General features: G+C 45.4%; 1 protein-coding gene and 1 pseudogene across 3 annotated transcripts; one reads left to right on the top strand and one right to left on the bottom strand.

The window, feature by feature from the left end:
• The first annotated feature begins 330,506 nt into the window (after nucleotides 1–330,506).
• Nucleotides 330,507–330,697, top strand: LOC121289509 (annotated as a pseudogene).
• Nucleotides 330,698–435,287: 104,590 nt separating this feature from the next.
• Nucleotides 435,288–1,074,617, bottom strand: adgrl2a (adhesion G protein-coupled receptor L2a). Of its 3 annotated transcripts, XM_041208140.1 has the most exons (22): nucleotides 1,074,415–1,074,617; nucleotides 859,432–859,482; nucleotides 762,531–762,712; nucleotides 650,061–650,274; nucleotides 569,135–569,244; nucleotides 552,327–553,127; nucleotides 526,177–526,476; nucleotides 513,225–513,328; nucleotides 508,239–508,424; nucleotides 507,981–508,019; nucleotides 499,580–499,763; nucleotides 486,758–486,880; nucleotides 485,614–485,813; nucleotides 485,114–485,287; nucleotides 483,171–483,380; nucleotides 479,076–479,296; nucleotides 477,935–478,001; nucleotides 470,070–470,161; nucleotides 467,032–467,200; nucleotides 461,516–461,644; nucleotides 447,042–447,138; nucleotides 435,288–436,404 (listed from the first exon to the last, which is right to left on the bottom strand). In XM_041208140.1, the coding sequence occupies exons 3-22, from the start codon at nucleotides 762,616–762,618 to the stop codon at nucleotides 435,644–435,646; spliced, it is 4,269 nt and encodes a 1,422-aa protein (XP_041064074.1). In that variant the 5' UTR covers nucleotides 762,619–762,712; nucleotides 859,432–859,482; nucleotides 1,074,415–1,074,617; the 3' UTR covers nucleotides 435,288–435,643. The 3 variants fall into 3 exon arrangements, with proteins under 3 accessions (XP_041064074.1, XP_041064075.1, XP_041064076.1); XM_041208142.1 differs by lacking the exon at nucleotides 447,042–447,138 and having other exon boundaries at nucleotides 436,268–436,404; XM_041208141.1 differs by lacking the exons at nucleotides 762,531–762,712; nucleotides 859,432–859,482; nucleotides 1,074,415–1,074,617 and adding an exon at nucleotides 820,543–820,632.
• Between the last annotated feature and the right edge of the window lie 78,816 nt (nucleotides 1,074,618–1,153,433).

The following is a 1,153,433-nucleotide window of genomic DNA, read 5'->3' as shown; positions in this document are numbered from 1 at the left end:
GATGGTTTATAGACTCCCAGGCCATCAGTGTTTTCTGAAGTTCCAGGGAGTTCTTGTTCCCCGCATACCTGGATTGCAGTAGGTTGCAGGCCCTGTTGCATTTCTTGGAGGGGCTGCTCCTCAATTTTTGGTTGCACTTCAACCCCATGCTCCCTAATCTTTGAACACCCTGGGGGAGGGGGAGGGGGAGGGGGGACCTCCTTGTGAACCTGTTCCTGGGCCTGGCCAAGTTGACCATTAACAGGTCCAGGCAGCAAGCAGTTGAGTGGTGGTCCAGCCTGACGATCTGCTCATCTTCTGCAGCTACCTTCACGGCTGGGTGTCCATGGAGAGGGAGCACGCGGGGTCTGCTAGCACAACCGAGGCTCTCCATGCCCGGTGGGCAACTAAGGGGACTGGGGTGCTTTATTGACCCCTTTGGTCACATTTTGGTTTGATGTTTGTAGTTTCCTTTGAATTTTATCTTTTGCTTTTGTGGTTTCCCTTTAAGGCACTGCCTTATACTTTGTCCCTGATTTCGTTCATTTAGTTTAATTGGTTTTGACTCAAAAGAGTTACTTAAGTACTTGGAGCACTTATAAAGAGAGAGACCCCTGTACAACTGCAGATTACGATGGTCCACAGGCTCCCAGGCCACCAGTATTTTCGGTTGCCTCAGGGACTCCTTGTTCCCTGCGTATCTGGATTGTAGCGCATTGCAGGCCCTGTTTAATTTCTTGAAGGAGATGCTCCTCAAGTTTTGGCTGCACTTCAGTCCCACGGTCCTGATCTTTGGATACTCAGTGTGGAGAGAATCAGGCAGAGAGGAGGACGTCCTCATAAGCCTGCTCCTGGGCCTGGCCAAGTTGGATGTTAACTGATCCAGGCAGTAGGCGATCGAGGGGGTCATCTGGCCCGACTATTTGCCCTTTCTCGGAGGCTAAGTTCGTGGCCAGGCATCCTTGGAGAGGGAGCAAACGGTGTCCACTGGCATGCTTGAGGCCTTCAGCAGCCCAGTGGACACCGCGGGGGCAGGAGTGCTAGCTCAGCCCCCAAAAGGACATTTTAATTTAATTCGGCAAAGTTCCTTTTAATTTTATCTTTAGTGACAGTGCGCCTTGGAAGGCTATCAGTTGGTTTCCTTTCAATGGGTTAATTTGTCATTTTGTTAAAGTCATTTTACTCAAAGTGTATAAGGAGATGCTGGGGCTGGAGTGCATTATCAGCCCTCAAAACAACATTATCATTTAGTTACTTAAGGCTCCTTTCAATTTTCTTTTAGTTATAATGCCGTTTAAAGGGCTATTAATTGGTTTAATTGGCTTTTTGTTATTGGTTAATTAGTTTATTGGTTCTACCAGTACTCAAAAGAGAATAAAGAGAGACTGGGGCCACTTTGCTCAGTTGTCCAGGTGTTTAGCATATGGGTCAGCATAAAACCAACAGGGTAGGTTCAGTTCCTGTTCCTGCTTCCTGCCCTTTCCACTGAAAGTAGAAAACACAGGCAAAACTGCCAAGAAATGTGGTTCAGGAGGAGGTATGGGCAGCAATGAGCCAAGGACCTGCTTTCGTCTGAACAGGTTCTGTCTACTCAGCAAAATATAAAGAGAACAAAAACAGAATTACCTGGAAAAACTCAGCAGGTCTGGCAGCATCGGTGGAGAAGAAAAGAGTTGATGTTTCGAGTCCTCATGACCCTTCCACAGAACTGAACGAATATAAAGAGAGATTGCTGGTGCACTGGGTTATAGGTAGGTGGTAGACACATATAATGTGGCAGACAGACACCCTGACGCTGGTTAAATGCCAGCAGGGGTGGGAACAGGTTCTTAATTGACCACTTAATTGGCTCAATTAGGCTCTGGGCAGGACGCCCAGGCTGTGAGCTGGTGGAATTTCATCCCCCCCCCTCCCCGCCTTTCTATCCTGGGTTCCCCATTGCACAGAGCTTTCCATGATGTTAACAGATGTATAAGTGAACAACACTGAACAACTAATCACATTCTCTGCTCATTTTTATATTGTGTTGTTGGCATCACTCACAGCAATATTTTGACACCAATTACCTGTGCCACTGCTGGCAAGATGTTATGGTGGTGGGAAGATATCGTGAATGCTGACCACCATCTTCCCTTTTTTTTAATTCATTCACGGGATATGGGCTTCGTTGGCTGGGACAGCATTTGTTGCCTATCCCTAGTTGCCCTTGAGAAGGTGGTGGGTGAGCTGCCTTCTTGATCTGCTGCAGCCCATGTGGTGTAGGTAGACCCACAGTGCTGTTAGGAAGGGAGTTCCAGGATTTTGACCCAGCGACAGTGAAGGAACGTTGAAATATTTCCAAGTCAGGATGGGGTGAGTAACTTGGAGGGGAACTTCCAGGTGATGGTGTTCCCATCTATCTGCTGCCCTTGTCTTTCTAGATAGTGGTTGTTGTGGGTTTGGAAGGTGCTGTCCAAGGAGGCTTGGTAAGTTCCTGCAGTGCATCTTGTAGATGGTACACACTGCTGCTACTGTGCGTTGGTGGTGGAGGGAGTGAACATTTGTCAATGGGGTGCCAATCAAGTGGGCTGCTTTGTCCTGGATAGTGTCAAGCTTCTTGAGTGTTGTTGGAGTTGCACTCATCCAGGCAAGTGGAGACTGGTCCATCACATTCCTAACTTGTGCCTTGTAGTTGGTGGACAGGCTTTGGGGAGTCTGGAGGTGGGTTACTTGTCACAGGATTCCTAGCCTCTGACCTGCTCTTGTAGCCACAGTATTTATATGGCTAGTCCAGTTCAGTTTCTGGTCAATAGGAACCCCTCTGCCATCTTGCCAGCCCTCAGGCTCCCAGCCTATCCCAAAGTGCTAGTAAAATCCAGTCGATTAAAAGGCTACTGAATCTGAGTGGCCACCATTCACCATTCCCCCAAGGAGCTGAGGCACCAGTAGACAAAGGCTAGACCAGTGTTTATTGCCCAACCTGTAATTGCTCTTGAGAAGGTGGCAGTGAGCTGTTGTCTTGAACATGTGAGTGAGCACTCCTGCAATGAGAATGTTTCTAATGTATCCATTGGCTAGAATAGTCCTGTAGATAAACAGATTAAGCTGTGGTACAGAACTGGAGCTAACCTGCTGAGATTCCATAGGTGACACATGTTTACTCAGAGAAAACATTTCTGTGGATGTTCTCTTTCTAGTGAGATCAGCAAGTTGCTGTCAAAATTGACCTGCACTTGAGGATCAGAGCACCTACCAGTGGCTGAAATTCCATTCATTGTTCATTCCATTCAATGAAATGCTACTCAATGTTCATTCTATTGAGCTGCTCCCAGCAAAAGAGAAGCCAATCAGACATGGGTTTGTCCAAGTTATAATGTTTTGAGTTTTCAGTGTTGGACCCAGTTCTGAGCAGTTTAGGACCCAGGTTAATTTAAGAACTGCATCCTTAAAATAAAAATCCCACCAAGCTACACCTGGCACAGAAAGCAAGAACACGCATCACCAATTCCTTACTCAGAAGGTGAGCAATCAAAGTGACAATTGACATCCACTGACTCATTTATTCTTCTTTAGACTGTGAGCTGGTGCATTGCATTCCCCCGTTCTATTCTGGGTTCCCATTGCACAGAGCTTTCCAACAGATGAACAAATGAACAACACCGAACGACTAATCACATTCTCTGCTCTTTTTTTTAATGTTGTTGGCATCAGTCACAGCAATATTGTGATATCAACATGTTTATGTTTGTTGCATTTTACCAGTGTTTGCTTTGGCCGTGATTAAAAAAGAGCAAGATTGCTTAAGCATTGGTATTTTATTGCTTAATGATTTATAATGAAATGTCATTGCATTAAACACTTTATTCACTGATGTCAATATTATAAATTCTGGTGCTGAATTAAATATTGGTATTTAACATGATTTTATAGCACAGAGTGGATAAATCGACAAAACCCTGCTGGGGGCAGATGTGGATAGAGTGAGATTTGTGTCTTATACAAATGCATGTTTATTGAAATAAACAATGTACAAGGGTTTGGTCGGGGGGAGGCCATGTTATCTGCACCAGACAAAGTCTGGGTTAGATGTCTATTCTTTGCTTACATAGCTGGACTGAACCGAGGCGAGAATTTTGGAGATGGGCAAAGGCTAAGAAAAGTCCACCATGCCTTACCTGATAGATGATGCAACCTCTCTGTCACTCCCAAACTTCGACAATCCTAACTCTTGGGGGAGGGTTGGCGTGGTGGTGGTGGTGGTGGTGGTGGTTGGGGGTGGGGGTGGGGAGGGGGGTGCGGGGGGTTAGTGGAGGGGGGCAAGAAAAACAAATGTCCAATTTCAGGGGCAGAATTTTCCCACTGGCATGTGGGGACAGGCCCTGAATGCCAATGTGTAAAATGACACGTGGTGACATTGGGCGAGCATCCCAATGATCTCTGATGCGCGCCAGCCATTAATTAATGGGCCACTTAAGGCCCTCGAGGCACCAATCGATGGCGATTTTTTGGGACCCGTGCGATCTTCAGGTTGTCGCATGGATGCAACGGGCAGGCAGGTAGGAAACATTTGTATAAACCTCATCCGTGGGCGAGATAAGACGGGTCGGTGGGGTCGCAAATGTGCTCAGTCAGATATTTAATTTGGAAAGTTGCTGATACTTGCCTGTGTGAGCAGAAACAATTCAAAACTCACACCAGATGTTTGGACAGGACTCTCAACCTTCAGGTCAGCACTCTACAGTGAAGATCCTGTTTGGGGCCTGCAGCTTTCAGGAAGCCTTCCCTTAGCCTGGGAAAAGGAGTCGTGCTCATCACTGGAGTCACCTCCTCCTCTGAGGAAGGGAGGGCTAGAAGGGGGAAGAGGCCGGGAGTGCACATTCAGCCTCCAGGGGAGCCACCTTTGGAAGGAGAGGCGCAGACACAAGGGGCACAGGGCCAACAAGAAGTCCTAGGTGGAAGGGGCCGCAGAAGATGCCACTATCCTGCTGCCAGGGTTCACAGGCAGCGAAGCAGCTACGTCAATATGTCTGAGGTGCAGTGCCGAAGGAGGCTCCGCCTCTCAAGGGAGACAGTGACCTCCATCTGTCAGATGATAAGGCCTGTGATCTCCCCTAACTGTGTGGGTGGACACCCCATGCCAGTGGCTCTGAAGGTCACAGCTGCCCTCAACTTCTATACCTCTGGCTCCTTCCAGGACTCGGTGGGTGATCTTTGTGGTGTCTCCCAATCAGCTGTCCACACTTGTGTCAAGCAGGTTACAGACGCTCTGTTCAGACGGGCATTGACCTTCATCCGCTTCTGCTGGGACAAGGCCAGCCAGACAGAGCGAGCCAGAGGCTCCGCAGCCATTGCTGGCTTCCCCCGTGTCCAGGGTGCTATAGACTGTACACATGTGGCCATCAAGGCACCAGCAGGTGAGCCCGGTGCCTTCGTCAACAGGAAGGGATTCCACTCCATGAACGTGCAGATAGTGTGTGACCACAGGATGCAGATTCTGCAAGTCTGTGCAAGGTACCCAGGCAGCTCCCACGGCGCCTACATCCTCAGATACTCCCAGGTGCCGGGGCTCTTCAGTGCTCCAGCCCGGCTGGATGGATGGTTGCTGGGTGACAAGGGCTATCCCCTCAGAAGGTGGCTCATGACACCTCTCCACCATCCAAGAACAGAGGCAGAGCAGCGGTACAATAGGTGCTACACCTCCACAAGGGTTGTGGTAGAGAGAACCATCGGTCTTCTCAAGATGTGCATCTGATGCCTGGACCATTCAGGGGGCGCACTCCAATGCCTCCCAGGTCGTGTGTCGGTGATAGTGGTTGCATGCTGTGCTCTCCACAGTCTTGCACTGGAAAGGGGGGGACGCAGTGGATGAAGGAGATGTAGACGCAGTGGCTGCGGCTACACACAATAAGCCCAACAGTGAGTCTGGGGATGAGTGCACACAAGGAAATGCTGAGGGGGTAAACGCTGACCCAGGCGTACCCCAGGGAGGCAGGGACACCCGGGAGGCTTTAATCCAATGGACCTTCAGCTAGAACACCACAGATGGACGGACCTCCAGGACAAGCCTGTATTGCAGGCTCCATACTCGATACCTGAGTGCTAAATCTGCCTGGATAGGAACATTAACTAAAGGCCTTGTCAATAAAGCTCAATGTCAAACAACTCACTCATAACCTCATGGGTCACCATCCACCTGCAGAGGAAAAGAGTCACCCTCAGCCATCGTCACATGTCTAAATTTAATGATATAACAAAATGAACTGAAGGAAACAAAGTGACGAAGGTGTTATACACCTCACCAACTAATCAATAACCTCATTGCCAGGCAACACAAAAGCACCAAAGAGAAACCTGTGGTGTGCCTGAGGTGCCTTAAATTTATGCTTTCGGGTGCTACGTCTAGGTGCTGTCCCCTCGCTGGCACTGGCATCTGATACAGCCTGTTCACTCTGCTGTCCTGTTGGCCTTGATGACCTTGGTGGGTGTTCTCTGGCCCGTGGTGCATGTGCTGGCCCCGCCTGGGAGGGAGCTGCCAGTTCCACAGCTGGCTTCTCGCCAGTCGCCGCAGCCTCACCGGATACAACGGTCATTGGCAGAGGGGTGGGGGAGCTGCTGCCCTCATCCGGAGCAGCCTGAGAGGAGCCCACAGACACGATAAGCAGCTGCTGCGCCAACGTGAGGTCACTTTGGGCCTCCCTGCTCACTGTAGCTGGATGGGCACCAAACTGGGGAACTTGCTGCCCAGACCATCTCCCACACTGGCACTGGTCAGCTGAGATCAATGCCGATGTGAGGACTTGCAGGTCCGAGCACATCCCCAGGAGGCCCTGACTCTTCTCCTGGAGGAGCCTCTCCACGAGAGTCGCCAGTCTCTCTGTGGAGGAAGCTTGGCGGTCGGCCATGAGGCTCATTGCATCGGCGATGGTCTGCGTGGACTCCTCCACCATGGAGACCAAGCCAAGCATAGCCTCATGTATCTCTGCCAGGTCCTCCTGCACACACACACTGCTGGACTGTTTGCTTCCTCATAACCCAACTCCAGAGGCACATCATCAGCCACTGACTTAGTATGTGCTGTCCTCCAACTGCTGGCACTCTCTGTTTTCGCCAGCTCCTCCAGCGACTGTGAGTGCCCTCACCACTGTGTCCCGAGCCAACAATCTAATGCCCACTGAGGTGCTAATATCTGCGCTGGTGCCTGCCTGGCTGAGATGGTGTGATGTTGGTGGAACTTCAGGGCCCTCAGGTGTGAGAGGGGGTCTCTGCTGCTCCTCCTCTCGGCCCTGCTCCTCTGATGCTGAAAGGAAGAACAAGGACATTGGATCAGTTAACGTGGAGACAATGTCAATGTGCATCCCTGTCCCCCGGGTTATTATGCGCTCATCCTTCCATAAGCAATGGTCAAGCCATGTTGCAAAATTCAATCACTGAACATTCAGCAGTGCCATGGCTGCTGGGAGAACAATGGTGACCTCACTGCTGGGCAAACATACCTGCCCATGACACCCCAGCCTCACCGACACCGGTGGATCTGGGCATACGGTGCCTCTCCAGGTCGAGGGCCTCCTGCTCGAAACTGCTAATGATCACCAACTGGGTCGGCCCTCCTCCAGTCCTCACCCGCTCAGCGGCATTATGTGCATTCTTCTCCTGAAAAGGAGAGAAGAGCATTGATTGGTGTTAATTATACCTGGACTCTCTTCGCTGCTGTCCCACCCCATCCAGAGTGGGACATTGCAGGTCTCCCAGTGTCTCCTCACCCTGCAGCTGCTGCACACCCATACAAAGATGCCAGGCCTGTCCCACCACCCCCTTGGCCAAATGCTGCCCACATCAGATTTGGCACCACATGGTCTAACCTTGCAAAGCAAGGAGGCGCAAGCACGTGGAACGCAGAGGGCAGCAGATCGATCGGTGCCAACGCCACCTGGAAGCTGCCCTCCCAGCATCTCATCAGCCTGACTTAGACATGTTTTGCAGTTCCAGCGCTGCACCCAGGTGCAGTTCCCCCCTCTACAGTCATGTGGGTGTCAGTGTATTACGTGCTGCGGGTGCAAAACCCATCTCATCACCCTCTCAGGGTGACCTGGGCATGGACAATATCTGCTGGCCCACCCAGCGAAGGACACATGCCATCAATGATTCAATGCAGTCACTACACTCAGAATTGGGAAGGGGGGTGGTGGCCAGAGGGGGAAGTCTACCCACTGGGTTAAATGACCAGTGACAATGCCAACATGGTGCTCGCCCTTCCCGAGCGCAAGAGGTCATTGAAGCGCTTGTGACACTGGACCCAAGTGTGCCGGACCACATCGTGGGAGCTCAGCACCATCACCTCCCCCCAGGCACGGTTGGTCATGTGGGGGGGGGGGGGGGGGGGGGCCTCCTCCTCCTGTCCTGGGGTACCAGGACCTCCCCTACTAAAACAAAAACAGAATTACCTGGAAAAACGCAGCAGGTCTGGCAGCATCGGTGGAGAAGAAAAGAGTTGACGTTTCGAGTCCTCATGACCCTTCGACAGAACTTGAGTTCGAGTCCAAGAAAGAGTTGAAATATAAGCTGGTTTAAGGTGTGTGTGTGGGGGGCGGAGAGAGAGAGAGAGAGGTGGAGGGGAGGGAGGTGTGGTTGTAGGGACAAACAAGCAGTGATAGAAGCAGATCATCAAAAGATGTCAACAACAATGGTACAAAAGAACACATAGGTGTTAAAGTTAAAGTTGGTGATATTATCTAAATGAATGTGCTAATTAAGAATGGATGATAGGGCACTCAAGGTATAGCTCTAGTGGGGGTGTTTTTTTAAAAAAAATAATGGAAATAGGTGGGAAAAGGAAAATCTTTATAATTTATTGGAAAAAAAAGGAAGGGGGAAACAGAAAGGGGGTGGGGATGGGGGAGGGAGCTCACGACCTAAAGTTGTTGAATTCAATATTCAGTCCGGAAGGCTGTAAAGTGCCTAGTCGGAAGATGAGATGTTGTTCCTCCAGTTTGCGTTGGGCTTCACTGGAACAATGCAGCAAGCCAAGGACAGACATGTGGGCAAGAGAGCAGGGTGGAGTGTTAAAATGGCAAGCGACAGGGAGGTTTGGGTCATTCTTGCGGACAGACCGCAGGTGTTCTGCAAAGCGGTCGCCCAGTTTACGTTTGGTCTCTCCAATGTAGAGGAGACCACATTGGGAGTAACGAATGCAGTAGACTAAGTTGGGGGAAATGCAAGTGAAATGCTGCTTCACTTGAAAGGAGTGTTTGGGCCCTTGGACGGTGAGGAGAGAGGAAGTGAAGGGGCAGGTGTTGCATCTTTTGCGTGGGCATGGGGTGGTGCCATAGGAGGGGGTTGAGGAGTAGGGGGTGATGGAGGAGTGGACCAGGGTGTCCCGGAGGGAGCAATCCCTACGGAATGCTGATGGGGGGGTGAAGGGAAGGTGTGTTTGGTGGTGGCATCATGCTGGAGTTGACGGAAATGGCGGAGGATGATCCTTTAAATGCGGAGGCTGGTGGGGTGATAAGTGAGGACAAGGGGGACCCTATCATGTTTCTGGGAGGGAGGAGAAGGCGTGAGGGTGGATGCGCGGGAGATGGGCCGGACACGGTTGAGGGCCCTGTCAACGACCGTGGGTGGAAAACCTCGGTTAAGGAAGAAGGAGGACATGTCAGAGGAACTGTTTTTGAAGGTAGCATCATCGGAACAGATGCGACGGAGGCGAAGGAACTGAGAGAATGGGATGGAGTCCTTACAGGAAGCGGGGTGTGAGGAGCTGTAGTCGAGATAGCTGTGGGAGTCGGTGGGTTTGTAATGGATATTGGTGGACAGTCTATCACCAGAGATTGATACAGAGAGGTCAAGGAAGGGAAGGGAAGTGTCAGAGATGGACCACGTGAAAATGATGGAGGGGTGGAGATTGGAAGCAAAATTAATAAATTTTTCCAAGTCCCGACGAGAGCATGAAGCGGCACCGAAGTAATCATCGATGTACCGGAGAAAGAGTTGTGGAAGGGGGCCGGATTAGGACTGGAACAAGGAATGTTCCACATACCCCATAAAGAGACAGGCATAGCTGGGGCCCATGCGGGTACCCATAGCCACATCTTTTATTTGGAGGAAGTGAGAGGAGTTGAAGGAGAAATTGTTCAGTGTGAGAACAAGTTCAGCCAGACGGAGGAGAGTAGTGGTGGATGGGGATTGTTCGGGCCTCTGTTCGAGGAAGAAGCTAAGGGCCCTCAGACCATCCTGGTGGGGGATGGAGGTGTAGAGGGATTGGACGTCCATGATGAAGAGGAAGCGGTTGGGGCCAGGGAACTGGAAATTGTTGATGTGACGTAAGGTGTCAGAGGAATCACGGATGTAGGTGGGAAGGGACTGGACACGGGGAGAGAGAAGGGAGTCAAGATAATGAGAAATGAGCTCTGTGGGGCAGGAGCAAGCTGAGACGATCGGTCTACCGGGGCAGTTCTGTTTGTGGATTTTGGGTAGGAGATAGAAGCGGGCCGTCCGAGGTTGGGCGACTATCAGGTTGGAAGCTGTGGGAGGGAGATCCCCAGAGGAGATGAGGTCAGTGACAGTCCTGGAAACAATGGCTTGATGTTCAGTGGTGGGGTCATGGTCCAGGGAGAGGTAGGAGGAAGTGTAAGTGCCTCCTCAAGGAGGGCAGCAAGGCAATCATCGGAAAAATGAGGGGCACAGTGCCCCCCCCGCCCTACCCTCCTGCCTGGCCCGCTCACCAGCAGCGCCCTGGGGAACCCTCCCACTGGCCGTGATTCACAGCCTTTGAAAAGCTGCAGGAGCTTTTTAAAACAGGCCGGCCGGGTCACCATTGGACCCGGCGTTTATTACAGTCCCCCCTGCCGCCCGCCCACTCCCGCTGTCCTCGGGGGCCGCGATTCACGCTGGGCTGGCCTTAATCGGCCCGCCCGTGTAAAATGGAGGCACGGACCCGATCGCGGGCGGTGATTGGGTCTGCGCCCGCTCCTGCACGGAAAGATTCTGCCCCAGGGAAACCTCCCCAACTCTATAATCCGACCAAGCCAAAGGAAACTCTGAGGTAACCCTTCACTTTGAGTGGTGGGTGATAACAGCTGGCTCAGCTGCACTTTGCGTATCCCACCCAATTTACCTCGCCATTGGATTCACTGGAACATCAGGCAGGGTGTGTAGCAGGGAGCCAATCCACTATCTGCTACTTTCCAACGCCACCTGATGTGAAAGTTGAGGCTCATAGTTACCCACCATGAGCGGAATTTTACGCTGATGGGATTTTACCGTCCCACCAAAGTCAATGGAGTTTTGAACGGCTAGCCGCATTCTACCTCCCCACCCCTGTCACACGGGGACAGTAAAATCCCGCCCCCCCATCTCCATAGACAAATTGAGCTAAGAACGGCCATTTCCTGATGTGCTACGCTGCTTGTATTCCCCAGGAGCTTGTAAAATCTCTTCTTAAACTGACCATACACCCAATATTTACCACGTTTGGTGGAGCTGAGAACGGCATGTCTCTCAGAGTGGATACACCTTGACAGCTAATCTGACTCTGTTTCAGAGACGCTGGGTGGGATTTTCCGGCCCCCGTCCACTGCCGATATCGTCTATCCCTGCCAGAAATCAATGGACTCTTGTTCTATGAGCCCACTTGAACCCTCAATGGTCTCTCTCTCTGAATATGTTATTTTAACCACTTTGTTGTACTATTTTATATAACACGGGAATTGCTAGATGAAGAAAATCAAGCATCATCTAATTCACCCGGATGTTGCAATTCTAAATTGAGATGTTGACTAATCATTGCAATCAATTAGTCTACATCAAACCCAGGTATAAGGTAAGGAAACACCAGTGGAGGAGATACTTGTAAACCATAGTTCCAAAGTTATCTCTCTCCCCTGTAGTACCAGGATTTCTTTAATAGCTGTTGATGTGGACATTCATAGAATCATAGCACGTTACAGCATACGAGGAGTCCATTTGTTCTGATGAAGAGTCGTACGAACTCGAAACATTAACTCTCTCTCCACAGATGCTGTCAGACCTGCTGAGCTTTTCAAGCATTTCCCATTTTTATTTCAGGAGTCCATTTGGTCCATTGGGGAGCTACTTAATTAATTCCAGTGGCTCGGCCTGTCCCCTTGGCCTTTTAAATGTTTCCCCGTCAAATATTTATCCTATTCTCTTTTGAAAGTTACTATGAAACCTCCTTCCGCCACCTTTTCAAACAGTGCATTCCAGATCAAAGTGACTCGCTGTATAAAAAAAACCATATTTCCTTGTGTCATTTCTGGGATCTTCTGCCAGCAGCTACCAATGTGACCAATGTATCAAAATCTTACTGGAATCTGAAGTAAGTAATATCAGCTGGACACTTTTCAACCAGCATTTTAGCCACATCCTCAAAGGAGCTCAGTGCTCTTTCTAAAGGGGCCAGTATCTCACTTGTGTTTCTGGTGAGGAGTTTCACCCACGTTAGAAATTCGACACATTTGGCGCACGATTTTCCCGCCATCATTTTGGGGTTTGGTACCAAAGATGGTGCAGCAGGCACTTGGAGCTCAAGTACGTGCTCCCGGCTAGCAAGGGTCTCAGCACAAAATCATAGAGTCAGAAAGGGATAAAGTCATTTAGAAGGAGCCCATCGGGTCTCTGTAGAGCAACCTAGTTAGAGCAGGGAAATGGGACTATCTCCACAGCTCTGCAAGTTTATTTTGCTCAAGTGTCCATCCAATTTCCTTTTGAAATAATTGATTGTCTGCACTTCCACCGCTCTGGGAGGCATGAGTTCCAGGTCATTGCTATGTGCTGTGTAAACAGGTTCTTTCTCACATTTCCCCCTGCATCTCTTGCCCGAAACCTTACATCAGCATGGCAGCTTGAATGACCTCTTTCTGTGCTGAAACCATTCTGTGATTCTGTCTCCCCCTAATCTTTGTATCAACAGTTTATGGAACAGTTTCTTTTCTTTATCTTATCTAAACTTGTCATAATCTTGTCCACCTCTATCAAATCTCCCCTCAATCCCCTTTGCTCCAAGGAGGAAAATCCCATCTTCTCCAACCTAAACTTGTTGCTAAAATCCTTAATTCATGGAACCGTTCTGGTAAATCTCCTCTGCACCCTCTCAAAGACCTAAAGAGTGGTGGCGAGAACTGGATGCAATATTCTAGTTGTGTCTTAACCAGGGTTTTATAAAGGTTCAGCATAATTCATCCACTTTCACCTCTGTTTATGAAGCCTAAGATCCTATATGCTTTGCCAATCACTCACTCAATATGTCCTGCCATCTTCAATGATCGATGCACATGCACTCCAACTCCCACTGTCCCTGCACACTCTTTATAACTGTGCCATTACGCCTATGCTTCATCTCCCTATCTCTTCTATCATATACTGTTAAAAACTATTGCCCACAGCACTAGATTATTAACCTATAGCTCCCACATTCTGATTTCACAGTATCACACAATTGATGCAGCGCAGAAGGAGGCGGTTTGGCCATCATGCCTTGCACTGGCTCTCCGACTGAGCACTTCACCTCGTGTCATTCTCCCACCTTCTCCCCATAACTCTGCACATTCTGCCTTTTCAGATAACATTCTAATTCCCTTCTGAATGCCTTCGGTTGAATCTGCTTCCACCACAATCTCAGGCAGTGCTTTCCCTGCCTTAGCCACTCGCTATGTGAAGATATTTTTTCTCCTGTTGCTTTTGCTTCTTTTGCCAATTACTTTAAACCTGTGCCGTCTCATTCTCAACCCTTTCATGAGTGGGAACAATTTCTCCCTATCCACTCTGTCCAGGCCCCTCATGATTTTGAATACCTCCTATGAGTTCTCCTTTCAGCCTTCTCTTCTCCAAGGGAAACAACCCCAACTTTTCCAATCTAGTTTTGTAACTGAAGTTCCTCACCCCGGGAACCATTCTCATGAATCTTTTCTGCATAAAAAAAAAATCTTTTCTGATTTCTTTCCTTTTTAAAATAACAAAATCACACAAGTAATCCTCTGAGCTACTGATACCTGGCCTATTATTTTCCTCATTAACACGCCAAGATAAATTGAATAATATACTGCACCACTATTGACCTTCAATTGATTTTAAGTCCCCTTCACCCATTAGCATTTTTATCACTGACCTAAATAGGCTTCCTGTTCAGCAATGCTTCGATTGTTAAAATTTTGTTCCCTACATGGCCTCTTCAACGTCCTGCCTGACTTGTGATCTCCTCCCCAGGACTCCAACTCCCACTAAAATGTCCCCATCCTATCCCCATACCCCTCCCCCCATCCCATAGACATCTGGACTATTATTGCTCACTTACTAATTTTACCTGTACACTTAAAATATGGATTTCTCTCTTGTCATCGGAAGTGAAAACACAAAGTAGCTCTCTCTCTCATCAGCTCATTTCCTTATTCTCATTTATACTGACTGCATAAATCTTTCGAGCATTGAATCTGGTCTTTAATTGTTCTTTGTCTCCTTACACAGAAAGGAAAGACTGACTTGCTGATAACTGACCTTTTTTGTCATTGTACATTACATAAATTATAAATTAGGGCTATAATGAGTACAAAGACAATTTCTGCTCGGTTAAAATCTCGTAATATCCAAATTAACCCTCTTCTCAATTACGCCAGGTTTACAGTACGTGGTCTCAATGTCCTTGACGAAAATTAGCCATCCTGCCCCCTCTTAATTGCTATTTTTGCTTCCTGTTGCAATGTGAAGTAAAAACAGAAAGTTCTGGAAATACTCAACAGGTCTGGTGGCATATGTGGAGCGAGAGACAGAGTTAATGTTACAGGTCGATGATGTTTCGTCAGACACTAAATAACCTGTTTTAATGATGTTGGTTGAGGGGTAAATATTGGCCGGGCTATTGGGGAGAACTCTTCTTCAAAATAGTGCCATGGGATCTTTTACATCCACCTGAGAGGACAGATGTCTCACACAAAAGCCAACATCTCTGACAGCTGCAGCACTCTCTCAGTACTGCTTGAAATTTCAGCCTAGTTTATGTGCTCAGGCATTTGGAGAGAATCTTGAACCCACACCCTTCTGATTCAGAAAGCTGGAGTAGGACACATGGAGGCAATCATGGCTGACGCCACTTGGCATCCTCAGTAGTGGTGGGGGTGGAAGGGGGAGGCTGGTAATCACACCTGAGCCTGTGGGGCAGGATTTTCTGGTTTCCCCACCCACACCCTGCCCTACCCATAGAACCATAGAACCATAGAAAAGCCATTCGACCCATCTTGTCCATGCCAGCTCGAGGACACCCAGGTGCCCTTTCTAATCCCACCTTCCTGCACCTGGCCCATAGCCCTGCAGCTTACAGCACTTAAGGTGCAGATCCAGGTACTTTTTAAAAGAGTTTAAAGTTTCTGCCTCTACCACCAACTTGGGCAGCGAATTCCAGACACCCACCACCCACTGCGTAAAAAAGTTCTTCCTCATGTCCCCTCTACACCTTCTGCCACTTATCTTGAATCTATGTCCCCTGGTTCTAGAATTCTCCATCAAGGGAAACAATTTTATCCTGTCCACTCTACCTATTCCCCTCATGATTTTGTACACCTCAATCAAGTCACCTCTCAGCCTTCTTTGTTCCATGGAAAATCACCCCACCCTATCCAATCTCTCCACGTAGCTACACTTTTCTGACCCTGGCAACATTCTTGTAAACCTCCCCTGCACTCTCTCCAAAGCTATTACGTCCTTCCTGTAATGTGGTGACCAGAACTGCACACAATACTCCAGTTGTGGCCTCACCAGTGTTTTATACAATTCCAACATTATATCCTTACTTTTATATTCTATACCTCTGCCAATGAAGGAGAGCATTCCATATGCCTTCTTTACAACCTTGTCTACTTGAACTGCTGCCTTCAGGGACCTGTGTATTTGTACGCCAAGATCTCTCACTTCACCTACCCCTCTTAGTATATTCCCATTTATTGTGTAATCCCTGTTACTGTTTGACCTCCATAAATGTATGACCTTACACCTCTCTGTTAAAATCCATCTGCCACTTTACCGCCCACTCGACAAACCCTGCCCTCACTACCCCTAAGGAACGGAGTTGGATAGAGCTTGAAAATACTGGCACTGGCCACCATGTTGGATTCCTGACCCCATTCCTGGTGTCACTCATTTTTGCCAAGGTGGGTTATGGGCAAGCAGGCTACCCAGCTCCATGAGATAGGAGCCAATTAGGCTCCTTAAGAGCCTTGTGAAGCACGATGAAAGGGATTTTCCAATCAACCTCCAGTTTCCCAATGTGGCAGAGGGCAGTTTGTCTCGAGGTGGGCACCCAGTGACAGGCCAGAGGTCCAGCACTCCTCGCGGACCTATAGGCTCTCTGTGGTAATCTGAGGTGTAATACACCTTTAAGAGAATGTGAGCAGATTGACCACGTGACTGTACAACCCAATAGCTGTGTAGCGCGGGCTACCATGTTAATGTTAGTCTAGAATAGGGTCTGGTTGGAGAAGCAGATAGTGCTCTGTTGTTTGTGTAAATAAATAGCATGTGCTTCATTTCATATTGGTCTCTGCGTCCGCAGAATATTGTAATTGATTCACCGGCCGACAGATAAGTGTGCAACTGGATCACAAGTAAAGCGGCTCCTTAGTAAAACATAACACTCTCCCTGCTTGATTGGGTGAGGGTGCAGCCATAACCCACCCTGTAGTGAGATTCTTATTCTCAACCCCCCATCCCAAACAGTGGCTCCCTGGGGGGTTGCTTTGTTTTTGTTTAAATTTTAAGATGTTGCTATGAAGGCACCTCCATGTTGAAGCACCCTCTCAGTCACTGATCTCCACTGTAACGTGCTGCTGCTCCTCTCAAACTGGACAAGCCTCTATTTGACTCTCCGGCTTCAAGAGCTCTCCTGCTTTAATTGGCCAGGGAAACCTACCAACAGGCAAATTAAGGAGGCGTCCTAATCAAAATCCCACGTCAGAGCCACTTTCCCTTCAGGGGTCGGTTCGGGCGCGGAACCAGTCCAGACTCCTGTTCCCTGCTCCCAACACAGGAATTCAACCCACCGGTTTTCCTGAAGGCGTCTGATCGGGAGGAGAAACACAAATTAGTTTACCCAGCCACCCCCACCCCCTTCCTAGCTCAGGAGTACTGAGGCCAAACACAGCTCTTTCAACCAGCTAACAACGAAGTCAGCGCCAATTGATCACGGGCCTTGCTAACAGAAACAGAAAGATGAGTTAATTTGAACATGAAAACCACTGACTGAGCAAAGATTGTGTTTATCCTCATTATGCTTCCAATTTATAATTAATATATGGCGTGGGGAGGAAAAGGCATCTTTGAGAAAAGGTCAGTTACCATCAAAAGAGTTTTTTCTTTTACTATTAAGCTTTTGACTTTTTGCAGAGATGCCAAGCTTTTTGCTTCTTGTGCAAAAAAAAAATGTAATATGGATTGAAGAGTTGGTGAGTTGGCAAAGGTACAATTTTAAAACTTTAATGCTCTTGCAACATGTTCAAAGTAAGCTTATTTGTGGAGCATACACCACGCATAATTCATCCTAATCAGCTGCTTTTGAAGTGTATACTCGACAATATTGAATTCAAATTTTAATGACCTCAAAAAATATTTTCCTTGCAATAAAACATATTCAAAGCATACATTTAACAGTCCCATAAAAAATTTAGACGTTAAAATAAATTCATAAGAAATTCATGAATTTAATACAATTCTAATGATTACTCCTGCAATGTGGTTTAAATGCAGTAAGCATCTATTAAAAAGCTTTATTTACATTTGCTGAAACATGAATCAGAAATCTCTTTCAGTCCAATGTCTGCTTTCCATCAGCCAGTGGAAAATATCAAAGGTGGTGGCAAAAGTGACAGGTTTTGTATTAGAACGCTAGTTGGAAAAGAAAGGCTTTCGAAAGATAGCTGGGAAGCCACAGAGTGGCGCCCACAGTTTACCATCTGTACTGTCCTGGGTTTAACCAGTTCACCGTGATTTTCAGAGGATGGATAAGGTTCATCACTGCTAGCCCTACTTGAAAAATTAGTCTCCTAAACTCCTGACACATTCAGTTTATTTCCTGTCTCTCGGGACTGCCTGTTTTTGTACATTATCAGCCCATGTACAGTGAGGTTGAGGCTTGGCCTAAATAGCCAAGTGGTTATGGTACTGGGTTTGCAACCCCAAGATCAAGAGTTCAAATCTCACAATGGCAAACTATGAAACAACGTAATTTAATCTGAAACAGATGGAAACAGGTTTGTACTCGAAAGAGTTACAGTGAGGTTGAAGTCTCCATAAGCGAAAAGATGTTGATGTCACTAAAATTTAAAAACCAAATTTAAAATTCTTAACCTTGCTTTCAATCCCTCTAAGACCCTCCTTACCCTGTAATTTCTTCTTGCCCTTAGCTCCCCCCAAGAACTTTACATTCCTCTAATTCTGGCTACTTGTGCATCCACAACAATCTTCGCCCAAACATGTCATCAGCTGACTAGCTCCTAAGCTCTGAAATTCTTTCCCATAAACTCTCTGCTTCCTTACCTCCCTTTCCTCTCATGACCACTACCGACTAGAAGGGCAAGGGCATCAGGCGCATGGGAACACCACTGCCTGGGAGTTCCCCTCCAAGCCACTCACCATTCTGACTTGGAAATATATCACTGTTCATCCACTGTCGCTGGATCAAAATCCTGGAACTCCCTCCTTGACAGTGCTGTGGGTGTACCTACGCCACAGGGACTGCAGTAGTTAAAGAAGGCAGCTCACCACCACCTTCTCAAGGGCAATTAGGGATGGGCAATAAATGCTGACCTAGCCAGAGACACCAACATCCCATAAATGAGTTAATACAAAAAAAACGCTCATTAAAACCTATCTTCTTTTCCAAGCATTCGGTCACCTTCTCTAATATCTCTTCATGTGGTTCAGTGTCAAATTTACTTTGTTAATGCTTCTGTGGAGCACCTTGAGACACTTACTATTTTAAAGGCACTAAAAAAACACAAAGTGTTGTAAAATACTAAACAGATTCTTATATTAAAAGCAAATTACACATCTCACCACTCTCCTTCCTGTTGCCTCTTCTTTATCCTGCTATTCTCTCTGTCCTTTCATAATTTTAGTTAAATATAAGACTCTTTTCCAGCTGCTTTAACCATTTGATTTCCTGGATACACTAACTTAAGATAATCAGACAAGCTCGTAACATGGCTTATTTACACCCGCTAGAGGTGACATATATTCATATGCAGAAGATCCAGTTGTAGCCAGTCCTTCAGCAAAGAACACACTCAACTTTGAAGGCTGTCGGTGTAAGTTAACGCATCAGGACTTGGCTCAGCAAAAAAAAAAAACACGGGGAGAAGAGGTTTACAAGTGACAGTTGTTCTGAAGAGTCAGACATCAGTCACTTAGGGGGTCGAGCCCCCTAGGTGGTCCTTCAGCAAAGAACACACTCAACTTAAAAGAAGCTACTATTTATAAGAAAAAAACAAAATAGTACTGCAAATTTTAAAAAACGTGTTGGTGATGGACAGTTTTCAGAAATTGGTCAAAATCTGCCTCTCAACATTCCAGGGGACCTTGACAACCTGATATACACACGCTGAGTGACTTTTTTTTCAATATACTAGTCAAGAGAACAGCTCATGGAGCCATCAGACTGCACAATGGGTATGCATCTACAAAGTGCAGAGCTGTAAATAATACCTACAGATTTGGAGCCACCGCACCTGAATGTGCTGCTCTCCCACCCCCACACTCCTTGCGAATGCTAATCCCAGAGAACATTTTGATTAGAGCGAAACCTGTTGGTATCATAACCTGGATCTTCTCCATTGAAACCACCTTCATATATTAACGGGCTAGTCATGAAATTATTACAACGTGCAAGAAGAAGCGGATTTGGGGAGGGCTTTTTGCTGCAATTTTTGTTACGGGTGTGATTTTTAAAAAAAATTCATTCACGGGATCTTCACTGCCAGCGATGTCCATATCCCGTGAATGAATAAAAAATAAAAAATAAAAATTTTGGTGGTTTTAAAAAACATTCTTTTGGTGGTAAGAGTAATAGTGACAGAGACAGACAAGAGAAAAAGCAGCAGCCAACAGCAGTAAGAGCACTGCACAGCAGAGAGCTCTCAGAAAATAAGTTTAATAAGGCAATTGGATGGACTGAAATGGGACTAAGCTGAAAGAGCAGCAGGAACCAAAGCAGCAACTTTTCAGAAGCAGCAACCCAAGGGATAACAGCGTGGGTGCAGCTCAGAAGGTATACGGACTGTGTTTGTGAGTATGATACTGATTTAACTTAGAGGGGAGCAGGTTACTGATGTTTGTAAGTTTGCCAATGTTACAATAAACCATTAAAAGGAAGAGTTGTGAGCTTTGACTATTTTCTTCACTTGGATGGTCTCAGGTGAACCTTAGAGATGGGAGTGTAAGAGGGGAGGTGTGGGTTCACCTACCTAAGAATCTTAAAGAAATTGCATAGATATGAGGGGCAAGTTGGCTAAGGTTGATTGGGTAAAATACTTAAAGTATGATGATAAATTAACGGTAGGAAATATTTAAAGGAACAATTCAGAATGTTCAAAAACTACATTCCATTGAAAAGCCAACTCAACATGAAAGACTCATCTGTGACCTTACTAAGGAGGTTAAGGATAGTATTAGATTAAAAGAAGAGGTTAAAAATGTTACAAAGCCTGAGTCTGAGGTTGTAAGCCTGAGGATTGGGGATGTTTTAAAAACCAATAGGGCTGTGTGAGGTTGGGAAGACCTTCTCAATCTCTGTAATCTCCTCCAGCTCTACAATCCTCCAAAATCTCTACACATGCCCAATTCTGACCTTTTGCGCTCCCCTGATTTTCATCATGTCCCATTGCCAGCCACACCTTCAGCTTCTAATCCCTAAACTCTGGCATTCCCGATCCAGACTTCTCTGCCTCTCCCCCCAGCCCCTTTAAGACCGATCAGCTGTGGCTCAGTTGGTACTACCCTTGCGTCTAAGTCACAAGGCTCTGACTTCAAGACCCCTCGAGGACTTGAGCACAAAAATCGAAGGTTGATGCTATAGTGCAGCACTGAGCAGGTGCTGCACTGTTGAAGATGCTACCTTTTAGATATAGTGTTACATTGAAGCCCCATCTCTCTGCTTGGATGGATGTAAGACTATTATGAAGGAGAGCACTAGAGCTACCCTGGCCCATGTTTATCCCTCAAAAGACATCACAGAAACAGATTATGTGGTCATTATCACCTTGCTGTTGTGTTATACACAAATAGGCTGCTGCATTTCCTGCATTACAACATTTTTTAAAAAAAGCATTTCATTGAATGTAAACCACATTGAGGCATAGAAAGCACTATATGGATTTAAGTCTTTCCTTTTTAAACCCTACCTCTTTGACCAAGCCTGTCCTCCGATCATCCAATGAATCTGTTTGATCATTTCTCCTGTGGAGCAGTTTGGTGCATTTCATTGCATTAAAGGCGCTAGAGAAATGCAAGTTGTAGTCGATGGTTGAATATTCTGCTGGCAATGCCTACACCAACATGTGAAAAGTGAGGATTTGATTGAAATAGCTGAGGGCATCTGAGAGTCTTTGCAACCAGTGTCAATGCCTTTCAGAGGGACAGCTGGGAGAGAAAGGAGTTTTTTGATTATCTCCAGGTAGTTAATCTATTTTCTTGTACTTGCAGTGAAGGTTCAGCATTATATCAATAAAATAATGGCTAGTTCCTTCCAGAACTGGTGTTTCAGAATCAAAAGCTGGAATGAATAGAGGTAACCAACTCAGGGAACAATAGCATTCATGTCCAGCGTTTCACATCATGACTTTGTTCCTGTTAAGGGCTGCATAGCAATGAAACATTGTTCATCTACATTCTATAAACTTGGAATAGTGAAATTGTTATGCCTATTTTCTTTTTAAGGCATTGCATCCTCAACTCATAGTTGACCTTATGGTTCTCACCCACTTGCTAAAAGCAGTCCGGTCTTCAAATGAGTGGATGTGATACTTAACAAACCTGTTTTAATTTCAGCTGACTGAGGAGCTGAACAATGTGGAACCTTTCAATGCTATTTGGGAAGCTGGGTCTGAAAGGCACAAACTGCACGGTTTAGCTGTTTAAGTGCTGTAAGGAGGGACCACAAGATTACTGAGGACAACAAGGAATTGTCCTCAGTAATAACAGAGGCTCCCATAGCCTCCCATCCCTCTGAAGTAGATCAAATGGCCATCGTCTATCAGAATGCCGAGAGAACTCGGAAGGACTTACGTGAATGAGGGAACTGCGCTTATCGCACGGCAGTGGTAACTCATGGAGGCCGATTATAAAGTGGGATTTCAAGGCACTCTCAACCAGCAGTGAAAGAAAAAGAGAAAATTCTGTGAATATTCAACTGGCCTGGCAGCGTCTGTGTAGAGGGGAATGATGGTATTTCATCCAAACAGGAAAAAGTTAGAAACACTACAGTTGTTCAGGGAGCATAGAGGTGGGGAATGGGAGGAAAGAACTGAAAGGAAGTTGTGTGATGGGTTAGAAGGCAGGAGAGATTGAATGATGAAAAGGATGATAGTGCAAGGCAAATGGAGGGGGTAATTAGGGCAGGTAAAGAAATGAAATATTGGCCTGGAAGAGGTGTAAATGGAGAGAGCAGCTATAATTTCTGTCTGAAGAAAAATGGGAGCAGAGGTTATGATATTTTATTTAGGGACTTTACAGCCTTCTAGACTCCATATTGAGTCCAACAATTTCAGATGATAATCACTCCTCCCATCTGGTCATTTAATCGCTCCTGCCCTCCACCCTAGCATGTAGACAACAGTAATAACATACATGTTGCACCTTTGGCAGGAGCATTACAAAACAAAATGTGACACTGAGCCACAGTGGGAGATGTTAGGTCAGATGGCCAAGGGCTTAGTCAAAGAGGTAGGGTTGAAGGAGAGTCTTAAAGGAGGAAAGTGAGGTGGAGAGATGTACGAAGGGTGTTCCAGAGCTTAGGCCCGAGGCAACTGAAGGCACGGCTGCCAATTATTCCATATGTTGTATAAAATGGCTGCTGCTTGAAGCCTTTATTTATATAAAAATAACATCAGAGGTCACATGAGAATGACAAGCTACAAAGGTATTTATCCATTTCATGAAATGTAAAACAATTCCAAGCACTCTCATTTGCAAGCTACCCGACGTACTTAGCCCATATGTTTGGCTTCTGCTCAAAGGATACAATTACCTTTCTTCCAAACTCAGACTTAAAGCATTAACTCTTTTTCTCTCCACAGAGGCTACCTGACTCATTGAGTATTTCCAGAATTTCCTGTTTTTATTTCAGATTTCCGACATCTATAGTGATTTTTTTTTTCCTAATAGGCGCTTTCTGCCCACTGAAGGCCGAACTTTCAATCATTTATTAAAAGCCTGTCTCCCAGCCTGCCAGTTTACCATGGAGAGTGGGTGTGGGTATGAGGTGGGAGTAATTTAACATGTGTCAATTTTACAGGGGCATTGTAAATTATTTGTTTGCACATCTACCTGCTTATTACATTTGTAATGGAACAACGGTGTCTCTTTCAATCCTTCTTTCCTTCCTTCCTGTACTCATCAAGGATAGCTATAATTCTCCACCTTCTACGCCAGGCACCATTATCTCCTACCCACATTCTCCTTGGTTGTGCAGTCCCAACTAGGAGGATAGGAGTGTGGAATGAACGCGAATAAAAGGGGGGAATCATTGCTGATCATTTTGAATGCACAACCAGATTTAAGTTCCATCTGTTGCTCAATATTGCAATGTCTTGTAAATGAATATGACACACCTTTAAGTTATAGTGTGAAGGCTTTATCAATAGGGGCAGAGAGTACAAAAATAAGGAAGCTTTGTTAAACTTGTCTAAAACACTGGTTCAGCCTCAATAGGAGTATTGTGTCCAGTTCTGGGAGCTACACTTTTGCAAAGGTGTGAAGGAATTGGAGAGAGCGCAGAAAAGTTTCACAAGAATGGTTCCAGGGATGAGGAACTCCAGTGACGTGGTGCGCTGAATGTTCAGCTCGGCGAGAGGGAGCGGGGCCAGCTCAACAAGGCATAAAATGATGCAGGGTGATGTTGGGCGTGTATCCCGACGTTAGCGTGTGTCCTTTAGATTTTCAGTTCAGCAGGCGCGCAACCGAGTCGGCTGTGTGCACGCCGAACTGTCAAAGGCCTTTTAAGGCCATTAATGAACTAATTAAGCTTAATGAGGAAGCTGCCCATCCACTGACAGGATGAGGTTTCATGAAGGGTTTATAAATTAAATAAATTTTTTTCATTAATGTTCATTGACATATCCCAGCTCATGTGACACCGTCACATGAGAAGACATGTCTTAAATTATTGTTTTTCCGTAATTAAAATTTTTGGAACTTTAAACTAATCTCCCTGAGGCACAGAGCTGCCTCAGTGAGATTTCTGCACTCTTTCGCGTGCATGCGCGAAAGAGCACAGGCCCCGACTCTGGCAAACCCCCACCCCACCCGCACAGGGAACGCCCAACGCTTCCAGGTATGCATCACACTGGGTGGGGCTTAATTGGCACGCCCACGTAAAATGGTGGCAAGGACACGATCAGGGGCACCGATCGGGCCTGCGCCCACCTCCATACTAACCCCCCCACCCCCCGATGGGGGGAATATTCTACCCATAGATATGCTTGAGAAGCTGGGACTGTTTTCCTCAGAGAAGAGAAGATTGGGATGAAATTTGATCAAGGCATTCAAAATCATGAGGGACCTGGACAGAATAGATAGCGAGAGACTGTTCCCATTGGAGGAAGGATTGAGAATGAGAGTGCACAGATTTAAAGTAATATCTTACTTGTTCCAGCTGGTGTTTTGTGAAAGCGATGTATCCCACGTGAAGCAGCTTGGTAAATCCAAAGACGGCATCTCTGCTTGCGAAGGGATTCACTGCCACAGAGGTGGTAAATTGGTAAAACAAGCAATGGCGACACGAGCAGAACCATTTTCATGCAGCAAGTGGGAAGGATCTGGAATGCGCTGCCTGAGATTGTGGCAGATGCAGGTTCCATCAAGGCAATCAAGAGGAAATTGGATTATTATCTGGAAAGTAGGGATACAGGGAAAAGGAGGGGAATGGCACTGGGTGAACTGCTGAATTGGAGAGAGAGCGCAGACATGACAGGCCAAATGGCCGCCTCCTGTGCTGTAACATTTCTGTGATTCTGTGAAGTGGACAAAATGCATAGTGCAACTTTCAATCCACTACAAACCCGCCCACCGCCACCCCCCCCACCCCCCCACTCCCACTATAATTACTCCTCCATCTTTCCCTGCTTCAAAAGTATATCTACTCTCCCTTTAAAAAATATCATAGGCCACACCTCAGCTACTTAACTGCCAATCAGATGTGCCCTGTGTGTTGCAGGCCTGTGCTGAGATATTGTGATGCTCTGGGTACCTGCCTAATAATGACAATTGGTAATATTCACATACATCGACCTGGCACCCTACTATGACATTCCTCCTTTCATGGAGGACTTAACCTACTTAAGATAAACAAGTTACAACCGCTAATAAAAGAAACAGTACAACTGGTCTTGAATCTCATACTCAATGAAATGATTAACAGCCCATCACACTGTAATGAAGCATTCACATTGTAGGCCTATATTTCTCAGCTTGCTTCACCCTGCCATTCTTTAGCCTGACCGGTTACTGGTCTGGAGTTCACTGAACAAAGTAGACCTCTGTGGCAGTGAATCCCTTCACAAGCAGAGATGCCGTCTTTGGTTTTACCAAACCGCTTCACGTGGGATACATCGCTTTCACAACACCAGCTGGAACAAGTAAGATATGCGGCAGGAGTCAAACATTAGCTGACAAAAAACAAAACAAAGGAGCAAGCCAGGAAGCCTCAGAAAGCTTTAAGGTCTTTCATAAGCCATAGAGTCATAGGCTCTTCCCCCTCCAGCACACTGGGCATCTTCCAAAAACACTGTGCAGGTAGAACAGAAGAACATAAGGAAATTGGTGTAGAGGTAAGCCATACGGCCTCTTGAAGCTGTTCAACCATTTAATATGATCATGGCTAATGTTCTACCTCAACTCCACCCTCCAGTCATGTTTGGTCTTTCTCCATTGACTCCAGTGGGAAGTACTTGGATGAGAACTGGATGTTGGCTGAGTGAGAGAGAGAGCAACTGGAAATTCGGGACTGTTGTCCAGTGACAGTTAATGGCCCTATTCTGTATGGAGTGTGATCCTAGTGATAGGGCTAGCTTCATGTCCAAAGGTGACCTCCCAGCATTGACCCTGCCAGAGTTTGTGGGGATCAGTGTGAGAACATATCATTTGCGTGGGGTAGGTGGACTCAATTTCAGTATATACCTCTTGTGCCCGTCTATTCCAATCCTGCTGGAAACTCTAACCCTTTTTTGCCTTGAGGTTGTGGGGAGGACTCCTAGTGTTTTGGGACTTCCTGAGTTCACACTGAATACTCAGCTCCTCAGACAAGGGGGAGAATCTGGCAGAATTGTGCCCTGGAAGTCCATGATGATTGAACGTTCCCACCTCTGGCCCTGTCCCTGTCTTGCCATTTCCCTTGTAAGGCAGAAATGTAAGTTCCCCTCCTTACAAAGGCATTAAACAAAACTCCAGGCCAATTGCTGAAACCCAAAAGAATCCCCAAACAAATTCAAGTCATAAACCTCTAAGAGAAAGCCAGGGAGGGGAAGATCAAAAAAGGAGAAAAGAGCAATGAATAATCATCATTTCATCGATGATTTAATGCTAAATCCAGAAATTTTGTTATATTATCTTTCACAAAATCATACTTTACACATAGTTCCACGCTTCACTATGGTTGTCCAGTGGGGCTGTAGCGTTCAATGGTTCTGTGTTTGATTATCTGAGTCGGATAACTGATGTACACTCACTGCATTTGATTGGTTAAGCCTGGATGTGGACTCAGAGCAAAGTAAACAAACTGTAAAAAGAGCTGGAAGTTAGAGTTGAAGAATGGAATGGACATTTTAAAGCAGTGAATAAAACCCTGTGACACACATAGAAACCAGTGTCATCTCTACACAGAGCCGAGATATAAAATATACAACAGGGCCTAAGTATATGCCTGCGAGAAGTGGAAAGCTATGGCAGATTGATGAGAATTAAGGCTGCTTTGTGCAACAGTGTTGAATGCTGGCACAATGTGCCCTCCAGTTTCTCTCAGCATTGTCTTGCAGATTCTGGATGTGGCTGTGAAGTGCAGAAATAAATATTAATTGGATAGCTATTTTCCATGTCATTTGGACTCAAGGAGAAAATAGCCTTGCAAAAAGAAACATAACTGCTGAGGCCTCCCCGTGATAAAAAAAAAATTAGTATCTTAAAAACCCGAACGCCTCTGGATCTCCCTCTCTCTATTTCCCTGGCTCCCGGAAAAGCTTAAGATGTATTGTTGGAATGCATAAAATATTAAAATGACACATAGAAGGTAAATGCATGTATTTAGTTCAAAGTGAGGCAGGACAACAGCGCCAGAGGAAATAAATGGAAATGAGTAAAAAGCAAAACAAGTGCGCAGCTAAACACTTTTGACTATCTTAAGATAAAAGCAAAATACTGCGGATGCTGGAAACCTGAAACAAAAACAAAAGTACCTGGAAAAACTCAGCAGGTCTGACAGCGTCGGTGGAGAGGAACAGAGTTAACGTGTTGCGTCTGTATGTCCCTTCGTTAGAACTGAAGAAAAATAGAAATGAGGTGAAATATAAGTTGGTAGAAGGGGGGGTTGGACAGGTAAAGCTGGATAGAGGGCCACTGATAGGTGGAGGCAAAGAAGAGATTGCCAAAGATGTCATGGACCAAAGGACAAAGGGGTGTTGATGGTGGTGATATTAGCTCAGGAATGTGCTAATGGTGACGTTAAGGGTAGAAAGCAGGACGAGCAAGGTACAGACAGCCCTCGTGGGGGTGGGTGGGGGGAAGGGATCGAAATGGGCTAAAAGGTGGAGATGAAACTATAGATGGGAATACATTTAAAAATAAAGGAAATAGGTAGGAAAAGGGGGGGAAAAAATACGTTTAAAAAATATAAATAATTAGAAAAAGGGGGATCAGAAAGGGGGTGGGAATAGAGGAGAGAGTTCATGATCTAAAATTGTTGAACTCAATATTCAGTCTGGAAGGCAGTGAAGTGCCTAGTCGGAAGATGAGGGACTGTCCCTTCAGTTTGTGTTGAGCTTCACTGGAACAATGCAGCAGACCAAGGATGGACATGTGGGCATGAGAGCAGGATGCAGTGTTGAAATGGCAAGCGACAGGGAGTTCTGGGTAATACTTGCAGACAGACCGAAGGTGTTCTGCAAAGTGGTCACCCAGTATACGTTTGGTCTCTCCAATGTAGAGGAAACCACATTGGGAGCAGCGAAAGCAGTAGACTAAATTGAGGGAAGTGCAAGTGAAATGCTGCTTCACTGGAAAGGAGTGTTTGGGCCCTTGGACGGTGAGGAGAGGGGAAGTAAAGGGACAGGTGTTGCACCTTCTGCGGTTGCATGGGAAGGTGCCAGGGGAGGGGGTTGAGGTGTACGGGGTGATAGAGGAGTGGACCAGGGTGTCCCGGAGGGAATGATCCCTGCGGAATGCTGCTGGGGGGGTGAAGAAAAGATGTGTTTGGTGGTGGCATCATGCTGGAGTTGGCGGAAATGGCCTTTGAATGCGGAGGCTGGTGGGGTGATAAGTAAGGACAAGGGGGACCCTATCATGGTTCTGGGAGGGAGAGGTAGGTGTGAGGGCGGGTGCGAGGGAGATGGGCCAGACACTGTTGAGGGCCCTGTCAACCACCATGGGTGGAAAACCTCGGTTAAGCAAGAAGGAAGACATGTCAGAGGAACTGTTTTGGAAAGTGGCATCATCAGAACAGATCCGATGGAACTGAGAGAATGGGATGGAGTCCGTAACAACTTCAGATCATGAACTCCCCTCCATCCCCAACCCCTTTCCGATACCCCTTTTTCCAATTATTTATATTTTTTAAACATATTTTTCTTTTCCCACCTATTTCCATTATTTTTAAATGTATTTCCATCCAATGTTTCATCCCCACCTTTTAGCCTATTTCGATCCCTTCACCCCACCCCCATTAGGGCTGTCTGTACCTTGCTCATCCTGTTTTCTACCCTTAGTGTCACCATTAGCACATTCCTGAGCTAATAACACCACCGTCAACACCCCTTTGTCCTTTTGTCTATGACATCTTTGGCAATCTCTTCTTTGCCTCCACCTATCACTGGCCCTCTATTCAGCTCTACCTGTCCCACCCCCCCTCAAACAGCTTATATTTCACCTCATTTCTATTTTTATTTAGTTATGCCGAAGAGTCATACGGACCCGAAACGTTAACTGTGTTTCTCTCTGCAGATGCTGTCAGACCTGCTGAGTTTTTCCAGCTATTCTTACTTTTGACTATCTACTGAGTTATTGAACCAGATTGGTCTGGAGCCACATGTCGGCCAGGCTAGGTAAGGATGGCAAATTTCCTTCCCTGAAGGACATTAGTGAACCTGGTGGGTTTGTATAGTACTTTATGGTAGTTTGATGGTCACCATTACTGATTTATGAGTTGAATTTAAATTCAAGATTTGAACCCTTATGCCCAGGGCATTAGACTGAGCCATGGGATTAGTAATTCAGTGACACCACCATCTCCCCACAAACGCAGAGTTATAGTAATATAAAGGCAAAATACTGCAGGTGCTTGAAAGCTGAAATAGAAACAGAAAATGCTGGCAAAGCTCAGCAGGTCTGGCAGCATCCAAGGAGAGAGAAACAGAGTCATACAGACTTGAACCACTAATTCTGTTGCTCTCTCCACAGAGTTCGTTGGTGTCGATCTCTCACCAGAAGGTTGACTACCATGGATCTCCACCTCTGCCTGTTTGGTGCTCTCCTTACACATTTCACATAGGTCAACTGCATCCAGCCCATCATACCCCATCATGCATTTTCTCCTCTGCTTCTCCCGCCTTCGGTCATTGGGAAAATGTTAGAGTCTGTTATAAAGGATGTAATAGCAAAGCATTTAGAAATGCATAATATAATCAAGCAGAGTCAGCATGGCTTCATGAAAGGGAAATCATGCCTGACAAATTTATTAGAATTCTTTGAGGAGGTAACAACCAGGATAGATAAAGGGGAACCAGCAGCTGTAATATATCAAAAGACGTTTGATAAGGTACCGCACATAAGGCTACTTGATAAGACAAAAGCCCATGGTGTTTTGGGTAGTATATTAGCATTGATAGAGGATTGGCTAACTAATAGAAGACTGTCATGAAGCTATTAATGTGTATAATATTATTGGAAAATATATTTCTTTTAAAATAGAGACTAAACAGTCTGTGGGTGTGTCTTAATTGGATTAAAGCCAGCTATTCTGGATGCTTTGGTGGGTACCAGTTTTGATATGTAAGAGAGATAGCCTGTATTTGCATCTTTTGAATACAGCGTTCAAGAAGTAGTGTGAAAACTGACGCCTATCGAGCAGATATTATATTACTAATAAAGTTGGTACTATGAAAGGGGTTTTATTGTTAGAGAGGTTTAGTTCAAAGGTTGTTGATACAATGAGAATTAACATTCAATGGGGCTGGTAGGTGTAACTTCAGTAGTTTTCAGGAATGCAGAGCAGAGGCAATGTGAGATTAAAAGGCAGCTACAAGCCTCCAGCTGGCTCCAAATGAACCAAGTGAAAAGAACCTCATTTTGAATTTGCGAGGTGAAAATGCTTTGCCTGGTGTTTGGTTAAGTCTATGAGTTGCTGTTGCCTTAATGGAGATTAGTTTGGGAATTTGTTAAAAGTTGTGATAGTAGTAATTTGTAGCCATGTGTATATATTTAACATTAATAAAATGTTTCATTTGGTTTAATGTGAAACCTCAGGAACTGGTGATTTGATTCCTGAATTTAGAGTCTCAGCTCAAACATAACACTTAAAATTATAGGTTATGACTGTTGTTTAAGGTTTCCCTCTGGGAATTTTAAATAACTCAGCTTTACCAGCTGCATCAGTCATAACAAAGACAGAGGGCTGAATTTTTCCGTTGGCCAGAAGGGGGCGGGGCCCACTCGCCGACACAAATATGACGCGGGATGATGTCAGGAGGTACCCCTGACATCATCCTGCCCCATTTAAACCTTCAGGAAGGCAGGGGGACACAGCGATCAGCTGTCCGCCCGCCAACCTGTCAATGGCCAATTGAGGCCATTGACAGGATAATTAAAACAATTAAAGGACCTGCCCGTCCAACCTTAAGGTGGGCGGGGCTTCTGAAAACACATGAAACCTCATCCACTGGTGGGATGAGGTTTCATGTCAGTTTTAAAAACATTTATCATCAGGGGGAAATGTTAAGGATTTTATTATTTTTCTAGTTTTAAAGATTATACAGCTGTCAGCGATCTCCCTGAGGCTGCACTTAGCCTCAGGGAGATGTGCGCTCCTTCATGTACATGCACGAAAGAGCGCACTCTCACATTTTGGGGAACCCCCCCCTGCCCGCACAGGAAGTGCATAGCGCTTCCCGCCGGACGACACGCTGGGCGGGCCTTAATTTGCCCGCCCACTTAAAATGGCGGCGGTGCCTGCTTTTCCGGTGGGGATCAGCTCCCTGCCCGCCGGAGAGTGGGTCGAGCCCGCCCGCCCAACAGGCAAAAAATTCAGCCCAGAGGAGTTAGGATAAGGGGGGCATTTTCAGGTTGGCAACCTGGAGGGCAACAATTGTTCATATGTTAATGACTGGGATAAAGGAAGTGAACGTACTATCCCCAGTTTGCAGATGGCACAAAAATAGATGGGAAGGCAAGCGGCAAGGATGACACCAAGAGTCTATAGAGGGATATGGACAGATTAGGTAAGTGGGCAAAAAAATGTGGGGTTATGCACTTTGGCTGGTAGAATAGAGGAGCTGAATAATATTTGAATGGAGAAAGTCTGCAGAAAGCTGCAGCACAGAGGGATGTGGGGGTCCTCGTGCATGAATCCCAAAAAGGTAACATACACGTTCAGCAGGTAATAGGGAAGGCAAATGGAATGTTGGCCTTTATTTCAAAGGGAATTGAGTATAAAAATAGGGAAGTCTTGCTAAAACTATACAAGGCACTAGTTAGACCACACCTAGAACACTGTGGACAGTTTTGGTCCCCTTACCTAAGGAAAGATATACTGGCATTGGAAGCAGTCCAGAGATGGTTCACTAGGTTGATCCAGCGTATGGAGGAATTTTCTTATGAAAAGCGGTTGAGTGGGTTGGACCTGTACTCATTGGTGTTTAGAAGAATGAGAGGTGGCCTTATTGAAACATGAAAGAATTTTAGGGGGCTTGACAGGGTAGATGCTGAGAAGTTGTTTCCCCTTGTGGGAGAGTCTAGGATCAGAGGGCATAATCTCAGAGTAAGGAGTTGCCCATTTTAGACAGAGATGAGGAGGAATTTCTTCTCCCAGAGGGTAGTGAATCTGTGGAATTCTTTAACGCAGATGGCTGTAGAGGCTGGGTCATTAAGTATATCCAATGCTTAGATAGACAGGTTTTTAATCAGTAAGGGAATCAAGGATCATGGGGAAAAGGCAAGAAAGTGGAGTTGAGGATTATCAGATCAGCCATGATCTCATTGAATGGCAGAGCCAACTCGATGGGCCGAATGGCCTACTTCTGCTCCTACGTCTTATGGTCTTATGGTTTCCTGTCGATCTTTCTTTCCACTAATTGTCTCTGTATCTACCATCTGTTCTAATGATGTGACTGAAGCATTGCATCTTTCTGATGTTATGCACTAATTTCCTCTTTTCTCCAGCCATTTCTAGCACTTCCTCATGAGTGTTTCTGTCTGTGCAAGCTATGTGGAACATCCTCCTACGTGACTACATTTTTAATGCATTCAGCTTATCAATAGTCACTTTGTTTGTTGTCTATGTCTCTTCGGCATATGACATGGATGACGAAATGTAGCACCTCAGCATTCCTTTCCTAAGATTGGCGTTCAGTTCCTTTGATGTTAGCACGTCCTTCATTCTGACAAAGGACACTTTCTGTGATTCAGAATGCCATTGAATACCATGATGGGCCAGTTAGTGTCTGAAAGTAAGAGTGTCCATCTTGCGGCCTGAGAGTCAACTGGAGCTGTCAAAACCCAAACGGTATTTCCTACTCAAAAACAGAATTACCTTGAAAAACTCAGCAGGTCTGGCAGCATCGGCGGAGAAGAAAAGAGTTGACGTTTCGAGTCCTCATGACCCTTCACCTGTTTATTGTGTTTGAAGTCCTTGGACTGAAAAGGTCTGAAAGGGCTGTTCTTACCACTGTTACCTCACTGGCGAATAAATCCTGACTTACAACCCCACCGCAACAATTTGCAATATGTACAAATTAATGGGAAAATAGATTAAACGTTAATATGGCTCCCAAGTGTCAGGATGTTATAGAATTCTTATAGAGTTAGTAAGCATAGCATGAGGCTACCAGGCAGAAAAGTTGTTTCTCTTCTCTCTCTGTGGAAAAGCACATACGGCCAGAATGTTACATACTGCGTGCAGGGGAAGGTAAATAGATGGGCGATGATGTTGGGCATGTGTCCCGATGTCACCGCGCGCTGTTGCGATATTTTGGTAGGCGGGCGTGCGATGAAAATGGAGGTGCGCCCGCCATTAATTAACGGGCCAGTGAAGGCCCTTGAGGCACCAGTTGTCTGTAATTTTACACAGCCCGTGGGATTTTCAGGGCGTCGCACAGGCTCAACGGGCAGGCGGGCAGGCCGCATTTCCAAAAACCTCATCCATGGGCAGGATGAGGGGTGAGTGGGCTTGCCAATGTGACTTGTTTGTACCTTAGCTTATAAGTTGCTGCTGCTTGCTTGTGTGAACAGGACAACTTCATTTCTGTTGAAGGGTCATGAGGACTCGAAACGTCAACTCTTTTCTTCTCCGCCGATGCTGCCAGACCTGCTGAGTTTTTCCAGGTAATTCTGTTTTTATTTTTAACTTCATTTCACTTCAGAGCTGCTTTGATAGAAATAACAGGCTTCAGTTCAGGACCCCGGAGGAGTCATAACACTTGGGGCCTTCCAGGTATCAGACAACTTTCCCTTACCCTGGTAATCGGGATTGTGGTCTCCGCTGGAGGCATCACCTCTGAGGAGGAAGAGAGGGCCAGAAGTGGCAGGAGGCCAGTTGTCCCTTTTCAGCCTCCAGGGGAGGGACCTGTCGGAGGAGAGGTGCAGGCACAAGGGGCACAGGGCCAACAGGAAGTCCAAGGCGGAAGGGGCCGCAGAAGACGCCACTATCCTGCTGCCAGGGTTTACAGGCGGTGATACAGCTATCTCAATATGTCTGAGGTGCAATGCGGAAGGGGGCCCTGCCTCTCAAGGGAGACAGTGACCTCCATCTGTCAGATGATTGGCCCTGGGACACCCCATTCCAGTGGTGCTGAATGTCACAGTGGCCCTCAAATTCTATGCCTCTAGCTCTTTCCAGGGGTCAGTGGGTAACCTTTGTGAAGTCTCCCAATCAGCTCTCCACAGTTGTGTCAAGCTGGTGACAGACGCTCTGTTCAGGCCTGCATTGATTTTCATTCACTACCGCATGGATGAGGCCGTCCAGACAGAGCGAGCCAGAGGCTCCATAGCAATTTCTGGCTTCCCCCATGTCCAGGGTGCTATAGACTGTACACATGTGGCCATCAAGGTGCCAGTGAGTGAGCCCGGTGCCCTTGTCAACAGGAAGGGCTTCCACTCCATGAATGTGCAGATAGAGTGTGATCACAGGATGCAGATTCTGCAAGTCTGTGCAAGGTACCCAGGCAGCTCCCACAACGCCTACATCCTCAGACACTCCCAGGTGCCGGGGCTCTTCAGTGCTCCAGCCCGGCTGGATGGATGGCCGCTGGGTGACAAGGGCTCATGACGTCTCTCCGCCATCCAAGAACAGAAGCAGAGCAGCGGTACAATAGGAGCCATGCCTCCTCAAGGGCTGTGGTAGAGAGAGCCATCGGTCTTCTCGAGATGCACTTCCAATACTTGGACCATTCAGGGGGGGCGCACTGCAATACCCCCCAGATCGTGTGTCACTGATAGTGGTTGCATGCTGCACTCTCCACAATCTGGCGCTGGAAAGTGGGGATTCAGTGGGGGAAGAAGATGTTGATGCAGCTGCTCTGGCAGCAGACGATGAGTCCAGTAGTGAGTCCGAGGACGAGCACGGTCAGGAGAACCATGAGGGGGTAGACGCTGACCTGGGCAACCTCCGGGAGGCAGGGACACCCAGGAGGCTTTGACCCAACGCTCCTTCAGCTAGCCTACCAAAGATGAACCACCACCACATGCCAGGGCTGCAGGCTCCATACTCGATACCTGGCAGGAACATTTGCTTGGTGAACAACATGCACTATGTAGATAAAAACAAAAAAATTGCGGATGCTGGAAATCCAAAACAAAAACAGAATTACCTAGAAAAACTCAGCAGGTCTGGCAGCATCGGCGGAGAAGAAAAGAGTTGATGTTTCGAGTCCTCTGACCCTTCAACAGAACTCAAACACACGCAGAACATGCACTATGTGCCATTTCAATAAAGTTCAATGACAAACAAGTCACTCATAACATCATGGGTTACCCTGCACCTGCAGAACTAATGAAGCACCCAGAGGCTTGTTGAACACAAACACATTTAATGATGTGGTGCCTGGCATACACAAAACAGATTAAATGGAAAGGTGTCCTCCATCTGTCCTACTTATAAAAAACCTAAAAGTGATAAGCCCTTGTTGTGCTTAAGGTGTTTTACATTTATGTTCACAGGTGCTATGTCTAGGTGCTCCCCCCTCACTGGCACCCATATTGGAGCCAGCCTGCTCACTCTGCTGTCCTGTTGGCCTTGATGACCTTGGCTGATGACCTCTGGCCCATGGAGCCTGTGCTGGCCCCGCCTGGGAGGGAGCGGCCAGTTCCACGGCTGGCACCTCCCCAGTCGCTGAAGCCTCATTGGATGTAATGGTCACTGGGAGAGGGGTGGAGGAGCTGCTGCCCTCATCCAGAGCGCCCTGAGAGGAGCTCGCAGAGACGACAGGCAGCTTGTGCGCCAACATGAGGTCGCTTCGGACCTCCCTGCTAACCATTGATGGATGGGCACCTAGCTGGGATACTGGGTGTCCAATCCGCCTCCCCCACTGATACTGACCACCTGATGTCATTGCCGATGTGAGGACTTGCAGATACGAGCACATCCCTAGGAAGCCCTGATTCAGCTCCTGGAGCAGCCTCTCCATGAGAGTCACCACTCTCTCCATGGAGGAGGCAGTGTGCTCGGTCATGAGGGTCACTGCATTGCTCATGTTCCACATGGACTCCTCCACAACGGAGACCATGGTACACATTCCCTCATGTATCTGCACCAGATCCTCCTGCACACCCTGCTGGACTTCCAGCATCTGCTGCCTCAGGGACAACTCCAGGGGCCCATCATCAGCCATTGACTGGGCATGTTCCTGATCTCTGGTAGTCCTCCGAATGCCAGCGCCCTGGGCACTCTCTGCCTCCGCCTGCACCTCAAGCGAGTGTGAAGTGGCCTCACCGCTGTGCATCGAGATACTAGCCGATGATCTACTGCCCACCGAGGTGCTGGTATCTGTGCTGGTGCCTGCCTGGCTGAGAGGGTGTGATGCAGGTGTATTTATAGCCTCTGTGTCCTCTGGGGTGAGTGGCAGTCCTTCAGGGTCCTGACCCCGACAGGCTTCTGGTGAACCTGAAAGGAGGAACAAGGACATGTCACTAGGTGAAGTCATTACACTGTTACTGTGCACGCCTGCCACCCGAATCAGGGTGCCCTCATCTTTCCATTATCGGTGAGGATTCCATGTTCGAGGTTCACATCAATATAGAGACAGCAGTGGAATGGTCACTATGACAGACATTCTGACCTCAGTGCACTGCACTCTTACCTCCCTGTGGCACCCCAACCTCACCGCGGCCGGTTGACCGAGGCCCATGGCACCTCTCCAGCTCCAGGGCCTCCTGCTCGTATCTGGGCAGGATTAGAAGGTGGGGCACTCCTCAGCCAGTCCGCAGCCTCTCAACATTATTGTGGAATGTCTTCTCCTGAAAGGACAGAGGAGCATTGATTAGTCCACCCTGAAGATGCAGCACCACTGCAGCCTGGCCAACCCCAGCTAAGGGCACATCTGAGTTGTGGTCCTCAAACTGCAAGGCACTCAGGCCAAGCAGCCAGGGCTCACCCCCTTGGCCAGATGCTGCCTCATTGACATTTGCCACTCACACCCTAAGAACTTTGAGGTCCCGTTGGGGGGTGCGGGGACCCCTCCTGAATGCTGTGCTAAGTATCCCATGCCAACACGGTACTCACCCTTCCCGATCGCAGGGGGTCATTGAAGCGCTTACGGCGCTGCACCCATGTGCACCTCACCACGTCACGGGAGCTCACCCTGGATGCCACCTCCTCCAGGAGGGCAGCGCGACACTCGTCAGAAAAGCTCGGGGCCCTCTGCCCTGCTGACCTGCCCCTCCTGTCTGCCCTGTTCTGCAACAACGTTCTGCATCGCAACAGTAACGCAGAGTCAACGGCAGCCTTCACACGGCATTTCTCAACAGGCCGCCGGGTCGCCATTGGACCCGGTGGACATCGAGGTCCTGCCCCACTCCCCAACCCCGCACCCCCCCCACCCGCCTCTTCATGCTGACGCCAGAGACACGCGTTACGCTGGGAGGGCCTTAATTGGCCCGCCCGTGTAAAATGGCAGTGCGGGCCCGATCGCGGGCAGCGGTCAGGTTTCCAACCACCCCCCCCCCACCCATTCCCGCCGAGCCCGCCCGACACCGCAAAAATTCAGGCCACAGGCCAGGAGCTTACAGCCCCTCCGGCCTGGTGGGATAGTCCTCTCCCGCCGAACTGAATGGAGATTTAGCATCCGCCGGGGAGTGGGGTAGACACATTGCAGCAGGGCCATAAAATCCAGGCCATAAACAGCCCTTCAAAACGTTGAGATCTCCTAGCTCAAGCTGAAATTCTTAAGTTGAAAGGTGGCCTTTTTATACCCTCCTGTCAATACAAGCATCTAGTAAAGGCTAACAAGTGAGTCCCAGCAGGAGGTAAGCTAAAAACTGACCTTGAGCTAATGTGGTGGATTGGTAACACTTTGAGTACCTGTCCTGCAGTCATTGGCCAGAGCTATTCGAACAAAATGATTGGCATAGGGTAAACAGCCAGCCCCTAGACATGAAGCATATCATCAGGGCTCGGAGCGGGAGGATAGCAGCCCTTGTCGGGCAGCTGCCTGATCTTCAGGTGGAGGGAAGACCCGAGAAGATGGAGGAAGACCAGGGGAAGAGCTGACTAACATTTCAGCTATGGAGCAGAATGATGATGGCACAAGCTACAGGGATCAACACTGTCTATGCCACCCATCCATTGGGATCAGTAAAACACTTCCACCTGTCATGGGTCGTATGCTTTCCCTGTCCGTTTAGCTTATGCGTCATATCTAAATAGTGGCTTCTTAATAAATTTAGATTGCTCCCTTAAAATCACTTATGAATTCTCGACTGCCTCTTTCGGGTAGCCTGTGACTCGCAAACATTAAAATTCACAAGAGGCTCCAGGGCACACGCTATATGGCACTTAAATAGAAAGCTTGGATATCCCGGTACTCAGGGACAAATTGGAGACTGATATGGCAAAGAAGCGGGCAGTGTGGCCCCTCATGATTGTGCCAGCTCTCTGAAAGAACTTTCCATTCGTTTCACCGCCCACTGAGTATGGAGCCTGCAGCCCTGGCAATGTGGCGGTGGTTCATCTTTGTTAGGCTAGCTGAAGGAGCGTTGGATCAAAAAACAATGTTTTTTTTTATCTCTTTAGGTATTTTTCCAATTCCCGTTTGAAAGTCACTGTTCAATCTCTGTTCACTGTCTTTTCAGACAGCGCATTCCGGGTTATGACCATACACTGCATTCCAGACATTTTCATCATCTTCTGATTCTTTCGCCAATTATCTTAAGTCGGTGTCCTCTTACTGATCCGTCGGTAGAAATAGTCGGTCATTATTTTCTCAATCAAAGTCCCTCAAAATTTTCATAAGATCATAAGAAATAGGAGCAGGAGGAGGCCATTCAGCCCATCGAGCTTTCTCCACCATTTGATATGATCATGGCTGATCTGATTGTGGCTTTAATTCCACTCTCCTTCCTGCCTCCCTTAAGCTTCCTTGTTAATCAAAAATCAAAAAAGTTCCCCTCCAAATCACTCACCATCCTGACTTAGAAATATATCGCCGTTCCTTCACTGTCGCTGGGTCAAAAGCCTGGAACTCACTCCCTAACAGCGCTGTGGGTGTTCTCACGCCGCATAGACTATAGTTCAAGGAGGCAGCTCACCATATCCACAAGCTGACCATACCCGCAAGCCAATCTCGCCCATCAGAGAAATTAGGGATGGGCAATAAATGCTGGCCTAGGCAGTGATGCCTACATACCATGAGTGAATGTTTCAAAAAATCTCATCCCCCCCCCCACTACCCCTTAACTTTCTCTGTTCTAAGGAGATGAATCCTGGATTCTTAACTCTCTCCATATAATTGAAGTTCCCTTATCCCTGGTAGCATCTGGTACATTTCCTCTGCAAAACCTTGAGATCCTTTCCAAAGTGTGCTGTACAGAATTCAACACAATACTCTGGCTGAGCCCTCTAGGTTACTAAACCTCTATAAATGAGCTTTCCTCATCGCTTTTTGGCTTTATCACACGTTGTTCAGCCTTATGGTCATATTCCACCATCCAGTTAAATCACGGCTTATCTGCAGCCTTAAATAAAGCTTGTTTATTTTCCCATTTTGGTTAAATCACCCCAGATACGCCTAACCTCACAAAAATCTCTCAGTCTCAGCTTCGAAAATTTTAATTAACTCCCAGCCGCAACAGCTTTTTTTGGCAGGAGAGATTTCTGACAGTGTTAGAAATGCAGGTCCCTTTAAGAGCAAACCAGAACAAGCTTCAAAGTGAATGGAGAGCAGGTGATGCTCACTGAAGCCTGTACTTAAGAGCTGGGTTGTTCCCCAGTAAGGGAGCTTTGTCTCTGGACAGGGAGAGGATCCAGGAGTGGAAACTGGTAGCTGTACTGAGCTGTGGTCCAACAATAAAACAGTCGTGACTCACAGAATGTCTTCTGCTGCCTGGTTCGGATATAATGGATACTCACCTATAAAACAATTTCCACTTCCCTCTGTGTGAAGACGTGCTTCCTGACATCAAGCCTAAACAGCCTAGCTCTGATTTTAAGGTTATGCTCCCTCCTCCAGGTAATTAGAAGTAGTGGGAACTTCGGCAAGGTACCAGAGGCCGGTGCGGACCTGTGGAGCTGCACCCTGGCATGGCATGGGTCAGTGTTCTCAGGGGCTAATGCAGGCAGACAAAATGGAACTTAAAGACTGGAGGGAGTAGAAACACTTCCAGTATTAAAATGGTCATCACCTCCTCCTACCGACAAATTCCCATTTTTATGCTGGGCAAGGAACCAGCCAACGGCAGAGGGTAACACCACCTCTGAGTTTATTCAGGGATGAGCTCCACGCAGCAGAACAGAGGGGATGGCATTCCTTCCATTCTGATCGAATGCTTGGGGAGGCTCCTTAAATCATTAACATCCGAGTTTTCATTTTGTTCTCGGCTGGTGGCAATTTGTGAAGTGATTGCTGCTGTGGTGAGTCCTGGGGGCACACAAGCAGCAGTAAAGACAGGTGTCAAGCCCTGGTATGGCTATCCTAATGGGCGTACTTAGTGACTGCGTGCGCATTGGATAGTGGCCCTAGCTAATTCTTTACACGCAGGATTTGGTTAAAGAAAAACAGAGTGTGGGAGACAAGTGGGTAAAGCACATTACGTTCACAGCAGATCATCCTCCAGCTGTATTCTTTCACCGAATTACTTCACAGATTCAAGAATATATTTAGACCCATATGTACCTGAGCATTCAGGAGCTTAACAATGACATAGCAGAAGATGCATTGCCTGATCTTCAGTGCAACTTAGCAGCACTCAGTCCCACTTCACTGAAGCAGTACCATGCTCGATCCTTTGTGCTCCTTTATGCTACGTTTTGCAACACAACTTAGATCAAAGAAATGGAAAGGTAAATCTGTTTAATCCCCACTCTCCCAATGGGGATCTGTGCTCGAATAGATTGCAAGTCGGGAGATCGGTGGAGCATTCCTGTTGACCTCACTCCAGCCCAAGCTTGCTTTGAACCGACAAGCTGCCAGGTGGATGGATTCACCTTATTCTGGCAAGAAAGTGAGTGATTAATCATGGAAAGATGACCTGTTATTCTGAAAGCATTTCATTTGAGATCGCTGCCAAGTTCCCACAGCGTTCTCGCGAATACAATATATCAGCGCATAAGTTTACCTTTGGTGAAAAGACAGGCGATTTTTGAAAGCTGTAAATGAAGAGAAATGTCCATTCCTGGGTCATTGATCGTTAAACCCTGTTTCAACTTGGAATCTGTTTGCTCGCAATGTCTGATTCCTTGAAATGAAAATTAAACGTAGATATAAAATCCCACGGCATTAATTAAAGAATGGAAAGAATTTCTCCTTCAGCATTACTCAACCAATATCATCAAATCCTGTTCAGGAATAGGAGAATAGGCCAGATGAATGTGTGGCTGGAGAGATGACGTAGGAGGGATTTAGGTTCCCGAGGCGTTCGGACTGATTCTGGGGAAGATGGGACCTGTACAAGCTGGATGGGTTGCGCCCCAGCAGGAGCGGGACCAATATCCTTGCATGCTTATTTGCTAGTTCTGTTTGGGGTGTGGTGGCTTTAAACCAGAGCGGGAGGCAGATGGGAACCTGTGCAGGGAGACACAAGAGGGAAATAAAGATATAAATGAAATTTATAAAGCAAAAGTGGAAGGCAGAGGAAACAAGGGCTGGCAGCAAATGGGGCCATAGTACAAAAGAGAAGTGTAAAAATGTTAAAATGACAAGTCTAACGGCATTTTATCTGAATGCACCCCAAGCATTCGCAATTAGGTAGACAAATTAGTGCAAATAGATGTAAACGGGTACGATATGATTGCGATTATGGAGACATGGTTGCAGGGTGACCAAGGCTGGGAACTGAATATCCAAGGGTACTCAATATTTAGGAAGGACAGGCAAAAAGGAAAAGGAGGTGGGATGGCATTGTTAGTAAAGAAATACATCAGTTCAATAGTGAGAAAGGATATTGACTCAGAAAATCAGGATGTAGAATCAGTCTGGGTGCTGCTGGGTCAAAATCCTGGAACTCCCTCCCTAACAGCACTGTGGGTGTACCTCACCACGTGGACTGCAGCAGTTCAAGAAGGCAGCTCACCACCACTTTCTCAAGAGCAATTAGGGATAGGCAATAAATGCTGGCCTAGTCAGCGATGCCCACATCCTGTAAATGAATAAAAATAAATCAAAGGGCAGAAAACATTAGTGGGAGTTGTCCATAGGCATTCAAACAGTAGTGGCAAGGTGAGGGATGGCATTAAACAGGAAATTAGAGATGCATGTAACAGGGGTATTAGTTAGGGGTATAATGGGTGACTTTAATCTACATATAGACTGGGCAAACCAAATTAGCAATAACACTGAGGCAGATGAATTCTTGGAGTGTATACGAGATAGGTTTTTTAGACCAGTACATCAAGGAATCAACTAGGGAACAAGCTATGCTAGGTTTGGTATTGTGCATTGAGAAGGGTTTGATTAGTAATCTTGATGTGTGGGGTCGTTTAGGGAAGAGTGACCATAACATGATGGAATTCTTCTTTAGGATGGAAAGTGAAGTCATCCAATCTGAAACTAGGGTCCTAAATCTAAACAAAGGAAACCATGAAGGTATGAGGGCGAGTTAGCTATGATAGATTAGGGAACTTCATTAAAAGGCATGATGGTGGATAGTCAATGGCTAATATTTAAGAAATGAATGCAGGCATTGCAACAGTTATACATTTCTTTCTGATGAAAAAATACAACAGGAAAAGCAGCCTAACCATGGCTAGCAAAAGAAATTAAGGAGTAGTGTTAGATCCAAAGAGGAGTCATTTAAAGTTGCTAGAAAAAGTAGCAAGCCTGAGGATTGGGAACTGTTTAGAATTCTGCAAAGGAGGACAAAGAGATTGATCAAGAAGGGAAAGATAGAGTACGGGAGGAAACTTGCAAGAAACATAAATGCCAACTGGAAAAGCTTCTATAAGTATGTAAAAAGAAAAAAATTAGTGAAGATAAATGTAAGCCCCTTACAGTCTGAAATGGGAGAATTTATAATAGAGAACAAGGAAATGGCAGAGCAATTAAACAACTACTTTAGTTCTGTCTTCATGGAAGAAGACACAAATAACTTCCTGAAAATACTATGAGAAGGAGGAATGAAGGAAATTAGTATTACTAAAAAAATAGTGCTGGAGAAATTAATGGGACTAAAATCTGATAAATCCCCAAAGCCTAATAATCTACACCCCAGAGTACTAAAGGAGGTGGCCATAAGACCATAAGACCCTAAGACACAGGAGCAGAAGTTAGACCATTCGGCCCATCGAATCTGCTCCGCCATTCAATCATGGCTGATAAGTTTCTCAACCCCATTCTCCCCATAACCTTTGATCCCCTTACCAATCAAGAACCTATCTATCTTGGTCTTAAATACACTCAATGACCTGGACTCCACAGCCTTCTGTGGCAATGAATTCCATAGACTCACCACTCTTTGGCTAAAGAAGTTTCTCTTCATCTCTGTTCTAAAAGGTCTTCCCTTTACTCTGAGGCTGTGCCCTCAAGTCCTAGTCTCTCCTGATAATGGAAACATCTTCCCCACGTCCACTCTATCCAGGCCTTTCAGTATTCTGTAAGTTTCAATCAGATCCCCCCTCATCCTTCTAAACTCCATCGAGTATAGACCCAGAGTCCTCCAATGTTCCATGGAAATAATGGATGTATTGGTTGTCATATTCCAAAATTCTATAGATTCTGGAATAATCCTGGCAGTTTTGAGCATGCAAATGTAACACCATTATTTGTAAAAGGAGCAAAGGAGAAAACAGGGAATTACAGACTGGTTAGTCTAACATCAGTAGTAGGGAAAATGCTAGAGTCTATTATAAAGGCTGTGATAATAGGACACTTAGAAAGTATTAACAGGATTAGACAAAGTCAGCATGGATTTATGAAAGGGAAATTATGTTTGACAAACCTACTGAAATTTTTTGAGGATGTAACTAGTAGAATAGATAAGGGAGAACCAGTGGATGTGGTGTATTTGGATTTTCAGAAAGCTTTTGATAAAGTCCGACATTAGTGTGCAAAATTAAAGCATGTGGAATTGTGGTAATATATTGGCATGGATTGAGAACTGGTTAGCAGACAGGAAGCAGAGAGTAGGAATAATAGGGACTTTTCAGAGTGGAAGATGGTGGCTAGTGGGGTACCACAGGGAACAGTGCTTTGGCCTTGGCTATTCACGATATATATCAATGATTTGGATGAGGGAACCAATTGTAATATTTCCAATTTTGCTGACAACATAACACCAGGTGGGAATGTGAGATGTGAGGACGGGGTAAAGAGGTTTCAAGACAATTTAGACAAGTTGAGTGAGTGGGCAAATAGATAGCAGATGCAGTACAAGGTGGATATCCACTTTGGTAGGAAAAACAGAATGGCAAAGTATTATTTAAATAGTGATAGATTGGGAAATGTCGATGTAAAAAGGGACCCTGGTGTCTTTGAACACAAGGCACTGAAATCAAGCATGCAAGTGCAGCAAGCACTTAGGAAGGCAAATGGTATGTTGGCCTTCATTGCAAGAGGATTTGAGTACAGGAGCAAGAATGTCTTACTACAGCTGTACAGGGCCTTGGTGAGACTATACCTGGAGTATTGTATGCAGTTTTGGTCTCCTTACCTAAGAAAGGATATCCTAGCCATGGAGTGAGTGCAGTGAAGGTTCACCAGACTGATTCCTGGGATGGCGGGATTGTGATATGAGGAGCGATTGGGGCAACTAGGCCTGTATTCACTGGAGTTCAGAAGAATGAGAGGGGGTCTCATTGAAACATATGAAACAGATGGGCAGGCTGGATGCAGGGATGATGTTTCCCCTGGCTGGGGGTTCTAGAACAAGGGGTCACAGTCTCAGGATATGGGGTAGCCATTTAAAACTGAGATGAGGAGAAATTTCTTCACTTAGAGGGTGGAATTATCCACCACAGAAGGCTGTGGATGCCATGTCACTGAATATATTTAAGAAGGAAATGGATAGATTTCTAGATACTAAAGGAGTCAAGGGTATGGGGAGAAAGTGAGAATACGGCATTGAGTTAGAGGACCAGCCATGATCATATTGAATGCTGGAGAAACTTCAAAGGGCCAAATGGCCTACTCCTGCTCCTTTTTTCTTTGTTTTTTTTATGTTCTATGTTTCTATGTTCATCCATCTTTTTACCATTTATGGAATCTTATTGTGCCTAAAAATGGCTGCCTTGTTTGTCATTTTCTTAATTCATCATGGGATTTGGGTGTCACCTTCTTGAACTGCCACAGCCCATATGGATTATAATATTTTTTGTAGCAATTTTTTGAAATGACTGAGTGGTTTGCTAGGCCATTTCAGAGGGCATGTAAGAGTCAACCACATTGCTGTGGGTTGGAATCAGCTATTGGCCAGACCAGGTAAAACCCCCCTAAAGGGCATTAGATAACCAGAGGGGTTTTTACAACAATGTAGTAATTTCATGGTCACATTACTGATACTGACTTTTCATTGAGATTTAATTGTTTATCTCAATTTACATTCAAAAATTGTGCAATGCCCAGATATGTTCCTTTTCCCTGCAGAGGAATATATGTAGTTTATGAATATATGTAGCTTCTAGAAAAATGCAGAACATAATATCTAACATTAAATATGATTCTGTGGCTGGACAGCACTTGCTGATCAATCCTGAGTGTGCTGAGAATTACACTAACAACCAATTTAAGATTATCAGTTGGCCTCCCAATGTGGCTCATTTATACTTGCTAGAAGTTATATATATTCATAGACAGGGAACAGTCCTCTGCAGGCAAAAGGAACATACCCAGGCATTTTGTCTTTTTTTAATTCAAACAAAAGCTTGGGGGACAATAGTTCTTTGGTGCATTCGCCATGGTAAGGCCTCGACCAACCAGAGTCAACCTGCCAGCCAATCAGCACCCTTTTCTTATGCAATTGTTGCTACCTTTGAAATTTAGCATTCTTGGATCTGTCCTGATGATTGAAAGTTGAAAAGCTTCAACAGTAAGTTTCTTTTTCACAATATTCACTTTCTGTACTACTAAGTGACTGTAAGTTTAAATTCCTCAACTGCTGTGATGGGATTTAAACTCCCATCTCTGAATTATTAGTCCATTAATAGAATCAGTTATGCTAGTTATTCTCAAACCTTCCTGATTGATGGTCCCAACTGCTTTTCAAATGAAGTAGCAATCAACAGACACCCCACTTCCTCCATCCAAATTATAATGCTATATAATACTCATAATGTGAAAGTGCTGCACGTAAAGACTCTTTTAATAATAATTGAAGAAACCAGGTAGTTACTTACAGATAACAGTGAGATGGGTGTGTCTGCTTCACACTGTGCAGTCTGTCTATCATTGGCAGGAACGCCAAGAGAGCAGGAGCAAGGAGAGAGTAGGAGCATGGAGGGAGCCGGAACATGAGAGCAGGAGACCTGGGAGAGAGCACTGGGGGTCAGAGGGGGACCAGGAGCATGGTGGAGAGCAGGGCACACCTCCAGTCACCACTCATTTGTTCACTCTTGGCCATGGCACCCTGGAAGGTCATTGTGTTGCCCAACAATAAGACCAGCCCTGCATAATGGACCCTATGCAAAGTCTGTATGCATTCTCCTGGGGTTGGCAAATCCTATTTTCAAAATCAGTGTGCCATTTTACCATACTTGTCAGACAGGATACACAACAATAGTCACTTAATTTCAAGGTAATTCACTCCAATTTGAGAATTTTGAGATAGAGAAATGTGATGAGGCATTATAAAAACACAAAACAAAAACAGAATTACCTGGAAAAACTCAGCAGGTCTGGCAGCATCGGCGGAGAAGAAAAGAGTTGACGTTTCGAGTCTTCATGACCCTTCAGCAGAACTGGAAGGCAAAAGAGAGATATGGAAATCTTGTCACAGAGAGGGACAAAACTTCTTCAAGGTAGGCATTTCTTGAAGAGGAGTGGCAGTCAATTAAACACAGAGATTAAAACAAAAAATTGCGGATGCTGGAAATCCAAAACAAAAACAGAATTACCTGGAAAAACTCAGCAGGTCTGGCAGCATCGGCGGAGAAGAAATGAGTTGACGTTTCGAGCCCTCATGACCCTTCCACAGAACTGAACACAAAGTCTTATCCCTCTAACCGATGAATCACGCTTGATGAAACTCCATTGTTCTTCTGAAGTGATTCATGGTACCTTCATTTATTTCTCTATAATAAAAAGATCCATCTGTCCACTCAGGTTTTAGGGACCTGCACCATAAAGAATACCCAGAAATATTGGGACTTCTCACCATTTCAGGATTCAGCCAAAGGAAACATGAGAAGAAGACAAGTTCAAGAAGGCAGCTCACTGCCACATTCTCAAGGGTAACTAAGGATGGGCAATAATGCTGGCCTAGTCAACAATGCCCACATCCCATGGATGAATTGAAAAAAAAATCATACAAGTAAAGACTTTCAGCAGCCGTGAAGTGATGAGAAACTAGAGTAAAATACAGGTTGTTAATAATTAGTAAGTATTCATTGTATATAGAGAACTACGAAAGGGCCAACTTGCTTTGCTTACAATGTAACTTCATAATCCAGATTCTAGTGTTGCCAACAGATAGAGTTGCCAGCCTTCCGGGGTTGCCCTGGTGGAGTCTCCAGGAGTTGAAAATTAATTCGCTGGACTCTTCTGTGAGTGACCTAGGGGAAAAACGATAGTGGCATCAAGAAGGTCAGTCAGGAACATTTATTTCATTTTCTTTCTACCCTTTCATTTATCAGTTATCAAACAATATCGGACATGAGGGGGAAAAGGCTGTTTGATTGGGCGGGGCAGTGGAGGAGGAAGTTCATGCTCTGATTGAAACCTCTGGTTATGCCAAAGTAATTTTGGCAATACCATTGCTGGACCGATCCTAATTAGGGGTCAGTTAGAGTCCGGTTGTTTCTTTCGGTGACCAAAGATGGGTGAGAAGTGAGCCGTTCAATGCCCGCCCTTCAAAAAAGGCCAACCTTTTACAAAAAGAGTAAAGCCTGTCACCTCACCGCACCCCCCCCACCCCACCCCGGCCCACCCCACCCCATCATAACACTCGCAACACCTATGTCCCTTCAGATGCACATTTCATATTCACAAGAGTTTTCCTTGTGGTGCAACCAACTACCCAACACAAAACATTGTACCAGCCATCAGGTGAGATTGTGCTTAGAGTTGCAGCACAGCTCAGTGCAATGGGAAACATAACAGAGCGTGCCGGTTACCTCAGAGCCACTGTTATATCTGTCAGCCAAGCTCAGTGCACTCCTCTCCCGTTGCCAACCTACTGAAGTTATGAATTTATTGTGCTTTTTTTATTGCTTTGATGCAGGCAACAGGCAAAATGAGATTGCGTGTGCATTAGAGAAATTTTGTAATGCCTCCTTTTGACTGCTCCCAAAGGTAGGCTTTCTGAAATTCAGAATTGTTTGTTTCTTCAGCTTAGATGGCAGGTTGCAGTCACTTGTTGGAGAAAAATACACACATATGAACACACACATACGCATGCATGTGCATGGTTGCATGTGTAAATGTGCATGTTTGTGTGTATGTGTGTGCATGTATGCGCACATCTATGTGAATGTGGTTGTGTGTGCAATTATGTGTACATGTGTATTCTTGTGCATGGTTGCATGCACATGCATACATGTGCACATACATGCACACACTTACACGCAAACAAACATGCATTCATACATGTGAACCACAGCTACATGCACACATACACATATGCAAGCACCCCATACAAAAATGCTCACAACACACACAGGCACATGCACACAGGCATACACGCCTGGGACAGCATTTTCTCCCCGTCAGGGGGGTTTATGCGGGAGCGGGTGTGGGCGGGTGGGTTCGCAATCGGCCGCCATTTTACGTGGGCGGGCCAATTAAGGCCCGCCCAGTGTGACATCTGCTCGGAAGGGCTGTGCTCTCCCTGTGCGGGCGAGGGGAGGGATTCCCTGAACCGGGAGTGTGCTCTTCCGTGCATGTGAAAGAGCGCACAGACCTCCCTGAGGCAAAGCGCCGCCTCAGGGAGATCGGTTGAAGCTATAAAAATGTTTCAAAGGTCAGAAAAAAATTTCCTGGCATGTCCCCTCATGCGACACTGTCACATGAGCTGGGACATGTCCATTACTTTTATTTAAAAGCATTCCGAAAATTTTAAATCCCTCACGAAACCTCATCCCGCCCGTGGATGAGCTTTCAGTCTTTTTCTTAAGGCCGCCTGGGCTCTTTGCCTGCCCACCAACCTTAAGGTTGGACGGGCAGGTCCATTAATCATTTCAATGACCTTTTTAGTGGCCATAATAGGCTGTTGACAAGTCGGCGGGCGTGCAGCCAAGTCGGCGGCGCGCCCGCCAAACTGAAAATCTAAATGACGCTTGGTGACACTGAAACACCCAGCCGAAGTCACCGTGCGCCGAAGAGAGAATTCTGCCCTTGGTCAGATACATATAGACACCTGTGGACAAGGCAAGGAGGGGGAAACTATGCAGCAAACGAGTGCTGGCACTTGGTTTTGAACACTTTTGTCGGTCATGCTGTGAAAGTCATAGGAACAAAAAGATGTGATCTCAGTTATTTTTTACAAGAAGAACACGGATACTGTCCATTTATTGTCAATTAAAAACCCTTCTTTGCAATGTTAAGAGTCTCTGTGGATCAGGTCCGCAGGAAGGCTGTTTTAGAACCAGCCCCTTGGATCTGATTAAAAAGAAAGTGCATTATCTCTATTGCGGTCCATTGACCATGCAATTCACTTGTAGGAGTCACTGTAGAACCGCAGCAGTTAACAGAAGTTTCTAGAATGCCCCAGCTCGGCAGTCAATGCTGAAATGTTTATGAAATGACATGCTTCGCTGTGTGAGGAGCTGTAATTCTCAGCTGTTCCTTATTACCATTCCAAGGGAACGTAATGAACTGCATGTGTGGACAGGTTGAGAGGCCACCTCGAAACTCAAGCATGCCATTGAGCTGGAACGTGCAACTCCTGGTAATCGATGTCACCGCTGGCTGGCAAGTAACTGGGACTGCCTTAGAATAACGTGCACTGCGATAGATTGGCAAAGGCACCTGATCCATAAGCATGGCTACTGCACTCATCCATTGATAATGTGGAACATCTGCTGCAGCGGGAGAAACCAGTCAAAGGAAATAACACACAGCAACACAAGTTGGAAAGCTGTAAACCTCTATGTCATTGTGACTGGGGTGCACGAAAATGGGCTCTTTTTTTGGAGGTGGGGCAAGACCTTTCCACCTTTCCTGACTGAAAACCCCAGTGGCGGCTGGTTCATCGAATCACAGAATTAGTTGCAGTGCTGGGCGCGTGCTGAAATGTTGGAGGTGTTGTTTTTTTTTTGGATGAGATATTAAGCCGAGGGCCTTTCTGTCCTCTCAGGTGAGTGTAAAAGATCCCAAAATATTATTCTAAAGAAGAGCTGGGGAGTTCTCTCCAGTGTCCTGGTCAATATTTATCCCTCAGCCAACATCACAGAAACAGATTATCTAGTCACTGTCACACCATGGTTTGTGGGAGCTTGCTGTGTGTAAATTGGCTGCTGCAGTTTCTCTATTACCACAATGACTACACTTCTAAAGTGCTCTACTGGCTGAAAAGTGCACTGAGACATGCAATAGCCATGAAAGGCACTTTATAAATGCAAGTCCTTGTTTCTTTTGCTCTTGCTCTTTCCCACATAGCCCTGCAATGCTTACCTATTTGAGAATCTACCCAATCCCTTCTTATTCAATCTACTTCTGCCACCCTTACAGGCAGCACATTCCAGATCAGTTCTAACAAGAGAGACTTATTATTTGAAACTCGTCTTTTAGAGAGAGACACTGAGCCCTCGCCCATTAGACAATTCCTAGTCAGACAGAAAAGAAAATGCAGCCAGTTGAGAGCTGGTCTTAATTGGTAATGAGGAGGATAAACAATCAGTTTCCCTCTATTTATTGTGGATGTTTCAGCATTCTCAATCTTCAGCAGTAACCGGATCTTGATATAACAAGAGGCAGTTTCACAGCATCGTTGCTTCCCATTGTTACTTTGCAGAGTGGGAATCTGGCTGCAAAGGTCAAAGGTGAATCTGCTTCCAAGCTCAGGCATTTTTTTCTCACAATGCCGCTTTTCAAGGGGACTCGCAGTGAAATAGGACATTTCATCTTACTCTTAATGGCCACGATAATGAATACTTGAACATATTATTCAGTGGTAAGCCCGGCAGGAACAGCCATAATCCTTTAATTATGCTTAAGAAGGTAACTACAAAATTGTTACTACTTAAATACAAGTCTCTCTCCCCCCACAACACCACTCCCCCTTTAATTGGTCCAATGGAATGCGGTTTCCATAATGGTTCACAAATTAAAGGAGGATTTAAGTTACTCAGTGAATGCTTTCTTTTCCCGCGTTGAATAAAAACATCCCAATTCTTAAATCAGAACTGGAGATTCATTGGCTCTGTAATTGGGTTAGCATTCCTGCTTCCCAAGACAGTAACCACTTGGCTGGAAGTCGCTGGATAAAGACATGCAAAAGTAGCAGCGTAACTCCAGAGTGTGGACCTGGCCAAAGATCATGTGAGGCCTCGACTGAACACAGTCACCCATTGCTAGAGACAGGCACACTTTACAATTGTCACAATCCTTAGCCAGACCCCGGGCCATGGGGGTTGGGGGGGTGGTGTGTATCCGGTTAGGGGCCAATAACATTTTATATGAAGAACATAAAGGTTGAGATTCAATGCACCTGCTTTTGGAATAATGCCACCAGATCCCACAGGTTTTGAACAAACAAAAAAAAACTTTACTATGTAAGTTCAAAAAGTTAACACAATTTACAATATTTATCTTATATTCTAACATTCAAAGTAAGTATGAGGTACACGTGCATTAACAGATGAACTGTGGTCGGGCACACCACACTACAGAGTAAATGACAGATACAACCAGGACAGAGCCCATGGATTTCTCATGAAGTCACTCTCTGAATCTCACTGAAACTTCGTCTTTCTCATGAGAGATTCCCAGCTTCACCTTCAAAGATTTTTCATTGGAATTCTGTCCAAAGGTTGCTCCCACTTGGATGGCTTTAACAATGGCCCACCTCACAGGTTTTCAACCGTACCTTCCCCCTAGATTCCTGAGTACACTCAAACACTAGCTTACAAGCACACTTTCAGATGTATGGCCATGCCAAGCAGAACACCACTGCCCCAAAGGCCCCCTTTATTTAAAGTCTGCTTCTCAAAGCCCTTTCTCTAACTTTTTAACTTAACCTAAATGGGACTTGTTCTTGTCCCTGTCCCTGTGACACTTGCAGGCTGACTTCCCAAAACTGACTGGCTTCAGAAGAGTTGTTCACTAACCCTTGATCTGCTCTGGTGACCTATCAAAACACTCCCAGAGAGTCCCACCTTTGTTACTAGGCAAGAACCAATGTAGCAAGCATTGGAACATCCTGTACCTTAAATGTAACTATCCCCACAGACATCTAATTTAGTACCCAGGGACACATAGATCAATGGATTTCATGACACAGTATAACTGCCAAACAAGTGCTGCATCTATCCTGGTCCTTTCCACCTTTTTTTCACTACTTTTATGCCTTCCTTAATATCTACCTCTTTGGCCAATCTTTTGGTCACTAGTTATAACATCTTTCTTTGGTTTGATGCCAATTCTGATCTGTTCCTGACAGGCCTTGAGATGTTCTACTTGGTTAAAGATATTATATAAATAAAAGTTGTTAAATTAGAAATTAAAGAATGGTTACAGCAGAGAAGGAGACCATTTGGCTCATTGTGTCCATGCTGGCTCCCTGCAAGAGCAACTTGATTAGTTGTTGTTTTAAAAATGGTACAAACTTCAATCCAGAGTTATAAGTACATAACCATGGAATCATAGAATGGATAAAGCACAGAAAGAGCTAATCAGCCCCTGAAATCTTTTCTCTTCTGATAATCTAGGCTGGCAGAGGAAGCGAGTGTTGTAATGTCACATTATACAGTGTCGTTTGGATGAGACATCAAACTCCATCCAGCTACTTGTTCAGGTGCATTACAGATTCTATGATCATGTGAAGAAAATTAAGGGAGACCTTCTGGTGTCCTGGCCAGCACTTATCCCTCAACTAACAGCATCAAAAACAGGTGAACTTACCTGTACCCCTCAACCAACAGCATCAAAAACAGGTGAACTTACCTGTATCCCTCAACCAACAGTGTAAAAAACAGGTGAACTTACCTGTACCCTTCAACCAACAGCATAAGAACAGGTGAACTTACCTGTACCCCTCAATCAACAATATAAAACACAGAGATAAAAACAAAAAAACTGCGGATGCTGAAAATCCAAAACAAAAACAGAATTACCTGGAAAAACTCAGCAGGTCTGGCAGCATCGTCGGAGAAGAAAAGAGTTGACGTTTCAAGTCCTCATGACCCTTCGACCGAACTAAAACACAGGTAAACTTGCCTGTACCCCTCAACCAACAGCATCAAAAACAGGTGAACTTACCTGTGCCCCTCAACCAACAGCATAAAAAACAGGTGAACTTTCCTGTAGCCCTCAACCAACAGCATAAAAAACAGGTGAACTTACCTGTGCCCCTCAACCAACAGCATAAAAAACAGTTGAACTTACCTGTGCCCCTCAACCAACAGCATAAAAAACAGGTGAACTTACCTGTGCCCCTCAACCAACAGCATAAAAAACAGTTGAACTTACCTGTGCCCCTCAACCAACAGCATAAAAAACAGTTGAACTTACCTGTGCCCCTCAACCAACAGCATAAAAAACAGGTGAACTTACCTGTGCCCCTCAACCAACAGCATAAAAAACAGGTGAACTTACCTGTGCCCCTCAACCAACAGCATAAAAAACAGGTGAACTTACCTGTGCCCCTCAACCAACAGCATAAAAACAGGTGAACTTACCTGTAGCCCTCAATCAACAATATAAATCACAGGTAAACTTGCCTGTATCCCTCAACCAACAGCATAAAAATGGGTAAAATTACCTGTATCCCTCAACCAACAACATAAAAACAGGTATACTTATCTGTGCTCTTTGGGGTTTTACTTGTACAGCAATTCATTGCTGGCTTTGCACAGGGACACATATCAGGTGTTGCTTGGCTAACTCTCTCCTGGCCGACTCTCTTCCCACCTGGATCCTACCTAAATTCTGACATGGACCAATTTCCAAGGCCAGTGTGTCTGAGGAAAGCCATATTCTCGGTAAAAGCCTTTCACCGCTCCTTAAGTTTGAAAAGCCTGCCTGTCTCAGTCAGGTAGATATAACTGTGACAGATTACTTACTTTATTGAACATTCATAGTCCATTTACATTACACATTTTGTGTTGATGTTAAAGGAGTTTCAACTGCACATCAAGGCAAAATGTGTGCCATAACTCAGCTGTCTAATCGGATTTGGATAGGCAGATTTGAGCCCTCTTTGAGGCAGTATTCTCACATCTCTTGGGCCCTGCGCAGGTGATAATATTGTTCTGCAGCAGGTCAAGACAAAGGCCCACCATCACCTTCGCAACAGCAACTCAGGGTATGCAATAAATACTGGCCTTGCCAGTGGCGCCCACATCCCAAAAATGAATAAAAGGAATATTCTGCCACCCATGGAATCATAGGGAACAGAAAGAGCCCATTCAGCCCATTCAGCCTGTGCCAGCTCTTTGAGAGAGCTGACCCATTAGAGGTGAGATGACAAGGGAGTCAAGGGTTATGAGGGACAGGCAAGAAAGTGGAGCTAAGGCCCAACCAGATTAGCCATGATCCTATTGAATAGTGGAACAGGCTTGATGGGCCAAATGGCCTACTCCTGCTCCTATTTCTTAGGACGTTATGCTCTTCCAGCAGGTGCCAAAAACCCTTTGGCCTCCTGGCATCTTCTCCCATAATCATTTTAATAATAATAAACAATAACCATTAGTTGGCTAGAAGTGGCTCCAATACTTTGTGCAATGAAATGGGCCAAAGATAGCTTTTCACATTATAATTGCTCAGGACATGTTGAAAATTATTATTATTAACAAAGAGGCTGAAAAGTTCTCAAAAAATTTGTTCAGCCACCTATTTTTTTTTTAAATTCATTCTATCACAGGATGTGGATGTCACTGGCAGGGCCAGCACTTGTTGCCCATCCCTAATTGCCCTTGAACTGAGTGACTTGCTGGACCATTTCAGAGGGCAGCTAAGAATCAACCACATTGCTGTGGGTCTGGAGTCACATGTAGGCCAGACCAGGAAGGATGGCAGATTTCCTTCCCTAAAGGGCGTTAGTGAACCGATGGGGTTTTACAACAATTGATGGTAGTTGTCATGGTCACCAAGAGTAGGTTTCAATTCCAGATTTATTAATTAAATCCCACCACCTGCTGTGGTGGGATTTGAACCCATGAGCATGAGCCTTCACCCCATGATTACTAGCCCAGTGACATTACCACCATGCCACCACCTACTTCTTAAAGTATAACATAGTTGCATTCTCAGGCAGCGGAAGAGCAGTAGTCTGTGTGTGGAATTGCAACCTTTAATATTTAGATTCTGAACCAATGCAGCAGCATGACTTTGCACTTGTGCATTTGGGTCAGTGCAAGATGCACCCCGGCTTTGGCATCTAACGTTACTTGGAAGTAGGGTTGCCAACCCTCCAGGATTGGCCTGGAGTCCCCAGGAATTGAAGATCAGTCTCCGAGACACTGCTGTGTGCAATCCTGGAGAAAAATCATCGGGAAATTAAAAACATTGCTTTTTTTGTCATTTTCTTTGAACCTTTCTCTTTACCAGATGTAAAAATATTGAAACTGTGGGGGGAAGAAAGGCTGTTTGGCTGACAGTCTAGCATCATCCAATTGGGTAATGAGTCTTTTGGCTTTCTAATTGGCACAGGAAGGTAGTGCATCACAAGGATAGGTGTGTTGGCAGACTAATGGCTGCAGTGTGTGTGCAAGTCACGTGATGAATCTTCCAGGTATACACTTAACCACAGTTGGCAACCCTACAGTTGGCAGACTGGCTCTCGAACACCAGCAGTCCATCCTTGTCCATGGCAGCATTGCAGCTCATGGTCTAGCTGTGTGGACTGATGTTACAGATAGTGGACCATAGTCTCACTTTCAAGGGGGAGCGTTTGGTGGCGGAGGTGGGCGAGGGGGAGGGGTGGGAAGGAGCTGTCTTTGTGGGAAATAAGGAGAATTGACAATCACCCTCTACCAGCCCCAGCACTAGAAACAGTTCTGTATTATCAGCAACCAACACACTCCACCCCCGCACATGCTTTCCCATGAGAATCTCAATGAACCCTTGGTTTTCCCAGGAGCTAGTCCACTTCCAGTTGTGGCGCACACAGGCTTGGCGATGCCGCAAGGTGCAGAGTATTCAGATAAAAGCAAAATACTGAAATTGCTGGAAATCTGAAATAAAAACAGAAAATGCTGGAAAAACTCAGCAGGATCTGAGGGGAGAGAAACAGAGTTAACATTTTGAATCCAACATGAATCTTCTTCAGATCTGGAGTTCCAAATACAGATATTTAGAACGCAGAAATAGACTGTTTAGCTCCACACGAACCTCCTCCCACCTCTCTTCAGCTAATCCTATCAGCATTTCCAGCAGCAAAGTGTAATTGTATAGCACCTTTAATATAATAAAACATCCCAAAGCATGTCATAGGAAAATTATAAAGAAAAATTTGACCTTGAACCACATACGGTGATGGTAGGCTGACGGCTGAAAGCTTAGTCAGAGAGATCAGTTTTAAAAATCATCTTAAAGGAGGAAAGGGGAGATAAAGGGATGGAGAGGTTTTAGAGGGAATTTTAGAGTTTAGGCTTAGGCAATTGAAGGCATGGCCGCCAACAGTGCAGCATTTAAAATTGGGGATGTTCAAGGGGCTGGGATTAGATGAGCGCATATATCTCAGAGAGTTGTAGGGCTGGAGGAAATGATAGAGATTGGAAGGAGCAATGCCATGGAGGAACTTGAAAACAAGGGGACGAGAATTTTACATTCAAGATGTTGCTTCCGCAGGAGCCAATGTGTAGGTCAGCAAGCACAGGGGTGATATGGGGAAAGTTTTTTTAGTGATGTTGTATGTGCCTATACCCATTGTAATCAAAGGTGCTCAGCAGAGCAAGGGTTAACGTGGGACTGTAAAATGGCACCACCCACAGTATGATGTATAGAGTCACATGGTGATAGACACAGAGAAAACTCTGGATACAGTCTACCTGCACTGCAGTAGTACTGTGCATGAAATTAATTGGGATTTGTACCTAGTTAAAGATTAATAATAAATGGTTCATGTTTAAACATACAAGTCTCAAGACCTCATCACTGAGACATCAAAGTAATCCATAATGCAGCATGGTGCTCAGAGATGGCACCATAATACAACAGAACAGACCTTGAGTAAGACAAGAACAGCAGATTTTTAGATGACCTTAAGCTTCCAGGGGGTAGAATATGGGAGTCTAGCCAGGAGTGCATTAGATTAATTCAAGGCTAGAGGTAACAAAGGCATGGATGAAAGTTTCAGCAGCAGATGAGCTGAGGCAGAGGAGGAGTCGAGCAATGTTAAGCAGATGGAAATTGACATTGTAATGATGGTGTGAATGTATGCCCGGAAACTCACCTCACGTCAAATTCTGACTCCATATAACCATAAGAAGTAGGAACAGAAGTAGGCCATTCGGCCCATCGAGTCTGCTCTGCCATTCAATGAGATCATGGCTGATCTGATAATCTTCAATTCCACTTTCCTGCCTTTTCCCCATAACCCCTGATTCCTTTACTGATTAAAAATCTGCCTATCTCAGTCTTGAATATATTTAATGACCAAGCATCTACAGCCCTTTGCAGTAGAGAATTCCAGATTCACCATCCTCTGAGAGAAGAAATTCTTCCTCATCTCTGCCTTAAATAGGTGACCCCTTACTCTGAGATTATGCCCTCTGGTCCTAGACTCTCCCACAAGGGGAAGGAACCTCTAAGCAACTACCCTGTTAAGCCCCCTAAGAATCTTTAGGGCCACCGCTCATTCTTCTAAACTCCAATGAGTACAGGCCCAACCTACTCAACCTGTCCTCATAAGAAAATCCCTCCATATCAGGGATCAACCTAGTGAACCTTCTCTGGACTGCCTCCAATGCCAGTATATCTTTTCTTAGATAAGGGGACCAAACTGTTCACAGTATTCTAGGTGTGGTCTAACTAGTGCCTTGTATAGGTTTAGCAAGACTTCCCTATTTTTATACTCCATTCCCATTGAAATAAAGTCCAACATTCCATTTGCCTTCTCTATTACCTGCTGAACTTGGATGCTAGCTTTTTGTCATTCATGCATGAGGACCCCCAAATCCCTCTATGCTGCAGCTTTCTGCAGTCTTTCTCCATTTAAATAATATTCAGCTCCTCTATTCTTCCTACCAAAGTGCATAACCTCACATTTTCCCACAGTATATTCTATCTGCCAAGTTTTTGCCCACTCACTTAACCTGTCTAAATCCCTCTGTAGACTCTTTGGCTCATCCTCACCACTTTCCTTCCCACCTATTTTTGTGTCATCCGCAAACTTGGCAATAGTACATTCATTTCCCTCATCCAAGTCATTAATATATATTGTAAATAATTGTGGCCTCAGCACCGATCCCTGTGGCACTCAGCTAGTTACAGGTTGCCATCCTGAAAATGCCCCCCTTCTCCCAACTCTGTCTTCTTTTCGTTAACCAATCCTCTATCCATGCTATTATACAACCCTGAACACCATGGGCTCTTATCTTATTAAGTAGCCTTATGTGCAGTAGCTCATCAAACGCCATTTGGAAATCAAAATATGTTACATCCACTGGTTCCCCTTTATTTATCCTGTTTGTTACCTCCCCAAAGAATTCTAATAAATTTGTCAGGCATGATTTCCCCTTCATGAAGCCATGCTGACTCTGCTTGATTAGATTATGCATTTCTAAATGCTCTGTTATTGCATCCTTTGTAATAGACTCTAACATTTTCCCAATGACAGATGTTAAGCTAACTGGCCTATAGTCAGCTGTTTTTGTCTCCCTCCCATTTTGGATAAACGGGCTACATTGTCAGTTTTCCAGTCCTCTGGGACTTATCCAGAATCTTAGGATTCTTGGAAGATTACTACCAGTGTATCCGCTATCTCTGTCACTGCTCCCTTTAATATCCTAGGATACAGCCCATCAGGTCCAGGGGACTTATCGACATTTAGACCCATTAGTTTCCCTAGTACTTTTTCTCTAGTGATAATTATTGTACTTATTTCCTCCCCTCTTTTGCTCCTTAATTATTTAGTATTTTTGGATTGTTATTAATGAAGTTGTGAACAGTCTGGTTCAGCCTCTGACACTTGCCAGGAGAGTGATGGAGTCAGTATATCCTATTCCTTTCACTCTTATTCACTTATGCAACATTTCCTTTATTGCATTGTTGCTATATTGACATCAGCTACTCTTTGTGATAGCAAGTTCAACAGTTTAACCACTCTCAGGGTAAAGCATGTGTTCCTGAATTCTTTACTAGCTTATTAATGAGTATCATGTGTTGATGGCCCTTAGTTCTGATCTCCCCCACAAGGTCTAACTTATTGAACATTCTCATAATTTCAAAAAGACCTCGATCGTGTCACCTCTCAGCCTAACTCTTTTCCAGAGAAAAGAGTCCCAACCTGTTCAGTCTTCCCTGAGAGTTATCAACTCTCTGGCAGCATGCCAGTAAATAATTTTTGCACTTCAGCAAAGCCTCTATGTCCTGTTCGTAATATGGAGAACAGAATTATCCACAAGAGGGACAAAACCACACTGCAGGCCTGCGAAGCCTCTCACTTTGTCCCTGAGATCCAAACAGGCAGGGTTGGCCTTGCCTGGAGCTGCTAAGAATCAATTTGCCTCCTCGACACCTTCAGGATCATCAGAGTGAATTGTGAACTATCGATTTGAGCACATGAGTTATTGACACAAATCAATGAGGCTATCTGTTAGCAGCCACGGTGATTAAATAAATTGCAGTTATTTGTGATTCCCAAGTTTCTAATTGGGTGTTTTTTTTGCGGCTGGAATTTGCTTGCTTGCTATTAAAACGTTTGGAGCATAAAATGGATCCAAAAGCTGGTGCGGGGAGCAAGGAAGGGGTTGGGGAAACATGCCGAGAATTTTACAAAACTATTGCATAAAGTAATGATCTGTGTAAGTTTCACTGCCTCACTTCTGAAGGAGATGAGTTCAGAGCTCATTAAGAGACTGCAGCTGTCTGTTTCTCATCTGCTATCTCTACCGGACAAGGCCAGCTGCAAGAAAGCTGCCGGAAAATTTCGACAGAAAAATCCATATGTCATCAGAACCCTTCCGAGACCATCCTTTCATGGATTAAAAGAGTTGAATCTCACACTTTTCATGCCAACATTTTTCTTCCCATCTTTCCTCTGCTCTTAATATCCACTCGTCTAACGTGTGATGGTTAAACAATATGTTTTGATGGCCCTTTCACTCACAGTGAAGATGTACACATTAGGACGATTTAAACCATCTGTTTTATTGAAGTCTCAATCTTAAAGCATCTTCAGTCACTGTTCAGAACAGTCAGCCTGTCACATCTGTTACAATGAAAATTGTGCTTTGTACAAGCTAGCCAGTAAAACATATGAATTGTGAACAGATTCAAAGCAGCACAGGCTGATCCAGCACACCACCTCCACCTTAACCATTGGAGGAGAGAATCCTCCTAGTCCATCTCTCTCTCTCTCTCTCTCTTTCTCTCTGTGTCAGTGACACTGTAAACACAATGGCGAGGTTCCCTCTGCTCTGTGTGTCTGTGTGTCTGTGTGTGTGTGTGTGTGTGTGTGTGTGTGTGTGTGTTATTGACACTGTAAACACTACAGGAAGATTTCTTCTGGTTTCTGTGTGTGCGTTTTTTTATTCATTCATGGGATGTGGGCATCGCTAACTAGGCCAGCATTTATTAATCATCTCTAACTGCCCTTCAGAAGATGGTGCTGAGCTGCCTTCTTGAACCACTGCAGTCCGTGTGGTGTAGGTGCACCCAAGTTTAGAAGGGGAGTTCCAGGATTCTGACCCAGCGACAGTGAAGGAATGGCAATAAAGCTCCAAGTCAGGATGGTGTGCAAGTTGGAGGAGAACTTGCAGGTGACGGTGTTCCCATGTGTCTGCTGCCCTTGTCCTGCTAGATGGTAGCGGTCATGAGTTTTGAAGCTGCTGTCTAAGCAGCCTTGGCCTGTTCCTGCAGTGCATCTTGTAGATAGAACACACATCTACTATGGTGTGTCGGTGGTGGAGGGAGTGAATATTTGTGGATGGGGTGCCAATCAAGCAGGCTGCTTTGTCCTGGATGGTGTCAAGCTTCTTGAGTGTTGCTGGAGCTGCACTCATCCAGGCAAGTGGAGGGTATTCCATCACACTCCTGACTTGTGCCTTGTAGATGGTGGACAGGCTTTTGGGAGTCAGGACGTGAGTTACTTGTCACAGGACTCCTAGCCTCTGAGCTGCTCTTGTAGCCACAGTATTTATATGCCTAGTCCAGTTCAGTTTCAGGTCAATGGCAATCCTCAGGATGTTGATAGTACGGGGTTCAGTGATGGTATTGTCTAGGGTTGATGGTTAGATTCTCTCTTGTTGGAGATGATCATTGCCTGGCACTTGTGTGCTGCGAATGTTACTTGCCACTTGTCAACCCAAGCCTGGATATTGTCCAGGTCTTTCTGCATTTGGACAAGGACTGCTTCAGTATCTGAGGAGTCACGAATGGTGCTGAACATTGTGCAATCATCAGCGAGCATCCCCACTTCTGACCTTATGACGGAAGGAAGGTCATTGATGAAGCAGCAGAAGATGTTGGGCTGAGGACACTACCCTGAGGAACTCCTGCAATGATGTCCTCGAATTGAGGTGATTAACCTCCAACAACCACAACCATCTTCCTTTGGGCTAGGTATGACTCCAACCAATGAAGAATTTTCCCCCTGATTCCCACTGACTCCAGTTTTGCTGGTGCTCCTTGATGCCACATTCAGTCAAATGCTGCCTTGATGTCAAGGGCAGTTACTCTCACCTTACCTCTGGAGCTCAACTCTTTTTTCCATGTTTGAACCAAGTCTGTAAAGATCCCAAATATCCTTTCAGTTTAAGATGGGATGGAAGAATGACAGGGGACAGATGTTAAGTGCCCAGCTTTGGGCAGCCTGTAACCATGACTACTGTATCAAACCCATCTGTTTCTATTTGTGCCACGAATGCATCCATCTTGTTATGAATGCTTCACACAGTTGGACTGATAGCTTTTAATTTTACCTTTTTAGTATACTTCCCTGATGTGACATTAGTTGTTAATTCCCTTTTACCATTATTAAAATTTCTCTCCTTTCTTGACACAATCTGCTTTATTTTACCCAAATTGCGACTCTGCCATTCAGCCTTGACTTTTCCGGCTTGTACATTTACCCTTCCCTGAACCCCCCTTTCCCCTTTTTAAACCCTATCAACTCACTTAGTTGTTTGATTCGTCAAGGCAGTGGGTTCAGCCTGGTTTACATGGGGTTTATTTCGGTGAAATGTGTCCCTCTTCCCCCAGTACTGTTGCCAGTGGCCCATGAATTGAATCTCTTGGCTTCCCCATCATGGCATCTTTCAGCCATGCAAGTAAACCTCTAATCTGTTTGTCCCTAAACTAACTCACGCCTGGCTCAGATAGTAATTCATAGATTATCACCTTACAGATTCTACTTTTTAATTTGTACCCTAGCTCCTCAATCTTCTTCAGAAGAAGCTCATTTCTGGTTCTGCCAATGTCATCAGTTCCTATATGGACCACAACAGCTGGATCCTCCTCCTTCAAGTTGTGTTCCAGCCTGTTTAAAATATATTAAAAAATCAAACACATCAAGCTTTGTTCTGCTGTTTAAAGGTTTAATTTTCCTCGCTAGTGCATTGTTCAGCATTGTTCTGTTGAATTTGCTCTGCCTGCTGTTTTAGTGCAGTAGTTAACGCATCTGTCTAATGGCTTTATTAAAGTTTTATTTTACGAAGCCGCTCATTAGATCACAAAAGAGAAATATCGACCGCTGGTTTTATAATTGCGGTATATATTCTCAACATAGCAATGGTAGGATGGCATTGATTGTCTGATTAGGTATGTTTGTAAAGTAGTTTAATATGCTTTTAGGTTGGGGGGGGTGGGGGTGGTGAAACATTAGTTAAGGCTAGAATGACACAGGGGATTGCAGATATACAAGCTTAGACCATCCATATGAGGATACTTGTTGGTTAACTTACGCTTCCTGCACGCCTTCTAGTTGTCTGTCTGCATGGTACCGTGAATGCCTTTGTTACGTTTCGATTTGACTGTTCCGATGCACACTTGGCTGGCCTCCGACATTCTATCCTCCATACAATCAACATCATCCGAAGTTCTTGCTACTCATGTCCTAACTCTCCCCAATTCACATTCACCCATTGCCCTAATACTTGTTGACCCACACTGGTTCCGAATTAAGACCTTGATTTTCAAATTCTCATCCTCATTTTCATACCCCTCCATGGCCTCGTGCCTCTCTATCTCTGTAATCTCCTCCAGCCTCACTAACCCTCCAGGATATCTGCGTCTTTCCAATTCAGGCCCTTTGGTTATCTCCAAATTTAATCGCTCCACCAATGGTGTCCCTGCCTTCAGCTGCCTGGGCCCTATGTTCTAGAATTCCCTCCCTAAAACTCTCCGCCTCGCTACCTCACTTCCTTGTTAAGATACCCTTTAAAACCAACCTCTTTGATCATCTGCCCTTATGTCTTTATGTGTCACATTTTGCTTTAAAATTTCTTTGTGAAGTGTCTTAGGATATTTTATTACATTATGAGTGCTATATAAATACAAGTCCTTGTTGTATCAGTGTTGTGGGGATTATGAGGGCATACTCCTTGAATGACGCTCTGGGAAGGGAATGCAGGGCGTTAACTCATGACAATGAGTTTTCTCATTTGCTGGTTATGGGACCTCACTGATCTAACCGGCCACAGCATGTGTCGGCAAAATAATGATGACTGTGCTTCAAAAGTAAATAATTGACTGCAGAGCACTCTGGGACCTCCTGGGGATGTGAAAGTCGCCATTTAAATGTAAGTATTTTTTTCAATCTTTACATGAAGCTACAGCCTAACAGGGGCACCGTCTAGCGCAGCCCTGTATTTATTTATTTGTTAAAGAGTGGGAAACGACAAAATAAATGAGAAGTTATAACACAAAAATGAATAAATCCCACTTCAAATGAGTGAGACTTGACAAGTCTGATGCATGAGCATTTAATGAGATCGGGATCCCAGTATTTCCAAGGAGGTACCGGCTAGGATTGTTGCACATGTTAAGATTCCTCCCTTAAGGTTCAGTGCTCTGCTGTCCGAATACACATTTATATTTACAAGAAATAGCACCTGAGCATATTGTGGAGAGTAAGAGTCAGCTGCAGGAAAAAAATAGTGAAAACTTTAAAAATATACAATAGATGTTAAAATTTTATGGAAAAACACAGCCAGGAAAAGATTGGAACGAGGGGAGTGCTTTTAAAAAAAAATCATCTTTCATCAGCAGCAAAAGTAGATCATTTAAGAAGTTGCCTGGAATCTAAACCCTCCGTGGTTTCTACCGTCACAGTCTTCCATCACCCTAATGCTTTTCTGACTTTCATTAGATTTTAGCCTGGCAATGCCTTGACCTTTTTATCAACCCTTGGCCCTAGGCTCTGACTCCAAGGGTGGAGTCATTCAAATTGGGGATGTGTAGAATTGGAGGAGTGCAGAAATTTGGAAGGATTGTTGGGGGTGTGGAGGGGGGGGTGGTGGGGGGGAGGTTACAGAGATAGGGAGTGGCGAGGTCACGGAAGAATCTCACACAGCGTACAGTCCTTCATCAAGGGCAGACCCAACAGGAACCGGCAAACTCCATAAGCTACGACCTGCATTGGGAGAGACTATTTAGGGATCAACTTTTGTAGGTACAGCTTGTTGCCATGGGAAGGACCGTGTAAAAATTCAGGCTTTGTTTTCTTTTAAATCTATGTCAGATTTCTAAATGATAACCAATAAAAGGAAACCTGTAAACCAAGGTTGACGTTGGTGCAGACTATTCACAATCTTTGAGAGTCAATCTGGCCTCATTGTGTGAATCGTGGCACATAAAATTAAATCCCTTTGCCCATAATCTGAGCAGGATCAATGGCCTGCTGAAAATGCACTTATACGCCTCCACTACATCGGCAGACAAAGGAATTTCATACCAAATTCTTGAAGCATTTGTACATTAATTTTGCACAGGGTCATTTTAAAGCTACGATTTGTTCAATGCGCCAGGAAGATTAAGAGGGAAGATGGGGCCTGGGTTTGACTGAAAGGCAGCAGCTCTCCCTCACACTCAACTTTAAGGGTGAAGTTTTATGGAGGTGACAGAAGCCTTGGCCGTTGGCTGGGGATTCAGCGGGAAACCCGCGTTGCCTCCTTTGGGAAAGGCCTGCCGAACTACGAGCCAATCAGGCAATTAAGAAGCCTTACACAGGACCAGGGCCACAGGCATGGGAAGTCCTGCCCGCCGAGAGCTGCCAGCCAATCAGAGGCCAGCTCTTTCACTCAGCAGTGCCAGCAGGGATGGGGGGGGGGGGGGAGGCGGGTGGCTGCTGCAGAAAATGAACCAATCGGAGGTCCAGGATCACAAGGTGATCCAGGTCAGAGGTAAATGGTGGCAGGAAGGGTTTGTGGGCTGAGGGGGTGGGGTGACAGGGGAGGGGGTCAGCAGCAAGGGCAGGGGTTGACTTTCAACGGTCCCTTGATGGGGCACTGAGTGCCTTTGAACCTGTTGGGAGACCACAAACAACCCAAATGGGTTTATTTGTCATGCTTCCCATGTGGTGTCATGCCTGTCTGTCACTGGTGTACCAGTGTGACAAGATGAGGCCCTGAAGTGAGCCTCAGTTGGTGATGGGGCAGGAAGGCCAACCATGGGCATTTCTACCACTTAATTGGGTTAGAGATGGATAGGCCCCCTTCAGCCACCATCCCGCCCAATTAAATGTTCTCCCTGCCTCCGAACCCACCACAGAGAAGGGCATAAAATATCACCCAATGGGTCAGCCTTGATTGCATTCTCAAGCTCCTGGTGTGGAGTGCTACCCACTGAGTCACGGCTGACACCTATGTCCATTTTTAGGAAGGATTCTGGCAAATTCCTCAGAATCCCCACGAACTAATCGGCAAATTCTGGTCAATTACGGGTGACTGTTAAAGCCATATTACCCACATGATGCATCACTGGTCAAACAATTTAGTGTCAGACCCTGGAGAGGAGTGTACCAGCAGCCCAGTAACAAGGCCAGAGTTCTCACCTCACCAACTCCTTCTGAAATCTGGATCACCAACATTTTGGTCAGACCTTCAATCAGGTAGTTAAGAAATAGGTGGGAGACTCATCAGCACATAGCCCATGCAAATCAGCATCATATGTTGTTAAGAGGACTTCAATGTGATTTTCCAATACCAACAGGGGTGTGTCGGGCACTCAGGAGGATACTTAAGCGAAGTTTAAAAGTAATTTTGTTGTGGTCAGGCAGAGAATTAAAGCTCATCCTAGCCTCACAAAGGTTTTCCCCTGTCCACCCACCCACAATGTGCCAAACCCTTCAAGATCCTGTCCCCTCCCCAACTTATTGGCCAAACACCAAAGATTCTGGCAGTTGGGATGCTAAGTAAGGATGACTATACAGATGACCAGGATCTTGGACCAACCCTACTGGCCAGGCAGTGGGCTCACTCATTCCGCACCTCCATCCCCACCGCCACTTCCCAGTAGAAATGCTCACCTACCACAAAGAATCACAGAATCACAAATGGGTCACAGCACCGAAGGAGGCCATTTGGCCTGTCGTGTCTGTGCTGGCTCTCTGAAGGAGCAATTCGCCTTGAGTAATACAGAGTTTACTGCTTTTGAGGCCCTGCTTGCTAATTTCCTACCTACCTGGTTAAATTCCGACTGCAGGACCATACTCCTCTTTCTCCCAATGTCATTGGTACCACCATGGACAACGAGCGCTGGCTGCTCATCTTCCCAGCCTGCTATGTTTTTATAATGATATAAAAGCACCAATCACTCAAGGAATTGGGTAAAATAAATTGGGTTCATTCATTTAGACAAGGCAGACAAGAACATTTATACAAAGGTAGAAAGCTTGAAGACATAAGAGCCGTGCTGTGTTCTGCTCACAGGCCAAAGTGAAGCTGAGACTGGATTTCAACTGGATCATCTTGACGGTGCACTGGTCAATGGTTTTAACCAAATCATCTCCAGTGGCTTATGGTTAGTCCCTACCACAAACCTTTTGCCAAATAGATAGGTGTGAAAACCCAGGATTCAAAATATTGAAAGTCAATGGCGTAGTGATAATATCACTGGATTATTAACCCAGAGGACCAGACTAATTCTCTGGGGACATGGGTTTACATCCCACCATAGCAGCTGTTGGAATTTAAATTCAAATAATAAAAAAAATCTGGAATGTAGAACTAGTCGCAGTAATAGTGACCATTAAACAATTGCTGATGGTCATAAAAAGCCCATCTGGTTCACCAGTGTCCTTTATAAATGCTGCACAAAAGAGGTTGCCCATCCAGTGCAGAAAAAGAATGAATGATCTCATCCATGCAGCCAGGATAAGGCAACCACCTCAACACTCTAAACTCACACACTCAAACCCATCACACATTCACTGGCATCTCACTCACTGCCAGCTCAAGGGGCATCACCACTCATTCTCACACACACACCCTCACACGTCCATCTGGCCTCATCTCCCCTGGAGACTGCCTCCTCAGCCCTCACCATCTCGAGGCCACTTGCATAGATAAACATGTGCCCCACACTCACCCTGGGATACCCCCCCCCTTCCCCAGTACAGCCCTGGTCCTGCAGCCTCTTCTCTTGCCTGAGGCCACTTCTCTCCCTTCCCCAAACAAGACCTTGCCCTGCAGCCATTGAAAAGTCATCTACACATGGCTGATCTGGTAAGTAGAAGCCTACTCGTGAGCCCCCCTAAAAGCGATGTGGTGCTGTCTGTGAAGCCTGGCGCTGATGACTGTGAGTGCTAACCGAAGCAAGGTAGGCAAACAAACCTTGAAGTCCCGGGCGAAGTGCAGCCTGCCAAGTGCATGCCCATTGTGAAACACACTGGCATGTTTTCACGCTGACGTGGGTGGGCGATCCAGCGGAGTTGGGAGTGGTGAGTCAGGCAGGCTGGCCTTATAGTGATATGCTGATGTATTACAATGAGGTTCCCGACATCCAATGGCAGGCAATGCATCCCACCATCGGTGGGGTGGAGCAGACGATCGCAAGCTGGTTTCACAATACCGTGAAACCGATTTCAGTTCTTCACGCCGCCACATTGTCCGCTCATGCCACCGGACACGGCCGATGCTGACGGGCCTGGTCGGCCTACATGCGATTTCAGACCCACAATAATGTGGTTGGCTCTTAACTCCCCTCAGAAATGGCCTAGCAAGCCACTAGGGCAATCAGGGATGGGCAACAAATGCTGGCCTTGCCAGCGATGCCCACATCCCATGAAAGAATACATTTTTAAAAATTAAGGCGATTGTTTCCCACCTGATGTTGAGCAGTTGCAATTGTGTTACAGAGGCTGATTTTGAAGCAAAAGCAATCAGTTTGCCTTTTTGTGGTATGCATGTTCCCAGGCCTTTCTGTGAAGCATCTATCTCCGGGGTAGTTACATCCCTGGGATCATAAAATTGCAATGTCAATGCTCCTGACAATAACTGTTTCAGTGCTTCGAAGAGATATTGGTGGCCTTCATGCCAAAGGAAAAACACATCCTTTCTCAACACAATTCCCTTAGCCATAAAGATTTTAGAGCAAAATTGGGAATGTATGGAGACAAGAAATTAAAGAGGCTTAGACATCTTCGAAGATCCTCCTTACCTTACGGAGTTGGCATGGTTTTAATATCCTCTATTTCACTTGGATCGGGACATCTGCCAACACTGAACTGAAGAAATTAATCCACTGCACATTGATGGCACATTTCAGATGTCGAACACCAATCCTCCATTACATGCTGCGCGCGTCAGTAAGTGTAGGATATGGTCATGTTCTTGCTTCGTTCTACCCACAACAGCAAAGTCATCAACAATACAGATGCATCCTGGCACAGTGCACGTGGGCTTGAGAGAGATCCTGGCTAACGGATAGCCCGAAAGGAAGTCATTGAAAACAGTATTGTCTGAACGGGACATGGAATGTAGTAAGCTCTTGGGACCTCTCGGTGAGATGTACTGACCGGTAGCCATGCTTGGCCCCATGCTTTGAGAAGAACATTGCACCTGCAAATCTTGGATTTAACTCCTCTAATGTGAGTATTTTGTAAGGACAACATTTCAAAGCCACATTTAAACGTCATGGATCAAGGCATATTCTCAATGGTTCATTTATGACTCATGAGATTGAGCTGTATCAACCTATGTATTCTTGTACTCTTCAAATGATTCTGGCCTGTATTTTACAACTCCTCCACACCCCCCACCCCCCCCCCACCCCCCCAACAACCCAACCCCACTCCAACCTGGCAGGACTTTATGGTCCTGCCGAACTGAATGGAGATTTAAGCAAAATACCGCAGATGCTGGAAATCTGAAATAAAAACAGAAAAAGCTGGAAAAACTCATCAGGCCTGACAGCATCTGTGGAGAGAGAAACATCTCCACAGATGTTGTCAGGCCTGATGAGTTTTTCTAACATTTTCTGTTTTTGAATGGAGATTTAAATAGCTTGCTGAATCCACCGGGGAAAAAGACACACTATGGCATGGCCATAACATCCTGACCCCTATCTTTCTTCATTTTGTCCATTTCGGACGTTAATTTGTCTTGTATGTAGGTGCTGCACATACACGGTGGAACAATTGATGGACTTGTAATCTCTTGCAAGTGTAATATTGCAGCTTCCTTGAATCTCCAAGGCCAGAATTTTTCCATCAGCGAGTTGGGGGCGGGGCCCACTCGCTGACTGGAAAATGAAGTGGGATGACATTGGGAGGAACCCCCAACGTCATCCCGCCCCATTTAAATATTCAGGAAGGCGGGGGGACAGCGCGATCAGCTGTCCGCCCACCGACCTGTCAATGGCCAATTGAGGCCATTGACAGGATCATTAAGCCAATTAAAGGCCCTGCCTGTCGAACCTTAAGGCTGGCGGGTAGGCTAGGAGCCCCAGCGGGGTTCTGAAAAAACATGAAACCTCATCCGCCGGCGGGATGAGGTTTCATGTAGGTTTTAAAAAGTTTAATAAAGTTTTAGTCATATTTATTAACATGGCCCATCTTGTTTGACATTGCCACATGAGGGGGACATGTTAATAATTTTTTTATTATTCTATTTTTGATATTTAAAACACTGTCAGTGATCTCCCTGGGACAGCACTTAGCCTCAGGGAGATGTGCGCACTCTGGCAGTTGAGGAATCCCTCACCCTCTGCACAGGAGCACTTCCCATCGGGCAGCCTGCTGGGCGGGCCTTAATTGGTCCGCCCACTTAAAATGGCGGCAGGGCCCACTTCGGCGGCGGCGATCGGCTGCTCGCCCGCCCATCAAGGACAAAACTCTTCCCCAAATCTTGTTGAAACATTCTGGATATTTGAACGTTCAGTCATGAACTGAGGCGATCAGAGTAGTTTATAAGGTTGATCTGCCACAAATGCGAGGTCATGGCATGCCAATAGCCCTACAATCACTGGGCCTTTAGCCTCCAAGATGTAGAACATCTGTGATGCCTAGTAGAATTGATTGCACTTGCACTCCAGGATTATGGACCCTCCACATGGAATTAGTGAAACATTGTACATTGAAAGTTGCACAGTAGTAGGGTTTGCCATGATCTTCCATGTCTTTTAGAATCGCAGGGGTAGTATTTTGGCATTTGCTCCTCTGTCAATCCCAGCTGATAATGAGTAGCTACCAACTGACATCCATCTTTGAGTAGCTCTTCAGTGCTATACATTTTGTGCTTGTCTAGCAGATCTTTCTGGCATGCTTCCATGGGAGTGGATGTGATCACCAACTTATCAACTCTATCTGCTAACTCTGTGTTTGAAAAATCACAATATGTACCTTTTTCTTTGCACCTGCTGATGAAATGGTCTATGGGTTCTGTAGGCTGTTGTTGAAATTATATCAACCTCTAGTCGATGAATACGTAAGTCTAACCTGATTCTGAATGGGTCTTCCAATGTTGTCCATATCTTTTGGGGACCCTTTAGCTCTTATGCTGTTAATACTGCCGTGTTCTGCTTGTGTAGGCTTTCATTCCCAATTACTAAGTGAATTTTTATGGCTTGCTTGTCTGGTTGTGACACACCTGAATCAAGAAATCCTAGCTCTGTACGCTGTTTAAACATTTTGAATTTGGATAGTTGGCCAGCTGTATCCCAATTCAAACTGGGGAACTTTTTGGACATTTTGACAATATCCCTTTGAACTTCCTCCTTGCTTTATTCAATTTATTGTTCAGCGGCTCCCGAAGTCATCTGTTATAATCGCAACCTTCTCTAGCCCCATTTTTATGACAGCTTTATTTATTTTTTGTTTGACTTTCCCTCGCTCGTTCCCTCACCCTGGTCACTCGCCTTTCCTGACTGAGCTAACCCGGTGCTGGTCCTCTCAACACGCACTCCAACTCATGGAACTGACAGGCTCTCCGCTGCAATCTCACCACGAGGGATCTGTCTGCTCACCAGCTTTTTACTTGAGCCCTATCCCAACTCTGTGCCTTCAAAGCTTTTCTGTGCAGTCAGCACGCTGAGCTATCGACACTCTCCAATACTGCAGCCTTGTTGTAATTTGACAAAAAATGTTCAGGGTCCGTCTCATGCCATGCAGCGTTATCTAAGGAGCGGCTGGGAAGCCGACCACCTCCCGCGATCGGGGCCGGACAGCAATTTCACGCTGACGGGTCAATTAAGGCCCACCCAGCAGAAAACATGCGCCGCAGCGCTGAGCGCTGCCTGTGTTGGGGGGGAGGGAAGGAGGGGCAAGTTCATGCATGTGCGCAACTGCTGGCAGGTAAAGCTCCCTGAGGCACAGAGCTGCCTCGGGGAGATGAAGCTATCAAAAAAAAATAAAGCATTTTAAGTTGTTAAAAAAAACACGGCCCCTCATGTGGCTCTGTCACATGAGCAGGGACATGTTACAAATTAATTTTTTTTTAATGACGGATCGAAACCTCATCCCACCCGTGGATGAGGTTTCGTAAAAAACGCAAAGGCTGCTTGGCCTTTTCAACTCGACAGTGAAAAGTTTAATTCAATTAGATTGTTAATGGCCCTAATAAGCCTTTTATTTGTCAACTACCTCGCGCGCCCGCTGACCGGAATATCATGCGAGTGCGTTATGGCGTTAGGACGCTCGCCCAACGTCATCACACATCATTTAACATTCGTTCAGGTCGGTCACACATCCACCTGACGAGCTAAAAGTTCTGGCCATAGTTGTTAGGACATGGGGAGCATCCTGGAGTTCCCACATAGCACAAGATATGAAATTGAAAGTTCAGAGCTGCCCTGCCATTTCACTCGCTATTAGATAATAAAACTTACTACTAATAAAATTTGCTACTTCAAAAGGAGAAAGACTCATTAGCTGCTCAGCTCCCTTCTGTTGACATCAATTAAATATAGAAAAGCTAAATGCTTTACTTCACCTTTATTTTTTCAAATTTTTTAAAAAATTTCCCAGCTGCTTAGACTAATTCCCTAACTCTGAACGCATACAATACTCACCAGCTAAAGCAAATGTTTTGCCTCTGGCCCACATCACGGAAATGAAACTGAGTTGATTAACCTTTCTGAGCACTGAATGTCTTTTTAAACTTGCACATTCATTAACTCCCAAAAAATGATTTTACTTTCCTGCCTTTCTGTGATGTTACAGTTTGATTATTTTTTTCATTTTTTAGTAAGTCACAGACTTACAATCCTTCCCAGCATTCTCCTCTCTCTGACATGGCTGTCAAGTTCCCACTTGAAATACTGCAGTGTGTTTGTGCTGTAACGGACAGATAGCATTCAATTAACATTGTTACCAGGCCATATCGAGCATGAACATTTAGCAGGCTAGGGCAAGACATTGTTGATAGAGCAATCAAGTTAGTCCACGATGCTGTGCTGTTCATGACTACAGGACACCCAAAAGCACTTTACAACCAATGAAGTACTCTTAAAGTGTAGCCATTGTGTTAGTGATGTTGGTTGAGGGATAACTATTGGCCAGGACACCGGGGAGAACTTCCCTGCTCTTTTTTGAAAGAACAACGTGGGATATCTTGCGACTATCTGCGAGGGCAGGTCAGGCCTCGGTTTAACTTCTCCATAAGACCATAAGACTTTGGAGCAGAAGTAGGCCATTCGGCCCATCGAGCCTGCTCCACCATTCAATGAGATCATGGTTGATCTGATAATCCTCAAGTCCACTTTCCTGCTTTTTCCCCATAACCCTTGATTCCCTTACTGATTAAACATCAGTCTGTCATCTGTTCTCATCAGAAAGATGGCAGCTCTGACTTCACAGAGCTCATTCAGCTCTGCACTGGAGAGTCAGCCATGATTGTTGTGCTTAAATCCTGGAGTAGGTCTATAAATCCACAACTTTTTTGTCTCAGAGGCAAGCAGGTTACCACCGAGCCACAGCTGACAGCATAACTACTTATGTAACAAATTCTAATGTGCCTAAAGTGGCCATTATCCAAATTTGATGCAATCAATTACCCAGGAAGTATGTGATGCTGGATTCAATTTTCTATGATTCATTCTAATTCCTTCCTTGCATAGCTACAGTATAGATATTTTTATAAATTCCTATTCATTTATTCCTTCATTCCATAAAATAGTTCAACAGTCTGTGGATAAAATATACTTAATTAATGTATCGTCTGATTGACAAAATTTGTGCCTTACACTATTTGTAAACATACATCCTTACTAATTTGCTTGCATCGTTAGAACGGTGTTTGCAATTAATTTGTCAAGATTTAACAGCAATCTTCATGTGTCTTGCATCCTTCAACATACTGAATGTCCCAAGGCTTTCAATAGAGATAAAATGGCTTAAAAACTCCAGAACTCAAGGTGGAATTGTCACAAAAATGTGATGTGTGCATGTGTGATATTTTAATGTTTAATTTCATCAGCTGGCCGAATATATTGATACGGACCAGGGGGAGGGGATTAATTTGAACAGCCCTGATTTCTCTTCTGACTACCTGTCTGTAAACAGAAAGGTGTTGTTGATTTTTTGATTTCCATCTTTATAAGTGGTGGCGTGTTTTCCCCAAACCTTCAGTTTGGAGTTATTCAATCCTCTATTAACAACCTCACAGCAAACTTGAGATAAGGTGAAATGGGGGGTTGGTTTATTTTTACACACACACACAAAACATGGGAAAGGGGTTTTGCAATATTTGCCCATGTTGCATTCATGCAAGGAAATGGCAGAGCACTTAAACAATTACTTTAGTTCTGTCTTCACAGAGGCAGACACAATAACTTCCCAGAAATACTCAGGAACCTAGGGTCTAATAAGAAGGAGAAATTGAAGGAAATTGATATTACTAAAACAATATTGCTGGAGAAATTAATGGGACTGAAAGCCGATCAATCACCATGGCCTGATAATCTACATCCCAGGGTACTAAAGGAGGTGACCATGGAAATAGTGGATGATTTAGCTGTCATCTTCCAAATTTCTGTGGATTCTGGAACAATCCAGAGAGATTGGAGGGTGGAAAATGTAAACCCACTATTTAAAAAAGGAGGGGGGGAGGGGTGTTGGGAGAAAACAGTGAACTACAGACTGGTTAGCCTAATATCTGTAGTATGGAAAATACTAGAGCCATTATAAAGAATGTGATAACAGGACACTTAGAAATTATCATTTGGATTAGACAAAGTCAACATGGATTTATGAAAGGGAAATTATGTTTGGCAAACCTACTGAAGTTTTTTGAGGATGTAACTAGTAGAATAGATAAGGGAGAACCAGTGGATGTGGTGTATTTGGATTTTCAGAAAATTTTTGATAAAGTCCCACATAAGAGGTTAGTGTGCAAAATTAAAGCATATGGGATTTGAGGTAATGTATTGGCAAGGATTGAGAATTGGTTAGCGGACAGAAACAGAGAGTAGGAATAAATGTATCTTTTTTGGAGTGACAGGCGGGATACAAGTGGGATACTGCACAGATCAGTGCTTGGGCCCTAGCTATTCACAATATATATCAATGATATGGATGAGGGAACCAAATAAAATATTTCCAAGTTTGCTGACAACACAAAACTTAATGGAATTATGAGCGATGAGGAGGGTGTTAAGAGGCTTCAAAGCCATTTAGACAGGTTGAGCGAGTGGACAAATACATGGCAGATGCAGTGAAAGGTGGATAGATGTGAAGTTATCCACTTCGGTAGGAAAAACAGAATGGCAGCTATTACTTAAATGGTGATAGATTGGGAAATGTTGATGTACAAAGGGACCTGGGTGTCCTTGTACACCAATCACTGAAAGCAAGCATGCAGATGCAGTTAAAAAGGCAAATGGTATGTTGGCCTTCATTGTGACAGGACTTGAGTACAGGAGCAAGGATGTCTTACTGAAGCTGTACAGCGCCTTGGCAAGAACACACCTGGAGTATTGTGTGTAATTTTGGTCTCCTTACCTAAGAACGGATATACTTGCCATAGAGTGAGTGCAGCGAAGGTTCACCAGACTGATTCCTGGGATGGCAGGATTGTCGTATGAGGAAAGATTAGGCCAACTAGGTCTGTATTCACTGGAGTTCAGAAGAATGCGAGGAAATTTCAATGAAACGTATAGAATTCTGACAGGGATGGACAGGCTGGATACAGGGATTATATTTCCTCTGGCTGGGGAGATCTAGAACAAGGGGGTCACTGTCTCAGGATACAGGGTAGACAATTTAGGACAATTTTAGACAATTTCTTCATTCAGAGGGTGGTGAACCTATGGAATCCTCTACCTGTGGAGGTCAAGTCACTGAATATATTTAAGAAGGAAATAGATAGCTTTCTGGAGTCTAAAGGCATCAGGGGGTATGGAGAAAGTGCAGGGGTACACATTGAGATGGAAGATCAGTCATGATCATATTGAATGATGGAGCAGGTTTGAAGGGCTGAATGACCTATTCCTACTCCTTATTTTTATGTTTATATGTTTAAGAGGGATAAGGAAAAGTAAGGGGTTCAGGGCAAAGACCATGATAAAAACAAGAATTTTGGTTTCCCATGAGTCCAGAGTCCAGAATCAAAAGTCAATGGCATATATTTTCAAGGCGTAGCAGGCTGGCTGTTGCAGGTGCTCCATCTTTCCAGAAGTGAGGACTTCCACAATGGGAGAAGGCACATAGAAACGAATTAGTCTTGAAGGCACAGATATAGAAGTTCTAAAGTTCCAATAGTTCAGTGTGGATGAGGCCCAGGCAATTTTAAGCCTGGACAGAGCTCCTTCTGCTACTACCTGTTTGATAATAAAATGGTAGACTGCACATGTTGAGTTCCACACGGCAATATTACAGGCTGTCACAGCTTGGGGGAGGTCATGTGACATACCTCCCACCACTTCTCCTGGATGTTGAACAAAGGATATATTTTCCCACGTCTGGAACCTTGAGGAGTATGATAGAGGAGTCAGGGTCCCTTTTGTCCTTTGCAGACATATCATCTCTGTTGGCTAGAGCCCTGCCTTAGAAGTGCTAAGAGGGTTAGTGCATTTCTCTGTAATTTTATTGTCAGCTGTCACAGAAGATATTGGCACCTCTTTAAAGATAACAAGGCCCCTGCTGGTTTCTGAAGGTTAGAAATGCCTCTGTTATGAGTCATAGCTAGTCAGGGTAAACCTTTGTTCATTTTTAAAATAAAAATAATGGCTGGGACATTAAAGAAACTAACCACCTAGTCCATAACAATAACCAAGGTCTCCCAGACATGAATGAATCAATTACCTTCTGAAATCACAATTGGGGGAGAGGTCATGTGACTAGAATAACCATAGTGAAATGCCTTTTAGTACAATACTCAAGCTGCTAAAAACAGATGTCTGTAGGAAATCTGCCAAGGGAGCAGCAACATCAGATCACTCTCTCCTCTCTGTCTCAAGTTCAAGACCCTATCTCTGTTGCAGTTTGAAGTCTATCACAAAGATAGAAAATTTTCAAATGAAAGGGACATCAGGTACAAAAATCAATGACTTCTGGAAAAGATGGATTACATTTAAAAAATAGACTGTATCCAGAAATTGCAGTTACATTTGGCTTCAACTCCACTGAAATTTCAAGACTGCCTTGGAAAAGTATATGCCTCAGCTACGGATACCAGCGAAGCATTCATAGAGATTGAAATCACTATTTTTTTGCCCATTTAATTTTAATTTGGCCTAAAAGTAACCTCCTACTGTATAACTTGTAATTTTGCATGTGTGTTGCGTGTGTGTGTTGCGAAGGTTGGGACGTGGGTTTATCTATTTAAATATCTTTATATCTTTACCTGGGTGGGTTTCTAGCTCAATCAAAACTAACCCCTTTGTGTTTTTAAATTCAAGAAAGCCTGTTGGACTGGTTTATTTGCCATCAGCATGTAAGCATTCAATTAACACCTTCACCCTAACAAATTACAAAAATAAAAGCAAAATAATGTGGATGCTGGAGATCTGAAATAAAAACTGAAAATGCTGGAAAAACTCAACAGGACTGTCAGTATCTGTGGAGAGAGAAACAGAGTTAATGTTTTGAGCCCAATATGACTTCTTCGGAACATTACAAAATAAGTTAAATTAGAAAAAATCCTAATATGATCAATCCAGGAGTGGGAAAGAAGAGGCAAATCCTGACACATGTCCTTACCAATCATAATACAGTGGAGAAGCAGCTGGGATGGAAGTACTTGTACAGAAGGATAGAGTGGGCAAGGTTATAAGGGCAGAACTGTTACACCATGTATGTACATTGTGTGTTTATGCTGTCAGGTTTGGGTGTATTGTAACCTGATTAGCCCCATTCAGGCTATGAGACATGGTTGCATTAAATAAGTACCTCACAAGGCCATTCAAAGCTAAATTTGCCTCTTGCCAGAACCTGTGGACCATTCGAAGGTACGGTAATTGTTTATCTCTGGATATGCAGCACAGCAATAGGGGATCTGTTCAATAACACATAACACTGTTAAATCCATTGTTCTTTTGTCTATCATCAACTTTTTAAAAATCATTGCTAGCGAATTTGTAATTGAACTCTTGCAACCGTCTTCTGACCCTATTGTCCGACCTGCTGGTCAGATCCTTTCCCTGACCACCTCCTGAGAAATAATTGGTATTTTTCTGAAAAGATTGGCTTGCACCTATGGCAGATAGAATTACAAAACTGAGACAGACTCTTCAGTCCAACCTGTCCATGTTTGCGTTCATCCTCCACACGAGCAGTTGTCCTAATCCAACGGGCCCTCTATGCTTCCGTATCCCTCTATCCCCACTTCCATCAACCACCTATGTAACCCTGTGTTCCAGGTTGACATTGGTCTCTGCTTCATCCATGGACTCTGCTGATGCATTCTAAAGCCTCACCATCCTTCACCTAAAAGCAGTTCTCCTGCTTTCTGCCCAAACTCATTTACGTTCAATCATAGGAGCATAGGAAAGAATGCAGGAACTGTACAAGCAGTAGATCACTCTGAGCCAAGTCTGCTATTCAGTTAGATCATGGCTGATCGGCACCTCAACTCCACTTACTCAGTTTTGCTTGATGCCTTGGTGCCCTAACTTAATGTAGACGTAGCAATCGCAGTCTTGGAAGCTGCAATTTTCCCCCAGTCGCCACAGCCTATCGGGGTAGGGAGTTCCAGGTTTCTCCCACCCTTTGTGCGGGAATGTGTTTCCTGATTCTGTTGCTGAATGGCATAAGTCTAATATTTAAGCTTATGCCCCCTCACTCTTGATTCCCCCGCGGGAGGGTATAGTGCTAAAAACAAAACCAAATCACTCACCTCAGTGCTGTTGCGGAATGCTAGCGAGGCACAATGGCTGCTGTGTTTGCCTACATCATATCAGTCAGTGGACTTCAAAGAGTCAGCTGTGTGATGTACTTTGAGCTATTTCAATGAGGCAATGCTTTCTGAATTGCAGTAGCTTTGTATGATGAGTTATTAAAAATTAATCTCATGATGACCTAGTTATACTTCTCATTTAAATTCCCCTTTCAGGAGATGTGGAAGATTCGAGTTTCAATTTTTTTTCTGGGTTCCTTTTCAGCAAGCGCTGCAGTTTTCTTTAAAATATATTCAAAACAGTTGCCGTGACATGTATCGTTCAGATGTACTCAATGTCCTAACTTAATAGCCAAAAAATAAAATATATTTTAACACAAGAGTTGGAACTGTTAAACCGATACTGAAACAAACCAAACCATGCGGTTTTGAATTGCATAAGATCAGCTTATCTTTATGTATTATGACCAAGACGCAACATTAATTTTGTAGCTCAGCATTATGTGAAAACCGAATTGCGATTCCTTATTGCAGATAAAATTTACCGGCACCGTTTTTCAAGTGCACTTTCAAGTGTTATTTAACTTTAATTTACATCACAGCAAGATTTTATGTACCATGGGGAGAACAGGGATATGAGCACATGGATAGAAAGAAGCTGTATTTATATAGTGCCTTTCATGTTCACAGGATGTCTCAAAGCATCCCAGGATAAGTGAATCACTTTTAAAGTGTAGTGACTGCTGCGATGCAGGAAACACGGCAGCCAATTTACACACAGCAAGCTCCCACAAGTAACAATGAGATAAAAGACCAAATAACGTGCTTTAGTGATGTCTGTTGACAGATTAAATCTTGGCCAGGACTTCAGGTGACCTTTTATCCTCTTTGAATAGAATGTCTTACTTCCTTGACTTCCACTTGAGCAGGCAGACAGTGTCTAATATCAGTTTAATGTCTCATCCAGAAGTAAGGAGCTCCGACAGTGCAGCACTCCCTCAGCACTGCACTCAGGCACCTGTCTGGGACATATGCTCATGTCTCTGGGCTGGGGCATAAACAACCAACCAATTCAGGATGCCACCAGCTAAAACATGTCCAATGCTACATAACTTTAGAGGGAGTGTGAATATATTAGGACTGACTTAGTTGAGCTTCCTACCATATCTCATTTGCAAGCCTGATATACATCATTGAATGTGACCCTACAGATGAAAAGCTGTCAAGGTTTTCCTGTTTTTCAAAGTTCCTGTCTATGTTCCTTTCTTTTCATAACACAGCCAAACAGAGTCAAAGAGAGCCAAACATAGCCGAGCAGAGCCTAGCAAGGCCAAGCAGAGCCAAAGAGGGCCAAACAGAGTCTGGCAGAGCCAAACAGAGCCAAATGGAAGTTCAAAGAAATGCCCATAAAAGGCTCTGAAACAGAGTTCATTTAAAGTACGTTTGTTCAGAAGTTGCCACAAGTAAGTCAAGATATTTTCGTCTCCATGCAACATGAGGAATGCTACAAGGACCACAACGATATATTAGCTGCTAACAGTGGCTATAAACACACTGACAGCAGTCTGGTGTCTCAAGCTTCAATTTTAACTCTAATGTGAATTGGCTCAGGGGAAAAAACGGGGGCAAGCCCCAAAGATATTGTCTGCAATAAGCCCTGTCAATTTTAACTCATGACCTGCCAATCACATGGTAAACCGAGCAGCCCACCAATACAACACTTGCAGCTCACCGGACCTACCTAAAGACCCATTAACATCAGATTGCATCCCCTGTTTGGACCTTCAATTGTACATCTCTGGAAAATGTGCCGCGCCAAAAGGGATGATTTGAAGGAAGCCGAACCCTCTTCTCCCCATCCTCCCCATCCCCTCAACCCCAGTCTGTCCTGATGCTTATTCTGAGGTCCAAGTGAAAGAGGTGAGGTTGTAGGGGGCTCCACTGTTCCCTCCAAGCTGCAAAACTATACCTGTGGCCACAATGAAATAGGCCTTGATAGAGGCACTTGGAAAGGCCTGTGCCATCCTTCGACAGCACCTTCCAAACCCACAACCACTACCACCTAGAAGAACAAGGGCAACAGATACATGGGAACACCACCACCTGGAAGTTCCGCTCCAAGCCACTCACCATCGTGATTTGGAAATATATTGCCGTTCCTTCACTGTCGCTGAATCAAAATCCTGGAACTCCCTCCCTACATGCTCTGCAGTGGTTCAAGAAGGCAGCTTACCTCCACCTCCTCAAAGGAAATTAGGGATGGGCAATAAAAATGCTAGCATAGCCAGCGTCGCCCACGCCCCATGAAAGCAACACAATAAAATCAGCATCATCACCAGTGTTATGGTCACATGAGGAGTGGTAAAATATTGCAGTATAAGCGTCTAGCATAGAAAGGAGTAACGTGGGACTGAGTATAGTACTGCCCACAGTGTGATGTAAATGAACACATGACCTGAGTCTATAGGAGAGTGTCGTACTGGACAGAGACATGTGTTGAGGCAAGCATGGAAACAACTCCTAGCTTAGTCCTTATATTGTATATATGAACATAGTTATGAGTAATTAATAAAAACTTACTGTTAAACTATACAAGAACCACTTTATGAGATCTACCAAACTACACAGATCTTACAACAAATACGATTCCCTTAATATACCATTCCAGGTCTAAACATAATAATGTTATTGAAGGATTTAGAAGAATGAAGGAATTTTACTCAATGCATGTGTGTAGCCATTTACATACTGATTGCAAAGAAATGAATCTGACAGGCTTTCACGACGTTTAAAACAAAAAAGGGATAGTTTTAATTGAGTTAAAACCCCCCCGGCTAAAGATAGCAAAATACTTAAAAAGGTAAACCCACACATCTTGAACTTTCACGATCCACATTCACGCACCCACACGCATGCAAAATTTTCAAATTATACTGTACGTAGTTTTTTTTTTTAGCCAAATTAGAGTTCAATGTTAAAAGATAAAAAAAAACTCGAGACTTCACTGTTTACGAGTCCTTGGCTGGTCACTGTGGCTGCAGCAGCAATTTTTAGATTCCAGGAGTTGAGTTGAAGCCCATGTAACTGCAATTGCTGGAGGCAGTTTCTTTTCAATCCATAACCTGTCTCGTCCAGAAGTTGCTAAGTTTTTCACCTGACGTTCCTGCCGATGGAAAATTCACTATCTCTGTGCTGGTTTAAGCGGTAAGATATAGGGGGCGGAATCGTCCCAGATTTGCACTAAGTGCAGCAGCAGAAAAATTATGGCTTTTCACACTGTATCATCCCAAACCCACCGCATTAATTATGCATTCCCGGGAAACACACCGTTTACATGGTGGAGGAGGGAGGGGGATTCTCAATCGCCCACCGCGCCATCACTTCACCACTTCAGCATGCTGGGCACCATACTTAAAGTTTAGCTGCGTCCACACATCTCAGTGTTTCCAGCCCACGACTACTGCAAAGAAGACATGACCCTGAAAGGCAAAACGACTGCAGCCCCCTGCTTCAATGGTGTGCCCCTTGAGCACCTTTTGGACACAATGAAGGCTTGTCATGATGTCCTCTATCCCCACTATGGCCGCAGGATGGGCAGCAACCTCACTAATCTGGCCTGGGAGTCAGTGGCAACAGTGGCCAGTGCCAACGCCCTTCAAAAGAGAACAGCCACCCAGTGCCACAAGAGGATGAATGATCTCCTCTGTTCCACCAGGGTAAGTCACTCATCTCATCATTCTCAACACACACACTCAAAAATCCATCACACATCCACAGGGATCTCACTCCCTGCTGGTACAAGGGACATCGCCATTCAGTCTCTCACACACACCTTCATTGTCCTCATCCCATCCATGGGACCACTCACCACCCACACATGTCAGGCATACTTATTATCTGGCCTGGCAGGTGCCGTACTTACATTCTCTCTATCTTTATTCATGCAGGACAAGCTGGCACACAACAATTAGTAGTTCCATCATTCTCCCCGTGTGCTCTTAGCACCTTTAAGGTGGGGCTGGCCCCCATCTTGTCAGCATCTGTGACCAGTGACGCTGTGCTCCTGAAGGGTTCAGGTGCTGAAGGCGGACAAAGGATCAGATGCTTCTAAAGTTTCATGGCTGCATCTCCATGATACGACTCTGATCACAGAGGGCAAACAAGCTGCCCTCGGCCAGACAGCAGTCAGACATTCTCATGAGGCTATGTGAGGACCTATGGAGTGTCCTCGCTGCATGTTGTCATCATCCTCCACAAACCTAGCGGCTGTGAGGGTCTCCAGACTGCACCTCATCTGGCCAGTGCGAGGACCTCATCCCCATCATCGTCACCTTCGAGGACCTCCTCACTCTCATCCCATCTCCTCCTCAGCCAGCTCCTCTCCCTGTTGCAGTGCCAGGTTGTAAAGGGTGCAGCAGGCAATAATGATGCATGACACCCTCTGGGCTATATTGCTGGGCTCCACCAGACTAGCCCCGGCCCCAAAACTCCAACTGCGACATCCCGATGGTTTCCTCCACCAAGTTGTGAATTGCAGCATGAGGCTTGTTATACCCTCGCTCTGCTGCAGCCTGAGGCCGCCGAAAGGGTATCACCAGCCATGCCCTCTGCGGGTAGCCCTTGTCCCCGAGAAGCCATCCCTGCAGCTTCTGTGGACCCTGGAAGACGTCAAGGACCGTCTTGTGACCGACTGACAATGTAGGAGTCATGAACGGTCTCTGGAAACCACGCGCGCACCTGTGTCTGCGCTTCTGATGGTCACACACCAGCTGCACATGCAGCGAGTGGAACCCCTTGCGGTTGACGTGGTTTACCATGTATTGCGACAGAGATCTGAGCGCCACGTGAATGCAGTCAGTGACACCCTGCACCTGTGGGAAACCCGAGATCTGGGCGAATCCAATCGCTCTTGCATCCTGGCTGTCCTGGTCCCGGGCGAAATGCACAAAGCTGTGTGCCCTCATGAAGATGGCATCCGTGACCTCATGGATGCATTTATGGGTGGAGGCTTGTGATATTCCACAGAGGTCACCTGTAGAGCCCTGAAAGGGGCCACTGGGGTAGAAATTGAGCATAAGGGGCACTGGATGCCCTCCATGTCCCGCTGGCACCAAATCCTGCAGTAGCTGGCAGGTGTGGCTGACCAGTTCCTTAGACATGCACAGTCTGTGGTAACACCTGTTCTCGGTCATCTGCAGGAACGAAAGGCGGCTTCTTTAGACCCTGGGTGTTACTCGGCGTTGACCAGCGATGGCTTGCTGTGACTTCTCCTCCCTCTGTGCAGCCAGCTGCCTCAGTTACTCTCTTCTCTGTACACCACAAGGTGTCTCCCCAGTACAGGTCACCACTTGGATGGGCAGAGTTTAGTGCGCTGCACGGCTGCCCCCGAAACCCTAACCACTTCCGCCCCACTCCACCTGACCAATTGGCAGCAGCTTTGCCCACTGGACTGCATGCTGTGCTCTCAGCTCAGGCACAGGCATTCTCCTAACCCGCACTGCAAGGCTGCACTGTTAGCTTGAACCATGGAGGAGACTGGTCCAAACTGAGATGCTGACATTGCAAGGGGCTGCGAGCGTCTCCGCCAGCGACTGCTCCATGGCCAGCTTTAGCAAGGAGATTGTACAATGTGCCCAGTCCTCCAACTGTTCTGCAGTGCACTAAAATGCTCATTACTTTGCAGGCTGTGCCCGAGGGGTGAAAAGTTCTGGAGAACTTGGTGGCACTTTGGTGCCTCTGTGTTGCTTGAGTGGGCAAGAGGCCTGACTCCAATCATATCAATGCTGCTGCGCCTGAACTGTCTCAGCCGCAGAGGAATGGTCACTTCATACAAGGTGTCCCTAATGCCTAGCCACTTCCCACGCCTAGCGACACCCCCCCCACCCAACCCTGCATGTGCTTGTTGCTACCGACAACCGCAGGGCAACCTTTGCCCCCCCCCCCCCCACCCCCAATGCACCTCAGCCTCAGAGCAGCACTTCCCCCTGCCCCGCTGCCTCCTGCCCCACTACTACCCCTCTCTCCACCACCCTCCCCCAACCACCCACCCCAACCTTGAAGTCCAACAGTGACCCAGGCAAGTGGTCCACAACGTTATTCTGTACTCACCTCCGAGCTCCCCTCAAAGTGCAGCCCGCCAAGCGCATGCCTTTTATATGTTGTTTTGAAACATGTCAGCGTGCAATCACTCCGACACGGGTAGACAATCTAGCAGGTGAGGAGGGGGGAGCAATTCCGGCGAGCTGGGCTTATAATGATATGCTGATGTATTACAATGAGTTTCCCGATGTCCGATTGGGGGAATCACGGCTCACCATCGGCGGGTGGAACAGACCATCGCAAGTTGGTTTCACAACCTCATGAAACCGATTGTTGGCCTTCTCACCATATTGTCCCCTCATACCACCGAACACACCCAACACCAGTGGGCATGGAAAATTCTGCCTAGAGTCTCAACTTGGGAGAGGAGAGACAGGAGCACCTTACTGCTCCGTTGGCAGATTTTCCAGACAACTGAGCACTGTTTGCAACTTGATTGCTGTATTAAGCAGAGTGCAAAATGGTTACTTCAGTCATCTGACCTCTCCCTCCCCATTCTGATTCCGGAAGATGTTTGTTCATCTGATGTCTGAACCAATGATGCTTTTGTTTCATGGCCGAGTGGTGAGTAGCCATTAACCCCTGAATGAATCATCATCCATCTTGATGAGATAGGAAAGCATCCTTCATATAATATTATTCTAGCAGATTTTCTGTCTCCACTGGAGAGGTAGTCTTATAGAAGTGTAAATGTAGATCCAGTAAATTTTCAGTAAATCCTTTTGATGTAGTTTTTGACATTCTCGGGTGCGAAATTCCAGAGAAGGATATCATGGCATGTTTGAATTTTATTCCACACTGGAACTTTCCAGAAACTGGTCACTGGCAATACCAGACATCAGGTGACTTGTGGCAAACATCTTTATTAAAGCCAAGAAAAATCACTGACTAAAGTTCTTTTCAAACAGTTCATTATATGTTTAATCAGCGGATTAAATTACTGATTAATATCATTCAGGCACAAGTCACATCATCATGACACCAGAAACTGAATTCAATGCAGAAGGAGATCGAATGACCTCACAGGGGTAATGTTACAATCCCTGTTGAGATTAAAAACTGAAAAGAACCAAATGACCCAAAACAGAAGAAACTGGAGGACAAGATTACATTTTTAATAACTTCCATTCTAACAATAAAACCAGAATCAACATAAAGTAAGCATGAATTAACAGGCAAATTTTATTCAATAGAAGCTATAAATCACAGTTCAAGTGGCTGATGAAACAAAGACAGATCTCACGGGCTTAAGGGCAGTTTCTTTATCATTATGTGGCACCACCTGAAGTCCCCACGTCCCTCACAACTCTATCTTCCTCCATTCGAGTGCAACTCCTTTTCGTCACACAGGATTTGATCCTCAGGTTGCATCTGACAATAGTTTTACTCCATCCAGAAGGGCATAGCTTTCCGGAACCTTCTCGGCTCAGCTTAGCTCATGATAGCTCTGATGGCGTGGACTCTCCAGAGTCACCTTTATCCAAACATAACTCGCCGGTACGCAGTATGGCTGGCTCTGGTAAAAACTGAAGAAGCAGCAGGGACTTTATTTAACTATCTCTGCTGCCAAACCCAGTCATCAGTTTCCACTCATCCTTTGATGTCTCACGCACGCTTCTCAGCCTGCCTTTCCTGCTCCTCCTGAAGATTTATCTCTGAACGCCTTGTGTCTTTTTCTCCCCAATCAGCTTCCGTTTCCCTAGAAGCCTGGGCCACAAGTTGATTTCTCAGAAGTCTGATGTCACAGCTAGGAATCCAGTGTGACAGCAATCCAGCACCCGTTCCCCCTGGCAACCCACCCACCCCCACCCTTCCCACAAACTTGGGAAGTTTTGGTTTCTTCCTTGAGCTTCCAGTTAAAGACTGTCTCAAAAATGACAGGCTTTGAAACTAAAACTAATGCAGGAAACAGCTCCCACGCTGAGGATTCCATCACAGTAACAAGAGGAAGTACAGGCCTTCGCCTCCCCACCTTTCTCAATAACGCTTAACAGCATTGGTGTCAACCCCTTCCCCACTAGTCTCACCTGTTCCCTTCCTCTGTCAAAACCTTCAGTGTACAGTTGCAAGGACTATGGTTAGAGGTATAGTCAAGGAGGTTGGGTACAACCGTTCCCTCCATTGACAGAGCAATTGGTTATCTACTAATTGATGGCTAGGATCCCAAATACAGGAGAATCTCCTTCTTTTGCTTTATTCTTCCAGGGGATGTGGATGTCACCAGCTAGGCCAACATTTATTGCCATCCCTGGCGTATGGAGGTTCAAGACCAATGTGATGTCAAGTGAGTTGGAACAGTGGGCAGGATTTCCACCCACCCCCCCCCCCCCCCATGGGGGGTGAAGTTGAACGGTGGGCACGCACTGGCGCGCCTCTGATCGGGCGGCGCCATTTTACGTGGGAAGGCCGATTAAGGCCCGCCCAGCGCAACATCTGCACGGAAGCGCTATGCCCTCCCTGTGCAAGCGAGGGGGGAATCCCAAAATCGAGAGTGCGCTCTTTTGCGCATGTTCACGAAAAAGCACACTTATCTCCCTGAGGCTAAGTGCAGCCTCAGGGAGATCAGCTGTTGCGTGACAAATACTAAAAATAGAAAAAAGTCATTCCTGACATGTCCCCTCATGTGACACTGACATCGGGAGTTCCGCCCGAGATCATCCCGCGTCATTTTACGGGTCAGCTAGCAGGCCCAGCCTCCTGCTCGCCGATGGAAAAAACCCTGCCCGATAAGATATTGAGCCACAGGTTTCCTGGAACACTCCAAAAGTAAATGAGAATCAATAAAATGTCCTCGCCCTGTAATTTTAAAAAATGTTTGATAAAGGTATTCAAAATCATAAGGGGTCTGAGTGGAGTAGATAGGAAGAAACCATTCCTATTGGTGGAAGGATCAAGAACTAGAGGGCATAGATGTAAGGTAATTGGCTAAAGAAGCAATGGCGACATGAGGGAAATCATTTTCATGCAACGAGTTTTTGGGATCTGGAATGCTCTGCCTGAGAGTTTGGTGGAAGCAGGTTCAATCGAGGCTTTCAAAGGGGAATTGGATTATTACCTAAAAAGGAAGAATGTGCAGGGCTAGGGGGAGAATGCAGGTGAGTGGCACCAGGTGAATTGTTCCTTCAGAGAACCAGCACAGACATGATGGGCCAAATGGCCTCCTTCTGTGCTGTAACCATTCTATAATCCAATGATCTCCGCAGAAGTTTGCAAATGTAAAATTGCTCTTGCATCACAATTAGACTTTGGACAATTAAGCCAGCTTTACACGTCCCAGAGCAAGTTAACTAACTGTTCTGGCAGCCGTTGAAAGTGGGTCAGTCTTGTTTTAGATTCTCTGGTGGGCTTGTATCCCCTTATCCCCTTCCAATCATCCATCTCCCATGATTTTTATGCTAGGTAATTTTGCAATGAGGTATCTCCTAAGCACAATGTCATTATCAAATTCCATTAGCAGTCAAGGCACAGCCATATTGAACATCAAATTGTCACTAACATTTTACAACATCATAAAAAGAGTCAGAGTGAGAAATATTGAAGCTTTGAAAGTTGTGATGAAAATGCAAATAGAACAGATCCAGCCCTGCACGCCAAGGTTACCCTATATATTCATGTAAAGGTGACCCACATTTGAGACAATCTATAGGTACAGGAAACATGAAAATAAACCTATGACTCATACAGAAGATGCTCCGTCAGTCACTATGATTCCCAGAGAGTACAAAATTTGATTTTTATGCAATTTGGCTGTTTGGCAAACTGCCACTACTTTGCACAGGTAGTGACTGGAAAAAAACGGAAGCCTGAGATTGGGGATTTAAGAGACTGGAGCAGGGAGCAGAGAAGATCAAGAGCTTAAAAGAGAAGGGTTGGAGATGGGAGGGGGGGTGGGGGGTTGGGGTGGGAGTGGGCAAGGGGGTGGGATTGGGAAGTTAAGAGACCAACAGGGGAGCATTAGACTGACAGAGGGCAGCAGGATGCACTAAAAAGGGGAGAGGGAGGCTGAAGGCAGGGGAGTGAGTGGGAGACTGAGAGAGGGAGGCTGAAGGCAGGGGGGTGAGCGGGAGACTGAGAGAGGGAGGCTGGAGGCAGGGGAGTGAGCGGGAGACTGAGAGAGGGAGAGCTGAAGGCAAAGGGAATGGACTGGGAAGCTGAGGCCGGAGAGCAGGAGATGTAGAGAGGGGGCTGGGAAGCTGAGAGTGGGGAGAGTGAAAGGTTTTTAGAGAGCGAGAGGAAGGGGGTTGAGATGCTGGGGGGAAAACTGGGAGACAGAGGGGCGGAGTGAAGTGCGACCAAAAACGGAGTAGGAGAAGCATATCTGAGGAACAACAGCAGCTTACATTTACATAGTGCCTTTGACATAATAAAATGGCACCTTGCAGGAGCATTATGAAAGAAAGTAAGACCCTGAGACACTTAAGGAGATACAGGCCGGAATTTTCTGGTACTACCAGGGCCAAAAGTGGTGATGGGGGTGGGGGAACGTGCAGTGGGGCCCAGCTACATTTTGTCAGCGGCAGCCAATTAAGGATGATGCCGCACACCCCCCCTCCCCCCGCCCCGCTCCACTCCCCCCTCCCCCACACCCCCCGCCCACCCTGCAAGAGCTGTCAGCCCAATCACAGGGCTGGCAGTTCAGCAGCCTCAGCAGGGTCACTGAGAATAATGGGGGCAATCGATGGCCCTGCATCCTTACAGCCAGATGCCAGGGTCAGTCAGGTGGCCCGTGGCGAGGGGGTAGACGGGGGGTTGGTGAGGGCAGGTGACGCCATTGCTGCAGAGACAGGCATTGCCGCTGGCAAGCTGGGGAGGAAGGTGGTGGGGAGGGATGCCTTCCATGTGCCAAAGAGTGACCAAAAATGAGAGCCCCCAGCTCTCCTCTGGAGCCCACCTGGAGACCACCAGGTTGCACTGGGCGGCCTCCACATGCTGCAGAGAACCCAAAGTGCTGGTAAAATACCAGCGAAAGCAGGAAGGGACCATTAGTTGGCCATCCAAGTGGCTCAATTGGGCTGTGGGTGTGAGGGTCAACTGTGGAACTCTGAGAGTAGGAGTAGAACAATCGCAACAGCACAGCTAGAGAGATGAGTGTTTTCAAACACATAGGTGTCATCGAGAAAAGAAAAAAAAGAGGTTTTAGTGATGACCTGGCAATGTTAGAACCAGATCAATCTGTAATCAGCTGAATTGCACAAAACCCTTTTATAAATTCATTGAACCCTTCAAGGCCCGTAGCAAGATAGGAATCCAGGGTTGTTTAGATATCTCTGGCAACCACTATAGATAGGATGTAAATGGCAGGAGATATGCCACATTTCTTTCATTTTCATCCAATTATCCAACTACCCCAGAGAATTTGCTGGGCAGAGAAACAGCAAGGCTTCCAGCACAACATGGTTCTGCTACACATTCCCCTCAAAAATGATAGTATCTTACAGTGAGGCACAAAGAAATTTGGAGCCCATGTATGATAGTATGTGAGGGTGCATTTGCTTGTGAACTACACATAAATGTGTGTTCCTGTATATATGGTATTTATGTAACTATATATATATTTGTTTTGAGTGCACAACAACCTGGACATTGCAATCTGTTACTAGTAGGAAACAACATATTATGAAGAGGGAAGGCAAGTAGCTGGAGTCTTAATCTGACCTGAAAATGACCCAGAGCTAAGCAAGCCAATTAGATCAAGACTGATCATTATCTTAACCCCATCATTTTTTTTAAAAATTCATTTATGGGATTTGAGACTCACTGGCTAAGACAGCATTTACTGCCCATCCCTAATTCCACAATATCAAAAAAATCTATCAGATATTTTGTCTGAATGGAGAAATTCTGATGAACTTGAGTTAGTAGCTTTTGAAGTGCCAGACTGATAGTACAGATGCGTTGGAGGTGGGAGGCTGAGATTGTCAACCTAGAGCAAAACAATCAGCGTCTAATTGAACTCAGAATATGGCTTAATAAGGTTAACGTTTTGAGATTAATATGACACATCTTTGGAAGAAGATTCACATTGGACTTAAAATGTTAACTCGGCTTCTCTCTCCACAGATGCTGCCAGACCAGAGTTTTTCCAGCACTTTCTGTTTTTATTTCAGATCTCCAGTATCTGCATTATTTTGTTTTCATTATTATGGCTTAATGGAAATTGTATTTAGCTGACTCCAGGGGATGCCTATTTACAGCCACAGGGACATAGTTGCACCCTATGCTCCAGCTCAACGATGTAATGCTCCAGATTGAGCAACATCGCGGGAGGTCAGCAAAATTTTCATATTGGGTATAAGCTAACAAATATTAAAATGGATACCGAGACAACACTATTGAAAGAGAAGATGCGCAGTGAATAGTTAATGGTATAGTGGCAGGTAAATATGCCTGAGCCTACACTCAAGCTCCAGTGAAGGGGAGTGTGACGAGGTGACAATCTCAGCCTCCCACCTCCAACGCATCTGTACTATCAGTCTGGCACTTCAAAAGCTACTAACTCAAGTTCATCAGAATTTCTCCATTCAGACAAAATATCTGATAGATTTTTTTGATATTGTGGAATTAGGGATGGGCAGTAAATGCTGTCTTAGCCAGTGAGTCTCAAATCCCATAAATGAATTTTTAAAAAAATGATGGGGTTAAGATAATGATCAGTCTTGATCTAATTGACTAGGGAAAGAGGGATGACAGGCTGTGGAGTCTTCTTCTGTTCCTTCATTCCAATGTTCCTATCTACGCATTGTTGGCTATGGGATTCCCTGCTTCTTAAAATAATATTTAGGCAAAAAAATAAGATTCAATCCATTAAATGTTGGTTCAAATATATATTGTAAAATATAACAATAGCCATTATATTTCCAGTTACAGCTCGCAGCTGACAATCAATGTCAATTGAGGCTTAGCAAAAACCATCAAGCCATTGAAAAGCTACACTGGGGCAGTTGGGTTTTAATCCAGTGCTATCCCACTGGGATAAAGCAGGCTCATGATAAAGAATGAGGAGTGCCTTCTGTGTTCTCACAGCGACACAACTCTGCATTGACTCTCAGGCTGGTGAACCTCAGCAGAATGTTCACTGAATTCAATTTACTTGAGCTTCAGATTCACTATAGGTGCGATAACCCAAATGTACCATGAGCAACCAGTTGTATAATGAACATGTGATATAATGGTGAGGTGGCTTATTCTGACTGACTTGCATATTATGTTGACTGTAGTGTTGAGGCTAATTTAGGACTGATACTAGAAGGTTCTTCCCCATGTAAGGAGCTATGAGTACATTGGATGAACCTCAGGGTAGAGTGATGGAAGCGAGAATGCCCTATAATTAAGGAAGAGTTGCTGGGTTTAATAGTTAAAAGAGAAGAAAAAAATTACAATTAATAATTGGAGACAAGGCGATGAAAGAAACTTTGAACAAGTATTTTGTATCTATCCTCACAGTAGAAGACACAACCAACACACCAAGAATAGTAGATAAGCAAGGGGCAAATGGAGGGACGAACTTAAAGCAATCATTGGGGAAAAATTACTAGGAAAACTAATGGGACCAAAGTCTGACAAGTTCCCTAGACCTGATAGCTTGCATCCTAAGGTCTTAAAGAAAATGGCTGCAAAGAAACTGGAGACATTGTTTTATATTCTTCCAAAATTCCCTGGATCCAGGCAAGGTCCCAGTGGATTGGAAAACTGCAAAAGTAACATCACTATTAAAGTAAGGAGGGAAACAGGAAGCAGGAAACCATAAGCCAGTTAGTCCAACATCTGCCATTGTGAACATGCTGGAATCAATTATTAAAGAAGTCTAGGAGCCGGACATTTGGAAAATTATAATACATCCAGGCAGAGTCAACGTGGTGTTGTGCAAGGGAAATAATTTGTGACAAATTTATTAGAGTTCTCTGAGGATATAACAAGCAAGGTGGATAAAAGGAATAAAACCAGTAAATGAGGTGCATTTGGATTTCCAAAAAACATTCTCTAAGGTGATACATAAAAGAATACTAGAAAAGATAAAAGCTCATGGTTTTGGGGATGATATATCAGAATGGATAGAGGATTGGCTAACAAACAGGAAACTGAGTGTCAGGGTAAGTGGGTCATTTTCAGCTTGGCAAACTATAAGTAGTGGAGTGCCACAGGGATCGGTGCTGAGGCCTCAACAATTTTCAATCCATATTAATGACTTGGATGAAGGGACTGACTGTATTGCAGCCAAATTTGCTGATGATACAAAGATAGGTAGGAAAGCAATTTCTGAGATGAATACAAAGAGTCTGCAAAGGGATACAGATAGGTTAAGTAAATGGATGAAAGTTTGGCAGATGGAGTATAATGTGGGAAAATGTGAGATTGTTCACTTTGGCAGGAAGAATAGGAAAGCAGCATATTATTTAAGTGGAGGGAGACTGCAGAATGCTGTGGAACAAAGGGTATCTTTGTACATGAATCACAAAAAGCTAGTATGCAGGTACAGTAAATAATTGGGAAGTCAAAGGCAGTGTTGGCCTTCATAGCAAGGGGAAATGAGTATAAAAGTAGGGAAGTCTTGCTACCACTGTGTCGGGCATTGGTGTCCACACCTAGAGTACTGTGTATGGATTTGGCCTCCATACTAAGGATTGATATACTTGCATTGGAAGCAGTTCAGAGAAGGTTCACTAGGCTGATTCCTGGAATGAAGGGGTTGCCTTATGAGGATATGTTGACCGGGTTGGGCCTATACTCATTGGAATTTGAGAATGAGAGGTGATTTTATGCAAACATATAAGATTCCATGCTTAGAATGCTCTTTCAAAGCAAGCAGTGGAGGCTGGGTCATTGAATATATTCAAGACGGAGTTAAACAGATTTTTGATCAACAAGGGTACCTTGGGGCCCAGGCAGGAAAGTGGAGTTAAGCTACAATCAGATCAGCCATGATTTTAATGATTGGAGGAGCAGGTTCAATGGCTGAATGGCCTACTCCTGCTATTTCTTATGATCTTATAAAGTTCCTTTACAAAGCCCTGTACAACCGCTTTTGAAAATGGTCACAACTGTAAAATAGGGAATGCCGCAACAAATTGGGCACAGCAAGTTTCCACAAACAGTAATGACTAGATAATCTGTTTTTGTGGTATTGGTTGAGGGATAAATGTTGGTAGTACAACAAGGACGACTCTCCTGTTCTTCTATTGAATAGTGTCATTGGATCTCCTGTGTTCACCTGAGAGGGCAGACAGCATCTGGATCCAACATCTCACCTAAAACACGGCAGCTCCACCACAACAGCACTCCTTCAGTACTGAGTGTCAGGCAGAATTCACATACTCGAGGCTTATTGAATCCACAACCCTCTGATTCAACTGATCGAAAGATACAGTCTGAAGCTCATTTTCTGTCAGTTTACATGTCTCAGAAACCTCCTACAAACACCCAGACCACCTCCTAAGGTCGGAATTTGCCTCTCACGGTATCCCATAAATGGCAATGAACCCAGCAGTGTCTGTTATGTGGCCTTTGTAATCATCTTGATATGTTAATCATTGCGATAGAGCAATGGCATTGCCCTCTTTGTGCTGTGGTAACATATGCAAGTGTTACAGAATGCTTTCAGCCATTAAAACAATGGCTCCATGCAGTAATAAACATTCGGCCTTGAGCCTTGACTTTCATTCAGTGACTACCAGCTATTTAATGTCTTGACACTCTAGATTGTTATTTGTGTTGCTTGATTAACCATCAGCAGTTGGCAAATTGACTTTAATGCACTTTCAGGCCATAAGGACTCCAATTTACTAGCACTGTATGCATTAATTACAGAGATTTTCTTTAATTAATCGTCATGTTAAATTTAAATCTTGCATTTCAGGCAGCGCATAATATGTTTGCTCTATTGGTCCTTTGGATTTCAGTCACACAAGAAAAATGTATTCCCTCAGAATGCTGAAGGAATGAAGCTGTTTAAATGACAGTGTGAGGATTTCACAAGGCATAAGATGATTGACAATTTCTCAGAACCAGAAAGGAAAAAGTGGAACAAACTTGCATTTATATAAAGCCTTTCACATCCCCAAACATTTCACAGCCACTTTTGAAGCATCGTGGTTCTCATGTAGGAAAACATAAGAGCCAATTTGTACACAACAATGTCCACAGACCAGAAAGATAAATGGTCAGGTAAAATGTTTTAGGTATTGGTTGAGAAAGAAAACATTGACCAGGACCCTGGCAGAACTCGCTGCTTGTTTTAAAATATATGGTTAGATTTCTGCCCTCCCGAAACAGAGACAGTCATCCTAGTTTAATCTGTAATCCAGAAAATGGTATCTGAAACTGTGCAGCACTCCCTCAGTACAGCACTGGAGTGCCAGTCAAGATTCTGCGTTAACGCTAAAAGTTTCTATGATTAATTGTAAGAACAGACATGTCAATCTGTGCATATGAAGTTCCTCGATTTTCATTTTTATAAGTGTTTAACTTTTATCTGTTTATTCTCCTTCCATTGGGAGAATTGGCAATCGGAGCTGCATGAGTCTAAATAAAGCCTAAATAAGGTTATGTCAGTCATGGACAGGAAAAGAACAGGTCAAAATCAGACAGCTTGATGTTGTCAAACTATGACGTCTATCGAAATGCTCTTGCCAATTGGCATATGCTTAAGTGAATGTTTACATAGGATTACATAGGATACATGCACAGAAGCAATCCATTCGGTTCTACTAGTCCATGCTAGTGTTTATACCCAACTTGAGCCTTTCCCATCTTTCCTCAGTGAAATCGACTATCATAACCCTCCAATTTCTTTTCTCTCATATAGCTCCCTCTTACCATTCACTTCAACCACGCCCTTTGGTGCAAGTTCCACATTCTCACCACTCTTCGGATAAAGAGCTTTCACCTTGATTTCACGTTGGGCTTATTAGTGACTATCCTGTAAATGATGGGGTATTGCAGTGTAACAGGCTATTAGTGGGGTGACGCCATGACAGAATCAGAGAACCTTAGAGCACAGAAATCTTTCTTTGAAAGAGCTTCCTATTTTAGCCCAATACCCCAGCTTTTTCCCCAATTAACCTGCAAGTTAGTCCTCTTTGTATACATATCTAATTGTCCTTTGAGGCCTGAATTTTTCAGTCAGCGGACGGGCAGGTTCAGCAGGAGCGGACGGGGGTGGTTGCGGAGCCGATCGCCGCCCGCGATTGGCTCTGTGCCGCCATTTTAGGCAGGCGGGCCAATTAAGGCCTACCCAGCGTAGGACACGAGCGGGCCCGCAAACTGTACGGGCATGGGGTGGAGGGAGAATCAAGGACAGCGCTGTTTCGCATGTGTGCGTGAAAGAGCGCTTCAAACTCCCTGAAGCACGGAGCAGGGAGTCTCAGGGAGATTCAAGCACTTTCGAAATAAATAAATAAATGGATCGAAAATCTAACAAAACATGTCCCCACCCCCCCCACCCCCCGCCCCCCCCCCCCCCACCCCCCTCATGTGACCGTGAGGGGGCATGTTTTTATATTTCGGGAAAAGTTTATTTAATTCATAAAAGCAAAATACCGCGGATGCTGGAAACCTGAAACAAAAACAAAAATTGCTGGAAAAGCTCAACAGGTCTGACAGCGTCTGTGGAGAGAAAAAAACTCTTCTTCAGACCTGATTTAATTCATAAAAGCTTTAGGAAACCTCATCCCACTCGTGGATGAAGCTTCCTAAAACACGTGAAGGCCACTTGGCCTTTTCGCCTGCCCGCTAACCTTAAGGTTGGACGGGCAGCGTCAACAATGACTTTAATTACTTCTTTAATGGCCTTAATAGGCTGTTTAAATATCAGCGGGCACCCGCCGAATGAAACATTGCGAGACAGCACGATGACATCGGGACGCACGCCCAATGTCATCACTCGTCGTTTTACACGCCAGTGTTTCGGGCCCACACTCGCACACCGGCTGAAAAACCCAGGCCTGAATGTTCCTTTGGAATCTGTTTCCACTGGTTCCATCTGATGGAATCGTAATCTGGTAACTCGGGAGATGGTAGTGTAGTGGTGATGTTATATAGCCAATAGCCCAGAGATCCAAGCTGATGCTCTTGGGACATGAGTTCAAGGCCCACCCAGGCAGCTGGTGGAATTTAAATCCAATTAATAAATTAGGAATTGGAAAGCTAGTCTCAGTAATGGTGACCGTTGTGTGTGCCTGCAGGTCATTGCACTGTAAAAGTGCTCAAGCTTGGCCTAAATAGCCAAGTGGTTATGGTACTGGGTTTATAACCCCAAGATCAAGAGTTCAAATCTCATAATGGCAAACTATGAAATAATTTAAAAGTGCTCAGCAGAGCAAGGGTTAATGTGGGAATGGAGCATAGTACCACCCATGGTAAGATGTATAGGGTCACATGGTAATAGACTGGTAGAACAATCTAGAAGCAGCCTACCTGCAAGGCAGCAGCACCATGCATGACATCAACTTGGATCTGCACATAATTAAAGATTAATAATAAATCATTCATGTTTAAGCTTACAGGTCTCAAGATGTCATCATTGAGATACCAAGTGAACCCATAACACAACAGTGACAATGAAGCTATAACTGATTATTGTAAAAACCCATCTGGTTCAGCTTTAGGGAAGGAAATCTGCCAAACTTACCTGGTCTGGCCAAATGTGACTTCAGGAGCAGAATCTTTGGGTCAGCGAGCGGGGGTGGGCCCCACTTGCTGGAGTGTAAAATGACGCTCGGTGACATCGGGCGTGCATCATTCAGATCTTCAGTTCAGCACCGGGGTGAGCTGCGCGCCCATCAAACTGTCAAAGGCCTATTAAGGCCACTTAAATCCCAATTAACATAATTAACGGAGCTGCCCGTCCAACCTTCAGGTTGTTGGGCAGGCAAAGAGCGCAGGTGGCCTTCGCATTTATCATGAAACTTCATCCACGGGCGGGATGAGGCTTCATGAAGGCTTTAAAACATTAATAAAAATATTTAATACAATTCATAGACATGTCCCAGCTCATGTGACACTGTCACATGAGGGAACATGTCTTTAAATTTTCTTCTCCTTTATTAAAATTTTTAAAAATCATCAGCACGGAGCTGCCTCAGGGAGATTTCTGCGCTCTTTTGTGCGCATGTGTGAAAGAGCGCAGGCCCCGACTCAGCCTCCTCCCCCCTGACTGCACAGGGAGCGCTCAGCGCTTCCGGGTGCGCGTCTCACTGTAAAATGGTGGTGGGCAGCTCATCACCTAACCCCCCTGAGAGAAAATTCTCCCCGAGACCAACAGCAATGTGCTTAACTCTTAACTACCCTCTGAAATGGCCTAACAAGTTATTCAGTTCAAGGGCAATTAGAGATGGGCAGCAAATGCTGGTCTTGCCAGCAACACCCACATCCCATGAAACAATAAATAAAATCTTTTCGTGCAGAGCATTCCAAATCTTAACAACTCTCTGTGTGAAGAAATTCCCCTCATTTCCCCTCTAGTTCTCTTGCCAATTATTTTAAATCTATGACCTTGCATCTGTGTATTATAATGATATAAAAGCACCGATTGCTTATAAGGGATTACGTAAACCTGTTTTGGGTTCATTTATTAATACTAGGCACACGTGAACATAAAACTTGAGGATGTCAGAGCTGTGCGCCTGTGCTCTGCTCCAGGTCAAAGTGAAACCAAGGCTGGATCACATGACATGCTTCCCTTAACGTGCTGGCTTTCTGCAATCCCTTAAAATCATATTACAACAGACCTCTGGTTGCCAGAGGAAATAATTTCTCCCTATTTCCTCTGTCAAATCCCCCCATAATTTGAAATTCCTCATTTTAGGTCTCCCTTCACCTTAATTCTCTGCTTCTCCGATCTCTCCACATATCTGAACTTCCTCCCTCTGGTGCTATCCTGAAAAACCTCCTCTGTACTTTAGCAAGGCCTTGAAATCCTTCCTAAAATGCCATTCCCAGAATTGCACACTGTACTCCAACTGAAATCTGACCAGTGATTTGCAAAGGTTCAGCATGAATTTTTGTATTCAGTGACCCTATTTACAAGGTCAAGTCTTCCTTATGTTTTCTTGTACATTTTATCAACCTGCTCTGCCACCTTCAAATATTTGTGAATACGAACCTCTAGGTCCCTCTGCTTGCACGCCCTCCTCTTTAAAATAGTGCCATTTTGATGATAGTAACATTCCATAGGGGTAGTCTTGTGTCTTTGATTTTAATACTTGTAGAAGTGCACCATCTTTTTAATTGTAACCTTCTTAAGTGTATGGCTTGTGGCTGATGCAGCACTTACATTTTTCAGGGTGAGTGTGTAAATAAATAATCCTCATTGTTTAAACCCATGGAAGTCTGCTGCTGATACTTTAAAATTGACTGTACACTAGTAGGGGTTTAGAAACACACACATCTATCTTTTTAAAAATAAACCACACTGATTACGAACAGAAGGGAATTGAGGCTTCAGTTTTACTTTCTTCCCCTTCCGAAATACTACACTGCCAAATTTTGTATCATTTGAAAATTTACTCTGCTCTGCACAATTTGGCTGCCATGTTTGCTACATTACACTAGTCACTGAGCTTCAAAAATGCTTCATTAGTTAACCCACTTTGTGATGGATTGATGCTGTGTAAAGCACAACACTAATGCAAGTCTTTTGTTGCTCTATTACGTATTCATCATGGTGGTTCAGTCAGGGGGGGGGTGTGTTACTTTTGGAACAGTCCATATCTGAGTCTCTGCCCTTCTTAAACAATTTGAGGAAATGACTGCCAATGGGGATTGGGGGAGGGGGGGTGGGGTGGGGAACTATGGGGTGGGATGGGGTTGGGGCAGGGGAGGAGGGCACAAGATGGTCAAATACACCCTGTATATTTCTCCCATCTCTGGGGAGGCTCTTCTATTACCTCTCTCTCATCCAGTACTGGCCAGTGTGCAAGTTAAATCTTGCCATCTGATGGAGGTTCTTTAGCTCCCAAACTTTCTCCATTGCAACCTTACTTGTCTCTTTATTGATGCCGCTTTGGTTACACTCCTTTTTAAATTTTGCACTCTTGTTCCAGGTAAGCTGCAGATACACGCTCTTACTTATCTTCCCTCCTCTGAGCATAAATATTATATTGTAACGAAAGCTCCTCATTCTGTCTCTAACGAGAGCTCATTTTTTGCCCTGAACCTCAAGGCTGTGGAACTCCTTCTTACTTTCCTCAATCCCCTTTTCTTTACAACCTTCAGGCTTTTAAGGACTGAGTTTAGTGTTACCAAATCTTTGCTCCCTTTCCTGAAATATCACACCTTCTCTTTGCTCCTTGTGTTGCCTTGCACCATGGTCCTTGGCCCTTCACCTTGTTTCTCAACAAAACCAGATTGTCCCTGAACAATTTGACGAATGAATGCCAATGTAGCGAGAGAACATGACTTTTGACTGACACAACAGCGCAATGTAGGCTAGCAGGATTAAAGATTTATATCATGAAATGGGGAACCTTGTAAATGTAAACATGTTTATTCTTAGAAAAAGAGATGAAGGAGAGCGATATATGGATGAATGTCTAGCAATTCAGCAGCTGCCTTTTGGTTATCATGGGGCGGAATCTTGCTGAGGTGTCAGGGGTTTCGCCTACCAGCTGCAGAGCCAGTGAGAGACCCGCGCTGGTTCATTTCGGGAAGGCCTGCTGCCAATTGGGCAGTGGCAAGGCCAGTGACGGGCATTCCCTTGGAATCAAGACCCTAAGGGCGGAAGTCTCGTCCACCAGGAGTTGCCGGCCAATTAGAGGCCAGCAGCTCTTGCGCTCAACAACGCCCCTGCAGAGGCTGTGGTTGCTGCCGGAAGGGCAGGCAATGGAATCCCAGGACTGCAGAGCCATGCAGGCCGCAGATAAGTAATGTGGGGGTGGGGAGGGGGGTGGGGGGGGGGGGGGGGTGGGGGGCAGGGGCGGGTGTTTGCGATGTGGGGGTTGTGGGGAGAGGGGTGCAAGGGGGTTGCTCTCAGTGGCCCCCCCCCCCCCCCCCCCAATTCCTGCGGTCGAGTCCTTCGATCGGGCTTTGAGGCCCCATGATGGAAGGGCCAGCCCTCCCCTGGAGGTGAAAAGCTGGCCACACGGATTTAGCTGTGATGCACACTGCCTGGCAACGGGGCCACCTGGGATTAATACCAGGGGCAGTGGGATTAGACCCGGAAGTGTTCATTAATTGGCCACCTAAGGACCTGAATAGGTGACCGGGTTGGAAGTTCAACCATGGGCCTTCCCACCCAGAACTTAATCCTTGCAGAGACAAGAAGGCAGTGGGCTCCCAGTACACTCCTGGTACACTCCCAATACACTCCCGGTACACTCCTGATACACTCCCGGTACACTCCCGATACACTCCCGGTACACTCCCGATACACTCCCGGTACACTCCCGATACACTCCGGTACACTCCCGATACACTCCCAGTACACTCCCGGTACACTCCCGATACACTCCCAGTACACTCCCGGTACACTCCCGATACACTCCCAGTACACTCCCGGTACAATCCCGGTATCCCATCTCATTACACGTCCTTCTCGCCTCTGAGCTCACCACCGGAGAGACAGCAGAAGATTCCACCCTTAGACTCAATGGCCTACTGGAATAGAAAGTTTGTTTTAGATTTAATTGTACATTTGACAACATATTTATGGCTTCTGTCTATTTTAATTCTGTATTTTTTTTCAGATTAACATTGATTTTGCTGGCCTTTGCTTTGTACACTCCAGTGCCTTTATTCTCCCTTTTTGCTGGGTTGTCTTAATCTTCGCGAGATATGTTGAATTAATTTCTGAAATTGGTTTGGTTTGAAGTTCAGTCACTGTTTGCGTACATCTGTTAGGGAGATGGGTAATCCACTCCCTGCACGCTGATGTCAACAGTAAGTTATTAGTCAATTTTAAGAAGCAAAAAGATGGGTTTGCATTTAAATAACACTTTTTGGAGCATCCTCAGGGCTTTACAGCCAGTGAAGTACTTTTAAAATGTAGTCGCATTTGTAGCGCAGGGAGCACAGTAACCAATTTGCGCACTGCAAGATCCCACATATAGCTAAGTGATAATGGCCAAATGATCAATTTTTCATCAATCAACAGGAAGGACAAGCAGTTTCTATGACTAGCAGCCAATCCACAAGACCAATTTTACACATGGAGGAGCCGGTTGAAAATTGTCTTGACTGCATTTCTCCCCAGAGTATGTCTGCACTCATTCATCCACCTATCTTCAGATAATTACCTCAAATCTCCAGGGAAAGTTGAGGGGGAGAGGGTGGAGGTCTATTGTACCTTTTCACTGCGCGCTCGTTCTTTAGTATTTCCAGCAGTTACAGTGGATGATTAAAAACCCACATGGAAATTCCAGTCTGCTCTGCATAAGAACAGGCACCCATAATACTCCAGACATTGCACTTCAACACCTTCTTTACTGATTTAAAATACTCTGAAGGCAAGTGGGAGGAAAGCCAGTCATTTCACATTGGGTTATTCTGTCTTGATGTGGGAAGTTAGAACTGTTGTCTGATTGTACAGTACTAATGTTCAATCAAACAATTACCTGAATTTTCATATTTATACAACTTGCTTAAAGATGTGTGCTGGTCATGATCACTCTGCATTACATAAGAAAGGTTAAAAGAACCAAAAAGAAAGTCAGGAGTGTGATGGAATACTTTCCACTTGCCTGGATGAGTGCAGCTCCCACAACACTCAAAAAGCTCAACACCACCCAGGACAAAGCAGCCCGCTTGACTGGCACCACATGAACAAACATTCACTCCCTCCACCACCGACGCACAGTAGCAGCAGTGTGTACCATCTAAGAGATAGCACCTTCCATACCCATGACCACTACCATCTAGTAGGACAAGGGCAGCAGATAGATGGAAGCACCACCATCTGGAAGTGCCCCTCCAAGTCACTCACCATCCTGACTTGGAAATATATCATCGTTCCTTCACTGTCACTGGGTCAAAATCCTGGAACTCCCTCCCTAACAGCACTGTGGGTGTATCTACACCACAGGGACTGCAGTGGTTCAAGAAGGCAGCTCACCAACACCTTCTCAAGGGCAGTTAGGGATGAGCAATAAATGCTGGCCCAGCCAGTGAAACTCACATCCAATGAATGAATTTTTTTTTAATTCCCGAAGTGTTTTGGAGCCAATTAAGTAGTTCAAAATTGTCTTATGGGAAAACCACTGCCGACTGGAACAGTAATGTGAGTAAGACTAGACAACCTATTTTACTGATGTTGGTGAAGGGATTGGTATTGGCTGGGACACAAGGAAGAACCTCGCTGCTCTTCTTCAACATTGTGCCATGGCGATATTTTATGCCACCTGAGAGGACGTAACATCTTATCAAAAGAACATCACCTCAGACAGTGCAAGGTGGCCTCAGTGCAGCATTGGAAGTATCAGCATTGATTTTGCTCAAGCCTCTGGAGTGGGGATTAAGCTCACAGCTTTCTGAGTCAGGGTGAATGTGCCACCCACTGAGCCACAGTTGGCACGAGAGGTCAGCCAGCATCACAAACAAACACATATAATGTGGACCAAGGAAGATTTATTGTTGCATTAAAGATGAAGAGGATGCATTGGTGAACAGATCAATCTAAGCGAGCACTCCAATCACCCAAGACTCCAGGATATGGTCAGCAATAGTATAACAGCTTAATTCCACCTAACCTCCAGCTGTAGTGCTGATCGTTCCAACATATTTCATCCACTTTAGTCAGCTTTTGACCCTTATTCCAACATAAAGCAGTGTCAAATATTAATGTCTATAAAGCATTAACATTTTGTGCACCAAGAACAAAAGCTTGCTTCAGTTGACAGAACCCTTGTTCTGAATTACAAAGTCCCATTCGTGAGTGCATGATCCAAGCTAACTCTCCAATGTTCAGGGAATACTGCATAGTTAGAGATCTCATCCCTTGGATGAGACGTTAAACAAGGCACTGTGTGTCTCGGCAGGTAGACTATAAAACCTAAACTAATAACGGGAAGACCCAGATTTGTTTTCTAACAAAACTTGTGACCTCCATCTAGAAGAACAAAAGCAACAGGTATGTGAGAATACCATCACCTGTTCCCAACATTTTGCCACTCGGTCAAAATCCTGAAGGCCTCAAGCCTGGTGGCTTGCTTGGCCATTTTGGAAGGCAGTTAAGAGTCAGCCACATTACTGTGGGTCTGGAGTCACATGTAGGATGGCAGATTTCCTTCCCTAAAGAGCATTAATGAACCAGATGGGTTTTTACAACAATCCATAGTTTCACCATTACTGTTGGTAATCCGTTACTGAAACTAGCCTTATCTTCCAGCTTCACTAATTGAATTTAAATTCCACCTTCCAAGGTGGGAACTTTTGAGGAAATATAATTTGGTATTTCCAAAACAAAAAACATTGAACTCTTTTTTTTAATGGCAAGATAAACAGCCGAGTCGGGAGGTAAAATCTGTTTACCGATAACCATGGTCTTGTGGCGCAATGGGTAGCATTCCTGCCTCTGAGCCAGAAGAGCAGCTTCAGCTTAGATCCTATTGACGTGAAGGACTGTGGGGCTGTTCTCCTTAGAGAAGAGAAGGTTGAGAGAAGATTTGATAAAGCTATTCAAAATCATGAGGGGTCTGGACAGAGTTGACGGGGAGAAACTGTTCCTGTTGATGGAATGATTGAGAACCAGTGGCTACAATTTAAAGCGATTGGCAAAAGGCCCAACAGCGACATGAGGAAAAGCTTTTTTAAGTAGCGAGTGGTTAGGATCTGGAACGCACTGCCTGAGAGCGTGGGGGAAAAAGCAGTGGAGTGGGATTAGCTGAGTTGCTCTTGTGGAGGGCCAGCATGAACATGACAGGCCAAATGGCCCCCTTCAGTGCTGTAACCATTCTATTATTCTATTCTCTGAACTGTCCTCCTTTACTATTTCTCAGTCTTTTTTTTGTTAATGCGATTGCTGCAGGGTGAATACACTCCACAATGCTTCTACAGCATTATAACTGTATTAGCTTCAACACAAGGACACAGGGAAAGTAAACTACTGATTGAACATTCTGGGTTCATAGTCACTTGACAACTTAGGGACAAGGATTCCCATGAAACTTTTCTTACTCCACCGCCATACATTTCTGTGACACTTTCCATGACACATAGTGGGAGACAGGGGCATAGTGGTTATGTCACTGGACTAGCAATCCGGTAAGCCCAGGCTAATGTCCTGGGGAGGAGGGTTCAAATCCCACCACAGCAGCTGGTGAAATTTAAATTCAACTAATAACCTGGAATTGAAAAACTAGTCTCAGTAATGATGTCCATGGAACCATTGTCAATTGTTGCATAAAACCATCTGGTTCACTAATGCCCTTCTGGCAAGGAAATCTACCATCCTTGCCTGGCCTAAATGTGACTTCAGACCCACAACAATGTGATTGGCTCTTAACTGCCCTCTGAAATGGTGTGGCAAGCTCATCGGTTCAAGGGCAGTTAAGGATGGGCAATAATTGCTGGCCTTTCCAGCACTCCCTTGAAACAATATTTTTAAAATTAATTAATGGGATGTGGGCTTCACTGTCTGGGTCAGCATGTATTGCCCATCCCCAGTTGCCCTTGAGAAGGTGGTGGTAAGCTGCCTTCTTGAACAGCTGCAGTCCATGTGGTGTAGATACACCCACAGTGCTGTTAGGAAGGGAGTTCCAGGATTTTGACCCAGTGACAGTGAAGGAACGGCGATATATTTCCGAGTCAGGATGGTGAGTGGTTTGGAGGGAACTTCCAGGTGATGGTGTTCCCATCTATCTGCTGTCCTTGACCTTCTAGATGGTAGCAGTCATGGATTTGGAAGGTGCAGTCGAAGGAGCCTTGATGAATTCCTGCAGTGCATCTTGTAGATGAATAGAAAAAACTTTCACCAACGTTACTGTGGCAGAAGGTGGGAACGGCTTTGGGGGGATTTCTAGCTGCAATGTGCCCAATCTGACACTGAGGATGGTCTGGACACGAGCCCAGCATTGCTGAACCCCCTGCCCCCACCCCCCCCCGCCTCCTGTCCCACCCCCCCCATCCCCAAAAGGGTAGATATAACCCGTGCATTACGTATAACTGGATTGTAAACCAGCTTATCAAGAATAGCTTTAATGGTTTCATTACATGTGGTATATAAAGGTTATTGTGATGTTGTTTGCCAATCCCCTTATTGCCTTGTTTCACCAACATCCTCCAGCCACTGGGGCATTTACTCTCCCAACACTGGCTCCTTGTGTGTATATGCCTCTCTTCATATCTCTGGTAATGGCAAAGCCTTTTGTCCTGTCAGTACTACTCTCTGAAACTCTTAGCCTAAAAACCTCCATTTTACAAATCCTGCCCACGACTGTAGCTCAGTTGGCAGCACTCTCACCTCTGAGTCAGGAGGTTGTGGGTGCAAGCCCCAGTTCAGAGACTTGAGCACAAAATGGAGGTTGGCGCTCCCCAGTGCAATGCCATGTCATGTGCATTGCCAACAAAAAGGATCCACCAACAGATGTTTTCAATTCTGCAATCAAAGTCTCCAACGGGTAGATATACAGCCATACCTGGGGGTTCATCTTAAACACCATCTTTCAATGAGGGACACTCAATGATATGTTGTGGGACTGATTAGTTTGCGGAGTTCATGACAGCACCATTCAGTGTCATTTACTCACAGAAGCCAACATTGATTTGAAGCGCGCCATGGGAATAGCGCTAGTCGTGGAAAGTGCTGCGAGAGACTCACAGGCTTTATGGAATGTCCAACATGGTGCTGTTCACCAGTCCAATTTTCAGAATAGCCCCATAGCCCCTGTGATGAAACCTGATCAAACTATTCGCATTTGTGGGGACTACAAATTAACCATGAACAAGGCAGCTAAACTAGATAGCTGTCCTATCCTGAGGATAAATGACATGTATGCAAAGCTAGCTGGTGGCAAATCCTATACCAAACTGGACATGAGCCATGCATACCAACAGCTAGGGCTGGATAGCACATCTAGAGGTTATGTAACAAACAACACGCACAAGATCTGTATCAATATATGCACCTACCCTTTAGAATATTGTCTACATGGGCAATCTTCCAAAGGACCATGGAGAGTCTTTTGCAAGGACATCCCTGAGTAGTACTATACCTAGATAATGTTCTGATCACAGGGTCAAAGGAAGTTGAACTTTTGGGCAGCCTGGAATAGGTGTTAAGAAGATTCTTGGAAGCCGCTGTATGATTAAAGAAAGAGAAATGTACACTCCAAGTGCCTGAAGTTACTTGAGTTACCGGATGGATGCCATGGGGTTGCATCTGGTAGGAGAGAAAGTTAGAGCAAGCAAAGAGGCACCCTTTCCATCCAGTATAACTGAACTCAAGTCTTTTTTGGGTGTGATTGATTATTATAGCTGCTTGCTGTCAAACTTGTCAACAGTGTTAACACCATTAACTTGTTGTTAAAAAAGAATCACCACTGGTCATCGAATTCACAACAAGAAGTCTTCGTGAAAGTTAAAAAGCTATTATATTCAACATGTCTATTGGTACATTGTGACTCATCAAAATAATTAACATTAACCTGTGATGCGTCTCTTTATGGTCTGGGAGCTGTGTTGATTGTTCCGAAAGGCCAAACGGCTATGGCTCCAGAACCCTCTTTACAGCCGAGAAAGATTATTCACAACTAGAAAAGGAAAGTATTTCAGTAATATTTGGAGTGAAGCAATCCTCAGTATCTGCATGGATGACATTTCATCATTGTGTCAGACCATAGACCATTAATGGGTTTATTCAGTGAGGGTAAAGCCATTCCGCCAATAGCCTTAGCAAGAATTCAACATTGGGCTTTGATATTATCTGTGTAAGAGTACACCTTTATGCACTGTCCTGGCTTGTATATTGCAAATGCGGGTGCACTCAGTCGTCTCCTGTTACCAGATATCATTGTATGTGCGCCGGTGCCACAAGAAGTTGTGTTTGTACTAAATTTCCTGGACACTTCACCTGTGTGTGTGAGGCAGATAAGGAATTGGATGGACAGAGATCCAATTTGTCAAAGTCCGAGACCTCTTATTGCAAGGGTGGTTAAATTCACCAGTGTCTGAATAGATGACACCATTCCATGCCCATAAAACAAGAGTTAAGTTGTCAAGATGGGTCAAGAGTCGTCTTCCCTTCGCAAAGATAAGGCCACTCTTGACAGAGCTTCACAGAGCGCATCCTAGTATATCGAAGATGGAGATGCTTGCGCGAAGCTATGTCTGGTGGCCAGAGATAGACAGTGACATTGAAAGCATGGTCAAGCACTGTCTCCAGTGTCAGCAACAACAAACTTTGTCTGTTTCAGCTCCACTGCATTTGTGGGAGTAGCCTGGTCAACCCTGGGTTAGACTACATCTTGATTATGTAGGTCCATTCTAAGGTACCATGCTTTTATTGAGCATCGGTGCGCATTCTAAGTGGATGGAAATGTATGAAGTCAGATCACCAACATTGTGTACAACTATTGAAAAGCTGCATCAAAGTTTTCGTGTACATGAAGTACCAGAAGTCACCATTTCGGATAATGGTACAGTCTTTACTAGTACAGAGTTTCAGAGATTCATGAGTTCAAATGGAACCAGACATGTTAAAACAGCGTCGTATCATCCCTCATAAAATGGGTTAGCTGAAAGAGCTGTGCCAACTTGCAAATCTGGAGTGAAGAGGTTTTCAGAAGGTACTCCAGAACCCGACTTCCTGCTTCTCAATTATCATACGATGCCTCATTCAACTATGGGTTCAACACTGTCTGAATTATTGATGAAACATCACCTAAGTACAAAGTTGAGTATGGTGTTTCCAAACTTAGAGGGGGAGATAGTAAAGAATCAGAGTAATCAAAAATTGAATCACGACATTCATGGCAAAGCTCACAGATTTACTGTGGGAGATATAGTTTTCGTGTGGAATTTTGGAAACAGACCTTGTTGCGTTCCTGGTATAATTGCCTCAGAATCTGGTCCCTTGTCCTTCCAAGTGGAAGTGGAAGACCAAATTGTTTGAAAACATGTAGATCATCTTCGGAATAGAGAGACATTCCAACAACCAGCTATTCCGCTTGCGATTATCGTCAAACCATTAATCCCTGAGGTGACAGATCAACCTAGAATAGACATGTCCGACATCTCTGTAGAGTTGCCTAACCCCGAGCTGTGACTTTCTAATGATGAAACTGGTGCTACAGTCCCTGATCATTTTGATCCAGTAGGAGAACCTCAAGTGGTAGAGCTACTCCATTCAAACCGAATAAGTGAACTACCTCAGAGGTTTAATCTTTAATCTCTTGACCTATAGATATGTATCTGTTGTGGATTAAGTCTTTGTAAATAGGAAATGTGAAAAACACTAAAGAGGGGGAAGATGTAGTGATTGAAGGTATAGCCCTTTCCTACTGCTTATTAGGGGGGGTCACGTATTGGTTCTTGTAGACTTTGACGAATGAACCCCAAAAGCGGGTAACCGGGCGGGGGGTGGGGGGGTGGGGTGGGGGGGTGCGGTTGCTTTCTAGTTGAGGACTTGGTTCAAGGATGTAGCTTCTGGAGAGCTGTCTGTGATAGAGTTTTCAGCTTCAGGTAGAAGCCTGTCCAGGATGTCAAGTCATTACAGTTTTCTATAAAATATGGATTGGACAGGTGGGAATTGACAGAAACAAGTACCTGGTGCCCTCAGGCAATGACATAACATGAGGTAGTCATTCAAGCAAACTACAAAGACCATTTTTTCCAAGCAGTGTATTAACAAGCTTTCTTCCCAAGGACAATGGAGTAGAAATCCAGATCAGCCATGATCTAATTGAGTGGTGGAACAGGTTCAAAGGGCTGAATGGCCCATTCCTGTTCTTCTTATTTTTTTATATTCATTCATGGGGTGTGGGCATCATTGGGCATCATTGGCATCCTTTGCAAGACCAAAATTGAAAGCTTGCTGGACTGTTGGAGGTGCCATCTTTTGGATGAGATGTTAAGCTGAGGCCCCATAATGTTTGTTCTAAAAGATCATATGGTGCTATTTGGAGACGACCAGGCCAGTGGTCCCTAGTGTCCTGGCCAATATTTATCCCTCAACCAACATCACTGTGAAAACAGATAACCTGATCATTGTCACAATATTGTGTGTGGTGGCTTGCTGTGCACAAATTGACTGCTGTATTTCCTAAAGTATATGGTAACGACACTTCAAGGGCATTTCATTGGCTGTAAAATGCTTTGCGACATCATGTGGTCAGGAAAGGCACTGTATGGACTGATGGGAGGGCAATCTTCCCAAGTTGTAAAAGTTTTGTTTCTAAAAGCTCAGTTTAGCACAGTTCACCTCGTTGTCATATTTAAATTCTGTTGTCAGGTTTGCTCAGGGTTCTCCGAGAGAATGTGGAGTTGGCAGGGCTCTGACTGCCTGTATCTGCAGCGTATAATAACCAGTGGTGCCTCAAGAAGAAAGAGAGCCTTTTGGATGGGTGGAGGGCATGGAGATGGTGGAAATAATGCCCTTTCAACAGGTGGAGGGCATGACTCCCAGCTAAAATGTTGGCCTCAGGACTCTACGTTTGATAGTAAGTTTCATTGTGAGAACAGAAATGGGGGCTGTTTACTGATGATTGATTTCTTTTTATTCTTTCGTGGGTTATGGGCATCGCTGGCCAGACCAGCATTTATTGCCCATCCCTAATTGCCCTTGGGAAGGTGATGGTGAGCTGCCTTCTTGTCGTTCGGGAGGGAGTTCCAGGATTTTGACCCAGCGACAGTGAAGGAACAGTGACACATTTCCAAGTCAGGATGGCGTGTGTCTCGGAGGGGAACTTCCAGGTGGTGGTGTTCCCATGTGCCTGTTGCCCTTCTCCTTCAAGGTGGTAGAGGTCGCAAGTTTGGAATTTCCTGTCGAAGGAGCCTTGGTAAGTTGCTACTCCCACTGTATTCTGGTGGTGGAGGGAGTAAGTAGTTAAGACACCAGGACAAAGCAGTCAGTTTGCTCGGCACCACATTCATTACCATAAACATCCACTTCCTCCACCATTGGTGCACTCTGGCTACAGTGTGCTTCATCTAAAAGACATATTGCAGCTAGCCACCAAGGCTTTGTCAGCAGCACTTCCCCAGCCCATGACCTTATACCTCCTCAAAATAACAGGCTATCAACTTCAGCGTGAGGGCATCAAGTGCATGGGAACATTATTGCCTCCAAGCCACACACCATCCTGTCTTGGAAACATATAGCCGCACTTTCACTGTCGCTGGGTCAAAGTCCTGGAACTCCCTCCCTAAAAGCACTGTGGGTGTCCCTACACCACATGGACTGCAGCGGTTCAAGAAGGCAGCTCACCACCACCTTCTCAAGGGCAACTATTGATGGGCAATAAATGCTGACCTTGCCAGCGACACTCACAACTCATACAATAATAAAAGAATGTTCAAAAACCTTTCACCGAATACATTTTTGACATAAGGCTGGCATTTTTATCACGTTGAGAGTTGTTTATGATTCCAAAAGTCTTTATGTCTTCATTGATGAACCCTGATTGCTCTGGGGTCATCCTGCTCTCTGGTAGAGACTAGCTAAGGCTAGTGAAACAGTGGTGAAGCTCTCTGAACAAAATAAGCAATTATAAAGAAAAATTGGCTGTGAAGAGATTACAGCCAAGGTTGAAAAGATTAATCAAATGCTTGATGGAAAAGATGAGCCATCAGTGGACAGATTAACCTTGCATTTATCAATCAAGTTTGGAGTTCTTAATGCCAGCTCTGAAACAGGAGACATATAGTTGTCTCTACAGCATTTCTGATGTTGTAACAGCTGATTAAAGTTGACGTGATGGTGACGGTAGCTTTTCCCTTATTTCTCTTGCCTCTGTTGAAATAGCAGGCAGAGGAACGCGTCACCAAGATGTTAAGCATTCACACAATGTTGCTCAAGCTTGATATCTCCATGCTCCAGTGCAGCCTCCCAATTTCCCATCCATTGATTCAAATAGACAGTTAATCACTCAGGCTGTGTTAGGGCACATAATTCTCTGCCCGATTTCCCTAATGGGTGTTCCACCCCTCAGATGCTATACGCCCAAGTGAGAAAGGTAAATCAGCCTCATAAAACATCATGAAATAATCACATCGTGACAGCCACGTGTCGAGTACAAAGGTGGATAGAAAATCCAACCATCCCCTCACTGTCACCTGTGCTCAGAGGCAGAGTCCAAGGGGGAAAGTTGAACCTTTTCCCAAAAGCGGGCAGCAATTCTGGGGGACTTGCTCACCGGGTGAGTCTAGGCTTGTCTGAGGCCTCGGCTAAATTGGGCTCCCAGGCTCATTTGAATGGAAGGGGCAAGCTATGGTGCCAAAAAGGGGTTGTTGGTATGTCCTAATTTGGCCTTGGCAGTCAGGCCTCTGATAATAAGACAGCCCTCCCACCGGACACTCCTGATTACAGAAGGTGAGGCTGAGGTAAGTGTGAGGACAAGTATGTTGGAGACAGATAGGCTTAGGCCAGCAGCAGCCAACGGTGTTTCTGTGCAGTCAGGAGAAGCCCTCCTGCTCCACCTGGATCCTCAGGAATAGAACTTTCAAAAGGTTTTGTGTCCTTTCTTTCTTGAGCGGCCTATCGTGGTTCCTTTACCATCCCCTGGTTCGGCTGCTCATGACGTGGGCGAAGACTGAGTGGTGCCCACCTTTGCCCGAATTTCACATCGGGGTGCGACAACAGATGTAGGACCCCATAGTGCATGGTATAGCAGCCCTAACCTTGTCCCATGTGGGCAGGCTGCTGGTCCATTTACATGTTCACCTGAATAAGACTCACCAATGGAGTGGAACAAGTGGCAACCCCTCACCTACCCCCACCCACCACACTCCCCGCGCGCGCCCCCCCCACCCCGCACCCCCCCCCCCACCCCCCCCCACCCCCCATATTCAATTTTCAATGCTTTTTTTTGAAGGCACATAATTGAGGGAAGGCCATGAATTTCATTACACCCGGGTTCTCCTTCTACGTCTTTCTATTCCACTGCACCCCCCCCCGGCCCCGGGATCCCCTGGCTCAACCCCCGTGAACTGAACTCAGCGGAGCATCATTTGGAGGTGGTGGGGGGTGGGGTGGGGGGGTGGGGGTGGGTAGTGGGGGGCAATGGATAAATGAAGGGCAATGCTGGAGCTCGGAACAAAAGCATTGCCCCCTGAAGAAACAGGCACTCCTATATTTCTGCCTCTGAGCAAGTACAGAAGAGCAACACGTTAAAACTGAGATGCTGAGCTCGTGACTCCCCACCCTTTCTCAACTTTACAGTTAATAATTCATGCAATGTCAGCTGCTCTTTTGGAAATCACATTGCATCCCCTTCAGCCTGTGGAAAAGCAGGCCTGTCAGATGTGTGACAGCTCTTGGATTTTGCTTTTTGTATTCCAAAGTTGCCGCTTTTCTGAATCTTGTAGTTGCCCTTGACAACAATTATGCATCAGAGTGGCAGGATCTCTTTGAGTGAATCAACTCCTCGAATCAGCGTTTTGTCTCAACGGGGAACATTCAGCACTCCCCTGCGCGTATATTGTTCTTTGCATTTAATAATGACTTTCCATAGATTTTGAGATACATTTTCTGTCACATAAAATAACATTAAATTGAATTGCAAAATTACAGTGTAGGTAACACATGCCTAAAACCTAATCTCACAGTACAGTCAGACAGCACAAATTCATCCAATCGGAAATTCCCAACAGGAGAATCCTCAGGAGCGGATTCAATGCACAGTGAGCGAGAATTAAAGGGGGCTCTGTTAAATTGAGAAGACAAACAGCAGACAATCAGTAAACTCCTTATCGTTCCATAGAAAGAGTTTGCACTTCTGTACCATGTTCATGCTCTTGGGACGTGTCACAGCTCTGCCTTGCCACGAATCTCTATTATTGTGTAGGTTAATTTGCTACATTACAACAGTGACCACACTTCAAAAATACTTCGATGACTGGAAAGCCCTTTGGGACATGAAAGACACTGAACTGATGCAATTCTCACGTTCTTTCAATCTAGCAACCAATTTTCACACAGCATGGTCCCATAGCCAGCAATGAGAAACGTGACAAGCTGATTAATAAATAAATGTCGACTGGTTATTCGGAGGACTCCCGAGCCATTTTCAAGTAATGATGGGGGTCCTTTACACCTACCTGAACATCCAGAGGGGCTCTCAGTGTAAGGTTTTAACAAGAAACCAGAACTACCGACAGGACGCCCCTCCTCAAAGTGTCTGTCCGGATGATGCACTGACGTCCTGGACTGGAGTTGGTCTTCTGAATCAAAGGTGAGAGCATTACCACTGATCCAAGCTGTGGGATAGTGTTCAACGATGACAAAACAATGATAACTGCATTTATATTGTACCTTTAACATATAATGTGTGCAAAGACATGTCTCAGGGTGCATTGCAGGGCAGTGAACTTAAGAAGAGAAGCAATGCCTTCTGAAACTTTTACAGTGGCCCTGAAAACTCTGAAATGGATACTCTGTACAAACTTCTCCATCTCTAATTCCTTGTAACCATACCTAAACAGGATGAAGTGGTACTTTCAGCCATCACTTCCCTGCGCTCTGGAAGGAGTGACAGTGAGGCAAGGAGGGTTAGGAAGGTATGATGCAGGAGGATCCACCACTCATGGTGGTGGTGGGGTGACGATGGTAAGTGGAGTGGGAAGGGAGTGGGAGGGGGGAGCACAGCAAGCTCAAACGAGCAACAGACTACAATTCATCTCTTCATAGGTTCCTTTGATGGCTCATTAATTAAACTACACCATTCAGATGTTCCTGGTTGATTCCTGGCTTGGGTTTTGATAGCTGATACTGCCAGGGTGCCACAAAGCATACTACAATTGGCGTTAAGGATCCCCGGACATTCAGACTATAGTGAAAAACAAAACAAGTCTGGCAGAATTCCTGCTTCTGATGGGTCATTACACTATTATATTGTATGTCCATATGTACACTGGTCGGGGAGATGATTCAATTTGATGATGGAATCCCTCACATGCCCCAAGATAAAAGCTTAATCTTGGCTGAAATACCTGAGGGCAACTAGCACTTCAGAAACTCCGCTGAGTAAGATATATCCCTTCAGGAAAGAGGAAGAGATTATTTATATAGTGCCTTTCACCACCGCTGGATATCCCACAGAGCTTTACAGCCAATGAAGGACTTTTTGAAGAGTAGTCACTGTTGTAATGTAGGAAACACGGCAGTCAACTTGTGCACAGCAAGATCCCACAAACAGCAATGTAATAATGGCCAGATAATCTGTTTTTATGAAGCATTAATATCGGCCCAGGACACCGGGGATAATGCTCATGCTCTTCTTTTATTAATGTTTTTGTTAAATTGTTAACTTTTAAGTAGGTGTTACATTTATAAATATGGATTCAATAGAGTAACAATTGAAAACATACGTCTTGAATCCTTCATCACATTTCCCAAGAGGCATGAGTAAAGATGAACAAGCTATTCACAGTTGTTACTAATGACTCAGGTGATGGGATAGTAAGCCACATATCCAAATTTGTCGTGGACACAAAGATAGGCAGAATTATAAGCTGTGTAAATAGAAACATAATATTATAATGCGATAGTGACAGGTCAAGTGAATGGACAAAATTATGCAAATGCAAATCTGAGGCCATTCATTTTGGACCTAAGAAGGATAGAACAGGGTACTTTCTAATTGGTGAAAAGCTACACACAAAAGTCCAAAGAGACTTGGGGATCCAGGTACAGAGATCATTAAAAGATCACGAGCAGGTACAGAAAATAACCAAGAGGGCTAATGGAATTCTGGTATTTCTATCCAGGGAAATAGAAAATCAGTGGGTAGAAGTCAGGTTTCAGCTGGCCAAAGTCCTGGTTACACCATACCCGGAATACTGTGAGCATATTGGACAACACACCTGAGGAAGGATATAAATGCCTTTGGAGGGAGTACAGTGTAGGTTTAGTAGAATGATAGCTGCTCTCCAAGGACTGAATTATGAGGAACTAGAGCTGCATTCTGTGGCACTTAGAAGGTTAAGGGGTGATTTAATCAAAGTTTTCAAGATAATAAGGATAACAAATTGGGTAGATCGAGAGAAACTATTTATGTTGTGTGGGGCATCTAGGATTAGGGGGGCACGGCCTAAAAGTTGAGCCAGACACTTCTGGAGTGAAATTCGGAAATGTTACTACCCACAAAGGGTAGTCAAAGTTTTTTTTAAATACATTCTTTCATGGGATGTGGGCATCACTGACCAGGCCAGCATTTGTTGCCCATCCCTAATTTCGCTTGAACTGAGTAACTTGCTTGGCCATTTCAGAGGGCAGTTAAGGGTCAACCACATTGCTGTGGGTCTGGGGTCACATGTAGGCCAGACCAGGTAAGGATAACAGATTCCCTTCCCTAAAGGATATTAGTGAGCCAGATGGGCTTTATCAACAGTTGGTAATAGCTGACATGGTCACCATTTCTAAGGCTGATTTATCAATTGAATTTAAACTCCACCAGCTATCATTGGTGGGACTTGAACTCATGTCACCAGAGCATCACCCTGGGTTTCTGGAATATAACTCCACTGATATTACCCCCACGCCACCATCTCCTCTTAGCTTGGAGCCCTTCCATAAATGGCAATTAATGCTAGGTCAATTGTTAATTTTAAATCTGAGGCTGCTAGTTTTGTTTCTGAATTAAGGTATATGGGGCAAAGGTGAATACATGGAGTTCGGTCACAGATCAGCAATGATCTCGTTGAATGGCAGTAAAGGTTTGAGGGGCTGAATGGCCTCCTCCTGTTCCTGTGTTCCTAGTACATCCTGATAATAAACTCTGTTGTGTTTTTAGTGAATTACTTTAAAGGTCTTCAAATGCTTATTTCCACCAACCCAGCTTATTTTTTCCCTCTCCTTTTTTCTGCTAACTTCCAACAAGTGTTGTTGGAGAGGTGCAAAGCGCTACCATTTGCCTTCTGCGTAGCTCAAATGGAAGGTGAGTGGGAAAAAAGCAAAACCATCTTTTAAGGAGGACCCTAGCTAGGTCTGGTACCAGCATACCACCCCCCCCCACCCCCCCACCGCCCCCCCGCCCCCAGCTGTGACCTTTCCAGGTTCCTCATGCTCAGCTGCTCAACCGAGGCCACCCTTCAGCTTTACCCACTGGAGACACATACATAACATTGACGCAGCAAATGACAAGGATGACACGGAGCAAGTGAAAGGTTGTACTTGCAGCAACACTGGCCGTGGTTTCCTGTTCCCACAGCATTGTAACTCTTAGTCAATATTTACAACACAGAGAGAAAATACTGCCAGAGATATAGGTAGAAAGCGTGGTGATGTTTTACGCCTTCTTAAAAAGCATCATGTGTTGAATTATGCGTAACGTTCTCAGTGCCTGAGAATAGGAAGAAAGTGAAACTTAAGGTGCAAAAATGCATGACTTCTGCAGTTATTAGTCAAAGCTACATCCGCCTGATGGTTAATTGCTTAGCTTGGTGGGCTACTATGTTTGTTAATGCTCCCATCGTTATTTTTCAAAGATAATGGTATGACCTTTTAGCTTCCTGTTGTCCTGTCAAGTATCTGGCTCCTTTCATTCAGCAGAGTTGGGAGTGGGGGGATTGGGTGTGTGGAGCATTTGTTGGCAACTGGCTGTTTATATACGGGCACAGGAGAACCCAACAGCCACCTCACTGGTTCAGACCAAATAAGATATGATTCTCTGCTTCATTTGCAAAAGCCAAAAAAAAGCTAAAGGCAAATAAACCAGACAACTGCCAGGACTGTAATGATCTCTTTCAATGTTCTTTTATGGTCAATAATTGGCTTTGATCCACTTTAACTCAACAACAGCAACCGTCAGTTGTGTGCATAAATTACACTCAGGTGATTCCAAAAAGGTTGTGCAGTTAAAAATGAATACCAAATCATATTCATACATGTATATATAATCCAAATAATATCTGATGCCTTCTCAGTTCTCTCAGAAATGCCTGAAAATCCTTATTGTATGATGAACTGGTCGACAAGGCAGCACAAGTTTCAAGTAACCGCTAAAATAATTAAAGGGAGGGTCAGAGAGAAATCTGTTCACGCAGAGGCTGGTTAGAATGTGGAATAAAACCCCACCAGAAATGGCTGCTGAACCAGAGTCTGTGAATTCTTTTCAAAGATGATCAACGGCTTGAAAAAAGGGAAATATTAAAGGGTGCAGAGAACAAATGGGAGAGTGAGATGAGGTCAGCCTCATAAGAATATCAGAACACAAGAAATAAGAGCAGGAATAGGCCATTGGACTCATTGAGCCTGCTCTGCCATTCAGTATCATCATGGCTGACATTCCATCTCAATTCCACTTAACCACACTATCCCCAAATCCCTTATTTCTTTTAGCACCCAAAAACTTAGCTATTTCTATTGTCCAGCCTGGGGTAGAGAATTCAAAAGATCCACCAATCTCCGAATGAAGAAATGTCTCCTCAACTCAGAGGGCAAAACCATTGTTGTTGGTTGGATGGGCCAAATGGCCCATTTTGAGGATGTAACATTCTATGATGCTAGCACATACTTTGGAAACACAGTGAATGGTTTTCTGTAGCAAACCAAATATTCATAGTCATGCTTTACTTTGCTTACATTTTTCTGAAATCCCATTGAGAACACACAGCAAGATTCCACAACCAGTAATGACTATTTAATCTCTTTTTTTTTGGTGGCGCTGGTTAGGGGAGGAACTTTGGCTAGAATACGAGGAGAACTCCCTGGTCTCCTTTGCAGGACCTTGAACATCCATCATGCCTGCCTGACCAGGACAGATTTAACATCTGACCTAACATTAAACGCCATTGAACATGTTGTGACTGAAAAGAAATAATGAAAGAGTGTCTTGTGGATGTGCCAAAGCCCATGGCAACCAATTAATCCCTTTTGGAAGTGTGGTCACTGCTGTAATGTAGGAAACAAGGCAACCAATTTGCACAAGGGAAGCTCCCACAATGCAGCAATGTGATAATGACTAAATAATCTGTTTTGCAACATTGTTTGTGGAATAAACATAGGCCAGGACACCAAGGAGAGCTGCCCTGCTTTTCTTTGAAATGGCGCCATGGAAACTTTTGCATCCACCTGAGTGGGCAGACAGAGCCTCATTTTAATGCCTCATCTGAATGACAGCAATTCTTATAGTGCTGCACTCCCTCGGCGCAGTACTGAAAAAAAAATAAAAAGTTTTCCTTAAAAAATAAACTCTGCGGGTCGTATCATGCTCTCTTCATTCCAACTGTAACATGTATAGTTTATATATATATAAAAAAAAGTGTCCTCCACATCAGTGATTGATAGGTGGCATGCAATTTGATGTGAAATTGCCTTGAAGTGGTTTTCATACCATGAACTGCAATATCACAGCAAATGAAACCCTCTCAAGATGCACCCAAGCTATCACAATAACGTCTAGTGAGAAAACAGAAAAGAAAATGGTCACAGCTAAATTGTGTTAATAAATGACACTTCAGAAAGACGATTGTCTAAATGACAATCTCTTGTTGATTTCTCTACAATTCTCATGCTTGTTTTGAGCTGTTAACGGGCTTTTACTCATCAGAGTTGATCAATGCAACATTAGTCTTTGGCTCTTTTCTTCAACCACATAATTGTAGTAGAAAAGTTAGCCATCATTGCAAGAGGGTTTGAGTACAGGCATGGTGAAGTCACACTGCAATTTTATAGAACGTTGGTTAGGCCGCACATGGAGCACTGTGTGCAGTGTTGGTCCCCTTACCTTAGGAAAGATATTATTGCCATAGAGGGAGTGCAGCAAAGGCTTACCAGACATGTTCCCAGGATGATGGGACTGTCCTATGAAGAGAGATTGGGGAAACTGGGCCTGCATTCTCTAGAGTTTCGAAGAACGAGAGGTGATCTCTTCGAAACCTATAAAATAATTAAAGGGATAGACAGGATGTTTGCAGGTAAGATGTTTCCCCAGGTTGGGGAGTCTAGAACCAGGGGGCACAATTTCAAAATAAGGGGGAAGCCACTTAGGACTGAGATGAGGAGAATTTTTTTTACTCAGAGGGTGGTGAATCTTTATGATTCTCTATCCCAGGGGGCTGGGGAAGCTCAGTCATTGAGTATGTTTAAAGCAGAGATTGACAGATTTCTAAATACCAGTGACATAAAGGGACATGGGAATAGTGTTGGGAAGAAGGCATTGTCGTGGATGATCAGCCTTGATCGAGCAGGCTCGACAGGTTGAATGGCCTACTCCTGTTCCTATGTTCCTAATAGCCCGAGAAAGCCTCTGAGAATTAGAGAGCAGATTCATCATTACAGATGCTACCTTCTGCAGGATGTCCTTCATGAGCGCGTAAATCTACTATCACATACAAACTTCAGTAGAACTGTCAGGTTAGAGTTATGTATTCTTGGTCTAAGCATCTCATAAAACATCCCAGCCTTTTGAGCATTAACCCTGACCCATTAACCAAACATAAACCTTGTTCAGTGGGCTGAGATCCCATAACTTTTTTTTTTTCTGATACTTATATTTAATATGGAAATGCACTGCGGCCCAGACCAGTTAATGAGCATGTGGTTAATGGAAACATTCATCTGAAGGAACCATTTGTTCTGGCACAGGGTCACTGTGATGGTGAAAGTGCTGATTTACGGGAACACTTCAGGGGTGTGGTAGACGCTTTATAGATAAGAATTCTCACAAGGGTTTGGATAGCAGTCCCAATTAAGAACAAAAGGGAAAGAAAGAGAAAAGGACTTTGCATTGCTATAGCGCCTTTCACAACCTCAGGACGCTCTATAGTGCTTACATCCAATAGAATACTTTTGAAATGCAATCGCTAGGTTATGCAGGAAACATGGCAGGCAAGTCGTGCACAGCAAGCTCCCACAAACAGCGATGTGATAATGACCGAATTTATTGTGATGCTGATTGAGGGATAAATATTGGCCAGGGGAGAACTCTCCTGCTCTTCTTCAAACCAGTGCTGGGGATCTTTTAAGTCCACCCAAGAGGTGCCTCGGCTTAACGTCTCATCTGAAAGGTGGCACCTCTGACAATGCAACACTCCATCAGTACCACACTGGATGTGAGAGCTTAAATGTCTATGCACAAGCCCCTAGAATGGGCATAGAGGAAGGGTCTGAAGAAGGACTCTAAACGTTAGCTCTGTTTCTCTCTCCACAGATGCTGTCAGACCTGCTGAGTTTTTCCAGCATTTTCTGTTTTGACCTCTCGAATGGGGCTTTGAACCCTTCTGTTGCAGAGGAGCAAGTGCTACCAGCTGAGTCGTGGCTATTCAAAGTGGAGAATATCTGTGGCTTGTTAGCTAGTCATCAAAATTTTAGAGATGGATCAGAGAAAAGGGTCGACTCAACAGTGATATAGGTCTGTGTGGATGAACTAAAACAGTATGAACATCGCTGATAACTAGGATGCATTCTATCATTTCTAACAGCCTGTCACCAGTGATACTGGTGAATGTAGCCTCCGCAGATTTCTCACGTCCACAGCCGTGAATCTGCTCTGCTCGCTCAAGTGAGCTCTGGCCTCGTTTCCAGGGTTCGCCCGCGTCAAGTTGCCAGGAACGTTTGAGGCTCGCTGGGCAGCCCCAAGGGCCAACAGTGGGGGCAACGTCAGAGCTTCCGGAGAATTGAACGGAAAGCTCTCTTCACCGCGAGCTCAGGCACTGGCACTCTGCAGTGAACTCCATGCTCTCCAAGGACACCAACAAAACAAGTCCCACTTATGAGCCGTGCGAAAAAAAAACTTGGGTGATAAACCAACACAAATAAACATTTCAGCAAAAGCAAAATACTGTGGGTAATGGCAATCTGAAAGAAAAGCAGATAATGTGGGAAACACTCAGCAGGTTAGGCGGAATCTGTGGGAAGAAAACTGAGTTATGTTTCAAGGCGGTGGTGCGATGTTGGGTTCTAATGAAAAGACATCATCCTAAATGTTAACTTTTGTTTCTCTAACACTGCCATTAGTGTTTCCAGCATTTTCTGCTTTTTTTAAATTTGTTTTTCATGCAAGAAAGGATTTTTTTTTTTAAATCTCTTGGCCTTTGAATGCTCCATCTCTGTAATCTGATCATTGAACTTTCATGGGAAAAATTTGATTAAGTTTAAGCAGTTGCAACAAAAAAAAACTGCCCCAAAATGTCCTGAGTAATTTCGATCAGTTTATTTAGTCTTTTGGTCCTTCAGAAAATTAGGGGTTGTATTGATTGCCCAGTTTATCAATATTGGCTGGAGGAGGTTAATTTGAGCTTCATGGTCTTTGATCTCTGACCATACATGAAAACTTTGCTTGATGGCATTGCATTCACACAATGTTCAACTCCTTGAGGCATCTTGGGTACCAATTCAATCTTTGCTAAGATGGTGTAAGAGTGTTGGAGCGGGCAGTCATAATTATTTTTTAAATTTTCATTCGTGCGTGATAATAACCAGCGGCCATAGGTCTAAAACCATTGGCGGAAGATCTAGGTCAGGGAGTGTTGTTGGGATCTGGAATACTTCACCTGAATGGGCGGTGGAAGCCATTGAATAATGCCAAAAGGGATATTTGAAGATGAGGAACTGCCAGGGTTACGGACTGTTTCGTCTTGGGTCTGGGTCTAAATGGGGCTTCTTTAGGGTTTGTCTGTTACCCTGAGAATGCTATCATAGACTGTTATTTATAGAATCTATTCTTGTTTATTTACAGATCTATATACATCTCAGTACTCTACATGAGATTGTACTTCTGCTCCCTATCAGATTACAGCCTCTTGGTCATGTGGTCATGTGACAATGCATCACAGTTACATCAATTGTGGTCTCAGTATCAGGTGCTCCTGATGTTAACCCTTTACTCTCCATGGACAAAGTGTGGGGATGTGGGACGAAACATGACTAATCTTTCATAGGTCCAGCACAAGCATGGTCGGCTGAATGGTCTATTGCTGTGCTTTAAATTTATGAGTCTAGGATGTACTTCCATCTCAGACCTTTGGGGAAAGACTTTACAATGGGCTTCGACACCCAGACGTTGGGACGAGATGGGGCCTGGAGCCTGAACTTGCAGGCCACAGGGCCGGCTCAGCTATTTTTCCTTCTAATTGGCCACCTCTGGTCCAATGTCCAGTTAAGGATGGCAGGCAGGGTCCTGATGCTGACAGCCCAATCCAGGGGGCTGCTGAGGCAGCTCGGAGATCGAGAGGGCACAGAAGAAAGAAAAAAAAAAATTATAAATCAGAAAGGTCAAGCAGTCAGGTGCCTCAAGATGGCCCGTTGGGCTGTGGTAGGGAGGAGGGGGTGCCGTCCCCTACTCACGGACCCAGATTTGGGATATGGAGCCTCCAGCTGCAATGGGCCACCCCTGCACCATCACATAATGTAGCTGCCTGCATGAAGGTGGCAGTCTCCCCACGCTCTGCTGCCGGCAGTAAAATGCTAATGGGGCCCAAGGAATCAACCCTCTTACGGTCATTAAATATTTGAATTGGCCGCTTGCTTCTGTTCAGCGGGCATCTGCTCCGCATCTGATCCCGCCACTGGGAAACCTCCTGGGCAGTGGGACTGCATCGAGGAACCGGCCCCACAGGGGACCCCATTATTTTCTTGGCCCCCATCACGTGCTATTTAATGACCCGTAAGAGGGTTGATTCTTTGGACCCCATTAGCATTTTACTGTCGGCAGCAGAGTGTGGGAAGACTGCCACCTTCTTGGAGGCAGCCCACCACCACGGAGCTGGGAAAATCCTGCCCTTATTCACTGCATTAGACACTCCAAGACCAAGTATAGGATGGTTAACTGATGGAGCTAATCACCTTCACCACCCTGTCCTACCCACCTACCTCATCCCCAACCTGAGAAGACCATATCTTAGATTGCATTTTCCTACTTATTCAATCTTTGCCAATGGAATGGAACTTTTGCAACAGTCTGGGATGCAGAAGCAGCAAGGTAATTCTGATTCTACATCTGCAATGTGGGGCTGCTTAAAACTTAGTAAGCAACAGGACAGCACCTCAAAGAAATGTTGGACTGAGCTGAACTTATATTTTTTCACGGAGGGCTGTGAGACTGTTGTGCATTAGCAGAATTAGTGTTTTGTCAACATTTAAGAAGTGATTCGGTAAGTGGTTGAAGAAAAAGGGAATAAAGTGATAAAAGGAGAGAGTGGCACATGGCATGAAGACTACAGGTTATACACCAGACATCACTACTTACTGGTTTGGTCAAATGATTTGTTTCCATTTGGGAATTTCTCTGTAACCCCGCATCAACACAATCACTAGAACACCCTGTAATGTATCCGTTTCCCATTTCCAATACTCGCCACCCTGTGCTGATTAATTTCAGAAGAAACTGCATTGGTTGACTCTTAAATGCCCTCTGAACAAGGGCCATTAGGGACAGGCAATAAATGCTGGCCTAGCCAGCAACGTCCACATCCCATGAATGAATATATTTTAAAAATGTTCATTTTCACTTCTGACCCTTACAGCAAGCAGCTGTTCAGGCCATCTGAATTGAATTTCAGCACAGGTCCCAGATACTTACATTTCAGTGTGCAGTATCATACAATCCTCTCCCCTTCCTATGCACATCATTATTAAAAGCATATACATTGTATAATGAACTAATTTAATTAAACATTAGCGTTAACAGCCAGTTATGTTATTTCAACCAAACTCCTGCTGAATTTCCAGTCAATAATCCGGCCAGCACCAAAAGCAAGGTTATGTTAAACCTGTATAAAACACTGGATCAGCCTCAACTAGAGTGTTGCATCCAGTTCTGGGCACCATACTCTAAGAAGAATGTGAAGGCATTAGAGAGGGTGCAGAAAAGATTTGTCCCAGGGCTGAGGAACTTTGGTTACGTAGATAGATTGGAGAAGTTGAGACTGTTTTCCTTGGAGAAGAGAAGGTTGAGAGGAGATTTGATAGAAGTGTTCAAAATCATGACGGGACTGGACAGAGTAGGTAAGGAGAAACTGTTCCCATTGGTGGAAGACTCGAGAACTGCAGAGGGCACAGATTTAAGGCAATTGGCAAAAGAAGCAATGGTGACTTGAAGAAAATTTTTTCACCCAGCACGTAGTTAAGATCTAGAATGCATTGCTCCAGACTGTGGTGGAGGTAGGGTCAACTGAGGCTCTCAAGAGAGAATTGGATCATTATCTGAAAAGGAAACATTTGCAATGCTAAGGAGAAAAGGCAGGGGTGTGACACTATGTGAACTGCTCCTTCAGAGGTCCAGCACAGGCATGATGGGTCAAATGGCCTCCTACTGTGCTGTAATCATTCTATGATTCTAATGCCTGTTGAATCTACCTCTAATCTACTGTGTTCTGTTTTTGAGCATGATCATCAGTGACGAATCAAGTGTGGGCATTCTTTTCTGGGCTCTGGGAACTGCCTAAACTCATTTCAACAACGAAATGGGCATGCAGTAATGGGAGGCAATTTCATCCACTCAGCGCCAGTTTATCTTGCAGCCATGTCCCAGAGTCGAAGCTTCAAGAAATGCTTAACCCAAGGCAGCATCCACTTCCACTGTCACAAAGAAAGCCTGCAAATAGGATTGTGATAATCAGAAGTTATTGTTGCTTTTACTTCCACTGTTGGACTTTTAGCCAACAGACCTGCCAAGTCTCTTTGGGAACAATCAAGTGATATAGCATAGCAACCAATTCTCCCATGCCCATGAGTAATACATTCATGGAATAAGCTGTATCCAGCCAACCACCCTCTGTTTCCTATTGTCAGGCCAATCTTTTATCCAACTTTATCACTTGAGTCACCTCCTTTGTTATAAGAGTTCTGTTACACCTTCCTGAGTACATAATATATATTGCATCACCTTCACTTACATCCACAGAAACATTCCATAATTGTATTAGTCACAGTTGCCTTTCATTAACCCATTTTGTCTATCACAACATTTTCAGTTTAATTAGATGACCCAGCTTCACACTAGACCCACCCTAACATTAATTGAACTATCATGCTGGTACTCTGTTATTCAGGTTCCTAGAAGCCAGCTCATGCATGCTTTCTGAGAAAGAAACAAAAGACTTGTATTTATATTGCACAATTTCACAAACTCGGGGGGGCAGAATTGTACGTCCAGCGGGCAGGCGCGTGCCCGACCCATTCGAGCGTAAAATAGCGCGCGATAATGTCAGGTGAGAGTCCCAACACCATCGCGCACTCACGCGATATTCCAGTCGGCGGGCGTGCATGAGAGTCAGCAGTGCGCCCACCAACAACTAAGAGGCCTATTGAGGCCACAAATGTATTAATTAAGAGCGATTTTTTGCCACCTGTCCAACCTTACGGTTGGCGGGTGGGCAAATCGGCCAAGCGGCCTTTGGATTTTTGAGGAAACCTCATCCACGGGCGGGATGAGGTTTCTGAAGTTGGTTTCGAAGATAATGTTTTGACAGAATTTTTGTTATCTATATGTTCAGGTGCGTGAGTCCTATGCGGGGACATTATTTTTTCAGGATTTCCAAGTCTTTATTATTGATTTTTAAAGTTCTTCAGCTCCCTGAGGCGGCTCTCTGCCTTCAGGGGACTTTCGTTGAGCGCTTCCCCCCACCGGCGTCTGTGTAGACTTCAGTGCTCGCCCTCCTCCCGCCCCCACCCCGGCAACGCTGAGCTACTCAGCGGTCAGGGGTCGATCGCGAGCGGTGGACCGTTTCCCGGCCGTCCCCCGGCCAGCCCGTCACACCTGCCCGATGACCCAAAAATCCTGCCCGGCATGTCCCAAAGCAATTTATTACAGCCAGTTAAATACTCCTGAAGTGTAATCATTGTTGTACGAAGGAAACACAGCAGCCGATTCCCACCGACGAACAACTTGAAAGCAACAACACTTTCATTTACAGGTACCGGACCCCTTATCCGGCATTCCAAAATCCGGAAGCACCCAAAAAACCGGGTCCTGCCCTGGGGAAACAACATCCCCGTCAGGCATTGCTGTCTATTACATCCAAGTCACGGCATGCTGATCCCTTGCTCTTTGTATTGTATTTTTTCAAATGTAGAACTTAGAAATAGTCCTTATTCTTATGGTGGCTATGCAGAAATTGCATGAAGCCTCAAAGTAATGTTCCGTATTTGTTAAATTCGTTCCTGGGATGTGGGTGTCACTGGCTAGGCCAACATTTATTGCCCATCCCTAATTGTCCTTGTTCAGGGGTATTTAAGAGACAACCACATTGCTGTGGGTCTGAAGTCACATGCAGGCTGGACCCATGTAAGGACTGGAGATTTTCTTCCTTAAAGGGGATTAGTGAATCAGATGGGTTTTTAAGAAAATCGGCAATGGTTTTGTGCCCATCATCTGACTTTTAATTCCAGATTATTATTGAATTCAAATTTCACCTTCTGCTATGGCAGGATTCGAACCCTGGTCCCCAGAGCATTACCCGGGGGTCTCTGGAATACGAGTCCAGTAACAATAACACTACGCCATCACCTCCCCCTGCACTTTATGCAAATGCGAACAAAAATTTCACTTTCTAATTGCATTGAGTAAACTCATGTTCCATGGTCGACCTTTGGCAGAGGCGGAGTGTGGAGAGAGCGAAACATACTTGTTCATGTCAGGTCACCTGTTTTATTATCCTTTCGCCTGCCTTACATGCACTGTGAAACAGAAATGAGCTTAAGTGTATAGCTTAACTCCAGAGGCTGGGTATTTGCCAGTGAAGTTTATTCTGGGTGGAATTTTACAGCCCCATCGTGGCGGGAGGTGGCGCTAGAAAATGTGGCGAGCCCGTTCAAAAGTCTATTGGCCAATGAGAGGGGCTGTAAAATCCCACCCTGTGCCTCCAGATAGCCTTTCAACTCTTCCTTGACCGTGTTGGCTGATGTCAGCCAGGATGACCGCGGGTGGTCCCTCTAGGACCCAAAATCTGGAAAATCCCCACCTCCGGCAACACGGCTGGTCCCGAATTCCCGGATACGGGGTCTGGAACTTGGTACGTAGTGACTTCAATGTAATGAAACATTCCAAGTTGCTTCACCGGTGCTTCACGAAACAAAATATGACGCCGAGCTACAGAGTCTGGACATCTTGGAGAGTTGATAACAGAGAGGAGATAACAGAGATAGTGAGGGGTGAGGCATCGAGGGGTGTGAAAATAAGGATGAGAATTTTAAAATCAAGATGTTGCTTGACTGGAAGTCAACAGAGGTCAGTGATCACAGGTGCGATAGGTGAACGGGACTTAATGCGAGGTTGGACGCGGCGAGCAGAATTTTGGATGACCTCAAGTTTATGCAGGGTAGAATGTGGGATGCCTGCCAGGACTGCATTGGAATAGCCAAGTCTAGAGGGAACAAATAATAAATGAGGGTTCCAGCAGCAGATGAGCTGAGCCAGAGGCAAAGCTGGGAAAGGTTACGGATGTGGAAATCAGCAATTTCAGTGTCAGGAATGTGTGGTTGCAAGCTCATCTCAGGGTCAAATATGGCACCAAGGTTATAAACAGCCTGGTTTAGTCTCAGAAAGCGGCCAGGGAGAGGCATGGAGTCTGTAGCTCGGGAACAGAGTTTGGAGTGGGGACCCAAAACAATGGACGGAATCATCCCAGATTTACACTAAGCGTGGAAGCGGGTGGGAGAAATGTTGCTTTACCCGCCAGCAGCAATGGCGGGTTTTCATGCTGTATCGTCCCAATCCCAGCACGTCCTGGCTCATCAATAATGCATTTCTGGGTGACATGCTGGATTGCTAGCAGGCCAGCCTCGGATTCACCTGCCCTCCATCACCTCAGGCCTTCAGTAATCTGGGCACCAGGTTTAAAGGGCACCCCCTGCACAAGAGCTAGCTCTCTCCAAGGCATCGGAGGCTGCTGGAAAGCATGGCTGCCAAAGGGTTGGAACATGATACTCCCAAATTTAGCAATGACTCCCTTGGGCGCATACTGGATGCAGTGGAGGCCTGCTGTGAGGTCCTCTGCTCCCACTCTGGGCAAAGACCAGGAAGCAAGGTCACCAACCCAACATGGGAGGCATTGGCAGTGGTGGTCAGCGCCAACACCCTGCAAAAGAGGACAATCACCCCAGTGCCGAAAGAGGATGAATGATCTCCCCCGTTCCAGCAGAGTAAGTGACTCTTCTCATCACTCTCAACTAACATACTCACAAACCCATCACACATTCACAGGAATCTCACTCACTGCTGGTTCATGGGACATCACAATTCACCCTCTCACACACACACCTTCATCTGCCCTATGGGTCATGTCCTCACCCCATCATTGGCAGTACTCACCACCCAACCATGCCAGGCATCCTTATCTGAATGGGCATTTAAGGGAAATAAATTTGCATGACTATAGGGCTGGGGGCGGGGGGGAGGGGGTTAGTGTTGGGGACTGGATTGCTCTGCAGAGAGCCAGGATGGGCTCAATAAGCTAAATGGTCTTCTGCTGCAATGTAAATGACTCTATGGCCGGGATTTTCCAGTCCCATCTGCAGCAGGAGTCATAGTGTGTGGGACAGAAAATTTGACGGGCTAATGAAAGGTCCACTGACTTCAGGTGGGAATTTCCGGTCCAGCACATGACTTTATGGCCTAAGTTCCTCTATTGTTATCATAGGGGTGAAGTGATTCTGGGTCAGTTAGACATGTTGCAGGAAGGCACAAAGAGGTGGCATATTGATGGATCAAGGTAAATAGAAGGGGAACAAGTGTGGAGCATCAGTTACTGGGAGAACACAGTAAGCTGGAGAGTGTAAGGGAAGAACATTGGAATACAGGACTGGTTGTATCATTTCCAACTCTCTTCTGATGGAACCCTTAACTCAACATGAATGAATAGACGAATGAATAAACCAAGGAAGGTAAAACCATAACTGTAAGGTGAAATTACATTTGCAAAAAGAGCCCAAGTCAACAGCTGTAAAATTATGCAAGTTATTATCAGCAAAACATTAGCTGCCGTTGGTCTGCTACTCTAGACCAATTGTTCTGATTGAAGTAAGTGACCAATCGGTGAGAGCACAGCGGGCTGGACAAGGCAGACTCTGCAAGTATTAGTACTCCCATCAATTAAACAGAGCTTTGCATTATTATGAGCTGAGTGTCAGATTAAACAGCCAAATAAATTCAAACTTTAGTTGTTTAACTGAATTGGATTAGAATAAATATTCTAATGCTCAGACAAGCAGAACAATAGCAAAGCGATCACACTCAACGGGAAGCAACAGCATGACAGACATGAAAGTAATGAACAGAATAGCATGAGCATGAAAAGTGTTATATTCGCACGTTGTAGCACTCCAATCCTGCCCTGTTTGAAGTCAATAACCACTGTAAGCAGATTTGCCAAAATATCCATGCCAGCTCTTTCATATGGCTAGATGTGCTACATTGAGGGGTGCAAATCAACTTGGCAGGAATGCAAAACAGACAGTAACGTTTTTGACAAGCGTCGTACAATTGACAATGGCAAAGTTCAATAGAGAAATTGGATATAAAGATGAAAAGGAAATATTTGGTAGGCTGTGGGGAAAGAGCAGGGAAGTAGGACTAATTGGATAGATTTTTCAAATAGCCAGCACAGGCATGAATTTTTTTGCTTTATTTATTCTTTCATGAGATGTGGACATTGCTGACAAGGCCAACATCGGTTGCCCATCCCTAACTGCCCCTGAACTGAGTGGTTTGCTGGGCCATTTCAGAGTCAACCACATTGCTGTGGGTCTGGAGTTACATGTAGGCCAGACCAGGTAAGGATGGCAGATTTCCTTCCCTAAAGGGCATTAGTGAACCAGATGGGTTTTACAACAATTGACAGAAGTTTCATGCTCACCTTTTACTGAGATGAGCTTCAATTCCTGATTTTATTTGTTAAATTTAGATTTCACTAGCTGTTATGGTGGGATTTGAACACTTGTTCTCAGAGAATTAACCTGGGTCTATCTGATCTACTAGCCCATTGACATTACCACTACACCACCATTTCCTTAGCCTCCTTTTATATTGTATGATTCTACATGATCCTATGACAAGCCCATTATTCAGTTTTATTGAAGTGAATGGGCATAGGGTGTACCAAAGCAATTCATTTTGTGTCCCTGTGTATGTTCAATTTCACCTACATTATCTCTAACAGGAGGAGAGCCTTTACTTGAAGCCTTGCACTGGGTCTAATGATGAAGAGTTAAGAAGTCCTTTTAGCATGGGACTCATAGCAGGGACATTTGTGGTGGGACACACATGCTTCTGCAGCTTTACCTTGAAAGCAAAACTTAAGAGAATTAAATGATGATTCAAGAACAAATATTCATGTTCATCATACACTTGATAAAGAATTATGTAGCATTCTCACAAGATCCAATCCATTTTGGTTTATCCCTTAGGAGCAGCCCAAAATAAACATCAGGAAGTAGGGAACAATGGCAGGAATGTAGGAGCATAGGAACAGGAGGAGTAAATCATTCAACATTTCATGGCTTTTCTGTCATTCAATTAGATCATGGCTGATCTACGTCTTAACTCCGTTTATCCACCCTGGTTCCATATCCCTTCATATCCTCACCTAACAAAAATCTCAGTTTTGATATTTTTAATTGGCCCTTAGCCTCAACAGTTTTATGAGGGTTACAGTTCCAAATTTCCACTATCCTTTGCAAAGAAGTGCTTCACGACATCACCCCTGAAGATCCTAGCTCTAATTTTAAAGTTTATGCTCGATTGTTGGTGGATTCACCGCGCAAGAGGAAATAGCTTCTCTCTATCTACCCTATCAAATCCTTAAATCATTAAACGCCTCAATTAGATCACACCTTCATCTTCTTTACTCAGACACAAGGCTAGTGTTTGTAAGCTATCCTCTCAATTCAACCCTTTTAGCCCTGGTGTTAATCTGGTGAATGCGCTACTCAATATATTCTTCCAGGGTGCAATGCCCAAAACTGAACACATTTCTCTAAAAGCAGTGCAACTGGAACCTTTATAAATGTAGCATTACTCCCACACCTTGGTATTCTGACCCTCTTGAGAGAAAGGCTAACATGTTGGATTTTTCTAGATCTTTTCAAGCTTTCATCTTTGAACCTTTTAAACATGCTTCTTACCTGTTAATGAAAGGTACTGACTTTGAAAGCACTGGATGGTTTACCCGCCACAATGATATCCTGATTCGATGACACCTGAATCACAGAATCACAGATAATCACAGTGCAGAAGAGGCCCTTCGGCCCATCGAGTCTGCACTGACACATGAGAAACACCTGACCTACCTGGTTAATCCCATTTACCAGCACATAGCCTTGAATGTTATGCCTGGTTGTAATTATAGAAAGAAGTGAGACGTTAGCACAGCAACAGTCTAACACTGCGCAATTATAACATATTACAGCAAATATTTGAGTCATGCAGCTCATCCTCCTGTCAAGGAGCACTTCCTTGAAGCAACATAAAGCACCCATGGCTTTTATTTGATATATTGGATCCCTGTGAGAAATAGCTGATGAGTGATAAATGGGAATCCCTGATAAACATCCGAAAGGCTGGAATTCCCCTCATGTACAGAAAGTGTAAGAGAAGTCTACACGTATAGAGAGGAGGAAAAGAGTCCTGGAAAATGCAAGGCAGGAACTTATAATTCATTTGGTAAATCATAGCTTCAGTTGACGAGCATGTATAACAAGGGCCAGATGCTACGGATATTATGGAATGAGCAGCTCGAGGTGTATCACAAGGGCTGATGATAATTAGCTCACGTATTCCCTCCTTCGAGTCCCTAACTCTAAGGTAATTGCAGTAGCTTGCAGCAGAACTAGGAGAAGGAGAACTCCAGTGAATTGACATTATACACTGTGTAATAAAAAAAAGGAACAATTAACATGTCCTTTTTTTTATATAAGCTGTGAAACCTATCATCCCGCGACAACTTGTTTCTATCTCGTGTCAAACGCAGATGGCCTTGAGGACAGTGGCAAAGGGTTGCTGAGCAGAGGGCGCAGATTTAAGATTATTGGCAAAAGAACCAGAGGCGGCATGAGGAAAGAAAATGTACAGCGCAAGATGTTACGATTTGTAATGCCCTGCCTGAAAGGGCAGCAAAAACAGATTCAATGGCAACGTTCAGAAAGGAAATGGCTAAATGCTGGAAGGGGACACATTTGTCAGGCTGTGTGGAAAGAACAAGGGAGCGGGGCGTCATGGGCGTGGGGGTTGGGGGTAGCTCTTTCAAAGAGCTAGCAGAGGCATGATGGATTGAATGGCCTCCTTCTTTGCTGTGACGTTCTGTGACTTTACAAGCGGTCACAGCTGAATAATAGGTTAAAGGAAGTGTTGGTAAAGCTTTACATTTTACTGAATATGGGCTGTGTGGCACAAAAATATCAGATCAGCTCCATGCACGTAAGGATTTTACAAATAATAGGTCACCACAAAGTTAATGAGCCATCCGTTCTCTGCTGTAAGACATAGGTGAAGTGGCCATTGTCAATCAGACTCACACTGAATAGACACAAGATGCTGAATAATATAATGGGTTTTGTGGGACTTTGTGGTGGATCATTGTCATATTGGTGACAGCTGATTAACTTTTGCTTCCGTCTGTTAGTTCCATTCTTCCCCCCCCCCACACCCCACTAGCTTTATTTTAAACATATTCTTTTCCATTTCATATCCTGTCATTGTCATCATCCAAGACCTTCAGCCAAAAAATCAGCAACTGCAGTTTCCTCTCAGCTCAGCGCACGCTGTCAATTGGTTTTGCTGTTTAAGAAGGTTTAAAAGTTATGGCTTGGAGATGGCCCGATCTAAAGTGAGATGCCTGCCAAAACCTGCCATCAATCCGTCCCTTCTGTCCCCTACCCCAAATTGGCAGATGCCATTTATCATACCTTATATGCTGAAGAGTCGTCTGGCCTTCCTCTGGTATATGTAACAGCAGGATAGTGGCCTCAGCGTGGTCAGTGGGGTAAATACTAAAATTGCATTAGAGTCTTCAACTGAGTTAGTCATTGGCATTATAAGGAACAGACAGGTCAGAAACAGGCCATTCAGTCCAACTGATCAATGCTGCTGTTTATGTTCCACTCGAGCCTCCTCCCACCTTTCTGTACCTCACCCTATCAACACATCCGGCTAGTCCTTGCTCCCTTGTATGCTTCCCTAGTTTCAACTATGCGATTCACTCAATAATTCCTTATAACAGTGAATTCCACATTCTAGCCACTTTCTGGATAATTACGTTTCGTCTGAATTCCCTGTTGGATTTAGTGTGGCAATCTTATCCATCTCATCTGCAAGTGGAAACATCTTCTCTACATCTAACCTACCGAACCCTTTCGCAATCGTGAAGAGCTCTGTCAGTTCACCCTTCAGCCTTTTCGAGAGAAAAGATCCCCAATCTGTCCTGATGGGTGTAGCCTCGCATTCCTGGTGTCTTTCTGGCAGAAGGATCTGAAGCTGCAAGAAGCCTATGTCACCATTATTTCTTCTCCTTCCACCTTGCTGACTGGGGAAGTTAGGAACATTATAAGCCAGTCCATTTTAAGTTTCAATCTGCTACTCCAAGGATACCTTCTTCCATTCCCCTTTCCCCCACCCTGTTCCCAGCCATCCAGGTGTGAGCTGCTGGCTGGGGAGTTTTTTGCTCTCTCCTCAGGTGAGCTGCGGCATGTTGACTAGGCCCTCGACTCAACATGGCTGGGGGCTCAGGGTCTGCGCCAGTTCAGTTGGAAGACAAAGATTCCTAAGATCAAAAGTCGTATTCCCTTGAGTACAGAATATTCAGGGGTGATCGAACCAAAATCTTTAAGATGATTAAAGAAGATAATAGGGAAGTAGAGAGAGAAACTGTTGCGTGTGCCTACATGCCACTGTAATGTAAAGATGCTCGGCAGAGCAAGGGTTAATGTGGGACTGGAGAATAGCATCACCCATGGTATGATATAGAGAGTCACATGGTAATAGACTCGGAGAACAGTCTAGAAAGAGCCTGCATGGGAGCAGCACCATGCATGGCAGTAACTTGTATCTGTGCATAGTTACGGATTACCAATAAATGGTTCATTTTTAAACGTACAAGTCTCAAAATCTCAACAATGAGACATGAAGGATTCTCAAAATTCCCACATTTTTCATATCATCAACAAGGATATGACTTTTGGACTTTTATGGCAGAGGACCCCAACTGCTGGGTTAAGTGTAGAACCCTGCAGACAGGAGGCTAGGATGAGAGGAGACAGAATATGCATTCTTCCCTTTAAAACAATCAACCCAGAGAAAGACTTCATCTTACATGAAACTAAAGCCCATCAAAATCTTGCATAAATAAATCACTACTAACTACTAAGGCAGGAAGGCTGCAATCAATGCAATTATGCAAACCTATCAATACTGCACATATACAATGGCTTTCAGTTCAAAACTAGCTAGGGGGCAGGAAGACAATGATAAACATCATGCAAGCCCATTAAAAACAATGAGACAACAATCACCTGGCAAAGCCCACCAAAATCAAAGAACTAACCTTGATTTGGATTGAGATAAGAAATTTAAAAAAAACAGTATAACTGGGCCACCAGTTAGGAAGGGGAAGCAGTGTTGGGCAGTGAGCAGGTTGGAGCGGTTGTAGCTGAGCCAAGCGGAGAGAGGAGATTTGGAGGTTTGCAGGCCCGCAGGCAGCATCACAATGAGGGGCACGGGGTGGCAGGCTCAACCGTTGACAACATATCCGCAACCGCAGCCCTCCATGAAGATCGACCACCCACAACCGCAGCCCTCCACCCAACTAAAGAACCTCCGCAGATTCCACAGACCAGGACCACATGGGGACGGCAGGTCCCAGAGGACACAAAGGGCTTACCCCAAAGCTGCAACCGGCTTACCTGGCTAGATTTCGACCTGTTAAGGAACCCTGGGTTGGTGGGCATGATCCCTGACCTCTCCTAGATCAATTTAGTTAGGTTTTGGGTGTGGGACAAGGGTAAGGGGATTAGTAGCGTGATTTTCCCTCATTATGCCGTGTGTTGCCCATTCTTAACTAAGTGTACTTTGTAAGTCTGTATAATCTCAGTGTAATCCTAATGTTATAAGTTTATTTGTGACTTCAATAAAGACAGTTTTTTTTTTCTTGCACCAAAACCAGTTGTCTGCTGCACTTTGTCACAACCCTCAAATAAGTCCAAAGTCTAGAACCCAGGGAGTGGGAGCGATTCGGACCACTCAGAAGCCAGAGGTGAAGCTGACACATACCATCACCCCCTAAATACATCAAAGCCATAATACAACAGAAACTATTTCCTCTAGTGGGGGCAGGCCATATGTAAAATTGAAGCTAGGCTGTTCAAGGGTGATGTCACACAGTTGTAGTGGAAATATAGAACTCTTTTCCATGAAAACAATTGTTGGGTCTGGACATCAATTGAAAATTTCAAAACTGAGATTGATAGATTTTTTTTAACCAAGGTTATTACAGGTTATAGAAGCAAAGTGGTTAGATGGAGTTAAGATACCAATCAGCTATAATCTAATCGAATGGTGGAACATGGCCTTCCCCTGGTCTCATGGTCCATTAAAAGGATTCAGAAACCATTGAACACAGTCTTTATACGTTTCTAGACTTGGAGATTTTGCAAGTGTAACCTCATCACAACTGCCTAGAATGCCACAGCTTGAAGGGTTCACAATGTGCAGTCAGCTTCAGGCAGCTCTGTAACACAAAGCTGTTACTGAAATGAATGACCCTCCCTTCAGCCTAGACTTCTTAACAGTCTGATGGATACCAGGAATAACTGGATTTGAACACAAGGTTTGAGGGGATATTACATCTTGGTGGCAGAGAAAAAAGGAAGAAAACCAAGTTAACTTTGGAATCAAGTATTGTCAACGACACAGTACAGCTGTATGTCAAATGTAATCATTTCACCAATCCACTGTACTACCAGGAAAAGCCTGCTTCCCGCTTAAAAACGTAGTCTTTGTTGTCACTGTCTGCCGTGTGCTCAAACGTGAACCCTTTCCTGCCCCTTCTGTAATGTACTGCTGCTATGGCCAAGGGTCGGGTGATGAATTTAATGAAAATTGGGGTGGGGGGGAATGGGGGGAAGGTGAAACAGTATGAAGGAAAGAATCCCATGGAAGATTGCTAAACATTGTCATGGATTATTAGCACGGTAACACTCTCACTTCTAAATCAGAAGGCTAGGCATTGCAAGTCCCATCCCAGGACTTGAGTGGATAAGTTAGGCTGATTCATTAGTGCTGCGAGGAGAGAGTGCTGTGTTGTTGGATGCCCAATCTGTTGGAATGAGGTGTAAAACCTGCCTCCGGTTTGTGTGAGCATAAAACAGCGCTTCCCAAACCTGTTCCCTGTGTGACCCCATTTTAAACCCTGAGGTTTTGTGTGACCCCAGAGTGAAAATTTGGGTGGGCGGTGGGGGGGGTTACAAGAGTTGTCTAGCAGGTTTTGGGGAGTGGTTTGGGGAATCGTCAGTTGTTGTGTGAGAGGGGAGGCTTCAGTTGCACAGTGGAGGGAGGTGGGGGAAGTTGAGGGTGGGGGCAGTTGAAGAAAAGGTGACATTTCTCCAAAAAAAGACAAACACCTACCTATTCAGAGGCTTTTTATGCAGCAGCAATCAGGCCTCAGAGAGCAGTCCGTTAAACCATGCCCACCAACAAAATAAGCACAATCACTTAAAGAGGCTTCACAACTTTCAGAAATCATTGTTGCCTTGGAGCCCAAGATCCCGAAATCTCATCTTGCAACCCCACTGGGGGTTACAACCCATAGTTTGGGAAACCCTGGCATAAAAGATCCTCTGGCATCGGCTTCAAGAGGAGCAGGGGGGTTCTCCCTGGGTTCTGGCTGACATTCACCCTTCACACAACAGTCAAACTAACTATCTGGTCATGGATCTTATTTGCTATGCGCCAATTGGCTGTCACCATTGCTTACAGTGACTACACTTCAGAAGTAATTCATTGGCTGTGAAGCGCTATGGTGTGTGAAAGCTTTGTAAATGTAAAGCTGCCTTGCCTCTTAGCATGTTATTTTTCAAATTCATCGAAGACAATGTCACACCCTCAGTGTAAAAAATGTGTGTTGGATATATTTTAATCTGTACATGCATCCATTGGCTGGTCTTCCTGCCCCTTTATGCTTATACTTTATTTATACTGTCGGTGTGTCTCCTAAAATAGCTGTAATAAAAACAGAGGACATGGGGAAGGTGTGAGGGAGAGCAGTAGAGTCAGGGAAGAAACTGGCAAAGTTGAGGGACATCGAATTTAAGGCTAGCATTTATTGACCAACACTGGTTGCACTTAGGACGATGATGTGGATCTTCAAGATGTGCCGTGTAGTGAAGGTATCCCCACAGTGCTGCTAGGAAGTTTAGTCCCAGGTTTTGAATCAAGAGGGAAGCAATCAATTAAGAGCAGGGGCATTGGTTTGGGATGCACAATGTCATTTTTTAATAATATGTTCTTATTCAGTGTAACACCCACCGCTGTACAGGAACAATTGTGCACGCCCACTTTGTCCACCTGCTCATGTGCAGTTTCTCCCACCGCAGACATCATGAACCCTCGCCACACACCCTCGCCGTCCCTCTCCCAAGTCCTCACCACCCCACTCGCTCACGGTGAGCAAGGGCTCAGGAGAAGGCTGGCAAGATTGGATGGCGAGGCCTTGGGAGAGGAGGTGGGGGATTGGGAGGAGGGTATCAAGCAAAAAGTGGACAGCAGGTGCACAACAACGATGTCCGCGTTGGGAGAAACTGGGCATGTGCCAGCAGACAGCTGGATGCCAGTTGGGTACGTGCAGCAGTTCCTGTTCAGTGGCAGCAACGGTAGTCATACTTATTGCAGACGATCCCACCTTTGTTGTGGGAATCAGATCTCATCCGTTTTTACATGAATTCTCTGATATGATGATGAGCTGCACTCGATTGAAAAGCAACAACAGCAGCAGCTTGTATTTAAGCAGCATCTTCAACATAATAAGATAACCCAAGGCACTTCGCAGGGACATTATTTAACAAAATATGACACCGAGCCACACGAGGGTCAAAGTGGTAGATTTTAAGAAGGGTCTTACGGAGGAAAACGAGGTAACGAGGTGGACAGCTTTAGCTTTAGGGAGCGAACTCCACAGCTACCTGTGCTAGGGCAAACAAATCCCAACATCGGCCTCCTCCGGAGATTCCCAGCATCACAGATGTCAATCTTCAGCCAATTTGATGTACTCCACATGATATTAAGAACGGTTGACAGCACTGGATACTGCAAAGGCTTATGGGCCCTGACAATATTCCAGCATTAATACTCAAGACTTGTGTTCCAGTGCAGCTACAAGACTGGCATCTACCCAGCAATGTGGAAAATTGCCCCGGTGTGCCCTGTACACATGAAGCAGGCCAAATCCAACACAGCTAATTAACGCCTCATCATTCTACTCTCGATCATCAATAAAGTGAAGGAAGGAGTCATCAACAGTGCAATCAAACAGAACTTGATTAGCAATAACCTGCTCACTGATGCTCAGTTTGGGTTCCGCCAGGGCCACTCAGCTCCTGACCTCATTACAGCCTTGGTTCAAACATGGACAAAAGAGCTGAACTCCCAAGATGAGGTGAGTGACTGCACTTGACATCAAGGCTGCATTTGACCGAGTGTGGCATCAAGGAGCCCTAGTAAAATTGGAGTCAATGGAAATCAGGGGGAAAAGTCTCTGCTTGTTGGAGTCATACCAGTCACAAAGAAAGGTGGTTATGGTTGTTGGAGGTCAGTCATCTCAGCTCCAGGACATCACTGCGGGAGTTCCTCAGGGTGGTGTCCTCAGCCCAACCATCTTCAGCTGCTTCATCAATGACCTTCCTTCCATCATAAGGTCAGAAGTGGGGATGTTCGCTGATGATTGCATAATGTTCAGCACCATTCACGACTCCTCAGATACCGAAGCAGTCCATGTCCAAATGCAGCAAGACCTGGACAATATCCAAGCTTGGGCTGACAAGTGGCAAGTAAAATTCGCGCCACACAAGTGCCAGGCGATGACCATCTCCAACAAGAGAGAATCTAACCATCACCCCTTGACTTTCAATGACATTATCATCACTGAAACCCTGACTATCAACATCCTGGGGGTTACCATTGTCCAGAAACTAAACTGGACTAGCCATATAAATACTGTGGCTACAAGAGTAGGTCAAAGGCTGGGAATCCTGTAGTGAGTAACTCATCTCCTGACTCCCTAAAGCCTGTCCACCATCTACATGGCACAATTCAGGAGTGTGATGGAATACTATCCACTTGCCTGGATGAGTGCAGCTCCAACAACACTCAAGAAGCTCGACTCCGTCCATGACAAAATAGCCTGCTTGACTGGCACCCCATCTATACACTCCCTCCACCACCGATGCACAGTAGCAGCAGTGTGTACCATCTACAAGGTGTACTGTAGGAATTCACCAAGGCTCCTTAGACACCTCCTTTCAAACCCACAACTGCTACCATCTAGAAGGACAAGGGCAGCAGGCACATGGGAACGTTGCCACCTGGAATTTCCCCTCAAAGCCACTTGCCATCCTGACCTAGAAATATATCGCTGTTCCTTCGCTGTTGCTGGGTCAAAATCCTGGAACTCCCTTCCTAACAGCACTGTGGGTGTACCTACACCACAGGGGCTGCAGTGGTTCAAGAAAACAGCTCACCACCACCTTCTCAAAGGAAACTAGGGGTGGGCAATAAATGCTGGCCCAGCCAGTGATGCCCGCATCCCCTGAATGAATATATTAAAAAAAACTTTGACACACAAGAATTGTACCAGAAGTGAGCTGCCACTCATACATGGTTGCACTCAGACATCAGAAGCAGGATGATGCTCAGCGCTGATCATTTTTATGGAAAAAGAAAAACTGAAAACTGGCTTCTCATCTGAGACTTTATTGAATCCATCAAACTGCAAATCTGCCGCTACATTTTTCTTTTAGCCTAATGAAAGCGTGAAGAAATAAAATGAACAGAGGACAGAATCGATGCAGTGTGAACACAGTCTTCATCTCAACAGGTTATGGGTTTATGTTACATTATTGTAAAAAAAAAGAATGATCGTCATGTTCTGTTTTAATTTATTAAGCGTGAACCAGGCACAAATGATATTGGGAAATAAAAATGCATTCAGACACAATGTGGTGGCAGTAACCTAAATAGGGAGGAAAGGATAGACAAGTACGCACACCATTGTCAGTGAAATTGGCTATAATTCCAAGGAATTATCAGATACTAAAATCTGCACTAGTAAAAGCAAAAAATGCTGGAAATACTCATCAGGTCTGGCAGCAGCTGTGGACATAGAACTAGAGTTAATGGGCAGAATCTTGTATAGGCGATGAGGGTCTCAGCTGTCAGGTAGGGAGTCGTTGAGTGCCCCACATTGTCTCTTAAGGGAGGTGTAAAGAATCTGTTTTTATTTTTCTTGGACTGTGGCTTAAAAAATCTATTATGGCTGCAGTTGAAAGACATGTTCACTAGAATAGGATGAGGAATATCTACAATGTTGCTGTCCTGGAACAGATTGCGCCATAAAAGAACAGGATGGTGCTAGAAAGGAGTCCTGGGCTAAGGGGAATTGCCTGACAACAGCATTTTAATTGGCTCTTGACCAGATGACCAGAGTTTTGTGTGGTAACAGTGCAGACAGTACAGCTCCTAGCCTAAAAAGAAGGAAGACCTAAAACCTCTCTGTCCTGTGTTTGTCAGATTCCAGTAATTCTGCCATAGTAGCTAGCTCGCTATTCCTCACATCTCAGTAACCTGCTTTCTCTGAAAACTGCTATCAAGAGTAAAAGGGGAAAAATCACCACTAGAGGCATTGAAAAACAAGTTTTTCAACCAATGAACCACAGACTGAAAGTGCTAGAGATCACCTCGTGTCATCAACTACAAATTGTGAGGAATTTGGAAGACATCAATCAAAATCATTCCATCGAATCCTGTGTTCCAGATTGGTGCTATTGAACTGTTTAATCTCACCCTTAAAATCCATCCATGTTTTGTGTGCCGTGTGTGTAAGTGTGTGTGTGTGTATGTGTGTGTGTGTGTTTGTGTAAAGGGGTTTAAGAAGGGGTAGATTTTAAGTTATAGAGTTAGAAGTTAACAGTTCATATTTCTTTCTTTTCCCACTAGTTAAAGACAATTTGTTCAATAAACAATTAGTTACTTATTAAGTTTTCAAACCTGGTGCTCATCTTCTGTTAACCTAAATTAAACAGCTAGGTAGAATTAGGGCAATCTGGCAGTTTGGTCAAGCTTTTCACATTTGTCACTGCTCAGGGAACAGTGGGTCTTGATATTAGAGCGCACTACCCCCAGTGAATCGTGACAAAGTTTGGGAGCTTGGGTCCGGGATATTTTGGAACAAAAGACAATGATGATTTGGGTGTAGATCTAGTAAGTAATAAAAGCTAAAGAGGAAACACTAGGTTTGTACTGTCAAAAATAAGATGGCACTGGAAACTGCTAAAGCTTTCCTGAAAGTGGAAGAGGTGTCCCTGATGATTTTACATGTGTTTCCAAAAGCCAGGTTAATTGAATTGGCAAGTAACTTAAGAGTAAGATTGCCTACCAAAGCTAGGAAGGCAGAGTTAATCGAAGAGATGGCGCAGCATTTGAAATTGGAAGGAATACCCGAGAGACTGAGTTCTCCAGGGGTTGTTCATTGGAGTGGGTTCAAATTCAGTTGCAACTAAAAAAATGGAACTAGAGGCAGTAGACAAGGAAAGGGAAAGGGCATTCCAAAGGGAGCAGGCAGAAAGGCAGGACAGAGAAAGAAAACAAGAAATGAAAATGTGACGACTTGAACTCCAGAGGGAATTAAAAATGGTGAGGTTAGAAAAGAGAAAAAGAGAGACAGAGAATTTCACCTTAGAATGCTGGCAGTTAAAAAAGAGACAACAGGAGCTGAGACAGGACTTATCTCCAGATCAAAATCCAGTGGGGAGATGTTTAAATTTGTTCAAGCTCTTCAAAAATTTGAAGAAAGAGATGTTGAAGCATGCTTTATTTCATTTGAGAAGAGACCTAAGCAGATAAATTGGCCAAAAGAAAACTGGACACTGCCCATGCAGAGCAAATTGACAGGTCAAACACAGGAAATTTATGCCTCACTGTCAGGGGAGGTTTCTAGGGATTATGATGTGATGAAAAAGGCCATTTTGTGTGTATATGAGTTGGTCCCTGAAGCATATAGACAAAAGTTTTAAAATTTAAGGAAACAGCCTGGGCAAACTTACATTGAATTTTAAAGGCTTAAGCAAAATAGTTTTGACAAGTGGATATGAGCATTCGGAGTTGAAACTGCCTATGAAGCTCTCAGAGAGACCATTCTCTTGGAAGAATTTAAAAACTCCCTACCTTTTGTAATAAGAACCCTTGTGGAAGACCAAAGGGTTGCAAACGCAAGACAGGCAACAGTAATGGTTGATGATTCTGAGCTTATCCATAAAACTAAAACTTTTTTCCATCACCCCCATAAATTTGAAAAAGGTAGAAAGTGGGAGAGTGAAAAGAAGGCATGTAGCCGGGGTAAAGAATGGATAGCTGGAGATAGCAAGAGATCTCCTCCCCAGATCAGGAAGGAAGGTACAGGGGGTGGAGGTGAAACTCAAAGGCCTAAGTCTTTCCCTTGTAATAAGGTGGTGACACATTCGTTCAGAATGCTGGGAGTTACTAGGGAAGCTATGGGACTTATTGGAGTTCATAAGAGTGAGTCCAAAAGGGAACTCAAAAAAGGAACTGCCAGGGATCAAATTGTAGCTTTAACTACAAATGAGGGTCTCTAGAGGTGAACACTGCTGTGAATGCAGGTGAAGTGAATAAGGTAGATGAGAGATATAATGGGTTTTTGTCTAAAGGGAAGATAACCCCTTTTTCATCAAATATGCAGCTAAACTCATAATGATATTAAGGGACACAGGAGATACTCAAACTACTTTGCTGGAGATGGACCTAGTTTTCCCTCCAGAGAGTTCAATGAAAATTAAAGTATTGGTAAACGGGATAAGTGGAGAGTATATCCCAGTTCCATTGTACAAATTGCGAATGGAATGTAATTTGTTATCTGGATCAGTGGTTGTAGGAGTGCTTAAGAAATTACACCTGGATGGAGCTGATTTACTCCTGGGGAATGATTTTGCAGGAATGAAGATTATAGCTTTGCCCATAACTACAGAAAGTCTGAGAGAGGCTAAAGAGATGGAACAGTTACAAAAACAAGTTCCTGGTGTTTTTCCATCATGTGTGGTGAACAGAGCAATGGCCAAACAAAGTCCACCACCAGAGGTCAAAAGAATACGGTGAGCAGATGTTAGAGTAGCCAAAACTTTCTTTAAGGATGAGGATAATTCAAAGGAAATGTTTGGCAGGTCTTCATTAATTGAGGCTCAGAATGCAGATCCAGAGTTAAACAAGTTAGCAGTCAGCTCACACTGAAGCTGAGGCAGAAGGAGTTCTGGAGTGCTATTACCTTAAAAACGGAGTTCTGATGAGGAATTGGAGACACTGTCACAGACATGCAGATGAGGAATGGATAGTTGTTCATCAGATAGTAGTACCGCCCAAATATCGCAAGGAGATATTGCAAGTAGCACATGAAATCCCAATGGCAGGACATGTAGGAATACAGAAAACCCAAGCGTCGATAAACAAGCATTTTAGACACAGACGTCTACTGCACAGAAGGAGATCATTCAGCCCATCATGTCCGCGCCAGACAACAAAGATCTGACTACACTAATTCCATTTTCCAGCGCTTGGTCCATAGCCCTGGAGGCTATGGCAACGCAAGTGACTATCTAAATACTAATCTAAGTAATATCTAAATGGTCAAAACATCATAAAGGCATAGTCCAATTTTGTAAAACATGTCATACATGTCAGGTAGTAGGTAAACCTTGACATGTAATCAAACCTGCACCTTGAATACCCATTCCAGATTTTGAAGAACCATTTAGCTGGGTATTAGTAGATTATGTAGGACCATTACCCAAAATGAAAGCCATGTTTTGTGTGTCTAATGTGTGTGTGTGCGTGCGTGTGTGTTTGTGTATAACAGTTTAAGAAAGGGTAGAGTTTAAGTTATAGAGTCAGAAGTTAGCAATTCATATTTCTTTCTTTTGCCACTAGTTAAAGACAATTTGTTCAATAAACAGTTATTTACTTATTAAGTTTACAAATCTGGTGCTCGTATTCCGTTAACCTCAATTAACTAGTTAGGTAGAATTGGGACAATCTGGTGGTTTGGTCAAACTTTTCCCATTTGTTGCAGCTTGGGGAACAGTGGGGCTCGATATTACAGCACTCTATCCCCAGTGAGTCATGACAGAGGCCCATTGGATCATGTGCCACTCAGGCACTTAACAGGCCACCAATGTGGGGATCAAGGACCCCAAGTGCAGACACCGCCGAGAGTTTCTGTCCTCAGCAATGACACCGGAGAGGCACTTGTTGCTGCCAGCAGTAAGCCCACCCAATGCCGTGAACCAAGGAGGGAAGCAGGCACAGGTGAGTAATGGCGGGAAGAGGGTTGCAGGGTGGGGGCCCACGGAGGAGGAAGGGAGGGGGGTCAGCAGCGAGGGCAAGAGGTTGTGGCCTCCTCCCCCTTCCCGATGCCAGGTCCCTCGGTCAGGCACTGGGTGCCTTTGATCAAAGAACACAAACATGGAGCATACAAGCAAACACGCCTCGATTTACTTGCCATAATCCCGCATTGCGAGCCTCCCCCCCCCAAGCACTGCTGGGTTAATATCAGTGGTGGTGAGATGAGGGCCTTAAGGGGGCATTCATTGTCTGCTCAACTGGTGGCGGGACAGAAAGGTCTTCCATGGGCCTTCCCTCCACAGGTTTAATTGAGGTGTAGGTGGAAAGACAATGGGGTCCCAACCCCTCCAAAAAAAAATGACCCCTAGCACAAAATTCACCAGGGGGAGGGCACAAGGTTCTGTGCAACGCTTCAGGCCTGTGACCTTTCATCAGAACTGGAGCTGCAGATTCCAAGTCACATCTACAGAGCAGATTTAGGCCATTAACTCCTCTGTGCTGGCGTTCATACTCCACAATACCCTCCTCCCAATCCCAATGACCTCATTTCTACCCTCCCCCCCCAAATCTCCCCCCCACCCCCCAATATCCCTCTCTTCCCTTCTCCCTCATGTTTGTTTTAGAAAAGGATGGATTTAGAGAAGTAATGAACTGGGCCATTGCCCAGTCTATTATAAAATGGGTTAGGGGTAGGAGGACAGGAGAAGAAAACGTTCCAAAACACCTCAACATTAACAAGTGTAAAAATTAAACAAAGTAGGAGGGAGCACCTGGAAAGCAGTGCACTCCCAATTCAATCGGTTTAATCCAGACGATCATATCATTCAAATTTCCTTAGTATCAGGTGTCCTGATAAGATAGGGTGCGCCTCCTTGAACTGCTGCAGTCTGTGCGATGTAAGTACTCCAACAGTGCAGCTGGAATCATGGGGGGCTGGGCTTTACATCTGCAAATCAGGCACCGCGCGTCCACGCGTAAAATGATGCGCGGTGATGTCGGGCAAGCGTCCCGATGTCACCGGGCGCCACCGTGTTATTTCGTTGGGCGGGCGCGTGATGATCTCCGATGCGCGCCCGCCATTAATTAACGGGCCACTTAAGGCCCTTGAGGTGCCAATCGGCGGCGATTTTTCGGCGCCCTGTGCGATCTTCGGGTCGGCGCACGGGCGCAACGGGCAGGCGGGTAGGGCACACTTGTGTAAACCTCATCCATGGGCGGGGTAAGAGGGCTCAGTGGGGTCGCGAGCTGTGCTCTGTCAGGTGTCGATTTTCAAAGTTACTGATACTTGCCTGTGTGATCTGCAATACTTTAACCCTCGTACCAGCTGCTTGGTCTGGACTCACAACCTTCAGGTCAGCACTCCGCAGTGAGGAATCTTTTTTTGGGGCCTGCAGGTTTCAGGAAGCCTCCCCTTAGCCTGGGAGTGGGAGCTCAACTCACCACTGGAGGTACCTCCTCTGAGGAGGAAGTTTAGGCTAGAAGGGGGAGGAGGCCAGGAGTGTACATTCAGCCTCCAGGGGAGTCACCTTTGGGAGGACAGGCACTGGCAGAAAGGGTGCAGGGCCAAGAGGTAGTCCAAGGTGGAAGGGGCTGTAGAAAATGTCACTATCCGACCACCAGGGTTTACAGGCGGTGAAGCAGCTACCTCAATATGTCTGAGGTGCAGTGCCAAAGGAGGCTCCGCCTCTCAAGGGAGACAGTCAACTATATCCGTCAGATGATAGGCCCTGAGATCTCCCCTAACTGTGTGGGTGGACACCCCATGCCAGTGGCTCTGAAGGTCACAGCTGCCCTCAACTTCTATGCCTCTGGCTCCTTCTAGGGCTCAGTGGGTGATCTTTGCGGTGTCTCCCAATCAGCTGTCCACACTTGTGTCAAGCAGGTTACAGACGCTCTGTTCAGTATCATCCACTATCGTTGGGACCAGGCAAGCCACAGCAAGCCAGAGGCTCCGTGGCCATTGCTGGCTTCCCCCGTGTCCAGGGTGCTATGGACTGTACACATGTGGCCATCAAGGCGCCAGCAGGTGAGCCCGGTGCCTTCATCAACAGGAAGGGCTTCCACTCCATGAACGTGCAGATAGTGTGTGATCACAGGATGCTGATTCTACAAGTCTGTGCAAGGTACCCAGGCAGCTCCCACGACACCTACATCTTCAGACACTCCCAGGTGCTGGGGCTCTTCAGTGCTCCAGCCCAGCTGGATGGTTGGCTGCTGGGTGACAAGGGCTATCCCTTCAGAAGGTGACACATGATGCCTCTCCGCCATCCAAGAACAGAGGCTAAGCAGCGGTACAATAGGTGCCACGGCACCACAAGGGCTGTGGTGAAGAGAGCCATTGGTCTTCTCAAGATGCGCTTCCGATGCCTGGACCACTCAGGGGATGCTCTCCAGTAGCCCCCATATCGTGTCTCGGTGATAGTGATTGCTCATTATTGCTCATTGTTTCAGCAATAACCTGCATAGACCCCTCCAGCACGGACACCAAGCCAAGCACAGCCTCATGTATCTCCCCCAGATGCTCCCGCACACCCGGCCGCATTTCCTGCATTCGCTGCATTGTGAGCAACTCCAGAGGCACATCATCAGCCACTGACTGAGCATGTCCCTGGTCCCCTGCAGTCCTCCAACTGCTGGCACTGTTGGCACTCTGTGTCTCTGCCAGCTCCTCCAGTGAGTGTGAAGTGCCCTCACCGCTGTGCCCTGGGACACTAGCTGATGTTCTAATTCCCACTGAGGCGCTAGTATCTGTGCTGGTGCCTGCCTGGCAGAGATGGTGTGACACTGGTGAGACTTCAGGTGTGAGAGGGGGTCTCTGCTGCTCCTCCTCCCGGCCCTGCTCCACTGATGCTGAAAGGAAGAACAAGGACATTGGATTAGTTAAAATGGAGACAATGTCAATGTGCATCCCTGTCCCCCAGATCTTTATGCGCTCATCCTTCCAGAAGCAATGGTTAAGCCATGTTGTAGACTTCAATCACTGAACATTCAGCACTGCCATGGCTGCTGGAAGAACAATGGTGACCTCACTGCTGGGCAAACATACCTGATCATGGCACCCCAGCCTCACCGACACCGATGTACCTGGGCGCATAGTGCCTCTCCAAACCTAGGGCACCTGCTCAAAGCAGCTGAAATTCGCCAACTGGGTCGGCCCTTCACCAGTCCTCACCCGCTCAGCGGCATTATGTGCATTCTTCTCGTGAAAAGGAGAGAAGAGCATTGATTAGTGCTAATTGTACCTGGACTCTCTTTGTGGAGGGCCCACCCCAACCAGAGTGGGACACTGCAGGGCTCCAGTGTCTCCTCACCCCGCTGTGCCTGGCCCCCACACCCCGCCACCCCCTTGGCCAAATGCTGCCTACATCACATTAGGTCTAACCTTCCATAGGAAGGAGGTGCAAGCACGTGGAGCGCAGAGGGCAGCAGGTCGATTGGTGCCAATGCCACCTTGAAGCTCCCCTCCCAGCCTGTCATCACCCTGACTTGGACATGTCCTGGAGTTCCAACACTGCGCCAAGGTGCAGATCCTCCAGCTTGCCCCCAAAACAGTCATGTGGGTCTCTGTGTAACACATGCTGCAGGTGCAGAACCCATCTCATCACCACCCTCTCAGGGTGACCTAGGCATGGGCAATATCTGCTGGCCCACCCAGCGAAGGACACATGCCATCGATGATTCAGTGCAGTCACTACACTCAGACTTGGCAGGAAGGTGGCACCAGGGGGGAAAGACTACCCACTGGGTTAAGTGACCGGTGCCAACATGGTACTCACCGTTCCTGAGGGCAACAGGTCATTGAAGCCCTTGTGACACTGGACCCAAGTGCGCCGGACCACATCGCGGGAGCTCACCACCTCCGCCACCTCCCCCCAGGCACGGTTGGTCATGTGGTGGGGGGGGTGGGGTCCTCTTCCTCCTGTCCTGGGGTACCAGGACCTCCTGCCGTGCTGCCGCCTCCTCGAGGAGGGCAGCGAGGCAATCATCAGAAAAACAAGGGGCACAGTGCCACCCCCTGCCCTACCCTCCTGCCTGGCCTGCTCACCGGCAGCGCCCTGGGGAGCCCTTCCACTGGCCGCGATTCACAGCCTCTGAAAGGCTGCAGCGGCTTTTTAAACCAGGCCGGCCAGGGTCACCATTGGACCCGGCGGTTATTACAGTCCCCCTGCCGCCCGCCCACTCCCGCTGTCCTCGGGGACCGCGATTCATGCCCGCGTAAAATGGCGGCGCGGATCCATGATCGAGTCTGCACCCACCCGCGCCCATTCCAGTACCACCCGCCCGACAGGCAGGAAATTCTGCCCAGTGTTATGCGTTTTTTTTAAACAGCTTGCAGACCATCAATAGGATTGCTACACTTCTCAATCTAGGAAAAAAATTCTATAGGAGAGTATAGTTGTAGATCAAACAAAGGGCAGATTTCCAATCCAATTGGCCAGTACAAAGGTTTTGATGGCAGATTGACAGAATGACCTATACAGCGACTTTATGGGCAGTGAAAGTTATTGATAAAATCCTGTCGCACTTGAGTTACAAATCAAGTCAAAGTTTGGCTATGGTTTAATTTTTAATAACTACACAACACACCAAAGTATATTACAGCTGCAAGGTTCATTTCATGAGTCGAACAGACAACCTGTCCAATATGTCTATTATATGCATTGTTTTTAATAAAAAAACAATCTACTCATCACAATATCCTTGATTTATTCCGTGGGATGTGTTTTATTGGAACAAAGTTCGGTTTTAACAAGCCCAATACCAAGAGGTCCGTTCCAAGACTTAATTAATATGTTAACGAGTGGCCTAACCCCTGCTGAAGGATTCCTCTGTAAAATTAGTTATGGATGAACAGGGCAGGCATCAGGCCTACTCCACTCAGGATTCTTCAACAGCCTGCAACGAAAATGTTAAAAGAAAACTCTTCCTGTGAAGCCGTGAGGAGCAGGAATGTTCCCCAGACTCTGCAGCCGTCACTATCATCCCCTCATCACCCTGCTTCAACTCCCCCCACCTCCCACCCACCCTCCCAGTGAGTCTGACAGGCCCAAAATTGTTTTCTCTCATCCAGCGAGCTTCCTGCAGAGATACGACCGGCAGCTCCACCCCTCCACGCTGACCGCGAGTATGGAGGTGAAGCCTGAGGACCAATCTGTCTCTACAGCTCGGGGTTCTTATTTCAGACACAGTACAAAGCCTGGATTTCCCCCACCCCCGAAACGGGCCAGGCCTGGATCCTACTCTGAGATATGGCGTCACCTGCGGAGCGACGGACGCACACATAACGAGGGGGGGCAAAGAGACAGAGAGCAGCAGGGCATCCGCCGGCGAGAAAGAAGGAGAAATAGACTCAATTGTTAACTTTACCTGCTACGTTGATAAACCCTGCTGATGTCTGAGAGGCATCATGTGACATATTGACAGGAGTACGGCCAATAACAGAATTAAAACAGGAACGAGTGGAAATAATTTTTTTTAAAAACACTGAAAAATGCAACAATTCTGAACTAAAAAAACAAACAAAACATAATGCTGAAAATAGCCAAAAAGGACTGTTCATGTTTCTGTTGGAGACCGTCTTTGAGAAATGGGGAACTGTCACACAATGGGCGCCTGTCCACCTACCCGCCCATTCTCTTTTCAGATGCCGAATGATCCTGCTGTGTATTTCCAGCAGTTTTTTATGTTGCATCCCGAATTCTATGAATGGATTTCGAAGCAGAAAACACTGGAAACGCAGAGCACCCGGAGAATGGAAAAGACAGACTGATGTCTTCAAGTAAGAGCTGATGAAGGGTCCCTGTCCAAAACTCTATCCTGTCAAGTGGGTTTTCCCCACACTGTGGATTGCAACCCCCAGTGGGGTCGCCAGATGAGAGTTTTTGGGGTCGCAAACTCCGAGGCACCAGTGTGCCGGTGGAGCTCAGACTGAGATGGCCAGCTGCAAAGCTCCTTTAAATGTCTGGGGTTTTTTTTCTGTCAGTGGGCATGGCTTAATAATCTGTCCTCTGAGGCCAGATGGGCCTACGCATTTTTCAGGGAAAACCCAGCAGCTTTAAACCCTCCCCTTGTCCCTAACCACCACACGCCCCCCCCACCCCCACGTCCCGTTCAACGACTCATCCCAACTCTGCTGAAGACCCCTTTAATCCCCAGAAAAACCCCCCTCCTCCCAATTTTCAATTTTCACTCCGGAGTCACTCGAAGTCTGAGGTATTAACATCATGAAAAGGTTTGGGAAGCACTAAGTTAGGGTGCGGAATGACTGCATCCTTTGAACAGCAACCTTTCCTTTGAAAAGAAAAGAAAAGGAAAACCTTATAGCCCGTGGGAAAGAATTGGATTTCTTGGTTAGGTCCCAACAATCAGGATTAATTCCTTGACAAGTGATAACCAAATCACTTCAGTGCATTCCCATCTGAATCCTTAAGTGGAAGCTTCTGAACAATGTAATGACATAACAGATATGGATGAGATTGCCAACAAAAATTAAGGAAGTTAGTAAGGAAGTATTGAAGTGTAGTAATTATGGTTTTATTTAGTGTATAAGGTACCTTTAAGAATAACACTTGTTAGGCAAGTTTACATGACCTGTAGCAACCAATAGAAGAGTAGTGTGGGCTATCTCAGCAGTCAGTGCAGCAATTGAGTTGGAGTTGAAAGCACTCGTGTAGTTCCTGCAGAGTATATTGCAAATAAAATTAATGTTTCCACCCAAGAAGTGTCTGCTGATCAACTCTATCATCAATAGCACAACTCGGCCACCCTGCAACAAACTGGTGATGGGGATAAGTAGGACTGAACAGAAGAAATCAAGATAGAAAGAAATCAGCACTATGCCTCACCCAGTGATTGTAAGTAGCAAACTCCGTTTGAATTGAATAAGTTATCCCCTCCCTCTCAAAATTTCACAATTTTGGAGAATTGATCCTTTTGAGTCAACCACAAATGATTGGTCTCAATACATATAACGCCTTGTGTTTTTTTTTCAAGCGAACAAGATTACAGGGGAAGAGAAGAGGCGAGCGATCCTCTTGCGTACTTGTGGTCTGATTTGAAGTTTGACAGCACCCAGTGCCCCAAATTCGAAGAATTTTGATGAATTGATGGACTTCACAACGGGCCATTTTCAACAAAGTCCTCAGTCGCGATGCAGATGTTCAGGATTAATTCACGAAATAAAGCCCCAGGTGAGACAATTGCATGCTACTTTGGATGAAGACATTCAAGCAAAAGGCATAAGCAGAGTAACTGTCCATTATGGAAGCCAATTGGCAAAGCTGCCCTTGATGGTGGGAGCAGGTGAAGGGCTGAGCCTCCTGAGGTGAAATTGGTAAAAGGAGATTAAGTTAGAATGGGCTGAAATTTTCCAGTTGAGAGCAAGTGGACTACCAGAACTACTTAGAAAGTACGCCACCATCTTTAAGGACAAACTAGGGAAAATCCAGGGGCTGCAGGTCAAGATTCATGTGGATCCAGAAGCAACCCCTCACTTCATGACAACAAGACCAGCGCCATATGCCCTGCGAGAAAAAGTCAACATTGAACTGAACAGACTAGAGAAACTGGGCATTATACAGCCTGTTCAGTTCTCAGAATGGACAGCACCCATAGTCCCCATCCATAAACCCAACCAAAGCATTCTAATTTGTGGAGACTGCAAACTGATGGTTAATAAAGTAGCTAAGCTAATCAGGCACCCCATTCCAAAAATTGAAGACCTGTATGCCAAGCTGGCAGGAGGGACAAGTACACAAAGCTCTTCATGAGTCATGCTTATCAACAACTAGAATTGGATAATGCCTTCCGGGAATTTGTCACAATTAATACCCACAAAGGTTTGTACCAATATACATGTTTGCCTTTCAGTGTCTCCTCCGCTTTCAGAGAACAATGGAAAGTTTACTGCAGGGACTGCCCCAGGTTGTAGCCTATTTAGACAATGTATTGGTGACAGGGTTCACTGAAAAAGAACATTTGGCAAACTTGGAAGAAGTTTTAAAATGTTTCTTGCAAGCTGGAATGTGTTTAAAAAAAGAGAAATGCAAATTCCAAGCAAGAGAGGTAATCTATTTGGGTCACCTGGAAGATTCAAGGACCTCCCCCTCATTGACCCTTAACATTCTTTAAATGCAGTCGCTTAAAAGAAGCTTCAACAGCAAATTAGAAAGCAAGGATCCATGTGTACTGATGATCAAACAGCCTGCCAACAGATCTCAGGCTTTTGCATCACCAGTGAGGTGAAGTTAAGAGATAATTGTGGAACAGTGCATCAGTGCACGTTCATTCTCCTCAATGAACTTTTATCACATTAAAGGTACAACATAAGTACAAGTTGATCTTGTTTGCTCCTGTTTCTACTGATATGCAGTTATTAATGTTGAATGTTCAGGTACTGCCCCACATTGTGAAAAATTATTGCTGAGCCCTTGTACGTTCTGAGAAATAATGAAGCAAATAGCAGAAATTGCACTGATACAGTGTTTTTAACATAGTACCAAGGTCTTGATAGGAACCTTTAAGATCCTGAGGGGTCTCGACAGGATGGATGTGGAGAGAATGTTTCCCCTTGTGGGGGAATCTAGAACTAGGGGTCATTGTTTAAACTTACGAGGTTGCTCATTTAAGACAGAGATGAGGAGAATTTTTTTTCCCTCAGAGGGTCGTAAGTCTTTGGAACTCTCTTCCTCAAAAGGCAGTGGAAGCAGAGTCTTTGAATATTTTTAAGGCAGAGCTAGATAGATTAATAAGGGGGGTAAAAGGTTATTGGGGGTAGGCGGGAATGTGGAGTTGAGGTTACATTCAGATCAGCCATGATCTTATTGAATGGCGGAGCAGGCTCGAGGGGCCGAGTGGCCTATTCCTGCTCCTAATTTGTATGTTTGTATGTATGTTAAGGTCTCCCTAGGAGTGTTATCAGATAAAATTTGACCATGAGCCATATAAGGAGATATTAGGGTTGACGACCAAAATTTTGGTCAAAGACTTTTTAAGCAGTGTCTTAAAGGAGGAGAGAGGGGCAGAGAGGTTTAGAGAGAGATTTCAGAGCCTAGGCCACTGATGGATCAATGGTGAGGCAAAGAAAATCAAGAATATTCAAGAGGTTAGAATTGGAGAAACAGAGAGTTCACAGAGGGTTGTAGAGCTGGTTGAGGTTACAAGGATAATCAGCACAACCCCAAAATGCCTTAGCACATGTCAAACTAATATCTCGTAACATTAGTGACATATTTCCAGTAATGTCAGATAAATCAGGAGCAATCCATGAAATGCTCAATATGGCTGCTAAAATATTCAGCAAGCCATTAAATTTTTAATAATAGGAGACATTGGCTGCTGTAATATTAGTGTGCTGTTCAATAAGACGACTTTAATAGCCAGCAATACTGGCCTTATGCCACTGAGATGAATTTTATTTGGTATAAATTGCACCACTCATATTAGTCTTCTGAATTACATTAACGTAATTAATTGGATAAAAAGTAATACTAATGGTGCCATTAATGCTCTATCTAGCCTGACATCACTAGGAGAGATAAGCCCAAGGTGATGTTCAAAAAGTGCCACTGTATAGACAATAGTGTCAACTTGGCTCATTTGACAGCACGCTTGCCTCGGAGTTGGAAGGTATGGAGTTAGGTCCCACAGTTTCAGTAACAGACTCAAGGCGTGTTGCGTAATGGTAGTTGCTACCCTTCAGGTGAGGTGCTCGACCCAGTGTTTGTGCAGCAGTGTCGTAAGAAGTGTAGAGAATTCTCCTGGTGACTTGGCCAACATCGCTCCCTGAACTATCGCAAGCAAAATCAGATTAATTGCCCATTTGTCTCATTGTTGGTGGAATCTTCCTGTGCACAACATAGCTGCTGCCACTGCACACCCAACAACAGTCACTATCTTCAGAATACTTTGTGTACAGGAAACCTTTGAAAAGACCCAATAAAGCACAACATAAATGTAAGTCATTCTTTCTTTGACTTCCCATAGATTTATTTCACTTTCTATATTACTGAAAAGAAGACATGTTGCTGAAACTTATCAACTTGCACTCATCAGGACAAATGCAAGAATGCCAAATTTCAAACAATCACAGACATTCATACCGCAAGAGAAAAGGGGTGTTGATACGTTGGCAAGTGAGGTCTGACTGGTCGAGGTGAGGAAACAATGGGGAACTATAGCCTCCCCATGCTTCCAGGTAATTTAAAATTTCCTGATAATTTCCATTTCTCTCCTGTAGGTTTTATGAGGCTCCATTCCAGGGCCACCCACATCCCTTCAGCACCTTGCCCAGGGTATAATCTCCAGATATGAGTTTGGATAATGACTGTCATGTAGGAATGGAAACTGGGTCCAAAAGTGGGAGCAGGTGTGAACTTTGTGCCTGTACAGTGATCAGGAGGAGGGAAATAAGCTGAAGCATCTCACCTCAGCTACTCGAAGTGATGCTGAAGTCAAACCCAGAACTTCCATGAACTCAAAACCACTCCAAATTCAAAAGATTCATTCGTAACTTAATAAATGATTAAGTAGCCTCCTGATGGTCATCCACTAAACTGGAATTAATGCTGTCTTATTTTCAGGTTATAGTTATTTCCATTATTGCTAACCTCATCCTGCTATTTGCTATATTATTTCTCAGAACGTACAAGGGCTCAGCAATAATTTTTCACAATGTGGGGGGCAGTACATGAACATGCAACATTAATTACTGCATATCAGTAGAAACAGAAGCAAACAAGATCAACTTGTATTTATATTGTACCTTTAATGTGATAAAATGTCCCAAGACATTTCGCAGGAGTATTATAAAACAAGGTATGACACTGAGTCACATAAGGAGATATTAGGTCAGAATGTCAAAAGCTTGGTCAAAGACGTAGGTTTTAAGGAGTGTCTTAAAGGAGGAAAATGAGGTAGAGAGTTGGAGAGGTGTAGGGAGGGAATTCCAGAGCTCAGGGCCCAGACAACTGAAGGCACGGCCGCCAATGGTGGACCAATTAACATTCGGGATGCTCAAGAGGTCAGAATTAGAGGAGCACAGAGATGTCATAGGATTGTGGAGCTAGAGGAGGTGACAGAGATAGGGAGGGATGAGGCCGAGGATGGATTTAAAAACAAGGATGAGAACATTAAAATCAAGACGTTGCTTGACCAGGAGCCAATGTGGGTCAGCAAATATGGAGTCATAGGCAAGGGGACTTGCTGTGAATTAAGACACGGGCAGCATATGGTTTTGGATAACCTCCAGTTTACAGGAGGGTCTAAGGTGGGAGAGCAGTCAGGAGTGCGTTGAAATAATCAAGTTTGGAGGTAATAAGGAAGTGAATGTGAGCTTCCGCAACAGATGAGCTGGAAACAGAGACAAAGGGCAGGATTTTTCCATCTGTGCCTTAAGTGCAATGGCTGGCAGGGAAAGCAGTGCTTTCCCCATCGTGTGCAATACTGGTTTTCACGCTGTATTATCCGCTTTCCGCTTCATTACTGATACAGAAACAGGAAACACGTCAGATTGCGGGTGGGTGGCCTCTGATTCGCCTGCCCCATCATGAACTCAGCAGATCATCACTCCGGGTGCCATATTTAAATTGGTACCTGCCCGCAGCCTTCTCAACGTCTCCAAGCCAGGACAGCCTCAGGGAAGAAATGGCCTCAAAAGGCAAGAAGAGCGAGGCTCCCAAATTTAGTGACACTTCGCTAGGCCACTTGCTGGATGCTCTTGAGGCACGCTGGGATGTCCTGTACCCCAGTGATGGCCGGAGGAGGACAACCAATGCCACCGCTCCAGCTTGGGAGGCAGTGCCATTGTCAGTCAACGCAAACATGGTGCTGAAAAGCTCTGCAATCTAGTGCAGGAAGAGGGTGAATGATCTCATCCGTTCCGGCAGGATAAGTCAACCATCTCATCAGCCTCATCTAATACATTCACAAAATCATCAGGCATTCACAGGATGACACTCCACAGGGATCTCACTCACTGCCAGCTCAAGGGACATCACCACTCATTCTCTCACACACACCTTCACATCTCCATCTGGGCTCATATCCTGTGCACATCGCATCCTCATCTCGCCCACTGCTTCATTCACCACCTACACAAACTAGGCATCCTTATCATCTGCTTTGGCAGGTGTCCAGCTCACAGTTTCTCCATTTGTTTTCACACAGGACAAGCTCACACACAATAGAAGGGGGAGCTTCGAGACTGGGGGTGGGTTGGCTGAAATTAAGGCCGTCGCTCCCTATGAGGAGTGTGCCATCGCGCCGGCTGGAGAAGGCAGGGGCCATGCATGTGGTGACGGTGTCAACCCAAGTAAGCACCCTACACCAGCTCATCCCTCAGACAACCATACTGTGAGTCCATTCATCTATCTTCCAGTCACTTGCCGCGATTAAGTAATCTCTACTTTCTTTCATAGGCACCTCTGGAAAGCGTCCGAGGGCATTATCCAGCCAGGCCCTCATTTCCAGCCCTGAAGACACTTCAGAGGAAGAAGAAGAACAGGACACCATTGAAGACCCGTCACAGCACTCACGCACAACGATGGGACCTGGTTCTAGAGGAGCCTCGGAATCACAATCCGGTGAGCACAGCACACAATCTGGTCAACAGCAGGTGGAGGAAGGGACATCTGAGGTAGCCGGTATTCGGAGGGCTGCTGGAGGCCAGGATTCTGCTGAGTCCGAGCCTGATGACAAGCCTCCAGACTTCGTCCTAGCTCAGTTGGTGGGACTTCGGCGGCATTCAGGGGAATTTCAGGCAGTGTTGTCATCTGCTAACCACAGATTACAACATACGATGGAGGAGTCCATTCACATTCAGTCAGAGGTTATAGTGCTGGCATGCCAACGCACCAAGGTCAACACTGGTAGGATGGAGACCTTGGTCCAGGACATAGGCCCTGCACTGCGCCAAGAGCTGCACTTGGTTTCGAAGAGGTTGATGCCCCCGTCTCACCTTACTGATGGTTCTTGACTTTAGGATTTTATAAAATTACACACACATGGGCCAGGATATTGAGGTAGACGAGCAAGGTCGGGGGAGGGGTCCCGATGTCACCCTGCGTCATTTCAATTTTCAGGTCGGTGGGGGCGCAGCCGAATCAGCTGTGCACCCGCCGACCTGTCAACGGTCAATTGAGGCCATTCAAAAACTAATTGAAATAACTAATGGACCTGCTTGTCCAACCTTAAGGTTGGTGGGTGGGCTGAGAGCCCTAATGGGCTTCAGAAAAAGCATGAAACCTCACCCACAAATGGGATGAGATTTCACGAGGGTTTTTAAAACTTTAATAAAAGTTTGAATAAAAATGACGGACATGTCCCAACTCATGTCCCATGAGGGGACATGTCAGAGAAATTTTATTTTTGTTCATTGACCATTTTTGAATTTGGCGTCGATCTCCCTGAGGCAGCACTTAGCCTCAGGGAGATGAGTGCGCTCTTTCGTGCGTTTAACCTATAGATAGGTTAAGTGAGTGGGCAAAGATCTGGCAAATGGAGTATAATGTGGGAAAATGTGAAATTGCCCATTTTGGCAGGAAGAATAAAAATGAAGCATATTATCTAAATGGTGAGAGATTGCAGAGCTCTGAGGTGCAGAGAGATCTGGGTGTCCAAGTGCATGAATGACGAAAGGCTAGAATGCGGGTACGGCAAGTAATTAGGAATGCTAATGGAATGTTATCATTTATAGCAAGGGGTATTGAATACAAAAGTAGGGAGGTTATGCTTCAGTTGTACAGGGCACTAACGAGACCACATTTGGAGTACTATGTACAGCATTGTTCACCTTATTTAAGGAAGGGTGCAGATGCATTGGAAGCAGTTCAGAGAAGGTTTACCAGACTAATACCTGGAATGGGTGGGTTGTCTTATGAGGAAAGATTGGACAGACTCGGCTTGTATTCGCTGGAGTTTAGATGAGTAGGAAGTGACTTGATTGAAACATTTAAGATCCTGCGGGGTCTTGACAGGGTCTATGTGGAGAGGATGTTTCCTCTTGTGGGAGAATTTAGAACTAGGGGTCACTGTTTAAAAATAAGACATTGCCCATTTGAAACAGAGGCAAATTTTTTTTCACTCTGAGCGTTTTGAGTCTTTGGAACTCTCTTCCTGAGAAGGTGGTGGAAGCAGAATCTTTGAATATTTTTAAGGCAGAGGTGGATAGATTCTTAGTAAGCAAAGAGGCGATAGGTTATTGGTGGTAGGTGGGATGCAGATTTCAGGTTACTATCAGATCAGCCATGATCCTATTAAATGGCGGAGCTGGCTTGAGGAGCTGAATGGACCACTCCTGCTCCTTGTCCGTGTGGTCATATGAACCTCCAAAGTTCTAATTTCTGTAGATTACTAGTGTGTCTGTGGGTTCAAGGGCTTGGATCCAGTGATTTCACCTATTCAACACTGAAATCTTGGCCATCACAAGGAATGTTTTTTGATGGTATGCTTTTCCACCACCCCATGCACACCTCCTGCATCTTGACACAACCAGCTGCAACGCGATTGGTTTGGCCAGGCGCTGGAATCCTCAATCATTGCACTTTCATACTACACTCTGTGATACTCACGAGGTCTAATGTTCATTCAGGAACTGTGATTATTTGAGGGGGCTCTGAGCCTTCTCATCTGTGAGCCTGCCAGTGCCAAGGCTGTGTACCTGCACCACATGGACTGCAGCGGTTCAAGAAGGCAGGCAATTGGCACACTTGGAACAAGAGGTTAAGCATTGGTGCTGTGACCCATCAGTAATTGCTTCATTGCTTCACTCTCCTGATTCCCTGCATTGTCATCGAAAGTATCCTAACATGTCTCAAGTGTGCATCCAACCTCATTTGGGGATACACAGTTCAGTCGGGTGCCCCTTTAATTGCCACCCCACTCCCACCACTACCTCCTCCCCTCCCAACCCCCCCCACCCAAATGGGACTAGTCCACCAAATGGCCCTTTGAGCCCTCACCACCTGAGCGATTCTTCTGATTAATTTTGCGCTACGCCATCACTTCAGGCTGCAAGATGGTGGTGGCAGGGGCTCACTACCAGGCCAACTTGGACCCTCTCCTGTGTGATCTCTGCCATCGTCCTGGGGGTGTATTATGTTCAGGTTTCCCTCCCTCCAAGGATTCTCAGGGCCTTCCCCTCCAAAGCTTTATGCCATTTTGATTGTGGAGGATGTGGCTGTGCAACCCCCTGAATGCAGATGTGCCTGTGCCCCTTTTGCAGATTCACCCAACCCTTTTTGAAACCTATTGCACAGTGAGCGTCTGAGCCCACCACCACCCCATCACCCCCACCATGAAACCCTCAAATGGGCCTGGCATTACCCTTTACCCATCCACAGCCTGCCCTGACTGTGAGTGCATCCACTGCCCATTACTGAGGCAGAAACCCCTGGGCTGATGCACAGGAGGAGGCGATGGTGTAGTTATTGTCGCTGGACTAATTATCCAGAAACCCAGGATAATGCTCTGGGGACCCAGGTTCAAATCCCACCATGGAACTGATTGAATGTGGATTTAATAAAAATCTGGAATTAAAAGTCTAATGATGACCATGAAACCATTGTTGATTGTTGTAAAAAACCATTTGGTTCACTAATGTCCTTTAGGGAAGGAAATCCGCTGTCCTTGCCTGGTCTGGCCTACATGTGACTCCAGCAATGTGGTTGACTCTTAAAAAATGCCCTCTGAACAAGGGCACTTAGGGATGGGCAATAAATGCTGGCCTAGCCAACGATGCCCACATCCAATGAATAAAAAAAACTTGTTACAATGACCATGCCCTGCGCACAACATGTTGGGCATGACTAACACTGGGCTGACATGCCCTCCCCCTCCCTGGTGCAAAGTCAGCAATGTAAACTGAAGTGCTTCTTCACTCTGTCATCTTTCATTCTGGCCCTAACTCGCTTACGTCCTTCTCTAAGACACTCTTCCCCATTCTGGCCGCTTCCATCCCACACCTGCACCTCCCCCCTTCTAGTCATGTGTCGCAGTGCATCCTTAACCACTTTCACCCCTTCCCCAGTAAAGGCCTTGCCCTGTGGCCCCTTACGCACTAACCCCCCACCCCCCCCCCCCACCCCCCCACCCCACCCCCACCCACCTTACCCGCTGGCTTGGTAGGTGGGGCCTTGCCTTTGAGAGCGACTTAGCGCTGCCTGGGAAGCGTTGCTCGGATTCCAAGGCTCCGTGAGTGCTGCATCCGGTGCAGGGCGCCCGAACAAGCCTCGAAGCCGTGAGCAGAGCGCAGGTCACCAGATGCACGTCGCTTATGTCCGGTCGTGAAATATGTCGGTCTCCGTCGGCCTACTGATCCAGCCTGGCGAGGGGGTGGCAGGTGGGGGCGCAATTCCGGCGATTATAACCATCATAATGAGTATTCATCATATTCAAATGTATTCAAATGAGGCCGCAGTGGGTCACGTGCGCCGCAATCGAAGTCGAGCGCAGCCAATCGCAACCTGGATTCCCGCCAACGTGAAGCCGATTATTTTTTCCCCACTCTTGCGATATTTTCCGCTCCGACCCACTGTGGCCCCGGCGCGGGTGGGAGCGGAAAATCCCCGGCCAAAGCCCCAAGCGATGTTCTGAAGGTGAAAACAAGCGGAGGTGGCGATGGCGTGAATGTGAGGTCAGAAGCTCGTCTCAGGATCAAACGTGACACCCAGTTCGGGAGCCGAATTGGGGGCGGGGGGGGGGGGGGAATCGTCCCAGATTTGTGCTCAGTGCGGTAGCGGGCGTGAACAAAGTGGCGGAAAGAGGCCGGATCGCTGGCTGGTGACCTCAGACTGACCTGTCACATTGCTTCCTCACACTGGATGCCATATTTAAAGTGCAGCCGTGCACACACTTCTCAATGCTTGCAGCCCAGGGCCACTCCAGTGAAGACGTGACCCAAAAAGCCAGGAAGATTGCAACCGCCACCCACCCCCCACCCCCCCAGTTCAGTGACACACCCCTGGGATGCCTTCTGGACACCGTGGAGACCCGCCACAATGTCCTCTACCTCTACACTGGCCACAGGAGACCCATCAGTCTCACCGCTCCGGCTTGGCAGGTGGTAGCAGAGGTGGTCAATGCCAACGCTGCACATAAGAGGTCAGCCGTCCAGTGCAGATGACCAATCCCATCCACACCGCCAGGATAAGTGAACCATCTCATCAATCTCAACTCACCCACTCACAAGCCCACCACACATTCACTGGCATCTCACTCACTGCTAGGTCAAGGGATATCACCACCCATTCTCACACACACACTCACATCTCCATGCAGCCTCATCTGCTCTGGAGATCGCCCCTTCATCCTGTTCAATGGCTCCGCTCAGCACACATGCACGCCTGGCAACCTTCTCCTTTAGCCTGGCTTGCGCCTTGCTCACACTCTCTCCATCTGTCCTAATGCAGGACAAGATCGCGCACAATCGCCGAGAGAGGTTCCAGGCCGGCAGTCAAGGCCCTCGCTCCATTTGAGAGTCACGTGTTGTAGCTGGCTGGAGAGAATATCGGCCATTCCTGCAGTAACGGTGAGGTCAGTGGTGAACACCCACATCATGATCCTGCACCACATGATCCCTCAGCGCTACTCTGAGTCCACTGTCCTGTGTTCAACACAGTTGCCAGGCACTATTAATCTCCACTTTCTCTCATAGGCACATTTGACACATCACCCTCAGGGTTGGCCTCCAACAACCTGTCAACATGAGATGGTGTGGGGCAGCTCCATCTCACTCCAGCTTCTCGTTCTCCTGAAGGAGTCAGCCAGGGAACTGTCAAGCACCCATAGGGAGGAGGATCAGCAGATCGACACCCCAGGACCATCCACCCAGGTGACTCCGGGAGTGTCCAGCCCATCCAAATCCCCTCTTTCTGTGACCCAGCATCTCCAGCTCCACAGGCCAAGGATTGTGCAGTTGGCCAATGGCAAGACACCCAAAGCAGGCTGGGGCCCTCCAGGTCTTGACCTTCCGGAGGACACCCACCAAAGTCATCACAGACAGAGCATAGCAGCCAGCAGGCAGTCTCCACCTCTGCTGTGGATGCCCGGGGTCCACCAAACATAGCAGCAGAGTTAGGAAGGTTGAGAAGATGTAGTTGCACAGCCTGGGCACAGGTGTTAATCACGTTTACATAATGTTCACCATTGTAAATAAACTCCCAAGAATGTCTCCTTGCCTATGGGCCCTTGTTATGAGTAGCAGTGTTCTTGTCACTCAGATGTGAAACCTTGGTTCCTGCACAAGATAAAGGCAGGTGTCTCAGTCCAGGGCCTCTTCCCTGTGCAGTGTGTAACCTTCAGACCGAAGCGATGGTCCAGCTTCACACTCACTGGACACATTACTGATGGTGCTGGTCATTGCTGCCAGAATGTTGTGGGCAGGCGTCACAGAGTTCCGTCATTCTCTCTATGTGCTCTCAGCACCTTTTGAGATGCAGTTGGCCCACCATCTCTTCAGCATCTGTGACCGGTGACGCTGTGTGCCTGAAGGGGTCAGGTGCTGAAGGCTGACAGAGGATCAGGTGTATTTAAAGTTTCACAGCTACATCTCCATGATATGACCCTGATCACAGAGCGCAAGCGAGCTGCCCTCAGCCAGGCATTCACAGAGTCAATGTGAAGATCTACGGAATGCCCTCACTGCATGTTGCCATCATTCTCCTGGAATATTGCGACTATTAGGGCCTCCGCTGAGTCTCCATAACATGATCCTGAGCACTGAGGGTCTGTGCGCTGCCTTCAGCCACACAAGAGTCAAAGGTTCACAGATACAAGATGAGGATGTCAGGACTGCCTTCACTGCCTCCATGAGTTTTGCAGCTATGAGGGCCTCAGGAGCATGCCTGCATCATCTGTCCAGTGTGAAGACCTCATCTCAGGCATTCTCACTCTCGAGGATCTCATCACCATCATCATCCCCTTTGATGTCCTCCTCATTGGAGGAGATGTGCAGCTCTTCCTTCTCCTACTCAGTCAGATCCTCCCCCCTTTGCAGCACCAGGTTGTGGAGCGCGCAGCCAGTGATGATGATGCGTAACACCCTCTGGGGACTGTATTGCAGTGCTCCATTGGACCTGTCTAAGCAGCGGAACCTCATTTTCAAGTTGTCTATCGTTTGTTCCACCAAAGGTTCAGGTCGCAGCTTGGGCCTTGCTATACCATCACTCTGATGCAGTCAGAGGCCTCCGCTCAGACGTCATTCACCATGTCCTCTATGGGTAGCCCTTGTCCCCTAGGAGCCAACCCTATAGCTTCTGTGGACCCTGGAAGATGTCAGGGTTTCTGAGACCTGCTAAGGATATGGGAGTCACAGGTGCTCCCTGGGAATCGTGCAGAGACCTGTAGGATGCATTTGTGGTGGTCACACACCAGCTAAACATTTAATGAGTGGAAACCCTTATGGTTGATGTAGTTCACTGCTTGTTGCCATGATGATCTAAGCATCATGTGGGTGCAGTCAATGGCACCCTGCACCTGTGGAAAACCAGACATCTGCGCAAATCCCAGTGCTCTTGCCTCCTGGCTTTCCTGATCCCAATCGTAATGCATAAAGGTCTGTGCCTTCATGAAGGTAACATCCATCACCTCCTGGATACCCTTGTGGGTGCAGGCTTGCAGGATCCTGCACAGGTCACCTGGGGAACCCTAGAAGGAGCCACTGGTGTAAAAACTGAACACCGTGGTCACTTTCACGGCCACTGGCAGTGGATGCCCTCCATGTCCCCGTGGCACCAGATCCTGCAGCAGGTGGCATAGGTAACCGATTAGTTCCCTAAACATATGCACAGTCTTCAGCGACATTGTTCCTCAGTCATCTGCAGCAATGACGGGCACCGTCTATAGATCCTGAGTTTAGCAAAGTGCCTACGGGCAACGGCTCTCTGTGGATCTTCAGCTGCGTGCGCAGCAGGCCCTGCCACCCCTTCATCTTGAGGGAGGTGCTCCTCCATTTGCCGAGGCAGGTGTCTCCGCTGCTCTCTTCCTCTCTGCTCCCTGTAAGCCATGAGGCAGATCGCTAAATCACCAGGCTCCATGATTGATCCTCATGTTTCCCTCCTGCAGGATCAAAGAGAGAAACGTGTGGCTTATCACGTGTGTCCTAAGAACCTCTCTTGGTTAAATCTGAAGGCCCCTTCGCACATGCAAGAGAGTGCTGGCCACCACTTGGATGGTCAGCGTGTAGTGCGCTTTATGGCCGTCCAAAACCTCACCCACCTCCGCCCCCTCCGATTGACCGACTGGCAGCCACTGGACTGCATGCTGTGCTGTCAGCTCAGGTGCAGGCACTGACCTGCACTGCAAGACTGCGCTGTTAGCTTGAGCCGTGATGGATAGGGGTCCAAACCATAATAAAGACGTAGCAAAGGGGCTGTGAGCGCCTCCACCAGTGACTGTGCCATGGCCACAACCTGCCCAGTCGGCCAATTGCTCTGCTTCCCCCTAAAAGGCACATTAATTTGCAGTCTGCGCCCGAGGGGTGAAATGTTCTGTAGCATTTGATGGCACTTTTATGCTTTTGCGTTGCTTGAGTGGGCAGAAAAGCTTCAGAGGCCCAACTCCAGGCATCTCAACGGAGCTCCAGCTGAACGGTCTCAGCTGCGGAAGAATGCTCACTTTTGACAAACCTTTCCAAGTGCGTGGCCGCTTCCCTCCCCCTCCCCTCCCCCTATCCCCCCGGCATGTGCTTGTGTACTTCCTTCAGCGCGGGGGTGGGTGAAATTTGGGCATCATGGTGCTCATTGTTTGAGTGCCAACCGTGGGCGAAAGAGTCCAGTTTCATGGGGCTTGCTCCATGCAGCCAAAGGCACATGAAGTATGTCTGACAGAGGACCATATAATCCAACAGATAGGATAAGCTATAGAAACCATCGCTCTGCTGAGAGAGGAGGGCATAAGCGACTTGCTTTGGACAAAGTGAGAATAAGCAGTTTTTCCTTCTCAGTTTTTCCCTCAGCCCTCATAAATGCCTTCACTTTCATAACGTTACATGGCTAATAAAAATGCAAAGCATTCTCCCATGTGAAATCCTCATTCCTGAGGTAACACGTTACTCTAAGCAGTTAGCCATATAAATGCTGAGAGATGGCATCAATCGGGGCCTAGGCAGCTCCTTTGTTAAATTCTATTGTTAAAAGGTGTTTTCTTTGAATGAAACGCGGGTATTTTATTTCAAAAGGACATGCGCTGTAAAATCTATTCTTTTGAGCTCTTCTTAGAAGGCTATGTTGAAGGCATAGATAGGGTAGTTAGGAAGAAACTTTTCCCCTTAGTGGAGGTGTCAATAACCAGGGGGCATAGATTTAAGGTTAGGGGCAAAAGGTTTAGAGGGGATTTGAGGAAAAGATTTTTCACCCAGAGAAATAAAAATACATGGAAAAACTCAGCATGTCCTCTCCGCAGATGCTGTCAGACATGCTGAGTTTTTACATGTATTTTTATTTTTGTTATAGGAAGGATGTGATTACACTGGAGAGGGTGCAGAGGAAATTTACTAGCAGGGCTATACACCAAGTGCTGGAAAACGGGATTAGGATAGGTGTTTGATGGCCGGCACGGGAAGATGGGCCGAAAGGCCTGTTGTTGTGCTGTATAACTCTATGACTCTATGACTCGATGGCAAAACCCTTGCCATCATTTATTGGATTCAGTGATAAGTTGCAATTAGCGGATTGAGTAGAGTGGTAATGCCTTCCCTGGAGTTTAGAAGGATAAGAGGCGATCTCATTGAAACCTGTAAAACTCTTGAGGGGCTTGACAGCGGAGAGGATGTTTTCCTTGCTTCGAGAGTCTAGAATTGAGGATCATAGGCTCAGGATGGAGGGTCAGTCATTTGGGAGCGAAATAAGGAGAACGTTTTTCTTTCAGAGGGTTATGCATTTTTTTGGAATTTTCTACCCCATGGGGCTGTGGACAACGAGTCGATAAGTATATTACAAGACTGAGATCAATGAATCTCTGGGCACTAGGGGAATCAAGGGGTGCAGGGATAGGCCAGGAAAGTGGAAGTTCAGTCATGATCTTATGGAATGTCAGAGAGGCTTGAAGAGCAGTATGGCCTATTCCAGCTGCTAATTCTTATATTCTTATGCCAGATGTACAGACTAGTAGGCGGGTTAAATAGCCTTCCTCATAAACAACAGTTAGATACCACCTTTCGTGACCTCAAGACGTCCCGAAGTATCTGACAGCCAATGGAGTACTTGTGATGTTTAGTCATTGTTGTAATGTAGGAGATGCGGCAGCCAATTTGCACACAGCAAGCACCCACTTACAACAGTGTGATCACGACAAAATTCATTTGTTTTAGTGATGTTGGTTCAGCCATAAATGTTGGCCAGGATACAGAGAACTCCCCTGCTCTAACTCGAAATGGGATCCTTTATACCCACCTGAGAGGGCAGACAGGGCCTTGGGTTTATCGTCTCATCCGAAAGGCAGAACCTCAGGCAGTGTGACACTCCCTTAACTTCAGCAGTAAGATCATCCGCCTGGATGTGCGCTGGGCATCTACGGAGCAGCACTTAAACCTGCACCCATCTGAGTTGCATCCTTAGTTACTGGGTGAACATTTAAAAATAGGCCTTTGATTGACAGGGTCTCACATTTACTGGTGATGCACTACTTGAACAAGCCAATCAAGCTGAAAAGAGCTGACAGGCTGTGTGGGTCAACACTTTGAATGGATATCGTTGAGATAGGGGTTTCAATCTAGTGAAGAACATCGCTTCACTCTGCCAGCTGTCAAATCCAAGCTTCAAATGATCCCTTTTGAAGTCTTTACCTAGGAGCCAGCTGATTCACCACCTCCTCAGAGAGGCTGTAATCTGTGTGGAAAATGAAAAAGCATGTAGTGGAGACTCCTTTTTGAAACTAGGATTCAGCCACAAGGTTAGAGGGAGCTTTACTTTACCCAAGCCTATTCTGAGCAACAAATTTGGAAATGTCTCCTACCTCAACATTGACATCACTCATAATGCTCCGTAGATAATAAAATAAGAAATTAGCTTCCCCCTTTCTATAATGACTTTGTAATCCAATTCTATCAACCGAATGAAAAGCACGACAATTCCGTTGGTTCAGTAAACCAGCAAATGACTAAATGCATCAGAAAAATCACCAGCTTTCTCGGACCTCATGAACTCCAATTTGAAATCAGGGAGCACGATAATGCTATACAGCCAAGGCACCAACCTTATTCAGCAAAACCTCCCACGCAATGTTAACTGTTCACCCCGTCATTTACTCAGGATTTGGGCTGGAGCCATTATCTCAGCATGTTGAATGAACTTACACATCTGTCAACCATAATATATCTTGTGCTGGCTTTCAAAATGTTTTTTTTGAGATTGGTTACTAACTCAGGAAAAATAAATTCTCAAAGAGTGATCAACAATTTCCCTGATAGCTCAGTGAAGGCGCACTGCTCCAGAGGTTGCCAGGCAGCCATTGTGAGGAGTGGGGTAGGTGAGGGAGAAGGGTTGCATTGGAGGATGAGGCCCAAGGGTCCCCAGTATTGAGCCATGTGACTTTTTTTATGATAGGGCCAGTGCAGAAGCAGGGCACCGGGTTCCAGTCAGGGAACGGGGATCAGGGATCAGGGACCAGGGGTTGAGGGTCGACTCAGAGTCGGGTCCGAGTGTGGGGAGGGGGACCAAGGGTAGGAGCAGGGAGATGAGCAGTAGAAGCCAGGAAATCAGATGTGAGGGCTTGGAGCAGGAGAGACTGCAGGTAGGAGGCAGGGGATCGGGGTGTGGTGTGATGGGGGGTGTTGGGAAAAAGATGAAGGGGTTTAGGGGGTGGAAAGACAATAATCTCTTTCTTTACTGCGCTGTTAAAAGGTGCACCCCTGCTCGTCAATGGCTCTACATTCAAGCGGTATCCTACATTCTTGGCTGGATGCTTGGTGCCATGTACTAATTTCTATTTGAGCTACTAACACTGAGAAGATGCTGTTACAGTCCCCGTGGTGTTCCATAAACCAAAAGAACAAAAACCTCCAACAAAGCCCCCCCCACCAAACGAAGAAATTTACTGAACAAGGTTTCGCTTTTTACAACTTTAACACGAATCCGATTCAAACGTAAATTAATAGGCAAATCATGGTCAGTACGAACGACGCTCACGAGGGAGGATTTCCCCCTCGTCAGGCAGGCTTTGGGCAGACAGGCCTGGGAGACACCGCGCAATTGGGGGTGAAAGTCTCGCTGAAATGCTCAGCGCTGCCAGGGTGATGGCCATGAGGAGGGCGAGCGCTGACATGGGCAAGCTCAGTGAAAAGCTCCCTGAAGGCACAGGGGCTGCCTCGGGGAGCTGAAGGTTCCTAACATTAAAGATAAAGATTTTGAAATGAAGTTAAACATCTCCCCTCAGGTGACTCTGTCACATGAGCCGGGACCATGTTAAAAGAGAGTTTTTAAAAATTCTTTCTTTTATTTTTAATTAACGCCCGAAACTTCATCCCGCCCGTGGATGAAGTTTCCTCAAAAAATCTGTATGGTTGACAGGCAGGGGGAAATAGTCACGTTAATTAATTTGTTAATGGGCTTCTGCCAAGCGGAAAATTCAGCCCATGGAATAACAGACTCCACAAAGATTCCCACGGAATTTTCTAGGCAGTCCACTCCACTTATAGGGCCAACACTTCCAGCCACGAAGCCCTTCCAAGCTTGGGTCTTGATCCTTGATCCTAGGACAGAATTCCAGTTTCTTTCCTTTGAAGGCTTAGCTGATTCTCCGCAGGCAGCAGCATCCACGTAAACAGGGCTCTGCCCGTGCAATCTTCCACACAATGGCGGGCCTCTTTCTGGAACCTTCTCAACTCTCAGCTCCTGTCGGTCATGGTCGGATGGCTGCACCAGAACGGTCCTTGCCCTTCCTCTTTGTCTCATTGTCACACAGCCTCCACACCTTAACTTCCTTCCTGTTGATACTGCTTCCAGATCAAGGGTCGCCAGGTCACGTGGACCAGTATTTCTTATGATCCAAAAAATTATAATTGATCCCTTTACAATTGATACAAACTCTTAAAATTCCTTTTCAAAGATGTTCAAAAACAATTACAGATTCTCAAACCTTGGAAATAATTACAAATTTTCCTTACTGTTACCACTTCTGGGTCAAAGGCTGAAACAATTCCCAACTTGGATTCCTGGCGCTATACCGACTTCAGTTGATACACTACAAATAACTTCAACAGCCCTGGGTTAAGAAGGGATAAACCTCTCAAGGATCTGCTCCTGATTGCTTTACAGTTAGGGACCCCGACTGGAAATTTTTTCATGGTTTGAGAACTTCAGACAAGGACAAGAATGACTGCGATGTCCCTTTTTGTTGAATATAGTCTGCTGATAGCCATGGAGGAGGCTAATGCATTTAGAATGCCACTTGGGTGTGATACTGAAGAGTAACTTCACACAGTAACATTAACAAAAATCATTCACCAATTAATTTTATCAATCGCATCTTTAAAAAAAATCCAGAGCAAAGTATTTACAATGGGATCGTAGCCAACAGTGGCCTCCGACACTGACCCCGGCTGTTCGGGGGTTCCTGTGTGAGAGACCCCATTTGAATGAGTCAGTCAGGTGTTAATCCTACTTTGGGTTCATCTCTGGTGTTTGTTCATAGAATCATAGAAATTTATGGCACAGCAGGAGGCTATTCGGCCCATTGTGTCTTTGTCAATTGAAAAATAACTATGTAGCCAGATATCCGCTTTCCAACTCTCGATCCATATCGCCCTGCAGACCCTGTCACCTCCCTAAGCAAGGGGACACTCTTTCCTCTTCTGAGGCACAGACTATTTTCCTGGCTTCACACCCATCCAGCGAGACACTTGAAGGGGAGACCGACATGTCTCCACATACTCTAGGTGTTGGCCACCTTAAAATTGGGATTCGGGAACAGGGACTTATGGTGTTCCCACTGCTGGTTCCATGTCCCAGGCCACCAAGGAGCAGGTAGAAGTTGTATCCCTTAAAACACAAACCTCGGAAGCTTCCAGCAACTTTGGATACACGATATAGCTGCCATATTCCTGGTGTTGCCTTGGGAGACTGATGGCTGCCACATCTGTCAGTAGCACAAAGAAAGGGTTTCTCTATTCCAATGTTTTGACTTCAATGAACTGAATTACAATTCATAAGCTATTACATTCATAATTATCTGGAGCCATTAGGGCACACCCGTAGTGAGCTCCTACCATTGTGGGTTTAAATTGAGATCACAGCCTGCCTCAAGCACTATGATTGAAATGGATCAAAGAGACAGCTGTTTTTATCCTGGAATCTAAATCAGCTGTTCTCACTTTCTTTGCTAACTTACATTACGCCAACTATTTCATGTTCTGCCTCATGTTCTATATATACAGGACAACACCAGCTCAAATGTGCAACCATGCAGCAGCATAATCAAGATGCTGCCATGCTTCACCATTCAGCTCAAGTTTATCAGTTCATTCTCAAAGGAAATGCAGAGAGAAGATATCTGGTACCTAAAGATATTGGTAAAAAACGTCCCAAGGTGTTGCTTCGAGTGAATTATTTTTCGGAATCACTGACTGGGTTGACCAGTGCAGCAGCCACTTTGTGCCAGCAACAACAATGAAAAATGCAAATATGTTGGTCTTCTCAATGTTTTACTGGGAGAAATTTTACTTCCTCCTAAACCAGATGCCGGACAATCAGTCTGACAACGCAGAGAGTGGAGGGGGTGAAAGAGGTGATGATGACATGGGGTTTGGCATCATCAATCTACAGGTGAAGCTTGAAGTTGTTCATTTAGGTGATGTCACTGAGGGGTAGCATGTGGATGAGAAATAAGGATAGATTCTTGATGTTAATGGTGCAGGAGCGTGAAGAGAAACCATTGCAGGTGATACTTTGAATAAGATTAGATAGACAAGAACAGAGCCAGGCGAGCACAGGTCTGCCCAGCTGTGCAGCTGTGGAGCAACATCAAACGAGGATGGTTTGGGCAACCACGTTGGTTAGGATGAGGAGGGACTAAAGTTGCAGTAATGGAGGATGTCATTTGTGACTTTGATTAGGGCTGTTTCAGTGCTGTGGCATAAACTGAAATTTGATAGGAATGGTTCAAACATGGAGTTGCAAGAAAGTTGGGCACAGATCCACATGTTACAAGGAACTTGGAGAGGAAAAGGAGGTTGACGATGGAAGGAAAAGTACAACCAACTGAACCAATCTGACAGTCAAACTAACAGACATTGCAGTGTGTGCTGAGGTAATGTGCCATACAGACTAGCAGAATCTGAACTCCAAACCATGCCTTGAGCTGATCTCTGTGGTAGGACAGTAAGCGTTAACAGGCAATTTGATATCAACAGTTGAGCTTGATTTTGTCCTTAAAGTCTCTGTAGATGCATTTTCTGGGAGGAGTCCATACACAATCATTAGGAGCCGGAAATCTGGCTGTGTTTTTTTTGTTAACCTACTTGACAATATTAGCTATCAGGAACCATGGCCAGCATTTGCTGTCAGAATAATGGCACAGGCACTGACTGTTACTAATCCGGAAATGGCACAGCAACCTCAGGTCAGGGGTGGAAACACAGTTAAATATGAATATCCAAAAATTGTTTTCTTTCTCTCTCTTCGCCAAATTTTTCTTTCTATCTTCTTATTTCTATACCTGACTTGGCATGAAATTAAGTAACTCAATTCCTGATTGCCCAAAGCCTGTCCACCATCCACCAAGGCACAAGTCAGGAATGTGATGGAATACTCTCCACTTGCCAGGATGAGTGTAACTCCAACAACATTCAAGGAGCTTGACACCATCCAGAAGAACACAGCCCGCTTGACTGGCATCCAATCCAACACCTTCAACATTCACTGCCTCCACCGAGGACACACAGTGGCAGCAGTATGTACCATCGACAAGATGCACTGCAACAACTCACCAAGGATCCTTCGATAGCACCTACCAAACCCATGAAATCTACCACCTAAAAGGACAAGGGCAGCAGATGAATGGGAACACCAACCCTTGCAAGTTCCCCTCTAAGTCACACGCCATTCTGATGTCGAACAACATCACCGTTCACAGAATCACAGAATCACAAAAATCACACAGTGCAGAAGAGGCCTTTCAGCCCATCGAGTCTGCACTGACACGTGAGAAACACCTTACCTACCTACCTAATCCCATTTACCAGCACTTGGCCCATAGCCTTGAATGTTATGATGTGCCAAGTGCTCATCCAGGTACTTTTTAAAGAATGTGAGGCAACCCACCTCCACCACCCTCCCAGGCAGCGCATTCCAGACTGTCACCACCCTCTGGGCAAAAAGGTTTTTCCTCACATCCCCCCTAAACCTCCTGCCCCTCACCGTGAACTTATGCCCCCTCGTGACTGACCCTTCAACTAAAGGGAAACAGCTGCTCCCTAACCACCCTGTCCATGCCTCTTATAATCTTGTACACCATGATCAGGTCGCCCCTCAGTCTTCTCTGCTCCAGCGAAAACAACCCAAGTCTATCCAACCTCTCTTCATAACTTAAATGTTTCATGCCAGGCAACATCCTGGTGAATCTCCTCTGCACCCCCTCCAGTGTAATCACATCCTTCCTATAATGTGGCAACCAGAACTTCACACAGTACTCCAGCTGTGGCCTCATCAAGGTTCTATACAACTCCAACATGACCTCCCTACTTTTGTAATCTGTGCCTCGATTGATAAAGGCAAGTGTCCCATATGCCTTTTTCACCACCCCACGAACATGCCCTTCTGCCTTCAGAGATCTATGGACACACACGCCAAGGTCCCTTTGTTCCTCAGAACTTCCTAGTGTCATGCTATTCATTGAATACTTTCTTGTCAAATTACTCCTTCCAAAGTGTATCACCTCACACTTTTCAGAAGTAAATTCAATCTGCCACTTATCTGCCCATTTGACCATCCCGTCTATATCTTCCTGTAACCCAAGGCACTCAACCTCACTGTTAACCACCCGGCCAATCTTTGTGTCATCCGCAAACTTACTAATCCTATCCCCCACATAGTCATTTATGTAGTTTATATAAATGACACATAATAGGGGACCGAGCGCAGATCCCTGTGGTACGCCACTGGACACTGGCTTCCAGTCACTAAAGCATCCTTTTGTCATCACCCTCTGTCTCCTACAACTAAACCAATTTTGAATCCACCTTATCAAATTACCCTGTATCCCATGTGCATTTATCTTCTTTATAAGTCTCTCATGTGGGGCCTTGTCAAAGGCTTTGCTGAAATCTATATAAACTACAACAACTGCACTACCCTCATCTACAGACCTGGTCACCTCCTCAAAAAATTCAGTCAAATTTGTTAGGCATGACCTCCCTCTGACAAAGTTCCTTCTCTGTTGTTGGATCAAAATCCTGGAATTCCCTCCCTAACAGAACCCTGTGTGTACCTGCAACACATGGACCGTAGCGGTTAAAGAAGGCAGCTCACCACCATCTTCTCGAGGGTAATTACGGATAAGCAACAAATGCTGGCCCAGCCAGCGTCACCCACATCCCGTGGAAGAATTTTTTTTTAAATCGCTCCTTTAATTCGGTGACCTTTCTTTCCTAATTCTTAAATCTCCTTAGTTAAGGAGATACACAGTTGGTTGTACTGCTCACTCAGGCCACAAATGCCTTGTTGCCCTCGCTGAGTTCATAGTATCACAGAATTTTTACAATGCAGAAGGAGGCCACTTGGCCCATCAAGCCTGCACTGGCTTGCTGAAAGAGCATTCCACCTAGTCCCACTCCCCTGCCTTATCCCCGTAACCTGGCACCTTCTTTCTTTTCAGGTAGCAATCCAATTCCCTTCTGAATACCTCAATCGAACCTGCCTCCACCACCCTCTCACGAAGTTCATTCCGGTCTCCAGCCACCCTCTGGGTGAAAAAAACTTTTCCTCACACCACGTTTAGTCCTTTTGCCAATTATTTTGGATCTGTGTCCTCCAGCTCTTGACGTTCTTGTGAATGGGAACAGTTTCTCACTATTTACCCTGTCTGCACCCCTCAGGATATTGAATACCTCTATCAAATCTGCCCTCAGCCGTCTTGTCAATAGTTCACAGGTTCGGCATAATTGAGGGAAAGAAAATGAGAGCTAAAGGGTACAAGGGCAAGACTAACTAACGGCAGACAGTGTTAGACGCCCCTCTACAATAAAGAACATTCACATTTCCTATATGGAGTAGATAGGGAATGGATAATTTAGTAACTGTGTGAAACCTGGTGTTTTAGGTCTTCATTTTGCAGCCTTGGTAGAATTGCCTAAAACCTTACTCCATAGATCAATTTCTTATATTCGGAAATAAACTGTGAAACATTAGATTGACTTATCCACCAATGGCTTCATCTGCAGTTCTACAATCTGAGCAGCCAAGACTGGCTGACACATGACAGTTTGAGCACACAATCAAACTTTTCCATCTTTTGGAAGAAAGGTTCCACCCATATTCTCGGTCCAACACACAGATTTCAAGGAAGAATCAGAGATCTAGAACATATCTTGATCACAAACTTCCCCTCATTTCCCCCCTTTTTCCTCTCCTGACTTGTTAACCTGTACAGAAGCAACATCCTGTACTTCACTTCTCTCAAGTAGTTTTATTCATCATGTGTGTTTTTTCATTCATTCATGGGATGTGGGTGTCGCTGGCTGGGCCAGCATTTATTGTCCACCCCTAATTGCCCTTGAGAAGGTGGTGAGCTGCCTTCTTGAACCGCTGCAGTCCATGTGGTGTAGGTACACCCACAGTGCTGTTAGTGAGGGAGTTCCAGGATTATGACTCAGCGACAGTGAAGGAACGGTAATATATTTCCAAGTCAGGATGGTGACTTGCAGGCTTGCAGGTGGTGATGTTTTCATGCATCTGCTGTCCTTGTCCTTTTCATTGGTAGGGGTCACGGGTTTGGAAGTCGCTGTGGAAGGAGCCTTGGTGAGTTGCATCTTGTAGATGGTACACATGATGCTGCCATTGTGCATGTGTCATGGAGAGTGTGAATGTCAGGTGGATGTGTGAGGTTGGATCAAGTTTTTTTGATGTGGAGAGTATCCCCCTCAATGCCTGCGCCTATACCCTCAAGCATGGACTACCAGCCAGCAATCAGCACTGTGAACCGTGACTGAACTTATTCCATCTCTTTTTGCTAATTGTCATGTCTAGACTTGAGGCCGAGCTGAGAATAGCCTACCCTATGGCAGCAGTAATCAAACCTGGAAGCTTTCTGGTCTCCATGGATCAGTATGACAACGAGTGCTTCCCTCCTACTTACTAAACAACTGGTGGGGGATTGAGGGAAACAGAATTAAATTTTTGATCAGAGTCAATTACAAGCCTTGTCTTTTGCTCACCCAATGCCTACATACAGTGACTCTCCGATGAGGTCACTGTAGTGGGAGCCCTGACTAATATTCCCCTCTCGAACCTGGGGGCACTGAGGCCAGTTTCTATCCCAATCTATTAATTAAGTACAGGCCGGAGATACAACCTTGGCTCTTCAGATCTGTAAACCACAGTTATTTAAATGCATTACTTGGAATCATAGATTTTACAGCATAGAAAGAGGTCATTCAGCCCATTCTGCCAGTGCCAATGCTTTGAAAGAAATATCCAATTAGTCCCACTCTCCTGCTCTTTCCCCTTGACAGAACATAAACGAGAAATACATGCTGATATTGATCTGATTATAGTGGGACATTTCACATTGACGAGGTCTGATTACTGTTAAAATCGAATTTCCTGTGAGTTTGATCTGCATTATTTTTGACACATGTTAAATTTCAATCTGCACATTATCCCAAAGAAGACAGTAATTCATTTTAAACAAAAGTAAAGATCTACAAGGGATAGGTTTTCCATTCCAAGTGTTTGGGTGCAAGAAAAAGGCAGGTGAGGCATTATTGTAAAATCATAGAATGATATAGCACAGAAGGAGGTCATTCAGCCGATCGTGCCAGTGCTGGCTCTCTGAAAGAGCTATCCAATTAGCCCCATGCACCTAACCTTTCTCCAAGGCTCTACAAGTTTATCCTTTCTAATTAGAGGTCCAATGTCCTATTGAAAGTTACCATTGTATTAGCTTCCATTACCCTTTCAGCAGTGCATTCCAGTTCACAACAGCTTGCTGAGTTAAAAAGATTCTCCTCATCTCCCCAATGGCTTTTTTGCCAATTATTTTAAATCTGCGTCCCTTTGGTTGCTGACTCTCCTGTCAGTCAAAACAGTTTCTCCCTGCCTATTCTACAAGTACAGTTATTGGAGGAGGATGAATGGGATGGGTCTCTTTTTCTTTGCGAAAAGAAAGCTGAAGGGTAAAAATGCTAGAGGTCTTCAAAATTATGGAAGGCTTCGACAGAGCGGATACAGAGGCGATGGATAATATGCAGGCGCGGGCGGCTCACTCCCCCAGAAGCAAAGTCGGGCATGGAGCTGACCCGCTCCAAGCCGGCCAACCCCGCACCCCTAACGCACTGTGGGCGCGGCTAAACAAGGGCCGAGTGGGACTCCGCTGGGGAGGAAGTTCCACTGCCTGGAGCTTCCGGCCAATCTGAAGGGCAGCGCCAAGAGCACGTTAGTGGCCACTGCCGGGACTGCAAGAGGAGGAGGAAGAAAGCATGGATCCCCGAAGATGGTAAGGGTGGGGTCTTGGGCAGGGAGGGTTTTGGAAGATAAAAGCAAAAAACTGTGGATGCTGGAAATCCAAAACAAAAACAAAAATACCTGGAAAAACTCAGCAGGTCACACAGCATCTGTGGAGAGGAACACAGTTAACGTTTCGAGTCTGAATGACCCTTCAACAGAACTAGGGTGTTGGAAGGTCAGGGAGGTGGTGGGGGGTAGGGGAATGGATTTAAGGCATGGTAGTGGGGGAGGGGGTTAGGAAGAAAGAAGAGGTTCCCTCTTAGGTGGACCACCCCCACTTGATCTGCAAAGGGTAGCCCCTGAAGATAAAACCCCACCCTCTCTGGGCTGCCTACTCCCACCCAACTGCCCACTCCAAACATTTTATGGTTTAACAGCATATTATCAGGGTCAAAACAAAAAAACTGCGGATGCTGGAAATCCAAAACAAAAACAGAATTACCTGGAAAAACTCAGCAGGTCTGGCAGCATCGGTGGAGAAGAAAAGAGTTGACATTTCGAGTCCTCATGACCCTTCGACAGAATCTGTCGAAGGGTCATGAGGACTCGAAACGTCAACTCTTTTCTTCTCCGCCAATGCTGCCAGACCTGCTGAGTTTTTCCAGGTAATTCTGCTTTTGTTTTTTATTATCAGGGTCAGTTGGCTTGGTACCAAGCCTAATTGATTCTTGGTTACCTATTTAAATATGGCAAGCAGGCTGCCGATTTCCGCGCCTGCCCATCCCCAGTGTTATGGGGGCTGGGGGCGGGGTGGATCTCAGAGGGTGGGTGGGAAGATGGAGGGTGGCTGCCTCCCCATTGGACACATGCCCAGCGGGGGCACATAAAATTCAGCCCAATGTTTCCTCTTGTGGGGAAGAGCATAACTAGAGGCCATCAATACAAAATAGTCGCCAAGTTATCCAATAGGGAATTCAGAAGAAACTTCTTTACCCAGAGAGTGGGGAGGATAAGGAACTCAATACCAAAGGAAGTGGTTGAGGCAAATAATATACATGTATTTAAGGGGAGGCTGGATAAGTATCTGAAGGAATGCAAAAGAAGGCTTTGCTGATAGAGTTAATTGAGGAAGGATGGGTGGAGGCTCTAGAGGAGCATAAATGCCAGTATGGACTTGTTAGGCTGAATGGCCTGTTTCTGTGTTATATAGCCTATGTACTCCTGTAAAAGCCCCTCAGAGTATTGAATGCCTCTGTTAAATCTCCCCTTAACCCTCCCTGCTCTAAGGAGAACAATCCTAGTCAGCTTCGCTACTCCTTCCAGGTAACTGAAAGTCTTCATTTCTGGTATCTTGCTAGTAAATCCTCTTCAAGGCCTTGGCATTCTTCCTAAGGTTGGGGTCCAGAATTAAACACACTTGCCCCAGCTGAGGTACAACCAGTGATTTAGGAAGGTCTACTGTAGCTTCCCTGACAGAGAGGAAAATTCAAGAGGAAAGGATCCCCCATGTGCATAATGGAGCACAGGCATTTGCGTGGGGGGTCAAAAGGATAGAACAGTCTCATCATCGCAAGCAAATTTTGCCCTCCAAGGTGGAAGAGAGAGAGCAACAGGCTATGGAGGAAGAGAATGTCAAAGGAGTAAAGCAATTTGCTATACAACTGCATCAATTCTATGTGGTGACTACAATTTGGGGCCTTCCCCCTGCCCCCAACCCAATATTCTGAGGGGCTTTTACAGGAGTACATAGGCTATAGAACACAGCAACAGGCCATTCAGCCTAACAAGTCCATACTGGCATTTATGCTCCACTTGAGCCTCCACCCATCCATCCTCAATTAACTCTATCAGCAAAGCCTTCTTTTGCATTCTCTTCCTCCACAGCCTGCCCTGAGACATCTTCCTTTATGGTATGAGTGCAAGTCATTACTGAAATGCATTAGAGAAAGGTAACTGGTAAGTGATTTTAATTACCTCGAATTAAAATGGAAAGTGGACAGATCATTCAGAAGGAGAGTAAAGTTGCAACTAATTCCTAACAGGGGAAGGAGGCCAAGCCCCAGATTTTCCTTGTGGTCAAATTAATGGGAGCTAGCAAAAATTTTGCATAGGAAATATCCTTGCAGTGTAATTATCCATGGTTCTGAGATTCCACTCAGCACTGGTGCTTGACAATAATTGTGACCACCAGAATCATTAAGAACCAATTAAACTAATAATTAAGAAACTTGGATGACAGGAAAAAGGATGGCAAGATGCAAATTTCAGTCATAAATTTCAGCATTAAGCACTTGGCAGCGTTTTGTCTGACTTGAAGCAGGACTTAAGCCTTCAGAATGGCTTTGCTGCACTAAGCTGATCAGCAGAAGTCAAGCACTTTGAATAAATAGAACTGGTCACCTTCTTCCAAGTCTTGCACGCACAGATGTCTGCTTCTAGAGCAGGATGTGAATTGAGTGGGGTAGGGTATCCCTCTTAATTGTGGCTGATCTTTACTCCTGGGCTTCATTTCCATGTTGGATACCCGACTCACTTTCAGCCCAACAGGAGTGGGGTTTCGGGTAGCAGGAGGCCACTGCCAAGAGACAGTCCCCGAAACAAAGATGCGGTCTGTGGGTGCGGGATATGGAGGGGACGGTTACCGAAGGAATCGTGATCAGTCAAGAGAGAGGTCACACCCTTCGAGAGGAAGGGAGCCCAAGGATTCTTAGTGTTGCCATCTCCAAAATCCACTTCCACCTTTCCTGCATTGTATTTCTTCAGCCAGGTTTCCTTCTCCGACACAACATTAAATCCAAAATGACAAATGATCTCCTCTGTGACTGTGACCACGGTGTATTAACTACTCCTCATCCCCTTTGGGCTCACCAGAATCAATGTCGTGATCAACCACACCATCCTCCTCCAAAGTCTCTCCTCCATTATCCAGCTTGGTGGGATTGCTTTTTCTTGGTTCCACTTTTACCTGTCCAATCATACAACCACAAGGTTCCCTGCTCCCCATAAGGTTCTTGTTGTGCTGACACTGGCCTGTTGTAACCTCCTAATCCCTTTTCTCCACCATATATTCAGCCACCTCCATGCTCTACCATCACCAACATGAAGCCCTTTCCTCTTCTCCTTTAAGATGTTGCTACAACCCATCACTTTGGCCTTTCAGTGACCCCCCCTTCTTTGGCTTGTGGCACATTTATTTCTGATCACACCTCTTCAGTCAAAGAACTAAGCTCCATTTTCTACATTGAAAGTGCAACTTGCTGTTAGAAATCCCTGTCTGTCACATTGGATGAAGCGTTCCTTTCTTATTTTACCATTGAGCAGCACTTGCACATTTTTTTTTGTTCATTCATGGGATGTTGGCATCACTCACTCGGTCAGCATTTGTTGTCTATCCCTAATTGCTCTGGAGCTGAGTGGTGGCTTGCTGGGTAAATAAGAGTCACCCAATTTCTGTGGGTCTGAAGTTACAGCTAGATGGGTTTTTACAGCAATGGTCATCATCAGACTTTTATTTCTAGATTGCTATTAAATTCAAATTTCACCATCTACCATAACAGGGATTTGAACCCAGGACCCCAGAGCTTTACCCTGGAATACTAGCCCAGTGACAATACCACTATGACTTCATCTCCCACTATCTGACTTGTGTTGATTCCTGGAGATTATTCCATCTTTCGTAGACTCATAGAATCCATTGAATGGTTGCAGCACAGAAGGAGGCCATTTGGTCCCTCATGTCCGCACCAACCCTTTGAAAGAGCAACTCAGCTTGTCCCCCTACCCTGGCTTTTCCTCGTGGCCCTGCAAATCTCTTCTCTTCATGTAATTATCCCATTCCCTTTTGAATGCCACAATTGAATCGACCTCCACCACTCTCTCAAGCAGTACATTCCAGATTCTAATCGCTCGATGTATAAAGTAGCCTTGTCTCATGTCACTTGTTGTGACTTGCATTTTGTTTGTCCAAGTACCAGTGAAATTTTCTTCTGTCCCTGTGGACAGTGGTCAGGATTTTGCTCGTCTGATACACAGTAATGGATTCCTTGTGGTTTGTGGAGGCTGTTGGCGTTGCAGCAAGAAATAAGAGAAACATCTGCAGATCTGGAACCAGAATGGAGCAGATGTCCTTCATTTTCGAAGAGAAACATCTCAGGGGGGTCTGTGAAGAAACAACTTACATAGCAACTTGCTATGACCTAGAATACACTGTCTGAAAGAGTGGAAGAAGCCAGTTAAATAGTAGCTTTAGTTTCTATTAGTTAAATAATAACAAAAGACAATTGGAGATTGATGTGATATGACGTGCATATACCTTTAAGAGAGGATATCTCAAACTGCTGTCAACCATCATCCACCTCGACAGGATGTGATGTAATAGCCCCATGACTCATCATGAATCTGCAAGCAGCAAGGTAAAGATCAGATATACTATACTTAGCCTCCTCTTGAACATTATCCATACATAGTTTTATCTTCAAATAACGAATCCACATTATTGATTCACCAAACTTTTGTATGATAGGAGTGTTTACGTTGAAGGAAATAAGAATGTGACAGAGGTACACCTGAAAAGGAAAAGCATTGCAGGGCTAGGGGAAAGAGGGCAAAGTGACATTAATTGGATAGTTCTTTCAAAGAGCTGGCACAATCGCTGTGGACTAAATGGCTTTGTGTAAGAGTCTAAGACCATACAGAGTTAGTAAAGAGAGGATATGAAACTCAGAACAACACTTTCAGATCTGTGAGCGCAAAAAGATAAGAAGTTACAGATTTGCAGTTTAAGACGATGACCAGGAAGTATTCCCTCACGCAAAGGGTGATCGACAGTACAAAAGAGGGGCCAGGCACCAAAGTCACCTTAAAGAAGCAACAAGAAGTAACATGCTGGCACTCAAAGGTACTTTGCAAGTGGTCGGCGAATGGACAGAAAGCCATGGAGAGACAAATCAGAAGCTGCAGCTGATAGCTTGGCCAGAAAGAAAGACCCTGCATTTATATAGCATCTTTCACAGGAACAGAATAAGCTTCCATAGATAGCAATTGAAATAAATGACCAGTTTAGTCGTATTAGGTGTTGGTTGTGAGATAAATGTTGGTCAGGATACCATGGGACAGAGCTAAGGAATCCAACTGAGAGGGCAGTCATGGTTTCGGGTAAATGATTCACTTGAAAAGGCAGCACCTCTGACGGATTATGGCCCGGAGTTTCAGGGAGAGTTTCACGGAGTTGTGGCGATTCCGTGCCTTAGCCAAAATGGCGCCGAGATCCTGGATCCACCGCCCCCATTTCCGGCAGATTCTATTATCAGCGGTGAGGTTTGGAGGGAGGGGGGAGTTGAGGAGCTGCGGAATGGTCAGTATGTGATTCACATCAGGCAGGCCCATTCAAGATCAGTGCAGAGTTGGAAGAGACCCCGTATTTGCAGAGGCAGAATTTTCTGCTGAGCGGGCGGGCGTACACCCGAGCCACTCAAGCATAAAATGACGCACAATATTTCAGTCGGCGGGCACATGCGGTAGTTGGCAGCATGCCCGCCGACTATTAACAGGCCTATTAAGGCCATGAAGGTAACAATTGAATGAAATTTTTTGCTGCCCACCCAACCTTACAGTTAGCAAGCAGGCGAAAAGGCCAAACAATGTTTGGATATTTTAGGCAGCGTGAAATCGATGTCAGAGACCAATCACTTTGCGACCGCTCCCGGGTCTGCCCGCCATGCCTGCCCGACAAGGTAAGAATCCTGCCCCTGGAGTGAGCTCCACTTCCCACAACGTGTGACGTATGGCTTTTAAGAGCAGACATGAATGTACGTAAAAGGCGGATGAGGTCTATGGAACTGTCAATCTGTTAAGTTATTTCAATCCCCTGCTCTTTAAATTTTGAATTAAAAACCCCAGCCTGCCGTCTGGCTCAGTTGAAAATCGCTCCTATTTCAATAGCTGTCTGTTGACATAAGCCTGAGGGCAACCTTTATAGTATGAGTGCTGCTTGACTGCTCCTACAACCTATAATTATCACAGCTGGGGGCCTTTAAGTTCACCATTTGATTGACAGCCCCAATATATTATTAAGGGATTAGCTGTCTTTGATGTAGGGCTATGAATACAAATGTTTGTTTTTTTATAAAGAATTAACTACTTGAAGGTATTTAACTGTATCAAATGAGGTTTTATCATCGACAGTAGTTCTTTTTAAAAAGTGAAGTCCGTAATAGGTACTTAGAACTTTATTTTATTTCACCTCAACATGTCTCCTGAGATCTGGCCATGGTGGCTACTTGCTGGGTTGGCAAGAAGGATGTAAGGATAAAGGATGGTGGGCGGGGGCATGGGTTGGCATAACTTAGCACTAAGTTGGCATAGGGGCTATAACGGGCCATTGGGGTGAGTGGGGATTCATGGGTTGGCATGAGTTTGCACTATGTAGCGTAGGAGTTATTAGGGATCATGGAGTGTGGGTAGAGGGGGCAAAGGTTGGCATGGAGGGGTTGTGACCATGGGGGTGAGTAGAGGGGCATAGGTCTGCATGGAGAGTGTGAGGGGCCAAGGGTGGATACAGTGGCATAGGTTGGCATGGAAGGTATGAGGGGCCATGAGGGGGATGGGTGGAGGCATGAGTTGCCATGAATGGGGCATGGGAAGTGGGTGGGGATGTGAGAGGTGAGAGCTAGAAGGCCTAACTTTTTATTACAACTGGAATAAAGTTCCAGAGCACTGAAGCGGGCCTTTTAATCAGCCTGCCTTAGGACTCGGCAACCCCTGCGACTGCCTCCGAACTGTTTCCAGGACAGGATGGCCAGATCCAGCATGGACCCAACCCCAGAACAAAAACCCAGCTGTTCAGCACTGTTTCTCTTTAGGCAGGTGCACCGAGCAGGGAAATCTCCCCAACTCCGCGCACCCTCATTGGGAGCCAAATCCCAGGCCTATATGTCTTTGGAGCAGAGTTTGAATCCACAACTTCTGACTCAGAGGTGAGTGTAGACAAGATGGGCTTTGGGAAGGAAGTTAGGAGCAGAGATGGGGGAAGGGGTTTTGGGAAGGAGTTCCAGAGAGTGGGCTTGAGACAGTTGATCATTGTCACTCAGGGTGAAGCAAAGGGAGAGGCACAAAAGGCCCAAAACAATCAGAAGCCACTTTGGAAAGATGGGACCATTAGTGTTCGGGATGGAAGAGATCAAATGGGCCAAAAGTCTGGCTAAAACTGCCATGTGATAACAGAATCATCTGCAGAGCCTTGAAAATCAATCATAGGTATTTCTATATTATGAAAAAGGCTATGAAGAGAACAACATGTATTAGCTACGTGACAGCAAAGCATTCGAATTTTGTACTTACATGGCAATAAATGTTTTTCTACAGTTGGAAATCATTTCAGAAGAAGCGTGTGCTTGCCCCATTACATGGAAAGACTCGATCAGAATGGGGTGGGCGCTGTTTGATGGTGACAACCTTCCATTCTGAGGAATCCCAGCATTTTTTTCTGCAGTGACAATTTCCTCCAGCAGCATGGAGCAAATTACCTCGGTACAAAATCTATCTGGCCAGCCTCCTGGACATCAGCTGGATGTTGGCCTGCTGCCATTTCCCTAACTGCTTTGGGAAATTGCGTCTAGCTTAATGGGGGTCTTGTGGCACAGTGGGTAGCAGTCTTGCCTCTTAGCCAGGAATACTATAGGTTCAAGTCCCACTCCAGGCTGTGATGGGCATGGAAGGTGCATTCATAACACAGCCAAATAGGTTGATTGTCAACCTGCAAATCCTTCCAACATGCCTTTGGCAGCTGTTAAGAAAAGGAGAGATTCCTAGCCACCTATGGTTAATGCAAGCAAGCTACAGCATCTGGCTAGTGACCTGTTCAAGGAAAAACAGCTATAGCATGCACTTTGTCTGCCTCATGCAACTCTAGACTTGGGAAGCCTTCTAAGTTCATTTTACGTTCAGCTTCTAGTCAGGCTGCACAAACTTTCGAGGCAGAGTAGCCTCAATGAACATTGATTGAGAACTCCTTGGCAGCAGTCATAGAAACATTTCAACTCCTTCCCACCCTGAAAACAGATGATTTTCCCTTTTCCTCACCAGCAGAAACAATGTTAGGCTCATTTAGAAAGATAAACATTTCTATTGGACTCCGTATGTCCTGAAAGACACACAGTGATTAATTATTAGATTGTGAGCAGGAGGGTTTTTTTTAATTATTTCATGGGATGTGGGCATCACTGGCAAAGCCAGCAATTGTGCCCACCCCTAATTGCCCTTGAACTGAGTGGCTTGCTCGGCCATTACAGAGGGGAGTTAAGAGTCAGCCACATTGCTGTGGGTCTGGAGTCACATGTAGGTCAGACCAGGTAAGGATGGCAGACTTCCTTCCCTAAGGGGCATTAGTGAACCAGGTGTGTTTTTATGACAATCGGGTGATAGCTTCATGGTCACCATCACTGAGACTAGTCTTCAATTCCAGATACATTAATTGATTAGTTACTAATTAATTGTGAGTTGTGGCAGTGGAAACCGCAATCAAGGGGGATTTATCTGCAATTTTGACATATTGTGGGAGTCAGGCAGGCAGAGTCCACGATGTGTGACTATCTCCCCAAGCCCCATCCCCACCGTCCAACTTTAGCCTCCAAGTGGGGAGCAGTGCAATGGACATTAGGAGATCCGCTCCCTGAATTGAAAGATAGGGCTCAAAAGCCCAAAAGGATTGTAGCAAGGGTCTCATGATTGAGGTGTGCCTAGTGGGGCAAGTGAAGAAGGAAACATTCTGACACAACAGTGCAAGTCCAGTAAGTAAAAAAAAAAAATCTCCTCATAGCCTGGTGCCTTCAGATTAATGGGCTGACATTCTGAATTTAAAATGAATGGACAGAAAATCAACAGCAGCATGCCCATAATTTTCTAATAAACTCTCTCACTGGACATAGCTTCCCGCAGGGCTGTGGTTTCAGAGAATCAAGGCTCTACTACTTATTTGTACAGCTGGGTGGAAACTTCAGTAACTGACAGAATGACTTATTTATATAAAATGCTGTGTTTCCCAAATCTTTCTGGTTGAAGAACCCCTTTTCAAATGGATTGGTAATCATGGGCCCCCATCTAAATTATAATAGCATGTAACGCTGATACTATTAAAGTACTATGTGTAGAATGTGTTTTAATGCTGCTTTTAAGAAAACTCCAAATATCAGGGAGATGGGTGTATCTTCTCATTACAAAGTTAGCTATCTTTGGCAGGAGCCAAGAGAGAGCAGAACACAGAAAAAGCTGAAGGGGAGCAGGCAGGAGGAATGGGGAAGAACACTGTGGTGAAAGCAAAGACATGAGGAGAGCAGGAGCATGGGGTGAGACCAGGAGCAGGGAGAGAGAGCAGGGGCACAGGGAGAACACAGGAGCAGGAGCACACAGAGAGAACAGGAACACGGGGAGAGAGCAGGAGCACAGAGAGAGAATAGGATCAGGAGGACAGAGCAGGAGCACAGAGAGAGAACAGGAGCAGGGGGAGAGAGCAGGAGCAGAAAGAGAGAACAGAAGCACAGGGAGAGAAGAGGAGCATGGGGAGAGAACAGGAGCAGGGAGAGGGTGCAGAAGCACAGAGAGAGGACAGGAACATGGGAAGAGAGTAGGAGAACAGAGAGAGAACAGGAGCACATAGTGAGAACAGGAGCATAGAGAGAGAAGGGGCACAAAGAGGGTGAGCTGAGAGTGAATCCCCTTGACATGAAGGCCGCATTTGACCGAGTGTGGCATCAAGGAGCCCTAGCAAAATTGGAGTCAATGGAAATTGGGGGAAAATCTCCAAAGGACGGTGGTTGTGGTTGTTGGAGGTCAGTCATCTCAGTTGCAGGACATCACTGCAGGAGTTCCTCAGGGTCGTGTCCTCGGCCCAACCATCTTCAGTTGCTTCATCAATGACCTTCCTTCCATCATAAGGTCAGAAGTGGGGATATTCACTGATGATTGCACGATGTTCAGCATCATTCCCAACTCCTCAGATACTGAAGCAGTCCATGTCCAAATGCAGCAAAACCTGGACAATATCCAGATTTGGGCTGACAAGTGGCAAGTAATATTCGCGCCACACAAGTGCCAGGCAATGTCCATCTCCAATAAGAGTGTTATATTCTTTCTGCTCGCAAACACGCCTATCTACTGGTTGGTGAGTTGGCAAACAATATACTGCAGATGCAGAGACCAACGTTCGATGAAGACATGCTGTTTATTAACACAAGTAACAGAGCACTAACACATGTGTGCTTCTCAAACCAGATCCTATTCTAAACTACTGACTAACATTGTAGCCCGCGCTACACAGCAATTAGGTAAAACAGTCACGTGGTCAATCTGCTCACATTCTCTTAAAGGTGTATTGCATCTCAGATTACCACATCCCTCCCCATTTACTCAAAAAAAAAACTTAAAATCTTTACAATATATCAACTATTTACAAATTCAGTCTCTCTGGAGGCTTCTTCAAATGTGGCAAATGTTGTAGTTCTACAACTTCTGATGGTTTGTCTGAGGCCTCCCTCTCAGGAGTCATCTGTCCACTAGGCTCTCCAGTAGGAACCCATAAGTTTGTCTCTTCAACTCTCTCAGGCTCAGTGGATCCCACAGGTACTTCCAAAGCAAGGGGAGTTCCTTCTACACGTGGTGTAGACTCCAACGGGAATGTTTTCGCACTCTTCCGGGCCCAGTCGCATGCACTCCTGCTGACCCTCCCCTCCAAATTCAACAATACGAAGGTCAGCTGCCAAGAAGGTTCTCAAAATCAGGATGTTAGGCAAGGCTAATTCAACACTATGTGATCAGCTTCCTGCTGTGTAAAAAAAACTTTTTGGGGCCTTGTCAGTAATTCTGCTTTTGCTCCCTATGTGTCTTCTTTTGATGGGTTTTCTTCTTGGCAGCGCTGACTTTAATCTCAACCTTCTTTTCAAATTCCCTAATGGCCAGACTAGGCTCAGGTATTAGCTCAACTTGAGTGAACTCAGTGGTTGAGTCTTTCAGCATTGCCTCATCTGTCAGCTCCTTTGAAAACTCAGGGGTCTCTATTTTTAAAACTTCTTGGCTTTCACATAGCTGACTCTTCAGTTCTCCATTTCTGTTTTATATTTGTTAGTTGTTTCCTGCAGAATTAATTATTGTTGTGTTTTCTCGGCTAATTTATTCTTCATCTCGGCCAGGGATATCCTCATATCTTTTTAGTAATACAAATTGGGTTCTGAGGGAATCTTGCAATTTGCAAAAGTCCTTCAGCAGGTTTTCTTTATCTTTTTGGAGGTTACTGACTTTAACTCAAACTGAGTCCTGAAGCATCACCTATACGAGTTCCTTTTGCTGAGTCATTACATACTCCTTTTTCCAAACAGTAACATTTCCTGCTTCTGATTGGGATCCCAGTCGTCTCTCAAGACTAATCTCCCTTAACCAGTTCCTTCCAAGGAGACTAGGTCCTCTGCCTGCTATCACTATTAGGGGTAAATTAACAGACTGGTTTCCATACTGTACTAGAACCTTGCATATACCTCTGACTCGTATGTCTTCACCAGTGTACATTTTTAATTTAGCATCTGAATTTTACAGATTTAGTGAATGGCCTCCTCCTTTCAGGTATTTGAATATATGTTCCCCTATTACTGTTGTGGATGCCCCTATATCCACCTCCATTCAGATGGGTTTCCTGGTGACTTCCACTGCCATATAGATTGGCTCTGTTGTACCCATTTTTAAGTTGTGTAGTGAGTAAATGTCTGACTCTGTTTCTCCTGGTTCCTCTATTATGTGGATTTCACCATTTCTAGTTTTTTGTTTAAAATTTTGCCTCAAGCTGTCTTTACAAGATCGCATAATGTGCCCATTACGATGGAGGAAGAAACACTCGATTCTTTTAATTTGTCGTTTGTTTGCAAGCTGTCTGGTTCCATTGCTGCCGTTATTATTGTGGGTTTTCTCAGTTAAACCATTGCTTTTTGCTGGTCTGTTAATGGCGGCTGCTTCCTGCCTTTCCACCCGCTGCTTCCCTCTTGACGCGATGGACGGCACCATTTTGTGCTCCCTTGATTGCTTCTGGCTGCGCTCTTGCATTGTGAGCGTCTTCCTAAAGTCTATATTTGTTTTTGACAACAACCATTTTTGAATAGCTTTTTCGTTAATCCCACATGCTATTTGGCCTCTCAACATGTCGTTAATCGATGTCCCGGACTCACAGTTGCTCTGTCAGGCGTTTCAAGGCTGCTACATAGCAAGCAGCTGTCTCTCCAGGGGTGCGATACCTCGGATTAAATTTAAAACGCTGCATTGTTATCGAGGGTTTCGGCTGAAAGTGGCTTTTCACAAGGTTTACCAACTCATCAAAGCTCTTGGAATCTGGGGCGTTGGGTGCCGTTAGACTACGAATTAGGCCATATGTTTTACTGCCACATGTCGATAAGAGGATCGCTCGCCTCTTCTCCTCCCCCGATATATCATTGGCCAAAAAGAAGAGCGCGAGGTGTTTAATATAATGTGACCAGTCATCGGTGGCCTGATCAAACTGTTCAATATGGCCAAGCTGTGGCATATTGGAGGGAGATAACTCTGACAACAATGATGAAGGCTGTACTTACAATTGCCTTGCAAGGAACGGCTGATTTATTTCAGTGGAATTTTCACGGCTTTCCTTAGTGCTGTCGACTGGTTGTCTTTTGCCTCGTCACCAGTTGTCATGTTCCTTCTGTCGGGTCGATCTGCTTGTGAACTCGGTTGCACGCCTATCTACCGATGGGTGAGTTGATAAACAATATACTGCAAATGCAGAAAGCAATGTAAGATGAAGCACATGCTGTTTATTTACACAAGTAACAGAGCACTAACACAATGTGTGATTACCCGGCCAGACCCTATTCTAAACTACTGATTAACATTGTAGCCCATGCTACACAGCAGTTGTGTAATACAGTCACGTGGTCAACCTGCTCATGTTCTCTTAAAGGTGTCTTGCACCTCAGATGACCACAAAGAGAGAATCTAACCTTCGCCCCTTGACATCCAATGGCATTACCATCACTGAATCCCCCACTGTCAACATCCTGGGGGTTACCATTGACCAGAAACTGAACTGGACTAGCCACATAAATACTGTGGCTACAAGAGCAGCTCAGAGGCTAGGAATCCTGTGATATGTGACTCCTGACTTCCCAAAGCCTGTTCACCATCTGCAAGGCACAGGTTAGGAGTGTGCTGGAATACTCCCCATTCGCCTGGATGAGTGCAGCTCCCACAACACTCAAGAAGCTCGACACTGTCCAGGACAAAGCAGCCCGCTTGATTGGCACCACATCCACAAACATTCACTCCCTCCACCACCAACGCACAGCGGCAGCAGTGTGTACAATCGACAAGATGCACTGCAGAAACTCAACAAGGCTCCTTAAACAGCACCTTCCAAACCCATGACCACTACCATCCAGAAGGACAAGGGCAGCAGATAGATGGGAACACCACCACCTGGAAGTTTCCACTCTAAGCCACTCACCTTTCTAACTTGGAAATATATCACTGTTCCTTCACTGTCACTGGGTCAAAATCCTGGAACTCCTTCCCTAACAACACTGTGGGTGTACCTATACTGCATGCACTGCAGCGGTTCAAGAAGGCAGCTCACCATGACCCTTTAAAGGGCAACTAGGGATGGGCAATAAATGCTGGCCCAGCCAGCGAAGCCCACATTCCCTGAATATATAAAAAAAACAGAGAGAACAGAAGTGTAGGGAGAGAACCAGAGCACAAAGAGAGAACAAGAGCAAGGGGAGAGATCAGGAGCATGGGGAGAGAACAGGAGCACAGGGAGAGAACAGGAGCATGGGGAGAGAACAGGAGCACAGGGAGAGAAACAGGAGGACAGGGAGAGAACAGGAGCACAGGGAGAGAACAGGAGAACAGAGAGAGAACAGCAGCACAGGGAGAGAACAGGAGCACGGGGAGAGATCAGGAGCACAGAGAGAGAACAGGAGCACGGGGAGAGAACAGGAGCACAAGGAGAGAACAGGTGCATGGGGAGAGAACAGGAGCACAGGAAGAGAACAGGAGCAGGGGGTGAGAACAGGAGCACGGTGAGAGAACAGGAGCACGGTGAGAGAACAGGAGCACGGTGAGAGAACAGGAGCATGGGGAGAGAACAGCAGCACAGGGAGAGAACAGGAGCATGGGGAGAGAACAGGAGCACAGGGAGAGAAACAGGAGGACAGGGAGAGAACAGGAGCACAGGGAGAGAGCAGGAGCACAGGGAGAGAGCAGGAGCATGGGGAGAGAACAGCAGCACAGGGAGAGAACAGGAGCACAGGGAGAGAACAGGAGCACAGGGAGAGAACAGGAGCATGGGGAGAGAACAGGAGCACAGGGAGAGAACAGGAGCACAGGGAGAGAACAGGTGCACGGTGAGAGAGCAGGAGCGCGGTGAGAGAACAGGAGCAGGGGGTGAGAACAGGAGCATGGGGAGAGAACAGGAGCACGGTGAGAGAGCAGGAGCACGGTGAGAGAACAGGAGCATGGGGTGAGAACAGGAGCACGGGGAGAGAAAGGAGCACAGGGAGAGAGCAGGAGCACGGGGAGAGAGCAGGAGCACGGGGAGAGAGCAGGAGCACGGGGAGAGAGCAGGAGCACAGGGAGAGAACAGGCGCACAGGGAGAGAACAGGAGCACGGTGAGAGAACAGGAGCACAGGGGGAAAACAGGAGCACGGGGAGAGAGCAGGAGCACAGGGGGAAAACAGGAGCACGGGGAGAGAGCAGGAGCACGGGGAGAGAACAGGAGCAGGGGGAGAGAACAGGAGCAGGGGGAGAGAACAGGAGCACAGGGAGAGAACAGGTGCATGGGGAGCGAAGAGCACAGGGAGAGAGCAGGAACATGGGGAGAGAACAGGTGCATGGGGTGAGGACGAGAGGAAAAGTGGAAATGTAGAATCTCTCAGGGGAGCAGAGCCCACTCCCAGCCGCTGTTCACTTGTATACTCTCTACAATAGCAGCCTTGTGGTCAGCCACGCCACCTACCCGCAGACCTGCCATGTTCGCAGACCCCAGGCAGATATCTGCAGACCCCCAGGAGTCCATGGGCACTAGAGAACCACTCATTTGGCATCTTCCACCCTATCAAGTCATTCCAAAATCCTTTACAGCCAATGAAGTACTTTGAAGCATGGCCACTATTGTAATGTAGGAAATGCAACTAATCCATGTGAGGCAAGCTCTCATAAAACAGTTAGGTGATAATCTGCTTTTGTGATGCCGATTGAGGAATAAATATTGACCTGGACATCGGGGAGATCTGCCCTGCTCTCCTTCAAAGTGGAACCAGAGGAGTTTTCACATCCAGCTGAGAGGACAGATGGAGCATTGGTTTAACCTCGCATTTGGATGACTCTGACAGTGTAGCACTCCCTCAGCACGGCACTGCACTGTCTGCCTGGATTTTGTGCCCAAGTCCTGGGGTGGGGCATGAGCCTGAGGTGGCTGACAGGCTGGGAAGCAGCAGAGCACCAGTAAGGGTATCAGGATGTCGGGCAGATCACACAAAATGAACACATCAGATTTCAGGAGAATTAATTCTGAGATGGTAAACCTGAATAAATTTATAAATCATTCTGTGGGGGGAAGAAGCAGCCAGTTCTACTTCAAATAAGAACCTGTAATTCCCCATGGCTTGTCTTCTACTTTAAGGTAAGAAGCAGTCAGTTCAACAGTCCCAGCTTCTCCCCTAGTTAGTTAGAGCTGCTGAGCACATCCCACACCCATCAAGAGATACAACAACTTGATCACCACTGAAGATTACCTTCCAGATAATGAAAAATTAATTTGGGATTAATATTGCTGTTGAATTCTCAAGATAGCTCTTTCCTGTTTGTACAAACGCTGATATGTTTGGTGCAGCATCTGTTAGTTTCAGACCTACTTTTTGTAGCATTATTCATTCAACAACGACAATTGTATGCATTTATAAAAAACACCTGTCATGTGGTAAAAGATCCCAAGGTGCTTCACAGGAACATTTTCAAACAATGTTTGGTGCTGATCCCACGTGAGCAGAAAGGACTGATGGCCAAATGGTTGGCTAAAAAGGTTTAAGGGCATCTTGAAGGAGGAGAGAGGTAGAGAGGCAGAAAGCTCTAGGGAGGAAACTCCAGAGTCAAGACCTCAGCAGCTGAAGTCACAGCCGCCTGCCATTATTTAGTGAAAAGTTGGGGGTGCGCAAGAGGCCGAATTGGAGAGATCTCTGGGGTTTACGGGGCTGAAGGAGATTGCGGAGCTGGGAGGGACAAGGAGAGATTTTGAGCACAAGGATTAAAAATATTAAAATTGGGGTGCTGGACTGAGAGCCCATGTCAGTCAGTGAGCACAGGGGGTAATAGGTGAACAGGACTTGAAGAGAGTTAAGACATGGGAAAAAGAGTTCGCAGAAATGCAGACTATTGAAGGAAGTTCTACGTTCAGTATATTCCAGTCAAAATTGATCATCAGGACTTGAGCAGTCCAAAGCAGTACTGAGGGAGTGCTGCACTGTCAGGGTTGATAGCTTCTCAACAAGAGGCTAAACCAACTCAGGTGGACATTAAAAATGCCTGGCACGACTTTCACAAGAGCAGCAGAGTCCTCCTGTTATCCAGGGCCCCCTCAGTCAATGCCACCAAAGACATTGCTGTTGTCCTGTTGTGCACAATTAACTCCATGTTTCCCTACAATACAAAACTTCAAAAAAAAAAGAAGCAAATCAGTGGCTGTGGAGAGCTTTGGGACATTCATTAACTATGGTTCATAGAATCATAATCTCACAGTACAGAAGGAGGCCATTCAGTCCATCACACATGCTGCTCTTTGAAAAAGCTGTTGGATTTAGCCTCACATGCTAGCGTTTTCACCACAACCCTACAAGTTGGTCCTCTTCAGCTACAGGTTTCTAGTCCAGGATTCTCTTAATGTTAACTTGCAGGTTGAGTCGGTACTTAGGAAGGCAAATACAATGTCGGTATTTATTTCGAGAGGACTAGAATATAAAAGCAGGGATGTGCTGCTGAGGCTTTATAAGGCTCTGGTCAGACCACATTTAGAATATTGGGCCCCGTATCTCAGGAAGGATATGCTGGCCCTGGAGAGGGTCCAGAGGAAGTTCACGAGAACGATCCCAGGAATGAAAGGCTTAACATATGAGGAACATTTGAGGATTCTGGGTCTATACTCGATGGAGTTTAGAAGGATGAGAGGGATCTGATTGAAACTTACAGAATACTGAAAGGCCTGGATAGAGTGGACGTGGGGAAGATGTTTCCATTAGTAGGAGAGACTAGGACCCGAGGGCACAGCCTGCGAGTAAAGGGAAGACCTTTTAGAACAGAGATGAGGAGAAACTTCTTTAGCCAGAGAGTGGTGAATCTATGGAATTCATTGCCACAGAAGGCTGTGGAGGCCAGGTCATTGAGTGTATTTAAGAGCGAGATAGATAGGTTCTTGATTGGTAAAGGTTATGGGGAGAAGGCGGGAGAATGGGGTTGAGAAACTTATCAGCCATGATTGAATGGCGGAGCAGACTCGATGGGCCGAATGGCCTAATTTCTGCTCCTATGTCTTATGGTCTTAAGTTCAAACTTCAGGTATAAGCAACGATGAATTTCCTGGCAAACAAAGAGCACCATGGGAGTGTCAGGTAAATCACCCAGCGACCATTTACACATAAGGGAACATCACAAAGTACCTTATGACCAAGACAAGGGGAGAAAAGAAGGCAAGTAACCAGAAACTCAACTGATGAAATGAAAAACAGAAAATGTTGGAAACACTCAGCAGGTCTGGCAACATCTACAAAGGCAAAAAACTGAGTTAACGTTTTAGGTCAATGGCCCTGAATCAGAACTGGGAAATGTTAGAGATGTAACGGGTTTTAAGAAAGCAGAGACAGGGAAAGGAGGAGGGGAATGAAAAAACAAAAGGGAAAATCTGTGATAGGATGGAAGGCAGGAGAGAGTAAATGATAATAGGAATGACGGTGCAAGGTGAAAGGAGGTGGTAATGTACTTAAGATGTGTCGTGAGGAGATGTAAGTGGGAATAAGGAAAAAAAAACAATAAAATTTGGAAGTGACTGGTACTGGTCTGAACTAGTCTTGTATACCTTAAAATGGAACTCCAGTTTGGGCAAGAACCAGTCATTTCCCAAGTTTTAATGGTTTTTCTTCTAGGGACAGAATAATTACACACAGCTACCATCCATGAACTAAAGGATTAAAACGCAATGCAAAATGGGGCAGAGGTTATGATTTGAAATTGATGGACTCAATGTAGGGCCCAAAAGGTATACCTGTCCCACATCCGAAATAGGTTTGAGGGTAGTTTTCAAATTCGAGAGAGAGCTAACAAAGATAAGGAGTTCAGAGGAGGTCCAGAGAGCAAAGTGGCAATTGAAGTATCATCATAAATCGCCCCAGAGTGTGTTTAACAGAGAAAACTGGAGATTGAAAGCCTCTAGGAACTTTCAAACATTCATTAACAATATACAACTATGAACAGGGATAGATAAGCACGAGACTCCTTCCAGAACCATCTCTCTCTGAGTTCCAGTGACACGTGTTCTGACACCTTTTATGGTGCGTATTAGTTATTGATATAATAGCTATTACCCCTTTATACTATAGTGGTGGCAAGTGGTGGGTGAGCTGCCAAATTATATTTTATTTGTGTGGAGCCTTTCCTTCACCTTTTGTGGAGGAGGTTGCTAGGATTGGCTCTTTGTGGGCTAGGTGTAAGGGTAGTCTTTTCAGCCTATGCTGACGACATGCTCCTCATGGTTACACACCCAGCTGACCCACGGAGGATGTAGGGGTGCCAAAAAAATCTACTCTGAGCTTCCTCCGCTAAGGTCAACTGGGGCAAATGTACTGGACTCGTAGTTGGTCAGTGGCAGATGGACCAACTAACGGAGGAGCTCGGGCCTTTTGCCTGGAGTGCCACCCATCTCCTCTACTCTACTTAGTCCTGCCTAGGGATCCCAGCCAGTGAAGTGGCATGAGCTGGAGGCCAATGCCACCACTCGCCTAAGGCACTGGAAAGGACTGCTCCAAGTGCTGTCCTATGGGGGTCAAGTGTTGATCATAAACCAGCTGATCGCTGCCATGCTGTGGTACCGGCTAGTCACTTTGATCCCAACCCCGGACTTTGTCACAAAAATATGGAAGAAGCTCAATGACTTTTTCAGGATGTACTGGGCCGCTGCTGTGGTTCTGTATCTCCCACTTAGGGACGGAAGTCAGTTGCTGGTGTGCCTTCGCACCCAAGTGGTGACTTTCCATCTTCAGACCCTAAAAAGATACCTTTACATTGAGCCCATTCCCTGATGATGTGTCCTGGCGGTGTATTGCCAGGTGCACGGCCTCAACTACGACCTGCAGCCCCTGTTTATAGACCTGAGAGCTCTCCATGCCTCCTTGCAGGAGTTGCTTGTCTTCTGTAGGGAACTGATTGAGGTCTGGTACATGGTCGCCTCACACTGGAGTTCCCTCCTGACAGGAGTGGCGGCTATCGTCAGAGCCGCTGCTCAGGAACCCGTACCTCCATCAATACGGATTCCGGTGGCTGGCGGAAGAGAGGGTTTGGGAAGCTAGGGTGACCAGAGCCAGGGATGTGCTGCATGACAGAGGAGCAGGCTGGATGATGCCACAACAATCTGTGAGGCATGTAGCTGTTGATTCCACAGCCATCCAGGGTGTTGCATGCCAAGCAATAAGAGATGAAGGTATTTCACAGACAACCAGGCCTCATGTGTTTCCTGTGGCCAAGGGGAGTCCATGTTCCACGTGTACGTAGACTTCCCGAGGTTGTAGCTCCTTTTTCGTTATTTGAAGGGGCAGCTCCTCAATGTTTGCTTGTACTTCAGCCCCAAGCTCTTGATCTTTGGTCACCTGGTATGGAGGGGGTAGCGGACGGGGGATGGCGGGAAGGGAGGAGGACTTCCTCATAAGCCTGCTCCTGGGCCTGGCCAAGGTGGCCGTCATCATGTCCTGGCAGTGGGTGGTTGAGGGGGGTCATCCAACCTGACTGAATGCCCCTCTTCCGTGGCTATGTTTGTGGCCGGTTGACCCTAGAGAAGGAACACGTGGTGTCCACCAATACACATGAGGTCTTCCGCAACCAGTGGGCGCCGCGGGGGCAAAGGTGCATCATCACTTCCGGGAATGATATTTTGGTTTGGTTAGTTAAGTTTCCTTTGACATTTTGATTTTTGTTACAATGCCCCACCAGGGGCTCTCACCTCTTTTTTTTATCAGTTTATTTTGTTTTCATTAGTTTTATTAATATATAAATAGGGGATAACTGGGACACTGGGTTGAGTAGGAGGAGATCTGTGAAACTGAACAGATCAATAAACTCTCTCAATAAAGAAAAGCTCCGTGTTTTGGATTGGCGTGGATCCTATGAACAGTCCCTTCTCTGTTCCCTCAGCGCTGCACCTCTCTGTATAATTTGAGAACTGACAATGTCCTTTCAACGGGGCTTGCCGCTTCCCAATCCCGTACCATACTTGCACCCACTGGGCTTCATTAGACGAGTGTTACTGAGTCGACCCACTAATTGGCCGCTCACCACTGAAGGCTGCCAATCAGCAGGCTCCGACCTGCAACAGGGCCAGGACCCTGAAATATTCCCAATGTCAGGCAGGTTCTGAGATGGGGAAAATGCAGCCCCAAGTGTTTAAAAACTAAAGTCTCCAACCATGGACCCAGCACCAAGCTTTGTAAGGAATCAGTCTGATGTCAATGAAATGCTATCAATCATTCCAAAGCAATTAACAATTATACCCAGACAAGGCACACTTTGAACTGCAGGTGAAATGATCAAATTAAATATTATAATTGGTGCTGGAAACAGTCTGCCCTGCATCTTCCAATTTGCAGGTTGCTACAACACGGAGCTTCTCTGATTTTGTGTATTCCTCCCTTTTTGCTCCTACTCTTTAATTAAACTCAGGTGACCTCTGTCCTGAGGCAATTATGTATTCTTTTCCAACCAAGAGAAAAATAATTGAGAATTTTGAAAGGAGGTCAGCTCTGTTTTTAGTGTAGGAGCAGCATCATGGAGACCCATCATGTCAAAAAGAGAGCCACTTGGCAGGCAGTCAGATGTCTACAGGACTGTTCTCTACAGCTGTCATTGTGGCTACACTTCCAGTTTCAATCCTGGCCTTAAAATACAACTCCAAAGGTCATAAAGCTGCTTAGGCAGTTTTCTACCAGGCAGATTTAGGGGTCCTTGTAGGTAAAGATCATTAAAAATGTCACAATAGGAACAAAACAGAATCCAAAAAGGCTAATGGAATGCTCACCTTTATATCAAGATGAGTAGAATAGAAGAGGGTAGGAGTCATGCTTCAGCTGAACAAAGCCCTGCTTAGACCACACCTGGAGTTATTGCGAACAGATCTGGGCACCACACCTTAGGAAGGATATATTGGCCTTGGAGGGAGTGCGGTGTAGGTTTACCTGTTTGATACTTGATCTCCGAGCATTGAGTTTCAAAGACAGATGAAACAAGCTAGGGTTGTATTCTCTTGAAATTAGGAGGCTAAGGGGCGATTCAATCAAAGTTTTCATGATATTAAGGGGAACCGAAAGGATGGACAGAGAGAAACTATTTATGCCAGTTGGGGTGTCCAGAACTAATGGGCATCGTCAAAAAATTAGAGTCAGACCTTTCAGGAAGTTAGGAAACACTGCAACACCGCTGAATGAAGAAGACCTGGATGAATCATTAATTTCTTGTTGTTTGCCAATGAGAAGACTGAAGTCATTATTTTCGATCCCATTTCGTCACCATCGGCAACATACCCATCTTCAGCAATTGTCACAGACTGAGATAGAATATTTCAAAAATTGGGATCCTGTTCAGTCCAGGGCTGAGTTCCAGATGCCAATTCTTTCCTTCACTACGATTATCCACTTTTTTCCTATAGCTTTGCACACCTGAACTCCTGCCTCACATGAAACTCTCAGGTGATTTTGTCATTTCCAGATTCAAGTCTTTAATGCTCCTTTTGCTGGTATCCCCTTCCCCAGCCTTTATGAAATAAAACTTGTCCAAAGCTCCGCTGTCTATGCTCCGTCTGGCACTACGTCCTGCTCACACGTTACCCATCTTCTCTGATCTACACTGGAAGCCAGTTTCTAATCTTTGTCTTTAAATTGTTCTACAATCTCACCAACTCTGTCTCCACAGTTTCAGCTGTGGCTCAGTTGGTGACAATCGCACCTGGTTGTGGGTTCAAGTTCTACTTGAGCGCAGAAGCCAAGGCTAATGCTGCACTGCAATACTGAGGGAATCCTGAACTGTTGGAGGCACCTTCTTTTGGGGGAAACTGAGGCCCTGTCCGTTCTTTCAGGTGTGGACGTAAAAAAATCGCATGGTACCATTTTAAAGAAGGGCAGGGAACTTATCCCTGATGTACTAGCCAATTTATCCCTTAACCAGCATCATAAAATCAGGCTACCTGGTCATTATCACATTGCTGTTTGTGGAAGCTTGCTGCGGAAAATTGGTTACTATGTTTCCTAAATTGCAACACTGCACTTCAAAAGTACTTCATTGTCAGGAAAGCACTGATGGTTGTGAAAGATGCTTTTTAAATGAAAGTCTTTCTTTTTTCTTTCACAGACTCCTCCGGCCCTATAATCTCCATTGCTCGTGTGCCCTCTGTTGGACTTCACTTCATCATGGGGGGAGGGGGGTGGGGGGGGGGGGGGGGGGGGGGGGTGGTGGTGGGGGTGGGGCAAGGCCTTAAACTGTGTAAATCCTTAGTCTAACCATATTGTTCCTTTTAAATTAAAGTCACTATATAAATGGAAGCTACCTCTGCTTGCTGAGCCTGACTGCTATGCTGATGGATGAACAATGTCCCATTAGACTGAGGTGCCAAAGGGTGGGAGTGTCTGTTGTATAGTGTCACAGCGAAATTCAACACCATCTAGAGAGGATAGGGTGCAAACTGGTGGAGTATGGCAGGGTTAAAAGGGGATTTGGGTGGAGACAGAGCATTATTCTCTGTCAGGTCAGTTTTCTGGATGAAAAATAGAAGTGGGAAGTGCAAATATCTGACAGTGATTTCCACTTCAAAACCAGAGCTAGAACAAAAAGCTTGCATTTATATAGCACCTTTCTTGGTGACAGGACATCTCAAAGTACTATACAGCTAATGAAGCATTTTAAAGTGTAGTCACTATTGTAATGTGGGAAACACAGCAACAAATTTGTGTGCAATAAACTCTCATCTATAGCGATATTATGACCAAATAATCTTTTTATTCTGATATTGAGTAGGGGGGGGGGTGGGGAGGAGGTGGGGAGTGGGGGTAAATATTGACCAGGACACAGGGGATAACTTCCCTACTCTTCTTCAAAATGGTGTCATGGGATCTTTTATGCCCACCTGAGAGGGTAAGCAGGGCCCCAGTTTAACACTTCACCCAAACGATGGCACCTCTGCCTGCGCAGAATTCCCTCAGTATCGCACGGTGAGGGTCAGCCTAGATTTTTATGCTCAAGTCTCCGACATGGGGCCTTCAAGTTGCTGACTCAGAGGTGAGGTAGCGATACCCACTGAATCACAGCTGGCACTTTCATGTTAGCTGCCATATTGGCAGCTGGTGACATATAAATGCTGCAGAGGCTCGTCTAACGCAGGATTTAGAACCCTTGAATGTGCTATCCAGGGTCTTACAGCCTGTTTTGGGATGCCAATACTCCACTTGGTTTGTCGAGCTTTACAGCTGCAAGACTCTACTCAAAGTTATTGCAGAGATGTGATGGAAATGAGCTGATAATTTTGCAATTCTCAAAAATATTGAAGGGCTGAATGACCTACTCCTGCTCCTATTTTCTACGTTTCTACGCTTCTTGCAAAAACAGTCTTTTCTACTGTTGTTTTCTCAAATGGCCTTTGATACAGACAATGGCTCATAACTTGGGTGGTCTCAACACCACCTGTGAGACAGTTAAGCCATGACAGAAAGGCAAGTGCACCAGGTGTCCTGCAGTTATGACCACGAACATGGGAAAAACCCACTGCACACGATATTTTGGATCAAGTTCTGTTCAACATGGCCCAGTCAGAGGCTGGTCAAGTATTGAGAAACCAACCAAGCAGTGCAGAAGGGTGGTCACGAAGACAGTTGCTATGCAGCCAAATGATAAAAGGAGGCTAAGAACCCTCATCAGCAAGGGGCGGTCAGAACAAGACCATCAAATATGTCCCAGTAGAAAGCGGAATGGTCCTCGTCAGATCAGGTTCAACCGACAGACGGTCAACCTTGGTTGACTACCTGGGGTGGGTGGAGGGTGGGTGAGATTACTGTATGTTTCCAAAATTGCTTTGTAACTCTTTAAGTTTTAAGCTTACTGCTAATAAAAGCCGTTGAGTTTGCAGTAAAATTGTGTTGGTCCTAATTCTCAATCTCTCGGATGTCGCACATCCTTAAGGAGACAACTGTGAGGGCTGGCCCTTCTCCCTCACTCCCTAACATCCCCCAGGACTTAACGTGTGGGCCAGTTCAGGCAATTTTGAGAATTGTTTATACAATGCAGATAGACCGCATCATGAAAATGGCAAAATTATTCTGGTCATTTATAATCTGGGTATAATGGTGCACATTTAGTTTTTTTTTCCCATACACCCAGTCATAATATACAAGATAGGATAATCTCTTTAGTAATCCTTTACTAAAGAAAGATAAACTTTGTTCTGACTTCTCGCCAGCACCGAGGATTACAACATTGTCTATGTGCATGTTATTGGAAACAAAATTTGCGATCTTCTTTTTGTGATTACGCTGCTGATCCTGACCATTTGGTCCAACTTGCCTTGTTTTGTGCTCTGTCTGTTGAGAAGCCCAGAAAACTCGAATGAATTCTCCTCCGCTGAAACAAGGACAGTCTTTGCAAAGGTTGCTAAAAAATTAATAGTAAATTTTAATAATTCATCAGAAAGGTAAGCTTATTATATTTTTTGAACACAGTCAGTCATAAAAATCTACAGTTCGCTGAAATCATTCGCTTCTGCAGCAAAGAATCCTCCGCTGATTTGATTTAATTAGAGAGTTATCTTTTATCTTGTTGATTTTATTAGCCCTCACAAAACATTAATTTTGAGAGACTAATGAATTGTACACTGTTCGAGTTTGTCATCCTGAGTTTGTTCCACTTTCCCCACACCCCCTTGGGGACCACAGCAGTGCGCATAATGCCAAAGATAATGTAGCATTCATCATTGTGCGCAGCAAGAACATCCCACAGTTTGTTCTTACTCTAACATTTAATCTTAGCATTTTACAGGATTAAATTTAAAAATACATGATAGAAACAAAATGAAATAAATCACCAGCTCACTGAACTGTACATTTATACCATAAACTTGCAATCCTTTTCAACTGTAAGTTGGAAATGCTTGCTGATACTCTAAACCGATTGCTGCCTTCCAATACATGGTCTTTACAACAGAGAAGCAGGCCATTTGTCCCCGAAGATCCATGCTGGCATTTCTGCTCTGCCTAGGCCTTCCCCCATCCCCTGCTTCATCTCACTCCATTAACATATCTGACTGTTCCTTTCTCCCTCTTGTGTTTATCTGGCTTCCCTTTAAATACATCTATGTTGTTCATCTCACATACTCTGTGATAGCAAATTCAACATTCTCACCACTCTCCGGGTGAAGAAGTTTCTCCCGAATTCCCATCGAATCTATCAATGATTATCTTACATTGATGGCCCCTAGTTCTGGTCTCCCCCATAAGTAGAAACATTTTACCTGTGTCGATTCTATTAAGCATTTGAGGGGTATAGACAGAGTAAATGCGAGTAGGCTCTTTCCACTTAGATTAGGCGAAATAAACATGAGAGGACATGGCTTTAGGGTGAAAGGGGAAAGGTTTAGGGGGAACATTAGGGGGAACTTCTTCACTCAGAGAGTGGTGAGAGTGTGGAACGAGCTGCCATCTGATATGGTAAATGCGGGCTCACTCTTAAGTTTTAAGAATAAATTGGATAGATACATGAATGGGAGAGGTCTGGAGGGTTATGGACTGGGTGCATGTCAATGGGACTAGCGGAATAATATTTCGGCGCAGACTAGAAGGGCCGAATGGCCTGTTTTCTGTGCTGTAGTGTCCTATGGTTCTAACCACTTTCATAATCTTAATGACCTCTATCGGGTCACCCCTCGGTCTTCTCCTCTCTAGAGATGAGAACCCTAACCTGTTGAATATTTCCCAATAGGTATACCCTGTCAGTTCTGGTAACGTTCCAGTGAATCCTTTTGGATCCATCGTGCTTTTATATCCTGTTTATAATATGGAGGCCTAAACTGTTTACGGTACTCCCAGTGTGAAACAAGCTTCATTGCAAATTTAACGTAAGTTATCTGCTTTTCAGTTCTATCCCTTTATTAATTAATCTCAGGGTTTTTTTTTTTCCAGCCGTATTAACCTGGTAGAGAAAGGAAGAAATTGCCTTTCACAATCTTTCAGGACATTCCAAAACGCTTTACAGGCAATGTAATACTGTTGAATTGCAGTCACTGTTGTAATGTAGGAAACATGACGTACAGATAAGCCTCAGAAATTAAACTGTTTTTATAGTTATGTTGATGGAGTGATACACATTAGTCCGGATTTCAGGAGAACTCCCCAACTCTTCTCCAATTTTCACCCTAGGCTCTTTCATGACTGCCTGAGAGAGCAGACAGAATCTTGTTTCAATGGCTCGTCTGGAAGATCACACTTCCCCCGGCTGCAGCACTACCTGAGTGCTACATTGGCATTTTTTTTTATCTGTTCTTGGGATGTGCGCATCGCTGACCAGGCCAGCATTTATTGCCCATCCCTAATTGCCCTTGAGAATGGGGTGGTGATCTGCCTTCCTGAAGTGTTCCAAGCCAGCAACAGTGAAGGGACGGCGATATATTCCCAAGTCAGGAAGATGAGTGGCTTAGAGGGGAACCTCCGGGTAGCGGTGTTCCCAGGTACCTGCTGCCCTTGTTCTTCTAGATGGTAGTGGTCGTGCGTTTGGAAGGTGATGTCTAAGGAGTCTTGGTGAATTCCTGCATCTTGTAAATGCTACACACTGCTGCCACTGTGGTGGAGGGATTGAATTTTGGGGATGTGATGCCAATCAAGTGGACTGCTTTGTCCCAGATGGTGTCCTGAGTGTTGTGGGAGCTGCAGTCACCCAGGCAAGTGGAGAATATTCCATCACACTCCTGACTTGTGCCTTGTAGATGGTGGACAGGCTTTGGGGAGTCATGAGGTGAGTTGCTTGCCACAGGATTCCTAGCCTCTGACCTGCTCTTGTAGCCACAGTATTTATATGGCTAGTCCAGTTCAGTTTCTGGTCAATGGTATCCCTCAGGATGTTAGTAGTGGGAAGCTGCTGCTTGGCTGGTCTGTGAGACAGCTGTGCCAATTTTGGCACTAGCCCCCAGATGTTAGTAAGGAGGACTTTGCAGGGTCAGCAGGGCTGAGGTTTCCATTTTCATTTCCTGTGCTTAGGTCAAAGTCGGGTGGTCTGTCCAGTTTCATTCCTTTTATGCTTCATAGCAGTTTGATACAAATGAGTGGTTTGCAGGCTACCTCAGAGGGCATTTAAGAGTCAACCACATTGCTGTGGGTCTGGAGTCACATGTAGGCCAGGCCAGGTAAGGATGGCAGATTTCCTTTAAGAAAGGGAAATAGTGAACCAGGTGGGTTTTTACATCAATCAGCAATGGTTTCATGGTTACCATCAGACTTTTAATTCCAGATTTTTATTAAATTAAAATTTCATCATCTGCCATGTTGGATTTGAATCCAGATCCCCAGAGCATTACCCTGGGTTTCTGGATTATTAGTCCAATGACAATACTGCCTTGCCACCACCTCCTTCCTCCTCAACTTTCATTAAGGTCACCTCAAATCCAGAGAATATAGACTCAACTTGGTCTGCCTCTCATCATAGGACAACCCTCTCATCCTAGGGACCAATCTAGTGAACCTTTGCTGCATTGCCTTCTTGTCAAATCTAGAAGTGACAAAATAGTGGATGAGGGTTTCAGCAGCAGGTGAGTCAAGTCAAGGTCAGAGTCAAGTGATGTTATGGAGTTGAAAGTAGGTGCCCTTGATGATGGTACAAATATTGGCTACACTATCTGCCTTTGCATTTTCCCAGGGCAGACTGTACCTTGCATTAAATGCCCTTATTATTCTGAACTGCCTGTACCCTTCTGTCAATAGGATCCAAGCTGATTGATGAAGCAGAAACCAAGACAGAGCTTTTCTTTAATGAGACAGTTTATTGACTTGTTCAGTCTCACAGCTCGCCTCCCAGTCAACCCAGTGTCCCAGCTATCCCCTATTTATATACTGTTTTAATAAACCAAATGATAAATAAAATAAACTAAAAAGGGAGGTGAAAGCCCCTGGTGGGGCAGATCCTCTATTCATATGTGCTGAAAGACTATTAATACCCATCACCCATTTCTCTTAACCTTAACGATGCAATTGACAAGACATTAAGACCTTCCCTCTGCAGAATGTGAGCCCAAACCTCATGGTCACATTTTGAGATTCAGTTGATCCATAGTCCTTATTTTGACTTTGTCTATACAGTCTTGTTAAAAAGAATAGTTTATGGCTATATAGCACTTCAATGTATCAACACAATGAGAGATTAGTAGCGATGGCCGTAAGTTTGGTTAAAGAGGTAGGTTTTAAAGAGGTAGGAGAGAAAGGTGGAGAGACAAATTGGTTAAGGAAGGAATTCCACGGTGTAGGATCTAGGCTGGCCAAAGGGAGAAGGGGTGTAGAGGAGACCAGAGTGCAAGGAATGGAAAGTACGGGAAACCTGTTGTAAAGATAGAGGAGTGTGCAGAGAGAGGGATCATGCAAGGCCCTGGAGGGACTTAAACACAAGAATGACAATTGTACATCTGAGACTTTGAGGAAACCAGAAACAGATGCAGATCAGCAAGGGCTGGTATAATGAGCGGGTATGACCTAGGGAATAGAATATAAGCAGCCAAGTTATGAATCTGCTGAAATTTTAGGAGGGTATTGCCAGGGGAGAATTGAAGTAATCAGGAGGTGGAGGTGACAAAGGTGTGGATAAGGGCTTCAATGGCAGATGGAGTAATGTAGAGGTGAAAACCACTGATGTTGTAGAGGTGTTTAGGATAGTACCTCACATCAAGCAGCATGGTTCAGAGGAATGAACCTGAAACATATGGAATACTGAATGATAGCAACAAACACAATGGAGTGCAATTTCAGGTGAAGTTACTCACAATCAGTACCATGCAGTGGTCAGAACACACTTGACTTATCACGTTTACCAAGGCACATGTGAGACATCCGAGCACCAGAAGGAGCTCAGGGTAAAACCATGAGTACAATCCACAGAGTTTGGCACTGAGTCAAAAGAGTAGACTTGGGAGTTCCAATATGGAGATGTTTGAGAAGTAATCTCATCAAAGTATACAGGATAGTAAATGGATTGGAAAAGCCAAGTATGAAAATAATTATTTTTTATTGCTGAAAAGAGAGACATGTTGCCAAAACTTTTCATCAACTTGCCAACCAATTAGCACACTTTTCTCCTGTAGTATAAATTGTTGTGATCGTTTGAAATTTGCCATTCTTGTGTTTGTCCTGATTATGAGTGCAAAACGAAAAGCTTCAGCAACATGTGTCTCTTTTCAGCAATACTCAAGCTCTGTCCTACCAAGTGACAATCATTTTACATTGAAATATGGATATATGAAAGAGTTGAGCACCATACTTTAGGAATTATATATTGGCCTTGAAGGAAGCACAGGGTAGATTTATCAGAAAGATACCTGGACTCTAAGGGTTACATTACAAGAAGAGATTACGCAGACTACGGTTGTATTCCCTTGGGATTTGGAAGGTTACGCAACAATTTGATTAAAGTTTTCAAGATATTAGGGGTGGATTGAGAGAAAATATTTCTGCTGGTTGGGGAGTTTCGGGTTAGGGCGCATAGTTAAAAAATTAGAGCCACACCTTTCAGGAGTGAAGTTAAGAACCACTTCTACGCAACAAAGGGCAATAGAATTCTGCAACTCTACTCCAAATGGCAATTGATGCCAAATCAATTGTTAAATTTACAACTGGGATTGGTAGACTTTTGTTAACCAAAGATACTAGGGAAGGTGCGGCAAAGTGTCAGCTGTGGCTCAGTTAGTAATACTCTTACTTCTGTGTCATAAGGTGATTCAAGTCTCACTCCAAGTCTTGAGCTCATGAATTAAGGCTGACACTCCAGATTTGCACTGTTAGAGATGTCGTCTTTCGGATGAGACATCAAACTGTGGTCCCATTTGCTCCCTCAGCTGGGGACAGGAGAATTTACACTGGGAACTGGCGGAGAAATTAAACAGTTATTTGCATCTGTCTTCACAGAAGAAGATAGAGAAAATCTTCCAGATACACTAGGTGGCCAAAGAACTTGTAAAACTGAGGAACTAAAAGAAATTAGTATTAGTAAAGAGGTAGTGCTTGAAAAGTTAACTGGGATGAAGGTTGATAAATCCCCTGGACAGATGAGCTCCATCTCAGAGTGTTGAAGGAGGTGGCTAGAGAGATAGTGGATGCATTGGTGGTTATCCTGCAAAACTCTATAGATTCTGGAAAGGTTCCCATGGACTGGAAAGTAGCAAATGTAACCCCGCTATTTAAGAAAGGGGAAAGAGGGAGAATGGAGAACTACAGACCTGTTAGTTTGACGTCAGTAGTAGGGAAAATGTTAGGATCTATTATAAAGGATGCTGTAACAGGATACTTAGAAAATAATGGTATAATTGGTCAGATTCAGCATTGATTTATGAAAGGTAAATCATGTTTGACAAACTTTTTTGGAATTTTTTTGAGGATATTACTTGTAGCATAGATAAAGGAGAACCAGTGGATGTGGTGTATTTGGATTTTCAAAAGGCTTTTGATAAGGTTCCACACAGGAGGTTAGTAAATGGGATTGGGGAAAATATACTAGGATGGATTGAGATTTGGTTAACAGACAGAAAAAAGAGACTAGGGATAAATAGACCATTCTCCGGATGGCAGGCTGTTACTAGTGGGGTACCACATGGATCAGTGCTAGGTCCACAGCTGTTCACAATCTATACAAATGATTTGGATGTGGGGACCAATTGTAAAATTTCCAAATTTGCTGCTGACACCAAACTGGGTGGGAATGTAAGTTGTGAGGATGAGGCAAAGAGGCTTCAAGAGGACTCGGCAGGCTAAGTGAATGGGCTAGAACATGGCAGATGGAATGTAATGTGAATAAGTAATGTGAAAAAACAGAAAAGCCGAATATTTCCTAAATGGTGAGAGGTTGGGAAGTGCGGGTGTCCAAAGGGACCTCGGTGTCCTTGTTCATGAGTCACTAAAAGTTAGCATGTAGGTGCAGCAAGAAATTAAGAAGTGGATGGTATGTTAGCTTCATCGCAAGGGGATTTGAGTTCAAGGGTGAAGATGTCTTGCTGCATTTGTATATCGCCTTGGTGAGACCTCACCTGGAGTATTGTTTACCATCTTGGTCCCCTTATCTAAGGAGGGATATACTTGCCAGAGAGGGAGTGCAATGGAGTTTCACCAGGTTAATCCCTATGATGGCGGGATTGTCTTATGAGGAGAGATTGGGGAGACTGGGTCTGTTTTCCCATGAGTTTTGAAGAATGAGGGGTGACCTCATTGAAACTTACAAAGTTCTTACAGGGCATGATTGGGTGGATGTAGATAAGATGTTTCCCCTGGCTGCTGAGTCTAAAACCAGGGGACACAATCTGAGGATAAGGGATAGGCCATTTAAGACTGAGTTGAGGAAGAATTTCTTCACTCAGAGGGTGCTGAATCTTTGGAATTCTCTACCCCAGAGAGCTGTGGAAGCTCAATCGTTGAGCATGTTCAAAACAGAAATTTATAGGTTTCTGGAGACTAATGACATCAAAGGATTATGGGGATAGTGAGGGAAAGTGGCATTGAGGTAGATGATCAGTCATGATCTTATTGAATGGTGAAACAGGCTCGACGGGCTGAATGGCCTACTCTTGTTCCAAGTTCCTATGTAAAGGATCCCAAGACACTAACTTAAAGATGAGCAATTGAGTTGTCCCTGATATCCTGGCTCATATTTAACCCTCAATCAGCACCACATAGACAGACTACGTGTCGTTTGTATGAGATTACTGTACACAAATTGGCTGCAATATTTCCTAACAGTGACCACATTTCAAAAGTGTATTGTTGGCTGTAAAATGCTTGGGGGACATCTGATGATCATGAAAGGGGTGATGTAAATCCACGAGAGAGTGATGGAGGCAAAAACCCTTGAAATCCTGTAAGAATTGAACCCTCCAATAGAATATTTTAAAGGTCTTTCCATATTGTTAATTAAGAGAGCCTTCCTCATCTGTAATGGCCATGTGATCTTGTGAAAGCCCCTGATTGACCACACGAGCGCTGCAACGCTGTTATTGCTAGTCCCTCGTGTCTGCTTAATTCAAGTACTAACTAAAAACTATTTGTTACAAGGCTAGAATCTTCGACTCGGTGAGCGGGGGCGGGGCCCACTCGCCGAGGCGTAAGATGACGTGGGGTGAGGTCAGACATGTGTCCCGGCATCACCGCGCGACATTTAGATTTTCAGTTCGGCGGGCGCTCAGCCGAGTCAGCTGTGTGCCCGCCGAACCATCAAAGGCCTGTTAAGGCCATTTAAAAAGCCAATAAAGCAATTAGCTGAGCTGCCCATACAACCTTAAGGTTGGCGGGGGGGGGTGCAAGCAGAGAGCCCAGGCAGTCTTCACATTTTTCATGGAACCTCATCCACAGGCGGGATGAGGTTTCATGAATGTTTTAAATGAAAATTAACGGACATGTCCCAGCCAATGTGACAGTTTCAGATGAGGGGACATGTCCTTAAAAAATTTTTTAACCTTTGTTCCACATTTTATAGGTGAAAGTAATCTCCCTGAGGCACCTTAATTGGCCCGCCCACATAAAATGGCGGCACCCAGCCAATCGGGGCACCGATTGGCTCCACGCCTGCACCCATCGCTACACAATCCCCCCGACGGGGAGAAAATTCTCTCCCACATATCTGTATGCTCATTGGTCAGGGCAGCTGTCATGCAGCTCTGGGGAGAGCCGAGTCTCTGAGTTCGCACTTACAAGTACAAATGTTGAAATTTGTTGGGAGATGGTTTTTTGCACCTGAATAACAATAAAAAATGTGCCTTTTGTTAACTTAAGAAATTTTCCATAAACTCGGAAATGTTAATTGCTGTAATAGGATTCTGATGAAAGGTCATTAGTCTGAAGCATTAACCTGACCTTCCTTACAGCTGTTGCCTGCCCTGCTTAGTGTTTGTTAACATTTTCTGTTTTCATTAGTTAGTTTGTATGCATTGTGTGTGGAATTACCCGCAGTGAGTTGAGGACATGTTGCTTCATAATTATAGGAGTGTTGTTGACAACATTAAATGAGGAACGTATGATAGGGAAAGCAGTAAAGAAGGTAGATGTGCCAATGTCTGGAGTAAGGTGAGAGGCACTGGAGAGATTGTAGAGAAGATTTAAAAGCATGATATTAGTAATGTTAGGATGCACAATTAAGGTATAGACTGACAGGCTGGGCCTCTTTTCTCTTGGAATAAAAGTAGAGGGGTGAACGTAAAGAGGTCTTTAAAATTATGAAAAGTTTTGATAGCGTGGACAGAGAGAGAATGTCTTCTGTTTGTGGGGAAGAGCAGGACTAGGGGCCCTCGATATAAGGTAGTCACCAAGAAATCCAATAAAGAATTCAGGAGAAACTTCTTTACCCAAAGAGTGTTGAGGATGTGGAACTCATTACCAGAGGGAGTGGTTGAAGCAAGTACTATAGATTATTCGAGGTGAAACTGGACAAGAATATGAGGGAGACAGGAATAGAGGGTAACAATGTTAGATTTAGACAAGGAAGGACGGGAGGAGACTGGAGTGGAGCATAAGACCAGCATGGACTGGTTAGGCCGAATGGCCTGTTTCTTAGCCATATATTCTATGTAATATCATGTATTTAAATATGAGCTCCACTCAAAAAGAAAGACTTGCACTTGTTTAGTGCCTTTCATGACCTCAGGACAGATAATGAAGTTCTTTTGAAGTGAATTAATTGTTGTAATGTAGAATGCACGTCAACCAATTTGCACACAGCAAGCTCTAACAAACAAATTGAGAGGTAAATATTCACCAAGACACCTGGTAGTACTCTCCTGTACTTCTTTGCATTAGAACCATGGGATCTCCTGTGTCCACCTGATAGGAGAGTCAGAGCCTCAGTTCAATGTCTCAATCTGAAAGGTTGCGCCTCTGACAGTGCAGCACTCCCACGAGGCCCATATAGACTTCACAGGAGAGATTTGCCATTTTTTTTATTTTAGAACTATTTAGTCTGACTGTCAGGGAAAGCAGAAGGACAAAATCTCCCAATTATCCCATTCGAATGACAACATCCCAACTTTAAATGGCATCGCTGAGGAGAGCAATGATTCCAAAGCCCAAACGCAAGCATTGACCCAGATCCCATCCTTTGAAAAGGTAGCGTTGTTGGGCAGTAAGGAAATCACAGTCCATACTGATTGCAGCTAACAGACAATAGGGTAGGAATTAGGGATACGCTTTCCATGTTCATGTGGTTTCAAATAACGCACCATGAAGTCAACATGACGCCATATTGTTCAGGCATCCGCCCCAGAGGTAGCATTTAAATTCGGGTCAAACTCCTGGAACTCCCTCACCACACAATGATTGTACCTACACCAGATGGACTGCAAGGGTTCAAGAAGGCAGCTCACCACCAACACCCTTGTCACGGGCATTTAGGGATGGATAACAAATGCTGGCATTGCCAGCAACATCCACATCTTGTAAGTGAATTTAAAAAGTTATAATTAAAGTCTGAAACAGGACACTTATCTGAAGCTGGGTTCTGTGCATTCCTGTGCATTTTAAGGGGTCCTCACCTCCATTAGGGTGAGTTTCTGGTTGGTCATTTTAGGCCAATAGGCTGCCTTTGGGGACGTTCATGGAAACTGTTAGCTGATACATTGTTTTAGAGAGCCCATTGCTAGAGGACTTCACGGTTGCTGTGTATGGGTGTCCTCTGCCTTGAGGCCACCAAGTCATGGATAATGAGCAGCAGCAAGGCAGGATGGCAGAAATGTCCTGCTCAGGCTGCAAGAAGAAGGTGCGGGAGGCCAGAGGTTGCAGGAAGTATGGGGTGTGAGAGTTCTGAGGGGTGTGGGAGGCCAGAGGTTGTGGGAGGCCAGAGGTTGGGGGAGGTCCGAGGGGTGTGGGAGATCTGAGGGGTGTGGGAGATCTGAGGGGTCCGGGAGGAGGGGCAGGAGGTCAGGGGGATGCAGGAGGCCAGAGGGATGTGAGGAGGTCCAGAGGGGTGTGGGAGTTCCGGGGGGGGGGTGAGGGATGCCAGAGGTTGCGGGAGGTCCAGAGGTGTGCGAGGTCCAAGGGGTGCGGGTGGTCCGAAGGGTGCGGGAGATATGAGGGGTCCGGGAGGTCAGGGGGAGGGGTGGGAGGTCAGGGGGTGCAGAAGCTCAGGGGCTGCCAGATGTCAGAGGGTGCTAGAGGTCAGGGGGTGCTGGAAAGGACACTGGAACCTCACATGATGTGGGTTTTCAGGAACTGTGGAGCACTGTATGAGGCAGTTATCTTTCAATGGGAGGCTGTCACTTACCACCTATTGCAGTGAGACTTTAAAACTAACACCAGAGGCAGTGATGGTCAATGTAGTTCAAAACCATTTATGCCTCTGGTACTTTCCAACCTGCTTTCAATGCCATCAGCAGCATCAGTCACTTTGAGTGTAACTTCCTACTGAAAACACGGGGGTCAATGAACATTACGCTTTCTGTTGGGAGAATGTGGATTTACTCCACGCCGAACGTGGCTGGATATTGACACAGGACGGAGGCAAGGGGATTCCTCCTCGGTGATCCTGCCAAAAACTGGGTGGGTTTCTGATGGTGGACGTTGTGGTTTGCAACTGGGGGGATACTAGATTTTCACCTCTTGGGATAGTTACAGAGCTACAATTAAAATGGAGGCCAAGGAAGCCAACAGACAGCAAAAGAGGCCTGTTGAAGGCCTGCTTCGCACCGAAAGTGGTGGCGGGTCTGATCTTCGGGGTCCTTTGCTGGACCTGTGACTGTTCCCACTGACTGCAGAACCACTCCCTACCAACCAACCTCCCCCCGCCCCAACCAAAGGAATCTAAGCATCCATTTCCATGGGTGGGGGCCTGGGGTTGGGTGGGGTCAGGGGGGAGGGGGGTGGGGAAGCAGGGAAGCTGGAAGAACCACACTGCAGAAACACCCAGGCCCAAAGAGCGGTATCCAGACCCATCTATTGACAAGTGCAGGAAGCGTTCCATCCTCCAGCGCTTGTATCGCTCATTTTGATGAATGCAAAGTCTTAAAATTAATGCCAGCATTTAAAACACTTAACTATTTTATTCCCCCTCCCAACATGTCATTTTGTTCTCTAATTGTGAGTTAAAGTGGCACTTAATCATTCTGGTGGTAGCATTAACAGCGGTCAGCAGCAAGAGCAACAACCTTCAAAAATGACTATGAAAGGCACACGTGAGACTTGCTCTGATAACAGATTACTATCAGCAGTAAATCTGTGCAACCACTACTCCCTGTTAGTACAGGCGGAGGAAGAAGTTAGTGTTCATTGCATCCGTTTCCCAGACTATATCCTGTGCCCCACATTGCCTTGGATGATATTCAGGTGTACTGGGGACTCACTAGGTATGTTATTGAGGAGTGTGTGGGGGTTTATGGATCCCCTTTGAGAAATTTCCCATCAGCCCTGCTTCTTTTCAGTCATCTTCTGCAGCTAAACCAATGGCTGTTAAACAACTAGATAAAATATATTTTAGTATATAAGATATTAAACTTTGGAATTCTCTCCAGTTGCCTGGATGAGTGAAGCTCCAACAACATTTGAAAAACTCCATCCTGCTTGCTCGACCCTCATCCACCACGTTAAACATTCAATCCCAACGCACAATGGCAGCAGCATGCACCATTTACAAGATGCACAGCAGCAACTCACCAAGCCTCCTTCAGCATCACCTTCCAAACCGGTTACCTCTACCACCTAGAAGAACAAAGGCAGCAAACACGTGGGAACACCACTGCCTTCGACTTCCCCTCCAAGTCACACACCATCCCCAACTTGGGACTATACCATCATTCCTCCATCGTCGCTGGGTCAAAATCCTGGAACTCCTTTCCTAACAGGGCTGTGGGTGTTCCGAAACCACATGGGCTGCAACAGCTCAAGAGAAGGCCACTCACCACCACCTCCTCAAGAGTGATTAGGAATGGGTGATATGTGTCGGCCTTGCCAGTGATGCCCACGCTTCATAGATGACTAAAATCAAATTCTAAGGAGTAGGGGAGTTAATCCCAATCCTATAGCACAACTGAAGGTCGCTGTTGGCTACACCAGCCCCTCTCCTACTCTTTTACCCTTGCTACCCTAGAATTTACTTGGAAATCATAGCCAACAAGGCAAGTTGCCCACATGAGATCCCAGTCAGCCATCAAGCTGGATGTGGAAGTGCTATAGGCACAGTGATTGCACTGTGGCTTGAGGTCTAGCTTCTGGCAAGTCTCAGGACTTGCAGTTTGGGAGCTCAGTAGAAACGTGCTGCCAGTTGCTGGTTTCTGGGATAGAAGATAGTGCTGCTGATACTAAGCCCTTTTTTGTGCTAATTTAGGATGATAAAAACATTTTATTCACTGAACCTGATTAACATATACACTCAAGTGAAAGTCAACCCCATGATTTGTGGCCTAAACATTTTTCCGATACCTCAAGTATCCCCATTTTTCAGGAATCGAAGCCCAAAAATTTTAAATTAAAGAATAATCCTGGAGTTGTTAATGATTTAATTTCAGTGTAACTGTATAAATACTAATGGAGATGAATATCAGTCAATAAATGTATAAATATTAGATACTTAAAATGAATGAAGTGTATGTAGTTTTTAATGTTATAAAATAAATAAATGTTGGCTAATTAATGTGAATTCTTTAGAGTTTGTTTTTATTTTAATCCTTTGCGAAGGTCTTTTTTGGATTTCTCGTGGGCCCAGACCAACTATGCATGTCAACCCTTCAAAAAGATTGGCCGGACCTTTCCAGCACCACCTCACCCTCTGTCACCAGCCCACTTCCCCCCACCCCCAGCCCCACCCACCCCCCAACCCACCCCACCCCACCAAACCCTTCCTGCAGTGGGGCCAGCAAGCCTTTGAAATCTCCGTTCACTTCCGGTCCGGAAGATCCCGCTGGCGTGAGAGGCTGGAAAATTCTGGCCACTACTTATTTAAAAAGTGACCCCCTATGCTTTTGGCCTGAAGGACTGGTCTCAGAAGTTAGACTTTAACACGAATACATACAGTACTTTTCTACTAACTGTTTTGTCCCTCATTTCCTTCCCCTCCACTGCCTCAGATGCTGATTTTACGATCATACGAACATAGGAAATAGGAGCAGAAGTAGGCCATTCGGCCCCTCGAGCCTGCCCCACAGTTCAATAAGATCATGGCTGACCTGTTTGTGTTTCAAATTACACATTCCCATCTACCCCCTACCCCCCCAATAACCTTTCATTTCCTTGCCTAACAAGAACCTATTTGCCTCCTGATTTTATGGGGGGTACAATGCCATGGGTGCTATCCTGGACTTAGACAATAAGAAACAACATGCTTTGTGAACGCCAGGGTAACACAGCCTTCCAATTGAGTTTGTTTCTTAAATTTACCTATGGAAAGAGGAAAACATTTCTCTCTACCTACCGTATCAAGCCGGAATATTTTTCTGAGACTCAACAAAAACTAAGCCTCAGGCCATACTGCAACAACAGTGGCAGGCTGCCAGTGCCTGTCACACTTCCAGATCCAGTTCACAGGCCTATGGGATCCAATATGGGCACCTTGTCTCGTTGGCCTTGGTTATACAAACATACATATGAACATACGAACTAGGAGCAGGTATAGGCCACTCGGCCCTTCAAACCTGCTCCGCCATTCAGCAAGACCATGGCTGATCTGATTGTAACCTCCCACCTACCCCCGATAATCTTTCAGCCCCTTGTTAATCAAGAATCTATCTAGTTTTGCCTTAAAAATATTCACTGCTCCCACTGCCTTTTGAGGAAGAGAGTTCCAAAGATCCTCTGAGAGAAAACATTTCTCCTCATCTCTGTCTTAAATGAGCGACCCCTTATTTTTAAACAGTGGCCCTTATTTCTAGTTTCTCCCACAAGAGGAAATATCCTTCCATATCCACCATATCAAGACCCTTCAGGATCTTAAAGGTTTAGTTCAAGTCACCTCTTACTATTCTAAACTCCAGTGGATACAAGCCTAACCTGTCCAACATTTCCTCATTAAATAACACACCCATCCCTGGGATTGGCCTAGTAAACCTTCTCTGAACTATTTTGAATACATTTCCATCTACCCTTAAAGAATAAGACCAATATTGTACACAGTACTCCAGATGGGGTCTCACCAGTGCCCTGTACAACTGAAGCATAACCTCCCTACTTCGGTATTCAACTCCCCCCACAATAAATTATAACGTTCTATTAGCTTTCCTAAGTACTTGCTGTACCTGCTCATAGGTAAATTCTAGGGTGGCAGGGGTAGGAGAGTGGGAGTGGGGCTGATGTTGGCCAACAGCGACCCGCAGCTGTACTGTAGAGCTGGAATTACCCTCCCAACTCCTATTCATTTTATTTTAGTTATCCATGGGATGCGGGCATCACTTGCAAGGCTAACATTTATTGCCCATCCCTAACTGCCCTGGAGAAGAGATTGCGGAATATATCGGAAATGTATTTGTAATTTGACTGGAGGAAACCATTTTGTGTTTGTTGTCAGGTTGTTCCACGTGGAGTCTACAAGGACAATCCCTGCTGGCCCTTTACAACAACTTCATTAAATAATGATTAAAGTCGCTTCATGCATGGCTTGTAAATTAACAGGGCCTCACTGAACGCTACTTGCAGTCTGATAAGATCCTGTGTTACTGAACCTGCATTGTCAATGTAACCTAACTGGGTTGGGCACCAGGTAGCAAGTAACTTGAGCCAGCAGTGTACTCATCAATAAAACTGAGTAAAATGGGGGAGGGTAAAATTTTGACCCTGCGGTTCTCTGGCAATGCCTGTATTCAATGGGGAGTATTTAAATTAATTAAAGATTGTGGTCAGGCTGGAGACACTGTGAGTTACATCCTTAATGTTCTATATTTTATATACATGACTTTTACTCAGAGCAATGCAGAGATGAGACTCATTTCTAAATGTGCAACAGCTTTTATTTACAGTGCCTTAAGATATCTCGGCAGTCACAAAAATATGCACTTGGCTCACAACTCCGCTTCCAGTAGCTTCTGTGGTCTTTGGTCACTTTGCTCTGAATCAATGCCCAGGCTTAACCAATCAAGCACAGTGAGCATAGATCAGTTAACCAAACACAGCACAATTACACCATTGAACAGAATTACACCATTGTGTCCTGGGCTACAAGGTCCTAAAAGAAAAGAAAAATGAAGCTGTTGCAGGGATATAGCTACAGGAATATGTGGTTGAAGAAGTGTGTGTGTGTGTGTGTGTGTGTGTGTACGTACATACACTGCTAATGGTCACTTGGCTTTGCTAATCAAGCAGAGTTTTTTCAGAGTCAATACCCAACTGAATGCTCTACAAAGTATGATTAATCTTAAAACACCGACTTTGTCAAAAGCTCAATAGATTTTCTCATGGTGGGACTGTGAGTTTATCCAAGGAGCAGCTATCCCCTACTTCCTCTTTTTGGGGACCAGAAAAAAGGGCATAATACTAAAATTAAAATTAGATAATAATATTAAAATTAGAACTAGCTCATTGAAGGGTGAGGTTAGTGGAAATCTGGAACTCTCTTCCCGCAAAAGGTTGTTGAAGCTGGGGGTCAATTGGAAATTTCAAAATTTGGGATTGATATATTTTCACATTTCAAGAGTGGTAAGGGTTATGAGACCAAGACAGGTAAATCACAGAATGATACAGAACAGAAAGAGGCCATTTGGACCATCATGCCTGTGCTGACCCATTGGTAGGACTTTCCAATTAAGTCCACTCACACGTTCTTTCTCCATTGCCCTTAACATTTTGTAATTGTGCCCTGAATGCCCAAGTCCTTTAGAGTTAAGATACAGATCAACCATGATTTAACTGAATGCTGGAACATGGCTCGAGGGGCTGAAAGGCCTCCTCCAGATCTTATGTTCCTATGTTTCATCAAAGGTCTAAAATTCAACGCAATACTGAGTTGAAGAGAGGATAAGTTAGCTCGGTTTCTTCCTCTTCATTACTATCAATTGCCCCCTAACTCATAGGGTGGCATTTAATGCTCCCCGCCCCCACCCTGGGAACAGGCAGGGAAATTGGGTGGTTGTTTAATGGGATGGAGAGCCTGTTGCCTTCCCAACTCTCTCCCAATTAAGTTCCAGGCAGGAAGGGTCAAGGACAGCCTTAAATGGTCAAATAATTGAATTTAAATTCCCCCAGCTGCTGTGGTGGGATTCAAACCCATGACCCCAGAATATCAAGATAAGAGCAAAAAAAACACGGATACTGGAAATCCAAAACAAGAACAAAAATACCTGGAAAAGCTCAGCAGGTCTGACAGCAGCTGCGGAAAGGAGCACAGTTAACGTTTTGAGTCCGTATGACTCCAACAGAACGGTTCCCAGAATATCAGTTTGGGCCTCTGGATTACTAAACCAGTGATATTACCACTATGGCACCACTCTCCCTCATGGAAGGCATGAGTTAGGAAGCCTGCCAGCACAGCATTGAAAGATGTTACATTTACAGAAAGACCAGAAATCTCCAGAACAGAGAATGCAAACAGAGAGAGAAAGAGAAAATTACACTGGACTCTGTCTAAACCATCAGTAACTGGAAGAATCAATACACCAAATACCAAAGGTGCTGCTTATTATGAGGCAACATGACCGAGCCCTCTCCCGAGATCTTAAAACACATAATTCTATCTTTTATTTGTAACTAGCAGAAGGAGAAACAAACAAATAACATAGGTGGAAGTTATAAAAGAAAGTCAATATAAAAGACATGAAAGCAAAAAACATACTGGAGAACAGACACTCCTACCCACCAACGAAGTCACTGGGGAGATAATAGACTTTCACCTCGTGGGATAGTTACAGAGCTACAAGCAGCACACAAGGGATAGTGTTGTTCAATTCCATTATAGTCTGTGCACTTCTACCTTTCACAAAGTACATCACAAAGCATAACGAAGTGGATTCAAGTTCAGGGAGTGGCAGTAACCAAGTGAATAATGAGCGAAATAAAGAGTTGATGCAGACATTGTGATCCGATCAACTGCATGTGGTTAGTTCACATCCGCAAGCACAAAACAGACAACTCCAGTTCTCACATGCGGCTCTTTTAGAAATATTCTCAAGCAAGCCCCTGGTTACCCATCGTGCCTCTTTAAATCGGCATTCTCTGAGAGCTCACTGAGGAATCCAACTTCTGCCTTGTTACAAGCAGCAGCCGCAACTGTCCCAGCTTCCTTTCCCACCAGCCTGCCCGCTTCTCACACCTGCTGGCTGCTAACCTCGCCAAACCTGAACAACAAGTTGTATTTATTTAGCACCTTTATAAAAAAAAAATAATAAATTGCCCTCAGGGACTTCACAGGGATTGTTATACAGTAATTGATACTGAGCCATGGAAGGAAATAGTAGGCCAGCTGACCAAAAGCTTGGTCAAAGAGGTAGGTTTGGACAGAGTGTCGTAAGGGAAGAAAGCAAAGGGTTGGAGAGGTTTAGGGGACAGGGAAGCCTAGGCAGCTGAAGACATGGCCACCAATGGTGGAGCCATTGAAATCGGGGAAAGCCCAGGAGGCCAGGATTTCGAGCTCAGAGATCTCAGATTGTTGTGGGGCTAGAGGACCTTGCAGGGATAAGGAGGGGTGAGGTCATGAAGGGATAAGAACTTTAAAATTGAGGCATTGCTTAACCAGAAGTCAGTGCGGTTTAACAAGCACTGGGATGATGGGCGAGTGGGATTTGCTGTGAATTAAGACATGGGCAGCAGAGTTTTAGAAGGCCCAAAGTTTATGGAAGGTAGAGTGTTGGAGGCCGGCCAGGAGATCATTGGAATAGTCAAGTCTAGGGGTAACAAAGGCAATACATGGGGGTTTCAGGAGCTGATGAGCTGAGGCAGGGGCTGAGTCAAGCAACGTTGCTGGAGTGGAGATAGTCAGCCTTCATGATGGAGTAGATATGTGGTCGGAAAAGCAAAATGCTGCAGATGCTGGGAAACTGAAATAAGAGCAGAAAATGTCCAAAGTACTCAGCAGGCATCTGTGGATAGAAAAAACATGCCTCAAATTTAAAATTGCCAACCCCATGTTTAAATGCCGACCTGGGTTTGTCCCTCCCTATCTCCGTAATCTCCACCAGTACTTGTACAAATTCGCAGTTCAGGGGGCTACAGATACCTAAATAGGCAGTGGATTAGTCATAAGTAATTGTACGATGGTTTTTTAAGTTTATTAAGAAACAACAGTTTAGATGTGATACATTAACTAATTAGACAGAAAGAGCATATGACCCGTTTAAGCTTGTGATAACAGCATTCTGCTCTCTGGTGGAAGTGTTAGGAAACTCTTCCCTCGATCTCTCGATCTTCCTCCTCCTACTCTGGTCCATCTTCCATCTGAAGAAGGCAGCTGCCAATGAGCACTGCCACCTCACCACTACCTCAGCCCTTGGTGTCAATCATCTATCTAAATATTCTGATCAATGGACACAGGACAGAAACTCAAAACATCAGGATGGTTACCACCCTTCCTGTGCATCACCCTGCTCGAGGTCAGCTTTTTAGTTTGCATCTTGCTGAGGGTCATATCCTGGCCTTTTCTAAACACTAGCATCGATAAGGAGGTGCACAAGACACCATTCTACTGCCTTAGGAATGTCAATATGGCAGGCTGAACTAAGACTGTTTAGAGATCGAAGTGTTTAGAAATCCTCTTTCCAGAGAGAGAACCAAGGCTGTGTAGCTACTGCTTTAAAATGCAAAAAATACCCGTTTATTAAAGACCCCAATTTCTTGCAGAAGTAAGAGTAGAAAATGTTGGAAATTCTCAGCAGGCATTTGTGGAGAGAAAAACAATGCCTCACATTTAAAATTGCCATCCCCATGTTTAAATGCTGACCTGGCTTTGTCCCTCCCTATCTCCATCATCTCCACAAGTCCTGCCGGCCTCCACTGAACTTTCCACTACTCGGACTCTGATCTCTTGTGCACCCATTTCCTTTTGCCCCATCATTAACAACCATGCCTTCAGTTTCCTTCACCCCACAATCTGAAATTCCCTACTTATGCCCCCTCCTTATCTGCACTCCCCTCCCCTCCTTTAAAGATGTTCTTAAAAACCACCTCCTCCACCAAGTTTTTGGCCACACCTCACAAGATCTTCCTATTTGACTGGTCGGCAATTTGTTAAATGCCTTACAATGTTTTTTCTATGTTAACGGTTCGATATTTCAATATGAATGCTTCATGTTGTGGTAATCATTCACGTGAAGACTATACATTTGAAAATTCTGGCACACACCAAATGAACCTTAGGTGCAAAATGTGCTGTAATGAACTTAATAGGAAGAAAATGCAGAGAGGCAGTCAGTATAACCACTTAGGTGGTGCCTTTAATGTAGAAAAAATACCCCTCAGCATTTCAAATGGGGTGTTAAGGGGGCTGGACACCGAGCAAAAGTTTAGTGGACAACTACAGGGAGTGATCAAAAGCATGTTGTTGGGGAAGTTTTGAAGATAGCGAGCAATGTAGGATTGTGGAAAGGTTAGTGAAGAAAATTTGGATTGAGGGGGCATTTGATTTGAATTCCCTGCTATGAGAATGGAAAGGAAGATCGGTTATCGAGAAGGCCAACATCAATTTGTAGATAATTCAAACTTGGATATGTGGAAAGCTCAGACAAAGGGGAAACAACCAAAGGGAAGCTCAAAAAGGAACAGGTTAGCACAAGCTCTTCAAATAAATGTTCTAGCGATTATAAAATAAACAAAGAAAGGTACATTGCATTGCCTTGAAGCCCAAGCACTGCTACTGAACTTCAGTCTTAAGTGAATTCTCATCCACCATCACAAGGGCTCCCCTCATACAATTGTTACTTAGTAATAGCAAGCTGGCAGGCCAATCTCATTTACTAAGTACTTTGAGGCTCTTCCTATATTGGGTCATGTTCTGCTTTGGCTCCACATCACCACAGCTTGCTCACTGCAGTTAAGACAATCTCCAGCTCACAAAACGAAGCCATCCCTGATGGAGACCTGATAGTTACCAGTGGACCCGCTTCCTTGAGGCGCCATTGGAAGCACCTCCTAGACACCCAAAGCTGCTTCTATTAGGAGATACCGTGGACACCAAACCCCTCTTTAACATTCGTTTCTTCAGGTTTTCCACTTTATTTTAATATTAATCCTCCAGGCTAGCAGCACGAATGCCAAAATAAATTTAAATGTAAGCAGGAGTCTGAGATTACCAGGAGCGGAGGGAGCAGCAGGGCTTCCTCAATACTGCTGCAAGCTGGTGGCAAGGCAATTGTCCTTTTTAAAGATTGCCAGCCAAGGGAAGAAAAGTTTAACGACGAAGGGGGTCAGATGTTTGAAGCACTGAAGAAGAGCATTTGACACTAGGAAAAGCTACATCAGGCGCAAGTCGTGTCTCGCAGCGAGAGGAGGCAGTTTCAGTTTTAATTGGAGCTGCAGAAGTTTAAAGGACTTCACAGCAGTGAAGGTAAGAGTGGAGCGATGCTAAGCAGAGGTGCCAAGGAAACTGAAACATAAAGAATGCTCAAAAGTCATAGAACGTAGCCCCAGCTGTCAAAACAATGCATCCAGAGGAGACATCTAGTCCAACTTATCAGGATCCCACTGGGAGGTGTTTGGCACTGTCCAATTTTTTTGCAGTGAAAATTAAAATATCTAGCTGGCATTCATTAGACAGCAGAAGGAAAAGGGTAGATACAGTTTCACTGCACTGAGTGAGGTTGTTCAATGTGAAAAGAGAGAATTCCTATAGTGCCTTTCACAGCCTCAGGACAGCTCAAAGTGCCTTCCAATCAAGTACTTTTTATACAAACAGCAATGCAATAATGACCAGGTAATCTGTTTGACTGAGGAATAAATACTGCCCAGGACACCACGAATAACTCCGCTGCTCTTCTTCAACACAATGTTGTCAGGTCTTTTATGCCCACCCGAGGGAGTAAGCAGCAGGCACCTCGGTTTAATAATCTCACGTGAAAGACAGCACTTACGACAGTGCAGCACTCCCTCGCTATTGCATTGGGCTGCCAACCTAGATTTTGTGCTCAAGTCTCTGGAGTGGGACTGTGAACCCACAACCTTCTGACTTGAGAGTGAGAGTGCTACCAATGAGCCAGGCTAATACATCACTCAGCTATGGCTGACACTGTGGGGACATGATTTGTAATGCTTTTTTAGGTGCCAGAGAAAATCACTGCACTTTTGGTCCCAGTTCCAGAAATGACAAGGCTTTAGGCTCCTCTCTCTCTCTTTCTCTCTCTCTCTTTCGCTCACATGTTAATGTTTCTTCATAAGTCAGGTCAGCTCTGACCTGCGGGAGCATTGACAATTGCCCAGCAGTTAGACCCAGTTGCAGCATTGATAGTTCTTCCTCAAACCAGCCTAAAAATAGGAAATGGGTGAGATGCGTGATAGCCATGAACAAGCACAATCACCTCCCTGAGCAATTGCAACATGCCTTTACTCATTCTCTTAACAGCCTAAATAAAAACAAATGCTGTTTTTTTTAAATGCTTCTGTCGCGACATGTGCAGAACAAAATCAGTAAGATTGAATGTCATCATTTAACTAAATAAGTGGATGTATTCAGTGCAGGTCTTAAGCAATGCTTCACCCACTGCTGCCTTCTAACCCAGCCGTGGTTTTGCATCTTATCAAGGAGCTGTATGCTTGCCATTCTAACTCTCTGCCTCAGTGCTGCAGCATGTTTATTTGTGTTTTGCATACATTTAAGACCTATTTCCATCAAGCCGTAAGAGCTTGCAATCTATCCACAAAAGTAGAATCATAATGGTACAAGACATTACAGGTAATGCATTTGATGAATGCATCTGATAAATGTTCCCACGTAAGTTTTTCTTTTATTACTTCACTGTGGGAATATTTACCTTGCATTAATTCCTGTTCTCATCACTCCACACTTTTTTTCTAAATATTCTTTCATGGGATGTGTGTGTCACCAGTGAGGCCAAACTCTTTTGCCCATCCCTAATTGCTCTTGAACTTAGTGGCTTGCTAAGCCATTTCAGATGTCAGTTAAGAATCAACCACATTGCTGTGGTTCTGGAGTCACATGTAGGCCAGACCAGGTAAGGATGGCAGATTTCCTTCCCTAAAGGACATTAGTGAACCAGATGGGTTTTAATGACAATCGATGATCATATTATGGTCACCTTTACTGGTACTAGCTTTTTAATTCCAGGTTTTATTAATTGCATTTAAATTCCACCAGCTGCCATGGTGGGATTTTAACCCACGTGATGAAGGGATTAGCCTGGACTTCTGGAGTGTCAGTGGTATCAAGTTCCATTACCCCCTACACCACCGTCACCCTTACTTGCTGAACTACGTTGCTTGTTCAGGAGCCAAGTCTTGATTTTAAAATTCTCATCCTTGTTTTCAAACCCATCCATGGCCTTGCCTTTCCCTATCTCTGTAATCCCCTCCATCCCCACAAGATATCTACGATCCTCTAATTCTGGCCTTTTGTGCATTCCTAATTTTAATTGATTGACCATTGGTGGCTGTGCCTTCAGTTGCCAGGGCTCTTTGCTCTGGAATTACCACCTTACCCTTCTCTGCCTCTCCACTTGTCTCACCTCCTTTTAGAAACTCTATAAAATCTAGATCCTTGACCACATTTTTCACCATTGACCTAATATCTCCTTATGTGGCAAAGGTGATATATAAATGTAAGCTTTTTTTTGGTGTCGATATGGGCATCATAACCAAGGCCAGCGCTTATTATCCATCCGGAGTTCCTGTCAAGGAGGTAGTGGGCCTTCTTCTTGAGGCACTGCAGGCCATGCTGTTAGGAAGGAGAGATGGTGGCATAGTGGTAATGTCACTGGACTAATTATCACTGCACTAATGTCTCCATTGGGAGGGGCGTAGCCAGTAATGTTGGCAGGAGTTGGGTTCTGGCAAAATGTATTTTAAAGCAACATTAATGATTGTGGAAACTCCATTTAAGCCCAACATAGCTTGTGCTTATAATTCTACAATCTTTTACACTGGTTCAGCTGATTTCAGGCCACTGAAATGCCAGGCCACTGTCCACAGCCAAGATCCACACAGGTACATCAGGTACATCAGGTACATGCTCAGCAGAGGTCACCTGATAGTGATTGGAAGTGAGAATCATGGAAATGTTTCTTTTTCACCACCGCCACATCCCCCTCCCCCCCTTCCCCCCACGTCCACACTCTGCCCTTCCTCCGCCACCAACAACTCCCCATACATCCCACCGCCCCACCCCACTCCACCCCACCCCGTAAACCAGAGACACTGAAATCAAGCACACCATCCTGCCTAATTTACACAAACTGTGAATCAAATGTTACCTTCTTCTGATTGGTATCACTCACTTACTCACCAGATGAGCTAACCGTGTTGTTCCATAAGGTACAAGATAATTACGCTGGTTCTAAAGAAGAAATGGGACTTTGTGTTATTCAGTGAAAGAAGGAAGGAAACTTACATTTTTATGGCGTCCTTCACAACCTCAGGACCTCTTTACAGCCAATGAAATACTTTTGAAGCGTAGCCGCTGTTGTAATGCTGGAAACGTTGATGTACATTTTGTGCCGGTTAAAGTTCTGGGCACCGTGTTCAGCTGTTAGCGCTGCAACTGCACGTCTGGCATCGGTACGACATGGGCTAGATCCAAAACATAGCTCTCCGCCAACACGCACTACAGCTTTGGAAGTAACCCATTGCCCGCGCAGCTCTTAGCGGCTGCCTGAGGATGGGAGAGGCGAGATGCAAATGCAAGTTCTCACCACGGTAGACCGACACTTGCAATTCCCAAACCGCAATCTTCAGAGCCTCATTAAGTAAGACAAGCAGCTTTAGTGATGAATTATGAGCAGTGCTTTACTCTTTTCCGCAGGCTCATTGCCATGAAGAAGCTGAGGCTGCACTGACTAATTTCACGTCAGACCTTTGGAACCAGCAGAGGGATAAACTACAGCATTCTTATCTCAATTCTGTTTTAATCAGTATCGCAGGGGGACTGATGAAGGAAGTAGAATTAATTTTACTCATGGAGTCAGGGAAAGCAGGCCACAGTCACAAGGGTCAAATTGCTTTGTTACACAGCGCAACAGTAAAGAACCCTCCTTGATGTGCAATGAAGTTTGAGGAGTTAGATGTTCAAACAACTCTCTCTTTTCTCCTTGTGCTTCACTGCACCGATGACTAATAGCTCGGCCTCACTTACGTAGCTCAAGGAAAAAATTTTCTTCACTTTTTTTTTCTTTTTTTTTTGCAGAAGTGGGAGATCAGTGAAAGGCTTAGAAACATCTAAATGTCTGTTGGAAATTTTCTGCCTTCACAGTTCATTTGCTGAAAAATCTAGCTCATCACTGAATATTATCAATTCAGCTTGTCTACTGCTGTATTTTGGGTTTTAATGCTTAATGTCTGTTGTGAAAGGATTGAGAGCTTGCTGTGTGATATTGATAACAAGCATGAAAACACACTCACTTACAGTTCCTCAGTCCACCATCTGAATGCAGGCACATGAAGTAAACCAAACAGGTGTCAGCCTTCCCTCATTGGCTTACACTCTCACCTCCAATTCAGTAGGTTGGGGGTTCAAGTTCCACTCCAGGACTCCAGCAAATAATCCAGGCCGACACTCCAATGCAGTACTGAGGGAGTGCTGCACTGCCGGAGGTGCCATCTCTTTAAACCAAGGCCCCTTCTGCCATCTTAGAGTGGACATAAAAGATGCCATGGCGCTATTTTGAGGAAGTACAGAGGAATTCTCCTTGCTGTCATAGTCAACCACCAGTCTCTGTTTACCTTTTCAAAGGCTGAAAGCAGTGCTGAGAGGAGCCATAAAGTTTACCCATCAAATATAAAGCAAGACCAGGAAGCCTTCAAAGAAACGCATCTGAGAGGTAGTCTTACAGAGCTTTGTAAAATTGTTAATGGTTTGGAAAAGGTAAATCTGGAAAATGATATTAAACTGACTTGAGAGAATAGAACAAGGAGCCATGAGGTCAAACTAGTGAGAAGAAAACATTCTGAATAGATCTCAGGAGTATTCTCTTCACAGAAAGAATAACAAACACAAGGAATGGATTCTGAGGTGTAGCAGCGGCAAAAGTATTCCAGAAGCAGTAGAATGCTGCCATTTCAGGGGATATCAGGGTCTTGCTGGATGACTGAACTGATGGACTCCTTCAACTATAATAAAGTTGCAATCTTCTGATTTGTTGTAATTTGCGTGCAGCCATTGTGGGGGTCTAGGTTGGACCTATTAAGCCTTGACTGCAGCTAAGATCTGAATATCTTTTCTTGCCAACTCATGTCAGTTTTGTTTTCCTAACACTGCACTGCTACAAAGCTCAGTTGCTGTTTCATACTTTGTGTAAAAATGTGGCACAAAGGTTAGCTGTGCCTGCTTCACCTCACCTATTTATTCATCTTCTTTTTCATGGCTAACAAAGGCAAACAAATTCAAAAGGGACATTTAGTCTCAGTTAATAATAAACTCAAGCTATTGTTAAGGCTTAGGATGCTTAAGCATTAATTGTGGTCAGCACCATTGTACAGATATTAAAATGGAACCTTGAACGCTGAAGTTAAGCAGACTGGGGGGTGATTGAGTTCTGGAGCTACCGATGTATGTTGAAAATGAGAAGAAGAATGGCTAATGAGGGGTCTTGAGCCAACATGGGTAAAGGGAGAGATAACGAGGTTTACTATTGTGAGAAAAATCCTACTGGAAATCACAGAGTAAGTATTTTTTTTTGGGGGGGGTGTTGCTACTATAGATATATCTGGAAAAATGTGAGTGACAAAAGAGGGATGCAAAGAGTGTATCAAATGATGGGCAGGGGTTACATGGGAGGGACTGACACCTGAATGTACAATGTGTTGATCACACCTCAGAAGTACAGAGAAAAAAAGAGAGAGAGAGAGACAAAGAAAAAGAAACAAGTGCTTTGAGATATCTGGATCATATGGAAATGTGCTGCACAAATTCTTTCTCCACGTTAATTGGTTTTATGGGAGAAAGTTGCCCCCGATCTATTTGACTTGGCAGTCTTTGGAAAGAATATTGTATACAGAGCTGAGGAATCATTCCCAGTTATCAGGTAGGAGGAAAGGCTAAGAAGTGGCGTTGGGATTGATTTTAGCTCAAAGCGGGTTTTGCTTCCTATTGGTACATGAGTGGAAAGCACATTCGCTGGAGAAACTTTAAGGACTGAGGTATTTTAACTCCCAGGTCTCATTACTGACACTGCTGGTCCATTTCAAGAGCTGGAACATGGGAGAAATGCATAGGAAGCAGCTGCTGACTTGACCCTGATCTGCATATTTAAATCATAGAGTGATGGAATTTTACAGCACAGGAGGACACCATTCAGGCAATCATGTTTACACTCGTCAATAAGGAGCCAACCAGCCTAATCCCACTTTCCAGTTCTTGGTCCGTTGCTTTGTAGGTTACCACGCTTCAAGTGCCTATCCACCTTTTTAAACATCATGAGGGTTTCTGCCTCTACCACCATTTTGGACAATGAGTTCCGGATCCCCAACACCCTCTGGATGAAAATATTTCCCTTGAATCTACCCTAAACCTCCTCCCTCTTACCTCCTGGGTTATGGATCTCTCCACCAATGGAAATGGGATCTTCCTATCCACTCTCTCCAGCTTCCTCAATTTTCGACACTTCAGTTAGGCCTCCCTTTAGCCTCCTTTGTTCCAAAGAAAACAACCCTAGCCTATCCAATCTTTGCTCACAAAGAAAATTCTCCAGTCCAACACCCTTGTATTTCTCCTCTGTACCCTCTCTGGTGCAATAGTACAGTGACAAGAACTGTATGCAGGACTCCACCAGTAGCCTAATTAGTGTTTTATACAGTTCCAGTACAACCTCCTAGCTCTTATATTCTAAGCCTTGGCTAATAAAGGCAAGTATCCCGACTGCCTCTTTGAACATCTTATCTATCTGTCCAGCCGCCTTAAGAGATCTGTGAGCTTTTTTTATTCATTCATGGGATTTGGATGGCACTGGCTGGGCCTGCATTTATTGCCAATCCCTAAATGCCCTCGAGAAGGTTGTGCGCTGCAAGGTTCCTCTGTTCCTCTACTCTTCTATCCTACCATTTATTGTGCATTCTCTTGCCTTGTGGGCCTAAATGCAAACTCACACTTCTCCTGACAGAACTCTATTTTCCACTGTTCCACCCATCCGACTAGTCCATTGATCTCTTCCTGCCGTCTATAGCTTTCTTCTTCATTATCAATCATGCGGCCGATTTTTTGTATCGTCTGCAAACTTGTTACTCATACCCCCTGCATTCAGGTCCCAAATTAACTGATATATACCACACAAAGCAAGGAACCTAATACTAAGCTTTGCCTGTGATGCTCAGATCCCATGAAAGAACAAAGGAAAGGACCCCGCCAGTGAAGCTGTCCATCCAGAAGCCAGAGTAAAAATTGAGGTCAACAGAATTGAAGAAATTTTACAATGGGTAAGGGCATATTAACTACACAACAATTGGGTTTCAACTGGATAGGTAACTTTAAAAATGCCTTCTTTGGAAGAGGAGAGATGTCGAGATGTCAAGACGATCCAATTAACCTTTTCAAGATCATGAAGGAATCTGACAAAAGTAATCCAGGCAAGCTGTTCAATACGCTGAAGATTTCAAACAGAGTGCAATCAAGTTAAGAATTAGGAAGCTCGGAGTAAGAGAATAAACCAAGCCGAAGGTGTTAGTCCAAAGAGTAAAGAAGTTGTGGAATCAGTTACCAAGGCTGGGGCAGACTATTCATGGGTTAAATTGTTAAATTGCTTCTGTAATGAAGATTTAGGGATAATTCAATTGAGCTGTTTAAAATGATAAAAAGATTCAACATGATAGGTCAGAAAAGCTATTTCATCTGATGGCGATAATCAAGAATCTATGGGCACAATCTTAAAATTAGACCTAGGCCGTTTAAAAATAAATCAGGAATCACTTTTTCACACAAAATGTAATCAAACCCTGGAATTCTTTCCCCTAAAAGGCTGAGATAGATCATTTTTTGTTAGTTAAGGGTGTCTAGGGATACAGAGAAAAGACAAGTGAATGAAATTGAGGTCCAGATCAGCCATGATTGGTGGGACAGGATTAATGGGCTGAATGGCCTGCTCTTGTTCCTACAAAAGAAGCTTGAAAGATATAGCGAAATAAGTGGATTTGATCTCTGAGAAAGAGTCAGAAACGTGTGGGCTAAATACCATTCTTCGGCTGCTTCAAATTTCTCTTTTTTAGCAGTAGTTCATTTTTCTTCAAGGTACTTTACATTCCTCTGGCCTTGACAAGGATAAGACCAGAACTGAGAGATAATGACCATCAAGAAAAATTGAATAGGTTAGGATTCATTATCTGAGAGGAGACCTGTTAAGGTCTTGAAAATTATGATGGGTTTCAATAGGGTCGATGTAACAAATATGATTCCAGTTGTGGTGGTGTTCAAAACTAGGGGTTATAATTTTTTTTTAAATTATTCATTGGATGTGGGCACCACTAGCTAGGCCAGCATTTATTACCCATTCTTAATTGCCCTTGTTCAGAATTAACCATGTTGCTGTGGGTCTGGAGTCACATGTAGCCCAGACCAAGTAAGGTAGGCAGATATCATTTCCTAAAGGGCATTAGTGAACTAGATGGGTTTTTCCTGACAATAGCTTCATGTTTGGGATCAGACTTTTAATTGCTGATTTTTATTGAATTCAAATTTCATGATCTGCTGTGGTGGGATTTGAACCCAGGTTTCACAGAGAATTATCCTGGGTCTCTAGGTTACGAGGCCACCACCTCCCCCATATAAGATGGTCACTGATAAGTGCAAATAAGGGATTCAGGAGAACCTTCTTTGCCTAGAGAGTGGTAACAGTTTGTAATTTGCTATCACATAGAATATTTGAGACAAATAACATAGATGTATTCGCGAAGAAGGAAGCTGGTACATGACAGAGAAAGGAATAGAAGGAAAAGTTGATCGGGTACATGGTGTGGGAGGAGGTTCAGAAGCCTGACCTTCTAGTCCTTTCTCCCTCATAAGTTTATGCTCAAATTAAATGTTTTTATGGTATTCGCTTCAGTCATTCCTTGCAGTATCGCATCACACACACTGGGGGATGAAGTTTCTCCTGAATTCCCTCTTGGATTTTATCAGTGGCTACCTTATATTTAAATCCTCTAGTCTTGGTCTCTCCCGCTGCCCCACCTCCCTACCCACCACCACAACATCTACTCCACACCTACTCTGTTGAAGCCTTTCGTAAATTTAAACACCTCTATCAGGTAACTCCTCAGCCCTCTCTTTCTTATTGAAGGGCCTCAGCCTGTTCAGTATCTGCTAACAAGTATCTCAGTTCCGGTATTGCCCTTGCACTTTTTCTTTGCACCTTACCTAGTGCCTCTATATTCTTTGAGGAATATGGAGACCAGAGTAGGTATTTTCATTCTCAGTTTATTTTGCGGGGTTACTTTTTGTCGGGTCCCTGTGATCCCAACTTCTGTTGCCTGATATGTAATGCACACCCGGTCCCTCTAGAGCCACACGCACAGAGCCATAGTTAAAAAAGCTCTGTATAGTGATGACACTGGGCTTTAACTAGCTTAAAACTGAACTGGACTAGCCATATAAATACTGCGGCTATGAGAGCAGATCAAAGGCTAGGAATCCTGCGATGAGTAACTCACCTCCTGACTCCCCAGAGCCTGTTCTCCATCTACAAGGCACAAGTCAGGAGTGTGATGGAATACTCTCCACTTGCCTGGATGACTGCAGTTCCCAAAACACTCAAGAAGCTGGACACCATCCAGGATAAAGCAGTCCGCTTGATTGGCACCACATCCACAAACATTCACTCCCTCCACCACCAACACACAGCAGCAGCAGTGTGCAGCATCTACAAGATGCACTGCAGGATCCTTAGACAGCACCCACGACCACTACCACCTAGAAGGACAAGGGCAACCGATAGATGGGAACACCACCACCTGGAAGTTCCTCTCCAAGTCACTCACCATCCTGTCTTGGAAATATAGTGCCGTTCCTTCACTGTCGATGGGTCAAACTCTTGGAACTCCCTCCCTTAAAGCACTGTGGGTGTACCTGCACCACATGGACTGCAGCGATTCAAGAAGGCAGCTCACCACCACCTTCTCAAGGGCAACTAGGGATGGGGGAATAAATGCTGGCTCAGCCAGCGAAGCCCACTTCCCGTGAACAAATGAAAAGAAAAGCACTTGCTGTTAACTGGCCAGCTCAAATTTACCTACCCTTTGGGGCATAACTTGGAAGATTCTTTGGAGCCAAGTGGGATGAATCTCCGAAAGATCTATCAAAGAGCTATAATAGTCATCAGATCCACGGAGTTTTATGATTAAGAATCAAAGATTTTCATTATAGCTTACCATCAGCTTATGTATTAATGGAGTGTGGGAGGTAGTGGGATGCAGTGGGGTGGGGGGGGGGGGGGGGCCGTGGTGGTGGGGGGGTTGGTGGGGTTGTGGGGAAATGTGCAGGGGGGAGTATTCCATTCCTGATTTCTGGTATTAAATTTCAATCCTGGCAAAAATTTCATAAATTTTAAGAGCTTAAAGCAATGATAAATTACATGTTCATGACATTTCTGAAGGCACAAAATATAGATAGGAACTAGCTCTAGACATCATTAAATATATATATATATATATATATCCATGTTCACAATAATGCAGTATTACCATGCAATTTATTTTGTGGGACAGACAGAAGAAAATTATGCAAGAGACACAGGGCTATGAAGGTAAGTGATGGGATTTTGCCATGTATATAGAAATGGAACTTATCCAATTACACAATATGTGGATGCACAAAGAAAGATATTTAAAATGTGACCTCTTTTCTGTTGAGTTGCAAACAAGGACGTCAGAGATCATTTATTCCGAATGTAATCCTGTATGGTTCTTGACAGGAATTCTAATCACCCACAGCCAAAATGCAAATGAGGAATGCAGAAGTGCTAATTCTCCAGACTTTTAACAGACAGTAGCTGTCAATTTCCACCCCTCCCCTCCCCCCACCCCCCTGCACTCTCCACACCTTTTACCACCCATCGATAATCAAATCAGGGGGTCAAAGTGCCTGGAGTTTAAAGCTGTCAAGAGAGATAACAGTAGTGATCCCTTTAGGCGGGGAGTGGAGGGGTGTGCACTTCTCCTTCATTGTGCAAGAGGAATCTTAAATTATTCTGACATGTCAGGCATTTGAGAACCAGGATGCACAGTAATGAGGTGTAACTGTGTAAGGGGTGGGGGGGGGGTAGAATTGCATTTTCCTTTATTTGGAGTGTTTCACAAATGTTGCCTGCAAATCAGGAAATTGGCCACTTTCTGCGCAAGTGTCTTATTTGCAGGTTTTACTGGAGCAAGGCAGCAAGCTGACTGTCCCATCTTTTGCAATAAAAGAGAAAATTCAATTTTCTGCTACACGCCTGTAAAAGTCCTTCTTCAATGCATAAAATAATATCTAATGGCCTAATGAATCTCGCAAATGGCTGACTTGTGGACAACATCATTTACAGCAGCAAAAAAAAGTCACATCTTTTTTTAATTCACAAACTAATTGCTTATTGGTGAGCAATACATCCCAGGGTTGAATTCTGAGACATGTTGGTTTGTAAATGACTGTCAGCGCTGTTACCATACAGGAACAGCAACAAAAATAGCTTGCATTTATATAGCACCTTTAATGAGGTAAAATGTCCCTGGTGCTTCACAGGAATAATTATCGAACAGAAACATGACACTGAGCCACATAGAGAAACATTAGGACAGGTGACCTAAATTTCAGTCAGAGAGCAACGTGAAAGAGGAGAGAGTGTAGGGAGGTGGTGAGGTTTAGGGAGGGAATTCAGGGCTTAGGATCTAGGCACGGCCCCCCATTGGTGGAATGATTAAAATCAGGAATGCACAAGAGAACCAGATTGGAGGTGCAAAGGTTCTCAGGGTTCTGCTGCTGGAGGAGGGCAAGGCAATGGAGGAATTTGAAGAGAAGAATGAGAATTTTATAATTGAGGCATTGCCAGTGCAGAAACCAATGTCGGTCAGCCAGCAGAGGAGTGATAGGGGAACAGTACTTGGTGCAAGTAAGGATATGGGTTTCAGAGTTTGGAATATTCACAAGTTTATGGAATGTGGGAGATGGGAGGCTGTTCCGTGGAACATTGGAATAGTCAAGAATAGAGGTAACAAAGGCACGGTGAGGGTTTCAGTCGCAGATGAGCTGAGACAGGGGTGGAAATGGGCAATGTTACAGCGATGGCTTGAGTGTATTAATGTTGCTGTGGATAAGTATTCAAAAGCTCAATCTTGGAGCCAAATGCAACACTAAACTTGTGAGCAGTCCAGTTCAATCTCAGTCAGCTACCAGGGAAAGGAGGAAGAGTGAAGTCAGTATAAGCATCTATTGAATTGATCAGTATATATTTAACAGAGGCATTGCCTCATTTAAGATGAACTGATTAAGCTATCTGTCAAAATCTGAGTGTGCTAAGTCATCGTTCATTATTACAGCTTGTTGCTATCAGCAAATATTACCCGACCAGTTCTTCACAAATTACTGCCTACTTCAACCAACATGTTTTAAAGAAAAATTGTACTATAAATCAGGGATATCAAAGCTTTGATCTTCTTGGGCCATGCGGAGCCTCTGGTGACCACTCAGTAAGCTTGATAAAGAAGCAAAATACTGCGAAAGCCAGAAATCAGAAATAGAAACTGAAAAATCAGGTCAGTCGCCGGGCCAGATCGCATCTGTGGAGAAAGCGAAATGGACTGAACACTTCAGACCGAAGGCCGTTCTTCCAGAACTGGAAAACTGAAAGAAAGAAAGATGCGTTTATTTAAGCACCTTTCACGTGCCAAAGCGAGTTGCAGCCAATGAAATCCGGACGCTACCGTAGTGTGGGAAGCAGGGCAGCCAATTTGCGCACAGCAAGCTCCCACAAGCAGCAAAGCAACGATAGTCCGATAATCATTTTTTTGTGGTGCTGCTGGCTGAGGGGATAATATTGACCAGGACACCACGGAGAATTTTTGCTTCTCTTTCTCAAGATAGCCCTGCGGGATCTTTCAGTTCCAACTTGGGAGGACAAATGGGAGCTCACGTTTGACAAATCAGTTGATAGACAGCGTCTCTGACAGTGCAGCTCTACCTCAGTCGCACACTGAGAGTGGCGTTATGCCTGAATTATGTGAATTATGATAGCGAGCCTATCAGGATCAAATTTGGGAAAGAAACGGGCTGTGATTGGAGGAGCAGTGTACGCAAGCAACTGCGAGCATTTGAAGGTAGAGAGAGAGACTTGGAGCGCACACTCACCTTGCCTTCCCCCGGCTGCCAATGCTCGGGCCTGGCTATCCCCACACCCCACCGGTTCTACCCAGCATTCACCTGGTTCCCCCCACGTACCCCGGCTCTCGGCTCTCCCATCGACAGGCGTTCGGGCGCCGCTCGGCCTCAGGCCTCATTCATGAGTGAGTAAGTGTGAGGATGGGTGAATGAGTGAGCAAAAGTTGGTGAGTGAGCGAGTGTAAAGGTTGGTGGGTAAGCTAGTGTGAAGGTTAGTGAGTGAGTGAGGGTTGGTGAGTGATTGAGGTTTGGTGAGTGAGTGAGGGTTGGTGAGTGAGTGAGGGTTGGTGAGTGAGTGAGTGAGGGTTGGTGAGGGAGGGTTGGTGAGTAAGTGAGTGAGGGTTGGTGAATGAGTGAACAAGAGTTGACAAGTGAGCAAGTGCGAAGGTTGGTGGGTAAGCTATTATGAGGGTTAGCAAGTGTGTGAGTGAGGGTTGGTGAGTGATTGAGGGTTGGTGAGTGAGTGAGGGTTGATGAGCGAATGAGTACGTTTTGGTGGGTGAGTGAGTGAGAATTGTTGAGAGAGTGAGTGTTGGTGAGTGAGTGAGTGTTGGTGAGTGAGTGAGTGAGAGTTGGTGAGTGAGTGAGTGTTAGTGAGTGAGTGAGGGTTGGTGAGTGAGTGAGTGAGGGTTGGGGAGTGAATCAGTGAGTTTTGGTGGGCGAGTGAGTGAGGGTTGGTGAGTGAGTGAGGGTTAGTGAGTGAGTGAGTGAGGGTTGGTGAGTGAGTGAGTGAGGGTTGGGGAGTGAATCAGTGAGTTTTGGTGGGCGAGTGAGTGAGGGTTGGTGAGTGAGTGAGTGAGGTTTGGTGAGTGAATGAGGGTTGGTGAGTAAGTGAGCGAGGGTTGGTGAGTGAGTGAGGGTTGGTGAGTAAGTGAGTGAGGGTTGGTGAGTGGGTGAGTGAGGATTGGTGAGTGAGTGAGGGTTGGTGAGTAAGTGAGCGAGGATTGGTGAGTGAGTGAGGGTTGGTGAGTGGGTGAGTGAGGATTGGTGAGTGAGGGTTGGTGAATGGGTGAGTGAGGATCGGTGAGTGAGGGTTGGTGAGTAAGTGAATGAGGGTTGGTGAGTGAATGAGGGTTGGTGAGTGGGTGAGTGAGGATTGGTGACTGAGTGAGGGTTGATGATTGAGTGAGCGAGGGTTGGTGAATGACTGAGTGAGGGTTGGTGAGTGGGTGAGTGAGGATTGGTGAGTGAGTGAGTGTTGGTAAATGGGTGAGTGAGGATTGGTGAGTCAGTGAGGGTTGGTAAGTGAACGAGGGTTGGTGAGTGAGTAAGGGTTGGTAAATGAGCGAGGGTTGGTGAGTGAGTGAGTGAGGGTTGGTGAGTGAGTGAGGGTTGGTGAATGGGTGAGTGAGGATTGGTGAGTGAATGAGGGTTGGCATGTGAGTGAGTCAGTGAGGGTTGGTGAGTGAGTGAGTTTTTGTGGGTGAGTGAGTGAGAGTTGGTGAGTGAGTGAGGGTTGGTGAATGAGGATTGGTGAGTGAGTGAGTGAGGGTTGGTGGGTGAGTCAGTGTGAGGTTTGGTGGGGATTAAGGATTGGTGGGTCAGTGTGAGAGTTGGTATGTGAGCAAGTCTGAGAGTTGATGAGTGAGCATTTGTGAGGGTTGGTGGGTGAGTGAGTGTGAGGGCTGGTATGTGAGTGAGTGTGAGGGTTGTGAGTGAGCGAGTGTGAGGATTGGTGAGTGAGGGTTGGTGAGTGAGGGTTGGTGAGTGAGTGAGGATTGCTGAGTGAGTGAGTGAGGGTTGGTGGGTGAGTCAGTGTGAGGGTTGGTGAGTGATTGAGGGTTGGTGAGTGAGCGAGAGTTGGTGAATAATGAACGAGAGTTGATGAGTGAGCGAGTGTGAAGGTTTGTGGGTAAGCTATTGTGAGGGTTAGCAAGAGTGTGAGTGAGGGTTGGTGAGTGAGTGAGGGTTGGTGAATGATTGAGGGTTGGTGAGTGAGTGAGGGTTAGGTGGGCGAGTGAATGAGAGTTGGTGAGTGAGTGAGTGTTGGTGTGTAAGTGAGTGAGGGATGGTAAGTGAGTGAAGGTTGGTGAGTGAGGGTTGGTGAGTGAGTGAGGGTTGGTGAGTGAGTGAGGGTTGGTGAGTGAATGTGTGAGTTTTGGTGGGCGAGTGAGTGAGAGTTGGTGAGTGAGTGAGGGTTGGTGAGTGAGTGAGTGAGGGTTGGTGAGTGAGTAAGTCTGAAGCTGCGTGAGTGAGTATGAGGGTTGGTGCAGATGTGAGTGTGAGGTTTGTTGCATGAGTGAGTGTGGTTGAGTTAGTGAGGGTTGGTGGGTGAGTGAGTGTGAGAGTTGGTGAGAGAGTGTGAGAGTTGGTGAGTGAGTGAGTGAGGGGAGGTGAGTGAGTGAGGGTTGGTGAGTGTGAGTGAGAGTTGGCCCAAGAGCAAGTGTGGATGTGAGTGTTGCCGGGTGAATGAGTGAGAGTGTGAGGGTTGGGGTGGGATGAGGAAGCGTGCATTTGCACGTGTGAGAGAGAGGCTGAGCGCGTGCATGTGTGAGAGAGAGAAGGTCTATGCATGTGCATGTGTGTGCCAGAGAGGGCCTGTGTGCGCACATGTGTGAGAGGGTCTGTGCACATGTGTGTGTGACAGAGAGAGTTTGTGTGCGCACGTGTGTGAGAGAGAGGGTCTGTGCACACGTGTGTGTGTGACAGAGAGGGTCCATGCATGCACGAGTGTAACAGAGAGAGGATCTGTACGTGCATATGTGTGACAGAGAGGGTTTGTATGCGCACGTGTGTGACAGAGAGGGTCTGTGCACACATGCGTGTGACAGTGAGGGTCTGTGCGCACATACGTGTGACAGAGAGGGTCTGTATGCACATGTGTGACAGAGAGGGCCTGTGCGCACATGTATGTGTGACAGAGAGGGTCTGTGTGCGCACGTGTGTGAGAGAGAGGGTCTGTGCACGCATGTGTGTGTGACAGAGAGGGTCCATGCATGCACAAGTGTGACAGAGAGAGGGTCTGTGCATGCATATGTGTGACAGAGAGGGTTTGTATACTCACGTGTGTGACAGAGAGGGTCTGTGCACACATGCGTGTGACAGTGAGGGTCTGTGCGCACATGCATGTGACAGAGAGGGTCTGTGCGCATACATGTGTGACAGAGTGGGTCTGTGCACATATGTGTGTGACAGAGAGGGTCTGTGCCCACATGTATGTGACAGAGAGGGTCTGTGCGCACATGCGTGTGACAGAGTGGGTCTGTGCACATACATGTGTGACAGAGAGGGTCTGTGCGCACATGTGCGTGACAGAGTGGGTCTGTGCGCACATGTGTGTGACAGAGCGGGTCTGTGCGCACACGTGTGTGTGACAGAGAGGGTCTGTGCGCACACGTGTGTGTGTGAGAGGGTCTGTGCGTGCACGTGTGTGTGTGAGAGAGAGGGTCTGTGTGCACATGTGTGTGTGAGAGAGAGTCTGTGCACACACGTGTGTGTGAGAGAGAGGGTCTGTGCACACACGTGTGTGTGAGAGAGAGGGTCTGTGCACACGTGTGTGTGTGAGAGAGGGTCTGTGCGCACACGTGTGTGTGTGAGAGAGAGAGGATCTGTGCGCACGTGTGTGACAGCCGGGGGTGGTGACAGGGCAAGGATAGTGTGTGGGCGGGGACAGTATGTGCCTGACTCACTCCCAGTCACAGGGATCTCATTCACACCCCCACACACCAACAGGTCTATCGCACAGTGGGTGAGAGTGAGTGAGCACCCTGAGACTCAGAGTTATCTGCTCACGCGCACCCTCCCCCTTTCACTCTCGAATGTTGGTCTCTATTTATTACACATTCTTTAATTATCAATTTATTGTTCTGATTTCTTTTGTTCAACAAGTTGTTTCTAATCAGACGTCAGCTCTTTAAAAAAAAATCATGTTTTACGTTCCGCCAAACCTCATCCTTCCGAAATGTGCTCATTGGCCTCCTGAGTCTGAGAAAAATTGAAATGTGCCCCCCCACCCCATGAGAGATGAGGTTGGATAAGCCTGTGAGATAGTGTCCAAAATGGGGCTTCAACCCACAATCTCCTGATTCATAGGTAAGTGTGCCACCCACAGAGACAGCTAGTACTCAAGCTGTCAGAGATGAACAGCACCGAAGGAAGCAGAGAGCTGGGAAAAATGATTCACAGACTCGCAGAATCTTTACAGTGCAGGAAGCAACCATTCGGCCCATCGAGTCTGCACTGGCTCTTTGAAAGAGCATTCCACCTAGTCCCACTCCCCTGCCTTATCCCCGTAACCTGGCACATTCCTTCCGTTCAGGTAGCGATCCAATTCCCTTCTGAATACCTCGATCGAACCTGCCTCCACCAGCCTCTCGAGAAGGTTCGTTCCAGACTCCAACCACCCTCTGGGTGAATACATATTTCCTCACATCACATTTACTCCTTTTGCCAATCATCTTGAACCTGTGCCCTCTAGTCCTTGATGCTCTCTTGAGTGGGGACAGTTTCTCACTATTTACCCTGTCCGTACCCCTCAGGATCTTGAATACCTCGATCAAGTCTCCTCTCAGCCTTCTTTTCTCCAAAGGAAACAGTCCCAACCTCTCCAATCTATCCTCTTAGCTACAGTTCTTCATGGAGTCAGATCGAGGAGGGAGGGGGGTGGGGGGGGGGGGTGTGGGGCCAATTCACTCGCAGGAGGCAATTTGGCCACTAGAATCTTTTAAGGAGGCAGTGCCCCTTCGTCGTAAGACTGGTTCAATTTTTAACCTGGTTGCCGGGGCTCACCGGGCCTCGGGAAACCCGCCAGCTGGAGGGAGGCAAGAAAGAGACTATCCGGATAGAGTGGAGAGGGAGGTACTGTCCCCGCTCGTCAAAGGATCAAGAACGAGAGGGCACAGATTTAAAGGAATTGGCAAGGGAAGCGAAAGCGATGCGAGGAGAAGCTTTTCACGCGGCCAGTGGCTGGGGACCTGGAACGCGCTGCCTGAGAGTGTGACAGAGGGAGGCTCGATCGAAGCATTCGCAGGGGAATCAGACTGTTATGTTGAAAAGGACGGTTGTGCAGTGCTGCCGGGGGAGAAGGCAGGAGAATGGCATCAAGTGAATTGCTCGTTCAGAGAGCCAGTGCGGACGTGATGGGCCGAATGGCCTCCTACTGCACTGTAACAATTCTGCGATGAGCCCAGATTCATCAGGCAGGTGCCCTCACAGCAGGAGTGTTTTCTCCAGGCTCAACAAGCTGTAACACACTCCTGACCACCTCCCACACTCACAATCTCTGCCTGCTCCACCAATCAATACCATCCGCCTGACACCCCCATTGACACCCTGGTCCCTGACCCACCCTCCTGAGCCTCCAGCTCCTTTGCCACCGATATATCTTTCTGAACCCTCGCGACCACCCCCGACCCTCCAAACCACGGCTGTGCTCAGCCCTCACAATCTCTACCCCCCGCAGCGGGATCCATCCCTGTGCCTAGGCTACAGCCCCTTCTTCAGTCTTCCTCTTCCGACCAGGAACCAAACCTGCTACTCAGGCCCGGCATCCGGACAGGGAACCTGTTAGCAAAAAAACACACACGCTATTGAGTTAAAATATCAGGACCTTAACTCCTCACCCAGGCCTGTAAATATCAGGGCCCTTAATCTTGCTTCTCCCTTTACAGCTGCTTCCTGCCCTACTGAATGTCTCTGGCATCTTCTATTAAAATGATTAAATCCTTGCTGCCATTAATCTACAAGTATCTCGAGTAGCTAACATTAAAATACCTTGTTCGGATTCAGGATTTATCCACTCAGAAAGTAATTGGAAAAACAACCAGAGGCCACATGAGAAAAATATGTTTTACACAGCAAGCTGTTAGGTTCTGCAGTGCGCTGTCTGAAAGGGTGATGGGATCTGATTCAGTAATATTTTTCGGAAGGGAATCGGACATGTAGGGGGAAAATTGCAGGGCTGCGGGGAAGGAGCAGGGGAGTGGAATTAATTGGGAAGCTCTGCCAAAGAGCTGGCACAGGAACAGAGGGCTGAATAGCCTCCTACTGTGCTGTAGCATTCTCGGACAATGGAGCTGCCCTTTCCAAAGCCAGACCCAAGTCTTGTTGTCATTCTGGCATTCCAACAAACTTACATGACGACAGTTTCACTAACTAGAAGAGAAGGCTGGAAACAGGTCGTGTAGCCACGTAGGATTGCAGAGATTACCTGTGGACATTTTCAAGCACTCAGAAAATCACCAGAGTCTTCCTCGCACTCAGATGTTAATCCGAAAATTCGAACCTGCAATTCTGGTTTTCATAGAATCACGTCCCTCAAGACTGACGTTTTCCTTTACAAACTGGAAGGACGTGGCACAATCTGGACATGTGGATGCCAACCCGGGATTTTTTTTTTTAAGAGGTCGTAGGTTCCCCTGGCGACTGCCAGCAAGCAGGGCCTCTTCCAGGAAACCACCTGATCCTTGTGGTACCTGAGGAAGATCTGGGCTGTTCGTCTGGAAGGGCGACCGCTTCAAAAGGATGGGGCCAGGTTGTTGCTGTCGGCACGAGGAGGCTGGGCCCGACACGTACATGTGTCCCGACATCATCGTGCGTCATTTAGATCGTCGGTTCCGCAGGCGCGCACCGGAGTCGGCTGCGTACCTCCCAGACTGTCAAGGGCCTATTAAGGCCATTGGGAAACTAATAAGCCAATCAACAGCGCTGCCCGTCCAACCTTAAGGTTGGCGGGTGGGGGTCAGGCGAAGATCCCAAGCGGCCTTCACGTTTTTCAGGAAACCTCATCCTCCGGCGGGATGAGCTTTCCCTGAAAGTTTTATTCAATAAATAAAAATTTTCCCGAAATATAAAAACATGCCCCATCTCATGTTACACTGTCGCATGAGGGGACATGTTGGGATGGCTTTTTAAATGCTTTATTTAATTATTTTAATATCAACTTAATCTCCCTGAGGCAGCTCCGTGCCTCGGGGAAATCACTGCGCTCTTTCCCGCGCATTTGCGAAAGAGCGCAGGCCCCAACTCTCCCTCCACCAACCATCCCCCTCACCCCAACGCCCCCCCCCCCGCCCATACAGGTAGCGCTCACCGGCTGTGCGTCACGCCGGGTGGGCCAAATAAGGCCTGCCCACGTAAAATGGCAGCGCACAGCCGATCGCGGGCGGTGATTGGCTACACTCCCACCCCCTGCCTGCTCCGGCCCAGCCCAGCCCGACGTAGGTAAGTTTCTGGCCAGGCAGAAAAAAACCTGGAAAGGAAGGTTGGTGAACTTGCTGGAAATCACATGGGTGCGTGGGAAAAATAAACTTAAGTTGTGAACCTGCTTGTTTTGAAGGCAGTCCTGTTGGGGAAGGCTACCCTAGCTGGCTCCCTTTCACTATCTTGCCTAATATTGTGTGGGGCTATTAACCTGGAGCCAAAGAACCCTCATCTGAGTGTAACCAGTTGGACTAGAAACCTGGGACCAAAAAGGGGATTTACACAAGGAGGCAGGGGGCACGGCTGAGGTGTGAAATGAATACTTTGCATCCGTCTTTACCAAGAAAGCGGATGCTCTCCAGGCCATGGTGACAGACAAGGAAACTCTTTCACTAGAAGGGTTCAAAATTGATAAGGAGGAAGTGTTGGATAGACTGTCGGTACTTACAGTTGACAAGACACTGGGACCGGATGAGATGCATCCAAGGATATTGAAGGAAGTAAGAGTGGAAATTGCAGAGGCACTGGCAATAATCTTTCAGTCTTCCCTAGACTCAGGGAAGGTGCCAGGGGCCTGGAGAATTGCAAACATTATGCCCTTGTTCAAAAAAAGTTGTCGGGATAAGTCCAGCAATTACAGACCAGTCAGTTTAACTTCGGTGGTGGGGAAGCTTCTAGGGACAATTATTCGGGATAGAGTTAATAGTCACATGGAAAAATATGGGCTAATAAGGAAAAGCCAGATTTCAGAAGGGGAAATCATGTTTAACTAACTGCTGGAGTTTTTTGAAGAGGTAACAGAGAAGGTTGATGAGGGTAATGCTGTTGATGTGGTGTACATGGACTTTCAAAAGACATTCTATACAGTACCACACAGCAGACTTGTGAGAAACATAATAGCTCATTGGAATAAAAGGGACAATAGCAACATGGATACAATATCAGATTTCCAGCATTCGCAGTATTTTGCTTTTATCTATGGAGACAATATTGGCTGAGTAATAGGAAATGGAGGGTAATGGTCAATGGATATTTTTTGGGCTGGAGGAAGATTTGTAGTGCAGTTCCCCAGGGTTCGGTATTGGGACTCTTGCTTTTCCAATAGGTATTAATGATCTAGATCTTGGTGTACAGGGGACAATTTCAAAGTTTGCAGATTATACAAAACTTGGAAGCATTGTAAACTGTGAGGAGGACAGTACAGAACTTCAAAAGGACATAGACAAGTTGGTGGAGTGGGCAGATAGGTGGCAGATGAAGGTCAATGCAAAGAAGTGTGGGGTGATTCATTTTGTTAGGAAGAATATGGAGAGACAATATAAAATAAGGGGTACAATTCTTAAAGGTGTGCAGGAGCAGGGTCTATATGTGCATAGATCATTGAAGGTGGCAGGGCAGGTGGAGAGAGCAGTTAATAAAGCATATAGTATCCTGGGCTTTATTAATAGGGGTATAGGGTACAAGAGTAGGGAGGTCATGCTGAGCTTATATAAGACAGTTGTTAAACAGTAGTTGGAGTATTGTGTACAGTTCTGGGTGCCACATTATAGGAAGGATGTGATCACATTGGAGAGAGTGCAGAAGAGGTTTACAACAATGGTAAGGGATCGCTCATTTAAGACAGAGATGAGGAGAAATTTTTATCTGAGAGTGTTGTGAGTCTTTGGAACTCTCTTCCTCAAATGGCGTTGGAAGCAGAGCCTTTGAATATTTTTAAGGTAGAGCTAGACAGATTCTTGATTAACAAGGGGGCGAAAGGTTATCCGGAGTAGGCAGGAATGTGGGGTTGAGGTTACATTCAGAGCAGCCATGATCTTATTGAATGGCGGAGCAGGCTTGAGGGGCTGAGTGGCCTCCTCCTGCTCCTAATTAGTATGTTTGTATGTTCCAGGGATGAGAATCACGAGTTACGAAGATAGGTTGGAAAGGTTGGGACTGTTGTCCTTGGAGAGGAGAAGGCTAAGAGGAGATTTGATAGAGGTGTTCAAAATCATGAGGGGGCTAGATAGAGTAGCTAAGGAGAAACTGTCCCCATTTGTCAACAGACCGAGAACGAGAGGGCACAGATTTAAAGTGATTTGCAAAAGAAGCAAATGTGATATCAGAAAAAACCTTTTCACAAAACGAGTGGTTCGAGTCTGGAATGCACTGTCTGGATGGGTGGTAGAGGCGGGATCGATCGAGGCATTATTTGATGATTATTTGAATAGAAACAATGTGCAAGGGTATGGGGAAAAAAGCAGGAGAGTGGCACTGAGTCACAATGCTCATTTGGACAGCCCAGTACAGACACGATGGGCCAAATGGTCTCCTTCTGCACCTTAAAAATCCTGTGAATCTGAGACCAGCTCGTGAGAACTTCTAGACATCTACCAGGACCAGCAGCCCATCTTCATACAAAGGAACTCCAGGTCAGCAGCATCGAGACCCTGCGGACTTTATCCTTCATTTTATAATGCCCATCTCCAAAGCCCATCTCTGCAGAGAGACTCTATCTGTTTGTCCTTTGTTTGTCTCCGTGTGTGTGTGTCTGTGTGTGTGCTGGGGAATTCTTTAGGAAGAGATAGATAGTTATACCTCCTGATTACAATGGTGTGTTAACCAATATTGTAACTTGCTAAAAGAAGTTTTGTTTTATAATAAATTAATAATTATAAGTTTTTGAAAGAAGCTTGGTCGGAGTCTCTTTTCTTCTGGGTACTGGAGGTATAGGTAAACAATTGGCCATTTTGGTGAGGAATTTAAATTAATGATATGGCCTGCGGAGTACTGGAGCTTGATAATTCCCACCCTCCTCCCATCTCCGTCAGCTGGCAGCTCCCATGATGCTTACATCCTGAGACAATCCCAGGTTCCAGGCTCTTCAGTGCTCCAGCCCGGCTGGATGGGTGGCTGCTGGGTGACAAGGGCTATCCCCTCAGAAGGTGGCTCATGACACCTCTCCACCATCCAAAAACAGAAGCTGAGCAACGGTACAGTAGGAGCCACATCTCCACAAGCGGGCTGTGCTGGAGAGAACCATTGGTCTTCCCAAGATGCGCTTCTGATAACTGGACCGCTAAGGGGGCGCACCACAATACCCCACAGATCGTGTGTCACTGAGAGTGGTTGCATGCTGCACTCTCCACAATCTGGCACTGGAAAGGTGGGGGGAACGCAGTGGAGGACGAAGATGTTGATGCAGCTGCTCTGGCTGCAGACGATGAGTCCAGTAGTGAGTCTGAGGACGAGCAAAGTCAGGAGAACACTGAGGGGATAGACACTGACCTGGGCAACCTCCGGGAGGCAGGGACACCCAGGAGACTTTGATGCAATGTCCCTTCAGCTAGCCTACCAAAATGCCAGGGCTGCAGGCTCCATACTCGATACCTGACAGGAACATTTGCTTGGTGAATTACATGCACTATGTACCATTTCAATAAAGTTCAATGACAAGCAAGTCACTCATAGCATCATGGGTTACCCTGCACTTGCAGAACTAATGAAGCACCCAGATGCTTGTTGAATAGAAACACACTTAATGGTGTGGTCTGGCATACACAAAACAGATTAAATGGAACGATGTTCTCCATCACTCCTACTCATAATTAATGTAAAAGTGGGGGAAAAAAATATCACCAGTGATAGGCCCGTGTTGTGCTTAAGGTGCTTCAAGTTTTCGCTTGCAGGAGCTACGTCTAGTTGCTCCCCCCTCAATGGCACTCGAATTGGAGACAGCCTGCTCACTCTGCTGTCCTGTTGGCCTTGATGTCCTTGACAGTCGTCCTCTGGTCCGTGGAGCCTGTGCTCCTAAAATCTAACTTCTTGACCAAGCTTTTGATCATTTAACCTAATATCTCCTTGTGTGGCTCGGTGTCATTCGTTGTTTGATAAGGCTCCTGTGGAAGCGCCTTGGGACGTTTCATAAAATTACGTTGTTGTTGTTGTTGTTGTTGTTGTTGCCTGGGCTCTGAACCCCTAAAACCCTCACCCTGAGCCTCTCCGTCTCTCCATTTCCCTTGCCTACTTTAAGGTACTCCTTAAAATGTCCCTCCTTGACCAAGGTCTTTATGCTGCTCCAGGTCACATTTTGTCAGCCTTCACTCCCGGGAAGCACCTTGGGATATCTTACAAGGTTAAAGGCGTGATAAAAATGCACACTGTTGTCATCCTTCCTGACCTCTGAGCTTTGAAACAGTGCCAGTTTAGAAACGTATGTGTGTTGGACTTGAGTTGAAGTAACTTGAACCACAGTTAGAATTCACAAAGTGTAATCCCTACAATACCTGCATGCTGCAAGAAGTGGAGATTTTCCCAAAACTCATTTCATGCTTGGAAATGTTATTGTCCAAGACAGCTGTTGTAGCATCATAAACTCAGGTAGTATTATTTATTAGATAAATAAATTTATTAGATGTCAATGTTATAAAAGGTCAACAATGCAGATTTAACCATGACAGATGTTAAGTAATGCCTAAGGAAAGCAGCCCCCAAAATTGATTCAGTCCCGTGAATCAAGTCCCAGATCACCAAGACTGACTCTATCATATAACATACATTAGACTGTGTGGCGCATATCTCATAATCAAGGATCTACCTCAGTTTTCACTTAATTCATTTGTCTTCTGCGGCTGAGAGAGAACGACTCACCTTTATATGACGCCTCATCATGTGTCTCAGAAACATCTCACAGAATAAATTATTTTCGAGTATATTTGCTGTTGTTAAATGAAAGCAAACATGGAGCCATTTTTCCCACAGCTGCCAGCATGAATTTCAATGACTGGTATTTAAAACAATTGCCAATTTGCCAACTGGGTAAAGTGGAGGAAAGAGTTCAAATTATACTGCAAGTGTTTGCTTCTGAATACCTAGCACATTGAGATGCAATCGTCTTGTTGGGCTATTTTAAAGTAGGTGTTTAAACCTGGTTTTTATTTAATTTTAAATGGGTGTTTATTTTTTTTAGCAAATGTGTTAACCCGTTTAAGATTATATAAATGGCTTGCCGCCTCCATCAATAGAGCATTCATAAGAATTGCATTCAGCGTTGTCTGCCGATCTTCACACAGCTTAATGTCAAAGCTGAAGAGAGAGAAAGCAAGAAGAGGATATGGATTAAGAAGGAAGATGAGGGCAACAGAGAAGGAAACTTGTTGTAGGAGGCCTCACACTTTGATGGGAGGTGGGGATGGGGGATTCAACTCAGCAGCCCAATGCACACCTCTACAAAACAGATCAGTTTAGAGCCCCACTGGATAGCTGGTAAACTTTGATGTTATAAGCAACTGCACTAGCTTACTGATAACTGCAGCCTACTCATGAAAAGCAAATTATCTATATCCAGTTGTATTTTTTAAACTCATTGATAGCATTTCAGCATGACCGGCAAGGCCAGTATTTGTTGTCCATCCCTAACTGCCCTTGAAAAGGTTGTGGTGAGCCGCCTTCTGCAGCAGTCCATGCGGAGTATGTACACACACTATGCTGCTCGGGAGGGAGTTCTGGGATTTGACTCTGTGACGTGGAAGGAACGGCAATATAGCTCCAAGTCAGGACAGTGCGGGGCTTGACAGGAACTTGCAGGCGGTGGTGTTCCCAAGCATCTTCTGCCTTTGGTCTGCTAAGTGGGAGAGGTTGCGGGTTTGGAAGGTGCTGTTGAAGGAGGCTTGGCAGTACCACCCAAACTGTATTCAAAGGGTTAAGTTCTGATTTTTGCTTCACACCCTTTCCTAGCTTCCAGAGACAACTTCGAAAAAACATAGTCTACACATAGAATCAAGCATATTAAAAAATATGAGATGAGGCTCTTCAATAATCAATTTCAGCCCATGGGCAAAATGAGTTAATAATCTGTGCCAACCAACAGCCTTATGATAGTAGACTAATTAAATGTCCTCAACACCTGTTGTTCAACAATGTTGCTTTCTTATTAAGAAATTTTCTTGGCCTGGAAAATCGATGCCACATAAATTTGACAATGATCTCTGCCAAGATATCAAGAAAATATGGTTAGTCGTTCTTCCTCCAAATTCCCAATAGTAGGTTCCCTCACCTTGATGAGTGCCAATACTTTCCTGATCCCAGTACTAAATTTGCCTAAATTTGCACACTTTTGCTTGATGCTCGTAGAATCATACAGCACAGGATGAGACACTTTAACTCATTGTGTCTTTGCTGTCTATTCAATGCTACACAGCTGGGAGGGAGTTGCTCTGGGAGTCCTCAGTGGACTCATGGCATCAGGTCAAACATGGACAAGGAAACCTCCTGCTGATTACCACCTCCTGCTCCCCTCAGCTGATGAATCAGTCCTCCTCCATGTTGAACACCACTTGGAGGAAGCACTGAGGGCGGCAAGGGCACAGAATGTACTCTGGATGAAGGACTTCAATGTCCATCACCAAGAGTGGCTTGGTAGCATCACTACTGACCGAGCTGGCTGATTCCTGGGTCTGCCGCAGACAGTGAGAGAACCAGCAAGAGGGAAAAACATACTTGACCTTGTCCTCAACAATACGCCTGTCACAGATGCATCTGTCCATGACAGTATCAATAGGAGTGACCACCACAAAGTCGTTGTGCAGACCAAGTTCCGTCTTCACGTTGACAATACCCTCCATCATGTCGTGTGGCACTGCCAGCTTGATAAATGGGATGGATTTTGAAAATAGATTTCTAGAAACTCCAAATTGGGCATCCATGAGGCATTGTGGACCATCAGCAGCAGCAGAATTGTACTCGAACACAATATGTAACCTCATGGCGTGGCATATCCCCCAGTCTACCATTACCATCAAGCCAGGGGATCAACCCTGGTTCAATGAAGAGTGCAGGAGGGCATGCCAGGAGCAGCACCAGACATACCTAAAAGTTAGGTGTCAACCTGGTGAACCTGGTGAAGCTTCAGCATAAGCAGCAAGTTGTAAACGGAGCTAAGCAATCCCACAACCAACGATCGGATCTAAGTTCTGCAGTCCTGCCACATCCAGTTGTGAATAGTGGTGGACAATTAAACAACTCACTGGAGGAGGCTCCACAATTATCCCCATCATCAATGATGGGGGAGCCCAGCACATCAGTGAAAAATATAAGGTTGAAGCATCTGCAGTCAACTTCAGCAAGAAATGCCGAGTGGATGATCCATCTCGGCCTCCTCCAGGAGTCCCCAGCATCACAGATGCCAGTCCTCAGCCAGCTCGATTCACTCCACATGATATTAAGAAATGGCTGAATGCACTAGATATTGCAAAGCCTGTAGGCCCTAACAACATTCTGGTAATAGTACTGAAGACTTGTGCTCCAGAACACGCTGCACCCCTAGCCAAGCAGTTCAAGTACAGCTACAACACTGGCATCTACCCGGCTATGTGGAAAATTATCCGGGTATGTCCAGTCCACAAAGAGCAGGACAAATCCAACCCGGCCAATTACCGCCCCATCATCACCAAAGTGATGGAAAGTGTCATCAACAGTGCTATCAAGCGACACTTACTCAGCAATAACCTGTTCATTGATGCTTAGTTTGAGTTCCACCGGGGTTAGTCAGCTCCTGACCTCATTACAGCCTTAGTCCAATTCTGGACAAAAGAGTTGAACTCCAGAGGTGAAGTGAGAGTGAATACCCTTGACATCAAGGCAGCATTTGACCGAGTGTGGCATCAAGAAACCCAAGCAAAACTGAAGTCAATGGGAATCGGGGGAAACCTCTCCACTGGTTGGAATCATACCTAGCACAAAGGAAGATGGTTATTGGAGGTCAATCATCTCAGTCCCTGCACATCAGTTCAGGAGTTCCTCAGGTCCTAGGCCCAATCATCTTAGTTGTTTCATCAATGACCTTTCTTCCATCATAAGGTCAGAATTGGGGATATTTGCAGATGATTGCACAATGTTCACCATCATTCGTGACTCCTCAGATACTGAAGCAGTCTATGTCAATGTGCAGCAAGAACTGGACAATATTCAGTCTCAGGCAGATAAGTAGCAAGTTACTTTCATGCCACACAAGTGCTAGGCAATGGCCATCTCCAGCAAGAGAGAACTTAACTATCATCTTGACAATCAGTAGCATTACTGTTGCTGAATCCCCCTCTATGAACATTCTGGGGATTACTTTTGACTAGAAACTGAGCTGGATTAGCCACATAAACACTGTGCAGGCAGGCAGAGGCTAAGAATCCTGCAGATAGTAACTCACCTCTCAACTCCCCAAAGCCTGTCCACCATCTACAAGGCACAAGTCAGGAGTGTGATGAAATACTCTCCACTTGCCTGCACGAGTGCAGCTCCAACAGCACTCAAGAAGCTTAACACCATCCAGGACAAAGCACCCCATCCACCACAATAAACATTCACTTCCTCCACCACTGACGCTCAGTAGCAGCACTGTGTACCAACTACAAGATGCTTTGCAGGAACTCACCAAGGCTACTTTGACAGCGACTTCCAAACCCATAACCTCTACCAACTAGAGGGACGAGGGCAGCAGATGCATGGGAACACCACCACCTGAAAGTACCCCTGCAAGCCACTCACCATTCTGACTTGGAAATATATCACCATTCCTTCACTGTCACTGGGTCAAAATCCTGAAACTCCCTCCCTAACAGCACTGTGGCTATACCCACACCGTATGGATTAAGGTTCAAGAAGGCAGCTCACCACCATCTTCTTAAGGGCAAATACTGGATGGACAAAAATGCTGGCCCAGCCAGCGATGCCCACGTCCCATGAACAAACAAATTTTTAAAAACCCAATTAGTGCTACTCCTCGAGCTCTTTCCTCGGTCCTTCTAATTTCTCCTTTTCAAGCTTTTATCCAGTTTCTTTTTGAAAGTTACTATTGAATCTGCTTTGACCACCAGTGTATTCCAGATCAAAAACAACTCTCTTCTTCGATAATTTTCCTCCCTTTTGGCCAATTATCTTAAATCTGTGCCTGTTGGTTACTGACACTCCTTCTGGTGAAAATATTTTGGCCCTATCTACCTTTTCAAAACCCTTCATAATTTTGAACATTTTTATCAAAGCTTTCCTCAACATTCTCAGGTCTCAGATAAATAATGCCAGCTTTTCCAATCCTGACAGGGTATACTCTGAGATGGTGTTTCTTCTCGTGGGGGAATCTAGAACCGGGGGCACAGTTTAAGAATAAGCGCTCTCCCATTTAAGGTGGAGATGAGGGGGAATGTCTTCTCTCAGAGGGTTGTTTGTCTTTGGACTTCTCTTCCCCAGTGAGCAGTGGAGGCTGGGTCATTGAATATATTCAAGACTGAGTTAGACAGATTTTTGATCAACAAGGGATTGAAGGGATAGGCCGGAGAGTGGAGTTTACGCCACAATCAGATCAGCCATGATCTAATCGAATGGTGGGGAAGGCCTGATGGAATGAATGGCCAACTCCTGTTCCTGTTTCTTCTGATCTTACGGTCAGTCTCTCTAATAACTGAAATAATCACCCCTGTTACCATTCTGGAAAATCTCCTCCGCAACCACAACAGGGTCTTCAACTCCTAGCTAAATTGTGATGCCCACAATTGAACACAAGCTGAAGGCTGACCGAAGGTTCACCATAACACACTTGCTTTTGTACTCTACGCCTCTATTTATAAAGCTATAGATGCTGTATGCTTGTTTTAACTTCCTTATCTACTTGTCCTGCCATCTTCAAATAATTGCATACATCACCACCGAGGTTTCTCTGTTCCTGCAACACCTTTAGAATTATACCATTTAATTGACTTTGACATGCTTCATTCTTCATTGCTAAATGAATCACTTCTCACAGAGAAGTCTTCCCTTACTCATGAATCACATCCACCGCCCTACAATCTCCCATCCCCTCCCCACTCTGGCATTAGCTTGAGCATAATATAGTCCTTATAAACCTGAATTTCACTAACTCTGCAATGCATTGCGAATATACTTGCGATGTTGGTAGGCAAGGTGTGTAGCAGTACTTGGGAGCTGTCATGTTTTAGGCTGCAAGGACAGATAAAGCCACAACAACATCATTTTCTGCAGTTAAGATGGAATGAAGTTTCCATCTAAACCTATTGTGATTCTCTTTTTTGACATTAGCAGTCCCATATAATAACACACTATACTCTCATTAAGGGCAGTATTTGGGAGACAAGCATTCCTCGTTTGCTGATGAGCTGCATGTTGCCATGAGTGTTCCATAACATAAATTAAATGCAAATGAATGAAGTTGCAACAAAAAGTTTAATGACCTGATAATAGAGGTGTTATAGCATAAAAAGAGGAGCTTTATAATAGCAGTGGGACTGGGAGTATAATGGGACTTATCTGTGCGAGCCAACTGGAGTGTTATTATGGAATTGTTAAGCTTTACTCCGTACCATCTAACAACCTGAAATTAAGGAGCTATTCGGGAGATGTACTTAAGCAGCATATGTCAGATTTGGTTGAGATGGGTGCAGGATTTATGGACAGCTTTTGCTCGGGTGTAAGTTGATTGTGCTCAAGTAGTGCGCACTTCATGTTTTATCTTGCTCACAGTAAACTACCCTAGTAAGCAGCCCGGGTAAGCTCTTGCAGTGCTAACAAGTCAAAATGAGTGTGCAATGAATGCTAATGGACGAACGCAGCAGAATAATAAATGCAGTTCTGCCCTTGTGGAATATGATGCATCCCCAGCTCCGGCTGTGATTCGATTTGAGGCGCTGCGCAAGGATCTTTTGTTTCATGGACTCAAAACTCAAACTGATGCGTCCACAAGTAGACAAACTAAATTGAAATAAACTTTCTCTGATATACCATTAAAGTGCTAAAAAAAAAGAGAGAACGTGGCCAACTCCTGCCTGTCGATTCGAACCCAGCTCCCAAAGGAGGAGACTCGAGGCAATTTTGGAAACAGCGGAATTGTTTGAAGGAAGCACAGAACTTTTCCACAGAAAGGGGTGTGGGAGTCTGGAGCACTCTTTCACAAAATGCTGTTCATGTCATGTCAATTGAAAAATTCAAATCTGAGACTGGTAGATTTTTGTTAGGTTAAGGGGATTAGGAGATCTGAAACCAAGGCAGGTAAATGGGGTTTAGATGCACATTAGCCATGATCTAATTGAATGATGGAACAGGCTTGAGGGGCTGAATGGCCCACATCTGTTCCCTTGGTACACATAATTAAAGCCTCATTCAGCTGTTCCAATCCCTCCATAGCCTTAACCATTCTATCACTGTAACCTCCTACACCCCTCCAATCCTCTGTGATTTATGCATTCCTCCAACTCTGGTCTCATGTGCAATGCCCTACCATTAGTAAACTTGCCATCAACTGCCTGGGACCTAAGCTCTGGAACTCCCTTAGTTAAGATACTCCTTATAATTTAACTCTGCCCAAGTGATGTAACATGTCCTCATGTATCTCAGCTTCAAACTTTGATAAGAAGGTTCTATGAAGTACTTTAGGCTGTTTTATTATGTTAAATGTGCTATATAACTGCAAGTCCTTCTTGTGGTAGAACCTTTAAGGGAGAAAGGAGCATATTTCTCTTCTAGCCTTATACTCTAGTAAACAGTGAACTCTCAAGAATATTTCTGAAAGCCACAATTATTCCACTCACTTGAGCCCTCTGAAAAGGGGTAGACTGATTCTCAGTCATCTGCACCAAATACCCTCTTGCTGCCAGCCAATCAATTAATGGGAGAAAACGATTGACAGGATAGTCCACTCCTCTCTCTCACACTTGGGGTGGAATTCTATGATCCTGCCGAAGTCAATGGTGTTCAGAATGGTTCGCCGCATTTTACAGCCTCATCCCTGCCATAATGGGGCCACAAAATTCCGGCCTTGGAGATTGAATGCGACCGCCTGAGTTATCGCTACACTGACTGCGGTTATTCTGTGGCTAATTGTTTGCAGACAATCAGGTGACGTGTTACATGTGCAGCTTAAGTGGGAAAAGAAAGACTTCGCCAAGGGTATCTAGAAACATTTGCAGACGCATATAGAATCTCACAAACAGCAACCAAATGAATGATCAGTTTGGTCCAATTGCCAGGATGCTGATAGAACACTCCCTGCTCTTAGATTCATAGACATATGGGACTCACAGCACAGAAGGAGGCCATTCAGCCCATTCAGTCTGAACCAGCGCTTCCAAACAGCTAGTTAGTTCCATTGCCCAACTCCTTCCCAATATCCCTGCATTTTGTTTTTATCTCCATCATCTATTCAATTTCCTTTTGAAGGCTATTATTGAATCTGTCTCTGCTTCCCTTCCATGGAGTGCATTCCCAATCCTGATCATATTGTGCCAAGAGATCCTTTAGGTAGATGGAGCTTTGATTTAATGCCTCACTTGAAAGACAGCACCTCTGACAATGCAGTGCCAGCATAGATTATGCACTTAGAATGGGGCTTGAACCCATAGTCTCCTGGCTCAAATGTGAGTCAAATAGCGCTGGGCCAAAGCAACACTCAAAAGAAAATATATTTTTAGAGACTTCAGGGGTATCTTATTATGCCTTTCAGAAATGTCTTCTTGTGAAGTAGTTAATCCGTACTAACTTTGCACACACCTATGCAAAATGATCTTTCTATATAGGGACAGTAGTAGGCCAAACAGCACAAAAACAAAGGCAACTTGCATTTATATAGAATCTTTCACACAATAAATGCCCCTAGACATTTAACATAAGTTTCAAATTTTGACATCAAACAACAAAAGGAGGTGTTAGAACAACCGGTCAAATGCTTGGTTAACGTTTTTAAGGAGTGTCTTTAAAGTGGGGCAAGAAAGGTAGAGAGGTTTAGGGAGAGAATTCCAGGACTTAGGATCTCAGCAACTGAAGTCAAGGCTGCCAATTGTGGAGTGATTAAACTTAGGAAGCCAGAATTGTAGCAATGCAGAGATCCCAGAGGGTTGTAGGGCTGGAGGAGATCACAGAGATAGGAAAGGGAATACAATCTGTTCAGCCATCTCATTAACTTTGGCAGTTCTTATCAGTTTAATTCCAATTCCCTGCCCTTTCTCCTTATCCATGAAGAGCTTCCTTCACAAGTATCTACCTTCCTTCAAAACACGCCAATCGATTTGACATCTCTAACCTTCAGCTGCGATGGGGAGTTCCACATTCTCACATCTCTTTGTGCAAAGAGTTCTTTTTAATTCTGCATTCACGTTCAACCAGCTCGATTTGAATTTTAAGAGTCCGTCTTTTTTTTTGAGATCGCATTTCTATTTTTGTAACTTTTTCTAAAATTATGTTCAGTGACAGTAACAGCCATTCATTACTTTTGTAGTTGGTGAATCAGAGTGCTAAAGAGAAAATAACAAAAAAAAGCATCTCGGCACTTGTAGTTAAATGAATATTTAATTTTCCACGCTCCCTGTGGTATTTCTTCTGGTTGATCCTGAAAGACTTGTCACTGTGACACCTCTCTTGTGGTAACCTTCATAAACAATTCATGTGATTAAGATAAATGTGTCTCTCCGTTTGGCAAATCTAACCATCTCAAGGCAATTGATCCAAATATTCCTTGTTCCTGCTTAGCTGTACTCTGCTGATAATTCCTCCCACACTTCTACCTTTGTCTCTTCTGGTCCATTGCAAGCAACTATGTAGAAAAATAATTGTTTGGTGGCACTCATAGGATCTCACTTCAACATTACCTTGGGGTCATTCACCTCGACAGGATGACTGTCATCAGTGTACTCTCGTATGTCCTGAGAATGGGGCCACAAAAGAACCCATGCCATGGACATTCCTACTTCCAGCTGGCCATTCTACACGTGTTAATTGGGCAGCCAGGAAAATGGATGCAAATCCCAATGTGGATAAGCCCTGGAGATTGGGGACCAGCATTGTCAGAAGTTACTGCCTCAAATGGGAAGAGGCAACAGCCCAACATTTTGGGGTTCAAGGTACCAGATGTAAGTCAAGGCTGAACCAAATGTGTGTTTGTGGTTAAGAAAGGGCAGAAATATAGTTACATCAAAATTACCTTGGCATTTCCATGTCCCTTTGTAAATGTATTCCTGCTCTCTCTCAACCATTGTTTTTTTTTCTTGCTGGCAATCCCAAGAAACATATTCTTCCAATCTCTCCCAGCTTTCCTGGTGTCATTTGCCATGTTCAATGGTTCAATTGTTCTGTGTTCGATCATGTGAGTCTGTTCATTGTTGACACTTACTGGGCTTGATTGGTTAAGCCTGGGTGTGGACTCAGAGAAAAGTAAACAAAGCTGTAGAAAGAGCTGGAAGCCTGAGCTGAAATATGGAGTAGACATTTTAAAACACTGCAAGTTAAACTTGTGACACGCATTGAAACTTGTGTCATCTCTGCATTGCCCCAAGATATAAGATTTGCAACATCAATCCTGCCACCAGTTGGTTTCCAATGGGGATCCCCCTGAGATATTTGGAAGAAAGAAAGGAAACCAACAAAGGACAACAGTTAAGTCAAACTGCATGAGAGGTACCCTGTGGCCACCCATTTCTACCTACATGCCCAGAGCTGCCCATAAAACCACCTACCTTGCTTTGGCAAATGATTGATGCATGTGGAACCTCCTCTTCAGAAAGACATGGGCACCTTACCAACTGCAACCAGGTCTCAGCCCCAGTGACGTAGCCGGGGAAACATGGAGGGGCAAAGCAGGCAAGAGGCTAACTTTCTCAATTGAATTCATTCATTGTCCGATTCATTGTCCTGTAGTTTAGCTGATGGTGTGACCAGGCACAGGGGCTCCCAAAGAAAATTGTGGAGGGCCATGTGGTCATCCCATTCCCCATGCACTAACCCCACCAAATTCAAGCATTGGAGGGGACCGAGTAGCTACTCTTAAAGTGATCTGCCTCTTTTGCAGCACCATTTTGATTTACAACAGCAGCCACAAGACCCTGAGTTTAACAGCCAGTCCCAATGCTAAAGGCCTCCCAGTATAAGGAGTCATACATACACCATGCATTTGATATTATGTGCAGAATCACCAAATCATGGTGCCGAAATGTAACAAGTTAATGGGCAGCCCTTTGTGGCATCATACTTGGCCATCAACTTGTCAAATGGCACCAGGGGTTAAAGTGGATCAGAACAGTTCAATACATTATCTGAATTAGATGTTATTTTTGAATGATGCAACTTGGAATTAAATGGGCTGGGAAAGATTAGGTAGCAGAACAGACAAATCAAAAAGACAGTGAGGATGAGGAATAATCCTGGGAACTATCTACAAGGCACAAGTCAGGAGTGTGATGGAATACTCTCTACTTGCCTGGATGAATACAGATCCAAAAACACTCAAAAAACTTGATACTATCCAGGATAAAGCAGCCCATTTGATTGGCACCCCAGCCACAAACATTCACTCCCTCCACCACCAACACACAGTAGCAGCAGTGTGTACCATCTACAAAGTGCACTGCACCAACGATCTTTAGACAGCACCTTCTAAACGCATAACCGCTACCATCTAGAAGGATACGGGCAGCAGACACATGGGAACACCACCACCTGGAAGTTCCACACCAAGCCACTTACCATCCTGACTTGGAAATACATTGCCATTCCTTCACTGTCGCTGGGTCAAAATCCTGGAACTCCCTCCCTAACAGCATTGTGGGTGTACCTACACCACATGGACTGCAGCAGCTCAAGAAGGCAGCTCACCACCACCTTCTCAAGGGCAACTAGGGATCGGCAACAAAGGCTGGCCTGGCCAGCGACACCCACATCCTATAAATTTTAAAAAGTGGTAGCAAGGAGGTTGGTGAACTATTTGTGAAAAGCTGGCTGTATTTTTTTTTGAAATGCACGCATTACAGGATTCACAAACACTTGGATGTTCCGACACTCAAGAATGGAACTGAACAATAATCTATTCTGGATTCTGAATTATTCCAGACTTCAAAAAGGCTCTGATCATTAAAGAGAGAAAAATATATTCATCATGTACAAGGGCTTATATGAATTTTAGGATACATTTATGCCAAGATTTGTGTATACCACTGCATCTCCATATTCCCTGGCATTGGTCGCAGTAAGACAGAGAGCATACTTTATCAGAACGGGAGTGTTCAACCACATGAAAGACAGAAAGAGGTAATTCAAGAAGGAATTGAACCATTATCATAAGAGGAAGGATTTGCAGGGAGAAGGTGGGGAAATGGCACCACGCGAATTGCTCCTTCAGAATGCCAGCACAGAAGATGGGCTGAATGACCTCCTTCCGTGCCGTAACCATTCTGTGATACTGAACCATAAGGACCATAAGACATAGGAGTGGAAATTAGGCCATTTGGCCCATCGAGTCTGCTCCGCCATTCAATCATGGCTGATAAGTTTCTCAACCTCATTCTCCCGCCTTCTCCCCGTAACCTTCGATCCCCCTTACCAATCAAGAACCTATCTATCTCGCTCTTAAATACACTCAATGACCTGGCCTCCACAGCCTCCTGTGGCAATGAATTCCATAGATTCACCACTCTCTGGCTAAAGAAGTTTCTCCTCATCTCTGTTCTAAAAGGTCTTCCCTTTGCTCTGAGGCTGTGCCCCCGGGTCCTAGTCTCTCCTACTAATGGAAACATCTTCCCCACGTCCACTCTATCCAGGCCTTTCAGTATTCTGTAAGTTTCAATCAGATCCCCCCTCATCCTTCTAAACTCCATCGAGTATAGACCCAGAGTCCTCAAATGCTCCTCATATGTTAAGACTTTCATTCCTGGGATCGTTCTCGTGAACCTCCTCTGGACCCTCTCCAGGGCCAGAACATCCCTCCATGAGATACCGGGCCCAAAATTGCTCACAATATTCTTAATGTGGTCTGACCAGAGCCTTATAAAGCCTCAGCAGCACATCCCTGCTTTTATATTCCAGTCCTCTCGAAACAAATGCCATCATTGCATTTGCCTTCCTAACTACCGACTCAACCTGCAAGTAAACCTTAAGAGACTCCTGGACTAGGACTCCCAAGTCCCTTTGCACTCCAGATTTCTGAATTCTCTCCCCATTTAGAAAATAGTCTATGCCTCTATTCTCCCTACCAAAGTGCATGACCTCACACTTCCCCACGTTGTATTCCATCTGCCACTTCTCTGCCCATTCTCCTAACCTGTCCAAATCCTTCTGCAGCCTCCCCGCCTCCTCAATACTACCTGTCCCTCCACCTATCTTTGTATCATCAGCAAACTTAGCCAGGATGCCCTCAGTTCCACTAGTATATGTTGATGCTATTAGGAATAAATAGAATGCAGCTTTTAATAAATAAATGGATTTAAAGAAGATTAAATTGTGGATTAAGTTATGCAGCATTTGAAATTTGTATTAATTAAAGTGGGGATAAGAAAGATTTCATGTCACTAAAAAAAACTTTAGGAATGAAGGGAATGTCTATGCAAAATGATTAATGTAAATCAGAGTAATTGTAAAAGATAGTTATATAGAGTTTATGCAGTGCTTTCCATGTTGTTATGTTATGATTATGTATGATTTATATTTCTGGTGAATTTTGTGTTTTTGCTGTTGTATTGAAAGGATCTCACATTCTGTCCACAGCAGGAAGAGGGAGAGGGAAGTCAACTGTTTAGGCACAGAATCGGAAGGAGACCTGGGTGGGGGGGGGGGGCGGGGGGGTGGGGGCGGTGGGGTCCGGAATTTAATACCCTCTCCCAAGGTGAATTTGGTGCTGGGGGTGCATTTAATCAGACAGGAGGGTAGTGATTGGGGACCCTAGGGCCTTCCTCCACCTCTGCCTCTGCCTCGATTAAGGCTGGTGGGGCAAGGCCTGTGTCCTTTCCACCCTGCCACCAATTCAGGCCCTTAAGTGGGCAATTAATTCCCACTTAAAGGTCTCATCCCACTACCGCTGATGTTCACCCAGTGGTGGGCAGTGTCTCACCTCAACCTGCTGGGGGTTCCTGCAGGCTTCGGGAGGGGAGAGTGGGGGAGCGGGAGGGAGGGGGACGGTAGTGGGAGGGGAGGGGAGCAGGAGGGGAGGGGGAGCGGGGGTGAGAGCGGGGGGGGAGGGGGAGGGGGCGTGGAGAGGGAGAGGGGGGGGAGGGGAGGGGAGGGGGAGGGGGAGGGGGTAGAGGGGGAGGGGGGAGGGGGTGGGGGGGAGGGGGGAGGGGGGAGGTGGTGGGGGGAGGGGGGGAGCGGGGGGGAGGGAGAGGGGGGGGAGGGGGGGGGGAGGGGGAGGGGGAGGGGGGAGGGGGGGGAGGTGGTGGGGGGGGAGGGGGGTGGGGGGAGAGCAGGGGGGAGGGGGAGGGGGCGTGGAGAGGGCGAGGGGGGAGGGGGAGGGGGAGGGGGAGGAGGAGGGGGGAGGTGGTGGGGGGAGGGGGGAGCGGGGGGGGGGGTGGGGGGAGGGGGAGGGGGTAGAGGGAGAGGGGGTAGAGGGAGAGGGGGTGAGAGTGGGGGGAGGGGGGAGGGGGCGTGGAGTGGGCGAGGGGGGAGAGGGGGAGGGGGGGGGGGGGGGGGAGGGGGGGGGGAGGGGGGGGGGGGGGGGGGGGGGGGGGGGGGGGGGGGGGGGGGGGAGGGGGGGGGGGGGGGGGGAGGGGGGGGGGAGGGGGGGGGGGGGGGGGGAGTGGGGGGGGAGGGGAGGAAGGGGGGGGGGGGGGAGGGGGGGGGGGGGGAGGGGGGGGGGGGGGGGGGAGAGGGGGGGGTGGGGGGGAGGGGGGGGGGGGGGGGAGGGGGGGGGGGGGGGGGGGGGGGGGGGGTGGGGGGGGAGGGGGGGGAGGGGGGGGGGGGGGGGGGGGAGGGGGGGGGGGAGGGGGGGGGGTGGGGGGGGGGGGGGGGGGGGGGGGGGGGGGGAGGGGGGGGGGGGGGAGGGGGGGGGGAGGGGGGTGGGGGGGGGGGGGGGGGGGGGGGGGGGGGGAGGGGGGGGGGGAGGGGGGGGGGGGGGGGGGGGGGGGGGGGGGGGGAGGGGGGGGGGGGGGGGGGGGGGGGGGGGGGGGGGGGGGGGGGGAGGGGGGGGGGAGGGGAGGGAGGGGGGGAGGGGGAGGGGGAGGTGGTGGGGGGGGGTGAGGGGTAGAGGGGAGGGGGGCGGAGGGGGGAGGGGGAGCGGGGGGTGAGATTGGGGGGGAGGGGGAGGGGGCGTGGGAGGGAGAGGGGGGGAGGGGAGGGGGAGGGGCGGGGGAGGGGTGTAGAGGGGGGAGGGGGGGGGGGCGTGGAGAGGGAGAGGGGGGGGAGGGGTAGGGGGGGGGAGGGGGAGGGGGAGGGGGTAGAGGGGGAGGAGGAGGGGGCGTGGAGAGGAGGAGGGGGCGTGGAGGGGGAGAGGGAGCGGGGGGGGAGGGGGAGGGGGCGTGGTGAGAGGGAGAGGGGGGGAGGGGAGGGGAGGGGGAGGGGGAGGTTGGTGGGGGAGGGGGGAGCGGGGGGGGTGGGGGGAGGGGGAGGGGGTAGGGGGGTAGAGGGGGAGGGGGGAGGGGGAGCGGGGGGGGAGGCAGGGGAGGGGGGAGGGGAGGCGGTAGAGGGGGAGGGGGAGCGGGGGTGAGAGCGGGGGGGAGGGGGAGGGGGGCGTGGAGAGGAGAGGGGGGGGAGGGGGAGGGGGGGGAGGGGGAGCGGGGGTGAGAGCGGGGGGGGAGGGGGAAGGGGGCGTGGAGAGGGAGAGGTGGGGAGGGAGGGGGGGGGGGGGGTAGGGGTGGTGATGTCCCTCGTTCAAAGGCACTCAGTGCCTGATCGAGGGACCTGGTGTCATGAAGAGGTCCTCTGAAAGACCTCCACTGCCCTTGTTGCTGAGCCCCTCCCTATGACCCCCTCCCCACAATCCCCCTCCTGCCATCACTTGCCTGTAGCCTGGGTTATCCAGTGATTCAGAGCCTCAAGTGGGCGCATTACAGGCAGCGGCCATCATCTTTCCCCTCCCAGTGGAGCTGCTGAGCAATGCACAGCTGCTGGCCTCTGATTGGCTAGCAGCTCTTGGCAGGTGGGACTTCTTCCCCCAGGGTCCTTGATTGAGGGGAAGACCCCCCCCCCCCCCCACTGCCCAGTTAAGGGCCTGACTGGCACTTAATTTCGGCAAGCCCTCCGGAAAAGAGGTGACAGGGGGCTATTGCCAGTTCTCCAGCCGACGGGCAAGATCCCTGTCGCCTATATTTAACTCCACTCGGGGGCGTCCGACTTGTGTGGGCACAGCAACGGGAGTGAGGTTCGGGGAGACCCAGTCTCGGTCACGAGGGTCAACTCGGAAAAGCCTGGCAGTGTCAGTTCTTGTCAGTTTTGGGTGAGCTGAGGGATTAGCAATGTTCCAAGTCTGCCGGAACAGAAAAGCTCCCTTTGTGTGGGTCTTGCAAATCTGTAAAACAAGCCTGATCCTTATACCTCTCCAAATCCTAAGTGTGAACCTCTTTACATGGAAGGAACGTGCATTTGCGTAGCGCCTCTCACATCCTCGTGCCGAACAAAGCACTTTACAACCAGTTAAATACCTTTTGAAGAGGAGGAAAGCTGGCAGCCAATTGGCAAGCCGCAATGTCAGAATGACCAACCTGCCTCGATGATGTTGTTTTCTGGATATCTATTGGCAGGGCGCTGAGTAGAAACTGCCTGCTCTTCTTCAAAACACGCCACCGGACATTTTTTTAATTACGCTCACCCAAGAAGGTGGAGGGGCCCGGATCTCTTGCCTCGTCTGAAAGGCTGAACGCCCAGCAGTGCAGCACCCCTTCAGTACTGCCCTGTTGTGCCAGCCTAGGTTTTATACTCAAATCCCAGAAAGGGGCTTGAACTCCCGACATCCTGATTCAGAGGCAGGCCTGGGCACCAGGACACTGTTTTACCATCAGTAACTGTCTGTCATCCACTTGTCACATAATAAAAGTCAACCCGTAGAGTCCGAAGCTAGTGACTGGACTGCAACTTTGCTCAGCTACAAATACAATGGGGGAAATCTTTATCCCACTGCTCCTTCTCCACCCCCCCCCCCACCTCCCCATCCCCCTGCCCCTCCCCCTCCTCCCTCCCCCCACTGCCCCCCATCTCCCCCCCACCCCCCACCGCCTCCCCCACCTCCCCCTCCCGTCTCCCCCCTCCACCCTCCCCCACCTCCCCCAGCTTCCCCCCTACCCCCACCCCTCCCCATCCCCCCTCCCCCACCACCTCCCACCTCCCCCCGCCTCCCCCTCCACACTGCCCCTCCCCTCCCCTCCCCTCTCCCCTGCCTCCCGCTCCCCCCACCGCCCCCCTCTCACCCCCGCCTCCCACCCCTCCCGTCTCCCCCCCCCCCCCCCCCCCCCCCCCCCCCCCCCCCCCTGCCTCCCCCCCACCAACCCCCACCCCCGCCGTTAAAGAATTTCAACCCCAAACAGAGCCATCTTCACATCCATTCAGTTTTAACGGAGGTAGGACAGCATCTGGCAAATGGCCAACCAATCTGCTCCCAGGCGGTAGGCCCTTCATTTAAATATTTTAATGAGGCTGCGTGCCTAAGATTCTATCCATGTCCCTGCTTTAATAATGGCCAACCAGACTTCCCAGACCTCAAAGCGCCTGATGGAAGGTGAGGACCAGTGGCTAGAATACTAATCGCCTTTACAACACTGCTTGTGGGTCAGGAGCACAGCACTGCCTCCCTTCAGCCCATTTAAATGCTTCATTAACCTCCCCTGTGATTGAACTCCCCCCACCCCCCCAGCCCCACCACCCTGAACCCGCAGTGATCCAATAACCACTCCCACACCCCCAGCACCCCTCAAGTCCTCCAGCGATCTTCTTCCACCCCACCCCTCCCCAACCCCTCTCCTCTCTCTGGCCACCTTATGATCTTCTCCCCTCCTCTCCTGATCTCTCCCTCCCTCCTCGCCGCTCCCTAGCCGCAGCCTGATGTTGCAGGCCTCCCCACCCAACAGCCAGCCAGCCTCTAAACCTGACTGACTACAGACAGGATGTGGATTACAGTGTCGTTAAATTTGGCATGAGGGAAAGCTGCTCTGCCATGTTCCTGAGGCTAAACTGCATCCCAGCTAACATCGGGGCCAATGTGTCTCTGTACATATTACAAGTCACAGAGCACAGCTATAAGAGTATGCCAGATTTCAAGCAATAATGCAAAGTGCCCCAGGCACTGAATTGTGACACACATTGAACAGAGTTTAACCATCTGTGGTGATCAGTTATTTGGATTATAGTCAGACAGCCAATTATACACAGAGCCAAAGAGAAGGCATTAAATTGGGACAGTTTTTCCCAACAGGGAGCTTTGCATCTTGGATTGCCTGGATTATGTTTTCTACACTCCACTTGACTTCACTATTATTGGCCTTTTCATTTTTGTATCTTTACCCATCCAAGCTTTTACTTTGCCTTCATTATGTCTTGTGGCAAGATGTTTAGTTTGTAGCCTTTTTGAAAGTTTGACATTTGTTTGACCACATCCTAGCCACCATTCCCCTCCTCTCCTTCACCCCCTGCTCAATCATCGCTCCTCCAGCCAATGTATCTGGGACATTTCCCTTTTAGAATCTTGATAAAAATTGTCTTCCATCAGTGGTTACAAATTCAAGTCTGTTGTAGGCGCCTTCTTGAGTTAACTCCCATCAATTTCTCCCTTAAACAGTTTGAGCACCTTTCTTTCATGGTCCACATCTCCTTGTACTGCAGCGCAAACTCGGGGTGTAATAATGGCACATATAGTTTGACATGAACTGGATATTCCTGTCTTTTGTATATGCCCCACATACATCTGTATCTGAGGGCAGGCTGTGAGAACTCTGGGTGAGGGGAGGCCTGATAGAATTCAGTAAGCTGCTTTATTTCACAAAAAACAAAAATACAGAACACCAGTACTGATTGGACATACTTAAATCAACCAATACAACTTACCATCATGTGATGGTGTAAAATAAAGAATACCCCACACTTCCCCACATCAATCGATCATCTTCATTGACTGTAGCGCTTCGGGCAAGTCAGGAATATGATGGAATATTCTCCCCTTGCCTGATGAGTGCAGCTCCAACAACAATCAAGAGACTCAATACCATCCAGGACAAAGCAGGCTGTTAGATCGGCACCCCCATCCACCACCATGAACTTACACTCCCTCCACCAGTGCGCAATATTGGCAAGATGCACTGCAGCAACTCGCCAAGGTTCTTAAACAGCACCTGCTAAACACCCAACCTCTACCACCTGGAAGACAAGGGCAGCAGATGGATGGGAACACCACCGCCTGCAAGCTCCCCTTCAAGCAACTCATCATCCTGATTTGGAACAAAATCACCGTTCTTTCATTGTCGTTGGGTCAAAATCCTGGAACTCCCTCTCTAACAGCACTGTGGGTGTACCTACACCACAGGGACTGCAGCATTTCAAGAAGGCAGCTCACCTCCACCTTCTCAAGGGCAATTAGGGATGAACAACACATGCTGGCCCACGAAAAGAATAAAACCAAAGTCCAGCAATAAATCATTTCTCATTGGACGAAGAATGCTTTGATTCAGAAAGAGGTTTTGGGTTTCATTTCCCAATTAGATTACTTTCATCGCCATTAATCTTCACATTAATTGAAACCACCTATTATTTATGCCCTCCTATTTCTGCATATTTCTCTAAGTTGCAAACATATATTGTTATTTAATTGTCCTCATTTATTAGTGGTATATAAAACATTTGCAATAGAGTAACATTCACCACCTTAACTCTTAATCATAAGCAATTAGGTTCAGTTTTTCCACCAACTCTGCTAACACCCTGATGCTGCCATGGAACCTTGATTAACACCCTTTTTTATCCCCTTTACCAAGGAGGGGGGGGGAAATGATGTTAAGATGCAGATCAGCCATGGTCTCATTGACTGGCAGAACAGCCTACTCTTGTTCGTATTGTGTTCTTCCTGAATATTTTGTAATCAGGAATGCTCAGCATACTCAACTTAATTCATCTATCAGTAGCAACATGCGTCTCCAACTCACCCATTTCATTCAGGATACTTTGTGCATTTACATAGCGGCAACCCCAACCCTTCTTCTGTTTGTTTAACAATTTTACTCTTTCACTTTCTCCTCCTTTAGTTCTGTTCTTTATTGTGTTCCAGTTTCCAAACTCCTGTACCCCTGCCTCCTTAATACTTTTTAAGTTTTGGTTTTAATCTTCCTCTATATTATTAGTTTAAAGTGTCTCTCATACATTATGACAACATATTAGTTCCCAGCCCTATTTGGGTGAAAGGGAAAATATGATTGACAAATTTATTAGAGGTTTTTGAGGATGTAGTGGGGTAGATCAAGGGGAACCAGTAGGTGTGGTACATCTGGATTTCCAAAAGGCATTTGCAAAGGGCTAATATGCAAAATAACTGCTCGTGGAGTTGCTATGGATATTATTAGCATGGAGAGAGAATTGTTTAATAGACAGGAAGCAAAGAGTAGGCATAAATGGGGCATTTTCAAGTTGGCAGGCAGTAACCAGAAGTTAAGAAGTATTTAGGTGAACGCTGGAAATGCCATAGCATACAAAGTCACGGGCCAAGTGCTGGAAAATGGGATTGGATTAGGTAGGGGTTTGATGACCAGGGCAGACATGATGGGCCAAAGGGCCTCTTTCTGTGCTGTAAAACTCTATGACTCTATGACCTGTAAAGTGCTGCAAGGATCAGTAATGAGGCCTCAGCTGTCCATTTTGGGGAGGTGGTGGCATAGTGGTATTGTCACTGGACTAGTACTCCAGGGACCCAGGATTAATTCTCTGGGGACCTGGGTTCAAATCCCACCAGAGCAGCTGGTGAAATTTGAATTCAATGAAAAAAGAAATCTGGAATTAAAAATCTAATGATGACCATGAAACCATTGTTGTAAAAACCCATCTGGTTTATTAATGTCCTTCAGGGAAGGAAATCTGCTGTCCTCATCTGGTCTGGCCCACATGTGACTTCAGACACACAGGAAAGTGGTTGACTCTTAAATGCTTCCTGAAATAGCCTAGCAAGCCACTCAATTCTCAAAAGCAAGTAGGGATGGGCAATAAATGCCAGCCTAGCCAGCATCCCATGAATAAATAAAACAATCTAGATTAGCTGCTTAGACAAAGAAACCAAGAGTGATGTATCTGTAACAAAAACAAAAATACCTGGAAAGACTCAGCAAGTCTGGCAGCATCTGCAGAGAGGAACACAGTTAACATTTCAAGTCCGTATGACTCTTCAACAGAACAAAGGAAAAATAGAAGAGAGGTGAATACTGTGTTTGCTGACAATACTCAAGGTGGGAATGCAAGCTGTGAAGAGGACAGATAGAGGCTGCAAAGAGATATTACCCAGGTTACGTGAGTGGGCAACAAGGTGGCAGATGGGGTATAATGTGAGATTACTCATCTGTTCATAAGAATGTTTTTTTAAGGAAGGTGTGAAGCTTTCAAGTGTTGACGTTCAGAGAGATTTGGTTACACTCGTACAAGTACACAAAATGCTAGCAAGCAATGTAGCAAGAATTAAGAAGGCAAATGGCATTTTGGTTTTTATTGCAAGGCATATGGAGCACAAGAATAAGGAAGTCTTGCAACAATTACATAGGGCTTTGGTGTGAACGTACCTGGAGTACTGTGACAAAAACAGAAAATGCTGCAAAAACTCTGAAGAAGGGTGGTATGGACTCGAAACATTAGCTCTGTTTCTCTCTCCACATATGCTGCTAGACCTGCTGAGTTTTTCCAGCATTTTCTGTTCTTGCTTCAGATTTCCAGCATCCGCAGCATTTTGCTTTTATCCTGGAGTACTGTTTCTGTTTTGGTCTCCATGTTTAAGGAAGAATAGGATTGATTTGGAGGCAGTACAGTGAAGGATCATTAGTTGGTTCCTGGGAAGAGGGGGTGGGGGGTGTTGTCCTATAATGAGAGGCTGAGTAAATTAGGCCTTCTCTCAGGAATTTAGAAGAATGAGAGGTGATCTCATTGAAACATGCAAGTTTCTGAAGGGGTAGAAACTAAGTGGCTGTTTTCCCTGGTGGGGGAACCTAGAACACAGGGACACAGTCTCAAGATAAGAGGTCAATCATTTAGTACTGAGATGAGGAGAAATTACTTCACTCAAAGTGTTGTGAATCTTTGGAATTCTCTACCCCCAGAGGGTTATGGATGCTCCAACATTGAGTTTATCTAAGGCTGAGATTGACACATTTTTGGTTTCTCAGAAAATCAAGGGATATGAGGAGTGAATGGGAAAGTGGAGTTGAAGCCCAAGATCAGTCATGATCGTATTGAATGGTGGAGCAGGCTCGAGGGGCCATGTGGTCTATTCCTGCTCCTGTTCCTTATGTTCTCATGTTGATGTTAAGGCATTCCTGTGAGAAACATTCAAAATTAAGTGACATTTGTTGCAAAGTTGGACAAACCCATGTCCACTTGAGTTACACATATAAATGGACATGACTTGAACAGAAAATCTAGGCCCAATCTAACAATAGCATCATCTCCGGACAGAGTGCTTTGCTCACCATGGACAGTATTACTTAATTAAGAGGTAGTGTCTATAGAAAAAGATACACTACAGTCAAAGCATACTGGCCGACTACATCTTTGCCCTGCATTCAACCAAGCACTCCTATTTTATAGGATGATTCAGTTCAAAATCTTATCACCATAAAACACACTTTTATTGATCTATTTCATGTAGCAAAGATTCCTAAATGGGGCTGGCCACGGCACAGCATAATAGCAAATAAAGCTAGGACTATAAAATTGAAATAGATCAGGTTATATACAGGTGTTATGCTACACTGTGGGAGAGGTGACTAAAGATTACTTCAGCAAAAGGTTTGTGAACAAATTATTTTTTGGTAGTAACAAAATCTCATTAAACCCTTCCAGATCCACACTTCCCCTGCACTAAATCAACCGTGCCACTCATCATTTCCCTTCACTGACCACACCAATGATTCAGAAGTTCAGTGACTGCAATAAATAAAGACAAAACTATGGTAACGTAAGAGATAGGAGCGTGACTGGGTTCTACAGTCCCTCAAGCCTGCTCCACAGCCTTTCTTTATTGATTTTACTGGTTGAAATGAGGGAGCAGCAATGATGAGGCCTTGACAATATTTTACCTCAATTAACAGCATTAAATAGTCCCAAGCAACATGAGTTAGGTGGCACTTTCAACTTTTCCCTTCATTATGCTTAAGTTATGGGCAATCTTGTGATGTCTGGCAGATAATGTTTCATGTCTTCACAAACTGACTATGTTTAGAATGCTAACTATGAATCAAAAAATGGCATTTTTAAATCTCCATACCAACACCGAACACTTGCATTTATGCAATGCCTTAACATTCCAAGATGCTTCATATAATATTCTTGGTCTTCTTGTACTAACACAGAATATTTAGTGTCTATTGAATTATAGAAAATATTAACTTTTTTGGAACATCCCATACTGTGGGCTACACCTTACCACAAAGTTGTACAATTAAAAGAGAGCAAGATCATGTGACATTACATCACTTCCTGTAATGATGCTTTGTGTCATTAGCATATCACACAAATTGAATTAACCCCTTATACTATATTTCCCCCATCCCCAAATCTCTGACTTCAGTTTCTTTTCTATAGGGACAAACACTGTGGTGATTTCACTAGTCTACCCAACTGGGTCCTCATCTCCTTTGGAGAAGACTGGTTTTCATCTGAATCTCTCGACGAACACAGTATCTTTGGTCTGTTCAGTTGTGTAGATGACCGCTCCGACTGTGTAGAAGGTTCCTTCTGTGGGCAACCAGCGCATTCCTGTTCTGTATTATTGTACCTGTATCTGTTTGCATGAGATAGAACCATAGGTGTGGTGCCTTTTCAACCATTGTCCACAGCGAGCTTGGTCTCAGATCTATCTCTTTGATGGAGGCCTGACAGGTTGTATGCTCTGTGGGTCATTTGTCGTAGTTCCACATCTGACCGGGACAATACTCATCTTAGTTCTCCCTCACCTTGTCCAAGTCATCAGCTTATACACAGGCCATGAGGGTGCATGGGAGTGTAGGGTGTTGAGTTCTTAGTTTTCCTCCCATTAGGAGTTCACATGGTGCTAAACCATTTTGGAGTGGAGTTGAGTGGTAGCTCAGAAGTGCAATTTGGATGTCATTGTTCAGCTTCAGCAAAATTTTCACTGTATGAGGTTCCTTTTTCAGCTTCACTGCTGGTCTGAGGGTATCTTGGTGAGCTGGAAGTACAAATCCATTTGATGCCGTGAAGTCTTTCAAATATTCATTGGCAAACTGTGATCCATTGCCTGACATTACCAAAGTCTGCGATTCCATGTATTGCAAAAATCTCCTAAATAATAATCACTGCTTCAGAAGTAAAATCCTGAAGTTACCTGATTTGTCTCCATCTGGAATAGTAGTCTACTACCATGAAGAATATTTTGCCTTTGTGTTCAAAGAGGTCCATCCCTAGACAATCCTATGGCCTTGATATCAACGGCTCTCTTGTCTCTTGGCAATGAATAGCTTAATATTATCTTTCCCAAAGGCTTTGACAGACCTGACCACCAAAGAGAATATCTTGCTCTGGCTGGACAGTTTGTGATGCCCATAGGTCCTTGGTGCAATTGTTGTAGTATATCAAATCTCAAATCTCTTGGAATGACCAATCTCTCATCATAGATGAGTAAACCATCAATACACTGAAGTGTCCTCTCTGTTCATAGTACTATCTGAGAATGGGATTGTGTGGCGAGTTTGCTGACAGTTCTTTGTACTGTCTGCCTTGAGCACATTCTTCATCGGATTTCAGTGTATCATCTCTCAAGTAGCATTCGCTTAACTCCTGGATCTCTCCAGAGAGAGGTATCTCTATATCATTGATAGCTTCTATTTCATGGATCTTGCCATCTTATACTACACTTCAAAATTTGACACTGAACCCAATAAGGAAATATTAGGACAGGTGACCCAATGCTTGCTCATAGAGATAGACTTTAAGGAGAGCCTTATTAGAGGTTGAGAGGTGGAGAGGTTTAGGGTAGGAATTCCAGAGCTTAGGGATCAGGCACGACCATCAGTGGAGGAGCTAGAAAATTGGGGATCTGCAAAAGACCAAAATTGGAGAAGTGCAAAGATTTTGGAGGATTGCAGGGCTGTAAGAGGTTACAGCGATAGGGAGGGACAAGGCCAAGGAAGAGATTTGAAAACATGATGAGAGTTGCCAATGGAGATCAGCGAGCAAAGGGGCATTGGCTGAGCAAGGCTTGCTGCAAGTTGAAATGTGGGCAGCAAAGTCTTGGATGAGTTTACATTTACAGTGATTGTAAGGTGGGAGGATGGATAGATGAGCATTGAAATAGTCAAGGTGCTATGTCAATAAGGTTTCATTATTACCTATAATGGGCTAGAATTTCAACAGAGTTTCTCCTGATCTATTGCTTTAACTTTGACAGAAGGTCATCAGAGCCCTGGAGACATCATGTAGATAGCTATTTTGCTGCTGGGAATGTTCAAAAGGAGTTTCCTGCATCTAAAACTGACATCTGTCCAAGTATAGAACTTGAATTATAAGTTTTACCAGGGCCCGAAAATTGAAAATTTGCAGTTATTGTAACAAATTTCTATGTGTGTGAAAAGGAAGATTATGGCAGCTTTAGGTTCCACCCAAGTGCATCATGACTTGAACACAAAAATCAAGGCTGACTAGCCCATGCGGTACTAAGGGAGTGCTGCACTGTCGAAGATAGCACCACTTTCGATGAGGTGCTAAATCAAGGTGTTGTTTACCCTCTCGAATGGTCGTAGAAGATCCCTTGATACTATTTCAAAGAAAGGCAGTGGAGCTATCCCGAGTGTCCTGGCCAATATTTATCCCTTGATCAACATCACAGAAACAAATTACCTGGTCATTATCATACTGCTGTTTTTGAGAGCTTGCTGAGCGCAAATGAACAGTCTCGTTTCCTACAATGCAACAGGGACTATTTCACTAGCTGAAAAACGCTTTTAGACATCCAGTGTTTGTGAAAAGTGCTGTATAAATGCAAATCTTCCTTTCCCTCTTTTATCTCTTTCTATCTTTCTTTCTATCCCTCTTTCTTTCTCTCTCTCTCTCTCTCTATCTTTCTTTCTCTATAACTCTTTTTTTCTCTCTATCTTTCCCTCTCTCTCTATCTAGCTCACTTTCTCTCCCTATCTTTCTTTCTCTCTCTATCTTTATTTTTCTCTCTCTGTCTCTCTCTCCCTCACTTCCTCTTTCTCTCTTTCGTTCTCTCATGCATGACACCAAAATTATTTGAGAGAAGAATTTGTAAATTCAAACAGCTGTTGAGGAATCCCCCTAAAATGTACAAATCGATGGTTGAGCCTCAGCTGGAGTATTGTGTCTAATTCTGGACATCATACTTGAAGTAGGACTTCCCCTGGGGAGGAGGCAAGGATTTACCAGGCTAGTTCTAGGGATGCGGAACTTCAGTTACGTGGAGAATTTAGGGAAACTGGGATTGTTCCCCTCACAGCAAAGGATGTTAAGTCGCATTCAAAATCATGTCAAGTTTTGATGGAATAAATAACGAGAATCTGTTTCCACTCACAGTAACCAGAGGATACAGAATTACTCTCTCTTCATCTCTTGTTCGTCCTTCGAGGTGAAGATGACAATGTTCATCATTTGGGGTGTTTGGTAGGCTTCCAGTGGGTACATAAGTGATGGCTAAGGCCGTCCTACACCTGGAATGTTCTGCTGCAAACAGGAATACCTATGATTGAGTTTTGGACAAGTTGTTGGCTTGGGGTTTCTTCTCCTTACATTTTCTGTCTGCCCCTGACGGGCACTCTTTAAAAATTATTCATTCATGTGATTTGGACTTCACTGGCTGGGCCAGCATTTATTAACCATCCCTAGTTGCCCTTGAGAAGGTGATGGTGAGATGCCTTCTGGAACCGCTGCAGTCCATGTGGTGTAGGTACACCCACAGTGCTGTTAGGTAGGGTGTTCCAGGATTTTAACTCAGCGACAGTGAAGGAACAGCGATATATTTCCAAGTCAGTATGGTGAGTGATTTGAACGGGAACTTCCGGTGATGGTACTAACATCTATCGGCTGCCCTTGTCCCTCTAGATGGTAGTGGTTGTGGGTTTGGAAGGTGCTGTCAAAAGAACCTTGGTGAATTCCTGCAGTGCATCTTGTAGATGGTACACACTGTTGCTGCTGTGCGTTGGTGGTGGAGGGACTGAATGTTTGTGGATGTGGCCCCAGTCAAATGGGCTGTTTTGTCTTGGATGGTGTCAAGCTTCTTAAGTGTTATGGGAGCTGCGCTTATCCAGGCAGGTGGGGAGTATTCCATCATACTCGTACTTGTGCCTTGTATATGGTAGACAGGCTTTGGGGAGTCAGGAGGTGAGTTACTCATCACAGGATTCCTAGCCTCTGACCTGCTCTTGTAGCCACAGTATTTATATTGCTAGTCCAGCTTAATTTCTGGTCAATAGCAACCCCCAGGGTGTTGATAGGGGGCGTGATAGTTGGATTCTCTCCTGTTGGAGATGGTGATTGCCTGAAACTTGTGTGGTGCAAATGTTACTTGCCACTTGTCAGCCCAAACCTAGATATCGTCCAGGTCTTGCAGCATTTGGACATGGACTGCTTCAGTACCTGAGGAGTTACGAATGGTGCTGAACATCGTGCAATCATCAGAGAACATCCCCACTTCTGACCTTATGGTGGAAAGAAGGTCATTGATGAAGCAGCTGAAGATGGTTGGGCCGAGGACACTACCCTGGGGAACTCCTGCAGTGAAGTCCTGGAGCTGAGATGACTAACCTCTAGCAACCACAACCATCTTCCTTTGTGCTAGGTATGACTCCAACCAGCGGAGAGTTTTCCTCCTGATTCCCATTGGCTCCAGTTTTGCTAGGGCTCCTTGATGCCACACTCAGTCAAATGCTGCCTTGATGTCAAGGGCAGTCACTTTTACCTCACCTCGGGGGTTCAGCTCTTTTGTCCCTGTTTGAGCCAAGGCTGTAATGATGTCAGGAGCTGAGTGGCCCTGGCAGAGCCCATACTGGACATAGAAACATAGAAACATAGAAAATAGGAGCAGGAGTAGGCCATTTGGCCCTTCAAGTCTGCTCCACCATTCATAATGTTCATGGCAGATCATCCAACTCAATAGCCTGCTCCCACTTTCTCCCCATATCCTTTGATCCCCTTCACCTCAAGACTTATATCTAACTCCTTCTTGAAAACATACAATGTTTTGGCCTCAACTACTTTCTGTGGTCGCGAATTCCACATGCTCACCACTCTCTGGGTGAAGAAATTTCTCCTTATTTCAGCCCTAAATGGTATCCTCAGACTGTGACTCCTGGTTCTGGACTCCCCCACCATCAGGAACATCCATCCTGCATCTACCCTATCTAGTCCTGTTAAAATTTTATAGGTTTCTATGAGATCCCCCCTCATTCTTTTGAACTCCAGCGAATATAATCCTAACCGACTCAATCTCAACTCATATGTCAGCCCTGCCATCCCAGGAATCAGTCTGGTAAACCTTTGCTGCACTCTCTCCATAGCAAGAACATCCCTCTTCAGATAAGGAGACCAAAGCCGCACACAATATTCCAGGTGCGGTCTCACCAAGGCCCTGTATAATTGCAGCAAGACATCCCTGCTCCTGTACTCGAATCCTCTTGCTATGAAGGCCAACATATTATTTGCCTTCTTTACCATCTGCTGCACCTGCATGCTTACCTTCAGCGACTGGTGTACGAGGACACCCAGGTCTCGTTGCATCAGTTGGATGTCAGTAAGCAGGTTATTGCTAAGCAAGTGCCGTTTGATTGCCTTGTTGATGACCCGTTTCATTAGTTTACTGATGACCAAGTGTAGACTGATGGGGCGGTAATTGGTCGGGTTGGATTTGTCCTGATTTTTGTGTACAGGACATACCTGGGCAATTTTCCACATAGCCGGGTAGAGTCCAGTGTTGTAGCTGTACTGGAACAGCTTAAAAGCACTTGCATTTGAAAGAGGCTGCACCATTTTTTATTTGCTTAAGTCAGATGCAGCAATCCTGGGTGAGTTTTGAAGTCGCTATCAAAGTGAAGTGACCATGTAGTACTTTCTTTGGCCACCCAAAGTGCATCCCAGACTCAAGCTTCCATAGAAGATTCGCTTTGGTAAGTGAGATGCATTCTAACTACATGGACCAGCCCAACTCAGTTGTGATGGTCTCAATATAGTGTGGATGCTTGGCATGCCAGCTTAGGTGAGCACAGCAGTGCCTAGTATTTCCTCCCATCTGATCTTTGTAGAGTAAAGGGTTAATATCAGAAGTATACATGATGCTGATGTAATAATGATGTCAGATCACATGACTGAGAAGTAAAAGTGATCTTGGAGAGCGTAAAAGCTCTTACCTCATGTGAAGTTCCAAACGTGGGCATACTTGATGTAAATAAATAGTTCTAGTTTAAAAAATGGCTATGGACTTGAGCAGCATACTTTAGGGAAACTAGACAACCCCCAAACCCCATCTGAACCCATAGTACACAGACTTTCAGTTTGTTGGGCACACTTACTCCTCTTCATTCCTAGACTGATGTTCTGCAGAAAGCTGTGCTTACTTAGGAAATTCTTGCATGTGTCTAATCATCAATATATGCACCTCGAGAGAGAGTGTGCTGCTGAGATTAGTGAACTTATCTATTGCTGACAGGTTCTGGTCATGGACTGAAACCTTGGGCTCAAGAATGGTCTTTCCTGGAGCAGGCTGATACATTACTTCAGTTTTCTTTGTGCTAAACGTAAGGCTGAAATTGTTACACACATTGGAGAACAAGTCTGTGCTATGTTGCATGCCCAGCTTTGACCTAGCAACTAGTGCGCAGTCATGGCAAACAGGAAATTGTGAAGTATCTCCTTGGAGACCTTGGTCTTTGCTTGGAGTCATCTCAGATTGAGCAGCTTCCTGTCCATACGATAGTGATCCTGGTGTGGAAAACAGATATCATGAAAGGCATCAGAGAGCACGATGGAGAAAAACATGCTGAAGAGGGTTTGTGCTAGCACGCAGCCCTGTTTACCTTCATTAGTGACTGAGAATGGGTCAGAAGCCTCACTGCTATGCAGGTCACATGTGAGGATGCCGTAATGGGACTGTTGAGCCATTGTGACGAATTGCTCCATTCCCTTCCAAAGGCATTCACGGCTGATTTTATCAAAGGTTACGGTCAGGTCAACAAATGTGGCGTAGAGGTCCATGTTCTGTTCTTGGTATTTCTCCTGGAACTATCTATCTGTGGCTCCTCAACCTTTCCTGAAACCCCCGGGCAGCAGATCCTGGTCCAGATGTTGCACTAAGCAGTTCAGGAGGATTCTGGTGAATATTTTGCTGGTGATGGAGGGGAGCGAGACTCTTCTATGATTGTCCCAAGATTGATGAATTCCTTTCCATTTGTACAGGTGGACATTGGAGGCATCTTTGTATTCTTGCAAGATGGTTTCTTGCTCCCACATAGACTGAAAGAGTGTGGTGAGCTTCTTGAACAGACATTGACTTCTAGCCTTGTAGACTTCAGCAAGGATAGCATCAGGTTCTGGAGCTTTACCGCTAGGGTTGATTTTCCAGGCAACTTTTCTTGATGGACACGTTTATCTATATTTACAAGACAGCAGCATCAACTACATGGGGGCATCAAACTCCATAAATAAAGAAGAACTCTCCTAGATGTTCCCCGTGCTGCTAACTCATTGGCTTACACAGATCATGTAATCTGTTATTCTTAAAGCTATCCCCCCCCCACGTTTATCAAAACTATAATTACTACATTCCTACCCCTTTATCTTTGCTGTATATTTTGTATTTACAAGGATATTTATCTCATATCATTACAATATCATTACAAGTCGTGAAATTACAAGTTCAGTCTTTCAGGTGGTTTCCAGATCCATGTGGAACATTGTAGCTCCACGTCTTCCGATCCTTTAGTAGGAACCATATTCTCCAGAACCACATTAACATCGGGTACCTCATTAGGCACAGACAGTTCAGTGTCTTCCACTCCGACAGAGACATCGGGCATGTCTATCCTTGGTTGAACAATTTCTACAGGAACCACTGGCTCAGCAATGGTTACAGGTGGAACATCTCACTTTTTCTTAAATTATCCACATGCTCACAGATAATCCAGCTTCCACATGGTACAACAATGGCCCGGTCACAGAGCTTACTTTACCAGGTAACCACTTCGGTCCTTCACCGAAATTCTTTACATATATTGTTTCTCCAACAGCAAATTGTCGCTTGCGACTATGGAATTCATGAGTCGCATTTTGGTTCCCTTGACTTTTCTCCACCTTCCCCTCCAAATTGGGAAGTATCAGGCTTAGTCTTGTTCAAAGACAGCACCTCATCAGTAATTCTGCATCCTCTTTTCTCGTGTCTTCCTCTTTTTACCACAGAATTTAGTCTCGGTCTTCTTTTTGACTTCACTGTCGGCCAGGCTTCTCTCATGTGAAATCTCAGCTTGTCTTAGTTCCGTAGGTGAGCTCCTCCTGGCTTCATTATCTACACGCATCTTGGAAAGTTCTATGACTTTTGCTTTCAAAGCCTCTGTAGCTTCATTCAGCTGATTCTTCAGCTCTTCTGTCTCCTTCTTGTATCTGTTGCCTTCCTCCTGAAACCTTGAACATCGCTGTGTCTTCTAGGCCAACTGGTTCTTCAGTTTGTTCAGAGAGATGTTAAATTCTTCCTGTTTCTCTTCATAAGATTTCAGAGGCACAAACTTTGACCTGAGGGATTCGTGTGGTGCGTGAAGGTCTTTCAACAGGTTTTCCTTTTCTTTACGAAACTCACTCGCTTAATCTGGAATTCTGTCATTCAGCTGAGCCTGCTTGAGTTTCCCCTGCTACTCTTCCATGTCATTGTTTAAGACAGTCTTCATTTCTTCTGGCTGCTGAATGGCTACACACTCCTTTTGTATCCTGTTGTGGCCCTTGGACTCTCCAGGCCCTTTCTGAAGTACCTTGCCTTGTTCCTTTTCCAACTCAGGAACTCTTCCTGCTTCCTTTTGAAAATTCCTTCCTGAAATCCCACTGGCCAATCAGATTTAATTTCCCCTAACCAATTTCAATTTAAAAGGCTTGGTCCTCTACCTTTTGATACCATCATTGGTAATTGTGCCGATTGGTGTCTGTAATGAATAGTTACCTTGGTGATATCTTTTACCTGGATTTCTTGGCTTGTTTATGATTTCAGCTTGGCAGTTGATTGTTCCAAATTTAACTGTTGATCAACTTTATTTAAAAATCTGAAAATGTGTTCTCCTATTACAGCGGTAGAAGCAATCGTGCCTACCTCCATTTTTAAGGGTTTACCATTCACCTGCACTGTGACAGAAATTGGCTCTGTCTTCCCAAATTTCACGTTGAATAATGAATAAATGTCAGAACTGGTTGTTTCTGGCTCTTCTACACTACGTATCTCATTGGACTTGGATTGTTGTCTGGAAACCTGCTTAAATCTCGCTTTGTAGTGTTTCATTTTGTGTCCACTTCTGTGACAAAAATAACATCTACTTTTTGAAATTGCCAATCGTTAGGAATATGATTGTTTCCATGTCGATAAAAATTAGTTTTCCACTTTGTTGCTAAGCTGTTTCCTATCAATTTTTGGTTAGTGGGGGCTGTTTCCTGCTTTGTGGCAGACTCCCAGGCTTTTCGCGCCATTTTTGGCTGACTGTTCCCACCCAATTAGGAGAACGGTGCAATTTTGAGCCCCTTGAATGGCTCATGAATCCCTTACATCACAAGCACTATTTCTAATGTTTTTAAAATCAAGATCCACTTCAGCCAGCAATCTTTGCTGAATAGCATCTTCCTGCATATCATATATCAAATGACCCCTGAGCATGTCATTCAGGGTTTCACCAAAATCACAATATTCCATTAGTTGTTTTAATTTCACCACATAGGTAGCAATGGTCCCCTCCTGCACCCCCTTCCCCCAGCCCCCCGCCCTGGGTCTCTATTCCATGAATTGAACCTGAACCCCTCTGCATTGTGACTGAGGGCTTGGGTTGGAAATAGCCCTTAATGAGGTTTACTAATTCACTGAAGGTCTTCAAATCTGGGGCATTGGGGGCCAGCAAGCTTTGAATTAAACTGTAGGTCTTGCTCCCACAAATACTCAGGAGCATCGCTCTCCTCTTTTCCTCCCCTGTGATTTCATTGGCTTGAAAGTACAACACAAGACCTTCTATATACTGAGACCAGTCATCTGTGGCTGGTGCAAAGGGATCAATTCTGCCAAACTGTGGCATCACAGATGAGTGTATCTTCCTTTCTTTTTATTTAGCTTAGATACTCACAACCGCTGGGTGAGATATATCAATGTATCTGATTTATCCTCATCTCCAGTTTGTTATAGAATTGATTTTCCAAGCAACTTTTCTTGGTGGACACATTTAACTTTATTTACAAGACAGCAGCAGCAACTATATGTCTGCATCAAACTCTATAACCAAAGAAGAGCTCTCCTAGAGGTTCCCCGTGCTGCTAACTCATTGGATTACAACATAGGGTTATCTTAAAACTACAGTCATTTGTTTCTTAAAACTATAATTACTACATGCTGACAGGAGTTTGATTGCATTCATTGTTTCCAACAGCATGGGAGGGTCATCAAGAGAGTAGTTGATGGTAACCTGTGGCAACCTGTTGATTGCTTCTACATTGATGGATGTAGGCCGATTAAGGATGTGGTTAAAGTGTTATACCCATCTTGGAGCAATGAATGGATGTAGGTTCAAACAACCAAGGGCCATGGCTGCTGTACAGAAGCAACATGGACCCTACCAGCCTCATTGTTCCTAGTGTACTGGTCATGGCATTCAAGGCACCATGCTCACAGTATGACATAAGGGCAAGGATCGATATTTATTGTCAAGGCCACAGATGGACAACCACCAGAAGACTGACTGTGGGTTATAGGACATGGGTCTTTTGATCCTAATTAAGACCCTCATTGTGAATGTGCAGCCACGCCTGATGGGAAAGATCAGCCACCTGTCGTCCTCCAGGATGATATCATCCTGCCAGTAATGGCCTTGGAATGCTACATACAGATTGAGAGCAGGTCATGGGCTAGATATTGGATTACTGCCTTGTTTAAGGTGGGAGACCATTCAGAGGAAAATAACATTGATTGCTTAATTGTATGCATTCACAGATACAAGGAGATCCTTCAGGCTGCAGGAATGCTACCTTGCAATGATTAGAATGAGGAGAAGAAGGCCCCATCGCTGATTGACACGGTTCGAGGAAGACCATTGCCCTGAGGGTTAAGAGCCAGCAGGGCCCCAGGATGTCGCAGATGCTGATGAGGAGCGACCAAATCAACAAAGACATTTGGTGCGACCAAGGGTCTACAGAAGATAGAGCTCATACACGGAGATGAGCGAGAAACAGTGCCACAGGTGCTTGGCTTATCATTTGCCACATTCTTCATGAGGAGCTTACAGCGCACAGACTTGGAGGGCATCCAAGCTCTGAAAGTTCCCACCGCACCGAACTTTTTTTTCCAATGGATCCTTCCAGGGATCCTTTGGGGACCGTTGCAGAACCCCACAATCGGTGGCACAGGAATGTGTAAGGGAGGTGACAGATGCCCTTTTCAGTAAAACTCACCACTACATGCAGTCCTGCATGGATGAAGCGATCAGGCTGCCAGATCTCAGGTTTCCCGCAAGTCCCGGGCACCATTGACGGTGCACATGTGGCCTTGAGAGCTCCATGGCAGCAGCCTGTGAGATTCATTAATATAAAAGGGACTTCACTCTCTGAACATCCAGCTCAGTTGTGATCACAGAAAGCAGATCCAGCATGTTTGTGCCAGGTACCCAAGGAGCTCACACAATTCTCACATTTTGAGTCCCTCACAGGCGCCAGAGATATCTGAGAGACCTCGGTGCTTAGAGGGCCGGCTTCTCGATGAAAAGGGATACCCCTAGAGGTCATGGCTAACGATGCCTGATTGTCAGCCACAGAGTGCACATCCTGTACATTCTACCATAGGGTCCTTAATAGAGAAAACCAGCACGATGGCACGCTCCTCAAAGTGACTGAGGGGCCTGATGTGGGCCACTCCACCCACCCCCCCCCCCTCCCCCAGCCCCCACCTGACCTGGGACCTCTCCCTGCTGTTGTGAGCCGGCTTCTCCTGCATGAGCGCAGATGGAGAGAGCGTGAGCAGGACGCAGAGCGCTGGGTGGAATCCTTGTGTGCTGAGTGGATCCATGGGTGGGATGAGGATGCGAGCTCCAGAGGATATGAGTCTGATGGACATGTGACGACGTGGGTAGCTGAGGAGACATACGATGCTGTACATTCTGCCCCATGGCCTGGGAAGTGGTGGCAGTCAACACCAAGGAAACACAGAGGAGGTCAGCGAGAACCCACCTGAGGATCCTGCACCACATCACCCCTCTCCCAACACAACTGTGAGGGCCCCTCTCCTGCTGTTGACTCTGCTGCCATGCACTAATCATCTCTACTTTGGTTCACAGGGAGCTCTGCCAAGCGACCAACACCCTCAGCCAGCCAGTCCCTCATCTCCATCCACATCCTCACCTCCAGCCAAGAGGACACCTCCCCCATTGGAGAGCTGGAAATAAGCAGCCTGGAAGACCCGTCACAGCGCTTACCCACACCCTCCACCAGCGCAGATACACACACCTCGGTGGGACCTAGATCTAGAGCAGGCTCGGGTTCACAATCTGGTGGTCACCGCATGTCCGCATGGAGGAGGCAGGTTCAGCCGAGCTCCCCGGCCCTCGGAGGACTGGTGGGAAAGAGGGTCTGTGAGGTCCGAGTCAGGTGGCGAGCCTCTGGATTTGGCCTTCCAACTCATCCTGGAGCGTCAGCAGAAGGCAGGGGAACATCACGCAGAGCAGGTGGAAACCCTCAGTAGGGGTGGCATGTGAGTTGGAGGAGTGCATCTGCCTGCTCTTTGATGAAGTGGTGCCCACATGTGTGTGTATGGAGGTCTCCAAGATAAATATGGCAGACGCCATGGAGACCTTGGTCCAGGAGAATGTAGAGATGCATGCAGACCTACACTCCATTTGGTAGCAATGTGAGAGGGAAACAGGGCTCCTCAACGACCCTCCAGGTGCTCCTTCCCCTCAAGGAGTCAAGCGGGGGCCCTCAGGCACCCGAAAGGAGGGGGAGCAGCAGACCGCTGGGTCATCCACTCAGGGATCTCAGAGTTGTCTACTCCTACCGAGTCCCCTTTGCCTGTGACCCCCCTCAACCTCATCCTCTGTCACCTCGGAGGGAGCAGCTGGCCCACAGGAGGACAGCCAAAACAAGCCGGGGCCCTCGTGGCCTCGACTTTCCAGAGGACCCACCCTGAAGTCATCAGAGGCAAACAGGGCCAACCATTGCACAGGCTGTCTCCACCCCTCCTGCAGACGTCAGAGCAATATCTAGAATGACAGGTAGGTCCAGAAAATTTAACAAATTCTGATCACAAGTGGTTGCACAGGTGAACACATTTTGTCATTTTATATGAAAATATATTCACTTTCACTGAATAATGTGTAATGTTGCCTTTCAGCTTCATTTACAGGCAGCCCCCAACCCCCACCAACAGTTCAGCAACACGCAGCACAGACCACAAGTGATTCTGGGGTGAGAAGTGTGTGTGACAGAACCTCATGCAAGCACTCTCCCATGCACACGGAGCCTTCCTCTATCACCGCCATTTCAGTGTCCCCAGCATTTTCAATGTTGATCTACATCTCCATCCACCTACTGATCGCACCCCCATGCAGCACCTGTACCTGCTCAACACGAGGGCCCACTCACTTTCGATTGGAAAAAATTGTCATTGTCAAGTTTCTTGATAGCCCCCTCTGTCCTTCCCCCTCCCTTGGTCCTTTCCCCCATCACTGTTGACCACCCCCCCCCACCAAACCGGGCATCACTTTCCACCTCCCCACCATCACCTACCAGCACAAATCTTTTACTTTCCAAGATATCCAGGTAAACGTGTATGTTCCCTACCTTCCTGAGAACCCCACCCCCACCCAAATTGACCTCCCCGACCCCCTTCTTCCTACCCCCAGGATCTGTGTCTGCCTCCAAGTCCCCACCAACCAACCTCACCATCCATTCTACTGCTACCATTGGGCCCTCACCAACAACCCCCACCCCCCCCCCACCACCCCCCCAACCCCCACCTCCCCCTCCACCCCCCCCCACCCCCAGGCTTCCGGCTCACTCTTCCCCCTCTCATATTCACCATCCCTTCCTACCACACCGACCCTGAGTTTGCTCCCCAGGAGGCAGTCATTGACTCCACAATGACCTCCCCCCTTGCATGTTCCTTGACATTCCCTCCTTCCCTTACCCCCTTCTCCACCCATACTTCCTCCTCCACCTTACTCCCCCCTGGACTCCTTCCTGCTCCTGGACACCTGGGCCCTCCAAACTCCTTCAAACCCCTGCACTCCTTCCTCCCCCCACCTCCCCGTCTCCTTCCTCCCCCTGGACTCCTTCCCTTCTTCCTTCCGCTTGCCGCATTCTCCCCCATTACACTCTCCTTCCCCCGGAGTCCCTCCTCCCCTCTCACAACCTTACCTCCCTGACACTTTCATCTCCCAACTTCATCCCCGATACCTTTGTTCTCCCCCGCCCTAACTTCACCCCCCTCTCAACTTCACATCCCTGACACCTTTGCTTCCCCCGCCCCCAACCCCACAACCCCAACATCAACCCCGCCCCCCCCCCATCGTCCCACCACCCCTACCCTGGCACACCTTCCCCTCCCACTCACAGTTGGACCTTGCTCTCCTCCAAGTCACCGATCATCCATAGTAGCCCATGGTCGTGATGGTCCGAAGCATATCCGAATCACCAATGGAGACCTTCCACCTTCAGTGAGCAGCTTTGCAACAGAACCGTATCCGTGAGGGGTCCGGTAGCTATAGGGCTCCAGCATCTTCTGCTCCTCGGATGTCCGCGATTTGAGCAAGGGACTAACAATAAGTCCTGGCTTCTGCTGGCCACGCTTGTCCAGACCTGTCCAGGGCCGGCATGTTTTCCTGCCGGAGTAATGGAAAATCCGGCTGAGGGGGACGATTCCAGCCAGACCCATTAGGGGGATGCAATGTGGGTTCACACCAACCTCCGGCGGGATTGGCGTTCCGCCATTGCAGACACCATCGGATGATCCCGCTGTGCTTTCACACCGGTTTGAAACTGATTTTTTACCTACTTTTACCTGTTGCCCCTCCCCCACCCTCCGTGACGCCAAAGGGGCTAGAAAATTCCGACCAAGATTTCAAGAGGAATAAGGTGAAGCCGAGTGTTCACAAGCGGTGTTAACTTCAGGTTTCGATGCCTTCATTCTCAGCGTCAGCGTGACTGGAAAGGTCAATGTGAGAATGAACACGGAAGCAGTATAAGTCACCTTCTGCCCCAACAATGGGACCATCTTTCGAAGGCACAGTAGCCTGGGGGATATGTGGCCACTGTGGAATGTGATTAGCGCTCCCTCAGCACACCTCCTTAAGCAGCTCCACACAATGCAATTGTTTCAACCAGGGCGTCACCAAACCATTGGACACAGCATCTTTCAAGTGGCTGAAAATGCTACTGCACAAATGGGAATATTCATACCAGTACAGCAGTAGCTTAGCAAAGCGGCGCTAACAGGAAAAACGTTAGTCAACAGTTTAAAAATAATGGAAATAGGTGGGAAAAGAAAAATCTATATAATTTAAATTATATAGATTTTTCTTTTCCCACCTATTTCCATTATTTTTAAATATTTTTAAATCTTTTATGCTCCCCCCACCCCCACTAGAGCTATACCTTGAGTGCCCTACCATCCATTCTTAATTAGCACATTCGTTTAGATAATATCACCAACTTCAACACCTCTGTGTTCTTTTGTTCTGTTGTCTGTGACATCTTTTGAAGGTCTGCTTCTATCACTGCTTGTTTGTCCCTACAACCACACCACCCCCCTCCACTTCTCTCCCCCCCCTCCACCCCCACACACCTTAAACCAGCTTATATTTCACCCCTTTCTTGGATTCACACAAGTTCCTGTCGAAGGGTCACGAGGACTCGAAACGTCAACTCTTTTCTTCTCCGCCGATGCTGCCAGACCTGCCGAGTTTTTCCAGGTAATTCTGTTTTTGTTTTGGATTTCCAGCATCCGTAGTTTTTTTGTTTTTATATTAGTCAATGGTTCGCGCTTGAGCGTCTCAAGAGGGACCAGCATCCAGACAACCCATCTCTCCAAACGTCAGCCCTCATGGCTGAATAATGCAGAGGCCTCATTGAGCACCGATATGCCTACAGGCATCGGGACACAGTGGCCTGTTACTCTACAGCACGCACCCAATGTTCACATTGTCCTCACAGAGCGTGGCTCAACAGGACCATGGATTGATTAGTTACGACCTGTCATGACTCTGCATTCATCGAAAGCCTGCCATCGTTTTGTCCTGCATTACCTTGGCATTTGGAAGATAGGAGGCCCAGTAATATTGACACAGCAACCGATGACACTTCTTCCCTTCATAGAGCCTGCTCAGGACTCAGGGGGTGTGAGAAAGCATCGCTTTCACAGCATGACAGTCGTCAGCATTGTCCACCTCACAAAGAACAATCCTTTCTGTATTCCCTAAGTCAATGAGAGAACAGTCCGTGCAATGAGTTCCATATCGAGTTGCATACTGTACATTTACAGAGGGATCCCATAGAGCATCGCTAGGCAGCCATTCAGAAGCAAAATAAAATCCTCACAGATAAATAGGCAGGTACATCAGGAGGAGCATCATACACTCATTCCCCTCTTGCAGACATTTCTAATGTCACCCAGTGAACCAACTCCCATAGTTCAGCGGTTATGCATTGGGAGAGTGGGAACTAAGAAATGAATAACGTTCAGCCTTAAACTCAGAGACAACAACACATTGCAGTGAAAACCTACAGATAGGAATTTTCCCGTCAGTGAGCAGGAGGGCGGGACCCGCTCACCAACGCGTAAAATTACGCGGGATGACATTGGGTGGAACTCCCAACGTCATCCTGCATCATTTGCATTTTCAGGTCGGCGGGGGTGCAGCCGAGTCATCTGTGCGCCCGCCGACCTGTCAACGACCCATTGAGGCCATTCAAAAATCGATTAAAGCAATTAGTGGACCTGCCCGTCCAACCTTAATATCGGGGGGTATTAAGCACCGGGAGCACTGGCGGCCACCTGAAAAAGAATAAAACCTCATCCACGGGCGGGGTGAGGCTTCGTGACTGAATTAAAAAATTAAGGTTCACTTTTACTTAAAGTTACGCCCATGTCCCAACTCATGTGACAGTGTCACATGAGGGGACCTGGATGGTTAATGAAATTTCCCAAAGGTTAATTTTTTCCCTTTGGGAACCGATCTCCCTAAGGCAGCACTTAGTCTCAGGGAGATCAGAGCGCACTTCCGCATTTGCCATTCCCCACCGCTCGCACATCCCTGCGGACATGACGCTGGGCGGGTCTTAATTGGCCCGCCCAAGAAAAATGGCCGCACGCCCCCTATTGCGGGCACCGATTGGAGGGCGACCCACCCACACCCACTCCCGCACTTCCCCTCTCCAATGGGGGGATAATTTTTCCCATGGTGCTTAACAATAGTTACTACTATTCCCAAAAGCTCACTGTCAGAAAATAAATGTTATTGCAAAGCACACAAAGTACAAAGAACGATTCTAACATTCATTGCAACAAGTACTTTTGCCATTCATGAACTACGGACTTCACTGCATCAGGATACTCACTGACCCTGTTGAGCAATTCTCTTGAAGCCAGATAATGTCTGCCTGAGATTTAAGGGTCACAGGTGTATTGCCCAACCATCATTGTCACATATTAAAGGCCTTTGGTCATGTTGGAGATGTGAAAACAAAGGCTAATCATTGTGATGAGATTGAGTGAGAGTTAATGGAACTGAGGATTCAGACAGGAGCTAATCGGGGTGACATTTTTGAGCCTTGAATGAATGCGGGACCATGCATCACAACAATTCGCCATTAAAAGCCTGAGACCTGGCAGATAAATGTGAAATATATTTACAAAAGTGAAGAGCATAGACATTGATTAAACACCCCTGCCACCATTGTGCTTTCAGAACTTCTTACTTTTTCTTACCCTACCGCTACGTCTAGGTGCAGCCTCAACATCCACAGCAGACGCAGTCTGCTAACTGCAATGCCCTGTTGTCTGAGATGACTTTGGCAGGTGTCTTCTGGTGGCCCGAAGCCTCGAGGGCCTGGGCTTGCTAAGGGTCTCCTGCTCTGGAGCAGGTGCACCCTCCTCTACCTGACCGGCTGGAGTTGATGTGGTCACTGGCAAAGGGGGATATGGCATGGCAAGACACCCTTGGAGTGTCCTGGATAGATGCCCCAGTGGTGTCTGGCTAGCACTCCTCCCTTTGGGTGTCTGAGGGCTCCGCTCTGACTCTTTGAGAAGAAGGGGTACCTGGACGGAGACTGAGGTGCCCCATACCCCTCTCGCCTAGCCACTGCTGGAATGTACCCACGGCTAGAGCGATGGTGGGCAGGTCTGGGTGCAAACCCAGCAGAAACTGCTGGACTTGAGTCTCCAGGGTGGCCGCCACTCTTCCAATGGAGACTTTTGATGAGCTCGCATGCCGGAGTCACAACATCAGATAGAATGTGAACGTACTCCTCCATCCTTCATCCCAGGACGGCCTCTGGCAACTCCGTTTAATGTTCCCTTGCCTGTCTCTGCATCTCCAACATATATCCGAGGGCCAATTCCAGAGGCTTGTCATCAGACTCTGACTCAGCGATGCCTGGTCTCCAGCAGTCCTTCATGTGTTGGAGACCTCGGCAGTCACTGCCTCCATCTGCCCGTGAGGTGATCACCAGATTGTGACCCCGATCCTACTCTGGAATTAGGAGCCACTGAGGTGCGTGCATCTGCGCTGGTGGAGGGTTCGGGTGGATGCAGTGATGGGTCATCATCAGATGGTTCTTCACCATCCTCATCTGAGATAGTCTCGGGGCAGGGCCTGAGGCACTTTCCAGACAACAGTCTTGACCTTTTCTTGCTAGTAGATGGAATAGAGAGAAGAGAGAAATTAGTGAATGACTAGACAGGCACTTACGTTACAGGTCACACAGTCATTGTCCGGATGTAGCCGATGTGTACTGGATACAACCTCACCGGCTTGTTGGGGAGGCCAATCTCTCCTTCCACGCAGGAACAAAACCTATCCTCTCCAGCGAGCTCTGCTGCTTGTTTCTCCTGGGTAGAGAGTGCCCTCAGCTCTCGGGTTCCACTCCAGTCTCCGCGCTCTCCCTTTTGTTGTGGACAATCTCGCCCTGCTTAAAAACAGATGGATTGACTGTGAGTACTATGGATGAAAAAGCAGTTCAGAAGCATGCATGGCTGCTGAGCGCTCCCCAGTGAGGGATTAAGATGCTGATTGTGCTGGAAATTACATGAGATGGCAATCTTAAAGTAGCTGGCAGACATGTCCCATCTGATGGTCCCGTGTGACATCCTTGCGGAGACCCTAACCCTTAGACTGCCTGACGCTCCATGAGAGTGTGAGCTTGAAGTGCGTAGAGGTTTCACTCACCCTGACAGAGCGCATCAGATCATTCATGCTTTTCCATTATTGTTTCCCATGGTCGCTGCCCACCCTCGACCTCCTCCCAGGCCGGTGTGGTCAGATGGGAGAGCCTCCTGGTCCTATCCCGAGGAAAGAGGACCTCCCACCTTTCTTGGACATCCTGGAGGAGAATCTCCAGGCCTGCCTTGCCAAATTGTGGAATGGAGGGTTTGGATCTTTTAGCCACCACGGAGAATCTGAACAACGCAAGACTTGGCCTGCAGTGAGCGACTGTCGGTCCAGGTGCCGTTTAAGTTTGGCGCCAGGCCCTTCGACCCCAGGAAGTAACAACAGGGCAGATGAACCCCTGTCCATCCCACCACGAGATTTGATGAGCTCCTCGTTGATGCATAATTAATGAGCTGACAAGCAAAAGATGGCACGGGTTCATCTGGCCCACCAGCCAGCAGGAATCATGCTGACTTTCCTGGCCTGTCACCGTGGGAGGAGTCACCAGAGCAGAAAATTCCATCTTTTATCCCTGAAGATCACCCAGTCATCTTCAATGCAGGGAGTGTCCATTGTTGCTGTACATAAGTGACTCTTGTCATTAAGCTATTAATGTAAATAATATTGTTGGAATTTTTTTTTAAAACAGAGGTTTAGTCTGTGGGTGTGTCTTAATTGGATTAAAACCAGCTAGCCAGGGTGCTTTGACACATATTTGTTTTGAGATGTAAAGGTACCTTTGCATTTTTTTGAATAGAGTGTTCATGAAGGGGAGTGAAATCTGGCACCTAGCTAGCAGAGACCAAGCAATGTTTATATTACTGAGAAAATTGGTACTATGAAAGGGGTTTTATTGTTAGAAGAGGTGGAGTTCAAAGGGGCTGATGAAATAATGAGAACGTACATTCATTGAGATATACTGGGTATAACTGATAGCAGTTTATGTGTGCCAGGCAGAGGCAATCTAAGATCAAAGCCTGTAACTTACCACTGGGTCTGAAAAGGAACCAAAGTGAAAGGAATCTAATTTTGAATTTGTAAGGTGAAAATGCTTTGCCTGGTGTCTGCTTAAAGTCTATGGGTTGATGTTGCCTTAGTGGAGATTAGTTTGGAAATTTGTTAAAAGTTATGTTAGTAGTAATTTGTAGCAATGTGTATATACTTAACTCATGTAAATGAATAAATATCTCATGTTGTTTGATATAAAAACCTTGAGAACTAGTGATCTGATTCCTGAATTTAGAGCTGCATCTCAATCATACCACTTAAAAATATAGGTTATGATAGTTGTTTAAAGTTTTCCTCTGGGATTTTTAAATAACTCAGCTTTACCAACTGCTGTGTCATAACACTCTCGAGTTTCTCTGAGAAAGATTCCTTCATGAGTGCCTGTTTGAGCCTTGGGGCATTCAGATGGTTCCGGATCTTCCTACCCTGGAGGCATCTTTGTGGATACATCTTGATGTTTATCTTTGAATTGATAAGCTGGTGGTCAGTCCAGTAGTCAGTGCCGCATCCTGCCTGCCACTCTGCCAGGGGATGACATATTGATTACATGCTAAAGCATAGAGCAGGGGCACATCCATTTCTATTAATGATGTAGAAAACTGTGTTGGTGATTAAGAGCTCATGCCCAGCACACATCTTCAGCAACAGGAGACCAGTGCTGTAACAACAGCGAATTCTGTTTTTCCATTGACCCCTTCTCACAGCTGGTGATCTGCATTAACTCTTACATTGAAGTCACTGAGAATCTGTAACTTGTCTGATTTCAGCACAGTAGCAGTCAAGAAGTGGGGGTCATCATAGCACCTTATTGAAATCCAGATTCACTCTGGACAGTAATCTTTTCTGAATAGTGTCCTCTTTCACACCACACACTAAATGATCTCTGAACATGTTGCTCAGAGTCATACCAAACTCACAATGTTCTGTTGACTGCTTCAAATTTGCCACATAGCATGTAATTGTCTCACCCAAGGGCTCTATTTTGTGAATTAAGCCTGAACCTGAATCATGACTGAGGGCTCGGGTTGAAAGTGACCCTTCACTATGTCCACTAATTCATTGAAATTTTTTGAATCTGGAGCACTGGGCACCATCAAACTTTGAGTCAGACTGTAGGTTTTGCTCCCACAAGCACTCAAGAGGATCACTCACCTCTTCTCTTCCCCCGTAATCTCATTCAATTTAAAAAAGAACGTGAGGCGTTCGATGTATTGAGACTGTGGCTGATTCAAAAGGATCAATTCTCCCAAATTGTGGAATTTTGAGAAGGGACAACTTCTTCAATTCTAACAGTGCTTGCTACTTACAATCACTGGGAGAGGTACAGCACCGATTTCTTTTTAACTTGATTTCTTCTGTTTAATCCTGTTTTACCCTCATTGCCAGTTTGTTGTAGGGTGGCCGAGTTGTACTATTAGTGATAGAGTCGATCTGGAGACACTTCTTGGACGGAAACTTTAAGATTATTTACAATATACTCAGCAGCAACTACACGGGTGCTTTCAATTCCAACTCTAATTCTACAGAACGGGTGTTAATACCTTTCTTTGAAAGGGACAGTGGAGGTAGCCTGTGCTACTCCCCTGTGGGTTACTCCAGGTCATGTGATCTTGCCTAACAAGCATTATCCATAAAGGTACATTACACACTAAATAAAACCATAATTACTACACCTAGCAAGCCATTCAATTGAAGGGCAATTAGAGATGGGCAACAAATGCTGGCCTTATCAGCGACGCCCACATCCCATGAAAGAATAAAGAAAAAATAAATTGCATGAGCGGATGAATTACTGTTCTACTTAGGCTTGTGTTCCATACACTACAAGCCCCAAAGCACCCACACACAAAGACAAGGGAGAACAACCCATTCGAACTCCTAATTTTGTTCTTCTCAGTGTAGATTCCCATGAAGCCACCTTAGAAATCATACCTCAATTGCTTTTCATTTCAATGACCTCCTCATTTGGGCTCCTCCCCCACCCACCATTTCACAAAATGGAATGCTAAGCATAACACACAACAAGTGGCCAAGATATGAATTATGGGTTATAGCGTTACAAACTTTTGCTACGGTGCGTTAACTTTGCCCATTCTTTATCATCAAATGTCTTAAACTCCTGCGGCATCCACAGCTGTTGAGGCAAAGATCTATTGCAGCTGGCAAGTAACAATGCACAGGTCGGATCCAAACTCAGAACTTTCAGCCGGATTCTGGACTGCCAGAGGGCACCAAGTATGGGAATAAACCATCAGAACTATGGAGAATGCAGCTGAACCGCTATATTCTACAGAACAGATTAAATCCCTAATGAGATCCATTATCTTCCTGTCTCGTCACTTTTAATTAGATTGCGTTGCTCAAATTTATTTTACATGATAGCATAATTATTCATAAGCACTATCATTTTATCATTTTGAGTTCCTTTCTATTCATATATTGGAATGAAAAGATTTCTGTCCGATGTAACCTTTTGTTTTCTCCATGGAGGACCTATCCAATACAGTTATGTACTTGTCCCCCCTCGGGTGTTACTCACAGCATCCATGAACGTGATTTGCAGCACCTTTATGCTAGTTCAAGCCTTCCCCCAGCCAATTTGTCGAAGACTTTTATAAGTGACCACATGTCATTTTTACTTGACCCAATCCCTCAATGTTCTCCACCAGTAGTGAAGTCTCCTGGGATGTGGATCAGAACGGGTGTTAATACCTTTCTTTGAAAGGGACAATTTGTGGCTAGTACTTTCTGCTTCCTCCTTCCATTTTCATCTTGATGATCAAACTTGTGTCTCTCTTTCTCAGGATCACGCATATTTTCAACTTAACTTTCTCAATTAATTGAAGACTGAGGAGAATGAAAAGCCAGCCCACGTGTTTTCTTGATTTTTGTGTTGATGTTGAGTGAAAGTGCAATGGGTTTTCGGGTGACATTTTTACTTAGCAACAGTATTGTAACTCTGTATTTTCAACAAGTAGCCTTTGCACAAATGGACAAATTATTTATTAGCCCAGCTGAAGATCACATTTTTAGGTATTACGTTTAACAGTCATAAAAGATTGGTGCCTTATGGAACATTATATCACAAACCCTACCTTTCCAGATCCATTACTAACCATTGGACTAATACTACGGTTTCTGATTGCCTTATGGCATGAAGTCCTGGATGAGTGTAAATTTCCTTCACCTCAAAGTTGCCGAAATCAAGTCATCCATTTTTGACATCAGCCAGCAACCTGTGAGCCTTCAAATTCCAACAGAATCCATAGTTGTCCTCACTGTTTAAATTTGGATGTTCTCAATGCTGTTGGGAAACCAGAAAATAGAGCAAGGGGTCTGAAAGGGACGGATCTCACCAAGGGCTAGGACCTGAGCCCACTGAGACCAGGGCCTCAAAGCTAATGAGAACAGAATAGAGGTGGAGGAGTTTACTCCTCTTACCTGTGGCCACCTCAGGGTAGCTGTCATAGCATCCATATCAGCTTTCACTATCAACATCCTGAGGGTTACCACTTACCAGATACTGAGTTGGCCTAGCCATATAAATACCGTGGCTGCAAGAACAGGTTAGAGACTGGGAATTCTGTGGACATTAATTCACCTCCTGACTCCCCAAAGCCTGTCTATCATCTAGAAGGCACAAGTCAGGAGTGTGATGGAATAATCTCCACTTGCCTGGATGAGTGCAGCTCTGACAACACTCAAGAAGTTTGACACTGTCCAGGACAAAGCAGCCTGCTTGATTGGCACCCCATCCACAAATATTCACTCCCTCCGCCACCGATGCACAGTGGCAGCAGTGCGTACCATCTTCAAGATGCACTGCAGTAACTCAGCGAGGATCCTTCAGCAGCACCTTCCAAACCCACAGCCTCTTCTACCTAGAAGGCCATGAGTAGCAATACATGAGAACACCACCACCTGCAAGTTCACCTCCAACCCACTTGCCATCCTGACTTGGAAATATATTGGCGTTCCTTCACTGTCGCTGGGTCAAAATCCTGGAACTCCTTTCCTAACAGCACTGTGGGTGTACCGACACCACATGGACTGCAGCGGTTCAAGAAGACAGCTCACCACCACCTTCTCAAGAGTAATTAGAGATGGGCAATGAATGCTGGCCCAGCCACAGAAGCCCAGACCCTGAGAAGGAATATTTTTTAAAAATCCCAGGGCTAATCGCCAAGATCTTCCTGGCAGAGGACTCAAAAAAAAATGGGAACACAGGCAGAAGGAGGCAAACCCAGGCCCCAACCTTACCACATGTGGGTGAAGCAGTTAAGTAACAGCCCCAGAACTGGCAGAGAGAGGGAAATGCTGCTTAGGACAGTGAGGCAAAATTAGTCATCCCATGATCCTGACGTTAGCTGGGAATTCCCCAATAACAGCACAAGTGACTCCGAATTTTCGTTGCCCGTCCAACCTTACATTTGACAGACAGGCAAAGCGGCCTTCAAACCTCATCCGCGTGGGAGGTGGGGGGTGGGGGATGAGATTTCCGTTGTGAAACAAAATAAACATAAATATCCTTGGGCAGCATTTTTATCAGCTATATTCTCAGGTGATTGATTGTGATGCATGGACACGATTTTTCAGCTTTTAAAACCTTTATTTGATGATTTTCAGGGCTGCAGAACCCTAAGGCAGGGTGTCTGCCTTCAGGGAGCTTTCTCATAGCGCCCACCCGCACCCGGTGGTGACAACATCATCTTACACAACCATAAACAACTGCATCACTCCCCGTAGGCTTCTGGTGCCAAAGTTCCAAAGTTCTCTAGCTCAGCCTCTGGTATGTAGGATCTCTTATTTTCCCACTCAATCAGTTTGGCCCTTGAATTGCATTCAGTGAAAGCTGTATTCCATCCACGATCCCTGTAGGTGGTCATCATCTGAATGGCACACTCCTGCAGAACCTCTTTAACTAGGTTCATGACAGACTTGATGGCATAGATTCCCAGAGACTCCCTTTATCTGATCCTTTCATAAAACTCATTAAACAGTCTGGTTAAATCCTGCAAAACTAAAGCAGCATTAGTAAAATTGCCCAATTAACAATTCCTGCTCTAGTCCTGTCATCAGCTTTCTGTCCTTTTTAATTGTATTACACACAACTGATCCTTGTAAATGTGCCTTCTCTGTTATTCCCCTGATGCAGCTATCCTTTGTCTGCAGCTCTCCATTGTGTCTGCCAGCCACGTGGCTTCTGTATTTATAGCTTCCTTCCTATTGGTACTGCTTCCAGGTCAAGTGTTGGCAGGCCACATGGACGGTTTTTCTTATTATCCAAGATAATTATGAATGAACCCTTTACAGTTGATGCAAAGCTCTTAAAGTCCTTTTCAAACATTCTTGAAAACAATTACAGATTCCAAGCACATTTTAAAGAAATTATAAATTTTCTTGACTGAACTGTTTCCGGGTCAAAAGTTGTCACAGGCTGGAACAAAGGAGTGGTTTGTTGGCATGGAAGTAAGCACAAGGAGAGGCTTTTTGGACACCTCGCCTGAGGGAAGGGTGAGGAGTCCAGTCCAGGGGAGGCCTAAACTTACCACAAATGTCTCAGATCATCTTCATGCTGCCTTCACCTGACACAAAAGCAATGGTTCCTGCACTTGGGATACTGTTAAAATTGCCATTGAACATTGATGATGTCATCTGCACATTTAAAGAAGGACCCCGACTAGTTTCAGATAGGTACCCCTGCCTCCTGCTTAGAATGGCAGGATTTGTGCAGCACATCAGATGCTATGTCTCCCTATCGATTTTCACTGCCCCCCATGACCATGTAGTGCTAAAGTAACCTGTAGAGAGTCCGTCAAGCAGTAGAAAGCTGTAAATAGAGCAAGCCTCTTACCTGGGGCAGTAACAAAGGCTACAGAGAGACTGTGCTTTGCAGTTGGAGCAGGCTAGCACCCAGTTTGTGCCTTTGTAACAGCACGTGAACACTTGTAGTGATTCAATCAAGAGATTCTCAGCAATCCCTCCATTCTGCATGGTTTATCCACCGTGGAATAAACTAGCTTAAAGTACAAACCAAAATTTGCTTCACCGAATGTCAACTTGTCTTTCCTTAAAGAGATTGAAAGAGTACGGGTGCATAAGGCATGAAGACACAGTTCTGATCATGAGAGACCTATATTACTAGATTTATGCTGGTTAGAATGTGGAACCCATGACCACAAGGAATGATTGAGGGTAATAGCGCAGATGCATTAAAGAAGAAGCCAGATAAATACATGGCAAAGAAAGAGTAAAGGGGGCATGCAGATAGGATGAGGTGAAGTAGGGTGGGAAGAGGCGTGTGTGGAGGGCAAGCCCTAGTTTAGGGGAGATGGTGGTGTAATAATATCACTAGACTGGTAAACCAAACGCTCAGGCTAATATTCTGGGGACATGGGTCCAAATCCCACCACGGCAGCTGGTGGAATTTAAATTCAATCAATGAATCTGGAATTGAAAGCCTAGTCTCAGTAATAGTGACCATGAAACTATCATTGATTGGCGTAAAAACCCAAGGAGGGAAATCTGCCACCCTTACCTGGTCTGGCCTACATGTTGCCTTGTCAGCGACAGCCACATCCCACAAAAGAATATTTTAAACATCACCTGGTTCTGTGTTGTAAACATTGTGTAATTTTTTTTTATACTCCTGGATCTTGATGACACATAAGGAAATATGGAGATGGTAAACTTCCATGGAAAGTAGGGGCTCATGACAGTTTAAAGAGCAAATGGCACGACTAAACTGAAGAAGATGGCTACAACATTCCTGGATTTACGATACTGACCCTTGCAGTCACTACACTCCTGCCTCTCCCAGAACCACATGGCTTACCTCCCTCCCTTTCTTCAAGACTCTCTTACAATCTCTACAATGCCTTTGAACATCAGCTACAATCTTCTCCCCTTTATAGGCTCAGCTCTCACCTTTCTGTCTCCTGAAGAATTCGGTGAACAACATGACAGAACTGGAAGTTCTTGTTACTGACTCATTGTCATCACTTGAAGAGCAGGGACATCTAATCAAATAACAGCAGTCCTTTATGCCCCATTAAAAGGATATTATTCTGCCAATTTCAATGCAGCAGTTAAATTTTCAAACCCTTGAGCTAGTAAAACTGAGAATAAAGAAGCCAGGAGGTTTCTATTTTGAATAAAAAAATCATAACATAAATAATCATAATAATAACAAGCAAAATCATTTGGAGTTCTTATAATCTAGGCAGAACATTGGTCCCTCTTCAATGCCTCTTCTGTTATCCTGCAAAGGCACACAAATGAATTTAAACAAAGGCCGAAAAAATGTGAAGTAAGATTCAAGCACATTAAGTCAAGAGAAGTAACTGGGCAGCCTATTTCTTTCAATGAATTAAATGAATTGGAACAAATCCTCCAGGCTGCTTTTAAAAGGGCTGTGTATTCCCTCAGTATCCTGAGACTAATGAGATGGCATGCATCCCCCAAGAGTCTCATTAACACATCTAAGTAGCTTTAGAGAGAGTGCAAGCCTTTGCTCTGCTAGTAGCTAACTGATTGGAAAGTGTAACACCGCACCTCTTTCTGATTGGGAAATCTGGAAGTGTAACTGTGGCCCGTGCTTTGAAGGCACTTTACAGACCTGTACAGAAATGGTCGTCTTTAGTGCTGGCTAGGTGAGAGAAGTCCACTCTGAGGCGTCAGCAACAAAGCAGCCCCTTGTTCTGCACTCCATCCATCACCTTAAACATTCGCTCCCTCCACCACCAACATGCAGTGGTAGCAGTGTGTACCATCCAGAAGATGCACTGCAGCATCAAATCAAGGCTCCTTCGCCAATGCCTTCCAAACCCGCCAACACCTAGAAGGACAAGGCCAGCAGATGCATGGGAACACCACCACCTGCGAGTTCTCCTCCAAGCCACTCACACACATATAAAACATACAAACTAGGAGCTGGAGTAGGCTACATGGCCCCTTGAGCCTGCTGTACCATTCAATAAGATCATAGCTGATCTGATTTTAACTTCAACTCCACATTCTGGCCTACTTTGATAACCTTTAAACCCCTTGGCCTTTCAAGAACCTCTGCCTTAAAAATCCAAATATTCAAAGACTCTGCTTCCACTACATTTTGAGTATGAGAATTAAAAAAAAATTCTTGTCATCTCTGTCTTAAATGGGCACCCCCTTATTTATAAACAGTGACCCCTAGTTCTAGATTCTCCCACCATCCACCCTGTCAAGACCCCTTAGGATCTTATACATTTCATTCAAGTCACTTCCCACTCTTCTAAGCTCCAGTGAATACAAACCAAGTTTGTCCAATCTTTCCTTAGAAGACAACCCGCCTATTCTAGGTGTTAGTCTGCCGAACCTTCTCTGAACTTCTTCCAATGCATTTTCATCCTTTCTTAAATAAGGAAACCAAGACTGTACACAGTACTCCAGTTATGGTCTCACCAATGCCCTGTATAACTGAAGCATAGCTTCCCAACTTTTGTATTCAATTCTCCCGTGCCTCAGGAAGATCTCTGTGCTCTTTCGTGCACGTGTGTGTGAAAGAGCGTAGGGAACTAATCAGGGAATCACACCCTGGCTGCACAGGGAGCGCTCAGCGCTTCCAGGCTTGTGTCACACTGGGCGGGCCTTAATTGGCCCACCCATGTAAAATCATGGCGCCGACCTGATTGTGTTCACGTCTGCCCCTGCACAATCCCTTCTAGCTAGATTTCACTCACTCTCTAATTTTTCCCTTCTTATTAATCTTTTAGTCATTCTTTACTGTTTTTTATATTCTGTCCAAACTCTGGCCTGTCACCTATCTTTGCACAATTATATGCTTTTTCTTTAAGTTTGGTACTAACTTTAACATTTTTATTTAACCACTGACGGTGGATTTTCCCCTTGGAATATTTCTTTCTCACTGGAATTTATCTATTCTCTGTATTCTAAAATATCCCCTTAAATACCTGCCACCCTATCTCTATTGACCTATCCCTTAACCTAATTTGCCATTTCACTTTAGGTTAGTTCTGCTTTCAGGCCCTCATAATTGCCTTTATTTAAGTTTAATATACTAGCCTTAGACTGACTCTTGTCTCCATAAAAATGAATGTAAAATTCAATCATATCATGGCTGCTGCTATCTACGAGCGTCTGCACTATGAGGTCATTAATCGACCCTATCTCGTTGCACAGTACCAGGTCTCGTATAGCCTGCTCCCTGATTGGTGCTAGAATGTACAGTTCTAAGAAACTATCCTGAAAATACCATCCTAATTTGGAGCTATACCCCTGTTTCTTCACTGTCACTAGGTCAAAGCACCAGAACTGTCTTCCTAACAGCCTTGCTAACAGCTCACCATTACCTTCTCAAGGACAATTAGGGATGCGCAATTAACCAGCAATGCCCACATCTCGTGAAAGAGTTAAAGAAGATTAAAGGACTTCAGAGCAGTTAACCCAGAAGATTTAAATTAAGCTGCAGAACAGATTGGGGAGAAATTGACCCAAACTCGTAAAATGTAACTTTAGAATAGATATCAGAAAATTCTTCTTCATACAAAAAAGTGATCAAGTGATACAAAAAAGTAAGAAATATAGTAATGGGGCCAAATACCCTGGAATCATTCTAGAGAACAGAGTTCCAGTCTGCTCAACAGTGAGATATCTGTCTTGTGGAACTTAGTTTCCATTTGGACATCTTGGCAGACCAATCGCATTATAATGCACTTGGGATGTTGCTTTCTCCAAACCATCACTGATGTTGGCCACACACACTCTTCCAATCTGAATTAATGCTGACTGCTGTTGACCGGGTTCTTACAGTGCAGATCTACCTCGGGCAATCAAATCTGTTGATTGGTGTTGAATTGGAGAACGATTAATGGGTCTTTTGTTTCCTGTCTGCTTCATTGACATTTCTCAAAGTGGGCACCAGCATAGCCTGTTTCAAATCTATTGCTGGACCCCATTGTCCATTGACTCTGACATAATGATTGTTTAGCCAGGTGCCACACAGTGCTTCTTCCAAGTCTCTCTGCTGTCCGGGACAATGACCATCCATCCCGAGGAACTCATTTTACAAAAACACTCTCAGCCAGCTTATAGCTTCCATCTCGTTTATATCACTTAACAGAGTAAAATATTCCACGATGCTTGACAGAAATGTTATCGGACAAAATTTGACAGAGCCGCTTAAGGAGATATTAGGACAGGTAGCCATTATCTTGTTCAAACAGGTAGCTGTTTTAGATTATACTAACAATTAATGAATTAAGCCGTGAACCAACTCCCAATTTCTCCGGTTCTGGATTGGGCATTCATCAATCACTTGCCAACTCAGACTCAGAATCAATTCCCAGTTCAAAGATGATTGTTGATGTGAAGGATCACAGATCTCAGGAATGGCTTTCTAAATAGGGTACCAGAGGCAAAAACTATAATCAATTGAAGAAATGGTTAGATGCTCATTAAAAGGATAGCCGATGGAACGCAAACAGGAAATGCTGGACAGATTCAGCAGGTCTGGCAAAATCTGTGCAGAGAGCGAAACAGAGTTATCATTTCAGGTCTGTTACCTTTCATCAGGAAGTGGTAAGTGTTAGAAAGGTCATTGGTTTTGAGCAAGTGAAATTGTGGGGAAGGGCGGGAGGAAGAACAAAAGGTGAAGGTCCGTGTTGGAGTTCCAGAGTCTCGGGCCGGGAGGCAAAGGGCCCTGGTAAAATAGGCCAACTCCACGATGTGGACTTGCCATCCAGACACCTTTCCAGTTTCAGGACAAGGTGCAGAGTGGTTGTCCAGTCCAAGGAGGCAGGTGGCCCATTAATATAATTAAAGGCCCTTTAAGGGCCATTTTACCAGGCTGCCAGCGTTTTGATCATGGCAGTTGGCCCCTGTGCTGGGCGGGGAGGCTGCCAGCTTAATGGACACTGCCACCCTGAGACAGGCCGGAGGGCCATTGGCACCATAGGCTCCAAATCACAAAGAGAGCCTTGGGCAGGGAAGGCAGCAAGTGCAGCCCCAGTGATCTCCCTGGAGGGGTTTCCCTTCTGAAGCGGGGGCCCCATGGATTAATATTTTTTTTTTTTCAAACTCACCTGTTATAGGTTCGAGGCTTACCTCTCCTGGTGCCCTCTTCTCCCAATAGCACTGTTGAGGCTTCAGAGCTGGGCAGGCAGCATCAGGAACCTGCCCGCTGTCCTTAACTGGACTGCAGGCCCGCATGTACATGCATGTGCCCGATCTGGTCCTGAATAAGAGCGACCAGTGGGGAGATCACAATGGTGACAACCTCAGCAAGTGAAGATGGTAACTGGTAACAGAGAGATTTCCCTGCTCCTGTTGGCATGCAGACCTTGGCATACCTTTGGTAAAAATTGCCGAGCTGGTCCTGCTGTAAGTAAGCGCAGGCTCGGGACCAAATTTTTCCCTTGACATTGGGGTCCCTGCGCCGAGGTGGGGTGGGGGGGTGGGGACAAAATTCAGGCCATTAGCCCTGTTTCTCTCTCCACAGGTCCTGCCTGACCTCCTGAATATTTCCAGCCTTTTCTGGTTTTATTTCAGATATATTAATTTAATTGGCCAAGAGGTTTCGACTGTAGAATGCAGCAATGCAACAAATGATTTATTCATATTATGCACATTTACTTGGTTTAATACTTTTGAGCGTAAATCAGAAGAGGTGTAATTTTTAGCAATATAAGCTATGCACCAGACCCCATTTGGAGTACTGTGTGCAGTCCTGGTCACCTAATTATGTTATATAAATTATAAGAAATAAGAGGACCATTCAACCTGTCACCTGTACCAGTCTTAGTTCTTCAAAAGGACCTGGTTGACATGATTCTATGTCCCCCTTGTACACAAACATTATATTCCTCCTTACCAAGTAGCTCGCAATTATCTTCAAAATGACATTACAGTCTCTTCTTGTTAATCGGAGATAGGATATTATTGCTCCTGACAGGGTCCAGAGACAACCATTGAAGATGATTCCAGCAATCAGGAGTTTCAGTTATGAGGAAAGGTTAACCGGTCTTGAAGTATGTAAATCTATGAACAATTATATCAAGATTCATTATACGTTACTATAAATGCTGCTTAGGCAACAGTGTGCAATGAGCGCGCACCCTAATTTTAATAGTAAAGGTTAGACCTTTCTGGTGATCTGATTGAAGTTTTCGGGAGGCTGGAGAGGAATGGGTAAGAATTGAACCCAGTCGCTACGGAGCCTGGTCCAAATTCCAGGGCAGGCCGCACATTAAAAGTGATGCAGTTGAGGAAGGCGGAAGGAAGTCAAGTGGAATTTTTCAACCAAATAAAAATCGATAGGGTTATGGAATAAGCGAGCAGGGAAACGGTTACTGAAGGGGACAGGGAGCCAAGGAACAATCGGGTTCTGGAGAGAGATGGAATTAAAGGGTTCAGGTGTGCAAATCTTTAAACATGGGAGGCTAAATTGTTAAAAAATATTTGCAAATAAAGCACATGTGATCCTAACTTTATAAGCAGGGGCATTGGCTGCAGGAGCAATATGCAAATTTTTGGTTAGAATATTGGGGTTGAACTGGTCAACACCAGTTACGCAAATTGGTCTATCTAGGTCCAAGACACAGGATTTAATTTCCCTCAGTCTTGCCATCTCCCTTTCTTCCTGTAAGATATTGCTTAAAGCCTAGCTGTTTGATCAGACATTCAGCTACACTGGCTGCAGCCAGGCAAGGGTAAGAGTGGTTTGTTTGCCAGCTCTAGAGAGGGTGAAGTCGCAGACATGCTCTATGGAAGTAACTCGGATGAGGACATCGATGTGGCGATGCACAGGAGGGCACTGATGGACACACTGATGGACCGGGTGCAATGGCTGGCCTGCTAATCAGCCAACTGTCACTGACAAGGAGCACGAAGGAGTCCAGCTCCGACTTAATAGAGGGCATCGGACTGAACTTTCCCTCTCTGCAGCCTCTGCTCTACCTCCCTGTCATGCTGCAGACCCAGCAGCACGGCTACTGCTGCCCCCATAGCAATTGCAGCCTTTACGTGGACAACTTCTCCCCCCACCCACCCCCACCCCCACCCCGTGAGGTTACAGCCAAACTGTCTGCCATGTCTGCAAACTCACCACAACACCTCCAGAAACACTCCCGAGTACTTTCCAGGCAGCTTTCGAGAGCTGGTGTTCTTTTAAAAAAAAAACTTACTTGCAGTTTGGGTGCCTGCCCTTGAACGAAGACTATTGCCGGGCCCATCTTACAGCTTCTCGTGCGCTTGCTGAATGATGGGCAAATTTCTGAACCCATGGTCCAAATTTGGTATCTAGGCTCGTCTCAGCTTCTTGGGCTCTTGCAATGTCAGGGTAGCGTCAGTTCATAGGGCAGAATTTACCGAGGCCGCTGGTGGTGGGCGTGATAGGTGACATGCACGGAAAACATGACGTGATCTACTTCACAGCGGCATGAAAGCAGGTCACGATCATCCTCTCAGCCCACCAACGGTGGGCCACGTTTCCCGCCGTCGGTCGGCACGGAGCTAATTGTAATACATTAGCATATCATTAAAAGGCCACCCCGCCAGGCTTTTGGGCGGGAAAGCACTTCAACGTGTTTCACAACAGCACGCAGGCGGCCTGCACTTAGCGGCCTTCACTTTGAGCGAGCAGCAGCGTTCTCCACAGCTCGCCCACTTGTTTACAGGCCGGGGGGGAGTGCAGGGGCAACTGATGCCTGGTCCCCGGAGGCGACCGCTGAGGTGGTTGGTGCCCGGGGGCAAGAGCTGGCCGGCCTCGGAGGCAACTGATGATGCGGTGTGTCGAGGGCTTTGAGGAGCTGGCACGATAAAGGATTTGAGGCCTTGGGCAGATGAGCCATGATCTTATTGAATGGCAGGGCAGACTTGAGGGGCTGAATGGCCTACTCCTGCTCCTTTTTCTTACGTTCTTATGACCAGCACCACCGAGGTGCCGGCATCAGTAATGTTTCCAGGGAGCGTGAGGCTGGACCATCACTGTGGTCTGAAGCCTGCACAAAGCACAGGGAAGAGGCCCTGGACTGAGACACCTGCCTTTTATCTTGTGCAGCAAGGGTTCACATCTGAGTGACAAGAACACTGCTCATCAGAACAAGGAGCCACAGGCAGGGAGACATTTTTAGGAGCTTATTGACAATAGTGAACATTATGTACAAGTGGTTAACACTCATGCCCAGGCTGTGCAGCTACTTCACCCAAATTTCCTAACCTTGCTGCTACTTCTTGGTACATCCACAGCAGAGGTAGAAGCAGCCTGCTAACTGCAACGCCCTGTCTGTGATGACTTTGGCAGGTGTCCTCTGGAGGGCTGAAACTTGGTGGGCCCTGGCCTGCTTTCGGGGTCCTGCTGTGTGGCAGTGGCACCCTCCTCGGCCTGTGGAGCTGGAGCTACGGAGGTCACAGGAAGAGGGGAGTCAGATAGGCCGATCACTCCCAGAGTCACCTGGGTGGATGGCCCCGGATTGTGTACCTGCTGATCCTCCTCCATATGGGTGCCCGAGGGCTTCTGGCTGACTGCGTGAGGAGCAGCTGGAGTGAGATCGAGCTGCCCAGCACCCATCTCGTGTGCACACTGTCAGAGGCCAATTATGGCATCAGCGATGGAGTTAAGCCCATGCAGCAGTGCAGGAGTGACGTCCTGAACCTAGGTCTCCACGGCGGCCACCATCCTGCCAATGTTGACCTTGGTGCATTGCAGTGCTGGCGCTATCACCTTAGCCTGAAGACAGACAAACTCCTCCATCATGCCTTGCAATCTGAGGAGTGCAGCGGACATCCATTCCTCTTGTTCCTCAGCTTGCCTTTGCAGAGCCAGCAACTGTGACATGACAGAGTCCAGAGCTCGTGATCTAACTCGGACTCAGCAGTGTTCTGGCCTCCACCAATCCTCTGTGAGCTGGGGACCTGGGAAGTCCCTTCCTCTGCCTGCTGTGGATCAGAAAGTGTGATGTGCTCACTAGGTTGTGATCCCGAGGCTACTTTAAAGCTCGGTCCCACTGAGGTGTGTGTCTCTGCGCTGGTGGAGGGTGTGGGTGACGCTGTGACGGGACTTCAGGGATGGTGCCTTCAGATTCCTCTTCAGAAGTTTCTTCAGAGGCCCTGGGTCGTGGACACCGTCTGCTGCTTCCCAGATGTGCCTGCAGAAGCAAGGGGAGATAATTGGTGCATGGCAATGGCCTGTGAAAGAGGACACATCACTCACGGCATGGTTATCAGATGGATGCTGTACTGCTGGATCCTCACCTGGTAGAGCAGCGCTGACCTCACTGTCAGCACAGGACCAGTCCTGGTCATCGCCGGCCAGCTGGATGGCTTTGTTTTCAAATTCTGTCAGAACGCTAAACTCCAGCATCCCTCCTCCTGTCTGCAACCTTTCCCTCCTGTTGTGAGTCAGTTTGTCCTGCATGGATAAAGCCGGGGAAAGCGTATTAGGATGCCTGGTGGGCCAGATGTAAGTATGCCTGGCCTGTGTGGGTGGTGAGTGGTCCCATGGACGGACTGAGGACAAAGACAGTGCGTGTGGAAGAGTGAATGGTGATGCCCCTTGCACTGGCAGTGAGCGAGGGCCCTGTGGGTGTGTGATGGGCTTGTGAGTGTGTGAGTTGGGAGTGATGAAAAGAGTGACTTACCCTGGCGGACCGGAGGAGATCATTCATCCTCTTGCAGCATGGGGTGGCTGTCCTCCTCTGCAGGGCGTACGCGCTGACCACCTCTGCCATCGACACCCAAGCCGGGTTGGTGACACTGCTGCCCATCGTGCGGCCAGAGCGAGAGTAGAGCACAGCCCAGTGGGCATCCACGGCATCCAGCAGTCGCTCGCGGGACCTGTCGTTGAATCGGGGGTGGGAGGGGGGGTGGGGGGGGGTGGGGGTGGGGGGGGTGGTGCGGAAAAGGGGGTGGGGGGCTGCCGTCTTTTTGCCTTTGCTGGCCATGCCTCCCGGGCAGCCGTGGTGAGTTGGCGGCGATGAGCGCTTTGCTGGCGGCTGCCTTTTAAAGATGGCGGCCGGCGTGATGCAACAGTGGGGGTGATGGTGGCTGGGCGAATGAGAGCCCGCCCGCCCGCCCGCCATGGGAACACCGTGTCCCGCGGGAGTGAATAAATAATAAGGCGGGCTCGGGACGATATACGGCGTGAAAACCCGCCACTTTCAACGGCAGTTAGGACGCCATTTTACCCACCCGCTATTGCACTTAATGCAATTCTAGGCCTCCATAACGTTGCCCACAGCCTTAAATTTATGGTAACTGCCTGACCACAGCTAGTTAAATTTAAATAATTTTCTTTCAAACTGAATGTACTCCTTTGGTTATAGTTACCATCTCTGCCAATGCTCAGTTAATTAAGGGATGGGAAACTGATGTCTGCAGATACGTTGCAAGCTCTCACCCAACCTTTGATGTGTTGATAGTTAGGCTGGATCTCTACACACACATTCTTAAGGATGTAATAAAACCTCATTTCTTTATTAATCTCCCCATCTGTCAACAGTCACATCGAGCTGCTCTTACATAATGATAGGGAAAGGCACAGTCTGAATTTCTCTTTGAGTGAAGGCATCTAGTACCAGTCCGTCAAGTCTGGTTCATTTGTGGAAAGCTTCTTCAAGGCAAATGTAGAACACTCTGTTTCATTATACTGGACAATCTAGGCTGATGCAATGCTTTTCTCAGACAAAAGCTGCCTCCTGTAATTCTTGTGCATTTCTTCTAATTCACAGCCATGTCAAGGCTCACACTGAGGTGAAATCACTGGAGAGGGGCCATCATGGAATGGCCACCTTCCTTAAGAGAAACTGACCCTTATGATTCTGCTGTAGGGATGAGGGAGGCAGCTTGAGCAGCATCCAGGTGAGGAGCCAGTGAACACACACTGCTCTATGTCCGTCTGAACTAAGCTTCTTAGGGTCAACTATGACCTGCTTCCACTCCCGTTCAACGGGTCCCGAGATTGAAATCCAATGTCCAACCTGCAGACTCTGCCACGCATGGAGCAGGGGGGTTTGAAGGGTCAGGTAGATGGGTTGTTTGGAGGTTTGTTCACTCTCTCCGACGCCTTGCCTTCACCTCTGTACGTTCCCAATGAAGCCTCTTGATGTGTTCGGTGCCTTTCCGAATGAGCCTTCTCTGTTTTGGTCAGTCATAAGCCAGGGCCTCCCATGAGTCGGTGGGGAAGTTGTACCTCTTCAGAGCTTTGAGGACCTTCCTAAAGCATTTCCATTGCCCCCACTGGGGGTCTCCTGCCACAAGCGAGTTCCGAGTGGAGCAGTTGGTCAAGCAAGTGCTGAAGGAAAAGTGACCACAGTAAATGGTGTGAAAGGGGTCCTTAAACATTACCTATTCTTTTATTCAACATGTTTAAGGATCTGGGCTTTCCTGCTAAGAGAGCTTGTATTGCCCATCCCTAATTGCCCTTGAGAAGTTGGTGGTGAACCGTCCTCTCGAACTGATTCACTCATTGTGGCCGATGTCACCGATGCAGATACTCCCATAATGCTGTTAGGCAAATGATGGTAGTTGGGTTTAGGACACCACCCCAAGGGGCTGCTGTGATGATATAAGGAGATGTTTGGCCTCCATCAACCACAACCATCATGTTTTGTTTCAATCTTGACTCTAACCATTGGAGAATTTTCCCATTGATCCCCATTGTCCTTAAATTTTGCTGGGACTCTTTGGTGCTACGCTTAGCCAAGTTTCACCTGATGTTAAGAGTACTCGCTCTCACCTCAAGATGGCCCAAGACTCTTTTGTTATCAGCTTCTTCATGCCAAGTTTTACTCTCTTCTCCGCTCCTTCCCTGAAAGTGTTGACTGTTTGTTAGTATAGGATGCCTCAGGCTGGTCACTCCACATCACCTGGCTGAAGAGTGAGACCAGGTATATCAAGAAATGGTTGAAGGCACTGGATACAGTGGTGGCTATGGGCCCTGACAACATTCTGGTGATAGTACTGAAGGCTTGTGCTCCAGAACTAGCTGTGCCCCTAGCCAAACTGTCCCAGTACAGCTACAACACTGGCATCAACCTGACAATGTGGAAAATTGCCCAAGCAAGACCTGGCCACCAAAAGCAGGACAAATCCAATTGGCCAATTACCACCCCATCAGTCTACTCTCGATCATCAACAAAGTGATGGAAGGTGCAGTCAATAGTGAAGTGGCACTTACATGGCAATAACCTGCTCATCAATGCTCAGCTTGGGTTCTGCCAAGGCCGCTTAGCTCCTCCCTCATTACAGCCTTGGCTCAAACATGGACTAAAGAGCTGAACTCAGGAGATGAGGTGAGAGTGACTGCCCTTGACATCAAGGCAGCATTTGACTGAGCGTGGCATCAAGGAGCCCTAGCAATGGGAGTCAATGGGAATCGAGGGAAATCCCTCTGCTGGTTGGAGTGATACCTAGCACAAAGATCGATGTTGAGGTCGTTGGAGACCCAACTCCTGTTTCTTGCATACGTGGTGAAAAGTCAAACCTTTGCCACCTGTCTAACACCTTTTTTTTTGGCATCAACTTTGGTCTGACTATGCTCCTGAAGAGCACCTCGGAATGTTTTCCTGGGTTAAAGGTACTATCTAAATGCAACTTGATGTGAATTCTATCAGAAAGAATAACAATTAGCATAAAATTGGAGACAAGATTTGTGCCCATGCTTATTCGAATTGGGTTGCAGCTGTCCAAAACATAATTCACATGGGATCGTGGAGCATGAGGCATAGAAGAGACTTTCATTCAATCATTGACGACTGACGGCTCTTTGAGGGGGTTTAATGGTTCTGAGTGATGTGAAAGGATGTTTCTCTTGTAGGGGAGAAAGGGGCACAGTTTAAAAATTAGAGTTCTCTCTTTTAAGATGGAGATGAGGAGAAACTTTTTTCTCCGAGGGTCATTAGTCTGAGATTCCCCAGACAGCTTTGGAGGCTGGAATAAATTCAAGGCTGAGACTTTTGATCCACAAGAGAGTCAAGGATTATTGGAGGGGTTGGGTTTGGGGGGGTAGGGGGAGCGCAAATGGAAATTGGAGTTGAGACCACAATCAGATCAGCCATGAACTTATTAAATGGCAGAGCAGGCTCGAGGGGCCAAAAGGCCTACTCCTGCTCCTAAATCCTATGTTGCTATGAGAGGTGGTGTGTCCTTTTCCTTGGTCCTTGGGCCTTCCAATTGATACAATGCACAGGATAAGTTTGTGTCTGTCAAGTTCCTGCCTGTGCTGTTTAAACACTATCATGAACTTGCCTGAAATAAATGGACTCAACTGCATTAAAGTAACGCAGGTGGGAGTTTAGCACCAAGGCTCTAGGCAATTAAACCCCTACAGGGAGGTTGAGAAGCACACAGCAGTGTGAAATCCAACAGGGAAACAATTGACTCCTCTGATCAATCTGTAGATAGAGCCTGGAGAGCTTGTTTAACATTGGTAAGGAAAGCTGGCTGATCTTGGATCATTTATATTCTGCGGAGAGGCAACTCAAAAATAAAAGCCACAGCAGAACGCTGACATGCAATCTGATGTGCATAAAACTATGTAAATAGGATTGAAAAGCTTGAAGTATTTTGTTTGAATATGCGATGGCTATGTTTGTTTGGCTCCTTAGATAACATTAGATCTCTTTCTTTGCTTAGTTCACAGTGTTGTACTGTATACTTAATTTCATGTCGCTATGACATTTTGAAATTAGGTTATGCAGTTTATGTATTTGCAATAGATGTGCAGATACCTTTCCTTTCATTACATTTTCCGATTTGGTGGAGAAATTGTATATTTTTGTCACTAGATAAATCAGCGTATTCTTTTATAGTTATCCCTTTATTTGCTATTGAGTCAAAAGTGCTTTTCATATAAGTTCCTCCTCCACTGCTGCTTTTGTTATTGAGTATTCCTGTTTCCCACAGTACAAGTTTGAAAGGATCTTTCAAGTTAACAATGAGGAGGCTCAGTTGCCCGATCTTAGGTTTACCCATTCAGATAGAAACAAAATACACGGGGCGACATTACTACCTTCACTTTGTCCATGTACCGGGTCTTGCCTATAATGATTTACGCTTGCCTCCATTTCTGGGACCAGGTCATTTATCATTATTGTAGAATTAGTAAGAAGCTACTACAATGGCTTAAGAAAGGGCTGTGCCGGTTGAAAACTGTTATCATAAGACCATAACACCATAAGACATAGGAGCAGAAATTAGGCCATTCAGCCCATCAAGTCTGCTCCACCATTCAATCATGGCTGATAAGTTTCTCAACCCCATTCTCCCGCCTTCTCCCCGTAACCTTTGATCCCTTTACCAAACAAGAACCTATCTATCTCGGTCTTAAATACACTCAATGACCTGGCCTCCACAGACTTCTGTGGCAATGAATTCCATAGATTCACCACTCTCTGGCTAAAGAAGTTTCTCCTCACCTCTGTTCTAAAAGGTCTTCCCTTTACTCTGAGGTTGTGCCCTCGGGTCCTAGTCTCTCCTACTAATGGAAACATCTTCCCCACGTCCACTCTATCCAGGCCTTTCAGTATTCTGTAAGTTTCAATCAGATCCCCCCTCATCCTTCTAAACTCCATCGAGTATAGACCCAGAGTCCTCAAATGTTCCTCATATGTTAAGCCTTTCATTCCTGGGATCGTTCTCGTGAACTTCCTCTGGACCCTCTCCAGGGCCAACACATCCTTCCTGAGATATGGGGCCCAAAATTGTTCACAATATTCTAAATGTGGTCTGACCAGAGCCTGATAAAGCCTCAGCAGCACATCCCTGCTTTTATACTCTAGTCCTCTCGAAATAAATGCCAACATTGCATTTGCCTTCCTAACTACCGACTCAACCTGCAAGTTAACCTTAAGAGAATCCTGGGCTAGGATTATCATTGGCCACTAACCTGATTGGGGGCTGGTTACCAATGATGTCCCACAGGGATTGGTGTTAAAGCCATTTACTGCTTAATGTCTATATTGGTGGCTGAGATTTAAGTGTCGGGTGAATGAATCACAAGGTTGTGGACGTTTCTTCTGCTTCAGTTGTGTCGGCATCACAGACTAATATTCGTATTCCACCAACAACGATATGGGTAGAAGCAGAAACAAAAATACCTGGAAAAACTCAGCAGGTCTGACAGCATCTGTGGAGAGGGATACAGTTGACGTTTCTAGTCTGTATGACCCTTCATCAGAACAAAGACATATAGAAATGAGATGAAATATAAGCTGGTAGAGTGGTTAGGACAGGAGGAGCTCGATAGGGGGCCAGTGATAGGTGGAGGCCTAGAAGAGACTGCCAAAGATGTCATAGACAAAAGGACAAAGGGGTGTTGATGGTGATGGTATTATCTAAAGGAAGTGCTAATGGGTACATTAAGGGAAGCAAGCTAGTGGCAGATGGCCCTAGTGGGGGTGGGGTGGGGGGAAGGGATCGAAATGGGCTAAAAGGTGGAGATAAAACAATAGATAGAAATAACTTTAAAAATAGGTGGGAAAAGAAAAATATTTATAGCTGTAAAAAAATTATAAATTATTGGAAGAAGGGGGATCGGGGATGGAGGAGAGAGTTCATGATCTGAGATTGTTGTATATGGGTAGCACTGGCTAAACCAGGCATGAGATGGTCATCCTGGTAATGAAAAATGTATCATTGAAAATAACCTAAAGAAACCTTGCAGGTTTCAAGCGATAGGGACTGTGACTATTTCCTTTGGCAGCTTGATCCATTGTGGGATTGTCCTTGGGAAGAAAGATTGTTGTCTTGGAAATGAATGTTCTTTGAGGTTTGTGTGGATGGGCTGCCTCATGTTTTGTCATTGCCGGAGGGCTCCAGGTACTTGTTTCTATCAAGTCCCACCAGCCCATTCCATATTTTATTGAACACAGTCAATTTTTTTCCCTCCTTTGCGATTCCCATTCCGAATCTTTAAACAAAGATGATATGAAGATATGTGCAAGTGTAAAGATTATAAGAGAAACAAATATTAAACAAGCAGATCCAACTGTGAGGGGGGAGTGGGTCCATTTTGGCAAATTGTATTAAATTTAGATAAGCGCACGTAAAATAAACAAGGACACAATTAATACCAAACAAACATACACCGAAAGAGGGAGAGAGCTAAAGCCAGCAGTGAAAGATAAAGACTTGGGCTGCAAAATTGGGCTCAGTTGCTCTGCTGACATTGTCTCTATGGGATGCCAGAGAAGCTAATCGATCTGCTTCCGGCAATTTCCAGTGTGTCCTGCATGGACGGCAAAACTTGCAAGGGCAGTAGGTGTGACCGAGCTGTGCGGGCACAGAAGTATGTAGCAGAGTGAGCAACTCGTGTATAATGTCACAAAGCCCATTGCTGATTTGGTGTCTGACCTGGCAGTTTGGACCCTGCAGGTCCTGTTAATATCCTGTTCAAATATTCAGCTTAAATATTTGCGACTCCTCAGATACTGAAGCAGCCCATTCCCATATACAGCAAGATCTGGACAATATACAAGAGGAGGTCAGAGGCTGGGAGTTCTGCAGAGAGTAATTCACCTCCTGACTCCCCAAAGCCTGTCTATCGTCTACAAAGCACAAGTTAGGAGCGTGGTGGAATCCTCTCCACTTGCCTGGATGAAAGTAGTTCCAACAACACTCGAGAAGCTTCACTCCATCCAGGCCATAGCAGCCTAGTTGATTGACACCTCATCCACCACCTTCTCATTCACTCCTCTACCACTGAAGCATATCAGCAGCGTAGCTTACCACCTACAAGATTCTCTGCAGCAACTCACCAAGACTTCATCGACAGCACCTGCCAAACCTGCAGCCTCTACCACCTAGAAGAACAAGGGCAGCAGATAGATGGGAACACCACCACCTGCAAGTTTCCCTCCAAGCCACTCATCATCCTGACTTGGAAATATATCGCCATTCCTTCACTGTCGCCGGGTCTATATCCTGGAACTCCCTCCCTAACAATACTGTGGATGTACCTACACCACATGGACTGCAGCAGTTCAAGAAGGCAGTTCACCACCACCTTCTCAAGGGCAATTAGGGGTGGGCAACAAATGCTGGCCCAACCAGTGACACCCATATCCCAAGAACAAAAAAAAAGACAATGTATCAGGGGATGCTCATTAGTGTTATATAAAAGCATGAGCATGAGATTATCAGATGAGGTGCTTTTGACTATCTATTGCTGCTGTAGGGTGTGCACTGTGTACAGTGTTAATGAAGGAGCTCTCCAAACTTGTTGGAGTCAGAAGAGATTGGTGCTAAACTTTCACAAGGAGTTCAGTGGCGCTCGAAGACCTTTGAGCAAAAAGCCTACTCTCACTCCTGGGGGCTGTAGGTATAGTGCCTCTGGGGCTTCAGCATGGCAGGGAGATGGAGCACAGGCAGCAGAGAGGGGAAGCTGTTTGCAGAGGGAGAGGGAGGAGGAGGACTCTCAATGCCATACCCACCGTATTCAGAAAACACTTCTCCTATACACTTCAGCTAAGCACAGTACCTGAGGAGGCTAGGATTCACCAAGGAGGTATTCGCTAAACTGTGCCACCTCCCCCAACCAGACCTGCTGCAGAGCCTGATGAGTACAGTGGCTGTCAATGGCATTGTCACCCTCAGTTTCTACCCCATAAGGGTCTTTGCAGTCTGAAGCCAGCAACATAACCAACATCCCACAGTTTGCCATGCATTGCTGAATCAGGAATGCCACAGAGGCCCTGTACTCAAGGAGACGGGACATCGTAGTCTGTCTAGACAGAGAGGAGTGGGGCAGATATGTGGTCTTGCTTGGCTTGCAGTTTCCTAATGGCTCAGCAAGCCATTGACTGCACTCATGTTGCTCTGCATTGCCCAGAGTTCGTATAGGACAGGTAGCATCACTGGAACGGGTTCCACTCCCTTAACGTGCAGTTGGTGTGTAACCATGCGTAGAGCATCATGTTGGTTAATGCCCACATTCCTTGCAGCAGCCACAATCCTGTACCAGTCAGTCATTCCCAGGGCCCTTGAGCCACCACATCAAACAGGAGGCTGGCTGTTGAGCAATGAGGTCCACCCTCTCTGAACGTGGCTGAGGATATCCCCTCCACCAGCCGACCGCACATGGGGCAATGCTGAAAGCCATGCTGCAGCCAGGAACATGGTGAAGCAAACCATTTACGAGGAGGAGGCTGGCTTTAAGAATTATATAGTAAATGGCAGAACCCTTAAGTGAATTGACGGGCAGAGGGATCTGGGTGTACAGGTCCACAGGTCAATGAAAGTGGCAATGCAGGTGGATAAGGTAGTCAGGAAGGCATATGGCATGCTTGCCTTCATTGACAGTGGTATTGAGTATAAAAGCTGGGAAGTCATGCTGCAGCTGTATAGAACCTTGGTTAGGCCCCACTTGGCATATTGCGTGCAATTCTGGTCACCACATTACCAGAAGGATATGGAGGCGTTGAAGAGGGTGCAGAGGAGCTTTACCAGGATGCTGCCTGGTCTGGAGGTTATTAGCTATGAGGAGAGGTTGGAGAAGCTCGGGTTGTTCTGACTAGAGCGACGGAGATTGAAGGGCGACTTGATAGAAGTTTACAAAATTATGAGTGGCATGGACAGAGTAGATAGTCAGAAGCTTTTTCCCAGGGTGGAAGAGTCAATTACTAGGGGACATAGATTTAATGTGAGAAGAGAAAACGATAGAGGAGATGTGCGGGGCAAGTTTTTTACACAGAGGGTGGTGAGTGTCTGGAATTCGCTGCCAGAGGAGGTGGTGGAAGCAGGTATGATAGTGGTGTTTAAGAGGCAGTTTGACAAATATGTCAATAGGATGGGAATAGAGGGATACGGACCCCGGAAGTGCAAAATGTTTTAGTTGACGGGCAATATGATCGGTGCAGGCTTGAAGGGCCAAAGGGCCTGTTCCTGTGCTGTACTTTTCTTTGTTCTTTGTAACTTGTCTTGCATGTGCCAACAGCCCCAGCCCCTCCCAACCCACACCAGCCCTGGCAAGCTTGCAGTAGCACCATTGAGCTTCATACCGCTACCATGGTGATGAGCAGGCAGCATGAGAGTTGAATGGGAGTCGGATCAGTTCTTAGCTAGGGAAGAAATTTGGACACACGGATAAGCAAGTAACAAAAGTAATGGTGAATGCGGTCTTTCTGGACCAGTTCGATCGTCTTGGTGGGATCAGGAAGAACTTTTTCAAACTCTGTTCCCCAGCTGGTTTTTTCTTTCTGTCTTTTCACCTTTCCCAGGAGATCACATGGATAGAAAAATGCCTTAAGCTTGAACCATAAGGCAACATAACTCTTCAGGGTAGGTTAGATGGACCAGTTCTCAGCCATTTTTCGCGTTTGAAAAGGGATCGATAGGTTAAGCACTGAGGCCAGGATTTTCCCCTCGTCGGGTGGGTTCTGCGGGGGCTGGTTGGGACGCTTCCTGCAATCGGGGCCGGACCATGATTTCACGCTGGCGGCCCACCCAGCACAAAACGCCTGCTGCAGCGCTGCCTGTGTGTGTGGGGGGGGGTGGGTGAGAGTGCAAGTTGGCGCATGCGCAGGGGGTTGCACGCAGGAAAAGCTCCCTGAGGCACAGCGCTGCCTCAGGGAGATGAAGAGTTTTGAAAATTAAAAATAAAGTTTCTTTTTAAACTTTGTCACGTGAGCAGCGACATGTTGGAAATGACAATGAAGTTTTTTTTATTTTTTTTAACGACATGTCGAAACCTCAACCCGCCCGAGGATGAGGTTTCACAAAAAGAGGCAAAGGCCGCTTGGCCTTTTCACCCACCCACCACCCGTAAGGTTTGGACGGGCAGTGAAAAAATTAATTCAATTACAGTTTTAATGGCCTTAATAGGCCTTTTAGTTGTTGGCGGGTGTGCTGCCAGCAGTCTCACTCACCTGCCGAAATATCGGAATATCGCGCGTTATGTTACGCTTGAGCAGGTCAGGCAGGCGTCCATCCGCTCAGTGAAAATTCCTGCCCTGAGAGATTGTTCCCGCTGAGCGGGACAAGTAAAACATAGTCTCAGGACAAGGGGAAGATCATTTAGGACTGAGATGCAGAGAAATTATTTCACTCAAAGGGTTGTGAACCTTTGGAATTCTCTACCCCAGAGGGTTGTGGATGCTCCACTGTTGACTACATTGAAGGCTGGGGTGGACAGATTTTTGGTCTGTCAGGGAATCGAGGGATATGGGGAAAATGGAGTTGAAGCCCAAGATCAGCCATGATCATATTAAATGGTGGAGGGCAGGCTGTTTCTTGTGTTCTTGTGTTTCCCCGCTTCCCCTCCCCCAGTATAGGCACACCAGGCAGGGGCTTGTTGAGGGAAATGAGGGAAGTTACTACAGCTCTGGTATCAACCAAGAAAATTCCAGCAGTTACACTGGTCACTGGCTTTGGTGCCTTTTACCTGCCAGCGAAGCTGGAACTGCAAGACATTCTGCCTCCTTTCCTTGTCTCTGGAAGAACACAGAGACTCACCTGGGCTCCTCTGGTAATTGCTGTTGGATCCGCTCTGATCCGCTTGGAGAAAAGCCTAATTCTCAGGAAAGAATGGGAGAAGTAGAAGAGGCGCTTAATTTAATTCATGACTTGAAAGTAGTTGTAGGCCAACACTCACTCCAAGTCTAACAATGAAAGCCTTAAAGACGCACAACTTAAAGTGCCCTTAAAAAATATATAACTCATGTGTATACCTGTCAGAACTGACTGCTGCAAATTCGAGTCAATGCAATAAGAACATAGGGACGTAGGAAATAGGAGCAGGAGTAGTCTATTCGTCCTCTCAAGCCCGCTCCACCATTCAGTAAGATCATGGCTGATCTTCTATGTCAACACCATTTTCCTGTACTATCCCCATATCGCTTTCTAATACCTAGAAATCTTTTGATCTCAGTCTTGAACATACTCGATAACTGAACTTTCACAGCCCTCTGAAGTAGAAAATTCCAAAAATTCACCACCCTCTGAGTGAAGAAATTCCACCTCATCTCAGTCCTTAATGGCCTACCTCTTATTCTATGGATCTGTTTGGTTACCTCTCATTCTTCAAATCTCTACAGAACACAGGCCCAGTCTCCTCAATCTTTTCTCATAGGACAATCCTGCCATCCCAGGAATCTGTCTGGTGAACAACATTGCACTCCCTCTCTGTCAAGTATATCCTTCTTTAAGTAAGGGGCCCAAAACTGCACACAATGCTCTGGGTGTGGTCACACCAAATCTCTATACAATTGCAGAAAGACATCTTTACTCCAATGTGGAAAGGACATGTAAAAGGTACAGAGGAAAGCAGAGGTGCAAGAAGGGGAGAGTGTGACTGTTAATCTGTATGGTAAGAAAAAACCAAAGCAAGATAGAGAACGAGCTCCTGCTGAAACTTGTCCTGAAACAGAACAGATGTGAGAAGTAAGCATTGGTGAACATCTAGGCAATATTGATCATAACTTAATAAGGCTCAATGTAAAAATTGAGAAGGACGTGAGTAAACTAAAAAAAACAAAGTCATAAATTAGGCAAACTTTTATTTGAAGGGAGAGAGGATAGAACTTAGGAAAATAAATGGGAAAAACTTACTGGCAGAGAAAGAAATAGAGCAGCAATGTCTAAAAAGATAACCAATAAAGTCCAGGAGAAATATAACTAATGGTGGTTCTTGGCATTAGGAAAATGCTTGCCACGGAGTCCTAGAGTGAAGAGAGGGAGAGAGAGAAAAATAAAGGGGGGAAGAAAGAGAGAAAGGATGTAAGAGATGGGGGTGAAGTCAGTGCAAAAAAAGAGGTGGAAAAGGGAAAGTAAAAGACTAAGGGAGAAACAGCATTTAAAAAAAAATCCAAAATCCACATTCCACAATGGCAGTTGGTCATTAGTCAGTCGGTCAAAATCCTGGAACTCCCACCCTATCAGCACTGTGGGTGTACCTACACCACATGGACTGCAGAGGTTCAAGAAGGCAGCTCACCTCTACCTCCTCATGGACAATTAGGGGAGGGCAATAAATGCTGGTCCAGCTAGTGACACCCACATCCCATGAATGAATAAAAGAAATGTTGGCCAGTCCGTGGTCAATGAGGGGTTGCAGGCCTCCTTGAGGTTTCTTCTTGCTCTCATGTCTTCAGCCTTCATCATCGGCCCTGTTTCAAAACTAGCTACACCTTAGTGAAGGAGGGCTCACCATCGAGGGTGGTCCAAGCAGTGCACTCTCTTCCCAGCCATTGAGGTCAGAACCAATCTTCTTCAAGTAGGCTTTCAGGGTACCTTTGAAATGTTTCCATTGGCCACCCTGTATTTTTTGACCAGTCATGCACTGGGAGTAAAGAGTGCACTTCTGAAGTGGATATTTGGCATTCTGATGCAGTGACCTGTCCAGCACAATTGCAGCACCAAGATTGGTCACCTCAATGCTCAGAATGCCTGTTCCCTGGAGGATTCTCATGTAATCCATCCAGCTGACACATAGGATCTTCCATAAGCAGCACAGACGGTATTTCTCGAAGCTTCTCAGGTGTCGGCGATACGTCACCCAGTTTCACATCCTTAAAAGACTGTTGGGAGGACAACTGCCTTGTAGACTGCGACCTTTGTGTCCATCCGCAGGTGACAGTCAGTGAAGATTTGTCTGAGTAGCTTACCAGAGGAGGAGCCCATGCACCAGGTCCTCCAATTCTATGTTTGCTGACTGGGACACATGGCAACTGAGATAGCAGAAGTAGTCAACTGACTCCAGGTGGCGATCCACAGGGATGATGCTGGGGACATTTGGTAAAAGCCCTGTTTTGCCTTGTCAGCATTCAGCTGCAGCCGTGGGACTCAACAACGTTTCTTCAAGCAGGCCAAGGATGACCTGTAGATCTTCTTCCGTGTGACACCCTCCCACCCGGCATCCAAATTGAGTACATGTTCAACTTCCGAAGGCTGAAAGCGAAGACCAAATTCTCACGACTACCATAACAGATCTCCAGTCTGCAGATGACTGTATTATCCTGGTTCACACAGGAGAAATGCATCCCATTAAACAGCATAACCAAACTAACCAGTAACACTGTGGATGAATAAAGAAATGTAAGGGCAAATTTGGAACTAAAGGAAAAGACACACAGTAGACATCAAAGGAGAGGACAATGAAAGGAAATATTAAAAGGGTAGGAAAGAAGTTAAAAAAAATTGGAAGGCAAGGAGAACCTATAAGTGAAATTATCAAGGAATATAAAACGAAATAGTAAAGTATTCCACTGACATATAAATAAACAGAATCAGGACAGGGATAGGACCACTAAGGGGTCTAGACAATAAACTCACAGGTAATAACACAAAATTAGGAGGAGCATTAAATAATTGCTTCAGTATTTAGCAGGGAAAATAATACAGTAGACGTGACATTCGAAGAAGTGATCAAAAAAGTTATAAAGGCATTTAAGATAGAAAGGGGGGGGGCGGGGGTAATTGATAAACTTATCAAACTTAGAGAGGATTACATCTGTACATACTAAACAAAGTTAGACAAGGGATAGCAGAGGCACAATCAAATATATATTCATTAGAAAAGAGGATGGTGTCAGAGGACTGATGAACTGCTAATGTGATTCCTATATTTAAAAAAAGGGAGATTGAACAAGGGAACGATAGGCCAATTAGTTAAATGTCAGTGCTAGGTAAAAATAATGAAATCCTGATCAAAGATGTAATAGAATTGTCAGGTCATGGATTTCAAAAAGGAAAGTTATGCTTGAGCAACCTTATTGCATTCTTCTGAGAAGTCACAGAAAAGGTGGTCACAGCTAATGCAGTATAGGCATAAAACATTTGAATCTTCCAAATACGCTTAAAAAGGCACCGTAAAGTAGACTCATGACTCATATAGAGTCGGGGGGACAGGTGCAGAATGGATCACAGGCTGACTACAAGATAGGAAAAAAGAGAGCAGGAACTAAAGTAGTTATTCAGACTGGCAAAAGGTAGAAAACAGTATTCCATAAGGATTGGTGCAGGAACCACTGGCGTTCACCATTTACATCAATGCTTTGGACTTGGGAATCAGAAGTACAATTTCAAAATTTGCGGGACTACACATTTTGGTAGAAATCACAAGGAGGCCACGTGCGCCTTTGAAAGTTAGAGTCTAAATGAGGTAGAGGAACCAGGGGATCTGGGGATACAAGCACACAGATCACCAGAAGTGGCATCACAGGTTAATAAGGCCATAAAAAGGTCAACAAAGTTCTGGTGTTCATTTCTAGGAAAGGGTAAAAGGCAGAAAAGTTATAAATTTGTATCAAGACTTGGGATGGATCTTCTGCTCTCTCTGGTGACAGGTTTGGAGGCAGGAAGAGCATGTGGCTTGGTGGGACAATGGCGTAGCGGAAACCTGCCATCTTCCCTCCTCCACCACAACTAAGTTCTGGCTAGGAAGGAGCATGGTCAACCATGCTACCCTTGAGTGCCAATTAATGACCACTCCCACTTAAGGACCTCATCCCACCACCACTGCTATGAACCCAGAAGCGGGCAGGCCTATTGCCATGCCGCATGTATGGTGGGCAAACCTGTGTGGGCTGCTTGTCGTCTCTGGAAGGTAGTGGGGGAATGCTCAATCATAGACACTCGGTGCCTAATTGAGGGAGTCAACATCAGGAAAGGTTGGGCAGCGCGGTGCCCACTGAGAGCCAACCCCCTGTCCTGGCTGTCAACCCCCCCCCACCGCCCCCTGCACACCTCACCATACACGCACACCCCACGAAACCACGCACCCACACCCCCTACCCCCATCCTACCGCCCAGTGACCTGAGTCCCTCCACAACCCAGTGCCTGTCCTTCATGCAGCAGCCACTGCTCTGAATGCTAGAGATCACCAGCTCTCAGCAGGCGAGACTTTGCCCCCGGAGTCTTGATTCCAGGGGAAGACCCTCAGCTGGCCTTGCCTCTGCCTGATTGGCACGTGGTCCAAAAAGAGCCACCGTGGGTCTTTCAGAAGCTCTCCAGCTGGCAGGGCAAGATCCCCAATGCCTCAACAAGATTCCTCCATTGGTTAGATGACACTTGGGTTACTGAGAGTAATCCTGGTCTCTGTGTCACAAAAATGTAAATAGAGGCACTGGACAAGGTGGAGAAAGGTATTTACTAACATGATACCAAAATTGAGAAGTTAGAGCTATGCAGAAAAGAGATAAATCGGTCGGTTGGGGGGTCAGGTGGAGGGGGTGGGGGGGGATGGGGGGGTGGGGGTGCGGGGGTGAAAGGGGAGGTGGGGTAAGCTAATGGAAATCTATCTGATTATAGAACGGTTTGATAAATTAGGTGTATATGGAGAAAATGTTTCCACTTTGGGGGAGATCATAACTATAAAATATAAGTCAATGATCATTAAATCCAATAAGAAATTGCGAAGAAATTTTTCTATCCAGAGGGTGGTTAGAATGTGGAATGAGTTGATGGAGTTAGATGGAGAAACATGGAAAGAAGCTAATATGGACAAGTTTAACAGAATAGCTTATTTCTGGACTGTAATTTCTATGTAATATATTTTGGGCCATTTTTAACAACCTTGCAATGCTACAAGTTAAGTCACCATTGTGAACATGTACAAAAAAAGGGAGGAACCAGCTGGGGCTCCTTGGTTCTGGTCTGAGAAGCTAGCAGGCTGCACTGGGCTCGTGGGCCACATCTTGGCCATCCCTACCTTAACCTACTCAGCTATTCTGAACGCACCCTTCTGCTTCTCCTAAGTCCTCCTCATTGTCTGGGGTGTTCCTTTGGACTTGTGTGCTAAAGAGCAGAGAAAGATTTGCATTTGATAGCGCCTTTCACTACCTCAGCCCATTCCAATGTACTTCACAGCCAGCGAAGAGCTTTTGAAGTGTAGTTACTATTGTAATGTAGGAAACACGGCAGCCAATTTGGGTTCAGCAAGCTGCCACTAAGGTAAGAGATCAGACAAGCTACTTCAGTGGTTTTGGGTGGGGTATAAATTTTGGCTCGGACACTGAGGTGAATCCCCCATTCTTCAAAACAGCACCACGGGGTCTTTTATGTCTACCTGAGAGTTTTGGGTCTCATCTGAAATACAGCACCCTTTTTAATTCTAACTTAAGATATTACTTAAAGATCCCTTTGGGTTTTTTTTCAGTGACTTACTCTCTTTGAGTAAGTAAAATATGCAAAACAAAATAGTGCTTTCTTTCTGCGAGAGTGTTGAAGATTGACTAATTTTGACCTAGAGGACGTGTAATGACTAATTAATCCCACAGATACCTCAAGTTTCGCATTTTAAAAGTAATATTTTGAATATGGATCTCTTTCCATCTCCACATTCATGGCCTCTGGGAGACTCACTTATGACAGCTGGAAATGACGATGAGTACAAGACACAAGATCCCCGCAGAAGATCAAGTTGTTAGCAATTAAGACAGGAGAGAGAGAGAGAGAGAGATGGAACTGCATGTGATTTGTCCTCCTATGCTCTCTATATATAATATAATTAATTTAAATATATCACTATATAATGCCCATTCCTTAGCTGGCTCCACTACCTCTTCACTCTCGTCCTCCTTCTGATTCTATTTTAAGTGAGAAAGATGGTAATTTGTTGTACATAAACACCCTAAGTATCTCCTTGTTCACAGCGTGAAAAGGAAAATTGGACAAGACAATCACATCATTGGTGTGTTGCAGTCAGGTGGTCTGCCACATAGACAAGAAAGGAATGTGTTAAATATCTGTATGAGAATCTTTTGCCCACCTTGTTAACATTATTCCATTTTAAATATACGTGGTCACCCCTTCGTTAATAGCTTAAACTAATTTAGCTGTAAGTTAGTCAACATGAAGGGGCAGGGGAAGGTGTTGCAAATGCTGGAGGCTGCATATAAGGTGGGCTTATTGTGTGGAAAATGTGATGCTCAGCTCTCAGCTCTTTCCACTCTCATTATTCCTATTTGTACCCAGCCCCTTTGCCTCCCTCCTCCTACTAACCATCATGATTTATAACTCCTGTGCTTTGAGTTATCTTCTTGGCCCATTTATCCTCCAGGTCCTCTCTTCCTTAACCCTGTCTCCACTTTTCTATTCCCAAAGGTGTCCAATGTGGAGAAGTGTGAGGTTGTCTATGTTGAATCCAAGAATGACAAATAGGAATATTTTCTCAACGGTTTAAGACCTGTGAAGAAGGGATTCAGGTGTCCATGTACTTGCCACTAAAAACTAATGCGCAAGTACAAAAAAATAATTGAAGAGGCTAATCAGAGGTTAGAATTTAACTCAAGTGAATTGGAATTTAAAATCAGGAAGTGATGCTACAATTGTACAAAACTTTGGCCATATCTGCCTGGAGCACCACATTCAAACCTCAGGAAAGATTTAATTTGTCTTGGAGGAGGTAGAATGCAGATTGGACAGAATGAAGCCAGGTCTTAAAAAGGTTAAATGATGTAGGCAAACTTGTTTTGTATTCCTTGCAGTTCAAAAGTGGTTAAAATTATAAAGGGATTCGATAAAGGTATATGCAGAGAAATTATTTCCTCTGGTGAGTGAATCCTCAACAAGGGGCAATAAACTTAAAATTAGTACTAGGCCATTCAGGAGTGAAAGCAGAAAGCGTTTATTCACACAAAAGATTGTGGAAAATGCCAAAAGGCTGTGCATGCTGGGTCACTTTGAGTCATCAAGATTGAAACTGGTAGAATTTTTGCTTTGTAAGAATGCCAAAGGACTTGGAGAAAAAACAGATAATGAAATTGAAATACAGAGCGGCCATAACCTTAACTGAATGGCGATGTAGCCTCAAGGGGCTGAATAGCTGATTCCTGTGTCTCTATAGGTATTTCTTTCTAACTGGTTGTTTTCTCTCTTAATTTACATTTCCTGTTGTTTCTCCAAGTGCTCAAGTTCCTCGCAGTTCTGTTTCCTCTACGTGTCTCTCTCGACGTGGACAAAGTGTCTGGATTTTAGTCTCATCCTGAATCCTTGGCACCATTTACATGGGAAACAGAGCATCTGCCATTAGGAAACAGCGCAACATGACATCACAGAGATAATGAACAGAAAGTCTTCTCAGATTCTCATTCCAGAATAATTGTTGGAAGTGTCTAAATTGGTCCCAGGGTAATGTATTTCACCAGGCCCCCTTTGTATTCGGTCTCCAAGTTGTAAAGTTCATAGCAACAAAGGGGACAAAACAATGGATTTCCCATTGGTTGTGCTACAGCAAATAGATTAACTCAAAGAACTTAGAGGAACCTTCAATCCCTTTGTTTCTACAGGCAGCTGCAGAATGACAGGAAGAGAATAATAATGTGCGTCTGAATTTGATTGGTAAAGAAAAACAATTATAACCACAATGAAGTGATGAAACATGCAGTTTTGATTTGAGGAGGAGCTCAGCCATGCACCAATTCTGACCACACAGCTGGTTCTAGTCTTTGCTGGAACACAGCTCCACAGGTGTGGGCAGCCATCCATACCTCGCCCAATATTTGTTTGTGAGCCCTGATTGGTGTCTCTCAGCACATTATTTGAACACCAGGTAGGAGCTGCAGTTGTGATGTCAGATCCTACCCTCATACTTTTCTTTGATTATTTCATGGGGTGTGGGAATCACTGGCAGATTCAACATTTGTTGCCCTTGACCTGAGGGGCTTGCTCAGACATATCAGTGGGCATTACTGTGGATCTGGAGTCACAAGAACGCCAGACCCAGGTAAAGATGACAGATTTCCTTCCCTGAAGGGCATTAGTGAATCAGATAGGTTTTTCACAACAATCGATTTGTGATCACCATCATTGCGACTCGTTTTATAATTACAGATTTTATTTCATTATTCAGCGAATTTAAATTCCACCAGCTTCTGTGGTGGCATTTGAACACATTGAACACAACCTTCCAAATCTAACAAACAACAACTTATATTTATATAGCACCTTTAACATAGTAAAAAAAAGTCATCCCAAGGCATTTCAAGACGGCATACTCAGACAAAATTTGACATGGACCCACATAAAGAAATATTAGAACAGGTGACCAAGAGCTTGGTTTTAAGGAGCACTAGGTTTTAAGGAGCACCCTAAAGGAGGAGAGAGGGGTAGGGAGTCTATTTGCTTTAGACCTCAGCAGCTGAAGGAATGAATGGTAATAGTGAACCGATTGAAAACGTGGATATGCAAAAGCCCAGAATTGGAGGAGCGCAGATATCTCAACAAGAATTGAGTTTATGAAGTGTCTTTATGTCATGAAACAAGCAAAGGTACTTCACAGAAGAATTACAAAGCAAAATTTAACACCGAACCACGTAAGGCAATATTAGGGCAGATAGCCAAAAGCTTAAAGAGGCAGGTTTTAAGGAGCATCTTAAAGAGAGGTAAAGAGGCAGAGAGACTTAGGGAGGGAATTCCAGAGCTTAGGGCCTTAGTAGCTGAAGACGTGGTCACCAATGGTGGGGAAATTAAAATGGGGGATGCTCAAGGAGCCAATGGTTTATGTGATGTCACTGAAGGTGGCATTTAGTTGAGAAGTAGGAGGAAGCCAAGGACAGATATAATGGTGGGGGAACAGGAAGAGAAACAATTTTAAGTGGTACTTGGTTACAATTAGATAGATAAGAATGGAACCAGGCAAGTGTAGTTCCACCCAGCTGGATGACTGTGGAAAGGCTTGAAGAGGATAACCATATCAAAGGCTGCAGTTAGGTTGAGAAGGACGAGGAGGACCTTTATTACAACTACACAAGATGTCAATCGTGATGTTGATACGAACCCATTTTGGCACCTTGGCAGGGGTGGGTCATGATTGGAGGGATTCAAACATGGAGTTCCAGGAAAGATGGACATGAATTTGGGAGGCAACAACACACATTTTGGAGAGAAGAGAGTGGTTGGTGATCGACAGTAGGTTTGTAAGGGGCAAAGAGTTGGTTTTCTGAGGAATGGGCTGATGACAGAAGATTTAAAGCAGAGAGGAGCAACACCTAACAGATCTCTAACAATACCAGCTAACATGGAGAGCAGGAAGGGAAGTTGGGTGGTCAGTAGTTTAGCAGGAATAAGGTTGAGGGAGAAGGAAGTGGGTAGTATGAGCTTGGAGAGGGCATGAGGGGAGATAAGACAGAAAGTTGCAAGTTCAAGACTAAGGCTAGGTGAAATGTTCAGGAAAGTTTGGCCTGGGGGATGGGGAATGGAGGGACACAACAGAGGAAACTGATTGGATGGTCACAGTATTAGTGACTAAACAGTTCATGGGCTCTTTGGACTTTATGTTGGAGGTGAGAGTGGAGGAGACAGGTGAAGAGAGATTCAAGAGGACAATTTGCAGTAGATTAAAGAAGCCAGGGTGATTCTGGAATAGCGAGAAATTTGGGCAAACGAGCAGGACCCACCCTTTATGTGGTCCAGCCAGATCTAGTGGTGAATGGCTAAACCGGTTGTCCACCATATCCAATCAAGTGTGCATCCCTTGAACTTAAAGGAGCAAAGTGAGGATTGTATCCAGCGGGAGGGAGGTGAGTGATGCAGGTGGGGAGGGAGGATGTCAGGGTGAGAGAGAGTAATGGTTTTAGTTCTCAAAGGACTGTAGGACTGGAGGAGGTTATGAGGATCAAGTGTGAGGCCATGGAGGGATGAGAACAGAAGGATGAACATTTTACAACCTGAGGTTTTACATTTTGAACTGGACAAAGTGCAGCACCTCCACTCTCAGCCTCGTTTCACAGCCTGTAAACAGCACAGCTGGAGCAGCTGTATTTATCACAGCTTGACTGGTCTAATGAGGGAGGATAGACTCTGAGGGAATATAGTAAAGTTTTGATGCCTGAACTGGCACACTCAGATTTCCCAAATTGCTATTTTATATTTCCCGTTCATGCGAAAAAGATTTAATTATTTTTTTAACAACAGTTTGGTATCTTGAGGCCCAGCCAGACCTTTCAAAGGACTGGAGCTGAGGTGAGAGAAACAACAAGGATTCGGAGTGCTGGGACATGTTTTATAATTAAGCAGATGCTAACGCAGCAAGAACCTCTCAGACTCTAGGCACATAGTCAAGAAAGGGATAGGGACAGAAACACACAAAAGGGAAGAGTAAATAGAACAGGAGACTTGGCTAGCAGAAGATAGCGCAGAGAAACAAATGAGGGATAAAAGGAAGTCAAAAGAAGGTGAAGAAATAAATCAACAGGAATACAAAAATGAAAGCGTTACATAGAAGGCAGAGCACAGAAGCAGACCATCTGATCCAAATGAGCCACCTTCCAACCTTTTCTAACTAATCTTATCGGCATAACCTTTGACAAACTCATAAGATATTTTAGTCAAGAAAGAAATAAAAAGAACATAGGCCGTTGGGCCCCTAAAGCCTCAGCTATTCTAATAGATCACGTTGACCTGTACCTGAACTCCATTTGCCCAGTTTTTCTCCATGGCACTGTAACCTTCCCATTGGGAATGGGAGCTTGGAAGGTGAGACTGTACAATGCTTTTGCATTCGTGGAACCTGGAACAATGTGTTGTAGAGCCAATTAGGGGTAAAGCTATTTTAGATCTAGTATTATTGTGCAATGAGACGGGGTTAATTAGTAACCTCATGGCAAAAGATCCTCTGGGAAAAAATGATAATACAATTGAATTCCATGTGGAGTTTGAGATCGACATACTCCAGCAGGTAAGAATCTTAAACTCAAACCGACCAATTACATCGGCATTAGGAGAGGGCCGACTTTTCGATTAGGTAAACAGACTAAAAAGCACTATGGTAAATAAATAGAGGGAAACATTTAAAGGAGCAATTCAAAATGTTCAACCAAAATACGCTGCATTAAAAAACAAAACTTCAGCAAGAAGGATCCATCCATGGATTACTACAGAAATTAAGGAGAATTAGATTAAAAGAGGTTTATAACAAGCAAAAAATAATAGTAAGCCTGAGGATTGGGAGTGTTTTAGGAACCAGCAAAGGGTGACCAAAAAGCTGATTAAAAAAAAGGAAAAAATAGCACAAACTATGCTGGAATATAAAAACATATTGCAAGAGCTGTTACAAGTGCATAAAAAGGAGAACGACCAAAGCAAATATTGATTCCTTAGAGGTAAGGATAAGAGAAATTCATGGGGAAATGAGGAGATGGCAGACATGTTGAACAAGCATTTTGGCCGAGGTATTTCAGCCTCACCACAGCAGGACCACTCCCCCCCCACCACCCCAGGGGATGTGGTGGGTCAGCCAAAAGCCCATTGACCTTCGGTGAGGCCGGAAGATGACATTCATCAACTTGTGGTTGTACAGTCAAAGGTGCTTTGAGTCATTGGCATGTTAAAGTTAGATACCTGCACGGTAGCCCCTCAGTTCTGATGTGAACAACCTGTCACTCCAGGCTGTTGCTGCCGTCAGGACCTTGGCTGCTGTGTGGACACGTTTATCAAAATCCAGCTGGTTTAAATATTGCAGGGCAGGGCCAGAAAATCCTGGCCTTTGTATCTATCTTCACAGTGAAAGACACAAAGTACAATGGCAGAAATAGAGGGAAACCAAGGGGCTAATAAGAGTGAGGAACTTAAAATAATTAACATCAGAAGAGAAACTTAAGGCTAACAAATCTCCAGAACCTGATCGCCTACCCCTTTAGGTTCGAAAAGAAACAGCTGCAGATATATGTGGATGTGCTGGTTGTGATTTTCCAAAATTCCCTAGATTCTAGGACATTCCTAGTGGATTTGAAGTTAGCAAATGTAACTCTCCATTCAAGAAAGGAGGGAAAAAGAAAACTGGGAACTACAGGCCAGTTAGCCTACAGGCATCAGTCATCGGGAAAATGCTGGAATCTATTGTTAAGGAAGTTTTAACAACGCAATTAAAAAATCATCATATGATCAGACAGCCTGGTTTTATGAAAGGGCAACTGTGTTCGACAAATTTATTAGAGTTTTTTGAGGATGTAGCTAGTAGCGTAGTTAAAGGGGAACTGCTAGATGTAGTACACCTGGATTTCCAAAAAGAATTCAACAAGGTGAGACACAAAAGGTTCTACTTAAGTGCTACAATCCCAATTGATGTTAACACTGGACAAGTCAGACCCCAGGGTGAAACCCCGCTTGATGGATTCTAACTTTTATTTTATTTTTTTTAGAAACTGCAGAGGTAAGTTACTGAACAAATTCACAGGAGTCTGCCGGTGAACTTTTAACACAAAAAGGAACATCTTTGAAACAAGAAAAATGTACTATATTAGACCAGGCAAAAAGGTTGGAAAGATCTCAATGCAAACACATGAAAATTACACAAATACCCACTATTCCTTCACCACAGCTATATTTTTATCGACATATACAATTCAGAAAGATAAAACAATCTACTATTTCTATCTTATTCGCTAATATTCAGGTTAAGTATGCCTTACATGTGAATTAACAGGTGAACTGTAGTCAGACATCCCAACCCCAAAACTAGTGACAGATGCCACCAAAACAGATTCCATGGATTTCTCATGAACCCCCCCGAGATGGTAGTTACACTGTGAGCCAACCCATCTCACTGAAACTCTGGGCGGAGTTTTCTGTGCCCGCTGGCATCAGACATCATGGCAGCCATGAGTGGACAACATGACAGGAAGGCCAAAAATCGGTTTCACGATGCCATGAAACCAGTTAGCAATCGCCTGCTCCACCCATCAACTTGGGCCGCATCTATTGTCGCTGCTTATTGGGTATTTCATTGTAATACATCTGCATATCATTACAAGCTCAGCTCACCGGAATCATCCCCCCTATGCTGGATCATCTGAGCACGTTGTTGTGATTGTACAATGACGTGTTTCACAACTCAACTCCTCAGAGCTACACTTCACTTGGGATTTTGAGGTTTGTTTGCCTACCTTGCATCGGGCAGTACTTACAGTCATCAGTGCCAGGCTTCACAGGCAGCACCACATCACTTTTAGGAGGCTTACAGGCAGGTCTCTAGCTACCAGACCAGCTGTAAGGCCGGGGCGGTGGGGGGTGGCTTTTCAACAGCAACATGGCTATGGCTTGCTTGGGAAAGGGGGAGAAGTGGCCTCAGGAAAGGGAAGAGGCTGCAAGGTGAGGGCTGTACTGGGAAAGGAGGGTATCCCAGGGAGAATGTGGGGTCACATGTTGATCTGTGCAAGTGGCCTCAAGATGGTGAAGGCTGAGGAGGCAGTCTCCAGAGGAGATGAGGCCGGGTGGGGATGTAAGAGTGTGTGTGAGAGAGTGAGTGATGTCCTGTGATCTGGCAGTGAGTGAGATGAATATGCGATAGCCTTGTGAGTGTGCGAGTTTAGAGTGATGAGATGTTGCCTTACCCTGGCAGCATGGATGAGATCGTTCATCCTCCTTCTGTGCAGCATTGGCACTGACCACCTCTGCCATTACCTCAAAGCCAGGGTGGTGACACTGATGGGCCTCAGAAGGCCAGAGTGAGGTAGAGGACTCGCGACATGCTGTAACAGTGTCCAGAAGGCGCCCCAGGGATGCGTCACCAACTTGGGGAGCTGATGTCTTCTGTGCAGCGGTCCTGGGCTGGAAACACTGAGAGCTGTGCGCATGGCTGCACATTAAATATGGCGCCCAGTGCGAGGAAGGGGTGAGGTGATGGCGAAGCGGGCAAACCAGAGCCCAGCCGCCGTCGAAACAGCCTGTTTCCCAGGAATGTGTGATCAATGAGGCGGGATTGGGACGATATGAAAAGCCGCCATTGCAGCCGGCGGATAAAACATTCTTTCTGCCCCCCCCACCGCTACTGCACTGAGTGGAAATCTGGGACGGTTCTGCCCTCACTTTCTCACACGGGTTTCCAATCTCCATTTTTGAAGAGCTCGCCATGGAATTCTCTCCAAACGTCACTCCCACTTGGATCCACCTCCCGGGGGTTCCAACCTCACCTCCTGAGATTCTTTTCTCCCAGATCTGCACGTATACTCGAGCTTCACCTTCCCAAGCACACTTTCAGGCCTTCAGCCATCTCAAGCAGAACACCACTGCTCCAGAAGGCCCACGGCGAGCAGTCACCAACCGTCAGCTGTCTCCTAGGATCTTCAGGGCTTCTCTCGAACGGTGCTCCCCTCAACACACCCTGTCCTCCAGTTTCGCACCTTTTCACTTTTCTCCTTTATCATCTGCACGTGCATTCCGCCCGGAGACCTGATAGGCCCCAACTGGGCATGTGAAGCTCTTTCCTGGCTGAGGCACGCGCCAAAAAGACCCAAGGCCTGCTGGGAATTGTAGTTCCCCTACTCCGAGCTAAGTATTCGAGTTTTGCAACATAAGGGCTCATGGAGTTGGGGATGGTACGTTAGCACAGATGGAGGTTTGGTTAACGGACGCAAAGCAGAGAGTAGAGATAGCAAGGCTTTTTCAGGTTGGCAGGCTGTGACTAGTGGAGTGCCACAAGGCTCAGTGCTGGAGCCTCAGCTATTTACAATCCTTATTGATGACCTAGATGACGAGACCAGGAGTAATGTATCTACCCGTCAGCTGCTTCCTCAGATCTTCAGGGCTTCTCTCGAATGGTGCTCCTCTTCAGGTCACCTGTCCTCCAGTTTTGCACTTTCTTTCTTTCTCTCCTGCGCATGTACTCAGGGCTGGCTTCCGACCTAGAGATGTGAAAGAAGCCAACTGCTCTGAAAGAGAGTCATACTGACTCAAAACCTGAACTCTGTTTCTCTCTCCACAGACACTGCCAGACCTGGTGAGTTCTTCCAGCATTTTCTGTTTATATTTTATATGAGTAATGTATCCAAGTTTGCTGATGACACAATGCTAGGTGGGAACGTGAACTGATTTCCACTTCGGTTTGTGTACGACAAGCACTCCTATCTTGCCTGGCAGGTTCATTCTGCTGTTCCAGTCCTGGCTTCGTGTTGCAACTATGTACCTGGTCCCACAATTGATTGTTCCAGTCCCTAATTGTGGCAACTTCAAAAACACTGGGGGGGGGGTCAGATTTTCATTGTCATAAAGAATCGCCTAGGCACAGGGGATGTAGGAAAATCACAAAGGGAGGATACACCACACCACCATAAAGTGGTCTGCCAGATTAAACCAGCAACAGTTTCAATAGACAGCCAATACCTTCCACGTTACTTTCCCCTATGAGAAGAGTTCCCACTCCACTTTCTTCAGTGAATGTGTTCACCAAGTGTGACACTGGAACAGGTAGAAATACAAAACTGGAAAGGTACTTCAAATGAATGCCCTTCCTTCCCCACTCTCTCAGCTATTTATACAGTTCTCTGACTGTGGGAATGGTAGCATCGTGGTTATGTTCACGGACTAGTAATCCAGAGGTCGGGAGTAGCGATCCAGAGATAATGAGTTCCAATCCCACCATGGCAGGTAGGGAATTTAACTCAAGCTCATTAAATACTCTGGAATGAAAAGCGAGTCTCAGTATTGGTGACCATGTGACTATCTGATTATTATAAACACCTACCTGGTTTGACTAATGTCCTTTAGGGAAGGTAATCGGCCATCCTAACCCAGGCTGGCTTATCATGTGACTCCAGAGTCACAGCAACGTGGTTAACCCTTAACTACCCTCTGAAATAGCCGAGCAAGCCACTCAGTTGTCAACAAGTTCTCAAGAGTAGTTGAGGAAGGGCAATAAATGCTGGCCTTGCTAGCGATGTGCATCCCCATGAAGTTTTTTTTTTGTAAAAAGTGCCTGAAATATCTCCCTAGTATACTCCAAATTTCCATCAGCCTGTTTGTAAAATATTTACGCCAAAACTATCTGCGTACCCAGGTTTGACAACCTATAACCTTTTTTATTCACTTATGCGATGTGGCCAACGCTCTCTAGGCCAGCATTTATTGCCCATCCCTAATTGCCCTTGAGAAGGTGGTGCCAAGCTGCCTCCTTGAACCGCTGCAGTCCATGTGCTGTAGGTACACCCTCAGTGCTGTTAGGGAAGGAGTTCCAGGATTCTGACCCAGCGACAGTGAAGGAACAGCGATATATTTCCAAGTCAGGATGGTGAGTGACTTGGAGGGGAACTTCCAAGTGGTGGTGTTCCCATGCGTCTGTTACCCTTGTCCTTCTAGATGATGGTGGTCGTGGGTTTAAAAGGTGCTGTTGAAGGATGCTTGATGAATTCCTGCAGTGCACCATGCATCGGTGGTGCCAATCAAGTGGGCTGCTTTGTCCTGGATGGAGCCAAGCTTCTTGAGTGTTGTGGAAGCTGCACTCATCCAGGCAAGTGGAGAGTATTCCATCAAGCTCCTGACTTATGCCTTGTAGATGATGGACAGGCTTTGGTGAGTCAGGAGGTGAGTTACTTACTGCAGGATTCCTAGCCTCTGACCTGCTCTTGTAGCCACAGTATTTATATGGCTAGTCCAGTTCAGTTTCTGGTCAATGGTAACCCCCAGGGTGTTGATAGTGGGGGATTCAGTGATGGTAATGCCTTTGAATGTCAAGGGGCGATGCTTAGGTTCTCCCTTGTTGGAGATGGTCATTGCTTGGCACTTGTGTGGCGCGAATGTTACTTGCACTGTCAGCCCAAGCCTGGATATTGTCCAGGTCTTGCTGCATTGGACATGGCCTGCTTCAGTGCCTGAAGATTCAGCTCAGATGCTTTAAGCCTTGGTTCCAATCCCAAAGTCAAGCGGTGACTAAAATTGTACTCAGCCTTTACGGGCTTGTCATCACTTCCTGGCTTCACTTAACTTATTGCCATCTGATGCACAGTTGTCAGTGACAGCGGTATGGGGTGTGCGGGGGAGGGGATTGGGGGGGTGGATGGGGCTGGACATCAGGGAGAATTTATATTTGTGTTTGGGGGTTTGGAAATATCGTGCAGAAGGTTTGAAGCTATAGTGTTTTGGGGAGGTCTCAGGTTTTATACATGTGTGGTGCTGCTTTTTCCTGTTCAGGGTGTTGCAATCTTTATATGTGGGAGGTTTTGAATCTTCTGAGCATCAATGCTTGCATTTCTGCCAAATCCTGCGGCTTAGTCACAGGCTTTCACACGAGTATCTGGCCTTAAGTTCCAAAGGTTGGACATTCCTGGCCCGGAGCCACTTGTTTAATATTCCCACTGTTTATTTTCCTTTCCTGGTTTCATTTCCTTTAATTTGTCCACATTTCACCACAGCAATGTTGTAATCCCTCCATGTTCCAAGCCCTTCGCCCCCCCACCCCTGTAACATTTATACTTCTTCAAATGGGAAAAAGAAGAACTGGTGACTCAGACTAGATCCCACTGTCCTATCACCTCAGAGTAGAGAAGGTCACAGAGAGATTTGTTAGAAGTGTTCGAAATTATGAGGAGTTTTGATAGAATAAATAAACAGAAACTGTTGAGGTTGAACATGATTGCCAAAACACTAGAGGCAATATTGGGGAAAGAAACATTTCTGGAGCGAGTTTTGTGATGTGGAATGCACTGTTCGAACGGGTGGCAGAAAAGAATTGTATAAGCAAGTGAAAAATTTGCAGAGCTATGGGGAAGAAGGGGGAAGTGGAACTAATTGGATAGCCCTTTCAAAGAGTCAGTACGGGTACAATGGGCAGAATGGCCTCATTCTGTGTAGTATCATCCTTATGATCCTATGATTGGCCTTTTCCTCACCAACCTCCATTGTTGGTCCAGACCCCAGATGCATCAAATTCAAATTCATTATCGTTGCTTCTGAGGCCGCTTCATAGCTTGGTCCATCATACCTCCGAATACAGGACACACTGCCGCAACCAGACAAGGCTTCTTCAACAGCACCGTGCAAGTCCCCGAGCTCCACCAGCTGCAAGGGTAAGGGCAGCAAGTGCTTGGCACACCACCACCTTCATGCTTTCCTCCCAGTCACACCCATCCTGACTTGGACATATATCGCTGTTCCTTCATCACCACTGGGCCAAAATCATGGAAGTCCCTCCCTAACAGCACTGTGGGAGCACCTTCACCACACAGACTGCACCGGCTCAAGAAAGCAGCTCACCAACACCCACTCGACTCGGGATGAGCAATAATCGCTGGCCTCGCCGACAATGCCACATCTCAAAAATAAATCGACGAGAACCCGTTCTGTACTCCATTGGCTTTGAACCGTCCCTAAGCGTTCACTCTCATAGGCAGTGCTGGTTTGGTAATGCTGCAACGTCTCACAATGTGGGTGTGCTTCTGTGCGTGTGTGTATGCGAATTGGTACATTTGCATCTATATGGGTAGGGGTTCATGTATGGAAATTAGGCACAAGTCTTTAGCTGTCACGTTTACTGTCTGGAGATATCGCGTGTGGCCCATTGAGTTTGACTGCCCTGTGGGGAAACGTTAGTGAGTTTGCCAAGTGCATTTAATGAGTCCCTTGATAACAATTTCCAGATTTGACATGAAGCATTAACACAAAAACCTGATCAGCGGGAGTTGTACAATGGGTCCAGAAACACACGCATTGTTGTGAATGAAATTTCACGGCAGATTTAACATATCAGATTTTTTGTATGTTCATTCTCACTTCCAGTGCATCGCTAGCAATACTAACATTTATTGCCCATCCAGAATTGCCCTAAGAAGGTTGTTGTGGGCCATTTCTTGAGCAGTATAATGCTGCTGAGTGCCAGTTAAGAATCAACCATGTTCAAATAGGACTGGAGTCATATATATACCAGGCCAAGTAAGGGAAGCAGGTTCCCTTCTCTGTGGGAGTCTTTGTTTCCCTAAAGGACATTAATGAACCAGTTTTTGTTGTAGACACCCATTGGTTATAGGCACAATTTGCAAAGCCAGTCTTAATTAGGTGATAGTGGTATTGTCACTGGACTGGTAATCTAACAACTCCAACATCATGCTCTGGGGTCTTCGGTTCAAACCCCACCATGGCTGATTCAATAAAAATCTGGAATTAAATGTCTAATGATGACCATGACACTGTTGTCAATTGTCATAAAAGCCCCATCTGGTTTAGTAATGTACTCTGCTGTTCTTGCTTGGCCTGGCCTACACGTGACTCCAGACCCACAAGCAATGTGGTTGACTCTGAAATGGCCAAGCAAGCCATTCAAGGGAATTAGGGAATAGCAATAGCCCAGCCAGTGATGCCCACATCCCATGAACAGATATTTTTTTTTTTTAAATTGCCCTTGAGAAGGTGATGGTATGGTGTGCTGGCTTCTTGAACTGCTGAAGTCCATGTGGTGTAGGTACACCCCCTTTGCTGTTAGGCAGGGAGTTCCTGAATTTTGACCCAGTGACAGTGAAGGAACAGCAGCAATATAGTTCCAACCAAGATGATGTGTGGTTTGGAGGGGGAGCTTGCAGGTGGTGGTGTTTGTTGTATGATGGTGCATGTGCCTGCATGCCACTGCAATGTAAAGGTGCTCGGCATAGCAATGGTTAATCTGTGACTGGAGAATAGCATCGCAGCCAGTATGATGCATAGAGTCACATGGTACTAGATTGAGAGAATACTCTGGAATCAGCCTACATGGAGACAATAGCTCCACGCATGACCATACCTTGGATCTGTAAATAGTTAAAGACTACCAATAAAGGGTTCATGTTTAAACATACAACTCTCAAGATCTCATTGTTGAGACACCACCACGCACCACAGTGTTCAAGCAGAATTCTTTGTCCTGGATGGAGTTGAGCTTCTTGAGTGTTGTGGGAGCTTCAGTCATCCAGGCAAGTGGAGAGTATTCTATCCCTCTCCTGACCTGTACCTTATAGATGATGAGCACCCCAGTTCTGTTGTGTTAAACAGAGTCGTGTTAAAGGCCATTGATGAAGTAGCTGAAGTTGGTTGGGCCTAGAATGCTACCCTGAAGAACTCCTGCAGGATTGTTCTGAGGCTGAGATGATTGGCCTCCAAAAACCACAACCATCTTCCTTTGTGCTAGGTATGGCTCCAACCAGTTTCTCCCCGATTCCCGTTGACTCCAGTTTTGCTAGGGCTTCTTGATGCTACACTCGGTCAAATGCTGCCTTGATGTCAAGGACACCCTCACTCTCACCTTGCCCCTGGAATTCAGCTCTTTTGTCCATGTTTGGACCAAGGTTGTAGTGAGGGCAGGAGCTGAGTGGTCCTGGTAGACCCTAAACTGAGCATCAGTGACCAAGTTATTGCTGAGTAAGTGCTGCTTGATAACACTGGTGACGACACTCTCCATCACTTTGCTGGTGATTAATTGTAATGATCAAGCTGTAATTGGCTGGGTTAGATTTTTCCTGCTTTTTGTGTACAGGACATACCTGGGAAATTTTCCACATAGCTGGGTAGATACCAATGTTGTAGCTATACTGGAACAGCTTGGCTAGTGGTGTGGCTAGTTCTGGAGCACAAGTCTTCAGTACTATTGCCGGAATGTTGTCAGGGCTCATAGCCTTTGCACTATCCAGCATGATCAGCCTTCTCTTAATATCAAGTGGAGTGGATCAAATTGGCTGAAGCCTGGCATCTTTGATGTTGAGGACCTCGGGAGGAGGCCAAGGTGAATGATTCACTCGATAATTCTGACTGAAGGTGGTTCCAAATGCTTTAGCCTCGTTTTTGCATTCAGGTCCTGGGCTCCAACGTCATTGAGGATGAGGATATTTGAGGAGCCTCCTCTGGTTCGCTGTTTAATCGTCCTCGACCATTCATGACTGGATTTGATAGGGCTGCTGAGCTTTGAGCCGATCCATTGATTGTGTGGGCTTACTTAGCTCTGTCTATCTCATCCTGCTTCCACTGTTTAGCATACGTACGGTTCGGTTTTGTGGCTTCATCAGGCTGGTACCTCAATTTCAGGTATGCCCGATGCTGCTCCTAGCATATTCTCCCACAGTCATCTCATAGGCATTGGTAGTGTGAGGGATTTTTATTAATTCTTTCATGGGATGTATGCATCACTGGCAAGGCCAGCATTTTTTCTGCATCACTAATTGCTTTTAAAAAGGTAGTGGTGAGCCACTTTCTTGATCTCTGCAATTGTCTAGTAACAGTAAAATTTATTATGGAGACATCCAGCAGTGCTTGCAACTAGACCCAATGCCTCACCCGGAACACACCACCCCGACCCTCCGATTGCCAGATAGCCCGCGCTAAGTGCTCACTGGTCGAAGCTCCTGTAGTACATCACATGACCCGTGATTGACAGGAGGGAGGGACAATACATGAAGTTACCACATTTCCTCCCCCTTTAGTTTTTTTACAATTACTCTTTGCAAAACACATTTGAACATCCAACAAACATATACAATTTCAGGTGCTGATAAATCAAGACTTTGAAGTGCTTAAATGGCTTGAGTGGTGTAGCTCCCCACTGGAGGTTCCTGAACAGGATCGACAGGATCTGGAGCTGCACTGTGAGACATGTCATCAAAATTGGGCAGTTCATAATTTGGCAAATCTTCTGAAATGCCTGGAATGTCTGTTCTAGGTCAGTCACACATCTCAGAAGTCGATGGTTCAACATTAATCACAGGTTGATCAGTCAATTGTTGGAATGTCTCTCTGACATGGATGTTATCTACGTGATTACGGATGATTCTATCTCCCACCTGTACTTGGAAAGATATTGGACCAGTCTCTGAAACAATGGCTCCGGGAGCCCAACAGGGTCGACTGCTGGCATTTTGCATGCATGCCGTGTCACTTACACTAATTTTCTGTTTACTCTGGTTCCGCACTACCTTCCCCTCTAAATTCAGAAACACCAAGTGTAAATGTGTCATCAGGTGGCGTTTCATTAATAACTCTGATGGTGTTGAACCCATGGTCAAATGTGATGTTGTACGGTAATTTAAGAGAAACTGGGAAAATTGAGGTTCCAGAGTGCCTTCCGATAACTTTTTCATGCCACACTTATAAGTTTGTACAGCCCTCTTGGCTAGGCCATTCGATGAGGGATGCCAAGGAGCTGTCTTTATATGACGGATTACATTCAGATCCCTAAATTTCTGAAACTCTGTGCTGGTGAAGGCTGTACCATTATCGGAAATGACAACTTCAAGTAGGCGATAGTTGCATGCAATTTGTCTTTGTATACATCTATCCATTTTGAATGTGCATCTACAATTAACAAGAACATGGTACTTAAGGAAGGTCCTACGTAATTGATATGTGGTCAAACCCAGGTTCAACTAGGCAACTCCCATGGATGCAGGGGAGTTGAAACAGGCAACTTCTGTTGTTGCTGACAGTGGAGACAGTGCCTGACCATGCTTTCAATGTCACTGTCAATGCCTGGCCATTTATGCAAGCATTTTCATCTTTGGCATGCCTAGATGCACACTGTGGATCTCTGTCAAGAGTGGCTCTCTACCTTGTGATGGGGCCACAACTCTTGAACCCCACAACACAAATCAGTCTTGTCAGCTTAACTCCATGTTTCTGACATGGAATGGGCTCAATTCTTCAGATACAGGCAAGTTTGGTCATCCTTTAAAACAAAGTCTCTGACTTTCAATAATATTGGATCTCTGTTCATCCAATTTCTAATTTGTTTTGCACACACAGGCTAAGAATGTAAGAAATTCAATAATAGCACTAATTCTTGTGTAACGGGAGCATTTACAGTACCATCTAACTTTAGGTGAAATATCTGGGACCAGTTGAGTATTATCTTCTGTAGCCAATCTCAGCCTAAAAGATTGAATCCCTCCCCTTTTACAAGTGCCACAGGTACTGGGCTGTCTGTTGCTTGTAACAGACTGGGACAGTGGCAATGCCCTTGAATGGAACAGATTCTCCCGTGTAAGTTCTTAATTTAGTGGTAGTCTACTCCAAGTTTATTGGCTATCTTCTTTCATTAAGGTACCTGAAAGTGTGTTCTCCAACCATCCGTAGTGGCTTCTCATTTACTTGCACTGTAATAGGCTCAGTTTTCACAACAGATACATCATACAGGGAGTACACATCAGTATCAGCAGCTTCAGCTTTTGCTGTACCCATTAACTCGATCATGTTTGTTTGGTGTCTTGCAGGCTGCCTCATCTTTGTTCGGCATTGCCTAACCACGTGTCCCTTCTTACGGCAACAATGTCATTCTGCCTCTCTGAATTTGCAAGTATCTGCTCCGTGCTCACCTCCATATCTATAGCTATTTTGTCTTGAAGTCATTGGTGAAGCATTTCTGTTAGGCTTCTTAATGTTCCTTACAGTTGACACTGAATCACACTTTAGTTCTGCAGGTCTGGCTTTTGCTCCATGCTCAGCGGCAGGTTCCCACCCCACATGGAGTATGGCGCCATTATCCAAGTGTTGCAAGGTCTGCAAGTCTCTCTCAGCGATTTCCATGGCCAGGGAGATTTCTAAGGCGCGTTTAAAGCCAATATCGATTTCGGCAAGCAATCAGCGCTGTATGGCATCTTCCTTGACATCACATACCAGTCGGTCCCGCAGCAAATCATTTAATGCATTTCCAAAGTCGCAGTAACTGCTGGAGGTTCTCCACACAGGTTAAGATGGACCACAGTGGGGCACTTGAATTAAATTTAAAGCATTGCATTGTCACAGATGGCTGTGGCTGGAAGCGTGCTTTCACTAGGTCCACTAACTCACTGTATGATTTGGAACCGGGTGCGCTCAGAGCAGTCAGATTGCGAAACAGGTTGCATGTTTTACTGCCACTTGCACCTAAGAGGATCGCTTTCCACCGTTTATTTGGCGGTTATTTAATTTGCCACAAAGTAAAATCCAAGGCGCTCAACATACTGGCTCCAATCTTCAATGTTAGCATCATCTGCGTCAATTCTCCCAAACAGCAGCATGACTGGTGAGTAGCGTTTTTGAAACTCGATTTACTCACAGTAACAGGGCGAGGTGCACAGTCAAAGCCGATTTTACCCTCGCCGCCAAATGTGATGATTCGATGGAGCAGACAGGTTTTGTAAAGGAACAACAAAACTTTATTACGGAGACATCTCGGAGTGATTGTGCCTAGACCCGATCCCTCGTCCGGAAAACTCCGGAACCCCAGATTGCCCGCGCTAAGAGCTCACTGGTCAAAACCGCTGCAGTACATCACATGACCCATGATTGACAGGAGGGACGGACTACACATGCAGTTACCACATTTTCCTTTCCTTAAGGTCATTTGTACCCCAAGCCATGAGGTTACAGATTGTAATATAAAAGCAAAATACTGCGGATGCTGGAAATCTGAAACAAAAACAAAAATAGCTAGACAAACTCAGCAGGTCTGACAGAATCTGCGGAGAGGAACACAGTTAACGTTTTGAGTCCGTATGACTCTTCACCAGAACATTATGAAGAGTCATACGGACTCGAAACGTTAACTGTATTCCTCTCCGCAGGTTTCAGATTGCGTTGGAATATTGCAAACAGCGCTGGGCACCTCATGGAGGCCCAGTTTTGAACTGTAACATCTGTTCTGTAGCTGGGTAGGATACAACCGCTTGCTTGACAGTTCCAGAGGGCAGCTTAGAGTCAACCAGATTGATGTAGGTCTGGAGTGACATATGGGGCAGACTGGGCAAGGAAGGCACCTCCTTCTCTAAAGGGACATTAGTGAACAAGGTGGGTTTGTACACCAATTCGATAGTTACATGGTCACTGTTACTGCTATTACCTTGTTATTCCGGATTTATTTAATTGATTGAATTTAAGTTCCCCCAACTGCTGTGGTGAGATTTGAACTTATGTCTCTGGATGCCTCATTAAATAGAGGCCTTTAGATTCTAGTCCAGTAACGTAACCACTATGCTACTGTAACCGCTTAGAATTTTTACAACAATCACAGTTGGGATTTTTACAGCAATCTAACAGTTTTGAGTCACAGATTTTATTTTTAACTAAACCCAATAAGGAATTCAAGAGAAACCCAGAGAGCGATGAGAGTGTTGAACTTGCTATCATGATGAGTGACTGTAGAAAATGGCATAACTACATTTAAGGGGAAGTCAGATAAGTACATGAGGGAGAAAGGAATTGAAGGATATGTTAAAAGGGTGACATGAAGTAAATAGAATGGGAATAAGCTCGTGTGAAGCATAAACACTACCATAAGGCCCAAAGGTCTGTTTCCATGCTGTATATTCTGTGTAATTCAAATTCTCAAAGTGCCATGTTGGGATCTAAATTGACAATTTCTGCATTGTTAAACTAGGCCTCAGAATTACTAGTCAAGTATCATAACCACTGCGATACCGTACTAACATTTGGACCGACTACAAAGATATCACAGTTCGCAATGGACTACAGGTTAAAAAATAACAGATGTTGGAGAGTGAGGATAGATCAGTGGAGAAGTTATAGAAAATTTACAGTGAAGAAATGAAGGTTTTGGAGAGATCTTCTCAAGTCTTCAAAGATGCTGGAAGGCATGAAAAAGCTGAGACAAATATTACATTTGGCATAACCACAAGCTCTGCAACAAATTCTACAACATATATATATATATATGGCAGGAAAGGTGAGGAATTATGATTGTGAAAGGATTCAATAGAAGAAGAGAAAATGTTTACACTTGTGATGGAATCCAAAACTAGAGATCATGAATATATTAGCCACTAATAAATCCAAATGGGAATTCAGGAGAAACATCTTTACCCAGAGACAATTGAGAATATGAAACTCACTGCGGCAAGTAGGCGGTGAGGTGAATAATACTGATTCATTTAAGGAGAAGCTAGATATGCTTGAGGTATTCTTTCCTGATCCCGCCACTGGAAAAGTCAGCAGGGAATTGCAGGATCCAAGTCCCCTCCGACTGGGAAATTTGTGGAACTATAAGTTTCAAAAAGATAAGCTGCAGTCAGCATAACAGGGCTGGGCAGCAAGGGGTTAATTTGGATATGTAGTGAAAACAGAGTGACTTGTCAAAAGGGTTTGGACATTGAATAACGCGATCAAGAAGCCTGATTTACCCATTACTATGGCACAAAAGACATATCATCCAATACATACACTCAAGGAATTATTCAATCACAGACAATAGTACTGGAACAGGATCATTCAAATCCTCATTAACTTTGGAGCCAGGCACTGTTACTGTGCCACCTCAAACAGCAGGAGAATTGGTCATACAATGAGGACTGATAATATTTGTCTAGATGCATCTTCCATGGAAAAACCCTATATTGTTTCAACCAGCAAGGAGCTGATAACATTTGCCTGGTCTTTGCGTGGAATCAACTAATGGGCATTGGAACAACAGGAGATACGTTTTGACATGTCTGAGTTAAATTATTATAAAAGCAGAGCAGATCTGAGTATCTGGACTGCAGTCAAGAAGGAGGGGCAGGGAGGGTCAATCTGACTCGCGGACCATCAGTTCTCACCAGAAGGACCAGCCGTGTTGGGGGTTGTAAGTATTTTCAGCCATATTGTGGCGATACTGGCCTGAAGGTTTTGGGCTGCAGTTGGAAGAAGGGTCAAGTTTGGTCACCTTGACTCAGGCCTAGAGTCAACACCAGACAGACCAGCTGTGTTGGGGAGTGTAGGTTTCAGCCAAATTGTTGTGACATCTGTCTGAGGGTTTTGTGAAGGTTTGGGGTAAAAACTTGGTGTTGTTTTTTTGCTGCTATCTTGAAGCTCGTTTCTGTCATATCCTGGTGATGTTGGTCTGAGGGGTTTTTTTCTTAAGGTTTCAGGACAGAATGTGGTGTTTTGCCCTTTATTTTGTAAGTTTTAGCCGGGTTGTGGTGACTTTGTGTTGGGTGCTGGGAATAGGTTGTTTTACATGTTGGGGTTTGTACTATAGGGTTGTGGGTGATTCAGTAAAGCAAATGTGAATAATCAGAAGAAACTGTTCAAGCCATAAACTTGTGAACCTGGTGTCATGAACTTGAGCATGGGGAGGGTTTCTGAGGGAAAAGGGGAACCCCTTTAGAATATATGCCCACTGAGGTCAGCAGTCCCACAACCATTTAACACTAGGGGAACATTAATTGGCTCGAGGTGGGACTTCCACCCCTCAATCAGGGGAAAAGGTCACTCCAGGGAGCTACCAGCTAGTCTGTCGTCCCAGCAGTGCCACTGGGAGCAGTGGCCACCACTGGGACTACAGTCTACAGGTTCTAAAGGGTGGGATTTTCTGGCCCCACAGTTCGTCCAGTCCCGTCAAAAATCAATGGACTTTTGGCTGGGCTGCCGAATCCCCCGAGGTGGGTAGCACCATGGCAGGCCAAGAAAACCCCCGCCTCAGTGATGGGAGCCCCAGGGCAAGGTAAATGCCGGGGGAGAGGGGTTGGGGGGACGCTCATGGCAGGGACTGGAGGGCAGAATTTGATCGGCAGGGGGTGTGAAGGTTGGGAGGGTGGGGGGGGGGGAGTCAGATTAGAAAGGCCAGGTAGTAGAGAGCACCCAGGTGGGGGTCAGACATTGGGGGGGGAGCCCCAATTGGGAAAGGGGATGCTAGAGGGCAACACCCTCAACTTTCCCATCTCAAGCATGAGTATGCTAACCTGTGGGCTTCTCCCTCCTGTCCCTGACTACCTCCCACTGTGCTTAAAATTGAGGCCAGACAGGAAGTGGCCCTGAAGTGGCCATTAATTGTCTACTTTTACTGTCTGCTTTTATATCCTTTGCTAGTTTACTCTCATATACTAAGTCTCCCTCTTCAATTTTTTAAATCATCCTTTGCTGGTTTCTGAAATTTACCCAATCTCCTGGCCTACCTAATGTTTGCAGCAATGTGCATCTTTTCTTTCAATTTGATACTATCCTTAACTCGCTTAGTTAGCAGCATTTGGTGCACCCTTCTCATAGAGCCTTTCTTTCTCAAAGGAATATATCTTTGTTGAGATGTGTGAAATATCTCCTTAAATACCTGCCACTGCTTCTCTACCATCTTACATTTCAACCTATTTCCCCATTCCACTTTAGCTAACTCTGTTCCAGTACCATTGTAATTGTCTTTATTTAAGTGTAAAGGCGGGATTTTCCAGCTCCTCCTGCTGGTGGGATCTCCTGGTCAATGGACTTTTGACTGGCTCATTGCATCTGTGGGGACCTGCCACATCAGGGCTGGAAAATCCTGGTTTAAGTCTCTAGTTTCTGACCCACATTTCTCACCCTCAAACTGAATGTGAAATTCTATCATGTTGCAGTCACTCTTACCAGGAGAATCCTTTACTATGATATCATTAATTAATCCTGTCTCATCACACATTACCAGGTCTAAAACAACCTATTCCCTGGTTGGTTCCAGGATGTATTGTTTTAAGAAATTGTTCTGAATACGTTCTATGAACTCAAGACTACCTTTGCCTACTTGATGCATCCAATCCATATGAAGATTAAAATCTCACATGATTGTTGCAGTGCCTTTCTTACAAGCCCACACTATTTCTTGACTTTTACTTTGTCCTACAGTATAGCTCCTGTCAAGGGATCTATAAATTATTTCCAACAGTGATTTCTTCCCTTTGCTATTTCTTATCTCCACTAAAACTGATTCTACATCTTGATCCTCTGAACCAAGATCGTTTCTCATTACCGGTGTGACCTCATCCTTTATTTCCGGAACCAGCCCACTTCTTTTTCCTTTCTTCCTAATGTCCTGAGATGTCAAATACCCTGGAAGATTATGGTCACTTTGCAACCATGAATGGAACTTTACAGCGGCATCACAGTGGGGTCAGGGTCACAAAATGCAGCAAGCCTTTCAACAGTCCATTGACTTTGGCAGGATTGGAAAATCCCGCTGGCAGGAGGAGCCATAAAACTCCACCCCATATCTCTGTAATGGCTATCATATCATACTAATTTATTTCTATTTGTGCTATCAATTCAGCCATCTTGATACAAATGTATGGTATATTCAGATAATGAGCCTTTAATTCTGTCTTTGTACTTTGGGTCCAATTTTGACCAGCAAGATGCACCTCGGCAACTCCCTCTTCCTGGATTCTACAAGAACCCTGTCTGTTCTATTTCCTTCCTTTCAGAGAGAAAATGAACTTTGACCAGCATCCTGCTTGGTTTTTACACAAAACCCTCCTTCTGCTTCCCCGTAGAAGTAGTTTCTTTGTTTCCCTGCTTCTCAAAAGTAACTGCCCTTTTTTCTGTGGCACACTGTGTAAAGATATTAAGGCTATCACTTGGCATTTCAATAGGTTTCTGTTTGAGTTTCTTCCCTCATGGCAATCAGATCACATGGGCAAGTCTCCAAGCACGTGTTCATCATGACTCCATCATATCCCTTTTTAAGATGTTCAATTTCACCTTAAGTTAAAGGGGACTTTTTAAAGCATAACTATATTGTAAAGTTCAGCATTCATGACAATGGAGAGTGGTGGGAGGAGGCTCATGTGGAGCATTAATGTTGGTATAGACCTGTTGAGCCGAATGGGCTGTTTTTGTGTTGTAAACTCAGTGGCACAAGCTCAAACTCAATTGAGAAGCTCATGAATAACTAAGATTGATTATTTTGGAGATGGGGTTAAAACTTCCATGAATATAGATGTGGGAGGCAGTAGATCAGCCACCCATTACATAATACAACCAGTTGGTCCTTTCTAATCCTTTCAAGAAGAAAATTCCAGTGAATGGGGGCATAATTTTAACTTGTTTCAAGTGGGTGTGTTTTGAATGTGTTAAAGTCTTGCCCAGTGTCTGCAAAGTCAAGGCTACTGAATAGGCATTTAATCAAGAAACCTGCTACCTCCAAATGGGCAAATGGATATTTAACAGGTCAAGTGTTTTGGGGGGACTGCGTGATAGCATAGCTTTTGTTTTATTCTTTCACGGAATGTGGGTATCACTGGCAAGGGCAGCATTTATTGCCCATCCTTAATTGCCCTTGAGAAGCTGGTGGTGAGCCACTTTCATGAACCGCTGCAGTCCCTGTGTTGTAGGTACATTCACAGTGGAATACTTTGAACTTTGGTACCAGTTAGATGGACCCCAGTGGTCAATTCTGATCTTGTAAGGTGAACTGCAAAGATGAACCAAATACAGTTAAATAGTGTGTTCATGCAGGTGGGTCGGGGACGGTTCTGGCTGATTGTTATATTTATAAATTAACACACTTTATTCCAGGCAGTGATTATGCTTTGTCAGACTCTACTGTGCTACTTTCTTGGACTTTCGGTTTTGTAATTCCTTCATCTCTTGCCTCCAGAGCTTCAATCTGAGTCACCAAGAAAGGTGCATTCATCTTTAATCAAGTACTGTCAATGTTACAATAAGGCACTGAGAGCTGCCTGCGTTCAAGTCTGTCTCAGTTGACTACAAATCCCCTGTTATGGAATTGAGTATTGCATGGACCCCACACAACCCAGAGTTCAATGGAAATAAGCAAACACAGGGCCAATAAAAGATATGTGACACAGAGATTTTACGACTCATATGCCACACAAACAATGCATTAGAATCAAAAGAAAGGCTAAGGTGACATTTACAGCCAAGTGAAACACACAACTGCTTATATTTGTCCAATGTCTATGCAGTAAAACATCCCACATCATTTCTCAAATGTGTTATCAGAAAATATTTGAGGTATGACAAGATTAGGATAGGTGCAAGGGCTTAGATTTTCAGTAGCTTTTAAAGGACGGGGGTGGCGGGGGGGGAGTGGGGGGGGGGGGGGGTGGGGGGGTGGGGGGGGCGGTGCAGATAGTGAGGTGGAGAAGTTTAGGGAGGGCATTCCAGAGCTTAGGACCTAGACAGTTGAAGGCATGACTGCCAATGGAGATGAGAATTGGGATTGTGAAAGCCAGATTTAGATGGACACCATCTATGAATGGTTGTAGGGCTGGAGAGTTACCATTTTAGGGGTGGGGGGGTGGGGGGGTGGTGTGTGGGGGGGGCGGGGTTGGGGGCGGTGCCAGGGATCGATTTGAACACAGGATAAGAATGTAAAAATGGAGGCACTGCCCACAGCGTCTTGACGGACAACTGGGGAGATTGTCTAACCTGTGCAGCGCCGACCATGTTAAACACCTCGCCATGGTGTGCACAGTAATACCAACGCACATTGCTTTGCCTGTTTTCGAACTGCAAACACTCAAAAGCATTGACGGGTTCAAGAACTTCCAGCATTATCCAGCAGAGTTCTTCAGCGTCTGAAAAGACAGCATAACATTGTGGCTCCATATCATTTATCACAGCTGAAAGCATCAAATTCCCTCAACGTCACTGAACAATGGAAAGAAGACCAGAAAGAGCAACAAAATCAGTCGCTGAAGACTGGAATGATGTCATCAATTTAAACCATGTGCAATGATGTCATCAACCTCATGTGTGTGCAATGAGGATGGCACAATTAGCTTCATGGGCATGCAAAAATGTCACCCACTTAGCCCACGTGCAGCAATGTCATTGAGCACCAGCATGCAAAATGATGCCGTGTCGTTGTACTAGCACAATGATGTAATTGACCTTGTACTAGCACAATGATGTGATTGACCTTGTACTAGCACAATGATGTGATTGATCTTGTACTTGCGCAATGATGTCATTGACCTCGCAGATCTGCCTCACACATGTGCTGGGGCCTTCCTGGGAGCTGCTCTTGCTCACTTACTGTAACATAACTGGAAGTGTGGCAGAAACCCCATTTACACACGTAAGTAAGGTTTCCATCGCATTTTGGGCATAGTTACAGCAGCAAGGCAGAAGCATTCCCACGGAGATTTCCAGCCAGAGAGCTTTACAATTGTTTTCTAAACAAGCTCCCCACTCTGTCCCTTCGCACTTTTCAATTATTCTTTTTCAAATGTTTACCCACCTCCCTTTTAAAGGCTTTTTTAAAGATTTTGCTACCATCATTTGTTCTGGCCATGAATTCCACATCCTAATGAAGATTTACACTAAAAAATATTCACCCCATTTAGCTCCTTCCTTTATCTTTTGTCATTACATTTATGCTCTCTAGTTAGTATCTCACCAATCAGTTGAAATAGTTTTGTCTTTATCAAAACCCCATATAATTTTGGCAATCTCTCTCTGATCTCCTTTTCACTTCCCCTGTAGTAAGGGAAAGAGCAACAGTTTCTCTCCTCTCTCCTGAAAACGATAGCCTTTCATCTCGAGTATCATCTTTGTAAAACTCTTGCACCCTTTCCGTGGTATTTTCGCACATAGAATATGAAAATATTCATTCATTAGTGGTTTAGAGAACTGTGCAATCCAAATCGGAGCAGTGATAAGAGATCCTCTGTGCATGCATAAACTTATCAAAGAAAACACATTTTGAAATATTAAAGTGGAAGTGAAACATAACACATAGTCGGAATCTCATTGCCCACAAAACTACTCATGAAGAACCGCTTTGTGTACTATCGGGATGACTATGGACATGGTTAGACTGCATGGATGATACAAAATGAATAACATTTTGGGATGTGAAGCATTTAATGTCTAATTTAGTTGTGAAAGACATTAGCCTGAGTATTTTGTAGGTTGATATTTATTCACTGACTGACTCGGCTCCATGTTACTTTTCTACTTAACCCTTGCAATTCTACCACAGGGCCTTACGTGGGAGCTGGGATTATCTCAGAGAATAGGCAGGATATTCTCTCCATGACAAAAGAGGGAGCAGAACTGGCTTTAGCTCGAGCAGACATTACATCACGTAGAAGGTAAATGGATGAAAATATAATAATCGCATAGTTCATAGGGATCTCCTGAACTGGTTTTGATTCGTTTTTTATTCATTCATGGGATGTGGGCATCACTGCCTAGGCCAGCATTTATTGCCCATCCCCAATTGCCCTTGTTCAGAGGTCATTTAAGTGTCAACCACATTGCTGTGGATTTGGAGTCACATGTAGGCCAGATCAGGTAAGGTAGACTTCCTCCCATAAAGGGCGTTAGTAAACTCATCTGGTGGGTTGGGTTTTTATAGCAGATGGGTTTTTTACAACAACGGTTTCACATTGATCACTTTTAATCCCAGATTTTTATTAAGTTCAAATTTCTCCATCTGTCATGGTGGGATTCAAACCTGGGTCCCCAGAGCATTACACCCTGGTCTCTGGAATAGTGACAATACCACTATGCCACCTGAGGGAGCTTGGTGGAATTTTTCAGATATATACTACTGCTCCTACCTTGTATCTAGGTAGCATCTTTAACCTAGTAAAATGCTCCAAGGCGCATAATAAGAGCTTTACCGGACAAAATTTGACACCGAGACAATTAAAAAGAGAATATTTTTTATTCATATGGCTGGGGAAGCAATTATAGTTCAACGTCGAGGTTAACAGCCCATTCAGCTGGCACAGTGTGGGTGGTTGTGATGCCACCAGGAATGGATCTTTCAGGGCAGGAGTTCAGTATTTGGTGACCGTCTGATTTGGATGGCCGCAGTCACAATTTTAGCTGTTTCTACGTCTTCCCTGACCCATCCTCAGGTAGAGGGAGACTGCAATCTTCATAAGGACCCCCTGTTAAAGCAAGTTACCAATCTGAAACCCTGCAAAAGCAATTCTGTCAAGAAGGCGACAGAACCCAAGCCACCAAGCTCCTGATGCAAACAGTAAAAATCCACTGGAAAACTAAAAAGAGATCAGGACCAAGTGACAAAAGGCTTGGTCAAAGAGGTAGGTCCCAAGGAGCACGTTAAAGGAGGGAGAGTCGGAGAAATTCAGGGAGGGAATTCCAGAGCCTGGAGACTCAACAGCCGCTGGTGAGAAGAAGAAAATTGTGGATATGTAAGAACCCAAACTGATGGACCTTGGAAGGTTGAAGGGCTGAAGAAGGTCACAGAGATACAGAGGCTGTGGAGGGCTCAGAGTTTAGGAGGACCCTATCAGAATGAGCCTTTGCACAGTGCGTCATTTCCGACAAGTAAACAGGAAACACTTAGGAGAACTTGGCGCAGGAAGCAAGAGTGGCCTAGTTAATTCTTGTGGGAATGAGAGCTGTTGAGACCCTTTGAGAAATGACGGCCAGGGCACATTCCTATCAGAAGGAAAATAGGGTGAATTTTAACAAAAAATTCAGATAACCTGGGCAACCTCAGACGATTAAGACGATTGGCATCCTTCCATCCGTGAGGCATGATGGGAATGCAACCACGGAGCTTTGGTGAGGTCAGATGAGACCATTTGCTGCACTTCTTTTGATGGCTGAACAAGCAGCTTCTGCAAAGAGAGAGCCTGCCACATGTGCCGCACATGAAGTTGTCCCTTGCTGGCGGTGTAGGTTCATCTCTGCTGATGCAGGGCTGGCGTCTGCTTTGGAGATTCTGAAACTACGTCATCGTGATGGTGAATTCCTGCCCATAGTTGGCATCGCCATTTGCATTGGTCATCAGCTAGAGTTCCCCACCTTCTCTAATTGATGTTGGGGGCTTTCATGTCTCTTTAGACATCACCCATGAATCGGAGCTTTGGGCACCTTGCTGATCTCTTGGCACAGGCCAGCTCCCCTTACAGCATATCATTGGGAATGCACCAATCTTCCATCCTGTGCACATGCCCAAGCCAGCGAAGCCTCCTCAGTGTGATTGGCACTAGCATGCTTGGCATGTTTTCCCTAGAAAGGACTGCTTCAATGGTCACATTTTCTTTCCGTGTGACACTGAGGACCATGTTGTTGATACCAGAAATGGAAGTTATTGAGCCTTTGTCCTTGGTAAGTGTAGGTTGTCTGGGTCTTACCGCCATACATCAGTGTGCCGAGAATACAGAACCTGTAGATAAACATTGTGGTCCTGATGGTCAATGTGTTGATTTTCCTTGCCTGTTTTCTTAGCCAGCCAAAGCTGGTGGCTGCCTTCCCATGGTGCGTGCTGAGCTGTTCATCAAGAGATAGGTTGTTTGTCACCATAGATCCAAGGTAGGAGAATGTGCTGACGGCTTCCAGTGGAGTGTTGTTGAGTCTGATCACAGGCAGAGACACAATATCCTGCCCCATAACTACCGCTTTTTTTGACATTGATGGTGAGGGAGAACAGGCATGGGACAGACTATGCATGAGCCTTTGGAGCTGGTGTTTCTCTCTGGGCAACAAGAGCAGCATCATCAGCATACAGAAGTTCTCTGATCAGTATACCCGCCCTTTTTTCTTGCCTTTCAGCCTTGATATTTTGAGGAGTTTTCCATCTGATTGTGTGTGGATATAGACTCCTTCCATGTTCGGCAGTAAAAGCACGTGTCATGAGAACAGAGAAGAAAATACAAAACAGAGTAGGGGCTAAGACACCCCATTCTTCATCTCAAAACTGTCAGCGGTGGAGCCGCTGAACTGAAAGTCGTGCATGTTTTCATGGAAGGACGATATGGAACTGCGAAGCTTGGGAGGGCAGTAACTTTCCTCCAATATCCAGAAGTGGCCCGTCTTGCTCACAGTGTCGAATGCTTTTGTGAGATCCAGAAAAGCAAGGTAGAAAGGTATTTGCTGCTCTCTGCACTTCTCCTGAAGCTCCTGGGCAATTTCAACTGGTTTACAAAAAAAAACAGAATACAGAAGAATTCAGGAAAAGACAGCATCATATGCACTTCTTTTGTGTAGAAACATAGACACCAGAACTAACGGTGAATCTCTGCAGGAAATAATTTGAGATGAAGAGCAGAGCTTCCTGTGAGAGAAAAAACTATTGAAATCCCTGGGAGAACAATACTAGCGAAAAAAGCAGTGCCAATTCAAGAGGGAAAATAGTGCATTGCAGTCAAATCCTGTCATGAATTAGCATATTATCTGTCACTAAGAAACTGAAATTGTTCCCTTTGGGATGGTAAACAGCATCACATAAAATACGCTTAAAGATAGAATCATAGAAAATTCAATACAGAAGGAGGTTTTAGTGGCCCATCAGGTGCTAGGTCCACATTGGAGTTATTTACTCTAATCTGCATTTTTCTCTTTAATGTGTTTCTCCTTCATGTGTTTATCTAATTCCTTTTTAAACCCCATGATTCACTCAGCTTCAAAGGGCACTTGTGGTAATGAATTCCATATCCTAAATAATCTTTTCTGTGTACAAAGAAAATTCCTTCTAGCCTTCTTCTTTGTGTCTCTAAGTATCCCTCTGGTTTGGATTTGGACTCCCTCCCAGCAACTTCCCTTTGCTCACTACAAAAAGGCGTTTATCATAAGGATACACATGGCGAGGTATTAACTGAGATTCACACCCTTATGCATGATGTGAATGGAATAATGTGCCATATTTCTTTTTATTCATTTATGGGATGTGGGCATCACTGGCTGCGCCAGCATTTATTGCCCATCCCTAATTGCCCTTGAGCTGCCTTCTTGAACTGCTGCAGTCCATGTGGTGTAGGAACACCCACGGTGCTGTTAGGGATGGAGTTCCAGGATTTTGACCCAGCGACAGAGAAAGAACAGCAATATATTTCCAAGTCAGGATGGTACTGACTTGGCGGGGAACTTCCTGGTGGTGGTGTCCCCATGTGTCTGCTGCCCTTGTCCTTCTAATTGGTAGTGGTCATGGGTTTGGAAGGTGCTGTCTAAGGAGCCTTGGTGAACTCCTGAAGTACATCTTGTAGATGGTACACACTGCTGCCACTGTGCATCGGTGTTGGGGGGAGTGAATGTTTGAGGATGGGGTGTCAATCAAGCAGGTGGCTTTGTCCTGGATGGTGTCAAACCTCTTGAGTGTTATTGGAGCTGCACTCATCCAGGCAAGTGGAGAATATTCCACCATACTCCTGACTCGTGCCTTGTAGATGGTGGACAGGCTTTGGGGAGTGAGGAGGCGAGTTACTCGCCACAGGATTTCTAGCCCCTAACCTGCTCTTGTAGCCACAGTATTTATATGGCTAGTCCAGTTCAGTTTCTGCTCAATGGTAACCCCCAGGGTGTTAATAGAGGGGGATTCAGCGATAGTAATACCATTCAATGTCAAAGGGTGATGATTAGATTCTCTCTTGTTGGAGATGGTCATTGCCTGGCACTTGTGTGGCGCGAATGTTACTTGTCACTTGTCAGTCCAAGCCTGGATATTGTCCACATCTTGCTGCATTTGTACATGAACTGCTTCACTATCTGAGGAATTGCGAATGGTGCTGAACATTGTGCAATCATCAGCGAACATCCCCACTTCTGACCTTATGTTGGAAGGAAGATCAGCAATATGACCGACAATTATGTCATGTAACAAACTCCGATACTTACATTGGGTTTAGATCAGGATTTCGGAAGTATCGTGGAAAACACCTTGAACAGGAAAAGGTGGTGTTGATGAATCAGAGCAATTCATTGAATGCAGAATTAAAAAACAAGACTGATGAACTATTAGAACATCATCAGGAAAAAGAGCAGTGAGGCTCTTTAACTCTGATATGATTCGGAGAACCAAAAGAATGAAATGTAAGGTATGGAAGATCAGATCCAGAATGTAAAAGGGAAAATTTTAAGAAACAGATTGAAGATCTAATGAGTGAACTAAAGGAACCTAAAGAGCAGTCAACAATAATGGAAGCAAGATTCTGAAATAAACTGAATGCCCAGGCAAAGTTGGTAATCTGTATGAGGGCTCCACAAATGACTCTGAAACAAAGACAACTTGAAATCACCAGAGTGGCTGCTGAGCTAAATGAAAAGATTAACAAGCTTGGGAAAGAATTGGAAAAAAAGAGAGTAAACGAATACTTGGATAAAATTGTAAAAGAAGCGGAAATAAAGGTTCAATTTTTTCAAACGTCAACAGGGAGAAAATGAATGTGTGCGGAAGACTGCGGAACAGCTAATGAATAAACGGAGAAAAATGACTAAAGAAGGAAAGTCCTTCAGTGCAACTTTATTCATCTGGTGTTGATCAAAACAATGAGAAGAGAAAATCTGTTCTGGGAAATATGAGTGAGGAGGATCATTTTGAAGCTGGTTGCCAATCAGATTTACATGGTGTCCATTGCAAACATAAAGGACCCCCATGAAGGCATGGTTCCATTAGCAGAGTAAAAGAGTAAGAAAACCCCCATGTTCTTCTGCATTAAAGCTGAGGAATCTAGGCAAAAGACATAATATAATTGACATACATCCCAGTTTGAAGAGGGGAAGACCACCGGAGTATTGGCTTGCGGTCATACCAACAAGGTTGAAACCGTGGCACAAAATAGAAGTACAAGCTCGCCAATATGTTACCGAAGAAAACTTTAATGTATCTTCACTACCTTTAATAGACCTTGAAAGGATTATGGGTGGAATCGTCCAAGATTTGCACTAAGTGCAGTAGCGAGTGGGGAAAACGATGTTTTACCCGTCAGCCGCGATGGCTGGTTTTCATGCTGTGTCACCCCAAATTACTTATGCGTTCCCGGGAAACACGACATTTCCATGGTGGGCGGGCTCTCCTTCCCCCCGCCACGCCATCACCTCACCGCTTCATCACATCGGACACCGTATTTAAAGTCCAGCCACACGCACACATCTCAGTGCTTCTAGCCAACAACTACTGCAGGGAAGATGTCCATGAAAGACAAAGAGACTGCAGCCCCCCAGGTTTAATGACTCAACACTGGAATACCATTTGGACGCCGCAGAGGCCGGCTGTGATACCCTCTACCCCCATTCTGGCCGCAGGACGGGCAGCGGCATCAGCAATCCAGCATGGCAGACAGTGGCAGCAGTGGTCAGTGCCAGTGCTGCTCAGAAGATGTTGGTCATCCAAAGTAGATAGAGGATGAATGATCACGTCCATGCAGCCAGAGTATGACAATCACCTCAGCACTCTAAAGTCACACATTCAAGCCCATCACACATTCACTGACATCTCACTCACTGCCAGCTCAAGGGGCATCACCACCCATTCTCACACACATAACCTTACATGTCCATCTGGCCTCATCTCCTCTGGAGACTGCCTCTTCAGCCCTCACCACCTTGAGGCCACTTGCATAGATAAACATGTGCCCCCCACACACACCCTGGGATACCCTCCTTCCCCATCACAGCCCTGGTCCTGCAGCCTCTTCCCTTGCCTGAGGCCACTTCTCCCCCTTCCCCAATCAAGACCTTGTCCTACAGCCATTGAAAAGTCAACCACATATGGCTGGTCTGGTAGGTAGAGACCTACCTGTGAACCCCTCTAAAAGTGATGTGGTGCTGCCTGCGAAACCTGGTGCTGATGACTGTGAGTGCTGCCCGAAGCAAGGTAGGCAAACAAACCTTAAAGTCCCGAGTCAAGTGCAGCTCGCCAAGTGCACGTCACTCGTGTGCTGTTGTGCAACACATTGGCAGACAATCCAGCGATAGGAGATGAGTCCAGCAGGCTGGCCTTATCAAATGCTGAGGTTGACTGAGTTGTACTATTAATGATAGAGTTGACCTGCAGACCCTTCTTAAGTGGAAACATAAAGTTTATTTACAACATACTCAGCAGCAACTACAAGTGTGCTTTCAACTCCAACTCTATCTCTACCTTGTCTGCTGAGGTAGCCCACGCTACTCTCCTATTGGTTACTACAGATCATGTGATCTTTCCTAACAAGTATTATTCTTAAAGGTACATTACACACTAAATAAAAAGTTAATTACGACACTGATGTATTACAATGAGGTTTTTCTCGCAGGGCATATGGACATGAAGCGAGGGGTTGCTTCCGGATCCACATAAACATTGGCCTGCAGGCTCTGGATTTTCCCCAGTTCACCCTCGAAGATGATGGCATACTTTCTAAGTAGCTCTGGTAGCCCAATTGCTCTCAACTGTAAAATTTCAGACCATTCTAACTTAATCTCCTTTAATCAGTTTCGCCCCAGGAGGCTCAGCCCTTCACCTGCTCCCACCATCGTGGATAACTGTGCCGATTGGCTTCCATACTGGACAGTTACTCTGCTTATACCTTTTACTTGAATGTCCGAAGGTGGGAAGCTCGGCTCACCATCAGCGAGCAGAGCAGATGATCACAAACTGGTTGCACGACGTCGTGAAACCAATTTTTGACCTTCTCACCATATTGTCTGCTCATGCCACTGATTACCGCCGACGCCGCTGGGCATGGAAAATCCTGGCCTATGTCCAAAAACTATAGAATTGTTGGCGGTCTATTCCAAGATTAAAGAAAGAGTGTAGAAGAAATGCAAGCATTGAGTTATGGTAATTCAGTGAGCGTTAAATTCTGCTACTCATACTTATTACATGTATTGTTTTGCATTTTGGTTAAACTTTTGTAATTGTATAATACGGCATGTGTAGTTGTGAAACAAATGGAAAAGTTTATTTGTATAGAATGGGCCAAGATATTTGTGAGAAGTTTGTGATGTTAAGTTCTTGTTAAGAAAGTGTAAAGCCACTGTAAAGAAACCTTCACTGTAATGAAGCTTTCTTTCTTCGGAGGGAGGCTTTGATACTTACCTTGAGTTTAGATCAGGAGCTTGGAGTTTGGAAACTATATTTCTTGCGAGCCTTGGGGCCTTTGCCCATGCATGGCTGGGAAGGTTCAACATGACTTCCTTAGTCTCATATTCAATGCTCCTATTAATAAAGTCTAAGATGCAATATGCTTTATGAACTGCTCTCTCAACATGCTCTGCCATCTTCAATGACTTATGTACATATACACTGAGGTCCTGCACCTCCTATAGAGTTTCTCCCTTTATTTTATACTGGCTCTCCATATTCTTTCTGCCAAAATGAATCACTTCACACTTCTTTGCGTTGAACTTTATCTGCCACTTGTCTGCCCAATCCACCAACTTGTCTATATCCTTTAGAAGTTCAAGGCTATCTTCATCTCAGTTGACAATGTTTCCAATCTTCACATCAGCTGCAAATTTTGAAATCACGCCCTGAATACCACAGTCTAGGTCATTAATATATATCAGGAAGAGCAAGGGTCCCAACACTGACCCCTGGGAAACTCCACCACAACCTTCCTTCAATCTGAAAAATAACCGTTTGTCGCTACTCTCTTTTCCAATTTCCTCTCCGAGTGCCCACTCTCCCTTTTATTCCATAAGCTAGAATTTTGCTCACAAGTCTGTTGTGTGGCACTGTGCCAAATACCTTTTGAAAATCCATAAATACTACATCAACAGGATTGCCCTATCAACCTTCTTTGTTACCTCCTCAAAAAACTCCAGCAAGTTAGTCAAACATGATTTTCCCTTAATGAATCCATGCTGGCTTTCCTTAATTATCTTGCATTTGTCTAAGTGATTATTGATTTAGTCCCAAACTATAGTTTCCATAAATTTCCCTTCCACTGAGGTCAAACTGACTGGTCTGTAGTTGCTGGCTTTATCCTTGCACCCCTTTTGAACAAGGATGTATCATTCACAATTCTCCAGTCCTCTGGTACCACCCCTGTGTCTAAGGAAGACTGAAAGATTACCACTACTGCCTCTGCAATTTCTACTCTCACTTCTCTGAGTACCCTTGGATGCACCTCACCCAATCCTGGTATTTTAAGTAAAGATAGCCTTTCTAAAACCTCGTCCTTCTGAATTGTAATTTCTTCTAGTCACCTCTTCTCTTGCCTCGGCCTGGGTAGCATCGTCTTCCTTTGTAAAGACAGGTGCAAAGCACTTGTTTAATATCTCCACTATTTCTCCTGCCTCTATATGCAGGTCCGTTTTTTTACCTCCAAGTACATCTTAAATGCGATGAGAGTTTCTGCCTGTTCTACCCTTTCAGGCATGAGTTCTTTGTCGCTACCATCACCTGGATGAAAACTCGTTTTCTCATTTCCCCTCTAATCCTATTAATTACTTTAAATGTATGCCCCCTTAATTGGATTTTGACCCCTCTAAGGAGGTAAATAGGTTGTCCTTATTTACTCTATCTAGGTCCCACATAATTTTATCCACCTCAATTAGGTCACTCTTCTGTTAAAAGGAAACCAACCACAGCATATCCAATTTTTCCCCATAGCCAAATCTGAAGTCAAAGTCACAAAAAAAAGTATATTTTTCCTGTTTCTGGCATGACAGATCTTTTTTTCTAGCCTGGCCCCGTGATTCACTGAGCTATGGAAATAATCTTCCGCTATTTTTTATATTCAAATCCTTTCATAGTCTTAAACACTGCTATTGATCATCCCCTTTTCAGATGATGACTGTCTGAGTTGTTTTTGATCATAGCAATATTTTCTCAGCCCTGGTATAATAGTTGAGATTTCACGAGCCTTCCCACAACCAACCATGATGTTCACATGTGCCACCATTGCTTGCCCCACATGTCCATAGATGCCTTAATTGACTGTTAATTGAACAGCCATTTTTACAATCATCAATATTTTCATAACTAACAAACAAAACCATTCATTGAAAATGAAATAGAAAAACTCTTTCTTTAATGCTGCTATGATTTTACTTTTGGTTTGCTTGTTGCAGTGTCGGGTACATTAATCTACTGTTACCTGGAGGCCAAGGGACATTCCTGGAAATTTCAGGGCAATTCTGGAGAGTTGGCAATCCTAAGTGGGCAGAATTGATGATCTTCAACACATATCTAAAACTCAAGCCTATAGTTTCGGTGATGTCCTGACCAACATGTAGTCTTACAATCATTAACAATATGTGACTGAATTTCTAGTGTGCACTAATGATCAGAGAGAATTAGTATCTATTCTGGGATCGTGAAATCAGCAGTTCACTGTTCAGCACTCTGGGTAAAAGGAATATCACAACTAATTTGATTGTATACTGAGGAGATCGGCTTTGCAATAAGTACCTGGTCATGACTATCTCAAACAAAAGATGGCCTCTCATTGACCTTGGCAGGTTCTGGGTACCCTAGCAACAATATTGTGGAGGCCGTTCATTGACCAGAAGCTTAACAACTCTATCAAAGCTGTAATGACATTAGCAGAGCCGTGGCTGGATATCCTACAATGTGCAAATCATCTCCTGACCCTCCAACATCTAAAAGACTCCAGCCAAAGGTGCAATGAAGTACTCAGCACTCACCTTGGTGCACCTACATCAAGAAGCTTGACACCATCCATGACAGGGCAGTTCCCCAGCTATTGGAATCAATGTCCATTTCTTCCGTCACCACCTCACAGTGGCTGCAGCATGTACAACTTACAGGAAGTGTGGTAGTAATTCACCATGATGCTTTGACAGCATCTGCCTTCATGGTTTGTTGATTGGGTTAGATAAAGATGGGTGGGAGGAGATAGCTGTACAACATAAACACTGGCATAGACTTGTTGAGCCAAATGGCCTGTTTCTGTGCTGTAAATACTATCTAATCTCTACCAACTAGAAAGACTAGAGCAATAGGAACATCATTAGCTCCAAGTTCCCTCTAACTCACATGCCATCCTGACTTGGTCATATATCAGCGTTCCTTTATCATTTCTCGATTCATATCCTTGAATTCCCTATCTAACATCATTATCAAAAGGATTGCAATCGTTCAAAGAAAAGACCCAAGATCACCATCTCAGGGCAACTAAGGATGGGCAATAAACACAGCTTTGACAGAATCATTACATGTCCTGAAAACAAGTAAATGCGACATCAACCTCACCGCAAACTCTTTAATGAAAGAGTACCACTATCAAAAGAGCTGAGTGCAAGAAACACTGCAGCCACTCAGTCCATGTTGGGGGGAGAAAGATTGTGCAGCTGATCTCTGCTGAGGCATGAAGCAACAACATCATGAAAAACCACAGCAAATAGCTTGGAGAAATGAGGATGTGTCGGACCTCACAGGGAGAAGACAGGCGTGCGGAGAATAATTGACAAAGAAGACCTCTCACACTGAGTCCTGCTTCCAACCCTGAGTAAAATAAAATGAATCCATATAAACCATGAGGAGAGAAAAGAGGCTAACTTTGAAACAAAAAATCGGGAAAATGGAAGAAATTGCAGTTAATCTGCACACTCGAAAGGGAGCATTGCAGCACGTTCCCATGAGCAACAAGCATCAAGTGAAAATTCAAGCCAGGTATAACATGATAACATTACAGATAATTTAAAGTGAAGGGCTCAGGTAATTGAGGCATATGGTGAAGATCTCCAAGACATCGCTTGCTTGATTGTCTCGTTGTGATTCTATTGAAGGTATGAGGCCCCTGATCCATGCCAGCTTGGGGTTCAGAGTTATAGTGAGCTGGAGATAGTTAAAGACATTCCATGGCGATATAACATATTGTTAACCTCCTGACAATGCACAAAGCCTCTTATATGAAAAGGTTGCCTCAGTCTTCGAAAGGCTACACATGACCTACATTGCCCCCTTGCTGCCCTCTTTTCATGTGGATTGTCACAAGTTGAATAGATGAGAACACACAGTGTATTGAAAAGTGAAGGTGCAATCCGATACAGTTGGGAATATAGGGTACATTTTACCTTTTTGTGTGCCCAGAGTTGAGATGCACTCAGTAGGAGTATATCAGGATTTTGGAGTCAGACATCATCATGCCCTATTCACTTCTACTCCACAATTTTCCATCTCATGGTCTAAACAGACAGAAAATTATGGGGCCAAACATTAAGCATATCGACCTCCTGATGTGGACTCCCATTGCACAAAACTGTTCTGAGAGGCGAAACTCATCAAATGACTCCACTCACTGAACACCATCAGCCCTTGAATGGTAAACCCTTCTTCTTAGGTTTAATATAGGCAAACATACCAAAGTGCCTTGTGGAAGTTTGAAGGCAACAAACATGGATACCAAGCTAAATAGTGGAAGGGGCACCAAAACACTGGATCAAAAAGGATTTTAAAGGAAGTGAGAGACACGGTGAGGAGGAGAGGTTTAGGGTGGGGAACCGGCAGCTAAAGGCACACATCTGCCAATATTGGAGCTGGGGAGGCGAGGTGGGGGGGCGGGGGCAGGGGGGGAGGGGGGCGGTGGGGGGGCGGTGGGTGTGGGGCAGTTGTGGGGGGTGTTTTCTTTTCTGTGGGGAGGGTCCCATGAAAAGGCTTGGTTTGGGTCCCTCATTTTATGAGATATTAATACTAAAACCTACTTACTAGTGTCAGATCTGCACACACAATCATGAAAGGATATATTTAAAATAGGTAAAATAAAAGTAGTTTACAGCAGGATAAGTAACAAATAACACAGGGGTAAATAACATTGAAAGCTTATAAGAATCTTGAAATGCCAAAGCAATTTCAGAGTATGAGCTGTATGACACCTCACAAAGTACCTTCCAATGGGCATAGCCACACCACTCCAAAAACGTGCTATTTCCACCTGTCTGAGAAATTACGCAGTGTCAGATTTGATATTTATTTGACACAATGAAGATCAGTGAGGACTAGAGGTAATGGCTGAGAGGCACTTCATACAGGGCAGAATGCGTGCAACAGAGCTTTGGATAAGCTGAAGCTCACAGAGGGGTAGCACACTGCAGACTGGTCAGGAAAGTACTGAAATAGCTGAGTGGAGCTGACAAAGGCAAGGATGAGGATTTCAGTGGCATATGGAACAAGCCAAAATGGGAAATGTTACAAGAGTACAAGTGGGCAGCCCATGAGATAGAGATGATGATAGGGTTGGAAGTTCAGCTAGATACAACTGAGGTTGTTGTATTATAAGGATATCTGGCAATAGCAAGAGTTAATGTGGGACTGTGGAACAGTAATGCCCACAGTGTGATGTAAAGAGGCACATGACCTGAGACTAGAGTCAGTTGTGGATCAGAGAGAGACATGTGTAGAAGTAAGCATGGAACTAGTTGACTCGAAACGTCAACTCTTTTCTTCTCCGCCGATGCTGCCAGACCTGCTGAGTTTTTCCAGGTAATTCTGTTTTTGAACTAGTTCATAGCTTGGGCTATATCCTGTATATATGTACATAGCTATGTGTTATCAGCAAACACTTAATATCCAACCATACAAGACTCAGAACCTCTTCATGGGACCTACTGAATATACAGCATACAACAGTTGGAACAATCTAGTTCAACCTGAGGCAGAGGCAAAAAAGGAAATGAAGACCAATGCATTAGCTGGAGGAAATTATAGCTCCGCACTTGAAAGCACAAAAGCAATTGAAAAGTTGAGAGGCAGAGCTGGGTGTCATCAGTATGTATGTGAAAGTTGATCTTATCTAAAATGATATTGTCAAGAGGCAGCATGTAGTGCAGATAACAAATGGGCTGAGGTGACAATGTGCTAGTGGCAAGACAAGCCAGTTCAGGAGATGTTCGGGTGATGTCATGTGCTACTAAAGATTCATAAACACATAATAGTGTTTCCATTGGAAACAACAACTGACGACTTTGTCACAAGTTGGGTTCAGATGAGGAAGGCCCTTCGATACATTCACCTCATTCTTTCAGTGTAGCAACTCATTACTCTCAATCTCCAACGAAAAAGGTAAGCTCCTCAACAGAAAGATAGCGCTTCACTGAGCCAACGCCCAGCCATGGTGAGCCAAGCCATTATTTACTAACTCTGTCTTCATCCAAGGCTGCTTCAACAGCACCTTGCAAACCGTAATCTAAAAGAATGAGGGTAGCAGGCGCACTGGAATATGGCACCTGCAATTTCTCCTCCAAGTCACATGCCATCCTGACGTGATATATGTAGCCATTTCTTCTCTATCACTGAGTCAAAATCCTGGAACTCCCTACCTAACAGTATGCGTGTACCTACACCATGTGAATGGCATCTGTTCAAGAAGGTGGCTCACCACCACCTTCTCAAGGGCTATTAGGGATGGGCAATAAATGCTGGTTCACATCACATGAACAAATTTTAAAAAAGCTTTGTGTGCATTGAGACATCAAGCCTGTTATTGTGATTGTGGCGCAGTGATAATCCAAGGGTGCAGTCCAATGTTCTGGGGACATGGGTTCAAATCCCAAATCGTAGCTGGTGGAATTTAAACTCAGTTAATAAGACCATAGACATAGGAGCAGAAATTAGGCCATTTGGCCCATCGAGTCTGCTCCGCCATTCAATCATGGCTGATAAGTTTCTCAACCCCATTCTCCTGCCTTCTCCCCGTAACCTTTGATCCCCTTACCAATCAAGAACCTATCTATGAATCTAGAATACAAAGCTAGCCTTAGTATTGGTCATCATGAAACTATCATTGATTGTTGGAAAAACCCATCTGGCTCACTAATGTCCTTGAGTGAAGGAAATCTGCTGTCCTTATCTGGTCTGGCCTTCATGTGACTCCAGACCCACAGCAATGTGGTTAACAATGCACTTAGCAAGCCACTCAGTTCAAGGGCAATTAGGGATGGGCAACAAATGCTGGCCTTCACAGTGACACCCACATCTCTTAAAAAAATGAGAAAATAGCCCCCTCAAATCATTCAGTTGAAACATGTTCTAAAATCTCCTTAGCAAGTGTGAGGGCTTGCACAGGGTAAAGGTCTTCCTCACTTTCTACTCAAGTCCATTGCTATATAAACTAACTTCTTGTTCTCTTGCCAGCCCCTTTCATTGCAAAGTGAGTGACTGTTCACTCACCAACCTCTTTTTATGCTTTTCTACAGGCTCTGAAGTTGGCTGGACTCACAGTGGTCCAAACAGTTTGAATGTTCCCTCGCCCCCTAGTACTGTCTCAGTACCAGCTCAATTTTTTGTTTTAAAATAAGGCATGCCTTCCTGGAACCTGGAAAGAAGTTATTTTATGTAATGTGCTTCTGGTGACGTTGAATCAGGATTAATTTACAGTCTCCCATTTCAAGCCGTTTAAGCTGCTTAAACTAATTATTGGAAAATGTGTTTCCATTTTATGGCCCAACTTATCAACTGTAAATAACCATACTGAACTTAAAGCAAAAAGAAGCAGTGTTCTATCATCAGTGGTTGCTATATATATAATTATCGAGCAGTTACCACCAAAATAGACTCAACAGCCACAAGTAGGAGGATTGCAGCCTCCACAATTAGTTTTGTTACCGCTGTTTGATATTTCATCTGGTGTTAATCAAGCTCGCTGTACTGCTCTCACTGCATTCCAGAAGTTCTGCATTAAATTAATGCAAAGTAAATTTAAAACAGACATTTCGAGAGCTACTTTACTTAAATAGCAATAAATGTTTGGCATAAGCTGCAGGGTAGAAAAGACCAAAAAAAAAGAGACATTTAAATTGTAGCTTGATGCTGCAATTGGACCGTGAGATAACGATATCAAGAAACAGTTAAAGGCACTGGATACTACAAAGGCTGTGGGCCTTGACAACCTTCCGGCATTGGTGCTCCAGAACTTGCCACGCCCCTAGCCAAAATGTTCCAGTGCAGCTACAACACTGGTATCTACCTAGAAATGTGGAAAATTGCCCAGGTATGTCCTGTCCACATAAAGCAAGAGAAATCCAACCCGGCCAATTACCATCCCATCGTGCCTACACTCGATCATTAGTAAAATAATGGAGGGTGTTACTGACAGTGCTGTCAAGCAACACGCTTATATAACAATAAGCTACTCGCTAACACTAAGATTGGCTTCCACAAGGGCCACTCAGCTCCTGATCTCAATACAGCCTTGGTCCAAAACAGGTAATTTCAAAACAGATATTAAATGATCCAAAAGAGATAATAAGATGGACGTTGTATCCCAGCAATGGGCCTGAATAGGAATTGAAGAAAAGCTTTACCCTGTGAGAGCCTTAACACCTGCAGAGGAGAATGTCAGAAATTTTTTTCAACTGAGTGATCTGAAGGAGCTGAACTCCCGAGGTGAGATGACAGTGACTGCCCTTTTTTTATTCATTCACGAGATGTGAGCTTCGCTGGCTGGGCCAGTATTTATTTCCCATTCCTGTTTGCTCTCGAGAAGGTGGTGTGAGCTGCCTTCTTAAACTGCTACAATCCATGTGGTGTAGGTACATCCACAGTGCTGTTAGGAAGGGAGTTCCAGGATTTTGACCCAGCAACAGTGAAGGAACTGCGATATATTTCCAAGTCAGGATGGTGAATGACCTGGAGGGGGACTTCCAGATGGTGGTGTTCCCATATGTCTGCTGCCCTTGTCTTTCTAGATGGTAGTGGTCATGGGTTTGAAAAGTGCTGCCTAAGAAACCTTGATGAATTCCTGCAGTGCATCTTGTAGATGGTACACACTGCTGCTACTGTGCATTGGTGGTGGAGGGAACGAATGTTTGTGGATGTGGTACCAATCAAACAGGGCTGCTTTGTCCTGGATGGTGTCAAGCTTCTTGAGTGTTGTGGGAGCTGAAGTGATGGTAATGTAATGGAACATCAAGGGGCGATGGTTGGATTCTCTCTTGTTGGAGATGGTCATTGCCTGACACTTGTGTGGCGTGAATGTTACTTGCCACTTGTCAGCCCAAGCCTGGATATTGTTCAGGTCTTGCTGCATTTGGACATGGACTGCTTCAGTATCTAAGGAGTCACAAATGGTGCTGAACATTTTGCAATCATCAGCGAACATCCCCATTTCTAATCTTATGATGGAGGGAAGGTCATTGATGAAGCAGCTGAAGGTGGTTGGGCCCAGGGCACTACCCTGAGGAGCTCCTGCAGTGATGTCCTGGAGCTGAGGCAACTGACCTCCAACAATCGCAACCATCTTCCTTTGTGCTCGGTATGACTCCAACCAGCAGAGCGTTTTCCCCCGATTCCCATTGACTCCTCCAGTGTTGCTAGGGCTCCTTGATGCTTCACTCAGTCAAGGGCAGTGACTCTCACCTCACCTCAGGAACTCAGCTCTTTTGGCCTTGGAAACAAGGCAGCATTTGACCGTGTGTGCATCAAGGAACCCTAGTAAAACTGAAGTCAATGGGAGTCAGGAAAAACTCTCCACTGTTTGGAGTCATACCTAGCACAAAGGAATATAGTTGTGGTTATTGGAGGTCAATCATCTCAGCCCCAGGACATCGCTGCAGGAGTTCCTCAAGGGTAGTGTCCTAGGCCCAACCATCTTCAGTTGCTTCATCATAAGGTTGGAAGTGGGGATGTTCAGTGATGATTGCACAATGTTCAGCACCACTTACTACTCCTCAGACACTGAAGCAGTCCATGTCCAAATGCAGCAAGATCTAGACAATATCTAGGCTTGGGCTGACAGGTGGCAAGTAACATTCATATCACACAAGTGCCAGGCCATCTCCAACAAGAGGGAGTCTAACCATATCCCCTTGACATTCAATCACCTTACCATCACTTAATCTCCCACTGTCAACATCCTGGGGGTTACCATTGACCAGAAACTGAACTGAACCAGCCTTATAAATACCATGGCTTCAAGAGCAGGTCAGAGGCTGAGAATTCCTGACTCCTCAAACCTGTCCACCATCTATATGCCACAAGTCAGGAGTGTGATTGAATACTCCCCACTTGCCTGGGTTAATGCAGCTCCAATAACACTCAAGAAGCTCAACACAATCCAGAACAAAGCAGCCCGCTTGATTGGCAACCCATCCATAGCATAAACGTTCACTCCCTCCACCACTGAAGCATGGTGGCAGCAGTGTGTAGCTTCTACAAGATGCACTGAAGCTGGGGCATTTAGCAGCTTAGTTGTAATGTCACTGAACTAGTAATTCAGTGACCCAGTTTATAGCTCTGGGGACACGGGTTCAAATCCCACCATGACAGTTGGAGGTATTTAAAATAAATTAATAGAACCTAGAATTACAAAAGGAGTGCAAAATGTTTTAGTTGACGGGCAATATGCTCGGCGGAGGCTTGGAGGGCTGAAGGGCCTGTTCCTGTGCTGTACTTTTCTTTGTTCTTTGTTCTTTGAGTATAATATCCACCACCTAGAAGGATAAGGTCAGCAGATGCATTAGAACACCACTACCTGCATGTTCCGCTCCAAACCACATTGACTTGGAACTATATCGCTGTTCCTTCACTGTCGCTGGGTCAAAACCCTGGAACTCCCTCCCTAACAGCACTGTGGGTGTACCTACACCGCATGGACTGCAGCGGCTCAAGAAAGCAGCTCACCACCACCACTTTCTCAAGGGCAATTAGAGATTGGAAGCAAATACTGGCCTAGCCAGCGAGATCCACATCCTATGAGTAAATTTTTTAAAAGGCCATTTTTGCCCACTGCTCCCATGCTGGCTCTGTGGAAGAGCTATCTACTTAGTTCCACACCCCCATCCTTCCTCCATATCCTTTTATTCTTTCCCTTTCTCACATATTTGTCTACTTTAAATTTAGCCGCTGCCTTTCACTGCTCTGACTACATGTCAAAAGCATTGGCTTGGCTCTAAAGCTCTTTGATATGCTTTGAGGTCCTAAAAGACAAGTGCATTCTTTAACATTGTTTGCATCTGCCCCTGTCTCAGTGAGCTGCTGTTGAAACCCTCAGCCATGCTTTTATTACTTCCAGATTTGTCACAATTCTTTCCCACCAGCTCCGCCTTGTATCCTCTATAAGCTTCATTTCATCCAAAACTCTGCTGTCTGTATCCTAACTCGCACCAAGTCCCACGCACCCCTCACCCCTCTGCTCCCTGACCTACATCAGCTTCTGATTAAACAACATTTTGATCTTACCATTCTCAGCCTAGTCTTCAAATCCCTTCTTGGCCTTTTTTTTAAAAAAATCTCCTCCATCCCTCCAAACCTCTGAGATCTCTGCAATTCTTGTGCATTCCTGATTTACATTGTCTCCCCTTCAGTTGCCTAGCCCCTAAGCACTGGAATTCTCTCCCTTAAACTCTTCACATTTCTCTCCTCTTTTAAGGCACTCCTTCAAAGCTACCTCTTAGACCAAGCTTTTGATCACCAGTCCTGATACCTCTCTATGTGGCTCTGGGTCAAATATTGTTTGATAATGTTCACTTGAAGTGCCTTGGGATGTTTACTATGTTAAAGGTGCCGTATAAAAGCAAGTTGCTGGTTTTGTGGTTTGATTCCCTTTTGTTACAGATTCTTCTCCCACCACTGTTTCTGGTAAGGTATTCCATGTCCTAAAAGCTGACTGGTGGAAATAGGTTTTAACCTCATAAAAATCCACCCCATAATTTGGACCACAGCTTTCAAATCTCCTTTTAACCTTCTTTATTCAAACAAGAAGAGCTAAACATAAAAGCTTTTGGCTTGGAAAAGCAGGGAAGCACAAGTGTTCCTCCTGGGGTCCTTCTCCTGGCTCATCTGATCTCCTCCTCTTGGCTCCACAGCAGATCTCCTCCACTTGGCTCCACAGCAGAGCTCCTCTTCTTAGCTCCACAGCAGAGCTCCTCCTCTTAGCTCCACAGCAGAGCTCCTCCACCTGGCTCCACAGCAGAGCTCCTCCACTTGGCTCCACAGCAGGGCTCTTCCCGCTTCTTTGCAGTTTCTCCCTATAGTGTAGAGTGTTAATGTTAAATATGTAAATATACAGACTACATCATCAGTGATATAAGTTCACATGACAACAGCATGGAGAGAGAGAAATCTATGTAGAGCCTCATGCTATGTCTTGTATTTCACACAGTTAGTATAATATGCAATAAAAGGTAGAGTTTACCAGCATCCTTGCCTCCAGTAGTATCTGTAAGTCAAGATCATGAACAACTCCTTTTCAGTGTTATGAAAGTATAATAATTTTCATAATATTTTTCAAGTTTATTGTAAAATAAGTTTATGGGGGTGACAATAGTTGGTTCTGTCCATGTGATTTAATTTAATTTGGAGTCAGGTAGATTGTAAGCTTGGAATTATTTAAAGAAACTAGGCATAGAAATGTATTTGAAATGCTAATGAGTAAACATGGATGCTGACTTAGCATGTAAGGTGTAATGGGAATTTGCATTTTTTAGCTAAGTGAAGGGGTTGTTTGGATTTCAAAGGGATGTTAGTCTGTTTATAAATAGTCAGATAAGCAAGGCCAAGGAGTGTGTTTATTTTTCCCAAAGGTTACTGACAATATTGGCAACATTAAAGTTTTTATATTATGGGAAAGGTACAGTTCAAAAGACATATGGAACAATGGAATTTACATATTAAAGAGAGAGAAACATATATAAAGGAGAATGAAAGGCAATGTGAGGTGAGGGCCATATAAGATATAACAGGAGTGTGTGAAACAGCATTCAAGAAGCCTCCAGCCATTTGTGCATAAGTCTGCTATGCCCAGTACCTGAAGTTGGAGAGAGCTATTTGGAATTCACTGTCAAGTGAGTACTGTGTTACGTTGCTGATTTTGTTTATAAATCAAAAATCTATTTTGGACTGTTGCCCTAAAGAGGGTGTGTAACTGGGAGCCAGGTTAATTAGGAATTTTAGGAATTGTTGTAATTGTAGTCTTATGTATGTGCTTGAAATCTTTTTTTGTTGATAAGTATTTTAATTTAATTTTTAAAATCTCTAAAGATTTTGGTAAACTCATTACTTCTGAATTCAGTGCACACATCTTCTCATAAGAAATACAAATTGCGAAACTGCTGCGATAGTGCAACCAAGTTTCCCTTGTGGATTTAGTCTGCCTGGCACACAGTATCTGCCACGTTATAACATTAAGACCTACAACTGTGATAATAGATGGTGACAGCTAAAACCACAATGAAATAAGCAACCAGTGAAAAGCCCAACCACAGGAAAAATCAGCAAGAGAAATGACTGCAGGACAAGGACAGCATGGGAACATCTTTACTGAAACTCCGTAACAGGCTACAATGAAGGGAAGCCATGAAGAACATTCTACATTTACCAGAGTACTTCAGCCATGTGGATCAAGTTGAGAAGTGGCAGAACTGGTATTGCAGGTTTACCAGGTACAGAACAACTTTGCGAATAGGAGAGAAGATTAACAAGGAACAGGTCAGTACCTTACTCAATACCATAGGCAGTAGTGCAGATGATATAATAGTCAGACAGGGTATAAACAAAGAGGGTGACATATGAAGAAGTTATCAAAGCCTTTGATACTAATTTTAGTCTTTGAAGAAATACCATTATAGAGAGAGCAAAGTTCAATAAATGTGCCCAAAGACCTGGAGAGATCGTGGATTCCTTCATTAACAATTTATAACAACCAGCTCAGAATTGTGAATATGGAGCCCTGAAAGACAAATTATTTTGGGATTGCATTGTTGTAGGTATCTTAGAAGAGACTTTATCAAATTTTCTGGGACAATGGAAAGTTTGACTCTGTCGAAGGCTGTGCAGTTAACAAGGCAAGCAGGAGTCAGGAAGCAAAACCAGATTTTTATTCACGGCAAAAAATAAATCTCATGGAGAAAGGCAGTTTGTAGGACATAGAAGTAGCAGCACACCAAACCCAAAACAAGAAAAAAGAGAAGAGGGCGCAGTAGAGTTGGATCAAATGCCCTTGATTCATTGGGGCTAAAGGATACAGATTGCACAGTTGTTTTGGGGTGGCCGACTTGGTACAGAGACAGGGAACATCAGTGGACCGTTGTTCGAATAAAAACATGCTGTTTATTTATAAACGAAACTCAGCAGCTACACTTGTGTGCTGACAACTCAAAACTCTGTCTTCACTCTTTGGTGTCTCACAGGTAGCCTGTGCTACTCTGCTATTGGGTATTAAGATCATGGGGAGAATTTTCTCCCCGTTGGGTGGGCCGGTCGGGAGTGGGCGCGGGCGGGCGTGGAGCCGATCGCCACCCACGATCGGCTGCGTGCCGCCATTTTATGTGAGCAGGCCAATTAAGGTCGGCCCAGCATGATGCGCACCCGTAAGCACGCAGTGCTACCTGTGCGGGCGGGGGCAGGAGGGGGAGCTGAGGCCTGCGCTCTATTTCGCACGCGTGCGGAAAGAGCGCAAAAATCTCTCTGAGGCACAGAGCTGCCTCAGGGAGATTAATTTCACAATACAACATCGGAAAAAAGAAAAACAGTAAAATTACTCAGACATGTCCTCTCCTGTGACATTGTCACATGAGCTGGGACACGTTTATGAATTTGATAAAATATTTTAATTAATTAATAAACCCGCCCATGGATGAGGTTCCAAGAAAAATGCGAAGGCCGCCTGGGCTCTTTGCTTGCCAGCGAACCTTAACTGGACAGGCAGCCCCGACAAGTACTTTTAATTAATCCATTAATAGCCTTACCAGGCCTTTGACAGTTCAGAGGGCGCGCAGCCGACTCAAGTCCACGCCCGCCAATAGCTGAAGATCGGAATGAAGCACGGTGACATTGGGACACACGCCTGATGTCACCGTGCGTCATTTTATGCGTCGGCAAGTGGGGCCCACTTCCGCACGCCAAGCAGGAAATTTTGGCCCATGTGATCTTACATCACAACACTTGTCTTAACGGTATATATAAAGGATAGAAATAAGAAATAGCAAGGGTAAGAAGTCCCTGTTGGGAGTAATCTATAGGTCCCCAAAGAGTTGTCCAGCAGTAGGGCACTGTACAAACCAGGAAATACTGGGAGCATGTAAGAAAGGCACGGAAATAATCTTGGGTGATTTTAATATGCATATAGACTGGACAAATCAAATTGGCAAGGGTAGCCTCGAGGGAGAGTTCATAGAGTTTATTAGAGATTGTTTCTTGGAGCAATATGTTGTGGAACCAACCAGGGAGCAGGCTATTCTGGATTTGGTTTTGTGTAATGAAATGGGATTAATTAATGATCTCATAGTAAAGGATCCTCTAGGGAAGAGTGGTCATAGTATGATAGAATTTCAAATTCAGTTAGAGAGTGAGAAACTTTGAGTCCTATACTAGTGTTCTGGAGTTAAACAAAGGTAACTACATAGGTATGAGGGCAGATTTGGCCTGAGTGGACTGGGCAGGAAGACTGCAAGGTAGGACAGTTGATGAACTGTGGCAGATATTTAAGGAGATATTCAATTCCTCCCATGTAAAATATATCGCAATGAGGAATAAAGATGGTAAGAGGGGAAAAAGCATCCATTGCTAAGCAAGAAAGTTAAAGATAACATAAAGGCAAAAACTAAGGCATACGAAATTGCAAAGGTCAGTGGCAGGCTGGAAGATTGGGAAATTTTTAAAAACCAACAAAGGGTTACTAAAAAAAAAATAAAAAGAGCAATGGTAAATTATGAAAGAAAACTAGTGCAAAATGTAAAAACTGATAGCAAAAGCTTCTACAAATATATAAAAGGAAAGAGAGTAGCTAAAGTGAATGTTGGTCCCTTGGAGAGCGAGAGTGGAGAGTTAATAGGGGGAATGTAGAAATGGCAGAGACGCTTAATCAATATTTTGCCTCAGTTTTCACGGTGGAGGACACTAGTTCAGTAACAGGTAGTGCAGAGGATATAGAGAAGGAGGAACGGAACATTCACCATCACTAGAGAAAAAGTACTGAGCAGGCTATTGGGATTAAAGGGCGACAAGTCCTCAGGACCTGATGGCTTGCATCCCAGGGTCTTAAAGGAAGTGACAGCGGAGATAGTAGATGCATTGGCTATAATATTCCAAAACTCCCTGGATTTTGGAAAGGTTCCAGTGGATTGGAAAAATGCTAATATAATGCCCTTATTCAAAAATGGGGGGAGGCAGAAAGTAGGAAACTATAGACCAGTTATTTTAACATCTGTCATTGGGAAATTGTTGGAATCCATTAGTAAGGAAGTAGTAATGGGGCATTTGGAAAGTCAAAATGCAATCCATCAGAGTAAAGAGTGAAGAGTAAATCGTATTTGACTAATTTGCTAGAGTTCTTTGAAGATGTGACAAGCAAAGTGGATAATGGGGATCCTGTAGATGTAGTATATCCGGACTTCCAGAAGGTCTTTGATAAGGTGCTGCACAAAAGATTAATATGCAAGATAAGATCACACAGAGTTAGGGGTAATACATTAGCTTGGATAGAGGATTGGCTAACCAACAGAAAGCAGAGAGTCAGGATAAATGGGTCTTTTTCTGGATGGCAAGCTGTAACTAGTGGGGTGCCACAGGGTTCAGTCCTTGGGCCCCAACTATTTACAATCTATACTAATGACTTGGATTCAGGGATAGAAGGCACTATAGCTAAATTTGCAGATGACACCAAAATAGGTGGGAAAGTAAGTTGCAATGAAGAAATAAGAAATTTACAAATGGATATGGACAGGTTAGGTGAATGGGCCAAAATTTGGCAGATGGAGTTTAACATAGATAATTGTGAGGTTATCCATTTAGGTCGGAAGAATAAAAAGGCGACTTATTGTTTAAATGGAGAGAAACTTCAGAATGCTTCAGTGCAGAGGGATCCACTACTTCAGAGTGCAGTGGATGCCAGGACGCTGAATAAATTTAAGGAGGAGATAGACAGATTTTTAACTAATAACGAGTTGAAAGGTTATGGGGAGAGGGCGGAAAATTGGAGTTGAGGCCGAAATGAGATCAGCCATGATCGTAATGAATGGCGGGGCAGTCTTGAGGTACTGAATTGCCTACTCCAACTCCTAGTTCTTATGTTCTACATTACACATCAGATTACTACATCCCTCCCCCTTTACTGAAAGATACATTTTACAATTTTTTCAATATATCAAGTTATTTACTCATATCAGTTATTTAGAAAGTCAGTCTCTATGGGGTTTTCTTATACATGTAGAACACCTCAGCTCTACAGTTTCTGAAATTTGATTTGACACCTCCTTTACTGGAGTTGTCTGAGCATCTGGTTCTTCAGTGGGTACCTGTAAATCTGCTTCTTCGACTCTTTCAGGTATGGTCAGCCCTTGAAACACATTTGTACTCGGCTGAGTTCTTTCAACAGGAGATGCTGATTCAGTCCCGAACACTGGTGGAATAATTTCTGGGTATTTGGTTTCTCCTCTTCTTATGTGATCCACATGTCTCCTCATTACTCGATCTTCCACTTTCACGTGGTAGGAAACAGGTCCCGTTGCTGCACTTATTTCACCGAACAGCTATGCTGGTCCTTCTCTAACATTTTTCACAAATACTTTCTCTCCTACATAAAATGCTCGGTCCCAACTGTGACAGTCATGTCCAATTTTTTGCTCTCCTGCCTTCTTTCTACCTTCGGTATATTACACATCAGATTACTACAGGTAGCTGCAATACTCAGTGTTCTCATCGTGGTGGGAAGAGGCTGCACCAGTGCAAAGAATGCTCTGCCAAAAATGTAGAGTGCCATTCCTGCAAGGAGAGAGGCCAATTTCAATCAGTAGGCCATAGCAAAAAAGCTCCTAACACAAAAATTAGAAGAGAAACACCTAAGGTCATCTACCACTCAAGAAGTTGAAAATGAAAAAGAGAATGAAGTGCCGTTCTTGGGAGAAATTACAGGGTCAAAAGGGAACTATTAGTGTGCAGACATTATGGTCAACGGACATAAAGTAAACTTCAAATTAGACACTGGAGCAGGAGTGTCAATCCTTTCAGACATGGAACAGTAGCTAAAGCAAAGTTTTCTCCAGCCACTGACCATAAGAATCCATGATCCAGGACACATGCAACTGAAGGTTAAGGGACAGTTGACTACTAAGCTCCACTGGAAAGGAAGAGAAATCACATAAACTTTGTATGTGATCCACAACCATGAAAGTTCACTGTTAAGTTGAAAGGCTTATACAGGTCTACAATCATCTATAAAGCTGATGAATTAGAAAACTTTAAGCAAACCAGGCAAACGATTTCCCAGGAACAGCAGTTGAAGGAACTGAACAAATATGATCAAAGCAAACAACAAACAACAGCTCTTGCATTGTCACGCATTCCTATTGAGAAGCTTGAATACAAGGACATAAATTTTGTTGAGGATGTAGAGTCTTATACCTCACTGACTACAAAATTCCTACAAGCAACAATACAGAGGCTGAACACAGAAATCCGATGAGTATAAAAGCAGATAAAGTATGAGCTGAAACTAAAGAATAACGTAAAAATAGATGGCCAGAATATGCTCCAAAAAATCTCATCATGAAACAATACTTTGAGCAACAAAGACATCTCAATCTTCGCAGAATGACCTGCTGAAATATGATGAAGGTAGGTCATACCTCAGATCCGAGATCCTTCAGAGAATACATCAGGAACACTTGGGCATTATAAAGTGTTGTGCTAGAGCGCAGAATTCAGTCTGGTGGCCAGGGATCTCCAAATCCATAGAGGAAATGATCGTGAGCTGCATCACCCGTGCAATCCATCACCAAGAGCAAAAAGAATCACTGATGGTATCTTCATTTCTATCCAGACCATGGGAATGTCTCAGAATGGACCTTTTCAAGCTCATGGGGAAGACATTCCTCATAGGTGTTGACTATTTTTCATAGAATAGCCTCAGAAGCATTAATTTACTAAAATAAATTTTTGTCCCACATGACATTCCTGATTTTGTCATTTCAGACAATGACCCACAGTTTGCAAATGCAGGGCTCAGGAAAATTTACAGAAGACTATGGATTTTTCCACACAATTAATTCACCCAGATGCTCACAAGCAAATGGCAAGGCTGAAAGGGTCATATAAATGGTGAAAGCTTTGTTGGAGAGAATGATGATATCAACTTAACATTGCTGAGCTACTGTTCCACACCACTTCAGAATGGTTTGGTTCCATCAAATCTTCTAATGGGAAGACAACTATGGACTCAACTTCCTGTCCTTCCACATACACTCATGCAATGTCTAAAAGCAACTGATATAGAGAGAGTGAGGGAGAAGGAGGGTGAGCAACTTGCAAATCAAATCAGGAATTATAATCAATGCCATAGAGTGCACGATTTACCAGAACTCCAACAACGTGAATCAATCTGAATTAGAGACCAGAATTGAGAAAGCCAAGTACTGGAAAAGAAACAAAATTCGAGATCGTATCTTGTAGAAACAGAAAATGGGTTAGTGAGAAGAAACAGAAGTGCAATTATTTCTACAGGAAGACCATCAATGGAATGGACTAATTACCCATATGATTAGGAAGACAACTTTAATAGAGGACCAATAGTCTCTGATGATTCACATACTACTGCACAGGGTTCAAGAGAGCACATGGAGAACTTGAATACTATGCAACCTCCAAGGGAGCTGAGAACAAGGTCAGGGAGACCTTGTTTGTCTATGTAAAAGAGGAATGAAGACAGAGACTTTGGGGGCAGATGTAGGGTAATGTAAATAATGTGTTTATGGGAGTCAGAGACTTGGGGGAGATGCAGTATAAAGACCTAATGTTAAATATGTAAATATATGGTCTACATCATCAGTGATGTAAGATCACAAGACAACAAAGCATGGAGTGAGAGAATTCTATGTAGATCCTTGTGCTGACCCTGTACTATATATAGTTAGTATGATGTTCAATAAAAGGTAGAGTTTACCAACAGCCTTGATTCCAGCAGTTAATGTAAGTCAAGATTATAAGACCTACAACGACGATGACAGGCTCCCAGTTCTACAGCACTCCTGCCAATCGTTGCCAGCTGCAATCAGTAGGGCGATTGTCTTACCCTCCCCCCCTCCTCACATAGCACCTGAGGGCTACTGCCAGTGAGGGAGGTAGCCTGAACTTGAGCTATTAAGGTGAGCTGCCCATCACCTTCCTGCCCATCTCCGAGCCCCATAATACAGGGGCTGGGTAAGGAGCCAACCCGCCTTCTTAAGCCTATTGCCCAATTAAGTGGCAATGGAGGGCCCCATTCCGCTTCCCCTGGGAGGTGGAAGGCGGACAAGGGTGGCCGGCCCGTTTCTTTGCCAAAGTTGGTGAAAGGGTTGTAAGGAAAGGGGTACCTCCTTTGGCAGGGAGAGGGGGGTGCTCTAAATGCATCAGGGTGCACCCACCCCACAAATCGTACCTCCCCTTTTGTATCTCCCTTTTAGGCCTCCAAACCTCCCCCCCCCCACCCAACAACCACCCTCGCCCTCCATCCTCAGCTGCCTGATCGCCTCCCATGCAAAAAAAAAAAACCCCAACTTCCGTGTCTCCGGGATCCATGTTGTCTTTCTTCCTGGGGACTGCTTGCAGTCCCGGCAGTGCCCACTATGTGCACCTGGCAGTGCTGGGACTGCAAGAGCTGCAGGCCAATCAGATTGTCCCGCAGCTCTCGAGGGCGGACCTCCCTGTCACTGAGGGGCAGAGGCCCAACCCTCAGCTTAGGGCTGCCACATTGTAAAATCACCGTGGGGCAGGTCAGCAATACCTCACCCCTGTAAAATTCAGCCCCATCATCTCTGATTAACCATAAGGAAGGTCTATTTGTATTGTACATTAAGGCAGATCTGTAGAAAGCACAGCGGCAACCTGAGCACATTAATCCAGCTGACATTCCCTGTGTAGGATGCAGTTAGTGTTGCACCATCCATTGTTTGGATGACTTGCTAAACCAAGGCTCCGTCTGTCCTTTCAAACAGATGCAAAACATCCTGTAATACTATTTCAAAGAGAAGCAGCAGCATTCTCCCTGGTGTACTGTATGATGTTTATCCCTCAACCAACATCACTAAAACCTGATCATGCTCACATTGCTGTTTGTGGGATCTTGTTGTGCATAAATTGGCTGCTGCATTCCCTACCTTACAACAGTGGCTACATGTTTTTAAAAAGCAGAACTCCATTGTCTGTAAAGCGCATAAATGTGGAGGTCGTGAAAAGTACTACATAAATGCAAGCCCTTTCTACTTTAATGGACACTTTGATAACTCAGATGATGAATACCTTGCTTGGTATGACATTGACCCAAGATGATTCCCAGGAGTTTTGTAGTGCTGGATAATCTTGGCAGGGGGAGGTGGCAGTGGGGTGGAGGGTGAAAAGGTGGAAACACTACAGTGGTTTAATGTACCTGGAAAAAGAACAGAGAAAAAGATTAATCATGAGTTTTCAGCTTCACTGATCAGTGATGTCTGATGGGATGTGATTGCCTTTGAGGTGAAGCCATGACTTAGAAGAGTTCCAATACTGATTTACCTTCATGAACAAAGGATGGACAGTCAAAGGATGCCAAATCCTGTCTATCTATACCCAGTGACATGGGATTTAGTGGAGGCTTAAATAAGTTGAGCGGGCTGCACTAGAATGAATCACTATGGATCCATGTAAAAGAAAGAATGACTGAGGTTTATATCATCCCTTTGACAACCACTTGACCTTCCTTAGTGTTTAGCATCCAATGGAGTGGTCAAGTGAAGTCATTCTTGTAATGTAGGAAACCTGGCAACCAATTTGTACTCAGAAAGGCCCCACAAATAGCATAGTGATAACCGACCAGATATTTCAGTTTCAGTGTGGTTGGCTGAGGGATAGGTATCAGCCAGGGCACTGGGAATGCTGATTTTAGTAAAGACGTTGTAGAAAACCTCAAAACTCAAATGGGATGGTAGTGAAACTGTGCTGGAAGGAGAGTGCTGCAGCAATTCAGTGTTGAAACATGAGAAATGCATGGTGAGTTTGTGGCAAACTGGTGTTTTACCTCCGAGGTGCAATGAGTGAAGATTTTACGAGAGGCTGAATACCCTCACTCGTTATTCTTCAGCTTTCACAATGCTTTGGTGCCAGGCTGTTCAGTGCTGTATATGTCCTGTTCAGCCTGTGTATGTTATCAAAGCTTTTCAATTTGCACTCATCAGGGCAAATGCAAGAATGTCAAATTTCAAACAATCACAACAATTTATACTACAGAAGAAAGGGGCACTGATTGATTGACAAGTCAACTCTGATTGGCCAAGGCATTGGCATGGAGAAAGCAATGGGGAGCAATAGGCTCCCCAAGCTCCTGGGTAATTCAAAAAAGGCACAAAGCTTGAGCATATTCCTTTCGTTTGAAGAGAATGCAACCCCATATATGAATGTACGTCACTTCTAGCAAGTGTAAATGAGTCACATAATGAGCTCGACTAATTATCTTAAATTGGTTGTTAGAGTAGCTATTAGTGCACTTAAAAAGTATTTCATTCACTGAAACATCTGGTGGTCACGAAAGGCACTATATGAAAGCAGGTCTTTCTTTTTATATGTCGATGTGTGATTTCCACTAAAGTGAACTTACCACAGTTCAAACCCCACCTCAGAACCACATACTGGATCTCTTTGGACAACTGGGGACCAGTTATCTCGTCTTAGGTGTGGACAACAATAAGGCCATTCCTGATGTGGTTGGAATTAAGGAAGGTGAATGGCAGTAGGCAATGTTCCCTCCAATTTCTGTTTACTATGGGTGGCCTGTTTGTTGCACTGTGCTGTCCTGTTAAGATGCGCTAATATGTTAATTCTTAAAGTGACCAATGTTTCTGTGTAGCATGTTTCCTCCGTGCGCAGCGCATTCAGGATTGCTGTGCACCCATGCAGCTTAAGAGGAAGCATTGGTGGTGGGCCGCAACCAGGGGTAAGAGCTAGGTTCTATCCACTCCGTCCCACCCCTTCATAATTTTAAATACTTCTATCAAATCATCCCATGCTCTCCTCTGTACTAACAATAGACCTGCAAGCTCAAAGGGAAACAGAAAGACCTGTATTTATGTAACACATTTCATAACCTCAAGATGCCCCCAAGCGCTTTACAGCTAATTATTATTTTTTGAAGTGTAGTCAGAGTTGTGAGGTAGCAAAATAAGATTTAAGAACCTCTTCGTGTTTGTTGTGGTAAAATGAAACGACAGGTTTGTATTTTAGCTTTGCAAACTATCCGCGATTCCATCGACAGCTACAAAGTGCTTGTAAAATAACTTCCTAAGGGAATGTTGCAAGCTTTAATGTGATGCAAGTGCTGCAAGTTAATTCAGCCAGCTGCAAAGCTCGAGGGGAGGAACAAGCGCAAACTGTGTGATTTATGGAATTATAACCTGCGAAGGCCAGGTATTTTCAAATCTGGTCAATACATTTTAATTCAGCAAATTCAAGTGACCAGAATTTTGCTGAGGCTTATCTGAATCTTGGGGCAGGGTTTTCCTGCAGGCTTTGGGATTCTGGCATTGGGGACTGATTGGGGGTTTGGAGCCCGCACTTGCTAGGTGCCAGGCCCGGGAAGCAATTTTCCCAGAGGCGGCCTCCTAATTTGGCCATCACCGAACTTGTGTCCAACTAAGGGCGGCGGACAGACTCCCAATCACAGGGCTGGCAGCTCGAGACGCTGGATGGCTCCAGCAAGAGAAGTGGGTACTGCTAAGGCAGGTAGGAGACCATGAGGGCATCTCAAAATGAAGGAAATCTTGGAGGGGCGAAGGTTATTACATTTTTTGAGACGCCCTCCCACAGCAACGTTCGGGCCATGGTTATGGCCTTTGCTGTCAGTGACCCACTCTTTGGGGGATGGAACCTCTGACTCCAATGGTGCCAGGGAGGGCCGCGTCCATGGAATGGAGGCAAAATGCTGGTGAGCGCCCTAATTAGGGCCTTAAGTATGCAACAGGCAGCCAATCTACATGAATGCCAACCCCTGGGAAATTCACTCAGTGGCAGGAATGCGGGTCCCAACGATTTTCTTGGCATCCCCTACCCTCACCGTCACCACCCAGAACCTGGAAACTTCTGCCCTTAGTGTCAGTTTGGGCTATCACGGAATGTTCGCACAGCAGGAGGCCTTTCGGCCCATCATGTTTGTGCCAGATAGAGTTCAGCCAAGCACAATTGCCACAGTGGTAAGAAACGCAAAGCAAGAAGTGATGTAATGTACATAAAGGTTATTTATTTAAAAAAGATAATTCAGCATTTGAATTGCAACTTTCTGTTGTCTTCCTATTGGGAAACTCGATGGAGGAACTCCTGCAATCCGCATACGTGCGTTCGACTGCTGCTATTCAATTACTTTTTCCTCTATTGTCAAATAGTTTAAAGCTAAAACCTTGCCCAATGCTGTTATCCTCTACCACTTATTGAGGTGAAGAAAAGCTGCAGTGACTAAAATAGAAAGATTCTGCTTTTGTTGTCCTGGGCAGTTCAGCTTCCAGGACAAAGCAGCCCAGTTGATTGGCATCCACTTTAAACATCCACTCCCTCCATCACCGATGCACAGTGGTAGCTGTGTTTACCATCTATAAGATGCAACTCATCCAACCTCCTTCGACAGCAACTTCCAAACCCACAATCTCTACCTCCTAGAAGGACAAGGGGCAGCAGATAGATGGGAACACCACCACCTGCAACTTCCCCTCCAAGCCACTCACCATCCTGACTTGGAAATACATCGCCGTTCCTTCACTGTCGCTGAGTCAACATCCTGGAACTCCCTCCCTAACAGCACTGTGGGTGTACCTACATCACATGGGCTGCAGCAGTTCAAGAAGGCAGCTCACTGCCAACTTCTCAAGGACGATTAGGGATGGGCAATAAATGCTGGCCCAGCCAGCGATGCCCACGTCCTGTGAAAGAATGAGAAAAAGCTTCCTCCGATATCATGGGTAGGCAAGATTACCTCATAGACATGGGAGATGGAACTCACCAATGAGAGTGAGTAAGTTAGGGAAGCCAAAAAAAATCAAGAATCAGAAAACCCAGCATAACAACTGGTGCAATGAATGGCATTAAATGCTTTCACATATTAGGTGTTGGGCAATTTGAAATTTTTTTTTCAGTGAAAAGTTAGTACAGGTTATTGTAGCAACTATGACAACAACATCTGAGCAGTAAGCATTCGGTTCAAAAGTATGAGGTGAGGAATCTCGTACCCTCCCCCTGTGGCAGGCATGGAGACGGGGACATTTCATTAGCCAGAGGTTGACAGGTGACAACCCTGTCACCTGTCCTGCCTCCAACTCGATCAAGTCCAGACGGGAAGGCCTGTGAATGGCCTTCCTGCCCCATCACCAGTTAAAGCCCTTTAAAGCCCACTAAAGAGCTGGACCTCACTGCTGCTGTTACCCACTGGGGGACTCACTATGGGGGGAGCATGACAAGCAAAACTTGTTCAAAAGCATTCAGTGCCTCATCGAGGGACCCAGCATTGGCAAGGGGGACGGGGTCCTACTCAGAGCCACCCTCTGCCCTTGCTGCTGACCCACCCCCCTCCCCCTGTGACCCCCTTCCTGCCATCTCTCACCGGTGTCAGGGCCCCTCCTCAATCCGAGGCTCCAGGTGGGTGTAATACCAATAGCAGCCACCACTTCCACCAGTGGTGCTGCTGAGTACAAAACAGCTGTCAGCCTCTGGTTGGTCAGTAGCTCTCAGCAGGCAGGATTTCCTCCCCCGGTTTCCTTGACCCCCTGAGGAAGGCCCACCAATGACCTGTCAAGTGCCGGAGTGGCACAAAATGCAGCGGTCCTTCCCGGAAAGGGGTAACATGGGGGTCTTGCCAACTACAGACAATGGCCAAAACCCCTGTTGCTTCCATAAGATTCCACCCAAGTGGCTGTGAGAGAATAGAGAGGGAGAAACTGTTTCCATTTGTGGGAACGTCAGTAACTAGGAGGCACAGATTCAAGCAAAAAAAAAATCAGATAAGAAAATCTTGCATTTATAAAGCACCTTCCAAGACCATATGATGTCCCAAATTGTGTTACATGTGTAGTCACTGTTGTAATGTAGGGAATGTAACATCCAATTTGCACGCAGCAAGTTCCCACAAACAGGAATGTGATGAGGACCAGATAATCTGTTTTTGTAATGTTGGTTGAGGGATAAATGTTGGTCAGAACACCAGGATAACTCCTCTGTTCTTCCTCAAAATAGTGCCATGGGATCAGTTATGCCCGCCGCAGACGGCAAATGGCCCCATGGTTTCGCGCCTCATTCAAAAGACAGCACCTCCAACTGTGTAGCACTCCCTCAATACTGTACTGGAGTGTCAGCCTTGATTTTTGTGCTCAAGTCCTGGAGTGCGACTTAAATCCTCAAACTTCTGACTATGAGGTGAGTGTGCTACCAACTGAGCCATGGATGACAGAGGCAAGATGGAGGGACATTTTTTTTATAAGCAGCAAGTTGTTCAAGCGTTGGAGGCACGAGACTCAACCTTGGCATTGGTCTAAGTTATGAGGAGAAACTTCCAGACATTTTCATCTTAAAAAAGATATGTGGTGATCCGATAAAGAATGAAAAACATTAAGGAAATGGCAAAGATAAATTACTTTAAACCAAGCAAGTAGGAACAAGGTTCAGATAATGAAAGACAACATTTGGATTGAGATCATAAAGTTTCTCTTCACATAAATATGATCAGCAGTTGAAGATGACACCCATAGATCCCAGTGGAGGTGAGAACCCTGCAATCACCGACAAAACTATTGGATATGATGATGGTTGAGGGCTTCAGGATTTTTATGAATGGATATAGTAAGATGGGCTGAATGGCCATTGCTCATCTATGACCATCTTGTGATCTTGAGGAGGGAGGAAAGATTATTTATTTTCTAAATACAAAAGCTCTGTAGAAAAGCCTTGTCATCTTGATTTAAATAAAACTTTTTGCGGCGAAAAAAATGACTAAGAATGTCTCTTCACGTGAAGAAAACCCTAAAGGCCCACTGAAAAGTGGGTGCTGTAAATGTAATTTCTAATTAAACATCAGATTGTGAAGATTAAGATAATGCCTGTCTGATTTCTGGCATTACTTTGCATGATGATGTATTGGTTTTTAAGACATCCCTTAAGGTAGCACCTCTTTTTATCCCACATGTACCTCATTTGCATACTAGCATTTCCACTAATTAGAATGGGCTGGCCAAGGTTGATAATTACACAATCTGCCTGTATTGCTATTATTTCCACCTGATTGCCTAGTATGTGACATATCCATTTAATTAATAACTGTTGCCAGAATTAAGGATTTTTATTTTAAAAATGACCTAATTCATTTTCAGATTTGGAGTTTATAAATCCTGCATTAGACAGCTATTTCTGGAAAGTCATTCTTTTTTTGATAATGTCGCATTGCTACAAAATGAGATTTTCTTTCCGATGCTTTCTTTGGCAGTCAGACAGAGATAAGAAAATGCGATCAAATTTTAACGGATTGAATTATATGGAGCCGCAGTGAATAGCTTTTCTGTTCCTCCCTCTTCTTTTGCCCCTTGCAGGATTATACAGTGTCACCCTGCTGAAGTCTCATGATCACCTTGTAAGCTACACTCCTGACACCTCAGCTCAGCTGGGACACTCACCAGTCCAAACCTGGTCTGATGCAAGTTCAGCAACCTCCGTCAATAAGTCATTTCCGAAACCTTCTCATCTGGAAGTAGCTGAGGTCAAATGGGATGGTGGACGAGCACAGATGGAGTTGCTGCGACTCTTCTTCAGACTGGATGGGCCTGTGCTGGTCAAATCTCAAAGCTAGGCTGCGCTCAGAAATCAAATAGCATAAACTTGACTTCATTTATTTATTTTTTATTCCCTGCAGTGGGAAATCTGAATTTCAAGTTCACCTTTAAACATTTTCAAAGGCCAGGAAAGTTTACGGTGCGCTTTATTAATTTCTCAGGATGTCACAAACGAAGAATGACTTTCGGGGTCCTGTCACTTTTATTTCGTAGGCAATGCGGCAGCCAAACGAAGCCCCTCAAATAGCAAATGAGATGACCTACTAATTAATTAATGGAGGAATGGTGTCCGAGACACTGGGAGAGGTCCCTGCTCTTCTTCAAATGGCTCTTTATATAGTCTGCTGAGCAGAAGATGGGGCTTCCAGAAAGGTCTCAGCTTTGAGGTGACACTTCCAACCACCGTTGTGTTGCATCACATTTTTCCTGAGTTGCACAGAGATGATCATTTTCACAAGTGCAAGAGCTTTCAACAGCCTGGCACAGTGATACAGATGAATGTTTCCTACACACCCCCCTTCTCACCATGTTCCTCAACCTCCTCTGTCTCCACAAGGGTATAATTCTATTTAAGAGGCAGTTAGATACAATCAGCTGTGATGGTCTTCAATTGTAAATCATTTCACATCTTTACTATTTTGAACTGTTTGACTTCCGGCTCCCAACTTTTTTAACTTGCGTTTCAAACCTTCACAGCTAAGAGAGGAATTTGCCTTCAGACATAATGGTAGAATTAGAATTGAAACTTTGGTGAGCTTGCACAGTTCTTCCACATCTAATGAAGGACAAGTTGCTTTTGATGTTAGCTTCCTTTCATGATCGTTTTGATGTGAAGTAATTTGGCAAAAATTGTTAAGGGTCTTTCTTTAAGCTCCAGAATAAAAATAAAGCAAAAACAAGAAATAGGCTTTGAAACTTCAAAATTGCTGGAGATGATTGTTCACAGATTGAGCCTTTCACGCATAAATGAGTTTGTTCAACTTGCAAATTTCGAATTTGAAGCAGAAGTGTAGATTTCTAAACCATGCAACAGAACACATTATTTTCATTTCAAAGTCTGCTCTCTTAATCACTATCAAGATTTATGCTTGACCTCGGCGTCAGCTCAGTTCAACTTCTGGCTCCAAGTCAAAAGATTGTGGCTTGAGCCCCACTCCATGAACTGAGCAAATAACCTTGTCCTTCATCTTATTGTGGTTGGTGGATCTTGCTATTCACAGATTGGTTGCAGTGTGTTTCCCTACATAACAGTGGTAACTCCACTTAATAAAAGTAACTCTGTAGCCGTAAAGCATTTCAAGGCACCCTGAGAATAGGCAAGATGTTATATGAAGGCATTTTTTTTTTTCTTAATCACACATTTAACAAGATCTAATTTACTGTTACTAAGTATGAAACTTGTGTGCATCTTTCAACTTCATGTGTAATTTTTTTCTCACCACCCCCCTCCCCCTCCACTCTTTAATTTCTCTTATAGCTCCGCTCCAGTTCTCTTTATCCTTTATTAAAAAATAATCTTTACCTTTTACAAAGCTCCCCGCTGGTTGCCAACTCTGGTTGGGCATATTCCGGGGGATTTCATCACATGACCAACTTCTTCCAAATGCCCTGCCTCAACGTTCCTGTCATTGGTGGCCTGGTATGTCCATCCTCACTGTGCTCTGCCTTCCCACTGTCAGTTGGGAAGTGAAAAGACTCTTCATTGTCCAAACAGATGATTCGTGACTGTCAGTCAAACAACGCAGCCCCAATATTTTTAGAACTATTAAGCAGAATTGTTCAGAGAAAATGAAAATAAAAGCCAAACAATTGTGGTTTAATGCCCCAATGGTTTTACTCTCTGGCTGTTCACATTAGTGATCTGGAGATTAATCTTCAATTGCCTGAGACTCCAGGCTAATCCAGGAGGATTGGCAACACTATCCCTGAACTTGATGTCTACACAATCGTCCCTTGTTTGCTATTCTCCAGACACACACAGAAGTTCCGAGGTTTCTCTTTACATTCTTTTCCTGAGACTATCCTGTACACCAGTGTAGGCTTATTTAATGCTGCGCTATGTCTCTGCATTTAAGACATTTTAACCCCTCATGACTGCTAAACCTCATGGAGAGCTTTAGGTAACCTGTTTGTGCCATTGGACAACCGAATGAAATTTCAAACCGCCAATTCCTACAACGTAGTAGATCTGAAGCAGTTCTACGTTGTGTTGCGGGCCAGAATCTTTGAATGATGAAAGAGAAGCTAGTCTGTACATGTATGCATGCAAGGACTAAAAATCTCTGCCTGTGTTGCATTTGCAAACGTGTAAAATAGCACTGAGAGTATGGAATTCTTTACCTTGTGTATAAATGTTCATCTATGTTTTCAATCCCCCTCTGGCTTTGCTCCTCCCTATCTCGCTAAGCTCCTCCAGCGTTACAGCCTTCCAGGATCTCTGCACTCCTCCAAGTCCAGTCTCTTGCGCATCCCCAATTTTAATTGCTGCACCAGTGACAGCCGTGCCTTCGGCTGACTAGACCCTAAGCTCTGGAATTGCCTCCCTAAACCTCTCTGCCTCGCCACTTCTCTCTTCCTTCCTTTTATGGGGCTCCTTTAAACCTACCCCTTTGACCGGCCACCTATCCTAATATCTCGTGTATCTCAATGTCAAACTTTATCTACTGATGCTCCGGAGAAGCGCCTTGGGATGTTTTACTATGTTAAAGCCATCACATAGCTAACTTGTTCTCGTTCGCAGTGGGAACCTGTGTCTCTTAACCTTGGAGCTGGCCTGATTTGGAAAGCAGGGGATTAACATCAGATAGTTGCAAACATCCAATACAAACCTTCTACGTTTATCTCTGCAGCACAAAAAGGTCTCCGTGCATGCATTAGACTGGCAGGTTAATATAATCTGGTATATGAGCTGAATCAGAGCAGAATTAGTCTAAACCCTGGGAGATCGCATTCATTTTGGATCATCCTGATTCAAACTGAATGGAATCTCTGTAGGAGGGGATGTAGTACTAATAGGCTGGACACATCACTGAGCAATTCACTTGGCTCAATCCCTGAGATGCAACAAGGTTTACACTAGTCGATATTGAATCAAAACACTTAGAAGGCAGTCACAGGTTTAAGATGTAGCACTGGAAGTTTGTTCTTCAGTAGCAAACAGAAGATTTGATTTATACTGGTGCTTATACCAGAGATTTGAGAAGAAATGCACTGACTAGAAATATAGCATTGCTAAATTATCTGGCTGCTTATTCAACATCCACTTCTGGATGAGCAGGAATTTTCACCAATTAAATATTGGGAAGACAGAAGCGATAGATCTCAGTCTCTGCTCCAAACCCGGTTCCCAAGCTACTGACTGTAACACTCACGTTGGCAATTGTCTGAGACTAAACCAGACTGTTCATAATCTCTGTGTCATATTTGACTCTGAGATGAGCTCCATTCTTGTATCCATGCCATCGCTAAGTCATATTTCTGTCTCTTTAACATCACCTATTTTAGCTCTATCTCAGTTCATCTGCTGCTAAAACATTCATCAGTTCGTTAATTTTTTTAAAAAATTCATTCATGGGATGTGCTGGCCAGGCCAGCATTTATTGGCCATCCCTAATTGCCCTTGAGAAGGTGGTGGTGAGCTGCCTTCTTGATCAGCTGCAGTCCATGTGGTGTAGGTATACCCAAAGTGCGGTTAGGAAGGGAGTCCCAGGATTTTGACGCAGTAAAAGTGAAGGCAATATATTTTCAAGTCAAGATGGTGAGTGGCTTGGAGGGGAACTTCAGGTGTTGGCGTTCCTATCTATCTGATACCCTTTTCGTTCTGGGTGGTCGTGGTCGTGGGTTTGGAAGTTGCTGTCTAAGGAGCCTTGATGAGTTCTTGTTGTGCATCTTGTACATGGTATGCACTGCTGCCACAGTGTGTTGGTGGTGGAGGCAGGTTATGTTTATGGATGGGGCGCCAATCAAGCGGGCTGCTTTGTCCTAGATGGTATCGAGCTTCTTGAGTGTTGTGGGAGCTGCACTCATCCAGGCAAGTGGGGAGTATTCCATCACACTCATGACGTGTGCCTTGTAGATGGTGGATAGGCTTTGGGGAGTCAGGAGGTGAGTTACTCACTGCAGGATTCCTAGATCTGACCTGCTCTTATAGCCACAGTATTTATATGGCTAGTCCAGTTCAGTTTCTGGTCAATGGTAACTAAAGCTACCTTTAGACTTGACTATTCCAAAGCCCTCCTGGATGGCATCCCACATGCTACCATCCATAAACATAAGGTCATTCAAATCACTATAGCCCATGTCCTTATTTGCACCAAGTCCTCTTCACCTATCACTCCATACTCATTGACCTTCATTGGCTTTTTGTCAAGCAATGCCTCATTTTTAAAATTCTCATCCTTGTTTTCAAATCCCTCTATGTCCTCATCCCTCCTGTAATCTCCTCCAATCCTACAAGCCTCCAAGGTATCGATATTCTTCTAATTACTGTCAATGTATTATTAATTACATTGTTAAGGTTTAATGTCAATTACATTGTTAAACAGGTGATGGGTATTGGACCACCTATAAATGGGGATAGCTGGGACACTGGTATGTGAGTCGCGTTGACTGTGAGATAAGGCAATAAATACTCTCCAGCAAAGAAAGCTGCTGTGTCTTAGTTTGATTTCACCAACCAGCGTGGATCCTGTTAACAATTATCATCAGTTGTCTAGGCCCCAAAATTTGGAATTCTCTCCCTAAATTTCTCTGATTCTCCACCTCTCTTTCTTCGTTTAAGAAGCTTCATAAAATCTACCTCTTTGACCAAGCATTTGGCCATCTGTCTTAATGCCATCTTATGTGGCTCAGTGTCAAATTTTGTTTTTTAATCCTCTTGTGAAGCACCTCAAGATGTTTTATTAAATTTAAGGTGATATATAAATGTAAGTTTTTTAGAAGGAAAGGGTGAGAAATTTGTGAGAGCTATAGAGATGAGGAGAACTGGCCCAAGAAAGTTTGTAATCTAAAATGGTAGCCAACGCAAGCTAGGCTACAGATAGTACTAAAGCAAAATAGTGCACTTGCTGGAAATCTGAAATAAAAACAGAATATATTGGAAATTCGCAGCTGGTCAGCCAGCATCTGTGGAGCGAAAAACAGAGTCAAAGTTTCAGGTCTGTCACCTTTCATCAGAATGTGCCATGGGACCTATTATTACATTCAAGGTGCTTTAGAAATAAACAAGTTGCAGTTGTTGTTATTGACTCAGATTGATTGATATTTGGTATTCAAGATTGACCATGATCTACTTCAAAGACAAAACAGGCTTGAGGGGTTGAATGGCCTACTCCTGTTCCTAATATTCTTAGGTTCCAATGAAAACAGTGATGATTGTTTACATTCAAGCCTTTGATCATTTGGGAATATAGAACTTGAGTATTGCTGAAAAAAAGAGACATATCTAAGCTTTTTGTCTTGCACTCATTAGGACACCTCGCATGGATACCAATATAAGGAGAAAACAACTATTTATATTGTATGAGAAGAGAGTGCTGATTGGTTGGCAAGTGGACTCTGATTGGTAGCAGCGTTGTTATGGAGAATGCACCAGTGATGGTCACTGACAGTTTACTGCCAAGTACTGTTTGAAATTTAATCCAAGCAGCTTGACCCTGATTGGTCAAGATGTTTCCCTGAGGAATGAGTCAGTGAATGGCTGTCACTTATTTTGTTTAACTGAAACGGTCGTAATGTGTGTACATGTTCTTTCTGTCTGCAAACAGGGCCCTGTGAATTAATATATGTAGCTTCCAGTACAAGCAAATGTGTCACATTGCGAGCCTGACTGACAATCTTAAATTGGTTGTCAGTGTAATTCTTAGAACATTGAGCAATATTCAAGTCTTTTCCATGAGGCTCCCAAGCTGTGTCAGTCAATAATCCCTATATCCATCAGGTAGGGTTTTAATGATTAGGATTAAATAGGATATACAGCTCATAAACAGGCTATTCAGCCTAATAAACCTGCTGCCATTTATGCTCCACTGGAGCCTCCTCCGATCTTTCCTCACATAAATCTACCATTGTAATTCCCTAATCCCTTCTCACTCGTATGATTGTCTAATTTCCTTTTAAATGTATGTATAGTATTCACTTAAGCACTCCCTGTGGTAGCAAGTTCCACATTCTCCCCATTCTTTGGGTAAAGGAGTTTCTTCTGAATTTCTGATCGCCACTTGGTAGTAGAGAACTTGAGTATTGCTGAAAAAGGAGACATGCTGTTGAAACTTTTTGTCTTGTACTCATCAGGACAGATGCCACAAAGGCCAAATTTCAAAGAAAACAACAATTTATACCACATGAGAAATGAGGTGCTGATTGGTTGGCAAGTCGTCTCTGACTGATCAAGGTTTTGCCATGGTGAATGCACCAGAGAGTTATTGTCCATAATGCTTTTGTTTATTAAAAAAGATGACATGTCTGGACATATTTCATTTGCCTGCAGACAACAGGTTCATCCATATGAATATATGTAGCTTCTAGCAAGCATAAGTGAGCCACATTGTGAGCTTAAATTGGTTATTAGTGTAATTCTCAGCACACTCAGGATTGTTCAACATGTGCTTCCCAATAGCAGAATAACATCTAACGTTAGACATTATGTACAGAACTTTGCAAGAATGGGTTCGTTGAATACGGTCAGTACTCTACCAATTGCGAACAGCCTAAGGGACATGTTGTTTGATACAATACACCAGTTGTTGGAACATAAGGCCTGCATACCTGGCATTACACCGACACTGAAACCCATATAGCACATTACTCAATTGTGTGGTTGGCAGAATGTCTTTTTGGACTGATGGCAGCAATCTGTTAGTGCAAAACACCAGTGCTATTTCATGGTACCTCAAATTATCCCGGAACGGTGAAGTATCTCAAAAATCCGAGCAACAGGTGAAGCTAGCCATTCCAGACTGCTACTATGTAGTGGAAACACGAGTTGTATTTTGCACTAAAAGGATGCTGTCATCAAGCCAAAAAGATGTCCGGCCTCCAAAACGCATGAGTAATGTGGTATACAAATTTCAGTGTTGGTTTGATGCCGCATATATTGTCTGTACACCCCAACAACTAGCAGATTGCATCAAACAACATGCCCTTTCAGCCGTTCACAACAGGCAGAGTATTGACTGTAGTCAACCAGTCATAAGAATATAAGATCTAGGAGCAAGAGTAGGCAATTCATCTCCTCGAGCCTGCCCTGCCATTCAATATGATCATGGCTCATTTTATTTTGGCCTCAACTCCAATTTCCCACCCTCTCCCTGTCACCTTTCAACCCGTTACTAATTAAAAATCTGTCTATCTCCTCCTTAAATTTATTCAGCGTCCCGGCATCCACTGTACTCTGAGGTAGTGAATTCCATGGATTCACGACCCTTTGAGAAATGTAATTCCTCCTCATCTCTGATTTAAATCTACAACGCCTTAACCCAAAACTATAGCCTCTCATTCTAGAATGCCCCACAGGGGGAAACATCTGCTCCACGTCTACTTTGTCTATCCCCTTTAGCATCTTATATACCTCAATTAGATCTCCTCTCATCCTTCTAAACTCTAGTGCGTACAGCCCTGAACTGCTAAATCTCTCCTCATAAGACAAGCCCCGCATCTCTGGAATCAATCTAGTGAACCTCCTCTGAACCTCTTCCAGTGCAATTACATCCTTCCTCAAGTAAAGGGAACAAAACTGTACACAGTACTCCAGGTGTGGTCTCACCAAAGCCTTGTACAGTTGCAACAACACTTCCTTATTTTTATACTCTATTCCTTTAGCAATAAATGCCAATATTCCATTTGCCTTCCTTAGTATCTGCTGTACCTGCATACTAGCTTTCAGCGGTTCATGCGCGAGGACCCCCAGATCCCTCAGCACTGAAGCATTCTGAAGTTTCTCTCCATTTAAATAATAAGTCGCCTTTTTATTCTTCCGACCAAAATGGATAACCTCACACTTATCCACGTTAAACTCCATCGCCCAAATTTTGGCCCATTCACCTAACCTGTCCATATCCATTTGCAAATTTCTTATTTCTTCATTGCAACTTACTTTCCCACCTGTTTTGGTGTCTTCTGTAAATTTAGCTATAGTACCTTCTACCCCTGAATTCAAGTCATTAATATAGATTGTAAATAGTTGGGGCCCAAGGAACGAACCCTGTGGCACCCCACTAGTTACAGCTTGCCATCCAGAAAAAGACCCATTTATCCCAACTTTCTGCTTTCTGTTGGTTAGCCAATCCTCTATCCAAACTAATATATTACCCCTAACTCCGTGTGATCTTATCTTGTGAATTAATCTTTTGTGTGGCACCTTATCTAAGGCCTTTTCGAAGTCCAGATATACTACATCTACAGGATCCCCATTATCCACTTTGCTTGTCACATCTTCAAAGAACTCTAGCAAATTAGTCAAACATGATTTATTCTTCATAAAACCATGCTGACTCTGATGGATTGCATTTTGACTTTCCAAATGCCCCATTACTACTTCTTCACTAATGGATTCCAACAATTTCCCAATGACAGACGTTAAACTAACTGGTCTACAGTTTCCTACTTTCTGCCTCCCCCACTTTTTGAATAAGGGCGTTATATTAGCATTTTTCCAATCCACTGGGACCTTTCCAGAATCCAGGGAATTTTGGAATGTTATAGCCAATGCATCCACTATCTCTGCTGCCGCTTCCTTTAAGACCCTGAGATATAGGCCATCAGGTCCTGAGGACTTGTCACTCTTTAATCCCAATAGTTTGCTCAGTACTTTGTCTCTAGTGATGGTCTTTGTTCTAAGCTCCTCCTTCTCTATACCTTCTGCACTACCTGTTACTATTGGGGTGGTACTAGGTTACTATTACTAGGTGTTACTATTGCGATGTGAAAACTGAGGCAAAATATTGAATAAGCGTCTCTGCCATTTCTGCGTTCCCCACTATTAACTCCCCAGTCCCGTCCTCCAAGGGATGAACATTCACTTTATATTTTCCTTTTATATACTTGTAGAAGCTTTTGCTATCAGTTTTTACATTTTGTGCTAGTTTTCTTTCATAATTTACCTTTGTTCTTTTTATCATATTTTTTAGTACCCCTTTGCTGGGTACTGGCAAAACTCAGAATATAATGTCAAAAGTTACATGTGATTCTGTGATTGGCTGGCACTTTTGGACAACCCCAATTATACTAAGAATTACATTTACAATTAATTTAAGCTTATCAGTCAGGCTCACAATGTAGCTCACTTACATTTGCTGAAGCTACATATATTCATATACAGGGACCTGTCCTCTGCAGACAAAAGGAATTTGTCCAGACATTGCATCTTTTTTGAAAAAACAAAAGCATGCGGAATAATAGCTCCCTGCTGCATTCACCATGGCAACTACTCCACCAATCAGAGAAGATTTGCCAACTATTTAGCACCTTTTATCTCATGCAACATAAATTGTTGTTCCTTTTGAAATTTGGCATTCTTGCGTCTGTCCTGATGTGCGAAAGATGAAAAGATTCGACAACATTTCTCTTTTATCAGCAATGCTCAAATTCCCTATTGGTTATCTTGGTGATGGCCTCTAGTTATGCTCTTCCCCACAAGAATAAACATTCTCTCTGTGTCCACTCTATCAAAGCAATTCATAGGGTATTGTCATTAGACTAGTAACCCAGAGACACAGGGTAATGCTCTGGGGACTTGGGTTTGAATCCCACCAGCGCAGATAATGGAATTTTTGTTCAATAAGAACCTGGAATTAAAAGTCTGTTTAGACCATCCAAACCCATCTGGTTCACTAATGTCTTTTAGGGAAGGAAATCTGCTGTTCTTATCTGGTCTGGCTTACATGTGACTCCAGACCTCTTAAATGTCCTCTAAACAAGGGCAGTTAGGGATGGGCAATAAATGTCGACACAGACAAAGGTAAAAGAAAATTAATTACCTCTATTAAGCCAGTGCTCAGTCTTCTTTTTTCAGGTGAAAAGAGATCTAGCCTGTCAACCATTTCCTGAGCACAGAATCACAGGATTGTCACAGCACAGAAGGAGGCCGTTCAGCCCTGTGTGTCTGCGTCGGCTCTCTGAATGAGCATTTCACCTAGTGCCAGCACCCCGCCTTCTCCCCATAACCCTGTACGTTCTTCCTTTTCCGATAATAATCCAATTCCCTCTTGAATGCCTCGAGTGAATCTGCCTCCACCACACTGTCAAGCAGCGCATTCCAGATCCTAACCACTCGCTGCATTAAAAAGCTTCTCCTCCTGTCGTTATTGCTTCTTTTGCCTATTGCCTTAAATCTGTGCATCTCATCCTCAATCCTTCCTCAATCCGCTCAGGCCCCTCATGATTTTGAACGTCTCTATCATACCGCTATCAAATCTGATGTGTAAACAGTGAACTGATATTCAGTAAAATGAAAATAGTATGGATTAAGAAAAGAAAAATCATCACATTACCATGATGCTGCACTAAAAGATGAAAATAACAATAAGGTGGAATTTAAGTTAGCACCAGACAGGCTATTGTAGGATTGTTTAAGGTATATTGGATGCAGTTTTAAAAGGTTTGGAGCACTATACCATTTAATGAACATTACCTTATTCTGCTACTAAGTTGAACTGTGTTTTATGCTGCCTTATCTTTTGTCGTTTATTACTTCCCTGCATTAAATTTAATTTATTCCATACCCACCAAAGGTTATATGCAGAAAGTGAAACTTACCTGACTCTGGCAAGGATGGACCACGTGCAAGCCAAGAATTGAAGATGGTGGACATTGACACTGACGACTGGGAGACAATCACTGACAGCCATGATCTCTGGAGACTGACTGTTTGGAAGGCATTGGAAGAGGCGAGGAGAAACGAGAAGCTCAGCTGTCCGAGAAGATGACCTGGAGAAAATAGAGGTCAGTGAACCGTGCAAAATCTTAGCCCACTGTCTTCCTCTGCAGCAATTGTGGCAGAGACGGCCACACCAGAGCGGGGCTCCTGGCCCACACCAGATGGTGCTTAACACAGAGTTGACCACCACAGCGCAAACCATCATCTTACAAGCTGGATGCCCACCATCATTGACCACCACCTTTTAATGTCACGAAGACTCATTGCAAGTAGCCTCTGAGCTCAATTACAAGTCATTTAGTGTTGCTGAATGAAAATTACAGATGGGCTGCTGTTTGTGCTAACTCGTCGGCTTAGTATGCGAGTTTAATCAATGAACGTAAGACAATATGCTCACACGAAAAGTTAATTTAATTAAAGCACTAATAACTCAAATGAATTTTAAATACTTACAACCAAGTGAACATAGCTGGGGAATTAATGGCTTTCAAATTACAATTCTTGAGCTCAATCTTCCTCTGTTAAATCTAAATTCTTGCCCAAATACACAACCATAAATTCCTTAGTTCCTATTCAGAGCTCACCAAGCCTCCTTAGATGGTACCTCCTTTGACAGCACTTTACAAACCCACAACCCAAAAGGAATTCAAGGGCAGCAGACACATGGGAACACCACCACCTGCAAGTTCGCCTTCAAGTCACTCACCATCCTGGCTTGGAAATATATCGCCGTTCCTTCACTGTCACTGGATCAGAATCCTGGAATTCCCTCCCTAACAGTACTGTGGGTGTATCTACACCACATGGACTGCAGCGGTTCAAGAAGGCAGTTCACCACCACCTTCTCAAGGGTAATTAAGAATGGGCAATAAATGCTGGCCTAGCCAGCGATGCCCACATCCCATGAATGAATATAAAAAAAAGAATGCTCTAAATGGAAATGGCAGCATGATGCCTGGTGATGTCTAGAAGCAATTCTTCACGTAAAAGGTCATGGCAATCAGAACTCTCTCCCCCCGAAAGTTGCAGAACACTAGGTCAATGGAAAATTTCAAAACTGAAGATGATGGAGTTTTGTTAGGCAAATATAGTAAGGGTTATAGAACCCAGGTTGGAAGATGGACCTAAGACACAATTTAGCCATGTTCCAAGTGAATGGTGGAATCAGCTCAAGGAGCTGATTGGCCTCCACCTACCCCCAAGTTCCTATTTTCCTTTCTATGGCTCACAGGCAACTTTATGGGCTGCATTTTCCATTCAATGGGTGGGTGGAGCTGACCCAATCGCGGGCCGCGCCGCCATTTTGTGCAGGCGGGCCAATTAAGGCCCACCCAGCGCATTTCATGTTCCTGTGGCGAGCGAGACTTTTAAAATTGCGGCGGGCGTGCACAGACCACCGGTTCCAATGGGGAACCGGCAGCCTGTATAAAGAAAGGCCAGGCAGCCTCCTTTAAGCTGATCACCATGGCCAGCTCCAGGTTACACTGCAGGGGGTCTGCACAGCAGGCTCTGGTAGAGGGAAGGCCAGAGGAGCAGGGCTAGCTGCAGGGTAGGCCGGAGGAGCCAATGTGTCCCTCGCTTCTCTGATGACTGCCTTGCTGCCCTTGTTGAGGAAGTGGCAGCACGGCAAGAGGTCCTGTTTCCCCAGGATGGGAGGAGGAGGGCCCCCCCCCACATGACAAAGCGGCCTGGCAGGAGGTGGCAGAGGTGGTCAGCTCCATGGATGCTGTGCGGCGAGCGTGGATCCAGTGCTGCAAGCGCTTCAATGATTTGCTGCACTCTGGAAGGGTGAAGACCATGTCAGCCTTAGCCATTTGACCCAGCAGGTTGCCTTAGCCTTTGTGGGCAACCCCCCCCCCCCCCCCCATGTGTTAGTGTTGTTACTCCATTGGGCATTTGGCGCATGCTGGGTGTTCAGGCAGATAGTGACCATGCTTACACCAGCCTTAGTGGTTGAGGAGAAGAAGGGTTCTCTCCACACCACGTGTTGGTCTTTGTCGCACTTGAGTAGTCTGGGGGCAACTTGCAGGAGAGGCAGCTAGACACATACTCAGAACTCCAACACATGTCTTATTGATGGTGATGAGACGGTGGAAGGGGAGCCTCAAGGTGACGTGGCCAAGAGCCATCTGCTGGCATCGGCGCCGCACCTAGTTGTGCCTTCTTGCCATGGGCACTAAGACCCGTGAGTTATTGAATGCGATGGACGCCAAATGTGGCCATTGGGGGAGGGGGTTGGGAGCCGCCGTACCATCTTCTGGTGACCGATCACCAGTAGAGTGTACAGGAGCTGCTGGAGGCCTCAGATGGGCCTCTGTAGTTGGGGTGCGGCGTGCGTGTGCAGAGTACATGAGCGATCAGCCCCGATAAATGGTGTTCTCTGTTCTGCAGGAGAAAAATGTGCACAACATCTATGAGTGTTGGCGCACTGGTGATGGCCAACTCATGCTTCTCATCCTCAGCCATTTTGAAGAACAGGCCCTGGAGTTAGAAACCCGCCATGCGCCCAGGACCACAGGTGCCGGCGAGGCTGGGGTGCAGCGGCCAGGTATTTGAGGCCCACAGTCCCATCCACTCTGTCTCCCCGCCATCCAAGGCACTGATGGTTGCTGCAATTGCTAATTCAGCAACACTGCTCATTCACAGACTGATACAGTCAGACGTGTGGGTCATACACAAAGGTCCCTCGGCCCCTTGAGGATGCGCGTCTCCAGCACCTTCCAAAGTCGCCTTATCCCATTTGTGACCACCATCCCCATGGCCCAACATGCCATGGCATCGCTGCTGTACATCCAAAGACTTATTGCATCTTAGGAGGGTTTGTACCTCCACCACCCTTTCAGCCAGTGCGTCCCACATTACTCTGTCCAAAAGCTCCTCAGCTCCTCACCTGTCAACCTCATGACACTCACCTTAAATAAATGTCACCACGTTAGTCATCCCTGCGCCAAGGGGAAATGTTGCCTTCTGTCCACCCATTCTATGCTCCTCATAACGGTATGAGGTCAATAATGTGACCTGTCAATCTCCTGTGATCCATGGCAAATGTCACAAGTTTCCTCACAACTCCAACTCTCCAGGCCAGCATGCATCCAGGTCAGGAACCTCTGCACTCTCCCCACTCCAATACCATCGCTCCCATGAAGCGCAGGTCACAACTGAACACAGAAGTGTAGATGTGGCCTCGACAGCGTTTTCTGCACTTGCAACATGACCTCCCTTTTCCTACATTCTATTCCTCGGCTAATAAAGGCAAGTCTGGCTTTCACCTTGTTAAACACCTTATGTTCCTGTTCCGCTACCTTAACGGGTCTACCCAGCAAGATCCCTATGATCGTCCTTACTTTCCACGGTCCTACAATTTCTCCTGTATTCCCATATCTTGTTTGTCTCACTTACCCACATAATATTCCATGTGGCATCCCTTAGGCCATCTGACCAGCCTGTCTGTAGGTGCCTGTAATGTTTGGGCCTCCCCTTGACTATTTACCACCCCACCAATGTTCGTCTCCTTGGGTTCTTGAAGGTTGAGTGCATTATGAGCCTGGGGGGGAAAGGGATGAAAGATGTTACTGACTGAACGCTAACTGATGCACTGTCTTTGTTGTTAATTGCAGCATCACCACCGCATGGCCGCCCCCAACACTCCCAGAGCCCCCCCTCCACACCTGAGAGGTGTCAATTGTCACAAGCGTCACACTATTTCAGCGAGCCAAGCACCAGCGCAGCGACTACCACATCGGTGAGGAATGTAGCATTGGCTAGTGTCCCGGGGCACAGTGGAGATGGCACGGACAGAGAGTGCCGATGGTGCCAGCAGCCGGAGGACTGCAGGGGACCAGGCACATGCTGAGTTGAGCAATGATGATGTGCCTCTGGAGATGTCTGCCATGCAGCAGCTGCAGGACAAGCGGCAGGGTGCGCGGGAGCATCTGGTAGGGTTGCATGAAGGTGTGCTTCAGTTGGTCTCTGTGGTGGAGGAGCCCAGGCAGAGTGTCAGTGATGGCATGAACCTCATGTCAGAGCATCAGGCTTCCCCCATGGAGAGATTGGCGACTCTCATCGAGAGGGGCTTCCAACAGATTGATCAGCTTCTGCTGGGGTTACATTCAGACCTGCAAGCCCTCACAGCGCTACTGGACACAGGTGGTCATTCACAATGTGGGAGATGTTCTGGGCACCAACTGTCCCAGCTCAGTGCCCATCCATCTGCGGTGAGCAAGGAGGTCCAATGTGACCTCACATCAGTGTAGGAGCTGCCTGTCGTCACTGCGAGCTCCTCTCAGGGTGCTCCGGATGAGGGCAGCAGCTCCTCCGCCCCTCTGCCAGTGACCGTTGCAACCGGTGAGGCTGCGACAACTGGGGAGGTGCCAGTTCTGGAACTGGCCACTCCCTCCCAGGCAGGGACAGCACAGGCTCCACAGGCCAGAGGATGCCCGCCAAGGTCATCGAGGCCAACAGGACAGCAGAGTCAGCAGGCTGTCTCACAGGCCACTCCGAGCGATGGGGCAGCACCTAGACATAGCGCCCGCAAGCATAAGCATAAGGCATTTTTGACACTCAACAGGTATATCACTCGTGCTTTTCTGTTGGCCCCAAATTAGGGAATTTATATTTTTCAACATTGGAACAACGTTTTGATTTGATTTTTGTGGCACCATCTGATGGATGGAAATAAAATCCACTTTTGTTACACTGGCTGAGGGTGTTTCCTTTCTGCTGCATTTGTCTGTTTCACAGACATATCATGAGTGTTTGAGTGGACATTGATGTTTCTGTGCTAAGCCCTTAGTTGCAGCTGATGAGGTGGAAGATGTAGCACTTAAGTGCCACGTAAGGATGCGCCAGGCAACGTATGTCCTGCAGATCTATGTGCGTGGAGCGAGCTGAACGTTTGTTAGATTAAAGTGTCCCGGGTGTCCCTGCCTCCTTGGTGTAGTAGCGGGTCGGCGTGCTGTCCCTCATCATCTCCCTATGGTTCCTCATCCTCTGAGTCACTGCTGGATTCATCATGTGCAGCCTCATCCACTGCATCAAGGTCTTCATCGTCAACTGCATCCCCCCTTTCCAGTGCAAGATTGTGCAGAGTGCAGCATGTAACCACTATCAGCGACACACGATCTGGGGGGCAGTGGAGTGCGCCCCCTAAGCGGTCCAGGCAATGGAAGCGCATCTTGAGAAGACCGATGGCTGTCTCCACCACATCCCTTGTGGACGCGTGGCTCCTATTGTACCGCTGCTCAGCTTCTGTTCTTGGATGGCGGAGAGGCATCATGAGCCACCTTCTGAGGGGATAGCCCTTGTCACCCAGCAGCCATCCATCCAGCCGGGCTGGAGCACTGAAGAGCCCCGGCACCTGGGAGTGTCTCAGGATGTAGGTGTTGTGGGAGCAGCCTGGGTACCTTGCACAGACTTGTAGAATCAGCATCCTGTAATCACACACTATCTGCACGTTCATGGAGTGGAAGCCCTTCCTGTTGATGAAGGCACCGGGCTCACCTGCTGGTGCCTTGATGGCCACATGTGTACAGTCTATAGCACCCTGGACACGGGGGAAGCCAGCAATGGCCGCGGAGCCTCTGGCTCGCTCTGTCTGGCTGGCATTATCCCAACGGAAGTGGATGAAAGTCAATGCCCGTCTGAACAGAGCTTCTGTAACCTGCTTGACACAAGTGTGGACAGCTGATTGGGAGACTCCGCAAAGATCACCCACCAAGTCCTGGAAGGAGCCAGAGGCATAGAAGTGGAGGGCAGCTGTGAGCTTCAGCCGCTGGCATGGGAGTGTCCACCCACCCAGTTAGGGGAGATCTCAGGGCCTATCATCTGACAGATGTAGTTGACTGTCTTCCTTGAGAGACGGAGCCTCCTTCGGCACAGCACCTCAGTCATATTGAGGTAGCTGCTTCGCTGCCTGTAAACCCTGGCAGTAGGATAGTGGTATCTTCTGCAGCCCCTTCCACCTTGGACAACTTCTTGGCCCTGCACCCCTTGTGCCTACACCTCTCCTCCCAAAGGTGGCTCCCCTGGAGGCTGATTGTCCGATCCTGGCTTCCTCCTTATTCTATCCCTCCCTTCCTCCTCAGAGGAGCTGTCTCCAGTGGAGAAGTCAGAACCCATACCCCCAGGCTAAATGGAGGCCTCCGGAAAGCTGCAGGCCCGATAAAGATTACTGTCTGCAGAGTGCTGAGCTGAAGCTTCAAACTACAGAGGAAGCTATTGGAATTCATTCTGAACCGCTACCGATCACACAGGCAAGTTTTAAAACACTCGCTGCAATAAATAATTGTTAAACAGTCACTTATCCGCCTGCCCGTTGTGCCCGTGCGCTGAGCCGAAGATCACGCGGGCTCCTCAAAATCAGCATCGATTGGCGAGTTAAGGGCCTTAACAAGCCCTTTAATTAATAGCTGGCCGCTTCGCACTTCATCGCGCGCCCCTTTAAGCGTTGACGTGCCGGACCCACCTCCCTCCCCCACCCCCGCACGTCACCCAGAAAATTCTGCCCACATTCCTACACTTAGACGATGGGATAGAGTGCAACACATCCAGGTGCACCAATGACACAAAAGTAGGTGGCTCTGTAAGCAACAGGGATGGAAGCATAAAATTACAAAGCTATTACAAAGACTAAGTGAATGAGAAATCCGTGCTAAATGGATTTCAGTGTAGGCAAGTGTGAGGCCATCCACTTGGGGCTTAAAAAAGGAAAGGACAGTGTAATTTCTAAATGATGGAAAGCCAGAAACAGTGGAGGTTCAGACTCAGAAATTTAGGGGTCTATCTGCATACCTTATGATAAGAAAACAATCAAAATGGCTAATGGGATGTTAGGTTGTATACCTAGGACACTGGAATGCAAGAAGGTAGAAGCTGTGCTTCAGCTATACAAAGCCCTAGTTAGACCACGGGGTAAATTTTACACAGGAGTGTATTGCTCATCCCTTCCCCCCCTCCCCCAAATACCCACCCGATAAGAAGTCGGTTGTGAACTGACCAACTTTAAGAAAGGCTGCCCACAGTGATAATACGCTGCGGGCGGTCCTAGCCAGCTCAGCGTGGGACTTGCACCCCTCAGCGAAAGGAATTCCCGCCCTCGAGAGCTGCCGGGCCAATCAGATTGGCTGGCTGCCAGAACTCAGTAGAGGGCGCTGCTGAGGTTGCAAGAAGGCCAATCAAGGAGGCAGCATGGATTCTGGACTCAAGTAAGTATGGGATTTTGGGGTTCAGGCACCCTACAGGGAGGGTGGGAGGTTGGGTTTTGGAGGCTGTGTGGGGAATACACAAAGGAAGGGAATATCATCTTGGGCTAGGGGTACCCCCGATGTGCACTGAGCACCTCCCAAAAGAGGTACCCACCCTCTTCCTTCTTTTTTATCAGAGTTGGTGAAAAAGCGGCCTACCCACTCTAACCTCCTTCCATTGTCAATCGTATCATGTAGCGGAGGTGCAATTAGACCTCTAATTCTCCCTTTAATTAGGCAGTTAAGGGCCCCAATAGACCAAATAGTGGGCAAGCTTCAAACACCCTACCCACCCACCCAAATTATGGGGAGCGGGTTGGAGGTGGGGAGGAAGGCTAGCCAGCCTGATGTGACCCATCCCCCCACCGCCATCAAAAACATGGCTGGTGGGTGGCCATAAATTTGACTCCCACATCTGGAACACTGAACAGTCCTGGGCACTAGACCTGAGCGAGGATATAGAAACAGAAAGTGCTTGAAACACTCAGCAGGTCTGGCAGCCTCTGTAGAGAGAAAAACGGAGTTAACCCTTTCTAGTCAAGTATGACTTCTTCAGAACAGCAAGGATGTATTGGCGGAAGTGTGGCAAAGTCTCGTCGTCTGCCTCAAAAGGCTTAACTTATAAGGACGGATCACACAAACTAATGGCCTACTCGTTAGAATCTAGAAGCTTAAGGGGTTATTTGCCTGAAGTTTTCAAGATATTAAGGAGTACTGATAAGTGGATAGAAACTATTTCAGCAGGTTGGGTAGTCTAGGACTAGGGGTCGTGGGCTGAAAGTTAGAGTCAGCCAAGCTGGGAGTGAAGTTAGGAAACACCAGTACATGCAAAAGGTGGCAGACATTTGGAATTCTCTGCTGTGAACAGCAGTTGATACTAAAGCAATTGTTAATTTTAAATCTGAGATTGATAGATTTTATTAACCAAAGGTATTAAGGGATTTGGATCAAAAGTGGGTATGTGGATCAGCCATGATCCCACCGAATGGCAGAACAGTCTGAGGAGCCAACAGCCTTCTCCTGTTCCGAGGTGCTTAAACAGTGCACATGATACAATTGTCTTTTTGATATGGGTGACACTGCCTGATCATTCAATCAACCTGCTTTCAAACTTTCCCTATTGGATTAAAGCAATCAAGTGTCCTTTAATATTCTTTTTCAAGGTTACCCTGCATTTCTTTAATGTTTTATCGTACAGAGGTGCTCTAAAGTTTTAAGGAAATGTCAAGTTGAAGCTGCTCTCCTCGCAAGGACACCAGATGATTATTCATACAATACAGAGTTCAGTCTTCTTTCTACGTTTTATTTTGCCTATTGAATTCTAAGATTTCGCTCTTATTTATCCATGTCTCCATACACCTTATAAATTATCAATAGACTCCACCAGTGAAAATCTGCCTTTATTTTTCAGAACATTCACCCATCAAGCCTGTACCAATGATTTTCTCCCCATGACTATCTATCTAGGTTAATTCCACTGTCCTGCTTCTTCCCTGTATCCTTCAATGTCAACAATAACTTACATTGATACAGTGCCTTTAAAGTCATAAAGGTCCCAGTGTGCAATCAGACGAAAATTGACATTGAGCCAAAGGAGACATTAGGATAGGTGACCAAAGACTTAGTCAAAGAGTTAGGTTTTAGGATGTGTCTTAAGGCAGGGAAGAGAGGTGGAGAAATTTAGGGAGGGATTTCCAAAGCTTAGTGCCTAGACTGCTGAAGGCACTTGGTCTCTTTCCATTGCTGCATGTGCTCATCTTGCTATTTACAGTCCCACCCTAATCTAATCCCACTCTCCTGTTAGCTCCCTATACCATTTAGCATTCCATTACCTTTTACTCCTAATCCCTTTGTTCCATTTCATAGCCATAGGTTTGACGCTTTAATACGTGACATTTCAAGAACAGTGGCCACACATTGAATGCAGGATCTTATGTGTTTATAATCAAAAGGCACACATTCCTCAGGGTGACATTCATCGAGATACACTTAATATTGTAGAAAACCCGAGTCACTGCTAAAAAGCGTATCGCCCTCCATGTCAATACCTTGAGGTCAAATTCTTCTGGTTGAAGGGCTAGTTAAACTGATTTTATAGTGCAGGAATGGAATGGACACAAAGCCAGAGGATTCAAGGTCAAATGCCAACCCATCTGCTATTTAAACTTGGCTACCTGGCAAACAGATTGCAGGCTGTTATATATCGTGGCAACCCAAAGGCAAAAAATCTGGGAAATAAGAGTACTGGTCTGAACTGGTCTTGCATACCTTAAAATGGAACACCAGTAAAAAGTGGAAAATAAGAGTACCTGTCCGAAATGTTTTTTTCTCCCCTCTGGGAAATGGTTGACACAGTGGCCGGGATTTTCCGGCTCCTTGATGGTGGGACCCGCCGTGGGAGATTCAGCAGCCCAGCCAGAAGCCCATTGACGTTCGGTGGGACTGGATGATCCCAGCTGCTGGCGTTGCTGGAAAATCCCACCCAGAGTAACTGCTTCATGGGCAGTCACTGAGCTGGGGAAGTAACGGATTAGTTGCGTGAGGTGTCACAAGTTGACATTTTATTTCGACGCCCGGAACCGCAGTATAAAATATTACGGGATTGCAACATCAGGTGAATTTCTTTTCATTCTCACTTCAACTGCTGGGTAGGGGTTGGTCAAAACAGGACGGGTTCAATCCCAGCTTCACTGAAGTGCAGCAGATCCCCGAGCAGCTCTTCAGAGGTCACGGAACATTCCATGGCCAATGTCATTTCAGACAGGAACTGCAACACTCACAGTGAAATACAAGCCTCATTCTTAAAAGACCAGCCTTGAAGTAAGCTTATTTCAGAGTCAACACCCTTGCGATGGACTTTGATTGTGACCACAATAGGTTTTGTTTCTCTGGTCTAGGCAGTGGGAGATTGTGAACTTTGGAATTTCCTGCAATTAAACCCCAGAGGATTCCATTATTAATTCAAGCACTACCTTGCTAACTTAATGCCTTTAAATAACAACTAGCAGAATTTAGAAGGAGAGCAATTTATCGATCTCACTGAAGTGGTCAGCCTTCTACCACTGAAATAAAGATAAAAGCTTAAAGATTAATTCATAGAAGATGGTCAATCGAGCTAAACGGCCATTATAAATGACTGGAGTCCACAATTAAGTTCAAAAATGACTGCAGACTTGTACCTCTGAATGGCTTTAGATATAAGGAGCCGAAATGGATGTTGGTAGACAGGTATCTGAATTTCAGCACTCCGATCTCAATCTTTTTTGCTGCTGCAGTGATTACAATTTTTACAGAACGGCTAAGGATTTTCCTATAACTTCGATCAGTAATGTTCAATAGATCTTACTTCAATAATGAATACGGCATTCAAACTCTATTCCACTGTTAATTTCTTTGCCATGGAGCTTTGCACAATGAAACTAGGAGTCCAAGATATAAGATAACCAGCAACAAATCCAATCAGTAATTCAGTATTCTTTAACCGGACAGTAGTTTTAATGTTTTAACTGTAGTTTTAATGGTTTAATTACAAGCAGTTGAGGCTAATAAGACAGATGCTGGTTAAACGTGTGAAGAAGAAAGGACTAGAACGATATGTTGATAGGGTGAGATTAAGAGGTTCGGGGCTCATGTGGAGTATGAAAAAAAACACCAGGATGGACCAGTTGGGCCAAATGCCCCATTTCTGTGCTAGATGTTCAATGTAACAAACCTATTTGAGGAATAAGCACAGAGAAATGATAAATTCGTCAGCTTGACACGGCCTGGAAACTTACAGTTTATTAACGGTGCATCAACAGCATGTGCCATCATTCCAGCATCAACGTTCTAAAAACTGGTAGTGTTTGTGAGTTCTGCTATTATTTATGTGCACCACCATTTCCTGGTGCCTTTGCATCTTTTGGTTTTAATAGCCTCTTTTTCCCAATGCACACAGACAATGGTCACACATGAGGATTGGTCCCTGAGGCAAGGAAACCAGAGATAGACCAATACAGGTCATTGGATACAACTTTTGTCTCCATTACAGCACAAAAACAGATCGAGATATCCGCCACCTTCAATTAAATCAAGAAAAGTTCACTCCCATTTAATATGTCAACCATGGCTCAGCAGGTAGCACTCTTACTTCTGAGTTATGTGGTTCTGGGTTCAAATCCCATTCAAGCACTAACGATCAAGGTTGACACTCCAGTGCAGTATTGAGGGAGTGCTACACACTGTTGATGGTGCTGGCTTCCAGATGTGATGTTAAATTAAGGCCCCATCTGCCCTCTGGGGTTTGTGTAAAAGATCCTCTGGCATTAATTCAAAGAAAAGGTTATCCTTGGAGTCTTGGCCAATATTTACATCTCAATCGAAAACAGATTATCTCTGCACAAATTGGCTGCGGCGTTCCCTATCTTACAACAGTGACTAGGCAGATAGTGACCATGCTTACACCAGCCTTAGTGGTTGAGGAGAAGAAGGGTTCTCTCCACACCAAGTGTTGGTCTTTGTCGCACTTGAGTAGTCTGGGGGCAACCTGCAGGAGAGGCAGCTAGACACATACTCAGAACTCCAACACATGTCTTATTGATGGTGATGAGACGGTGGAAGGGGAGCCTCAAGGTGACGTGGCCAAGAGCCATCTGCTGGCATCGGCGCCGCACCTAGTTGTGCCTTCTTGCCATGGGCACTAAGACCCGTGAGTTATTGAATGCGATGGACGCCAAATGTGGCCATTGGGGGAGGGGGTTGGGAGCCGCCGTACCATCTTCTGGTGACCGATCACCAGTAGAGTGTACAGGAGCTGCTGGAGGCCTCAGATGGGCCTCTGTAGTTGGGGTGCGGCGTGCGTGTGCAGAGTACATGAGCGATCAGCCCCGATAAATGGTGTTCTCTGTTCTGCAGGAGAAAAATGTGCACAACATCTATGAGTGTTGGCGCACTGGTGATGGCCAACTCATGCTTCTCATCCTCAGCCATTTTGAAGAACAGGCCCTGGAGTTAGAAACCCGCCATGCGCCCAGGACCACAGGTGCCGGCGAGGCTGGGGTGCAGCAGGCCAGGTATTTGAGGCCCACAGTCCCATCCACTCTGTCTCCCCGCCATCCAAGGCACTGATGGTTGCTGCAATTGCTAATTCAGCAACACTGCTCATTCACAGACTGATACAGTCAGACGTGTGGGTCATACACAAAGGTCCCTCGGCCCCTTGAGGATGCGCGTCTCCAGCACCTTCCAAAGTCGCCTTATCCCATTTGTGACCACCATCCCCATGGCCCAACATGCCATGGCATCGCTGCTGTACATCCAAAGACTTATTGCATCTTAGGAGGGTTTGTACCTCCACCACCCTTTCAGCCAGTGCGTCCCACATTACTCTGTCCAAAAGCTCCTCAGCTCCTCACCTGTCAACCTCATGACACTCACCTTAAATAAATGTCACCACGTTAGTCATCCCTGCGCCAAGGGGAAATGTTGCCTTCTGTCCACCCATTCTATGCTCCTCATAACGGTATGAGGTCAATAATGTGACCTGTCAATCTCCTGTGATCCATGGCAAATGTCACAAGTTTCCTCACAACTCCAACTCTCCAGGCCAGCATGCATCCAGGTCAGGAACCTCTGCACTCTCCCCACTCCAATACCATCGCTCCCATGAAGCGCAGGTCACAACTGAACACAGAAGTGTAGATGTGGCCTCGACAGCGTTTTCTGCACTTGCAACATGACCTCCCTTTTCCTACATTCTATTCCTCGGCTAATAAAGGCAAGTCTGGCTTTCACCTTGTTAAACACCTTATGTTCCTGTTCCGCTACCTTAACGGGTCTACCCAGCAAGATCCCTATGATCGTCCTTACTTTCCACGGTCCTACAATTTCTCCTGTATTCCCATATCTTGTTTGTCTCACTTACCCACATAATATTCCATGTGGCATCCCTTAGGCCATCTGACCAGCCTGTCTGTAGGTGCCTGTAATGTTTGGGCCTCCCCTTGACTATTTACCACCCCACCAATGTTCGTCTCCTTGGGTTCTTGAAGGTTGAGTGCATTATGAGCCTGGGGGGGAAAGGGATGAAAGATGTTGTGAAATATCCAGTGTGCTATATAAATGCAAGTCTTCTTTACGATGGTAACTGCAAATTTCCTGGTTCCACCCCAATTTCCTCTTTGCAGCCACTTCAGCTGAAAAGGGATTTAACATAAAAGTAAGGATGTTAAGCTTCAGTTATACAGGGCCTTGATGAGGCTGCACCTGGAATATTGTGTGCAGTTTTGGTCTCTTTATTTAGGGAAGGATGTAAGTGCATCGAAATGTTAACTCTGCCTTTCTCTCCACAGATGCTGTCAGACCTGCTGAGTTTTTCCAGCAATTTTTGTTTTTGTTTCAGATTTCCAGCATCCGCAGTATTTTGCTTTTATGTAAATGAATTGGAGGTGGTTCAGAGGAGGTTTATTAGATTGATACCTGGAATGAGTGGGTTGTCTTATGAGGAAAGGTTGGACAGACTGGGCTTGTTTCCACTGGAGTTTAGAAGAGTGAGGGGTGATTTGACAGAAATAGACAAGATCCTCAACGGCCTTGACAAGGTGGACATGGAAAAGAGGTTTCCATCGTGGGTGAGTCCAGAATTAGGGGGCACTGTTTTAAAATTAGGGGTCGCCCTTTTAGGACAGAGATATGAGGAGAATTTTTTTCTCCTCAGAGGGTGGTGTGACTTTGGAACTCTCTGCCTCAGAAGGTGGTGGAGGTGGGGTTATTGAATATTTTTAAGGTGGAGGTAGATAGATTCTTGTTAGGCAAGGGAATCAAAGGTTATTGGGGGGTAGATGGGAACATGGAAATCGAAACACAAGAAGATCAGCCATGATCTCATTGAATGGTGGAGCAGGCTTGAGGGGCCAACTGGCCTAATGTTCCTATTTCTTATGTTCTTATGTAATGGTGTATGTTACATATATTCCACCCCTCTCCTAATATTCACCCAGTTCTGTCGATGGGTCATGAGGACTCGAAACGCCAACTCTTTTCTTCTCCGCCGATGCTGCCAGACCTGCTGAGTTTTTCCAGGTAATTCTGTTTTTGTTTTGGATTTCCAGCTTCCGCAGTTTTTTGTTTTTATCTCTGTGTTTAATTGACTGCCACTCCTCTTCAAGAAATGCCTACCTTGAAGAAGTTTTGCTCCTCTCTCTGACAAGATTTCCGTATCTCTCTTTTGCCTTGTTCACCTTCATTGCTTTCCATTTCTCTCCTGGTGTTTGACAAGGTGTTTTCTAACATCTGCTTTCACAGCCATATCTCCTTTCACAGTGACTGTCTCTGTGACATCTTTAGATTATCTGCTCCTATCACTGCTTGCTTGTCCCTACAACCACACCCCCCCCCCCACTTCTCTCCCCCCACTCCCTCCCCCTCCCTACCACCTCCACCTTAAACCACCCCTCTCCTAATATTCACTCGGTTCTGTTGAAGAGTCACGAGGACTCGAAACGTCAACTCTTTTCTTCTCCGCCGATGCTGCTAGACCTGCTGAGTTTTTCCAGGTACTTCTGTTTTTGTTTTGGATTTCCAGCATCCGCAGTTTTTTGTTTTTATCTCTATGTTACATACATGTTGGATGTGACTTATGGCTTTAACATGATTCTCAGCCTGCAAGGACAGCAGGGCAGCCATTAAAGTTGTGGAGACGGATCCCTATGGTCTGGAAATTGATCTGAAACCATTCCCTCTGATGTGGGGGAAATTTCTGTGCAAGTATAGTGAGCTTGCATCATACTCTTCCAAAGCAGTTCCGGCCAAGATAGCCAGTCAAGAAACTTGAGCCAGACGAACCAAGGCTCTCCTGTGTTTACTGATCCTTTGGTTACTGGCCCTCCCATCAGTGGAAACAACTTCTGCCTCTCTCCTCATAACATCACGCAGCATAGAAGGAGGCTGTTCAGCCCATTGTGCCTGTGTCAGCTCCTTGAAAGTGTTATCCAATTAATCTCGCTCTCCTGCTGTTTCCCAAAGCCTTGCAGATTTTTTCTCCTCAAGGAATCTGCTACCACCAGCCTATCAAGCAGTGCATCCCAAATTATAACAACTCACTACATTAAGAAAATGCTTATCTCCTCTCTAGTTTTCTTGTCAATGCCATTGGCTCAGCCTTAATCATCATAATGTTTAACACCTAATCTCCTGCCCTTTCAGACTGCTAATGTGTTAAGAAATCTTCTGAAAATCTGCAAAGGCTTTCTGAATTTATTTCCCCAAATTGTCACAATCCTTTTTCATCCTTTTAATTCTGACTTAAGCACAGCCTTCCCCTCCCTTTAGTAAAGCTCTTCCTGGGTCTATCAGAACGTACACTGTTGCCGTGAATAATTATGCAGGTATAGTTTACACCATAGGATTGAATGTTAATTGCACTGGACCTTTTAGGCAGAATTAGCAATAGTTCTGAACCGTCGATGAAACTTGGCCACCAACCACTCTGAATTCCTGCAAAGATTTGTCTCACCTCCTCAACAAAAACAGAATTACCTGGAAAAACTCAGCAGGTCTGGCAGCATCGGCGGGGAAGAGCAAAGTTGACGTTTCGAGTCCTCATGACCCTTCAACAGAACTAAGTAGAAATAGGAAAGGGGTGAAATATAAGCTGGTATAAGAGGGGTGGGGGCGGTGGTTGGGGGCACCTCCTATCTCACCTCCTGCTGTACCAAGGAGGAATGAAGGAAACAACAATCTAATTGCTAAAAATAACAGTTGTTTCTGCCATTTCTCTTCTGGGGGTGTGTTCGGCAGGGGGTGGGTGGTGGTTGACCTGTTGATCATGCACCAGACAAGACCAGTCACATTGTCCAGGTGAAGGTCTTCAAGAAATGGGGTAGGAGCAAAATGGGAGAGAATGCCAAATAGAATAGCAATACAAGATCACGTTTCTGTACGTGTGGCTCGGTTTTGTCCTGTGAATTGTTTAAGGTGCATCTTAAGAAAGAACTTGCATTTATATGGCACCTTTCACAGCCTCAGAATGTCCCAAAACGCTTCACAGCCAATGAAGTAGTTTTGAAGGTTGTGATTTAGGGAAACATGGCAGTCATGTGACTGCAGAAACATGGCAGTCATGTGACTGCAGAAACATGGCAGTCATGTGACTGCAGAAACATGGCAGTCATGTGACTGCAGAAACATGGCACAGCTAGACCCACAAACAGCAGTGGCTTAAGTGACCGGATAACATTGGGTGAGGGATAAATTTCTGTCGGGACACGAGGGAAAATCCCCTCGATCTTCTTAAAAATGGTGCCATGGGAACTTAAATGTTCCATTTAAAGCGTCACCAGAAAGATGACAGCTCTGACAGTGCAACACACCCTTAGTACTCCACTGAAGTTTCAACCAGGACGATGTGGTCATGTCCTGCTGAGAGAGCTGAGTTTTGGCTCCCAGGCTCCAATCTCACTGTCGGGAGGATATGCAGGTCGAGCACCCACAAATGCCAGCGCGAGGACCCAGAGGGCAACCAGAGGGTCATTTTTCAAGGAGGCGGCCAATTAAGTGACTGCCTCGGGGAACGCCATCAGTTAAGGGTGGCTGGCAGTCTCCTGAGGCTGGAGGTCCACCAGCACTGAAATTCTGGCAGCTCACCCATCAGAGGTGGGTGCTGCTGATGTAGATAGGAGAGCAAGAGGGCACCTCAGGAAGGAGACACCTTTGAAGACATTTTCACAGATGGCCACAGCTGCCAGGCTGTCACTGTGGAGGAGGAATCACATCTGTGGCCTATTGGCAGTCATGACTTGTGGGGGAGGTGGATTTAAATTCAATGAGGCATCCTTAGCCCACCTGCTCTGGCACTGGGAGGCCACCTCAATTCATTGGCTAGTCCTGGGCCTCAGTGGGATGCCCGCCTTCCAAGCAGCTTCTGACAAGTGGACTCAATTGGCAGTTCAGTTGGACTAACTGGCTGCCTGAGGCTGGCAGGCATGTAGTCGTCCCCGTTCATCCCTCCCATCCTGATCCGAGCTCAATGAAAATTGCCCAGAGGTGGGACAATGGGCAGCAGGTGGCTGAGAGGAAATTTGATGGAGGTATTCAAAACCGTGAGGGAGCTGGACAAAGTAGAAGGGAAAACTGTTCCCTTTGGCGGAAGTATTGAAAAACCAGAGGGCAGAGATTTAAGGTGAGTGGTGAAAGAGTCAGAGGCAACATGAGGAGAAACATTTTTTTAAGAAGCGAGTGGTTAGGATCTGGAATGCACTGGCTGAGAGTGTGGTGGAGGCAGGTTCAATTGTGGCCTTCAAAAGGTAAGTGGGTGACTCTCTGAAGACAAAAGAGTTGTAGGGCAGGGGAGTGGGAGTAGCTGAGTTTCTCTTGCAGACAGCTAGCATGGACATGATGAGCCAATTGGCCTCAATTGGTGCTGTAACCATTCTATGACCCTAAACTGGCCTTTAAATTTGTTTTTAACTGTTCTTTGTTGCTGGTGGGTGATGGGCATCATTAATGACCGCACTTGGTGGGTCACAACTGCATGGGACAGGTATGATGGACAAACTGGCACCTCGATGGTGGTGGTGGTGCAGTGGTATTGTCACTGGACTAGCAATCCAGACTCAGAGTAATGTTCCAGGGACCAATATTCAAATCCCATCATGAAATTTGAATTCAATAAAAAAAACCTGGAATTAAAAGTCTAATGATGGCCATGGAACCATTGCTGATTGCTGTAAAATCCCATCTGGTTCAGTAATGTCCTTTCGGGAAGGAAATCTGCCTTTCTTACCTGGTCTGGCCTACATGTGACTCCAGACATACAGCAATGTGGTTGACTCTTAAATGGCCTAGCAAGCCATTCAGTTCGCAAGGCAATAAATGCCAGTGATGCCCCCATCCCATGAATGAGTTTTTAAAAACGTTTGCCACACCTTGGAGACATCATCCAAAGACGCAACGCCAGGTTCCACAAGTACCCCGTGGATGCCCAGCTCTATCTCACCTCTGCCTCTCTTGATGCTGCCACTGATCCTGACTTGTCACATGACTTGTCTGACATCCAGTGCTGGATGAGCAGAAATTTCCTCCAACAAAATATTTGGAAGGCTGAAGCCATTGGGTGGAAATTTCTGTCCCAGCTGGTGTCGGGCATGCTCGGTGGCATGAGTGGACAATATGGCGAGAAGGCCAGAGATCAGTTTCATGACATTGTGCAACCAGTTTGCAATCGTCCGCTCAGCCCATTGACGACAGGCCGTGTTTCCTGCTGTTGGACTTCGGGAACTTCATTATAATACATCTGCATATCATTATAAGGCCAGCCTGCCAGAATCATTCCCCAATCCCACCCCACCCCACTGGATCGTCGTCCCATGTCAATGTGAGTGCACGTTGGTGCAGATCACGTCTTGATAACTGTGACGTGCAGGAGTCAGGACTTACCACGAGGGCCTTGCTCACATCACAAACACATGAGGAGCAGAAGATGCTGGAGCCCAACAGCAAGGCACACTCAAGGAACGTCCTTGGCATGCTGGGTGGATTCTCATGGACATGGCTCTGCTGCGAAGCAGCTCACGGAAGTTGGAAAGTCACCGTGGAGGGTCTGCTCACAACGGATGATGGTCGAGGGAGTGAAGAGGAAGGTCCAGCTGTGTTTGGGAGAGGAAGATGTACTGGGAGGTGGGACAGAAAGGTCTAGGATCGACTAGGAGAGGAAGAGGTGTCAGGATAGGGTGAGGCTGGGAGAGGGGGGGATCAAAAATGTCGGGGGGAGGTTGGGAGGGGGGAGACAGTGGGGTGAGGAGGGGGTAACGGTGGAGAAGACAGCTTCTGGGGAGGTAGGTGTAAGGGGGTTGGAAGGTTAAAGGGAAGGTGTTCGGAGGAGGAAGGAGTGCGGATAGGGGAGGGAGTCCAAAGGAGGAAGGAATGCAGAGACAGGAGGAAGTAAGGGAGGAGGAAGAAGTAAGGTTAGAGGAAGAAGTAAAAGTGTCTTAAAGAGTCAGGAAGGTGAAGGACTAAGCGGGGGATGGGGTGGGGGGAGGGCAGGAGTCCAGGGGTGCGGGGGAAGAAGTTTTAGTGGGGGATGTCCAGGTGAATGTACAAGGGAGGGCCACAACCAGCCCATGGCTGCCTCCTGGGGAGCAAACTGAGGGTCGCATGGTACGAGGGAATGGTGAGAACGACGGAGGGCAGAGTGAGGAGGCAGGGTGGGGGTGGTTAATATGGATGGGGGTAGGATTTTTAGGAAGGAAGGGAATGCGCATGTTCACCTGGACATCCTCAAAGGAAAAGGGTCGTGACTGGTAGGTCAGGGAGGGGAGGTGTGATCAGTGGGTGGGCAGAGATGCAGGTCAGTTCAGATGGACCTCAGCACAAGGCATTGAAAATGCTCGGGACATTGAGGTGAGTGTGATACATGAAGGATCCGTGTGCGTGGGAGAGTGCTTGCGCAAGGCTCCGAAAGGCTCTGCCATACACGCACTTCTCCCTCCAGAATCACTCGTGGGCCAGCTGCTCCCTCTGCGGTGACAGAGGATAAGGTTGAGGGGGTCACAGGCAAAGGGGACTCGGAGGGATCAGACAGCCTCTGAGGTTCCTGAATGGATGATCCAGGGGTGTCCAGCTGCCACTCCTCCTCCCTTCGGGTGCCCAAGACCTCGGCCTGACTTCTTGAGGGGAAGGAGCACCTGGAGGGACATCGAGGTGCCCTGTTTCCTCTCGCGTTGCCACTCACCCATGGTTCCTGCAATGGAGTGCATGTCTGCGTATACCTCCGCATTCTGCTGGACCAGGATCTCCATGGCATCTGCCATCCCACCCATGGAGACCTCCATATGCGCACATGTAGGCATCACTTCATCAGAGAGCAGGCGGACGCACTCCTCCCACTCACGAGCCCCTCTGTTGAGGGCTTCAACAGCTCTGTGTGAGGCTCCCACTGCTGAACACCAGGATGAGCTGGAAGGCCAAATCCAGAGGCTCACCATCTGACTCAGATCTCACAGATGCCTCTTTCCCAGCTGTTCTCTGAACCTGTCTCCTTCTGCTGTGGACACGTGTCCATGTGGTGACCATCAGATTGTGAACCCTGGACTGCTGTAGATCTAGGTCCCACCGAGGTGTGGGTCTCTGCGCTGGTGGAGGGTGTGGGTAAGCCCTGTGACTGATCTTCCAGGCTGCTTATTTCCAGCTCTTCAATGGAGGAGGTTTCCTCTTGGCTGGAGGTGAGGACGTGGATGGAGCTGAGGGACTGGCTGGCTGAGGGTGTCGGTCGCTTGGCAGAGCTCCCTGTGAACCAAAACAGAGATGATTAGTGCATGGCAGCAGAGCCAAAAGCAGGAGAGAGGCACTCACAGTTGCATTGTGAGAGGGATGATGTGGTGCAGGATCCTAATGTGGGTGTTTGCCGCCAACCTCACTGTCACCACAGGCAGGGTCCACATTCTCACCAGTCAGCGCGGTGGCACGCTCCTCAAAGTGAGTGAGGGGCCTAATATGGGACACTCCACCCCTGGTCTGGGACCTCTCCCTGCTGATGTGAGCCAGCTTCTCCTTCATGAAAACAGATGGAGAGAGTGTGAGGAGGACACTTGGCACTGCGTGGAATGTTTGTGTGGTGAGCGGAGCCAAAGATGGATGAGGATGCAAGCTCAAAGGTATGAGCCTGATGGAGGTGTGAGGGTGTGTGTGAGAGTTAGTGGTGTTATCCCTTGAGGTGTGAGATGATCCCTGTGGATGTGTGATGGGTTTGTGAGTGTTTGAGTTGAGAGTGATGAGAAAAGTGTCTTACCCTGGCGGAATGGAGGAGATCATTCATCCTCTTCCTGCACTGGGTGGCTGTCCTCTTATGCAGGACATTGGCGCTGACCACCGCTGGCACCGCCTCCCATGGTAGATTGGTGATGCCGCTGCCCCTCCCGTGGCCAGAACAATAGTAGAGGACATCACAGTGGGCCTCCACAGCATCCAAAAGGCACTGGACAGACGTGTCACAAACCAGGGGGGCTGCAGTCTTTTTGCCTTTCAGAGCCAGGACCAGGGCTGGACGCATTGAGAGGTGTTCATGCAGCTGCACTTTAAATGTGGTGCCTGGTGTGATGAAGCGGTGAGGTGATGGTACGGCAGGAGAGTGAGAGCCCGCCCAGCTTTGAAAGGGCGTGTTTCCTGGGGAATGCATCATTAATGGGGCAGGTTTGGGATGATGGGGCGTGAGAAGCCACCACTGTGGCCAATGGGGTTAAAATGTCATTTTCCCCACCCACTACTGCACTTAGTGCAAATCAGGAACGATTCCACCCACTCTCTTTGATCGCGACCACAAACTCCTCTCTTTAGCTACCAGCTCCATCCCTCTCCTTGGCAACTGTTTGAAGCTGAACCAGGCCATTCGCGACCTTGATCTGACACCGAGATGATCTTCCAGCCACGTTTCTGATTCGTCACCAAGACCGGCTATTTTCACATCCATAACACCCTGGATCCTGTCCCTGGTTTAGCTCATCTGATGCTGAAACCCTCATCCACGCTTTTGTTACCTCCAGATTTGACTATAGGAATATACTCCTGGCCAGGGTCTCATTGTCCACCCAGCGTACACTTGAGCGCATCCAAAATTTTGTTGCCCGTATCTGAGTTCACATAAAGCCCTGTTCACCCATCACCCCTGTGCTTGTCAACTTTACATTGTTACCCGGTCTGGCAACGCCTTGACTGTGAAGTTTTGATCCTTTTTTTTTAAATCCTTCATGGTCTCACCTCTCCTCAGCTCTCTAGCTTCCTTCAGCCTTACAACCCTGCCTAGGTCTCTGTGCGTGTCCATGTCTGACATCCTGAATTTAATTATTCTGACACTGACAGCCGTGAGCTGTCTGGGCCCAAGTTTCGGGAATTCTCTCCCTAAACCTCTCTCTCTCTCTCCCCTAATTAAGATGCTCCTTAAAGCCTCTATCTTTGATCAAGTTTTTGGTCATCTATTCTGATGGTTCATTAACTTCTGAGCTTGGGGGCATTGTAAGTAGGGGGTACCCCAAAGATGTGCTGGGGAACCCCACCCCCCAGAAGCCCCCGAGTAAAGAGTGCATAACAATTGCCCAGGAAGTTTAAACATCCGTTGGACAATTTCCCTGCAATTGGAACCATCCAAAAGTACAATTTAAATTGCAAACTTTGGATGGTTCTGACTGTCTTACAGTAATAATTATCCAGGAAGAGTTAGAAGAATTGAAACCACTTCTAACTCCTGGGTAACTATAGTACTGACACACACCCGACTCCCCACAGGTCTCCCCCTACCCCATCGAACCTCTTGGCTGACCACCCGACTGGCCCCACTGACTAGAGGCCCCCAACCCTGGTGTTGACCACCCAAACCGCACCACCCAACACCCCCCCAAACCACCCATTCACTGACCACTCAAACCCCTGACTGACGGCCCAACCCCCCCGACCACCCAGCCACCCCACTGACCACCTTACACCACCCCCCCAACCACCTGACCTTACCACTGACCACCCGGCCTCCTGAGTGACCACCCGACCCTCTGAATCCCCTGAACACCCAAACCCCACCTCCTGACTGACCACCTACCCCTGACCACCCAACCCCCCCTCAACTGACACATCCCACTCACCACACACCCCTACCCACCAGTGACGACCAGTTCAACCCACCCCAACCAGCTGACCCCTGACCGACCAAACACCCCCAACCAACAGGTGCTCCCATTACTGACCCCTCCCCCACTGACCACTGCCCTCACCCCCCTCCCCCCCTCCATTCCCCAATTCTACCCACTTAACTTCCAAACCTACCTTTTCCCTAGCTCCTGAAAGTGGCTGGAACTTTAAACTTGTGACCTGCTTTACGGCAGCTAGCGCTGTACAAAAAAAGGGGGCAAGGCTTCCTTACCTCTGAATCTCCAGCCCTCGACTGAAGGCCTCAGTGATGTGCTGTCTCACACAGTTCTCACCCGGTCCGAGCCGGAAGGTCGGGTGAGAAAAGAACAACCGGATTTCCAGGTAAGAAACTAGGAGTGGAGTGGGCAACCCGATTCTGATTGCCACTCCAAGGAAGTTCAGGCCCGATATTGCCTACTAAGGCCCACTGTCAAATTCTGATCAATCATGTCCCTGATCTTCCTTGAAACTGGGACACCAATCTCAAGAAATCTCAATAAATATAGTGTATGACTCGCAGAGACTCAACTTAACAACCAGGAGGCACAACAATGGAACTGAGAATATATTCATATTGGATCTTCTTTTTGTTAGACATCCCTAATTTGATAAGATCTGTCGGGCCCCATTCCAGGATAAGTGGTGACTCTGCAGTATTGTGTGAAGGCACCACTGTACTGAAAACCACCAAGGAAAGCACCACAGTGGAAGGGTATCAATATTGGTGCTTTTAAAAGCTACACTGATGGCAAAACAGCTTTTCAACAACTTTCATTGGACCAACTCAGTGGACAAGATTGGGAAATTTTTTTAACCGAATGTGTCAATCATCTTAAATCCACATGTTCCTCACAAAATCTGCTCTGGAAAGAGAAGTGTTACATGGTTTACTGGCTATCTCAAAAAGAAAGTCTGCGAGAAGGAGAAAATATGTACCCGTGCTAAACATTCTTGGTAGAATGATGGTTGTTTGGAGAAAGTGGAAGTCTGGAGTGAGTTTGAACAGTACCAAACTGAGGTCAACAGGGAGATTCGATATGCCAAGTGTAAATATGAAATGGGGTTGGCCAGGGCAAAAAAAAAACATAAGGAAATTTTGGAGGTATATTAAATCAAAAAGAGAGAGGATAATCCTGGAATAGCAATTCTGCATGTAGGGGATAAAATGCTCTTGGATAACAAGGAGAAAGCTAAAGCTCGAAACCCGCGTTCCAAAGCATCTTCCAAAAGGCATTTGATACAGAGCCACACAACAGGCTTGTGAGAGAAGTTATAGCTCATGGAATAAAAGGGAAAGGCCGGGATTTTCCAGCCCCATTGCGGGCGAGGCGGTGCCCCAGCCAGAAGTCCATTGACTTGCTGGAAGATCCCAACTGAGGGTGGGTGTGGGAAATCCAGCCCAAAGTAGCAACAGGGATACAATATTGGCCGAATGACAGGAAACAGAGTAGCGGTTAATGGATGTTTATCGGGCTGGAGGAAGGTTTGTAGTGGAATTGCTTTTCCTGATATGCATTGATGATCCAGACCTTGGTTTACAGGGAATAATTTCAAAATTTGCAGACAATACACAACTTGGAAGCATTGCAAACTGTGAGGTGGACAGTGTCGAACTTCAAAAGGACATAGACTCCAGTGGTTCACGAGGACAGCTCGCAACCACTTTCTCAAGAGCAATTAAGGATGGGCAATAAACGCTCTCCTAGCCAGTGAAGCCCACGTCCCACGAATGAATAAAAATAAATGAAAAGTTGGCGGAATGTGTGGATAGATGGCAGATGAAGTTCAACATGCAGAAATGTGAGCTGATACTTTTTGGTAGAATGAACATGGACAGACAGTATAGAATAAAGAGCACAACTCTAAAAGGGTTGCCGGAGCAGAGGGACCTGGGTGTATTTGTGCATAAGTCAGTGAAGGTGGCAGGCCAGGTTGAGAGAGTAGTTAATAAAGCACACGTATATCCTAGCCTTTATTAATAGGGCCATAGAGTACAAGGGCAAGGAGATTATGTTGAACTTGAAACAGACTTGTTTAGTTATACATCAGCTGAAGTATTCGTACAATTCTGGGCATTACAGTTTAGGAAGGGTGTGGAGGCATTGGAGAGAGTGCAGAAGAGGTGTATGAGAATGCTTCCAGGGATGAGGAACTTCAGTTATGAAGTAAGATTGGAGAAGTTGGAATAAAAACCAAAAAAAAGCTGGAAAAGCTCAGCAGGTCTAGCAGTATCTGTGGAGAGAAACAGAGTTAATGTTTCAAGTCCGTATGACTCTGCAGAGCTCTGAAGGAGAGTCATACAGACTCAGAATGATAACTGTTTCTCCCTCTACAGATACTGCCAGACCTGCTGAGTTTTTCCAGCATTTTTTTTTTGTTTTTATTTCAGACTTCCAGCATCCACAGTATCTTACTCTCATCTTGGAGAAGATGGGACTGTTTTCCTTCGAGAAAAGTAGGCTAAGAGGAGATTTGATAGAGGTATTCAAAATCATGAGGGGTCTGGACAGAGTAGATAGCGAAAAACTGTTCCCACCTGTGAAAGGATTGAGAACGAGAGGGCACAGATTTAAAGTAACTAGCAAAGGAAGCAAAAGCGATATGAGAAAATACTTTTTCACACTGGAACGTACTGCCTGGTGGAGGCAGGTTCAGTTGAGGCATTCGAAAGGGAATTAGAGGATTATTTGAAAATAAACAATCTGTGGGGGTTACAGGGAGAAGGCAGCGGAATAGCACTAGACTAAATACTCAGTTGGAAAGCTGGTGAAGGCACGAATAAAGGCTGAATGGCCTCCTTCTGAGCTGTAACAATTCAGTGATCTTCAGGGAAGGAGTCAAAGTACGAATCTGTAGCACAATGGCAGCCTTACAAAAACATCCCAGGCGTTATAAGTGCAGCAATAGGTGTTGAGAAACTCCTCAGTAACACTGATCCATCTAAAGCTTGTGGTCCTGGTGACATTGCAAACTACGCACTTAAAGCTGCAGCAAGTGAGTTTGCACCCGTATTACAGTGACATTTTTCAACAATAGATAACCACAGGAGAACTACCCATCAACTGTATACGTGCTAGTGATTCTGCACTTCCCAAGCAAGGACACCCTACTGATTCAGCCAACTACTGACCTGTTTCACTTACCAGTGTTTGCTGTGAATTACTAGAAGACAACAGTGGTAGTCAGCTAATGAGACATCTTGAAAGGCAGAATATCCTTACTGATGAACAGCATGTCTTTCGTAAAGCCAGATCAACAGAATCACAACTCACCATCCATAATCTGAACTATAATCTTGACAATCACATCGCCACAGATCGAGCTATTTTTGACTGTTCCAAGGCATTGGACTGTGTACCTCATGAAAAGCTACTGGACAAACTAGATCATTGTGGATCCTGAGGAAATACTAAGCAATGGATCAGAACATTTCTTACCAAAATGCAGCAGCAAAGAGTCACAGTGAATGGGGAAGCCTGAAATTGGAAACCAGCCTTAAGCAGTGGGCCCCAAGGTACCATCCAGGGTCCACATTTGTTTATCCTCTTTGTAAATGACATACAGGATGGAATATCAAGCCAGATCAAACTCTTTGCACATGCCTGCTTAGTCGATAGACCCATTCCTGGAGCACCAGATGAGGTTAACCTTTGAGAAGATCTGAATAATCTCATCAAATGGGCCAATATGTAGGGAATGCGAATCAGCAATACTCAATAGCCCTCAGCACCTAACTACACAATGCATGATTCCCCTATTGAAGTTACAAAAGAATGTCGTTACTTAGGAATCCACATCCAAAATAACTTAAAGTGGAAATGTAAAAAGTCACTAAGTAGCCTCAAAGGCATCCAAAATGCTTGGGGTCGTGAAATGGAACTTCCATCATTCTTTGACTACAGTAAAGGAAATGCTGTACCAGACATTGGCTAGACTGCACTTTATAGGTACAGCGTAGCTGCTTGGGACCCATATACTGTTAAAAACATTACCCTCCTTGAGAAAGTTCACACCAGTCAGCTTGTTTCATTAAAAACAATTACTCACGAGATTTTAGTGCCTCCTTCCAATTGGCCACATTGCTCAGCTGGCATATTCAACCCACAGGTTGACAAGCCTCTAAAATTTTGAATGAACAATTAAATATTTCTAAGCAGTACATTAAGCCCAAAAGTGACCGAGTCATAACCAACAGCTCCAACATGCTTCCTTTGCTGACTCCTTTTTCCCCAAGAACAATTAAGGACTGGAACAATCTTCCACAAACCTTAATCTCCATGTCCCCTAAGGATTCATTTAAGGAAAATCTGTTGAATTATTTTAATTAATGTGACCATGGCTGCCCTCATTATGCACCTCCTGTGAAAATTCCCTAGTGGAAGACGATGGAGGAAAACCTTACAAAGTACTAAATACCAATGTTCTCGTGAAACACTGTGAGATGTTTTGCTACATTCAAAGTGCTATATAAGGGCAAGTTTTTGGTTTTAATCAAGCTTCGAGCTCTGAAGAGTCATACGGACTCGAAACGTTAACTCTGTTTTTCTCTCCACAAGACGCTGTCAGGCCTGCTGAGTTTTTCCAGCATTTTCTGTTTTTGTTTCAGACTTCCAGCATCTGCAGTGTTTTGCTTTTATGTACGTTTTTGTTTTTGTTGACTGATTGCCTGAGCTTTGAGGGTTAGATTTCCAGGACTTAGAATCGACAAGTGACCCTTGTTTTTACTGTGGAGACAGAAAATGTTTTAAGATCTAGTTTACAATCTGTAACGATAGTAGATTTGAAGGAAATGTTTGCTTGCTTTGGGATATGTAAAAAATGGGCAGCATAAGGGACATCGATAATATTTTGATTCTATTCTGGCACATGCTTGTTTGTAAACATGAGAACATTATAATGATTGCAGCAGAGAACAAGAGCAGTCATTTTCCATTACTTTTCTTCACTTCCCTCAGAGGCAACTCAACATGCTCCAGATGCAACGCATTGTGTTTTCAGCAGATGGAGCAACCATTTGTTCCGAACAGAGATCCCACGGGTAACATTCAGGTGGAGGTGGCTGAAGGAGCAACTCCTGGCCACAACATTGGGAAACAAACCCCACCATCACCCAGCCCCTCGGATATTCCCAGGAGATTTTACAATATCCTCATGGTCAGGTCGAACAAGTCTCATCTAAAGCTTCAGCAATAGGGACGCTCTTTCAGTATGGGATGGCCCACTTGGTTTTATCTGCACAAATCCTTTGGAGTGGGTTATGAACCCACAAACAGTGGTGAATGCAAGATTTCAACTTGCAAATGCAAAGTGAAAATGCTAAAAGGAAATGCACAGTGAGCTCTGCCAAAATTTGTAAAGATGGGAAAAGGGACAGGTCCATGTGATTAAGGTAAAGACACTAAGCCTGAAATTGTTTTGTTTTGTGAAAGGGAGCTGGCGCTAGGTGACATGATCGTACAATCTGGGCATGTGAGAGAAGAATTTGAAGCAGGACTCATTCATGCCATGTCTCTGTTGCTTTATTTTGTGGGTTTTAAAATTCTGCTGGAAATGGGGTAGGGTGCATGGGGCTGTGAGGGGGCATGCAATGTTTTTGGTGCACAAGGTCAATAGAAAGGTGTTGAGACTGGCAGAGTAAGAGCTCCTGTCTATTTCTCTTTCTGATGGCAGCATCGAAATAGCCACGTGCAAGAAGCGGGCCTAATTACTCACCAGAATTTTACCATGGTGGTAGTTGGGCCTGGTAAATTTTACAATCATCATCTGACTGCACAATCTGGCAAGTTCAGAATAAGCCCCCAAATTACTGTTGCTACAGCTGGAGTATTATGTCCAGTTCTGGTCACCGCACTTTAGGAAGGATGTGAGGTTCCTAGAGAGGGTGCAGAGGAGATTTACCAGAATAGTTCCAGGGATGGCAACTTTTAGCTACAAGGTTAGGTTGGAAAAGGTGGGGGTTCCTTTCCTTGGAGTAAAGGAGATTGAGGGGAGATTTGATAGAGGTGTAGAAGATTATGACAGGTTTAGATAAGGTGTTTGCATTAGTTGATGTTACAAGGACTAAACGACACCGATCTGAGGTTATGGAAAGAGATACGGAGGTGGGGTGGGGGGAGGGGGGGCGGGGTTGGTGGTGAGGAAGAATTTTTTGTGCAATGAGGGGCCATGAACTGGAACTTGCTGCCTAGGAGGATGGTGGAAGTGGAGATGGCGTTGAATAATTTCAAAAGGAAACTGGGTACTTATGTGAGGAAAATGATCTTGTAGGACTATGGGTATAGAGCAGGGAATGGGACTGACTGGATTGTTCTACAGAGATCCAGCATGGACTTGATGGGTCAAATGGTGTCTTTCTGTGCCATACTGACTCTATGCATGGTCAATGCCCCAATTCTAGGATATTTAAATTGGGTTGCATCTATAATGTGGATGAAGGGTTGGTATCTATCACCAAAAGAGATAACCTGGTCATTTCTCTCCTTGGTCTTTGTGGAACTGCGCTGTGAGCAAATTGGCTGCCGCATTTCCCCACGTTACAACAAGTGACAGCACTTCATTGGGCATGGAAGACTTCTAGCTGTCCTGACATGGTGACAGGTGCTAAATAAATGCAAGTTCTTTCTTCCTGACTTCAGTTTGTCAAGATAAATTGTTCCTGTTCCCAAACACTTTCCCATGCTCATTTCAGATTTCCAGCATTCACAGTTTTCTCTTTTTCTCTTATTAACCAATTTTTCAATTAGAATCGTGGTTTAATGGTTTCTGAGTCTAACAATGCACAGACGGAAATTTGACATTTGGAATTAAAATGCAGCATTCTTCTACCTCGCTGTAATGAGTCCCATTTGAATCCTTCTTAATTGGGAGCCCTGGTGCAAAATGAAATTGCCCAATATATCAAACCATCTCCATTTGGCAAAATCCATTAGTATTGATTTAAATACATTAGAGTCTGTTGGAGCTTTAGATAATATTTCCTGCATAATAAAGGGATGGTTCCATCAGCCACGTCCACAGGAACATGCATCATCTAAATCCGAACTTGTCTTTCAAAATACAAAAGTCCCAATAAATCACCGCTGCTTCCATATATCCTGTGGAAGGTTTAATCAAAAGGTATCACGTTGCCATGCTAAAAATGAGTTCAAACTTAAAAGAACTCCACGTAACATTGAATTCCAATTAAATCACATAGCAATGATTTGGAACATTCTCACTGATTTGCAGTAATATCAGCACCTGAGCTCCTCTGTGCCAGCTCTGTCATTACATTAAAGCTACCTCTTCTAAACCCAATTCCTCACTTGCCCCTCGAGCATTCAACATTTCCCCTCTTCACATGCTAAGTTCCAGTTCCCTTTTAAATGCAGTGATTGACTTAGTAACCTTCGAATTCACAATGTCAGCTGTGGGTTAGCATTCTCAGCTTGGAGTCAATATGTTGCAAAGTCAAGTCTCACTCTAGAGACTTGGAACATAACTTTGGTGGTTGTAAAGTATTAGGAACAATGTATAGCTTTCAGTTTAATTAGGTTTTGTATTTGGGTGTTAAGAAAGGTGAAACCTGGTTTTAATTTCCTTTAGAGGTTTTTGTGAGCTGGGTGCCGGGAAGTCTGGGGCCCTGTTTGTAAACGTGCATTTTTAATAAGGTTTTACAACTCGAAGTGAAGAGATGGGTTACCAAGGGGTTAGTAGTAAAAAAAAAAAAGGAAGAACTGTGCTATTGCCTAGTGACAGTTGCCCAGAGACAATCAGAGAGACAGGGAAACACAGAAGGGTGGTCAGATAGTGTGTGTATACCAGAGAGTGAAGACAGAAGGTCTAATCTCTCTAATAAGAAATCCTCAAAGCCTGCTGCAGAACTGAGTTTAGGGAACTCGTGTTTGCTCTGAAGTTGAAGTAATAGTGAGTTTAGATTGCGATTTTTGGGTGTCTCAGGGTGAGGTACCAGCTGAAGTAAAGCATCCAGTGAATGTTCAGAAGTCCGCTGGAAGATAACTGTTTGAAACTGAGCTAACCTAAGCATGAAAACTTGGCGTTGAGACAGTGGTAAATCCTCACTGGGAATTTATGCCTGTAAGGGTTGCTGGGATAAAAGGAATAGCGTGAGTTTGAATCACTTTCTAGAACCTGTATTGGAATCTTTCCAACCTTTCATCTAGTGTAATATAGTTCCTTTTTTCTTGTTTAATAAACATTTTATTCTTTGCTTTAAAAACAATACTGACAGACTCTTGTGAATGTGTTCAGTAACTGTCTCCACAGTTGCTAAAAAACAAAGATCAGCCAAGCCAGGTTTCACTCTGGGATCTGACTTGTCCAGGATCAACATCAGCTGGCATCACAACAAAAGTGCTTTAAACATCATGTTGTGTAAAATGCTATATCTCAATCCAAGTTCTTGATAATTTTCTTCCACAAATACATTTCTTCTACCTTTCTTTGGTAAGTGCTAGATGACATGCTCATTTTTCTGCACCACCATCAGACCCCAAGATTATCTTTGACCACCCCCAGTTTTAATCATTACACCATTGCTGGCCGTGCGTTCAGTGGCTTGCACCCTAAACTGTGGAATTCCTTCCCTAAACCTCTCCACCTCGCTTTCCATCTTTAAGACACTCCTTAAAACCTACCTCTCTGACCAAGCTTTTGGTCATCTGACCTAATATCTCCTCATGTGTCTCGGTGTTATACTTTGCTTCATAATCACTCTTGTGAAGCATCTTGGGATGTTTCATTGCGTTAAAGCTGCAATATAAATATAAATTGTTGTAGTTGTTGAGTTTGCATGGAAATGAGCTGAGGCAATGGAAGATCACCCCCCCCCCACCCTCACATAATGCCCCAGCATCTTTAATATCTGCCAAAATGATCCAAACACTTAAACAGGTCCTTCGTAAAACATCTCATCCAAGATGACAATTTGACAATGCAGCACTCCCTCGGTGCTGCACAGGAACACTAATCTAGGACATGTACTTAAATTTTTGAGCTTAATCCACAACTTCAGGACCCTGGATGGGATAACTCAGTCAAGCAGGCATGTAAGGATTAAGCCGAATCTGTACTTCAAAGACTCAGGTGTGGCAGTGAAATCCTTTTCCTCCTAATTCCTAGCTCCCTTTAGTTACTTAAAACATGACAGGTTAGTTGAAGGTTGCTGCATATCCTCGACTGATATCCCTGTAATTGCCAGGTTCCACAGTTACAGATTTGTTTGAACTTGTCCATCAGACCAACTACGTCTTACTTCACCTGCATTATTAATTTCATTATCGATCACTGCTCCTTAACAGTGCCATCACGGCGAGCGGTGCAGTCTGAACAATGGCTGACACGTTGTAATCTGTTTTCCAATATCTCTGTTTTGACCAGGGGTGGCTGACCTGCAAGTTTCCCAGACAAACTTAATTGATTAGCTAAGAAGTTCTCGCTAATTCAATTTCCATGCAAAAATCCCTCTCAATTTCTCAAGGTAACTACCCACAGCCCTGGATGTCTGCATTCTATTCTGCTCTCTTGCACACACCCACCACCCCCACCCCACCCCCCTCACGACTTCCTTTGCCCCATTATTGTCAGCCAGGCCTTCAGCTGTTTAGGCCCTAAGCTCCCTCCATAATCCTCTTTGGCTCTCCACCTCTCCTGCTAAAATATACCACTTTGGCCAAGTGTTGGATTGCTTGTCTTAAAGTCTCCCTTTGGGCTTGGTGTCAGTTTGAGCCTGACGACATTCCTGTCAAGCGCCTTGGGTGCTTTGCTACATTAAATACATGACATGTTGTTGTTATGCCAATATCGCCAACAATAACATTTTACATTCCAAGATATTGGAGGCAGGCCAACTGGAATCATTTAAGAAAATATTGTTGTTATCCCAATATCACCAACAATATTTTCTTAAATGATTCCAGTTGGCCTACCTCCAGTACCTTGCCCAGTAGTCTATTTCCCATGTTGACCACACTTTGCCGTATGCCATCTTGGCTCAGTTGGAGCACTCTTGCTAATGTGTTCGAATGTGGTGGATTCAAGAACATAGTCCAGGGTGACACTAACTATAGTCATACTGCGGGAGTCCTGAGGGAGTGCTTCATCAGCAGAGATGGCTTTTCTCGGATGAGTTTTCAAATGAAGGCCCATGCTCCTGTGAGCATGGTTTTGAAGTGAAGGGAGGCCTCCTCATATCCTGGCCATAGTTTCTCCCTCAATGAACATCAAACAGGAAGCATCCATTCTTTCGTTGCTTGGGGGGAATCTTGCTTTGTGCATATTGGCTGCCATGTTTGACCTCATAACAGCAACTAATAATTTAAAATGGTTGCAACAATCAGACCTTGTGATAAAATGCCTGATAAAATGATAATTCTGGGTGTCAGGAAGAAGATCCTGACATCAATTCCTCATTTGAGCCAGTTTAACAAAGCAATATTACTAAACCATGACAAAAACAGAAAATGCTGGAAAATCTCAGCAGGTCTGTCAGCATCTGTGAAGAGAGAAACAGAGTTAACCTATCGAGTCTGTATGACTCTTCTTCAGAGCTAAGGTCTTTAGATCTTTAGCTCTGAAGAAGTCAGACGGACTTGAAACATTAACTCTGTTTTGCTTTAGCTCTGATGAAGTCATACGGACTCGAAACGTTGACTCTGTCTTTCTCTCCACAGATGCTCTTAGACCTGCTGAGTCTTTCCAGCATTTTGTTTCTGTTTCAGATTTCCAGCATCCGCAGTATTTTACTTTTACTAAACTGTTAACTGATCTACCATCGCAAAAACATGTGTGAGGTTATCGCATTCAATGTTGGATATTTAAAGCAACATGTAAGTTACAGTACGTGCCTTTCAGCCCCAGCTGCTCCATGTTGGTGTCTATGCTCCTCCACAGCAGCCTCCTCCCACCTCTTCATCACACATCGTCAGCCTACCCTTCCATTCCTATCTCCCTCTTGTGTTTATCTGACTTCCCCTTCATGCACCCACACTATTCGCCTCAACTGCTCCTTGTGGCTGGCGAGTTCCACATTCTCACCACTCTCCGAATAAAGAGGTTTCTCCTGAATTCCCAACTGGATGTGCTAGTGACCATCTTCGATTGATGACTATAGTTTGGTCTTCTCACAAGTGGAAACACCTCCTCTACGTCTACCCAATTGAGACCCTTCATAGTCTTCAGACCCTCCATCAGGTCACTTCTTATCCTACTATTTTCCAGAGAAGAAAGGATGTTTATTCAATTTTTCCCCCAATAGGTATACCTCTTAGTTCCAGTATTATCCTTCTCAATTTTTTTGCACTTCCTCTATTGTTCCCCTGTATCATTTGTACAACATGGAGCAGAATCACTGACCTTCGGCACTGTTTTCAGCCCCTGATCCCATTGGCTGCAGCAGTGCGCTTTCTAGTCCAATCTTATGGACCAATTGAGAATCCGCCTCAGGGATCGACATCCAATGAGGGTCGGTGGTTAACCTGAGGGGGGAAGCGAATGCTTCAGCGCACTCCCTTGTAAGGGTGACCGGCAGTCTTCACTGTGTCTGCAGTGAGAGTGCTGCTGAGGGATAGACAGGAGAAGTGGGAGGGATGCGAAGGAGGCACGATCAGTCTCTGGTGGAAGTGGCTGGCACATGAATCAGCTCCCAGCAGTTTCAGAGACATCAGTCTTCAGGAGGATCCTCACACAATGGCAAGTCTCCGCCCGTGAGTGATATCAGACTTGGCACTTTATTTTTCACTGTTAAAGGTGAGAAAGCCTCTCAAGCCTCTGTGACCTCCCACTGTGTAGCCGCCTCCTCTGTATTGCCAAGATGCTGACAGATGTGCCATGTGGGTGGAAGATTGCCGTTATTTGCCTTATTACCTACTTCAATTAACTTCCTGCCTTTGATAGGTGAGTTGCTGAGTTCAGGACTCAACCCCGCCCTGGGCGAACAGACCCAACACATTCTTCTCTAATCTTGCTCACTGCTATTTGCACACCCTGCCCCATCTCCACAGGCCTGGCGAAACTCCCCCAGCGGAGACCAGATCTGAACACAGCGCCGCAAGCGTGGTCTAACATTTCTAATTATGGCTCTGTCTCACTCTTGATTCCGGCCTGTTTCTCCTGAATTATATGCCAAATTGCAAAGAGCTGTGAAACTAGAAACATTCATTATGAATATTATTTTCGTTAGCACTCCAAAATTGACTTTCCTCTGTAAATAAATGATCACCCTAATAGCCTACCGTTTAATGTAATGGTAATTGCATTAAATGGTAATACAAGATGTCAGCTGTAATTAAAATTCTGAGCTCAATGGGCCATTTGCGAATAATGCCAAAATTAATTTGCTGGGATATGCCATTTTTACACTACATCTTCAGGCTAGGAAGGATTTCAAATTCAAAGCTATTTTCCATAAACGCGTGCACACGGTAACTATACTTAGGCTTCATTTCAGAACATAATTGTTTCACACTGCTCAACCTGATTCAAAACACACCCAGCTCTCGCTAGGCTTAAAGTGAGGACTTAAAAAAAAAAACTCCCTTTTAAAACTGAAAGTGACAGGGCTGACAGGTGGAATTAGCAACCCTGTGGTGCGGAGGTGTAAAATCAGCCATGGCTGCTGTTCCTAATCACCATGCCAGCAGGAAGGAATAGATTTGGCAATGATCTCAGGTTCCACTTGGGAATAGCTTTCTGACCCGCGCTACTCAGGCTTACAGGTACAATCATTCGAATGAGGCACCAAAATCAGAGCTTCCACGGAATGTGGACAGGAAAACTTAACGCAATGTTAAGAAAGACTTTGCATTTATATAGTGCCTTTCGTGACCTCAGGCCATTCCCGATGCGCTTTAAAACCAGTGAAGTGCTTCTGAAATGTCGTCATCATTGTCATGTCGGAAGCACAGCAGTCAGTTCACGAGCAGCATGCTCCCACAAACTGCACCGTGATAAAGGTCAAATCATCTGTTTTAGTGGGTTGCTCTGAGGGGAAAAAAAAAGGCTGATCGGGGCACTGGAGGGAACCTCTTCAAAGTGGCACTCTGGGATCTTTTACGTACAGCTGAGAGGGCAGATGAAGCCTCAGTGAACTGTGTCATCCGAAAGCCGGCACCTCCGGCAAGACGGCACTCCCTCAGTACTGCTTCGGAGTGTCAGCCTCGATTTTTAAGGGGCCTTCTGATTCAGAGGTGAGTGTGCTACTCACTGAGCCGCAAGAGTCGTCACATATCATCGGTATTCAACAGAGTCAACACATGGGGAACAAACACGCTTGACTTTATCGATTATTTGCAAAATTCTCACATTTATTTACTGTCAAAGAAGTGTTAAACTTTACATCAGGTATTAGTGGTGGGGATCTCATTATTAACAGGAAATACACAAAAATGATACCTTGAAGCAAATCTGTGCTGGGACTGTTCAAACCCTGCGTCCCAGGCCATCATAAATAAATAAACTCTTGGGCTCTTGGGGACTTTAGGCAGAATGGAACATGGGCAACACTCATTGCCCAGGAAATCAACCTGCTTCTTTGATTGGCTGGACCAGATTGATATGACAAGACTTCAAGCGCCACTCATCCCTCTCCCCGCCACCCCACACAAAGAGAAAAAAAACCTGCACCTCACCCCCACCACGCCCCCTCCCCCTCCCCGCTTTCCCCCATCAAATATATTACAGTAAAAACAGATGGAGTCTGATTTCGTCGTGTATACTGGACCTGGCACAACTGGTTTAACGACTCAGTAAAGATTAAAGGGCGCAACTCATTTGGCCAAATAATAAATCGTTAAAAGGCGGTGGATTCGATGGGTGGGCGAGACAGAGAGAGAAATACTTTTTTTTTTATTTAAATTTAAAAAAAAAAGAAAGAGGGTTGCCATAATGGGTGAACAATGAAGTAAAAATGAGGAGATTTCCACATGATGGGCTAGTTGTGAACTAAAGAAGAAAACAGATTTTATCATTGGTGCAACTGGGAGCTTCACACAATATTTTCATCAAATTCCTTCTGTTTAAAATTCTCTTATATTTCAGGTCTGACAACGTATTCGATTTATTTTACAATAGCAATACAACAAAATATATTTTCTTTAGCCATTTCTCAGTGAGAACAGATAAACTGTACAGCTGAATGAACATGAGGTGTAAGGCCTGCAGCTGGGCTGCTCTTGACTGACCAGGGTCTCCGTTCGCAAAAAATGCCAGGAGACAACCGGCTCTTAAAACCAAGCAATGATGCACAGTTCATCTCTACGTTCAACAAAGCCTCTCCGGGAGCGTTAAGGTATTACAACTGCTGTAGGGGTCCAGGACCTTCCTCTCGTTACTATAAAGTGTGGCCGGGCCCGAGGCCTGGATTTGAGCCTGAGGCCAATGTCAGGGCCTGGGCTGGGCGGGAAGGGGTGGGGTAGGGAAGGGGAGGTTGGGGGGGGGGGGGGGGGGGGGGGGGGGGTTGGGGGGGGGTGCCGGGAATTGCCGGGGGGAGGGCGAGGGATACAAGGTGCAACTATGTATATATACAACTGTGTTCAAGACGGCTGCACTGGAATGGCCAGAAGTTCTCCCACTGCATCAACAGCAGTGCACAAAGGCGCAGAGACCCTAGGATTTGTCTGGTTTAGCTTGCGACGGAACAATACTGTTTCTGTGTAGCGAGAGAGTCCTATTCCTCACAAAGTCTTCACAGAGTGGCAGCAGCCAGCTGTTTCTCGTTCCTGTACAATGTAAAAGCACCACAGGTGGCTGCATTGTCTATTCAGGTAGATACGAGGGGTGGCACCTTACAGAGGTCCTTTTATCTTTTGCTGAGTTTTTAAACGCATGTGTTTCACAGGCTAGTTACCAGTTGCATTTGTCCTTCCCTCACATCTCCTTCTGGAATAGACTCTTCCTTGTTAATGGGGATAATATATCCATCACTGTTGCCTCTGCTGATTTGATAATACGTCTGGAGTTGGTTCCCAGCACCTAGGTTGGGCATGCTCTTGTAGTAAAGGTCCTCATTCTCACTGCGCTTGGAAGGGGACAAGTCTTCTTCTGCCTCGGGGCTGCTTTCAGGGTATGGAGAGTCTCTCAGGTTGGGCATGCTCGTGTACAGGGAGTCTCTGTTGGGCGACTGAAGGGAGCCGTCGACCTCGGCCGTCAGCTCCGCCACGTAGCCGGCGTCAGCCTCGGGCTCCGCCCGCTTCTGCTGGTGGTAGAGGAGGGAGTGAGTGCGCTGCGGGATCAGCGGGGCTTCCAGTTCCGGCTGCCGCGGGTCCCCCGGCCGGTCGCCGCGCGCCAAGGACGAAGCATCGGCCACGATGGCGTCGTCCTCGCTGCTGCTGCCACCGGCGGCGGCCATCTTGGCGGACAGGCCGCGGTCGAGGTTGTGCGCCTTGGGGCCACCGGCCCGGAGGTTGTTGTGCACCAGCTCGGAGATGATCATCTTCTCGAAGGCCGTGTCGCCCAGGCTTATCCCACAGTCCAGCGCCTGCACACTGTCGTTGGAGAAATCCCCATTCCGAATGGAGTAGCTGTTGTTGAAGTTGCCGTTAAGTGGTAGAGTATCCATTGCGCTTGTGTCCCGGCCGTTGTTCAGTGAATGACCTGGAAGCGAGAGCAGAGAAGAAAAGAAGATGCATGACTGAGTTAGCACTTTGTCCCATTTGCGCTAAACCTTCCAAGCCAAAGAGAAATTAAATCTTTTTTTAATGTAGTTCAGGACAAAACAAAAATAGTTTCACTGGTAGCATTTAAGAGCAGTAAGATATGAAGATGCTCGCTTTCCCCGCCCTCTTCACCCCCACCATTCAACTAAATCAACATCACCGAAGAAGGGGGAGACTTCATTTCGGCAGCATCTCCTGTTTTCAATGTGGGGCTCGACGCAGGACAAGGCAAAATGGGTTTTTGTCCTGAAGTACCTTAAAGTTGACTTGGCGGGGCAGGGGGGTTTTTGGTGGGGTGGGGGGGGGGGGGTGGGGGTGGGTGTGGGAAGTAAATGCACCACCTTCACAAAACATGTGCAAATAAACGGAACCAAATTAAATCCAGACACGAGCAGGCAGGACTATTTCACAGTTCTTTGCAATGAAACATTATGGTGCAAAGCAAAGAATGGTGGGGGAGGGGGAGGAGAAAAATGGACAAGCACAAAGTAAGCATGACAAACACCGAACAGTCATCCTCTTGGAACTACAAGTATCAGGCTCCACAAGCACCATCTGAAAACACTATAGACATCAGCTGGGTCGACTCACATGGGCAATTCACATCAAGTCTGTCTGCTCAGGCTATCGGGTGTAAGAGTAGCTGACATACAAAAGAAAGTAAAATGATCACTGTAACATGAAGGATCACGCAAATATCTCAGAAAAACCAAGTCAGAGCGAGGGTTCATCAAATGCGATCTCAGGCGAGAGCGAGGGCTTTCTGCTTCTGTTTCCGCTTCCTTACGCGCGTTGTTCCAGCAAAAAAAAACACTTAGCTTTCTTTCGAGAGCCGCCGGGCACCTCCCTCCCCTCCTCACCCACGCCCTCCGCAACCTTGCGGTCTGCATCGGTCACAGTGAACGCTGCTGACCGGCTATTGCAGAGTGCGCGAGAGGTGGTGGGAGGAGGGTGGGGGGGGGGGGGGGGGAGAGAGAGAGAGAGAGAGAGAGAGAGAGAAAGGGCGTTTTGTGGGGATAACGCCCTTAGAGACCATGGGTCTGGTGGGCAGCTGAAGAAACGTGGGCAAAGGTCTTCAACGACAGGCTGCAGAATGTGAACTTTGCCAACAGCAGATGTGTGTGGTTGGATGAAAAGATGATGCTTGGAATCCACCAGCTGAAGAGCAGCAGCCTCGTGCACATTTGCAGGAACAGCTAATGGGGAGAAGTGGACTTATTTACTAGCTTTGTGCTTTCCAGCAACTAAGAATTCCTTCTAGCACGGCACAGACATGTAAAACAGCCAGCACATGATTTATTACAAACACATGTACAGAAAACACACACACACACACACACACACACACAAACACACACACACATTTATGAGCACAGCATGCTTTGGAAAGTGCTATTTGTATTCTCGGTTACTTTGACTGGAATGATGCAAAATGTGAGCGGAGTGTGACTGGCCACAGAATGACTGCTAGGTTGGATTCCACTGGCTTGAAGGAGGAGAGCTTTGCTGGCAGCAAGAAATCAGTCTGCAAAAAAATTACCATCCAGAGCCCAGTCTTGAAATTGGGTTTGATGCAGCTGATATGGGGGTAGAGGGGGCGGGAGGAAGGGGTGGCCAGTTTTTTCCCTTATTTGTGCGATCCAGGGCCTGGGTTCAGACTTTGACTCATCTCTTATGTTTGCCTATTGTTATGGAATGACTGGGGCTGGGGGGGGGGGGGGGGGAAGTGAAATGCTCGTTCAGCCTTGGAGGCCACCTTCAGCCTCCAGCGGACCAACGTGCAGTGGAAATCTTTGGAGTCTCCAATATGGCATCTGCTCACTTCATTCCGCACAGCTGAATTCACACCAGTTCTGTTGGCCTGTGCAGATTTTAATCAGGAGATTGTTACCCTTATCCCTTTCTGGCCAGTTTCCACCCCAGCCCCTTTCCAATTTCCAGGAGGCGGGTATGACTCTCATTGGCATACAGTGCCACTGGCACCTCGGTAAGATTCTAGCCTGGCCTGTACACACAGGCAGGATCTCGGAATGCCTGATGGTATCCACCACACGCCCATTTCCATCAGGGTTCACTGGACGTTGAGAGCAGGAAACTCAGCCTACTAACCCTTCCCCAAACCCAAAAGGTGACAAACTCCTAAGAGCAGAGCTGACAGAGCAGAGAAATTCTTTTTGTGGTCTGGTCAGCTCCGTAACACTGGGGCAACTGTTAAATTTAACAACAGCAACGAAGTGGGATCCTGCCAATTGAATTTGTTATGACAATGCTCTGGCTTGTGAAAGTACAGTCTATAATCCCTGACTTATCAACTGTGTGACTGCAATTATACACATTCCTTTACGGCCAGATAATCATAGTAAACCTTTTGCCACTGAGTCTACTTCTTGGCCTCCAGTAATGTTTTCACCAATTGCCTCATTTCAAATAAAAAGAGAGAAAAGAAATTAAACAAGCATGCTGGAATTGTTTTTTACATTTGATAGGCAAAGTTAAGTTTGACTCCCATACTTGTCTCTCTGTAGGTCACTAGAGGGAAGCATAAGGAAAGAGCAAAAGACAAATAATGTAAACAAAAGAAAACTCGGGTTAGATTCAACACACCACTTATAAAACACACACTTTTTCTCCTTTCTTTCTTTGCTAGTTAAGCTTCAATGCTTTGATTTACTCGCAGTGGTAATAAGTCTGCTTGAGAACAGGTGGAAATTCCAGGTCCAACTCTCATCCTTTCTGATTTGAGGCCTCGTGTCAACAGAGCATCAACTGACTTGGTTTCATTCAAATGCTGACTTTCTATGGTGAGGCCTTATCGGTGCTAGTCATTTGCGAAAGGGAAATGCTCCTACTCGCCGCTTCTAGTCACAGTTGAATTCTTTCCTCACTGCCAGGCATGTCCCCTTTCCTAAAGGTGTTACCTTGCACTAGCACATGCCTTTACATTCAGACCCCCATTTCCACTCCCCCCTCCATCTCCAATGGCAAACCCATTCTCCCAAAGTTCACCTACTTGTGAGGGAGGGGACTGCACCCACCATTCTCTCTGCTGCTGCCCCCTCCACCCCCCCTTATATGTTTCAAGCAGGGAGAGGGGCCTCTGACAATCAGGAAGAGTTAGGAGCCCTGACCCATTCACCCCAAAAATCCCTCCTCCCTTCTCTAGCATGGGTCACTACCCTAGTACATTAAGTGGGCCCACTCAGGGCAGACTGTGGAGTGAACCTTGGGGTAAATAAAAACAGAAAGTTCTGGAAAAACTCAGCAGGTCCAGCATCAACTGTGAAAAGAGCGACAGAGTTAACGTTTTGGGCTCAATGTGACTCTTCTTCGGAACGAAGACTCTTCTTCCGAAGAATTGTCATATGGACTCGAAACGTTAACTCTGTTTCTCTCTCCACCGATGCTGCCAGACCTGCTGAGATTTTCCAGCACTTTCCGTTTTTATTTCAGTTCGCCACCGTCCGCAGTATTTTGCTTCTATTTTGTTGAATCTTAGGGTTTGTCTAGTTCAGTTTCGCAGAGGCTTCATTCATGCTCCCTTGGGGGTCACGAGCGTTAGGGGAGCATTTGGCACGTGCTGGGAAATGGGGGGTGGTGGGGGGAGGATGGAGGGCAGGAGGGGGAATTGTGGGGCAATTGAATTTGTTATGACAATGCTCTGGCTTGTGAGAGGTATTTTGGGGGGGAGGGGAGGTAGGGGTGATTTGTTTGTATTTAATATTCTGCTGGCTACAGGGCACCATTAATGTGATAAAGCTCGCTTTGAAGTGACTCCAATACTCTTTTCAATTGGCCAGGGTAATTCTGACTACAGTCCACCCTAACCTCTCCACTACTGCCCGAAAGAGAAACTTCTAGCGGTTGTGTTAACAATGGTTTTCCAAGAGTTAAGTAAGCACACCTGGTGAACTAAACACGTCAGCTGAAGGGGAATTAAAGACAACGGTTTCCGCAAGCAAGGTGTTATAAGGGTTGTTAGTGCCATGGGGTCGCAGAAGAGGATTTGTTAGTAGATAATTGCCCGTCATCCCTAAAGCAACAAGACAGAAAAAGATACGTCAGTTTGGTTTTGATTTCGTTAAGCTTACAGACTCTTTCAAAACACACAAGTGAAGGTGGCCCTCTTAAAAAAAAAGCAAAATGGGCTGCTGTTTAAAATTCAGCTGACAAGGTCCGATCACCTACGAAGTAAAATTGCTACGCATTACATCACTGCTCATGAGAAAGAAAAGAGGTCCCAAAAATGGTCAAGGGTGGCTGTCCCTCCTCTTCATTTTCCAGGCTTAACAAGGCCCCTGCAACTCTGACACGTAAGCCAGAGCCACATTGCAAAGAGTACGGTGAAAATTGATAACCTGTTTTCCTTGCATTGAGGAAGTCTTATTTTGTGCACTGCACAAGAACTGTCCACTTGTTCACTGCTAATTCCCTGCTTATTGTCTAAATAAGCTTTGGCCCACATTCTGTTGTAGCTGCAAGGTATGCTAAAGGTGACCTAATTCCCCCCCCCCACCCCCCTTTACCCCATCCACCCTCTTCCTCCACTTTCTCTCTCTCTGTCTCTGTCTCTCTCTCGCAATAGCTCAGTGAGTTTATCCAGTGAGTAGCTGACCCAGGGAGGCGTAAGAGCATCACAGGTTCAATTCCTTGCCTGTTCTCGGCCAGTCAACAACATCGGCAGTTTGCATTTAACTGGCGGCAGTTAACATCCAAAAGGTACCTCACAGGTCACAGCAGGAGCATTTCCTTGCACTGGAGAGTGAGGGAACAAAATGAAAGAGGCGGCGGGGGGTTGGGGGAATAAAAATTGGCAGAGCTTCCATCTCCGGATCGTTGAAAAGGTTTGCGAGCGTTGGATGAGGCAGAATCTGGGAACCGGCCGCCACTCTCTCTCACGATTAAAGAGTTTCCTTCCATTCACTTCTCAAGGCGCTCGTGTGAGGGTTGTGGGGAATGGAGGGAGGGAGGGGGTGGGGGAGAAGGTGGTCAGGGGGTCGGAGAGGGGGAAATTCGGGACTGCGTGAAGTTGAAGCCGATTTAAGCATCGGCCTTGGCTGGAGGCAAGCTGCACACAATCACAGCAAAGGTGCGTGCAGCCATCCACAAACATTTGGGTAATCTCTCAGGTGACCTCCGGCTCACAGTCCCACCGCCTCACCACCACCACCCCCCTGCCGCCACCCCCATGCCTCCGTTTTAAATCATTGGATGCATGGTTGCTGATGCGGGATCTGTTCAGAGATTTGCAATGCGTCTAGTCCTTATCCTAACTAATTCCACGAGGCATTTACTTTCATTTAGAATGGACAGCAACGAGGTATTAAGTTGCTGAAATTAAAACACCCGGCCAGTCGGCTTGTTAGTTTGATGTCTCTTTAGTTATTCGCAAGTTAACAGGTCTAGATTCGGACCGATTACCTAAAGACTTATGATGTGATTTATCTGTTTTCCAAAACACCTGCATTGTTGCTGCTTTCTACTGACATGGTCCTTTCCTCTTCTAAATAATGACTGCTGAGATGGTGAAGGTGCTGAGGCAGGAGGGGGCGAATGAACATCCCTAAAAATGGAATACTGTCACTTGTAAATGAAGCACGCGCGATTAACAGGGAGACTTACGCGGTCAGTAAAGTATCGAGGGCTGAGTGTGGTGCCTCTGACGTTTGGGTCCCAAAAGCCACAAACCCACAGCCTGCGATCAGGAGCCGGAGGTGCCCAGAAGTGGCAAATCAGTACCAGATCAGATGGAACTGCGCCTGTGCGATCGCGGTGGCCAAACACGGCACTATTTGACTGCGGAAGGCTTCGCAGCCGAGCCCTGCCCTCATCTGTCCATGGAATCATAGAATAGTTACAGCACCGGAGGCCATTCAGCCTGCTGTGTCCATTGCCAGCTCTCTGCAGCAGCAACTTAGCTCGTCTCACTGCCACCACCACCCCACCCACCCCCCACCCCCAGAACCCCCAGCCCTCTTCCCCATAGCCCAGCAATTTTTCTCTCCCTGCGCATTTATCCAATCCCCTTTTGAAAGCTGCGATTGAATCTGCCTCCACCACATTCTCAGGCAGTGCGTTCCAGGTCCCTAACGACTCGCTGTGCAAAAGATGATGGCTTTGACTGTTTTGTCAACACTTTTAAGTCGGTGCCCTCTGGTTCTCAACCCTTCCGCCAACAGGAACAGTTTCTCCCTGTCTACTCTGTCCGTACCCTTCCTGATTTTGAACAGCTCTTTTCGAATCTCCTCTCAACTCCTCTTCTCAAAGGAGAACGGCCCCAGTTTCTCTAATCTATGCCAATAATTAAAGACTCCCTTCCCCTGGAACAAGTGCCCAGTGGGTGATCACTGTACAGCTTTTAGAAGCGGGCTACCCCTTCCCCCCGCCAACCCAGAGGAACAAGTGTCCTCGGGTAAAATTCAGCACAGGTTGGTGACTGAACTTGCATGGCTCAGAGACTGCAACGTTAACCCCCTGAGTACCCTACTTCAGGATACGGTCAGTGAAGGTAGTTATGTTGCTTGGCCAGGGGCTGGCAGGCTAACCCAGTAGAAAGTGAGTTCAAATCCCACTGAGATCCAGAAATAAAAAGGCTTGTTTTGGTGAGAGACCATGAAGCTGTTGAATTGTCATAAAAACTCAACTGGTCCACTGAGGTCCTTTAGTGAAGGAAGCTTGCTGTCCTTCCGCTGCTCATGCCTAAACATGGCTCCAGTCTCACAACACCATTATTGCCTCTTAAATGCTCTCTGGAGTGCCTAGTAAGGTACCCAAGGGTAACTTGGGAAGGGAAATATATCATAGTAAAGTAACAATGAATAAAAAACAAAGCAAAAACAAAAATATTCTCCTCTTCTGTACAATAACAAAATAAATTTGGGTATTTCACTCATCTCATGGATGCATTTTATCACTGGTCTCCCCCTTTATTAAACCAGCTGCGATATGGTAAACATTTAAAATATCACATTTTAATTTAGGTCTGAGATAATGAATCATCTGCTAAATATTTTACTTTAAGAATGTCTCTGTTGGCTTCAGAGTCTGATAACTCAGTCAGCAAGGAGCTTTTCTACAACGTGAAAACCTCCTGTCCACTCGACTTATTATCAAGGTACATCAATATGTGAGGATTGTCTTATATTTATCTCAAGTCATGGCTGTGCCTCAGTGTGAAGCCCTATTCTTAATCGATTAACAATCAATAGGAGTATTATCATTGTGTAAAATTCATGAGTCTAGTACCAGTTACTCTGTAAAATCCATACAGCTGATCCAGCCAGCGCAACACGATTGATGAGGGCGTTAACAAAATCTCGTTATTTGAAAGAAGGCAACTAGGTGTTAATTTGTTCAATGCCTTTGCTACAACAACTTGCAGCCCATGTCTTTATGGTAGTGAAGCACATAAAGGCCAACACTGAGTTGGGAGCTGAGGGAGAGGAAGTGGCGAAAGGCAGCGGCAGTGAATAAGCAGAATTTTGGAGGGTGTTAAAGATGAATAGAGAGGGTTAGCAACAGTGAAAGCAACTGGCGTTTAATGTCGTCAATGGTCCGTAGGTGCTTCGGATCCATAAGGAGGAAACAACGCCAAGCCAAAGGAGGAGAGACTGGGAGAGTGATCAGAGGTCTGAACCGATGGTTGCTTTTAAGGAGGAACTTAAAACTGGAGAGGTGGAAGGATTCATGGCAGGAAATTCCGAGATCGCAGAGTCAGCTGGCTGAAGGCATGTTCGCTAGTTGCCAGTAATGGGGCAGCAAACATTCATATGGAATGCCTGCAGCACAGAACGAGGCAATTCGGCCTGTCGAATCTAAACCCAGCTGTCGGACCAATTTGGCTGGTCCCACTCCCTGCCCCATCCCTGAAGCCCTGAAATTTTTTTTTCTCTTCAGCTGCTTATCCAATTCTGCTTTGGAAGCCACGATTGAACCTGTCTCCGCCACACTCTCAGGCAGCGCATTCCAGATGCTAACCATTCGCTGTGTAAAAATGTTTTCCCTCATGTCACCTCTGCTTCTGTTGTTAGTCACCTTAAATTGTTGTCTTCTGGTTCTCGAATCTTCCGTCAATGTGAACGGTTTCTCTCTATCTACTCTGTCTAGATCTCTCGTGATCTTGAACACCTCCATCGAATCTCCTCTCAACAGCCTCTTCTCCAAGGAGAACAGCTTCTCCGATCTATCCACGTTACTAAAGTTCCTCATCCCTGGAACCATTTTCATGAATCTTTTCCGCACCCTCTCTAACGCCTTCACATCCTCTTCCTAAACTGTGGTGCCCAGAACTGGACACAGTGCCCCAATTGAGGCTGAGCCACTGTTTTATACAGGTTCATCATAACTTCAGCTCTTTAGCTCTGAAGAAGAGTCATATGAACTCAAAACGTTAACTCTGTTTCTCTCTCCACAGATGCTGCCAGACCCGCTGGGTTTTACCAGCATTTTCTGTTCTTATTTCAGGTTTCCAGAATCTGCAGTATTTTGCTTTTAATTCATCATAACTTCCTTGCTCTTGTACTCTATGCCCCTACTAATAAGGCCTGGGATCAGCTATGCCTTTTTAAACCACTTTCTCAACCTGCCCTGTCACCTTCAATGATTTGTGAGCATATACCCCCCCAGGCGTTCTGTTCCTGCACCCCTTTTCGAATTGTACCCTTTATTTTTCATTGTCTCTCCACCCGGATGCTTTGATGGGCTGTGTGCACCCCAATACAACCGCTGGCTATGTACAGTGCATCCCTCACGTGTGTCAATCAGAGAAGAGAACCTTGCAGCACACAAGGAGTCCATTGGGCCTATCATGCTTGTGCTGGCTCTTTGAAAGAGTTATCAAATTAGTGAACCTCTCCTGCACTTTCTCCATAGCCCTGCACTTTTTCCCCCTTTATTGTACTATATACCCAGTTTTTTTTTGAAAGCTACTATTGAATCTGCAGTGCATTTCAAACCATAATCACATTTTGCATAAATAACCTTTCTTCCAGTCGCCTCTAGTTTTTTTTGCCAAATCACCTTAAATCTGTGCCCCCTCTTTATCGACCCTTCAGCCATGAAAACAGTTTATTTATTCTATGTAAACCCTTCATGATTTTGAACACCAGCTATCTACTCTCCTTGTAGCCTTCCCTGCCCTAAAGGGAACAGCCCCCAGTTTTCCCAGTCCATCCATCACTCCTTCATCCCTGCTACAATTCGAATGAATCTCTTCGGAACCCTCTCCAAAGTCTTCATGCCCTTCCTAAAGTGTGGTGTCCAGAATTGGACACCATACTCCAGGCGGGGGAGATGCCTGTTTTGTTAAAGTTGTAGTGTTTCAGGCTATGAGTTTAAAAGAACTGTGGGATGGTGTGGGTGATGGTGAGGTGGGTGGAGGGACCGGGGATGGGGGGGAGAAGATTTTCCTGCTTTTGTGCGAGGGCAGTACTTGATAGTTTGAGCTCAGTGAAAGCATCAATATAAGGCAGTGGTGATAGTGCCTTCGTACAGGGAGTCTAGCTGAAATGGAGAGATCCTAGGGCTGGTTTCCTCCATGGTTGCGCCTTTCCCCATCTGATCGCCTTGCCTTCACCACAACCAGGTGACCCCAGAGTCTCGGGGGCCAAAAGGACAAGTGTTCCCCTCCAGTCTCCAGTTACAAGGCTCGGGAAAACATTTTCTCACCTTCCCTCGACTCTTTGCTGAAGATATAACTCCTTCACTGCCAATCAACTTCCTGTAGTAGCCAGTCACCGTCGCATGAGCTTTGACAGCCTACCGAGACCGGTGTCGGCATGCACAGTGATCAGGAATGGGGAAGCTCAGGTAACAGGGTTCCATTGGATATATGGCACAGAAACAGGCCATTCGGCCCCACCAGTCCTCGCCAACCTTTACGCTCCAGTCCATCCTCCTGCCTTCTTTCCTCATCTAAATCTATCATTGTAACCCTCTATTCCCTTCTCCCTCACATGCTTCCCCTTAAATGCATCTATACCATTCGCTTGGGCCGCTCCCTGTGATGGCAAGTTCCACACCCTCACCACACTTTGGGTAAAGGAGTTTCTTCTGATATTTTTTTTACTTTTTAATGGGATTTATCTACTTGTCCTCTCCCTGCCTCAGTGAACGACAACACTTTATGGGGCTGGCTCTCCAGTCAACTCACTACAGGCCCAAGATGGGGCTTGGAATTTTCCTAGTCTGAAGGGAGCTCAGCTAGCCACTGGATAAACTCACCGAGTTGTCAGAAGGACCCAAAATGACCATTCTGATTAGCTTTGCACATCACGTCTGCGTTACCCCAACAAAAACCAAGTAAATTACACTTTCGTGGATTCAAGATATGTTGAACAGGGGGAAAGGTGGGAAAATAAGCTCTTTTTGTGGAAAAAAAAATCGTGAATTCTTTGAGAAAAATTCAGACTTGTATAATATTTTAGCCGCACTAGATCTGTGGATTTTCTTTTTACGAAGCGACATCACAGAAAAGCTACACCAGGACACGCACAAACAACACCCCCATTCCCCAGACATTTTTTTTTGTCAATATATTTCTTTACCCCCCCCCCCACCCCACCTTCTCCAGGAACTGACCTTGATTAAGTGTTGAGGTGCTGTTGATTTCACCTGAGATAAAGGAAGATTCTGATTGTTTTCGCACAGTGTCATTCCACATTCTTCTAATACGACTCTGTGAATAAGCCAAATAGGCTGGTGAGCAAAAGCACTCCGAAAGAAAGAAAGTGAAAAAAAAAAAGGCCGGTCTACATGAAGCTATTATAAAATGTTGCCTTGACATCTCCCGAGCAATGGCTTGCTCGACTTGGCACTGGTGCTGGCGTGACGCTACCGTTTCACTCAGCTCGCTGGAACGGGAGCGGGAATGCTGCCACTCCACTCGTGGGTTAATACAATGTGATGGGAACCCGCCTCCTTCCCCCCACCCCCACCAAATATACGATCAGCGACTTTGAAGAGGGACTAAAGTGCAAACTTGCCTACGTGATGCTGCCTTCTCGCTCATGGCTCAGCGAGAGGTCTGCAAGTGAGCGCTGGAGAATGAAACCAGCCTTCTCTCGTGGAGAAGCTAAGCTGAAAGCATTCTGTCTTTGATCCCCATTCCCAATCAGAAGAGTCACGTTCTCCTGACCACGCAATGCAACAGGCCTTGTGCCTGAAAACAAAATCCATCAGCTGGTGCTCATTTCTGTTTTGTGGCTTATCTTCCTGTTGACAACAAGTCCAGATCCAGAGGCTTCAACCCACTCATGTCTCATGTTCCCTCAAGGATAGATAACTTGGCTGTGAAAGCACAGTGACTCAGGTTAAAACCTCAAGATGTGACTTCAGTTAGTGCCCATTGCTCCAACTGTTGAAACCATTTTGTACTGAATATTGAAGGGAAGGAAATATAAGCATCTTAAGTAATTTTTTAAAAATCGATACACAGCCAATGATTATACAATCACACTGTACATGTTTTGCTTTTCTTTTTTTCTGAGCTGGTTTCTTCAGTTTGAAAATCAACCTTTAAGTAAAAAAGCACAAGGGGTAGCAAATTCTTGTCACCGTGCTTACGAGGCTAGTCTTGAGAACATCCAAAGCGCAGAGCTGTTGGCTTCAGAATAGGAAATAAGAATAACGTAAATTCTTTCCATAAAGGCAGGGGTTTGGACCTCTCACTACAACTGGCATCATGTCGGAGTTGTGCATCCAAAGGAAACCTTGTCCAGAGTTTATCAGAGGCAAATAGACAATGTTGGTTTGCAGGATACAATCAATTAACTTATACCCACGGGTGGACTCAGCTTGTGATATTGGAAAAAAATTGGCTTTTTTTCCCCCTTTGTAGACTAACCAAGGACATTCTGCAGCAAACAATGTGAAATCCATGACAAATTTGTGGACAATTACCAGTTTAAACAACAGCCATTTGTATTTATTATAGTGACTTTAATGTAGTAAAAATGCCCCGCCGCACTTCACAGGAATGTTATCAAATAAAATTTGACACCAAGCCATATTGGGAGATAACAACTTGGTCAAAGAAGCAGGTTTTAGGAAAATCTTGAAGGGGGTGAGGGAGGTAGAGAGGTTTAGGGAAGGAATTCCCGAGCCATGAGCTCAGGCAGCTGAAGGTACCAATTGGAGAGCAATGAAAATTGGGGTGCCCAAGAGAGCAGAGTTGAAGGAGGGAGATAAGGGCCATCAAACATCACCAATCTAAGGAAGGCCAAAGCCATGAAGGATTGCACTGAGCAATGCATAAGGGAAAGAACGTAGACTTGTATTTATGTAGTGTATCTCTTATTGACAGCTCAAAGCAGTTGGCATGGAATGAATTATTTGGAAGCACAGGGTTATATGGGCAAATAATGCACTGATCAGATGAGCAGTGAGGAGATGAATGACCATTGATGGTTTGAATTTCTTCTGTTGTTCAGGGTGGAGATATGGAAAGCACTACTCTTTGTGTTCTGTATTGTTTTCCCACTGTGTATGAAGCAACATGATTTGAGCAATAGACATTGAAGAAACAATTCACTCGGCATATTTTCGAACACCTGGTAACAAAAAACAAGTTTAACTTGCATTGACGTAGCGCACCCTGCCTCTCCCCCTGGATAGCACAAATTGCTTCGTATCTAATTAATTATTCCTTTTTTAAGAATCTAGTCATTGCCATTATGTGAACAAATATGCGGAAAATTTGCACAAAGCAAGGCCCAGGAAATGGCAGATGAGATAAATCATCGGATCAGGTTCTGTCTGAGAGAGGACTATTGCCCAGGGCAGTGGGACAGCTTCGATCTGTTCCAACAACGAGAAGGAGCAGGTACCCAAAAGACGAGTCCCGTTTGGATGCTTGGTCCTTAGCCTCCTCTAAACTACACTCACGTATAGCAACCTTGTCTTGATTTCCATCAATGAAGAAGCTTCAACCCTATCCCAATGTTCCCTCGAGAACCCAGGATTTTGCTTTTGTTTGCCTAACGAATTAAAATAAACCATTACGCGGGAAAGTCTTGTGCACATTCGGGTTTCGAAGGCTAATCCTGTCAACAGGATGAGCTGGTTAATTCTGGGATGGATCCTCGATTAAATGCATTGCCCTGAAGTGCTCGGTGGGACCTTCAGTTCTGCCCACCCGGCAGGATTCACCAGTGCCGCCAACGTCAGTGCTGCCAAAGTCAGTGGACGTTTAGCTGGCTCACCACCGTGGTGGGGCCGGAGAATCCGGCCATTAACTCTGTCTCGTTCTTCCAACCTGCCAGGCATTCCCAGAGTTTTTTGTTCTTATTTCAGATTTCCGTAGCACTTTGCTTTTTGTAACCTGGCCAATTCTTTCACTAAATATCGTAGGTGGCAGCTAAATGTTAACAGTCCTCAAGATAGGTGATGCCCTTCATTATAAAAATGCCACGTATTTTCCACAAATGTGACTGCTTCAAGAGGGCATTAGGTGGCTATTTGAATAGAAACAATGTGTGGGGGTATGGGGCAAAGGCAGGGCAATGGCACTAGGTCATAATGCTCGTTTGGAGAGCCAGTGCAGACACAATGGGTTGAATGGCCTCCTTCTGTGCCATTAAAATTCTGTGATTGGGAAAGGCGTTATCTTCCACAGCATTTCAAAAAGTGATTGCTTGATTTAGGAGGCGCACGGTGGGTAAAGTCTGTTTGAACAATGAAGGCCCAAATGGGTGGGCCATCCACATAAAAGACCTTCTTCATCTCTGACAAACTTAATGAGAGTGACAGCAGGGAACCTGCTATAAAGTGTCACAAGAGCAAGTTGTTGCTCAACCTATGTGAGGACAATCTCTGATTTTAAAATGTCAGACAACAAAAATCTGACCGGGAGAAGCTTCAAAAATGAACATAAATTAGCGGGGCTGAAAATGGGGGAATTGCCAACAATGGGAAATGTCAACCTCGCGGGCATGAAAAGATTGGAAAACTGGAGAAATACAATGGGCGGAACCGTCCGGTTCCACTGGGGGCAAGCATCATGGTGGGAGTGAGCAGACAATATGGTGAGAAGGCCAAAAATGGGATTAATGCCATCATGAAGCTAGTTTGCGACTGTCCGCTCTACCCATCAATGATGGGCTGCGTTTCCCACCACCAGATGTTGGGAACCTAATTTCAATACTTTAGCATCTTATTATAAGCCCTACTTGCCGGAGTCATCCCGTGACCACCGCCCCCCCGCCCCCCCCATGCTGGATCATCTGGGCACGTTGGCATGATTGCACGCCAATGTGTTTCACAACGTCAAAGCTCGTTCGCCTACCTTGCTTCGGGCAGCACTCGCAATCATCAGCACCAGGCTTCGCAGGCAGGACCACATCACTTTTAGGGGGGCTCAAGAGCAGAACTCTACCTACCCGACCAGCTGTCAGGTAGGGGGCGGGTGGCTTATCAATGGCTGCAGGGCTAGGGCTTGCCTGGGGAAGGGGGAGAAGTGACCTCAGGAAAGGGAAGAGGCTGTGGGACGAGGGCTGTACTGGGGAAGGAGCGTATCCCAGGGTGTGTGTGTGTGTGTGTGTGAGGGGGTGCACAGGTTGATCTGCGCAAGTGGCCCCAAGATGGTGAGGGCTGAGGAGGCAGTCTCCAGAGGAGACGAGGCCAGATGGAGACGTGGGGGAGAGTGAGTATTGATGTCCCTTGAGCTGGCAGTGAGCGAGATGACAGTGAATGTGTGATGGGCTTGGAAGTGTGCGAGTTTAGAGGGATGAGGTGGTTGGCTTACCCTGGTAGCACAGTTGAGAAGATTCATCCCCTTTCGACGGTGGATGGTCAACCTCTTGTGTGCAGCATTGGCACTGACCACCTCTGCCACTGCCTCCCAAGTCGGAGTGGGGAAACTGATGGATCTCCTGTGGCCAGAGCGGGGGTAGAGGACCTTACAGAGAGTCTCCCATCCAGAAGGCACCCCGGGGATGTGTCACCGAATCGGGGGAGCGGCACTCTTCTTGGCTTTTGGGGGCCATGTCTTCACCGGAGCAATCTAGGGCTGCGGGCATTGAGAAGTGCGCACGCGGCCGCAGTTTAAATATGGCGTCCGGCATGAGGAAGCGGCGATATAACATGGCATGGCAGGCAAATTGGAGGCCGCCTGCCAGTGAGGCAGCTTGTGTCCTGTGCCTACATAATTAATGAGACAGGAAAGGACGATAGGGCATGAAATCCCCCCATTGTGGCTGGCGGGTAAATTGTCTTTAATCACGCCTGCTACCACATCCAAATGCAAATCTGGGACAATTCTGTCATTGATCTCTCCAAGGACAATAATCATCACCACAACAAAAATATAAAGTCATTGCATCAAGTGTGGCAATGGAGGCTTTTGGTGATCACACGAATTAGGAGCAGGAATAGGCCACTTGGTTCCTTGAGCCTGCTCCGCCATTCAATAAGATCATGGCTAATCTGATTGTAACCTCAACTCCACATTCCCACCTACCCCCTTTCACCTTTCATCCCCTTGCTTATGGAGAATCTATCTAGCTCTGCCTTAAAATATTCAAAAACTCTGCTTCCACTGCCTTTTCAGGAAGAGAGTTCCCAAGACTCTGACAGAAAAAAAATTTCTCCTCATTTCTATCTCAAATGGGCGACCCCTTATTTTTAAAGTGACCCCTAGTTCTAGATTCTTCCACAAGAGGAAACATCCTCTCCGCATCCACCCTGTCAAAATCCCTCACGATCTTATATGTTTCAATCAAGTCGCCTCTTACTCTTCTAAACTCCAGTGGATACAAGCTTGGCTTGATCAACCTTTCCTGACAACCCGCCCATGCATTTACATCCTTCCTTAAATAAGGAGCCCAATACTGTACACAGTACTCCAGATGTGGTCTCACCAATGCCCTATACAACTGTCGCATAACCTTCCTACTTTGGTATTCAATTCCCCTTGCAATAAACAACAGCACTCTATTAACTTTCCTAATTACTTGCCGTACCTGCATATTAACCTTTTGCAATTCATGCACTTGGACACCCAGATTTGCATCTCAGAGCTCTGCAATCTTTCACCATTTAGATAATATAATTATTTTTTAGTCTTCTTGTCAAAATGGGCAATATCACATTTCCCACATTATACTCATTTGCCAGATCTTTGCCCACTCTATCTATCTATATGCCTTTGTAGCCTCCTTACATCTTCTCCACAACTTACTTCCCTATGTATCTTTTGTGTCACCAGCAAATTTAGCAACCATACCTTTGGTCCCTTCATCCAAGTCATTTAAATAAACTAGAAAACATTGAGGCCTCAGCACTGACCCCCCACCCCCATGGCACACCACTCGTTACATCTTGTCAACCAGAAAATGAACAATTTATACCTACTGTCTGTTTTCTGTTAGCTAGCCAATCTTCTATCCATGCCAATGTGTTACCCCCTATTTTCTGCAATAATCTTTGATGTGACACCTTATCAAATGTCTTCTGGAAATCTAAGTTTTAAAAAAAATTCATTCATGGGATGTGGGCCTCACTGGCTAGGCCAGCATTTATTGCACATCCCTTGAGAAGGTGTTGGTGAGCTGCCTTCTTGAACCACTGCAGTCTAATTGGAGTAGGTACACCCACAGTGCTGTTGGGGAGGGAGTTCCAGGATTTTGACCCAGCGACAGTGAAAGAATGGCGATATATTTCCAAGTCAGGATGATGTGTGGCTGGAAGGGGAACTTAAGGGAGTGCAGTATATCTACCAGTTTCCCTTTACCCACAGCACACGTTACTTCTTCAAAGAACTCCAATAAATCAGTTAAACATAGTTTCCCTTTCATAAAACCATGTTGACTGTGCCTGGTCACCTTGAATTTTTCTAAGTGCCCTGCTATAAAGTCTTTAATAATAGCTTCTAAAATTTTCCCTATGACAGATGTTAGGCTAACTGGTCTGTAGTTTCCTGCTCTCTGTCTCCCTCCCTTTTTTAATAAAGGAGTTACATTCACTATTTTCCAATCTAATGGACACTTTCCCCGAATCTCAGAAATTTTGGAAAATTAAAACCAATGTATCAACAATCACCCTAGGCACCTTTTCTAAGGCCCTAGGATGAAGTCCATCAGGACCTGGGGACTAGTCAGCCCGCAGCTCCAACAATTTACTCAGTACCACTTCCTTTGTAATTTTCTTGAGTTCCTCTCTCCCTTCCATTTCCTAATTTACAGCTATTTTTGTCCCTTTTCTCTGAAACTCCTTCCATGAAGCCTTTGAGGCTACTCTCCCTCTAAACCTTCAACAACCTCCTCAAAATCTACTTTTTTCAAAAATATGGGTCCACACATTCTTCCTTACTCTTCTTTGGCTGTAAAGATTTGATAAGATCATAAGAAATAGGAGCAGGAGTAGGGCATTTGGCCCATCAAGCCTGCTCCACCATTCAATAAGATCATGGCTGATCTGATCGTCCATTTTCCTGCCTGTGCCCCCATAGCCCTCGACTCCCTTGTTGATCAGAAAGCTAACTCAGTCTTGAATATATTCAATGAACCAGCCTCCACTGCCCTGTGGAAGAGAAAGACTAATGACCCTCTGAGAGAAGAAATTCCTCATCTCTCTCTATCCTCAACAGGAGACCCGTTATTTTCATCTGAAAAGAACACATTTTCTCTGTGAAACATCTTGGGACATTTTTCTACATTAAAAGTTGCCAATAAAACAAGTTGAAGTTATTAATAAGACGAGCAAGGGAACGCATGTTTTGGAAACCACAATGAAATGCGTGTGAATATATCCATCAAGAGCAGCAAGTGTCTGCTTTCAGAGAGGGGGGGTGGATTCGTTTTATGGTGATTCCTCTTTTGGGGCCTTGCCGGACAGCTGCTCTGCAGAGGCCCAGTGGGAACATGATGAATTGTACAAACAGTGGGTCGATGTGAGAAGCATGAGGCGCATTCAAGTACTTGGACAAAATCAGAATAAAATTCATCTTTTAAGAGACCTGTCCACTTGACTGGAAGCCCCATTGGGTAAGGCGGAGAGTTTAATCTAATTTCCTATTAGTAAGTGACAATGCTTTCTGCAAAAAAAAAAAATCTGTTGCGTATATAGGGCAGGATTTTTTTTTGTTCTGTGGGCAGGCGCAGGCCTGAACCGAACGGGATTGAAGTAGTGCGCGATGACCCCAGGCGAGCGTCCCGACATCACCGCGCACTCTCGTAAGCTATCGGTCAGCGGGCGCTTGCGAGAGGCAGCAGCGCGCCCGCCGACAATTAAGGGGCCTAATACGGCCCTTAAGTAATTAACGAGGTTGCATTTTTCAGTGCCCCCTCAACCGTTTGGTTGGCGGGCCAGGTAAGTAGGCCAGGGCGGCCTTTGCATTTTTAACAGAACCTCGCCTGTGGGCCGGGTGAGATTTCCAACGCCTGCAAGTAAAAATTTAACATCCTTTCTCGCATGTCCCTCTTCACGTGACTGAGTCACATGTGGGGACATGTTGACATCGGACGTCGAAAGCTTATTTTTCATTCTAAAATGCGCCAGCCCCCACTGAGGCAGCTCCGTGCCTTCAGGGCAGCTGTCAGTTCCCTCTTCCCCTGCACGTGCGCGCACTTCAGCGCTCGCCACCCACCCCCCACACCCCCCCAACCCACCCCCGACCCCGGCAGCGATGAGGGTCTTAACGCACCTTTCGCGCTGGCTAGCCGCCAGTTGGCCAGCCAGAGTGAAGTCGAGGTTGGAGCCCGATTGCGGGTGGCGGTCGGTCTCGTGGCCGTTCCCAGGCCTGCCTGGTGAGGGCAAAATATCCTCCCCCTGGTGTTTACAGTATCTCCACAGCCACAGTAAGTGCCTCACAGCCAATAAAGTACTTTCTGAAGTGCCGGCACCACTGTAGGGAGGTGTTGAAGTGCAGTGGCCGTGTCCTTACCTCTAGATTCAAGTCCGGCTGCAGGATTTGATGGCCACAGCAGGTGCATTCATTATGTGGCCAAATAGGTTGATTAACAGCCTGTAAATCCTTCCAACATGCTTGACGGCAGGCGATAAGATTGGCAGGCTTTGCTATTCAGCCACAATGGAGAATGGCAAACCACTGCAGCGCTTTGCCAAGCATTGTCCTGGGACCAGTGGGAGCCCATGGTCACCAACGCTGTGCCTGAAGGAGGAGTCACTGTTGTAACGTAGGAGATGTGATGCAGCCAAGGCGTTTACTTTTGACTAGCTCTGGAGTGAGATGGTCTGGGCATAAGGTCACCTCCCACCCCCCACCCGCCCCCCCCCCCCCCCCCCCCCCCCCCCCCCATGCAGAAATCAATGGGGCCAGGCTCCAGAGGTGGCTCAATAATGCTCTCTGACTGGTGTGGCACTGTACCAAGCTACAAGGAAACCCCTGCAAGCGAGCCAGGGTCAGACCGATTGGCATGTCCTGTCACATAACAAGGCTAAAAGCGCTTGTGGTCCTGAAGTTTCATAGAGTGAGTCAGCACAGAGGAAGGGCCCCACTTGGCCCACCCTCTCTGTGCTGGGCATGCTGCAAGCAGTCAACCACCGTGGTGACTTTACCCATGTCGGTAAGAAAGCTCCGTGAGCCTACCAGATAAAGGAGGAAGTCAATCAGTCCCACGAGCTTGTCTTGCCTTTCCATCTATTCGATTCTCACAGAGGTCAGGTACAGAGTCAGATTTAAGAACACAACCAAGTCAGCCGCTAAGTTTCCTATTAAAGTTATCAAGAATACTTGGAAATGAGTTCCCTGACTTTACAGCACTGAAAGACTCATTGCAAACCTTTTCACTGACTGATGACAACGGCTGCACCGGCGAAGGCAGTGACATCTGTGCGTGGCTAATGAGGAACAAGATGTGCCCTTGGCAGCCACATTTCAAAAACTCATTAGTTCACTAATCAACCCCTCAAGGTACCATTAACCTCCCCGAGGGCAAGAAAGGCAACCAAAAAAAAATCCGTAATGTACAATTTGAAAGGGTAGGCCGGGATAAAACCAAACGGGCTGAAAGGCCTTTTTAATCTGAACCTACCTCGCAAAGAGCAACTTATCTTAGAATGACATACAGACCTCTAATAGCTCACACACAAAAACCCACACAAAAGTCTGCAAGGCTGAAAGGCTGGCTGGGAAAGCATGATGGAGGCTCGGGTCAGCAGCGTGAATAGGAAGTTAAGAACCGATTTTATCAGGACAAAGGAGTTTGGAATGTGAAAGAAGGAACTTTCCGGACAGGGGGGGGCAAAGTGTTAAGAGACACAGAAAAGAACAGACTGCAACCAAAAGAATTCCAGGCATGCTTTGAAAAACAAATGGGCACAAAGCAAAGATACAATAAAATCTACTGGGTCACAGATTGATGTAATAAAGTGGAAGATTGCTGAAGGAAATCAATAGGTAGGGATAAAGTGCCCTGCATTAATGGTGTTGTTCCATACAAGGATATATGTGCTGGACGCTAACGCAAAATGAAATTCCTTTTCAAATCTGCTGCTTTATTGCTCTATCATTTATACTGAAAGCCCAGGGCTGTCACCAGCTTTGCTCATTTGGTGCCACTTGTGTTTCACGATCAGGAGGTCGAGGGTTCAAACCCCATTTGGGGACTTGAGCGCATAATCAAGGCTGGTTATCCAGCGCAGTTACTGAGGGAGTGCTGCACTGTCGGAGGCAATGTTAAATCACAACCCCCTTTCTGTTGGTTCAGGTGCTTGTGGAAGAATCCTTGGCACTCCTCCAGAAAAGAGCCAATGTTCCTGCCTCAATTAGCATCCCCTAAAGATAAATTAGTGAGTAATTCCTCTCGTTTTCTGAGTGAAGAACCTTACTGTGGACAAAGGGCGCTCCTACGTTCGACCACAGAACGACTGGCGATACTTTAAATGCAGTTCTCATTGGTCATGAAGTGTTTCGAGATAGCCCAAGGGTGTTTTAAGCTGTTACAGAAAATCTAAGTCCTCTCTTAAAACTTGCGTTCAACATGTCTGGAGGCCTGGGAAGGCATTTGTTACATTCAGTTCTTCTATGATTCAAGTGATAGCTGCACCCCAACTCTGCACATCTGTCACTAAAATGTGTAGCCCTATCCCAGTGAAACGGGTCATCGTACCTCAGGAAGAACTTGTTGGCCCTTAAAGGGGTACTGTGCAAATTCACCCAAACGATACGGGATAAAATCATGAGGGCAAGCTCACGTTCCCTCAAAGTACAGAAGATTAAGGGGTGATCTAATTGATATTTAGAGGGGTTGATAAGGTAGCTAAGAACGAAACTACTTCCTCTGGTAAGGGAGGAGTCCAGAACAAGGGGCTGTTACGTTGAAATTAGGGCCAAACCATTCAAGGGTGATAACAGGAAACACTCCTTCAAACCATGGGTAGTGAAAATCTGGAAATCTTCTTCCCAGGAAACTAGTGCAGGAGGCGATCATCTGAAACTTTCAAAAATGAGACTGATAGACTTTTATGAACGGAATTAAGCTGCATACCATCAGCCACAATCCAACTGAATGATAGAACTGGTTTGAAGGGCTGAGTGGCCCTGTTTCTTCTGTTGCTGTGGAGATAGTGAACCCTAAGTTCAGCCCAGCAGGTTTAGGGAGCTAGTGCACAAAACCACAGCGTTTAATCTCCTCGAGCCACTAGCCACCTCACTAAGAGTTACCAGTGGTTATGCCGCTAATTTCTTGCTAAATTAATGCACAAGCATTAAAGTCCAGAGGCAGCAGCTTTCAGGCAGTGGGTTTCTTATATTAACGTGAAAGACAAATGATTGATTCTATGTTAATGTGACAAAATGGCCAGCAGGAGTGGTGGCAGCTACTTGACCACATAGTCCAACTGCATCTGGGACATACTGGACTAATGCAGCAACCTAGGAAAGACCTATGGAGTCACTGCTGGATTATAAGAAACATTAGAAACATGCCAGGGCGGACTAACCGGTGGCCGAGTGGAGTTTCCGCCCGAGTCCCACCCTCTGGCGCCGCTGGCCAATCTCCAGAAGTCCCGGCAGTGCCAGGGCGTGGTTAGTGGCTGCTGCCGGGGCGACAGAGGGAAAAGAAGGTCAAGAACCATAGATCCACGGAGCAGGTTAAGTCTAGAGTATTGGGCCGGAAGGATCTGGGTAGGTTAGGTAGAGGGCCCGAGTGGGGGAGGGGGTGGGTTTAAGGGAGGGAGCAGGTAGGAAGTAGGAGGCTTTGACCCGAGGGGTGGGGGGTTGCCCCACAAATGGCAAAGGGCAGGCCCCAAGGAGCAACCCCTCTTTGAGGTTAATAGGCAGCCTTTATGCTCCTGCTCTGCTGCGCAGGCCAAACGTTTTATGGCGTGGGCAGTGCATTATCAGGGACAAGTGGATTGAAAACAAGCCTAACTGACCCTTAATTATTCGTTTAAATATGGCACGTGGGCTGCTGATTCCACACCCCTCCCCAGCCCCACCCTGTATAACGAGGGAGAGCTCGGAGGTGGGCAGAAAGGTGGTGGGGGGCAGAAAGGTGCTGGAATCGGTGCCCACCTCAGGTTACGTGTCCCCCTTCACGGGAAACATGCCCACCCAGGGGGGGCATAAATTTCAGCCCATGGTTTCCAGTTTGTGCACAGCAAGCTCCCACAAGCAGCAACCATGGTCATGAGGAGATGGTTTGTTTAAGTGATGTTGGCTGAGGGGTAAGTATTGGCCAGGATTCCAGGGAAAGCACCACCCCCATTTCCCCCTGACTGATCTGCACCCCCCCCCCACCCACCACCCCCAATACAAGTCCATATTCTTCATCAAAATAATGCCATGGGATCTATACCACCAGGGCAGATGGGGTCTCAGGTCAACGTCTCATCTGAGAGACAGAGCTCAGACAGTGCAGCACTCCCCCAGCAATGGGGTAAGAAGCCCAGATGTTTGTGTTCAAGTCCCTTGAGCGAGACTCGAACCCACAACCTTCTGCCTCAGAGAAAAGGCAGTGGCTACCAACTGAGTCATGCCACGAGAGTGATTTTCAGCGTTCACACAAAGCAGACTTGAGGAAGCATTAAGGTCACCGCTGTGCGTCGATCCTTTTTAAAATTTTGCATCAGGGCTGGAATGGTCACTGAAAATAACTCTGCGTTCCCCTTGCCAGATCCCACCCTCAAACCTGAAAGGTATCGACCACCCCGAGTGTGACCATCTACCAGCTTCCTCCCATTGTCACCTCGCCCACTATACCGATGTCAACCCGCATTGCTCAGAGATGGAGGGTAGCCAGATCCAGGATTGAGTGTCGGGGTGGGGGGTGGGTTGTTAGGTTGGAGGTGAGGGGTGCGGGGTTTGCGCGGGGGTTGGGGGCGCTGGGGGGTTAGGAAGTGCGACTCTTGGCTCTCCGCTGCCGGAATAAGTGCCAATGCCGAACGTTCCTGACCAACTCTACAAAGCAAAAGTAATCTCCTGGCCCTGGTATCTGGAAAAGCCCCAAAGCACTCGAAAGGGTCGCTACTAGTGAACGTGAAAAGCTCAGAAGGGCAGGGGCTTCTTTCCCTTTAGAAAATCAGGCATTCCCTTATAAAGGCAGAATGCTTTTTTTTTAATGCTTTACTCAACATCTTTGCATTGAGCTATTTTCTTGTCTGCTAATTCCCAAATCTTTTCTGGCCAATTCAGGCAACCTCTTGTCCAGCAGAGGGCTGGTCACTCTCGCCAAGGGTTGCGGACCCACCAGCGCTGCCCGTTTTCCAGTGCCTCACCCGAGCAGTCATTCTCCGGTTGCAAAGAATGCACAGATGGCTATCAATAGGGCTGACCAACCGCGAGCGGCATCGCAGCCAGGCACGAAGCTGCCCTTCTCTCAGTATCCACACACACCTCGATGTCCAGCCAGGGTCGGCAGAGCAGAAAGGGCGGCCAGCTAGCTTTCCTCCTCCTCCTCAAACCTCCGGGGGGGGGGGGGGGGGGGGGGGTGGGGGGGGGGGTTGGGGGAGCACCGAGACTGACCGAAGCCAATTCACCAGCGTCAAAATGAATCGGGCTGGGCCAGGGATTGAACCTAGGACCTCTGCGCTTTATAGGTCAACTTTTACCCCGAAATAACTTGTTGACTCATGGGGCAGGGCAATGGGTGGGTGGGGGGTGGGGGGTGTGTGTGGGGGAAAGGGGGCAGGCTCATTGAAATTCGACAGCTAACAGCAGCAGGCCAACAGGCTCGGGCGATGGAACTCCACACACAGGAACATGTCAGCTTATGACAGCAGAGAATATCTGAGAACGCATTACACACAAAACGAGCTACATGGCAGCTTTAGCAGAGTCAGGCATTGCCAGCAAAAGACAATCATCATTTTCGACAGTTACACGTGCAACCTGGAGATAAAAGCTGGGGCCACTGCAGGAACATCAGGCTTTTGCAACAAAGCATTCTATGACCAGGAACACAGACAATGGGCCATTCAGCCCCTCAAGCCCATTCTGCCGTTCAATGACATCATAGCCGTATTTTTTTCAGTATCTCTGCTGACGTAGCTGCGGCAAAAAACGAGAGGTAGGTCCTTTAAATGGCACTGTGCCTCCTTGCAGGTGGAATTTTGAATCGTACGTGACAGGAGGCCATTCGGCCCATCACAGCCTATGCCAGCTCTCTGAAAGAGCTATCCAATTAGCCCTGCCACTTTTTTCCCCCCATAGCCTTGCAGAGGTTCTCCCTTTAGAGTATATATCCACTTGCCAATCTGTCCTCTCATTATTCTTTCATGGGAAGTGAGCATCGCTGGCGAGTCAGCTATTGCTGTCCACTTTCACTTGCCCTTGAGAAGGCGGGTTAAAAGTTACCATTGAATCTGCTTCCACCCCCTTCTCAGGCAGTGAATATTAGATCATGAAAACCCGCTGAGCAAAAAATTCTCTCACCTCCAACCCAGCATTTTTTTTTTTGCCAATTCCTTTTAAATCTGTGTCCGCTGACCCACGCACCATTTGGAACCATCTCCCCTTATTGACCCTCCCTGCTGCCGTGGTTCCGAACGCCCCGACTAAATCTCCCCTTCACCCTCTCTGCTGCTGGGAGGAGAATGACTCCCCAGCTTCTCCGGTCTCCCCACATTATGGAAGAAATTCCCATGCCTCGAGGTACCTGGCTGCCAGAGGAGTATCGAGCACTGGTCCTGCTGGTCGACGCCTTGGCTGAACTGTGGGAGCTGTCGGCCGTCAGCCCACTGCAACACTGCGAGTGGCGGAAACACTTGCTGTACTCTTTACGAACCTGCAAGCAACAAAGACCATGGGAGTTTAGTGGTCTTATACGCCAAGGAGAAAAAAAAACGACGACTCAAAAACAACACGGAGATTTATTTCCTGGGGCAGCAAAACATGTGACATTTCTTTGCCAGTGTGGGTTGGGGGGGGGCGGGGCTTGGAAATAAAACAAAATCTTGGGTCCGCCATTGAAATCACTTCTCGCTTGCAATGCATAGAACAGCAACTGGCAAGAACAGTATCTTAGGTTGATGCAGTGAAATGACAAGCAGAAGGGCGATCCACTCCGGCCGCTGTGGCGCTTTACACTCTACGGGCAGGATTCTCCGCTGGGTGTGTGGGCGAGCACCCCGGCGTGCCCCAAGCGGGATGACAACGGGGCGAGCGTCCCAGCATCATCGCACACTGGCGCGGTGTTTCGGCCGGCAGGCATGCGCCAGAATCGGCCGGGCGCCCGTCGACAACCAAGAGACATGTTAAGGCCGTTGAAGTATTAATTAGCTGCTATTTTTCGCTGCCCGTCCAACCTTACGGTTGGCGGGCGGAGCTTTGCACAGATTTTCACGCTCACCCTCCTCCTCCCCTCCCCCACCCCTAACCACGCCCCCCCCCCCACCACACCCCAACCACTGCCCCGAAAGTGCTGAGCTCCTTAGAGTGCGCCTTTCACACCGTTAGCTGGCCAGCGTGAAACCACGGTCAAGGGGCCGATAGCGGGCGGTGGGCCGCTCCCGGCCTGAATATCCTGCCCTGTCACAGAACCATTACCTCGCAGGAGGAGGCCATTTGGCCCCTTGTGTCCATGCTGGCTCTCTGTAAGAACACTCAGCTCGTCCCAAGTACGTTGTCTTTGAAAGTCACAACTGAAGCTGCGTCCACCACATTCTCAGGCCGTACATTATAGATCCTAACCACTCGCAGCATAAAAAAATTCTCTTGCCCCCCCACCCCGCCACCTCTGTTTTTTTTTGTCAATCACTTTAAATCAATGCCCTCTGGTTCCCAATCCTTCCATCAATGGGAACAGTCTCTCCCTATCTACTCTGTCCAGATCCCTCACGATTTTGAACATTCCCTGTCAAATCTCCTCTCAACCTTCTCTTCTCCATAAACAACATTCCTGGCTTCTCCAATCTGTCCATGTACCCAAAGTAAAGTAAGCCACTGCAATCTCTTAGTTTCCAATCTACAATAAGGGCCCAAAATAAAAGTGGTGCTGTCCATGATGGCTTGAGTTTGAGCCAAAGTCTCAATGTTTCCAGTTGGGAAGGCCCTTTCCTCACACCATTTGCTTGCTCTTCCCTAGCCTGTAAAGAAAGACTCGTGAGCAGCTGGGAGCTGTCCGAGGAACAGGGAGGATGTGATTACTTGGGTAATTTAGTAGCCACCACGACTCCCCCTTTACGAAGGGGAACGAGTGCAAGACTTGGGCCAGGATTTTACGGTCCTGCCACAGTGGATGATAAGAGCCATTCAGTTCAACCAGACCGTCATATTCCCCCGGGCGGGAGGGACCATAAGACCCTGGTCTTGGCAAATGTTCTTCTTTCATAGAAATTAATGTACAGTGACAGCCAGTGAAGCCGTGACAGTCAATCAAGCTTAATTCTATCTGTATTCTGGCATAAATTGGCTCATGACAACAAAATACATGCTCTGGGGTGCCTGCTTGATGGCTTGGCTCTCATCTCTATCCCCAAAGCCCATAAACCCTTTGTTTCTGCAGCAGCAGCTGGAAGAATGAGAGAGAGTCAGGAGGTGAAGTCAACCTCGTCTACATTTTCAACTCCTTGAAGGAATGGGGCAGGTTCACAGTTCTGTAATACCACCCCCCCCCCCACACCCCCCCACCCCCCCACCACCCCCCAATGCTAATCACACTTGCCACTCCAGGCAAATTAAAACAGTCAGGAGGCATTCATGCCCAAGCCGTGTCCCTTTTCATCTCTGCATCCTCCTCCAACCCTACAACCCTCAGCGCTCCTCCAACTCTGGCCTGCTGTGTATTCCTCCACCACTCACCACCAGCGCCCCCCAGCCCCCACCTTTGCTCCCTCTGTGCCTTCAGCTGCCAAGGCCCTAAGCTCTGGAATTGTCTCCCTAAAGCTCTCCACCTCCTTTACGATGCTCCTTCAAAACATACTTTTTATGCCAAGCTTTTGGTCACCTAACCTAACATTGCTTAGTACTGGCACCTCTGACAGTGCAGCACTCTTTCAGTACTGCACTGGAACACCAGCTGAATTTTGGAGTGTGGCACTATCAGGGATACCATCTTTCAGATGAGATGTTAAACCGAGTCCACGTCTGCCCTCGAAAGTGGATGTAACAGATCCCATGGCACAAATCCCTGCATCCTGGCCAATTTTATAACTCAATCAACATCACTAAATCTGATTATTTGGTCATTATCACATTGCTGGTTGTGGGAGCTTGCTGTGTGCAAATTGGCTGCCACGTTTCTTACATTACAACAGTGACTACTTAATTAGCTGTGAAGTGCTTTGGAGCGTCCTTAGCTTGTGAATGCTGCTATATAAATGGAAGCCTCTCTTTGCTTCTATTAGTGCCACCTCTCAAGTAGGGGGAGTGGGTCGAGGCTGGAGATGGGATGCAAGTCTCTAAGGCTTACCTTAGGCTATTTGATTGGGGGGCGGGGGGGGCCATTGTTAGCTGTACGGAGGTGGAATTATAATTGCTTTCTTTACCAAAGCAGGGGCAAAGAGGGGCTGATTTTGATGGGTTGTCAGTTGCAGCCAGCAGAATTCTGGGGCCTTTACGCCCGATTCTTGTCTGACCATTTCACCCCGTTCCTCCTCCCTCCAAGCTGCAGACTCCTGCTGGGGGCAGGGGTTGCTCACATTCCTGCGATGCTGGCACATTCCTGGTGTCTACTTCCAGCGGCCAACCCCACAGGGGTATAGTAGCATGGCAGCTGTGTTACTGGGCTAATAACCTAGAGGCCTAGACTAGCGATCCACAGGCATGAGTTCAAGTCCCTTCTTGGCAACTGGGGATTTAAATTAAATTAGTTAAATAAAATCTGGAGTAAAATGCTAGTCGTGAAAAGCGATCTGGTTCATTAATGCCCCTTTAGGAAAGGATACCTGCTGGCCTTACCTAGAATGGCCTGTCTGTGACTCCAGACCCACAGCAATGTGGTTGACCCTTGACTGCCTTAGCACCACCTCTGCATTGAATCTCAAGGCCAATCAGGGATGGCCAATAAACGCTGGCCTTAATGAATTAATGAGAAATAAAGCCCACATTCCCTGGTCCAGCACGAATATTTGGACAGTTAGGAGGGGGAACCCTGGCTGATTTTACTCCCCAACCCCAATCCAAGGTGCTGGGACTGATTCGACTGCCCAACTCAACATGGGTCTGGGATCAGAGGTCGTAACATTGGCCTACCGTGGCTTCAGGGAAACTTACAACTGTGTTCTGCAAACTGTTGTATGGACTGTTAATTATCGGCAATAACGTTAACAAAGTTAATAAACGTAGCTTTAAACAGCACCAATAAATTAGATTCCGAAGTAGATTTACAGCACGGTGATGAGTACATCAAATTTGTACATCAATACCTGAGCGTCCGGTTCCTTGTCATGTACTGCTTTTTTTTTTTTACGTGAAATCTAGTTACGCTGATCTTATTGCCTAGTTAACAGCAAATTGGAATTCCCTGGTAGAATGTTCTATCACGAGTTGCACATATTTAGAGTGCATGTCGTGACAGACTGGACTGCCGATCATGCGTTGCTGGGTTAGGCACTGCCAGTGCACCAGGACAATACAAGGGTTGTGAATGATGCTGGAGATGGGATTTGTTTACAAAAGGGTTTGTTTACAAAATTTGACTCGACCTTCAGTATGGAGTGTGAATCCCTCCCTCAATCCCTGACGGCCTCTCCCTATGTGGGTAGCACACCCCCCCACCCCCACCACCACCCTGGTTCCGCTCGCCCACTGTGGTGGGTTGGAGGTGAAAGGAATCATTGTGTGGTGGTTATTATTCAAGGATTTCAACAGCACGCTAGCTATAATCCACTATCCACCATTTTAAGACAGCTGTTAACCCACTCACCTTAAATTTCTCACAACCCGTGCTGAAAGTACAGATGAAGGGAGGCTAGGCGATCATACTAAATCACATCGCCAAAAGTATTTATTTGCAAAAAGCACATTGCCTGTGACTATAATACACTCGCTCATCACACCCTTGGGCCTGCCGACCTCTGTGCAAGGCTCAGTTTTTTAAAATTTAAATCCTTCTGTGGGCCTCATCCCCTTCCATCTCTGCAACCTCCTCCAGCTCCACAAGCCCCTGCGATCGCTGCACTCCTCCAATTCTAGCCTCTTGCGTTCTTCACCTCGCCACCTTTGGTGGTGCTGCGTTCATGGCCTACTCCTGCTCATAAGTCCTATGTCCCTATGCTTCCATCATCCTTTCAGCGCATTCCAGATCATAACACTGTGCAAAAAAAATCTCATCCTCCCCATTGCAAAGTTCTTCATCCAATTATCTTAAATTTGTCTCCTCCAACCTTCCCTGCAAATGGAAACTACTTCCCCATCTTTATTCTATCAAAATGTTACTTAAGGACTACATTTCAATGCTTGTGGCAGAACATTCACCGAGAAAAAACCCTTCACAGATCTCAAAACCAAATTCAGAAATCGATAGGGAAGTACATTTTACCGGTCTACAATCTAGTGCATAGGTTTTCAAGCTGCCTAAGTGGGGTTAGCGAAGAATGTTTAGAGGATTCTTCAGCCTGATATTTTCTGGGGGGTCCCCACAAGTGTGTTAATGTTTCCAAGGAGCTCCCAGGGTTGTCACTGTTCAAAGGGGCCCAGGTATGTGTCAATGTTTACATGGGGGAGGTGTGGGCTCCACAGATGTGTACCACTATTATCAAAGGTCTTGAGGAGTGTGACTATATTTTCAAGGGATCCCTGATTAGTGTGCCGATATTTTTAAGGGGTCTCGACAAATGCATCAATATTTTCAAGGTACCCTCAGGTGTGGGTCTACATTTTTGAGGAGCCTTTGGGAGTGTGTCAATTTTTTCGCAAGGTCCCATGTTTGTGTGTGTGTGTGTGTGTGTGTGTGTGTGAAGATTTACAGGAATCTGTGAAGCTCCATCAGTGTATTTCCAGGTGCATGTGCATGTGTGTGTGTGTATATATAGTGTGTGTGTGTGTATAATGTGTGTGTGTTTAGTGTGTGTGTGTGTGTGTGAATTTTTACAGGAGGCTGTAAGACTCCATCAGTGTATTTCCAGATAGGATCCTCTGCAATTATCTCAGCACTTCCAGCCCTGCCCCAGATAAAAGAGTCTAAAAATCCGCTGTGCTAATTACTCATGGGTTGCAGAAGGAGCCACTTACTTTTTTCTGAAGAGCACAGTGAAATAGAAAAATAAACATTCCTTGGAAAGCGTTGAATATTGTGAAGAGATAGGCCATTACGACAGACTCCTCATTGATGAATAGCAGTCCAAATCCCCAAGTCAAGCCAAGTAAACAGAGAAGAGCAAAAGCACCCAGAACCCAAGACCTAGGGAGAAACAAATAAAGCTGCTTAGGTTAAGGCCTATATAAGCACCACATTAAAAGACATATCGCAATAGCAGTTTTTACTTCTTATTACTATGTCTACCTTCTCCAGTAAGCAGATTAAGATGTGTATGATCTCTCCTTCTATAAGCTTGATTTTAACCAGTTTCCTGTCATTTTATAGCTTAGGCTTAAGGAGGGACACTTTCAATTTCGACTCTTGTTGCTGACCTTCGCCTTAAGCCAGTGGAGATAATAGATGAGAAAACTCTCGAGTTGAAATGGCATTGAGAGACATTAGTTGCTGTCTATTTTGTGTGCTAACATGAACTGCTCATGATTGCTATTTTACTGACGATATTGTCTCAATTCAGCGAAAAGCTTTATTTACAATAGGTCAGGAATTTTAAACTTCAAACTAGAACACTGTATGTAACGCACATTGTATTTTTACACTGTTTAGCTACATGAAACAGTCCACAAAATCTCAGTAAGCCCAAGGAATAGATGGAGCCTGAGGCCTAATTTTATGCAACGAGGCCTAAAACAAAATGGCCGATTTTAGTTTTGGGATTTCCGGTAACGCATCGCTCAGTATACATGAGGGCGCAAAATTAAAACTACTGGGAGATAAATTTGGAAGCTAAGTCCTTTATTTCTTTTAAAAAAAAATTCCCAGGATGAAGTTGATGCTGGCAAGGCTAGCATTTTATTGCTCACCGCCAGTTGCCCTGAGATGGTGGCAGGGGTTGGCTCTTTCTCTTGAACTGCTGCATTTTGTGTTGAAGTTTGTAGAGTTAGATTTGTCAGTGACGCTGGGATTCTTACAGGAAAAAAAGCGGCAATAACGGGAAAATTAAAGAAAAACTCGCGCAGGGAAGCAAAGATAAAGTGGTTCCATATATTTAGCTTTGGGCTAATGCTCTTACTTGAGGTGTGGCTTATTATCCTCATAGCTAGAATGCATTATAAGCAGAAAAAGAGACAAAAATAAAAATTAGACAATATCGAATGCAAAATGAATTTTAAGCAAGCGCTCACACAGTTATATTTTAAGAAATTAAGGTCTTCTCGAAATATAAAAAATAAGGCAAATGTCGACTATTAGATACATAAAAAGTATTCTAATACGGAAACAATCATCTGTGCTTTAGAAAAGTTTATAAACTTGCAGCCAGAATGAAGGCAATTATTACGTTGTCAAAAAGTTACTCAAGCCACAAATTATTAAATCATGCATTAATAATAGATTTTTTTTTTGTATGCATGATTCCTTCTTACCCTGGTAAGTCTGTGTTATAGTAGCCATCACATACACGGTAATTACTGGTGTGGATGAGGAGAAGCGAAAGGGCAAGGAAGAAAATGGAGAGAAAGAGAGAGGTCCTATAGATTAGCTCTCTCTTCATGCAGCATGCAGTGAACGTGGCGTTCAAATATCTTGCCATCTAACATCAGTCTCAAGCACGACAGCATCGTTGAAATAATTACATTTGTTTCTAGTTTGATGCCAACTCTCCTCTCCCCTCTCCACCCCCCCTCCCACCACCCGCCCCACCCAACAAACCTCCCTATAGTATTGACCACTTACAGGGCTCTTGCAGCTATTCCTCTTGTGTGCGCAAACCCAGTTATTGAGCTCTGGCTGGCTATTTGACTGTGACATGCATTGCAGCCCCCTGCATCGACCCCAAACGTCCAAGGATATTGACTTGGCAACAGGGGTCAACAGATAGCAAGATGGGCCAGTCACACAATAACAGTGCCAAGTGGACCATCAGCAGAGGCTCAGCGTTTTTTTGTTTGCACTCAATTATTTTGTTACTGGCCAAACAATACACTGTGGTCATTTGTGTGATACAGGCTGTGTAAGTGCATAATATAAAAAAAGCAAAATTCTAACAGATAGAAATTAAAATTGCATCACACAAACCTTGACAAATTATTCGACGTGCAACGTGTTTAAAAAAAACCCTATTTTTCCTCATAGTTTGTGCTGGGAAAAAAATTAGGTGCCATTATAGAGCAAAATTTTAATTCTTTCATACCAAGTATGGCAGTGAATGATGCAGGAGGCCCATTATGCCTGTGCTGACTCTTTGAAGGACCTATCCAACTCGCCCCACTCTCATACTCCTTCCCCATAGCCCTGCAAATTTTTCCTTTTCAGTTACTTATCCCTTTTGAAAGTCAGTAGTGAATTTACTTCCACTATCCTTCAGGCGGTTCATTGCAGGCCACAGCCATTGTTAGCTCTACATTTCCCACATCACACAATATTGTTCTCAAGCAATATTTTCCATCATCATTCTATGCAAATATCACACATTGCTGTGCAGTTGGCATTTAATAGAGAAGTTGAGCCTGTAGTTATCACAGAAACAATGAACAGACTCTCTATCTGTGAACAAACACACAGTTAAGTCGCTTAAGAATGCAAGATTACAAAGGAATACTTCTCAGTCTACAGAAGAAGGAAGCCATTTAGAAAAACAAACTCCATTAAATCATGGCAAATATGCAAACAAACATCAAACTGCGTTTGTAAAATCCAGATTAAATTACTCCATTTCTGACAAACATGGGCCCTAAGAATGAGATTTACACTGTGCATGGGTCGTTTTCAGTTCTGAAATTACCCTCTAATGCTGGTAAACATCACTGACCTTCAGGTGTGTTACGGAAGAGAATCGGATCCGGCTGCGGTTCATGTGGAGGGGGTGTGGATAGGAAATCACGGAGAGCCGCAGCCTCCCTGGAAACCAGACCCTCCTCCCTCCCATCGATAAAAAGTGTCCGAGGTAAAGTTAAAAATAATGTTGGTCCACGCCACTCCCCCACCCCCACCCCCTCCAATTCTCATCACTTACTTGATATTCTCCAATCTGCTCGACTCTGGTTTCAACGTCGGAGTGTGTTTCACCATTTTGACCACGGTGATGATCAAGAAGATGAGATTGACCTGTCAACAACATGAAGGATGAGTCCCGGCCTGCAAGTAAAATTAAGTCCTCTGGGGCACGAGTGGGGGAAAAGAGTTCAGAACAAAAGTGCGTTGACTTAAATTTCGAGCTTGGGGGTGTCAGGAAGCACATCTTCACACAAAGGGTGGTGGAAACCTGGAACTCTCTTGCCTCCCAAAAAAGCTGTTGAGGTCGAGGGTCAATTGAAAAATTTCAAAACTGAGTTTGGTAAGATTTTTTATTAAGCAATGGTAATCAGGGTTATGGAATAAAGGTGGGGAGATTGAGTTAAGATGCTGATCAGCCATGGCCTGATGAAATGGTGGAATGGGTCGAGGGGCTGAATGGCCTCCTCCTGCTCTTATATGCCTAAAATGACACTTAAGGGTTTTCAATTTTATTATATAACCAGTGGGAAGTCTTAGATTTGAAAGAACAACAGTGAGTTGAATTCTCTGCCTGCTAGGTTCCTCCCCGAGAGAAATACATGCTTTGCATTAATTTTGGCTGCGTGGTTTTAATACTGCAGTAAAACTGCATAAGAAAGATCCAACTATTGAGTATTAAATACAACAAGGTTAGAAGATGCATTGATTCAACACATTTGTTTGGCCTTCAAATTGAAACTCCTAGAAACTAAGCCTTCAAAAAGGGTTAGTTTTAAGATGTATTTCCCTGACATAACAGAAACCAGCCCAAACGCCGATTAAAATACATCGATGAATTTAAAGTGCACAGGAATAATCCATGTTAGCGATGGGCTTGCAGTCATGATTTAGGAGGAAGTCATATTAGAGGGTTCACCCTATGGTGCACCAACTCACAGAACAATGTGAAAAGTGAACATGCAACAGAAGCAGCTCATTCTGAGGAGGTTCATTCAAAAGTAACTAGGGTAAGGAAACGATTTTCTGACATTACTCAGTATAAAAAGCTAATGTAAGCAATTACATTGCTTAAGTTCTTTTGCTCGGCCTATTCATTAAGAAGTGAATAAGGCAGAGAGATGCTTGACATCATTTTTTTTCCCTTCTTCTTTCAATAGCTCACACAAATAATCACCGCACGTTTAAAACCTTCTGCCTGCAAATGTGGGATAATAATATCACATAGACTTTAATGTGCTCGCATGTAATTCTTCTGTATTAAAGCCAGCATTAATAGGTGTTGGAGGAGAGGATTGAAAGGTTGTTGCGAGATGAATTGAAAGAATGCCTTCAAAAGGGGAAACAAACATGTGGTTCTAGCAGAGGGGCGGTGGTGTGGTGGTTTGGGGGTGGGGGTGGGTGCTGTTGGAGGGGTGCGAGAAGAGGAGAGTCCAGAGCTTTTCTTTTAATCCCCAGTAACAGACATAAATAGGGCATGTGTGTTTGGTGGGGGTGTTACGTGTAGTGCCATGTTAACTCATGACTAAGGGAAGCGCTGCAATGGCATTGGGTGTTGGTCCAGTGGCGCTATTTGACGAACAGCAAGGACTTGTCCTGGCCGACGTTCCTTCTCAAACGTCACTACTAAAAGGGCAAATGTATTTTGTTTGCTGCTTCTAAAACCTCGTTGCATGCAAATCACCTGCTGCTTTTACCCCGCTGACTGCAGTTCATGTATCAGTCAAGAGCTTTGGGGCATCTTGACACAACAAAGAACTTGCATTTATGTAGTGCCTTTCACAGCCTCTGGATAATCCAAAGCACTTTAAAGCCAATGAAATACATTTCATTTTAAAAGTTTTCTTTTGTCACGTGGGAATCATGGCAGCCAATTTGTGCACAGCAAGCTCCCACATACAGCAATACCACAGTGACCAGATGTTTTTAGTGATGTTGATGGAGGGATAAATATTGGTCAGAACCCTGGGAAGAACTCACCTGCTCTTCTTTAAATTAGTGCCATGGGATCTTTTACATTCTCCCAAAAAGGCAGATAGTGTCTTGGTTTAATGCCTTATCCAAAAGATAACACCTCTGACGGAGCAGCATTCCCACAGCACTGCACTAGTGTCAGTCTAGATTTTACGTTCAATTTTCCCCTCAAAATAACCCTGGACCCCACTGTCCTTGCAACATCCCAATGTCCCTTCTCCAACCCCCTGTCCTCTCCAATGTCTTTGAACGCCTTGTCACCTCCCAAATCCATTCCTACCTTTCCCGGAACTCCACGGTTGAATCTCTCCAATCGGGTTGCTGACCCTGCCACAGCACCCAATCAGCTCTTCCCAAAGTCAAAAAATGACATCCTATGTGACCGTGTAAATGATAAACTTTCCCTCCTCGCCCTTCTCGACCTGTCTGCAGCCTTTGACAAAGCTGACCACACCATCCTCCTCCAATGTCTCTCCACGGTCATCCAGCGGGGTGAGGCTGCACTCAGCTGGTCCTATTGTTATCTATCTAACTGTAGCCACAGAATCACTGGCAATGGCTTCTCTTCGAGCTGTGAGAGAGTCCAAAACATTTAGCGATCTCACTATTGTAGACTGTTTGTTTATTTAAAGCATACATGGGTACCTATGTACTTTCGGAAACTCCTACCTTATTCACATATTTTTGGGAAGAAATGATTGGTTTTCTGACATAGCAACCTACCTTTACACCGCTCCTTTAATCTAGGGCAACAATCCAAGGCACTTCCCAAAAGCTTTATCAGGCAAAACAGAACACCGATCCACATACAGAGATATCAGGTGACCAAAGGCTGGGACAAAGAAGTAAGTTTTACGAGCAACTTAAAGGAAAATCGAGGGAGAGGTGGGGAGGTTTAAGGAGGGAGCTCCAGAGCTTAGGAGCTAATCATCTGAAGGCCTGGCCACCAATGGTGAGATGATCAAAATCAGGCTTGGATGGAGGAGGGTGGAGATCTCAGAGGGTAATAGGGCTGGTGGAGGTAGTGAGAGGAGAGGTCATGAAGGGAGTGAAATTCAAGGATTAAGATTTGGAATTCAGATATTCTTGAGCCCATATCGCCCTCCATTATTCTTCCTTCAAACAGCTTGTAAATAACCACGTGTCTGAGCATACGCAGATAAAGTAATTGTCTCATCATTTTCTTTTCACTAAATGGTAAGTGGCTGCAGCAAAGTGTTAGCATTGCAATCTACAGCGGTTTAAAGAGTTCAACTTACAGCCTACAGATTACTGGAGTGCAGTGTGTATTTTATAGCTATCAACCTGCCCAGTCAAATCACATCCACCACAAGCTTAGAGCAGTTTAAAATTCATTTCACGCAGCCCGCAGAGCTGACATGGATACAATGAGATACGAGCAATGAAACACCATTGTAGAATAACCTATCTGAACCAAACATGTTCCTACTCTCTTCAGCCTCCCTGGAGCCCATCCGTCCGTTACCAACTGAAAGCGGCTGGCTTGTTTCTGAGGAGTGTTTGCTGCTAGCCATGCAACAAAAGCCCATTCCTCTCTCTCTCTCTCTCTCTCTCTGGGAGCGATGGGCTGCGAGATTGCTCTTGGAAGAAAGGCTCGGGGAGCGTGTGCGCGAAGCTGAACTCTGAATGAACCTAATTAAATATTAAAGGTGTAGATGGAGCTGTCCAAATGATAAGTACAGCTATTGACGTGCCATGATCCAAGCTTTCATTAAAGCATTTCAGGCATACTAATGGCTGCCCAATGCTCATTACGTCTGCACAGGTTTGTTCATGGATATGATAACCTTCAGGCCTCAGGCACAGCAGTACAAAGGAATGCTGGAAGCTGACATGCTTCTCTGTGGTGAGGTTGGGGTGGGGGGTGGGGATGGGGCGTGTGGAGCTTCTGATGGTAAGAATATTTGGATGGGGGGGTGGGGGGCACAGGGGGGAAAAGCATATACAAATACATTATAACTGACAGCTTATGATACAATACAAGTGCTTCACTAGGCTTCCCTGCCTCTTGGAACCCTCCCGGATATCTGTTAATGAACGCAGTTCCCCTCCTCTGCCTTGTTCTATTACATGCAAAGCGTCTTTCCAACCACCCCCCTCTTCACCCCCCTGCCCACCCCCCACCCCTCAACTGTGTCTTTCAGCCTGATGGGAGATTTAGAGGGCAAAGCATTTGGAAGAGTAGAATTACTCGTAGGAACTGTCCTATTACCCTGTGATCGTTATTCGTTGCTTTCAGTCCAACGCTGGGAACACTGCTCCTTCCTGGGTGCCCGACTGTCACAGGACTAAATGATTTGTGGGTGGGTAATGCCATGTGAGGGTAAAATGAGCCTGCTGTGGGCAAGCACAGCCAATGTGCCTTGAGTGCCATTCATATGGGTGCTTAACAATTTAATCTGGCTCATTCCTGCAGTTACCAATTCCGAAGCCAAGTTCGTAGTCAATGTCAAGCAGAACTCGGCTTATAATAACACTTTGCTTTTATATAGCACCTTTAGCATAGTCAAACCTCCCAAGGAGCATTTTGGGAGTGTCACTGAACCAGATCTGACACTGAGCCAGATAAGGAAAGGTATTTGATAAGGCCCTGCGCAAGAGGTTAGTAAACAAAATTACAGCACATGGGATTGGAGGGTGGAATATACTAGTATGGATTAAGAAATGATTAATGGAGAGAAAACAAGAGTAGCTACAAATGGGTCATTTTCAGGTTGGCAAACTGTGACCGGTGAGCTACTGTAAGGATCAGTGCTTGGGCCTCAGCTATTCACAATCTATATCCATGATTTGGATGTGGGGATTAAACGTAATGTTTCCAAGTTTGCAGAGGACACAATACTAGGTGGAAGTGTGAATTGTGAGGAAGATGCCAAGACACTTCAAAGAGATTTGGAGAGGCTGAGTGAGCGAGTAAAAATTTGGCAGATGGAATACAGAAATGTGAGGTTATCCACAGTGGTAGGAGAAGCAGAAATACAGAGTGTGTCTTAAACAGTGAGAGGCTGGGAATTGGTCAACGTCAAAGGGACTTGGACATCCTTGTTCATGAGTTGCTGATGAAGAGTCATACGGACTTGAAACATTAACTCTCTCCAAAGATGCTGTCAGGCATACTGAGTTTATCCAGCATTTTCAGTTTTTATTTCAGATTTTCGGCATCCACAGTATTTTTTTTTCATCAAGGCTAATGATATGTTGGTTTTTATTACAAGAGGATTTGAGTATAGGATTAAAGATGTCTTACTGCAATTACATAGAGCCTTGGTGAGACTGGAGTACTGTGTACAGTTTTAGTCTCCCTATTTAAGGGGAGATATACTTTCCACAGAGGGAGTGCAACGAAGGTTCACCAAACTAGTTCCTGTGATGGAGGCATTGTCCTATGTGAAAAAATTAAATAGAGTGGGTCTTTATTCTCTGGAGTTTAGAAGGATGAGAGGTGATCTCATTCAAACATACAAAATTCATACAGGGCTCGATGGCAGATGCAAGAAGGATGTTTCCCCTGGTTGGGGATTTTAGAACCAGGGTACACAGTCTTAAAATAAGGGGCAGGCCATTTAGGGCTGAGATGGGGAGGAATTTCTTCACTCAGAGGGTGGTGAATCTTTGGAATTCTTTGCTCCAGAGGGCTGTTGAGACTCAGTCATTGAGTATGTTCAAGACTAAGATTTCTAGATATTCAAAAAATATTCAGGGATACGGGGATAGCACAAGAAGATGGTGTCGAAGTAGAAGATCAGCAATGATCTCAGAGTGGCGGAACAGGCTCGAAGGGCTGAATGGCCTCCTCCTGCTCCTATTTCTTATGTTCTTATTAAGTCAGAGAAGGCTTTGCCAAAGGCCGAGGTTTTAAGGGGCATCTTAAAGAAGGAGAAAGAGAGAGATGGAAAGGTTAATGGAGGGAATTCCGAAGCTTAGGGCTTTGGCATTTAGAGGCACAGCTGAGAATGGTGCTGCAGTGGAAATTAGGGATGCATTACGAGGGCAGGAATGGAGAAATACAGGGATCTCAGGAGGTTGTAGGGCTGGAGGTGGCTACTGTGAGAGACAGAGAGAGAGACGGTGAGACAGAAAGATAGATAGGGAGATGCCATGAAGGGACTGGAATATAAGGAGGAGAATTTTAAATTTGAGGCATTGCCAGATAAGTGAATCAGGATACGGGCAGCAGGGTCTTGGATAAACTGAGCTTATAAAGCAAGTTCAGCACCACAATAGCCATTTTATTTAGCAGAGCACCATCGACATCAAATGGCCAGTAGAGGTCAACTCAAGCCTCCTATTAAAAATACACATCATTACTGGGACATGCAAGCTTTGGACTGCTGCTGGTAAAAGAGAACAGTCTTTTAGCCTAAATTCAGCTGCGGGGCACTCTTTGCGGGAGTCGGGTGTAAGTTCTATGCACACTGGCCCCAGGGTCATTAATCTGACAAACTGTTTATTTTTGTAGAAACAGGCTGCTGATTAAGGGTTACTGTTTTGTTGGCCTAGGCACCCATGTCAGTCTTGGTTCAGTGGGCAGCTCTCTCCCCTCTGAATCAGAAGGTTTGGAATTCAAGCTGCACTCCAGAAACCTGGGCACAAAATCTAGGCTGAAACTCGCAGTGCAGCGCTGAGGGAGTGCGGCACTGTCAGATGTGGCTTTCAGGTTAGATATTAAACACAGCCCCTAACTTCCCTCTCTGATTGATGGAAATGATCCCACAGCAATACTTCAAAGAGTAGGGAGTTCTTCCCAGTGCCCGGGCCAATATTTGCCACTCAATCCATGTCATCGAAAGGGCATGGTCATTATTATGTGGCTCTTCGTGGGAAACTTGCTCTGCTGCCAAATGGAGGCCCTACAGTATGACAGTCGCTGTGTTTCAAAACAGCAATTCATAGGTTACAAAGCGCTTTGAGGGAGCTCTTGTGGTGCAGTGGGTAGCATTCCTGCCTCTGAGCCAGAGGCTGCAGGTTTGAGTCCCACTCCAGGATGTGATGGCCAAGGAAGGTGTGTTCATAACGCAAGTATCAACCTGCGAATCCTTCCAGCATATGCCAATGGTGGGTGGTAAGAGTGGGAGAGATTCCTGGTCAGCCATGTGATGGAAAGAAGGTTGGGGCCTCCAACATCACGATCCATAGCTCCAGGCGACAACATGCAAGTAAATGTGCATGTTGCTACGGTAACCTGGACTCCCTGAGTGAACTGTAACACACCACAAAGCACCTTTGGACATCCTGAGGGAAGAAAAACACAGTATAAATACATGCTCCTTCACCCCTAGGCTAAGGAGCGAAGGAGGCTGCCAGGGTTGCTGCTCATTATGCCTATGCCGATGGGGGTCGTGTTGAGGACAGGATCAGCTTCAACTGTATAGCTCTGGAGCCCAAGTGCTCACTATCCATACTCACACGTAGAGATAGGCCACTTGATCTGAGGCTGCTGGTACCTCGGACACTGTGGAGCCCAACAGCAGTTTGAAGTCAGGCTAAAGTGCAGCCTTTCTTCATGGTTCAGAAAAGCAGATACGAAAAGCAAAGACTTCTTCTAATCTATTATCCCCAAAATAAATCTGCAACTTGGGAAATGCTCTTTTAAAAATACAGTCTTGGTGCCATTCACCCTATTTCCTGGCCTGCCCTACACTTTACATAATGACCCAGAATAGAAGCAGGAGGCAGGACGTCTGCTTGATAGTAGATGGAAGTATCACTCAGCAGGTTACTGGTAAACTCAGGCAAATCACGCCTTCTGTCCCTTTGGGGTTGAAAGTTCCCTTCCCTTCAAATCTGCTCATTGTTCAAGTTAACAAAGTCCCGAAGTACCAACCTCCGGCCTTTCAGACAAAAAAAGACCCCAGCCAGTTGAAAGAAAGGGCAATTGCCAACTCGTCTTACCAAGATGATTAAACAAACAGGCCCAAGGAAGCTCCAGATGAAGTGATTATCAATTCTCAGCCAGCAGCTGCAATGAGAGGAGGGATATTCAATGAAAATAAAATCCACATGGAAACAAAATTCTCAGTTACATCTCAGTTCAAATCGCTTCTTTAGATTCATTCTTGGGATGTGGGCATTGCTGCAAGGTTGGTATTTATTGCCCATCCCCTAGTTGTCCCTGGGAAGGTAGAGGTGAGCCATGTTCTTAAACCATTGCAATCCGTGTGCTAAAGGTGCTTACTGTTGTGTCAGGGGGTTCCAGGATTTGGGTTAAAGAGGAGAGAGGGTGTCACCACCCGGCCCAATCCAGTCCGCAAGTGCCAACTTTTCAGAAGGGGACGAGTAACTGTTAGCAAAGGATCCCGGCTCAGATCTCCCTTCACTGAGGTACTGACTCCAACTTCAGCAGATTAAATGCTGATTTGGGCTAAAACCAGCTAACTCAGCAAGGACCAGCAAGTTATGTGCATTCATAGGGTGCACCCCGGCAACTCACAAGCACCTTCGACACCACCTTCCATCGCCCGACCTCTATCATCTAGAAAATAAGAGCGGTAGGCTCATGGGAATGCCACCACCTGCAAGTTCCCCTCCAAGGCACACACCATCCTGACTTAGAATTACACCACTGTTCCGTCGCTGTCGCTGGGTCAAAATCTTGGAACCCCTTCCCTAACAGGGCTGTAGGTATACCTATACCACATGAACCATAGCGGTTCAAGAAGGTGGCACCTCACCACCTTTTCAATGGATATTAGAGACGGGCCATAAGTGTTGGTCTTGCCAGCAACACTCACGTCCCATGAATGAATAACAGAACAGCGATCTTCTAACCTGTGTGGTTCAGTAATGTGTTACAAGATTTGGGGAGAGCTTAAGGGTGCTGTCCGTCACATTAAACTTAACTAATGGGGAACGATGAAGCTTTAGATACGATGGGGCTGCACGTCTAAATAGTCTTAAAAGGAAAGCTCTCCTAATATGCTGTTCTGAAAGGCGCTCACTCAACATTTTAAGTTTTAACAATGTAAGGGATCCAGAATGCATTCCGCACAGAACAGTTGGCGGGGAATGTAGGAGCTGCATGCTATCTACTTACACTTTCTTTGTCCCATAGCTCTTATAATCAACAGCTGCCGAGACTCCCACCACGATAGCCGGAAGGAGGTAGCCGCAAAGGTAAAAATACTTCTTCCGAGAGTACTCGCTCTCAAAGACCTCCACCAGCATGAGGTAGAGCTGAACGCCTTCTAAGCACATCCAGGCAAAGGCAGCCAGGAAGAAAAAGTGCAGCACCCCAGCAAATATGGAACAGGCAATCTGAAACAAGGGAAAGACACCTTCAGAAGCTGTGGGAGGGATATTCCGAGTTTTGGTAGATCATCGTGGAGAAAATGCAAGATGCTTGATTTCCTGTGGTTCTGCTCCAACCTCCCTCCCTCCACCTCAACCAATGGGCAACGGAGACCCTCCCATCCTCGCCCCATCACCCCCCCCCCCACCCCACCACCACCCCCCCCCCCTCCACCCCACCCCATCTGAAGTAGCCAAGTGTCAGAATAAGAATCTCACCCATTTCCAGAGAGAAATGCCAGGCCATTTAACTGATCAGAAGTACATTTTCCCACACTGTTACTTGCAATGCTAGAACAAGGAAGGAATGTACTTATGCTGCCATTCGAAAAACTTCATCACCTCCGCTTAGAGGTTGATATAATGACACCCGCCATTCAAAAGGCCACTGTGACATTTGTATTAATGAGTAATCACCACTTGCCCAATTTCAGTTTTAGCAATTTTTAAATAATTCATCACCTTTCCATGTAATTACATTAAAAAAACATAATGCAGATAGCATATGCATCTAATCTATGCAACCCCTGGAATCATTATGTGAAAGACATGAATATTTGATGAAAAGAGGCGGGAGATTAGAAAAGTAAATGAACAGCAATTACTGAGAACTTGATGAGTTATTAAGCATTAAAATACTCCATAATGTTAGATGTTTTCTTCAAAACAAGTTCACATTCGGGCTGTTTAATTCAAGTTGACTAAAATGCAATGTTCCTGGCGCTGGTATGGTATAACACTGCATACTGTTAAAATTGAAATGTGTCACATTTACGAGTGGAATTACATTCAGATAATAGGAGAAATGTGAGAAAGAGAGAACAAAAGAGAGAAAGAATGAAAAAGATAGAAGGAAGGAAAGAGAAAAGACAAAAGTAAGGAACAAGGAATGAAAGAACACACTTGCTCTTTAATGGCTTCAGAATATCTCAAAATGCTTTACAGCCGATTAAGTACTTTTGAAGTGTAGTAATCGTACACAGCAAGCTCTTGACAATGACAAACAGCAAGGCAATGCAAAAATGATCTGTTTTATTTTGGCTGAGATAAATCAGCCAGGAAAGAACTCCTCATCTTTTTCAAATAAAGTCACGGGATCTCTTACATCCATCTGAGACATGGCGGCATTATCCGACAGACAAAAATCAGGAAAATTTGGGAATAATGACTGGGTGATGCCAAGCTTGGGTTTAAGGAGGAAGAAAAAGCTGAGAAGTAAGGAATTTCGTGGTCTTGAGGTTTTAGAAAGGAGGAGGAACTCATTGGTCACAAAAAGTGCTCTTGGATGCCCTGTGAGTACAAAAGGTGATACATCAATGAAATTTCAGATTGGGGAATCTGGATTTCAGCACAGCGATGCACAGAGAGGCACATTAACAACCCTCTGAGAGGAGAACTAATTGCAACACAACATTGCAACATGGATGTATCAGAGAGAGAGAGAGAGAATGAGAGAAAAGGAGAGAGAAGGAGAGAGAAACAGAAAACGGGAGAGACAGACAAAACACAAGAGAGGTTGCCACAGAGTTGGGTTGTTAGTTAACTTCCACATTAAGAAACAGAATGTGTTTCTTGTACCCACTGTCAGGATTATTGTGCCTGAGATAGTGCGTGCCCTTACACCCCACTATCAGCTTCACATTACAACACATTGGATTTAAATCCAGGTGTGACACTTCCAATGCTTAACTAGTGTGCAATGTGACTCAGTTACGTTTGCCAGAAGCAACATACATTCATATGTGGGGACCCGTTCTCTGCAAACAAAAGAAATATGTTTAATCCTTGCACCTTTTTGAATTATCCGGGAGCTTCGGGAACCTATAGTTCCCGGTTGCTTTCCCAATGGCAGTGCCTTAGCCAGAGTCAAATTTCCAACCAATCAGCACCCTTTTTCCCTGTAGCATAAATTATTGTGATCGTTCAAAATTTTGCATTCTTGTGCTTGTCCTGATTAGTGCAAGATGAAAAGTTCCAGCAACATGTGTCTTTCTTTCCGGCACTATTCTAGTGTTTAGTCAGGGTGACTGCGCAGGGTAAGCCAAGCTGAATATCTGACCTCAGCGGCCGCTGAACTACCACCACTATCCAAAACCGTAAAACAATGAAAGGGCGCAACTGCCCCAGCGCCTTTTTAGAACTGGCATTTGAGCCAGAAACTAAGGGCCTGCTTTATGAGACAGGAGCCAGTTGGGTATAAAGTTTAATTGGTGACGATTTTTAGTGAGCTGAGTTGTGATGCTCCTGCAGTTGAACAGTCCACCACACTGAGGACACTGGGCACCCGGGCACTGTAACAGAGGGTAACCTGCAAATATTATTCCAGCAAAGGTCACGATCCTAAATCTTCTAATAAGTTTTATTTCAAATGGCAGAGCTAACCTATTTAAAGGACAGAAACAAACAGGTTTGAGTAACACATTGGAAAATCTAGGTTAATGGCATGCTGATTCAATGTACAACTTGGACAGGGAACTACACCAAGAAATAAGTCTTGGCCAGTCTGGTCTCAAGACTAGTTTCAATTGCCTAGAGGGTTCAGAGAGGAATTTCCGTTTTTTTCCATTAATTGGTCTCTGGTTTGCTAATCTGTTCTTTTTTGTGCCCGTCCCACAACAGGAAGGCTGGTGTGTGATGGGTTTTGTCAATCAAGATACTCAGAGCATCACTACTGCAGTGGGGCAGACTCAATGAACCCGCTAGTCTCGCATCTATCAGATGCAGATTTCTGTGGCGCTAATTCACTCAGAGCTGCAAGGTTGTGATACACAGCGCATCACAGCCGTAAGGGATAAGTGAGGCAGGCTAACTGGACTTTTCCTGTCCTGGCACTTCCGGACTTTCGAAAGCTTTGTGGGCTGGGGATGTATTTGACATGGAGATGTTTCCCCCTGTGTGGATAGCCAAAACTAGCGGGGTGGTGGGGGGGGGGATCATCTCTATAATATAGTTAACAATAAACCCAACAAGGAATTCAGGAGAAACATCTCGACCCAAGAGGTTGGAACTCCCGTGGAGTGGTTGAGGTGAACAGCATAGATAAATCAAAGGGAAGCTAGAGGGCGTAGTGGTAATGTCACTAGACTTGTACTCCAATGGCTTAGGGAGTGAGGATTCAAATCCCACCACGGCTGCTGGTGAAATTTAAATTCAATTAATAAAATCTGGGATTTTAAGCTAGTCTCAGTAATGGTGACCATGAAATTATCATTAAAAGCCCAGAATGACACCCTAACCTGCTCTGGCCTCCCTGTGACTCTGACTCCAGGTCCACTGCAATGTGGTTGACTGTTAAGTAACATTGTTGAACAAGCCACATGGATGGGCAACAAATTCTGGTCTTGCCAGTGATGCACACGAAGGAATAATAAAGAAGACAAAAAAACATGGGGGAGAAAGGAACAGAAAGATAGGTGTGGGAAGGAGGTTCATATGGAGCATAACTATCAGCATGAATTTTCTGGGCTGAATGGCCAGGTTGTAAATCCGAAGTATCGTTGAACAATCTTTCAGTGGCAGTTTTAAGCAATCAGCTTCGCACTGAATGCTCTGGCCCATCACCTCCATTGAGTGGTTTGCACAAATACGATGCACACGAGTCTATAAACAGCCTTGATTTATGAACTCCCCATCATCGTCTTGAGTGCTCAATACCACAGTTAAAGATGGCTGCTGCTAAGTATGGCCTGAATCATAAGCATTTAAACACTGACATGTCAAGTTTGATATACTGGAGGTTGACAGCGGAATCATGTTTAAATTCGCATCTGTTTCGGAACAAAGTCAATTCTCCCCAAGATCAGCTCTGCCAGGAAATCAATACCCCAGGCTGGGACCTTACCTCATAGTTAACCTTATCGATGCCCACAAGGAAGATAAATTCTGCGACAAACAGGTTCATGCACAGATTCTTGTGGATAGTGTTTCGGTCACTCTGAAGGCCCCGGAAGAAGCAAAAAGTGAAGATGCAAATGGCCAGGCAGATGAGGGAAATGACAATTCCCACCCAGCTGATGATGGAAAGCATCAGCTCGTGCATCTCGCTGGAGTACTGCAGGAGAAGAAGGAGTGGGCAGGTTAAATACAACCAGACGCAACAACAGACAGGAGGAGACCCTCTGGCCCCAGCAAGCCTATCCCACACAATTGCACATAGAAGAACATAGGGCACAGGAGCTGGAAGAGGCCATTCGGCCCTTCAAGCCTGCTCTGCCATTCACTAAGATCATGGCTGATTTTCTACCTCAACCCCACCTGACCACATTGTCTCCATATCCCTTAACGAAAAATCTGTCCCAAATTCATAACACTTTGAGTGAAGAAATTTCGCCCCATCTCAGTCCTAAATGGCCCGCCCCTTATCCTGAGACTGTGAGTTCCCCATGTTGTGAGTTCCCCAGCCAGGAGAAACATTTCTTCAGCATCCACTCTGTCCCTTTAAGAATTTTGTGTGTTTCAATTAGATCGCCTTTCATTCTTCTAAACTCCAGGCCTAACCTACTCGATCTCCCTTCACAAGACCCAGTCCAGTGAATCTTTGTTGCCTCTTGGGGAGGTGTGTCCTCCAAAAGTGCACATAGCACTCCGGTTGTGGCTCATCAATGTCCTGTACGCTTGCTTTCTAATATAAAGCAAGAAAGAAACTGTTTAAAATTTAGTGCATTGCAGAGGGAAGGCAGTGGCATATTGGTAGTCTCACTGGACTGGTACTCTAGACACCCAAGGTAATGAGGATCCAGGTTCAAATCCCACCACAGCAGATAGTGAAATTTGTATTCCATAAAAATCTGGAATTAAAAGTATGATGATTATCAAATCATTGTCAACTGTAAAAACCCATCTGGTTCACTAATGTGCTTTAGGAATGGAAACTTACTTCCTTACCTGGTCTACATGTGACTGAAGACTCACAGCAATGTGCTTGACTCTTAAATGCCCTCTGAACAAGGCTATAAATGCACAGATGGAGGCCTTTCAGCCCATCCTTCCTGTGCCAATACTTCCAAAGAGCTATCCAATTGGTTTCACTTCCCTGGTCTTTCTCCCATATCCATGAAAATGCTTCTCTTTCAAGTATTTATCCAATTCTTTTTCGAACGTTGAATCTGCTTCCAACGCCCTTTCGGGCAGTGCATTCCAATTCATGGCATAAAAATGTATTCTTTCATCTTCCCTTTGGTAGCCAATGATGTTGAGTCTGTACTCTTTGGTTATTGACCCTCCTGCTTGCAGAAACAAGCCCATCTGCACCATAAATTTGGCTTTGGTGCCACATTAACCAAAACAGATACTGGTATCATACAATGAATTTAGAATCGGAAATGCTTATAACACCGATGGAGGCCATTTGGCCCATTGTGATTGTGCTGGCTCTTTGAAAAATTAGTCCCACTCCTTCTGTTCTTTTCCCCTGCAAATTTTTCCTAGCACTTATCCAATTTCCTGGCTGAAAACCACCCTCCCAGGCAATGCATTTCAGATCATAATATCTTCCTGCATATATATATATATACACATATACACACACACATATATATACAAAAATTCTGCTCATCTCCCTCTTTGGTTCTTTTGTCAATTGCTTTAAAGCTGTGTCTTCTGGTTACTGACCTTCCAGCCAGTGGAAACAGTTTCTCCCTATTTACTCTACCAAAATGGCTTTGATGTGTTTCAGAAAAACAGGACAGCTGTGGGTAGGGAGTGGAAGGAAGGGTTTATCTCGCCTGTGTGTATGGTGTCTCGCATGTGCACAGAATGAGCCTCATAAATGCACTGACAGCTCACCTCCACCTCCTTGTGGGCCATGATGATTGCAAAGTTGGTCAGGTGCCGACACTCGCACTTGGTGTGAGTCCTGTTGGTGTCGATCAGCTTACAGCCCTGGGTGGACCAGAAACCCATCATAGTCCGCTCTGAGTAACTCCAGAATGAGCAATTTGCATTGAAATAGTTGTCAGGCTGGAGCAGATTGAAAGGCGAGAGAGGTGCAGAATGGAGCAAAAAAAAGAGACAAGAGAGAATGTCAAACCTTTATTTCACCTAGGCACAGGGACTAACAAAGTCAACGCAATGTAATGCAGGCAAAGTAGTTTTTGCCTAAACCATCAGACAGCATTTTAAGTAATAAAGGAGCGCTGTACTAATCAGTTAAATGCTGAGATTGAATAAGCCGTTTCTGTAACTAATGAAAACCGTAGGCCCACTTTCTGCTATTCTCCAATGTTACTTTTACGAGCTTTATGTCGCTCTGAGTGGCTGGATACTGGCCTAAAAGGCAAACTTACGTCAATATGTGCCAGGGTAAAGACGACAGGTTCGGTCACATAAATGCGGCTGGACTCCTTATTGATGGATGCGGCGATAATGTGGGAGTTCACCGCGATGGAGTAGTTCCGCCCAGTCCCGTCACCTGCCAGTTTGATCGTTGCATTCTCTGTGGTCAGAAACTGCCCCAAGCTCTTGTACAGGGTGAAAACCAGCTTCGCTACGCAAACCGGGAAAGGGTGGACGCAGGGGAGAGGAAAAAAAAATCTCGTTTAAAAAAAAACAACAACAAAAGCAGTCCACCATCTACCCCCTGCAGAACGCAGGTGCTTTTTGCCCCCCCCGGAGATTCATGGCTGCTGACACAATGCACAGCTAGGCTGGAGAAACTGGGGTTGTTCTCCTTTGAGCAAAGGAGATGGAGGGGTGATTTGATAGAGCTGTACAAGATTATGACAGGCTCAGGTAAAGTAGACAAGGAAAAAGCGTTCCCATTAGCTGATGGTACAAGAAATATGGGACACATTTTTAAGATTTTGAGAATAGATACATGGAGGATGTGAGGAAAAAAACTTTTTCTTTTTACGCAGTGAGTGGTATTGACCTGGAGTTCGCTGCCTACGAGGTGGTGGATGTTGAAGTTACTGTTCATACTTCAAACAATGGACGAACCTGGAACCAGCCTTTTCCTTAACACAGGTTTATTCCCAAAACCCCAGAACACAGGCACTGACTCCCCTTTTCCTCCCCATCCACCCATGTAAACCAGTATACTTAATAATAATTCCCTAACCTTTCCCCAATTGCTAACAGCTGCTCTCACTTACAAACTAAAATGAAAACATGCACTTCATTGTAACAGGATTCCAATATTAACGGCAGGAGTGGAGAAGATTAACGATTTCCAAGGGAAATCGGTTGGGCACTTGAGGGCTAGGGGGATAGAGTGGGGAATGGGACTGGCTGGATTGCTCCACGCAGAGCTGGCGTGGACTTGATGGGCATCCTTCTGTTTCAAAATCACCCTATAAAGAAACCCACAGTTAATATAAACCGTCGGGAATGGGTCATTAGAGTGAAAGGGGAAAACAAGGATCTTTTCTTTAAAAGTGCAGTAATCCTCACCGCAGGAAAGATTCCTGTTACCTGGCATCTGTCACTTACCGGTCCGGCTGTTTTGCTTGATGGTGTTGCCTGATAGGTGGATTGAGTTTCCACCCATGTAGCCCTGGGGGAATCTCAGATCCTTCACCTGGCCCTCTGTAATCAGCAAGCCAACCTCCAAAACTGCATCAGCACCATCACAGAGAGGCAGGGGAGAGAGAAGGCAAAAGAGCATTTTAATTTTAAAACCGTGCAGTCAAATTACAAAGCATATGACAATAGTTTGTGCTGAAAAATCCTTACTTTGCTGTCACCTGCCTTTTCCCTCAAACGGATTTATTCCTTTATTTATTTATTAAAAGGATGTGGGGGTCGCTGGCATTTATTGCCCATCATTAATTGCCCTTAGGAAGGTGGTGGTGAGCTGCCTTCTTGGATATTGAGACCATGTATTGAACCTACTCCTACAGTGCTGTTAAGTAGGGGGTTCCAGGATTTTGAACCAACAACGATGAAGGGACATCGATATATTTCCAAAGCAGGATGGTGTGTGACTTGGAGGGTGGTGTTTCTGTGCCCACAGCTGTATCCTCCTACATGATCGAAGTCACAGGTTTGGGACTGTACCAGCATTTCTATAAAGCAGTGATCAGCAAGTGTTGGGGATGAGCGAGACACCACAACATGTTATAGCATGGACACTTCCTTAAAGCAGGAACACAACTGTTCACTTTATTAACCCCTCTCTTCAATGCGCATCTTATCAAAGCGTAAAACCTTATATCTTACATTTAAGGATGGCAGTATCTGGTTATAGTTTTTGTTACTTCCCTCTTCTTCCAAAGGTGCTCGCCCATTGTTGGGTGGGGGAGGAGGGGGGAGGGGGGTGCAGGGCTTTGGTTTTGTGGGCACTGAATATCTTCTGGCACCTTGACAAAGAGCAAGCTGAGATAGCCGACTTCTGGAGGAATGAAACTGGTTGGAAAGATCCAACAGCTGTGAACCCTCTTTTTGAGCTCACTGGAGCACAGTGCCTGGAAGTCACAGTTGAAAACAGAGGTTCCTACTCCAATAAGATAGCCTGCTCTTCATGAATATCGTGAACTTTTCCAGCTGCAGTGAAGAGCTGGAGTGCTGCTGGATTTTTTTTCTCCATCGATCCTTGGCCCAGGAGCCCTGAAGATAGTCCCAGTGACCATAACTGCTACCCTGGGCTGAAATAGGCCAACTCGCCAAAGACTTAGGGGATGATGGTGGTGTAATGGTAATGTCACTGGACAAGTATTCCATAGACCCAGGCTAATGCCCTGGAGACATGGCTTCAAATCCCACCATGGCAGCTGGTGGAATTTGAATTCAATTAATAGATTCTGGAATTGAGGGAAAAGCCACATCATATTCAGGCTAGTGTCCTAGGCCCAGCCACCTTCAGCTGCTTCATCAATGACCTTCTTTCCATCACAAGGTCAGCAGTGGGGATGTTCGCTGATGATTGCAAAATGTTCAGCACCATTCGTGACTCAGGTACTGAAACAGTCCATATCCAAATGCAGCAAGACCTGGACAATATCCAGGCTTGGGCTGACAAGTGGCAAGTAACATTCACACAAGTGTCAGGCAATGACCATCTCCAACAAGAGAGAATCCAACCATCAGCCCTTGATGTTCAATGACATTACCATCACTGAATCCCCCACTATCAACATCCTGGGGGTCACCATTGATCAGAAACTGAACTTATAAATACTGTGGCCCCAAGAGCGGATCAGAGGCTAGGAATCTTGTGACGAGTAACTCACCTCCTGACTGGGCACTAAATGCTGGCCCAGCCAGCAAAGCCCACATCCCGTGAATGAATTGAAAATAAATAAAGCTAGTTTCAGTAATGATGATCATGAAGCTATCGTTGATTGTTGTAAAAACCCATCTGGTTCACTAATGCCCTCTAGGGAAGGAAACTTGCCATTCTTACCACTTCTGGCCTATGTGTGACTCCAGACCCACAGCAATGTGGTTGACTCTTAACTGCCCCCTGAAATGGCCGAGCAAGCTACACAGTTCGAGGGCAATTAAGGATGGGTAACCTTGCTAGTGACACCCACATCCCATGGAAGAATAAAAAAAAAAATTCCCAGTGCTGTTGCTGTATTGGAATAAATAGAAAAGGGGTGGGAGCTCAAGTAAATTTTTATCAGTCACTTCTGGCTGACAGTTTCTTAGACATTGGATAATCGAGGGAGAAGCCACATCATAAACGTGACAGAAAAATCTCACCTGCTTGCTCTTTCTGGCTAAATAGTAAACGCATTTGAAAAAAACTTGGGCCAAGGGTTTCCGTTTGGGAGTGGGGGCGGGAGCGGGAGCGGGCAGGCGTGGACCCCATCGCCGCCCGTGATCTGGTCTGCGCACCCATTTTACGCGGGCGGGCCAATTAAGGCCTGTCCAGCCTATTTCCCGACTCCCGTGGATGGCGGGGGTGTGTGGGTGGGCGGTGGGTTTGTACAGGCCGCTGGGTCCAATGGCGAATCGGCAGTCTGTTTAAAAGGAGGCCGAGCAGCCTTTTGTAAGCTGCTCGCGATGGTCAGTGCTAGGCTGCAGCAGAGGGGTTCGGGTGAACAGGCCAGGCTCGGGGGTAGGCCAATGGAGCAGGCCAGGCCGGAGGGTAGGCCAATGGAGCAGGCCAGGCTGGAGGGTAGGCCTTAAGTGGCCCGTTAATCAATGGCGGGCGGGTGTTGGACATCATCGAAATGTCGCGCGGTGACATTGGGACGCTTGCCCCACATCGCTGCACATCGTTTTACGGGCGGACTTGTGGGGCCCGCCACACCACCCCCACGTCAAACGGAAAATTCTGCCCCTGGTTACAGACTCTCAGGGGAAAGAAAACACTCGAGTTTTTTTTTCCATCTGAGGTGTCGGTGAAAAATAGCATCAAGAGGAAATCTATCTCTATCGTGTTCAGAAACACAAGTCTCTAACAGCGCTGTGGGTGTACCTACATCACGGGGACTGCAGCGGTTCAAGAAGGCACCTCACCAGCAAAATCTCAAGGGCAATTAGGGATGGGCAATAAATGCTGGTCCAGCCAGCGAAGCCCACAGCCCATGAATGAATTAAAAAAAATGAATTGTTCAAACTGCAAAATATATTTATAAAATGCATGGATGGCATTGTTTCTCTTTCTGGTGAACCTGTAATGCAGTCAAAGGTTGAAGACCAGAAATTGCATAGTTTCATTATCACGCATGCCACACGGAGCAGGTACAGCGGTGGGATGGTGCAGAGATTTCAATTTCTACCATGGGCGTGTGAGAGTTTGAATTCATTTTCTATACATATGTACCTGTAAATAATCATAAAAAGTGACCATGAAACTTTACTTTATATATGTACAAGGGATGCGGGCGTCGCTGGCTGGGCCAGCATTTATTGCCCTTCCCTAATTGCCCTTGAGAATGTGGTGGTGAGCTGCCTTCTTGAACCGCTGCAGTCCATGTGGTGTAGGTACACCCACAGTGCTGTTACGGAGGGAGTTCCAGGATTTTGACCCAGTGACAGTAAAGGAACAGCGACATAATTCCAAATCAGGATGACAAGTGGCTTGGAGGGGAACTTCCAAGTGGTGGTGTTCCCATCTGTCTGCTGCCCTTGTCCTTCTAGATGGTAGTGGTCATGGGTTTGGAAGGTACTGCCTAAGGAACCTTGGTGAGTTCCCGTAATGTATCTTGTAGATGGTACACGCTGCTGCTACTGTGCGTCGGTGGTGGAGGAAGTGAATGTTTGTGGATGGGGTGCCAGTCAAGTGGGCTGCTTTGTCCTGGATGGTGTTGAGCTCCTTGAGTGTTGGGGGAGCTGCACTCATCCAGGCAAGTGGACAATATTCCATCATACTCCTGACTTGTGCCTTGCTGTGCATCTGGAGTCACACATAGGCCAAACCAGGTAAGGACAGCAGATTTCCTTCCCCAAAGGACATTAGTGAACCAGATGGGCTTTTAACAACAATCAATAATAGTTTCATGGTTACCATTACTAAGACTAGCTTTATATTCCAGATTAATTAACTGAATTTAAATATCACCAGCTGCTATTTGGTGGGATTTGAATCCATGTCCCCAGGGCATTAGTCTGGGCCTTTGGATTACTAGTTCAGTGACATTACCATTACATGACCATCTCTCCATCAGCACCACCTCCCCATGAATGAGGAAGGAGGGCTGCCTGCTATGTCTCATCCAAATTAAGATTGGATAACTCTAAGCTGGTCTCTTATTGAAAAAGGTGATTGCAGGAGTCATCGTTCGTGGCATCAAATGCCACCTGCTCACTGATGCCCGGTCTGGGTATCTTCAGCACCAGTCAGTGCCAGACCTCATCACAGCATTGATTCATACGTGGACAAAAGAACTGAATTTCAGAGAGATGGGATTAGCTTTCTTCAATGCTGAGGCAGCACTTGGACTAAGTTTGGTATCAGGCAGCCCAAGCAAAACTGAGGTCAGCTGGGGTCAACAGGAAATTTCTTCGACAGCCGGAGAGGCACTGGACATAAAGGTGGCTGTGATTGTTGGAGGTCCCAATGAAGTGAGAACAGGAGCTCCTCAGGGCAGCATCTTCCATTCAGCTATCTTCAGCTGCCTCATCAATGACCTTCCAGCTGTCAGGAGTGACAGTTCACAGTTCGTTGTAGTGTTCAGCTCCTTTGACAACTCTTGAGATAATGAAGCAGCACATACCAGCTTATAGCAGGACCTGGACACTATCCGGACTTGGGCTGACAAGTGGCAGGTTCTTTGCAACTACAATGGCTACCCCCAGCAAGAAGAGAAAAAAGCTCATCTATCCGCACAGACCCCTTTAATGGTGCCACCACTGATGAGTCCTCACCATCGTCATCTAAGGGAGGGTCAGCATGAACCAGATGCTTCAGTGGAGCAACCATCATCTAGAATATGGCTGCATGAGCAGCCTAGAGGCTGTGCAGCTCACCACATGCATCCTCAATGATTCTACCCACTTTGCAAGGCTCGGGTCCGGAGTGTAATGGAGTACACCTCACTAACGTGGATGGGTGAAGCTGCAACAACACTCAAGAAGCTCAACACCATCCAGGGCAGAACAGCCTGTATGACTGATACCCCTGCTACTAGACTCAGGAGAGATGGTGGTGTAGTGGTAATGATAGCGATCAGATGTTGGGATTATTTGGACCCCACGCCTCTGACATTCCTGGGAATGTACTTCATCTACTGCTGCCTCAACATCAGTCAACTTCGGCACAGGAGTCAGCCTCAGGGAACACCATGGTCAGTGTGATTCAACTGCACGTGGGGATAGGGTTTCCTCAGGAGTTCTCTCAATTCCTTGAAGTAATTTCAGCAACAGATGGGACAGATGTCTGTGTCCACCATTTTCCCAGCAATCTTACATCAAAGGAGATTAGGGGACTTCCCGATGACAATTCTCACTCCATTACCTTTACAAACTCAGCCACTGGAGAGGTTAGGTCCAGTTGTAATTTGGGACATTCAAAGAGCGGGTAGTGTGGGTAAGAGACAAGTTTTTCCTTTTTTTAAGTTCATTCTTTCATGGGATGTGGGCATTGTTGGCAAGGCCAGCAATTTTTGCCCATCCCTAATTGCCCTTGAACTGGGTGGCTTGTTTGGCCATTTCAGAGGGCAGTTAAGAGTCAGGAGTCACATGTAGGCCAGGCCAGACCAGGTAAGGATGGCCGATTTCTTTCCTTAGAGGATATTGGTGAACCAGATGAGAGTTTAACAACAATCAAATATATCACCACCGTCAACACCTCTTTGTCCTTTTGTCTATGACATCTTTTGGCAATCTCCACCTATCACTGGCCCTCTATCCATCTCTACCTGCCCCACACCCCCCTTTTACCAGCTTATATTTCACCTCTTTTCTATTTTTCCTTAGTTCTGTTGAAGAGTCATACGGACTCGAAACGTTAACTGTGTCCCTCTCCGCAGATGTTGCCAGACCTGCTGAGTTTTTCCAGGTATTTTTGTTTTTGTTTTTAACAACAATCAAAGATAGTTATCATGGTCACCATTACTGAGACTAGCTTTCAATTCCGGGGCCAGGATTTTACTGCCCTGCTGTGGTGGGTCTGCACCCCACCCCGGCGGATGCCGTGAACCATTTAAATCACCGTTCAGTTCGGCAGGACTGTAAAATCCTGACCAAGATTTATTGGCTGAATTTAAATTCTACCAGCCCCCAGGGTGGGATTTGAACCCACGAGCACTAGCCTGGGCCTCTGGATTACCAGTCCAGTGACATTAACACCACACCACCGTCTCCGGCCGGTTGGAAGCAGCTAGGAATAAATTTTTTCAGGAGTGACTTCAGGAAGCGCTTCTTCACAAAAAGGGTCGCGGAAATCTGGACCGGTGTCTGCCAAAAGCTGGATGAAGCTGGTGCTCCATGGAAAATTTCTAAACGATTTTTGTTAGGCAAGGGGTGTTCAGGGAAGTGGAACCTAGGCCGCTAGATGGAGTTAAGGTACAGATCAGTCGTGATCTAACTGAAGGCCAAAACAGCCTCGATGGGCTGAATGGTCTTGTCCAGTTCTTGTTCCAGTTGCTTGGAATGTAGGGATAGGAGTTTTAAGCAGAGGCATGAAATATCACTGTTGTTATGCAACAGAAGCTTGTGCTCTTGCAACACTTTACATGTTTTACAAAAGAGGTCAACGGGTCAGTGCTATTTTATCAGAAAGTGCAATCCTGCTGGTAGACATTAGGCAATAACCATCTCTAAAGCAATTACAGGCCACTTTAGCGCCAATTGTGCTCTGTATACATTCTTTGGTGTCTGTTTCCAAGGCACAATCAGATGGGTGGAATGTTTACTCATGATTGGAAAGAAGCTTCTATTGAATGCATAATCTGCAATCCTATTGAGCACATATTGAGCACAAGGGCTTGTTATTCAAAAACATAATTTGCCACGATCTGCAGATCGTAAAGCTAGAGCTGTTGCCTTGCGTTCACGCCTCGAGACGTCAGATTGGATTAAACTCTCTCCTGTGTCCGTCCCAAAGGGTTTCTCCTTTTTTATCACGGCCGGCATTGAGCGACTGCATTCCTTTTGATCTACAGATTACCGGGCTCAGGGAACGGCTGTTTATCATCACATTTCCTTGCCAAAGAATGGGAATGCTGACATTTTCTCCCCTTTTTCTTGGACAAAAAACAGGTGGCGAGGCAAGGGTCTTGCACTGCTCTGGCTACAGCAGAACGCTGGCTTTGCAGGGTCCGTCGAGGCTCAGGGGGTAGCACTCGCCCCTCTGAGCCAAAAGAATATGCGATCAGTGGCACTCCAGAGACCTGGCCACAGTGCAGTACTGACGGACAGGGGCATTGTCCTCGGTGCCCTGGCAAATATTCATCTCTCAAACAACATCACAGAATCACACAGTGCAAAAGAGGCCCTTCAGCCCATCGAGTCTGCACCGCCACGTGAGAAACACCTGACCTACCTACCCTAATCCCATTTACCAGCACTTGGCCCATAGCCTTGAATGTTATGATGTGCCAAGTGCTCATCCAGGTACTTTTTAAAGGAGGTGAGGCAACCCGCCTCCCCCACCCTCCCAGGCAGCGCATTCCAGACCGTCACCACCCTCTGGGTAAAAAAGGTTTTTCTCACATCCCCCCTAAACATCCTGCCCCTCAACTTGAACTTATGTCCCCTCGTGACTGACCCTTCAACTAAGGGGAACAGCTGCTCCCTATCCACCCTGTCCATGCCCCTCATAATCTTGTACACCATGATCAGGTCGCCCCTCAGTCTTCTCTGCTCCAACAAAAACAACCCAAGTCTATCCAACCTCTCTTCATAACTTAAATGTTTCATCCCAGGCAACATCCTGGTGAATCTCCTCTGCACCCCCTCAGTGTAATCCCATCCTTCCTATAATGTGGCGACCAGAGCTGCAGACAGTACTCCAGCTGTGGCCTCACCAACGTTCTATACAACTCCAACATGACCTCCCTACTTCTGTAATCTATGCCTCAATTGATAAAGGCCTTTTTCACCAGCCCACTAACATGCCCCTCTGTCTTCAGAGAGCTATGGACACACACGCCAAGGTCCCTTTGTTCCTCAGAACTTCCTAGTGTCATGCCGTTCATTGAATACTTCCTTGCCAAATTACTCCTTCCAAAGTGTATCACCTCACACTTTTCAGGGTTAAATTCCATCTGCCACTTATCTGCCCATTTGACCATCCCGTCTATATCTTCCTGCAGCCCAAGATGCTCAACCTCACTGTTAACCACCCGGCCGATCTTTGTGTCTTCTGCAAATTTACTAATCCTATCCTCCACATAGTCACCTATGTTGTTTATATAAATGACAAATAATAGGGGACCGAGCCAGTGTCATCACCCTCTGTCTCCTACAACTAAGCCAATTTTGAATCCACCTCATCAAATTACCCTGTACCCCATGTGCATTTGCCTTCTTTATAAGTCTCCCATGTGGGATCTTGTCAAAGGCTTTGCTGAAATCCATATAAACTACATCAACTGCACTACCCTCATCTACACACCTGGTCACCTCCTCAAAAAATTCAATCAAATTTGTTAGGCATGACCTCCCTCTGACAAAGCCATGCTGACTATCTCTGATCAAACCTTGCCTCTCCAAGTGGAGACAGATACTCTTCTTCAGAACTTTCTCCAATAGTTTCCCTACCACTGACGTGAGACTCACTGGCCTGCAGTTCCCTGGCTTATCTCTACAACCCTTCTTAAATAGCGGAACCACATTAGCTGTTCTCCAGTCCTCTGGCACCTCCCCCGTGGCCAGAGAGGAATTAAAAACTTGGGTCAGAGCCCCTGTGATCTCCTCCCTTAGCAGTCACTTACCTTGTCACTCCCTATATCAATTTGCTCAAGAGCCTTGCAGTCTCTCTCCCCAAGTTCCATACCTTCATCCTCATTCTCTTGGGTGAAGAAGGATGTGAAATATTCATTCAACACTGGAGCGATGTCCTCTGGCTCCATCCATAAATTGCCCCCTTGGTCCCTTATGGGCCCTACTCTTTCCCTGGTTATCCTCTTCCCATTGATATACTTAGAGAATATCTGGGGATTTTCTCTACTTTTACCAGCCAGAGCTTTCTCATATCCCCTCTTTGCTCTCCAAATTGCTTTTTTAAGCTCCACTCTGCACTTTCTAATGCCTCTGCTGATTTGCTTCCCTTGTTACCTGCTAAGAGCCTCTCTTTTCCTTCTCATCGTAACCTGAATATCATCCATGGTTCTCTGGGCTTGTTACTCCTTCCTATCACCCCAGAGGAAACATGTTGAGCCTGTACCCTCCCCATTTCCTTTTTGAACGCCCCCCACTGCTCCTCTGTAGATTTCCCCACAAGTAGCTGTTCCCATTTCTACCTTGGCCAGATCCTTCTGTATTTTACTAAAATCCACTCTTCCCCCAGTCCAAAACATTTTTTTGCAACTTGTCGATTTCCTTGTCCATAACAAACTTAAACTGTACCATGTTGTGGTCGCTGTCACTAAAATGCTCCCCCACCACCACCTCAGCCACCTGTCCGGCTTCATTCCCCAGAATTAGGTCCAGCAATTCACCATCCCTTGTTGGACCCTCTACATATTGACCTAAAAAGTTCTCCTGTACACATTTCAAGAAATCCACTCCATCCAAGCCCTTAACACTATGTCGATCCCAATTAATGTTAAGAAAGTTGAAATCACCTAATATAATTAACCTATTGTTATTGATTTTACACACCTCCACAAATTGTGCACAAATTTGCTCCTCAATTTCCCACTGACTATCTGGGGGTCTATGATAAACACTGAACAATGTGGCTGCCCCTTTTTTATTCCTAATCTCTACCCAAAAAGCTTCATTCGACGCCCCCTCCAAGATATCATCTCTCCTTACTGCAGTAACTGACTCCTTAACTAATAATGCAACACCTCCTCCTCTTTTATCCCCTCCCCTGTCTCACCTGAAGATTCTATATCCCGGAATGTTGAGCTGGCAATCCTGCCTCTCCCTCAACCACATCTCAGTGATGGCTACTATATCACAATTCCACGTGTCAATCCTCACCCTTAACTCATCCATTTTACCTGTAATACTCCTGGCATTAAAGCAGAGGCCATCCAGCCTTGCCTTACTCCCTTGAAACTTAATGCAACTGTACTCCCCCTGATTTGATTGTTTTACTGTATTATGATGTGCCCCTATTCTGCTAACATTTTGTGTCCCCTCCCCCAGCTAAGTTAGTTTAAACTCCTCCCAACAGCATTAGCAAACCCGCCCGCAAGGATGTTAGTCCTGCTCTGGTTCAGATGTAGACCGTCCCACTTGTACAGGTCCCATCTTCCCCAGAAATGATCCCAGTGATCCAGGAATCTAAAACCCTCCCTCCTGCACCAACTCTTAAGCCACATATTCATCTGCGCTATTCTCTTATTTCTGAGCTCGCTAGCACGTGGCACTGGGAGTAATCCAGAGATTACAACCCGAGAGGTCTTGCTTTTTAGTCTACTGCCTAACTCGCTGAATTCTTGATGCAAGACCTCATTCCTCTTTCTACCTATGTCATTGGTACCAACATATACCATGACTTCTGCCTTATCACCCTCCCCCTTCAGGATGCCCTGCAGCTGTTCAGTGACATTCTGGAACCTGGCACCAGGGAGGCAACATACCATCCTGGAATCATGTTGACGGCCACAGTAGCGCCTATCTGTTCCCCTGACTATAGAATCCCCTATTACTATTGCTCTTCCTCCCTTCCTCACCTACTGTACAGACAGGCTGTTTGTGGTGCCAGAAACTTGCCTCTGTCCGCACTCCCTGGAGGAACCAGTGCCTTCATCAGCCTCCAAAATGGAACACTGATTTGCGAGCGGGACCCCAGAGGACTCCTGAACTACCTGCCTGTTTCTCTTGGACAGCTTGGTGGTCACTCATTCCCTTCTTTCCTCAAGTCCCTTCATCTGTGGTGTGACCACCTCTCTAAACGTGCTATCCACATCACAAGAACAGATTATCTGGTCATCATCACAAAAGTTCCTCTGGGTCCACTCGACTTCTGACCTCATTATAGACTTGGCCCAAATATGGACAAACAAGTTGAAGGTGAGGTGGGGTTGATTGCCCTTGACATCAAGGCAGCATTTGACCAAGTGTGGCATCAAGGAGACCTAGCAAAGCTGGAGTCAATGGGAACCAGGGGGTTCAAACTGTCCGCTGGTTGGAATCATATCTAACACAAAAAAAGATGGTTGTGGTTGTTGGAGACCAATCATCTCAGCCCCAGGAGACCACTTTTCCTCAGGGTAGTGTACTAGGCCCAACCATCTTCAGTTGTTTCATCAATGACCTTCCCTCCATCATAAGGTCAGAAGTGGGGATGTTCATTGATGATTGCACAATGTTCAGCACCATTCGTAACTTCTCAGATACTGAAGCTGCCCTCAACGCACATGCAGCCTGTGCAACATTCAGGCTTGGACTAATAAATGGCAAGTAATTTTCACACCACACAGGTATCAGTCAATGACCATCTCCAACAAGAGAAAATCTAACCATCTCCTATTGACTTTCAACAGCATTTCCATCACTGAAGCCTCCACCAACATCACCCTGGGTTTCACCAGAAACTTAACCAGCCATATAAATACTATGGTTAAAGGAATAGGTTAGAGGCTGGGAATCCTGTGGAGAGTAACTCACCTCCCGATTCCCCAAAGCTGGTCCACCATCTACAAGGTATAAGTCAAGAGTGTGATGGAATACTCTCCACTTGCCTGGATGAGCTCAGCTCCAACAACACTCAAGAAGATTGGCACCATCTAGGACAAAGCAGCCTGCTTGTTTGGCACCCCATCCACCACTTCTGTACTGATGCACAGTGGTAACAGTGTGTACTATCTACAGGGTGCACTGCAGCAACTCACCAAGGCGCCTTTGACAACACCTCTCAACCTCTACCACCGAGAAGGAGAGCAGCAGATGCATGGGAACACCACCATCTGCAAGTTTCCTTCCAAGCTGCAGACCATCCTGACCTGGAGCCACATTGCCATTCTTTCACTGTCACTGGGTCAAAATCCTGGAGCTCCCTCCATGAAAGCACTGTGGTTATATCTACAACAATTACAATTAGAGGATGGCATGGTGGTATTGTCACTCAACTAGTAATCCAGAGACCCAGCGTAATGCTCTGAGGAACTGGGTTCAAATCCCAATAAGGTAGATGGTGGAATTTGAGTTCAATAAATAACTGGAATTAAAAGTCTAACGATGACCATGAAGCAATTGTCATAAAAACCCATCTGGTTCTCTTATTGTCTTTAGGGAAGGAAATCTGCTGTCCTTAGCTGGTCTGCCCTACATGTGGTTGGCTTTTTAAAAAAAAAATGTCCTCTGAACAAGGGCAAGTAGGGATGGAAAATAAATGCTGGCCTAGCCAGTGATTCCCACATCCCATGAATGAAGAAAAAAACATGGATCCCAGTGGTTCAAGATGGCGGCTCACCACCAGTTTCTTAAGGGCAATTAGGGATGGGCAATAAATGTTACCTGGTAGCGGCATCCATGTCTGAATAAATAAATGTTGTTTGTGGGACTTTGCCTTGAGCAAATTAGCTACCTCGTTTCTTCTATTTGAACAGTGTCTACACTACAAAAAGTACTTCACTGGCTGCAATGGTGGTGAAAGGTGCTATACAAATGCAAGTTTTCCCTTTCTTTTCTACAAACGGGGAGACCTTTCAGAGTTTGAGCCCAGCCACCATCCCCACAACCCTCCCACCTCCCTCCGTGGCCTTGTATTATCTCCATCTACATTACAGCCGAACCTCTCACCTATATTCTCGGTGGGCACCGTGACCGTGGTCGGCTCCATGAGGTTGTCGGCCAGGACGAAGGCTCCTTCTTCCAGCGTGTCGAGCAGCAGTGTTGCCGCGTGAGCCTGTTCTGTCGAGTTCATGTCCTTCCACGACTGCAGAGCCTCTGGTCTGAGCAGGTTGTCAACCGTGTCCACGATGGCCTGGATGGAGTTGTTGAGGGGGGTTGGGGGTGGGAAACAGCTGACATCAGTATGGCCTTGGTTCATTCAGACATATAGTCAAGTTAACAGGTGAAACCTTTTCCTCTAGTGTCAAGACCTGAACAGGGGATTATGACCTTTAAATTAGAGATAGGCTGTTCAGCGGTGAAGCCAGGAAAGAAAGAGTACTGGAAATCAGGTACTCTAGCCATCTATGAAGCTGTGAAAGCTTGGGGGCCAGTTGGAAACTTCAAAACTGAGGTTGACAGGTTTTTGTTAGGTGGGAGTGTTAAGGGATAAGGAACCAAGTCATGTTAATGGAACTGAGATACAAATCAACCATGATCAAACTGGATTGCGAAACAAACTCGAGGGACCGAAAGGCCCCTTCCCCTCCCTGTGCTGCTATAATGACAATGAAGTACAGAATGCAGTTTGTGTGTGTGTGTGTGTGTGTGTGAGACAAACAACCTTTCTATCTTCTGTGCTCACTGAGCTCATCCAGAACAACTGGCCTTATACAGAGAGTCACCTGCAATGGCTTCTTTTCCCACTCTCGCACCGTTGCCTCTGCTGAGTCCCCGGGGACTGATCCTATTTCTTATCTACATCTTGCTCCTCAATATCATCATCTGAAAAAAAACCCACCGGTTTCCACCTGAACAGTGATAACACCCGGCTCTACCTCACCACCCCATTCCTCAACCCCCTCACTGTATTTAAAGTGTCGGACTGCTTGTCTTGACAAATCAGTGCTGGATGAGCAGGAAATTCCTTCCGACTCCTCCTCCAGACACCAGGCCCTGAGATGACCATGATCACGGGCTTCCATTGGACTGGACCATCATTATGCCTGGCGAAGTACTCCAGTGGTTTGCCATCGCCTCGGCAGTACGGTTGAGCAGGAAACTCTCCCGCTCTTACCGCCTGCCATCAGGATTTACGGGCTGATAATCAACCAGTTTGGCCACGTTATGAATGCACCTTCCTTGGCCATCAAGTCACGAGGTGGGGCTGGGAACCCGGAGCTCCTGGCCTAGAGATAACGATGCTACCCCCACTGCGCCACACCAAGGCCTCCCTACTTCCTCCAACTAAATATTGGGAGAACTGAAGCCGTTTGGTCCCCACCACAAACTGCTCTCCTTCGCTGTCGACTCCATGCTGCTCCCTGAGAACCGCGTGAGGCTAAATCAGGCTGTCTACAACTTTGGGGGGCAGAATTTTTAGGTCGGCGGGCGGGCGCCTGACCCGATAGGACGCAAAATAGGGCAAGACGACATTGGGGTGAGCGCCCCAATGCCATCCTGAGCTCGTGCGAAACTTCAGTAGGTCGGAGTGCGCAAGAGTCGGAAGCACTTCCGCCGACAATTAAGAGTCCAATTAAAGTTGCAATCATCTTTAATTTTATGTTGCCTTACGTTTGGCGCACAGGCAAATCAGCCAGGCGGCCTTTGCATTTTTATTCAAACCCCATCCACGGGTGGGATGTGGTTTCTGTTACTAAATGAAAGAAAAAGAAAAATCTCATGGGCAGCATTTCTAGAATGTACACATTGAGATGACGGATTGTGGGCTTGCACATTTTTATCCCCCCCGATTTTAAAAGCTTTATTTCATGCTTTTCAGGTCTTCGGCTCCGAGGTAGCTCTCTGCCTTCGGGGAGCTTCCTGTCAGCACTTGCCCTCTTCCCCCCCCGCCCCCAGACCCCGGCAGTGCTGAGCTTCTCAGCATGCGCTTCACTCTGGTTGACCGTTAGCTTGCCAGCCAGCACAAAATCGCAGCCGGGAGCCAATCGCGGTCGGCGATCCATTTCCCGGCCGTTCTCAGGCCCACGAACCTAAAAATTCAGGCCTTGGTGTCACCTGGCCTTGAGGTGAGGCATCAACTACATTTCCAAGCCATCATTCAGACTGCCCATTTCTACCTATGCAACATGCCTGAATCTACCTCTGTCTCAGCCCATCTACTGCTGAAATCCTTATCCATGCCCCTTGCAAACTCTAGACTTCACTATTCAAATGCTCCCCTGGCTGGTCTCCCAAATTCTACTCTCCGTAAGCTGGGGGCTATCCAAAACTCTTCTGTGTTTGTCCGAACTCGTACCAAGTTCTGTTTACCCATTATCCCTCTGCTCACTGAACCATATTGGCTCCTGGTTAGGCAACGCCTCAATCTTGAAATTTTCATCATTGTTTTCAAATCCGTCCATGGTGCCTCCCCATCTCTGCAATCTTCTCCAGTCCCACAACCTTCCGAGATATCGCACTCCTCCAATTCTGGCCCCTTCAGCTTTCTGGATTGTAATCATCCATCACTGATGGCGTTGCTTCCCACTGCCAGGGCCCCACGCTCTGGAATTCCCTCCCTAAACCTCTCCGACCCTCTACCTCTCTCTCCTCCATCAAGACACTCCTTAAAACCTACACCTTCAACAAAGCTTTTGGTCAATTTCTCCGAATATCTCCTCAGCTCAGCGTCAAATTTTGTTTGACTGCCCATTGGGACGCTGAACTACATTAAATGAGCAACATAAATAAAAGCTGTTGTTGTTTAATGTAGTGAAACATTTCAAGATGTTTCCCAAAAGCAATCCAGGAGGTTCTGGGAAGAAAACAGAGACAACAAATGCAGTGTTAGAAGCATTGAGGAAGGCATGCAAAGATGTGGACTAAAAGATGGACGAAAAGGACACTTTTGAAAGCAGGGAAAGATATGGAAAACCATAATTTCATAAGAAATAGGAGTAGGCCTTTCGGCCCCTCGAGCATGCTCCCTCATTTAGTAAGTTCATGGCTAATCTGGTTGTGCCCTTAACTCCACTTTCCGGCCTGTCCCCCATAACCATATGCTCCCTTGAAGATCAAAAATCTGTCTAACCCAACCTTTGAATATATTCAATGATCCAGCCTCCATTGCTCGTTGGGGAAGAGGATTCCACAGACTCATGACTCTCAGAGAGAAGAAATTCCCTCTCATCTCCTTATTAAATGGGAGACCCCTATTTTCAACTGGTTCCCTTAGCTCTGTATTCCGCATATCACAGCGGTTTCCGGAAGACTTCCATCGCAGGGGATTCTGTTGACTGCATGATAAGCCACTAAAGGAAGGGGGTGGGATTGGGGTGGGTGGGTGGGGGGTGGGGTGGAGAGAGGGGGTGATTATGGAGCAGCCCCTAATCAAAGCGGGATGAGCAGAGATGCTGAGTTGGCCAAGGAAAGGTGCAGTTTGGCCATGGAGTTCGGATGGGCTTGCCAACGAGTACGCACACGCTGAATACTTTCCATTTTGGACACTCTTGAGGATTGGGCAATCCAATTAGAAGCAAAGTAAAGCTGCCCTTTCTCTGTCCCAAGAATGAGTCCACAGAAGGATATCCTCGTCCTGTAGCTGCCATCCTTTTAGAGTGAGGTGCCAGTCAGCGAGAGCTGGGGAGCAGTACACCCCTTCCCCCGGCAAATGGTTTGTAACTGCTCAAAATTCACTGATCAGGCAAGCCAGGAGTGGTTTAGTTATTTTACACTGTCATATGTTCCTGCTGAAGTCTAGCCTATCTCTGTTACTTTTCAATACACACTCTCTACACATTAAGTACACAGCAAGATGGCAGCTATCCTATACTCCTATAACAAAGTGTAACTGGTCTTAGCCATTTCGGCTGTGGAAGGATGTCTAAGGGAGAAGGAGAACTGCAGCCTTAATGAAACATAGGATTGACCAACCTAAGCACAAACTGTATTGCTTTGTATTTTATATCATCAGACACAATTTGCAGTGGTGATACGGTGGAACTCACTATGACAAGGCATCATAAAGGCAAACAGCATTTAAGGCGAAGCTAGGTAAGTACAGGAGGGAGAAAGGATTAGAAGGATATGCTGATAGGCTGAGATGAAATAAGGTGGGAGGAGATCTGTGTGCAGCACAAACACTGGCATGGGACTGCTGGGCCAAATGGCCTGTTTCTGCGCTGTGAGCTTCTATGCAAATCAATGCACTTTGTGCTCAGCTTGCCTGGCTCCTCAAATGCGGCGGGAGGGTCAGACTGGGCAGCCAGGGTGCTGACAACGGATGCAAAGCATTACATGCCCCGTTGTAGAGCCTCAGAAATTAAGAATGAGTGTAACCATGGCAGAGAATTTTGGGAGGAAAGGCAGTATTGTCCGGTTTGCTGACCAAGCTAGTAGGCTTATGGTGTGTGAGGTTGCAGCCTTTTTATGCAAGAGGAGCACGGATAGTCTAAACAGATGAAAAGACATGCATGTGGGGCGGGATTGGTACATGAGAGAAACAATGATATAGAGAGAAATGTAAAAGATAGAAAGGGAGGCAAATAATCAAGTACAGACAGAGATTAGGGAGCGATATACAGAGAGGAAAGGAGTGATCACAGGACATTAAACTGGGATTAAATACAGAAAGAGAAAGATGCACACAGGCTTTGAGAGGTATATACAGGGAGATGGAGGGAGAGGTAAAGAGAGAGATGGATTGAAACAGATGCAAAAGATAAACAGATGGATTAATTGACAGAGATAAGCCAGCTAGATAGAAAAAACAGAGATAGAGAGAAATAAAGAGATACAGATTACCTACATCTGAAATAGATGTGAAATAGATAGAAAAACAAGAACCAGACGGAAAGACACGCAAACACGCACATTTGGTGATTCCTGATTAACATCTCAAAGAACAGATCAATCGATATTTAAAATCTGGACATCCTTGTTTAACAAATGGAGATGGCAAAAGGTCACACACAGGTGAGCCTCAGTCACACACAGTTGAGCCTCAGTCACAGTCTAAGATTTGAGCGAAAGCTTTATAAATCACTGGGCTGACTGGGAAAGATGCAAAGTGAAAGAAAAAAAAACGCAACAGGAAAAACAAACAACTGGAGACCATTACAATCCTGTCAGAAAGTAATTAAATTTAATCAATTTAATCAGTTAATCAATTCCATGCTCTAATGTATAGTTAATGCAAGAGTGAATTAGGCAGAGGGATTTTGATGCTGTATTTCAGAACAGTGCAACTGAGTAGATGCTGCAGCCTCTCTTCTCTTTCCCCACATCCCCCCCATATATGCCTTTATCTGATCAATGGTAATATAACTAGCTCTCGTAACGAGGCACTTTATGCAAATAAAAACAGGATGATTTTAAACAGTGGTTTGTATCTGCAAGAATGATTAGAAAAAGTCTACCAAGGCTACTGTCAGCTTAAGATTAATTATCCTAATCCATCTTAATATCCTCTTTCTGTCTCGTTTCCTAGCCACCATGACCTTCCTAGCAGGTGGAAGATACTTAGATGTGGCATTACAGGCTTTTTTTTCCTGCTCTAATGGGAATCTGAACAGTCAAAATGCTAATATCAATTCTACTCTAGCCATTAACTATGAAGGTGGAGAGATTGGTCTACCGAGAGCCTTTTCCCCCTCTTACTCACTTCAAGTATGCAGCTCTGTGCTTTCAATCTGCACCATGAAGGAACCTTATGTCATGAATAATGAACTTGTTTGGGATTACCAAATGATTTGTAATCTTTATTTTTTTAACAAAAGGAGTTGATTATAAATACAACTTGTGAACTGAATGGCGATTAATTGGCAGGCCATTCTGCCAGTTCAGAGCAGAATAGACAAGAGAACTACAAGTTGAAGGTTGCTCCTTTACCCAAACTTCAGTTCATTCAACAGGGGAAAGCGTTGACCCTCAGTCCACGAGCTTGAGAATGGCACTGCTTTACCTTCCAGGCAGGAAGAGGCCAGGTCATCAAAGCTGTTTCGATGTGGTTCCGTTAATTCTGGATTTTCAGAAAAGTTGGTGTCTGGGAAGGGGCTCTTGTCGTTTGTGCGGACATAGCGCTTTTCTGGGGGCTCATGTGACAGTCAAGTGGATCCCACTTATCATTGGGATAAGAGCATCTTGAATATTCCTTGATCAACAGGTGGAAAAATTTGTACGGGTGGGTCCATGGTGCAACCATCACACTTGAACTCTGAGCGGAATGGGCCAAATAGCATTTCCGTTGCTTCTCATCTTTGCTGTTCTGATAGAGAAATGGGTGCAGATGGGGGAAAACGTGGTCCATAAAGTGGCATTTGATGAGGGCAGAACTTGAAATGTTTCAAGAACATAAGGGAGTGAAGTATCTGATCGTGGTGCTTCGGTCATCATGGTGTGAGGGACAGGCTTGATACTGGATACCCATAAGGTGATCTTTTCTTTATACTTTTATATGGGTATTAGTCATTTGAAAAGGTGGAATATTAAAGGGGGTGGAGAGCAACGGCAGCAATGGCACCTGAGGATGTGACTTGTGAGGGACAAAAACATTTTGACAAAGATGTAATAGGGTGAGAGGATTCTTTTCTGTTCTGGAACATTCTATGACTCAGTCACCAGTGATCCTGGTCAGGGCACAACATTGAAGCCCTGTGGGGTGAGAGTGGAGATGCATCATAATCCAAAATGTTTTCTGATTCATGATTCCTTTTAAAGTTATGGTCTTTTTAAACTTTGTGTTTTGCCTGTCTTAGGACCTTTTACAAATATAGATATATATTCCCCAAGGACACCACGCAATTATTGATACATCTACCAGAGGCCCAGTTCATCTGACTGTAACTACTGGCATCAGTTCAACTGCTATCGTTGCAGACAGCTGGCCTGTTTTTATTGGTAGTTAGCAATGGGGGAATGTATGCTAGCCAGCCAACAAATACTCATATCTGATCTGACACTCAGGCTAACTCCCCTTCCCCTCTGGGATTTCATGAACTCCTTGGCAACCGAGAATCCAAATTTGAAATACTATGCTTCAGAGTGACCATTAATTAACTTTTATTAGACAAGCCACAACTTAAATAGAATAACACATGTTGGGAGGATATCATGTCGTGCTGGTTTCCCACCCCCTTTTGCAGAACACAGTTAATGCAGTGTGTGTGAGTCAGGCCAATATTAATGATACACATACATACACACACACCCACATGCAAAACACTATATAGAGTCACATATCCACAGAAAGGCAAAGTGTGTTGCCACATTGTGGCCACTAGGAAGGCAAATGGCACGTTGGCCTTTATTGCAAGGGGATTGAAGTACAAAAACAAAGAAGTCTTGCAAGGGCTTTGCTGAGATGACACCTGGAGTACTGTACGCAAATTTGGTCTCCATAATCTAAGGACAGACTTGCCCTGGAAGTGCTACAATAAAGGTTCACTAGATGAGATCCTGGGTATCACCAGGGTATCTTGAAGAAGGGAGGTAAAATGAAATAGTATCAGCTTGGTAGTCTAGATGGAGACTGCAGCGCAGTGATCAGGGAGCGTGGCATTGTCAAAGGTGCCGTGTTTTGGATGTAACATTAAACTGAGGTTTTAGTCGGTGTTAAAGATCCCATTGGACAACTCGTAGGAGAGAAATGAATTCTACAGTTGGACCGTGGCAACATTTTTTTTTTCTTTACCACCATTGCTAAACAAAGTAATAGATAAAATGGTTGTTCAGTTCATTGCTGTTGAAGTTCTATTGCTGATAGAAAATGGCTAGCACATTTGACTGCAGAGTAACAGTGACCACCTTTGACAAAGTAAACCAATGAAGGAACCTCTTTATGATTGCTTGATGCAAGAGGCAATGCACATTCAAGATACACATACAAGCCCACTTCAATCAACAATTGTCACCTTAGAGGTCAATATGTATGGTGAAAAACATAAACGACGCACTGTTCCACTTTATGATAAAATGTCCACATTACGCTTTGTTATATAAAACAACGTTTTCATTAATTCTTATTTTCTGAGAGACAGCTGCAAGGTTGAAGCACGGCAAAGAACAGGCTTCCCTCCGGGTTTGAAACTAGCTGCAATGTAGAAATGACCCCGGAGAGCTTCCTCAATTGCAGGGAGTCCAGACGGTGTCAGCCAGGAACACGTACCACATCAGCATAAAGCACGGCAAACGGCAACAAAGAATAGCTCAACAGATGATGTAGGTGCTTGCACAAGTTTAGAAAAATCCAGGAGCTAAGATCTGGGGAGAGGGTAGGCAGTAGTGCAAAGGGGGGAGGGCTTCATGCAGCGCATTCGCAAAGCAAGAAGGAACAGTCTCAGAGGTTGCGAGGGTGGGTGGGTGGGTGGGGGGTGGCGGTGAGGTTGCAGGAGGGGCGATAAAAGCAAAAGCGACATCATAGGTGAGCTACCTTAATGTACGCCCTGCAAGTCCTCTCTCTTTTTTGGAGCTTTTCCAATCATAGGAGGCAGAGTTCAACACAGAAAAGAAACAAAACACAAAGGGATTAGTAAGGAAAGAAAGACAGCGGAATCTTGCCAACTTTTCCCGCCTCCTCTACGCCAGAACGCCAGCGCGTTGGGAAAAAGGGGGCAGCTCCTGCTGCCAACGACCGAAAGATAGACCGTTTTACTTCCTGTTCCGTGCTTTCGCGGCCCATCGGCCTTACCTTGTTAAAACTGCGACCCACAGAGTCTTTCTCACTGGGCCGCAGATCCTGGAGCTGTGCATCTAAGATGTCGACGAGCTGTTCCATCAATCTAACTGACGAGCTCACGTCTCCGGCATAAATGGGTCCTCTGGTATGCTTGGCCAGCTCATTGGCTAGGTTAGCAGCATTTTCACCACTCCTAATCTGTAATCATAAACCACATATTCTCAGCAGGGTTTCCCAATAATGTGCAAAGAGCAGTCACTCTGAAGTTCCCATTAACCATGCACCCATGTCTGGTAACTTGTTGTGGCCTAATTGATCGCTGCTGCAGTTGTGTGGACAGAAACGTTTACAGTGAATTAAGAGTTGATGATAAGCCGCCTGCTGCGACCCACTCCAACTTCTTGGTCTAACTTCTCAGGCCGAGGAGCAATCATCAGTTTGGCGCCAGGAGTGTGAGGCATAGCTTAAGTGGCTTATTGCCATTACACTCCATTGCACTACCCTCGATGGCGTGGAGCATCGATCCTAATTTGCAGAGAGCTGGAGCTGCCTGAATGACTCACATTAAAAGCTAAGAGGCAACGCAGGAAGGTGCGAGTTGATGTCTGCCCACTACTGGGTTTGCTACAATTCATAACAAAAACAGAATTACCTGGAAAAACTCAGCAGGTCTGGCATCATCGGCGGAGAAGATAAGAGTTGACGTTTCGAGTCCTCATGACCCTTCGACAGAACTAGAATTAGTGCTGTCGAAGGGTCATGAGGACTTGAAACGTCAACTCTTTTCTTCTCCGCCGATGCTGCCAGACCTGCTGACTTTTTCCAGGTAATTCTGTTCTTGTTTTGGATTTCCAGCATCCAGTTTTTTGTTTTTATATTATTATTATTGCTACAATTCATGTTTGCTTCTGCCCTTGGAACACAGCTTCCTTCAGGACCACCCTCTTCCTCCCCCCCACCACACAAATTCAGGGATAAAGTCACCAAGCAGGGTAGAATTAAGCACTATGGATGGCTAAAGTGGCGAGGTTTAATTCTTTGTCTGCGTAGAGTTGGCTACATCTGCTGCCATGGTCAAAGGCACAGATTAATCAAGAACAGTTAGCGTGGATTTGTTAACTTTGCATTCACCGTGCATTTGTTAAATTTGCATTGTGTTGAAGAACGATGAGGCCAATGAATTTGATGCAGTCAACATGGATTAGTGCAAGGCTTTTGACAAGGCCCCACAGGGCAGACTGGTCAGAAAATTAAAAGCTCATGGGGTCTAATGGAAGCATCAAGTTGGACCCAAAATTAGCTCAGTGGCAGAAAGCAGAGGGGAACAGTCGATGAGTTTTTTTCGTGTGTGACTGGAAAGCTGTTTCCAATGGGGCTCCAAAGGGCTCAGCACTGGATCTCTTGATTTAAATGTAGGCGGCATGATTAAGAGGTTTGAAAATGGTACATACGGTTGAGAGTGAGGAAGAAAACTGTAAACTTCAGGAAGATATCAAAGGACTGATCAGGTGGGCAGAAAATTGGCAAATGGAATCCAATCCCGGGAGGTGTATGGTCATGCATTTTGAGAGGGGAAACAAGACAAGGGAATCCACAAATGGTTGGATACTGAGAAGTGTAGAGGAACAGAGGGACATTGGAGTGCATGTCCACAGATTCCTGAAGGTAACAGGACAGGCAGATGAGGTAGTTAATGCATTCGGGATACTTTCCTTTATTGACCGAGGTCTAATGTAAAAGAACAGGAAAGTTATGCTAGAACTGTATTGAACACTAGTTAGACCACAGCTAGAGTGTTGCCTACAGTTCTGGCCACTGTACTAGAGGAAGGATGTGATTGCAATTGAGAGGGTACAAAGGGGCTTCATGAGAATGCTGCCAGGAATAAAGAATTTTAACTATGAGGAAAGATTGAATAGGCTGGAGCTGTTTTCTTTGGAAACAAGAGAACAAATAACATTTAATTGAAATATATAAAATTATGAGGGACCTAGATATAGTAGACAGGAAGGACATATTTCCCTTGGCAATAGATTTAAAGTAACTGGTCGAAGGATTTTTTTTTGGTTGATGGGAGGTGGGGGCAGGGGGGAGTGAGTTGAAGAGATTGTTTTGCACCCAGAGGCTAGTAGGGGTCTGACATTCACTGCCTGAAAAGGGGGTAGAAGCAGAAACCCTCATCACTTTTTAAAAAAACCAGCTGGATATGTACCTGAGGTGCTATAACCTACAGGACTATGGACCAAGAGCTGGAAGGTAGGATTAGGCTGCAGAGCTCTTTCTTGGTTAGCAAAGGCTTGATGGACTGAATGGCCTCCATGAATGCACCATGATTTTTTCCAGGTTTCTAACGTTCATTGTGGGAGTAAATCAGCCTGGTTCCTGATATAATCCTATTTGTTCTTGCCACATGGGTGATGCTGGGAAGGTCACGTTTCTTGCCTGTCTCCAGTTGCTCTGAGAAGCTGGCAGTGGGGTGAGTGCATGGTAAGGGCAATTCAGAAGGCATTACGCCAGCCTGGGTGGGCTGTCATTTGTCAATCTGTTGGCTTTCGGGGATAGTGTGTTAGCTCTTAACGGTAACTTGGCATGATCCCAGTGTAATGGTCTCTGTCAACCTCTCCCATGTCATGGTCCTCCACGAGGCAGAGATGGCAGAGGGGAGATTTAATAGAGGCGTTCGAAGCAAGGGGCGGAATTTTACATTCGGCGTGCGGACACGCGCCTGACACGCCGGAACGTGAAATAACGCGCGATACGTTGGGCGTGTGTCCCGATTTCATCGCGAACCCGCTCGATATTTCACTCGGTGGGCGTGTGCCAGAGTCAGCTGTGCGCCCGCTGATAATTGAAAGGCCTTTTAAGGCCATTAGCTAGGCAATAAAGTTACATTTCTCGCTGCCCGTCCAACCTTACGGTGGTTGGGGGGGTGGGGGGGCAGGCGAAAAGGCCAAGCAGCCTTTATGTTTTTTCGGAAACCTCATCCTTGAGCGGGATGAGGTTTCCCCCAGGCTAATACTACTTAAATAAAACCGCTATTTTCAAAGTAAAAACATGCCCCATTCTCATGTGACACAGTTGCATGAGGGGACGGTTCATTAAATTCATGCCTTTATTCATTGTTTTTTTAGAAAGTGCTTCAATCTCCCCGAGGCAGCTCCGTGCCTCGGGGACTGAAGTGCTATTGCGCCCGCATGCGCAAACTGCGCGTTACGCCCGGCTCTCCCTCCTCCACCCCCCCCCCACCACCGGCCGCCCACACAGGTAGCGCTCAGCGCTGCCGCTCGCGATCCACACGACCTGAATTGGCCTGCCCGCGTGAAATGGCGGTGCCGAGCCTGATGGTGGGTGGCGATCGGCTCCGTAACCGCCCCACTCCCGCCCACTGGAAAATCCCGGCCAAGGTGTTTCTTCTGATGGAGTACGTCGGGTGAAGCTGTTTCCATTGGCAGGAGAGTTTGTAGCTGGAAGCCACAGAGTTAAGGTCGTGGGCAAAAGGGCCACAGGGGAGAGAAGGAGAATTTTTTTTCTTTTTTAAAATGCAGAGTGGTCCGGAATGCTTTGCCTAAAAGGGCGGTGGAAGCAGATTCCATGTTAGCTTTCAAAAGGGAATCAGACACGTACTTCAAAACGAAACATTTGCAGTGTTACGGGGAGAGAGAGCAGTGGAGTGGAATTGATTTGGTAGCGCTGTGAGATGGCCCTGCACTGGTTGCGCTGTGATAAATGCCAAAGAGCCAATCCAGAGGCGATGGGCAGAAAAGCCTCTTTCGGTGCTGTATGATTCTACATACAGGCTCCCCTCTGCAGCAACGGCATCTGCAGTATCTGGCCCCAGGCATGAGGAATGGGCGCTTCATGACCTCAGTCCACAATGTTGTTAACAATGACAACATGCTTCTGGGCTGTGGCACTTGACAGAATGGGGCTGGAGACTGGTTCCACCACGACAATCAACACTAGTCACAAAGAGTTAAAGGAGGATACTGGGAATATACAATCGGTCAGCCGGCATTTGAAAAGGGCCAAAGGTCTAACGTTCCGAGTATTGACGCTATTGCCTGATAAAGTTGGCTTCCCATATGTGGCAGGGCTGTAATGTAGTTGCAATATCCTCCAGCTCTCCTAGCACTTGTGTTATTTGGACTATTTACGGCTTCAAATAAACAAAAAGACTAAAAGCCTAAAAATCATTGTTGACAAGGTTAAATTTGCAAATGTTTAATGCACTTGTATTGAATTCCACATTCCTTCCACTTGAAGAGAGGCATTGACCATTTAAATTAAGGCTACTGTCTCAATTAAAACAGCATTTGACACAAGTGTGTTGAGGATGCTGTATGATAAGATCACCACCAGCAGTTACTTCCAGGCTGAGCTCCAGCAGCGGAATAAATCATTTGGCCATTTTCTCACCCATTTCTGCTGTTTGCAAACGTACTATTTCAAAATTAAACGACTCTGAAACTGATAAAGAGACACAAATCTATTTACAGCAGCCTTTGTTCAGCCCCGAGTCTCTCCCACCCGCTAATCAGGGATACTACACAAAATGCTCTTTTGAATTCCCAATTACTCACTACGCTACCTAAAAGAAAACTAATATGTCTATCTCTTCACAAGCCACAAACTGGTTGCCAGTGGCAACCAGACTGGAAGCCCAAGTTTCCAAATGTGAAGGCCAAAGGTCACTTAGTTCCTGAGGGTAATTACCCACAGTGCCTCTCTGATCCTTAAAACAGGCAAAACTTGGTTTCCTTTTCTCAAACCCTTGGTTATAAGGATATATAACGACTGCACATGCATATGTAAGCAGCCACTCGAGGATGCCACATCGGTGAGGTACAAGTTTCGAAAATCTTTAATAGGCTGTCGGCTGGCGCAGTGTAAGTACCCTGTAAAAGCTGATGCCTTTGATTCCTTCAAAATGAATCCCCAGCACTCGGTTCTAATCGCTGCTGGTTGGCATTTAAACAAAATAAAACCGCATGAACAAACCTTCTGAGCCACTTGATTTACCCAGTGTGAAGTACAGTTGCTAAGATCAGGGCCCTTTGAGTTCCACATGCCGGTGGAGACCATGCAGAGATAAGAGGCAGTGCCTACAAGAGATGGAGCAGAACAAATTAGATAAACTTTTGGAAGTGTTTTTCTGTGCACGTAAGGCACTGGCAATGCATAAACAATGGTTTAGCCAACCCGGTAACTCGCTGCTGATTCTTGAACCGTGCGCCACCTCTGCCTACCCGCTGACCCAGGCAAGATGCCCACAATCTGGGAAATGCCATCAGTCCGCCGTCCAAATGTATGACTCCTTCCTCAGCTACGACTCATCTGGTCCATGCCTGAACATCGCTGCCAGTCAAATAAGGCAATGAAATAAGGCAAGGTGTGCAGAAACAGCTTTTTACATCCCTCAGTGCTGCCAACCCACTTCAGAGACCGTTATGATGTGGGTGAATGTGAATTCATTTTTGGAATGTGGGTGTCGCTGGAAAGGCCAGGGTTTACTCCTCGTCCCTAATAAGAATAGACAATGAAGGAGCTAGGAGGCCATTCAGCCCCTCGAGCCTGCTCTACCATTCAATAAGATCATGGCTAATCTTCTATCTCAAACTCATCTTGCCTCCTCTCTCCCCATATCTCTTAATTCTTTCAGTACCCACAAATCTATCAAACGCTGTCCTGACTTTACTCAATTGTCGAGCTTCTGCAACTCTCTCTGGGTTAGTGAATTCCAAAGATTCACAACCCTTTGAGTGAAGAAGTTTCTCTTCATCTCAGCCCTGGATGGTCGACCTCTAATTCTGAGATTGCAGCCTCTGCATCTGAAGTGGTGCTGTAACCTGCAAGGCCACAGACCAAGTGCTGGAAAGCGGGATTAAAATGAGCCGCTAATTTCTTTATTCTCTTTTTGGCCAGCGCTGACACGATAGGCTGAATGGCCCCCTTCTACACCATAACTTTTCTACTGTGTTCCAGATTCCCTAGCCAGGGGAACCATCCTCTCAGTGTCTATCCTGTCAACCACCTTCAGAATTTTATATGTTTCAGTTAGATCATCTCTCTTGCATCCAAATCCAGGAGGGATAGGCACAGCCTTAGTTGTCCTCTGAGAAGGTGGTAATGTCTTTCTGTCTCTCCATAGCGGTTTGATACAACTGGGTGGCTTGCCAGGCCCTCTCAGAGGACAGTCTCGGAGTCAACCATGTTGATTTTGGGTAGGAATCACATGAGTAAGGGCGTCAAGGTTTCTTTTCTTAAAGGGACATTAGTGAATCAGTTGGGCTTTTACAACAATTTAACAGCTTCAAGGTCGTTTTTACTGATACAAATTTAAAAAAAAAATCAAATTCAGTCCTCAAAATTCATCCAAAAACTTCCATAATTTGGCACGGCAATATTTTAAATTTATATTCCTTGAAGTGCAGATGCTCCTGCTCCGTTTTGAAATAAAGAAGCAGCTTCCATTTATATAGCATCTTCAAAATCCCCAGGGCATCGCATTGGCTTTGCAACCAGTGAAGTACTTTTGAAGTGTAGCCCCTTTCGCAATGCTACCGCTATACTTTTGCAGGCAAGTGCAGCAGCCAATTTGTGCATAGCAAGGTCTTTTAAACAGTATTAAATGACCAGAGAACCTGATTTTGGTGATGTTGGTTGAGTGAGGAAAGTTGGCCAGGGTACTGGAAGGACTTCAACATTGGGATTTTTTTTTACCAATCTGTGTCAGGAAAAAGTCAAATTTTGCTTTGTAATACACCTGTGAAGTGCCTTTGGATTTTTCATCCTGCTTAAAGGCACCATATAAAGACAAGCTGTGGAAATTGAAGGGTTCATGTACCGTGTCAAGCCCTCTAACCTTGCTTCATCTGACAACTACACTCGGTTGACTCCCAACTGCAACACGTGATCAAATAACAACATATCAAAGATCTTACCAGTGCATGCACATCTTGCCAACTTTTCACCAACATTAATTACCATGTCCCAATTTGTAACGAACATTATCTTTGCAAACTTGCCATCTTGCATATATGCCCCCCACCCTGATGGAGACGCAGTTGTGCCACCACTGGTCGATGGATGTAATTATTGGGGGGGGACTGAGTTATGTCTGCATGCCTCTGTTCAATTACCCCTGGCTCTAACCGAGTTTAGCCTGAAGAAATAGTTGTTTATCCCCCAATAACATGGCACAACAGCTCAAGCACATGTTTTTTTTTGTTTTCGAAGACGGCTTTTGTTGCAATTTGGCCTATTACATCCATTATTGGGCACCAGAATGGAACGAATGAACTTTATGTAGAAACAATTTAGTTATTATGCAGAAGATCACTGGACAAGCAGCAACAAATGTGTTGGGACTGGGTCTTTTTTTTTTGATGAATAATTGGAGATCATGAAATACGGTCAGTGAATCCCGAAGATTGCATTTGGCTGCATTCCACAATGAATTCCGAGCGTGAAAGTGCTTCTTTGTGCTTATTGTGGTTGAATCCTGTCTAGCACCATCTCTCCTTGAGCTTACTCCTGCCTCCCACTGTTAAGCTCTTGTGATCAGCCCCATGCACATTGGGCACTGACAGTTATGTGGAGCATAAAGACCGACATGGATGTGTTCTGTTGAACGCCCTGCATCTGTGCTAGCAATACTATGCAATACAAGGTGCACATTCTGCGGCAGTGGATCAGGAAATTTACGTTTTTACCGTTCCATTATTTTTATTCTTTCACGTGAGCATCGCTGGCAAGGCCAACATGCCTGATTTCCCTTGAGGACAGTTAAGAGTCGGCCACGTTACTGTGGATCTGGAGTCATACGTAGGCCAGACAAGCTAAGGATGGCAGATTTCATTCCCTAAAGTATGTTTGTGAACCAGATGATTTAGAAAAAAAAATATATTTATTCATTCACAGGATGTGGGTGTCACTGGCTAGGCTGGCATTTATTGCCCATTCCTAATTACCCTTGAGAATATGGTGGTGAGCTATTGATGATAGTTTCATCACTTCCAATTCTAGCTATTTTTCAGATTTATCAATTGAATTTAAATTCCACCTACTGCCATGGTGGGATTTGAATCCATGTGCCTGGAGAATAAGCCTGATCCTGCAGATTGTCAGTGCAGGACCTCTACCCCACCATAGTCCCATATTAGATGGTACATATTTTATCTTTCCTCTACTCCAACTCTGCATTCCTAAAATCCATTCTCAATGCACCCTCGGCATTAAGATCCAAAATCCTGAACTCCCGGCCCCTTGAAAACCTTTGAGGTTCACTGGGCTGATTGCTAATCTAGAACCAAATGCATAGAGGATAACCCAGAACAAATCCTAGTACACCAATGGCCCATCATCCCCCTGTCACAATGATCAACATGCAGATATCTTAGCTGCTGCCTGAAAGGCTGTGGAGAATTCCTCTCTGACATAGAGCATCCTGCAATAACCATGGTGTTAGGGTTCACCTTTGCTGTCTGACAAAACTATAGGTGCAATGTTGCATTTAGTACTCACAGCTAACGTTGGTTCAGAATTAAATTAATAAGGTAGCATGAGAGAAGTGAAGCAAGATTATAAGAGTTCATTGAAAATCCAGCTATTTCACTTTGTAACTGGTGCCCCCATTATTTTTCCTTTTCTGTTTTTTTTTTGTTTTTGACGGCAGCTGTTTGTAATGATTCTGTCACTCCCATGTATACCTCCTCTCGACACAGCTTTACTTGTACCACTACCCTCTCCGTTTTGCCTTGCACCAGTCACCACTTTTGTCACTTAACCTCTCCTGCCCTCCGACCCTATCGCAGACTTTTCCATCTATTCTATCCACCCTTTCCCCTGTGTCTTCTATCTGCCCATATAACCTGCTACCATCCCCACCCTTTATCCGATTGTGGGGAAAAGTCATGGGCTAAAATATTAACTCCCGTTTCTCTCTCCTCAGATGCTGAGTACTTCAAGCACTTTCTGTTTTCATTTCTGATTTCCAGTGTCTGCATGTATTTTGCTTCAGTATGAAACGGTAACTAGCTGTCGTATTGAGTATAATTTTTGGCACCCTACCAAAGGAAGGATATAAAAGCAATGGAACAGACTCACAAGGATGTTATCAGACAGAAGCAGCCCCACTCTCTGGCATTCCCCCCGAAAACCCTCAGACTGCCTTCCTTCATCTAAGGCACTCATTAAAACTCACCTCTTTGAGTATTTTGTCACTTCTGCTGCTCCGTTCAACTTAAATCATTTCTTTTTTTTTGCTCAACATCCATTTTTCTTTATAATTCTGAGAAACACCTTGGGGTGGTTTTCTGCGTTAATACCTCTTTACAAATGCAAGTTGCTAAAAGGTCTCAGCTGCTGGGTGAAAGGAGAGAGGCTGTGCAAGACGTTGGTGTCAAAGGAGTGAAGAGTTCACGAGGAGGGGATTGAAGGACTAAAGAAGGTTTTTTTTTTATTCGTTAATGCGATGTGGGCATCACTGGCTAAGACCAGCATTCATTGCCCATTCCTGGCTGCCCTTGAGAAGGTGGTGGTGAGCCGCCTTCTTGAACCACCCCAGTCTATGTGATGTAGGTGCACTCCCGGAGCTATTAGGGAGTTCCAGGATTTTGACCCAGCGACAGTGAAGGAACAGCAACTTAGCTCCAAGTCAGGAGAGTGTGTGACTTGGAGGGAAACTTCAAGGTGATGGTGATCCCATGCATCTGTTGCCTTTGTTCTGCTAGGTGATAGAGGTCGCGAGGTTGGGAAGGTGCTGTTGAAGGAGCCTTGGCAAGTTGCTGCAGTGCATCTTGTAGATGGTACACACACTGCTGCCACTGGTGTCGGTGGTGGGAGGAGTGAATGTTTGTGGATGGAGTGCCAATCAAGCGGGCTGCTTTGTCCTGGATGGTGTCGAGCTTCTCAAGTGTTGTTGGAGCTGCACTCATCCAGGAAAGTGGAGAGTATTCCATCACATTCCTTAAAGAGACAGTAAGAGGATGGGTGCATTAAGACACAAGACCTGAAACTTCACAGTTGATTTGAGACAGAAAAAGAAGCTTGAGAAATTAGGGTTTATTCACTAGAACTGAGAAAATCAAGAGGCAAGTTTATGTGAAAGTGAATACTGACAGACTATTTTCACTGCTTAGGGAAATTGCAATAAGAGTGCAGACATTTAAAATAATCAGACAAAGAATTAAAGGGAAGATTAGGAAAAAAGCTCTTAACACAGCAGGTAGTTACAATGTGAAATTCTCTGCCACAAACTGTTGCTGAAGCAGAGTCCCTTATTTCTTTGAAAAGGGAATTATCGATGCTTATTTGAAAAATAATATTAATGGACATGGGGAGCGATCAGTAGAAGAAGATTGGACAGACTTGCTGGGCTATACAATCCATTTTTTTGATAGAAGGATCTTGTATAGTACTAATAGCTCTATTTTGAAAAAAAACCTCAAGAAAGCCATCAAAAAGCGAGGAATTAACACTTCAGGATTGATAACAAGCTGTTTAATACTGTTTAATTTCCTTTTTTAACAGAAGGTGTTGGTTCATTTATTTTGAAGTAACATGGAAGAATTTTGTACGAATGCGCTAAGATGCTTGTTAATAGTATCACAGTCTCAGTGACTGATGAATCAAAGGGGCAGTGGTAGAATGCAATGTTTACAATAACTGACAGTAACTTCAACAAAATTAAAAGTAAAGGCTTGTATTTGTCACATCGCTCACAGATATCCCCACAGTGCTAAACTTAAAATTAATTATGTTGACATTGTAATGACTGCAGTTCTGTCGGCAAACATAGCAGCTATTTAGCGCATAGCAAGATCCCATAAACAACACACAAGATGACTGACCAGCACAATTGCTTTTACCACATGTTGGTGAGGGGTTTGGGGTAGGGAGGGCAGAATATTGACCAGGGATCGGGTAGGAGGGCGCTGGGGGACTCCTTGCTCTTCATCAAACAGTCCAAAGGGTTATTGAACACGCACCAACCCTGGGCATCATTTGCAGGGCCAGTCATTACAACCACTGCACTGCTTCCATTTTCTTACCCAGCAATTGTTCACAATGGTTTTAGCTGTCGCTATTTATGCTTTGTCTTTTGCTTCTTTTCTTGCCCTGCTACCATCCACTTCTGCCTGATCTCTTTTATAATTGAATCACTCTTGACCTCCAGCAACGTCACAGATCTATCTTCTTGTTTATTTTTTCTCCCCCTATCCTCCGACTTTTTCATCCTGGCTCTGCACTTGTTTATAACTACAGGCGGACACAAGTCCCGCCTCATACTGATTAAAGGGCCGGCGCCCCGAAAATGAAAGCTGGACAAAACAGCTAACTGGAGGCGAATTTGCTCCCAAATTTAATGTTAGTGGGCGGGGAAGCTGTCCTCGGTGTAAAATCCAGCCCCGAGTGTTCTTCCTGGTGTCCAAGTCAATATTAAACCCTCAACCAATATCACTAAAAGCAGAGTATCTGAGAGAGAAAAAAAAAAAGACCTGCATTTATATCGCACTTTTCATGACCTCAGGACACCTCAAAGCACTCGACAACCAATGGGAGTGTAGCCACTGTTGTAAATGTAGGAATCATAGCATCCAATTTGCGCACAGCAAGCTCCCACAAACGACAATGTACTAATGCTTTTTGTAATGTTGATTGAAGGATAACTATTTGTCAGGGCACTGGGGATAACTCCCCCGCTCTTCTGCTGACAAGGTAGATGGGGTCTCAGGTTAACACGAAAGATGGCACCTCCAACAGTGCAGCACACCCTCAGTGGTGCACTGGAGGGTTAGCCTAGATTTTTGTGTTCATTTCCTGGCTCACCAGGGGGAGGTGGTGGCATAGTGGTGTTGTCACTGGGCTGGTAATTCAGCGTGCTGGGGTAATGCTCTGGGGACCTGGGTTCAAATCCCACCATGGCAGATGGTGGAATCTGAATTCAATAAACAACTGGAATTAAAAGTCTAATGATGATCATGAATCAATTGTCATAAAAGCCCATCTGGTTCACTAATGCCCGTTAGGGAAGGAAATCTGCTCTCCTCACCTGGTCTGGCCTACATGTGACTCCAAGCCCACAGCAGTGTGGTTGACTCTTAAAAAAATGCCCTCTGAATAAGGGCAATTAGGGATGGGCAGTAAATGCTGGCCCACATCCCACAAATGAATTCAAAAAACCACCCTCTGACTCAGAGATGAGAGTGAATGTTTCTCACATCTGGCTGTAACTTAGATGTCACATTTCCATAAGGGTGATTGCACTTTATAAAAGTGTTTCATTTGGGTTGAAGGTTGTAGGAGGTATGCTACGAATGCAAATTCCTTTGCTTCTCTCTGCTAAGGTAACACAGCAGTGACCTTCCCCTTTAAGAGGAAGCTAACCTTAAGACTTGCATGTTTTCTGGGCCTCTGTCTTACACGATCTGTGGACATTGCTGAAGGCGTCCACTCTTGGCACCCAGCTCTGCGTAATGGGAGTTCAGATCAGGAATTCATGCAGCGAGGGTGAGCCAAACCCCATTTCAGCCTCTTTTAATTTGGCGAGCCCTAATTTGTAAAGCTCAACTCTCCTGCATTCTCCAACTCTGTGGTAAGCAAAAGTCGAGAACGACTGAGTTCGCTGATCTGAGTCAGTGATCCTGGGCTGGAGTCCGGTGGCGAGCGAGCACTCAGCCCAGATTCTAGCTCCAGATTCCAGTCTAGGGAACCTGAACGCAAAAGTAAACTACTGCGGATGCTGGATATCTGAACTGAATAAAAAAAAAAGCTGGAAATACTCAGCAGGTCTGACAGCGTCTGTGGAGAGAGAAACAGAGTTAACGTTTCAGGTCAATGACCTTCAGCAATAGGGAACTTGAGTATTGCTGAGAAAAGGTTGTGAAAGCACTTTGGGATTCTTGCAAAGTGTCCTGATGAGTGTAAGATGAAAAGCTTCAACATGTCTCTTTTTCAGCAATACTCAATGACCTTCCTTCAGAACTGCACACTGGTGTGGCTGCAGAGGCAGACAGAAGATTACAGCTGTTTCAATCATTTTAATTTTTGAAAATAAAAAATGCCCTTCTGGGGGGTGGGAGCAGTGAATTGGGATGGGTGGGGGGAGGGGGGTGGTGGTAATATGGGACACTGATTTGTAACTACCTCAGTGTGAGTTAGGGAGAGATAGAACACTGGAACAGGAGGAGGCCATTCAGCCCCTCCAGCTTGTTTCAATAAGGTCATGGCTGATCTGTGATTTTACCCACCTTTGCCCCAGATCCCTAAATATCTTTGGATAACAAAACTCTAACAATCTCAGATTAAAATTTACAATTGATCGAGCATCAATTGGTGTTTGTGGAAGAGAGTTCCAAACTTCTACTACCCTTTGCAAGAAGACATGCTACCTAATTTCACTCCTGAAAAGGTCTGGTTCTGATTTTTAGACTTTGCCTTCTCGTTATAGATTCCCGAACCAGTTTAGAATAGATTTCCCAACCTAGCCCAACTGCTACCTTTAATATCCTGAAAACCTATCAAAACACCCCATGACATTTTAATATCCAGGGAACAATGGAATCTCTCCTCGTAATTTAACCCTCGGAGTCCAAAATCATTCTGGTAAATGCTACACCTCCTCCAAAGTCAATATATTCTTCCTAAGGTTTGATGCCCAGAACTGCCCCAGACATAGTCTAACCACACATCAGGGCTATGTACAGCTGACTTTTACCTCTTTGGATATTTTTTATTCATTCATGGGATATGGGCATCACTGGCAAGGTATTTGTTGCCGATCCCTAATTGCCCTTGAGGGAGGTTACGAGTCAATCACATTGCAGTGGATCTGAAGTCATATGTGGGCCAACCCAGGTCAGGGGGGCAGATTTCCTACCCTAAAGGACGTTAGTGAACCAGATGTGTTTTTACAATAACTGACCATAGTTTCAAGTTCACCATTACTGAGACCGGCTTTCAACTCCAGATTTTTAAAAAGGAACAATTGAATTTATCAATCAATTGAATTTAAATTCCGCCTGCTGCTGTGGCGGTGATGGTGAGCGTTATCCTGGGCCTCTACAATGCACATTCAGTGAGATTACCACTCTGCACTATTGCCTCCCATTCCATTCCTCTTGATATAAAGGCCAGCATTCCATTAGCCTTTTTGATTACTTTCTTGAGTGGAGAAACAGGAGAAAAAAAAAATGAACAGAAATAAATATAGGACTGATGACAATCATATCATCAGTGACAATGTTTTGGGTGTGGGACTGCCTTTGCATTAGATGCTAATGGGCATTTTTGTCATTCGACAGTGAGAGCACTTTGCAGAGTAGTTAATGCCGTTGAGCAGTTTCAAATGCTGGCTTAACACAGTGAATAACGATTACTCTTCAGCGAAGTCAAAACACCAATTTAGTTGATTATTAGGCGGGGGGCCACATCCAATTAACTCAAGTGCAGGAGGCACACCCCAGGCTTTTCAAAAAGCTCTGCTACATCACTGGTGTCTGTCACAGATGGACAAGGCTTTGAGGCGACTGCCACACCCATCAGAGTGAGGCGGATGGTGTCAAGTGCCATGTGTGGCAATCGCAAGCAGTCTCTCGGCTCTTTGATCTAAGGGGAGGAAGACAATGGCAGTGAGGCTCAGCCTTTGCCTTGCAAAGCTGCACAATTAATTATCTTGCCTTATCAAAAGGAGCAGCACGTTCCGGGGAAGGGGAAAAGCGGTTACGCTCACCTGGAAGCTGACCACACCTTCGAAGAGGGTCCGCTGTCACCCCGCTTGTCCTTAAACATGACTGCTCGAGCAATCATTCATTTTGGTAAGAGGTGGGGGCTTGCCTCAGGGAGGGAGACTGCGTGCCCGCTCCCTGTCAACACGCCCTGTGCCCAGGTGCATCCACAAGGTGACGGATGTGTTCCTTGCAGAAGGCTGGCAGCATCATTCGTCTTTCCCCTTGGCCAGGCAACAGCGTTGGTTATCGGTGACTTCCCCGCCACTGTTGTTTTTAGCGGGTAGTTGGGGGGGTTGATGGCAGGTGTCCATCAGTTTTTATTGCCCCTCCCTCGACATCGCTGGTCTGCAATGCACAGCAAAGAAGCCTCCTTGCTAATGTCAGAAAACAGGGCACCAACATTGAAAACAAAATCTCACAACTTTAACAAGAGGTGTAGTTGGTAACTACTGAAAACCAATTTAAGATAACTGGCAAAAGAAACAGGAATGGAGATGGGGGCAAATAATGCAGGATTTTATTCTACTCAGTGGGTCGTTAGGATTGGGAAAGGGCAGTGGAAACAGGTTCAATAGTAGCTTTCAAAAGGGGAATTGAGGAAAGGATAGGTTGAGTCGGACTAATTGGATAGCTCTTTCAAAGAGCCAGAACAGGCACAATGGACATAATGGCCTCCTTCAGTGTGGTAGGATTCAATGTTCCAGGAAGGAGTTATTTGCATGGCTTCAATCACAGTAAAAAGCCAAATTGTAAAGACGCTTCTGAAAAATGAAAGAGGGGTTTCAGTTCCAGAGTGCTAAGGGCATTTGCTGAAGGCTTTGTTAGTGACGAAGAGACCTGTGTGGACGAGCAGAGGACCTGTCACCTATTGTATTCCAAAGGGATGAGTGGAAGCAAAAGATTGCGACTTAAAATCTCAACTCCGGGAACATCTAGCAGAGGAGCTACCAATTATTGGTTCGGCCCTGTCTTGGCGAGACTCGCTGTGGGAGATACAGCGGCCAAGCCAAAAGAGCATTGGTTTTGGTGGGATCGGACTATCCCGATGGTGGGCGGGGCTGAAAAAACCTGCCCTTAAGTTTCTTTATGAGCAACAACAAACCAATGCAGGAAAACAGAGGTATCTATAAGCATCATCATGTCAAGAAACATCTCAGTCTATGCTTAGCGGTGGGGGTCACGTGTTGCATGCCCTCATCGGACTGCCTCACATTTAAAACGTTATCCCACGGCCTCACCTCCTTCCCTTTCTTTGTAAGCCCATAATGCTTTGAGAACTCCGCACTCCTCCAATTCTGGCCAGTTCTGTGCATCCCCAACATACTTTACCTCTCCAATGGCAGCTGTGCCTTCAGCTGCCCAAGCCCTAGGCTTTGGAATTCTCTCCCATAAATGCTCTCTGTCCCTCAACATCTTTCCCTCCTCCGTGGAGACACTTTTCAAAACCTATCTGTAGGATTCACTCCTGCATCAAAAACATGTCGACCGCCAGCTTTTACCACCCCCAGCTCTGCCCTGCTCTCAAAATAAGCCATGTCTTTTACCCTTTCTTTATTTCTCAATCACGCGGTTTTTTATTGGGATCAAGCCCTTCATTTCTGCCTCGGTGGGTGATTTACAGTAATTATTATTGTATCCTTACCACAGTCTTGTTGCAAGAAGCAAGCTAAGGCAGTGCTTCCCAAGCCTTTTCCCAGCATGACCCCATTTTAATGACTCAGATAGGAGTGGGGAGGGCTCAGTTGTTGAGCTGGGTGGCAGGGGGGAGGAGGGGAGTTTCAATTGTTGAATGGAGGAAGAAGGAGTTGTGCATGCCCCATCTTCCCCTCCTTCAACCTCTGTCTCTCCCTCCACCTCCCCATTTCTCCCTCTTTAGCCCCATTTCCCCCTCTTTCACCCCCATCTCCCCCTCCTTCAACCCCATCTCCCCTTCCTTCACCCCCATCTCCCCTTCCTTCACCCAATCTCCCTTCCTTCACCCAATCTCCCTTCCTTCATTCCCTCATCTCCCTCCTTTACCCCTATTACCCCCTTCTTTACCCCCATCTCCCCTTCCTTCACCCCATCTCCCCTTCCTTCACTCCCTCATCTCCCTCCTTTACCCCTATTACCCCCTTCTTTACCCCATCTCCCCCTCCTTCACCCCCTCATCTCCCTCCTTTACCCCTCATCTCCCCCTCCTTCGCCCCCATCTACCCTTCCTTCACCCCGACCTTCCCCTCACCACCCTCCTTCACTTCCATCTCCCCTCTTTTGTCCCTAACCCCTTCCTTCCTCCATCTCCCTCCCCTTCACCCGCCATCTCCACCTCCTTCATTTTCGCTATCCCCCCCTTTTTCATCAACACCCATCTTCTTATCTTTCAACCACCACCATCACCCCCAACTCCATCTCTCATGTCAGGAGAGTTGACAAAAAGGAAGGTGATGGCTTAGTGGTATTGTCGCTGGGTGAGTAATCCAGAGACCCCAGGGTAATGTTCTGGGACCTGGGTTCAAACCCTGTCATGGCTGAAGGTGGAATTTGAGTTCAATAAAAATCTGGAATTAAAAGTCTAATGATGACCATGAAACCATTGCTGATTGTTATAAAAACCTATCAGGTTCACTTGTGTCCTTTTGGGAAGGAAATCCGCCATCCTTACCTGGTCTGCCCTATACGTGACTCCAGACCCCCAGGAATGTGATTGACTCTTAAATACCCTCTGAAATGGCCCAGCAAGCCCCTCAGTTGTATCAAACCACTACAAAGTCACAAAAAAGGAACCTCCTAACAGCAATAGGTGTACCTCCACCATGTGGACTTCAGCAGTTCAAGATGGAAGCTCACCACCATCTTCTCAAGGGCAACTAGGGAAGGACAATAAATGCTGGCCCAGCCAGCGAAGCCCACATCCTGTAAATGATTTTTTAAAAGCCTTTCTTCCAGAAAACACAATCATCTACCTATTCACAGGTATTCTTTGCAGCAGCAACAATTGGGCCTCAGGATGCCCTTACCCTCCAGTTAACATGTGGAAAACAATCCCGTGTTCCTTCGATCATCAGTGCAAACATAGGGCCTAACATGGCGATGGCAGCCTTTGAAATAATTTATCACAAATAACAGTTTTTGCAACAAGTAAATAATTCACCATTTTAACTCTTCCAGAATTAGACTGAGTACTTTCAAACTATATAAATACCATACAAAACTGAGACACTAAAATGAAACCCTCTTACCTCGAGTGCCCTTGGGGCATGGTCGCTCCACCATCAGGCCTCGCTGTGTCTGAGGCCAGCCTATTTCCCTGGCTTGGGTGGCCTCACAGAATCTCTCGGGGATGGGGAAGAATGTGGACACTGGGGGCGTTTTAGTCACAGCGTCGGGTAGGCCTGGTCTGGGCCCTCGGCTGCCCTCTTTCGTGCCTGCAGCCAGAGTTGTGGTGGTGAGAGCTTTCTCAGAAGTGGTTGAGGTTGTGGTTGCCACTGTGGTTTTCACACCAGCTGCCCCTAAAGAAGTTGTCTCAATCGTGGTTGGTTCTGCAAGACAAGTTGACATGTGAAAACAAACATACCTCTTGGCAATTTGTATGTCTAGATTTCAGAAGGAAGAAACAGAGAAATAAGAGAAGGCTATTCTGCACCTTGAGCCTGTTCTGCCATTCAGTTAGATCATGACTGAACTGTATATAAACTTGATAGAATCATGGAATGGCTGCAGCACAGGAGGCCATTTGGTCCATCATGACTGTGCCAGCTCTTGGAAAGAATTATTAGCTAGTCCCACTCGCCTACCCACATAGGCCCTTAAATATTTTCCTTTCAATTATCCAATTCTCTTTTGAAAACCATGATTGAATTTGCCTCCACCACACTCTCAGGCAGTGCATTCTGGATCTCAACCATTTGCTGTTTAAAAAGATTTTCCTCATGTCGCTGTTGGTTCTTTTGCTGATCACGTTAAATAGGTCCTCTGGTTCTCAATCCTTCCCCCAATGGGAAGAGTTTCTCCCTACCTACTCTGCCCAAACTCCTCATGTTTTTGGACGCCTCTATCGAATCTCCTCTCAACCATTTCTTATCCAGGGAAAATATTCCAGATTCTCCAATCTATCCACATAACTGAAGTTCCTCATTCCTGGAGCCATTTTTGTATATATCTTCTGTAACCTCCTCAAAAGCCTTCGCATCCTTCCTGTAGTGTGGTGCCCACAATTGGACACAACATTTCAGTGAAGCTCAGACCAGCACTTTATGAAGGTTCATCATCATTCACTTGCTTTTCTGCCCCTATTTATTGAGCCCGGGGATCCTGTATACCTCTTTAGCCACTCAATTCAATCTGCCCTCCCACATATATCCCCAGGCCTCTCTGCTCCATTAAAATTGAACCCTTTATTTTAAAATGCCTCTCCTTCATTCTTCCTACCAAAATGTACCCTCCTTGATTCTGTAACCCTTAATACTCTTGCCTAACAAAAATCCAGCAATTTCAGTTTTGAAATTTCAAGCGACTGCTCCCCCGCCAACCAACCGCAGCACACCACCCCCCCCCACCCCCCACCACTCTGCCCCGCCTCAACAGCTATTTTGGGAGAGAGAGTTCCAGAATTTCCACCACTCTTTGCATGAAGAAGTGCATCCTGACATCACCACCGAATGGCCTAGCTGTAATTTTAAGGTCGTAGTCCTTTGTTCTGAGCTCCCCCCACTACAGGAAACAGGTTCCCTCTTTCTGCTCTCAAATCCTTTAATCATCTTAAACACCTCAATTAGACCAGCCCTTAATTTTCTACGTTCAAGGGAATAGAAAGCCTGTCTGTGCAAGTTGACTTGTAAACACTCACGGATATATTAAAAAAAAGTATTTAACACTTAAGCGTCATTTGCTTTCAACAGCAAAGAGATCAGAGGAGACATGAATTTGATTGAAAGCCTTTCCACCTCACAGTCACTACACGTGTTTTATCTCATTGAGCGCGGATCAAAACAGTCATTACACTTTTGCCAGCAATAAGCAGATGTGAAAATTGAGGAATGCGTGGCTGGGAAACGCACAGTACTCGAGAAGCTTTCAATTTACATCATGTTTCAGTAACTTAATGCAGCGCCTTACAAGAAAGTAATTAACGTAACATCTTGCGCCCAACCCCCTGCAGTCATATGTGCTCAGAGTTAGTGAGTAAGCCTGATTAAATTTTCAAAGCACCCTGGTATTCTTATATTCTCTCACAGTCAGAGTATCCTTTGGCTTCCCAGAATAACCCCCTTGAAGTGAAAGGCCGTTGGATTATTCTGATAGCAATATCGCAACATAATCAAAGTTCAAGCTAAAACCCACTTGTGTGTATAAGAATTCTCTCTCTCCTGTAAAGCACGTCCACGATCTCAGCTTGGTGCATCTAGCAGCAAACACTGGGCATCTTCACAAGTATGTGAAGCCAAAGGAGGGACTGTTACTTGGCGACTTGCAGCATCAGAGTTTATTTATTTTTTTGCCCTCCATCATTTATTTTGCTTTTACCCACTTCTCCTGCAGGCAATTCCATACATTGATGCTGCCTGCAGTCTGGTGTCATTCCCAAGATGTACAACATCTCCACATGAGCCTCACCTCACCCTTACCTCATCTCACCCTTACCTCATCTAACACAATCAAAATATCCTGGCTATTCCTTTCTCTATCCTGTGTTTATTTGGCTTCTCCTCAAGTCAGTTTACGTTATTTGTCTCAACTACTCTCTGTGGTGGGCGAGTTCCACATTCTCACCTCTCTCTGGGTAAAGATGTTTCCCCTAAATTTCTTACTAGATTTATTAGTGGCTAGGCTTATATGAGCCACCTCCACTATCTCAAACAGATAGTGAGCATCTCCTAGCAAGACAGGGCGCCGCATATGGAAGTACACCAGTGTGCAGGGATCCCCAGCCTGTTTGGCCTCTTGACTCAATGGCGACTCTGTTGGCTGGGTCATGTGAGCTGAATGGACAATGGCCGCACCCCCAAAAACATGCTCTAGGGTGAGCTTGCGATCGGCACCAGTCCAACAGGTCGCCCTCGTCTGCGATACAAGCATGTCTACAAACGAGGCTTCAAGTCGACTTGGGATCGGAGTTGATGCCGGCCAGAGCACCTGGAGTCAAGCAGTCAGGGAGGGCGTGGAAAAAGGAGAGGGCAAAAGAAATCAGCAGACGGTGGAAAAGAGAGCCCGCCGGATGCAAAAGACATCAGTCGGCCTTGGGCAAACGCTGTTCATCTGTGCCAGATGCTGAAGGTGCTGCCACTCATGTATCGGCCTCTACAGCCACAACAGACCACATTCATTACCGAAGTGCTACACAGCCCATCGTCTCCTGAGTCGGATGGATGCCGATAACCTGGCTTAAATTTACGACTCCGGATTTTGAATTTCTCCGCAAGTGGAAACATTTTTATGTCTATCCTATTAAAAACCTTCATAGTTCTAAAGACTTCTGTTAGGTCACCTCTCAGTCACCTCTTTTCAGTTCGCCCCTTTTAATTTTTTTCTGATGGTTCTAACTTTTCAGTTTTGGTATCATCCTTGGAAAGTAGACTGAAACACTGGTGGTCAGAGTTCACAGATGTGTGTTTATAATGTGTGTTTCTGTCAATAAAAGCTTTTAAGATGTGTAAAGACTAGGCCCCAGTTCCAACCTTCTTCACCTGGCTGTCTAAAGTATAACAAAAGGGCACCGAGTTAAGATAATTGGCAAAAGAAACTGAGGGAAAATAAATTTACACAAGTTGCTATGATTTTGAAAGGAGAGATGGATGAATACTTGAAGAGGCAACGTTTTCAGCACTTTCGGGATAGAGTTGGTGGTGGTGGGTTAAGTTCACTTAAGGAGTCTGAGATGCTGTGGCAACATGCACTTTTACCTGCATGTTGCAATCTGGAGCTCTGAACAGAGATGGCAGGGGCTCCAACTTTCTTTCCATCACATGACTGACCAAGAATCTCTCCTACTCTTACTGCCTTGCCACTGGCGTGTGTTGGAAGGATTTACAGGTTTACTCACCTTCCCTGGCCATCAAGTCTTGTGGTGGGACTTGAAACCAGAGCTCGGAGGCAGGAACGCTACCCACTGCACCGCAAGGCCTCCTAAAGAGGTGGGTGGGATTAATTCAAAGAACCAGCATAGACATGATGGGCCAAATGGCCTCCTTCTGTGCTGCAACAGCTTAAGAGTCTATGCAAGAATTGATAAAATATTGGAACAGAATCAAAAGGAAACCTAGAAAAGCAAATGATTTGTGGCTCTTAAACAATCTATGTCCTATCATGCTTACCACCACTGAAGGCCTCAAGTTGGCTTCACTTTTGTTTCTTGTGTTAAAACAGGGAGGAAACAATCTGATTGGTGAGTGAGAGCCCTGCACCTAGGCAACATGGACCAAGTGTGGTGTGGCCTTCAAGGCCCATGGGGGAAAAAAGCTTGTTGTTTGATCTTTGTTGAGTTAGCTGAGGTGGTGGTTTGGACTTGCTGTGTTTAACCTTTGACGCCAGCTAAGAGAGGGAGTTAAGACTCTGGCGTTATACCCAATGGAGGCCCGTGTGTGTGGACATTGATAGATCGGGTTAATTTGTGAAGTCTTTTATACTAAGATTCCCAGGTTTGTGACTTTCGTGGCCTGGATAAGTCAGTCCCCCAAACTCTCGTGTCGTGTAAGAGGTTGCAAGGCCCTGTTTAGTTATCTGAGAGGGGTAGGGTGGGGGGTTGCTTCTCAATTTTTAGTTGCACTTCAACCCTACGCTCCAGCCACCTCCTACAAGAAGGTGGGAGGAGGGAAAGCAGACACGGGGCAGGAATGTTCAAATGTGCCATTCCTCACTCAAAAGGTGGTGGAAATGTGGAACTTTCTCCTCCCCAAACAGTTATTGAAGCTGAGGGTCAGCTGGAAAATTTAAAAACCAAGATTGGTGGATTTTTGTTAGGAAGGGTTTAATAACCCTTAATTGGGTTACAGAACCAAAGTGGGGAAAGGGTGCTCAGAAATGGAAATGAATGATGGAGCTGGCCTGAGGGGCTGAGTTGTCTACTCCTGTTCCTCTGCTCATTGTAAAGGCCCCAATCTTTCAAACTTGTATGTACCTCAAACCAAGTGGGCCAGGTCTGATAAAGTGATTGCTTTGCAATGGGGAGGGGGTCCTGCAACACAGTACAATGATGTCCCAGTGTCAAAGCATTGCAACAAGAGATTTGCAGACATGATTTTGCCCAACCTTTGGAGAGATATGGCAAAGGAGTAACAATTTACTGACTAGAGAGTGATCAAAGTTAAATCTGAATGGGAGGCTGGTACAAAGCCTTTCAGCAGCTAGTACAGGAGGGGCAGAGGAAGTTCACTGTCTGGCCACACACACCCCACTCAGCTGCAGGTGGGCAGAGTGCGATGTGAGGCACCTTCATGGAGCAACAGTAATTCCCCCAAGAGAGATGTTAACACTCCTGGCTTAAAGGAAGAGTAAATGTTTACCAAGTACATTTATCACAACTTCCTTTAATTGAGATTTAGCTATTCAAGGGCAGCAGGCATTCCTCGCCCTATTCCTTGTTTTCTGTGTTGCTGTACACCTTCTTGCATCTAATTCTTCAGCTTTTTCTATACTTTGTTTTAGTCTACACCTCATTGCACACCTGTATACACACGTCATTCTACACCTGTATCCATATCTCATTGCACACCTGTATCCGCACCTCATTCTACACCTGTATCCACAGCTCATTGCACACCTGTATCCGCACCTCATTCTACACCTGTATCCACAGCTCATTGCACACCTGTATCCGCACCTCATTGCACACCTGTATCCACAGCTCATTCTACACCTGTATCCACAGCTCATTGCACATCTGTATCCACAGCTCATTGCACACCTGTATTCACACTTCATTCTACACCTGTACCCGCACCTCATTGCACACCTGTACCCGCACCTCATTGCACACCTGTACCCGCACCTCATTGCACACCTGTACCCACACTTCACTCTACACCAGCACCCACACTTCACTCTACACCAGCACCCCACACTTCTACACACACCCACACTTCACTCTACACCAGCACCCACACTTCACTCTACACCAGCACCCACACTTCACTCTACACAGCACCCACACTTCACTCTACACCAGCACCCACACTTCACTCTACACCTGTACCCACACTTCACTCTACACCAGCACCCACACTTCACTCTACACCAGCACCCACACTTCACTCTACACCAGCACCCACACTTCACTCTACACCAGCACCCACACTTCACTCTACACCAGCACCTACACTTCACTCTACACCAGCACCCACACTTCACTCTACACCAGCACCCACACTTCACTCTACACCAGCACCCACACTTCACTCTACACCTGTACCCACACTTCACTCTACACCAGCACCCACACTTCACTCTACACCTGTACCCACACTTCACTCTACACCTGTACCCACACTTCACTCTACACCAGCACCCACACTTCACTCTACACCAGCACCCACACTTCACTCTACACCAGCACCCACACTTCACTCTACACCAGCACCCACACTTCACTCTACACCAGCACCCACACTTCACTCTACACCTGTACCCACACTTCACTCTACACCAGCACCCACACTTCACTCTACACCTGTACCCACACTTCACTCTACACCTGTACCCACACTTCACTCTACACCAGCACCCACACTTCACTCTACACCAGCACCCACACTTCACTCTACACCTGTACCCACACTTCACTCTACACCAGCACCCACACTTCACTCTACACCAGCACCCACACTTCACTCTACACCTGTACCCACACTTCACTCTACACCAGCACCCACACTTCACTCTACACCTGTACCCACACTTCACTCTACACCAGCACCCACACTTCACTCTACACCAGCACCCACACTTCACTCTACACCAGCACCCACACTTCACTCTACACCAGCACCCACACTTCACTCTACACCAGCACCCACACTTCACTCTACACCTGTACCCACACTTCACTCTACACCTGTACCCACACTTCACTCTACACCAGCACCCACACTTCACTCTACACCAGCACCCACACTTCACTCTACACCAGCACCCACACTTCACTCTACACCAGCACCCACACTTCACTCTACACCAGCACCCACACTTCACTCTACACCAGCACCCACACTTCACTCTACACCAGCACCCACACTTCACTCTACACCAGCACCCACACTTCACTCTACACCTGTACCCACACTTCACTCTACACCAGCACCCACACTTCACTCTACACCTGTACCCACACTTCACTCTACACCTGTACCCACACTTCACTCTACACCAGCACCCACACTTCACTCTACACCAGCACCCACACTTCACTCTACACCAGCACCCACACTTCACTCTACACCAGCACCCACACTTCACTCTACACCAGCACCCACACTTCACTCTACACCAGCACCCACACTTCACTCTACACCAGCACCCACACTTCACTCTACACCAGCACCCACACTTCACTCTACACCAGCACCCACACTTCACTCTACACCAGCACCCACACTTCACTCTACACCAGCACCCACACTTCACTCTACACCAGCACCCACACTTCACTCTACACCAGCACCCACACTTCACGCTACACCTGTACCCACACTTCACTCTACACCTGTACCCACACTTCACTCTACACCAGCACCCACACTTCACTCTACACCAGCACCCACACTTCACGCTACACCAGCACCCACACTTCACTCTACACCAGCACCCACACTTCACTCTACACCAGCACCCACACTTCACTCTACACCTGTACCCACACTTCACTCTACACGAGCACCCACACTTCACTCTACACCTGTACCCACACTTCACTCTACACCTGTACCCACACTTCACTCTACACCAGCACCCACACTTCACTCTACACCAGCACCCACACTTCACTCTACACCTGTACCCACACTTCACTCTACACCAGCACCCACACTTCACTCTACACCTGTACACACACTTCACTCTTCACCAGTACCCACACTTCACTCTTCACCAGTATCCACACTTCACTCTTCACCAGTATCCACATCTCATTTAACACCTGTATGTGCACCTCATTGCACACCTGTATCCACACCTCATTCTACAACTGTAACCACACATCACTTTACACCTGTACCCATACCTCATTCTATACCTGCATCCACATCTCATTGCACACTTGTACCTCACCTGATTTCACACCTGTATCCACATCTCATTTGCGTCCCCTGTATCCACGCCTCATTCTACACTTGTATCCACAGCTCATTGCACACCTGTATCCACAGCTCAATGTACACCTGTATTCACACTTCATTCTACACCTGTACCCGCACCTCATTCTACACCTGTACCCGCACCTCATTGCACACCTGTACCCGCACCTCATTGCACACCTGTACCCGCACCTCATTGCACACCTGTACCCACACTTCACTCTACACCAGCACCCACAATTCACTCTACACCAGCACCCACACTTCACTCTACACCAGCACCCACACTTCACTCTACACCAGCACCCACACTTCACTCTACACCAGCACCCACACTTCACTCTACACCAGCACCCACACTTCACTCTACACCAGCACCCACACTTCACTCTACACCAGCACCCACACTTCACTCTACACCAGCACCCACACTTCACTCTACACCAGCACCCACACTTCACTCTACACCAGCACCCACACTTCACTCTACACCAGCACCCACACTTCACTCTACACCAGCACCCACACTTCACTCTACACCAGCACCCACACTTCACTCTACACCAGCACCCACACTTCACTCTACACCAGCACCCACACTTCACTCTACACCAGCACCCACACTTCACTCTACACCAGCACCCACACTTCACTCTACACCAGCACCCACACTTCACTCTACACCAGCACCCACACTTCACTCTACACCAGCACCCACACTTCACTCTACACCAGCACCCACACTTCACTCTACACCAGCACCCACACTTCACTCTACACCAGCACCCACACTTCACTCTACACCAGCACCCACACTTCACTCTACACCAGCACCCACACTTCACTCTACACCAGCACCCACACTTCACTCTACACCAGCACCCACACTTCACTCTACACCAGCACCCACACTTCACTCTACACCAGCACCCACACTTCACTCTACACCAGCACCCACACTTCACTCTACACCAGCACCCACACTTCACTCTACACCAGCACCCACACTTCACTCTACACCAGCACCCACACTTCACTCTACACCAGCACCCACACTTCACTCTACACCAGCACCCACACTTCACTCTACACCAGCACCCACACTTCACTCTACACCAGCACCCACACTTCACTCTACACCAGCACCCACACTTCACTCTACACCAGCACCCACACTTCACTCTACACCAGCACCCACACTTCACTCTACACCAGCACCCACACTTCACTCTACACCAGCACCCACACTTCACTCTACACCAGCACCCACACTTCACTCTACACCAGCACCCACACTTCACTCTACACCAGCACCCACACTTCACTCTACACCTGCACCCACACTTCACTCTACACCAGCACCCACACTTCACTCTACACCAGCACCCACACTTCACTCTACACCAGCACCCACACTTCACTCTACACCAGCACCCACACTTCACTCTACACCAGCACCCACACTTCACTCTACACCAGCACCCACACTTCACTCTACACCAGCACCCACACTTCACTCTACACCAGCACCCACACTTCACTCTACACCAGCACCCAAACTTCACTCTACACCAGCACCCACACTTCACTCTACACCAGCACCCACACTTCACTCTACACCAGCACCCACACTTCACTCTACACCAGCACCCACACTTCACTCTACACCAGCACCCACACTTCACTCTACACCAGCACCCACACTTCACTCTACACCTGTACCCACACTTCACTCTACACCAGCACCCACACTTCACTCTACACCAGCACCCACACTTCACTCTACACCTGTACCCACACTTCACTCTACACCAGCACCCACACTTCACTCTACACCAGCACCCACACTTCACTCTACACCTGAACCCACACTTCACTCTACACCTGAACCCACACTTCACTCTACACCAGCACCCACACTTCACTCTACACCTGTACCCACACTTCACTCTACACCTGTACCCACACTTCACTCTACACCTGTACCCACACTTCACTCTACACCAGCACCCACACTTCACTCTACAACTGTACCCACACTTCACTCTACACCAGCACCCACACTTCACTCTACACCAGCACCCACACTTCACTCTACACCAGCACCCACACTTCACTCTACACCAGCACCCACACTTCACTCTACACCAGCACCCACACTTCACTCTACACCAGCACCCACACTTCATTCTACACCAGCACCCACACTTCACTCTACACCAGCACCCACACTTCACTCTACACCAGCACCCACACTTCACTCTACACCAGCACCCACACTTCACTCTACACCAGCACCCACACTTCACTCTACACCAGCACCCACACTTCACTCTACACCAGCACCCACACTTCACTCTACACCAGCACCCACACTTCACTCTACACCAGCACCCACACTTCACTCTACACCAGCACCCACACTTCACTCTACACCTGCACCCACACTTCACTCTACACCAGCACCCACACTTCACTCTACACCAGCACCCACACTTCACTCTACACCAGCACCCACACTTCACTCTACACCAGCACCCACACTTCACTCTACACCAGCACCCACACTTCACTCTACACCAGCACCCACACTTCACTCTACACCAGCACCCACACTTCACTCTACACCTGTACCCACACTTCACTCTACACCAGCACCCACACTTCACTCTACACCTGTACCCACACTTCACTCTACACCTGTACCCACACTTCACTCTACACCAGCACCCACACTTCACTCTACACCAGCACCCACACTTCACTCTACACCTGTACCCACACTTCACTCTACACCAGCACCCACACTTCACTCTACACCAGCACCCACACTTCACTCTACACCAGCACCCACACTTCACTCTACACCAGCACCCACACTTCACTCTACACCAGCACCCACACTTCACTCTACACCAGCACCCACACTTCACTCTACACCAGCACCCACACTTCACTCTACACCTGTACCCACACTTCACTCTACACCAGCACCCACACTTCACTCTACACCAGCACCCACACTTCACTCTACACCTGTACCCACACTTCACTCTACACCTGTACCCACACTTCACTCTACACCAGCACCCACACTTCACTCTACACCAGCACCCACACTTCACTCTACACCTGTACCCACACTTCACTCTACACCAGCACCCACACTTCACTCTACACCTGTACCCACACTTCACTCTACACCTGTACCCACACTTCACTCTTCACCAGTATCCACACTTCACTCTTCACCAGTATCCACATCTCATTTAACACCTGTATGTGCACCTCATTGCACACCTGTATCCACACCTCATTCTACACCTGTAACCACACATCACTTTACACCTGTACCCATACCTCATTCTATACCTGCATCCACATCTCATTGCACACTTGTACCTCACCTGATTTCACACCTGTATCCACATCTCATTTGCGTCCCCTGTATCCACGCCTCATTCTACACTTGTATCCACACCTCATTGCACACCTGTATCCACACCACATTTTACCGCTGTTTTCACACATCATGCTGAGCCTATTTCTGTGAACCAAAGTGTTTCTTTCATCTAAATTTGTTTTCTCTATTTCCCCTCCGCCAATGGCCCAGATTCTTCTCAGTTGAGTCCTCTTCCAGCTCTTGCCTCACTGTCCGGTCTTCTCCTATGTGCCTGGAGAATCAGCCCGCCCAGCAGGTTATTGAACTGTGAGAGGCATCATAGCCAGGGTTAGGTAAGCCTCTCATCACCCAACATATAAACAACATATAGACAACATTCAGGAGCCGGTAACTTGGGCTGATATCTCCCCCGCAAGCTGCTCCGTTGGGTGAGATCAGCAAAACAGCAACAAGATGGTTAGAGCTCGGTCTCTTCCTGATCTGCTTGCTTCCAAGCCAAAACATCAAACACAAACAGCAATGTTGCTTTGCTGTGCCTTAATTGCCTATCAGAGAAACAGAAACACACAGAGCCTACTCTTTTGCTCTGAAGCTGTTTCTTGGCTCAACATTTCAAGCTTGACATTTTAGTAGCTTTCCTCCTGTTACCATGGCAACCCACTTGTTGCCAGCCAGGCAAAATTTTTCCGCATTATCTGCTAACTGGGGCAGGTTGGGTAATAATTTACCAGGCCCAAAAGTCTGCTCCCGTCGGTCCTAATAATTGCAACTGTATTGGAACCCCTCAACCAGAGCTTGAACCATCTTAATTTGTCCGCTTTTATGAAGGCCGGCTATAAAAGGTCTACTGATGTTCCACTTATCTCTGCATGGTTGGTATTCTCATCCTGCCCATATCAGACATCTCAAACACCAAAAAAAAAAGAGCTTTGAACATCGCCTGTGTTATTTTTGAAGGGATTCTTCCATTGATTGCTCCATGTCTAAGTTGTGGCTGACATTCCACACTCGACTGACTGCTCCAGAAAGCCATCCCTCCCTTTCCACCGCCTGCCTTGTCTTGACAACCCCAGAAAGCTCTTGTAAATTTTCCTTTGCTTGAAACGCAACCCTTCTTTTCAGCCAGGAGACTGGAAATATTCTTTCTGGCTCAATTAAAGTCTGTCAGAATCATCAAAACCCCCCCCCACCCACCCCCCCCGACCACAAGGGAGTCAAAATAATTGTCGCTGAATCAATTCTGGTCGAGCGAGGCTAGTCTTATTAAACCTATCGTGAGTTTTATATATTCTGAATTTCAAACTATCTTGAGCTAATTAGCAGATCTTTAATATAATAAAGTTATATTAAGGATATCACGCTAAGTGCCCAACTAAGCTGATAAGATGCAATAGAGGCTCCTTTGAGGGCTTTGCATTCTTTCTTGGATTGGTACTCTCATGTAGAATATCAGGACTGACAGAAAAGGCCCCGGTACTGAGATTTTCATTCAAAACATCAAAACTGAGATTGTGCAACTGTTGAGGTGAATCGATAAAGAAAAATGAAAAAAAAAATGACAATTGACTCCGCTCAACAGTTAGGTTCTGCCCAAAGAACACGAAAGAAAGAATCGGAAACGGTAGGATATGTAGTTATGTTACAGGACTAGACGACATGATCGGGAAATACGAGTTCAAATCGCTGCTCAGTAGTTAGAGGATTTAAATTCAATTAATTAAATAAATCTCTTCAAAAAAAAAGGCTGGTATCGCTAATGGTGGTCATGTAACCACCGAATCGTCATAAAATTCAAACTGGGGTTCACTCATGTGTTTCAGGGACAGAGATCTGCCATCCTTAGGCTGGTCTGGCCCACATGTGACTCCAGGCTCACAGGCACGTGGCTGACTCTTATAACTGCCCCCCTGAAATGGCTGGGCAAACCATTCAGTTGTCAAGACGTTGGCTCACCACCCACCACGTTCTCAGTGGCAACTCCGAATGGACAACGGATAAACGCCGGCTTTGCCAGTGATGCCCACCCACGTCCTGTGAATGAGTAAAAGCAGAATAGTGTGTGGAAGGTGGCCATTTTGAAGTCTAAGTTATTTAGATTCACATCTCCCTGTAATGTCATCTCTTATTATGCACTCTCCTGAGGGATAATCATCTCAGATGTCTGATTTTCAGCTATCTGATTAATAATCTAGTATACTTGGTAAACAAGAAATCTATTCTCCCCTGAGATAACAGCAGAGGGCAAATCTATGAAGAAAGCCAAATTTCAATGACACATTTTATACATAGTAATTAATCAAAAATGCAATAAAAGCTATCTTGCAATATCTTGCAAATGTTTCTAATCATCTTGGGCCCTTTGCATTGCTGTATTAACTGAGTAGGGTTGCCTGATTTAGATAATTAGCTCGAATTCTGAAAAGAAACATTTTATCTAGCCGACATAAATTTTTTGTCTGGAATTACAATGATTGAAATTATCTCCGGAAGAAATGAGACCTGAATCAAAACTGGATCGAATTGGGACAGCACTAGGACTTTTTTCTTTTAAAGGAATAATAATAACTTGCAGGTATAATTTCAAAATTTTGGATCCTACATCCAAAAAATTGTGCAATATACACACATGGACAATGTACCTATTAAATTATTCCAAACCTACGGGACTGTTTTGTCCTCATCCAATGCCAAACATAGTCTTCCAAGTTCCTGATAATCTTGTGGCAATGTTTATCTAATGCCTCGATATTTGTGGAGCACTGCTTGTTCACACATTAGCACAAGAGCAGGCCATTCAGCCCTTTGAGCTACTCTGCATTCAATAAGATCACGGCGGAGTTGCATCTTAGCACTGTTTGGTTCTGCAGCCCTTGCCTAACAAGAATCCAGCACTCTCAGTTTTGAGATTCTCAATCGACACCCCCCTATCTTCAACAGCTTTTGCGGGGAGAGTTCCAGATTTCCATTCGCTTTGGTGTGTTTCCTGGAACCACCCTATAACAGCCTCACTCTAATTTTAAGGTCATACTCCTTTGGTCTGGACTCCTCCACCAGTGGCAGTATCTTCTCTACACTTATCCTTGTTATCTCCTTTCAACCATTTTAAACACTTCAGTGAGATTGCCCCATAATTTTCTAGATCGAATGGGGAATACAAATCCATCCCATGTAAGAGGGCTTCATGCTTTAACCCTTTCAGCCCCTGTACCATCCCGGTGATAGAATCATTCCGATATCCTATAATGGATGGTTCACGTTAGCCTGCATTCTTATCCCTTGTTTGAAGCCAGAGCTAGGGTAACAGCAGGGATGCTACAATTAGCCTTCGAACCGGGGGCTAAGGAAAAGCAAAATAGCATACTGCTGCTGCTCCTGATCAGCCTCTGCTTTCTACTTCACCTTTAGGTCTGAAATGATAACACTCCCTGACAAAGTTCATACATAAAGTTCACCCAAATGATGCCAAGATTGCTCAACTTCTGAGCAACCTAATAAACAAAGGCCTGCTTCGCCACCCTTCCTGTGGTGGGGTGGGACTTCCAACCACGGCCCAGTGCCAACCCTGACCTTGCCTCAGGGGTGTTTGCTTAACGAAGGCAGAGCCCCTGCCAGGGTGGATTGTTTCAACAGCGCCCTACCACCAGAGAGACCAAACGCTTAATCCCGAAACTGCTGCCCTCCTTGGATCTCAGCTGTGGTCGTGTGGGTAGCACTCTCCCCTTGGGGTCAGAGAGCCATTCGTTTTACCCTCCACTCCACACACCCAAACGCACAATCTAGTGCTTTGTCGCAGTAAAACACTTTTGGGCCAACCTTAGATCACGACAGGCGTTACGTAAATGCAAGTTCTTTCATTTTTATCTTTTAGTGGGTCGGTAGCACGGAACTTGATTATTGCTGAAAAAAAAGGCATTTTGATCTTGCGATTGTCCTGATGAGTGCCAAGACGGAAAGCTTCGACAAGATGGCTTTTTTCAGCAATCCTCATTTTTATTTTTCTTATCGTAACTGATCAATCCATCAACTGGGATTTCCAAAATTCTCTCACCCCCCTCATTAGCAGAATGAAATCCTTGGCAATGAAGGTGTACGTGACATTGACCATGACGGGTGGGGGGGGAGGGGAGGGGGTTAAACTGGCAGGACCTTGGACAGCCCCTTTGCTGGAGGATATCGTGCCAGCACACCCGGCTCTCGGTGACACAAGACGCGGCACCTCTGCCAAGAGCATCACATAAGACAAACAGCAGTGGGATCCCGGCCCAATTCACCCTACCCCCATTTCTGACCCCTCATGAACCCCAAATGTAGTGTCATCATGTTGCTATGGAGGTGGAATTTTGGGTCAATCAAATAGAATTGACTATAATTTTTAACTAAGCCAGCAAAGAGCACTAAGGATAGACTGCCTATACTCTAATGGTGGTGAAATCGTTCTCTGTAAACACAGAAAATAAAGCTCTACCACTCTCCTGCTGCAGTTATTAACCAAAAATACCAAGAGATTACACGGAATTACATTATATGAAATTTACAGCACAGGAAAGGATCAACAGATCAATGCTCCATGCCTGTTTTGTGCTACACACGAGCCTCCTCCCACCCCTCTTTCCCTCATGGATTTACCTTGCTTCCCCTGAAATGGCTAATCTATCCCATCTGTTTACCAGTTCCACTCTCTGGGAAAAGAAATTTCTCACAAATTCCTTATATTGATGACCCCAAAAGTGTTGGACTCCCCCACAAGTAGAACTGTCTTCTCTGGCTGAGGCCAGCGAAGTAAATTGTGAAGAACAAACAAATTACGGCACAGATAATGAGAAAGAAAACTGAGCTTTGGAAACCTGAAATAAAGGCCATAAATGCTTGGAGAGCAGAGCAGGCCCCTCAACATCTTTAACAGGAAAATTCAGGCGGCCATTTCAGGTGGGAGGCCTCGCACTGGAACTAGAGGATAAACTGGGGCCTTTGTAGTGTTGGGAAAAAAAAGGCAAAAGGCAAATCTACTGCTCCTCCACCGTGGGGGGTCAGCTTACCTAATGCGTCTCTCAACTTTTATCTATCGTTCTCCCTTCCCTTTTTCATTGTGTTCATCCCTACCATGAACATTCAGGAGCTCAGTTTGTTCATCAATGTCCAGGTTCCCGGTCTTCCTTTCCTAATGTTCATTGTCCCAAGGTTTGTCTGCCTTTCACTTCCTTTCCAGGACCTCTTTCCACGTCTCTTAAGATAATTAAACACGTTCTCTTTCCTTCTCTACCTGGCTCTTTCCAACTCCATTCTCACTGTGTGCCTACCACCTTCATTCTGTTTTTATCAAGCTGTTTACTGTGGCTACCCTGTTGTACAGCTGATTGGGGCTTCTCATTAATGTACGCTCACATCATAAGCAAGATTTTTGCATTTAATACTGCGCTTGTTACAGGAACGTCCTTGATAGGTAAGCTTCCGATGAAATGGAGGCCAGGGAAGGAGAGATTTGAAAAGACGGCCCAACACTTGGACCAAGGCATGGCTACAAACCAACAGTTAACTTTAGATCATGAAAAAAAAATGTACACAGTTGTAGATGGGAAACATCTAATAGATGGGGGGGGGGGGGCGGGTGGGGGACAAGGTTGCTCTGATCTGTAATGCTGAGTTTAAAAGTGTACAGACAGCAGAATTGGGCTACAGCTGCGAGGGGAGGAAATGTGTCTCCACAAAGAAAAGAGACTTGTGAAAAATTATATTAACGCCAATTATTTCAACTATTGTAATTAGTTATATTTAGGGAGAACATTTTTTTTTTTACAGTGCTGTTTGTCTCCATTGTTGCAGGATATCCTGACTCCTGATCCATTTGCCAGTTCTTTGTTCAGTTGTTACAGGCTTAGTGGTGGCGCTATTAAGTCCCCGAGACAGGCTGTTCCTCTATTGCTAGCGGCTTCATTTCAAGGCAAGGGCATTGTCACAATCACTGGAAAGCTGAATCGGTCTAGTTTGAACCTTTCACTGTAAATCTTGCAATGTCTATGAAAGAGAGACTGGACTAAAAAAAAAACCCAGGACCCTGGGCTTTATCTGTTCAGCATCCATTTTATTTTCCTTTTTTTTTAAAAAAGCAAGGTTGGTCTTGCATAATAAATGACCCATTCGACTTGAACAGGTGGCAACCCCATGGGTGGGAGGAGAAGCAATGGACAAAGCAAGGGAAACTGGCAGATACAATGGTATTTTTTTCTGTGATTTCAGGTCGGCTGCCGAGTTGCTGGCGTCTAAATAGATGTGTTGGCATGCGCCCAGCTTACAGACAGATCCCAGTGCCTCTCAGAGGTCAGATCTCAGACGATTCCAGTTCCAATCTGACCTCCAGTGAACAAGCTAGCCCACTGCCAACCTTTTCCTTGCTCTTCTGAGCTCATTTTCCTTTCTCCATCAATGTCATGGCTGCGCTTCTCATGTGCCTTTCTCCCCACCTCTCGGTAGCCCAGTTTCCCCTCATCTCTTCTTGATAGGTGCCCCCTTTCACTCCAAACGTGTCTTTATCATCCCGGAGCCAATGTTTTGCCTTCGTCTCCTGGCAATCTTGGGAAACTGATGTCCCGCCCGGGTTCTGAATGAATTTCCTGATTTTCAAACCATTCAATTTCACTGAAGTGAAATGTGGGACGGTTTCTGTGAAAAGTGAGTGACTACTTATCCTCCACAGAATGAAATTTCAGCAGAAGGAATGCCCTTAGCCCTTCGTTCTGTACCAGACCTAGCTCCACATTGCATCATTCTACTTTAGTATTCCGTATCGCTGCATCACTTAATGTTTGCCTCCTTTAACTGTTTACCTAACTCCTTTCGAAACGTTCTGATCAACTTGGCTTCAACCACTACTTATGATAAAGGGCTGCACGCTTTGGTAACTGCCTCTGTGAAAACATTTCTTCCAGTTTCTCCCTTCATGTTTGCAATAACACAGCAGAGAATCAGCTAAGTTTACAGCAAAGATTGAGGCCATTTAGCCCTTGGTGCCTGTGCCAGCCCTTTGCTCCAGTCTTACCTCCCCCAGAAATTGTGCATTCTTCTATGCTTTAAACATTTATCCAATGTTCCCTACAAAGACGCAATGGGCTTTGCCTTTACCCATCCCCGCAGCAAGGTATCAAATTTCTCCAAACCTCTCTCAATTTCCTCATGATCATTTTAAATTGATGATGCCTTTGCCAGTGACTCCGCAACCAGAGGCAACATTTTTTCCCTATTGGCCCTTTAAAATTAAAAAAAAAAATTCCTCTTAAAACCCTTGCTGGATGTTCTCTGCTCCAGTGGCCAATGGTCCCAGTGTCTCAAGGGCGGAATTTTCAGGTCGGTGGTGGGCGGGATTGGCGGCCCTGGGATCGACTGGGAACCGGCAGCCACCCCACCATCGGCCCATGACCCCGATTTTGCACTGCCCAGGGGCAGGTGCCTGTCGGCCGCTGGGACTAATGGCGACCCAGTGGTCGGTCAAAAAAAACGGCACAGGCGGCCTCTTGAAGGCTGCCATGGAAGAACGTATCTTCTGCCTTTTCAACATTCAAGCTATGGAGTCGAGTGCGGGTGGAGATGCCAGGCAGGAGGGCAGGTCAGGTGGGCACTCAGCCCCCCCCCCACCGCCGTTTTTTGGATGAGTGCCTCGCGCACCTCCTGGAAGGGATGGCTCCTTGCCCCCAGAGATGTGCCCAACAACGTGATGGCTGCTAACCAGCACTGCAACCTCCTCTGATGCCCACTTTGTGGTGGCCTCCGAGGAGGTTGCAGTGCTGGTTAGCAGCCATGACGTGGTGTGGCGCACATGGGTGCAGTGCTGGAAGAGGTTCAATAACCTGCTGCTGCCCTCAGGAAAGGTAAGTACCATGTTGGTATGGGTCAGTGTGCAGAAGTGTTAAGGGGTGGACCTCAGGGGTGCTAGAATCTGAGTGTCCACTGGCAATGACGCCGGAGCTGGCCAAGAGGGTGAGCCCTGGCCACCTGGACTGAGTGTTCCTCTGAGGTGTTCCTCGGCTTTGATTAGCCAGGCTGCAGTGGCGCTGCAGGTAGAGAGGGGACGAATCAATGCTCCTCTGTCCTTTCAGGAGAAGATGAGCCACAACCAATCAGAGAGGTCATGTACAGGTGGAGGCCCCGCTCAACCTGATGCTGCTCACCAGATTTGGGCAGGATACCCTAGAGCTAGTGAGCCGGCACGCTCCATGTGCAACCGGGGGTGGCCAGATGACGGTAAGAGCGCAGTGCACAGAGGTGAGTGTTTCGGATTGTGCAACAATCCAAGTGTAATCTCTTTATTGATGGGAGCCTCAAACCTCGAGTCCCCACTGATCATTGGACGGTGATGACACCGTGATGCAGATCTCCATCGTCTCACCAGGGTGCCTGGCATGCACAGTGACTGGGTGATGACTTTAACTAATGACATGCCCTTGTTCTCCCTTAGATTCGCCAAACGCCAAACACTCGTTCTCTGGACCCCAAAGGCCCACCCCTGATGCCAGAGTATCACCAGGTTTCATTTGCACCTATGTCACACCCGCTCTCTGTACCAGGCGCCAGTGCAGATACCAGCACCTCAGTGGGCATTAGATTGGCGGCCAGAATGTCAGTGCACAGCGGTGAGGGCACTTCACACTCACTTGAAGTACAGGTGGAGGCAGCTTGAATTGTTGTGGTCCAAGTCCTGGAGTGGGGGCTTGAACACGTGATCCTCTGGCTGAGAGGTAAGAGTGGCACCAACTGACAAAAGTAACTTTAAAGTGACAAAGTGCCCCAAAGTGCTTCAAAGTTGGCGGGGAGGTGGGTGGTGGGGGGGGTTGGTGTTGAAGCTCTTCCACTTCATTCTGGTGCTCAGTTTCTCCCTCGATTTACCAAGTGGCAGAAACAACTTTTTACTATTTATCCTCACCAAGGTATTTCAGAATGTTGCTAGATTTTGCCTCAACCTTGCGACGTCTCCCCTATATGCTCCTGAATTTTCCCTCCCCATCAAACTCTCTTCGTATTTCTGCACTGGTCTGAGCCTGTTGCACTGCACCGGCATTTGTGAATCGTGCTTACATTCAGGGGTAACAGGAAGGTCTGCTGGAGTCAGTCGATGTGCTGGAAGGTATGGATTACTTAACTAAACATGTGTGTTGACTTTCACTTTTTGGCTTTGTGGCACGTTGATTGCATAACTGCTCCAAGGAACAGCCCCTCCAGCGGCTCCCAGATCGGCAGCAACTTGCCCCTTTTACACCAGGGAGCAAATTCCACAAGAGTCAGACAACTCTTTGCAGATGTGGTTGACAGTCCTGATTTTGTTTAATGCAAACAGTAGAGGTTGGGAAAGACCCACATGGGTCAGCGAGCAGGAGGGGAAAAAAAAACCTCTGTTGGGCATGGAAGGCAGCTAAGCATTAAGGCCACAAGCATGAGAGCTCAAGAAATAGGAGCTGGAGTGGACCATTCAGCCCTGCTTCACCATTCACCAAAAGCATGCTTGATCTTCTACCCCAACTCCACCTTCCTGCACTATCCCCGTATCCCTTAATTCCCTTAGTACCCCAAAATCTGTTGACCTCTCTATTGAATGTGCTCAATGAGAGAGCACGCACGGCTCTCTGGGGTCGAGAATTTCAAAGATTCACAATCCTTTGATTGAAAGAAATTTCTCCTCACCTCAGTCCTAAATGGCTCAACCCTCACTCTGAGACGATGACTTCATGTGCTAGATTCCCCCCAGCCAGTGGATTCATCTTCTCAGCATTTACCCTGAAGAATTGTGTACGTTTTAATTAGACCACCTCTCATTCTTCTAAATGTCAAAGAAAAAGGGTTGAGCCTACTCAGTCTCTCCTTTGTTGTACTCCCCCTCGGGCAAATAGGTCCTGCATTAGGTAAGGAGACCAAAACTATGCACAATACTTCAGGTGTGGCCTCACCGGCGCCCTGTATAACTGCAGTAAGGCTTCTTTACTCTTATGCTCCTAACATGCAACTTGCCTTCCTAAATTGCTTGCTTAACCTTCCCGGGAACATGGCTGCCCCCTCTGGAGACATGGGCGTCTTCAGCGTGAGAGACAGGCATCACCCCTTCCGCCCGAAAAGCATGCGCCACTCCCTCCTCAGAAAGCAGGCCCTCCTGCTCCTTGGGCAGAGGGGCTCGGCTGCTTCCCCAGGGGTGGCGCAGTCTCCGGAGGTGGAAACAGGAGCTGCCTCTCGAAGCGGGTGGGTCCTGTGTGACAGCAGGCAGCAAGCAATGCCACCTTGTTTACCACTTAGGCCTTCAAAACTGGGGCAACCGCGTGGACAGCGAGTGAAAGGGAATGCAGCGGGGAGGGCAATTTCTAATCTAAAATTTTGACTGCAGCAGGAGATTATCCCACAGGGTACTAACAGCGTGGTCTGTACACCCACCCCCCTGGGCTGCCACAGTGTTACTCCCCTCAGGTGAAGGTTGTTCACCCCTCCACGTTGTGCCCGTTCATTTATCGGGAAGGCGGCAGTCAAATTGGGTGCTGCTGGGGAACGCTGAGACTCGATTATCCTAATTAGGAATTAAACACTGTCTTCTTGTGTCAAAGGAGCTGTCAGCCTCTAAACAGAAAGCAGGTGAGGCCAAAACATTGTATGTTTTCAAGAGGGAGTTAAATATAGCTCTTGGGGCGAAAGGGATCAAAGGATATGGGGAGAAAGCGGGAGCAGGCTATTGGGTTGGCTGATCAGCCATGATCATAATGAATGGTGGAGCAGGCTCGAAGGGCCGAATGGCCTTCTCCTGCTCCTAGTTTCTATGTTTCTATGTAAAGCAGAGACACCGGGATCACGGCCTTCCCCACAACCTGGCTAAAAGGTCAGGGGTTGGAGGGCTCCCCCCACCACGGGTAAAATGCCAGTGAGGGGGAAGGGGTGGGGTGGCTGAGCCCCTTAAATGATCATTAATTGGCCACTAACAGGCCTCAATAGGCCCAAGAGTGGGCAGGCTGTCTGACGTCTCCCCAACCCCCTGCTGAATTTCAGACAGGTCGGGGCAGGGGGTCCAGGTGGAGGGAAGGCCTTCAGATCTGAGGGTGAGAGAATGTAAAATCCAGCCCCAGTTCCAAATCTGCCTAACAGTTACTACTGAAGAGAGCAGCTCATGGGAGTGAGGATGAGACCATAATGTAAATGCGCATTTGGAATTCTCATCCCATTTTTCCAAAGAATGGTCCTTTTCACTTTTGTGCCCACTCTCTGTCTGTCTCCTTCCATTCTGCTAAGCCTTTATCACTTTCTAGAATCAGAGGACAATGATATAGTGTGATTGGCAAATAAACCAAAGGCAATATGAGGAAACGCGGCGAGTGGTTAGGATCTGGAAGGCACTGCCTGAGAGTGTGGTGGAGGCAGATTCAATTGTGGCTTTCAAAAGGAAATTGGATAATTAGCTGAAGAGAAAAGGTTTGCAGGGCTACAGGGAAAAGGCAGGAGAGTTTGACTGGCTGCATTGCTCTTGCGATAAGGATAATCTGTTTTTTGTGATCTTGACTGAGATAAATATTGGCCAGGAAACTGAGGAGAACGCCCCTGCTCTTTAACTTAGTGCTGTGGGATCTATTACATCCACCTGAGAGGGTGGTATGGGCCTTGGCTGAACATCACATCAGAAAGAAGGCTCTTTTGACAGTGCAGCACTCCCTCAGCTCTGCATCGAAGCGTCAGCTTGGATTGTTATGCTCAAGTTTCTGGAGTGAGTCTTGAACACACAACCTTCTGACTCAGAGACTGAAGGGCTACCTCGAGCCGTGGCTGACACAAGAATAAGAACCTACAGTTCTCCGATGTCCATGACTCAATGGAGATTTAGATTGAGGGAGTTGTACCATTGGAAAGCGAGAATAATAGGATTTTCTAACTCTTCTGTTTTGATGTTATCTGATTGAAACAAAATTCTTTTATTTGAATGGGGCAGGTGAAACCTTAAACATTCACTCCCATCACCGCCGACATACAGTAGTAACAGTGTGCACTCATCTACAAGCTGCACTACAGCAACTCCCCAAGGCTCTTTACGCAGCACCTTCCAAACCTGCAACCTCTACTACCTAGAAGGACAAGAGCAGCACATGCATGGGAACACCACCACCTGCAAGTTCTCCTCCAAGCCACGCACCACCCTGACCTGGAAATACATCACTTTTCCTTCACTGTCGCTGGGTCAAACTCCCAGGACTCCCTCCCTAACAGCACTGCGGGTGTACCTACACCAGGTGGACTGCAGCGGTTCAAGAAGGCAGCTCACCACCACCTTCTCAAGCGCCAAATGCTGGCCTCGCCAGCAATGCTCGCGTCTCAGGAAAGAATAAAAAACTCTTGTTTCAGTAAATTAAGACTATCCTCATTCTGGACTCAGCAATGAATTCACCAAGTTTAGATCATAATCTCTGCCCCATTTTGGCTGGTGTTGGCTTTTCGCTCTTGTTTCTCTCTCTCTCTCTCTATTTTTTTCCTTTTATTATTTTCACACAGCAGATACTCATGGCCCCACCATTCGCATAGAACCATAGAAAAGTTACAGCACAGAAGGAGGCCATTCGGCCCATCTCGTCCATGCCAGCCCGAGGACACCCAGGTGCCCTTTCTAACCCCACCTTCCTGCACCCGGCCCATAGCCCTGCAGCTTACAGCACTTAAGGTGCAGATCCAGGTACTTTTTAAAAGAGTTTAGAGGTTCTGCCTCTACCACCAACTTGGGCAGTGAATTCCAGACACCCACTAGCCTCTGCGTAAAACAGTTCTTCCTCATATTCCCCCTACACCTTCTGCCACTTATCTTGAATCTATGTCCCCTGGTTCGAGACACATCTTTAGTTTCTTTACTTATCCCATTTTGGACTTTCACCACGCAATTTTTTCTCATTTAATCTCTCCTGCCCTCCACCCTTTCCTACACCTTCCCTCTTCCCACCCGATCCCATTGTACTCGCTTAAAAACCGGTTACATTTCTATGTTTCTCCAGTTCCGATGAAGGGTTATCGAATGGGCCCTGCAGTGATATATGGAGCAGCCCTGGATTAAAGAGTTCATCTGTTTGTGGATTCTTTGAGAAGGCAGTGCAGAAAACTGCATGGGGAAGGTGGGATATGAGGAAAAATGGGAAAGCAGAGGTCGAAGGAGAGGGAGGGGGAGAAGATGGAGAACGACAGGGAATGGCATCGGCAGCGAGGCAGGGGATTCAGAGAGAGAGGCAAGACAATAGCAAGAGGAGAAGAGACGTGTAGAAAGGAGGAATGGCAGAGAGAGAGAGACTGTGCAGTTCTGGCGGGCATAATGTGTCAGGATCTACATTCGTGGGGTGGAATTTTACTCCCACCCCCAGGAGCAGATTAGCAGGTGCTGGGGGTGAGGGGTGGGTAGAGGATGCTGGTGGTGGTGGTGGTGGGGGCGTAAAATCAGTTGCCATGATGGCAGCGCTGTACCTTTCACCAACCCACTTCCACCAGCATTTTACAGAGGGCGGGGGGGGAAGTTGGGGTGGTGGGAGAGATGTTGAGTGGTTGCTCCTCCATGGACCAATTGAGTTATCTTCCCAGTGGCTGGAGGTGTCCACGCCATACGGCAAGGCTGCTTGATGAGGCCTTTTTGTGGGGTGAACAGGAAAAGGGTTCCTCCTCTGTGGGCACACCTGCCCATCTCCAACACCCGCCCACTGTACTTCCTGCACCCGCGCTGCCCACACCCCCAGCACTTTCCTCTCATTTTAAAGCCTGTGACGAACTGCTATACAGGAGGTGGGGGTGGTTAGAGTCATGGAAACCCAATTTAAAAAGACATCAGGCCTGTCTAAATCTTGGTGCCTGCATGGGACAATTCCCATTGAAACTCACCCTCTAGTTTTTTCCACTGCTCTGCTTAGCTTTAAAAGGTGGAGGAGGACTGATTACCATGCACAGAGCGTCACAGGTCACAAACATATCATCGTACAAGATGCCTTCCATGTAGAACACAAAGGGGTTTGGAGAAACAAAAAGTGATTCACTTTCGTTTAAATTACGCTCCTTACTAATTCCACACAACTCTCTGGCGCCTGCGGCCACATTCACTCTCTCACTGTGGTGCTTTCCTGACTCCAGTGTGAACACAGCCCGAATCCAGGAGTCAGGCACTAAAGCGAAGGAAAAGGAGACTGATGCTTCCCTTCAGTCTGAGCCTTAATACTCGATTCACACTCCACAGATTTAGCGTCAGTGCGGAGCCAAAGCCTCCTCACACTGAACCTAAATGTGATTGGGCCGTGAATTCGTAGAATGATACAACACAGAGGGGAGGCCATTTGACCCATCTTCCCTGTGCTGGCTCTTTGAGAGAGCTACCCAATTAGCGCCACAGCCCTGTTGTTTGCGCATAGCCCTGTAAATATTTTCCTTCTCAAGTATTTATTGAATTCTCTTTTGTAAGTTACCAATGAATTTGTTTCCATCAACCTTTCAGGCAGAGCCTGGCAACGCACTGCATAAAAATGTGTTGCCTATTTTTATTCATTGATCCAGATAAACAGGAGGACTATATCAATACACAAAGCCTTTTTCTCACATCTGTTCCGTGACAATGATCTAGGCAAGAAGATCTTATTTTTCAAGTTAGTGTATTTTTAAAAAGCAATTTATCCAAAAAGACATCTCCGTCAAGTAGCATTTGACTCTGAAAGATGGAATATTGGAAGCTGTAGACTCTTACCTTGGGCTGGATTGGGAGGTCCAAACTCCAGAGCGTACCTCAGTATGAAGTAGTTATTCCAAACATACAACATGTTGTCCCGCGGGTTGTAATCCACAGCTGCCACGTGCTGGTAGGGGTTGGGAAATGGAATGTCAATGTATTCCCCTCTGTTCAGGTTGGTGTTGTACGTGTAGTCTATCGAGTTCTTGCCCGTCTCACTCTCATTCTCCTCGTACACCGAGCGCACAACGTACAGGACACCACAGATCATGAAGGCATTGGAGGCCGACCTCTTGTCATACGAGGTGTCCCAAGTGCCCTCAAAGCGCAGCGTGTAAGGGTTCAGCTGGCTGACAACCATCATGCCGTTGTTCTGCTCGGTCGCGTAGATGACCCACAGCCCGTTCTCGTCCACCGCCAAGTCGATGTCCGACTTGCCCCCCCACCGGTAGGGGGAGGTGTCGTGGTAGTTGGCGCTGGCGATGATGGCCTCACCGCTTTTGATTCGAGTCCTCAGGTCGTACTTGACAATGTTCCTCGTCCGCTCCTTGTTGAAAAAGACGGCTCCATCGTACACCACAAAACCGGTACCATCGACACGGTGGGGCAGCTTGTAGGTGGTGGTGTGGCGCCCAGAGATGAAGTCATTCAACGACGCATATTCTATCAAGGTGTCCGTGCGGTATGGTGTCCATGGCATGTAATAGATCTTGTCCCCAGCCTGCAGTGGGTCTTTACACCAGGCGCCAGACTGCTGCTCAGCCTCAGTTATGTAGGCCGATTCCACGACCCCTTTCAGAGTCCCGGGACAAACAAAAACTAAGAAACGGGCAATGAGAAAGGAAACAAAAGAAGATATCAATCGGCATTTTAACCACTTGCAGGATTACAACCAGTTTCTTATTTTTAAATAGCACAGCACATCCGAAACACTGAAAAAAAATTAAACATTTTACACATCAAAGTACAACCAAGAGCGTTGGTCATTGGTGTTTTGTTTGACAGTTTGGGGAGTGAAACTGGAGTAAAAGAGAGAGTGAGGGGGAAGTGAAGGGAGTGAGAGGCGAGGGGAGAAATGTCAGGAGTTGGGCGGGGGGTGGGGTGGTTGAGGTGAGACATGGAGAGAGGAGGGCGAAAGGTTCTACAGAAAGACGGAGATGGAAAGCGAGTGGAGAGCAAAAAAGACATAAGCAGCGTGTGAGGTAAACCCAGGAAACCCTGTTGAACTATGGCATGCTATGGAGAAGGTTCTGGAAGCTAGGCTGATGACGCCAACTGACACAGGAAAGAGACCGCCACCGGGACACCAGCAACTGCACCCACCAGGTTCTTGCTGTGTAGCAAGGCCACCAGATCAGACACAATATAAGCTACAGCGGCCTCTACATTCTGACTCTGTTCTGATTACAGCTTCCCTCAAGGAACACCAGAGTTTGGGAAGGGGCAGTGGGGGTGGGGGGAGGGGGAGAGAAGGGAGAAGATAGGGTTTGAAAGAGGTTAACAACCAATATGCCACAAAAACAAAGGTCTGGGTTCGGGACTTTGTCATGTTATTTACCTTTTTGCTCCACTTCTATTTTAAGCATTGGAAGAGAGAATGAAACAAGAGTGCGAGAGAAAAAGAAGAGAGATTAACATGATTTATCCATCATCGTCAGGCCTGCCAAACTTCAACACAAGTGTCGAGATAGCAGGGGTTAAATTAGTACAGCACCTCTTTTATTAGGATACCAGTCACTCAAGGCACCTGCATTCCAACAGCAGGCACAGCAGAAATTTATCACCATTTGAGCTGTGAATTAGATTATTGCATTAGTGGTATAACATACAAAGCCTCTTGAGGTGGTTTTTCTTTTAACCCGATAAGAGCAACTCATCTCTGCAGTGTCACTTTACTCCGCACAACCCCATCGCAATCGTCCACGTTAACTAGGCATGTTCATGCTGGGGCCAATCGTGGACACATCAGTGCCTGAGCACCGACAGCACCACATCGATAGACATTATCCCTGTTATACATCCAACTTTCCTTCATGAGCGAGCTCTTCAGCATTTTACAGGCAGCGCATTAAAACGCAGTTAAAATCTAACTGATTTGAATCTTCCCATTCAGCTAATGACTGGCTTTAGATTAATTTATCAGATATCCACTTATTATTTGAAAAGGCTGGCAGCTAATAGCTTCACCCTGGCAGTGTAAATGCATTTCTCGAAGCAGGGGAATCAAAATTGAAACAACAGAGAAAGAGTCAAGTTTATGCAAGGTCACAGTATTGATAACATGCGCCTTTCCTTCAGTCGATCTATACAACAGGTTTAATGATTTGACCACTGAGTTTGGGTGTATTTGCAATTCAAATGACAGAAACCATGATCAAAGTCGTTCTCTTCCTTGTTATTTTTTTTGTACAAAAAGAAGGTTGGTGTCAGTGGGGTCAGCAGCTTGCACCAAACAAATCCATTGTCTTCAATTGACGAGAATGACAGGCATTTCGAAAGAAAGTCTCAGCTGGCAAGTTAGAGAGGGGCTGAAGGCTTTTGGGTCGTTCACTTGTGTTCATCTTGATGGAGAGCAAAACAACTGATAACCCCTTTAAAAATCAAACTTTATTTCAAAGTTACTCTTGCCTTGATCGTGCCAAGCCCCGCTGACATACAGCCTCACGGGCACCCAGCTCCACCATCAACACACATGCACACAGGTGGCAATTTGTGGAGTAGAATTGAGCATTCAAAGGCAATTGGGCCAGGAAGCACGCCACAGTTGAGTCCCATCCTGCTCTGGCTCAAAATCTACACACAAGACGGAAGCCAATGGACAGCAAGCAACAGCAACTTGCATTTATGTAGCGCCTTTGGCTCAGAGAATTATTGCAAGGCATTTCCCGGAGGTGTGATTGGACCAGAGTGATTATGCCAAAGTGGCGGTCCTGAGCTCGGTTTTAAGGGAGGAGAGAGAGAGAGAGAGAGAGAGAGAGAGAGAGAGTGGCTGAAAGGCTTTAGGAGCAGAATTCCCAAACTTGGAACTTGTGTGGGTGAAAACACCCAAGGACAGAACATTAATCTCTCACCCACACCCCAGCCCAGGGGCAATGAAGCCAATTTCAGCATCCTAATGACAAACCTGGTTGGGAGTCACAGCAGAAAGAACGAATCAAACCCGAAATCTTCTGGCCTGTCCACTGAAGATTCCGCTCTTCTGCTCGGCAGTCCAAGATTTAGTGCCTTCTGATTTTAACAGACTGTGCGCCGTGGGCTGGAGGGCACAGAAGGGGAATCTGTATCCCGGCCTATCCTCCCACCAAGAGGGAGTGAAAATTCCAAGCCTCTGCACCTCTCTCTCCTCCTTTAAGACTCTTCTTAAAGCCGACTTCCTTGACCAAGCTTTTGGTCACTTGTCCTTTTCTGACTCAGTGACAATTTTTGTCTGATAACACTCCTTTGAAACAAGAACATAAGAAATAGGAGAAAATGGCCATTCGGCCCCTTGAGCTTGCTCTGCTAGTCCATAAGATTATGCCTGATCTGATGTGGCCTCAACTTCACATTCTTACCTGTCACCCATAGCCCTTGACTCCTTTGTCAATCAAAAATCTATCTTACTCAGCCTTGATTATATTCAGTGACCCAGCCTCTACTTCTTGCGCACGCCAAATACTAACAAACCCTCTGGGAGAAGAAATTTCTCCGAATCTCTGTTTTAAATGGGAGACTCCTTATTTTGAAACTGGGCCCCCTAGTTCTAGATTCCCCCACAAGGGGAAATGCCTGGGGATGTTCCACTGCATTAAAGTTGCAATATAAATGCAAGTTATTATCTTTGTAACATGCCCGTACAATGTTCCTACACTACAGGGACAGCAGCAGTTCAAGGAGGCAGCTCACCACCACCTTCTCAAGGGCAACTAGGGATGGGCAATAAATGCTGGACCAGCCAGCGAAGCCCACAGCCCGTGAATGAATTGAAAAAAAATGTTGAATATTGATGCCTGGATGCGAGTCGTATATAACAGGTAACAAAAATCAAGTGTAATCTATGTACAACAACACAATTTACCAGACTGCTTAGAATAGTCATAGGTTTGGATTGTTTACGTGAATACTTTGGAGTGAAATCCTATATCCAGTGGCATTTAAATGATTAACTGCCTCACTGAACCAAATGACACTTTCATATACTCCAGAGATTTGTGACAGATTATGCAAATCAATTCCCCAACTTGAAAGCACAGACTACAATTACTTTCCTTTGTGCCCATGTGTGACATTTGAACAATAAAAGACAAGAGAGAAACAAATAAACCAGGTGAACTACATGCAGCCTATTCATCACAATCGATGTACGGAGAGAGAGAGAGACAGAGAGAAAAAGAGTGAGAGAGTTTCAACCTACACCTCGGACAGGTCAACAGCAATTACAGCCTACTTTCATAACCTGTGCTAACCTCAGTGCCCTACCCACAACCGCCCCTCCCACCCCCTTCTCTGTAATCTCCTCCTGTCCCACAACCCTCTGAGATATATATCTGCTGTTTTGAACATCCCTGATTTTAATTGGTTCATCATTGATAGCCGTGCCTTCAGCTGCCTAGGTGGTCTTCACGTTAGGTAAAAGATCGGTGACAGGATAAAAATTTGGCATAGAATTTCCCCTTCACCTCATGATAAAGAATATTTTAAGGCCCAGCCTACTCTGACCGAACCATAAAACCCCCAGCCCTCGCACTAGTCCATAAGCAAACCAGCATTTATTGCCCATTCCTAATTGCCCTTGAGAAGGTGGTGGTGAGCTGCCTTCTTGAACCGCTGCAGTCCATGTGGTGGGGGTACACCCACAGTGCTTTTGGGGGGGCGGGGGGGCGGCGGTGGGAGGTGGTCCAGGATTTTCACCCAGCGACGAGAGGTAGGCTTTAAGAAGTGCCATAAAGGAGCAACGGGAATTGGTGAGGTGGAGAGGTGTCAGGAGGGAATTCCAGAGCCTGAGACTTAGGCAACTGGAGGCAGGGCCGTCAATGTTAAAGCTATTTAAAATCAGGGATGTTCAAAACACCAGATTTGGAGCAGCACAGATAACTCAGAGGGTTGTGGGATAGGAAGAGAACGGGGTACTGCGGACAGGGCAGTGAGGTCACAGAGGGATTTGAAAGCAAGGAAGAGAATTTTAAAATTGAGTTGCGGCTTATAACCAGGAGCCAGTGTAGGTCAGCAAGCACAGGGCTGCTGATGAATGGACACAATGTGATTTCTGACACAGGAGCAGTGTTTTGCATGACCCCCCAAGTTTACAGAGGGTAGAATGTGGGAGACCGCCAAGGAGTGCGTTTGAATAGCTAAATCGAGAGGTAACAACAGCCTGGATGAGGGTGTCAGCAACAGATGAGCTGAGGCAGGGGCAAAGTCAGGCTAGGTTATAAAAACAGGCAGTCTCAGCAATGGCAGGGATGTGGGGTTGGAAGCTCATCTTGGGGTTAAATGTGACACCAATGTTACAACTAGTGTGGCAGTGCCTCAGGCAGTTCTGAGAGGGAGGAACAGTGTCGACGGGTAGAGAATGTTGGGGATCAAAGACAATGGCTTTGGTCTTTCCAATAGGACTGGAAGGAATCATTTGGCGCTCAACAAAAATAGCAGTAAGCATCCAAGAAAGCTTTAAAACAATCTTCAATTGTAGAAACAAATATTGCAAAGCTCCATTCCAAAAATCTGCCCATAATCCTTTTAAAAGCACATCAAAGGCTCAGGGATTATCTGTCTCATGCCTGTCTCATGTCCTCCCTCACCATCAGTGTCAAGGAAACTGTAGTTATGGGACAGGATATTGTGCCTCTGCCTGTGATCAGACTCAACAACACACCGCTGGAAGCAGTCAGCAAATTCTGCAACTTGGATCTATGGTGACAGACAATTTGTCTCTTGATGCTCAGCATATGCATTGGAAAAGTAGCCACCAACTTTGGCCAACAAACAAGAGAGCATGGAAAAGCAACAAAGACGCCTGCAGGACTAAGGTACTTACCTACAGGGCCTGTATCCTCAGTACACTGCTTCATACTTCATAGCAGTAAAGCCCAGACAACTAAAGCCTACCAAGAACCAAGGCTTAATGAGTTCTGCCTCTGGTGTTTACGACACAACCTCAGCATCACAAAGTCAACAATGACACAGTCCTTTCTCGGGTAAACATGCCAAGCATGCAAGTGCTAGTCAAGCAAAGGAGGTTTTGCTGAGCTTGGGCATGTGCATAGGATGGAATATGGCTGCATCCCCAAGGATATGCTGATAGGGAGCTGGCCTCTGCCAAGAGACCAGCAGGGCACCCAAAGCTCTGATTCATGGATGCTGTCAAAAGAGACATGAAAGCTCTCAACATCAATCATAACAACAGAGAAACTCTAGCTGACGATCAATATAAATAGTGACACTAACTGTGGACAGGAATTTGCCACCAAGATGACGTGTAGTTTCAGAACCTCCAAAGTAAACACCAGCCCTGTGTCAGCAGCTGCTGCCCCGCACCACCAGCAAAGGACAACGTCCACTTGTGGCAGACTTTGCCTTTGCAGAATCGGCTTGTTCAGCCATCAAAAGAAATGCAGATGATCTCATCTGGCCTCACTAAACTTCTGAGGCTGCCTTCCCATCGTCCCTCGCAGATGGAAGGATGCCAATTGCCAATCACCAGCACGTCAGACACTTTGCATAACCTCACCAGATGGAATTAGTTCTGGTCGGTAATAAGCTCCATCCTGAAACGCCTTGGTATCTGCATGAAACGTTTCCCAACCCAGGCTCAAAATCTTTTCCATGCTTCTCAAGGAGAGTCAAGTCTCAGTTCCCCAAGAAAAATAATGGAAAAGGGGCAAAAAATAGAAGCACAGGACAAAGCACACAGTGAGATAAAGGCGGCTTGACAATTCAGGTCTTGTTGAAGGGGTGGTGATGCCATAAATTTACTTCTAGGCAACAGGTGCAAGTCCTTAGGAGACTGCACCCCCAGATTGTTACCACTGGATAAAGTTCATTTAAAACACAATGAACATCAAATCAATGCCGTTTAAGTGTTGGTTTAGTAGTGTCCGTAGAAAACCTTATCTTGCACCACGTGATAAAACAGTACAAGTGGAAAGCCTCCTTTTGGGGAGAATCAGCAATCTGGAGGTGGTAAGGCCAGTGTCAAAGCTTATGGTCAAAAGCACCTCACAGAAGTCCTCCTGACACTTGATTCCCAACTCCCTGAGGTAACATCACCTGCATCTAAAATCCATGGCTGTCGTATTTGAAAAGCTTCTCAAATTGTGCGCCAAGTGACGCCCATTAATGAAGCCAATTTTTTCAGTTCATTAACCATTTTGGAAAGGCAGATTACCATCACTTCAGCCAATACCGCAGTTTAAGAGTGTAGCGGGCCTTTAAGAGTCATACCCATGAACATGCATATGAACTTACGAACCAGTGGCAAAAGGAGGCCACTCAGCCCCTCGAGCCTGCTCCGCCATTCAATAAGATCATGGCTGATCTGATTGTAACCTCAGCCCCACATTCCTGCCTATCTCCGATAACCTTTCACCCCCTTTGTTAATCAAGAATCTATCTAGCTCTGCCTTAAAAATATTTAAAGACTCTGCTTGCACTGCCTTTTCAAGAAGAGATTCCAAAGACTCACAACCCTCTGAGAGAACAAATTTCTCCTCATCTCTGTCTTAAATGAGCGACTCTTTATTTTTAAACAGTGACCCCTAATTTTTAAACAGTGACCCCTAATTCCAGATTTTCCCACGAGAGGGAACATCCTCTCCACATTTACCCTGTTAAGACCCCTCAGGATCTTAAAGGTTTCAATCAAGTCGCCTCTTACTCTTCTAAATTCCAATGGATACTAACCTGTCCAACCTTTCCTCATAAAACAACCCTCCCATTCCTGGTATTAGTCCAGTAAACCTTCTCTGAACTGCTTCTAACTCGTTTATATCTTTCCTTAAATAAGGAGTTCAGTATTGTTACACAGTACTCCCGATGTGTTCTCACCAGTGCCCTGTATAACTGTAACATAACCTCCCTACTTTTGTAAAAGCAGATGCTGGAAATCTGAAACAAAACCAGAAGATGTTGGAAAAACTCAGCAGGTCTGACAGCATCTGTGGAGAGAGAAACAGAGTTAACGTTTCGAGTCCGTATGACTCTTCTTCAGACTTAAAGAGAAGTAGAAATGTCTACTTCTATTTCTACGTTTCTGTTGTCCCCTACTTTTGTATTCAGTTCCCCTAACAATAAATAATAACCTTCTATTAGCTTTTGTAATTACTTGCTGTATCTGCATATTAGCCTATTCATGTACTGAGACACCCAGATCCCTCTGCACCTAAGATCTTTGCAATCTCTCACCATTTAGATAATAAGCTTCTTTTTCATTCTTCCTGCCAAAATGGGCACTTTTACATTTGCCCACGTTACACTCGATTTGCCAGATCTTTTCCCACTCACAACCCATCTATGTCACTTTGTAGTCTCCTTGTGTCCTCTTCACAATTTACTTTCCTATCCATCTTTGTGTCACCAGCAAATTTAGCAACCATTCCTTCGGTCCTTTCATCTAAGTCATTTATTTAAATTGTAAAAACGTTGAGGACCCAAAACTGATCCCTGTGGCACACCACTTGTCACATTCTGTCTGAACATTCTCAATGACTGAGTCTCCACAGCCCTCTGTGGCTGAGAATTCCAAAGATTCACCACCCGTTGAGTGAAGAAGCCAAGGCCTTTGGCCTATTGAACCCCTCCAACACTCCAAAAATACAACAACCCTTTGGGGCAAAATCAACTCATGGGTTCTAAAACATCAGCAAGAGTTGATAAGGTTCCTCCTGTTGCATCAGGGGGAGATGGTGATGCAGTGGTAATGTCACTGGGCTAGCAATCCAGTGGTCTAGGCTAATGCTTTGGGGGGGGGGGGGCATGGTTCAAATTTCACCGTGGCAGTTGGCGGAATTTGAATTCGGTTAATAAATTTGGAATATAGAGCTAGTCTCAGTAATGGTAACCATGAAACTATGACTGGTTGTTGTAAAAACCCATCTGCCCTTTAGGGAAGGAAATTTGCCATCCTTACCCGGTCTGGGCCTACATGCAACTCCAGACCCACAGCGATGTGGTTGACTCTTGACTGCCTGAAATGGCTTAGCAAGCCACTCAGTTCAAGGGGCAATTAGGGATGGGCAACAAATGCTGGCCTTGCCAGCGGCACCCACAAAAGAATAAAGGCAAGAAAGAAACCTGGTAAGCCACTTTATTCAGTTCAATATAAATGAGCAGTTGCCATTCATGGCAACTTAGGTCCTGCTCAATGACCCAGAAAGCCTGGACTCCAGGTGACATTTCACTGCTGAAAGATGTGGTTTGCGTGTCAGCAGTGATTGTTTTTTTCAGCATCTTTGCTGCAATTATGCAAGCCTAGAAGGCCAATGAAGGTCAAATTGCAGGTGCCCCTGAGCGTAAAGGTAGCACTTGGGCTACAAGTCAAAGCAAGTGCGAAGGAGAGCAGAGAAATGGGCGGTGAGCTCCCAAATCTCAATGCAGGAGGAAATTTCACCAATGAAGTTCTGCAATGGTCTAAGGCCATTCTGGTTTCCCATGGTAACCATGGTAAACTATTCTAAATTCACTCTTATTCCTTCCAATTGTTGATAACATCGACAAACGGGTCACTTTTGGCCCATTGTGTCTGCTCTGTTGGCTTTCTCCACATGAGCTATCGAGTTGAATCTCGCTCACTTTCTCTCTCTCTCTCCTGCTTCACTTTACTTCACATTCCTCTTCTTGGAACAATTATCCACTTCCCTCCCTAAAAGCAGCTGCTTCAGCATAGATGATTGACAGGCCACGGCTAAGGAAGAAGAGAATCAATGAAAGGCAGACACGTGACTCCGCGATGCCTCTGGCCTTCCAAGAAATTACAGTCTCTCAAACCAAACTCATCACCCCACAGGGTGTCTGCATATTTTCAAGAGGGCTCTCAGTCATTGACAAGGGACAGACATGGCAATGATGTAGGAGCTGCATACTGTAAATAACCACAGTATGAGTTTAGAATTCTGCGCACTGTTGAACAGGTTGAAGAGTTCTTTCTCTCACTTCTCCCTTTTATGTTGGTTTCAACAAATCGAGCTTTAATGACTTGCTGAAGATTCCTTCCAGTGAACTGTGTGATCTCATTCTTCAGGACAGGATCATACCTGTTTGGAATCATTAACAAAACTGCCACAATCGCAGAGAGAGACGAGGGCAAAGGAAATTATTCCAATGCACGGTTGACTACACCTTTTGCCACCAGCCCTCTCTGTGTCTCCCCCACCCCAGCTCCTCCCACCCCACCACCATAAGTACACTTCTGTTGAAGAATATTCCGGAACAATGTTGCCTTGGTCACGTGCTTGTCAGGTAAATCATGTTCCCCTGTGATGTTTGTTGCACAGTTAGTGGTTCCGACTCTCGTACCATGCCAGGAAATTTCCTCGCGGGTGAGGTGGGGGATGGGAACAACCCCTGATCGGCTCCGGTGACCTTGGCAGAAAGCCCCGTCTATACGCGAACCTGTCATGGTGGCCAATCGCCCGGAGCGTATTCACCGTCCGAGGCAATGCTCTATCTTCAAAGATACTGCTACAGGTCATGCTGGATGAAGGACAATCAAAACAATTGGGCAGAACTCAGAGCAACGTCCTGAGGTCTGCTCCCAGGTGGTGAGACTCTCTATCAGAAGTGCACAATTAGCAAAGGACCTTATCAGGCAAAAGCATGACAAGGGGATCAATAAATGGTCTCAGAATGAGAACATCCCTTATTAAATACTGTCTCTTTCAACAATACTTACGAGGAAGCTACTTCCAGTTCCATGTTGTGTGGGAGTGATTCTGTGCTCACTTATTTATTGGCATCCATTTCATTCTCCACCGCGATCTAGCTGGACTATGGCGGTGCTGGACATGGGGTACTTCCCGTTTCACGCAAAAGCTCCCCCAGCGTTTTTATTGCAATAGAAAGCAAGGACTTTGCATTTATATTGCGGCTGGGATTTTCTAGCCCCAACAGTGGCGGCTTTAATGAGGGCGGTGCAGGGGGGGGGGGGGCGGGAGAATGCAGCGGGAGTTGAAAAATCGGTTTCCCGCCGGCGTTGTGAAATGAACAATTCCAGCTTCTCTCGTCTCTCCATATAACTGACGTCCCTCATCCATGCTAGTATGTAAATCTCTTCTGCACCCTCACCAAGACTTAACATCCTTCCTAAGGTGTGGTGTCCAAAATTGGACACAAAACACCAGGTCAGGCCTAACCACAGCTTTATTAAGTTCTAGCGTTACTTCCTCGCTTTGGTACTCCATGCCCCTAAGGAGAGGACCCGGGATTCCTTGTGCATTTGTTCAAAAACTTTCTTCTGAACTTGCCTTGCCACCTTCAAAGAGATGTGTACAAGCCTGCCCAGGTCACTTGTATCCTGTGCCCCCTTTAAAATTGTACCACGTAGTTCATATTATCCAGTCACGAATGCACAGTAGGAGGCCATTCGCCCTATCGAGTCCATGCTGGCCCTCTGTAGGGCGATCCAGTCAGTCCCATCTCCCTGCTCTATCCCAGTACCCTGCAAGCTCTAGTGGCCATTACCAATTTCCTTCTGAAATTATTCATCATTTTCAGTGACCACCACCCTCGTAACCAGGGAGTTCCAGAGTTAGTTGCAAGAAATCTTTTAAAATGTGCATTTATTTAATTCAGTGTAAATCGGTGTGACCAATTGTCCACCTACATAGAATTTAAAGAACAGGAACAGAATTATGGGGGAGATGGTGGTGTACTGGCAACATCACTAGGCCAATAATCTAAGGACCGAGCCCGAATGCTCAGAAGGCATAGGTTGGACATGGGTTCAAATCCCACCCCAGCAGCTGGTGAAATTTAAAGTCAATGAATAAAATCTAGTCTCAGTAATGGTGACCATGATCATTGATTGTTGTAAAAAACCATCTGGTTCACTGATATCCTTTTGGGAAGGAAATCGGCAATCCTTAGCTGGTCTGGCTGACCTGTGACTCTAGACCCACAGCAATGTGGTTGACTCTCAGCTGCCACTTAGTTTGAGGGCAATCAGGAATGGGTAGCAAATGCTGGCTTTGCTAGTGATGTCCACTTCCCATGAAAGAATAAATTGAAAAAACGCAGATCATTCAGCCCAACTGGTCTTTGCCAGTGTTTATGTGCCTGCTTCTACTCCTCTTCATGTAACTATCATATTTTATCTAGCTTCCCTTGTGCTATCCACCTTGAGCTTCTCCTGTGCTATCTACCTGAACTATGTGATAGCAAGTTCTAAGCTCTGGTGTAAAGGGCTTTCTCCTGAATTCCCTATTGGATTTATTAGTGACCATCCTATGTTCATGACCCCTAGGTTTGGGCTGTCCCACATGTGGAACATCTTCCACATCTACCCTTGGCTTCACTGTCAGTGGAAAAGCTTGTGGGTTTTAAAAGGCCTTGGCTTGGCTCCTTGGTGAACAGAGCTTGTTTGTTTGAAGGGCAGATCTGCAGTGGCCCAGAACTTCTGAGGAGCGGCGCTCATCATCGTATTGCCGCTCCGTTTGAACATTCCTTCGAGCCGCCGCTGTTCCACATATCTTCCGGGACATTCCGGGCCCAGCTTCCCCAGAAATGTGGAGCGCAGTGACCCTTGGAGAGCTCCGTCGCAGTGAAGTGGAATCGAGGGAAAAGTCAGGACACGCCCCCTTTTTATGGCACGAGTTGCTGTATGCTAATTTTAAAGGCCCAATTTGAATTTTAGTGAGGGGGTGAGCGAATGAATGAGTGAATGGGTAGGTGAGGTAAGTGGGCAGGGTGGATGAGGTGAGCAAGTGGGTGAGGTGGCTAAATGGGTAGGAGGTAGGTGAGTAATGTGGTAGGTGGATGAGATGGTAGGTAGGTAAGGTGGTAGGTGGGGAGGGTGACAAAATGGATGAGGTGGCAGGTGGGTGAGGAGGCAGGGCGGCTGAGGTTGCAGGTGGGTGAGGGGGTAGATGGGTCTAGGGGGCATAGCCCTACAGCCCTATAAAAGAGCCCTACTCAGCCATAGGTGACAACTGTGGCTCAGATGGTAGTACTCTTGTCTTGAACTCTCACCATTTTGGATTCAAGTCCCACTATTTGCACTGAGCACCAAAATCTAAACTGACACTCCAGTGCAGTACTGAGGGAGTGCTGCACTGTCAGTGACGCTGAGCTGGATTTTCATCAGAGAGCTGGTTAGAAGGTAAAAGGTCCCCATGCCAACAGGGAGTTCATCCAGTGTCCTGGTCAACCTTCCTCCTGCAACCAATACCTTTGAAACAGATTATCCAGTCATTCATCTAATTTGCTGTTTGTGAGACTTTGCTGTGTCCAAATGGCTTTCTTTGCCTGCATAACAACTGTGAGTGCACGTCAATGGACGTAAAGTGATTTCGAAAGTCCAGAGGACATTAAATAAATGCAAGTTACTTCCTCTAGTATTGAGGGTAGGAACTGCCAACTACTTTCAGAGCAATTTTTAGCTGATGGTTACAGAACAAATGACATTCTCAGTGACACTAAGCACCAAGCTACTAAGAAATATATACGGCTGGAGAATTTGGGCAGAATTTTATGGTCCTGCCAAAGCCAATGGGCTTTTGAATGGCTCACCACATTTTACAGCCTCACCCCCATCACGACAGGGCTGTAAAATTCTGCCCTTTGTGTTTGGTCAATATGGAGGGTATGTTCCCTCTCCAAAGGGACACGCTTCATCCACTTAAATTTGGGGAAAATGATTTAAAAAATTAAGGCTTAGGGGAGTCTCCGGCTTAGTTCTGGCATTTAACCAGTTGGAGAAGTGCAGGGTGCCAGCAGGAAGCACAGATTGTCTCTCTGCTGCTTTTTTAAAATTCATTCACGGGAAGTGGGTGTCGCTGGCTAGGCCAGCATTTATTGCCCATCCCTAATTGCCCTTGAGAAGGTAGTGGCGAGCTGCCTTCTTGAACCGCTGCAGTTCATGTGGTAAAGGTACATCCACAGCGCTGTTAGGGAGGGAGTTCCAGGATTTTGACCCAGCGACAGTGAAGGAACGGCGATGTAGTTCCAAGTCAGGCGCTGAATGGCTTGGAGGGGAACTTGCAGATGGTGTTGATCCCATGTATCTGCTACCCTTGTCCTTCTAGATGGTCATGGATTTGGAAGGTACTGTTGAAGGAGCCTTGTGAATTCCTGCAGTGCATCTTGTAGATGGTGCACACACTGCTGTTACTGTGCATCGGTGGTGGAGGGAGTGAATGTTTGTGGAAGAAGTGCCAATCAAGCAGACTGCTTGCTCAACAATGCCTGCCATTTGTTTCCAGATTACTTTGCAGCCAATGAGAAGTAATCCAGGCTTTCAGGAAGGCTGCTGTCACTCTGTTTAGTCTTTGTTCAATCATCAACCATGGTCTTGGCATACAGTCTGCTCCACATTATCCTGTGTGGGTGGAGGGAGGGGACCGGTGGTGTGGAGTAAGGTTAAACCTCTCCTAAACTCTAACCTTCTGTGAGCATTGTGAGTATAAAGCCTTGCGCCCATAAAGTCTGTACTCAAATTAGGTAACCTGGTCAGACCTAGTTTCTCATAAAAATAATGATCTTCATAAAGAGAATCAAAACATCAAGAACACAATACTACCCTGCTTCAGCCCCTTTCAAGAGAGACGGTAAACCTGTTCGGGAAAAAGGAGTCCGCTGCCTGCTTCAAGCCCATCAAATGAGATAAAAGACAGGGTCTATTTTAACAGCGTTCATTTGGGACTATTTATAAGACCATGAGAATTAGAAGCAGGAGTGGGCCATTTGGCTCCTGCTCGGCACTCAATAAGATCATGGCTAATCTGATAGTTGTCTCAACTCCACCCTCCTGCTTCTCCTCCATAAACATCGACTCGCTTGTCAATCAAACATCTGTCTGACTCAGCCCATATTCAATCACTAGTCTCCGCTGCTCACTGCAGGAGAGAATTACAAAGACTAATGACTATCTCTCTCTGAGACGAAATTCCTCACCTCCATCTTTAAATGGGGGACCCTTACTTTGAAACTGTGCCCCTCAGTTCTAGATTCCCCCATGAGGGGAAACCTCCTCGCAGCATCTACCCTATCAAGTCCCCTCAGAATTTTACATGTTTCAATAAGATCACCTCTCATTCTTCTAAACTCCAATGAGCATAGGCCCAACCTGCTCACTCTTTCCTCATGAGACAACCACTTCATCCCGGGGTTCAGCCTAGTGAACCTTCCCTGAACTGCTTCCAATGCAAGTATATCCCTTAAGGGAGGAGACCAAAACTGCACACAGTACTTTATTTCCTAATTAAGCCAGCATATATTTACACTGGGGGTACCAGCTTGATTCACTTGCTCTAGTTCTCAGCTGAAGGATCAAACAGCAGAGGAGGCTGCCATTCAGCCCATCCTGGATCTTTTGAAAGAGCTGTCTGTAGTCTGAGGAATAAGATTCATGAAGTGAGCTGCAGTAAACTAGGCGGTCTGGCCTACACATCTCACAGTGAGTTAAGCCATGGCAGCGTGACACATCAGAGGTCATGGGAGCCTGGATAAGGGTTTGTCAGGGGGAGACACACTCTTGGAAGAGAAGGATTTGTTTGATTTTACAACTCACAAGTTCAACACCATCCTCAATTAGCGAAATCAGTTTTTAACTTTAAAGTCAGCGTGGGATCATGTTCAGTGTTGGCCAATTTACATTTCAGAGTTTTAAATGAAAGCAGAGAAAGATTATTCACAGTTAAGAAATTATTTGACACATTTAGAGTGGAAGGCAAAAATGAAACAAATTTCATTGTTAACAGAAGCAATTGCTCCCTGCATACTGCATTGTACCTCTGGCAGGCTAAAAGGTTAAGAAGAATGATTGTATCAGTCACCAGCATCTCACACAGGAGGTAGAATATTGAGCGATAGGATGCACAGTGGGCTACCATCCTGCAGATGGTACATCTGAACGCAACAGAAGAGGCATCCATCTTATGAGGCTTACAGAGAAACACACAGCAGGAATAAAGAGAAGGTGTATGACCTTTTAATGGATTTCCCCCACAGATACACTCTTAGATATTCCCACTAGCAACTCCGCATTTCGACAAGACAAAACCACTACCCTTTAAAGTAGGCTGTAGCCATTCTTACAGCAGTGAGCGCTGGGGGCGGTGGGACAAAGGTTGCAATCTGTTACATGAACGTCAAGCTCTGGTCAGCCTTCTTTAACTCTGGACACCTTAAAAGCCAAAAAGGCTGCCAAGTAGGATGGATGATTGACCTGTAATTCGAGAATGGCTCCTGCCTTTTATAGACCCATTCCGAGTTTCGATCAAGTTGTGCTTTGAGTTTTAGGTACTGTGTAAGTGCATGGAGTTTGCACGCACAAAGCATTTACATTACCTTCTGCAAAACAGGCACTGCCTTAACAAATGCGCCTCAGACAAACCTTTAGTCATGTTTTCGGTGAGGAAAGGGTTGGCGGAGTCAAGCATCATTCTAGTGAGCCAGATAATGCCCTACAGTTTCTACCATTCTGTTTATAAATGACCAGTTTAACATTTATCCTAACTACATTTCATCCCACCCCACAGCCCCCACACCACCCACCCCTGCCCCCACACCCACCCCCCCCCCAACCCCCCAACCCCCACCCACTCCAACACCACCGCCCAAGGAGATGCATTTGTTGCAAAACAACTCCTATGCCAAGGAACACAGATTAATCAGAAAGGAAGACTTGTACTTACTGTAGGGGACACATTCATATTGGACCTCAAGGTATTTGTAGGTCCCTGGACAAGGGTCAGGGAACACATCTGACCCCGTTATCACAACACATTGTGTTCGGTTGTTGCACCTGTAATGAGGAAAACACAAGACAACTCATTTAGATAATGGATCTCCAATTCACAAGTTACTGAGAATGATTTAATACACAGCTGGCTTTGTCACAAAACAGAATAGCCAGATCAATAGCTGGAGATACTTAATTAATATTACATTAGCCAGTTCGAGCAAATAAAGTTATATAGATAAAATGAAGGCTCCTGGAATACAAGCGGGAGTGCCTCATTGATTGGGTTTGATCTCAATGAACTGGAGCAATCTCTAAGAGTGGGTGGTAAACAATCAGTGAAATAAGTTACATATCTTCACACTATGATCTGTTCTTGCTTTATTTTTGCCTGCAACATGGACATAATTAATTGCGCAGAAATGCTTTACTGTTATTGACCAGTCAAGATCAGTAGCACATTGTACCAATGTTGTGGAGACATTATGTACTGAAATCAGAATGTAATTTACTGACAGTAGAAGCTGTTAAGACAAGTGTTGGCGCACAGATACTCGAGTAGTCAAGATTATGATCAACAGAAAGTATCTCTCTTGTCAACACTCCTACAACATGGGCTTAATCAAACCTCAATTCCCAATGTGCATCCTCACAAAAGCTATGATATATTCCTGCCCCACAATTTGTGATTCTGGCTAGACAGATGACTTTTCTTTGTCCATGGCAAGCACGCACAAGGCATCGCTGTGCAGGCACATATTTCAATAAACAATTGTAACCGGGGCAGCTTATTGGAATTATTGGCCACGAGCTTTCAGAAAGTGGCTGAGCACATGCGTTGTGATCGTGTCAATGCTCCGAGCCAGAGGTCAGGCGCAGCACTGCACGCCGAGAAACTACTTCAGGAACATTCCTCATGTTTCATTTTATTTGCAGGATTTGAAATTTATTTTTAAAGTGCACTGGAGGACGAGGGCTGACTATGATGGGGTAATTGTAAGGAATGCAGCTTTTGCAGGTGCCGACCCTTCAGCAGCAATCGATGACTGGGACAGATTCCAAAATGAAAGCACACTGATATTCACTGCGCCCTGTGCCCTGATGCTCGCCATCCTTCAACTCCCCTGGATAACTTTTTCTCTGGTGGCCGGGTCGGCCTGAGCAGTAGTCTATGGTTTTGAGAAGGTCAAGGGGTGCTTTACCAGAGAGGTTCAAAGTTCCGAGGGGGTTTTGGATAGGTAGGGAGCAACTGTTTCCACTGGCAGGAGGGTTGGTAACCAGAAGGCAAAGATTGGATCTGGAATGGGGAGATGAGGTTCTTTTTTAGATGCAGTGAACCGTGATGATCTGGAATGCACTGACTGAAAGGGTGGTGTCAGCAAATTCAATCCAAACCTTCAAAAAGGAACTGGATATATACTTGAAAAGGAGAAGAACAGTAGGCTATAGTGAACAGGCCAGAGATCTTTAGCTCATCAGGAATGTACAATTAAATTTAAAAAGCAGATTCCAGCAGAAAACCAATTTATTTGGCTGTTGCTTTCACATTGTTTGAAGAGGTGGAGTACAGGCTAACCTCGGAACCAGTTTATAGATTAGCATTAAGAAAGTAAACGGGGGATATGCATTCATAAACAATATACTTAGTAAAAAATTCACCAATTATTATACCATTAGGAGAAACAAATTTCTGTGAAAATGAATAATGGGCATATTAGATACAAAAAATCGAACCACACCTTTAGTGAAAAGTATTCCACTCAAATAATAAATATTTAAGTAGACCGCAGATCAGAGCGAATAAGTCGACCTTTGAAGCTTCCAAAATGAGGGTTGAATTTACACCGAGTATAGGATGGAAACCTCCAGTGTGGGTGCAGTGGTCACCATTTTGAAATGTGAAAAAAAATATTGGTAATTCATATTAATGTAGCATGGCTCATGGAATTAATTAATTGAACATGGATACTTTTAACCCCAATCAAAGCGTTTTAAAACCGTCAAATTCATTGTCTTTGGCCTCCGATGCAGAGTTCATCAAATTTCTTCTGAGTCACTTTGACAATGGCATCAAAGTAAGGATCCCACTCTGGATCAGATTTAATGCTTTTGCTTTCAGAATCATCCCTCCACAGCAAATCACCTTCCTCTCCATCTTACTGAATTGGGTAGTCTGCATTTTCTGAATGATCTCATGACACTTTGTTCACTAACAACATCCCACAATATGATAATAAAAACCACACAAAATATCAAGCGTGCAGATTTCCACTCTTTATGCAGGTTCTTCCTCTGTCAACTATCCACCTATTCCATTCAGCGTGAACGTGATCATTGAACGTCTTGTCGACGCACATATCGAAAGGTTGAACTATGGACGTTAGGCTCACTGGTATAACTGCAATGTGGGTGTTATTACTTCACAGGCGCCTCTTGATCTTATCGGTTTTATGGGATCTGAGCAAGACCCACACTAATAAGCAGCATTCTTTACCTAGGCTACCATCATGGATCTCATCATATCCTGTCATTTTCACTACACCCATTTTTGAACCTTTTAACTCTACAGTTCAGCTGCTGGGCATATGGGGGCTTCAACTATGTTGTCCCGTGTGACATTCCCGTGTTTTTGCTGCTGTCTGATGTTGAAACTTGTCATTCTGCCATTGAGGTCTTTTGGCAATCCTCTGAGCAATCTTGGTCTTCAGTTGCAACACTAGACCGGCTCTATAAAGCGGCTACACCAACTAGCTCGAAACGAAAACAAAAAAATGCTGGAAAAGCTCAGCAGGTCTGACAGCATCTGTGGAGACAGAGACAACGTTTCGAGTACGTTCTTCAGATCTGAAGAAGAGTCATATGTACTCAAAACGTTGTCTCTGTCTCGGTCTCCACAGGTGCTGTCGGACCTGCTGAGTTTTTCCAGCATTTTTTTGTTTTCGTTTCAGATTTCCAGCATCTGCAGCATTTTACCTTTATTACACCAACTGGCTGTTGGTCAGAAACCTTTGCTGGACTCAGGCTTTGATTTGGCCCACTTAAGTACACATGTATGCATTTCATTTCTGCAAGGTCAACCTCAGAGGGGCATTCATCTTGCAGTGGGTTCATAGACCCGAGTTTCTGAGGTCCAACTGAATTCTGGTCTCCAGGAATCTGCCAGGTTACTGGCAGGTGGTTAAGACCCAGGTACCAGGAAGCAATGTCACTAGCAATGCTCCAAGTAAAAGGAGTTGCCACAGTTCATGCAGTGGACCCCAGGATAATCTTTCTCACAGAATTGCAATGGAGTGATTGGAGAAATAAATCTACAGCGGTTTATTCAGAGTTCTCATCCGATCCTTATGTATTCATAGTGTGCTCAACAACAGCTTGCACTTAACAAAGTAAAACGTCCCAGTGCAATCAAGCAAAAACTACCACTGAGCTAAAGGAGAAGCTATCAGCATGGGTCATTAAAAGCTTGGTCAAAGACAGAAGTTTAAAGGAGGAGAGATGGGGAGAGGCAAGGGTTTAAAACGGTAACAATGGTATCGCTGTTCCTTCAGTGTCTCTGGGTCAAAATCCTGGAACTCCCTTCCTAACAGCACTGTGGGTGTACCTGCACCACATGGGCTGCAGAAATTCAAGAAAGCAGCTCACCACCACCTTCTCAAGGGCAACTGGGGATGGGCAATAAAGACTGGCCCTGCCAGCGAAGCCCACATCCTGTTAATGAATAATGCACATGGCTGAGAATGAAATGTGTCCACTGACACAGGTTTTTTTTATACACAATTTACTATTTGCTGCTTGCACTGTAATATGGACCTGAAACACAGTCAAGCAGGTAGCTCTGTCTGAACATTGGAGAACTCATCAGGACAAGTCCAACGAATTATAATATATTACAAAGTATTTACAACCCTGAAACAGGCCATTCAGCCCATCTGGTGCATGCTCCACACGAACCCCCTCCCCCTATTTCGTCACCCCATCAAAACATCCTTCTCTTCCTTTCTACCCCCGCATCTGCTTAGCTAGCTTCCCTCAGTTGCTCTCTGTGGTAGCAAGTTCCACATTCCCATCACTCTCTAGGGGAAAGCTGCTTCTCCTGAATTCGCTATTGAACTGGTTGCTAGTTACCTGGCTTGGCTGCAGAAAAATTGCAGAGAGTCATCAAAAACCAATGGTGTTCACTATCAAGTCACGCTCATGGCACGTACAGACCAGACCAGGAGTTGGGGCCTGGCCAGAACACCAAGGTGAAGGTTACCTGGCAGGGGAATCTCAATCTGCTTTTGTTTCATGATCACATGGGGCCGTTGAGGACTCAAATTTACACTCCCAAGTTTCAGGTCTGTAAATAGCTTCAAGTACGCTGCATTTGCAACATGGGTGCATGGTAAAAATTTGAATGCATGCAACAGGCACAAACAACTAGCATTTGCGTCATGGCTTAAGTGTAGAAAAATGTTTCAAGGTGCTCAATTCTTTTCAAAAAGATCCATTTTCAGAAAATTCCTTGTTTGGTAGTGTCTCACTGCCCAGTGGCATTCCTCTGAAATCAGAGTTAATCCCTTGATTGGTGTGTGAAGGTGAAATGCTTTAATCCTCCTGATGGATCAGGACAGAGTAAATATAGTCAACGGACTGAAATTCCTGTTTGTGGCTCTGATGTCAACTGGATCCCAGCTCATTTCTATATAGATATTTAACAGATATGGGGTAGGTAACTGTGCTTAGGGGCTTAATTAATTAATGTCGCTAAATTCTTAGCTGCTCCTTCCTGTCCACACCAGCCACCACCACCACCCTGGATCTTTCTCCCGATACTCCCATCCCCCGCGTGTTCTTTGGTCACTTCTCAGCAGCTTCCCTCGAATACTGCAGCCTGTGATGCACTCGCTCGTTCCTTGTTGTGTCACGAGGGCGGTTATTTGGTGGTTGGAGCCATCAGCGTCAGGGGACTCTCTGAACGTTAGGCTTGTTCGTTATAGGAGAGCAAGGCAGGCCACAGGAACCTTTAAACGCACCGAGCTGTGCTTACTTTGAAAGCAGAAATGCCCCAAAATAAAGCCGTGTCTTCAAACCAGAATGAACAGGCCTCCTCAGGGACTGAGGCTTGACAGGCCGAGCTGTCGGCTTGTTTTCCCACTCCAATAAAGGTAGTCTTGGCAGCATTTGTTTCCTCGAAACTATGAGAAGTGCCACTATACTGAGATACTCGCTCTCTCCCTCTCACCAGCATTCTCAGGCTCCAGCTTTCTCACAGCCGGAGGACCTCCAATTGGCCCACCATCTTTAATCGGAACAGCGAGCACACCCTCCGGCCATTTGTTGGTCAAAGCAACAAAAAAAATCACGTTGGGCGTGTCCCTCCCGCGCCCGACAGGGTCGAGACCTGGAAATGGTCCCAACCTTGGGGGGTACCGACCCCAAAAACAAAACTCTTGGCCACGAGGTCAAATACCACCCTTGGCAGTTGGGGATTTTAAATTCTGTTACTCACATAAAAATCTGGAATAAAAAGTTAAGTTTCAGTAATGGTGACTTTCTGAAGGGCAGTTGAGGATGTGCAATCAATGCTGGCCCCATCAGCGATGCTCGCGTCCCGTGAATCAATAAAAAAAAAATCATGAGCTTAGCTACATCCATTCCATAACTTACTGCGTGGACTGGTATGTTCTGAGCTGACTTGTCTACTCATGTTCATTAATGGCTGCTGTACACAACAAGCTCTTTCTTCTTGGAACAAAGACCTCAGATGGAATAGCGTGAACGTTATGTATTGTTGGGAATGTGGACGCAGCCAGCGAAACGGTAAATTTGTCACAAACGGTAGAGGTGCTTCAATGTCAAGTCTTCTGAATGGGATTGTATTGACCTGCACAAGTTCAATGTGCGGCTTAGAACCAACCATTCAGTGAGCGGGTCCAGTTTCCATTGCCACCGATTCAAAATGTATAAAAATCGACCCAAACATGCATTTCGCAGGTCAAATTTCAAAAGATTTAATGTACAATCTGACCTCTAGTATAGATTTACAACAATGACGTTTGGGTATATTGAAGATATCCTATAGTAGCTTTGTGCCCTTTTCTGTAGCAAGCTTTGACGCCTTATTACTCAATGATTTTCATACATGTCGCACTGACTTTTTGTTCAAGCTCACAGGCATCAGCATTGAAAATTTACTCTTCCATTAGACTTGGGGTTGCCGTTGCATTCACTCTGTGATTCTCTGTATTCATTATAGAAGCTTTTAGCTAAACCAAAGGGCTTTGAAACATCCTGGAGAGAAGCCGGCAGCAACAAAACCCAACTTTGGAATCCAGAGAATCCACAACTCACAGATATCAGCAAATCATTTACAAACGCTCAGCCATAAAGGTCAGAGAGCTTATCTATCAGTTGGGAACATGTCGTCAGGCTATTTTTAGCTCCCACCTGTTTTGCTCCCCATCTCTCTGTCCCTTTACTTCTTTCTGAATTGAAGATTCAGGTCAGAAGTCAAAAGGAAAGATCTTGACATTGTGCGGTTACGTAAAATGGGTGACCAAGAGCCAATGGCCTGTTTTTGCATCTCTTACAATTTTTACTTGCATCAAATGAGTGGTCACAAATTGACTTCAATGTAATTTAAGATTGAGAGCACAGCAACAATGGGTCACTGACTCACAATTGTCCAAGTTACACTATAGCACAAGGCCAAAATCTGCCCCAGTGACTACTCATTTTGAAAGTCCAATGCTAATGTCTACCAGAGAAAATATCTGCCACATCCATAATTTCAAGGGAGGATGCGCAAGAGACTGGAGTCGGAATCTCTGAGGGTATGGACTATGGCATGAGATTGGAGGAAGATGAAGAGCAAAGGGTGGAGCTAAAAATGTCAGATCCCTTTCCCATCTCCTCAATCTTACTGAATGCAATACTACACATCGCTCTCCTTGTTCAGGTCTCCTTTCAGATTTGCTTCTAAATCAGGTTGACCATTCTTTGAGGCATCTGAGCTCTGAAGCACAGCAGCAAGAGCATCGTGCAAAATTCTCTTGAGCAGGTCCTCCCATCTAGCGTTTAGCAGGCTGCTCTGTCATTTCCAAGTTTATATTGCACCTATTTTTCAAAGTTGGGATCACATACCATAACCTCCAGTTGTCTGAGCCAGCTCCTCTTGTTTATACAGCTCCTAAAAATACAGCAGAGCCTCACCTATTAGGCCTCTCAATTCCTTAAGGATTTTAGCACATTTCCCATCTGGTGCAGGTGCCCTATAGGCATTTAATGCCTCACATTGTCTTCAGAACACATGCGTCACTGACCTCCACACATGTTATAGATTCCTCATCCAAAAGGAGTGCACCGGAATGTGTTCATGGTCTTAAATTTGCGAGAAAGGACTGTTGTGAATGATTCACTAAAAACATCTGCCATTTATGTTGTGCCCAAAATGGGTCTCAAAAGAATCAGTCTGGGCTTTAACTGTTACATATCTGAGAGACCCACTTCACATTCTGTGCAGGCGCAAACATTTTGTCATTTCAACCTGCCCTGGTCCAACAATTCCTCAGTATTGAACAGCATCACTTTTGCCTGTAAGGCAAACTCAGAATAAGTTGCATGCACTCATCACTCCCTGAGCTCACTGGTTACAACTGTACTTTTAACTACCATCCTAGTTTTCAAGTCCCTCCAAGGCCTTTTCCTTCCTCATCCCTACAACTTTCCTAGATCTCTTATGTCCCTCCAAATCTGGCCTTTTGCACATAAGACAATAAGTATAGGAGCGGGAGTAAGCCATACCATCCCTGGAGCTTGCTTCATCATTCAATACGATCATGGTTAATCTTCTGCCTCAACTCCACTTCACCATCCGTTCCCTTGAGTCCCTGAGAGGCCAGAAATCTGTCTATCCCAGCCTTAAATATAGTCACCAATGGAGCACCTGCAATGCTCTGGGGTAGAGAATTCCAAAGGTTCACAACCCTCTCAGTAGAAATTTCTGCTCATCTCATTCTTAAATATCAGCGCCTTATCCTGAGACCGGGCCCCTATGTTCTAGATTCCCCAATCTGGGAAAACAACCTTTCTGTGTCTCCCCTGTCAGAATCTTGCATGCTTCAATGAAATCTAAACTCCTGAAAGTATACTCAGCCTCTCATCACAGAACAACCCTCTCATCCTCAGAATCGGACTCGTGAATCTCCTAGGCGATTACATCCTTCCTTAGATTATGGAGACCAAAGCTGCGCACAGGACTCCAGGCGTGGTCTCCCCAAAGTCCTGTACAATGTAGCAATACTTCTTTATTCTTGTAGTCCAATCCCCTTGTAACAAAGGCCAACATGTCATTTGCCTTCTTAAATTGCTTGCTGTATCTTCATGCTAACTTTGTGTTCTTTGTACGAGTACACCCAAGTCTTTCTGAACATCGGTGCAGACTCAATGGGCCGAATGGCCTCTTCTGCACTGTGTGGCTCTGTGATCAACATTGAGAAGTTTTATGTCTTTTAAAAAATGTTCTGTTTTACAATCCTTACGACCCAAATGAATAACTTCACACTTCCCCACATTGTACCCCATCTGCCACCTTGTTACCCACTCACTTAATCCTGTCTATATCTCTTTGCAGCCCTTCTATGTCCTCCGCACAACTTAGGTTCCAATCTAGGTTTATACTGTTAGCAAACTTGGACACATCGCTCTATGGCTCTCTTCTCCTTTAAGTTGCTCCTTGAAACCTACTGTGACTGAAACTTGGTCATCTGTCCTAATATTTCCTCATTTGGCTCAGTATCATATTTGGTCTGATTATGCTCCTTTGAAGCACTGTGGGATGTTTCACCATTAATGGCGCTATACAAATGCAAGTTTGGGCACGAGACTTGAGGAAAGATATCAAGGTGTTAATAACGGGTGCATAGGAAGCTTACTTGAATGGTGCCAGATCAGGAACATGGGCTTCAGTTAATAAAGAAACTAGAAAAGCTAAGGTTGTTCTCCTTCAGGCAGAGAAAGTTAAGGGAAGAATAAATAGACGTATTCAAAATCACTCATGATGGTGAAAATTAGGCAAAATTGTTTTTGATGGCAAAGTAACCAAAGAATAAAGAGATTGGCAAAGGAACCAGAGGTTTCTTTAAACAGCTAGTTCTTATTTGGAAGGCATTGCCTGAAAGCTTGGTGGAAGCAAATTCAATGGTACAATGGTACTTTAGCAAGGAAATTGGATAAAAGTTTGAAGAGGCAAAATTGAAGGGTAGGCAGGGAAATGAGACTAATTGGATTATTCTATCAAAGAGCCAGCACTGGCACAATGGGCTGCAAGACCTCCTTCTGTGTTCCACCTACAATTCCAAGATGTTGTTGTTGGGGTTGGTCAGGATTCTCCTGCTTCCCTGCCTTTGACTCAGTCGCAAAAGTTGAATTGCCAAACATCTACACCAAAAATAGCCCAAGTGCTCGAGTTTCTAACAAGAGAAAATAACTACTCAAAGCCTCCTGACTGAAGAAAGTATCCCCATCAGCTGGAGGCTGATGACCAGGATTGCTGCTGTTTTCCTTATGGTTTGGATCAACTCCATGCTGTTCCCTCATATTGCTCACAAAGTGGTGTAACCATGGTACCACACTGATGTATGAAGGGGTCTGGGGGAGTCTGAGCTCTGGTGTTCCAGCTACAATGCTGAAAATGAATTGGTGGGGGGAAGGATAATGAATGAGAGGATCCTTGAACTGACATAAGAGAGATGTAATAAGGCTGATTAGGATAGGGATAAATGACATACACTGCACGCATTAGTCAGGAACCTTGGGAGAGGTTGCTCCTGTTTGGAAACCCTGATGGTGATAGATGGTGAGGCATGCACAGAAGAACATGACGAGTTGATGTGAAGCAATGGGGAGGTTTAGCATCAAGGGCTGATAGAATCCCATCGTGCAGAGAGCAGGAAGCATGTCCTGCGCTAATTGTCGCTCTTCAGAGTGGAGAAGACACAGAGAGAGAGATCATTCCCAACGCAACATCGCATACAGCTAAATCATCTCAGCACATGATTCAGTTCAATAATTCATTGCAGCTCTGTGATAGTGTTGCAATGGCAGGAGTGACAAGGGAACATATGAATTTGGAGCAGGAGTAGGCCATTTGGCCTCTCAGGCCTGCTCCACCATTTAATAAGACCACGGCTGATCTGATTATGGCCTCGGCTCCACATTCCTACCTACCCCCGATACCCTTTGACTTCCTTGGTAGTCAAGGATCTATCCATCTCTGCCTTAAAAATATTCAATGACCCTGCCTCCACCGAGAATTTTTCTCTCTCAGAGAGTGCCACAGGTTCAAGAATCTCTGAGAGAAAAAAATTCTCCTCATCTCCAAATTAAATGGGAGGCTCATTATTTTTAAAACGTGTACCCTAGTTCTGGTCTCTCCAATAAGAGGAAACATCCTCTCAGCATTCATCCTGCCAAGCCCCCTCAGGACCTTACATGTTTTAATAAGATCGCCTCTCATTCTTCTAAAGTCCAATGGATACAGCCCAACCTGTTCAACCTTTCCTCACAGGATAATCCCCTCAGCCCAGGAACCAATCAAGTAAATCTTTCAAAATGAACTTCTGAACGAAGGCCTCGTCCCTGTCTGTACTGGTAGGTGTTAAAATATTTCACTCCACTATTTGAAAGAAGAGCAATGAGTATTCTGACTAAGATTTCTGCCTCAGGTAACACTATGAAAACAAGCTAAGTGCTTATTCGTTGGGTTTGCTGTTTGCAGAAGTTTGCTGAATGCAAATTGGCTGCGGCAACAAAGGCTATTATTCAACATTAATTCATTGGCTGTATTCTTTGGGACATCCTCAGATCACAAAAAAGCATGACACAAAATCTTTCAGAAATCTTGCTGTTTTGACTCTCCTGCTGCTACCTACACTCTTCCATTCCATTGCACTTTTGCTTCATTTAATGTTAACTTTTTTGTGACTTGCTGTCATTCCTTTCAGCTTCCCTGCTCTTCTGAAATATAGGTTCTCAACCATTTTGCTTCTGATCTTCTCCTGCTGTGGTATAAAAATTGCATTGGCCCAGTGTAATGCAACAAATAGGTTTTCTATCCAGAAATTAGGTTTTTCTTATTCATTCCTGGCATCGCTGGCTGGGCCAGCATTTACTGCCTATCCCTAAATGCCCTTGAGAAGGTGGTGGTGAGCCGCCTTCTTGAACCGCTGCAGTCCCTGTGGTGTAGGCACACCCGCAGTGCTCACAGTGTCCGTGAGGCAGTTCCAGGATTTTGACCTAGCGACAGTGAAGGAACGGCAATATATTTCCAAGTCAGATGGTGAGTGACTCAGAGGGGAACTTCCAGGTGGAGGTGTTCCCATCTATCTGCTGTCCTTGTCCTTCTGGATGGTAGTGATCGTGGGTTTGGGAGGTGCTGTCTAAGGAGCCTTGGTGAGTTCCTACAGTGCATCTTGTAGGTGGTACACACTGCTGCTACTGTGTGTCGGTGGTGGAGGGAGTGAACATTTATTGTGGTGGATGGGGGTGCCAATCAAACAGGCTGCTTTGTCCTGGATGGTATTGATCTTCTTGAGTGATGTTGGAGCTGCACCTATTCAGGCAAGAGAGTATTTCCATCACACTCCTGGCTTGTGCCTTGTAGATGGTGGACAAGTTTTGCGGAGTCAAGAGGTGTGTTACTCGCCGCAGGATTCCTAACTTCTGACCTGCTCTTGTAGCCAAAGTATTTATATGGCTAGTCCAGTACAGTTTCTGGTCAATGGTAACCCCCAGGATGTTGATAGTGGGAGATTCAGTGATGGTAATGTCAAGAGGTGGTGGTTGGATCCTTTCTTATCGGAGATGATCATTGCCTGGCACTTGTGTGGCACGAATGTTACTTGCCACTTGTCAGCCCGTGCTTGTATATTGTCCAGGTCTTGCTGCATTTGGATATGGACTGCTTCAGTATCTGAGGAGTCATGAGTGGTGCTGAACATTGTGCAACCATCAGCGATCATCTCCATTTCTGACCTTATGATGGAAGGGAGGTCATTGATGAAGCAGCTGAAGATGGTTGGGCCTAGACCTAGTTATATAATTAAGCATTATTTTTATTATTGTTTTATTTACTTAAGGTGAAACCTGTTCATACTGAACAGGTCTTGTCCAGTGGTAACCCATCTGGGTCCTGCCTCTGCCTGCCTTTTTGTAGGATACATGGAGAAGCCCTTGTTCCAGTCCTACTCAGGTCCCCTCTCTCACCTCTTTTTCTGGCAAACTGGTGGCTGCACTGGTGCCATTTCCTGTTTTCAATCCAAACTAGAAAGCTTTTTTTTAAAAAGACCAATTTGGCTTCTAATTTCCATCTTTTCCTCATCATCGATTTCCAACTCTTCTGTTCCCTTCCTTGAGTTCTCCATCTCCACTTCTGAGGTTGGGCTATCGACCAGTACAAGTCCACTGACGCCCACAGCGACCTTGACTGCACTTCACACCCCCACTTCATGTAGCGACCTCTTCCATTCTTCCCATCGTTGTTATACCTATACCACCTTCCATGCCAGTGCTCTGTTATGTCTTCCTTTTTCCTCAAAAAAGGATTCCGCGCCAATGCGGTTGACAGGGCCCTCGACCATGCCCTTTCCATCTCCTTCATTTGTATTCTCACCCCTTCCCCTCCCTCCCAGAGCCATGAGCCCCACCAGCTTTCACATTCAGTGGATCGCCCTCCGCCACCTCCAGTATGGTGGTTCCACCAAACACATCTTCTTCTTCCATCCCCTTTCAGCATTCCTGTTAATTTGCTTACAGTTTAAGTTGCTACAGTCAACTGGCCTCGGCGTTGTGACTTAGCGATTTGCCTAGCAATGAGGGAAAAAAAAAAATCAATGGCCCTTCTCCACTCAGGCCAACAAAATTTAAATGAGACGAAACAAGGAGGCCCAAATTTTCCAGCCCCTTCCTGCCAGCGGGATCTTCCGGTCCCGCCGATGTGGACAGAGGTTTCAATGGCTTGCTGGCCTCACCGCAGGCAAACCCACCTCAGGGTGGGTGGGTGGAGGTGCTGGAAGATTCTGGCCAAAGTAACAAAACAAAAGTGCTGAGGGGCAAACTGGCACCACCCCCGCCCTCCTTCAAGCAACCCGCGATGATGATTCGTGGGCACTCATTCACTGGGCTGTGTGAAACGGCTTGAATGCTATCTCTCTCTCTCTCTCTCTCTCTGTGTGTCTCTTTCCCTCTCCGCAAACCATCTACCTTCTAAAATGGGTAGCATCATCAAAATTTGATGTTTTGCTTGCAATGTTCTCATCCAGCTAATTAATAAAACATTAGAAACAGCAACAGTCTCAGAATTAATCCCTAATGGGCTCATCTGGTCATTGCAGTCCAGTATAAACCAATAACGGCCCCTCTGTTTCCTATTAATTATCCAATTTGCAACATCCTCCTCAATCCCATGAGTTTCACTTCAGTCGTAGGCATTTTACGAGAGACCTTATCAAATACCTTTTAAAAGTCTAGATATAAAATATCTACAACATTGCCCTTAACCACTAACTCTGTTATGTACCTTAAACATTCTCATAAATTTGTACAGCTTGACCTGCCTTTCATGAACCCATGTTGACTTTGATTCATTGCCCTTTATTCTTACTAAATGCTCTTGAATTGCTTCCTTTATAATAGATTCCAGCAATTTCCCACTGCAGATGTCAAGCTAACTGGGTTATAATTCCCAAGCTCATGCTTCTGACCTTTTTTTTAAAGATGGAAATTACATTAGCGTTTCTTGCTCTTCTGGTACCACCCTTTATTTAACGAGCTCAGCAGACTTTCCCTCCACACCACCAGTAATTTTTAACCAGATTTCTCTTTTTTTAAAAAAAATACTCTTGGATGTATTCCATCTGCATCTGGTGCTCTATGAATCTGCAACCGCTCACCTTTCTCAATGCCGCGTTCATTACTTAGCTGCTGAACTTGAGGTGATCTCAGTTGGTCACCGGATTGGGAAGAAGCACTTAAGGGCTTCTGTCATGATGATGCCCAGTCAAAAATGGAGTGAAGGGTATGGTAGCTTAGTAGTTATGTGACTAGACTGTAGCCCAGAGATCATGAATTCAAACCCCAACTGTAACATCAAACAAACAGCTCATTTGCTAGGTGGGGAAATATTATATTATGTTATATGGTGCCTTTCATGACCACTGGGCATCTCAAAGCATTTTACAGCCAGAGAAATACTTTTGAAGTGTATTCACTGTTGCAATGTAGGAAAATGCAACTAGCATCAACATTGGAGTAGTCTCTCATCATTCACTAACGTCCTTCAGGGAACTGAACCAGTTAACTGTTCTAGGTTTGGCCTGCGCATGATTCCTGTGGCCCCAGTCAGCCACTCAGTTTTAAAAGAAAATAGGCAACAAATGCACTCTTGTCAGTGTGTATGTTTGACTCCACTGGTAACGCTCTCCAGTTTAAAAGTTGAAGCCTCTCCTCCCCCGGAACTTAAGCTCTGAGACCAGCACTGGGCTGGAAGAGTTTGGGATTGTTTAAGGTGCTGTTCCAGATTGACAGTGGGCAATACAGAAAAAATAATTTTAATCAATGTTGTGGGATCTTGCTGTGTAGAGAATGGCTGCCAAATTTGTTGACATTGTAACAGCCACCTCACTTAAAAATAATCCATTACATGCAGGGTACTTTCAGGTAGTTCTTAGAATCTAATATTTTCACCTCTGTCATAGTTAAGAGGCTTTGTTCTTCAATGTTTTCCCTACTTTGAACATACCCGAAGAGGCTTTCATTTTTTCCTTTGATGTCCACTGCGATTTCTTGCTCTGTTCTTCTCTCTCGTCACCGAATAGTTCAGTGATTTAGTTTTGTGCAACTTCTCATCTTCTTCCTTACACTAGTTGTATTGATTTTGCTTTGTCTGGCGATTTCTCCATCTGTTCCTACAGGCATGTTAGATAAAAATCCATGCACACACACCCCAAAACCAGCAGAGCTGTCTTGGGCCTGCTCAGCTCCAGTCAGAGGTCCAGGAGATACTAAACACATCAGCACTCATTATTTTAAATTTATTCTTTCATGGGATGTGGGCATCACTGGCAAGGCCAGCATTTAATGCCCATCCCCAGTTGAGCTTTAATTGAATGGCTTGCTCGGCCATTTCAGAGGGCAGTTAAGAATCAGCCACAATGCTGAGGATCTGGGGTCAAACATAGGCCAGACCAGAGAAGGACAAAAGATTTCCTTCCCTAAAGGGCATTTTTTTTCCCTTATTCTTTCATGGAATGGGGGTATCGTTGGCAAGGTCAGCATTTGTTGCCCATCCCTAACTGCCCTCAAGCTGAATGGCTTGCTAGGCCATTTCGGAGGGCAGTTAAAATTAAACCTCATTGCTGTGGGTCTGGAGTAACATCTAAGCCAGACTTGCTAAGGATGGCAGATTTCCTTCCCTGAAGGGCACTGGTGAACCAGATGGGTTTTTATGACAATCAACATTTTTTTTTATTATTCATTCATAGCTTGGCCAGCACTTATTGCCCATTCCTAGTTGCCCTTGAGAAGGTGGTGGTGAGCTGCCTTCTTGAATCACTGCTGTCCATGTGGTGTAGGTACATCCACAGTGCTGTTGGTCACCATTACTGAGACTAGCTTTCAATTCCTGCTTTTATTAATTAGCAGAATTTAAATTCCACCAGCTACCATGGTGGGGTTTGAACCCATGTCCACAGAGCATGAGCCTGAGTCCCTGGATTACTAATCCACTGCCATTACCACCACACCGCTGTACTCCATGCTTGGTTTTAACCAAATCCACCCATAGGAAATAGGCAGTTTGGGATTGGACATCCTGTGTAATTTTATTCGGTAACAGGACAAACATGGAGTAAAGTCAGTCACGGTGTAAATCGGGCATCTGACCCAAACTAGCGGTACTCCTGCTGGATGGGCTAGGTTAAAAATCAGGTCTGCAATGTGCAGTGAGAATGGTTAAAGTTGGTCTTTGCAGGATGTACACACTATGTTAGTGAGGCATTTTTCACAATGATCCACTGCTGTTTAATACACATGACATGATGTTATGGCTAAGGTTACACTTTGTCTTTTGGTAAAAGGCATTTCAACTTGGAATCATTCCCGATAAACAAATGTCTGCCAAGTCCAGCTCATATTTGCAACAGCTCATGGTCGGCTCAGCTAGAATTAATTCAGTGATGAATCATGTGGACAAGAAGGATCATATTGGGCTCGAAACGTGAATCCTTGTTTCTCTCTCCATGGATGCTGCCAGACTTGTTCAGTTTTTCCAGCACCTTCTGGCCAGAATGATCCGCTCCTGTTGGGAATGGGTGCCATGGCAGGCGTGAGCGGACAATATGGCAGGAAAGCCAAAGATCAGCTTTATGACATCATGAAGCCAGTTTGCCCGCTCCACCCGTCCAAGGTGGGCTGCGTTTCCTGCAGCCCCACTTCAGAAGCCGAACCTCAATACTTTAGCAGCAGCTTGCTGGAAACATCCCCTCACGCTGGATCATCCATCCAATCGGTGTGATTGCAGCCCAACGTGTTTTACAACTGCACAGTGTCGTGTGCCTGGTAGGCTGCACTTCGCTTGGGACTTTGAGGCAGCACTTGTGGTCATCAGTGCCAGGCTTCACAGGCAGCACCACATCACGTTCAGGGGGGCTCATAGGCAGGTCTCTACCTACCGGACCAGCCGTAACGCAGGGGTGGCTTTTCAAGGGCTGCAGGGCTAGGGCTGGCTTGGGGGAGGGGGAGAAGCGGCCTCAGGTAAGGAAAGAGGTTGCGGGGGGAGGGCTGCACTGGGGAAGGGGGCATCCCAGGGTGTGTGTGTGTGTGTGGGGGAGGCACATGCTGATCTGTGCAAGTGGCCTCAAGATGGTGAGCGCTGAGGAAGCAGTTTCCAGAGGAGATGAGGTCAGATGGCGATGTGAGGGTGTGCGTGAGAGAGCGAGTGGTGATATCCCTTGAGCAGGTGAGTGAGATGCCAGTGAATGTGTCATGGCCTTGTGAGTGTGGGAGTTTAGGGCGATGAGATGGTTGCTTTACCCTGGTGGCAAGGGTGAGATCATTCATCCCTCTTCTGCACTGGATGGTCAACCTTTTCTGTGCAGTGTTGGCACTGCCCACCACCTCCCAAGCTGGAGTGGTGAGATTGCTGGACCTCCTGCAGCCAGAGCTGGGGTGGAGGACATCATGGTGGGCCTCCAAAAGGCATTCCAGTGACAGGTCACTGAACTCCTCTTGGCTTTCAGGGCCACGCCTTCACTGAGCAGTTCTGGGATGCAAACATTGAGAATTGTGTGTGTGTGTGTGTGTGTGTGTGTGTGTGTGTGTGCGTTTGGCTGCACTATAGATCTGGCACCTGGGGGTGAGGTGAAGGCATGGCCGATTCAGAGGCTGCCCACCAGCGAGACAGGGTGTTTCCTGTGGCTGCATAATTAATGAGGTGGGAAACAGATGAGTTGGCACAAAAACCCACCATTGCGACCAGCGAGTAAAATTACCTTTTTCACGCCCATTACCACACACACAGCACAATTTTGGGACAATTCCGCCCTCTGTTTTTATTTTAGATCGCCAACATCCGCAGAATTTTGCTTTTATCATTAGACAAGAAGGGGGCCTGGGTTTCATATAAGGTCCCTGTTCAGTTAGGTTACCTCAGCTGGGATTGAGGGGAGCTGCATTACTGTTGCCCTCAACACCCTTGGGGTTTGGCCTAGAGTTCTTCAGCCCAGTGACAATCTTGTTACTCCGCCGCACCAGTGTGAACAGAACTAGACTTGGCTGTGAAGTACCACTGGGGTGCGTAGTCAAATGGGAGGCACTGTTAAGGCTCACGCACACTTGATGAAAAGTGAAGGATGACCAGTGCTTATGGAATTATACCCCGGGTGCAATTCAGCACCAGGAGAAAAGACAATGGAAAGAAAAAGTGCATTTATGTAGCGCCTTTCACAACCTCAGGGCACCCCAAAGCGCCTTACAGCCAATGAAAGATTCGTTTTGAAGTGCAGCTGACATTGTAATATAGGAATCGCAGAAGTTAATTTGCGGCAAAAGCAAAGTCCCACCAACAGTGATTCAACAACGGCCAAATAATTCATTTTAGTGATGATGGTCGAGGGGTACATTTTGGCCAGGACATTTGAGCAGAAATGTCTCTTCCTCGAAATAATTCGACTGAGGGGTCAGACGGGGGGACTGGGTTTAAAGTTTCATAGGTTTTTTTTTTTAAGAGTGGCGCCTTTCCAGCATAAGAGAAACGTCCTTCAAACAGAAAGACAGTGTCATCCATCTTGTCACAGGGCATCATAATATCACTTGTTTAGGATGATGTTTTGTGAAAGCACAAGGTTTTTCCTCTGTCTTCCCCTCCCTAGCACAATACAGGTACGGCAAAAGATCTTTCAATGAAGACATGCCTCTTTGTCTCTTTCTCATTCCCTTCATTCTTGCTTTGGCAAGCACAGCGACGCTTGCTGGTTACCCCATTCACTTCCAGGCCCCTATTTAGGTTTGCTTCAGATGCACAGTCCCCGTCCCCCACCCCCGCTCACTCCCTTCAAGTGTTTCAGACCCGACATTCCTTTGATGCCTTTCTGCTCTACTTCTTGTCTGCATTCTCCTGGCTGTTTTCCAGCCACCCGCCTTTAGCTGTGAATCAACACCAGGAGCCTTCCCGCATCCCTCTGCCCCTGCCTCACAAAATAAAGGGAAAAGTAAACTGGAAACAATTATCAATTATTGACTCCTTCCTCGCCATGGGTCCCGAACAAACAGGCTTCCAGTTACATCCATAAAGTGCCGGTTGGGGTCGTAAACCCAAAATTGAGTTTAACGATGCTGAACAACACCAAGTCTAAACTTTTAACACTTGTATACACTTGGGCTGGTTGAGCCAAGTGTTGTAAAAATTTCATGGAAGTCTATCTCTGTGGTTATACTCCAAATGAGCCTCCTCCCATTCCTCTTCAGCAAGCCATATCACTGCCACCTGTATTGTACTGAGGAAGGGGAGACAAAGGAAAACCCCTGTGTCTTTGCAGAACATCACCCTAAACAAGTGACATTTTGAAGCCTTGTGATGAGATGGATTGCCTTGCCTTTATGTGTAACGTGGTGGCAAGGTTCGATTTGGAAAAATAAAGATTATGAAATGTGAAGCCAAGGCCACATCTGACCCCTCTGATAAATATAAAAAAGATGCTGTGGCACAGTTTCGAAGAAGAGCAAGGGTTTTACTTCCTGCTCCTGGCCAAAATTTAACCCTCAGTAGCATCACTAAAAATAATTATTCTGTCGCTGATTTATTTATTTATTTGCTATTGGTGGGGCTGTGCTTTGCACAAATTGGCTTCTGCACTTTCTGCATTACAATGGTGATTACGCTTCCATGACACAAAATGTTCAGTGGCTGTAAGAGGCGTTGGAATGTCCTGAAACGGTGCTGTATAAATGCAAATTTATTTCTTTATCTTCTCTGCCTATCCTCCTATTCCTTATTCCTTCACATGCTTCTCCAGCTTTACCTTTGATGCATCTATGCTATTCGTCTCTATCCCTTGAGGAGGCCAGTTCCAAATAGTGCCCACACTCTCATTAAGCAAGGTTCTCCTGAGCCGCTTATTGGATGTATTAGTCTCTAGTATTGACGGCCTTTTATTTTGTGCCCCCGCAAGTTGAAACATCTTTCCTCTCTCAAAAGAAGCAAAGCACAAGCTGAAACCATAGAATCTTACAGCGCAGAAGGAGGCAGTTTGGCCCTATGAAAGAGCTATCCAATTAGCCGCACATACAGTATTTATTAGTGACTGTCAGTGGTGCATTTCTGGTGGCTATTTTAGGATTCCTGTCTATGAGCTGCCCAGTGTGTATATGATCAGTGTGGCACTACTCACATGAAAAGCCCCAGGTTAGATACTTGCTCTGTGCTGAACTGCCTGATTGAGGCTGTAGCAGTGGTAAGGACCATGTAAACATCCACCCCCTCATCACTGACAGCACACTGCGACAATTCTTACCATCTACAAGGTTGCACTGCACCACGGTGACTTTGACAGCACCTTCTTCCCTGAAAAAAAGCAACAACAGCAACGTTGTGGGGCAGAATCAAGTTCCTCTCGGAGTCACACTCCACGCTGACTGGAACATGTAGTCTCATTATATCTTATTCACTGGGTCCATGCCTTAGAATTCTCTAGCATTCATCACAGGGTCAAAAGCAATTCAAGGAGGTGGTCCACCACCATTGTCTCCATGCAACTAGAGATGACCCTCTGCTATCCAACATTACACCACCCCAACCCCCCCCACAACCTGCCCGATCATTGAAGAACCTGCTTTGCTCACTGTTTGGACTCAAGGAACAACTTGAATATTGCTGAAAAGGGAGACATTTTGCTGAAACTTTTCATCTTGCACTCATCAGGACAAACACAAGAATGCCAAATTTCAGACGAACACAACAATTTATACAGAAAGTCCTGGAAAAACTCAGCAGGTCTGGCAGCATCAGCGCAGAGAGAAACAAAGTTAACATTTTGAACTCTGAAGTTCTGAAAAAGTTTGAGTCCCCAAAATGTTATTCAGCACTTGAAACATTAACTATGTTGCTCTCTCCAAAGATGCTGTCAAACCTGCTGCGTTTTTCCAGCACTTTCTGCTTTTGTTTCAGATTGCAAGCATCTGCACTGTTTTGCTTTTCCAACAATTAATACTTCAAGATTGTTATGATTCTTTGAAAGTTGGCATTCTCGCATTTTTCCTGAAAAACTTCAGCAACATGTCTCTCTTTTCAGCGACATTCAAGCTCTGTACTCCCAAGAACAACATGAACCTAAACAAGAGCTAAAACACTGCTCACAGTGGTGAAGTCGCACTCAAAGGGACAGCCTGTTGTAAATAGGGCTATGAAATCTAAAACTAGCTGCTCTGTCAGTGTCGCTGAGAGCCAAGAGTCTAGAATTAGCCATAAATACTGTAAATATACTGGTTTTGATAGAATAAATAAAGAGAAAGTGCTTTCACTGACTGAAGTGTTGGTACCCAGAGGACACAGAATTAAGAAACCAGCAAAAGTTATCCAGTGGGGAAGGACGAAGTCTTTTTTTTTTTACACAGCGAGTTGTTGTGACCTGGAATGCACTGCCTGAAAGGCTGGTGGAAGCAGATTCAATGATAAGTTTCAAAAGGAAATTGGAGGTATATTTGAAAAGGAGCAACTTGCAGGGCTATGGGGAAAGTGCAGGGGTGTGAGACTAATTGGGTGGCTCTTTCCATGTGCCAGCCCAGGCATAATGGACCGCAAGGCTCACAGCACAGAGAGAAGCCAATGGTAATTACAAAGCTAAAAAACAAACTCAAAGTAATTCTGTGCTAACGTCACTGACATTATCCTTTACTCATATGTGGATTCCTTTTTTTTTTAAAGGGCAAAAACTGTATTTGAAAGATTTTCAATTTGCCATGTTTTTCATGCTGAATGGGTCCCATATCAGCTTGGGCATCCACGTTTCTCAGAATCCACATGAAGGAACACTGTGCACTATACTGGTGCAACAAGCTACCGAAGCCATAAACGAAGGGTTTTCTGACACCATCAAGAGATCACTGCATGTAGACACAAGACCACTGCCTCTGCAGTCTGGCCATCAATGATAACCACCCACTAATAATATTTAATTATGCTTCGAAAGCAAAACAAGATCTGTAATGGCCTCTTAAAGCCTTTTCCAGCCAATGAAGCGCTTTTGAAGTGTAGTCACCGTTGCAATGTAGGAAACGTGGCAGCCAAATTGCACACTGTAAGCTCCCCCAAACAGAAAAGTGATAATGACCAGTTGGTGATGTTGGTTGGTACATAAATAATGGCAGGGAGGAGCTCCTTGGCTGTTCTTCAAAATAGAGCTAGGGGATCTTTCACAGCCCTCCAAGAGGCAGATGGACAGTGGTTTCACGTCTCATTTGAGAGGCAACAACATTCCTTCAGGAGTGTCAGCCTAGGTCATGTACTGAGGTTTCTGGAGTGCGACTTAAGCCCACAACTTTCTGAATCAAGAGACAGGAATGCTCTCCACTGAGCCATAACTGGCACCTGCATTGCTGCTGCAATAAACTTGTTCTAAGCACAGGTGAAGCGATTGTTTTTGCTTGGCTAATACCCCGGAATGCTCCCATCGCAAGCTGGCGATGCTATCATAACAGAAACAAGTTTTAACCCAAGAAGCTCGATTCATGCAAGTCAAGGAGAGGGCTCCACTTCACACATGTCACTTCAGGCCGTGGGTAATCTTTAATTCGCTGTGGCTTAGATTTCTGGCAGGAGCAGTTGTTCTAGAGTTGCTTGTTTGCGCACTGTAAGGGGACACCAGCTGCTTCGGAACAACTGTTCACCCAAACCAGTCAGGTGGGAGGGGGTGGGGAGGGGACGCTAAAATTGGCCTCAGCTTTCTTGGGGGTCAAGCAAGGGTCCAAGTCTGATTGATGTGCCAACAAACCGTCATTGGCATCAAGTGAGGAGAGGATTAAACACATGTAATGCTCCTCCCCTTCACCCTAACCCAATAAAGAAAAAGAACGACTTGTCATCACTAATTGCCTCTTACAGCCTCAGGACTTGCCAAGTGCTTTACAGCCAATGAGCAACTTTCTGAAGTGCAGTCACTTTTCAGCAAAGGCAGCAGACCCCATGAACAGCTAATGAGACAAACAGCCAGTTCATCGATTTTTAGTGCTTTTGGTTGAGGATTAAATGTAGTCTGGGACACTGGGAGAACTCCCCTGCTTTTTTTTCAAATACTAACATGAGTTCTTTTGCATCCACCTGATCAGGCCTCAGTTTAACACCTCTACTGATAAACACTTGACAGTGCAGCGCTCCCTCAATACTGCAGTTCAGTGGAAGCCCTGATTGCCCTCCCAGCCTAAAGCAAGGCCTTTGACCTTCTGACTCAGTGATGAGTGTCACCACTGGGCAAAGCTGAGTTGGCTGGCGTTCATCTAACAGTGGGCCGAGTGGATGAGACAAAAGGTGACCGAGGAGCTGTACCAAGGAGTCCGAAGCTCTATGGATAAATGAACAGGAGTAGGCCATTCAGCTCTTCAAGCCTTGTCTGCCCCTCCAGTCAATGAGATCATGGCTGATCTGTTTAACTCCAGTTACCTGGTTTGGCTCTATATCCTTCATAATTGTAAGGAAAATGCTAGAGTCTATTACAAAGGATGTGATAACAGGAAACGTAGAAAATATCAGTGGGATTAATCAAAGTCAGCATGGATTTATGGAAGATAAATCATGTTTGTCAAGCCTAGTGGAGTTTTTTGAGGACATTACTAACAGAATAGACAAGGGAGGACCAGAGGATGTGGCGTACTTGGATTTTCAGAAAGCTTTTGATAAAGTCCCACATAAGAGGTTAGTGTGCAAAATTAAAGCGCATGGGATTGGCATGGATTGAGAATTGGTTAGCAGACAAGAAACAGTGAGTAGGAATAAATGGGTCTTTTTCAAAGTGACAGGTGGTGATTGCCGGGTACCATGGGGATCAGTGCTTGGACCCCAGCTATTCACAATATATATTAATGATTTGAATGAGGGAACCAAATGTAATATATACAAGTTTGCTGACAACACAAAAGTTGGTGGAAATGTCTGTGGTGAGGAGGATGATAAGAGGCTTCAAGTCGTTGTAGACAAGTTGAGTGAGTGGGCAAATGCATAGCAGATGCAGTATAACATAGTTAAGTGTGAAGTTACCCACTTCGGCAGGAAAAACAGAATGGCAGAGTATTATTTAAATGGTGATAGATTTGGGAAATGCTGATGTACAAAGGGACCTGGGTGTCCTTGTACACCAGTCACTGAAAGCAAGCATGCAGGTGCAGCAAGCAGTTAAGAAGGCAAATGATATGTTGGTCTTCATTGTGACAGGACTTGAGCACAGGAGCAAGGATGACTTACTGCAGCTGTACAGGGCCTTGGTGAGAACACTCCTGGAGCATCACGTGCAGTTTTGGTCTCCTTACCTCGGAAAGGATATACTTGCCATTTAGGGACTGCAGCTGATTCCTGGGATGGCAGGATTGTTGTATGAGGAGAGATTGGGCCGACTAGGCCTGTATTCCCTGGAGTTTAGAAGAACGAAAGGGGATCTCATTGAAACGTATAAAGTTCTGACAGGGATGGACAGGCTGGATGCAGGGATGTTGTTTCCTCTGGCAGGGGGCCTAGAACAAGGGGTCACAGTCTCAGGATACGGGGGAGACCATTTAGGACTGAGATGAGGAGGAACTTCTTCATTCTCAGGGTGGTGAACCTGCAGAATTCTCTACCACAGGAGGCTGTGCAGGCCAAGACTCTGAAGGCGTCAAGGGATATGGGGAGAGAATGGGAGGACAGCTTTGAGATAGAGGGTCAGCCATGATCATACTGAATGGCGGAGCAAGCTTGAAGGGCCAAATGACCCACCCCTGCTCCTATTTTCCAAGTTTCTATATCTATGCTGAGCAAAAAATCTAGTGATCTTAGATTTAAAATTATTAACTGAGCTAGCATTGACTGCTTTTTGTGGGCAGAAGTTCTACACTTTGACCACCCTGTGTGTGCAGAACTGCCTCCTAACATCTTTCCTAAATGGCTTGGCTCTGATTTTAAAGTTACCTCCCCCTTTGTCCTAGATATCTCTGTGAGCAGAAAATGTTCCTCTCCATTTACCCGATCAATTCCTAATAAAATCCTGAAAGCCTCAATCACGCCAGTTAGAGGAAAAGTGAAAATTTGAACCAAACACAGAAAGCTACAATTAGATGCTGAAAAGCACATAATGCAATGACAAACGCCACTGAGTGAGCAGATCACGTCAAAAACTCTCTAGCCCTTACTCTCTTGTCATACGAATATCACTCCAAAATTATTTCCACCAGCAGCAGGTCTTTTTTTTAAAGAGGGATGCAGCTCCCCTTAAAATGAAGGCAAATAAATTTGATGTCAGACCTGGTCTGCATCTGCAGTCTGTCAGAACGATGGCATTAACCAGAATATGAGAGGCACTTCCGAGAGAGTGGGAGCAACTGCCCATGACCTTACCAACACCCCACTCCAGCAGCGTGAAAGACACAGGGGAAAGAAAGATCTGCCATGTAACTATTTAGATCCAACGCATAAAATAGGACCCCCCCCCAAAAAAAACTTGAGCAATATCTACTTCCAGGAGCGACGAACAAAAGCCAGAGTTTGTCCCCAAACATGTTCAACAGTCTGATTCCCACTCTGGATTTCAGCTTCCACAACTCTGCATGCAGTGCGTTGCAGGTTTGCATTACTGGGAAGTCCAGTCAGAAGGTGGGGGATCAATGGCCCTTAAAGCCATTAGGTCATACTTGGCCTCAGTTGGAGTAGCTGTAAGTAGCAGATTCCGAGCAGAGCTAGTGCCAGCTGGTCCCAAATAAAAATCCAGTATAATGAAGTCACAATTCAGGGGGGGGGGTTGGTGGCATAGTGGTATTGTCACTAGACAGGTATTCCCAAGGCCCAGGGTAATAATCTGTGGACCTAGGATCAAATCCCACTGTTCCAGGTCGTGGAATGTGAAATCAATAAAAAATCTGGAATTAAAAAGTTAATTGTTCTAAAAACCCATCTGGTTCATTAATCTGCTGTCCTTACCTGGTCAGGCCTACATGGGACTTCAGACCCAGAGCAATGTGATTGACTCTTAAATGCGCTCTGAGCAAGGGCAGTTAGGGATGGGCAATGAATGCCAGCCAAGCAGTGATGCCTGCAACCAATGTATAAAAATGAACTGGCTTCACTTTTGAATGGCTACACCAGGAGGTGATTGGGCCAAAACAATAACGCCAAGCCCGAAGCAGGCTGGGGCTGAAATTCTGTAAACGTAGCTCTGCCACCTGTCAGCAGAGCCTCCTTCTCGAAACTTAGTCTTGCACAATTACCTCCCAGGACTATTCAAACCTTTTTTCTCGATCGTGGGATGTGGGCGTCGCTGGCTGGGCCAGCATTTATTGTCCTTCCCTAGCTGCCCTTGAGAAGGTGGTGGTGAGCTGCCTTCTTGAACCGCTGCAGTTCAAATGGTGGAGGTGCACCCACTCTTTAGATGGAGCCCATATGCTATGTTACGCTAGTCCAGAAGTTACCACTAACAACAATGGATGAACATTTGAGATATTTGTGCAAGTTTCCTCTTTCTGCCATTTGAAGGGACCCGGATTCATACAACGCCAAAGGAGACTATTCAGCCCATCGTGCCTGTGTCAGCTCTTTCTAAGAGGCATCCAATGCATGAATGTATTGAACAGTGGCAAGGTTGTCTTGGCTCAGTGGTAGCACTCCTCCCTCTGAATCAATAAGTCAACTGGACAAGCCCTACACCAGAGGAAGCAACCTAAGCCAACATTCTCTGTAATACTGAGATATAGGCTGTCGTTACCCCAGAGTTATACAGTCAATTCACTAAAGTACTTATGCCTTATAACTCTTTAATAAGACCATAAATACGTGACATGTATATACCAATATCTCACAGCCTATGGTTGCCAGTGGCAAGACAGGTGGTCCAACGGCAGCATCTTCCTCCAAGCCAACATGGCCAGCGTCGAGGGGCTAATCACGCGAAATGAGCTCTACTAGGCAGGACATGGTATGCCTGGCACCAGACTACTCTACTTGAAACTCAGTACCAGCAGGAGACTCCCAGGAAGGCAGTGGAAACGCTTCAGAGATGCCCTCAAAGCACCCTTGAGGAGGTCAAACATACCTGCCGACTGCTGGAAGTCCCTGGCCTATGACCAAAGTGGAGATAGTTCATTCAGGAAGGCAGCGCACACATTAAGAGACTTTGTTGGGAGATCGCAGAGCTGCGCACTGAAACCTCCCAACAATCCACCTACCCAACACTCCACATGTGACAGAATCTTCAGGTCACACATTGTTGTTAGCTATCTCAGAACCCAACTGAACCAGGGGGAAAGCGAGTCATCCTCAATCCCGGGGGACAGCCCAAGAAGAAGGGCTGCCATATGGGATTCCAAAACTTGGCTGTTTCCAAACAAAGTGTTGCTGAGTAGACAAAAGCTGGCAACCATTTTGCACACAAGACTCCATAAATATAAAGAAGATTTTCAGCTAATCTGTTTTTTTTTTAGTGTCTGAGGGTGGAATGCTGCAGAACGTCCGCCTGTTTCTCTAATGGCACCTGAACAGGCCGCTGGGATGCCCAGTTTAGCATCTCATCTAAGGGATACCAACGGCCACAATGCAGCGCTAATGGTGGCATAGATTCTATGCTCTGAGCCTTAGACTGGGGTCTGAGCCCATCATCACCTCACTCAGCAGCGAGGGTCAAGCTGACAGGAAAGCTCCAGTTGCCATGGGAACCCAAATAGAACGCACTTGTCCTGAAGATACAGCGCCAGTGGGGAAATGTTATGTTTCAAACTCATTTAGAAAATCTGGTGAAAAAAGTAATGATAATGGAAATCAATAACAACTCGCTCCTAGAACATTAGCTGAGGCTAGTGAGGTAACCGCCTGCCCTTGGCTTGTTCAAAAAAACATTTGGCATTGCTTGACTTTTTTTTTCAATGTACACATTGTAAATAACGTTGTCACCAGCTGATAAGATTTTGCTTTTGAAAATTGAACCAGAGTTCACAAACTGCACAAAGGGGTCTCTTAAACTCACAGGAAAATCCTTCAGAAAGATTTCTCTCGTTCAGAAGGAGCAAGAAAATCAAGTCCTCTTTTTTTTTTAAATGATGTTGCATCAAGCAGGGAAAACAAATGTAAAAAAAAAAATTCCATCAGCACAAAGGTTTCCTGCGTCGTGAGATTGCAGTCTAACCTGCAGAAAGATTTCTTGTGAAAGTCAGGGGCAATATTATGGGATGTAATCTCGTTGTCGACATTGGCGTCAGAATTCAGGCCACCGCAAGTGGCTTTTTGGGCCTGTTACATCCACCCCCCAGGGCCCACAAAGAAAGTCTCAACCTCCCCCGCCCAGGGTTCCCCACATTCCCTCCAAGGCCCCTTTCCTGAAATCCCTTTCCAGCCAAACACATGGGGGGAAATGGACCAGCCGACATTTACATGAAGCCACTTTGCGCATCTAGCTTGTGCTGGCTCTCCTTCGTCTACTTCCAACATTTATACCCACTATCCCCTCAAGAACGTGCAATGACTTCAATCGCCCTGTGTGATAATACATTTGATGCACCAACAATGCCTGCACAAGATAGCTATCGATCTGACCACCATGAGGAATTAAGATCAACCACTTTGATAACTCGAGATACAAGATGCACCGATGGATAAGCTGATTTTAGAAATCAATTCATTGGGATAAATAACAATATCCAGCAAAGATCTGGACTTGTTGAGTAATTCAAACTTTCTGTCTACTGCTTTGTTCAAGTCTGTCAAACATTATTTAACTATATAGCTCAGCAAGTTTATCCAATAACAACTGCAATTTCTATAGTGCCATTAATGTAGGAAAAACGTTCAAAGTTACTTCACAGGGGTGTTATCAACGATATTTGACACCGAGCCACATATTAGGGCTATTAGGACAGGTGGACAAAAACTAGGTTTTATAGAATGACCTAAAGGAGAGGACGGAGATTTAGAGAGGGAATTCCACAGCTTAAGGTCTAGACAGCCAAAGGTATGGACACCAATGCTGGAATGATGAAAATTGGGAAGGCCCGATGGGGTAGAATTGCTGGAGTGTGGATATCTCAGAGGGTTGTAGGATTGCAGGAGGTCACAGAGACAGGCATGGAGGAGAACATTGAGGGGTTTGAAAAGGAGGACGAGAATTTTAAAACTGAGGTGTTGCCGTACTGGGAGCTAAGGTGGGTCAGCAAACACAGGACATGAAGGGTCAACTGGGCATGGTGTGAGTTAGGATAGTGGCAGCAGAGCTCACATCTACAGAGTGCAGTCAAATAGAAACACTAGGGTTCCATTTGTGTAAGAGAAGGTTGTTGGCTTTATCCCCTGTTTGAGTTCCATTAGCTGATCTCCTCTGGGGTAGAAGTGGCTGGTCTAGGGAGAGGAAAACTGGTCACCGCCAATTGCGATCCACAATTCCTTCCTCTCGATGCCAACATGTGATCCTTGGGTGAGAATGCGATCAAGTTCGACTGTGAAACACCCCCATGGTGAATCAGCCCTCTGACACTGACGAGGCTTATTCACAGTCAGTGACTGTGAAGCAGTAACTGAGTATGGGCTCAATGCCTTCATGGGCGAGAAGGGAAGTGATTGAAGCATTTTTCTTCTGCAGTGATATGCCTTCCATTGTGAGCAAGCCGGCACCTATTAATAAAGCATTCAGGTTTGTGCAGCAAAGTCAATTTTATGAAGGTGAATTTTATGTGCTTAAGCCGCAGACCTCTGTGGTTCACCCCTGGGTTTCTACCAATTACAGAGCCAGAACCCTGGGGGCAAAGAACAGAGGTCAGTCCGCTTTGCCCTTAGCTTCCTGCCAATCAAGAGCCAGAACCCAGGGGTCAAGGGCAGAGGTCAGCAGCAGCAACACTGAGTGATTAAAGAACCTGCATGTTCCTTAAAACTGAATTCCACTGCCAAAAACCTTCACAATGCACAGCGCTAGGAATGTGGGCTTCAACAGGCATGCCTCTCTCATTCTAAATGAACAAAAATCAAAAGGCATCTATCTATAAACGAGCTCCTTCAGCTTTGAGCAACAGTTTCAAAATGGACGTCAATTATTGGATGAAAGGACCCACCAACATCAGCAAATCAGAGGAAGGTTATTGTCTCAAACGTTGTGCTGCAATACTACGAGTGAGCATTGGAACCATATCCTTGTTCAGAATGTTGTTCCTCATATATTAAGCCTGGCTTTTAGTGCTTCGGCAGCAAGCTTTTTAATATTTTAATACACTTTCCTTCAGAATCCTCTACACTAAAGGGCACCAGCTGGTGAACCTTGCTCCAGTTTGTTAACTACTGGGCTGCCAAGTGGTGAAGGGAAATAATGCAATCTCTGGCTGGGCCAGTTTTAATTAATGTTTACAGGTCATGCTCTGGAATAACATAATAAAGCTTTATCACTATAATTATTAACCAAAATCCACTTAATAATAGACACTTTAGCCTAGGCTTTCCAAACTGGCGTTATTTTACTGACTGACGACTTTAAGATTAGGCCAATAGGAAAGAAGAACAAACTTGCATTTATATCATGCCGGTCACAACCTCAGAACATCACATAGCGCTTTACAGCCAATGAAGTGCTTTTGAAATGTTGCTACTGCTGGAAAGTAGGGAACACAGCACAGCAAGATCCCACAAACAGCAACACAACAAAGATCAGGCCATCGCTTTTTTTCTAGTGAGGGATAAATATTGAGCCAGCTGAGAGTGAATGCTCCTACTTGAAGTGGTAGAATAGGATCTTTTACGTCCACATGAGAAAGTAGACAGAGCCTGGTTTTCCCACCTCATTCTGTGCCTTCCACAGTGCAGCATTCCCTCATCACTGCACTGGAGTATTAACTCAATTTGTGTGCTCAAGCCTGTAGTGGGACTTGAAGCCACAACTTTTTGACTGAGGGGAAAGAGTGCTACCCACTAAGCCATGGCTGGCACTTGATAGAGATGTGATGAAGTGCTTTCCAAATGTAAGTGCTCCTTTTGTTCGCTTGATAGCAACACAAAGCTAAACAAATGTCTTAGAGCACAGCTTTATGAATTGAAAAAAAAAGCTTTTACATTCCTCCGTGCTAAAAATCGACAGGAATCCATTGGAATGATAGAACTGTCCATAAAAAATGACCAAGTTGCCTTCCATTAACTAAAAATCACTGTCTTCAATAATTAAGTGCCAAAGTATAGTATCAACTCAACCGTGTCATTTACAAAAGCCTGCGACAGTGGAACTGTCCATTCAGAAAGATGAAGCTGATTTACTGTTGAACTTTTATGAGCGCATTGCAATTATTACTTTACGAGACTCAGTTTAATTAAGAAGCATATTTAAGCAGATGGATCCTTGCTTTGTGCAGTCTTATTTGCATTGATTTGTCGCAGTAAATCAGTATTCATGTGGCACAACGCGCTTGTTACTCTTGTGTGTTTGACAGCAGCTCATCATTTGAGCATTTCCTAATGTTTGATGACCTTAGATATGAAACAGAGCGTTTCCAGCTCTCTCAGTAACACAAAGGCACAGCAAACTCCTCTTCCAAGCAGCGAGATCAAATGTTTCTCGGAGTAACCCTTGCCGCGCTTTCTGTTCCCCTCCTCAGTTCATTCTCTTTAAGACGATACCTCTTTCCTGGAGTTCTGCTTCCAAGGGCAGGATTGTTTTACCAATCCCTGCTATGGAGTGCGTGCTTTCCTATTGGCCCTTTTGTCCTAATAGGACAAGTTTCATGCCTCGTTATCAGGAAGATATCCAAGGTGAGCCTCAGTGACATGCAATGGCAATTATTCCTTTAAAATTATCCTCAATATAGAGACAGAAGCGTTCCTACTGTGTGTCACTTGCTTGTCCCTCTCCTTGCCGACAGGGACTCCAGGCTCAGACTGCAAGGCAGCTGGATTCAGCACAAGACTTACCATTGAGCGAGATGGCGATGCCCAATTGGTTCCCCTATCGAACCTGATTTAGCGTCGATGAGGAACAGGCATCCTTAGGCCAAGGCTGTCGGGTGAGCAATGCTCCAGTCAAGCAGGGAACGAGTATCTGGGCCTGTGCACCCAAGGTAGAGCATGAGCAAAGATAATAAAAGGCACATTTTCAAAAGCAGGCACTTGAGAGGTCCATATCGTCACAGAGATCATCCTTAAAAGGTCACGGCGCATTACATTTTCGCGAGTAATGATGAAGTGTGGATGAATCATGGAACAAAGCGGAGAAAAGCAGCACAAGATGTGACGAACAAGTCTTGAAAACATTAGTGTGGCGAAGGGGATGAATTGGAGGAAAGGGTGAGAAGGTGCAAGTGGTGAAAGGAGAGTGAGGAGGGATGAGTCTCAATGAGCAACTATGCACTTTAACCCTTCACCTGCAAATGATCTTTTCATCTTCTTAAACTACATGAAATTCCCAGTAATCAATCTCTGCTGCTGAATGGTGTCAGGCTTTTGAGAAACTTCCTCTGGATGGTATGCGTGACAAAAATGCACTTGTTGAATGTATTTGCAATGTCACTGCACACATTAGCAAGCAGTATTCCTCACCATATAGGTCACGATAAGTGAATCAAATTGTGAACCGTTTCTTTCTCTCTATCATTTCCAAAATACATAGTGCCAAAGTTTGTCCCCTTTGATTCACTCTCAGCTGAAAATTGAACCAAGAGTTAGGAACATTTGGAACAGGAATTGGCCACTCAGCCTCAAGCCTGCTCCGCCATTCAATTAGACCATGGCTATTCAACTCCACTTATCCACTCCAGCTTCTTGGTGCCATTAGCCTTAACAAAAATCTAGCAATCTTAGTCTTGAAAGCTCCAACTATCCCCCAGCATTCACAGTCTTTCATTTTGAAAGGGAGGTGGTGGGGGGAGGGCGGGCAGTGTGTTGGTGTGCGTGTGCACCCGATGCCTCTAAAAGGATCTTTTTCATTTTGTCCAGAAGGTGAAGGTAACACAAAATCTGGGCTTTTGAAGCATTAAAGTGTCAATCTTAAACATGCGCCATTGATCTGTCTTTCTGACACCTTTATCTCCCCCCCCGCACCCCCCCCCCCCCACTGGTATATCGAGAAAGAATTAGCCTCACACAAGTATCAAATCTTTGGTGTGCAAGATGTCTACGCTCATCAATGCAATTTGCAAAGCATGGAACAAGAGCTTCCCAGTGTAATTTATAGCGCAGAGCCTTAAAAAAAATCGATAGCTTTGTTCTGCTGATTTAGCAGTGGGTTTCTGTTTTGTCAAGATAACATTTGTATCTTCTGCCGAGCACCAAAACTATCGGAGATTCAGGAGGGATCATTAGACTTTGGTGTGCTCTGATTTTCTTCCGCAAATGACTTCCTCCCTACCCTATCAATCTGCGTGTCATCATGGGCATTGCGCTAGTGCTAAAGCTCTCGGCCCAGCCCTCGCCAGTGGCCCAGCGACCCATTCCCACTTCCTCGGAACTCCGTGCTGCAGACCCATCTTCAGCTGGCGAGACACCACGTCCTATGGAAGCTGCAGCTTGGAAATAATAAATTAAGGAAAACATCATTATCTTCTGCCGAGGGGCGTTATTCAGCAGTGTTCTGTGGAAGATTAAAAATGCAGGGAAAAAAAAAACTACTGACTTGAACAAATCTTGGAATTAAAATGAAAAGCTCAGTGTATCATGACATACAAAAAAAGACTGAGATCGCCCCGAGACAGACCATCGAGCATGGAGAGAGGTTTCATATCCGCATTAGAACTTCTGTGCCATCTGGATTAAGAGTATAATATCCTAATGCTTAATTAAAGTGATTTGTGGACTTATCCAATGTTTGAAACAAGAAATTGCAATCGTTGCAAGAAATGAGGAAAAACAGTTTAACTTGTTAAAGTTAGATAATCACAGGCTAATTAAACATCAAGCACAATGACGGAGTGTCTTTAAGTATTCAAAGGGGGTGGGGGGGGGGGTCTCATAACTCACATGCAACGAGATTAAAATTCAAACTGCTTGGATCACCTATGGATAGCCCCATAGTTATTGCTAAAAGGGGAGACATGTTGCTTAAGCTTTTCACCTTGCACTCATCAGGCAGGACAAACACAAGAATGCCACATTTCAAATGATCACAACAATTTATACTACAGGAAAATTGTTGTGATAGTTTGAAATTTGACATTCCTGTGTTTGGCCTAACGTTTGCAAGGCTTATGTAAATTCATTCTTTTAAGAATTCTTTTAAGGATTAGCCTTTCTACCAACTCATGCCTCCTCCCATCCCTCCTCCAAGAGAAGGCTGGCTTTAGGCCGTCTGCTGTTGCTATGTGCGAGTCTTTGCCGTCTCCACAAACACTGAGGCTGATTTTCATCACAAGCTCAAGACTGCTTTCATAGATCTTTTCTCAGCCTGCGATACATGGAAAAATGCTCAAACTCTCCCTGCTGGTGTCTTGCGCCGAACTACTTCAGCTGTCGGGGTCATTTCTGAGCAACAGAAAGATGAAGGTGTACAAGACAAGGTCAGCGCTCCAAGAACGCTCAACAATGGTCTCCCACAGGACAGAGTCCCGAGCTGACAATTTTTAACATCTGCATAAGCGACATGCCCACCAAGTCATCGTGAACATTTATTAACACCGACAATATTGCCTTGACAACCCAGGCAAAATCTTTCCAGGATATGGAAGCCGCACTGAACTCTGACTTGTCCAAAATGGCTCAATATTTCTACATGTGGAGACTGTGACCAAACCCAGCCAAATCCAGCATCTCTGCACTCCACCTTGAAAATTGCAAGGCACGCAACGCCCTAAATGTCACTCCCTTAGAGAAAATGTGCGGCATGACCGGACCCACACCTATCTTGTGACTGCTCCATAACTTATCTTCACCACCTCTGAAAGACTGCCAAAAAGCACAAAACATAAGTGAACATCATCTGCAAGCTCTCTGGCACAAGTTTGAGTGCAGAAACCACCACCCTTCATAGCTCTGGTCTTCTCAACAGTTGAATACTGTGCACCCGCAGGGGCCTCAAGTTGTCACACCAAACTCATTGGCTCAGTGATGTGGATAATCTCTGGAACTCTGAGATCAAGTCCACTTCAGTGGATACCAGTCCTCTCAAACATCACCCCTCCCTCCAGTTGACAGGACACAGCAACACGCAAAGAAATAATTCACATCATCATCAACTTGGACATTCCCATCCACACAGAACTTCAAGAACCACCGCCCCCCGCCCCCCACCCCCACACACACACACACACACACACACACACACACTCACCACAAGGCTCTACGAAACCCACTCTGGAAATGAATCAAACATCTCCAACTCCATAACACTGATGAAACCTGGAGGAAAGCTTGGGCAGAAAATGCTCTCCCAAATAAACACATTTGTCTTCGACCCAACACCTCAACAACCCGGCTTCAATCTCCCCCCAGAGCATGTGGACAACCCTCAGTCGAATACAGACGGGGCATGGCTGATGTTGCCACCTGATGTACCAGTAGCACCTCAAAACCTTGCCCGGCTGTGACTGTGGAAACCTTGACCAAACCATCGAGCACATCATAACACTTTGCCCCTGGCTTAAGTTTGAGGGTGACATCCTGCAGTTACTCTTACTCTCCAGCACAGCATTGTGCTGGTTAGGGAACTTGACATTAAAACTATGACAACAGGTTCTGGTCTTAAAGCTGTATGAAAGAGGAACAATGCAAGATGCACATATCTCTCTTTTCAGCAATATTCAAGTTCTCAGCATAGTTATTGATATTTCTGAATTTGCTTTTGAATTTATTTTTTCGCCATCTACGAATATTCTCCCCTCTTCTCATGCAAGTGCTGACGCTCTGACTGTGCAATGGTTCTATCGGAAATATTTGTGAAGCCCCAGACGAGAACCTTACTCAAGTGGCCACTGTCCATGTGTGAACTTTGACAGTGCACCGATAAGACTCTCTGACCCGAGAGCAGTGTTGTCAAACTCAATTTACGTAGACGGGTCTGACTTGACTTCCTGGCACTTGACATGAGCACATTCAGCCGAAGTTATTTGGACATGGTGGGGTTGAATTTGGTGTTCATACTGCCTGTTTTTTGGGGATGTAAATCTTAGGAATCTATTGTTAATGCAATGTTAATAATATTGTTTAGATGCATAGGTGAAGGACATTGGTTAATTAAGTACTTCAGAGCACTTAAAAAGGGAGACTGCTGGGACTGGGTTGTCAGTAGGTAGGAAGCAGCTATATGTAATGCTGCATTTCTGAATAAACATATTAACAAGGAAAGCATTAGTGTCTAGTCTCATAATTCACCAACTGACTTGGGATTGGATTAACATCTATTTTCTCTTTCGTTGCTGGAGAACAGTTGGGAAATTAAAAATCAGATGCTGCTAATACTGACCCTTTCAATCAAAAGGTGAAGGCCCAAGCTCACTCTAAAGGCTGATCCCTGGCGGTTAAGGCACACCTACAGAGGCCTCTCCGGCGCAGGCACGGCCTTCCTTGCGTTCACGGTTCTAACGTGGCTCAAGGCTGAGAGAGATTCGTGCGGAAGGCAAAAGATAGGCTTGATTCTCCTGGGATAGCGACTCACCTTCAGCCAAGTGCCTCCTCAGGTCTCCCAGGAAACGCCTCAGAGCCCTTTGAGCTTTCATAGTGGCAAAATGGTGGCAACCATTTTGCTCGCTGCAAGACTGCACTGAGACGACCGACCATTTTAATCTGTTTCTTTGGTGTTATTGATCGAAGGAAAATTGTCAGCAGGAACAACAGAACTCCCTGATCTTCTGTGAGGGTTTTTTTTTTAAGAATCTGTGAGCTGATGTAAAGCAGGACTGAATTGAAATATTGAACACCAGTCAGGGGCGAGAACTGACATAGCCTCGAGCAAATCCAATTACTGTTGACCAAGCACAGGCCTGGTTTGTTTTTTTTTTGTCTCTGTGCAATTTTCATGGTTTTAATTTAGAAAAAAAGCATGAATTTTACAGCAGATTCCTTTCTATTATGAAGTGGCAGATCGAACATTCTGCTCGGTGCACACAGAGAAGTGGGCCAGAGAACGCTTGATGGCTTCATCAGCTCGGATGTAATCTCAGCAGTACCACGAGGAACGGGCAAGAAGATAGCTGCGCCTGATGGATGACTGGTTGGGGGCATGCTTAACAAGCCCACGTGAGTGGTGGAGGCACGCGCCTTGACAACTCGCCTTGACAACCTGCACCTTTACAACAACAACTTGCATTCATTTATGGCTTACAAACATGGCAAGGCCGCTCACAGGAACACTATCAGCTTTTTAGCTGATAATGATATCGAGCCACATAAGCAGATATCAAGGCCGAGGCTTTCCAGCCCCGTTGGGGGCGAGACTCTCCCGCGGGAGACTCGGTGGCCTACATTCTCGGTCAAAGACACAGCCTTTAAAGAGCGACTTGAGAGAGAGACAAGACAGAGACATTCCCACGAAGCTGCAAGGTGAAACCCTGTAGAAGCCTGGTAGGTATGGCGTTCTGTGTTAAACGCTGCACACCTGTGGACACACAAAAAGGTACCACGCACACAGACTGGGAGAGTAAAACTGGTTGCGCGTGACAATGAAATTTTAAAGTGTACGTTGGTATGAGAGCTGAAGAAAGTTAGGGAGGAAATTCCAGAGCTTAGGCCCAGGCAGCTGATGACGTACCCCTACAATGGTGGCACCATTGAAATGGAGGCTGAGGTAAAGGGCGGAGTTAGAGGAACACAGAGATTTCGGAGCACGGTGGGTTACGGAGGGGTAAGATCATAGAGGAATTTGTAAGCAAGGATGAGAATATTTTTAAAATAGCGAAAGCACTGAATTGAGACCCAACGTAAATCAGTGATCACAGCTCGCCCTGGGTGAGTCGAACTTCGTGTGAGTTAGGAGACAGGCAGCAGCGTAACCATAGGGCAAGACATCCCAACGTGCTTTACAAGGGCAGAAGGGTCAAAAAACGAACACAATGCCTGTAGAAAACATGAGCTGGAGTGATCAAAAGGCGTGGTCAGAGGCACAGGTCTATAGGATAATCTTAAATCGAGACAAGCTGCTGTGTAAAGTAAATATATTCCCAAAATCAATGAATTCAGAATAAACAAGTGAAATCCGAAATGGGTTAACAAACAACATTACGAGAAAGAGAAAATGAGGGACTCACTGGGATATTAGAAAATGGTGAAAGGGTCACCAGGAAGGCAGAGACCCGGAGAAAATAGTCACAGCTGCCGAGTATCAGCATAAAGTCAAAACAGAATTCAGCACCACAACAACCAAGGAAGAGGTGAAATCATTACAAGGTGTAAGTAGAATTGAAAATGAAGAAATAAAAGCAGCAAAGCCGGAAAAACTCGGCAGGTCTGGCAGCATCTGTGGAGAGCCGATGCTGCGAGTCCGTGATGACTCTTCTTCAGAAAATAAAAATACACTCAAAATAGTAGGTATTGTAAATGATGACTTCCTCTGACTATTCACAAGGCAAAACATAAGGGCCAGGATTTTACGGCCCCTCTGCTGTGGCGTGTCTCCGCCCCCCCCCCACCCCACCCTGCCCCCCTCACCAGCGGATGACGTGAGCCATTTAAATCTCCGTTCAGTTCGGTGGGAGGGTAATATCCCGCTCAGCGGGAAGGGCCATAAGATCCTGGCCCAGGGCATTTATCTTCCATCCCAAGCTATCCCAGGTGTAATCGGTCATCAAAGCGAACAAGGTCTCGAAGTGGGTTCATGCACAAATAAAATCCCAAGGGTTGTTGGTATTTGCTCCAGAGCATTATTGAGACAGACCTGGGGGAGACCCGTGAGACACCCCGACATTCATTGGAAAGAAGTTAATGAATATTCTCGGTGATAGCACACAGGAGGCAGGAGCACCAGCGGACTCATATGCAAAACGGTTAGAAAATGGACCAAGCCAACTGGAGACCCACTTAAAAAAAATTGCATTATTTATCAGAAGCAAAGTTGAGGTTCATCTGTACATTAACTTAGTTATCAGGAGGAACTGAACCTGCCTGACAAACCTGGTTGACCTCTTTGAGGTGGTGACACCCCTAGGTCATATGTACCTTGAGTTTCAAAAGGCTGATCTGATAAAGCCCCACCCAGAAGTCTGCTAATTAAACTCAAAGCCGTGGGAACTCATGTTAAACCCTGAGAATAGATTAAAAAAAATAGCTGTCTAAAGGATTTTTTTTACATCATTCACGGGATGTGGGTGTTGCTGGCTGGGCCAGCATTTATTGCCCATCCCTAGTTGCCCTTGAAAAGTTGGTGGTGAGCTGCCTTCTTGAGCCGCTGCAGTCCATGTGGTGTAGGTACACCCACAGTGCTGTTAGAGAGGGGGTTCCAGGATTTTGACCCAGCGACAGTGAAGGAATGGCGATATATTTCCAAGTCTGGATGGTGAGTGGATGTGGAGGGGAACTTTCAGGTAATGGTGTTCCCATCTATCTTCTGCCCTTGTCCTTCTAGATGTTAGTGGTCATGGGTTTGGAAGGTGTTGTCTAAGGAGCCTTGGTGAATTCCTGCAGTGCATCTTGTACATGGTACACACTGCTGCTAATGTATGTCGGTGGTGGAGGGAATGAATATTTGTGGATGTGTTGCCAGTCAAGTGGGCTGCTTTGTCCTGGAAGGTGTCAAGCTTCTTGAGCATTGTGGGAGCTGCACTCATCTAGGCAAGTCCAGAGTAATTGGTCAGCTTGGATTTGTCCTTTTTTTTTGTATACAGGACATACCTGAGCAACTTTCCACATAGCTGGGTAGATGCCAATGTTGTAGCTGTACTGGAACAGCTTGGCAAGGGGTGTGGCAAGTTCTGGAGCAAAGGTTTTCAGTACTATTGCTGGAATATTGGCAGGGTCCATAGCCTTTGCAGTATCCAGTGCCTTCAGCCATTTCTTGATATCACATGGAGTGAATCAAATTGGCTGCAGACTGGCATCTGTGATGCTGGAGACCTCCAGAGGAGGCCAAGATGGATAATCCACTTGGCACTTCTGGCTGAAGATTGTAGCAAATGCTTCAGCCTCATCTTTTGCACTGATGTGCTGGGCTCCCCCTTCATTGAGGATGGGGATATTTGTGGATCCTCCTCCTCCAGTGAGTTGTTTAATTGTCCACCACCATTCACGACTGGATCTGGCAGGACTGCAGAGCTTAGATCTGGTCTGTTGGTTGTGGGATCGCTTAGCTCTGTCTATCGCTTGCTGCTTATGCTGTGTGGCACACAAGTAGTCCTGTGTTATAGCTTCACCAGGTTGACTCCTCATTTTTAGGAATGCCTGGTGCTGCTCCTGACATGCCCTCCTGCACTCCTTCATTGAACCAGGATAAATCCCCTGGGCTTGATGGTAATGGTAAACTGGGAGATATTGGGAGATTGTGTTTGAGTACAATTCTGCTGCTGCTGATGGCCCAAGATGCCTCAACGATGCCCAGTCATGAGTTGCTAGGTCTGTTCGAAACCTATCCCATTTAGCATGGTGGTAGTACCACACAACACGATGGAGGGTATCTTCAATGTGAAGGAGGGATTTTGTCTCCCAAACAAATGATGGTGTTCACTCCTACCGACACTATCATGGGCCGATGCATCTGTGGCAGGCAGGTTGGTGAGGATGAGGTCAAGTATGTTTTTCCCTCACCGCCTGTCGCAGCCACAGCCCCAATCTAGTAGCTATGCCATTTCGGACTCAGCCAGCTCAATCAGTAGTGGTGCTACCGACCCATTCCTGGTGATGGACATTGAAATCTCCCACCCAGAGTACATTCTGCGCCCTTGCCACCCTCAGTGCTTCCTCCAAGTGATGTTCAACATGGAGGAGCACTGATTCATCAGCTGAGGGAGGGCAGTATGTGGTAATCACCAGGAGGTTTCCTTGTCAATGTTGGCCTGATGCCATGAGACTTCATGGGATCCTGAACTGATGTTGAGGACTCCTAGGGCAACTCCCTCCTGCCTGTATACCTCTGCCGGTAGGACAGGACATTATCTGTAAGGTATGATTCCGTGAGGATGACAATATCAGGCTGTTGCTTGAGTAGTCTGTGAGACAGCTCTTCCAACTAGCCCCCAGATGTTAGTAAGGAGGACTTTGCAAGGTCGACAAAGCTGAGTTTGCCATTGTCGTTTCCAGTGCCTAGGCGAATGCCAGTTGGTCTGTCCAGTTTTTTCCCTTTGAGGCGGTTTGATAGAGCTGAGTCAACCACGTTGCTGTGGGTCTGGAGTCACATGTAGACCAGATTTCCTTCCGTAAAGGGCATTAATGAACCAGATTGGTTTTTATGACAATTGACAATGGCCATCATTAGACTTTTAATTCCAGATTCTTATTGAATTAAAATTCCACCATTACAGGATTTAAACCCAGGTCCCCAGAGCATTGCCAAGGGTCTCTGGATTATTAATCCAGTGACAATACCGCTAGGCCATCGCTTTCCAAAGAAGTGAAACTGGGTCTGTGACAAAGTCTTTGCCAGAGGGGTTACGTCAAAATGAAACTACAGGGAAAATGTTGGAGAGGGTGACTCAAAGAGGTGTTTCTAATTTACATCAATGACTTGGGTGCAAAAGCTCAATGCAGAGTGGATGAATTTGCAGATGATAGCAAACAAGGAGTGGCAATGGAATCAGAAAGGGCAGCTCAAGAAATTGCAGGGTGAATTTAACAATGGGCAGAACACTTGGGTTTGGAAGCTAATGGAGATAAATGTAAACTGCTGCACAGACAAAGGAGGAATGGACCATCTGTTACCCCCTTCAGCGGTTTTGAAATAGCCAAGGATGAGGCTAAAGAGATCCAAGAGACTGAGTACTCAAACATATCCAACCAATGAAGAGCAGTAGTCATCAAGGGCAGTGAGATGTTCTGCTACACTGTGTAAACAGTAGAATTGAGGTAAATGATTCCACATCACAATTTCAGAGAGGGAAGAGGTGTTCTCTTTGGTGTCCAGGATGATACTTATCCTTCAAATTCTCAATAAAACAGATTAGCTGGTCACTATCTCTTGCTGTATGTGGGACCTTACTGTGTGTAAATGGACTGCTGCATTTCTTTGCGTGGGGCATTAATACTGGCACAGAACTGCTGGGCCAAATGGCCTGGCTCTGTGGTGTAAATTCTATGTAATAGTGTACACAACTTTGGGACTTATTCTTTAATGGGATGTGCGCATCACTGGCAAGGCCAGCATTTGTTGTCCTTCCCTAATTGCCCTTAAACTGAGTTGCTTGCTCCGCCATTTCAGAGGGCAGGTAAGAGTCAACCACATTGCTGTGGGTCCGGAGTCACATGTAGGCCAGACCAGGTAAGGACGGCAGATTTCCCTCCCCAAATGGACATTAGTGAAACCAGATGTATTTTTAAATAAAAAAAATTGATAATAGCTGCCATGGTCATCATTACTAATACTAGATTTAGATCCTGAATTGAATTTGAATTCCACCAGCTACCATGCTGGGATATGAACCCATGCCCCCAGCATTTCAGCCTGGATTATTAGTCAACAAAATTACCACTGCACCACCAATGGTACTGATGCTGATTGGGTCAAAGATAATTTCTTATCAAGACTGTTCAATGTGTGGAACTGACTTCCAGATGGAACACAGGAGATAAAAACCCTGAAATCGTTTGATGAACAACTGGTTGTCACAATGTAGAGATTCCAGGATCTCTCTGTGCAAATACCCTACCTTAACTGTAATTATCTTGTGTTCAAAAGGGTAGGAGTTTATCAGGGTTCCAGGTATCAAGAAAGGGACTGGGGCTAACTGGGCAGCTCCTTCAAAGAGCCAGCACCGACTTTATGGGCTAAATGGTCTCTATCTGTACTATATGATCCTGTAATAAATATATCGCCATTCCTTCACTGTCGCTGGATCAAAATCCTGGAACTCCCTTCCTAACAGCACTGTGGGTTTACCTACACCACATGGACTGCAGCGGTTCAAGAAGGCAGCTCACCACCACCTTCTCACGGGCAGTTAGGGATGGGCAATACGTGCTGGCCCAGCCAGTGACACCCACATCCCATGAATGAATAAAAGAGAAAATACATATAGGTCCGAGGCAAAGGAAGGCATGGTTACCCATGGCAGGTGAAGGGAAGTGTCATGCACACAGATGAGGGAGATCTCCACGCTGTGTAGATCAGCAGATCTTAATAGGTGGCCTCAGAAACCAAGTTAGGAAGAAGGAAAAATCAACTATGTTCTCACGAATACCAATCACCATCAAGCAACTGTTGTCAGATGTCAAGCTGTGGCTCAATGGCTAACACTTTTTTGCCTCGGAGCCTTAAGTCTATAGATTCAAGCCCCCACTCCAGACACTTGAACAGAACCTCTAGGTTGACACTCCACCACAGACGTACCATCAGAAGTACCATCCCTGGATGAGTCAATAAACCAAGGGTTCAGATGGATGATGCTACTTTTCCCATTGGGGGAACTCTCTACATGGGGGTCCTCGGCTTTTCCACCGGGAATCTGACATGGAGGGTGCTGCATCCAGCAACCCTGTACAACTGTAGGCCAAGATGGCTCACGGACTCCCAGGCTGCCTGTACTTTCTTCAGCCTTGAGAAGTCTGTGCTCCATGTTCACACAGAGTGCACAGACTCTTGTTGCAGCCTTTCTTTAGTTTTTTGAAGGAGCTGCTCCTCGAGTTCTGGTTGCACTTCAGCCCCATGCTCCTAATCTGTGGCCGCCTGGTGCAGAGGAGGGCAGGAAAGGAGGAGGGCCTCCTCGTAAGGCCGCTCCTGGGCCTGGCCAAGCTGGCCATTAACAGGTCGTCTGGCCCGGCTGTCTAGCCCCTCTTCTGCGGCTACGTTCATGGCCAGGTATCCTTGGAGGGAGAGCAGGCAAGTCCTTCTATGACCGGTGGGCATTGCGGGGGACTGGAGTACTACAAAGTGACATTCTGATTTAGCTTGATAATTTCCTTTGGAGTTTTGTTTCCGTTTCTGTGCCTTTTTAAAAGGCTATAACTTTAAGTTGATTTGTTAATTTTCTCATGTTTTAAGTTCATCCCTGAAGAGTATAAATAGAGTCTAGGGAGGGAGTAGGATCTCCTTGTAAGCCTGCTCCTGGGCCTGGTCAAGGTGGCCATTAATAGGTCTGGGCAGCAGGCGGTTAAGGGTGATGACCAGCCCAACTGGCTGCCCCTTTTCCACGGCTACATTCACACCAAGGTAGGCTTGAGGTCTTCTGTGATCGATGGGCACAGCAGGAGCTGGAATGCTTTTATCAGCCCCCAAAACAACACTTTAATTTGATCAGGTAAGGTTCCTTTAAAATGTTGTGTTTTTGTTTCAGTAGCAATTTGTTTTATTGGATTGGTTAATTGGTCAATTATTTTGTTTTACTGACATAATCAAAAGATTGTAAAGAGAGACTGACAGGTCTAGACAGTGGGCTGTGGATGGGGTTGTTCGGCCTGACTGTTTGCCCCCTTGTCCGCAGCTATATTTACACCTGGGTGTCCCTGGAGAGGGGGCCATGTGGTGTCCACTAGTACCCTTGCGGCCTTCCACAACTGGTGGGCACTACAGGGGCTGGAGTGTGTCATCAGCCCTGGGGAACGACATTATAAGTTAATCAGATAAGTTTCCTTTAAAGTTTTGCCTTTTTGTTACAGTGCCCCTTTAAGGACTGTTAATTTCTTAATTATGTTCATTTTGGGCTTAAAAAGAGTATTAATAGAGACTCCTGGGACGCCGAGGGTGGCACAGGTACAAGGCAGGTATAAGTAATGCTTCTTTTATTAAGAAAATGGCTGGCATCTAGTTTTATTCTTTCCCCACCTGACTTGGGATCCACTGACCAATCGACACACTTCCATTTGAGGGAGCTCGCTTTGTGCAAATTGGGTGTCACATTTCCTACACAAGGGACAAGTACTTCATTGGCGGTAAAGCGCTTTAGGGTGTCCTGAGACGGTGAAAGGTGCTATATTAAATGCAAATTCTCTCTTTTCCTTTTTTGCTGGAAGGCTTCTACCGGTCACCATGTACGGATGCAAGTGTGGAGCTGCCCCCCAGAATCTGAATGGTTCCCCACCCCCTCTCCCTCTCCCTCTCCCCCTGTCCAGCTGCCTGTGTAAATGGTCATGTGCAATAGGCAAACATGTTGTTGGTGAATTCTGAACGGCACTACCTGACATGAAGCCACAAGGTTTTCTGGATTTATTTGGTAAATTTGCCTCTTTTTCTTTTAATTTAATTGTCTGTTTTTGGGGAGGGGGGGCGGGGGCTGGTTTCTGTGTTTGGAAGCTCACCTCATTGGGTTATTACAAAGTTCCTGCTCACAGCTAACCACTGCCCCACCAACCTCGCACCCCCACCCCTGCTCCTCCGTCAATACAATTCCATCCTAAGCGGTGAGTGATGCTTGCTACACGTCAGAAGATATTCCAGCAAACCTCAGAGCTTCAGCTTCAGAAGGCCTTGATCAAAGGAGGGCCAGAATCAGAGATAAAAGCAAGAGTGAAGGGGGTCCTACTGGCTTTATTCAGGTTTAGAAGAGGACAAGACTGATGAACGTTCTGGAGAAATTAAAAGCTTCATCATTAAACGAGCCGAAGCACATATTGATTTTATTTCGAAAACTTGTTTGCACCATAGATGCTCTTCATTTGTTTCGAATGAGCTGCACTCACCCCATTGAGCGAGCTGGAAACATGAAACTGACAGTCAATGCGCTGTTTTTTCCATTCATTCATAGGATTCGAGCATTGTTGGCAAGGCCAGCAGCTGTTTCCCATCCCTAGTTGCCCTTGAGAAGGTGGTGGTGAGCTGCCTCCTTGAGCCGCTACAGTCCCTCTGGTGTAGGTACACCCACTGTGCTGTTAGGAAGGGAGTTCCAGGAATTTGCCCCAGCGACAGTGAAGGGACGGCGATATATTTCCAAGTCAGGATGGTGAGTGACTTGTAGGGGAACTTGCAGGTGGTGATATAGCCTTTCCCTTGCTGCCCTTGTCCTTCCAAGTGGTAGAGATCATGTGTTTGGAAGGTGCTATCGAAGGAAGCTTGTCAAGTTACTGCAGTGCATCTTGTAAATGGTACACGCTGCTGCCACTGTGTGACAGTGATGGAGGGATTGAATATTTAAAGTAGGGGATGTGGTGCTGATCGAGCAGGCTTGAGAGGTGGCTGCATTGTGGCTGCAACATTTAGCCCTGTGGAAATTCAATTGTTTTGTCCTCTGTTTTTTAAACTTTAATTACTTCCTTTTCCCTTCCTGTTTATGTGCCCCCCTTCTTCCAAAGGCTGGATTCAGTGCCCACAGTTTTTTGATGCCTTGCTTTAATGTTCACACTTTGGGCATGAATTGGAATGGTGAGTACAGGTAGCCTATCTTAGTCTTGGCAGAGAGGGCATTCACTGTTGTCTTCCACTTATCTCAGTCAGGCCTTAATGAGTCACATTCTTGTCTCTGAATTGGAAGGTCGTGGGTTCAAATGCCACTCCAGAGGTTTAAACACATAATCCATGGCTGATACTTCTAGTGCAGTACTGAGGAAGTAGGTATGGTGAGCCACCATCTTGAACAGCTGCAGTCCATGTGGTGTTGTTAACCCACAGTGCTGTTAGGGAAGGAGCTTCTGATTTTTGACCCAGTGACAGTGAAGGAACAACGATCACTATCCTAATGAAGCTACATTCACTTCAGATTCTGTTTCTCTCCTTCTCTCTTTTCCCACTGGCACACTTTCCCTTCCTGACAGGACAGTTGGCACGAGAACAAGCCTCTTATGATGACTAATCTACACATTCAAACTCATTCACCTGCCAGCCTACACCAGGGTATGAAGTGTCCTTCAACGATGGAAGAACAGGAGTTCAAAACAAAATGCTCAAGATGCGTTATTTGATAAGGAGTTCATTGACAAGGTTTCCCTATAGTACTCTTGTCCTTTAAATGGAAGCTGATTGTATCATAGAGGAGCTGGAATCAATAGTAATTAATTGCAATTTGCAAAATTCAAGTAGAAATTGATCAGAAATGTTCCTTGAACATCTGCACTGTGCATAAAGGCAGGTCATAGAAGACAAAGCAAATGATTAATTACATTACTTATTACCCAAATTCTTCAGTGATCGTGTATTCATTTTGCAGTTGATCTGAATGAAGGAGCCTCTCGAGCAACAACAACTTGCATTTATACAGTGCCTTTAACATAGTTAAAAACATCCCAAGGCATTCTGCATAATGGTATCAGACAAGATATGGCAGCATGCCACAGAAGGAGACATTAGGGCAAATGACCAAGTGCTTGGTCAAAGGGTTAGGGTGAAAATACATCTTGAAAGGAGGAGGGAGAGGCGGAGAGGGTGCTAGGTACTGGAGTGATGGGAATGCACTAAAGAGGAATGTGAGGATCCATGAGAAATAAAAAAGGGGCAGCCACACTGCTAGAAGTGTACTATATACCCCCAAACAGTGGAAGGAAGTTAGAAGAGCAAAATGTAGGCAGATTTCTGAGTGCAAAAACAATAGGGCAATAATCATTGGGAACTTCAACCACCTTAATATCAACTGGGATATGAACAGTGTGAAGGGCACAGAGGGCGCAAAAGTTAGATTTAGCATCATTATGGAAATGGACGTAGATAGAACAAGAATAAAAGTTCAAAACTGACGGGAAGACAAATTTTACAAAGCTGAGAGGTGGACTGGCGAGAGTGGACTGGATACAGCTATTAGAAGGAGAAACTGTCGAATCAGTGAGAGGCATTCAAAGGCAAGATTCTACGGGCATAATGTAGATGTGTCCCCACAAAGAAAAGGGGTGGCATTGCCAAACTTAGAGTCCCCTGGTTGTCCAAAACCACAGGGGCCAGATAAAGCAGAAAAAGAAAGCTTATGACAGTCACAAAAGACTTAATACTGTAGAGAGCCTAGAGGAGTATAGAAAGTACACGGGTGAAGTAAAAATGGAAACCAGGAAAGCAAAGAGAGGATATGAAAAAATATTGGCAGGTAAAATCAAAAAAAATCCTAAGGTGTTTTAGCAATATATTAGGAGCAAGAGAATAACTAAGGAAAAGGTAGGGCCTATCAGAGATGTACCTGGTAACTTGTGCATTGATGTAAATGATGTGGGCAGGGTTCTCAATAAGTACATTGTCTCTGTCTTCACTAAGGAGAGGGGTGATGCAGACATTCTAGTTAAAGAGGAGTGTGAAATATTAGATACAATAAGCATAGTGAGAGAGGAAATACTGAAGGGACTGGCATCCTTGAAGGTGGATATATCACCAGGGCCGGATGGATTGTATCCCCGGCTGTTGAAGGAAGCCAGGGAGGAAATAACAGATGCTCTGAGGATCATTTTCCAATCCTCACTATATACAGGCGAGGTCCCAGAGGACTGAAGGTCTGTGAACGTTGTTCCATTATTTAAAAAGGGTGCGAGGGTTAAGCCAGAAAATTATAGAACGGTCAGACTGACTTCGGTGGTGGGCAAAGTATTAGAAACAATTCTGAGAGACCGGATAAACTGTCATTTAGAAATGCTCGGATTGGTCAGGGATAGGCAGCATGGTTTTGTTAGCGGAAGATCGTGTCTTATTGTCTAAGTAGAATGTGATGCTGTCTACATGGATTTCAGTAAGGCTTTTGACAAGGACCCACATGTCAGACTAGTCAGGAAAGTGTGATCTCATGGGATACAGGGGAAGGTGGCAGGTTGGATCCAAAATTGGCTCGGCGACAGGAAACAAAGGGTAATGGTCGATGGATGTTTTTGTGAATGGGAAACGGTTTCCAGTGGTGTTCCACAGAGCTCAGTGTTAGGGCCCTTGCTGTTTGCTGTGGATATTAATGATTCAGACTTATATGTGGGAGGCATGCTTGGGAAATGTGCAGATGACACAAAAGTTGACCATGTGGTTGACAGTGAAGAGGATAGCTGTCAACTCCAGAATGATATCAATGGTCTGGTTGAGAGGGCGGAGCAGCAGCAGATGGAATTCAATCCGAAAAAGTGCGAGGTAATGCATTTGGGGAGGGCAAACAAAGCAAGGGGATACTCAATAAACTGGTAGTTATTGTGAGGAAGTGAGAAACCTTGGAGTGCATGTCAACAGGTCCTTGAAGGTGGCAGGACAGGTGGATAAGCTGGTAAACAAAGCGTATGGAATGTTTTCCATTATTGGGTGAGATTTTGAATAGAAAAGCAGGGATGAAATGATGGAACTGTATAAAATGCTGGTTAGGCCATGGCTGGAATTTTGTGTACAGTTCTGGTCACCACATTACAGGAAGGACATAATTGCTCTAGAAAGAGTGCAGAGGAGGTTTACAAGAATGGTGCCAGGGCTTGAAAATTGCAGCTGTGAGGAGAGATTGGATAGGCTGGGGTTGTTTTCCTTACAACAGAGGAGGCTGAGGGGTGACCTAATTGAGGTACAAAATTATGAGGGGCCTAAATAGGGTAGACAGGAAAGACTTGTTTCCCCTAGCTGAGGGGTCAATTACCAGGGGGCATAGATTTAAGGTGATTGGTAGAAGGATTAGAGCGGACATGAGGAAAACCTTTTCCACCCAGTGGGTGGTGGGCGTCTGGAATTCACTGTCTAAGTTGATGGTTGAGGCTGAAACGCTCAAGTCAATCAAAAAGTACCTGGATCTGCACCTGAAGTGCTGTAACCTGGAAGGTTACCAGACCAAGGAGCCAAGTGGGATTAAAATGAGTGGCTAGTTTCTTTTTTTCTCTTTTTTTGGCCGACACAGACAAAATGAGCAGAATGGCCTCTTTCTGCACCGTAACTTTTCTGTGATTGTAGGATAGAGGTGGTTAGAGAGATAGAAGAGAGAGGCCGTGGAGAAATCTGACCTGGTAATTCTTAAATTGAGATGCTGCCGGACTAGGGCTGCCAATGTAGGTCGATGAATATGGAGGGCAGGGGGTTGCACACAAGACTAAAGGCTGAACAGGACTCAGTGTGACTTAGGATATGTCTTTCCTCATTTTGAATGAAGCTGTGCACTTATATTCTACTAGGCTTGGCTGTAGTGATATTCCTTCTCCTTTTACTTTTTCCCTCTCGCTCTCTATCCCAATTATTTACAGGATCAGCCGAGATTCTATATTGTTTTGCACCCCGGTGCATTTTTGGGGTGATGGGGGGGTGGGCCTATAAATGCCTTCAATGGTCCTTTAATTGCTCACTTGGAGGATTAAGAGTTCGGAACTGTGGGAAGGAAGGAGAGATGTTGCAGACCGAGGCATCTTTTGCAGAAGAAGGAATAATGCCACACACGGGATTTCTCCTATTAGGTCAGTGCTTCCGTCAGATGAAGCCGAGCTTATAATAAGCCTCAAATAATTTCAAAGGGGTCGTGGACTTGGCTCGTGTCTGCGTCTCCGATATCAGCCGAGGGCCTCTTGAGAGCTTGCAATCAGAAGAAACTAATTTAGAGATTTGTAAATTAACTTGATACTCCCAGACCATACACTACACACCAGCCCCCGCCCCCCCACCCCCCAACCCAATCACTGCTGTGCTGGCAAGGCATATTGCCTCGCAACTTGTTTCTAAAACATTACAATCATTTGCTAACTTTACTATAAACTTTCACGTGCCAAAGAGAGAATAGGGGAAGCACTGCTTTTTAAAGTGTGTAGGGCATTATGCAGCTGCACACTAATTGTTCACTGAACAGCTCAGCTCTTAAAAACAGAGCTTCCACTGGACATACTATCTAAGCACAAGTGGTTTGCAATGCTAATATTTTTGTCTTGTCAAGCGTTGTGTTTTGCATTATGGGTCTGTCCTTGAATTCGTACTCTTTAAATTCTGCAGCGTCTACAGTTAAGTTACATAAGCCAGAAGGTCTCAGATTTGAGTGAGTTAATCCGGCCCTTGATAGAACTGAGCCCTTTTTTTTTTGAAAAAAAGAACATGTTATCTCATTGATTCTTGAGATGCGAGTGCCACATGCAAGGCTGGCACTTGTTACCCATCCCGAGCCGTCCCCAAGAAAGTGGTGGTGAGCCACCTATTAGGGCAGCTGCAGTCCATGTGGTGTAAGTAGAGACTGGGGAGATGGTGGTGTAATGGTAATGATGCAGAACTAGTAATCCAGAGGCCCAGGCTAATGCTTTAGGGACAGGGGTTCAAATCCCATCATGACAGCTGGTGGAATTTGAAGTCAATTTACAAAATCTGGAACTAAAAGCCATGTTGATTGTTGTAAAAGCCTCCATCTGGTTCAGAGGGAAGAAAATCTGCCACCTTTACCTGGTCTGGCCTACATGTGACCCCAGACCCAGGGCAGTGTGGTTGACTCTTAACTGCCCTCATCAAATGGCTTAGCAAGCCACTCAGTTCAAGGCTATTTGAGATGGGCAACAAATGCTGGCCTTGACAGTGAAGCCCACACCCCTTGAAAGAATACATTTTAAAAAGGGTGCTGTTGGGGAGGGAGATGCAAGATTGTGCCCCCCCTTGGCAGTAAAGGAATGGAAGATATATACAATGTGTCTCTGGGGGTGAGAGCAAAGAACAACAAATGAACCTAGCTATACATATTTGATTGCTATTTAGTAGTTAACATTGCGGCGTGGGACAGTGTTTGCAAAAAAGTACATTGCTGAGTGTGTGCAGCAAGGAGCATGCATATTGGTGCAGACCTGTTGGGTCGTGCTTACAGGTGCCTATCTTTGGCAGCACATGTATGCGGGAATATGTGTGGGGAAGTGTATGTGTAGGAATGTGCTTGGGGAAGTGTATGTGTTGGAATGTGCATGGGGATGGGTTGAAGTGTGTGTGGGGAAGTGTATGTGTCAGAATGTGTGTGGGGAAGTGTATGTGTTGGAATGTGTGTGGGTAAGTGTATGTGTTGGAATGTGTGTGGGGAAGTGTATGTGTTGGAATGTGTGTGGGGAAGTGTATGTGTTGGAATGTGTGTGGGGAAGTGTATGTGTTGGAATGTGTGTGGGGAAGTGTATGTGTAGGAATGTGTGTGGGGAAGTGTATGTGTAGGAATGTGTGTGGGGAAGTGTATGTGTTGGAATGTGTGTGGGGAAGTGTATGCGTTGGAATGTGTGTGGGGAAGTGTATGTGTAGGAATGTGTGTGGGGAAGTGTATGTGTAAGAATGTGTGTGGGGAAGTGTATGTGTAAGAATGTGTGTGGGGAAGTGTATGTGTCGGAATGTGTGCGGGGATGGGTTGGAATGTGTGTGGGGGGAAGTGTATGTGTAGGAATGTGTGTGGGGAAGTGTATGTGTAGGAATGTGTGTGGGAAAGTGTACGTGCTGGAATGTGTGTGGGGAAGTGTATGTGTAGGAATGTCCGTGGGGATGGGTTGGAATGTGTGTGGGGAAGTTATGTGTTGGAATGTGTGGGGGGAAGTGTATGTGTCGGAATGTGTGTGGGGAAGTGTATGTGTCGGAATGTGTGTGGGGAAGTGTATGTGTCGGAATGTGTGTGGGGAAGTGTATGTGTTGTAATGTGTGTGGGGAAGTGTATGTGTTGTAATGTGTGTGGGGAAGTGTATGTGTCGGAATGTGTGTGGGGAAGTGTATGTGTCGGAATGTGTGTGGGGAGATGTACGTGGAATGTGTGTGGGAGCGTATTTGCTGGGGAGCACTTATGTGAGGTCTTGGGGCATTTCAATGTCAGCTGAGGGTAATTTCAGGCTGGACTGTGATGCCTACCACAGCCAAAGAGAGGCTCAGTGCCTACCTAGCCTCATTTCACACAACAAAAGCCACCCACGTATAGTAGTGGAGCAAGCACATCCATTTACACCTTTGAAGGATGTGGGGAAAACAGATCAGCATTAATCTTATTCTATTCATTTTTATAATTGTGTCCAGACAATTGTTAAGAATAAAGAAAGGAACCTAGCTTGAAACTCATTAAAATAAGAAGGCAGACTGCTGTGGGTGTGAAGTATTCCTAGTTGTTTCAGTGAAAAGTCAAGTGGGCCCAACAAGATGAAGGATACAAGAGCTTTCTTCGCTCTCCTTAGCTAGTGCCTAATCTTTTAATTCACACCAAATTATTCAGTGTGTAATCCTTCTTAAGGAGCAGTTTTACAGCAGTCTCGCAATCAGTAAGTGTGCATTATTTCAACAGAATATTACATTAAGATTTTTGGCCAATCCTTTTTTTCCTCTCTAATGCTGGGCACTAGCTGACTGACACAAGACAGCCAGAGGATTCTCAATGAGGGAACAAGACATTGAGGATATTGTCCGCCCACTGTCTGCCCAGAGTGATTCTGCTTTCTGCCTCCTTCCTGCACTGCAGGACACCTCCCTCAAGTTGTTCTCTACAATCATGTGGTCTCATTCAAACGCCTTGGCCCCCCTGCTGTCCTGGCACACTGGTTCTGCAGACAGTTTGGTCACAATTGTTTCATATCAAATTTGCCTGGCCTCTTTAACCACTGGTTTTCCTCCCCAAGCCAGGTTTTTTTTTAAAAACCTCATTAACCGCAGCTGTATTGATAGAGGGATTACCCCCAGCCGCGAGAGGCTTTTCAGAGATAGACTGCTCCTAATTTAACGATCGCAATCAAAAACGTATTCGTCAAATCCTAATATAAAAACAAAAAAACTGCGGATGCTGGAAATCCAAAACAAAAACAGAATTACCTGGAAAAACTCAGCAGGTCTGGCAGCATCGGCGGAGAAGAAAAGAGTTGACTTTTCGAGTCCTCATGACTCTTCGACAGAACTTGAGTTCGAGTCCAGGAAAGAGCTACATTGGAGAGACCAAACGTAAACTGGGCGACCGCTTTGCAGAACACCTGCGGTTTGTCCGCAAGAATGACCCAAACCTCCCTGTCGCTTGCCATTTTAACACTCCACCCTGCTCTCTTGCCCACATGTCTGTCCTTGGCTTGCTGCATTGTTCCAGTGAAGCCCAACGCAAACTGGAGGAACAACACCTCATCTTCCGACTAGGGACTTTACAGCCTTCCGGACTGAATACTGAATTCAACAACTTTAGGTCGTGAGCTCCCTCCCCCATCCCCACCCCCTTTCTGTTTCCCCCTTCTTTTTTTTTTCCCCAATAAATTATAAAGATTTTCCTTTTCCCACCTATTTCCATTATATAAAAAAAAATAAAAAAAAACCCACTAGAGCTATACCTTGAGTGCCCTACCATCCATTCTTAATTAGCACATTCGTTTAGATAATATCACCAACTTTAACTTTAACACCTATGTGTTCTATTGTACTATTGTCGTTGACATCTTTTGATGATCTGCTTCTATCACTGCTTGTTTGTCCCTACAACCACACCAACCCCCTCTCTGTCTCTCTATCTCTCCGCCCCCCACACACACACCTTAAACCAGCTTATATTTCAGCTCTTTCCTGGACTCGAACTCAAGTTCTGTCGAAGGGTCATGAGGACTCGAAACGTCAACTCTTTTCTTCTCCGCCGATGCTGCCAGACCTGCTGAGTTTTTCCAGGTAATTCTGTTTTTGTTTCGTCAAATCCTGTTGTGCCAATTTTGTGGCGTGTTGCCTAATCCAGTTATGGCAGGTGAAGAGACAGTGGAAAGCTCCCTTTAACTTGGCCCACCTGAAAAAAGAGACCCTGAAGTATTCATGCCACATCATTCCATATACTTCAGCCATCTGGTGACCTCTGAAGATTGAAACCAAGTGCTAACTCGAGAGAAGCTCAGAGCCCTGAGCCCAGGTCGACTCGGAATAAAAAGTGGGAAGTGTGAGCGAGCTAGCACTTTCAATCACACTTTGCACGACTTCAGGACATACTTTACAGTTAACGAAGCCACTGAAATGCAGTCACTGTCACAATGTCGAGGAGTTGGCAGCCAATTCGCGCACATCAAGATCTCTCACAACCAATGTTATAACGACCAGAATATTTTCTAAAGTGATGCTGGTTGAGGGCTGGCGCTTTAAAACTACGTCGTTGGCTGTTGTACACTTTGGTTGTGAAAGGCATCATATAAATCTAAATTCTTATGGAAGGAAAGCTACATTGAAAATATATATAATAATAATACACACACACACACACACACACACACACACACACAAGCACACATCCGAGCATGATTGAAATCTAGAGTTCTGAAACGATGTCCTTCAAACTAAAAGGAATGGTCTCCTTGCATCAATACACAACAGAAATGGTGTAACATTTCAGGCTTTGCAAAGTCTTCCCAAAGTTTGGGTGAGAAGGCAATGCTAGCACAGTTTGTTCGCGTCAGCCAACTCACCATCAATCCACTGAAGGCTCATCTTCCCTCCCTCCTCCACCAATGAACAGCTAGCCAGTGCTGACTGGTGTGAAACCTTGTCACACTTGTCCCCAAAAAGAGCTCTTAAGAGTTTCGTGGGGAATGATGGGACCACAGAGCACCATCCCCAAAGCGCAATTAAAATCCTGGGATCCCAAGGAACAAAAGGTGCAGCTGACTTATTCGGAGACCACAACCCCATGGTCCTGCTGTGGCAAGGACTATTTCTGCCTGCATTTTTAATGTCGGTGATATTTCTGTCCCTCTTCGACACGTGTTGCCTTGGTTAAAATCTTTCACTTTCATTAAAAACATTAGGAATTATGATGTAAAAATGTAAAAAAAAAAAAATCTGCTTAACTTCTGCATGGCTCCACTAGGTGTGGGCATGGACCACTCAAATGGAAATAGATCAATGATCAGAGCATTCAAACAGGGAATATGTGAAGGGGTCAACTTTGCAGGGCTGTATGGAAAGGGCATGGGGCAGTGGGACTGATTGGGTAGCACTTTCAAAGAGCCAGCACAGGCACAATGGGCCAAATGGTCACCTGTGCTATATTGGTCGTGGATGAGGAAAAGTGTCAAAGTTGCTCAATTGGCGACACGCTTGCCACTGAGGTTAGAAAGGTGTGGGTTCCACCTCCTCTCCATGGCTTGAGTGCACAAATGAGGCTCACTGTTCAGGAGAGGAGAATGGTACCTTAAGTTGAGAGCTTAAATCGGCTGAATTGCTGAGGTGGACATAACGGATCCAACTGCACGAGTTACAAAGAGACGGGGGAGGAATTTAACTCAGCTGGTGTGGGTCTAGCATGTCAACTGGGCAGCTGGCATGAACTCCACATCACCGCTGCTCGGGAAGGCCCTATTGTATTAAGTGCCAATCAGGTACTTGACTGGGTGGCAGTGGGCCTTCCCCAGGGTCAAGGGCCCCGGGTTTTTGGGGGGGGGGGGGGGCATGAGCCCCGCCCTCCGAGAACTGCTTGTCAATCAGAGGCTGGCAGCTCTTCACTGCTTGGCAGTGCCACTGGGGAGGTGGTGCAGCTGCTGTTACTACACCCACCCAAGGACCACGGTTGTTGAGGGGCCCAGGCACAGGTGAGTGATGGTGCGAGGAAATTCATGGAAGGTGGCTCACGGGGAGGGGAGGGAGTTGGCAGCAAGGGCAATAGGCACCCCCCACCCCCGCTCTCCTTGCTGCTGGATGAATAATAGCTGTGGTGGGGCGAGATCCTTAAGCTGGCATTAATTGCCCACTTGAGGGCCTCAATTGGCAGCAGGGTGGGAAACCATTCACAAGTCTTGCGCCCCAGATTTAATTAAGGTAGAGGTGGAGAGGTGGCAGGGTGTCCGCCCGCCACCCTCCCACCCAATTAAATGCCTCCCCAACACCCCCACCACCAGACGGGAGGACATTAAATTCTGCCCAGGGAGTTCACCCCTATGCTGGTAAATGTACATCCCTCAATTCATGGCCAAAAAAAAACTTCTGGGCAGTTCATTCTTCTGATTGCTATTCGTGGGATCTTGCTATTCACAAAAAGAGTTGCTGCATTCACTTATGAGCACTTTGCTTTAAAATCAGCATCTGAAATGCTTGGAAACATGTCAGAGAGTAGCGCTGTATAAAATGCACATCCTACATCTATCCCACCACTTGAAGGATTCTGCACTTAACAACCTTAATTGGCTGCAAATATTTTTGTGACACTCCTAATAGGCAGAGATGACAAAATAAATAGCACAAGAAATTTGTTTAAGTTCTTCGACTAATTAAACCGACTCTTCCTTTTCCCTTTGCAGTTTTTGAGCGGCAGAGAAATTGGGTTCTCCCTTTACATATTTTTTTCAAAGTGAATCAAAGCTAGTCACCCCATTATTCACTTTTGACGCTTCCTTGTATGATGGGGGCAACGCGCTCTTTACGTATCCATCAAACGAGGTGCCCCATGACCCAAGGAGCGTCGCTGAAGGCACTCAAAATATCAAACAGCTCCCACATATGCGCCTGCCAGCGATAAGGCAGTGGGCTGCAAAAGCAGTGAACCCACCCTGTTCTGTCACCAATTCAAAAACGACACAGCTCGTTAAGGAGGAAGAAACAACGTAAGGCAAAATGGGGAATGTAAGGCAAAGCTCAGAGCAATCGTCCTGAATGCTCGGGAAGGCAGAAAGAGAGAGAGAGAGAGAGAGAGACCAGCAGAGAAGATCCTGGCAAATAGCCCCTCAAGAAACCCAAAACACAGTCATGAGAGGAAAGTGCATGAAAAATAAATAGCCAGTTTAAAAAATGAATATCCTTGCTCTCCGATGATATTGTCCTTTAATGCGTGCATCCATTTTAAGTTGTGCCTTCTTTTCCTGCTTGTACTACAGGAGACTTTTTTCCTGCAAAACATTAAAAGCTCCCTGCAGCCCTATATTTGTTTTATGCAAAATAATATATATTTCAAGAATTCACAAGCTGACTCCTCAGTTTTAGTAGGGGACAGGGGGGGTAATGTGCATGAAGCTTGAATTTTTGAAACATATAGATTACACAGCATTAATGAACAGGAATTGTCACTGCTGCAGGAATGAACAAGCAGAAGATTAGCTTCAACACCCCCACCCCCCAAATTCCTCACACTTTTGGCTAACGTTAGTCAATCCGTTTTTAGAACGGAAATGAACGTCAACAGCAGGTGAGTAATCTCATTTTCCTCTGACAAGACTTTGCCTTTTCTCGTACCCAATTCAACTCTTTTTTACAACCTTCGCAAAGCCAGATGCAGCACCTAACAGTGAACAGGAATGATTCATCAGTTTGCATCTCATCTACATCTGCAGTATTGTAGTGACCAATGTTACTGGACATCCATGACAGGCAGAAAGGACAACGCTCACAATGTTACATATATCGGCCAAGTTGTCTTTAATTAAGATGCTTCAATATTTCCATATCGTGCTTTATTCACCCACCCATCACTGCCACACATCAAGTTAGCTTAGCGCTAGTGTCTTTGTCTTAGGAGTTTGAAGATTAGGGGTTCAAGACCCACAATGGGGCCCCAATACATAATGTATACAAACAGTTCAGTGCTACACTATTAGAGGTGTTGACTCTCAAGTAAGATTTTTAACTGGGGCCCTGCTCAAGGAAAAGATTCTTTGGCACTTCTGGACAAAGAGCAGGAGTGGATTCTCCCCGGTGTCCTGGCCAACATTCATCCACCCCAACCAACATCACAAAAAGTAGATGAGCTGATTGCTTACCCTGTTATTGTTTGTCGGACCTTACTGTATGCTAACATGCTGTTACAAACCCCTCACAATGACGGTGAATACACGATTTCACTGACAGTAAAACACTTCCCCAGGACTTACAGCCCTCTATAAATTCAATTTTACTTAAATTATATAGAATGTACAGCACAAAAAAACAGGCTATCCAGCCTATCTGGTCCATGCCAATGCTTAGGTTCCACAAAGTCTCATTCTAATTGCATCATCATATTCTTCTATTACCTTCTCCTTCATGTGTTTATCTAGCTTCCTCATCTATGTTATTTGCCTCCCCTGTCATGGCAGGTTTCACATTCTCGCCATTCTCTGGTTCAAGAAGCTTCTCCTGAATTCCTTACTGAATTTGTTTGTGACTAACTTGTGTTTATGGCCCCCTACTTTTAGTCTCCCCCAAGTGGAAACATTTTCTCTACAATTGCCCTCTCAAACCCCTTCATAATCTTAAAGCCCTCCATTAGGTCATCCCTCCCTCTTTGATTTTCAAGAGGAAAGGGTCATAAGAACATAAGAAATAGGTGGAGTGGGCCCATTCAGCCCATCGAGCCTGCTCCACTATTCACTAAGATCGTGGCTGATCTAATGTCGCCTTAACTCCACTTTCCTGTCTGTTACCCATAACCCTCGACTCACTTGTCAATCAAAAATCTGTCTCACTCAGCCTTGCATATTCATTGACCCAGCCTCTAGAGCTCGATAGGGCAGAGAATTCCAGACACTAATGATTCTCTGACAGAAGAAATGCCTCCTCATCTCCATCCTAAACCCCTTATTTTGAAACTGTGCCCCCATAGTTCTAGATGTCCCCACAAGACAAAACGTCCTCCCAATATCTACTCTGTCAAGCCCCCTCAGAATCTTACATCTTTCAGTGAGACCTATCCTGTTCGGACCTTGCTGATGCAAGATGTGTGTTGAAGAATTTTTTAATCTTCTTCTCTCATGCTTCTGTGTTTGGATGGGGGGAGGGAGGTAGCAAGAAAGCCACCCCAGGCCTGTTCACATCACAAGACAGCACTTGCCTTTGGGATAAGGGATCTCCCTGAATTGATTCCCTTCAGTGTCAGCTCAGCGGCTGGCGCCCGTGTCTCTTGAGTCATAAGGTAATGGGCTCAAGGTCCATTCCAGAGACTTGGGCACAAGGATCTAGGCCAATGTTCCAATGCAGGACTGAGGAAATGCTGCACTGCCAGCAGTGCTGTACTCTGGGTGAGACATTAAATCGAGGGCCCGTCCGCTCTTGCAGATAGATTTAAAATATTCCATGGCACTAATTCGAAGCAGAGCCAGTGCTCTGTCCAATGTCTATCCCTCAACTAACATCACTAAAACAGATTATCTGATCATTATCAAACTGGGGTTCATGGGAGCTTGCTGTCTGCAAATTGGCTGCCATGTTATCCCACATTACAACTACACTTTAACTGTACTCCCTTGGCTGTAAAGTGCTCTGGGACACAGGTTGTGAAAGGTGCTATGTAAATGCAATCTTTCTTTCTCATACAGTGTACACGGCGAAAGGCTGTCACTGACATAATACCTGATTAGTTGTGTTAATAATGCAGTGAGAAGACAAATTGGCACACACTCTTCTTTAAAATGAAAACGTTTTCTTCAGGCAGAGTGCAATGTCTGAAGATTGCTTGCTTGCTGTTTATGTGAACAAATGACAGGTCCACCTGGAGTGGGGAAGAGAAGGAATAGTGTAAGCAGTGATGGGTGGCGGGCACCCTGAGAAAGCTGGGACCTCTGAAAGTTGCTGAACAGATGAGAAAATAGTTACATGTGCACTGACACACAGGTTCCAACGTCGCCCAGGGATTTAGAAAAGAGATTCAATGATCGTGAAGGACTCACCTTAACCTGGTAACAAACTGCGTCCCTACTGGACCCTTCACACAGCACAATGCTCTGATGCATTGAATTAAAAGAGGGAGGGTCAGGCCTCAAGCTTAAAAGAAGAGGGGAAGGATGACTGAAAGCTCTTGAAATAAATATTGAGGAAGCTGCAGCAAAGGGGAGGCACTTCAGAAGAACTCTAGAGTGCACGTGTGCAAAGCCCCGGACTGAGGGAGAGCAGTCATGGTGATGATAAACCGCTGAGGCAATATGTGACTTTAGTTTATGCGCATCGTGAATAGTTCTGAACCTGCCCCGTGTGATGAAGAAAGGAGAATTCTGAAGTCTGATTAAAATCCAATGAAGCATTTGAAAATTACTGAAGTGTCAAATTCGCTAACAAACAGATGAATAGCCAATACATTATCTCTCCCAACAACCCCCTGCACACATACGCACCCACGCACCTCCCAAACACCCCCACCTGGACACACACACACACACAGACACACGCACACACGCACACATAGACACACACGCACACAGACACACACACACAGACACACGCACGCACACAGACACACGCACGCACACAGACACACGCACACAGACACACACACACAAGACACACACACACAAGACACACACACACACAAGACACACACACACACAAGACACACACACACACATGACACACACACACACATGACACACACACACACATGACACACACACACACATGACACCTGCCCCTACTGCAGCACTGGGGGAGTTACAAAAAGCAATTTAGATAAGATACAGTGGGTGCTTGACCTGAAGAGGGATAAAGATTTATACTAAGTGCGATTATAAATGAACAGTTTTATATTTGATTAAACTCATAATAATCCCAAGTATGATTTAAGCCTCGAGCTGTGAGGGGAAACAGTGGCACTTCATTTGATCCACATGCAAAGCATATTTAACAGCAGATAATAGGGCTGATTTCCCTTTCAAAATGTAATTTTGTTTTTAATTTGTTCTCAGGACGTGGGCCGTCCCACTTTCCTGCCATCCCTCGAGGCCTTGGGAAGGTGGTCCTAAGGTGGGCACTCTGTTGTTAAATGGATGCTTAGGCCACATCACAGGGCATTAAAAACCCGCCTGCTTGCTTAAGTCCAGAGCCAGGTGGGGGAGTGGACAGGCAAGGGCAGTTAGGTCCCTTCGCTGCATAACGTTAGGGAACCAGTTGGGTTTTTACAATAATGTGTTTTTTTTCTTGAGCAAATTCCACAACTTGCCGTGCTGGGATATGACCTCAAGATGTCCAGAATTGCCGGGATGACTAGGCCAACGTAATCGTTTGACCATAAAGATGGCTGAGATGATCAGCGCCACCCCCCCCCCCCCCACCCAGCCCCCAAGTTATTTCCTACCTTTAAGGTCACGTGTATAACTGAATGCCTCATGCAATGTTGCTCCGCCCATTAACTGTGTTAGTCAAATCAGCCATTTTAACTCAAGTGCCCATCTCCGCCATCTTGGTGGATACACAAAATGTGAGCATTGCTGCCAAGGTTAGCATTTATTGACCATCAGTAATGCCCTTGCAAAGGTTGTAGTGAGCCAGCTTCTTACAACTGACTGCCCTTGGTTGGCATTTCAGTGGGTGTCTTTGAACCAACCACATTGCTGTGGGTCTGACTTCATATATCAGCAACTTGGTAAAGACAGCAGGTTCCCTTCATTAGACCAGTTGGGTTCTTACAACAAATCTAGCAATTACATAGTCACTGTGACAGGTACTAACATTTAATCCAGACTTATTTCATTTAACAGAATTTAAATTCCCCAGCTGCCTATGGTGGAATTTGAACTAATGTCTCTGGTTCGTTAGTCCGGATCTCTGGATTACTAGCTCAGGAACATAACCATTTTGCTATCACTCCCAGTATATGTGCAATGCTGGCAGGAACTTTCAAAGTGAAGTCACTGCTGTGGGCTGGGATTTTCCAGTCCCGCCCATCGTGGGACCGGAAATTCCCACCCGAAGTCAATGGACCTTTTGCTGGTCTGCCAATTCTTCTGTCCTGTCTGCTACGATTCCTGCAGGGTGGGGGACACATCAGAAAATCCCGCCCATAACGTTAGAACCATTGCAGTCAATTTGCATGCAGCAAGATAGTACCGACAGCAGTGTGATAATCACCACTAATCTGTTTGAATGATCCTGGAGCAGGGGGATAAGTATTGACCAGGACATCAGGGAGTACGCCCTCCCATTTTCAAAATAACGCTGGGGAATCTTTCACTCGAGAAGGTGGATGACGTGGTGGTTTAACTTCAAACCTGAAACGTGCACCTCCAACTGTGCAGCATTTAGTTAGTACTGCAATGGTGTGTCAGCCGAGGTTATGCATTCAAGGCTTTGGCTTTGGTCTTGAATGCACAACCTCTTGACTCAGGAGTGACAGCACCATAGTCTGAGCCATGGCCAACTCCTGTTTTCAAATGCCTACGGTGCCGGGACGGTAAATCCACAAGGATGTGGTAAGTTACCGTGTGCAGTAGGGCACGGGGGCAAACTTGGAAATTCGAAATTGAGGTTCAGCGGCAGACAGAGCTCCAGGGTGAGATGGAAAACCAGCAAAATGAGAGAATGCCTATTATCAGTGGTCAATAACAGGCAGAATAGATTACTTGGGGGTTACTATTGACCAGAAACTGAACTGGACTAGCCATATAAATACTGCAGCTACAAGAACAGGTCAGAGACTAGAAATCCTGCGGCAAATAATTCACCTCCTGACTCCCCAAAGCCTGTCCACCATCTGCAAGGTACAAGCCAGGAATGTGATGGAATACTCTCCACTTGCCTAGATAAGTGCAGCTCCAACAACACCCAAGAAGCTTGACACCATCTAGGACAAAGCAACCCATTTGATTGGCACCCCATCTACAAACATTCAGTCCCTCCACTACTAACACACAGTGTCAGCAGAGTGTACCATCTACAAGGTGCACTGCAGGAATTCACCAAGCGTCCTTAGACAGCACCTTCCAAACCCACAACCAGTACCATCTAGAAGGACAAGGGCGGCAGACACATGGGAACGCCGCCAGCTGCAAGTTCCCCTCCAAGCCACTCACCATCCTGACTTGGAAATATATCGCCGTTCCTTTACTGTCGCTAGGTCAAAATCCTGGAACTCCCTCCCTAACAGCACTGTGGGTGTACCTACACCACATGGACTGCAGCCGTTCAAGCAGGCAGCTCACCACCACCTTCTCAAGGGCAGCTAGGGATGGGCAATAAATACTGACCTAGCCAGCGAAGGCCACATCCTGTGAATGAATGCGAGGTAATGTATTTTGGAAGGTCTAATACAGGCAGGAATTATACAGTAAATGGCAGAACCCTTAAGTGCATTGACGGGCAGAGGGATCTGGGTGTACAGATCCACAGGTCAATGAAAGTGGCAACGCAGGTGGTTAAGGTAGTCAAGAAGGCATATGGCATGCTTGCCTTCATCGGCAGGGGTATTGAGTATAAAAGCTGGGAAGTCATGCTGCAGCTGTATAGAACCTTGGTTAGGCCACACTTGGAATATTGCGTGCAATTCTGGTCGCCACATTACCAGAAGGATATGGAGGCGTTGAAGAGGGTGCAGAGGAGCTTTACCAGGATGCTGCCTGGTCTGGAGGTTATTAGCTATGAGGAGAGGTTGGAGAAACTCGGATTGTTCTCACTAGCGCGACGGAGATTGAGGGGTGACTTGATAGAAGTTTACAAAATTATGAGTGGCATGGACAGAGTAGATAGTCAGAAGCTGTTTCCCAGGGTGGAAGAGTCAATTACTAGGGGACATAGATTTAAGGTGAGAGGAGAAAACTATAGAGGAGATGTGAGGGGCAAGTTTTTTACGCAGAGGGTAGTGAGTGTCTGGAATTCGCTGCCAGAGGAGGTGGTGGAAGCAGGTACGATAGTGGTGTTTAAGAGGCAGCTTGACAAATACATGAATAGGATGGGAATAGAGGGATACGGACCCCGGAAGTGCAAAATGTTTTAGTTGACGGGCAATATGATCGGCGCAGGCTTGGAGGGCCGAAAGGCCTGTTCCTGTGCTGTACTTTTCTTTGTTCTTTTGCTTGGATACAAAATAAACAAACCTGTAGTCGGTTTAAAAAAAAATCAGCTGAAAACCACGACAGGAGAAAAAACACTGGATGAACAGGAACAGGCCGAATGGCCAAACTCATCCATTTCTCACTTGCAATTCTGCAAGCGGTGGTCGCAAGCCAGGGACATGGAAGAGACCTTCACACTTTGAGTTCGCAACATGGCAGAACCTCATTTTCGCAAACTGCACCGAGGCAGTTATCGCTTATGGTAAAGATGTATCTGGTTCCCTTCAGAACCCCTTCATAAACTCAACAGAGCAGCTGAATCATCCAGACATTGAAGTGTTCGTGATGAGGACTTTTCACTGTTCTCTCTGTGAGAGGATCCATTCATGGAGATTTGGTTCCCCAGTTTGGGGGTGGGGGGGGTGGGGGGGGGGGGTGGGGGTGGGGGGGTGGGAGCGGCGGGGGGGGGTGGTATCAATCAATAACGCGGCCTGTCACATTAATATCTGGGGAAATGCTTCATGCACCACTTGAAGAATATTAAAACTGAATCGGAGAGATACACTGCATACTCCTGCATCACACAGCTTCAGCAAAAAAAGTAACACAGAACATTGCACTTTTCAAATGATTTAACAGATTTATTAATCCCGAGAATTCAGCATGCTCGGGTACAGTTTCTTCGGCTGCCATTTAACGGGACATTGCCACCATGCTGGCAAGGCGGTCTGACCGCTTGGTGCCGATTGCTTCTCAGGAGTGACCGCAGCTCACTGCGTTTTGCCAGATTTTTCGTGCCGATACCTCAACCTGCCGACTCACTCACCCCCTGACACTTTATGCCCAATAGATCCTCATCCCTGGTCTTCAAATCCCTCCATGGCCTCGCCCCTCTCTCTCTCTCGCTCTCTCTCAGTAATCTCCTCCAGTCCAAAACCCTCCAAGCTCGCTGCACTCCTCCACCCCTTGCCTCTAGAGCATCCCAGATTTTAACCATTTCACCATGGGCGCCTGTGCCTTCAGCTGCCTCAGCTCCAAGTCTGAAACTCCCTCTCAAAACATTTCTGATTCTCTAAAAGTCACACAGGTTGGTGAGTATTAATCCTTTCCCTTCCCTACTGCTGATCATAGGATGAAACAGCACAGGAAAAGGCCAATTGGCCCAATGCTCCTGTGCCGGCATTTTAGCACAGCTATCCATTAATCTCATTCCCCTTCCCTTTTCCCATAGTGCAGCATTTCTCTTAACCTAATTCACTTTCAGGAGTTACTATTGAATTTACTTGCATCAACCTTTCGGGCAGCCCATGCCAGATAATCAGTGTAACTCTCTGCGCAAAAGAAATACATTTTCCTGTCTCTGGTTCACTCGGCTGATTCTTGGGATGAGGGATTGCCTTAAGGTTGAGCAGACTGATCCCATGCTCATTGGAGTTTGGAAGAACGAGAGGTGAACTCATTGAAACATATAAGATTCTGACAGGGACGGACAGGGTGGGTGTTGAAAGGATGTTTCCCCTTATAGGGAAGCCTATAACTAGGGGACATAGTTTCAAAATAAGGGGCCTCTCATTTAAGATGGCGATGAGGAGGAATTTCTTCTCTCAGAGGGTTGCCAGTGTTTGGAATTCTCTTCCGCAGAGAACAATGGAGGCTGGGTCATATGAGGAGAGATTGGGCAGACTAGGCCTGTATCCACTGGAGTTCAGAAGAATGAGGGGAGATCTCAGTGGAACATATAAAATTCTGACAGGGATGGACAGACTGGATGCTATTTCCTCTGGCTGGGGGCGGGGTAGGGAGGAGTCTAGAGCAAGGGGTCACAGTCTCAGGGTATGGGGTAGACCACTTAGGGCTGAGATGAGGAGAAATTTCTTCACTCAGAGGGTGGTGAACCTGTGGAATTCTCTACCACAGGAGGCTGTGGAGGCCAAGTCACTGAATATATTTAAGAAGGAAATAGATAGATAGTTAATGACTCTAAAGGAGTCAAGGGATATGTGGAGAGAGCGGGAGTACGGCGTAGAGATAGAGGATCAGCCATGATCATACTGAATAGTGGATCAGGCTCGAAGGGCTGAATGACCTACTCTTGCTCCTATTTTCTATGTTTCTAGGCAGGTTTTTGATTGGCAAAGGAGTCAGGGGTTAGTGGGGTCAGGCAGGAAAGTGGCATTAAGGCCACAATGAGCATTGTGGAGCATAGATATGAGTTAGGAGCAGGGGGTAGGCCACTCAGCCCCTTGAGACTGCTCCAAGAGATCAGTCATGATCTTACTGAATGGCAGAGCAGGCTCGAGGGGCTAAATGCCTAACCCTGCTCCTAATTCTTATGTTCCTTAAAACCAACCTCTTTGACCAAGCTCCTGGTCACCTCTTCAGGTACCTCGTTCTGTGGCTCAGTGTTAAATTCTGTTTATTGGTAATGCTTTTGCAAAGCACTGTGAGATATTTTGTTATGTTAAAGGTGCTATATAAATTCAAAAGGTTGTTATTGTACCGAGGTGGTGACTTTACCAACTGGTTCTTCAACCTAGTATATTATTCTCTCCATGGAGTTACCCCTCCCCATCTTTTTAACCTTCCCCGAGACTATAACTTTTTGCACACCCAAATCTCACCCGTTCAACTCTCCAATCTTCTGACTCCCACCTTTTGGATGTCCACTTGTCCTTTCATCCCAGCCTCGTTTGCCATACCATCATCCACACAGGTCTCTTGCTCTGTAATTCCATCCCTTTCCCTTATCACCCTGCTTAAATTGCAGCCCTCCCTGGGTGCCCTTTATGGTGGGCTATGGGGAAAGAGTGGTGGGGTGGGGGGAGGTTGGCTTAATCGGATAGCACCTTTCAAAGAGCCAGCAAAGACACGAGGGGGCGAATGGCCTCCTTCTGAGCTGTACAATTCTGCAAAACTTTAAGATGGTGATGCTGGGAGATGGCAAAATGGGAACATATAAGTCAAACCCGCATCACAAACTGGGCTCTCAAAGGGTTAAGTCTTATTACTTGTTCAGCCTGCTCCCCAATGGCTTGCAGCTACTAGAAACCGAGGGGAAAACGGGCATGAAAAGTCAATTTAAAATTTCCAACCAACCAAACTCCTGACTGAGAATTAGCTGAAACCTCATCAGAGCAGAAAACGAATGTAAAACACATGCTAATAATTCCACCTTTTAATCCAAACATCTTTCCCCCTGAGCTACCTTATCAGCAGAACATTGAAAGCATTCACCTCATTTAACAATATGAAAACAGCAAAGAATGGGTCTGCTTCACTTGCAAATAGCCCACCATTACCTAGTGCGTTGGTACGTGAACAGGCAGTGGGTTTCATTAGCATACAAACTATTTTCCATTAAAATCAAACCTGAAAGTATTCAACTCCCCCAATGATCCCTGGTCCAGCTCACCAGAGCGTTATGACTTGGAAGTGTAAATAATTTAAGGCATTTTCGGAAAAATTGAGATCTGTGTCAGCGCCATCAACTTGGCACATTGTTTGCTCACTGCTTCACTGGAAGTTTCTCCAATGCTCTGGCCAGGGTGATATATGTGGTGAAATATAGTATTGAGTGTTCATGCTCCATTCTACAGTAAGTGTCCACACTTGATATCAGTCTGAGAAGGCTGACACTCCCAGATCAGCATCGAGGGAGCGGCACACTGTCAGGGGTGACGTCTAGTCAGCTGTGAGGTCAAACCGAGGCCCCATTTGCCCTCTCAGGTGGGTGGGTGGGTGTAAAAGATTCCACAGCACTATGTTGAAGAAGAGCAGGAGAATTCTACCCTTGTGCCCCTGCCAATATGTAACCCTCAAACAACATCTAAATTCTGAATCGCTGGTCATTTTCTCATTGCTGTTCATGGGATCTTGCTCTGCGCAAATTATCTGTTGTGTTTCCTGCATTACAACAGTTACCCACTTCAGGAGTACTTTATTGGATGTGGAGTCCTTTGAGACGTCCCGAGGGTTTCTTTGTACTGTTGCTTCTTTTTATAATACATTTACACAGCACAAGATTAGTTAGTAAGAGGTTGCGACCACTTACATGTGTAACTGAGATGTGAAGGCCCATTTTGACTCCAAAGTGCTGTGGGCCAAAGACTCTCTCCCCCTGCTTTGTTTCTGACACTGGACTCAGGCTGCAGTTACACCGAAACTTCATTGATGCAAGCGAAACAGCTTCTCAACAACCCCCCAGCTGTAGTGTAAACGTTCCTTAAGATACACTTCTTTCACACTCAGTTTCTTACGACCTTCCAATTATCAGTCGGGTTGAGAAAACAACAACCTGTATTTACATAGTGTCTTTAACGTTGCACAACATCCCAAGCTGCTTCACGTCATGGGAGTGACTGTCAAGCAAGATTTGTCACTGAGGCACATAAGGAGACATTGGGGCAGATGACCAACGGCTTGGTCAAGGATACGGAGTTAGACCATAAGACCATAAGACATAGGTGCAGAAATTAGGCCATTCGGCCCATCGAGTCTGCTCCACCATTCAATATCATGGCTGATAAGTTTCTCAACCCCATTCTCCTGCCTTCTCCCCATAACCTTTGATCCCCTTAGCAAACAAGAACCTATCTATCTCGGTCTTAAATACACTCAATGACCTGGCCTCCACAGCCTTCTGTGGCAATGAATTCCATAGATTCACCACTCTCTGGCTAAAGAAGTTTCTCCTTATCTCTGTTCTAAAAGGTCTTCCCTTTACTCTGAGGCTGTGCCCTCAGGTCCTAGTCTCTCCTACTACTGGAAACATCTTCCCCACGTCCACTCTATCCAGGCCTTTCAGTATTCTGTAAGTTTCAATCAGATCCCCCTCTCATCCTTCTAAACTCCATCGAGTATAGACCCAGAGTCCTCAAACGATCCTCATATGTTAAGCCTTTCATTCCTGGGATCGTTCTCGTGAACCTCCTCTGGACCCTGTCCAGGGCCAGAAAATCCTTCCTGAAGTACGGGGCCCAAAATTGTTCACAATGTTCTAAATGTGGTCCGACCAGAGCCTTATAAAGCCTCAGCAGCACATCCCTGCTTTTATATTCTAGTCCTCTCGAAATAAATGCCAACATTGCATTTGCCTTCCTAACTACTGACTCACCTACAAGTTAACTTTAAGGGAATCCTGGACCAGGACTCCCAAGTCCCTTTGCACTCCAGATTTCTGAATTCTCTCCCCATTTAGAAAATAGTCTGTGCCTCTATTCTTCCTACCAAAGTGCATGATCTCACATTTCCCCACATTATATTCCATCTCCCACTTCTTTGCCCATTCTTCTAACCTGTCCAAATCCTTCTGCAGCCTCCCACCTCCTCAATCCTACCTGTCCCTCCACCTATCTTTGTATCATCTGCAAACTTAGCCAGGATGCCCTCAGTTCCTTCATCTAGATCATTAATGTATAAAGTGAAAAGTTGTGGTCCCAACACTGACCCCTGCGGAACTCCACCAGTCACCGTTTAAGGAGCATCTTAAAGGAAGAGATAATGGTGGAGAGGAGGAGAGGTACAGGGAGGGAATTCTAAGCTTAGGACTGAGGCAGCTGAAAGCACGCCCACCAACGATGGAGTGATTAAAATCGAGTAATGCACAAGAGGCTAGAAGTTGAGGAGTACAGTTTTCTTGGAGGGTTGGAGGAGATTACAGAGATAGGGAAGGGGCGAGGACATGGAGGGATTTGAAAATCAGGACGAGGACTTTAAAAGCAAGGCCTTGCCTCACTGGGAGACAATGAAAGACAGAAAGCTGCAGTGGCCACACTGAAAGACCTGACCACAAGCAGGTGGGCCAAAGAGACTGCTCATATATCACAGGGCTTGGGTCTGAGCCTAGCTCCTAACCTGGTTTTCAATACATGATTAGGAATCTCGCACTTTATACTGATCTTATTTGTGGAAAAACTGCAACCTTTAATGTGTGACTCAAGCTCAGCTAGGGGCTTTATTTAGGATTTCTGGGGAACGTTTAAAAATTGTTATTTTTTTAAACTGGAGAAGTGGAAGACAGAGGGGTCAGTTTGTAGTCATTATTTTCTCGTTCAAATCGCGGAGACTCAGATCAGAATGAGCTCAGCACACAAGCTTTAACGGTCTGAAAAGTCAGGCTTCAGTCTGCGCTGAGTTAGCTAAACCTCGGCAGCTGAGGGTGGCTAAGAAGTGGCCTTGATGCCTTCGAGCTATGGAAGGCAAGAGAAACCAGGCCTGCTCCCTGCCGTTGACTGCTATTCCACAGCCCCTGCTGCACAGCATATGTGTGAATGCGCTGGGCAGCAAACACTCATTTGTCCAGTGGATGGCATTTGGGAGCAAGACAGTAACTGGTGATCCATGGGCCTGAGAAAGGGCAGAGTGGTTTCAGCAGGAAGTGAAGAAATAAACTTGTCCCAAAACTGCCCTTAAATACGAGTCACTCAGTAGTATCTTCCAAAAAAAAAAAAGAGAATTTGATAAATTGTTCAGATATGAAGAAACTATTTCCTCTGGCAGGAGGTAATCAGAGGACACAGATTTAAGGTAAGAACCAGAGGGAGATAAGGTGAAATATTTTTTTTTTACAGGGAGTTGTTATGATCTGGACTGCACATCCCGAAAGGGATGTGGAAGCAGAGTTGCTAAAAGCTTGCACAGAGGAAATTGGATAAACGCTAAAAAAAGAAACATTTGCAGGCTATGGGGGGGAAAAAAAAACAAGGGAGTGGGGCTGATTGGATGACTCCTTCAAAGAGCCAGCACAGACACGATGGGCTGAATAACCCCTTTCCATGCCATATCATTCTCCAATCAACCTATATTTCTATTGGAAAGCAGAATATTGTGTCAATGTCTTACTAATTAGATTGTTATGGTTTAATGGTAATTACATTGTTAAACAGGTTATGGGTATTTGTACATCTATAAATGGGGATACCTGGGACACTAGATAGTTGGAATAGAGTTGCCTATGAAATAAGTCAATGAACTCACTCCAGCAAAGAAAGCAGCTATGTCTTTGTTTTAACTTCACCAACTGGCATGGATCTGCTTAACATATTACAGATGCTGGAAATCTCAAAGAAAAACAGAAAGTACTGGAAACACTCAGCAGGTTATAGCAGTATCTGTGGAAAGAGAAACAGAGTTAATAATATTTCTGGTTTGATGAAAGAACCAGTTCTGATGACAGGTTATTGACCTGAAACGTTAACTCTATTTCTCTCTCCACAGATGCTGCCATAACCTGCTACGTATTTCCAGTATTTTCTGCTCTTGTTTTAACAGTTCTAATGGTGTGGCTATCTTTCAGATTTTGCTGACATACACATTCAAAACCAAGTGATGTGACACATCAAGAAAGTGCATGCTATCCAAAAGAATACCCTGAGCAAAGTGTTCAACAATAAATGGTGGAGTAATGCTAATCACAGAGTCATATAAGTCCAGATAGTGGTCCTGTGTGTAGCTCAGAGCTCTCTACATGCTGCTTACTGTAAGGTCACCACATGGCCTGAATGTGTTACTACCCACACTAGTTCTTGCCTTTACAGTGGGATTTTACAGCACTGAGACCCAAACAGTCACAAAGCTGCTTTTGCATGGATGTGGCTCCCAGCCAGCTTGTCCTATGGGCAAGTCGTGTGGTTGGTGGCAGCACCAGATGTGGCACACCTGTAACCGTCCAACCACTGACTGGGTCTTACCCGGACAGTGCTTGGGAGGAGGGTCTGTTATTGACCTTTCCTGCTTAACCTTCTGACTGATCCCAGCAAAGACTGCCCGGGACACCAGTAAGCGGTAGCATCAGCCCAGCAACACAGGACAAGCTTATGTCAGGGGTAGTGGGCGCTCCTCAAGGTTAGTGGTGGTGCAGAGGACGTCAGTGGCGTACTGCACTATAATGCATGCATCCAGGTGAAGGCCCACAACACAGGGCATCAACAAGGCCAAAACAGCAAAAAGAAAAGAGAGAAAGCAAGAAAGAGAGAATGTGAACATGAGAGAAGGAGAAAGTGAGATGGGGTAAGAGAAGGTGAGATGAGACGTCAGAAAGGGAGAGAGAGAGAGGGAAAGTAAGAAGAAGAGAGAAAGAAAAGTGAGAGAGAGAGAAAGCAAGTGAGAAAAGGAAAAAAGATAGGCTAGAAAGAGTGGGTTAGAAAGTAAGAACTTGTGTTTATAGCATCTTTCATGACTTCAGGAGGTCCCTAGAGCACTTTACAGCCAATTGAGTACTTTTGAAGTGTGTCACTGTTGTAATGTAGGAAACATTACAACATCAATCATAAAACAGCGTGTAATAGTTGAGCTAAACAGGGAGAAGTGATCAGTGACTTTAGGCTTTAAAAGACTGTGAACTACGGAAGGAGGAACTGGCTGGGGGAGGAACGGGATTTTCCGGCCCAGCCATGGTGGGACCCGCCGTGGGGGGAAGCAGCGGGCCGGCCAAAAGTCCATTTACTTTCAGCGGGACCGGGAGATCCTGACAGCAGGTGGGCCCAGAAAGCCTTGGCCTTGGGGACAGGATGAACTTCGCAGGCTTGAAGTTCGAGAAGAATAAAATTCAAGACCAAGCTTTTGGAAGCAGTCCATGAGCAAATGCAGCAAGACCTGGACAATATCCAGGCTTGGGCTGACAAGTGGCAAGTAACATTTGCGCCACACAAGTGCCAGGCAATGACCATCTCCAACAAGAGAGAATCTAACCATTGCCCCTTGATGTTCAATGGCATTACCATCACTGAAACCCCGCTATCAATATCCTGGGAGTTACCATTCACCAGAAACTGAACTGGACTAGCCATATAAATACTGTGACTACAAGAATAACAGGTCAGAGGGTAGGAATCCTGTGGTGAGTAACTCACCTCCTGACTCCCCAAAGCCTGCCCGCCATCTACAGGCGCAAGTCAGGAATGTGATGGAATACTCTCCGCTTGCCTGGATGAGTGCAGCTCCCACAACACTCAAGAAGCTTGACACCATCTAGAACAAAACAGCCCACTTGATTGGCACCCCTTCCATAAACATTCACTTCCTCCACCACTGACGCACAGTAGCAGCGTGTGTACCACCTACACGATGCACTGCAGAAACTCACCAAGGTTCCTTAGACAGAACCTTCCAAATGCACAACCACTGTCACCTAGAAGGACAAGGGTAGCAGACACATGGGAATACCACAGCTGGAAGTCCCCCTCCAAGCCATTTACCAAACTGGCTTGGAAATATATCGCCGTTCCTTCACTGTCGCTGGGTCAAAATTCTGGAACTCCCTCCCTAACAGCACTGTGGGTGTACCTACACCACATGGGCTATGGCAGTTTAAGAAGGCAGCCTACCACCACCTTCTCAAGGGCAAATAGGGATGGGCAATAAATGCTGGCCTAGCCAGCAACACTCACATCCCATGAATGAATTTTTAAAAAAAGTAACAGCTGAGGAATTTCACGCAGAATCTTTAGGCATTGATAAGCTAGTAGCCAATGAACCCAATCCCAATGCATCAAATGCAACAGAGTCTGGCCACACTGGGGATGGGGGCGGGGTGGATCCGATTGCCTTTGATCCATCAGACCCTTGCAGACCATTACCGTCCAGTTAAGGGTGACTTGCGTTACATTCTCAATTCTTCCCACCAACATTAATTGGTTAAATTGTTTCAGATAATTATTTTTCCCAGTTTGATCTTTGTTCCTTGATAAGGGAACCATGCACCAACTAATTCCGTTCACTGAACCATCATTTAGTCATAAAGGTCTCAGGGCTGGCTGCAAAGATAAAGCCTGTCAACAATGTATAAACCATCTAAAACCCGTAAGGGAGCATATATTAAAGTATCGGGAGAAAACTTGTACTAAGTCTACTTTCTCTGAAACATGCGTACCGTAAACTAAGTCTATCAACTGAAAAAGATCACATAGCGTTCACAACATCACCTTTGCTGTCATTTTTTAAGTCAGTACCCCCATAGTGCATTAATATTTGTTTAATTTACCAAATTAACAATCCAGCCTGTCTTTTTCCAGATGTGCCTTGCAGCTGGCATTCTGTGCAGAGCTGGCAGCCTCTGCTGTGCTGAGAGGCTTGTCATCAACTCTTTTTTTGCAACAAACTTGAAGCATCAATGGTGACCACCACTAACCCCCGCCCTCACCCGCTCAATGCTGTTGAATTAGCCCTGCTGTAGTGTGGCACTCTACAGGGTGGAGTTGGTGCCTGGGCTACAGATTTTGAATGTTTGTTATATTGAAGGTTTACACGATAATTTATAATCAATGAAGGAGCAACTTTTGTGAACCAGCTTGATCTCATTCCACTCTTTTGCCTGGCATTTGCAAGCTGGCGAAAATTTCATTCCCAAGGTTCTCAGCCGTGGTTCAGTTGGCTGTGCCTCTGATTCTAAAAGGCTGTGGGTTCAAGTTCCAGAACACAAAAGTCAAAGCTGACACCCCAGTGCAGTATTGAGGCAGTGCTACACTGTTGGAGATGTCATCTTTCAGATGAGACCTTAAAACCAAATCTGCCCTTTCAGGTGGATGCAAAAGATCCCCTGGCCCCTATTTTGAGGCCAAGCAGTGCAGCTCTCTCTGGAGTCCTGGCCAATATTTATTCCTCAAACAACACCCATGAAAACAAATTACCTGGTCATCCATCACATTGTTGGCTGTGAGAGCTTGCTGTGCACAAATTGGCTGCTGTGTTTCCTACATGACAAGAGTAACCACAATTCAGAAATCCTTCATTGGCTATAAGGTATTGGGATGTCCTGAGGTGCTGAAAGGTGCTATATAAATGGAAGACTTTTTTTCACAAGTTGATGAGACTTGTATTTTTCCTCCTCTCCACTGTTTTATAGTATTTCTGCACTGTCATCTGAGGAAGGAATATAACTCATGTGCGCAATTCGATGAATTGATCAAATGATTTGCTGGAAAGGCAGGCTCACTCACAATGACTTGTCTCAAAAATTGAATGAACCTCTGTAACACACGAGGCCGTGCAATCTCTCTCACTCCCTGATCTGTAAATCATAGACGATTTGGGTTGAAGAAGCACCACACATTTTATTTATGATCCTTGCTCATAGTTTATCTCTTTTGGAAAGGATAAAAGAATGATGAGTGTTAGTGAGTTAGGGTTTTGCTGCCTCTCTGCAGGGTTTCTAAAGCATTGTGCTCAAATGAATTTATTATTCAAACTAATATTTGCATGAAGTGACGGAGGTCATACCACAGGGGGTCAGAGATTCAGGTTCTGCATTGTGAAAGGATTTATAATTGGCTCAAAACTGTTTGCTTTTGAGCTTTCATAAGAAATCTTTTTTAGGCTGGCACTGTCGAGCATTGAACGTACTTTGTAGGTCAGAGCTTGAGAATATTGATTGGAATATGTGGGTACATTTCAATGCTCTGGTGGGTAAAGACTATCAGATCAAAAGGACCCAATGTCTCATTTTTGGTCTGTGCTGATCGCAGTTGGGGCTTCTACATATGGCTTTGGTGACGGTGTCAGGAACCTAGCAAAGTTTTTAAAAAATTCATTCATGGGATGCAAGTGTCACTGGCTGGGTCAGCATTTATTGTCCATCCCTAATTGCCCTTGAGAAGGTGGTGGTGAGCTGCCCTCTTGAACCACTGCAGTTCATGTGGTGTAAGTACACGCACAGTGTGTTAGGGAGGGAGTCCCAGGATTTTGACCCTGCCTCAGGGAAAGAATGGCGAAATATTTCCAAGTCAGGATGGGGAGCGACTTGGAGGGGAACCTCCAGGTGGTAGTGGTCCCATGTGTCTGCTGTCCTTGTCCTTCTAGATAGTAGTGGTCATGGGTTTGGAAGGTGGTGTCTAAGGACAGTGAGTTCCTGTAGTGCATCTTGTAGATGGGTACACGGTGCTGCTACTGTTGGTGGTGGAGGGAGTGAATGTTTGTGGATGTGGCGCCAATCAAGTGGGCTGCTTTGTCCTGGATGGTGCCAAGCTTCTTGAGTGTTGTGGGAGCTGCACTCATCCAGGCAAGTGGAGAGTGTTCCATCACAGTCCTGGCTGGTGACTAGTAGATGGTGGACAGGTTTTGGGGAGTCAGGAGGTGAGTTATATGCCACAGGATTCCTACCCTCTGAGATTTTGTGGGATCAGTCATTAGCCGGTGACTCTACCTACAAGAATCGCCCATGTGTGTGAACAATGGGTGACTCCGCATGTTAACCTTCACAGGTTGTCCCAAGCAATGTGTCAATGCCTGTGGCGGGTCCTCAGGCGTGTCTTAAAATGTGTCTTAAAGACTTGCATTTATATAGCACCCTTTACAGCAATAGGATGCCCCAAAGTACTTGACAGCCAACAAAATAACTTTTGAAGCATTGTCACTATGGCAATGTGGGCTATGCGGCTGCCAATTTGCGCACAGCAAACTCCTTCAAACAGCAATGTGAACATGACCAGAGAAGCTGTTCTTAGCGATGCTGGCCAAGGGAAAAAAATTGTTCGCCAAGGATTCTCCTGCTCTCCTTCAAAACTGGCGGTTGTGGGATCTTTTACATCTACCTCAGAGGGAAGATAGCATCTTAGTTTAATATTTCATCCAAATCATGACAGCTCTGAGCACGCTTCCCTCCCTCAGTACTGCACTGGAGTGTCTTGGCCTAGATTATGTGCTCAAATCTCTGGAACGGGAATTGAAGTGACAGCGGTCTCTTGACAATACTTGCAGGGGAAACACAAACTTGTGTCAATACTTGTCAGGGGCCCTCATGAATGCGGTAGCATTTCCAGGCGTCTCCATGAAGTGTGCCAAGAAGTGCAGAGTGTCCCACAGAGTAAAAGTTGAAAACCACTGCAATAGGTTTTCTTAAAAACTCTCACAACCAATTTAAAAAAAAAGAAACCCATACTCTCATTTTAATATCACAATATGTTTTAGCTTAGTGCTTGCCTCAAAGCCTAACAGCTGATCATCAACATATGCATTGAAAATATATTAGACCCCTTCTGCTAAACTGGTTGCTTATAGACATGCCAGACCTGAGCAAAAACACTGGAAGATTCAATTGTCGGTCTGCGGTGATCGGTTTTGATTGGTAGGTGAGGGGTATCTCGTTGACCTCTGTGTCCCAGGGATCTTAGGGGTAGGGAGCAGGGATTTTTCTTTATTTAAAAAGCCTGGCTCCTAGAGGGTGGAAATGCAGATGTGAACCACAGTCTCAGATTCCACGTAATGGGGTAGCAGCACAGTCCTGGCACCATGGCACCGGGCTGACAGCCAGTCACAGGCTGGCACACCTGCAGCCTACCGAGCTCCCCTCCTCAGACTTGTCGACTTAGTCACTGGTAGCAGTGGCTAGGATGCTGAGCGCTTACAGAAAGGCTGATGGATCTCCTAACACCATCGTTTCCTGGGGGGGTTATTTTTTTGGTACTGGCTGCAAATACGTTGGAGCACAAAGCCTGTCCATCATCTACAAGGCACAAGTCAGGAATGTGATGGAATATTCCCCACTTGCCTGGATGAGTGCTAAATTGGTTGCTTATGGACATGCCAGACCTGAGCAAAAACACTTGGAGGGGAACTTCCCACAACACTCAAAAAGCTCGACACCATTCAGGACAAAACAACCCGCTTGATTGGCACCCCATCCACAAACGTTCACTCCCTCCACCCCCAATGCACAGGAGCAGCAGTGTGTGTACCATCTACAAAATGCACTGCAGGACTTCGCCAAGGCTCCTTAGACAACACCTTCCAAACCCACTAGGGCAAGGGCAGCAGACAGATGAGAACACCATCATCTGCAAGTTCTCTCCCAAGTCACTCACTATCCTGACTTGAAAATATATTGGCTGTCCCTTCACTGTCGCTGGGTCAAAATCCTGGAACCCCCTCCCTAACAGCGCGGCGGGTGTACCTACACCACATGGACTGCAGCAGCTGAAGAAGGCAGCTCACCCACCACCTTCTCAAGGGCAAATAGGGATGGGCAATAAATGCTGGGCCCAGCCAGCGACACCCCACATTCCAAAAATAAATAGTAATAAAAAAGAAACTGTTTGAATGATTTGCATGGGAAGGCCAAGCATATTGTGGGGGGGGTGGCAGCGGGGAGGGTAGGGTGTGTGGTGGGCACGAATGAAGCGATGATGCATGGCCGCTATCAGATGGGAGATTTCCACTAAATCCCTAGTGTCTATGTGGCCCTGGGTGTCTGGAGCAGCTGCTCAAATATCCCAGCCACATTAAGGGGTCTTCTGCCTGAGTTAAAATAAAAACTGGGAGTCCTAGTGAGCTCTTGCGTGGTCTTGTCGTCTGGACGCATAAGTGATCCTCGTGCCGCTCTGTTGGGCCCATGTCTCCATGTGGGGTGAAGCGGGTGAGCTCACCTTTGTCGCAGCACCTCACCTGACCTCTACGACTAGCAAGGGATTGAGGGAGGGAGGGGGCGGGGTGCGGGGAGAGAAGGGTGGGGCAGGGGGTGGGGGTGGGGCTGGGGTGGGGGCACACGTGAAATGCGGGAAGAGTGGCTTTGTACTTTACAAAATGGGATTAAAGATGACAGCCGTGGGATCCACCTAGACTGGCGCCAAGCTGCATTCAGACACGTATTCTAAAATTAATTCCTTAATGTTTAACTGCAATAAAAAGTGCTTTGTGCCAAAATCTAAAAAAGATGAAACAGATCCTGTTGTTTGACAGACATTGATGTATTGCAGGGGAGAGCTGGCAAAACTCCACTGGACTCCATAAGCGCAGTGCTGTGCTGGCACGGGCTAGTGGTGTATACATTTGAATCACTCAGGGTGTTGGGAGTCCTTTTTAAAAAAAAAAATAATTTTACCATCCAAATTAAAGAACTGAAGTGAAAAATCACTCAGAACTGTCACATTTTTCAAATCAAATTGCCATAAATTTCCCAGGAGCTGAGCGATGTTGCATTTTGATTACACAAGTGGCTAAAATACATTTAATGCTAATGTTTGCTTTATTGAATTAGTCCGCTTTCCATTAATTGCATGTGTCCATTAACATGCACTTTTTTCTGCAGCTAAATCTTGCATAATTACCTCGTTCGTGAGTGTAAACTTTTTGTTTTTTTGGGGGGGGGGGTTGATTTTTTAAAAAGAGCAAAATTGCGCTGCTGGGATTTGGAAGAAGGGTCACTTGGGAAAAGCAGAGCAACCAAGAATCTCCCCCATAAAGGTCTTGATGTCAAAAAGGTAGATGGTAAATACATCCGCCTCCCCCTTTTCCCCCCATCCCTTCCCCACTGCTTCAGCTGCTAAGGGAGCCATATACTCAGTCTTAAAGGCCTGGAAAGTCTCAGGTCAATCCTTGGTCTGCATTGAGGCCCTTGACGGTCACTACCAGTTGAATTCTGTGCCCCTGGAATAAAGTGAGGGTGGGGGCACTGTTCCTGCTCCTGACTGCTCCACCATTGCTGGGTGTGCCTTCTGCTGCCTGAGCCCTCGGCTCCAGAATTCCTTCCCTAAATATCTCCAGGTCTCTTTACGCTCCTTTAAGGTGTCGCTTAAATCCCCCGCCTATGACGAACCTGCCCTAATGGCTGGAATTTTCCGGCCCCTCCTGATAGCGGGAACTTCTGGTCCTGCCAAAGCCAACGAGCATTTGAATGGCGCGCGGGTACCGCCGTGAGGGCCGGAAAATCCCGGCCAATATCCCCTTGTGTGGCTCAGTGCCAGGTTTTGTTTCGACATGGCGCTCCATCTCATGACCTTTTCCCACATTGAAGATGCTAAGAAAGGGCAATTAGCCGTGTTATGTACTGAATCCTGCTGGGCGGTCTAGGCTGCCCAGGATGCCAGGCCATTACAGGCCAAATTGACTGCAAGCCCTGAACCACCAAGTGACGTTCAGGAAGCAAGTGTGAGGGAGCTAGTCAGAGAATCTGTTTCTCTTGCCACAGCTTTCACGAGGAGGCGTCTAGAAATAAAAAGGGAGAAAACCCATCCCAAGCTCTTTGCATTTTCAAACGTTCAATATATTGCAAAATCGTTGGCAGCACACTGAGACAGGAAAAATTCTGAATAATTAACAGCTCCAATTGGCCAAACGTTCCTTTTTTTACACCTCGAAAAGACTATCTGACTTCATTTAGCAAAAATCCATAGGTCATTTACTTCTCTAACTTACAATCCTGTTGGACCTGGATATGATGATGTACTTGAATGTATATGGCACCTTTCATGATCTTAGGGCACCTCAAAGCGCTTTACAGTCAAGGGTGAAAGCTTTTCCAAGTGTAGTCACTGTTGTAAAGGAGGAAAATGAGGCAGCCAGTTTGCGCACAGCAAACCCCCACAGACTGCTATGAAATACTGACCAGATAATATACTTTAACGATGTTGGTTGAGGGATAAATATTTGCCAAGGCACCAGGGGTAATGCCTCTGCTCTGATTTGAGACAGTGCCATGGGATTTATCACATCCAGCCAAGAAGGCAGACAAGGCCTTGGTTTAACTTCTCGTCTGAAAGACAGCTCCCCCAACAGTGCAGCACCGCCTCGGCACTGCACTGGGAGTATCAGCCTGGGTTTTGTGCTCAAGTCTCTGGAGTGGGACTTGAATCTATGACCTTATGGCTTCAGGGGTGAAAGCATGACCCACCGCGTCATAAGACTGGCACTTGGACCAGTTAATTGGCAAAATTTGAATATTAGACTAAGTGATGCACTGTACCTCTGTGTCATGATTTTGAAGGCATCTGGGAGGTAGCATTGCACATTTTCCATCTGGAACAGGTCAGCGTCACAGATCCTGTCATCCGTCCGACCATAGTTGGCGCTCTCGATCACGATGACATCACTTCCTGGGCAGCGGAGGTCAATGGGGTAGCCCTCACAGGACAGTTCCCTCCTCACCAGCCCAAAGGGCAAGGCAGCTCGGCTGAAACCTGGAAAACACAACGGAGATTTTGTTTGTGATGAGAGTCTGCTATTGGTCAATGGCAACATCAGTAACCTAGCAACAGCAAAAGAGAAACCCTCAATTCTCATTGATGATCCTGGCTCATCAAAGCCAAGGGCTGGGGGCATGGTGGGGTGCATTAGGGAAGGACAGTTGGGTGGGGGGGGGAGACAAATGAAAAAAAAAGCCAGCGTACCTGCTCCCATATATTGCCCAACGTCACAGGAATAGGAAGAATTGGCCATTCAGCCCCTCAAAACTGTTCTGCCCTCCTGGAAAATGCATGTATACACATGTGCAATTTGAGACCAACCATCGTATAGACTTATACGTGAAGGAATTGTCACTTGCCTCTGATATTGGAAGGGGTTGCTCCTGCTGAGTTTGTAATTCAAAGCGTTCAGGGAAATGGAGCAGGAGGGTGGGTGGAATAGTCATGTAGCACTTGGACACAAGGTGAATCTACCACCAAGAAGTTTTAGGCTTGACTAACGGCATGGAGCTCTTCATAAAAGAAACTAACAATGGGAATAGTTGGATGCCCTTTGCATGCATTTTCAGAAAAGCATTCAATAAAATTCCACGGCAAAATGGAATGAAAGAAGGATGTGACCATGATTACAGAGATATGGCTTGAGGCTAGAAACCTAAGGGTGGAGTACCTGAAATTTCTTGGTCCAAAAAGATGTGGTGAAGGACAGTCAACAGGAGTCCGTGTGGGACTGCAGTGGGTCAAGACAGTGGCTCACCGCTACCTTCTCAAGGGCAATTAGAGATGGGCAATAGATGCTGGCCTTGCCAGCGACACCCACATCCATGATATAACATTTAAAAACCCACCACATCTCCCCATTCCCAGGGACCTTCTCTTGCTTATGCACCACATACGTACAATCAAAGGGATAAACTTAACTTTTGGCCACAGTATAAAAACGGGTGGTAATCAGATCAGCTGCCTGTTCTGCACCCCACCCAATTCTCCTTTTCATTAAAGAACTGAAAGAACTTCGCTGCCAAGAGAGAGACATGTTGCTGAAATTTTTCATCTTATACTCAAGAGGACAAATGCAAGAGTGTCAAATTTTAAATGATCGGAACAATTTATGCTACTGTTCTCCAGTAGTATCAATTGTGATCATTTGAAATTTGTCATTCTTGCATTTGTCCTGATGAGTGCAAGATGAAAAGCTTCAGCAACATGTCTCTCTTTTCAGCAATATTCAAGCTCCTTCCTACCAAGTGACTGAAGGAACGACAGATATTGGGGGGTTGTGAACAGGACATGTGCGGACAAGCTGGATAAATAGACAGCTGAAGAATGCATTTTGCAGTCGAATTGGCTTTGGAAAAAAAGTTAGCCAAAGAGAACGCAACTTAAATGAGAAGGCTTTGAAGGACATCATGGGAACGGGACCTGCCAATAAACTGGTCATTAAAGGTAGCAGACCAAGTAAAACGCAGCCTGATACTTAGAGCCAATATTTTAGCTTGTAGATGGCCTTAGTTTGGCCTCAGTTGGAATATGCGAATTATGTTTGGGCTTCACATTATAGCAAGGACAGAAAAGCAGTGGAGAAGGTGAAGTATAAACTCCCTTGGGTGCTACCGGAGATAAGGAGTAATGGTTAGGATGAAAGGCTTAAGAAGTTTTCTCTTCCTCTGTGCAAATCGAGAAGGTTGCAGCGTGATCTGATGGAGCTCTTCAGAGCATCAAGGGTTGCAGTAATCTAAAGTGTGACAGATCCTTCATAAAAACAGTACGTACCGGTAAACCTCAGCAGGTCAGGCAGCAGAGAAACAGAGTTAATGTTTCAGGTTGATGAACTTTCATCAGTTTGGTCACTGGCCTGAAACACTGTCACTCTGTTTCTCTCCCCAGGTGCTGGCAGACTGGACCTGCTGAGTGTATCCAGCATTTTCTGTAGTTCATTTCAGATTTCCAGCATCTGCGGTATTTGGCTTTTTCATTAGTGACATATCCTTTCCACTGGTGGCTCGGAGGACAGAAATTTAAGGTGATAACCAAAAGAAATAAATGGGAGGTCAGCTCTTGAACTTATTTAAAATAAGAACATTGTGAACATGAGAAGGTTTCAGGAGTGATTTTAGCCCAAATGGCTAGTTTTAGCAAGGCTTCCCCATTTTCATACTCCATTCCCTTTGAAATAAAGGCCAACATTCCATTTGCCTTCCCTATCACCTGCCGAACTTGGATGTCAGCTTTTTGGGATTTGTGCATGAGGACCTGCAAATCCCTCTGTGCTGCAACTTTCTGCAGTCTTTTTCCACTTAAATAACATTCAGTTCCTCTATTCTTCCTGTCAAAGTGCATAACCTCACATTTTCCCACATTGTATTCCACCAGTCAAGTTTTTGCCCACTCACTTAACCTGCCTATATCCCTCTGTAGACTCCTTGTGTCAACCTCACCTTCTACCATGAAGATTGCTGCAAAGTATTTATTCCACTCTTCTGCCATTTCCTGAACAAGGCCTTTCGGCCCTTCTGATCTTACCCTCCTAATATACTGACCCTGTTCTCATACCCTTGATCAAGGAGGGTCCTGTGTAGGGAGGCCAGTGTGTGTGGTGATATGTAATGGACCTGAGTTTCTTGCGTAAAAACTACTGTAGCCAACTACTGTCGCCATTTCTAAAAAGTCTCCCAAATTGTGCAGGCTATGTTTGTTTTGGTTGTGATGAAGTCCACTCCCTTCCCCAGCAGCTTGGATTCACGTCCAGATTTAATTTCAGTTCTCACTTCACTTTACTTAGTCTCTGATGGTTGGAAATTGAAAGCAGATTTGAACCAGACTGGTCGTACTGATACACTGCGCTGTACGACATCCAACAGAGACTGACATGACCACAATTTCCTACAGTGGAAATGTTCAGCCGTAGCCGAGCCTTTGCAGCCTCTTCCAGGTGTCTTGCTGATTTGGAATCAGTTTCCCTATGCCGCTGTGAGGGTCTTAGAAAAGGCTTTCACATTAACAGCAAGATCAAGCATTTAGGGAAAGAAAGGACGTGAATGTAAAACTTTTCAGGATGCCCCAAAGCGCTTTACAGCCAGTTAAGTATTATTTGAAGTGCAGTCACTGTTGTAATGTAGGAAACCACAAGGCCTGAATTTCACGCTTGGCGTGTGTGCCAAGTCAGTGGGCCCAGGAGCGGATGTGAAATGCCCTTCTGCCAGCGATCGGACTCCCAAAGCAATTTCATGCTGGCTGGCTAGTTAACGGCGAACCAATGTGAAAGGCATGCTGAGAAAGCCTCAGCGCTGCCCGAGGGGGGGTGGTGGGAAGATGGCAGGCGCCAACAACAGTGAGGGTGCAGGTGAGCTCCCGCGAGCTTGCTAAAGGCAGACAGCTGCGGCGGAGCTGTAAACCTGGACAGGCCAAATGAAAAGAAAAAAAAATGCACCAAAAACTGTGTCTCTGCAACACATTCAAGTGCCTGACAGCAGAGCTCAAAAATACATCAGCCCCCAGATATCTTTTTTTTATTATATTTCACCCCGGATATTTCATCCTGCCCTTGGATGAGGTTTCGTTAAAAACAGGCTGCCTGCCTGCTCATGTGATGAGCATGAAATTGCACGGGCAACAGAAAATTGTGGACAATAGGGCTTCTAATGGCTTCAATTGGCCCTTTAATTGTCGGCAGGCAAGCCTCTTGATTCTGCGCACGCCTGCCGAACTCATTATTGCTCGCATGTTTGATGACACCGGGATGTACGCCCGACGCCATTTTGTGCAATTTCACTTGCGTTCGGGTCAGGCGTGCCCAACACCCAATCAATATAAAATTCTGGCCCACAGCCAATTTGCACACAGCAAGCTCCCACAAATAGCAATGCGATAACGAGCAGATTAGCTGTTTGACGAAGTTGGCTGAGAGATTAAAAATTGTCCAGAACGTCAGAGGAACAGCTCTCTTGCTCTCCTTTGACATATTTTTTGTGGGATCTCGTGTCCATCTGAGAGGGTTTAACACTTCATCCGAAAGACAGCGCCTCCAGCAATGTGGGACTCCTTCTGTATTGTACTGGAAGCGTCAGCCTAGATTTTGTGCTCAAGTTGCTGAAATGGAACTCGAGCTCACCTCTCAGAGGTGCGAGTGCCACCCACCGGGCTACCGTATAGGGAAACATGTGAGATGCTTCACAAGGCGCGAGAAAAAAATAGCAAGCCGATGGATAAAATTGAGAGCTTGAACAAGGGTTTGATCAAAAAGGTGAGCTTAAAGGAGGAAAGGAGGCTGGAAGGCAAAGGAGCTTAAGGAGGGAATTCATAAATAGGTGAAGTGTCAGCTGCAATAAGGTGTCGAAAGGGGTGATCAGAAAATGACCAGAGGTCCAAGAGCAGACTGTGGGCCGGAGGCTGGAAGAGCTTAAGCTTATAGACATAGGGATATGCGAAGTCATGGAGCAGATTAAATACAGGGACGGAAAATTGAAACAGAAGGTGCTGGGGAATTAGCTGCCAACGTGGGTCAGTAAGGCTGGAGGTGTTTGACCCATTCCAGACCTGGAAGGGTCTGGAATGGGAATCAGGCCGCAGAGAGTTGGACAAGTTGATGCTTCTGGAGGTTCCAGGAGAGCAACAAAGTAATCTTGTCTGGAGGTGACAATGGCATAGACAAGGTGTTCCGTGGCAGACGGGTCAAAGAAGGGGTGGAAGCAGAAGGTGTTACAGAGGCGCTGGGAAATAGGAGGTTAGGTGCAGTTGGAAGTTTGGCTCAGTGTTACCAAGGCTGGAAACAGTTTACTTCCATCTGAGACATTGAACCGGGGGTGGTGGGGGGCGGGTGTTGGCTGTGGGGTGGTGGACTCTGTGACAAGGCCACAGGGAGTTGAAGGTTGTGACCTTTCCAATGTTTGACTGGGGGAATCTATGGATCATCCCAGGTTAGACGATGGTCAAGCAGACTGGTAGCGCAGAGGCAGTAAGGGAGTTGCAAGGGGCGGTGAGAGAATTAAGTGGAGCTGACCCCATCTCCGCGGGTAATGTCCAAACAGCAGCACACAGATGAGGGAAAAAAAAAAGAGGCGTCCAAGGTTGGATCCTTGTGGGACGCCAGGGATGTTGGGGTGAGAAGAGAAACTGTAGCTACAATTAGATAGGTAAGAAAATATCCAAGGCAGGAGACGTTCAAACAGTTGGAAAGCACAGGAGAAGGCCGAGAGGAGATCCGTCTGATGTGCTGAAGGCTGCAAAGTGACCTCGGAGGGAACCCATGAGGCTTCGGAACACCTGTAATGCATCGCTACTGACAGAGGCTCAGGGATTTCACTGACAACGACACATAACTTGGGGAAGCTTCACCCCGATAACATTGGACCCAACTTTGACCTGGCTGAGAAATTGGCTGAGGAGCAGGAGACAAGAGAGTAGGGATAATGGGCAGGAAGTGACCAGCCATGTCCCACAAGGATCTGCGTTGGTGTCTCACAATTCACCACTGTGCAGATGATGCTGCACTAGTCACCCACACAGGAGCTCTGCTGTCTCTCCCACGTCTGTAACTTGTTCTCCCTGACTACAAACGTCAAGAAAACCATTGTCTTGGGGCAAGGTGTTGCACCTCTGCCCCTGATTGCATTAAATAACTAGAAGTGGTTAGCAAGTTCTGCTTGGGTCACTGGTGACAATCTGTCCCCTGATACAGAACTTAATACACGTATAGGGAAAGCAGCTGCCACCTTTGGCCAGCTCACGAAATGCGCATGGAATATCAAGCTTACCCTTAGCCCCCTGTGTTCTCAGTACCTCGCTGCAAGGCTGTGAAGCATGGACGACAACTTACAGCTATTGAAAAAGGAAGCCCAGCAATTTCCATCTTCACTGCCTGCAGTGCGTTATGACGACACCCTGACAGAACAAAATCACCAACGTGGCAGTCCTTTCAAAGGCCGAGCTCCCAGATTTGTTAGCACTCATCAACCAGAGGCGGTTTCATTGGCTCAGACGCGTCTGCAGGATGGAAGACGGTCACACACACCCTGTGTATATATGGTGAGGTAGCCAGGGCCAGGCTCCGCTTCGAGGATGCGCGCAAGCGTGACATGAAGGCGCTTGACATCGTTTATCCCACCTGGGAGTCACTTGCTGATCACGGGGGAAAATGGCGACACCTCCCGTGGGCTGGCACGCACCCCCACGATGACCAGTGGCTTGGCAACAGACGCCAACACAGAAAACAACAACCCACAACAACACTCGGTAGCTCCATGCGGGGCTGCTATGGCAAAAAAACTGCCTTTCACAGGTTGACCTCCTGAGCCATCAGCGAAGGTGCAGATGAAGACACCCCATCAGAAATGGATTGTAGTTGGAAGGATGTTGACATGGACGATGGGATAGAAAGCCACATATCCAAAGGCAGAGGGCATTATAAGCAGGGTTGACGGATGCTTAAATTGACAAAAAGGGGGGAATTTTCTCCCCCGTCGGGCAGGCCGGTCAGGAGCGGGCAGGGTGCTGATCGCCGCCGGCTGCCATTTTACGCGGGCGGGCTTGCGCGTGAAAGAGCGCAAAAACCTCCCTGAGGCACGGAGCTGCCTCGGGGAGATTAAGTTCAAAAGTTTCAATACTCAAAATAAAAAATGGTGGAAAAAAGGGACATTTACACAGGTCCCATGTGACAGCGTCACACGAGCTGGGGCATGTTTAACAGATATTTATCAATTTAATAAAACCTTCGTGAAACCTCATCCCGCCCGTGGATGGGGTTTCACGAGAAATGCGAAGGCCGCCTGGGCTCTTCGACTGCCCCTCGGCCAACCTTAAAGCTGGACGGGCAGCCCTGTCAAATTGCTGAATTGGTTTATTAATGGCCTTAACAGACCTTTGACATTTCAGCCGGCGGGCGGGCAGCTGATTCCAGTGCGCGTCCGCTGAACGAGAGATCAGAGTGACGCGCGGTGACATCGGCACGCCCGCCGGTCATTTCACGCATCGGCGTGCAGGGCCCACTCCCGCACAGAAAATCCTGGCCAAAGAGATGATGATAGACTATCGAAAGGGCGACAAATGGATTTGAATTTAGGCAAATGTGAGGGCGTCCACTTTGGACCTATAAACAATGGAAGAGGGTACTTTCTGAACGATAAGTAATTAGAAACAGTGGGAGTTCAAAGAGATTTAGGAGTCCGTTGAGCATAGGTTGTTAAAACGTCATGGGCATGTACAGAAAAGAATCAGAAAGGCCAATGGAACTCTAGAGGAATAGAATATGAGGGGATAGAAGTCCCTGCTTTAGGTGTACAAAGCCCCTTGTACAGCACAAGATCTGGAATACTGTGAGCAGTTTTGGGCTCCACACCTGAGATAGGATATTTCGGCCTTGGAGGGAGCACAGCATAGATTTATCAGATGGATAAATGGACTCCAAGGGTTAAACTAGAAGGAATGATTAAACAGAACTATGGTTGTATTCCCTAGAAGTTGGATGGCTAAGGAGTGATTTGATCGAAGTTTGCAAGATATTAAGGGAAACAGATAGAGTAGATTAGGAAAAACTAATTCCGCTGGTTTGGGAGTCTAGGACTAGGGGGCATTGTCAAAAAATTGGAGCCAGACCTTTCAGAAATGAAATTAGGAAATACTTCCGACACGTGAAGGCTGGTGAAGTTTGGAACTCTCTTCTGCAAACTGCAACTGATGCCGGAGCGACTGTTAACTTTGAAACTGAGGTTGATAGGTTTTTGTTAGCCAAAGGCCGGGGGCAAAAGACGGCTGCGTGGAGATGGGCCGCAGATCAGCCACGATCTGATTGAATGGCCCGGCGCAGGCTCAAGCAGCTAAGTGGCCCTCCCTCCTCTTGTTCCTATGTCCTTCTTGTTTTTCAGGAGGCAGTTATTCAGCCTCTTTCCTATTGATCCTCCTCTGGCCCCAGGTGATGAGGGGGAGCAGTACTCATAGCTTAAGATACTCTGTTTGATCCTTCGCAGAATTACAGGCAGGCATTTGCGGAGGCCTGGGAGTAATTTACCTGCTTCCCTTTTGGAAAAAAGCATTTACAAATTTGCTTTATAATTTACAGCTGCAATGTAAACAAGGCTTTAGGGCTCCACCAAACAATTATTTTGCTAATTGAATGTCGAATTGAATTTTAGGATACATTAAACTTCCATGTAAATGTTACAACTTGTTAGTTAAGAGTGCCAACAGCATCTTGCAGGGTTACATGCCGGAACTGTGCTGAATGAGCCTCGTCTTTGGCAGTGCCTTGGTTAACCCATTCTGCTTTTAAACCAAAGCTGAGAATTCTCCTGAAGGCTTAGCGAGTAACCGAGTCACACATATTGTCCAGTTCCCTCTCTCTGCTGAGCTACTATCCAGTAATCTTTCTGCAAGCGCGTAATGAAAGCTGGGTGAAGACAAGATCTGACCTGGTTGTAGTACATCTGCAGACGAATAGCTTTTCTGACACTCGCTATTGCAACTCACACCATGGAACAATATTTTATTTTATTCTTTCTTGGATGTGGACGTCACTGATAAGGCCAGCATTAGTTTCCCATCCCTAATTGCCCTTGAACTGAATGGTTTGCTCGGCCACTTCAGAGGGCAGTTAAGAATCAACTACATTGCTGTGGGTCTGGAGTCACATGTAGACCAGACCAGGTAAATATGGCAGATATCCTCCCCTAAAGGACACTAGTGAACCAGATGGGTTTTTACAACAATCGATGATAGTTTCATGGTCACCATTACTGACAAACCAGGTTATTTTTGGTTAACTGAATTGGAATTCCACCAGCTACTGTGGTGAACCCATGTCCCCAGAGCATTCTCCTAAACCTCTGGATTACTAGCCCAGTGACATCACCACTGCACCACCATCACCCCCTTAACCCCACAGGTATTTTTTTTCCTCCAAGTCTTTATCCACTTCATTGACAGGTGCTTGGCTCAGGTCCTTAAAGAGGCTTGGACAGAATTGTACCTCAGCGAGAAATTGTCACGCTCAGGACATAACGTGGGGGGGGTGGGGGGGGGGGGCAAGAGAAAGCAGGCAGAATAAAAGATAAAGCACAAACAGAATACAACAGAATTCCAACAAGTTTGGAGTATACAAATCAGGTTGCTGCAGATGACTTGTAATTTGCTTGCACTGGTTAGTGCAATGAACAGTCGACACCTCACTAATTACACTTTGTACCAATTAAAAATGTTCAATCAATTCCCACTATCTGAGCTCTTTGTGGGGGAAACCATCCAGGTAAAGTAGGCTATTACGTTAAAGGGGGTGATGTGTTGACAAGGATCCCAACAAACTGCACTGTGGACCAACTCATTCACTTATAACCACCTTTGATCTTCTGGATGAAGGGACTTGCCTAGTCCACGTTTATTGCTCAAGCAAAATCAACAAAAACGAAGGTTATTTGGTCATTTATACCACTGAACTTTGAAGGACCTTGGTGTGTGTAAATTGGCCGTCCTGTTTCCCCTAGTCTAGAATTAGGGGTCACTGTTTAAAAATAAGGGAAGAATTCCACCCCTCCCCCACCCGTTTGGGGGGGGGGGCGGGGAATGATCAGGAGTGGGTGTGCCTCCAATTGGGGAGGCGCGCCGCCATTTTAGGTGGGTGGGCCAATTAAGGCCCGCCCAGCGTGATGTCTGCCAGGAAGCGCTATGTGCTCACTGTGCCAGCAGGGGGGGTGGAATTCCCAAAGCCAGCAGCGTGCTCTTTCGCACATGGGCAGGAGAGAGCACACTCACACCCCTTCCCCCCACCCCGAGGCTAAGTGCTGCCTCAGGGAGATCGACGCCAAATTCAAAAACGGTCAATGCACAAAAATAAAATTTCCCTGACATGTCCCCTCGTGTGACACTGTCACATGAGCTGGGACACGTCCATCACTTTTATTCAACCTTTTATTAAATTTTTTAAAAACCCCTCATGAAATCTCATCTCGCCCGTGGATGAGGTTTTCATGCTTTTACTGAAGCCCGCCAGGGTTCCCGGTCTGCCCGCTAACCTTAAGGTTGGACGGGCGGGTCCGTTAACTCGTTGAATTAAGTTTTTAAATGGCCTCAATTGGCTGTTGACAGGCCGGCGGGTGCAGAGCTGATTCGGCTGCGTCTCCGCCGACCTGAAAATTGAAATGACGCGTGGTGATGTTGGGGGTTCTGCCCGACTTAATCCCGTGTCATTTTATGCACTGGCAAGCAGGGCCCCCCACAACCACCCCCCCAACCCTCAATATCCTGGCCAAGGAGTCACCCGTTTAAAACAGAGATGAGTTGGCACTTTTTCATTCAGAGGGTCGTGAGGCTTTGGAACTCTCTTCCTGAAAAGGTGGTGGAAGCAGAGCCTTTGGATATTTTAAAGGCAGAGGTGGAGAGATTCTTTGTTAGGCAAGGGGTTGATGAGGGGGGTAGGTGGGATGCAGATTTCAGGTTACCATCAGATCAGCCATGATCTTATGAAATGGCACAGCAGACTCAGACTGAATGGCCTACTCTTGCTCCTTGTTTGTATGCTCGTATACCATAACAGTGACTGAAGTCTTTCATTGACTTGAGCACAAAAAGTCAAGGCTGACCCTTCGGTGCAGTACTGAGGAGGTGTTGCACTGTCAGAGGTGCCATCTTTTGGATGAGACCAAGGCCCCATCTTATTTGCTCAGGTGGATGTAAGAGTGGCCACAGCACTATTTCGAAGAAGAGCCAGGTGAGTTATCCCTGATGCCTTGGCCAAAGTTTATCCCTCAATCAAAATCACAAAAACAGATTATTTGGTCATTTTCACACATTGTTTGTTGTGCGCAAATTGGCTGCCACATTTCCTACAACAGTGACTACATTTTAAAAGCACCCCATTGGCTGTAAGGTACTTTTAAGATGCCGACTGTAAAAGGTGCTAAATAAATACAAATCTTTATTTCTTTTCATTATTGGCTGTAAAGCATTTTGGGACACCCTGTGGCTGTGACTGGTGCTGCAGAAATGCATATTAATTCTTTCTGTCAGCCTAGAAGGTTCGAGGTCTGAGTCCCATTCCATGCCGAATTGGCTAATCCCAGTGGGAGGGAGAGTTGGGAATGGGCTCCATGCTGTCAAGTGGAAATAGCTGCATCAATAGCTGTTAGAAGCTCTGGACTATTGCGTGTTTGTGTGTGTGTGTGTGTCTCTCTCTCTCTCTCTCCCTCTGATCAATAGAATATGCTTCTTACCAAACCACATCTAAAAGGCCCACACACAGCAAGATGAATGAAATTCCAGTGTGTCAATGGGCAATCTTGTGTTAATAGCTTTTTGACACGTTCCTGAGATCCTTCGGTTTAAGAAGTTGAAAAAAGACAAAAAAAAACAGCTTTGCCTGCGACTTAAAGTCATTTTGTCGGTGGTGCTCTGACAATCGGCCAGAGGAGCTGGTGGGAGGTCAGGACAGCAAAACAACAACAACAAAAAATCAATATGGGATGCAGCTCTTTGATTACAAATACTGACAAACACTGGCACCTGAGGGACAAAAGTTAACTCTTTCACTCAGTTTCCTTCCCCTGAAAAAAGCTTTCAGAAAAGACTGCGCCGGCCAGGAGGTTGATGGGTTATGTGACTCAATGCTAAAGGCCATCCAATTCCATTACAGCTCTGATCTAAAAGGCGATATGTATTGTGTGTGCTTTGCTTAATGTGTGCACCAAAGTCCACACAATGCTAAGAGAGGAAAGGGCCAAGGGAGACTAATAGAGTGGAGACTTGCCTCGGGTTTTGCCATTGTTCTCAAGCCTTCCTGCACTAAGTATGCAGCCGACAATGATTGTTGTCAGCACCAGTTTTTACTCTCAGATGAAGGTCCAATCATTTATATTTACAGCCCCTGTGCGCACTTAATGAATCTCTGTTCACAGTCTGGTGCTTTGCAAAAACAAAATAATACCTCATACATTGACTTGGTCAGTTAGTTTGGCAGTGCAGTTAGTTCATTTCCCTTTCATTGCCCTGGAGTTTCCAGGAATTAGAGAAAAAAAAAAACCTTTTTTTTGAACACTTTCATTTCTTTGTTGTAATGACACTGGAGATTGGAGAGAGAGAAAAAAAAATCTATCTGACTGGGCTGATTGGTTGGTTGGAGGTGGGGAGATAATATTCAACCTTCAAGAATACATCTAAGCGCACAGCTGGCAATGCACAAAGAAAATATGGCAGCCATTTTGCAGACCACAAATACCCAATAAATCTGTGGTAATGACTGAGCGGGGCAATATTGGCAGCGAATGTGCGGCTTTAATGACTGACCATGGGCGCTATTCCACCTTCCACTGCTTTTCCAGACTCAATCCATACTCATGGCGACAAACGCAATATGCCGTCGTGTTCACATCAGCTGGGATGAGGAGCTGAACTTTAGCATGTTGCTCCTGAAGGATACTTGGCGAAAGCTTGTGTTTTGCTCCAGAGGCCAAAAAAAATGTTATGTTCCAAAGGATTAATTGAGGAAAGGTGGACTTTGTTGGTTCTAGGAACGCAGACACGCTGTGCTGTCAACAGACTGCTACTGGAAATTGTGCTACAAGTCACACCAAGTTCTATTTACCGCTCCCCACAACCACACACCCCCCCCCACCCCACCCTACTCCACTACCCCTAGTGTTTACATGGAACACGGGGAGAAGATTTTACAGTAACTTTTCGCAGCATGGGGGTGGGGTGTCACTGGCTCGGCCAGCATTCATTGCCCATCCCTAATTGCCCTTCAGAAAGTGGTGGTGAGCTGCCTGTTTGAGAACTGAGTGGTTTGCTAGGGCACTTGAGAAGTCAGTGAAGAGTCAACCACATTGTTGCGTCAAATGTAGGCCAGACCAGGTAAGGACAGCAGATTTCCTTCCCTAAAGGACATTACTCCAACAGGTGGGTTTTTATGATAATCCATTAAGTGATACAGCCACCGTTACAGGTGCTAGCTTTTTATTCCAGGAGCTTTTAACTTAATTGAGTTGAAATTTCCCAGCAGCAATGGGTGGGATTTGAACTCATGTTCATTCAGAATCATTAGGTCAGACCTCTGGAATATTTGTCCAGTAACATTTCCAGTATGCTACTGCTCCCAGTGAGTTTATCATCACAGATTGATTAAGTATAATTACAGCGACTGGAAACCTGTCATGACTTGAGGAAGCCATTTTGCAACAAAGCAGAAGAAAAGCACGGGTAAATCTCTTTTCCTGGGAAGGCTTAAACATTTGCAGGGAGTGGGGGGGGGGGTTCACTGAAAATTAGTTGAGTTATGAGAGTCACTGCAAGCTGGCAGGTGCCTGCTGTGAAATTTAAGGGCTGATTTTAACTCCGTCACCCCCACCTCCCTCCCAACCCAGCCTGCCCCACTCCAATCTGTCCGCCCACCATTTTCCCAGAGCCTTTAAAAGAACGTCATGTGGGTGCCTTGATTAAACTGTGCAATTTGTGTTCTTTGTGGGACAGAGGATTGCAATCTTGCTGGCCCAAAAGGGCAGTGCGTGGCCAACCCGGTGGTTCTATAATGGAACATCGCTGAGTTTCAGGAACCATTTTCTTTCATCAAGGCCTCGCACCAAATGCCCCAGGTGATTATTTTTTTTTTTGGCAGGAGCCGGGAGGAGCAGGTGTCCATTAAAACAGGTTCACCCCCATCGCACCCATCCCAAGGATTTCCTCCATCACCTCTCCTCCCATCTTCCATAATAGGCACCGCATTTCGAATGAGATGTTAAACCAAGGCCCTCCCTGTCTGCCCTCGCTGGTGGACGTAAAAGATCTCATGGGGCTATTCAAACTACAGTCAGGGAACAGGGCATTCTCACTGGTGCCCTGGCCCTCAACCCAATATCACAGATTTTCTGGGCATCCTCCTGCTGCTTGTGGGAGCTTACTGTGCGCCAATTAGCTGCCATCTTTCCCACATTGCAAAAGTGACGGTACTTCAGAAGAATTTCAATGGCTGGAAAGCGCTTTAGAACATCTTGAGGTAGTGGAAAGCGCACTGAAAATGCAAGTTTTTCTCTCTTTCCAACTGTGAGCCAGCCCAGCCTGTGAATCCTCCCATTGTTGTTTGTGTAGAACATGCAAGCTGCAGCGCAGTGCCGGGCTGGTTCCTGAGCTCGCTGGTGTGTGCCACCAAGGCCTCTATGTTGTTTGGTTTGGGCCTTCTATTGGAAAGAACCCACTGGCAGTAGGCTCAACTCTTGTCCACTCACTGGCTTCCAGCAGCTAAAATCAGCCCAACAGTCTGTCCTCAATCCTCCAACTTACATAATCGTAAACATACAAAACTGTTGGTGGGACTCAATGCATTTGATGGGACATTCGGTGTTTAGATAGAATGTACAGTACACAAACAAACCATTTGGCCCAAATCATCCATGTCAGCGTTAATGCTCCACATAAGCCTCCTCCCAGCCCTTTTCCTCTAACCTCAATCATTCAATGCAATGGCAAGCACCACATTCTAACCGGTCTCTGGGTCAAGAATTTCCTCTGAATTCCCTATTGGGTTTATTAGTGATTCTCTTATATTTCTAGCCTCAAATTCTGGTCTCCACACAAATCAAAGTGTCACCTCTACATCTAAGCTGCCAAAGCCCTTCATGATTTGAAAGAGCTCTTTTGGGTCACCCCTCAGGCTTCTGTTTTCTGGAGAGAAGAGCCCCCAAGCTGTTCAGTATTTCCTGAAAGACATAACTTCTCAGTTCTAGTACGGTTCTGGTGATGGATGTTAAAGTAATGGGAAGGAGAATGCCAGGCGAGCATGATTAAATCCTCATCTGGTGCCACTGCCAACAGTGGCTGTAATGTCTTGCCCGCCCACATTCCAAGTCACTGTCATTCACCTTCTGTGAAGCTCTTGCTCGACTGACTGCTTCTTGTACACAGAACACAGCAGCGAGACGGTGGGAACATACACCCTTCATCCACCCCTGCGCTATTCTGAATTTTAGCAGGCCGGAAATCAATGGAAAAAGTGAAAAAAAGTCTGTCAAGCTATGTAACTCTATCAATAATTTACTTTCCTTTTTGTTCAAATGACTATCCTCTGCCTGCTCCGTACCTTTCATTTCTTTAAAATGAAATTGCACATTGATTTCTTGTTCTTGGTGACCCTCAGGAATAGAAGGAGAAAGGCCATTTATAGAGGGAGTGTGTGTGCTGGCCTCTTACTGTGGTGTTCATAATCCGTGACCTCTGACACAACATGCATTGTTTATGGCACTAACAGTAATGAAAATAAAAATTGCACCAATTTCCTGCGCAACATCTTGCTTTTTTTTTGCCTTTCTTGTCAGTCCTCTAAAAGGCTGTGTCAGGGAGAAGTTTTTGCTGTGCAACTAGCTCGTGGCACAGTCCACTCAAAAGAACTGAGTTCAAATGGGAGAAAGATCTGAGGTAAAAGCTGAAAGGTCGTCGGGGCAAAATTGGTCATAGCCTCCTCAAACAAGATTGCTGACTGTGGACAGATGGAGGTACTGTCTCACACGACTTCCTCCTCTTCGGTTAAGGAGGCTACCAAAAAGAGACTTCTTTTTAGACCATATGTGGGTTTCCTGATGTGGCGTATTACATTTCACTCAGGGAGTCTGAGTGGCATGCGCTTTTACTTGCATGTTTTAATCTGGAACTATGAACAGCAATGGTCAAGGCTCTAAGTTTCTTTCCATCACATGGCTGACCAGGAATCTCTCCTGCCCTTACTGTTTGCCATGTGTTGGACAATCAACCTGTTTGGCCACATTATGACACACCGCCTTCCATCATCAAGTCCAGAGCGGGACTGGAACCCAGGCCTATCTGATTTAGAGGTAGGGATGTTACCCACTGCACCACAAGACCTCCATGGATTTCCTGGACAGTGGCCCCATTGGGCCGCTCACCCATATTTACATCCAGGGACCGTAGAATCTTACAGCAGAGGTGGAGGCCATTTGGCCCATCACACCCTGTGCCAGCTCTTTGAACGAGCTGGCCAATTTAGTCCCACACCCCAGCTATTTTGCAAATTCCCCTGCCAATTAGTCCTCCTCAAGTGCTTGTTCATGAAGCCAAGTTTCTACACAGGTCAGCTGAGAGGTCAGTGGACTGTTACGTTTATATGAATGGCTACACAGGATTCACACGAGGCCATGATGCCGTGACAGTATGCTACAGTTCTGACCTGGCTGCGAGGCTTCTTTCGTCAAATAGCCTTCCAACACCTACCATGCTTGGCTTGAATAACAGCCAGCAGAAAGAGGTACCAGTGTGTGACCGAAATCTGTATCCAAAAGATATCACCACGTTCCAGGGTGAAAAGGAGGAAATTTGGCCATTGAATATTGGACATGTCACTGACCAGAGTGTTATATCAGTCAGTTAGTTAGTTATGACAGTCAAGCTTACTGAAAGAAGCACGTGCCAGAGACAACGCGTTCCACAGGACTGTACACTGTTTGCCACTCCACTGGTCATTATTCACAGTCAGTATCGTCAGGCTATTTGACCACTACAGCCTCACCACCAAGCCTGACCCTCTCCCCATCCAATGGCTGCTTTCGATATGAGTTCTAGCAGATAGCTTCTGTGGGTGAAGGATCCTGACCTACTTCCCCCTCCTGGGCTGAGGGAAAGGATAAGAAACCGGCCTTGGGCACCTACAACCAGCCCCACCACCCTCCCACCTATTGACCCAGCACAAAACAGGAACTGAAAAGGGATTGAGCAGCTCAGTGGCTCACCGAGTAAGCTCCTCGAGCTGTTGGCAGGCTGGTACGAGATCTGGCTGAGGGAATGCAGTCTGAGGAGCATGATCAGGCAAACGTGGAGGGCTCCCAAGCCCCACGGTGTACAGTGACACAGAAATGCCTCATCTACAAAATGTGCTCACTCTTCCTCAGGGAGAGGCTTCATTCTTGGAAAGACACAGGCATGCTTTAGTGGTGGGGAAGTAATAAGTGCACTCCAAATTTTCGGAACACATCACCCCGTGGGGTCCAGGAAGCAACGTTTTTAATCGAGGCAAAGAATTTACAAAGGGGATAGATAAGTAGAGACGTATGTTCCCTGCACAGATTTCCATCCATTGAGACACAGTCAGGAAAATAATTCATTTAGCTGGAGTAATTATTCACAGCAGTAATCAAATTCACAAACCATTTTGAATTTTTAGTCCCAGTCATAAAAGGAAAGTTGTAAGGAATCCAGCACAGCTTGGGAGGTTGCTGCAGTGGTAGGTTGCAGTCTTTTTAATAAAATATCACCAGATGATTCTCAGATAAACAATGATTGAATACCAAGAGAAATGCGCCCAGGGAGAGTGATGCTTGGATAGGTAGGGTATGACTGGAGCTCACTATGATGGAAGGTGTATATTCGGGGTAAGGTGGCAGTGCCAAACTAGGGCATATGGAGTGGACAGTCTCACTGACGAAGATGGAAAGGAGCAGCAAACACAGGAACAGGAGAAGGCCACTCAGCCCCTCGAGCCTGTTCTGCCACTCTACTAGACAATGGCTGATTTGTATTTCAATTCCCTTTATCAGCCTTAATTCTGTAGCCCTTAGTACATTTGCCCAAGCAAATCAATTTTGCCCAAATCAGTTTTGAAATTTTCAATTAACTCATAGCCTCAACAGCTTTTTGAGGAGTGCCTTCCAAATTTCCACTATACCTTGTGTGAAGAATTGCTTCCAGACACCACCCTGAGCAGCCTAGCTCTAATTTTAAGCTTAGGCCCTCTTGTTCTGGATTCCCCCACCACAGCAAATAGCTTCTCTCTACCTAGCCTACCAACTCCTTTGATCAGCTTAGCACCTCAATTAGATCATACTCTTAACTTCTATAGTTAGGAGGATACAAGCTGAGTCTATGCAACCTGTCCTCATCATGTTGCCCCATTCGTCCTGGGGGACAGTAGGAGGTCAGAGGCAGAGAGAAAGGGTTCATGTTGATGTACAGGGAAACTGGAGATAGAGGATCCTGCCTCGCAAATCTCACTCACTGGTGTTGGTCAAAAAGTAATGGTTAGTCCTCAGTACTGTCAGCGACTTCATCAACAGATATGACTTGAGAGAAACGATTAACTGCTGGCAGACTGTTGAATGACCAATAGGAGATGGTAGATTAGTTGGCGAGGAACAGAGACATTTTATAGGGAAGATTGTGGTGCAGGGAGTAGTTTCTCTGCCTCCGAGCAAGAAGCTCCAGGCTCAAGTCCCAGTCCAGAACTTGATGGCCAAGGCAGGTGTGTTCATAATGGGGCCAAACAAGTTGAGTATCAAAAATAAAAATACCTGGAAAAACTCAGCAGGCCTGACAGCATCTGCAGAGAGGAATACAGTTAACGTTTCGAGTCCGTATGACTCTTCAACAGAACTGCTCTGATGAAGAATCATACGGACTCGGAATGCTAACTGTGTTCCTCTCCGCAGATGCTGTCAGACCTGCTGAGTTTTTCCAGGTATTTTTATTTTTGTTTTTGCTTTGGATTTCCAGCATCCGCAGTTTTTTTTGCTTTTAAAGTTGAGTATCAACCTGTAAATCCTTCTGACATACCCTGATGGAGGCAGTAAGAAAGAGATCCCTGCTCAGCCATATATCGGAAAGCATGATGATGGTCAAGGCTCCAATATTCATGGCTCTAGACTACAGCACAAGTGCATGCCATCACAGCAGCTCCGACTCCTTGAGTGAACAGCAACACGAGGAAAATAGCTCATTTTCTACAGAGTGACATGTGATGACATACTTTGGTAGAGGATACCCTGACTTCTGGGCTGGTGGCTCAAAACCTGGAATTGCGGACCCCCATTGGGAACAGAGATGGATCATCTTCAAAATGAATTAACCCAAAACAAGGCAACGGGGCTTTACTGGGTGGGCGGAAGACAGTATTTTTGGGCTCCGATGTAATTTTAGACACATGTTGCAGCTCCACCTAGCGTGACGCTCCCACTGATTGGTCGCCTTTTGGTGTTGCCAGCTGGAAAGGCAACGCCGACAGTTGGAAACCTGATTTTTTTTTTTGTTCTGCTTTTCATTCAGGGTTTTGGGGCATGTCCAATCCTTCTCGTTTTCATGGGAGCCCAGAGACTAATCAGCCCACGTCAGCTTGTCTGGCACCCCAGATGAGGAAAATGTCTCCAAGCCATCAGTTCCCCCAATGGTGGCAGGGAAACCATCCAGCAGACGCGCTCTCGTTTCTTCCAAGCACTCTGCCAAGGTGGGACTGTTTACATTGCTGATGTGATTCCTACACTTCAAAGCCAAAGGTGCTCCACTGGTCTGTGATGAGCTTTGGCACATCCCGGGGTCGTGAAAGGCACTGTGCAAATGTAAGTTTCTCTTTTTACATTTCTTAAATATCCACGCTGTGAAATCGACATCTGACTGTTTGGAAACACCCGCTCTAAGTTAGCAAATAAAACTCAAGCCACTTCCAAGGGTTGTGGCAAAAAAGTAGCTCGTCTCTCTCTCTCTGTCACTGCCTCTTATGTTATGTTTTTAACATAGAACTGTCCAGCCTCCAGAAATGTGCTTTGAATTAGAAGCTTTGCGTTCCCTCTGGTTGTCTCTAAACAGATTCATCACTTTCCCTGGTGAAGGGGAAGAAATGATCCAAACTGTGTCTCCATTTCCTCTTGCGCTCAAGTTGGGTGGAGGGAGACTGGGGGAGGGAGGCAGGACGGGGTGTCCGACTGAGGGGTCGATTTCTCTCCAATCCCACAGAGACCCTCCTCTTTGCTGCTTTGTGCCTGGTCAATATTAGTCTCTGAGTTCAGCTGGTGAAACTTTCGTGGCACGGTTCACAAACGCCTGGTGACCAATCCACATTTGAAAGAAAGATTTGCATTTATGTAGCGCCTTTCAGAACCTCAGAACGCCCCAAAACACTTTCAGAGCATCTTAAGTATTTTTGAAGTTCAGTCACTGTTTAGTGTAGGAAACACAATGCACAGCAAGCTCCCGCAAACAACAAGGTGATAATGACCAGATGACCTGTTTTCATGGCATTGGTTGAGGGATAAATTCTGGCCAGCGCACCGGGGAGAATTCCCCTGTTCTTCGACAAAATAGTGCTGTGGAGTCTTTTGCAACCACCTGAGAGGGCAGGCAGGGCCTCGGTTTGATGCCACATCCAAAGCACCTCCGACTGTGCGGCGCTCTCTCAGCGCTGCACTGGGAGTGTCAATAATCAAATCAGCACGTTTTTGCAGGCCCAATGACCAAGCCCATGGTCCCACTGTCATCGCCGGGTGATCAGGGAGCTGAGGCAGGCAAAGTTCATCTTCAATAATGAGAGGAGGTCATCTGGTTTTCTGTGCTCCTTGAGCAGGGAAATTTGAGCAGAAATGCAAAACAATGGAGCATCTGGGGTTTTAATCAGATTGCACTGCAGCAAACGAGTGTATTCTCAAAGATTTTCATTTGACATCAGCAGAATTCACTCCGCTTCTTTGCTGTGGCAGATGCCTCACAAACTTCAGAGGTTTGAATTACTGTCAATTGCATCTAAATTTCAATGAATATTTTAGAATTTAATCACTTCATATACACTTCCAGTTATGTACCTGGGGTTTGAAACTGTGCTGATCAATGCTGGGCAGCTCATTGCACAAGAGCTGGCAAAAGTCAATAAGCATCTGAGCTCTACTGAATGGGAAGCCCCCGCTTCCATTCCCAGGACAGTGCTGTGTTACCTGACCTCAGCTTGTCTGGATGTCAGGTAAGTGCCCAGTGCTAGCGATGGGCGGGGGGGGGAAACACTGTCCTGTGTTCCCAGTTGTTTGACCATGAAGGCACCCTGCCACTCTATCCGGTCTGGCAGCATCTGCGGAGAGCAGCACAGTTAACGTTTCCAGTCCGAATGACCCCGTGAAGGGTCATTCAGACTCGAAAAATTAACTGTGCGCCTCTCCGCACGTCCTGCCAGACCTGCTGAGTTTTTCCAGGTATTTTTGTTTTTGTTTTGGATTTCCAGCATCCGCAGTATTTTTGCTTTTATCTGCCACTCTATCCACCTTACTACAGAGCATATGGATTGGGAGAGATCAGGATCTGCAAGGTGGAGAGGGGTTGGGGGGGGGTGGGGGGGGGGTGGAGGGCATTGAGGCCCCTACAGTCTAAACGTCTGCCAGGACTTGCTCCCTCTGAGCTAAGAAATTAATGAAGGCTTGCATTTATATGGCACTATTAATGACCACAGAACATCCCAGTGTGCTCTGCACCCAAAGAGGTTGTTACTGAAGTGCCGTTAAGTGTTATAATGCAGGAAGCGAAGTGGCCAATTTAAGCACAGCAAGCACCCACAAACAGCTATGTGATTATCTGATTTATCACTGATGTTGGTTGTAGGACACTGGGAGAGACCTTGTTCTTCCTTGAATTCGTGCCATTGGGTTTTTTTTTAACGCCCACCTACAAAGAGCTAACAGGGCCTCAGTCTAACCGCTTATCTGAAAGACTGCATGTTAGACAGAGCAGCACAGCCTCATTACTGACACGGTGAGCAAAAGCCTAGATATTGTGCTCGTGCCTTCTGGTGCGGTATTTGAACCCACAACCTTCTGACTCTGAAGCAAGAGCTCTGCCCACGGAGCCAAGGCTAAACTTGCTGAGGGTGCAAAGATATGTAGGAGAGTAAGTTGCCAGGAGGAGGTAGAGAGTCTGCTAAGGGAGATAGATTGGTTAAGTGAAAGGGCAAAAATTTGGCAGATCAAGTACAACGTGTTAAAAAGTGAACTAATCCACTTTGGTAGGAAGAATAGGAAAGCAGTGTAGAATTGGAGAGAGATTGCAGATCTCTGGGGTACAGAGGGATCTGGGTGTCCTGGTGCGTGAATCACAAAAGCTTAGTATGCAGGTACAGCAAGTGATTAGGAAGGTGAATGGAATGTTATTGTTTATCGCAAGGAGAGCGGAATTTAAAAGTAGGGAAATTCTGCTAAAGTTGTAAAGACCATTGGTGAGACCACATCTGGGGTACTGTGCACAGTTTTGGTCTCCTTACTTCAGGACATAATTGCATTAGAAGTAGTTCAGAGAAGGTTCACTTCACTGACTCCTGGAATGAGGGGGGTTATTCTCTGAGGAAAGGTGAGACAGGTTGGGCCGGTATCCATTAGAGTTTAGAAGGATGAGGGGTGATCTTATTGAAACGTATAAGATCCTGAGGGGATTTGACAAGGCAGATGCAGAGAGGATGTTTCCACCTTATGGAGAGCTGAGAACCAGGGGACACAGTTTAAAAATAATATCCTCTCTAATCTTTCTAGCAATCACCTTACACCTGTGCCCCCTGGCAATTGACCCCTTGACTAAGGGAAATAGGTCTTCCCCATCTACTCCATCTAAGCCCTTCATAATTTTGTACACCTCAATCAAGTCACCCCTCAGTCTTCTCTGTTCTAACGAAACAACCCGGGCCTACCTAATCTCAGCGAGGTTCTTATCTGGCAACGTTTTCTTGTCAGTCTTCACCCGATGCTTTCTGTGCCAGCCCTTCCATTGTTTTCAGGAGGTTCACGGGTAAAGCAAGCCAAAAGCACACATCTGTTCATCTTTGCCTTTGGCACAATGGAGGCAGTGGCAATATGGTGCAGGTAATGGTCCCACACCAGTGACATCCTGCCAGCGTGCAGTGGTAACGTTAATCTGCTTCAAATCAGTCTTGAGGTCTGTCTCAGATGAGAAAGTCTTGATTTGCATGTTGGCTTGGTGTCAGGTATGCTGGTACGCTCCCAGTCTGCTTTGCCTGCCAATTACATGCAATGTTTAGGAGGTAAAATGATTTCACCGCTATATTTGCTCGTATTCTGTTCTTTTTTTTTCAGTTTTGCTTTTAAGAATTCGTGCAGAAGATGGGCATGTCGGTGATGGTTCCGTAAGGCTGCCTTAATCCAAGTCAGATTCAGACTCGAGATGGCTGGGGCTCTGCCTCAGATGAGGGCTCTGACTCACATGCTGGCTCTTTGTCAGATGATGCTGCTGATAAGGAGATAACCCCGAGTATGAAAAGCAAAAGGCAGCCCTGAAGAAGTAACATCGAGCACAGTGTGCACTCTGCTGTGCCGTCCCCAACACAACTTGCAGCCTCTGCTGGAGGATGACATTTTCCGAGTGTCACTTCAACGGACCACATTCCGAATGGCCCGTCTCTCGCATGTCAGTTTGTCGTCAGGAGGAACAAGGCCATCCAGAATGGTCTCCTTCGATAACTCGGTTAAAGCAGTCAGTAGTTGAGTTAGTGATATCTCAAATCTGGCCTCTTATGTATCCTCGATTCCCTTCAAACTGTACATTCCTCCATTGGCAGCCTTCAACTGTCTGGGCCAACATTCGCTCTAATTTTATTTTGGCATACATGGGGGATTTATTTAAGTGCGTGGCCCCTTTAAATTCTTTAGCATGCCATGTACAGTGACTTAAAGGGGTTGTCTTCCTGCACAGGGACTTTTGGGCAACTTGGCCGTGAGACTTAAAGGGCCTAGACCCTAAAAGCTCTGGTTATCCCTCCTCAAACCTCTTCACCTTTCTCTATCCTTTTTTTAAGATCCTCCTTAAAACCTAGATCTTTGACCAAGCTTTTGGTCACTTGCCCTACGATAAATTCTTAAATGACTCCGTGTTAATTTTTGACTGATAATGCTCCTGTGATTGACCTTGAGGATTCTATGATGTTAAAGGTGCTACATAGACGCAAGTTGTTGTCTGCACCACTTCATCTGATCTCCGCCAGGGCGATCCTAGGGGGTGATACATGTATTCGCAGTTGTCCTGATTACAGAGGGAGAAGTGGGGGCCAGGATTTTGCCCTAGTTTCGGGGGCGGTGTTGAGTGGGACTGGTCAGGAAGCTAACCGCTGCCCGTGATTGGGCGGTGACCGTGATTTCACGTTTGTGGGGCCAACCATACGGTTGGATGGGGCAGCGAAAAATTGAACTCAATTATTACTTTAATGGCCCCAACAGGCCTTTTAATTGTTGGCGGGTGTGCCGCTGACTCCTGCATGTGCCCACCGACGAAAATATTGCCCGGGTGCGCGATGACATCGGGACGCTCGTCCAACGTCATCACACGTCATTTTACGCTCATTCCGGTCGGGCGCGTGCCCACCCAACAATCGAAAAAATTCTGGCCAGGGGGTTTGTCGTGGGTGGGAAAATCAGCAAGGTCTCCTAGTTCCAATTTCTCATGAGTACTTGGTGATGGTACGCTCAGGCTCGGGCTGTGATGTGAACTGTCTGTCAACACTCGTCCAGGGCTCACAATTCAAGAGTGGACGTTAATGTGTGTGGGCAAGAGACAGTCAAGACAAGGGACGTACTAGAACAGTTCCAGGGATGAGGTTATGTGGATGGGAAAACTCCCTGAGAGCAGAGAGGGTTAAGAGGAAGTTTGAAAAAGTTGTTCGCAATCATGAATGGTTTGGTTAGAGTAAAGAAGAGAAATAGTGGCAGAAGGATTGGCAAGCAGAAGACATAGGGTTGAGGTGACCGGCAAAACAACCATAAGAACATAAGAAATAGGAGCAGGAGTAGGCCTTCAGCCCCTCGAGCTTGCTCTGCCATTCAATAAGATCATGGCTCATCTGACTGTGGTCTTAACTCCACTTTCCTACCTCCATCCCCATAACCCTTGACTCCCTGGTCAACCAAAAATCTGTCTAACTGAGCCCTGAATATATTCAATGACCCAACCTCTACTGCTCTCTGGGGAGCACAGAGAATTCCAAACAATGACAACCCTCTGAGAATAAATTCCTCCTCATCTCCATCTTAAGTGGGAGGCTTCTTATTTTGGACTATGCCCCCTAGTCCTAGATTCCCCGACAAGTGGAAACATCCTCTCAGCATCTACCCTACTGAGCTCCCTCAGAATCTTATTTGTTTCAAGCAGAAAGCCTCTCATTCTTCTAAACTTCAATGAGTATCGGCCCAGCCTGCTCAACCTTTCTGTATAAAACAAACCCCTCATCTCACGAATCAACCTAGTGAACCAGAGGCAAGAAAATGTCTTACTTTTGCACAGCAGTAGTTACCCTGATTAGCCAGCATGTGCAGCCTGAAAAGTTGTTGGAGGCAGATTCAATAGTAACTCTTGAAAAAGAATTAGGTTAAGAAATGATTCCAACTCGTGTGGCTTTTTTTAAAAAAAAGTTTTAACAGGAAAACAAGCCTACTGTACTGCACTGAAGAGGGCAGTGGGAGTGCAAGCAAAGGCCAGAACTCGAAGTGGTTTTACATCGTAATGCAACCAGAGTACAACTTGGCTTTTTCCGTCCATGTCACCCATGGCTCAGTTGCCCGCAATCCCCCACCCCACCGCCCCCCCCCACCCCCCTCCAACCCCCCTCCCTCGAAGTCAGAAGGTTTATGCCCCACCCCAAAAACCTGAGCACAAAATCAAAGCTGACACTTCATTGCAGCTCTGTCGGAGGTGCCATCTTTCTCAGGTGGATGTAAAAGATCCCACGGCACTATTTTGAAGAACAGCAGTAAAGCTCTGCTCAGTGTCCTGGCCAATATTCATCCCCCAGCCAAGTTTACCAACAAAAAGCCGATCTGCTTGCTGTTTGTGAGAGCTTGTGGTACATAATTTGGCTGTCACGTTCCCTACATCACAACAGTGACCACAGGTCCTGAAATTTATACCTTTACAGGATGTAGGCAACTTTTTGGTCTTGAGAAGATGCTGGTGAGCCAGCATCTTGAACCACTGCAGTCCCTGTGGGGAAGGCACTGTTGGTTAAGGGGTTCCAAGGCACCACTTAATCAAAGTCTTTCTTTATTCTTTGCTCCCCAGTTTCTGTTGCAACCTGTGTCATTCCCCATCAGGAAAAGGAGCTGCTTGTAACACCTTAGCTGAAGTGGTCCTCTTGATCTGGAGAACATCTCTTTAACTGGGCCCAACAGCGAGAGAGAGACCTGCATTCCAACATTGCCTGCAGTCTCTTCCTTCATTCAAAGCTTTCCTCAATTTTATATGACTTGCACTGAGCAAACCTTGAAATTTCCCTTCGGACTTGCTGTCCTGCCGACATTTATTGCAGTGAAGCAGTCTGCAGTCAATCAGTCCTACCGCTTCCAAAGCAAAATTGACCATCTTTGTTGGGCCTGCACTGCCTCAGCACACTGTCAGAACCAGTAAAACTGTCAGTGGCTCCTGGGACTTCACGTAAAAAAAAATCCCATTTTACTTCGTAGCTCAATAGTGCTTTGTTCCCTGCCGACAAATGCACTATCCAGGCAATTGTGGGTTACACTGCGATCTATGCATTCCATGTGATCTACATGGATATGACAAGTTGCAGGCCCCCGTAACTGTATAATCTAAAACATATTGCATGTAATTGGAGAGGATTTAACCTTCTAACATTGATGTTACGATTTTGATGCATTGTCCTTGCTCTCTACCAGAGACCTTGGGTAAAATCTTTCCATTGATAATGGCGTGCACACTGCTGGTGGAATTGAAATGCTTTCCCCTCACCCCCCACCGGCTTGGCTGTTGCGAACTTAATCTACATGCTACTATACTCTGCTGAGACACATATTTACTCCATGTTGAAAGGGTGCTTTCAGCTTTTAAGATCAGAAGTAGGCAGCACAAGAGGTGACCATTTGGCCCCATCATGCTCTTTCCCCATAACCATGCAGATTTCTCCCTTTCACGTATTTATCTAATCGGCTTTTGAAAGTTCCTATTAAATCTGCTTCCACCAGCTTTCCAGCCAGAGCCCAGGAGACTGGCGGAGGGTTGGGGGAGGGGGCAGACAGTGCTGAACACCAAACACTGGGGCCCATGAGCTAGAGTCATTGCTCTAAATGGAGCTTCTTGTCTCCCAACCTGAGCAGCCAGACGCAGAGCTGCAGACCTGAAAGACTGACTTGAAAAAAAAAGTCAGAACCTTCAGGCTGAGTTTGCGATTTTTCTGAAGTTGGCGTTTCATGTCAGTTTCACTGAGGGGCTATGCTGCTGTTTCCAGCCTTCAGGCAGCTTCGTGGTTCCGAATGTTTTTGAAAATCCCGCCAAAAACACCACAAAACTGCCCGAAGGTCAACAACAGCGCAACAACTTGAGAGAGCTTGTGCTTGGGAAATGCTAAGCGTAATCTCTGCTTTAGAGCCAGTTTGATGGTGTTGGAGCAATGGGGAGGGAGGATGGAGCTTGGGAGCAGTTGGATGCTCCTGGAAGGAGTTGGAGGGATGGGGGAAGCTTGGGGCTGCTGGGGGGAAGTTTGGGTCTCTAGGAGGGGGGAGGTTGGGGGCTGTCGGAGAGGTTGGGGGGAGGTCGGAGGGAGTTGGAAGGGTTAAGGGAGGCTGATGTATTGGAAGGGTGGGGGGGGGGATTGAGGAGATGAAGTGGCGCGGGGGCATGGGGGAGGTTGGGGTTTGGGGTGTGGCATGAGGTGGGAGTGTTACTCTGTTTTAGCTGAAGTTTCTTATTTATCAATTACATTTTTCCATTTTAGGTTGTAAATTCACAGTGTACAACACAACTTGTATTTCTTGGAGAATGGGAAACAGTTCTTGAGTTAAGGCCGTACTGAATTTTTGCAGCTTGTATCATTCTTCTCTAAAAAAAATCAGATCAACAATTAATCTACATTTTTCCTGAGCTATTGGTAGATGTCCGATTGACAAATCCTGGGGATAGTGTCATTAGCGTAAAAGAAGCAGATCACATTGTGGATTGGAGTCAGAGAAATCAGATTGGTAAGGTTGTATTAGCTATGGAGTTGAATTGCTTTGCTAGTGGTTTCCTTGTAGCACTTTCCTAACATCAGTTGATTGCTCTGTGTTTAATTATCCTGAGAGCATTGGGCCTCCAATTTCACCATTGCTACAGTGACTCTGCCTACTGCAGGTAGGTGTAATGAAAGAAAGACAAAACCTACATTTCTAGGATGTCTCAAATCACTTTACCGATAATTAAATACTTTTTGAGTTAGAGTCACTGGTACAATGTTGGCAATGTTATCAAATGGGAGAGCAAGCTTGAATGGCTTACTCCTTCTCCTAACATGTATGTTCATTTGCCATTCTAGATACATGAGATGAGCTGAGCTAGATGGCCTTTGTCACCCATAATTATCTTGCAAACAGGGGGTGGAAACATGCTTAGAGTTATGTTTATTTTGTGGCAAGTGGAAGTTTACTGTAAGCAGGCTTTGTGGGTTGAGATTGCCAGGACAGGAGTGTGTAATGGCTCACAGTAAATCAGTCACTTGTTTTATCCTGCCCATGATTCTCAAGTCTTTTACTTTGACTTCAATCTTGTCATTCTGTCTACTTTCCTTTTATCCCATTCTATCTTGGTGCTGTTATGAGCTTTTTGAGGAATTAAATATCATGATAAAGTTGTGTTGCACAGTAGATATTGAAAATATATTACAGTGATAAGCAGCAATCAGCAGTGTCTTCAGACTTGCTGATCAAGAAAACACAGATACAACTGTGAACCATTTGTTTTTTGTTCCCTGGCCTCTTAGAAGTTGTGTCGCACAGGGACACCTGAGGATTCCAACACTTCTCAATGACAGTGAAGACCAAGGTTGCACAATCATTTCATTTCGCTCTTCAGCAGTCATTTGACCTTTCTACCCTGTGAGATTACTGATAACAGAATCCAAATGCACCCCTTCTATGAAGCAATTACATTGAATAATATCATGCACCCAGACAGGAGGAAGTTTTCTAATTCTTCTACAGAATGGAAAAGATCTTGTGCAGTTTATCTGGGTTGCAAGTATTGAATCCTTACCCCAAATATGAATTTAGTGTCACCATGTTCATATGGTGCAAAGTGCAGAGCACATTACTGAGGGCTGAGTCAGTTACCAAAATTAGTGTTATCATCTGCACAGTGTTATAAATAACTTATGGGATATATTCCTGTCAAATTAACAATATTGGACGATGCTGTCCAAGTAAAATTTGTACTCTCTGGTTTGTTTAACAGTTGCAATGGGATCACCTATAGGGTGCACACAAACTAACATTGCATTATATCGCTGCTGTTCTTAATATTAATGATCCATGCTGCATATATATTGGATGATATTTGTAACCAGATGCCAACAATGGGCTTTATCGTTTTACTAGGACCTTTCTGTGATTGCTGAATTCATTGGTGAATCTTGAAAAGGGGAAAGGTCTCATGTGTGATTAGTGGGGTGGGTGGTGGAGTGGTGTAGGGACTAAGGGGCCTGGAAAGAGGTGAAGCACCAAGACACATGATTTTTTAAAAATTCATTCATGGATTGTGGGTATCGCTGGCCAGGCAGCATTTATTACCCACCCCTAGTTCAGAGGGCCTTTAAGAGTCAAACACATTGCTGTGGGTCTGGTGTCACATGTAGGTCAGCAGATTTCCTTCCCTAAAGGACGTTAGTGAACCAGATGGGTTTTTACAACAATTGACAATGGTTTCGTCATCAGACTTTTAATTACAGATTTTTTATTGAATTCAAATTCCACCGTCTGTCGTGGCAGGATTCAAACCCAGATCCCTAGAGGTTTACCCTGGGTCTCTGGATTATTAGCCCAGTGACAATACCATCACCACCCCCTGATTTCTCTCTCTGGGTTTCCTTTCCCTGACCCTGCTTCCAAACAAAGCAGCTCAGATCACAACAAATCACAGTGTTAAAAAATGTCCCCTGCCTCCGGTTCTCCTGATCTCTCGCCATTCACCTTAAGCCTGTTGCCCTCTGCCATTGGACAGTTTCTCCTTATTTAAAATGCTCCTTGATTTTAAGCATCTCCATCAAATCTCCCCTTAACCATCTCTGCTCTGAAGAGAACAAGCCCAGCTTCTCTACTCTCTAGTCTAGGCATGAGGTACTCTCACTGACTTTGGCGAATATAAAGCAGTCAACCATTGAGTGCATCCAACACCCAACTTCACTTGAGGTAGTAGAGTAAAGGTAAGAAGACCAGGAAATTTCCAAGTTTATATGGTTGAGCCTGTAATGGAGACAGACTACATAGGCTGTCTAGAAAGAAAAGAACTGTATTTATATTGTGCCTCCCACATTCTCAGGCCCTCCCAAATGCTTTAGGGTGAAATATTTTCGAAAAGGGTAGTCATTGTTGCAGGAAAAGTGACAGCTAATTTGCGCACAGCAAGCTCCCACAAACAGCAATGTGATAATGACCAGATAATCCATTTTCAGTGATGTTGGTTGAAGGATAAATATTGGCCAGGAAATTGGGAAAACTCCTCCGCTCTTGGCTGAAATTGTTCCATAGGAGCTTTCGCATTCTGCAGAGAGGGCAGGAGGAACTGGATTTAAATTTCAACCCAAAGATAACACCACACTCCCTCATCCCTGCACTGAAAGCATCAGCCTGGGTTTTGCACCAGTTGCTGGAGGGGATCTTGAACCCAGGACCTTCTGGCTTAGAGGTAAGAACACTAATCACTGAACCAGTCATGGGGCAGCCACACAGACCACAGCTAAGTAACTCCTCTTTTCGGCAGGTGTGGTGGTGTGAGGTTGCAATGGGTGGCTCAGAGAGCTGGAGTTAGTGGCCTCTTCCTCCGAAGACCCAAGACCCAAAAGTATTCTGAAAGAATTGTGTGCATAGCCCTTTTCAAACTTGGCACTGCCTCGTCGACTACAACACAAAACCATTCCCAATTCAGCACGAATTGATGCTAAGCCAGCGATACCATTCAAACATTCGGTAGTAATAATGCAGTTGGAGGTCAGCTTTCCACTGTTCAAGAACTTCACTGAGCTTGATTAGAGGTAACTAGGAGCCAAAGCAGCACTTTCGTGACCGAAGAGGAATAGACGTTAATACCAGGCCTGTAAGAAATTAGGGGTCTTGAATAAACAGGTATTTTCTGCACAATACAGAACATTTATAGGATTTTCAAAACAGCATTGATTCTCTCGCTGGAAAGAGGACCACTAAACAGTCTTAGTTCAGGCCGCCATGTTGTGAGGATGGCGTTTTGCCTATGCAAGTGTTTAGAAAGGACCAGAACATGACCCTCAACATGATGTAAAGTAAAAAGCTGACCTTGAGCAATGGGCACACAAGGGGGTGATAACCACCTTGCTGGTTTGAGTGCCTATCCTGTACCCATTGATCAGAATAGTTTGAATAGGTGACTGACACTGGGTAAGCTACCAGCACCCCTCCTTCCCCCAAAGAGGTATATATGGGGAGGTCCTGGTCAGGTCGTATACTGCTGAGGGATCACACGCTGCTGAGGGATCACACGCTGCTGAGGGATCACACGCTGCTGAGGGATCATATCCTGCTGAGGGATCGCACACTGCTGAGGGATCGCACACTGCTGAGGGATCGCACGCTGCTGAGGGATCGCACGCTGCTGAGGGATCGCACGCTGCTGAGGGATCGCACGCTGCTGAGGGATCGCACGCTGCTGAGGGATCGCACGCTGCTGAGGGATCGCACGCTGCTGAGGGATCACACGCTGCTGAGGGATCACACACTGCTGAGGGATCATACTGCTGAGGGATCACACTGCTAAGGGATCACACTGCTGAAGGATCGCACGCTGCTGACGGATCACACGCTGCTGAGGGATCACACGCTGCTGAGGGATCACACGCTGCTGAGGGATCGCACGCTGCTGAGGGATCGCACGCTGCTGAGGGATCACACTGCTGAGGGATCACACTGCTGAGGGATCACACTGCTGAGGGATCACACACTGCTGAGGGATCACACACTGCTGAGGGATCACACACTGCTGAGGGATCACACACTGCTGAGGGATCACACACTGCTGAGGGATCACACACTGCTGAGGGATCGCACGCTGCTGAGGGATCGCACGCTGCTGAGGGATCACACACTGCTGAGGGATCACACACTGCTGAGGGATCACACACTGCTGAGGGATCGCACACTGCTGAGGGATCACATACTGCTGAGGGGCTGGGGAGGTTGCAGTACTTGTTGGTAGCTGCCTTCTTAAGATGGATGAGGAGGAGGAGGATGGTGAAATCAGCACACTCTGTCTCAACTGGTTGTCTGTGTCTGGAACTAGTACACCACAACTGTCATGTGTTGCATATTTTTTCTGTTTAATTAGTTAATATATCATATCTAAACTGTTGTTTCTTAATAAACTCAATAAACCATCTTAAGATGACTAGTCAACTGTCTATTTAGTTATCTGTGGCCCCCGAACCCTAGGAGATCTTACAGGCCATTCGGCCCATTGCGCATGTGTCGGCTCTCTGCTGGAGTAATCCAAAGCTAATCCTGTAATCTCATACTGTCCCATTGCCCTGAACATTGCTCTTCACGTTTCCCTGAAAAGATTCAGTTTACTCTCCCTTGATCACTCAGGCTTTCTACATTCCAGTCCTCTACGTAAAGAAAATTTATCTGGCCCCTCTCCCTTATTGGCAACTTCATCCCTGAGTAGAGAGGATAGCCTTTTTCTGTGAACCAGGAGTGTTTAATAGAAGTGCTGAGGGTGTTCAGTTCTGGATTTAACCTATGCTGGTTAGCTGTCACAACTAGTGCTCTCAGGTCAGCAAGCAACAAGGGTTAGATGCAGAGTAAAGCTCCCTCTACAAAGTCTATATTGTTCTGGGGGTGCTTGATATGCCCATGCAAAGGGACCTTTACTCTGCAGCCAACCCACGCTACTGACCTGATGTGACAATGTCAAAGGTGCTTTAAACTGGACCTAATCCATTCTGTTCCCTGACCTGAGAATGCACGGGGCTGACACTGAGTGGCCAGAATGGGAGGTACCAGTTCTGGGCAGTGAAGATTCATTCAAAATTGAAATGCACCATTACACCAATCCTGATCTCAATGCTCCATTTAGACAACAACCTACCGAAAAGCACAAACTCTGGCTAGAAAAGAATAGATGCCGTCTCTGTAGGTGCAAGGCCTTTGGCAGCTTATCAAATCCTTGGTATTGACAAATCTAAATCATAGTTGGGCATGTTGCAGCAATCATTGTTTACATGCTTGTAAAGGATGTGAACACTGTAAAGTAACCTACAATCACAAAATTCCTTTGATGGTTCAATACCACAAATCTTGCATCACTGAGGCACTATTTGACGTTTGCTGTTTGAATCAAGGCACAAGACATAGCTCATTCAAACTCCCTGTGGTGATAATCCTTTTACATCAGTTGCACAGATATGCTGCCACAAGATTCATTGTCTCCTGTTTTTTTAATGCATTTTATTAAACTTTTATCAATCTTCTTCTCATTAAGACAGAATTTATTTCCCTTCCCCAGCCCCCTCCCTCTGCTCTGCAGGCTTCAATATCTGCTGGGGTACATTTCTGTGGGCAGCACCCATCCAAAGCATCATCACCCACAAGGTTCAGGAGAGCCTAAGAAATAGGAGCAGGAGTAGACCATTCAGTCCCTCGAGCCTGCTCCACCAATCAGTAAGGTCATGGCTGATCTGATTGTGGCCTTAATGGCATCTTCTTGCCTGTCTGCCATAACCCTTGACTCCCTTGTCTATCAAAGCTCTGTCTAGCTCAGCCTTGAATATATTCAATATCCCAACCTCCACTGCTCTCTGCGGTAGAGAATTCCAAATACTAACGATCCTCTGAGAGAAGAAATTCCTCCTCATCTCCACCTTAAATGTGAGCCCTAGTCCTAGACTCTCCAATGAGAGGACACATCTACCTTGTCAAGTCCCCTCAGAATCTTTTATGTTTCAATAAGATCACCTCTCATTCTTCTAAGCTTCAATGAGGATAGGCCCAACCTGCTCCACCTTTCCTCATAAGTGAATACAGGCAGCATGTTGAACCTATGAAGTGTATGACAGCTGGACCTGATCCCGTCTTCACCCAGCTTTCAGGCGTTTATTGTGGGTGTGAAGGAATATGGAGCTAAAGTAGCTCAATAGGGTTGATGTACAGTTCAGCCATGATGGAAATGAACGTGAAGCAAGTTTGAGGGGCTGAATGGCCTTCTCTTGTTCTAGTGACTCCCTCATTGGCAGTGATATCCTCAGAATGTGTAAGGCACTATATAAGTGAAAGTTCTTTCTTTGAAGCTGTGAGGCAATAAAATGAGATATGGTGCAATATAAATGCTTTAGAAATGTATTCTTTAGAATCAAAGCTGCCAGTGTGGAAGGAGACCATTCAGCCAATCATGATTATGCTAGCTCTTTTCTTGCTCAACCCAACAGTAGGTTCCTACATTGGCATTGGTTCCTTCCTGTTCCAATTGCTTATGCAGCTAACAAAACACAATGGTGCATCGATAGTTAGCTCAAATTCCTGTACAGTGAAAGCACCCCCAATTATCTATTGATCATACTAACTTAACCTCAGGGGATAGGGGAGGAGTGGGGGGGGGGAGGTGTAGAGATGTTTCGGAGCTGGATTTCTTCAGCACTTGCTTTTAATCTTTTATTCCTTTGTTGAAACACAGGTGTGGAGGGGGAGTTACTGCAAGCATATGTTGGAGAAAAGCAGAGTCCATTCACACAACCATTGATGAAAATTCAGATCTTTCGACAGCTCAATGTGGTTAAACCCCATGTAGGTACCAAAAATAACAAAAATTACTAATGCATTTGCCTCCGAAAAGACCAAAGTGCTACTTATGCAGATGTTACATAAAAGTAAATATTTACATGTTGCATTGTGTTTAAAAAAAACACAATACAGCAATTTCAAATTACCCAACAGTTTTTTTTTAAATGAGTCCAACTCAGAATTTCTATCAAGATGGATTTGAAATGATGAATAGAGGATCATCAATATTATATTAGCACCTCAATGCCATGTAAATAGGTTCACTAGTCTGGTAATTAAAATGCGATCCATGGCCATTACTTTGTTTTTATAAAAGCATTTCCACAGCGTTGTATTGAACTGCACAAGTTCTATGGGGAGCAGAAATTCACCAACAGCAGCAACTGCTAATATCCCATTTATTTCACACAGTTGGTTCTGATCACAACACAGTTGCTACTGGCAACCCTGGAAACAAAGCCAGTCTTCATAAACAGTGTTTACTGTCATTGGCTCCCCAATGTGCAAGCCAGCAGTCAACACCAAAGTAAACTGGTCAGATGGGTCTACGCTAGTAGGCAGGCAGGCCCATCTTTTTTTAGACCTGTGTCCTTTAAGGTGTCAGCTGTGGCTCAATGGGGGACACTCTTGCCTATAAGGAGTTGTGGGTTCAAGTCTCACTCTAGAGGCTGAAGCACAAAATCTAGCACTAAGCTGGTGTTGCACTGCTGAAGGCACCATCTTTCAGATGAAAAGCTAAACCAAGGCTCCATGTTCAACACCCCTTTGTCCTTTTGTCTATGACATCTTTGGCAATCTCTACTTTGCCTCCACCTATCACTGGCCCTCTATCCAGCTTTACCTGTCCCAACCCCCCTCTACCAGCTTATATTTCACCACATTTCTATATTTCTTTAGTTCTGATGAAGAGTCATTCGGATTCAAAACAGTCACTGTGTTCCTCTCCGCAGATGCTGTCAGACCTGCTGAGTTTTTCCAGCTATTTTTGGTTTTGCTCCATGTTCCTTCTCAGGTGCACATTTTATTTTATTCATTCACAGGATGTAAGCATCACTGGCAAGGTCAGCGTTTGTAGCCCATCCCTAAATGCCCTTAAGAAGCTGGTGAACCACTGCATTCCATGTGGTGTAGGTACACCCACGGTGCAGTTAGGGTAGGAAGTTCCAGGATTTTCACCCAGTGACAGTGAAGGAATGGCCGATATAGTTCCAGGTCAGCATGGTGTGTGGTTTGGAAGTGGATTTGGTGGTGTTCCCATGCGTCTGCTGCCCTTGCCCTCCTAGGTGGTAGAGGTCGCGGGTTTGGAACATATGTTGAAAGAGCCTTGGTGTTGTTGCTGCAGAGAATCTGATAGATATGGTACACACTGCTACCACTGTGTGCCGGTGGTGGAGGGAGTGAATGTATAAGGTGGCGGATGAGGTGCCAATCAATAAAAATCACAAAGTATTCTATGGTGTTATTCTGAAGAAGGGCAGGAGGGGTTCACAGATGATCCGGTCATTATCTCATTACAGTGTGTGGCAGCTCACTGTGTGCATTGACTGTCGTGTCCCTTACATGACAACAGAGACTACACTTCATGAAGTACTTTAATATCGGTAAAGTCTTCCCAACCAGACAGCAGCCATAATCTGACTGGATGGATGGACAGGTTCAAGGAGCTGAATATCTTATTTCTGTTCTAACAAACTGATCCCAGGTGCTCACAACTCTCGCCACAACAATAACTTGCATTGATTTAACACCTTTAATACAGTAAAACACCAAAGGCACTTTACAAGAGCATTATCAAACAAGATTTGACACTGAGTGGCCCTAAGGAGGTGGTAACATGACAGGGTTTGGTCAAAGAGGTAAACTTTAAGGCATGTGTTTAAGGAGAGAGAGAGAGCGCGAGAGAGGTAATGAGGTTCATGGAGGTAATCTCACAGCTTGAGCCTAGGCAGCTGAAGGCACAGCTGCCAGTGGTGGGCTGATTAAAATGGAGGTACACATGGGAAGAAGGTGCTTAACAAGTCACTTATGTGAAGGGTGCAAACAACTCAAGGGGTCAAGCCACCCATACAGATCTTCAATGCTGTCTCACCATTCCAGGCCTGCATAAATTTGAACCATTCCCCTCAGGCCTTTGACAGGCCTGGGTTAGAACCGGCAACCCTGTATTTGAAATAAAAACAGGAAATGCTGGAAAAACTCCGCAGGTCAGGCAGCACCTGAGCAAGTGACTGCTTCGGAGCAAGCGGCCTTCCACCAGAAGGCGGCCGTTCTGACCAAGGGCCGTCGACCTGAAAGGTTAACTCTGTCTCTCTCTCTCTCCCCACGGGTGCTGTCCGGCCTGTTGAGTACTTCCAGCATTTTCTGTTATTATTTCAGGTTTCCAGCACTGTGACATCGCGGGTGGGATCTCCCGGCGCTGCCCTGCCCCGCCCACCAGCGGGATTGACCGCTCCCGCCGAAAGTCAACGCGCTTTTGGCTGGGACGCCCGCATCGCCCACGGCGGGTCCCACGATGACCGGGCCGGGAAATCCCAGCCAACGTTTGCGCCTGCTCCAAGCGCGTGAAAAGCTTTTGCGACTTTGGGAGGGCAGGACCACGCACTTATCTCCAGGACGCGTGATTATCCTTTGTTAACCGAACCCACTCCCCAGCAGATACACGGGAGCCAATTCAGTTAACAGGAAACCTGGGACTGTGCAGCATAAAACAGCTAAAAGGGGGCATCAAAGGATGCTGCAAGCTCTCACTCTGTTGTTAAGTTCCAGCTCAGCTGGTAGCATTTTTCGTTTGAAACCAGGAGGATGTGGGTTCAGTGGATCTAAGCACATAATCTCGGTTGACAGTTCAATAGAGTGCTGAAGGAGGTGCAGTCGCTTCAGATGCCTGAATTGTTTAGGTGTATGTAAAAGATCCCCCTTGGCACAATTCAAAGGAGGACAGGGCAATTCTCATGGCTAATGTTCCTCCTTCAACCGAAAGCTGATTAATAGGTCATTCTAACATGCCTATTGGTTGGACTTTGCCAAGCGCAAGTGAAAGAACAAGAGTTCAAACCCCACCTTGGCAATTTGAGAAATTTAATCTAGCTTTTTTTTTAAAAAAAAAACGGGGAAATAAAAAGTAGGTTACAATAAAACTAACCAGAAGGTTGTGTAAGACGGTTGTAAATACAACAAAAAAAAAAAACTGGTCCTTGGTGAAGGAAATCTGCAGTTCTTGTCCAGTGCAGTCATCAGCCAGCGTGACCCCAGTCTCACACCAATATGGTTAACTCCTCACTGCCCTCTGAAGTGGCCAAGCGAGCTGTTCGAGTGTATCGAACAGAAGGCAGCTGATCACCACCTTTGCAGTCAATTAAGATTGAACAATAAGCGAAAGCCTTTTCAGTAACGTCTAAATCCCCAGAATGAATAAAATAAGAAAGGATAAAGCTGCATATTAGTTCCAATTATAGTGTGCACTGTGCCGTACTGAATAACACACACACAAATGTTATTTCAGAAAGAGGAGGGTACATGTAGGGTAGGAGGCTCATTGTATAACGCTACTTTGTCTGGAGAAGGGAAGACAGAGGTAAGGCGTGACTGAAGTCTTTACCAAGTTCAAAATGTTCAGATAAGGTGGGAGTAAGTAAGCCCATAAACCTGACAAGGTGCATAGGACTAAAAGGCGCAAGCAGCTAGAATTGCCAGCTCTAATGTACAGCAGCGCACATGTTATGAGATCATGAACTCCAATCCCATTGGGAGCAAGCCGTGAATTCAATAAAATCTGGTGCTTTTGTGAGTTTTGCATTCAGAGTCAGAGAATAAAGGAGGTGAACACAAAGTTGGGCTGCAGATGAGTAAAAACTTCTCCCGACAGGATTGTGGAAGGGATGCAGGCTCAGCGATAAAGGAGCAACAAAAAAAAAAAATGGAATACTGCAAATGCCGGAAACCTGAAAAAAAAAAACTGGGAAAATAAAGCTGCAAGTATTGAGATAAAAGCCTCCAAATATATGTACGTCCAGGCATCAGTGCGCACAGACGTGAGTAACTTACATGTCCTTCCTCCATCTAAGTCTACAACATCCACTGCCCAAGGTGCGGGCAGGTAGGCCAAAGACAGATTAGGGGGCTGCTCTGCAGAACTCCTCTGCTCGCCAGTGTGACCCTCAGCTCTCTGCCACTTGTCATTTCAATTCTGTGCCTCACACCCACTCTGACCCCATTGTCTTTGGCCTCTTACCCTATTCCAATGAACTTCTGTGCGGGCTCAAGGAACAGCACCTCGCCTTCCTACTAGGCACTTTGCGGCTTTAAGGGCCTCAGGAAAATGATTAAAGCTCCCATTTTCTCTTTGACGGTTGGTGTTTTCGATGTAGGGTGGGTAGGGTAGGTGGGGGTACCTGCGGATGTGGGCTAGGAGCATGTTTGTAATGGGGTAGGGAACCCACCTCAACCTCCGTTACTAAAAGAGTGCTGGTGCAGTGAACTGCACGATTGGGGGTGAGTTCTCCCCCCTCATTTGAGCGGGGGGGGGGGGGGTTTGCTGTGTGGAGGCAGGAGGGAACCTGTTTAGTGCCCCCGATCGGGGATGCACCGCCATTTTACATGCGCGGGCCAATTAAGGCCCACCCAGCATGGGTGGGATGAGGATTCAAGAAAAATGCGAAGGCCGCTTGGGCTCTTCACCTGCCCCCCCCCCCCCCCCCGCCAACCTTAGGGTTGGATGGGCAGCTCAGCGAATTGAACTGATTACTATTTAAATGGCCTTAATAGGCCTTTGGCAGCTCGGTGGGCACACAGCCGACAAACTGAAAATCTAAATGACGTGCGGTGACATTGAGACGCCCGCCCGACTTCACCGCGCGTCATTTTACACGTTGGCGAGTGCCCCCACTCCCCCACTGGCCGACCGGAGAATTCAGCCCTTGATGTTGACCTGCTTCCATTTGGTTGCCAGGTCTTTAAAATTTGCAGGTTTTTCACGTTTCCCTTTAGACATGCATTCATCCCGGGGTGGGGGGTCTTTCATGCCTGTAACTCTTGGCATTATTCCTCTTGGAATTTCTTCCTGATACCACATCTGCGATCAGTAAGACTGCCCACTTCCGTCTCCCTAGCAGTGCCCTGTTGCTTCTCTGTCTCTGATGCCAAAATCCTCAGCCATGCCTTCGTCATCTCTGGACTTGGCTATTCCGATGCATTCCTTGCCTATCTTCCACATTCTACCCTCCATAAACCTGAGGTCATCCAAAACTCTGCTGTCCATGTCCTTCCCCGCACCAAGTCCCATTCACCTATCAACCCTGTGCTTGCTGATCCACGTTGGCTCCTGGTTAAGCAACTCCACAATTTTAAAATTCTCAACCAGTTTTTTCAAATCCCCCCCGGGACCTCATCCCTCCCTATCCCTGCAATCTCCTCCAACCCCAAAACTCTCCCAAGTATCTGTATTCCTCTAATTCTGACCACTGGAACATCCCCAATTTTAATCACTCCACCGTTGGCAGTCATTCCTTCTGCTGCCTCAGGCCTAAGCTCTGGAATTCCTTCATAAACTTCTCTACCTCTCTTTCCTCATTTAAGATGTTCTATAAAACTCAATGCTTTGGCCAAACATTTAGTCATCTTATGTGGCTCAATGTTAAATTTTATTTGGTAACACTGCTGCGGAGTGCCTTGGGCTGTTTTGTTATGACAAAGGCACTATATAAATGCACGTTGGTGTTGTCATCACCTCCTGTTCTCTACTAAGCACTATTCCAGCACTTCCCAAACTGTGGGTCACGACCCCCATTGGGGTCGCAGAAACTGCAAATGGGGTCATAAAGGTACCCCCTACACCAAGACTGAGCCCTACACCGACACCAAGGCCAAAACGGCATCTGGCCCATCCTTCGGCTTGCTTGCCTCTCCGTCTCTCTTTGAGGTGGGGCAGAGGGGAGCGATGGACCCGGTGTGTGGGTGGGAAGTCTTGGCGAACATCTTGTGTTGGCTGCAATTGCCGAATGAGAAGCTGGCAGCCCTGCATACGCACTGGGGTGGGGGAGGATGGGGGGGAGGTGGGGGGAAGAGGTGGGGGTGGAGCAGTGGGGTGGGGGGGGGGAGGCGGCGTCAACAACAGTAGGGCTTCTCCAATTGACTGGCCTGGATTGACGATCATCATCGCCAATGGTTGCAGAGGGAAGCACACGTGGCCGCCATCTTTATAGGGGGAAATGTGCGGGGGGGGGGGGTCATGCACGACCGTCCTGGGTCAGGAAGCAGCATGGCAGGTGTACCCCACACCACACGGGGCGGCAGCAGTTCAAGAAGGCGGCTCACCCCCACCTTCTCAAGGGCAATTAGGGATGGGCCATAAATGCTGGCCCAGCCAGCGACGCCCACATCCGATGAACGAATAAAAAGGAGCGGCAGGAGAGGGCCTTTAATCATCGAGTCTTCTGTCACTGGGCGATACAGAAAGCTTGACTGAAATATTTGTAAATATATGAAGTAATAATATTTTTATAGACTGCTTTAGAGCGCAGATTTTCATATTTACACGATGTGTTATTATATGTCAGTCTATAATATGTGAGCTGTTGCTTTATTGCCATTTAGTTTTTGTTGGCATCCTGGAGTCACGTTTAGATTCAAATGTTAAAGTGGGGTCATATTGGTAAATGGTTTGGGTAGCGAAGCACTGCTCTATTTCTTTTGTGTCTTTTTTCTCCCCCTTTTCCAATTCCTCTTTGAAAGCGACTATTGAATTTGCTTCCATGGGAACATAGGATTTCGGAGCAGGAGTAGGCCTTTCAGCCCTTTGAGTCTGCTCTGCGTTCAATAAGACCATGGCTGGGCTGAACTGAACTGGTTGTGGTTTGAACGCCACTTCACTGTCTGCCCTCCCCCATAGCCCTTGTCTGTCAAAAACCTGTCTAACTCTGCCTTGAAGAAATTCAATGACCCAGCCTCCACTGTTCACTGTGAAAGAGAATTTCACCATCTAATGACCCTCTGAAAGAAAAAAAATTCTCCTCATTACTGTCTTCAAAAGGGAGTGGTCTTATTTTTAAACTGTGTCCGCTCGTTCTAGTCTCCACCGGCAAGAGGAAACATGCTGCTGTTCGCCACCCTAACAAGTCCCCTCAGGGTCTGATATCTTTCAGTAAGGTCACCTCTCATTCTCCTGAACTCCAATGGGTGTAGACCATGATATTTATATAATCATATGGCCATTATAGGTCACTACCCTTCCAGGCAACACATTCCCGATCAGAGCAACTTTTAGTATATAAAAAAAAAATTGGCCTCACCTCCCCTCTGATTTGTTTTGCCCAGTATCCTAAATCTGTGTCCGCTTATTAATGATCCATGGATCCAGTGGAAAGAGTTTCTCTTCATTTACTCCATGATAAACCCTCCTAATTTTGAACACCTGTATAAAATCTCCTCTGCTATAAGGACATTAGCTGAGACCGGTTAGCTCAGTTGGCTAGCTGACTAGTGCGTGGTCCAGATTAGTGCCAACAGTGCGGGCACGAATGATGGTTCCGGCTGAGGTAAACCTGGGACCTGCCTCCTAGCCCTGCTCGGGAATAGAAAGCAATGGCAAACCACCACTGACAAAAACTGCCAAGGAAGGCAGTTGAGAATGAAGCATTTGCAGACAATGAACCAAGAATGTGTCTTTGGGCAGAGCACGCATGAAAAATAAGGAGAGCAATCCTAGTTTCTCGAGTCTCTCCACATGACTGAAGTCCGGGGTGCTGCTCTAGTGACTCTCCTCAGCACTCTCTCGAAAGCCTTACATTGGACAAAGCATATGCCACATGCTTATAAATTAGCAAGTTCAGCATTCCAGCTCCTCAGGTTGTCCACCAATGCTTTGTCCCACCTGGCAGCATTGATCTAATATGCGTCCCTCTACTTCACTAACCAAAGCAGCCATGACGGTTCGACATGCTGAAATTCCCATCCAAAACTCCTTACCTTTGCTAGATATCTTCCCGCCTTCAACTACGCACCTCCACCAACACATTCGAACATGCCTTAGATCACCTTTCTCTATCTTCGAATCAAGTTCCTCATCGATGTCAGTTAAGCAGCTTGCCCAACCCACCAGCTCTTCCCCAACAGACATCTTACCACACTGAAGTTGCTGTATGGGGTAGCTTAACATTGTATTGTTCAAAACATGGGCCAGAATTCTTCTTGGGGGCAGGGCCCGTTCGCCGACGCAAAAATGACACGGGATGATGCCGGAAGGAACCCCCAACATCATCCCACCCCAGTTAAATATTCAGGAAGGCAGGGGTGCAGCGAAATCAGCTGTCCGCCCGCCGACCTGTCAGTGGCCAACTGAGGCCATTGACAGGATAATTGAGGCAATTAAGGGCCCTGCCCGTCCAACTTTGAGGCTGGCGGGCAGGCCAGGAGCCCCGGCGGGGCAATAGAAAAAACATGAAGCCTCATCCACTGGCGGGATGAGGTATCATGTCCGTTTTTTTTTAAAAAGTTTAACAAAGTTTCAGTCATATTTAATAACTTGTCCCATCTCGCGTGACAAAGTTTACCAAACTGTCAGCGCTCTCCCTGAGGCAGCACTCAGTCTCAGGGAGAGGTGCGCTCCTTTGTGCACATGTGCGATAGAGAGCACTCTGACAGTTGGGGACTCCCTCCCTTCCCCCCCCAGCTCAGGGAGCGCATAGCGCTTCCCGTTGGGCAGGCCGCTGGTTGGGCCTTAATTGGCCCGCCCACTCAAAATGGAGGCGGGGCCCGTCTCGGCGGCTGAGTTCGGCTGCCCGCCCGCCCACCGCCCATGGAGGGCTAAATTCTGCCCATGGTCTCTCTCTGCTTGCATGACTATGACTGTCAGTATCCACGTGCATCATTGAGCACATCACATTCAAGAACAAGACATCAGGTGAGCTGAAAACAAAACCAAATTTACCTTGTTCAATGAGGCATTTAAAAAAAAACATTTTTTTTTAACCAATTTTGCTGTCAGGATAATGTTGAAGATTCAGTCGATAATCATTGTGGGTCACATAGCTTTAATGCCAAAGAGATGTGGTTCACACAGTGAAACTGGGTTCCTTTGATGGTTTTAGCAGAAGCAGCAGCCATCAGTGTTGGAACATTTAGTCATTACACACACGCCGCCAAGAATATCTATTATGCTATGAGCATCTCAGTGATTTCTGCTTCTCAATCCTATCCAGAAAAGAAGCAGCTCAACATCTCCAACAGAAGGTACTGGGATCGGTATCAGGCTAAAGGTGTTAGTGCATCTTAGACTGATTCACGGGATAGAAAGAATTTGAATTTATATAGCACCTTTCACAACCTCAGGATATCACAAAGCACTAGGCAGCCAATGAAGTATTCTTGAAGTGTAGTCACTATTCTAGGGAACCAATCTGTGCACAGCAAGGTTCCACAAGCAGCAATGCATTAATCAGTACCTAATCTGTTGTAGTTAAAGGATAAATATTGACCAGAATGCTGGGAAGAACCCTACAGTTCTTCTTCAAAATATAGTGCCATAAAAACTTTTCTGGACATTGCTTCAGGGCAAAGTCCTAGGCCCAGACACCTTCAACTGCTTCCCTCTGTCATAAGGGCAGAAGTGGGGCTGTTTTTGACGATTGCACAGTGTTCAGTGCCATTTGCAACTCCTCAGACACTGAGACAGTCCGCGCCTGCATGCAATAAAATCCTGGACCCTATTAAAACTTGGACTAGCAAGAGGCTAGACATTCAATGGCACAACCGTTGATGAATCCCCCACTACCAGCATCCTGGGTGGGGGGGGGTGTTCACCAGCCTTTATTGCAAGCGGACTAGGGTCAGGGATAAAGAAATCTTGCCACCTTTGTAAGGGCTTTGATGAGGCCGCATCTGGAATTCTGGGCAGAATTTTACATCCCGTGGGCAGTCGTGTGCCTGACCCGAACAGGAGCAAAATAGCGCGTGGTATTTTAGTCGGCGGGTGTGTGCGAGAGTCGGCAGCGTGCCAGCCGACAATTAAGAGGCCTATTAAAGCCATCACTCAATCAATTGAATGCTATTTTCCGCTGCCCCTCTAACCTTACGGTAGGTGGGTGGGGAGAATCGGCTGGGGGGTGGGGGGGGGGGGTGGGGGAATCAAGAATATGGGGGCACAGTCTCAGGATAAGGAGCCAGTGATTTACGGCTGAGGTGAGCAGAAATTTCTTCACTCAAGGGGTAGTGAATCTTTGGAATTTTCTATCCTAGAGGATTGTGGTTGCACCACTTTTGAATAGATTCAAGCCTGAGATGGACAGGTTTTTGGCCTCTGAGGGAAATAAGGGATATGGAGAACGTGTGGGAAAGTGGAGTTAAAGCTCAGGGTCAACCATGGTCATAGTGAATGGTGTAGCAGGCTTGATGAGTTGTATATTTTTCTCCTGCTCTCAATTTTTATCTTATGTTCCCCTTCACTATTGCCGGATCCAAATCCAAACTCTCTACGCACTATGGGCTTACCTACACCACACAGACTGCAGCAATTCAAGAAGGTGACTCACCACCACCACCACCACCTTCTCAAGGGCAATTATGGGTAGGCATTAAATGTTGGCTTTGCCAGTGATGCTCATATACCAAGAACAAATAACAAAAGACAAATCTATCCATCTGCAGGGGGGGGGTTGAGCTAAGCCAGGACCCCGGTGTAATTTCTCATCTGAAAGACAGCCCCTCCAACAGTGCAACGCTCCCTGCAAACTGCACCGGAATGCCAGCTTAGATTTTGTGCTCAACCAAGTGGCTCTTGCAGCTGCCCAGGGGTTACTGGCACCAGCTGGGGGAGTAGTTCCTACATTGCAGGGCAAGCTACACCTGGACTAGGCAGCTGCAGCTGCTAGCACTTAACACAAGCGGAAGTTCCAAACCAATGTGACCAGACAACTGAAGTCACACCAGTTGCCTAGGCATGTAAACAAAGGCTTGACCATCTCTGAAGAAATGCATCGTGCTGACAGGACACTGAGAAAATATCAACGGGATTAGACAAAGTCAACATGGATTTTAAAGAGAAATCATGTTTGATAATCCTACCAGAGGTTTTGAGTACACGGCTGGCAGAATAGATAAAGGAGAACCAGTGGATGGGGTGTATTTGGATTTTCAGAAAACTTTTGATAAAGTCCCACATAAGAGGTTAGGTGTGTAAAATGAAAGCACATGGATTGGGGTAATATATTGGCATGGATTGGGAATTGGTTAGCAGACAGGAAAGAGAGATTTGGAGTCAATGGGTGTTTTCTGGAGTGGCAGACGGTGACTAGTGGGGTACCACAGGGATCAATGGTTGGGTCCCAGCTATTCACAATGTACATCAATAATTTGAATGAGGGAACCAAAGGTAATATCTCCAAGTTTGCTGACTGCACAAAACTTGGTGGGAATGTGAGCAATGAGGAGGGTGTTAAGAGGCTTCAAAGCGATTTAGACAAGTTGAGTGAGCGGGCAAATACATGGCAGATGCAGTACAACGTGGATAAGTGTGAAGTTATCAACTTTGGTAGGAAAAACAGAATGGCAGAGTATTATTTAAATGGTGATAGATTGGGAAATGTTGATGTACAAAAGGACCTGCATTTCCTTGTACACCAATCACTGAAAGCAAGCACGTAGGTGCAGAAAGCAGTTAAGAAGGCAAATGATATGTTGGCCTTCAATGCAAGAGGACTTGAGTACAGGAGCAAGGATTTCTTACTGCAGCTGTACAGGGCCTTAATGAAACCACACCTGGAGTACTGTGTGCAGTTTTGATCTCCTTACATAAGAAAGGATATGCTTGCCATAGAGGAAGTGCAGCAAAGATTCACCAGGCTGATTTCTGGGTTGGCAGGATTGTCATATGAGGAGAGATTGGGCCAACTAGGCCTGTATTCACTGGAGTTTAGAAGAATGAGAGGAGATCTCACTGAAACATATAAAATTCTGACAGGGATGGACAGACTGGATGCAGGGATCATATTTCCTCTGGATGGGTGGGAGGGGGGTCTAGAACAATGGGTCACAGTCTCAGGATACTGGGTAGGCCATTTAGAACTGAGATTAGGAGAAACCTCTTCACTCAGAGGGTGGTGAACCTGTGGAGTTTTCTATCACAGAAGGCTGTGGAGGCCAAGTCATTAAATATATTTAAGAAGGAAATAGATTTCTTGACTCTAAAGGCACCAAGGGGTATGGGGAGTGAGCGAGCGTATGGAGTTGAGATAGAGGATCCACCATGATCATATTGAATGGCAGGGCAGGCTTGAAGAGCCGAATGACTTACTCCTGCTTCTGTTTTCTATTTTTCTAACTTTCTAAATAACAGAATATGGGAGTATGAAGCATTTAAAATTAAATCAGAAAGAGACTGCAGCCACATTGTCATGGTGACCAATAGGCCGCTGCCATAATTGCTGTGATCCAGCGCTTGCCCTTGTTGCCATCTTCACTCATCGTGCAATCCGGTCAGTCTCTGAAACAGCAGCAACTCTATTCCTCTCAAGCAATTGTCCAGCAAGCCCAGAGCTCCACCGAGGAATGGAAGAGTAGCACGCAACCAATGGGGTTCAAGGCTCTCTGTTTCCTATTAATTAAGCAGTGAGACCCTAGTAAATAATAGTCTATATATATATATATATATATATATATGTTGATTTGCGATGAGGCAGAACTACTCAAGCTGCCTCTGAAGTCCCCGCCAACTATGTTTACCGACATGCTCAACTGCTCCGCTGTAGCTAACATGCTGTGCAACTTCCTTTCCATTCTAACCTCTCTCAAGTCCCTCTGCGTCCTGGGAATTCCCTCCCTTCTTAACCATTGACTTCCAATTCGTTTCTAAAATCTATCAATCTTGCTCGAAGAATGTTGGGACCTTTTGATTACCCTTTGGCGTCTGCCATCACCCTATTTTTACAAGAAAGATTGAGCCTCTCAGGTAGATGAGTGTTGCTTTTTTTATAGTTCATGTTCAGGTGTTCCAAGGCAGAACACTTTTGAAGGCAGGATATAATAGCTATTTGCACTGATGCTACATACAGTTCAAAGCCTTGGCCTCGCATACAAACCAACCTATGGTCTCACTCCCCTCTTTATTTTTCCAAACTCTTCCATTGAGTCCACGGCTCCAGCTTGCAGCTTGAGCTGTTCCACAACTGATGACTTGCTAATCCTCCCTTCCACTCAGCAATGGTGACTGCACCTTCAGCCCTAATGCGCCTGTGCTCCGGAGCTTGTCTGAGTCAGTAGGTTGTTAGGGCATAACACAGGCTAACACAAAAGTGATGTACTGAAGCCAGACGAAACTGCTTCGGTATCTACGCTAAAGTGTCCTTACAGATTATGTGCTCAAACCACAACATTTTGATTCTGTCTGCTATTAAACCTGTTTAAAATCAATAGGTTTGTTAAGTTAGCAGTTAAAGTAATTTTCTGGAGTCTAAGTATCTCGCAATGCAATTTGAACTATGACACTCTTAATATGGAAAATGCTAAGTTGCTTGCGTGCGTTATGTAATGTGCTTTTGTTCTGCTTCTCTCAAGTCCATTGGTCCTAGGAATCTCCCCATTTCATGCTCATCACGTCCAATTAGCTTCCAAATTTTTTTCAATTTTCCTGGATGTATACTGGGACCTCATAATTTCTCTTTGACATCTGCCACTGTCTATTCTTAGTTGGCAGATTTAGTCTCTTCAGGTTGAAGGATTTTTTCTTCCTCAACCAACATCACTAAAACAGGTCATTGGTCATTACAGATTTAGTTTGTGGGAGCTTGCTATGTGCAAGTTGGTTGCTGCATTTCCTACCTTATAGAACCATAGAAATGTTAAGGCGCAGAAAGAGGCCATTCAGCCAATTGTGTATGTGCCGGCCAAGAAGAAAGGGAAAAAAGAAACTAGCCGCTCATTTTTAATCCCCATTTCCAGCACCTGGTCTCGGAGCCTTCCAAGTTACAGTACTTCAGACGCAAATCCAGGTCCCTTTTAAATGAGTTGAGCATTTCATCCTCAATCACCAACTTAGGCAGTGAATTCCAGACACCCATCACCCTCTGGGTGAAAAGATTTTCCTCATGTCCCCTCTAATCCTTCTACCAATCACCTTAAATCTATGCTCCCTTGTAATTGACCCCTCAGCTAGGGGAAACAGGTTTTTCCTGTCTATCCAATCTCAGCCCTCATAATTTTGTACACCTCAATCAGGTCACCCCTCAGCCTCCCCTGTTCTAAGGAAAACAATCCTAGCCTATCCAATTTCTCCTCATAGCTGCCATTTTCCAACCTTGACAATATTCTTGTAAATCTCCTCTGTACTCTCTCCAGAGCAATTATGTCCTTCCTGTAATGTGGTGACCAGAACTGTACAAAAAATTATATCTGTGGACTGACCAGCATTTTACACAGTTCCACCATTACATCCCTGTTTTTGTATGCAATACCTCACACAATAAAGGAAAGCAATCCATATGCTTTCTTGACCACCTGTCTTGCCACCTTCAGGATCTTGTGGACCTGCACTGTAAGGTCTCTCACTTCCTCAGCCCCTCTCAAGATTAGTGTTCCTGGGTTCCTCAACCATGTGCCCAGGCACAAGCGGTTAAAACTCAGACAGAAAGCTACTGGGGTTCACCAGGGACCAGTTTGTCACGGAGACCAGTTAATATCTGGGATTTTTCTGGGCGGGGTAGTTTTGCCATTGGGTTTTATGACGTGGGGTTTATGCAGGATCTTTCCAGCCAGTAGATGTAGGAGCCTGTGTGTGTGTGTGTGTGTGTGTGTGTGTGTGTGTGCTCAATTAATAAATCTGGAATTGAAAGCTAGCTTCAGTGATGGTGACCATGAAGCTATCATCGATTGTCATAAAAACCCATCTGGTTCACTAATGTCCTTTAGGGAAGGAAATCTGCCATCCTTACCTGGTCTGGCCCACATGTGACTCCAAGCCCAAAGCAATGCCCTCTGAAATGGCCTAACAAGCCACTCAGTTCAAGGGCAATTAGGGATGGGCAACAAATGCTGGCCTTACCTGTGATGCCCACATCCCATGAAAAAGTAAAGAAATAATGTATATATCTAGAGGCTTGTGAGAACTGCGCCTTAAAGGAGGGGCCGGAACATTTCTTTAGCTGATGCTGATGTACGGACTTTGTTAAGTGGGATGTTTTGTTTATCCTGATGTCCCTAGATACTGTTCCTAAACTAGCTCTTGCCCTTTCTGCGCAACATCGTAGGGATCCCGATGGGTACGGAGTTCGTGAAAATGACCTGGCAATTTAGACCAACAATTGAGAACACTTCCCCCTAGGATGTTCAGATGCTTCTCCGTACCAACCCTGTGCGTATACAGGTGAAGCAATGAGCCAAAGACAGCATCTTGTTTCTGCACCTGTGGGGCTACTTACAGAAGCAAACAAACGGTCTTCTGCTAATTGGCAGACAAAATATCTGCGGAAACAGGATGATTCATCAGAGCACAGGAGAGAAGAGAGAAAAGAATCCTTCATAGATGCAGGAAATGAATTTAACAATAGCATGTTGTCAAGTTTTTGTTTTGTGCAGGATTGCACTTCCCACTCTTCCAAAGGTAAGTTCAGTTAAAATAAGACAAAAGGCGCATAGGACTGAAAATGCTCATGCTGCGCAATATTAGTTCAAAATGTGTTGTGTCGTTGCGCAAAATTCAAAAATATGGCAACACTGCTAAAAAAAAAAGCCCTTCAATACATCTCCAGGTCTCTGAGATTCAAACAGGACAAACCGGTTTGGCCTTTGACAGAAAAAGAGAATTGACATTTAGATAGTGTCTCTCACAACCTCAGGATGCCCCAAAGCGCTTTACAGCTAATGAGGTAATTTTGCTGCTGGAACTTAGGAAACAGGGCAGCCGATTTGTGCACAGCAAGCTCCCATAGGCAGCAATGTAATAATCACCCAATAATCTGTTTTATTAATGATGCTAATTAAGCGATAAATATCAACCAAGACACTGGAGATAGTTCCCCTGCTCTTCTTGAAAATAGCGCCAGGAGATCTATTACATCAGCCGAGAGGGCTTCAGTTTAAAGTCTCGTCCAAAAGTCGGCACCTCAACGTGTGGCACTGGAATCTCTGGAGAGGGACTTGAGCCCACAGCCTTCTGCAAGGATGCTACCCACTGCGCCAGGGGTGATACATCAGATCTTGTCTGTTTATGGCACAGGGGCCATGTGAAATCCATGGGTCACATTTGGATGCAGGGAACCGCAGCACTGAAAGTTCATTTCTTTCTTCTTCCTCCACAGAAATACAATTTGGGAAATGCTTTGTAATTATGTGAAGGCAGTGCCCTTTTAACAAGCAGGAAATATGCTGGAAAGGAACCTAGAGCCCTTCACTAATGGCTGTTAAAATAATGGTTTGTGATAAGGGTTAGGTTTATTCTCCAGAGAATAAGCACAATTATAAAAGATGAGGTGAATCCATACAGTATTATAAAGCTGACACATCTTGTTGCTGCCAACAACTATGCAGTCAAAAGGTCATGTGAGGACAACGGTGATTTGGGTATTAATTTACAGCCCGGGTCTGGTAGGTGAAGGAGATGTCTTAGAGGTGCTGCATCATCTTGCAAAATGGATCCTACACTTTTCGCAGTGGTGCTGAGCCCTGTGGACAAGGCAGGCCCTGGCTTCAACTCCTACTCTACCCCGAATTATCTGCCAGGGTTCCCAGTCTTGATTGGTAGGCAGGGCTCCCTACTTGGAGTGCCTAGACACTGTAACACAGTGAGGGTAATATTGGAATTGGTTGTGGACATTAAGAACATAAGAATTAGGAGCTGGAGTAGGCCAGCTGGCCCTTTTGAGTCTGCTCCGCCAATTTAACAAGATCATGGATGATCTTCTACCTCAATTCCGCCTTCCTGTATTATCCCCATATCCCTTCAACTCCTGCAATACCCCAAAATTTGTTAACCTCTGTCTTGAATATATTTAATGGCTGAGTACCCATAGTCTTTGGGGTAGACAATTCCAAATATTCACAACCCTTTGAGGAAAGAAATTTCTCCGGATCTGCCTAAAATGACTGACCCTTTCTCCTGAGATTGTGACCCCGTGTTCAAGATTCCCCAGCCAAAGGAAACATTTTCTCGACATCTACCCTGTCAAATCCCTTAAGACTTTTCTATGTTTCAATTAGATCATTCCTCATTCTTCTATAATCCAGGTAATATAGCATAATCTAAGCAATCGCTCCTCATTGGGTAATCCCCTCATCATATGTACCAGTCTAGTGAAACTTTGTTACACTCCTTCCTGGGTAAGTGTGTCCCTTGGTTAAGGAAACCAAAGCCGCACACAGTAATCCACATGTGCCTTTACTGTACAAAGACAATCTCCACAGGTGAAGACCCTGCTACCAGGGACAACGTTTCATTGCCTAGTCTTAGGGAGGATTGCTTAACTGAGGAAGGTGACAGCTGCCACCAAAGCGATAGAGTCTTCAGAAGAGGAAATGGGAGGATGAAAAAAGGAACAGAGGAACACAAATAGGTCATTTAGTCCCTTGACCCTTTTCTGTCATTCTATAAGAACATGGCTGATCTGTGCCTTCGCTCCACCTACCTGCCTTAGTTCCAAAATTCCTCTATATCTGTGCCCATCAAAGTTCTATCTATTGATCTCAGTTTTGATATTTTTAATTGCCACTCCCCCCCCCCCCCCCCCCCCCCCCCCCCCCCCCCCCACCCAACAAGCAGAAGGGAGGAGGCGAGCGGGTAGGGGGCGCTGGCAAGCGGGATGGAGGAGGCAAGCGGGAGGGGGGTCGCGAGGAGGAGGAGGCGGTGAGCAGGGACAGGAGGTGAGGTAGAGGTAGGAAGTAGCATCCAGAAGGTAAGTTGAAAGAGTTAGTTAGTTATTAAGAGTTGTAAAGTCACCAAGAATTGGTAAAAAGATTTGAGCTGGTTAATACCACTTCTCTGTTTTAAATTCCATCTGCCACTTGTCTGCCCATTCTGTAGCCTATCTACATCCTGTTGCAGTTAATTTGTATCATCCTCATCGTCAGCCAAACTTCCAAGTTTGGTATCATTGATGAACTTTGAAATTTTATTCTGTATTCCAATATCCATTTCACTGTGTATTCTAATATCCTTCCAATATATCCTTCCTGAAGTGTGATCCCCAGAACTGAACCCAATACTTCAAATGTGGCAAAACCAGAGCTTTGTACTTGATCTGCCTTTAACATTGTGTTCGGTATTAGTGGCTGCTACAACTCAGCAACCAGTAGTAGCAGAAACATCCCCTCCAGCTGAGAAGTCGGAGGATGAATGGGCAGCTCATGCAGCGCCTGATTAATGCGGGGAACAGACTGCCTAAACAGGGAGAGAAATTGAATGGTATGGGCAAACTCTAAAGAGAATTGGACAGTATTATTAGTTGGATGGATACAAGTGACTGAGGGATGGAGGCATGAGAGTGGAAGCTGAGAGAACTCCTACCTCCAAATCACAAGGCCATGTGCAGCACTGGAGCACACAATTGGAAACCAACAGATCAGTGCAGCATCGAGGGAGAACTACAGCGCTGAAGGTGCTGTCTTTTGGACGCAATGTTAACTGAGGCCCCATGTGTCTGAGTTGTATTTTTTTTTAAATTCATTCACAGGATGTGGGGTTCGCTGGCTGGGCCAGCATTTATTGCCTATCCCTAATTGCCCTTGAGAAGGTGGTGGTGAGCTGCCTTCTTGGAGCGCTGCAGTCCATGTAGTGTACGCACACCCGCAGTGCTGTTAGGGAGGGAGTTCCAGGATTGGCTGTAAATGATCCTATGGCACTTTTTGAAGCGGAGTGAGGGCTGTGCCCCTGACAGCATTTATTCCTCAACCACAACCAACAAGCAGGTCATTTATCCCCTTGCTACTTGTGACATCTTGCTGTGCACACACAGACTGCTGCTTTTGCCTTATGTCACAACAGTAACTGCAGTTCAAAGATTATTTGTTTGCTGTGAAGATACTTTGGGTATTATCAAAATGCAAGTTCTTTCTTTGTTGTTTGGTATTTGTTTTTGAACTCTGAGACCAGATGGATGGACTGTAATAGTCACCCGTGTCCCCACAAACTCGCAGGTTCCATCTCTAGATCAGTCCGAATACACAATGCAAAAAGAGAAGCTACATTTAAACCAGCTTATTGTGCGAACATGTTGAAAGACCAAAGAAGTCTGGCTTCAGGCCCATGTACTGGCCTGTTAACATTGCTGAATCATCTCATCTGGAGATCCCAAACAGAACTGGATAATACTTGGAACACTGCAGGATCATACTTGCTCAGGAGTCAGCTAGTGGGCTGGGTCAGGGTGGGGGAGGCTTGGACCCCTGCTCAGTAAAAGATGCATTAATGCCAAACATCAGGGACTAGAATAATGTCAAGGGATTGGCCACATAGTCATTCAGGATGGCTGTCATCATCCGTTAGCGCTATTCTGACTTGCCTTTGTTCTGACAATGCCAAACAGCTGCTCGTTAAATGAGTTCCCTGGTCCCTCGGCAGTCTCCCATTATTCCACACTTATTGTCTGACAAGGTCACTAGCTGTGGGGAATTTTGTGCAGGCAAGAGCACAGTCTATAGGATTAAGAGTTTGAACTGCCAAACAACTTTGTTTGCATTCACATTTTTTGAATCCCAGGCACAGTGTTCCCACAATGAACCATAGACAATCAGTTAAAAATAAAAGCTGAGCAATTGAAAGCAGTCCGTCCCAATGCTGCGGACTTCTGAAACAGCCAATCAGCCTCGACGATGGCAGCTCTTGAGGCGGTTGAATAAAAACTTTCTCGAGGCAACATTTAAAGAACAACTTGCATCTCTGCCTTCGCATTAAAACACCTCGTGGTGCTTCATAGGAGTGTTAGCAGGCAAACTGACACTGAGCCAAAGGAGAGGACATTGGGACTTGTGACTAAAACCTTGGTTAGAGTGTTAGGTTTTAGGGAGAACCTAAAAAAGAGGTTAAGGCAAGAGTTTTAGGGAGGGAATTCCAGAACTTGCGGTCTAAGAAGCTAAAGTCACGGCTGCTGATGGTGTACTGAAAGAGAGTAGGAGTGATCAAGAGGCCAGAAAAAGAGTTTTGAAAGAGCTAAGTAATTACAAGTCCTTTTTTTTAACCCCAAAATGAAAGTTACTGTTTAAACACTCATTTTGTTAAAAAAAAACTTCTAATTTTTTAGCACCTCACCAGAAATCTCTCAAAGCATTTGAAAGAGTGTTGTAGGATCTCCAACTGAACAAGCGGATTATGTAAAGGACCCCATCTCTGACATTGCAGCTCTCCCTCAGTGCTGCACTGGAGTTAAGGTTGTTAACTCTCCAGAAGCGAACTGGAGTCTCCAGGAATTGGAGATTACCCTCAAGGGGGAGACAGTGGCATAGTGGAAATTTCACTGAGCCAGTAATTCGCAGGCCCAGGCTATTTTTCTGGGGGCATGGATTCAAATCCCACCATGCAATTTAAATTCAATTAATAAATCTGGAATACAAAGTTATTCTCAGTAATGGTGACCATGACTATGATCATCAGTTGCTCACTAATGTCTCTTTCGGGAAGGAAATCTGCCATACTGACCTGGTCTGGCCTACACGTGACTCCAGGCCCCACAGCAATGTGGTTGACTCTTAACTGTCCTCTGCAGCGGCTGAGCAAGTCAAGGGCAATTAGAGATGGGCAGCAAATGCTGGCCTTGCCAGCGATGCCCAAATTCATGAAAGAATAAAGATAAAGAAATTCTGGGTGTTGCTGCAAGAAAACCCATGAGGTAAAAACAGAGGGTTTAAGAACAAAGCATGTGGATTTTTCATTTTCTATGAAAACTCATGTTTACGAGTTGGAGAACATCAAATGAGATAAAAAGGCTGTTTGAACAGGAGGGGCAGGGGGGAGGTTGTTGGGCGGGGGGGGGCAGGAAGGCATATTAGGAAAATTCCAGGAACACATCCAACCAGAGGAGTCAACACTTTTTTTTATCCTTTCGTAGGATGTGGCATTACTGGGGAGGCCAGCATTTGTTGCCCATCCCTAACTGCCCTTGAACAGAGCGGCTTGCTAGGCCATTTCAGTGGGCAGTGGGTCTGGAGTCACACGTTGGCCGGACAAGGTGAGGGTGGCAGATTTCCTTCCTGAAAGGAGATTGTTGAACAATTACAACAATTAATGATAGTTGCCAATAGTCACCATTACTGAGACTGGCTTTAAAGTCCGGATTTTATAAATTGAATTTAAATTCCACCAGCTGTGATAGGATTCAAACTCATGTCCCCACAGCATTAACCTGAGGCTATTAATCCAGCAACATCACCACTCCACCACGTCTCCACTGGAGTGTCATCTTTTTTCCTTTATGGAAAATGCATCTAATTTATCTTCTAAACACTTCTGATGAAACTAGGAAGAGCCATGTGCAGGTGACAACAAAACAACTTGTCTGGCAGGAGATCCTACTGAGACGTCCAGCCTCCAACTTCACTTTCTCTCTCTCTCTCTCTCTGTTGCAACCTCCTTGTCTCTCCAATCAATACCACCCATTACTGAATGCTCCTCTGAGCTGCCCTCTATTTCTCTTAAGCTATTTTACATGTACTTCTCCTCTCTACATCCACACCACATTGGAATCTAGCTTCTCCACAATGCCTCATCTACCCTAACCGATTCTTTTCCAGTCCTCCAAACCATGAGAGCTTCCATTTGAAGAGGTAGCTTTCTGCAGAGAGGCCTTGACAGGAACATGTGTCAATAGAAAATTCCTTCAGGATCTCTTGACATAACTCTTTGAGCTTAACTGCAGAGATCACAACAAAACATGTTGAATGGTATCTGTGTGACTGTTGGTGCATGAAGCAATGAGAGATGTGCATTTTGCTGCCTGAGGAAGAGCTTCCATTTACGTGGAGAAGCCAACCCTATTTTAGACATGGAACTTAACACAACAACCTGATGGTGGAGTAGTGGTAAAGTTGCTGGACTAGCATTCCAGAGGCCTGGCCTAATATCTTAAGGATAAGGGTTCAAATCTCACCATAGCAGCTAGTGAAATTTGATTTCAGTGATTAAATCTGGAATATAAAGCTAGTAACAGTGGCCATGAAACTATCATTGCTATAAAAACCCGTCTGGCTCACCTTTAGGGAAGGAAATCTGCTGTCCTTACCTAGTCTGGCCTACATGTGACTCTGTCGCACAGCAACGTAGTTGACTTCTGAAATGGTCGACCAAGCCACTCAACTCAAGGGCAATTAGGGATGGGCAACAAATACTGGCCTTCCCTTGTTAGTGATGACCATAGAACAAGTATGCATGGAGCCAATATGTACCACCACCTTGCATTACCTGACAAGGAGGAAGCATTATGAGAAACACATTGTGACTTGTTGTTTCGAGGTTGAATGCCAAATTCAACTTCCACAGAAGTGTCACTGCCACATGCTACAGGGTGCATTAAACTCTCTGATGTCACATGTGGTGCTGTAGAATGTTCCAGAAAGGCGCAACAGCACCCATCCCCCACCCACTTCATGATTCTACGGTTTTTTTGCCTCTAGTGCATTACCCGTAAAGTAGAAAAATGCTTGCATTTACATAGCACCACTGATGACCTCACGATGCCCCAAAGTGCTTTACCGCCAATTAAGTACTTTTCAAGAGTTATTACGACTTCAATGTTAGAAAGGCGGCAGCCAATTTGTACGTGGCACAATCGTGCAGACAACAACTTCATCGTGGTCAGGCAGTCTTGTGTCTTTAAAGAGAAAGCGCTATTCGTTGAGTGATAAAACTTTGGCTCGGACACCAGACAGAACTCCAACGACTTTCCGACTCGGTGGAGTGAGCACTACCCACCAAGCCGTGGCTTCATGCCACGTGGTGAAAGCAATTAAACTTTCGACTACGGCTCCTGAAGTTTTGCCTCCACTAACCTAGGGAAATATGTTTAAAAAGAGTCAGTCTCTATGTGGTAATGTATCTTGTTCTCACCCCCATTCCGATGTACATTGTGTCTAAATGCTTCATTGCATCATTTGAAATAACAAAGGGAATAGCATATGGCTTTCTTCAGTGTGCTGGCCAATGTTTTTCCTTCAACTGACATCATTTATAAAATAGAAGATCTGGTCATCATCACATTGCTGTTTGTGCAGCTTTGCCTTGTGGAAATTGACAGCTACATTTCCTACTTTACAATAGTGTCTAAACTTCAAAACAACATACTTCATTGGCTGTAAGGCACTTTAGAATATCCTGAAATCAGAAACGGTGCTATATAAATGCAAGCTCTTACTCTCTTTCTCCCCTCCAGCTAAAGAGTTTGCCACACACTTTTCTCGTGAGCTCCTTTAAGCAGCCATTTCTCATTCCAATGCGCTTGCCATGGAGGAATCATTCATCTCTCTTTAGTGATGCTTGGTTCAGGCACGCTGAGTGATCTTAATGCAAGTCCTGTTGATGCGTCACAGTGCAAAGTTATTCTGTGAAGGTGCAGCCATTACTCATTTGCACTTGCGATGCATTTAGCGCAACCCCTGGCAGCCCAGAACAAGGCTGCACACTTTGTATTCTGAACTCGACTGTGCCTTCAACCTCATTTACATTTATCTCCCTGAGTGTCCAAGGAGATAGCGCCAGGCCCCATCAATACAATCTTCAATACAGTAGGAAGGTCAGAAAAGGCTCTTGTTACGTACATGTACGTGCTAGGCATTGAACACACATGCACTGCATTGCTTTCAGTGGCTAGAAACGCAAAGTTTGGGGGGCTGTCTTAATTAAAACCTTTCACTGTAGCTGAGGATAGATGTTTCCCATTGTTCGGTTAGCTTTCAAGAGCAGGTCTAAAGTGCAGGATACAACAAAAGCCAATGAATGTTGTCAATCAGACATGTGTATCTGATAAAAGCATGAACAAACACTCCTTGGGTTATGCTGTCAAGGACATCTTGATGCGCAGCAAGCACTGAGCACTGCAACATAAAAATGCTGGCATTTTCAATGGGGCTTACAACATGAAGTAGGTGTGAGCATTATGCACATCAACTGATTTGAATGGAGCTCATTTAGTTGCCTATATTCCAAACCGAGCCACTTTTAAACATTCTCAACAATTTTATCCAAATTACTCCCTGCTGCGAATACAAAGTGTTTTCTTCAGGAGTTTTTTTTAAAAATTTGAAACAAATTCTTCATTTATTCCCAAAATTATTTACTTAAATTAAGGACTTGAAACGTCCAGCATTTCTGTGACTTTGTGCTCGGAGGCATCTCAATGGTGAATTGGTGGTTGTGCCTTCAGCTGTGGGGGTCCGAAGCTCTGGAATTCCCTCCCTGAACCTCTCCACTTCCCTCTTCCCCTCGTTTAAGATGCTCCTTAAAACCTTTGACCAAGCTTCGACTCACCTGTCCTGATAGCTCATATGGTTCAGTGTCAAATTTTGTTGAATAGCTCCCCTGCGAGGTGCCGTGGGAAGTTTTACTCTGATAAATGCAACTCATTGTTGAATGCTGCTCATTTTTACTTACTCTAGCAGGCATTGACACTGCTCTCGAAACTCTAAGCTTGTACAACAGGACAAAGGAATGACAGGGCAAACATTACGAACTTGCACCTTCACAAAAGATCTTCACCCACGAGCGAATTCAGGTCCAGGAGACAGAAGCCAGAGAGGAGTGGAGGGAAAATCTGCCAAGGGTCTGTAACCTTCGACCCCTCACCTTCCCAAGGTGCACTCCTCCAAGGTGAAAGTCCACGCCAAGAGCACAAGGTCTGAACATCTATACCTTCATGCCTTCAGCTTTACCATGAGCTGCTTAGTATGGAGCAGTACCCCGTTCTAACCAACCAATACCCATTCAAAAAGCTGAATGGGACTTGGAAATACATGCAGTCACCATCTCAAACCCAAGCAGAAGGTGCAGGAACAGAGACACCTGGAAGGGGTACATATACACAAATCTTTGACAAGCAGCAGGACAAGTTGACAAAGCAGTTAAAGAGATAGAAAGATCTTTTGGCTTCAGAAAGAGCAGGAAGCCAGGCTAAGTCTTCAGAAATCACTGGTCAGGCCTCAGCCAGAATATTGTGTCCAATTCTGGGCCACACACTTTCAAGAAGAACATCGATGTGTTAGAGGGGGTGAAGAGGAGATTTACTAGAGTGGTACTAGGGATGAGGGACTTCAGTTATGTGTACGGGATTGGAGAAAACGGGATTGTTCTCCTTAAAGCAGAAAAGGTTAAGGGGAGATTTAAAAGAAGTGTTCAAAATGACAAGGCATTTTGAGAGAGAGAGAGAGAGAGAGAGAAACTGTTTCAACTGGCAGGGAGATTGCTCACAGATTTCCAAGTAATTGGCAGAAGAATCAAAGACAGCATGAGCAAACATTGTTCACGCTGCGAGTTATGATGAGCTGGAATACCTGAAAGGGAACTGGAAACAACAGTAACCTTCATTGGAAAATTAGATAAAAACTTGAGAAGAAAAAAAAATGCAGAAATGGAGAAACAGTGAGTGAGTAGCCTAATTGGGTAGCTCTTTCAAACAGCTGGCACAGGCAGAATTGTCCGAATGACCTCTGCAGTGTTCAATGGTTCAATTGTTCTGTGTTTCTTTATGAGAGTCTGGTAACTGATCTATGCTGACTGCTTAATTGGTTAAGTCTGGCTGTTGACTCAGAGCAAAATAAACACGCCACAGAAGCTGACAGAAGCTGAGCTGGGATAAGTGTGGTGCATACATTTTGTGACTGCAGAGATAGTTTAAAGCGCTGTAAACAAAACCAGTTACACACTTGGAAACTAGTGTCATATCTGCATTAGCTCTGAGGCACATCAAACATACAACGAATATGCATCAACCTCCTTCTGTGCCCTAAGCTTCTACAGTGCTGAGCGAGGGATGCTCTGATGGTATTTGACTGCTTTCTTTCCACACCTCCCAATGTGGTATTGGCCCCTCTCGAACAGGCAATAAGGAGACACGCATTTTCTATCTATCCAATGCAGATAGATAGACTGCGGCTTCCTGGACCTTGGTGCCATCAGGCTTGCATTTATATGGCATTCTGTCTAATTTCAGATACATCTTATAGCACTTAACTGAATAGTTCTTTCAAAGACCTGGCACAGGCACAATGGGCCAAAAGGGTCCTTCAGTGCTGTATGATTTGCAAACAATTCATTAGTATGACGACTTGGCAACATAGCACGAGGAAGCTGACCAGCCAATCTATTTTTGGTTTTGAGAAGCATTTTGCCCGGGACACCATCTGACTCTTCCTCAGTTGAAGCCATGGGATCTCTACCAATCACCTGAACTGCCAAAGCTTTGTTTTCAACAGCTCATCTGAGGCGACAGCGCAGCACTCCCTCAGTGCTACGTCCATTGTGAGCTGTAATCCACAGAGCTTGAATTGCACCCCCACCAAGCCAACCCCCGCACCACACCCCACCCCCCACCCCCAAGCCAACCCCCGCACCCCCGCAAACCAACCCCCCCCACCCCCCCCAACCTTTTGGCTCAGCGGTGAGAATGCTACTAACTGAGCAGCGCTGATGCACTCGCAAGTGTGACATGAGCCTCCCATATTGCTCGGATTGTGTGCTTGCTGTGACTCAAACTGTAGCAGCTGGAGTTTAGTAAAGTTTTCAAGTCCATAAAATATAAAATAACTTTTGATCGCTCTTTGTTAATGAATTGTTATTCAGCATTTCATGGTTCCCACTGGACTTGCTATTTCAAGGATTCAAAGTGCCTTGTATAACAGATCAAACCTTCATTAGTCACTGAGTGAAAAAGGTAAGCGCCATAGGTTTGCTGCAGGTTAGGTCCTTGGAGTACCCCAGATAGCCTCAGCGTGACATCACACACATCCCATATCATCAGTACTGGTTCACTCTCTTGAACGCAATTGATAGCATCCAGTTAATAGACCAATTAATCATAAGGATGTGAACACAAGGTGGGTCGGCACCTTCTGCAGATAATGAAGTCAGAATTACAAGATAACTAGCAATTCTTGAGGTCATGAGACAACATAAAAACCATCCCCATGAATAGATAGGAGACCTACAGCCACAGCCTTTATAATGATTGACCTCCATTAATCAGCTCATTACTGAAAATGTTCAAAAGCTTTTCTCTGTCAAGTATGCAAGTGGCTGAGTTCAACTGTTACGGACAGAGGAGGCAGGCAACACGGAACTCCCTTATTTTTCTCGCCATCTGTCTGTCCGTAAGCAGAGGTGTTTTAAGTTTTGAAATAGGCGGTAACATGCTTCTGTTTGTGAGGTCAATTTTTAAGGTGACTTGCAGCAAACTCTCTTTAGGGTTAAATCAGAAGCATAGTTTATTCACACATACAAACCCGGGGAATGGTCACAACACACACACACGCAAGCACACAATATGAAGATAGGGAAGAGGAGTTTTTACAACTACAAATAACTTAAAAGAAAATGCACCGCAGATATGGATATCAGTTCACGCGATTGCCAGAGTCTAGAAAGTCAAAGCCCAATGAGGGTTCCTTCATGGAGGAACTACAGTTCAGGTAGGTTCAGCAAACTGAAGCAGCAGCTTGCATAATTCCTTTAAGGCTGATGATGACACAGCAAGATGAGGTTGGTATACAGAGACTTAGGCTGCTCAGCAGCCGATGACATTTTTCCAGAGAAAACAGGTTTCCAGGACTTAGATTGATGCAGGATGTTGGTCAGCCTGCAGTCCTTCTCTGATATTTGCAGGCTGGAGTTTTAAACAGCAGACTGAGTTGTGAGACTAGAAAGATACTATTAAAACCTTGCAAAGGCTAGAAGCTTAGGTCATGTAATGTTGCCCAGTAATGAGTCAGTTGCAGGCTCACATGCAGTTTCTATGCCTCTGGTCAAAATCCATTGTTCATCTTAGAAATAGGTGGTGGCTATTAGTGCCTGTGCAGTTATAACAAGTCTCAATGGCTCCATCTTTGTTATAGTCCAGGCTGGGGAGATAAGTCCTGTTAATTGCAATGTCTCCTCACAATGAGGTGTGAAATTCCACAAAAATGAGGGTTGGGCTTTTGTTCTGTAACTACTGTTGGAAATTTCCAGAAACTTGGCCAACTTGTGAATCAGGAGACCTGTAGCAGCCATTGGTTGGTTCAGTAAGGTCCACTTTATAAATAAGCAAAAGGGTAATGTTTGATTTAAACAGTTTATGATCTCTTTCATATCTTTGGGACATGACATCAACCAATCAAAAAAGAGTCCAGGTTCAACTGCTGATCTCCACTGCATGAAATCTGTGGATCGGTTGGTAACATTCATGCCTCAGAGTCAAAAGATTACATGTTTGAGTCCCACGCCAAAGGCTTAAGCACAAACATCAAGCTGACACTCCTGTGCAGTATTGAGGGAGTGCTGCACTGTTGGAGGTACCGTCTTTCAGATGGGACATTAAACCAGGTAAAAGATCTCTCAGTGTTCTTCAAGGAGTAGGGGGAGTTCTGACTGCTGTGCACAAATTGGCTGCCAAGCTTCCTCCATTACAACAGTGACTACATTTCAAAAAGTAATTCACCCTCTGGAAAGAACTTTGGAATGTCCTGAGGTCTTGAAAGATGCAATGTAAATGTAAATTCTTTTTACTGGTTATGTTTGTCTCATGGCGGGAAATTCAGGCAGGGTATTTTCTCCCTGTCGCAGCCAGTGTGGTCAGGGCCAGAATTGGACACCCAACTGCAACATTCACCTCCCTTTCTCCCTTCCACTCAATGCCCCCACCCCTCCCCCCCCCCCTCCCCCCCCCACCGCCATGCTTGAACAGCCATTTCACTGTCAAAGCTCACACATAAATGAAATAACCAAAGGCTGCAAATGCAATTCTAAAAAAGTTAATGTTTTGGATGAACGGAGGGTGAGGAATGCCTTGCACAGCCTTCATCTACTCAACTTCCTCCACAGTCCTGCACCTGCGCCTGTTGATAAATTATTGATTGGCTCCCAATGGATGCAAGCGTTGACCCTCTCGTTTATGCCACCCCTCACCCAACCCCCACCCCACCTCTCTGAATTCTTGCCTTGCCATCGTAGGAATGAAAAAAAAACGCAATGGTAAAATACAGCCCTACCTCAGAAACCGAAAGACATCCCCCTCCCCTCCTGCAAGGTAAGTAAGCAGGTTAATAGCATCTTCACCTTCTTCCCTTCATAAACCATGGTCCAGTTCATGCAATAATAGGATATCCCACACGGGCTGATGGCGTCAGTTCGTCCAAACACAAGCAAGTCTTTATGCTACACAAAGGCTCGCGAGGAGCTTATTTAATTTCTTCTGCATCAGGAGCAGTGTTCCTTGCCTAATACGTGTACATTCTCTGAGCATTATTCAGTCTTTGTTGCTGCTGGCTCTTAGTTGCCATTTAATTCCCCAAGGGCAGTAATGCTTGATGGCACTGATGCACACACAGAATGCTTTATTTATATAATGATACAGAGAAGGGAGCTATAAGCTGCATTGTACAATAGCCTGCTTACATTTGCCACTACTTTATGGCCGAATATTGCTGACCCCACTCAACCACCAGTGCCACCCCTCCTAAATGGGTAGAACCTTAAAGAAATGCTCCAATAGTTAATTCCTCAAAGTGCCAAGTCGCTTGCCCAACCCTTATCCCACTGTAATGTCCTTTAAGAAACCAGCTCTTTAAAGAAACAGCAGCTTGATGGGAACCAAATAAGTTCCCAATTGAATTTTTTTTTTGTTGCTGACTGCAACATGTTGTATTTCACAATTAAAATAAGCTGCCAGGAATTTTTAGAACGATATGAAGGAATATACTTAGACGGCAAGGTAGGTAAGCAGATTAATAGCATCTTCACCTTCACCACAGCTTGACAGCTTGCAGGCTCATGCATTGTGATGAATAGAAAATGAATTGAAAGGCCAAGAAGGCAATCTTGGTAACATATCAACAGGGTGCACTGCAGAAGTTCTCAGCAAAGCTCCTAGGTGCTTCTTCCTTTTGCACTGTGCTGCTCACAGGAACAAAAGGAGTAGGAACAGGATTGGCCGTGAAGACCCTCAAGTCTGCTCTGCCACTCAAGGTGATCATGGCTGATCTTTCACTACAGCTCCACTTTTCCGCACTATCCCCACAGTAATTCCTTTGGTTCCGCAAAATGTATCAAACGTGGTCCTGAATGTACTCATCAAATGAACAGCCACAGACCTCTGGGGCTAGGGGAGAATTCCAAATACTCACAATCATTTTCCCCTCATCTCAGTCATAAACGGCCGACCCCTTCTGCTTTTTAAAAAAAAATCATTTACGGGATGTGGGCATTGCTGGCCGTCCCTATTTGCCCTTGAAAGGTGCATGTGAGCTGCCTTCTTGAACCAATGCCATCCATATGGGGTAGGTACACCCACAGTGCTGTTAGGGAGGGAGTTCCAGGATTTTGACCCAGCGACAGTGAAGAAACGCTGCTATATTCCCAAGTCAGGACGGTGTGTGGCTTGGAGGGGGATTTCCAGGTGATGGTGTTCCCATTTATCTTCTGCCCTTGTCCTTCTAAATGGTAGTGGCTGTGGGTTTGGAAGATGCTGTCTAAAGAGCTTTGGGCTATAAGCCCTAGTTCTAGACTCTCCAGCCAGGAAAAACAATCCCTCAGTATCTATCATGTTCAGATCTCTTAAGAATTGTATTCATTTTACTGAGGTCGCTTCTCCAGAGAATATAGAGTCATTCTACTCAATCTCTCCTCTCATTCCAGTCGTCGATCTGGTCCTCTTTGGACCCTTCATAATAGGGCAATAACTCCTAACACTGTGGGTTCTGCACGGTCGACAGTTACTATGCATGGTGAATCTACCTGTGTGGGTTCAGCTGGCAATAAAGTGAATCAGTTATTTCAGAGTCACTCCTGTCAGATGCCAGCATAGTTAGCAGCCTGTTCTGCATTTCAACCTGCTTACATCAGGAAGCACACTGGCCGTCGTTCTAGGTCGCTATGTTCCCAGCTCACAAACCAATTTCTCTCCATTGAAGGGTTTCTTCCGAACCAGAAGATGGCTATATGGTCCAGCAGCAAACCCACGGGCCTCCCCAACTCCCCTCAGCCACCTGCGTCCAAACTACAGCTCAAAGAATACGCAGGCCTCATGTTCTGCCATCTTACCACTCAATCCTGTTTGCGATCAGATTTCTGGAGATTCGGAAAGAGCTTCACTGCCCAATCAACCCTGGGTCAGAACACCAAAGAGCTAACTGTATCAGCAACTGGAGACGCCAGCAAGTTATTGGGAGCAGGGATTTAAACTGTATACAAGCTTATTACTTAGATACTAACCATGGCACAATGGATAACACACCCTTGCCTCAGAGTCAGAAGGTTATGGGGGTCAAAGCCCACTACAGAGACTTGAGTATGTAATTTAGGTTTGGCACTACCACAAAGTACTGAGGGAGTGCTGCATTGACAGGAGTGCCACCATTTAGACGATATATTAAACGGAGAGCCTTTCAGGTTGAAATGAAATGAAATATCTTGCAAAGAGGTTGGAAATTCTGCCCAGTATGCAGCAATCCTCAACCAACATCACTAAAATAAGATCACCACATTGCTGTTAAGTGGGATCCTGCTGTGCACACATTTTCTACGTTAGCACACTGACTTTAATTTCTTTGGAACATTCTGAAAGGTGCTTCGCAATTACAAAGCTTTCTTTCATGAATGAGCCAATTGGGTGTCCACATTAACTCTGACCACATCATGGTCACATTTACTGATCACAGCTTTTCATTTTAATTTTATTCTTTCAAAGGATAGGGGCATTGCTGGTAAGGTCAGCATTCAGTCCATCCCCAATTGCCCCTTGAACCAAGCAGCACAGAGGGGTATTAGTCAGCCACATTGCTTTGGGTCTAGAAGTCACATGTAGGCCAGACCAGGTGAGGAAAGCAGACTTCTTTTACCTGAAGAACATTAATGAACCAGGGTTTTTACAACACTAAGACTAGCTTTCATTTTTTTTAAAATTCAATTTTGAATTTAAATTCCATTAACTACTATGGTGGGATTTGAACCTACATCCCCAAAGCTTTAGCCTAGTTTCCTGGATTGCTAGTCCAGTGATATTACCACTACGCCACCATCACCCTGGCTTCCCCCTAAAATTAGAATTCAAATTATTTAATGACCATGGTGGGGATTTGAGCTGACATACTCTGGATTATCAGCAACGCCTCTGGGCCACTAATCAAATACCATACCCACTACACCGCTGAACCATTTTTCTGCCCTTCTTTAAATGCATGGTCCATGGGACCGAAAGCCTGCTCTGGGCCCAGCAGAACAGGAAGAAAATGGACACAGCGGCAGCAGGTGAAACCTCAGTTTTAGGGTTATGAGTCTGCCTCTGTAGCATTTAAAGCAGCAGCAGGGAATAGTACTGTACATTTTATTTCTTGTAGCTACACAATACCAGTTTCTATGTGCATTGGAAATTTATTTGCAAAAGGTTCCTTTTTAAATGTCTGCTTCATGCTTACAGCTCTTTGCTTCCAGCAACTTCTACTGTTTACTTTTCTCTGAATCCACACCCAGGCTTAACTAATCAAGCACAGTGTGCATCAATAGCAAACAAACATATATAATCCAACACAGAACAAGGGAAAACCCCAAACACCAACAGCCAAAACTCAAGGTAAGCAATAGAAAGTCTTTTTTTGCTTTGAAACGATTTAGCCCTGCATTGCCCTCACTGTTCCTTCTTTATGGATACAATCAACTCAATGCAGTTATATTCAAGTAGAATGAAGCATTTATAATGGCCTAAACACCAGGAAGACAATTTACAAGCACTGTCAACAATTACTTCTCACTCAGCAACCATAATTACTTTGAATAATAGTTTGCACTCACAGAAATAGTAAAGCTCTATTCAGATGCACAGCACATTGCCTTCTAACAGACTTGTTCACATTCATTTCTTCTCCGTACTTTACTCGGTTCTTCCTTAGGCTACAAGCTCACCCAACAGAAAGAAGCACAAGGCCAAAAGCTTGTGATAGCAGCACTGGAACAGGCAAATAGGGTGAAGGTCTTTACTTTGTCAAACCCCCTGTTTCAAGGAGGCCTAAAGCAAGCATTTGGCCTCATAAGCTGCACACACCCATATCCATGCATCCCATAGCGCAGCTACCCTCCCCTTGGCCACTCTGCTTCCTGAGGTAATCCGAAATCATTTCCCAAGTATTCTTCCCAAATTCAAAACTGTCCCCTTTCAACCTCCTCCCTACCGCCATTGTTACCTTTGCCACTGGCGATTGCAATGCCCCTGTGACACTGCAACTTGCAAACTTCAGAACTGAGTTGGGGGGGTTTATTGGTTTTCTTAGAGGCAGATGCAGAGCTGTCTCCCTACAAAAAAATTCTGACCTGAATATCTGCTCAGAAATATCACAGTTCTCCAAACACCGATCCTCCTCATGGGCACATGCAACATGTGTGACAGAAAGTAATTGCTTCAGAATAATTCCTTCCACTCCTCAAACGCTACACAGTGGCAAAATACTATACGGTCATGTTTTCTTTCCTTGGTCAGTCTAATGACATCCTTGATAAGCAGAATCAAGGGGGACATATCCTTCTCTTCCTCCAGTTAGCAGGACCTAGGAGGGCTTTAGCAACCATCGGGTTCCATTGAATTGGTCCTTGATTATGCTTGGCAAAGTACTGCAGTGGTTTGCCATTGCTTTCTGCAGTATGGATGACCAGGAAACTCTCCTGCTCTTTTAGCACCTGCCATCAGGCATATTGGGAGGATTTACAGGCTGATAATCAACCTGTTTGGCCACATTATGAATGCACCTTCCACAGTCTTCAAGTGGGACTTCAACCCAAAGCTTGGGGCCCAGAGGTAGAAAAACCACCACTGCACCACAAGACCTCCCCTGGGGCCCCTATATAACATTGATTTGCAGAGATATAAACCACACACAGCAGCTCAACGATTAATCAGGTGAAACCATCCCCACCACATCTCCCACCCCCTCCCCCAATAACCTGGTGTTCCTTTTGTAATTTTCTCCTCTCTTGTCCTGAGGGGCAATGACTCTCATTGGAACTACAGCCGACACCAGAAATCTTGAGCTACTCATTCCAGAGGGCATCTTTCACTTGTAAGCATAGGCACAAAGGTGCCTTAGGGAGGCCTTGTGGGGCATCTCAACTTTTGGGCCAGAAGCTCCAGGTTCAAGTCTCACTTGATGGCCACGGAAGATGCGCTCATCAATCTTTTCCACTCATGAGCATCTGGATCTCAAGGTCAGCGATGCAGAGGGAGGCCAACTGTTAACCCTTTCAAAACCGCTCATTTCAGTTAATGAAGTGCAGCTATCAAGCTCTGAGCCTGCATCTTCTTTTCATTAACTCCCCAATGTGGGGTAACGTTGGTCTGCCCAACTGAGGGGCTTGCAAAACCACTTCAGAGTGTCTACCATATTGTGGCTAGGATTTCCTGGTCGGCGAATGGTGGGGGGGAGGAGATGGGGGGGCGGGGCCCGTTTGATGATGCAGGATGATGTCGGGTGGAACTCTCGATGTCACCGCACTCCATTTACATTTTCCGGTAGGCGAGGACTCAGCATAATCAGCTGTGCACCCGCCGACCTGTCAATGGCCAACTGAGGCAACTGACAGAGTCATTAAAGTGATTAATGGACCTGCCCGTCCAACCTAAAGGTTGGGGGGCAAGCCAGGAGCCCTGGCGGGCATCAAAAAAAACATGAAACCTCATCCACCAGCGGGACGAGGTTTCATGTAGGATTTTTTAAAAACGTAATTAAAGTGTGTTTAAAAGTGATGGGCATGTCCCAACTCATGTGACAGTGTCACATGAGGGGACTTGTCAGGAAAAGTTTTTTTTTCTATTTTTCACATATTTTTGTGTAGAGACGATCTCCCTGAGGCTGCACTTAGCCTCAGGGAGATGAGTGCGCTCTTTCTTGCGCGTGCGCAAAAGAGCGCATTCCCAGCTCACCCCCCACCCACACAGGGAGCGCATAGCATTTCCGTGTGGACGTCAAGCTGGGCGGGCTTTAACTGGTCCACCCACGTAAAATGGCGGCGTGCCCCCGATTGGGGGCGCTGGTCGGAGGTGGGCCTCCAAGTGCCCGCTCTTAAACTTCCCCCCCGCGGGGAGAAAATTCTGCCCTGTACGCTTTTGGCACATAGGAACGAGAATGGGCCATTTAGCCCCTCGAGCCTGTTCTTCCATTCAGTGAAATGATGACGGATTTGTACGTTAACTCTATCTGATCCATCAATATTCTTTAACACCCCTACCCAATAAAAAAATTCCCAAACTCAGTTTTAAGGGAGAGTTCCAGATTTCCACTACCTTTTATTTGCAGCAATGCTTCCTGATATCACACCTGAGTGCCCTAGCTCTGCAATGTCCCCTTATTTTAGACACCTGCACCAGAGCAAATAGTGTCTATCCAGCCTTTCAAAACTTCATACCATAGAACCATAGAAAAGTTACAGCACAGAAGGGAGGCCATTCGGCCCTTCTTGTCCATGCCAGCCTGAGGACACCCTTTCTAATCCCACCTTCCTGCACCCAGCCCATAGCCCTGCAGTTTACAGCACTTTAGGTGCAGATCCAGGTACTTTTTTTTAAAGAGTTTAAAGTTTCTGCCTCTACCACCAACTTGGGCAGCGAATTCCAGACACCTACTGCATAAAAAAGTTCTTCCTCATGTCCCCCCTACACCTTCTGCCACTAATCCAAAATCTATGTCCCCTGGTGCTAGAATTCTCCACCAAGGGAAACAATTTTATCCTGTCCACTCTATCTATTCCCCTCATAATTTTGTACACCTCAATCAAGTCACCTCTCAGCCTTCTTTGTTCTAAGGAAAATAACCCCAACCTATCCAATCTCTCCTTGTAGCTACACTTTTCTAACCCTGGCAACATTCTCATAAACCTCCTCTGCACTGTCTCCAAAGCTATTACGTCCTTCCTGTAATGTGGTGACCAGCACTGCACACAATACTCCAGTTGTGGCCTCACCAGTGTTTTATACAATTCCAACATTATATCCTTACTTTTATATTTTATACCTCTGCCAATGAAGGAGAGCATTCCAACTTTACAACCTTGCCTACTTGAACTGCTTCCTTCAGGGACCTACGTACTTGTACGCCAAGATCTCTCACTTCATCCACCCCTGTTAGTATATTCCCATTTATCGTGTAATCCCTGTAACTGTTTGACCTCCCGAAATGTACGACCTCACACTTCTCTATGTTAAAATCCATCTGCCACTTTACCGCCCACTCCATCAACCCATCTATATCTTAAATATCTCAACTAGATCATCCCTCCATCTGCTGCAGTCTGGGCTATATAAGGTCCAGCAGCTTTCAAGTTTAATTATCAGCTTTTGCACCTTGTTATGGTTGGTTTTGAACTGACAAGCTCTGGCGGCAAGTCCAGCACCAAAACCACTTGACATCACCAAACAAGGCCAGCATTTGTTGCCCATCTTAATTGCCCTTGAACTGAGTGGCTTGCTAGGCCATTTCGGGGGGGCCTGGAGACACACAGAGGTCAGACCAGGTTAAGGATGGCAGATTTCCTCTCCCAAAGGACATTCCTGCACAATCGTTGACACTTCCGTGGGATAAAATTTTTAGCTCGGCGAGTGGGAGCGCGCCCGACCTGCTTGAGCGTTAAGATGACGTGCACTGACCTCGGGCGAGCGTCCCGACATCAACGCGTAGTCGTGCAATATTTCATTCGGCGGGCTTGCGCCAGAGTCGGCAGCGCGCCCGCCAACAATTAAATGGCCTGTTCAGGCCATTACATTATCAATTAAGTTGAATTTTTCACTGCCCGTCCAACCTTACTTACGCTTGGCGGGTCCGGTGAAACAGCCAAGCGGCCTGTGTACTTTTTAGGAAACCTCATCCAGCCAGCGTAAAATCGTCTTCTGGCCACAGTCGCAGTCAGCTGTCCAACCACCCCCCACCTGATATGGGTGAAATTCTGCCCATGGTCACCATTACTGAGACTAGCTTTCAATTCCAAAACTTGTTCGTTGAATTTAAATTCCACCAGCTACTGTGGTGGGATTTGAAACCACGTCCCCAGAGCATAGCCTGGGTTTTTAGACCAGTGACATTACCTATATGCCACCATCTCCCCAGTTCCTCTACTCAGTTCGGCTGACAGAAATCCACTCGATATTTGATTATGCAAACCTGACATGCTGGCATCATAAGCAATTCACACCCATTCCCCAATTAAATATTTTATGGCTGACAGGGATCTGAACTCCCCTTTCCCTCACATCACAATTCTCTGAGGGATCTGGGATAATTCTGCTTTCTTTGGCCGACACTTGCAAGCATTGATATGCAGTGCATTTCAAAGGAGAACATGTAGATCGCTGTCCATGAACTGATAAAGGTGAAATATAAATCACCTTCTGTCTGCCTCACACAGATCCCCGGCCACAGTGAGAGTGTTTCAATTGTAAGTATTTCCAATTAGCGTGGGAACGTGACAAATTAATTTGCAGACAAGATTTTGAAATGAACCCAGAGTTTACAAAGCTGGAAATTAAAATATTGATGAGAGGTTTATAGAGTTCAGAGTTAAGTGAGTGAAGGGAAATTGTTAATAAATAACTCAAACAGGCCAGCATTTTTACTGAAAATGGCGGATCAGGAGGTTTCATAAAGTGGAGTATCCAATCTCTAGCTTTCATTGATTGCATGGGTACCAGTGTGTCACAGGGGCCCTACTTACAGTTTAAAAGCCCTGCTCCCATAAGCTAATGACGTTTGCTATCAAATGAAAATTCTAAACAGGGAAAGTGGAATACAGAGACCAGAGTCAGAGCCATTACAGCACAGGCAGAGGTTATTCATCCCATCAAGTCCATGCTGGCTCTCAGAACAATCCAGTCAGTCCCTTTCCCCCCACGCCCCCTGTATCCCCATAGCCTGCCAGCTTATTTCCCTCAAGTTCCCATCCAATTTCTTTTTGAAACATTTGACTGTCTCCACTTCCACCACTCTCATAAGCAGCAATTTCTAGGTCAATATCACTCACTGTATAAAAAATCTCTTCCTCACATCCCTCCTGTATCTCTTGCCCAAAATGTTTAAGCTGTCTCCCCTTGTCCTTGCATCATCAGCTGATGGGAACAGCTTTTCCTTGCCCACCTTATCTAAACCCATCATAATCTTGTACACTTCATCAAATCTCCCCTCAGTTTCCTTTGCTCCAACGAGAATCACCCCAGCTTCTCCAACCTAACCACGTAGCTAAAATCCCTCTATCACTGGAACCATTCTGGTAAATCTCCTCCGTACACTCTCCTGAACCTTCACATCCTCCCTAAACTGTGTTGGCCAGAACTGGATGCAGTACTCCAGTTGGAGCCTAACCAGTGCTTTATGAAGGTTCAGCTTAACTTCCCTGCTTTCGTACTTGATGCCTCTACTTATGAAGCTCAAGATCCCATGTGCTTTGCTAATTATTCTCTCAATATGTCTTGCCGCCCTCAAAGATCAATGTATGTGCACCCCAAGTCCCTCTGTTCCTGCACACTCCATGGAACTGTGCTATAAAGTCTATCTCGACTCTCCCGATACCTTCTGCCAAGATGAGAAATGACACCTGGCAGATCTAAACAAGACAATGGAGTTTGGTAATTTGTCATGCCAGACTCGAACAAAAAGAAACAAGCATAAATACATTTGTAGTGCGACTGTGGGGAGGTGGCGGGGGTGCAGGGGGAAGAGTTGAAGGAGGGGAGGGGCCCAATTGCCTCTGGGTTTAACTAACTAAATCCAGGAGAAAGAAATGAAATGAATGGAAGAAAGAAATGAAGAACTTAAATATTTTATCTACAGAGCAGATTAGATATTTCCCAGAATCAACGAATTAACGTATTCTCAAGGACTGCGATTATATTGGCAACAAGATGGTATCCTTCAAACTGACTGCGTGGCTGGGAAATGGAGGATTTATAAAGGCTCCGTGGAAAGATTTTCACATTCACTGCCTAGGTGATGACCAGTTAGATTGTATTGCCCGACCTTTTTAAACCCTGTCCAATATTCACTCCCCTTAAATTGATTGAAAAGTGGGCAATCCTCTCACCGGTAAGCAAAGATGAAAATCTATCCGTCAGTAATGGGGAGGTTCAGTGGGTGTGACTCACTCCCAGTCTGAAGGCTGTGGGAGTGTTGCGCTGCCTGCGGTTCCATCCATGGACAAGGTATTAAATAGAGGCCCAAGCCCCCTCTGCCATCTCGGGCAGACGTAAAAGACCCCAGGACACTTTCGAAAAGGAGCGTGGGAGTCATTCCTGGGCTTATGTATCCCCTCAATCAAAATCACAGAAACAGAATACCTGGTCATTATCACATTGCTATTTGTGGCAGCTTGCTGTGTGCAAATTGACTGCTGTGTTTCCTAAGGCACAACAGTAACTACACTCCAAGAAAGTACTTCATTTGCTGTAAAGTAGTTTCGGACATCCAGATGTCCTGAAAGGTGCTATGCAACTATACATCTTTGTATGTGTCTCTATGGAAATGTGGAATTTGGAGTCAGCAAAATACAAATTCTGCTGACCAAATAAAGCCAAGTCCCATGAGTCTAGTAGCGAATGTTGGCCTTCCATTTAACTGCGAGGTATGGGAAGATCATTAGGATTATTAAACCATCAATTGAGGTCATTTTTTCTATCTGCAACTTTTCGATTCTGATTTTTTTTCAACTTCCACATGCTAAATTTATCTATTTCATCTCGCCCTGTGCTCTGTTCGTCTTAACTGCCTCATTTCACAACACTGCTCTTTAAAAGTCTTGGGCCTCAAATTTACTCTTCCCTTTTTAGCAATGAGCTTGCATTTATTTTGTACTTTTAGCCTCGGGTTTCTTTCCCCCTCTCTGCCGGCACCTACCCCACTCCGCATCCCTCTCCGCCGGCCCTCTGTTGAGGTTGGAGGCCAGTTTGAATAAACAAGAGAGAGAATGAGACAAAAAGGATAACGGGAGCCCAAGCTGTATTTTCTTTGTGGCTCTCCTCCCATCTAGCCACCCCTTCAGCATCGGAGTGTCTCGATATCAGCCCGGAGACAAAGCCGGCTGGATATTTAGAGTGGAGCTTGGCCTATTCCAACAGCACTGCTATAGCAGAACAACTTAAACCTTTCCTGGATGGGAAACTCAAATAAATCACACGTGCCAAGTAATGAGATGTTAATCCACCAGGCCTTGAGAATTATCGTGCAATTAAGGTTTACGGGATAACTGTGCAATCCTGGCAGGGAGCTGTGCTTGCAGGAACAATTGAGGCTACTAAGTCGTCAACCTGACCAGCAAGTTGACTCACAGCTGGGAGAACGGAGTTACCCCTTTTACGTGCCACACTGGATTTGAGATCATCCCTTGCCATTCGCTGGGGATACACTGTACTTTCCAACTAGTTTGCTCTTGTCAGCGTCAGCTGTGGCTCAGTTGGTCGCGCCTTTGAGTCAGAGGTTTGGGTCCCAAAATGGAGTCCGACATTCCCAGTGCAGCAGTGAGGGAGTGCTGCCTTGTCAGGAGCACCATATTTCCCACGAGGTGTTAAATGGAAGCACCATCTGCCCTCTTGGGTGGGTGTAAAAGATCACAAAGCACTGATTGGCAGGTGAGTTCTCTCCTTATGCCTTAGCCAATATTTTTCGCTCAGCCACTATCACTGAAGTGCATTATCTGGTCATTTTGCCATTTGTGGTAACTTGCTATGTACAAATTGGTTGCCATGCATCCTGTGTTGTAGCGGTGACTCCATACTTCGAAAGGAATTAATTGGCTGTGAAGCGTTTTGTGAACCGTGTCTTAATTCGCACCAAGTCACGTTCCCCTATGACCCCCCGTGCTCACCTATAACCCCCGTGCTCACTGACATACAATGGCTTCCAGAAAAGTAACATTTTGACTTTAAAATTCTCATCCTTATTTTCAAATCTCACCATGCCCTTCCCTATCTCTGTAACTTCCTCCAGCCCCACAATCCTCTGAGATACCTGTGCTCCTCTAATTCTAGCATCTTGTGCATTCCCAATTACAACTGCTCCACCATCGGTGGCTGTGCCTTCTGTTGCCTAGGCCACCAGCTCTGGAATTCCCTCCCTAAACCTCTCCACCTCCCTTTCCTCCTTTAAGATAGACCTTAAGACCTACCTCTTTGATCAAGAATTTGGTCACCTAAATGAATATCTCCTTACATGGCTTGGTGTCGTACTTTGTTTTATAATGCTCATGTGATGTGATTCTGGGACGTTTCATTACATAAAAGGCTCTATTTAAATACAAATTGTTGTTGTTGAGACATCCTGAGGTTGTGAAAGGCATCATGAAGGTTGTTACTGCTCTTGCCAGACTGCGGTTCCATTGGCCAGTCACAATGGAAATTCTACATACAAGTCTAGACAGTGAGGGTCACCACTCTGTTCAACATTGGGAGCGTTACAGCTCCCTATCCTGTCAGCCCCCTGCTAGATGTCAGAAGGGAGCAGATGTGGTTTGGCTTTGAGGGTTAAATAGCCTGTTAACACTGATGAAGAATGAGCACTTGGACAAGCAAACCAGGTTGAGTGGCAGGGGTGAAACTAGCCTCTACAAGAGTCAGAGTCTTTGGGATGGAAGGAGAGGTATAGCCCCTCACTGCTGGAAACACTCAAGATCAAATACTTCTTTCACACTCACTGTCAAAACAATTCACTCACATAAAGTCTTCAGTTTGACCTGTAGGCCATTTGAACCTATGGGACTACCTCTGCCACATTGAAAGTATTACTTATACGGCATTTACTTGCAATGGGTATGAAATAATAATGATTATTTTAGCAAAGCTCAGATGGAATTCCTTTGTTTTTACGATGTCATTAGTAGGATTGGTTTACAGAGATCACCCTCAGAGGACTTGCCCTCTCCACAAACAAACAACCTTGGAGGCTACAGCTTAAACAGTGGAGGTTACAGCCCTGCTCTTTCACATCACAGCTTTTAAAAACAAAGGTTGAGAATATTTCATACAAAAATTTCCAGAAAGTGAGGATTGCTTGCTTCAGTGGTGAGGGTGGGGGGGGTGGGGGGGAGGGGGTTGAAATGACACACCAGCTAGTGTGGGAACACGCCACACGAGGCCAGTGAGGTCTCAGGTTCGGTTCTTAGTCGGTGCTGAGTTAGTTGCTGTCTGCCAAGATCAACAATTAGAGACACTGCAATTGAGCTCAGCACTTTGGGGAGCGGAAAGGGGTAAAAAAAAATTAATCCATTCCAGTTGTCATTCAGTGATGCCTGCCGGGAAGTTGGCACAGGATTCGACTATGGAATATATGGAGCAAGCAGTTTTGGTCTCCTTACTTAAGAAAGGATATAATTGCATTTGCAGTGGTTCAGAGAAGGTTGATTCCTGGAATGAAGGGGTTGTCTAATGAGGAAACGTTGAGTAGGTTGAGCCTATCCCCATTGGAGTTTAGAAGAATGACGTGATCTTATTGGAACTAACAAGATCCTGGGGGGACCTGACAGGGTGGATGCTGAGATGGTGTTTCCACTTGAAGGAGAGTCTAGAAGTAGAGGACCACCATTTGAAAATAAGTGAGCTCCCATTCAAGACTGAGACGAGGAGATCTTTTTTCCCCGCAGAGGAATGTTTGTCGTGGAATTCTCTTGCCAAAGAGCAGTGGAAGCAGGATGATTGAATATATTCAAGGCCGAGTTAGGTAGATTTTCGATTGAACAAAGAACAAAGAAAAGTACAGCACAGGAACAGGCCCTTCGGCCCTCCAAGCCTGTGCCAACCATATTGCCCGTCAACTAAAACATTTTGCACTTCCGGGGTCCCTATCCCTCTATTCCCATCCTGTTCATGTATTTGTCAAGCTGCGTCTTAAACACCCCTATCATACCCGCTTCCACCACCTCCTCTGGCAGCAAATTCCAGACACTCACTACCCTCTGCGTAAAAAACTTGCCCCGCACATCTCCTCTATAGTTTTCTCCTCTCACCTTAAATCTATGTCCCCTAGTAATTGACTCTTCCACCCTGGGAAAAAGCTTCTGACTATCTACTCTGTTCATGCCACTCATAATTTTGTAAACTTCTATCAAGTCGCCCCTCAATCTCCGTCGCTCTAGTGAGAACAATCCGAGTTTCTCCAACCTCTCCTCATAGCTAATAACCTCCAAACCAGGCAGCATCCTGGTAAACCTCCTCTGCACCCTCTTCAACGCTTCCATATCCTTCTGGTAATGTGGCGACCAGAATTGCACGCAATATTCCAAGTGTGGCCTATCCAAGGTTCTATACAGCTGCAGCATGACTTCCCAGTTTTTATACTCAATACCCCTGCCAATGAAGGCAAGCAAGCCATATGCCTTCTTGACTACCTTATCCACCTGCATTGCCACTTTCAGTGACCTGTGGACCTGTACACCCAGATCCCTCTGCCTGTCGATGCACTTAAGGGCTCTGCCATTTACTGTATAATTCCTGCCTGTATTGACGAAGGAGTCAAAGGGTCATGGAGTGGGGGGGGGTGGGGGTGGAATATAATGTGGGGAAGTGTGAGGTTATTCACTTTGGCCATAATAGAAAAACAGAATATCTTTTAAAAGGCATGAAACTTGTAAATGTCGATGTTCGGAGAGACTTTGTATGCTCGTACAAGGAACACAAAAAGTTAGTGTGCAGGTACAGCAAGCAATTGGGAAGGCAAATGGCATGTTGGTCTTTATTGCAAGGGGAATATTGTACAGGAAGAAAGGACTGGTCACTGTTCCGAGGATGTGCTTTTTTTTAAAATTTTTCTTTTTTTCCTGAAACTGTCTGCAGATAATGGAAGCTGCACAGACAGTTTACATTTCCAGCTTGCATTCCACCAAGTGGGATGGGAGAAAAAAAAAGACACTCAACCCCCTGGGGTGGGGCATGAAGGACACCATCTCCTGTTGGCTTTACACTATCCTGAAACATTGCAAATGTTTCCAAAATGAGACATTAAAATGCAAGTACCTGTTCTAAGACAATGACTGCAGCAGACATGGACTAATAGAATTTCTCTGGAATATACAGCCAGCAGGGTAGATTGTTTACGAAGCAGGAGAGAGATCAAGAGGCAATGCTGTACTGAAAAAGGCTGAAGCTGTTTCCTTCCCTGTCTCTCTCTCTCTCAGAAGCACTGCGCCTGAATTTGCAAAATAACCATCCTGAGGACAGAAATCTACTGATCTTTTAGGAATAAAACATGGAAATCTGCTCTATACAATATACCCAGGATGACAACTGAACAAAATGGCTGTAATGTGGAATCACATCGAGATCAGCCAAAGAACAGCTAACCACATACACCTTTATCACAATATCCTTAAGCTATCCTCTTATCTAGCCATCTGTACTTGTGTGTGTGTGTGTGTGTGTGTCTGTGTGTGTGTGTGTGTGTGGGCCCAGGTAGTGCGTGCGACATATGAATGGTGGTTGTAAGTGAGCTGTTTTTTTCTTTTAATTTGGGTCATAATTTCAACAAACTTGTCTTGTCCTTTGCTTAACCTAAGAAAAGTTGTCTGACTAATTCTTTATAATCTGAAAGGGTAGATACCAGGAGGATGTTTCCACTTGTGGGGGAGACTAGAACTGGGGGCACAGTTTAAGAATAAGAGGTCTGCCGTTTAATTAAGGCTGAGGTGAGGAGAAATGTTTTCTCTCAAAGGGTCGTTAGTGTGTGGAATCTGTTCCCCAGAAAGCAGTGGAAGCTGGGTCATTGAATTTATTTAAGGTGGAGTTGGACAGATTTTTGATAGTCAAGGGAGAGGGAAGATAGGTCAATGAAGTTAATACCACAACGAGATCAGCTATGATCTTACTGAATCGCGCAGCAGGCTCTAAGGGCTGCATAGCCTACTCCTGCTCCCAAGTCCTCTGTCCTATGAAAGCGTAAATAGTGGGGTTCCCGCACATTGAACAGAGCGCATCCTCGTTAAATAAATTCACAAGCCTTGTTACGGTCAGACCTGGAGTGGGAGAATAGGGGAGTCATTTCACCCCTCATCTGGTCATAACAGCTTTGTAATACAGGATTTGAGTATTACTAAAAGAGAGACATGCTGTCAAAGCTTTTCATCTTTCATTCATCTGGATAGTCACAAGAATGCCAAGTATCAAAGGCAACTACAATTTATACTGCATGAGAAAAGGGGTGCTGAATTATTGGCAAGCTAGCTCTGATTGGTCGAAAAGTTGCCACGGTGAATGTACCTGGGAGCTATTGTCTATTGCATGCTTTTGTTTATTAAAAAAGGTGCAATGTCTGGGCATATTCCTTTTGCCTACAGAGGACAGGTTCCGGCATATGAATAAAAGTAGCTTCTAGTAAGCGTAATGAACTACATTGTTAGCCCAAATGATAATCTTAAACTGGGTTGTTAGTGTAATTCTTAGCACACTCAGGATTATTCAGCAAGTGCTGTCCAATCACAGGATAACATCTAATGGTAGACATAATGTTCTGAGCTTTGTTAGCGCAGGTTGGTTGAGTACAGTCAGTACTCTGCCTATTGCGAACAGCCGACCAGACGTGCTATTTGATACCATCCACCAGTCATTGGGAAATATGGCCTATAGACCTTGCATCGCACCAGCACTGATTTACCACATTACTCATTTGTGTGATTGGCAGAACCTTTTTTTTTGCCTTGATGGCAACATCCTGTTAGTAAAAAACACCACTTGTGTTACCACTGCATATTTATTTGGAATGGCTAGCTTCACCAGTTGCTCAAACTTTTGAGATATTTTACCCTTTGGAGTAACTTGAGGTAGACTGGGCACTTTCCAGGGCTGAAAGTGGCTGCTTTAGGCTCATTCATGAGCGTACATGATATACAGAGAGTGATGATCTGATCGGGGTAGCCATTATTCCGCAGGATAGTTTTGATGCACCCTATTTCGGTGTCAAGCTTGCACATATAGTGTATAGGCCTGTAGGACTCCCAAAATATATGTTGGCCAGTGAAGGTAGGCTTGCAGTAGGCATAGTAGAGAATCCATGAGCAGATTTATCAACTAGCACTTAGAGGAAAGGGAGCTTGTCAAACTGCTCTATTGCAAAAGTGAATTTGAGTGTGGGACGGAGCACCTTAGGAAATTCTTATATGTAGCTGCAGATTCAAATACTGCAAATAATCATCAAAGTATGGGAAATATGCAAGTGGTAGAACGTTAGAGGTCATTCCATTGAAAGTGTGTTTCCTGTGGAAACTGGCAAAATGTTTGTTAACATAGCTCCCTGGTGCATTCATCATGGCAATGTCTCGACCTAACAGAGCCAACTTACCAATCAGCACCCCTTTTCTCACGCAATATAAATTGTTGTTCCCTTTGAAATTTGGCATTCTTGCGTCTGTCCTGATCAGTGTAAGATGAAGCGCTTTGATAGCGCCTCTTTTTCAGCAAGAATCGAACAAAGGAGTCTTGCTACAATTGTGTAGGGCTTTAGTGAGACCAGACCTGGAATACTGTGTGCAGTTTTGGTTTCCATATTTAAAGGAGTTGCATAGAGGCAATGCAACGAAGATTCACTAGACTGGTCCCTGGAATGAGAGGGTTGTCCTATGATGAGAGGCTGAGTAAATTGGGTCTATATTCTCTGGAGTATAGAGGAATGAAAGGTGATCTCATTGAAACATATAAGACTCCACTGGGGCTTGACGGGGTAGACACTGAGCAGGGAATCTGGAACACCGGGTCAAAATCCTGGAACCCCCTTCCTAACAGCACTGTGGCTGTACCTACACCACGTGGACTGCAGCGGTTCAAGAAGGCAGCTCACCACCCTCTTCTCAAGTGCAATTAAGGATGGGTAATAAATACTGGCCCAGCTAGCGAAGCCCACATCCCGTGAATGAGTAATAAAAAAAGTCTCAGGATAAGGGGTTGATCATTCTGGGCTAAAATGAGGAGGAACTAATTAACTCAAAGGGCGGTGAGTCTTTGGAATTCTCTACCCCTCGAGGGTTGTAGAAGCTTCATGGTTGATGATATTTAGGCTGGGCTAGGCACATTTTTGATCCCTTAGGAAATCAAGGGATATAGGGAGCATGTGGGAATGTGGAGTTGAAGCTCAAGATGAGCTGTGATCATACGAAATGGTGAAGCAGGCTCAATGAGCTGTGTGGTCTACTCTTTCTCCTATTTCTAGTTTTCTTGGCACCTCAAGACAATGGCGCACTTCCTCATACTCCACTGGAGACTAGACGGTGTGCAAGGCCCAGGATGACCTTTGAACCCATTAACGTTTTGATTGAAGAGATGAAACCTGGGCCAAGAAAACAGCTAACACTTCTTTAAAGCCAGACATGGATGATCTGCCAATGAGTGACGCTTGGCAAACATTTGATAAGACTCTTACCAGACATTAGCGGGCTGCTAAATAAAACTTTGCATTCAAGTGTTCTGTTGTAAAACATGTTTTGACATATCCATCAGATTATTGGCTTGCAGCTGGGTGGCTCCACACAACTTATTTTTAGATTATGAGGATGTCCATCAAATATTCAGGAAATCTAATTGTTTCTCTTGAATCAGTGCAATTGGGACATAAAATATTCCCACAGAACATCTACAAGAAAGAAAAAAAGGTCCCATTTGTTGGTTCCCAGCCACAATTGATTGCGAAGCTTCACATTACTCCAACAGACTTACACTGAGGTCACCCAAACAAGCATTCATTTGGGGGGGGGGGGGGGGGGGGGGGGAGGAGGAGGCAACTGCACTATTGCTGTGATGATAAAATACAGCATCGCAAGCATTTCTTCACAAAACTGCATCTTAGGATTCAGAACGTCTGGCAACATGTTTGACAATTCTGCATCACCAGCAATGGCAATTAGCCATAGCTCCAGTATTCTGAGACACTCTTTCCTGCATTGCTTCCCCTCTCCCGGCTTTCAGGGCTCTTTGAGATCTCCTTCTGCCGACAGTCGTCATGGGCCGTGTAACATTTCATTTCTTCACCATCACCGGGTCAAAATCCTAGAACCTCTTACCGCACAGCACTGTGGGAGCACCTTCACTGCGTAATGGCAGCAGTTTGTAAAGGTGACTCTCAACCACGGGCCTCAAGGGCAACTATGGAAGGGCATTCAATGCCACCCTGCCATGTGCACCTGCACCCACATGCAGAACATGGTGAAACAATAATTATCCAACCTGTTTCCTCTATCCCTCTGTAGAGCTCCTGAAACTGGCTATTATGAACAAGGAGCAATGTAAGTGTGAACATGGATATTGTTAAATTGGACTAAATTAAAACTTAGGTACATATTTCTTGACATTAAATGTGTCAATTTGCCTAGAATTTCTCATTGAAATTGTTTTAAAAGAAATGACCTCTCAATGACATTGGCCTCGAATAATCTGCCTGTGTGTATCTTTTTCAAGAATTATTTATGGCTCTAAGCTTTTATTTCTAACAAGTTTCTGATAAGGCAGAGAGACAACCAGACCCCGGACACATCCGTTGTATTTTGCTTTTGTTTCTCTCTAATCTAATTGTTTTCCTTCTCAGGCCTGAGATTGTACGGAAGCCGCAAAAGACCTTTTAAAATGAACTTTTAAAAAGAGCGCAGAGAGTGGGGAGGGTTCATTTTAAAAAGAGCACGGAGAGCAGGGAGTTCATTTTAAAAAGAGCATGGAGAGCGGGGAGACTTTCATGCGAGACCAGCAGTGGAGTGACATCACGAAACACAGCGTGATGCGAGTGTAGGGAAAGCAGCTAATTGATGAGTATTTCTAGTCTTTACAGAAAAGGTAAGGCCTTTAGATTGTGTTTAGGTCTCTTTTTATTCTCTCTTTTTCTTAATAATAGCTTGTTAAGAGCAAGATCAATACTGATGTAAAAAAAAATTACAATTACAATTGACTTTACAGTAAAAGTAAGGCCTTCATCTTGTGTTTAGGTCTCTTTTTATTCGCTTTTTCTTAAAAATAGCTTGTTAAGTACAAGATCAATACTGATGTAAAAAAAATACAATAAAGTATAAAGAGCGGGGGCTTCTTCAAGTGTAAAGAGCAGGGATACTAGAGTATATAATTAATAAATTAAATAAAATACGGCAGTGATGACAGTACGGGTGATGTGTTGCTGCTGCAGCATATGGGGTCTGATGGAGACTGACGTTATCCATTGTGAACACATCTGTAGTAAGTGTTTGCAGCTCAAGGAACTTCGGATCCAAGTTAAGGAGCTGGAGTCCGAGCTGCAGACGTTGCACCACATCAGGAAGGGGGAAAGTTACCTGGACACTATGCTCCAGGAGGTGGTCACACCCCACAGATTAGGTCATTCAAATTTGGTCTGTGATCAGGGACATAAGGGTGGCACTGCAGGTGAAGCAGATATGGGGACCCAGAGGGTAGTGTTCAAGGAGCCTCAGCCCCTGCAACTGTCCAACAGTTACGAGGTCTGTGCAAGCTGTGTGGATGACAGCAAGGACCGCAGGGAGGACGAGCAAACTGACCACGGCACTGCGGTATAGGGAGCCATTTAAGTGGGGGGGAGGAAATAGGAATGTAGTAGTGATAGGGGACAGTATAATTAGGGGGATGGATGCTGTTCTCTTCAGCTGCGAGTATGAGACCCGAAGGCTGCGTCGCCTGTCCGATGCCAGGGTTAAGGGCAATTCCTTCAGGCTTTTAAAAAAATTCATTCACAGGATGTGGGCTTTGCTGGCTGGGCCAGCATTTATTACCCATCCCCAGTTGCCCTTGAGAAGGTTGTGGTGAGCTGTCTTCTTGAACTGCTGCAGGCCATGTGGTGTAGGTACACCCACAGTGCTGTTAGGGAAGGAATTCCAGGATTTTGACCCAGTGACAGTGAAGGAATGGCGATAGATTTCCAAGTCAGGAAGGTGAGTGGCTTGGAAGGGAACTTCCAGGTGGTGGTGTTCCCATTTATCTGCTGCCCTTGTTCTTCTAGATGGTACCGGTTGTGGTTTGGAAGGTGCTGTCTAAGGAGCCTTGGTGAATTCCCCCCCATCTTGTAGATGGTACACACTGCTGCTACTATGCATCAATGTGGTGGGAGTGAATGTTTGTGGATATGGTGCCAATCAATCGGGGCTGCTTTGTCCTGAATGGTATCAAGCTTCTTGAATGTTGTGGGAGCTGCACTCGTCCAGGCAAGTGAGGAGTATTCCATCACACTCCTGACTTGTGGATGGTGTACAGGCTTTGGGGAGTCAGGAGCTCAGTTACTTGCCGCAGGATTCCTAGCCTCTGACCTGTTCTTGTACCCACAGTATTTATATGGCTGATCCAGTTCACTTTCTGGTCAATGTTAACCTCACAGGATGTTGATAGTGCAGGATCCAGTGATGGTAATGCTTTGAACATCAAGGGGTGATAGATTCTCTCTTGTTGGAGATCGTCATTGCCTGGCACTTGTGTGGCATGAATGTTACTTGCCATTTATCAGCCCAAGCCTAGATATTGTCCAGGTCTTGCTGCATTTGGACATGGACTGCTTCAGTATCTGAGCAGTCACGAATGGTGATCAACATTGTGCAAATATCAGCGAACATCCCCACTTCTGACTGAATGATGGAAGGAAGGTCATTGATAAAGCAGCTGAAGATGGTTGGACTGAGGACACTCCCCTGAGGAACTCCTGCAGTGATGTCCTGGAGCTGAGATGACTGACCTCCAACAACCACAACCATCTTCCTTTGTGCTAGGTATGAATCAACCAGTGGAGAGTTTTCCTCTGATTCCCACTGACTCCAGTTTTGCTAGGGCTCCTTGATGCCTTGATGGAAAGATACTAGGACTGGGAGGGGAGGGATCCAGCTGTCGTCGTACACATTCGTACCAACGACATTGATAGGACCAGAAAGGAGATTCTGCTGAAAGGATCTGAACAGTTAGGAGCTAAATTTGAAAGCAGAACCTCCAAGGTAATAATCTTGGGATTACTACCTGAGCCACAGGCAAACTGGCACAGGGTAAATAAGTCAAGGAGTTAAATGGGTAGCTCAAAGATTGGTGTGGGAGGAATCGGTTTCAGTTCACAGGACAGTGGCACCAGCACAGGATTAGAAGGGAGGAGTTCCAGTGGGACGGGCTTCACTTGAACCGTGCTGGGACCAGTGTCCTTGCGAATCGAATAACTAGGGCTGTAGACAGGGCTTTAAACTAAATGGGGTGGGGGGAGGGGGGAGGGGGTGCGGGATTGGGATCTGGAGAGAGGATACGTAGGCTTACAAAGCACAAGGGTATGGTGGCATTGCAGGGCATCTATTTAGGTCATGATACCCAAGAGTGTGACGGGATGGGACAGAGTGCACAAAAATAAAAAAAAAAACAGCAAATAGGGTCAAAGGGGGAAAAAATGGTAAAAATTCAAAATTAATGGCTCTTTACTTAAATGCATGAAGTATTCAGAACAAAATAAATGAATTAACGGCACAAATAGAGGTTAATGAGTATGATCTTATAGCCAATACAGAGACATGGTTACAAGGAGATCAAAGCAGGGAACTAAATATTCAGGGGTATGTGACTTTTCGAACGGACTGGCAGGAAGGAAAGGGTGGTGGGGTAGCTTTGTTGTGAGATGGAATAAGTACAATAGCAAGGAATGACCTTGGATCGGAAGGTGCAGAATGCATATGGGTGGAGGTAAGAAATAACAAGGGGAAGGCTACACTGGTGGGAGTAAACTATAGGTCCTCTAACAGTTGTTATACTGTAGGACTGAGAATAAATCAGGAGATAATGAGAGCATGTAAAAAGGGCAGTACATTAATCATGGGTGACTTTAATCTACATGTAGATTGGGAAAATCAAATTGGCAGAGGTAGCCACAAGCAAGAATTCATAAAGTGTATCCGGGACAGCTGCCGAGAACAATATGTTGTGGATCCAACCTGGGATCAGGCTATTCTGGATATGGTAACGTATAATGAGGCAGGTTTAATAAATGATCTGAGTAAAAAATCCCCTAGGAAATAGTGACCATAACATGGTAGAATTTAACATTCAGTTTGAGAGTGAGAAAAGTGGGTCGGAAACAACTATGCTGAACTTAAATAAGGGTAATTACTAAGGAGTGAGGGCAGAGTTGGCTGGAGTGGATTGGGAAAGGTGTTTAGCAGAAAAGACGGTTGATGAACAATGACAGGTATTTAAGAAAATAGTTCATGACTCATAACAAAGATATATCCCACTGAGGAAGAAGGATTCTTGGAAGGGGATAAAGCAACCATGGCTAACTAAGGAAGTTCAGGATAGTATCAAATTAAAAGAAAAAACATACAATGTGGCAAAGATCAGTGGGAAGCCAGAGGATTGGGAAAGTTTTAAAAACCAACATAAGATGACCAAAAAATAAATAAAGACGGCGAAAATAAACTTTGAGGGTAAACTAACAAGTAATATAAAAATGGACAGTAGAGCTTCTTTAAATATATAGAAAGAAGGAGAGGGGCCAAAGTGAACACAGGCCCCTTAGAGAATGAGGCTGGGGAAATAGTGACTGGGAACCAGGAAATGGCAGAGGAGTGGAATAAATACTTTGCAGCAGTCTTCACGGTAGAATATATTAATAGCATTCCAAAAATACTAAATAATTAAGGGGCAAAAGTGTTGACGAGGTGGGGGGAGAAATAAATACAATAACTATCACTAGAGAAAAAATTCGAAGGAAACTAATGGGACTAAAGGCCAATAAGTCTCCTGGACCTGATGGGCTGCATCCTAGGATATTAAAGGAAGTAGCTACAGAGATAGTGAACACACTGGTAGTAATCTTCCAATAATCCTTAGAGTCTGGAAAAATCCCAGGGGATTGGAAAACTGCCAATGTAACATCCTTATTCAAAAACAGGGAGACAGGTAACTCTAGGCCAGTTAGCTTAACATCCTTCATTGGGAAAATGTTACCAAGTTTATTATAAAGGGTGTAATAGCAGTGCATTTAGAAATGCATAATATAATCAAGCAGGGTCAGCATGGCTTCATGAAGGGGAAATTATACCTGACAAATTTATTAGAATTCTTTCAGGAGGTAACTAGCAGGATAAAGGGGAACCAGTAGATGTAATATACGGCATTTCCAAAAGGCATTTGTTAAGGCTACGGTGCCCATGCTGTTGGGGGTAGTATATTAGCATGGATAGAGGATTGGCTAACTAATGGAAGACAGAGAGTTGGGATAAGGGGACATTTTCAGGATGGCAACCTGTAACTAGTGGAGTGCCACAGGGATCAGTGCTGAGGCCATAATTATTTACAATATATATCAGTGACTTGGACGAAGGAAGTGAATGTACTACCGCCAAATTTGCAGATGACACAAAAATAGATGAGAGGGCAAGTGGTGAGGATGACACGTAGAGTCTACAGAGGGATATAGACAGGTTAAGTGAGTGGGCAAAAACTTGGCAAGTGGAATATAATGTGAGAAAATGTGAGGTTATGCACTTTGGCAGGAAGAACAGAGGAGCTGAATATTATTTAAATGGAGAAAGACTGAAGAAAGCTGCAGCATAGCGGGACTTGTGAGTCCTTGTGCATGAATCACAAAAAGCTAGCATCCAAGTTCAGCAGGTAATAGAGAAGGGGAATGGAATGTTGGCCTTTATTTCAATTGAGTATCCACGGTCCTCTGGTGTAGAGAATTCCAAAGACTGACAACCTGATGAGTGAAGAAATTTCATACCTCAGTTGTTTGTGGGAGCTCGCTGTGCGCAACCTGGCTGCTGCATTTTCTAGATCACAAAAGACTGTAAAGTGCTCTGGGTGTCCTGAGGTTGTGAGAGGTGCTATATAAATGCAAGCCTTTCTTTTCTATCTGCACTGGCAAGAAATCTGGATAACCTTTCACTAGAAAAAAGTATTTCGTTTTTATAATTTCATTGCAACTAACTATCTTGAGTCAATCTTGTACCAACTAAGTGCAGGGGAGATGGTGGCATAGTGGTAATGTTACTGGAATCATAATCTCAATTATGTTAATTAATAATCTGGGAACATGGTTTCAGATATTACCGTGGCAGCTGGTGGAATTTAAGTTCAATTAATTAATAAATCTGGATTTGAAAGCTCGTCTCAGTAATAATAGCTATGAAACCATCATTGATTTATTGTAAAAACCCATCTGGTTCACTAATGTCCTTCAGAGAAGGAAATCTGCCATTCTCACCAGGTCTGGACTCCAGGTCCACAGCAATCTGTGGCTGTCTCTTCACTGCCCTCTGCAATGGCCTAGCAGGCCACGCAGCTCAAGGACAATTAGGAGCGGGCAACAAATGCTGACCTTGCCAGTGACACCCACATCCCATAAAATCCATACTGTCAGTCTGACCATTAAGCTCATTTTGTGAGAAAATAGGATTCAGGGAATTCACTTTTCCTGCATTCGTAACCTAAAGGAAAGGCGTATCACAGAATAGTGAATGCACAGCAATGAGAAACAGTCTGTTCCTTAATGCCACATCATCATCAGGCTCTTAGCATTTGAAAACAGTGTAGCATCACATTGCCTTTGACCTTCTGAGCTCAGCAGTACAGAACGAACAGAGTATGACCACACCTTTAACTGTAAGCAAGCTTGACTCAGTCAGTCTAACTCCCACCTCTCGAGCCAGAAGTGGGTTCAAGGCCTACATTAGGGCTTTCCCCGATCGACCACCACCCCCCCCCACCCACCCCCCCCCCTCCCCCCCAACGGTTAAGTAACACTCTCACTATCTATTTAGTGGTGAGAAGCTGGGCTGCGGGAGAGTAAATGCAGCATCTTTACAGGATAGTGGCAAAAACCTAGGCCATCAAACAGCAGCAGAATTTGCTAAACAAAACCAGAATTGCCTGGAAAAACTCAGCAGGTCTGGCAGCTTCGGCGGAGAAGAAAAGAGTTGACGTTTCGAGTCCTCATGACCCTTCGACAGAACTCAGTTGGAGGGAAGGAAGGTGGCCTAGGCCCTGTTTAAAAGGCCACGGTGCTTCAGCTGCAGGGAGGGTGACAGGATTAGCTAGCACCAGGGTAAAAATAAAATGTAGCCCAGAAGCGGTATTCCAGTAATAGCCGGCTCAGAAACCCTTTTTACAGGATTTGCTTACAGGAGGTCCCACTGGTCACTAACATGCTTTGCGTATGGATTACGAAAGGTTCCTGCTCTTTAGAAGATTAGTAGACTGGGTTCAGAAATGAGCAGCGCTGCTTCCATGGGCTTTTATGACACCATTACGTTCATCTTTATAGCCATAAATGAGCCCCCATCGCTTCTCAAAACAAATAAAATGCAGCACTTAAATATTGTAATCATCAAATTTTACTTTCTACACATTTGAAGCACTTTTACAGCAGCATAATGAGCCAACCCTGCGCCAAATGATATTTAAAAGCAAATGTTTGAGGTGCAACCTTTGCATCTGGAGTGCTGACAGAACTCCTCAACTTGTTAAAAACCTCACACATAACAGAGCCTCACTGGGGAGCGCCTGTGTGAGCTGATTGTTCAGCTAAGAACTCTGTCGGCCTCACCACTCACCAAGGTCCCAGATGCCCCATTGCCCTCGTCATTCTCATTATCAGCAACTTGCAGGGCTAAAACCTTTCTGAGCTGAAGGGTTCAGGAAAATTTCTAACTAACCGTGTAACTAACTAAAATTTCTAACTAACACAAAATGTCCGGCTCCAGAAATTTTGGGCCCAATGAAAATGTTAATTACACTAGTCATTTATTCATTCTTGGGATGCGAGTCTTGCTGGCTAGGCCACCAAAGTTTATTGCTCATCCCTTATTGCTCTTGAGAAAATGGTGGTGAGCTGCTTTCATGAACCTCTGCAGGCTGTGTGGTGTAGTTACACCCACAGTTAGAGACAGAATTCCAGGTTACTGACTGAGCAACGGCAAAGGAACATTGAAGGATATAGCTCCAAGTCAAAACAGTGTGTAACTTGGAGGGGAACTTGAAGGCAGTGATGTTCCCATGCATTCACTGCCCTTGTTGTTCTAGGTGATAGAGGTTGCAGGCTTGGAAGGTGCTGCTGGGGAAGCCTTGGTGAGTCGCTGCTGTGCATCTTGTAGATGGTACTCACTGCTGCTACTAGTGGAAGGAGTCAATATTTATGGTGGTGGATGGGGTGCCAGTCAAGCGGGTTGCTTTGTCCTGGATGGTGTCAAGCTTCTTGAGTGTTGTTGGAACTGCACTCATCCAGGCAAGTGGAGAGTATTCCATCACACTCCTGACTTGTGGCTTACAGATGGTGGGCAGGCTATATGAGGAGTCAGGCGTGTTACTTACCACAGAATTCCCAGCCTCTGACCTGCTGTTGTAGCCACAGTCTTTATATGACCAGTCCAGTTCAAATTCCAGTCAATGGTAACTCCTCAGAATGTTGATGGTGGGGGAATATTCATCAATGGTAATATTACTGAATGTCACGGGGAGATGGCTAGATCCTCTCTTGGTGAAGATGGTCACCCCGCCTGGCACTTGTATGGCATAAATTGTACAGCTTACAATTGCATAATTTGGTTTCAAGATATTTTCATAATAAAATTGCTGGAAAGTGGGTTGATAATGGTGCAGCAAGGGCAATGGAGCATCTGAGGCGTTGGTGAAAGACAGGACCAGCAGTCTATCTGCTTAACCAATAGGACTGAGAGGAAGGTCTGAGAAGGAGGGTGAAATAAAGTGGGTGGATTCAATGTCAAATCAGGTGCAGAGGAAAATAAATATAGTGAAAAAGAACATTGTATTAAGAGAGTGAGAGAGAAAGAGAAAGGAAAGACGAGAAAAACATCTAAAATTTGACATTTTTGAAACCTAAAAGAAATCCACAAGCTGAGGGAATGAGATCCTACGTTTTTAAACTGTTTATTTTCTCGGCAAGAGATGTTGATCGGCAATTATGAGGAATATCTTGTCGTTAAAAGGGCGCTGTTAAATATTACACTTAACTCTCTGTGGCCAGTTTAATAGGCAATTAATGTGCAAATGCATGAAACTTCATGAAAACCACAGAGATTAAGCGTTAGATGCTGTTCTCAAGAATGTGATGGCAGAGTGCAACAAATTGTCCAGATAATTGTGACAACTCACAGGGCACCTCTTCCTCGCTACAAAACTCTGGCTGACTTACACATTGAAAAGATGGGCATTGTTCGGGTGCTATTATTTTTATTTATTTATTTATTATCCGGCTTTTCATATGTGTATCTTTGAAATCAGATCAGTTGCTGATATAATGTCCATTCAGCCAGATGTGCTCCCATTCAGTTTGCATCAATTAAATGGAGTCAGGCTGGACCTGTATAAATCCATGCTCTTTAAATTGGTTCCACAAGTCCGATAGTAGGGGGTGAGTAGAGCTACCGTACTTGAAGCGCTGCAGTGGTGGATTATAGAGTTTCAGGCGTTTAAACAGTTCTGATAACAAGTAGCTTGTTCTTTTTCTTGCTTCCCTCATCCCACCCGATCACCTCTGGGTGCACTTCTGCTCCCTTCAGCCGTCCCAGCTAAGAATTGACTTGGGAAGGAGGGAGGGAGAGGGATGTAGCTGGATCAGAGGGCCCCCCCGAAATGCAGACATCGCACCTTCATCCCACGCCTTTTGTCGCTGAAGGCATTGCTGCCACTGTCATTTGATCCCCTCCACATCTCCCAGCTAACAGCACTGACGAGCGGGGCCACTGCCTGCCTTGACCCAATGGCTAATTGGTGCAGAGGGGAGCAGGGGGAGAAGGAGGGTGCCTCCCCATCTGCCTGGAGTAGCATTTGAAGCAACACAAGGCAAGGGCCAAGATAATTGATACTGAAACGAAGTATGTTTGTACGGTGCTTTGGAACAATAGGATTAAGAAGCTCCCTGTCATCAGCGCACAGACAGGACAGAACTGTGCAGCCTGAGGGAGAACTGTGAGATACAACAGGTCACATGTATGCAAAATGATTTAACTACCCTTCACTGACTTTCATCATCTCCACACTGAGGAATCAGCCCATCTGGTGGGCAAGAATAAGATTTACTGAAAGGTCCCACAGTTTAATTTAAAATATATCACATACAATAATCTCTTTTACATGCACTTGACAAGGTCAAAGAAAAAGAAATGCATTTATATAGTGCTTTTCTCGACCCCAGGACATTTTTTTTTTTTTACAGCCAATAAAATGTTTCTGAAGTGAAGTCATTGTTGTTAACGTAGGAAAATACAGCTGTCAAAGTGTAAACAGCAAGCTCATGTAGAAAGCAGGGAGATAAATATATCAGACAATCTGTTTTTAGCAGTATTGGTTGAGGGATAATAATTGGCCAGGGCAATGGGAGAACTCCCCTGTTGTCCTCCAAGAAATTTCTTAGGCCAGTTGTCTTCACTATTTTTCAAACAAGGGCCACTTTAGCAAAAAAAAAACCTGCAGGGTGAGAGCCACATCAACTATTAAATTGTAATTGCTCCCTACTCGAGTTACTCACTTGGGCCTAAAAAATACACCACACCAACAGTTGAATACTCTGCTAGTTCTATGGTGGCAGCTGTGGTACAATAACTGTTACTGTACAATGCGCATACTTAGATATACTTATTGGCGCATATTGTACCCTGTGGTCAATGTGACATGTAAAGAAGGCTGACTTTTGATACGCTCAGTAAACATTTTTTAATGTTAAAAATAAAATAAATAGGAATATAATGCTGGGCTGGGCTCCTGCTCGCCAAGACCCCCTAAAGATAAAGCGGTTACTGAAAATGGATGGATGGATGGAATCAGGGAGCTGCTCTTAGCGTTGATGGGAGCTGCCACTGGCTCCAGACCTTTGTCATGAAGAACACTGCCATTTAGTTCACCTGAGAAGTGGCTTCACATCTGAAGTGTCAAGAGAGCTTTGGGTTCTCTGACACTCAGTGCAGTGCTGAGGGAGTGTGGCACCGCTGGACTTCCTATTTTCTTTGGAAGAGAATGAGAAACTATGGATCTTGTCAAGAAAATATCACTTCTGCTTCACTTGTGCCAGCATCCCAGACTAACACCTGTATCAGCCACGCCACCCCCTCCTGTATGAGCCAGCAACTCTCCTTATTTCTGATGGGCACAGCAGTTGCACGGAAGAAAACAGAAGGAGGTTTAAAGAACATTTGAAAGCACATCAACATGGTTTGTTCAAAGTGATAGCTTTTTAGCTGTACATTAGATGTCTTTGCCACCACCCCCACCACTGCCCTCGCCTCCCCACCTCAGCCCCACTTGGTATTGCAGCACAGTCAAGTGATAAGACAACAGGCCAATATAAAAATGGAGCGATTCTAACATAACAGGTCAGTAGGCTGATAAAGTACCCTTTACAACCTCAAGAAAGCCCTTCGTGATAAAGAGGTAATACGACAATTTAAAAACATCGCTGAGTTACTCAAGTCGTTTTCTGTTCGACTGCCGAGGAGACTGCACACAATAGTTGGATGAAAGCTTTTAAGAACTGCAGATCACCTCCCTTTACAATGTCAAGCAATTACCAAACATAACCGATTTCAAGAAACTCTTCACCAACAGTAAGGAAGGATACTTTGTTCCTTCCCTTCAGCTTTCTCCCCACCTACACTACCAGCAAATCTCTTTCATCGGCTTCTTGTTAAATTAACAGTAATTGCCTCAAGGTTAAATGACATTACAGCTCTTTAAACACACTAGCTCATGCCCTTTGGCATTGCTCCTGCTACGTCGAATGATGATGTGCTGTTTAATAACAGTGACCTGTCGGGTAACACAAAGCATGTTATTTGGCTGATGAGCTGCAGCAATATATGTGAGAGTGTGTGAGTGTACTATATGTGTGTATGCATGTGTGTGAGTGTGTGTACCTGTGTGTCTGTGTGTGACTGTGATTGTGTAAGAGTGTGTGTGTATGTGTGTGTGTATGACTGTGATTGTGTAAGAGAGTGTGTGTGTATGTATCACTGCGTGTTTGTGTCAGCGTGTGTGTGTGTCAGTGTGTGTGAGTGTGAGAGTCTGTACATATGTGACTTTGTGTGAGACTGTGTGCGTATTCATGTTTGTTTGTGTGCATGCATGTGAGACTGTGTGCGTACGTGCGACTGCATTTGTGCGTGCATTTGCGACGCTGTGTGTGTTTGTGACTGTGTATGTGTGAGGCTGTGTGTGTGTGTGTGCGTGTGTGTGTGAGACTGTGTGTGTGTGTGTGTGTGTGTGTGTGTGTGTGTGTCTGCATTCATGCGTGAGAATGTGAGAGCTCAGAGGAAACGCTGCTCAGGCTGTGAGCAACAGGGGTAAGGCTGGCATTTATTGCCCTTTCCTAGATGTCCTGAGAAGATTCTTATTAGTCTCCTTCTTCTGAGTAGGGGTTTGATGCAGCTTGCTCGGTCAGGTCAGGGGCCAGTTAACCACTTTGCTGCATGATTGGACTAATATTTGAGGTAACGAAAACATATGGGATCAAAGCCAGAGTATCAGAGGGATAAGGGAACTATTGGATTCGGGGTGACTTTAAAAAAATTTAGAATGAGAGGAAATGGCGAAGCCAGTTAAGTAAAGCAGTATCCAGCCAGAAACAAGAGCTAGTTGTTGTACAAGAGTACCATGGGGGAAATATATCCCCATACAGCCTTTTATCCTGAGCCGTTTTGAATTCTGCATATTTATCTATTCATTTCAAAACAGGGCCAAAAGACGAGTTTCATGCACAGTGGAAAGAATTTGAACTATTAAAAAAAAATTGCTTACTGTCAATCGGATTATTTACTTCATCGGCACCACCTGAGTAAGGCAAGAAATCTTAAAGATTTTTTAATAAATTTCTCTCCCCACCGAGCCCAATTTAATCATCTTTCACTTCATGACAGTGAATTGAGGACATCTTCATGCCGTGAGTAACACTCTGACTGTCCTCTATAATGCCCGAATATTGCAGTCAGCAGATTAAATGGAGCAACTGGATTGAAAGAAAGCATCAAAATATATCCACCTCCCCCCTTCTCTCGCCAAAAAGAATACCCTCAGCACCGTTGTTCAAGAAGTTTCATTAAGTACAGCTTTTTGCAATTAAAAGCAGCTACCAACATTGAGTTTATCAGCACTTCAGTACCACAATGACATTCGCCTGTAATAAGGATAATAGAAATGGCCTGATGCATTCAATATAACCCGATTACTGTCAAATGTTCAGCTTATACTCAATTCTATAAATCATTCATAATGTAACAGGATGAGAGCATCACATAGCGAGAAGGAATCAGTTGTCAGCGAGCAAGATTTCCTTCTGCTACATCCTAGCAGTTGTCAGCTGTGACTCAGTGGGTAGCACTCTTGACTGAATCAGAAGGTTAAGGGTTCAAGCCCCACTCCAGAGACTTCTGCGCAAAACTGAAGCTGATGCCACAGTGCAGGATGAGGGCACGTTGCACTGTCGGAGGTGCTGTCTTTTAGATGAGATGTTAAACCAAGGTCCCACATGGATGTAAAGACGTCCCATGCCACTATTTCAAAAACATGGGAGGTCTCCTCAGTGTCCTGGCCAATATTTATCCCTCAGCCAAACATCGATATAATAAAAACAGAAACAGAAATACCTGGAAAAACTCAGCAGGTCTGGCAGCATCGGCGGAGAAGAGCACAGTTGACGTTTCGAGTCCTCATGACCCCTCAACAGTTGACGTTTCGAGTCCTCATGACCCCTCAACAGTTGAGGGCTCGAAACATCAACTGTGCTCTTCTCCGCCGATGCTGCCAGACCTGCTGAGTTTTTCCAGGTATTTCTGTTTTGGATTTCCAGCATCCGCAGTTTTTTGTTTTTATCAATATAATAAGCTGATCATACAGTCAGTGTCATGTGACTGTGGGAGCTTCCTGTGCATAAATTAGCTGTCCAATTCCTACGTCAAGATACTGACTACGTTTCAAAAGTACTTCATTGAGTGTAAAGCACTTTGTCATTTTCTGAGGTCGTGAAAAGTGCCAATATGAACGTAAGTTTGTTTTTTCTTTTACAGGCAATTTGAAGTTGTGACACTGACTTTGAGAATGCGATGTCCTCCATTGGGCACAGTGCCCTTTTACATTTGACCCGGCAGTGTGTGCCCTTTTACATTTGACCCGGCAGTGTTCTCCGCCAGTTAAAAAAACCAACCGCAGCTTATGAAAACCGCCAGGGAGCAGGACCTCCCTTTCGCAGGGAAAGCCAAGTCCATCAGAGCTGCTGGTCCTAAATGCAGTCAACGGCAAGGGACCATGCACGCGTGCACACGCACGCACACGCACACACGCGTGCGCCGACGCACACACACAGACACCAGGATCAGCTGGAACGCTTTCATCCACGTCGGAATGAGAACCCATGATGATTTTGTCCCACGCGATAAAGGGACTTGCATCTCCCATCAAAACGGCCAAGGAAGAAAAAGTGAAACATGATTGTGCAACAACTGGCATTTACATCGTGCCTTAATGGGCCGAGGGCATTGAAGGCACGCCCGCCAATGGCGGCGTGATTGAAGTGTTATACGATGCGGCAAATGGAGGAATGCCGTGTTCTCTGGGGGTTAGAGGAGGTTGCGTCTGAGCACGTGTTTGCGTGTGCACGCCTACATGGTCCCTTGCCGTTGACTGCATTTAGGACCAGCAGCTCTGGTGGACTGGGCTTTACCTGCGAAAGGGAGGCCCTGCTCCCTGGACGTTGCAGGGACAGGGAGGGGGGGGGCGAGGCGTTGGAGAGATTTGAAAATAAAAATGACAACAAGAGCAGGCTGATATTCAACCAGCAGAATACAAAACGTGGAACTGAGCAACATCCAAAAGGGAGCATAAAGGGGTCTACTGGACTTTGTGTGTAATGATACCAGATGCGAAGATTTCTTTTTGCCTTGAACTGCAAAGTGCTAATGACTGAAATAGGCGAGAGGGGAAACATGCCCAAGCAGATGTACAAATTCACTTCACTTGCCAGGGGAATTCTCACCTAGGCTATCGCAATAAGAAAATAATATATTAAGGGGAGACCCTTAAGTGCTCATTGTTTATTGTGGAGAACAGGCAGTAAAGCGGTGAAGGAATAAAACTAAAATTCGCCAACTCATTCACTGCTAAAGCACGTCAGCCCCAAAGGTACTCTTCATAGGAAGTTCTCACTGCGAAACCCTTAGTCCAGATGCTTCCTCCCGAACTGACTGCTGACTGACTGCTTTTCCAGTGATCCAAGCTAAACACAACTCAACAAGATCCAAGCCACATAAGTTGTTCTTGGAGTTGCTGGGAGGGGCAAGAACATCTGCAGTGGGATTTTCCATTGGCAGCAGAAAATAAATCAAGTTATCATTTCAACTTTAGACCTTGCGCTGGAGGATCCCAAGGTGGGGAGTGATACAATTTATTTTTTTTTTTTAGAAGGGGTGGATTGAGAGACATTAATTGCAGAAAAGGCAGGAAGTGAAATTAGATAAAATAATTAAAAAAAAAAAATTCTTTCATGGGACGTGGGCAAGGCCAGCATTTTTCGCCTGTCACCGAGTGGCATACGCAAACATTTCAGAGGGCAGTTAAGAGTCAACCACATTGCTGTGGGTCTGGAGTCACATGTAGGCCAGACCAGGTAAGGATGGCAAATTTCCTTCTCGAAAGGAGGTTGTTGTAAAAATCCGTCTGGTTCACAACTCAATGATAGCTGCCATGGCTATTATGACTGAAACCAATTTCACATCCCCAAATTATTAACTGAATTTAAATTCCACCAGCTGCTGCAGGGGGATTTGAACCTATATCCCCACATCAGTAGCCTGAGCTTCTGGATTTGACATTACCACTATGCCACCAACTCCCCTGAACTGCAAGTTGTGAAGGGAACAGGAGGACATGTGCGGAAGCAATGACTTCTTTACATTGAGTGCCAGTTCAGCGAACACTTAAAAAAAGCAACAGGACAGACTTCCCATTCAGCAAGGAGTAGGGAAAAAAATACTCATCGTTCCCACACTCTCAGTGGAGAGCTGTATTCAAAGGCAGAATGAGTCCATTGGACCAGGTGCCACTTGGCTGCAGCCAGAACCCCATCCTGCACCCTCTCCAAGCACGGCTTTACTCAGGGATTACAAGATAGGTGAATTTATCCAACTCTGGGAGAGTGGCTGGGGTTTAAAAATGGCCTTGGAAATCAGTGCAACCAGAAAAAGACTTGCATTTATTTACACGGCCCCATTCAAGGTCTCAGGATATTTTACGACATACTTTGGAAGTTTTAGCTGAGCTGTACTTTATGGAGGTTGGAAGATGGAAGTCCAGCCTGGAGGACATTGGAATAGACGAGCCCAGATGAAAGCACATCCAGATGGCCAGAGGAATTGCCAGCAAAGATCTGGGAAGCGATCAGGAAGGGAATTTCACTCCTCCCCAACCCAGGAGCGCTAAAGCAAATTGGTGCACACTGAGAAATAAGCCTCAGAGGGACTGAGCTATTCGGTGAGCTGGGATTCCAGAAAAGCCTTTTCCAATTGAGACTCTCCATCTGTCTCTGCATAAAGGCACCTGGAGTGAGAGACAACTGTAAAAACAGGGAACAAACGCAAGATGTATTTTTGTCAAATCTATTAAAATAGCAAATACAAAACACGTATTGATTTTTACATTTGCCAGTCGTGACAAATAGTATCTTCAGAAAGCTTCCTTTATATTGAAAAATACGAGTGCAAGAGGCTGAGGCAATGTTGACAAATTGCCAAGTTAATGAAACAGCATTACAACTTGATTAAGTTATGAAAGAGGGACTTGAAACATTAAACTGCTGTGTTGCTGGTCAGTTTATGTAGAAGGAGCGCACACAGACACACACGTACAGACAGACACACACACAGACACACACGCACAGACAGACACAAAGACAGACACGTACAGACAGACACACAGACAGTCATGTACAGACACACACGCATAGACAGACACACATACAGACAGACACACATACAGACAGACACACATACAGACAGACACACATACAGACAGACAGACAGACAGACACACACAGACAGACACACATACAGACAGACACACATACAGACAGACACACATACAGACAGACACGTACAGACAGACACGTACAGACAGACACGTACAGACACATATATATATATACATACATATATACACATATATACATATATATAAATACACATATACATATATACACACATATATATACACATATATGCATATATACACATATATGCATATATACACATATATGCATATATACACATATATGCATATATACACATATATGCATATATACACATATATGCATATATACACATATATGCATATATACACATATATACACATATATACATATATACACAGATATACATATATACACAAATATACATATATACACATATATACACACATACATACATATATACACATATATACACATATACATATATACATATATACACACACATATATATATATCTATATATGTATATATAGATATATAGGTCCTGCACTTCTTTTAAGAGTCACGATTCAACCCTCAAACTTCCGATATCATTCTTCATCATATCCTCTGTCTCACAGTGGACACACACAAATACACATCCTTTTAACAATCCCAGTTAAGAGTACCAATTCTAGGTGTTCAATCGCTCTATGACTAAATGCACCATCCAATAAACTAAGATATTTGCACAAGATCGCACAGTCTGTACCGTCCCAGTTCTGGCCTTAGTGCACATAGGTTTGGAAGGGTGGGTGCAGTTTTGGGGAAAAGCTAATTAACCAACAACAACACCCTCCAACCCTATAACTGAAGGAATTTCCTTCCAGGAAAATCAGGAGGAGCCATTCAGCCCTCAAACTCTCCCTCCCCCAACCTAGAAAATGTGTTTTCAATGTGGAAAAATCAAGTTTAATCTTAATGGCCTGCTGCAGTCCAAGTCGAGAGCGCAGTCTGACCCTCGAGCGTAGTACTGAGGGAGTGCTACAAGGTCGAGGTGCCATCTTTTGGACCAGCCATTAAACCAAGGTGACGTCTGCTCTCTCAGGTGGGGTGTTAAAAGATCTGATGCATTTTTCAAAGAAAAGAGTGGTTCACCCCAGCGCCCTGTCAATATTTATCCCTCGACCAACATCACTCGAAGAAACAGATGATCTGGCCATGATCACATCACCGTTTGTGGAGGGTCGCTGTGTGCACACAGCCTGCCATGTTTGCTACATTAAAATAGTGACTACACTTCAACAGCAGAAAAGTATTTCATTGGCTGTAAAGTGCTTTGGAATATCTTGAACATGAAAGGCGCTATATAAACACAGGTCTCCTTCTGATTTCATAGGATATACAACACAGAAATAGGCCACTCGGACCAAACACGCTGCTAATGGTCTGGGCTCATGCTCTTAACAGAGGTCGTGAAAGGGTTAACTGCCACCTCTGGGGCACTCCCAATGACTCCAGAAGAAGAGGAGAGCAAACTGAAAATGAAGCCTGCCACGCTAGATTTATTAGTTGTTTTTGTATAAAACTGTGGAGAACTGCAGCTATTAATTATTCAGGCAGCATGCATAAGTGATAGAGAATATTTTGCGCTGAGACAGTTCAATAGCAAATCTGTATTCACAGTTCAAGCAACCCACCCCCACCCTCCTCACCAACAACCTGACTAATATGCAATTATTTATTGCTTTCTCACAGGCATTGTCTGCATCTGCATTCAGTTGTCTGTCTTCTGTTACTCAGGGGGCTCCAATAATCCAACTCTGTCATTGAAGGGATTTCCATCCAATACAAACAGAACAAGGCCATTTCAGTCCCTCAAGCCTGGTCCACCCATCACACTGTTAGACCAGGGCTGATCTGAAGCTTAAGGCCTTCAACCCACCTTGGTGGGTCTGTGGCGCCTTAATACCCTCGTCAAACAAAAAACAATGCAAATCCAACTCTGAACAGACCTATTTGCCATCAAGAGCAGAGATTCATTGAAAATCCTTATCATTGGAATCCTATCTTTTCCTTCATTCTTTCACGGGATGTGAGCGTTGCTGGCAGGGTCGGCATTTATTGCCCATCTCTAATTGCCCTTGAACTGAGTGGGTTGCTCGGCCATTTCAGAGGGCAGTCAAGAGTCAACCACATTGCTGTAGGTCGGGAGTCACATGTCGGCCAGGCCAGGTAAGGGCAGCAGATTTCCCTCCCCGAAAGGACATTAGTGAACCGGATGGGTTTTTACACAACCGACAATGGTTTCATGATCACCATTACTGAGTCTAGCTTTCAATTCCAGGTTTATTAATTGAATTTTAATTCCACCAGCTACGATGGATGGGATTTAAACCCACGTCCCCATAACTTTAGCCTGGAGCCTCTGGATTACTCATCCAGTGACATTACCACAATGGTTTGTGGTCTGAGGGGGAAGCAACAAAAGAGAGAATCGCAAGAAGTGATTCCCCAAAACTCTGGCCCGGCCATGGCTGGATTCAAACCCAGGTCCCCAGAGCATTACCTTGGGTCTCTGGAATACTAAGCCAGTGACAATACCACTATGCCACTGCCTTGCTAAGTAAAGCAGTAAAACAGGACTTGACCTATTCAGTCACTATAAGTAGCCAGGAGAACAATGTTGTCTGAGTATGCATGGGAGAAGAAACCACTCCCCCCAAAAAATTACAAATTATAACCTTACAAATTAGACAGAGCAAATATAAGCCATTTCTCCCTTTGCTACTTGTTGCAACTGTTTTCCAGCAACACATCCACATTAATCATTCTAATGGTTACCGGGCTGCTTCACTGATTACACTGAAATGCGATTGCATAGAGTCGAGACAGGTAAGCAAGCAATGCTGTTTGCTGTATCATAAATTACTCGCCATTTCAGAAAGAAAATGACAATGCAGCATCTGAAAAGGCTGAAAGGGACCAATTTCAAAAGTATTCAAGTATTGTCACAAAGAATTCAGCAAAAATGGCAGATGCCTGAACTATTCATACTGTCTTCAATTCAACTTTGAAAAGCGCGCAGGAGCACGTTACTAGACTGACGGTGATTCACAGGTTGGCCAACACAAGGGAGTGGGAACAGTGGTCAGCAGTCTTTAGTGTAGAGAAACCCTGGAGCCAAAATGGGCACAGCAGGGTCCCACAAACTGCTACATAATCAAAATGAGACCATCTTAAAAGAAATGGCTGCAGAGGTTGTAAACTTCAAAAATTCCATAGATTCTGGGAAGGTCCCAGTGGATTGGAAAATTGCTAATGTAACACCTCCATTCAATATAGGAAGGAGGCAAAAAGCAGGAAACTATAGACCAGTTAACCTAACATCTGTCATCAGGAATATGCTAGAATCCATTATCAATTGGGTAATAGCAGGACATTGATAAAATCATAATACAATCAGGGAAAGTCAACATGGTTTTGTGAAAGGGAAACCATGTTTGACTTATTTATTAGAGTTCTTTGAGGAAGTAAGAAGCAAGGTGGATGAAGGGGAACCTGTAGATGTGCTATTATTGGATTTCCAAAAAGTATTTGATAAGGTGCACCTCCAAGATTACTGCACAACATAACAGCACATGGTGTAGATGATAATGTATTAGCATGGATAGAGCTTGGTTAGCTAACAGGAAGCAGAGTATAGGGATAGATGGGTCATTTTCGGGTTAGCAGGCACTAACGTGTGGACTACCACGCAGAGCAATGCTGGGGCTTCAACTATTTACAATCTATATCAATGACTTGGGTGAAGGGACCAAACGTACGATAGCTAAATTTGCCAATGACACAAAGGTCAAGGGGACATAAAGAGTCTACAAAGGGACTTAAAAAGGTTAAGTGAGTGGGCAAAAATTTGGCAAATGGAGTACAATGTGGGAAAATGTAAACTTGTCCACTTTGGCAGGAAGAATAGAAAAGCAGTATGTTATTCAAAAGGAGAGAGACTACAGGATTTGCAGCAAAGAGGAATCTGGGTGTCCCTGTACATGAATCACAAAGGTTAGTACACAGGTACAGCGAGTGATTAGGTAAGTAAATGGAATGTTGGCAGTTAATGCGAGGGGAATGGAATATAAAACTATGGAAGTGTTACTACAGTTGTATAGGGCTTTGGTGAGACCACATTTGGAGTACTGTGTACAGGTTTGGTCTCCTTACCTAAGAAAGGATAGAAACATATTAGAAGCAGTTCAGAGAAGGTTCACTCAACAGATTCCTGGGATGAAAGGGTTATCTTATGAGGAAAGCTTGAGAAGGTTGGGCTTAAACCCATTGGAATTTTGAAGAATGGGAAATGATCCTATTGAAACATATAAGATCCGGAGGGGACTTGTTAGGGAGGATGTTTCTCTATGTGGGAGAGTCTAGAATTAGGAGACACAGTTTAAAGACTAGGGGTCTCCCATTTACGACTGAGATGAGATTTTTTTTTTCTCCAGAGGGTCATTAGTATGTGGAATTATCTCCCTTAGAGAGCAGTGGAGGCTGGATCATTGAATGATTTAGATAGATTTTTGTTTGACAAGGGAGTCAAGGGTTATGGGGGAGGCAGGAAAAGTGATGGAGAAGGCTCGAGGGGTCGAATGGTCTCCTCTTGCTCCTAATTCTTGCGTTCTTGCATTGGGTTCTTGCGATAGAAGCAGATAATTTGTTTTTAGCGATGACAATTTAGCGTTAACTATTAGTCAGTATGCAGGGGAACTCCCCTGGTCTTTTTCAAAATTGCTCTGACATTCAAGCTGAGAGGACAGACATGGTCACAATTTAACATCTCACCTTAGAGACGATACCTCAAACAGCTCAACGCTTCAACTAGGCACTGCTAGATATTGTGGCAAATAGTGTAGATGCATTTGAGGAGAAGCTAGATAGGTACATGAGGGAGAAAGTAATAGGTTAAGACAAAGAGAGGTGGGAGGAGGCTTGTTTGCTGCAGTAACACCACATGGAATGATTGAGCCAAATTGCCTGTTTCCTCGATGCTTTGTTTAGAAGCCTTTCTTAAATGTGCTGCTCTCAGCTGTGGTTGCCACTTGATTACAGGCTTAAGCATTTGGAGTGGGGCTCGATCCCTCAACTTTCTTTCTCAAAAGATGGAAATGTTACCATTGAGCCACATGGCTCTCGTCTTCTGAGGTAGTGTCACTGGTGATCAATTTGACTGCCTTCTCAGCCCATAATGGCTGTCAGAAGCTGAACTAAACGTAGCAAGACTCAACAGAACAGCATCTGACGTTCAGTGTCAAACTACACCAGGAAGCCTGAATGGCTCACCATGCCAGAACTGCGAGATTACACCCATCAGGAAAGACTGAACAGGCCGCAGCTCTTTTCATTTGAAAGAGAAGGCTGAGGAAGGACCTGATAAAGGTTGTTGAAATTATGAAAGTGTTTGACAGGGGAGATGTTTCCACTTGTGTTGAGGAGTTCAAAATTAGAGGCCACAAGTGTAAGATAGTCACCAATAAATCCAGCAGGGAACTCAGAAGCAAGGTCTTTACCCAGGGAGTGGTGAGAATGTAAAACTCGCCTGCCAATCAGACCAGTTGTGCCAAAAAAATTGCAGATGTATTTAAAGGGAAGCCTGATAACACGCGAGAAAGCGAGGAACAGGAGGATATGTTGATAGGGTGCCATGAAGAGGAGTGGAGGAGGCTTGCGTGGACCGTTAACACAGGATGGAGCAGATAGGTGAATGGTCTGATTCTGTTGTGTAGACTTGATGTTACTTATGAACATAAGAACGAAGAGAAGGTGTAGGCCACTCAGCCCTTTGACCCTGCTCCGCTATTCAATAAGACCATGGCTGACCTGACTGTAAACTCCCGTCTACCCCCTTATTTATCAAGAATCTCTGCCTTGAGAACATTTAAAGACTCTGCTTCCACTGCCTTTTGAAGACGAGAGTTCTAAAGACTCAACCTCAGGAAGAAAAAATTTCTCATCTGTCTTAAATGGGCGACCCCTTATTTTTAAACAGTGACTCCTAGTTCTAGGTTCCCCACAAGAGGAAATATCGTCTCCACATCCAACCTGTCGAGACCCCTCTGGATCTTATATGTTTCAATCAAGTCGCCTCTTATTCTTCTAAACTCCAATGGATACAAGCCGAGTCTGTCCAACCTTTCCTCATAAGACAACCTGGCCATTCCTGACATTAGTCCAGTAAACCTTCTCTGAACTGCTTCAAATGCATTTACATCCTTCCTTAAATAAGGAGACCAGTACAGAACACAGCATTCCAGATGTGTTCTCACCAGTGTCCTGTACAACTGAAGCATAACCTCCCTACTTTTGTATTCAATTCCATTTGCAATAAATGATAACATTCTATTAGCTTTGCTAACTCAGTGCTTTGTTTCTAGGTCATTGTTGAATGAGCAGCTCTTAGCTGAGGTTGTTAATACTGGCTTCAAACTTACTCAATCTGAGCTGCGAGGGAAATAATGACAATGTCAACAATTGCTTACATTTATACAGCACCCCTAACATTGTAAAATTCCATGAGACACTGCACAAGAGCATTACCAGCCATAGAATGAGATATTAAGGCATTGTCTCCAAGTTCGATCAGGAGATAGATTACAAGCTTTTAAACAGGTGATTTCAATATGATGACAATTGTTGGCAAGAGCATGTGTGCTCATCAGGTGTGGACGAGACTGCGTATGACCATGGGGTCTGCCCAATGCTCACCACAGTCTGTAATTTAACACTCACTGTCTAGCTTAAGGCCAGAAGCCTAGTGTCACTTCGGCTGAGATACAGGGGGTGCTGCCTGCCCCTACAGAACAGTACTACAAAAGAGTCTGCACTTGCATGAGAAGGGGGAGAAGGGAACCGGGTGTGGGGTTATAAGGCAAAAAAAAAACTAGAGGAGAAGAGGTATCCTGCAACCACAATATTCCACACCCTGAATAATGTGGCTCATGGACCAAGAAATCGCACCGGATCTTGCCGCACTGAACCCGCCCTGAGATTCAACACGTTCAGAATTTCCAGCTTGGAAAAAGCCTTTAAATACTCATGGGGAAGCCTAATTAACAGCATCATGCTGTCTCTGAAGACTTGGTTCTCAAACAAAGACAGGTGAAGATACAAAAGAAAGCAGCACACACAGAAACGCACCACCTCCGACAAAGCACAAATCGGCACGCTGATGAATCCACACAAGAACTGACGTTCCAATCTCTCGAAGGGTTCATCGTTCCTAACGACACACAAACAGGAGAAAACAACAGCCTAGTGCACATCATGCTGATAAAAGACAAAAAATAAAAGAAAGAAAAAAGAGGGGGAAAGAAAAGTTTCACCACAGTAAGTCTGTCACAGCCGTGCAACTCCTGTAATGTGGTTTTGTGGTCTTCCTGGTATTTTACATGCAAGAGAAATAAGTTAGACTCTCTGGCTGTATTCAGTCCAATTTAAATAAGGTGTCCCCAAGGGTATCAGCCCATTAAGGGTCTAGACCTCCAGTTTCTCAATAATAATCCATTTAAACAAGATAAAGCACTGTGGAGGGAAAATGGCCAGGGACTAGCTGGCACTGTGGCCAGACATTCCTCACTAATAGAAGCATTGTCAGCATGACATGTAAGTGACCCAGAAGCACCACTGTATACGCAAAGTGTGCAGAAACCATTGTAAAAGCTGCTTAGTGTAGTGCGCGACTGATAGAATACAATCTCTACATTATGCTGCAGCCGTTCACTTCCTTCTCCCTATCCATTCTGAAAGCAATGGCTCTTTGTCAGGATATGACACAACAGATGTCTGGCCCTCTCCCCCCAATTCATCCACACGACCAGCAGGCGTGTCAGGACATTATGATCAGCAGCTTGATTTTCCTGGGTACTCTTCCTCTCCCTAACCTGGGACGGTCAATGTCAGGCTGCTGCACTGATGTGGGATTTGCTCAAAAGGCCAATTATCCATCCCCGCTTGCCCTTGAGGAGGTTGTGGTGAGCCACAATCTATGTGGTGTAGGTACACCCACAGTGCTGAGCACTGAGGTCTAGCTGCAGCAGGGGGACCTTGGAGGTAGCTCAGCTACAGTCTGCCTCTGGGATAATTCACCAATGGAATTACAAAGAGATATTATCCCAAAAAAATATTAGTAGGTTGAGTGAAAGGGCAAAGCCATGGTAATAGGTTTCAGTGTAGGCAAATAGGAAGTCATCTACTTTAGAGCTAATGAATAGGGTACTTTCTGAGTGGTGAAAAGCTGGCCCAAAGAGACTTAGTGGCCCATTTACATAGATTGTTAAAATGTCATGGAAAAGTACAGAAAAAAAATAAAAAGAAACCTAATGGACTTCTGGTCTTCATGTCTAGAGTACTACAATACAAGGGGGTGCTTCAGCTATACAAAGCCCTCTTTTGACCAAACCTGGAGTACTATGAACAGTCCTGGGCAGCACCCCTTTAAAAAGATACACTGGTCTTGGAGACAATGGCATAGATTTACCAGGGTGATACCTGGACTCCAATGGTTAAATTATGACACAAGATTGTGACACAAACTGAGGTCATATTCCCTGGAATTTGGATGAAGGTGTTATGCTATGGCAGGTGGTATTTGCCAGGCTGACCAAATCCACAAGGGAAACTTGGCCAAGCAACCACTACGATTTTACAATTTATATTTATTATGAGAAGGCTTGTGCACTGAAGTCAGAAGTAATGATGAGTCCACTACCACTTTTAGAGACTTTAAAAATTAATCTTTCATGTTATCATTATGACCAGCACTTTTGGGAAAAATCAATGTAATAAACTGGCCTTATTTATCTTGCCAGTTGCAAAACTCTTCCATGTCCGTTTAAAAATTAAACATTTCTCCACCTAACTAAAAATGCAAATTTCATTCACACCGTCTCTGCTGACCTCACTTCTTTGATAATTTAAACCTTGCAGTCTACCCGTCTCCAGCCCAATTAAATCAGCCACACACACACACACACACACACACACACACACACACACACACACACACACACACACACAAAACAAGCCTGCTTTAAAATATCCCATAATGACAGTTTCTTGACAAAGGGGTGATTTGATTGCCGATTTCAGGATATTTTAAGGCTAGTTCAGTCCCACTTCTGTGCATCACACCTTAGGAAGGAGGTGATAGCTTTGGAGAGGGTGCAGAAGAGATTTATTACAATGACTCCAGGGATGAAGGATTACAGTAAAATGAACAGAGTGTGTTGGGTTGGCTTCCTTAGAACAGAGAACGCTAAGAGGAGAACTGATAGAGGTGTTAATTCATAGTTTTAAAGTAAACGAAGTAAAACTGTTTCCTGCAGGGTTAATAGCTAGAGAGCACAGATTTAAGGTGACTGACAAAAGAAACAGAGGTGACAGAGAAAAAAGCTTTTCTCACTCAACGACTGGTTAGAAATGCACCGCCTGGTGACAGGATGGTGGTCGGAGATTCAATAGCAGCCTTCAAAAGGAAACAGAGTAGAGATTTGAAAAAAAAATTGCAGTTATACAAGAAAATAACGGGATGCGGAACGAACTAGATTGCTCTTCTAAAGGGCTGGCATGGTTCTTGATGGGCTGAATGACCTCCTTCTGTGCAGTACCATTCTATGGTACTGAGAGGAACTGACAGAATAGGTAGAAAGTGTTTCCACCGATCGGGCGGGGAGACTAGGATTAGGCGACAGAGCCTAAAACTTAGAACTTAGCCTTTCAGGAATGAAGTTAGGAAACATTTCTACACACAAAGAGTACTAGAAGTTTTTTTTATTCTTTCAAGGGATCTGGGTGTCGCTGGCAAGGCCAGCATTTGTTGCCCATCCCTAATTGCTCTTGAAAGGAGTGGTTTGCTAGGCCATTTCAAAGGGCCATTAAGAATCAACCATCTCACTGTGGAGTCACATGTAGGCCAGACCGAGTAAGAATAGACAAGGGAGTCAACAAGTATAGGGGGTAGACAGGAAATTGGAGTTGAGGCCACCATCAGATCAGCCAGGATCTTATCAAGTGACGGAGCAGGCTCGAGGGGCCGACTGACCTACTCCGGCTTCTAATTTGCTCGGTTGTAGTGAATCAGATGGGTCTTACAACAATCAATTAAAAGATTAATCAACTAAATTAAGATTCCACCAGCTGGGATATAAACCAGTGTCACCGAAGCATTAGCCTGGGTCCTTGAATTACGGTCAGTGGCATTCCCACCACGCCATCACCTCGCGACACTTTGAAGCTCACCTTCGCAAATGGCATTGATAATGGCTCTGCGTAACAAAAATCTAAGAGGTATGGGACAAAGGATCTCAAGATTGAATGGCAGAACAGGCTCAAAGGGCTAAATGGTCTACTCCTCTTCCTGTGTTCCTCACTGTGCTATCATCAAAGTACTAGCGCACGCAGAGTCTTAAGAACTTAGAAACAAGAGAAGGAATAGCACCATTTGGTCCTTCGAGCCTGCAATTCAGTGAGATCAGAGCTGATCTTCTATCTTAAATCCACCTTCCCCCACTATCCCTTTATTCCTTAATTCCCTCAGCACCCAAAAATCAGGCCTACTATTTTGAAGGAAACAATTTGTTTGATTGCAAGTCTGTGCTTTGTTTTGATATCCCAATCGTTAAATAACCTAATTTAAAAAATATTTAGATGCTGTGTCACATGGAATAATTGCAAAAAAAATTGTATGCAATGGCAGCAGGAGGGAAATCCTTTACAGGCTGCGAGTGGTTAAAATCTGGAATGCACTGCCACAGAGTGCAGCAGACAGGTTCAATCGAGGCATTCACAAAGGAGTTAGATAACTATCTGAAAAGGAAGAATGTGCAGGGTTACGGGGAAGAAGGCGGGGAGTGGCACTAGGTGAACTGTCCTTTTGGAGAGTCAGTATGGACATAATGGATTGAACGGCCTCCTTCTGCGCTGTAACAATTCTGTGAGTTGCATGGCTTTGTGATCATTAATTAAAAGCTAGAATTACTCCCCGGTAAAACATCCTTGAAGTCAAAGTCTGCATTTCAGCTGGGAACAATGAAGCTTTGTTAAGAACCTTTGCCTGTGTCTGTGGATCACACTAGCACATAGATGTAAAATCAAATCTGAACTCAACATCCTATGACTTACAAACAACAACGTCACAATAAAAATTAAATGTGTGTCAAAAGAAATGATTGGCAAAACTTTCCTTCCTGCAAAAAAATTTGCAGCCTTGGAGGGCAAACGTGGGCAGTGTCAACACCTCTGTGTCAACAGGGCTCAGTTGGTAGCGCTCCTCAGCTCTGAGTCTGAAGATTGTGAGTTCAAGTCCCACACTGGAATTTGAGCACAAAGGTCAAGGCTGAGAAGCCAGAACAATACTGAGGGAGTTTGGCACAGTGGAGGTGCCAATTTTTGTTTTGAGATGTTAAGCTGAAGTCTCAGCTGCACTCTGAGGTGAATGTAAAAGATCCCATGGCACTATTTCAAAGAAGGGAAAGGGAGTCCTGAGTAATATTTATCCCTTAATCAAAGTCACAGAAACAGATTAGGTGGTCATTATCACATGGCTACTTGCACAAATTGGCTGCTGCATTTCCTACTATACAGTCGTGACTACAGTTTGAAAGTACTGAATTGGCTGTCCTGTAGTGGTGAAAGGCGCTGTATAAATTATTTGCAAGTCCACCTGTCCTTTCTGTCATCCAGCAATATTACTGTCAGAGCAGCACGCAGCTAAAGCACACAAATGCGAGAACGTTCAACCCTATGTCCATTTAGTTTGCTGTCCTCAACCAGGACAAAGGATAGATCCTCAATTTGGTTTCAGCATGCCTGGTCTAAGGAGTTGTTCTTACATACCAGTTCCTGACTTCTGGGCCCCCCACATCTGATGGCAAAGCCAAGATGAACTTTTCAGCTTTGCCAAACCAATGGGAAAGATCCAATGGCAAAATAGATGTCAGCCTCCAATCTTAATAGAATCTATATAGTTTGCACTCGGCTTGCCACTGAGTGATAGTTCATTGGATAGTTCATTATCACCAGAACAACTGTTAAATTTCACTTATTGGCCGTGGAGGTATTGAAAGCAAGCGAAAGAGGGTTTTAAATGTGAGGCGTTGCACAAATACAGGGGAGAATGGTGATGGGGACATAACAAATAGGAATATACCATTCAGCCCCTCGGTGTCTGCTCCACCATTCAACTAGATCACCGCTGATCTCCTACCTCAATGCCATTTTCCCTGCACTATCCCCATAACCCTTGATACCTTCAATATCTAGAAAAACACTGACCTCTGTCTTGCAGATACTCACTGACTGAGCCACCACAGACCTCTTGGGTAGAGAATTGTAAGGGTTCAACACCCTCTGAGTGAAGAAATTCTCCCTCATCTAAGTCCTAAATAGCCTGCCCCTTATTCTGAGACTTTATCCCCTGGTTGTGGACCCCCCCCCTCCAGCCAGCAGAAACATCCTTCCTTCATCTACCTGGTCGAGCCCTGTAAGAATTTTGTATTTTGAATTTTCAACTGTATATTGAATTTTCTCCTTTAGTAAGGGGACTTGCTGCAAGTTAGGATACAGGCAATAGATAAACCCCAAATATAAGTGCAGAAATTAATCTTGTGAGCACATTTACAAATGACAACTTTGCCACACTGTTAACACTGAACAGCAAGATCTGGATCTTACCTTTCGTAAACGGTAACCACCCACTGAGGACAATAAAGCACCACAGGGCCCAAAGTTTCCAGACAGATGATGACATCTTCTTCACCATTAATCTGTTTTTTTTGGCAGACACTGTTTAACACATCTGGTTACTGATGTTTTGTGCAACAGATGCTAATGGTTTGCTTCATTACTCTTCATGTCTAAAATAAAGAAACAATACAATCTGTTACTACTGTAGCATCAATCAAAGTACATGGGAAGCATCATTTGTCCAATTAAAGATCTTTAAAGAATGACCTACTGTTGGAACAATGCATCTTGCGGCCCAGTAGTGGGGAAAATGCTAGAGTCTATTATAAAAGACGTGGTAACAGAACACTTGGAAAGCATTAACGGGGTTAGACAAAGTCAGCGTGGGTTTATGAAAGGGAAATCATGCTTAACTAATCTACTGGAGTTTTTTGAGGATGTGACTAATGGAATAGATAAGGGAGAACCAATGGATGTGGTGTAATTAGATTTCAAGAAGGCTTTTGATAAAGTCCCACATAGGAGGCTAGTGGGCAAAATTAAAGCACATGGGATCAAATATACTGGCATAGATTGAGAATTGGTTGACAGACCAGAAACAGAGAGTGGGAATAAATGGGTCTTCTTCCAGGTGGTAGGCGGTGACTAGTGGTGTACCGCAGGGATCAGTGCTTGGGTCCCAGCTATTCACGATATATAAAAATTACTTGGATGAGGGAACCAAATGCAATATTTCCAAGTTTGCTGATGACACAAAACTGGGCGGATTGTGAGTTGTGAGCAGGATTCAAGAGGCTTCAGGGCAATTTAGATAAGTTGTGTGTGTGGGCAAACACATGGCAGATGCAGTATAACGTGGATAAAGGTGAAGTTATACGCTTCAGTGCGAAAAACAGAAAGGCAGAGTATTAATTCAATAGTGATATATTGGGAAATATGGATGCACAAAGGGATCTGGGTGTCCTTGTACACCAGTCAATGAAAGTAAATAGGCATCAAGCAATTAGGAAAGCAAATGGTAGGTTGGCCTTCATTGCAAGAGGATTTGAATTCAGAAGTAGGGATGTCTTACTGCAATTATATAGGGCCTTGGTGAGAACACATCTGGAGTATTGTGTGCACTTTTGGTCTCCCTACCTAAGAAAGGATATACTTGTCATAAAGGGAGTGCAGCCAAGGTTCACTAGGCTGATACTGGGGATGGCAGGACTGTCGTACGAGGAGAGATTGGTTTGACTGGGCCTATATTCACTAGAGTTTAGGAGAATGAGAGGAGATCTGATTGAAAGGCATGAAAATCGAACAGGGCTAGACATACTGGATGCAGAGAGGATGTTTCTCCTGGTTGGGGAGTCTAGAACCAGAGGCCACAGTCTCAAGATATGGGGCAGTCCATTTAGGACTGAGATGAAGAAAAATTTCTTCACTCAGAGGGTGGTCAAACTGTGGAATTCTCTACCATAGAAGGCTGTGGAGGACAGGTCACTGAGCATTTTCAAGAAAGAAATTGATAAATTTTTGGATATTAGGGGCATCAAGGGGTACGGAGAGAAAGCGGGAATATGGCATTGGGATAGAGGATCAGCCATGATCATACTGAATGGCGGAGCAGGCTTGATGGGCCAAATGGCCTACTCCTGCTCCTGGTTTCTATGTGTGGATGAAAGAAGCCATCTTTGAGGGCTACTCATTAAAAGAAATCCTTTCAATCTCTTCTGAACACTCAGTAGCTTAAACTGAGCTATGCAGGCCAAAACGTCACCATCCCAGTGGCCAGGGGGGCCGTAAGGACCCCAGATTTGGCCTCTGGATCGGTCAGCTAAGGGGGAGTAAGGAATGGATAAATTAGAAAGGATGACTCTGAAGAAGTCATATTGGACTCGAAACGTTAACTCTGTTTCTCTCTCCACAGATGCTGCCAGACCTGCTGGAACTTTCCAGCACTTTCTGTTTTTATTAGGAGCAGGAGTAGGCCATTCGGCCAAGCGAGGCTGCTCTGCCATTCTGTAAGATCATGGCGGATCTGATTGTGGCCTCAACTCCACTTTGCTGTCTGCTCCCCCCATAACCCTTGACTCCCTTGTCGATCAAAAATCTGTCCAACTCAGCCTTGGATGCATTCAAAGACCCAACCTCCATTGCTCACGGGGGGAAGAGAATTCCAAAGACTAACGACGCTCTGACAGGAGAAATTCTTCCTCATCTCCAAATGGGAGAACTCTGTTTTTAAACTGTAACCCCTAAGTCTGGACTCTCCCACAAAGGGAAACACCCTCTCAGCATCTACCTTGTCAAGTCCCCGTATGGTCTTATATGTACAATAAGATCCAATAAGACACAGATAGCTGTTGGGGCCAGGGATCAACTGAAAAATTCAAAACTGGGATCAGTAAGATTTTTTGTTAAGGAAGGGGTATTAAGGGGTATGGAGCCAAGGCAGGCAAATGCTTTTGAGATACAGATTAGCTGTGATCACAGCAGAACCAACTTGAGGTGCTGAACGGCCTAATTCTGATCCTACATCCCTGAAGTGCATGGCACCCCGCAGTCAACCAAGACTGCCAAAGCCTCACCCACAGTGTTCCTATAACACACGACAGGAGCGGTTCAAGAAGGCGACTCGCCACCACCTTCTCAAAGACGGCTAGGGATGGGAAATAAATGCTCCTCTAGCCCGCGCGCCAGCATCCCATGAATGAATAAACTAAAAAAGGGCAGTCTAAATGCTGTCTCCATTCCAAACTCTCCATGTGCCTGTGTGAAGGTCATTTGAATTGACAGCAACTTGCATTTATACAGCCCCTTTAACACAGTCACAAGGCACTTCAGAGCAGGGTCATCAGCTAACGTGTGGCACTGAGCCACATGAAGAAATAGGACTGATGATCAGAAGAGATAGATTATTTTTTAAGAAGTGTCCAAATGTAGAAGAAGCAAGCAAGAGGGTCAGAGGGAGAGAAACGGAGGGGCTCAGGGAGAGAGAACTTAAGGCAGAGCCACAAATAATGCAGTAAGTACTGGAGAGACAGCATTCTCCTGCAAGCATTCTCCTACCAAGCAATCAATACAGAAACTTGGGAGGGTAAATAAAAGCCTCCTGATTGATCAACCATGCAGGTCCATGTGAAAATAACTCTGCAAACAAACTAACCTCTAATGGAGCTTCCGAGGATCCTGCGCTTATTGAGAAATGGGGAGAGACTGGTGACAGAAGTGGCTTTCAGACCATGTAATTGGGGACTGAACTAGCTACAAAGACAGCCAGTCTAGCAAACAAATAAACAAACAGGTAATGCATATCATGTTCCTGCAAGTCAATCTAAAGGTGGATCACTGCTGGTATTTCAGCCTCCAGTGACCTGGCTCTCTGTGGACCACCTTCGACTGACTGGCAACAATCCTTTCTTGCTGATGGGAGCATTTTACAGGCAGGAGACTGATCAGATATCACAGAGTGCAACTACTTAGGAAGTTTTTAGCTGCAACCCGATCCCTCGCTCTGTGTGTTTAGACTGGCTCCCTTGTTTCCCTAACTCTTCTCCTCTCCAAGCTCCTTCTATTGTTGCGCCCCCAACCTTTACTGACCCCAGCAAATAAGTAAGTCAAAACAAACAACGGAGACAACATGAAAGTATGACTCTGAAAGCTATACAATGAGAGGGAGTTAGGCAGTCAGAATGTGCCCCAGTTAAAGGAAATTCTTTGGCCGGGCAAACACTGGGAAGCGACTATGGGACATTTGACTTCCCTTTGTGACGCACCTTATGAACAATTCAAAGTATTCATGCAGTCAGAACCCATGAAGAGATATGGTCTGTCGAAGATATGTCATCAAAATGGTGGCCATCTGGGAGAGAGGAACCTTTAGTGATCCGACTCCAGAGCCTCGAACACAAAAGTTTAGGCTAAAGCTCCCAGTGCAGTAGCTGAGGGAGTGCTGCACTGTTAGAGCTGCTGTCTTTTGGATAAGAGTTGAAACCAAGCCCTATGTCGCCTCTCAGATGAGCATCAAGAATCCTATGGCTTAATTTTGAAGAGGGGCAGCAGGGGATTTCTCCCTCGTGACCTGGTCAATATTTGTCCCTCAAATCAACATCATTGAAGACAGATTATCTGACCATTATCGCATTTCTTTTTGTGGGAGCTTGCTGTGCACAAGTTGGCTGCAATACTTTCTACATTGCTACAGTGATTACACTTCAAAAGTGCTCCATTGGCTGCAAAGTATTTTGGAATATCCTGTGAAAGGCACTATATAAATGAAAGTCTTTCTTTGGTATAATGGACGTTACACATTTCAGCTCCCCATCTTCCTTTGGGTACACTGACTCCCAACAAATGCCAATCTCCCAATATTGACACAGCAATCAAAGGGACACGTTCTCCAGTACTATTGCCATTTTAACTGAGAGGCCCCAGCAGCTGTTCCTGCTTTGTGCTGTGTTGCCAGATCTTGCCTGTTGAGGCTTGACTTGACTTCAAAGCCCCTGGGCAAGGGAAGGGAAAAGTTAGTCACGGTTCTGGTTCTGGACTCTAGGTCCTGATGGGAAACAGCAAGTGCAGATAGTCAATGAGAACCGCATCAGACTTAGCCATCAATTTCTCGTACAAGAAGTACTCAGGTAATTGTTCGAAATTTGTTTCACTGAAATTTCAGGACACCTGTCCTTCTAATACTCTCCAATACATCAGAGCTCTGTCACCTTGGCAATACTTTGCGAAGTGTCCTTCATACACCCAAGCCTTCCCATTCCGCCTCTCTCGCGCCTTAGAAAAATGTCTTCCCAAGTCCTATACTAGAACTTCCCCGATAGATTCTCCTGATGTGTTTGGCGAGATTACCAGAGAAATTATGTCAATAGTCATTGATGGTGCCCTGCGGGTGGAAATTTCACCAATCCTCTTCCTACATTATGGCAAGAAATCCAGGAACTTCCGTGGAAATTCTACCCCAAGATCTTCTCAACAGTCCTGTCCACTTATCCACACAGACTCTGCTGCCCAGCACTTGTCTGATCATCTGCGAAATGCTTCAGGGCATTTACAGTTAGGTTGCCAACTCTGGTTGGATAGATTCCTGGAGGTTTGATCTCATGGTCTTCTGCCCAGACCCTCAGAAAGCTTTTTTTTTTTAAAATCGTTACCTCCCCATCCCCGATATTTAGTAATTAATACGTGAAACTGTTGAAAGATAACGTGATAATAACTCAGAACTCTTAAAAATTCCCTCGTGATTTTACTCTCAGATTGTTCATAAATCCTGGAAACCACAGGGCAATCCTGGAAGGTTGACCACTCTGTTTAAGGAACTAAAACAATGACTTGCATTTATATAGCACCCTGTACTTAGTAAAACAACCCCAGGTGCTTCACAGCCAAGAGCGGAAGCTGGGCAAGCCATTTAAGGAGATACTGGGACAAGTGATCAAAAGAGGTAGATTTTAAGGAGCACCTTAAAAAAGGAGGAGGGAGGGGTAGCGAGGTTTAAAGGAGGGAATTCTACAATTTAGGGACAAGGCAGCTGAAGGCATTGTCAAAAACAGTGGAGCAATGAACAAATCTGGGATGCGGAAGAGACCAAAGTGGAGGAGCAACGGGGATCTTGGAGGAGGGTAGGTGCAAGGCCATGGAAGGATTTGTAAACAAGGATGAGAATTTTAACATGAAGCCATCGTCAGACAGGGAGTTGATGTAGGTCAGTGAGCAGAAGGGCGATGGGTGAACAGGATTTAGTGCAATTAGGCTGCAGGCAGCAGGGTTTTGGATAGAAATTGTGACATTAGAGCAAGCTGATGATGCTGTTATCATCCTTTGCTTTGAAGCCAAACACACTTTACTTTTCCATTCTACTGAGCAGCACATTTTAACCATCTCGAGCGAGTGGACATAAAAGTACTTTTTGATGGGAAAAGAAGTGTTTTGCTTTAGAAATGATAAGAGCTGTAGACTCCATTTGTCGCTATTTGAACATAATATAATTAATTCTACAGCTCCTGTGCACACAAACTACGCAGCAGAAAGTTCCCGTGGCGAGTGAAATGGAACTGCCAAAGTAAACAAAGCAAGAGAAGGCAGGAAATCTAAAACTGCTTTCAGAGTGAATCTTGTGCCTCAACTTCTGACACTTCATTACAAATGCTGCCACTGGGTTTCACTTGAACTTGGAACCATTTGAGTAGCAAATAATGGGGAATCACGACAGGAATGGGCATGGGCCAGTGCTTCTCAAATTGGGGTCCGCGCAGATGTTCCGGGGGTCTGTGAAGTAATGTGGTGGCAGGGTGCAGCCTCCACACCTGAAATACAGAGTGAGCTGACTGCCTCGCCCTGGAGGGCAGTTCAGGGAGCAGCGGTGAGAGCAGCACTAATGTAAATACCTGTTTTAATAAAAACATTATTGAAACCCTCCTTACATGCAGCACTTGCGTTGTATGAGAATTATAATTCAGATGGAAGGTCCAAAGTTACAAATCCATTTGAAACGCAGTCTTTCATTTTGAGAGACACCAGCCTAGGCTTTGAGCTCTGAAATTCTCTCTCTACACTTCTCTGCCTCTCCTCATCTCTCCACTTTTAACATGTTACTTAAAACCTACCTCTTTGACCAAACTTTCGGTTATCTGCCCTAATATCTCCTCCTTTGTCTCAGGGTAAATTATTGTCCTGATAATGCTCCTGTGGAGCGCCGAGAGACATTTTACTGCTTTTAGCTTTGCTACATAAATGCAAACATTTGCTGTTGTATAACTTTAGATTCCCCTGGCAGCTGGAGAATGGGGTAATAACCCAAAACCCTTCAACAACCAGGCAGGTCACTTGTCCAGAACATTACTTGGAGCAACTGGAAAGATTTGGTGAAATTTCCAAAATTTAGACCTTTCACCACCAGTGGCCCACCTTGGAAAATTAACCTTTTTATTATCTTTCAAACATCAACAGTCTCTGCTGCTTGTTTCCAACATTCTTCATTACTTTTCTTCAAATTTCCAAATCTGAGTGCCCCTCTTTCAACACTTAAATCCACTGATGAGATGTTAAAGCAAGGCCTCCACTCAGGTGCCCGCAAAGGATCCTCTAGCCATGCCAACTCAAAGACGAGCAGGGGCTTTCTCCCCCATAATCTGGCTAATATGGACTCAATCAACATCACAAAGCGGACTCGAAGCATTGGCTGTGTTCCTCTCTGCAGATGCTGTCAGACCTGCTGAGTTTTTCCAGGTATTTTTAGTTTTGTTTCTGATTTCCAGCATCCACAGTTTTTTTGCTTTTATGTTAGCGTTTTTGATAAGATTGTTCAGGAAGAAAGAATGCAGAATGCAGCTGACGTATTCAGCTCAAGGTATACGCAAATAAGACAGTTACATCAGACAGCTTACTCAGAAACAGAAGCAGAATGTATTCCAGAATGTTATTACTTTAAGGGTAATGTTTTAATGAGAAAAGCGTGGCCTTACCACGTTTCAGCAAATGAAAGCTGTTATACCATTTAGATATAGAAATGAGATTTTGAGGAGTCCAATAGGGGTACATTTAGGAATTAGAAAGACCCTGGCAAAAACACAAAAACATTTTTATTGTCCTGGATTGCATAGAGATGTAGTCAAATTCTGTATAACATGTCACACATGTCAGGTGATAGAGAAACCACAAGCAGTGATTGAGTCGGCACTTATAATTCCAATTCCAGCATTTGAGGAACCTTTTACATGATTGATTGTGTAGGACCCCTATCTAAGACTAAAAGTGAGATCAGTACTTACTGACAATTATGGATGTGTCTCCGGGATTTCCTAAAGTGATACCTTTGAGAAATATTACAATAAAGAGATTTGTAGAAGAATTGACTAACTTTTTTTAACAAGATATGGTTTCCCAAAAGAAATACAATCAGATCAGGGTTCAAATTTCACGTCACAGCTGTTTAAGGAAGCAATGAATAGTTTGGGGATAAAACAGTTTAAGTCAACAGCTTACCATCCTGAATCACAAGGGGCTTTGGAAAGATGTCACCAAACTTTAAAAACTGTGATGAGGGCGGAAAATCAAGATTATCCATAGGATTGGGTGAGGGAATTCCATTTCTATTATTTGCTATTAGGAACACTCCTAATGAATCAACTGGTTTTAGCCATTTTTAAACTGGTTTATGGTCACAAGGTAAGGGGACCACTGCGCTTGATTCATGAGAAATTGGTGGGTCAAAATTCAGAAACTACTCTCCGGGATTAGTATCAAATTTCAGAGAAAGATTGGACAGAGCATGTGAGATATCACAGCAAGTGGTGAAAGTGAAGGCAGGCAGCTACAGCTCACAGTTTTGTTGCTGGGGAAAAAGTGCTAATTCTGTTTCCAGTACCGAGTGACTCGTAAAGGCAAGGTTTGGTGAATCTTACAGGCTTGAAAAGAAATTGAGTGAAGTAAGTTATTTAATAAATACTCCAGATAGGAGAAAGCAGATAGCGTGCCATGTAAATATTCTTAAAAAGTACTTTGACAAGAAAGAGGACCAAAAGGAGGTGCTAATGGTGCTAGATAAGGAGAAAAAGGTAGAAATGCAGGATTCTGAAACTGATTTTCCTCTAATCAAATTGGAGAATGGGGGGGGCACTTGAAAATCTAAATGTAATATTGAGTTACTTTCCGGACAAGTGTCAAAGTGATTTGGCGAAGCTATTGCAGTCACACAAAGCTATTTGTGGAATAAGCTGGGGAAGACAAATTTAGCCACGCATGATGTATGTGTAGAAGTTCCACCTTCAAAAAGGCAACATTCTTATAGATTAAATCACAAGTACAGAAAGAAATTGACTTCATGCTTCAAAATGATATCATTGAGTCTAGTTGCAGTAGCTGGAGTTTGCCTATTGTGCTGGTACAGAAACCAAATAGAACACAATGACTGTGTGTGGGCTATTGAAAGGTGAATGCGGTGACAAAAGCGGATTCATATCCTATACCATGGTTGCAAGATTGCATTGAGAAAATGGGACAATCAAAATTTATCACAAAGATTGACTTGCAGAAAGGATATTGGCAAGTACCATCATCGGAGAGAGCAAAGCAGATATCGGCTTTTGTGATACCAGATGGACTATATCAGTTTAAAGTTATGTCATTTGGTGTGAAAAATGTACCTACAACATTTCAAAGACTGACAAATAAAGTAATTGCAGGACTGAGCAATTGTGCTGTTTATATTGACGACTTAACAGTTTTCAGTCACACGTGGGAGGTGCATTTATAACATCTGGAAGAATTGTTTTGCCGATTACAAGATTTGGTGATGCGCTTGGCTAAAAGTGCATTTGCAAAAGCGCAAGTCATATATCTGGGCCATATCAATTGGATATGGTAAAGTGGGTCCGAGGGATGTGAAAGTCAAGGCTAATGTGGATTTCCCAGTGCCTACAACAAAATTTGGTACAAATTTCTGGTAAAACCCACTCATGCCCAGAAATCTCAAAACTTTTGAGATTTCTGGGCATGAGTGGGTTTTACCAGAAATTTGTACCAAATTTCAGCAGTGTGGTTGTTCCATTGACTGAGCTATTAACAAGGGATAAGAAGTTTCAATGGACAGAGGAGGGTCAGAAGGCATCTGACAGTTGAAAAACTGAATGGATTACACCAGTTTTGGCAGTACCCAATTATGCCAAGCAATTTAAGTTGGACCTTGACGCAAGCGATATTGGCATTGGAGCCATATTGTTACAAGAAGATGACACTGGTGTTAGCATTGCAGCATTTTGAGATTTAAGTGGCAAACAATTTGTCAGAAACAATTGTTTATACAGACCACAATCCTTTAAAGTTTCTGGACAAATTTCGAGACAAAAGTGCGAGCTATTCAGATGGAGTTTATTACTGCAACAACTTAATCTACAGATTATACATGTTGGCTGGATGAGAAAATCTGAGTTTGAAGCTGAAAGGGAAAAATCAGGACACTGGGCTGGAATGATTTCTATTGATACCAAGGATTTATATATATAGCCTTATGTTAATGCATGCATCTGGTAATGTAATAGTGTGGGTATATAGATATGTATATGAAATAATGTAAAATGGGTTAAGAAAATGGAGCTTTTTAAAATTATGACGGTTCATTTTTCAGTAAGGAGGGTGGTATCATAAAAATATAATAATTTTCATAATATTATTGTAATTTATTGTAAAGGTAGGTTAATGGTGGAGTTTGGATTAGTTTGTGTGTGTGTAGGTGTGGGTGTGTGTGTGGGTTTTAATTGAATTGCAGACAGCTGGTCTGGGTGCTTTGATGTATCAGAAGAGAAGCTAGGTTTGAATTGCTAAATACATAAACATGGCTGAAGTTTTAGAATGTGAAGTGTGAAGAATATTTGCATTTTTAGCTAAACCAGAGTTGTGAATTTCAAAGAGATGGTAAAGTGTTACACCTAGCCAACGGAGGCTAAGCCAAACAGTGTTTATTTTCCCAAAGATTACCGTTAACATGAGTGCTACGAAGATTTGTATTATGGAAAAAGTAAAGTTGCAAAGAAATATTGGGACAATGGGATTTACATTAAAAAGGGAGAAACCTGTATAAAGGAGATGAAGTTACGTGTAAAGAGAACGCATTTTAAGATCTAACAAGCCTGAAAAGACTCCAGCCTCTAGGTACCAAGCTGCTGTCTCCAGGAACCGAAGTTAAGAGAATTCATTTTAAATATCACTGTGTGCTTTGCCTGGGTCTGTTGAAATCTACATTGTTTTACTGTTGCCTTAACGGAGGTATAACTGGGAGCTAGATTAATTAGGGGGTTTGGAATTATCATGGTAGTATTTTGTAGACCTATGTATGTGATTAAAATAATTTCTTTTATTAATAAATGTTTAATTTACTTTTGTACAAAACCTCTAAGAGTCAGTGGACTTATTACTACTAAATTCAAGATCTATACCTCAAAACAAAAATACAAATTGCAAAAACAATTGTGGCGGCTGTTTCAAGTTTCCCTCTGGGATTTGCGCAGTTCAGCATTTACCATCCACTGTGCCATTACATAACTGACTAGAATTTAAACTCATTGGGAAGAGAGGGGCCTTCGTTGCAGGCACCACCAATCATGATGCCACTGAATAGAGGGTATGGACATCAGGATGCACCTAAGAAGTCGGGGCACTTTTCTCCATTAGGCTTGAGAAGATTAAGAGATAACCTGAAAAGAGGTCTTCGGGATTATGTAGAGCTACGGTGAGGTAAATAGTGATAAGATTGTTTCTCCAGTTGAAAAGGATGTAATGAGAGGAAACAAATTTACCATAGTCACTAAAGGGAAGGTTAGTAAAAATGTTCTTTAGACAGAGGGCAGGAATCATCCCAGATTTGCACAAAATTTGGCAGCGGGCGGGAAACATGCCAGTTTACCCGCTTGCAGCAATGGTGGGTTTTCACGCTGTATCATCCCATTCCCACCTCATTAATTGTGCAGCCAAAGGAAATATGCTGTCTTGCTGGTGGGCAGCCTCCGATTTGTCCGCTATGCGGTTACCTTGCTGCTTCCTCACGCAAGGCGCCATATTTAAACTGCAGCTGTGTGCACACTTCTCAATGCCTGCAGCCCTAGACTGCCCCAGAGAAGACAAGCCAAGAAGAGTTCAGTCCCCCAATTCAGTGACACATCCCTGGGATGCCTTCTGGACACCATGGATGCCTGCCACAATGTCCTCTACCCCCGCTCTGGCTGTCAGTCTCATCACTCCGCCTTGGGAGGCAATGACAGAGGTGGTCAGTGCCAATGATGTACACAAGAGGTTGGCCACCCTGTACAGAAAACGATGAACGACGAACGATTTCATCTGTGCCATTAGGGTACGGCAAACATCTTATCACTCTAACCTCACACACTCACATGGCCATCACACATTCACTGGCATCTCACTCACTGCCAGCTCAAGGGGCATCACCACTCACTCTCTCACACACACACCCTCACATCTCAATTTGGCCTCATCTCCTCTGGAGACTGCCTCCTCACTATATTTAAGCCACTCACATAGATCAACATATGCCCCACACACATACTCTGGGATACCCCACCTTCCCCAGTACAGCCCTCGCACCCTGCGAGGCCTCTTCCCTTGCCTGAGGCCACTTTGCCCACTTCCCCAAGCAAGCCCTCGCCCAGCAGCCATTCAAAAGCCACCCTCACCTTACGTCTGATCTGGTAAGTACAGACTGGCCCGTGAGCCCCTCTAAAAGTGATGTGGTGCTGCCTGTGAAGCCTGGCGCTGATGACTGTGAGTGCTGCAAGGTAGGCAAACAAGCCTCAAAGTCCCGAGTGAAGTGCAGCCTGCCAGGTGCACATTGTTTATCTACAGCTGTGAAACACATCGGCATGGTGCGCAGATGATCCAACGTTGGGGAGGGTGATTCCGGTGATCAGGGCTTATAATAGGTGCTAAAATATTGAAACTAGGTTCCCGACGTGTGGCGCAGGGAATTGCTACCTGCCAATGGTAAGTGGAGTGGATGATGACAAACTGGTTTCACGACAGTGCGAAACCGCTTTATGGCCTTCTCACCATATTGTTCCCCGCCCACCATGGCCCGTGATGTAATCGGGGCTGGAAAATTCCGGCCCAAGAGTTGTTAAGACTGCGGAGTCATCTGCCCATAAATCAATGCAGAAATTGTTGCTGGGAACTCCTCTTTTAAAAGAGAATTAGGCAGATGCTTGAAAAAGAGGTATGGGGACTGAGTGGGAAAATGAAAACAGGCTACGGGGCTTGTGTGGACCTGGGTGAAGGTTCTGTAGCAAGCTTTGACTCTTTGATGCAAAAATAATTCTGAGCAATCTCAGTTGCTAAATAGGCTGCATAAATGAGCACTTTCTTGGCAGAGCCTGAAACTCAAGACTCTTCTGCTGGCTTTTTGAATAGTCAAAACCTTCCCTCAATTTCTATTTGCTCCAAATTATAAATAAAGAGCGTTTCTGGATTTTAAAGCTGCTTAAAACCTACCTCTCTGACCAAGCAAATAAGTGGGATTAATTGGATAGCTCATCTGAAGAGCTAACACAGACAGGCATGCTGGTCTGAATGATCATCTCTGCTGCATCATGCTATGATTCAACTATGCATCACCACCACATCTCTCGACCCCTCCACTGTCTCTAAGTTGTCTCACTGCTTGTCCAATATTCAGTCCTGGGAGTGTGGAATTTTCCTCTTAAGCATTGGGAAGGTTAAAGCCATCGACTTCAGTGCTCCAGAGCTATCGACTCCAACCCTCTCCCTGGCGACTGTCTGAATAAGACCATTCACAACCTTGGCATCCCGCCTGACCCTGGATTGCACTACCAACCACCTATGCACACGATTGGCAAGAGCACAGACCTACTCCATGGCACCGCAGGACTCTGCCTTTGTCTCAACTCATCTGCTGCTGAAGTCCTCATCTGTGCCTTTGTTACATCTCAAAGTGACAATTCCAATGCTCTCCTGGGTGTTCTCCCATCTTCCATCCTCTACATAATTGAGCTCATCCAAAGCTCTGCTGCCCATGTCCTAGCTTGTACCGAGTCTCGTTCACCTAAACCACCTGCTTACTGACCAACATTGGTTCCCAGTTAGACATTGCCTCTGTTTAAAATTCCCATCCTTGATTTCAACTCCCTCCATGGCCTTGTCCTCCCTGCCTCTGTAGCATTCTTCAGTCCTACAACCCTCAGATCTCTGCATTCCTCTAACTCCGGCCTCTTGCACACCCTCGATTTTAATAACTCTGCCAATGGCAGCCATGCCTTCAGCAGCCGAGGCCCTGAGCTCTGGAATTTCTTTTCTAAACCCTCCCTGCCTCACCAACAATGCCCACATCGCATTAATGCATTAAAAAAAAACTCCTTCTTCAAGATACTCCTTAAAAGCTACCTTTTTGAACAAGCTTTTGGTCCACCTGCCCTAATATCAGCTTAAGCGGCTTGATATCAAATTTTGTTTGTTGACACTCCTGCGAAGCGTCTTGGGGGTGTTTTATGATGCAATGGTGCTATACAAATGCAAGTCGTTATAGTTCCAAGCTTTCAGGCATTGGAAAGGCAAATGCAATTAACTGTACAGGTTAACCGGGGTGACCCAGTCTTAAAGTGAAAAGAAAAAGTTAAGTTCCATGCGCCCCGTTGGGTTCTCTCTGTGAAGTGGTGCTTCAATGGTACAGTAAAGTCTGGAGTAATGTATGACATGTATCCACGTACCAGGCACACGGCAGCTAAGAAATACTCTGAAAGCCTTTTCTCAACAGATTCAACAGGTTGCACAAAGTAAATGCAGCTCGACAACAACCAACAATAACTCACAGGCGCAAATGTGAATGAATTCACCGCTAGGCCCCAAGACTGAAGGCTGTGGTATTTCAAAATACACCTTAATGCTCATGCGCTCACTAGCACCAGTTGCTTATCGATGTGATGCATCAATCAACCATAGACCTCTCCTCTCTCCTGATAAGAGAAGTGGGTATGGATTAGGAACAGTCAACATTGCGTCACCAGAGCAGGAACCCTTTAGGTTAGTACGGAAGCATCTTGTTTTCAGTCCCTCCCTTTACAGCTAACCAGACAGGATAAATTGCCTTCTTGGACTAGAGGTAGCTGCAAGCTCAGAAATAAACTGAGCACTCCAATTCCATGTGTGTGTGCGTGTGTTGCCTCTCCCTCTCCTATATCCCATGCATCTGGTAATCTGATCAGCTTCCTTGATCAGCTTAAACACTCACCTACAGTACTTCCTTTATTTAAGGTGATCTGCTTTCTCTTGTGTGAGCTCAAGGGCAGTTCTGCATTCAGTGACCCATAAATCCACAACATGTGAAACATTTTCAAGTCCCACAAACTTTTCAGCGGACCAATCCTTCCTGTTTTCCTCAACAGTTGCAACAGGAGCTCACTTCTGCCTTTATTTTTTTTTAAAGATATGACAGACAGCCCACACAAAAGGTCACTTGTCCTTTAAGCAGCAAAGAAATGACAACACATCTGAGAATTACTCTATCCCTGACATTCCCATCGTATGGTGAGCAACTGTTACACGTCTCAGCATTCCCTTACCAAACAGAAAATCTGGAGGCCAACGATGACACCACAGTCTGAGGCACACTGCACCGTGACAGCCTCGACAGGTTTTAGGAGACCCATTTCTCTCCAGCAAGTCATGTCACATCCTTCCTTTCTCTTCACCGAGCGAGCAGAGAATTCCTTTATGTCACGACAGACAAACGGCAGCCACAGCGCTCACTCTGTGCCTTTTCCACGGGGATAGACAGAGTACAGACGTGCCTGCAGCTGACTTGATGCATTCTTGCCACTGACACATTATATGACCTCTCTCTGTCTCTCTCCGCTTGACATAGGAGAGGGGGCAGTGAAGGGAATGAAAGGCGAGAGAGGCCAAAAGCTGCAGCTGACGAGATAATATAACTCCACTTTCCCAGCAAAGCGCATCAACTACGCCAGTAAACACCCATAATCCAGGGGAGCTTAAAGTCCTGCCATACAGCGCCATCCTTCATTTTGCCACAGAACGACTGCAATCTGATAAATACATCAGCTCACAGATCTAACTTACTTGCAATGCTTTCAGCCAGGGATACTTGGTGTGCAATTCAAATTCATTATCCCCATGAATAAACAAGACAGGCTCACACATCACCTCACCTCTTTAACGGGAAATCTTCTTCTGACAGTTGTGCACTGGAGATTTTTTTTTGCGTTAAGGAACTGTGGGATTAGTTTATCTATTTCGCTCCCCCCACCCCCGGCACTGAAATATGACGTGAAATCGACAGCAGCTGAAATTGTAACCTCTGCAGCTCTTGGCTGGCTGCTCCAAATCTGTGGCCCATTATTCACGGCTCCCAATCAATCAATATTCAGATTGCCACATAGCGTATACACGCAGGGCTTCCTAGTGAAGTAATAACCATCCAGGTTGTGGCCCACATTAGGCCATCAGTCATTCAGAGAGGGAGAAGGAGGCTAGAAAGGAAATTTCAACCAACATTTGACAATAAGATTAAGCGAGAAAAAAAAAATGGGATTACCAGGAGAGAGTAAAGGGGAAATAAGATGCAAAATTTGAAGGAGCACACATCCAGGCTAAGCAGAAGCAGCGAACGTGATGCTGAACTCACTCAAGGCAGGCAAATAAAACTCACTGACCTGTCCCAACTCCAGCTCATGCTTCCAACTCTTGGACATTTTCTTTCACTTCACGTGATTTTCAGAGTCAGGCACTCCAGGCCGGGTATGGCACAGCCAAGAGGCAGAATCAATTTTTTTCCACTAAGGACCAGCAACATAACTCAGCCTCCCCCCTGCAACAGGTACCGGGTGGCAGTCTCCATTTCCTGCACCAGCCATTACCAATTTGTTCCGAATATTCAGCACAGAGGCATGGTCACACAGGGAACACCTAATCTCTCATCCATTTAGATGATAGAGATCTGTCCCTCAACTCCAACTTTCCACCTTTGCTCCATACCTCTCCAAGCCTTTAGTGAAGCAAAATCTACTAGTCTCAGTCTTGAAAGTTTCAATTGCCCCCAGCCTTCTGGAGGGCAGTGTTCCAAATTTTTACTGCCCTTTGTGTGAAAATCTGCTTTCTGATTTTGCGCCTACCTCCAACTTAAAGGTTACATCCTGTCATTTTTGACCCCTCACCAATAAGAAACTGTTCCTCTGCATCTGACCCATGGAATCCTTTGAACATTTTAAACCCCTCAATCTGATCACCCCACAATCTCCTAAACTTGAGGAGGTCCGTGCCAAGTTTATGCAAACTGCCCTCAAAATTTAACCTTCTAAGTCCTGCATCATTCTCATAAATCTGCATCCCTTCCAGGGTTAATACATCATTCCTGAAGTGCCCAGAACTGAACTCAGTACCCCAGATAGGTCTAACCCAAGGCACTGTACCAATGAAGTGTAATTTCCTTCTCCATGTATTCTAACCCTTTTGAGTTAAACACCAACTTGCCATTCACCTTCTGCGCTGTGGTTTGTATTGTAGGCCTATAGCAGTGCAAAGTGGCAGCAGTGCATACCATCTACAAGATGCACTGCAGCAACTTGCCAAGGTTCCTTTGACAGCAGCTTCCAAACCTTTAGAGGCTCTCGGTGCGACCTCTATCAGCTAGGAGGATATGGGCAGCAAGATGCAGAGGAACACCAGAACCTGCAAGCTCCACTCCAAAAAGCCACTCACCATCCTAACTTGGGAAATATATCACCGCTCCTTCACTGCCGCGGGGTCAAAATCCTGGAACTCCCTCCCTAACAGCGCTGTGGGTGCACCCACACCACATGGACTGCAGCGGTTCACCACCACCTTCTCAAGGGCAATTGGGGGTGGGCAGTAAGTGCTAGTTTGGCCAGCATCAGCCAAATCCCATGAACAAATAAATTTTGCTTTTTTTAAGTTCCACTTGGAAGTGTCGAGTGGAAGGACTCCTATACTTTCTGCGAATTGCCCAAGTAAAGAAACCAGTGAACGGTCTGGACCTTGCTTTTCAGACGCAAGTGCAGAGCTACAGCACGTGGCAAAGGTACTAACAACATCATAGGGACAAATGCCAGCCATTGAGCCCCCTCGAGACTGTTCCACCATTTCATGAGTTTATGGCTAACCTACACCTTAAATCCACGCACCTGCCCGAACACCATAGCCTTTGGTAGCCTTGGCAAGCAAAAAAAAAAACAAGAAATCAATATCAGATTTAAAATTTTGAGCTTGCATCCACCGCTTTTTAAGCAAGACTTTTCCGTGCTTCTGCCACGCTTTGGGTGAATGGAAGCACTTCATTTGTCAGTGATTCGGGTGCGTCAAAACATTGAAAGAAAATCCATCCGCAGCGAACCAGAAATACTGATTCATGTCCTAATTAGAAAGCATAGTTTTCAGCACCTGATAGTACAGACTTCACCCTGTCCATGCCAGCTCCTGAAATCATAATAAGACGTCACAAATACACGAGGAGACAATGCGGAAGGGTGGCAGAATGCCACAGCCGAACACCAGTTGAAAAGTTAATGCTGTTCTTCAAATGACCCAAGATATCCTATTTTAACATAAAGCAACCCTGGTTGAAAATGAGCTGGAGATTGAACCCCTCCCCCCCACCCCCCCGGGAGTTCTATCCATCAAGCTTTGAAAATCTACAACCGACAAGCTTTTCAAAAGAGGCCAAAGGAAAGATTTGCATTTACAGAGCATCTTCCACACCTCAGATATTCCAAAGTGCTTTACAACCCAATGAAACGCTTTGAACCATCACCACTGTGGTAATGTCGGAAGGGAATAGTGGGAGATGTTTGGGGGAAGGGTTTAGAAGTTCACCCTAACCCATGTACCTCCCCCCCCGCCCCCGTCACTCTGCCACCCCACCCCCCAACACCAAACTACCATGGACACCAATGGGTTGGGGTTTTGGGGGGGGTGGGGGGAGGGGGGGGGCACACCCAGCCCAAGGTCCATGTAGGAGCTGGTTTCGGGGAAGTAACCATGGAGACTTGGTTGCCCCGCACCCCCCACCCCATTTCCACTGATCGAGCATCCAGAGCTCTAATTTTAACTTCAAGCACAAGGCTACCATGAGGAGGCAGCGCCAGGGTACAATTGTGCCAAGCCTGAGGGCAATGCTGACAACACTCCAGGATTATCCAGGAATGAAAGACTAATCTCCAGGCAACAGCACAGGAAAGAGGGAAAAATGGCGTGGTCTCTTTCCATTTTCCTTGAACACTTCCATTAACTAGGGAAAAAAACATCTATTGGGATAAAAAGGCCATTTAACTAACAGTCAAGCATCATCCAACCAGGTAACAGAGAGCAGACTGTTTTCTGATTGGCCATGGGAAGGTGGTGCAATGGAAGAGTAGATGTGATAGGTGACCAATGGTGGGAGTGGAGGGATGGGCAGAGTAGCTGCTGACAAGGTGAAGCCTCCAGGATTAAGTCGAGTTGTTAACCTTAAGTGAGGGATGGCCCATTGACACCCAGCTAGTGAAATGTTGGCCTCTTATTGCTGAGTGAGACTGGGATACAAAGGGATGGATTTTTATTGACATTAGGATGTGCATCAGCTCATATCATGTTTCCAAAATGCGTCAAATATTAAATTCAGCTTTATTTTCAACAGCATTACCATTAGTGTTATCATTCTTCTTTAAACAGGCATAATAAAACTTCACAGAATTCATAGGTGCTATTGGCAGAGTGGACCTATTGGACCAGGGGGTTTAATAGATCTTTGAAGATGGCAGGACATATCATATAACAGTGATAGTTAACAAACCATATGGGATCTCAAGCTTCATAAGTCGGGGTTTGAGTACAAAAGCAGGGAAGTTATGCTGAGTCTTTATAAAACGCTGGTTAGTGCACAACTAGAGTATTGTGTCCAGTTCTTGTCACCACACTTTAGGAAGGATGTGAGGGTCCTGAACAGTGCGCAGGGGAGCCTTACTAGAATGGTTCAAAAGCTGAGGGGTTTTAGCCACAAGGTTAGGTTGGAGAAGCCGAGGTTGTTCTCCTTGGAGTAAAGGAGGTTGAGAAGAGATTTGACAGGGGTTTAAAAGATTATGACAGCTTTAGATAAGGTAGGCAAAGAAACATTATTCTCATTAGCTGAGCGTATAGGACGAGAGGATACAGATTTAGGATTTTGGGCAAGAGACTTAAGGGAATGTGAGAAAGAACTTTTTTTGAGCAGTGAGTGGTTAAGACCTGGAACTCACTGCATACAAAGGTGTGGAAATGGTGACAACTAATGATTTCAAAAAGAAACTGGATTGGCTCACTAGGGAAATAAACATGCATAGTTAAAGGGGACAGAGTATGGGACTGACTAGATTACTCCACAGAGTGCTGGCATGAATTTTATGGGCCGAATGGCCTCCTTCAATGCCTTAGATGCTCCATGGCTCTATAATTCTATGGGCATGACTTCCCTCTTACGTCCTTACCAAAATACAATGTTTGTGTGCTATTTCCATCAAATGACAGTAGCAGTGAGTAATGGTGTGTCCAGAAATGCTTGGCACAAGCCTTTGAGCAGGAACTGTGAAACCTGCTTGCAATTCTGGAGTCAATAGGTTCCGTATTGCGGAGTTGCTCTTGCAGAAAGCCAGCACACGCAGAATGGGCTAAATGGCTCCTTCCATGTTGTAGCCACTCTATGACAATCCTATGTGACCTTACAGTTATATAAAAACTCTGGTTGGACCCCATTGGAGCACAGTGTTTAAATCTGGGCACTGCACCCCATCAAGGATATATTAGCCTTAGAAGGGTTGCAGTGTAGATTCACCAGAATGATACCAGGAATAAAAGAGTTAAATTATGAGGATAGGTTGCATATACTTGGTTGTATTCCCTTGACTATAGTAGATTAATGGGTGATGTAAAGGAACTGATCAGATAGGTAGAACTTAATTCCACTGGCAGGGACAGAACAAGACAGCGTAACATTAAAATTAGAGCCAGATTGTTTAGGGGTGATGTCAGAAAGCACTTCTTCACACAAAGGGTAATGGAAATCTTGAAATCTCTCCTTAAGATGTTGAGTCTGGAGGTCCATTGAAAACTTCAGAACTGGGATTGTTAGGCAAGGGTTTTAAGGGTTACAGAACCCAGGCAGGGAGATGGCAGTTAAGATACAGATCAGCCATGACCTGAGTGAATAGCAGAACACATCTGAGCGGCTGATGGGCCTACTCCAGTTCCTATCTTCCCTTCTGAAGAACTAAACAGAGCTTAACTCCCAGATTAATGGTACAAACAGCAAGGGAATACTGAAGAACTGACACAATCACCACTCACAGCAGTGAAATCTCTCCCCAGGCAGCATTGTCAACATTTCATTTTGTGCGATCATTGTACTTCAAAAGATAATTCATGGTACGTGAACACACTTCTAGACATTTCAAAGAGCTACAACAAGATGCTATAGAAATGCAAAGTCTTGCACTGACTGGGCCCTTCAGCTCCAATTGAGGTGAATCATAAAGGAGAGTAAATAAATTGTAAATCTGCTTGACAAATTTATCACTAAAGAAATTGGGCCTTCAGCTTGCACTTAAGCATTTACTCCCCACCACACCCCACCCCATATCCTTCCTTCTCCAATTTTATGCTGAAATGTGATTTATTATTGCACGTTGGTTATTCAAATGAAAACTAAACAGAAGCACAGCAAACGATGTTTTGGAGGAACATTTATAGAAACTGTTTCCAGCAGACCCAGTTTTAGGTTTCAGCCTCAAAGGCTGCAGCAACATCAAATGTCGCTTCTCTATTTGATAACATTCAAGCACTTGGTCCAGGGTCCCAGCAGAACGGGCGAACCTGCCAAGGCGAACATTCTTTCCATCAGCGAGGTCCAATTAAGGCTCGGATTTTGGCAGTACCGGTCTTGGGAGCTGCCGAGAACCCGGAGAAATGGCATCGGCATTTGGATTTCTGCAGCTCTTCCACAAACAAATGGGAAAGTTCCCCGTGTAGATTCAGCTCCCACCCCACCCTCAAGAGAGCTTATTCAATTGTTTGGACCTTTTAAGAACATGGAAGCCCCTTTTATTGACTGACAACAACCAGGGAGCTGGTACAGACACGATAAGCTTCTGCACCATAACGGTTCTGTGGCTTTGTGAACAACCAACTGCATCTATTAATACAGTAGTGAAACCTCCCAAGGTTATTGGACAAATTCTGAAGCTAAGCCACAGGAGGAGGTATGAGGAGAAGTGACCAATAGCTTAGACAAAAGAATCAAATTTTAAGGAGCTTCTTAAAGGAGGAGAGAGGGGTAAAGAGGTTTAGGGCCCAGACAACACAGAGCATTCCCTGTACAGAGCGATTTCAATTCCACTTCGATAACTATACCAAAATCATAACAAGATTGCTCAGGGAAGTCAGTTTCAGACAGTGAAACAAGCACACCAGTCTCACGTTCCCGTTCAAAATAACTCATTATTTTGAAGACTTTTTATCTTGAGCGTGACTGGTATAACATGCTGAGCTCCAGGTCAAGTTTCTGCTCAATTATAAACCAGCATTATCAGTACAATGCAGTCTGAATCAGCTGAACCTGTGTAAAAGATCAGGAAATTTTAACTGCGAGTTCTGCAATCTTTTCCACTGGTTCAAGGTTTAGCTTTCCCTGAACAGGCCCCTTTCTGTTACAGTACTGGTCACCTTGTTTAAGGAAGGATGTAGATGCGTTAGAAGCAGTTCAGAGCAGGTTTACCAGACTAATACCTGGAGTGGGTGGGCTGTCTTATGAGGAAAGGTGGGACAGGTTAAGCTCGTATCTGCTGGAGTTTAGAAGAATAAGAGGCGACTTGATTGAAACCTTTAAGATGCTGAGGGGTCTTGACAGGGTGGATGTGGAGAAGATGTTGCCTCTTGAGGGAGAATCTAGAACTAGGGGTTGCTGTTTAAAAATAAGGGGTCGTCCAGTTAAAACAGAGAAGAGGGGAAATTGAATTTTTTTTTCTCTCAGGGTCGTGAGTCTTTGGAACTCTCTCTCTGAAAAGGCGGTGGGAGCAGAGTCTTTGAATATTTTTAAGGCCGACGCGGATAGGTTCTTGGTAAGCAAGGGGGTGACAGGTTGTCAGGGGTAGGTGGGATGCAGATTTGAGGTTACTGTCAGATCAGCCATGATCTTATTAAATGGCAAGAGCAGGCTCAAGGGGCTGAATGGCCTATTCCTGCTCCTTGTTCATATGTCCTTATAGCTGGCAAGGTCAAAACTGTGAGGGTCTGTCAAGTGTGCTGGTGCAAGAAGGCTCGGCACACGTGGCATTCATTTTCTCAGGTGCAAAGGCATTAGTCAGCACGTTTTAAAAGTTTCAAGCACAAAGTATTTAATTTACTAGGAAACTGACCAGTGTGCACCAATGAAGCTATTAAGCGGCGCAGTGTTCTTTTCTATCAGGTTATTCACAAGTAGATGACTGGGCGCATTTACTAAAAATGCTTCTTCTTGATAATAGACCATTTTCAGTTGCATTAATAAAACTGCAGCCGGTTACTTAAATATACGTCAAAGAATCCTTATCAATGGAACTATAAAAAAAACAATTATGTTTTACGATGCTTCCCCGATCGCATTGAATCATCGAGCATTTTGAGGCTCGTGATTACGCAAATAAACTTTAGTGGAAATTTGATCTGTAGCCTCATCAGCCATCACGGGCACAACATCTTAACTGCACCCAAAAGTAGAAACTTTATCCTAAATTACACGCTGAATAATGAGTTGCTGTTCGCTCCAGAGGATCTACATTCATCATGCTGTTGAAAGAGATTATGGAATCAAGCTCAATTTTTTGTCCTCTGCTCCTTGGCTACAGAGTGTCCTTTCTTTAAACTCTCACAAAGTAAATGTCCGTCCCACTGTAGCAGATGTGCAGGCCAGCTCAGGCCTTTCCAACATGAACAGAGCCTCGAACAATGCTTTGCAATCCATTTAAATTACTAATGTTTAGCTACTTGCTCAAGGAGTCAGGGGCGTTTTTGGGTTTCTTGCAAATCCCCAACAGCTGCGGGTCTTTTTTTTTTATTATTACAGTTTAATGTGAGACAGCCTTTTCCTTTTAACTATTTTTTTTTTGCTCTCCTCTTCCACTCGTTGGGTTACGTTTCACCCAAGAGGCCAGTCTTCATGTGAGAGTTTCGACAGGGAGCATCAACCAGTTATTTTCACAGCTCTCCTCCTCAGCTGACAACCTCTTACACATAGCGTTGCAATTCACAGTGGGTGATTTCTTCCCCACCCCTTCCTAACCCTGTGGTGCTCTAGCCAAATGTTGCCTTTTGGCCAAACAGAACTAACTCCACACAGACTGCCATCAAAGCCGAGATCTTCTGCTTTGCATTGTTTAAGGAAGAATATATTATATAGTCCCTTTCATGACCTCGGGATGTCTCAAAGCGCTTCACGGTCAATGAACTAGTTTTGAAGTACAGTCACTGGCCTAATGTAGGAAACACGGCAGCCAATTTGCGCACAGCAAGCTCCCAGAAACAGCATTGCCATAACGTCCAATGCATTTCCCATTTATGTCCACTATTCGTTAGTCACAAGAGAATGTGGCTGAATCTTTGCTATGATCACCCTGTGATTCAGTGATGAGGATGCAATCAAATTTAGCTGCAGTTTGGCTTTAAGATGAGCTGTCTTAATTTTGTTTAGATGTCAGAATCAGTTAACGTTTGACCTTTTGATTGCTGCATGTTGCATGCATTTCAGCAAATGAACATGGACAAATATATTAAATACTGTACATGGTCTAATTAAACAGGAAGAATATTTAATACCAAGGCACATATTTGTTCAGCACTCAAAATGTGCACCATGTATTTATCCAGTTTCTCACTGTACAATATAAGGTTTGATTCATTAGCAAGCTAGACATCTGGAGTGTCGCAAACTTGCATATTGATAGAATCTCATTATGTCCTCAGGATGTCAAAAACACCTCAAACCCAATGAATCACTTTTGAAATGTAAGCCACGACTGTTATGCAGGCAGCAGCCAACTTGCGCACAGCTAGGTCCCACAAACATGGTGGTGTTGGTTGAGGGTCACATGTTGGCCAGTGACCCCGGGAAAACTTGCAATGCTTCTCTGAATAGTGAGTTCAGTGTCCAGCTGAGTTATCACGTAGGGCCTCACCTTAACAGGTCACCCAAAAGGACAGCACCTCCCAACAACCCAACAGCCAACAAGGCAAGTGTAAACTAAGGAAATATGTTCAGCCTTGATTGCAGCATTGAGGGACTCAGGGGTTTCTGTCTTTCAGACAAGACATTTGTCTGTCTTGTCACAAGGACATAAAAGATCCCAAGGTGCTATTTCAAAGAGAAGAGGTGTTTTCCTGGTAGTTAGCCAACATTTGTCTCCCGAACCACATCCACAGAACTTAATGGCTGGTCATTTACCTCCTTGCTGTTTGTGGGATCTTGCTGTGTGCCAGTTAGCAGGTGGCAACATTGACTGTAGCTCGAAAAGTAACTAATTGGCTAGGAAGTGCCATGAGCCACTCTGAGGGATATTAAAGGAGCTTCACAAATGCAAGGACTTCTATAATACTGTTACTGGGAGAAGGTTCATAAATTCTTGTCTCCGCAAGTTGAAAAGGAAGTCCTGCGTTTATATTAATGTCTTTCATGATCTCAGGATATCTCAACGTGTTTTACAGCCAACGAGCTACTTTTGAAGTGTAATCACTCACGGATTGTAGGAAACGCAGCAGCCTATTTGTGCATAGCAAGCTCCCATAAACACTTGCAGGATAAATATTGACCATGTGGGCAGGAGGCAGAACTCACCTGCTCTTCTTCAAGATAGTGCCATGCGATCATTATGACCATCTGAGAGGGCAGATGGGGCCGCAAGTGTAACATCTCAGCCAAAGGGGGCACCACCTGAGGGGGGCCAGCCTAGATTTGTAGGCTCAAGTGCTAGAGTGCAACTTGAACCCACAACCTTCTGTCCTCAGAGGTAAGTGCAAAACCAACTGAACCACAGCTTTATGCTACTTCCATGGAGAGGGGTGCTAGTACTGTCACATCCTGTCACATTGTGGTGTCTCCCAAACCAAACTTACTGGGGCTGCAAACAGCCACACCATGATTGCAGACCAGAAAGGAGGTGATAGGCTAATTTTCCCCATCAATCACACCAAGAGACTGGACTTTGTACATGACTGGAGTTGAACTTGTGCACATGATTTGTGTAATGTAACTATCCTCCATGCACTGCATTTTACATGGATATTACAATAAAAAAAAGGACCAAAGGTCACAGCCTATCAAGACGCAAAGGTAACTAAAAGAATAATTCTTTCAAAGCAGGATTGTATTCATACAACAACTTATCACACCCCTCAAAAACATGGCAAAGACACTTTGAGAACAATGACTGCTCTAGGGTACAGCTGTTTTGGGACAAAGATAGGTCCGGTCAGATGAGCGATGATTACATTCAGGGGTAGATGGTGGCATGGTGGTAATGTCATGGGACCAGAAACCCAGGCTTAGGCTCTGGAGACTTTAGTTCAAACCCCACCATGGCATAATAAATCTGGAATTATAAAGCTAACCTCAGTAATGGTAACCATGAAAACTATCATCAATTGTTTTAAAAACCCATCTGGTTCACTGATGTCACTTTAGGGAAGGAAATCTGCCTTCCTTACCTGTGACCCTAGACCTATGATGTGGTTGACTCTTAACAGTCCTAATTAGGGATGAGCAATAAATGCTGTCCTTGTCAGCAAAGCCCACATCTTATCAATGATTTTTTTTTAAATCAATGGGGAAAAGCTGAAGGTCCTAAACGGCCTCCCCTTATTCCTAGTCTGCTGTGGTTATGCAGGCCAATGCAACAGTAGTCAACAACAGTGGGATAAAGCACTGGAGTTCTTGGTGAGAGAGGATTGTTAGTTTGGTGATCAGAAGGGTTTCTGGCTATTCCCCTTCCTCTCCCCCACCCTAACATCCCCACAACGTGGAGTGGCAGGTTAACAACCAGCCCCAGGGATATTCAGCTCACTGGGGTAAACTGGGTGATCGCTAAAAGCACATTAAATCGTGTGGTCCTTCGTTTAATTCCATCGACCTCCTCAGGTTTCCTGACACCAATTCCCTTTTTGGTGTAAAAAAAAAATCATTTCATTTGCAGTCTGAAAATCAGTTTCAAAGTGAATATTTTCAAATTACAGAGAGCTGCTAATGCTCTGGGGAACTTCATCATTAGGTATATGACTGGCAGTTCTACACATTAATTTTTGTTTGCTCACTGGAATGTAAGATAGTCTTTAATGCAATGATAAAGCAAGGCCCTTTTATTTTGTACATGTTATTGCCAGGAGGGAAACTGGTGCTGAAGAATCAAATGCTTTTTACATGTCAGGACCAAACATTCCTACATCAGGTAAGAAATAAAAGAAGCTGGTTTTCATTTATGTAACACTTTTCCCAATCTCAGGACATGGGTGTTTGATACCCAATGCCGCACTTATCCTTTTTGAACTTTCACCACTGTTGTAACGCAAGAATCACAGTGACCAGTTTGAACACAGGAAGATCCCACAGCCAGCAATGAGATAATGACGAGATCATCCATTTGAGGGATGAATATCGGCCACAATAATGAGTCTGTGAGCCGGTGGGGGTGTTTGGGGAGTTGGGGGTTTGCGGGGGGTTGGGGGGGGGGGGGGGGGGGTGGAGGAGGGGAGAGTTGGGGGGAGGTGGCGCGCGTGGGGGAGAATTCCCCATCTAGTCTTCCAAATTGTGTCATGGAGGTTCCTACGTCCGCTGGAATGGTCAGACAGGCCCTCGGTTAAACATCTCACCTGGAAGGCGCCATCGGTGACAGGGCAGAAATCCCTCAGCACTTGCAGTGTGGAGTCAGCCTTGACTTGGTTGGATTCCGTGTAGTTAAGAATTAGTAACTGATGTTAACAAACTGAAATTGCACTGATAGCTAATAGCAATGGTGGTAAAACACAGTTTCTCCTCACAGCCAACAATAATACAGTAACCCACTGGTATTATTACCAGTTACGTACAGACTAAATGTAATCCTACCTGTGACTAGTAGTAATCCTATAATTCACTGATCTTCACCCTGAAACTCCAGCTAGAATCCCCTTGCACTGTACAATGTGCATGTTGATTTCTGGGATGAAGGGATTGTCTCATGAGGAAAGGTTAAGCAAGTTGGACCTATACTCATTGGAGTTAAGAAGAATGAGAGGTGATCTTATTGAAACATATAAGATTCCGAGGGAGCTTGACAGGGTAGATGCTGAGAAGGTGTGCACACGTGGGGGAATCTAGAGCTAGGATGTGCAGTTTAAAAAAATAAGGGGTCTCCCACCTAAGACTAAGATGAGATGGGATTTCTTCTCTCAAGAGGGTCGTCAGTCTTTGGAATTCTCTTCCCCAGAGGGCAGTGGAGACTGGGTCGTTGAATATATTCAAGGCTGAGTTAGACAGATTTTGATTGACAAGGGTTATGGGGGACAGGCAAAAAAGCGTTGTTCAGGCCGCAATCAGAACAGCTATGATTTACTGAATGGCAGAGCAGAGTTGATGGGCTGAATGGCCTACCTCCCGTTCCTACTTCTTACTATCTTATTCTGATCTTGTGGTCAGACTCCCTAGTCGGTGATTCTTTTAACAGACCCGGCCTCTCTCTCCATCCCCTTAGGTTCTGGTTATATGCTTCCTTCCATGTAGAAGTGAAGACTCTGAACCGAGAACCTCAGTTAGAGCCGCTCGATACTCGAACTTCACACGTCAACACTAGCCAGTACAAACCAACCTGAAGCAAACCAAGAGATTGCACAAATGGCAGCGGGCCTTGGAGTTTGGGCATTTCCCACAAGGCTAATGGCCCTAAACCCAGCTCAGCACAAACATTTTTCAACTATGCCTTGAGCTCGGACTCAATAAACGAGGGCTTTTCATACAACAATAATGTACAGTCTCCCTAACCCCTATTCCCCAGTCTCCTTCTCCCTTCCAACTTTCAAGTCCCCAACCTGATTTCAGAAGCCTTAGCAAGAAATGTGGAGGCCCCCCAACCCAGCTATATTCCCCCCCACCACCCCACCCACCCCCCCCCCCCGCCCACCCCCACGCCCTCCAACCCCAAGCCAGGCCTGGCTCTCTGCAGCCATCAGAGACAAGCCCTGTGGTAAAGTGCAGGAAGTTATTCAGTTTAATGGGCAGGCAGCACGACCTCATCCTGGCTCCTTACAGCAGGCTGACAGTAAATCATTGTTGACAGCACCTCACTTATTGCCCGTTGTGTGCATGGGTGTACTGTGGAGAGAAAATCACTGGCGAACTCACAGAATGTTTATAGCACAGAAGGAAGCCATTCAGCCCATCCATGCTAACTCTCTGCGAGAGCAACTCAGCTAGTCCTGCTCGCCAGCCATTTCCCCCCACAGCCCTGGAAATCTTTTCCCTTCAGGTAATTATCTAATTTCCTTTTGAGAGCTACAATTGAACTCACTGCCACCCCGCTCAGGCAGATCCATATCCTAATTACTCACTATGCAATAAGTTTTTCTTCATGTCGCCCTCTGGTCCTCTTGCCGTTCATTTTAAGTCGGTGCCCTCTCGTTCGTAACCCTTCCAACAATGGAACCTGAGTCAGAGCCGCTCTGTGCGTGGACTTAAAACACATCTGGGTCATCTGCAAATTTTGAAATGGTGCCCAATACTAGGTCATTAATATAGACCAAGAAAAGCAGTGATCCAAGTATGAACCCTGGGGGACCCCACCATCGGTTTTGGGGAGATGGTGGCATTGTAGCTGGAATGCTCTGGGGACCTGGGTTCAAATCCCACCAAGGCAGATGGTGAAATTTGAATTCAATAAAAATCTGGAATTAAAAGTCTGATGAAGACCTTGAAACTGTTGCCAATTGTTGTAAAAACCCATCTGGTTCACTAATGTCCTTTAGGGAAGGAAATCTGCCATCCTTACCTGGCCTGCCCTACATGTGACTCCAGACCCACAGAAATGCAGTTGACTCTTAACCACATAGCTCTGTTTCCATTCTCTCAGCCAACTTCATATCCACGTCACTGCTGTCCCTTTAATTCCACTGCTTTAACTTTGCTGACAAGCCTGTCTCTGGCACTTTATCAAATGTCCTTTGGAAGCCTTTGTATACTAACATCAGCCACATTACCTCATCAACCCCTTGTGTTACCTCATCAAACAACTCAATCAAGTTAGTTAAAACATGATTTGCCTTCCCCCAACCCTCCAAAACATTGCTCTCTTTAATTAACCCACGCTTTTCCAAGTGACTGGTGATTTTGTGCCAGATTATCATTTCTAAACTTTCCCACCACTGAAATTGAAATAATTGGTCCGTTGTTGCTGGGCTCATCCTTACATGCTTTTCTTTTTCAACCAGCGTGTAACGTTCGCAATTCTCCAGTCCTCTGACATCACCCGAGTCTAAGGAGGATTGGAAGATTATGGCCAACGTCTCCGCAATTTCCACTCTTACATCCCTCAGTCTCCTTGGCTGCAGCTCATTTGGTCTTGGGAGACTTATCAAGTTAAATAGTCAGCCTTCCTGACAGTTCCCTCTTTATCAATTTTCAAGTCCATCCAGAATTGCTACTATCTCCTCTTTCACGACAACTATAGCAGCACCTGTTTCTTTGGGTAAAGACACATTCAAGGTGCCCATTTAGGACCTCAGCCGTGTACCTGGCTCCATGTGAAAATTCTCTTTTTGGTCTCTAATCGGCTCAACCACTCCTTCTACCAGGCTTTTAATTTTTACGTGCCTATGAAGGATTTTTAGATTCCCTTTTATCTAGGCAGGCAGCCTCTTCTCTCTTTCTATCTCTCTCTCTCTCTCTTTCTGCCGCTCTTATTTCTTTCTTCAGTTCCCCTCTGAAATTCAGCTCATTTTAATAATCAAGGCAGGAAGTCCACACCCTGCCCCATGCCCCCACCCTCCTCCGACACCCAAATTCTAGGGAACTCACTGTCATTCCAGGAGGTGGCTGGGAGCCCTGGAGACAGCTTCGTATTGCAGGTTGGTGCTCAACAGAGGCTGGCCTGAGCCAGCCCCAAACTCAATCACAGCCAAGAGACACTAGGAGGGTCTCATGCCAGTGGCGCTACAGGGAAAACTGCAGGAGATGCAAGTCCAGTTCCCAATGCAATGCACCACCCAGCTCTTGCAAGCCCATTCCTGCTTTAAGTGAAACCTCAGATTAGCCCACACAAGTTTAAAATTTCCAACTGTTTATACACTGGGCCAATGCATAGCAACCAGTGTGATGTCACTGTCGGGTAAACAAGGAGGCATTAATAACCTCTCCACAGCAATTCGTGGATACGTGCAGGAACGTAACTTCCCACTTTGAACAAACAACAAAACAACACAAAAAAAAATCAAGGCATTGCAGGGTTTCTCCTTGCGAATTAAATAAAAGTTGTTTGGGGGCCTGGTGCTACAGGAGTGCCAGTGGGAGACCTTGTTTTACCACCTGCAATTCACCAACATGAAAGAAAATGATAAAGCTCCTGCTTGTCGATGCTGGTGAGCATCCAGTAGAGACTGTGTGGCTTCCCACTGCTAGGGAAGGCAAGCAGCTGAGCTGGCTCAGTGCTTTCCAGCTCTGCTTAACAAGCTTCCAAGCACCCAGCCTGGCGTGGGCTGGGCTGGAGATTCAACTGTCACCGCTCTCAGGCAAGGAGCGTCATGCATCCTACCGAGAGAGAGAGAGAGAGAGAGAGAGAGAGAGGAAAAAAAAAATCAACATCCCCCCCCCCCGCCTCTTATTGAAACAATTAATTTGATAGCAAGAAAGGGATAGACCAAGGGTCCCAAAATACAGATCACAGCCTCCAGTCAAGTTGTAGGATGAACGTTTGGGGACATGGGCTCCAAGGTAGGCATGGGGCTCAGGCTGAGTTTGACAGCTGCCTGTTCTCTGAGGTCTGACTGCTGCTATTACCTCTCACCCTTCAGGTACCACCCTAAGAAGGTGTTGGCAACCATGGACTTCCATCGGATTGGTCCATGATTATGCTTGGCAAAGTACTGTAGTGATTTGCAATTGCCTTCTGCAGTATGGCTGACCAGGTAACTCTCCCACTCTTACCACCAGCCATAGTGGAAAGATTTAAAGGCCGGTAATCAACTTTTTTGACCATGTTACAAACACCACCTTCCATGGCCATCAAGTCCTGAGATGGGACTTGAACCCAAAGCTTCTCACCCAGAGGTAGGGACATTACTACTGAACCACAAGATTGTCTGCTTCTATAACTGCAGCCTGTAAAAAGATGGGTCTTTTCTTTTTTCAGGCCAAACCCAGGAATTTTAACACCCCCCCCCCAACCCCCACCCCAACCCCGCCCCCCACCCCACTGCTGAAAAGCTCCCTAACCACCCCACTCAACAACACTCGAACCTTCTACCACCAACACCACCGCACCCCCCTGCAACCCCTGCCAAATCAACCACTCCCCACCTCCTCCTCCAACACTCAACAATCCTAAAACCCATCATATTCCAATTTCCACCCTGTGGCCACACAGAGTCTAAGGCATTAAAAAAGAGATCACATCAAGAAGAAGTTTGGGAAGCACTGAGATAGACACTAACTTCCCCCGGAGCAAGTCTAGCGGGCTGGAAAGAACTGGGTCAACCCAGCGAGGAGGTGCAGCACGAGAGGGAGGACTAAACACACTGACGGGATAGAGGATTTCCCCTCCTGTCCTGCAGCAACTGCTATTGGTTGGGTTACAGCTCCACAGACAAGAGACTGAGACAGTCCTGGATGATGAAGGTCCTTCAGCTCCTCTGACCTCAGTCTACCAGAACGGCACACATGGCGCTGATGAGGCAAATAGCACAGGTACATTTAAGGGGAAGCTAGATAAACAAGTGAGGGAGAACGGGACTGAAAGGTTGATGGGGTGAGATGAAGAAGATTGGGAGGTGTGGCTAAATCTGCGCTGTACTTTCTTTGCAAGGTCACCCACTCAGACAAATTACTGATCACCCTCTAACCTCATGTTGTGGCATATCTGACAGTATTACTCTGGGTCTACCCTGACCTCTCGATGGTCAGCTCAGCGATATGGTAGCATAGTGGTTATGTTAATGGACTAGCAAGCTAGAGGTCCGGACTAGTGATCATGACTATGGGGTGAAATTTTACGGCAGTGGGATTTTACATTCCCGCCACAAAGCCAATGAGGTTTAGAATGTCTCATCGCATTTTACAGCCCCTTCCCTGCTGAAACTGGACCGTAAAATTCTGCCTCACAAAGTAACTGGAGTGGTGTAAAACACCTTCTGGTTTGTTAAGGTCCTTTGAGGAAGAAAATCTGCTATCCTTACCCTATATGTAACTACAGACACACATTGTGATTAACTCTTAACTGCTTTCTAAACGGCCAAACAAGCCACTCAAATTGTATTCAAGAAGATGGCTCACCACCACCTTCTCAAATGGAATTTGGGGTGGGCAAACAAATGCTGGCCTTGTCAGAGATGGCCACACCCTATGAATAATATAAAAAAAAGCTGCAATTGTTTTCAAGGATAAGTTTTAATCAAAAAAATAAAAACAAAAAACTGCGGATGCTGGAAATCCAAAACAAAAACAGAATTACCTGGAAAAACTCAGCAGGTCTGGCAGCATCGGCGGAGAAGAAAAGAGTTGACGTTTCGAGTCCTCATGACCCTTCAACAGCTCTGAGGTCATGAGGACTCGAAACGTCAACTCTTTTCTTCTCTGCCGATGCTGCCAGACCTGCTGAGTTTTTCCAGGTAATTCTGTTTTTGTTTTAAGTTTTAATCAATATGTTTCTGCGGAACTCGGTGATACAGCAAGACCTCGGTAATCCTGGCACATAAATGACAAAAAGTTAGTAGTCAGGTACAGCAAGTGATTAGAAGGTAAATGGAAAAAAAACAATTTAGCATTTAGTGCAAAGGGGATGGAATATAAAAGTAGGGAAGTTTTACTGCAGCTGTACAGGGCTTTAGTGAGACCACATCTGGAGTACTGTGCATAGTTTCGGTCTCATTTAAAAAAAAAGATATAATTGCATTAGACGCAGTTCAGAGAAGGTTCACTTGGCTCATTCATGGGACGAAGGGCTTATTTTATGAAGAGAGGTTGAGCAGGTTGGGCCTATACCCATTGGAGTTTAGAAGAATGAGAGGTGATCTTATTAAAACATGTATGAACCTGAGGGGATTTGATAGGGTGGATACTGGGAGGATGTTTCCACTTACGGGAGAGACTAGAACCAGGGAGCACAGTTTAACAATAAGGGGTCTACCGTTTAAGAAAGAGATCAGGAGAATTTCTTTCTCTCAGGGAAGGTCATTAGTGTGTGGAATTCTCTTTCCCAGAAAGGAGTTGAATTTATTTAAGGCAGAGTTAGACAGATTTTTGACAGACAAGGGAGTCAAGGGTTATGGGGGCAGATGGCAAAGTGGAGTTGAGACCACAGCCAGATCTGCCATGATCTTATTGAATGGAGGAGCAGGCTCGAAGGACTGAATGGCCTACTCCTGCTCGAAGTACTATGTTCCTACGTATCTTGCCTGCAGATTCATTCTTCACATAGGAAGTGAGTGGTAGCAGCCTATTCAATTATGATGCCATTGTAGGACTGCCTAAACCTGTCCTGCCCAGCGTTCACATATGCTGAATGGGTAGTGATAAGGATAGGGAATGGGAAATTGGCCCTCGGGAAGATGAGGGCTGTCGGTGCTATGTAATAGGACATGACCTATTTCAGGAATCCAGTAGCTACAATGAGCCAGACTCTACCCAGCCAGATTCAGCATAAATCACCCACTACTCTGTACGCTGTTCCAACACCATGCCTCCACCCAAAATTCCAAAGAGTCTGCCTGCCTGGCTGTAATATTCCTTTCCATTTCCCACTCCAGCTGTGGGCTCTCTAACTTGCATTGCCAACATTAGCAGCAGTTTAACACTGCAGACTCGTGCCAAATCGGAACTGGATCGAGACTGCCCAAGCTCACTTCAAATAGAATCTTTCATCCCGTCAGTCTGGGTTGGGTTTGAACCAGAAGCTAAAGCCCAACCAACCAATCCCCAGCTGATATTTTTAAGTGAAGCTGTAAAATGCCTTTCCTTCCAGGTTCAGTTCCTGGTTGGTACCTGGTGGGCTTACTTTAGTCAGAGAGGAGTGTTAAATGACTCAATGTCAGCTGCGGCTCCCTATGTCACATTCTCGCCCGAGTCAGAGTCGTGATAAGTCTCTCCCCAGGCACTGAGAGCTCAAAAATTTAGGCTGTCACTTCCATTACAGTTCTGAGGGAGTGTTGCACTGCTGGGGATGCTGCTTTCCAGATAAGACGTTAACTCAGGCCCCCTCAGCCTCTCACTACTTTTAAGCTGAACAGGGGAGTTTTCCTGATGTATTTACAACAGGTTTAAAGCAGCCATTATCACATTGCTGTTTCTGGGAGCTTGCTGTGTGCAAATTGGCTGCAGCATTTCTGACGTTACAACAGTGACTACGTTTTTTTTATTCATTTATGTGATGTGGGCATTGCTGGCTGGTCCAGCATTTATTGACCATCCCTAATTGCCCTTGAAAAGGTGGTGGTGAGCTGCCTTCTTGAAATGCTGCAGTCCATATGGTGTAGGTACACCCACAGTGCTGTTAGGGAGGAGGTGCCAGGATTTTGACCCAGCGGCAGTGAAGGAATTGCGATATATTTCCAAGTCAGGATGGTGAATAACTTGGTGGGGGTGGGGGGGGGGGGGGGGGGGGGGGGGGGGGGGGGGGGGGACACTTCGAGGTATTGATATTCCCTTATATTTGCTGCTCTTGTCCTTCTAGATGGTAGTGGTTGTGCCTTTGGATAGTGCTGTCGAAGGAGCCTTGGTGAGCTCCTGCAGTACATCTTGTAGATGGTACACACTGCTGCTACTGTGCGTCCATAGTGGAGGGAGTGAATGTTTGTGAATGGTGTGCCAATTAAGCAGGCTGCTTTGTCCTGGATGGTGTCAGGCTTCTTTAGTGTTGTAGGAGCTGCACTCATCCAGGCAAGTGGAGAGTATTCCATCACACTCCTGACTTGTGCCTTGTAGATGGTGGACAGGCTTTAGGGAGTCAGGAGGTGAGTTACTCATTGCAGCATTCCTAGCCTCTGATCTGCTCTTGCAGCCAAAGTATTAATATGGCTAGTCCAATTCAGTTTCTGGTCAATGGTAATCCCCAGGATGTTGATAGTGGGGAATTCAGTGATGGCAATGCCATTGAACATCAAGGGACGATGATTAGGTTCTCTCTTGTTGGAGATGGTCATTGCCTGACACTTGTGAGGTACGAAAGTTACTTGACACTTGTTAGCCCAAGCGTGGATATTGTCCAGGTCTTGCTGCATTTGGACATGGACTGCTTCAGTACCTGAGGAGTTGCGAATGGTGCTGAACATTGTACAAATCATCAGTGAATTTCCCCACTTCCGACCTTATGATGGAAGAATGGTCATTGAGAAACAGCTGAAGATGGTTGGGCCTAGCACACTACTCTGAGGAACTCCTGCAGTGACGTCCTGGAATTGAGATGATTGACCTCCAACAACCACAATGATCCTCTTTTATGCTAGGTATGACTCCAGCCAGTGGGGAGTTTTCCCCAATTCCCATTGACTCCAGTTTTGCTAGGACTCCTTGATGCCACACTCTGTCAAATGCTGCCTTGATGTTAAGGACAGTCACTCTCACCTCACCTCTGGAGTTCAGCTTTTTTGTCCATGTTTGAACCGAGGCTGTAATGAGATCAGGAGCTGAGAGGCCCTGGCAAGACACAAGCTGAGCGTCAGTGAGCAGGTTATTGCTAAGCAAGCTGTGCTCGATAGCACTGCTGATGACCCTTTCCATCACTTTACTGATGATGGGGCAGTAATTGGCCAGGTTGGATTTGGCCTGCTATTTGTGTACAGGGCATACCTGGGCAATTTTCCACATTGCCGGGTAGATGCCAGTGTTGTACCACTTTGAAAGTACTTCATTGGCTGTAAAGCACTTTGGGACATCTTGAGTTTGTGAAAGGTGCTACCTAAATGCAGGTCATTCTTTCTTTGAAGGGAGCTTACAAATAACCAAAACTGACGTGTAATGTGTTGGTATCCAGCAGGGTGGGGCGAGGGAGTGGAGGGAAAATGGGAAGAAGATTAAAGGGGTGTAAAGTTGTTTGCCAAAGAAACAAAATGACCCCAGCAATACTGAAGATTTGTTGAAAAAGGGTAGAAAGAGGCATGCTGAGATTGCCTTTGTAGAAAAGAATGCCACGTATTTGTGTTGTCCTGCAGGAAGAGTGTGCTGGAGAGTCAGGCCCCATTCAGACCATGGTCTCGTTTAGTATGGTGCCTCTGCTCGGAGCCCAGAAAATGCCCTTTAATTTCCACAGAATGGGGAGGTCAATCCAAACTTGCCCTCCTCTAACTCGTTTCTCAATGGGAGTCAATGGCATCTTGCATTTACATAGCACCTTTAACGCAGTCAAAGGGAATCCAAACTTGCCCTCCTCTAACTTGTATCTCAATGGGAGTCAATGGCATCTTGCATTTACATTGCACCTTTAACACAGTGCAAGACACCCTAAAGTGTATCTCAGGAATGTAACTACATAAAAAGCGACACTGAGCCACAAAGTGGGAAAGAGGGATATTCAGGCAGGTGACCAAGAGCTTAGTCAATTTGATATTCCATGCATATTCCAATCATTTGAATTCATGAGCTGTTGTATCTCCCACAATGAAGGAAGGTCACGGTGGGTTAATTGTTCACTGTTTAAGCTACAAGTCTGAAATGTTCCGATTCTAGCAGAGTGTCCTGCAGAGCAACTCACAAAGGCAAGAGACAACGTCTCACAACCGTCGTTTCCCGAGCAAGCGTGTCTGCACCGAACCACACTTGACAGGAGAATAACGGTGATTGTAAATCCTTATTGTGAAGGTTTTAATTTGTGGCCTGGATTTCCAGACGAGAATTGAGTAAGGGAATACTGGAGCATTGTGGTATGCAGTTTGAGCAGAATCCAGAGCTGACCTCTGGCACTGTCAGATGGTCTAGGGCCCAGCTGCCTAAGAAGCTCTTCATTCCCTGCTGCCAAAGCTGGACAGGCGTCTCCTGAGACGCCTGGTTGGATGCAAATGAGACATTTTTCCCCCAAAGAATTTTTATGATCTCGTAGGGAAGAAAGAGCCTCTCAGTGCTATCACCCTTGAGTGATGTGAGCACGGGCGCAGGCAGATTTAAGTGCCGTTGAAGATATTTTCATGACTACAATTCTTCTCCCCACTGAGTGATATCAGGTCATTAGTTCTGGCTTTAGGTCAAAGGTTGCTCGGGCATGGAATGCGAGGGGAATGCCTCTTCACTCCCGAATAGCTGGTCACTTGTGACCTTGGCCATGTCCGCTAGCCAAGACAAAGGACATCTGGGCTGAATGTTGAAATAGTGCAACTCATTCATATCTGAAATACCTAGCTGCTAATATCTCAACAACTACATCTTGCATTTATATAGCACCCTTAACACAGTAAAACATTCCAAGGCACATCGCAGAAACATTAACAAGCTTCGACCCAGAGTCAAATGGATATTAGGAGGGGTGATGAAAAGCTTGGTCAAAGATGTCGGTTTTATAGACCGTCATAAAAGTAGAGAAGGGGTAGGGAGGCAGGGAGATAATTCCAAAGCTTAAGGGTTTGGCACTTGCAGGCAGGACCTCCAATGATGGAGCGATTTAAATCAGGGAGGAACAAGAAGCCAAAATTTGAGGAGCGTAGAGATCTTGAAGCATAGTACAGCTGGAGGAAATTACAGAGACAGAGAGGGGCAAGGTCATGGAGGGGTTTGGAAATGGCCATGAGAATTTTAAAACTGAGGTACTACCTGACCGGAAGCCAATGTAGCTCAGTAAGCACAGGGCTGATGAGTGAACAGAACTGGGTGCAAGACAGGCAGCTGGTGTTTGAATGACCTCAATTTTATGGAGAGTGGGAGATTGGCGGCTGGCCAGGAGAGCATTGGAATTGTCAATCTCGTGTTAATAATGGCATGATGTTCATAGCTGGGTTTAAATCCACGGGGATGAAATTGGCCTACCCGGGTGAAGTGAGCTCCCAGCAAATCGACATCCATTTTCACTCCCTGCCCCCAAACTTCCACGGATTTGCCACACGCCCATTGTGCTGGTAACAGCGTCAATTCTGTCCCATCACCTCTGCCTGATACAGAAACATTCCTCCCTTGCCTCAACCCTCTCTTATTCTCATGCTGGGATTCAGCTCCTTAGGCACTGGTACTCTCAAGTATCCTGTCAGCCAAGCGGCTCCAGATCACGCTGGGACCAAGGAAAGTGTCTGCAGGCTCCTTGACTGCAGGGAGCATCAGAACCCAAGCTGAGTGATGTTTCTAACTGTCACCCACACGGACTTTCAACAGGATAATTGGATGACAGATCTAAATGTTCTTTCCTGTGTTAAAGGGGCAAGGTGAGTACATGTTGTTTTCAGCATCCAGCTGAATTTCTCCCACTGGGCTGTGCACCAACTAAAGGGGCTGCTAATTTGGCATAGGTAGAAGCTGGGAGTGCTATGGGCATGCAGGATGAACAATCCTGACCAGCCCGGACACTCATCAGGATCTACACTCAAAGGTTGCCACCTCTAGTGGCTCAGACCAGGGTGGGAATGCTCCCTTCCCCCTATGGCAGGGTCCCAAATCTCAGCAATGCACTCAGTCACCCTGAGTTACACCACCGCCTCCTTCTCCAGGCCCACCCAGAAAAAATGAACACTTTGTCCCCACGCAAAATAACGAGATTGATAAATTTTTGCTCGACAAGTGCATGTCAAAGGTAACCAGCTCAAAACGTGTCAGGTAGAGTTAAGATAAGTTCATCCAAAGTCTGAAGGAATGGAGGCACAGATTTGACTTTGTTATCTCTTGACTATTCCAACGCACTCCTGGATGATCTTCCACAGCCTACTCTCCAAGATCATCCAAAACTCTGCTACCAGTTGTATCAAGGTCCATTCAACTAACATCCCTGCGCTCACTGACCCACACCAGCACCTGACAAGCAATGGCCCGGTTTTAAAATCCTCATCTTTACATCCCTCCATGGCCTCGCCCCTTCCTATCTCTGTAATCTCTGCCAACCCCAAAACCATCCAAGGAATCTGCAATCCTCTAATTCTGGCCTCTTGAGCAAGCCGACTTTAATTGCTCCACCATTGGTGGCAGTGCCTTCGGTTGCCTAGTCCCCAAGCTCTGGAATTCCCTCTCTAAGTCTCCGTGACTCTGTACCCATCTTTCCTCCTTTATGACACTCCTTAAAACCTACCTTTTGATAAAATGGTCTTATACTGCATCGCCTGAATCAGTGCCTAAGGCTCCTGTGAACCACCTCAGGATGTTCATGTAAGTTGTTGTTGAGAGGCTGAATAGCCTAACCCCTGTCCCTGTGTAAAAGCTGCAGTATGAACACATCATGGGTCTTCACAGAGGCATTTTATTTACAAAAAAAAATTAACAACCTGCTTTTGCTGAACAGCCAGTTTCAAAATATTCAAAAGTGACAAAATAAGCTGAGGGGATAGGGAGCGCTGGATCAAGCAGGGCATTGTCTAAAAACAAGGAATCAACCCTGCAAAAGGAACATGCATTCATTCACAAGACAGGTTTCTCAAGACAGAAATCGCTATTACTCCAATTTGAAAGCAGACCTTGCACACAATGTGGCATTGTCCCTCCTGCTGGAGCAAGCTGCTTGATCCTAACAAAATTTAAACAAAGATACAGGAGCTGGTTGCTTCACATCACTCGCTCCTGACTCCTGCTCACAGTACAAGACCCACTAAAAGGACTGTTTTTTTTAAAGGATCAGCCATGGCTCAGTGCATCGTACTGTCACCTCTAACTCAGGCAAGTTGCGGTTCAAGCCCTGCTCGAGCACATAATCCAGGCTGGCGCTGCCAACGCAGTTCAAAGACAGTGCTGGATGGTCGGAGGCTCTGTCTTTCAGCTGAGACGTTAAACCAAGACCCAGTTTGCCCTCTCAAGTGTACGTAAGCGAACCCATCGTACCATTCCGAACAAAGGCAAGAGAGTTACCTTTGGGATCCTAACCAACGCTTATGCTGCAACCAACGTCACTAAGACAAATTATCTGGTCATTTATCAGATTGCTGTTTGTGGGACCTTGCTGTGCGCAAATTAGCTGCCACATTTCTCCACATGACAACAGCACTTCACAAATACTTCACTTAGCTACTAGAAATCAAGGGCTTTATTAAGCGTTTTACAATTATATCAGGATGAGAGCCTCTTTTACTGCAGTCATGTTTCAATGTTATTTGCACATTTTGCTACAGTTTTAACCAATTCACTTCAGTTCAGTAAATTCGCACAGGTGGCTCCATATCTGAGCACCTGCTCTTGTCAAACACTGTTATCACTTAGACGGGAAAGGGGGGAAAGGAACTGACAGCTGCGATACACTGTTCTCCACAGTGTAGTGTACGTTCCCTGCTAGGGGAGTCATTAAGCCCTCTTACTTAACAGAAAGAGGATTAACGAATTGTTCCAAACTGCGGGGGTCCCGTGTTAACACTAACTAACTGGCTTGCGATTGAGTACAGTTACCAGCAAAGCTCTTCCTGCTTGATTCAGGCTGCAAGGAGGGATATCTTGAATCGAGATGGTGAGAGAGAGAAAAAAGCGACAGAACAAAAATCACGCCACGAGGAGTTTTGATAGAGTAAATATAGAGAGAACTGTCTCCGCTGGCAGGAAAGTCAGTGGCCGAAGGGAAGAGATTTCAAATGATTGGCAAAAGAACCAGAGAGGACATTTAGGATATTTTTTACAACACAGCAAGCTGTTGTGACCTGGAATGCACTGCCTGAAAGGGTGCTGGAAACAGACTGAAGAGTGACTTTCAAGAAGAGAATTGGATATACATTTATAAAGGGAACCAAATTGAAAGGCTATGGGGAAAGAGCAGGGGAAATGGGACTAATTGGATAGCTCTTTCAAAGAGCCTGCGCAGCCAAGATGGGCAGAGTGGCCTCCTTCCATGCTGTATCATTACATGACTCATTTTAGCTTTTGTGGCAGCAATCTGTTGAGCACATGCTGTAAAAGGTCTGGCACATATCCAGCCTGGTTAAGATGAGCCGGTTCTGCACCTCCAAATCTTTATTCCTAGAGATTCGCTAACATGGTGTCCTTCCTCCTATTGTCCAATCCAGTAAAGGGCCCATTTTCATTCAAAAAAAAATCTAATTTTTTTCACTCATTCTTGGGGTATAGGCATTGCCAGCAAGGCCAGCAATTATTGCCCATCCCTAAATGCCCTGGAGGTGGTGGTGGTAGTGGATCGTCTTCTTGAAGTCTGTAGCACATCTGGTGCGGGTACACCCACGGTGCTGTTAGGGAGGCAGTTCCAGGATTTTAGTCCAGCAACTGTGAAGGAACGGCGATTATAATTCCAAGTTAGGGTGGTGCGTTATTTGGAGGGGAACTTCCAGGCGGTGGTGTTCCCATGTGTCTGCTGCCCTTGTGTCCTTTTAGGTGGTAGGTGGTCGCAGATTTGGAAGACGCTGCCGAAGGAGCCTCGGCAAGATGCTGCAGTGCGGCTTGTAGATGCCACATATTGCTGCCACTGTGTGCCAATGGCAGAGGGAATGAATGTTTCAGATAGTGGATGGAGTGCTGATCAAATGGGTTGTTTTGTCCTGAATGGAGTGGAGTTATAACAAGCGTTCACAAAAACACTCAACTTTGCTTTCTTAAATGGATTTTCTCAGCCTTATCTAGATGATTAACTTTCAACTATTGAAACCTCCAGGAAAATCCTGCAGGATTGGGAAGCCAGTCTGACCAGCTGCCTGGAGGACATTCTTTACCAACAGAGATGTCACCCAACAGCTTCAACACAACTTGGTTTCACGAGCTAATGCTTTGTACTTTTATCACTAATTCTCCTTCCTCGCTTTCCCCCCACCATCCCACAAAAAAAAAACCCTGCTCCACCCTAATGTCTGGCATGTGGAAAGCCCATTCTACAAGACCCTTCAGTGGACCATGAACCAGGGGATCAGTGTCTGGTGATGATAAAGCCAAACCAGCATAAATGGAGGGAGATTGCTTCCATCGCTGTTATCTGTCAGCACCCCTTGTGGGGTTGGCAGATTGAGCGATTGGTACATCTGCTTCGTAAGGTGTAAGGTTCCGGTTGTTTGCTCAGGACTAGTCCTGAAAAGTCAATCCACCAAACTTTTGAGTCTGAATTTATAGGATGATCAAAGCAGCACCTTTTGTTAAGGGAACACATTCTAATTGTATTCAACTGCAACAATAAGCGGAATTTTCTATTCCCACCAGCAACAGGAATCATGGCGGATGGGGACATACAATAGGGAGCGAGAACCCGCCCTGCCGATCAGTGAGAAACTCGCCGACTATCCAGCCCACTACCACAGTTAGTCTGTAAAAAGGAAAATTCCGCCAATCATTGAAACCTTTGGAAAGGGGGCAAGTACAATTTTTTTTTTGGAAGTATTATTCTATCTGAACTTGCATGAAAATGGATAAAGGGTTTGTATGCCGCTTGGGGAACAAGAAGGGATGCAGAATTTTCACCGGAGTTTACTTTTGGTTGTGTGGACGTTCATATACCTTCAGTATTATGCTGACACAAATGTCCAAATTGGTAGCTAATACCCATCAGCAAAGCACCAACAGGGAGGGCTTTTTTTTTTCCCCAGAAAAGAGAAGGGTCCATTAAAAGTCTTGGAAATTAAGAGGTTCAAAGCGGGAGAAAAAAATGGTTCCACTTGTGAAGAAGCCCAAAACTAGGCTGCCATAAATATGCAAGACAGCCACACATAAATCCAACCAAAAATTCAGGAGAAACTTCTTTACCTAGAGAGAGTGCTTAGAATGTGGAACGCACAACATTGCGGAATAGTGGAGGTGAATCACACAGATGCATTTAAGGTGAAGCTAAATAAACAAGAGGGTGAAGGATATACTGATGGGGTTAGATGAAGAGCAGTGAGAAGAGGCTTGTGAGGGACATAAACACCATCATAGACTTGTTGAGCCAAAGGGCCATTATGAAAAGAACATCTCAGGTGTGAACAAAGTATAAAAAGTTAAATCTGGGTATCATTTTACTCCAGTGACTCGAATTGAAAACTGCTGGGGCTGCATGACCCCATACTTAGTAACTTAAGTAAGACACGTTCAATTGCAGGGGACAGGGATCGGTTCTGTTTATTCAACATGTCAACTAAAGACCCAGAAAGTATGAGAAAAATTGCACTGAGCACAGAGAATGAATTTTTAACAACTTTGCAATTACATTTGCCTAACACACAAGCCCAGAGTGCAGGGTTACACAGGGCATGATGTCTTGTTACTGTTGTTGAGAGAAAGCTATGGATTGCACTCAATCCGTTCCACACTGCAGAATTTTATGTATATCTGCAAAATGTAATCCCCGAAGTATAATTGACGCGAGTAATATTCTCAGCGTGTGTTACAGAAATATCCTTTGTACAAGCTGCTGAAAAGCAGTAAGATAATTGGTCGGCCTGCTGTGCAGAATAACACCGAAACAAAGGCTTTCCAAATTAACATAAAGCTGCTGAATAAGGTTTCCCAGCAGAGGAGTGTGGTGATATCAGGTTACCATCATGGCAACAGATCAGACCGACTTTTCTCATCGATGGATTTACTCCGCAGACCCAAGCATATAATCTGGGCTGGCAGTCCAGTGACATGCTGAGGGGTGGTTGGACTGGGGCAGGTGCCATCCTTTGGATGAGATGTTAAACCGAGACCCTGACAGCACCCTCTCAGTTGGAAGTGAAAGTTCCCACAGCGCTACGTCAAAGCCGATCAGGGGAGTTATCCTCCGTATCCTAGCCTAATAGTTATCCCATAAAACAACATTACTAACAACACAATAATACACTGTGCCCCCGAACTCTGCACTTCTCTAGCATTCTGGATGGGTCCTGGAATTGTGTTTGAACTCACAAACCTTTGGGCAACAGCGCTACCAACTGAGAAAGACCAACACAGTTTCTCGGTGTTTCATTTTAAGCAGCTTTTGAACAAAAATAGTTTCGTCCAGGGGTATGGCACCAGCAGGAAATAATTTCACGCTCCATTTTACCACCACTCCTTTGGCCCCTCTTCAACATCCCACAAATAAGAAGCATCTGCAGTGGTATAAAGGGCAGTTGATATCATACTGTAGTTATGCCATCAGCCTTTGCTGATGTGTGGCAACCAACCATCCTACCACAGAACACAGTGTAAAACGAACCTTCAGGCTAGTGATTAGGGATTACCAATGGGCCAGCTATTAAGCTTATCTATTTATACTTTGAAGCACCCATTCTGGAGGAAGTCACATAAACAGGGTGATAAATCAGCAGTGTAATGAAACCAAATATAAGGCACTTCACATTAAGCAACGAAAAGAGTTGAGTCACACTGAAGCATTAGCAGATAAGGAAGCAAGAATAAATGGGATGATCAAATTCATGACTGTGTATTAGGGAAGACAGAGAGAGCTGTGTGTACATGATACCTCATCATGATTCTCACCAATGTCACAAAGCACTTCCCATGAATTGCAGGGACTCACCAAGGCTCCTTCAACAGCACCTTCCAAACCCACAACCACTCCCATCTAGGAGGACAAGGGCAGCAGACAGATGGGAACACCACCGCCTGCAAGTTCCCCTCCAAGTCACTCACCATCCTGACTTGGAAATACATCGCCATTCCTTCACTTTCACTGGGTCAAAATCCTGGAACGCCCTTCCTAACAGCACTGTGGGTGTAGCTACACCACATGGACTGCAGCAGTTCAAGAAGGCAGCTCACCACCACCTTCTCAAGGGCAACTAGGGATGGGCAATAAATACTGGCCCAGCCAGCAACACCCATATCCCGTGAATGAATTTTTAAAAAGTCACCTTGAAATGCAAGGGGTCGTTGCTGCATAGTTAAAGACAGCAGGCATTGCTGATTGCCCCATTTGGCTGGTGGTCGTTCATGGTCTAGTTCTGGTGGTGTAGATGGAGAGAGGAACGTTGGCCCAGAGGTCTTTCATTTCCACCTGAAGGAGCAGACTGAACTTTGGGCTGGCTTCTCCTCCAATAGAGTCATAGAGGTCTACAGCACAGAAAAAGGCCCTTCAGCCCATCGAGTCTGTGCTGGTCAAACAAGTACCGAACTATTCTAATCCCATTTTCCAGCACTAGGCCCATAGCCTTGTATACCATGGCATCGCAAGTGCACATCCAAATACTTCTTAAATGTTATGAGGGTTTCTGCCTCTACCACCCTTTCAGGCAGTGAGTTCCAGGTTCCCACCACCCTCTGGGTGAAAAAATTCTTCCTCACATCCCCTCTAAACCTCCTGCTCCTTACCTTAAATCTATGCCCCCTGGTTATTGATCCCTCCACCAAGGGGAAAAGTTCCTTCCTGTCTACCTGATCTATGCCCCTTATAATTTTATACACTTCAATCATGTCCCCCCCCATCAATCTCCTCTGCTCCAAAGAAAGTAACCCCATAATGTCACCTCCAACAATGGGCTGCCTGCCTAAGTTGGAACACGGTTCTGGACAGCTTTTGCAGAATAGAGCAAACCTTCCCTTCCCCTTACTAGGTTGCCTATATCACTGGGCAAGCCCATCCTTGCAAATGAAGAACATTATGGCAATTCTCAATGTTAGCTAAAATGACTTATTAATAAGTGGCAATGAGTAATTGTAGATAATGAAAATGTAGTTGCGGTTCAACATTTAGCTTCAGGTTCATTTGCAAATGAGTTCCCCTCCGAGAACTGAATTTTGGTGTAATTTTAAATTTCACATTTTCCCATCATATATATATATATATATCTTGAAATGAGCTCTGTGTGATAGAGTGACGGGGATTACTTAATGAGCTTGAATTAATGAAATCGATGCAATCATTTTTTTTTACAATTACAGTATCATATTCCCCAAATACATTTGAAAGACAAGGAAGAAAAATCAAAGTCTCGCGCTTATCCTCGGTCTGCTGCTCAATTGTCGTCATGGACATCAGTGGGTTAAAAACCATCTGACATGGCTGGACGCACTGTAGTCGCAGGGTTCCAAACAGTACCCGGTCCAAGAGGTCACAAATTTTATGCCTTGTGCTAAGACGACCAACCTCATTTGTTTTCTCATTGCCATGGATTCACCTCAATATCAGCCGTGGGAGCAAATGAAAATGGGAAGAAAGTCTTTCCTGAGCTCATTCCCACCCCCTTCCCCCACGCATCCCCACCCATCCTGTCCTGCTGGTTAATTCCCGTTGTTTTCCATGTGGGAAAAAAAAGCAAGCCTTGGGACGTTTTGCCACTTAAAAGGCTCTATACAATAAATACTTTCATTTATATAGCACCTTCCAAGGCCACTGGATGTGCAAAAGCACTTTACAGCCCAAGAGTACTTTGAAGCGTAGTCGCTGTTGTAGCGTAGGAAACGCAACAGCCAATTTGGGCACAGCAAGCTCCCACAAACAGCAATATGATAATGACCGGATCATCTGTTTCTGTCATGTTGTTTGAGGGGTAAATGTTGGCTAGGACACTGGGGATAACCCCCAGGTCTTCTTTAAAATTGTGCCATAGGATCTTTTACATCCACCAAGGAGGGCAGAATGGGGCTTGGTTTAATGTCTCATCTGAAAGACGGCACTTCATTACTGCACTGGAATGTCAACCTAAATTTATGCATCAAGAGTGGGACTTGAAGCCACAACCCTCTAACTCAATAGGTGCCAGCGTTACCTGCCGAACCCCAGCTGACACTGACATAAGTGTGTGCAAGTTGTGGTAGGGTTGGCGGTCAGGGTTGCTGCTCTCCTGCCAGTACATTCGCAAAGGATTGTCAGAAGCACTGGTGACATGGCAGAAGCCTCCACGTAACTCCATTCCTCCAGGATTTCTGCCAATCCAACACCCAGGCTAGGAAGCTGGACGTGCCCCACCCAACCCCACCCAGAGGAATTTTAATCCATCAACTACTGTCAACTACCATCACCAACAATGATTTGCCAACCTGCTTATCACCCTTCTGCCCAGCTCTAACCTGAGGCTAGGATGCAGCTTGGCAGCGATACCCACCCACCCCCAATGTCAAATAGGGCTGCTAGCCTCCTCACAGTCCAGTTGCGCACAGGATGAATGTCCATTCGGATGGGCAAAAACAATAGCGGTTGGTGGACAGGTCAATGCGCCTTCAGGAGAAATGGAAGGCATTTTCTTTTTTTGTTTAAAAAAAAAGGCACAGAACAACAAAGATAAAAGATCTAACTTGATGCCCATTTCCCACACAGCAGTGAAATGTATTCAAACCCACAGCGTCGAGGCAACTTCAGAAAACACACATGGCAGACATTGCAGCAAAATGCCAGGCTACCTAAAGTAGCTCTCCCTCTTCATGATAATCAGAGTTATGCTCGTCACTCAAAACAAACAGATCTAAAGAACACAAGTCGTTTTGTTCACTATGCCAAGTAAAACAACAAAAAAAGTCTGCATTTTCTCCTTTAGGCCTTCAGCAATCAGTATTACTAAAGGACCAGGCTACATTCAATCTGCTGCATATGAACACAATCTTTAGTGATGAAGCAAGGCAATTACTGTCAGCGAGAAGGAACTAATGCATCAAGCTCAATTTGTAGCATCGTAAGTATCTCCTCTGTTAGGGTCTGCTCCAAAGGTCAGAGGGCACCCCACCATGTGACCTCAAGAGCTGAGCCTGCATCAACACTGAGCATCAGCACCCGCCTGCCACACAAAGCTGCCTCCAAGCAGCCGAGATCTTATCGGCGACAACAAAGCAGCCATTAAGACTTCAAAACACAAAACAAAACTGAGGGTAATGACCGTCTCTCCACTGGCTTCAGGCTGCCGAGGACGATTTTAGGACGCTAATGGCTGTCGGCTCATTCTTTGCTCCCCGGCAGTGAGCGCAATCAGCAGCAGCTGCTGAGTGACTTCAAGATACAATTAGTCACACCGCCAGGAAAGGACGTGCTCACTGAGAGTTCAGTGACAGGGCCAGGGACGTAAACGTTGAACTCCAAACGCAAGAACTTGCAACTGCAAAGCACATTTGAAAAGAAGTAACAATGTCTAAAAAGGCGCATTATCGAACACTTTTTTGGCACTGAGTCACATAAGGAGACGTTAGGTCAGATGACCAACAGCTTGGCCTAAGAAGTAGGCTTTAAGGGGCAACTTAAAGGGAAGGGAGATGGTTAAGGAGGAAATTGCAGAGTGCAGGTCCTAGATGGCTGAAAGCTAGCAAAATTGCAGGCCGTTTGACGGTTTAATTTGTGTCAAACGCGTGCGGTGTCAGCCATTGCTCAGTTGGCAACGTTGTGCATTTGAGTTCGACTCGGGAAACGAGCACAAAACCTAGGCTGCACTTCAGAGAGCGCTGCACTGCCAAAGGTGTCACCTGTCGGTTGAGGCATTCGGCCAAGGACCCATCTGCTCCTTGGGCGTAGGTAACAGCCGCAGAGCAACAGTTCAAAGTGCTCACCCAAAAACTTGGTTGGGGAGTTGGGTTTTGAGAAGCTTTTGTCAAGTGAAAAGAAAAAGGTTCGGGAGGGGGGCCACAGAGAATGGAATCCTAGCATCAATAACAGGACGCCTAGCAGACCAGAGTTGGAGGGCAGGGGGAAGCTGTATGGGATGTGGGCTGGAGGAGACTGGGGCAAAGCTGGGATGGGATTTAGAGCTCGGAAGATTTTATTTTTTTCTGCAAAACAAGGTGTTGTATCAATACATAAAACTAAATAACTGACGTTTGCAGCTTTAACCAGAAGTAAACACATTAAAACAGAGAAAGGGAAATGCTGAAAACTCTGAACATATTCTTCACAGGAAATAGATAATTGAGAGTTTACTAAACCAATTGAACTTTTGAGTGTTGTTGCTTTACAGGAACTAAATACACATAGACCAGTAAAACTGCCATGACCTGTACTTCTCTTATTCACCTCCTTAGCTATCTGACAGAAATCCCCAGGGTTGGAAGCTCACAAGACATCCACAAATACCAAGCCTCTCCTGTCACAACACAAATCTGCCAGAGAAAAAATAAATTAAGTTTTGCCATCTTGTGTTTTGTTTGTGTTTATTCCCAAGACCAAGATAAAGGATGGGGGGGAAAAGAAACACCTTTCTTTCATAATGCTGCCTTTCAGGTCCACTCAAAGCATCCCAAGGCACGTCCGAGTACTTTCGAAATGCAGTGACTGGTGTTAGATACAGGCAAACCCGAGCACAGCTATGTCCCACAAATTGCAATTAGATAAATGGCCGTCAAATTATTTAGCACCTAAATAGGCTGTTTGGTCCATCATGCCTGTGCCAGCTTGTTGAAAGAGCGAGCTAATTAGTCCTGTTCCTGCTGCTCTTTCCCTATAGCCCTGCAAATGTTTCCTTTACTAGTATACAACCAATTCCCCCTCGAAAGTCATTGTTGAATCTGCTTCCTCCACCCTCTCAAGGCAGTGCACTCCACACCATATCAATGTGTTGTACAGAGCGGTTAACCTGTTTTTGGTTGAGGGATGAATATTGGCCAAGGCACCAGGGAGATACACCCCGCTCTTCGACAAAATTGAGCTGCGTTATCTCTTACATCCACCTGAAAAGGCGATGGGGCCTTGGTTTAACATCTTGTCGAAAAGATAGCACTGCCATCAGCACAGCACTCCCTCAACACTGCACAGCAGAGTCAACCTAGATTATATAGGCTGAGACGGGCCTCGTCTAATTCCAGAGGTGACAGTGTTACCAACCGAGTCACAGCTGACACTGACGCCCCAAATCAAAACTTAATGGGGTGGGGGTACGGTTGTCTCAATTATCAAGCAATTCCCATTGCCCAGTGAGGAAAAGGTTGGTTCATATTACAGGCATGTTCCTTTGTTGCTTTTTCATACTTTCAGAACCTGCACCTTAAACAGGGCCTCCCCACTTGGATTGCCTCTGAGAGCTGGAGGTACCAGGCACAGATTTGTACTGCTTATAAGAAATAGGAGCAGGGGTAGGCCATTTGGCCATTGAACAAGACATTAGCTAATCTTCCACCTTAACTCCACCTTCTTGCACTATCCCCTAGTACCCAAAAACCTATCGACCTGAGTCTTGAATATAGTCAACGGCTGAACAGCCAAAGCACTCTGGGTTAGGGATTTCCAAAGATTCATCACCCTATGATTGAAGAAATTTCTCCTCAGTCCTAAATGGTTGACCCCTAATTCTGAGGCTGTGGCCCCTTGTTCTAGATTCCCCAGTGAGAGGGAACATTTTCTCAGTATCCACCCTGTCATATAAGAATTTTATGTTTCAATTAGATCATCTCTAGTGATCTAGGGTCTAAGATTGCCCTTGTCACTTATGTTGGAAGTGTCATCAGCAGATAAACACCATGGCTGTCATACTGTTCCTGTCCTCTCCTGCCCTATAATATCCAAAGGGATTACAGAACTGCATATGGCTACTTTCAACATCACCAAAATCTGGACACAGCAGGGATTAAATACAACATTTAAACACAACTCTTTGAAAAGAAAATAAATTTAATTTCTCTAGCATGATGTGCACTTTCCTACCAGTCAGCACATGAATATTTAGACCTTAAATTTTTATAAAGGACATTGTCTTCATTATAAAGCAGAGCTCGGCGAACATTGATCTGTTTGTTCGCAACTTTTACCAATCGCAAGGAACTGCATCCCTTGAGAGTGCCACTTGCCCACGGCTGAACTTTATGTCCCAACTTGCTCCTCACGAAGCAAGAGGGCTACCGAAAACCTTTCTCCGAGTCCGAAATGCTTCTTTAAAACATGGACATGTACCGCACACTGAAGGCAACAGGGACCAGGGCCTTCCGTCATCAGCACGGATGCAAAGAGTCCAATCTCACTTGATACCCACCCTGCCAAGGCAGGTTTTCACTTAAAACTGAAACTGCAGAGCCAGGCATTTTTTCTATAACTTTAACAATGGTCTCCCACAAGAGACATGTCGCTGAAGCTTTTTGTCTTGCACTCATCCAGAGAAATGCAATACCAAAATTGGTTGGCAATTCATCCTTTTCTCCTGTAGTATAAATTGTTGTGAGCATTCGAAATTTGGAATTCTTGTGTTTGTCCTGATGATAGCTTTGGCAACCCGTCTCTCTTTTCAGCAAAATTAAGGAAAAGGCGGACTTAAGGTGTAAGGTAGGCAACGGTGTGGGTCACAAGGGCAGAGGTTGGGATACCTACGAGCTATGGATCTTGCGATTCTCCCTCATCTCAGTCTTGAAGCAGCACTGGGTGACAAACTGGAGGAAGCGGCATAAGGAGATTCAAGGTCAGGTCTTCACTCAAGTGTCTTTTCTCTGGATCCATTTTTAGAAACAAGAAGGTGTTTTGGAGTGAGACGCCAGGTTTCCCCCTCTGAGATTCTGAGGCTGTGAAAAGGATGTTAATTCCATTTGCCAATGAGACTAAAGCGCAGCCTGTCACTAATTAAGCACCGATGTGCCTCTCTTGAGTCAGATTGCCAAAAGATGATTAGACTGGGAAAAGGTGAGGAGTTTTTTTTCTTTACTCTTTTATGGGCATCGCTGGCAAGGCCAGAATTTGTTGCCCATTACTAATTGCCCTTGAACTGAGAGGCTTGCTGGCTACTTCAGAGGGCAGTTAAGAGTCAGCCACATTGCTGTGGGTCAGGAGTCACATGTAGGCCAGACCAGGTAAGGATGGCAGATTTCCTTCCTTCCCTAAAAGGCCCAGTGAACCAGGTGGGTTTTTACAACAAACATTTCCTGGTCACCATTACTGAGACCAGCTTTGTAGCCCAGCTTTATTAAGTGAATTCAAATTCCACCAGCTGCAATGGTGGGGTTTGAACCCATATCTCCTGAGCATTAGGCTGGGTTTCTAGATTACCAGTTAGAGTGACATTACCACTGGACCACCATCCTCTCTAAAGTTGCAGAGTAGAATGAGGGGGCACTGGACACCATGGGGGAGGGTGGGTGGGTCCAAAATGGTGCACCATTGTCTACTGTCGGAGTGACGCCATGCTTCTGCAGCAGAGTTCACTCTCCATCTACATTTGACTTGGGAGCACTTGATGCTGAGACAAGATGCTAAAATATTGAGAAACTGTATTTGTTCTCCAGCTGTTGCAATTGAAAAACATTTTTACTTCATTTATTTGTTGTTGTTTCACTCCTGAGAGAGCAAGCTCCGTCCATTATTCCTCTATTTGTCGTTTGCCTTGTAGGCTTTGCTGAAGCTCGGAGACCTGATTTTCAAGCACACGTGAGGAGCACGAGGTTTCCTCCCTACATTCAACCTGCAACAAAAGGCTAAGGTTGCCACCACCGGTTGGATGTAGATCTGGAGATTATCACAGGGCCACTATCCCTATGCCCCACCTCCATGCTCCCGCCATTGGTCGAGCCAACACATCGAATCGTCATGGCGCACCTTTCTTTCCATGGCAGCTGGAACGCAAACAGGTTCTTCCTGCCTCATTCTCCATCGTCGAACAGTCTTTATTGCAACTCCCAATACAATCATAACCAATGTTGAAATTGTTCAAAGCAGCGTCCTGGAGAAGAATCATCAATTCAGGACAATCTTGGAGGCCAACGTCAAACAGGCACTTAAGCTCACGGCCTATTTGTAGCCAGTGATGCTACCAGTTGTGAGCTGCTCAGGCCCAGCGGGAACTTTTGTTTGGTCCTGCTCAAAGGAGACGCCTTCAAATAGCCATCGACTGCATTCCCACGAGGAAAAGCTCCTTTAAGTGGTCGCTAAAACGTATCACTAACGGGTAGAGGGGCTGTGGTCCTGCGGACGGGGACAGGGTGGCAGAATGTCAATTGAGCTATAGCGGCCCGACTTGTTGGTGCTACAAGAATGATTCAAGATCCAAAATAGAAAGCCTCCTTTCATCAACAGGCTGCTGGAGCTACACAAAATCCTGTTAGAAACAGTCGGCTCATAGGACAGGAGCTCGATCCAGGCCAGCAGAGAACTGAGATGTGGGAACATGGGGACAGGAGGAAGCCATTCAGCGTCCCCCCACCCCCCCCCACCCCAAGCCTGTCACCCAATCAGTGAGATCGTGGCTGATCTGCTATCTCACTGCATATATACCCACCTTTGTCCCATATCCCTTAACCTACCTAAGCTATGAAATTAACAACTGACCTAGCATTAATTGCAGTTTGCAGACGACAGTTACAAAACCTCTACCAGCCTGCGTGTGAGGAAGTGTTTCCTAATTTCACTCCTGAAAAGTTTGGTTCTAAAATTTAGATCATGCCTCCTAGTCCTGCACTCCCTGACCAGCAGAAATAGGGTGGGTTGGGAGAATCTATCTGTTCCCCTTAATATCTTGAAAGCTTGTAAATGGAAAGTTAAAGGGAAGTCTATAAAACTGTTTATAGCTTTAATGGACAACCTTAATGTGTGGAATGCAGAAAGCAAAAGGTGGAACAAACTCATGACCTCAATAGCTTCCTCACTAATAGGTGGGGAACTCCCTGCAGCTCTATCAACTGCCCAAAACTACCTGCTTCATTAATCCTGGTTGCTCAGGTCAATTTTCCCCCTCCGTCCCTTCAGGGCATTGAGATAGGCCAAGGTTTAGGGAGCTCCCAACCCTCCAGGATTACCCACGAGTCTCTAGAAATTCTCCTCGGTTTTGCTGTGAGCAAATATTAAGGAGGTAAGTAAAAAAAAAGATGCATTATCGTTTTCTTTGAACACTTTTTTTTTTGCTAGCTTATAAGTAAATATTTAGAGGTAGGAGAAAAAGATCATTTCATTGGGCGATGTGTTGCAACCTCCAAGGACAGGCCCAGGGATGGCAACTCTCGCTGAGATACACTGCTAGCACAACCATCCCCCGCTTCCCTTTCACCACCACCACCCCTGCTCGGTCAACCTGTGGAATGTTCAAGTGTCAGCCCGGACGGGGTCAGTTTTATCTCCGAGATAGGCACGTGTCTGAAAGATTGGCGAGGCCACCTGAGAGCAGTTTGGTGTCAGCCATGGCTCAATCAGAAGCACTCACCTCTGAGTCAGAAGACTGTGCATTTAAGTCTCGGGCACAAGACCTAGGCAGACGCCCCACTGCAGTACTGAGGGAATGCTGCACTGTCAGAGGTGCCATCTCTTGGTGAAATGTTGAACGGAAGCTCCCGTTCTGCCCCCCGGGTGGACGTCAAAGATTCCATGACATTATTTCTAAGAAGAGCAGGGGAGTTCTCCCTGGTTCCCTGGGTCAATGTTTATCCTTCGATCAACATCGCTAAAACAGATTATTTGGTCATGATCATGTTGTTGTCTGTGGGATCTTGCTCTGTGCAAATTGGCTGCCGCATTTCCTAAATTTATAACAATGACTAAACTGCAACGGCACTTCATTGACTGTAAATGACATTGGGATATTCTGAGGTCGTGAGAAGTGCTGTATAGAATATGAAAGCAGAAAATAGTGGGGAAAAAAAAATCAGGTCTGGCCCCATCTCTGGACAGAGAAACAGAGTTGACGCATGTTCTGTTTCTCTGTCCACAGGTGCTGCCAGATCTGCTGAGTTCCTCCAGCACATTGTTTTTATTTCAGGTACCCAGCATCTGCAGTATTTTCCTTCTATAACTATACTGTTAATTCTTTACTTTCTCAGGTGGCTGGACCTCGATGACAGGCCGCTTCACAGTGGGAAACCCCTGTCCAAGGTGGTTAAAGATCCAGGCTGCCACTGGGGGAGACATGTCAAAGTGCCACCTCCCTGGCAGACAATCACTTTTAAAGGGAGGCAAATCGCGATCAGGAGAAGGGGTGGAAGTGTGGAGCAGGGGAGGTCCAAGGTTTCCCATTCGGGCCTGGAAAAAAAAAAATCACTCCTCACGTAGCTCAGTGTCAAAAATCAGCGGGTTAACGCGCCTGTGAAGCCTCTTGGGACGTATCGTGACATTAAATACGGGGTACTAATGTCGCGGTTAAATAATCAGTCACCATTCACTGGAAGATGTAAGCTGGGCATCCAGGCATTCCAATAACTTGCAGACCCAGCAGGAGCTGGCAGCTCTGAGAGAGGAGGGTGTGAACTGCAGTGGAATACTGAGGTAAGTCTGCCCCACCAATTGGTCTATCTCAGCACCTTGGTGGAGGTGTCATTTGCTGTAAGTTGAATTGTTGCAGGTCTTTTCTCCCCAGTGGAACAGACCCCATAACTTTCAAGAATCTGGCTCTCTATTCTTGTGTTCATTCTCTCCATGCGAGAAATAGTTTATTATGATTAAGGGGTTTTATTTTCTCCTTTCCCTGGAACTACCCTTTGTTCAGCTGATGCAACTCTTAAGCCAACTGCCTGAAGGCAAGAGAGGTGGGGGGTTGGGGGGGGGGGCGGAGAGAGAGAGAGAGAGAGAGAGAGAGAGAGAGAGAGAGAGAGATAGAGGGAGGGAGGAAGAAATAAAGAACAAGCTTGAATTTATATTGCGCCTTTTGTGTCCCTTAAGATGTCCCAAAGCATTTTAAAGCCAATGAGTTACCTTTGAAGTGTAGTCACTGTTCGAAGTAAATGCCAAATTTGTGCACGGTAGGATCCCACACAATACAAGTGAATGACTGATCCTTTTTTGTTAGTATGGGTTAGGGAGGAAGATTGATTAGAGAGCCTTCTGTTATTCCTCCACATTGCTAATCTTCATATTCATGCTCACCAATAGCTATTGAGCTCTATGCGATCCATGGATTTACTGCAACCAAAGTGTGTAGCCTTATAAGTGACTAGCCATCTTAACACTACTCCACCCCACTTAGGTGAGATGGTGGCATAGTGGTGATGTCACTGGACTAGTGAGCCAGAAGCTAAGGCTTTGGGGGCAGATGGTCAAATCCCAGCATGGCAACTGGTGAAATTTAAATTTAGAAAAAATTTGTGACTGAAAGCTAGTTTCAGTCATGGCGACAATGAAACTATCAATTGATTGCTGAAAAGCCCCACTGGTTCACTAATGTCCTATAGTGGAGGAAATCAGCTGTCCTCACCTGGTCTGTCCTCCACGTGACTCCAGACCCACAGGAATGTGGGTGACTCTTAACCGCCCTCTGCCACTCAGTTCAAGGGCAATTAGGGATGGGCAACAAATGCTGGCCTCGCCAGCAACGTTCACATCTCATGGAAGAGATGAAAACATCCTAGCTGCAGCATATTACACTATGCATTGGTAGGGTATGTTATTCTAAGTCTGCTCCTATCACCACAAAAAAAAAGTGTCATCAGAAGCTTCAGGAGTAATGCCACGGGAAATCCAGCAGCGTATATTTTTGAATGCCTTTGGTATCAATTCTATCCCAAGAAACTTGCGGGTTTTGCTGCACCTGAATGGTTTACTGGGTCACAACAGAGGACTCGAGTCACATGCAGACCAGGCTTGGTAAGGATGGCAGACTTTTCTGCCCTAACAGACACCCGTGGACAGCTGGGTTTTTATGGCTTTCTGTACGTGTTCACTTTTACTGAGGCCAGCTGCCCTGTTTCCCAGATTTTTTAAAACCGAATTCAACTTCTCAAACGGGCCACAGCGCACTCATATTATTATCAGTCCAGTACATTAACCTCGACACTGCCTCGGTGTCCGTCAGTCACGGAGCAGTGGCCAGAATCCGTGCACCAGTTCCTAAGCTGCCCACCGGCAACATCACAGGAAAACTGAGCAGCTTACAGTACGAATTAAAAGGAGAAAAACATGCGGATTGTGCCTCTGTGCCCTCCCAAAGTGCAACACCTATCGACTTGTATATGGAAGGGATGCTGCGGGCCCGCTTATTAAACTGCTTCATTTCAAGATGACCAGATTGCGAAAATAGAAGGTAGGCAGTGTCAAACCCAACTTCATAGAAAATAAAATTCACAAAAAAGAGGCAACTCAACCATACCACACACATACACACACACACAATCCTAAACTTAACCCTCATGCCCTTAAGTCTCCCTGCACTCCTTATTGCATTACTGGTCTCACTCTCCCCTGCCTTTTCTAGCCCATCAAGCCACCAACAAACGAGGTGCCCTACTAAGCACTGAAAGGTCCTCGATCTCTCACCCACCCTCATCCCTGCATATCATCAGCTGAACTCTCTGACTGCTCGGCCTTGCACTATTTAACGCTGTGGGGGGATCCAGCAGCCTCCAAAGAGAAAGTGCTTCTCTTACATTTAGTTAAAAGGTCCGAATTAGATAGCATACAGCTTTTTAGCTCTGTTATTCATGTGCATCTCCTTAACAGCATTGCTCACTCGCCTGGCATTAATGCAAATGGAATCAAGCGGCAGGGTAGTTTTGGCATCCGAGTGGTCTGTTGCAAGTGATCAGGATAAAAATGCAGTTCTTCCAGTTTACTACCATATAGCTCATGGCTGATTATAGGTCTTGCTTCTGTTTAGTTGAGCCATTGTGTCAAAGGCCCTGAAATTACACGGTAGGATAACAGGCTGTCAATATTTGATGTGTTTGCATGACATTTTTCCCTGCTATTTTAGTGGTGGTGTTAACCTGCCTAAAACACAAGGGTTATTGCCTCCCTGAGAATAGCAGAGTGAGGAATGTCAGATGGACATGTCAGGCATTCTTAACCCAGTGTTCCACAGTGTCACGTCAGGACTAAAGAGAAATGCTGCAAATGACATAGGACCAGGGGGAGGCCATTCTGCCGCTCAGGCCTGTTCCGCCATTTAATTAGATCATGGCTGATCTGTGACCTAACTCCACAAGCTGTACCTCCCTTTGCCCCATATCCCTTAGTACTAAATCAAGCCAAGTAAAAAATACCCATCTTGCCAGATCTGCTGAATTACACTGGATACTTTAACAGAGGAAAGGAACCGGTCTAACAGCTTGTGCAGGAGTTGAAGGCTAACTGGAAACTTAGTGCACAGCTTTATTTTTTTTTGAAAGCACCTTAACACATTTTATTGCCAGATTATGACAAAAAAAAATGAAATGGGGTATTTGACACTTTCTACCTTACCGAACTGATGCCAAATTATTATTGACCCTGAAATTCTGGCAATATCTCAGGAGTTTACTGACTTCATTAATCACTATTCCCCACTCCAGATACATTCACTTAGCAAACGGCCCACCTTCTCCTCTCCTGAAACCTCCTGACCTACAATTCCACAGCTACCACTGTTCCCTCACTTAAAGGCGACTGTCCCTCAGGAGGGTGTTCACAGGACATTCCACTGACAAGGCACCATGATCCCGTCCCTGCCCAACATCTCCGCATTTACATTTTGCAGAGTTAGGAAGGAAAACTTTAGCAGATTTCCTTGCCCGTCTTCCTTCACCCTGTGATCGCCATCTAATGATGCCCAATGGAAGCACCATAGATGGACGCCAGGCTCACACTTAGCATAATGCCTTCCAAGGGCAAATAGCACTTGCTGTCTCAAACCAATGACATGGTCGCACCAGGACAAGGTTATGGAGGACAACGAGTGCAAGTGGAATTGCGCCACGGCAAGTTAGGAAAAGGGAAGGAGAAAATTGAGGAAGAATATAAAAAGATTGACTGAGATACTTCAAACTATCCCTTAGCTGCTTAGCCAGACGTCAACCAATGGTGGCCCTTCTCAGAGTTCACAAGCTTTCACCTTCAGTGCCAGTTTTCCATGAGGTGCTGTGTGTCAAAGTCAAGGTATCTAATATCTGCTGAATTACACACCCCCCCAACTCCCCCGGCCACTGCATCACCACGCACCCCCCACCTCCCCATAATAACTTAGCCCAAGCCTCGAGGGAGATAAACATTCCAATAAATGTGTATGGCACAACCTCACGTTCATAAATCCATCCCAAGCTTCTCTTAATCATATTCGTTTTTGATGGATAACTCCAGTCCACGTTTGGTCTCTTGAGCTGCCCTAAACACTATTTGTTTTTAAAGATATATATAAAATTGACCAGCAAAGACCATAGACTCAACCCGGCACAAGGCCAGGCGAGCAGTCATCTGCAGGCTCCAACCTGTACTTTGCTCAGCATTTTCGATGAAGCAGTATTCACGTTGCCAAACTGACCTACTTAGAACGCATTACTGTGGCTGAACACAATACCATCCTCAACCAAAGGCACCCTGGCCTCCCCACTCCCCTGCTAACCCCCCTCCCCGCCCACGCCCCCCACCCCCCACCCCCACCCCCCACCCACCGCTCACGATCTTCATTCGGTTCCTGTGGAGAATTTTCAGTGAATCTAAAAACATCTTTAAATTAAGCGACAGCAGCCTCACCAACGCAGCTGTCTGATGAGAAGCGTTTGCCTGTCTAAAACACTGAATCATCTCGCAGAAGAGGGAGAGGGAGGGAGTGCAATGCTGCGCCAAAACAATGTTAAAACTGGAAGGAGGGCACAAAGGATAAGCTAAGTTATAATAGTCAGGGAACGCTTTTTTATTTAAATTGCACAAAACAGGTATTGACAGAACGAATTCAGAGGGCAGGCTCATTTTTGCATGTTGATGGTGTTTATTGACAGCTCTTCCCTCCAGGGTTAAAAACAAGTTGACAGGTGAAATTCAGATCGGATAGATAGCTGCGTGTTTTCGGTAATGACAAGTGCTGGATGTGTTGCAAGGCAGAGCCTTTATGATCCACAGGACCGGGGGGGGGTGGGGGGAATGATGAGCCAGCCATTCAGTTTGCTGGACCTGAATCCATGGATATGCCATCCCTCCAGTCCTCTCTCTCGAGTCAATTTGTAACACCCCTGAAACAGAGGCTGAGAAACAGCGAACTGAGGGGCTCATTCTTGAGAACCCTGCGGGCAAAATGAGACTGATTTCCACTTTTGAGCATGGGAACAAGGGAGCATCATACTTGACGTTAGCCCTGTGGTTTCTTTGTGTATTCGGGAATTCTGGTTTCCGATTCCTCGTATGTCAAACGCTGCATCTGCTGTCATTATAAACTTTGCACCACAACAACACAATGGAAAGACCGGGAGGCAAATCAATAAAATCTAATTTTCTTCTCCTCCTGTTGTCACGAGGTGAAGGGCCCATCTAAAACTCGAGACGGCCAGAGCCAGCACTCGTGAGTCAGTGCCGGTCCGACTGCCTTTCTCCCAATCCTCGGTTAAGGTCCAACTCAATCCTGAACGGGTGACGAGTGGGGAAATAAGGAGCAGGGTCTGGCAACAAAACCTGGAAAATTCAGGTCAACAATTGGTTGGGATCCCAATCTGAGGAAGGGTGCACCTGCACTCCCCCCGCCGCCCCCCCCACACCCCCAATCCTATCATCTACCCCCTAACCAACCTGACCTCTCATTCTGCCCCCTCCTCTCTGCCACCCTGCCCCCACCCTCTCCCAAAAAATTAAATTTCAGAATATATTGCACTTTCATGAATTTTGGACCAAAACCCAAAAGAATATTTTCAAGGTGAGATTCCGATCTCTAAGTTGCCATTCACCAGTGTTGCTCAAGAAAATAAAATTGCCTTGGGGGCAGTGGTGGTGGGGGGGGGGGCAGAGCCTTTGGGGCGAACTTTGTGCTGACCAATTAACAACAGAGGAAGATTTCCTTTGTGTGGGACGTGTACCAAATATCACCGAGGCGTTCTTGACAAAGGATTTCATGCCAGCGTACAAAGGAAAGCTTTGGCCCCTCCCAACATGAGGTGCCAAGCAATAGGCCAATGACGATTAATAACTGAGAAATAGGAGAGTTCTCTCCAACTCATTTTTTTTTTTCCCAGTCTCAGCTAGTGTCAGCGTCGACAGACTATCAAGGTCAATCGGCTAAGATGCCAAGTAAATCTCTCTCCTTCCAGCGCGCCTCGCCAATTAACGCCAAGCTCTTAAAATAAAGCACTCTGATGCTCTGCCAGTCTGACATTTTCATTCTGCAGGTTGCCCATCATTTCTCAGCCTTTCTGAGGGAGGGCGGAAATTTAGTGCCAATTATAAGAAATTTAATATCGTACGTTTGTAGTCATTAGCAGGATTAGGTTGTGCCCACTCAAACCCATGGCAATTCAGAGCTTTACAGTCAGCAGAGGGGGTGAGCCTACTCCAAACCCACCCTGTCCTGTCAACAGGAGCAGCACTGAAAAGGTAAGCGGGCAGCAATGCTTACCCACTAAAGGCCACCACCCTTCTCCTGGCACTCTACGCCTGGCATTTAATTTTGTTTTAAAAATTAGGCTTTTTTTTTAAAAACTATCGGTTGAAAATGCCAACACCAGCAAATGGGAGCTAAGGTGCTTCACTCCATCAGGATGTTATCTAGAACGGAAACTTACTTGACTTTAAGTAGGGCCTTTTACCCCTGCAGGAGTCTGACTTAATTCCAGGGTTGAAATGTGGCCGAATTATATTCACAACAAATGCTTTTTTGCATCCATACCAAGATTTTGTCTTTCGATCTGTTAGCGTACCCAGGGTGAAATGATACCACCGCACCCCCCACCCCCAAAAATGGCAGGCATCTGGTATAAATGCCTTAGCAGGAGTTACATAGAATTACACAGATTTTTACAGCACAGAGAAACAGGTAATTCAGCCCAACTGGTCTATTCTGGATGTTGACGCTTCACACAAACTTCCTGCTCCGTTACTTCATCAATATTATCTTTCTATCTTCTTCATGTGCTTATTTAGGATCCCCTTAAAGGCATCCATGTTATCTGCCTCAACCACTTCTACTGAGAATTCCACACTCACGCCACACTGAGTGAAGATGTTTCTCCTGAGTTCCTTGTTGGATTTATTAAGGACAATCTTATATTTATGGTCCTTAGACTTGTGCGCCCATGCAAGTGGAAACATCTTCTCTATGCCTACCCTATCAAACCTTTTTGTAATTTTAAAGACCCCTGTCAGATTTACTGATAACTCATTGCTCCATTTTAGCCCCTTCGTTTTTCTTAAAAGCCATCCCTGTCAACCCTCAGATAAACATAAGGCAAGGATTAGGGGCATTTCCTCCAGAAGGATGTCAAGTCATGTTACACAGGGATTTATCTGCAGTCCAACGTGACCCCCTCATTTTTAGAAAATACAGCAACCACAAAAACACAAAGTGATTAAGGATCAGGATCCAAGATAGACCACAAGATGCCACTGTTTACTGTTCAATGTAGAAGCAAGTTTTTAAGGGTTAGACAGAGTGACAGGGTACAGGACAATTATCCCAAGTTAAAATACCTTGAGCATGGCGTCAGTCATAAAAAGATAGGGCAATCACATATTGCAGGCATTCAGAGGCAAAAGTTAATACACATGGCTTGGAATGGAGCTGTAACACACACACACACGCACACACGCACACACGCACACAATTACACAAGTAATTTCCCTGCCTGCTGCTTTCAACCATTGACCTGTTCATTTTAAATGGGTCAGCACCTTCATTAAAAGCAAAGCAATGTAACATGAACCAGTTAACATGTCCAGGCCAGGATTCTGCCTGGCTGCAAGCTGAATTCAAAGTATCTTGCTTTGCAGCCCCCATGATTCGAGTGTGCCAGGAGCAAAGGCAGATTTAATCTGACATTTTGTGTGTTGTTTGCTAACCGTAGAGTTCAGGTTCAACTGTACCCCTTCGGAGCTTGGTTCAAAAAGACTGCCCTCAAGGTGACGCTCTGTGGTGAATTTGGTCAAGAAACCACCTAGTTACTTTGGACCTGCCAAGCAGCTAGACAGATGGGTCTTCATATTTCTGAGGTTAAGCACCTCCCGACAGCCTTTCTAGTATAAAATGGGGGCCTCTGATGAAGTCCAGGGCCTGCGTTTGGCTGGATTTCATGTTTTATTAGAGACACATGTGCAGAAAAAGGAGGAATTCAATAAAAATCTGGAATTAAAAGTCCAATGATGACCATAAAACCACTGTCAATTGTTGTAAAAACCCATCTGGTTCACTAATGTCCTTTAGGGAAGGAAATCTGCTGTCCTTACCCGGTCTGGCCTACATTTGACTCCGGACCCAGAGCAACGTGGTTGACTCTTAAATGCCCTCTGAACAAGGGCAATTAGGGATGGGCAATAAATGCTGGCCTAGCCAGCGACGCCCACATCCCATGAACGAATAAAAAAAACTTGAGGTCTTGGAGCTCTGTTTAAGCAAGGCTATCCCAGCACAAATGTGTTAAGACTGACTTATGTGGACTGGTTTGAGGGTAGCTGCACACGACTGAAAAAAAGAGGGTAAAAGGCTGAATCCCTTGATGTGGATTTTAATGTTAACATAATATAGTCAGACAGGACTTGAGGAAAGCAACTGACAAGACCAACAGGGGCCTATTTTGTTCAGCACAAGTTCTCTTGTCAAATAGTGATTAATACCGCGGCTGGGTAGAGACAGACGCTGCATCCGGGCTCAAACAGAAATAAAACTCACCCCCAGGACCAAAGCCTGATTTAAACATCTCCATTCAGAATGACATTTGTCCTCTACTCTCATATGCCAGCTCCCTTGAACATTCCTTCGAGTTGACTTGGTGACCCAGGCAAGCTCTGCTGGTTCTCGTTTGTCATCTTCTGATCCTGTTGCCTGAGATGCCCACACTGACCGAACAGACTGACACACATATACACCGTGGGCTCATGTACTGACACTAGACATGCACACACATGCCATGGAGTGCCTTCCGGTCACCAATTCAACACACTTTCAATTGTTTCACGCATCTATTTTCCCCAAAACTAGTACTAAATGATGAAAATTAACAGCTGCTAGTCTAGTGCCATCAGATACAGAGTTCTAAGGTGTCCCAAAGCTTATTGAATACATCATTTCTTGATACTTATGCATCACCTCAAATCACTACTATAGCCAATGTTTCAACCTCGTGCTAATCGTGTCAGATGCTCTCTAGCTGTGCTGCTGTCCAGAGAAAGAGTAAAATCCATCGAACTCAGCATTTCCCCCTCCACAGTTGAAGTAAGTGTACAGAATGGAGGCATATTCATCACTCAGAGTATTTAGAATGTGGAAATCACTACCATAAGTAGCAGTTGAGGCAAACAGGATAGATGAATTTTATGGGAAAGCTAGATAAACATATAAAGGAAAAAGGAACAGAAGGTTATGCTGATAGGGCGAGATGAATTAAGAAGCATGGAACATAAACATGATACAGACCAGTCAGGCTAAATGGTCCATTTCTGTGCTGTGGACTCTATGTTATTCTATGTAATATACATGCTGTGAGCCCATTACTGAAATCCCAACATTAAATAACTTTCTTCACTCCCGTTGCACAGAAATCCTAAACTCAAGCATATAATGTCACCCAATTTTAGCACACACAGCTCACAAACCCTATCTAAAAGCACAAATTTCTGCAGATCGAAAGGTTCTGATAAACAATTGGCAAACCGAACCGTTAACTTTTATTTTCTCCCTCTCCACAGATGCCGCCTGACCTGCTGAGTCTTTCCAGAATTCTCTTACTTTAACTTTCCCTTAAGATATTTCAAAAATTTAATTTCCTTTCCTTTCCATTCTGCTTAGATCCACTTGTTGGAACAAGTGATGTAAAAAAAGTCGACCGAGGCAAGATTTCGCCCGCGCGTGATTTTGCTGCACTCCCAATGCGATGTCTGGGAAGTCACCCTGACTTTCTAGCTGACGCAGCCTCTCACAAGACCGGGCTAACCGATCATTAGAGTTCAACCACGGTTCTTCCTCCAACACACTAAAAACACAACCGCTTTGGGGGATGCAATGCTTCCAGCTACACATGAAAACTGACCACAAGTAAAACTGTCAGCCAACATTTTCCTGAAAATAACTGTAAATCGGATAAAAATGTTTGCTGCTCGACTCGACTGATATCTCCGCTGAAGGCTGTAGTTTGACTGCAGGGTGGCAGAAAGCCATCAGGTTTCTTTCTAGACTCTCACGCTCGCTTTCAAAGAGTTGAGGTGTTATTAGTAAAGCCGCTCAGTATTTTTTTTTTAATTCACACTTTGTAAATAACAAGGTTGTGCAGATCGACTGCTTGCAGACACATTGCAAAAGCCTCAAAGCAACACAGGCACAGGGAGGGGGATTTGGAAGAGCATATATACAGCAGCAATTTTGTTATTTCACAAGACCCCTCCAAATCACGTAGTGAATTATTAATCATAGTCTGCGATATGTTGAGTTAAGTCATGATTGAAGATTATTATTTCTGAATAATATGCGACTGCTAGTAATTTAGAAATTTATTACAGCTTTATTAGCAGGGTGGCTCTAGGTGCCCATTACTCGACATGGAGTACAGAGCCTCTCTCTAGAATGCTGCAGACACACAAGCAAGACTGGGCTTTGTTAAAGCCTTGTCCGACATCCCGTGCAGAATTGGCCGCAGATCAATTCACCAAAAGATGAAGACTTTACAATTCTTCATTTCAGAACAGAAAAATGGTAGAAAAATAAATTCAGCCAGAACTTGGGACAGGGGAGAGGGGAAATAAAACAATCATTTTGAACGTCAAATTTACAATGCTTACGTGACAAATACAACAACAACAAAAAAAATCATCCTGGAGTTCCAGTTGATTGCATTGCTTTCAGGAAACCATTCTAAATTATTTATAATTTAGAATCTAAACCACTGTTGGTTTGGAGTCTGGAACCATGCTCTGAAGTCAAAAAGATTTGCCAAACTGTTCAACTCACACCTCGCCTTTTTTAAAAAAAGAAAAATCCTACCTCATGTTTAACTTAGTTTTGTTCCTAACCACTGCCAGTTCATACCTTCTAAAGAAACTCCAATTTTACGCCGGGGTATATTACTTACGGGTACCAAAGCGCGTCCCATACCTCAGCAGCAGCAAGTGTTCTCCTCACCGATTGATGTTGTCCTCACACTATTCTCCTGGCTTTGCTCTCTCTCTCTCTCTCTGTCTGTATCTCTCTCTCCCTCAAAGGCATTCACAGTCTTTTCCGCATTCGGTAGCGGCCAGACACCTCGTTCGATGTTGCCCGCGTCCCCTCCAAAAACCTCGTAACCCTCGAGCCGCCCCGCTTCCACCGCGTTGCAGTCGAGCGCAGGGCTCTACCCACTTCGCTGCAGGACAGGCGATAAGGAGCAGGAACCACACACCAACAGCAGCACCAACCACCCCCCCCCCCCCCCCCACCACCCCACCCTCCCCCTACCACTCCCAACCCCACCCTTGACTAATTTTCCTTGTCCTAACCCGGGGACGCCTGTAGCTGACGGTGGCGTCTCTGCTGCTGCTGGCAAAGCCAAGAACAACTAGCTCAGCCCAAACTGAGAAGGTTGGGGGGGGGGGGGGGGGGGGTTGGGGGACGTGGGTTTTCTGGGTCTGCTCAGATGAGCACACCCGGTGGCTAAAGTCACCGGCCGAGCTGGCGGAGTAGCAGAATGATCACACCGCAGACTGGCTTGCATTTATATAGCACTTGTAACATCCCAAGGCGCTTCAGAGGGGCGTGATTTGAGGTGGAGCCCATATGGGGGTTTTAGGATAGGCTGGTCAACGAGGCAGCTTTTAAAGGGGGCTTCTTGGGGAGCGAGTGGCAGAGAAAATAAAATTAATAAAATGCAATAAAAGGACGTGCATACAATCACAGTGGCTGGCAGAGTTATGCAGTCAAAACACAATTCTTTTGCTATGGACTCATACTGGGAACCCTTAATCTTGTGTGGTTAATTATCACTGGCACGTTTGTGTGGCTGCTTAACAACAAAGTACTACCTCCAGACCTGGAGCAGCACAATTCCTGCCAGAAGCTTCATAAAACGCAGCACAGGGAACTCGGGCAGCAGTTAAAAGGGGTGTGGGAGAACTCAGTGCTAAATCAATCTCGGGGACTGGACGGAGACAAATATTTAATGAACGCTTCTTCCCTCCTTTGCACTTCAGTTCTCAGATACACCTAAAAAAAAACATCTCTAAACGCATTCAGTTTAACCAGCCAAGCTTAAAATTGCAACCATAAAATTAAAGTGGGACTGTTAAGAGAAGTAGATGTCCTTTTATACCGAGTGAATGACACACCGGGGATATAACTAACTTTCACAATTTACTCCGACCGCATTATCCTTGTTTGTTTTGCTTTCATTCAACCATGAACCGAATTGGAAAATATAAGCGGGGGGGGGGGGGGGCTGGTGAAAGAAAGCAAAGTCCTAACAGAGTTTCACCCGCCAGAGACAGAGAGAGAGAAATACATGTTTAAAAAAAGTGAGCTGCTCTGTACAGGGTCACCTCACCTGGTTTTCCTCGCTGCCTGTTCTCCTATCCCTGACACAGAAATACACCAGAAGACTGAAATCGACAGCTGTAAGGATACGATGGAGGGGTGTGGGAGGGAGGGTACAACATTCACCACCCCCCAAAAAAAAAGTTAAATTATGACGATATTTCTGTTTCATTGCTAGCTTTGCCCTGTGTTTACGAGGCAATTTAAGTTGATCCGCGGGTTTGCGCGGGATTGTTTATATATATATATATATATGTATATAAAGGAGGTAATCTACAGATTATCGCTATTAACAAGCAGTTAGAGTGCTCCCTCCACAATAAACCGCACTGGCAGTACAATCGTTTCTCCTCACCCCCAAGTGCGAAGACAGGCAATAAACATCTGAAGCACAGGAATGGGATCACAAGGCTGATCATGCATTATTGCCCTTCACAATAGGCAAACACAACCCGAGAGTGGAGAGTAAGAGCTTTTTTTTAAAAAAAAAGAAAAGACGACACGAGGCTTGTTCGCTAAATTTAAAACGCCTGTTCTCGTTAAGCAGCAAGCAATCCGGTCGATTTTACTCCTTTCTGACTGTTCCCCAAACCACCACACCCCCCCCCCCCCACCCCTTCTCTCTCTCTCTCTCCCCCCACCCCCCGAAGTCTTTTCAAAGCGCTTTCGAATCCGGATGAAGCCAAAGCCGAAATCAGACTCAGCAATTCGCACTGCACCTTGCAAGTAAACAGCAAAAATCGTATATATTTCATGCCACCCCCCCCACCTCCCTCACCCAAACCCAAGTCAAACTGTGGCTGCATTAGCTGGTGCCTTGAGAACTAACTGTACAAAGAGTGGAGCCCTCAGAGGCGCTTCATTCGAAAACGGAGAGCAGCCAAAAATAAAAGGTTTTAATCCTTTTTATATTTTTTTTCCCAGACTGTTCCTGGCCATTTCCAGATTGGCGTGGGTTTTTTTTTGTTGTTTTACACACACGTTCACAAGCCGCTGGTGTAATTCAGGGGGCAAGAAACAAAAGAGACAGAGAGAGAGAAAGAAGAGAGAGAAAGAGAGAGAACTGCATTGGAAAAAAAAAGAACTTCAGTTAAAAGAGAAACTGTCGAACTCTCTCCCTCGCAAGGGAAGGAAGGTCACCGGTGTTTTTTCACTCTCTTCTGAAACCAAACCATTAATCAGCAGCAAATAACAGTCAGAGAAAGTGGGGAGGGGGGCGCAATTTATAGCAAACAAGGGGCCGGGTGTTTTTTTTTTGGCTGGGGGGGATGGGGGGAACCTCACATAATTACTAAACAGTAAAAGTTCAGGAACACACACGCCTCCCCGTTTTGCCTACTCACAATCGCTCCCCCTCCCCTTTTCACGTTACCCTTTGGACTTCCAGAGTTCAGAGAGAGAGAGAGAGAGCTGGAGGACCTCCAGCTTAAGTTTTCTCTCAGTTGAAACGGTGGTGGTGAAAAGCTTTGATATGTTAATTCCACACACACACACACATATACAACAACCACCACCCCCCCCCCCCCCTCCCAACTTCAAACAGTTCAGAATGGCGCATCAGTATTAATTTCGACAATTTGGTCGGGAATGATGTGAAATAGCAATACCCAGACCAACCCCCCACCCCCCGTCACCCCCCCCCCCCAAAAAAAAGAAAATAAAGTTGGGGAAGAAGCAGGCGACAGACAAAAGGGGCGAATGGCAGGAGCGGCGGAGGGGGAACAAACAACAGGTCACTTGTTCGATTGAATGCTTTCAGACGTTTCTCACTTCCCTGGAATACAGATTTTGGATTTTCCTCCATCAGGGCGATGCACGCTATCCGGACAAACACACACACACACATTTTAACTCGCACCCCATTAAAAAACAGCGTCGAAAGCAAACAGAAAGAAAACATGTCTCAAACCTGCACAAACGCAAAACTACCTTTATCCCAAGGCTGTGGTGGTGGTGGTGGTGGGGGTTGGGGGGGCTTTGGCTTTTTCTGCTGGCTATTATTCACCTCCTTTCGCTATTGAATCTTTCAGTCAGTCAGAGCAAATGGGAAGATCTTGAACAAGCGACTTGGCAAGTCCTTTCTTATTTTACAAATGACACAGCGCCAAGTACAATGCAAAGCTGTGTACAGGCACATTTTTAAAAGAAAAATCCAACACCAAACTCCCCCTTGCATTTTTTTTTTAAAAAAAAGACTTTTAATTAAATAATCTTGAACTGATTTTCGGCAGCAGATGAAGGGTATCCTTTGCTTTTAACTGCTTCCATTCACTCTCTCTCTCTCTCTCACACACACACACACACACACACACAGAAGTTGCAGAGAGCTACGAGATGTTCAAACACAGAGACACACACCACACACCCCAAAAATAACTCCAGCTCATCTGGTTCTATTTCCAATCACTTCCACATCAAGTCTCCAGACACGAATTTCTAGTAATAGCAGAGTTCCCGCTTACCTTTCTAGTCCAGACTGAGTGGAGGGGGGGGGGTGTGGAGAGAGCATTCTGCGAGATTTGTTTTTGGCTGGTGGTGGCACGGGGCGGGGGGGGGGGTGATGGTGGTGGGGTAGAGGAGGGGAGGAGGAGGGGGGGGGGTGGGGGAGGGTGAGAGAGAGAGAGAGAGAGGTGTTGGCTGGCTGGAAGCTGGGTTGGCAGAAGTCAGTCCGGCAACGAAGAGAGAGCCCCAGAGCAGGTCGGCAATACAAACAGCGGGCAGCCAGTTGCAGGGTGAATTCGTGCATGCTCCGGTTCTGCCAGACAGATGAAGCTTTTTAGCATTGAAGGGGAGGGGGTTGGGAGGGGAGGAGAGGGGAGGTGGGGACGGGGGGAGGTCAGAGGGGTGGGGTGTGGTGCCGGGGACGATGGTCTCTCCTTAAATCCAGGCGGTTGGAAGTGCCCGATGCCTCATGCCTGCTGAAATTGAAGGCTTTGCTTGTAAATGGTCCTTGCCCGTGGAGGGAGAGAGAGAGAGAGAGAGAGAGAGGCAGCAACTGCTTTTTAGAACTGAAATGCAAACCTCTCTGTCTCTCTGGCTGCTGATGTAGCCTTCATTTGCATCTCCCAGAATGACACTTGGCCCTCGGGCGAGATGCAGGACCAGCCTCCCTTTTTTTCTCTTATTTCACATTTTCAGATGCTCCTTCGACTGTATATTTAAGCAATAAGATTGGGGAGGAGGAGGAGGAGGAGGAGGAGGGGGGGGTTGGGGAGCGGTGTGGTGGGGGGGGGTGCTGGTGGTGGTATGGAAGAGGAGGTGTTACTCTTGAGGGCAGCCAGTAAACACTGCAGGAAGACAGAGCAGGGAGAAACAAGGCGAGCAGAAATGAATGCAGGCCCCTTTTGATGGGCTTGCCTGTGTGGGGAGGGGTGGGAAGGTGGGGGGCGGCTGGAGGGGAGAAGCAAGTTCTGACACAGAGTCTGTATCAGTCCTGAACTGGAGTTACCAGATGTTGTGTGAGAGAGAGAGGAGAGAGAGAAAGCAGATGATAAAAACAGATCATATGCCGCGCACAGAACTGCACAGACAACAATTGCAGGGGAAACCACACACCATGAAAGCGTACAGAGTCCTGGCACAAGTGTGTAGCACAAGTTTACACAATTCCCCCTGCTATTACTGCTCCGGTTTAGGGTCTGGGAGCACGCCCCCAACCCCGCCAAACACACACACACACACACACACCTTCCATAGTGGGCAGTCCCACCGAATGAATCAGAAAACACAGTGTAACATCAGAGAGCTGCGCGCAGGAACTGTAAAGCCTCACCCCCCACCCCCACCCCCCAATCACCCGAGCACTGCCTAGGGGTAAATCGGGGCAAAGTACTGCAGCAATGTCGAGTTAAATGTCGAGGAGGCAGAATGTGCCACTTGCTGATTCTTCCCTGCACCGTTTTTACCCATCATCTGGTGGTGGCAACAATGGGGGAGAGCAGGAACTTGGCTGAAAGTTCTCTGGACAGTGGTAGTGGGTAGTGGGTGGTGGGTAGTGGGTGGTGGGTAGTGGATAGTGGGTGGTGGGTAGTGGGTGGTGGGTAGTGGGTGGTGGGTGGTGGGTAGTGGGTGGTGGGTAGTGGGTAGTGGGTGGTGGGTAGTGGGTAGTGGGCGGCAGGTGGTGGGTAGTGGGTAGTGGGTAGTGGGTGGTGGGTGGCAGGAGGTGGGTAGTGGGTGGTGGGTAGTGGGTGGCAGGTGGTGGGTAGTGGGTGGTGGGTGGTGGTAGTGGGTAGTAGGTGGTGGTAGTGGGTAGTGGGTGGTGGGTAGTGGGTGGTGGTAGTGGTGAGTGGGGGACATAATGACCAATTTGTGGGATGGCAATGTTGATATTCCTAAACAAAGGAACTCCTCTTTGTGGCATTCAAGAGGACATTGGATGATTGATTGGCACCAAGTTAAGATGCTCAGAGAGCCGGTGCAGACACAATGGGCCGAATGGCCTCCTTCTACACTGGAACAACCCTGTGATTCTGGCTTGAGACTTTAAACCCAGGCCCTGTCTGGCCTCTCAGGTAGAGGTAAAAGATCCCAGAGTCATCGCCACATTACTGTGGCTGGTGGGGAGGTTTACTGTGCACAAATTGGCTGAGATGAGGAGAACATTTTTCTCTCAGCAGGTCATTCATTTTGGAATTCTCTTTCCCAGAGAGCAGTTCAAGTCTGAGTTGGGCAGGTTGATGATCGACAAGGGAGTCGAGGGTTATGGGGAGGGGAGTCAAATGTAGATTAAGGTCACAATCAAATCAGCCATGATCTCAGTGAATGGCAGAGCAGGCTCAAGGGGCTGAATGGCCTCCTCCTGCTCCTCATTCTTGTGATTGCTGGCCCTCCATACAATACCACAGTGACTACACTTCAACAAGTACTTCATTGGCTGTAAGACTCTTTGGGATGTCCGGAGGTTGTAAAAGATGCCATATAAATGCAAGTCTTTCTTAACAAAGGCTGTGTAATCAGTGGTCAATCTTGTACCAATGAATTATGGGCTGGTTGGTTTGCAAAGGACACCATTGTGTGTGCGCGAGTGAAAGAAACACCGCCCTATGTCAAAAATCCAGGTTTTATTTTTATTCACCATCCACACCCCCACCACCCCCCCACCTCTCTTCCCACTTGCCCCTTAATTTCTGCCTCTCCTGAAAGTGATGACTCACTAATTTGGGGATGGTTCCACTCGCATCAAAGACTGATACTACCTCACTCAACTGAACAGCTAACCTCGTGGGAGCCCAAACACAATGAGCCCCCTCATGCAGGCTACACAACTGCAGGAGTCATCGCAGCTGACCTGATCCAGCATCTCTCTCTCCGGGCAAAAGGAACATGTCTAGGCATAGTGCCTTCTTTGAATTAAAAAGCTTGGAGGAACAGTTCCCTAGTGCATTCTCCATGGCAACACCTCGACCAATCAAAGTCAACTTGTCAACCAATCAGCATCCTTTTCTCAGGTGGCATGAATTGTTGTTCCCTTTGAAATTTGGTATTCTTGCAACTGTCCCAATGAGTACAAGAAAACAGCCAGTCTCTTTTTTCAGCAATAATTTCTAGTAGTGGGCACTATATAAATCAGAATGCCAAATGGTCCTCTTTTCCCAACTCCGAGACACCCTCGGGGCCCTCGTCAAGCTGTCCGAATGGGATCACCCAACTCACTAACCCCATTCCAAAATAACTTGCAATCCAGATAAATTCCTCATGTAATCTTTAGATCACAGAATGATTCAGCACAGAATGTGGCCATTTGGCCCACTGGACCTGTGCCAGCTCTTTCAAAGAGCGAATCAATTATTTCCACTCCCCGCTTGCTCTTTCCCCCATAACCCTGAAATTACGTCCCCTTCCGGCACCTGTCCACTTGTCTTTGAAAGTTGCTATTGAACCTGCATCCACCACTCTTTCAGGCAAAATGCCTTCCAGATCATAAATTTACGCATCAAAAAAAAATCTCCCTCTGGTTCTTTTGTGAATCGTCTGATAAATTACATTCTGGTCTTTAGTTTGGTGTATTCAACTTTGCTTTTTCGTTTCTCTCCAAGCTTCAATTCAAAACATTGCATCCTAACAATGCATGGAAACAAAGTTTTGCCACATTGTTGTCTCCTGGTCATTCTTTCTCAGGTTCTTAAAAACTGCAGAACCATATCCCCCCTCCCCCTCCCAGCCTTTCCCTCTCCTGAAATCTCAAAATCCTTTAAAATTCAAACTTGCCTTTACTTAATCATTTACTTCTTGATTTACCTGCTCCTTTCTTTCAACTTTATTCCAACCTTTGCCGTTCTATGGACCTTCGCCTTCGGGAGTGATCACAAGTAATCTAATCATGAGGGCTGCAGATAATGGTTATAAACCGCTCAACACTCATCTTTGCTATTCTTGACATTATCTGAATCCCTCGATTAGATAAGAGTCTTCTGAGGTCATAGGCCTGGTAATGGGAGACAAAATGTTGCTGCTCTATTGAATCATAGTGTTGGTCAGGAGGCCATTCAGCCCCTCGTGTCTGTGTTATCTCTTTATCGGGAGCCACTCCCTTTAATTCTGATTGTCTGCCCTTTCAGTTATATCCTTCCTTTTCAAATAATTATTCAAACACTGTTAGTCTGCATCGATGGCTTCTACTGGCATGCTGTGTAGAATGAAATCTTCCAAATTCTCCCCTTCCTCCAGTGGTAATCCCAATTTTAAGTTCCCTTATTAATGACTTGCCAACCAGCACAAATTATCTTTCACTATTTACCCTCTCAAAACCCTACATAATTTGGGACACCTCAAATAGGTGTCCCTTTAATCTTCTCTATTCCAATGAAAAGGTCCCAGCTATTTAACCTCAGCGACCAGTTATCACACTAGCAAATCTTCCTCGGATGCTTTCATTGGCTGCGGTATCCTTCCAGAGGAGCCTCCAAGTGCAGCCTAGCCAATGTCTTGTCGAAATTCATACGCTGCTTCCAATTAATTTCCATCAGCCAAATGCTTTAAAAATGGCGAGTGCCCTGAATATACTGCATTGGTAGGTGGTGCGTATAATGTAACATTATAGTGGGGCACCTTCTGATGTCAAGTGATAGCCCCAAATGAGTACCTTGAGTAAACCTCCTGCATTTGCCTTTCAAAATAAGCAGCAATTGCAGAGGCCACAGGAGCCATTCCAAGCAGATATTTGCCACACATGATTTTCACTTTGAAAGGAATGAGAATTGTGGAAAACAACAAGCAGAAATGCCCGAGAATACCACTCAGATAATTAATGAATTGAAACCGCAGAAAGCAGAACCACCGTCCATTATCATGAAAGCAGAGGGACAAAAGACAAAGAAAACCAAAGCTCAGAGGCTTTGAAGTAACAATCTCTTATCCGTGCTCGCAATCTCCCTTCACTGTGCTATCTCTTCCTCCCTGCTCTCCCTTTGTCCTTTCTCTCTTGCTCCCTGTCCCCCACCTGTACTTCTTTCCTCCCGTTCCTTCCCCCTCGCCCCTCAAACCTCTACCTCGGTGGTCTAATTCAATTATTGTGCACCCTTTAACCCTGCTCAACTTGAATTCTGCAAATCACCTTGACTGTATTATGTGCAACATAACTGGAAATTGGCCAGTGGGAAACAAACCCCAAATTCCATTTGCTTTCTAATGGCTCTTAACTGCGTTCCCAATTGTAAAGATCCAGGTATCTATTCTTTAGATCTCGCTGTTACAAATCTTTAAGGATATTTTGCTAGATTTCCACTGGGTTGCCTGGGCACGGTGAATAGCAGAAAATGATGAATATTGGAATATTTACCCTGGAAATGAATCTATCCAATATGCGCTGTGCTAAGTCAAACCAGAATTATACCATTTAGGATATAATTCCTCTCACTGTGCTTTTACCCAAAGCATTCCACTTCACTGCACCTTCTGCCTCCCTGCCCACTGGTTAACCAACCTATAATGACCCTTTCAATCTCTTACATTCCTTTTGTTTTGTTATGCTGCCCTCTCCCCTCCTCTTTGCTGCATTGGCAAACTTTAGTATTAATTATCTTGCTAAAAAACAAATCCAGGTCATTTACTTCAATTGAAAATTCAAGCAACATCTCAGCATAGATCCTTGGGGCACTCAGATCCCACCAATTCAGGATTCCTCTTTTTCTCTTCCTATTTCCAAACTATCCCCCTATTGCCTTTAGTAACATGGGGTGGGTTTATCTTCACTGGCTAGCCGGTAATCTGACAGAGCAGAATGCCCACTGCTTATTGAACCGTCTGATTTTCATGCTGTTGATCTCACTGAATTTGTTATGGGCTGATGATAAGTTCTTTCAGGTTACCGCCTAGGTGTTAAGGATGAAAATATACCCTAACTTTATAAGAAGTCTCTTGCGTGGCATCTTATTGCCCTTGAGAAAGTGGTGGTGAGCTGCTTTCTTGAGCCACTGCACTGCAATCCAAACGGTGCAGGTATACCCACAGTGCTGTAGGGAAGGAGTTCCAGGATTTTGACCAGGAAGGAACGGTGATCTTGTTCCAAGTCAGGCTAGTGTGTGGCTTGGAGGGGAGCTTGAGTTGGTCGTGCTCCATGCGCCTGTTGCCCTCGTCCTTCCAGTTGGTAGATGTCATGGGTTTGGGAGGTGCTATTGAAGGAGCCTTGGCAAATTCCTGCAGTGCACCTTGTAGATGGTACACATTGCGGCCATGGTACGCCAGTGGTGGAGGGAGTGAATGCTTATGGAAGGGCTATCAATCAAGCGGGTTGCTTTGTCCTGGGTGGTGCTGAGCTTCTTGAGTGTTGTTGGAGCCGCACTCATCAAGGCAACTGAAGACCATTCTATCACATTCCTGACCTGTGCCTTATAGCTGGTGGACAGGCTTTGGGAGCCAGGAGGTGAGTTACACACCAGAGAATTCACAGCCTCTGACCTGCTCTTGTAGTCACAGTATTTATATGGCCAGACCAGTTAAATTTCTGGTCAATGGTAACACCCAAGATGTTATTGATGGGGAACAGCAATGTCACTGAATGTCAGGGGGATATAAGGTTAGACTTCACCACTTTATAAGTGCGATACAAGTACAAGTTGTTGAGGTGCTGCCATGAGGTGAGTGGGCGGGTTGCAGTGGGGCAGAAAATTGGAATGTAGCTTTGTGCCTGAGACGCTAGTGGCACTTCCAGGAGATTTGATTCAGGGCAATGGCGACTAGGGGCCTGGGGCTCACAAAGACCAAACAGACAGAGAACAAAACAGAAAGAGGTACCACAGCTTCACAATTCCCCATAGGCATCCATTACTCTCTTTCTACTTCGTAAGATGCTCAAGAAATGAATAACCTAGTGCCAAAACCAATCTTATTACACTGTGATGTCACCTGACAAGGAATCAACTTGAACACGAGCTAGGTCCAATGTCGAGTCAAAATGTACATTAACCATTTTGAAATAAAAGTTAAGCTTACAAAATATCAACAAAAAAAAATCAGTGTAACTGGTACTTTGAAGGTAATTCAATATTATGACCAACAGTGCAACCCTCCCCCTTTCTTGAGGTAAATCCAAACGTTTGTTGAATGAATTTAGGGATTGATTCAGAGATATTATGGGGGTACTTGAAACTTACTGGAGAGGCACTAAACCTTTATGATTATTATGGAAGGCTGATTTCTCTGCCCCATTCAACATTACACTTGTTGCCTTCAGTCAAGGGTAAAATCAGACAGAATGGAAAACCAACGGTGAACCCTTTCCCCTCTATTTCCTGACAGGTGAGATCAGATTAAAATCACCTCCCCAATGTTGCAGCTCTCTTCCCTTGTCTCTACCGATTTTGGTCATGCATCCATAGATGTGCCTTTGCATCACTAAGTGCCCCATTTTGACTAATGATTAATGGCATCAGGATAAAGCTCAATGTCACCAGAAGCACCACAAATCTCCCTTCCAAAGAGCAGGCACTGATTGTGAAAATTAGTTCAAATTAAATATTAATAGTCAGCAACCAAGATATCAGCAATTACAGTTGGATTGCATTTTGGTGTCAGCCTGGCTCAGTGGATAGCACCTTTCTCTCTGAGTCAGAAGGATGTGGTTGCATGACTGATGCCAGGATTTAAAAAGAAATCATTCACAGGATGTGGGCTTCGCTGGCTGGGCCAGCATTTATTGCCCATCTCTAATTGCCCTTGAGAAGGTGGTGGTAAGCCGCCTTCTTGAACCGCTGCAGTCCATGTGGTGTAGGTACACCCACAGCGCTGTTAGGAAGGGCATCCCAGGATTTGGTTCCATCGACAGTGAAGGAATGGTGATATATTTCCAAGACAGGATGGTGAGGGGCTTGGAGGGGAACTTCCAGGTGGTGGTGTTCCCATCCATCTGCTGCCCTTGTCCTTCTAGATGGTAGATGGGTTTGGAAGGTGCTGTCTAAGGAGCCTTGGTGAATTCCTGCAGTGCATCTTGCAGATGGTACACACTGCTGCTACTGTGCGTTGGTGGTGGAGGGAGTGAATGTTTTGTGGATGTGATGCCAATAAAGTGGACTGCTTTGTCCTGGGTGGTGTCAAGCTTCTTGAGTGTTGTTGAAGCTGCACTCATCCAGGCAAGTGGGGAGCATTTCTTCACACTCCTGAGTTGTGCCATGCAGATGGTGGACAGGCTTTGGGGAGTCAGGAGGTGAGTTATACGCCACAGGATTCCCAGCCTCTGACCTGCCCTTGTAGCCACAGTATTTATATGGCTAGTCCAGTTCAGTTTCTGGTCAATGGTAACCCCCCAGGATGTTGATAGTGGGGGATTCAGTGACAGTGACGCCATTGAATGCCAAGGGGTGATGGTTAGATTCTCTCTTGTTGGAGATGGTCATTGCCTGGCACTTGTATGGCACGAATGTTACTTGCCACTTGTCAGCCCAAAAGTAATTAATTGGCTGTAAAGGACTCTGGGGCATCCTGAGGTCGTAAAGGTGCTATGTAAATGCAATTCATTCTTTCACATAAGTGCCGTGCTTTGTGCAGGCCATTGAGTGATGGAATGTCAGCAGAACTACAAGACCCAGCCTCATTTAAGGAGGACACTAATAAGACAAAAAATTGATTCCAAGCAGCTAAAGGCAATGTCCAGGACATTGTCAATGGTAATTGCCTGATATTTGGGTAGACAGAGCCTTTAATTTCACCGAGCTCCCCAATTGTCACAGCATGTTAGTCCGTATATTCATTTAGACCACTAAGTGGTAAATGCTCAACTTCATCAAAATAATTTTTCGCAAGTCAGTGCCCACCAGTCTTCATGGCAGTGAAAGCGTGCAGTTTAGAGATATTCCCTTAACAATATGCATTGGACAATCCATCAATGGGGTCACCGGTTGGAGGCAGTCTGACCAAATGGAGTCTGGGTTAAGAGAGGTTGAGTATTCCTGTATCTAATTGTTTAGTCAAATTTGGATTATAGAGAAACAAGCACATTAATTGTCTCTTCCTGGGATTCAGTTCTAAAGATGCCTGAAGTCACAAGCTACCTCGCCCTAATTTACAAACAGATTGATGAATATCGGAATGTCGTATAACATGAAAAACAGCATAACCACAACCTTCACAGTTTTTTTTTCATTCATGGGATGTGGGCATTGCTGGCTAGGCCAGCATTTATTGCCCCTCATTGCCCTTGTTCAGAGGGCATTTGAAGAGTCAACTACATTGCTGTGGGTCCAGAGTCACGTGTAGGCCAGACCAGGTAAGGAGAGCAGATTTCCTTTCCCAAAGGATGTTAGTGAACCAAATGGGTTTTTACAACAACCAACAATGGTTTCAGAGACGTTTAATTTCAGATTTTCATTAAATTCAAATTACACCATCTGCCATGGCAGGATTAGAACCCAGGTCCCCAGAGCATTACCCTGGGTCTCAGGATTTCTTGACCAGTGACAATACCACTACACCACTGCCTCCCCATTCCCTCAGGATTGACCAGATTAGAGTCAAAGCAGGAACTCCGTCTGATTGTTCCCTTCCCTAATCCAGAGATGCTGAGGCCAACTGCAAGCCTGGCCACTGCCTTGGGCAGAGAGCTGCTCTTGTAGTAGAGGTCAACTTTGAACCCGACAACGACACCAAGCCCTGAGCACTGAAAAATGACATAGCACCCCGAGTAAAGCTCAGAATGTGTCTTCTTCTTCAGTTCTCTGCCCGAATGTAGTTCCAAACCACAGTACCACGACCTCCACCACAGGTAGGGCAAGGAGGTCGGTCCCAAATCCACCCCAGCCAGAACAGGGATCAAATCCCATACTGTTGGCACTAATCTGGTCCACACCAGCCATCCAGACAACCCAATCAACCACACCCAGCCCCACCGGCAACATGCACTTTTACCTGTGTATCGTGGTCCAGAGCTATGGATAGTAATGGTAGAGGTTCCAATTTTCTTTCCCTCTGTGAGGGGATTAAGATGTCACACTATATATTTCTAATTTTTTAAAAACTGGACAAAGACCTTTTAAAATGGCTGAAGCTATGTCTGTCTGTGACCCTCAAGCAAAGGGAACTTTCTGCAGTATCAGGGAAACTCACACCTCGGTATCTCTGAAGAGACACTTACAACACCCCTGTGGGCTTCACAGACCAAATTCAAAAGGAACTATACAAAGGCCATCTGCATTTCCGAACCCAGGTTAACCAACCGGAGTTTACCCATCTGCGAGGGCCAAGGCCCCAGCAATGTTCCTTTAACGGTTGAGACATTTAAACATCTCGGGGTCCCAGATGAGGGATACACTTCTTGTGTCAAAGACAATATGGAGAGGTAGGGGTCATGATGGGAACCTTTAGCTGGTGCAATCAGTTATATTGCCTTGCTATGTTGAAAACACTGCCATTTTACCAGTTAACTAGTAGCATCACAGGAAAGAGGCTCTGCCCAGGGTGAATACCTGGCCCCATCTATACTGTTTCTACTGGGATTCCTGTACCATCGCCTAGAAGACTGATTCATCACTGCATGCCTATCTCATCGTATGAGTTCAACACCACCGGAAAATGGAATTAACCGGCATCAGTTTTCAACATGCTGACCTCCATGAAGGAATACCTCATTGGACTTTGATTTGGGACTCTGGAACCCAAGTGAAATTATAATTCTTTACTCTGTGGTCTTTGCCCTATAAATCTTTCTTTTCTCCAGCCCTCTTCTACTGCCTGAGTGCATAAGGGGCAACACTCCACCATTTTGAGTGTGTGCAAATAAACTAACCCTTTGAGTTCATCCTATCTAAAGGTTGCTGTGGGGTTATTAATAGGAATTTGATCACACCAAGCCAAGGAGTTGGAGATACGCTACCGCTTATAAAAGGGGAAGCAAAACAAAAACATCTTTCTCTTTACTGATGGGCGGTGTGAGGAGAAACTAGTGTTGTTTATATTAACCCCCCTCCTGCCCAAAACACCATCACATGGCTGACCACAAATCCCTCCCACTCTTGCTGTCTGTCATTGGTATATGCTGGAAGGATTTACAAGTTGATACGCAACCTTTTTACCTTCGTTATGAAGGCACCTTCCCTGGCCATCAATTTGTAGAGTGGGACTTGAACCCAGAGCTTTTGGTTCAGAGACAGGGACACTACCCACTGTGCCACAAGACCTCTCTTCCACAGCTAACAGCCAGGGTTTAAAATCAGGAGATCTTTCTGACCTCCATGGCTCAGCTGCTCATTGCATAAGGTGTCATCAGGAGGGGTCTTACCCATGTACTTGTCTTTCTACTGAAAAAGAAAATCCAGTTATTTCATGCTGGCTTCATCCAACCTGGAGCCACAAATTTACAAGCATCTTTTTTCACCAGGTGAGGGGCTTATCTTATGAAGAAAGGTTGAACAGGTTGGGCCTATACCCTTTGGAGTTTAGAAGAATGAGAGGTGATCTTATTGAAACATATAAGATCCTGAGGGGATCTGAAGGTAGATACCAGGAGGATGTTTCCACTTGTGGGAGAGACTAGAACCAGGGGGCACAGTTTAAGACTAAAAGGTTTACTGTTTAAGATAGAGACGAAGAGAATTTTTTCCTCTCCAAGTGTCATTAGTATGTGGAATTCTCTTCCCCAAAAAGCAGTGGAGGCTTGGTCATTGAATTTATTCAACTCAGTATTAGGTCTTAGACAGACAAGGGAGTCAAGAGCGAAAATGCGACCGGTGGCAAAGTGGTGCTGAGGCCACAACCAGATCATGATCCTATTGAATGGTGGAGCAGGCTCGAAGGATTGAATGGCCTACTCCTGCTTCTAAACCTAAGCTCCTATATATCTTTTTTCCAACCTGCAAATTTTACTCATCAGCACCAGTTACATTTGTGCTGTAAATTTTCAAAGTTTCAAGCTTTAACAGAAACCAGGATTTAAATCAATGGGACCCAAGTATCGTTAAAGGAGCAGGACATGTTAGGTACTGCTCCAATTCAGCAGCAGAATCATGATGTGCGAGGCCATCGTCATTTAAAAAAAAACACATCGTCTGACTTAACTCAAGAACAACGCCATGGGTGGTCTGCAAGCACTTTAAGGGAAGCTCCAACCCTCACTTTATTAGTTAATGATTAAATAATGGGTACAGTCTTCACAAACTCTAAAACACTGCAAACTTTTTCAAGAGATGAATTAATGACAGAAATAATGTGGCAAAGTAAGAATGCATGTGACAAATGCATTTTACCTCATACTCCATGATTGATGGACTAACAGAATTATCCCATTAAATATAGTTTCTAGACAGGATGTATTAAGACATAAAAAGGCTAGATTTTGTATGTTTATATCCAAGTCAAATTGATCCCATTTTTAAAGATTCTTTTATTTTGACATTCAGCGAATGTGGGCGTTTTGAATGACTTGCTACTGATGAGCTTTATCCTGGGGGTTTGACACGCGTCCCTCACAGAGGGGAGAGCATAAGACCACAATATGAGATCAGATTTAAGAAGACCCTGTGTCCCATTTGATCTGAGCTTTTCAAAATATCAACCTTGCCTTCTTCTCATGATAGAGTCAATATGTCTTTTTAAATAAAAGAATCTGGTGTCCTGGCCTTAACTGCTCCTCCCGGCAACCTAATTTTAAATGACAAAACAAAAACAGAATTACCTGGAAAAACTCAGCAGGTCTGGCAGCATCGGCGGAGAAGAAAAGAGTTGACGATTCGAGTCCTCATTAAATGACCATTATCTCAGTAACCAGACTTACCTCATAGACATCAGTGCCCTAGAGTGCTCAACACACACATCATCTTGGGCCCTTCTGACGCATGCCTGAGGCCTAGCATCTTTATGGCACTCTGGAGACTTCTAATTAACTCTTGAAGGTGCACAATGACAAGGTATGTTAATACAGTACAATTCACAACAATATCCATTTACTTTGCATCCCTAAAGTAGCAAAATGTCCCAGGCACTTCACAGGAGCGTTATCAAATGACATTTTACAAGGAACCACATAAGGAGATAACCAAAACTAATTCAAAGATGGTAGATTTTAAGGAGAGCGTGTTGAAAGAGGAGAGAGAAGTTTAAGGAACGAATTCCAGAGCTTAAGAGCCTAGGCAGCTGAAGGCATGGGCCACCAATGGAGGGACAAAGGAAACTGAGAATGTCCAAGAGGCCAGTATCGGCAGTGCACAGAGATCTTGAAAGATACATGGAAGTGAGAACCTGTGACGTGGATGTGGGTACTGATGTCCCAGACTTTTTAATTGTCCTGTTGTAACACATTCATACTGTCAAACTATTTCCCGTCAGTTGAAGCCCTATCTGCCCCATCAGGAGGATATAAAATCCCACGGCGCTATTTCAAAGAAGAGCAGACGAGTTATCGCCGGTGTCCTGGCCCCAACTAACATCATAAAAAACAAATTGGCTGGTCATTATCACATTGTTGTTTGTGGGATCTTGCACAATTTGGCATCCATATTTCCTATATTACAACAGTGACTACACTTCAAAAGGTAGTTCTTTGGCTGTAAAACACATTGAGGCATCAGTTAGACGTGAAAAGCGCTATGTAAATGCGAGTCTTTCTTTCCTCCTTTACTTTTGTTTTGTTTTACAAAATCACCTACTTTGATTGTACACATGGCAATGATACCTTATTTATACAACAGGCTAAAAGCCAATAGAGGAGCCTTTGTTGGAAGCATTACAGTGACTATGGGGTGCATTCCTCTCAGGGACACTCATGTACCTGGATGATGTAGGTAATGAAAAGAAGGTCATGTCATATCTTTACCTGCAAGGCTGACCACATAATTCATGACTGAGGATGTTGCAAGTAACAGCCTCCATATTTGACTGGCTATTGAAGCTATCCATTTAGCAATTTCTGAGCTGTTAAACCAAGGCCTCTCTTCCTATTCAAGTGGCTATTATAGATATTGTAACCTGGCTCTAAAATGCTTCTCGAACAAAGCCAACCGAACGAAACTGGCCGGCCATTCATCTCATTCCTGTTTGCGGGATTGGTCCATGTGCTCCCTACACAGCAGCAGGCGCTCAATTCTGAGCCAGGGAAGAGAGCTTCTGAAGATTTTGTGCCCAGCGCAATTGGCCAAACCAGCACGAAAGGTCATGGAATTTTGAGCGTGAAGCAGTTAGGCCCAAGTCACTCAGGGGTTCATGTTTTCCGCCACCATTTACACTGACCCATGCTCCAATTCATCCAGGTCAGCTCTGCCACAAAACTGGCCACACCCACAGGTCAAGATTCCAGCAATCCTGCTGGTTTGGGAAGGTGTTGCAAGTTACCTTCATTCTCTGAGACACACAGGCACAAGTCAGCACATTTAAAATGCATTTTTTTTTTCACCTTAAAACTGACTTGATTTAGGTCAATTGGGGCAAGGGCAATTAGGAATGGGCAATAACTGCTGGCCAGTGATGCCTGCATCCCATAAAATGAATTTAGAAAAGAGAAACTGACTCACAAACACCAACTATTAAATGGTTCGGTGTAGTTATTTTTAAATCGTTTTAAATCAAGCTATTCATAAATGAAGGACTGGACACACTTATTAAAAGTATTTTTTTTGAGATAATAGACCCACTTTCAGCTGTATTAATAAAACTGCATCATTCATAAAAGGAACACTTTTAAAAAACGGGGGTGGGGGGGGGGTGGGGGGAGGTGTGGAGAGAAGGACCCATTATTTTCTATCACCTTTTGTCCCAAGGAAGAATTAGTCATGAACGTGCAAATTAATGTTGACGGAAACTTGAAATCTGCAATTTCAAGCGCGTTTTGGCGGCAATTTCCTAATTGCGGCCAAAGTGGAACCTCTCTGCCAAAGAAAGGAAGGCAGAAAACAGATGAAGAAGATGGATGGTGTGCTGTAGTCCTGGGCTGGTATACATGCCCATAACCTTGTGACCCGGAAGCGAGAAGGCTACCAACTGAGCCAAGCTGACACCTCTAAACTTTTAATGATCCCCAACATCGTAACTGGGCCTCCTTCCAGTTGAAATACGCACCCTTTCGTCTACACTATAAGGTCAATGCATTCCGAGGATAATTCATTATGTGTTACACCACAATAGGGCCGCACTTAACTGACTAAACTAAATACACGTGCAAGTGTTGGTACGTCATACTGCAAAATCACAATTAGATCATTGACCAGTCTCAGGCCCAGAAGGGTTTACACCACATCAGTGCCAGGAGGACAGCTGTTTCAAGGCAAGGAATGGATTTACCCTGGCTCTGAGCCAGTATCCCAGGATTACAAGGGTTTATTCTGCAAGTTTAACCCTAATGCAGTTGACATACCACTCTCACAAGGGTTAGAGTACAGCTCCCACAGTGGCTTAATCGGTAAATGTACCACTCAGTGTGGAGTTGAGCCAGGGTGGCTGAGAAGGCTCAATATTCGGGGTGCTATGAACTACCTCTGTGCCAGGGGTGTGACAAACTTATAGAAGTGCTCACCAGTTTTTCCATTATGTTGCTAATTAGCAACGTCTGCAAGCAAATAATTAACGTGTTGTGGTTTGGATGCTATTAGATGCCAATGGGATGACACTGTCAACCATTTACTAAATCACTCTTTCCTAACAGCACAGCTTACAAGACAGAACAATGCAAAATGATTAACCATTAATATTAAAGCCTGCGATACAGTTCCCACATGAAGGTTTTGATAGCGTTGTGTGGGGTGTTTTAGCAGTCAATGTGCTACGTTTGGCCTCAGTGCCTTAGACTCGGAAGGCCCCAGGATCAATTTCTGAATGGGGATAGCCAACCTCGGTTGCATGGCCTGTAGACTATTGCCATAGATTTCAGCAACAGGGAGAAATAAATTCAGAGCTCAGGAAAAAATCAATTGGCCAGTTTTGGAACCTGTATGCACATGTAACATTATGTATGTATATTTTTCATACTAAAGGGAATTAAGAGATTTGGGGATAGCGTAGGAGGTAATGTTGAGGTAGAAAATCAGCCATAATCATATTGGAAGGCAGGGCCAGCTTGAAGGGCTGAATGGCCTACTCCTACTTCTTGTTTTTGTGTGTGTTTATGCATGTGATTGTATTTGTGAGTCTGAGCAAAGTAAGGATCCTTTGGTGGAAGGATCGAGAACCAGGAGACAACGATTTAAGGTAATCGGCAAAGGAAGCAATGGCGACATGAGGAAAACCTTTTTTACGCAGTGAGCGATTAGGATCTGGAATGCACTGCCTGACACATGGTGGAGGCAGGTTCAATCATTGCTTCCAAAAGAGAATTGGATAATTACCCAAAGAGGGAAGATTTACAGGGCTATGGGTAAAAGACGAGAGTGATTTTTTTCTTACAAAGGGCCAGTATAGACACGATGGCCCAAATGGCCTGCTTCTGTGCTGTAGCCATTCTAAGATCCTACATATGTGTAGGTGCATGTGTCCATGCCACTCCGTGTATAAACAGAGGAAGGACGGAACTGGGTTCAGGAGTAGGGGATCAGCCATAAAGACTGGCCATGCGAGTGGAACACTTATTGTAACCACACTTCAGTGTGAGTCAACATCCGCAGGTGAGCAGTGGAGCAGTGGGGGTGGCTGTGAGGTTTCACATGCAACCAGTAACCTGCAATTATACTAAAGAGCAAACAACATCCACAGGAAGGAGAATACACCTGTATATTGGAACTAAAGGTTGTAAAGATTTAATCTCCTTTGGGTGTAGCCCCTGACTTCAATTGACATCCTCCCTGTTTCTGGGACATTTAATTTAATAACATGCCCTACCGTGCATTCTCCAGGCACCTATCTTTAAACAGGCCACCTCAAATATTGACCAAGAGTCACACCTGGCATATCAAAAGTGTCACAAATTCTTATCGGCTGAATAACATGTTGAAGCTCTCGCTTTTATTATCGTTCAGCAATAAATGTCTAATAAAAAACAATTTGTTTTTTTAATAAGCCAAGAATTTTCAAGCAGGAGGGCAACGCTTTGGGATGGAGGAGAGAAGGAACCCTAAAAATTACAAATTAGTACGTTACAAATGAGATGGAGTGAACACAAACCATTACCCACTTTGCCACTTGTTGCAACTGTTTTGCAGCAACGCGTCCACATTAATCATTCTAATGGTTACCGGGCTGCTTCGCCGATTACACTGAAATGCGATCACATAAGAGTCGAGACAGGTAAGCAAGCACCGCTGTTTGCTGCATCATAAATTACTTTACAAATCCATAATAATAAAAAAAACTACTATACGGCATCTAAGAGGGCTGAAAGAGCCCAATTTCAAACCCATTCAAGCGTTGTTGTCACTAGAAATTCTGCAAAATGAAATGGCAGGTGCCTGAACTATTCATACTGCACCCAATCCAAATGCGAAAATCACGCAGCAGTTTACCTCGAGACTGATCTATGGTCAACTCAGGAAGTGGGAATGCTGGGCAGCAGTAAGAGGGAACCAAAGACTTGCCCTTATATGACGATTTGCACTGGCTGCCCCAAAGCACTTTAGAGCCAATGTAGTACTTTTCAAGTGTAGTCACCGTTGTAATGTAGGATATGCGGAGGCCAATTTGCGCACAGCAAGCACCCAAAAACAGCGATATGATAATGACCAAATTATCTGGATCTCTGTGAGCAACTTTGGTTGAAGGACAAATATTGGCAGGAGACTGAAGAGAACTCCCTGCTCTTTGAACTAGTGCCACAGGAGCTTTAATCCACCTGAGAAGGCAGATGGCGCCTCGGTTAATGCCTGATTGGAAAAGCTGGCAAGTCCAACAGCGCAGCATGCCTTCAGGCAAATTCCACTGGACAATTGCCTCTGGGTGACCGAGTGCAAGTTTTCTATCACTGGCTCTTCCTGGCACCCTCTCTCAGCGAGTCTCAGCAGTTTTCTATTTGGACTGTAGGAGGCTGCACCCCAGTTCTGTGCTGGAGATACACAGCATCCTGACTCGGAAATATATCACTCTTCCTTTCATCATGGCTGTCTCAAAATCCTGTAACTCTCAGTCTAACATCTAGCATCGTGGTGGTTCAAGAATCTGGCTACTTGGGTATTGCTGAAAAAAGGGACACGTCGAAGCTTTTCGTCTTGTACTCATCAGGACACTCTGCAAAGTTCCGGACACTTTGCGAAGTATCCTGATGAGTGCAAGATGAAAAGCTTCAACATGTTTCTTTTCTCAGCGATGCTCAAAACCTGGCTGCCGCTGCCTTCTGGAAAGTAATTAGGTCGGTGCAATAAATGCCAGCCTTGCGGGTGATGCTGGCATCTCGAGAACGAATCTTTGGAAAACAGAATGATAATAGCCGGAAGGTTAAGGGGAGGTTCACTTGACAGACTCAAAATTATGGTCCACAGGTTGGTCAATGCAGAGGCCGAGATTTTCCGGCCCCAACACAGTGAGTGTGGTGAGCCAGCCAAAAGTCCATTGACTTCAGTGGCACCGGTGAATCCCGCTGGCAGGGAGAACCTGGAAGATCCTGCCGAGGCAGTGGGAATGCTGGGCAAGAATTTGAAAGCAAGAAAGACTTGCCTTTATATATCTACTTTCACTGCCTCAGGACATCCCAAAGCACCTTAGAGCCAATGAAGTACTTTTCAAGCGTAGTCACTGTTTGTAACGTAGAAAACACGGCAGTCAATTTGTGCACAGCAAGATGCCACAAACGCAGAGTAAATAGAAAACAACTATTTCCAATGGCAGAAGACACAGGTGGAAGTTAATTGGCAAAACATCCAGGAGCTAAATGAGGAGACATTTTGTTACTCTCCGGGCTATGAGGATCTGAAAGCGTGGCTGAGGCAGATTCAGTAATAATTCACAAAAGGAAACTGATTAACAATGTCAAAAGGACATTAAAAAAAAAACGGACAGCTATAGGGGCTGAGCATCAGGGGCCGGGGTTTTCCAGCCCCCCCCAACTCCGTTCCCAGCAGCCGGCATCGATTAGCTTTTGGCCGCTCTCCAAATTTTTCCCATCCAGCCTACAACAATTCCAGCCTCCAAGCGGGACCGGAAAATCCCGGCCAGGGAGCGGAACGAATTGTATCGTTCTTTCAGAGGGTCAGTACCGTCACAATGGGCCGAAAGACCTCCTTCTGCGCTGCAAGATTCGACTTAATCGAGTGAAAAGATGTCAAAAACTAACCCAGAGGTTCACAGCAGAAAACCATGCTAAAAAGCATTCATACTGAAGTAAAATCCTTTGCATACCAGTGAAGCCGGTATCCGTTCTGTGACACGAGTCACCAGGGGCACGAGTTTGACGACCATCCGGTTAAGGTTAGTGTGAAGTGGATCCTTCATGTTGTCCAGCAGCAGCAGATGTCAGCTGCCATGCAAACCAAACTCAAGCGTCTGGAGCGCAGTGTAATAAGTGTAATAATCACTGGAAAAAAATTAACTTCAAAAATCAATAACTATTTGCTCAGCAGTTTGGAAACAAATTGAGATAAGATGGCAAAGATTTCATCCATTTGCACAAAGAAACCAGGTCAAATTTCTTAACCCATTTGGTGCTCACCGTTTTTGTCATGTAACTAGGAACAGGGCAGGCCATTCAGCCCTTCTGAGTCTGGGTCTGCTACCGTTCAGTTAGACCATGGTGCATCCAGATTTCCACTAACATTCAGTTGATGAAGTGCTTTCTTACATCACCCATGATTGACCTAGTTTTAATTTTAAGGCTGTACTCTTAAGGACAACCCTACCAGAGGAAACGGTTGCTCCCTATCTGTCCCAACACATCTTTCAATCAATTTGAACACCTCAACTAGGTCACCCCTTAATCTTCTATACTCAAGGGACGTATGGTCACAAATCAGCCATGACCTCATTGAATGGCGAGACAGGCTCGAGGGGCTTAATGGTCTACTCTTATTCTTATGACTGCAAGCCTAGTGTATGTAACCTGCCCTCGTAGTTTAACCATTACAGCCATTAACCATTAAATTAACCATAATTTTAGCACTCAGAGTAGTCCTGAACAGTAACATTCTATTTTCACTGGGATAGTCTTCTGTTAGTTCAGTGAATGTAGACTAGGTTTCCATGACTCAAACACACACACACACACACACACACACACACACACACAGCAATCGTACAAGTTCAGAGGGAGTGGCACAACTCCTGCCTTTTCGATGAGACATTAAGCCAAGGCTGCACCAAACAGAGGTAAAAGATTCCATCACACTGTTTGAAGCAGTGTTGTGACTAATATTTATCCCTCAACGATCATCATTGAAAAAATATAGATCAACCGACCCAACCCCTCATTTGCTGTTTGTGAGATCTTGCTGGGCATACATTGCAGCTTGTTTGTTCACAGAACAGCAGCAACTATACTTCAAATGGGGCTCTACAGATGTGCAGCACTTTGGAGCATCCCGACCTCATGATAAACTGTCAGCCATCGTTCGCCTGAGTCAAAAACTCATGGGTTCGAGCTCCACTTACCAGACTATGCACAAAGTCCAAGGGAGTTTGGGAGGTGCCAACTTTCCAATGATACATTAAAACCAAGGAGCTGTCCGCTCTCTCAGGCAGATGTAAAAGATTCCATGGCATTATAAGGTGAACAGCAGGTTCCTCCTGATGAAGAGTCATACTGACTCGAAACGTTAACTGTGTTCATCTCCACAGATGCTGTCAGACCTGCTGAGTTTTTCCAGCTATTTTTGTTTTTGTAGCAGGTTCCTGCTGATGTCCTGACCAATATTTATCCTTCAGATATCACAAGAGACAGATTATCTGATTATTGCTGCTTGTGGGAGCTTGCTACGTGTAAATTGACTTCCAACCTTCCCATATTACAACAGCGACTATGGCCTGAATCTTCCATTCAGTGTGCGGGAGAGGGCTCAGCCCGCTGATGTGTCAAATGACGCATAGTGACGTCGGGTGTATGTCCCGACATCACCGCGCGTCATTCCAACCTTCAGTTCGGCGGGCGCGTACCCGAGTTGGCTGCACGCCGGCCGAACTATCAAAGGCCTATTAAGGCCACTCATCAACTAAGTGAGGCACTTGTCTGGACTGCCCGTCCAGCTTTAAGGTTGGCGGTGGGGGTGGGGGGGGGCTTGGGCGGGGAGAAAATTCTCCCCTATACTTCAAGTGGTTGTAAAGCACAGTGAGGTTTTGGGGTTGTGAAAGTCACTATACAAATGCAAGTCTTTCTTTCCATATTTCTTTACTTCCCTTACGGTAGCATTTGGATCTATATAGCACCCCTCGCATCCTCAGGACATCTCAAATCTTTTCATAGCCACTGAAATACTTTTGAAATGTAATGTACTGCAGCCAATCTCATATTTTTATTTTGACATAACAGCTCCAAATAATTCTTGAATAGATGCTTAAAGGATAAAAAGGCAATTTTGTTTCCCGCCTTGTGTTGACCTTCTCTCCTGACTTGTTGCTAGGATATTGGACCACAGCTGCCAACAGTCCTCCAGTAGCTCTGCCAAGTGGTCATTCTTTCGCTTCTTTTATGCTGCTCAAATACTGCCAGTTTCCCACACAGCCACCAGCAACACCACAAAGCAGACTTGCTGAACGGCCTAAGGCTGATGCTTCCTCAATGAATCCAACAACTTTCTGCTGCCAGCAGCCAGATGGGTGAGGCCTGTGCTCACAAGCTGGGGGCCTTAAGCCCGGTCCTAATGGTGCAAGCCTAGATGGTGGCTGCTTACGGATAGTCGAATATGTCAAAAACCAAATTTTTTTGTTTGGGTTCCCAACCGATGTCCACAAGAGACCCAATGTCAAAGAAAGTGACCCAAGGACCACCCAGTAGCGACCAGCTAACTCAGCACTGTAGTGTGCTGTTTGTGTCACTACACTAGTCATCGAGAGAACTGGGCTAATAGTCTCAGAAGAACATGAGTTCAAATCCCACCATAGAAAATGGAGTTCTTTTTTTTTAAACTACTGCCAGCAATCTCAACTGATTCACTCATGGTCACTAAGGGAAGTAAATCTGCATGCCAGCCTTATCTCACTTGGTAGCCCTCTTGTTCCTGCGCTAGAAGAGTATGGGTTCAAATCCCACTCACGTAGACTGAAGCACAAAATCTAAGCTGACTGAGGGAGTGCTCCATTGTTGGAGGTGCTGTTTTACAGGTGGGACATTAAATCAAGGCCAATCAAGTCTGTCTTCTTGGTTGGATGTGAAAGATTCCCAAGGCACTAGTTTAAAGAAAAAAAACAGGGCAGTTCTTCCCAGCGTCCTGGCTTATACTTATTCTTCAGCCATCATCACTGAAGAAGATTATCTGGTTATTAACACATTGCTGTTTGTGGGAGCTTCTTTGCACGAACTGGCAGCCATGTGTCCTACATCACAACAGTGACTACGCTTCCACGGTACTCTATTGGCTGTTCAGCACTTTGGCATCTGATGTTGCGTAAGTGGAAACTCTCTCTTTTTGTGGTTCTAGTGGTTGGCTCAACCACTAGATTCAACAAGCCGCTCAGTTGTCTCAAACTGCTTGCCACTTTCCTGCCACCACCTATGTGGGCAACCAAAGGTGGGCAATAAATGTTGGCAATGCCCACATCCCAAGAATGACTTAAAAAATAAATATCTTGAGCGAACGCCTAAATTCCAGATTATTCAACCAAGCTGGCCCCAGAGGTTTCGGACATCAGTGCAGGGATAACGTCACTATTTGCAAATGGATCACTCACACTCACTATATTTTCCATAAAAAGTTCTCCATTTGATACGTGCAACCTCCTCTAATTGTTCAGTTGCCAACGGCGATGCACAACAGAGTCACACGTGGCCAAAGGATCTCAGGCTCAACACTCGGTCAGTGCTGAGTCAGCTTATCTTTTAGTTGGAGCAGCTGTAGCGGAATTGAAAAACGACTAAGGCTACATCCCCACGGAATTAATGGGAGGGAAGAAACGGAGAAAATAAAAAAATCAGCCAAGGTCCCGTCGTTGGGTGGGATTTTCCACTTTGATGCTCCAGGTGCTAGTCAGGAGATTCTACGCTCCCGGCCCCTTTATAATGGTGACAGCCGAAAAATTACAGCATGGACGTGCATGGATCTTTCTGATACAGGCCGCTGGCTCTTGGTGAAATGGAAATTCCCAGCCCTGATCGACTGCAGCAACTCTTGTTCAGGTACACAGAACATCAGCCAAAAAAAACAGGTTGGGCATGGCTATGACATACTGTCAGTTCAAATAGCCCCTCAACGCTTCCTCACAAGGGCAGAAGCACCACCCTTGCTGGTGTGATGGAGCCCACTAGTACGAGTGAAATGGTGCCCCAGCAAGTAGTGCAAGAGAGAGTGTGCGGAAGAGAGACATTTGTTGCATTTATAAAATTCCTTTTACAATAACAGAACATTCCAAAGTGCTTCATAGCCTTCATAAAACCATCACCACTTAGCTTAGATGGGAACAGCGCACTTTAAACTATCAACCTATTTCCAGCCTCTCACAAACCATTCTTCAGTACAAGAAGGACCTTGATAGTTTTTTGCTGGTCTTCTGCATTCCTAAGTTCACTAAGCAGTCATGAAGTGCAAAGAAAGGATAAACTTGCATTTTAGATTCCGAAGAGCAGGGGAGTCTTTCCCGTTGTCTTGGCCAGTACTTAACCTTCAATCAAAACTCACAAAAGCAGATTATCTGGTCATTATCACATTGCTCTTTGTGGGATCTTGCTAAATGCAAATTGGCTGCCACATCTTCTATGTTACAACAGCGACTACACTTCAAAAGCACTTCATTAGATCTGTTTGAAACATCCGGTGGTTGTGAAAAGTTCTATATAAATGCAAATCTTTCTTTCTTTATTTGTCTAGCACCTTACACAACATCCCAAAATGTTTTTACAGCCAATGATTCTTTTGAAGCATAACCACTGTTATAGTGTAGAAAACTTGGCAGCCAATTTGTGCACAGCCAGTTCCCAAAAACAGTAATGTGATGGTGACAAAATAATCTGTTTTAGTGATGTTGGTTGAGGAATAAGTGTAAGCCAGGATGCAAGGGAGAACTCCCCTGTTCTTCTTTGATATAATATCTCGGGATCGTTTGCGTCCACATGAAAGAGCAGGCGGGAGCTTAGTTTAACATCTGATCCAACAGATGGGAAAGTAAAATCAAAGTTTAAAGTTTTATTTTGGGATTTAAATGTTACCCTTCAGCAGGTTAACAGTTAAATAAATGCAAAATATATTCATGCTCCACTCCAATTCTGAAGAAAATCAGGAGCCGTTTCAAATCATTTCCTAAAGAATCTGAACTTGTTGATGGGTGCAGTCATAGAAAGTGAATCAATCTTCATTCATGGTTCAGAATAAACATGCACAATGTGTAATCAATGGACCAGTCAAAGTCCAAACTATTGACAACAGTTCACTACTGAAAGACTAATGATGCAAGTCCTCAGAAAGTGGCACTGGAGGCAGTCTAGTTCTGCAAGGGGGGAGAGAGCGCCAACATCCTTACCGAGCCATTGATTCACGTCCTGCCTGTGCCTCAGTTAAGTGTTTCTGCCTCTGATTGCCCCTCAGCTTCAGGACAGAACGCCGTGTAGAAAGAAATGTGCTGAATCATGGTGACCTGACAAACGTTGGCTGTTAGATTACAACCACCGCTGGCTCATCACCAGGACTACCGCTCACAGGGCCATCCGAGCCCATCTCAGGCTTCAGCTGTCTGAGCCTCTTCCAGGCCCCAGCTGTCGGCGCTGGGGAGGGCTTGTAGGCCTGGGACCCACCTGATATCTCCTTCCTTACTGGGCTTTTAGTTTACTTCTTTGCACGTCTGCAAAATGGCATGGGATGGTTTTTCTTAAATCTAGTAAGGCACCTAAGATCCCAGTTGTGGCACAATTTGTAGCGCTCTTGCCTTTAATTCAGATGGTTGTGGGTTCAAGTCCCACATAAAGACTTGGGAAGCAAAATCTGCAAGGCCACATCAAGAGTGGCACCGAGGGAGCACTACACCATCGGAGGCATCATCTTTCAGGTGACATGTTAAATCAAGCTCCCATTTTCCCCTCTAAGGTGGGCATAAAAGATCCCATATCGAGCGGGGGAGTTCTCCTGGTCTCCTGGCCAGTATTTATCCCTCCACCATCCTCTTCGTGGGAGCTTGCTGTGCACACATTGGCTGCCACATTTCCTACATGACAACCAGCGACTACACTGCAGAAAGTGCTTCATCAGCAGAGAAGTGCTCTGGGATGTCCTGAACCATTAGATACTACATAAATGTGAGGCATTGTTGCTACAGGAGGAATAGCGCTAACATTGCTAAGTAGATGTTGCTTATTCTCCTTCATAACACTGTTCAGCAGCATGCTCTGGCCCATGCTGGTTATTGTAAACACTACAATACTTTGTCATCCTGAACACCATTAAAAGACTGCGGGCTCCTTGTTTGATGACAGTCCCTCCGGGCTAATAAGCAAAGCAACAGACGTGTTTACTGTACATCATTCGTGGCCTGTCACATACAAAATATAACCCCATCTAAACAATCGCACCATTTGAATGGCGAGTAACAAACTATTCCAGACCAGGCACAGGGCATCTTTTGTCATCTAAAGGGTTCTCACCCAGAAACAATGTTATTGTCGCCAAAAATTCAAAACTGATTGTAGGAGGGCTGTAATTGCCTCTCAAGGTTTCTTTTGGTGCTGTCGTAAGATCACATTCTCAAATACTCCATATGCCTTCCAGGGGAATTGTACACGCTTATTAACCCATTCACAATCTAGGGGAGCATTGCAATTCTCATAATTGATAAGTACGTGGGTATTTAAGTAAAAGGACGGGGAGCTGAGAAGGTCCTGACCTTCGGGGCTCTCCAACCTTTTTTGAAAAATATAAATTATGACTAAGAAACCAGTTGGTGATGTCTTCTATGTAATGAAAGTAATCTGTAGCTCTATTAACTCCTGTGTCTGTGTGTTTGTGTGTATATGTGCATGCATGTGTGTGTTCAAAAATAGAAATAGTAACACTGAAGTTGGCACGCTGTCCAGTGACATGATGGTGACAGACTAAATGGGACAGCTACTCATCGCCAAGCGCTCAGTGCCCTATCTCAAGAGGGTACATATATGGCAAGGAGGTTTATGGACCTGCAGTTAAAGAATGCCTTCCACAATTGGCCAGCAAGACGGGAACTTTCCAATATCGGGATAATCCAGCACTGATAATTAGTGTGCAGCGCACAAACTCCCTCTTGTGAAGGCAGTAAGAAGCCATTAATTGTTTTGCTAATTAAGATGAATATTACCTTCGAGAAATGAACCAAAAACTTGCATGACAACTAAAGGCGTGCCTTCCCCTTCCCAAGAGAGATCCATGATATTCAAGAATAATTGCTTTATGGTTTTGACTAAGACAAAAATACCTATCTTCCATCCGAGATCATTCATAACCAGCGTGTTCATCCACAGAAAGGTGAATCGCTTTATCTAAATTATTATATATTCAGATCAGTTTTAAAATGCAGAGCTGGAACTTACCACGTTTTAGAAATTGTGGGCCTCAGCATCCTGTTGGAATGTCAAACAGTCCTGCAAAGCAGAGAAGACAAACATGTATAAAAGATTAATCCAAGGACGGTCACCTTCAATTTATGAAACCTTTCTGTGCCCGCATAAAAATTACACAACGGTAACATTATCCACCGAGAGCGTTCCGTTCACCTGCACGGTGATTTGTCTCGACAACGCACTTCACAATTAATGATAGAACAGCACACATCAACCGTTACACATCAACAGAGGTAGCCCATTCAGCCCCTCGAGCCTGCTCCACCATTCATCAGGGGGCAGAAGTGGACCATTCAGCCACCACCCCCCCCACCCCCCCGAGCTTCTTGCACCATTCACAGGGAGGGGGATGGACCATTTAGCCCCTTCGAGCTGGTTCTACCACTCATGGCTGATCTGTACCTCAATTCGATTTACCTTGTTTTTTTTTTCTCCCCCATATCCCTTAATGCCTTTGCCTAACTTAAGATCTGTGCAATTTCAACAAACTGCTCTGTCTTCGTTGTGGTATGGACAAGTTGCACAAGAACAGTGTGTTATTTTGTGCTAAGGTCTGAAGAGGGCAGTACACTCTGTCAGTTCAGAGCTGTAGCTGGCCCCAAACAAGAGCAAACAAGCAGCACAGGACTGGAAAGCAGCAAGTACTTTAGTCAGCTCTTCCCAGCAATAGGGAAACAAGAAGCAAAACATTTCTGTGCAGGCTAAAGGTCGCGTCAAGGATACAAAGTGCAGTGTGGAACTGCTCCAGAAGCAACATGGGGAAGAGGCAATTGAGTTAATGCTCGTTCCAAGAAGTTTTTTTTTTGTCCAAGTCAATATTATTGTGGATGGTGTCTATCTGTCGTAGTAAAACTAAGTGTCACGAAACGAGCAAATGGGCTAGATTTAATTAACTCACTCCTTGCACATTTCATCACTGATTGCTATGGTAACATTCAGTTGCTCAGCAGCCAAGGCTTTTTAATCAGATAGTTGCAGTCATCTTTCTGTACTGCAGGAATGTGCCTGAATTTACAGCCAACATTTGATACTACCGATAACTGCCAGTAATTTAGTGTTGGCTCTTTTTAAACAATACGCACACACACATACACACACAACCTAACAGACTGCTGCTCTGCCGACTGAAGGATATCTGGGCGAGACTAGACTGATGTAATCATAAAGGAACTCGTGGAGAGTGGATGGCCCACTCACAGCGTCTCACCAAGGCTCCTTTGACAGCACCTTCCGAACCCATGACCTCTAACAGGACAAGGTCAGCAGATGCATGGGAACATCCCCACCTGCAAGTTCCCCTCCAAGCCACTCACCACCCTAACTTGTGACTATTTCACCAACGCTGGGTCAAAATCCTGGAACTCCCTCCCTAACAGCACTGTGGCTGTACCTACACCACACAGGCTGCAGCGGTTCAAAAAGGCAGCTCACCACCACCTTCTCAAGGGCAATTAGAGACAATCAACAAATGCTGGCCCAGCCAGAGAAGCCCACATCCCGAGAATGATTTTTTTTTAAAATCACATTGAGAATCTGAATTTCCATTTCTCTAAGCCCCTTTGGTAACTCCTTTTCTCAGCGAAACTGTGATAATTGGTTTTCAATATAGTTCCTGACACGGTGCAATAAAACCCCTCCACACACCTGCCGGCAAATCGACAGTGCATCAGGAGAAATCCAAGCTAGAGGAGGGGGGAACCCCAGTGCTGCTGATTTTTCTAAAGCTCATATTCATTCCTACTCTTTGCTGAAAGGGAACGCTGTTCTGAATTGCGCCTTTACCCTGCCCAAGTTACTGTCTAGAATTATTGGCGTTTGGAAGAGGAACCAGGCCAAAGGACCAGGTCCTTGCAGGCAGAATGGGGGTGGTCCCGTGCACTTACCTGCTCTCCAGAAATGAAATTATTTCAAACTTGCTGAAGTAATGAAAGGGATATTAAAAAGGTTTCCAGGCGAGAGGAAGAACGGGAGGAAGGATTGGGTTGGGGTTGGGGGGGGTGGGGGAGAAGATCAGTCTGAAGCATTTTGATGCCCTAAGGTCACTTTAAAAACAGAACAGCTACAGAATTACAGCTAGGGTGATTTCATTCTTCATTTCATTCTTGCCTCGAAGAGGGCTCCAGATTGCAAAGCGTTCCCTGGGACAATGCTTTTGGCGAGCATTCTGTGCAATGTGTCAGTGTGTGTGAGGGAGAGAGTTCACAAACTCACAGGCAGCACCAGCAGCAAAGTTTAAAAAGGGAAGAGGCAGCACTTCGCAAAGACAGTGTTGCCAAAGAGGGAGAGAAAGAGAGCTGGAGATGTAATCTGATATACTGCACCAGGGGAGGACTGGAAGAAACCACTCATCGCCCCCCGAAGCAACGTCATGGAGGAGGATGCAGGCTGCTGAGTCATTGAAGCAGGAATTACAAAGGACTACACCAGATCCTTGCAGGCAGATTGGGTGGTCTCTAAATTTGAAGAAGTCCCATTAAACCAACGTCAAACCAATCCCATTTAGAGAGCCAGGAGGGAGGGAGGGAGGGAGGACAGGAGAGATTGCTTCATCTTTAAGGAATGTCCCAAGCAAATTGCAGACAATCGCTTCGCTGAAGAAAAGAGTAAACGCTGGAAACAAAGGAAGATAAGGGATTCTAGTGACGGCCCAGAGCTGCAGGGTCAGTTTTAGATTGCATTGGCAAAGAACAGCCAAGTGGCCTCTCCGCTGCAAGCCCTCTTCCTTTGTGAATTTCTTCACTAAATCTCCACAACGTTCCCTCTCGAATTTACTGCTTCTGAGAGAATGTTGCTGGTAGGCTCAGGACCCTCTTGTGAGGCAGTTAAATCAAAGGCACCAGTTCACCTTCTGCCTATTCTGAACTTGAGGAGGGGCTGCTTGTCACAAAGTACAAATTCTACTGATCCCTGTGTGGCCACGAGGCTGGTTTTGTGGACTTGTACCAATAAAGTATAGGAAAACCAGTAAAATTGTACTTTCGTGTTGCTGCCAGTTCAGGGGTAGTGAATTTACCTATAAAGCAAAAAAAATGTCATTGGTTCTGGCCCAATTTCAGGGCTTCAGCACATCATATAGACCGGTACCTCAGTGTGCAGTTCTGAGAGGGAGGGCTGCACTGTTGGAGGTATCACCTTTAGGATGAGGCAGTGAGGGCCCTGCCTGCCCTCTCAGCTGATTGTAAAAGATCCCCTGGCACTGTTTTGAAAACCAGCAGGGGATTTCTACCCAGGTCAACACTTATCCCTCAAGCAACATTACCAAAAAACAGGTAACTGGCCATTATCACAGGGCTCTTTGTGGGATCTTGCTGTGCACCGGTAGGCTGCTATCTTTCCTACATTACAACAGTGGAGTCAGAAAGTGCTTCAAGACATCCTGAGGTTGCGAAAGGCGCTACAGAAATGCAAGTTTCCCTCTTTTTTTCCGAGGGATGTAAAAGGTTCCATGGCATTTATTCAGAGAAGGGCCAATATTTTGACCTCAACCAATATCACCAAAATCATTCCCCTTGTGTCTCACTGCTATTTGTGGGAACTTGTTGCATGCACATTGGCTGCTAGGTCTGTCTATAAAGCAACAGTAACTACACTGCGGAAATAACTCATTAGCTTCAAATTACTCAGGGTGCCTTGAGGATTGAAGGGCATGACATTAATTCTTCCTCCGAGTGATATACATTGCAAAGTGCTCTCTCCAGACACAACCTAAGTACAGAAATAATCTATATTTCCAATTATAAGATGCATTTTTATCCCCCCCCCACCCCACCCCCCAACATATTCCAACAAATCCTCGAAAATATTCCAGCAATTTTTTTCAGAAACATCAAACATGGTATTCGTTCATCCCTCAAGCTGTATTAGAATACATTACAACGCGTGCATTTGCAATAACAAAAGCAGTTCATGCTGGGAATGCTCAGCAGGACTGGCAGCATCTGTGGAGAGAGGAACAGAGTTAACGTTTCAGGTCAATGACCTTTCGCACTTTTTGAATGCTGCTCTTGTGTGCTAATACCATGAGACAACATCACTCCACTGAGGTCTACCACTTTATCTTTCGGATGGGATGCTAAACTGACGTTCTGTCTGCCCTCTCCAGTAGGTGTAAAAAGGTCCCATGACACTACTCCGAAACAGAGTAGGGGATCTCTCCGCAGTCTCATGGCTAACGATTATCCCTCAACCAACATCACTGAACAAACAGGTCATTCAGTCATGATCGTGTTGCTGTTTGTGGGAGCTTGCTGTGCGCAAATTGGCTGCTGCGTTTCCTACATTATTACTTCAGGAGCCAGTGTTGGGGTGTCCCAAGGTTGTGAAAGGTGCTGTATTCCCCCTTCTTTCTGTCCAGACATCAAACGCCCTGGTTTTCAAATGCTCCTGTGCCGGAACCCTCATGCAAATACGTGACGCACGCACACCCACGGCATTCCCTGTGCCAACTTCTGAACAACCGCAGCAGCTCCCCAAAAAGAGAACAGTGCGAACGTCTGCAGGAAAGAAGCCTCTCTCGAGGTAAAGAGAGAATTACTTTGTGCTAAGTAAGTGAACCGGGTCTTGAATGCTGAGAGCCAACACGCTGGTGGGCCACTGTATAGTTCCCCCCCCCCCCCCACTATCACAGAGAAACCTAATGGCTTTCCACATCATCCTAGCAACATTCCTCAAAATTCGAGGGACCCCACTTCCCAAAATTACAATAAACAGAGGAGGTTGTGGAATCTCAATCACTGGGGCATGTTCAAGACAAGAAATCGATAGATTTCTGGAGACTAGTAACATCAAGGGATATGGAGACAGTGCAGGAAAAGGGGTGTTGAGGTAGATAATCAACCATGATCTGATTGGATGGCGTAACAGGCTTGATGGGCCAAATGGCCTGCTCCTGCTCCTATGTTTCTAATATAGAAAAATTTCTCTTGCTATTTATTGGATCTCGCCTAGGAAGATACAGAATCCTGTTGAAATTCCACTTGAAAAAAAACTAAACACATGGAATAAACATTTCAATCCCCAACTAGGAACCGTGTCTGAATGCCAGAACCACTTAATTCCATTGTAGTAATGAATAGCGCAGCTATGGAAACAATCAGCCATTCAGAGTTATACATGCCAACTCTCACGCTAAGTAATTATACATAGTGCCGGCACTCAAATTAATGAAGGTTGATTTCTTTGTGACTCCACACACTGGTTACCTCCCCCAAGTCTAGCTCGCACATGAGGCCATCACCCTATATTGAAGATGACAGGGTTCCTCACTAGCCCTCTTGGTGACACACAATCCATTCCGCCACACAGCAAATTAAGCCAAAGCAAAGACGTACGGCAATTGAATCATCTAATTTGCTTCCCAACAAGATTTCTGCACCCAACCTAAAGCACGGGTAATTTGCAGAGTTCTTAACCTGCAATTATCTCCAATAATAATGTAAATAAACCAAAGTCGTTGTTTTAACTGCCTGCCTCAAAACATTGGCTGATTAAAAGGTTAAATGCAGCAACAGAGCAGATTATTTATGCTGATCTGCCAGTGCTCCAAGCTGTGAAAGCTGCTGCCTGTCCACCACTCAATTTCCCTTTCTTTAAAAAAAAACACAATCACTGTTAAATGTTAAAGAAAGATTGTAAAAGAAAGAAAGCGACCAGCGATGCAGAGAGTGTAATAGTGACAATGACATCGTGCATTCACACCACTGATGGTGTCTGCCGGTGTAAATGTATTTCTTTTGGCCACTTTTCCACTCTCAGGCCTGGACTTTTTCATGATTTTGGAGTGTAGGCAGTCAATGATATCAGACTGCTCAACAATGAGGAAGGGGCACCCCGCTAGGGTCTGATCCTGTCCTCACCTGATGTCCTCTTTGTGTCAACGGCGTGGCTAACTTGGTAACACTTTCTCTGGCCTCCGATTCAGAGGATGGTGGGCTCAAGTCCCACGCTGAAGCTTTGAGCGCAAAATCCAGGCTTTTGTAATTGTGTCGTACGGCACCGAGGGGGTGCTGCATCACTGCAGGTGCTGTCTCTCAGGTGAGAAGTTAAACCGGGACTCAATCAGCCCTCTCGGGTGGATATGAAAGATCCCACTGTACTATTACACTATTACTTCACTGTTTGTGGGAGCTTGCTGTGAGCAAATTGGCTGCCTCATTTCCCCGCTTACAACAGAGACCGCACTTCAAAAAATATGTCATTGGCTATAAAGCACTTCGGAGCCTTCTGAGGTTGTGAAAGGTACCTACGTAAATGCAAGTCAAGTCATTCTTTCTGGTTCCAGAAGAGAATCAAGTGAGTTTGTTAGCTATTATTTTTGCTTAAGTGTTTAATGTCACAGTGAGTGAGGAGTAAGGTTAAAAAAAACGTGTTAAAGCAAGTTTTTAAAAATAACGAAATAGCATTTTCATATAATTCATGAGTTGAGTCACTGGCTGTGTGAATGCACCAAAGGGAAGAAAAGCTTTTCCTCAGGAGTCAGTGACTAGAAGTGGAATGTGGAGACAAAGGATTTGGCATGATGAAGAGTCGCCCTCAGTTCCAACTATTTATAGATTTTTTTTCTTTCCCACTGAGTTCAGTGGGAAGGACGAGGAACTTTTAGTAAGGTGCAGAACACTGTAAAATAACCTTCAAAACAACTACACAAATATGTAAGTGTATTTTAAAAAATACATTTTGAAACACAGCAGTGTTTGGTCAGAAAGCAGCAAACGCTGTGGATTTGGACAGGTTTAATACAAACAATTTTTGAGCAAGAATTTTCAGTAATCTTTCTCCTTGGCAGCCAGTGTTGCCTGGGGAACCGTGCTCCGGAAGGAATCTATAAGTGGCGGGAACTGCCGGTCAGGGAAGGCATAGACGATTTGAAAGGTACAGCTTCAAAGCTCTAGGAGGTCTCAAATTGATGGTTGAAAAACAGAGATCCTTAACATTCCAAGTTTGGTATATAGGAGCAGGATCAGGCCATTCAGCCCTTCTAGCCTGTGTCTCAACCCCATTTATCCATCTTCACTCTATGTCCTGAGGAGATGCCAACATAGTGGTAATGTCACTGGATGAATATTCTAGAGGCCCAGCCTAATGCTATGAGGACAAGAGCTCAAACCGTAGCTGGTGGAATTTAAATTCAATTAATTAATTTTATAAATCTGGAAACAGTAATGGTGACCATGAAACTATCCTCAGTTGTCATAAGAGCCCAACTGGCTCACTAATGCCCTTTAGGGAAGGAAATCTGCCGTCCTTACCTGGTCTGGCCTACGTGTGACTTGAGACCCACAGCCAAATGGTTATAACTCATAACTGCGCTTAAGGGCACATAGGGGTGGGCAACAAATGCTGGCCTTGCCAGTGATGCCCAATTCCCATGAAAGATAAAAAAAAACTCTTAATACCCCACAGCCCCGTTGGGAGAGTGAAGTAAGCTCACCAATGAAGTTGCATCACCCGAGCGAGGTGACAGAGGGACTGTACTACTGTGCAATTCACCACCTTCTGAGGAAACATTGTCCAGAAATCAGGTGACCAAACTTTGTCCTGGTTGCCAGCTCGGCAACGTGGGGCAGACGTATTAAGTTTCTTTGGAGGCTCTTTAGTTTTGTCAGGTCTCTGCCGGCCTTTTGTTTGGCAGAGCTCTATGGTAGGGCTCAAACCAGTCTGATGTCTGGCTTTCACCCAGAAATGAAAAGCAGCCATTGGTGAAGGAAGATCTCCCTCTGTGAATTTCACAACAAACCAGAATTTCATTTGTAATAAACACATTTTAACAATTTTGCTACACCGTACCCAGGGGAAATCTTCTCCAATAAGTCTTGACTTTTTTAAAAAGGAGCTTTTTTTCTGCCTCATTTACTCCAGGGTCTAGTCCTGTGAGGCGCCAGTTATTAAGGCTTGCAAATGAATTTTCATCAGCAGCTTGACAAACATCAAAAGGAAAAAAATCCCAAAGCTTCGTCACTCCAGTTTGGCTTTGGATGTGCCAAGCGGTGTCAGGTAGATGTGTCAGCATCAAGGACATACTAGTCTGTCTGGTCCATCTCCTCACTACAAACCAAACTATTCCTTGAAATTTGATACAGGTATTAAAAACCATGAGGGGTCTGGGCAGATTTGGGAAAATTTGCTCACACTGTCGAAAGGATCAAGAATGAGAGGGTTTAAAGAGGCAAAAGCATTATGAGAAAAAACTTTTTCACGCAGCGAGTGGTTAAGGTCTGGAATGCACTGCCTGAGAGTGTGGTGGAGGCAGGTTCAATCAAGGCATTCAAAAGGGAATTAGACAGTTAGCTGAAAATGAAGAGTGTGCAGGGTTACAAGGAGAATGACACTAAGGAAATTGCTCATTCAGAGAACAGGTGCAGAAATGATGGGCAGAACGGCCTCCTTTGCGCTGTAATAATTCTGTGATTCCTGCTTAACTAGACACTGGGCACGCTCGAGTATCTCACTCAAGTGGTTGTGACCCAAGACATTGAAGGGTCATCTTAACCTGACCCACCAGCAGGAACAAGGCAGGTCTGGGATAAAAACAGAAAACACGAAAAACTCAGCAGGTCTGGCAGCATCTATGGAGAGAGAAACAGAGTTAATGCTTTGAGTCCGTAGGACTCTTCTTCAGTCATACAGACTTGACACATTAACTCTGTTTCTCTCTCCACAGGTGTTGCGAGGCCTGTTGAGTTTCTACAGCATGTTCTGCCTTTATTTCAGATTTCCAGTATCTACCTTTTATCAAGGGTTGCGTACTTGGCCTCACTGAGGTCAAAGCAATGCAAAATCAAACATGGTGTTAATCGGCAATTCAACCCAAACCTGCCCAGGTTTTCTTTGCCTGACTGGTTATCACAAAAGCCTCTTCATTCCCTGCAGTCCACTTTCTAATTTGCCCTTCACGTTTCTTCTCCATCAAAGCCTCCTAGTTTTCTCCCCCTCCCCAGCCTCTCATTTACAGTTGGCTCAAGTCTAATGCCAAGGTTGCCTGAAACACACAGGGTTCACTGTGACACTCACTCCCTTGGAAACTCAAAAGATCTTTTAAGAAATCAAATCGCCAAATGCAAACTGTGGTCAGAGTTTGATATCCTGTTCGTTTCCTTGCAAAATGCTCTCTCCGTCTTTCACAACAGCAGGAATATGTCAGGACTTCACTGTTGATAAGTGACTGAAGGAATTACAAAAACACACATTAAGTACATGACAAATCCACGAAAGCTGAAATGCTGGTTAGCTACTAGTGGAGATATGATCAGACAGTAAGTACATCTGTTTTCAATTCTGCTCTGGTCAGGACCACCAGCCTGGGTGGAAAAGCATCAGTTACGAATATGGTCTGTGGCTGACCCAGGCATATTGGACATATCCTGACTCCCCAAATCCTTTCCACCATCTACAGGCACAAGTCAGGAGTGTGATGGAATACTCCCCACTTGCCTGGATGGGTCCGGCCCCAACAATACTCAAGAAGATCAACACAGAGGGTAGATAGGGAGAATCTAACTGTCTCCTCTTGACGTTCAATGGCATTAACATCACTGAATTCCCCCCATTATCAACATCCTGGGGGTTACCAATGCCCAGAAACTGAACTGGACCAGCCATATAAATACTGTGGCTATAAGAGCAAGTCAGAGGCTAGGAATCCTGTGACAAGCAACTCATCTCCTGACTCCCCAAAGCCTGTTCACCATCTACAAGGCACAAGTCAGGAGTGTGATGGAGTACTCCCCACTTGCCTGGATGAGTGCAGCTCCCACAATGCTCAAGAAGCTTAACACCATTCAGGACAAAGCAGCCCATTTGATTGGCATCACATCCACAAACATTCACTCCCTCCACCACAAACGCACAGTGGCAGCAGTATGTACCATCTACAAGATGCAGTGCAGGAACTCACCAAGGTTCCTTAGACAGCACCTTCCAAACCCACGATGGCTACCATCTAAAAGGACAAGAGCTGCAGATAGATGGGAACACCACCACCTGGAAGTTCCCCTCCAAGTCACTCACCCCATCCTGACTTGGAAATATATCGCCTTTCCTCCTCTGTTGCTGGGTCAAAATCTTAGAACTCTCTTCCCAACAGCACTGTGGGTGTACTTATGGACTGCAGTGGTTCAAGAAAGTGGATCACCAACACTTGCTCAAAAGCAGTTAGGGAATGGGCAATACACCCACATCCCATAAAGGAATTTTTAAAAAGGGCCTGGTCAACAAATCTTTATTCCAAAGCGTGCGAGTTGTCTGGAAGATGCCATGGTTTTGAGAGCAAACACGAGGCTTAATGCATTTGCATGCAATTTCTTGAACTCTTTATTTAACAGGGGGAAGTAACCCATGTAAAATGGACAAAAGAGAAAAGAAAATGCATTTGTCACTTCAGTTTAACAGAAAGGAAGATGCCATTCAGCCTTGCATTCTGTACCAATGTTCATGCTACACATAAAGCTACTTCATCAAAGCCCCTCTGTGTATCCTTTTATTCTGTTCTTCCTCATTCCTCTAGAACCTTTCACAATCCCAGGAAGATTTAAAGGCCTTCAAAGATAATTAAGTTATTTATTTTTCAAAGGTAACCATCGTTGCAATGTAGGAAACATGACAACCAATTTGTGCACAGCAAGGTCCCAGCAACAAGGTAAATGGATAGCTGAACCCTTTTTTTGGCACATTCAAACATACGAACTAAGAGCAGGATTAGGCCCATCAGCCCCTTGAGCCTGCTCTGCCATCCAATAAGATCATGGCTGATCTGATTTTAAGCTCAACTCTACATTCCTGCCTACCCCTGATGACCTTTGACCGCCTTGCTAATTAAGAAACTATCTACCTCGGCCTCAAACATTCACCCGCTGATTATCACGTACCACCCTCCCTCAGCTGATGAATCAGTGCTCCTCCATGTTGAACACCATTTGGAGGAAGCACTGAGGGTGGCAAGGGCGCAGAATGCACTCTGGGTGGGGGACTTCAATGTCCATCACCAAGAGTGGCTCAGTAGCACCACCACTGACCAAGCTGGAAGAGTCCTAAATGACATAGCTGCTAGACTGGGTCTGTGGCAGGTGGTGAGGAAACCAACAAGCGGAACAACCTTCTTGACCTCATGCTCATCAATCTGCCTGCTGCATATGCATCTGTCCATGACAGTATCGGTTGGAGTGACCACCGCACAGCCATTGTGGAGGTGAAGTCCCGCCTTCACATTGAGGATATCCTCCATCAAGTTGTATGGCACTACCACTGGGATACATTTCAAACAGATCTAGCAACGCAAGACTGGGCATCCATGAGGCACTGTGAGCCATCAGCAGCAGCACAATTGTACTCAAACACAATCTGTAACCTCATGGCCCAGCATATCCCCCACTCTACCATTACCATCAAGCTAGGGGATCAACCTTGGTTCAATGAAGAGTGCAGGAGGGCATGCCAGGAGCAGCTTCAGGCATACCTAAAAATGAAGTGTCAACCTGGTGAAGCTATAACACAGGACTACTTGCATGCCAAACAGCACAAGCAGCAAGTGATAGACAAAGCTAAGCGATCCCACAACCAACAGATCAGATCTACCTATGCAGTCTTGCCACATCCAATCATGAATGGTGATGGACAATTAAACAACTCATTGTAGGAGGAGGCTCCACTGATATCCCCATCCTCAATGATGGAGGAGCCCAGCACATCAGTGCAAAAGACAAGGCTGAAGCATTTGCTACCATATTCAGCCAGAAGTGCTGAGTGGGTGATTCATCTCAGTCTCCTTTGGAGGTCCCCAACATCACAGATACCAGTCCCCAGCCAATTCGATTCACTCCTCATGATGTCAAGAAACGGCTAAAGGCACTAGATAGTGCAAAGGCTACGGAGCCTGCCAAGATTCTGGCAATAAACCTGAAGACTTGTGCTCCAGAACTTGCTGCACTCCTAGCCAACCTGTTCCAGTACAGCTTCACACTGGCAGCAACTCGGCTATGTGGAAAATTGCACAGGTAGGACCTGTCACAAAAAGCAGGACAAATACAACCCAGCCAATTACCGCCCCATCGGTCTACTCTCCATCATCAGTAAAGTAATAGGAGGGGTCATCAACAGTGCTATCAAGCGGCACTTGCTTAACAATAATCTCCTCACTGATGCCCAGTTTGGGTTCCACCAGGCCACTCAGCTCCTGACCTCATTACAGCCTTGGTTCAAACATGGACAAAAGAACTGAACTCCCGAGGTGAGGTGAGAGTGAGTGCCCTTTACATCACGGCCACATTTGACTGAGTGCGGCATCAAGGAGCCCTAGCAAAACTGGAGTCAATGGGAATCAGGGGAAAAACTCTCCACTGGTTGGAGTCATACCTAGCACAAAGGAAGATGGTTGTGGTTGTTGGAGGGCAGTCATCTCAGCTCCAGGACATCACTGCAGGAGTTCCTCAGGGTAGTGTCCTCAGCTTCACCATCTTCAGCTGCTTCATCAATGACCTTCCTTCCATCATAAGATCAAAAGTGGGGATATTCACTGACAATTGCACGATGTTCAGCACCATTCCTCAGATACTGAAGCAGTCCATGTCCAAATGCAGCAAGACCTGGACAATATTCAGGCTTGGCTGACAAGTGGCAAGTAACATTCGTGCCACACAAGTGTTAGGCAATGACCATCTCGAACAAGAGAGAATCTAACCATCACCCCTTGATGTTCAATAGCATTACCATTACTGAATCCCCCACTATCAATATTCTGGGCTTACCATTGACCAGAAACTGAACTGGAATAGCCATATAAATACTATGGCTACAAGAACAGGTCAGAGGCTAAGAATTGTGTGACAAGTAACTCACCTCCTGACTCCCTAAAGCCTGTCCACCATCTACAAGGCACAAGCCAGGAGTGTGAAGGAACACTCCCCACTTGCCTGGATGAGTGCAGCTCCCACAGCACTCAAGAAGCTTGGCACTGTCCAGGGCAAAGCAGCCCGGGTGATTGGCACCACATCTACAAACATTCACTCTCTCCACCACTGATGCACAGTAGCAGCAGTGTGTACCGTCAACAAGATGCACTGCAGGAATTCACCAAGGCTCCTTTGACAGCACCTTCCAAACCCACGTCCAATGCCATCTAGAAGGACAAGGGCAGAAGAGGAACAACGCCACTTGGAAGTTCCCTCCCAAGTCACTCACTATCCTGGCTTGGAAATATATTGTCATTCCTTCACTGTCGCTGGGTTAAAATCCTAGAACTTACTTCCTAACAGCACTGTGTGTACCTACACCACATGGACTGCAGCAGTTCAAGAAGGCTGCACACCACCACCTTCTCAAAGGCAACTAGGGATGGGCAACAAATGCTGGCCCAGCCAGCAAAGCTCACATCCCTTGAATGAATAAAACAAAACACCACTCACAACATCTTGCCAATCGGAAAATGTACCATTTATGCCTTCTCTGTGCTCCCTGTTAGCTAGCCAATCTTCTATTCATGCCAATATGTTACCCCGCTCCATCAGCTTTTATCTTCTGCAGTAACCTTTGTCGTGGCACTTTATCGAATGCCTTCTGAAAATCTAAGTACAGTACATTCACCAGTTCCCCTTTATCCACAGCACATGTAACTTCTTCAAAGAACCCCAAGTAGTTGGTTAAACATGGTTTCCCTTTCACAAAACCATGTTGATTTTGCCTGATTACCTTGAATTTATCTAAGTGCCCTGTTATTACGCCTATAATAATAGCTTCTAACATTTTCCCAATGACGGATGTTAAGCTAGCTGGCCTACAGTTTCCTGCTTTCTGTCTCCCTCCCTTTTTGAAGAAAGGAGTTACATTAGCGATTTTCCAATCTAATGGAACCTTCCCGAATCTCGTGAAGTTTGGAAAATCAAAACCAACACACCAACTATATTACTAGCTACTTCTTTTAAGACCCCTAGGATGAAGTCCATCAGGGACCCGGGGACTTGTCAGCCCACAGCTCCAACAATTTGCTCAGTTGCTTCCGTGGTGATTTTCTTGAGTTCCTCCTACCTTCCATTTCCTGATTTACAGCTTTTTCTGGGAAGTTACTTGTATTGTCTATCATGAAGACTGCCCCAAAATATCAGTTCAGTTCATCTGCCATCTCATTATTCCCATTATTAATTCCCCAGACTTGCTTTCTATAGGACCATTACTCACTTTGTTAACTCTTTTCTTATTTAAATATCCGCAAAAACTCTTACTGTCTGTTTTTATATTTCTAGCTAGCTTTCTCTTGTATTCTAATTTTTCCCTCCTTATTAATCTTTCAGTCATTCTTTGCTGTTTTTTATATTCAGTCCAATCTTCAGACCTGTCACCCACCTTTGCACAATTTTATGTTTTTTCTTTAAGTTTGATGCTAACTTTAACTTTTTTATTTAACCACGGAGGTTGGGTCGTCCCCTTGGAATTTTTATTTCCATTGGAACCTATCTATTCTCTGTATTTTGCAATATCCCCTTAAATGTCTGTCACTGCATCTCTATTGACTGATCCCTTAACCTAAATTGCCAGTTCACTTTCGCTAACTCTGCTTTCATGTCTTTAGAATTGCCCTTATTTACATTTAAAATACTAGTGTTAGGCCCACCCTTCTCTCCCTCAAACTGAATGCAAAATTCAATCATATTATGATCACTGATATCTAGGGGCATCACTGTGAGGTCATGTTTGTCAATGGGTGAATATTGCCCCTCCTTGAAGTAGTGCCATGGAATCATCAACTTGCTCCTGAGAGAGCAGGCAGGGTCTGTGTCTAACATGTTAATAGATGACAGCTCTAATCAATTGTCAGTACTGCACTGAGGCACTGAACCCAAGCGATTGTTGCTTATATGAATGTTGAAATGTTGGCAGGCTATTTAACCATGGCGGGGTGGGGTGGGGTAGGGGTAAAGTGCAATTAATATTTCCTCACTGGACAACGACACACCCATGCACTTCCAACAGGTGTCACTGAATAGTGTAAAACAACAAAATAGCAAGAAATAGGCGAGTTGGTTGAAACATATAAGATCCTCAGGGGGCTTGACAGGGTGGATGTGGAAATGATGTTTCCTCATGAGGGAGAATCTAGAACTCGGGGTCACTGTTTCAAAATAAGGGGTCGCCCATTTAGGACAGAGATGAGGAAAAAACTTTTTTTAGCCCATTCAGTCCCTCTCAATTGATCCTGAAAGCCTCTACGATCCCTGCCCCCACCCCTGACTGCTGCACCTGTTTCTTAAGTGATTACCAAGTCTTTACCTTCCCTTCCCCAGCTCATCCTTTGTTTTATTCCCTTTATCCAGCTCAGAACAATGAGAATCCCATCTCCTATATGTCGCTCCAGCTTTAAGCAGGTAACACAGGGCAAATAGAAACCTGGGGCCCTACCCCACCCGCCACCTCCATCAAAAATAACTGTTGAGGCTTGGGAGTCAATCGAAAATTTCAAAAGGGAGATCAGCTAGGTGGTATTAAGCGTTATGAAACCAAGGTGGGTAAATGGAGTTAAGATACAGGGCAGACATGATCTAATTCACAGAATCACAGAATTTTAACAGCATTGTGTCTGCACTGGCTCTCCAAATGAGCATTATGACCTAGTGTCATTGCCCTGCCTTTTCCCTGCACATTGTCTCTATTCAAATAATCATCTAATGCCCTCTTGAACGCCTCTATTGAACCTACCTCCACCAAACTTCCCGACCCGACCCACTGCGTGAAAAAGTTTTTCCTTGCATCACATTTGCTTCTTTTGCAAAACACTTTAAATCTGTGCCCTCTTGTTCTTGATCCTTTTATGAGCAGGAACAGCTTCTCCCTATCTACTCTGTCCAACCCCCTCATGATTTTGAACATCTCTATCAAATCTCCTCTTAGTGTTCTTCTCTTCAAGGAGAAGAGTCCCAACCTCTCTAATCTATCCTCATTGCTGAAGTTTCTCATCCCTGGAACCATCCTAGTAAACATCTTCTGCACTCTCTCCAATGATTTCACGTCCTTCCTATTGTGTGGTACCCAGAACTGTACCCAAAACTCCAGCTGAGGTCTAACAAATGTCATATATAAATTCAGCATTACCTCCCTCTAATTGAATGACAGAACAGACCAGAGGGGCTGACTGGCCTCCTCCTATTCCCTTGTTCCCAACTCAGCACACGTTGGTAAAATCATTCAGCAATAGCGAGATAAAGGAGAGAGCTGTAGAATTTTGTAGGAAAGTGAGAGAGAGTGTTTACACACACACACACACACACACACACACATGCACGCATGCACACACACTCTACACACACGCACATGCACACACACACGCGCATGCACATGCACATGCACATGGAAAGTGGATTTAACACGCCTAAAAATACCTGCACAAGAGAGTGAATAGTTTTTCTTTTAACCATTTCTGATTATTGATCATTGTAACTGCGTATGTTATCACTGAGGCCGCGATGGACCTTCTCTGCTATTAAGGCATTGAGCACTGGATATAGCCCAGACAACAAGGAGCATATGGTACTTTTAAAAAGTCCTTGATAAGTCTGCAGTGACAGAGTTAATAAACTGATCAACCAGCTCTAGAGCTGATGTGCTGTTAACACTGCAGGGATCCTTCATTCAAGACTGGGCAGCAGCCAAGATGAAGATAGAAAGCTCATGCTCCAATCAGAGCAGTGTTTTCCACAGACATTACAGCAAGGAACAAGCCATTTGACCCAACTGATGGAGACGCAATGGCATAGTGGGAATGTCACTGCACTAAGAACCCAGAGGCCCAGGCAAATACTCTGGAGACATGGGTTCAATTCTGACCACAGCATCTGGTGGAATTTAAATTCAGTTAATAAATCTGGAAGGAAAGCTAGTGGTCTCAGTAATGGCGACCATGAAATTCTCATCAGTTGTTCTAAAAACCCATCTGCTGCACTAAAGTCCCTTTGGGGAAAGAAATCTGCCATCCTTACATGTTCTGGCTACATGTGACTCTAGACCCACAGCAATGTGGTTGACTCTTAACTGCCCTCTGAAATAACCTACCAAGCCAGTGACTTCAAGGGCAATTAAGGGTGAGGCAATAAATGCTGGTCTTGCCAGCGATGCTGACATCCCATGAAAAAAGGGGAAAGAAAATCTCTGTGCCAGTGTTTGTGCTTCACACTAGCTGTGGGCTGTAATGTGCTTTGGAACTTGTTAAAAGGCACTGAAAAAATGCAAGTTCTTTCTTCTTTTCACTTGATAGCTGCTATATAAAGGAACTTAGGAACGCACAAGACCGGGAAAGAATCATCAAGGTCCTTCTTGTATTTAAGTGTGTTTTGTGAGAGGCTGGAATTAAATCTTTCCAAAGAAGGTAACAATAATGAGATTCAAAATGCTGTAACACATTAATTGTTGACCTTGATAATGGCAGCACAAGTTAAGTTGCCCTGGTTTGTTAGAATTTGAAATTAATTTACCAAAATAGGCATTGTTTGTGGGGACAATGGGAGGTCACGTGGTTTGACACATGACCTGTTCGATACGATCGTGAACTCCAAGGGAGTGGCACTGTGACTGGCCTCAGCTCCCATAAACACAGGACAAGGGAAAAGCAAAAACTAATTATTTACAAAAAATATATTAATGACTTAGAGGAGGGAAAGTGGGTGACACAAAAATTGGTGAGAGGGCAAGTGGTGAGGGTGACACAAAGAGTCTACAGAGGGATATAGACAGATTAAGTGAGTGGGCAAAAACTTGGCATTTGGGATATAATGTGGGAAAATGTGAGGTTCTACAATTTGGCAGGAAGAAGAGGAGCTGAATATTATTTAAATGGAGAAAGACCGCAGAAAGCTACAGCACAGAGGGATTTGGGGGTCCTCATGCATGAATCCCAAAAAGCTAACATACAGCTTCAACAGTTAATAGGGAAGGCAAATGGAACATTGGCCTTTATTCCAAAGGGAATGGAATATAAAAATAGGGAAGTCTTGCTAAAACTATACAAGGCACTAGTTAGACCACACCTAGAATACTGTGAACAGTTTTGGCTCCCTTATCTAAGGAAAGATATACTGGCATTGGAGGCAGTCCAGAGAAGGCTCACTAGGTTGATCCCAGTTATGGAGGGATTTTATTATGAGGAGAGGTTGAGTGGGTTGGGCCTGTACTCATTGGAGTTTAGAAGAATGAGAGGCGACCTTAATGAAACATATAAGATTCTTAGGGGGCTTGACAGGGTAGATGCTGGGAGGTTGTTTCCCCTTGTGGGAAAGTCTAGGACCAGAGGGCATAATCTCAGAGTAAGGGGTCACCCATTTAAGACAGAGATGAGGAGGAATTTCTTCTCTCAGGGGGTAGTCAATCTGTGGAACTCTTTACCGCAGAGGGCTGTCGAGGCTGGGTCATTAAGTATATTCAAGGCTGTAATAGACCGATTTTTAATCAGTAAGGGAATCAAAGGTTATGGGGAAAAGGCAAGAAAGTGGAGTTGAGGATTATCAGATCAGCCATGAACTCACTGAATGGTGGGACAGACTCGATGGGCCGAATGGCCTACTTCTGTTCCTATGTCTTATGGTCTAAAACTGACCAGCATTCCATCTCTTGACTGCTGTCTGGTGACCTCAACTGGGCATCGCACAAGTGTGCACATTGGTTAAGGACAGGGTCAGCTTTGATGCTCCTCGGAGTGCCCCTATATTTACAGCCTAGGTGTACGCACACACAAAATAGGTAATAAGGTACTGACCGAGTTATAATACATGGAGCAGATGTCAACTAGAGAGAAGGCTTCGTGTGGCAAACCACTTACGAACAAAAGCCTCGGACCAATGTTCAGGTAAAAAGGAAACAATTAATTTTAAACTCAATGGATCTTGACCATGGATTTACAATCCCATGGCCACTTAGTGACTGTTGCAAATTATCATCGACAAACCTAAAGGTAAACTGCACCGTCCCAAGGCTTCGAATCTGAATAAGAAGGCCCTTTCGGCCTTCTCAATAAGCAAATGGTGGCCGGAAGACAGCTCAAAGCCTCTTCTCTATGGTAGCTGTTTCTCAAGCTCCTCAGTGCAAACCGCGCTGTCAAATGCTTTATCATCGGCTAGCAATTGGGTCAGCGAACAGATTAGGATGTTTACATCAGGCACTCATTTGAGAGATAAATCTTTTAAACCGCTGAAAGGACCAGGAGTCAGTCGGGACGTGAACGTCTGCCAGGCTAGAGCAAGAGAAATTAAATAAATAGGGAGGAAAATAAAATGCCCAAAAGTGAAATCAAACAAAGCAATTTAATGATGTCCTTCAGTGGTGAGCAGTTCTATGTAACTTATCAGTTTATTAGTAAAGGGCAAGCTGAGGTAGAGTTGACAGCATCCTCCGCAAACGATCCGGCATCACAAGACGGCACCTGTCATTCCTGAGGAGGGCCACATTTGGAACAATTAGATCATTGTTTCAGTCTGACTGTGTAAGCACCGAGCTGCCTTGTCTAATGTCCTGCTTCTACTCCGGCTGTGTGTTGACAGAGGAAGGAAGCATACACTTGGCTTCAGGGTCTGAATGACAACTATCAGCCCCGTGAGTAAGCAAAAGCAGGCTTCTCTTTGTTTCCCCAACCAACACCCCCACCACCCCCCGCCTCCACCCCACCCCCAATCTCCCTACATGAATGCATATGGTTACCATGGCGCAAGCGTCAACTGTGGCTCTTGTCTTTCAGACCAAAGGATGTAGATTCAAGTCCCTCAGCCCCCAAGAGACTTAAACACAAAAGCCTCATATTGCAGTGGGAGTTAGCCTAAAGATGCACTGTCCACAAGGTGCATAGCAGCTTGCCATTGCACTTATGGGTGTAATATTAAACCATGGCTAGCTTTCTCTGGCACATGTAAAAGCTCCCTTTTTAAAGACGGGTAAAGGGGCTCCCCTTGGTGTTCTGGCAGATATTTATCCGTCAACCATGCCACTTAAAAGATTATCAGGACATTATCACATTGCTGTTTGTGGGAGCTCGCTCTGTACAAACTGGCTTCCACGTTTCTGACATTACAACAGTGACTACATTTCAAAAATACTTCATTGGCTGTAAAGCACTTGGGGATGTCCTGAGATTGTGAAAGGCGTGATATAAATGTAAATCTTTCTCTAACCAGGAGCCCTTGTCCAAATGATCATTTTTCAAGGTTTGGACTCAAATAGTACCTGTAGAATTTGACAGGGTCGGGGTTGGAAAATGCAGCGAACCATTCAAAAGTCCCACTGACTTCGGCGGGACTGGAAAATCCCACCGGTGGGAGGGGCTGTAAAATTCTGCCCTATGGTGTTGGCAAGTTATTCAACTATGGAGGGCATCTCAGTTAAACTCATCGTCCAATATCCACACCGTTCCTTCACTGGGGCTGGGTGAAAATCCTGGACCCTCCCTCCCTCACGGCACTGTGGGTGTACCCACACCATGTGGGCTGCAGCAGTTCAAGAAGGCAGCTCACCACTACTTTCTCAAGGGCAATTAGGGGCGGGCAATAAATGCTGGCCTAGCCAGCGACGCCCACATCCCAGGAATGAATAAATAAAACCACACGGACTGCAACGGCATCTGGAGCACTCCACTCACCTTTGGGATTCAGTAGAATGACACTGGGGCTAAGAGAGTTAAATTCTGCAGGCAGGATGTCTTAACATAAGGCTTGTGTTCCTTCGAGATTAGAAGATTAATGAGTGAATGAATCAAGATGCTTAAAATGTTAAAACAATTTGATAGGGTAGTGAAAAACTATACCCTCTAGTGGGGGATTCAAGAACAAGAGGGGTGTAATCTTAAAACTGGAGCGAGGTTGTTCAGGAGTGAAATCAGGAACTACTTTCGCCCACACAAAAAGTCGTGGAAAGTTGGAACTCACGGCCTCAAAACTTTGTGGAGGTTGGAGCAATTGAGGTTTTTAAGGCTGGAATCTTCCGCCCTCGCCAGCGGTGAGCCTAGAGACAGGAAGGGCATTTACTTAGGTGGGATGGGGGCTGAGCGGAACCCACTGCCTTCCCACCTCCACCAGAATTGAGCTCTGGATGACATGGCCAACTAGCTCCGCCACCTACTGAGGCCCTCAAGCAGACGGCTAATGAACACCCCCATCACCACCCCCCCGCCCCGGGGTCTTGATTCCAGGGGGAGGCCCATCACTGACTTTGCCACGGGCCTGATTGGCTTGTGGTTCGGAGGGCCTTCCTGAAGGAGCACAGCGTGGGCCTCTCACTGGCACCCCAACGCCTCACCAAGATTCCGCCCGAAACGTGAGATCGATAGATTTTGGGACAAAGCTGTCAGCGGGTATGGAGCTAAGGTGGGAAAATGGAGCTGAGGTGCAGATCAGCCATGAGTTCATTAATGATTAACGGAGCTCGTATGAGGGGCTGAATGGCCTCTTCCTATTTCTATGTTCCAATAGCCATAGGGCAGAGGTAACCCTGGCTGGTGTTTCCCCACCATATCACAGGGGCACTGAGGTCAATCGCCACCCTAGCTGTGACTAACTCAGGATGGACAGGAGCTGAACTGGAATCCTGCTGTCCATCATGATACCCTTACTAAATGAACACTGCTCTTGCGGACTCATTGAACCATGGAAATTTACAGTATGGAAGGAGGCCATTAGGCCCATCATGTCCGTGCTGACTGACAAGTAGCCATCCAGCATGAACCCACTTTCCAGCTCTTGGTCCGCAGCCGTGCACTTTACGGCACTTCAAAGGGCACATCCAAGTACTTCTTAAATGTTATGAGGGTTTCTGCCCCCACCACCCATTCAGGCACCGAGTTCCAGATCTCCACCACCCCCAGTGAAAAAGTTTCCCTCGAACCCCCTAGAAACCGCTTATATCTTCCTTTAATCCAACATGCCCCTTTGGGTTATAGATCCTTCAACCAATGGGGAATAGGACTTTCCTATCCCCTCTATCGAGGGCCCCTCATCATTTCAAACACTTCAACGAAGGGCTAAATTTTACGTCCACTGGACGGGCACATGCCTGGACTCGATCGGGTGTAAAATAGCGCGTGATATTTCGCTCGGTGGGCGCGAGCAAGAGAGTCAGCAGAGTGCCCACCAGCAATTAGAAGGCCTATTAAGGCCCTCAAGGAATTATTTATTTGTATTTTTTTCCGGGATGAGGTTTCCAACGGTAAATAACAATCCATTAAGTATTTTTCACCATCGTTTTAAGTATGGCCCTCTTCATGTGACTGAGTCACACGTGGGGACATGTTTATGTTGTCTTTAAGATCCTTATTTTCGCTTTCACGCTTCTTCAGCCCCTGAGGAAGCTCTGAGCGCCCCCCCCCCCCCGCCCCACCACCCCGGGAGCTTACGGCACACGCTCCCCTCTGTGTGTGTGTGTGTGTGCAGACTTCCGCGCTCGCCCTTCTCCCGCCCCCCCCCTCCTCCCTCCCCCCCCCCTCCCAACCCTGGCAGCGCCGTTAATTAGCCAGCCAGCGTGAATTCGCAGCCGAGGCCCGATCGCGGGTGGCGGGGCTTTTCCCGGCCGCACCTGGGCCTGCCCGCCGCTCCCGACCACCTCAAAATTCGGCCCTAAGTCACTCAGCCTCCTCTGATCCCAAGAACACAACCCGAACCTCTCCAAACTCTCATCATAACCAAAATTCTCCAGCCCAGGCAGCAACCTCGTCCATCTCCTTTGCACCCTCTCTGGTTCAATCACATCTTTCCGATAACACGGCGACAGAGCAGACGGTACTCCGGCTGTGGCCTAACTAGTGTCTTATACAGTTCCAGTTAACCTCCCAGCTCTTATACTCTCAGCCTTGACTATAAGGCAAGTATCCCAGATGCCTTCCTGAGCATCTTATCTACCTGCCCAGCCACCTTCAGGGGCCTGTGAACACGCACTCCAAGGTCCTGCTATTCCTCTACACTTCTCAGTATCCTGGCATTTATTCCACATTTCCTTGCCTTGTCAGCATCCCCCAATGCATTACCTCACACTTTTGACTGAACTCAATTTTCCACTGTTCCACCCATACAGCTAATCCATTGATATCTCCCTGCAGACTACAGCTTTTCTTCTTCATTATCAACCACGCAGCCAATTTTTCTATCATCTGCAAGAATGAAAACGCGCCTTCCATTCCAGCTCCGGCCATTTTTTCTTGGAAAAGGAATAACTTGCAGGGCTACGGAGAAAAGGCAGCAGAGTGGGGCTTCTTTCAAAGAGCCGGCACAGGCACAATGGAGCAAATGGCCTCCTCTTGTGCTGTAAGGCACTTTAGTTGCCAGCTGTGCCTGGTAGCACTCTCGCCTCTGAGTCAGGGTGGTCATGGGTTTGAGTCAAAATCCAGAGACTTGAAGCACAAAAAAAATCCAGGCTCACGCTCCAGTGCCAGGCCGAGGGAACGCCGGAAGGCCAGATGTAAACCAAGGCCTCGTCTGCTTTCTCAGGCGAATGCTAAAGATCCCTGGCACTGTTTCAAAGAAGAGCAGGGGAATTATTCTGGGTATCCTGGCCAACACTTCCTCCTCAATATTATTGCACTGCCACCTGTGCGGGCTTGCTGTGTGCAAATTGGCTGCCAGTGGCTACTCTTCAAAGTGCTTCGCTGGGTGTAAAACGCTTTGGGACGCCATGTGGCTGGGGAAGGCGCTACAGTAATGCACCTTTTACGGGAGAGCTTTAACTTGCTTTGCTGCAAAGGAGCTGATGCTACAGAGGTTTGAACAGCTTGCAGCTACGAGTGAAAAAGTCAGGACATGTGCGAGGTGAGTAATTTAACACCAGCCGCCTGAACTGATTTCTCTCTCTCTCTCTCTGTCTCTCTCTCTCTCTCTCTGTGTTGCCCTCCCCCACCAGCTCCTTTGAGGAACTCATTCAGCTCGACTCATCCTGAATCAAAATGAGTGTGACCAAGCGGGAACAGGAATTAACCTTTGACGCCAGACTCTGAAGTATTCTTGCCCTCAATTGCTAAAAATACAAATTTAATTAACTTATTGCGACTAATTTCTGTCAGGGTTATTGTTAAAGGTCGCGGCAGGGTGAAAGGCAGCTTTAAACAACGAAACCTTGATTACCTTGCCTACACTGAATGACTAACTCCGACAGGAATCATTGCCGTGTGGGATCACTCTTCAGGGCTGGGGTGACATTCCTTTTTAATTAATATCTGTAACACCATTACCTCTGCACCATTGGCATTTATGTTGCAAAGCAGCAACCCCCACCACTCACCCACCTACCCACGCCCACTGCTGCAACACCCTCCCCTTCCCCCCTCCCCCCACTTTACTCCCTTTTTCATTTTATTTCTTTTCTTTTTACCTTTTACAGTAAGGTGTCTAAAGCTGGTACCTCAAGAGAGGTGGAGCCTGCGCTAGATGCCAAACTGTATGGCATTAAAGTTCCACCAATGGTTTCATTGGTCAACCATCACAAAGCTAGTGAGACATCCAGAGAATCAGCCCTCCAGGGGCAGTGAGAGACATCTGGAAGCCCAAGTAACTCCTGTCCCATTACTGTATACGTGAATGACTGTATAGATAGACAGGCCAATAAATATGGATACATAGATAAAAAGAGATACAATTTTGAATAATACACATAGACAGATATGTAGCTAAAATCACAGGAACATAGAAGCAAGAGTAGGCTATTCGGCCCCTCATGCCTGTTCTGCCATTCAGTTGGATCATGGCTGACGTAGAAGTAGACAAAGTAGACGTGGAGCAGATGTTTCCCCTTGTGGGGCATTCTAGAACGAGAGGCCATATTTTTAGGCTAAGGGGTGGTAGATTTAAATCAGAGATGAGGAGGAATCACTTTTCTCAAGGGGTCGTGAATCTGTGGAATTCACTACCTCAGAGTGCAGTGGATGCCGGGACACTGAATAAATTTAAGGAGGAGATAGACAGATTTTTAATTAGTAACGGATTGAAAGGTTATAGTGAGAGGGCGGGAAATTAGAGTTGAGGCCGAAATGAGATCAGTCATGATCATATTGAATAGCAGGGCAGGCTCGAGGGGCTGAATTGCCTACTCCTGCTCATAATCCTTATGTTCCTTTGTATCTTCTACCTCAATGACATCTTCTCATTCTATCCCCATATCCCTTGGTGTCATTGGTATCTAGAAATCTATCAGCCACTGCTTTGAACATACTCAATGTCAAAGCCTCAACAGCCCTCTGGCTTAGAGAATTCCAAAGATTCACCACCTTCTGGGTAAAGAAATTCCTCCTTATTCTGAGACTGGCCCCTGGTTCTAGACCTACTAATGGGTAGAAACATCCTTCCTGCATCTACCCTGTCGAGCCCTGTAAGAATTTTGTACGCTTCAATGAGATCACCTCTCATTCTTCTAAACTCTGGAGAATACAGGCTCAGTCTCCTCAATTTCTCCTCATAGGACAATCTCACCTTCCCAGGGATTAGTCTGGTGAACCTATGTTGCACTCCCTCTATTGCCAGTACCCTTCCTTAGGAGACCAAAACTGCACACAATACTCCAGGTATGGTCTCACCAAGGCTCTCTACAACTGTAGCAAGACTTCCCTACTCCTGTACTCAAATCCCCTTGCAATAAAGGCCAACATGTCAATTGCCCTCCTAATAGCTTGCTGCACCTGCATGTTAGTTTTCAGTGACTATGAACAAGAACACCCAGGTCCCTTTGGACATCAACACTCCCCGATCTCTCCCCATTTAAAAAGTACTCAGCAGTTCTGTGTTTCTTACTAAATTGCATAACTTCACATTTTTCCACATTATATCTCATCTGCCATGTTCTTGCCCACTCACATAGTAGAAAATTCAGGACCAAATCAGGATATTTGGCCCACTGCTGTTTTTATTCATTTACAGGATGTGGGCTTTGCTGGCCGGGCAAACATTTATTGCCCATCCCTAGTTACCCTTGAGAAGGTGGTGGTGAGCTGCCTTCTTGAACCACTGCAGTCCATGTGGTGTAGGTACACCCACAGTGCAGTTAGGAAGGGAGTTCCAGGATTTTGACTCAGCGACAGTGAAGGAATGGAGATATATTTCCAAGTCAGGATTGTGAGTGACTTGGAGGGGAACTTCCAGTCGGTGAGGTTTCCATCTATCTGCTGCCCTTGTCCTTCTAGATGGTAGTGGCTGTGGGTTTGGAAGGCACTGTAGAAGGAGGCTTGGTGAATTCCTGCAGTGCATCTTGTAGGTGGTACACACTGCTGCTTTTGTGCGTCAGTGGTGGAGGGAGTGAATGTTTATGGATGGGGTGCCAATCAAGCGGGGCTGCTTTGTCCTGGATGGTGTCAAGCTTCTTGATTGTTGTTGGAGCTGCACGCATCCAGGAAAGTGGGGAGTATTCCATCACACTTGTGCCTTGTAAATGGTGGACATGCTTTGGGGAGTCAGGTAGTGAGGTACTTGTCGCAGGATTCCCAGCCTCTGACCTGCTCTTGTAGCCACAGTATTTATATGGCTAGTCCAGTTTAGTTTCTGGTCAATGGTAACCCCCAGGATGTTGATAGTGGGGGATTCAGTGATGGTAATGCCATTGAATGTCAAGAGGCGATGGTTAGATCCTCTCTTGTTGGAGATGGTCATTGCCTGACATTTGTGTGGCGTGAATGTTACTTGCCACTTGTCAGCCCAAGCCTCGACATTGTCCAGGTCTTGCTGCTTTTGGACATGGACTGCTTCAGTATTTAAGAAGTCTCAAATGGTGCTGAACATCGTGCAATCATCAGCAAATATCCCCACTTCTGACCTTTTGATGGAAGGAAGGTCATTGATGAAGCAGCTGAAGATGGTTGGACTGAGGACACTACCCTGGGGAATTCCTGCAGTGATGTCCTGGAGCTGAGATGTCTGACCTCCAAAGACCACAACCATCTTAATTACGGTAGGTATGACTCCAACCAGCGGTGCGCTTTCCCCCTGATTCCCATTGACTCCAGTTTTGCTGGGGTTCCTTGATACCACAATCGGTCAAATGCAGCCTTGATGACAAGGGCAGTCACTCTCACCGCATCCCAGGAGTTCAGCTTTTTTGTCCATGGTTGAACCAAGGCTGTAACGAGGTCAGGAGCTGAGTAACCCTGGCAGAACCCAAACTGAGCATCAGTGAGCAGGTTATTGCTAAGCAAGTGCCGCTTGATAGCACTGTTGATGACCCCTTCCATTACTTTACTGATGATCGAGAGTAGACTGATGAGGTGGTAATTGGCTGGGTTCGATTTGTCCTCCTTTTTGTGATGGGACATACTTGGGCAAATTTCCACATTGCCAGGTAGATGCCAATGTTGTAGTTGTACTGGAACAGGTTGGCTAGGGGCGTGGCAAGTTCTGGAGCACAAATCTTCAGTACTATTGTGGAATTTTTCAGGGCCCATAGCCTTTGCAGTGTCCAGTTCTTTCAGCCATTTCTTAATATCACATGGAGTGAATTGGTTTGGCTGAAGACTGGCATCTGTAATGCTGGGGACTTCCAGAGGAGGGCGAGATGGATCATCCACTCAGCTCTTCTGGTCTGAAGATGGTAGCAAATACTTTAGGCTTATCTTTTGCACTGATGTGCTGGACTCCTCTATGAGGATGGGGATATTTGTGGAGCCTCCTCTTCCAGTGAGTTGGTTAATTGCCCACCACCGTTTACGACTGGGTGTGACAGAACTGCAGAGCTTAGATCTGATCCGGTGATTGTGAGATCGCCAAGCTCTGTCTATCCATTTGCTGCTTCTGCTGTTTGGCACGCAAGGAGTTCTGTGTTGTAACTTCACCGGGTTGACACCTCATTTTTAAGTATGTCTGGTGCTGCTCCTGGCATGCCCTCCTGCAATTTTCATTGAACCAAGTATGATCCCCTGGCTTGATGGTAATGGTAGAGTGGGGGATATGCCGGGCCATGAGGTTACAGATTGTGGTTGAGTCCAATCCTGCTGATGGCCCATAGCACATCATGGATGCCCAGTCTTGAGTTGCTAGATCCGTTTGAAATTTATTCCATTTAACATGGTGGTAGTGCCATGGAGGGTATCCTCAATGTGAAGGCAGGACTTTGTCTCCACAACAACTGTGCAGAGGTCACTTCTACCGATACTGTCGTGGACATGCATCTGCGGCAGGCAGTTTGGTGTTCTTCCTTCTTGTTGGTTCCCTCACCACCTGCTGCAGACCCAGTCTAGCAGCGATGTCATTCAGGACTCAGCCAGTAGTGGTGCTACTGAGCCACTCTTGGTGATGGACTCTGAAGTTCCCCCACCCAGAGTACATTCTGCAACCTTGGTGCTTCCGCCAAGTGGTGTTCAACATGGAAGAACACTGATTCATCAGCTGAGGGAGGGTAATACATGGTAATCAACCAGCTTCCTTGCCCATGTTTGGCCTGATTCCATGAGACTTTATGCAGTCCACAGTCAATGTTGAGGAGTCCCAGAGCAACTTCCTCCTGACTGTATACCACTATCCTGCTTTCTCTGCCCTGCCAGAGGGAATCAACACACCCGGGGAGATAGTGATGGTGGTGTCATTCCATGAGGATGACTATGTCAGGCCGTTGTGAGACAGCTCTCCCAATTTTGGCACTAGCTCCCAGATATTAGTAACGAGGACTTTGCAGGGTTGAGATTGCTGTTGTCATTTCCAGTACCTAAGCCAATGCTGAGTGGTCCTTTCATTCCTTTTTTGTAACAGTTTGATACAACTGAATGGCTTGCTAGGCCATTTCAGAGAGCCAACCCACACTGCTGCAGCTCCAGAGTCATATGTAGGCCAGACCAGGTAAGGATGGCATATTTCATTCCCTAAAGGGCATTAATGAACCAGATGGGTTTTTACAACAATGGTTTCATGGTCATCGTCAGACTTTGAATTCCAGATTTTTATTGAATTTACATTCCACCATACCCTGGCAGGATTCAAACCCACGTCCCCAAACCATTCCCCTGGGTTCCCTAGATTACTAGTCCAGCGACAATACCACTCGGCCATCACCTCCACTAAATTGGGCCTGTGTCAGCTCTTTGAAAAGCTATCCAATTAGTCCCTATTTCCCGCTACTTCTCCATAACCTTGTAAATTATTTCCCTTCAAGTCTTCATCCAATTCCTTTTGAAAAGTTCCTGCTAACTTTGGTTCCACTGGCTCTGCAGACAGTGCATTCCAGATAACACAAGATTAAAAAAAAAAATCAGATCACAGGACACTCAGAAACAGATGGAGGATCAGAGGGAGAAATGGTCCCAGTGCCATTTAACGAAGGCTTCCCGCATCCCGAGACACATGAAGCAGCCAAAACACATGCTTATGTCTGTTTTCCACAGCTTGTTTTCCCTGAAACAGGTCTCTACCCTGAAGGCAGAGACTATAGCTTGAGGGCCACCACTCCTTATCGAGCAAGGCTGACCTGGAGATTCTCCCTCTCTTACCATCTGCCATAGGCATGTTGGAAGGATTTGCAGGTTGATATTCAACCTGTTGAACGCATCTTCCTTGGTCATCGAGTCCCGGTGTGGGATTCCAAACCCCGAGCTTTTAGTTCAGAATTAGGGACACTACCACAGCACCACAGGAACCCGCTCACTTAACAAAGGTTACGATATAATTTCCCACAGGTCCTGTTGGATAAAGGGTTGTACTAAACTACCTCGACCAGTAGCTCTCAAAGTTCAATTCCCCCCAGTGTTGGTTGCTGTGTTGAGACAGTAGTTGGATTCATAAAATCTGTCCATGCTCCCTGGACCAGGGAGAGTAAAATGAGCTGAAAACTGCCCATTGATTGCAGCTGTAACGGGCTGGATAGTGCGTGTTAGGAGAGGCCAGCCCTGGGCTTGGGAGGGGAGATGGTGGAGTTGTGGTAATATCAGGGTAATCCAGAGGCCCAGGCTAATTCTCTGGGGAACATGGATTCAAATCCCACAATGGGAGCTGCTGGAATTTGAATTCAATTAATAAATGTGGACTACATACCTAGTCCATGAAATTATTATCATTGCTGTACTAATCACTAATGCCCTTTAAGGGAAATCTGTTGTCCTTAACTGGTCTGGCCTACATGTGACTCCAGACCCACAACAATGTGGTTGACTCTTAGTTGAAATGGCCTAGCAAGCCTTTCAGTTCCAGGGAAATTAGGGATGAGCAACAAAGTGATGTCACAACACATGAAAGAGTATATACATTTTTTTAAATTACCCTCCCAGCATTGAAGGTATAGTGTGACTCCCAAGCTTCACTCATGTAAAATTGGGTGAGGTGATGCAGCAGGGGAGGGGGTGTTTCTACCACCTGAAACCATTTCCCACCTACAGGGAGGTGGTAGTGGGGAAGGGGAGGTTGGAAACTAAGACCATGGAGATCATGGACAAGAACTTGGAAGTCAACCTCCTACATTTGAGATGACGAGCAGCTGTTAGAGTCACGCTCTCCAATATATTCATTGTGCGCAAATTAATTCACCACATACACCAAGGTGTAGCTTTGCTTCACTGCTCCCTTTAGTGCAAATGAAGAATGTAATAATTGCTATAAATAGACACATCAATTAGCAGTCAATTGCTATTGATGGGGACACTGCATGAATTTGTCACAATCCCTTAAAGTGAAGGAGTCCCAAGTCATCCAGCATATGAGGCAGCCAGCATTTGGCTCGTCGCATGGTGTGGAGTATTGAAGATAGTCTGTGGTGCAGAGCCTCTCCTCAAGAATGCAAGAGTTCAACATTTCTCACTGGATTTTTCACAGACTAATTAGCCAATAATGAACTGCAGGATGCTGCTTTCTCCCCCTGCCTGATGGTATCAGTGATTGTTTCACTGTTTGGTTTTAATCTCCCGCTACAGCCTGGGACTGACGCCCTTTCACGGTTACTATTAGACCCAGCCCCGATTGCCATGACAGCTGCTTTGATGTCGGCTTTGGAGCTGTGGGCAGCACTCACACCTCTTAGTCAAAAAGTTGTGGGCCTGAGTCCCACCCTAGAGACTTGAGCTCAAAACCTTGGCTGACACTTCAGCACGGTACTAAGGGAGTGCTGCAGTGACAGAGGAGCTGTCTGTTGGGTGGGGTGATTTAAGACCCCATCCAACCTCTTAGATGGACATAACAGATCCTTTGATGCTATTTTAAAGATGAGTAGGGGTGTTCTCCCTGGTGCCTTGGCCAGAGCTTTTCCCTCCACCCAAGATTATCAAAACAGATGATCTGACTATTATCGCATTGCTGTTTGTGGGATCTTGCTGTGCACAATTGTCCATTACGTTTCCTCCATTGCAACACTTCAGAGAGCTTTGGGACATCCTGGGGTTGCGAAAGGCACTACATGAACGCAAATCTTTCGATTGTCTTGTAAACCAACACTTCTTTACGCTGCCCATCAGAGAGGTACAAAGTCGACGCATATGCCCCTCTGCGCACCTCCCCGTGATTCACACACCATAAGCACAACCCCTCTCAGTGGACTCAACATCTGGTCCTCTGTATAACATATTGAAAATTCCTATCAATACCGTCACCAATATTTATTACCCTCATAATAAATCAAAGGGAAAGATGAAAATACATAAGGTCATGATGGACTTCCAAACATAAATCAATTCAACACTGGAATTAAATAAGTACAGGCTGGGTTAGTTGGCAAACACCATTTCTTAAAGGGCTGCCTTTTTTTTTTTACTTTGTTGTATGTCAGTCATACAACCTTGTCCTTTGACAGCTCAGCCACACACAACATAAATTCACCAAAGCGGCAATTTTCAACTCCACTGCCTCGTCTGAAGGGGCAGCTTCTATAAAGCGGGTGGGTAGCAGGGGGAGCACTGGGTAGCACACTTCTCTCAGGTTTACAGCCACAGCAACAAAGTTGAAATCATTCTCCACCGCATCACACTACGCAGGAGGCCCCAGTTTTCCATTAAGATAAATGCAAAATACTGCGGGATGCTGGAAATCTGAAACAAAAACAGAAAATGCTGGAAAAACTCAGCAGGCCTGACAGCCTCTTGGAGTGAGAAACAGAGTTAACGTTTCGAGTCCACATGACTCTGAAGAAGGTCATACGGACTCGAAATGTTAACTGCGTTTCTCTCTCCCCAGATGCTGCCAGACTTGCTGAGTTTTTCCAGCACTTTCAGTTTCTGTCCCAGATTTCCATCCTTGGCCTGTGTTGAATTAGCCACGGTTGTGGGGGGAAGGGAGGGAGTGGGGTGAGGTTGGGCCCATACTCGTTGGAGTATCTTGTTGAAACATTTAAGGCCTTGAGGAGGCTTGACAGGATAAAGCCCTCTCGTGGCGGAATCAGAACTAGGGGGCACAGTTTCAAATTTTGATAAAGCCCCACATACAATGTTAGTCTGCAAAATTAAAGCACATGGGAATGGGGCTCATGTATTTGCATGGATTGAGAATTGCTTAACTGACAGGAAACAGAGAGTAGGAATAAATGGGTCTTTTTCAGAGTGGCAGACGGTGACTAGTGCAGTACTGCAGGGATCATTGCTTGGGCCCCAGCTAGTCACAATATATATCAATGTTTTTATGAGGGAACCAAATGTAATATTTTCCAAGTTTGCTGAAAACGCAAAAATAGGTGGGAATGTGAGCGGTGAGGAAGATGTTAAGAGGTTTCAAGGTTGAGTGAGTGGTCAAATACATGGCAGATGCAGTATAACGTGGATAAGTGTGAAGTTATCCACTTCAGTAGGAAAAACAGATCGGCAGAGTATTATTTAAATGATGATAGATTGGGAAATGTTGATGTACAAAGGGACCTTGGTGTCCTTGTACACCAGACACCGAAAGTAAGCTTGTGGTGCAGCTAGCAGTTAAGAAGGCAAATGGTATGTTTGGCCTTCATTGCAAGAGGACTTGAGTACAAGGCTGTCTTACTGCAGCTGTACAGGGCCTTGATGAGACCACATCTGGAGCACTGTGTACAGTTTTGGTCTCCTTACCTATATTTTTTCCATAGAGGGAGTGCAGCGAAGGTTTACCATATTGATTCATGGGATGGCAGGATTTTTGTATGAGGAGAGATTGGATCGACTAAGCCTGTATTCACTGGTGTTTAGAAGAATGAGAAGAGACCTCATTCAAATGTATAAAATTCTGGCAGGCATGGACAGACTGGATGCAAGGATGTTGTTTCCTTTGTCTGAGGGGTCTAGAACAAGAGGTCACACTCTCAGGGTATGGGGTGGGCCATTTAGGACTGAGATGAGGAGAAACTTCTTCACTCAGAGGGTGGTGGACCTGTGGAATTCTCTTCCGCCGAAGGCTGTACAGGCCAAGTCACTGAATGTATTGAAGAAGGAATTAGATTTCTGGACTCTAAAGGTATCAAGGGGTGTGGAGAAAGAGCTGGAGAATGGCATCGAGATAGAGGGTCAGCCATGATCATATGGTGGAGCAGGCTCGAAGGGCTGAATGATCTACTCCTGCTCCTAATTTCTATGGCCTGAATTTTCCCGTCGGCGAGTTGGGGGTGGGGCCCGCTTGCCAACGCGATAATGACACGGGATGACATTGGGAGGAATGCCCAACGTCATCCTGGCCCAGTTAAATATTGAGGAAGGCGGGCGGACAGCGAACTCAGCAATTGAGGCCATTGACAGGATAATTAAGGTAGTTAAAGGCCCTGCCCGTCCAACCTTAAGGCTGGGGGGCAGGCCAGGAGCTCCAGCGGGCTTCTGAAAAAAACATAAAACCTCATCCACTGGCGGGATGAGGTTTCATGTCCACTTTAAAAACGTTTAATAAATTTTATGTGATATTTATTAACATGTCCCATCTCGTGTGACATTGTCACATGAGGGGGGGGCATGTTAATAATTTTTTTTTTAAGTTTCACTGATCTCCCTGAGACAGCACTTAGTCTCAGGGAGATGTGCTCTTGCATGAAAGAGCGCACATTGACAGATGGGGAATCCCTCCCCTCCCACACAGGAAGCACATAGCGCTTCCCATCGGGCAGGCCGCTGGGCGGGCTTTAATTGGCCCGCCCACTCAAGATGGCGGCAGGGCCCGCTTCGGCGGCGGAGTTTGGCTGCTCGCCCGCCAACCTAAGGCAAAATTCTGCCCATATGTTTCTATGTTAAGGGGTCTCCTACTTAAGATGGAGATGAGGAGGAACTTCTTCTCTAAGAGGGTGTCTAGTGTTTGGAATTCTCTTCCCCAGAGAGCAGCGGAGGTTGGATTATTGAGTAGATTCAAAGCTAAGTTAGGCAGATTTTGAATGACAAGGGGGTCAAGGGTTATGGAGGACAGGCAGGAAAGCAGCATTAAGGCCTCAATCTGATCAGACATGACCTTATTAGCTGGTTAAGCAGGCTCGAGGGGCTGAATGGCCTACTCCTGCTCCTACTTAGATTCTTAAACTCTGGCAGCATATTAAGAAGAGGTAAATTGACCCCACTTCCTACTGCTAGAGATGTGAACTTGGGGTGGTTGGACTCAAGGTCCCAAACATAGGCTGCATAATTAATACAATAAGCCTTATTACATCCTGGAGTTTAAACTTTCCACATTTTAACCAAAGATTTTAGCTGTGAGGCACTAAAATTGAAGAGAATGGCTAGATGGAGGGGAAGATTTGCAGTTTGTGTAAAGTGCATTCTCCTCCCAGCCCCCACAAGTTCTTGGATGAAAAGCAAACTAATAGGATGCTCTGTGTTTGGACATCTGCGCTTATTGGCACAGCCTCATTCCCTTGCCAACTAAATCATTCAGATCTAGCAGTAGCCTACCCTCTTCATAAATCTCTAATGTCACTTTTTTCTTTAACTACAGGGTTGTTTGGCAGCAACGGGTTTACAGTCAGGCTGCAACTCACATCCATGTCTTTGATACCATTAGTCTCCGCTATTCCAATACAAAACCTTTCCCAGTTCTGATGAATGGGCCATCCATCGGAAACTAACCCTGTTTCTCTCTCCTGACCTGCTGATTATTTCTGGCATTTTCTGTTCGATTCCACTCTTCCAATGCTCTCCTGGCCCGTCTCTCATCTTCCATGCTCCAGATACATCCAGAGTTCTGCTGCCTGTATCCTAACTCACACCAAGTCCTGCTTGCTCATCGCTCCTCTAGCTCGCTGGCCTAGATTGTCGCCCAGTCCATCGATGTTTTGATCCTGACCTTCTCATTCCAGTGTTCAAATCCCTCCAAGGCCTCATGTACATACTATCTCCAGCCTGCTCCAGAGGTATCACCCTCCAGGAACTCTGCCTTCCACCACATTCTTGCCTCTTGTAACTCCCCACTCATTGTCAGCCTTGCCTTCAGCTACCGAGGCCCTGAGCTCTGACGTTTCCTCCTGAAACCTCTCCTTTCTTTACTCCCTCTCTTCATCGAGACTTACCTCTTTGACCAAGCTTTTGGTCACCTGTCTTAATATCTCTTTATTATGGCTCGGAATCAACTTCTGTCTGTCTGATAGTTGCTTCGGGATGTTTGTCAAGGGCAAAGGTGCTATATAAATGCAAGTCATCATTCTAGTCTCGATTCCCAGTTATAGGCAGCAGGATGGGAATTACAACTGGGCCCTGGGACCCCCAGGTCAGGTCAAGAAAAGAAACAAAGGGTCCAGGTTGAGGGGGGGTCAATGCTCCTGATCGCCATCGAGTGACACCCCCTGCAACCTCACCACCAACCCCCCCACCCCCACCCCCTTTCTTTAAAGGCAGGAAACCAGTGCAGGCTGACCGAGGACTGGATCCTGAAACAGAAGATGAGACTGAAAAAGCAAGTTGTACTTACTAAAGTGGCTTAACCATGATTCTTAGTCTTTCACTGATATTGAAATGAATAAATGTGTGGTTCCATTGCAATCAGTGGCAAATATATAACAGTGAGATGGGTTGATGAGATGAACCATTTTGTGCAGGCAATTTGATTGTGGTATGAATGCTTGATGCTCGCTGGATATTATCACGGAAACCAACCACTTAGAGCTGGACAAGGGAAGAATAATGGCACTTCACATGGCTGACTGTTAAAGAATTTTACTTCTGTCGCCCAGCAAGCACAACTAGGAGACGAGAGAGTTTCCAAATGCTTTTAAAAAGTTATCACACTGGAGGTCAGTGTTTGCAGGATTATCCAGCCATGTTTACATCAGTTGTCTTTATTAAGGTGATAGTGCACCAATTGAAGGAGTCAGAGGTCATAAGGTCATGAGAAATAGAAACAGGAGTAGGCCATTCAGCCCAAGAGCCCATTCTGTCATTCAATAAGATCATGGCTGATCTGATTGTGGCCTTAACTCCACTTTTCTGCCTGCCCCCCATAACCCTCGACTCCCTTCTAAATTGAAAATCTGTCTAACTCAGCCTTGAGTACATTCAATGACCCAACCTTCACTGCTCTCTGTGGAAGACAATCCTAAAGACTAATGACCTTCTGAGAGAAGAAATTCCTCCTCATCTCCATTGTAAGTGGGAAACCCCTTATTTCTAAAATGTGCCCCCTCGTTCTAGATTTCCCCACAAGAGGAAACATCCTCTCAGAATCTTACACGTTTCAATAAGATCACTTCTCATTCGTCAGGCAAGGCGCCTGGTTTTTCCGACGACCCCAATATCAAGCCCCTCTGGGGGCCCTGAGCCCACCAGTGCGACCTTCCGAGTGGTGGGCCCCCGCTCGCCGCCTTTAGCGGGACACGGCCCAATCAGTGGCGCTGGAGCAATGTCAAGCCGGCAACCCCACCCGGAGAGATGGGTGTTGCCAAGGCGGGCACGGACACCTCAACATGGAGGCGACCTTGGCTGTCTGCGGAGAAGTGGTAAATCAGAGAGGCCCAAAGCCAGGACGCCAGACTGAAGGGGGAAACAGCCCTGCTGCTCTGCTCGTGGACAGGACAGCAGCCTACTTCCAGCCCTTCCTTGGATTCACCCAGTTCTGTGGAAGGGTCACGAGGACTCGAAACGTCAACTCTTTTCTTCTCCGCCGGCGCTGCCAGACCTGCTGAGTTTTTCCAGGTAATTCTGTTTTTATTTTGGATTTCCAGCATCCGCAGTTTTTTTTTTTGTTTTTAGCTTCTTATCCCTGTGGCCCATCACTGCGACATGGAGCCTTTGGCTCCTTCGGTCCCCTGGGCGCCACTTCGATTGAGCTGGCAGCCCCTACCCATGGCAAAACCCGCGCGTCGGCTACGCAACGGCCCCCTCTCAGTGTCATTCGCTGTTTGTGGGAGCTGGCTGCGTGCAAATCGATTGCCCTGTTTTCTACATCACAACAGTGTCCATGCCTCAAGTTGGCCTGAAAGCCCTTTGAAGCTCCTCACTGCCTTCAAAGGCCCTATATAAACGCAAATCTTTTCTCGCAGTGACCTGGGTTACTGGGCGGGCAGCCCCCTGAAACCGGGCGGCTTTCTGCTCAAAGCCGGTGTGGTGGTCGCGGGCTGTATAGCTTGTTGGTAGCCAGTTAAAGCAAGCTCTCTGGAATCTGCATTGTGACACTTACTCGGCGTACTGCCCAGGCTTACCCAGGGATGATGGAACGAGCTTGATTTCACAGACGTCTCACTTGCAGTCAAAGTCACCCATAGCAAGCCCCGGTTTGTGGCATTAAGCATTTGTCATTGCTCATTGAGGGGCTGTGACTATCTATTTCTATAAACCGTGACAGCTTCCGTCATCCCCTCCTCCTCCCCCTCCCCCGCACTCCCCCGGCATTAGACCCAACAAATCACAACTGAACTGTCTTCAAAAAGACAAGGGCACTCAGTTCCTCCCATTTCTGAACTGTGCACTAATCCAAAGTGATAACTGAGATAGCACGGGGAAGACAGTGATACAGAGAAGCTGCCAGTCGACAGCTATTAGCCTCTAATTGACCCCAGGACAGATTTGGACCGCTTCCCCAACCCCCTGCACCCCCACTCTGTCATCATCAAACACCCTCCCTCCCTCAAACATGGAGGGGTAAAGCTGTGCCTTTAAAGGGACCCAGCCTCAGCAGCAAAATAACACATCGCAGCATTACCACGCTCAAGTAAGGTGATAAATATTTGAAAACAGTTTAAAAGGAAGAGGCAGCACACTGGGACAAAGCGGTTTACTCTCTGAGAGAGGCAGAAAAGGGACTGGATATGTGTGTGTACAAGTATATAGAGGACAGTGTGAGTGTGTGCATGATCAGGTATATGAGTTCAGATCTTGTGTGTACAGAGGTGGGGGTGTGTGTTGGAGTTGCCAACCCTCCAGGATTGCCCTGGAGTCTCCAGAGATTGAAGGTTAATCTCCAAGACCCTGTTGGGAATGAACCTGGAGAAAAAACTTAGGGGACATCCAAAGGAAAAAACAGGGCCTTTTTTCAGGTTCTTTGGAACAATTTTGCTTATCGGTAGGGAAAATATGGGAGATAGGAAAAAGATTGTTTGATTAGATGATTGTTGGTTAACAATCAGCCAATGATGATTCTGAATGCTTTCTCAATCAGCCCTAGGAAGGCAGAGCACACCAAGGTTAGATAACCAATGATTGGAACTTGGGGGTGAGATGGTTGGCGACAGAAGGTCACGTGATTAAAAACCAGTCAACCAGAGATGGTGTGGAGGTGGGTGTAAATGTGTATATGAGAATGGGAGTGGGAGAGAGCAAGAGTGCGTGTTTTTTTAAAATTATTTCACAGGATGTGGGCATCTCTGGCTAGGCCAGCATTATTGTTAATCTCTGGTTGCCCTTGAGAAGGTGGTGGTGAGCTGCATCCTTGAACATCTGCAGTCCATGTGGTGTAGGTACACCCACAGTGCTGTTAGGGAGGAAGTTCCAGGATTTTTACCCAGTGACAGTGAAGGAAAAGCAGTATATTTCCAAGTCAGGATGGTGAGTGGCTTGGAGGGGAACTTGCAGGTGGTGGTGTTCCCATGCATCTGCTGCCCCTGTCCATTGAGATGGCAGTGGTCACAGGTTTGGAAGGTGCTGTCGAAGGAGCCTTGATGAATTGCTGAGGTGCATTTTGTAGATGGTGCACACTGTTGCCACTGTGCATCTATGCTGGAGGGAGTGAATATTGAAGGTAGTGGATGGGGTGCCAATCAAGCAGGCTGCTTTGTCCTGGATGTTGTTGAGCTTCTTGGGTGTTGTTGCAGCTGCATTCATCCAGGCAAATGGAGAGTATTCCATCACACTCCTGACTTGTCTGTTGTAGATGGTGGACAGACTTTGGGGAGTCAGGTGAGCTACTCTCCATAGAATTCCCAGCCTCTTACCTGCTCTTGTGGCCACAGTATTCGTATGGCTGGTCCAGTTTAGTTTCTGGTCAATGGTAACCACCATCCCCCCCAACCCCGCCCCCCCACCATCATGTTGGTTGTGGGGGGATTCAGCGATGGTAGCATCATTGAATGTCAAGTGGAGATTGTTGGATTCTCTCTTGTTGGAGATGGTCATTGCCTGACACTTGTGTGGCGCAAATGTTACTTGTCTCTTGAATGTGAGTAAAGAGTAGGAACTTGTCTCAACCAATGGTGCAATACAGGTGGTATTACATCAACTGCCCATTGCATGCAGGGCCATGGGACTTAGTTTTCCCTTGAAGTCTATAGAATTAAATATCAATTACTGCTTATAACAGGTGATCAATCCCATGCTGGCACATTTTGCTCCACTGATCAAGACAAAATTCTACCCCTAAGTGTTTGGGAGTGAGTATGTGTAAGAATCCCCTGCAGAAAAGTACAACATTACTGATTTATGGTGAACTGGGAGTCTGCTCGATAGCTCGATAACCATAGATTCAAATCAAAATATTTCAAACTGCTGGTCATTGACATTTTTTGACTAAACTGGGTAAGTGTCAAGTGTGGGTCATTGAATTAAACAGCAGAACCTGAATGACAGATGAAAATTAACCCCATTTGCCAATAAGCTTTTAGGGGGTGGAAATTCGTCCCTTTAGTCTCTCTTGCAGCCACATCCATTGTTTGCGCTTTATTACTGGACCGATTTGAAGTCTGCAGCCAGACACCGAGTCTGGACAGTGCAGGCAGGTTAATATGAAGGCCGCCTAAAGTGCCCACTTTTGGGACTGAGGGGCTTCCCCTCGTCTTCATAGACAGGCCGTCTCCTCAGGTCAGGTTCATCTCCGAGCGATCCATTTATCGAGAGATTGAAAATCAAGTGGTCTCTTCAGACAGCCTTCGCTGTGCATTATTCATTACAATGAGTGAACTCGACTAAGATCTGTGGTAGTTGTAGACACACAACTGTAAGTGGGCTAACAATATTGGCAAGAGGTAATTCAGTACATCCATCACTGAGGGAGATTGATGTCTCCTTCACTGATTGAAACTTGATTAATGTGCTGCCATGACTTACTGGTTGAGGGCAGAATGGCAAAAAATTTTCCAGTGGAGCTGCTCAGCCTATCAGGCAAGCCGAAAATCCACATCACCTTAATCAAGGGCACAACCAGTGGACCAGATAATGTAGACTAACTAATGTAGACAGTGGAACCTGAGGAAACAAAATGCAAAACTAATCTACAAAGTCATTATTATTTCAATGAGCGAGTGATCAATCTACGGAACAAACTCCCCAGAGAGGCCTAGATGGAAGTTGTTGGGACTGAATCATTCAAATGCAAATTAGATAGATTTGTTTCAGAAAATAACATTTTGAGATACAGGATATGAGTTAATTTCAGACGTGACATGTGGGAAGTGTCGCATGCTTGGGAGGGACTTGTAACTTTGGACCTACAGTTCTCAAAGCTCTTCATCAATGGGGATTTCCACCCTTCATGTCTGGGTCTTATAGACTCATCGGTTTCTGATTGGTAAGGGGATCAAACATTACGGGGAGAAGGCAGGAGAATGGGGTTGAGAAACTTATCAGCCATGATTGAATGGCAGAGCGGACTCGATGGGCCGAATGACCTAATTTCTGCTCCTTTGTCTTATGGTCTTATGGTCATCGGCAGAGATTGATCACTTCACTAAACAACTCTATTGCGTCACCTAGGATGGCAGAAGACAAACCTTGGTCCTTTCTTATCTAGCTTTTCGTATGTGCACAGAGTTCTGTGTCCGCCCGTGACATTTTCCCAAAATGGAACTTCTGTTTGTTTTTACACTGGGACCCTGACCCAGAATGATTTATGAAATGCCAAATCGGCCACATCCGATGAACTGTCTCCCAACATCAACATCCGGTTCAGAGATACATGCAACTTGTTACTGTTAAAACATTTGGTTCCACCACATTTTCCACTAGGCCTGGCCGGATGCGATCAACCTGTCAAAGCAAACTTGGCCAAGAAGCAGAAAGGTGAAGAAGGAAACATTCCTTGAACTTTCTCTGTCTAAGGCTTACTAGCGATCGAGAGGGGCTTACTGAAGCTTAATTCAAATCCAACTTATATTCGCTCCAAAAGCACAAGATGGGCATCCAGAAGCAGAATGGACAAAGGAGATCACAATGCTTTTTGAAGAGGCCCATGCATTTATAACAACTCCTCAGGTGCGTGGGTAAGCAGCAATGGAAGTGGACATGTCCACACCCTTACCCACTTCCAGGGAACAAACAGAAAAAGATTTGAGAAGCTCCAGAGATTCGAGCTGACTGCATGATAAATCGATAGGCTACGCCTGCTGCCTGATATTTTATTGAGCAGCACAAAGATCACTGAATGCGTAATACCTGCAGAGATGGTCACGAGTGGCGGTATTAGGAATAAATGGTTTGAAATTGCTCTGCCTTCTGGTTGAAAAGAAAGCTTAATAAAGGAGTTTTTGACACGACAACCTGGGTGAAGCGGCACCAACTAAGCAATATCTTGTCACCCAACTGAGGACGGTTGCCATAACAACGGTGAGACTGCAAGGACAACTCAGGCCATCTTCAGCCTCACTGCCTTTATCATCAATACAACAGAATTCAGAACAGCAGAGTTGAACTGAAATGAAAAACATGACATTTAAGGATTAAACGATCCTGAGTGTTTTAAGTCAGTCATTGGGATGGAATCTAATAGACACGGGTGCTGTTGGCTTTAAGTTCCTGAAAGTACAGCCTGCTCCATGGCCCTGAAATGGAGGGACCCCTCGGTGGCACTGGACATCCCCGCATCTCAGGCACCGCTGCTGGAGGGTTCGCCCCTCTGAACGCCGGGGGCTTGCCGCCGTGGCTGCAGCACATTTGAAAAGAAAATTAACCCACCCTTCCAGGGCATCTCAACATGGAGGTGCCCTCTCCTTCTTCCTGCAGCCTCAGCAGTGACCACCTCCATGGGTGGAGCTGCTGAGGATGTTGAGCTTCAGCCCTCTGATTGGGCCGGGAGCTCTGAGAGGCAGGCCGCCTACCTTATTTGGGCGGTGGTCCCGCCGGCCGCCTCTTAATTGGCTGCCACTTGTAAAATCGCCCACAGTCCCACCGTCACCACGCGCACTCTTGGGATCTGCTTTCAACCCTGGCGGTGGAAATTCCTCATTTGAGGTCAAATTCGGCCCAGTGCAACACTGACCCTGGGGTGTGTTGCAACTGAGACCAGTTCCATTCTTATCTGACCTCCATTCCCAACAGGGCAGTGATCAGCAGCAGGAAACCCTGGCTGATTTTTTTCCTAGAGCTCTATGCTGAGTTACATTGTATTTACTGCACAGAAGAATGTTTACCCTCCTGATTTATGGTTTATGCTCCACATGAACCTCCTCCCATCCTTCATCATACAATTGCATCAACATACTACTTCCATTCTCTCCTCTAACGTATTTTTATCTAGCTTTGCCCTTAAATGATTCTTTGCTATTCACCTCAACTACTCCGTGTGGTAACACTTGCTTTTCATTCGTTCAATGTGAGCATCACTGGCTCGGCCAGCATTTATTGCCCATCCTTAATTGCCATGGTGGGATTTGAATTCAGGTCCCCAGGGCATTAACACTGGATCTCTGGATTACCAGTCCAGTGACAATACCACTACAGCACTGTGCTCCACATTTCCAAAGCTCCTTGAGTAAGACGTTTCTCTTGAATTCCATTTTGGATTTATTAGTGACTGGATCTCCCCATCTATGTCTACCTGACAACTGTTTCATAATTTTAAATACATCTATCAGGTCACTCTTCAGTCTTCTTTTTTCCTGGCTTGTCCAATTTTTTCCTGGTATGTATAACCTCTTGGTGTCATTCTTGTATAGCTTTTTCGCACCTTCTCCAGTGTCACTATATCCTTTCTATAATATGGAAACTGGAACTGCTCACAGTGCTCTCAAGGTGGTCTAATCAAGGTTATATTCAAGTTTAGCATAAACTTCTCTGTCTTTTTATTCTATTCCTCTAGAATGGAACCCCAGTGAAGATGTTTCCACTTGTGGGGGAGATCAAAACTATGGGCCATAAATGTAAGAAAGTCACTAATCAATCGAAAAGGGAATTCAAGAGAAACTTCTTACCCAGGGAGTGATGAGAATGTGGAGCACATTACCACATGGAGTGCCTGAGGTGAATACCATGGATATATGTAAGGGGGAAGCTAGATAAACCCATTTTTTAATGGCCTTTGTAATTACTTCTGGTGATGTGTACCCCTCAGATCCCTCTGTTCTTCTAACTCATTCAGACCCTTATTTTCCAAGGGGTTACAGGAATGCCCCACTTTAAGTGGTACATACTTTCCTGGAAACCACTACATTAATCGAAATTACTTATATTGAAGCAAGTTTTCCAATTTAAATTATGTAATAACAGGAGATGCATTCCCACCCCAAGATTTTTAGCCCCAATGAGGAACATACACATGAAATACACGTTATTTAGCAGCCAAAAATAAGAAACCACAATGTAAATAAATCTTCTACATTTCCAGTGATGTGGCGAAGAACCAAAGTGAACAGGTTTTATTGCTGAAAAGAGAAACATGTTGCTGAAGCTTGTCATCTTGCACTCATCAGGAGAAATGCAAGAATGCCAAATTTCAAACGATCACAACAATTTATACCACAGGAGAAAATGGTACTGATTGGTTGGCAAGTCAACTTTGATTGTCCAGGACGTTGCCATGGAGAAAGCAATGAGGGGCTATAGGCTCCCCCCAAGCTCCTTGGACATTCAAAAATGGCGCAAGGCTTGCACTCATAGGCTCATAAATGTTTACTGCACAGAAGGAGGCCATTCGGCCAATCATGTCCATTCCCTCCACCCTCTCGGTGAAAAAAAATTCTCCTCAACTCCCCTCTTAGCCTTCTACCTCTTACCTTAAATCTATGCCTCCTGGTTATTGACCCCTCTACTAATGGAAAAAGTGTCTTCCTATCCACCCTATCTATGCCCCTCATAATTTTATACACCTCTATCAGGCCCCTCTCAACCTTCGCTGCTTCAAGGAAAACAACCCCAGCTTATCCAATCTTTCCTCACAGCTCAGACCTTCCAGCCCAGGCAGCATCCTGGTAAATCTCCTCTGCTTCCTCTCCAGTACAATCACATCTTTCCTATAATGTGGTGACAGAAAAGCACGCAGTGCTCCAGTTGTGGCCTAACCAGCATTTTATACAGTTCCAGCATAACCTCCCTGCTCTTGAATTCTAAGCCTCGGCTAATAAAGGTAAGTATCCCAAATGCCTTCTTAACCACCTTATCAACCTGCCCTGCTACCTTCAGGGATCTATTGGATATGCACACCAAGGTCTCTCTGATGTTTTGTACTTTCCAGGGTCCTACCATTCATAGTGTAATCCCTTGCCTTGTTAGCCCTCCACAAGTGTATCACCTCACACTTATCCAGGTTGAATTCCATTTGCCACTGCCATGCCTACCTGACCAATCCACTGATATCCTCCTGCAGTTTACAGCTATCCTCCTCACTATTTACCACCCTGCCAATTTTTGTGTCATCCGCAAAATTCTTGATCATACCCCCTAAGCTTAAGTCCAAATCATTTATGTACACCACAAACAGCAAGGGCCCCAGCACTGAGCCCTGTGGAATCCCACTGGAAACAGACTTCCAGTCACAGAAACATCCCTCTACCATCACCCTCTGCTTCCTGCCTCTCAGCCAATTTTGGATCCAACATACCGCTTTGCATTGGATTCTATGGGCTCTTAATTTCTGGACCAGTCTGCCGTGAGGGACCTTGTCTAAAGCCTTGTTAAAGTCAATGTAGATCACATCAAATGCATTACCTTCATCAACACTCCTGGTTACCTCCACAAAAAATTCGATCAAATTTGTCAAACACGACCTTCCCTTAACAAATCCATGCTGACTGTCCTCGATTAATCCATCTCTCTCCAAGTGCAGATATATTCTGTCCATCAGAATTCTTTCTATTAACTTCCCCACCACCGAGGTTAAACTGACTGGCCTGTAATTTCCTGGTCTATCCCTTTCTCCCTTTTTAATAATGGGACAACGTTAGCAGTCTTCCAGTCCTCTGGCACCGCACCTGTGGCCAGAGAGGATTAGAATATTACTGCCAGGGCCCATGATATCTCTTCCCTTGCCTTCCTCAACAGCTTGAGATAAATCTCATCTGGGCCTGCAGATTTATCCATTTCTAAGGCTGTTAAACCCATTAATACCTCTTCTCTCTCGATGTTAATTTCCTCCAACATTTCACAGTCCTCCACCCCGATGTCTATACCTTCATCATCCTTTTCCATTGTGAAGACCGACGCAAAGTACTCGTTGAGGACTGCACCCACGTCTTCCGGGTCGACACACAGATTACCTCTGACCTAACTGGCCCTACTCTTTCCCTAGTTATTTTCTTGCTCTTTATATATTTAAAAAGAAACCTTTGGGCTTTTCTTTATTCGACCAACCGATGCTTTCTCACACACTCTCTTAGCTTTCCTAATTTACTTTTTTAAGTTCCTGTCTGCACTTTTTATGCTCCTTTAGGGACTCTGCCATACTGTGCCCTCATTATCTGCCATAAACTCTTTTTTGCTTAAGCCCAACCTTTATGTCCCTTGACATCCAGGGTTCTCTGGACTTGATTCCCCGCCCCCCACCTTTGTCTTTATGGGAACATATTCGCCCTTTACTCTCATATTTCCTTCTTGAGTGCCTCCCACTGCTCTGACATAGTTTTATCTGCAAGTAGCTGCTCCCAGTCCACTTGGGTCAAATCGTATCTCATCTTAGTAAAATTAGCCTTATATTCCTTTTGTTTATAGAGAGTGGCTCCCTGTGCCTGAATGAATATCATACAAACAGACGTATTAGGAGCAGGAGTAGGCCACTCGGCCCCTCGAGCCTGCTCTGCCGTTCAACAAGATCAGGGCTGATCTGATGGTAACCCTCAACTCCACATTTTGCCCACCCACAATAACCTTTGACTCCCTTGTTAGTCAAGAATCTATCTGTCTCTGCTGCAAAAATGTTCATTGACCCTGTTGATTCTGTTCAAAAACAGAACAAGTTTTGTTTTCCCCAATTGCCCTATAACAAGGCAAGGTTGGCACACAACACCCACCCCCAATCCTTTCATCTCCTGGTAGCAGACATCTGTTCCATAACTGAACAGCTTCTCGTCATCGGTTCTCTTCTTCCTGCAGATCCAGTAGCCGCTCTCCAGGCGATGGGAGTGATGGAGGCATTAGGCACTTCAGCAAGCCCCAGGATATCCAGAATGCAGTGCCGGTGCTCGACGTTGGAGCTGCCAGGCTTCTAATCAACTTCCTGGGGCTCCACTCTGCACTCCAGAGGTGTGCAAGATGTGTGAGTGGCCATGGGCCACTACACTGCCAGTGTCGCCGCTGCCGTGGAACATACAGAGCCACAACGTGCATATTAAGCACGCCCACAATGTGGTCGCAAGTGAATGACCAATGGAAAAGCCAACGACACCATTCCAAGGAGTTTTGAGGGTGGGGAGCATGGGGCAGGCGGTAGGGGGTAGTGGGGGTGAGAACAAAACCTAAGCAGAAAGTTCTTGAGAATGGGGAAACAGCCCTTTCATTATTCACCAGCCAGCAACTATGCAGGTGGTTACAAAAGCTTTTGCATCCAGTTCCCAACTACTTAATAATAGTGCGTGTAGCACGTACAAATAAGTGGGTAGTAATTTTTTTTAACTCCTTGATAACAAAACTACATCATCGTAAGTACTTAGAATGAGGTATGGGTGTATGTGGCATCCTTATCTGTCCTACCAAAATGTGTTACACTGCATTTATCTATATTGAAGTTCACTTGCAAAATACATTCCTCCCATTCTTAGAGTTTAGTAAAGCTTCCTGTATTTTGTCGAAGTCCTCCTAAATTGTGTCATTGGTAAATTTTGAAACTATGCTTCCTATCCATTTATGTGAATGGTGAATAATAGTGGTCCCAGAATTTATCCCTGTGGAACACAACAGTCTGAGTACTGACCTTGAACTCCTGCTCTCTGCTTTCAGTTTTGCAGCCAGTTTACTGTTCATTCTGCCACTTCTTCCTAGAATTCACATGTTCTGACATTAGCCATGAGTGTACTATTTGGTGTCTTATTGAAGCCTTTCTGGAAATCCAAATATTTCATGTTAATTGCATTACCCCCGTCTATCCTTTCAGTTACTCCTTCAAAGAATTCAACAAGGTTGGCCCAGCATAACTTTCCCTCTTGAAATCTGTGCTGACAGTTCTATTACATCTTTGAGTCACGATTCCATTTTCTTTCCTAATGCTGTTGTTAAGCTAATTGGTCTGTAGTTCCCTGGATTTATTCTATCTTCCTTTTTTATATATAGGAACCACATTAGCTGTCCACCAGTCCTCTGACACCATTTCCTTTTCCAATGATTTTTTATATGTAATTGTCTCTCTGCTATCTCTTCCCTAACTTCCATTAATATTTAGGGATGCAATCCTCTCCAAGTTTGATTAGTTTATCAATTACCTCCCCCTTTGTAGCTTAAATACCTTTATATCTTTTTTGATCACTTCTTTGAATGTCACGTCCAGCGTGTTTGCCTTGCTATTTACCAGGAAGACTTGATAATTATTTAATATACAAACAGAAAATGCTGTAAATATTCAATAGGTGAGACAGCATGTGTGGCGAGGGAAACAAAGTTAATGTTTCAGATTGATGACCTTTTGCCAGAACTGAAAAAATGTCACAAAGCAGGCAGTTAAAATTAGCACCCTCAGCAAGATCACCAGACCTGTGATTCCAAAGGCACAAACATCATTACGATGGGCACTTTGTAATTGGGGTTTGGGGGGGGGGGGGGGGGGGGGGAGGAATAAAAAGCACCTGGGCAAAACGAGTGGCTGAATGTTTCTCAAAAGAAGGTAGAAAACAGAATCTGACACTTTCACCCGTTCAAAAGGGAATCTACCACTGATGCTGAGAAAACCCCCACATTTTCCTTTAGAACCGTCAACATCTATTACATGAACTGAAACATTCATCATCTGCAGTGTTTGCTGTTTTGTTGTGCATGGTTTTCATCTCTGGTCCATTTTGCTGTCGCACACTTTCTCTCATAATCAATATTTTTTCATTTACAGAACTTGGCAGCTGTAAGATACCCAAGAACATATTGTGTTTGAATACACACCAGACTGGATACAGATATCATATGAGGAGGGGGTAGTAAATCATAAGTTAGAGGACAAAAAAGGGCCTGCAGATGAAAGAAAAGCCATTCAAGAAATAAAGGCATGAAAAAAAACCAACGTGGCATCCAACAGGGACTTCGTTGAATCAAAGTTTCAGCTACTTCCTCCAGTGTATTGCATGGGAAGATATGTTTGAACTTAAGTGTCAGACACTTTTTAAGGAACATTACTTTGCCAGAGAACACTTCTCGCCTGTTGTGAAGTTAACTGACTTGGCACCAACCAGCAATTGAACTAAAGAGCTTTGCAACCAGATGGGTAAGTCGTGGCTCAGTTGGTAGCACTCTCACCAGAGTATGAAGGTCATGGGTTCAAATCCCACGCCTGAGACTTGAGCATCAAAGCAAGGCTCAACTCTCCAGCAATGTTCTCTCTAAGCTGTGTGACTGTGCAGCGATGAAGCTCCCCCATAGGCTGCATACAAATCTGCCCCTTTAAATTGCCATGTATGTATGATCATGCAAAAAATTTTAAAGGGGTCCTGAACTTGAATAAATCGTCTATGCACGGCCAAAAAAAATCGAGGAAACATTGCACTCGATGCAGTAATAGACTGAGTGAATGAGTGAAATTACAGCAAATGGATTTCAATTAAGAGGCAAATCTAGATGAAGAAAGAATAGAACAGGGCACTTCCTAAATGGTGAACAGCTCGACTGGAAGTCCAAAGAGACATGGGAATGGGAATCCAGATAGAGAGATCATTTAAGAGTCATGAACCAGCACAGAAAATAATCAAAAAGCTAATGGAATGCTGGCTTTGTATCTTGAGGAACACAATACAGGTGGGCAGATGTCAGGTTTCAGCTATGGTTGAACCACACCTGGGGGACTGCAAACCGGATTGGACACCACGTGTTAAGGAATTATCCCTTGGGATTGAAGGGAGCGCTGTGCAGATTTACCAGAATGATACCTGGACTCCAAAGATTAAATTACTGGGAGAGGTTACACAAATTAAGATTGTATTTTATGGAATTTAGAAGATTAAGGGCGACTGATTGAAATTTTCAAGATATGGAAAGTGAAAGGATAGGGTAGATAGAGAGAAACTATTTCCCATGGTTGAGGAGTTCAGGTTGAGGGGGCGTGGTCTAAAAATTAGAGCCCATCCATTCAGCAGTGAAATTAGGAATCACTTCTACACGCTAAGTGGTAGAAGTTTGGAACACTTCTGCAAGTGAAAATTGATGCTAGATCAATTGTTGACTTTGAATCTGAGATTGACAGATTTTGTTAACCAAAAGCAATAAGGGATATGGAGCAAAGGTGAGCATGTGGAGTCAGGCCACAGATTAGCCATTGTTTAGCGGAACAGACTCAAGTGGCGAGTGGCCTCCTCCTGTTCCTAAATCTTACTGAGGGAGTGCTGCACTGTTAGAGGTGCCATCTTTTGTGTGAGATGTTAAACCTCTCCTGAAATTATTGACCTAATTAACCTGAGTGCAGAATCCACGGGAACTGTTGAGGTTAAAGGCCTTGCGTTTGATTGAATTACTGGAATGGTTGCTCACAATCAATGATTCCATGTGGAATAGCCAGTTGATGACCATGCGGTCTGAAACTTGGGAAGGTTACTCACCCGAAGACAGGAATTTGGAGGAGAATGTCAGGCAGGCTGCCCACCGCACCCCTCCCCCATAAGTGATGCTGAGGTTCACCGCCTTCCTGCACAAAATCGGAATGGCTGTGGAATCCAGTTCACCCAGTCACGAATAACACGCTGTTTCCCCTCGGCTGGAAAGTCTGGAATTAGGGGTAGCATTTTTCCCTCTTCAGAAAGGCACATGGCCGACCTGAACAGGCGGAGAGTAGTGTGCGATGATGTCAGGCAAGCCTCCCGAAGTCATCCCGCACGTGCACGATACTTTGGTCGGCGGTAAGAGGCGAGTTGGCCCAAGCGGCCTTTGGCTTTTCGAGAAAACCTCATCCATGGGAGGGGCGAGGTCTCCGATGTTGATTAAAAATAAAATAAACCTTCTAGAACTCATTTTCAGCATGTCCCTGCTCAGGCGTCAGGCTCACATCAGTGGAGGTGAAGACTTTATTTTTTAATGTGAAAAGCCTTCAGCTCCCTGAGGCAGTTCGGGGCCTTCAGAGAGCTTTCACTGAGCGCTTCCGCGCTCGCCCTCCTCCCGCCACTCGTCACCCCGGCAGCGCTGAGGGATATCAGCGCGTGTTTCCCACTGGGCTGGCCGTTAACCGGTCAGCCGGTGTGAAATCGTGGTCGGGGCCTGATCACGGGCGGCGGTCTGTTGCCTGGCCACTCCCAGGCCTGCCCGCCCACTACCTCGCCCGCCCGACGAGGCAACAATTCTGCTCTGGGAGTCACAGTCTCAGGACGAGGTGGCGGGGGGAGAAAGTGCTTCATTCAGATTTGTGAAGCTTTGAGCTCTGTACCTGTGGGCTATGGATATTCATTGAGTGCATTCAAGACAGGGATGGATAGATTTTCGGACTCAAAGGTAACAAAAGGGATATTGGGATAGTACTCAAAAGTAAAGTGAGTAAAGATCAGGCATTATCTCACTGAGTTCAATGGGCCACATGGTCTACTAATGCTGCTATTTTTTAATGACAAGACCTATGTAAAGTTGACATACTCCAGGACAAATGTTGCACACTAACACAATGTCATAGTGTGGAGTGGTGTCACGGGCAACAACAAAAGAAATCTCCCTTTCGGACACCTCCTGTATGGTTAGTTGAGATTACACAGTGACTTCTGCTGTGCTTTCGTTTGCTGCCAATGCCACTTGCTGGGACGTGCTTTGGTCGTGACTGTTTCACGTGCGCAATTTGTGGGGTGGAAGTGGTCGCAGGCTGCTTGAAAATGGTTTGGGGGGATTACGTAGAAATTATAGCTCAGAAACAGAACCTTCAGCCCAATCGATTAACGTAATCGTTCATGTTCCAAACAAGCCTCCTCCCACCCTACATCATCTAGACCTAGCTGACAGCATCCAGTATCGATTTGGAAGAATTAAATCAGCTTGTATGCGTTGTTGGGTTTTTTTTGATGTGTGAGAGCTGCTGTGACTTTCAGCCATTGGCAGAAAATAGGCAGCAATGAATGGCCTCCACCCATCAGACAGTTAGCTGTAGTTAGCTGACCTGCAGTTAGCCAACTTGCAATGTCCCAGAGGGATGAGGCTGCAGGGAAGGGAGGGTTATTGGTCTCCCTAATATATGTGGAAGAGAGGAGAAAATTGGCTATACTGAACTAAAGCAATGAGGTTCTATAAGAGTTGGGGGAGATAGAGAGAGGAATCATTATTACATACACTCTGATTTGTACACGTAACTGCTTTTGGGGGTTTATCTGGAAGCAATTGACAATCCTATTACTTATTGCTTACCCATATCCTCACAAACCAGCACTAAAAACAGATTATCTGGTCATGGGTCACATTGCTGCTTGTGGGACCTTGCTGTATGTGTGCAAACTGGTTGCCGCATTTCCTGCATAACAACAGTGGCTGTACTGCAAGAGCCATTTAATTGGCTGTAAAGCACTTTGGGACAGCCGAGGTCACACACGGCGCCATATAAATGTGAGTACTTTCTTCTTCACCGGGCCCACAGTTTTTGATCCACTACCTGATCCATTTTACACGTTGGCTCCCTCTTCACGTCGGGAGCTTCCGGACACAAACAACGCGCGTCTTCCCTCACCCTTCGGCACTTTGCTTGCAGAGGTCCAACACTCCTGTGCACCTTGACATGCCCAAACACATTTGAGATGAGAGAGGATCTGAACGTACATACGCACACACGTACTTGAAAAGGGAAATTCTGCAGAGCTATCAAGAAAGTGCAGGATTAATTGGATAGCTCTTTTTGAAAGATTAAGCACAGATATGATGGACCAAATGCCTTCCTCCTGTGCTGTAAGATTCTGTGATTTGACAAAAGCTAGTAACCACACTAAACGTGCAACAAAGCACCAGCAAAATGGAGAAGCCTGAACTACGACCCAGATTTGCAAAACATTTATGCAACGTGATAGCCACTTTTCATATTCCCTTTGGATTTTCTTTTTAAGCAGTTTGGTACAAAATGCCCATAGTAATAGGATGCAATTCGACTGTCAGACAGCAGTTTCATGTCGAGTCATTAATTATCCTTCATTCTGACAGCAATTCCACTGGCACTAACAAGGCTGGTGAAGCAAAGTGTAGTTAGTCATGAGGCAGGAATGAATATGAATAACCGACCTTTTCTGAATAAACATAACTCTAAACAGTTATACCCCATTACTAAGGTAACCAATATGATACCTTCTACTGAGTGTACATAATTCAAACATCTTGCTGCCTCACTGTTTGCTCAGAAATGAAATCTAACATGTGCAGCCGTCTGCTATTTACCAAGAACGAGCAGAAAGGAGTGAATAGAACTGGTTACCTTATTCAGACACACAAAAGGAGCACAGATTGCCCTGTTGTTTAATTTATTGTCATCTTTTGTTATTTTACGACATGCACAGCAAGCAAATAATAACCACCTTGTTTAAATACTCTCTGCTCACTGTGATGACAGTGGCCTGATCTGCTTAGATGAGTATGTCGTTTAACCAATACAAAACTTGGGAAGGGTTCCAATAGCTGGCTGTCAGGGGAGAGAGAGAGAGAGAGAGAGAGACGGCACTGAGATACAGAGAGGGAAAGAGGAGAAAGAAGGAAAGAGAAAGAAATAAGAAAGAAAGAGAAATAAGGAAAGTAAAAAGAAATAGGGCAGAATTTTACGTCCTGCGTGCAGGGTGCGCATCCAACCTGAACGAGCGTTAAACAGCACGCAATGATGTCAGGTGAGTGTCCCAATGTCACCGTGCACCCACGCGATGTTTCGGGCGGCGGACGCACGCAAGAGTTGGCAGTGTGCCCGCCGACAGTTAAGAGACAATAAAGAAAGGCAAAAAGAAAAAGGGGAAGGAAGAAAAGGAAAAAGAGAAAGAAAGGAAGCGGGGAAAAAAAAAAGACTTGCTTTTATACAGTGCCTTTCCCAGCCTCAAGGCATTCGAAAGCACTTTACAATCGATGAAGTACTTTTTAAATGAAATCACCATTGTGATGTCAGAAGGAGGGCAGCCAATTTGTACATCGCAAGCTCCCACAGACAGTAATGTGATTTAGGACTGAGATGAGGAGAAATTACTTCACCCAAAGGGTCATGAATCTTTGGAACGCTCTACCCCAGAGGGTTAGTGGAAGCTCCATCAGTGACTATACTTAAGGCTGGGATGGACACAGTTTTGGTTTCTCAGGGAATCAAGGGATATGAGGAGTGGACGAGGAAGTGGAGTTCAAGCTCAAGGTCAGCCATGGTCGTACTGAATGGCAAAGCAGGCTCGACAGGCCGAATGGTCTACTCCTGCTTCTATTTCTTGTGTTCTTGAGAGGCTTGTGCACTCCAATGATCCCTTGAACAATGCCATCAGGAGTTCCTTGTTCCTGGCTAGGCCACTCATGGTGACAAGGGTTGGCGGGGGAGGGGGGTGTGGTGGTGAGGGAGGTGCCAGATAAAGTGCAGTCCAAAAAATCCTCAAGAGCTAGAACTGGCAACATAAAGCTGCGCGTCTCACCGACTGTGAAGGTGGAAGAAGGCTGCAGTGGCAAGATGGGCCTGGTCATCGTGGTTTGACATGTCAATGAAATCTGAGCATCAACCCATCAAGATCCTGTGGACAATGATGGCATCCCAAGGTCCCCACGTTAAACAAAGTCAGATGCAGGCTTCTACCAGGGTCCCTTTGCCAAGTCCTGTGGAGGTGGAGAATTGGCAATGGGGACAGGGCATTGAACCTGGGGGACCCTAGTCAAGAATCTACACAAGGCAACAGGTACATGAAGGTCATTGGACATCTGTGTAGGGAAGAGGCAAGCCGTAAAGAGCTGCATCTGATCTCAATGCCTCGGCTTATTAAAGGAAGAAAGACAGAATTTGGATTCCTTATTGGTAAGCAGCATGCCCCCAGTGGAAAACACGTATACGTGTACATTGGAAGAGGTTATAGTTGAACTGATGCCTGACGCCCATCTCCTCCCCCAGCTTTACCTCCAAACTCGATCGTAAATAATGAATGGTGGTGATATATGAATAATGATGGAGACCACCCATGGATAGGCAAGGAGTCAACACTTGCAGCAAAGGAGGAAGGGGAGAAAAGGGAGAAGGAGAGAAAAAGAAAGAAAAAAATTCTGGTGTGTTCTTTGAACAGCAAGCTGATTAATGGTTTGGAATGGTGGTGCTGCATGTTCTCAATCTGTTACAAAGCTCACTACGCAAGCTGGCTTACCTCCTCCGGGTTAGTGACCTCAAGATTGTCTGAGCTCTCAGACAGCAAACCAACAACACATGAGAGTGGTTAACTATAAAAGCAAGCGAAACACTGCAAAAATAATTCCCCATTCAGCCTCTCCAAGCCAATCTGTTTCGGATTAGAACCCATCACGGGTTACCTCTGTTCCTTGTTTTGTGTTTTTTTTTAAGGACACCAACAGTGAAAATGTCCACTTACAGAGAGCATTTTTCTGTCCTGGTACATCATACCCGCACACAGATGCCAGCTCAAACCAACCAGCCCAAGTTTGAATTGCACGCCAATGTACCTTCTTTAAGGACTTTCTTTAACACGTGCCAATAGAGCCACATCAACGACTCCAATCGATTAACAGTTGTTATACAACGTCCCACAGACAAAAAACCGTCTCCGTCTCCCCAGTATTAAACTATCAAGCCGAAGCTTAAAGAAAAATTCAAGTCTTCCACCTCTCCCTCTCGTGAATCTTACTGAACTGACCCTGCACCACCAGCACATCAACATTCTCCTGTGGAATACCTGACACATATTAACAAACAACTGCACTAAGACGTGGAGGATATATACTGTGAAATGAGGTTGTCTCACAAGACAGATGTTTCAAATGTTTTCTCAGAGTACTGCTGGCTAACTTATCCATTCAGTTCTGGCTGAGTTCCACTCCTTCAATTCTCAGCTGACATCTCAAATGTTGAGCAGAACATATTTACCTAACATCTTGTTTTTATGCTTTACAGCGACTAATTTCAAAAGGTATAATCCACACCCACACAGTGTTAGTGAGAGGAGTGCTGCAGGGCATTCAATGTACAAATATATATATCTGTAGACATTCCATAATTTATACTTGTGAACCAATCTGATTAATGCACATTCTCAAGCTATTCAGTGTAGATAATGCTCCCCCGCTGAATTCAACACAAATACGTCTGGCTTTCCTATTAAAGGAAAGGGCTTCTCATTTTGTGTGTTACTTTTCTCTTGTTCAATTCAGGCTCCTGCCGGGTTTACACTCCTCCCAGATCCTTTGGCGCTTTGCGTCGAGTGGACCAACTTCACATGCGAGTCGAGGCGTCGAAAGCGGGGGGACGTTTCACTTCTGTGGCCATCTGCATGTCTCGGGCAAGTTGCACTGGCGCTTTTCTGACTGATATTTTCTTCCGTACATGCATGGGATGTGGGCGTCGCTGACCAGGCCAAAATTTATTGTCCATCCCTAATTGCCCTTGAGGAAGCGGTGCTGAGCCATTTTCCTGATCATCCTGAGTGGCTTGTTTGGATGCCTCATAGGGTAGTCAAAAGTCAATCTCATAGCTGTGGGCCTGGAATCACGTGTAGACAGACTGGGTGAGGGCACCAGATTTCCTTCCCTAAAAGACATCGGGCGGAGTTTTATGAGCCCTCCCACCGGCGGGATTTTCCAGTCCCCCCACAGTCAATGGACATTTGAACAGCTCGCTGCATTTTCCAGTCCTGTCCCTCTCAACGCCATCCAGGACAAAGCAGCCTGCTTGACTGGCGTCCCATCCACCACCTTAAACATTCAATGCCTCCACCACCGATGCAGGGCGGCAACTCACCAAGGCGCCTTCGACAGCAACTTCCAAACCTGCCACCTCTACCACCTTACAGGACAAGGACAGCAGACGCATGGGAACGCCACCACCTGCAAGTTCCCCTCCGAGCTGCTCACTGTCCTGACTTGGAAATACATTGCTGTTCCTTCCTGGGTCAAAATCCGGGAACTTACTCCTTAACAGCGCTATGGGTGTAACCACACCAGATGGACTGCAGCAGTTCAAGAAGGCAGCTCACCACCACCTTCTCAAGGGCAATTAGGGATGGGCAATAAATGCTGGTGTTGTCAGCGGCGCCCATATCCATGAGCAAATTAAAAAAAAGGGGTGCCAAAATACTGAAGTGGAAAATCCTAACCAGAGCACTGGTAGAATATCTAAGCCTGCAGGTGGTGGGGAGGTGGGGGGGGCGGGGTGGGGGGGTGGTGTCAGGTGAAACACTAGAAACAGTCCATGTCCAAGCGATCTGCGCTGGATTTTATGCCCTACACGTGCCTTCTCCTACCTCACCTCATCTCGTCTCATTCGCTGAACACACCCTTTTCTTCCTTGCTTGCTCATGAACTTAAAAGGTTGCCTATGGTGCCATGTCATGTGACAGGAAATCAAGATTACACTACAGATGCCCCAACACACACTAAGCATTTGCCCTTAGTCCTGTTCACCCGTCATCCCTGTGCTTGCTGATGTGTCATAGCTTCCATCCCAGCAATGCCTCAATTTTAAAATTCTCACGTGTTTAAAACCCTCCATGGCCTCATCTCCCTTATCTCTGTAACCTTCTGCACTCCTCCCTTTCCATTCCTGATTTTAAACACTCCACCACAGGTGGCCGTGTCTTCAAATGCATGGGCTCTAAACTCTGGAATTCCCTCCCTAAACCTTGCCACCTCTCTACCTCTCTCTCCTCCTCTAAGACACTCCTTAAGACTGACCTCTTTGACCAAGCTTTTAGTCATTTGCCCTCATATTTCCTTTTGAGGCTCCAGTCAAACTTTGATTAATAAATCTCCTGTGAAGCGCATTTGCTATGCTAAAAGTGCTTGATAAATGCAAGTTGTTGTAAAGAAAGATGGAATTGTGACAGCATGATCACATGTTGCAATCTAACAGAGCATTTTATTGACCGCTTTGGGGGACTACTCGATGGTCAAGTCTGGTCTGCCTTCACCACACATGGAACCCAGTCAGGGATCGCTGGATAGCTATCAAGCTTCCTGGCCCAGTTTTCAGACTCCTAAAATAAGGATCAGAGAGAAGCTTTCCAGATTCTTGCACAGCCCTGCCTCCATCTCATCCCTGCACCCCACCCCCAAACAAACCCCTGAGATTAGAATGGCTAAAATCATTTTGCCCCCCTCCCAGCAGATCACAGGGCTTCTGGGAGGGGTTGAGTCTGTAAGGTCCTGCACAAGGCATTGTAGTTGCGTAGGGTAGGTTTGGTGGACCAGAGACCCTTTCACTGTCTGCCATTGACTATATGTGCGTGAGAAAGGGAACACTAGCTCAAGTTCACAAGGGGTGAAATATTGCAGCTCCCCATCCCCTGAAATGCCTTCACCTCTCCCCTCCCCCACAATCATTGCTTGCAGCTGCAAACAGCCAACTCGGTAATGGACTGGGAATTAACTACAGGACCTCCTGACGTGGATGACTCAGCTAACTCCCAGCTGAGGCTCAGTGCGTAACATCCCTCACCTCTGAGTGAGCAGGTGCGGATTCAAGTTCCACTCCAGGACTTAAGCACAAAAATCTAGGTCGACATGCTGAGGGAGTGCTTCACTGTTGGAGATACTGTCCTTTGGACGAGACATGAAGCTAAGGCCTCATCGGTCCTCCAGGTGTAGGGAAAAGATCCCAAGACACTATTTTGAAGAAGAACCAGGGTGTTATCCCTGGCCAATATTTATCCCTCAATCAACACCCCTAAACCAGATTGTTACATTGTTATTCATGGGAGCTTGCCGTGTGCAGACTGGCTGCTGTGCTTGCTGTATTACAACATTGACTAAGCTACAAGAGTACATATATACATATGTACATCCTCTATTGGCTGGAAAAGGCTTTGGGACATCCTGTGGCTGTGAAAGGCGCTATAAAAATGAAAGCTTTTTTTGAACGCCTGAACCATGAAAGGGGGGTGAGAAACTAAGGACATTCTTATTTTTTAATTTAAGGGACAGCAATGATCATTTTGCTTGAGATATTTGCACCAGCTCCCTGTTCTCTTTTCTGAACCAATCCATTCCCGACAAGTGAGCCACTCTCGGAGAAGGTATCGATCAATAGTCAGTTTGAACAACGCCTCACAATGGATTTTCTGCACTGCCTGAATAGCAATGAATGCTCTTTCCAGAGACAAAACACCACGCCAATTAACAAGCACTTCCCTGCTCCGACCCCCAGCCTAGACTACAGAGTCTGATCCATGCTTGGAGCAAACTAATGAACCTGAAGACTGAATGCAGCCCCAATGGCTGTAAAGTTTGCTGGAGCACAGCTAGGAAATATTGATGCCCTTCCAAGAACCGGAAAATATTGATGAAAAAGAAAAGAAAGACTTGCATTTATTTAGCGCTCTTCACAACCACCGGATGTCCCAAAGCGCTTAATAGACAATGAAGTTCTTGTCCAAGTTCAGTCACTGTCGTAACGTAGGAAATGTGGCAGCCTACGTGCAGAAAACAAACACCCAGCAATGTGATGACAATCAAATAATCTGATTTTCATGAATGATTTTTTGTTGATTGAGGGATAATTATTGGCCAGAACACCGGGGGTAACTCTTCTGCTCTTCTCGAAATAGCACCATGGAATGTTTTACAGATCTACCCAAACAGGCTGATTGGGCTTTTGTTTAACGTCGGATCAAAAGCCTAGCATCTCCGACAGTGCAGTGCTCCCTCCAGACTGCACTGGAGTCAATAATTTACAAACCCCGTCATGACCTGTGCTTATTACAGCCCAATGTTTGTCTAGAGGAACAAATGTAAAAGGGATTCAGAAATGGGGTTATAACGAGCAGTGAGAGTGAGATCTTGATAATGGACTGGGGTGTGAAACAGGCAGGTCAAATGAGGCTCACTGACTCAAAGCAGGTAAGATGAATCATCCCAGTCTACATGCACTGAAAGAAATGGAAAACCAAAACCGTGGGTTGGATTTTGCAGGTTCAAGCAGGATGCGGGAGGCGGAATGGGAAGTGAGTGGTCCGCTCACTCCCTCCCCATCATCAGTAAAGGGGAGGCAGTGGCGGTGGCATAGTGGTATTGTCACTGGACTAGTATTCCAGGGACCCAGGGTAATGCTCTGGGCACCTGGGTTTGAATCCCACCATAGCAGCTGGTGAAATTTGAATTCAATAAAAATACAGAATTAAAAGTCTGATGATGACGACCATGAAACCATTGTCGTAAAAACCCATCTGGCTCACTAATATCCTTTAGGGTAGGAAATCTCCTGTTCTGGCCTACGTGTGACTCCAGGCCCACAGCAAGGGGGTTGACTCATAAATGCCCTCTTAACAAGGGCAATTATGGATGGGCAATAGATGCTGGCCAAGCCAGCGAAGCTGAATTTTAAAAAAGCATGGCGAGCCAAGTGTTGGGCACACAATTAGCAGCTTCCTAGTTTTACATTGGGAAGTGGGGGGGTGGGGGACTTCATGCCCAACCGGGTGTCTAGGCTGGGACATCTGGCAGAAGAGAAGTGGAAATCTGTCACGGCCACCAATTTAAAGGCCCCCTGATCTCTCACTCTCTCCTTATTTGTTATGGCAGCCTAAAAACGGTAAAGTAATAAAGCTGAATTACATCCAAACACTGCCATCTTCGCCAGCAGAAGCTACTGTTCCCTGCCACCACAGTCCCATTGGAAGGCCTTTTCTTCTGCCCTTGCCTCATACCTGGCATAAATCACCCCCAAACTCCTCCCCGTCCGAGGCCCAATAAGTGCCGTGGGCAATGAAAAATTGCAAACAGTTGGCTCTTTAAGAAGCTTCATAGCTTGTTAATTGGCTGTGCCGAAATGACAGGTGGTCCGCCAATTTTGGCATCCACTCACCTTCTGTATTATCGGAGCCTGGTGACATGGCATCAGGTTGCCAACCGGACATCATCACGCCATATTTTACAGAAGCGCCCGGGGTGGTGGGCATGCCTGATGTGTGTCCATAAAATCCAGCCCCATGATAGTAACACAATGTCTCAGCCAATGTCACTCTGTCACTGAACCATGGCGTTCAGAGGTGCCAGGCTCAATTCCTGCAGCCACTTCCCTAATCCTAACCACATCTCCCACACCTCTCCTTCCCATGACGAGCTAGCTGATCCCTCAGTCGGGAAGGCCACAACCAGTCTTTTTAAAAAATTCTTTCACAGGATAGGGAAGGCCAATGTTCAGTTGCCCATCCCTAGTTGCCCTTGAACCACTGAAGTCCATGTGGTGTACGTACACCCACAGTGCTGTTAGGGAGGGAGTTCCAGGATTTTGACCCAGCAACAGTGAAGGAACAGTGATATAGTTCCAAGCCAGGAATGTGAGTGACTTGGAGGGGAACTTGCAGGTGGTGGTGTTCCCATGCATCTGCTGCCCTTGTCCTTCTAAATGGTAGCGGTCGTGGGTTAGGAAGGTATTGTTGAAGGAGCCTTGGTGAGTTGCTGCAATGCGTCTTGTAGAGTTGTGAGTCTTTGGAACTCTCTTCCTCAAAAGGTGGTGGAAGCAGAGCCCTTGAATATTTTTAAGGCAGAGGTAGATAGATTCTTGTTAAGCAAGGGAGTGGAAGGTTATCAGGGGCAGGCAGGAATGTGGAGTTGAGGTTACAATTAGACCAGCCATGTTCTTACTGAATGGTGTAGCAGGCTCGAGTGGCTGAAAGGCCTACTCCTGCTCCTAATTCGTACAGTCATATGTTCGTATGACGGGCATGCAGAGTACAAGACAACTGCAAGCTGCCGCCTTATGGAGACAGGAATGCCTTGGTCCAATCAGAAGAGTTAGTTTGCAGCTGAGGTTTAGAGAGCTACACCCATTGCCTTTACTGCTTATTAGACCCTGAATTATTAGTCAAGGTCTTAAATGGACACGAAAAGGTGGTGGGGGCTGCAGGGGAGTTATTGGGGCTGGTGGAGGGAAAGGATTCTTGTTGCCTCCTCACAGTCAGTCCACTTGCACATTTCAATGGCACCAAGACCTGGAGAACTGTAGATCAGTACATGCACGTTTCCTCGGGAATAGATCAAAATGCTCTCTTAGACTTTGTATTTTTAACAACAGAATGCAAGTTACACGGCGAGACTAGATGGGCGGACGTTGTGAAAAGTTATGAAGGGTTTTGATAGAATAAGTCAGGAGGAGTGGCTTGCTCTGGCAGAAGGGCAGCTAGTGCACAAATCCGCATCCACCACCCTTTTAGGCAGTGCATTCTAAAGGGTAATAGCTCATTACACGATAAATGCTATCATCTCCTCTCTGGCACTTTTGCCAACCCTTAATCTTCTCAATTATAGGGAAAAGAAGCCACAACATCTTTAATCAATCTCCACAACCGTAATCCCCCATCCTGGTAATACGTTGGGAAATCTACAGAGGACTTCTTCTGTGGTTTTTTTTTTAAATATTTTTCTTATAATGGGATTCCCAAAACCCCAATACAGAACCCCCACAGATTGCTCTCAGGTCCTTGTGGAAATTTAACATTGCTTTCGAAGCCTAGAGAAACAAAGCCTAACTCAATCCTTCCTTTCACCAGACTGTTTCCTATGACGGCAGGATTGTCGGAAGAGGAGAGATTGGGCTGACTAGACCTGCATTCACTGGAGTTTAGAAGAACGAGAGGAGATCTCATTGAAACATGACAGGGATGGACAGACTGGATACAGGGATGATGTTTCCTCTGGCTGGGGCTGGGGGCACCTAGAAGAAGGGGGTCACAATCTCAGGATGTGGGGTAGGCCATTTAGGACTGAGATGAGGAGAAACCTCTTTAGTCAGAAGCTGGTGAACCTGTGGAATTGTCTACCACAGGAGGCTGTGGAAGCCAAGTCAAGTGACTTAAGCAGAAATAGATAAATTTCTGGACTCTAAAGGCGTCAAAGGGTATGGGGAGAGAGCAGGAGTATGGCATTGAGATAGAAGATCAGCCATGATCATATTGAATGGCGGAGCAAGCCCGAAGTGCCGAATGACCTACACCTGCTCCTAATTTCTATGTTTCTATGTTTCTTTAATCTTCAGGATATTGGCTGGAATTTTCCAGCCCCTCTCACCAGGTGGGATCTTCCAGTCCCGGGGAAGTCGAGGGCCTATTGAACGGCTCGCCGCATTTTCCGAGCTCACCCCTGCTGCTCCAGGGCCGGAAAATTCCACCCTCTGCTTCTGTTTCTAGGAGCTCATTGTAAGTAAAATGGCCACCACATTTGCCTTCAAAACAACATTAATTACATTGGTAAACTAATCGATGGGCTATGAAGTGCTTTGGGATTTACCGAGGATGTGAAAGATGCAACTTCATTATATGTGTCTATTAAATATTTAATAAAGAGAACAAGCATAATGGACTGGTTCTCACTTTCTTAGATACCCCACCACTGGTAATTCTGGCTCTCAAGGAAGGCTGAAGGAAGCTTTCCATATGGGATGGGAAAGAAACAAATGCACAAAACTTTTCACAATTTTTTACAATGCATGTTCATTTCTAGTGGATTTACCAATTCATTTGGGAACAGTGCGAAACTGATTGTTGACTCCTACTTCAGACAGACACACGCAAAAAATACAAACGCACGTTTTACATTAGTTAAAAGGAGGTTGGCTTAGCCTCCACCCCAGCGTGCACAAACTCCTTCTCTGTCCTGAAATATGTGAAAATGAGAGTGTGAGGGACTATGGGCTGAATTTTTATCAAGTCGGGATGACTCAGGAGACCTATGAAAATGGCGGACGGGTCCTGATTCTTGGATTCCTGACCCATTCTTGGGCCGTCTGATTTACGGGAGTGCCTTTAAAAGGTGCGGGCTAGCGCGTGACAAGTGCCCACACTCAACACTCCCACCCTGGCCAGCTCCATTGCAAGGATGGGCATGACCTACTCCTCCACAATTTTCATGGAGTCGGGCCAGATTTTCAAGAGTTGTGGCTCGCAGCCCTTCAGAGAAGTCATGAACCTTGGTCTGTATGAGGAGACCTTTTAAAAGGTTCTCCTCATGGCCCATATGCCAGGGTAAGGCCCCCCAACCCCATGGTCCCTCATACCCCCATTGCCAAACTATGCCCCTCCACCCACCCCATGGTCCCTCTTACCCCTGTGCCAAGCTATGGCACTCCACCCACACCCCCACAAACCCTCATACCTCCTATGCCAAGCTATGGTACATCCAAGCCCATTGACACACTATACACTGTACAGAACCAATGAACCCTATAGTGATGGTAGGATGTATACAAAAAACTTTTTAAAAAAGTCATTCATTCATTACTTTCCACTATATTCAAAAAAAGTTATTTTACTACAAGGCAATAAAAGTATCAATCATTTAGACCCTTTAAAGTATCAATAACATAATCCACAAGACCTGGAAACCACTTAACCTTGTGTAAATCAACATCATGAAATTGAGCGCAGAGATCAGAGAGCCAATCAAGCAATGTTTTCCCTGGGACGCAGCTGTTTCAATAAGAGTAATGGATATCTGAGTCTCTATGTATGCAGGTCAGATGCTGGGAATTCTGCTACGAGTGACTCACCTCCTGACTCCCCAATGCCTGTCCACCACCTACAAGGCACAAGTCAGGAGTGGGATAGAGTACTTTCCACCTGGCTAGATGATTGAAGCTCCAACATCACTTAAGAAGCTTGACATCATCCAGGACAAAGCAGCCCACTTGATTGTCACCCATCCACCATCTTCAATATTCACTTCCTCCACCAACAACGCACAGTGGCAGCAGTGTTTACCACCTACAAACTGCATTGCAGCAACTCATCAAGGCTCCTTCGACAGCACTTTTCAAAGTGACCCCTACCACCTCAAAGGACAGGGCAGCAGCTGCATGGAAATACCACCACCTGCAAATTCCCCTCCAAATCACACACCATCCTGACTTGGAACTATATCGCCGTTCTCTCACTGTCGCTGGTTCAAAACCCTTGAACTCCCACTCTAACAACACTACAACACACGGACTGCAGCAGTTCAAGAAGGCAGCTCGCCATCACCTTCTCAAAGGCAATTATGGATGGGCAATAAATGCTGGCCTAGTCCAATGCCCACATCCAGTGAGAGAATATAAAAGTTGCCCATTCCAAACAATAACAGCATGAAATTCTAACAATATTTCATTTCCTAAGAAAAATTGAAATTGGAAATAGTCCTTGCCCACCTGGGGTGTCTAAGTTCACTGGCTGAAGGCATATTTTTACTAGCAAGTGCTTCTGATTCAGCAGGTTTTCTCTCCAGAACATCATTGCAGGGATTCAGGTTAACAACCCAGTGAAGTGCTGGGAAATGCTGTCCAACATTCCATCCTTTGATTGAGACATTAACATTAGTCTGAACAGGGTTTAACGATCTCAAATCGCTGTGCACAGAAGTACGTAGTGTCCGGACCAATAGTCTCCTTCAACCACCACCACCAAAGACAGATCACCTGGCTTATTGTCTCGTTGCTGCCTGAGGCATTCTCCTGTGCGTAAAATGGCCACTGTATTTACCAATTTAATAAGAGTTACTAGATTTCAAATTAACATATTGCAATAAAATCCTTTGAGATGTTTCAGAGACAAATTGCTACATGAGTAAAAGCCTTTCTTAGGTATACATAGATGACTAACATACATTCTTATATGAGTAAGAAGATCGGAGGATTGTTTTCAACATGGCGAATTAATTCAGAAGTAATGCCTCCTATTTGTTATGTACAAGCTCACGTTAGCACCTGATGAGCATAATTTCATTTCCACTTGTGACTGTGTGCACAAGCCAGGGAAACATATGGCCTTTAAGTCAACAAAAAGTGCACGCACACATATTCACACATGCATAGCCGCACGCACACATACCCATACACGCATATGCATGCACACGTGCACATGCATGCCACACGCGCACATGCACACGCACACTTGCACAGCCACATGCATACACACACACACACACACACACACACACACACACACACAAAATCCAATTCACAGCCTCTCAAGTATGTTTAAATAAAACCCTCTTAAATATAATAGATAATAAAAAAACAGAAAACACCTGAAATACTCAGCAGGTCAGGCAGCATCTGTGGAGATAGGAACGGTTCAGATTTCAGGTCTGTGAACTTTCATCAGAACTGGGAAAGTTAGAGATGCTAAGGTTTTAAGTGAGTGAAAGTGGGGAAGGTAGGAAAAAGAACAAAAGGGAAGGTCTGTGATAAGGTGAAAGACAGGGAAAGTTAAATGACAGAAGAGCAAAGTAAAGAAACAAATAGTGTGTCAAGAGGAGGTGTGAATGGCATAAAAATGACCAGCTTATGTCCAAAAGGAAAAACAAGAGAAAAACAAGATTTGAACCAAAACCTGCAAAGAAAAGGAAACAAAATGGGGGCAAAGATTATGACCTGAAATTATTGAACTCAATGTTGAGTCCAGAAGGCTGCAAGTGCTTCATCAAAAGGTGAGGTGCTGTTCCTCAAGCTTATGTTGAGCTTCACTGCAATGTTGCAGCAGGCCAAGGACAGAGAGAGCAGAGTGGGAGCAAGGTGGAGAATTAAAATAACAGGCAAGCGGAAGCTCAAGGTCATGGGGTTGTGGACTTAATGGAGGTGTTCCCCAAAATGGTTACCCAATCTCCATTTGTCTCCCTAGTGTCCAGGAGACCACATTGTGAGCAGCGAATGCAGTAGACTAAATTGACAGAAGTGCATTTAATTGATGTTGCACCTGGAAGGAATGTTTGGGGCCTTGGATGGTGAGGAGAGAGGAGGTAAAGGGGTAGGTGTTGCATTTCCTGCACTTACATGGAACATGCCGTGGAATAGAGATGGCGTGTTGGCAGTGATTGAGGAGCGGACCAAGATTTTTGGGGAAGGAACGCTCCCTTCAGAATGCTGAAAGGGAAGTGGACGGTGTGTTTGGTGGTGGCATCATGCTGGAGATGGCGGGAATGATTCAAGGCCTCGGCAACTGACGGTGGAACAGTTAAAATTGGGAACGCACAAGAGACCAAAATTGTTTACCGGGACAAAAACAGAAAATGATGGAAAAACTCAGCAGGTCTAACAGCATCTGTGGAGAGAAAGACAGAGTTAACGTTTCGAGTCCGTATGACTCTTCTTCAGTGCTTTTTCACTCTGCGCTTCTATCAATAATAAATCTGATGAACAGCCTTCTCAGCTTATCAAGCGACCTGTGTGCATGTATACCTCCAGCTCTCTCTCTGCTCCTCCACCCCATTTAAAATTGTACTATTAATTCTTAATGTTGCCCCTGATTCTTCCTCGCAACATGTAAAACACTTCTCTCCATGAAATTTCACCTGCTGTGTCTGCCCATTTCACCAGTCTGTCTCCATCCTATTCTCCTCATTTATTGCCATATTTCTGACTCTTGTTCCATCTGCAAACTTTGAAATTATGCCCTGTACACCCAAGTGCAGGTAATTAACGTATAATCAAAGGAAGGAGTGGCCCTAATACCCAGTCTTTAAACTTGGGGGCCAGTCTTTTGGTATCCATGGGACCAAACCCCAGCACTACAGGAGAGGAGAATAATAGGATGGCAGAAAGGTTTTAATGAAACAAAAGGCAATTTGCAAGAGTACAAAATTGTAAAGGGAACAACAATTCATACCGCATGAGAAGAGAGTGCTGATTGTTTGGGGAGTGGACTCTGATTGGTAGTGGCGTTGGAGAATGCACCAGTTAACTGATAGCTGCCAAGCTTTGATTAAATTTAATCCAGGCTTGGCAGCCTTGACAAAGCTTGGCAGTTAGCTGTCAGTTATCGGTTAACTGGTGCATTCTCAATAGCAGCGTCTCTACCGGAGTCCGCTTGCCAACCAATCAGCACTCCCTTCTCGTGCAGTATAAATTGCGGATCCCTTTACAATTTGGTATTCTTGCAAATTGTCCTGATGAGCACGAGATGAAAAGCTTCAACAACGTGTGTCTGTTTTCAGCGATAATCAGGTTCTACGCTGCCAAAAGGCAACTTAGACAGCACATGTTCTCTTCTCCACAGCCTAATGAGCATGGTCATGGTCATGAACTTTAATATGTCTGAAGAAGAACCCATCGAACTGGAGTGGAAGTCATCCTCAGTCTCAAGGGACTGTCCAAGAGAAAGGGGCGTCTGATCATATTGGTAGGTTGTGATTTATAGACTTCATTTATAGATGACGTGGACATCTTGGCCGGCAGTGTTGGGTGGCAATCACTGAAATAAGGAGTGTTGCCGTGTTTTGTTCTAAATCATTTAGAGTTAAGTGCAAAGCAAATAGTCTGGATGATAATTTTTTTTATTGGATCTTCACAGAGAGGCCTCATCTCCTTGCAATCCCCCATCCAAGATATTCTGATTCATATGCAACATATTGTACCTGATCCCTCAAAGGGAAGCCTCTGAGTGATACTGAGAGAAGATAAAGCCCTAACTCATATGTGTTCATGCCAAGTAGTTAAAACAATGATCTCTCAGGTCGGAGGAGGATAAAGTGACCTTCCTGATTAAACACAGCCCCAGATGGCAGGGTGCAGACCTTGGTGCATGGACAAGACCACAAGGTGTACCATTTGAAAATCTGGGCTCCTCAGTGGTGTACTAACAATAACACCTTTTCCAAGGGAGAACTTTGAAGTGCTTTGTCTCAAAAAAAATTGCTCTCAGAAGGGATGGTATCAGTGAAGCGTGCCATTATATTTTGTGAGGTCTGAGACTGAATGAAGGCCATGCTTCCTCTAATAGTACTTTCAACAACAAGGACTGCCTAATTAACCCTCAACACTTAAGGATGACTTATTGCTGATTATCACAGGTTCTGCAGCAGGTAAAGACAGCTGTCTTGGGAAGCCAGCAATCTGATTAAGTAAATTCCAGTGAAAATTGCCATAGCCAGCATTAGTCCGGTCCCAGATGATAATTTATCACGCAGGAGGTGTGGACAATTATACTGAAGATCGTGCAGTCTTATTAAAGTTGCTCCAAGCAATATGTTGATGAGAAGCACATAATGGTACGTAAAGACTTAGCTCTTTGGGAGAATCGGTCAGCTCCATTTTCGTTGGGCAGAGGGTGAAACATCCCTTGCAACAGGAAATCCACAGCCAGCCACATGGTTTTAATCTGGCTATTAGTGTGTCCCTAGTAAATCTTAAATTTAACCTGCAATCCGACGTTTCATACATATTGGGAAGAATTTTCCGGTCGGTGAGCGGGGGTGGGGCCCACTCGCCGACGGGTAAAATGATGTGAGGTGATGTCGGGCGTGTTTCCTAACGTCACCGCGTGTCGTTTAGATTTTCAGTTCGGCGAGCGCGGGCGGGATGAGGTTTCATGAAGTGTTTTAAAATTCAATAAAAAATTATTTTAAAAATTCATTGACTATGTCCCAGCTCAGGTGACACGGTCACATGAGGGGACGTGTTCTAAAAGTTTTCTCTTCCCTTTATTTAAGTTTTAAAACCTGAAGCTGATCTCCCTGAGGCACTTCCCTGCGTCTCAGGGAGATTTCTGCATGCATGAAAGAGCGCAGGCACCTCCCCCTCCCCCCGACTCAGGGAATCTGCCCCCCCCACTCCGCCCCCCCCCCCCCCCCCCCCCCCCCCCCCAACCCCCACCCCCCCACCCAACCCCACCTGCCCGCACAGGGAGCGCTCAGCACTTCCCGGCACATATCATGCTGGGCTGGCCTTAATTGGCCCACCCACGTAAAATGGTGGCACGGACCCGTTTGGGGGTGCCGATCGGGGTTACACTCGCTCCCACACAACCCTCCCGATGGGGGGGAAAATTCAGCCCATTGAGAGAAGGGAACATTATGTGCAGTGTCGGGTTGGTTGGCTTTAGCGAAGGTTTAAATAACAATTCTTCCCCCACTATTTTTAGGTTAAAACATGTACGCACAAGAAACGGTGTACCTGTGTTTGTATGTGTGTGTCTGTGTGTCCTATTCCTTAACTTTCCCTTCAACGTTCAGAGATTTTGATCAGGAAGATTGGGAATGAACCTGCTATTGCTGTAAGTTATTTTATTTTTCCCTTCTCACTAATAGGTTATCCGTCGCTTTTGGAAGAAATCATTTTTAAAAGAGAAAGATAAATAATTCATTTTCAAATGCCAAAGAGAGCAGGGTTTTATAATATTGAACAAATATTCTCTTCTTTTCTAGATTAAAAAAAAATAATCTAATTCCCACATTTATTGCACACTCCAAAATACTGGAAAACATGACAAATAAAGTGACAAGCATCAACATTTTCTGGAGTGAATACATCCAGGAACATCCACTGAAAATAAATCTTGTGCCGTCAATATTAGTATCCATCTCCAGATTTTCATGTCTCAGTCACATCCCAGTAGGTAGCACTCTTGCCTTGGAGCTAGAAGCTCAGTTCTAGTCCTATTTCCGAGACTGGCATTTTAGTGAAGCACTGTTCGAGAGCTACACTGTCAGAAGTGACGCCTTTCGGATGAGACGTTAAACCAGGTGGACATAAAGGTTCCCATAGCACTATGTCAAAGTAGAGCAGGGAGCTCTCCTCAGTATTCTGGTCAATATTTATCCCTCAACCAACAAACTATGAAAACATACTATCTGGTCACTTATTTCATTGATGCTCGTGGGACATTGCTATGCACAAAGTGATAGCCGCACGTCATAGATTGCAGCAGTGGCTGCACTTCTAAATTGATTGGCCTTGGGAGATCCTGAGGTTATGAAAGATGCATTTCTTTGCTCATGCACATATGTGTTTTTGACACCTGCAAAGAAATGTTAGCTTAAACTCTCAGGGTCCAGGCAAAAGTTACACCATGCCAGAATTAACTCAAAACATGTAATCACTGGGATATACCAACGCCTTAAGATAAATGCCCATTTCCCTTTGCACTTTCAGGTTAATTAATTGTTTTTGAGCTGTCAGCTGTATTGGGGTTTGTCAATGTTTTTGAAGGAGCTCAGTTCTAGGTTTCTGTTATAATATGCCTTTAGAGGATAGCAGCATGACATCACTAGAAAGGAGATCTATCATGTGATCCAGACTTTAGTTTCACTTTTGCTTTGTGCAGAGCGCACACACAAAACTCTGATGTCTTCAAGCTTTATACTTATAACTGTTCTCATGTGCCTCGTCTAAACAAATGAACCCACAAAATGTTTACCAAATCCCTTTGTAAGCGATTATGACTTCCGAAGGTTTCTGATCATCACAGATGCCAGTCTTCAGCCCATTCAATTCGCTCCATGTGATATCAAGAAACGGTTGAAGGCACTGGATATTGCAAGGCTATGGGCCCTGACAATATTCCGGCAATAGTGCTGAAAATGTGCTCCAGAACTTGCTGCGCCTTTAGCCAAGCTGTCCCAGTACGGCTAAAACATTATGGGGAAGGTGGTGGCATAGTGGTATTGTCACTGAACTAGTATCCCAGGGACCCAGGATAATGCTCTGGGAATGTTGGTTCAAATCCCACCATGGCAGATGGGGTGAAATCTGAATCAATTAAAACCTGGAATTATAAGTCTGATGGTGACCATTGCTGACTATTATAAAAAGCTATCTGGTCCACTAGTGTCCTTACCTGGTCTGGTCCAACTGTGACTCCAGACCCACAGCAATGTGGTTGACCCTTAAATGCTCTCTGAACAAGGACAATTAAGGATGGACAACAAATGCTAGCCTAACCAGTGATGCCTACATCCCATGAATGCATAGGAAAAAATCTACCTGGCTATATGAAAAATTGCCCAGGGTGTCCTGTACATAAAAAGCAGGGCAAATCCAACCCAGGCCAATTACCATCCCATCAGTCTACTCTCAATCATCAGTAAGGGGTCATCTACAATGCAATTCGTGGCATTTGCTTAGCAGAATTCTGCTTACTGATGCTCAGTTTGGGGTCTGCCAAGGTCATTCACCTTCTGACCTCACTCATTACATCCTTGGACCAAAGGGCTGAACTCCAGAGATGAGACTGTCTACCCTTGACATCAAACCAGTACCATCTAGAAGGGCAAGGGTAACAGATAGATGGGAACACCACTACCTGGAAGTTCCTCTCCAAGCCACTCACCATGCTGACTTGGAAATATATCACTGTTCCTTCACTGTCACTGGGTCAAAATCCTGGAACTCCCTCCCTAATAACACTGTGGGTGTACCTACACCACATGGCCTGCAGTGGTTCAAGAAGATGGCTCACCACCAAGGACAATTAGGGATGGGCAATAAATGCTGGCCTAGCCAGCGATGCCTACATCTCATGAACTAATAATAAATATTAAAACACAATAGGTTGCTATGTTGGTTTAGCTGCTTTACTGAAAACAAAGAATTCTGTCCTACTTTTCAGAGACCATGGAACTCCTCCCCTCATTCAATCTATCCTTCCAACAATCTCTTGGATTAAAAAACCCTGGGTTTGATCTCACTGAATAACAATTTACTGATCCACATCATCTCTTTTGCTCTGTTCTGCCTGGGTTACGTCCAGTTTAACATTTAACCTGAAAGATGGCACCCCTGACAGTGCAGCACTCCATCAGTGCTAGTATTGGTGCATCAGCTGAGAAAAACTCTGGAGTTGGGCTTAAACACAAAATCATCTGGTTCAAGGCAAAACTGCTAGGAACTGAACCACGTTTGACAATAATTAAGATATTACAGTCAAAATAGATATAAGACCATATTGGCATAGCATGAGCAACATCCATGGAGTCCCCTATAGGTGGGACAGGAAGGACAAAAGAGTCCAGGCTGAAATTTAGACAGTTAGTTGCTGTGATTGGTTTCTGTGGAAGGATGAACCAGATGGGCCAAATGGCCTCTTCTCTCTCTTTCTTAGTGATCCTTGCAAAGTCTATAAATCACTTAAAACGTTGGCGGGCTACTACATAGGGACTCAACAAAAGTAGAGGTCAATGGGGTTGTTGTGAGTTTAACCAGGATGGGTAAGTGGGGGGCGCTCAAGCACAGAATTGCTCTCCATTCTTAATTAGCACATTCTTTTAGATAATATCATCACCTTCAACACCTCTTTGTTCTTTTGTCCGTGACATCTTTTGATTATCTGCGCCTATCATTGCTTGCTTGTCCCTACAACCACCACCCCCCAACTTCTCTCCCCCCACCACCCCCCCCACCCCACCTCCCCCCACCACCCCCCCGCCACCCCACCTTAAACCAGCTTATATTTCACCCCTCTCCTAATATTCACTCAGTTCTATTGAAGGGTCATGAGGACTCGAAACGTCAACTCTTTTCTTCTCCGCCGATGCTGCCGGACCTGCTGAGTTTTTCCAGGTAATTCTGTTTTTGTTACAGAATTGCATAGATCATGGCAATGGCAAAATAAGGAAATGTTGCTTTCCACATCACTGGGGTCTCTCGGCTGGCTGAACGCAACCCCTCACTCCTAACATCGACGTGCCAGACATAGCCACAATAAAGCACAGCAAACTGGATAGGAAATCGTTGCAGCAGTTCTAACATCATATTTTCAGGGTTTGATTCCCCGCCGGCCTCCCCATCCTGTCCCACATAGCGAGTGCCGACTAACCTGAGAAATTATGACTGAAATACTGATCAAGGTTGAAACATTCTCCAGGTTTTATTGCTTTTCTTTTTTCACTTCCATCCTAGTCAAACAGCATAGACCAAACTCCAATCATTCAAATTGCAGACTCTCATATCCAAAATCACCACATGCGCTGTCAGAAGACAGTTTGTATATATTATGTTGCAAAATCCTGCTCAGTTAATCCCATATTCACCTTGTCACACATGAATGTGCCCTTCCATCATCCCTTTGAATGAAGCCCACTGGGCTGATGAATAATAATCACTGCTGTTGGGAGATTATAGCCCTATTTTCATTCACTGTATTCACCTGTTTAAAGTCATGTCCGCCAGGAATTGATGAGAAAACATTGTAAAATTCACCTGGGATTACAGGACCAGGATTTCATTTTTTTTTATCCATACGCAGGATGTGGGCTTCACTGGCTGGGCCAGCATTTATTGCCCATTCCCAGTTGCCCTTGAGAAGGTGGTGGTGAGCCGCCTTCTTGAACCGCTGCAGTCCATGATGTGTAGGTACACCCACAGAGCTGTTAGGAAGGGAGTTCAAGGATTTTGACCCAGCAACAGTGAAGAATGGTGAGCGTTTCGGAAAGGAACTTCCAGGTGGTCGTCTTCCCATCTATCTGCTGCCCTTGTCCTTCTAGATGGTAGTGATTGTGGGATTGAAAGGTGCTGTCTAAGGAGCCTTGGTGAATTCCTGCAGTGCATCTTGTAGATGGTACACACTGTTGCTCCTGAGCGTCGGTGGTGGAGGGAGTGAATATTTGTGGATGTGGTGCCAATCAAGCGGGCTGCTTTGTCCTGAACGGTGTCAAGCTTCTTGGAGTGTTGTGGGAGCTGCACTCTCCAGGCAAGTGGGGAGCATTCCATCACACTCCTGACTTGTGCCTTGTAGACAGTGGATAGGCTTCGGGGAGTCAAGAGGTGAGTTACTCGTTGCAGGATTCCTAGCCTCTGACCTGCTCTTGTAGCCACAGTATTATTTGGCTAGTCCAGTTCAATTTCTGGTCAATGGTAACCCCCAGGAAGTTGATAGTGGGGGATTCAGTGATGGTGATGCCACTGAATGTCAAGGGGGTGATGGTTAGATTCTCTTTTGTTGGAGATTGTCATTGCCTGGCTCTTGTGCGGCATGAATGTTACTTGCCACTTCTCAGCCCAAGCCTGGATATTATCCAGGTCTTGCTGCCTTTGGACATGGAAGATGTGAAAGACTGAGCCACTGTCAGGGAGCTCAGAGGACGCTGTCACTCCACAACTCCCCAAGTTCATACAACATGGCTTTGAGATGAGAAACTGTTCTGTGAAAGAGTGGCTACTCCGCTCCTCGTGGACAGGGCAATAGTGCCCCACGCTGCCAACAGTCAGAAGCAGGCACATCCCACAAATGCAGACTGCCAACCTCAATGAGGCTTTGTCATGATATGGAAAAGAAAGAGAAGAGGAAAGATAATGAAGTAATATATGAGAGAGTAAGGACAATTAAGAGTGAGAGAATGAACAAGTGAGTGGGTGTGAGAATGACTGAGTGAATGAGTGCAATGGTGAGAACATGAAAGCACGATTGTGTGAATAAGTGAGTGGGAGAGATTGTAAGAGAGTTGGTGAGAATGAATGAGTGTGAGAGTGTGAGTGAACGGGTGAGTAAAAGTCAGTGGAGAGTGAGTTTATGAAAGAGGATGAAAAAGAAACAGAATTTCCCCATCCAGCTTTCCTTCACTTACCATCAAAAGTGAGATTGCCTTCATTGATGGCACAGCCTAATTCAATGTATCCTAGCAACAAGAGCTTTGAGTACAGCCACTGAGTCTGAAACTCTAAACTCTTGTCTCCCTGATCATCGTGAGACATTATGGAAAAAGCAGTCAATAAACAGATATGCATATTGCTGAAAAAGAGACATACTGTCGAAGCTTTTTGTCTTGCCCTCATCAGGACAGGTTTGCGAGAATACCAAACCTCAAAGGTAACAACAATTTATACTGCATGAGAAGCGGGTGCTGATTTGATGGCAAGTGGACTCTGATTCATAGGGGCATTGCCATAGAGAATGCACCAATGAACAGTTAACCACCAAGCTTTTGTTTAAGTTCAAACCAGGCAATTCAACTTTGATTGGTCATGACATTGCCATGGGGAATGAACCAGGCAATGGCTGTCCCCCAAACCTTTGCTTAGCTGGAAAAGGTGCAATGGATGGACATTTTCTACAATGTATGGGTATTCCGGCACCAGAGAATTCCCACTTGAAGTCAATGGGCCTTTGGCTGCTCTGTCAAGTTTTCCGTCCAGCCCGTGAAGATTACTGCCATGCGCAAGGTAAGAAATCTCAGCCATTCCTTTTCTTTAAAAAGGACAGGGCCCTGTGTGTGAATATATGTAGCTTCTAGCATGTGTAAGTGAGCCACACTGTGAGCCTGGCTGATAATCTTAAGTTGGTTGTCAGTATAATTCCCAGCACAATCAGGATTGTTTAGTAAGTGCTGTCCAATTGGGGATCACATCTCAAGTCGGACACTATGTTTCAAGTTTGCAAGCACAGGCTATTTGAGTACAACCAGTACTTTGCCTGTAGCGTACAGCTGAGGGACATACTATTCGATATGATTCATAGATCCACACATGCCCAAAGTTATGTGGCTTTTCAAGTAGTTCAGCACCTTCCAGCCAAAACACTGTTGGGAAAAATATTAAAGAACAGAAGAGGGAGGGTTGAGAGTATAAGTTCTGAGAATATCTTTGCTGATAATCCACAGTATAAAATAACTTCAAATGTGAAGACAATATTAAATGAGAGAAGATGGATGTGCATATGTTAGCAGAAGGGAGGGTCTAAAAAGAGTTCAAATTTAACAAAGTTCAGTTGGCTACTGATTATGATACTGGACTAGCAATCCAGGGGTCACAAGTTCACATTCCACCATATCAAGTTTTTTAAAAATTCATTTCCAGAATGTGGGCATTGCTGGCTGGCCCAGCATTTATTGTCCATCCCTAATTACCCTTGAGAAGGTGGTGGTGAGCTGCCTTCTTGAACTGCAGTCCCTGTGGTGTAGCTACACTCACAGTGCTATTAGGGAGGGAGTTCCAGGATTTTGACCCAGTGACAGTGAAGGAATGGCAATATATTTTCAAGTCAGGATGGAGAGTGCCTTGGAGAGGAACTTGGAGGGTGGTGGTGTTCCCATGTGCCTGCTGCCCTTGCCCCTTTAGGTGGTAGCAGTCGTGGGTTTGGAAGGTGCTGTCTAAGGATCCTTGGTGAGTTTCTGCAGTGCATCATGTAGATGGTACTCACTGCTGCTACTGGGCGTCGGTGGTGGAGGGAGCAAATGTTCATGGAAGGGGTGTCAATCAAGCAGACTGCTTTGTCCTGGATGGTGTCGAGTTTCTTGAGTGTTGTGGGAACTGCACTCATCCAGGCAAGTGGAGAGGATTCCATCACACTCCTGACCTGTGCCTTGTGGATGGTGCTGGCTCTTTGAAAGAGATATCCTATTAGTCTTGTCCCCCTTGCCCTTTCCACATAGCCCTGCAAATGTTTCCTCTTCGAACATTTATCCAACTTTTCAAAGTTGTGACCGAATCAGCTTTCTCCACCCTTCAGGCAGAGCATTCCAGCCTCCCCTGTCAAAACCATTCATAACTTTGAACACCACTATTAAATCTCCCATTAACCTTCCCTGCCCAAGGAGAACAAACCCAGCTTCTCAGGTCTCTCCATGTAATTGGGGGGAGTCAGGAGGTGAGTTACTCGTCACACAATTTCCAGCCTCTGACCTGTTCCTGTAGCCACAGTATTTATATGGTTAGTCCAGTTCAGTTTCTGGTCAATGGTAACCCCCAAGGTGTTGATAGTGGGGGATTCAGTGATGGCAATGTTGTCGAACGTCAAGGGATGATGGTTAGATCCTTTCTTGTTCGAGATGGTCATTGCCTGGCACTTGTGTGACATGAATGTTACTTGTCACTTGTCAGTCCAAGCCTGGATATTGTCCAGGTCTTGCTGCATTTGGATATGGACTGCTTCAGTATCTGAGGAGTCGCGAATGGTGCTGAACATTGTGCAATCATCAGCGAACATTCCCAATTCTGACCTTCTGATGGAAGGAAGGTCATTGATGAAGCAGCTGAAGATGGTTGGGCCTAGGACACAACCCTGAGGAACTCCTGCAGTGATGCCCTGGAACTGAGATGACTGACCTCCAACAGCCACAACCATCTTCCTTTGTGCTAGGGTATGACTCAACCAGTAGAGAATTTTCCCCCCGATTCCCATTGACTCCAGTTTTGCTGGGGCTCCTTGATGCCACACTCGGTCAAATGCGGCCTTGATGTCAAGGGCAGTCACTCTCACCTCACCTCAGGACTTCAGCTCTTTTGTCCATGTTACAAAACTGAATTCAGTAAAAGTGGTATTTTCTGGACTGTGCCCCAAAAAATTACCATGGAAGTTACTGGATTCTTAGTAAAAACGCAGCTGATTGACCTCAACACAGTCTGGCCTCCATGTGTCCAGTTCTAGTGTCTCATTTTAGAAAGGCTGGTTAAGGCTTTGGAGAGACCGCAGAGGAGATTTACTAAAATGGTACCGGGACTACAGCCAGCACCATCTACATGGCACCAAGTCAGGAGTGTGATGGAATATTCTCCACTTGCCTGGATAGCTCTTTCAAAGCGCCAGCACAGGCACAATGAGCTGAATGGCCTCATTCAGAGCTGCATTATTCTATGATTCTATGACTCCAATGTGATTGACTCTTAATCCCCTCAGGCAAACTGGGATCGACGCTAAATGCATGGTGCCTAAATCTCAAAAAAAACCCATTAAAATGCAGGAATGACTACTGGAATTGAAATACCCTTTTCTATATTTGAAACAAAGCAAAGCAACTTTCTACAGATTTGTGTGATGCTACTTTTGTCCATAAATTATTGCATTTCACAGATATGTGGAGTGATCAAAATATTTCTGCAATGCAGGATTAGATTTTTTTTTAATTCTTTAATGGGATGTGGTTTACCAGTCTTTGTTTTAACAGAGAACATTAGTGAACAAATTGGGTTTTTGATAACAGTATTGTACCTTCCACAATTGTTTCTTTTTTGCCATTAACGTAGTGGGATTTTAATTTAGAATCCATTATTTTGTTGGAATGAAAATTGGGCATCTTCCTCAGCAGGCAGGTTTACAGTCCACCAATTGAAAATTACCTCCATAATGTGCTCTTCACAAGAACGTACAGGGCTGAAAAAGATCTTCGATGCCCAAAATACTATACTGCACCTCGTACCAATCTATTTTATTTTCAGTGGATTGCTACCTTAATTAAAATAAGCAACTGAAGGCAGCTTCACGCAGACATATTAACATGTTTAATACCAAGGACTTCCGAGTCTGCTTTACATTAAAATGTGTGTGAAAGCCCTCTTTAAAGTGGCAGAGCGAGTTCAAACCTAGAGATGATCAGTGTCAGCCTAGCCCTCCCCGACCCCAGCAACGACAACAAAAAAAAAATCTCTTCATGAAAATCGTCAGATGCTGTTATAGAATTCATCTCAAAAGCTGTGAAAATGTCACATAAAGAATGGAAGAAAGCAAGCAGTCCCACATGCAAATGTCATTGAAAACGAAAGGGCCCCCGCTTTTAAGCACACAGTCAGCGTACCAATGTGCTTTTGTCCAATTGATTCAGTATATCATTTATCTGTGCTATTTTGAAGTTGGAGTCCTATTACTAAAATCTCCTTTTTGCATTCTTCCCTTAATTTTCCTTCCCGTTAGACAAGTTGCCTAGGGATTCATACACAAATGAGTTCCCATCACATTCAATAGGATTGGGGCACTGTCTGTCACTCCCTTTCTTTATTCTATTTCTCAGTACATGGGCACTGCTTGCAAGACCACATATATTGCCGTCCATTACCAACCCCCGCACCGCCCCCCCCACCCCCAACCCCGCCCCACCCCACCACCGACACACATCCTCAGCTGCACTGAGAAGGTGCTAACCAGAACTATTGTTTGTACAACTGAACAGGTTGTGTGGCCTGAAGAGTCAGCACATAAGGTAGGATTTGAAGCACTGCTTCCATTTATGAAGAACAGCAATGAACCAGTTGGGTTTTTACTATCATTAACTAGCTTAGCAGGAGTATGGGAACCGGGAGGCAAGGCTAGAGGGCACCACGGTGAAAGAACATTGGGAGAGACGGATAGTACTAGAGTAGGAAATAGTAAGGTATTATGTGGGTTCAGCGTAAGAGTGAAAATTATAGTCTGAATTAGGATTACAATGCATGTTTATGAATGTGCCGAGTGTGGTAAATTAGATTAGAGAGATGCAGATAACCATGAAGAAATATGATGTTCCCATGCAGTATTAATTGTCGTTCCCTTTACAATTGGGATTCTTGTGAATCTGTCCTGTTGAGTGCAAGACAAAAAGCTTTGACAGCATGTCTCTTTTTTCAGCAATAGTCAAATATGATGTTGTGGTAATAACAGGGACCAGGCTCAAGGCAAAACAGGACAGGATATTAAATATTCCTAGCTACAATATGTTCAGGAAAGATAGGAAAGGAAGGAAAGGAGGGGTGGTGGCAGTATTGGTTAAGGAGCAATATTGCAGTGCCAATGGAGAGAGAAGATGTCTCTGAAAAGCAAAGGACAGAATCTATTTTGCTTGAGCTAAGGAACAAAAAAGATGCAATTGCATTGCTCAATTTAGTCTATAGGCCATCACCAGTGGGAAAGATGTAGAGGTACAAATCTGCAAGGAAATTACTTATAAGTGCAAGAATTATAAAATGGTTATAACATGGGACTTTAATTATCCAAATATAGACTGGGATAGTAGCAGTGTAAAGGGCAGAGGGGCAAGAGTTCCGTGAGTATGTTCAGGAGAAATTTCTATAATTGTTTGTTTTCAGTTCAATGAGAAAGGAGGCATTGTTAAACCTCGTTCTTTGGAATGAGGTGGGCCAAGTGAATCAAGCATCAGTAGGGGTACATTTAGGTGACAATGATCATTGTACATAAGGTTTAGGTTGGCTATGGAAAAGGACAAGGTTCAATCCAGAGTAAGAATAATTAACTGGGGAAAGTCAACTTCAATGGGGTAAGAATGGACCCTGCCCAGCTAAATTGGAATCAAAGATTAGCAGGCAAAACTGTAAGTGGACTATCCTTAAAGAAGTGATAGTTCAAGTACACTCATGAGGGGAAAAGGTAGGGCAAAAAAAAATACAGAGCTCTCTGAATGCCGAAAGAGATAGGGCAACATCTTCCCCCCGTTGGGGTGGGGGGGGATTGTGGGAGCGGAGGTGAGTGGGCGGGCTTCTGATTGGTGCCCCCAGTCTGGGGTGTGCCGCCATTTTACGTGGGACACAAAAGCGTGAAATGCGCCAGGAAGCGCTATGCGCTCACTGTGCGAGTTGGAGGGGGGGCATTCCTTCAGCCAGGAGTGCGCTCTTTCACACATGCGTGCAAAGGAGCGCACAGAGCTCCCTGAGGCAAAGGGCTGCCTCAGGGAGATTGGCTCCAAACTTAAACTTTGAATAGAGATTAGAAAGAAATTTCCCGGCCATTTCCCCTTGTGTGACACTGTCACATGAGTTGGGACAGGTCCATACCTTGTATTGTAAAATATTCTGCACTTTTAAAAATCCCTCATGAAACCTCATCCCACCCGTGGATGAGGTTTCACGTTTTCTCACAGGCCCGCCAGGGCTTCCAGCCTGCCTGACAACGTTAAGTTTGGATGGGCAAGTCCATTAATGAGTTCAATTGTTTTTTTAATGGCCTTAAAAGGCCGACTTGGCTGCGCGTCTGCCGAACTGACAATCTAAATGATGCGGAGTGAGGTCGGGACGCACGCCCGATGTCACCCCATGTCATTTTACAGTTCGGCGAGCGGGCCCCGCCCCCTGCTCACTGACCGGAAGACGCTGGCCATAGAGGTTAAGATGAAGCAGAAAAATTGTGCTTATGACAGATGCCAGCTGGATAATGCAATTGGGAACCAGGTCAAATATAGAGGAGGACTGAAAAAAAGCAAATAAGAGAAACAAAGCGAGAATATGAGAAGAAACTGGCAGCGAACAGAAAAGAGAATCCAAAAGTCTTCTTTAGGCATATAAATAATAAATGGATGGTAAGAGGAGGAGTGGGGCCAATGAGGGACTGAAAAGGGGACTTACACATGGAGGCAGTGGGAATAACTGAGATACTAAATGAATACTTCAGTCTTCACCAAGGAAGAAGATGCTGTCCAGGTCATGGTGCAAGAAGAGGTAGTTCAGACACATGAAGGATTTAAAATTGATAAGGAGTGATTGGATAGGATGTCTGTACTTAAAAGTTGGTAAGGCACCAGGACCAATGACATGCAGCCAAGGATACTGAGGCAAGAGTGGAAATTGCACAGGCACTGGCCATAATTATCCAATCTTCCTTAGACTCAGGGGTACTGCCAGTGGACTGGAGAATTGCAAATATTACACACTGGTTCAAAAATAGGTGTACAGATAAGCCCAGCAATGACAGGCCAGATTAACTTTGATGGTGGGGAAGCTTTAAGAAACGGTAATTTGGAACAAAATTAATAGTCATTTTGGCAAATGCAGGTTAATTAAGAAGCCAGCATGGATTCGTTAAGGGAAAATCATGTTTAACTAACTTGCTTCAGTCTTTTGATGAGGTAACAGAGAGGATTGATGATGATGTACATGGACTTCCAAAAGGCATTTGATAAAGTGCCACACAATAGACTTGTGAGCAACGTTAGAGCTCATGGAACAAAAGAGACAGTAACAACATGGATATGCAACTGGCTGAGTGACAGGAAACAAAGAATAATGGTGACCAGATGTTTCCTGGACTGGAGTAAGGTTTATAGTGGAGACCCCTTCTCTTCCTGATATATCTTAATGTCCTAGATGTTAGTGCACAGGACATAAGTTCAAAACTTGTGGATGGTACAAAACTTGTATAGTGAAGCATGAGGAGAATGTGTGGAATAGTGGAATGTGTGGACATGTGGTAGGTGACATTTAATGCAGAGAAGTGTGAAGTGATTCATTTAGGTAAGAAGAATGCAAAGAGACAATATAAAACAAGGGGCACAAGTCTAAAGAGGGTGCAGGAGCAGAGGGACATGGATGCATGTGTGTTTAAATCATTGAAGGTGGCAGGACAGGTTTAGAGAATGGTTAATAAAGTACATAAGCAAGGAAGCTATGTTAAACTTGCATAAAACAATGGTTTGGCCTCAACTGGAGTATTGCTTCCAGTTCTAGGTGCCGCACTTTAGGAAGGATGTGAAAGCATTAGAGAGGGTGCAGAAACAATTCACGAGCATAGCTCCAGGGATGCGGGATACCAGTTACCTAACTGAATTGGAGAAGTTGGAACTGTTTTCCTTGGAGAAGAGAAGGTTGAGAGGAGATTTGATAGTGGTGTTCAAAATCATGAGGGGTCTGGTCAGAGTAGATATAGAGAAGCTGTTCCCATTGGTGGAAGGATCGAGAACAAGAGGGCACAGATTTAATTGGCAATAGAAGCCATGGAGACATGAGGAAAAACATTTTCATGCAGCTAGTGGTTAGGATCTGGATTATACTGAGTGTGTAGTTGGAGGCAGGGTCAACTGAGGCTTTCAAAAAGGAATTTGATCATTACCTGAAAAGGAAAAAATTTGCAGAGCTACGAGGGAAAGGCAGGGAGGATGGTCAGAAGGCCAACATAGGCACGATGGGCTGAAAGATCTCCTTGTACCTTTGCAGATTTTTTTTTTCTGTGTATTGGGATTTTAATTCATAATCCATTGTTTCCACAGGGGTGAAATTTGGGCATGTTCTCCAAGAGCAGGTTGTCAGTCCCATAACCTCCTCTGCATGAGGATATACGGGCCTAAAAAATAACTTTTGAGGCCCAAAGTAGGAGACTGCATCTCTTATATTCCTCAGTCCCTGCTTTCATAAAACATTACCAAGCTGCCTCTTCAGCATATCTACACTATCCATCTTCCCACCCCCTCTCTTCCTCACATTCTTCACTCTCTGGAGTTTGTATCCATGCCCCTTTTGCGAGAGTTTGTGGTTTTGTTACACAATTCAGTGATGTCCAATTTATCCGTCAGCTCTGCCTCAGTAGAATGCATGCTTGCCCCCGAGTCAGACGATACCAGGTTCAAGATTCACTCCAGATACTTGAGCACAAAATCCAGGCCGACACTCCAGTGAGTGCCAAGCTATCAGAGGGGCAGCACTGTCAGAAGTGCAGCACTGTCAGAAATGCCATTTGTCAGATGAAACAGTAAACTGAGGCCCCGTCTGCACTATCGGTTGGATGTAAAGATCCCATGACACTGTCTGGAAGAGATGAGGAATTGTCCACCGTCTCATGGCTAATATTTCTCTCTCAGCTAGCACCCCTAAAATTAAATACAGATCATCTGGTCATTATCACGTTGCTGTTTAAGGGATCTTGCTGTGCATAAACTGGCTATTGCATTTCCTACATTGCAGCTGGCACCATGCGTCAAAAGTATTTCATTGGCTATAAAGTGCTTTGGGATATAAATCAAGTTCTTTCATAGTGATTGGAGTTTTCTGGACTTCCATAGGGTTTCACCTTCTTCCCAGTGCGAACGTTCCCATTTTTTTAAAGTCTCTTCCCAATGCCCAGAATCAACACTGACCAATGGCCAAATACATCGGTCAAATCAATAGCATTTCAGATGTGTGACCGGGGCACAGAGGATTAAACACACACCCCATTTTAACAGCTTAATATTATGGGCATAGGTCTATATCCTGGGCTACAATCAACAACAATAACTTGTATTTATATAGTGCTTTTAACATAGCAACATAGACCAAGCTTTAGGTCATCTGTTCTAATATCTCCTTATGAGGCTCTGGGTCATTTTATAATGCCTCTGTGAAGAGCCTTGGTATGTCTTATGACATCAAAGGTGCTACATAAAGACAAGTTATTCATGTTGTGGTAAAGCATCACAAGGCAAACAAATTTTCATAAGGACCTGCATAATGAGATACTAGGATAGGTGATCAAAAGCTTGGCTAGGAGCATTTTAAAGGAGAGAGAAGGGGATATCCGGAGAGGTTTAGAGGGAGCGTTCCAGAGCTTAGGACCCATAGGCAGCTGAAGGCAAGGCCACCAATGGTGAAGCAATTAAATCACGGATGTTCAAGAAGCCGGAGCTGGAGGAGCGTAGAGATCTGAGTGTTGTAGGGCTGGAGGAGAAGCAGTGAGATAGGGAGGAGGGTGAGGCTGTGGAAGGAATTGAAAACAAGGATGAGAATTTTAAAATCGAGACCTTGCTGGACCAGAAGCCAACGTAGGTTAGCAAGCAGAGGGTTGATGGGTGAGTGGGATACCATGTGAGTTAGAATACCAGCAGCGAAGCTTCGGATGAGTTCACACTTATGGAGGGTGCAAGGAGGGAGGCTATCCCAGAGCGCATTGGAACAATGTAATGCCACAGGTTTGCAAATTAATAAAAAAGAAAATCAATCCCTACTGGCAAAATGCTGTATGGTACCTGACATCAGTGTTTGGGCTGTCTTGTCATGTGAAGGTGTACTCTTGTTCATCCCTTGTGAAATATTGTCATGATAACACTGCTTTTTTTTTCCCATTCTGCCCGCGTTCTTACAGAACGTGCACAGCAGCAGCAACAATCCTTCCCCGAACTCATTTGAAAATTCATGACACGAAAGGAGGTCAGGCCTCATAACACAAAAAAAAACTGAATCTCATAAAACAATCTGCTTACATACATTTGAGATCAAGAGCATTATCATAGGCAGCTGACCTTTTGAAGCTGCATAACGTAGCTTGCATGTGCACTGGGATTGGGAAGGGGAAACCTTTGACAGGAAGAAGACATCTTCGGAGCGTGACAGCAAACAGCCCTGGCCAGATAGGCTTGATCTTTTGTTTGGCACCAGAAAGTTTGAGTCAAAGCAAGCTGGGAGGGGAGGAAAAATAAAAATGCCAATCTGCGACTGCACGCTCAAATCATGGCACACCGCTCTGCAGGATACAAAGAGAAGCAAAAAAAAAAAGGCCAATCTGTTCCTTGGGTTGAAACACTTCGAAGCAAAATTCTAAGCCTGCATCTCATTTCAACCTCAGTTAAAACTAAGTGAAAGACACATGTGGAAAATGTAAACATCTGTAGGTAAGTGCACTGTTCTGTAAGTGGCAGTGGGTCCTAAGCTCCACCCACTAACCCTAGTCTACGTTAGGTTAATGGATCTAGTTAGAATGCTTTAACTGGCCTTGACAGCTTTATGAGCGCATCGGTTCGGCTCAGATTCTGTGTGTTGTCCAAGGCCAAATAGTCAGTATCGGAGCTCACGATCAAGGTTGCTTACCTAGGCAATCAGTCCAGTTTGGAGCAGGAAGGGAGAATATTTCACAGGAGACGCCTTGAAAAGGAACTTTGAGAGCGTGCTATTTGTAATTTCAGCCCAAAAGCAGGTGGTAGCTCCATTTTGAGGTGACTGGGTGATGCAGAGAGTTTAGGTCTGCTCCAATTCAAAGAGATGCCGCAGAAGCTCATGCAGGCATTGACATTGAGGGCCCTACATGAAGTGAGCTTGGGCAGGGACAATTCAGTTTCTAGTTGACACCGGTCTAAAGAGAAATGAAAAGGACTTGCATTTATATTGTGGCTTTCATGACCTCCGGACATTAATAACATTGCTGTTTGTACGATCTTACTGTGTGAAATGCTGTTGCTGCATTTCCTACGTTGCAACAGTGATGACTCTTCATTGGCTATAAAGTCCTTTGCGGCATCCTGAGGCCATGAATTGCGCTATACGATTGCAAGTTCTTTCTTCCTTTACTCTTCAGTGCCCATTCATCCCTCCCCATATCCTTTTCACTTCTCTGAGGTGCCTTAGGAACATTTACTATGTTGAAGGCATGATGGGCAAGAAGCTAATGCACTCAAACCCAACCCTACTCACAAAGAGTTAAAATCGACTCCTATGTGAACACAATTGACTGTTACAAGGGTGAAAAAGTGCAGCATGTGCAGGACTCAGTCCTGATCTAGGAGGAGTATATGAAACCACCTTTCAAATCATCTACCAACATAAGCATACACTCCCTCCACCACCGACACACAGTGGCAGCAGTGTGTACCATCCACAAGATGCGTTGCGACAGCTCACCAAAGCTCCTTTGGCAGCATTTTCCAAACCTGTGACCACTGCCACCTATAAGGACAAGGGCAGCAGATGCATGGGAACACCACCACTTGAAAGTTCCCCTTCAAGCCACACACCATCCTGACTTGGAAATATATCACCGTTCCTTCACTGTCACAGGGTCAAAATTCTGGAACTCCCTCCCTAACAGCACTGTGCGTGCACCTACACCACATGGACTGCAGCGGTTCAAGAAGGCAGCTCACCACCACCTTCTCAAGGGAAATTAGGGACGGGCATCAAATGCTGGCCCAGCCAGTTTCGCCCACATTCCGGGAAACAATAATGTAAAAAATAACAATTCTAGGAAACAATCACTGCTTTCTGTTGAAGGCATTCAGGGAAGTCATTCATCTCATTTTTGTAAAATATTGCCAGGGAAAAGATTCTAGATACCTTCCAAGTTGATGAGGGACAGACACTAGTTGGCTCACTGTCTCTCACCAAAGAGTGCTGATTAATCTTGATGTAGCTTCATAGGGAGGAATTTTGCCAGTAATGCAAGAGCAGGCTCGTTAACTTATGCTTCCACATTCCTTCGCACCATTTCAGCATTGTTGTTTTGATAAAATTCTTAGCAGTCGGACAAATTAGCTCTAAATGAATCACCCTTACAACTTAGAGAAGGGCAAAGCAAAGGTGAACTGTAAAGGCGCGCATAAAAGATCTGTTTGAAGGTGGAACAAAGCTCAGGAGTGCAAAGTATGAAGGAAATCATAACCCGGCCAGCAGAAAACCTTCCTCCAGTGATGCGCCATTATAACCCACTTGCATTGGACTTTTCATTATTTGCTCTTTTCAAGGTCCCACAATTTTTTGTCTGTTTTAAGTGATGTCATTCGAAGGATAAATATTGGCCTACATGTGACCCACTGCAATGTGGTTGACCCTCAAATGATCCCTAAAAAAACAAGGACAATTAGAGGTGTTTAATAAATGCTGGCGTTACATTTGCCAGTGAGCAATGCCCCCAGTCCAAGAGAGAATAAACAGAAACAAGGTGAGGGGTGGGGTAGGAGGATGTCCTGCCATTTTAATTTTTCCAAATGATAATGGAGCAAGATATTGCAGTAGGCAATCATGAATGAGTCTCTTCAAGAAGATCATGAGGTCAGATGGAAAGTCTGAGGTTCTGAAGAAATTAATGAGTGAAGATTGCCTGATGAAGGTTGCCTGATGTAGGTGAAAGGTTACAAAGGAATTTTTGCCAGAGAACATTTAAATTGGTGGCAGATCTTAGCATTTTCTTTTGGCCTTCCTAGAGAAGGGAAGATGGCTAGTTTCAAGAATGAAGCCATCAATGGATGGAGGTAGATGTGCATGTGCATGATGGCCCGTTCTTGTCCTGAATCCATCAATACAACAGATGCTGAATTGGAGCAAGGAAAGGAAGACTACAACTGGCTCTAAAGCCTCGCAAGACTGGAGAGAATGGGGTATAGATCAGCCCACGCTCCCACTCCTGATCGCTGTTCGGTAACCCGTCAAAGCAGGCTGGGAAGATAGGATCAAATGCAGCTCCAGCCCCCGGCCCCTTGTACCACCACCCCCACCACCCCCAGACACCCCACCCCACAGCTGAAGAACTTATGGTCATTCAAGTTTGGGCCTGCACATGAAATATGGCGAATGGATAAAATGCCAGGGGCTTCAGGCACTTGTACAACAGTGCACCGGGAAGAGTTTGAAGCACCTGGAGAACTGAACTTTGTTCCGGCAAGGTAACCTACAGGAACAAACCCAGCTGCATAATGCTGGGTGCTTCTGACCTGGAACCTGATTTTCCCGTCAGCAACAAAAACAATTAAGTGAACAAGGCCTCCTGTCAAGTTGAGTTTAACAATTTGTGATCTTAAAAAAAACCTTCATGTTAGCAGCAGAATAACACATTGCACCTTGCATGGTGTTACATGCCGAACCATATGCAACAGCCTGCAATTGAACTTTGCATGAGCAATGCCATAGGAGGTAACACTGGTGTTTAATAAAAACAGCTGCAATAATACAGTGTGAGTTTATGGATAACCCTCAATAGACAGGTTGGCTGGCAATGGCCATTAGATTTATGTAATACAAACACTGGCACTAGTTTTATGGAAGTCAAGAGACTGCTATATCTCTGCTCTCCTGACAAGAAAGGTACAAGTGAGTCCAAAGCAGCACCAGGCTCTGGCGTGAAGTACAAGTGATTTTCTTCAGAAACTTGGCTCTATCTATCGCCACAGGCACACCGATAGATCATGTTATTGAAAAAAGCGCTGATAGAAGAGCATGTCACCCCGGGCAACCAACCATCCTATACTCTTGCAGTTCCAAAGATAAACTTTAGTGCAAAGTATGATGGAAATCATAACCCGGCCAGCAGAAAACTTTCCTCTGGTGATGCGCCATTATAACCCACTTGCAATGGACGCTGCTTGTAAGGTCTCACAGAAAGGTGGCCATGCCCCCAGAATCCTAAGCTCTGCAATTTTCTCCCAAAACCTCTTCAGCTTTCCCCTCTCCCTCAAGACCGTGCCCCGGCACTGATCCCTGTGGCAAACTGTAACTTGGTGGAGTGAAACAGGGATCAGTGCTGGAGCCTCAACTATTTACCATCTATATGAATTGAACACAATACTCTGGTGGAGGCCGAAACAGTCTTAAAAAAAGTAAAGGTTTGTACATCAAAACTTCCTTGCATTTGTAACCCAGGCCCTTATTTATAAAGCCCAGGGTTACACATGCCTTATTAACTGCTTTCTCAGCCTTCCCTGACGCCTTCAATGCTTTAGCGCATATACCCCCAGAGTTATATGGACTCAAAAGCATTAACTCTGTTTCTCCCTCCACAGATGCTGCCAGACTTGTTGAGTTTTTCCAGCATTTTCTGTTTTTATTTCAGATTTCCAGCATCCACAGTATTTGGCTTTTACCCCCAGTTCCCTCGGCTCCGACACCTCTTTTAGAATTATATCTTTTATTCTATATTGCCTCGCTTTCTCCTACCAAAATGTACCATTTCACACTTCTCTGCATTAAATTTCAACTGCTACTTGTCCACCTATTCCACCAGAATATCTCTACCCTCGTGAAATATCTCCTCTTTATCAATATTTATCCAAATTAGTATCTCAACTACCTTTCACTGTGGCTTTGGCAGCATCTTCTTCCTTGATAAAGACTGATGCAAAGTACTCACTTAGCACCTCAACCATGTCCTTTGTCTCCATGTGTGAACACCCTTTTTTGGTCCCTAATTGGCTCCGCACTTCCTTTTACTGACCTTTCATTATTTGCTCTTTTCAAGGTCGCACAATTTTTTGTCTGTTTTAAGTGATGTCATTCGAAGGATAAATATTGGCCAGGGCACTGGGCAGGACGCCAATGCTCTTCTTTCACCTGACCTCCTTGGTGGATGTAAAAGATTCCTTGGTACTATTTTGAAGAGCAAGGGAGTCCTCCCAGTACCCTGGACAATGTTGTCCCTCAACCAACATCTCTTAAAAAAAGGATCATCTGTAGGTTATCACATTGCCACTTGTAGGGCCTTGCTGTCTGCATTATTACAACAATCAATTCCGCTTCCAAAGCACTTGATCGACTGTAACGCACTTTGGTCCATCTTGAGGTCGGAAAAGGCGTTGTATAAATGCAAGTCTTTCATTCCTTGGAAAAATTTCCCCCTTCTTTTCCTGGTTGAATCCTTGGACAGTCAGTGCAGCACCTGCAGGGAACCGAACGTGCGCCCGTGATATCCTATAGGGCCCAGTTCCACGCTGTTCCAACTAGCTGAGCTCAGAAGCAAGGTCTGTTGCTATCTAACATTTTATTTTTTTTTCTGAGCCTCGTAATGTGGAGAACGTTCCAGAGAGCCCACAGTTTCGTTGACGAATCCATACAAGTTAGCAAACCAGGAAATGATCAATCTGCTTCAAAAGCCTTTGGTCTGATTTGCAGGTTAATCAGCGCATTACATGTATTTGGAAAGTGCCCCGGGTGTGTTCTGATCGGCGTGAACTACTGGCAGAAATAGTTCCTTATTTATAAAACAAAACACGTATAATCTAGAGAAATTATTAATGTCACTAGTGTTAATGTGCCTCTCGTAAATACAATTTAACAGCGCTGGTATGGCAATTACTCTCAACTGTTACAGCTCTTTGTTGATTTGGTCAGACTGTATATCGGAGACAATAAAATCTTCCCATGGCAAGAGCTTGACAACGCACCAAAAGACACGAAACCCGCTTTCTTGTTCCTTTTATTAAATCTTGCTGAAAGGTGGAAACCAGATTGCTTGCGCGCCAGTTCTCTGGACCCACTTCTTTGTGGGACTTGCGCAGAATGGGGAGTGGAAGTCAAAACACAGAAAAGCTTTACTGGGCACAGGAGAACGAAAATGGGTCTTGCTGCTGACGTGTGAGAAGCCCCATCCCTGCCTAGCTCTGCGACTGATGTCTAGGCTAAGTAAGCAGTTTCGCAGAATCCCTGGTGCACACAAAGTTTTTTTTTCTCCCCGTGCACAGTTTAACTGAACCTTCTCCAGCTTTTCCTCCCCCACGCTTAGAAAAAGTGCTTTGCTGGTTGCCGAGCACTTTGGGACATCCTAAGCACGTCCCAAACTCCAACCGAAATGTGAATTGTTTCGTAAAATAGCTTCTTCCTTGCAAAGGAGAGCTATACAGTGCTTTGGGGAAAGAACATCGGAGGGGGTACCTGTTCGTTAATACACTTAGGGGCCACACATGGTTTGGCTCTCTCAATGAGCAGGCATGGGTAAAATGGTCCCTCTTTTGTGCTGAAATGATCTATGGAGCCACGCACTAGCGGTATCAATCAGCTGACCCTTATGTACTCCACACCTGATGTTCCTTCCCATTGATCTCAATTTAAGGGCAAGGAGGCCCCTGCGGAGTATGTGATGGTCAGATGCCAGCAACAGGCCCCACCCCCAACCAACGCAGGGCCTGTATCAGGCAGTTCGAAACTATATCCCAGGTCACACGCCCAAACTCTTTAACTAATAAGCTCCTTCTGGGGAGATGTCACCAACCAATAAATCACACCAACAATACGAATGCCGCCTGCTTCTGTTTTGTACTAGATTTATGTAAGGTGCCACCATACACTGCATTTTCTGTGACATTTTGTTGCCCTCACCACATCCTTGACCCTACCAGGCCTCCCAGTACCAAACTAATGCCTAAAGCTGGATAAAAGTACATCAGTGTTCGAATTCACACTGGTCGTGAGAGCAAGTGGATGTAAAGTTGAGCATCGTTCGCACTCCGAGCATATCCAGTGTTGTATATGACTCCAGTATGACTTAGGAGCTATATGTTCATGCGTTTGTATACATAAATATCCAGAATGCCACATCACTCACTACTGCACCACAGTCCGTGTATCAATATAATGACGTGTCAGTCCGCAGCACATGACGTGATCTCAGAAAATACATTCAATGAAGTTCCAATATTTGAGTCTAAAAGTGTGACTATTTCAAAGTTCTGGCAACCACAAGACACAACAGCCAGCGTGAGACTGCCTCCCAAACCCACCTATCGTTACGCGTTATCCAATAAAGATACTAAGAAATTCCGCCCTGTAAATAAACTGTAAATCAAACGGAAATCGGAAGGACGAGCAGGGAATATACTGGAGGCAGGATCAGAATTGTAAAGAGACTGGCTTATGTTTATGACGCTGACAGCTCATCAGAAGCCAGCATGCATCCTCGTTACAGTTTATACCCAAAATGCAGGTCCATCTATTTTCTTAAACTGATAGACCTTGTTGTGTATTACCAGGATTATCTGGCTTTAACTTCATTTAAGACATGCTGATTTTACAAAAAAAATCCAAGCCAACGGCCTCAAAACAAATTACATCTGACAAAAGAAAGATTTTTCTCTTTGGTACAGACTCCACTTTGTTCTAGCTTCAGGCACAGATGCTTCTCAGTTGTATACATGTTTGCTGCTGATGTCTGTCTATGTATCACTCATTGATCTAAATTAACTTCCCTGTCTAACACCTGCTTTTTGCTGTTTTAAGCAGGACAGATCACAACAGGGACAAAACTAATTTGGGTCAGCTTAATCTCAAATGGATTGAGTTTCCCCATGTTCGCAGCCTCATGGGCATTTTCTCTGCATTAATCACACGCATGATACACTGCACAAACATATAACCTTCAAGAAAGTGCTCCCGTCCACTGTCCTTGGCCACCTTATGAACGGTGTTTAAGCCGGCTTCTTCCTTGATAATTATCAGCAATACCTTGGCTAAGTGGCCATTATTCATGAGGGAGACTGATCAGAGAGTGGCCGGAGGCTGTTAGCTGCCATCCCCATGATGTTTTGTTCCCTTTCACCGAAGCACGTACATCTTTATTTAGCATTGTTCGATGGCAATTTGGGTGGGGAATCCAGGCCAATCCTCTCTCGCCCCGTTCAGTCGCTCATAACTACCTTGATACGCAAAGAAAACTCAACTATTAGAGCTTGCACAAACTGATGATGTGACGACGACACCAACTGCCACCTCCATTACTGGGATATACAGGCTGGGACTTTCCAGCCCTGTCACGGGTGGGACCCACCGCGGGCGAGACAGTGCCTCAGCCAGAAAATTCGGGTTCTTGCCCTCATCTTCATTATTGCTGGTTTCTACACTCAGTTCTTCAATTATTTTTCTTCAGACCTAGATCTCGTGATCATGTTTTCTGGGTTTCTCTTCTGCCGAGCCAGAAGTCCATTGACTTGCAGCGGGACCGGAAGATCCCAACAGCGGGCGGGCGGGCGTGGATAATCCCGCCCACGGTGACATGGTGGTGAATTTGCATGGTCTTCTGCCCCCTTGATGTTCATAACTTTGGCAAAAAGGACCACAAACCCCAGAAAACAGCAGAAGGAAGCGTGTGAAAGTTTAACTCATTTCAGACATACTGTGGCTGGCAGCTATCCTATTGATAAAACCTACTGATCAATTCTCCACTCCACCAGATCAATGGGACTCATTTACATGGGAGTCATCATGGGACAACTGATTTCCTTGCAATCAATTCTCCAGGCTTTGTGCTTTGTTGGGAACAATTTTCCTTTTTGTGGCACCGGGATTAATTTTTTTTCAGCTTGACGGTCCACAGGGACTCACCAAGGTCCCACCAACAACAACTTGCATTTTGCGAACACCTTTCATGTTGAAAACTGCTCCAAAATGCTTCATAGAGGCATAAAGAGGAATGAGAAAAGATGCCAAAACAAATGAAAAGATGCCAATAGGGTTGAGATAAAATTTAAAGGAAAGCTTTTAAGAGAGGGCCATGGAGAGACAGAGGCACTTAAGCGATATTGGACTGGATTTAATGGGCAGAATTTTGCTCTTGGCCGGGGGGGGGGGGTGCGGACTCCACTGGCTCGGCGACGGGCAGACAGCCGACCCCCGTCACCGAAACGCGTCCCGCCGCCATTTTGAGTGGGCAAGCCAATTAAGGCCCGCCCAGCAGCATCCCCAACAGGAAGTGCTTCTGGGGGGCAGAGAATCCCCATCTGTCGAATTGCGCTCTTTCACGCATGCACACACAAGCACACTTCTCCCCGAGATGAAGCCCAGTCTCAGGGAGACCAGTGACTGTCCGAAAAACTTTAAAAATACAAAAATTAAAAAATTATTAACATGTCCCCCTCATGTGACAATGTCACACGAGATGGGACATGTTAATAAAAAACACAAACTTTATAACTTTCTTACAAAACAGACATGAGGCTTCATCCCGCCAGTGGATGAAGCTTCATGAATGATCTGGAGCCCGCTGGGGCTCCTGGCCTGCCCGCCAGCCTTAAGCTTGGACGGACAGGGCCTTTAATTACTTTAACTAGCCTGTCAATGGCCTCAATTGGCCATCGACAGGTCGGCGGGCCCGCAGCTAATTTCGCTGTCCGCTCGCCTTCCTAAAAATTTAAAGGGACCGGGATGACATCGGGGGTTCCTCCCAATGTCATCCCGCGTCACTTTCCCCTTGGCGAGCGGGCCCCGCCCCCAAATCGCCGAGTGGAAAATCCTGGCCTATGTTTCTGACACGGGCCCCGGTTGGAGAACCACCAGTTGGAGAGCCTGTGGGAAACCATGTCACTCCCCTGAGGGAGGCCCGGCCAAAATTAAGTGACCACTTTGGTGGTTAACAGGCCAGTGTTGGGCCTTCCTGGGATTAAGGACCCAGGCAGCGGCGATCCTGCCCGTGAGAGCTGCCAGCCAATCAGAGGCCAGCAACTCTCCATTGTCAACAGTGCCTCTGGTAGTGTTAGCTGTTGCCGATAGTGCTCTAGGGACCTCACTAAGGATCGTCATTGGATCCTTGGACACAGATGCTTGAAGGTGGGATGGGATTGTGGGGAGAGGGTCGCAGGAGAGGGGATGCAGGCAGGGGTCAGGGGCAACAACAAGGCAGTGGTTTTCAGAGGCCCCTCCCCTCCCTCATCCCCAACCTTTCTGGATGCCAGGTCCCTCAATTGAGCATAAAATGCCTGAAAATGAGGGAGCCAAAAAGGTTTTGCTAAGAGTCTTTAAGGAGGCACTTGAAAACTGTGCGACTCCCATTTAATCCCTGAACCACTACTAAATGCCAGAGGGCTCAGGGATAATTGCTGTCAGTTGGGGCATTAATAATCCTAATTGACATCTCGCTGCAAGCGGGCAAATTTCTTGCATCGACCCCCTTCCTGCCTCCGATTTAGTTGTGGGAGGTTTTCCTGCTGCCTGAATCTGAGACATGGCCACTCCCCCAATTAGGTGGTCCTGGCCACCATGTTTGCTACTGTGACAGGCTGGATTAAATTCCACCCACTAAGTCCAGAGCATGTCACCCAGGCAGCCAATGGTGGGGCAGTTGAACAGGGAAACCTGCATTTATATGGCACCTTTCCTGGGGGTCCCAAAGCACTTCACAGTCAATGAAGCACATTTGAAGGGCAGTCACAGTTGCAATCGAGAAGCAGTTATAAGGAGTCATATGTGCAAAATGCTTAGTGGAAGACGTCTAGAACTCGTATAGCAGGAAAAACATTTTTAAGAGATGTAGAAAGAAATAAATTGGGATGGCAGAGAAGACACAAAAGAAAGGTAGAAAACAAAACAACATGTGCAAACAGGTTAATTTAATGAGTAAACAAGATAAGAGGGCAAAAAAAATTTCAAACCCACTAATTAGACAACATTGATATCTTCATGTAATTGGCCCCATTGAAATCTTGCTCGCTGAAGGCTATTTCAAAGGTTCAGTCAATTAAACACAAATGATGGAATGAAATCAGAATATTAAAAAATGGAAATCAAAGGATTTAAATTATGTTAAAAAGTAATTAAAATCAAAACTGCAATCTCACCACCGTTATCCTATACAGTACTTAGGGATCTCATCACTTGTCTGCAGATTTACTTAAACTTCCAACAGCTAATTTCTAATCACTTGACTCAACACACTTAACAGGAAGATAGAAGCCTCCCTTATCTGTAGGGGTTACGCGACCGTGTACTGTTCAATATTGAATGTATTCTGTGTTATTTTACACCAGTCACCATATTTTCTGTGTGAATAATGAATCCTTTGCTAAATACACAGGACCTTTCCTACAACGTCTTCACATATGCCTCAACCTCTCATGCAATATGCATCAATGATGGCTCATGACTCTTCACCTGATACAGACACTACCCATGCAGCACTCGCTCTCCTTAATATGCTTTCTGTGGACTACTGAAGACAGCCTTGCAGACAGGCAATAGTGTAATTAATTTCTCCAAAGCAACGTGGCAATTTACAGAGAATATATACATCATAGAAACAGACCATTTGGCCCAATCAGTCCATGCTGGCCTTCATGCTCTATAATTCGATTTAGAGACCTTTATCACATCAATTATATAGATACGAGGCCTCCTCTCTACAGTTTTAACACATTAATACATTAAGATTCTTTTCAGTAAGCTTTGCGCTCATGTGAGGCAGAGATAACTGCAACGTACAAAGATGATTAAGCCCCACCGCAGCATCACATCTTCCCCTGCCCACCTTCAAAAGACTTCCAATTTTCAGGTCGCTCAGTCTGATGCAATTGATGTTGCAATTTATAGGATAGAGATGTCTGTTTAATTACACCGCCCACCCCCCCACCACCCCCCATCCCCCCCACCCCCCACTTCCCCCCACCCAACGTCCTTTCCCCTCCATGACATACTAAAGTGGTGCCTCCAAAAAGATCCGACGCAAATCACTGGAGAATTCATGAACCCGCAGTGGCAGGGTCCCCCTCCCTGTGCTGCTCACACAGTGCAGAACCTTCTGATTAAGGACGACAGAAGAGAGAGAGGAAGAGAGATCAGCAATCAGTCCCTATACATATTCATAAAATTTCTGTCTCTGTCCCTATTAGCCCCCTCAAAAAAAAAATTGCAATTTGCTGCCTTTTCAGATGTGTCCAGCGCCTGGTGTAGGAAATCAGAGCTACCGAGAGCAAAGCATTCAAGTTGCCATAGAATAGGTGGCAACTAGGTGAATACATACGATTAAACTGGCAAGACATCAGAACAATGACGAGCCCCTTTGCCTCTGACAGGAAATGTTATTAATGATTACTGCCATTTTTCCTCTGCATAAAGAGAGCCAGAAGGAATTTCAGCATTTTGCAAATCAAGTCATGGGAATTGTTCCAGACAAGCAGATCACTTCATCCCTTTATGGATAGAGAAGTGGGAGGTATAGGGACAAAATAAAACATTCTAAAACATATTCCCAGCAGTACTGAACCATTTCTTTGCAAATGATTGCGACAGCAATGAAAATTACAACGATTTATTTTTTTTCCTTTCTTGACCATCTGTCACCCAGCGGCCCCAAATCAATAATAGTGAGCTCTGTGGGGACTGTTGCTTTAAGCATCTTCCTTCTCACCCCCATCTCAGGAGCTCACAATTCAAAGCTTCAAATGTCAGCACTCACACTGAAAGAAGCACCGGCTGAATAATTCTGGTTAGGTTATTTTCCCACAGTCTCAGTAAAATGCCTTGATCTTTTTTTTGGGATGGGGGGCAGGGGGTTGGAGGTTAGGGGTTGTAGACCCCATCGGACTAGCTTGGGTTTTGCATTGATCCCAAAGTTGTCATTCATTGCATTATCCCTGGGAATTTTACATATAATCCCCCTTATTGGGAATATGCTAACAGCATCATTTGTAATGACTAACTTTCATTAAATCCTTATTTCACCGAAAGGAAAGCAATCTGAGAGATTTAGCACTTATAACACTCACAATCCATCTGCCTTTTGTTCATTTTCTCCATAAATATTTGGCAGCAGCTGAACAATAAATGAGAGGTGCTTGTCACCATAAAAAGACAGCATAAAAGGTGACAATTGACAAATACATAACTATAAGGTTTTCTCTTCCCCCTTCACTACCCATCCCCCCTCCAGAGCATCAAATGATGCCACGTTGGTGGGGCCCAGTATCTTCGAACCTGTAATCTGAATCAGTCAGGGGAATTAGACACAAGATGAATATGTTCAGCGCAAGAGCTTGGGAAATATTTGAATGGCACCAGAAGACATTAGATTGGTGCTGGAGAAAGGGAAAAATTCAGGTTCATTCGAAGCATTGAAAAGGGAATTAGACTGTTATCTGAAAAGGAAGAATGTGCAGGGTTATGGGGAGAAGAGGGGAAACGGCAGTAGGTGAGTGGCTCATTCGGAGAGCTGGTGCAGACATGATGGGACAAATGGCCTCCATCTGTTCTGTAGTGATTCTGTGATTATTGGTGGGAGGGAAGAGGAAATGCACAGGAAGGTGGACAGAAAGGAAAGTAGGAGGGAGAGGAAGGGAAGGGAAAGCAATAAAGGAAAAGGAGGGGAAAAAATGGAGTTGCATTTGTAAGGCAGCTTCCACATTCCTATGATGTCCCAAATGACCAGTGAATTACTTTTGAAGTTCAGTCATTGTTGGCATGTAGGAAAACTCAGCAGTCAATTTGCACGCGGAAAGATCCAATAAGCAGTAATGAGATGAATGGCCAGCAGATCTTATTTGAGGGTGGTGGTAACTCAAAATGCTTCACAGGGCACAGGATTCAGAGGATGCTGAGCAGGAAGAGGCAATTAGGGAAGAAAATTAGGAGCTAAGCAGGGTTGAAGAGAATGTTTCTTGGGAAGCTTCTAACAACAGGGCTGGGTCAGAATGAGTTACATAAGTAACTGGGGAGGTGGTGGTGTAGTGGTATTGTTACTGGACTGGTAATCCAGAGACCCCAGGGTAATGCTCTGGGGACCTGGGTTTGAATCTCACCATGGCAGGTGGTGGAATTTGAATGCAATAAAAAATCTGGAATTAAAAGTCTAATGCTGACCATGAAACCATTGCCAATTGTTGTAAAAACCCATCTGGTTCCCTCACGCCCTAAGGATATCTGCTGTCCTTACCTGGTCTGGCGTACATGTGACCCAGTGCAATGTGGTTGACCCTCAAATGCTCTCTAAAAAAACAAGAGCAATTAGACGTGTTTAATAAATGCTGGTGTAGCATTTGCCAGTGAGCAATGCCCCCAATCCAAGAGAGAATAAACAGACTCAAGGTGAGGGGTGGGGTAGGAGGACGCCCTGCCATTTTAATTTTTCCAAATGATAATGGAGCAAGATATTGCAGGAGGCAATCATGAATGAGTCTCTTCAAGAAGATCATGAGGTCAGATGGAAAATATGATGATCTGAAGAAATTAATGAGCGAAGATTGCCTGATGAAGATTGCCTGATGTGGGTGAAAGGCTACAAAGGAATTTTTGCCAGAGAACATTTAAATTGGTGGCAGATCTTAGCGTTTTCTTTTGGCCTTCCTAGAGAAGGGAAGATGGCTAGTTTCAAGAATGAAGCCATCAATGGATGGAGGTAGATGTGCATGTGCATGATGGCCCGTTCTTGTCCTGAATACATCAATACAATAGATGCGGAATTAGAGCAAGGAAAGGAAGACTACAACTGGCTCTAAAGCCTCGCAAGACTGGAGGGAATGGGGCATAGATCAGCCCACGCTCCCACTCCTGATCACTGTTCGGTAACCTGTCAAAGCAGGCTGGGAAGATAGGATCAAATGCAGCTCCAGCCCCCGGCCCCTTGTACCACCACCCCCAGACACCCCACCCCACAGTTGAAGAACTTATGGTCATTCAAGTTTGGGCCTGCACATGAAATATGGCTAATGGATAAAATGCCAGGGGCTTCAGATACTTGTACAACAGTGCACCGGGAAGAGTTTGAAGCACCTGGAGAACTGAACTTTGTTCCGGCAAGGTAACCTACAGGAACAAACCCAGCTGCATAATGCTGGGTGCTTCTGACCTGGAACCTGATTTTCCCGTCAGCAACAAAAACAATTAAGTGAACAAGGCCTCCTGTCAAGTTGAGTTTAACAATTTGTGATCTTAAAAAAAACCTTCATGTTAGCAGCAGAATAACACATTGCACCTTGCATGGTGTTACATGCCGAACCATATGCAACAGCCTGCAATTGAACTTTGCATGAGCAATGCCATAGGAGGTAACACTGGTGTTTAATAAAAACAGTTGCAATAATATAGTGTGAGTTTATGGATAGCCCTCAATAGACAGGTTGGCTGGCAATGGCCATTAGATTTATGTAATACAAACACTGGCACTAGTTTTATGGAAGTCAAGAGACTGCTATATCTCTGTTCTCCTGACAAGAAAGGTACAAGTGAGTCCAAAGCAGCACCAGGCTCTGGCGTGAAGTACAAGTGATTTTCTTCAGAAACTTGGCTCTATCTATCGCCACAGGCACACCGATAGATCATGTTATTGAAAAAAGCGCTGATAGAAGAGCATGTCACCCCGGGCAACCAACCATCTCTTGCAGTTCCAAAGATAAACTTTAGTTCCCTTCAGTCCTAGGTTGGCAGCTGCTGGGAAGGACTGATTTGGCTTTGGTATTACAGGGCTTCTTGTCAATGACAAAGCCTAGACATGAATAGAGACAACTTCAGTGAAGGAACATAGCTAACAGGAAGTCAAATCCCATCAAGCGTCAAGCCCTCTTCCTCACACCATGCATAAGATCGCATTCTATAAAAATGGAAAATTCTACCAGTGCTGATTCCATTATATCTGCATCAAACTGGACCAACCAGAGGGTTCCCAACTCTTCAGGATTGCCCAGGAATTAGACTAACCCCAGGACACTGCTACTGCCAACCCAAGAAAAAAAATACAGCGTGTTTTCTTTTTATTCATTGAACACTATAGCAATGAAGAATATCTGAGATGAAAGTAATGGCTGCTTGCCTGACAGTCAGAAATCATCCAATCAGTAATGAGGTCTATTCACTTTCTGATTGGCCATGAGAAGGCGATACATCAGAGGTAAGGGCATGTGCTGTGTGCAAACATTGGCTGGAAACTTGGCGGGGTCGAGCAGTTGGAGGTAGGAAGTTACGTTACATTCAACCAGAGTGGACAACCCTAAACTAACCAACTACCACACGGTTTGGACATTAACCAAAGAAGCGTTGCGCTTGGCAACAAAAGATGGAATAAATTCATTGCAAAGTTGAATTCAGTTTGCTCATTCAGTCTCCTTCTCGAAATAAAATGATATAACTGGACACAGGAGGTACAAAAAAATCTCAGCTGTCCCTTGACTGACTGGTTCAAAGAATCAGTGTGCATCTGAAAATTCTCAAAAGGCATTAAGGTACTTACATTCGAGTTAGGCAATTTGATTAAAACACACTTATATGAATTGCAAACAAGTAGGGCGGCAAACAGTTGGAAAAGGGTTACACCAAAGTGCCACAGAATGTTTCAAAATCGTCCACTTACCTATCAGATTGTAACACGTTAAAATTGCATGTAATGCACAAGTCAGTAATGCCCTTAGTGTCATTAACACATTCGGCTACTTTGCTTTCAGACAGCGTTGACCTTTATTCTGCTATTAACACCTACTCTGGACTAATGCTTTGTGTCTTTAGTACCATCATTACCATTCCCTTTGCCTTGTGGTCTGTGACATCCTTGTCATTTAATCTCCCCTGCCCTCTAACCTATCCCTGACCTTCCATTTTGTTCCACCTAATCCTCCCAGCAATAGAAAAACAGCACTTTCTGTTTTGATTTTATTAATGTCCACTCTAGTTTCTAACAACAATTAAAAATAGAAGGAAAGGATTCATCCAGACCACACTCAGTGGGGTGAAGTTTAGACTGCCCCTCGTATGTACCACTATTGCTGCCTGATTTAACAATTTTTACTATAGGATTTGCCTGAAGGTAATTGGGAAGGGGGAAGATACTATGAAAATTGACTATACCAAACCTCAGAGGGTTATCTCTGCATATTGCTTTATAAAAAAACCCACTGCCTATAGAATGGATCATATATCGCCTCACTCATTTTGAAAATACCGCTCCTCTGCTTCCTGTAGCAATGCTGAAGCCAGCGATACAGATTTTCCTCACACCCTGTGTAGTTAATGTGCAAATTTTAAGAAAAAAATAATTCTGGTGTATGTGGGGATCACTGGAAAGGCTGGGCTTTTATAGCCCAACCTGAGTCACCCTCAAGAAGGTGACAGTGGGACTTAAGCTTGAACCGCTGCAGTCCATGTGGTATAGGTACGCCAACAGTACTGTTAGGGAGGGAGCTCCAGGATTATGACCAGGCGACCATGAAGGAGCGGTGATATATTTCTAAGTCAGAATGGTGAGCGGCTTGGAGGGGAACTTGCATGTGGTAGTGTCCCCATGCACCTGCTGCTCTTAGTCCTTCTAGATGGTAGTGGTCGTGAGTTTGGAAGGTGCTGTCCAAGGAGCCGTGGTGAGTTTCTGCAGTGCATCTTGTAGATGATATACACTGGGGCCACAGTGCGCCCGTGGTGGAGGGAGTTTCGTATGTTCGTATGAATGTTTAAGGTGGTGGATGGACTGTCAATCAATCTTTGCAATTTATATCATTTTCCTGGACGGTGCTGAGCTTCCTATGTGTTGTTGCAGCTGCACTCATTCAGGCAAATTACATGAATTTTGTCTTTGGACATCTTTTTGTCATTTGAGTTCACACTCCCTGATTTAGGCAGGACTATTGTCCAGTTTCAGCCCTATTTCTTTGGGCTGAAACTGCCTGTTCCTAGAAAAGAGTTCTGTTGACCTTATGCTCAGGAAACAACAGAAAACCAGAGACACTGTTTCTCACAAAAACTATAGGGATAATCATGGCGTGGATGGAGTTATTCGTCAATGACACCCACGCTGACCCATCCTTGCTAGGCGGAAGAACCCACAACCTTCCATTAGGGGTCATTTTAGGCATAAAGGAAGATAAGCAACTTTTTTTTAAAAAAATGCCAACTCCTAAATGTGATGTGTGATTGTGATTTCTAAGGTATTTGATCCCCTCTTGGATTTGCATCTATTTTTTAATTCATCCTTGGGCTGTGAGCTTCGCTGGCTAGGACAGCATTTATTTCCTACCCCTTAAGAAGGCAGTGATGAGTTGCCTTCTTAAGCCATGCAGTCCTTGTGGTGCAGATACACCCAGGCCAGAATCTTCTGCCCCCCCACTGTGGTGAGTTTGGTGGCTGGGAGGGGCATTTAATCGCGTGGGAGGCCCCCTTCTCACATCCCCCCCCCCCCCCGAGTAAGTACCTCAAATGGACAATTAATGCCCACTTAAGGGCTTCATCCCACCGCTGCTGGTATTAACCCAGCGGTGGGCGGGGGGACTCGCCATGCAGAAGCACGACAAGCAAATCCATGCGGGGTTTACTTTCCGGCTCCCAGGGTGGGGGGGGGTCACTCATTCAGAGGAACACAGTATCTGATTGAGGGGCTCAGCATCGGGAAGGGGGGTGCAGTACCATTAACAGCCACCGCCTCCCTGGTGGCGCTGCTGTTCAAGAGCCGCCGGCCTCTGATTGGCCGTCAACTCTCGGCGAGCAGGACGACCGGCCCTGGGATCCCTGGTTTCAGGGAAAGACCCGCTGCTGCTCTGCTAAGAACCTGAGTGGCACATAAAGCGGCTGGCCTTCCCAAAAACAGACTACGCAGCTGCTCTCACCAGTTCTCCAGTCAGCAGCTCGGCACCCACCCCTCCAAAACTGCTTCCACAAGATTCAAGCCCCAGAGTGCTGTTATGGAGGGCAGTCCAGGATTTTGACCCAACAAAGATGAAGGCACGGTGATATATTTCCAAGCCATGATGTTGTGCGTCTTGGAGGGGAACTTACAGGCGGCTTTTTGGGTCAGTTTAGCTGGCATGCGTCCAAAAACTCATGAAATATGTCCCTTTGTCACAGGTTGGTAGCTCTTGCCCATTCCTTGTTCCCTACTCCACACCCAACAGAAAACGTGCTTACCCTTGTCCTATTATCACATTCTGCTTTCTTACCTTAGTGCCACTTTCAGCACCTTTTTAAGCCCTTACCACTACCAATAACACTCCCTTTGTCCTTTTGTTCATGACATCCTTGTCAATCTCTCTTTTGCCCTCCACCTATCGCTGGCCTTCTACCCAGCTTCACCTGCTCCACCCCCCCTTTAAACAGTATAAATTTCATCACATTTCCACTTCTCTGTAGCTCTGAAGAAGAGTCAGACGGACTCAAAACGTTAACTCTGTTTCTCGCTCCACAGATGCTGAGTTTTTCCAGCATTTTCTGTTTTTGTTTCAGGAAATGTACCTCTGTGCGCTTAAGGGGCGGAATTCCAACAGAACCGACAACTCCATCGCATTCTGGGGGTAGCTTTGCCCCCAGCCCCCAGAAGTCCAAGGGTTGACTGTCTGGTGAGGGCTTCCAAGGGCAAAAGTAAACATCAGATCTCAAATCCAGAGAGAGTGAGAAATAGGCTCCGTCTGAAAGAGGCATTAGTTAAACCAATAGCCGTGTGAGCAAATCAACAGCAAACACCAAGAGACCTCGCGATTCCTAGCTGCTTTCTATTAAATTGGCCACTGAGAATTAAAGGTAGCACAAAACTGGGTTTCAGACGGAGTCCTCATGGGTAATATTTCAAAACCTCCCAGTACGAGAACCTGGGTCGCAATGAAGATAAATCTGGCCAGGCCCACATACACAGAGCCCCAAAATTCCTCAGCCTTTTGTACTTTTAGATGGTGCTGATATGTTACACGGTTGTGGGCTAATATATTGTGCATGCATGTGAAACTGAGTAAGAGCGAGTATGTGAGAGTGTTTGCATGCGAGAGCGAGTCTGAAACTGTGAGGAACATAAAACAGGGGAACGTGTTTACTGGGGTTGCATTTTTTGTTAATGGAATTTGATTATTTTTCCTATCCCAAGCTTATAATGAATGATATCAGTGTTCCTTCAGCATGGATGTTGCTCTACACAACCTCATGAATGTCATTTTGCCATAAGGGATCATAGGCATTTCCCTGCTAAGAGTAAGGAAGAAAGAGAGGTGAGCTATATAGCTTGAGGGGCACCATTCCACATCAAGGATGGTGCAAGACAAGGAAGCAGCCTCCATGAACGACCTCAGCCACTACAATGATTGAACCCACGCTGCACCATCTCCCAGTGATCTAGCCAACTGAGCTAGCCAAGAAGTGGAAAAACAAGGTGAGAAATTGTCCTTCAGCAAACAAGCCTGTGGCACTCGAAGAGTTAAATCGGATTACAGTGCACTGCATTGATTCCTACATAATGCACAACAAGCTGACCTTTGCGGCTTTTAGTCTACAAGATCATAAAATATTTAGCAGGGGTAATTTAAAAAAAAAAGGATATTTGCCAGGCGGATCTTAAATCCTCTTGTAAAGAGGCAATGCAAATGTATTAAGCAGCTTTGGAATGGTCTTTTCATTAAAATTATAGTATGTCAGGCACATGGAAATCAAAATACAGAGTACTAGCGTATTCATGATAATGCTGAGTGTGTCATCAGACAGTAGACGCTTTCAGTGCTTCCCTCTGCTGCTTATAAATGCCGGCTGCAAAGCTTCAGTGGTAAACCTTTGCTAGCACACCCACTCTTTAAGGCAGCGCCTTTCAAAGGGAAAGGTTTTTTTTTTTAAGTGACAGAGCCAGCTGCACATACACACAAAGAATCTTGCAAAGATTCAACAACACCCCCCCTTCCCACCACCTCCCTCCCTCCCTCCCCAACAAGGAAGGAAAAGCCATGCTGAAGCAATAGCTGTCAGCTTCAGACAGCCAGCTGCATTCCCACAAAGGACTAGATCAACGAAGGTGCTAATTGCAAGTTGGGCCGCCAGAATTTCACGTGTGTAAAATGTAAAAAGAAAGCCGTGCCAATTTGGGTCTGTGTCTTTGAGCTTTTCCATGCTTATCTCCCAATGCACATTTGGTTCTCCTTGAGGGCTGGAGGTGGCGAATTTAAATCCCCACATTGTCACCTTTATCTCTGACCATATGCCCATATTTCTCTCTCACTCTCAGCTTGGCTTCACCCTGAAGTTTAAATCCCCCAGTTAATATTACATATATATGACACACACACACACACACACACACACACACGCGCTCACATAATTAAAAGTAAGGTATTTCTGGCATCCTTACAGAGTCAAGTATCATTTTACAGCTTCTTAGACAAAAATCACACGTTACATATTCAGCTACTCAAACACTTCACTGGAATACTGACTGCTGTGTCAAAATGTGCTCAGCCTTGATGGGTTTGAGTTTGATTTTTGAAAGGTGAGGTGGTGCTGCGGCTGAAAAGCAACTACTGCGAACTGATGCAGATCTGAAACGGAAACTTCAAAAAGTAGTGCAGAGAGAGAAAAGGCAGGTTTAACTGTGTGTGTGTGTGTGTGTGTGTGTGTGTGTGTGTGTGTGTGAAGGCCTTTTACATGGTCTAAAAACACAAATCCGCCTTCTGTTTTAATGAGGGACTTCAGGTGTGTGTAGAGTTTACAGACGCTGGGGTTGTTCTCCTTCGAGCAGAGAAGGTTGAGATTTAAATTAAGGGTTTATGCTGGAATACATATGCAGTGATAGCATAGTTGTAATCCAGGCACTTGGGCTGGTGTTATGGAGAGGCATGTTCAAATCTCACTAGTTGGAGGAATTTAAATTTAATTAATCAATAAATCCAAAATACAATGCCAAGCTCAGGAGTGGTGACCATGAAATTACTGGACAGTCATAAGAAAAACCCATCTGGTTCACTAATGCCATGCAGGGGAGGGAACTTGACATTCTTACCTAGTCTGGCCTGCGTGCGACTCCAGACCCACAGTAATGCGTTTGACTCTTAACTGCCCTCTGAAACGGCCTAGCAAGCCACTCAGTTATGTTAAACCACTACAGAAAAGTTGAAGAAGTATAACATGACATGGACTGTGGCGGTTTGAGGAGGTGGCTCACTATCGCCTTCTGAAAGGCAATTAGGGATGGACAATAAATGCTGATCTTGCCAGCAATGCTCAGACCCCATGAACCAATAAAAGAAAATGGAGAAACTGGCAGGAGGGCCGGTAATTTAGGGAATTCAGGTTTTAGGATAATGGACACAAGGCCACAAGGAAAATAAAATACCACAGTGAGTTATGATCTGGAACATACTATCTGAAAGAGAGGCAGATGGTGGTTCAACAATATCTTTCAAAAGGGAATTGGATAAACACTTGCAAAAGAAAAAATCGAAAGTATATGAGGAAAGAAGGAGGAGTGGAACCAATTGGATAACTCTTTCAAAGACCCAACACAGGTGTGATGGGCTGAATGGCCCCATTCCTCCAACTAGTGAGATTTGAACATGCCTCTCAATGACACTAGCCCGAGTGTCTGGATTACAACTGTGCTATCACTGCATATGTACTCCACATAAACCCTTAATTTAAATCTCAACCTTCTCTGCTCTAAGGAGAACAACCCCAGTGTCTAAACTCTACACACACCTGAAGTCCCTCATTAAGCTAGTGCGAAGGCAGATTAGTGATCCTGTGGGTTCGCAATTTTTTAATTTTAAACTTGTGATGGGTGCCAAAGCTGGGAAATGGATCTTTTTCCTATTTCAAGCACTCAGTGTTGGCACCAAATGCTCTTAAGTCAAACAGAGAACAATTAGGACATAGGGTAAAGTTCCTTAGGTACCAGCGGTTGACATTTTTGCTGTCAAACGAAGATGCAGTGACATTAAGCCCTGCCCCTGGGGTTTGAACACAATCCAGGCTGACACTTCATTGCAATCTTGAGGGATGGAGTTCCATCAGAGATCAGAGTGTCAGCTGTTGCTTAGTTGGTAGCACCGTTTGCTCAGAGTTGCGAGGTTCAGAGTTCATATACCCCTCCTGTGGTTATTATGGATTTATTTAGTATGTAATATACCTTTAAGAAGAATGCAAATAATGAAGATCACATGATCTTTAGTACCCAATAGGAGAGTAGTGCAGGCTACCTTTGTAGTTTGTAGTCAGTAGTGTAGAGATAGAGTTTGAAGTGAAAGCACACATTTAGTTGCTGCTGAGTACCTTTGTAAATAAACTAAAAGTTTCCACGTAAGAAGTGTCTGCTGATCAACTCTATCAAGAGTACCAGCTTGGCCACACTCACAACAAACTGGTGACGAGGATTCAAAGGATTCAACAAACTGGCGATGAGGATTAAACAAATTTAACAGAAGAAACGCAGTGAAACGAGATCGGACTGCACCTCGTACCGTGATTGTAAGCAGAAGTTCCATTCGAATCGACAAAAGTAATTCCCTCCCAGGATGCTGCAGTTCGGAAGAATTGATCCTTTCAATCCAGCATCGGACGATTGGTCTCATTACATTGAACGTCGTCACGTTCTTTTTCCAAGCGAACGAAATTATTGGGGAAGAGAGGAGGCGGGCGATCCTCTTAAGGACATGCGGGAATACAATCCGTGGCTTAATTCGAGGTTTGACGGCACCCAGTGCCCCAGATTCGAAAAATGTTGATGAGCTGGTGGACCTGGTGAAGAGTCATGGTCAACCAAAGCCCTCAGTAGCGATGAAAAGGTTCAAGGTTAATTTGAGCCCTGGGGAAGACAGTTGCACGCTACGTGGCAAGTTTGAAGCAGTTAATGGAACATTGTGAGTTTGGTACATCTCTAAACGACATGCTCAGAGCTCGTTTAGTGGGCGGTGTGAATGAGGACACGATTCAGGAGAGCTTGTTATCCGAAGCAAATTTGGATTTCCAGGAGGCTCTGGAGATAACGCTGGCCGTGGAAAGCGCAGTAGGAGACTCAAAAGCAATACAGGCTGCGCAAAATGGCCCCATCCTCCACATTGGGCGGGAAAACCCAGCCAAACAGGGCACAAAAATGCAAGACTCTGCCGAGAGGTGGGAGACAGACCCCGCTAGCTGGAAAGTGAGAAAAAGTAACTTAGCAGCGAAAACAAAGAATAATTTCAATGGAGGTGGAAACAAGCAGTCTTCTAACAATTGACAGTTTAAAAAATTCAAATGTTATTATTGTCACAGAAACGGACATATAATGAGACAGGGCAAGGAAGGGTTCAAGCAGGCTTTTAAACTAAAGAAAAAACCCAGTGAGATCTGCAGTGTAGAAGTGCCTGAAACAACAAATTTAGATATTTACTTGTTGTTTAATCTGAAGCTTGAAAAGACAGAACACAATATATGTAACGGTGAAAGTAAATGGCAACAGAAACAAAAATACCTGGAAAAACTCAGCAGGTTTGACAGCATCTGCGGAGAGGGATACAGTTGACGTTTCGAGTCTGTATGACCCTTCATCAGAACTAAGAAATATAGAAATGAGACGAAATATAAGCTGGTAGAGGGGGGTGGGATAGGTAGAGCTCAATAGGGGGCCAGTGATAGGTGGAGGCAAAGAAGAGATTGCCAAAGATGTCATAGACAAAAGGACAAAGCGGTGTTGACGGTGGTGATTTAGCTAAGGGATGTGCTAATGGGGACATTAAGGGTAGCAAGCAGGACAAGCTAGTGGCCGATGGACCTAGTGGGGGTGGGGTCCTGGAAAACCCGTTAGAATGGAAATGCACACAGGAGTTTCCATTCCATTAGGGGAAAATACCTTCAAATAGCTGAATAATGGTGAACATCTATTAAATTTAGAAGAAACAACTGCCCAATTAAACATATACAGAGGTGAAGACATTCAAGTCAAAGGCCTAAGCAGAGTAACTGACCATAATGGAAGTCAATCAGCAAAGCTACCCTTGATAGTAGTAGCAGGTGAAGGGCCAAGCCTCCTAGGGTGAAACCGGCTAAAGGAAATTAAGTTAGAATGGGCTGAAATTTTCCAATTGAGAGCAAGTGGGCTACCAGAGCTACTTCAAAAATACACCACAGTCTTCAAGGATGAACCTAGGAAGATTCAGGGACTACAGATAAAAATTCATGTGGATCCAGAGGTAACATCCCACCGTTTCATGAAGACAAGGCCAGTACTTTACGCACTGAGAAAAGGTCGACACTGAACTGGACAGACTAGAAAAACTGGGCTTTATACAACCTGTACCATTCTCAGAATGGGCAGTGCCCACAGTCCCTGTCCTTAAACCCAACCAAAGTGTCTGAGTTTGCGGAGACTACAGATTGATGGTTAATAAAGTAGCTAAGCGAGCAGACACCCGATACCAAAAAATCGAAAACTGATATGACAAGCTGGCATGTGGAACCACCTACGTGAAGCTTGATGTGGCTCATGCTTATCAACATCTAGAGTTGCCTCCTGGGAATTTGTCACAATTAATACCCACAAAGGGTTGTATCAATATACTTGATTGCTTTATGGCATCTCCTCAGCTTGCGCCATCTTCCAGAGAACAATGGAAAGTTTACTGCAGGATCTGCCCCAGGCTGTAGTCTATTTAGATTGATGTAATGGTGAAAGGATTCACTGAGAAAGAGCATTTGACAAACTTAGAAGAGATCTTAAAATGTTTCTTGCAGGCTGGAGTGCATTTAAAAAAAAAGAAAAGTGCAGGTTCTGAGCAAGGGAGGTAATCTATTTGGGCCACCGGGTAGATTCAAGAGCCTCCCACTGTTTGAGGAGAAAGTAAGAGTATTAGAGAGGCATCTGCGCCAAAGAACTCCTTAGAGCTCAAATCACTTCTTGGAATGATCAACTATTATGGGTGGTTCTTACCCAATTTGTCTACGGAACTGACACCCCTACATTATCTACTCGAAAACAACCAATGTTGGTCTTAGGAGGTACCCCAAAAAGGAGCTTTCATAAAGGTGAAACAATTGGTGCACTCATCCAACCTCTTAGCACATTATGACCAGAAGAAAGAATTGGTGCTGACATATGACCCATGTCCCTATGGAGTGGGAACAGTGCTCCCCCATAAGATGGACAATGGCATGGAATGGCCTGTAGGTTACGTATCAAGAACACTCACCATAGCGGAAAAGGGATGCTCATAAATGGAAAAAGAAGGTCTGTCAATCATCTATGGTGTCAAAAAATTTCACCAGTACGTACACGGCCACCATTTTACAATCGTTTCAGACTACAAACCATTGCTAGGATTGTTCAGCAAGGACAAGGCTATAACACCCATAACCCGTAAGGAATACAACAATGGGCTTTAATCCCGGCAGTGTATGAGGATACTTTCGTACATAGGCCTGGTAGTCAAATTGTGAATGCCGATGCACTTAATCGTTTGCCTTTACAAGAAAATGATGAGGGTATCCCAGTTCCAATGAGAACTTGTTTTATTGTTAAATTCCTTGCCGGTATGCGCTCGACAGATCAGAGACTGGACAAGTCGGGACACAGTCCTATCTCAAGTATGTGAACAAGTGCTCCATGCATGGTCACAGGAGCCCGTATCTGACAAAATGGAACTGTTCTTCAACAGAAGACATGAAATAACCAGCCAACGTGGCATCTTATTGTGGGGAGCATGAGTGATAGTTCCTCCAAAGAGAAGGGAGCCACTGTTAATTGAACCACATGGTGCCCATCCAGGAATTTCCCGAATGAAGACCATAGCTTGCTGGTGGCCTGGGATGGATGGTGAAATAGAGAGTTTATTGAAGAGTTGTGCGCAATGTCAGCAACTGCAAAAGTTGCCTTCCACAGCTCCATTACACCCTTGGGAGTGGCCAGAAAGACCTTGGGTGCAGTTGCACATTGACTATATGGGACCTTTCATGGGGACAATTTTTCTGCTCATTGTTGAAGCCCACTCAAAATGGATGGACATATATGAATCTGCTGATCAACTCTATCAATAGTACCAACTCAGCCACCACTCACAACACCTCCTGGGCTTGAAAATAAAAATCAAGGCTGACAGTGCATGACTGAGGAAGTCCTGCACAGTTGGAGATGTTGGCTTTTGGATGAAGCCTCATTTGCCTGCTTGGGTATACGTGAAAAATCCCATGGCACTATTTTGAAGAAAGCAGGGGAGTTATCCCTGGTGGCCTAGTCAATATTTATCCCTCAATCAATATCACAAAAAACATACTATCTGGCCATTATCATGATGCTGTGCATGAGAGTTTGCTGTACGCAAATTGGCTGCTGAGTTTCCTCAATTACAATTGCGACTTCAAAAGTACTTCATTGGCTGTAAAATGCTTTGAGGGGTCTGCTGGTCATGAAAGGCGCCATATAAATGCCAGTCTCTCTTTTTCTTTTACAATGTGTGTATCACCTTTGCCTAAATAACAGCAGCGACTTCACACAATTCAATAGTAAAGCATGTAAAGTGCTTCAAAATATGATAAATTGTTATGTAAATTTACATCTTTCTTTTGAAACACTGCCCAAAACAAGCATCCTCAAAAATGAACGTGGGTGGAAGTGAAGGTAAGGAGGATAAAACAACAATTGCAACTCAATAATATTTTTGTATTAGGTTTCCCTGAAAAGCTAATAATTTAAAGCAATTCACAGACAATCTTTAACTGCTGATATTCCTGAGGGAGTCTCATATTTCTAGAGTCAAAACAACATAGAAGGAGGCCATTCAGTCCACCGCGTCCATGTCAGCTCTCTATGAGAGCAACTCAGCTAGTCCCACTCCCTTGCCTTTTCCCTGCAGCCCTGTAAACCTTTTCTGCTCAGAAAAGAGGGCCAGGAATATGGCAGTTTACTTCATTTATGCTGTTTTAATATTTTCTCCCTCCTGATTTATCAGCCACCATGAATATTGCAGTTTATCAAAATCAGAGTGAGGAGGAACAGCTTAAGATTTGCCATGTGTTTCAAAGATGACTGTACAAGACCATATTTCACACCAAAGTGAGGAAGTGCCTGTTATTTCAAATTTCTGCTTTGGGCTCGGTTACATTTCCATATCCAAATCTCCTCCTGCAAATCAGCTACAGAGAAGGACGTAAATGAGCAGGACAGTGGGATCAAGCTAGGCAGCTGACAGCAAGAGAAGCACAGGGAGCAGATTTGAAGGGCTGAGCAGTGTCCGCCCTGTCATGTTCTGTGAATTCAAGAGTTGCATCATTTTTCAATTGTTTAAAGAGAATTTTCCTTTAAAATTAGTACAGTGTCTCTTTTTTTTTGAGTAATTCAGTATTGCAACCAAAAAGCACTACAACTTCGAGATCACACAGTGCCAAATTAATGCAGGGGCATTTAAATCTGTGCATATGAAAATCACATTGTCTACAAAAGTAACAGGAGCTTTAACAAGTGTGAAGTGTCTGATGTTAATTGTAAGCAGCATAATTTCTAGCCTAATATATTTGCCAGGTACTTTGTTTCTAATGAAGAAAAACAAGACGAGGATTTACATAACTCCTTTCACAAGTTCAGAATGTTCCGATGTCAGTGAATATCTTTGACAAGTATTAACTGTTATAACTTAGGAAACGTTCCAAATAATCGGTGCACAGCAAGATCCCACAAACAACGATGGGATAAATAACTAGGTGAAAGCCGCTTGGTAGCACAGAACTTGAATATTGCTGAAAAGGGGGACTTGTTGCTGAGGCTTTTCACCTTGCTCTCATCAGGATAAATGCAAGAATGCCAAATTTCAAACGATCGGAACAATTTATACCGCTTTTCTCCTGGAGTGTACATTGTGGTGATCGTTTGAAGTTTGACATTCCTGCCTTTGTCCTGATGAATGCGAGGTGAAAAGCTTCGGCAACACGCCTCTCTTTGCAGCAATACTCGGCTGGATAATGTTCTTTTTTTATTAAAGGATATGTTGATGGAGGAATAAACACTGGGTCGTCAGCTGAGGAGAACTCCAGTGCTCTTCTTCGAAATAGTGTCGTGGGATCTTTTGCAGCTGCCTGAGAGGGCAGGATGCATTATTTTCGGGTCTGCCATGAAAGCATTTCGCTTCTTGTTTCACTTCAGACAGCATCACCCCCGTTCGCTAAGGATTTTTAGGAAGGCTCATGGAAGCAATGCGGAGGAAGCGGATTTAAAAAAAAGCTCCTGGATTCTTGGAGACAAGGCAATTATCACAGTTACAGATCAGAATGAGGCAATGGTCCACTTTTATTCAGCTCAAGTCTTGGATCTTATTTTCAATAAAGCTGGAGTCAATGTACTAATTTTACCAGGTCAAGTGACTTGGGAGCTTTGTGCTGCGCGGTGCAGTGACACAACAGCACAAGACAATTTGCGTCCTGCTTCCATTCTCTGGCAGAAAGCAAAACTGCTTCCAACTTCCGATGTCCCATGCTTGCAGGGCAGTCAAAATCAGTTTGGTTAGTGGCATGCCTCCCATCGCCTGGCAACCCAGGAGATCCCTCTTCACTGCATGACTCTCACCTCTTTGGGGTTCAGCCGTTTTGGCACAGGGCTTGGGTGGTGCAGAGTGAGTTTCATTTCAGCCATTGTTCATTTGGTAGTCAGAAGATCATGAGTTTGAGTCCTGCCCCAGGAGCCAGAGCATAAAAATGCAAGGCCAACGTGGAGTAGCGGTGAGAGAGCACTGGAACATAAAAGTTCTCAAGGCATCACCAGGAAAAGAGAAGGAGAATTCTCCCGGATATCCGGGCCAATACTTATCCCGCAACCAACGTCACTAAAACAGATGATCTGGTCATTGTCGCATTGGCTGTTTGTGGGATCTTGCTGTGCACAAGCTGGCTGCCAATTTTTCTCCATTACAACAGTGACTGCACTCCACTGGTTCTGAAGAGACCCTTGTGACAACCTTAAGGCCGAAAGAAGCTAAAGCAATGCAAGTCTTTCCTTTCTTCATACTGGCTTCCATAACAGTCAATTCCTTTGAACAAGGTCATTAGAATTAACCTGAATTTGTAATGCCTAGCTGGTTACAAGAAACCTTTTAAGGGCAAAAGTGACAATGTAAAACAGTTTGTTTAGGAACCTGGGGCTTAATTTGAATTTTGCGCAACAATTGAGTGAAGCAGCAGACAACCAGATTGCACCTCGGCCCCGAATGTTCTTGCCAAGATGCACTCACTGTTTCAATGGTGGGATCGCATTTTAATATGCATGATGAGGTATGAACACCACTAAATGAGCACTCACTCGCCATATGAGGGGAGAGTGGGGTGGAATTTGGCAGCTCCTATTCAGAGGTGATGAGTTAAAGTGGTCAGGGACTTGGGGGTGGAGATGGCCTCCCAGTATCAGGCCAGGCGGGCACTGGAGCCAGAGGCTCCATGCCCCAATGATGGGGCCTTGGGTATGAAAGCCCTAGACCCAAAACAAATCGACTGGAGGTGATTCCCCTCCACTTTGATGGCCCTGCCTGTTTCCAGCCTCTTTATTGTTGAAGTTATATGAACACCTCCAAGGCGCCTCCATTTTGAGGCACTCCTGCGCTCACCGTGTTGCCTGAGCAGCACTCACCTCTCTTTGCAGGGCTGTGGGCCCTCTGATTGGGCCGGCAGCCTCATGAGACCGCCCACCATCCCTTAATTGGACCGTAGATGCGGAGGTGGCCATTTAGGAGGTGGCTATCTGGAAGAGCATGCTGCAGACCCCTGCAGGCCCAGGTCCTGGAAATGGTCCCAACTCCTGAGAATATTTATCAACACAAGGTTCCATCTATCGTGAGCAGCCAAGTGCTGGATGCCAACAAGATGTACAGACTGGGAACTGGACCATAGAAATAGCTCTGTAATACTCTGTGTCCCTACAGCAAATGTATTTGTTGTGTAGTGGAGGAGTTTTCTGATGAAGCCTGTAATACAGAGCTGTACTTAGGGTTACCAACTTAGATTGGCCCATATCTCTGGAGATTTCATCAAATGACATCAGCCTTTAAACAGGCTGCCCCCATAAAACAGCTTAATCTCACTTCCAGCCTTTTCCTTTGTAATTAATTGATAACACCCTTCTGATTTTTCTCCCTGGGATGGTCACAGTAATATCCTGGAAATCAATCTTCTGTTCTTGGAGACTCCAGGTCAACCCTATGTTGAAGATAAAAAGCAAAACACTGCGGATGCTGGGAATCTGAAATAAAAGCAGAAAGTGCTGGAAAAACTCAGCGGGTCTGACAGCATCTGTGGAGAGAGAAACAGAGTTAACGTTTCGAGTCCGTACGACTCTTCTTCAACCCTGTGTTGAAGAGATGACTTGACTTCAAAGCAAAATGCTGTCTCTGTCCCATACTTTGAAAACTCCTCAGTTCGAAAGCAAATGGTTTAACATCGATGTGGAACTTAGGGCAGAATTTTATGACAGCAGGACTTTACGTTCCCGCTGTCGTCAATGGGAAATAATAACGCTGAAACGGGGCTGTAAAATTCCGGCCTTAAAGTTTTAGTGGCAATGAGTGTTGTCAGAAGAGTAAAACCTCTTGCAACTTCATAAGATATCCAAGGCCAAGTCGGGCGTGTGCACATTTGTACACTGACCGGGGTAACTTTGATTTTTATTACAGAGTTGTTATGGTGCAGAAGGAGGCCCTTCGGCCCATTGTGTTTGCACCGGCTCTCCGAATGAGCAACTCGCCTAGTGCTATTCCCCACCTTCACCCCGTATCCCTGCACATTCTTGCTTTTCAGATAATTATCCAATTCCCTTTTGAATACATCAATTGAACCTGCCTCCACTGCACTCGCAGGCAGTGCATTCCAGAGGCTAAACACTCGCTGCGTGAAAAAGTTTCTCTTTGTACTGCTTTTGCTTCTTTGGCCAATTGCTTTCAATCTAGGCCCCCCTCTTTCTTGACTCTTTCACAAGTGGGGCCAGTTTCTCCCTATCTGCTCCGTCCAGAGCCCTCATGGGTTTCCATGCTTCTTTAGCATGCATTTCAGATAGTTGTAGCATTTGCTTTTGCAAAACCACTAAAAACCTTCATTTGAAAGGATATCCTGGGAATAATTAACTGCAACCAATGAAGAAGTTAAGAATTTTTTTAAATCATGAGGAGCTTATTTGTGGGATACACTTATATCACAGATGATTGTGATTTCAAAAGGATCGCTGACAGATCATTAAATGCATGAAATCCTTTCCCTCTAAAATACTGCAGAAAAAGGAAAAAAAAAAACAGCACGTGGCTTTGTTTCATTCTTAGCTGATGGGAATGAAACACAGCATTAATCACAATCACCCAGTAACCCACAACAACCACAAAAGGCACACCAAGCAACCACATAAAATGCCAACCATAAGACCTACCACCAACTGAAACATCCTCAACCAACAGCCAACAGTCAAACACAACAATCATCACATTTTTAAATTGAGAGAAATGTCTCGGGAGCGATCAGATGCCAAGCAACAGTGTGGAGAAGGGTTTGGGGGCAAGTCCAAGAGGCAGGGGAAAATCTGAAATGATCCACTTTGGCAGGAAGGATAGAAAAGCAGTGTACCATTTAAACGGAGAGAGATTGCAGAACTTGGTGGCACAGAGGGATCGGGGTGCCCTGGTACATAAATCACAAAAAGTTAGTTTGCGTGTACATTAAGTGATTAGGAAGGCAAATGGAATGTTGGAATTTATTGCAAGGGGAATGGAATATAAAAGTAGGGAAGTTTTACTTCAGCTGTACAGGGCATTGGTGAGACCACATCTGAAATACTGTGCACAGTTTTGCTCTCCTTATTTATATCATATATAATTGTGTGAGAAGCAGGTCAGAAAAGATTCATGTGACTCATTCCTGGGATGAAGGGCTTATCCTATGGAGAAAGGTTAAACAGGTTGGGCCTTTTTCCATTAGAGTTTAGAAGCATGAGAGGTGATCTTATTGAAGCATATAAAATCCTGAGTGGATTTGATAAGGGAGGAGGTTTCTATTTGTGGGAGAGACTAGAACCAGGGGGCACAGTTTAAAAATAAAAAGTCTACCATTTAAGACGGAGATGAGGAGAATTTTTTTTCTCTCAAAGGGACGTTAGTTTCTGGAATTCTCTTCCCCGGAAAGCAGTGGAGGCTGGGTCATTGAATTCATTCAAGGCTGAGTTAGATAGATTTTTCATAGACAAGGGTGTCAAGGGTAATGGGGGTGGAGGGGTGAAGATGGCAAAGTGAAGTTGAGACGACAACCAGATCAGCCATGATCTTATTCAATGGTGGAGTAGGCTTGAAGGGCTGAATGGCCTACTCCTGTTCCTAAGTCCTGTGTTCCTCGATTCTGTGTTTTTGAAAGTAGAGAAAGGTAGAGGGGTTTAGGCAGGAATTCCCGGACTACAAGAACACATTGGCCAATGGGCACACTGGTCAATTGGTCAATGTTTAATGACTCCACCAACATTGTTGGAAGGGAACGACAGTCAGTGAAGTGCAGTTTGAGTTGAAGGGAAGGAAGAGGTTGCTGAGACCTGGATTAAAGTCTCAATGGTAGAGAGTAGAGGCAACATTATGGCAATGGAAATAAATCAGCCTTACTGGTGAATTGAGTACAAGATTGAAGCATAATACAAGGCCAGATGGGACACACTGGGTTCAGTATGAGCACATAGTTGATAAGAAGGAAAGAATTGAGGTGGGGGCTCTCATGCAAATTTTCTATCTGGTTGAATAGGATTACTTCAATCTTGCTAAAGTGGAGAAAAAATACAATAAAGGCTTGTATTTATACAGAACTTATCAGGACTATCGGACCTCTCAAAGTGCTTTATAGCCATTGAAGTACTTTTGAAGGGTAGTCACTGTTGTAATGTTAAAAATGCAGCAGCCAATTTGCGCACAGCAAGCTCCCACAAACAGCCACATCACAAAATCTGTTTTTTTGTGATGTTGGATGAGGAATAAATATTGGCAGGACACTAGGGATATTTCCCCTGCTCTTCTTCAGAATATTGCCATGGGATCTTTTATATCCATCCGAGCAGGCAGATGGGGCCTCATTTTAACCTCTCATCCAAAAGGCTCCAACAGAGCCTCAGTACTGCGCCACATGTCAGCCTTGAATTTTGTGCTTCGGCCCTAGAGTGGGGCTTAATACCTGAGCCTTGTGACTCAAGAGCAAGGATGCTACCATTCTACATTTAGAAGTCCTTAAACTTAAAAAATTAGCAAGAAATTAGTCTTTTTTTTTAGACAGCACATTGCACAATCACTTTTTTCTCCATTGGATATATTTATTCTGTAGTCTCCAACTCCAGTGGTTTTGCCACTTTCTACTCACAACAACTTCCATGTACTCCCATGCTCCTTCAGAGACCTGCTTGGTGGATGAGTCACGTCCACCCCTCATGGTCCTCAGCCCTCCTCATCTACCGACCTTCAACTGGAGGTTATCGTGCGGAGGTGCAGAATGAGCCAAGTGATGCGACCTGCAGGCCAAACTTGGTCAGGATTCTGTGTCTACCCAAAGGAGCCTTTGGGTCATCACAAACTGGGACAAATCGGAAGATTCTTTCGAAGAGCCGGCGCAGACAGGCACACTGGGACAAGTAACCTCCTGCTCTGCTTCATCATTCGATGAAAGATCACCGCCTTGGTTCTAAAGCCAGGACGGAGTTCAGCCCAATTGCAAATTACTGGCACGATTCTTTGCTGAAAAAGCAGGCAGAATCACAAGGCTGCAACAAAGAGTGTTTGCTAAATATAGCAGCATGGTGGAATGTCTTGAGAGACACATTTCCCAAAGCAATAGTATCGGGTATCTTGAACTGGGAGCTTGAGCCTTACACACAGCAACTCTGGCAGTATTTCATTATCAAGTCCATTATGACAAGCATTTGTCTCAGACAAAGGCAAAACAGAAAGGAATTGAAGCTGACAAATTAGTCCTGAAATCAGTTTCATTTACATAACGGTTGGAAGTTCATTAATAACAGGCTTTTAATTATTCATCATCTTGTTTCACTAGATGCAGCAGTTTTTTTTTTGTTCCCTGCTCTGCTGGATGTCTGGTTATTCTCAAAATGCCGAGCACATTAGCCCTATCCTGATTTGTCCCCGTGACGTTCCTGTCAAAGCTCTTAAAAAGAAATAGAACTTGCATTTATTTAGCTTCTTTCATGACCTGAGGTGGTCCCAAAGCGCCTCACAGCCAGTGAAGTACTTTTGAAGTGTAGTAGTCACCGTTATAATGTAGGGAACACAGCAGCCAATTTGCGCACAGCAAGATCCCAGAAATAGACATGTGAGCACAACCAGGTCATCTGGCTCTTTTTTTGCAGTGATGTTGGAAGAAGGTCAAGTACCGGCCAGGACACGGGGAGAACTTCACCTCTCTTCCTCGAAATAGGGGAATGGGATCTTTTACATCCACCTGAGAGGACAGACGGGTTTAACATGTCAACCAGCAGCACAGTCCCCCTCCTCAGTGGTTATCCGAGATTAGGCCCTCAGGGATCTGCAAAACCATGCAGACCTCACACTCTGCCTTTCTCTTTCTGCCACACTCCACTATGCCAAAGGAATCTAAGCTCTCAGAGTCTTGGAAAAACATGGCTGTGCCATTCCACTATCAGAATAAGGCTGCCAGCCACGGCCAAGCAGCAGTGTCCAAGCCTTTTGACAGAATCAGTCACGTGGGAACAGGAGGAGGTCTTTCAGCCTTTTGAGCCCTGGTTTCTCATTCAGTTAGATCTTCGCTGATCTTGATCGTGACCTCTATATCCCTTAACGGGCTTACCTGGTTTCAAATTAATCACGTCTCAAAATCGAAATTTTTGATTTACCTAACCTCAACAGTTTATGGGGGGGGGGAGCGTGTCCCAGATTTCCACAACCACTTGGCGGAGCACCTCTGTTAAGTCTGTGAGAGTGACCCTGTGCTACCGGTAGCCTGTCATTTTAATTCTCCACCTTAATCTCACACTGACCTCTCTGTCCTTGACCTCCCGCCAAATTCAGCATAAGCTCGAGAAACAGCATCTCATCTCTCGATTAGGCACTTTATATTCTTCCAGGCTTAACACTGAGTTCAACAATTTCAAGGCCAGGATCTCTGCCCCCTATTATGGACAGGAAGCGGTTTAATTTAAATAGCCTTGATTTCTCCCCTCACCACCTATCCGTAAACAGAAAGGTGTTTCTGATTTTTGATTTCTCCCTTTATAAGTGGTGACAATGCTTTCCCAAACCCTTCAGATTTGGAGTGATCCAGTCCTCCAGCAAACTCGAGATAGGGTAAAACCAGAGGGTTAGTTTATTTTACACACACTCAAAATGCAGGGAGGGGTTGTCGCTATGTACCCCCGCTACATTCACACAATAAAAGAAGGGTAAGGGAAATAAAGAGGTACAGGGCAAAGACAACAGACTAAATAAAAATCATTGTTTCACATGAGTCCAGAGTCAAGAATCAAAAGTCCAAAATGTATTCCTTCAGAAGGGTTAGCAGGCTGACTGTGTACAGTTCTGGTCCACGTATTTAAGAAAGGATATACTAGCATTAGAGGTAGTTCAAAAGAGATTCACAAGGCTGATTTCTGGGATGAAGGGGTTGACTTATCAAGAATGGCTAAACAGGTTAGGCCTTTATTCATTAGAGTTTAGAAGAATGAGGGGTGATCTTATTGAAACGTACGAGATTCTGAGGGGGCTTGATAGGGTAGGTGATGAGAAGATGTTTCCACTGCGGGGGGGTGGGGGGGGGGTGCAGAATCTCGAACTAGGGGACATAGTTACAGACTAATGGACACTCATTTAAAACTGAGATGTGAAAGAACTTCTTCTCTCAGAGGGTAGTGAATGTCTGGAATTCTCTATCCCAGAGAGTTGTGGACAATAGATCACCGAAAACATTTAAAGAGGGGATAGATAGATTTTTGAAATATTGGGGAGTTGAGAGCTGTGAGGAGCTGGCACAAAAGAGGATTTGAGGCCTGGGGCAGATCAGCCGTGACGTTATTGAGTGGTAGGGCAGGCCTGAGGGGCCGAATGGCCTACTCCTGCTCCTATTTCTTGTGTCCTTATGTGAAGCTAATACTGGGTGATCCACTTTTCCAGTAGTGATGAATTCACCATGGGAGAAGCACATAGAAATGAATTAGTCTTATCGTAGGCACTGGTACAGAAGTTCAGAAGGTCTCATAGAAATAGTGTGGATAAGGACCAGGTAATTTAAGACCTGGACAGAGCTCTGGTTCTTCTCCTGTTTGGTTGATGGAAGATGGCAGAATGCCTGGATTTAGCTTCACAAGGTAATATTACAGGTTCTAGCAGCTTGTGGGCGGGGGGGGCTGTTATATGACATAACTCCCAATTCTTCCCCTTGGTTTGGACATAGGATGCATATTCCTGCTCTGGATTTTTGAGATGATTAATGTTTCATCCATTAAAAAGTTTACCAGAGGTTTCAGGGTCCTTTGTCCTCACAGAGGGGCCATCTCCATTGGCCAGAGCTTTGCCTCAGAATGGGCCTTTGTGCAATTCCTCAGAATTTGATTTCTGCAGTCACAGGGGGCATTAGCACCTCTTTAGGGATAAAAAGGTCACTGCTGTTTTCTGAAGGCTGGAAATTTCTTTTGTGTGAGTCGTAGCCAGTCATAGCTTCCATCAATCTAAAGCTTTTGTCCATAATATAGATGTTTTTTAAACAAATATATAAAGTAGCCAGGATAATATAGATATAAATATTTTCTTTCATGTATTCTTGGCATGACACCCCCGTTTTGTTTCCTTCGCTTTGCAGGTTTCGGTTTTACTCATTTTTCTCTCATTTTTGATTTTGGGCATCAGCTGTTTATCATTCGGCCATTCACACCTCCTCGGGTCACATCTTTAGTTTCTTTACTGGTTCCTTTATCACTACCTTTGGCTCTTCCCCACCAACTGTTTTGTCATTTAATCTCTCCTGTCTTCTACCCTCTCACAGTTCCTTCTATCTTGTTCTTTTTCCACCTTCCGCCTTTTTAACTCATTAAAAATTTACTACGTTATCTAACTTTTCTCAGTTTTAATGAAAGGCCATCAAATTGAAATGCTAACTCTGTTTCTCTTTCTGCAGACGCTGAGTATTTCCAGAATTTTCTGTTTTTATTCCAGATTTCCGCTCCCCTTTAGGTGAAGTGCTTCCTAACATCCCCCTTGAACAGGCCAGCTCTACTTTTCAAGCTGCATTTTGAGGTGCACCAATCAGGAAGCCTCGGAGATAGCGTGGAAAACCTTAACGTTTCCCAGTAATTCGAAGAAGTTTGCTTAACGTTTCAAGCTGTTGATGTCAATGGATCTTGGTGCCTTGATTTGCAATTTATCCACCAATGAAGAGCAGCAGCTCTGGACAAATACTTGCATTTAAATAGCAAGCTTAAGATAGAGCAACGTCCCGAATCATTTCACGGAGGCATAACCCAAAAATGGATACGCAGTCAGAGGAAGGAGAGACAAGGAGGGGTGATCAAAAACTCCGTCAGGTGGGTGGGTTTCAAGGATCATCTTAAAAAAAAAGGAAGCAAGGTATAAGGGTGTCGAAGCTACATGCAGAGCAGTGAGCTCTGTCTGTTGGATTTCCCTATTCTGTACATTTATTTCTGTTCCAGAGCACAACATAAAGACTGAAGGAAAAAGGTTTTCAATTATATTTAGGCAAAATCAACTTCCCTCGGTCATTGATTCCACTGCAGTCTGGTTACAACCGCAGTGCTGGTCTTTATGGCAACAACTTGTATTTATATAGCACCTGTATCATAGTAAAATGTTCCAAAGCACTTCACAGGAGCAGCAAAATTTGACATCAAGCCACAGAAGATGATATTAGAGCAGGTGACTAAAAGCTTGGTCAAAGAGGTAGGTTTTCAAGGCGGGACAAAGAAGGAGAGGGCGGTGGAAGAGCAGAAAGGTTTCACGAGAGCTTAGGGACCCAGCAGATAAAGGCACAGTCGCCAATGGTGGAGCAATTAAAATGACATGTTTACGAGGCCAGAATTGAAACAGTGCAGGTATCTTCCAGGGTTGTGGGGCTGGAGATGTTTACAGAGATAAGGAGGGGAAAGGCCATGGAGGGATTTGAAAACAAGGGTGACAATTTTAAGATCGAGGTGCTGCTTAATCAAGAGCCAATGTGGGTCAGCGAACACAAGGACGATGAGTGAATGAAGCTTGGCGCATATTAGGATATGAGCAGCAGAGTCTTGGGTGACATTAGGGTTGATGGGAGGTCAGCCAGGAGAGCAACTGCAATAGTTAAGTCTAGAGGTATGAATGAGGGTTTCCGCAGCAGTTGAGCTGAGGCAGAGACTGATTTAGGCGATGTTACAGAGGGGGGAAGTAGACGGCCTTCATGATGGTGCAGATATGTGCTTGGAAGCTTATCTCAGGGTCAAATACAACGCCAAGGTTGTGAACAGTCTGGTTTCTCCCATTCTGGCCATCACTCTCACCCTTTTTGCTGCTATTCTCTGTCCTCCAACGCACCAATAACTCTCACTCTTTCTCTGTCCGTTATTCTATCCCTAAGGGAAAAAAATCTGTCAATTTTAGCAAAGGCCTAGGAGATAAGTTCAGTCAAGCTCTGCTCCTAGGGCAGAGTCTAGCTCAGTGGGAAGGCAAGAGGTAGAGCTGGCCACAGCAAATGGTGTTCCTCATTCAGAAGCACTGCAGATGTTCCAATGATTATAATCCACCACAAGAAGGAAAAGGAGTCCTGCAACATGGACGCACTGATCGATGAAAAATAAAAGCAAAATAAGGGGGATTCTGGAAATCTGAAACAAAAACAGAAAATGCTGGAAAAACTCAGCAGGTCTAACAGCATCCGTGGAGAGAAAGATTGAGTTAACGTTTCGAGTCTGTTCGACTGAAGAAGAGTCATATGGACTCAAAACGTTACCTCTGTCTTTCTCTCCACAGATGCTGTTAAGTCTGCTGAGTTTTGCCAGCACTGATCTACGAACCCTGACTTTGATCTGCACTCATTGGTTGAAGTTCCAGTTCCTGATCATAGCCTTAAACAAATTTACTCTAGGATATGTTCCATTTTTTTTTTTGTTCATCACAAACATGCCAATCATAAACAAGTAAAGAAAAATACTGGAAATACTCATCAGGTCTGGCAGCACCTATGGAGAGAGAAACAGAGTTAACGTCTCGAGTCCAATATGACTCTTCTTCAGAACTGAAGAGCAGCAGAAATGTGGTGGGTTTTATGCTGTTGAAAACAGAGCAAGATCAGGTGGAGCAAAAAGGGGAATTCAGGGATAGGTTAGGGGCGGGGGAGATTAAGTGACACAGATGTCATGGAACAAAAGGCAAAAAGAGTGGTACTGGTAGTAGAAAAGGAACAAAGCATTGGTCCAGAGTAGGTATTAATAGTAGAATAAAGGCCAGTGCTGCCTGAAAGCAAAACATGAGAACAAGATACAGACTGGAAATCAAATGATAAGGATTGATAAAACAATAATGTGGATTCTTTATTTGAAGATAAAGCTGTATATAGATAATGGGAACTAGGAGGCTGTGCAGACACATCTGACCTGACTGTTGCCATGTTCTGTCTACAGAGTCATGGAATTATGTACACACCATCACACTGTCTCATGGTGGATTGTGATGAACAACAGTTTAAGATATGCTTCCCTTAAAGGTACATGTACATCACATCACAACAGGATGTAACCACCATCACCCCACCCCACCCAAAAAAAAAAAATCAGACCTGAGGTCCCTGGATGGATTCATCAGGGTTGGGTTGCCAAGTCTGGCTGGACATAGTCCTGGAGGTTTCATCACATGACCTCCTGTGTCTTTAACCATTCTTTGCCATCTCCAATGTTTTTACAAATAATACAGAAGTGCTCAAAGAATATTTAGAAAAAGATTTTTTTTCAAACACCTCATGATTTTTCTCTGACGATGCCAAGAAATTAAATCTTTATTTCTGGAGACTCCAGGGCAACCTTGGAGGGTTGTCAACCCTAGGCCAGGGCTTTCTATGTTAGGCCTGCCATAGCATTGATGTTTCTCAGTAAATGTAAGACTTCTTGCCCGAGGGAGATTTAAAAAAATGTAATTTGAATGTTCCAGTCCAATTAGCCGTACAATGTTTCTGTAAGTGTTGAATTTTTGATGTGATTACTGACAGGGCATGGAGACAGAATGGGTATGGAGATATAAAAATCAATACAAAAATGATACTGTCAAACCTCCTATCTGGAGGATGTCGCATTGTTTGCCTTTGCAACAGTCCTGAAGCAGAAAACAGAGAAACCAAAGGCTTTTGGGAAAAGAAAAAAAAAATCAAAATCAAAATACCACGGCTTAGAAAACTGAACGAAAATTAGGCCAACCACTTTAATTCCAGCTGAATATTGCACAAGGCAAACAACTTTAATCACATGCATATGCTGTTCATTTGTACATGTTAGGGGGAAGCGGTGGCAATAGTGGTATAGTCACTGGCCTAGTATTCCAGAGACCCAGGGTAATGCTCTGGAGACTAGCTTCAAATCCCATCATAGCAGATGATGAAATCTGAATTCACTAACAATCTGGAATTATGTCTGGTGATCACCATGAAACCATTGCTGATTGTTATAAAGACCCATCTGGTTCACTAATGCCCTTACCTGGTCTGACCTACCATGTGACTCCAGACCCACAGCAATGTGGCTGACTCTTAAATTACCCTCTGAAGGGTAATTATGGATGGGCAGTAAATGCTAGCCAGTGACATCCAATGAATATTTTTTTTTTAAATGTTGGGTTGCCAAGTTTGGCTGGACATAGTCCTGGAGGTTTCATCACATGACTTCCTGTGTCTTTAACCATTCCTTGCCATATCCAATGTTTTTACAAATAATACAGAAGTGGTCAAAGAATATTTAGAAAAAGATTTTTTTTTAAACGCCTCATGATTTTTCTGTGATGAACGCCAAGAAATTAAATCAGGGAATAATATAGAAGTGCCAAGGACCTATGGGGTCAGTAATATGGGACTGCCAGTAGTACTTGGGGTTAAGTTTGAAAACCAAACCCGGTGAGAGTGTTTTTAGCATTTACCTGGCTGAGTTGAGCACAGCTGGACGCTACAGCTCAAAATAAGAGAAACTCATTCAACGCAGCTAGCTTGTTGCATTCAGAGTCCTTGCACAAATATCCCTTGTGGATCCTCCATCGTTGATTACATTTAAGGCTGAGGCAGACAGATTTTTGGTCTCTCAGAGATTTAAGGGATATGAGGAGTGGGCAGGAAAATGGAGTTGAAGCCCAGGATCAGCCATGATCGTATTGAATGGTGGAGCAGCCTCGATGGGCTACTCATGCTCCTATTTCTTATATTTGTATATTCTTGGACCTCGTTAAGGAGGAAAGTGCTGCAGTTATGGCCCATCCCTAAATAGACGTCAGAGCAACAAGAGAAAGAGGGAAAAGACAGGAGGAAAAAAAAACCCTGCATTTATATATCAACTTTCTGGATCTCCTGAAATTGCTTTACAGCCAATGAAGTACTTTTATCAAAATGTGGTCACCGTTAACATGTGGAAAAGCAGCAGTCATTTTGTACGCAGCAGGATCACACTAACATCAGTGAAACGAATGATCAGATATTCTATTTTAGAGATGTTGGTAGAGGGATAAATATTGACCAGCAGGACTTCCCTTGCTCTTCCACAAAATAGTGCCCATGGAACCGTTTGCCTCATCCCAAGGTCTGAGTTTAACATTTCATCTGAAACACAGTTGCAGCACACCCTGAAGACTGCACTGAAGTATCAGTCAAGATTTTGTGCTTAATTCTCTGGGCTGGGTCTTGAGCTCACCACATTTCAACTCAGAGTGCAGAAGCACAAGCACCCAGCCAAGGCAGAAAAGTCACAAGGAGCTCACAGAACTAAAGTCATCACTTTCCCTATCTAAAGGACCTTGGGTTTTTGTAAAAATCATGACAATGCATAAATGGCACAGTTGAATATACAGATTTAACTTTGCAATTTACCACAGCAGGATCTGAACACTCGATCTTGGTAGTGCTAACCCGGTACTGGAACCGTGACACCATCACATTGTTGCACTAGTCGACGGAAGCAAGTGGCTCAATTATCCCAATGGCATCACAAACCCACAAAGACTCTGAGGGGAAAAGGCAACTAGGTTCACATGGATTTGCTGTCTATGAATCTCATATATAGAACTGGAGCCCAGTGCGTGTGCAGCGACTGACCACTCGAAACTGAATGTAAGAGGTGAGAGAGGTTCAGATGTTGTTTCTCTTGAAGTTGGATGCAGCTCCGAATCCACAAGTGTAAGAGCATGCGAAAGGCCCTTCCCTTCCCTCCCATGTTAAAACAAATCTAGAACAAGTTGCATTTACATAGCACCTTTAACATCGTAAAGTATCAGAGGAGCTATGATTAAACAAAGCTTGGCATTGAGCCACACAAGGTAATATTAGGACAGGTGAGCAAAAAGGTAGATTTTAAAGAGTATCTTAAATAGGGAGAGCTGGAGAGGCTTGTGGGGGATGGAGGTGGTGGGGGCGGGGGGGGCTGGTGGTGGTGAAATTCCAGAGCTTAAGAGCCAAAATGGCCTAAGGCACATACCCCGATGGTGGAGTGCAGGATTGGATAAGTGCAAATATCTCAGAGGATTGTAGAGATGCAAACAATTACAGAGACAGAGAGAAGGGCAAAACCTTAAAGGGATTCAAGGGCAAGGATGAGAATTAAATAAAGCATTGCTGGACTGGAAGCTAATGTAGAGCACCAAGCAGAGGGGTGAGGGTTAAATAGGATTTGGTGTGAGTCATGATACAGGCAGCAGAGTTGCGGATGAGCTTGGTTTATGAGGGATGCAAAGTAAGATGCTGAGCAGCGGAACAGTGCTATTATGAAAAGCAAATGCTGCATAAATCGGTGCCACTGGAATTTTTGTCGCTGATAAGCCTTCTATTCGCTAAGGCAAAAGTCTAGTGAGGCTGGCCTTACAAAGAAATTGTTCATCTTGAATATTGAATCCAGTCAATCCACTTAATTTTACTTCGACACTTGGTACCAGCTGTGCTCAACCCACGCTTCAGGGAACTGGTAGTGCAAACACCCAGTGACAGTGCTACAAAAGCAGCTCCTATAACCTTCAGTGTCCCTTCACAACAGATATTGATCCCGATCCATTTTATAAGGTATCAACTGACCCTGAATCAATTCACTTCACTGGGAGTTTGTTCCACATGAACATTATCTTCTGGGAAGGAGTTTGTGGTGGGAGTGTGATTGTGCTCATCCCCAACTTTGCCAGAGGTGTGGGAATTTGCTACTTGCTTTCTTAAACCCCATGCCCCATTTTACAAGTTTAGCTGCTTGCTTGCTTCTGCCTTTGCTATACTTTTCCTACATTTACAACAGTGGTGTCACATCAGTTTGTTGGGTTCAATTCAATGTGGTACATCATGGGGCATAAATGCAAGTCTTGCTTTCTTTTTTGCTATTTTAAAGACTCTCCCCAACACCCCCCCCACCACCCCCCACCCCCCACCCCCCTCCCCGTGAGAAGCACGGAGTGCTGCATTCTCACAGATGCTGTCTTTTGGATTAGACATTAAAACCAACTTCACATCTGCCCTCTCAGATCCACTTAATAGAATCCATGGCATTATTTGGAAGAAGAGTTGGGGGATTGGGGGGGAGGTGTAGTGCAGTGGGGGAAGGGATGCTGTTATCCCAAATGTTTAGCTATTATTTATGCCTATATCAAAGATCGGAAAAACAGATCGCATCGCTATTCGTGGGATCTTGCTGTGTAAAATTGGCTTCCACGTTTCATAAATTGCAACAGTATTTCTTCGGCTGTAAAGTGTTTTCCAGACTTTCCGTAGGTTGTGGAAGGTGCTACATAAATGCAAGCCTTCCTTTGTCTCCCTAATACGTTGACACATGACTGAACCCGGACCATTTCAAGGCTATGTTGAGCTGTTCTCTTTTTAAAAGATGGAGGTGCAGAGGCACAGACAGGAAAATGATTTCCCTGTCAGCTTGCGCCAAATTGCGGGTTGCCAAGCAGAAAAAATCCCAGTCCTTGGCAATGGGTTTATCCTTCCAGATCCCATTAAAAGAAAAATAAAGGGAAAGACTTACTTTTATACAGTGCTTTTCACACCAAAAGGCCGTCCCACAGTGCTTCACAGCCAATTAAGTACTTTTGAAGTGTGGTCACTGTTACAATGCAGGAAACTTGGCAGACAACTTGTGCACAGCAAGCTCCCAAAAACAGCGATGCGATGATGGCCAGATAATCTGTTTCAGGGACGCTGGTCAAGGGATAAATATTGTTCAGGATACTGGGAAGAATTCCTTTGCTTTTGCTCAAAATAGCGCCATGGGATCTTTTAGTAGCTACCCAAGAGGGCAGGTTGGGCCACAGCTTAACATCTCATCTCAAATACAGCACTCCAATGGTGCAACCCGCCCTTAGCCAAGCACTGGAATGGCAGCCTGGATTCTATGCTCACGTCTCTGGGGTAGTGGCTGAACCCACAACCTTCTAACTTGGCGTTGACAGTGAACCAGGCTAACTAGCAACAGTGCCCTGGTGTACGGTGGATTACCAAGCTCTGCCACTAGGTTGCCCATTTTGCCATCAAGGGTGGACTGGGCTCGAACCTGCTACTGGCAGGAGCGTCATCTGACCTCAAAGACACCCAAAGAGAACAGTCACGGCCTGATCATTAGATAGGTTGGGGTTACAGAACTATCTTTACAGTAAATGAATACAAGCTCCTGCGTGGTACCAATAGAGTGAAGAAAACTATTCACTAACAAACCATAGAGCAAGAAAAAAACAATTTGAGCCAATGAACCACTGAAGAGCTTATACAAAACCATAGTAACACCCGAGTTAGAGAAGTGACTCAAGTTCTAAACTCAGTGCTATGGCGAAAGTGCTGGGGCTTTAAAGAGGACAGAATGTAGATTCACTAGGATGCTACCTGTTATGTGGAAATATAAATGTGAAGAAAGACTTCAAAGGTTTTTGCACCTTCCTCCTATAAGAACAGGTTATGGGGCGATATGATAGAAGTGGTTAGGATTATGAAAAGGATGGGATGGGGTAGATATATGCAGGCTGTTTCCAATAGTTGAAAAGTCAATGACAAGGGGGCATAGGTGCAAGATTAAATGTGAAATGATTTAGATCAGATTGAGGACGCAAATTATTCACATGGAGTCGCAAGAGTTCGTTGTCAGGGTTGGTGGTTAAGGCAGAAACTATGTCAACATCCAAGATTAGATTGGGTATGGATTGTAGGGGCATGAGAACGAGATGGGTAAATATGATGAGCACCATTTCTTTGCACGGAGGGTAAGTGTCAACATGAACTGGTTGGGCTGTGGTGTAATGGATCCTGATGAAAGATCACAGGCCTGAAACGTTAACTCTCTTTCTCTCTCCACAGATATTCTGAGCATTTCCAGTCTTTTCTGTTTATATTTCAGGTTTCCAGCATCTGCTGTATTTTGCTATTGTAACCTCTAACGTTGGGGCTAATTTTGGGTCAACCATCATGATGTGTTCCACTATCACTGCTGGTGTTAGCCCTTTAAGAAGCTCACAATCGTAGGCGGTACACATAGTGTACCAAACTCACGCTTAACTAGGCAAAATACTCAACCCAGACAGAAGGCACAGGGTTGGCAGAACGCCAAATTACAGTTGTAAAACTGGCTTTTTTCCACAGCTCCAGTGAGCATGCTATTAAAATGGAATAAAAACTGAAAATGCCGGAAATGCTCAGCAGGTCCGGCAGCATCAGTGGAGAGAGAGAGAGAAACAGAGTTTCAAGTCGAATACAACACTTGAAGAGGTCATCAACCTGAAATGTTAACTCTTGTGAAGGATTTCCAGCATTTTCTGTTTTTACTTCAGATTTCCAGCATCCACAGTATTTTGCTTTTGCCTAAGAATGGAACATGGCACTTAACTGGTCACAGTACACAGCTGATAAAAATGAGCTCTTTGCTAGAATGCTTTGTGCTGGAAGAGTAATGACAGAAAGGTTACAGGACTTTCTAATTGCCTGTGGCAGTCTTATTGTAAGAATTTGTAATTAATTAACTTTACTTTTAAAATTATTCCACATTTTGCCAGCTATTCCCAGTGCACCAAGTCCTCGGAACAGAAATTTCCAGGCTCCACATATCATCAATTGCTGAACAGAAGGTATTTGGTTAATTCTCATTTTAATCTCTCCTTCAGCCCAAATATTTGACCTTCGCTGGAGAATACTCTGTGTAAGCCTGAACTGAGAGTTTTGGCAGATGGTTTAACTAAGGAAGGCATCATACGAATCTGCACAATGTGTGTCGGTAAACTAATTTGATGTGGAGGGGAACATACAAGCCTGAATTGCACGTGCAGTTACCCAACAGAGTTCAGAGCCCAGTGTTGAGTCCAACCCCACCTTCAGATGCACTGCAGAAATTCACCAAGGCTCCTTGTATAGCACCTTCCTAACCCATTACCACTACCATCTAGAAAGACAAGGACAGCAGACACATGGGAACACCACCAGCTGGAAGTTCCCCTCCAAGCCACTCACCATCCTGACTTGGAAATATATCGGCCGTTCCTTCACTGTCGCTGGGTCAAAGTCCTGGAACTCCCTCCCTAACAGCACTGTGGGTGTACCTACACCACATGGACTGCAGCGGTTCAAGAAGGCAACTCACCACCACCTTCTCAATTAGGAATGGGTAATAAATGCTGGCCCAGCCAGCGACGCTCACATCCCGTGAACGAATAAAAAGAAAAACCCGCCCCCTCAACATCCACCCACACCACCCCCACCCCCCCCACCACCCCCCACCACCTCGCTAACCTACTGCCACTCATGCGTAAAATACGGTGTGATGATGTCAAGTTGGCAACTCAACATCATCACCCCAGTCTCCAATAACGCGGAAGGCTGGGGAAATTCGGAAATTTCCAAATTTCGGTGGCCGGCATTTGGAAATAACCGATCAACTCGATCGAATGCAGGTTTCCGTTGCCCATTCTGTTTTGCGGGCGTTGTACGGGTAAAAGGTTTGGGATGTGTACTTCACACCGAGTATGAGGAAGGAGCACAAGGGCAAAAGAAAAGGCCTACCACTGGGATCATGGGCTGCATGTAGCAGCACAATCCACTGGGGAAGCTGGCGGTGTTCGGATGCTTTCGGACTGAATTTTTTTCGCTGTTTTGAGCCTGAGGGAGCAAGGTGGGGGGGGTGGGGGGGGCCCTTAAATTGGTGGCCGCGACCAACTTCCTGTTCACGGCATAACCCCGCCCCGCCCGCTTGATGTTCCGGCCTGGACTCCCGATTGGGCCCAGTGCCTCCCTTCTCACCGCTGATTGGTCACCTTCCCACCGGGTGACTGCTGATTGGCCGTCTGAGGTTTGATTTGCTGTGCTCAGGCAGCAGGGGGCAGGAGCGAGCAAACTACTCACTTTCCACTCCACTTTCCTCAACCTGCTGAAAACCATAAAATTCAGCTCATTGAACCCAACTGCCGGCCCCCATTAGCACCTCAGTTGAATTTAACTAATGTGCTGGGAAAGAGGGCTCAAACCCAGGATTCTTTGAGTGGATATGATTCACAACCACACCCTGGCATGACATCAGGAGGCTGAGTAACCATGGTCGTTATCAAAGTTTCTAGCTGTACTTTACCTGACAACAAGCCCAAGAAATGATCACAAGTTGATGATCTTCACCTAACCTCTTGAGAGGTCACAAATAGTGACCTTTCACCCAACGTCATGGAATTTGAATAAAAGCAAAATACTGCAGATGCTGGTAATCTGAAACAAAAACAGAAAACGCTGGAAAAACTCAGCAGGTCTAGCAGCATCTATGGAGAGAGAAATAGAGTTAACGTTTCGAGTCCGTTATGACCCTTCTTCAGAGCTGAAGAGAAGTGGGGTGGAAATTGGAAGCAAAATTGATTAATTTTTCCAGGTCCGGATGAGAGCATGAAGCGGCACCGAAACAGTCATCAATGTACTAGAGAAAGAGTTGTGGGAGGTGGCCTGAGTTGGACTGGAACAAGAAATGTTCCACGTACCCCATAAAGAGACAGGTGTAAACTGGGACCCATACTTCTCTTCAGCTCTGAAAGAGGAGTCATATAGACTTGAAGCATTAACTCTGCTTCTCTCTCCACAGATGTTGCCAGACCTGCTGAGTTTTTCCAGCATTTTTTTGTGTTTTTGTGAGATGGAATTTGAAGTTTGCCCTGATGTTCTTTTTGAATATTTAAGTCATATCATCTTTTACCAATGGCTGAAGCGAATTCACTGACTTATCTCGTGACCAAATTACAGCTCTTAAAAATTTCCAATTAACCCAAATGCAGTTAACAATAAATACTGAATTCTTACAGTTTCTGAAGCAAAGGAACATGGTGCATCAAAGATGTTTTAGAATGTTGTTGGTGATTAATGGCACCCATTACTTGATTTTTATCTGCCTACAAAGTATGCAAAGTACGTCTTTCAGAGGAGAATTATCATAGCTTCCGTTTTATTTTTGCATGTGAAAAGGCTCGCTCGGCTTTATCAGCGCATCTGTTTTAAGGCACTTTTCTCTGAATAGTATTGCAAACAGATGGAAAATCGCAGCTTGTGCACTTGCAATTAGCCAAGGTGGGTTTCCGTTGCACATGGCAGTGGTGCTTAACACTACATGGAAATTATAATGCAGGAGCAGGCCATTCGGCTTATCATGCAAGTGTTGGTACCAGCTCTCCAACTGACTTGAGTCAGTTGGAGAGCTGGTACCAACACTAACATGATAGCTGGCTTGAGTCCCACTTCCCTGTCGTTTCTTGGGTCAGGGTATTTAGGAGGGTGGGGCTTCCCCATCACGCCACCCAAAGAGTCGGCGGGGATACAGTCTGTCCCACCGTGATTTCACGCTCCCACGAGCATTAGTTGGCTGCAGGCGGGACTTGCGCCCCTCACTCGGGAGGAAGTCCCACCTTAGAAAGCTGCTGGCCAGTCTGATTGGCCGGCAGCTCTCTAGTCTCTGCAGCACCCAGAAGCCGCAGTGGACAGGACCGGGACTGGGACGAGGCCTCGCCCACTCCGGCATAAAATTGCAGAGGTCGGGGCGGGTGGGGACCCAGTGGGAAGCCCATCCGAGGAATTTTATGCTCTATTTAGACCCTGCTGTCCTTTATCCATTTGTCCTTTTCAAACCCGTATCCCCTTGGCTGAGGTTACAGTCTCTGCCTCAATAGCCACTTGAGGTAAAGCTTACCATGTTCTCTTGCTTCTTCAGAAGACCAGCACACACGTGACAGGCTGAATGGCCTCCTTCTGTGATGTAACCATTCTATGATCTTGTGTTCTCAGGGCTCTTCCAACTCCTTTGGTTTTCTCTTCTATGCCCCTTTGTTAGCCATTCACCAACTATGGGAAACAATTATTGATTGGAAACCTTTCAAAACCTTTCCTTCATTTGAATAATAATTTGATCTCTCCCTTCTTAACCTCCATTCAAGTTAAAAAAAGACCAATTTCTTTCATGCCTTTCTTGATAGCAATGTCCCGTTATACAGTGACAGATCTCACATCCAAATTATTCTACATTTTGTCCCTCAGCCAACATTCAAGGATTCTAATATGGTGGCATGAATAATAAATGTTTAAAAAAATGACAAATCTTACATTTTCCCCAGATCCCTGTCTATTTTATATGCAAAAAAAAATCTTTCAATGTGTCTCTGAGGCAGGAAGCTATGTGTTTGTGCTTTGTGCTTGTTCCTTCCCAACTGATTCTTTCCTGATGTAGGGAAGAGGTTGGTGGGAGTGTTTGGCAGATCTGTTTTCCATCTCTGGTCCAGACCACTGTGTCAAAGTTTCATCCACTTCACCTGAGGCAGTGATACAGTGAACAATTTGGCCAGGTGCAAATGTCAGAAGGCTTTAGGCTCGACCCCTACCTGAGTCAAGTTTATAGGAATATGCATAGGCCATTCAGCCCCTCAAACATGTTCTGATGTCTTTATCAGCTGAGCCTACGTGTCAATTTTGTTCAGTTGGGAACGTGTTTTCCCCTCGGAGTTATAGGTTTACATCCCAATCCAGGACTTACACATATGATCCAAGCTGATTTACGAACAGGAACAGACCATTCAGTCCCTCAACCTAACTTCTGCCCTACTATCTCTAGGTTACATCTCAAATGAACAATCCCTCTTTTCAAGTTCCATTTTTAAAAACTGTTAATGCCTATGGGTTAGCGTCCTTGGGAAAATACTCCACGTGACATAAGCACAACAGGAATTCAGGCTCATAATGCGATACCTCTGTTTTGCGGCCTGGACAAGTAACGGATGTAATATTGCGCAAGCTGCAAATCAGACATGAATGCTATTCCATAATCTGTATTTTCCTTGCTCCTAGAGCCTCCTCCTCCTCCTCGTGGCCAACCACCTTTCCCAAAAGGTAGACAAATGACCTATTACTTCATAAAAATCACTCACTTTCAATTAGATCTATACTTTCATGGTCCACCATTTCTCTTTCTTTTTCTTTGACTTTGCCAAATGCAAAGAGAAAACAAGCTTGCAATTATGGGGCTCAACCTGCGGACATTCTAAATCACTTTGTAACCAACGAAATACTTTTGAAGTATAGTCACTGTTGCAGTGTAGGAAGCATGGCAGCCAATTTCAGTCTGGAATGCCCCACAAAAAACAATGCAATAATTGTCTTAGTGATATTGGTTGAGCAACAAAAGTTAACCAGGGTATAGGGCAGAACTCCACTACTCTCCTTCAGAATAGTGCTTTGGGATCTTATACAATCCACCTGAACAGGTAGATAGGACCTCAGTTTAATGTCGTCTGAAAGATGGCACCCCTGACAGCTCAGCACTCCATCAGTACTGCACAAGATTACCAGCCATGGATTGTACACTTAGATCTCTGGAGTGAGACTTGAACTCACAAGCTTTTGAATTAGAGTGCTACCAATCTCAATGGGGATCAAAAGCTGACACGGAACCATGGGAAGACACCCATCATTGCTTGGCACAATAAAGTTGGTGCAGCAACGCTTGGGGCAAACAGTAAACTTCTGGCAAAACAGCTAACAAAACACTTTCACTCTGTGTCAAACAGATTGATGAGGCAGAGTGCAGAAAGTACAAGATGTTCTGGAAGTGTGAAACTTGAGATCTTTAGCAACCCGCTTGTACAATTCACAAATCACAAGCATATTTATTCAGAGAGAAAGGGAAAGGAAACTCTTTTGAGCTCACGGCTCAATCCTCTATCTTCTTTTGGGAGGTTTGATATGATTATCCTACTGCAAATGCAGCCTGGTTCCAGAGATCTTTCCACCCTGACCTCTGAAATGAAAATTTGAGACTTGCCTGACAGAAAGGCAACTCTAACTTTGGGTAACCCCTTCTAAAATATTCATTCTTACAACATGGGCATTGTTAGCAAGGCCAACATTTATTGTCTAGTTGCCCTTGAGAAGGTGGTGGTGAGCTGCCTTCTTGAACCGCTGCAGTCCACGTGGTGTAGGTACACCCACAGTGCTGTTAGAGAGGGAGTTCCAGGATTTTGATGCAGTGACGGCAAAGGAACAGTGATATATTTCCAAGTCAGGACTGTGTATGGCTTGGAGGAGAAATTGGGGGTGGTGGCATCTCCCTGTCCCCGCTGCCCTTGTCTTTCTAGGCGACAAAGGCTGTGTGTTTGGAATTGCGGGTGGGACACATCCTGTTGACTTTCGGGATCGATATCAAGGTTTTCTCTGAAATTCAGCTCCCACTCTTCTCCACTGACTCTTCAGGATGGGCTAACCTCAAACTACCTGTGCAAGAAATCCATGGAAATCGAATGCACCAGGCTTAATTTTAACCTCCATTGAATTTAATGGGGAGTAACATTGGGAGGGGAGTCCTCCTGATCCCATGGGGTTCCCTCCCGGCCAATTAGGTTAAAGTTGTTAAGGACAACAATAGCTGAGCAGTACGTTCTTTTGGGAGGAGGACATTCCGAAAGTAGCCAAGGCTTTGGAAAGGCAAAGAAAGGACCCCTGCTCAGCTCAGGGAGATTGTTGTGCTTTCCCACCTGTTATAGCGCCGAGACAGACAGGTCCAGAGCCTAATTCAATGGGAGCACGCACCTTAATTTGGGAGCTTGAGTTTGGAGCACCAATTTGGGAGATAGTCCCAATTTTCCACACAAGTTAATCAATAGCTGGGCAAGCAGGAATACAGGCCTCTGGGCCAAGCAAGATTCCGCAGCCCCTGTCAAGTCAGGGCTATTGTGTTAGGGTTCCGCAGGAAACCGAGAGTCTGACTCAACGCCATATCACCTGACTGATCTTGAACACATTAATGCCCTGATGGAGAGGCAAATGCTGCATTGAGTTCTGTCTGCTTTAAGTACAGGGTAATTGGTTTGTTTTCTACACGCTTCACTGGACTGCTTTAGAAATATCCGCTTATTGATTTAACTTGTTTTCTGTGGGGAATCCATTTAAAACCAGTTCAGTTAGAGTACACATTCCAACTACTGGGCTCCATTTGTCTGTGTGCATTGGACGTTGTGATTCAACCTTCTTGGATTCTAAGACTGCCAAATACCTGAAATTGTGTTGTGATACATTAGTGAAGGAAGCATTAACCTTTTGGTATCAGATTCTTTGTTGCTCTTAGAGATACTGGGTTGTGAAGGAGACAGAGAGGGAGCGAGAGAGAGAGGGGCTGGGGGGAAAGAGGGAACAGAGAGAGAGAGAGAGAGAGCACGGCATGAGAATTATTTTTACATGCCTCCAGCAGAAGGCCAGCATAGATGATGGGGCATAGTGCCTCCTTCTGAACTGTAAACTACTGTTGTCTTTTTGTCAGAGTTTTAGTAAAGTGGTGCACAATTAAATTTCATCAGCACATTATCAATACAAAATGATTCCAAGGGTCCCAGAAAAGTGGTTTCAATTGGTTGGACTCAGCACACTTGAAATCCTTAACTTTCCTCAGTGTTTATATCAGACAGTATGGCATAAACTGCTTCACAGAAGAGGCAGGGTGGGGGCAGGTGGTGGCTGGTGTAGATCAGATTGGTGCCAGCAGCCTATTCTGGCTGGGGTGGCTTTGGGACCTGCCCCTTTGCCCTACCTGTGGAAGCTATAGGTAGGACCAACCTTCAGACCTATTTCCTGTCTGTATTGGCATTAGTAGATCCCAGACAGGAAAGAACGCATAGGTGCTACAATTGGGTTTTAGCACCTCAGGGTCTATGGAGATAAGAGACTCTGCTCCTGATAATTATCCCTGACTGCAGGAAGAAGACTGCATCCAGCTTGGCTGTGATACCCTGATGGCAGCATAATGTGTCAATCCTCACTGGCTCCCGAATACTGGCTTTTAGAGTGAGCTCCCACAGTGTGGTGGCTGGTCCCCTGAAGGAGTCAATGCCCTCAAGCAAGGGCAAAGTGGAATTTGGCTCCGCTATCACATGTTTTTCTGTACTCCTAACCAACAGTAAAATGGATTCAATCTTACGAACTGAAAGTGGGATGTTTCTTTCTGAAATAAATCACCTCTGTACGTACAGTCTAATTTTCCCTCACTGGAGACAAGAATTAGTTCAAACTATAAAATCATGTTGAAAACATATTGATTCGTCTTGTTTGCTTTCAGTGTCTGGATAAAGCACAGCTAGGTAGAAGAGGGGCTAAGTGAAAGTTAAAGCTTCTGCGACACTACTCTCAAGACCGCATCTTGTGCTCAAACCTTAGGATGAGTTTCTATAGAACCCAATGCTTACTTCATGGTCTGTTGAAGCAAGGGCATCTATTTAATGCCAAATTGTGAGCAGTTCTATGTTGTGAACTTGTGCCCATTTGGAACTGGGCTCATAAGGATGGAGAATTCTCTCTCATCAAAACTGGTTTGGATTCAACCTCAAATTTTTGAAGGTGAAAGGACAGTGCTATAACCTTTTAAAATTATCCCAGGCAAAAAAAAGAGTCAAACAAATCAATGATTATTTAAAAAGACAATAACAATGCAACATCCTCGGTTTAATGAAAAACCGGACAGTTAATGATTTACATCCTTGGCTTTCTCCTGTGGCCCAAAAGGCTAAGGTTCTCTGGCGATTCCAGAGTTCGAATGGGATACAAAAAGAAATTTGAACCAAATGCACAATGTGACACTCAAAAAACAATAATTTCATGTTTTATTTCCTGCATAACTCATTGGGCTGGCTCGCTCTCTTAAAGTACTGATCACTTAACAATATCTTCACTTCAAGAAAATTTAGTCAGGAAGCAATGGCTATTTTCTTCATGTCGTCAACTTGAACAATTCAGCTGAATTCATTCTCACAACGAAGTTAATCCACAGAGCTGCCCTGCCTCGTTTGCATGCCCATCCTTTACCAACTCCAGCTTGACATGTTCCTGGCAGGTGAAACCCATGACTTCTAAACTCAAACTGACCACCCAACATGTCCAAACTTCCAATGCCCAACTGGAAAGAGAGTGGTGGTGTGTTATAGTCAACTGAGGCACTTTTAGATGCATGTTGTAGTCTGGAGCTATGGATAGCAATGTTGGAGGCTCCAACATTCTTTCCATCGAATGGATGAACGGGGATCTTTCCCACTCTTATCGCTTGCCACCAACATGTATTGGAAGGATTTGCAGGCTGATATTCAACCTGTATAGCTGCATTATGAACACACCTTCCCTGGCCATCAAATCCTGAGCTGGGACCAGAACCCAGAACTTCTGGCTAAGAGGCAGGAACGCTAATCACTCTGCCACAAGATCTCCATTGAAAGACAGTTGACTTAATTAACTGATCAAAAGATTGTTAATTGTTAGTCAAGCAGCCTTTACCACAGCCACACTCCCAACATCACCCCATGCCCAATATTTTTTTTAGCAAGTAAGAGTGTTCAAAGCTTAATCATTTAAATCACTTTTTTTTTTTACATTGTTCCTATAATTTTTCTCCTGCATTGCTTACAGCAGTATCCTGGAAAATTAATCTTTGGTTCTTGGAGATTCCAGTGCATCTCTGAAGTGTTGGTAACTCCTCTAAACTTTCCAATAGACGGACTTGGACCAAGTGCTCACATCACTGGAAGAATATAAGAGCTGGCACCTTGTATTGATTTACTGCCTGACCTAAGCATACACTTGCTCAATGTCGAATAATAACTGGCTTGCATCTCAAATGTCTTTTCCGTCTCCAGGATTTGACCTTGCCTATTCTGGGACAGAGATCAGCAGATACTGTCTTGGAGTTTGACAGAATTACAAATCAGGACAGAAATATCAACGGCAAAAAAAAGTTACAGGTAAGAAAATAGCAAAATTAGTAGTTCATCAACATATCCTGTTAAACGCATCAAACACTCTTGTCCTGGAAGTTACAGAGCTGTGGGCTGAAGCCTTGCTCCAGAATTTATACACACGGGTACAGAGGGCAACCCAATCCGCAACTGAGCGGGATCTTCAGTATTGATGTTGCTGTCCTTCAGGTTGCCTGCCTGTTCAGGTGGGTGTAAAAGATCCCAACGGGACTGCTGTAAATTATGGCCTAGAAGATGACCCCACCGTTTCGACCCCAAAGCATATTTTTGCATATACTCAGCATATGAGTTGACCTCCTTTTGCAGGCATGACACGCTATAACATGCATTAAAAATAAAAGAACAACACTTAAGGCTCTGCATCTGAATGCACGCAGCATTCGAAACAAAGCAGGTGAACTGATAGTGCAAATAGAAATAAACAAGTACGATTTGATACCATTACAGAGACATGGCTGCAGGATGACAAAGATTGGGACCTGAATATTGAAGGGTATGCGACATTTAGGAAGGGCAAGAAACTGGGAAAAGGTGGAGGGGTGGCTCTCTTAATTAAAGATGATATTAGCACAATAGAGAGGGGTGACCTAAGCTCAAGAAACCAAGATATAGAAGCTGTTTGGGCAGAGATAAGGAATGATAAAGGCAAGAAGTCACTTGTGGGAGTGGTATGCAGGCCACCCAACAGTAACCACTCAGTAGGTCAGAATATCAAAGAAGAAATAGTGGGAGTTTGTCAGGAAGGTACAGCGATTATCATGGGGGATATTAATCTACATATAGACTGGAAAAGTCCAGTGGATAAAGGTAGCCAACACGGGGAATTCATAGAATGTTTTCAGGATAGTTTCTTAGAATAGCATGTTCCGGCATCAACCAGAGAGGAAGCTATAACTAGGCCTGGTATTGACCAATGGGATAGGATTAATTAACAATCTCATGGTGAAGGCACCTCGAGGTAACAGCGATCATGATATTTTTGAATTTTACACTCAGTTTGAGGGAGAGAAGAGTGGGTCTAAGCCTAATATTTTAAACTTAAATAAGGGTACTTATGAGGGAATGAAAGCAGAGCTAACTAAAGCAACTTGGCAATTTAGGTTAAGGCCAAGAGATGCAACAGTCATTTAAGGAGATACTTCAGAATACACAGAATAGATACATTCCAACAAGGACGAAAAATTCCAAGGGGAGGTCCCACCACCTGTGGTTAACTAAAAATTTAAAGACGTATCAAACTTAAAGAAAAAGCATATAATTGCGCAAAGATGGGTGGCAGGTCAGAAGATTAGGCAGAATATAAAAAAAACAGCAAAGGATAATTAAAGGATTAATAAGAACAGAAAAATTAGAGTACAAGAGAAAGGTAGTTAGAAATATAAAGACAGATAGTAAGATTTTCTACAGATTTTTAACAAGCATGAGTTAATAAAGTGAGCATTGGTCCTTTAGAAAGTGAGCCTGGCAAATTAATAAAGGAAAATAAGGAGATGGCAGATGAATTGAACAGGTATTCTGTGTCAGTCTTCACTACAGAGGATACAAGTAACAGCCCAGAAATAGCTGCAAGTCAGGGATTGGAAGGGAGGGAGGAACTCAAGAAAATTACAATCAGCAGGGAAGTGGTACTTAGCAAATTGTTGGAACTGCCTGTTGATAAGAAACCGGGTCCTGATGGATTTCATCCTAGGGTCTTAAAAAAAGTGGCTAGTGAGGTAGTTAAGGTGCTGGTTTCAATTTTCCAAAATTCACTAGATTTGGGTAAGGTTCCATTCGATTGGAAAATAGCTAATATAAATCCTTTATTCAAAAATTGAGGGAGTCAGAAACCAGGAAACTACAGGTCAGTTAGCTTAACATCTGTCATAGGGGTAATCTTAGAAGCTATTAGTAAAGGTGTTATAGCAGGGTACTTAAAAAGATTCAAGGCAATCAGGCAGAGGCAATATGGTTTTGTGAAAGTGAAATCATGATTAACCAATTCATTGGAGTTCTTTGAAGAAGTAACAAGTGCTGTGGATAAGGGGAAACCAGAGGATGTACTGTACTTAGATTTCCAGAAAGCATTTGATAAGGTGTCACATCAAATGTTGTTGCGGAAAATAAAATCTCATTGTGTAGGGGATAACATATTGGCATGGAAAGAGGATTGGCTAGCTAACAGGAAACAGAGAGTAGGCAAAATGGGTCTTTTTTCTGATTGACAGGATGTGACAAGTGGTGGGCCACAGGGATTAGAACTGGAGCCTCAACTCCTTACAATTTACATTGATAATTTGGATGAGGGGGCCAAAGTTATGGGTGGCTAAATTGGCTGATGGCACAAAGATAGGTAGGAAAATAAGTTGTGAAGAGGACGTAAGGAGGCTGCAAAAGAATATGAATAGGTTAAGTGAGTGGACAAAGATCTAGCAAATGGAGTGTAATGTGGGAAAATGTGAAATTGACCATTTTGGCAGGAAGGATAAAAAAACCATATTATCTAAATGGTGAGAGATTTGCAGAGCCCTGAGACGCAGATGGACCTGGGTGTCTTAATGCATGAATCGCAAAATGTTAGTATGCAGGGGCAGCAAGTAAATAGGAAAGCTAATAGAATGTCATCAATTATTGCGAGGGGAATTGAATACAAAAGTAGGAAGGTTAGATATAGGGCATTGGTGAGACCACATCTGAGGTGCTGTGTACAGTGCTGGTCTCCTTATTTAAGGAACAATGTAAATGCATTGGAAGCAATTCAGAGAAGGTTTACTAGACTAATACTTGGAATGAGCGGGTTGTCTTATGGAGGAAAGGCTGGATAGGCTAAGCTTGTACCTGCTGGAGTTTAGCAAAGACGCGACTTGATTGAAACATATATGCTCCTGTGGGGTCTTGACAAGGTGGATGTGGAGAGGATGTTTCCTCTTGCACAATAATCTAGAATGAGGGATCACTGTTTAAAAATAAGGGATCATCCACTTAGGACAGAGATAAGGAAAGAGGTTTTTCTCTTGAGGGTTGTGAGCCTTTGGAATTCTCTTCCCCAAAAGTGGTGGAGGTAGAGTCTTTGAATATTTTTTTAAGGCAGAGGCAGATAGATCCTTGCTAAGCAAAGGTTATTGGGTGTGGGCAGAAATGTGGAGTTGAGGGTAAAATTAGACCAGCTATGATCTTATTGAATGGCGGAGCAGGTCCAAGGAACCGAATGGCCTATTCCTGCTCCTAATTTGTACTTGTGTAGGTGTTAGTAGTCAGCTTCAATTTTTACTTAACAGTACCTTATAACTGTACGTGAGGGATCAAGCAGACAATATGGGCTGTGTTGTGAAGACGCGCAGGGTTTACGATATGCCCACACAAAACAGTGTGTTCTGGGTGGCATATGACAAAGATGGCGACTGCCACACCCACGTAGGCAGTTCACTTTTATACTCAGCATATAAACCAACCCCATGTTTGGAGGGTTCTTTTGTAGCTTCAAAGTTTGACTTTTACACCAACATCTCAGGTATATCACAGAAGAATAGGGAGGTCACCTGGCTTCTAAGTTGTGAGTGCTTCCTCGACCACGGCTGCCAAATAGATGAACTAGTTATTCATTTCATTGCCATTTGTGGGATCCTGCACCCTACACAGTGGTCGCCTTGTTTGCTGCTCAACATTCATTGCATTTCTAAATAATTAATTGCATGTGTAACACATACATGGGAATGACATAATGCATATTTTTTTTCAAAGGAACATATTATTTACAGGCTTGTTGCCAGGTTCTTGCTGTCATTTATTGGGCACTATTGCTGGAGATTTGCTAATGGAGGAGGGGAAGGGGTGCAACCTGTTGAAAGAGTTGCATATATCAAGCAAATGCCCTGATGATTTGGAATGTGTCTGAAGGGAGTCAAGTTGCCCTTATGGTCAAGAGGAACAAGGCAGGGAATGGAAATCTGCCAGTATCACACTAAACCAGCATTGATAGAAATAGCCATGAAACAAACAAACAAACAATGGACAAAACATCCACTTTTCGCACTGTGAATCCTGGGATTCTGGGAATACTAATTTGGACCATTGCCCACAAATGTAGGATCCCCCGGCTAAAAATCATAACAGAATCAAATTTCTGAATTAATCTTTCAAACAAAGGCTTGCATTTGTCATGGTGCTTAGTAAGATCTTGAAGTGCTTCACGTTCAACTAAATTAGTGCATTGACTGCGAATGAGGCAGTAAATTTGTACAGACAAAATTTCATAATCAGTACCGAGGGGGTGGTCAGCTATTTTATTATTAATTAAAACGGAAAATGCTGGAAAAACTCAGCAGGTCTGGCAGCATCTGTGGAGAGAGAAACAGAGTTGACGTTTCAAGTCCCTACGACTCTTCTTCAGAGCCATTTGTTAACTGGCTATGGACTATTGTTTCCATGGTGAGGGTTGGAGGTTGTCCTAGATACTGGGTGGATTCCTGTTTCCTTGAATAGTGCTCTGGGATCTTCCATATCCACCTGAAGGTCTATGTTTGAAATCACACGAAGGATCCATTGCATGCAGCACTCGAGTGTTATCCTACATTATGGGCTGGATTTTCAGAGTTCCAAGGAGACGGGGTAGCGGGGGGGAAGGGGACGGGAAAATAGGGAGGAGCCATGTCAGGACAGCTCCCCGGCGCATTCCCGACTCTGGGTTCTTTTGTTGGGTGGGCTGGGGACCGGGTTAGCTCCCCGCTCCACAGAAGCGGGCAGCTAATTAGTACAATTAATGCCCCAGTTTAGCATTAGCAGTTTAGCTCAATTGAGGTGGTCTACCAGTAGCAGGACAGGGGGCTAGAACAGCCAGAGACTCTACGGCCCAATGTTGAGGCTGTGGGGATGAAAGGCCACAGCCCCATCTGTTAAGAGTCCAGTGGAGGGGTTTGAAGAGGCTTCAGGTCTCTTTATATCATGAATTCTATGCAACCGTATTGAGGCACCCTCATGCCTCTACTGCCATTTTAAAAAACGCTTTACCATGGTATTTGGGCATCGATGGCAAGGCCAGTATTTGTTGCCCATCCCTAATTGCCCTTGAACTGAGTGGCTTGCTTGGCCATATCAGGGGGTACTTAAGAGTCAACCACATTGCTGTGGGTCTGGAGTCACATGTAGGTCAGACCAGGTAAGGATGGCAGGTTCCCTTCCCTCAAGGGCATTAGTGAACCAGGTGGGCTTTTGCAACAATCAATGATAGTTTCATGGTCACCATTACTAAGACTAGCTTTATAGTTCCAAATTTATTAATTGAATTCAAATTCCACCAGCTGCCACATTGGGATTTGAACACATCTCCCCAGAGCATGAATTTGGAACTGGAGCAAGTACTGGATTACCAGCCCCGATTTCCATTAGCCTTTGAGTCAACATGCTTCCCGCTCTTCTCCCCAAAGCTAGTGAGGGTGGTGGGGAGGGGGCAATGGAAAAAGTCAAAAGATAGATTTTCATTAGGCAAATGTTACAATACTAAAGCAGGTAAAGGGAGCTAAGGTCCTGATCAACCATGATCTAACTGAAAAGCCCTCACCTGTTCCCATGTTCTTAAGTCATTGCAGTGGGGCTTGAACACACAGGCCTTCTGATACAGAAGTATGAGTGACTGAGCCAAGGAGAGAGGATATGGTGGTGCGATGATAAAGTCAATGGACTAGTAATCCATGAGGCCTAGCCTAATGCTCTGGGAACATAGGTTCAAATCCCACCATGGCAGCTGGTGTAATTTGAATTCAACTAATAAATTTGGAATTATAAAGCTAGTCTCAAAGTCAATTAATAAATTTGGAATATAAAGCTAGTCTCTGTAATTGTAACCATGAAATGATTGTTATAAAAGCTTATCTGGCTCACTATTACCCGTCAGGGAAAGAAATCTGCCATTGTTACCTGGTCTGGCCTGCATGTGATCCCAGGTCCACAGCAATGTAGTTGACCCCTAACTGCTCTCAAGGGCGATTAAGGATGGGCAACAAATGCTAGCATTGCCAGCAACACCCACTTCCCTTGAGAGGATAAAAAAAAATCTGCAAGGAGGGAGTTTCAAAAATAATTGAAAAACCTTCAACTCCTTAAGTGCCTTTTTAGTTGGGGGAGAAAACCCGGATCATGAGCTACAACATAGAAATGTAGAAAGACAATTTCTATAATGAACAGTCAGGAGGTTTTCCCAAGTTGAACAGGTAGTATCAATTACATTAAATCAACCACATATTTCACACCGCAAACAGTTCGAAAATCATTACTGTGCAATTAAAGTCAGTGTGCTGTAGGTGAATTGGATTTTCCTTGGCTCAGAGCATCTTGTATTTCTTGTTCCATAATGAATGTCCTCGCCAACAGTGGTCAGGAGATGCAGCTGTCCAACAGCACCAACAGATGCCAGCTGTTTGGCAAGCTGATGCCCATTTTTCTGTTTGGGGCAGCGCACTGTTGCACGGGCGTTCGTTGCTTGTTCCAGATTCAGAACAATAAAGAGGGCAGGAGTTGTTGGTTGAGGTATATTTTTTTGCAATCGTGTCAAGGCTCTCACTGCTGTCATGGGGTTTAACTGGCTGCCCCAGGGAACTGAAGGGAGCTACTCTAAAGCTCCACACTTACTCATCAAGAAACAGATGCCATGGATTAGGCCAAGGCATGTGCTCAACGTGGCTTTCTTCAGATCACAGTTTATGCTTTTAACATTTAACAGTTCACTTTTTTAACTGAGCTATGCATGTTGGATAGGCACCAAGCGATTAGATGTTGCTTTGCTGAGTGCTTTCCTTGCCTTTTGTGAAGGTTTTTTTGAAAAACAAACTGCATGCCATCCAAATAAACAGACAAAACCTCTGATCCCACCACAACAGGGGTATCCTCGCTTTTCACTCAACGATCAAACACTTCCTTTTTTTAAAACAAAAGCAGAATTACCTGGGAAAACTCAGCAGGTCTGGCAGCATCGGCGGAGAAGAAAAGAGTTGACGTTTCGAGTCCTTATGACCCTTCAGCTGATGGTTCTGTCGAAGGGTCATGAGGACTCGAACGTCAACTCTTTTTCTTCTCCGCCGACGCTGCCAGACCTGCTGAGTTTTTTTTCCAGGTAATTCTGTTTTTGTTTTGGATTTCCAGCATCCGCAGTTTTTTGTTTTTACTTCCTTTTTTTGTTCCACTAATGTTAGCTTACTTCAAGCACACAAAGCTACAACCTTAAACTGCCTGGGACTGAAAAAAGTTTACACTGCATTGATGGGGAACTGCCCGGGGCTCAATTGCTGAAGAGAGTTGGTAAAGAATTCGCATTTGCAAAACAAAAAACCTGAACATATCCTCGGGAATTGTCAAATAATTTCTACCACTATACCAACTGTGGCTCGCTGGACTCACTGTGGGTTCAACACCCACTCCAGAGCCTTGGGTACAAAATCCATTTCAGCATAATACCGAGGGAGTGCTGCACTGTCTGAGGCACCATCTTTCGGATGAGGTGCTAAACCAGCTCCCTGTCTGCCTTCTCAGTTGGCCAGACAAGATGCCATGAAGAACAGGGAATTTCTCCCTGGTGCCCTAACCAATATTTATCTTTCAGCCAACATCACTGAAACACATTGTGGGACATTGCCATTTGTGGGACCTCTTTGGAACAGCAGGGAAGCTCTCCTGGCCAACGCTGGTTTAATGTTGTCAATTATTGTTATGTCTGCAGAGCAACTGCACTTCAGATGTAAACTGTTAAGAAAATAAAGACCTCAGGACATCCCAAAGCACTTTACAACCAATAAATTACAACAATGACTGCTAACGGTAATGTGGGAAACACAGCAGCCAATTCATGCATAGCAATGAGATAATAGCCTAGATTTTGCTGTAATAATAATAGAGGCTATCAGCGACAATGTTATCACAAGGTAAATTAACAGCAAGTTCAGCCACCACACATGTTCAGTCAGATTCAGAAATCCATATAGTACTGTCAGAGATCCCTCCACAGGAGGCGTTGCTACAGTCGTTGCTGATAGCCTCAGCAACTCATATCACTAATGGCATGAACTTTTAGAATTATGGAATGGTTACAGCACAGAGGGAGGCCATTAGGTCAGTTAAGTCCATGCTAGCTCTCTGCAAGAGCAATTTGGCTGGTCCCACTCCCCTGCTCTTTCCCAGCGGCCCTGCAATGGTTTCCCTTCAGCCAAATTCCCAATTCCATTTTGAAAGCCACGATTGAATCTGTCTCCACTGCACACTCAGGTAATGCATTCTAAATTGTGACCAATTCACTGCGTTAAAAAAAAAGTTTGCTGTATGGTGCCTTTGGTTCTTTTGCCAATCACTTTAAATTTAAAATTGATGCACTTACCCACAGTAGAAGTGGCTGAGTGAAAGTTAGGATTGCTGCATATATCGTGCAAGTTTTTAAATAGCATAATAAATGATAACTACCGCTGAACAAGCTCTTGGGTGCTGAAAAATTAATTAATTTCTTTAAGATAGTGCCATGGGATCTTCTACACCCACCTGACCTGGCAGGCATTTAAAATCCCATCCGAACAGCAGTACCTCTGACAGTTCAGCATTCCACTGCGAGTGTCAGTCTGGATTTTGTGCTCAATCCTAGAAGTGAGACTTGAGCCCACAACTTTCTGACTTAAAGCTGACAGTACTACCCCTGAGCCAAGGCCGACACAATCATCCAGGTGGTAATACTTCTGCAATAATTCCCTTATCATGAAGCTTGCAAAGAAACAGCCAGGCAGATGGAGGACAGAGCGGCTTCATCAATTCCTAATTTAAAGATAGAGCTGCCTCATCCAATTTCCTACACAAAACAGTTGACATTACTCCAGGTTACTGCTAAACCTTGTGGATTGATTTTATTTTATTTTTTTAAATAGAATCTGTTAAAGCTGCCAGAAATCTGAGGGACTGACTGGTGAGTATGAGAATGGAGAACCACAGGCAGAGGACTTAAGACATTACTCGTACAAAAATATAGCACAGAATAAGGGGGGGGGGGGGGTGGCATTCAGCCTACTGAGACTGTGCAGGCTCTCTGAGAAACCCATCCAATTGGTCCCACTCCCCAGCTCTGTTCATGTAGCCCTGCAAACTTTCATTAATTTATCCAATTCTCTTTTGAACATTCATATTGAATCTGCTTCCACCACCCTTTCAGGCAGTGCTTTCCAGTTCACCGCAACTTGCTTCATGAAAGAAGATACTAATTCTCCTTATCTCGCCCTTGGTTCTCTTATCAATCATCTTAAATCCGTGTGCTCGGTCTTTTGGCTTTGTGAAAGTTTTCTGTTCTCCTGCCATGAGGGTGATGCCACCTGCCATGTGGAGCCCCATCGGGTTGGCATCAACGCTTCACCAATACTGGACAATCTTCATATCCAGGGTAGCGAGTGGCAGTGGACCATCCCAACTGAGGGTGCCTGATCCACCTTGGCCTGCAATGAACAGGTTGGCCATCAGGGGTCACTGGATAGCAAGTGCGAGTGTGAACTCTGATCGACTCGCACCTCCCCAAATGGTTTAAGAGTTTCCTTGCAGTTCCCTCGTCACCTCGTCAGCCAAGATCAACTGACACAGCGCCGCCCAGAAACCAAAGGTGGACCTTCCACTGCATGTGGAAATAAAGACTTGCATTTATATAGCACCTTTCATACCCTCAGCATGCCTCATTGCGCTTGATCGTCAGTGAAGTAGTTTTGAAGTGTAGTCACTGGTGTAATATTGGAAATACAGAAGCTACTGCGTGCATAGCGCACAAACAGCAACATGACAATGGCCAGGTCATTTTTTTTTTGCGAAATTGTTGTTTGACCAATGAAATATTGTTATAGCTGTAAGCCTGGATGCCATTCACACACAGCAATCTGTTTTCAGTGATGTTGGTCGAGGAATAAATATTGGCCAAAACACCAGGAAGAAAGACCCTGCTCTTCTTCAATATAGTTCAACCAGAGAAGCCAACCTCTCGTCCAAAAGGTGGCACCTCTAGTGCCATTCTCCCACTTTCTCTCCGTAACCTGCGCATTCTTCCATTTCAGATAGTTGTTTAGTTCCCTTTTAAATGCCTTGATTGAACCTGTCTTCATCACACGCCCAGGCAGAGCATTCCAGACCCTAACCACTCGCTGCGTGAAGACGTTTTTCTCATATCACTTTTGCTTCTTTAACTACTTACTTCAATTCTGTGCCCTCCCATTCTTGATCCTTTCACGAGTGGGAATAGTTTATGCTCAATATATTTCTTATATTAGACTCAAAATGTTTAACTCTGTTTCTCCTTCCACAGATGCTGCCAGATTGGCTGAGTTTTTCCAGCACTTTCGGTTTCTATTTCCCTCTTTGCTTCTATTGGTTTTTTCACCTCCCCACTGAACCTTCTACATTCAACCTGGTCCTCAGCTGTATTGTCTACCTGACATTTATCATATTATGACTTTTCTTCCTTAGCTTAACTTTTATCTCTCTTGTTATCCAGGGAGCTCTGGTTTTGTTTGCCTTACCTATCCCTTTCAAGGGAATATACCTTGACCTTGCCAAAACATCTCTTCTTCGAAAGGTTGCCTGTTGTTCAGCTACCTGTTTTCCTGTCAACTTTTGACTCTAACTTATTTGGCCCAGATCCGTTTTTACCCCGTTACCTACTTATTCCCAGTTAACTATTCTTACCCTGGACTGTTCTTTGGCTTGTTCCATAGTCAATATAAACTTTATGATACAAAGATGACCATCCCTTAAAATGTTCGCCTGCTGGACACTTGATCCATTTGGCCCACCTCATTCCCAAGAACCAGGTCTAGCAGTGCCTCCTTTCTGATTGGACTGGACACATACTGTTGTAGAAAATTTCCCTGAATGCATTCTAGGAACTCTTTCCCCTCTCTGCTCTTTGCACCACAACTATCCCAGTCTATATTCAGATAATTATAGTTTTCCATTATAACGACTCTATAATTCTTGCACCTCTCTAACTTCCTTGCAAATCTGTTCCTCTACATCTTATCTACTGGTTAGTGACCTACAGACTACACTGAGCAACGTCATTACACCTTTTTTGTTCCTTAGTTCTAGCCAAATAGATTCACTCTTGAACCTGTCTGGGGCATCCTCTTTCCCTAGAAGTGCAGTGTTCTCTTTAATCAATATCGCCACCCCTCCCCCTTTTCTTCCTTTCCTATCTTTCCTGAACATCTTGTATCCAAGGATATTTAACGCCCAGTCCTGCCCTTCTTTGAGCCAGGTCTCTGTTATAGCCACAACATCATATTTCCACATGGCAATCTGTGCCTCTAATTCACCAATCTGATTTACCACACTGTGTTCACATACATGAACAATAACTATGGTTTAGACTTTCTTACTTTCTCCCTTCCTCTGACTCCACCCATTAACTTACTATTCCTTATTTAGTGCTATCTATCTCTCCCAGTACACCTTCATATTCCTCTCTGATATTATCTCCTGAGTTCCCACAACCCTGCCAAGCTTGGAATAGATGCCGCCAGACTTTGAGTATTTCTAGCACTTTCTGTTTTTAATTCCAGGCTGTAGAATATGTTGAAGTCTCTGGAACGGGACCTAAAACCACAACTTGCCAACTCAAAGAGGTGAGAAATAACTCATGCCACACTTATGAACATTGCTATGTTAGCTCACAAACCAAAGTTTAACCATTTTGTAGGTTAAGCTGCTCGTGGGTGATCCAAGTAATTTTAAAATACAAATAGTTGACCTGAAGGGTGCTGACCCTCACCGTTAACTGTGCAAAAGAAAAGGAAAATACCTGGCTCCTTAAACAGAAGTATAATTAAATTGTTGTTCTAGTTCCAGTCTGTTAAACACGATCATGGAAGAGTTATCCTCTGGAATCTACCGCTGCATAAAGCATTTTGGGCAATAAGGAGGTTTCAACATGTTGCAACAACTTATAAGAGCACCTTTAATGTGGAAAAAAAAACACCTGGAAGTGCTCCACTGGGGTGCAATCAAATACAATATAAGGGTCCAGATGAAGGAAAAGATATTTGGACCTGCTGTCAAAACTTTGGTGTGTTTTAAAAAGAGGGCATTAAAAGAGGAGGGTGTAGAAAGAGACAGATAGAGAAGCTGAGGTGGTGTATTCCTGAGCTTTACATTTTAGAGAAGGCGCAGGCACCAATGGTGTGGCATGAGGAGAAGGGTGTTGGATTCACAGCCGGTCAGATGAATGGGAATTTCTTGGGGAAGGGAGAAGTTGTAGGGCTGGAGGAGATTACAGAGGTAGGGAGACAGTGAGGCCATGAAGTGAGTTAAACACAAGGATGAAGATTTTTGAATTGGAGGCACAAGATGTTATATAGATCCCAAACCAGTTGGTGAAGTATGAAACTAGACATTAATACATTTCTTGATAATGAGTTTATTCAGAAGATGCAGCATTACATGTATCTGCTTCCTACCTACTAACCCAGCGTCCCAGCATTCTCTCTTTATAAGTGCTGTAAACCTTAAATTAAACAATGCCCTTCACCTATGTACCTTAACAATATAATTAACATACTATTAACATTGGAAATCTGAGAGCCAATAGAGGTAATCGGTAATTGAGGTTTGGTACGATTTAAGGATACAGGCAAAGAAAGAAGGTATCAGGAAGGGAAGAAGATGAAGCTTCATAGACAAAGGCATTTCAGGGGGCTGGGGCAGATTCTGAATGCACCACTCAAACAACTGAAAGCATGGCAGCCAATGATGAAGGGATCTGGGTGTCCTAGTGCATGAATCACAAAAGGTGAGTATGCAGGTACAGCAGGTAATTAGGGAAGCTAATAGAATGTTATCATTTATTGTGAGGGGAATTGATTACAAAAGTGGGAGGTTATGCTTCAGTTGTACAGGGTGTTGGTGAGACCACATCTGGAGTATTGTGTACAATATTGGTCCCCTTATTTAAAGAAAGGTGTAAATGCATTACAGTTCAGAGAAGGTTTCCTAGACTAATACCATGAGTGGGCAGGTTGTCTTATGAAGAAAGGTTGGACAGGTTAGGCTTATATCCACTGGAGTTTAGAAGAGTAAGAGGTGGCTTGATTGAAACCTTCAAGATCCTGAGGGGTGTTGACAGGGTGGATGTGGAGAGGATGTTTCCTCTTGTGGGAGAATCTAGAACCAGGGGGTACTGATTAAAAATAAGGGGTTGCGCATTTAAGATGGAGATGAGGAGAAATGTTTCTCTCGGAGGGTTGTGAGTCTTTGCAACCCTATTCCTCAAAAGGCAGTGGAGGCAGAGTATTTGATTATTTTAAAGGCAGAGCTAGATAGATTCTTGATTAATAAGGGGGTGGAAGGGGGTGAAAGGTTATCAGGGGTAGGCAGGAATGTGGAGTTAAGTTTACATTCAGATCTGCCATGATCTTATTGAATGGCACTGCAGGCTCGAAGGGCCAAGTGGCCTCCTCCTGCTCCAAATTCCTATGTTCCTATGTTAAAGTGTGGCTATCAGAGGAACAGTGAGTTCAGGGGAAATCTGTAAGGCTGGAGTTAGGGAAGGGCAAAACCATGAAAGATTATCCTTATATCTAAATGTAGTCAAATATTAATTCTAAGATTCCTCCCCCAATTTCCTTTAAAACAAAATGATCCTTCCTCTCTCACCACTGCCATTGAATAAATATGGTCAGTTTTAAGCAAAAATGCCTTTTTCCTTTGCTCCTGCATTGAAAGTGTTAATTGAGATCATCTTTCAATACCTCGCTTATCGGGTCACTGTCCTTCTAAGGCTTGAAAGGAAGTGCTGATAGGCTATTTGACTGCAGGCAGCATCCCATTGATATTTGATCCCATTTTTATTCAATGTCCATTCACAGGTTCACACCTACATGTATGCACTAGTAGAAGAAGCAACTGAATAACAATGAGGAGTAGAGATATTGGCCTATCCCCTCCCTTTTCCTGGTCAATGGTGTCAATTGGAGCCTCTCTGCCTCTACTCTGGCTGAGTTTGGCTGATTGGTTGATTGGTTTCCCTCCCTAACAGCATCGTGAGTGTTCCTACACCACATGGAGTACAGCGGTTCAAGAAGGCAGCTCACAACCACCTTCTCAAGAGCACTTAGGAATGAGCAATAAATGTTGCTCTAGCCATCGACACCCACATCCCATGAAAGAATATTTTAAAAATCCACTTGGACCCAAAAGACAAACCTCAGGTCTTACTGGTCAAGTTATAGGTTACAGTTTACTCAGGGTGTCCAATTGCTGTGCAACATGCACTTTCACATGCATGGTGATGGAAGACATTCCAAAGTCCTTTCTGTCACATGACTGACCAGGAATCTCTCCCACTCATCACACCTGCCATTGGTGCGTGTTGGAAGGATTTACAGGTTAATATTCAACCTGTTTGGCTGCATCAATGAACACACCTTCCATGACCATCAAGTCCTGGGGTGGGACTTAAACCCAGAGCTTCTGGACCAGAGGCAGGGACACTATCCACTGCACCACAAGGTCTCCTTCTGGTCTGGTGTGAACACACAACTCTCAGTTCACCGTGTTACTGGGGCACTCATAGCATTTTAAGAATGAACACACCGTTCAATGAAATGCCTCAGAAACATTGGGGATGGGACACAGGTTGGGGTGGGAGGGATTTTAATCTAAGCCACCCAGCAGCAAGCTGACTGGATCCGATTGGCTGCCCCATTTTACCTTCCATTTGGAGGAGCCTGATGTTACTCTTGTGTAAAGTGAATGGGTTTCGAGTGAGTTAAAAGCTCACCCTTGGTGAAAAATGACCACTCTGGATCCAGTCAGGCTCCTACCAGACCCCCGTTAGGTAAAACTTGCCCACTAACAGAGTGAAATAAAACTCAAGGGAAAGTCCAAATGGCAAAGTCTGACCAACATGGTCCATCTGTTTTGTGAAGAAGACGTGCAGTGGGAAGGGGCAGTATTATTTTTTCATCACCTGTACAGCAATGAATCCCGCACATGACTCATTTAACCTTACTTCAAGAAATTTTCACACATTCCTGGTGCTGTTACACATAGCAACCAAAGCAATCCGTGAACAGGGAAGAACATTCCTCCATTCATTTGTTAATATGGAAAATTCTACTGTGCATAATGAACCTTTCAAACTGTAACAATTCCTCTTGTTCAAGTCTTATCTTGTGATAAACAGTGCTTTGCACTATGAACAAAGATTTGCATCAGTCAGTCAACAATAAAGCTATTTCTGCAATGCACTCATTTGTATGTGCTGTAATAGACTCATTCTCTCAGCAACAGTATTCCCTGGACATGAAGCTTTGGCATATCTTCCAGCTTTCATGTATGCAACATTTAATACTATAATGCATCCAGACACTGGAACAACTGCTTATTAAAAAGATAACATCTCACTTTTTTACCTTAAACAGCTCCGATTTAAAAGAAAACCTATTGCACTATGCAGTTTTGCTGTGTATGTTCAGCAGTTTTTACAGCGTTCAAAGTCTTTTGAGCTTCAATTGCAAAGAGGATACGTGGGTACTTCAGAACAGAAAAAGTTGCGGGCGCTGACTTTTGATCAGCATTAGGTGGTGGACTGGCAACCATTCAAGGCTCTCCTAGGTTGTACCCCAACTCCATTGTGCTCAGAATTCATTCCGAATGCATTCTGTTATCTCAACAGTGGCTGCGTTGGTTTTTAAATTGACCTGGCCCTGGGATAATGCCACATATGAACAAGGATCAGGTTTAAATGAGGAGATTTGAAAGAGATTGTTCAGTGTTGGCTCAAGAAAATGTCACCCAGAACTTCATAACCACCGACAGTCCATCAGTCCTCTCCCTCTTATTTACTGAGAAAGGGGGCATTGCCTTCATAAACACTGGATTTGCACAGATCTTGCACCCTCCATATGCTCTGTATGTCCCAAAGTGCCACACATCGAAGCAATTGCTTTTGCAGTGTGATCATTGTTTCTGTCAGCAAACACCGTCAGCCAACCCAGTACACAGCAAGATCCACCAACAGCAAAGTGACCAAATGTTCTGTCTCCTGGTGGCATTAATGAAAGAATAAATGTTGTGCATCTCTTTATTAGGGCCGTGGGATCCTTCATCATGGTTTTAGTGAAAGAACGTCATTCCTACCCTGTCCGGCCTCTTATGTAACTCCCGTCCCAAGTCACCACCTTTGACTCTAACTGCTGTCTGAAGAAGCTGAGCAAGCCACATCAGGATGACTAGGTATGGGCAATAAATGCTGTCCTTTCCAGCAATTCCCACATCCCAAGAATGAATAAGAATGAATAATAGTGTATAAAAAACAAGGATTTGGCCAAAATCTTAACTGAGGGGGAAAAAAAGTCACGGCAAGCATTCATCATACAGATAACGTGCCGCCGATGTGTTTTGACACGTTCCGTATCATTGGAAATGATGGGGCGCTTGTAACCAAATGAAATATCATTCACACGGATAATGAAGTGGAGTTTCCACTCGAATATGCCGGTTTTCCCAGCGCAGTTTCTGGTATAGACATAATCAAAAAAATAAAATTCAGGGAAGTTTAAGCACAAATTGTGTTCAACAGAAGATAAAAGCAAAATACTGCGGATGCTGGAAATCTGAAACAAAAACAAAAATACCTGGAAAAACTCAGCAGGTCTGACAGCATCTACGGAGAGGAAGACAGCGTTAACGTTTAATATAATTATATTTCACCTCATTTCTCTATTTCCTCAGCTCTGTTGAAGAGTCACGTGGACTCGAAACGTCAACTGTGTTCCTCTCTGCAGATGCTGTCCGACCTGCTGAGTTTTTCCAGCTATTTCTGTTTTTGCTTGTGTTCAACAGAAGTCCGGCTTCTGAGATCTTTTGTGCTGGTTTTAAAAACATCAGGCAAGACGCAGGCCTACACCAAAGAACTGGCCACCCGCTTAGGGTGAATCAATCAGCACCGAAAGGTCCCTCAAATTTCCCTCATTTACCACCTTTTGAGAAAGCTTCTAAAATTAAAGTGGTAAACTTAAATTTTTTAAGTAATTTGGCTTTTTTTTGGTGGGGGTGGTGGTGGTGGTGGTGGGGGGTGGGTGGTGGCCAGGACACTAACAGGTACATTTTGAAAGTTTTTTTTAAATTTTACTGAAATGAGTTGACTACTGTACCCAAATCTAATTAGAAAATATTTTATTTTCAGTAGCTTAAAATCAGGTGACTCAGATTGATCAGAATTGCCTATTTTTCATGATCAACTCACATTTCGCTGCATTAATCAAACTTTACCAAGTTACTAATCCCAAATATATCAAGGCTTTTTTTTTTTTTGGAGCCTTTCTTATAAAGAGAATGTATGACGGTTTTAAGCACCACTCAATTGCATTGGTCCTTGGCATATTTTGTGTTCGAAAAGAGGCGAATGAGTTTTGAGTGGAATTTTGTGAGGAGGGGAGGGGTGGGAAGAATTGAACACTCCTTTAAAAAAGGAAAAACGGGTGAAATTTGTAAACTGTCGGTTGTGGGAATTTCCCAAAGCGGGAAACTTAATTGTTTCGAGTTCCGGAAATGAGGAAAGGTCATCAAGGCTGAGAAGCGGCAACTCTGTTTTGCTCTTCAGGTGCTGCCTGCAGCTGCTGAGGGTTTCCAGCACTTTTTATTGTTTTTGTTTCAGATTTCCAGCATCCGCAGCATTTTGCTTTTGTATCGGCGTTTCTCATTCCTCGCTAGCTTTCTGCCTTCCCCCTTCACGAAGGCGCTGACTCTTGCGAAGATCATGACCGAACCCAGCTGCCAGCACTTAACCAAAGTGACCATTGTTCAGTTGTGAGCCTGGATATTGTTCTTCAGCCATGTATTCAACTTCAGCAAGGTGGCTTTTCCAAACCCGACTCTTGCCTTTCTTCACACCCCCCGCAGCCTCATTTTCTAACAGAACGGCTCAGATAACGATCAGAGAGGGCAGTCAGGTTGACCTCTCCCACCTGCTCACTCCCCTCACCAACCCGGGGTCATTCAGGTCAATGGAAGTGTCCCTAAGAGCTGTCCATTCTGTAATCAGCTCCCTTAGTATCGTTCAGGGATTGAACCTGGAATCCTTCTGATCTGTGTGGAGAATTACACTGTGACCAGGCGTGGGATGAGCATTTCATTCTGTGTTTGTACAGTTCCCATACATAGATTGCGCATCTCACACATATTTTAGTTTTTGATTAAGCATTCGACGCATAGATTACAAAAGTAGGGAGGTCATGTTGGGGTTGTATAGAACCTTGGCAAGGCCACAGCTGGAGTACTGTGTGCAGCTCTGGTTGCCACATTATAGGAAGGATGCGATTGCACTGGAGGGGGTGCAGAGGAGATTCACCAGGATGTTGCCTGGGGTGAAACATTTAAGCTATGAAGAGAGGTTGGATAGACTTGGGTTGTTTTCGTGGGAGCAGAGAAGACTGAGGGGCGACCTGATCGAGGTGTACAAGATTACGAGGGGCATGGACAGGGTGGATAGGGAGCAGCTGTTCCCCTTAGTTGAAGGGTCAGTCACAAAGGGACACAAGTTCAAGGTGAGGGGCAGGAGGTTAAGGGGGGATGTGAGGAAAAACTTTTTTACCCAGAGGGTGGTGACGGTCTGGAATGCGCTGCCTGGGAGGGTGGTGGAGGCGGGTTGCCTCACATCCTTTAAAAAGTACTTGGATGAGCATTTGGCGCGTCATAACATTCAAGGCTATGGGCCAAGTGCTGGTAAATGGGATTAGGTAGGTAGGTCTGGTGTTTCCCATGTGTTGGTGCAGATTCGATGGGCCGAAGGGCCTCTTCTGCACTGTGAGATTCTGTGATTCGGTGATTCTGAATTTCCTTCAACAATTTTTTCAACACTGACAAGTGTTCCTCTGTAACCAAGAAACTCTTTGAAGAGCATAATAAAAACATAATGGAGACATAGGAGGCCATACAGCCCCTTCAGCCTACTCCACTATTCAATAAAATCGTGGCTGGCCTGATCTTGGCCTCAACTCCAATTTGCAGTGTGTTCTCCGTTTTCCTTGACTCCCCAAAATTCAAAAATATGTCTTTTTCAGCCTGGAATATATTCAAATCACTCAGCCTCCACAGCTCCCAGAGGTAGGGAATTCCAAAGATTCACGACGCTCAGAGAGGAGAAATTCCTCCTCGCCTTCATCTGAAATGGGCACCCACTATTCTAAAGCTATGTCACCTGGTTCTAGATTATTCCACAAGTGGGAACATCCTCTCAGCATCTACCCCACCAAGCCCCTTCAGCATCGTATATGTTATATATCTTATATGTTATGACATCACCATCACTTTATCACCCTCGGTCAACATCCAGAGGCTACCTTTGGCCAGAAACTGAACTGGACCGGCCATATAAGTACTGTGGCTACAAGGGCAGGTCAGAGACTGAGAATTCTGTGACTCCCCAAATCTTGTCCACCATCTACAAGGCACAAGTCAGGATTGTAATGGAATACTCTCTGCTACAGAGACTCAACAAGGCTCCATTAACAGCACCTTCCAAATCCACAACCTCTTGAAAGACAAGGGCGACAGATGCATAGAAACTCCACCACCTGGAAGTTCCCCTCAAAGTTACACACAATCCTGCCTTGGAAATATATCGCCGTTCCTTCAATGCCACTGGATCAAAATCCTGGAACTCCCTCCCTAACAGCACTGTGGGTGTACCTACACCACATGGACTGCAGCGGTTCAAGAAGGCACCTCACCACTTTCTCAAGGGCAATTGGGGATGGGCAATAAATGCTGGCCCAGCCAGCAATGCCTAAACCTCATGAAAGAATAAAAAACTGTTTCAATAAGATCACCTCTTGTTCTTCTAAACACATAACAGAAGACTCCTCAGGTGGCTGGCTATGTATTACGTTTGCAAGCAGATGTTAGCTGGCAGTATACTAGTCCCTAAATTGGCCTCAGACTTGCCAATTCTCCCCTCTTTCACCAGGATGGAGGAGGAGGTATACGATCCAAAAAAAGTGCTGCCAAGCATTCTCTGGCAGTAACCAACCTCAATAGAGATTCTTTCTCTTCTGTCAACCTTTTCTGTTGGTCCAACAGTGTTAGCACCTCATTCTGCACCTATCATTGGAGAATTAATTACCTTGTCTTTTACCCACCTCCATACTGCAGTCTGGACATCTTTAACTCTAAGCCAGCTGACAATAGGCTTGGGATTTCTTGAAAACTTATGGTGAAACAACAGATGAATATTCAGTGACTTATGCCTGTAATTTACTCGACTGTTTTTACACTTATTCTTCGTAAACTCCACCAAAGCCCTCTGCCGTTCATTAACATAGCTCCACCTCGTGCAAAGGGTCAGCTCATGTGACTTTCCTGAATTTATGTCAGTTCTAAAGAGGTCATAAATTTAGGTCAAAAACTCTCAGGGCAGCAGGTCCGAGAGCCTAATTTTGGTGGAAGAATGAAACAAAAGTCACTGAATAGGAAAATCACAATAACATTTCAGAGATCAAAAATGTATTTCCTGTAGCTTTGAATGCATCAAGACAATTCACATTAAGAATTGAAAAAAAAATTAAGATTGCACTTTTAATAAAAACACAGCCGTGTCCAATGCGAATAAATGATAGTTTGACAATTTAGGCTTTAATTTTCATGCTGGTCTGAGGCTTATTATTGTTATGTTTTGGAACTGTGCCTTTAATTTGAGGTAAAATGAAGGGCATCATGTGACCTCTTCTGAAGTCTGCCTGACAGTAAGTCTGGGTGGTTTGCTTGTTAGAGATTAAAGGGTTAAGGGGTCGGGTGAGGGAGGTGGGGCAATTGTTTTACTAGGAAGAAGGTGCATGATATTTACACTTGGAGACAATGACAGCAGTCTATGTGCTAATAAGGTGCGTCTCCAAAGTCCCAAAGAAGTATTGACAATGTCAGGTTGTAAACAGTTGTGCTTTAAAATGTCCACTTACTTCCAAAGTAAAAGAAAGATGTGTTCTCAAGGGTAGTTAATCAGCATTTCTACCTGGTCACAAGGCCCATGAGATTCATATTGCCTTGGAGATGGGCTTGGGGGGAGGGGCCGCGGGGAAGTGTTTCTAAGATATCTCTGAAAACTCACGTACAAGGCTAGTCTTCCAGGATCTGAGAGAGAGAGGGAGCAACTGGAGGGAGCAAGATATTATGGTTCACCAGGAGATCACACTCGGATTGAAAAGACCAAATTCATGAGCAGTTAAAATGAGGCTGGAAGATTTGCCTTGTACTAGAGGGAGGATCTCTGGGGAAAAACCCTCACTGTGAAAGACAGTTTTGAGATTAAAAGTTTCTAGGCTGACAAAGGAAGAGAACAGAAGTAAACCCTTGGGAGATAAGAATCACCATGGGCTGGTTCCAGGAGAGCTGAATGTCTACTTAAAGGACAGTGTGAAGTATATCTGTGAAGCGTATTTCCCGTTGTGCTAAAAGAAGAAGGGGAATGTTCTGTTTTGTGGTTTAAAGTACAGGTCGCCTAAAAAGATAATGTTTAGTTAATAGTGCTTTTAGCTTTTTGTTACAGTAAAGATCTTAAAACATAAAATCTCGTCATGTCATCCTTTCGGCTATTAAGTGGACATTCAAAAGTTATCAACCTCCATGGAGATTATAACAATGCATAATGGAGGGGTCTTAAAGAAAGAAGCTTTCCTTAGGCCCTGAACGTTTGCATTGATGTTGCCTTGTTTTACAGTAGCTTTTATGTTCCAGCAAGGGACATTGAGCTTCTCAGGAAATTTTGACATAACTTGCTCTTTCAGGAGATTCCGGACTCATGTTTCCAATTCCACCCCTCACCCCCAGGTTCCATTTGCGTAGCCCATATTTCAGACTTTGATACTGTTTGTGCCACCTTGAAGGTGGGGCATGGAGTTAAGAGACAAGCTATGATGTTAATAGCAACATGGGCAACATTTTCTCCCCATTTGGGGGGGGGAGCGGAGGGATGTGTGGGAGCAGGCATGGGTGGGCAGGTTCCCGATTGGCGCCCACCCCCCCCCCCCACCCCAGTCGGGCGCGTGCCGCCATTTTACATGTGCCGGCCAATTAAGGCCTGCCCAGTGTGAGGTCCGCCAGGAAACGCTATGCGCTCCCTGTGCAGGCAGGGAGAGGGGGGGGTGTGGATTCCCTCAGCTGGGAGCGCGCTCTTTCGTGCTTGCGTGTGAAAGAGCACACAGGTCTCCCTGAGGCTAAGGGCTGCCACAGGGAGATCGGCTCAGATTCAGATTTGAAACTTCAGATAAAGATGAGGAAAAAAAATCTCGCTGCCGTGTCCCCTCGTGTGACACGTCCATAACATTTATTTTGAAATATTCTGACATTTTTAAATCACCAATGAAACCTCATCCCGCCCGTGGACAGGCCCATTAATGATTTCAATTTCAATTTTTTAATGGCCTTGATAGACCATTGACAGATCGGCGATCTAAATGACGCGGGTTGACGCCCGACATCACCCCAGGTCATTTTACTCGTCGGCGAGTGGGCCCAGCCTCTGATCACCCCAACAGAAGATTCTGCCTTATGCTTAAATCAGTCGAAGACTGAATTATGCCATATCGGGGGAAAATCGGTCTTGCTGGGGTTTTCAATAAAACAACATCTGACGAAAAACTTTGGACTGAATCTTCTGGGGAGCGGTAATCACCACCCGGATTGCCCTCCGCTCCTATTCACTTACCAGCTGGCACCAGAGCTCTATATTTCTCACCCAGACTTTCGCCTCCTGGGAAATGCGGAGTGTACCGGTTCCGGAGTCCTTCCTTCAGAGTGCAGGAGCTTTGGGGGAAACCAAGTTGCGGCTCCTTTTTACGGCGTGAGCTGCCGTGTTCTGGTAAGTTTACATGTTCCAAAGCCACTTTGACCAGCTACAGAGAGAAGGTGTGTGTGGCAGGTAAATGGATGAGGGGGGGGTTAGGGTGACAGCTAAGTGGGTGGGGGATAGAGTGGCAGGTGAATTGAATTGGGAAGGTTGGGGGGGGTTGGTGGTTGAGCGGTGGAAAGGTTTAGTCAAGTGGTTGGTGGGGGGCATTTGGGAGTCAGCGATGGTGGGGTGGGACGGGAGGCGGTCAGTAGTATAATTACCCCGGAGTTAGAACTGGTTTTAAATCTTCTCACCTTTCCTGAGTAATTATCCTGGCAAGAAGTTGGAACCATCCAAAGTCTCTGACTTTAGCTCAAATTTTCGGAGGGTTCTGGTTGCAGGAGAATTGCCCAGCGGAAGTTGAAACTTCCTGGACTACTTCCACGGAGTCCTTCTGCTGGGATTTCCAAGGGGTCCCCCAACGCATCATCTGGGGTAGCTCTGGGGTATGACCATCTGGAGACTGGTAGACCTGGGCCTCTGTCCTGCAAGTGTCCTGGTAGAAATATGATTCTATGAGCTCGATGTGTTTGGCTTATATGAACCAATTTCTGCCAATAAATCGACTGATGGCTACACACACAGGCCTACTTCTAACTGGAGGCTTGAGGGCAGAACCTAAACTGACACTCCAGTATTGAGAAAATGTTGCACTGTCAAAGGTGTTGTCTTTCAGATGCAATGCCTTCCTTTTCAGGTGGATGTAATGGATCCCATGGCATTAGTTTGAACAAGAGCACAGGAGTTCTGACATCCTGGCTAATATATCTATCCCTCAAACTAAATTGCCAAAACACATGGTCTGGTATTCTCACATCTCTGGTCGTGGAACCTTGCTGTGCACAAGATGTTTGCTGCACCTTCCTACTCTGCAACAGTGACTACACTTCAAAAGTAGTTCAAAATCCTGGAACTCCCTCCCTAACAACACGTGGGGTGTGCCTACACCACACGGACTGCAGCAGTTCAAGAGGGCAGCTCACCACCACCTTCTCAAGGGCAATTAGGGATGGGCAATAAATGCTGGCCCAGCCAGCGATGCCCACAATCAATCAGTTGATAAGAAAAAAGGAGCAGTATAAATATAGGTTTGTCTGTCCTTTTCATTTACAGGATGTGGGTATCGCTGGCTGGGCCTGCATTTATTGCCCATCCCTAGTTGCCCTTGAGAAGGTGATGGTGAGCTGCCTTCATGACACCTGAGCCATGATGCCTTTAACAGTCTGCTCTCCTTTTATTAACCACTGTTAACTTTGATTTTGCCATTTGGATTTAAACTACTCCCAACGTCCCTTTGCGTCTTGCTCTGTCTTCCACTGGTTAGCAGGAATTGCGGTGCTCTGCTGTAGCTTCACCATCAGCAGCAAAAGTTTTGACGAAAGCTTTCCCTTCTCTTAAAGCCAGGCACACCAGGGTCAGTTGCCCATGTCCTGATCAGATAACCCTATACAGTTTGGGAAAATTAGATCTGTGACCCCCTATGCACTCAGGACTCAGGTACAGACTGACTTTCCCAGCCGAGTCATTGAGAAAGCCCAAAATAGAGCATTTTTTTTCTGGGCTAGTACCCAAGATCTGCTAGACATGCACTTATAATTATTTTGAATGATTTATTTCGAGGCCTTCCATGATGAACAGCTTTGAATAAATAATTCAGCAGCACTAATCATTGGTCTATTTTTCAAAACTCTTGTTTGTCTTCCTCTCAAGCAGAACACATTAACTTTGTGTGGAGTGAATGTAATAAAATAAGGCTCAATATTTTTTTAAAGCCCTTTCAAGGAATTGCATTATATTATTTGTCCAAATTATAATTTTCATAAATTAAATCTTCTAATTTAGCAGGTTTAAACTTGTTTAAATGTAAATTAGATTCATGTTTAAATGCAAAATTAATTACTATTTTCCAACGTCAAAGCCTCTTTGGTGTAACTTTGAATTACATTTCAGAGTAAGTTAACTCTTAGGGCCCAATGATTTTACCGGGTAAACCAGAATAATCAGGCTCTGTCATGCTGCACCATCTCACAATGGAGAAATGGCATCCTAATATTCACTGGCCAGCCCTACCCATGACCAATAGCTTTTCATATGAAAAGGCTCCCTCCATACCAGCAGAGAGTCAACACTTCCAAGGCAGGATGGAAAAACATTGGTGACGAGGTGAAGGAATGGGAATTAGAAATGGACATTCTCGCTACGTTCCTTACCTTTAAGGGAGTTGGCTTGCTTGGCATTGTGCCATCACAGACCATTCAGCCGCCTGGTGGGGAATTGAATGGGAGGGCAAACCACTGTTGTAAAACAAGGGAGTGCGTCATCACCCCCCCACCCCCACCTTCATCTGCCCAGACTCCCCAACAGTCTGTCATCAAGATACCGTGGCTAACTGGATTATGGTCCAAATTCTTACTCTGACTTGCTCCCCTCCCTCAGCAAAGGTTGGGGTACAGTTGAAGAGTGTCTCATCCATGAGGTCATGCTTTATACTCAAGCCTGGCAGCGAGTGCCAAAATGTCATTCAGATAGGACTTTGTTGGGGGTGCGGAGGGTTGGGGAGGAGTTGGGGGGTTGGCGGGGGGGGGGGGGGGCGGTGGCGGCTGTGAAGGGTCTGATTTACAGCTGAGATCCTGCTCACACCCCAAGTCTGTAAATATGCACTTTATACCACAGGCCACTGAGAATCAGGAAGGTGAACCTGGTTGAATATTTTCCTTCCCCTTCCTTGATCAAGGCTATAGTGGGAAACTGAAGTATGTGAATTGCTGCTGACTGCGATCAGGTAACAGAGCAGTAATTAAAATTGGAAGCCCTCTGCTCAGTGGCATTTGATGCAATGCTAGATAAAGCCTTTGCTCACGAAACCATCAAGCGCAACAAGAAGAACAACTTGCATTTATACAGCATATGTAATACAGTGAAATCCCCTGGGAAATTCACAGGAACATATTCAAACAACCATTGATATTGGAGCCAAGGAGGAGACATAAAGGTAGCTGACTAAAAGATTGGAGTAGAAACTTTTAAGGAGCATCTTAAGAGCAAAAGAGTGAGACCACTAGCAAGAGAGACAGCATGAGTGAGAGAGACAGCATGAGCGAGAGAGAGCGCAATCAAGGCTGCAAGGGTTAGGACCTTGGCAGCTAAAGATGGGAAAGCAAAGAAGAAGTCAGAATTCGGACGGGTGCACAGGTCGGAGGGTCGTAGAGTGTGAGAAGAGTTTAGCTATCATGGAGGGATTTGAAAACAAGGATAAGAATTTTAAATTTGAGGAATTGCCAGATCAGGAGGTCAACAAGCACAGGGATGATGGGTAAACAGGACTTGGTATGAATTAGGATACAGACCGCAGGGTGCTGGATGAACTGAAGTTTGCAGTGGGAGGTCGGCCAGTACAGCATCTGACAGAGTTGATGGTCACTCCTCATTGCTGATTGTTAAAGGGGCTAGTAGATCCATATAAACATAAATGTATTTTATAAAATATAAATGAACCTAATTATTAGCTATAGTTTGCAGTGACTAAGTTGGTCATATTCTGGGCTTGGGTTTCAAAATTGTGCCAAGGTCTTTATCGGCTCTGAGTATAAGTAATTCAGTTATGCCTCATTGAACGCTATGAGTTCATTGGGTGAGCTTTCCAGTTCATTAGGATTGCTTCGGTTTGATTAGAGGCAAACTGGATTGGCCACCTATATACACGTGGGCCACAATGTGATTCAGTCAAACACCAACACTTGGCTGGAACCAGGTCCTTGAAAATCAAAAGATTTCTTCAAAAGCACGCACGCATACACAGTTATCAAATAGCAGTAACACATGGGATCATGTATGGTATTGTGGAAAAGATTAGGTAGATAAACAAGGGCTTGATCTGGCCGTCTTGTCTTCAGTCAGTCTACCTTCGCCAATTCCCTTGATGCTCACACATCAGTAGAGTTATTGCTTAAGTGATGGTTACAGCTATGTGTATAAAAACACTGCACAGAGAATCACATGGGCATCTCGTTCACAGGTACTTCCCCAATGACATTTTATGCTCTCCTCATATTGTACCCTTGGGCTTTTCGCTCAACTGCCTTGTTGAAATCGCAGCACATGGGGCTCAGTCCCATCTGGCGCTGTACGTCAGCTCTAGGTGTGGCATTGCAAGCCATGGCCCCTTGCTTTCCAATTTGTTTCCCGAGATGTTTGAGGCTGTTGAGTACCTCGCTGAGTGAGGAGGACATTGTCCCTTCGGCCCATCCTGCTCCTTGCCTCGAAATCCAAAAATGCACACTTTCCAGGGAGAAATTGATTATCAATATTCTCTCCTCTCTAGCTAACTGCATTGAAGCCAATTGTCACAACTCAGAGACCAACAAAGAGACAGGATCAAACCAGAGACCTTCAGCTCACATGGGAAAGCTGAAGTAAGAGTGAGTGTTGTTGTGTTTTTATAAAAGGCATCAATCACTCAAAGGGGTTGTGTAAATGCTTGCGGGTTCATTTATTTAGTGAAACTGAGGCTGGATCACATGACACACTTCCCTTCAAGTGATGGCATGCTGCTATCCCTTAAAGGCATATTACAATGGTGTTTACAGTTGTTAAAGTGGAGGAAGGGGTTTTACGTGTTACGTCACTTCTCTGAGAGGTGTAGGGTACTTCTTGCAGCTCAGCTAGTGGCACACTTGCCTCTCAGTCAGAAGGTTGTGAATTCAAGTTCCACTTCTGGATCTGAGTACAAAAATCAAGCTGGCACTCCAGTGTAATACTGCACTATCGGAGGTGCCAACTATCATAACAGGCATTTAGTATTCAATCAGGTAGATGCGAGAGATCACACGGCATTACTTCAAAGAAGAACAGGGGAGCTGTGCATGGTGTCCTGGCCAATATTTATCTCTCAAGCCACATCACTAAAAAGAGGTTAAGTGGTCATTATCAAATTGCTGTTTGTGGAATCTTGCTGTGTGAAAATTGGCTGCCATGTTTCCTACATTACAACAGTGTCTACACTTCAAAAGTACTTCATTGACTGTAAAGCGCTTCGGAACATCTGGTGGTCATGAAAGGCACTACATAAATGCAAACCTTCCATTGTGCAAGATTCTGAATTAGCCAGAGAGCACAATGAAAAGTTAATCATACAGGTATAGCTAGGGAGGGTGAAGAGTGTGCTGGTGCTCAGGTTTTGCAATGGAGTGGCTAATTTTGGTACACAGGGCTTTTTCAGGAAGGGGGTCACGCGTGATCCTCCATCGATGTTACTTTGCATGAACTCAGCCAGGACTGTACTGAAGAGGTTCTAATGAACCTCATGCTGGGGGAAGTGGGGGGAGGGGATGTTTGGGAAATGTACTCATGATGGCTACCATCAGCTCAAAATACACACGTTTATACATGGGCAGGAACACGTTTGACTATTGTGATGGGCGTGGGTGAATAGACTGCCAAAAATCATTGCAGAGGCTCACAACTGAGGAATAGTGACTGAAAGGAGACTTGAGAAGGTACCCGCAGAGCTATGCCTTTTCTAGTGGAGAAAGCTGTCAAAATAGCAAAGGAGGAGGGAGGGTATTGGCAGGCAGTAAAATCAAAAAAGAATAGCTTTGTTAGTGTGCACATTGTACAAAAAGGAAAACAGGAATTATAGATATTACACTGCTTGTACTAATAGTGTAGATCTATCAAATTAAAACAGAGATGCTCAAATATTATTTAAGTTTTAAAATATATACATATATATTTATATTGCTGAAAAGGGAGCTATGTTACCAAAGCTATTTGGGAATATGTTCGAGGCTAGTATCTTTTCTGAATTACCAAGGTGCTTGGGGAGCCTATAGCTCCATGTTCTTTCCACATGGCAATACTTTGGCCAACCAGAGTTGACTTGCCAACCAATCAGCCCCCTTTTCTCCTGCAGCTGTGATTGTTTGAAATTTGGCATTCTTGCATTTGTCTTGATGAGTGCAGGATGAAAAGCTTCAGCAACACGTCTCTCTTTTGCAGCAACGTTCATCGTTCTAAGCTATATTTATAGCACACCTTTCATGGCATCCCAAAGGGCTTTACAGTCAGTTAAGTACTTTTGAAATGTAGTCACTGATATAATGTGAATGAAACTATTCTGATGAAGCCATTGACCTGAAACGTTAACACTGTTTTTCTCTCTACAGGTGCTGCCTGATCTGCTAAGTATTACCAGCATTTTCTGTTTCTACAACTAGAAAGTAGCATTTTGTGATGATAGCAAATTAATGCGATTAGGACGTTCCCTTTTGCTGTTTTAACTTAAAAGAAATTGATTAAAATCTCTTATTAAATCATAGTGAAAAGGATATCACACAAAACATATTCAATGCCTGACCCATCAGCACCACTGCTAATTCTTTACTGAGTGTTGCACTTCAGTTTCAGTGTGGGATTTAAAGACATTCCCTTAACAATTAATATCTGACAACATTGCAATTAGGCATCCAATTTGACTCAAGCCAGGAGTCTACACGATCAAGTTTGCGAACCATCTGAAACAGTTGGAAACAGGTTTACTCAAAAGAGTATCAAGTTTGCGAACAGAGACTAAACTGCTGATTAAAAGAAAAAATCTTTTAACCCTAATTAAAGGTTATTCCTTTCTCATTCAATCTGTGTTACACTGAATCCTCAAATATGTTCATCAATAGGAAAAACTTGAAATTAAAGCTTTAAATGTTAAAATGGGGCAAAGCAGATCACAAATTTGTAGCAAAGCATTCAATGTATTTTACAGAAAAATGCTGCAAGTATTTGGCAGGTTAGGTGGTCTCTGGACAGAGAGAGAGAGAGAGAGTGAGAGAAAACACAGTTAACACTTCAGTTAAATTAACTTTTGTAAGGCTGGTCATTGATCTGCAATGTTTCTTTCACTACAGATTCTGCCAGACATGCTGAGTATTTCAATAACTTGCTGTTTTTATTTCAGATTTTCAGTACCCACTGTACGTAACTCTTGTGTCAACGTATTCAATATGTATATGAAAAAGAAGCGCAAAGGTTGGTGTTCACACAATCTTACAGTCTAGGAGACCATTTGGCTCATCACGTCAGTGTTTTGAAAGAACTATCCAATTAGTCCCAACCCCCGCACCTTGCCAATCTTCTTCAGAGGGGTCAATAACCAGGGGGGCATAGATCTAGGGTAAGAGGTGGAAGGCTAAGAGGGGAAGTGAGGAGAAATTTTTTCACCCAGGAGGTGATGGGAGTCTGGAACTCACAGCCTGAAAGGGTGGTTGAGTCAGAAACTCTTGTAACATTTAAGAAGTATTTAGATATTCACTTGCATTGCCATTGCCTCCAGGGCTATGGGCCAAGTGCTGGAAAATGAGATTAGTGTAGTCAGATCCTTGTTGACCGGCACGGACACAATGGGCCGAATGGCCTCCTTCTGTGCTGTAAACATCTCTGAGTGTATGAGCCTATGAGTCTCATTAAGCTAAAACCAACCAATAGATAGGGCAGCAGCAAGAGCAGAGAATAAGTATGGGTGAAGGAAGGCTATTCAGCCCTGTGAGCATTTCCTCCCCACTCCGCTTGCATTGTTTCTTAAATAATCCCGGCGTTTTCACCTCAAACACTCTAATCTCAAAAGTTTAACCCCCATGTACAACACTTTACTTGCAGGGAAAACAGTCTGGTATCACTCCATAGAAACACAGGCCAGGATTTTTGCATTGGCTAGGCAGGCTCGGTGGGTGGGTGGGTGGGTGGTCACAAAGCTGACAGCCGCCTGCAATCGGCTCGGCACCGCGATTTCACGCGGGAGGGCCAATTAAGGCCCGCCCAGCGTGGATCGCGAGCGGTAGCGCTGAGCGCTACCTGTGCGGGCAGGGGGGAGGAGAGAGAGTGGGGTCCGGCACTCATGCGCGCAAAAAGACACTTCAGTCTCCCTGAGGCACGGCGCCGCCTCAGGGAGATTGAAACGCTTTTCAAAAAAATAAATGAAATCGTTAAAAATGTAATGAAACGCGTCCCCTCGTGTGAAGGGGTCACATGAGATGGGACATGTTTTGATCTTTCAAAAGAGCTTTTTATTTAGTTTGTAAAAGCTTCGGGAAACCTCATCCCGCTCGTGGATGAGGTTTCCTTAAAAAAACCTTAACGGCTGCTTGGCCTTTTCGCCAGCCGTGAGGTCGGACGGGCAGTGTAAAATTAAGGCTAATTGCCGAGTTAACGGCCTTAATGGTCCTTTCAATTGTCAGCAGGTGCGCAGCCGACTCTGGTGCGTGCCATGCCCAGTGAAATATCGCGTGACAGTGCAATGACACCAGGAATCACACGCCCGACATCATCGCGCGTCATTTTACATTCCAGCCTTGTCGGGCCCCGCCCCCGCAGGCCGAATTTAAAATTCTGCCCATAGAAGAGTTGCGGTGCAGCAAGAGGCCGTTAAGCCCGTTGTGTCTGCGCCGGCCAAAAAAGGAAAAAAAAAAACGAAACTAGCCGCTGACTTTGATCCCGCTTTCCAGCACTTGGTCCATAGCTTTGCAGGGTATGGCACTTCAGAGGCTGATCCGGGTACCTTTTAAATGCGTTGAGCATTTCAACCACCAACTGAGGCAGTGAATTCCAGATGTCCAGACTAACTTTATCTGTTACGAACTTGTTCTACTGTTTATTATCACCTCGCTGCTTGTGGGAGCTTGCTGAGCACAAATTGGTTGTTACTTCCCATTTACAATGGCGACTAGGCTCCAACGTTATTTAATCAGCTATAAAGTGGTTTGGTGACCCTGGGTCAGGATTGTGAGTTTGGCGGACGGGGGTGGTCAGCAGGCCGCGATTTCACGTTGGCTGACCAATTAAGGCCTGCGGGCGCGTAAGGCGCGCTGAAACGCTCAGCACTACCGGGGTGGAGGCAGGTGCAGGGTGAGCGCTCACAGAAAGCTCCCTGAAGACAGACAGAATGCCTCAGGGAGCTGAAGAGTTCATAAGCCATAAACAAAGATTTTCAAGCACCGGAGAAAATGTCCACGCATCAGGATCGGTCACCTGAACCTGACCTGATGTAAATTCCCTCCAAACATTTTTAACTTTTTAAAAAATTCCTCAAAAAGGCAAAGGCTGCCTGGCCGATTCACCCACCCGCCAACCGTAACATTGGACAAGCAACGAACAATCACCGTTGATTACTATGTCACTAATTACTTAATGGGCCTCTTAGTTGTCAGCGGGCGCGCTGCCAACTCTTGCGCGCACCCGCCGACCGAAATATCACGCGAGTGACGTCAGGACACTCGCCCAACATCATCAGGCGCTACTTCACGCTCGAGGGGTTCGGGCACGCGCCCACAAGCCGAGCGGAAAATTCTGCCCCTGGATTTTGAACAAGGTACTGTGTGAGTGCAAATGAGTGCGTACATTAGGAACAGGAGGAGGTCACTCAGCCCCTTATCCCTGCTCTGCCATCCCATCAGGCCATGGTTGACCTTTAACTCTACCTCAAGGGCTGGGTTTTCTCACAGGTTTTGGGACCCCGACGTCGAGGCCAACTTGGGGGTCCCGAGCCTGCACTGATCGGCAGCGTGCCCGACGCCGCGTCCTTCGGGAGGCAGCCTCTGCTCTCGCCATCCTGTTAAGGACGGCGGGCAGGCTCTCAATGCGACTGGCCCGATCAGTGGCCTAGCACAGCCCCAGAGTCTCGGCCGCCCACTGGAAGAGGTGGGAGCAACTGAGGCAGCTCAGGCACCCCGAGGGCACCTCAAGAAGGAGGCGTCTACTTAAAAAGTAAAACATTAGAGCCTAAACCGGTCATCCCTTTGGCCCCGAGGGGAAACTCCTCCGGAGTTCATTATTTGGGTTGGAGGTCTGGCCGTTCTTGGCCGTGCCTACCCCACCCCATGCCAATGGCCCCCTAGCCGGCCAGAGACACACACCCGGAGGGCAGCTGCTCCACCAGCTGCAAAAGTCGGCGCACCCGTAAAATTGGACCAAATTTGTTCCGTAGTTGGCTGCACTGTTCCATGGTGGGAGCAACTGATCCCAGCTCCCCCTCACCCCCACCCCAACACGCCCACCTGGGAAACTTCCCTAGCAGTGGGAAGTCCCCTGCATTGGTGAATTGTCCCAATGCAGCTCCCTCCTATTTTCCTGGCCCCTACTTCCAAGCTCACCATGGTAGTGGGCCGGGGTGGGGGGGGGGCAGCAAAATTTAGCCCCCTATATCTACTTTAGCTCTCTATCCCTCGTCACCCTGACCTATTAAAAATGAATCAAAACGGCCTCACAGAAATGATGCTGGCCAAGTATGAAGGTAAAGTATCTATGATTCAAATGAGGGATGGTATAGGCAAACCTGAGCTTTTAACTTCAACCCTACAGGATTTCATTGCTTACGCAGAATTTTTCATTTTCCCACAATGCGATTTTTATTAAAAGGAGGTCACATATGGTCCCACACAACAGTTGACGCACGTGACAGTTTCTGGGTAAAATAAGCATATCTCATTAAATAAATTCATAACTCAACCAAGCATTAAACGCTATCATTTACTGCTCAGATGACTGAGCTGTGTTTATTCTGGATGAGTAACACATTGGCACAGGAAATACTCCACTTTTCTTCGGTCTCAACTTTTCAATTATATTTTCATAACACTTGCCTCGTTTAAACCATTGTTTAAAAGGTGGTTTCCCTCAAATGGACCCTCATAAAGTACAGAAGGAGGCCACCCAGCCCATCATGCCTGTGCCAGGTCTTTGGGAGATCCATCCAATTAATCTCACTGCCCTTCTCTTTCCTGTGGCCCTGTAAATTCTTCCCCTCAAATATTTCTCCAATTCTCTTCTGAATATTGTCATTCAATCTGCTTCCACCAGTCTTTCAGGCAGTACATTCCAGATCACAGCAACTCGCAGTGTACAACAAAATACTTTCTCAGAATCACAGAATAACTACAGCACTGAAGGTGTCCATTCAGCCCGTCGTGTCTGTGCTGGCTCTCCATTGGAGCAATTTACCTTGCGCCACTCCCTTCACTTCCTGCCTGTAGCCTTGCACAATCTTCCCTTTCAGAAGATAGACCAATTCTTTCTTGAGTGCCTCGACTGACCCTGACTCCACCACACCCTCAGGCAGCGCAGTCCAGATCCTAACCACCCGCTGTGTGATAAAGCTTTTCCTCAACCCGCCATTGCTTCTTTTGCCAATTGGCTTAAATCTGTGCCCTCTGGTTCTTGATTCTTCCACAAGTGGAAACAGTTTCTCCCCACGTACTCCGCCAGACCCCTCGTGATTTTGAGCGCTTCTATCAAATCTCCTCTCAATCTTCTCTTCTCTGAGGAAAAAGGTTCCAACTTCTTCAATGTATGCAAGGAACTAAAGTTCCTCATCCCTGGGACCATTCTTGTGAATATTTTTTGCACCCTCTCTAATGCCCTCACATCTTTGGGTAAAGTGATACTTATTGTCCATGCTGTGGACATGCCAGTTATCACTCTGGAAGAAGAGGCATTTATTTCATTACTTTCACAACAGCAGGGTATTCCAAAAGCACCTTACAGCCAACGAAGTACATTTTGAAGAGCAGTCACTGTTGTAATGTAGGAAATGTGGCAGCCAATTTGCACACAGCAAGCTCCCACAAAGAGCAAAGTGATAACGAGCAGATAGCTTGATTGTCATGTGATATCATTTCAAGGAACTATTTTGGCCAGGAACTCCCCTGCTCTTCTTCATAATGCCCCTTATTTCACATCTACCCGAAAGGGTAGACACAGCCTCGGCTTAAGATCTCATTTCAAAGATGGCGCCTCAGGCAGTTCAGCACTCCCTCAGCACCACACTGGCTTTAACCGACCCCAATTTTGATTTCAAGCCTGTGGAGTGGGGGGGTTGAACCTGCCACCTCTGACTCAGAGTGAAAAAGGAGTGTGCAGTCACTCAAACGCTTACTGCGGCACTCTGAAATTTCATGTGTTAATAATCTGCTTTAACAACTGTAATACCACAATTAGATTCTAGAATAATCATGAAAATTAAGCATGATGGAAATGGATGAACAGAGAGAGTGTACACTTTACACAAGGCTTTCCAGATCCCTGGAGGCTGCAATGTCAGCCAAACACCGTGCTAATTATCCCTGATTAATACAATTAACACCATATCACTTACTCATGTATATTGATAAAATAGTTTATTACTAAGTGATAAATTTAGGAAAGATACATTAGCTTTTCAGTGTGCTGGAAAAACTCAAAAGCTCTCTCTCTGCTTCGATTCTTTAGGTGTCAATGATGCCTCAGTGAGTTGCAGCCTCGTCTGAGTCAGAAGGCTGTGGATTTAAGTCCCACTGCAGAGAGCTAGGTTGACACTCCTCATGTAACACTAAGTGAGGTTGCCATTTTCCAGAAGAAATTTTAAAAATAGACTTGAAGATTTTACAGCCAATGGGTCACTGTGAAAGTAAAAACAGAACCGTACCTACACCGCATGGACTGCAGGGGGCAGAATTTTACAGCCGGCGTGCGGGGGGGGCAAACCCGACGTGCCGACGTGTAAAGCAATGCGGCGTGCGCTCCGACATCATCGCGCAATGGACATCGCGATATTTCGTTCGGTGGGCACACGCCGGAGTCAGCGGCACGCCCACCGAAATTTAAATGTATTCCTACAGCGAGTTAAGAAATGAAAGCCATGAAGAAAATCAATCGAGCCACTTGAGAACACTGCCCATCCAACCTTAAGGTCGGCGGTGGGGGGGGCGCGGGCAGGCAAGAAATCCCAAGCGCCCTTTACGTTTTTCAGGAAACCTCATCCACAGGTGGGATGAGGTTTCCTGAAGCTTTTATTTTAAAGATTCATTAATTTTCATAAATGTAAAAATATGTCCCCCCGCTCATGTGACACAGTCACATTCGGGGGCACGTTTAGATAAATTTTTTAATCAATTTTTAAATTACTTTAATATCCATTCAATCTCCCTGGGGCAGCTGCGTGCCTCGGGGGGATTGCTGGACTCTTTCTGTGGGCATGCGCGAAACAGCGCTGGCCCCGCGCCAACCCCCCCCCCACCCCACCGCCTGCTCAGCCCATCCCCGCCCACCATAGGAAAAATCCCAGCCCAGCGGTTCAAGAAGGCAGCTCACCGCCACCTTCTCAAGGGGCAATTGGAGGATGGGCAATAAATGCTGGGCCCCAGCCAGCGACGCCCACGTCCCGTGAATGAATAAAAGAAAGAAAGTGCTGGAATCTGTGGACAAGGAAACAGTTATCGTTTCAAGTCCAATATGACTGTTCATCAGAAGATTCATATTGGACTCAAAACGTTGACTCTGTTTCTCTCGCCGCAGATGCTGTCGGAGCTGCTGAGTTTTTCCAGCATTTCCTGTTTTTATTTCAGGACTCCAGCGTCTGCAGTATTTTGCTTTTATAACTACTGTTGAAGTGCAGTCAACCGGTTTAATGGAGGAAATGAGGTTCCTGCAAATAATAATGTGATAACACTCAGGCAATCATTTTTGTGATGCTGATTGAGGTATAGACATTGGCCTGTGCACCTGGGATAACTTTCTAATGTTTCTTCGAACGATCGCGATAGGTAAGCGTTCACATGCTTCCACATTCACACGAAAAGGCCGGCAGCAACTCGGTTTAACATCTCAGCTAAAAGACAGCCTGCAGACTCTGCAGCCCTCGCTCAGTGCTGCATCATTGGAATGTCAGCGCAGATTTGTGCATTCAAATCCTGAATTGGGGCCTGAGTCCACAACGTTCTGACTCAGAGGCAAGAGCGCTACCAATTGAGCGATGGCTGACAACTGGCATTAGACCGAAGTCCCATCTGCCCTCTCAAGGTAAAAGGATCCCTTGACACGATTTTGAATCAGAGCAGGTGCTCAAATGTTTTCTTCTAGGTACCAGTGACCATAAAAAAAATTGGCTGCAAGACGTATCAGAAGAAGATAAGACCATAAGATGTAGGAGCAAAAGTCAGCCACTCGGCCCCTCGAGTCTGCTCCGCCATTCAATGATATCATGGCTGATTTGATAATCCTCAACTCCACTTTCTTGCCTTTTCCTCATAACCCTTGATTCCATTACTGATTAAAAATCTGTCTATCTCGGCCTTGAATATACTTAGCGACCCAGCCTCTACACCCTCTGCGGTAAAGAATTCCACAGATTCCCTACCCTCTGAGAGATGAAATTCCTCCTTATCTCACTCTTAAGTGGGTGACCCCTTACTCTGAGGTTATGCCCTCTGGCCCTAGACTCTCCCACAAGGGAAACAACCTCTCAGCATCTACCCTGTCAAGTCCCCTAAGAATCTTATATGTTTCAATAAGGTCGCCCCTCATTCTTCTAAACTACAATGAATACAGGACCAACCTACTCAACCGCTCCTCAGAAGAAAATCCCCCCATACCCGGGATCAACCTAGTGAACCTTCTCTGCGCTCATGAAAGGCACTCCATAGAAGCAACCTTTTCTTTCACTGTAGTGATTTAAGGTTTCTACACTGTGCTTCCAATATTTTTCTTTTGTCTCAACCTCTTTGTTGAATTGAGCTTACAATCTTAACGTAAGCAAGCTATTCGATTTAGCCCAACCATTAGTATCTAAATGCATGTTTGCATGTATAGTGGTGGAGGGAAGACTAGGCACGGCTGTGAGGTGATGAAACCCCAAGATCAAATTTCTCATCAACAGTGCAGCCTCTCCTATGACAAACAGCCACACGGCTGAGACACTGGAGCACATCTGTAGAACTCTACCCCTCTCAGGAGTCAGTGTCAGGGGATTGGAGAAATAAATGGCAACTTAAAAAAATATAGGTGCAGTTAACCCAGTTCAATTTCAACTTTGTACAAATGCAAGGAGCTTAGAACCTCTAAACATTAGTCAACTCACTCAATCTCCTCTTGTCTGCTACAAATGAACCTAACAGCAATTAAACTTCTTATGGCTGTGAAAGCACTTGTCTTTGTTTCTGAGTATTATTACCACATGTGGAAAGCCTAACACTGAGAACCTCAGTTTTCCACTTCCTATCCATACCTCCATTAAAGCAGGCACAGCTTGTTGCATGGCAAATCAACTTCTCAGCACAACAGTTGAAATGACTTTGCTAAAGATAAAAACATAAATTAAAATGGACAGAGCAGATAGGATGGGCCAAAAAGCCTCCTTCTGTGCCATTAAAATTCTGAGATTCTGACTTTCTTACTGAGCGATGGGGCTGATAGAGGTAGAGTTGGCCCCGGTCACCTTTGCTGCTGCATGGGGTAGTCCAAACCAAGTTGAATTCTCTCCCGTTCGCTCTCTCAATGCCATCTGCTCCATCTTCTTACAGTGTACGCTGAAGGTGCAGATGAGATGCTCTTTCTTATTCTTTCATGGGATGTGGGTGTCACTGGCAAAGCCAGCATTTGCTGCCCATCCCTAATTGCCCTTGAACTGAGTGGCTTGTTGGGCCATTTCCAAGGGCAGTTAAGAGTGAACCACACTACTGTGGGTCTGGAGTCACAAGTGGGCCAGAACAGGTAAATATGGCAGATTTCCTTCCCTAAAGGACATTAGTGAACCAGATGGGGTTTTACAACAATTGATGACAGTTTCATGGTCACCATTACTGAGACTAGCTTTATATTCCAGATTTATTAATTGAATTCAAATTCCACCAGCCGCCAAGGTGGGATTTGAAACCATGTCCCCAGATCATTAGCCTGTGCTTCTGGATTACTCGTCCAGTGACATTAACATGATAGTCCTCTGGCACCATATAAAAACTGTTCACTAACCACCAATTCACTTGTGTACCCAACATTGGCACAACAAGATTTTTTTTATAGACATGACCAAAAGTTAATATTGATTTAACAAATGGGGTGTGGCAAATTACAAAAGGACATTAGGAGCTTTAAAGTTCCACTTGCAAAATTAGAAGGACACTCCTTTTCATCTCTCCTTCACTGAAAAGCAAAGCAACTTAGTAGAAACAGCTGTTTCCTCTTTTAATTTGTATTACTTCTTTCTGGCCTTGTTTCACACATTTATCTCCTCTCCTACTCCCCCAACAATTCCCCCTCCTCTCCTGAGTGGATCAGATGGGTTTTACCACAATCAATGATAGTTTCATGGTCACTATTCAATTCCAGATTTGTTAACTGAATTTCAATTCCACCAGCTGCTGTGGTGGGATTTGAACCTGTGTCCCCAGAGCATAACCTGGGCAACTAGATTATTGATCCAGTGACATTACCACTTTGCCACCTTCTTCCCAAACTCATACAGCTGGTGTTTATGTCTGATCTTTGATGCGCAAAGTCTTTCTTTGCTCATTACAATTAGCCAGAACGTACGAAATAGGAGCAGAAGTAGGCCATTCGGCCCCTCAAGACTGCTCCGACATTCAGTAAGATCATGGCTGATCTGCTTGTGTTTCGAATTCCACATTCCAATCTACCCCCGATAACCTTTGATTCCCTTGGCTGGCAAGAATCTATCTACCTCTCCCTTAAAAATATTCAATGACCCCGCCTCCACCACCTTCTGAGACAAAGAATTCCAAAGTCGCACAATCCTCTGAGAGAAAAAAATTCTCCTCATCTCTGTCCTAAAAGGACAACCCCTAATTTTAAAACAGTGCCCCCTCGTTCCGGACTCACTCACAAGAGAGAACATCCTTTCCCACGCCCACCTTGTCAAGACCGTTCAGGACCTTACATACTTCAATCAAATCACCCCTCACTCTTCTAAACTCCAGTGGAAGCAAACCCAGTCTGTCTAACCTTTCCTCATGTAACATGACAACCTGCTCATTCCAGGTAACAATCTAGTAAGCCTCCTCTGAACCACCTCCAACCCATTTACATCCGTCCTTAAATAAGGAGACCAAAACTGCGCACACTATTCAAGGTGCGGTCTCATCAACGCCCGGTGCAACTGAAGCAGAACATCCTTACTTTTATGTCCAATTCCTCTTGTAATAAAGGCTCGCATTCCATTAGCCTTCTCAATTGCTTGCTGTACCTGCACATTAACATTTTGTGACTCAAGTGCTAGAACACCTAGATCCCACTGCACCTCGGAATTCTGCAGCCGTTCTCTGTTTAAGTAATACTCTGCTTTTTTATTCATCTTGCCAAAGCGAACAACTCCACATTTTCCCACTTTGTACTCTTTCTGCCAGAGTTTTGCCAACTCACTCAACCTATCTATATCCATTTGCAACCTCCTTATGTCCCCTTCACAACATACTTTCCGATCTATCTTTGTGTCGTCTGCAAAATTAGCTACCATGCCTTCACTCCCCTCATAAGTCATTGATATAAATTGTACGAAGTTGAGGCCCCAGTACACACCCCTGCAGGACTCCACTCATCACATTCTGCCAATCAGACAAATACCCATTTATGCATACTGTCTGTTTTCTGCCAGCCAGCCAATCTTCTATCCAGGCTAATATATTATTCCCTACACCATAGGTTCCTCCCCCCAACCCCACCCCTCAATAACCTTTGATGTGGCATCTTATCAAATGCCTTCTGGAAATCCAAGTAGAGTATGTGTACAGGCTCCCCCTTATCCACAGTGCATGTTACTCCTTCAAATAGCCCAATAAATTGGTTAAACATGATCTCACTTTCACAAAATCATGCTGACTCTTTCAATTTCCTTGAGTTTCTCCAAGTGCCCAGCTATAACCTCCTTAATGATCGACTCTAAACCTTCACAACAACAGGCTTCAGGCTAACGGGCCGAGAGCTTTCTGTTTTCTGCCTCCATCCCTTCTTGAATAGAGGGGTTATTTTTGCTACTTTCCAGTCTGCTGAAACCTTTCCCAAATCTAGCGAATTTTGGAAAATTAACATCAATGAATCTACTGCCTCATTAGCCACCTCTTTTAAGGCCCTAGGATGAAGTCCATCAGGACCCAGAGGCTTGTCAGCCCGCAGCTCCATCAGTTTGCTCAGTACCGCTTTCCTAGTGATTGTAATTTCACCAAGTTCCCCTCTCCTTTCCACCACCTGATTTACAGCTATTACTGCAATGTTTTCTGTATCCTCTATAGTGAAGACAGAAGAAAAATATTTGTTCATTTCATCCACCATTTCCTTATTATCTACTATTAACTCCCCATTCTCACTCTCTAGATGAGTGACTCCACTTACTCTTTTCCTTTTTAAATACCTGTAGGAACTCTTGCTATCTGTTTTTACGTTTCTAGTTAACTTCCTCTCACACTCTAATTTCTTTCTCCTAATTAACCTTTTAGCCATTCTCTGCTGTTCTTTATATTAGAGTCACAGAGTAATAACCACAAAAACAGGCCCTTCGGCCCATCATGTCCATGCTGGCCATCAGGCACCAATTACTCCAATCCCAATTTCTAGCCCTTGGCCCGTAGCCCTGTATGCTATGGCATTTCAGGTGCTCATCTAAATACTTCTTAAATGTTGTGAGGGTTCCTGCCTCTACCACCCCCTCAGGCAGTGTGTTCTAGATTCCAACCACCCTCTGGGTGAAAAAAGTTTTCCTCAAATCCCCTCTAAACCTTCAGCCCCTTACCTTAAATCTATGCCCCCTAGTTATTGACACCTCCGCTAAGGGGAAAAGTCCCTCATAATTTTGTACACCTCTATTGGGACCCCTCCTCAGCCTTCTCTGCTCTAAAGAAAACAACGCTAGCCTATCCAGTCTCTCTTCATAGCTGAAACTCTCCAGCCCAGGCAAGATCCTGGTGAATATCCTCTCCAGTGCAATCACATCCTTCCTATAATGTGGAGATGAGAACTGCACACAGCACTCCAGCTGTGGTCTACATAGCGTTTATACCACTCCAACATAACCTCCCTGCTCTTATATTCTATGCCTCGGCTAATAAAGGCAAGAATCCCATATGCCTTCTGAACCACCTTATCTACATGTGCTGCTGCCTTCAGGAATCTATGGACATGTACACCAAGGTCCCTCTGATCCTCAGTACTTCTTAGGGTCCTACCATTCATTGTGCATTCCAATGCCGTGTTCGTCCTCCCAAAATGCATCACCTCATACTCCTCAGGATTAAATTCCATTTGCCACTGCTCTGCCCATCTTACCAGCCCATCTATGTCATCCTGTAATCTAAGGCTTTCCTCCTCACTATTTACGACACCACCAAGTTTCGTGTCATCTGCGAACTTACTGATCATACTTCCTATATTCGTGTCTAAATCACTACAAACAGCAAGGGTCCCAACACCAATCCCTGCAGTACACCACTCATCACAGGCTACCAATCGCAAAAACAACCCTCGACCATCCCCCTCTGCCTTCTGCCGCTAAGCCAATTTTGGATCCAGTTTGCCAAATTGCCCTGGATCTCATAGGCTCTTACCTTCTTACCTTCTTATATTCTGACCAATCATCTGACCTGCCACTCATCTTTGCGCAGTTAAATGCTTTTTCCTTAAGTCTGATGCTTTCCTTAACGTCTTCAGTTAACCACGGATGGTGAGTACTCCCCTTAGAATTTTTCTTTACAGACGGATGATGATTCAGCGACACCCGCCTTATCCTCCTTCACTAGTGTGTCACTGTCAGGCAAATATATGCGATCGACCTGATGTTCAAATAATGTTCCAAGATAGCCCCAAACTTCTGCCACCCTTGTGTGGAGCAATGTTTCCTAACTCCACTCCTGAAAAATCTGTTTCTAATTTTTAGTCCTAGTCCTAGCCTTCCCAACTGGCAGAAATAGTTTCTCTCTGCCTACCCTAACCATCCAGCCCTTTATCGCCATCCAATGAATCCCTAGAGTCAACCAAAACAGATCATCTGCTTGCTGTCACGTTGCTGTTTATGGGAGCTTGCTGTGTGCAAATTGGCTGCCACGTTTCCACCATCTCAACAGGTGACTACACCTTAAAAGTACTTCATTCCCTGTAAAGTGCTTTGGGATGTCACGAGGTTCTGAATGGCAAAATATTTTTTTGATTGGTCTATTGTGTGGCTATCTGGTGAGGACCAATATCAAACTCCATTCTGGTGCTCCTTCCACAGCTGAAAAGCCTGCCAGCTATCACAGGGCAGAATGGGCACTGGAGCAAGGTACGAGAACAGTCCTGCTGCCGAACCCTAAGAATGAGTCAGTACCTTCGGGGGAGAAAGGAAGAACGTTAGCAGAGAGAAAAAAAAACAACTCCAGGGAATGGGAAAGATAAATGTGTGAAATGGTGAAAAATTGTACTTACACTAATTATACAGCGCACTTCACCACCAGCAGGGAGATGCTTTGAATCAATGACTGGAATTTAATCGCTGGCTGCAACAGCCTTTAGTTCTTCATGTTCGTGTGAAGCAACATCCTGGAGCAATCTGCCAAGGCTGGAGCACCAGGTTATCCAGATTGATCTCTAAATTGACTGACTTCCAACCTTCAGACTGTGGGGATGGGGGAGGTTAGGACACAAGAGCTTTCCCCCCAGAACACTGTCGCTGTCCCTGTACCGAACCTCTAAAGTGCAGCCTCAGCAGTTCACAAAAGGACCCTCACACTAAATGAAGCAATATAACACAGCAATACATTAATGATACCACTTGAGACAGTAACTTTTACAATGTCCACACACTTCAGCAACACACCACACTAGTCTTCAGCAAACTAATTTTTTTTAAAAAGGCACACACGTTCTGGAGATCATCTTCCTGAACACATTATAAATACAAATATATATATATATATATATATATATATATATATATATATATATATATATATATATATACACACACACAGATATTATGTACTCCACATTGCAAACAACAGGCAAACTCTTTTGAAAAGCCCCTTGTGATAAGTCCCTGAGGATGAGCTTCCCTACAAAATTCAATGTTTGTCAATGATGGCAGCCGAACAACATCGTGCCAGTGACAATTCTCCGGGCTGCACTGAAATAACTGATTGAAAGGGAAACAGGAATCAGGTTCCCCTCTTTCTATTCGCTATCTTGTGGGAGGGGCAGGGATAGTGAGTGAAGAGGTGAGTTGCAAGGGAGGTGGGGTGCGAAGGAGGTGAGGTGCGAGGGAATCGGACTGGGTTGTCAAGCTGTCATGACTGAATTGCACACCAAAACTCAACATCTGTCCATACCAAGAATGACCATTTGAAGAGAGAATTGAAAGGATGCCCACCGCCCTGGGGACAGTTATCCAAGGGCGGACCATGCAAATGTTTCTTTTACCAAAAAGATACCTTATTCATAAAATTTGTAAATTCCAAAGTACATTTTGGAAAATGCATTCCAAAACATTTCAAATTGGATATTCCAGAAAGTGCAATGGAATTCAATCTTTCTCCATACAGCACATTCCACTTTGAGGTACCTCAATGTACCAGTGGCATAGTGGTGTTGTCACTGGGCTGGTTGTTCAGAGACCCAGGGTAATGCTCTGAGAACATGGGTTCAAATCCCACCAAGGCAGTTAGTGGAATTTAAATTTAATTAATAAAATCTGGAATATAAAGCTCATCTCAATAATGGCAAATATAAAAACTATCGTAAAAACCCATTTGGTTCACTAATGTCCTTTAGGGAAACTGTAATCCTAGACCCACAGCAGTGTGGTTGGCTCTTAAATACCCACTGAATGAGGGCAGTTAGGGATGCTGGCCTACCCAGCAACACTTTCCATGAATGATTTTTTAAAAAATCCCATGTCTGGCATACAGCCAAGGTTGGGGGGTGGGGGGGTCCACACAGTTTCTGGCCCCACTTCACACCCACACCCATCCCCCTGACGGGGGACAAAGAGTCAAGGACTGTGCCTTCAGCAGAGAGGAGTAAAGCAAGCAGCTTCAGTTATGCAGCAAGCTCCCAATATCTGATTGTAACAATGACTCCCTGCAAGTCTAATAATTTCCCAATCCCAGGGGTCCACTTAAGTCAAAATTCTGAGTGCGACGTGTTACTTGGGACAGGTAGTCAAATGTCCCTTTTTCTGAATCATGAGCAAAGGATGAAAACAGACGAACGTCGATTCAGAGCATGAGTTGGTGAACAGTCTTGCTGTCGCTCTCTCTCTCTCTCTCTCTCTCTCCCCCAGGGAAATGCAAATGTCTCCATTCTAGCATACAAAATTGATAGTAAAGCACTTGTTTACTTAAAACAAAACATAACAGTATCCATTTCCAGTGTTTAGTGCTAGATATAAAAATCAGGGCCATATCTCGCAATAATTTATAAATGCTTTACCTACGCTATGACATGCAAAGCCTGGGGATTAATTCTCGCCTGTTAAAGTTCATGAAGAACAGTCCATTAACATCCGTGACCTTTGACAAGCAACAACACTTGTGTTGAGTTACAGAATGTATCAAACAGACAGAGATGCAATATTATCATCATCTGTACAAGCTGATTAATCAGGTCATGCCCTGCAGTTGAACACACTATACTGACTGATTACAGATAAAGAGTTCAGCAGGGAAGCACAGAAAATATCCAGTGCCCTGTATCAGCAACAATATTAACATAGGTCAGACAAACAAAAAAATAATGTACTGCCACATTACAGTGATCGCTTCAATTCAAAGGGACGCAAACCCAGACTATGTAGGCAGGTTGAGAACTGTGCATTAGGATCAGAATCTATTGCAAATTCTTTTAAAATCAACTAAGTTGCTAACCTGAAATGCTCAGTTAGGTTGATTTCATCAGCCGATTTCATCAATCTCCAGTTGCATCTGTGAGCCAACACTAGACCTAACAGCGATTATCACCAATTTTGCTCAATTGATACGCCTCTCGCGCGATACAGGTTGCAGGCTCAATCCCTACTCCAGAATGTTTATCCCCCCTAACTTTTTTTAAAAAGGAAAACAACGAACAATTCTGTTGACGTGAGTGTCATCGGGAAATGTCCGTATATATTGCCTCCCCGTAGCTGTCCATGAGGAGTCATGAACTGTGTGATATAGCTACTCCCATGGTGCGGGTAGGTAGTGGGTTCTATGATTTTGACCCAGTGTCAATGTAGCAATGGTGATATATTTCCAAGTCGGGATGGTATGCGATTTGGAAGGAAACTTGGAGTTGATAGTATTCCCATGCACCGGCTCCCTTGTCTCTCTAGGTGGAGGACATGGGTTTGAGTGGCGACAATAAGCCCCTAATCCAGGATTAGGGACAGCATTATCGGAGCTGGTACCAGCCTACTGAACAGTTAAACTGAGGCTCCGTGTGCGTGTTCCAATGGCTTAGGTCTGTGTTAAAGATTGCATGGCACCGTTAGAAGAAGATCAGTAAGCTCTCCTGTGTCCTGGCCAAAATCCACCCTCAACCCCTGCCCCAACCAACAGCATCACAAAAAAGAAAAGATTAGTGGGCTATCGCTGTTTGTGGGGTCTTGCTGTGCATGATGGCTACCCCATTCAACTAGATGAGTCTTCAAGAGTAAATCATTAGTGTGAAGTGCTTTGAGACATTGAAAGGTGCGACAAGCAGCTGTACATGATGCAAGTCCTTCTAATTATTTAGAAAGATGTATTCACTGAATTGCTTAAATGGAGCAAACTGTACTTCGCCCCCTGTCTGAATGCAAGTCTAAGTATTTGCTCGACTAAGTGCGTACATGCACAAACTGTTCTCAGCCGATCACACTGTCTGAAGACTGTTGAAGATATGTGCTAAGGTGCAATAAAAATGATCAAGAGCTTCTACTAAATGTGTCAAGTTTAGTTCAGCAGTAGAAGGCTGGCCTCGGAGTTAGTTAGACATCGATTTCCAGAGATTGGAGCATATAATTTAGCCCGAGACATCAACACAGTACTGAATTAATGCTGTACTATTGGCAGCAGCAGCTTTCAGTTGAGATGTTAAACCCATGGCCCTGTCTATGCAAACCGACCCATGGTACTACTGGAAGAACACCAGGGAAGCTCTCCCCATATCCTGGTCATTATTTTATCCCACAAGTAACATCACTTAAAACAGGTGATCTGGTCATTTATTTCAATGCCATTTGTGGAAGCTTGCTGGGGATAACTGGATTGCCCTTTTTTATTCATTCATGGGATGTGGGCTTCACTGGCTTGACCAGCATTTATTGCCCATCCCTAGTTGCCCTTGAGAAGGTGGTGGTGAGCTGCCTTTTTGAACCGCTGCAGTCCATGTGGCGCAGGTACACCCACGGTCCTGTTAGGAAGGGAGTTCCAGGATTTTGACCCAGCGACAGCGAAGGAACGGGCAATATAATTCCAATATAGTTCCGGATGGTGCTGTTCTCATCTATCTGCTGCTTTGTCTTTCTAGGTGGTAGTGGTCATGGTTTTGGAAGGTGTTGCCTAAGGAGCCTTGGTGAGTTCCTGCAGTGCCTCTTGTAGGTGGTGCACACTGCTGCCATTGTGCGTCAGTGGTGGAGGGAGTGAATGTTTGTGGATATAGTGCCAAACAAGTGGGCTGCTTTGTTCTAGATGGTGAAAAGCTTCTTGAGTGTTGTTGGAGCTGCACTCATCCAGGGAAGTGGGGAGTATTCCATCACACTCCTGACCTGTGCCTTGTAGATGTTGGGCAGGCTTTGGGGAGTCATGTTTCCCTATTTATGGATACTTTTCAAAAATACTAATTGGCTGTAAAGTACTTTAAGATGTCCCAGGAAGCCATGAAGAAGCAAGTTCTTTCTCAAATAAGTTACATGCCAATTAATAAAATATTTTGTATGTTTTACTTCCCTACATCTTCCATGGCACAAAAGTGGGAGTGTTCAACAGTAGCTCCAGTTCTCTGGCCCTGAAAGGGTGAGCATATTGTAATCTTTCATCAAGATGTGGGTATCACTGACAAGGCACCCTTGAACTGAGTGGCTTTGCTAGGCCATTTCAGAGGTAACCACATTACTGAGGGTCTGGAGTCACATGTAGACCAGACCAGGTAAGGATAGCAGATTTCCTTCCCTAAAGAGCATGAATGAACCAGATGGGTTTTTACAACAATCAGCAACAATTTCATGGTCATCATTACACTTTTAATTCCAGATTTTTATTGAATTCAAATTTCACCATCAGCCATGGTGGGATTTGAACTCAGGTCCCCAGAGCATCACTCTGGGTCTCTGGAATACTAGTCCAGTAACAATACCCCTATGTCATCACCTCCCCCAGCCTAGACTCTGCATGCTGGTCCTGGAGTGGGCCTGGAATCCAATTTTTTTGATGGCTACCAACTGAGGCAGAGATGACAGAAGCAAGCATGCTCTGAGCTCCTGAAATTTAATGTTAGTTTATAAAAGGGGTTATGATGGAGCAAAGCAGTTTTCACATGTATTATTAAAACGGACAGGGAATCTGATAAGAGGAAGTTGCTTATCACGTATGATAACAAAACAGCGATGTACTTTAATGCCAAGTTGGGGGTTTCAGAAGCACGGGGAGATTGACAAACACTTCTCAGCATGACCCCTTTTCAACAGGCAAGCACAGTCACTTATTAACTTTGGGAAAAAACCTGCTGGAGCTTTGTTTTCCACGTTACTGAGGTGACAAGTTAGTGTTCCCAAACAGACAGCAACATAAATCTCTCCCTCGTCAGCACTCAGAAGTACAGCAAGGTTACCTTTCTTTTTTCACCGGAGTGGGATGCTAATGAAAAAAAGCTCCATGGTTCACCACATGCCAGTGAGCGTAGAAAAAGTTATAAAATGTCAATCACTTACAGTCCAAAAAATGGAAGTGAAGCACAGTCTGGGAGGAGGCATGACACCCCAAGGTTTTACCTCATCACCTCTGCAGCTACTCTCCAGATCATTAGCGGCTCTCTGGCAATGCTTCTGGTTTTATAATGATGGTGGTGTTCTGGTAATGTCAAAAGGGCTAGTAATCCAGAGGCCCAGGCTAATGCTCTGGGGACGTGCGTGCAAATCCCGCCATGGCAGCTGGTGGAATTGAAATTAAATTTCAGCCTTGGTTCAAATACGGACAAAAGGGATGAACTCCAGAGGTGAGGTGAGAATGACTGTCCTTGACATCAAGGCTGCATTTGACTGAGTGCGGCATCAAGGAGCCCTAGAAATACTGAAGAGAATGGGAACCAGGGTGAAAACCCTCTGCTGGTTGGACTCATGCCTAGCACAAAGGAAGCTGGCTGTTGTTGTTGGAGGCCAATCATCTTGGTCCTAGGACATTGCTGAAGTAGTTCCTCAGGATAGTGTCCTAGACCCAACCATCTTCAACTGCTTCATCAATGGCCTTCCTCCCATCATAATGTCAGAAGTGGGGATGTTTGCTGATGATTGCATAATATTTAGCACCATTCATGACTCCTCAGATACTGAAGCAGTCCATGTCCAAATGCAGCAAGAACTGGGCAATATCCAGGCTTGGGCTGACAAGTGACAAGTAACATTTGTGCCACACAAGTGCCAGGCAATAGCCATCTCCAACAAGAGAGAATCTAACCATCGTCCCTTGATGTTCAACAGCATTACCATCGCTGAATCCCCCACTATCAATATCCTGGGGGTTACCACTGACAAGAAACTCAACTGGACTAGCCATATAAATACTGTGGCTACAAGAACATGTCAGAGTTTAGGACTCCTGTAGTGATTAACTCACCTTCTGACTCCTGAAATCCTGTCCACTATCTACAAGGTACAAGTCAGGAGTGAGATGGAATACTCTCCACTTGCCTGGATGAGTGCAGCTCCAACAATACTCAAGAAGCTTGACACCATCTAGGCCAAAGCAGCCCATTTGTTTGGCACCCCCTTCCACAAACATTCACTCTCTCCATCACCGATGCACAGCAGCAACACCATCACCTGGAAGTTCCCTTCCAAGCCACTCACCATCCTGACTTGGAAATGTATCGCCATTCCTTCACTGTCGCTGGGTCAAAATCCTGGAATGTCTTCCCTAACAGCACTGTGGGTGTACCTACACCACCTGGACTACAGCGGTTCAAGAAGGCAGCTCACCATCTCAAGGGCAATTAGGAATGGGCAATAAATGCAGGCCCAGCCAGCGACACCCACATCTTGTAAATGAATAAAAAATTAAATCTGGAAGTGAAAGCATGTCTCTCAATCGTGACCATGAAACTATTATCAACTGTCTTAAAACCCTTCTGGTTCATTAGTGCCCTTCAGGGAAGGAAATCTGCAGTCTTTGCCTGGTCTGGCCTACATGTGACTCCAGGCCCACAGCAATGTGATTGACTCTTAACTGCCCTCTGAAATGGCCTAGCGAGCCACTCAGTTCAAGGGCAATTAGGGATGGGCAACAAATGCTGGCCTTGCCAGTGACACCCACATCCCAGGAAAGGATAAAGGAAAAAAAAAACTTTTAATCTGCTGCTAAGTGTCAGCAACATCATCTCAACTTGGAGGCAGAAGGTCAAATCCCACTTCACAGAAATCTGGACTGACACTTCTAGGTGCAGAACTGGAGGAGGTCATTAAGGTCAGAAGTGCCATCTTCCTGATGACCCATGAAAACGAAGCTCTCAGGTGGACACAAAAGATCCAACACTATTTCAAAGAAGTGCAAGGGTGTCATCCCCAGTGTCTTGGCCAATATTTATCTCTCGAGCAACATCACTAAAACAGTTAACATGGTCAATTGTGGACATTGATATTTGTGGGAGCTTGCTGTGCGCAAATTGCTGCGGTGTCTCCCACATTACAGCAGTAGTTACCAGTCTTTGGCTGAGGTCGTGGAAGGAGCGATGGAAAAGGAAATATTTTTTTTAAATCAGTTGTGCTTTACTTGGCTTGCCCCTTCAAGGTTACAGAGTCCAGGGTCAGATGCTGGAGAAGGTTTCGCTGCCCATTTATTTGAACTGGCTTGTGCACATTTAGGTTTCAAAATATTTTGCCACCAAAGTTGTAGGAAGCGTGAGCTGATAGTGGTGGGCCGAGGGCGGACAGGCATCCGGGACCATGTCAAACAAACACAAGGCAAACAGTGCATTGTCTAAACCAATGAGATCAAGAGGAGAAAGGACTAAGGAGGAGGTTGGGTTAGAATGAATCAATTTATGTACAGGAAGAGAAATAAAGAGAGGGGAAAGAAACAATTGACTGAGAGAGAAGTAAGACTTGAATTTATGTAACGTTTTTCAAAGCCTCAGGATGTCCAAAAGCACTTTACCAACCAATTAAGTACTTTTGATATGTAGTGGCTGATGTATTTTAGAAAACGCAGCAATCAATTTGCACACAGCATGATCCCAATGACGGCAATCGGTTTATGATTAAACCATTTGTTTTTAATTGATGTTGCTTGAGGGATAAATATTGATGAGGGCACAAGGGAGAATTCTTCTGATATAAAAACAAAATATGCAGTCGCTGGAAATCTGAAATGAAGGACAGTATCGTCCCAGGTTTGCACAAAGTGTGGCAGCAGGCAGGGAAAAAAGTCATTGCACCCACCGGCAGCAATGGTGGATTTTTGTGCTGTCCCAGTTCCATCTCATTAATTGTGCAGCTACAGGAAACACGCCGATTCACTTTGCCCACCGCGCCATCACTTTGTAGCTGCCTCATGCAGGGCGCCATGTTTAAATTGCAGCAGCATGCACGCTTCTCAATGCTAGCAGCCCAGGACTGCTCATGCAAAGACATGGCCCCAAAAGCCAAGAAGCGTGCAGCACCCCCCCCACCCCCAATTCAGTGACGCATCCCTAGGATGCCTTCTGGAGGCCCCTGCGATGTGTCTACCCCCACTCTGGCCACAGGAGGCCCATTAGTCCTACTAATCCAGCTTGGGAGGTGGTGGCAGAGGTGGTCAGTGCCAATGCTGCACCCAAGAGGTCGGCCATCTAGTGAGGAAAATGAATGAATGATCTCAACTGTGCAGCCAAGGTAAGGCAACCATCTCATCACTCTAAACTCACACACTCACAGCCCATCACACATTCAATTGCACCTCACTCACTGCCAGTCCAAGGGACAACACCACTCACTCTCTCAGACACACCCACACATCTCCATCCAGCCTCATCTCCTCTGGAGACTGCCTCCTCAGCTCTCACCATCTTCAGTCCACTTGCACAGATCAACATGTGCCCTCCTCACACACCCTGGAATACACCCCTTCCCCAATACAGCCCTCGCCCCAAAGCCTCTTCCTTTGCCTGAGGCCACTTCTCCCCCTTCCCCAAGCAGGCCCTAGCCCTGCAGCCGCTGAAAATCCACCCTCACCTTATGGCTGGTCTGGTAGGTAGAGACCTGCCCGTAAGTCCCTTAAAAAGGATGTGGTGCTGCCTGTGAAGCCTGGTGCTGATGACCATGAGTGCTGCCTGAAGCAAGGTAGGCAAACAGACCTCGAAGTCCCGAGTGAAGTGCAGCTCACTAACGTGTGAAACACGTTGGCGCGATGTGACCAGATGATCCAGCCTCGGGGAGTAGGGGTGGGGGGGGATGATTCCAGCGAGCAGGGCTTATAATGAAATGCTAAAGTATTGAAATTAGGTTCTGAGGGTGCGGTGTTGGGAAACATGGCCCGCCACTGACGGGTGACGTGGACGATCGCAAACTGGTTTCACGACGGCGAGAAACTGATTTTTGGCTTTCTCGCCATATTGGCCCTCCCCCCTCCCCCCACCCCGCCCGCTATGACAACGGACACCAATGGGGCTGGAAAATTCCAGTTAAAGTTTATTTCAGAATTCTTCTGACATTCGTTGAAATACTGTAGTGTCATGGGACCTTTTACCTAAGAGAGCACGGGGCCACTGGTTTAACGCCTCAGAGCGACTGCAACTCTAACAGTGCAGTGTTGCTATGACATTGCACTGAATCATCAGCCTAGATTATGAGTGCAAGTGCCTTGAGTGGAGACTGAATCCGCAGCGTTCTGGCCCTCAGATGACAGTAGTCCTATCTCTGAACCCTTCCAACAATATAAAAGATGTATCCAAATTCCTTGCACAAGGTTGTGTTCATGTCACGAGTGTAAAGATAAGAATTTAACACATTAAACAGCAATGTGTATAAGAATCTCCCAGCTGATAAGTGGGTGGCTGAGGGCAATACTGAGTTGTAGGATCCAGGAAGTCCCATGTTCAAATCCTGATCCATCCCAAGTTGTAGTGGGTGTTATAATTGGCTGCAATGACCTGGGTCATTGGAAGGCATTAAAAATAATACAGACATGATTCCTGCTCTTGACTGAAACTCAGTGACCCCATGCTGGCAGAGCTGGCCTTGTTTTCTCAAAAGGGCGTGGGAGACTTCTGGATTCTCAAGAAAACTGGACTAATACAGCATTATGAACCCGTTCATGTTAGAGGCATTTGGGAAGGGTGTGGGTGTGTATCTGAGATGAAGACCAGTTGACACTTGGCAAAAAATTCTCCCACATTCAAATAATTTACGTTAGTACTCACTAAGCCTTGGCAAATAGCTATGGGAAGAGTTGTTTGGGAGCCCCCAGCATCATTAGGATCGTGCTCCATTATGAGGCTGGCCCTTCAGACAAAGGCAGTGAGGGGAAGCCAAATAAAGAAATGGAAGGGAGTGAAAAGTAAGTGATTGATAAGTAAGTATTCTGAAAATTATTTTTCAGCTGAATGTGCGTCTGATTACAAACAGCATTTCACACACCCAATTTTATCTGTTTAAAATCACATCCAAGAGGCTGTACAAATTTCTAACACAACTTTATCTTTGCAATAATCAGAGCAGCTTGGAAAAATATAGTGCCTTCAAAATGGTGGTCAAATTTTGGTGGATCATAGCAGCAAGGAGGTTGCAGAGATGAGCGGGGCGAGACTCTGGAGGGGTTTGAACACAAGGTTTTGAAAGAAAAGAAACATGAGGACCCAGATCTTCCAGTCTCCGGAATGTCGGAGACCAGACATGTGGCCCAAGATGCACTAATCTCCATGGGAATCGCCCGAGGAGGTCTGAATTTCTGACTGGAAATTCCCCTGCTCCCAGAGTCCTCCGTGGAATGTCTCTGACTCTGAGTCAGAGAGTCGGGGCTTCGGATAGTTCTGAATTACTTACCTGGATGGTTACCCAGGAAATGTTAGACAGAAAAAACCTAGTCTAACTCCTGGGTAACTATACAACTGATCCCTCAATTTCTCATACTGACCTCTCGTCTCCCACCTTGATCCCCGACTATCCCCCTGACCACCCCCATCCCCTGACCACCCCCTGATCCTCCGACTATCCCTGCCCCAACCCACCTGAGTACTCCTTCTGACCAGACCAACTACCCCCCTGCCCTCTGGCTACCCCCCGCTTCCCCAACGAACCCTGCAACCATGTTATCTCCTGACCACCCGACTACCCCACTTGGCCTGACCTGACTACCCCTCCCAACCTAACTCACCCCCCTCCGACCCACTACTCGCTTACCCACCAACCCACCTGCCACCTCACCCGTTCGTCCACTCACCCACTCAGTAACATTCACACTGGATATCTAAACTTCCCTTGGGGCAGCTAGTGCCATAAAAATGGGTCGTGTCTTGTCTTGTCACTGCCCCCCACCACCACCATCACCCCACCCCCCCACCGCCGCCCGCCCCATGCTGGATGGAGTTCTCCAATGGACGGTATGCTCTGCATTTCTGAAGAAGTTGGGCCCTGAAGACACGGCCAGAAACATTGGGTCTATGTCAGTATGCAGAAAAGTACAGTTGGGGTGGCAATTCGATGGTGATTTCCGCTTTGCAGAAGATCCGGGCGGAGGTGTTACTGGACAGTGAGGCTATGCAAGTCATTGAGCACAACAGTGAGAGCTGAATGGATATATATAAATGACTTGGATGAAGGGGGCCGAAGGAATGGTGGTTAAATTTGCTGATGACACAAAGATAGGTAGGAAAATAGGTTGTGAAGAAGACAAAAGGAGGCTACAAAGCGACACAGGTCGGCTAAGTGAGTGGGCAAAGATTTGGCAAATGGGGTATGATGTGTGCACATGTGAAATTGTCCATTTCGGCAGGAAGAATAAAAAAGAAGCATATGACCTAAATGGCGAGAGGTTGCAGAGCTCTGAGATGCAGAGGGATCTAGGTGTCCTAGTGCATGAATCACAAAAGGTTAGTGTGCAAGTACATCAGGTAATTAGGAAAGCTAATAGAATGTTATCATTTATTGTGAGGGGAATTGATTACAAAAGCTGACAGATTATGCTTCAGTTGTACAGGGCATTGGTGAGACCACATCTGGAGCACTGTGTACAGTATCGGCCCCCTTATTTAAGAAAGGATGTCAAGGAAGCTGTTCAAAGAAGGTTTGCTAGGCTAATACCAGGAGTGGGCTGGACAGATAAGGCTTGTATTCACTGGAGCTTAAAAGAGTAAGAGGTGGTTTAATTGAAACCTTTAAGATCCTGGTGGTGTCTTGACAGGGTGGATGTGGAGAGGATGTTTCCTCTTGTGGGAGAATCTATAACTGGGGTCACTGTTTGAAAATAAGGGGTCGTTCATTTAAGTCAGAGTTGAGGAGAATTTTTTTCTTTCAAAGGGTTGTGAGTCTTTGGAACTCTTCTTCAAAAGGTGGTGGAAGCACATTCTTTGAATATTTTTAAGGCTGAGCTAGATAGATTCTTGATAAACAAAGGGGGGAAAGGTTATCAGGGATAGGTAGGAATATGGAATTGAGTTTACAATCATATCAGCCAAGACCTTATTGAATCAAGGAGCAGGCTCGAGGGGCTGAGTGGCCTACTCCTGCTCTTAAATTCATAACCTGGGATGAGTTAGGTTATGGGGCTAAGTTGAAGAGGCTTGGAGGACAGGGAGAAGACTCAGATCTACAATTGGTGCCTCCTTTTCCCCTTGCCAGCATCCTATTAAAGTCAGCGGTTCCAACAGCTAAGACCTGTGAAAAGTCAGTGCCTGATAAACACTGGATGTACAGAATTGCACCAATAGGGTGCCATTAAAAGCTGATATTCACTATTGTAAAGAGCACACTCATTAGATGTAGAAGTCAGAGCTGAATACTCCCTTGCTCTGTGCATGTGAGATTTTCATCGCACTGACTGATACTTGTATCAAAGTCTTTTACTCCCTAACAAAAGATCATTATTTTCTATAAAGCACCCTGCCAATTTTGATTTCATTCAGAGCGGGGATCATGAAAGGTGGTGAAATACAAATATTATAAAATTGGCCTACCAAATACCACATCAATATTAAACATTTTCTAGCAAACATGTTTTCCATTTATTGGAATGAACAAAATTATAAAGGTGGAGATTTAAATCTTCTATTATATTTCAAAGGGTGCTGGTTACCACCACAGTATCAACACTTGGATTTATACAATCGCCTTTGCCCTGCAGCCCAAAAGCTTTTAATTAGTATTGTTAAAAGGAAAGAAATGCAGAGTTGTTTAGCGAGAGAATTCCAGAACTTAGGGCGTTGGCAGCAGAAGGCACAGCCCTAACTGGGGCGCTGAATGCAAGCGGGGAATGCGTGAGAGGCCAGAATTGGAGGAACAGAGTTCTTGGAGGGTTGCATGGCTGGAGGAGGTTATATGTTACCAGTAACTATATTGTTTTCCTCCAAACCGGGTCATAGTTTAGTACAAAAGTTGCTTGTTGGGATGGGATCCCTGGAGCCCAAAATGTAACTTTTACACAGATATTTTTTGATGCTTCATCCGTACAGGTGTAAAACAAGTGTCCACATATAGTGGCCAACATGAGTGCGCACATTCCATGTCACCCATCATATCAGTAAGGGCTCCTGTATATTTGTTCATGGCCCATATATGTCACTTGCTGTGGTCAGCCAAACTCTCAAACCTGTGAGGGACCTCTGGATGCTGCCTCCTGAACAGCAAGTTGTCACTTTTTGGTGAAGTTATCGTATTTCATAATTCTCAACCAAACTACTATACCACCACCAATACCTACGGCCCCCACTCCCCAAAAAAATGGTGTCAGCAGCAAATTTTCATTTTGTTGACTCAGTGTCTAAAGCTAGATTTTTTTATATATGCGAGAAGCAAGGGCTGTGCCAACACTCATCTCTGGAGAACACCAGTTATGACATTGCTCCTGTCTGAGAAGCTCCCTTTGCATTCTGCCCTCCAAACACATTTATATCTTGTATGATATCTTATCAAGTGCCTTTAAAAAATGGAAATAAACCACATCCACTGAATTCCCTCAATCTACCCTTTGTCATTCTTCCAAAATCTCACAAGGATGGTTTAGAAACCGGTGTTGGCCAGAGCTGATGGGACATATTTCTCCAGTTTTATCGTTCATGATAGAACAAAGAGAGTCCAATTTCCCTATCATCTCCTGGTTTACCCAGTTTCCCTTCTCAAAGGGCCCTAGAACACAACTCCAAATGAATCTTGGACAAATATTGTTGGATGATATCTTCCCCACTGTCCTCAGATATTGATTCCAGGTGTTTTGCCTCTGCTAGGTTTGAGTAACAGCAGCACTGCTGCCTCTGAATAACAGCATCCTGTGCGAGCTATTCTATAATCACCTCTAGTTCTACAATCCCAAACTCTGCCTCCATTTTCAGAGACGATAGGAAAAGTACATTTTTAGTATCTTTTGCCATTCCTTTGGTTTCCACTACAAGCTTACCTCTCCATCTTTTAGTAACCTGACCCCTACTCTAACTATCTTCTTACTCCTAATGGCCTTATAAAAAGCTTTTACTACCTTAGTTAATTTTCTCTCATCCTGCCTTAAGTCTTCTTAATTCCTCTTTCTGTAGCTTTCTCACCTCATTTCAATTGCCCCTGTTTTTTTCTATTATGAGTATGAATGCTGCATATTTTCAGACTTGATAAATCGTCCTGTTCATGCATGAACCTCATCATTGATACACTCCCTTTGCTCCTGCTACTGGAATTTGCTCGACCTGTAGACTTTCCATCTCCTGTTCCAATTTTTTCCTGTTGCTGATCTGCAATTCTTCCTTTCATTTATTCTGGACAAGATCCCCAAGGGCAGAGATGCCCTTGGGTATCTTTCAACTGATTCTTTAGCCTTTCCTCTGCATGCAACAACAATTTGTATTTATATAGCCACTTTAATGTAATAAAACATCCCAATGTGCTTCCCAGGGGCAAAATGATATGGAGCCAAGACATTAGGGTAGGTGACCAAAGGATTGGTCAAAGAGGCAGTTTTAAGGAGCATCTTAAAGAAGGAAAGAGAAGCAGAGAGGTTCTGAAAGGGCATTCTAAGGCTTTGGGCCTGGGCAAGGTAACGCATAGCTGCCAATGATGGAGCAATTAAAATTGGGGATGCTCAGGAGGCAATTAGAGGAGTGCAGATATCTTGAAGGGCTGTGGGCCTGGCAGAGGTTCTTCTTCTTAGGAAGTCCCTTGGGATCAGGGATGACTGGCTTCCAGTTCGATGGTTTCTGAGATGGTTGATAAGTGTAATGTATGATCTGCAGACCGACCACATGTGGGGCAGGTGGTGCTTGAAGATAAGCGAGTTTGTATGCTCAATCTGAAGCCTCGGCTTTGTCTCTGCATGTTCCCAAAGTCTTTCATATGTTCGCTGCCTCCCTGCATGAGCCTTCTCCAATTTGGTCGGTGACAAGCTAGAGTCTCCCATGAGTCACCGGGATGTTTGACCGCTTCATGGAAAATTTGAGGACATTCCTAAAGCATTTCCGTGGGCAGAGTTAGGGTGGGACGGTGCCATGGGGGAGTTCTAAAACAAGGAGGAAATTTTTAAACTCATGACATTGCTTATCCGGGAGCCAATGTAGGTCAGGGAGCACAGGGGTGATGGGTGAATGAGACTTTGTGTGAGTTAGGAAACGTTTTGGATTTGACCAAGTCTACAGAGAGTACAAAGTGGGAGGTCAGCCAGGAGAACGTTAGAGTAGTCAAATATCGAGGTGACAAAGGCAAGGATGAGAGTTTCAGCAGCAGGTGAGCTGAGGTAGGGGTGGAGTTGGGCGATGTTATGGAGGAAGTACACAACCTTAGTGAAGGCACAGGTATCACAGAATGACAGAATTGTTACAGCACTGAAGGAAGCCACCCAGTCTGTCGTGTCTGTGCCGATTCTCTGAATAGGTAGTGCAGCTAATATCATTCCCTTGCCTTCTCCTCATAACACTGCACATTCTTCCCTTTCAAATAATAGTCTAATTCTTTCTTGAATGCCTCAATTGATCCTGCCTCCACCACACTCTTAGGCAGCGCATTCTGGATCCTAACCACTCGCTGCATGAAAAAAATTTCTCCTCATGTCTCCATTGCTTCTTTTGCTATTAATCTTAAATCTGTGCCCTCTCATTCTTGATCCTCCCGCTAGTGGGAACAGTTTCCACCTATTTACTCTGCTCAGACCCTCATGATTTTGAACACCAATATCAAATTTCCTCTCAGCCCTCATTTCACGAAGGAAAATAGTTTTAACTTCTTCAATCTATCCACTGAACTAAAGTTCCTCATCCCTGAAACCACTCTCGAGAATCTTTCCTGCACTCTCTCTAATGCCTTCACATCTTTCCTGAAGTCCCAGAACTTGACGCAAGTTGAGGCAGAACCAGTGTTTTATACAAATGTGGATAGGTGATCAGATGTTTATCTTGGGTTCAAATATGATACTAGGGATGTGGCAAACCTGGTTTAGCCTTGGACAGTTGCCAAGGAGGGGAGTCAGTGGTTAGGGAGCTGAGTTTCATCTATGTTTAATTGGAGGAAATTCCTGTTTGTCCAGTACTGGATGTCGAATAAGCAGTCTGATATTTTAGAGGTAATGGACAGCTTTTGGCTACCAAGACAAGTAGCCCCGGTTGGGAAATTTGGGAAAACTCGCCAGGCTGTCTAAGCAAAAAGTTCTCCAAATCATGAGATTTGCCCTCCAGAGGGGCAGGTGCCTGCTGGCCCCGGAACCAGAGCTCGGTGGCCGCTGTACCGGATGAGTTCCGGCATGGGCTGGCTAGAAGGCCCATCTTGGTTCTCTAGGACTTTGTCCAATGGCCCCTCATATCCATGTCACCACCTTGGCCATTCACCCAGTATCCACCACGGACAGACCTCAGTAGCTATGTGGAGATGAATAAAGTATACTTGTAGCAATCTAATACAGCTCTCACCCCTACACAGCTGATAGTGAAAAAACTCCTATCCAAGAACACCTTTCAAAGCTTTTGAATCTCAAGTGGTTAATCTCTTGTTTCAGAAGTCATTCAGCCCTCTAGCCCTTACCCCTCATGCCCCATCCACCCATGGCCTCTCAAACCCTCCATGTCAACTCATGTCTCTCATATCCATGTCACGACCATAGCCATTCACCCAGTATCCACCATGGGAAGACCTCAGTAGCTATATGGAGATAACAAAATATACTTGTAGCAATCTAATACAGCTTTCTCCACTACACACCCGATAGTGAAAAAACTCCCATCCAAGAAGACCATTGAAAGCTTTAAAGCTCAGGTGGTTAATTTCTTACAAAAACAGACAAATTTCTATTCAGAATCCACCTAAAAGACAGCTAATCATTTAATTGCTTCTTTAAGCTTTCAGTCAAACTGTGAACCTGCTAAGATAACTGTAGCTTTTGAAACTCAGCTAAGCATTCATAATGACATAATACTAGCCCTTGGTGAAATGTCAACAAAGAACTCTATTGAAACCTCACAACCTTATGCTACTGTTTATTTTTTTCTAATCTATACCAGTCAATCTGCTTCATCAATGGCCTTCCTTCCATCATAAGGTCAGAAGTGGGCATGTTCGCTGATGATTGCACAATGTTCAGCACCATTGGCAATTCCTCAGGTGCTGAAGCAGCCCATGCCCAAATGTAGCAAGACCTGGGCAATATCCAGGCTTGGGCTGACAAGTGGCAAGTAACATTCACGCATCCACATCTGGATCCTACCTGCCATCTTTAAAGATCTGTGGAGTCTTCTGGACTCTGTGAAAATCCAGCCCAGAGGAGGAGTTAAGAGAGGTGGAGCTGGGTGTGGGCTTTTTGGGTCACAAGTTCTATTGGGCCTTATCTGCCTGCAGGTCCCTTGTTCTGGTCCCTAAGCCTAGCTAGTAAGGCTAATTTATTAAAGCAAACTGCCCCAGCCAGATGGGAATAGTTAGTGCTTCAAAAATCACAGGGCAGGATGCGTCATCACCCTGCTCTTGCTCCCGAACTTCCTCCTTGCCTTGGGCGCAAGCCTTATTGAGGGATGTAAATCGGTAGTCCTATGATGTACATAGGGCCTTGACACAAACTGGAGGAATCAGTGGGTGCAGCTTGTTGCACTTGTTGCCGCCTAGTAGAGCCTTATCTCAAAATTGTACCAATCAGTCTCTGATTCCATAGCAACCCAAGGTTTTAATCCATGATGAAAAGCTGCCTTTGCCTGACAGGTGATGTCTGTTAATGTTCCTTCATAATGCTGTTTCTTAGCTTGCAGTTAATATGATTTAGTCATTATTGAAGCTATTCTTGTTGAGGGATGTTTAAAATAGAATTTTCTTTTGTGAAATGGTGCTAATTGGAAAGCTCTTTCAAAGAGCTGACACAGGCCTGATGGGCTGAATGGCCTCCTGTGCTGTATAATTAAATGAAATAATGGTTTATTTTTGTGGGGGGAGGGGTGGTGAGGTGCGGGTGGGAACCATTGTAGGCAAAGTAGGCAGGAGGATTACTTTTTTTAAGAGCCACTCACTTGGCCAAGTCTATACCGAGTAACAACAACTAGAAAGTGGCCCGATGAAGTACCTAAACTCTGAACCAACCCATGAATAACAAGGGGCATAGGCGTACCTGAAGGAACCAAACATTGAGATACGCATGTGAGAACCACAAAGAAAATGTGGACACAAAGAATAAAAGAACTGGACTATGAATAGCTCTTCTCAGTTAGCCAGGACGGACGGCTTCAAGTCAAACAGAAAGGCCTCTGAAGATCCAACAGACTCCAAGCAATTGTCAAGTTTGGACAAACAGACTCTTGAATGCTCCAGAACCGGTCTAGCTGTACTTCTTATTTAATCTGTCTATTAGTTTGTTGAATGAAGATAATCTCTGGCAGAGATAGTGCATTTGCACGTGGCAAAACATTTTGACAAAATGTCACTGACCTGAAATATTAACCGTTTCTCTCTCTACAGATGCGACCTGATCTGCTGAGTATTTCCAGCATTTTCTGTTTTTATATCATGGAGAACTCCCTGCCACATGATCTTTACCTCACTCAAGGGAGTGAGCAGAGTCTCTGTTTAACATTTTATCCGAGTGCCAGCAACTCCAACAGTGCTGCACTCTCTCAGCACTGCACTGGAGCTGTTACCCTAGAGTTTAGTGCTCAAGTCTCCGGAATGAGACTTGAACTCACAATGTTCTCACTCAGAGGTAAGTGTACTAGCAATTGAGTCATAGTTGGTGGCAAAGAGGAACATGGACTTTGTCCCAGTTGTTTTGTTAAACGTTAGGCCCGCTAGCCCTAATGCCTCACATCCCATCATTACCCTCCCCCATCCCCAGCTACCCATTCCCCATCCATGCCAAGTCATGCCCTTCACCCACCCCCATTGGCCACAATGGAGCCAGCCAGGTCAGGAATGCAGTGTGTGGGATCGCTGGAAAATCCAACTCAACATTTCAGATCCGTGACATTTCATCAGAAACTCTGGTGAATGGTCACAGACCTGAACCATTAATTCTGTTTCTCCCTCCACAGATGCTGCCAGAGCTGTCCTGTGGTTCCAGCATTTTCTGCTTTTACTTCAGGTTTCCAGCATCCACAGCATCTTCCTTTTGAAAATGAGAAACAGAACGTCAGCAAGGAGGGAAAAAAAGAGACAAAAAATGTAGAGGGGAAGACAGAAAAGCAGCGTGAGAGAAAGAATGCGAGAGAAAATCCGAAGCAGACAGAACACAACATAGACAATAGAATCAAGCTGCGGGTGTGGAAGAGAAAGAGAACTTAGAAAGCGTTGGGGCAGTTGAGAGATAGACGAATAGTATGAGTAGTGGCCTGTTTATGCTAAATCCCCTGCAGAGATCACATCCAGTCTGAATGAGGAAGCTCCAACCTAAACACAACCTCCCAGGGTTTATATCAAGAACTCCCAGAGTCAGTCAATTTACTAAACAATATTAAATTACTAGCCCAACAGATGCAGAGGGATTTCTTAACAAGCACAAAATATATTATATATATATATATTTATTATTGACCAGGCCAACAAGAGGATTTCAAAGCAAGGAGCTTTGATTCCAAAGCTGGAATTGGATTTCATTATTTACGCCAATCTTAAATAGCCATTTTCCTGAAAATAACTGCAGCTAAGAAAATTGAAAAGTAAAGAAAACAGCGGAGTGAAAACTCGAGGGGCTGAGGTAATGGAAAGAGAGCAATAAAATTTACACTGGAGGGAAAAATTAATGCAAACAAGAGAAACACAGTGAAATGAGACGAACTTGTTCTTTAAATACATCAAGTGCTGGTGGAGGGCACTGCCTGAAAGAATGATGTACGCAAAATCAATAGTAACTTTCAAATGGGATTAGGATAGATACTTGAAAGAGGGAAAAAAAATAGCAGGGCTACAGAGAAAGAGCAACAGCATGGGACTAATTGGATAGCTCTTTCAAAGAGCTGGCACAGATACAGTGGGCCTAATGGTCTCGTTCTGCATTGTGTGACACTGTGATAAGATGCAGGGAAGCCGAGAGGCTGTGAGGTGGGAGTGCGAGAACGCAGCCACAGCTACAGCACGTGAGAAGCTGAGAAAATTATTGCTTTGTACTTGCGAGAGTATCATTTAAAAAAAACAAACAGCCACAGCTTCTGTTTCCCAAGCGCCTCAACGTAGCGTCATTCAAAAGATGCCTTTGTCAAACAGTTGTTTTGCACTCAACAAAAGACAAACAGACGGTGGAAGAAATTACAACTGCACGGATTCGTTTTCCCTGAAGCCACACATGAAATACCCGCAAAAGCTCTTTTTTTATAAAAGAAATGTACACGTCCCTGGGATACAAGAGTTAATGGAGTTTGTTTTTTTAAAAAAAGACAAAAGTAAGGTTGGCCAAATTCAAATAACACGCAAACAGGATATATATATATATAAACGTGAAAACAAACAAATTAAATCTGATTCGGCTCACACACACACACACACACACACACACACACACACACACACACACACACACACACACACACACACACACACACACACACACACACACACACACACACACACACACACGGCTCTGCCCCTGGATGAATAAAACCTGCTTTCACCCCATCCCGTGAAACTCAGCTCCATCCCAAGCCACTTTGTTTGCACCCTTGCTTTTCGTTACCTCAGAAATGCCACATCAGCTGGTACCGCTCGATCGTTGGGCACAAATCCTTTATGAAGGCACATTTGGACTGTTACAAAAGAAAAAGTGAGAAAATTGGGTGGAAAATGGGTATTTAGTGAGTGTTTAATGAATACGCACCATCCAACAGGACCCTTGCAGTCTAATGACACTGTTAAGGTTCCTTGCTCTGAATGTGAACTACAGGGGGTCATCCAGACTGGTATCTCACCAATAAATTACTTCTGTTCTTAAAAGGCCAATCTCTTCTCCCCACCACAGGTCCATTATTCACCACAAGCGACTTCTGAAGATTTATCATTAATGGTCTTTTTTTAAAAAAAGTAATTATTACCTAGTCACATCACAGCAAGTTCTACTTTTCAGAGAAGATATTAAAATTCCAACTGCAAAATTAAATTAGGACTAAATCGGGGAAGAAATGTACATCAAATTTGACATTTAATATTTCACCAACCTCAATTAGATTCATCCTAGAGTACAAGTTTTCCAAATATTCTTAAAGGAAACAAGATTTTTAAAAAAAATCTACATTCTCTTTTCCAAAACAAGACTTCCGCAATATTTATAATTTACCTGGGCATTTGGTTGAACTGAAGCCAAGTCCTTCAGAATTCCCCACTGCTTCTATGTGGCCTCTAAGTGAATACAATGAGACCCTTGCTTCCACATTTTGTATTAAATACTGACACCAACAAAGGCTTTCACATTTCTGTCAAGAGCAAGCATAATTTGAAGGTGTAAAGCGGAGGAGGAGACTTAGTGATCCATAGGGCACTGGGTGACTTAGATCGGGGGCAGCAAGGAAGTGATTAACAAGCACTACTGACTCACAGCTCCTTCAAATTCAGTGTTATACTGTATAATGTATTATTCTGCTGCACAGGCAGTGCTGTTGTAAGTGGTGTGTCACTTTAAGGCCACAAGAACCAACTGCTGCACAACTCTGAAGTCAGTTAGGGGTTGATTGCTTGGGTAGGTCTTGTGACGTCAAAACAGAGCATATTTGCTGTCGCTTGTGAGGTATCTCAAGCACCTGTTGGTCTTTGTTGCCTGAATGACATGTGATGGTTGACACATCTGTCTGAGGGGGTAATTTTGGGACATCTTCACTCCCGATATGGCACTTCAATTTGTAGGAGTGTGGATCACGGAAGCAACCACTTATGCAGTGTTAAAATTCTATCACCAACCCCGTGTCACTATTTGAACGCATATCCACACTAAGAGCCTCACCTTGAAAAAGTAGCACATTAATAAAGTCAACGCTCCTCTGAATCTTCTCACCTTGTTTCTCCAAAGTTGCAAACAGGTCATTGTATACATCCTTCACATCGTCATCACTCACCAAAATTAAGGAACATTGCACTAACTCCCTCCTTCCTAGGAAGTCAAAGCTGTAGTACAGATAATCTTTCCTTCTTTCCTATTCCTTCCTCTCACAATTTGTGGGCTTTTAAAACTCAGACTTGACATTTCTTAATCACAATTTCCAGATCTATCGCTTCTCTTCAAATTTTTAGTCACATCCTTGCTTCAGTATGTCACTTAAAAGAACAACATTGTTAAACAGAACTTGTAAGAGTTTGAAAATGCTGGAATGGTTTGAATGGATGTACTAATGGGTTCGGTTGCATATTTTCCATAGCTTAATGTGTGGAACAACAAAAATGACAACTCTGTATAAAAAAAGAGGTCAATAGTGATGGGTGGAGCTCTGTGACTCTCGTCTCGCTGTTAGGAGTGTAGGGGTGGGCCATTCAGCATCTCAAGCCTATTCCACCATCCAATCGGATAATGGCTGATCTGTATCTCGGTTCCATTTACCAGCCCACGCTCCATGTATCCAACACAATAATGTATTGATCTCAACACTTGAAAATTTCAGTTGGCCTAACAACAGTAAGTTACATTTAAGTCAAGTCTTTAACATAGTAACACTTTCGAAGACACTTCACTGGAGGAGTGATCTTCAATCAAAATTTGGCACCTAACCACATAAGGAAATATTAGAACAAGCCACCAAATGCTTTGTCAAAAAAGGTACATTTCAAAGAACATCTGAAAAGGAGGAGAGAAGTAGAGTGGCAGAGAGGTTTAGGAGGAGGGCCCAAGGAGACTGAACACATAGCTGCCAATAGTGAAGCAATTAATCAGGGAAGCACATGGGGCCAGAATTAGAGTAGACAGAGATCTTGGAGAGTTGAAGCGCTAAACGAGGTTACAGAGAGAGACAGCAGCCACACCATGGAGGGATTTGCAAAACAAAGGTGAAAGTTTATAATCAAAACATTACTGGATCAATTGCCTGGAGCCGATGTAAATCAGCAGGCACAAGGGTCGTGGGTGAGAGTCGGTTCATGGGCTACACACATTCAGGTAAGCTCGCATTTGAAGGGTGGAAGATAGCTCGATTAGGGGAGAGCAATAGTCAGTCCGTATCACTCAAATGTTGAAGAGGGTGATCTCTGAGCAGGTACAGGAGTTTGTCAGAGACAGTTCAAATAGAAGAGCAGCATTTTCATAACATCCAGCAGGCCAGCTGATGAAAAGAAACATGAGAGGGGTCAATCCCTGCACAGGGGCGCCACTGAGCTGCCAAAAACCCATTTAATGGGGGCCCTGAGCTTGTGTTTTCTAGGAAGTCACCCATCCAGTTCACACCAATTAACAAAAGGCCGGTTCACAGGATGGGTGCCATGGTACCCTCTCCGGAAGGTGACAGATCGGTTTGTGCTATTGATTTGACTTCATGCTGGCCGACAGGAGCATTACTGTGTTCATCAATTATAGGACTGTCACAAATTGTTAAATTGAGCAAAAAGAATCATTGAAATATTGCAGCAGAAATAGTCCAATTCTACCCATAATTCCATCCATCTGACCTGATGGGCCAAATGACCTCCTTCTGGGTCACAATGACTCTATGACACTTAGATCTGAGTCAGCCAATGTAAATCCATCTTTCCACCTCACCGCCCTTCAGAAATTCCACCTCTAGGAGCAACTAGTTGATACTTTTGAAAAGAATTGACAGAATCTATTTTGTTAACAGGTTTCAGCAGGGAAATTCACATTCTAGCCACTTCCTTCCTAAAAAGGCTTTCTTACAAAGCAACCTCCCTCTTTTAATTGATATGCCTTCAAATTGGTGCCCCTTATTATTGGTGGAAATGATGAGCAAGGAGAGGCAGAGAAAGAGAGAGATAAAACAAATTTTTACTCAGTTCCTGTTCACACATAGAGGCATTAATTGATTGCCCTCTCCCCACAGCTTTCCCACACAGCTGGGGGGTGGGGGGGGTGCAGAATACAGGGGGAGGGATGAGAGAAGGGGAGGAGGAAAGCAAAAATATGGTCAATGTGGGTCATTGTGGCATTTGAGATCAAATGCTGCTCTTTTGAATCATTTTAACAATCCCTAATTCCAAAGATCAGATTAAGGCATTACAAAATGGAATCAATTTAACAAATGAAAAATCTGGGCCACTGCAAAACAACAGCTCTCAAATGATGCCTTTGTCATTTTCAATAGAGCTTTTGAATCTTCCAACAGGCAGATATTGATGTTAAATCAAAGCTGAAAATCAAACTGCAGAACCTTCAACATACTTCAGCCAAGTTCTTCCTTCTGTATTAGATGCAAACCATATACCATCCTATCTTAAAAGAATAAAGAGAATTTTAGAGCACAGCAGAAGTCAATTCGTAATGCGGTGCTAACCCATTGAAGGAACTAACCAGTTCGATCTAATCCACATTCTCTTGTTATAAAATCGCTACAATAGCAATTTTAATCAAGGTCATGCAAATACAAAAAAAGAATATCCTGACTTGAGAGAAAGCCAAGTTAACCAGTTTCAGACTCGTTTAGAATTCCAAACCTAAAATTTATATCGTACCTTTAATTTAGAAAAAATACATCAAGGACATTTTACAAGGTAGAGGAATAAATCATTTGTGAAGAGAATAAATGACAGATGATCAAAGGCAAAGTTGAGAGACAGATTTTCTTAGATTTTGTACTGCTTTTGAACAGTTGGCCTTTCAATGCTTACCAGAGGGAAAAAACAAAACTTTGGGAAATAATTTAAAACCACATGTATATACTGGTTCAGAAGGTTTCTATTCACTCCTGTTCTGTCTCATTTCATCTCACTCGTACAACATAACTGCCTCCATCATATTTGGAGATGTCCATATTCAAAATATATTTCTCCTATTTCCTTTTTTGGTGCAATTTCTGTTGTGGCTTCTTAAAAAACCTTAGTGCATGGTGGGGTGGGGGTTAAGAAAGGCGAGCAGCCACTTTGGACAGATGTAACCTTGCTAACAAGCTCATTACAGTGTTGACTATCACACCTATGGAAACTCGCACAGTTTGTGTCGAAATCACAAGCATTTAGAAGATTACAATGTTTGAAAGCAGAGGGCCCCAGGTCTGTACTTCACAAGTTGTTAAGAGTTGGAAATCAGTCACAGCATGCAAAATATTGGCCGTGGCTGCCTGCGGGAAAGAAACATGCAGTAACATGTAGTGGATGGGGGGGGGGGGGGGGGGGCGCAGTGATAATGTCACTGGACTAGTAATCCAGAGACCCAGGCTAATGCTCTGGGGACATGGGTTCAAATCCCACCATGGCAGCTGGTGGAATTTAAATTCAATTAATAAAATCTGGAATTGAAAGCCAGTCTCAGTGATGTTGATCATGAAGCTATCATCGATTGTCATAAAAACCCATCTGGTTCACTAATGTCCTTTAGAGAAGGAAATCTGCCATCCTTACCTGGTCTGGCCCACATGTGACTCCAGACCCACAGCAATGTGGTTGACTCTTAAGTGCCCTCTGAAATGGCCTGGCAAGTCACTCAGTTCAATTAGTGATGGACAAAGTGCCAGCAACACCCACATCTCAGGAAAGAATAAAAAAACACAGTCACTTTACCTGATGCCTTTCCAATGGTTCACTGAATTTAGCAATGGTGGTTGTGCCCTAATAACTAGGTACCTCTGGATTTGATGCACTAGTCTGTGTTAATTAGCTGAAATTAGCTTTGGTGTCAGTGGGGACTATTATAATCAGCTTCCTAACCGCTGGGTTAGGTAGGGTTCAATCAGTCAGCATTCCCTTTTTGATCACTATCTAATAACTCCTGAGATAAAAACAAAAAAACTGCGGATGCTGGAAATCCAAAACAAAAACAGAAAAACTCTCGAACTCAAGTTCTGTCGAAGGGTCATGAGGACTCGAAACGTCAACTCTTTTCTTCTCCGCCGATGCTGCCAGACCTGCTGAGTTTTTCCAGGTAATTCTGTTTTTGTATCTAATAACTCCTGCTGGGAATACTTGTGTGTGAGCATTGTGTATGAGAACATGAGCAAGCCCAACTCTACGCTGAATAACTCTAAGCCTGCCAACACTCACATCCCATGCTAGTACAAAATATTGAAAGGTCATCGCCCTGAAACGTGAACACTCTCCACAGATGCTGCCTGACCTGCTAAATGTTTCCAACCAGTCATTTTTATTTCACATATCCAGCACCTGCAGTATTTTGCTTCTGAATTAAGAACTGGACGAGGGTGAAGGAAAAATGGCAGTCAAAAAAACTCCATCGCATTTTTACAGCAGTAGTTTTGATGTTGTTTTTCCAATGTCTTACTGCTAGAAGTAAACAATTCTAGAGAGATCTTAACTGCAATGACTGGCAGCTGTGCTCCAGTCAGTCAACAACACAGACTCAAATGCAAGGGCATCAGGCACATACAATGAGCTCTTGCCTTGCCAACACAAGTGTTTCCTCCTTAAAATGATGAGATTGGCACAACACAAATCCACAGGTAATGGATTTAAATTCAATATTAAATCCATGAGCCCTTACAAAATTCAGATTATTAAAACCAAGCCAACTTGCCTCCATTTTGCTCTTTAACCAACGGTTGTGCTTAAATTCAAATTCTTTCCTTGGAAGTGTCAGCATTAAAGCTATTGCTTGAAAAATACATTACAATGCTGGAACAGGGCACTTTGCTTACTCGCAAGGCTAAAAGAAAATGGGCGCAGTCAGGATTCCTTTGAATCCTTCATTTATCACACATTATGCTTCTCTAACAACCTAGTGATGGTGGGCCACACAAACCAGAAATGCCCCAGCGTGGATGTTATCAGTCAAGTACAACTGACTCTGGATCCTTAGGCTGGTAAAGGGAAAGTCACACAGGCTTCTGGTCCTGATCGTAACCCAGTGTCTATTATTGCGGGTGTGTGAATATATACATGTGCGTGTATGAGTGAGGATAAGATTAGACTTGGCTTTTACAGTCTTCTAGTTTGAACGTACCAACACACATTGTTCAGATTTAGTGCACAAACAATGGTCAACATAGTCGAGTTAATGAAGAGTTCCCACTGCCCCCAAACTGTGCCCAGCACAGGAGAGGAAGCATATACAGAAGTTTATTCAGCCTATCCTGCATGTACCAACTCCTTGAGCAACCCAATTAACCCCACTCCCTTGCTCTTTCTGCATAGCGCCATAAAATTTTCCTTTTTAACTATACAGTGTATACACTTTCCTTTTGAACATTACTAGTGAATCTGCTTCCACCACCCTTTTCAGACAGTGGAATCCAGACCATAACAACTTGCTGTGTAAAAAAAAAAATGGTTACTTACCCACCTGTTAATGGAAACAGGCTCTCCCCATCTGCTCTATCAAAACTCCTCAAAGTTTTGAACTCCTTTAGGTCGCCCCATAAAACTTCTCTGCTGTAAGGAGAACAATCGCAGCTTCTCCAGTCTCTCCACATAACCAAAGTTCTCCATCCCTGGAACTATTCTCAGAAATCTGCTCTGCACCCGCTCTAATGCTTTGACATCCACCCTAAATGTACAGTGCCCGGAGTTGGTCATAATACTCTAGCTGAGGCCTAGCCAGTGTCTTATAAAAGTTCATCACCACTTTGTTTGTTTTGTGCTCTGTGTCTCTACTTATAAAGCCATGGGTTCTATATTTTATTTCCAGCTGGCCTTGTCAACTGTTTAAAAGTGCAGAACAAGTAAAGTGCAAGGAGTGGCCAAAACTACTTGTAAAATCCTGACAAAATCAAACAATAGAGATTGCATAGAAAGCTCTACCATGAAGGATACCAAGGATTAGGGAGCAAAGGTAAAAAGGTTGGGGTTAAAAAAAGGTTATTAGAAATGAAAAAAAAAGGTAGGCTGAATGGCCCGTTATTGTTCCTATTTTCGAAATTAGAAACATCTCACCATGCTGGGAGCACATTGATGACAATCTTATTGATAATGAGAAAACTTCCAGAAGTAGCAGAGTGAAATGTTAATGCACTAATAGCAGCTAAAACATACGATGAGTAAAACTCCATTGATAATGCTAATTTTTCCTTCCTGCGAGAGACTTGGGGGGCGGCGGGTTACGGGGGCTAGGTTTTTGATCTGGGGCTGGGACCCCAAAGTCAGGTGCATTTCTTGGTCCTGACCCCGCATCGCACTGGCACCTACTGTAAGTTTTCCTGAGCTGATCAATCAGTTGGCCAGGAAGTGTGTTCACCATCCAACTAAGGGCAGTGGGCAGGTTCTCAAGGCTGGGCAACAAATAGCAGGCCCTCCAATGCTCAGAAATTGGTAGCCCACTGTCAGAAGTGGGAGATGCCAATATAGGTAGGAGAGGGAGAGAAACTTTTGTAAAAGGTGAGGTTAAGACTGACCCGCAACTGCCTGATCATTATTATGAGGGAGTTAGGGGGTGGGAAAACAGGTTCACACACCACTCTGTGATGGCAGCTTTCCAGCCTAGAATCAGCCCCTCTCTCTGAAGCAGAGACATTGTAGTAGTTTATATGCACGGTAGGACTGACTTGTGCAGGTAATGGATGGAGGCCCACACAGTTCCTATTGGTCATACTCTTGCAATATTAAAGGAACTCTGATGTGCAAGTGCTAGCCAGTAAGTTGGCAGGCGGTTCAACGTTGGAGTGACATCAATGGGTCGGCAAACCCCATCTTATTGTCACTCACCTCCGCAAACATACCCTGTGAACTGGGTACCAAGTGGGAGCAAGGAGGGAGCTTTGGCACCTCCTGTGCTAGAGAGGCAGAGGCCCGTTGCAAACGCATCAATCGCTGCCTGCAAACTGGGCAACAGCCCAGGAAACTAAATCTAGGACCTTCTGTTCTGTGTCCATCAGTGCCAAGGGCTCCACGGACGATGCCTTTACCTTCTAGAGGGGCAAAGCAAGTGCCAAGTAGTACAGGGTTCAGATATCAAGTGGCTGGGTCAGAATAGAATAGACCTGCCTACTGAGACAGGTGCTGATTAAATATGATCCACACGGAGTAACCAAGAACAGTCAAAAGTCTCACATTGATATTTTGGGAGATGTGTTTGTAACCATCGATAGTAATTGAATCATCTGAATTGTAAATATCCCAACAGTTTATTAATAAAACAACTGCTGTTTTACTAAAACACTGGGTTCCAATTATTCTGATGCCAAGGTTGGCCTTTTCTCTCTTTTTTTAAAAAAAGGACTGCTCGACATATTACACTTCCAGCTGCCGGTGAGGTGCCGCTGTCGACTCTGCCCCTGCACTAATGTGATCACTGGGCCGTGGACAGACAGCCTTTTTTTTTTTCGCTTCCCTCTTAATCTGCCACTTTCTCCTGTCCAGCGACCCAGCCGCCTCTCCCCGACGGTGGGGGGGAGGGGGGGGGGGGCTGACTCGCCGCCACGCTCCGTTAGCCACAGCTTGGCTCCGGGACTTGTCGACGTGCCCACAATATTCAGGAGGCAAGTGAAGTCTGCCGCAGCCTGCAGGCGAACGGAAAGGAGAAGCGAAACTTGCAGGCGTTTCACTCGTCCTAAGAGTCCAACAATATAAGGGGGGTAGGGGGGGGGAGTGTATCCAGACTAACACCACCACCTCACCCCCCCCCCGCCCCACACACACACACACACACACACACACACTCCCCTCCCCTTGCGTTCTGCTCCTAACTCATTGAGAACAGGACATTTGTGAATTTCAAGCCTCATCTGGATCGGGGAGAAGGGAAAACCTCGTCTCAGGCTGAAAGCCGAAACATTCAAGTTATCAATTCCTCAAAGGGAAAATTCCTCTCATTCACAGACCGCAGTGGAAAGGGTTTCAATTGACTATTTTGAGTCATCAAACCCCCCCCCCCCACACACACACACACCTCACCTACCTTTACAGTACTTAAACTGCTCCTCGCTGCGTTTACCCACACCCCCCCCCCCCAAAGTGCCAGGCAATCCCAGTAACATTTAGTTCACTCCCCAAAAGCCCCTTTCTGCTTCCCACCCAACGGCCCCACTATCCTTAATGACAATATTAAAAAGTTGCAAAGCAGAAAAAGGGGCCAATCATTCTTTAATGCTCAGCTCCGCGTAGTGATATAAGCAGGTAGCAGCAGCTGGATCATCTCTTAATGACCACAGACATGAAAGAAAGAGTCTTTACCGCTTTACCGCCGCTTCATCTCACACAGCTCAGCAGCCCATCACCGCACTGATGGTAACTTCATGAACCTCCCGAGATGAATAACCGCACGGTTGGTACGAACCGACTTGGAAACTATACAGATTTGGTGCTCTTACTTGCTGTTCCATCTTACCCGAATGAGTTGGAACTGAGAGAGGAGGTACGCAGGCTGTAACGATTCGCCAATAACTGATAGATGATGGACGTCAGAATCACTGGACCTACCTTTAGACACTGTAGCCAGGACGTGCAGGCATCTAGATCCTAAGAGAGGAGCAGCAGAGGCAAGCCGAGCCAGTGGAGATAGGACATTCAGTGTGTTTCAGTCACTCACACATCGGTGACCTGCTGTTCTCCCAAGACAAGAAACGGAACGAAGGGACTTTAGTGAACGACTGACCTCCTGAAAGCTCAGGCCGCTTTGCGAATCAAACATACCCCGTTTGTACGGCTCAGTCACTGTGATTTGCATTGATTATCTCCACTAGAGCAGATACATTTAAATTAATCTGGCACAGTGGCAATGAAGAGGCGGAGTGGGTGGAAAGTGTGGACTGGATTTGCAGGTTCGGTCAGAACGGGGATGTTCAGACTTGGGCAGAGTGCAGTCTCTTCATACCTCCCGGCGCTGAGAGTTACAGTAACAGTCAAGAGGGTCCTATATCGGGGGAGGGGGAGGGACATGGAGGCTTTCGATTTATCATGGCGCACTTTGCTGTTACACTTGACTGCTTCCCAAAGACACCTTCACTGAGTCTGTTTGGAAAGCCAGTGAAGCACAAATGAACCTGCTCCTTTAAATGGTCTACGAATCATTCCACTCCTAGTTTTTTTTCACTTTAATTTTAAAAAATAAATCATATTTCAAAATGCCATTGCCAACACACACACACACACACTCTCTGAACTTGAGTGGAAGTGACAGAGGAGGGACTAGATTTGTTTTTTTTTGCTTCTCCCACGTCCTTAGCGGGAGGTCTTGTCATGCAGTGGGTAGCCTCCCTGCCTCTGAACGAGAAGTTTCGGGTTCAAGTCTCAGCTCCGCGACTTGAGGGCAATACCAGGTTAAGTATCAATCTGCAAATCCTTCCAACGCACACAATGGCAGGCGGTAAGGGTGGGAAAAAGGGGTCCTGGGTCAGTCATGTGAGGGAAAGGACATTGGCGCCTCCACCATCACTATCCATAGTTCATGCATGTAGAAGAAGCACATGTCGCCATGGCAACTCCCACTCCTTTCGTGAACTATAATACAACAGCACGACAGCCCTTTTTACTGCCCCACCTTTACATTTACCTCCATGGTCCTCTCTTACCCCTTTGCAACGTCCCTAGTCCTACGACCCTCCAAGATCTCAGTGCTCCTCTAATTTTACGTATCCCTGATGTTCAGCACTCCACCATTGGCGGCCATGCTGCTTAATCCAAAGCTCTGGAACACCTTCCTGAAAGCTTACCTCTTACCTTCCTCCTTCAAGATGATCCTTAAACATACCCCTAGGACAAAGCTTTTAGCCAGCTGCCCTAATATCCTTGTGTGACTTTTGTTTTATTTGTTCATGGCGTGCAGCTGGGCCAGCATTTGTTGCTCATCCCAAATTGCCCTTGGTAAGGGGATGGGCCGCCTTCTTGAGCCGCTGCAGTCCATGTGGTGTAGGTACACCCACAGTGCTGTTAGAGAGAAAGTTCCAGGATTTTGACCCAGCGACAGTGAAGGAACGTGAATATATTTCCAAGTCAGACTTGTGAGTGGCTTGAAGGGGAGCTTGAAGGGGTGGTGGTGTTCCCATCTACCTGCTGCCCTTGTACCTTCTAGGTGGTAGCAGTCGTGGGTTTAGAAGGTGCTGTGTAAGGAGACTTTGTGAGTTCCTACAGTGCATCTTGTCGGTGGTACACACTGCTGCTATTATGCATCGGTGGTGGAGGGAGTGAATGTTTGAGAATTGGGTGCCAATCAAGTGGGCTGCTTTGTCCTGGACAGTGTCAGGCTTCTTGAGTGTTGTTGGAGCTGCACTCATCCAGGCAAGTGGGGAGTATTCCATCACATTACTGACTTGTGCCTTGTAGATGGTGGATAGGCTTTGAGGAGCCAGTGGGTGAGTTACTCTGACCTGCTTTTGCAGCCACAGCATTTATATGGCTATTCCAGTTCAGTTTCTGGTTAATGGTAACCCCCAAAATGGTGCGTCTGATTATGCTCCTGTGGAGCATATTGGAAAGTTTCACTCAATTAAATGAATAGAAATGCAAGTCGTTCTTACTTACAGGACCCGTTGTGCACAGACTTAATTTAACTGGTCTTTTAGTTTTATCATCCCCCCAAGTCAGTTTTCCCCCTTTCCTTCTATTCTGAAGGTGGAAAATTCTTACAGTAGTCCCAAAGTGTGAGCACGGACTGTGAGTTTAAACTGTTGGTAAGCTGCTTCACATAAACAGGCTATGAACACTTTTAATACAAAACTGATTAGGAAATTGAATCTTGCGTATTGGCGAAGTATTCAACTGCAAAATCATGTCACTCCCATCCCAAAACTGTCGTCACCAGATATCCCCATCCAGCAATGGTGAGCATTTAGCAATCAGGAGTGGGAAAGGGGGCTGGTTTTTCCCTCCCTCAACTGGGGGCATCGAGGCAAATAGTGGCACTCCCCACTAGATTAACAGCAATAGCAACTTGCATTGATGTAACAATTTTAATGTTGTGAAATGTCCGAAGGTTTTTCACAGCAGTGTTAGCAAACAAAATTTGATAGCGAGTCAGAAACACAGGCATGTTGGGCAAAGAGGCAGGTTTCAAAGAATGAGGTCGGTTTTAAGGAAGAGAGAGAGTAGGAGAGCTGTAGAGGTTTAGAGAGAGAATTCCAGAGCTTAGGACCCAGGCAGCTAAAGGCACAGCCACCAACAGTGGAACAATTAGAATGGGGGACACACAAGGGGCTAAAAATGGAGGAATACAGAGAGATCGGAGGGTTGTGGGAGTGGAGGATATTATAGAGACAGAGAGGGGCGCAGACATGTAGGGATTTGAAAACAAGGATGAGAAGTTTAAAATTACTGCTGGACGGAGAGCCAATGTATGTCAGTCAGCACAGGGGAAATTAGCTCAGCACAAAGCAGGAATTAGATCTCCGGACCTCTCTGTTCTGTAGCACAGCCAATAAACCTGCGCAGTTATCGGTGGTAAAGTAAAGAAGGACTTGAAAGACTGACATTTACATTCTTCATTTATGGATGCAAGACATCCCAAGGTGATTTTTTAGACAATGAAATACCTCTATGAAGTACAGTTCATTTTGGCATGTGGAAACACAGCAACCAATTTGTGCATAGCAAACTCCCATAAACAACATTGTGACAATGACTGAAGTGTGAATTTGCATTAAATTGGCAGGGGGGGAAACATCAGCAAGTTGGCTAAGTGCTCCTGTGCTAATTACTTATTTCCCCGCCAACCCCCTCTTTTCTTGCTATTTTGTCTGATAGTGCTCCTGTGAGGGACCTTGGGATGTTTTAGTATGTCAAAGACATTACATAAACCCCAAATTGTTGTTGTCCAACTTCAGGGCCCTAGGCTTTGAGTTTACTTGGGTCTGAAAAATGACCATGTGAAGATATATAAACTGCACTGATTCATTGAAAAAGATCAATGTGTCCTAGGCCCAACCATCTTCAGCTGCTTCATCAATGACCTTCCTTCCATCATAAGGTCAGAAATGGGGATGTTCACTGATGATTGCACAATGTTCAGCACCATTCGCAACTGCCCAGACACTGAAGCAGTCCATGTCCAAATGCAGCAGGGCCTGGACAATATCCAGGCTTAGGTTGACAAGTGGCGAGTAACATTTGCGGCACACAAGTGTCAGGCAATGACCATCTCCAACAAGAGAGAATCCAACCATCGCCCCTCGATATTCAATGGCATTACCATCACTGAATCCCCCACTATCAACATCCTCAGGGTTACCATTCACCAGAAACTGAACTGGACTAATCATATAAATACAATGGCTACAGGAACAGATCAGAGGCCAGGAATCGTCCAACGAGTAACTCACCTCCTGACTCCTCAAAGCCTGTCCACCATTTACAAGGCTCATGTCAGGAATGTGATGAAATACTTCCCACTTGCCTGGATGAGTGTAGCTCCTACAACACTGAAAAAGCTGGACACCATCAAGGACAAAGCAGTCCACTTGATTGGCTCCACATTCACAAACATTCACTTCCTCCACCACTGACACACGGTAGCAGCAGTGTGTACCATCTACAGGATGCATTGCAGGAATTCACCAAGGCTCCTTAGACAGCACCTTCCAAACCCACGACCACTATCACCTAGAAGGACAAGGGTAGCAGATAATTGGGAACGCCACCACTTGGAAGTTCCCCTCCAAGTCTCTCACAATCCTGTCTTAGAAATATATCGCCGTCCCTTCATTGTCACTGAGTCAAAATCCTGCAACTCCCTACCTAACAGCACTGTGGGTGTACCTACACCACATGGACTGCAGTGGTTCAAGAAGGCAACTCACCACCAACTTCTGAAGGACAACTAGGGATGGGCAATAAATGCTGGCCCAGCCAGTGAAGCACACATCCCGTGAATGAATTAAAAAAAAATACTAGAATGATACCAGAACTGAGAGGTTATACCTAGCAGGAAACTGAACAGACTGGGGCTCTTCTCTATGGAAAAGATAAGGCTGAGGGACGAATTCACAGGGGTCTTTAAGATTTTTGAAGGGTCTGATAGGGTAGACACAGAGAAGGTATTTCCACTTGTGGGTGAGAAGAGAATTAGGGGCCATAAAGATAAGATATAGCTGAAAAGAGACAAGTTACCAAAGCTTTTTATCTTGCCCTCATCAGGACAAATGCAAGAATGCCAAATTTCAAAAGAGCACAACAATTTATACTACAGGATAAAAGAGTGCCGATTGATTGGCAATTCAGCTCTGATTGCTTGAAGCATTGCTATGGAGGAAGCAATGGGGAGCTACAGGCTCCCAAGCTCTTGAGTATTTTTTTAAAAAAATGCAAGGCTTGAACATATTCCTTTTGTTTGCAGAGTCCAGATCCTTGTGTATGAATGTATGTCGCTTCTAGTAGGCATGAATGAGCTATGTTATGAATTTAACTGATTATCTTAAATTGGTTGTTAGTTTAGCCATTAGCACACTCAGGATTGTTCAGCAAGTGCTGCCCAATTGCGGAATCAATCTAACAGTAGATCCTTTGCTTTGGGTTTTGTAAGCATGGGCTCGTTGAGTATAAATATAAGACATTAATAAATGCCATAGGGAATTCAGGAGAAACTTCTTTACCCAGAGAGTGTTTAGAATTTGGAAGTTGCTACTGCAATGAGTGGTTGAGGTAAGTAGCAAAGCTGTATTCATGGGGAATCTAGATCAGGGGCCATATAGAAGGCTTTGTTGATGGGGTTAGATGAGGAAAGGTGGGAGGAGACTCATATGGAACTTAAATGCCAGCTTGGGCTTTTTGGGTTGAATGAACTATTTCTGTTGCTGTAAATGCTTTGCAAAATTGCCAGTTCTAGGTTTAAAGCAAAACAACAGTTTACATACTAAAAATGTACCCCCTCCTGCCACAGCTGATTTATTGATAACACTCTTGTGATGTGACTCCAGTTGCATAGTAATGTGGCTGATTCTTAACTGCCCTCTGAAATGGCCTAGCAAGCCACTCAGTTCAAGGGCAATTAAGTATGGGCAACAATGCTAGCCATGCCAGCGACGCCCACAGCCCGTGAAAGAATAAAGAAAAGTATTGGAAGCAACAATTCTCGAAACTGTGGTGACAAATTTCTGCAGAAGGAAACTCTTTTCCTTTTGGAGTGGCTGCACTGTTTGCCAATCAAAGCAGAAGCTTGGGAGAGTGAGCTGTGGATGTCACACAAGCTCCCGAGCTTGAAAGATAGAAGAGGAAGATACAGCACATCTGTCTGAAACGATAGTTCCCTCAGTTCCCTTTGGTACCATGTTCATTGTGCGTAACTTGCTTTACATAGAGTTCTTTAACATAGAAAAATGCCTCAAGGCAGTTGACAGAACCTTCAGGGCAGGCACAAACACCAACAACAGAAAGAGGCTGACCAAAGGCTTGGTTTAAGGAGCAGCTAAAAGTGAAGGGGGGATGCAGAGAAACGGTGGGGGCTTAGACAGGGAGTTTAACAATGGGACCCAGACCTACTGTTGCACAGCAAGGACAGAAATGTGACAGTGATCATACAAGCATCCAAATTAGGAGCAGGAGTAGGCCACTCAGCCCTTCCAGCCATTCAATAAGATCATGACTGATCTGATTTTAAACTCAACTCCACATTCCCATCTACCCCCTCCATAATCTTTCACTCCCTTGCTTATTAAGAAGCTATCTACCCCTGCCTTAAATATATTCAAAGACTCTGCTTCCATTGCATTTCGGGGAAGAGAGTTCCAAAGACTCATGACCCTCTGAGAGAAAACATTTTTCATCTCTGTCTTAAATGATTAACCCCTTATTTTTAAAGAGTGACCCCTGGTTCTAGATCCTCCCTCAAGAGGAAACATCCTTTATACATCCACCCTGTCAAGACCCCTCAGGATCTTATATGTTTCACTCAAGTCGTCTCTTACTCTTTAAACTCCAGTGGACATAAGCCTAGCTTGTCCAACCTTCCTCATAAGACAACCCTCCCATTCCAGGTATTCTCTGAACAGCTTCCAATGCAGCAATCAGCAAGCTATTTTTATGTGTGGTATAGGCCAGGACACCAGGAAGAATGCCCCAGCACTTCAAAATAGTGTCAGGGGATCTTTTGAGAGGAAAGGCGGGCTCTTGATTTAACTGCATACCCTAGAGACGGCACCTCTTGACATTGTAGCACAGCCTCCCTTGCTCTGCACCGAAGTGTCAGCTGAGATTATGTGCTCAAATTCCTAGCGTGGGACTTGAACCTACAACCTGCTGACGCAAAAGTGTGAGTGCTACCCACTGAGCCATGGCTGACACCATATGAGTAGCTGTGAACGCTTGCTGTGCTAGTAAAAGAGCATATGTTTGCCTGTTGTACTATGAGTCCGGAAAGGAAAGAGAAGGAAAGGGTGCATCACAGACTGCTGATGATTCCAATGCATAATCCATGTGTACATCACTCATTGGATGTCCTTTCTCTCAATGTAGTTTGCTGTGAATTGGCTCCTGCTCAAAACTACCAGTCACAGATTCTCTTCTCCTCCCCCTTGAACACACATGCTCAGCCAGCAGAGATATACTTGCTTATAATCACTTGTTTAATGCTGCTATGTCAGCCATTAACAAGCACAATGACTGAGACAGCAGAGTGCCACGGGTCACATCCGCCATATACGCAGCAGTGTGTGATGCCATTTTAAAAGCTATGGGTATTCCAACTTGAAATAGTGGCCTGAATTGGTCGTAAATCCCATTAGCAAATAGATTTATGCCACTTTGTGTCGTGCAATAGAATAACTTATGCTGCAGTAGTGCTGTGTTACTGGCAGCACTACGAATTGTCTTCGGTGAGGCACCGTCCCACGAACGGTGGGCTTGGCACAATTTGTTCATTTTCACAGTTCCTGGTCTTGACTGAATTGATAAGTCCGGGAATGGGGAAAAAGGCATCAATGGGGAGAAAGGCAGCGGACATGGGGCGGGCAGGGAAGTGGGCAGAAAGGGGAGAGTGAGACGAGTGGCACAGCAACAAAATCATTCTCAGTCTACTCGTGATTGCTGATTGGTTTTCTACTCCACTCATAATACAACACTGCGTAACAACATGGTTTGGCCCATCAAAGCACCTCCTCGTGTACATTAACCCAGGGTCAAAACTAGTTTAAAAAGTATTGAAATACATAGATCCTATAAATACAAACTAGTTAAATATAAATTTAGATCAAATTTCTATGTGATATTTTTTATATTTATGACATTTTGTCTTATTATTCTATCTTATTTTAAAATTACATTCAAGGTTTAGCTTAACTAAGCCAGTTAATATTTTGTACACTTCAATGTGGGTCCCCCCTTAACCATGTTCTCTCTGAGCTACACAGATTGACATTTAATATTTTCTTTAGTCATCCTCCTTACATTAAAACATTTTTGTTCCTTTATTTTTAAACTTGAATTTACAAACCTATATCCTTTCCACCCACTTCAAGCACCATAACATTGCACATCTTGGCCTCTGCTTCAGTCCATCTGCTGCTGAAACCTTCATCCTACTTTTGTTAGCTGTAGACGTGACTATTCCAAAACTTCATGCTTCCATCCTCTATAAACTTCAGCTCCTCCAAAATGTTGCTGTCTGTATTCCATCCTGTACCAAGTACCAATCACCAATCACTGGCCTACATTGGCTTTTAGATCCCCCAGTTTAAAATTCTTGGCCTCATACGCAAATTCCTTTGAGTTGAGCCCTCCCTTTCTCTGTAACCTCCTCCAGTCATTCATCCCACCCCCAACTAAACCGAACTTCCCATATTCCTGATTGACTTCCTCATTTCACCCCACCTTTCCACTATCTTTGGCGGTCATGACATCAGTTGTCTAATCCCAAATCCCTGGAACTCATTCTCTGCCTTTAAGACACTCCTTAAGATTCAACTCTCTGGCCAAGACTTTTGTTGCCCCATCCAATATCTTTTCCTTTGGACGGGCATCCATGCTTGTCTGTCAATCACCTTGGAGCATGTTCCTGTATTAAATGCAAGCTGTTGTTACTTCTATTTAACTCCTCTGCCACATCTCCAGAATTGGCATGGTGCCCTGGGGCATTGTCCACAGCAGACTGCTTTGTAGCATTAATGAGGCTACATTAGAGTTTCTGACAGCACAGATTGTCGTCCTCAGGGTGGGAGCTTGCCTTGTGCTGCCAGTGGCACACAGACAGTTCCTGCCAATTTTGTCTGTCGCTTACACTCTGCCCGCTCGGGTCAGAAACGTGGCTTTCACATTAGTGGATGGCACTGACCTTCTCCTGACATTTGGGGTCAGAAAGTTAGTTGAGATCATGACTTTTCAGCCAATACAAATCTGGGCGAAAGCACAAGGCAGTACCCGACGAGGAGAAATAATTCCACAATACAAACCTGGCATCAGAGAGCCTTTAAAGGCCTTTGAATCGGTGCAGGGTGACAAGCACAACAACAAATTGCATTTATATAGCACCTTTCACTTAGTAAAATGTCACAAGGCACTGCACAGAAGCGTCATGAAATAAAATTTGACGCTGAGCCAGGTAAGGAGTCATTATGGTAAATGACCAAAAGCTTGGGTCAAAGAGGTAGGCTTTAAGTAGAGTTGTAAAGGAGCAAAACGAGGTAGTGACATAGAAATATTCAGGGAGGGAATTCCAGAGCTTACAGGCCTGGGCAGCTAAAGGCACATTAAAACAGAAAATGCCGGAAAAACTCAGCAGCTCTCACAGCATCTGTGGAGAGAGAAACAGAGTTAACGTTTCGAGTCCGTATGACCCTTCTTCAGAGGCACAGCTACGATGGAGCAATTAAAATTGGGGATGCTCAAGAGGCCCAGATTAGAGCTGCGCAGATATTTCGGAGGGTTAAGGATTTCAAAGTCAAGATATTGTTTGACCAGGAGCCGATGTAGACTAGTGAACATGGGGTTGATAGGTGAAAGGGACTTGGTGCGAGTTAAGACATGGGCTGGAAAGTTTTGGATGGCTTCAAGTTTATGGAGGAAAGAAGGTGGGCAGGCCAGCCATGGGGTGCATTGGAATAGCCAAGTCTGGAGGTAACAAAGGCTGAGGGCTTCACCAGCAGATGAGGTGAAGCAGGATGGAGTCAGGCAATGTTACAAAGGTGTCTCAGTGACAGTGCAGATATGTGGTCAAAAGCTCAGCTCAGGGTCAAATATGATATCAAGGTTACAAACAGTCTGGTTCAGCCTCAGGCTGTTGCCAGGGAGTGAGGGATGGAGTCAATGGCTAGTGATCAGAGTTTGTGGTGTTGTGGAGGATGGGATGGGGGGAGCCTTGCGGGGGAGCCTTGGTGGTGGGGGGGGTGGGGGGGGGATGCTCGAAAGACAGTGGCTTCGGCCTTCCAGATATTTAGTTGGAGGAAATTCCTGCTCAGTCAGTCGGATAATTTAGAGACAGAGGAGAGATCGAAAGAAGCGGTGGTGAGGTTGGCCTGGGTGTCATCACGGTACATGCTGAAACTGACGCTGTCTTTTCATTGGGGCCGCTGAAGGGCAACATGTTGGTGAGGAATAGGAGGGAGCCAAGGATTGTTCCTTGGGGAACACCAGATGTAATGGTGCAGGAATAGGAAGAGAAACTATTGCTAGTGATTCTCTGGGTAAGGTTAGACAGATAAGAATGTAACCAGGCGAGTGCAATCCCACCCAACTGGACAACTGTGGAGAGGCGTTGGAGGAGGATGGTGCGGTCGACTACATCAAAGGCTGCAGACAGGTTGAAAAGGACAAGGCAGAATAGTTTACCTTTGTCATAGTCAAATAGCAAGTCTTTAGTGACTTTGATAAACATAGGAATGGATTTTGGAGCCAACAGCATGTTGGAGGACTTTGAAAAGAAAAGGGAGGCTGGAGATGGGGTGGGAAATTGGTAAGCATGCAGGGGTCAAGGGTTGGTATTTTTGAGGAAAGAATGATGGTGGCAGATGTGAAGAAGAGGCTGACAGTATCCGAAGGGAGAAAACTGTTAACACTATCAGTGAATTGGGGACCAGGATAGGAAGTTGAGGAGTCAGCAGTTCAGCGAGAATAGGTAAGGGAGCAGGAGATGGGTTTCATGGACAAGATGTGTTTAGATAGAAAATGAGGGAAGAGAGGAGAGAAATTGAAGAAAGATGTGAGTTCTGGGCTAGGATGAAGAGGAAGTTTGGCCCAGTGGGTGAGAGGAAAGGAAGAAAGTCAGAGAGGCAGGTAATCAGATGGTCTCAATCTTAGTGACATAGAAGTTCGTGAGCATCATTGCACTTATTGTTGAGGTGAGTGTAGAGGAGAGGGGGGAGAGGGCTTTAGGTGATCATTTCCAGCACAACAAGGATAGTGGAAGTTATCTTTGCATTCCAGGATGATCCCAGGGCTCGATAGGGTTTTATGCGGTCCAGCCAGATCTGGCAGTGAATGGCTAAACCAGTTAGAAACAAAAAAGTTTATTGCACAGAGAAGCCACTTCAGCCCAGCTGAAAAAGAACTATCCAGCCTAATTCCACCTTGCAGCTTTTGCTCTGTAGCCCTGTAGTTATGGCACGTTAAATGTGTTTTTTAAATGTGATGAGGGTTTTTGCCTCCACCACCCTTTCATGCAGTGAGATCCAGAAGTTCTGGGTAAAAGATTAACACCTCAAATTCCTCCAATGTGGACAAACAGGTTGAGTAGCGATTTGCAAACGCTTCCAACATACACCAATGGCAGGCGGTAAGAGTGGGAGAGATTCCTGGTCAGCCATGTGATGGAAAGAACATTGGATCCTCATAGCTCCAGACCACAACATGCCTGTAAAAGTGCATGTTGCCACAGCAACTCGGGCTCCCTGAGTGAACCGTAACACACCACCACCAATTAAATTTCTCTCTCAGCCTTCTCTACTCCAAAGAAAAAGCCCGAGCCTATCCAATCTTCCTCCTAACTAAAATTCTCCATTCCTGGTAAGATCCTTGTGAACCTCTTCTGTGCCCTTTCTAGTGTGATCATATGCGTCCTGCAATGCAGCAAACAGAACTGTACACAGTACTGTAGTTGTGGTCTAACTGGTGTTTTTTACAGAATCACAGAATCTTTACAGTGCAGAAGGAGGCCATTTGGTCTATCAAGATGCACTGGTTATCTGAAAGAGGGCTCCACCTAGTCCCACTCCCCTGTGTTATCCCTGTAACCTTGTACATTCTCTCTTTTTAGATAGCAATCCAATTCCCTTTTGAATACCTCAAATGAACCTGCCTCCACCATCCTTGTTCCAGACTCCAGCTACCCTGTGGGTGAAAAAAAATTTCCTCACATCACTTCTACTCCTTTTGCTAATTATTTTGAATCTGTGCCCTCTAGTTCTTGATGTTCTCTTGAGTGGGAACAGTTTCTCACTGTTTACCCTGTCCATACCCCTCAGGATCTTGAATACCTCTATCAAGTCTCCTCTCAGCCTTCTTATCTCAAGGAAAACAGCCCCAACCTCTCCAATCTATCCTTATAGTTACAGTTCTTCATCCCGGGAATCATTCTTGTGAATCCCCTCTGTACTGTCTCTCATACCTTTACATCCTTCCTCAAGTATGTTGCCCAGAACTAGATGCAGTACTCCAGATGAGGCCTAATTAGTGTCCCATACAAGTTTAACATGACCTGCTTCCTCTTGTACTCAATGCCCCTATTAATAAAACCTAGATTACCATATGCTTTATTAACTGGTCTCTCAACATACCCTGCCACCTTCAATGACTTACGTACACAGGCACCAACGTCCCGTTGTTCCTGCACCACCTTGAGGGTCTCTCCCTTTAGTTTCATACTGTCTCTGCACATTCTTCCTGCCAAAATGAATCACCTCATACTTTTGTGCATTGAACTTCATCCGCCATTTGTCTGCCCAATCCATCAACACATCTATGTCTTTTTGAAGTTCAAGACTATCCTCATCACTGTTGACAATGCTTCCAATCTTCACATCATCCGCAAACTTTGAAATCATGCCCTGCACATCACAGTCTAGGACATTAATATATATCAGGAAGAGCAAGGGTCCCAATACTGACCACTGGGGAAATCCACCACAGACCTTCCTCCACCTGAGAAACAACCATTTATCACTACTCTGTTTCCTGTTGCTCAGCCAATTTCCTCTCCGAGTGCCTACTCTCCCTTTTATTCTATGAGCCAGGATTTTGCTCACAAGTCTATTGTGTGGCACTGTATCAAATAACTGTTGAGCATCCATATAGACCACATCAACAGCATTGTCCTTATCAACCTTCTCTGTTACCTCCTCACAAAATTTCAGCAAGTGAGTTAAACATGATTTTCCTTTAATGAATCCATGCTAGCTTTCCTTAATTATCACACAGCTGTCTAAGTGACTATTGATTTTGTCCCGAACTATAGTTTCCAGAAGTTTCCCTACCACCGAAGTCAAACTGACTGGTCTGTAGTTACTGACTTTATCCTTGCACCCCTTTTTGAACAAGGCTGTAACATTCACAATCTTCCAGTCCTCCGGCACCACTCCTGTGTCTAAGAAAGACTGGAAAATTATCACCACTGCCTCTAAAATTTCCACTCTTGCCTCCCTGAGTATCCTCGGATGTATCTCATCTGGTCCTGGTACCTTATGAATTTTAAGTAGAGATAGCCTTTCTAATACCTCCTCCGTCTCAGTTGTAAATTTCTTGACTGTACCTATTAACTCCTCTCTCACCTTGGCCTGGGTCACATCTTCTTCCTTTGTAAAGACAGATGCAAAGTATTCATTTAAGACCTCTACTACTTCTCCTGCCTCCACATGCAAGTCTCCACCTTTATCTCTAATTGGCCCTACCCTTTCTTTTACCACCTTTTTATTATTTACATGCTTATAGAAGACCTTGGGACCCCCTTTTATGTTAGCTACTAGTCTCTTTTCATTCTCCCTCCTTGCTTTTCTGATCAGTTTTTTTGCTTCAGCTCTGGTCCTTCGGTATTCAGCCTGATTCTCCAATGTATTTTCTACCTGACATCTGTCGTACGCACACTTCTTCCTTTTCATCCTCACCTCTATCTCTCTCGTCATCCAAGGTGCACTAGATTTATTTGCCCTACCTTTCCCCTTCAAGGCAATATACCTTGACATTGCCTGCTATACTATCTCTTTGAAGGTAGCCCATTATTCAGGCATCGCCTTTTCCGCCAACATTTGATTCCAACTCACTCGACTCAGATGCATTCTCATCCAGTCGAAGTTGGCTTCCCCCCAATTAATTATCCCTGCTCTGGATTGTTCCTTGTCCTTCTCCATGGCCAACCTAAACTTTATGATACAATGGTCACTGCCCCCTACATGCTTTCCCACTGATTTTGATCCACTTGAGGCCAACTCATTCCCCAGAACCAGATCCAACAGTGTCTGCCCTCTCGCTGGACTGGAAACATACCGCTGCAGAAAATTATCCTGAACCCACTCCAGGAACTCTCACCCTCCTTGTCCCTTTGCACCGGTTCTATCCTAGTCTATTTTTGGATAATTAAAGTTCCCCATTATAATTGTTCTATAATTCTTGCACCTCTCTGTAATTTCTTTGCAAATTTGTTTCTCTACATCCCTTCTGCTAATCTGTGTTCTATATACTACACCAATCAATGCACCTTTCACATTCCTTACCTCTAGCCAGAGAGGTTCTGTCCTTGACCCCTCTGGATCGTCCTCTCTCTCCAGAACTGTAATACCATCCTTAATCAATGCTGCCACTCCCGAATCCCCTTTTGAGATGAGGAGAAATTACTTCACCCAGAGAGTGGTGAATCTGTGGAATGCATTACCACAGAAAGTAGTTGAGACCAAAAAATTGTGTCTTTTCAAGAAGGAGCTAGATATAGCTCTTGGGATGAAAGGAATCAAAGATTACGGGGAGAAAGTGGGAGCAGGCTATTGAGTTGGCTGATCAGCCATGATCATAATGAATGGTAGAAAAGGCTCGAAGGGCCGAATGGCCTCCTCCTGCTCCTAGTTTCTATGCTTCTATGTTTTCTTCCTTTCTTGTCTTTCCTAAATACCTTTTCCCAGGAATATTTAACACCCAGTCCTGCCCTTCTTTGAGCCAGGTCTCTGTTATAGCAATAATATCATAGTTCCATCTGTCAACCTGTGCCTGTGGTTCACCAATGTTATTAACCACACTTTGTGCATTCACATACATGCACATTAATCCTGATTTAGGCTCTTTAACTTTCCCTCTTGATCTGACCCCATCCAATGACTTAGTATATCCTGCTCTACTTCTATCAAACTGTTATAGTGTGGCCTTGTTGCCTATTTGTAATAGAGTTGATCTGCAGACAACATTCTAAGTGGAAACATTAGGTTTATTTACAATACAGCCAGCAACAACTACGCATGTGTTTTCGACACTGTCTCCATCTCTACATGCCCATGGAGATAGCCCACGCTGCTAACAAATTGGTTTACACAGATCATGTGATCTTACATCACAGGACTATTCTTAAAGGTACAGTCCAACATTTAACAAAACCATAATTACTATACAAACTCTCCAAGTATTCTATTTTCCTTGATACTATTCTTTCATATATCCTCCTTATCAGTTAATACTCTACTTCCCACTGCCAGTTTTTCTCCTCTCCTCTCTGATTTTCCTGCCAGGTTCCCATCCCCCTGCCAATCTAGTATAAACCCTCCCCATCAGTGTTAGTAAACCTCCCCGTGAGCACACCAGTCCCAGTCCTGTTAGGGTATAACCCGTCCTCTTTGTACAGGCCCCACCTGCCCCAGAACCGATCCCAATGCCTCAGAAATCTAAAGCCGTCCCTCCTACTCCATTTCTCCAGCCACGTGTTGAACTGTTCAATCTTCCTATCCGTATGCTCACCAGCACATGGCACTGGGAGTGATCCTTAGATTACTGCTCCTCAGGTTCTGCTTTTCAATTTCCTTCCTATCTCCCTAAATTCTGCTTTCAGAATCTCGTCCCTTACCCTACCTATGTCATTGGTCCCAATGTGAGCCACGACCTCTGCCTTCCCCCAAAAGAATAATAATCTCCCTGCTCTTATATTTTGGGCCCCAGCTAACCACAACATGGTCAGACACATTGTTGCTGAAGTAATTTTTCTAGATTCATACTAGTAAGAAGCACCGATATTTACTAAAGTAAGGCGACGTCTGTAAATGCTCCTATGAAACCATGAAAATACTGTACTTGTACTTTAGACCTGAAGAAAAGAAAGACCTGTATTTAAATACAGCTTTCCACGAGCACCGCTTTGCAACGTGGGGCTCTCCCTTGCCGGCAAGAGCCCTGCATTGTTTCTTTTCGGGAAGCCCTGCTGCATCGTATGCCACTCAGGCGCCTAACTGGATAATAGCTGGGCCTTCCCCTGGGATCAAGGACCCCAGGGGCGCAAGTCCCACCCGCCGGGAACTGCTGACCCATCAGAGGCTAACAGCTCTACTGAACGTCAGTGCCATCGACTGCTGGTGGCATGACACCCACCTGAGGCCCAGGGTCGCCATGGACCCAGGCACAGATGAATGAGGTGGGATGGGAGTTGTAGGGTGGGAGTCGCTGGGGGGTGGAGGGTGGGTGGGGGGGGTGGGGGTGTCAGCAGCAAAGGCAAGGGTTTGGCCCAGAGGCTCTCCCCTTCCCAATGCTGGAGCATTCGATCAGGTGGTGCGTGTCTTTGCATTGTGGGGGGTGGGGGGGGTGGGGCACAAACACTCTCGGATCTCGGAGCTTGCAAGCAGCCCTGCACAGGTTTGCCTGTCGTGCGGCTCACATGGTGAGACCCTCGCCTGCTGCTGGACTAATACCAGCGACGGTGGCTAAATGAGACCCTCAAGTGGACATGAATTAGCCCACCATGGACTCAATTAGCGGCGGGGGTGGGGGGGGAGAGAGAAGGCCGTCCACGAGTCTTTCCGCCACGGACTGAATTGGGGTGGAGGCGGAAAGACGGCGGGGTCCGCACCCACCACCCTCCCGCCCAATTAAATGCACCCCCCCCCCCCAAAAAAAAACAAAACTCGCCACAAGAGAGGGCATTAAATTCCGTCTGTAATGTCATTTTGTATGAAAATCCAGAAACCCAAATTTAGGATTAGCTTTCTTTTTTGCACAGTCACATGGGCATATCACATAACTGATAGGCAAGGCCTTGCTCTTTCAAGGCTTGCAAAAACCACAATCCTCAACAGACCTTTTCCTGACAGTTCTCCATTCTCATTGTGCGAAGATAATGCATCATAGGGCATGAGATTTCCTATAAAGTATGAGCTTTGGCAGCAAGATCCACGAAGCTGGTTTTGCATTCACATTCCTTCTCAAGGACAACTAATATCAATGCTGAATTGTACAGGGATAGAACACATCACGGCATTCAAGGCTATGGGCCAAGTGCTGGTAAATGGGATTACATAGTTAGGTCAGGTGTTTCTCACGTGTCAGTGCAGACTCGATGGGTCGAAGGGCCTCTTCTGCATTGTGTGATTCTGTGATTCTGTGATCTCTCCATTCCAGCCTCAAAGCAATGAAGAGAAGGGTTTCCAAACCCTGACCTCTCCTCTCCCCTGCCTAACACTGTAGAACAAATCTTGGAAATTATTTCTCAGGTGCTCATTATTGGCAGGGTGTTCGCAATGATTGCACAATGTACAGCACCATTCGCAACTCCTCAGATACTGAAGCAGTCCATGTCCAAATGCAGCAAGACCTGGACAATATTCAGGCGTGGGCTGACAACTGGCAAGTAACGTTCGCACCACACAAGTGTCAGGCAATGACCATCTCCAACAAGAGAGAATCCAACCATTGCCCATTGACATTCAATGACATTATCATCACTGAATCTCCCACTATCAACATCCTGGGTGTTACCATTGACCAGAAACTGAACTGGACTAGCCATATAAAATACTGTGGCTATAAGAGCAGGTCAGAGGCTAGGAATTGTGCGATGAGTAACTCACCTCCTGACTCCTCAAAGCCTGTCCACCAGCTACACAAGTCAGGAATGTGATGGAACACTTCCCATTGCCTGGATGAGTGCAGCTCATGCAGCACTGAAGAAGCTGGACACCATCCAGGACAAAACAGTCTGCTTGATTGGCACCACATCCACAAACATTCACTCCCTCCACCACCAACACACAATAGCAGCAGTACGTACAAGATGCACTGCAGGAATTCACCAAGGCTCCTTAGACAGCGCCTTCCAAACCCATGACCATTACCACCTAGAAGGACAAGGGCAAGGGATAAATGGGAACACCACAACCTGGACGTTCCCCTCCAAGTCACTCACCATCCTGATTTGGAAATATATCGCCGTCCCTTCAATGTCGTTGGGTCAAAATTCTGGAACTCCCTTCCTAACAGCACTGTGGCTGTACCTACACCACATGGACTGCAGTGGTTCAAGAAGGCAGCTCACCACCACCTTCTCAAGGGCAATAAATATTGGCCCAGTCAGCGAATCCCACATCCCATGAATGAATTTTAAAAAATAGTCATGGTCACCATTACTGAGATTAACTTTAGATGCCAGATGTTATTAATTGAATTTAAATTCCACCAGTTGCCATGGTGGGATTTGAACCCATACCCCCGGCGCATTCATCTGGAACTCTGGATTACTGGTCCAGTGACATAACAGTATGCCACCATCTCCCCTTCGATAGCTTAAATATATATATTCTTTTTTATTCATTGGATGTGGACATCATTGGCCAGACCAGCATTTATTACCAAACCCTAGTTGCCCTAGAGGATTCCCTCGCTTAAGAGTCAACCGCATTGTTGTGGGTCTGGAGTCACATGTAGGCCAGACCAGGTAAGCACAACAGATTTTCTTCCCTAAAGGGCATAAGTGAACCAAATGGGTCTTTACAACAATCGACAATGGTTTCAGGTTTTTTTAATTTCAGATTTTTATTGAATTCAAATTCCACCATCAGCCATGGCGGGATTCAAACCCAGGTCCCCAGAGCATTACCCTGGGTCTCTGGATTACTTGTATAGCAACAATACCACTACGCCATCACCTCCCCCATACAAATATTTGTATGTGTGTACCACTCTACACAATGCCCCCCCGCACCAGATCCTGCTAACCCGGCTACTATCTGGCTCGGTACCTGCATGCAGCTGACTCAGCCAAGGAACAGATCCAAACTTTGAATTTTCACCGCAAAGGCAAAATCAGGTCAAAGGTTAGCAATCCATTTCCCAATTGGCCGTCACCCTCAGTTCAGCCAATCAAAGGTGGATTTAATGACCTGATCGTCCTCGCCACAAACCCCCCTCACCACCCTCCCCCACCTCAAAGCAATAGATAGGCTAGAGAAGGCCAAGGGAAAACAACTAAATATGACACAAACTAGAGAAGAGCAAGGCAGGGAAGAGAGAACACCCATTCAGTTTGGAAATTAGTAACATACAACAATAGGTTACAGCGATAAAGCTAACATTACAAGATCATGGCTGCTGAAAGATTCTTGAGCCTCAAGAATTAGGTGGGTAGGTCAGGTGTTTCTCACGTGTCGGTGCAGACTTGATGGGCCGAAGGGCCTCTTCTGCACCATGTGATTCTGTGATTCTGTTGAGCCTCAAGCTGAAATGTTTAAAACAAAATGTCTAGCCCAGGGAGCATGAATTCCCAGGATATGCTGATGTACTATGTCTTTCCATTTAAATGTGTCCTTAACGCTTCACCTATTCCTTCCTCTTGAGTGCTGTCGTGCAACACTCAATGAAGCCCAGTGCGGAACATTTGTAGCTCCCTACAAAAAAAAACCCACAAAGAGTACATTAACTCTATTAGTCTGGCCTACATCAACTGCCAAATGCAGTTTACTTAACCGCAGGACTGCACCAACTCATGAGGAGAACACAACTGTTAGCCGTGTTTGTTTTTGCTTTGGCTTTTTGTCAACTACCCTGACAGCTATTTATCTTTTATCCTTCCTCCCCATTTCGCTTTGTTCGATTTTGTCAAGCAAAGGTTTAATTTTACAATCTCACATCAAGGCCCAAATCTCCTGTGATCCTCTGTTTTTTTCATTCACAAAGGAGATGTCCTCCAGTGAAACACAGATTAACCATGATTATTTCCCTTGTGATATATTTAAGTTGGAAGAATGCTCGTTTGACAACCCCAAACTACAAATAGATCTACTTCTTTTTCCCACTTGCTTGAATTCCTTAGATTCTGGTTATCGTGTGCTATCTAATAGCGGCAGCTGTACCAGCTCCACTTGCAGCCAGAAGGACTAGAGTTATACTGCAGATTGCAACTCACATATTGTCCAACAAGGAAGAGCTCTGTACTTCTTGATTATGAGCTAGGGTTGCCAACCACCAGAATTGAACTTGAGTCTCCAAGAATTAAAGATACTGCTGCGAGCAAAGACCTGGGGAAAAAAATTATAGGGGCTATTAAAAGACTTTTATGTTTATATTGTCTTTGAGCATTTTTATTTCACAGAATCACAGAATCACACAGTGCAGAAGAGGCCCTTCAGCCCATAAGTCTGCACCGACACTTGAGAAACAACTGACCTGCCTACCTAATCCCATTTACCAGCACTTGGCCCATAGCCTTGAATGTTATGACGTGCCAAATGCTCATCCAGGTACTTTTTAAAGGATGTGAGGCAACCACCACCCTCCCAGGCAGCGCATTCCAGACCGTTACCACCTTCTGGGTAAAAAGGTTTTTCTTCACATCCCCCCTAAACCTCCTGCCCCTCACCTTGAACTTGTGTCCTCTTGTGACTGACCCTTCAACTAAGGGGAACAGCTGTTCCCTATCTACCCTGTCCATACCCCTCATAATCTGGTACACCTCGATCAGGTTGCCCCTCAGTCTTCTCTGCTCCAATGAAAACAACCCAAGTCTATCCAACTTCTCTTCATAACTTAAATGTTTCATCCCAGGCAAAATCCTGGTGAATCTCCTCTGCACCCCCTACAGTGCAATTACACCCTTCCTATAATATGGCAACCAGAACTGCACACAGTACTCCAGATGTGGCCTCACCAAGGTTCTATACAACTCCAACATGACCTCCCTACTTTTGTAATCTATGCCTCGATGGATAAAGGCAAGTGTCCCATATGCCTTTTTCACCACACCACTAACATGCCCCACTGCCTTCAGAGATCTATGGACACACATGCCAAGATCCCTTTGTTCCTCAGAACTTCCTAGTGTCATGCAGTTCATTGAATACTTCCTTGTCAAATTACTCCTTCTAAGATGTATCACCTCACACTTTTCAGGATTAAATTCCATCTGCCATTTATCTGCCTATTTGACCATCCTGTCTATATCTCCCTGTAGCCCAAGACACTCAACCTCACTGTTAACCACCCAGCCAATCTTTGTGTCATCTGCAAACTTAATAATCCTACCCCCCACATAGTCATCTATGTCATTTGTATAAACGATGAATAATAGGGGACCCAGCATCCCTGTGGTACACCACTGGACACTGGCTTCCAGTGACTAAAGCATCCTTCTGTCATCAACTTCTGTCTCCTACAATTCAGCCAATTTTGAATCCACCTCATCAAATTACCCTGTATCCCATGTGCATTTACCTTCTTTATAAGTCTCCCATGTGGGACCTTGTCAAAGGCTTTGCTGAAATCCATATAAATTACATTAACTGCACTACCCTCATCTACACACCTGGTCACCTCCTCAAAAAATTCAGTCAAATTTGTTAGGCATGACCTCCCTCTGACAAAGCCATGTTGACTATCCCTGATCAAACCTTGCCTCTCCAAGTGGAGATAGATTCTCTCCTTCAGAATTTTCTCCAATAGTTTCCCAACCACTGATGTGAGACTCACTGGCCTGTAGTTCCCTGGCTTATCTCTACAAACCTTCTTAAATAGTGGAACCACATTAGCTGTTCTCCAGTCCCTTGGCACCTACCCCGTGGCCAGAGAGGAATTAAAAATTTGGGTCAGAGCCCCTGCAATCTCCTCCCTTGCCTCCCTCAGCAGTCTTGGACACAAATCATCCGGACCTGGAGATTTGTCCACTTTTAAGCCTGCCAACACCTCCAATACCTTTTCATTCCCTATATCAATTTGCTTAAGAACCTCGCAGTCTCTCTTCCCGAGATCGATGCCTTCATCCTCATTCTCTTGGGTGAAGACAGATGTGAAGTATTCGTTCAACACTTTACTGATGCCCTCTGGCTTCACCCATAGATTTCTCCCTTGGTCCCTTATGGGCCCTACTCTTTCCCTGGCTATCCTCTTCCCATTGATATACTTATAGAATATCTAGGGATTTTCCCTACTTTTACCAGCCAGAGCTTTCTCATACCCCTCTTTGCTTTCCTAATTACTTTCTTAAGCTCCACCCTGCACTTTCTAATGCCTCTGCTGATTTGCTTCCTTTGCACCTGCTAAAAGCCTCTCTTTTCCTTCTCATCATATCCTGAAAATCCCTGGTCATCCATGGTTCTCTGAGCTTGTTACTCCTTCCTATCACCCTAGAGGGAACTTGTTGAGCATGTACCTTCCCCATTTCCTTTTTGAACACCCTCCACTGCTTCTCTGTAGATTTCCCTACAAGTAGCTGTCCCCTGTCTACCTTGGCCAGATCCTGCCTTGTTTTACTACAATCCACTCTCCCCCAATCCAAAATTTTTTAATGCAACTTGTCTATTTCTTTGTCCAGAACAAGCTTATTATACCAATACTGAGGATGTAGAAAAAGGCTGTCGCGATAGACAGGACAATTAGGTAATGAAAGCTCCAGCTCTTTGTCGAGAGAAAGAACATGTACACACATTGTGCCTGTTTCAACTAAACAAACTGAGTGCCAGCCTTTCACTGACAAAGTCCACAGGGAAATGCCTTGGACCAATCAGGGTCAAGCTGCCTGGTTTAAATTGCAAACAACACTTGGCAGTTAACCGTCAGTCACCATCAATTGGTGCATTCTCCATGTCAATGTCTCTACCAATCAGAGTCCACTTGCCAACCTGTCAGCACTCTCTTCTCATACAGTGTAAATTGTTGAATTCCCCTTATCTTGGTATCCTTGTGAAATAGCCTGATGAGTGCAAGATGAAACGTTTCCACATGCCCCTTTTCTCAGCAACACTCAAGCTCTGTTCTACCAGACGGCTACTCCAGGAATAGGCCCAACTGGAGTTGGCAACTCACTCGGGCAGTGCCCTGCCCCCTGAACTTCTGCTTTTCAGTTTGGGAGTGGGCATAAGTGAATTGCGTGCTCACAATGTCGAAAGATGCTGTCAGACATTTTCAAACAGGAGAACTTTCAGGCTGCACTGGTCTGGTACTCAACGCAGGATCACACAAGAGACATGGATTGGGACATTCCTGGGAGTTGCTCCAGATCCACAGTCCCAAACTCAACCCAGTGGCTCCTAATGCCCTGGGCTGTAGGCAAGTCTGAGTCCCTGCATTGCCCTGTGCAGTTAATTATCTTCTCATTGCTTGCTGCCATGAAGATAGAACAATTAGATATGGATGGTGGGAGAGCTGGAGAAATACTGGGATGTGGCCAGATCTTGATGGAGACGAGGGAGGTTTAGAGAAAGGGGGATGGGAGGAGAACGATAATGGAGGGGGGGAAAATTTGCTCAGGCAGAACGATTTGATTTTTCACCATATGTTCTTCAAATTTTACATCTTTTAAATCCAAAGAATGTAGTGATTCCATCAACAAATGAATGCCTGACTCAAATGTTCTCAATAAATACACAGTCGCTGATCTTGTGAATGTCCACACTAATGTGGAGCCTCCTTGAAAGGAGCCACACCTTGGTTACTTAACATTATTGGGCAAATTTTGTGACCGTGCTTCTCTTGAGCAAGAATAAGGGGGAGAAGCATCGCAAAATCAGCTTAGAGCTTCAAAAATTTGTTCTTGGGCTCTGGGTCTTGCTATTTAGGCCAAATATACTGTCCGCCCCTTGTCCTGAGAAGGTGCTGCTGGGCCTTCTGCTTGAAGCCCTTTGATCCCTGTAGCTCAGGGTAGCCCACCCTGATGCTGTGAGTTTGGGAATTGAGACTAGGGTGAAATTTCTCACCCCACGGGCGGGCACGCGCCCGACCTGAATGGGAGCATAATAGTGCGCAGTGACGCTGGGCAAGCGTCCCGATGTCATCGCGCACTTGCGCGATATTTCGCTTGGTGGGCGCCCGCGGGTGCTGGAGAGGTGCCCGCCATTAATTAAGCGGCCAATTAAGGCCCTTAAAGGTCCAACTGACTGTGATTTTACATTCCCCGTGTGATTTTCTGCTTGTCGCATGGACAAAATTGTCAGGCGGGCAGCCGACATTTTCACAAACCTCATCCAAGGGTGGGATAAAATGGGTCAGCAGCATTGCCAGTGTGAGGCGTGAGGGGTTTTGCAGATAGTTTGCAGCTGGTTGCTCATTGGTGCTTGGCAGCTTCATCTCTGTTCGGGGCTTCATTCTTAGCATTTCCAGGCTTTATTTCAGGACTCATTGCTGTCTGCCAGCCCCCCCCGGAGGATTAAGACCATGTGGACCCTTCCAGGTATCAGACAGCCTTCCCTTACCCTGGGAATGGGGATCGTGGTCTCCGCTGGAGGAACCTCTTCTGAGGAGGAAGAGAGTTGCAGAAGGGAGAGGAGGCCGGGTGTCCCTATGTAGCTTCGAGGGGAGGGACCTGTGGGAGGAGAGGTTCAGGCACAAGTAGCGCAGGGCCAACTGGTGGTCTAAGGTGGAAGGGGCCACAGATGATGCCACTATCTTGCTGCCAGGGTTTACAGGCAGCGATGGAGCTACCTCAATATGTCTGAGGTGCAATGCTGAAGAACACTCTGCCTCTCAAGGGGGACGGTGACCTCCATTTGCCAGATGATTGGGCCTCAGATCAGCTCCGACTGTGTGGGTGGACACCCCATACCAGTGGCACTGAAGGTCACAGTGGCTTTCAACTTCTATGCCTCTGGGTCTTTCCAGGGCTCAGTGGGGGAATCTGTGTGGAGTCTCCCAATCAGCTGCGTCAAGCTGGGGACAGAAGCTCTACTCGGGTGGGTACTGACATTTATTCTTTACCGCACGGACGAAGCCAGCCAGACACAGTGAGCCAGAGGCTTTGCAGTAATTGATGGCCTCCCCCGGGTCCAGGGTGCCATCGACTGTACACATGTGGCCATCAAGGCATCAGCAGGTCAGCTGGGTGCCTTCATCAACAGGAAAGACTTCCACTCCATGAACGTTCAGGTAGTGTTTGACTACACAATGCAACTTCTGCCAGTCTGTGCAAGGTACCTTGGCAGGTACCATGACATGTATTTCCTGAGATACTCCCAGGTGCCGAGGCTCTTCAGTGCTCCAGCCTGACTGGATAGCTGGTCATTGGGTGACAAGGGCTATCCATTGAAGAGGTGGCTCATGATGCCTCTCCGCCACCCAAGAACAGAGACGGAGGAGCGTTACAATACGGGTCATGCCTCCACAAGGGCAGTGGTGGACAGGACCATAGGTCTTCTCAAGATGCGCTTCTGATGCCTGGACTGTACAGGGGGTGCACTAGAAAACCCCACCGAGCTGGTGTCACGGATCGTGCTTGCATGCTGCGCTCTCCACAGTCTGGAATTGGCAAGGGGGAGGGTGCCCGCTGGAGAAAGAGGATCTTGACACAGCTCCATAGGCCACAGATGATGTGCCCAGTAATGACCCTGAAGAGGAGCACAATGAGGAGAATGCTGAGGGCGTGCAGCCAGACCTTGGTAACCTGCAGGGAGGCAGGGACATCAGGGATGCCTTGATCCAACACTGCTTCAGCTAGGCTATCAAAGATCAGCTTCAGCCTCAGGCCAGGGCTGCCAACTCCATCTTGGATGTCTGAAAGTGCCCTTTAACTTGAACCCAAAGAATACTCAGTGCCCGTGCAATAAAGTTCAGAGCTACCTACGTCCAGCATTACATACTGGCATACCCTGCACCAATAAAATAAAAAGATGAAGCATACTCAGGCCATAACGACAAAGACACAATTGATGTCATTCTGACAGTTCAATAATCTTTATAGAAATGATACTGGTATTCAACATCGGGTCAGTATAGATAAACAAAAATGAACATAAAATCACCCTTAATCTGTCCCTCTTGTGCTCATGGTGCCTTTAACTTATGGTTGCGAGTGCTACATCTAGGTGTTGCCCCCTCGCTGGCACCTGCCAACTCTGCTGTCCTGTTGGCCTTGATGACCTTGGTGGCCGTCCTCTGGCCAGTGGAGCCTGTGCTGGCTCCGCCAGGGAGGGAGCATCTCCCCACTTGCCGCGTCCCATCAGATGTCACGGTCATTGGTGGAGGGACGGAGGAGCTGCTGCCGTCATCCAGAGTGTCCTGAGAGGAGCCCGCAGAGATGACAGGCAGCTCATGAGGTCACGTGAGGTCGATCTGGACCTCACTGCTCACCATTGATGGACGGGCACCAAGCTGAGATACTGGGTGCCCCATCCATCTCCCACACGGACTCTGACAACCTGAAGTCATTGCTGGTGTGAGGGCTTGCTGGTCCGAGTGCATCCCCAGGAACCCCTGATTGAGTCCTTGGAGGAGCCTCTCCATGAGAGCCGCCACTCTCTCCATGGAGGAGGCAGTGAACTCGGCCATGACGGCCAATGCAGTGCTCACGCTCTACATGGACTCCTCCATCACAGAGCCATGGCACGCAGACCCTCATGGATCTCCACCAGATCCTCCCACACATCTCGCTGGACATCCAACATGTACCACCTAATGGATGACTCCAGAGGCTCATCATCAGCCTTCGACTGAGCATCGTCCCGGTCTCCAGCAGTGGCCTCCTCAACCCATCCCTGGGGACAAGGGTCTCCCTTCCTGTCAGCGACCTCCTCCAGGAGGACGGCGAGGCACTCATCAGAGAAGCGGGGGGTCCGAGTGCCTTCCAACCACCCGTGTCCAACTACACTCAGGTCCATGGTGTCTGCTCTGGGAACGCCCTCCATGGTAGCCTTCCGAGGGCTGCCTGGGTGGCTTTTAAACTGGCCGCCCGACTGCCATTGGACCCAACGGCCAACAGGCTCTCACTCGGCCCTTCCCGGCCAGTGCGAAGCTGGGCTTCCCGGCAGCTGAATTAATTGGCGCCAGCGTGAAATCGCGGTTGGGGCCTGATCGTGGCCGGCGGCCCGTTTCACGGCCGTTCCCGACCCACCTGATGAAGGGAAAATCCTGCCCGTAGAGTAGATGAAAAGAAAGAAAAAGACTCGAACTTATGAAGTGCTTTTCATGACCATCAGACTCAAAGCGCTTTACGGCCAATGAAGTATTTATGAAGCAGAGTCACGGTTGTCGGATGGGGAGCAGCCATCTTGAACACAGCAACCTCCAACAAACAACAATAATTTTGACGCTCATTGAGAGATAAATATTGACCGTGATACCCCCGCCACCCCCCACCCCTCCCACCAGCTCCCATTCAAAATAGTGCCATGGAATACTTTACATCCACCTGAGAGGGCAGGCAGTTTAACATCTCACCATACCTCTGAACGTGTAATGCTCCCTTGGCACTGCGCTGGAGTGTTGGTCTGGAATTTTGTGCTCACACTCTCGAGGGACCGGGAGGCGAGAATGCTATCAACTGAGCCTTGGCTGACACGTGCAAAGCGATCGCACCCATGATAGGTCCCCCGTCTATATCGAAACCTGCCCCCCCTCCTCCTTCTCCACCCACCCCACCGATTGAAGCAGAGCGATTCGATCTGGAATCAGTTCAAATTTTGAAGGTGAAAGGCCCCTTTCCTCTCCTGAGTGGAATTGATAAGCTGGGCTGTGGAGAGGGGTGCAATTGTTTCAGATTTTAAAAAGTAATCTGATTTTGGTGGTTTACTTCCCAAACATTGCAATAACACAGCAATCACCGTGCTTAATTATGTGTAAATGATGGAAAGCCAATCTTGCACAAAGGATTTGTGGCGCAATATCAAACCCAGAACAATTTAAGATCAGCGTTTACAGAAAGGGAAAAAAAAAGCATGCCTTCATATAACAAATTTCATGCCCTTAAGACATTCTGAAGTGCTTCACAGTCAATTAATTACTTTGAAGTGTAGTCACTGTTGAAGAAAACACAGCAGTCTCATTTGTGCACAGCCAGGTCCAACAAACAGCAATGAGTTAGCGTCCACATAATCTGCTTTAGTGATGTGGCTTGAAGGGTAAATAGTGGCCGGGAAACTGGGAGAATCCTTCCTCACTTTTTCAATTAGTGCCGCATGTACGATCTTTTATATCTACCCAAGTGGGCAGACAGGACCTTGGTGGAGGCTGCACCTCTGAAAGTGCGATGCTTCCTCTGTACTGCACTGGGCTGTCAGCCGAGATTGTGGGCTCAGTCTCTCGAGTGGGGTTTCTCTGGCACAATAGATATCACTGACGAGGCACCACGGTGACTATGGTAACAGCATTTTACCCTCATGCACTAATTCCTGTCGAGGACACCTCACAAACACTCAGACAACATATGAAACCATACTTCATGTGCAGATTTAATTAACAAAAGGCTGTCATCATTTCTCTTTGACATCCTTGCTTTAAGCTGAAGCAAAGAAGTGCCATCACATATAGATTTTAGCCTTAGATCAAAGTTGGATGAAAATGAGCCGAATTAAAAATTACTACGAGGGCTTGAGGTTTTGCGCTACCCCACCAGTGGGTTGGAAGACAAGGGGTGTGTAAAATCCAGCATGTAGCCTCCCTGCCACCCCTGGTCTGCCTGAAATTTTGATGGGGTAGGGTTGGCATCAGTTGGCCTGCCCGCCATTGGGCCTACTGAGGTTCTTAAGTTAGCAATTAAAGGCCACTTAAGGGCCTTATCCCACCACCCCCCCCTTCCGGTAGCTTACCCATACTGGGGGTAGGCCCATACCCAGAGTCATCCCATTCTTTAACCCCCTTCCACCGTCCTCTTGAACCCGAACCTTCACCCCTTCACCTCCCCTCACTGAGACTCAGACTTGACCGGGCTGCTCGGCATGGTGGGACTGCCTGTACTCCTGCCACTCCGGGCTTGGGCTGCTGGGATTGCAGAGCTGCCAGTCATCTGATTGGTCGTCAGCTCTCTGAGGCGGGGCTTCCTCCTGAGAAAGAGGCTCAAGCCTCGCCTTAAAGCAATTAACGCTGCTGCCGGTGTTAAATCGCTGCGGGGCAGCCACCAGGATCATGGGCAGGCCCTCCATCGTTATTTTAGCCGAGGGATGGGGACCAAGGTGTCCCCTTAAATTCAGCCCATGTAGTGCACTGTCCCTGAAGGCAACAGATGTACAACCACAACTTGAATTTATATGGCACCTTCAATATACTTAAAATGTCACAAGGCACTTCATAGGGCTGTTAGCACACAAAATGTGGCACTGAGACATATCCGGAGACATTAGGACTGATGACCAAAAGCCTGGACGAAGGGGTAGTTTTGAAGAGCATCTTATAGGAAGAGAGTACGGTAAAGAGGAGAGGTGTAGTGAGGGAATTCCAGAGCTTAGGGGCTTGGTAGCTGAAAGTACGGTCAACTATGGTGGAGTGATTAAAATTGGGGCTGCGCAAGAGGCCAGAATTGGAGTGCTGAGATCTTGGAGGATTATCGAGCTGGAGGAGGGTTAGGGAGGTGAGGTCAGGGAGGGGATTTGAAAAAAATCTAATTGTGGCATTAAAAGGAGCGATAGATAATTATTTAGGAAATATGGTTATTGAGTGATTTGGTGGAAGTGCATTTTCTGCATAGATTCCACTAGTTATTAAAATAAAAATAAAAATAGCTGGAAGAACTGAGCAGGTCTGACAGCATCTGTGGAAAGGAATACAGTTAACATTTCGAGTCTGTATGACTCTTCATCAGAACTGAGGAAATATAGGTTAATAAGCCTGGCTAGTCCTGAAAGTAGCAGAGAAAATAGTTCGGGACTGCTGCCCTTACCAAGATATAAGCAATATTATTGTGTAACAGTCCCTTCCCCTTTCTCGCAATCTACTGATGCTATCTTGCTAAACTGTCACACCCCTGTCAGGTAAAGAGTAGTCTAACTCCTATCGCATTGTATCATTAACTGGTAATAATTATAATTGTCATCAATCTTGCGGGCAAAACTGCTGCTTGAGAGTTGCTCGGGGGATGTTGGCAGTGTCTTTGGCAGACAGAATATCACGCTGAGCCCTTTTTAATATTAACATCAGATTTTGGAATTGCAAACTGTGGCCCTGCCCAGATTTAGAGGAAATCATAAAACAGCGGGTGCCTTTGATCCGTTTGCATTAAACCGTTTTTCAATGTCACAGCTTGAGAATGAACGTTTAGATAGGATGGAGGCTGGCTCAAGCTGTGACACCACAATCTTTCTGAGTGACTTACATGAACGAAAGTAACAATGCTACAAGATTTGCATAACTATTTTCTTTCAGCCGTATTAGTTAATTAGCAATCACATTATCATAATAACCGCATTGACTGCTGTCTATGAACTTTACTTCTTTTTCTGTGGCTGAGATTGGGAAGGTAAAATGCAAGGAAAAATAAAAATAAAGACTTTCATTTATATCGCACGTTGCACGATTCTCAGAACATCCCAATGGCTCTTTGACGGTTAACGATATACTTTTGAAGTGTCGCCATTGTCATAATGTAGGAGGATAGGCAGTTAATTTGCACACATCAAGGTTTCATAACCAGCATACAGTCATAGAGTCATTTGTGGCAAAGATTGAGGCCATTCAGCCCATCAACTATATGCCAACTCTCTGCAATTAATCCTCTCCAGTCAGCCCTCTGCTGGATCTCCATAGCCCCACAAGTTTGGTTTCCTTAAAATGCCCAACTAATTTCCTTTTAAAATCATTGATTATTTCCACTTCCACCACCCCTGTGGGCAGTGAATTCCAGGTCATTACCACTCGCTGCATAAGAAAATTCTTCCTCGTATTCCCCCTGCATCTTTTTCCCAAGACCTTGTGTTCCCTAGACCTTGTAGCATTACCTGTAAAGAGTTTTTTTTTCTCACCTACCTTATCTAAACCTGTCATAATCTAGTACACTTCTATCAAATCCCCTCAATCTTCATTGCTTCAAGGAGAACAACCCCAGCTTCTCCAACCTAACCTTGCAACAAAAATCCTTCATCCCTGGAACCTTTCTGATAAATCTCCTCTGCACCCTCTCAAAGACTGCCACCTTCTTTCTGAAGTCTGGTAACCAGAACTGCACGCACTACTCTAGTCAGGAACTAAACAGAGGTTCAGTATAGCTTTCTTGCTGTTGTACTCAATGCCTCTATTTATGAAGCTCAAGACCTTATATGCCTTGTGCTATGATCCTGAACTGGACATCCAAATTTACATTACAGTCTGGCTAGGGACCAGTAACTTTTTGTTTAATGTAGGCCAGGTTTGAGATTCGCTAAGTGAATAAAGCCTTAACACTCCACGGTTTTTGAACAAACAAAATAAACATTGCTATGCAAAGTTAGAAAAGTAAACCAATTTACAATATCTGTCTTATACTCTAACATTAAGAATTAAGATGAGGTAAAGTGAATTAACAGCCAAACTGTGCTCACATACACCATATTGCGATGACCAAATGACAGATGTGACCAAGCAGAGAATAAATGGTCAATGGATATTTTTTCGAGCTGGAGGAAGGTTTGTAGTCGAGTTCCGCAGGAGTCTGTATTGGGACCCTTCCTTTTCCTGATAAATATTCATGATCTAGATCTTGGTGTGCAGGGGACAGTTTCGAAGTTTGCGGATGATACAAAGCTTGGCAGTGTTGTGAACTGTGAGGAGGATGGTGGAACTTCAAGAGCATATAGCTAAGTTGGTGGAGTGGGCAGATAGGTGGTAGATGAGGTTCAATGTGGAGAAGTGTGAGGTGATGCATTTTGGTTGGAAGAACATGGACAGACAATATAAACTAAGGGTGAAATTTTGAAGGGGGTGCAGGGGCAGAAGAACTTTAGTGTATGTGTGCATAGATCATTGAAGGTGGCAGGACAGGTGGAGAGAGCAGTTTATAAAGCACATAGCATCCTGGGCTTTATTAATAGGGGCATAGAGTACAAGAGCAGGGAGGTTATGCTGAATTTATATAAGACACTTGTTAGACCTCAGCTGGAATATTGTGTACAGTTCAGGACACCATATTATAGGAAGGACGTGAACACATTGGGGCGAGCGCAGAAGAGGTTTACAAGGATGGTTCCGGGGATGAGAAACTCCAGCTATCAGGATAGATTAGAGAGGTTGGGACTGTTCTTCTTGGAGAGAAGGCAGAGAGGAGATTTGATAGAGATGTTCAAAACCATGAGGGGGCTGGACAGAGTAGGTAGGGAGAAGCTGTTCCCACTCGTAAAAGGATCAAAAACAAAAGAGCACAGGCTTAAAGTGATTTGCAAAAGAAGCAAGTGTGAAGTGAGAAAAAACTTTTTCACACAGCGAGTGGTTCAGGTCTGGCATGCACTGCCTGGAGGTTTGGTGGAGGCAGGTTCAATCAAGGCATTCAAGAGGGCATTAGATGATTATTTGAATAGAAACAATGTACAAGGGTACGGGGCAAAGGTTGGGCAATAGTTCTAGGTCATAATGCTCATTTAGAGACCCGGTTTAGACATAATGGGCCAAATGGCCTCCTTCTGTGCCATTAAGATACTGTGATTCTGTGAAGGCCGATTTCATGGATTTCTCAGCAACCCACACAGACGTCAGTGATAATTTCCAGATAATCAGTTTTAATGATGTTGGTTGAGGGATAAATGCTGGCCAGGACACAGGAAAGAACTCCCCTGCCCTTCTCCAAAATAACGCCATGGGATCGTTTATCCCTCAACCAACACAGGTTAAATAGTCATTGATCTCATTATTGTTTGTGGGATCTTGCTGTGTACACTTTGACTGGGGCAACTGCCTACTGAGCAACAGTGAGTGCACTTATGGCTGTGAAGTACTTTGGAATATCCAGAGGAAGTTGGTGTGTAAATTCAAGCCTTTCCTTTCTGACCTATTGCTTGTCCACACAGCTCTGTGCCCCACTGCAGAAGCCCAGCAAGCAAGTAGGCAAGGGTCTGCAGTTAAGTCATCGTTTCTTGATCCCATCTGATGTTTAGAATTCTCACTGTTTCACATAACCTTATGCTCTGCCTTTCTTGTGCTGGAAAGAAGTTAATAACCTGAAAAGACGGCTTGAAGGCAATAGTAAGATTCCTCTCTACATAGCAAAGTAATGACTTTCTGGTAAGCTCAGCTGCTAAGGAATATGTTCCCACATTGCCCAAGATGGTTTCTGCTGATCTGTATTGCAGTGTTTCTCAGCCAATTCTACATCTGTCCAGTCCTCTTCTCTCCCCACCTCCCCACCTCCCCTCCTCCACTCCCCCACTCCCCCACTCCCCCACTCAATATTTGGAGGACATCTCTGAAACCCAGTTACAATGAAAACTCCTGGAGGCATCCTTTCATTTCATTGGGATGTCCCTGATTTCTCTTGTATGTTTTTCCACACACTGTTTCTCTGCTTCTCTCAATGATAAGATCAAAGCCCAGACACTTGGCGACATCACCATTCCCATTACACAGCGGGAGACATTTTGATTGCATAATTCTCCTCCTGAAGCCCTGATGTATAAATATGGCTCAAATTTGAATTCATCTTTATTTAAACAGTTCTGTTCCACTGCACTTGAGAGGAGACAGTTGCCTTATTACCAAGTCTCCGATAAAGGTAATAAAGCAGTAACCAGGATGCAAATTAGTGAGAAGAGAGAAACAAGAGCAGTATGGTTTCTGTACCTCAATGCAAACGTTACACATGTATGGAATTCATTAGAAAAATATCCATTTCATTTGGACGAAAGTTTGTCAACCTGAAACATTAACTCTGTTTTTCTCTCTCCACAGATGCTGTCAGAGCGGCTGAGTATTTCCAACGTTTTCTGTTTTTTTTATATCAGATTTCCAGCGTCCGCAGTACTTTGATTTTGTTTGCAATTTTTAAAATTACTTTTCTTTCATTCTGAATTCCCGAGATTCAAAGATCCTGTGTTGAAACAGGCTTTAATATACTGAACGGTTTCAGGACTGAGGGATCTCAATTAAATGGAGGTGTTCAGAATCCTGAGGCGTCTTGACAGAATTGTTGGAGAGAAACTGTTCCCTTTGGCAGAAGGGTTGAGAACCAGAGGGCACAGAAACAAAGGCAACATAAGGAGAATGTTTTCACACAGCGAGTGGTTAGGATCTGGGATGCACTACCTGAGGGTGTGACGGAGGCAGATTTAATTCTGGCTTTCAAAAAACAATTACAAAATTATCTGAAGGGAGAAAAAAATTACCAGGCTACGGGGAAAGGATGGGGAAATGTGACTAGCTAATTTGCTCTTGAGTCAGCACTGATACAACTGCACAAATGGTCTTCCCTGTGATGTAACTATTCTATGTGTCTGTATTTGTAAGCATTAACACTCTTACCTGGGGGGCACTCAGCCTCCATGAAACACTGCTCCCTTGCCACCGGTTACTCTAGTTACTTGCTGAGGCTCAACCAGACCATGCAGAAGACCTTGGTGCCCTGTTCAACACAAGGTTCGGTTTCAAACATCACATAACATTTATCACCAGACGGCTTACTCTTACCTCTGTAACATCAGTCCCCTCTGTCTCTACCTTACCATGCTGTCCTCAAAACCACCATCCACACTTTTCTTATCACTAGACTTGATGTCTCCATTGTCCTCCTTGGTATCCCATCCTACTCCATCTTCCAATCACAGCTCATTGAAAACTCTTCTTGAGTTCTCTTACATGGCTTAGTGGACCAATTCTGACCTCTTGATTCAGAAGGTTGTAGGTTCAAATTCCAAGCCATCGATTTGAGCACAAATCTAGGCTGGTGCCACCAGTGCATTACTAAGGCAGTGCTGTACTGTCAGTGGTGCTGACTTTCAGATGGAACATTAAACCAAGACCCTGATCCTCCTTCTCAGGTGCAAGTAAGAGGAGGCGCTATTTCAAAGATGGACAGGTGAGTTTATCTGGTCATTATTTGTGGAACATTGCTGTCTCCAAATTGTTGACTGCAATTCCTACTACGCTGACTACACTGCAGGAGTAACTGATTCTCTGTACAATACTTTGGAATGTCCCAAAGTAATGAAAAGTACCATATCAATGTGACTCTTTCTCCTTTGTCTCCTGTACCAAGTTTTTACCTTGCCCTTGCTGACCTGCACTGGACGGCTCAGGGAGATGTGTTGGTGGCAGCCATGTTCTTATATGGCAACCATGTCTTATGTCACCCAACCAGCAAAACCATACCACTCAACAGCACAAATAAATGGTGCCACCAAGAACGGTCAGTATGTGACTCAGACCCTGACAGCCATGACTAGGCTGCACATTGTCATGTGTAACTGTTACTTACTTAGTAACTCTGCTCGTTGCAACATCTGTCATGAGTGAGGTAACTAAATATGTTCATCTTTATTTTTATTAGATGGGGTTCGGAGATTTCTGTTGAGGGTTTTGAGATTTCTCCTGTGATTCCAACAGCTTTTATTTACCATTTAACAGCGACTAAATAAGTTGTACTGTAAGAATAGAAGAAACCCCTTTTTCCCGCACAGCTTATGTTAACATGGAAGGGAAAGTTTTGAACTTACAGCATCAGAAAAGAGCTGGACCACTGTTTAGAAGTGACATTAATACTTGATATTCCTCTTCCCTGGAGAGGAGGATATTTTGTCAGGTAAGGATATCAAGGAGGATGAAGCCTAGCAGGCTGGTGGAGTTGAGGCGGTGGCACAGTATAGTTGAGGTACAGATCAACTGTGATCTTCCCGAATGCAGATCAGGCCTAAGGGACTGAATAGCCTACAGCTGCTCCTTTTGCCGTTCCTTAAAGTAGCCAATTGAGAGGTGGTGAACACAGCGGTGAGGGGAGAATTTGATAAGAGAATAATCAATGCTTCACAGAACTTGCAGCATTCTTGTCTCTGGTGGTGCGATCTGCTCAACTCAAAGTGACCTTCTGTCATGCCACTTTGTCGCATAATTATAACTGGGCCCTGGATGGAATGGAGTTGATGGGCTGAAAGGCCTTTCCTCGCTCTCGATTTTATTTGGATGTTAAACCAAATTCCGCAGGTTTCAAGATTTAAGCAGCAAATTGAGGCGAGCAGTGTGTGCGCGGGGATGGCGGGGGGGTGGGGGGGGGTGGTGTGGAGAGAGTGGTGGTGGTGGGTCCGGTGAGAGAGGGGGTTTCTGGTGGCGGTGGCAAGGGGGTTGTGCTGAAGGGTGGGGGAAGTGGGTGCGAGGGGGGAAGTGATGGAAGGTTTGTGGGAGGTAGTAGTGGGTTGGGGGGGGTGGTGGAATGGTGGGTGTGAAGTAGGTGTGGTGGTGGACTTGAGGGGGTGGGGGGTTTCTAATAGTGCTTGCCTGTTTGGGGATGTGGGTGCAGAGAGAGAGGGCAGTATGATGTTGTGCAATTCCATTTGTTATAATTTGAAAACCAATGGCCTTCATCTATTTGGTAAAGTTTGCTTTCATGTGATGGCAAACTTTTTATCCTCTTCCGTGGCGTATTCTTTTCTCCAGTGGTGATGGACAGTTTATGCTGTTGACGTGTGGTGATGGTATTGATCTTAATCCACTGCTGATAACCGGGGTTTACTATAGTCAGTGTGCAGCACTACATTATAATGCATGAGATGCCATGAATAATACAGCGGCTTACCCAGAGACACAACCTATTGATATTTTCAACTAGTCAGGAGAGATGACTTGCATTTATTTATCTCACAATTACTCAACCATGCAGAAAACCTTGCATGACAGTTAAAAAGAGGATATACAGACCGTAGACGGAGGCACAATGAGACCATAGCTGCATCTTCCACAACAAAGAAAGAATATGGAGATTTTGGATGTACGGTTCTGGGCTGTTAATTGCTACATCTCCACGACAGTTATGAGAAGTGTGGAGGTATCGGACGGGGTGCAGGTGGAGGGAAGTGGATGAAATAGTTACGCGCAGATCATGAGAAGATCAAATTTGGTCGGCAAAATGGCCTTTTCTCATTCTGAGATTTCTTGCAAGCTTTGGAATTACCCTGTGCACACAAATTCTCAGTAAAGACATGAAATAAGCGGGGAGAGGTTAGAAAAATGGGCACAGGAGATGTTCCTGAGATTGTCGGTTCACCACAACGCGGTGAATGGAAATACAACACAAATAGAAACAGTGTGTAGGGTTAACGGGGAAAAGGCAGGAGATTGGCACTAAGTTAAAAGGCTCAGAGAGCTGGTGCAGACACGATGGGCTGAATGGCCTCCTTCTGCACCGTAACGATTCTGTGATTCTGTTGATCATTACGATGCACACAGGATGGACAGAGATAAGGCCCAGGAGGTGATAAGGTGTTCAAAGAATGGATGTCCTCCGCCCTTCTCTGCTTTGGCACTGTGTACAATTTTGGGCATCTTATGACATTGGAGGGCACCGAACAGACAGATAGGACTGGACACCCGAGCTCTGAGAAAATAAGCTAAGTGTACTTGAAATGTTAACTATTACAAAAATGTAGACACCCGACCGCGATCAGCCCCTGACCGTGATTTCATGCTGGCTGGCCGCTTAACGGCCAGCCAACGTGAAAGGTGCACTGAAAGGCTCAGCTCTACCGGAGTGGGAGGAGGGCGAACGCTGAAGTCAGCGCGGGGGGCAGGGAGGGGGAACGCTCACAGAAAAGCTCCCTGCAGGCAGAGAACTGACTCAGGGAGCTGAGGAATTTAAGTGGCAAAAATAAAGATCGTAAAAGCCGTGAAACACTGACGTAGCATCAGAATCAGTCAACGGAACATACACCAGATGAAAATTCTGTGCAAACGTTTTGATTTTTTCAAAGATTAGTATCGGAAACCTCATCCTGCCCTTGAATGAGGTTTCCTCAAAAAGGCAAAGGCCGCCTGGGTGATTCGCCCAAACGCCAACCATGACGTTGTATGGCCGGGGGAGAAAAATCACGGTTGATTAATACTTTAATGACCTTAACAGGCCTCTTAATCGTCAGCACGTGCCCACCCACCGAAATATCTCACGAGTGCAAGATGACATCAGGACACTCACCCAACGTCATCACGCGCTATTTCACTCAGGTCGGGTGCGCACCTGTATGCCGAGCGAAAAATTCTGCCCTCCGTGTTCATCATCTGTTGCCCTCCTTCAGCTTCGAGACTTTGCATTTCTCCATCTTAAAATTTCTCCAGCCCACCACCCTGCCCCTTGCACATGCACCAACATTTGAGCTTGCGAGTTAGGAGTAGGAGTCGGCCACTCCACCCCTCAAGCCTGCTCCACCATTCACTAAGATCGTGGCTTATCTAAATGTAACATCAGTGTCACAATCCCTGCCTACCCCATGTAACCTTTCACCCCTTGTTAATCAAAAATCTATCTAGCTCTGCCTTAAAAATATTCAAAGACTCTGCTTTCACCACCATTTAAGGAAGAGAGTTCCAAAGACTCACGACCCTCTGAGAGAAAAAAATTCTCCTCATCTCTGTCTTAAATGAGCGACCTCTTATTTTGAATCCGTGACCCCTAGTTCTAGATTGTCCCACAAGAGGAAACATCCTCTCCACATCCACCCTGTCACGACCCCTCAGGATCTTAAAGGTTTCAATTAAGCCGCCGCTTACTCTTCGAAGTTCCAGTGAATACAGCCTTGCCTTTCCTCATAAGGCAACATGGCCATTCCTGGTATTCATCTAGTAAACCTTCTCTGAGCTGCTTTTAATGCATTTACATCTTTCTCTAAATAAGGAGAGCAGTACTGTAACACAATACTCCAGCTGTGGTCTCACCAGTGCCCTGTACAACTGAAGCATAACCTCCCTACTTTTGTAATCAATTCCCCTCACAATAAATGTTAGCATTCTATTAACTTTCCTAACTACCTGCATACAAACCTTTTGTGATTCAAGCACTAGGACACCCAGATTCCTCTGAATCTTAGAGCTCAGAAATCTCTCACCATTTAGATAATATGCTTCTTTTTTATTCTTCCTGCCAAAATGGATAATTTCACATTTGCCCACGTTGTACTCCATTTGTCAGATATTTGTCCACTCACATAACCTATCTATGTCACTTTGTAACCTCATTACATCGTTTTCACCATTTACTTTCCTACCTATCTTTGTGTCGCCTGCAAATTTAGCAACCATTCCTTCAATCCCTTCATCCAAGTCAATTATATAAATTGTAAAATGTTGAGGCTCCAGCACTGATCCCTGTGGCACCGCACTCGTCACATCCTGCCAACCAGGCCCATTTATGCCAACTCTCTGCTTCCTGTTAGCTAGCCAACCTTCTATCCATGCTAATATGTGACCCCCCTACACCATGAACTTTTATTTTCTGCAATAACCTTTGATGTGGCACTTTATCAAATGCCTTCTGGAAATCTAAGTACAGTACATCCACTGGTTCCCCTTTATCCACACCACATGCGACCCCTTCAAATAACTCCAATAAATTGGTTAAACATGATTTCCCTTAAAAAATCATGATGGTTCTGCTGATTGCCTTGAATTTTGCTAAGTGCCCTGCTATAACATCTTTAATAATAGCTTCTAAGATTTTCCCTATGACAGATGTTAGGCTAACTGGCCAGTAGTTTCCTGCTTTCTGTATCCTTCCCTTTTTGAATAAAGGAGTTATATTCGCTATTTTCAAATCTAATGGTACCTTCCCCAAATCTAGGGAATTTTGGAAAATTAAAACCAGTGCATCAACTCTCACTAGTCATTTCTTTCAAGACCTTAGGGTGAAGTCTATCCAGACCTGGGGATTTGTCAGCCGCAGCCCCAACAATTTGCTGAGTACCACTTCCCTGGTGATTGTAATTTTTCCAAGTTCCTCCCTCCCTTCCATTTCCTGATTTACAGCAATTTCTGGGATGTTACTTATGTTCTCCATAGTGAAGACTGAATCAAAATATTTGTTTCATTCATCCTCCATCTCCCTACTCTCCATTTTCAATTCCCCAGAAGTAGTCTCTATAGGACCAATGCCCACTTTGTTAACTCTTTTCTTATTTAAGTATCTATAGAAACTCTTACAATCCGCCTTTATGTTACTAGCTATCTTTCTCTTCATACTCAAATTTTTGCTCGCTTATTAATCGTTTTGTCATTCTTTGCTGTTCTTTATATTCTTTCCAATCTCCTGACCTAACACTATTTTTACATAAGAACATATGAAGTAGGAGCAGGATTAGGCCAATCGGCCCTTCAAGTCTGCTCCCCTATTTGATACGATCATGGCCTCAACTCTACTTTCCTGTATACAGCCTATAACCTTTGACTCCCTTGCCAATCAGCAATCTATCTAACTCAGCCTTAAACAAACTCAATGACCTCCGCTGTTCTCTGGGGAAAAGAATTCCATAGACTAATGACCCTCGGAGAGAAAAAAAATTCTCCTAACCTCCGTCTTAAAGGGAAGACCCCTTATTTGTAAATTGTGCCCTCCCTAGTTCTCACCTCTTCCACAAGGGGAAACATCCTCTCAGCATCCGCCTCGTCGAGTCCCCCCACGACCCTTATGGCCTGAACAACCTTGGATTGCCACTCTGTTCCCAATTTCTTACCTTTCCTCAATCCTTTCTCACCCGATCTTCCGACTCAGGCTGGTGAGATCCAAACAGTGCAGCATGCCCCCAAGGCCTAGCGTTGAAGGGCAGCTGAGTCAAAGGGAAGGAGGCCACAATACCCTTTTTTTCAGGTAAGTTAAACCAAGTAAGTTAAAGATCCACTGAAGTATCAAGGTTCTTGACAGGCCAGGAAGAATTTACATGTCTAAGATAAGTGGCTAAGATTTGGGGGATGGTGGGGATTGGAGGTCGGTTGGGGGGATATGGGGATTGGAGTTGGGGGGATGTTGGAGGTTGGGGGGCTCAGAGGTGGAATGGTGGTGGTTGGAGGTCAGAGGGGGTCAGAGTAGGGATCGGTTGGAGATCAGGGGGTCAGAGGTCGGGTGGTCAGAGGTCAGGGAGGTGGTCGGTGATCTGGAGGATCAGAGGTCGGGGGGGGGTGGTCGGAGGTCGGGGGAGTTGGTGGTCAGATATCAAGGGAGACGGTGATGGGGGGGGTCAGAGGTGGGGGCTGGTCAGAGGTTGGGGCAAGTGGCTAGGGGGAGGGGCCGGGTGATCAGAGGTCAGGGTGTTGGAGGTCAGGATGAGGTTGGGGGGCTGGAGGTCGTGGGTGGTGGTTGGACGGGTCGGAGGGGGTGGTCGGTGGGGGGGTGCGCCGGAGGTCAGTGGGGTTTTGAAGTTGAGGGTGTGAGGCCGGAAAGGTCAGGGTGGGGAGAAGTTGGAGGTTAGGGGAGTTGGAGGATGGGTCAGTTCGGGTTGGGTCTCAAAGCAGGGTGGGGGTGTTGAAAGAGTCCTCTTGGGCGTGGTGGAATCCTGTGGGTTGGGGAGTTTCTGTCAGAGGTTGTAGTCCTTTGGGGGTGGGAGAAGTCCCGTGGGGGCAGGTAGTCAGGAGGGAATGGGGGGAGACTCCTGTGGTGTTGTGGAATCCCATGAGGGTGTTGGTCGAGATATGGGGGGAGTTGATGTAACCCAGTTGGAAGCATCTGAAGTTTGCGATTTAAATCACATTTTTGGATGGTTCCCAGTCCAGGGGAAGTTTGCACTTCTGGGCAATTTTCATGCAAGCCCTTACCTGAGAACTTTTGAAAAGGAACCCCCAGCGCATCTTTGGAGTACCCTTCCCCAATACGATGCTGGGGAGTTTGGAAATTATGGCCTAAGATCACCTCTCATTCTTCTAAACTCCAACGGATACAGGCCCAACCTGCCCAGCCTTTCCTCACAGGACAACCCCTTCATCCCAGGAATCAGTCGAGTGAACCTTCTCTGAACGGCTTCTCACGCAATTATGGAAGGGATTTTCCGGTCCCGCCAGCGAAGGGCGTTGTTACGAGAGGGAGGGGAAAATTTGGAGTGCAGCCATAAAGTGCGGCCCCTGGCAGGATAGAAAAATCCCGCCTGATATCTATCTTTTCTTAAGTAAGGAAACCGAAACTGTACTTGGTACTCCAGATGTGGTTTCACCGATGTCCTGCACAACTGTCGCAAAAACTTCCCTAACTTTTCCGTTCCCTATTTATATTCCATTTTCTAAACTACTAATCCGTCCAATTGTAGAAAATTCATTATTACACCCTGTGGGTGGCTAAATTCTGAACAGAGCAGGCATTATGCTTGAGAACTATCTAGTCTGCACATGGCACTGTACTACAGCATATGGTAATTCGTAAATAAGGGAAGCTAGTCCTTGGCCATGAAGAATGGGCTAATGATTTGGGATGGGCGTCAAAGGGAACCGTAAAGCTACCTATATTTGTTTTCATTCTCATTTGAAACATATAACAATCATGGAGGGTTTGACAGGATAGATGCTGAGGCTGTTTCTCTCTGGTTGGAGAGGTTAGAGCTAAGGGGTCTTACAGTCAGGGTAAGGGGCCAGCTGTTTAGGACTGATCAGGAGAAATTTCTTCATTTGGAGAGTTGTCTCCTCCAGAGAGCTGTGGATGTTCAGTTGTTGAGTATTCAATGTGGAAAAAGATTCCTGGTCATTAAGGGAATCAAGGGGGTATGGGGAATTTTTAAAAATTCTTGCATGGGATATGTGTCACTGGTAAGGCCAGCATGTGTTGCCCATACCTAATTGTCCTAGAACTGACTTACTAGGGCCATTTCAGAGGGCATTTAAGAGTCAACTACATTGCAATGGGTCTGGAGTTCTAGAACACAGCACCTTCCAAACCCACAAGCTAGTCCAGTTCACTTTCTGGGTTTGGTCAGTGGTAACCCCAAGGATGTTGATTGTGGGGGATTCAGTGAAGATAATGCCATTGAACACTCAAGGAGTGATGGTTGGATTCTCTCTCTTGTTGGAGCTGGTCATTGCCTGGCACTTGTGTGGTGCAAACGTTACATGCCACTTGTCAGCCCAAGAGTGGTGAGTGCCTTGGAGGGAACTTCCAGGTAGTGGTCATGTGTCCGCTGCCCTTGTTCTTCTAGATGGTAGCGGACGTGGGTTTGGAAGGTGCTGTCGAAGGAGCCTTGGTGAATTCCTGCAGTGCATCTTGTAGATGGTACACACACTGCTGCTACTGTGCTTCGGTGGTGGAGGGAGTGAATGTTTCTGGATGTGGTAGCAGTCAAGCGGACTCCTTTTTCCTGGGTGGTGTCAGGCTTCTTGAGCGTTGTGGGAGCTGCACTCATTCAGGCAAGTGGAGAGTATTCCATCACAGTTCTGATTTGTGCCTTGTAGATGATGGACAGGCTTCAGGGAGGCAGGAGGTGGGTTACAAGTTGCACAATTCCTAGCCTCTGACCTGCTCTTGTAGCCACAGTATTTATATGGTTAGTCCAGTTCAGTTTCTGGTCAATGGTAACCCCCAGGATGTAGATTGTGGGGGATTCAGTGACGGTAATGCCATTGAACATCAAGGAGTGATGGTTGGATTCTCTCTCTTGTTGGAGATGGTCAGGGAGTTCAGCTCTTTTGTCCATGTTTGAACCAAGGCTGTAATGAGGTCAGGAGCTGATTGGCCCTGTTGGAATCCAAACTGGGCATCAGTGAGCAGGTTATTGCTAAGCAAGTGCTACTTGATAACACTGTTGATGCCCCTTCCATTACTTTACTGATGATGGAGAGTGGATTAATGGGGTGGTAATTGGCTGAGTTGGATTTGTCCTGCTTTTTGTGTACAGGACATACCTGGGCAATTTTCCAGGTACCCGGGTAGATGCCAGTGTTGTAGCTGTACTGGAACAGCTTGGCTAGGGGCATGGCAAATTCTGGAGCGCAAGTACTATTGCCGGAATATTGGCAGGGCCCATAGCCTTTGCAGTATCCAGTGCCTACAGCCGTTTCTTGATATCATGTGCAGTGAATCGAATTGGCTGAAGACTGGCATCTGTGATGCTGGGGACCTCTGGAGGAGGCTGAGATGAGTCATCCACTTGGCACATCTGGCTGAAGATTGTAGCAAATGCTTCAGCCTTATCTTTTGTGCTGATGTGCTGGGCTCCTCCATCATTGAGGATGGAGATATTTGTGGAGCCTCCTCCTCCAGTGAGTTGTTTAATTGTCCACCACCATTCATGATTGGATGTGGCACGGTTACAGAACTTAGATCTGATCTATTGGTTGTGGTATCGCTTAACATATCCATAACATATACGTGTATACACAGGTCATGCGATTATGGATTAAGTCTCTGAGGTGGTTTTCTAATTTGGCTAGAGTGTCGTAGCTCCATGACCTGAGCTTCTCCCACTGGATCGATGTGCTCAGGAACTGCAGCATCAGGGGCATCCTTAGACAATGGCAGTTCAGAATTATTTAATTCAACAGAGACATCAGGTATGTATATTCTAGCTTAGTCTGGCACCACAGGGATTAAAGGTTCAACATCAATTACAGGTGGAGTAATTAGTTGTTGGAGCGTCTCTCTACTTCTTAGATGATCTATATGTTTTCGAACAATCCGGTTCTCCACTTCCGCTTGGTATGACAAAGGTTCAGTTTCAGAGAGTATTGTGCCAAGAACCCATCTAGGTCCATTTCCAAAATTCAGCATGAAAACTGTCTCTCCCACAGTAAAGTTTTGAGCTTTTCTGTGAATACTATGAATCAATTTTTGATTACTCTGGTTCTTCTCGACCTTCCCTTCTAAGTTTGGAAACACCAGACTCAACCTTGTATGAAGACGGGGTTTCATCAGTAATTCAGACGGTGTTGCATGAGGAGTGGTGTGATAGTTGAGAAGAAAATGTGAAATTCGAGTTTCTATGGTTCCTTCTTCATTCCTGATTTGAATGTTTGCACTGCTCTTTCTGCTAATCCATTGGATGAGGGATGATATGATGCTGTTTTAATATGTTTAATTCTATTTAAACTCATGAATCTCTGGAATTCCGTACTAGTGAGGGCAGTACCATTATCTGGAACAATGACTTCTGCTAGGCCATGTATATTAAAACATTGGCACAGCTTTTCAACAGTTGCACAAAATATTGATGATCTAACTTCATACACACCCACCCATTTAGAATGCACGTCGATGATCAATAAAAACATGGTATCTAAAAATGGGCCAACATAGTCTATATGTGGTCTAACCCAGGGTCGACCAGGCCACTCTCACGGATGCAGTGGAGCTGAAATGGGCAACTTCTGTTGTTGCTGGCACTGGAAGCTGTGCTTAACCATTTTTTTCCATATCACTGTCTATACCTGGCCACCAGACATAGCTTTGCACACGCATCTTCATCTTCGATATGCCTGGATGCGTGCTGTGAAGCTCTGTCAAGAGTGGTTCTCTTCCTAGTGAAGGGACTCTTGATCCCCACAACAAGATTCCACCTGGACAACTTAATTCTGTTTTGCAGGCATGGGATGGTCTCATCTCTTCAGAGACCAGTGCATATGGCCATCCTTGCAATACCTGGTCTCGGACTTTTGATAAATTGGGTCCCGGTTTGTCCAATTCTTCATTTGCTTCGCACAGACCGGTGAGGAGTCCAAGAAATTCAACACAAGCACAACTTCTTGTGGCACTGGAGCATGTACCATGCTAACTGGCAATGGAAGACAACTGAGGGCATCTCCGTTTGCTATATACACACCCGGACGGTGCATAAAGGTGACAAAATCAAGCCCCATCGTTGAATTCTGGCACAGGCTATTGGTGGAATTGTTTTATCTTTGCTAAATAAACCCATTAGTGGTTTGTGGTCTGACCCTATGGTGAAATGTCGACCATGAAGATTTTGATGGAATTTCTTTACTTTAAATATTACTGATAAATCCTCTTTGTCAAATTGTGAGTAACCCTTCTCAGCTACAGAGGAGGTTCTGGAGACATAGCCTATTGGCCTTTTTGAACCATCTTCCATCCTGTGTGACAACACCATTCCCACACCATAGGCTAATATTAATTCTTTTGATGGGTCATAATGTACTAGTAGACATGATGAGTGTAATATCTTCTTGATTTTTATGAAGGCTTCTTTTTGTTGTGCCTCCCATGACCATCTATGGTTCTTCTTCAATAATAAGTGTAAAGAGGCTAACACTGTTGACAAGCTTGGCAAGAAACAACTGTAATAATTTATCATGCCCAAAAAAGTCATGATTTCAGTGACATTGGAAGGAGAGGGCACCTCTTTGATTGTCCTGACTTTCTTCTCCACTGGATGCAACCCCTGGACATCCTATCGATCACCCAAGTAATTGACTTCAGTCACTTGGAAAGCATACTTCTCTTTCTTCGGTCATACCCCAGCCTCCAAAAATCTCCTTAAAACCTCTTCTAGGTTGGCCAAGTGCTCAGCTTCCATTGACCCTGTGATCGGGAGATCATCCAGCTACACTACAACTTGGGGAAGTCCTTGTAGTAGGCTTTCCAAGGTTCTTTGGAGAATCGCACAGGCAGATGATACACCAAATAGGTAGGTGTGTACATTGATACAGGCCCTTGTCCGTGTTGATGGTTACATACCCACTAGACCTGCTGTCCAGCTCTAGCTGTTGGTCTGCATGGCTCATGTCCAGTTTGGTGTTGGACTTTCCTCCAGCTAGCTTTGCATACAAATTTTCTATCCTTGGGATAGGATATTTATCTAATTTAGCTGCCTTGTTCATAGTTAATTTGTAATTCATCACGAAATACGCTGTCATACTTGCTCAATAGTTCAGGAATTCCTTCTGTTCTAACTTGAAAAATTCCTGATCAGTTAAGCTTGATTTTTTGTAACCAATCACAGCCCAGAAGCCTAGTTCCTTCACCTGTTAGAATGATCACTGGAAGCTGGGCTGTCTGTTGCATGTAGGATACAGGTACTGTGGTGATGCCCTTTACCTGTATTGACTCTCCAGTGTACATCTTCAACTGAGCCATGATTCGCTCCAGATTCAGTAGCTGGATACCTTCATTTAGGTATTTAAATGTGTGTTCTCCTAGCACTGTGTTTGAGGCTTCTGTGTCTACCTCCATGATTAGAGGTAGATTTGAATGGTGATGGTTATTGGTTCAGTTTTTACTGCTTTGACATTATAAAGGGAATAGGTATCAGTATCTGCAGCTTCTGTTCAGTTATATTGTGCACTTCAATCATCTTGGTCTGCTATCTGATGGGCTGCCTTGACATTGCCCCGCATTGCTTTATAACATGCCCTTATTTGTGACAGTAGTGGCATTCTGCCTCTTTAAATCTACAGGTTTCTGGTCCATGGTTACTCCCACATCGGTAATAAATTAATTTCTGAATTGCTGATCAGGCGCTTCCATTATGTCTTTTCGTTTGTCGATCTGTGGGGACTGTTGCCTGCTTCGCGGTTGTTTCCCTGGTTTTTGTGCCACGCCCAGCGGTAGTTTCCTGTCCCAACTGAAGGACGGCACCATGTTGCACACTCTGTAAAGCCTGCGAGTCCCTCTCAGCGCTCTCCATTGCTAGCGCTATTTCCATGGTGCGCTTCAAATCAATGTTAACCCCTGCAAGTAAACAGCACTGAATGGTGTCATCTAGTACACCCCAAACCAAACAGTCTTGCAACATGTCATTGAGTGCATCTCCAAAGTCGCAGTGCTCAGTCAACTGTTTTAACTTCGCAATATTATGATTATCTCACCTGGGGCCCTTACTCTGGAGTTGAGCTTAAATCTTTTGCACAATTACCGATGCCTTCACTTGAAAATGTGCCTTCACGAGGTCTACCAGCTCGTTAAAACATTTAGAATTGGGCGCGTTCGGGGCTGTCAGACTACAGATGAGGTTATATATCTTGCTCCCACAAGACACTTAGAAGAATTGCTTTCTGCTTCTCCTCCGCTGTTACTTCATTTGCCACAAAATAAAAACCTGGGCGCTCCATATACTGGCTCCAGTCTTCCATTGATAAGTCATAAGGATCGATTCTACCGAAGAGTGGCATGACTGGTGAGTATACTTTTCTTTCCTTCCTTAAGAATTGATGTACTCACATTCACGAGGTGAGGTGCAGGGTCAGAGCTATTTATCCTCATCGCCAATTGTAATAAACATGGTGTACCAGACAGGTTTCTCACTTGAAACAGTTAACTTTATTTACAGTTCCTGAAAAAGCTACATGCTTGAACCAGGTCCATGACTGGAAAGCTCCACCCCTAAGAATACCAGTGTTTAGGGCTGATTTGTTAATACAATCACGTGACCCCTAAAACAGTAGGAAAGGTTTTACTTACAATCACTACACCCTGTTTACTCACAAATCTCCTGCAAAAAGAAAATGCTCTTTAACCTTTGAGACTCCTTTGAGATGCAACCGCTACAAATCAATTTCATAACTTATCCCCAAATGCTAATTCAAGTCTATTCTGTTTCCTTGTAAGTCAAGACCCACGATAAGACCTCATTACAAAATGCAAGAAGATAACACCTTTAGTCTTTCATTCCTTCGATTCTACAGGCAATCTGACTCCAACAACCTCACCTTTGATTAACAAAAACAGAATTACCAGGTAATTCTGTTTCTGGTTCTGGTTCTGTTTCTGTTCTGATTCTGTTTTTGTTTTGGATTTCCAGCATCTGCAGTTTTTTGTTTTTATCACCTTTGATTAACCCTGGACACAAATAGACACAGTTTACCCTTACCTGCACAGAATATTTACACAAACACAGAAATATAAAAATATACACATTTCATCGCACTTTCATATGCACATTAGTGAACCAGATGGGTTTTTACAACAATTAGTAATACCTTCATTGTCACCATTACTGAGACTAGCTTCAATTCCAGGTTTACTCCTTGAATTTAAATTCCACCAACTGATGTGGTGGGATTTGAACCCTCTGGATTACTAGGCCAGTGACATTATCACTGTGCCACCAGCTCCCCTCGGTAGGGCAGCAATGTGGAGTTGAGGCTGAAGATTAACCATAATCTAACTGAATGGCAGAGCAGTCGAGAGAGGCTATATGGCCTTCCCCCTGCTCCCAATTTTTATGTTCAACTGAATAGTTATTATAGTCAAATATGAAATAAAAACAGGACATGCTAAAAATATTTAATGGGCCAGGCGGCATCTGTGGGGAACATTGTCAAATCTGACCTAATCCTTGCTTGGTATTCACAAGTCTACAATAATTAAATAGCTTTAACCTGGCCGATTATTCGTGTGGAGCTGCTACTGCACAATTTCATCGCTTGGGTAAGATCAACTACCATAGATCTGATACTGAAGGTGGGAGCTTTCTATGGTTCAGTATAGGGACATAGGAGCAGGAGTAGGCACCTCGAGCCTGCCCGGCCATTCAACTAGATCATTGCTGATCTTCCCACCTCAACACTGTTTCCCGCACTATCCTCATATCCCTTGATGTCGTTAATGTTTAGAAATCGATCAATCTCAGTCTTGAACATACTCAATGACTGAGTCTCCACAGGCCTCTGAGGCTGAGAATTCCAAAGATTCACCACCTTCTGAGTGAAGAAATTCCTCCTCATCTCAGTCTTAAACTGCCTACCTCTTATTCTGAGATAGTGTCCCCTGATTCAAGACCCCTCAACCTGCCAGGAACAACATTCTTCCTGCAGCTACCCTATTGAGCCTTGCAGAAATTTTGTATGCATCAAAGAGATCACCTCTCACTCTTCTAAACTACAGGCTCAGACTCCTCAACGTCTCCTTATGGGGCAATCCCGCCATCCCAGGAATCAGTCTGGTTAACCTTTGCTGCACTCCCTCTATGGCAGATATATCCTCCTTTAGGTAAGGAGACCAAAATTGCACACAATACTCCAGGTGCAGTCTCACCAAGGCTCTATATAACTGCAACATGACATCTTTACTTGTGAGGTGCCTACTGAATCAGTGCTGTGAGATCGATTGAAATACATGGCTTGAAAGGGTGGTGGAAGCAGTAATATTAGTAAAATTCGAAAGAGATTTGTGCCCCTGGTACCCCATACCCCCAACACCCTCCACCCCACATACAGACAGCTATTTTGTTCCCCAACTTGACCCTCTGAAAATAGCAGGCTTGTGTGAACACTGATGAAGCCCATTCTGGGCCAGCTTTAAACCTCAGTTCCACCTCCCCAATCTATCTATCAGCAGGTGGGTGAAGCAGAAAGCCTGGGCCTCTGATTCTCCGTGCTACACAACTGTTCAAACGATCAGGCCAGAAGCCTAACATCTCTGCCTTGGGGATATAACTCTTGTGGAACCACACTAATTGGTTTAGTCAATTATTTAGTCATCCTGCACATCCATTTGTTTGTTCTATGGGTGTATATTGAATGCTGCGCATTCAGCCATTAATATCTGGACCTGATTAATTCCATATCACTATAATCACCAACTAATCCTTGATGCTTATGAATCTCAGGAAGTACCATGGCGATTTACGATTTAGAAATACACTCCTTAAAATAATGGCCTACACAATCTCACTTAACACAGGAAATGAGAAAATACCCTTCAGCAGAATGTAAAGAGCTGTTTTTCAGCATATTTGTTCCTCATCAATGGAAATGCATTTCTGATTTACTGTGCCCCCAGACCATAATTTCAGAGGAAGCTTACTCTCAGGAACCAAGGGTGAGGATAGAGAGAGTATGATTGAAGAAAGATAGTGCGTAAAGACAGACAAAGGAAACAGTGAGATATGAAAAGCAAAGGAATGGGCGGCAGTAAGACTGTAGGAGCAAGAAAGAAAATAAATTGTGTTCATATAGCACCTTCCACATCCTTAGAATGGTCCAAAGTGCTTCATCACCAATGAATGAAGAGCACAGGACTTAGGGACATAGCAATTGTTAGGTGCAGAAAGACAAAAGTCCATCTAATTCACCTTCCACCATCCTGATAGTCATGTGATAACAATAATGGAGCTGTTCACTCATCAAAGAAATCAACCTCTATCTGTCTACAACAGACCCAGATTAGATCTTAGCAGAGAAAAACGTTCAGTGGTGGAGAGTTTTGCGAACAGTAGGTCCAAAGTCACCTATACTTTGCAAGCATTTTAAACTCATCATATGCCATGCCTTAAATCACTCATAAACTGTATCCCAAAATATTGTCTGAAATATTGTTTGTATTTTAATAAATTAATGCTACCTGCTTCCACCATCTCCCTAGGCAACCTGTTCTGCCGATTGACCTCCCTCTCATCAAAGTTTTTGTTTTGATTTTAGGTTTGAGAATAGTTTGCATTGTACTCCTTTCAAGTGCAGGCCATGTCCTCAAGTTCTACTGTTCTAGACATGGTGAAATTGTTTGTCATGGTCTGCATTATCTAGCCTATTGTTATAGAGTTGATTTTCCAGGCAACATTTCTTGGTGGAAACATTGAACTTTATTTACAAGACAGCAGCATGTATGCATCTAACTATATAACTAAAGGAGAACCCCCTCCTAGAGTTCCCGGCGCTGCGTTTACACAGATCATCTGATCTTACAACACAGGGTTATTCTTAAAGCTACAGTCCTACGTTTATCAAAAGTATAATTACTACATTCCTCCCCTTTTATCTTCTCTGCACATTTTGTATTTACAAGGATATTTATCTCATGACGTTATAATATTTACACAGGTCATGAAATTAAGTTCAGTCTTTCAGGTGGTTTCCTGATCCGTGTGGAACATCATAGCTCCACGACTTCTGATTCTTTGACAGGAACCACATTCTCTGGAACTGCATTGACATCAGGTATACCATTAGGCACAGGCAGGTCAGTGTCTTCCACTTCGACAGAGACATTGGGCATTTTTATCCTTGGTTGAGAAACTTCAACAGGAAACACAAGTTCAAATAGGTACAGGTGGAACGTCGTTTTGTTGGGGTATCTCCCTTTGTCTTAAATGATCCACATGCTTACTGGTGATCTGGCCCTCCACTTCCACATGGTACGACAATGGTCCGGTCTCAGAACTTACTTTACCAGGTAATCACTTCGGTCCTCCACCGAAATTTTTTACATATACTGCTTCTCCAACAGTAAATTGTCACTCACGACTATGCAAATCGTGAGTCACTTTTTGGTTCTCTTGACATTTCTCCACCTTCGCCTCCAAATTGGGAAGTATCAGGTTTAGCCTTGTTCAAAGATGGCACCTCATCAGTAATTCTGCATCCTCTTTCTATGTGTCTTCTTTTCACCACAGAATTTAGTCACGGCCTTCTTTCTGACTTCACTGTCGGCCAGACTCCTCTCATGTGAAATCTCAACTTGTCTTAGTTCAGTTGTTGAGCTCCCCTTGACTTCATTATCTATTCACACCTTGGAAAGTTCTCCGAATTTTGTTTTCAAAGCCTCTTTAGTATCATTCAGTTGATTCTTCAGCTCCTCTGTCTCCTTCTTGTATCTGTTGCCTTCCTCCTGGAACCTTGAACATTGCTGCATCTTTTCTGCCAGCTGGTTCTTTAGTTTGTTCAGAGTGATGTTAAATTATTGCTGCTTCTCTTCATAATTTTTCAGAGGCACAAGCTTTGACCTCTGGGCTCCTTGTAGTATATGAAGGTCTTTCAACAGGTTTTCCTTTTCTTTGAGAAACCCACTCACTTCATCTTGAATTCTGTCATTCAGCAGAGTCTCTTTGAGTTTCCCCTGCTACTCTTCTATGTCCTTGTTTAAGACAGTCTTCATTTCTTCTGGCTGCTGAATGGCTACACACTCCTTTTTTATCCTGTTGCGGTCCTTGGACTCTCCAGGCTCTTTCTGAAGTACCTTGCCTTGTTCCTTTTCCAACTCAGGAACTCTTCCTGCTTCCTTTTGAAATCTCACTGGCCAATCAAGGTTAATTTCCCTCAACTAATTTCGACCTAAAAGGCTTGGTCCTCTACCTTCTAATACCATCACTGGTAGATGTGCTGCTTGATGTCGATAATGAACAGTTACTCTGGTGATAGCTTTTACCTGGATTTCTTTGCCTGTGTACATTTTCAACTTGGCAGATGTTTGTTCCAAATTTAATTGTTGGTGATCTTTATTTAAATATTTGAAGATGTGTTCTCCTATTACAGTGGTAGAAGCACCCATGTCTACTCCCATTTTAAGGGTTCACCATTCACTTGCACTGCGACAATAATTGGCTCTGTCTTCCCAACTTTCATGTTGAATAATGAATAAATGTCAGAACTGGTTGTTTCTGGCTCTTCCACTCGATATACTCCATTGGGCTTTGTTTGTTACCTGGAAGCCTGTTTTAATTTTGCTTTGCAATGTTTCATTATGTGTCCAATTTTCGTGACAAAAATAATACTCTATCTTGTTAAATTGCCAATCATTAGGAGTATGATTGTTTCCACATCAATAAAAATTAGTTTTCGAATTTGCTGCTAAGCTGTTTCTTCTAAATTTTCAGTTAGCGGGGTCTGTTTCCCGACTCACAGCGGAGTCCCGGCTTTTCGCGCCATTTTTGTTGACTGTTCCTGCCCAACTAATAGAAAAGAGCCATTTTACGTGCCTTGAATTGCTTGTGAATCCCTTACAGTGCTTTCCATCGCAAGCGCTATATCTAACACTTTCTTAAAATCAAAATCCACTTCAGCCAGCGACCTTCACTGAATAGCATCCTCCTGCATGCCACATATCTAACGATCCCTGGGCATGTCATTCAGGGTTTCACGGAAATCACAATATCCTGTTAGTTGTTTTAATTTCACCAGGTAGGTGACAATGGTCTCTCCTCGGGCTCTATTCATGAATTGAACATAAACCTCTACGTTGTGACTGAGGGCTTGGGTTGGAAATGTCCCTCAACAAGGTCTATTAATTCACTGAAAGTCTTCAAACCTGGGGCACTGGGGGGCCATCAAGCTTCAAATTAAACTGTAGGTTTTGATCCCAAAAATACTCAGGACAATCGCTCTCCTCTTTTCCTCCCCCGTGATATAATTGGCTTGAAAGTAGAATGTAAGACATTCTATATACTGAGACCAGTCATCTGTGGCTGGATCAAAGGGACTGATTCTGCCAAACTGTGGCATCTCAGATGAGTATATCTTCCTTTCTTTTTAATTATCTTAAATACTCACAATTGCTGGGTGAGGGGCAATTCCAGATCTGATTATCCTTGTCGCCAGTTTGTTATAGAGTTAATTTTCCATGCAACAGATCATGTGATCTTACAACACAGGATTATACTTAAAGCTATAGACCTACGTTTAACAAAACTATAATAACTACATCTCTTTAGAAAACTGTAAACAGCAATCACATCATTCCTTGACTATCTCTTTTTCAATGAGAACACTAACTGCTTTTGAAGTGAGCCACTGTATTTAGGCAATTTGGCAAAATGCAGGATTTTGAAAGTACAGTTGGCATACATTGGCTAGGACATCAAGCAAACTTTCCTTGTTTGAATAATGCCATTGAATCTCCTTTCCTCTTCTTCAAATAGTGCTTTGAGATTTCTTAAATCCACATGCACAGGACTTTGTTTCAGCATCCCTTCTGAAAGGCGGCATTTCCGACAGTGCAGCATTCTCTCAGTACTGCACTTAACTGTCAGCCTGCTTTACGTACTCAAGACCCTTGATGCGGCTTGAACCCGCAACTGTCTGACTCAGAGGCAAGAGTGGCACCACCAAGTCAAATGTAAACATGGGAGCAAATGATAGGATGTAAGAGGGAAAGAATGAAAGCTAGAGTGAAAATGAGGGAGAAGTAAAAAAGTGATAGTGTAAGTTGGTGAGCATAAGAATTAGAAACTGAGGCTAATAAAAAGTGAGAGCAAGAAATCGAAAATGAGCGCAAGGGAGAAATGCAAATATAAGATCAAGGTAGTGTGAAAATGAGATGAGAGGAAATGCAAGAGTCAAAGCAAGAGTACGTGACAGGCAATGAAAGAGCGAGAGCACGAGAGTATAAGAGAGTATGAAAGTGCGTGAAGAGCACTTATCCTTTTCTTTGCTTCCGTATCTTTTCCTACGTTGTGTAATAGTCTTCAGCATCTCATCCAACTCATTATTATATTTGTGTGAGTAGGCAGAGAGTTGGCAGGATATTCAGTAATAGGGGTGGTACAGAGGGAGTAGAGGTAGGGTTTGGCTAATGGGGGCACTGTGCAAATAGTTGGGTTTGGTGCCCTACATTTTATTAAGCAGTGATACTAAATGCTACCTCCTTAATCTGGTGTCCATTCAGCACATACATAATATTGAAAAGGCATGTTAACTATAGGCAATAATGTGTATTTATATAGTACCTTTTACAAACTAAAGCATCCACAAGAAAGTTATAAGACATAATTTGACACCAAGCGACATAAGGAGATACTTGGACCAAAACCGTGGCCAAAGAAGTAGGTCTTAAAGGAGGAGAGGCAGATAGAGAGGTGGAGAGGTTGAGGCAGGGGATTCTAGAGCTTAGGCCACAGGCTGCTGAAGTCATGGCTGCCACAGAGGTAGAGCGATGGAAATCAAGGGTGTGCAAAAGGCCAGAATTGGAGGAGTGCAGGAATCTCTCCACCTCTCCACCTCTCTATCTGCCTCTCCTCCTTTAAGACCTACTTCTTTGGCCACGGTTTTGGTCCAAGTATCTCCTTATGTCGCTTGGTGTCAAATTATGTCTTATAACTTTTTTGTGGATGCTTTAGTTTGCTAAAGGTACTATATAAATACACATTATTGCCTATAGTTAATATGCCTTTTCAATATTATGTATGTGCTGATTGGACACCAGATTAAGGAGGTAGCATTAAGTGTCAGAGGGTTAAGGTTGGAGGAAGTTACAGAGATGGGGACAGGAGAGGCCATGGAGGGACTTGAGAACAAGGATGAGAATTTTAAGTTTGAGGCATCACTGAATTAGGAACCGACGTAGGCCACCAATGGGTGAATGGGACAATGTCAGTTAGAATATGGAAGCAGAGTTTGGGAGGCTGGAGGCAGGAAGGCTGTTCAGGAGAACATTGGAATGATGGAATCTGGAGGTAACGATGGCACGGATGAGGGTTTCAGCAGCCAATGGTTTGAGATGGGGCAATATCACATAGCTGGGACCGGCTTTGACCATTGCACCACTGTGTCCATTCACTGGATCTTCTGGCATGAGTTGCATGTTCCCAACATCACCGAGTCACTGCAGCACAGAAGGAGGCCACAGTTCCTGGTCAGCTCCCTGTAGAGCAATCCAGTCAGCCCCACTCTCCAACTCTAACCTTGTAGCCTTGTAAGACATTTTCCCTCTAGCGTCCATCCAATTTCCTTTTGAAATTACTGATGATCAAATCCGCTCCCACCACCTGGGTAGGCAGTGGGTTCCAGGTCATTACAACTCACTGTGTGAAAAAAACCTGTTCCTCAAAACCTCCCCTGCTCCCCCCACCTCCCCTCACCCCACACACTGCATCTTAGGTCCAAAGCTTTAAATCTGTGTCCCCACATCCTTGTGGAATCACTTAATGGGAACAGCTTTTCCTTGTCTACCTCATCTAAACCTGTTGGAATCTGGTACACCTAAATCTCCCCTCAATCTCCTTTGCTCCACCAGGAGAGGAGAAAGTGGCATCGGAGTGGAGCCTGATGGCCATTCTCAATCCTTAACTGTGCACATGCACATTTCTGCCTGAGAAACGTAGGCTGGCTCTTTTTCCTCTCCCTACTGGGCCGAGTTTTGACCATTCTAGCGCCTCAAACACTACCCCAAGACAACTCTGACCAGCTCGCACCTTCTGATTCGGAAATGCATCAAATCCTAAACAGATGCTACCTCTGCCAATTAGGCCTTTCCCCAAGCCTCACACTTACCTTTCAATGAGAGGAAATAATTGACAAGCTACATTTTCTAAAATTATGCTAATGACAGTTGGACTCAGTGCATACTTAAAAAAAATCCATAGCTCTTCATTTTTCAGGTTTAATTGGTTGGCGGGGCAGGGGAGGTGTGGAGGGAGCTAGTGATGTATCAGAATCGAGAATGCCATTGGAGATCCTGGACTGGCTGAGAAGGAGAGATCATGGGGTCATTAACCACAGCATGCTGCCCCTTCACCTAGGGCTGGCATGACTACAGCATGCCTGTGCATAATTAAGGCCACTGTGCAAATGGCTTCAGGGTCAGGTTTGTGCACGTGCTAAGTATTTTGACATTCTTCACCAATTAAACTGAGTCACACGTAACCTCAGTCCACAAGCCAGTGCTACAAATGATCCATACACATCACAGCGATGTACGGATGGGGCCTGAGAAATGAACACCGAGGCAAAAGATTTTTTTTTCAATAAATTTTGTAACTGCTTCCCAATTTCTAAATCAGAAACTCCTGGGAAAAAATATATAATGAAGCTAAGCATTAAACTTTCAGATTTGCACTTTCTCTTTCTTTGGCAACTTCATGCACAGAATGACAACTAACAATGGAACAGAATCAATAATGCAACTTGCTATCTACCCCCCCTCACCCTGCCACTCAATCACTCCCTCTTGTAGTTTGTACTCATGTCTAGTGGGTCTCTTAAAAAAAAATTAGTTTATCATAAAATCATACAGTTCAGAAGGGGACCATTCAGCCCAACGTTCCTGTGCTACTACTTTGAAGGAGCGATCCAATTAGACCCACTCTCTTACTCTTTTCCCGCAGCCCTTTGAAATCTTTCTCCTTCAAGCATTTATCTAGTTCCCTTGATATCACCTGTTTCAACCACCCTTCCAGGCAACGCATTCCAGATCATAAAAACTCACTGTGGAAAATTGTTTCTTCTCATCTCCTCTTTGGTGCTTTTCCCAATTATCTTAAATCTGTACCCTTTGGTTACTGCCTCTCCTAACAATGGAAACTCTTTTTACTTACTTACACTCTGAAAACCCTTCATGCCTTTGAACTCCTCTAGCAAATCTCACTTCCTTAAAGACCTGTTACATCTCCAAATTTTTCCACCTCTGATGAAAAATCAACGACCTGAAACGTTGGGCGGGAACTCCCAAGAAGGGCGGAGTGGAGGGGGTGGGAGTGGGGGTGGGGGGGGGTGGGGGAGGGGTGGTGAGGTGTCCGGTCGTTGTGGAATTTTGTTGCTTGGCTGGCACACTAAGGTGGGAGGCCTGACTTTGCCTTCAACATTGCCAGGAGGAGACAATCAAGACTTGACAGGCTGAGGAGGGGGCCAACTGCGGAAGGCGAGCAGGCTTCCACACTGCCGGCCAATCAGAGGACCAGCAGCTCTGTAGCCTCAGCAGCGCCACCAAGAGCGGCTGACGCAGCAAGAGAAACATGAGGGTGCCTCCATTTTGTGGCACCCTTGCAGGGATGGCAGAGAGGTTTTGTTTTCTGGGGCTAGGCAGGAAGGCCCTGCCGATCGGAAGAGAAACCCCTCCAGCAGCAACATCAGGGCCTTGGGGGGAAGGGGGGTGGGGGGCCGGCACTCTACCTCTGACTCCAATGATGCCCACTCCATGGGAATCAGCAAGGAGGCCAACGGAGAAATTTAGCCAAGTAAACCTGTTTCTCTCTCCACAGATGCTTCCTGACCTCGTGAGAATTTCCAGCATTTTCTGTTTTTATTTCAGATTTCCAGCTTCCACGGTATTTTACTTTTGTGTCAGAGTTTAATTCAGCACCAATTCTCTTCCAGGAATGCCCACCTTGAAAAAGTTCTGCTCTTCCCACCAACAGAAACAATGGGCTGGATGGTTTCCATGGCTCTATCGAAATGGCTCTAGGATTTCTGCTTGTCTCTTTTATTGCTTTCTCTTTCCCTTCTTGTGTTTGAGCTGTTGTCAATCTCCTGTCCTCCACCTTACAGACTTTCCCTCTTGTTCTTTCCTCCCATCCGTCCTCTCAGTCTCTGCACTTCCTTATCACCTGTTACATCTCTAACTTCTTCTAGCCCTGACGAAAGGTCATTGATCTGAAATATTAACCCTGTTTCTCCTCAGATGTTGCCAGGCCTGCTGAATATTTCCAGTATTTTCTGTTTTTACTCTCTTCAACCTTCTCTACTCAAAGGACAACAACCCGGTTTCTTCAGTCTCCCTATATTAGTAAAGCCTTTTATCACTTGTACCATTATCTTTCTCTGCACTCAATCTCTAAGGTCTTGACATCATTTCTAAAGTGCGGTGCCGAAAATTGGCCACTTACTGTGTTCAGGGCTCAGTCCAAGAAATGACTAACCAGTATAAGATCATTAAGTGGCGAACTGGAGGGCCAATTAACTCCAGATAATCACATATAGCAATACACGAGGCAGTCACAATTATGTGCAAGGAGTGGGAAATGAGGACAGTTCTTTAGCTGGTTAAATATCATCTTATAGAATGATCCAGCACAAAAAAGCCAGTCAGCCTATCACGTCTGTGTTAGCTCGCTGAAACCTAAGAGCGAATCTTTTTGAGACGTTGGTGGGGGTGGGGGGTGGGGGGGTCTCACCTGCTAGCTGGAGAGCCAGTGAGAGGCCAGCGCTGTCACTTTTCGGCAAGGACTGATGAACCACAAGCCAACCAGGCAGCGGTGAGGCCACAGGCAGGCCTTCCCCGGCATCAAGGCCCTGGTAGCGAAAGTCTAGCTGGCTGAGAGCTGCCAGTCAATCAGAGGCCGGCAGCTCTTGTGCTCAGCAGTACCACTGGGAAGGCTGTGGCTGCTGCTGGAAAGACAGGCACCAGAGCCCAGGACGACAGAACGACCCAGGCAACTGTTGAATAATATGGGGGTGGGTGGGTTTTGTAGGGTGGGGAGCACAGGGAGAGAGGTGCGATTGGTTGGGGGGCAGCTGCAAGGCAGGTGGTGGATGACAGTGGTCCTCTTCCTCCCCAATGTCCAGCCCCTCGATCAGGCACTGAGTGCCTTTGATCGAGCAACTATCCTCCCCACTCCCAGGAGGCCAGCTGGACACACATTTTTAACTGCCATGCACTTGGCATGGCAACAGGCCCACCCACCTCTGGGTTAACACCGGCAATGGCGGGATGAGACCTTTCAGTGGTCGTTAATGGGCCACTTAAGGGCCTCAACTGGCGATGGAATGGGAAAGCCACCTTCTTGAGCTGCTGCAGTCCATGTGGTGTAGGTACCCCCACAGTACTGTTAGGGGGTTACAAATGTTTGACTCAGCAACAGTGAAAAATGGCGCTATAGTTCCAAATCAGGATGAAGTGTGACTTGAAGGGGAACTTGCAGGTGGTGTTCCCATGCATCTGCTATCCTTATCCTTCTAGGTGTAGAGGTCATAGGTTTGGAAGGTGCTGTCTAAGGAGCCTTGGTGAGTTGCTCGGGTGCATCTTGTAGATGGTACACACTGCTGACACTGTACATCGGTGGTGGGGGGATTGAACATTGAAGGTGGTGGTTGGGGTGTCAATCAAGTGGGCTGCTTTGCCCTGAATGGTGTTGAGCTTTTTGAGTGTTGTAGGAGCTGCACTCATCCAGGCAATTGGAAAATATTCCATCACACTCCTGACTTGTGACTTGTAGATTGCGGACAGGCTTTGGAGGGTCAGGAGGTGAGCTACTCACCACAGAATTCCTAGCCTCTAACCTGCTTTTATAGCCACAGTTTTTATATAGCTGTTTGGTTCAGGTTCTGGTAAATGGTAATGCCCGGGATGTTGATAGCGTGGGATTCAGTGATGGTAATGCCATTGAATGTCAAGGAATGATGGTTAAATTATCTCTTGTTGCAGATTGTCATTGGCTGGCATGTGCGTGGGGTGAATATTACTTGTCATTTAACAGCCCAAGCCTGGATATTGTCTAGGTCTTGCTGCATTTGGACATGGATTGCTTCAGTATCTGACGAGTTGTGAATGGTGCTGAACACTGTGCAATCATCAGAGAACATCCACACTTCTGAATTTATGATGGAAGAAAGGTCATTGATGTAGCAGCTGCAGATGGTTGGGCCCAGGACATTACCCTGAGAAACTCCAGTAGCAGTATCCTGGGACTGAGATGATTGTCTCCATCAACTACAACCATCTTTCTTTGTGCTAGGTGTGACTCCAACCAGTGGAATGTTTTCCCCCTGATTCCCACTGACTCCAAATTTTCAAAGGCTCCTTGATGCCACACTCAGTCAAATGCTGCCTTGGGGGCAGTCACCCTCACCTCACCTTTGGAGTTCAGCTCTTTTGTCCATGTTTGGGCCAAGGCTGTAATGAGGTCAGGAGCTCAGTGCTCCCGGAGGAAGCAAAACTGAGTGTCAATGAGCAGGTTATTGTGAGTAAAAGCTTAATAGCACTGTCAATGACCCCTTCATCACTTTGTTGATGATCGAGAGAAGACTGATGGGGTGGTAATTGTCTGGGTTAGGTTTGTCCCACTTTTTGTGGACAGGACATGCGTGGGTAACTTTGCACATTGCCAGGTAGAAGCCAGTGTTGTAGTTGTACTGGAATGGCTTGACTGGGGGCATGGCAATTTCTGGAGCACAGGTTGTCAGTACTATTGCCAGGATGTTGCCAGGGCCCATAGTCGTTGCAATATCCAGTGCCTTCAGCCGTTTCTTGATATCATGTGAAGTGATTCGAATTGGCTGAAGACTGGTGCAGTAATTGTAGTTTTCTTTAGTGTGTAATGTACCGAGCCACTCTTACTGATGGAAATTGAAGTCTCCCAACAAGAGTGCATTCTACGCTCTTGCCACCCTCAGTGCTTCCTCCAAATGGTGTTCAACATGGAGAAGTACTGATTCATCAGCTGAGGAGGTTGGTGGGTGATAATCAGCAGGAGGTTTCCTTGCCCATGTTTGATCTGATGCCATGAGACACCATTGGGTCCGGAGTCAATGTTTAGGACTCCCAGGGCAACTCCCTCCAGACTGTGTTGGCACCTCTGCTGGGTCTGTCCTGCAGGTAGGACAGGATGCACCCAGGGATGGTGATGGTGGTGTCTGGGACATTATCTGTAAGGTGTGATTCTGAGTATGACTATGCCAGGCTGTTGCTTGACTAGTCTGTGGGACAGCTCTCCCAATTTGGTTGAAGTCCCCAGGGGTTAGTAGGGAGGTCTTTGCAGCTTCAAAAGACTCAGTGTGCCATTGTCGTTTCCAGTGCCTATCTTGCTTTATAGCTTTTTGACTTTTCTGTAGCAATTTGGTGCAGTTAAGAGCCAAACACATTACTGTGGATCTGGAGTGACACCTAGGCCAGACCAAGTGGATTTCCTTCCCTTAAGGCCATAGTGAACCAGATGGGTTTTTACGATATTCGATGATAGTTTTATGGCCACCATTGCTGAAACTAGCTTTTATAATTCCAGATTTATTAATTGAATTTAGCTAGCCATGTTGGTGGAATTTGAACACATGTCTTCAGGGCATGAGCCTGCATCTCTGGAATACTAGTCCAGTGACATTACCAGGGGGAGCTTCTCTCCCCCTCCCCCACTAGGCTGGCCGACAAAGAGCTAATAGATTATCTGGTCATTATCACATTGCTGTTTGTGTGATCTTACTGTGTGCACATTAGCTGCTGTGTTTCCTACATTACAATGGTGACACCACTTCAAATGCTATATAGATGCTATATAAATGCAAGTTCTTCCTATTGTGATGTGATGTACATGCACCTTTAAGGGAGCATATCTTAAACTGCTATCAAGCGCTACCCACCACGAGACAGGACGTAATGTATAACCCCATGAATCTGTAGACAGAACACAGCAGCAGTCCTCCAGGTCAGATGTACCTACACAGCCTCCCAGTTACCATTACCTGTATATAATCTCACCTTCAAATAAAGAGCCCACATTATTGTTTTACTAATCCTTGTCGTATGATTGGTAGGTTTATGGTAAACAGAAGAACGCACCACTTTCTTTCTCAAGGGAGCGATCTGTGGCGAGACCGGCCTCACATTGTGGGTGCCCTGAAGTTCCACATGTGACATTGGAGCAAATGCAGAGGCAAATCTCACATCTGTATTTATCTGGCGCAGGCAAGCCTACTCCGCAAAAGAGTAAATCGAGGAGGTTGGGTAGCAAAGGGGTGGAGGTGGCCTCTGGAACAGCAGTTATCCCTGTGTTGGGGGAGAATTCTCCCGGTGTGCTGCTGTTTACGCTGTGTCTCCAGGGATTTTGCCAACCTTCTACCAAAGTCGTGGCTTCACGATTAGGGGAGCCACCATGTTTAAACAAAACCCGCCTGCGTTTAAACAATAGTTAAAGTAAAAGATCGCTCCGAATGGTGCCAATTGAAGTGTTGTGTTTTTAATAGGCTTGATAATCAAAGCAGCAATTAAAGTCACTTGTAACAATAGGATTTATTTAGGCATTCTGCAGCAAAGACCATTTTCCAACAGTGGATAGTAAATCCTAACATTGGAGTCTAGTTTGCCCAAATAGGCTACTGATTAGATGATTCTGTAACATTTCTTCACCTTCCTTTAGAGGCTTATAGTTTGGGAATGAAAATAGGAAATGCTGGAAACACTCAGCAAGTCTAGCAGCACCTGTGGAGTAAGAAAGTGGATTAACACTTCAGGTTGATGACCATTCCTCAGATGGCAAACTCTCTCCCCAGAGGCTGCCAGACCTCTGAGTATTTCCAGTGCTGTTCCTGCTTTCTCTTGACAGCCTTGTGTTTCCCCTTTGAAGTTTTTATGGTGTGGTGAAAAGCACACTAAGAAATTTTTACTGAAAAGTGTTAATCCGTGCACCACAAGAGTAAATTAAACTTACCATAAATTGCGGCATATAAATCAACTCAGCTTACAAGTTGCCAACAACTTTTCAGCCACAACATGCTATACTCGCATTAGTCGTCAGCCTCTATAACTGGGCATAAGGGATCAAGCAGCTATATTGCAACGATGTGTGGAAATTTAAGACATGCTCACTCTTTGCACTGGACATTGGCGGCATTTCAAAATGGTGACCACCCACACTCACGCCGGAGGTCCGCTTTCACACTCGGCATATAAATCGACCCCCATTTTTGGAGGGATTTCTCGGGGCTTCCAAGGTCGACTTATGTGCCAAAATCTACGGGAGCTATCCAGTCACAATTACCTTGCTGTTTGTGGAACCTCACTCTCTGCAAACTTTGAGGAAGATCTGTTCAAGTGGATGCCAAAGATTCCACGGTGCTATTCAATGAGGAGCAGAGTCCTGCTGGTCACCTGGAGCACTTTTCCCACAATCTACAATAAGGAAAATAGAACAACTAGTCATAAATAAAAGAAGGATTTGCATTCCTATCTTTCCTTTCATTACTACAGGACATCTCAAGATGCTGAAGTACTTTTAAAGTGGTACATTTTGGCAGGGTGAATGAGGAGAGACAATACAAAGTGAACGGAACAGTCCTAATGGGGCTGTAGGCGATGAGGGATCCAGGCTCATATGTGTACAAATCACTGAAGGTGGTAGGACAGGTTGAGGGCCTGGTTAATAAAGCGTATGGATTCCTCAGTTTTAGAAAAAAAGGGCATAGAGTTCAAAAGCAAGGAAGTTATGGCCAACTTTTATAGGACACAGAGAAGGAAGGTGCTTGTTTGTCCCTACAACCACACCGCCCCCCCCCACCTCTTTGTCTCTCTATCTCTCCGCCCCCCACACACACACCTTAAACCAGCTTATATTTCAACTCTTTCTTGGACTCGAACGCAAGTTCTGTCGAAGGGTCATGAGGACTCGAAACGTCAACTCTTTTCTTCACCGCCGATGCTGCCAGACCTGCTGAGTTTTTCCAGGTAATTCTGTTTTTGTTTATAGAACACAGGTCTGGCCTCAACTATCCAATTCTGGGAACTGCACTCTAAGATGGATCTAAAAGCATTAGAGCGGATACAGAAAAAAATTCCAAGAACAGTTTCAGGGATGAGAGATAGATTGGATAAGCTGGGAATGTTCTCCTTAGAAAAGATTGAGAAGAAATTTAAGAGAGGGGTTCAAAATCATCAGGAGTCTGGGTAGAGTAGATAGGGAGAAACTGTTCCCATTGGTGGAAGGATCGAGAACCAGAGGGCACAGATTTAAGGTGATTGGCAAAAGAACAAAGGGCGACATGAGGAAAAGCTTTTATATGTAGTGAGTGGTTAGGATCTGGAGTGCACTGTCTGAGAGTGCGCTGGGGATTCTGTCAAGGCCTGAAAAAGAGAAATGGGTGATGATCTGAAGAAATAAAAAAACGCCAGGGCTACAGGGAAAATCCTGGGAAGTGGGCCTAGCTGAAATGCTCTTGCAGTGAGCTGGCATGGACACGGTAGGTGGCTTGGCCCCCTTCTGTGTTTTAAATATTCTATGATTCAATGATTATATAAAGTGTAGACACTCAGCAGTCAACTTACACCCATTGCCCAAAAACTGGACCAAAGTAGCCTTATATCTACTATGGCTACAAGAACACAGGCTGCAAATTCTGCGGCAAATAACTCATATTATTGTCTACCCAAAGCCTGTCCACCATCTACAAGGCACAATAAGGAGTGTGATGGAGTACTGTCCACTTGCTTGGATGCGTGTAGCTCCAAAAACTCTCAAGAACCTTGACATCATCCAGGACAAAGCAGCCCATTTGATCGGCAGCCCATTCACCACTTTAATCATTCACTCTCTCTACCATCTGTGCCAAGCAGCAGTGATGTGTACTGTTATGATCCCAGCTGATGTTACCACTGGACAAGCCAGGTCCCAGGTTGGAACCCAGCTTGCTAGACCCTAACTTTTATTTCTTGTTTAGGAACGTGGAGGGCGGCTTCTCAACAGTCACAGGAATTCTTTTAACAAAGAATAAAACAGTTATTAAACAAGAAAAGATGAACTATGACACAATACTCCTTTACCCACAACTATACCTTTACAGATTTGTAAGGATAGCACAAATTGCAAAAGCTATCTTATACTCTAATGTTCACAGTAGTTACACAGTCTATGTAAACCAACAGGTGACCTGTGGTCAGACACACCACAGTCTGAAACTAAATGTCAGATGCCACCCCAAACAGATGCTATGGATCCCTCATCACATCCCCTGGATGCTTGTCACACCATGAGCCAAGCAGTCTCACTAAACTCTGTCTTTCACAAAAGGGTTTCCAATCTCCACTCTCAAAGGACCCATTTTGGAATATTCTCCCAAATGATGCCTTCTCTCGGATGCCTTCCGTAAGGGTCCACCTCCAGGGTCTCAAACTTTCCTTTCGATGTTCCTCTTCCCTGGATCAGCATTTGAATTCAGGTTTCCTTCCATGCACTCTCTCTCAGATACCCAGCCATGCCAACAGAACACCACTGCTTCACATGCCCATAGCAAGGAGTCACCAACGTTTTGTCTGTCTCCTCAAATCTTCTGGCTTCTCGCAAGCCTATTTTGCCTTGAGTCTGCTTCCTGCAGATTTCTCTCTCTAAACTTGGGGCCTTTCACTCTGCTCTATGCTTTCATTTTCACCGAACAGGGTCTTGTTCCAGATTCCTGTCCTTGTCCTTTTACTTAACTTAAAGGGCTTCTTGGGACCATTCTCTTTTTCCTTTTGGACCTGCTGCCTGCAGTTCCCTCTCCCAGTAGACGGCTCACAACTCGGTATCTCCCAGGAGATCCAGAACTCGCTTGACAGTCACTGTTACTTTGACTTTAGAACAACCCATCTAAAATTATTAGACTTACTTTTCTTAGCAATCTGTTAGTATGTCATGCTAGAGAGAGACTTAACCTGCTTCATTTGCCTTAGAGCATAATCACCAACAGAACTTAAACTGCTTTCAGTTTCTCTGCATCTATGGGTCCATCTCTCTGGACCCTGTTGCTAGGCAACAGCATAGCTTTCCTACCTTGTGTTTGTTTTAACTTCCCTTCAAGAGTCATAAACTTCATTAGAATACAGACATCTATTAAACTGAAACTAAAACTCAAGTTTCCCCCTTTCTTAACACACAAATACAGAAACACAAATCAAACTTAAACTTAAAGGTAAAACTCATTCCGAACGCCCACAAATACAAATATAACTTACTTAGACTATAGTTTCTAACAGTACCATCTACAAGATATACCATAGCAACTCATTAAGGCTTCTTTGATAGCACCTCCAAAACCTGGAGCCTTTACCACCTAGAACAAGGGCAGCAGGTGCATGGGAACACCACCACCTGCAAGATCCCCTCCAAACTGTCCTGACCTGGAACTTTATCGCTGTTCCTGCACTGTCAAAGGGTCAAAAACATGGAACTCCCTTCCCAACAGCATTGATCGTGTACCTACACAACATGGACAACAGCGGGTCAAGATGGTAGCTCATCACCGCATTCTCAAGGGAAATTAGGGATGGGCAACAAATGCTGGTCTCGCCAGCAACACTCACATACTACAAACAAATAAAACAAAGCTTTCATAAACAGCAATGAGATAGTAACTAGATAATCCATTTTAGTGATGTTGGTTGAGAGATAAACATTGAACAAAGCACTATAGGGAGATCATCTTTGCTCTTTGGAAGAAAGCAACAGAATCTTTTAACATCCACATTAGAGGGTAGACTAGACCTCAGTTTAGCTTTTCACCTGAAAGACAGCACCTCTAATAATCCAGCTCTGGAGACTTAACCTATGTTATACAGTTATGTCCATGCATTTATTTGAACCCACAACTTTCTAATGCAAAGGCAAGAGTGCTACCAACGAGCCCTGGCTCGCATATTAATGAGCTGAATTATGCAATGGCCTGTGGGATCTTTCTGTGTCAAGAATCGCTCTCCAAATGAAGGTCAGTACCTTTTTAGAAAAAAAAAACTGAATTATTCATCATTTAGCATGTTCCTGAGACATATGGTAAGATGCTTTATAAACACAAGCCCTCCTTTATCTTTTTCTAGTTGTAAAGCATAGCACGTGTAATCTCTGAAATGTTCTGAGGGGCTTTCTTTCTTATAAATAGCAAATTTAATGTTTAATGTCATAAAGCAGGACAGTTCCATAGCATCTCTGTCTGTAACCATGACATCTAACTGATTTATCATTGTTACAGAAGAAAAAACATTAAACTTTGAGCTGGTTCACTTCAAACAAAATACTATTTTAAAAAGATTACTAATTACATGGTCAAATAATATTTATCCTTTTCATCAAAAATACCAGTTTTCTTTGGCTCTCTTTTTATGTCAATAGTGCTCATGAAAGATTCCCTTTGAACTCCACACTTGGTTTGCATTTTAATTCACTTTGATACTCTCACCTCAAAGAGTTCTCGGAAGGGCTATAAGGCATATTTTCATGTCCAATGGTGACTTCAGGAGCGACAGTCTACTTAGTAAGAGGCCCAACCAAGAAGGAAAATCTGTTTTGCTTAAGAAAAATAGTTTTTCTGCGATTAAAAATTGGGCAAATTTACTTTTGAAATAAGTGGGGTCATTTGCTGTAAGAGATGCTCCTGCTTACAAGCTCTGGTAGTTTGGTGGTTATGCTACAAGACAAGTTACCATTGTCAACAACAACTTGAATTGCATTGCACCTCCGATGTGGTAAAATGTTCCATAACAGAAACATTATTAAGCAAAATTTGAGACCAGGCAACATAAAGGAGATGTTGGAGCAGGTGACCAATAGTTTAATCCGAGAGGTGGGTTTCAAAGAGTGTCTTAATGGAGAAGATAGAAGTGGAGAGGATTAGGGAGGGAATTCCAGACCATGGACCCTAGTCAGCTGCATGCACAGCTGCCAATGGTGGGACGATGGAAATCAGGGATGGGCAAGTGGCCTGGGGTTTGTGCACTGGCATCAGGCAAAAGATGGTCATGATAGGTGGTAGACTATTGAAAAAACTCAACCAGATGCATAGCCACTGTTCGAGAGGACAGTCTGCCCTTCATAGGTGACATGGAAGACATTTGACCATTGATTAACTCTTACTGCCCTTTGAAGCAGCCAACCTCAGTTGTAAAAACAATTGCTGTCGCCAACAATTAGCAATGCGCCATTACTTGCTGACGGTGCCCACCTCACATCTGTACCATCTGCTAATTCTGATGTAATGTCGCAGACATGAAACGTTAACTCTGTTTCCCTCTCCACCCATGCTGCCTGGTCTGCTGACTGTTTCCAAAATTTAACAGCTTTTCCTTAAAGATAAGGCTATGGTTTTTAAATGTAGATGATCGTGTAATACGATGGTTCAGTGCTTCCCATCACATCACTGAATGTGTCATTTGGCCTACAATTGTCTCTTTGCACATCAGGCTGCTGTAGTGCTCTCCGAAGCTTGGCGCAACCAATCCCATTTTGAAAGTAATGCACGTGGGTTGTTATATTTTGCTAGTTTCCCACAGCACTCCCTTTGTTCCATTTGAGTTCATAAATTTTGGCAGCACAGAAGGACACCATTCAGCCCATTGTGTCTGTGCTGGCTCTTTGAAAGGGATAACCAATTAGTCCCGTTTTCCTGCTCTTTCCCCATTGCCCTGCAAAATTTCCCCTTTAAGTATATTTTTAGAACCATATCTTCAAGAGCTATGTTTTCTTTTAACATTTGGAAGGACGTTGCATTATTTGGACACTTGGGAACTGACAAATTTTTTTTGAAAAGCAGTCACAAGTTCATCTTGGGCTGTGGGCAAGCATGCCTTTTCCAAGAAATTACATGACATTTGCTACATGACCAGCATGGCAATTGTGGAGGAGAGTTATTTGTTTATTTGAAGTGCCAACACTTTAATTGCTGGAAAAAAAAAGCACCAGTTTAAAGGCAAAGGCCTTAGCAATTTACAGGCAATCACCTGATGGAGATGAGCTTTATCTTTTGAACTTGGTGTTTTGAACTCAGTTGGGAATAAAGTGAGGAGTGGGAGAGCTGCCCAACTTGCGCTCTCTTTGACTTGCCTGAAGTACAGTGTGGTTATCTGTACCCAGCTAGAAATCCTCATCTCAGTGGAACTTGTCTGTATTTAGAAACTCAAGAGGCTGAGAGGTAAAGGAGGTCACAAGGATTGACCCGGCTCAATTCTCCTCCACACCGAAGCTCCATTGGTGAGAACGTCCAGATACCTACTAGGATTAGCATTCAGTCTTCAGACGAGGGTGCACCAGATTGATTACATTGAAAAAAATCCAAACTTTATCCTTTTCATAAAGTTTATTTTGCAACTGACCATCTACGCAGAGACTATTTGTTTGTGTGTGTGTGTGCTGGGAATTTTATAAGGGAAAGATAGTTACACTTCCAAATTGTGTGTTAACCATTTCTTGCAACTTGTTTTTTTTAAAAAAAGAAGTTTTGTTACACAATAAATCAATCATTCAAGTTTATCGATAGAAGCTTGGTTGAGGTCGCTTTTATTCTGCATCCAACAGTAGCGAAGGGAAGTAATTGGCCATTTTGGTGAGTGAATCAAATATTTTCACTAATGGTACGACTTGTGGAGTAGTGGGGCGAGATAAACTGCGCACTCCTCCCATCCTGGCCCTAGCAATATATCCAAATTTTTGAAAGCTACCACAGAGCCTGGTTCCACCAGCCTTTCAGGCAGTGCATTCCGGATTACACAGTTGCTGTGTAAAAAAAAATTCTCCCTGTTTCCCTGAGATTCTTTTACCAACTGACCCAAATCTTGGTCCTTTGGTTATTGATCATCCTGTCAGTGGAAACAGTTTCACCTTATTTACACTGTCAAAACCTGTCCTAATTTTGAAATGAAATTAAACTGGTAAGGGCTGTGTGAATCTGAATCACATGGACACAAAATAGCCTGGCTAGTTCCTGGTCCATGCTGAATTAGGCTACGCTCAGAATGGAAGGACACTACTATTGGCATCTGTCTCCCTGGGGTCAGGCAGAAATCAGCCAAGGTACATGCTGCTGTGCTCTCCAGTTACATGGCTCAGTTGGTAGCTAGCACTCATGGTTGACTCAGAAGGTCCTACTTCAGAGACTTGAGCACAAAAATCTAGGCTGACAGTTGGGTTCACTACAGAGGGAATGCTGCACTCTCAGAGGTGCTGTCTTTCACATGATACATTAAACTCAGGCCCTGTTTGCCCTCACAAGTGGACATTAAAGATCTCATGCCGTCATTTTGAATAAGAGCAGGGAAGTTATCTCCAGCATTCCTGGTCAACATTAATCCCCCAACCAACATCATTTTTCTACTTGTGGGACTTGACTGAGCATAAATTGGCTGCTGAGTCTCCGACATTACAACAGCGCATACTCTTCAAAATTGGCTGTAAAGTACTTTGGGATGTCCTGAGGTGTTAAAAGGCATGATATGAATATAAGCTTTTCTTTCTTTCAATTAATGTCCCGTGATCTGGGCTAGGATGCTCCAGCTGTGTGAGAACCGGATCAGGCTTAGCTGTGGTGCAGATGAGTAGCCCTCTGGATGCTCAGTGCAGGGGAAAGAGCAGGGGAATGGAACTTACTCGTTCAAAGGGTTCTTGCGCTGAAGGCTTCGTCTACGCTGCAAGGTTATACGATTGCATTTAGAAGATAGAAATGATTGCTGGAAAATGGCAAAAATGGTAACACCCAGAAGTTGCTTTCATGTAGCTGTACTCAGTTTGAATATAGGGGAGGCACTGGAGTAGTGGTATTGTTGCTGGACTAGTAATCCAGGGACCCAGAGTAATGCTCTGGGGACCTAGGTTCAAATCTTGCCATAGCAGATGGTGGAATTTGAATTCAATATAAAATATCTGGAATTAGAAGTTTAATGATGAAACAGTTGTTGATTGTTGTAAAAACCCATCTGGTTCACTAATATGATTTAAGGAAGGACATCTGCTGTCTTTCCCAGGTCTTGGCTACATGTGTCTCCAGACCCACAGCAATGTGGTTGACTCTTAAATGCCCTCTGAACAAGGGCAATTCAGGATGGGCAATAAATGCTGGCCTAGCCAGCCTTGTCCACGTCCCAGGAATGAATTTTTAAAAAATCAACATATTTTGGACAGGGCTTGGAAAATGAAGAAGTCAAAAATACATAAATCAAACTGTATTTTCCTTTCGAATATCACAAGGATTCAGAAAGCACGGTAATAACTGCAAAGATAGTCAACCTCTATTCTAGAATCTGATCTTATATTATCCTTAAGAACATAGGAAAAGGAGGAGGCCATTCTAGTTCTGTTCAATTAGCTCATGGTTGATCTGTATCTTAACTCCAACCACCCACTTTGGTTTGGTAAGCTGTAATTGCAAGTGTTAGTGCTCATACAAAAATCTATCAATCTCAGAACTGAAATTTTCAATTAACTCCGAGTCTCATCAATTTTTTGGGAGGGGAAGAGGGTTCCAAACTTCCACTAAAAAGTAATAAAAAAGACTTGCATTTACATAGTGCCTTTAATGATCACCCAAAGCGCTTTGAACCAGTGAAGTACTCTCAAAGTGTAGTCATGCTGTGATAAAAGAAATGCAACTGCCAATTTGCCCACAGCAAGTTCCCACTAACAGTAATGTGATAATCAGACCAGATAATGTTTTTTGCGATGTTGATTGAGGGATAAATATTGACCTCATGGGAGATAACTCCTCTGCTCGCCTTCCAAATTGCACCATGGGATCTCTTACGTCCATCTGAGAGAGCATAGGGGGCTTCCATTTAACACCTCATCCAAAAGACAGCACCTCCAACAGTGCAGCACTCCCTTACACTGGAATGTCAGTGCTGGTTGTTGCAGTCAAGTCCGGGGCTGGGGTTTTCTGGCCCCGTTGTGGCAGGACCCGCTGCAGGAGATTCGGCGGCGCAGTCAGAAGTCCGGCGACTTTCGACGCGACTGGATGATCTCGGTGATGGCCAGGACCAGAAATTCCCACCCCTAGTGTGAAACTTGAATCTACAGTCATCTGTTCTTATAGGTGTGAATGCTACCCACTGAGCCAAACCTGACGTTTCTTTCATATAAAGGAGTGCTTCTCGATGTCAATTCTGAATGTCATGTCCTATTGTTCTAAACTACCCTACACCCCTTGACCACCACCTTGTTCCTTACCCCTGTGCCAAAAACTTCGGAATAAATAGTTTGCAAGAGTATTTGTGAAGTCTAACTATGGGGAACTGGCTAAATCCGTGCCTCCTTTCAGCCCCTTGCTAGCTGCTTATCATAAGGCTCTTGACTGAAACGAGATTGCGTAATGCCCCACTTCGATATAGCAGAGCATTGGAGATCAATTTCCCTCGCACTCTGCCGTCCATTAAATATGTTTCCAGTACAGCCAAGACTTGAGGCTAATGACAGAAAATTCACGGGAGCAACACAGCACCAAACGTGGCACCTCAGTGTCTCCAGAGGCAGACATCAAACAAAAAGAGAGCTCTCCAACATCAGCACGGAAATTCGGAGCTTCGATCAGTTCCATCAACTTACCTTATGCGTGGTGCACTGCAAGTGTTCCAGGGCTGCAGCAATGGATAAAGATACGTCTCAGGGTTCAAACCAGCTTCTGCTGACACCTCAACTCAGCCTTTTCTGTTTCCCTCACCCTATTTTTTTGATTCCCCTCTGCTACCCCTACCCCCCCACCCCCCCAACTCAATCCCTTCATTTCTTTTATTTCCCTTCTTGCTGAGATGCTGTATATAATCGAGAAATGGTTGATCTCATTGAAAAGTCGACCCCCAACTTTTGGCCAAAAATATTATTTGTTTATTGTGTGTCCCATCCAAAAGTTGATGCCTGATGCTTGGCTAAAAAAAAAATCCAAACTCTTCATACTTACCATCCGCTCGCCGCTGAAGTGTCAAACTCACTCCGGTGCAAACCTATTCATTGGTAGGATCATGGAACAGCACACCATTGAAGGTGGCTGTTCAGCTTCTCGTGGTCGCACATGTCAACATGTGATGTCAAGGCTACGTTTGGGAACAGTCTCCGAGCTGGCAATGCTGTAATAGCGAGAGAATGGGCGGGGGTGCGGGGGCGGGGGGGGGTGATTTCAACCCCTCCAAACTACTCTCGTGTAAATGTAGACAACCACCCCCCCCCCACCCCGCCCCCGCCTGCTTTTTGGCTAAAAATTCAGTCTTAGAAATAACTTTTACACGAGTAGATAGAAAGGAAGAAGATCTTTCATTTATTTAGCACCTTTCACATCTTCAGGACATCCTAAAGTGTTTTATAGCCAATTAAGTACTTTTGAAGTGTAGTCACTGTTGTAATGTAGAAAATGTGACAGCTAAATTGCACACAACAATCTCACACACCAGCAATGTGAAAATGATCAGGTCATGTGTTGGTCATGGGGAAAAATGTCAGTCAGGATAGTGCGAGATGTTCCCTGCTTTCCATTGAATAGTGCTGGGGGACCTTTCATATCCAACTGAGAGGGTTGAAGGGACCTCAGTTTAATGCCTCACCTAAAAGTTGGCACCTCTGATGGTACAGCACTCCCTTTGGACTAAACTGGGGTGTTGGTCTAGATTTTGTGATCAAGTCCCTGGAGTGAGATTTAAACCTACAACCTTCTGACTCAGAGACAAGAGTGCTACAGTTCAGCTATAGCTGACACAGTGACACTGACTGTCACATGGGCACCCTCTGGCACCCCGCCCATAGGTGGCCGTCCTTTGAATGTATTCCTCCCCTTTGAACGTTCCAAAGTTATTCAATCAATGGGGAATATTACAGCTGAACCAACTCCGGTCCCCAGGCAAGAGGAGCAGTTGGGTGACTTCAATGAGCCTCAGTCATGCTAGGTTAGGGAGGGGATCAAGAAACAGCAAGGTTGTCAGCATTCAATCATTACTCATCAACACTGTAAACATCCAGTCCCTGATGCCAATTTACTGATGTCCTGTTGGAGCTGCGGGTGGAAATTAGTGGTCTTCCAGCCCCTGGTAGTGGACTATAACTTGGTTCACATCAGGTGAGCTTTCAAAGAGTGGAGGGGAGGGACAGAAGTGAGGGTGGGGTGGTAGCTCCATTTCTCAGCTGGACCATCATAACATCATAAATACCAGGGTTCTCCATGTTCAAATTGAAGACTAGTCAATAGTCCTAGTCTGTTCTGCAAAAGGGCACCTTCTGCTTGATACCTTTGAAACTATTGCAAAAGCAACTGCAGAGAACATCTGTTTTAATGGCCTCAACACCATTGCTTCACTGGAGTAATAAAATGTGACAGAAGCGATGAAGTGGAAATTAACACTGATGAAGGGTCCATACCGACTTATCATTGCTTGTCACAAACACTGGCAGACCAGCTCAGCATTCCTATTGTATTTGATTCAAAATGGCTTGAGTTGTGTTCACACAATTAGGATCAGCTAACATTCACAGTGATCCTTTTGTATTTGCAGCTCTTTGAGAACACTGCGTTCCTCCAAACTCTGACCTCTTTGTATCCCTTCTTTCCTTCACTCTACCATTGGCGATCCTGCCTTCAGCATTTAGGCCCCAAACCCTGGAGCTCCTTCTCCATGCCTCTCTACCATTCTCTCTCTCTTCCTTAAAGCCTACTCACCTCTTTTTTCAAAGCTTTTGGTCAACTGTCCCTCATCTTCTTCTTTGACTTGATGTCAAATTTTCTCTGATTCATGCTTTAGTGAAGGACCTTGAGACATTTTACAAACTCAAAGGCACTAAATAAATGTCAATTGCTTTCATTGTTGAATTTACCCCAGGCTGACATCACAAGGCTCTTGTCTACTTAAATGGTCCCAGATGAAATGTTTTTGCACCATCTTAGCCCAATGGACACAGCTCAGATAGGGCACAAAATGCTGACAACAATCAGGGAGGTTGTAAGAATGATGCAGAAACAAAATGCTGGGAATACTCAGCAGGTCAGACAGCATTAGTGGAGAGAGAAACATTTCAGGTCGATGACCTTTCATCAGAAGGGGTCAATCCGAAATGTTAACTCTGTTTCTCTCTCCACAGATGCTGCCAGACCTGCTGAGTTTTTTCCAGCATTTTTTGTTTTCATTTCAGATTTTGAGCACCTTGCAGTGTTCTGCTTTTTGAAGTTGTTAGCATGATTGCTGGGCAGAGAAAGAACATTTGCATTGATGTAACCGGCGATAGTCTCCTGAGACTGGGGCAAAGACACATGAAGAATGAAGGGAGCTCCACTCAGTATCACGTTGATGTTGAATGTAACTGCCAAATATATAAAAATATTCCGTATTAATTAGGTATGAACATTCAATAAGCTGGCTGAATGCAAGGATTTACTGTCAATATTATAATACTGGGGAATCTGGAAAAATACTGTCCCTTTGCTCCTGGGTCACGAGTCCAAATCCAGCCAAACTGAGTGGCTGAAAGTTCCATCTAGATCACTAAGCTAAATACAGAGGGGATTGTGGCATAGTGGTGTTATCTATAGGCAAGCAATCCAAAGTCCCTCACTAATGTCTGGAGTGGTGGGCTCGAAAATCACCATGACAGCTGGTGGAATTCAGGTTCAGTTAATACATCTGGAATATCAAGCTTGTCTCGGTGGTGGTGGCTCTGAGTTTATTGTAAAAACCCATCTGGTTCACTAATGCCCCATAGAGAAGGAAATCTGCTGTCCTTACCTGGTCTGTCCTACATGTGACTTCAGATCCATGACTCTTAACTGTCCTCTGAGATGGCCAAGCAAGCCACTTGGTTCAAGGGCAATTATGGGTGGGCAATAAATGCTGGCCTTGCCAGCAATTTTAACCTGACAGACAAGAGAGCATGAATAATCAAACGATTAGTCTTTGGGGCCATGGATCTCATGAGTTTAACACTCTCCCTTGGGTCTGAGCTAATGGGGGGTTGGAAGTGGGCTAATGTGGGGGGAAGGCTCTGGGTGGAGAGCCCATCATCTTCCTGGCTCCGTCTTATTAAGACTTGGAATGGCCTTCACACCCGGAGATCAATTAAGTCCTTAAGTGGCCACTTAAGGACCTCATCGTGCCACTTCTGGTGTTCAACCAGTGGCAAGTGCAGGCCACCCCATGTTGGAAAGTTGGCAGGTGAACCCTGGCAGGCATGTCTGCAGCCTGGTGGGGGTGGTGGGGGGGGGTCCCTTGTTTTTGGGTATCCTGTGCCCGGCAGGTCGACCCGCTGGCAGCAAGTGAGGGACCCGCGGGAAGCTACCCCCGAAGCAAACTCATCTACTTCTTCGCCTCCCCTGACTGGCCCTAGTGGTCCCACCTCTTTCCCACATTCCGGGGCAGCAACAATTCCCCAGCTTCGGGCTTCCTACAGTACCAGCAGCAGCCACTGCTTCTGATGGCGCTGTTGGCACTAAAGAGCTCCTGGCCTCTGATTGGCTGGCAGCTCTTGGAGGCAGGATTTTCCCATATCGGGGGGGGGTGGTGGGAACCCCAACTGCAGCCAGCAAACTGCCTGATTGGGATTTAATCCTGACAGAGCTCCTGGAAATGGCGACCATTAAATTACACCCACAGGATCTGATGAGGTGGTAGAGCCGTGGTGTGTTTCCTATGGCAGCCTTCCACTCATTTGACAGAAGGGCTGTGGAAATCCCAATTTTCTTCCAGCGTCTGTGTGGCATCTTTTGCCAAAGTTAGGGTGGGCGAGCGAGAGAACCTCCATTATATACTGATGAAATTAGTTTTTTAAAATAAACACATTTTGTGCATGATATTGGCAGGATTTCTTCCCTATTTTTAACTCCCAGCCATCCTATGCGCTGAGATCACACATTATCTTCAGAATAGGCAAAGCCTTCAGAAATAGTTCAGGGAATTTATGTAGCGCTATTCACAACCTCAGGATGTCCCAAAGCGCTTTACAGCCAATTCAGTACTTTTTAAAGTACAGTCACTGTAGTTGGAAACACGACAGCCAATTTGTGCACAGCAAGCTGCCACAAGCAGCAACAAGATCACGACCACATGATCTGTTTTTGTGATGTTGGTTGAAGGATAAATATTGGCCAGGACACTGGGGATAACTGCACTGCTCTTTTTTGAAAGAATACCAGGGGACCTTTTACATCTGCCTAAGGGAGCAGATGTGGCTTGGGTTTAACGTCATTTTCAAAAGATAGCAAATTGAACATAGCAGAACTCCTTCAGGGCTGAGCTGGAGTGCCAGCCCAGGTTTTGTGCCTAAGTCTCTGGAGGGGCATGTGAACACATAACCTCTGACTCAGAGCTCAGAATACATCCCACGGAGCCTTGGCTGGCATCTCACACGTTGGTGAGGTTGGTCTGTGAAGAATCAGAAGAATTCATTGCAGAGTCTGAATCCGTCCTCCAGATCAATGATGTTCCAGAGCTGATTCAGTGCTACACAAATTTTTTGTTGTGCATTTTTTTTGCTCTGTCAACTCTCTGCTCTCCTCTCCAGGGAAACTCTCCTGTCCCTCTCCTACCACTGCCTCTCCCGAGCCCAAAAATGCCAAAGTCACAACTATAGGTCAATTGACTCAGCACTTGGGTTGCCAACACTGGTGATTTTTGTCCTGGAGTTTTCGTCCCATGACCTCCTGCCTCCAACTGTCCCATCCTCGAGCTCCCACCATTGTACAGTTTTGTTCACTTTATTTGAGGAGGGATATACTTGCATTGAGAGGTCTTGTGGCACCGTCTTGTAGAATCACTGCCTCTGAACCAGAAGCTCTGGGTTTAAGTCCCACTCAAGAGCTTGCTGGCCAAGGAAAGTGCCTTCACAATGCAGTCAAACTGGTTGAATACCAACCTGCAAGTGCTTCCAACGCCCACCAAAAGCAGGCAGTGAGAGTGGGAGAGATTCCTGGTCAGCCATGTGACAGAAAAGGCCTTGGAGCCTAAAACATGCATGTAAAAGTGCATGTTGCCACGGCAACCTGGACTACTTGGGGACATTGATTGGCTCAGTTGGCTGGTGTGGATCAGATTGGTGCCAACAGCTTGGGGTTTGATCCTTGTCCTGTCTAGGATGGATTTGGGACCTGCATCCTTGTTTTACCCGTGGTGGAGATCATGGCACTGTGGATCGGCCCTGCCTTTGGGCAGAGAACTCAAGAAGATACTTGCTTTGGGTGCAGTGCAGAAAAGGTTGACGAGGCTGATTTGTGGGATGAGGGATTTGCCTTATGAGGAAAGTTTCGGGTCCTATACTCCTTGGAGTTCAGAAGAATGAGAGATGGTCCTATTGAAACATATAAAATTCTGAAGGTGCTTGACACAGTAGATGCTGAGAGGATGTTTCCCTGTGTGGGGGAAGCTAGCACTAGGAGACATAGTTTCAAAATGAGGGGTCTCCCATTTAAAATGGAGATGAGGAGGAATTTCTTCACTTAGAGGGTCGTTAGTGTTTAGAATTCTCTCCCCCAGAGAGCAGTGGAGACTGGGTCATTGAATAGATTCAAGGCTGAGTTAGACAGATTTTGACCTATAAGGGAGTCAAGGATTATGGAGGGCTGACAGTAAAGTGGCGCTCAGGCCACCATCAGACTAGCCATGATCTATTGAATGGCGGAGCAGGCTTGATGGACTGAGTGGCCTACTCCTGCTCCTATCTCTAATGATCTTGTGCTCATTGGTCACTCAACACAGACACCTTTGTGGTGCCCTGACTGCCTACCGACTCTTCTTTACCTGATTGGATGAGTCTTGGATGTGAATCCACCAT

This window comes from Carcharodon carcharias, chromosome 16 (genome assembly GCF_017639515.1).
Source record: "Carcharodon carcharias isolate sCarCar2 chromosome 16, sCarCar2.pri, whole genome shotgun sequence".
NCBI classification, from domain to species: domain Eukaryota; kingdom Metazoa; phylum Chordata; class Chondrichthyes; order Lamniformes; family Lamnidae; genus Carcharodon; species Carcharodon carcharias.
Note: the sequence above shows the minus strand (reverse complement) of the source record. Positions and strands in the feature narration are given on the sequence as shown.

Excerpts from the sequence above, each read along its gene's own strand:
- adgrl2a (XM_041208140.1), bottom strand. The coding sequence starts at position 762,618 with ATGGTGAAGAAGATGTCATCATCTGTCTGGAAACTTTGGGCCCTGTGG. Across the intron at positions 513,329-526,176 it reads ATGCCCCAAGGGCACTCGAG|GCACTGCCTCTTATCTCTGC; the intron begins GTAAGAGGGTTT and ends CATCTCTTGTAG. Across the intron at positions 478,002-479,075 it reads AGCTATGGGACAAAGAAAGT|CTGCTGGCTGAGAATTGATA; the intron begins GTAAGTAGATAG and ends CTCTCATTGCAG.